The sequence below is a fragment of the Scyliorhinus canicula genome, chromosome 2 (genome assembly GCF_902713615.1).
Source record: "Scyliorhinus canicula chromosome 2, sScyCan1.1, whole genome shotgun sequence".
Lineage (NCBI taxonomy): Eukaryota > Metazoa > Chordata > Chondrichthyes > Carcharhiniformes > Scyliorhinidae > Scyliorhinus > Scyliorhinus canicula.
The window spans coordinates 164,534,652-165,688,084 of NC_052147.1; the positions used below are offsets into that span (position 1 = coordinate 164,534,652).

A 1,153,433-nucleotide genomic window follows, 5' to 3' on the forward strand; every position below is an offset into this window, starting at 1 on the left:
TTGGGTAGGGTGCTCTTTCCAAGAGCCGGTGCAGGCTCGATGGTCCGAATGGCCTCCTTCTGCACTGTAAATTCTATGAAAATTCCCTCAAACTATGATTGGAACTGAAATGGAACAATAACATCACACAACGTGGTTAACATTTAAAGTGGCACAGAAGCACAGTGGATAGCACAAAGGAACTAATGTGATAGTGCATAGCCCACCCAGCACCTATTTGGGTGCGCTTGAACCAAAAAAAATCACCTCAGCGTCAACCAGATACACACTGAGACATGGGGCAAATTGCCTCGGGCAACAACATCTAGAGCCTCAATAACTGTAAATAATTACAAAATATTGAATTCAAAATTGTAACATGGCATCAAATTACTTGCATCTCCTAAAATAGCGAGAGTGTATCAATATGATGAATTTCTAATTTGTGTCCTGACAAGTCATATATTTCACTTATTTTATTCATGATTTCATTAATTTCAATGGTCTTAATCCATTTATCAAGCAGTTGGGAGAACTGTCTCACAAACTAGTCAAGCAACAGCCTGGCATAGTCATACTCATGGAATCATACCTTACAGACAATGTCCTACCACTATCACCATTCTTGGATATGTCCTGTCTCACCAGCAGGACAGACCCAGCAGAGGTGGTGGCACAGTGGTATACAGTCATGAGGGATTTGCCCTGTGAGACCTCAATAATGACTCTGGACCCCGTGAAGTCACATGGTATCAGGTTAATCATGGGTAAGGAAACCTCATGCTGATTGCAACATACCATCCACCATCAACTGATCAATCAGTACTCATCCATGTTGAACACCACTTGGAGGAAGCTGTGAGGTTGGCAAGGGCGCAGAATATACTCTGGATGGGGGACTTCAATGTCCATCACCAACAGTGGCTTGGTAGTCCTATCACAGACTGAGCTGGCCGGGTCCTAAAGGACATAGCTGCTAGACTGGGACTGCAGTAGGTGGTGAGGGAACCAACAAGAGGGAAAAATATACTTGACCTCATCATTCACCAACCTGCCTGCTACAGATGCACCATTGCCATCTACAAGTTTGCTGACAATATGACCATAGTGGGCTGGATCTTGAATAACGACGAGTCAGAAGGCAGGAGGGAGATAGAGAAGCTAGAGGAGTGGTGCAGCGACAACAATCTATCCCTCAATGCCAGAAAATTTAAAGAGCTGGTCATTGACTTCAGGAAGCAAAGTACTGTACACACCCCTGTCAACGGGGCTGAGGTGGAGATGGTTGGCAGTTTCAAATTCCTAGGGGTGCACATCACCAAAAATCTGTCCTGGTCCACCCACATTGACGCTACCACCAAGAAAGCACAACACCGCCTATACGTCCTCAGGAAACTAAGGAAATTTGGTGTGTCCATATTAATTCTTATCAACTTTTACAGATGCATCGTAGAAAGCATCCTATCTGGCTGCATCACAGCCTGGAATGGCAACTGCTCAGCCCAAGACTGCAAGAAACTTCAGCGAGTCGTAACCTCAGCCCAAGACTTTCCTCCAGGCAGCGGGTGGTGTAGATGGAGTCAATGGGTAGCACGGTAACTTAGTGGGTAGCACAGTTGCTTCACAGCTCCAGGGTCCCAGGTTCGATTCCCGGCTTGGTTCACTGTCTGCCTGGAGTCTGCACGTTCTCCCCGTGTGTATGTGGATTTCCTCCGGGTCCAGTCCAGCAGCTATCACACAAACCTGTCTCCCATCCATTCATAGATCATAGAATTTACAGTGCTGAAGGAGGCCATTCAGCCTATTGAGTCTGCACCGGCCCTTGAAAATCAGCACCAAGCCCACACTTCCACCGTAACCCAGTAACCCCACTTAAACTTTTTGGACACTAAGGGCAATTTAACATGGTCAATCCACCTAACCCGCGCATCTTTGGACTATGGGAGGAAACCAAAAATGGCGAAGGTGCATCTGCAGCAGGCAGGTTGGTGAGGATGAGGTCAAGTATTTTTTCCCTCTTGTTGCTTCCCTCACCACCTACTGCAGTCCCAGTCTAGCAGTCCATCACACAAACCTGCCCCCTATCCATTCATAGATCACAGAATTTACACTGCTGAAGGAGGCCATTCGGTCCTTCGAGTCTGCACCGGCCCTTGGAAATTAGCACCCTACCCAAGCCCACAACTCCACCTATTCCCGTAACCCAGTAACCCCACTTAATCTTTTTGGACACTAAGGGCAATTTAACATGGCCAATCCACCTAACCCACGCATCTTTGGACTGTGGGAGGAAGCTGAAATGCCCGGAGGAAACCAATGCACACACGGGGAGAACATGCAGACTCCACACAGACAGTGACCCAAGCCGGGAATTATACCTGGGACCCTGGAGCAGTGAAACAACTGTGCTACCCATTATGCATTGTGCTACCCATTGACTCCATCTACACCTCCCGCTGCCTGGGGAAAGCGGGCAGCATAATCAAAAACCCTCCCACCCGGCTTATTCACTCTTCCAACTTCTTCCATCGGGCAGGAGATGCAAAAGTCTGAGGACACGCACGAACAGACTCAGAAACTACTTCTTCCCCACTGTTACCAGACTCCTGAATGACCCTCTTATGGACTGACCTCATTGTGTATCTTGTGTTGCCCTATTATATATTTTCTTTTATTTCCTTTTCTTTTCATGTACTGAATGTTTTCAGTTGAGCTGCTCGCAGAAAAATATGTTTCATTGTACCTCGGTACACGTGACAATAAACAAAATCCATCCATTCAACCAATCCATTCCATGACAACATCAGTAGAAGTGACCAAGACACAGTCCTTGTGGAGACGAAGTTCCGTCTTCACATTGAGGATACCCTCCATCATGTTGTGTGGCACTACCACGTGCGAAATGGGATAGACTTCGAACAAACCTACCAACTCAAGACTGGGCATACATGAGGCGCTGTGGGCGATCAGCAGCAGCAGAATTGTAATCAACCACAATCTGCAACCTCATGGCCTGGCATATCCCACTCTACTATTGACACCAAGCCAGGTGATCAAACCTGGTTCAATGAAGAATGTAGGAGGGCATGCTAGGTGCAGCACCAGGCATATCGAAAAATGAGGTGTCGACCTGGTGAAGCTACTTGTGTGCCAAACAGCATAAGCAGCCATGTGTACCATCTACAAGATGTACTGCAGTAAATCCCCAATTTTACTTAGATAGCACCTTCCAAACCCCCAACCACTACCACCTAGATGGACAAGAGCAGCAGATACCTGGGAACTCCATCACCTGGAGACTCCCCTCCAAGTCACTTGGTCACCACCCCAAACCTGGAACTATATCACCATTCCTCACCGTTCCTTCACTGTTGATGTGTGAAAATCCTGGAACTCTCCCCCTAACAGCACAGTGGGTGCATCTACACCTCAGGGAGTGTAGTGGTTCAAGAAGGCAACTCACCACCACCTTCTGAAGGGCAACTAGGGTTGGGAAATAAATGCTGACCTTACAAGCGATACCCACATCCCATGAATTAATTTTTAAAATGTCACTATGCTTACTTTTTGTCAGTTTTTGATTGTTCATTTTTAAAACACCAGTTGATATATGGTATATTGACATTAATTTGAACATTTTAGGTGGCATGGTTGCACAGTAGTTAGCACTGCTGCCTCACAGTGCTAGGGACCCGGTTTCAATTCCGGCCTTGGGTGACGTTTCCATGTGGAGTTTCCATGTTCTCCCCGTGTCTGCGTGGCTTTCCCCCGGGTGCTCTGATTTCCTCCCACAGTCCAAAGATGTGAAGGTTAGGTACATTGGTCATGCTAAATTGCCCCTTTATGTCCAAAGATAGCAGGTCAGGTGGGGTTACGGGGTTACTTGGTTAGGGCGAGAGAGTGGGCCTTGGTAGGATGCTCTTTCAGAGGACCGGTGCAGACTCATTGGGCCGAATGGCCTCCTACACTGTATGGATTCCATGATCTTTGGTCTAAGTACACCAAATAGAATGAAATAATGTATCATAATACGAGATACTGGCATTGATTGTAGAAGTTGGGAACAGTCTTTTATTCGACCAAGGCCTTGCAAGTGATTATTGGAATTTCTTCCAACTATTGCTACTGCCATGCATTGAGATGGGAAGTAAGTTTTTCATTTAAAAAAAGCATTTATATAGTCTTTCTCTCAGTTTATGGCTCAGTGCTGTGAAATATGCAAGAAACTTGGACAAAAGGTCAAAAGGGAGGGAACTGGGCAAGAGGGTGAGTCATTTTATGTTTAAAAAATAACTTGACTCGCTCATTTGGTTCCCCTATTTAAAATATTGGCAGAATTCCCCTGACAGGCCATTCAGGATTATTTTCATAAATGTTTAGTACTTCATCATTGGCAATTTTGTAGCTGCACATTTTGATCTATTATGTTCCTTGCCCTGTAGTTCTAAATTACTGCTGTTCTCTTTAAGTAAATCAATAGAGTGTGATGGCAAATATTGGCACATTGAAATGTAGAAATAGTTTCCTCTGAGTGGCAATCAATGTTGTATTTCCATTCCATGCCCAATTACTCACATTCATTTCTTTCCAATCCTGTCTTGCCTGAACGTCCGGCTCAGGCTGGGCAAGATCCTGGAAACCCGTCCTTGAGGCTCAGTATGGAAGTGCAGGAGAGTTGAACGAGCTAACATAAATCAGGTAAGCTTAAGAGTCTGTTGAAATACAGACCAGGGACAAGGTAAGTTGATACGAATTGCAGGGGGGCGGGGGGGGGTAGGGTTAGGAGGTCAGGGGAGGGAGGTTTGGCCTTAGGATGTCATTTAATCTGGGGTAGAGGGGTCTAAATATGGTGGGGACCTGTCTAGCCTAGGGGAGTCATGGGAGAGGAGGAGGGGAGTTGGGTCAGGCCTCCAGGGTGGGTTTCTGGGATCTAACCTCAGGGAGGAGAGACGGTCTGACCTTGGATGTCATGTTGGGCTTCAGGTCAGGTACAGTCTGGCCTAGGATGGAGGGTGGAGGGGATGTGTGAATGTGGGAGGAGACCCCTGGGTTGTCAGCAGTAGAGGATTCCCATGGGGTGAGTTGTGAGGGGATGAGAGGAGTCCTCTATGGGGGTAGGGCTTGTGGGCAGCTCACAAGGTTTAGCCTGGCCCTGTACAACAGTTACGCCGAAGTTAGGCGTGGTTTTGATTCTTTAAATAGTTTCTGGGCAACTATTGGTGTAACCCTGTCAGAACCATGCAAAATTTCTGATTTAAATCAAGTTTTTGGATGGTTTCCAGCGCAATTGCCATGCAAACTTTATCTGTGAACATCCAAGAGATGCATCCTCAATGCATCTTTGGGTTACCCCCCTCAATCCAATGCTGAGGAGCTTGGAAGTTACAGACAATAAAGAATTACACAAAAAGTGTAACATAGGATGGTAAATGGTAAGTTTGTCACCTATGTAAGGCAGTTATGTAAAGCATATGATTGATATATATATGGATATATGATGCATATATATGGATATAGTGGGGGCTCCGGTTTCCTCACACAAGTCCCGATAGATGTGCTGTTAGGTGAATTGGACATTCTGAATTCTCTCTCTGTGTACCCGAACAGGCACCAGAGTGTAGCGACTAGGAGATTTTCACAGTAACTTCATTACAGTGTTAATGTAAGCCTACTTGTGACACTAATAAAGATTAATATTATTACTTCATCTTTTATGGTACTGCAATGGAAAATGTCTGTGATGTCACCACAATAAGAATGTATTTTGTACGTCTGCCACAGAACAAGGGAAAATCTACTGGACCTTGTCCTCACCAACTCACCAACAGATGCATTGGTCCATGACAGTATTGAAAGGAGTGACCATCTCACAGTCCTTCTGGAGACTAAATCTTGTCTTCACACTAAGGATTTTTGCCATTGTGTTGTGTGGCACAACCACAGGGATAAATTTGATAGATTTTGAGCAGATCTAGCAACTCAAAGCTGGGCATCCATGATGTTCTGTGGGTTATCAATAGAAGCAGAAATGTATTCAAGCACAATCTATAACATCATGGCATGGCATATTCCCCCACTCTTCCTTTACCATCAGGCCAGAGGATCCACACTGGTTAAATGAAAAGTGCAGAATGGCCTGCCAGGAGCAGCACCAAGGATATCTAAAAATGAGGTGTCAACCTGGTGAAGCTACAACACAGGACTACTTGTATTACAAATAGCAGAAGCAGCAAGTAATTGACAGAACTTAGCAATCCCACAACTAATGGGTCAGATCAACTCTCTGCTGTTCTGCCACATCCAGTTAAGAATGGTGCTGGAGAATTAAATGGCAGAGGGGACATCACCAATAGCCCCCGCCAATATCCCCATCCTCAATGATGGTGGAACCCAATGCAAAAAAAATGCTGACGTATTAGCAATCATCTTAAGCCAGAGTGGATGATCTATCTCAGTCTCCTTCTGTAGTCCCCAACATTACAGGTGCCTGTCTTCAGCCAAATTGATTTACTCCCTGTGATATCAGGAAATGGTAGAATATACTGGAGGCTTAAACCTATGGGCCCTGACAACATCCCAGCTGTAGTACTAAAGATTTGTGCACCAGAACCAGCTCTTCCCCTAGCCATGCTACTTCAGTACAGCTGTAACACTGGTATCTAACTGACAGCATAAGAAGTGAAGTCGAGAGAGTTTTAAACTGAATAGTGGGGGCAAGGGATCAAATTGAGGAAGATGTGGTGAACCAAAGAGTAGAGACAGGACAAGTAAGGAAGGTATTGATATAAGAAATAAGAAACAGACCATGACAGGAAGGGACATCTAAGAGTAAATCAGCAGGTAAGGCTAGATGCTATAAAAAAAAAGAAAGCTAAAAGCTTGGTATCTAAACTCATGTAGCCTTTGAAACAAAACAGACAAACTGAAACTGAAACTAGAAATTAATAAGCACAATATAATAGCTATTAAAGACACACGGCTACAGGATGACATAGATTGGGACCTGAATATTGAAGGGTTTGTAACATGTGGGAAGGACAGCAAGTTAAGAAAAGGTGGATGGGTGGATCGGTTAATTAATTATGGTTTTGGAACAATAGAGAGGGATGAACAATGTTCAGGAGACTAGTGTGTAGAAGCAGTTTGGGTTGAGATGAGAACTGTTAAAGGCAAGAAGTCATTTGCGGGCTGGTGTACAGGCTCCCTAATTGTGCCAGCACTACATGGCAGGACAGAGTATAAAAGAAAAGATAATGAGAGCCTGTCAGGAAGGTCTGGTGATAATCATGGGGGATTTTATTCTACATATGGATTGGAAAAATCAGACTGAGTAAGTGAATGTAGATGAGGACTTCATGGAATGTTTTTGGGATAGTTTCTTAGAACAGCACATTCTGGTGTCAACCAGAGAGCAGGCTATACTAGACCTGGCATTGAGCAATGAGATAGACTTAATTAATAACCCCATAATGAAGCACTCCTCGGTAGCAGCGATCATAATACGATTGAATTTTACATGCAGTTTGAGGGAGAGAAGAGTGTGTCCAAGACTCATTAAGGGCATTCAAATAGTCATTGGATAAACATATGGATGATAAGGGAATAGTGCAGATGGGCTTTAGAGTGGTTTCACAGGTCGGTGCAACATCGAGGGCCGAAGGGCCTGTACTGCGCTGTAATGTTCTATGTTCTAAGACTGGTATTTTAATTTTAAATAAGGGCAATTATGAAGGCAGGAAAGCAGAGCTAGCTAGAGTAAACTGACAAATGTGCTTAAGGGGTCAATCTGGAGAGATTCAGTGACAGATGTTTAAACACAGAATGAACACATTCCAATGAGAAAGAAAAATCCCAAGGGGTGGGCCCATCACCTGTAGTTAATTTTAAAAAGTTAAAGACAGTATTAAACTGAAAGAAAAATCATATATTTGTGTAAAGGTGAGTGTAAAGTCAGAAGATTGGGCAGAACATGAAACATTAAAAACTGACAAAAATATTAATAAGGAGGGAAAGTCTACAGTGTGGGAGAAATCTAGCTTGTAATGTAAAGACATATAGAAATAATTTCTATTGATAGCTGCATAAGAAAAGTGTAAACAAAGTGAGCGTTGGTCCCAGAGAAAGTGCGTCTGGGGAATTGATAATGGAAAGCAGGGCTATGGCGGATGAATTAGCAGGTATTTTGCACCTGTCTTCACTACAGCGGACATAAGTAACATCCCAGAAATAACTGTAAATCATGGAATGGGAGGGAGGGAGGAACTCAGAAAAATTAAAATGACCAGGGAAGTTGATGGGTCTGCGGGCTGACAAATCCCTCAGTCTGGATGAACTTCACTCTGAGGTCTTGAAAGAAGCCACTAATGAAATATTCTAGCAAATGGAATATTACATTGGCAAATGTGAAATTGTCCATTTTGGCTGGAAGAATAATAAAGAAGCTTATTATCTAAATGGTGAGAGATTGCAGAACTCTGAGGTGCAGAGGGACCTGGATGTCTTAGTGCGCAAATCGCAAAAGGCCAATATACAGATATAGCAAGTAATTAGGAAAGCTAATAGAATATTATCGTTTATTGTGAGGGGAAATAATTATTACAAAAGTAGGGAAGTTATGATTCAGTTGTGCAGGGCAATGGTGATACCACATCTGGTGTATTATTTACAGTATTGGTCTCCTTATCTAAGGAAAGATGTAAATGCATTAGAAGCAATTCAGAGAAGGTTTACTAAGTAATACCAGGAATGGGCGGGTTGTTTTCTGAGGAAAGGTTGGAGAGTTAGAAGAGTAAGAGGTGACTTGATCAAAACCTTTAGGATCCTGAGGGGTGTTGACAGGGTGAATGTGGAGAGGATGTTTCCTCTTGTCAGGGAATCTAGAACCAGGGGTCAATGTTTAAATATAAGGGGTCGCTCATTTAAAATGAAGGTGAGGAGAAATTCCTTCTCTCAGTGGGTAGTGGCAGCAGAATCTTTAAATATTTTTAAGGCAGAGCTAGATAGATTCTTGATTAACAAGGGGGGTGAAAGGTTATCGGATATAGGCAGGAATATGGAGTTGAGGTTACAATCAGATCAGCCATGATCTTAGTCAATGGTGGAACAGGCTCAAGGGACTGAGTGGCCTACTCCTGCTGCTAATTAGTGTGTTTGTATATACATTATGGGAAATTGCCAAGTATGTCCAGACCACAAAAAGCAGGATAAATCCTGTCCAGCCATTTACTGCCCCACTGGGCAGCATGGTAGCATTGTGGATAGCACAATCGCTTCACAGCTCCAGGGTCCCAGGTTCGATTCCGGCTTGCGTCACTGTCTATGCGGAGTCTGCACATCCTCCCCATGTGTGCGTGGGTTTCCTCCGGGTGCTCCGGTTTCCTCCCAGTCACAAAGATGTGCAGGTTAGGTGGATTGGCCATGATAAATTGCCCTTAGTGTCCAAAAAATTGCCCTTAGTGTTGGGTGGGGTTATTGGGTTATGGGGATAAGGTGGAGGTGTTGACCTTGGGTAGGGTGCTCTTTGCAAGAGCCGATGCAGACTCGATGGGCCGAATGGCCTCCTTCTGCACTGTAAATTCTATGATAATCAGACTAATGGAAGGTGTTGTGGACAGTGCAATAAAGTGACACATACAATTCACAACAATAACCTATTCACTGAGTCTCAGTTTGGATTCTACCAGACCCACTCAAAACTTGACCTCATTGCAGCCTTAGTCCAAATGTGAACAAAAGAATAGAATGTCACTGCACTTGATATCAGTGCAGCATTTCACCGAGTGTGGCATCAAGGAGTCTAAGCAAAACTGGAGCCCATAGAAATTGGGGGTTGCAGTCATACGCAGCAGTAGGTTAGTATTGTTTGTTGGAGGCCAATGAACTCAGTCCCAAGAGATCACAACAGGAGTTCCTCAGTGTAGTGTCCTAGGTCCATCCATCTTCAACTGTTTTATCAGTCACCTTCCCTCCATCAAAAGGTCAGAAGTGGGGATTGCACAATGTTCACTACCACTCTCAACTCCTCTGATACTGAAGCCATCCATGTCCATAAACAACAAGACCAGGACAACATTCAGTGTTACAATAATTAAGTTTATACAGTTATGTTTTGGGACTGCGGAAGCAATTTAATAGAAACATTTCTAAGAGACATTTTGGGCATGATTGGCGGGGTGTTTCTCAATGGTCACATTGGCGAGATCATGGCCCATATTTACTTAGTTCTGCAAATGAACCCCTATGAGCTTTTCACTATTACTGGTTGTCTTGCCAGACTTGTGCCTCAGTATCTTGCCGCTAACAAGAGTGAGCTGTTTTTAAAGTTCCCTTACCACTCACACCTAGCCAAGCATGACAGTGCACAGACCTGTTCCTCGCTTTGGGGATGCCAATCTCAGAAGGCTTCTTGAGACGGTCATAGGACCATAGATCATAGATTATAGAATTTACAGTGCAGAAGTAGGCCACCTAGTCCATCGAGTCTACACCGGCCCCCGAAAGAGCACTCACTTAAGCCCAAACCTACACCCTATCCCCACAATCCAGCAACCCCACCCAACCTTTGGACATAATGATGCAATTTAGTGTGGCCAATCCACCTAACCCACACGTTTCGGGACTGTGGGAGAAAACTGGAGCATCTGGAGGAAACCCACGCAGACACGAGAAGAATGTGCAGACTCTGCACAGACCGTGACCCAAGCAGACAATTGAACCTGAGTCCCCAGCGCTCTGAAGCAACAGTGCTAACCACTATGCTACCGTGCATCAGCAGCAGGATCACCAGTACCACATAAGAACATAAGAACTAGGAGCAGGAGTAGGCCATCTGGCCCCTCGAGCCTGCTCCGCCATTCAATGAGATCATGGCTGATCTTTTGTGGACTCAGCTCCACTTTCCGGCCCGAACACCATAACCCTTAATCCCTTTATTCTTCAAAAAACTATCTATCTTTACCTTAAAAAATGTAATGAAGGAGCCTCAACTGCTTCACTGGGCAAGGAATTCCATAGATTCACAACCCTTTGGGTGAAGAAGTTCCTCCTAAACTCAGTCCTAAATCTACTTCCCCTTATTTTGAGGCTATGCCCCCTAGTTCTGCTGTCACCCGCCAGTGGAAACAACCTGCCCGCATCTATCCTATCTATTCCCTTCATAATTTTAAATGTTTCTATAAGATCCCCCCCCTCATCCTTCTAAATTCCAACGAGTACAGTCCCAGTCTACTCAACCTCTCCTCATAATCCAACCCCTTCAGCTCTGGGATTAACCTAGTGAATCTCCTCTGCACACCCTCCAGCGCCAGTACGTCCTTTCTCAAGTAAGGAGACCACCTGGGAGGCAATGGCAGGGGCAGTCAATGCAGACGGCATGACAAAGCGTACTGCAATCCAATGTTGGAAGAAGACCAATGACATCCACTGAGCTGTAAGGGTAAGTTACCATCTCTCCCTTGGCATCAGATCTGTGTGCCACCCCTCAAATTCCCAAACTCCTCACCGCCAAATCACTGCCTGACACCTTGCACCTTCCCCACAACTGATCTTTTTCCTTGCTCCTCAGAACCCACTGGCACCCACCAGCATAACCCCTTCATGTCCAGGTGCTGTGCCCACACATACCACCTGCTATAGAACCCCCCAGCCCATCAAGCGTGCGGCTCACAATGCCCTCACTTTTGTCCCCACAGCAAAAGATAGCCCACAAAGTGCAGGAAAGGGCCAAGACATGGGGTGGAGTACCAGAGATCCGTGTCTTCACCTCCTATGAGGAATGGGCCCTGGAGGGTACGTGGTTGACTGAGGAGAGAGCATCACCGACAGTGAGATTGGCCTGCGCCACAGAGTGAGGATCCATAGCCCCTTCACCCAGATTGCCTGTCTCAAGTGAGTTGTTCATGTCAGACAAAATGATTCTTCCCTCTCACTGGCCACATATCCATTCTCTCACAGGATCTCCAAGTGATGGGGCAGGACCGTCTGGAGTCGTCACCCAAGGACCACCTCAGAGTAGAGCTCCAAGGAGACCACCAGCGAGATTTCACAGCTATCATCCACACTCTCCACCAGCGCACAGTCACACACCTTGGTGGGCGACATTAGAGGACAGGCGTCTGGGGCACAATCTGGTGAGCACCACGCAGTTGCTGATGCGCTTTAGGTAAAGGCAGGAACATCCAGGGGAGTGAGCAGCTGAAGGTATGCTGGATCCCAGGACTCAGCTGGGTCTCAATCAGATACCGAGCTTCTGGACACATTTATCCCAGAGCTGAGGCAGATGATAGGATACAGCCGTGACATACAGGAGGGGATTTCAGTGACACTCCAGCAACTGCAAGACCGATTGGAGCAGTCTCACAGACTACAGGCGCCAGAGATAATGCTGGCAATATGAGGCACCAAGGCCAACACTGCTAGGGTGGCGACACAGTGGATAACCTGGAGCATGACTTCAGTGTCTTGAGTGGTGGTGCAGAAGGCATGGCTTAGTTCGCGATGATCAAGGCTGAGGTCCTTGACATTATGTCCCTCTCAATGAAGGGCATTCCGAGATGCAGGTGGACATTGATGAGGCACTGCAGATCATGGCCCATTCATTGAGGACCGTGATGCATTCAATGGGGAGCCACCAGGACTGGCAGTGTCAGATGACTCAGAGGCCTCTGGGGCTCACGCCAGCTGCCTCTCCGCCCCATGGAGACCCCTGATGTGTTAGGCAGGTTGGTTCGACGTTGACTGCAACTGGATGCAGAGAACCTAGAAACAAACGTCTCACACAGGAGATGATCCAACACTGTTTTATTTAACTATGAACTACTGTGCATGTTCAGCTGTGGGTTGACACTCTACTAATCCAACTGATGACCTCTTACTGGCTTGACCAGACTTATTAGCTACCGCATGGTAATAGTGCTCCCGAACTTGTGCACTCTGACTGTCTCAGTAGCTGGGTCCTGAGAGACGGAGAGTCTTAATGCCCTGTGGGCTTTCTGTCTGGTGATTGGTTGTTCTGTGTTGTGTGTTCATTGGTCATCCTGTGTGTCAATCACTGCCTGTCCGCATCTCATTATATACATGAGTGGATATTATGACATCCACCCCTTTTTAAAAAAATATGTTTTGGAACGTGAAGGTATATACATGCCTGACTATGTACAAGTGGTGAGTTAACGAACATATGTACATGGGAAGGTGTCTATCGTGCAGATAGAGCAAACTAAACAAAATTTACAAGAGTAAAGTCTATAGATTCAGTCTTTGAGGCAGGCGATGAATTCTTGTCGATCGCCGCAGTGGTGGAGGAGGAGACGCCGGTACTTGGACAGGCGGGATTTCTGGCATCGCTGCGGTGTCGTGGACAGGCAGGATCGCTGGACCAGATTCAGGAGCTTGCAGGCGCGAGCACCGAGCAGGGATGCGCTGTCAGGCCAGACGACCTCGAATCGTAATGTTGCCTTGATTGCCTTGTGAGATACCTCTAGCCGACACGATCCACTGGCAGCTATGGCATTGCCATTGTAGTCAAGGAGTTAGCAGGCTAATGGAAGAATGCGTGGTTGGTCACTGATGCTGTCAAGATCCGACTGTGATATGAGGTCCGCAGACCCGCTGGTGTCCAGTTTAAATTGGATGCGAGCCTGGTTGACTGTGAGGATAGCACACTCGTCGTTGGGATCCACACTGAGGATCGAAAGGTGGGTTGCAGGTACAGTGGAGACCAGCTCGCGTGTGGTTATGATGCCCACCCGATATGGAGACTCGAGACAGTCAGCATCGGGGTCCGTTGAGCTGTCGGGATCAGAATCTTGCATGCCTTGTTGTACCGAGCGGACACTTCTGCGCCGTATCTGGGATCGCTGGCTGATAATCGGTGGAGCGGACCTGCAGAAGGCCGCGTAATGGCCAGGCTTCCCACACTGTAGACATCGCCGTCCTTTGGCTGGACATTGCCGCTTTAAATGGGCGGAGCCACAATTCGGACACGTCATAACGCTGATGTCAGTGTGTTCTATGCGCCAACACGCATGCGCAGTGCGGTCGGCCGACATACGCACCTGCGCATTAGGGTTTCTGGCCTCGTCGTCCATCCGGTCGTGGCGCGCATGCGTAGGGACCCGGGAAAAGCGCGCGAAACGGCAACTCTCCTCGATACTGAGGCCTTGTATTTTTGCAATGGCCTGCACCCGTTCTGCCTCGTGGAAAGCCAGTTTTGCAGTTTCTGCCGCCCTGATGTGGGAGTAATGATTCTTGGCATGCTCATGGACTTTGCACGTCTTGAGAGCGACGGAGAGGGTTAGCTGTTTGATTTTGAGGAGCTGCTGCCGCAGTGAATCAGAGTGGACCCCGAAAACGATCTGATCCCGGATCATGGAATCAGCCGTCGAGCCATAATTACATGATTGCGGCAGCATGCGGAGATGGGTCAGGAAGGACTGAAAAGGTTCACCCTTACCCTGAAGCCTCTGTTGGAAGATGTACCGTTCAAAGCTCTCATTCACTTCAATGTCACAGTGGCTGTCGAATTTTAGCAGAACTGTTTTGAAATTTGTCTTGTCTTCGCCATCGGCAAACGTAAGTGAGTTGTAGATATGGATGCCGTGATCCCCCGCGGTCGAGAGAAGTAGACATTGATGAGGCACTGCAGATCATGGCCCATTCATTGAGGACCGTGATGCATTCAATGGGGAGCCACCAGGACTGGCAGTGTCAGATGACTCAGAGGCCTCTGGGGCTCACGCCAGCTGCCTCTCCGCCCCATGGAGACCCCTGATGTGTTAGGCAGGTTGGTTCGACGTTGACTGCAACTGGATGCAGGGAAGCTAGAAACAAACGTCTCACACAGGAGATGATCCAACACTGTTTTATTTAACTATGGACTGCTGTACATGTTCAGCTGTGGGTTGACACTCTACTAATCCAACTGATGACCTCTTACTGGCTTGACCAGACTTACTAGCTACCGCATGGTAATAGTGCTCACTAACTTGTGCACTCTGACTGTCTCAGTAACTGGGTCCTGAGAGATGGAGAGTCTTAATGCCCTGTGGGCTTCATAGTGGTGGTGTCCTGTCTGGTGATTGGTTGTTCTATGTTGTGTGTTCATTGGTCATCCTGTGTGTCAATCACTGCCTGTCTGCATCTCATTATATACATGAGTGGATATTATGACAACCCCCCTATGTGAAGCATCAGGAAGGAAGAGATGTTTGTGGCCAACCAGCAGCCTTCCACCAAGGAGACAAAGGCGGTCTCCAGTTCTTCTGAATCCCCCCCCCCCCCCCCCCCCCCAACCCCCCTCTCTGGTTCCAGGCACTCCAGAAGGCGTTCGCCAAGGGTATCAAAGCAGAAAGATGCCTCTGATGTGCATCCTGGGGACACAGCTAGATGTAGCAGGATCAAGATCACTGCAGCATTGAACTTCTATGCAACTGGATCATTCCAGGTTTCGAGCTGGGACCTGTGCAGCTTTTCTCAAGCTACAGCCCACGGATGCCCTGTTTGCCCTGTATGCCCGAGTAAAAGATCAAGAAGCGAGAGGACCACTGAGTGCCGGATCCGCACCACAGCCTGTGCTCCATCTTCTGGTTCCTCCCTGGGCTCGTCCTCCAGGCCCTCCTGGTCCATCTCCTCTTCAGATGAGGCCACATGTCCCTGCTCTTCCTCCTCCAGCATGTCGCCCTGCAGCTGTGCCAGATTGTGGAGGGCACAACAGACCATCACAAAGCAAGAGACTCTCAAAGTTGATAAACAGATGCTCGGGCATACAGGGCATCCGTGACCTCACGGACGTGGGCTGTAGCTTGAGAAAGGCCGCACAGGTCCCAGCTCGAAACCTGGAATGATCCAGTTGCATAGAGGTTCAGGGCTGCAGTGATCTTTATGGCTATCAGGAGCGGGTGTCCTCCTCAACGGGGTCCAGGTCTGCCAGGACATGGCACAGATGCCGCATATCTCTTTACTGGCCACTTAATAGCAGCTTAATCGGTACAGGTGCGGCAATGGTTTTTCTGCTGTGGAAGTCAACAAATTCTGCGTTGGCGTCAATACTTCATCTCAGAAGTAGAGAATCCCGCCCCTGAACTTGAAAAAGATTGAAAAGAGAAAACAAAAGGGGAATCCAAAAACTTGAATTTGAATTTCAAAGGGTAAATGGAAGGGAACGCCTTTCAATTGAAAAGGCAGATTTGATGATGGGTCAGATTTAATTCCTGGCTTTGAATAAGCAAGGCTTATTCATCTGGAGCCTAAATTCAATGCAGGAGTTGAGATATATTTTGCATAATTTGAGAGAATTGTGAATTAGTTAAAGTAGCCACGAGGAATTTGAACTCTTCTATCATATGGAATGTACAATGCAGAAGGAGGCAATCCGGCCCATTGAATCTCCACCAGCCCTTGGAAAGAGCACCCTACTTAAACCCACTCCTCCACCCCATCCCCATAACCCAGTAACCCCACCTCACCTTTTTTATTGGACACTAAGGGCAATTTAACATGGCCAATCCACCTAACCTGCACATCTTTGGACTGAGGGAGGAAACCGGAGCACCCGGAGGAAATCCTCGCAGACAGGTGGAGAATGTGCAGACTTCACATAGACAGTGACCCAAGCTGGGAATCGAACCTGGGACCCTGGAGCTGTGAAGTGAAGTGCTAACCACTGTGCTACCCTATTAGGAAGGGTTTTGACAGGAAACACATTGGAGGTTTATTCAACTCCGCCAGCTGAACAGTCTGTAGATGATGATACAGTTAACACTACTGTGCTTATGAGTTAGTCCCAGGAATTTACAGGCAAAAGTTTAGAAATCTGTGGAAGAGACAAAGGGCATGATTCAGGGACCCATTTGCGCCCGGCTTGGATCCAGGTGATATGGGTGAATCAGGTGGGAGTATCAAATCGGTATGTGTGCTGGCCCCAAAACCTTGCGCCATTCACCCAACGCGCAGTGCCTGGTGAGATCCAGATCTGCATAAATACCCGGACGTCGGATTCACCCTGTACCCAAACTCGCCGGCCGCACCTGGGAGACCTCGCCAGGATGATATTTAGTATTGGTCCACACAAACATGGACCAGGCGTAACGCCACTTGGGGAGTCTCTTAGGCCATTGGACCTCGGGTGGTTGGGGACACGGTAGGCCCCCTGGCACTCACTCGGCACATAGGCACCTTGGCACTGCCAGTATGGCACCCTCCATGACAGAGTGACACTGCCAACATTGTGCTCAGCAGAGCCTTTCCAGACAAAGGATTGGTTAGCTAGCTGAAAGCAGAGAGTCGGGAAAAATGGGCCTTTTTTGAGTTGACAAGCTATGACGAGTGGAGTGTCACAGGAATCATTGCTGGGGCCTCAACTTTTTACAATTTATCTCAATGACTTGGATGAAGGGAACAAATGTATGTTTGCTAAATTTGCTCATGACATAAGGGTAGGTCGGAATATAAGTGGTGAAGAGAACATAAGGGGCAGGATTCTCCAGCAGTGGGGCTATGTCCCCGCTCCAGCTCCTGAAGAAAGTCCAGAGTGATTCTCCTATCTGCAGGGGGCTAGCAGGGCCCCAGAGTAGCCCTCTCAGCTCCGCTGCCGATATGGGGCCCTGCACTTCCGTCGGGAGTCCGCGCATGCGCACGGCAGCGGCCTTCGGTGGCTGTCCCATACGACATGGCGGACTCACACTGTGGACCGGCCCTGAAAATATAGCCCACCCCCCCCAATATCACGAGTGCCAGCGGATCAGTGGCCCCTGATCGCTTGCCTGGCCATCCGTGAGGCGCCCCCGGTGAAGGATCCCCCCTGCCCCCCAACCAGGGCAGCCGCGGACCTACTCCGCAGCCGCCACTGGCCGTTCCCGACAAGCAAAATATGGTTAGAACCACGCCGTCGGAACTCGGCCAGTTTTCATCAGAGAATCGCCGTAGGGGCTCCGGTCAATGGCCCCCTACCCGCGCCACATAGACCAGGCGCGATGTGTGGTGATTCTCCGGGAACCGGAGAATCGAAGGAGCGGCATTGTGCCGGATTTCGGTGTCAAGCCCATTCTCCGCTCCCACGCCGATCACAATTTCAGCTCGGAGAATCCCGCCCAAGGAGTCTTATTGGCTAAGTGAGTTGGCAAAAATTTCCCATTAACCAGACCGGAATATTCTGCCGTTGGGAGGGACCACCAAATTCCACTCATAATGTGGGAAAATGCAAACTTGTTCGCTTTGACAGGAAGAACAGAAAAGCAGTATATTATTTAAATGGAGATTGAAAACTCTTGAGGTATGAAGTGATCTGAGTATACTGGAGCATGAATCAGGAAAAGTTAGTATGCAGGTACAGCAAGTGATTAGGAAAGCAAATGGAATGTTGCTCTTTATTGCAAAGGATGTGGAATATAAACGTATGGATGTTTTGCAACTTGTACACAGTGTAGGTGAGATGACATCTATAGTAATGTATACAGTTTTGGTCCGCTTATTTAGCAAAGGATATAAATACGTCAGAATAAGTTCAGAGAAGTTTCAATTAATTAATTCCTCGGATGAGAGGGTTATCTTTCAAGGAAAGGGTGGACAACTCCAATGGAGTTTAGAAAATTGAGAGGTGATCTTCTTGAATCATAAAGGATCTTCAGGGCACTTGATACGGTGGATGCTAAAGGGATGTTTCTCCTTGTTAGAGAGACCAGAAGACACAGTTTTAAAATGAGGGATCTCCCATTTAAGTCTGAGATGAGAAGATTTGGGGCGGGATTCTCTGACCCCCCTGCCGGGGATTTGGCGGGGGCGGGAATCTGGCCCGCGATGGGCCAAGTGGCCGCCCGTTTTCGGTGGATCCCGCCGGCGTATGTTACGACAGGTGCCACGGGAGGTCTCCGGGGTTCTCGGGGGAATCTGGCCCCAGGGGGTGCCCTGGCCCGCGATCGGAGCCCACCGATCTGCAGGTGGGCCTTTGCTGTGGGGACTCTGTATTCCTCCGTGCCGGCTGGTGTATGACCGGCGTGGAGATGTACCACCCCCCCCCCGTGCATGTGCCGGGATGATGCCAGTACACACTGGCGCTCCCGCGCATGCGCCATGTCCCGCCGACTGGTGGAGGCCCTTCGGCGCCAGTTGGCGTGGCGCAAACCACTCCGGCGCTGGCCGAGCCCCTGAAGGTGTGGAGGATTCCGCAACGCCAGAGAGGTTCAAGCCACTCCTTCACGCCGGAGTTGCCGGCCTCGCCGGTTTCCAAAGAATCCCGCCCTTGTTTTCTCTCATGTTTTCTGATGAATATGTGGGGCTCTCGCCCAAGGATCAATTAATATTTTTAAGGCAGAGGTAGATAGATTCTTGACTATCAAAGGAATCCATCGGCGGGATTCTCCCACAATTGGTGGGGCGGCCCGTACCGTCGCCAAGAATGGCGTGAATCACTCCGGCGTCGGGCCACCCGGAAGTTGCTGAATCCTCCACACTTCCGGGGGCTCGGCCGCTGCTGGAGGGGTTGGCGCCGCGCCAACCAGCGCGAAGGGCCACTGCCGGCATGTGCGAGTTGGCACATGCGCAGGACTGCCAGCATGTTCTGGCGCATGCGCAGACTGCCGGCGTGTTTCCTGCGCATGCGCAGGGGGTTTCTTCTCCACGCCGGACATGGCGGAGCCTTACAGAGGCCGGTGCGGAGGGAAAGAGTGCCCCCACGGCACAGGCCCACCTTGGGGACTGCCTCCGGGGCCAGATCCCCCGCGCCCCCCCCCCACCCCCCTCGAGGGCCCCGCTAGATGGCCGACAGGCCAGGTCCCGCCAGGATGGACCATGTCCATTACACGCGGGAAATGGGCAAAACGGGCGGCCGCTCGGCCCATCGGGGCCCGGAGAATTGCCGGGGTGGGGGCGCTGCCAACGGCCCCCGAGTGGCGTGATGCGATCCCCGCCCCTGCCCGAAAACCACCGCCGGGGAATTCGGCAGCCAGTGGCGGGGCGGGATTCACGCTGCCCCCCAGCAATTCTCCGACGGGGGGGGGGGGCTCGGAGAATCATGCCCCATGTATCCCTGGGGTGGTTGGGAATGTGGTGCTGGGGCTACAATCTGATCAGCCATGATCTTATCATGGCTCGAGGGACTGAATGGCTGATTCTTGTTCATATTCAAATGTTTGTATGTACATATGCCAGAGCACGGCATTCTGCCCAGCCCATTCATTCTGGGGTTGGTGGGCCAAACATGAGAATTCCACTGCCTCGATGGAAATTTCAACTTCTGTGGGCACTTCCTCCTGGGTCAGATTTGCGGAACTGGGAAATCTCCTGACCTGAGAGCAAAATCCAGGTCTGTGTGTCTCAGTAAGGACACTTCATTGGTTGCAGGTCCTTGCTGCTTGTTCTGTGTACAAGCAGACAGCGCGCACCCTGCATCGATGGTGCCGCAATGGAACAGATACCTAATCTCCACTGACAAACCCACGGAAAATTGCTGGGCAATTGTACACATAGTGAATGTTGAAAGCCATTTTCCACTGTGAGGAAAATTTAGCTATTGTTAAAACTAAGACTATTAATTATTGTGTTTATTTTTTAAAAATATTTTTCTATTTTCCTCCTTTTTCATGTTTTCTCCCAAATTTACACCCAACAATAAACAATAATCAGTAACGAATGTAATGTCAATCCCCAAATCAATAACAACGATCTCATCCTCCCACCAAACTCCAGACATTAGCCTGCATGTTAACATAAACAAATGGCAAAGGGGAATCAGGAATGGCCCATAGTCACCATTAACACATAGTCTCCAGAATGGAGAATCCCGGCCTAAGTCCCATGCCGGCGGGAAAACCGGCCGCAACCACTCCACATTTTGGGGGGTTAGGTCGACGGCGGTGGGGTTGGCGCCGCTCCAGCCAGCGCCAAAGGGCCGCCGCGAGTCCGCGCATACGCGGGATGGCCGGCATGATCTCATGCATGCGCGAACGGCCGGTGTATTTTCGCGCCTGCGCGGGGGGTTCTCTTCTCCGTGCCAGCCCCTGGGCAGTATGGCGGAGCCCTACAGGGCCTGGCATGGAAGAAAGTGCCCCCACGGAACAAGCCCGCCCGCAGATCGATGGGCCCCGATCGCAGGCCAGGCCACCGTGGGGGCCCCCCCTGGGTCAGATCCCCCTGCGCCGCCCCCCCTCCCCCGAGGACCCCCACGCATACTTGGCAGACCTGGCAGGTCCCGTCGGTGCACAAGTTGAGTGATTCATGCTGGCGGGACTGGCGAAAAATGGACGGCCGCTTGGCCCATCGGGGTCTGAAGAATCGCGGGGGGGCCGCTGCCAATGGCTACCGATCGGTGTGGTGGGAATCTTGCCGCTGACCAAAAAACGGCGCCAGAAAATACGACAGCTGGCGTCGGAGCGGCGGACCGGGATTCCCGCCACCCCTCCTGGCAATCTCCCTTTCCTCCGGGCCACTGACCATGTCCAGGGAACTCTGCTCATCCATCGCAAGGGCCGTATGTCCAGTGGTCCTTCTCCAGTTTTCTCCCGCTCACGCCGGTTGTGGGTGGGCTTCTACTGCGGTGTGTGGGGGGGACAAATAGAAAATGACAGTGTTAGACAGTCTGACACATGCAGCACGGGGGTGGGTAGCTAGTGGCCACCGTGGCCAGGGCACCGGCCATGGCGGCCAATACAGGTGCCGGCACGTGGTGCAGGGTGGGGGTTCTGCCACCCTCCGGTTTGGGGGGTCGGGTTACAGGTGTGTGGGATGGGGGTTATTGCCAGGGGCAGGAGCATTGCCTAATTACCGTGGCCGCCATGAGGAGGTTGTGCAGCTTTTTCCGGCACTGCTGGCTGGTCATGTCAGTGTTGCCGACAGCGCTCACTGCCTCTGCCACCTGCATCCAGGCCGGCAAGCCACGGTGACTGACAGCCTCCTTCCCGGCCCAAGGTACAGGGTCATCCCCCGCTCCTCCACCGCGTTCAGGAGGGTCTCCAGCTTGGCATCCGTGCAGTGTAGGGCCACGCGTCTTGCTGCCATCTTGTTGGCTGGGATGGTGTGTGTGGGGAGTGAAGAATGTATATCCGGCTGCAGTTTGTCAGCCTCCTGAGTGTCAATCGCAAAACCGACAAATCCGACCCGTTTCTCATTGGAATCGATTGTGTTCCATGTGGCGCCTGTGCTAGCCCCTCAACAATAGCTGAATTGGGCTGGAGCAGGGGGAAATATTTAGATACATGCAGGTTCGAGACTTTGCCAGAAAGGACTACAGAGCTTCCTGGTAGAGCCGGCCTCCACATTGCTGGAGGAGGTGCTGACAACAGGGGAATAAAAATATTTTAAAAAACAATAGCTGAATTGGTCCAGGTGGGGTGTCAGTTTTGCTGTCGTGGAACTCCACAAATTCTGTGGCAGCATCAACACTATCAGAAATGGAGAATCCCACCCAATATCTTTCCTCTCTATTGTGTTAATTTCCTCTTGAACCAGCAATGCCACTCTACCGCCTTTTCCTTTTTGTCTGCCTTCCTAAATGTTTCTGTGTAATAAACACAATAATTGGGGGTCATTTTGCGGGATTGAAGGAGCTGGGAACGAAATATGGGCTGGAGCAGGGGGAAATATTTAGATATATGCAGATTTGAGACTTTGCCAGAAAGGAGATACAGAGCTCCTGCTGTACCATCTGGGGACCCACCAAGACGTTAGGGCCCGTAAGGCCAGAAAGTTAGACACTACTTAAGTTGGCATAGGTGCAGGGCACAGTTTAGTTATAAGGGCCAGAGCTCAAATCTGTCGATATGTTACCACATTAAACACCTGTTCACACTGTTGCAGCCTGTCTCGGTGCTCTGTCAAATATGTCTGAGGGGTGGGCTGGTCTGGGATGGCCAGAAAGGGGGGGGGGTAAATGGGCAGACATTGTGGGTGGCCTGAACTCCCCACCCTCCACTGACCTGACCGTCCCCACCACCGTCACCCCAGGGATTCGAAGGGACCGTGTGATGGAATGGACGGCTCGCATGCAGGGATTTCCCAGGTGGTCGGGAGGAAAGTACTACTGTGGGCTGGAGTCAGATGTCGTCAAATGATTTAGAGCACCAGAGCTCATTGCAAAGCGGGGTGTCATCATCATCCATCCCATGGACCATACCCGCTGTTACTGCCAACCAGGGCCCCACCCCGTAGTGAGGCAGGTATGTGTCACAGAGGGGGTTGCAAGTGAGGGGAGGTGTGTGGGGCTGATATCCGGTGTTCGTGGCCCTGACCAGTCTCGCTAGCACCTCCCCCCCCGCCGCCCCCCTCTACTAGTTGGTGAACCTGGAGGTGATCAGAACGTCTCGTGTGCATTAGCCCTGGCGCACACATCGCTGGTCTCCCTTGCCTGCCTGGGCTCCATGTCCTGCCCATCCTTCCCCACATTCTCCTGCTCCAGCTCAGCCCTCTGCTGCGTGATGTCATGGAGACGCAGCAGGCCGCTGCAATCCTCTCAGCATCATACTGGAGGGCCCGCAGTGGATAACCCCCGTCACCCAGGATCAAATCCCCAGCTTGGGGGGGGGGGGGGGGGGGGAGAGTGGGAAGAGTCTCAAACATGTCAGGAATTGTCAAGTGTGCTGGGATGAAGGCGTTGTGCACGTTGCTGGGTATCGGGCACAGACGTGTATGATGCGCAGCTGATGGTCACAGTGGGCAGCACGGTAGCATTGTGGATAGCACAATTGCTTCACAGCTCCAAGGTCCCAGGTTCGATTCCGGCTTGGGTCACTGGCTGTGCGGAGTCTGCACATCCTCCCAGTGTGTGCGTGGGTTTCGTCCGGATGATCCGGTTTCCTCCCACAGTCCAAAGATGTGCAGGTTAGGTGGATTGGCCATGATAAATTGCCCTTAGTGTCCAAAATTGCCCTTGGTGTTGGGTGGGGTTAATGGGTTATGGGGATAGGGTGAAAATGTTAACCTTGGGTAGGGTGCTCTTTCCAAGAGCTGGGGCAGACTCGATGGGCTGAATGGCCCCCTTCTGCACTGTAAATTCTATGATATCAGCTGCAGTGGAACCCCTTTTGGTTTGTGTAGAGCGGCCTGTCATTTGCAGGTGCACGTAGAGGGATATACGTCCCCTGGACCAGGGGTATCTCGTCGATGGCGGCGAACCCCGCTGCCCGGGAATCCTGGTGGGGTTGGTCTACATTGAAGTGGATGTATTGAGCCTCCTGGGCATATAGGGCCCCCGTGACAGCACGGATGCATCTGTGCACCAAGGTCTGTGAGATGCCGGACAGTTCGCCAATTGGGGCCTGGAAGGGCCCCGTAAAAGTTCAGGGTGACCGTCAGCTTGATGGCCACCGAGAGCGGGTGTCCTGCCCCATATCCCCACGGTGCCAGATGTGCCATGATCTGGTAGATATGTCGCACTGTCCCCCTGCTCAGCCGGAGTCTTCGGCGGCATGCCCGGTCCAGCAGGTCCTCGAATCATTAGCACTGCCGGTACACAAGAGGCCTCATATGGCGCCTTCTTTGGACCTCCTCCTCTTCTGCGGCAGTAAGTCTGACGTTGTAGTGTAGAAAATTCTAGAATCCATTATCAAGGATTGTATAACAGAGCACTTTGAAAACAGTGGCAGGATCGGACAGAGTCAGCATGGATTGATGAAAGGGAAATCGTGCTTGCCATATCTTGGAATTCTTCAGGGATGTGAGGTTATTTACTTTGGTGGAAAAATAGGAAGGCAGATTATTATTTGAATGGATTTACATTGAAGTGGATATGCAGCAAAACCTTGGTGTCCTTGTGCAGTCACTGAGAGCGTGCAGGTACTGCAGGCAGTAAAGAAGGCAAATGGTATGTTGGCCTTGTTAGTGAAAGGATTGGAGTACAGGAATAGTGATATTTTACTGCAATTGTATAAGGTATTGGTGAGGCCACACCTGGAGTATTGAGTGCAGATTTGGTGTCTTTATCAGAGGAAGGATATTCGTGCTCTGGAGTGCAGCAAAAGTTTAGCATGCTGATTCCTGGGGTGGCGGGACTGACGCATGAAGAGAGTGTGAATCAGTTAGGATTGTACTCGCTGGAGTTCAAATGAATGAGGGAGGGATTTCATAGAAGCCTACAAAATTCTAACAGGACTAGACAGGGTAGACACAGGAAGGATGTTCTCAATGTGGGGATGTCCAGAACCAGGGGTCACAGTCTGAGGATACGGGATAGACATTTAGGGCAAAGATTAGGTGAAATCTATTTGCCAGAGTGGTTGGCCTGTGGAATTTGTTATCACAGAAAGCGGTGAGTCCAAAGAAAAGTTGGATACAGTACTTGGGACAAAGGGGATCAAAGGATATGGGAGGAAGGTGGGATAAGGCTATTGAGTTGGATGATCAGGCATAATCATAATGAATGGCAGAACATGCTCAAAGGGCCAAATGGTCTCCCCCTACTTCTATGTTTATAAACGAGAATGGAGATATGAAGTAAATGATGAAATCTGATTTTAAAGTCACCAAGTTCTAGTTGGCATAATGTAAGCAACTTTGGCTCATTTTTTTAACTGAACTTTTGATTCAATCATCCCTCATAAAAAATACATTTTGTCACATGTATCTGTGAAAGCAAATTTGGGTGGCACGGTTGCACAGTGGTTAGCACTGCTGCTTCACAGCACCAGGGACTCGGGTTCGATTCCTACCTTGGACGACTGTATGGAGTTTGCATACTATCCCAGTGTCTGAGTGGGTTCCCTCCAGGTGCTCCGGTGTCCTCCTACAGTCCAAAGATGTGCAGGGTAGGTGGATTGGCAATGGTAACATTGACCCTTAGTGTCTAAAGGTTAGGTGGCATTACCGGGATAGGGCAGGAGAGTGGGCCTAGGTAGTGTATTTTTTCCAGAGGGTTAGTGCAGACTCGATGGGCCGAATGGCAGCCTTCTGCACTGTCGAGATTCTATGCAACTGTAATCAGAGGGCAGCACGGTGGCACAGTAGTTAGCACTGCTGCCTCACGGCGCCAAGGTCCCAGGTTCGATCCCGGCTCTGGATCACTGTTCGTGTGAAGTTTTCACATTCTCCCTGTGTCTGCATGGGTCTGGTCTTCAAAACCCAAAGATGTGCAGGGTATGTGGATTGGTCACAAAAATTGCCCTTAATTGGAAAAAAAGAATTGGGTACTCTAAATTTTTTTAAAAATGAAACTGTAATCATATCCTTACAACTTTTTTCTGGATGGGACATTGTGACCTTGTTTGAGTTGCTGGATGGAGATGAAGCTGCATCTGGCTGTCTGATTCGGGCAATATCTACAATTTCCCCCGTTTCAAAATAAGCAATGCAGAATTTTATTCGTGTCAGATGAGAAGCAGTTTATTCTGGAATCACTCTACAGCAACAAACACAAGTGCAAATTTGACTTAAAAACATTTACAAGCTAACACTAGCCAATCCCAAAATATCATTCTGTTTAATAGACTCCAGAATGACAGGACATGAAACATCTTCTCTAAAGCACATTACAATCCCATAGCTTATACGAGGACATGGTATGTTATTTTGCTCCATTTCCCCCTCGTCTATTGTAAAAAGTGGAAGTAATATTTTTTTTCTCTCAAAACTTTGTTGGAGTAATGTGGCAGGAAATTAAAATCATAACCTTCAGACCTTCATTCAATGCATGACTTTCACAAAGTTCCCACTAATTCCTGTTACACAGTATCCTGTATTGTCCAATGCAAGTTGTATTTTTAAAATGAAAAAATATGCAACATTTTTTCAACATATTTAGATAATCTTAAAATACGTAATTGTTTGATACAGCAAAAGGTTAATTTACTTTCCAATGAATTTTACAGGCTAGTGAAAACAATGGTTTAATTTGTTTAAGATTTGTTAACAACACATTCCAGTTTGAGTATATTAATAAATATCTGCATGACTGCAGCATTGACCAAACATATTTTCAGATAAAATTGTTAGCTTTGATATAGCTTATCCAGCTCTGTGAAACAAGGTACTGACTCTCTACAACCTCAGATTGTTTTCTAAACTTCTGCCATTTCTTCTTCAGTTAAAAATGACTTTTTAGATATTAATTTGAACTAAAAATCGAGGATAAAATCCATTGAGATGACTTGAGTTTAGAGATATATCCTTTATGTATGACTACAGTAATTCTGAATTGAAGTCACAAATCGGAACAAAAAATACTCCAACCATATATGTTATATAATATATATTATAATATACAAATATATTATAATATATATTTTTTGAAAAGAACTCTCTTTCTTTAATATGCCCCACTACTTAAATAGGCTTGCCAAATGAAGTAAACAGAAAACAGCGCACACCAAATGCTATTGTGACCCCCCCTCAGTACATCAAAACTCTACAAAGCGATTGTTTGAAATCTTTTACCTAGCAATACATCAACGAACTTGCATCTGCCACTAAAACAAGGTCATAGCTTTTGGGTGTTATAGTAAGCTCTTCATGCTAATTTTGTGAGAGATAAATCTAACAAGTATAACTGCTAACAGCTACCTTCTCCTAAACAGTAACACCAAGAGGTGCAGAAACACAGATACTGTGAATAAAAGCAGGGCTTCCAAGTATATAAGGGATAACACAACTTGCCACATAGGATATCTATTATACTGTATCAAACAGCTGGTAAAACAGAATATGAAAAGTAGGCACATATAGAAATCTAGCAATGAACTGACACATTCTAATCAGGTGAAAATCCTCAGCATAGGAAATGCATCCTATTTAAAGTAGCTGCATGGTAGTTTGAGCAACTTCATTCCCATTTTTGTTGCAACTAGTACTGTAAAAATGCCAAACACCACAACCGTGTGAACGGGCACGATAACATTGTGTTCATATCTCATTTTGACATTAATACTTCTGCTGCTCAACTTACTAGACTGCTTTTCTTTCCCATACCCAAAATCCAGGGATTCTTTACATATATTATTTGCTTATGGACTTAAATTTTATTCCCATGTAACACAAATATGCAATAATTTATTCATCCTGCAATAAATATTAAGAATATATGCCTTCCCTCACCTATGAGGAAAAAGACACTCAATATTGAATGAGTAACTGGGAATAAAGCATGTCAACTGCTTTCAGAGTACCGATTCATTTCAACAGTGCCTTTAGGCATTAAACATTGTAAATCTATTTGTCATCAGTCCATGCAAGCAGAGCTGAGAAACAACATTTGCTATGTGTGATATACAGCAGTTGTACCCATTTAAAACCAGAAACCTGGCCTGAATGGAAACAAGATTTTGTTTTTATTCACTACAGTCTTAGGACATGATCAATATTTAATTGAAAGGAATAAACACAATCCCACTTTGAGCGTGTGAAGGCTCAAAGCACATGCTACAAACAATCAATTAAAATTCTTGACAGCAAAATCACAATCCTTGCTTGGCTAATGCAGCAGTGACATCATCAGCAAGTGTGGCAAGTTGTGGTGATTCCATTAAATTGATGCTTCCAGAAGATGAGACGTTGCTCAGCCTGTGAGGCGTTGTGGCACCAGACCGTCCTGGAGACTGAGTGACAATATCTGCTCCATGGTCCACACGAGCCTTGGCATTCTCACGGAAGTTCAGCTTATGACTTTCAATCTGGTCAGAAAATAAAGAGAATATGCAGATGACTGGTGGAGATAAGAATAGCCAATTCTAACTGGTGATATGCACAATACTATACTTACGTTTTTCATTTTTGCATAATAGATCACCACAGGATAACATTATAACATTTATTTTCCAGGTTTCCCACAGAGCATCATAAGTTGGGGGTGCAAGTTGAATTAACAAGGTGAATCCCTAACATGCAATACTGGAAGCATTAAAGATTAGGATATATACCCATGTTTGAATATCAAAGATACCAGAGGACCATCAAGGAATCGGAAGAAATGGTATGAAAGCTAAAGACTTTGGATGTTGTTATGCAGCACGGTAGCATTGTGGATAGCACAATTGCTTCACAGCTCCAGGGTCCCAGGTTCGATTCTGGCTTGGGTCACTGTCTGTGCAGAGTCTGCACATCTCCCTCGTGTGTGCGTGGGTTTCCTCCGGGTGCTGCGGTTTCCTCCCACAGTCCAAAAATGTGCAGGTTAGGTGGATTGGCCATGATAAGTTGCATTTAGTGTCTAAAATTGCCCTTAGTGTTGGGTGGAGTTATTGGGTTATGGGGATAGGGTAGAGGTGTTGACCTTGGGTGGGGTGCTCTTTCCAAGAGCCGGTGCAGACTCGAAGGGCCGAATGGCCTTCTTCTGCACTCTAAATTCTATGATATTTTGTGGACCTCAAGATTTAAACATTTTTACGTGACAACCAATAATATTTAGAGAACAGATTTTTAAAAATAGTTTTTAATATAAATTTCGAGTATCCAATTTTTTTTTATAATTAAGGGGCAATTTAGCATGGCCAATCCACCTAACCTGCACATCTTTTGGGTTGTGGGGGTGAAACCCATGCAGACACGGGGAGAATGTGCAAACTCCACATGGACAGTGACCCGGAGCCGGGATCGAACCGGGAGCTCGGTGCCGTGAGGCAGCAATGCTAACCACTGCGCCACCGTGCTGCCCCTTAGAGAACATAATTAAGCAGAAGAAACTAAAAGACTGAAGAAATTTTACAAAATAGCAGTTCCATCAAGCCATAACTGAATTGTCATTGAGTATATCCTTGCTTGCCCATTTCCATTCTTACCTTTATATTTCCACCTCCTGGAGTGTGACGTGTATTGTCAAGTGAGCCAACCTTAGATTGAGCTTTTTCTTTAAAATCCAGTTTCTGACTTTCAATTCTAATGTGTCCTCCACCTACACAATTAATAGATCACATTTTGAAATACACTGTAAATTAACAGAATGCTAATGTTTCTGTCCACGATCAGACAAGTAGTATCACGCAATGGCACTGTACCTGGTCTATAGTGGATGTTACCGAATGAGCCACACTTTGACGTGATGTGACTCACATCTATTTTCTTAGTAAGTATTTGCACCTGAAGAACATGAGAATAATGTTTAATAACAGAAAGGTACAAATTGACCTTTGAAGATGGCAATAAAACTTTGAAGCATAAGATTACCATCCTTTTGGTTTACTGAAAAATCCTGAAAAAGTATTCTGCAGTTGTTTATACTCTAATCGTACTTGATAATTTATGTGGTTAGAAAATTTGCATCTTGTATTTTTTAAAGGCACAGGGCTTTCAACATTTAACAGGTTAATACATGATTAAAACATCCATTAGGTTAAAGCAATCATTAAGAGAATATCTTTGTCATAGTCATTTTCAAAAATGAAGATGTTTCTGATTATTGTTTGGTACAGAACTCGAGCATTGCTGAAGAGGTATTCCGTCAAAGCTTTTCACCTTGCATTCCTTAGGACAGATGCAAGAATAGCAAATTTCAAAAGGAGCAATGATATATACTACATGAGAAAAGGATGCTGATTGGCTGGTAATTTGAATCTGTTCGAGGTGTTGCCACAAATTATTTCTAAATCAATTTTTTTGAGAGAATTTGGGAATGCATCACATTCTGTAGAGTTACTCTGCCAAATATTCTGAGGATAGGCATTATTCAAGTTAATTGCTACATTTCTTCAATAAAAATGTTTCTGTCCTTGAACAGAGTGATATATTATCTGCACTCAATTTGTAGCTTTTCATTGTGGTCGCATTTAAGGAAATCCTGTACTCAAGTACCACGTTGTAATAGCTAAATATATTTTGTTTATCAAGGAGTGATCAACAGCAGGAGGGGAAATTACCATACTTGCATGAGATAAGACAAGCTTCACTGTTCAAATTAAAACAGTAACATTCTAAGAAATTTGTGCTATTTAATCTCTCTATATTTCAATCGCAAATCACTTATGATTTTTTATTCCGTTAAAAGACAAATTGAAAAGGAAGGGTTTAGAACTAAATAGTATGAACAGAAACAGCACAAGACAACAATAGTGTGGATTAGTTATTTATCTTATGTACAAGTCTGCAATAGTGATGGTTTGGAAAGAAGGCAAAAGATGTCTTAGAGAAATTTAAGATTGCTATAATTCAACAATTGAAGATAAATGTTGTTTTAGTCCATCTCTGATACAAGTCTCCAGAAAATCTGGGCTTGTTATTTAATGCTATCTGCATTAAAAGTAATATTTTCCTGACATTTCACTCCCTATTCCGGAAACTCTTTCTGGGATATCAAAAATTTTAAAAAGACAGATTACAATCACCATGGCTTTATTTTCAGATTAATATGTTATCAGTTAGTTCCAGTGGCAGCCATGAAGAAGCAGGTCGCACACTTGTAGCTCCCGCTCGGGCCAGACCTTTGGACCTTTTCCCCGATTTTTTCTCGGATTTTACTTGAAAAATCGATAGAATACGGGACCGTGAGAAGGAGTCCCACACCAGGACATGGATAGGCAGACCAGGCGTGCTCGCAAAGGAAGAACAGAGAAGGCCTGGGCTGAAGCTGCTGTGGAAAAAGCATGGCGGACAAGCAGAATTCTGGCTTGACGGAGCAGTTGATGAAGTTTATCAAAGAAGGCTTCGCCAAGCAGAAACAGGAATGCTTGGGCCCGATTAGGGAATCGATTGCTCGGCTGGAACAGAGATTGGACGCTCAAGATCGGGCGATCCAGGAAGTGGATAAGGCACTGATCGAGCACGAAGAACACCACACAGCAGTGGAGTTGGAGGCGGGGATGCTGAGAGACTAGCAGAAAAGGCTCCAGGAGAAGGTGGAGGATCTAGAGAATAGGTTCCGCTGGCAAAACCTGAGGACCCTTCCTGGAGGGGTCTAGAACATAGAACATAGAACACTACAGCGCAGTACGGGCCCTTCGGCCCTCGATGTTGCGCCGACCTGTGAAACCATCTGAAGCCTATCTGACCTACACTATTCCATTTTCATCCATATGTCTATCCAGTGACCACTTAAATGCCCTTAAAGTTGGCGAGTCTACTACTGTTGCAGGCAGGGCGTTCCACACCCCTACTACTCTCTGAGTAAAGAAACTGCCTCTGACATCTGTCCTATATCTCTCACCCCTCAATTTAAAGCTATGTCCCCTCGTGTTGGTCATCACCATCCGAGGAAAAAGACTCTCACTGTCCACCCTATCTAACCCTCTGACTATCTTATATGTCTCTATTAAGTCACCTCTCAGCCTTCTCCTCTCTAACGAAAACAACCTCAATTCCCTGAGCCTTTCCTCGTAAGACCTTCCCTCCATACCAGGCAACATCCTAGTAAATCTCCTCTGAACCCTTTCCAAAGCTTCCACATCCTTCCTATAATGTGGTGACCAGAACTGCACGCAGTACTCCAGGTGTGGCCGCACCAGAGTTATGTACAGCTGCAGCATGACCCTGTGGTTCCGAAACTCAATCCCCCTGCTTATAAAGGCTAGCACACCATATGCCTTCTTAACAGCCCTATTAACCTGGGTGGCAACTTTCAAGGATTTATGTACCTGGATGCCGAGATCTCTCTGTTCATCTACACTACCAAGAATCTTGCCATTAGCCCAGTACTCTGCATTCCTGTTACTCCTTCCAAAGTGAACCACCTCACACTTTTCCGCATTAAACTCCATCTGCCACCTCTCAGCCCAGCTCTGCAGCTTATCTATGTCCCTCTGTATCCTATAACATCCTTCAGCACTATCCACAACTCCACCGACCTTCGTGTCATCTGCAAATTTACTAACCCATCCTTCTACACCCTCTTCCAGGTCATTTATAAAAATGACAAACAGCAGTGGCCCCAAAACAGATCCTTGCGGTACACCACTAGTAACTGAACTCCAGGATGAACATTTGCCATCAACCACCACCCTCTGTCTTCTTTCAGCTAGCCAATTACTGATCCAAACCGCTAAATCACCTTCAATTCCATACTTCCTTATTTTCTGCAATAGCCTACCGTGGGGAACCTTATCAAACGCCTTACTGAAATCCATATACACCACATCAACAGCTTTACCCTGATCCACCTGTTTGGTCACCTTCTCAAAAAACTCAATAAGGTTTGTGAGACATGACCTACCCTTCACAAAACCGTGTTGAGTATCGCTAATCAACTTGTTCTTTTCAAGATGATTATAAACCCTATCTCTTATAACCTTTTCCAACATTTTACCCACAACCGAAGTAAGGCTCACAGGTCTATAATTACCAGGGTTGTCTCTACTCCCCTTCTTGAACAAGGGGACAACATTTGCTATCCTCCAGTCTTCCGGCACTATTCCTGTCGACAAAGACGACATAAATATCAAGGACAAAGGCTCTGCAATCTCCTCCCTGGCTTCCCAGAGAATCCTAGGATAAATCCCATCTGGCCCAGGGAACTTATCTATTTTGACATTTTCTAAAATTGCTAACACCTCCTCCTTTTGAACATCAATTCCATCTAGCCTGGTCGACTGAACCTGAGTGTTCTCCTCGACAACATTGTCTTTCTCCAGTGTAAACACTGACGAAAAATATCCATTTAATGCTTCCCCTATCTCCTCTGATTCCACACACAACTTTCCACTACTATCCTTGATTGGCCCTAATCTTACTCGAGTCATTCTTTTGTTCCTGATATACCTATAGAAAGCCTTAGGGTTTTCCTTGATCCTATCCGCCAACGACTTTTCGTGTCCTCTCCTCGCTCTTCTTAACTCTCCCTTTAGGTCCTTCCTGGCTAACTTGTAACTCTCAAGTGCCCTAACTGAGTCTTCATGTCTCATCCTAACATAAGCCTTCTTCTTCCTCTTGACAAGTGCTTCAACTTCCTTAGTAAACCACGGCTCCCTTGCTCGACAACTTCCTCCCTGCCTGACAGGTACATACTTATCAAGGACACGCAGTAGCTGTTCCTTGAAAAAGCTCCACATTTCGATTGTACCCATCCCCTGCAGTTTCCTTCCCCATCCTATACCTCCTAAATCTTGCCGAATAGCATCATAATTGCCTTTCAGCATCATAATTGCCTTTCTTGGTCTGAAGGAGTGGATGCAGAGGCATACATAGCGGGTATGCTCAAGAAGCTAATGGGGGATGGGACGTTCACCCGACCCCTGGAGGTGGACAGGGCGCACAGAACACTAGCGAATAAGCCGCGTGTAGGTGAACCCCCAAGGGCGATTGTGGTGAGATTGCACAGGCACCTGGATAAGGAGTGTATTCTACGGTGGGCCAAGCAGACACGCAGCTGTAAGTGGGAGAATAACATCCTGCTCATTTACCAAGACCTGAGCGTGGATGTAGCCAGAAGAAGAGCGGGATTCAACCAAGTAAAGTCAACCCTTTTCAAGAAGAAGGTGAAGTTTGGAACTCTGTATCCGGCCCATCTTTGGGTCACCTATGTGGAGCAACACTTCTATTTTGAGTCGCCCGAGGAAGCGATGAACTTTGCCAGAAGGATAGGCCTGGCAGGGGACCGAGGTGTTTGAACTTTGCTGCAGTGTTCATGTTAAAATTACTTTGATTGTGATATTTGTAATGCCTTCTGTATTGATCCTGGTGCCGCGTATTTTTATAAGTTAAAGTTTGCATTTGTACTCATGGGGGATGGAGGTGTGAGTTTTCGATGTGGGGTTTCTCTTTTCTTTTGTTTTTTTTCGTTCACTGGGCTCAAGGAATGTTTTCTCTTGCATATGTGTGTCTGAGCGGGGAAAGGGGTGCAATAGGTGGGAAAATGTTTGGCGCCATGGCCGGGGGCTAACAAGCTAGCCAGGCGGGCTGGCTCACGGAAGCGTAGTGGGGGGTGAGCAGATGTTATGCTTGTTGAAGGGGGCTGTTTTTACTGTGCTGTTACTGGTGGGGGGGGGGGGGTGAATTGCTCTGCTGACTGGGGAGGGAATGTTGCTGGGGGACAAAAGGGAGGTCGGGGATGGAGGCTGCCTGGGGGCGGGTCTGCGGGTGCACGAGCTGGAGACTGGCCTAAGAAATGTGATGGCTGATTGACGGACGGGGGGTTCGAGAAGCCCCCCGACCAGGCTGATCACATGCAACGTTAGAGAGCTGAATGGGCCAGTATGTCTACATGCCAAACTGGGACGATGTGGAGTTTATAAGGAGATTGTTGGGGAAGATCCCGGATCTGGACTCGCATAAGCTGGTCATGGGGGGGGGGGGGGGTCCTTCAACACAGTCATTGACCCAGGGCTAGACCGGTCGAGCTCAAGGACAGGCAGGGTGCCAGCAATGGCAAGGGAGCTAAAGGGATTTATGGAGCAGATGGGAGTGGACCCATGGAGGTTTGGGGGGCCGAGAGTGAAGGAGTTCGCTTTCTACTCATACGTACATAAAGCATACTCCCGGATCTACTTTTTCATCTTGAACAGGGCTTTACTGACTGGGGTAGTGGACACCGAGTACTCAGCGATCACGGTCTCGGATCATGCCCCGCACTGGGTGGACTTACAGGTGAGCAAAGAGGGTGGCCAGCGCCCGCATTGGAGATTGGATGTCGGGCTGTTAGCGGATGAGGAGGTGTGCGGGCGGGTGAGGAACTGTAACTAGAACTATCTGGAAGTTACTGACACGGGGGAAGTCTCGGCAGCAATGGTCTGGGAGGCGTTGAAGGCGGTGTTCAGAGAGGAACTGATTTTGATATGGGCCCACAGGGAGAAGATGGATAGAGCAGAGACGGATCGACTGATAGGGGAAATACTTCAGGTCGACAGGAGATATGCGGAGACCCCAGAGGCAGGGCTTTTAAGGGAACGACGGATGCTATAGGCGGAGTTTGGCTTGCTAACTACAGGGAAGGCGGTGGAGCAGCTGAGGAAGGCGAGGGGGGCGGGCGATATACGAGTATGGAGAGAAAGCCACCAGAATGCTTGCGCAGCAGCTCAGAAAGAGGGAGGCAGCCAGGGAGATTGGGAAAGTGAAAGACAGAGGCGGGAACTTGGTCGGGGATTCAGCAGGAGTTAACAGGGCATTCAAGGTGTTTTATAGCAGGCTATATGAGTCGGAACTCCCAGCCGCGCCGGAAGGGGTGAGGCAATTCTTAGGCGGAGGGGGGGAGGGGGCTGATGTTCCCGAAGGTGGAGAAAGGGCTGGTAGAAGGGCTGGGTGCCCCGATAGGGACTGAAGAAATAGCAGATGGGCTCAAGGCCATGCAGTCGGGTAAAGCCCCGGGACCGATGGGTACCCAGTGGAGTTCTATAAAAAGTTCTCTGGGATGCTGGGGTTGCTGCTGATGAGGACATTTGTGAGGCAAGGGAGCGAGGGGTGCTTCCTCCGACATTGTTACAGCTCACGATCTCACTGATTTTGAAGCGGGAGAAGGACCCGGAGCTATGCGGGTCCGACAGGCCAATCTCCTTATTAAATGTTGACATCAAACTGTTGTCCAAAATCTTGTCCTCAAGGATAGAAGACTGCGTTCCGGATGTGATTGGGGAGGACCAGACGGGATTTGTTCATGGTAGGCAGTTGGCGGACAACATTAGAAGAATGTTGAATGTGATCACGATGCCTCCAGAGGGTAGGGACGTTGATGTAGTGGTCGCAATGGGCGCAGAGAAGGCATTTGACCGGGTGGAATAGACCTATCTGTGGGAGCTGCTGGGGCGGTTTGGATTTGGACGGGGCTTCACCGACTGGGTTAGGCTGCTGTATCAGGCGCCTGTGGCGAGTGTAAGGATGAACAGGTTGACATCGGGCTATTTTAGGCTGCACCGGGGGACGAGGCAGGGATGCCCCCTCTCCCCACTGCTGTTTGCGCTGGCCATAGAACCGCTGGCAATTGTGCTGAGAGCCTCAAGGGGCTGGTGGAACACAGAGTCTCGCTATATGTAGATGATCTGCTCCATGCATCTGACCCACGAGAGGAGATGGGAGAAATTGAGGATTCTGGGGGAATTTGGCCAGTTTTCGGGTTATAAATTGAACATGGGGAAAAGTGAGATGTTCGCGATCCAGGCAAGGGGGCAGGAGAGGCGCTTGGGGGAATTGCCATTTAGGGTGGTAGGGGGAAGCATTCGGTATCTAGGTATCCAGGTGGCGCGGAAATGGGAACTGCTACATAAGCTAAATTTGACCCGACTGGCGGACCAAATTAAGGAAGACTTCCGAAGGTGGGACATTCTCCCGCTATCATTGACTGGGAGGGTACAGACGGTGAAAATGATGGTCCTCCCGAGATTCCTGTTTGTTTTTAGGTGCCTCCCCATCTTTATTCCACGGGCCTTTTTTAAACTGGCAAACAAGGTAATATCTGGCTTTGTATGGCCGGGCAAGGCCCTGCGAGTAAAAAAGGGGATGCTGGAGCGTAGCTGGGGGGGTGGGGGAAGGACGGGTTGACGCTGCATAACTTTAGCAATTACTACTGGGCGGCAAATGTAGCCATGATTAGGAAGTGGGTGGTGGTGGGGGGTGTCGGTGTGGGAGCGAGTAATGGCGGCATCATGTAAGGGCACGAGTTTGGGGGCATTGGTAACGGTGCCTCTGCCATTCCCTCCGGCACGGTACTCCACCAGCCCCATGGTGGTGGCAGCCCTGAGAATCTGGGGGCAATGGAGGAGACATGTGGGAGCAGAGGGAGCATCGGTCTGGTCTCCAATCTGCAATAATCATCGGTTTGCCTCGAGGAGGCTGAATGGAGGGTTTTGGATATGGCAAAGAGCAGGGATCGAGCAGATGGGAGATCTGTTCATAGAGGGGAGCTTTCCCAGACTGAGGGAGTTGGAGGAGAAGTTTGAATTGATGGGAGGGAATGAGTTCAGGTACCTTCAGGCGCGTGACTTCCTATGCAGGCAGGTCTCAAACTTTCCACTCCTACCACCAAGTGGGATATAGGCCAGGGTAGTTTCCAGAGTATGGGTGGGAGAGGGGAGGGGTGCGGACATCTATAAAGAACTCATGGGGTCAGAGGAAACACAGACCGAGGAGCTGAAACACAAATGGGAAGAGGAGTTGGGAGGAGAGATACAGGATGGTCTCTGGGCGGATGCGTTGAGTAGAATCAATGCGTCCACATCATGCGCCAGGCTCAGCCTGATACAATACAAGGTCGTTCACCGGGCTCACATGACAGTGGCCCGGATGAGCAGGTTCTTTAGGATAGAAGACAGGTGTGCAAGGTGTGCGGGAGGGCCAGCGAACCATGTCCATATGTTCTGGGCATGCTCGAAGCTTAGAGGATTCTGGCAGGGGTTTATGGATGTCATGTCCAAGGTGTTATAAACAAGGGTGGCACCCCGTCCAGAGATGGCGATTTTCAGAGTGTTGGAAGATCCGGGAATCCAGGAGGAGAAAGAGGCAGACGGTCTGGCCTTTGCCTCCCTGGTAGTCCGGAGACGGATACTATTAGCTTGGAGGGACTCAAAGCCCCTGAAGTCAGAGACCTGGCTCACTGACATGGCTAGCTTTCTCTGTCTGGAGAAAATCAAGTTCGCACTGAGGGGGTCAATGTCAGGGTTCGTCCAGAGGTGGCAGCCGTTCGTTGACTTCTTTGGGGAAAATTAACAGTCAGCAGGCGCGGGGGGTGGGTTTAGTTTAGTTTATATTAGTGTGTAAGAAAGATGGGACCTGTGAGGGAGGAAGACGGCTTTTGCACTATGTTTATATTTGTATGTACATTGTTTCTTCTGCTTTTGTTACAAAATCACAAATACCTTAATGAAATTCTTTATAAAAAAAATGTTTATTAGTCCGTTCAAATATTGTCAGTAAATTTGAAAAACAAAGTCATCATTTTTGGTTCACGACATGTAGTTGATATTTTGTTGAGTGATGCCAATATTTGAGAATGTGGCATGTAATGTAAACAGAAAAACTGTCACCTCTCTGTTAAAACAAAATTGAACTATTCAAAAGTTTAGCTTTTTGTAGGGCAGCCCGTGGTTAGCACAGCTGCCTTATGGCGCCGAGGTCCCAGGTTCGATCCCGGCTCTGGGTCACTGTCCGTGTGGAGTTTGCACATTCCCCCTGTGTCTGCGTGGATTTAGTCCCAAAGATGTGCAGGTTAGATGGATTGGCTATGCTAAATTGCTCCTTAATTGGAAAAAATGAATTGGGTACGCTAAATTTTTTTTAAAAAGGTTCAGCTTGTTGATACTGCAACCAGCCTTTTGTTTTGTGCTGACAAGATTCAACATTCAGCATATGCAGTCTAAAGATGCGCAGGTTAGGTGGATGAGCCATGCTAAATTGCCCCTAGGTGAGGTTATGGGGTTGAGGGATTGGCCCTAGGTAAGGTGGTCTTTTAGTCAGTCGGTGCAGATTCAATTGGCCAAATGACCTCCTTCTGCACTGTAGGGATTCTATGATATGGCTTTTATGGTATTCAACAAACTCCTGAACTCAACAAAACTCATTAAACAACCACATAATGTTGCAATGACCAATACAGGTTAGCTCCTGAGCTTTTCCACAGCGAATGTGGCGCTACATAATAATTTCAACAGGATGGAGACCAGTGGCGGGGCTAATACTGACTGTAAGAATACTTGTTGACATGATTAGCATCTTCATTAAAGAGGTTTGCTACTTCTGGTAAGCATGTTTTCATTTGTCACGATGCTAAATGCAGTTAAATGTTCGAACCTAGTTAAAGGTGAAATGGTTGAAAGAAAAACACAACAGTAATAATGTAATTTAGCTATTTAACCTTTGCATATGCAATCAGCCAAAGTAGTGAAAATTAGAGACAACACTCATGTTTAAGTGGCGATTATTTTAATATTACAATTCCTATGATTTATATTCAACCATTTATTTTAAAAGAGTAATAAATTGGTTTTTGCAACATCTTCGATATTACTTATCAAGAAGGACAGGTTCTCAACATAACTTGAAACTGCACCGCCTCTTTCACCTTGGGGGTGGATATGTCTGTGACTAGGAATGAAACGTGTAGAAAATTGAGACCATGAACCCTTGTCCTACCATGAGATGTTATTGGAGATATCAACAGGACCCAAATTCAAAATCTACACCTGGAACTGTGCCTAGGAGAAACTGTCAAATAAATGGATTGATAAATTCACTACCAGTCAATTGAACACAGTGCAGAGGGTCTGGAATCCTTTTCTTTCCCTGTCCTCTGTAATAATACCAATAATTATAAAATCATAGAACACTACAACACAGGTGGCCATTTGGCCCACCCATTCTGTACTGGCAATTTTGAAGGTTAGTTCGGATTGCCAGCTCATTCTCCATACGCTATGTCTTTTCTCCTTCAGGCGTTTATCTGGTTCCCTATTAAATCCGCATCCATCACCCTACCAGGCAATGCATTTCAAATCCTCAGCAAGGCACTGACCAAGTGCCACAACTAATTGAATAATAAGGTATTTCCTCATGTCAACTTCCCTTCTTTTGCCATAACCTTAAATCTGAGCCATCTCGTCATCAACCCTTTAGGCATTGGAAACATATTCTCTTTATTTTCTATATTAAACCCTTCAAGCTTTTAAACATGATGCATCATTATTCAGCTTATGGAAAGGATGATGAGTTCTCCAAAGCAAATATTAAAACACTTTATTACAGGTCACTGGAAGATATTATCAAAGTACAGTGGATTTGTTAGCTATTCATGGACTGCCTAGGTAATTCACTTGACCTGAGAATAATATGCAGAAATGGAGCCTTAAAAATCTGATCAAAGGTCACAGACCCGAAATGTTAATTCTATTTTTCTCTCCACAGATGCTGCAGTATTTTCAATATTTTCTATCTTACTCCTCATCTCCCTCTTGCATTAGTCAAAAGGGGTGACTTCCCTCTGCCTCAACAGAATCTTCTGTTCCCCTTTTTACCAATGGTTGTTGGTTTAGCTGGGTTTGGTCCTTCCACCTACCTCGGTAGGTTTTATTCTGTTTGTTAAGCATCTCCGTTCTTCCCTTCAATTGGATCATCGTAAGAACCTCACTCCCACCTCCACAAGTGGTCTAGATCTTCCAGTCAGCGGCAATTCTGGGCACATTACCACTGTCCATATCTCAAGTCTTTGAGTGGGTGAGTGAGTGGATCATCAGTTTGGGGGTGGTGCGGTCAGGTTGGGGAAGGGCAGCCAGGAGTCAGGTTAGGTCAGAAGCATAGTTGGGTCAGCTGGGTTGATAAGAGTGGCCAAGTGGTTTGGGGGGGGGGGGGGGGGGGGGGAGTTGTTGGGTTGGGTCGGGTCAGGGAAAATTAGGAAGTTGGGTTACAGGGGGGCGTGTAGGGTCAGATTGTGGGGTTAGTTAGGTGGGGGAGTGGAGTTCTTGGTCAGATTGGGGAGGTAATGGGGTGGGGGTGAAGGCAGGTGTGAGTTGTGGTGCTCAGCTCAGTTAGGTTGGCTAATCTTGGAGCTGCACCTCAAATTAAACCGTGCCACATTTCCAGGATAAGTATCCAAATTAGTCCTGTTGTCATGTGAGAGTACCTTTAAGAAATGGATGTTTATCAAATAGCTGTAGTGGATGTACCATTAAACAATGGATGTTTATCAAAAAGCTGCAGTGATGTCAGTGTGTGGGTGAAGCCGAGTTGTGACTCTGCTTTTACTTTTGCTTTGAGCAAAATAAAAGCTGGTGTGTGTCTGTGTTTTAGTTTTGTTTTGAGAGCTGAAGAAGCTACAGTCACAGCAAGAAGGTGCATTGATTTCCCTCTGCAATCTAAAGACTGTCTCCAGATCATTTGAGGATTTCAAAGTAATATCTGTTTCTGTAGAGAATTTAAACCTGCTGTCTTTCTGTAAAAAGGGTCTTTTGGCTGTTGTTAGGAAAGTTATGAAGGGTTACTTATAGGATATTGTATCTGTGGGGATTATTGGTGTTGATAGTTGTTAAGATGTTTACTGCGGGTTTATAAAGTGTTAACTGGATTCATAAATAAACATGGTTTTGTTTTAAAAGTACTTCAGATCTCTCAGTTGCATCACACCTGTAAGGTGGGCCCTTGTGCTCCCTATAACCACAATCTATTAAAGGTTGTGGGTCAGGTGAACTCCATGATACACTTTGGTGTTCTCTAAATCCTGGCCCATAACACTGTGTATCTGTTCCAAATCTCCGACTCAGTGCAGTGTCATGCATCTGTGTGCACCACGATCTCCGCAGGGTCCTGACATAGAGCTCAGGCTGAAGTGAAGATTTCACCTCTCTTGACGTTGGAATGTTCAAGTCATAGTGTCTCTCTCTCTCTCATGCCCCACATTTTCCGACATCGTTAAAGAGTGCTACCTGATTTTCAGGATGTTCTCAGTTATGTATTTAAAGTAGAGGTACGAGCCTGGGTGCCATGGTAACGGCGCCGTTGCCGCTCTCCCCTAAGAGGTTTACCACAAGCCCGGTGGTGGTGGCGACCTTAAGAATCTGGGGACAGTGGAGGCGGCATAGGGGGCTCGATGGAGGCTCCACTGGGTGGCAGCCATCGGTTCATCCTGGGGAACAAGGATGGGGGATTTAGGGGGTGGCAAAGGGCGGGCATCAGCAAATTGAGGGACCTGTTTATTGGCGGGAGGTTTGCGGGCCTGGGGGAACTGGAAGATAAATTTGGCCTTCCCCAAGGGAACATGTTCAGATACTTGCAGGTAAAGGCGTTTGCTAGGCGACAGGTAGAGGGATTCCCTTTGCTGCCCTCGCAGGGGACAATGGACAGAGTGCTTTCGGGGGTGTGGGTCGGAGAGGGGAAGGTGTCTGACATCTATAAGGTAATGCAGGAGGTGGAGGAGTCGTCAGTGGAGGAGCTGAAGGCTAAATGGGAGGAGGAACTCGGGGAGCAGATAGAGGACGGGACTTGGGCGGATGTCTTGGAGAGAGTCAACTCTTCCTCCTCATTTGCGAGGCTTAGTCTCATCCAATTTAAGGTGCTGCACCGGGCCCACATGTCCGGGACTAGGGTGAGTAGGTTCTTTAGGTGTGAGGATAGGTGCACCAGATGTTCGGGGAGTCCAGCGAACCACGCCCATATGTTCTGGGCATGCCCAGCACTGGAAGAATTCTGGAAGGGGGTGGCGGGGACGGTGTCGAGGGTGGTTGGATCCAGGGTCAAACCAGGGTGGGGACTCGCGATTTTTGGAGTTGCGGTAGAGCCGGGAGTGCAGGAGGCAAAAGAGGCCGGTGTCCTGGCCTTTGCGTCCCTAGTAGCCCGACGAAGAATTCTGCTACAGTGGAAGGATGCAAGGCCCCCAAGTGTGGAGACCTGGATCAGTGACATGGCGGGATTTATAAAACTGGAAAGGGTCAAATTTGCCCTGAGAGGATCAATACAAGGGTTCTATAAACGATGGCAGCCTTTTCTGGACTTCCTGGCGCAAAGATAGGTAACTTGGTCAATAGAAGCAGCAACCCCGGGGGGGGGTGTTCCTTATTGTAGTTTCTATTCTGTAACTTTATATTGTGTTAATTTGCGTTGTTGTTAAAATGCTGTTTTGTTCATGGGGGTGGGGCGAATGTTTATGATTGTTAATATTATTGTTATTTTACTATGGTGCGTTATTGTTGTATAAATTCAAAATTTTTCAATAAAAATTATTTTAAAAAAAAGTTATGTATTTAAAGTAATTTATTAAAAAGTAGCCAAAGGTAATTCAGGCATTCATTTTATTATTCAATATCAGATACTATATTATGTGTTACTTAGGGAAAGAAACGTAATTTAGCAATGGCCTTGTAATAATAATCTTTATTATTGTCACAAGTAGTCTTACATTAGCACCGCAGTGAAGTTACTGTGAAAATTCCCTTGACGCCACACTCCAGCGCCTGTTCAGGTACACTGAGAGATCTATTCTCTAATTTTTTGCAATAATTTCTCTCGGATTCCTATGTCCTGTGAGTTTTATATTTTCTTTCCTTCCTCTTTCTCCATTTCGACTATTATATAATACTTATCCTGTTTTCCCTCAATGCAGCAGAGATTTATTTTATGTTTTATTTCTATCCTCTCTGCACTTTCTGAAAATATTTTTCCTCAGTGTCTCTTTCTCTGGATCTCCATTTCCCTCCCTGCAGTTCGTCATAATTCCTGTCTCCCAACTCTCGGCTTTTGTTATTCTTCAAAACTAAGAATTGAGATTATTTATCTCTGTTGCCATTTCTCCTCTATTTATCCTATGTTCTGCCATTGACTCCAATACTCAAACAGGAAATTCTCATGATGCCAACTATGTGCCCAACTGATACGGTTTCAGGTGAATGGTTACATTTTCACTCAACCACCCAAGGCTCTCTCCATCATGCACCTGAAATAAAACAGGCAGGGTTTCATTGAAGATGATGGTGGTTAAAAATAAGTAATGTTCAGGGAAAATTCTCATTCAGCAGCTTTTATGGAAAACATTAAAAGGAAAAAAAAAAATCAAACTTTTTAAATGGGTTCAAGTGAAATGCGTGGATTCGAGAGAGAAAAGGGAACTGAGTGATTCGATGCACAAATCTGTAAGAAACCTTTCTTAAAATTCTAATGCACTGAACATTTATATTTCATTTCTGAAGGATTAATAAAGAAATTGGGAATAAGAAAATGGGTGACTAAAGTACAGATTCCTGAAGTGTGCAAAACATCTTTAACCCATTATGTGTAATTTCCCCTAATCAATCTTTTTGTTGGAGATAACTGTCTCATAAATATAGTTTAATGCAATCGTTTTGAAAATTATAAGCATTTACACCATATGATCTGCTAACAGTGAATTGATTGAGAATTATTCAGCCGATCATGGGTATGGACAGAGAGGATAATGCAAAAGCAGGTTGGAGTTGTTATTGCTGCGTAAAACAAATATCCCTTTGCGAATTGCTTCCACAAATGTTGATCTCTTTGTTGCTGTTTCTTAAAATAAAACAGAGGGTGATAAATTGCAGCTACATTCAATGTGGACAACATAAAATACATGGGCACCTATTGACTGTTTTTAAAAGTCAAATAATAGCACACAGTAAAATCTCCAAGTATGAAATGATGCAAAGAAAAAAAGGCATTTTTTTTGATCAAAGAGGCAAGCAGGCAATATCATATATGTTGTCTTGTTAAGCATTGTATACAGTAATTACAGAATGTGTTTGTCAAATAAACTGTCAGCTTTAAAAGTAAGGAAGTGACTCACGTTTCCAACCAGGGGCGAATAACGTACGTTGTCCATCGAGCCACATTTTGGCTGAATATGGCTAAAATCAGGTTTTACATTTGCTATATGTACCTGGAAATGATAGGCACTTTACTAATCAATATCTACACACTGGTCATTCAGTGAGAAGATGCCCACTGTATATCATATTAGAAACATACTGTTAAACATTGTTTGCTTATAAAAAATAATTTTATTTCCAATTTTCTATTAATTGCATTAATCTGAATTGGGCTGAGAAAATGAGAAGCCATCAATACTTGGCAAGTGGCTTTGACTGATGGCTTCTGAGTTCAAACTCATCTTTTATTGGATAAAATTATTTCAAGGTAAAGTTACGATCCCTGAAATATGGTTTGGGTTAAAATTCCTGTTTAACAATTGCTATGTATACAATTAATTTGTTATACTGCAACAAATTGTCTGATTAATGACAGACTAAATTAGCAGTACAGATTTTTAAAAATATCACCTTGATTTTAAGCATACATTTCTGCAAGTAATTTGGTTTAGCCATGAAACCTGCATAAACAGATTGCTCAAAGGTGTTGTAAAAGTCAAAATAAATATAAAATTAAAAATGCAGGAAAAAAGCTTCATGTGCAAATATAACACAGCAATTAAGCCATTAAATAGATATACATAAACATACATACACATACATAGATACATACTTATACGCATGTCAAACTGTGATCCTTCGTCAATTATCACTTAATAGATATCAGTCATGATTGAGTTTTACCTTGATTGACAAATTAGAATCTAAAAGATGACAGAGCTACAAATAATTACTTCTTGTTACAGAAATGGCCAATGCTGCTTTGTATTAGTGCAGCTCATTATACAGGGACCCAGTACAGCTGATTTTAAACTGCAATGTAACTGTCCATTTTAGAGAATGTCGATTTTGCCCAGCAATTGATCAAACGGAAAAGTTTAGGTAAGAACTCATTGCCTGGATATTCCTTCTTTTCACCCTGCATTCTCATAGCAACCTAAAAACATGACAGATGCACTTTTCAAGTGTAACTGATGGTACGTATTAATAAAAAAGACATTGAATTTTTCGGATGCCATCCGGAGAGTAAACTGGGCACACGTTCCGGCTGATTCTGACAGGTTTGCTGCCATTTCATGCTTTGACGAACATTGATTGGAAGCCGGCGGGATTTCCATCCGCACTTGGAAGGAAGTCCCACCTTGGAGAGCTGTCAACAAATCTGCTTGGCCGACAGCTCTCCAGCCCATCTAGGCACAGCGTGGCACTGGCCGTAAGGAGAGTTGCAGTTGCAAAGGGGACAGATTGGGTTACGGAGGTTAGGCTGGGAGTTGGAGAGTGATCCAGAGATGCCTGAACCTTGAGGGGAAGGACCCTCAGTTACATGAGGGCTTCTGATGGAGGTGCCACCCCCTCAATCATTCCCGCCCAAGATTGAGAATCTTTAATTTTCCTCACCCTGAGTTATCTGGCCAAAAATTAGGCTGGGTGGGGAAAATTAATTGGGGCAAGAGCAGGCTTTCTGTCTGCTTCACTGCTCACCCCACTGTAAAATCACAGCTGTGTAGGGGTTGGCGGGATTCTGGAGGGACTACTGTCCATACAATTCAGCGTAAAACTCAAACCATTGATTTGATTAGCTTGATTTTGTTTCTCCTTCTTTCCAAATTCATAAGCTTGCATAAACTAATGGAACTGTAATGCTGTTTCTCATAGCAAGAACAATCTAGTTAATCTACATACATTCACCACAATTGCGTAATAAAAGCCACATTCCATTATTATGGACATAGGAATAGAAATTAAGAGCCGGCCCCCTTGCTCGACTATGCAATAAGATCATGGTTGATCTGATTGTAATCTCAACTCCAGCTTCCTGCCTTTCCCCATAACCTTTCATCACCTTCTTAAGCAAGAATCTTCCTCTGCCTTAAAAATATTTAAAGACTCTACTTCCACTGCCTTTTGTGGAAGTTTTCCAAAGACTCAGAGAAAAAAATTCCCTCATCGGTCTTAAATGAGTGACCATTTATTTTTAAAGTGACCGCTAATTCTACATTCTCGTGCAAAAAGGAAACGCACATCCTTTCAAGGACCCTCAGAATTCAAAGTTTCAATCAAGTCACCACTTAGTCGTCTAAACTGCAGTGTGTACAACCTCAGCCTGTCCAACCTTTCCTCATGAGAAAACCCGCCCACTCCTGATATTAGTTTTGAGAAGCTCTTCTGACGCATTTCCATCCTTCCTTAAAGAAGGAGAACAATACTGTACACAATACTCCAGTATTCTTTGTTCATTATGACATATCTACAAGAATGTGAAAACAACAATTGCAAAACAAATCCTTGTATAGGGTATCCACTTTTCTAACAGACTAGTTACTGCAAAGATTATGGATTGTAATAAACTATTGGAGAAAATAATTTACAAACCCTGACACAAGTAATAAACTACGTGGGTTGGATTCCCCGAGATGCGCTGGAGAATCGGCTCCGACGCCGAAATTGGCTTTGATGACGGTTTTGCGCTGATTCCGAATACTCCCGACCTCCCAACTCGACGGAATCGCGCTGCCCTCCGCGCAGCCCGGAGAATCACCTCAAGTGCCCTGACGACCGATTCTCTGGAGTCTCAGCGATTCAGCAGCCCAATTGGGCTGAGTTCCCGACACCGTGGTTCTAACCATCTACACAAACATGTTGGCTGAGGCGGCTGTGGGAGGAGATAGGGTTGGTATGGGGGGAACTACGGGCTCCCGGAACGGACACCGGTCGTGATTTTTGGGGAGGGGTCCTGCCAGGGTCACGGGAGGGGAGGGGGGACAGGCTGAGCAGTCGGGGAGCCCCTGGCATGACAGGGTGTGCCCACGCACCCAGCCCCATTATGGTGACCATCTTGTTGGCCACCCACCCCGGGCGCTGGGTGAACGCAGGGTTAATGGCCATATGGGTGGGTGCCGCCCCTCTCCCCGGCCACCCCACTCACCCGGTGACACCCACCGAGGGGAACACCACACCGCGGACAGCCCCCAGTGAGGGCAGTGCCATAAATGGTGGCCCTGGCGGCAGTGACAGACGGCAGGAGTGGGGACACCGACAGGGCTGGGGTGGGGGGCATTGTTGCACGTTTTACTATGGGCGTAAAACGCGTTTATTGGAGTGTATTAACACGCCTCCGAGTTCGACGTGTGCTTAACACTACTAGGCTCTGTTCTATGTAATTATTTAGCTCTGGAGTCGCCAGTTGCCGTATAGGCAACGTCACAAGTATTCCAAGGTCAAGTTCAAAGTAATAAAGACGATACACCGATTAGTAAAGTTCAAACGATCAATATTTATTATACAGTTATAATAAATACTCATGCACACACTAAGAGACTAAGCTATAACTAAACTTAAGCAAACAGAATACTTATCTAACAGGAACAGGCAAGGTCAGAGAACGAGGCCTTCGTCCTGGTCTGACACTGCAGCCTTCAGCAAGCGTTCTGGTACTTGGGAGTCTAGTGGGCTTGGATCGCGTAGCGAGCGTTGAACTTACGGTTTCGGCGGCTGGTGCTCAACGGCTGGAGTCAGGATGCAAGATGTCAGTCAGAGCCGGAGCACGGGTTTAACAGACCGGGGCTCTGTGGGGGATTTGCTTTTATACCCCTCTCTAGTGTCCTTGCCCCCTTCTAGGCGGGCTCTACCTTTCGGTACCGATTGGAACGTTTCCAAACGGCTACCTTCGAAATCCTCCAATGCGGGGCTTTCCTCGATGTTGGGGGGTGGTTTCGATATTTGTTACTCTGGTGCCATCCTGTCTACTCCACCAATTAACTGCTACATTGAGATGGAAATGTTGCCATTGTGTGTGTCTGGATCTGGGCCGCCTCATTAGGATGTTAAGCGCTTTGCCATTAACACCTTTGGCCTGGAGATCTGCACCTGGCCAGAAAACTGGTTTGCTGCTTGCAAAATGCTAATTAGTTGAGAGCAGGCTGTCTGTTCTTACTAAACAGGCTTTCCCTGCTGCCTTCCATTTTAGTTTGGCTCAGTGTCCATTTTGCGTGGCCAGCATGGCTACATTCCCTCCTTGTGATCCTCACAATCATACTATTGTGAAGGATCACCTATGTACTTTGCCTTCCTTGTGTTCTGACCTCTTGCCAGTTCCTGTTCTACTCTGTTCCTAACTATGGGAAGAAGAAATTTTTTTTTAACTAACATCTCTACTTGGCCCTATGTCAAAGGGACATGCATTACTACAACTGGGAACCTCTACCTATCACTATTAACCTTAACCTTAACTTAAACATTTAATCACTCTAAAACCTTAACCATTCACACCACAACATCACACTTCCCAACTCGGCAGTCGAGTATGGAATATAATACATGGCTGAATTTTTATTTACAGAGTGTTGTAATCAGTGAGGGGTTGAGGGGTTTGGTGGAATCCGAAGATGGGGGATTGAACTCTATAGATGGGTGAGGTGCTGGAACGAGAGGCTCTCCTCTTCCATTTCCTCAACCTGAGGGTCTGCACTAGGATGACGAGGATCGCGATCACCAACAGTGATTCGATTATGTAGGACATGGAGTACCACGTCATGAATTTAGTACACCAGGTCTGAACCTCGCTGATCAGAGCTGAGCACTGGGGGTTTGCTGTAATTGAAACATTTACGGTGGGGGTTGTGGGGGAAACGTGTCTTGTTTCCACACATATACATATGACATTAAACAGTAATAAGTGGGCTTCCATCATTTTGCTGTTCTTCTTCTTTCTCTTCCTTCTTCCTCCGGTATTGACAATCCTGGCTTCGACCTCTGTCTCGTCCTTTGAAACCTTTGGGATCAAGCACAGTATCTGTCAATACACAGTTTAAGACCTTTACTTGTTAGTGCATCTGTCTTTCAAAACCCAATTGACCCTTTAAAATGACTGGCTAAGTCACACCCTGTGACTCCCCTCATTTTTTTTTCAAAAAGCGAATTTAAAGACCAGCATACACCTAACAATCCTTCCTTCTGCGAGCCGTCTCGCAGGCTTTGCTGATTTACCATCCGAATGTTCCCGGATGTAAATAGCATGTGGGATGGCGGCCGAAGGGCTACCTAACGTAAAATGAAAACAAACTTTGAAATAAACATCCGAATGAGTTGCGTATGGGCCGCGACGGGTATGAGTTGGATGGGATCCCCGGGTAGGGCGTGCTGTGCCATACCCGAGCTTGGCTGACCAAGGGTTGGTTCTCAGACAGGGCGGGTCCTCAGTGCCGTTTGTCCACTGCCTGAGTAACCTGGAAAGAAACGGGTACGAATGTGTTGACCATGACTTGCAGCCTCTATTTCGCCGAATAGAGGGGCACCTAAAAAACCAAGGGAGCCAAGATGCTCCAACTGAGGACATCACTGAAGTTCTCAGAGATATCTGCGGACAAGCTATTTGGCGTGTGGCCTTACAACTTTGGAAAGGATCTCCAATCAAACCGAAGTTCTCAAAAGTTTCGGCAGACAAACTAACGTGTATGTGAGGTGGTCACAATCTTTTCAGCTGAAAAGAAGGTGTCCATCCTCCAACTGAAACATTTACATTCCTGAGACAAACAAACATAAAACGAAGACAAACATACGTGCAGGTTCCATCAGAAAGGACATCGTTTCCCTCAAACGATTCCTATCTTACATCATCTGGACACCTCACTTTGATTCTGCCTCTGTGAACAGGGTCACAAAGGGGTTGCCGTGTCGGGAGTCAGACACCGTGTCGTCCTGCTCTCCCGGATCCCACACCCTTGTGTGGATCAGGCATGCTATTTTGGAATTGTGTGACCGGGGGTCACTCTCGTCATTGCGGACAAGTCTGTAGGAATTGTCCCTGTGCCATTGTGTAGTGTCGAGTGTGTTGTCGGGGTAGTCGGGGTCGGGTGGTGGTTCTGGATATTTGAGGTAGGTGACTTCCATGGGGTCACTGGAGTCGGGGTCGTAGCTGGTGCAGTGTGGGCTGTATGGCTGTGTGCTGTCGCTGTCTTCAGAGTCAGTGTCAGTCCTGCTGTCTCTGCTGTGGCAGCTTGTGGGCGTGTCGGGGCGTGGTCTGTTGTGGTCAGTGGGCGGAGTCGTGGGCGAGTCCGTTGATGAACTGGTCTGTGAGGGGGATGGTGGAAAAGTGTTTCTGGTGGGCGGGGTGAAGTGTTCTGCTGCGTCTAGCAGGACATGGTGGGCATGGTTGGCCTGTGTTCCATATGCCTTTAACTGGTTTATATGGAACCACGCGGTCTTCCCATTAGGATACTTTATCCTGTAAACGGAGGGGCTAATTTTGTCCGAAATTGAGTAGGGACCGGAATATTTTGGAGCCAAAAAACTGCTGGGGTTATAAACAGATAACATTACCTGTTGCCCAACCTGGAATTCTGTGGTGTGTACGGTCTTATTGAAACAGGCAGTACGTTGCTGTCGGCGTTTCCCTAGCTGGACTGCGGCTGCGAGCTGTGCAGACCTCACAGTCTCAACTAGATCTTTAACTGCCTTTTCATGTGTGAGGGCCGTCACTTCGGGGCTTGTCATGTCCAGTCCTAAAAGGAATTCTGTACCTTTCATAGGGCGTCCGGTCATGAGTGTATGTGGGGTGTATCCTGTAGATGTGGAGACAGTGTTCCTTATGAACATAAGTGCAAATGGGAGCACTGAATCCCATGTGGAATTATTCTCTTGAACCATTTTCCTAAGGGTCGTTTTTAGGGTCCGATTCATGCGCTCCACAATCCCGCTGGACTGTGGATGATACGCAATATGGAAGTTCTGTTTGATTCCGAATATTGTCAGGACGTTCCTCATGACCCGTCCTGTAAAGTGAGATCCCTGGTCCGAATCGATACTTCGGGGTAAACCCCATCTCGTGAAGATGTGGTGGGTCAGGATCTTTGCAGCTGTCTTAGCTGTGTTTGTTCGTGAGGGAAATGCCTCTACCCATTTGGTAAAGGTATCTATCACCACCAGAACGTATTTATAGCCATTCCTACAAGGGGGCAATGGACCTATAAAGTCGATCTGGAGGTTTGTCCAAGGGCCGTTAACTGGGCGAGTATGCCGAAGTTGTGCTTTCTTAGAATACCGCTCCGGGTTATTCTGAGCACAAATCAGGCAATTCTCAATGTAGTGCGTTACATCAGTCCTGAGATTAGGCCACCAACAGAGTTGCCTGAGGTGCCTCGTTGTTGCATCAATTCCCTGATGCCCGTGTCCGTCATGGAACAAGGCAATCATCTGATTCCTGTCCTGCTTCGGGACCACATAAAGTTGGTCCTTAATGATCACACCCTCATGTGTGGTCAGTGTGTGTTTAAAGTGCTCGTACGCAGGCACAAAGTTTCCCTTGAAAACCTCCCTGAGGTCTCCGTCCTGTTTCTGTGCTGCCACGAGATCTTTAATATCAGTCTGTGAGACTTGGACTGCGCTCACAGGGGCGCTAGCTGGTGCGCTAGCTGGGGGGGTCCATAAGTGTCCTCTCCTGGAACCTGCCTTAGCCAATGCGTCGGCTTTTACATTCCCAGGGGGTGATGACCTATGGTGGCTTCTTACTTTTATTATGCCGAAGGTCCTGTCCTTCGCTTTCTCTAGGATATGCTGGAGTAAGGGGGCTGATGGAAGGGGTTTTCCGTCTGCGGAGACAAAACCTCGTGTCCTCCACAGGGGCAGAAAATCTGTTAGGCTATTGCAGACATATAAGCTGTCTGAATATATGTCTGCTGGGCTGGGGAAAGAATCGGGGTGGTCCACTATGTACGCTATGGCTGCTAGCTCTGCTGCCTGCGCGCCTAAGTGACCTGGTAACTTAAGAGCTATCTCTTCGAGAGCGCGCCCCTGCGCGTCCTCTACATAGATGCCGCATCCTGTGATACGCTCACCATTTAAAACTGTGGAGGAACCGTCTACATAAATCCTCAAGGGTCCACACGTGTCTGTGGGCTGGGGGCTTTGTTTTGGGTTCCCTATCTTCCTGGGGGGTGTTTTTGCTAAAAAGGGTCCTGTGTTATGCAGGGGAGCTACAATTTCACAGTCATGGGGCTGTCCGGGGTATTGGAGGTTGTCTGCTAAGTATGTGTGTGTGCGTGTCCGTTTTACTGTAATGTCCCGTCCTTGTAAAAGTAGGGTCCACCTAGCTGCCCTAATCTGGCTAACTGAACCGTCCTTCAGTCGACCGTCTAGTAGTAGCTGTGTGGGTGTATGTTCGGTTAGAATGGTGATGGGGTTTAGTCCGGTGATGTATGAAAAGTACTGTACTGCCCAGAAGACAGCAAGGAGGTGCCTCTCACAGGCTGAAAATCCTTGTTCTACCGGGTCTAACAGTCGGGAGGCATAAGCCACTGGTCTTAGCTGCTCGTGCCGTTCCTGAAGCAACACGGCCGAGAGGGTTAGATCTGTGCTAGCTACCTCGATTGCGTACGGGGAAAGTTGGTCGGGGACTAGCAGCGCGGGTGCTGCACTAAGGGCTCGTTTTAACTCTTCCACAGCGCCTGTATGCTGCGGAAGCCATTCCCAGGGGGCTCCTTTCTTAAGGAGGTCTGAAAGTGGGGCGGCTTTTGTCGCGAATCCGTCTATGTGGTTCCGACAATAGCCAACCAGTCCTAAAAACGACCGGAGGGCTGAAACATTCTGGGGAAGGGGCAATTTGACGATCGAATCAATTCTTTTGAATTCGATCTCGCGTTTGCCGTGCGTGATGACTGTTCCCAAATACATCACTTTACTTTCCAATATTTGGGCCTTTTTCGGGTTAACTTTACAGCCAATTTCAGTTAAGAGTTCCAGGAGTTCGGCCAGAAGCGAAATGTGCTCTGCCTTTGTGTCTGTCTGCAGTAGTAGGTCGTCTACATACTGTACCAGACATTCGGGTCGGGAAAATTTTTCTAATCCACTTGCCAGCTGTCGGTGGAAAATGGAGGGGGAATTGTGGAATCCTTGTGGGAGGCATGTCCACGTGTACTGCTGAGTTTTAAAAGTGAATGCGAATTTGTATTGGCACGCTTTTGCCAATGGTATTGACCAGAATCCGTTACTGATGTCCAATACCGTGAAGTACTTGGCGTTGAGACCCTGCTTGAGCATGGTCTCGGGACTAGTAGCTACCGTTGGGGCTACTGCGGGGGTTACTTTATTGAGTTCCCGATAATCGATGGTCAGACGCCATGATCCATCGGGCTTCCTCACTGGCCAAATAGGGGCATTGTTGGTGGAGGCTACCGTTCTCAGTACACCTTGGTCCAACAAGCTACCTATAACCTTTTCTATTTCCACCTCTGCCTCGAGGGGAAATCTATATTGCTTTTGCGGTCGGGGGTCCTGTCCGGTAACATGAACTTGTCCAGTCATTCTGCCACAGTCATGACGGTGACTTGCAAATGCTGTCCTGTGTTTGTTTAGTAGGGCCTTAATTTGTCTGTCGGTGTGGAGTGTAGTCAGGTCGAATGAGTACTCTCCCACTGCGCTAATCCGATTAGCGTAGTCTCCTACTGTGAGGGTGGCTGGTGCTCTGTCTGATCTAGCCATTCGCCAGACACACTGGTTCACTGGGTCGAACGACAAGCTATGAGCGTTCATAAAATCTATCCCCAGGATGTGCTCTGCTGTCCGGGGAAGATTTACTAGAACTACGGGGTGCCTTGTGCTAATGTTCCCTAGCTGGATCGCTACGGGTGCTGTGATATGTCCCTGCTGCGAGTGTCCGGTGAACCCGCTAAGTGTGATGGTGGAGGTGGTCGGCCACGTGTCTGCGTGTGCCGTGGTTGTGGAGTTAATGGTGGTGCGGGATCCTCCTGTGTCCCACAGTAACTCTATGGGCTTCCCTTTGACTTTTGCTGTGACTACGGGCCTCCCTGATGAGTCCCATAGTGTGTCACAGACCCAAGTGGGGGAGCCCGAACACCGTCAGTTCGTCTCGTCCACATTGGTGGGTCCTGACTGTACTGCTACATTGTGGATGGGTTTTGCCTTACTGCGGTTCAGAGTGCCTGTCTGCTGGCCTCTCTGAGATCGCTGGGGTGCATTACACTCTTTTGCCCAATGCCCTAACTGTCCACAGTTATAGCATTCCTGTCCTTTCTGTTGTGGGCTGCTCTTTCCTTCATTTACCCATGCGGGCTTCTGGTGCTCTCTGACTGCTTGGATATCTGCAGCAGCCTGAGCCTCTTCTGGGGATCTAACTTTTCCTTTTCCCTGAAGCGATTGCTCCCAAGCGCGGGACAATCTTTTCAGGACCCATTTTTCGTTATGGGCCTCTTCTGAGGGGTCATAACTATTGCAAGCGCTCTGTCCTGCTTCTGTTGCGTGTGAGATAATTGTGCGCGTCCACTTAACCATGTTTTCACGGGTTAAATGCGCTCTATCTAGCTGTCCGAAAACTGCGCTGAAATGAATCCACAGCCTTCCTGCGAATGCTGTGGGGTGTTCGGATCTCTTCTGCCTGCACTTATTCAATCCTTCTACGGGGTCACCTCTATTGTACCCGATGGCATCTAAAATGGCGGTGTGCATCTCCTCTAGGCTGCCTCCTGCCACGTTCTGTGGGTCGGGGAGGGCTGCTACTACACTTTGGTCTAAGCTCAGCACGGTGAGCTTAACCTGCTCTCTCTCATCCAGGCCGTACATGGTAGCCTGCTGTTTTACTTTAGCGAAAAACTGGTGGGGGTCTGCGATGGGGAGGAACGGAGTGATCTTTTCACAAGCGTCCCTTAGCTGGGTTACTGTTAAAGGGGTGGTGTAAGTTATGTCTGGGGCGCCTTCTGATTCGGCTTTCCTTTGTGTGGTTACGGGATTCATGGGTGCGGTTATGATCTGAGCTGTGGGGGGTTGGGGTGCCTGTCGTTTCTGCTGAGCTGCTGGCGCACATGTTCCCTGAACATAACGCTGCGCTGTCTCGCTTAATTCCTGCCAATCTGGGGCATTTTCCCCATCTAACTGAGCTCCAAAGGTGCTTTGGAAGCCATTCTGCACCGAAAGCAGAGATTGCAGTTCCGCAATCTGTTTCCTGCATTTCGCGTGGTCAACTGTGCTTTGTCTTTGTTCGGTCGTTGCAGCATGGAGTGCTCTCAAAGCTGCTTTGAGATCAGAGCATTGCCTCTGCAATGCCTCCACCTGCTTCTCCGATTCCTGTCTTATCAGAACGGCACGTTGCACGTCCTGATAGGCTTTCTCATACTGGGTCTGGGAACTGTTCAGATGAGCTAGACAAGACTGGTGTGCCCTCTTGGCATCATCCACCTCTCTATCCTTCTCTGCCAACTTCCCTTTTAATTCCAGGTTTTCTTTCTCGATGTCCCTGACATCGACCTTACTCATCCTATCCCTCTCCTCTAAATCTGTCCGGAGCGTCCTGATGACCTCCTCTGCGCCTTGCAACTGTGCCAAGCAGGACACAATCGCCATCGGCTTGCGTGCTTTACCTAAACTCTTTTTGTGTATTTGAGAGAGGTTCTCCCACCAAGTATGACCTATACTTCCGGGACCTGTCTCCTCATTTGCACAAAACTCTTTCCAAAGGGGCCATCCCTTTCCTTGTAAATATTTGCGGAGTTCCAGCTCCCACGTGGGACACTGGCCTACTCTGCTACTGCTGCTGGTCGCTGCGACCACAAACTTTGCTGGATCCATCAGACGTTCCATTGCCTGCATGGCCATTTCCTCTGACTCTCTTTTTATAATTTGGAACATCGGGTTGCTGGGGTGGTGTTTCGAAAAAAGGGTACGGCTTACGCTATTTTCCGTTAACAAAACTACCGAAAGTTTGTCGCAACAAAAAGCTTTCAGTTTTACCTTACAGCCCTGTTAGTACGCATGCACGAAACACACTTCCGAATTTCGCTTATTATTTTGAACACCTTGAATACTTGTGATCTCTTTCTTTCTCTGCAATTTGGAGTTCTAATTCAAATTTCAGGGTCCTGGACACTGTGGTGTTTCCACTTACAACAGGGTCCCGGCGGATGTCGCCACTAAATGTTGCACGTTTTACTATGGGCGTAAAACGCGTTTATTGGAGTGTATTAACACGCCTCCGAGTTCGACGTGTGCTTAACACTACTAGGCTCTGTTCTATGTAATTATTTAGCTCTGGAGTCGCCAGTTGCCGTATAGGCAACGTCACAAGTATTCCAAGGTCAAGTTCAAAGTAATAAAGACGATACACCGATTAGTAAAGTTCAAACGATCAATATTTATTATACAGTTATAATAAATACTCATGCACACACTAAGAGACTAAGCTATAACTAAACTTAAGCAAACAGAATACTTATCTAACAGGAACAGGCAAGGTCAGAGAACGAGGCCTTCGTCCTGGTCTGGCACTGCAGCCTTCAGCAAGCGTTCTGGTACTTGGGAGTCTAGTGGGCTTGGATCGCGTAGCGAGCGTTGAACTTACGGTTTCGGCGGCTGGTGCTCAACGGCTGGAGTCAGGATGCAAGATGTCAGTCAGAGCCGGAGCACGGGTTTAACAGACCGGGGCTCTGTGGGGGATTTGCTTTTATACCCCTCTCTAGTGTCCTTGCCCCCTTCTAGGCGGGCTCTACCTTTCGGTACCGATTGGAACGTTTCCAAACGGCTACCTTCGAAATCCTCCAATGCGGGGCTTTCCTCGATGTTGGGGGGTGGTTTCGATATTTGTTACTCTGGTGCCATCCTGTCTACTCCACCAATTAACTGCTACATTGAGATGGAAATGTTGCCATTGTGTGTGTCTGGATCTGGGCCGCCTCATTAGGATGTTAAGCGCTTTGCCATTAACACCTTTGGCCTGGAGATCTGCACCTGGCCAGAAAACTGGTTTGCTGCTTGCAAAATGCTAATTAGTTGAGAGCAGGCTGTCTGTTCTTACTAAACAGGCTTTCCCTGCTGCCTTCCATTTTAGTTTGGCTCAGTGTCCATTTTGCGTGGCCAGCATGGCTACAGCATGCATGGCTGAGGCGCGAGGTACCAACCGGGGTGACCATGTAGCCCATTGCACCTTGTTGAGCACGGGTCCATGTGCCATGATAACATTTTCTCCCCTCACACCCTGCAGATCATAATGTTTGGGAACTACCCAGCGATGTTGGCCGCCGTGATGGGGACCGCTGCCCTGCATGCAGCCCCCTGGCAGCGCCAGCGGAGGCGGAGCAGAGAGGAGGCGGAGGCTGCAGCAGAGGAGCAAGCTGGAGGGCTGCCCGCCCAACAGGCCGAGGAGGAGGAGGTGGTGGTGGTGCCAGGGAGGCACCTGCTGAGGCCACATGTGTACCAACGCCGCATGTCCTTTGAGGAACTCCCAGATGAGGCATGCAGGAGGAGACTGCGGATGAGCCGGGAGACTGTCCGACACATCTGCCATGATGGCACACCTGGCATCACGTGGGAGTGGGGGAGGACACCCGCAACCGGTGGCCATCAAGGTGACGGTCACCCTGAACTTCTATGCGATGGGGTTGTTCGAGTTGCCGAGTGGGGACCTGTCCGGCATTTCCCAGGCATCGGTGCACAGGTGCATCTGTGCCATCAGCGATGCCCTGTATGCCCTTGCTGAACACAACATCCAGTTCCCTGTGGACCGCACCCACCACGATGCCCGGGCAGCGCGCTTCGCTTCGCTAGGATGCCCCAGGTCCAGGGGGTCATCACTGGGGTGCATGTGGCCACCGGCGGGTAACAGGCCAATATTCACGAACAGGAAGGAGTACCGATCCATGAACGTTCAGGTAGTCTGTGACCAGCAGATGAGGATCCTGCACGTCTGCGCCCGGTACCCCGGCTGTGTGCATGACTCGTTCGTGTTGGCACAATCGTTCATCCCCGCCATGTTCAAGGGATGCCCAGCCCCGGCAGCGGAGCTGGTTGCTGGGCGACAGGAGTTACCCGTTGCAGTCGTGGCTGATGACGCCTATATGGAGGCCACAGAGCGACGCGGAGAACCGCTACAATTATGCCCATTGTGCGACCAGGGGTGTGGTGTAGAGATGCTTTGGGGTTCGGAAGATGCGCTTCAGGTACCTGTACGGCTCTGGAGCGGTCCTCCAGTACGAGGCCAGGAGGGTCGGCCGCATCATTGTGATCTGCTGCATCATCCACAATATAGCCCAGCAGAGAGGCAATGTGCTGGAAGAGCATCAGGAGCAAGGGCAGGCTCTCCAGAAGAGGAGGATGAGGGGGAGGAGGACAATGGATGGGACATGGGGGCCGGCCAACACAGGAGACTCACTACGCCATAGGTTGGGCCAGCGAGCTCGGGATGCATTAGTGGACACGTGTTTCACCAACTAGGGGGAGGGTTACTCAGCAGGGTCACGGACACCACAACACCATACCCCTTCACCACCAGGCACCTCACCTCCCACACCACCAAACCACCCGGATGCACACACTCCTCTGTTAAAAATACTTGCGACACAATGAGCTGGGGGCACTGGGTTGGCAGTGGCAGGGGTCTGGTCCATGGGATGGAGGATGATGACAGCCGGCTCTGCGATGAGTTCCATATCGTTAGACAATGTGTGACTCATGCCCAGAGTAGGACCCTCCACCTGGGTGATCCCTCCATGCGGGCTGGCCAGTCCATCACACGGTCCTGTCGGATAGCTGGGACGAGGTGATGGGGACGGTTGGGGGAGGGGAGGGGCTGCATAGCCCACCCGCTGGGCCTCACTCATCCACCATCCCTCACCCACAGTGGCCATCACTGAATGTCCCACCCCCACACCATCAGACAGAGCACAGATGCGGCGTTCAACGGTGAGAATATGTTTTTAATGTGAAGACGTATATACAGTCCTTGCCCTAGCCCTATAACTAAACTGTGCCCTGCACACGTGCCAACTTAGCTGGTGTCTAGTTTTCTGGCCTTATGGCCCTAACACTACGCCTAGGTGGTTCCACAGCAGGAGTGGAGGTGGACTGCTGTAACTCCTGCCCTGCGACTAGGGTCCCCCTTGGCACACGCTACCAGGGGCTGATTGGCCTGGATGGGCCAGTCTGCTCCTCGGACGTCTCAGGTGGCATGGTGCTGCCCTGTTCTGCCCGCTGCCCACCAGATGCACCAGGGATAGGATGGGTGGGAGGGGGGTGGGTGCTGCTGTGTTCCGGGACCACCCCTGCAGGAGTCACAAGCAGGGGCCCCAGCACCTCCTCCTCCCTCGGGCTGCTCGATGGCCCTTGGGCTTCTCCATGGGACGGGGTGTGAGTGGAACCAAACCGCGAAGCCCCCCTGACACCTGCCGCGGCCTGTCCTGGATGCATGTTCTGGTATCGACCAGGGTCTGTATGTTTGCGGCCATGGAGCACACAGGGAGTGAGTCATCCCTGACTGGGACTGCGCCACCTCCTTCTGGGACTGGGCCATCTACCTCTGGGTCTGTGCAATGCTGGTTCGCACCTGGGCAACGGCGCAAACCCAGCTGGAACTGGGTCACACTGTGGAGTGCCGCTGCAATCTGCAGCTGGCTTTGGCACATGGCTGCTTGTGAGTGGGCAGCCCTGTCCAGGGGCATGGCCCCCGCCTGCACATAATGCCCCAGGTCTTGCAAAACCTGATTTATGTCCGACACCGTCGCCTCCATTGCCTCCAGGTGGAGAAACTAGACTTCTCCACCTGCGCCTGCAGGTGCTGGAATCCGGCTGTCATCCCCTCCTCTGCTCCCTGGGTCTCTGACTACACCGGAACTATAGGTAGGACTGGATAGCCCAGAGCCAGGGATCTGTCTAGGCGGCAGCTGGGTGCTGGGGCCGGGTTGTCCTCCGACCGTCCGGCCCCATGGCTGCTCCTACCTCCACCTGCTGTACTGGGACGACTGTGTGCTGCGCACTAGTGAGTGTCCCAGAAGCCTCATCACTAATTTGCCCAACCGAGGTGGTTGTCTCTGAGATGGTGGAGGGTGTAGGAGACAGCAGTGACGGAACGTCAGTGTCATCATCGGACCCGAACTCTGGGGTCTCCTGGGTCGTGGTGTGCTGTGTGTCTGCCCCCTGTGTTTCTGTCCCCTGGGTCGTGATGTCCCGGGTAGTCTCGGGCACAGGGCTGGTGTTCCGGCTGCTCTCACCGTTCGTGCTTGGCTTCCTGGGGTCACCGGACCTGGCACTGGCTGGGGCGGGGACCCAGGATGGGCCGAGCTCATCGCTGGCTGGTCCTGTAAGACACAAGACGGCCTGATACCAAGAGTAGGGAAGATGTCACAATTTATTATTCAGAACATGGCAACAGGGCACTTAAACAAAAATCACGTTATGATGCATTGTCAACATGGATTTATAAATGGGAAATGGTTTGAGATAAATCTGGTTTTTGAGGTTGTAACTAACAGGGTAGCTAAGGACAAAAAAGAGAGAATAGGAAAAGTTGAGTCATTTGCAAGTTTGTGGGTTTCCGTGAGGATGAGCCTCAGTTAATGACTTAAAGGAGGTAACCAAGTGGTGTCCAAGACTGCTATTTATACAAAGCTAGGTGGGAAATTAAGCTTTGAAGAGGAAACAAGGAAGTTGCAAAGGGATATAAACAGATCAAGTGTGTGGACTAGCAATTAGAATAGAATGTATAGAAAAGAACTCATCGGCTTTGATAGGAAAATTCGAATACAAATTACTTTTAAATGGTGTGACAGTTGGAAATGTTGGAATTCAAAGTAACCTGGGTGGACTCGTACACAAATCACAAAGCTAACATGTAGATTCAGGAAAGAAACAGTGTGTTAACCAATGCAAGATAATTGGAACAAAAGAATAAATAAGTATTATTGCAATTTATAGACCATTCTAACAGGATTACTGTGTACAGTTTCAGCAGGAATATACTTGCTTTAGAGGGTTTGGAACAAAGGTTCACGAGACTGAGGACAAGGCCTACATTCCCCAGAGTTGAGAAGAATACAAGGTGATCTCATTGAAACATAAAGCTCTTACGGGACTTGACAAGGTAAATGCTGGGAAGATGTTTTCTGAGCTTTAAATTTCAGTTTGTGAATCTTTGGAAATCTCCATCCTAGAGAGCAATGAATGTTCAGTTATTGGGTATATTTAAGACAAAGATTCATAGACCTTTGGTTACTAAGCGAATCAAGGGATATTGAGATAGTAGGGAAAGATAGTTGAGATAGATTAGCCGTGATCTTGATGAACGATTGAGCATGATCAAATAGCAGATGGCTTACTCCTGTTTCTATTTCTATGCCCTTGTGAAATACATCTGCCACAGTTTCGCCTACTTCTTTAATCGATCAATGTCGCGCTGAAAGGTTGACCCATCCTCGCGGAACCCTGGGGCTTGACCTGGCAACCCTGAAATCGCAACCAGTGCCCGGGACCCCACCAGATGTGACCTCCAAATCGGAACCAGCACCCGGGATCCCGCCAGACGCAACCACTTACCTGCCACAAGGTCATACTTCTTGCAGCCGCCAACCGAGGAAGCGAGGGAAACGCAGTGGCCTGCAGGTGAAACTAAAACAAGGCAGCTTCGCGTCTCCTCTCCCATAGCTTACCCTGACAAACGTTCAAGTGATCGAAAACAAGCTGGACGTGTTTAATGCTTGACTTACCTCTCATGGAAACATGGTCCTCACCATGGACTGCATGGTGTCATTAGATAAAGCCAAGGGTGGAGGGGTTTGCCTCCTCATCAACTCCTCCTGGTGCTCAGACATGGCGACCCTGATGAACTACTGCTCCCCGAAACTGGAATACCTAACTGTGACATGCTGTCTATTCTACCTTCTACCTTGCATGGGTGTTCATTCTGCCATCATTACGGCAGTCTATATTCCACCCCAGGCGGAAGTGAAGAAGGTAATTGATGAATTGTACACAGCTATAAATAACAGTGAATCAGAATACCTGGGGGCCTTGTTGATCATGGCCAGTGATTTTAACCAGGCCAATGCCAGTGCACTGCTAAAATTGCTCCAACACATCTCCTGCCCCACCAGGAGCGCCAACATCTTTGACCACTGCTACACAAACATCAAGGGTGCCTACCGATCCACCCCCGACTGCACTTCGGTAAATTGGACCATAAGACGGCGCTCCTTCTCCCGGCATACAAGCAGAAACTTAAGCGGGAGAATCCAATTAAAAAGGTTGTGTGATGCTAGTCCGAGGGAACAGAAAAACTCCTACACAACTGATTGGAGTCAGTGGATTGGTCCATATTCAAGAACTCAGTGGTCAACCTAAATGGGTATGCCACCACCGTCACAGACTTCATCAGCAAGTTTGTAGAAGATTGCGTGCTAAAGAAGGTAGTACGTATGTTCCCTATCCGGAAACCATGGTTTAATCAGGAGATTCACTCCCTACTGAAGTGTTTCCCTCCCTACGCCAGGTCTGAGGCGTTCAAGACAGATGACCCTGACCTCCGCAAAGCCATCAGGGATGCCAAGTGAAAATACCAGACTAAGCTAGAATCACAGGCATACGACACGGACTCTCGTCGGTTGTGGCAAGGCTTAAACTACATAATGGGCTGCAAAGCAAAGCCGAGTAGAATCTCAAGCAGCAGTGCACCCCTCCCTGATGAACTCAATGCATGCTATGCTCATTTCAAGCAGGAAACCAACAAACTATTGTCAACTGCCCAGCAGCCTTGGACACACGCATACTTATCAGCACAGCTTCCGAAGTTAGATCGACCTTTTGAATGGGAACCCTAGGAAAGCACTGAGACGTGAGGAAAATCCTGGTCATGCACTCAGATCCTGTGCCTACCAACTGGCCGGTATGTTCGCAGACATCTTCAACCTTTCCCTACTCCATTACAAGGTTCCCAACTGCTTCAAAAAGATCACCATCATACCGATGCCAAAGAATAACCAAACAACGTGCCTCAACGACTACCATCCAGTATCGGTGACATCGATCATTATGAAGTGCTTCAAGAGGTTGGTCATGAGACACATCAACTTCACACTCCCAGAATGCCTTGTCCCACTGCAATTCACATGCTGCCACAACCATTTCACAGCAGACGCCATCTCCCTGGCCCTTTCTCATCCCTGGAGCAACCCGACAACAAGGACTCCTACGTCAGACTTCTATTCATTGGCTACAGCTCTGACTTCAACACCATAATCCCAGCCAAACTCATATCAAAACTCCAAAACCTATGACTTGGCTCCTCCGCCTGCAATTGTATCCTCGACTTCCTGACCCATAGACCACAATCAGTAAGGATAAACAACAACAACACCTCCTCCACAATACTCCTCAATACCGGAGCCTTGCAATGCTGCGTACTTACTCTACTCCCAATGCACACACCACTGTGTGGCAAAATCTGGCTCCAACTCCAACTACAGATTTGCTGATGACATGACCCTTGTAGATCGGAGCTCAAACAACGATGAGTTAGAGTACAGGAGGGAGTTACAGGGCCTAATGGCGTGGTGTAACAACAACAATCTTTCCCTCAAATGTCAATAAAACTAAACAACTCATCAATGACTTCAGGAAGCGAAGTATTGTACACACCCCTGTCTGCATCAATGGTGCCGAGGTGGAGATGGTTGACAGCTTCAAATTCCTAGGTGTACACATCACCAACAATCTGTCCTGGTCCACCTACGTCGACACTCTGACCAAGGAAGCATAACAGCACCTATACTTCCTCAGGAAACTAAGGAAATTCTGCATGTCCACACTGACTCTTATCAACTTTTACAGATGCACCATAGAAAGTATCCTATCTGGCCGTAAGAAACTTCAGAGAGTCGTGAACACTGCCCAGTCCATCACGCGAACCCGCCTCACATCTATTGACACTGTCTACACCTCCCGCTGCCTTGGGAAAGTGTGCACTAGAGCAGGGAGAAACTCAAGGCCAAACGAAAATAACTAATTGTGGGTGAATCCAGGCCTGGATCTCACCAAAAAAACAGGGTGGGAAACACCCAGCCAAACGCACCCAAAATGGCACTTAGAAATGTTTTGGTTGAATCGTGCCCACTGTCTCTCTCTCTCTCTCTCTCTCATCAACTCAGGTTTGATACCAAGGTTTGTAAGCTATAGCTTAAATAAATGTTTTGAGATGCTGCAAAAGGTTAGGTGTAGGCTTGCAAGGGCTTACTGTGAGTCACCGATAAAAAATCAACATGGTTGACTGGTGACAATTGGCGGTATGTAACCTTGATACATGACACTGTTGGGCCTTCTTACCAGTGTCTGGTCTTTGGAATTCTCCATAGGTTCCTGGATCCTGAAAGAACTTAATGCATAACTAAGCCAATCTACCATCTCCTTAATGCATAACTAAGCCAATCTACCATCTCCTTCCAGGAATGGTTTAGTAATTTTGTGTGGAGGGTACTCTGGAGTGACAAACATCCCTTGTGTCCACCTCACAATGCAGGATATTAATTTCTTAAACAATAAAACAAAAGTTTGGTTGCTATGCAATTCTGCCAATTATCCATAGGTTCTCTTTTGTACCTCCATATTGGGTGAGCATACATTGAATTTTCACTCTTGTCCATGCAAATTTTAGGAAAAAAAACAAATACTTATGAACTATTTTGATTCCTTTTAAGGCTCTAAAATGTTTCTTCTCTCAATGCAGCCACTTACCTTGAAGTTTTGACACATGTCATTGACATGCTATGAACTATAGCATTGTAATACAGAATCTCCACGTGCGATGCATTTAAGAAGTCACAATTCTAAATCAATGTATTGTAATACTTGATTAAACCACAGCAAGTTGTAAGACTTCTTTGTTTTCTTTATGAGGGTTTTAAGGTATAAGTTTAGCTTCAAAACTCAAGAGTTCATTTCACGTTCTTCCCCCATCTCATAACCAGATGCGCAACGCTGAGTCCAGTACTAGCATTATAATAAGAAGTCTTACTTCAGGTTAAAGTCCAACAGGTTTGTTTCAAATCACTAGCTTTCGGAGCAATGCTCCTCCCTCAGGTGAAGTAGTGCTCTGATAGCTACTGATTTGAAACAAACATGTTGGACTTTAACCTAGTGTACTAAGACTTCTTACTGTGCTCACCCCAGTCCAACGCCGGCATCTCCACATCATAGCATTATAATGTACAGTGATCTAAAATTAAAGGATACAGTTCTAAGAAATAAATACAGTGACTTCCGGTGGTGGCATGTTGGGGGGAGGGGGGAGTCGCACGTTGGTTGGCTCCTGTTTGAGGCTTGTTTTTTGGAGTTTAATACCCAGTCCCAGGGGCAATTTTTTGACGATCGAATGTAGGAAGGCATAAGGAAGGCGGATAATATCGAAAAATCACAAGAAAGCCGACGTGAAGAAGGGAGGGAGGGAGGGTTCACTGTTGAGTGAAAGGGCCAGCCCGGGAGCTGGCAAGATGACGGAGGCTGGGTCGCTGGTTGGAGCCGCACTGCTAACGACAGAAAAGATGACCGCAGTGATGGCCTTGGATTTCGAGAAGCAGTTCGAAAAGCACATGAAGATGTTGAGGGAGGAGATGACGGTGGTGTGAAGGTGCTGGTGGAGGAGGTAATTGCCCCGGTGAAGGTGGTAGTGTCGATGGCACTGGCAGAGGTGTGGGAGCAGGCTGAGAAAATGAAGGGAAGGAAGGAGGCCATGTCGCAGCACAGCGATCAGCTCACCTCGAGGGGGGAGGAGCTGCAGAGACCAACAAAGGTCTGCGAGCAAAGGTGGAGGACTTGGAAAATTGTTCGAGTCGGCAAAATTTGAGGATTGTGGGCCTGCCCGAGGGGGCGGAGGGCCCAAAGCCGACGGAGTACTTTGCCAAAATGTTGGTGGAGTTGGTGGGGGAGGGAGGTGATTCCTCTCGGTATGAACTGGACTGGGCTCATTGCTCATCGAGGCCTAAACTGAAGGCAAATGAGCTGCCAAGCGCAGTAATTGTTTGCTTCCACAGGTATCATGTGAAGGAGAAGGCCCTGAGTTGGGTGAAGCAGAAGCAGGAAGTGCAGTGGGCTGGGGCTTGTGTACGTATTTATACCAGGACTTAACGGTGGAACCTGCGAGGAGGCAAACGGCTTTCGGCTGAATAAAGACGGCACTGTATAACAATGGAATGTGGTTTGCCGTGGGAGCAGGAGTATTCATTTTCCTCCTCTGTCCATAAGGTCCATTCGAGGACAGATTTTGTTGTGGTGGGGAAGGCGCTGTTGGCTGGGGTTAAGGGATCAAAGTACTCGGCAATAGCAATTTTGGATCATGCACCACATTGGGTGGATATGGTTTTGGAGAGGGGGGCAGTGCAGGGGCTGGGGTGGAGATTGGATGTGGGGTTGTTGGGGGTCCGAGATTTTTGTGAAAAGATTGGGAAGGTAATTGAGGAGCATGTGGGGTTTAATTCTATGGGAAGCTCTAAAGGTGGTGGTGAGGGGGCTGGTGATATTGTTTAAGGTGAAGGTGGATAAGGAGGAGAGGGTGGAGCGGCAAAGGTTGATAGATGAGATGTTGGAGGTAGAGAGGAGGTATGCAGACGACGTGGAGAGAAGGAGGGAGTTACAGGCGAGCTTTAATCAGTTGTCCACAAGGAAGGCAGTGTGCCAATTGAGGCGGGCGAGGGGAGCAGTTTCTGAGTATGGGGAGAAGGCGGTATGCATGTCGGAAGGTCAACATTGGAGGGAGGCGGCGGCGAGGGAAATTGTGAAGGTGCGGGATAGAACGGGGAAATTGGTGGCAGTCCCGAATCAGATTAATAGGGTATTCAAGGAGTTTTACCAGAAGTTGTATATGTCGGAATTACCGGGGGAGAATCGGGAGATGGAGGAATTCCTGGACAGTTTGGAATCCCAGAGGTTGGGGGAGGAGGATAGGGCTACATTGGAGAGGGCGATAGGGGAACAGGAGGTAATTGGGAGGATGCAGTCGGGGAAGGTAGCAGGGCCGGATGGGTTCCCGGTGGAGTATTACAAGAAATTTAGGGACTTATTGGCGCCGCCGATGGCGGGAATATTTGAGGAGGCAATGGGGAAGGGGGTGCAGCCACAGACTTTGGGGCAGTCCTCGACCTCCTTGCTGCTAAAAAAGGATAAAGATCCGACAGAGTGTGGGTTTTACAGGCCTATATCACTATTGAATGTGGATGCGAAGATATTGGCGAGGGTGTTGGCAGTTAGGTTGGAGGAGTGCTTCCCGAAGGTGATAGGGGAGGACCAGACGGAGTTCATGAGAGGGAGGCAGCTATTTACAAATATTAGGAGAGGACTGAATGTGGTTATGGCAACGGCAGAGGGGAGGGAGACAGAGGTGGTAGTTATTCATGGACACCGAAAAGGCATTTGATTGGGTAGAGTGGGGGTATTTCATGGTGGTGTTAGAATGGTTTGGGATCAGACCGAGATTTGAGGAGTGGGTACAGTTATTGTGCAGGAAGCCGATGGAGAGTGTCCGCACAAGCAACATAAGTTTGGGGTATTTTGCTCTGCACCAGAGGACCAAGCAGGGGTGTCCTATGTTATTTGCACTAGTGATTGAGCCTTTGGGCATCACGTTGAGGAGTTCAGGGGTGTGGAAGGGAATAGAGCGGGGAGAGGTGTGGCAGTGGAACATAGGGTGTCTTTATATGCGGATGATTTATTATTGTTTGTGTCACAGCCGAGTGCTTCAATGGGGTTATGCTCCGAACTTTTGGGTCCTTTTTTGGGGTATAAGTTAAATGTGGACAAAAGTGAATACTTTGTGGTGTTATGGCCTGGGGTGGGGGCAGGGGCTGCCATTCCGTAGGGCGACAACCCACTTTAGATATCTGGGGGTCCAGGTGGCACGCAACTGGGGGGAGGGGGGTTGGCTCCATAGGTACAATTTTACTAGTTTGGTGGGGAGGGTGAAGGCAGACATGACAAGATGGAATGGTCTTCCTCTGTCGCTGGCAGGTCGGGTGCAGGCGATTAAACTGAATGTGTTGCTGTGGTTTTTGTTTATATTTCAGTGCCTGCTGAGCTTTTTACCAAAGGCATTTTTTAAGGAGATGGAGAAGTTGATCACCTCGTTTATTTGGGGGAGGGGTGGGGGCGTGAGGAAGGGTCGTGGTTAGGGGGGGGGGGAAGAGGAGAGAGAGAGAGGAAGTCCCAGTGGGTTAGGGGCTGAGGGCGCTGGCAACAGCGCCGCTCCCGATGGCCCCGGGTACATATTCGGGGAGTCCGGTGGTGGTGGCGACATTGATGATCTTGAGGCAGCATTTTAAGTTGTGGGCGAGGTCAAGAGAGATGCCAATTAGGGGGAACCATAGGTTTCAGCCAGGGAATTGGAATGAGAGATTTCGGAGATGGGAGGAGAGGGGAGTTAGGGTATTAAAGGATTTGTTTCTGGGGGCATTTTGCGAGGCTGGAGGAGTTGGGGGAGAAATATGGACTGGGGCAAGGAGAGGTATTTAGACATCTGCAGGGCTGGCATTTTGCTAGGAAGGAGGTTCAGAGCTTCCCGATAACGCTGGCCCCCACATTGTTGGAGGAGATATTGACGCCACAGGGGGAAATGGAGAAATGAAATGAAATGAAAATCGCTTATTGTCACGAGGCTTCAATGAAGTTACTGTGAAAAGCCGCTAGTCGCCACATTCCGGCGCCTGTCCGGGGAGGCTGGTACGGGAATCAAACCGTGCTGCTGGCCTGCTTTAAAAGCCAGCGATTTAGTCCAGTGAGCTAAACCAGAAGGGGGTGGTGTCGGCGATTTATGGCTGATTCTGGATGAGGACAAGGTATCATTGGAGGGAATTAAAGCGAACTGGGAAGAAGAGTTGGGGGAGGGTATGGAGGACTGGTTGTGGTGTGAGGTGCTCTGGAGGGTAAACGCCTCAACCTTGTGTGCGAGGTTGTGGCTGATACAGTTGAAGATGGTAAATAGAGCGCACCTCACGAGGGCGAGGATAAGCCGACTCTTTGAGGAGGTGGAGAATGTATGTGAGCACTGTGGTAGGAGCCTCCAAACCATGGTCATATGTTTTGCTCTGTCCAAAACTGGAGGGTTATTGGAGGGAGGTCTTTAAGCTTATCTTGGAGGTTCGAACCAGGGCCCCTAGAAGCCATATTCGGGGTGTCAGACCAGCCAGGGCTGCAGGCGGGTATGGGAGCAGATGTCTTAGCCTTCACCTTGTAGACTGCCTGAAGGTATTGCTTATTGTTTATCAGACATGGGATGACTGGATTCTCTTTTGGTCTTTCTTGTTTTGTATTTGGGATGTAGGGGGAGGTTTGGGTTTGTTTGTTGAAGGAGATGCTGGTTGGGGGATTGCTACTGTATTTGTTATTGTTAGTTAACTTTTGTTGGGTATATTTGATGAAAAAGTGGAAAATGAAGAGAATAAAAATATTTTTTTTACAAAAGGAATAAAAACAGCAGAGAGTTGTTAATTTAAAGTTCACGCTCTTATATACTTTTCTTCAAATAAAGCTTTGTATGGATACTGCCATGATTTCTATCAAATGTCACAGCTTTATGGAAGTAATATTCTAGTCTCATACCTGCCCTCCTCTGGGTTGATGCTTTAGGTTGTCAATTGATCCAATTTTTGATTTGATATTTTTCAGATCCGGCATTGGTTGGTTGATCACTCGGAGTTGCTTTGGAATAAGGGGAGATTTGGGAGGAGTGCGAATAATTGCCACTTTCCGTTCGGTGGGTACAAGAATGGGAGATTTGTGTGTACCAGGAGTGCCAGGAGTGCGAGGGGTCCTGGTACCTGGTGTGCGGGAATAGCTAGGAGGTGTGCCAGGTGTGACTGCAGTTGATCCAGGGGTGGATGGCGTGGCGGTCCCGCTTCTTGCTGACCTGGTGCGAGTTGATTCCGATCCTTAAATATATATAAAACATGATTTTATTTATATAAAGAAATAGTATAGCCTTTATATATCACAAACTATCATGGGTGGGATGCTACGGACTCCTTGCCATGTGCTTCTTGGCAGTGGGAGGCGGCGTGCCATTTGCTGGTGGCGAGATTCTCAGTTTCCACCACTGTCAATGGGAATTCCCATTGCAGCCACCCCATGCTGCCGGGAAACTCATGGCAGAGGAGTGTGCTGCCGGTGGCACCAGAGAATCCCGCCACCAGCTGGACAATTTTGGCCCATATCTTTGCTTTATTCTTTTACATGCACTGGACAATATTTAAATATATAGGGATATAATTCATAATGCAACACAATTTATTTTGGAACATTGAGCAATTAATTAAATAAACACTTTCTACTCACATGTATAGCTTAAAATAGAAATCACTTCCTTGGTCCACAAGATACTTGTGGCTCAATTTCTGAAAAATCTCCCCGGTCTTTTTAGTTATTATTCCAATGCTCCACTTAAGCAACATCAAGCTTGTCATGCAGAAAATAGTTAATACATTTTATGAAGCATTCAGTAAGAGCAGAGCCACCACTAACTACAGGCTAGCCGTACCAGTATGTCCTCGCGATCTGGTCATTCCTTGGCCCCTTTGATCATTTCTTGGTTCAGTCCTTATAGCTACAGGAGGAGAGACAGAGAGTTTGGAATAAGGACATTCACTTGAGGAAGTCAGTAGGAAAAAATATTAGATTTTCATAATATTTTGATGAAAATGATCTGCATGCTTGCAACATGTGTACCATGTGTTACTTGCAGTTATTTTTTGAATTCAAGTAAAAATGACACAAACATTGTGTTAAAAATATATTTAAAGTACAATATAATTTTCCTGCTACTTCAAATTAAATGTCCATTGACTTGCTGGAAATATTACCATAATTTAAATATAAATGGAGAGTCACAATAAATCTTAATACATGGCAACAATTGTATACTTAATGGGACTTCCAGTGGCAGCCATGCAGTGAGTGGTTGCACATAAGGTGGCTCCTGCCTGAGGACTTCTTTTTGGCTCTTGCCCGTTTTACGGAGATGGTGCAGGGGGAAAAGTGATAAAATAGAAGTAGGACTTCTCTGGTGGGTGGTGTTTGAGAGTTACCAGATAAGGAATGCGTCGAGGAAGGGGTATTCTTCGAGCCTGGAGGACACGGGTGGGTGTATTAAATAATTTGTTGGGTACGGTGGGAAGCATGGGCGGGTTGGGGGATAGAATTTGGTTTAAAGGAGTTGGGCACATGGTTAAAGGTAGGTTGGCCCGGAGGGGGGGTGTATATAGGTTTTTTCGTACATAAAGTTTGTGTTGAGCCTCAGGTAGAGGTCATCCTGCTTGCAGAAATGCTGGTTAATGGAATTCAAGTGGTGGTGGTGGGGGGGAGCTGGTGCTGGCTATTGGGGGGGGGGGGGGAAGAAAAGGGGGATTGTTTGCTTTTTCATGTGGGTGGGAATAACAAACCTGGGATGGTGGGGTTTTCTTTGTTTGGGATGGGAGAGGGGAGTGGGTGGGGAGAGGGATGGTGGGGAGAGGGGGGTGTTTGCTGATGACGAAGGTGTTTTTATCGAGTCATTGGTAGGAGGGGGGTGGCAGTGGCCATCTTGGGTGGGCCCTGGAGGTGGGTGAGATAGGGTCCTGGAGGAGTCCAGGAGGATTCAGGTATGGCCGATCAGGGTGCGGGAGAGGGTTTGGAGCCCCCAGACTAGTCTGGTCTCATGGAATGCGAGAGGACTGAATGGGCCGATTAAATGATCTTGGGTGTTCACCCATTTAGAAAGTTTGAAGGCAGATGTGGTCATTTTCCAGGAAATGCACCTGAGGGGTTGGGACATAGAATTTATAGTGCAGAAAGAGGCCATTCGGCCCATCGAGTCTGCACCGGCTCTTGGAAAGAGCATCCTACCCAAGGTCCATACCTCCACCCTATCCCATAACCCAGTAACCCCACCCAACACTGAGGGCAATTTTGGACACTAAGGGCAATTTAGCATGGCCAGTCCACCTAACCTGCACATCTTTGGACTGTGGGAGGAAACCGGAGCACCCAGAGGAAACCGACACACACACGGGGAGAATGTGCAGACTCCGCACAGACAGTGACCCAATCCGGGAATCGAATCTGGGACCCTGGAGCTGTGAAGCAATTGTGCTAACCACAATGCTACCATGCTGCCCGTGAAACAAGTTTGAGGAAAGGATTGGTGGTACAGGTGTTTCATTCGGGGTTGGATACGAAGACAAGGAGCTTTGGCGTTTATTTATAAGCGGATTGCTTTTTCGGCAAGCAACATAGTGGGGTATCTGGCGGGGTAAGATACATGATGGCGAGTGGAAGGTTGTGGTGTTAGTGAATGTGTACACTCCTAACTATGATGATGTGGAATTTATCAAAAAGGTATCCCGGATTTGGATACGCATTGGTTGACTATGGGAGGGGATTGTAATTGTATGCTTGACCATAGGCTGGGCCAGTCATGCCCCAAATCCCTGAAGGAATCGGGGGTGGTGAAGGAGTTGCTTGAGCTCATGGAGCGGATGGGGGAGGTTTGGGGACCCGAGGACGAAGGAGTTTTCTTTCTTCTCGCATGTACACCAAATGTATTCCCTTATCGATTTTTTGATTATGGATAAGGCCAGGGGTGGTAGGATCGGAATACTTGCTGATGGTCATATTGGACCTAGCGCCACACTTTATGGATCTGTGCATGGAGAAGGGGGGCACCCAGATACCGCCATTGAGGTTAGGTGTGGGATTGTTGGTGGATATGGGTCATGTGAAAGGGTTGGCCAGCTATAGGCACTATATTGAATTCAATAAGAACAAGGTTGTATTTCGATCCACGTTTTGAGAGGCGTTGAAGGTGATAATTAGGGGGCGTTAATCTTAATTAAGGTGCATATAGAGAAGGTGGGGAGGATGGAGAGAAGGAGGTTGGTGGAGGCTATTTTGGCAGTGGATCAGCAGTATTTGGCCACCACAGACGAGGAGTTGTTGAAGGAGGGGAAGAAGCTCCACTTGGCGTTTGAACTGTTGTCGACAGGGAAGGAGGTTGGCCAGTTGGGTATGGTACGGGGACATTTAATGAACGTGAAGGCCAGCAAATTGTTGGCACACAAGCTGAGATGGCAGGTGGCCTTTAGGAAGATTGTGCAAATAAAGGACGGGGTGGTCTCTGACCCCAGGTAAGGTGAATGGGGTGTTTGAGGCCGTATACCAGGGTCTGTACAGGTCAGAGCATCCGGGTCGTGAGACTCGGATGTGAAACATTTCGTGGATGGGTTGGATTTCCCGGTGGTGGAGGAGGGGAAAGTGCACTGTCTGGAGGCCCCACTTGGGTTGGAGGAGGTGATGAGGTGCATAGGTTCAATGCAATTTGGGAAGGCTCGAGGACCGGACAAATTCCCAGCGGATTTTATAAAAAGTTTGTGACGGATCTGGGGCCTTTTCTAATGGAAATGTTCAATAATTCGTTAAACAGGGGGAGCTTCTGCCCACATTGGTACAAGCTTCGATCTTGCTCATTTTGAAAAAGGTTAAGGATTCATATGATCCTTAGTGGACCTTGCTAAATGCAGATGCGAAGTTGCCGGATAAGGTGCTGGCAACACTCTTGGAGGATTGTGTGCCGGTGGTGATAGCTGATGACCAGACGACGTTTGTGAAAAGGCAACAATTGTCAACCAATATGAGGAGGTCATTGAACATAGTGATGATGCCCCCAGCTGGTCAGGAAACAGAGGTAATAATTTCTATGGGCGTGGAGAAGGCGTTTTACTGGGTTGAGTGGGAGTATCTTTGAGGCATTGGGATGGTTTGGGTTTGGACCGAGGTTCAATGTCTGGATTAGGTTGTTGGACAGGGCCCACGGCTAGTGTTTGCACCAGCACAAAAAGTTTGGCGTATTTTCATCTGCACGGGGTAGAAAGCAGGAATGTCAACTTTCGCCGTTACTTTTTTTGCTTTGCCGATTGAGCTGCTAGCGATTGCGCCAAGGGCATTGATGGAGTGGAGGGGAATAGGGAGGGGGATATGGGACACCGAATGTCCCTATACACAAACGGCTTACTATATGTCACGATCTCTAGTATGAGCAGGATAATTGAGATGCTGAGTAAATTTGACTCTTTTTCAGGGTACAAACTGAACGTGGGAAAGAGTGAGGTGCTTCTGGTGTGTTCCCAGGGACAAGGCAGGGGCCTGGAGAAGTTGCCGTTTCGGCTGGTTAGGCTGTGTTTTCGGTATCTGGGAATACAGGTGACATAGTTGGGTTCTGTTACACAAATTGAATTGGTAGAGAGAGTGAAGGAGGATTTAAAGAGGTGGGATGCTCTCTCATGATCGCTGGCTGGCAGGTTCAAACCATGAACATGATTATCCTCTGAAATATTTCTATAGTTTCAGAGTCTTCTAATTTTCCTGCCTAAATTTTTTGGGGGGAGGATAAATAGGATAATTTCGGCCTTTGTATCGACAGGTAAGATGCGAGCGGTGTTTAAAGGGGCCACGAACCACATACGTATGTTCTGGTCCTGTCCAAAATTGGTCCAATTTTGGGAGTCTTTTTCAGCGTCAATGTCGAAGATTTTAGGGGTGAAGGTGGCTCCGAGCTTGTCGGTGGCGATATTTGGGGTATCGGAAAATCACGGAGTGCAGGAAGGGAGAGAGGCTGACATGGGGTAGCACGGTAGCACAGCAGTTAGCACAGTTGTTTCACAGCTCCAGGGTCTTAGGTTCGATTCCCAGCTTGGGCCACTGTCTGTGAGGAGTCTGCTCGTTCTCCAGTATCTACGTGAGTTTCCTCCCACAGTCCAAACATGTGTAGGTTAGGTGGATTGGCCATGATAAATTGCCCGTTAGTGTCCAAATAGTTTAGGTGGGGTTCCTGGGTTATGGGGATAGTGTGGAGGCCTTAAGTGGGATGCTGTTTACAAGGACCAGTACAGACTCGATGGGCCGAATGGCTTCCTTCTGCACTGTAAATTCTATGGTTCTATGTTGATCTTTGCCTCCCTGATAACCTGGAGGAGGATTTTGCTGGGGTGGAATGGTAGGTGGGGTGTTCATAATGAGAATTGTGTAATGTTGGATTGAGTGTTGTTTTTTGTATATAAATGAAAATGTCCTGAATAAAAATACTTTCAAAAATGAAAACAATTATATATTGAATCATGTCACTGAACTGTATTACCTTCTGTCATGCCCCTAACAAAATTCAAAATCAAATAAGCATACATTAGTGAAAACCAGATTTGATTATGTTCTGGCCCTATGAGCATAGTTAGTTCAGTAAAGAGTTCACTTTAACACTATATTGAGCCTGGTGTCGTGGATGCAACTGCTTACAGTAAAATTCAAAACAACGTGGGTATTTGAAGGAACGTATATTACATATAACAAAACTAGCATTTATTATCAGGTTTCATTTCTCTACTTTTATAGACCCCCGAGTTGACTACTTCAGCAATTCAGATTTTAATCATAAACCCTCCCTTCTGCCTTTTAAGGCATTGGTTAAAACTCTTTGACCAGACATTTGGTCATCTAGCCTATAATATTGCGTTATGTGGCTCAGTGTCTTACTTTGTTTTATAATGATCGTGCAAAGCTCCTTGGGATGTTACATTATGTGAACAGTGCTCATTAAATACTGGTGCTCTTTTGAACCTGAAAATGCTTTTCTATGCATTAGTGTGACCTGATTTTTTTTCTGTTTCTGTACAATCCGGTTTATATGCCCCAAATTCTTTAAAATATACATAACATCTTGAAAAAAATTAACGTATTAAAAATAGTGCAAACACTATGTGTTTTTCAGTGAAAAATCTTTGAATCTGGGCCCTAAAATTCACCTGATAATATAGTCTTGGAATAATTAAAACTAAAAAAAACATGGCTGCACTCTACCCTGCAGGAACTCCTGACAATCCTTTTGCATGTATGTGCTTCTGTAATCACAATCACTAAAGGTCCAATTATCAATTATGTGAGTTGACTGCCTTACAAGTGAGATGCCTAAACAATTGGTGGCAAGGTGCGAAAAGGTGCCTTGATCTTGCACATAAGATTCTTCCAAGACTGAAAACCACCATGTTAACCCAGACGAGGTTCACTGAGTTGATGCAGTGGGCTTTCCGACACTGTTCAGGTACAACTCCAGGCAAATTCGCAAAAGAATCATCTTCTGGCCACAGGCAATTTTACAAAATGGGTCACCTTTGCCTGATTTGATTAAGCTATTCGCACATGGAAACAGAGTCTAGTTCAAGGGTTTAAAACTTAGGGCACCATCTAAAGGCCACGTCCAATGATAGTCCGATCATGAGATTTAACTTTCTCGTCACGCCTCGTGATCTGGATCCCGCCCACAATGGCCAAAACCTAAATTTGTATATTCAAGTGTGCAGTCAGGCTCTTGAATAACCTGAGGTGGGGAGTGGGGTTCAATGACCCCCTTATAAGTGAGTTGGGGCCACTGCGTGGTGTCTGGGGATCGGGGAACCATTTAAAAATGGAACTCGATCTCTTCCTGCAATGGTGAGAGGCGCTAGCTAATACTGGAAATATAACTAATTGCAGCCTCGGCAGGAGGTTCCTCACCGAGTCCCAGAAGGGAAACAGAGTTCTGTTTAATAGCCAGGTCGTTTTTGGTGCTGTAAGCACCGGGAAGCAATTGGCTAAACGTGCTCGTCAAAAGACTTTCATTTCTGTTAAATCGTGGCCCTAATTTACAAGCATTTTGTATAGGTTGCAGTTTGTAGTTAAATTGGCTTGTCAAAATTGAAGAGAAACAAAATAATTGCTCATCACAGTATAGCAGAAACATATGGACAACTCTGCTCGTTTTGATGCTGAAGAGTTGGAGGTCCTGCTGCAGGGAGTGTATCGGAGGAGGGTAGTCATGCCTGAAGCTAAAACCCCCCAATCAAGTTAAAGCAAAAGTGTGAGATGGATGGTAGCTCGAGAGTAAATCAATACAATTACTTGGAACCTTCGTACCTGGCTGCAAATGAGGAAGAGGTTTGTTGTCATCAGCAGCAGCAAGGAAATGGTCTCAACTGTTACACACATTTCCTTTGGAACCTTCAAACATGGCATGATTCTTAGATGGGAACATTATCATTCACTTTATAATAAACACTGTCCTTTTTCACATAAGCTCAAGCTAAAAAGCAGGACAGTGGACTGGAAATGGTGGGGACCAAGCAAAGATTGTTAGGCTTCCTCATCAAGGTTGTTAACGGGCTTGTCAGTGAGAAGAGTATCCATCAATGCAGGAATTAGGCCCAGTCTCCTCATTGCCATTTCACTTGGTGTTTTGTCCGCTTCAACATTTCAGGCACTGTGAACTGTTGGACAATGAAAGCATGATAGCTGCTTCTAGATAATGGTCACTGACATGGATAATAAAATTGCTGTGGTCAGTATTAAATCATTAATTTAGTTAGAAGATTTTCTGTTTAGATAGGATATGCAGTTTATAAAGGGATTATGATACCAAGGTGGTTGGTAGTTTTACAACACCAGGTTAAAGTCCAACAGGTTTGTTTTGAATCACTAGTTTTCGGAGTGCAGCTCCTTCAAGACGCTGCGCTCCAAAAGGTAGTGATTCGAAACAAACCTGTTGGACTTTAACCTGGTGTTGTAAGACTTCTTACTGTGCCCACCCAGGCCAACGTCGGCATCTCCACATCGTTGTTAGTTTTGACATCTTACATTAAAGAAGGCTGTGCCCTGGCATCTTCCATGTGCAACCATGATCCAGATTGGTTGAAATTAAAAGTAAAATCTTTTGAAAGAAGCTTGTCTGGTTTGCTAGCCAACTCTTACATTTCTCATCCAAGTGCTTGAAGGCTGGTATTCTCAACTGACTTGACCTACGGACCTCCATAACTTGCTGGATGAGGGTGAACTTTGGGTATGGAGTATTTGGAATTTCAGAAAGTTTTTTACCAAGTCCTGCTTAAGAGTTGGTGTGCAATATTAAAGCACATGGAATTGCAGGTAATACACTGACATGGATTGAGAATTGGCTCGCAGACAGGAAAAAGTGAGTAGGAATAAATGGATCTTTTTCTAAGTGGCATTCGGGTCCTGCAGGGATCAGTACTTGTGCTCCGGCTATTCACAACATACATCGAGGATTTGTATGAGGAAATGTAATATTTCCAAGTTTGCTGGTGACATGAAACTTGGTGAGAATGTGAGTGAAGGATGTTAAGATGGCGGCATGGTGGTTAGCACTGCTACCTCACAGCACCAGGAACCCGGGTGCGATTCCGGCTTTGGGTGACTGTCTGTGTGGAGTGCATGTTCTACTAGTGTCTGCGTGGGTTTCCTCTGGGTATTCCGGTTTCCTCGAACAAAGATGAGCAGGTTAGGTGGATTGATCATGATCAATGCGCTGGGTAATGGGCAGGGGAGTGGGCCTAGGTGGAGTGCTCTTTCAGAGGATCAGTGCAGATTTTATGGGCTGAATGGCCTTCTTTCTGCACTATAAGGATTCTATGGCTTTTGTTCTGTAGAAGAGGCATCAAGGTGATTTAAACAAGTTGAGTGAGTGGGCAAATACATGCAGATGCAGTATAATGTGGATAATTGTGCAGATATCCACTTCGGATGGAGAAACAGAATGAAGAGTATTATTTAAATGGTGAAGTGGATTGTGAAATGTTGATGTACAAAGGGACATGGATGTCTTCATACACAAGTCACTGAAAACAAGCATGCAGATACAGCAAGGAGTTAGGAAGGTAAATGGTATGTTGGCCTTCATTGCAAGAGGACTTGAGCACAGGAGCAAGGATGTCTTACTACAGCTGTACAGGGCCTTGGTGAGACCACACCTGGAGTATCGTGTACAGTTTTGGTCTCCGTACTAAGAAAGGATATACCTGCCATAGAGGAAATATGAAGGTTCACCAGACTGGGATGGCAGGATTGTTGTATGAGGCGAGATTGGGTCGATTGGGTCTGTATTCACTGGAATTTAAAAGAATGAAAGGGGATCTAAATGAAACGTATAAAATTCTGACAGGGTTGGACAGACTGGATATAGGGATGTTATTTCCTCTGACTGGGGGTGGTCTGGAACAAGGGGCATTGTTTCAGGACATGGGGTAGGCCATTTAGGGCTGAGACAAAGAGAAGCGTCTTCCCTCAGTGTGTGTGGAATTCTCTACCACAGAAGGTTGTGGAAGCCAAATCACTGAACATATGTAGGAAGGAAATAGATAGATTTCTGGACTCTAAAGGTATCAAGGGATATCGGGAGCATGTGTGTTTTGAGATAGAGGTGATGTGGAGATGCCGGCGTAGGACTGGGGTGAGCACAGTAATAAGTCTTACAACACCAGGTTAAAGTCCAACGGGTTTGTTTCAAACACCAGCTTTCGGAGCACTGCTCCTTCCTCAGGTGAATGAAGAGGTATGTTTACATACCTTGTCATTCACCTGAGGAAGGAGCAGTGCTCCGAAAGCTGGTGTTTGAAACAAACCTGTTGGACTTTAACCTGGTGTTGTAAGACTTCTTATTAAGATAGAGGGGCAGCCATGATGATATTGAATGATGGAGCAGGCTAAAATGAAATGAAAATCGCTTATTGTCACGAGTAGGCTTCAATGAAGTTACTGTGAAAAGCCCCTAGTCACCACATTCCGGCGCCTGTTCGGGGAGGCTGGTACAGGAATTGAACTGTGCTGCTGGCCTGCCTTGGTCTGCTTTAAAAGCCAGCGATTTAGCCCAGTGTGCAAATGGCCTATTTTCTATGTTTACCAGCCTAGCCTAAGCAACGGGAACTCCTAATGTGGGGAGTCTTCACTTCTGGATACAATCGGGGCAGCACGGTGGCACAGTGGTTAGCATTGCTGCCTACGCGCTAAGGACCCGGGTTCGAATCCCGGCCCTGGGTCACTGTCCGTGTGGAGTTTGCACATTCTCCCCGTGTCTGCGTGGGTTTCGCCCCCACAACCCAAAGGTTAGGTGAATTGGCCACGCTAAAATTGCCTCTTAATTGGAAAAAATAATTGGGTACTCTAAATTTATAAAAAAAATTAAAAAAACTTCTGGATACAATCCCTTTGCTTTCTTTTCCCTCATAATGAATTGTAACTTTCAAGGGAATCAGCAACTGCTTCAAAAAGCACTTCCTGGTCACTATCGTTTAACCGCAAAGGATGTCTGCCTACCACTATTGTTACAATGCAAGGCCGAGGAACCCCTGAGAAATTTTGGGACAATTGGTCTTAGGACATCTTGTAACAGTTAATACAGTTTTATGTGATGTCTTCTGAGACATTAACACCGATGTCTTATCTGCTCTGACCAGCCCACATTGGTTTGTATACACATGGGCTCAGAGACAATGGCTGGTTTCATTGATCCTGCTTTCGTTGACCTTTAAATGAATTCATCTTTCCTATACTCATCACTCTCTATGGCGCAGTATCAATGGAGGAGGAACTGAAAGTGCAAAAACACCAGGCTACAATGCAATAAAAGTGCATAACTTAAAGCACAGCAAAATATAATTGAAAGTATAAACAAAATAAATATTTTTACAAAGTCAAACTCTGATCCAACTTGAAAATTCCCATATGGGCTAGTCCGATTCCAGGATTCCCAAAGCACTCATGCTTTACCACTAAGGTGGATGTCTGTGAGGCTTCACTGAAGTCAAAATATTCATCATGCATTTTCATTTGAATAATTGTGTAATGGTAATGTGGCTCTCATAGTCTTATTGGCATTGATATTAACTGCCACAATGCATGGGGGCTGTATATTGAAAAACCACTATGAACGGCTGACTCCACAAGAAAAGTGTCTTTCCCAGAACTCCTTCTGGGGTTAGGAGGGAAGGAAAGTACTCTTTTTACCCCTGTACCCTGTGCATGTTGTGATCTCCAAATGTTTTCACCACCAAAATGTCTTCTCCTTCACCACACTCTCTCTCTCCCCCACCCCCACCCAAATAATTGCAGGGTTCCTTCCCCAAGGGTACCCAGCTGCATCGTCCTGTCACTGGCCAGGCTGTCAATTTTGTCAGCCACCAGGTGGAAAACTGATGTGAAAATGATAATGAGACTACTATTCAATTTAACCTTGGTACTGAGCATGTTGCACATCAAGAATCATCTTGACATTGTTGAGTTTGTATAAAGTGCACACAAGGGAAATACAACGGTAATGTTTTCGACATTTCCTGTATAATACATGCATCTTGTGCATCACATGCTCTCTATTATGGGATATATTGGTCAAAAGGGGCTATTCTTAAGGTTTCAAAATGAAACACAAAAACTAACTTGTTGGTCGTCTTGGTGCAGGATAAACTGGGCTTGTAGCAGGAACAAAATGTGCATCTTTTTCTTCTGGTGGAGCTCGGCGAGTGGACAGGATCGAAGGTCTGGGTAGAGCAGAACGCTTCTCTGGGCTCCGCATTGCAGCATCCTGCAGAGAGCAAATTATGTCATCAGCAGCTAAAAACTGTATGAGCTTCTTTCAATTGTAGTGACCTGAAACAGAAACAACATCTATCCATTTGGAAATTTAATCTAGAACTACTTAGTTGAAGAGAAAGTAAACATTCAGCTCCCCCCCACCCCTTGAATAAATCATTACTCCGTAAACAACACTTCCTTCCATCCCTCTTCCTCTGTCTGTAATATTTTGTGATTTTAAGATGTTATGAGCCTACATAGTTCCAACAGATTTTAAAGCTCACTGGTAAGGCACAACTGGAAATCGCACAGTATAGTACATTTCTGATAGTTCACACACACCTGCAGGGACCTGGATCTAAAAGTATAAGGGGAGTAGAATACCAGTCAGTGCCATGCAATGCTGTCAGAAATCTCGTGTGATTTTACAAATGGTTTCCTGTCAGTTCAGCATTGATTATAGATACAAGCATATTATTAGCAATGTATTTGATTATTGTTCTTAAAACACATCATTGAAAGCTCCACTTCAAAGAAAAAAACTTAAGTGAAATTTAAATGATACCATAGAAATCATTACATATTTTAAAAAGAAATTAGAATCAGATTTTGACTAGGAAGCATCATTGTAGTTTCATTGTGTTGCTAAAACAAGGTCAAATCCTTCTACTCCTCTTCATGCCCAAAGATCCATGCAAATAACATTTTTTCAAACAACTGTTACGATTGGCTATTAATTGTTTTACAAAAGTGACTTCTTAAAAGTTTTGCTCTCAAGTATTCCTGGTTTTGGTTTCCTATCACAACCGAGGACACTCAAAATTTTATTTAGGTAAATCTCTCCTTATTTTATTATATTCCAATGAAAACAACTCCAATCTGTCTAGGCTTTTCACAGCTAAAATTATCCATACCTACCCAACCGTGTAAATTTCAGCTGTACCCTCGCCAATCCGATGGTCAGTCCTATACGCACTACTTCAGCTGCAGTCTAGTGTTCTATGTACTTCTAACATAACTTCCCTCTTCTGATACTCTATGCCTGGCTAATAAACGGCTGCGACAAATTGTATCACCAGTTGATGGCCAAATCCCATAGAATAGCCAGACTCCAATTCATATATATAAAATTTTATGCAAAACTAATAGAGTGTTAACTCATTATTCTATGGATTCAGCCATCAGATGCTGATGACCATATTGTTAGTCCACAAAGTTGAATACTACCCTGGAGTTCTTACACTGTGGACAGATTTAAGAAGTCTCAGCGCAAATGTTATTTCATCCACGACTATTTTTAACTGTTGGTGGTATCTTTGTAAAGATACAATGGACTTAATTCTTAATATTCTTCAGAGCTTTGTGATGAATTCATTTTCACCTTTCTGGCTCCTGAGATACAACTGGCCACCAAATAATGCCCAAACATATAATGTATTTAGATGGTTTATGGAGAATTAAAACTCATAGTTTGCAGAGAAATCTGCATTCCAGCAGTAAACAATCTTGCACTGTACTGAAAAAATGAACTGATAAAAGAACATAATTATCTAATGCAATTATCACATTTCACCCTGAATTTGTTGGAAGTGTTATGTGTTCAAGAAAGGACCCAGTGAGAGTTTCTACACTGCAAAACCACAAGATAGATTTAGTGGGTTGTTTTATTTAAAATGTGCACAATAATATAAATATTACATTTTTCACAAAATTAGAAAAACTGTTGCAGATATTCTTGAATGAACACTGAGTAAATTTCTATCAGAATTGTTGTAGCCATTCCGCATGTCTGGGCTGTGCTGGTTCTCCGTCGAGAAATTTGCCTAGAACTGCTCCCCTGTCTTCTCCCCATATCCATGCTTCGTTTTCAGATAACAATGTAATTCTCTATTGAATGCTCAATTGAACTTGCCTTCAACACTTCTCAGGCAGTGCATTCCAGGTCCTAACCACTCGCTGTGTGAAAATAATTTTTCTTCATGTTGCCATTTCTTCTTTTGCCAATTATCTTAAATCTGTGCCTTCTTGTTCTTGATCCTTCCACCAATGGGAACATTTTTTTCCTTTTCTACTCTTTCCAGACACCTCATGATTTTGAATACTTGTATCAAATCTCCTTTCAACCTTCCCAAGGGAAATAGACTCAACTTCTCTAATCTATATATATATGTAGGTGAAGTTCCTCATCCCTGGGACCATTTTTGTGAATCTTTTCTGCACTTGCTCTGATACCTTCACTTATTTCCTAAAGAGCGGCTCCCAGAACTGGGCACAAAACTCCAGCTGAGGCTGAACAGTGTCTTATACATGTTGAACATAACTGCTTTGCTTTTTGCTTGATGTCCCTATTAATAAAGCCTAGGATGCTTTATTTATTCCTCCTCAACCCATCCTGCACTTCCAATGATGTATGCACATATACACCCAATCCTGTTGCTCCTGCACCCACTTCAGAATTGTACCCATTACTTTACATTCTCTTTCCATGTGCCGCCTACCAAAATGAATCACTTCACACTTCTATGCGTTAAATTTCACCTGCCACTTGTCCGCCCATTCCACCAATCTGTCCATGACCTCTTGGGAGTTCTACACTTATCACCCTCACCGTTCACAACGCTTCCAAGTTTCGTATCATTTGCAATTGTTCATCATTTTAGCAGAGGAATTGATCCATTAAAAATATATTAGAAGGTATCTGCATTGACAAGTGAACAAAAGAATGCCTTATGAATTCATGTTTTACTTGCTAATATCACCAGTAGCAAATCTTTAGGTCATTAGAATATCTGTCAGATCCGATAAGATTGTTATTATTAAATGAGAACATAGAGCAACTTTGTGAAGAAAATAATGTCGTCTAGATTTTCCCTATCACTAATGCACTGTTTTGTTCTCTTTATATTGATGAGCTATCATCTGCGCACCTATCCATCACTGTTCACTTCATTTAAAGATTTCCTTTCCTTTGTTAATAGAATTTTCCCCAGTGAGAGAATCTGCCGCATTGAATGCAAGCCAGAATCTAAATATCAGGCAAGAGTGCAGGGAAAATTTTGTCATCTTCATTGAGTGGCCAACAGCAATGCATAATTAACAGTCAGCAAAAATAATGAGTGCAGTTCTAATAACTGGCTGAATATTGAACAAGCAAAATGCTAAATATTTCATCCTCTTTTCAACGGTGACAGATAATTATGCAAAAATAATTAAAATAGCACTATTGTTACTTCCATTCCAAGTTGAAATACAAAAAAGTAAGAAACAAAACCACCGTCATGGACCATTTCTGCATCTTACCTTTCTTATGGGTTGCTCAGTCAATGAGTCCCTAGGGCCAGCAGACGAGGGTCGTGTGGTATAATAATCTAGGTCATTAAAGGTTTTTCTAGCAGCAGAACAAGTAGAATTGGGTCTTTCAGGGAGGAGGGAAGATAATTTTGAGGTAGGAATCTTTGTTAGTGCAGATGAATTCTTTTCATGAGAAAATATAAAATAAATTTAAAAAATGATAAGACAATGAACATAAAATGGATAAGAACACAATAATTTAAATTAGTAACATGCATTGACATGCCCCAATATTCTAATGAATATATCTAAAATCTACATTACCAGAAATAATCACTGTGCCTTAAATGTGGTTACCTGCCGAATCTCAGCTAATTGTTGTGATAATTGAAGAGCACAGGTTATTTTTTTCTACAGTTTTTGTATCATTTAATACACTAGGCAAAAAAGATGCTATTTTTCAGAACTAAATTAAATGATCGTTCGTAAACACATTGTCTGCAACTTTGTGGGAATTAATAAATTTTGATCTCAGTTACACGAGAACACACCCAATTTTGCATCCTGTGCTCATTCTGTGCATGTGTTTCAGAGTCCAATTGTGTTATCAATGGAAGTTTTATCACTATAATTTATAGTGCTAACATAAGTACGTGTTCATAACTATGATGGAATACATTTTGATTTGTTTTAGATAATGTACCATATTGTGGGCTGTAAGTTAATAGTTATTAGATGCTAATATTTCAATATCCTGACACTAGCATCTTATCATGGTGACAAAAACGAGGTGAACAAAATAGATCAATACTATAGTAATTTAACTATGTTAGGGAGACATATTTTTTCTTTACATTGAAACAAAATGCTTTTAAACAATACATGGTGACTCAGAAAATCAAAATGAAAAATAATGATAACGTACTAAGATGTAAAATATGCATTGGTATTTTCTTCAGTTTGTTTAGTGTCATTGAACAGAACTCTAAAGTGAAGGTTTTGGAAAGTTTTAAAAATTATGAATATCATTTAAAATTCCAAAACAATTACACATCCTGTCTCTGGATGTTTACATGTAAATACTTCAAAACTATTTTTAGTTTAGTTACTTTGCCATTTATTATTCAGGATATCTTGAGAAATAGTTTTCATCCATGATCATTTTTAAAACAATAATCTATATGTCACCGGATTTCCAATTATACTACATTTGATTCTAAACTTCTATCACCTGGCTTATCATCGAGTAAGCTGCCAAAACAGATACCACTGAGCTGCCCTTCTACCCCCACTGGACAACATTAGACAAACTCTCAAGGTTTGAGCCCTCATTGGTGGAGAATATGTGTCAAAACCTATTGATGGGCAGTAATGATGCCCTGTTCAGAAAACCATTAAACTCATTTAAATATTCGCAGTTCATTTGAGACCGCAGTCTCCGGCTCCCGGTATTCACACTGGCCCACCGGTGAGGTCCAACGTTGGCGCAAATTAGTACTGGTCTACAAAAATGGAAACCAGACATGATGGCCACATCAGAGGGGCTCGGAGGCAATTTGAGCCGCCAGGTGGTCAGGGACAAAGGAGGGCAGTGCCATGTCACGGCTCCTGGCACCCAGGCAGTGCCAACATCCACTGCAGGGTGTAATTGAAAATATAGAAAGATGTGTCATTTGAAACATGGAAGTCTGGCAATATCTGGTCTGAGAGAAACATGAGAGGATACAGGGAAAGATCTCACGAAGGGCTAACAGCAGCTGCAAAGAGCAGGATTATAAAATGCAGATAGCCTTGGTCAAACAGGCTTAGCAAACAAAACAAAACAGGATTTTAGTATAAGCTAAAAACAATGGCTCACACCTTTATTGAAATTAACCATCTTAGTAAGCATCTGGAAAAGCATGGATGAAGGTTTCAGTTGAGTTACGTGATAAATGTAAACCTTTCAAGTTATAACCAAATGGCTTTTTAGCATACAGTTAAAAGCAATGATTCACACCTTTACTGAAGTAAAATCAGCAGATAGAAAATAATGACTGGAGGTCAAATATATAGGCGTGAAGCTCTGCTGAAATCAGGTAAATGAAAGAAAACTGGAGACAACCTGTCTACAAGAACACAAATTAGACCCAAATCAAAGTCAGAATTATGAGCTGGGGACACAATTAGAAAATAAAACTATAGAAATGACAAAAACCAAAATTCACACCCCTATTGAAACCAAAGCATTTTTGAACATCACAAAGGAACTTTGAACATCACAAAGGAAACAATAAAATCAGAGAGGTATGAGATGAGGTCATGTCAAAATGAATACTTAGTCGTGTTAGAAAAATTCAGATTAAAGGTACCTTTAATAATCCAAGTGAAATAAAAGTTACTATACAATAAAGTCATAAAAACTTAATAACTGTTAGAAAGATATATAAACCCTGAGAAAGGGGACAGGAGATTAGGAAGTCCAGGAGAGAAGGAGAGAAGGAACAAGCAGCTCAGAGTCATCTTACAGTCAGCTCGGTCATGGGACAGAGCCAAGTAGCCGAGCTAAAACAGCTAATACATCTAAGAAAGACTAGAATTTAAAGAGGAGGCAGAGTCAGCTCAGAGACAGCCAGCAGAACCAGCTCTCACAGCTCGGGACATGGGAAAGGCAGAGCATAGCAACCGAGCAGAACAGCGAATACATCTGAGGAAGACCAAAAGAATTTAAAGAAGATTGATTGTCAAGTTGGGCCAGAAGGTCCTTTCAACCAATCAGAGGGATCCAGAAGCAAGATCGTTTTACCTTTCTGTAAAGACAGTGATTGCATCTTTTCAAAGAAAAAATATATAAGAATAAAATAACTTAAGTTTTAACCTGAAACAGTGGTTATTCCAAAGTCTACTTTACTTACTTAGCAATGCGGGACCCAGGATCGATGCTACTAAGTGGTAAGTAGATGAAATCTTCTGTGAAGGTATGGGTTATACCGGGGGATAACTTGAAAATATAGTTTGACCTGAATAGCACCCACTGAAGCCTGCATAGGACTCAGGGAGTGAGAATCCCTGTTCACCATTTAGAATGTCGGCCCGTTTTGGTATAGGGGGACTTCTAAGAATAGTGGTGAGTTTCCAACAACAAGGGGTGGCAGGTTGGCACTGCCCAGGTGCCAGAGGCAGTGTCCGGATTCCAGGTAGGGACTGCCAGGATGCCAAAGGGCAGGGCTTTAGGGGGCCATGTCCATGGGGGGTATGAAGGGGGGCCGTGAGGGGCCCCAAAGCAGGGTGTGTTTATTTGGGGGTAAAGGGCATTAATGCTCAGATCTGGACACACTTCAAAAATGGCACTCCATTCTCTAAGGAGTCCGTCTTGCCGGCTTCTTTAGTGCCCCACTGCAGAAAAAAAATCTGTGGGTTTTTTCAGTGCGAAACTCCCCAAACTCAAAAAAAAAAATGACTAAGTGTGGGTAAATATTGATCTGGGGCAGGATTCTCCTGTACCCGGCGGGGCCCCGGAGGGACGGAGTCGCGTGAACTAATCCGGCGTCGGCCCGCCCCAAAGGTGTGGAGGAGGCTAGGCCGGCGGCGGAGTGGTTTGCGCGTCGCCGGCCGGCGTGGAAGGCCTTTGGCGCTGTGCTAGCCGGGGCCGAAGGGACTCCGCCGGCTGGCGCGGGTCCGCGCATGCGCAGGAGCATCAATGGCTGCTGACGTCATCCTCGCGCCTCCGCAGGGGGATTCACCTTTGCACTGGCCATCACAGAGGACCACATGGCTGGCGCATAGGAAAAGAGTGCCCCCATGGCACAGGCCCGCCCGCGGATCGGAGGGCCTTGATCGCGGGCCAGGCCACCGTGAGGGTACCTCCCGGGGCCAGATCGCCCCGCGCCCACCCCAGGACCCCGGGGCTCGCCGGTGTCGCCAGGTCCTGCCGGTAAGGGATCTAGTCTAATTTATGCCGACGGGACCTGCATAGAACGGGCGGGACTTCGGCCCATCGCGGGTCGGAGAATCGCGGCGGGGGCTGCTGTGAGCAGATGCCGACCAGCGCAATAACCGCCCCCGCCGAATCCCGCCCCTGGATCGCACTCAAAAACATGACAGTGAAACCCGCCCGAAATGACACTTCGTCATTTTTTGGGCGTGTTGTTTCCCATGTGTTTGAGTCTGCCATCATTAAGGTTGGAATGTTCATTGAGCCTCCTCATCACATTAAGTGTTTAAATATACACCACCACTTTGGATGTTGCAGGGCTGCAGATCTTTGGCAGAACTGCAGAACTGATTTGATCCATTGGTTGTGGGATTGCTTAGCTCTCTACATAGCTCGCTGCGTCCGTTGTTTAGCATGCATGTAGTCCTATGTTGTAGCTTCAACAAGGTTAGAATGTAAGAAGTTAAGACATGGAAGAAGGTCTTATGGCCCCTCAACCATTCAATAAAATCATGGCTGAATACCTTACAATAAATTTTGTTACCTGTGCCTCACATGCCTCGATTCCTTGATGACGAAAAATCTGTCTACCTTAGCCATAAACATATTCAATGATGCAAACTGCACAACCCTCTGGCGTTGGGAATTCCAAACATACACAAATTTTAAATCTTTTCATTTCAGTCCTCAGTGATTGGCAGATTATCCTGAGATTCAGCCCCCTGTGTTTTCGAGCCAGAAGAAACAACAGTGTCAAGCCGTTCAAAATCTTGTTGGTTTTAATGAGGTCACCTCTCATTCTTCTAAACTCCAGAGAGTATAGCTCAATTTCCTCAGCCTCTCATTATAAGAATAACTCTTTCATTCTAGGGACTAGTTTAGTGTATCTTTGTTGTACTGCCTCCTTCTTTAATGTGGAGACCAAACTGCATATAGTATTCCATGCATGATTTCACCAATGCCCAGTACAATTGCAGCAAGACTTCTTTATTTATGTTTCCAAACCTTCTTCAAAAAGGGTAAATACATTATTTGTCTTCCTAATTGTTTACTGTACTTGCATGCTATTTTTCTGCATTCCTTGTATGAGTACACCCTGATTTCTTGGAACATCAACATTTCAAACTTTTAAGCCTTTTAAAAAATGTTCTGCTTGTCTGTTCTTACAACCAAAGTTTACAATCTCACGCTTCCCACATTTCACTCCATCTGCCACCTTGTTGCCCATTCATTCATCTTGTATATATCTTGTCACAGCTTCTTTATGTGATCCTCACAATTTACATTCCCATTTAGCTTTGTAAAGGTCAGCCAGCCCAGATACATTACTCTCAGATTCTTCATCGAAGTGATTAACTCAGGCTCCAGCACTGACCCTTGAGACACTCCACTCACAGGCTGACAACTTGAAAATGTCCTGCTGATCCCTAGTCTGCTAACAAATCCTTGTTTGATGCTGGGGTGAGCAGCGTAGTGCAATGAAGGCATATTGGGTCCATAGCAGGGAGTTGAAATCAGTCACAAGAAAGAGAAAGGAGATAATGCAGTGATGTAGAGGGTGACACAAAGAAGGGGGTAAAAAACCTAGCTACTGATATCAAGACTAGAACTGTTTGAGGATCATATGAAATGTAAGAAAGAAATAAAGAAACAAGCACAGAAAGATAATTAGAAAGTGAAAAGAAATCAAGGTTGAAACAACGATAGGAAGAGAAAGGCTTTTTTGACCGCAAGCAACAACCAAATGATTGATGAACAATATTTTCCAAATTTCAACACTGAAATTCCAACAACCTTTCCACATTGCAGCAAATATAATTTTATATTGGCACTGAAAAACTGGTTAGTTTTCTTAGGTTTCCTAAAGGTTTACGATTATTGTGTGGGGAGAGGGAGAATGGATTTGAATGATTTGGTAACTCTTAATATTTTGGTATATCCTGATTTCACAAAATCTATAATTGATTTTGAAGTGCATTGCTCCATATCTGCTATGTAGGATTTACAGAAAATGGCAAACATTGGCTACTTTACAACAATGGATGCAAGTATTCACAAACTTTTGTTGGACTTACAAACTTTCTTCCTTTAATCATTCTGCATTCCATATTATCTGATACACTTAATTTGACTGGGAACCCCCAGTTGGTCAAGAGCAACACAACCCATTCAGCAGAGTTTACTAGCTTGAACAGAGGTGTGCCTGTGCACATGTGTGTACAACACATCTCACATCTATACCTATGAATCAGTAGCAACTACTTGAAGACTAGGAAAAAAGACAAAACACATGTGGAGATAATGTTTCCAGAAGATGGATCATATGTATGAATTATGCTGAACATTTTAAGAAATATTTGTGGCTTTAACATAAACATAGTTGAAAAATTGAAACTTCAAATGCTGCTAAAGTTGTTTCAACGCCCATACCAAATGTAGGATGTATTTATCAGGTAATTTACTTACTGTTATTCTCTCCTTGGGTTGCCTAGCAACAGAGAATTTCTGATCTATGATAAAGGCACCTTCAACAATTCCAGGAGCTGGGCAAAAGGAATATTAATATTAGAATAGAACACTCCTGACGTCAAAAAATTACAATCAGACACAAATCAAGATGCGTATTAAAGCAAAACATTTGAAATTAGTGTCGTAAAAGATGGGAAGCAAAGTAATGAAAGAAATTGTCCAAATAAGAAAAAAAAGCTCAGTGGGGAGGAAACCTTGTATATAAATGATTTTTAAAAAACTAAATCATTTTTAAACAATATAAATTTAAAACAAGTTGATGGAAAGCAAGTTATACCTGAATACCTCTAAACACAAGAGAAACTAATGTAAATGAATATCATGATGCAGGCTGCAACACTTTCCCACCAGCACACAGCAATCTATGCAAACTTCCACAATAAGAATTATGCCATCATTTCAAGGTTAAGACCACGGTACTTGCAAGCTTGTGCACGACAAGCATGTGTGATCATGACTGCTGTAGAAAAAAAAATGAAAAGCGCTGAATACAGATAAACTTGCAACAGCCCAGCGGCTGAAAGAAAGTAACACAGGAAAAAAAAGCCAGTCTAGCAATGAAGTAAAGTCCATGTTTGCCAGCCACATTGCAGTATTTACACAGTCACCTGTCTGCTTCCGTTTAGTACAAGGGGCGTGAGCTGGTCTATGATATCTTACAGCTGGTTTTAAAATGATTTTCCTGGAAGGAGATCGGGTCTGAATTTCTGATTTTTTAGCAAGTTCAGACTTCTTATAGGCTGTTAGAGAGGAAAAACAAGAGCAAATATATGAGGACAGGAACAATATGGTAGTCAGGTGGAATGCTCAATATCCACTTTTCATTTAAGAACTTAATAGAGAACAATTTAGGAAATTAGATATTACTACTTCTTGTTATTGTTTATTCTCTAACATTTCCACAGCCAAATGTCAGAGAACATAATATGATAACATAGGCACAGTACAAACACCTCACATCACAAAAGTGCAACGAGAAAACAAGAATTGCTTCTTTTGTATGAACCTTTTCTCTTCTTTTTGTCTTCTTTGGAGACTGTACTGATATCTTTTTTAATTATTTTTCTCTCAGGTGTGGAAACTCTGTTTTTTCCGCTTTTTAACACCTTCCCTTTCCTATGTTTATCCAAAGACAGGCTGCTGCATTCCTTCTCTGTTTTCTCCTGTTTAGTAACAGCAGCTGGTTGTGTTACTATGATACTCTCTTCATCTGCAGAATTAGAGTGCAAGAAATCACTTTAATAGCAATAGGGATAGAACACCAAAAAGAAAGCACAAACCAAATTCATGTTACTTTTTAAAAAGTCAGTAACATTAAAGAATACAGTGAAGAGTAATGCATCACATATTTATTGATTTTAATAAGAGATTTTACCATCTAGTCATGGCTGATAGTAAGTCTTTATAGGCACCTTGAGTATCCATCCAGAGGCTGTCAGTGTCCATTACTGATTCTTCAATACTCTCATCTTCTTTCAAGTCTGTAGGGATGTCTATCTTCTCCGGGAGAAGTGCAGTTTGGACAGCTTTTACAGTTGGCTCATAATTCTTTTCTTCCATTGACTGGATTTGTTCACTTGGGATAAAAACGTCCTCAACATCACCATCATCAGGCATGGCAAATCTCACATTGTGGCCGACGTCCTTTCCTCCTTCTAATGTAGTCTGAACAACTGTAATAATGTCATCTTCCACTGTAATGACAGATTCTACAATTCCTCTCTCTTCATCCGTTTCTTCTACAGGAACAACAATCTCCGATACTTCATAATCAGTAGTATCTGTTTGTAAAACTATTTCTGGCACAATAATCTCAGTCATTAAATTGGACTTAACTCCCTCTTTTATGGTTTTCTGGACTTCAGGAGGTTCTTGCACAGGAATAGTTTCGTCAAAGATCTGGTGATTGCCAGAACCCATTGCTAAAACTTCTGATGCAATAACTTCACTGGGTGTAATCCTACTGTCGCTTTCCAAGATTTTCATCGGTTGAGCTATTGTGCACTCTGCAACATCACTGGGTAAACTAGGCATAGTTGTATTTTTCATCGTCTTCTCAGTTTGAATAATTTCTTGCACAGGACCAGATTTCTCAATTATTTTGTGATCAAAATGCATGATTTCTAAATCATCTTTTAGCGTAAAAATCTTACTGGGCAGAACAGGCTTAGTATCATCCTCCCTAATGTTATTAGTTTGAGCTGATTCTGGAGCAGGGTCAACTTTCTCAGATACTTGATTGATTTGCTCCATTTTGAAATTTACGTCAGATACTGTAACCTCATCAGGCAAATTAGGCTCAGTGGAATCTACCATAATTTTCTCAAGTGGAGTGGTTTCTTGTATAGGCGCAGTGTTCTCACATATTTTATGATCAACAATCTCAACCTTTACATATTCTTCTGATAAGACAGCCTTACTGGGAGAACTAGACTTAGCTTCCATAATCTCCTGAAATTGAGGTGTCTCTTCAGTAGAGGTTTTCTCAAACATTTTCTCAGAATCAGATTCTGGCATAACTATCTCACTGGGCAAACTGGGCATAGGTTCATCTTCTGAGACTTTCTTAGGTTGAATTGATTCTTGAATAGGAGAAGCTTTCTTAAAAAATGTGAGTTCTAAGCTGTCTATTTCTATATCGACATCCAGCACAGTATCCTGTCTGGGCAAAATCGGCCTTGGTTTATCTTCCAAGACTTTCTTCGGACGAGCTAATTCTTGAACAGAAGCACTTTTCTCAGACTGTTTGTGATCCGTAACCTTTGGTTCGAAACCAACTTGCGGCACAGTAACTTTGCTGGGCAAACTAGACCTTCGTTCATAATCCAAGCGTTCCCTGGGTTGAACTGGTACCCAAACAGAAGAAGTGTCTTTCGTGACCAGTTTGTGATCAACAAGCTCCGTTTTCAAAGGCATTTCTGACATTGTAACCACACTAGGTAAATCAGACAAATCATTACTTTCATTGACCTTTTCAGTTTCACTATCTGGAAACTTCTTCGGAGAAAAGTTATTTGCAGTTTTCTGAGTGCCAAAGCTGATGGGTGTATGTTGATGGTTAGATTCTTTCAGTGCAGGGTCATCAGATAAATGAACTGGTACAGACTCCGTCTTAGTAACCTGGTTTGAAAGACTTGACAAATCAGGTTTCATTTCTGACTGTGCTTCCAAAATAGTAGCTATTTTTAATTCCCCGTCTTCTGACAGGGTGCTAATTCTAAAATGTGAATCTTCTTTCTGTTTATTTACATCTATTTGCCTTCTGATACTTTCCTCATCTATAGTTTGAGAAGCAGTACGAATCTGGTGAAGGAAAATGCTGCCATCTTCTAGAGGACTCTTAACTTCCTCAGGAGTTGGTAAGGGAGCAGAGTATTCAAAAACACAGTAGCCCATTTCCTCTGCTTGACTAACATTTTTAATAATTAATTTGATGCTTTCGGTTAAAGCCTCTGAGCCAGAAGCAATATTTTCAGAAGCAGAGTCTCCAGGTATGGATGCTCTTCGGACCACTTCTGTTTCCGTGCCCTCAGAGCTCAGTCTCGTTCTTGTAATTCCTAAATCCAACATTTCAGGCAAGTCAGGAACTACGATTGTGTCATTTTTGTAGTCATCTTTCAAAACACGAGGGTAAGCATATTGTGAATCAAAATGCAGGCTTTCATCTGCTGATTTCTCATCATACCTATCTTTTTCCACTTCAACAGGAAAATAAACATGCTTCTCCTCTGCAGGCGTGGTTACTGGAAAAAAGTCTGCCGACTCCTCTAAGCTCATTCCTCTGGTACAGGCAAGAATATCAGAGGCCAACGGTGACAGAGATTCTGGGGGACCTTGGCACTCTGTTTCCACCTCCAGTGCTGTTGGATCTAAAGATGTTGTAGGTAAATTCAGAACTAGCTTTTGTAGTTCTTTATTTATACTTACATCGGCATTAGAATCAGGATGCTGAGATATGGCTGTAGGGACGTTCTCTTTTGCCAAATGCTGAGTAGGTAAATTAATTTCATTTCCTGTAGTCAGTATATCAACAGGCAGAGTTGACTGTGCAAGTGTACTATAATGAATTCTTTCAGCTGATGCACTATTTTCAACTTTGTGGCCATCTACTTTTGATACTTCATGTGGGGAGAACTGTGACATTATGTGAGGAAGTCTGGAATTGTTTTCATTTGTGATGGTCATTTCATAATAACCATCTTCAGGTTGCTTGGTACTTTTTGCCCCATCTTCTTTCAAAATAAATGTTTCAAAATACTTTGACGTTTCCGGTTGATCTACCTCTGTCTTGTCTTTTAAGCTCACATGAAAGGTATCAGTCATTTTGTTTTGCACCATTGAACTAACTGAGCTCTCTGCACTTTTATCAGAAGAAACACTGGTATCAGGCAATGAGTGTACATCTTGTGTTTCCAATTCTTTCTCCTGAGCAAGTTGAGTGCTTCTCTCTTCAGGCTTTGTCGGTGCACCATGAATATTTTCGATATTTGGGTCAATGACACATGGCTCTCGTTTAATCATCTCAAGCGTAGAATCATTACTAAAAATGTCAGCTGTATCACTTGTGCTGGGTTGGATAACATGTTGTACACTTAGATTAGATTCTTCCATATGTGATTGAGCTGTGGGAACTTCTTCTACCTTATGATTGGCTTCATCCATTTCCTCAAATGGAAGGCTGGTTGCCAGTTGCTCAGGCAATTGCTTAGTGAATTCAGTTTGTAACAAATTGGTTGCATTGGACATTGTCTCTTCTGCTGCTGGTTTCCCATTCTGATGTTTTAAAAGATGTTGTGCACTTATTGTGGAGCTGTATTCAATAGTTTCTGATCTGTCTTCTGGCATTGAAAATACATCCTCTATGTGTTCAACCAGTTTTATTGTATCTGGTGTCTCTTTCATTTTATTATGTGAGTCTTCTGAAGCTATAGTTTTGTCTTTAATTGCACTGTATGCAATTACAGGAATGCTGTCCTCAAGCACTCCTGGCTTTTCCTGAAAAACATGTCGTTCCGTGCCTTCAGTGATTGAAGTGATGGTTGCAACTGAATCGATTTTAGTTTCCTGCTGATGTAACACATACTTGTCTTCAGTACCTGTGGTTCCAGCAACTGATTGTTCTTTCTGTGAAGCTCCTTCACTATCCTTCAATGAACCTTTCACAGGAGCTATTTTGCCAGTCGGTGAAATATTCTTTTCTTCAAAGAAAACTGTCTCTGAAATCTCTGTTTTGGATTGTTTTGATGAATCTTGAATGTCAGATCGACCAAGAGGTTCTTTACTTTCATCTAAAGCAGATTTGCTGGGCAATATTTTTGTCAGAGTGTTTTGCGCTTGCATGATTTCATCAGTTTCCTTGGCAGAGCTTGGTTGCATATGGACAAACATATTCTCTGCTGCCACCATCGAGATGCATTCATCCTCATTAACACTGGATTGTAATGAACCAACATGGTGGCTGGTTATGGTTTCAATGCTAGAAGCAACTGGGTCTTCTGGACATGGTTCACCCGTGAATGATACAGGTACAAATTTGGTCTGCAAAGCATCTGTTGAAAATGGATACTGCTTCTTGAAAACATCTTCTTTTGTGTGGTTGACAGCATCATTATCTTTGTCCCATGTGGAAGGAGGCGACATGTCAGATTTTTGCTGTACAGTATATTCGACAGTCATATCTTTCAACTCTGCCACTGACACTTCATGCAACGATGGTCTTCCCCCACTAGTAACAGAGGATTCTCCACTTGTTGACAGCTTGTCCATCTTCGTGGCTGTAAGCAGATCTAAAGTAGTTTGTTGCATGCATATAGTTAATTATTATTGATAGGCAAAACTATCCCATATAATATATTTTTGCTCCCCTGACAACAAGGTGTGTGTTGAATAAAATGCAATGTGTACAAATTTGCCTAGCTCCTATGGCATATTATTTAGGGGTTGGTGAAAAATAATTATAATATTGGACCTAAACTGTATTAATACACAAAACCACACAGACTCCCAAACTTACTTAGTAGTTATATTAAAATAATCAGTTACCACTTTTTATGCAAGTTATTAATGTAAGTACATTAATTCTAGAATATATATACAAACTCTAAACTTCCTAAAATGCAAATTTCTGTATTTAGTTTACTCTGCCAACTAAAAAAAACGTCACTGGATATATTGGTTGATCTTTTGCAATTTAAGTCAAGGATACAAAGAATGCTTTCTCTCTGTTTATCTTTCTAGGTCCTTCTCAGCTTTCTCAGAAGATAAGTGAGGAAATGTAATGAACCTTTGTTTTCCTCATTTTATCTGTCCTTTCAAAATGTATGTATGCAGCTGTCATACAAATATGGCAACAATGACCAAAGAGTGTATCATTAACTGATTTATTTTCTTGTCTTTTGTGAATATCTCCTGGCCTCTGTTTCCTCTCTCCTCCATACATCGTCTACTCTATGTACACCTCTCAAGTAATTTGTCTTGAAATCTTTCTCATGTTCTTTAGAGATGTGTTTGCAGCCTGAGGATTTCAGCCAGAGAAATTCTTCCGCCTCTCCCTAGATACAAAGAGGATGCAAAGGTGTGTGTGATGAGGGAGGTGGGGGACGGTGGGGAGAGGATTTAAGGATGCACTTTTACCACGTCATGAATAGTCTTATTATTATTGTTTGGTTGGATACAACTTTATATGGGGGGTTGGGGAGGAGGAGATGATGCAGCAACGCCCTTCTAACACATGGTGAATAGTCTTTCTGCAGTTGTTTGGTTGAAAACAACTTCATACAGACAGATATACTGTCCTTATGATAGTTTTGTTGCAATTCTATTTATGTCTCAAACTGTGCATTTAATTATTAAAATAAGTTCTCACTATCATCATTTTCATCCTTATCCACGATCTGTCCATCTTTTGAAAACAGAAGCAATTTATTAATGATAAGCACTTGCCATAGCCTGATTAAAATAATAAATGCAAGATGCCAGCACTAAAACATGAAGCAAAACAATTTGTTTTTAAAATAACCCCTGATATAAGCTGAAAATACAGAAATGCAACTTAAAAAAACTTGGATCACTATTAAGTCTAATAATTAGAAAGCAGGTGAACCAACTGTGAAAGAATACTTATCAGCAATGTAACTGGCAAACATTTAGACAAAGAAAAGCCTTAAGTGTTTTTTAAAAAAGGTCAACTCAGCTGCAAAGCGTGACATCATGGAAACAAAATAACTCAAATGTCAGCAGCAGTGGTGGGAAATCATTGTTGCTCCTGAAGCCAGCATCAGATCGGCTAAAAGCAATTAGTGCACGATAATTAAATTATCCTTTAAGCAAAATATCTACCAGAAAACATTTAAAAGTAATAAGATACTCAAAGAGCATTTGTTATCTTGTGGAAGTCAACAGGAAGACACACCTTCTATAGAAGGTGGCATTTCTTCCAGGGACCCGACTTCCTTAAGAATCATTCCCTTTCCATTGGGAATCTCAGCTGGCACACTGTCTTCATTTGATGATGTGACATCCACAGATTTGGTATCCCAAGCCTGGGCTACAGCTTCTGCTTGCACTAAATGCTTAGCAGACCAATGATCTTGAACAAGCTCTTGCTTAAGAGCTACTGCTGGCTCCTCTTCATCAGATGCTGGACTCTCAACAACTTCTTCTACTCAAAGGAAGAAGTGGACATGTCAGGACAAAAGACAACACAGATGCTATAACACAACAGTTTTAATGGGACACTTTCAGCTCTGTTTTGTATCAGCCATAGTTTAAATATTTAAATAATTTTATAGATAGAATTATAAATAATTACATATACATAACAAAGGGGGTGGGGGGGAGAAAGAATTTTGCAAAGTAGTACGATTAGGGTCTGGAATACATTGCCTTAAAGTAACTTTCAAAATGGAGTTGGATGCATATTTGAAAGGGAACCTTTTATCAGGATTATGGAGGAAGAGCAGGGCAGTGGAATCAATTGGCTAACTCTTTAAAAGAGCTGTCAGGGTATAATGGGTCAAATAGTCTCCCTTTCTGTGCTTTAAAACTCTGATTCCATGCATATATTTTCATTATAGTAAACATAGAAAATAGAAGGAGGAGGAGGCCATTTGGCATTTCGATCCTGCTCTGCCATTCATTATGATCATGGATGATCATCAAGTTCCATACCTGATCCCACCTTCCCCCCCATATCCCTTGATCCTTTCGGCCCCAAGAACTATATCAAATTCCTTCTTGAAATTACACAAAGTTTTGGCCTCAACTACTTTCTGTGGCAGCGAATTCCACAGATTTACCACCAATAATAGGCATAGCATACAACTTCTAACCAAATATAATCCGGTTAGAATTTTTTTTTGTTTATTATTTGTTTCGTTACCAATTGCTATTGTCACTTTATTTGCAGATGTGAATGTGAAAATGTGCCAAAATTCCCCACTGCATGGTAATGGCTTATGGATGCTACATTTAGTTTATTTTTAATGACCGATTACGACGGACAAGTCCCTCCAGATTCAGATTTTCAGTAATTTATGTATATTGCTACTCTCAAAATGGTAGAATATTTGCAGATCACAGTAACATATGTTATTTGTGATCAGATTTTACAAGTCACAGTATCACATTCAGATTGCTAGTATCAATGATGCAATAACATAAAAGCATATACACAGGGAAGGGCTTTGACAGAATAATTTTCCTGGTTTGCAAGCAATTGCTCAACTTCCACAAATGCAAAGCATAAAGGGCTGAATTCTCTGCCGTTGGGATGCTCCATTTTGCCAGCAGCCCGGAGGTTTCCCGACGGCATGGGGCTGCCCCACAAGGGAAAACCCCATTGACCAGCTGGCGAAACGGAGCATCCCACCGGCGTGCTGAACCAGAAATCTGGTGCGGTGGGACGGAGAATCCAGCTCAATATTTCTCTCAAATGCAATACACACGTGTCCTCAGCATTTTGAATTTCAAGTAACTTTCAGTGGACATGCTGACAAGTGTACATATTAGTGAGCAGAACGTACGGTCATGGGTGTGTGGTCATAACAACATTCATCGTGTTTCAGTGTCTGAAACAAACTTTATTTGCAATTGTGAATAGGGCATCTAGGTCAATAATTCATTTTCGTATGTTTGAACTGCACTTTAAATCTAATTTTTGTGCAGATTTGGATCAAAAACCAGGTAGAAGTCATGAAATATGAATTGTGGGAGTTGCAGGGGTTCTCATAACATGTGCTTTGAAAGGAAATTCAGAGCGCTGCATCTACTGACCTATGATGCTCATACTGTAGTTTTACTCAATGCTATGTCAAATTTCAAGCATCTTTTGTTACCTTTTCAGAAATGCTTGTGGCTTATTTAATAATTATACCTTTTGTAAAGTAGAGCTAATAGATTTGTAACTAAACAGAACAATAGTTTAAATAGTCCTGCTTTTCACCATCCAAAGACTGTATAAATGAAAAACATACATTTGACTTATAGTTTCTGATACAATAGTGATTTTGTACATGAACTGACACTTTTTCTGGTGCTTTGACAGCTTAACACTGTAAATAAATTAATGTCACACGCCAAGAGCTGAAAGTGTTTCAGTGATTTACATTGTTACTGGAATGAACATAATTTGGCATGCCAGAACTGAAAACTTGGTGGAGCAGTCACACAATTTAATGCAGTATTAGGTGAAAGACATTGTGATTAAAGTAACAGTGAAGTGCACTGAATTCATGATTCATGCACTGTTTTATCCAATGTATGAAGTCCCCAGCTTAGTTCTCGTCACATATATAATTTTGCCAATGCCAGAATGTTGTGCCTTGATAATTGTTTTAAACATTTTAGTTTTTCTCAGATACAGTAAAAGTATGATTTTAAATTCAGCATAATTTATACTTCTCAGATATGTAGTCTTCATTATTATAGATACTTTACTTTTTATTTTCTTTAATTATTTGGAAGTTTTGTGCTCATCAAAAAAGATGTACTTTGAGAGAGTGGAATATGATTTAACTTTATTCCACAGAGATTTTGTATCAAGACAAGTTGGATGCAGAGTTCAACTTCCTTCATCACTATCATATGTGACTTAATCATCAACGCGATTTTCTATACCAATGGAAATTTAGAGGCAGTGTTGTATCATCAGTTACCTCCCACCAAGAATTAGGGCGAGACTGTCTAAATTAATTTCATGAATGTAATCATAAGGCAAGGAATGCTACCAATTTTGATGCAAAAATATAATTAAGACCAGAAATTTCCAGTTTCCTCAATTGGATGTTTTAGTAAATGTTCCCCAAGAAACAATTATATGGATCAGTCTATACGGATTATTTAGGATACTGTCTATAGATTATTGGAACTCCTTGCAGACTTCCGGTATCCTCTGCACTTTTTGCTTTACCACTCATCTTAGTGTCGTCTGCAAATTTGGACACATTGCCCTCCGTCCCCAACTCCAAATCATCTGTGTAAATTGTGAACAATTGTGGGCCCAACACTGATCCCTGAGGGACACCACTAGCTCCTGATTGCCAACCAGAGAAACACCCATTAATTCCCACTCTTTGCTTTCTATTAATTAACCAATCATCTATCCATGCTACTACTTTACCCTTAATGCCATGCATCTTTATCTAATGCAGCAAGCTTTTGTGTGGCACCTTGTCAAAGGCTTTCTGGAAATCCAGATATACCACATCCATTGGCTCCCCGTTATCTTCGCACTGGTAATGTCCTCAAAAAATTCCACTAAATTAATTAGGCACGACCTGTCCTTGATGAACCCATGCTGCATTCACCCATGAACTCATGATGATTTTCTGAAAAATGTGAAAATACTCATCAAAATGTTCTATTTATTTATAGCTAGTAAGTCTAAAAACATTAAGATCCAGTAAGGTATTTTGCAAAATGTAATATTTTGTTTATAAAATGGAGATTTGCAAGGGTTTTTTAAAGTACTCATGCTATTTTTCTGTTTTAACAGCAAGCAATTTCTATCTTACCTTGACATGTAGGCTAAGGTTTTGTCTCTGCACTTAATATCCTGAGATCTTCCAGTAACTAATGGAAGGGGGAAGAGAATCATGGGCTGACGAGCACAAAATTAGAAGACTAAAGTCCAACTCCTTTAACATTAATAAAATGCTTATGGTCTAAGTTCCACTCTGATAATTCAATAAATTTTATGTAATGATTTTACACATTATATTTGTTTTCTTTTTAAACTGGCATTCTCCACATGTGAGTCACCAATGGTGAATCAAAATATAATTTAGTTCTGTGGATATCTATATAATGGCTGATGTGCCTGTATAGCACCTTTCATATGCGATGATTTGGAACTTTGGCAAATGTTGCCTGAAAATTAGTCCTATTTGAAATGCTTTTTGAATAAGTATACAGGGGACTTCACTTCCATGTGGAACAAAACAATAGGACTGGTGAATGCATGCAAGACAAAATCCAAGGGAGGGAGATTAAGAAAAAAGGAACCATGCTTGGTTCACCTTTGTCCTGACTACACAACTCATCTGCCTGTTGAACTGTGGCACTGGGGAGTGTACTAGTGGCAGTCCATTGTGAACTGAATAAAGGATGCTCATAGTACTCCTCATCAGAATTGTAAGGTTCTTCGTCGTGAACAGAAACAGAAATGGAGGGGGCTAGGAGTTTGCGCTTCTCCTGAGTGGTGGCAGGCTGATAGCTTGAGTAACTTTGGAGAGGTTTTGCCTTAACCTCAATCTCTAAATCTACAAATAGACACAGGGATAATTCGACAAACAGACACAGGTCCACAACAAATACATAAGCTATTCAAATGTGATGAAACCAGCCATGAAGCATATATTTAAGTCCACCTAAAATATCCTCAATGCTCGCCCATATTAGAAAGTTAACACTATCAAATTTTCCATTGAACAATTCAAGCTTTTAGCAAGTCATAAACAAACTTTGGCCAGAATAACCAAGCTTGAATGGCTTCTAAGGGCCCCTAAACCTCAAGCGATCCATATGTAAAGAACAAGGGGAAACTGTTGATGCTAAATTTGAAAGTACTGTGCGGTAATTCGTAAGCACTGTGAGAGGGATAGACATGACCAAGCTCGTAGTATGAGAAGTCATATGGCAGCTGAAATTCAGAGCAAGGAAGTGTGAAAGGATACATTGGTGGGAAGAATGAGGAGAAGCAATATAAAATAAAGGTTACAATTCTAAAGCGATGAAGGAGCAGATGGATAATTGAAGGCAGCAGGCAACAGAACATGGTTAATAAGGCAAGTGTTTAACCAAATTGATGCACAGGGCAGGATTATGCAGGCATCGGGATGAAATGGCGGTCCTGACTCCACACTAGTCATCAGTGGGGCTGGTTCAGCAATTATACTACAAGCATCACCTGGGAGCGCTGTCAAGTTAAGGAGGCGGAGTCCCAAGAGGTGAGCCCTGCTAAAATAGCTCAAGGATCGAGATGGTATCTCAACACGGAGGCACCTTTGGAGACGTAAGTAAAAGATTATAAACCAGAGGGACGAAACATGGAGGCCCCTCCAGGTTGATTGTGATAGGCAGCATTCCTTACCTGTGGCCTACTCTCGGGCATGGAGCTTCTAACTCAAATGGCTTTGCACGGCTGGAGAACAGTGTCCCTGAATATCCGTTGGCCCAGTAGAAAGCTGTTCTTTTTTAAATACATTTAGAGCACCCAATTCATTTTTTCCAATTAAGGGGCAATTTAGCGTGACCAATCCACCTACCTTGCACTTCTTTTGGGTTGTGGGGGCGAAACCCACGCAAACACTGGGACAATGTGCAAACTCCACATGGATAGTGACCCAGAGCAGGGATCGAACCTGAGACCTCGGCGCGTGAGGATGCAATGCTAAGCACTGCGCCACTGTGCTGCCCGTAGAAAGCTGTTCTGTATCCAATCCCACTGCTGAGAAACTTTCCGGTTTCAGGACTGCATCAGGTATCAGTCCCGGCCTGGATTCCAAATATTTTCTAGCTTCCACCATGCCCAACTCACGGTCTCCCAGAGGCAGGGAAAACACTGCTCTTAGAGCACAAAAGCAAGGTGGTTATGGTGCACCTTATAAAACACTTTTAAAAATTAATTCTTTACGGGATGTGGGCATTGCTGGCTCGGCCAGCATTTGTTGCCCATCCCTAACTGTCCTTCAGAAGGTGGTGGTGTGTTGTCTTCTTGAACTACTGCAGTCCATATGGTATAGGTACACAAGCTGTGATATAAGGGAGGGGGTTCCAGGATTTTGACCCAGCGACATTGAACGAATGGTGATATATTTCCAAGTCAGTTGGTAAGTGACTTGGAGGAGAACTTTCAAGTGGTGGTGTTCCCAGGTATGCTGCCCTTGTCCTTCTAGATGGTAGTGGTCATGCCCTAGGGAGCCTTGATATGTTCCTGCAGTGCATCTTGTAGATGGTACACACGGCTGTTGCTGTGCGTCGGTGGTGGAGGGAGTGAATATTTGGGGAAGGGGTGCCAATCAAACGGGCTGCTTTGTTCTGGATGATGTTGAGCTCCTTGAGTGTTGTGGAGCTGCACTCATCAAGGCAAGTGGGGAACTCCTCACTTCTGCCTTGTAGGTGGTGGACAGGCTTTGGGGAGTCAGGAGGTGAGTTGCTCGCCACAGGATTCCTAGCCTCTGACCAGTTCTTGTAGCCACAGTATTTATATGGCTAGTCCAGTTAATTTCTGGTGAATGGTAACCCCCAAGATGTTGATAGTGGGGATTCAGTGATGGTAATTCAGTGATGAATGTCAAGGGCTGATGTTTTCATTCTCTCTTATTGGAGTTGGCCATTGTCTTGTACTTGTGTGCCATGAATGTAACTTGCCACTTGTCAACCCAAGCCTGGATATTGTCCAAGTCTTGCTGTATTTGCGCGTGGACTGCTTCAGTGTCTGAGAAGTCAAGCATGGTGCTGATCATTGTGCAATCATCAGCAAACCTGATGATCAGCCTAACTATCTGACCTTATGTTGGAAGGAAGGTCATTAATGAAGCAGCTGAAGATAGTTGGGCCTAGGACACAACCCTGAGGAACCCCTGCAGTAATGTCCTGGGACTGAGATGACTGACCCTCAAGAACCACAATCATCTTCCTTTGTGCTGGGTATGACTCCAATCACTGGAGAGTTTTCACCCTGATTGCCATTAACTCCAGTTTTGCTAGGGTTCCTTGATGCCATGCTTGGTTAAATGTTGCCTTGAAGTCAAGGGCAGTCACTCTCACTGCACCTCAGGAGTTCAGCTCTTTTGTCCATTTTTGAACCAAGGATGTAATGAAGTCAGGAGCTGAGTGACCCTGGCGGTACCCAAATTGAGTGCAATAAACAGGCTATTGCTAACTAAGGGCTGCTTGAAAGCGCTGTTGATGACCCATTCAATCACTTTTCTGATGATTGAGAGTAGACTGATGGGGTGGTAATTGGCTGGGTTGTATTTGCCTGTTTCTTGTGCACAGGACACACCTGGGCAATTTTCCACATTGCTGAATAGATACCAGTGTTGTAGCTTTATTGGAACAGTTTGGCTAGGGGGTGTGGCCAGTTCTGGAGCACAAGTCTTCAGTACTATTGCCGGAATATTGTCAGGGCCCATAGCATTTGAAGTATCCAGTGTCTTCAGCTTAGAATTTCATAGAATTTACAGTGCAGAAGGAGGCCATTTGGCCCATCGAGTCTGCACCGGCTCTTGGAAAGAGCACCCTACCCAAGGTCCACACCTCTACTCTATCCCCATAACCCAGTAACCCCACCCAACGCTAAGGGCAATTTTGGACACTATGGGCAATTTAGCATGGCCATTGCACCTAACCCGCACATCTTTGGACTGTGGGAGGAAACCAGAGCACCCGGATGAAACCCACGCACACACGGGGAGAATGTGCAGACTCCGCACAGACAGTGACCCAAGCTGGGAATCGAACCTGGGACCCTGGAGCTGTGAAGCAATTGTACTATCCACAATGCTACTGTGCTGTTTCCTGATATCACATGGAGTGAATCATATTGGCTGAAGACTGACATCTGTGATGCTGGGGACCTCCGGAGGAGACCGAGCTGGATCATCCATTTGGCACTTCTGGCTGAAGATTGTTGTGAATGTTTCAATCTTGTCTTTTGCACAGGTGCGCTGGGCTTCTCCATCATTGAGGATAGCAATATTTGTGGAGCCTCCTTCTCCAGCGAGTGGTTTAATTATTCACCACCATTCACGACTGGATGTGACAAGACTGCAGATCTGTTAGTTGTGGAACCGCTTAGCTCTGTTTATCACTTGCTGCTTATGCTGTTTGATATGCATATAGTCCTATTTTGTAGTGTCATCAGTTTGACACCTAATTTTTCAGTATAACTGGTGATGCTCCTAGCATGACCTCCTGCACTCTTCATTGAACAAGGGTTGATCACCTGGCTTGGTGGTAATGGTAGAGTGGGGAATATGCCGGGCCAGGTTGGTGAGGCTAAGGTCTAGTATGTTTTTCCCCCTTGTTAGTTCCCTCACTACCTGTTGCAGATCCAGTCCAGCAGTTATGTCCCTTATTACTCGGCCAGCTAGGAGAGATGTTACCGACTAACTCTTGGTGATGGACATTGACATCCCCTACCCAGAATACATTTTGTGCCCTGCCACCCCTTTCTCAAAGTGGTGTTCACATGGACCAGTACTGATTCATCAGCTGACGATGGACGGAATGTGGTAATCCGCAGGTTTTCTTGTCCATGCTGGACTTGAAGCCATGAGACCTCATGGGTCCGGAGTCAAAGTTGAGGACTCCCAGGGCAACTCCCTTCTGACTGTGTACCACTGTGCCGCTGCCACCTCTGCTGTTATCTGTAAGGTATGATTCCATGAGTAGGACAATGTCAGGCTGTTGCCTGACTAGTTTGCGAGACAGCTCTCCCAATTTTAACACATGACCCCAGGGTGATAGCTGCGCATTGTTTCGTCCTGAATTAGAAAGGTTGAGAAAATATTTGATAATGATTTTCAAAAGCATGAAGGAGCTAGACACTGTTAATAAAGAGAAACTGTTCCCATTGGCAGATGGGTCAAGAACCAGAGAACACTGATCTAAGGGACGGAATCCTCATATCTGGGCCGAAGACCCATAAGGGGACGGGGAGTATTTCCTGTTGTGGGGGGCAGATGGGAAACCACATCATGTCTTCCATCCCTGACATAATTGATCATGCATCCAAAGGTTTTGCGCTGACTTTGTGGCGGGACGAGCTTGATGGCAGGTGGAACGACGTTATCTCCCCGTAACGTACTTAAAAGGCAACCAACGTCATGAACCCACCGTTGAAGAAAGACAATAGACCTCCTGAAGAAAGAAGATGGACCTCCTAAAATGAAATGAAGCTGGAAGATCCACCTGATAATGTTCATCCCACTCACTGCTGTGGTGTTCCAAGACTGCTGGCAGCCTCCATCCCAAACACTGGAGCAAGTCTCAAGTCTCCTAAGTCGCAACGTTTGCATGCCACGTTGGTCCAGACCAGGCATTGTCAAACTCGGGGATGCGAACCCGCAGGTGGGTCGCGGAGCCGTCCGTTGTGGCGCTCCCGATCGCGCAAATATGCGCGCAACAGCCGCAGCAGCCGGCTGTTAATAATGCCGGCTGCAAGCGGCATTCGAAATGGCCGCAAACATGTAAAACAAAATGTGACCGCACTGCGCATACGTGCCAGATCATCGGCGTGCATGCACAAAACTATGCGAATGCATGCCAATGTTCGGGCACGCTTGCGCAGTGTGGCTGCTTTTTTTTAAAAAACGGTCGCAGCTTTTTGTTTTACAAGTCTGGGGGGGGGGGGGGGGGGGGTGTTTATTCATTTTATTCATGTAATTTTTATTTTTTTCATTTATTTTATTCATTTTACTTTTTTTTTTACAAGTTTGGGGGAGTTTTATGAGATAGAATTTTACAGGAAAAAAATGCAGAACTTTGGACAGATAGAGACGCCATACTCTCCGACACCGGAAGGCATCACCTTCATCTAACAGGTTCCATTGGAGGAGCATGTACGAGGGCCAAAGGGACCCAAAACTATTTCCTCCATTTTTGTCAGCAGCAAACAAGGCAAGAGAAAATGTTGGGTTGCGCAGGTCAGCCGGCGTGTGTCACGAAAGTTGGCCGAGTTGGGTCCCGAATGTTGGCTGGTTGGTAAAAAGGGGTCCCCGGAAAAAAAGTTTGAAGAACACTGGTCCAGACCTATTCCGGATTGTTGTGTTTTTCCGCTGGTCGCTGCCGGCGTGAACAAAGCATGAAAGGTAAGTTTAGGGCCTGTGGGGGGCGGAGAGGGGATTGAGTACCACGGCCGTGCTCGGGAGGGGACTGGCCCGCGATCGGTGTCCACCGATCGTCGGGCCGGCATCTCCAAGAGACGCACTCTTTCCCCTCCGCCGCCCCGCAAGATCAAGCCACCACGTCTTGCAGGGCAGCGGAGGGGAAGACGGCAACTGCGCATGCACGGGTTGGAGCCGGCCAACCTGCGCATGCGCGGCTGATGTCACTTAGGCGCCGCCATCGCGTCATTCTCGGCGCGCCGCTTTGATGCAAGCGTCAAGGCCTGGCGGCCGAGTTTCTCACAACGCCGCTCCTAGCCCCCTGGGGGGGTGAATAGGGTGCGAGGAGCGGCCTCCGACACCGTCATGACACTCGGCCGAGTTCACGACAGCCTTCCCAATGCCGCGCGGGAGCGGAGAATCGCGCCCTAATTCTCTCCATAAATGCTGTTTCCAGTTTTATTTTTGCAACAGAATTAAAACCCCTGTTTAATTGCATATCTGAAGGGACTTCCGGTGGCGATATGTAGGAAGAGGTCACACATTGGCTAGCACCTTCCAGAGTCTGCTGTTTTTGGTCCTTTTCGCCCGATCTTTGGGGCGAATTTGTATGGAAACTCGTCCCAATTGTGAATTGATTCTTAAAGGAGTTGATTCTTAAAGGATGTCTAAGAACCAAAGAAAGAATATTCGGAATGAAGGTGCGAACGCTAGTCCGCCGGCAGAGTATGGAGTGCATTGGAGGGAAGATGATGGAGGTAAACTCTCCGGGTGGGGCCGCTCCTATTACGGTGGATACGCTGGTGGAGATGATACCTGCTGAATTTGAACGGCAGTTCAGCAAACATTTTGAATGGCATGGAAGGGAGATGTTTGATAGTCTCAAGCAGTCGGTGAAAGACTCACTGGCCCCGATAAAGGAGGCACTTGGAAGGTCGTCGGAGACGGTGTGGGAGCATGGTGAGGTGTTGAAGGGGGTGCAGAAAACACTGTTGAGGCATAGTGAGCAGCTTGCTTTGCTGGAAGTTGAGCTGCTGAAGGTGGAGGACAGAAACATGGGCCTGAGAGTGAAGGTCAATGATCTGAAAAACAGTTGCAGCGGCAGAATTTAAGGAACGTGGGGTACCTGAGGGAGTGGTGGGCCCCGAGGCTGACGGAATACTTTTCAACAATGTTTACAAAGCTGTTGGGGGAGGGAGGCGATATCCCCCCCCCCCCCCCCCCCCCCCCCCACGTTTGAGCTGAATAGGGCCCATTGGTCACTCCAGCCGATGCCACGGGTGAACGAGCCACCAAGAGCCGTGATAGTCTGCTTTCACAGCTACCAGATGAAGGAGAAGGTGATGCGATGGGAAAGCAAAACCGTGACGCAAGATGGGAAGGTAGAGGTATTCGATATACCAGAATGTCACAGCAGAGCTGGTAAGAAGATGGGTGGCCTTCAACAGGCGTAGGCAGCACTTTGCAAAAGCAGAGTGCGTTTTGGAGTGGTCAACTTGGGGACTCTGGCAGGAGATGTTACCCTGCTCGTAAACTGCATAAACTGCAGTTTGCTTGTGAACAGGATTGTGCGTAGGAGGTGCGAATGTTGGGGGAGGTAGGGATAATGGAGAAAAGTGTTGGTTCAAGAGGAAGTGGCTGGAGCTTTTCTGGAAAAGGGGAGGGGGCTGGGGTAGCTTGCTAACGGGGACTAAGAGTTGTTTTTTGTCCCTTCTAATGGGTGGGGCTGGGTGCCATCTTGGGCGGGCGCTGGATTTTGGAAAATGTTGTGGGGCTGGGAGCATCTCCCATGGGGGTGATGGCTGAGCTGAGGGCGTGGGGTGAACCGCCCTGATCTGTTTAGTGACATGGAATGTGCGGAAGCTTGGTGGCCCGGTAAAACGGGTGAGAGTTTCTGCTCACTTAGAGAGGCTGAGGACCGATGTGGTGCTGTTGCTAGTGACACACTTGCAAGTGAAGGATCGGGTAAGGCTCTGTAAGGGTTGGATAAGCCAGGTATTTCACACAGGCTTTGATAGTAGGGCCTGGGGATAGCAATCCTGATCAATAAAAGAGTCCAATTTTAGATGCAGAAAGTGGTGGCAAATCAAGGGTGTTGAAGGGCAAGTTGTCGATTTTGGCAAATAAATAGGCAGCATGGTAGCACAGTGGTTATCACTGTTGCTTCACAGCACCAGGGTCCAAGGTTCGATTCCTGGCTTAGGTCACTGTCAGTGCGGAGTCTGCACGTTCTCCCAGTGTCTGCATGGGTTTCCTCCGAGTGAAATCATGAAAGACGCGTTGTTAGGTAATTTGGGCATTCTGAATTCTCCCTCTGTGCATCCAAACAGGCGACTAGGGGCTTTTCACAGTAACTTCATTGCAGTGTTAATGTAAGCCTATTTGTGACAATAAAGATTATTACTATTATATACGCTCCAAATTGGGATGATGTCAATTTTATGAAGAGGGTGGATACGCACCAGTTAAATTTGGGGAGAGACTGGAGCATAGTCTTGGATCCAAAGGTGGACTGTTCCAAGATGAAGTCGTTGTCTCTTTCGGGAGTTGGCCCGGGGTGGGGGGTGGGGGGGTGCAAATGTGCTGGTGGCGGTTATGAGAGAGATGGGGGTGGGGGAAGCAGATCCTTGGTGGTTTTTGCACGGGGGGGGGGGGGCAGGGAATTCTCCTTCTTTCACGAGTGCATAAGGCCTACTCTCGTACCCATTTATTTATAATGGGAAGGTCTCTGTTGCCGGGATGAAGAAGGTGGATTATTCGGCGATTGTTATCTCAGACCACACACCGCACTTGGTGGATTTGGTGTTGGAGAGGGGGCCGAGGGAGTTTAGATGTGGGGCTGTTAGCAAGTTTGGGGTTTTGCATGATGGTGGCAAGAGCGATTGATGGATAGGTAGGGTTTAATAAAAATGTGGAGATCTCGCCTTCGGTGTTGTGGGAAGTCTTGAAGGCGATGGTGAGAGGTGGGATAATTTTGCATATGGCACAGGTCGTTAAGGAGGGTAGGGAGGAACGCCAGCGATTGATGGATGAAATTTTGGAGGTGGATGGTAGGACCCAACTCCGGAGTCCCTGGCCAGCAGGAAGAAACTGCAGATGCAGTTGAATCTGCTGTCCACAGATAAGGCAGTACGTCAGCTGTGGGCAGCAAAGGGGACGGTGTATGAATATGGGGAGAACGTCAGTCATTGTTGGCTGGCCAGCTGAGGCGGCAGACAGTCTCCCAAGTGATCATTTAGGTGTGGGATATGGGAGATGGACTGGTGGCTGCACTGGACAAGGTGAATGGGGCATTTGAAGCATTTTATGAAAGATTGTTTAGGTCTGAGCCACCAGAGTATAAGTCGGACATGGGGGAGTTTCTGGAGGGGTTGGAGTGTCCGATATTGGAGGAGGATGATCGGGAAGGGTTAGAGGAGCTACTGGAGGAAATTCAGAAGACAATAGAGAGCTGTTGAAGCGATTTGGGGCTTTCTCTGGGGATAAGCTAAATTTGGAGAAAAGGGAGTATTTTTCGGTTACCCAACCAGGAAAGGGAGCTAATCTAGGGTGTTGCTATTCGATTTGATGGGCACCCACTTTAGGTACTTAAGGGTGCAGGTAGCTCGAGATTGGGCCCGGCTTCGTAAATTGAATTTTACGAACCTGGTGAGTAGGATTAAGGACAATCTATAGGGATGGGATAGCCTTCTTTTATCTTTGGCAGGCCGAGTTCAATCTATGAAGTTGAACATTCTGCCACAGTTTTTGTTTTTATTCCAATATCTAACGGTCTTTTTTTACCAGAAACGTTTTTTATGGGGATGGAGAGATTGATCTGGTCCTTCATTTTCTCGGGCAAGATAGCCAGGATTCAGAAAACAGTCCTGCAGAGGGACCAGCAGTTAGGGGCTTGGTATTTCCAAACCTGATATATTACTATTGGGCTGCAAATACGGAGAAGGTGTTGGGCTGGTGCGAGGACCAGGAGACAGTTTGGGATAAGACGGGGTCAGGTTCATGTAGGGGGTCAGGGCTGCGGGCATTGGTGATGGCCTCGCTTCTGTTCTCTCCAGGGAAATGTTTAGTTAACCCAGTGGTGGGCACTTCATTGAAAACATGGAGACAATTTCGGCAGCACTTTAATTTGGGAACAGTGTCGAAGGTGGTGCCGATTTTTGCGAACTACGTATTCAAACTGGCAAGGTTGGATGCCAGGTTTAGAGGCTGGAAGAACAAGGGGGTGGAAAGAATGAGGGATTTGTTTCTGGAGAGGAGGTTCACAAGTTTGGAGGAGCTGTCAGAGAAGTTTGAGCTTTCGCAGTCAGAAAACCTAGGTATCTGCAAGGTCTTGTTGTCTTTTCTGGTAGCGCCGCCATTGTCGCTGTTGGAAAGGGCTTTGATGCTCGCGGGGATGGGGTAGGGGAGTACTTCTGCAATTTATGGAGGACTTGGCAGAGGATATTGCATCCCTGGATGGGATTAAAGCCAAGTGGGAAGAGGAGTTCGGGGTGGAATTGGAGAAGGGGGTGTGGTGTGAAGCGCTGCGAAGGGTGAATGCCACTTTGTTGAGCGAGAGACCTGGGATTATACAGTTAAAGGTGGCACACTGGGCGCACTTAACAAGGTCTAAAATTAGCCATTTGTTTGAGGGGGTGGAGAATAAGTGTGAGCGCAGTGGGAGAGGCCCTGTAAACCATGTGCAGATATACTGTGTGTGTGTCCTGAGATGGTGAGATTCTGGATCTCCTTCTTCAGCACCATGTAAGTAAACCGTAAGGAGTGCAATTGAAGGGTTCTACAAAAGATGGCGGGGGGGGGGGGGGGGGGGGGGGGGGGGGAAAGAGGTCTGGGGGTGGTGAGGGTGTTGTTATTTATGTTTGTTTTTCACTTATCAAAATGTGTTTAATAAAAATATTTATTAAATTGCATATCTGAAGTACAAGTTGTTGCCTTTCCATCTTGAGCAGTGGACAAATTTAATGTCAACAAATCCAGAAGCAGGGGTCCAAGACACTGCCCCATCATTGTACTTCTAAAATCAAATCAAAACCCATTTAATGGAATTGACTTTTTCTACTAGGGAAGAAATGTAAGAAAGGTGACTGCTTAAAACATGAAGAAAATAAAAGAAATAGCCACTCTAACAGGATTCAAAATTGCTTGAATAGTCTTTCCACTCCCCAGGCACTGTTGTTACATAATGATTGCATGGCCAGTTTCATCCACCCAGGTAGTTTAAACACCACCAATATGTTCAATTCTCACAAATCATTCAAATACTTCAAAGCAAACATGGAAGCATTGAACAATTCAGTACAATTAAACAGGCACACACAATTTATTTTAAAATTGGATTAGAATTTCTTCTAATCAACAATTTATATACATTCATGCCTAAATCCAGCTACATTTACATATAGTCAAGCATAATTATTAATTTTGGTGTCCAAAGGTAGAACCATCTTATTTTCCTTACCTTTCTGTGTTGGGCCAAAGTGTTCTGATGCAGGAGATGGAGGCGGAGAGGGTGGTAGGTTGGCTGAGTCTTCCACTGCATTGAAGAAAATGAAATACAGCAGTTTAATGGGAGCCCAGCAATATCTTCAATACTACTGATTCTTCGAAACACGTGACAAAATGCTTCAGTAGTGAGCTTTGTTAGAACCAACATGAAGTGAGGTAGAAAATCACAGTACCCCAGATGTTGGATAGGTGTGCTACAGGGTTAAACATTGTTAGTGACGATGAAGCCTCACCACTGGGACAGAAAGCAGGAGCCAACTTTACTTCAGCCATTAGCGAGACACTGAAGTGGCATTTACTCGCTGCCAGCTAATTATGACATCGCAGCCTGGGACACCCTCCGATTAAGAATGCCTGTCACCCCAATCAGAAGGTCACCAGTTCAGCAGAGCCATTGCTAGTGGAGGCAATTGCTGAGGCTGCAGTACTGGTGTCATAGAATCATAGAATTTACAGTGCGGAAGGAGGCCATTTGGCCCATCAAGTCTGCACCGGCCCTTACAAAGAGCACCCTACTGAAGCCAATTTATCTTCCCTATCCCCATAATCCAGTAACCCCCACTTAACATGTTTTCGACACTAAGGGCAATTTAGCATGGCCAATCCACCTAACCCACACATCTGTGCGAGGAAACTGGAGCAGCCGGAGGAAACCCATGCAGACATGGGGAGAACGTGCAGACTCCGCACAGAGAGTGACCCAGCTGGGAATCAAACCTGGGACCCTAGAGCAGTGAAGCAACTGTGCTAACCACTATGCTACCATGCTGCCCAGCGTCAACAGCATGACAACCTCAATGGCAGGTCAATTCAGTTGGGGGAAGCCAGGTCCCAGTGACTGCTCGAGGTTCACGGAGCACTGACAAGGCAGGGGGTACCCAGCCCATTAATAAGGCACCAGGGTTCACTTGGGATATTTTCATTTGGAGGGGGAAAATAGCCCTCAATTCACCAATTAAGTGGCTCAACCGACCACCTGAGCCGCCAAGCCTCCTGCCACTGACAATATGTCATGGCAGTGGGAAAGCGTTGAAATCGTTTCCCTCTGCCATCATAACAGCCCTCCCACCTGCCAGCTTGCTGTCAATGGACTGGGAAAATTCAGCCCAGATGTTCGACTGAACCTGAAATGCTACTTTTTTCTCTCATCACAGATGCTGCCAGACATATTCTAGTTTTATTTTATGAAGCGAGGTACTAAGAAATCACTGAGAAAAAGAAAATAATAACATCCATACGTTGTGTTTTCTTCAACTAAACAAATCCTTGCAGGAAATAGCCATTCCCTGGTTCATTTCCCATGGCAATGCCTTGACCAATCAGAATTTGACTTGCCCGGTTTGAACTGAAACAACAGCTTGGCAGCTAATTGTTCCCTTAGATTGGAAGATCAAGACATAGAATCAGTGTGGGTGGCCAAGAAACCGCAAGGGGCAGCAAACTTTGGTATGAGTTGTTTATGGATCACCAAATAGTGGTGGCAATGTACGGCACGGTATAAATCAGGAAATCAGAGGTGCATGTAACACAAATAATACAATAATTATGGGAGACTTCAATCTACATATAGGGCAGCAAAGGCGAACCAAGAAGTCGATAAAATAGAAGATGAAATTAAACTAGTGAGGAACATAAAAATAGACCGTGAAGACTTCTACAGACATGTAAATAGGAAAATGTTTGTAAAGACAGAGAATGGAGAATTCATAATGGGTAATAGGAATTGGCAGAGAAATTAAATGAATACTTTGTCTATCGTCAAGGAGGAATATACAAAACACCTCCCTGAATTATTGGGGAACCAAGGGGCTAATAAGATTGAGAACCTGAAATAAATTCATATTAGTAAAAACGTATTACTGGATAAATGAATGGGACTGAAAGTTGATAAGTCACTTGGGCCTGATTATCGACATCCCAGAGTGTTGAATGAGGTGGCTTTAGAGATAGACGATGCACTGGTAATTATGTTTCAAAATTCTGGATTTTGGAACGATGCCTGCAGATTGGAAGGCAGCATTATTTAAGGTATTTGTTAGCCTGACATCATAGAACATAGAACAGTACAGCACAGAACAGGCCCTTCGGCCCTCGATGTTGTGCCAAGCAATGATCACCCTACTCAAACCCAAGTATCCACCCTATACCCATAACCCAACAACCCCCCCCCCCCCCCTTTAACCTTACTTTTTTTTAGGACACTACAGGCAATTTAGCATGGCCAATCCACCTAACCCGCACATCTTTGGACTGTGGGAGGAAACCGGAGCACCCAGAGGAAACCCACGCACACACGGGGAGGACGTGCAGACTCCACACAGACAGTGACCCAGTCGGGAATCGAACCTGGGACCCTGGAGCTGTGAAGCATTTATGCTAACCACTATGCTACCGTGCTGCCCACTAATCAGTAGTAGGCAAAATGCTAGAATTTATTCTGTGATAACTGGGCACCTAGAAAATAATAGTGAGATTGGGCAGTGTCAAAACGGATTTATGAAAAGGAAATTAGAATTGGAGTTTGTGAAGGATGTTACTAGCAGAATAGATTTTTTTTATTTATAGAGTAGCCAATCATTTTTTTCTTTTTCCAATTAAGGGGCAATTTAGCGTGGCCAATCCACCTAACCAGCACATCTTTGGGTTGTGGGGGTGAAACCCACACAGACATGGGGAGAATGCGCAAACTCCACAAGGACAGTGACCCAGGGCAAAGATTCGGACCCGGGTCCTCATTGCCGCAGTCCCAGTGCTAACCACTGTGCCACATGCCACCCTTCTAGCAGAATAGATAAGGGAGAACGAGTGAATGTGGTGAATTCGGATTATCAGAAGGCTTTCGAAAAGGTCCCACACGGGCGGTTAACAAGATTAGACCTCGTGGAATTGGGGGAAATAAACTGCATGGATTGAGGATTGGTTCATGTGCGGTATTGTGTGAAGCAAATAATGGCATGATGGGAAAAGTAGTCAAGTTTTCTTGGTTCAAGTGAATTTAAACTGCTTTTCATATAACCTAAGGCCCAGAATACACATAGACAGCATGTCCTGAGAACTGGGTGACTCTGAGAGTCTAGATAAGGCTTGAACCTAGAAGCAGTCTCAATACATAACAAGCTGAACAACTATCTCTTCCTGTTCCTAAACAAATTCTTCCCTTTCTTAAAACAAAGACAAGATAATGATATGAAACTCCAGTCCCCTAAAGGTCAGCAAGGTGACGCCATTGTAACGATTATTACTTATGTTTTACTTTCGATCAAATTCCTGACCAAGTTGTATTCATGTTATCTTGATCCTATAATGTATAAGAATCGCCTTCTTTTTCTGTAATATCGCAGACTTGGGACGGACTCTGCAGTTTGTAATTGACTGCCTTCCGAATTCAAGTCTCAGCCATTTACTGCTAGCAGTCAGTTGTAATTTGGAAATAAAGTTCAGTTTTGCTTACCTAATGAATCATGTTTGTATTTCTCTATCACAGTCAAGACGCGGGGAAAATATTGAATACGACACATGGACTGTGTCCAAAACAGCGGTCAATAGATTTCTAAATGCCAATCATCATGGGATTCCAGAATACTGCAGCAAGATGGCATTGAGGAACAAGATCAGCTATGATCTTGTTAAATGGTGGAGCAGGCTTGAGGGGCCAAATGTTCTGAAGTGATGATTACTATGGAACTACTCAAGGCTGGTATATTTGCACGCAGGGATGGGAATAAAATTTGTAAACTTTGTTGTTCTGCTTATCAGCTGCTCACAGCTTCTTTTACTGAAACTTTAATTGACTGTTTGATTAACACTTCTGTAGTTTTCCATGAACATCAGGGTCAGAATTCTCCGTTGGCCGACGCCGAAATCGCTAAACGCGATCGGTGGAGAATCGGTTCAGATTTCTCAATCACGGCAGGCATCGATTGAACGCTAAATCGCAATTCTTCGTCACCTCGACAGCAGCGTCAATGCGTCCCAGAACACACGTACAGTAAACACCGTTTGCATTTAATTAGTGGCCTGACCCAGTATTCTCTGTGGTCTCCATGATTCTCTGCCTCTGATGGGCCGAGTTCCTGAGTTCACTTGTGTTTTAAAAAATCGTGAAACCGGTGTGCTGATGAGAGAGAGAAAGAGAGAGAGGAGGTAGGACACATAGAGACACCACTGTGGGCTGCCGGGCCAGACACTGGCTGGGCTGACTGGGGTGGCAGGGCAGAAAGCGCAGCAGTGGAGCGTGCAGCAGCAGAGTGTGCCATAGAGGAACAGTAGGCAGCTGCTCAGGATGGAAAGGGAGCCGCCCAACAGGTCGAGGAGGTGACAAGGAACCACAGCATGAGGCCTCATGTGTACCGGCACCGCCTGTCATTCGAGGACCTGCTGGACTATAAATACCATTGGGGACTCTGGCTGAGTAGAGTCAGTGCGATATATCTGCCAGATGATGGCACACATGGCACCGCGGGGGTATTGGGGAGTCACCTGCTCCCCTGGCCACCAAGGTGAGGTTTTCGCTGAACTTATACACGACGGTGTCCTTCACAGATTTCAGTGCACAGGTGCATTTGCGCCATCACGGAGGCCCTATATGCCCAAGCGGCTCAATACATCCACTTCAATGTGGACTGAGCCGACCAGGCTGCCCGGGCGGTGGAGTTTGCTGCCATCACTGACATTCCCCGGGTCCAGGGGGTAATCGACATGCTGCATGTTCCCCCAACAAGCACGTGCAGATGACAGGCCACTCTGCACAAACCGAAGAAACACAAACCGCACAAACTTGATGAACGTACAGCTGATATGTGACCATCAGATGTGAATCATTTACCTCTGCGCGCGATACCCAGGCAGTGTGCATGATGCCTTCATCCTGGCACACTCGACAATTCCTGACATGTTTGAGATACCTCTCCCCAACAGGCTGGCTCCTGAGAGACAGGGTTTACACACCGCGGTTGTGGCTGATGAGACCTATCCGGAGGTCACAGACTGACGTGGAGATCCGTTCCAACATGAAGCAACCAGGAGCGTGATCAAGCGGTGCTTCGGCATCCTGAAGATGCGGTCCAGGTGCCTGAACTGCTCTGGAGGGGCCCTCCAGTATGATGCTGAGAGGGTCGCCCACATCGTGGTATCCTGATGCGTCCTCCACAACATCATGCAGCAGTGGAGCAATGTGCTGGCGGAGGAGGAGGAACACCAGGCCTGGTCCGACGAGGTGGATGCGAGGGAGCGGGTGGATGGGCAGGACATGGGGCCCAGGCAGGCACGGGAGGCTGCACGATGTGTGTGCAAGGGCCAATGCGCATGGGTCGCTCTGGTCGCTTCTGGGTTCACCAATTGGTTGGGGGGGGGGCCTCTGGTCAGATACCGCACCCTGACCAGCTGCCGATCAGACGCACCATGAACAGAGCGGGGGACGGGTCCGAGGTGCTCAGTCCTCCAGCACCTTCCCTGCGAGAGTCACCGGCATGGGCCACATCAACTCCTCCTCCCTCGGGGTGCCCGATGGCCCCGGGGTACTTAATGGGACAGGGGTGCGAGCAGAAGTAACCCCTAATGCTCCCCCACTACCTGGCGCTGCCAGTCCAGGAGGCCGACTCTGGTCTCGACCAGGGTCCGCACGCTCACGGCCATGGAGCACAGCGAGTCGCCCATCTCCATCTGGGACTGCGCCACATCCCGCTGCGACTACATCAACACCTTCTGGGTTTGTGTCAGATCAGTCTGTGACTGTGCCATCTCCTTCTGGGTCTGGGCCACATCGGCCAGCGCCTGGGCAATACTGCCAACATTCCCAGGTATGGCCTGCTGTGACTGGGCCATGCTCAGGAGCACCGCTGCCATGCCCAGCTGGTTCTGGCACTTGGTTACCTGTGAGGCAGCATCTCTGCCCTGGGCCTTGGCCAGCACCCGCACAGAATACCCCAGGCCTGGGACATGATCCAAAGTCGAAACCATCGCCCCAATGACTCCATCAGGGATGTCACCCATGCAGTGTTGGCCTGGGTGGCACACATTGTCAGCACCATCTCCTGCTGCTGCACGCGGTTTGACTCCTCCAACTGCAGCTGTAAGTACTGGATGCTCTTCGACAACCTGTCATGTAGTCCTTAGCTCTGCGACTGCATCTCCACGATTCATGGGACTTCCAGAAAACCGAAACCCATCTGGGCGGCAGTTAGTTCTTGGGTTCGGCCCGCCCTCCGAACATCCGGCACTTGGGTGTTCCTACCTCCACCTGCTGTACCGGATCAGCTGTGTGGTGAGCACCAGAGAGTGTCCCAGGAGCCTCTTCACTAGGAGGGTGGGGGGGGGGGGGGGATGCCAGATGGACTCACCCCATCACCAGCCGGTCCTGTAAGACACAAGACAAGATGTATGATTAGACCTCGGCCTGGGGGAGGGGAGAGTGTGTGGGCCGTGTAGGGGTGAGGGTAATTTGTGAATTTTGTTGTTGGGGGGGGGGGGGGTTGCGTCGTGGGGAACAGAAATTAATTGGGATCTAACTTTCTTGCCCGTGCCCAAACTCCTCAGGATAATACCAAAGCTATGGTAATCAAGGAAGTTGGGGGACACTGGATGAGAGAAAAATAGATACAGAGGGCGTACTAGAAAGTTTGCAGTATGTAACATGGATAAGTAGCTCAGTTTTAAAAAATATCTTTTTATTCTCCTCCTTTTCAACAATAAACAACCAAAGAAAAAAACAAATACAATAACAATCCCCTACACAAAAAACAACCCCCACCCAATATACAGACCAAAACATCCACCCATACATTCCAGGTAAAAAACCCCCACAAATTAACACCTGTAAATAGTGTAACCAAAGTCAACAATACCGCCAGCCCCCTTCCCCCCCCCCCCCCCACTAATGTTCAATGGCAACCAACTCTCGGAAGTGCATAATAAACAGCCCCCATGAATTGTGAGACCCTTCCCTCATCCCCTTCAGCTGAGACTTCACCTTCCAGAGAGTCAAAGCAATTCAATTAGGTCCCCCCTCGCCAAGCCGTGTCACAGGATTGAGAAGCTGACCTCCACCCCAACAGGACGTGCCTCTGGGCAATCAGCGAGGCGGAGGCTAACAACACCTGCCCCCACACCCGCCTGCCGGTCCGACCCCCCGAAAAGGTCTTCTAGGGACCCTGGTTCCAAGTTCACGAGCACTACCCCCGAGATGACCCTGAGAAATCTCCCTCCAACAAACCCCTCACATTCCACGTAGCGATCCTAACCCCGCGGGGTCTGTCACCTCCCCCTCCCCTCCTATCCACCATCCTCATAACTCCAGGCCCTGCCCACTGGGCTTGGTCCGCCCCGTCCCATTGTTACCATCAAGCCCCTCCCAGAATCCTCCTATCCACTTCCTCTCAAAAACACCTCACCCAGTATCGGTCCCCTCCCCCACTTTTCACACCTCCGGGGCACATCGGAACATGTTCTACCAGGCTCAGATGCCTGCAGCCCCTCCCCTCACCACTCCTGTTCACTGGCCAGCTTGAGGTAGTCAATGTGGAGGCCCCTGCCCAGGCCTCACTCCCCTCCAATCCCCTCGCCCAGCCTGGTCCCAGGAAAACAAAGAAATCCCCTTCAACACACAACCCCAGTGTAAGTACACAAACCCCAAAATACCATCATTGCAAAAGAAAATCCCAACTCTTACCTTGTTGAAATAGGCAACTTCAACTAATTTAGCACATATAACAACATGTAGTGAAAAAGAGCTACATACCCTCTTCCACTCCCTCTACCCTCAGCCCAAGACCAATCCTCAGTCCCATTTCAAACTTCTGCCCCAGTTCTTCTGCCTTCACAAACGCCTCCGCTACTTCCACCGTCTCGAAATAAAAGTCTTTGGAGTTGTAGGTCATCCTCAAGTTAGCTGTGTACACTATGACGAACCGAACACTGCTGTTATACAGTGCCGTCTTCACTCGGCCAAAGGCCGCCCACCTCCTCACCAATTCAGCAGTAAAGTCCTGGTATATACGTATGCAAGCTCCAGCCCACTGCACCTCCCGCTTCTGCTTTGCCTAACACAGGAACTTCTCCTTCACGCAGTACCTACGGAAACAAATAATCACTGCTCTTGGCGGCTCATTCGCCTTTGGTTTAGGCCTCCATGTCCTATGAACCCAATCCAGTTCGCAGCTTTTGCTGCAGATACAGGCCCTCGTACTTCCGGGTCAGAGGAATCCGATCCAGTTCGTACTGAGATGGATTTACCCCTCCCCCAACAGCTCTGCCAACATCTTGGCAAAATACTCTGTCGGCCAAGCGTCCTCCAGCCCCTCAGGCAGGCCCACAATCATCAGATTTTGCCGCCTGGATCTGTTTTCCAGGTCCTCCGCCTTGGTTCGCAGACCCTTGTTGGTCTCCATCATCCTCTGCAGCTACTCACCCATCGAGGTGAGTCGATCATTGTGTTGTGACAAGGCCTCTTCCACTCCCATCAGTTTCTCACCCTCTCACCCGATGTCCTCGACACCGCCGCCTTCACTGGGGCAACCGCCTGCTCCACCAGCACCTTCAATGCTGCCATCATCTCCTTCCTCATCACCTCCATGTGCTTTGCAAACTGTTTTTCAAGTTCCACAACCATCACCTCGGTCATCTTTTCTGCCATGAACAATGCAGCCCCACCCAGCGACCCAGCCTCCGCCAGTTGCTGAGCCGACCCTTCCACTCAGCGGTGAACCTTCACTCGCCTCCTTCTTCACGGCAGCTTTACTTTGGGTTTTGGACATCTTTCTTCCTTATGTCTTCCTGCATTTTTTTAACCAAACATTGCTCCTGGGATCGGGCATTAAATTCTAAAAATATCAAGCCTCAAGCAGGAGCCATCCAATGTGCGACCTCCTACATGCCGCCACCGGAAGTCAAGTCGGCCAGTCATGATGGACTGCGGCCTAGGTCGCCGAGAGAAGTAAGGGTAGAAATTGCAGAGGTGCTGGTCTTGCAATACTATAAACACTGGGCTGGATTCTCCGCACCGCTGTGTCAAAATCACGACCCGCACGAGGGCGGAGAATCGATGTTCGCGCAAGAAATAGGGAGCGCCGCCAGTTCACCGATTCTGCGGTCCCCGAAAAGCAGCATATTCGGGGAGTACGCCACGCCGTCTGTGACCTACCTGGGGCCATTGCCAGAGGCCCGCTCAGCCATTCTCCAACCCCAAATGGCCGAAGTCCCTGGAACTAATGTGCTCCAGCCGGTCGGGATACTCGCATGGCAGCTGCGGACTCAGTCCGCGACCGCCCAGGTCGGGGAGGGACGATTGGATGCCAGGAGGGCCTTTTCAGCAGCCAAGGAGTGCTTGGGCGGGGGTTGAGGGTCGGGTGCTTGGCTGCTCAGGGGGTCTCTTTTGTGGGTCTAGCTCGGAGGTCTGAATCCGCCATGGAGCATTGCACGGCTGCTGGAGCCCGCCGCCATAAGAACATAAGAACTAGGAGCAGGAGTAGGCCATCTGGCCCCTCGAGCCTGCTCCGCCATTCAATGAGATCATGGCTGATCTTTTGTGGACTCAGCTCCACTTTCCGGCCCGAACACCATAACCCTTAATCCCTTTTTTCTTCAAAAATCTATCTATCTTTACCTTAAAAACATTTAACGAAGGAGCCTCAACTGCTTCACTGGGCAAGGAATTCCATAGATTCACAACCCTTTGGGTGAAGAAGTTCCTCCTAAACTCAGTCCTAAATCTACTTCCCCTTATTTTGAGGCTATGCCCCCTAGTTCTGCTTTCACCCGCCAGTGGAAAAACCTGCCCGCTTCTATCTAAAATTCATAATTTTAAATATTTTGATAAGATCCCCCCCCTCATCCTTCTAAATTCCAACGAGTACAGTCCCAGTCTACTCAACCTCTCCTCCTAATCCAACCCCTTCAGCTCTGGGATTAACCTCGTGAATCTCCTCTGCACACCCTCCAGTGCCAGTACGTCCTTTCTCAAGTAAGGAGACCAAAACTGAACACAATACTCCAGGTGTGGCCTCACTAACACCTTATACAATTGCAGCATAACCTCCCTAGTCTTAAACTCCATCCCTCTAGCAATGAAGGACAAAATTCCATTTGCCTTCTTAATCATCTGTTGCACCTGTAAACCAACTTTCTGTGACTCATGCACAAGCACACCCAGATCTCTCTGCACAGCAGCATGCTTTAATATTTTATTGTTTAAATAATAATCCCGTTTGTTGTTATTCCTACCAAAATGGATAACCTCACATTTGTCAACATTGTATTCCATTTGCCAGACCCTAGCCCATTCACTTAACCTATCCAAATCCCTCTGCAGACTTCCAGTATCCTCTGCACTTTTCGCTTTACCACTCATCTTAGTGTCATTTGCAAACTTGGACACATTGCCCTTGGTCCCCAACTCCAAATCATCTATGTAGATTGTGAACAATTGTGGGCCCAACACTGATCCCTGAGGGACACCACTATCTACTGATCGCCAACCAGAGAAGCACCCATTAATCCCCATTCTTTGCTTTCTATTAATTAACCAATCCTCTATCCATGCTACTACTTTACCCTTAATGCCATACATCTTTATCTTATGCAGCAGCATTTTGTGTGGCACCCTGTCAAAAGCTTTCTGGAAATCCAGATATACCACATCCATTGGCTCCCCGTTATCCACTGCACTGGTAATGTCCTCAAAAATTTCCACTAAATTAGTTAGGCACGACCTGCCCTTTATGAACCCATGCTGCATCTGCCCAATGGGACAATTTCTATCCAGATGCCTCGCTATTTCTTCCTTGATGATAGATTCCAGCATCTTCCCTACTACCGAAGTTAAGCTCACTGGCCTATAATTTCCTGCTCTCTGCCTACCTCCTTTTTTAAACAGTGGTGTCACGTTTGCTAATTTCCAATCCACCGGGACCACCCCAGAGTCTAGTGAATTTCGGTAAATCATCACTAGTGCATCTGCAATTTCCCTAGCCATCTCTTTTAGCACTCTGGGATGCATTCCATCAGGGCCAGGAGACTTGTCTACCTTTAGCCCCATTAGCTTGCCCATCACTACCTCCTTAGTGATAACAATCCTCTCAAGGTCATCACCTGTCATAACCTCATTTCTATCAGTCACTGGCATGTTATTTGTGTCTTCCACTGTGAAGACCGACCCAAAAAACCTGTTCAGTTCCTCAGCCATTTCCTCATCTCCCATTATTAAATCTCCCTTCTCATCCTCTAAAGGACCAATATTTACTTTAGCCACTCTTTTTTGCTTTATATATTTGTAAAAACTTTTGCTGTCTGTTTACTCTCATACTCTATCTTACTCTTCTATATAGCTTTTTTAGTAGCTTTCTGTTGCCCCTTAAATATTTCCCAGTCCTCTAGTCTCCCACCACTCTTTGCCACTTTGTATGCTCTTTCCTTCAATTTGATACTCTCCCTTATTTCCTTAGATATCCACGGTCAATTTTCCCTCTTTCTACCGTCCTTCCTTTTTGTTGGTATAAACCTTTGCTGAGCACTGTGAAAAATCGCTTGGAAGGTTCTCCACTGTTCCTCAACTGTTCCACCATAAAGTCTTTGCTCCCAGTCTACCTTAGCTAGTTCTTCTCTCATCCCATTGTAATCTCCTTTGTTTAAACACAAAACATTAGTATTTGATTTTACCTTCTCACCCTCTATCTGTATTTTAAATTCCACCATATTGTGATCGCTCCTTCCGAGAGGATCCCTAACTATGAGATCATAAATCAATCCTGTCTCATTACACAGGACAAGATCTAGGACCGCTTGTTCCCTCGTAGGTTCCATTACATACTGTTCTGGGAAACTATTGCGGATACATTCTATAAACTCCTCCTCAAGGTTGCCTTGACCGACCTGGTTAAACCAATCGACATGTAGATTAAAATCCCCCATGGTAACTGCTGTACCATTTCTACATGCATCAGTTATCTCTTTGTTTATTGCCTGTCCCACCATAACGTTACTATTTGGTGGCCGATAGACTACTCCTATCAGTGACTTTTTCGCCTTACTATTCCTGATTTCCACCCAAATGGATTCAACCTTATCCTCCATAGCACCGATATCATCCCTAACTATTGCCCGGATGTCATCCTTAAATAACAGAGCTACACTACCTCCCTTACCATCCACTTTGTCCTTCCGAATAGTTTGATACCCTCAGATATTTAACTCCCAGTCATGACCATCCTTTAACCATGTTTCAGTAATGGCCACTAGATCATAGTCATTCACGATGATTTGCGCCATCAACTCATTTACTTTATTCTGAATACTAGCAGCATTCAGGTAAGGTACACTTATGTTGGGTTTTTTTACCTCTGTTTTGAATCTTAACATCTCCAGTTTTACTCCTTTTAGTATTACTGGGCCTATTCACTGAGCTCCCCTCAGTCACTGTTCCTTGTACTGTCACCCTTTTTGATTTTTGACTATGTCTTCTCTGTCTTGCACTTTCCCCCTTACTTCATTTTGCTTCTGTCCCTGTCTTACTACCTTCCAACTTCCTGCATCGGTTCCCATCCCCCTGCCACATTAGTTTAAACCCTCCCCAACAGCTCTAGCAAACACCCCCCCTAGGACATCGGTTCCAGTCCTGCCCAGGTGCAGACCGTCCGGTTTGTACTGGTCCCACCTCCCCCAGAACCGGTCCCAATGCCCCAGGAATTTGAATCCCTCCCTCTTGCACCATCTCTCGAGCCACGCATTCATCCCATCTATCCTGACATTCCTACTCTGACTAGCTCATGGCACTGGTAGCAATCCTGAGATTACTACCTTTGAGGTCCTACTTTTTAGTTTAACTCCTAACTCCCTGAATTCAGCTTGTAGGACCTCCTCCCGTTTTTTACCTATATCGTTGGTGCCTATGTGCACCACGACAGCTGGCTGTTCACCCCCCCCCCCCCAGAATGTCCTGCAGCCGCTCCGAGACATCCTTGACCCTTGCACCAGGGAGGCAACATACCATCCTGGAGTCTCGATTGCGTCCACAGAACCGCTGGTCTATTCTCCTTACGATCGAGTCCCCTATCACTGTCGCCCTGCCATTTTTCTTCCTGCCCTGCTGCGCAGCAGAGCCAGCCACGGTGCCATGAACCTTGCTGCTGCCTTCCCCTGGTGAACCATCTCCCCCAACAGTATCCAAAGCGGTATATCTGTTTTGCAGGGAGATGACCGCAGGGGACACCTGCACTGCCTTCCTACTCTTGCTCTTTCTTTTGGTCACCCATTTTCTATCTCCCTCATTAATTTTCACCTGCGGTGTGACCAACTCGCTAAACGTGCTATCCATGACCTCCTCAGCATTGCGGATGCTCCAAAGTGAGTCCATCCGCAGCTCCAGAGCCGTCAAGCGGTCTAACAAGAGCTGCAACTGAACTCACTTCTTGCACGTGAAGGAGCCAGGGACAGTGGACGTGTCCCTGAGCTCCCACATCGCACACGAGGAGGATGACATGGGTCTGGGATCTCCTGCCATGTCTTAAACCTTAGGTAAACTTATACAACAACAATTTCAAAATAAAAATAAATAAATTAGATAATGAAAAGAAAAACTACTTACCAGTCACTTACCAGGGTTAAAAAGCACCTCCGAAAAAGCACCTTCTCTCACTCTGCACCAAATTATCAAGTTGCAATTCCCACTCTGTATGTGCTTACTCCAGTTGTGTCTCTTTGACCTGTGCAAGCTTTTTACCTGATATTCCCTCAAACCCTTCGGTTAGAGGAGGTGGAAGGGTGGGGGACACTGCAAGTGTAGTGTCTCGGGTTTAGCAACCGCCCAGCTTGTTACAGGCACTCACCTTCCCGACAGGCCCCTGCTCCCGCCGAAAATCCGGAGGCCGCTCCCGCTGTAAGGTAAGCAAATTTAAAGGCACTCACTCACCTTCCTGCCAGGCCCCTGCTCCCCGCGAAAATCCGGAGGCTGCTCCCGCTGAAAGGTAAGCAAATTTAAAAGTACTCACTCACCTTCACGACAGGCCCCTGCTCCCACTTCCCAACGACCGTGGTTGTTTTTGTTTTGGTTAGAGGAGGAGGTAGGGGGGGAAACACTGAGGAAGTGTTTCAGGTTTAACTGTCACTTGACAACAGCCCCTCCACAAACCACCTTCAAATTAGGCTGACCGCACTGCACGTATGCAAATCTCCCCGGAACAGCCAATCAGTAGCTCTGCTCTGCTGCCCTCTGCTGGATGTGCACCTGCAGCTTCCGACCCGGAAGTGCGTGGGCCTGTATCTGCAGCAAAAGCTGTGAGATGTACTCCGGGTCCCTGCTGGCCCCCTGCAGGGCTGGGAATTCGTGTCTCTTTGAACCAAGTTTTTCTGGGGTAAAACTCTACCGTTTTGACGCCAGCATCAGGACATAGTCCCAATAATGGAGAATCCAGCCCACTATTCCTGAGATGTTCACCCAATGTTACATTCTCCACTCATTTCATTCTCTTGGACTAAATTCCGCAACATTCTTCCTAAATGAGCAGGAAAAATACTGATTCAAGAAAGTTTGCCTGAACACCATAATATTAAATTTCCTTTCCTCTGGCCTTAGCGCAATCATTGCCCCATTCAATATTGGAAGTTGTTCAAGTCTCTCATAAAAATTATGAAATGAAAATCGCTTCTTGTCACAAGTAGGCTTCAAATGAAATTACTGTGAAAAGCCCCTAGTCACCACATCCCAGCGCTTGTTCGGGGAGGCTGGTACGGGAATTGAACCATGCTACTGGCCTACCTTGGTGTGCTTTAAAAGCCAGCTCTTTAGCCCTGTGCTAAACCAGCCCCTTATGTTATAGTTCTTGTGTTTCACAGTAATTTATTTCCAAATTTGTTCCTCTATTTCTTTCCTCATGACCTTTCAAATACAACAAAAGTCTAATAACTGCTTTGTTTTTCAGATTTGGTCCTTGATCCATCAAGGATGTTTGCATTTTCCAACATTGACATATTTTCCTCCATCAAACTGCTACCCTTCCTCCTTTTGTTTTGTTCCCTATCTTTCCTGGGTATTTTATATCCAGGAATAATAAACATCCAATGCTCTCCATTTCTGAGGCAGGTGTCAATTATTCCATTCCATCTGTGAGAGACTAAGACCTCACCCTGTATATTTTACAAAATATATAGAAATATGCTTACTGCTATCTCAAAGACCCAAACTGACTGAATCTATATCTGTCTGTAACCCCCAAAAAAAGGAAGTACCTGACAGTATCCAGGAACTTGCACCACGTTATCCATGAAACCGCACAGTCCAAAGAGGTATACAAAGGCCATCTACATTACTGGGATGTGGAACCAGAAATATTGCCTTGCTGTACAACAAAGTATCAGGCTACCATTTTACCATCTTACAAGCAACCTCAAAGACAAGGAGCTCTGGCACAGGTTGGTCACCTGGCCCCCATCTACACTGTTTCTTCTAGAACGTCTGTACCATTGCAGACTATTCCATCTCTACCTGCCTACCTCATCATAAGAAGTCAGTACCACTGGAAAAGTGAATTATACAGTATTGGTTTTAAGTCCACCAACATCCATGAAGAAATATCTCATCAAAATTTGATTCTTGAATGCACATGAAACAATATTTATTTTCTCTGCAGTCTCTGCACTGTAAATGTTTCTTTTTTCTGTCCATCTTGGACTGTATGAATGCATGTCATCCTATCTTCCACATGAACTAACTCTTCTGATTTCATCCTATCTTGAGTTTGCTGTGGGGTTACTAACATAATATAATTTGGGTCACACCAAACCAAGGGTTTGAGAAATACTTCACAACTTGTAAAAAAAATGCTTAAAATATATTACACTTCTGACTCTTCCTAGTTTTGATGAAAGGTCATCAGACTGAAAACTTAACTCTCTTTCCACAGGCGCCGCCTGAGGTGCTAGTTATTTTAAGTTTCTGTTTGAATTTCTAACTTAGACCTGTGTATTTTCTATGCTTCTGGCTAATTCTGCATTATTTCTAATTGTCTTCTCTACTTCTTAATTTCATATCATAGTGTCTAAACCCCTGACCAATTGGTTAATGCAAATATACAAATTAGGAGCAAATTCCCCCATAAAAGGAAATATCCTCTCCACATTCATTCTATTGAGTCACCTCTCCCTCTTCTAAACTCCAGTGGATATAGGCCGAGCCTATCCAACCATTCCTCACAATAATACTGGTCATCTCTGGTATTAATTTAATAAACCTTCTCTGAATTGCTTCCAGCACATTTACTTATTTCTTTAAAAAGGGAGAATACGGTATACAGTATTCCAGATGTGGTATCACTAGTGCCCTATATAACTGAAGCAAAACTTCTCTACATTTGTGATCAATTCTCCTCGTAATAAACAATATTAGAATCATAGAATCCCCACAGTGCAGTATGCACCGTCCCTGTTCTATTAGCTTTCTTAATTACTTGCTGTTTCTGCATACCATATTCATCCATTAGAACACCAGATCCTTTTGAATCTCTGAGCTCTGCAATCTCTCACCATTTAGATAATAAGTATTCTTTCTGCCAAAATGGCCAATTCAACATAATGCGAATTTCCCAGATTTTCGCCCACTCACTTAACCTATCTATGTCCCTTTGTAGCCTCTTTGCCTCATCTTCACAACTTACTTTCCTGCCTATCTTTGTGTCATCAGCAAATTTGACAATCATACTTTCAGTCCTTTAATCCAAAAAATGTATATAAATTGTAAAAGGTTGAGGCCCCAGCACCGATCCCTGTGGCACACCACTCGTTACATCCTGCCAACCAGAAAAAGGCTCATTTATGGCTAACTTCCGTTTCTTGTTCGCCAGTCAATCTTCAATCCATCTTACCCCTGCACCATGAGCTTTTATTTTCCACAATAACCTTTGATGTGGCACCTTATCAAATGCTTTTTGGAAATCTAACTACAGTACATCCACCGGTTCCTCTTGATCTGATTCTTCAAAGAATTCCAAAAATTGGTTAAACACAATTTCCCTTTCTTTAACCCATGTTGACTATGCCTTATTGCCGTGAATTTTTCTAAGTGCCCTGATAGCATATTTAATAATACCCTCTCACATTTTCCCCATGACACATGTTAAGCTAGCTGGCCTAGAGATTTCTGTTCTCTGTTTCCCCCCGTTACACTGCCAGACTTGCTTCTTCCCTTGCAGCTTAAATTCTGACTTGCAAGACCTCAGTCTTCTTCATTTCAATGTATTTAGCTACAAGATCTTTTAAAGGCCATATTTTGCCGATAATTGTTTGTCTCCTAGCTTTCAATTTTGTAACTGCATATTTAGGGTGGGATTCTCCAGCTGTGTCCGCCTGGCGACCAGAGAATCCCGTCTCAGGTCAATGGACTTCTTGATTGTCTGCTTCTCGCCTGTGGCATTCTTGCGGGGGGCGGGGCGGAAAAATCCAGGCCTTAGTGTCATTTTGCTACATTATATATGCATGATACATTAGGACTTAAAAAGCAAAATTATATACATAGAACAGTACAGCACAGAACAGGCCCTTCGGCCCTCGATGTTGTGCCGAGCAATGATCACCCTACTCAAACCCACGTATCCACCCTATACCCGTAACCCAACAACCCCCCTCCCCCCTTACTTTTAGGACACTACGGGCAATTTAGCATGGCCAATCCACCTAACCCGCACATCTTTGGACTGTGGGAGGAAACCGGAGCACAGTGACCCAGCCGGGAATCAAACCTGGGACCCTGGAGCTGTGAAGCATTTATGCTAACCACCATGCTACCGTGCTGCCTCAAAACATGTGAGTGGTTCGATGATGTATCAGTTTGCTTTTCATTTCTCTCTTATCACATATGAAAACTACTCATAAATATTTATGTATTTAGTCATTATCTAATCTCCGCATTATTGGACCACATGGTTTCAATTTATCAGCCACTTGTTATAGAGCACACTGTATTTTCTAAGATAAAAAGGAAAGCTTTTTCATGGTGTGTGGGCATCACCGGCAAGGCCAGCATTTGTTACTCATCCCTAATTGCCCTCTGAACTGAGCGGCTATACTGGGCTATTTCAATGAACCTTGGGTCTGGAGTCACATGTAGGCCAGACTGGGATTTCCTGCCCTTAAGGATATTAATGAATCAGATGAGTCTTTAAAACAATCGATGATAGATTCCTGGTCACTGTTACTGAGACGAGCTTTATAGCTCAGATTTATTAATTTAAATTAAATTCCACTCGCCGCCATGATGGGATTTGAACCCATTTCCCCGATGCCGGAGCCTCTGAAGAAGAGTCATTCGGACTCAAAGCATTGGCTCGGTTGCTCTCTCCATAGATGCTGCCAGATCCACGGAGTTTATCCAGCATTTTCTGTTTTTAGCTCTGGATTATTGGTCCAGTTACATTACCACTGCACGACCATCTTCCTCAATACTACCTTCAGAGCAACACATTTAAAGACAGACTATAATGTTGATGTCCTTCATTCCAAACTAGAGAGTCAGATAAGTAGATTAACCAGCTCAATGAATTCTTCTTCATTCTCACTATTCCAGTTTGTTCTGAGGAAACACATTCCTATTGTGAAAAATATTCACCATATCTGTAGCGATTCTGATACACAATTTGCAGGTCCAAGGTGCTGCCCCATCTCAATTCAACTACTGCTGAAATCCTCATCCACAGCCATTGTTACTCTAAACCTAAATATTCCAATGGGTCTCCAAGCCTTTCATCTCTCATCCCCCCACAAACTTGAGCTCACCCAGGGCAACGTTCATTTCCTAACTTACACACAGTCCCATTCACCCATCATCCCTATGCTCATTGATGTGCACTGGCTCCCAGTCCTGCAAGCCTCAAGTTTGAAATCCTTCGGTGGGATTCTCTGTTGGTGGGATCCTCCGCCCTATTGGCAGTGCACCCACGCCCGCGCGTTTCCCGACAGCAAGGGGTGGCCCACAATGGGAAACCCCATTGGCTGGTTGCAGAAACGGAGAATCCCATTGCTGGCGGGGGTGCACCGTGCAGGAAAACAGGGCTGACGGGATGGAGAATCCCGCACCACATCTGAAAAAAAAACTATTTATGCCAGAAATCAGAAATAAAAACAGGAATTGCTCACAATAACATGGTAACATTGCAAAAAGCTATTACAAAAAAAAAACTATATATTCCAGAAATCTGAAATAAAAACAGGAATTGCTGGAAACACGTAATGAAAGATCATCAACCTGAAATGTTAACTATCATTTCTCTATCCATAGATGCTGTTAAACTGGCTGTCAATTTAAGCATCAAATGGGGCATAAAGATGGTTCCCATTCCAGCGCAATTGTCTGGGGGAAATTAGGGCTTCAGGACAATTGCCAAGTAATCACTTACATGGGATACCCCAGCACATCATTCGGGTACCCCCCCAAATGCGATGCTGAGGAACCAGGAAGTCATGGACCATGAAGTACTTTCTTCTCTCTGGTTGGAAGGCATGCTGAAAATGATACTCGAACCAGATTTAACGTTAAAAGTCAGCAGTCAAAGCTGTATTTTGTACATCTTGTCGTCATGGCCAGGAATTTAAGAAAATGATCCGAGAAGCAACAAACTGACTGATGCCTTTTGATGAGATGGGAACAGACCCCTCAACATTTCCTAATGCCGGATCCCTCTATGCCCTTCCTATCAATGTATTAGTTGAGATACCTTTTGAACACCGTTAATGTATCTGCTTCTACAACCTCTCCTGGTAGTGCGTTCCAGGCACTCATCACCCTCTGTGTAAAAAAACCTGCCTCACACGTCTCTAAACTTTGCCCCATGGACCTTAAACGTATGCCCCCTAGTGACTGACCCCTCCACCCCGGGAAGGAGTGCCTGCCCCTCGACTCTATCCATGCCTCTCATAATCTTGTAGATCTCTTTCAGGTCACCCCTTAACCTCCGTCGTTCTAATGAAAACAGTCCAAGTTATTCTTCCTCTCCGCATAGCTAACAGCCTCCAGACCAGGCAACATCTTGGTAAACCTCCTCTGAATCCTCTCCAAAGCCTCCACATCCTTCTGGTAGTGCGGCAACCAGAATTGTTCTCAATATTCCAAGTGCGGCCTTACCAAGGTTCTATACAACTGTAGCATGACCTGCCAGTTTTTATACTCATTGCCCTGTCCAATGAAGGCAAGCATTCCATATGCTTTCTTGAGTTAGCCAATGATCAGGGACAGGTAGGTATGGTACAATTCAGGCAGGTATGGGGATTCAACAGGTGTTGATGGACAAGCTTCAGCCCTTGAATTTAATCAACAGGTATGAGGTACTTGCTACGTGTATAATGAGAACAATAACCGCAGGATGGATGGCAAACTGATAATGGCATTCAGGGGCGGGATGAAGGAAGGTTTAAAAATCTAAAGATGAAAGGTGAGGCAAGACAGCAGTGTAGCAATTTTAGTGAGAGATTTTAGTGCTCTTAGCAAATAAGGCCCTTGTAAAGAATATTTATTTATTGATTTGATAATGGTAAAAAGATAAAATTAATGACTGAAGTATTCACAATAAGATAGACGAACTAGCCGCACAAATATTGAAAGATGGATTAGATCTAATTGCCAAACATGTTTACAAGATGACCGATGCAGGCAATAAGTATTACAGGGTACATAACATTGCAAAAAGACAGAAAGGAAAAGGGGGATGGTAGCCGTGATAATAAAAGATGACATAGGGTAGGGCAATAGAGAGAAAGGATCTTGATTCAAAAAAGCCAAGGAATATTTCCTTCTGAAATAATTCTTTGTTTCCGCTTTCATAACCCTCGTGGCAGCAAGTTCCAGGCCATTATCACTACTTGCATCAAAATCTTCTTTCTCACATTCCCCTGCATCTCTTGCCCAAAATCTTAAACCTGTATTCTTAATGTTTTTCTGTCATCAGCTAAATGGGAAGAATTTTTCCCTATCTATCTTCTCTGAGGCTGACATAACATTGTTGTCAACTGCAATCCCTCAATTCAAGGATAACATATACTCAGGATTGCTAGTTTCTACCATGGATCTTCACATGACTGAACAGGCCAATTCTTGGCTCAGAGATCTTGGCATATGGGGCAGGATTTCATATGAGGCAGTGTGATCTGGAGTGCAAGATTTGCTTAATTTTCTTTCTTTCCTTCTCTGCCACAGCTTTGCCTCGTCATTAAGAAGCTGGGACTCGAAGCATGATGGACAAGTTGTCACAAGCTCCGCCGAATCATTGATGTCAATGTTGTGCACTTCAAGGAGAGCTTTAGAGTACCTTTGAAGCGTTACCTTGGTCCTGCTCTGGAACTTTGGTCAATTGAAGAGCTGATAAAACTGCTCCCTCCTGAAGATGGCGCCGGAGCGAGGCAACTCTCTGCGAGCTCTCCCCAACAGATCCACTTTTTACTTAACTTATACTCGTTTTAATCTTTTAAAATTTAATTCTAAGACTAATATTATTACTAACCTCTCTCTTTTATACATTGTGTACCTTGTGTTGCCCTATTATGTATTTTCTTTTATTCCCTTTTCTTCTCATGTACTTAATGATCTGTTGAGCTGCTTGCAGAAAAATACTTTTCACTCTACCTCGGTACACGTGACAATAAACAAATGCAACCCGATCCAATCCAAAACAGGATCTGGCAGGAAACAATGTTTTTGGCCATCCATGCAGTGTCCAGCCCATTGAGTTTGTTACCTGAATGCTGGTTGAACCGGCTTCAAGAAGGAAGCTAGCATTTGTTTGATGGTCCTCCTGGAGGATATGGTGGAGGAATTGCTGGTGAGTTTCTGGAGCACTCCATGTTTTGCTGAAAAACCATTCAGGTGTCACTGCAGGACAGGAGTGAGGTGACGACAACCACATAGTACAGAAAGTCTTTGACTTGAGGAGGTCTTTGTTGTCAATCATTCATTGCCGTAGTTTTTAGAAAGTTGAGCTGGCATAGTTGATTCTGTCTTGGATTTCTTCAGCAGTGGTAGACATTCGAGAGATGATTGCCAAGGTATGGGAGGGCTCAACATATTCCAGCATCTCTTCTTCAACATATATAGCAGGTGGAATGACCAGCTGTTGGTTGAGCTGTGAGTTTTGTTTTGGCAACGTTCGGGAACTGGTCAAATCTCTTGTTTACAGAATTGAAGAGTTTGAGAGTGGCTTGCAATTCTGGCAGAGTGCGCAATAATACTGCAGTCATTGCAAACTGTAGATCATGTATATCTATGGTGGTCAGCTTAGTTTGGCATGGAGGTGGTTGAGGGTAGAGTCTAGGTGGCATTTAATACTGACATCAGTGGACAGTTGATCTTTGATAAGGTGAACAACCACTGTCAGGCAGATAATAATAATCTTAATTAATATCACAAATAGGCAGGGTGGCACAGTGGTTAGCACTGCTCCCTCATAACGCTGAGGACCCAGGTTCGATTCCGGTCCTGGGTCACTGTTTGTGGAGTTTTCACATTCTCCCCGTGTCTGCGTGGGTCTCACCCCGACAACCCAAAAAGATGTGCAGAGTAGGTGAATTGGCCACGCTAAACTGCTCCTTGATTGGAAAGAAAAATTGGGTTTATGTAAAAGAAAAGTGTCACAAGTAGGCTTACATTAACACTGTAATGAAGTTACTGTGAAAATAGCATGGGGCTATCACACAGCCTTGCTTAAACATAGTTTGGATTGTGAAGGCATCTGTTTCGAATCTTCCACTCATGACAGTTTTGTTCACATCCATCAAATCTTCCCTCGATCTCCTTTGCTCCAAGGACAAGAATTCCAGTGCTTCCAACCTAACTTTGTAACTAACTAAACGTCCCATACCCGGAACCACACTGATAAATCTCCTCCTTATTCTGGAACCACACCGATAAGTCTCATCCTTCAATGACCTTCTGAAAGTGTAGTGAACAGAAATTGATGTATAACTTTAGTTGGGACCCAACCAGAGCTTTATAAAGAATCAGCGTAACTTCCATGCTTTTGTCCTGAGTATTTTAGGAAATCCAGGAACCCTTATGCTTCTATAGCCACTCTCTCAATTCATGCTGACATCTTTGAACATGAATCCTCAGATCCTTCTGTCCTTGCACACTTTTGTGAACTATTTCATTAAGTCAAGATTGCCACTCCATATCCGTTCTGCCAAAATGCATCACCTTGCACTTAACTTTATTGAATTCTATCTGTCACTTGTCTGCCCATTCTGCTAGCCTATCTGTCCTGTTGCAGGTGATTCATATCAAGCTCACAGTTTGATATTCCTCCATTTTTGGTATCATCAAAGTTAGAAATGTTACTTTATGTTCCAAGATCAAAGTCATTTATATGTAGCCCAAAAATAAAATGACCCCAGCACTGACCCTTCGGGGAACCCCACTGTCTACTACACTATAGTCTGAAAAACAATCATCTACCGCAACTCGGCTGGTTTCTGTCCTTAAGCCAGTTTTTTTTAGCCAGTTGAATATTGACCTTCCTATTCCATGAGCTTCGTTTTTTGGCATTTTATGTGGTACCATGCCAAAATGTTTCTTAAAATTTACATATCCAACATCCACTGAACTCTTTTCATCAGCCTTCTCTGTTACTTCATCAAAAAAAAATTAACATTAATTACGATCTGACTTTCACAAACCCACGCTGACTGTCCTTAATTAGCTCAAACCTTTCCGATTATATATTCCAAAATCTTACCCACTACTAATGTTAAACTAACTGTCCTGAAGTTGCTAAGACTGTCCTTACATCCTTTTTTTGTTAAGGATGCCACATTTGCCTGATTGCCCATATCTTCAGAGTTCAAAAAGTCATAATCGATGCACAGTGTGATGTTGTAAGGGGTCAGGCAACGATATAGGTGGGGTTCAGAGACAACGCAAGCAACCAGAAGACAAAGTCAAATCAATAAACAATTTATTGATTAATTCATGTGAAGGCACGTAGTCAGGTTCATGGTTGTATAAACCGAAAAAGGGCTCAAGCTTCTGAGGCAGGTTCTCACACAATCCATAGTCAGGTTCTTGGGTGGGTTCATCGTCAAGTAGTGGTCGTAATGCACAAAAGCACACTGCAAGTAATTTACACAGGAATCCAATATCCTCCTCAATTCCAGGCTGAGGGCCTTTATTATTGCTTGGTAATCTACTTACTTAGTCTTTCTAAGTGTTTGTAGCTGTTACCACACTCCTGAATGACCCTTGTATGGACTGATCTGATCTCTTCACACATCTTCTCTACTGAGTAGTACTACACTATACTTCACCTAATGCCTGTGCCTATGTATTTACATTGTTTATTTATGTATGTCCTGTGTTTTTCCATGTAGGGAACAATCTGTCTGGACTGTATGCAGAACAATACTTTTCACTGAACCTTGGCACACGACACAATAAATTAAATCCAATCCAAGGGCAGTCACTCTCACCTCACCTCTGGAATTCAGCTCTTTTATCTACGTTTGAACAAAGGCTGTAATGAGGTCAGGAGTTGAGTGACCCTGGCAGAACCCAAACTGAGCTTTGGTGAGCAGGTTATTGCTGAGTAAGTGCTGCTTGATAGCACTGTTGATGACTCCTTCCATCACTTTACTGATGATGGAGAGTAGACTGATTGGGTGATAATTGGTCTGGTTGATGCTGGGGAGGGGATGAGATGTATCATCCACTGGGCAGTTCCCCCGAACCATTCTGTCATGGACAGATGCACCTGCGGCTCCAGGTTGGTGAGGATGAGGTCAACTATGTTTTTCCCTTTTGTTGGTTCCCTCACCACCCGTTGGTCCCCGTCGAGCAGCTATGTCCTTTAGGACCTGCCCAGTTCAGACTGTGGTGGTGATACCAAAGCACTCTTTGTGATGGGTATTTAAGTACTTCACCGAGAGTACATTCTGTGCACTTCCTACTCTCTGTGCTTCTTCCAAGTGGTGTTCAACATGGAGGAGTACTGGTTCAACAGTTCAGGAGAAATGGTATGTGGTAATCAGCAGATTTTCTTGCCCATATTTAACCTGGTAACATGAGACTTCATGGGGTCCAGAGTAGATATCCCAGGACAAGTCTCTCCCGTTTGTATATCACTGTGTCATCACCTGCACTGGGTCTGTCCTGCCAATGGGACAGGACATACCCAAGAATGGTGATGTCTGGAACATTATCTGTAAGGTATTATTCCGTGAGTATGACTGTGAGACTGTTGCATGTCGAGACTGTGAGTCAGCTCTCCCAATTTTGGCACAAGCCCCCAGATGCCAGTACAACTGAGTGGCTTTCTAGGCTATTTCAGAGAGAGTTAAGAGTCAACCAAATTGCTGTGTCACACGTAGGCCAGACCAGGTAAGGACGGCAGGTTTTCTTCCCTAAAGAACATGAGTGAACCAGATGGACTTTTACAACAATCGACAATGGTTTCACGGTCGTCATTGGACTGTTCATTCCAGATGATTTTTATTGAATTTAAATTCCACCATCTGCTATGGGGAGAGTGGAACCTGGCTCTCCACAGCATTACCCTGAGTCTCCAGATTACTAGTCAGTGACAATAGGAGGCTAGAGAGGAAATTGCTGAGGGCTTGACAGAAATCTTTGGATCCTCACTGTCTTCAGGTGATGTCCCGGAGGACTGGAGAATAGCCAATGTTGTTCCTTTGTTTAAGAAAAGTAGCAAGGATAATCCAGAGAACTACAGGTCGGTGAGCCTTACGTCAGTGGTTGGGAAATTACCGGAGAGAATTCTTCGAGACAGGATCTACTCTGATTTGGGAGCAAATGGACGTATTAGCAAGAGGCAGCACGGTTTTGTGAAGGAGAAGTCGTGTCTCACTAACTTGATACAGTTTTTCGAGGAGGTTACAAAGATGATTGATGCAGGTAGAGCAGTGGATGTTGTGTATATGGACTTCAGTAAGGCCTTTGACAAGGTCCCTCATGGCAAACTGGTACAAAAGGTGAAGTCACATGGGATCAGGGGTGAGCTGGCAAGATGGATACAGAACTGGCTCGGTCATAGAAGGCAGTAGCAATGGAAGGGTGCCTTTCTGATTGGAGGGCTGTGACTAGTGGTGTTCCGCAGGGATCAGTGCTGGGACCTTTGCTGCTCGTAGTACATATAAATGATTGGGGGAAAATGTAACTGGTCTGATTGGTAAGTTTGCAGACGATACAAAGGTTGGTGGAATTGTGGATAGCGATGAGGACTGTCAGAGGATACAGCTGGATTTAGATCGTTTGGCGACTTGGGCGGAGAGATGGCAGATCGAGTTTAATCCAAAAGGGGCTGGTTTAGCTCACTGAGCTAAATCGCTGGCTTTTAAAGCAGACCAAGGGAGGCCAGCACAGTTCGATTCCCGTACCAACCTCCCCGGACAGGCGCCGGAATGTGGCGACTAGGGGCTTTTCACAATAACTTAATTGAAGCCTACTCGTGACAATAAGCAATTTTCATTTATTTCATCCGGAAAAATGTGAGGTAATGCATTTTGGAAGGTCTAATGCAGGTAGGGAATATACAGTGAATGGTAGAACCCTCAAGAGTATTGACAGAGAGATCTTGGTGTACAGGTCCACAGATCACTGAAAGGGGCAACACAGGTGGAGAACGTAGTCAAGAAGGCATATGGCATGCTTGCCTTCATTGCCCGGGGCATTGAATATAAGAATTGGCAAGTCATGTTGCAGCTGTAAAGAACCTTAGTTAGGCACTTGGAGAATAGTGTTCAATTCTGGTTGGCACACTACTCGAAGGATGTGGAAGATTTAGAGAAGGTGCAGAAGAGATTTACCAGGATGTTGCCTGGTATGCAGGGCATTAACTATGAGGAGAGGTTGAATAAACTCAGTTTGTTCTCACTGGAACGACGGAGATTGAGGGGTGACCTGATAGAGGTCTACAAAATTATGAGGGGCATAGACAGAGTGGATAGTCAGAGGCTTTTTCCCAGGGTAAAGGGGTCAATTGCTAGGGGGCACAGGTTTAAGGTGTAAGGGGCAAGGTTTGGAGGAGATGTACGAGGCAGGTTTTTTACACAGAGGGTAGTGGATGCTTGGAACTCGCTGCCGGAGGAGGTAGTGGAAGCAGGGACGATAGTGACATTTAAGGGGCATCTTGACAAATACATGAATAGGATGGGAATAGAGGGATATGGACCCCGGAAGTGCAGAAGATTTTAGCTTAGACAAGCAGCATGGTCGGCACAGGTTTGGAGGGCCGAAGGGCCTGTTCCTGTGCTGTACTTTTCACTTTTCACCTGAAGAAGGAGCCGTGCTCCGAAAGCTCGTGTTTGAAACAAACCTGTTGGACTTTAACCTGGTGTTGTAAGACTTCTTACTGTACTTTTCTTTGTTCTTTGTAATACCAATGGCCACCACTTCCATGATGTGGTCAGGTATACAACTGCAACTTTAAGTTAGGACTTGCTGTCATAGAATAAATAATAGGGAATCTGTAAGTCTTGTATTCTTGTTTTTCCAAAAGGCATTCAATAAGATACCACACAAAATGCTAATTTGCAAGATAAGGGCACATGGAATTGGAAGTAATATTTAACTTGATAATAGGACTAATTAATAGACAGGAAGCTTAAAGTAGGGATAAATGGACTTTTTCATCAGTGTTGTATTAGAAAGAACAAAGAACAATACAGCACAGGAACAAGCCTTCGGCCCTCCAAACCTGCGCCAATCATGTGTCCTATCTAGACCAACCACCTGTATCCTTCTATACTCCATCTGTTCATGTGCCTATCCAGATAAGTCGTAAAGGTGTTGTTAGAAATTGATATTAATTTTAGACAATGGGACCAAGAATGTACCTCAGCATGCTGACAGTGCAAAATCCAGTGGGAATGTAAGCTCTGAGGATGACACAAAGAGGCTGAAAAGAGATACACTGGATAAAAGCAAATTTCTGTGGATGTTGGAATCTGAAACCAAAGAGAAAATGCTGGAAAATCTCAGCAGGTCTGGCAGCATCTGTAGTAAGAGAAAAGAGCTAACTTTTCAAGTCCAGATGACCCTTTGTCAAAGCTACCCTCTTTTGTTCTCTCTGGGGACTGCCATTAGCACTCTTTCCCCTTGGCTTCTGTGCCTATTAGTACTATGTTCCCTTGGTTTCTGTGGCTATGTCTCAACTTTCTTTCTCTCAATCCACAGTACAAATATTTCCCACTTTCTAAGTCTTTTAGCTTTGACAAAGAGTCATCTGGACTCAAAACGTTAGCTCTCTCCTCTCACTATAGATGCTGCCAGACCTGCTGAGACTCTCCAGCATTTTCTTTTTGGTTGCAAAGAGATACAGACAGGCTAAGTGAATCGGCAACAAGGTGGCAGATTAAGTATAGTGTGAGAAAGTATGAGATTATTCACTTTGCTAGCAAGAATAGAAAGGCTGAATATTTTTAAAAAATGAGTGAAAATTGTAAATGTTAATGTTTCAGAAAGATTTCAATGTACTTGCATAAGGCACACAGTTAGCATGCAGGTATAGCAAGTAATTAAAAAAAAGGAAAATGACATGTTGACCCTTATTGTAAAAATGTTGGAGCACAAGAATAAGCAACTCTTGCTACAATTGTACAGAACTTAGGTGAGACCACACCCAGAACAATGAGTGCGGATTTGGTCTCCATATATAGAGAGGAATACCTATGCATTGGAGGCTGTACAGTAAAGGTTCACTAGATTGGTTCTAAGATGAGTAGGTTGTTCTATAATGAAAGGCTGAGTAAATTGATCCTCTACTGTCTGGAGTTCAGAAGAATCAAAGGTGATCTCATTGAAACATACAAATTCTGAAGTGGTTTGACACTGAGGTTGTTTCCATTGGCTTGCGAATCTACACTCTGGGGGTGCAGTTTCAGAAAAAGAAGCCAATCATTTAGAACTGAGATGAGGAGAAATTTCCTAATGAAAAGAGTTGCAAATCTTTGATCTTCTCGACCCCAGGGAATCAAAGAAACGGGGACTGGGTGGGAGTGGAGTTGAGGCAGAAGATCGGTCATTATCCTATTGAATGGCAGATCAGGCTTAAGGGCTGAATGGTTACGCCTACTCCTATTTTTTTTTATCTCTATGTTCTTGACATAAGCTAAGGATTCCGGCATGCTCCATAACATATCAACTGATTAACTACCAAACTCCTGGCAAATCTGTGATACTGATGTTCTTGAATCTGACCCCCCAAAACCTTCTTACTGGTCTCTGCCAGTACTTAAGTTACCCAGTTCCAAACCTGTCTTGTTTCAGGCTTGTATGGCAATCAGGATAACATTCAACATCATTAATCTGATAAGTAAAGGGTTAAGAGAATTAGTTGTCTCATTTATGTTAAGTATCCAATAATTGACACTGATATGTAAAGAAGCTTCAGGTGGCCTTTGTGTCAGGTGATGTGATGATAGAGTTTTGTGCAGGGTCTGTTAAAGTAAAGTAAAGGGGTTTTTGCAAAGGAGCAGTACCTTTGACTCTTTATACAACAGCAGCTAGACATCTAACAAATCGAGACTAGATTAAAAGTAAAAAGATTAAATAGCCCAATCTGTTAGGACAATGGTTACTTCACGCATTGGTGAAATGGTTTTCAGTTTTAAAGTGCAGGAGGAAGCTTCAAGTGGCATTTCCAATGAGTATACATCACTCAATCTCATTATAAACATCAAGGATATAGCTTCTATACCTGCAGAAGGCTGAACTCTCGGTACAGTATCTTTCACTTGTTCTCCTTTGAGCACTGCTACTGCCTCAGCTGTGACATCCTGTACAATCCTGGCAGAGATCACTTCTGCTGAACAGATATGAGGAAGGTTAGTCAGTTTTTGAATGTGATCAGATTTGTTTTTGACACTTGAGCCTCCAAAATAGAAATTAGTAAGTAAAAAGAAAATTAGCCAAGATAAGTCAAAAGAAAATGCAGTGTGATCAACAGAGGTCATTAAAAAAATAGGATTAGGCCATTCGGCCCATCGAACCTGCTCTGTCATTAAGTAAATTCATGACTGATCTGATTGTGGCCTGAACTCCACTTTCCTCCTTGCCCCCGATAACTCTTAATTCACTTGTAGATCAAATCCTTGTTAAGTCAACATTGCATATATTCAATGACCCAGCCTCCAGAGAAGTTCAAAGACTAGTGTCCTCTGAGAGAAGAAACTCCTCCTCATCTCTGTCTTAAATGGGAGACTGCTTATTTTAAACTGTGCCCTGCAGTTCTAGACGTTTCACAGCTTGATACACTGGATTTGAAATTAAATGTCCTACTGTATGGTAGCAATACATTGAGGAAAACATATTTATTCTGCTTAAGTTATTCCATTGATTTTAGTGAACCAGCTGGTCTCCCATTGTGTTGCAAGTACTCCACAGTAGCGATGTATATTGCTACTTTGGAGCTTTGTTTCACCTATCCTAACCCTTTTAAGTAACCAGTCAAGCACTAGCTATGGTAAAATGGGGCTGAATAAGAACACCGTTGTCAATTAGAGAATAACTATTGGTTTTCTTTTTCAAATGGACACTTCAGCATTGGTTTTCTTCATAGCTGGTCAGCAGATAGACTATTTTATATTGGCTGGATTAGAATGCTATGTAACCTACAATATATTATTATGTAGTTCACCTCACAGCAGCTAAAACTTGTGATTTCTTCTGATATCAAAAAGATGAAACAGAAACATAACTAGATAAATTGGAAGGAAAAGTTGGAAAATAGGACAGTGCTCAAGTCAAGCATGAAATGATTTGGACAAACCGAGATCTATTCCTAAAAGCAAAGGTAGTGCAAGGCAAAAATAAATCTGGAGTTCCATGAATTCAGAGACGATTTAAAATTAAAATAAGATTTAAAATATTTTAAACTAGGATTATGAATGCAAAGAAAATCAAGTCAAAAATACAAAATAGGAAAACTAAGAACAGGGTCTAAAGAAAGACTAGTGAGGAATATGAAGTAAAATAATAAAATCAATTGCAAACATTGAAAAGTTAAATCGTTATTACAGATGAAAAAGGAAAATCTTGTAGATAATAAGGAAGGATAAATATATCATATCTATATAATCTACATATCTATATAAATATAGATAGATGTAGGATTCTTAGCCTTTGACCTGCCCTGGTAGCCACAGTATTAATATGGCTAGTCCAGTTCAGTTTCTGATCAATGGTAACTCCCAGGATGCTGATTGTGGGGGATTCAGTGATAGTAATGCCATTGAATGTTTGATCTTCCCTTCCAGGAGATGGTCAGAGAGAGAGAGAGAAAATGTTGTTTGGTAGCAGTGGGAAACTCGCCAGTAACGCCCTGAAAAAATGCCCCAAATGAACGTGGAAATGTTTCTGTTAAATTCTGCCCACTGAGTGATACATTACTTTTGTTTATACAGGCAAGGTGTGATTGTGGAAATAAAAAGGTATCGAAGAAGGTGGAAGGAGCGGGGGACGACAAAAATAAAGTAAAACTTTTAATAATTTTTGATAGTTTCACATTGGGAAATTAGTGCAAACTGTGGGCCTGAAATTTCTGGAACTTTCATGGTGCATTAACGATATCTGTCATTATTAATCTGCTATTAATCCAGCACTTTTCAGCATAAAAGGAAATCATCAGACCAATTCTCTGCAAAGTGCTGGATGATTTACACCACTCCTATGTTAGCCTTACCAAAAGTCAATAAAATATCTTCCCTTTATGAGGCTCTCCATTTAAACTAATCACATCACAAAACTGTTGGATTTACGATGTTAATATAAATGATTCCCACTACAACCATCTAGGGCTGGCAATTAGTGTCTAGGACACCCGGTTAATGACCTGATTTATGGGTATGTCATGGTACTAAACCTTGATAGTACTTTTCGGCCAGTCTCATCATCCACATTCTTGTTAGCGTCAGAAGACAATGATGTAATAATAATCTTTAGTGTCACAAGTATGCATACATTAACACTGCAATGAAGTTACTGTGAAAAACCCCTAGTTGCCACATTCCGGCGCCTGTTCGGATACACAGAGGGAGAATTCAGAATGCCCAATTCACCTAACAGCACATCTTTTGGGACTTGTGGGAGGAAACTGGAGCACCCGGAAGAAACCCACGTAGACACGGAGAGATTGTGTACACTCTGCATAGACAGTGACCCAAGCTGGGAATCATACCTGGGACCCTGGCGCTATGAAGCCATAGTACTAACCACTATGCTACCGTGCTGCCCAGTATTCAGAACACAAAGCTGTTTTGACATTTGGAAATTAAAATCAAACAGAATTATTGCTGGAAATAACATTTTGAGATATAGCATATGAACAATTTGAGACCATGATTTGCAAAGTGTACCATTCTTGGGATGGAAGAGATGATTTTGGACCAAGTTTTCCAAAACTCTCCACTAATCAGGTTTTTGACATATCATTTGGGGCAGCATGGTAGCATGGTGGTTAGCATCAATGCCTCACAGCTCCAGGGTCCCCGGTTCGATTCCCGGCTGGGTCACTGTCTGTGCGGAGTCTGCACGTCCCCCCGTGTGTGCGTGGGTTTCCTCCGGGTGCTCCGGTTTCCTCCCACAGTCCAAAGATGTGCGGGTTAGGTGGATTGGCCAGGCTAAATTGCCCTTAGTGTCCTAAAAAAAAAATGTTAATGGGGGTTGTTGGGTTACTGGTATAGGCTTGAGTAGGGTGATCATTGCTCGGCACAACATTGAGGGCTGAAGGGCCTGTTCTGTGCTGTACTGTTCTAATTCTAATTTCTAGTTCTGTTGTGGGCTAATTACTAGAGATTAATTACTATGATTAGTCAACAACTTCATTATCATATCATGTAACTATCAGGAAAGGTAGAAGGTGAACTAGATGGACCTTGGCTCTTATGTTCCTATGAAAGCAGTACCATGATATACCCATTGGGTGATCCACTGTTCCTCCTGATCACAATGGACAGAACTGATATGCTTTGAATATCAAGAACATTTTCACATTTAGCAGACCTGTATTACCATTCACTCTAACTCCTCAATGCCTTCTTCTTCTGGTTGCTATAGTTAGATTTTTGTCTTTCCTTGTCTCATTTTTCCTCTCCAATGCACTCTGAGTCTCTGTTTTTATTTTCCTTTCCATCTCTGATCCTATTTCCTTCTCTGCCACTTGAACAGTTTCCTTCTCTGCTTATCTTCCATTAGTTAAGGGAATAACCTATAGAACATGGTATCCACCTGGATTCAGATGTAACATCAACAATTATCCCATTGCTCTTCCAGCAAATAAATGTCATAATCTTCTGTTGATCATGTACTTATGTGACCTCCTACATTCTCAGCATGGAATTTGGGAATAAGTCAATAAAAAGGCAACAATGAGTAAAACGGAGAAACAAATGTACAAAAAAGGGTCAGAGAAGAAATATAGCAAAAGAAAAGAAGAAAAGGACTGAAAAACAAAAAACTAAAGAAGAACACACACTGAAAACTATTTTTAAAACAATACATATATTTTCATTAAGGGGAATGCAAAATAAAGAATCCAATACTTTACAACAGAATTACATGACACAAAAAGGGATATTCAGTTTTGGTGGAAAGAGGGAATATTAAAAATAGAAACACAGACAAATATTTATCTCAGACTTTCCTAAATAACAACTCTTTGTCATGATCAGAATTTTTATAGAAGACAAAACACCACATTATAATTTTATTCACACTTTTGGAACAGTAGAACAAAATACCTTACTGGAATATCTGATGTTCTTGATAATACAGTAAGATACAAGTGATTATTTGTTCTCTTTCAAACTCTCAACATTTCAAAGGAACTCTATTAAACATAATTCATTCCTGTCATAGAATTCAACTCTATTCAACTCATTAAAACTTTTATCAAAATCCTGTACATGGCAACTACAGTTGAACGATTAACAACGGTTTGTCTTATTGAGTAGTGAATTAGCAAAATTCTGTTACCTTTGGTGATACTTTGGAAATATAAAGCACTGGATTGAATTAAGTGAATTAAGATTATTGTACTCAGCCCTTTTTTCCCCCCACTGGGGTTCAATGAAAGTTCAAGAGTGGAAAAGGATGAAGTCATGAGAACCAACAACAATCCAGAATAAAACAGGTTTTCTTTTAAAAAGAGAAAAAAAATCACTGTGGGCATTTCAGGCAAGTCAAACATTCATTACTATCCCTCACAATTGAATCATTTGTTCAGCTATTTCAGTGGGGCACTGGGCTTACAAATAGGACAGGTTCTGTCCTTTATGAAGCATTTGGATTTTAATGACATTTTAACAACTTCATGGTCACTTTTATTGATACCAGATTTATTTGGAGATTATTTTCAACTCAAATAAGTTCTCAAATAGCCTTGGTAGGATTTGGACCCACACGCCGCATTACTATTCCAGACACATGGTGCAGAATTTAATGCCCCATTTGATGAGTTCAGAGGTGCGGCATTTAATTAGGTCGGAGGGTGCTGGATGAGAACACCAATGCATTCCCACTATTACGTCCAGGGCTGGAAGGCATGTGGTTGACCTTCTTGCCCAAATGATAATTGAGGACCTTAAGCGGGCAATTAATATCCACTAAAGACTTCGAAACATAGACATAGAAAATAGGAGCAGGAGGACATTCTGCCCTTTCAGCCTGTTCCATTATTGATGATGATCATAGCTGATCAACCAACTTAAAAGCCTGATTCGGCCTCCCCCCATATTCTTTGATCCCCTTTGCCCAAAATGCTATATCTAAATGCTTCCTGAAAACATACCATTTTTGGCCTCAATTATTTTCTGTGGTAATGAATTCCACAAGCTCACCACTCTCTGGATGAAGACATTTCTCCTCATCTCTGTTGTAAATGGTTTAGCCGTATCCTCAAACTAGTTCTGGACTCCCTCATCATCGGGAACATTCTTTATGCATCAACCCACTGTTGCCAGTATTCTACCATCTGTCCTCAGGATCCATAATCCTGGGGATGCCCGATGTGGGTCACTTAAATGTCTGGAATGCACTTAATCCCGTTGGGTCTTTCCCAATAGAGGTGATGCAGAACTCTTGCTGGGTTCTCTAGCCAATGGACAAGACCCCCAGTGTACACAATAAATTCTGCCCATACTACCATACTCAATGGCATTTTAATACATATTAGAGGTGCAATCTGCTTCAGGCCACAATATAAATTAAGTGAAAATTACAGATATCAGAATGGAACTTTTCATCTAATAACAGCAATACTCAATGGGCATGATTCTCTGGCCTCATTACGCTCTCGCTCAAGCAAAATAAAGCCAGTGAATAGCAGGAGAGGCCAAAAAACAAGAACTGTGCCAGGTGCCAAACAGAATGTCGCCGTCGAATGGCGGGAAACCAATTATCACCACTTTAGCCCCATTTATATACAATTAACGAGAGACACCTCATATTCAACGGCCTCCTTTCATTCAGCGGCCTCCCCAGGAAGTGCTCGCGTTGGCGCCAATATCACTCCTTTTGAAAAACCTGAACCTGGTGGAAGGGCTTCTGTGGGGGATGGGCTGCCATAGGAGGGTGGGGAGAGGCTCTGGGTGGCAACTGCTCATGGCACCACCATACGAACCCCTGGATCGTTGACCTGTTTCAGGGGCAAAACTTGTCCCTGTCCGTCAACCCCAACGACAACTCATAACCCCCGCCCCGCCCGCTGCTGAGGCCTCTGGCTGTGCGGCTTAAGGCTATTGGTAATAGGAAATTGGCAATCGTGGTTAAGTGAACCCTTCACACATCCCACAATCCTGGTGGGCAGGCCATGTAGCATGTGGGAGTCATTGCCTAGCATCCCAATCACACCCTGATGCCTGGATACTGAGCCTGAACACTGCGGGAGGCACCACACACGCAGCAGCCAACATCTAAACACTCAGGAGTTGGGACACAGCTCCGACGACATGTCCATGGCCAGAGGGTGGGTGGATGCCAAGGGAGGGAAAAATGCCTGGAGAGATTGGCCAAGGGATTGGAGGTCAGTCCGCATTGTGGAAGAAAGTGATAGAAGTGTCATAATGGCTTGCACGAGGGTTTTTAATGTGTAATACAATTCACCCCCCAACCCCTCCCCACCTTCCCTCCCTCCCCCCAGTGCCCTCAGTGATCCTCAATGTTTTAGGCCCTCTGAGCTCTACCCAGGATGCACATCTGAGATGAAGGTAGCCAGCTGCTTACCATGTCCATGGCCTTCGATGCCCCTGATGGCTCTGGGGCCAGAGGGCCCCGGCGCACTTGTTGGCGGCACATTCACAGCCACGTCACCCTGTTCCGTGTGCTGACTTCAAGATGTGGCCTTATCAGAGGGGTGGAATTCGGGGAAGCTGATGACCACTGTCGCCACTCCATGAGATAGGTCCGGTTGGCACCCTGCGCTCTCTCCTCTCAGTTGATGCCCATAGGACCCTGGGGTTCACCATGGGACAGAGGGGCAGCTATTGTGAGCCCCGGCTGCCCTTGCATCAATTGGCTCTGACAGCTCCGTCAGTTCCCCATAGTCTGCACTATTGTGTAGACATCCTTGGCAATGCTCCTCAGTGACTGGGCCATGCCCTGCAGCATCTCCTTCGACTGGGGCAAGCTCCGTAGTGCCTCGGCCATGCTCATCTGAAAGCGGGACATGTCAAGGTTGGCTTGGTATGGACGGCATACCCCAGTGAGGCAGACATTCTGCCGAGACCATCAGCCATGACCTCCACCAACTGCACAATGCCTTGGACACATTCACTAATGATGCTGATGTCGTGCACCAGGCTTACCATTGCGGTCATCACCCTAACAGTGCTGGCCTCAGTGCTACGCATTGCCGGCGACATCTCTTGCCCCTGTAGCCTCTGGGACTCCTCCAAGTGGCTATGGATCTGCTGGAGTGATACTGACATTTCCCTCTGAACGTTCCGGCCACTCCCTGTTGTCTCCATCAGCTGCGGGTACCTCTGTATCACAGGCGCACCATCAGGCCGGGGCCCAGCTGGGTCCTGGGATCCAGCAGCCCTCTGACTGCTCCACCTGATGTGCATCAGCAGCAGTGTGGTGCTCATCAGATTGTGCCCCCGAAGCCTGTCCATTAATATGTTCCGCCGAGGTGTGTGTATCTGCACTGGTGGAGGGTGGGGATGACAGCTGTGCCGCGAATATAATGGTTGGAACTTCGGAGATCTCCTGTGAGGTGGTTTCATGGGAGGCTGACGAGGGGCCCTCCCCGGTATGGCCGGCACTTCGGCCAGAGGACCTGCGGGAGACTGGACATGTGGTCAGTGGGAGGGATGGGTCAGTAAGGCAATAACAACTCATGCTTGACAGGTCCCCAGGGTGCAGTCTCTGCGTGGGTGACCGCATTGTCCTCAGCCACCCCAATCCCCTCCAGGGCACGTTCCTCGAAGGAGGTAAAATTCTCATGTCCGGCACCACACTGCCAGTCCGAGGCCTCTCCCGATGATTATGGGAGAGCTTTTCCTGAGGAGACACAGAGAGGGCATTGTTAGCGACATGCATGATTCACAGTAGTGGGAGGGTGGTGTTGGGGGGGGGGGTGTTGAAGGGGGTGGGGGGTGGAGGGAGATTTGGGGGTCGCTTTGGCAGTTGGCTGCTCCCTTGTAGGGGGGGATGTGTTGGTGTCTACTCATTCGTGCTGTCATGTAGGTCATTGACCATTTTTCGGCACTGGAGGCCAGTTCTCCTGGTCATTTTTCCTGACTTCACAGCTGCCACCACCTCATCCCAGGCCTTGTGGCTCACCCTCCGGGAGCCTCAGGGGAACAAGATACCCTTCCTGGCCTCCACCGCAGCCAGGGGCCTCCCCAGGTCAGCATCCCCGAATCTTGGGGCTGGTCTCCTCTATGTCATTGTTGCGAGTTGGCTGGAGTTGGCTGAGCAACTGCTCCTTGACCTTGTTAGCCGGCGGGGCTGGCGAACGCGGTCCTGGTGAATTAGCTGGGAGGCTTCGTTACATGAACCAATTAATGTTGAATTGTGTTGCCGACGTCGCTGGGCCAAGCGCCGGGAAGCAGAGTGTCTCGCCCAATATCTTGGGTGCGATTTACTGGCCTTGACATGCCCGACCTGCTGGCGCAACAAGGCTGATGAATGTCGCGCCCTGTTCTCAGAGCAACCGGTTTGACCAGCGTGTTTAGCTCCCCAGTGTTGAAAATATTTCTAAGTGTGGGCATGACAGGAGAGAAACTCTCCAAGGCCTGCAAAAATTGACTTAATTAGGGTGAATAGCAGTGTGGATCTCACCCAAAAGGTTGGTGAGAATCACCCTGCCAAACTCGCCCAAGATGACATTTTGAAAATATTTGGTTGAATCCCTGGTTTCTATACTAAAATCAGATGCACATTAAAATCATAATAACATAAACTAGGAGCAGGAGTAGGCCATCTGGCCCCTCGAGCCTGCTCCCCCCCGCCTTCTAAATTCCAACGAGTACAGTCCCAGTCTACTCAATCTTTCCTCGTAATCCAATCCCCTCAACTCTGGGATTAACCTAGTGAATCTCCTCTGCACACCCTCCAGCGCCAGTACAACCTTTCTCAGGTAAGGAGACCAAAACTGAACACAATACTCCAGGTGTGGCCTCACTAACACCTTATGCAATTGCAGCATAATCTCCCTAGTCTTAAACTCCATCCCTCTAGCAATGAAGGACAAAACTCCATTTGCCTTCTTAATCACTTGTTGCACCTGTAAACCAGCTTTTGGCGACTCATGCACTAGCACACCCAGGTCTCTGCATAGCAGCATGCTTTAATACTTTATCATTTAAATAATAATCCCTATTGCTGTTATTCCTACCAAAATGGATAATCTCACATTTGTCAACATTGTATTCCATCTGCCAGACCCTAGACCATTCACTTGACCTATCCAAATCCCTCTGCAGACTTCCAGTATCTTCCAGAACAGCCAAGGCGGCGGCGTAGTGGTATTGTCACTTGACTACTAATCCAGAAACCCCAGGTAATGCTCTGGGGACATGGGTTCGAATCTCACCATGGCAGATGGTGGAACTTGAGTTCAATAAAAAAAATCTGCTCCCGATCGTGCAAATCTGTGCGCAGCAGCTGGCTAGGGCAGCACGGTGGCGCAGTGGGTTAGCCCTGCAGCCTCATAGCGCCGAGGTCCCAGGTTCAATCCCGGCTCTGGATCACTGTCTGTGTGATGTTTGCACATTCTCCCCTGTCTGCGTGGTTTTCACCCCCACAACCCAAATGATGTGCAGGCTAGGTGAATTGACCACGCTAGATTGCCCCTTAATTGGAAAAAATGAATTAGGTACTCTAAATTTATGGGCAGCACAGTAGCCTTGTGGATAGCACAATTGCTTCACAGCTCCAGGGTCCCAGGTTCGATTCCGGCTTGGGTCACTGTCTGTGTGGAGTCTGCACATCCTCCCTGTGTGGAGTCTGCACATCCTCCCTGTGTGTGCGTGGGTTTCCTCCGGGTGCTCCGGTTTCCTCCCACAGTCCAAAGATGTGCAGGTTAGGTGGATTGGCCATGATAAATTGCCCTTAGTGTCCAAAATTGCCCTTAGTGTTGGTGGGGTTACTGGGTTATGGGGATAAGGTGGACGTGTTGACCTTGGGTAGGGTGCTCTTTCCAAGAGGCGGTGCAGACTCGATGGGCCGAATGGCTTCCTTCTGCACTGTAAATTCTATGTATCCTCTGCACGTTTTGCTTTACCACTCATCTTAGTGTCGTCTGCAAACTTGGACGCATTGCACTTGGTCCCCAACTCCAAATCATCTATGTAAATTGTGAACAATTGTGGGCAAAACACTGATCCCTGCGGGACACCACTAGCTATTGCCAACCAGAGAAACACCCATTAATCCCCACTCTTTGCTTTCTATTAATTCATTAACCAATCCTCTATCCATGCTACTACTTTACCCTTAATCCCATGTATCTTTATCTTGTGCAATAAATCGAACATCAGTATCACTTGAAGGGGGTTTAAATTTGAAAATAAAGTCAGAATTTATGTTAGCCAAAATCAAGACTATTTTAAAATAAGTCAATGAAGAATACCATGAAAAAATTAAAACGGTTGTCCAGAACAATTTAGTTCACATGTTCTCAGCAGCATCAATCATCCAGGTTATGTACAGTAGTGAGCATGATCTCAGACTATCTTCTGGACACAGATCATAGACTACAGAAGTAAAATCATAGTCAGCATTGATGCTATATTATGAAACAATATTCTTCATTTGCAGAAGTGTAGTTTTGACTATGTGCAAATCAAAAATATACCAGTTTTTGTTGTGCATGTAGTTCTTGATTTATAGCTGCAAAGCTCAAAGAATAAAAGGTACAATACTGTTGCACAGTGTTTCAACTGGAAATATCCAAACTTCATGGCTCACAAAGGTTTGTGCACAAGAGGGATCACATGTAAAGTTTAAATCCTTGTCACTAAATTGCTGAAGCTAACTGCCTTTGATGCTTGCTTCATTGGCTGCTAAATCATAAATCCAATATTAAAAATAGTCCTTTTCAAACAAACACAAAGAACCAGGAATAAATAATTGCCTGGACTTTGAAGTGAAAGGTTAATCTCACTTCTGATACCATCGTGTTCCCATCCCTGTTTTTCTCATTTATGTTGTCGCCCCTTGGAGACATAATATAACGTTTCCATGTGTCTGTTGTTTTCACCTAGCTTGACTTCACCATTTTCATCAATTCTATTACCACTTCTGTGCTGTACGACTGAATGACCAACATCAATTCATCAGTAAGCCTGAACGTTCTTCAACTGAAAGGCTGTGAATGTCCAGCTTGGCTTCATCCTGGCTGTTTTCTCTCTTTTTAAAATTTCCAATTAAGGGGCAATTTAGCGTGGCCAATCCACCTACCCTGCACATCTTTGGGTTGTGGGGTGAGACCCAAGCAGACACTGGGAGAATGTGCAAACTCCACACAGACAGTGACCCAGGGCTGGGATCGAACCCGGGTCCTTGGGGCCGTGAGGCAGCGGTGCTAACACTGCGCCACCATGTCGTCTATCCTGGTTGCTTTCTGAAGCTGATCCTTAGCACTCCCACTGACCCTATGTGGAGCATCATACTTTGGACATCTTGTCCATTATAAATATTTCTACATCTGCCTGTGTAAAAATCATCTGTCTTAATTTTTACCACGTATTGAGTGCTGTAAAGACTCAGCTTCATTTGATTACAGACTTGATTTTCCAAGATAGCCTTCTGAGATTTACCCTTCAGAAGGTTCACTCATGCAAAACCCTGCCCATCACATTGTCTTCAACAGAACATAGAACATACAGTGCAGAAGGAGGCCATTTGGCCCATCGAGTCTGCACCGACCCACTTAAGCCCTCACTACCACCCTATCCCCGTAACCCAATAACCCCTCCTTACCTTTTTGGTCACTAAGGGCAATTTTATCATGGCTAATCCACCTAACCTGCACGTCTTTGGACTGTGGGAGGAAACCGGAGCACCCGGAGGAAACCCACGCAGACACGGGGAGAACGTGCAGACTCCGCACAGACAGTGAACCAGCGGGGAATCGAACCTGGGACCCTGGCGCTGTGAAGCCACAGTGCTAACCACTTGTGCTAACATGCTGCCCATGTGCCACCGTGCCACCCATGTATATTAAGAGCATCAATTCTGGACATCCTACTACATGCAAAACAAAAGTGTTGCCTGTTCTAAAGCCAACAACAATGCATTAATGATGTATCAATGAAACAACTGGAATATAATTTTTTTTAAATTCGAACAATGTATTAATGTTTTTGATAATGAATATAATGCAAGCCAGATAGCTTACCTTCTGGTGCAGGAACTGATTTGCTGTCAAAACTTTTTCCAGATGCTGCAAGAAAAAAATGGAAAGAAGACAAAGGAACATGAGAAAAAGGTTGAGCTTGAGGCACACGGACATAACCTTGAGAACAAAATTAAATGCGACATATGCATTGCTGATTTTAAGAATTTCACTTTTTGTATGGTGAGTGCAAAAATACATTACAGTCTGGAGCATATCTTACAACACTATCACAATAAACAAATACATGAATAATTGTGCTCTTTCTAAGCGAGCACATTATGTTTTCTGATTATTATGGTTACCATTTTATTAGTAACACAATTGGACATGAAGATTACGACAAACATTAATTGCTAGTCAAATCAAGAGAACTAAAGGTTGGCACGGTGGTGCAGTGGTTAGCACTGCTGCCTCACAACACCAAGGACCCGGGTTCTATTGTGTGTGGAGTTTGCACAGTCTCCCCGTGTCTGAGTGGATCTCACCCCCACACCCCAAAAAGATGTGTAGAGTAGGTGAATTGGCCATGCTAAATTGCCCCTTAACTGGAAGAATTTGGGCACTAAAAAAAAATCAAGAGAACTAGTCAATCTTTGACAGGTTAGCATATCCAAGCAAAAATAGGCAAGTAGTATTCCAGTTCATCTTGTTTTCACCAAGTATGTAACATATATAATGTATGTATGTTGCCACTTCATTACCAGAGATCCTGTGGATTATCACAATTACTCAACCGACACTAGGCTACTTTCCAGTATCATTTTAATGCCAACATTTCTCCTTTTATTCCCCAATTTATCCTTTCATTCCCCAGTGTTATTTCTTCATCAATTCCAGGCTTGCCACACTACAATATCATGACTTTCAGCAACTATTCTGCTTATCCCGTGCTGAAGTTGGCGCAGGCTGAGTCTCAGTTTACACACTTTAACAGAATCAAAAAAGTAATGATGCTATGGTGGATTCTCACAATAACCCACAGGCCGATGCTGATCACCAGTTATTGAAACACAATACCACAATTAGGAGAAAAATGTTCCAGTCATAATAAAGAAAGATAAATACAGATGGTGGTTCTGAATGCAAGAGGGAATGTGCTGATGCACCAAAGACCCTATGATTATCCCATTGTGGCGTCCAATTATTCCTTAAACAACACCAAGGTTTTCACCTAAGAATTCAATAAACATGACGATTCATCAAGGCTGTCAGGAATACATTTTGTTTTCACATCCAGGTTCAACAAGTAAAATCTCAATTAAGACTGAAGTCGAAGGCCAAATGTGTTTTAAAAATACAATGACAAAAGTAAAAACAGACAATAATTCCCTTAAGACAGTTTCAGAGTTTGAGTGACAAGTCTTATAATGTGCAAGTCGTTCACGTCAAACGAAACAGAAGCAATTAAGACGAGGCTAGAAGAAATGGAATTCAAAAAAATGCGCCAGATTGAAAATGTACAGTAATATTATTGTCACAAGTAGACTTATATTAACACTACAATGAAGTTACTGTGAAAATCCCCTAGTCGCCACACTTGGACGCCTGTTCGGGTACACTGAGGGAGAATTCAGAATGTCCAATTCACCCAACAGCACATCTTTTGGGACTTATGGGAGGAAACCGGAGTACCCGAAGGAAACCCATGCAGACACGGGGAGAATGTGCAGACGCCGCACGGACAGTGACCCAAGCCGGGAATCTAACCTGGGACCATGGTGCTGTAAAGCAACTGTGCTAACCACTGTGCTCCCATGCCACACATAAGCCGGTTGCAAAAATAAATTTGATCTATGAGCGACTTTGTGTTACAAATACAAAGTCTTCTTTTGGATACATCTTCAGTTTTGCTGAGAATTCTTATGACACACCTTAAAAAAAAATCACTTAGAGAATGTGAAATATGAGCATAAGGCACGGAGACCATTAATCCATTTGTCTAATCATCTGTAAAATATGTATACAAAAAAGCAGCTCCACTTCTTTTCCACTACCAGGTTTTCTGAGGTTTTCTCAAAGCAAGCACGATAGTATTCAAATTCAAATCAGCCACCAATATGCTAAATTAAGTATCCTACTACTCAAAAAAAGGGCATTTGCACACTGGTCTATCAAAGACCATGAAAACAGCAGCAGGCTGTTGGATTGGATTGGTTGGATTAGGATCACATTGTGTGTTTTAGGGTTAACCATCTTTTCCCCTGACCTCGTCCTACCCAACATGGGGGTGGGCAGAGGTGGGTTGGTTAATATTGAGGCCACTGTTTATCTGCAGCATCTCCCAGTATGTGTGCTTTATTGTTTTCCAAATAATTTGAAGGAAAAAGTAGGAATCATGTCAAAAGCTTTATTCAGCAAATATAAGAATTGAATTTTAAAATAGGGCAGAATCTTCTGCTCTCACTGGTGACGAGCTCGGAAGCAGGGAGGGTTTGAAATTAGACTGAAGGGTGGCGTACCGGAAACTTGCCGACTTACCGCTTCCGCCATAATTAAGTTCTGGGTGGGAATTTTTATGGTCTACTTTCCAACCTCACCACCTATCAAAGCCCTTAAGTGGTCAATTAATTATCACTTTCTGGGGATTGAGGGGGGTGGAGGAGTGACCCTTGATTAAAGGCACTCAGTGCTTGATTGAGAGACTGGGCATTGAGAAAGTGGCGCCCACCAATAGCTACACCCTCTCCTTGCTGCAGACTCCCAACACATCTCTGCTCATGACACCCAGTGCACAAAATCACTATCCCCCACATTACTTACCTGTGGCCTGGATGCTCCACGATCCTGGAAATCCAGTGCCTCTCCTTGCCCCAGCAGCCATGTGATCCACACCTCCACTTCCCCCCAGTAGTGCTGCTGACTTCTGATTGGCTGGCAGCTCTCAGTAGGCAAGATTCCAGGAGGAGGGCTTAATATTGCCCCATGGCTATTGGTTCGGCAAGTCTACCAGAAAGAGGCAGCAAGGGTCTGTCGCCGGCTCTCAAGTCAGTAGGCGAGACCGGAACATGCAAACTGGGAGACTTGGTGAGAAAGGGAGGGATTCAAATATTATGAAACATTTTTTTTCCTGATCTGGGGGCAGAAGTAAATATGGTCCCAGATGTTATTGGAGTTGGGCTGAATCTGGAGGGCCTTTAAAAAAGGCAGACGAGATCCAATTCAAGGATTGCCTAGCCCATTCCCATTTCGAGTCATTTCTGCCAGCATAGGTTAAGGGAGTGGATAGCAAGCCTGCTCGCAACACTCCTGACCTTTCTGACTCCATTGTGGGGAGGCATTTCAAGCACCCCCTCCACTAAATTTAATGAAGCCAGGCTCATTTTGTTAGTAATGTGGTTCAGAGGAGTGGTGAAGCATAGGAGATCCCTAGTCTCTGGAAAACCAAAAAGATTCAGCCATTTAGCATTCCCCTTGAAAATGTTCCATCTCAATCTTCTCAATCATGTATCATTAACAAAAAGCTTTAATCAAGTTATTACGGGCAAGGGTTTAGAGAATCCCAAAGTGTGTCATGGAGTTCACCTGACCCACAACTTTTAATAGATTTTGGTGCTGGGGAGCACAAGGGCCCACTCTACAGGTGTGATGCAACAGAGATCTAACGTACTTTTAAAACAAAACAATGTTTATTATATGAATTCAGTTAACATTTTATAAACACACAATAAACATCTTAGCAACTATCAACTCAAATACTTCCTCCAAAGAATACAGTACTCTATAAGTAACCCTTAATCTTTCCTAGCAACGTCCATAAGACAAATACCCTCTTTAAACAAGTATATCAGTTTTAAATTCTTTACTGAGAGCAGTTATCACTTTTAAATTATCAAGTGCACTTAAGACATTCTTTTCAGACAGAGAGAGATCAAAATTACACCTTGTTTGTCTGGATGCGGCCCCGACTCTGAAAATGAAACTAAACACACACTGTAGCTGCCAGCTCAAGAACAAAAGTAAAAGCAGACAGACAGCCCAGCTCCACCCACACTCTGACATCACTGCAGATATTTGATAAACACCTATTTCTTAAAGGTACATCCACTACAGCTATTTGATAAACACCCATTTCTTAAAGGTACATCCACTACAGCTATTTGATAAACACCCATTTCTTAAAGGTACTATCACATGACACAGTTCACCTCTTAATCATATGTAAATAAACAAGCAAGCATTGAAAAATAACTCTTCAAATATCAGGTTGCAAGTTAATAAAGAGGTCATACAAACTCTGCTTGCATTTCCTTGAAGCCTGCATTAACAGTTCATTAGCCACTCTTGGCACTCAGCCAAGCATTTACCATGATGTAACATGGAAAAACTGATCACAGAATCCTGAAATTGTTACAGTGCAGATGGCTATTTGGCCCATTGTGCTTTAACTTTGCTCACATTCGGTTTGTGTGGCACTATATCAAATTCCTAATGGAAGCCCATGTACACCACATCAACAGCGAGGCCCTCATCATCCCCACTGCTATCTCTTCAAAAACCTCCAGCAAATTAGTTAAACATGATTTTCCCTCAAGAAACCTTGCTGGTTTTCCTTAATTTAACCTGCATTTGTCCATGTGACAATTGATTGTGCCTTGAATTATTGTTTTTCGATGTTTCCCCAGCACTGAAGTTAAACTGACTGACCTGTAGATGCTGGGCTCATCTTTACATCCTTTTGTTGAACATTTGCAAATATAGGGTCGTCTGGCATCACCCAGAGTCTAAGGAAAATTGGAAAATTATGCCAATGACGTTGCAATTTACACTCTCACTTCCCTCAGTTGACCACACTGAGCAATGGAATTACACCTTTTTTTTGTTCTTTAGCTCTCGCCAAAAAGATTGTGTCCTTGACTCTTCTGCACTGCACCCAACTTTGATTTGCATCTCCTTGATGGCAATCCAGCCCACGGATCAAAATCTTTAACTTTCGTTACGCTGCCCTTTTTTTCCAAATTCAGACAATTTCAAGAGACAAATTTAAAACTGGGATTCCATAACTACAACAATCTCTTAAAAAACATTGATTTCTGACCTAGATCCTCTCCCCAGTGCTGACTGGAAATCTATCATACACTTTAAAGTGCAGAAGGAGGCCATTCAGCCCATCAAGTCTGCACCAGCCCTTGGAAAGAGCACCCCACTTAAGGCCACACCTCCATCCTATCCCTGCAACCCAGTGACCCCACCTCACCTTCATCCTACCTCCTGCTCCCCAAACCGAAAGCCTGTGAAGCTTTGAAGCTAACCATTTCCATAGTGCTGGCAAATCAACAATGCTAAACTCCAGAATCCTTTTGTAGTGTTACCAAATCCCAGCACGTACACCCAGCGATACCAAGCCCACATCCTAAAATAATAAAATAGTGTTTACTTTTGAAATCGTAAATGGTTTACACACTCATGTGACTGCAATGTATCAACTGACCAATTACAAAGTTTTATTACAATTCCGCTCAGAGGAAATGTGCACCTTGCTTTCTCCAACTTGCTGTGATCAGTAGCACAAGAGATTTGCTAATTTAGTTAAAAAAAGAAATACATATAAGCTACGACATTTGCCCAGGATTTGCTTGACTTCATTTCATTGACTGAAGCAATTCTTTTCCCAATGACAAGGTCATGAAAGTGGAGGGTTAATAGCAGCAAACATTTCTAAGCCTACAGCTAGGTAAATTCAATAAAAGGCCATCACATCACAAAATGTCACCCTGATAGAAAGCACTGATCAGCAAAATGACATTCATTCATAAATTAATACTGCATTTTTAGAACAGGCTGCGTTTTGATGAAACTGATGGGCTGACATAGTGAACTCACCAGTAGTGAATTGTTTTGGCATAAACAGCTTACCTTTCGCCAGCTTTTGCATATTATAAAATTCTAGTTACATTATTGTAAAAGTTTCTTACTTAGGAATGCTTTAGCCATAGATGAAGCCAGGCAAGTTGTAGCATCCGGAACAATTGAGGCATATACCAAATATTATGCTATTCTTTGTCTTCACTGAAGAAAATGCGATCATTATGTTAGTATGCATCACTGAACCTTCCTCTAAATCATTTAAAGCTAAGTGAATATTAAAGGACGCTGGTTAAAATTTTTGAAACACAAATTGAGACATAAAATGCAACAAATGGCTAGAAGAAAACTAAGACTAATAAACAGTGCACAATGGAAAACCTAAAAGGACTTCTCAGGTAACCAGGGTTTGTGTCCATACAGTCTGAGGCAGTTACTGAAAGGCTTGATCCTTCTATAAAATTAAATGCAACAATTAACTGCTTGAAGTATTAGAGGTGGGATTCTCCGTCCCCGGGTCGCACAGAATGTGTTCCCCAATGAGACGGAGAATCGGGCAGCGGGGCAAAATCGGGATCGGCACGGGGCACCGACCCAAACGTCATGCTCAGACCCCCTTGCTGGCAGCGTGACGCACGCCAGTGGGATCATGGAAATAAATGCAACTGGATCTTAATTATTAACTTGCATCTATTTAGCGAGCTGGCACACTATGCTCAGCCCTCCCGTGATTCTCCAGTCCCTGTGGCTGGGAATCACATGGGCGATGTTCACTTGTGATCTCTACAATCGTGAACCTGACATGGTGGACGTTGCGGTGGGCAAGGGTCCATGATGATAGAGACCACAAGTGAAAGAGCCCAACCCCCACCTCCCCCACACAGCAGCCTCCAACCCCCAGATTGCATGGGTGCACTCCCCCCCCCCCCCATCCCCAAATATGGTGTGACCTGACCCGCACCCACTCTCCCACAGACCCCAGTAATAGGGAGACCCCCTGGGACCCCTATAATTGGGAGACTCCCATTGACCCCTGTAATAGGCAGACCACCCCCCCAGGACCTCCGTGATAAGGGGACCCTCCTCGGGGGCTCCCTGCCTAAAGAAACCCCTCCAAAAAAAACCCCATGCACAAACCTGAATGTTTGTAAACATTGTCCACAAATAGATGAAAGTTCACTCGTGCATTCCAATCACTCAAGCATGTGATTTCACAGCACTTACCTCTACTTGATGTGGGCAATGTTTATAAACATTGTGTTTCACCACTAGGCTACTGAAGCATGAAGGCATATGAATGGATCAAAGTTGCAAGTGGTTTTTATGAGCTGTCAATCGCAAAACACTACAGGAAAGCCATGAATGGATTATGGACAGTGGGTCTTGGTGAACAAGGGGCAAGCTCATCTGTTCTCCTTTGAGGAATGGACACGTGGAGCTGCAAGGATATATTACAGCTACAATGCTTCCCACAGCACCTGCCTGGACGGCTTTCTAGCTTCAAGACTTTGGTCCCTTTGGTCTAGCTTTGGTTCCTTTTCTCGGGGGGGGGGGGGGGTATGGAGGATGTCTGTGTGTATGGGGGGTCTATGCAGGTGGTTCCTTTAGGCAAGGAATCCCTGGGGCGTCCTTGGGGAGGGTGTTCCAAAATTACGGGAGTCCTGGTGGCCCCTATTACAGGGATCCTGGGGGGGCGTCCCCTATTACAGGGGTCCCGGGGGGCCCTATTAAAGGGGTCCCGGTGATCCACATTTCAGGGGTCCCCACGGTGGGGGAGAGGGTTGGGGGGGGGGGGTCACCACTGTGCCTGAGGTAGGATGGCTCACCTAGGAAATGTAAGGGTGGGGGGCTGCCATGTGGTGGGGGGTGGGTTGTGGCTGATTTGCAGTGGGGCAGGGCGTCAGTGCCGATTTGCAGGGCGGGGGGTGCTGTCCGCAGGACCTCGTTTTCGGTCCACCTGCTCAAGATGGCAGCCTGATATCTGGATTTCCAATAGAATCCCTCATATTCCATGGTATGCGTAAATCTGCATGCCGTAGAACACTGAATTGCATCCCCCTTTCGGACCGCAAGAAGATCGTAAAATTAGCCCTCCAAACGGAGAACCGTTCGGCACTCCGATTTTCTGAATCAAATCGGAGACTTCAGATGATTTCAAATCTTTTTGTGGACTGGTTAACCAGAAAAAGTTAGAAGGATTAAAACCAAAGTCCAAAGATATGCAGGTTAGCTGGAATGGCTCTTAATATGTAGATTAGTGGGGTTACGGGGATAGAGCAGGGGAGTGGGTCTAGGTATGGTGCTCTCTCAGAGGGGCAGTGCAGACTCAAAAGTCTGAATGGCCTCCTTCTGTACTATAGGAATTCTGTTGTTCTATGGTACTAACCCAACCACCTGACTACATCTCCCTTCCATGCGGCATCCACCCACAACTAGTCCCCAACCTCTCGACTACATCCCCAACTCCTGTCCTACTCCCTGACTTTTCTCCAGGTGCCCCAAATATCCATCCAACCCGCACCTACCACCCCTCTGCCCAATGCTAATCTAACCGATGCCCACATCCTCAACCATTCTACCCTACACACTTAACTTCTCCGTGGCTTCTCAAATTTACCTGGTTTATGACAGCGAGTGCTTCACATGCCCCAAAGCTGCCACCTGCCTCGGGAACCCGGTATGCTGAATATTTCTTACAGGCCCTGATAAAGGGAACAGCCGAGAAATGTGCAGCTCTCGAAAAAGGTAAGCAAAAGTAACAACCTGACATTGCCACTCCTCGAAGGTCTGACACAATTTCCCAGATTTGCCTCCAATCCAATCAGTTTCTTCCTTAGAATGCAAGTGAATTTTGTACTTTGCTACCAAATATCAACTCTCAGTACAACTGCAATCAATATTTGTGGACCAAAATGAGTAATTTAACCAATGGAGTTACAATCTATTAGAAAGTGCCAATTAAACTAATCGGCGAGATTCTCTGGCCTCGACAGGAGGTGGCTCACCGTTGGCCGGAGGTGGGATCTTCTTGACCAGCCGTTGTCAAGATTTCCCACTGAATTTGCCCCAAGCTGTTGGGAAACCTGTGGCAGGGGTGTGCATCAGAGGGACCAGAGATCTTGTCGGCCAATGTTCCTCTATATTTATCTCACTCGACAAAATTACACATCTCTTATTGCATTAGCATTACATGCACATAACAAAACCATCGGTGTAAATGTTATGGATCGTGTAAGAAGTATTTGGCACACAAGGCACTGAATTTCATTTTTCTATGTGTTATAATTAAAGCTATATACTTATATTTAAGAGGGAATTTTAAAAAAATTAAAAGGCGCATAAAGATTTGGGATTAGATTAAATATCTCTTTATTACAACTCATACAAGAATAGTCATGATGGGTCATATGGCCTGATTCCATGCTGAAATGTCTGATTTATTTTCATTGTCAGCACTAATCCTTAATTTAGCTTATGATACATTTTCTTCGCACAAAATGTGTGAGCAATATTCAATGAAACAAAACATTCAATCATCAAGCACATTGCTTTATTTTAAAAAGATTATTGGCTGGAGAATGATTCTGCTTTTCATGACAAGTAGACAATACAAATTTGAAGTGATGAAAGCTTAAAAATATATAATTTTGAAAGAACAAGCAATACATGTTAGTTTAAATGACCTTGCGCTATGGATATTAGATCAAAAGGATTATTGTTTTGCAAATCATGAGAAATGTAAAAAAAACTAGCATGTTTCTACGCATTCTAAAATATCTTTGCAGCAATAATGACACAATAAGGCAACAATATGAGCAAGCAGCTCCCAGTACAAAGCAAAAAAAAACATGCTTTACTTACATTGTGCAATATTGCTAAAATACAGTGAATAAAGAGAAATCAACAGCTGCCCAGGCAGAAAGAGCAGCTGATGAAACTCACAAGGAGGCCACTGTAATGGATGATCTTAATAAAGGCAGGCTCTGGGTTGCTTTATACCACCAATAACCTGAATATTAATGAATCTATCCAAGTCTGCTTTCTTTCTCTTCGCCCTACCGAAGCTGTGCCAAGAATTTGCAATATATGCAATATGCTGTAGTCATGGAAACACCGAGGTAGAACTGAATAAAAATATTGCAGTTACCAAGTGAACTAGGGCCATAACAAACAGTTTCCTTATTTCCAATTAACAAATTTGCATTGATTGTTCATTGAATCCTACAGCACAGAAGGAGATCATTAGGTCCATTGTGTGGGTGTCCGCCCTTTTGTTCGAGCCATCCACCCCTCTGCTCTTTTCCAATAGTCCTGCAATAACTTATTTTCAGCCATTTATCCAATTTGCTACTGTAAGTGACTATCAAATCTTCTTCCACTAATTATTCATGCAGTGCATTCCAGATCAGCACACATCCATAACCCACATCATTTGGCCATTCTTTCAGCCATTGGTGAAAATCCAGCTACAAATGAAGGATGTCTCGGCCAAGTATTTTAAAAAACTGTCCACTGTAATAATCATACTAGATCTTATTTTCTTCTCTCAATTTCTTGATTTGATAGGCCTGAATCCAAAATCAAGGGAAGGTGGACTTATCTGCACCATGAATTTTTTCACTACTGCATCCGAGCGTATGATGTTATGGGCCAGGGTTTAGAGAACACCAAAATATATCATGGAGTGCACCTGACACACAACTTTAAATAGATTTTGGTTATGGGGAGCACAAGGGCCCACTTTACAGGTGTGATGCAACAGAGAGCTAAAGTAGTTTTAAACAAAAACAATGTTTTTCCATGAATTTAGTTAACACTTTATAAACACACAGTAAACAGTTTATCAACTACCAACACTGATAATCCCCACAATACTCTATAGGTAACCTGTAGTAACTTTCCTAACAACATCCATAAGTCAAAAAGACCCTTTTTAACAAAGACAGCAGGTTTGAAATCTCTACAGAAAGCAGGTACCACTTTTAAATTATCAAGTGATCTGGAGACAACTTTTTAAACTGGAGAGAGAGAAAGACTCCAACATCCTACTGGCCTGAATACAGCTTTCAACTGAAAACGAAACTAAGACACACTGCAACTGCCAGCTCAAACGAAAGTAAAAGACAGAATCACATTCCAGCTCCGCACACAATGATATCACTGCAGCTATTTGATAAACATCCATTTCGTAAAGGTACACTCTTACATGACAATGATGAATTAAAATGTTGCAACACACTCCAGAGGAGCATGAAGTAGATTTTTAGGAGCGTCTTAAAGATGGGAAGAGAGAGGTTTAAGGAGGAAATTTCAGAGTTTAGGACATTGAAGGTAAGGATGCTAGTGGTAGAGCAAAGAAAACGGTGATGCGGAAACGGACAAATCAGAGGAGCATATCAATCTCCAAGGTTTGTAGTGTAGCCATCTGAGATGGCCACCTGCAAAGGACCATGGGAATTATGGCCAACCCAGGACTCAGGCAGATACACAGCCTATGTGTATCTAAAACACAGGTAACCAGACCTGACCGAAACCACCACTCGTTTGCATTTTAATGGCCCATTTTCCCAGGACAATAGAACTCCAATCAAGCAACCGGTACAGCTACAGACTGATCGGCGCCACTCCCCTTACTAGAAAGCACAACTGCCAAGGTCCATGACCGCTAAGGACCCGCCCAGCCACCAAGGCACCTGCACTTTATTGGCCGAAAACGAAGAGAGTGATCAGAGCCCTGTCTAACTATTGGGTCCAAGGTTAAGGACCGCCCCAAAGAGCACAAGATCCCAGAGGGATCAAAGAGGACACAGCCATGTGTTCTGTCTCTTTTGATCCGGCCTGTGCCACCCAATTGCAGCAGGAACAGCCAGTTAAGTTCAGACCAATGATCGCTACCTGATGGATGAGCCCAGCAGAGACAGAGCCACTTTCTTCGAACCAGCCAAGTGAAATCCAGATAAAGGCCTTTATCCATTTGTACAGTGCCGGTCGCCCTGAAGTTAAGTATGGGTTATTTTAGCTGATAAGTGTAGCTTAACCTGTGGTAGATATTGTGTTTGCATGTTGAGATAACTTGTGTATGGAAATGAACCATCTTTTGAACTAACTGGTTGTGTGGTCATTTGATCGATATAACAGAAAGGCTTTTGGTTCACTGAGGTAACTAAATAGAGCAACAATATTGGTGACTCTGATGGGATCAAAACAGTCAACAGTAGAGTTGCAGGAAGTTATAGGAATAGAGACGGGTGTGACTATGGAGTGACTTGAAAACAAAAGCAGAATTGGAACTGACAAGTTAATTTATGTAACAGATAGTCAGTTGGTAAAATTTACCTTGTACATTGATATTTTGATAAATCCATTAATATCCCACTCACTTAAATTTGAAGTTTAATGGAATAAACTCCATTCTCAGTGTTTAAGTAAATTCAGGACTTGTGTTCCTGGTTCCAGTGAACATCACGCTAAATGGTTTGCCCAATTAACAAAAACTCTAAAGGGCTGGACGAGTGAAAAATGGAAAAGTTCTTAAAGAATAAGATTACCTTCAATGGCAATCTTAACCATGCAGGGAAAAGAATTAGGCCCTTGCAGAGGAGAAATTAGGACATGTCTTCAAGATTAGAAACATAGAAAATAGGAGGAGGCCATTCGGCCCTTCCACCCTGCTCTACCATTCATTATGATCATGGCTGATCATCTAACTCTATAGCCTAGTCCTGCTTTCCTCCCATATCCTTTGATCTCCTTCTCCCCAAGTGCTACATCTAACTGCTTCTTGAAAACATGCAATGTTTTGGCCTCAACTACTTCCTGAAGTAACGAGTTCCACAGGCCAACCACTGGGTCAAGGAATTTCTCCTCATCTCTGTGCTAAACGGTCTACCCATATCCTCAGTGTGTCCCCGGTTCTGGACACACCCACCATCAAGAACATCCTTCCTTCATCTACCCTGTCTCGTCCTGTTAGAATTTTGTAAGTTTCTATGAGATCCGCCCTCATTCTTCTGAATGCCAGCAACTAAAATGATAAGATTGAAAGCTACAGAGGAAGTGCAGGAAACTTGAATTGAGCTATGTGATTCTAATGGTTTAGATTTAGGCACCACTTCAATATTAATATTAGCTTTTACATTTGTTGCCTTTTAACACAAGGAAAAATATATTATTTGTCACACGGAATTATAACTACCAACTGACACATTTTTGCCCTTACATGATCAACATATATGTGCTCATTCACAATGAAAGACTTATGAAGAATTATTTTTACATCTGGAGTATAGCACAAATCCAGAGTATCATTTGAACTCGCACGTTTCAAGCACCTAATCATCTTTCAAAGTGCTTCACAAAATTAGTTGCTTTTTGAAATTTGGTGAATGTTGTATAGATAGCTGAAAAAAATACAAATTTACTGCTGGAAAACAGATATGGCGATAGCACATGATTGCCTTAGGGGCAGCACAGTGGCACAGTCCTTAGCACTGCTGCTTCACAGCACCAGAGACCCAGGTTCGATTCCGGCCTTGGGTGACTGTTGGAGTTTGCACTTTTTCTCTGTGTCTGAGTGGGTTAACTCCAGGCACTCCGGTTTTGTCCCACAGTCCAAAGATGAGTAAGTTAGGTGGATTGGCCATGATAGAATTACCCCTTAGTGTCCAGGGATGTACAGGTTAGGTGAGGCTATGGAGATAAGGTGGGGGAGTCGACCTGGGTGGGTGCCCTTTCAGAGGGTCAGTGCAGACTTGATGGGCCAAAAGGCCTCCTTCTGCACTGTAGGGATTCTATGGTTCTAAGAGTAATGTCCAAACATGGCCCAAATATGTGATTTTGTAAAATGTGCAAATTGCTCATATTTCCTTGGATAGGCTGTACCAAATTAAACATGATATCTGAACTATCTGGACCTAAGTGCAATTTGCTACATGTTTGACCACACAAGAACCTTCAGGCACCTAAGAACTCAGCATCATTATTTTTGTGAGAATCAATACAGGAAGGAGACTAATCAATGACAGCCCATTGCCATATCTGAAAACGGTGATCCAGGAGAAACAGATGAGACTCAGAGAAACAGATAAGGTAACAACAACTTGAACGCATACAGCACCTTTTTCAAAACATTTTCCTATTAAAGGGCAATTTAGCGTGGCGAATCCATCTACCCTGCAAATCTTTGGGTTGTGGGGGTGAGACCCATGGGAGAATATGCAAACTCCACGAGGACAGTGACCCGGGGCCAGATTCAAACCCGGGTCCTCGGCGCCGTGAAGCAGCAGTGCTAACCGCAGCGCCACCGTGCCACCCGATACAGCACTTTTATCATTATACAATAACACAAGATCTTTCACAGGAACGTTGTATCATAAAATTTGACACTGAGCTATATAAGTAAAAATTAGGGCAAATTACCAAAAATATAGCTTTTAAGGAGCGCCTTAAAAGATAAGAAAGACAGGTAGCAGGATGGAGAGAGTTAGGTAGGGAATTCCAAGGCACAGGGCCTTGACAGTGTTGTGTACTGTGACCATGTCCTTGTAATGATTCATACGGCACTGCTAGTGACTTAACTGGAATGATTATTTATTGAAAACCCCATGGAGAGATAGCATGCAGAATGCTCAATAGACTAAGTTACTTACTGAGTTTCATGGACTCTCCTGGAACTACCCGATGTGTGACTGTCCTGTTGTATGCTTTACTACCAACTGGCGATAGTTGGATGTCACATGACCGATGTCTGGTGCCACCAGCTGGTTGGAGTTTGCACTGCTAACTATATACAATATTATACACAGGCATATCACCAAAGGCAGCTGAAGGCATGGGCAACAATGGTGGTGCGATTAAAATCAGGGATGTTCAAGAGATTGGAATGAGAGTAGTACAGGTATCTCAGATGGCTGTGTGGTTGCAGAAGATTACAGGATTAGGAAATGTAAGAATATGGAGGGATTAGAAAGCAAGGATGAGAATTTTAAAATCAAAATGTTGTCTATAGTGAGCACAGGTATTATGGGTAAATCAGAGTTGGTGCGGTTTGGGGAACGAACAGCAGAGTTTTGGCTGATCTCACATTCACAGAGGGTTTTATCCAACAAGCCCCGAAAGACGTGCTGTTAAGTGATTTAGATATTCTGAATTCTCCCTCAGTGTACGTAAAGCAGGGGAACCCCGTAGTCCGGTGACTAGGGGATTTTCACAGTAACTTCATTGCAATGTTAATGTCAGTCTACTTGTGACACGAATAAAGATTATTATTATTATTATTATTAAGAACCAAGATGGTGACAAGAATTTCTGGCAATTTTCACAGATCTGGGGTTCAGGAGCTTTTGAAGCTCCATCTATTGGTACCAGCTCAGGCATGATTGAGGACCTGTGGCAACCAATAACTGAATTAGAAACCCCAGTGAACTTCCACTTAGAGGGATGGCAGAACTGGAGATAGCCAAATAAAGATACTAATGTTAATATATGTCCCACCATACTGCAATAAGTTGCAACAGATTTCATACTCTAATGTCTAATGTGCATGTATAGTGAAGGTTAGGTAATGCTTGTCATTTCTGGTTAAGTACCACAGAAAGAATTACAAAGACATTTTTCATGGTTTCTGCATAGGGCACTGTATTGCCTGTTAGATATTACTGAAGATAAAAGGAGAAATATTTTACCTGCTGTTGCTCCTTCTCTGGTAGTGATTTTCCCATTGATCCCATTTGCTTGTGTCACTGCGTAGGCTGCTTGACTCCCATCCTGCGCCTCTGCTGGGTTGTCTCTGAATGAGTAGCCATTCTCAGTCCTCGATATACATTCATCTGAAGCACTCTGCTCTTTAAAATCGGCAGCAAACTGATTTGAAGAAGCCTCGAGGACTGTGCTCGAGGCCCACTGTGGTGCGTTTGCCTCAGACTTCCTGTCATCTGCCATTGTTCTTTGTTAAACTCTGAGCTGTAATTAGAATAATTGTACCAGTTATTGACAACTAACCACCCAAAACACAACACTCCTCCTCACTCAATTTCACTTTCAGACAATTTTCTGTAACTACTTCAATGACAAATGTTAAAAGATCAAAAAAAAAGCAACCTTTTGTGACAGCTTATTCACCAGTATTACAAGCCCTCTTCCCTTGCACTGGAAACACATTATGGGTGCAATTTAATGGCCGATGGCCACGCTGTGGTTGGAACGGATCCATTTGCACTGGTTAAGTCGTGGGAGAGGCCGAAGTCAGGATCCATGGCGGGTGACAATTGGTTCTCGATCTAATTGGCCTGCTCCCATTGCCACGATCTGGATCACATCCAGGAACTAACCAGCTCCCGAGCGAGAGGTCAATAGGTGTCATTTAGCACACCTATTTAAAAGCAAGAACCTAGCACGATGGCTGCTGTGGTGATCGGATTTGGTGAGTAGCTATATTCAGTTTCAGGCATTAAGCCCAGGGCACCGGATCCCCAAAGGGACTTGTCTGCTCGGGGGGCTTGGCACCATCGGTCGGTGCTCACTCCTGGGGCGGGTGGGGGGATGAGTGGCTCCCCAAATTGTGTATACCCATAACAGGCGCAACTACAGCTGCTGCCTATCTGCCTCACCAGATACTCCCAGGACAGAGCCTATTTGTAGTTATATAGTGAAGTTCACTTTAACTCCCTTTGACTGTGAACAGCCTCTGGCTACACAGCTGAAGCTGAATACTTTATATTTCTAATAAAGTATTGGCATCGTTAGTTATGGAATCACAGAATCTACAGTGCACAAGGAAGTCATCGTTCCACCTTCCCAGGGTCTGTGCAACATCATCCCAGGCTGATGGACCTGTGTTGGCACTGCCAACAGGTCCGGGTCAGTTTACAAGGCAGGAGAGTGATGTGAAGTCAGCTGTCAGGTCAGCTCTGGTGCTCCTCAGTCTATGCCATAGTCTGAATCCTATCTTTCTGCTAACAATGCGCTCACACCCATCATCTGCACATGGTCGGCATCCTGATCTAGGACTAATGTGCCTAGGGTCGGGTGTTGGCCGGTCCACTGAGAAGAATAATGTAACAGAGGCTTCACATGTATCAGGTGTAAACTGTGGTTTAATTGTGAACATTCAAGGCCTTCAACGTGTCAGGCTACAGATCATGTGACCCTAGCGCCGACTCAGTTTTCCTCAATCTTCTTACGCTTCCGTGCTCCGGCGCTGTGTCTTGGTGTGTCCCCAGCATGCAATTCAGAGGTGGGGCCAGACTACTGCTTCTTTTACCCTGTGGCCTTTGATGTCCCTGGCGAGCACCTTCTGGAGGGCTTGGAGCCAGATGGCCACCTTACTGGTGTCACTGGCATCTCCATGCTACCTTGATCTGCCCGCACTGACCTTGAGGGGGGATTCGTCTAAGATGGAGACTGCTGTAGTATCCCTGGTGGCAGACCTCGGCTCAGCCTCCAGTGCTCCCTCTTCCTGGACTGTGCCCTGGGGGGGGTCTCCATGGGACAGGGAAACAGTTGGAGGGAGATCCAGAGGCCTCTGCGTCATCTGGTCCTGCAGTTGTGGCACCTCCCTATTGTCTGCACTGTAGTGTTGGCACCCTCAGTGATGCCTCAGTGACTGGGCCAGAATCTGAAGTGCCACACCAACATCCACCTGCATCTGGGACACATTCCTCAGTGACTGGGACATGCTGTGGAGAGCTCAAGCAATGTCCCCTCGCGACTGATACATGCTGTCGAGGCCCTCAGCCATGGTCTCATTGACTGAGCCACGCCTTGGACACCACCATTCAATCCGCTAACGTCATGCTGCAGGCTTTCCACTTTGTTTGTTACCGTAGCAGTGTTTGCCTCGGTGTCACGCATTGGTTGTGCAATCTCCTGTACCCGTCGTGTTTGGGACTGCTCCAATCGCCTATGCACACATTGACATCCCCTCCTAAATCGCACGGCCGTGCGTGGCACGGCGTGTTTGCATCAGCTCCGGGATAACCTTGTCCAGAGACTCAGCATCTGACTGGGACTCAGCTGCATCCCATCATCCTCTGACTGCTTACTCCCTTGCATGAACCTGCCTCCACCTAATGTGCATCAGCAACTGTGTGGTGTTCACCAGATTATGCCCAGAAGCCTGGTGGCATCGTCGGAGTTCTCCTCCAAGGTGTTCTCTTAGGTAGCATGGGGCGGGCAGGTGTGGTGGGGGGGAGGGGGGGGGGTCACCCTGGTTGGCCCGGCCCCATCGGTTGACAATCCAAGAAGAGAATAGACATGTGGTCAGTGAGAGGGAAGGGTCATTTTGTCTAACATGAGCAACTCACTTGAGACAGGTCACCTGGGTGAAGGGGCAGTGAATCCTCACCTCTATAGCGCAGGCCAACCTTGCTGTTTGTGACTGCTCTCTCCTCGCCAACCCTGCGATCACCAGGGCCTGTTCCTCACAGGGGTGAGGACTCTGATGCTTGGAACCCAACCGTTTGTCTGGGCCCTTTCCTGCCTATTATGGGATAATTCTCCTGCGGGACAAAAAGAGGGCATTGTGAGCTGCACATTTGATGTACCGGGAGGGGGGAGTCACTGGCAGATGACATGTGTGCAAACCATTCCTGGGCATGGAGTAGTTGTGCTGGTGGGTGACAGGGTGCGCTGGGGCACAGGTGCGGTAATATGCTTAGAGGGGGAGGTGTGTGTCCCTGGTTTGCTTGCAGGGGTGTGGGGGGAGCGCCAAGGTGGCGCCAGGCAGGACCAATGCCAGGGTGCTGGTCTCAACTTATCCATGTGGCTCGGTGGAGGTCACTGGTCTCTTTCTGAACCTGATTGAGGTCCTCCTGGTCATGCTGCCCCCACTGATGGCCACTGCCACTATCTCCCAAGTGACATTGGCAGCACTGTGACTGATCCTCCACCCCCCCCCCCCCCCCCCCCCGCCCCATTTCCCCAGTGAAGCTCTTGGGGGTTACTTTCCAGCACTCAGTGCCCTTAAATACGGGTCATGGTCTTGAAAAATCGGCTTTCGGGAAGCCCCCTTGAAGTTGCGCCCGATGTGGCACTTAGAACATCTCCTATTCAATCGCGCCCTATATCTGTGATTTCATTGTCAACGATGCATAATTATATCTCCATACTTTGCTAAAGTTTGCAAATTATTGTCCTAACATGTTATTTCACTAGGAGATAATTAATTAAACTCAAAACGCTGGTTTGTGCCATTTTGTATAGTAATAACTCATCCCATTTCCTCTCCCCATCCCTGGTACATATTCTTTTCGTAAACCAAAGTATTAGAACTGTGCACACATCCACATCTGTTGCCATGAGTATAAAACAAATATTTGTAAATTAAGTAAATGGCTGCTCTGTGAATTTATTCCCCATTTGTCTTAATTTCTGTATTAGTGAAGGGGGAGTCCTGAGATGAGACCCCTTAAAACCAAATAGCTAGGATAACACTAGGATAGCTCTACATAAGTTAGTTTATTGAGGATTGAAACTAATCATGGAAAGTAAATCCAGTAATCATTTTTAACCATTAAACATGTATTCACACAGCACAGCAGTAACAAGCATTTAAACTCTTGCTAATAGCAGTGGCCGCAATATATGATGGGATTTAAGCTAGCTAACTTGACCACATTCCCAAGACAGACTGAATCAGACATAAATAATATGGCCATCAATAACACAGCCTGCTCAATAAGCAGTTCTTATCAACAGCTCCAGTATCCTGTGCTCAGACTGACAATGGTACGAGTAGGAACCACACTACGATAAGGGAAATGGGGGTAGGGGAGAGCAAGAGACAGTGGATACGAGGGTTGAAAACAACAGATGGCCAGGGAACTGGATGGGGCTAAATCACGAGCTGATCATGCAGTCACCACGCTGCCTAAAGTAAAATTAATTGGTCAATGTAAAATCTATAGCTACAAGGAGTGGATCGAGTTCAACTGGGGTGGGCTACTGATTTTTGGAAAATTGTATAACTGTTGAACTTCAAGCAATGTAAAACAGAGTGGTTTTAGTGCTGATGCAAATCACTCTCCCTCGTATGTTGAACCAAGCTTGGAAAGTAAAGTTGTCTCAACCAGAGTTGCTGTCTCTATGAGTCTTTGTGTATAGCTGAACTGCAATTCGGTGGGGAAATCCCCCACGTAAAAGTCAGCTCAATACTCCGTCTGAAAATGCACCTACAGAATTTGGCGCTGTGGGAGGTACACCATCAGGTCTCCAGTAGAATGATGCATCTCCTATGCAAGTGAGTACATTTAATTTACCACCCGGTAGATAGAGGAGGTGTGTATCAGACTATCGGAGCCATAAGTTGTGTGACCTGAACAAGGGAAAAAAATCAGCTAAGTAGGAAGTGGCGGACACATGCTACACTAAGTACGCACTAATGTTGGGTGGGAAAAGACGGACTTTTGAATCACGCCGATGAAAGATTGACAGCTTTAGCTGCCGGGGTCAGCAGAAGTCAGCTGGCTCACGGGAGTACTATGGAGGGAGCGTCGCGGCTAGGAGGGGTCCTAGCATGGGAGGGGGGGGGGGGGGGGGGCGGGTTGCTGCTGGATTGGCCAGGGAGGAGCTGGTGTGGGTCGGGAGGGTCGGGGTGAGGTTCTATCGCCGTGGGAAACGGGCCGAATGGGTGCTGGCCAGGGGCGAGCAGTCGATGGGCCATGGCTATCTCGACGGGGGAGGGGGGCGGGGTGCCCCCTGATCCGGCTGATCACGTGGAACGTGAGGGGGTTGCATGGGCCGGTTATGCGGGCCCGGATGTTTTCGTATCTGAAGGGGCTGAAGGCGGACGTGGCCATGCTCCAGGAGACTCACCTGAAGGTGCCGGACCACGTTCGTCTGAGGAAGGCGTGGGTGGGGCAGGTTTTCCATTCAGGGCTCGACGCAAAGAATCGGGGGGTGGCGATCCTGGTGGGGAAGAGGGTGGCGTTTGAGGCGTCTGAGGTTGTGGCTGATAGTGGCGGCAGATATGTGATGGTGAGCGGTAAGCTGCAGGGGGAGAGGGTGGTGTTGGTAAATGTGTACGCCCCAAATTGGGATGATGCTGGTTTCATGAGGCGTATGTTGGGCCGCATTCCTGACCTAGAGGTGGGGGGCCTGATCATGGGGGGGACTTCAATATGGTGCTGCATCCCCTACTGGATCGTTCTAGTTCAAAGACAGGCAGGAGGCCGGCGGCGGCCAAGGTGTTGAGGGGGTTTATGGACCAGATGGGAGGAGTGGATCCCTGAAGGTTTGGGAGACCGAGGGATCGGGAGTACTCTTTTTTCTCCCATGTGCACAGGGTTTATTCCCGTATTGATTTCTTTGTCCTGAGTAGGGGACTGGTCTCGAGGGTGGAGGAGGCCGAATATTCAGCTATAGCGATTTCGGACCATGTTCCGCATTGGGTGGATCTAGTGATGGGGGAGGTGCGGGACCAGCGCCCGCTTTGGCGTCTGGACGTGGGGTTGTTGGCTGATGAGGAGGTGTGTAGGAGGGTCCAGGGATGTATCGAGAGGTACCTCGGGGTCAATGATACTGGGGAGAGAAGGCGAGCAGGATGCTGGCGCATCAGCTTCGTAAGCGGGACGCGGCTAGGGAGATTGGTGGAGTGAAGGATAGGGGTGGGAATGTGGTGCGGCAGGGGGCAGAGGTCAATGGGGTCTTTAGGGACTTCTACAGGGAACTGTACCGGTCGGAGCCGCCGGTGGTGGGAGGGGGAATGGAGAACTTTTTGGATAGGCTGCGATTTCCAAGGGTGCAGGAGGAGCAGGTGGAGGGACTGGGGGAGCCGATCGAGTTGGAGGAGCTGGTTAGAGGGATTGGCCACATGCAGTCGGGGAAGGCGCCGGGACCGGATGGGTTCCCAGTTGAATTTTGTAAGAAATACGCGGACCTGTTAGGCCACTGTTGGTTCGGACCTTTAACGAGGCATGGGAGGGGGGTGTTTTGCCCCCGACGATGTCACGGGCGCAGATTTCCCTGATCCTGAAGCGAGATAAGGACCCCTTGCAGTGTGGATCATATAGGCCAATTTCACTGCTGAATGTGGGCGCCAAGTTGCTGGCGAAGATCTTGGCCACTAGAATAGAGGACTGTGTGCCGGGGGTGATACGTGAAGATCAGACGGGTTTTGTGAAGGGGAGGCAGCTGAACACTAACATGCGAAGGCTGCTAAATGTGATAATGATGCTGGCGGCAGAAGGAGAGGCGGAGACTGTGGAGGCACTGGATACGGAGAAGGTCTTTGATAGGGTTGAGTGGGGGTAATTGTGGTAGGTGTTAGAGAGGTTCGAGTTTGGGGTGGGGTTTATTAAATGGGTGAGGTTGCTGTACAAGGCCCCGATGGCGAGTGTAGCGACAAATGGGAGGAGGTCCGAGTACTTCAGGCTCCGCCGTGGGATGAGGCAGGGGTGCCCCCTGTCCCCCTTGCTTTTTTGCGTTGGCAATTGAGCCTCTTGCCATGGCTCTCAGGGAGTCGGGGAGGTATAGGGGTCTGGTGCGGGGTGGGGAGGAGCACCGAGTGTCGCTGTATGCAGATGACTTGCTGTTGTATGTAGCAGACCCATTGGGGGGAATGCGGGAGGTGATGGAGATTCTTGCTGAGTTTGGGAGTTTCTCGGGCTATAAATTGAACCTGGGCAAGAGTGAGCTGTTTGTTGTACACCCGGGAGATCAGGAAGAGCGGATTGGTAGGCTCCCGCTAGTGAGGAGTTTTAGGTACCTGGGGGTTCAGGTGGCTAGGAGTTGGGGGACTCTGCACAAACTTAATTTTACTAGGTTGGTGGAGCAGATGGAGGTGGAGTTCAAAAGGTGGGACATGCTGCCGCTGTCGTTGGCGGGTAGAGTATAGTCCGTTAAAATGACGGTGCTCCTGAGGTTTTTGTTTTTGTTTCAGTGCCTCCCCATTTTCATTCCGAGGGCCTTTTTTAGGAGGGTGAACAGCAGCATCACAGGATCTGTTTGGGCGCACTGGACTCCGAGGGTGAGGAGGGTCTTTTTGGAGGGGGGCAGGGATAGAAGGGGGCTGGCGCTGCCCAACCTCTCTGGGTACTATTGGGCGGCTAATGTCTCGATGGTACGCAAGTGGGTAATGGATGGGGAGGGGGCAGCATGGAAACGGCTGGAGATGGCGTCCTGTGAAGGCACGAACCTGAAGGCCCTGGTAACGGCGCCGTTGCCGCTCCCTCCAACGAGGTACACTACGAGCCTGGTGGTGGCGGCTATTCTCAAAATTTGGGGGCAGCGGAGGCGACACAGGGGGGAAGTGGGGGGCTCGGTGGAGGCCCCGCTGCGGGGGAACAACCGGTTTGTCCCAGGGAACATTGATGCCAGGTTCCTGGGGTGGCACAGGGCGGGCATTAGGAAGTTGGGAGACCTGTTCATTGATGGGAGGTTTGCGAGTCTGGGTGAACTGGAGGAGAAGTTTGAGCTCTCCCCGGGGAATATGTTCAGGTACCTTCAGGTCAAGGCGTTTGCTAGGCGGCAGGTGGAGGGGTTCCCTTCGCTGCCCCCGTGGGGGGTAAGGGATAGGGTGCTTTCGGGGGTGTGTGTCGGGGATGGGAAGGTGTCTGACATCTACCAGATGATGCAGGAGGCGTTGGTAGAGGAGCTGAAGGCTAAGTGGGAAGTGGAGCTGGGGGAGCAGATTGAGGAGGGGACATGGGCTGACGCCCTGGAGAGGGTGAACTCCTCCTCTTCATGTGCGAGGCCTAGCCTCATCCAGTTCAAGGTACTGCACAGGGCTCATATGTCCGGGACGAGGATGAGCAAGTTTTTTGGGGGTGAGGACAGGTGCATTAGGTGTTCGGGGAGCCCAGCGAACCATGCCCATATGTTTTGGGCATACCCGGCACTGGGGGAATTCTGGCAGAGGGTGGCGAGGACGGTGTCGAGGGTGGTAGGGTCCAGGGTCAAGCCAGGCTGGGGACTCGCGATATTTGGGGTTGGGTTGGAGCCGGGAGTGTAGGAGGCCTTTGCGTCCCTAGTAGCCCGGCGGAGGATCTTGCTGCAGTGGAAAGATGCGAGACCCCCAAGCGTGGAGACCTGGATCAATGACATGGCGGGATTCATTAAGCTGGAGAGGGTCAAATTCGCCCTGAGGGGATCGGTACAAGGGTTCTTTAGGAGGTGGAAGCCTTTCCTCGACTTTCTGGCTCAACAATGAGGAACTAGGTCAGCAGCAGCACCAACCCGGGGCGGGAGGGGGGGGGGAAGGGGGGGGGGGGTGTCTCAGGGGGGTATTGTTTAAGTTAATTTGCTTATTGGTAATTTATTTTGTTGTTTATTGGGTTGGGGGGGGGGGTGGGGGGGTTCGTTACATGCGTTGTTACGGGTGCTGGGGGGGTGTTTATTATTGTTATATTATTATTATTGTTCCAATAAAAATTATTTGTTTTAAAAAAGAAAGATTGACAGCTTTGTACCAGGGAAGTGAAGCAGGCAGCCAGTCAGCACAGGACCCCAAGAATCCGGTGGGATATTGTAAGAAGCAAGGACCCCACCAGAGAAGGGTAGGGACCAGGCAGAAATCTATCACCACCACTGTGACACTGGCTTGGATACAAATAAAAGCCTAAAGGTTGACCCCCCCAGGCCCAGATGTGATGAGCAAATCATTAGCCCCACTATGGGACCCGGCTAGTCCTAACCCCACTGACAAATCAGTGACAATAGTACTGGGATATGAACATGTAAACATTATGATTAATCTCACCAAATTTATACTTACCAGCCTATTGCTATGTTCAGGGATTATTTGTGACCCTGGAGCAGGAAATTCTGGAGTGGACTGAAAACGCCTCAATGACAACAGAGAGGTATAGTGGAACTAGTGGGTGGAGGATATGGGGCAGGAGCTTCAACAGTTAAAGCCCTTGTCATTGTGGAAATAAGTGAAGAGATTAATGTCATGAAAGGGCAAATGAGAGCTGCAGTTATGGATACAGACCAGGATCCAGAACGGCAACAGACCCCAGCCAGCGAGTCAATCAGCTGGTGTGGAAGGAACTTAAACAGTTGCAGCCATATCAGACAAAGATGAATGAGTTAATTGATCAACACGGCGATAACTCACAAAAAGTACACAGGGTGCAGGCATGTAATATTACATGCTTGTTTACTTGTTACAAAGCCTCCAGACCAACCTACTCCAGTTCGATGCACACCGAGTACCTAATTGGGTGAGCAATGATCAATTGAAGGCTTGGATAAAAACGGCCCACCAAGCTCCTGAATTCCTCAGGGAATTGACATTGGCCAGTCAAATTACCTTTGAGAATGATAACCACACTCTCCTAGCGTGAATGATGTTGCACATTCCCAGGGCAGAGTAGAACAGTACTCATGAACTTCTCCAGGTGAACAACTTGGGACACTATGGGAACGGGGTTAAACTGAAGGATGCCCCTTAAAATGCAATCCAAAAGAAAAATAGAATATACTCCATCGATCTCCGGGTATGCAAAGGAGGGGGAAGTAACTGGCTGTGCCCGCAGAAACCCATTAGTACAGAAGATTACTGCCGGTACACTACATACGAGAACTGTACGTTAGTGGTCGAAGTAAACCACCAGACTGTGTTTTATCGTGCTCAATACTTGACCAATTACTATATTTTAACGTTGTGTAGCAATTATACCAAGCAAGGCATTGTATGTTAATTGCCTGGGCATAATATTGTTCTCACCAATTTATCGGAGTCAATTACAATTGCCCATCATGAGCTAACTCCATTCAGGGATGAGTCAATCGTGGAAGCAGATGACTTTAGGTGAACTGAAGATGACCAACAGATTAACTGACACTTCCAGAAGGGACATCCACACATCTTGCACTTGCGGGCAGACTGGGAAGGACTCAAGAACAAAGCTAAACAGATGGACCACCTCTGGAACAAGGAGCGGGAGCTGAGTAAGACTCGCGCCAAAAAGGCCGAGGAACTGTTTAAATCACAGAGGTTTTTCTCTAAAATATGGAATTGGGGACTGAATACCAATATCCATCCATTGATGCACATTATATCGCACATTGATGTAATTCTGCAGCTGTTGGATCTGCTCGACTGTTTTATTATACTCTGCTGCCTCAGACGACGAATTAGAAAATAGCAGAGGTACAGATAAACAGGAGCTGCTACCGCTCTTGCCTATTGGCCATTCCACACTTAAGCCTGAATCCAACAAGTTCAGTATGTCTATTTAGTGGACTATTTATGGGCTAGCCATGGACTAAAAGGGGGCCTTAAGGGGGACCTGGGATGAGGCCCCTTAAAATCAGATAGTCAGGATAACACTAGAATAGCTCTACATAAGTTAGTTTATTGATAATTGAAACTATTCATAGAAAGTAAATCCAGTAATCATTATTAACTATTAAACATGAATTCTTAGAACATTGCAGTAACAAGTATTTAAACTCTAGTAGTGGCCGCAATGTATGCTAGGATTTAAGCTGGCTAACATTCCTAAAACAGACAGAATCAGGCAGAAACAATGTGGTCAGCCATAACGCAGCCAGCTCAATTAGCAGTTCTTATCAAGAGATCCAGTATCCTGCGCTCAATATTACGAGTAGGAACCACACTAAGATAAGGGAAATGGGAGTAGGGGAAAGCAAGAGACCGCGGATGTGAGCAAGGGTCTTGAAAAACAACAGATGGCCAGGGATCAGGGTGGGGCTAAGCCACAAGCTGATCACGCAGTCATCAAGCTGCCTAAAGTAAAATTCAGTGGTCAAGGCACAATCGACAGCTACAAGGAAAAGTCCAGTTGAGACAGGGCTACTGATTTTTGGAAATTGTATAACTGTTGAACCTAAAGCAATGAAAAACAAATCCAAATCACTCTCCCTCATACGTTAAACCGAGCTTGGAAAGTAAAGCCGTCTTAATCGGAGTTGATGTCTCCACGTGTCTTTAGTGTTAGCTGAACTGCAATTAGTTGGGAAAATTCCCCACGTAAAAGCCAGCTCAATGCTCAGTCTCTGAAAGCGGCTCCTACAATTAGTATGCAGTATGAATAATATAAGAGACAAAGGGGCTGTATCTGAAATCGAGTCAGAGTGCATTTAGCTAAAATAAAATCAGAAATTACTGGAAACAATCAGGTTGAGGCAGCATCGGGTTTTTTTTTCAGACATCTGGCATCTGCAGTATTTTGCTTTTGATTTTAGTAACACAAGTCAGTATACTTCCTATTTGTATTAAATTTCTATGCACCATCAAGATTATTTGGTTGTACACTCTAGTTTTGTAACTACATTGGTGGTATTCTCACAGAGAATTCCCGTCCTTTGAAATTAACTTTTTTCAGCAAATGGCTTCAGAAGACTCGGCACATATTTCCAAAGTTTATTTATGCCAATTAAATTTATAATGCTATTACTCCGTTTTTCGGGATAGTCTGAAGCTGAATTCCCCCAGGGAACTGTATTTTAATCAATGTAGGAACCAGTATCTACCTTCTTTCCGAATGGCAGAAGGATTTTTACAACCATCTATGATAGTTGTCATGGTCGCCATTACTGTGACTGGCTCTATATTCCAGATTAATAATCACATTTAAAATCCACCAGCTGCTGTAATGAGATTTGAACCAGTGTCTCCAGAGCATTAGCCTGGGCCTCTGGATTATTTGTTCAATGACATTATTACCACACCACCATCTACCCTTTTGATGGAGAGACAAAGGAAAAATAAGAAAAAATATAAAATTTTAAATGTGACATTTTACAAGTCTAAAAAATTCATAACTTGAAGAAATTAAGACTTCATATTAACTTTCTGGGCAGGAAATTTTGATTGGTAGTCATTAACAGTTCTCATATCATTAAAAGGCTGTTGCACTTAATTATTGGACTTCCTGTGATATGCTTAATAGACAATTAATGTGTGAATGCAGTAATTTCATGACAATTACAGGAAGTTTAAGTGTAAGATGTTTTCATGAAGTTAACAGCAATTGGCATAAATTGGCCTGCAAATTGTAGTGATTTGTAATTCACGGGGTATCTATCTCCTCTTGACACACGCTGCTAGCCAATTTGCATTGTAAAATACTGCCCATTGTTCAGGCAAGGGTTTTTTTTCCAGCAAAACCTAGCCCATGGGATTGTAGAATAATTTTAAAATTGATGTAAAACATATCACCATCTGCTGGTGACAAACATTACCGCAGTAATAGTCTGATTTATTGCAATACTGGAAAATTATAATGTGGAGATGCCGGCGTTGGACTGGGGTGAGCACAGTAAGAAGTCTTACAACACCAGGTTAAAGTCCAACAGGTTTGTTTCAAACACGAGCTTTCGGAGCACGGCTCCTTCTTCAGGTGAAGAAGGAGCCGTGCTCCGAAAGCTCGTGTTTGAAACAAACCTGTTGGACTTTAACCTGGTGTTGTAAGACTTCTTACGGAAAATTATAAGAAGAAGTTGAAGAAACAAGGCACATTTCAGCAACAAAAGTCCTGGCCTAAATTGAGTGCATAGCAAAGTTAGATATATTTGCAGGAGGAGATTTTAAAATGCATTGTCAGATAGAATAAAAAAATGAATATATTCACACAAAGCGAAAAGTTACTTTGAAAGATCGAATTCTGTGGATATATAAAAATATTAAAACTTAAAAGGAGCCATGTGGCAAGTTAAGGCGAACAATACTAAGAAAATCATGAGGAACGTAGGAAGTTTAGCAACACCAAAAAGCTAAAATTGAAGATGAAAGATGACGACTAAATGATAAAACAATTACAAAGGTTTATAGAAATATTTTCTTTTGGTTTTTACAATTTATGGTGGAAGGCTTACCAGATGAATACCTAGAATGGATGGGTGGTCTTCTGAGGAAAGCCTGGACAGGCTCAGCTTGTATCTGCTGGAGTTAAGAGTAAGAGGCGACTTGATTGAAACATAGAAGATCATGAAGGGTCTTAACAGGGTGGATGCTCTTCTTGTGGGAGAATCTAGAACTTGGGACAACGGCTTAAAATATGGGGTCATCCATTGACAGAGGTGAGGGTTTTTTTTTTTCTCTCCGAGTGTTGTGAGACTTTGGAACTTTCTTTCTCAAAAGGTGGTTGATGCAGTGTTTGAATATCTTTCAGGAAGAAGTGGATAGATTCTCGGTAAGCAAGGGAGTGAAAGGCTATTGGGGGTAGGCAGGAATATGAAGTTGAGGTTAAAATGAGATCAGCCATGGTCTTATTGAATGACAGAGCAGGCTTGAGGGGTCGAGTGGCCTATTCGTGTTCCTAATTCATATGCACATTTGTACGAATGTAAGTGTGAATGCAGGTGCGCTCAAGGAAGATATGGAAATCGTTTATTTTATTGTAGAAAATGAAGTGGTTCTTAAAAAACAGCATAACACATGATGGATGAGTCACCCAGCAGGTATGCTTGACAGTTGAAAGGAGTCACAGAAGATAGAAAGGTCAACAATTTTTAATTCTCTTTAAATGCATCAAATGGACTTGAAAGTATCCAAGGCAACAATTTTTAAGAAAGGAGAGAAGGGCAAATTGGGCATCTGTAGACCGGTTAATCTAAATGGGGTAGCTGTGACCAACTATTAGAATCAGCAGGTCATATTAACTCAAAAAGTTGTATCATCCACATGTATTTTGAGAGTGAGTGACAAGAAAATGTTTCCTTCCTTTGTTCCATTCCTTCTTAAATACAGTTCATCAATAATGATTTCAGTTCGTGATGTTCCTTGAATTAGAGAAGATTTGAAGTGCAGTCGTCCAAGATTCAGTGCTGGGCCACTTATGTTCTCAGCACACGTAGATGATTTGGGGTGATATTCTCCATTTGGGAGACTATACTCTCCCGCTGGAGCTGAATTGCATGTGATTTGTGCTCAGGAAGCGATTTTAAATCCTTTGCCATGCAAGGATTGCAAGGAATTCTCTGGCAAAATCCCGCTATCGAGTCACCATTTTAAGCAAGCGGTGGGCCGATAACGAGGTTGCATGGCTCACCACCCTTCTATCCCCGCATTGCAATGAAGCACGCCTCCCGCAGATATTCTGTGCCCAACCCTACCCAATTCCGCCCTAGTGTGGGAATGACCTGACCTGCGCCCCACTCCCCCTCAGAGACTCCTTAAATAAAGATCCTTCCCCCCCCAGGATCCCTTAAATAAAGACCCCCCAACCCCACGGATGCCCTAAATCATAGAATCATAGAAAAGTTACAGCACAGAAGGAGGTCATTCGGTCCAGCCTGAGGACACCCAGGCGCCCTTTCTAATCCCACCTTCCTGCACCCAGTCCATAGCGCTGTAGCTCACAGCACAAGGTGCAAATCCAGGTATTTAAAAGGGGTCTCTGCCTCCACCACCAACTCAGGCAGCAAATTCCAGACTCTCTGCATAAAAGCATTCTTCCTCATGCTCCCTCTACACATTCTGCCACTTATCTTGAATCTATGCCCCCTGGTTCTAGAATTCTCCTCCAATGGAAACAATTTTATCCTGTTCACTCTATCTCTTCCCCTCATAATTTTGTATGCCTCAGCCTTTTTTGTTCCAAGGTAAAAACCCCAACCTATCCAATCTGTGCTCATAGCTACAATTTTTGAGCCCTGGCAACATTTTTGTAAACGTCCTCTTAATAAGAATAATCTTTATTGTCACAAGTAGGCTTACATTAACACTGCAATGAAGTTACTGTGAAAATCTCCCAGCTGACGCACTCCAGCGCCTGTTCGGGCACACTGAGGGAGAATTCATAATGTCCAAATAACCCAACAGCACGGGCGGAATTCTCCGCTCCCCACGCAGCCTGGGAGAATCGCGATTCACCCTCCCCCCCCCCCCCCCCCCCCCCCCCCCATCTCGGGAAAATCGCGCTCGCCGTTTTTCACGGCGAACGGCGATTCTCCGAGCCCGATGGGCTGAGCGGCCAGCCCTTCACGCCCGTTTCAACACGGCAGCAACCACACCTGGTCGCTGCATTCGTGAAACGGGCACCAGATGCCCGTTTGGGGCATCTAGGGGCCCGATTGGGACGGGAGCACCACGACTGTGCTCGGGAGGGGACAGGCCCGCGATCGGTGCCCACCGATCGTCGGGCCAGCGTCCAAAACAGATGCACTCTTTCCCCTCCGCTGCCCGGCAAGATCAAGCCACCACGTCTTGCCGGGCGGCTGAGGAGAAAGACGGCCACCGCGCATGCGCGGGTTCGTGCTGTCTGCGCGATCGAGTCATCCGCGCATGCGCGGGTTGGAACCGGCAACCCACGCATCTGCGGATGACTTCACAAATGCGCCGGACGCGCGTCATTCTCGGCGAGACAAGGTCGCTGCCGAGAAAGACGGAGGACCGCTCCTAGCCCCCCCGGGTGGGGGTGAATTAGGTGCGGGGAGCGGGTTCCAAGGCCATCGTGAACCTCGGCAGAGTTCACGACGGCCTTCACGAATTCGGCCCCCTGTGGAGAATTCCGCCCCACACCTTTCGGGACTTGTGGGAGGAAACCGGAGCATCCAGAGGAAGCCCACAAAGACATGGGGAGAATGTGCAGACTCCGCACAGATAGTGGCCCAAGCCAGGAATCGAACCTGGGACTCTGGTGCTGTACAAATCACTTTAAATCCGTGCCCCCTCGTTCTTGATCCATTTACAAGCGGGAACAGTTTCTCCCTACCTACTCTGTCCAGACCCTTCATGATTTTAACATCTCTATCAAATCACATCTTCACCTTCTTCTCTGCAAGGAGAACATCCTAACCTCTCCAATCTATCCTCATGACTGAAGTTTGCCATCCCTGGAGCCAAATCTAGAATATAAGGCTAGTTTCGGTCATGACAGCCGTCATCAATCATGACAACTATCGTCAATTATTTTAAAACTCATCTGGTTCACCAATGCCCTTTAGAGAAGCCAGACCTTACCCGGTCTGACCTCCCTGAACCACAGCAATGTGGTTGACTCTTAACTGCCCTCTGAAACGGTCTGGCAAGCCACTCAGTTCAAAGGGAATTAGAGATGGACAACAAATGCTGGCCTTGCAAGCAATACATAAATCTCATGAAATAGTTTTTAAAATCATGGTCTACTTAAAAAGCCAGTAGCTTATCATCACAATTGGCAAACAGCTGGTGAACTCTGCCTCCACACACTGAAGCAATTTGACTTTTCTCAACTGCTGGATGCACATCATCATTAGTCACATACAACATTCTACAGCGGTTTCAAAGCCCTGTGGTTTTGGGAAATACCCAAGCAGCAACAGAAAAGGCCGTATTGTTAGCTATTATTAATCCACAATAAATGTGCCATTTAGGCATCATCAAAACTAGTACTCAAGATATACGTTTGTGAATCTAGTTGTGACTTTAGGACACAACCTTTGTAAGTCATAGATTAAGGGTAAACCTTTGTGGCAAATGTACTTTTAAAACGCTAACTGTAAAACTGTTACAAGCCTGTGTTCCCCTACTTGTGTTTAGTTACTGAACTGCCGTCAACATTGTTTATCCCTGTCATTCCCTCTAATTTAGTCCATTGCTAAATTCAATTTGGTTACAAACCCACAATAGTTCTGCCAAGTTGTGTTACATCAAATACATAGAACTACTGAATAAGAATATTTACTTTGTATTAGAATCCATAAAATGACTACAGTGCATAAGGAGGCCATTCAGCCCATCAAGTCTACACCGACCCTCTGATAAAGCACTCTACCTAGGCCCACTCCCACCCTATCCCCGTAATCCCAAGCATTGTTCATGGCTAATCCACCTAATCTGCATATTTTTGCACTTTGGGAGGAAACCAGATCACCTGGAGGAAACCCATGCAGACACGGGAGCCTGGTTTAGCACAGTGGGCTAAGACAGCTGGCTTGTAATGCAGAACAAGACCAGCAGCGCGGGTTCAATTCCACTTCCAGCCTCCCAGAACAGGCACCGGAATGTGGCGACTAGGGGCTTTTCACAGTAACTTCATTGAAGCCTACTTGTGACAATAAGCGGTTATTATTATTAAGATTGTGCAAACTCCACACAGTCACCCATGGCTGAGATCGAACCCGGATCCCTAACGCTGTGTGACAGCAGGGCTAACCATTGTGCAACCGTCTTGCCCAGGGCCTCAAACGTTTTATATAAAAGGTACTTTAAAATGTTTAGTAAATATTGCAATCACATACCATCAAATGGGTACTATCATGCAGGTTGGTCAACCTCTGGTACTTAATTTAAGCATCAAAAAGAGATATTTCATCTGAACAGAACCAGCAATCCAGTGTATTCAACTGAATCAATTTTTAATCAAAAACTGCACTGATGACAATGAAACCTGCAATGCTGCTCCGCTGGTAGATAGGAGCCTGATAATGTGGAACTATTGAACATGCAGGAAGGGGAAGGAAAAAACATTGAAATCAGTTACTGTCCTCATAAAATCAACGACCATTTTTGTGAAGGAGGATTAATGATCATAAAAATTCTCATTTACCAATAGAACATCAGACAAATTAAGAGCACTGTTACTTAAATTGCAATGATAATGGGCTTAATAAATCAACTAAAACATACATGTGTTTCCTGAGGGACATGATGTGCCTCAGATGCTGTTTTGCTTTATGCAGCTGCTACAGGCTGAAAGAAAAGAGGCGTTTAGGCAAAACTGGTGTTGAATTTAAATAGCCCTGGCTTCCGTATGCAAGAAATGGCTGGCCAAAGGAGTGTTCATTGATCTAGGGAATAAAGAGCAATTACATCAAGTGTAATTAACTATCTGCACAGCTCCAAGATTAAAACTGTCTGTTCAAACTCAATTTTAATAAAAGTAAAATGGCTTCAATATCCATTACGCAGTAATGGTTTTGGAGCCCATTCTTTCCTGCAAAGCAGTGTCCCAATCTACGATAGCACGTGCAGACACAACTGTGATAGAGAATCTGATGTTTCAGCTTCCATTGGAGCACAATGAAAAGCCATCCAATGTCTGAATACTGCTCTGAAAACGTAGACTGAGATCATTAAAGATTAGCCTGTTGCCTTTGCCTGTTCCAGATGAAGCAACGTCTGGTCGTGGTAAAACCGGAGGCTATAGGTGCGTCAAGGCCAAACCTGCTACTCAAGCGCTGGTCTCCAGTTCACCATTGGCCACATCCACAGGCTGCTGCGCAAGGGCCACCATGTTGAGAAGGTGGACGTTGGGGCCCCCACCTACCTGACCACTGCGCTGGAGTACCAGAACCACCGGGCTTCTCAAGTTAGCCGGCAAAGCAGACCGGGACAACAAGTGCTGCATTATCCCGTCACCTGCAGCATGCCATTCACAACGGCGAGCAATTCCTGGGAAAGGTCACGAGGGTGTGGTCCTGCTGAACATCCAGGCCATGCTGTTGCACCGAGGGGTGGGGGTGTGGGGGGAGAAACTTACCCAGGGATCTTGAATAAATATAGAACTGTTTTCTGTCCAACAGCCAATTCCTCATCCAAGGTCCACTCTAATTCATTACAGCCCATAACTTCCTTGGCAATCACTGGTGGAACGCCACTCCGTAGCAACTTACCTTTGCTGGAATTCCAATTTCCCAAAATATTCTGGGTGGAATTTTCCAATTTATTTTACCAAATGCTGGCGGAGGCGGAAAAATGGATGTGCAGCTCATCGTCTGCGCAGTGGCTTTTCTTGCCAGATAAGAAAAAACAAATCTGCAGGCGTGGCCCACACTGCCACGCGGGTGTGGCCAGGCCAGAAAAACCCGGCAACACTGGGAATCCCGAGTAAGGGCACCCCCTTCTCCTATTAAAAAAATAACTTGTTCTCCTCCCCCTCTCCCCTACACTGTACATAAAGACCCCCCTCCCACATGCACTAGTGACAGGGTGTAGTACAAGAGGGCAATGTCAGGATACTGCCTGGGTATTCCCCAGAGGCTATTCTGAACTGTACACCCCCAGTAGATTCCTTTCGCCTGGTTCACGTTTTGCGAAATCTGTCTTAAACAAGGCGGCAATTCCTGAAGTGGAAAGATGATATAGTGGGGAAGCCCGTTAATTATATTCAAATGTATGGAAATTAGATTCCTGACATTAATTACATCACTGGTGAGGCTCGGGGAAAATTCAAGACTCGTTTTTTGACTCTGATGGGATTTGCTCCCATGTCTACAAAATCTGGGTCCCTGTCTTGCCTCACCTCCCTCACTCTCGCCAGGTGACTCAAGAGCAGTGAAGCAGTTCCAGGGCATCGAGTATGATGAAGGAGAGTACCAACCCCCCCCCCCCCCCCTCCCTCACCCCTTCCCCACACAGCACTAGCTGCTGTAAAGCAGGGGAATTTAAAGGGACCATTGAAAGGGAGAAGGAAAATTTCAAAGGTAAGTGAAGAATGGGATGTGGGGGTTCAGACTTCATCACGAGGTGGTGGGGATTCCACAGTCAGAATCGGTCCGGGGTGTTGGGGAGGATCCCTCTTGGAGATTAGAGATGGGGAGGGAGCTGGGATGTACCATGCAGGACTCAGCCTGGGTATTGATTTTTTTCTTTTTCACAGCTATGAGGGCATAACATGGCGGACTCACACAGCTGCCACGGGGAAGAGGGTAGCCCCCCCCCCCCCACCCCAAAAAAACAAGGGGAGAACAACTCTCTTATAATGAGGATTTTAGACGAGCACAGCAGGGCAGCGTTAGATTGACCTAAAAATGCTTTTCCAGTCTGATGAAGCCACAACAATACTGCAAATATACTAACAGGAACAGTTTGCGATAGACATGGCTGAATGATCTCAGAACCAAGGGATCACATCAAAGCTCTGCAGTCCTGCCACATCCAGTCGTGAATTATGCTATAAAATTAACATTTTCATTGGACGAAACTGCACAACAAACAGCCCCATTCTTAATGATGGCGGAGCTAAGCACATAAATGCAAAAGAAAAGGCTCAACTATTTGTAATTATCTTCAGTCATTCATGCTAAGTGGATGATCCATCCCAGCCTCCTCCTGAGATCCCCAGCACCAGTCAGCAGTCAATTCAATTCATTCCACATGGTAACCAAAAACATTACTCAGCGTACTAGATATAGCAAACGCTGTGGATCTTGACAATACCACACCTGTAGTGAAGGCTTGTGCTCCAGAAGTAGACACACCCTTAGATAAACTGTCCGAGTACAGTTACAGCACTTGCATCTACCAGACAATGTACAAACTTTCACAGGTATGCCCTGTGCACAAACAACAAAAAAAATCCATTCATTTACTGGCCCATCAGCCAACTTTCAACCATCAGCAAAGTAGCCATCAACAGGTACTTATTCAGCAATAACCTCCACACAGGTGCCTAGTTTGGGTTTTGCCAAGACCACTCAACTCCAGATCTCAACAAACATGAATTAAAGAGTTGAATTCGAGAGTGAGATGAGAGTACCCATCAAGGCAGCATATGATTGGCTGCGGCATCAGGCCCTAGTAAAATTGAAGCCAATGGAAATCAGAGGTACTGCTGTCTAGTAGTTGAAGTCAATCCTTTTTTAAAAATTATTTATTTTTCCAATTAAGAGGCAAGTTAGAATGGCCAATCCACCTAACCTGCACATCTTTGGGTTGTGGGGGTGAAACCCACGCATACATGGGGAGAATGTGCAAAACCCACACGGACAGTGACCCAGGGCCGAGATTCGAACCCGGGTCCTCAGCGACGCAGACCCAGTGCTAACCACTGCACCACATGCCGTCTGTTGAAGTCTTACCTAATACAAAGGGAGATGGTTGTAGATGTTGGGAGACCATTCATCTCACCCCATGGACATCACTGTAGGTTTTCCTCAGGGTAGAGTCCGAGGCCTAACCATCTTCAGCTGCATCACCCATCCCTCCATCATAAGGTCAGATGTGGACATATTTGAACAGTATTCAGTTCCATTTCACAACTCCTCAGGTACTGGAGCAGTCCATGCCTGCATGTAGCAAGAACTGCACAATGTTCAAAATTGAGTGGATAAGTGGTAAGAATTTTTAGCAAGTGCCTCACCATGACCATCTCCAATAAGTGAAAATCTGACCATCTCCCCTTGACATTCAACAATATTATCAATGTGGAATCTACACCATCAACATTGTGGGTTACCACTCACCAGAAACTTAACTGGACAAGTTATGTACATATTATGTCTAAAGCAGGTCAGAGACTTTGAACTCTGCAGAGTGTATCTCAATCCTATACTCCCCAAAACCTGCCCACTATCCATAAGGCATATGTCAGGAGTATGATGGAACACTCCCTGCTTGCCTGGATAGTTGCACCTCCAACAACACTCAAAAATCTCAATACTATCCCAGACAAAGCATCCTGCTTGATCAGCACTCCATTGAATACCGTAAACATTTACTTGCCAAGACTCCTTCGACAGCACCTTCTGAACTCGTGACTTCTACTGCCAAGAGAAACAAGGATGCTAGATGCATGAGAACACTGCTATCTGCACATTCCCCACCAACTCATCCATCATCCTGATTTGGAAATACATCACTGCTTCTTCACTGTCGTCGGGTCAAAGTCCTGGAACTTCCTCCCCAACAGCACTGTGTGTACCGACACCGCATGGACTGCAAGGTTCAAGAAGGCATCTCACCAACTTCTCAAGGGTATTTTTAAATGGGCAGTAAATTCGGACCTTGCCAGCAACACCCATAGTCCATGAAATTTTTTTAAAAAGTGTTTCAAACAATCTACAGCACAGGAACAGGCTTTTAAGTCCAGTCTATGGTCTGTGTCAGTGTTTCAGCTCCACTTATAATAATAATCTGTATTGTCACAGGTAGGCTTACATTAACACTACACTGAAGTTACTGTGAAAAGCCCCTAGTCGCTACATTCTGGTGCCTGTTCAGGTACACAGAGGGAGAAATCAGAATGTCCAAATTACCGAATAGTCCGTCTTTCAATACACGTGGGAGGAATCTGGAGTACCCGGAGGAAACCCAATAGACACAGGGAGAAGCATCTTCACAACATTCCTCATTTAACTACACTAATATAACTCTCTACTCCCTTCTCCTTCAAATGCTGTCTCACTTCACATGCATCTATAATAGTCACCTAAACTATTCGCTTTAGTAGTGTGTTCCATGTTCTCATTATCCTTTTGGCATCACCCTCAACGGCAAGCTGTAATTTTATGGTTATTTTAAAAAAAATAATTTTTATTGGAATTTTTTACAGAAAATATAAAAATATAACAACAAGTATAGCAACAAGCAGTAATATGCAACTAACAGCCCCATAACACCCACAATTCCCCCCAAACCGTAACATCACATGTATCACACTCCCCCCACCCCCCCCACCCCCAACAAGGGCAGCACGGTGGCGCAGTGGGTTAGCACTGCGGCCTCACGGCGCCGAGGTCCCAGGTTCAATCCCGGCTCTGGTTCACTGTCCGTGTGGAATTTGCACATTCTCCCCGTGTCTGCGTGGGGCTCAACCCCACAACCCAAAGATGTGCAGGGTAGGTGGATTGGCCACACTAAATTGCCCCTTAATTGGAAAAGATGAATTGGGTATGCTTTTAGGGCAGCACGGTAGTATGGTGGTTAGCATAAATGCTTCACAGCTCCAGGGTCCCAGGTTCGATTCCCGGCTGGGTCACTGTCTGTGCGGAGTCTGCACGTCCTCCCTGTGTGTGCGTGGGTTTCCTCCGGGTGCTCCGGTTTCCTCCCACAGTCCAAAGATGTGCGGGTTAGGTGGATTGGCCATGCTAAATTGCACGTAGTGCCCTAAAAAAAAGTAAGGTTGGGGGGGGGGGGGGGGGGGTTGTTGGGTTACGGGTATAGGGTGGATACGTGGGTTTGAGTAGGGTGATCATTGCTCGGCACAACATCGAGGGCCGAAGGGCCTGTTCTGTGCTGTACTGTTCTATGTTCTAAGAGAACTTAACCATAAATTAAAATTGAATAAATCAAATTTAAATAAAATAAGCAAACATAATCAACGTCCCCCCCCCCCCCCCCCCCCCCCCCGGGTTGCTGCTGCTACTGTCCCAGTACCCTATCGTTGAGCCAGAAAGTCGAGGAAAGGTTGCCACCGTTTAAAGAACCCTTGCGCCGATCCTCTCAGGGCGAATTTGACCTTCTCAAACTTAATGAAACCCGTTGTGTCATTGATCCAGGTCTCCACGCTTGGGGGCCTCGCGTCCTTCCATTGTAGCAAAATCCTTCGCCGGGCTACTAGGGACGCAAAGGCCAGCACACCGGCCTCTTTCACCTCCTGCACTCCCGGCTCTACCCCAACCCCAAAGATCGAGAGTCCCCACCCTGGCTTGACCCTGGATCCCACCACCCTTGACACCGTCCTCGCCACCCCCTTCCAGAACTCCTCCAATGCCGGGCATGCCAGAATATATGGGCATGGTTCGCTGGACTCCCCGAGCACCTGACACACCTATCTTCACCCCCAAAGAACCTACTCATCCTCATCCCAGTCATGTGGGCCCTATGCAGCACCTTGAATTGAATGAGGCTAAGCCGCGCACACGAGGAGGAAGAATTTACCCTCTCCAGGGCATCAGCCGATGTCCCGTCTTCGATCTGTTCCCCCAGTTCCCCCTCCCACTTCATTTTCAGCTCCTCTACTGACGCCTCTTCCACCTGCTGCATAAGCTTGTAGATATCGGATATCTTCCCCTCCCCAACCCAGACCCCCGAGAGCACCCTGTCACTCACCCCCTTCGCGGGGAGCGCAGGGAATCCCTCCACCTGCCGTCTAGCAAATGCCTTTACCTGCAGATATCTAAACATGTTTCCCGGCGGGAGCCCAAATTTCTCCTCCAACTCCCCCAGGCTCGCAAACCTTCTGTCGATAAACAGGTCCCTCAGCTGTCTAATGCCCGCTCTATACCATCCCTGAAATCCCCCATTCATGTTCCCCGGGACGAACCTATGGTTCCCCCTTAACGGAGCCTCCATCGAGCCCCCCACTTCTCCCCTATGTCGCCTCCACTGCCACCAAATCTTGAGGGTAGCCGCCACCACCGGACTCGTGGTATACCTCGTAGGAGGGAGCGGCCACGGCGCCGTTACCAGGGCCCCCAGGCTAGTATCCCCACAGGACGCTCTCTCCATCCGTTTCCATGCTGCCCCCTCCCCCTCCATCACCCACTTGCGCACCATCGACACGTTGGCCGCCCAGTAGTACCCCGAGAGGTTGGGCAATGCCAGCCCCCCCCCCCCCTCCCCCCATCTCTACTCCGCTCCAAGAAGACCCTCTTCACTCTCGGGGTGCCATGCGCCCAAACAAATCCCATGATGCTGCTGGTCACCCTTTTAAAAAAGGCCCTGGGGATAAAGATGGGCAAGCACTGGAACCTCGGAAGAACCGTCATTTTGACGGATTGCACTCTGCCCGCCAGCGATAGCGGCACCATGTCCCACCTTTTAAATTCTTCCTCCATCTGTTCCACTAGTCTGGTGAAGTTAAGCTTATGAAGAGCCCCCCAACTCCTGGCCACCTGCACCCCCAGGTACCTGAAACTCGTCCCTGCCCTCCTGAAGGGGAGCCTCCCAATTCCCTCCTCCTGATCTCCCGGGTGCACTACAAATACCTCGCTCTTTCCTAAGTTTAGCTTATAGCCCGAGAAGCCCCCAAATTCCGCTAACAGCTCCATCACCCCCGGCATTCTCCCCTCTGGGTCCGCCACATATAACAGCAGGTCATCCGCATACAGCGATACCCGGTGCTCCTCCCCACCCCGCACCAGACCCCTCCATATCCCTGACTCCCTCAACGCCATAGCCAAAGGTTCAATCGCCAATGCAAAGAGCAAGGGGGGACAGGGGGCACCCCTGCCTGGTCCCACGGTAGAGCCTAAAATACTCCGATCTCTTTCCCTTTGTGACTACACTCGCCATCGGAGCCGCGCAAAGCAGCCTCACCCATTTGATGAATCCCTCCCCAAATCCAAACCTCTCCAGCACCTCCCACAGGTACCCCCACTCAACTCTATCAAACGCTTTCTCTGCGTCCAGCACCACCACTATCTCCACCTCCTCCTCCACTGCCGGCATCATGATAACATTGAGCAGTCTCCGCACATTCGTGTTGAGCTGCCACCCTTTGACAAATCCTGTCTGATCTTCATGAATTACCTCTGGTACACAATCCTCTATCCTGGTAGCCAGGATCTTCGCCAGCAACTTAGCGTCTACGTTCAGGAGCGAGATATGCCTATATGATCTGCACTGCAAGGGGTCCTTATCCCATTTTAGGATCAAAGAGATCAGTGTCCGCGACATAGTCGGGGGCAAAGCCCCCCCCCCCCCACGCCTCATTGAAAGTTCGCACTAGCAGGGGACCCACCGGGTCCGCATATTTTTGTAAAATTCCTTACCTGACTGCATTTGCCCGATCCCCCTGACTAGCTCCTCCAACTCTATCGGCGCCCCCAGCCCCTCTACCAGCCTCTCTTGAACCCTTGGGAAACATTGCCTGTTCATGAAGCTCTCCATCCCCTCTCTCCCCCTCGGAGGTTCCGACCGGTACAATCCCTCGTAAAAGTCCCTAAAGACCCCGTTTACTTCTGTCCCCTTCTGCACTACATTTCCACCCCCATCCTTCACTCCCCCAATTTCCCTAGCCGCATCTCGCCTACGGAGCTGATGCGCCAACATCCTGCTCGCCTTCTCTCCATACTCATATACCGCGCCCTGCGCCCTCCTCCATTGTGTCTCCGCCTTTCTGGTGATCACCAAGTGAAAATTGGCCTGCAACCTGCGCCGTTCTCCCAGCAACCCCTCCTCCGGTGCCTGCGCATATCTCCTGTCCACCTCCAGAAGCTCTCCCACCAGTCTCTCCCTCTCCTTCCTCTCCCTCCTTTCCCTGTGGGCCCGGATGGAGATCAGCTCCCCCTGGATCACTGCTTTCAGAGCCTCCCAGAACATCCCCACCTGGACCTCCCCCGTATCATTGGTATCCAGATACCCCTCAATGCTTCTCCGAACCCTCTTACACACCTCCTCCTCCGCCAGCATCCCCACATCCAGGCGCCAAAGCGGACGCTGGTCCCACGCCTCTCCCATCTCCAGATCAACCCAGTGCGGGGCATGGTCCGAAATCGCTATGGCCGAGTACTCGGCATCCTGCACCCTCGGAATCAATTCCTTGCTCAGGACAAAAAAGTCTATCCAGGAATAAACCCTATGGACGTGAGAGAAAAAGGAATACTCCTGGGCTCTCGGTCTCCCAAACCTCCAGGGATCCACCCCTCCCATCTGGTCCATGTATCCCCTCAGCACTTTGGCCGCCGCCGGTCTCCTACCCGTCCTTGAACTGGACCGGTCCAGTGTGGGATCCAGCACTGTGTTAAAATCTCCCCCCATGATCAGGCGCCCTGCCTCCAGGTCCGGGATGCGGCCCAACAATCGCCTCATGAAGCCAGCATCATCCCAATTCGGGGCATATACGTTCACCAGCACCACCTTCTCTCCCTGCAGCCTACCCCTCACCATGAAATATCTGCCCTCCTTGTCCGACACCACCTCAGCCGCCTCAAACGCCATCCTCTTCCCCACTAGAATCGCCACCCCCCGGTTCTTCGCGTCCAATCCTGAATGATAAACCTGCCCCACCCACCCCTTCCTCAGACGGACCTGGTCCGCCACCTTCAGGTGGGTCTCCTGGAGCATAGCCACGTCCGCCTTCAACCCGCTTAGATGGGAGAACACCCTGGTTCTCTTAACCGGCCCGTTCAGCCCCCTCACGTTCCAGGTAATCAGCTGGATCAGAGGGCAACCCGCCCCCCTCCCCCGCCAACTAGCCATAGCTTGGCAGATGTTCGCCCCAGGCCAGCACACCCCGCTCAACCCGTTCCCCATGGCGATAGTGCCTCTCCTCTTCCCCCCCGGCCCCCATCGGCTCCTTCCTAGTCGTTCCAGCAGCAACCCGGTATCCCCCCCCCCCCAGGCTAGGACCCCTCCTAGCCGCGACGCACCCTCCATGGTACTTCCGTGAGTCAGCTGACTTCTGCTGACCCCGGCAGCTCCCGCCAAAACCTATCCCCTCCCGGCATGGGGGTCATCCCCCTCTTGCCACACCTCCTTGGCATTGCTGCAGCGCGTGAAAGAAAACCCGTAGAGGCCCCGCCCCCACCTCCACCCCCCCTGCCCCACAGCACGGGAAACCAGAGGAAAGCCCGCGCTTTCTCACTGCCACACCCCAACCTTCTGACGCAGTTCCCCAAAATCCAGTTTCCCCTCAATCCTCAGCCCCGTACAGAAGAGAACATATAGAACACAAACCCCCAACACTCCCCACCTACCCCACAACCATACCCAACAGACAAACCCACCCGTAAACAGAGCAAACAGAAAACCAGCATACATAACACACATGTCGAAGTTAAAAAAGTTGAAACAGTTGGAACAAAACAGCCACAGCGGAAACAACACCGGCCAAAGTATGTCCCCAGGCCCTAGTTCGAGTCCAGCTTCTCCGCCTGTACAAAGGCCCACGCCTCCTCCGGGGACTCGAAGTAATGGTGCCGGTCCTTGTATGTCACCCACAGGCGCGCAGGCTGCAGCATTCCAAACCTGACCTGCTTAGCATGAAGCACCACCTTCGTCCAGTTGAACCCGGCCCGCCGCTTAGCCACCTCCGCACTCCAGGCCTGGTAGATCCTCACTACCGAATTCTCCCATTTACAGCTCCTCTCTTTCTTGGCCCAGCGCAGCACACACTCCTGGTCACTGAATCGGTGGAACCGCACCAGCACCGCCCTCGGGGGCTCACCTGTCTTGGGCCTCCGGGCCATCACTGTGCGCTCCCTCGAGCTCCAGGGGCAAATGGAAGGACCCCGCTCCCATCAACGAGCTCAACCTCGTGGTCACATACGCCGGGAGATCCGACCCCTCCAGCCCCTCCGCCAGGCGCAGGATCCTCAGATTCTTTCGCCTCGTGCGAACGTCCAGCTCCTCCAAGCGGTCCTGCCACTTTTTATGAAGTGCCTCGTGCAACTCCACTTTCCCCACGAGGCCGTCTCCTCCTCTCTTTCAACGGCCTGCCGCTGCAACTCCCGAATAGACTCCTCCTGGGCCTCCTGGGTCCCAAGCAGCTTGGTCGTAGTTGCATCCATGGAGTCCAGCAGCTCAGCCTTCAGCTCAGCAAAACAACGTAGGAGCGAGGCCTGTTGCTCCTGCGCCCACTTCCACCAGTCCTCAGGTGTTGCGCCGGCCGCCATTTTGTTTTTCTTCCCCTGTTTTTTTTGGGGAGTTACTGCAGCCTTTTTCATCATATAGTGTGGGGCAAGTTCTTCCAGGCACCTTCCCCCACCGGGATGCGTAGAAACAGCGCCGTTTGGGGCCCTCGAAACGGCCCAAAAGTCTCTAAATAGCGGGAGCTGCCGAACGTGCGGCTTAGCTCCACATAGCCGCAACTGGAACATAATTTTATGGTTATGATACCTTGTGCTGGATATTTCTGTCAGAGGAAATAGCTTCTCTCTATCTACATGCTCAAATCTTTTAATCATTTTAAAACACTTCCAGTAGATAATCCCTTAATAATCCCTTAATCTTTTGCACTCAGAGGAACGGAAGTCAAGTCTACACAATGAGTCTTCCAAATTTAACCCTTTTAGCTTCACCATTCTGGTGAATTTGCATGGCACCCCCTCCTAAAGGCTCTCAAACTACTGACTGCCTGCAAAGCTCCCTGGAAATTAAAGAGCAAAATTCACATTCATGAGTAAGCAGAGTACCGTTGCCTTTCAAGAATTCCACAGGCCAACCATGCTCTGGGTGAAGACATTTCTCCTCATCTCTATCCTAAATGGTCTACCCTGCATTTTCAGACTGTGATCCCTGGTTCTGGACACACCCATTATCCAGAACATCCTTCCTGCATTTTCGCTAATCCTGTCTAATCCTGTTCGAATTTTATAGGTTTCTATGCGACCCCCCCTCATTCTTCTGAACTCCAGCGAATACATTCCTAACCAATTCAATCTCTCCTAATACATTAGGAATCAGTCTGATAAACGTTCGCTGTACTCCCTCTAGAGCAAGAACATCCTTCTTCAGATAAGCAGACCAAAACTGCACACAATATTCCAGGTGTGGCCTCACCAAGGCCCTGTATAATTGCAGCAAGCCATCCCTGCTCCTGTACTCGAATCCTCTCACAATGAAGGCCAGTATATAATTTGCCTTTTTTACCGCCTGCTGTATCTGCATGCTTACCTTCAGTGACTGGTGTACGAGGACACCCAGATCTCATTGCACATTCCCCTCTACTAATTTATGGCCATTCAGATAATAATCTGCCTTCTCATTTTTGTTACCAAAGTGGATAACCTCGCATTTCTCCAAATTGTACTGCAACTGCCATTCATTTGCCCACTCATTCAACTTGTCCAAATCACACTGAAGGATCTCTGCAGCCTCCTTACCTCATCCTCCTCACCAACTTGGTGTCATTTGCAAATTTGGAGATATTACATTTTGTTCCCTCATTGGAATCATTAATATATATTGCGAATAGCTGGGATCTGAGCATCGATCCGTGCGGTACCCCTCTAGTCACTGTCTTCCAATTTGAAAAAGAACCATTAATTCCTACTCTATCCCATGTCAGTTTTCGATCCATCTCAATATACTAATCCTAATCCCATTAATTTTACACACTAATCTCTTATGTGGGACATTGTCAAAAGCCTTCTGATAGTCTAAATATACCACATCCACTGCCTCCCCCTCATCAACCCTAGGAGTTATATCCTCGAAGAATTCAAGTAGACTTGTCCAGCATGATTTCCCCTTCATAAATACATGCATGACTCCGTCCAATCCTGTCCTTGTGTTCTAAGTGCTCGGTTATAAAACCTTTGATAATGGATTCTAGAATTTTCCCCACTACTGATGTCAGGCTGACTGGTCTATAAATTTCCTGTTTTCTCTCTCCCTCCCTTTTTAAATAGTGGAGTGACATTAGCTACCTTCCAATCTGCAGGAACTGTTCCAGAGTCTATAGGGCAGCACGGTGGCACAAGTGGCTAGCACTGTGGCTTCACGGCGTCAGGGTCCCAGGTTCGATTCCCCGCAGGGTCACTGTCTGTGTGGAATCTGCACATTCTCCCCGTATCTGCGTGGGTTTCCTCCGGGTGCTCCGATTTCCTCCCACAGTCAAAAGACGTGCAGGTGGATTGGCCATGCTAAATTTCCCTTAGTGTCCAAAAAGGTTAGATGGGGTTATTGGGTTCCGGGGATAGGGTGGAAGTGAGGGCTTAAGTGGGCCGGTGCAGACTTGATGGGTCGAATGGCCTCCTTCTGCACTGTAAGTTCTATAGAATCCTGGAAGATGCCCACCAATGCATCTGGAGTCACTTCTTTAAGTACTCTGGGATGTAGATTATCAGGCCCTGGGGATTTATCAGCTTTCAATCCCATCAATTTCCCCAACATCATTTCTCTATTAATATTGATCTCCTTCAGTTCTTCCCTCTCACTAAACCCTGTGCTCCCCAACATTTCTGAGATCTGACTTGTGTCCTCATTTGTGAAAACAGAACCAAAGTATGCATTTAGTTGCTCAGCCATTTCTTTGCCCCGATTTTACATTTCCTGTTTCTGACTGCAAGGGAGTGTCTTCACCAATATTTTTCTCTTTACGTACCAGAATTACCTACAGAAACGTTTACAGTCAGTTTGTATGTTCCCTGCAAGCTTACTCTCGTTTCCCCGTCTAAATCAATCCCTTGGTCCTTCTCTGCTGAATCTAAACTGCTCCCAAACCTCAGAAATGTTGTTTTTCTTGGACAATTTGTATGCTTCTTCCTTGGATCTAATACTATCTATAATTTCCCTTGCAAGACATGGATCTACCACTTTGCCATTTTATGTTTGTTCCAGACAGGAATAAACAATTGTTGCAGTTACCCCCATGCGCTCCTTGAATGTTTGCCATGGCTTATCTACTGCCATGCCTTTAAGTAACATTTCAAAATCTTTCCATAGCCAATTTGCACCTCATGCCATCATTGTTTCCTTTATTAAAATTCAGGACCCTAGTCTCGGAGTCAACTATTTCACTTTCCATATTGATGAAAGATCATATTATGCTCGCTCATTCCCAAGGGGTCTCGCAAAACTAGATTGCCAATGATTCTGTTCTCATTAAACAGTACCCAGTCTTGCATGGCCTGTTCTCGAGTTGATTCCTCAATGTATTGGTCTGGAAAACCATCCCATATACACTCCAGGAATTCCTCCTCTACGGTTTTGTGGCTAATTTGATTTGCCCAATCTATATGCAGATGAAAATCACCCAGAATTACAGATGTTCCTTTATCACATGTGTCTCTAATTTTCTTTTTAATGCAATTCCCAACAACACCATTGCATTTTGGGGGTCAATAGTCAACGTCCACAAATGTTGTTTGCCCCTTGGTGTTTCTCAGCTCTACCCATACCGATTCCACATTATCGGAGCTAATATCCTTCCTCACTTTTGCGATATCAATCCCTGTCCTACCCAGGTGTAATCCTTCCAGTTTGTACTGGTCCCACCTCCCGAGAAGCAGTCCCAATGCTGCAGGAATCTGAAACCTTCCCCCTCACACCATCTCTTTAGCCACGGATTCATCCGACATATCTTGTTGCTCTCACTAGCTATGATTACTTTTCTCGGAAGTTTTCTACTCTTTATTAGCTCAGCTGTTATTTCATTTCTAAACTCTTGTCAGAATTACCAAGGGCAAACCGTACCCCAAAATAATCAAATTTATTAATGACCCCAATGAAGACATCAACAACAAGATTTTACTCTTTGTAGCTTTTACTTCAACACAAATAATAATAATAATGCACAGAATCCACTTAAGTTAAACATGAATTTACAGGCAAATTATTGTTAATGACCTGTAAATTACAAATGGAACAGCAGATACAACAAAGACGATCTCAAGATTACAAATATCTGTATACTTCCCAAACAAATATGGCACCATGTGTAATCTCTCAGGCTTTCCAACCTTGATCTCCAGATTCTAGGATCACTCATATTTTTCACTCAAAATAATTTGCTCCTCGGGGCACTTGCAATAGTAGCTCCACTCCATCCAAGTTCCCCGGAGACTGTCATGGCTAAAATGGCACACTCCTGCAGAACCTCCTGTCAAACAATTTGAGAGGTTCCTTTAGCTGACTCCTTTAATAAACCTCGTAAAAAGTCTGGTCAGCTCTGGTACAATTGAAGTATAGTGGTAGAATTATCCAGTTAACAATCTCTCTTCTAACCCTGTCTCCAGCTTTCTGCACTTTTTAACTGCTTTACACACACAGCTCCTTGTAATGTGCCTTTCCAGTTCTTTCTCTGCTGTTCTTCATCTCTGCCCTTTCTGTATCTTAACATCTTTCCTATTAATATTGCATTCAAATCAAGGGTCACCACATTTCTCAGGCTAGTACATATTATCCAAGAAAATTACATTGATTCCTTTACAATTGGTATAATCTCTTAAAATACATTTCCAACAAAATAGTTTAAAAAAGAATTACAGATTCCTCAGTCACATTTTAAAAATTACAAACTTCTGGGTCACAGGTCTTCATACTCTGTTTTCATACTCTCACCTTTGCGATTCAATTCTTGCCCTACACTTGTCTTGGATGTTGCATTGGTGGAAAGTCAAAGTGAATGGTTTAGAACAAAAGTGCATTATTTTACAAGTAATATGCATCTTCCAGTACTGGAAAAGTACATCCATCAGTCAGAGGAGGTTGTTTAAAAGTACAGCCATCCGTTTAACCTATGAATGAAGCCAGAAATGAAACAAGTGGAATTTTGATTCACAGAGAATAATGTTTTAAAAAAGCATCCTGGGCAGGATTCTCTGACCCTGCGGCGGGTCAGAGAATTGGTGGGAGGGGGGACGCGAAACACGTGACACCGGTCCGCCGATTCAGGGGCTGGGCCGGTGATTCCCCCGCGCGATGGGCCGAGTGCCCGTTGAGTCCCGCCGGCGCCGTTCTCGTGTGGTCCTACCCAGCGGGACCTCGGTGGTCATGTTGCAGGGGGAAGCCTGGTGGGGGGGCCTCCACGGTAGCCTGGCCAGTGATCGGGGTCTACTGATCGGTGCGGCGACCGGAGAATCGGCGCCATCGCCAGCGGTCGGGGGCTGCGCCGGCGATTCTCCCCACACAATGGGCTGACTGCCCGCCGAGTTAGGCGGAGTCCCGCCGGTGTCGTTCTCGTGTGTTCCTACCCGACAGGACCTCGTCGTTCATGTTGCAGGGGGCGGCCTGGTGGAGAGGGAGGGGTGTCCGAATCTGAGGGGGGCCTCCAAGGTGGCCTGGCCAGCTATCGGGGCCTACCGATCTGCTGACGGGCTTATCGCGGTGGGGGCCTATGTTCTTCTGAGCTGGGCCCCTATAGGTCTCCGCCATGTTGCGTAGGGGCCAGCACGGAGATGGCAACCCACCCACATGCACGAACCCACGCCGGCCGTGGCACGTATGCGCGGACCTGCAGCGCCCGCCCTGATGCCGGTATCGGCAGCTGGAGCAGCGTAAGGCTCTCCAGTGCCATGCTAGCCCCCTGTGCGGCGCAGGATCGCTGATCCAATGGGCCAGATGACGCCGTCGTAAAATGCTCCGCTGTTTACGACGGCGTCAATATTTAGTCCCAGGATCGGAGAATCCCACCCCTGAGCTTCTTGCCAGAGGGGGTTGTTTAAAGGTTGGAATTCTCCAGCTGTTGAGATTCTCTGTTCCCACTGACAGCACACCCTGCCCACAGGTGTCCCGGCAGCATGCGGTATCTTCAATGGGAAATCCCATTGGCAGCAGTGGGAACAGAGAATTCGTCCACCAGTGAAGAGTAAACACACAAGTGGGGAAGCGGAGAATTTAGTCCTACGTATTCCTTTCTGCATTCCACAGACTAACATTTTGTTGTATGTTCAGAGGAGTCCACATATCCCAGAACTCTGCTTTGATGTGATCACGCACTGTACATCTAAACAAATTAAAATAATAGCCAGACTTGACATTATTTGATGCAAGTACAGAATATCATTGCTCGGCACAACATCGAGGGCCGAAGGGCCTGCTCTGTGCTGTACTGTTCTATTCTATTCTATCAGCAGTCTGATTGCAATTGGCACTTTCTCATCTGTATGACGGGGTTTCATCAATCATCAAAATCAAAAAATTGCCTCAAAGTACAGATGACTAATGTGATTTTACACTTGAAATATATCACAACCGAGCTAGGTTAAAAACAACAAATAAACTTTCTTTTTTGATAATCAAAAAGGTTTCCCCCGCCTTTTGCCATTACTTCAACCCATTTACCACTGAATTACTTACTCTGCCACAAAGTCCCTCTGACTCAATGTTTTTGATGAAACTGCAGGTTGCAGTGTTTTAAAATACATGGAAAACAAACGTCGACTATGTACCTATTGATAATTTGATAAAAAATAAATTGCATTATTTGAACATGTCTGATCACAGCACCACTGAATTTTGAAAAGCCTGCCATATTTTTAAAAGCAGGGTTCAAATAACAGACACTGCTGTAACGGTTTTGTGCTTATAAAGCTGGATCAGGTTCAATGGGGTCGTGCAGCTTTAATCAGTGAACAGCATAACTTCAATGCTAAAATTAGGCATACAGATGTAATCCTTAATTGTTAACTCGGCAAAATAAAAATCTGTTTAACTATAAATTTTTTAAAAAGGGATTTTTCTCCCCATGCTCTTTTTAATTCAATGTATCCGGCTCTGGGGTTTGTAATTAGAAGTTACAGAATGCCACTGAAGAACTAATTCATGAGTGCCCATGATTTGATATTTTTAACCAGTCATTGATCAACTTAGAGTTCTTCTCTTCAGGATGCATTTCATTCGACACCTCTACGTGATACATATTGTGGCATCAGGTACGACTGTCTCTGCTTTCATATTTCGATGCTGGGTGCTTGAACTAAACTTTGAATAAACCCCAGCAAGTTAATTATGGCAATTTTGTATATTTAAAGTGAACATAAATCTCAAAATAAGCTTTTTTTAATCAATTTGTGCTTACAAGGGACTTCTGGTGACATAATGCACACAAGGTGGCTCCCAAGAACTACACTTTTTGCCATTTTCTCTCAATATCAGAGAGCATTTTCCTTTGAAAACCGACATAGTAATGGAATAAGGATCCTGTATTACTGAAATGCCCAGAAAGATCAGGGGAAAAAAGGTGGATAGCAGAGGTTCGTGAACAGAGTTGGAGGCCTCTCAGAGGTTGTCAGCAGGTCTCGATGCTGCTTCGCCTATCTCAGCACCTGCTCTTTCTCTTTGAAGCTATGGAACTTCACTATTACCGCACAAGGTGGATCCTCAGGACGAGGCCTCTGCTGAAGTATACGGTAGTGTAGCCATCTGGGATGGCCACTTCCAGCATATAAAATGGACACTCGCAGAGCATAAAGGGAAAAATGGACAATGCAAAGTAACAAGCAGGCACAGAGCCTGTATGTGAATTCAGAAGACAGATTGCAGACAGAACCGAAACTCTTGGCCGATTTGCACATTAATGGCCCGGTGAACAAAAGACTAGTGCTCATGTAGCCGATATCGTCCCAGACATTCTGGCGCCACTACCTCAGCAAGAAGATACAATCAAAGGCCAACAGCCACTTAGGACACGCCCAGTCATCAAGGCACCCGCCCCTTTATTGGCTCAGATTGATGGCGGTGATCGAGAAGCTGCCCAATTGATTGGGACCAAGTTTAAGAAGGAACCCCCGCCATGTGTTTACCCTCTTGGAATCATCTCTGGAAAATGTAAAAACCACAAGCGTAAGACCAGTATCGATCAAACCTCCAAGATTCGGAAGCGTGTAATTTGCATGTGTACTAACAAGGGATATAAGGTAACCTCGATGGGTTTTGTTACGTAAAACTGTCGGGAGTTTTGTAGAGCGGAAAATAACTTAAACCGTACCCGTGTTTGCATCACCGCTTTATTCCCCCCTGTTCCAAATTTACGGTAGAAACCCAGAGATTACTGTAGGGATGGCAATGAAGGCAATGGAACGCCTTATGCACCCCCAGGAATTCAAGTTCGCAGCGACCAATAGGTCCTTGATTGTGGGTGTTTAACCTAGGCAGAGAAAAAGATGATTCAGTAATGTGATCCTTCACGCTTCGCGTTGAGGTACATAAGGAGGGAATGTAGCCATCTGGGATGGCCACTTCCAGCATATAAAATGGACACTCGCAGAGCATACAGGGAAAAATGGACAATACAAAGTAACAAGCAGGCAGAGCCTGAATGTGTATTTAGACGACAGACTGCAGGCAGAACCGAAACTCTTGGCCGATGTGCACATTGATAGCCCATCTCCGATGAACAAAAGACTAGTGCTCAGGTAGCCGATACCATCCCAGACATTCTGGTGCCACTACCTCAGCTAGATACGCACAAAGCAAGGCCAACGGCCACTTAGGACACGCCCAGCCATCAAGGCACCCGCTCCTTTATTGGCTCGGATCGATGGCGGTGATCGAGAAGCTTCCCAATTGATTGGGACCAAGTTTAAGGCCTGCCTAAAAGTGCACGAAGCCCCCCCCCCCCCCCCCCCCCCCGAGTATAAGAAGGAACCCCCGCCATGTGTTTACTCTGTTGCAATCGGCTCTCAACCGGAGAGACCCCTCCACCTGCACCGCCAGAAGCAAGTAAGTTCAAGTTCAACGCTCGCTACCAGACGGACGACCATAGCTATACTCCTGCTACTTCTTCAAACCCAACAGCCTCAGATCCGAACAACGGCCACTGTTCCTCTGACTTAAGTGGGCACCCGAAGTTAGGTATAGGTGTTAGTGATAGACGTAGTTTAGCTTGTAGTATTATTGTCCATGAGTAGATCTTACTGTGTGTAAATAAAGTACCAATGACTTTGAACTAACTAACTGGTGCATTGGCTCTTTAATCGATATTCGGTTGAACCTCGTGGCGGTATCAAGAAATACCTGGCGACTTTGAAAGCATATTCATAATTAAGATTAAGAAAGATGACCTTATTAACCACTATACTTATAGCCACAAAAGAAAGCAAAATTACTGGCTCAGTCCAACTCAAGAGAGGATGTGAATCTACCCTCCCCCGTCATCTTACCAAACATATCTGCAAAGTACTCCATCGACTATGGGTCTTATCAGCCCCACAATTCAAACATTTTGCCTCCTGGACTGAGTATTCGCTAGGTCATTCACCTGGGTGGGCCTTCACCGACTTATTCATATCAGCCACCAAAGACATCTTCACTTCCTGTGAGGCAATCCAATCACTGTGGCTTGAAAGGGCAACTTCCATATCTTTTATGGCTCCACAGTTTTATTGGTCTTCTCCAGAGTTGCTCGGATGGGGGCCAAGGTCTCATCCACTGACTTCCGGAGGTCCTCTGACACAACACGCCAGTGTTTATCAAATTTCTTCGCCAAGGTACTTGAAAGCATCTCGGCCATTAGTGGAGGCCTTTCAGAGCTGCCGAAGAAAACGGCTGCGTTCAATAGAGCCAAGGCCACCCTGTATAAAAGTGGAGTCCAGTTCAGTGTGGTCATCTCGGCTCGGCTTAGAGTGAGTTTCAATGGAAAGGACAATTTATTTGATGCATTGAGAGAGGCAGACTCCTTTGTTAAGGAACACGGGTTGGGCGCGGTGTGAGTGGTGGTTGGGGACGGGCATGTTGAATTGTTGCATTGTTGGGGTTCCATGCTTGTTCTCGTATTTTTCTGTTCTTGTGGTTGACTTTTTACAGTTTGGGCTTATGTTTGGAGTTTAGTTCCAGGTGGGATTCTGTTCTGTCTGTAATAATATATAGCTCCCTTTTAGAGTGCAGTGGTTTCTGGGGTTTTAGCATTTTGTTGTTTGTAACCATTTTTCTTAACTCTAGTTGGGAGCCTCCCTGCTGAAGATTTTGCTAACGGGAGCCTTATTGAAGGATTGGTTGCAACTCATTATAGTAGTGTTACAACATCCTGAGCAAGTGCGCGATCAGTTCCAGCCCCACAGAACCCGCAGTCCCAACATAAGTGAATTAACCAATAATTTCTGTTTGTGGTGAATGTAATATAGATGTATATATGTTAATTCACACTGTCTTTGTAAGCGCAGTAGCACTATCCTACCACTAGGGGGAGTAGCGCTGGGAGCACTCAGGAATTTGTACTGGGCTCCACCCTTGGCTCTGCCCACGACTCCTCCCCCTAGTGCAGCTGTATAAATACCCGTGTCCAGAGTCAGCCTGGGTCACTACGAGTTCATCGACAGGTAACAGGCTGGCTCTGAAGTAAGTCGATTAAAGCCTAGATTCACATCGGGAACACGTGTCTGGTGAATTGATGGTTCCATCACTGTTTTCCTGAAATCTTTAACCCCTGACTACTCCAAGTAGTTACAGACTCTGGATTTCTATGTAAAACATTAACAAACTGCTTATTTCTTTATTTTTTATAAACTTAGAGTACCCAATTCTTTTTTTTCTAATTAAGGGGCAATTTAGATGGTCAACCCACCTACGCTGCACACCTTTGGGTTGTGGGACATGAGACCCACGCAGACACTAGGAGAAATGCAAATTCCACATGAATAGTGACTCGGGCCAGGATTGAACCCGGTTCCTCGGCACCGTGAGGCAGCAGTGCTAACCACTGAGCCACCCTCAAATTGTTTATTTATAACAAGAGTAAAAGATGAACATATAAAGGAGATAATTGGAACTATGGTCAACTAGCCTATCTACTCTTGAAACCCTGTTCCACCCTACATGCTTTGAATTCTATAAGATGTTTGTGGAACAGTTGGTGCCTTTAATTCTAGACATGATTAATGATTCTTTATTCTGTGGTTCATTGCCCTCTACCCTCACACAGGCTTCTATGTGTTACTTGAGAATCAAGGAGAAAGACCCAACAGATCAGGGTCATATCGACCTATCTCACTCTTGAATGCTGATGTTAGCTTATTTGCCTTGGTGTTGGTGCTCTGGCTGGAGCCCTGCCTCCCAGAAGTAATTGCGGAGGATCAGGCAGGCTTCATGAAGGGTTGACAATTGTCGGCAAATCTACTTTGCTAAACATTGTCCGTTTCCCCTCCTCGGTGTCCGAATCGGAGGTGATTGCTTCCCTGGATGTCGAAAAGGCATTTGATAGAGTGGAATGGGAGTATCTATTTGAGATTCTTGGGAGGTTCGGATTTAGCCACAAGTTTATTTCCTGGATTTGACTACTGTATAGTGCCCCCGCAGTTAAGTGTTCACACAAGTGCCCTGAATTCTGGATGTTTGCTGTTAAATAGGGATACGAGACGGGGTGTTCACTGTCGCCACTCCTGTTTGCTTTGGCAATAGAACTGCTCACTATAGCGCTGAGGTGCTCTAATAAGTAAAGTGGGATATATCGGGGAGAGGTGGAGCATCGGTGTCCCTTTATGCAGATTACCTACATCTCCATATAATGGACCCAATATCACGCAAGGACAAGATAATGTATCTGCTTTGTATTTTTGGGTCCTTCTCTAGTTGAATTTGGACAAGAGTGAATATTTCATGGATAACCCTCTGGGGAGGAGAACCCTCTCATCTTGCAGACTTTCAGAGGTGGGATAACCTCTTCCCTATCCTTGGTGGATAGGGTACAGACTATTAAAATGAATGTGCTCGTGAGTTTTTTAACTATTTTTTTAATGTCTGCCCATTTTTCTCCCCAAGTCCTTTTTTGTTAAAGTCAACAAATGAATGTCCTCCTTTATTTGGACTCCAGGGATCAGTGGGGCTTTGCTCCAAAGAGACAATCAGGAGGCTTGGCTCGACCCAATTTATTATTTCAATATTGGACAGCCAATATTCAGAAGATCTTGATGTGGTTCAGTGATGCTGGTTCCATATGGGGACAAATGAAAGCGAGCTCCTGCACTGTTTCTGGCCTACAAGCAATAGTTACTGCACATTTCCTTTCTCTGCAGTGAGATTTTCCCCGAATTCAGCGGTGGTCTCCACCCTGAGAATTTGGAAGTAGTTCAGGCAGCATTTCAAGCTCTTTTCCCTGTCTTTGCTAGCCCACATCTGCAACAACCACCTTTGGACTCAACGTTTAAGACATGGGAGGGGAAGGGCCTGGAGAGGTTTGGGGGCCTGTTCATGGACGGGAGGTTTGCTAGTTTTCTGGGCTGGTTTAGCATACTGGGCTATATCGCTGGCTTTTAAAGCAGACCAAGGCATGCCAGCAGCACGGTTCAATTCCCGTACCAGTCTTCCCGAACAGGCACCGGAATGTGGCGACTAGGGGATTTTCTCAGTAACTTCACTGAAGCCTACTCGTGATAATAAGGAATTTTCATTTGGGCAGCACGGTAGCATTGTGGATAGCACAACTGGTTCACAACAGGGTCCCAGGTTCGATTCCGGCTTGGGTCACTGTCTGTTCGGAGTCTGCACATCCTCCCCGTGTGTGCGTGGATTTCCTCCGGGTGCTCCGGTTTCCTCCCACAGTCCAAAGATGTGCAGGTTGGGTGGATTGGCCATGATAAATTGCCCATAGTGTCCAAAATTGTCCTTAGTGTTGGGTGGGGTTACTGGGTTATGGGGATAGGGTGGAGGTGTTGACCTTGGATAGGGTGCTCTTTCCAAGAGCCGGTGCAGACTCGATGGGCCGAATGGCCTCCTTCTGCACTGTAAATTCTATAAATTTTAAGGAGTTGGCAGAGAAATTCCAACTGTCTTGTTCTGGTCGTTTCAGGGATTTGCAGAATTGCTATTTTTCGTGCAAGGCTTTCCTCTCCTTTCCCTTGGCACCACCATCTGCCCTGTTGAAGATTATCTTGTCTTTGGCCGGATCTGATTGGGGGGACTATTTCAGGTATATATGACCATATTCATTCAGGAGCATCAGCTCGTTGAGTGAGATAAGGATGAAATGGGAGGGTGAATTAGGTCCCATTCTGGAAGGTGAGGTGCGGAGTGAGGCCCTTCACAAGGTCAACACAGGGTAGGCGGCATGGCAGCACAGTGGATGCCACAGCAGCACAGTGGTTAGCACTGTTGCTTCACAGCTCTAGGGTCCCAGGTTCGATTCCCGGCTGGGTCACTGTGCAGAGTCTGCACGTTCTCCCCGTGTCTGCGTGGGTTTCCTCCAGGTGTTCCAGTTTCCTCCCACAGTCCAAAGATGTGCAGGTTCGGTGGATTGGCTTTGATAAATTGCCCATAGTGCCCACAAAAGTGAGGTGGGGTTACTGAGTTACATGAATAGGGTGGAGGCGTGGGCTTTGGTAGGTGCTCTTTTCAAGAGCCAGTGCAGACTCTATAGGCCGAATGGCCTCTTTCAGCACTGTAAATTCTATGAAAATTCAACTTCCAATCTTCCAAATGTTTCATAAAATGACTGTCGCATCAGTGAGAAAGATTCAATTTTTTAAAAGTAAGCTTTGACATATTGACCAAAGGGAATACCTGGAATTGGCAGGATTGTTACACAATTGCTTCCTGCACTACAGAACTACAAGGTGCGTTACAAGCAAACTCTCAGAACAGAATTATTTCAAACTCCAAATAATAAGACCTCTTACAATTTCGTACAACAGTGTAGGCCGCAACATAAATTCAAACAATATCATTTACGATCACTAAAAATCACCAGAGTAAAATATGCTTTCAAGCCACAAGTTTTTACAAATTCTTGTAGAATTATATTCGTGAGAATACATAGTGGACAATCCAACCAATTAATAATCTACAATAAAAGAAAATATTGCAAATACTCAGCAGGTCTGGCAACATCTGTAAAGAAAGAGAATTCATATTTTATTTCCAGGACTTTCTGTTTTTAGTTCAGTTTTGCACATCTGCAATAATTTGCAGATTTCCTCCGGGTGCACCGGTTTCCTCCCTCAGTCCAAAGATGTATAGGTTAGGTGGATTGGCAATGCAAAATTGCCCTTAGTGTCCAAAAAATGTTGGTTGGGGTTGCTGGGTTATGGGGATAGGATGGAGGTGTAGGCTTGAGTAGGGTGCTCTTTCAAATTCCAGTGCAGACTCGATGGGCTGAATGGCCTCCTTCTGCTCTGCAAATTCTATGAGAAACTTCACGTCTTCCTATGCTCAGCTAATTTTGATTCAATTCAAGGTAGTGCACATGGTGCATCTGACTAAAGCGAGGATAAGAGGATTTTTCTCTAGGGTGGATGTTAAGTGTGGCGCATTTCTCTTGGAGGCGGCTAACCACACACATACGTTCTGGTCTTGTACCAAGTTTCTGGGCCTCTTTCTTTAATACCATGTTGGAAATACTCAATGTAGATTTGGATCCATGTCCACTAATGGCGTATTCGGAGTATCAGATTTGCTGATTCTTCGGTCGAGCTGAAGGCGGATGTCCTCATCTTCACCTTGTTGATAACCCATAGATAAGTTCTGCTTATCTACTCCGCCAAGTGCCTCGGCTTGATTGGGTGACCTCATGTCTTTTCCACATTTGGAGAAGGTCAGAGGGTTGATAGAAGGGTGAAGGGTTCTAGCGAAGATGGCAGCCATCCATTTCCATTTTAAGAGCTTGTCACTGTCAGCTATTCGGGGGTTTAGTTTAGTTTTTTTGGTTAAAGTTAATATGTTTTTATGTTTGCTTGTCTCTTTCCTCTATTTTGTAATTGCGATTAATTGTTTTGGATGGTTTTGCTTAATATGAAAATTGTTTAATGAACATATTTTTAAAAAGATTCTTTATGCCTGCAAGGTCAGAATTCTTCAATTATATCTGAATCAAAAATCTTTGATGTAATTTGCATTCGATATGTAACATATGCTTTCATTTGAGCCATTATTTGACAACCCAATTGTGATCAACTGATGTCATTAGCCATCAATGAAATCACAGTGCCTAAACATTTAATATCCCACAGTCAATTTTGCATAGTTGCTCCCTCCCTCAAAAGTAAACAAGCCAAAAGTCCAATACCTAAATGCTAGATTTTCACCTTTGTCCAATTATTTTTCCTTCCAACAATATTTGTTGTTAGTTCATGAATCATTGTAATGCTAAACCATTTAGAAATTCCATTTTGAATCACCATCACAAAAAACTGGATTGTATACTTCAATTTCTACTTCAGAAAAAAAACCTGCTGGAAACATCAGACTTCAGAAACACATGTCTGATTACACTATTGGCAAGCTATAGCCATGGATGTTCAATAGCTCTTGGTTATCCAAGAACAATATGGTTTACATAAGAACTTGCTGCACTTCAAATCAAATTCATTGAGACTTTTAATAAAACTTCAATGACTTAACTTTCATGGAAATGAAATGAAAAATGAAATGAAAATCGCTTATTGTCACGAGTAGGCTTCAATGAAGTTACTGTGAAAAGCCCCTAGTCGCCACATTCTGGCGCCTGTCCGGGGAGGCTGGTACGGGAACAGTGCTCCCGGGGACAGTGCTCAGCAGTTATTTTACTTCTAAACAATGACTGCTTCAAGGCTAACATCACCATACCTGAGCCATTCACTGAAGCCAAGTTGTCCACTCTCATTAACTATAAGAAAGATCCGAGTGAGAAGACTCAATGTACTAAAGAGCAGCTTGAAATCAAATGCAGCTGTCTGCTAGGCAATGCACCAATGGCGACTGGTTACAACTTTACCAACATATCCAGATGTCTGTCGACACAGGGAATATCAAGGACATGTACGAAGGGATCAAAACGCAAATAGGTCCATCAGCAAAGTAAGTGACTCCATTGAAAACAAATGCAAGGTAGGTAATCACCAACTGCAATAAACAGTTGGAGAGATGAGTTACACTCTAGGGAGAACATAGTTAATAATAATAATAATCCTTATTATTGTCACAAGTAGGCTTACATTAACACTGCAATGAAGTCACTGTGAAAATCCCCTAGTCACCTCACTACAGCACCTGTTCGGGTACTGAGGGAGAATTCAGAATGTCCAATTCACCCAACAGCACGTCTTTCGGGACTTGTGGGAGGAAACTGGAGCACCCGGGGGAAACCCACGCAGACACGGGGAGAGCGTGCAGATTTCACACAGACAGTGACTCAAGCCGGGAATCGAACCTGGGACCCTGGCGCTGTGAAACAACAGTGCTACCCACACTGCTACCGTGCCGCCCAGGAAGCTCTGGATACCATAGAGAGCATACCTATGATAGCAGAGCTGGATAGCAAACCCACATTGGAGAAGCTTAGCAAATCTATAGACTCACTTTCTATGGGCAAAGTTCCAGGTCTTGATTCCTGAACTCATCAAGCACAATGAACCATCACTCCCACAGCACCTGCACAAACGTCTGTGTCTCTGCCGGGGGAAGCGGACTGCGCATCAGGATTTGCACAATGCAAAGAGTGTGACCCTGTACAAAAACAAGGGTGACCACAGCGATTGCAACAACAATTCTGGCATAGATGGGCAAGTTATTTGCCCATGCTGCCTTTGTTAGACTGCAGTTTCTGGATGAATGCATCTATCCCAAATCCCAGTCAGTTTTCAGAACTGGCAAATCTACAATTGAGATGGTCCACTCAGTTTGTGAACTGTAACAGAAACACTGTGAATAAAGAAGGCCATGAGATGTTACCTCCATCAATCTCACCAAGACCAGGTGAGAAGAGGAAGTCTATTTAAACTGCCAGAGAAAACTGGCTGCCTATTTACATACTAGGACTGATGGAAAGTAGTTCAACTTTGTTCACCTGAGAACCAAGTCAAAGGTGTGCCGAATCTTCATCAGAGAGTGGCTTTACGCTAATGACGTTAGACTAGCATTCCAGATTGAGGAATACCTACAGTGGCAGAACACCTTTCCTAACAGCACTATGGATGTTCCTACAATGCAAGGACTGCAGCGGTTCAAGAACACAGCTCACCACCGCCTTCTCAATTACAATAAAGAATGGTCAATAAAGATCGATCTTGACAGCGAGGCCTACAACATGAATATAAAGCACAAGGTGAAAATCTGTCATTTTCACAGCCAACATGGAACTGAATATATGAGGTCCCTGATTCGAGAATTGTCATAAATTTGGCAAATTTTAAAATGCTGGTAGTTCAGAATCAAGTTTCCATGATGCAGCTGTAATGAAATGGCATCTTCAAATGAAGTTATTTCTTACAATTCAGTTTTATCAATTCCTGAGAATTTTGCAGTGGAATATTTCACTGGAGAAGATTTATCCTGGAGGCAGGTTTGAAGATAGATGATCTTGTAATGTCTGCTACTTGCCAGCATGCCAGCACCTCTTCACTTTGGGGCAGGCATCGATTTCCCTGTTGCTAAAAGAAGATAAGGATCTGACAGAGTGTGGATCGTATAGGCCCATATCAGTTCTTTTTTAAAAAAAAATGATTTTTATTCAAATTTTCCAACAACAAATTTTCTCCCAACAATAAGATAAACAAAACAGAAAAAGCCCCTCCCCCCCATACAAAGCAATAAATTAACAACACAAAGAGAAAGAAAAACAAAAAAGTAACAAACCCATAGTTACAAAACAAAACCCCTAAACAGACTGGTAGCCCGCTCTCTCTCTCTCTCTCTCTCTCTCTCTCTCCCCCCCCCCCCCCCCCCCCCTTCATTGCTGCTGATATTGACCACCCTCTAACACTCCACCAGGAAATCAAGAAAAGGCTGGACTTGTAGAATACCTTGCCGGGGGGAGTGGGAGCGGGGCCGTCACCAGTGCCTCCAAAGTCGTGCCCACACAGGACGCCACCTTCATCCTCTTCCATGCGGCACCCTCCCCCTCCATCACCCACCTACGGATCATCGGCACATTTGCAGCCCAGTAGGACCCACACAGGTTGGGCAACGCCAAACCACCTACCTCTCTGCCTCGCTCCAAGAATACCCTCCTCACTCTCGGGACTTCCGCGCCCACACGAACCCCAGAATACTCTTATTCACCCTCCTAAAAAAAGCCTTCGGTATCAAGATGGGGAGACACTGGAAGAGAAACAAAAACCTCGGGAGCGCCGTCATCTTAACCGACTGGACCCTGCCCGCCAAGGAGATCGGCAACGCATCCCACCTCCTGAACTCCTCCTCCATCTGTTGCACCAGCCTCGAAAGGTTTAGCCTATGAAGGCCCCCCCCTCCCCCCCTCCTCCTCCCCCCTCCTCCTCCCCCCCCCCTCCCCCCCCCCCCCTCCTCCTCCCCCCCCCCCCCCCCCCCCCCCCTGCTCCTGGCTATTTGGACACCCAGATATCTAAAGCTCCTCTCCGCCCTCTTCAACGGGAGCTCTCCTATCTCCCTCTCCTGGTCCCCCAAGTGCAGCACAAACAATTCACTCTTTCCAACATTGAGCTTTAAGCCCGAAAAATCTCCAAACTCCCCAAGTATCCTCAACACCTCAGGCATCCCCCCCCACTGGATCCGCAGTGTATAGCAGTAAATCATCCGCGTACAACGACAGCCGGTGCTCCCCCCCCCCCCACAATCCCCCTCCAGGTCTTCGAATCCCTCAGCGCCATGGCCAGGGGCTCAATTGCTAACGCGAAGAGCAGGGGAGATAAGGGGCACCACTGCCTCGTCCCCCGGGATAACCAAAAGTCCTCCAACCTCCTCCCATTTGTCACCACGCTCGCTACCGGAGCACTATACAGCAGCTTCACCCACGTAATGAATCCCTCACCAAACCCAAATCTCCTCAGCACCTCCCACAGGTAGCTCCACTCCACCCTATTGAAGGCCTTCTCCGCATCCATCGATGCTACTATTTCCGCCTCCCCATCCGCCACCGACATCATTATAACATTGAGTAGATGCCGCACATTGACATTTAGCAGCCTCCCCTTCACAAACCCCATCAGGCCCTCCTGGATAACCAGCGGGACCACATCTTCCACCCTCCTGGACAGTATCTTAGCCAACAACTTTGCGTCCACGTTGAGGGGGTCCTTATCCCGCTTCAGAATCAGTGAAATTATTGCCCTAGACATCGTCAGGGGCAAAGCCCCCCCCTCCCTCGCCTCATTCAGGGTCCTCACTAACAGTGGGCCCAGCAGGTCTGAGAACTTCTTATAAAACTCCACCGGAAACCCACCAGGTCCCGGTGCTTTCCTTGTCTGCATACTCCCCAGTGCCTCAATCAGCTCCTCCAACTCGATTGGGACCCCCAGCCCCTCAACCCGCTCCTCCTCCACTCTTGGGAACTCCAGCTTGTCCAGAAAGCGGTCTATCCCACCCCCCTCTCCCTAGGGGGCACCGACCGGTACAGCTCCTCGTAGAAGGACCTGAACACCCCATTAATGTTCCTAGCAACCCGCACCAGGTTCCCTCCTACATCCCTAACTCCCCCTACCTCTCTCGCTGCCTCCCGCTTCTGGAGCTGGCGGGCCAGCATCCGACTTGCCTTCTCCCCATACTCGTATACCGCTCCCTGTGCCCTCCTCTACTGCGCCTCTGCCTTCCGGGTGGTCAGTATATCAAACTCTGCTTGGAGACTACGACGCTTCCTCAAAAGCCCCTCGTCCGGGACATCCGCATACCTCCTGTCCGCCCTTACCATTTCTTCCACCAACCTCTCCCTCTCAGCCCTCTCCCCCCTTTCCCTGTGCGCCCGAACAGATATCAGTTCCCCTCTAACCACCGCCTTCAACGCTTCCAGACCACCCCAACTTGCACCTCCCCATTATCATTAGCTTCCAAATACCCCTCTATGCACCTACAGACCCGCCCACATACTTTCTCCTCTGACAGAAGTCCCACATCTAGCCTCCACAGCGGGCGTTGATCCTTCCCCTCCCCCAGCACCAGGTCCACCGAATGCGGAGCGTGGTCCGATATAACTATTGCCGAATACTTCGCCCCCACCACTCTCGGGATTAGCGCCCTACTGAGTACAAAAAAAATCAATCCGGGAATAAGCCTTATGGACATGGGAGAAAAAGGAGAACTCCCTACCTCCTGGCTTCAAAAACCTCCAAGGATCTACCCCTCCCATCTGATCCATAAACCCCCTCAGCACTGTGGCCGCCGCAGGCCTCTTGCCCATCTTAGACCTCAAACGATCCAGAGCTGGGTCCAGCACCGTATTAAAACCCCCTCCCAAAATCAAGCCCCCCGACTCCAGGTCCGGAATCCGGCTCAACATTCGCCGCATGAAACCTGAATCGTCCCAATTGGGGGCGTACACATTAACCAGAACTACCCGCTCCCCTTGAAGCCTACCACTCACCATTACGTATCTGCCACAGCTGTCCGCCACCACACTCGACGCCACAAACGACAAGCTCTTACCAACTAAAATCACCATCCCTCGATTCTTCGCATCTAGCACCGAGTGGAACACCTGCCCAACCCAACCTCTTCTCAGCCTCACCTGGTCCGCCACCTTAAGGTGCGTCTCCTGGAGCATGGCTACGTCCGCACCCAGCCCCTTCAAATGCGCCAAGACCCGGGACCGCTTCAGCGGCCCATTCAGCCCCCTCACGTTCCATGTGACCAGCCGAATCGGGGGAGTCCTCCCCCGCCCTCTGTGCCAGTCAGCCATAGCTCTCCCTCGGCTCACCACGTGCCCGCAGAACCCCCCAGGCCCGTTCCCCACGGTGGCAGACCCTCCTCCCAACTCCCCCCATCGACAGCAGTTCCCCTTCAGCCCCTCCAGCAGCAACCCGGTACCTACCCCTCTATTCCCCCACCCCTAGCTAGGGCCCCCCTAGCTGCGTAATCCCTTCCATCGTACTTCTGTAAGTCAGCCGACTCCTGCTGACCCCGGCTGCTCCTGCCACCTCAATGACCCTCCCAGTGCAACACAACCACCACTCCCCCTACCCAGTGCCAGTCCTGCCCACTGGTCCTCCAGCACGGGAAGAAAGCCCGCGCTTCCATCTCAGACCCCGCCCCCCCGACCCGACATGCGGGGAAAAGAAGGGCGCGTGACCCAGCGGGCCCACGAACAGCTCCCCAGCCCTCCACCAGTGAAAAAACAAGAAAGCACCAAAATGAATAAATAAGAGCCCCAAAAACGCGAAAAAGCAAAAAAAAGGCAAAAAGACATTAACAACCACAACCAGAAAAACAAAAGGATACCACGGAGGACAAAGCCTCCGGACTATGTACATCAGTCCCCAGCCCCCCAGTCCTCAGTTCGAGTCCAACTTCTCAGCCTGGACGAAGGCCCAGGCATCCTCCGGGGAATCGAAGTAAAGCTGGCGATCTTTGTAAGGAACCCAGAGGCCTGCCGGCTGTAACAGGCCAAACCTCACCCCCTTCAAGTGAAGCACTGCCTTCGTCCGATTAAAACCAGTCCTTCTCTTTGCCACCTCCGCACTCCAGTCCTGATAAATCCGAATCTCTGCATTCTCCCACTTGCTGCTCCTCTCCTTCGCCCATCTCAGCACACACTCACAGTCAACGAAGCGGTGAAAACGGACCAGCACCGCCCTGGGCGGCTCATTCGGCTTGGGCTTCCTCATCAGCACTCGATGGGCACCCTCCAGTTCCAATGGCCCCTGGAATGACCCCGCGCCCATGAGAGAGTTCAACATCACAGCCACATAGGCCCCCAAGTCCGAACCTTTCAGCCCCTCCGGGAGGCCCAGGATCCGCAAGTTCTTCCGACGGGAGCGATTCTCCTTCTCCTCCAGCCTCGCTTGCCATTTCATGTGGAGCGCCTCATGCGACTCCACCTTCACTGCCAGGCCTAGGATTTTGTCCTCGCTCTCCAAGGCCTTTTGCCGTAGCTCCCGGATCTCGACACCCTGGGCCGTCTGAGTCGCCGTGAGCTTATCCAGCAAGGCCTTAAGCGGTTCCAAAAGCTCAGCCTTCAGCTCTCTGAAGCAGCTCCTGCGCCCACTGCTGCCACGCTGCTGGCTCCCCGCCCGCCGCCATCTTGTTTCTCCTGCCTCACAACTTTCTCTGCTCCAAAGCCGATTTTTTAACCGCTCCACCCCTAGTCCAGTCCATCCACTGGCAGAAAAGTGCAGTGGATGTGTTCCCATAGCGAGAAAAGTCCAACCAGCACTACAACGGGCCCTTAAAAGTGTTCAAAAGACCGAAAATAGCGGGAGCTACCGAACGTGCGGCTTAGCTCCGCATCACTGCAACTGGAATGGCCCATATCACTTCTGAATGTGGACGCAAATGTATTGGCGAAGGTACTGGCGGGTAGGCTGAAGGAGTGCCTCCCGAAGGTGATAGGTGAAGATCAGATGGGGTTCATGAAAGGGAGGCAGCTCTTTTCAAACATGAGAAGGGTATTGAACGTTGTTATGGCACCGGCAGAGGGGAAGGAAACAGAGGTGGTTGTGGTATTGGACGCTGAGAAGGCGTTCGACTGGGTAGAATTGGGGTACTTGATGGCAGTTCTGGAGTGGTTTGGGATTGGACCAAGATTTGTGAACTGGGTAAAGCAATTATATAAGGAGCCAAGGGCGAGTGTCCGCACAAACAACATCAGCTCGAGATACTTTTCTCTCCACCGCGGGACTAGGCAGGGATGTCCTATGTCCTCCCTGCTGTTTGCACTCGCGATTGAGCTGTTGGCCATCGCGTTAAGAAGTTCGGGGTATGGAAAGGAATAGTGCGGGAGGGAATAGAGCATAGGGTGTCCTTGTATGCCGACGACTTGCTGTTATATGTGTCGGAACCGAGTGTGTCGATAGGCGGAACACTGGAGCTGCTTCGAGTGTTTGGGACTTTCTCGGGATACAAACTAAATCTCGACAAAAGGAGTATCTGGCAAGGTGGGACAGTCTCCCTCTGTCACTGGCGGGTTGGGTACAGGTGGTTAAAATGAACGTGTTGCCGCGATTTTTGTTTGTTTTTCAATGCCTGCCGATTTTCCTGCCAAAGGCTTTTTTCAGAGAGATTGAGTTAAGGATCACGTCGTTCGTATGGGGAGGGAAGGTGGCCGAGTTAGAAAGGTGCTACTACAGAGGGGAAGGCAGGCAGGGGGTTTGGGTCTTCCGAACCTGATGTATTACCACTGGGTGGCGAATGTGGAGAAGGTGCGGAGCTGTGTTAGAGGGGTTGATTCCCAGTGGGTCAGAATGGAGGAGTGTTTGTGCAGGGGGTCGGGACTGAAAGCACTAGCAACAGCGCTGCTCCCGATAGCCCCTGGGAAGTACTCGGTGAGTCCGGTAATAATAGCTTCATTGAGAATTTGGAGGCAGTTACGCCAACACTTCGGGTTGGGGGCAGGGTCAAGGGAAATGCCAATTCGAGGGAACCACAGATTTGAGCCAGGGAGGTGGGATGGAAATTTTTGGAAATGGGAGGAGAAGGGGATTAAGACACTGAAAGATTTGTTTCTTAGGGGTCGGTTTGCAAGATTGAAGGAGCTGGAAGCGAAGTATGGGCTGGAGCAGAGGGAAATATTTAGATACATGCAGGTTCGAGATTTTGCCAGAAAGGAGATACAGAACTTCCCGGTGAGCCGGCCTCCACATTGCTGGAGGAGGTGCTGACGACAGGGGGACTGGAGAAGGGGGTAGTGTCAGCGGTGTATGGAGCTATTTTGGAAGAGGAGAAGGCACCATTGGAAGGGATCAAAGCAATGTGGGAGGAAGAGTTGGGAGAGGATATGGAAGAAGGGTTCTTGTGTGGGGTGCTCCGGAGAGTGAATGCCTCCACCTCGTGCGCGAGGTTGGGGCTGATACAGCTAAAGGTGGTATACAGAGCGCAGTGGGTGCTAGAGGATGCGCCGATTCTTTGAAGGAGTAGAAGATGTGTGTGAACGCTGCGGGGGGGAGGGGCCGTTGTGGTGCTGGTTGGACTTTTCTCGCTATGGGAACACATCCACGTTCATATGTTTCCATCCTGTCCAAAGCTAGAGGCTTACTGAAAGGAGGTTTTTAGTGTTATTTCTAAAGTGGTGGACGTGAAACTGGACCAGGGCCCCTGGTTGGCTATATTCAGGGTGTCGGACCAGCCAAGGTTGGAAACAGGTGCGGAGGCAGATGTTGTAGCCTTCGCCTCGTTGATCGCCCGAAGGAGGATCCTGATGGGCTGGAGGGCAGCCTCTCCACCCTGTGCCCATGCGTGGTGAGGGGACCTGTTGGAATTCTTGACTCTTGAGATGGTTAGGTTTGAACTGAGGGGAAGGATGGTGGGGTTCTACAATTCATGGGCATTATTCATCCTGCACTTTCAAGAACTGGATAACATCTAACATTAATTGCGGGGGGTGCGGTGTGTGTTAATGGTGCCTATGGGTGATTCCTGATTCCTTTTTGTTATTTGTTTATGTGAACATGCGGGCTACTGTTTGGGTTTGGTGGGAAGATGGGATCGTTGTTATTGATATGGGGATTGACATATTTGTTACTGATTATTGATTATTGTTGGTGGGTGTACATTTGAGAGGAATTGTGAAAAAGGAGGAGAATAACGAAATATTTAAAAAAAAGATTTTCTCAAATTATTTTCAGCTGAACCAATATCAGGATAAAACTCTCATCAACATGAACTACGGAGTTCTCATGAGGTGAACTAAAATACATTTCCTATGGCAATGACATCTCTCAATGGGATGATTTAATATTTATTTGAAAACAATTCTTGCTGATGGCAGAAGCAAAGTTCAGTGTCTCACCTATTTTCGTTGAAAACAGTTGAATCTTCAACTGCTGTTCATGTCAGGTTTCTTTGCACATAATTTGAAAGGCTAAAATAAATGTTTGTATTAGGAAACAAAATGCATTATTACCACACATTTCGCAAAATTCCAATAAACCCTATCATCTAATACCTATGCAGAACTATCACTGAAGAATGAAGACTAATCAAGCAATGTATCAATGTTCCATAGTCAAATATCTAGTGCTAAATAGCATAGCCTTGGAACATTTGCACTGACCACGCCACTGGCCAAAAAAATAGCATTCCCCACTCTGAAAAGGCATTCTAAAAGGCTATATCCTGAAATTAATTAACAGGATAAAATCTTGAGTATAGACAATGCTGTCATCATTTACTAAGTTCAAATCAGAACAAAAGCATGGCAGGTATGGGGTAGCATTGTAACTACTGCCAATATATTATTTGTTACTTGTTAATATTTAGTGAGAGATAAGAACTGAAAACAATAAAAGATTAATTTATAAGTGTCCAGACTGGCCACATATAGAACTAGATTGTTGGCCTCAAAATCCAAATGCACGTGGAGAACACGAGCTTGCTCACATACCAACAATAGGAACGTCAAGGGGTATGTCACATTGGGTTACTGCACAAACTCCCAGCAACAGTGATATGTGAAGAATTAAATGCATTGGGCATGACTGCCTACCTCGGCAGTTGGTGGGGTTATGCATGGTCGGTGGGGCAGTTGGGCAGGGGCTAGTGTTGCCCCTGGAATGAGTACACACAATCCACGGTTGACATGCTGGTGCCTTGCATGGTTGCCTTCCCCAACACCTTCCCCCTTCCCTTCCCTGCCCTCCGTTCCCATGGTGGCCATCCCTCTGGCCTCTGGAGGGTGCTCCCCCTCACCCAGCCGAGCGTTCCCCAACCCCCACCTAGCTTTGGGGTGGCAGGCCTAGCCCTCCTGGGCTGTTTAGCGGTGAGCAAAGATGGCTTTTCACCTCCTTGGCTCCCTGCAGAAGCCATTCCGCCAGATTCACGTTTTTTCAAAAGGAATACTAATCGGTTCCAGTGGGACCACTTGCTGAGTAGGCCGATCAATGATAGGAGGCTGTTGGATATGGGGTCGATCCCATTAACTGTATGGAAATAGGGCTTAAGTGGTTATGATTGGTTTTGCCTACAGGAGCGGGCAGTTCTATCACCAACTGTTTGGCGCCTGGCGCAGTTCTCGTTTTCAGAATCTCCCGCTATTCACCGGCCTCGTTTTGCTCAAGCGATTAAGCTACAAGGCCTGCGAATCGCGTCATATATCATTGCAATATAATCTTGACATGGGAGGGGATTTTCCACTCCCAGTTGTGTCAGGCGGGTATAGTGGTGGGAGCGGAAAGTATTGCAAGTTGACCATGTCACGTTGACGTAAAAGCAGGAAGCAACCATCCCCAGATCAAGTGGTGGGCCGCGTTTCCTGCCGTTCCACATCAGTAACCTCATTGTAATACATTTGCATCTCATTATTGGGCCAATATGCTGCAATCATACCCCCACACCAACAAATACATCCACAGCAGCATGTTAGAACAGCACAAAGCACAACTCATCTCAGAAGTGTGCACCTGGCTAACAGTACTCCAAGGGGAGCTCATAGGTGAGCGCAGCACTCTGGGGTGGAAAGGGCCATTCCAAGTAATGCTGGGGGTTCTAATTTGATGCCTGGATGTACCAGTTTAATGCCTCTGGATAGCAGAGTGATGTCAGGGTTATGCCAGTTTGATCCCAGGGTGGTGCACCTGGGTGAAGGATGTTTTCTGGTGTGCTCCCTGCGTACAGGGGCAGCCTTTAAAAATGGTGCCTGGATCATCAAAGTGCTAAGCTGATGGCGGGGCGAATGATCAGAAGCCACCCGCCAGCAATCCGCTATGGAACCCTTGCCTGTCTTTCTTTTCTTCGAAGTGCCGCAGTAAATGGCGTAAAAAGCCGCCATTGCCATGTGCGGGCTCAAAGCTGCTTTTCCCACCCGACATCAGACTTTGCCAATATCGAAGAAAATCTCACCCATAGAAAATATTTCAATTAGCATTAATGGTGCAATTTCACCCTGGCTCGACCTGTTCAATTTGGTTGCATTTTTATTGAATTAACAAATGATTTTTTAAAAAACGGATAGCTTTATATTTAATGGCAAAACCAAATCCATTCTTTCTTTTTTGGTAATTCTGTTGCTTCTCCCTGCAGACTAATCATGGTCAGGAATAAAGAGATCGTGCTTTCAACTGCATTAATGCTCATTTTTCTACACCCAATATACAATGACCTTACTTCATTGGGGAATGTAGACAATGAAGGTTCTATTTACTTTTTTTTGTTTTCCCTTCGGTTTGTTTAAATAATTCTTGAACATTTTTGAAATCCTAATTTCAAATCAAAAAGAAGATATAGTTTTTTTTCATGAAGGGGTTGTTTATTTCCACTGGTCCTAATTACTAAAATAGTCTGTGATGAAAACTATACTAAGTTGCCCAACGTAAAATAATTTACTTTAATGGACATCTGGATTAGTACCAAGTCTAATTCAAAATAAAATTTGTAAAAAGTTAGTAAAGCACATATCATAGTGCATTTCATTGCATATATCCATGTCAACAAGCTTAGGAAGTATTTTACATGCTGGTATCATTACGGTACCAGCCTAGACCCCGATTTATATTCGGAACCAGGACAAGAAACGCCAACAATTTTTTGGTTTATAAACCGTGAGGAAAGCAAACTTCACCCACAGGAGTGATTCCACTGACAAATGTTTTTTTTGTATTAAAATTTACTTTATTATCAACACAGGATTAACCCCATTTACAGCCAAGGAACAAAACCTATATTCAATGAACTATTAAACAGTTCTAAATGAAGGAAAAGCCTTAGAGCTTACTTTCCATCCACTTGTAAAATTTCAATAAAACAAAATCTACATACAATGAAATCACAGCCTGCCCAGCTGAAATCACCGATTCACAGCTGTGGCAGACATATTGGGGGAGATTTAATGGCCTCGTTGTGTCTGAATTGCTGTTGCAAAGAGACCATTGAATCTCGCGAGACACCTCTCGCGGGATTTACGATGCTTAAAACTCCTCGCGAGATATAACAGAGTCTCATGAGACATCTCGATCTGGATCTTGCCCTCACTGGGAGTGATTCAGAACAGCATATTTAAAGGGGCCATTCAGCTAATTTAAATATGTGTTGTAGGAAACTCCCCGTGGCCAAACAAAACTGGCGAAGTGCTATAGAATAGCAGGATATTTCACGCTCGGCGCTGCAGCCACTGAGAAACACCCCTCAAAATGCACCAAAACCAGACATATAGGGCACAATTCTCCGACCCCAACGCCGGGTTGGAAACTCGCCGGAGTGCAGGGCGATTCCCGCCATGCCGCCCTGCCACCCGCACGCGATTCTCCCACCCACCCCAAAACGGCGTGCCGCATTTCATGACAGGCCGCTCGGAGAATCGCCGCTCGGCGTTCTCGGAGTGCCGCTCCTAGCCCCCCGGGTGGGGGTGAATTAGGTGCGACTCGGTCGTGTTCACGACGGCCTTCCCGATTCCGTGCGGGAGCGGAGAATTCCGCCCTTAGTCTCCTGATTGGAGGATTTCGCCCTTATTGCTTTTCCAGTTAATCGGGCCCACAATTAGGGTGGCACGTGGCACAGTGGTTAGCATTGCTGCTTACGGCGCTGAGGACCCGGGTTCGAATCCCGGCCCTGGGTCACTGTCCGTGTGGAGTTTGCACATTCTCCTCGTGTCTGCGTGGGTTTCACCCCCACAACCCAAAGATGTGCAGATTAGGTGAATTGGCCATGCTAAATTGCCCCTTAATTGAACAAATAATAATTGGGTACTCTAAAATTTAAAAAACAAAATAAAACATTTTTTTTTTAAAAAATCGTGCCCACAATCTAGATATGTTAAGCAAGTTAATTAAATAACATTATTGCAACAGATAAATAATACAATATATGTTAAAATGTCCGACATTCATCACAGCATTTTATCTGGATTGATTTACTAATTTATTATACTGGAGAGTAAGCTTCGTCTCGATTCCCTGGTGTCCCCGAGTTAACTTCGGTTGGGAGGATAATTTGATAAAAAGCCTCTGGTTGGATGCTGGTTGGACCTAGTTGCCATGATGTGGGGAGGTTATCCCAGAATTAACTCTTCAGGCCTGATTTTCATGGAGGAGGTGGGAAGTTCAGGTCAGGAAACATCACAACCGACACACCTACTACCTTTAAAAGGCGCACCCGATATATTTTCAATTCCACGAAGTAAGGCGGGATGAAAGCTGGCGCATTGCCTTCAGCGACATGGCCAAGATGGCAACTGAGGCAGGTGGATAGCAAGTTAGAAAGCTCACTTTTGCTCACTGGGGCATCGGCATCAGCATTAAATACCCTACCCCAACCACCCCACAAACCCCCTTATACTCCATCATATTGCCTATCTCTCCTCCATGCCTCCCCATAAACCACATTCCTTTTCTATGCTCCATATGTTCCCCATAGCTAATTATCCAGTCCCCACTAATATCCATAAGAAATAAACTTCTTACAATCTAATAGAGCTCTCACTCAAAAACAATTTATACTAAAATAAGCTCACTCAAAAGCGATACAAGCATTTAAATCCACCTCAAGTAGTCAATATGTTGTAAGAACAACATCTATTTCACGAACAACAAAATTATCTAATCCTTTAATAACTTCTTAAAACTATCAACCAAAATGTCCACATAGCCCTCTACAGAAAAAAATCATTCTGGAGCTTTTGACGCTCAGCCAACCATTCAAAATTGGCTTAATCAAACCAGCCCAAAAGCAGGAGGGAGGTTTTTTTTCAAAATAAATGCTACAGAAAGTAATTAATTTCAATTTCTAAGGACTGCTTGTAACGACCTAATTCAATTTTTAATTAATTGAATTAGGTCATTACAAGCAGTCTTTTCTTCAGTTCTGAATGCAGAAGTGCATTCTCCCAATGGGAAAAGTACGCTAATGCACCTGAACACTTTCACAATGCTGACTAATATAATGGTCAACTTATTGATGGAGGACAGAGCCCAATAATCAATTACTACAGTAAAATCACACGGTAAACTCACAATATAACACCTAATTATTGAAACTGAAAGGACCAATGTTTATTTTTGCATTCTGGTCAATGAAATAATCCCAGGAGTCCATGGCTGAACTGGGGTACTCCTATGGTTCAACCTAACTGCCTGCACCCCTTATCCTGTATCAATGAAAATCGGTGGCAGCAACCCTGGGATCAGGTCCCCCGTGACATTTTTAAGGAGTTCTCAAGTTGGCACAACTTCGCAAAAACCTGAGCGTTGAACTCTCGGTGATTAAACTTTCTGCCCTCCAATCAATGTTGGGGTTTTCCACGTCCACTCTCCCCCTACCCACCGTGTGTCTTCTCGGGGCAAAGACAGCCTGCCATTGGCAAGTGGCGGGATCTTCTGGTCCAGCTGTCAATGGGATTTTCCTGTTATTTATACTCTCCAGTGCGGGGAGCCCATGGTGGGGGTCTCCGTTGGTGGGACTGCCAGCGGAAACAGCTGGAAAATCCCACCCAATATGTTCAAACGATAATATGTGTAAGAAGTATGTAAAATAATGGTGCTACTTTAATATAAGTACTTTATAAACCAGTTAAAATATTGAGCTATAATAATAGTAAGGCACCTCCAACAGCTTGCTGCTGCTTCTGCCAGAGAAAAGAAATTCAAAGAAACTAAAAGAGTGTGCAATTGAATATGACTAGACCTCTTTCACATTCTCCAACAGTAGTACGTTTCCAGATAGAAACACCAAATAGAAGTACTAGCACAATCAGTAGTCTAATGCTGAAATATTCCAAGTCAATTTATTACTGAAACTTCAATTGAACAGAGAAGTCATAGAACATACAGTGCAGGAGGCCATTCAGCCCATCGAGTCTGCACCGACCCAATTAAGCCCTCACTTCCATCATATCCCCATAACCCAATAACCCCTCCTAACCTTTTTAGTCACTAAGGGCAATTTATCATGGCCAATCCACCTAACCTGCACGTCTTTGGACTGTGGGAGGAAACCAGAGCCCCCGGAGGAAACCCATGCAGACACGGGGAGAACGTGTAGACGCCGCACAGACAGTGACCCAGCGGGGAATCGAACCTGGGACCCTGGCGCTGTGAAGCCACAGTGCTATCCACTTGTGCTACCCATAGGGCGGATTCTTCCAGCCCTTCCCGCCAATGAGATCTTCCGGTTCCGCTGAAGTCAATGGAGGTTTGAATGGCTCGCTGTATCCGCTGTGGAAGAACCCATCACGCGGGGCCAGATTTGGCTGCTGTGGAAACTGCCGTGCAATATGAAAGGAAGCTAACCCAGTGTTGTTGAATTATTTCTGAAAATTAATTTGAATACATTTTTAGAGATACAGAGATAGTGATATTAAGTGAAATCTATTTGCCAAAATGATGCCCACTCACTGTCAGTCTATGTGAGGTCATCCACTTTAGACCTGAAAGGCATCGATCAGAATGTTTTTAACTGGTGTGCCAAAATGGAATCCCAAAGAGACTTCAGGGTCCAGGTACGCAGATCATTAAAGTGCCATGAACAAGTACAGAATGACCAAAGATGTGTATGTTGTATTACATGATAGTAATATGTTGTTACTCTTTTGCTTACTTCCAGAATGGTCTGATGGTTGTAGTTTAGTAAAACTATCAGTCTTCAAATTAAGCAAACAACATTTATTGAATAACGAGTATAAATAGCTATGAGTTTGTTCACTCTTCTACAACTACAACTGATGATTAAGTAAATAAGAATAAGTATATATAATGTTTAACTATATGTGCCAACTGAACTATATCTCTAACACTCTGCTCACTAGTCACTACTGATACGAAGAGGTGGGAATCTCCTCTGAGCGTAGTTTATATACATAGATCTAGTGCTGCAATCTCGTGGTTGTCTAACATTATAAAACAGATGTTAACCCCTTACATACCAGAAGATATACAAATAACTACAGTGTAGGTTTGGTGGGGTTGTGGGGAAAGTGCAGGGGAGTGAGCCTAGATAAGGCGCTCTTTCAGAGGGCTGGTGGAGACATGATGGACTAAATGGCCTCCTTCTGCACTCTAGGGATTCTATGGCTTGTAAAATAATCAAAAAGACCAATGAAATATTGACCTTCATCTGTGCCAGTGATCAGTTCTTTAAAATTTGAGATCGTCACAATTCTCCGTGTTTTCTACCTCATTGCAGAGCATTAAATAGTATAATATTTTACTATTATCCAAAGACCAAAGGAATGACGCACACCAAAATCACTTAAAAGCTGGTTGTGGTGAAACATATTATTTCAATGTGAAATCAAAAAGCTCCATTCTCAGAATATGGATTTTCTCCTAACCACAGTTCAATTTTTGACATGGAGACTGATAGGAACTTGAACCACAAGCCTCCTTTGATGTTTTATAAACAAGAGCAGCATCAGCATTACACAGTTGCTTTATGGCTGCAATATATTATAGAGTAGCACAGCATGGGTCTCCCCTTGTCGAGCTTCCAATTTGAACAAAGGAGGGAGTGAAAAACACTCTGGGAGTCAATCACCTGTGGCCATTCCAATACAGAACCTTGCTTCCAGTTAGAAGAGCATTATCTGAGGTCAAGGAGAAATTCAACCATCTTCGCTTCTGAGAATGTTGCATTGAACAGGGAGATGTAAGAGAACGATCGAGCAAAAATATAAATTACAGACTAACCGAAGAATTAGTACATGAGAGTTGACAGCTACTTCTCGCCTCGTAGGTACAATTCTCAAAGATAAATAATTTGATGAGCATCAGCTGTTTACAAATTCCACTGAGCTTCAGATTTATCACGTTGTTAACTGACTTTCTGCATTTTTACACAAGTATTAGTCGAGAAAATGGCACAGTGGTTAGCACTGCTGCATCACAGCGCCAGGGACCCAGGTTCAATTACGGCCTTGGGTGACTGTGTAGTGTTGCATATTCTCCCTATGTTTGTGTGAGTTTCATCCGAGTGCTCCGGTTTCCTTCCACAGATCAGAATGAAGCGAAGAATTTCTCCTTGACCTCAGATAATGCTCTTCTAACTGAATGCAAGGTTCTGTATTAGAATGGCCACAGGTGATTTGACTCCCAAAGTGTTAGGTGGATTAGCCATGATCAATGTGTAGACTAGATCGAGTGCGCTTCGGAGGGTCGGTGCTTTCTCGATAGACTAAATAGCCTCCTTCTGCACTGTAGGGATTCTATGGATTGAGAATTTTTTTCCTATTTAGGTCTGCTTCATGTTTTTACTGGGATGACTTCAACAAATGCTGAGTGGTGTTTAAGTAAGATGAATATGATAAACTGTTTTAGCTTCTCAAATTTGTATGCGTCTTGAAAGAGAAAGCTAGAGTGGCGAAATGAGTATTTCAATCATTTTCTTGTGCTTGTATTGAGATCCTTTTTGTCTGGTCTAATAAAGCTAATTTTTCTTGTTTAATAAATAATTTATTCTTTGTGTTAAAAGCTCATCAGCAGACTCCTGTAAATTTGTTTAGTAACTTACCTCCAGAGTTTCCAAAAAATTAAACTAGGTTTCACTCTGGAATCTAACTTGTCCAGTATTATCAGCTAGGATCGTAACACAATATATATCGAAGATTTGTATGTGGGGACAAAATGTAATATTTCCAGGTTCATGGAAGATACACAGCTAGGTGGAAATGTGTGTTGCGAGGAATATGTAAAGCAGCTTCAAGAGGTTTTGGACAGACTTAGTGAGTAGCAGGAAAGGAAGATGAAAAATAATATGGAAAAATGTGAGATTATGCACTTTGGTAGGAGGAACCATGTGCAAAATATTTCACAGAAACATTATGGTTTCAGCTCATTACGCCAACATTGGCTCTCCATATGATTGGATTGGATTTGTTTCTTGTCACGAGTACCGAGGTACAGTGAAAAGTATTTTTCTGCGAGCAGCTCAACAGATCTTTAAGTACATAAAATGAAAAGGAAATAAAAGAAAATACATAATAGGGCAACACGAGGTACACAATGTAATGAAATGAGCACCGGCATCGGACGAAGCATACAGGGTGTAGTGTTAATGAGGTCAGTCCAAAAGAGGGTCATTTAGGAGTCTGTTGACAGTGGGGAAGAAGCTGTTTTTGAGTCTGTTCGTGTGTGTTCTCAGACCTCTGTATCTCCTGCCCGATGGAAGAAGTTGGAAGAGTGAGTAAGCTGGGTGGGAGGGCTCTTTGAATATGCTGCCCGCTTTCCCCAAGCAGCGGGAGGTGCAGGTGGATTCAATGGATGGGAGGCAGGTTTGTGTGATGGACTGGGCTGTGTTCACGACTCTCTGAAGTTTCTTGTGGTCCTGGGCCGAGCAGTTGCCATACCAGGCTGTGATGCAGCCAGATAAGATGTTTTCTATGGTGCATCTGTGAAAGTTGGTAAGAGTTAATGTGGACATGCCGAATTTCCTTTGTTTCCCGAGGAAGTATAGGCGCTGTTGTGCTTTCCTGGTGGTAGTGTCGACGTGGGTGGACCAGGACAGATTTTTAGAGATGTGCACCCCCAGGAATTTGAAACTGCTAACAATCTCCACCACGGCCACGTTGATGCTGACAGGGGTGTATACAGTACTTTGCTTCCTGAAGTCAATGACCAGCTCTTTAGTTTTGCTGGCATTGAGGGAGAAATTGTTGTCGCTGCACCACTCCACTAGGTTCTCTATCTCCCTCCTATATTCTGGCTCGTTATTCGAGATCCGGCCCACTACAGTCATATCGTCAGCAAACTTGCAGATGCAGTTGGAACCAAATTTTGCCATGCAGTCGTGTGTGTACAGGGAGTAGAGTAGGGGGCTAAGTACACAGCCTTGCAGGGCCCCGGTATTGAGGACTATTGTGGAGGAGGTGTTGTTGTTTATTCTTACTGATGATGGTCTGTGGGTCAGAAAGTTGAGGATCCAGCCACAGAGTGAGGAGCCAAGTCCTAGGTTTTGGAGCTTTGATATGAGCTTGGCTGGGATTATGGTATTGAAGGCGGAGCTATAGTCAATAAATAGGAGTCTGATGTCGGAGTCCTTGTTGTCGAGATGCTCTAGGCTACGACAACGGATGGACGGACATCGTGCGACAATTGCCAGGCAGGAATGTTCCCTTCCAGTCGGGGAACACTTCAGCAGTCAAGGGCATTCAGCCTCTGACCTTCTGGTAAGTGTTCTCCAAGGCAGCCTTCAGGACGCGCGACAACACAGAATCACAGAGCAGAAACTTATAGCCAAGTCTATGTCCTTTTATCTTCCTTGGCCACGTTATCTTCCTTGGCCATAAACGCCAAGTAGGACACAAGCCGGAGCTTCTGGCTCAGAGACAGGGAGGTTCCCCATCGTGCCACAAAGTGTCCCTTGACACTTGTCTATGTCCTTTTGAAGTTCTACACTGTCCTCTTCACAGTTTACAGTACTTCCAAGTGTCATATCATTCACAAACTTTGAAATTGTCCCTTGCATTCCAACATCTAGGGGCTGGATTCTCCAACCCCCCCCCCCCCGACGGGTCAGAGAACCCCCGGGGGGGGCGACGGAAATCTGGCCCCACCGCTGGCTGCTGTATTCTCCACCGCCGTTTTCCGGGCGGGTGCGGGATTCATGCCATGCCGGTCGAGGGCCGTTGGCAGTGGCCCTCCCGGTAATTCTCCGGGCCGCGATGGGCTGAGCGGCCTTCCATTTTTGGGCACTCCTGTCGATGTGGGTTACATATGGTCTCACACGGCGGGACCTGGCAGGTAAGTTGGCGGGGGGCGGTCCTCGGGGTGGGTGTGGCCCCATGGTGGCCTGGCCCACGATTGGGGCCCACCAATCTGCGGGCGGGCCTGTTCTGTGGGGGCACTTCTTCCTTCTGCGTCGGCCCCTGTAGGGCTCTGCCATGGCCGGTGCGGAGAAGAGATCCCCCCGCGTATGCTCCAAAATACGCCGGCCCTTTGATGTATGCGTGAACGCATGCTGGAGCGGCGCCAACCCCTCCGGCGTCCACCTAGCCCCCGAGACAGGTAAGAATTCTTCACCTTGGGGGCCCGCTGACACCGGTGTCATTGGCGCCGGTTTTCACGCCGGCGTGGTGCCTTAATCAACGGAAAGGAGAATCCCGGCCATGATCTATGATATATATATCAGGAAAAACAATGGTCCCAATACTGATCCCTGGGGAACATTATTACAAACCTCTTCCAGTCCACAAAATATCCATTGACCATTACACTCTGCTTCCTATTATTCAGCCAATTTTGCATCCACATTGCTACTGTCCCTTCTATTCCATGGGCTATAACTTTTCTCACAAGTCTGTTGTGTGGCATTGTATCAAATGCCTTTTCAAAATCTTCTCTATTTTTTAAATCGGGCCAAGCCAGTTCTGGTGAAGTTAAGGGTCACTCAGACCACCCAAAGTGCAGGAAAATACCAGCTTGCGAAGCTAATAACTAGTCCTGCACATCACCGCATCAATACAGCACTTAGCTGAATTGTGTTGGAAATTTCGTTTACTCATTTGGTAATAATTAAAATTGACGCATGGCAGCTTATAAACATCTCCGGTTTTCAGGTGATTTTGGTTGACGGGAAAGCGGCTTTGAGACCCTGTTGTTGCTTTTTCTCTTCCTGCATATGGCAGACTTGCATTTGTTTCCACAGCACATTTTACTTGGAGCAGGTGGCTAGCCAATCACCTGAGGATTATAGCTTGTGCGGCATTACTCCACACCAAGCATGGCTCACCAAAGGTCTCTCCCACAACTTGTGCATGTCACTAGCATGTGTTGGAAGGACTTGGCAGGTTTTTATTTAACTTTGCTGGCCACGTTATCTTCCTTGGCCATAAACGCCAAGTAGGTCACAAGCCGGAGCTTCTGGCTCAGAAGCAGGGAGGTTCCCCATCGTGCCACAAAGTGTCCCTTGAGACCCTGTACCTGTAATTATATTTCAGATTTGTAGCATCCTACATTGTTCTTTTATTGCTTTCAGAGAAGTTCCAGGTAAACTACTGGTAAAATTAAATAATGCACTTTGTGAGTTAAAATTAAAATTAATTCAGAAAAAAATAACTCATGAAAATAGAACTGAGTGGGCTCGAACAGAAATGTTGTGACAGTAAAGTTACATGAACAGGAAGTGTGCACGATATAGAAGACTGAAATCATTACTATAGATCTTGTGATATTGCTTAGGTTAAGTTCTGTTAACATTGTGTTATCTTTATATTTTTTTCTTCCTGGTGAACCTATTTTTCTCTAGTTTTCTAATTCTCTCTCTTCTGTGCTTTTGAGCGGTAGGAGGTGGTGAGTGAGGTATGGCAGAGGAGAGAGCCAATATGAGCTCAGGTGGCATTTTCCATACAGTAACTGCAGGGAACTAATGTCCGTCACATGTCAGTGGTTGGATTTTGGGCAGCAGTTGATATTTGGAGGAGTGCAACAGAAAATGAAAATCTCTTTTGATTTAGTAAGGAATGTTTAGTTGGGAGGACCTCCATCTGTCCCCTGAAGGACTAACTAATCCCTGGGAATCAAAACAAAATAAGTTGTCTCAACACCTTGACCCGCATGGTTTCCAACACAAGTGCAGCCATGTCAAGTTAGATGGATGTTACCTATAAGCACATTACAATGGTTTTATCAGATAGTCAGCTATAGCTCAATGGGAACTTCTCTTGCCGCTTAGGGGCCTCACGGTAGCATGGTGGTTAGCATCAATGCTTCACAGCTCCAGGGTCCCAGGTTCGATTCCCGGCTGGGTCACTGTCTGTGTGGAGTCTGCACATCCTCCCCGTGTGTGCGTGGGTTTCCTCTGGGTGCTCCGGTTTCCTCCCACAGTCCAAAGATGTGCGGGTTAGGTGGATTGGCCATGCTAAATTGCCCGTAGTGTAAGGTTAATGGGGGGATTGTTGGGTTATGGGTATACGGGTTACGTGGGTTTAAGTAGGGTGATCATTGTTCGGCACAACATCGAGGGCCGAAGGGCCTGTTCTGTGCTGTACTGTTCTATGTTCTATGTTCTAAGTCATAAGTGTTTTGGTTCATGTCCCATTCCAGAGATTTGAGCACATAAATCGAGGCTGGTGCCTGCAGTACTAAGAGTGTGTTGCACTGTCATAAGTGCCATATTTCAGGTGAGCCATGAAACCAAGGCTCAATCTGCTCTCCAAGGTGGACTTGAAGATCCCATGGACATTTTAAAAAGTTATCCCAATCTGCTGGCTAATATTCATCCCTCAATCAACATCATAAAACAGATTATCTGGTCATTATAACATTTATGGGGCCTTGCTGCACACAAATTGACCTCATGAGCTGTAAAGTGTTTGGAAGATCCTGCTGCTGCATAAATGCAAGTTTTGCCTTTAATATGTAAATGAGACCATGCTTCAGAAAATTAAAATATTACTGCTACAGGAAGTAAAGCTCATCTATACAGGAAACGGGTGCCATATGGAAGATTTAAATGGGATTGTTAGATAGTTTCAGTGGATAGGCTGATTAGTGGCTTAACTTGTGGTATCGCTAAGCATTGAAATGTCACCAGGATCCCCAATGGCCCTAGAATTGTTACATTTGGAGTTATAATGAGAACCAGACATCTTCCTGCTCAGAGAAAGAAAGTTTAGTTGGATGATCCCAATAGACTACTTGTCATGAGCCTACTAAAGACTGGCTGAAAAGAAAATGAGCACTGCTTGCCAACCAATAAGAGAAGAAAGTTAAATTGTATACATATCTGAAAAAGTTGGCAATGCATATATATTATTACCCCTTTTCTATGGTTAAAAATGTAATCCAATTCTTTATTTGTAGTATTAGACAAATAAATAAATATAAACCAATTAGTGCAACTTAACAAAAAGCAAAATTACTGTGGGCCAATATGATATATGATAGCATTTTGAAGGTCACAAATCAAACAGGCATTGCTTCTGTCCTTGTTGCTCAGAGTGCAGACCTTAGCTTAGCTGCATATAAATCCTTCTGCAAGGAAAATGTTTGCGATTTAGCACGTGATTTTGAGGTGCACCAATGAAAGGAAAATAATTTTACTATTCCCTATCCAGACAAGCAGCTAAGATAATTACAAACATTTTGATTGGGGGAGGCGATAGCACAGTGGTATTGTCACTGGACAAGAAAACCAGATATCCAGTGTAATCCTCTGGGGACCTGGGCTCAAATCCCAGCACGATGGATGGCAGTTTTAAAAAACTCAATAAAACCATTGTCGATTGTTGTAAAAACTTATCTAGTTCATTAATGTCCTTTAGGGAAGGAAACCGGCCATCCTTACATGGTCTGGCCGACATGTGGAATGAAAATCGCTTATTGTCACAAGTAGGCTTCAAATGAAGTTACTGTGAAAAGCCCCTAGTTGCCACATTCCAGCGCCTATTCGGGGAGGCTGGTACGGGAATTGAACCTGCGCTGCTGGCCTGCCATGGTCTGCTTTAAAAGCCAGCTATTGTGAACACCACTTGACTCTTAAATGCCCTCTGAAGTGACCTAGCAATACACTCAGCCAACCCTGGTTCACTGCAGGAGTTCCTAAGGGTAGTGTCCTACGCCCAAGCATTTCAGCTAATTCATCACTAGACTTTCCTTCCACATAAGGTCTTAAGTGGGGATGTTCACTGATGACGACACAATATTCATGATGTGGAGATGCCGGCGTTGGACTGGGGTGAGCACAGTAAGAAGTCTTACAACACCAGGTTAAAGTCCAACAGGTTTGTTTCAAACACGAGCTTTCGGAGCACGGCTCCTTCTTCAGGTGAATGGAAAGGCTTCAGCACCATTCAGCACCATTCATGACTCATATACTGGACAATTGATGTCCATGTGCAGCAAAACCTGGACAATGTCCAGGCTTCACATTGACAAGTGGCAAGTAACTTTCGCGCCACACATGTGCTAGGCAATGACCATGACCAACAAGAGAGGATGTAACCATCACCCATTGACATTCAATGGCATTACCATTGCTGAATCCCCTACAATCAACATCCTGGGGGTTACCATTCAGACCAGAAACTGAACTGGATTAGCCATATTAGTACTGTGCCTACCAGTGTAGGTCAAAGGCTAGGAATACTGCGGTGAGTACCTCACCTCCTGACCCCATCCCCCGCCCCCCAAAGTCCGCCACCTAAAAGGCACAAGTAAGGAGTGTAATGGTGTACACCCCACTTGCCTGGATGAGTGCGGCTCCAACAACACTCAAGAAGCGCAACACCATCCAAGACAAAGCAGTCCGCTTGATCGATACCGCTTCGACAAACATTCCAACCCTCCACCACCGACGAACTGTGGTAGCCATGTGTACCATCTATAAGATGCACAGCAGGAATTCAGCAAGGTTCCTTAGGCAGCACTTTCCAAACCCACAACCACCACCAGCTAGAAGGACAAGACCTGGGAATACCGCCACCACCTGGAAGTTCCCCTCCAAGCCACTTAACATCCTGACTTGGAAATATACCATTGTTACTTCACTGTCACTGGGTCAAAATCCTGGAGCTCCTTTCCTAACAGCACCGTGGGGGGATTGTAAGGGTCCTTCCTGTATATTGCCTGTTTTTTTTCCCTTATTTCCCCTTTTGTTTATTTTTGCCATTACATTTTTGGTCCATGGATGATTAATCGACATCTCACTTTAAGGCAAGAAGCCTGCATTGTTAATTCAAGCAGGAAGAATTCAGAAGGCTGAAGGTTTAAACTGAAGTTGCAGACTGGCTGGCGTCAGTGACAGAGAGATGGGTTAGGACTCAGTTTGACTGATTGGCCAGTGGCCAATAGATTGGCCCAAAAAGGCTGTGTTCTGCCGGTAACAGGTGGCGATTAGATATAATTTCACTGGAATGCGTTTCAGAGTCCAGAGGTTCCAGTCTGCTGTCAGTTTGGAGGGGAGAGAAGGGAGAAGATCCTGATCAGGTCATCATCTACATCAAATTAGCGGGATGTAAACTCATTTCATGCCAATCTCCAGCGGGGTTCTGAATCCAAAATGGTGGGCATCAATGGACTATCTCACAGGAAATTCACACTGGACAGGAAACTGGTTTTGGGCCTCCCACTGAAATTCTCTCTCCCCCGCCCCCCCGATTGAGAGCATGTGATAAATCCACGCTAAGTGTCCCCAGCTTCAGGAGTTTCACTGTCAATATTGGGCAGGTGGAGAAAATAAAACAAAAAATTCTAAAGGCTTCATGACAATTTAGCAACTGAAAACCACTTTTTTAATAAGAGGTTATAGTAACTTTAATTACACATGAAAGAAAAGAGCAAAATAAATAAAGCAGCTTAAGGCAGTCTGTGGTAAGGAGGAAGCAGCAAGCATCTGTTCACGTTGACCTTAACAGCATTTAAATTGCAGGATTACGACGTAAGAATCAAAAATAAATACTGGCTGATTATAGACAGAATAAAAAAAACAGGTGCAGCAATGTTATGTTCATACAGATTTAAATGAAAAGCAAAGGCCTTCAAGAGGATTGGATGTTGTAATTCACAATAGCAAAGCTAAAGTGATTCGCACACTTCTCCAAACCTTATGCCCACATTACAGCCGTGAACATACACTTGTTCCATTTTCAAAAAGACCCTGTGCCATAGGCCACAAATTAAACTTTTACAATTTTTTGACACATGGCCTGGGTTATAATAGGAACAGCTGATGGGAAATGAACATTTTACACAACGCCTTCTCCGAGATAAAAGTCTATTGATACAAGAGATAGTAGAAATGTGACATCGCTACTGAAGAGAGAAAACGGAATCAGAGACCAGCTAAACTGGCATCAGTCATCAGGAAAATGCTGCAATATGTAACTTATGAAATCTTAGCAATGCACTTAGAAAATCGGAGAACAATCAGACTAAATTAATTTAAGGCAAATCGTGTTTGACAAATTTCTTAGCATGGTTTGAGACTCAATTAGTAAGGTAAATAGAAGGGAGCTAGTACATAAAAGCAAGGGAAAATGCTGGAAAATATCAGCAAGTCTGGCAGCATCTGTAGGGAGAGAAAAGAGCTAACGTTTCGAGTCCAATGACTCTTTGTCAAAGCAGTACATGTACTGCTTAGTACATGTTGTATGTTTGCATTTCCAAAAGGCATTTGTCAAAGTGCCGCATAAATTGTTAATACGCAAGATAAAGACTCGGAGAGCTGTCAGTAAAATATTAGCCTAGAAAGTGTGTTGGTTAAAGATGAAGGAAGCAAAGATAAATGGATCATTTCCAAGTTTCTAGGCACTAGCAAGTCGAGCGCCGCAAAGATCAGTACTGGGGCCTCAGCTATTTATCCAGATAAAGAGACCGTGCATAATGTATCTAGGTTTGCTGAAACCACAAAGCTAGGTATGAATGTAAGCTGTGAGGATGACACAAGGAGGCTGCAAAGAGACAAAGACAGATTATGTAGGTATCTCTGGAGCTTACAAAGATGAGAGGTGACCTCATTTAATGCACATGGTTTTGAACAATTCAAAAGGTTTTTTCCCCAGCTGAAGAATCTAGAACATGGGAGTACATTCTCAGCAATAAGGGGCTAATCATTCAGGATAAGGAGAAATTACTTCAACCAGAGAGTTGTGAATCTTTGGGACTGCCTACTGTAGAGAGTTGTGGATGCTCCATCATTATGAAAAAAATGAAATGAAAATCGCTAATTGTCACAAGTAGGCTTCAAATGAAGTTAAGTGAAAAGCCCCTAGTCGCCACATTCCGGCGCCTGTTCGGGGATGCTGGTACAGGAATCGAACCGTGCTGATGGCCTGCCTTGGTCTGCTTTCAAAGCCAGCGATTTAACCCTGTGCTAAACCAGCCCCTGAGAAGGCTGAGAGAGGCACATTTTTGATCTCTCAGGGAATACAGAGATATGAGGATTGGCAGGAAAGTGGAATTGAGGAGAAGATCACGCCATGATTGTATCGGATAACAGAGCAGACTAAAAGGGCTCTACGGTCTACTCCTGGTCCTATTTCTTATGTTCTATGGGTGAAGGGGGGGTGGGGGGGATCAATTCTGATAAAAGATAACTGACCTGAAACAATAACTGTATTTCCCACCACAGATGTTACCTGACCTGCTGAATATTTCCAGCACTTAGTTTTTTAAAATTTAGATTGCCACTGGGTAGTGCTTCTGCTGCTCTTACCAATTAATTCTAATATACAATCAGTTTATAATCTCTGGACATGGTCTCATATGTCAAACAGCAGAGATCAGATGCTGACCATAGGTACTCCTGCAGAGCAGAGTCAGTTTGATGTTTGACAGGCTTTATAGCAGATGAGCACTGCTTTTAATGAGATTATTGCCTGCAAGCCTCCAAATGAATGTTGTTCGTGTTTGACATTGACTTGAAAGCCACTCTTCTCCATGCTTGTAGAGAACAGCATAGTTAAAAAGAAAATCCAAACCCACGTTCCAGCATGTTTTAACATTGTGCTAATTATGCCAGCTACAATTTGCAGAGCATGTTGTAAATTAACATAAACTAAACTCAACTGGTGAAAGAACTGCTTTTATGGACAGCATTGGTTTGAATAAAATACATTTACATCAGCAAAAAGAAAGCATTTCTGTTTCTTCCCGAAATGAACAGGACACTTGAGACGCTATAACAGGAATCTCTAAAATCAGCATTAGTACAAATGGATGATGGTTAATCGCTTTATGGATGTGAGAAACAGTGACCCATTTTAATTGGTGACATTTTAAATGGTGGGGACTGCACTGCAAACCCATTCAAACAATTAGTGGTTAACCAAAACTACCTTTACAATAAAGGGGTGATTTATCTCCTGTAACATTACATACTGATTGCTGATTAGAAGATCATCTGGTAAGATATTTGAATATCGGAGCCAATCAGTATGATTATAACAGGCAGCAGCTATTACAGCCATTTCTTTGCCCATTGAACCAATGCGAGATGTTACTGGTGAGTATTCTCTTTACATCAGAAACAAGGGACAAATTTTTCATTTGCAATGTATTGGAAAGCATTGTTCTGTTTATGATTGCGTAAAGATATGCTTTCTCTAACAAGCATGCATATTCATTATTTTTCATTAGTACATTCATAAGAGAGAAAGCAGATTTAAAACAAGGCAAAATTGTATAATATTCCACACACTGTAAATCAGAATCTAAATAACTTGTTTGTACCGTAACCTAAAGAACCTGTTGGACCTTGCTGAAATCCATGTGGATGAAATCCACTACAGTACCCTCATTAATCCTCCTGGTTAGTTCCTCAAAAGATTTGATTAAATTAGTAAAACCAGTTGACCCCTTGAATCTAGTTTGTCATTGAATAAGATCATGGCTGATCGGAATGTGTCCTCAACTTCATGTTCCTGCCTCCATCCCATGAGGCTTGACACCTGTGTTAATCATAACCTTTCCTTTAGGGGCAGCACGGTGGCTCAGTGGTTAGCACTGCTGCCTCACGCTGCTAAGGACTCGTGTTCGATCCCGTCCCAGGTCACTGTCTGAGTGGAGTTTTTATATTCTCCACATGTCTGCGTGGGTCTCACCCTCACAGCCAAAAGACGTGCAGGGTAGGTGGATTTGCTATGCTAAATTGCCCCTTAATTGGAAAAAAAAGAATCGGGTACACTAAATTTAACAAAAATGATTTGTAAACTTTCATTTGAACAAAAAACCTGTCTTTCTCCCTCATCTCGCTTCCCCTTTGATGCATCTGTGCTACTTGTGTTATCTATTCCACGTGGCAATAAGTGTCACACGCGGAGTAAACATTTTCTCTCAAATTCTTCATTGGATATAATACTCGAAACCATGGGCGGGATTCTCTGATCCTGAAGCTAAGTGTTGATGCTGTTGTACACGCCATGGTCTCAGGATCAGCAATTCTGGCCTCTACAGTGGGCAAGCATGGCACTGGAGCGACCCTCACCATTCCAGCTGCTGAACCCGGCGTCAACTGGGCGTCGCGGGGTCCGTGCATGCGCAGTGGGACCAGCGCCAACGCATGCATGCGCAGTGGCTCCCTTCTCCACCCCGGACCCGACACAACATGGTGTAGGGCTAAAGGGGCCAGCGCGGAGGAAAGGAAGCCCCCAGCCCAAGAAGCCGCCCCGCCGATCGGTGGGCCCGGATCACAGGTCAGGCCACAGTGGACGCCCCCCCCGCCCCAGGTCGACCCCCCCTCCCGTCCCACAGGCCGCCCCCAGACCCTTCTACGCCGAGGTCCCGCTGGCTAAGAGCAGGTTAGAACAGCGGCGGCACTCGGGTTTTCTGTTACGGCCACTCGGCCCATCCCGGGCCATTCCCGAGAAGCACTGGGGGGGGGGGGGGGGGGTGCCGTAGAGCGGCCCCCGACCGCACCGTCGCAAATTCTCCGCGTCCCACCATTGGGCCGGCGCGGCGCGATTCACGCCAGTCGCAGCGATTCTCCAGCCCGGCCCCAGGCTGAGAGAATCCCGCCCCACTTCTCTCCCTAACACCAAAAATCTTGTGTTGGGCAGTGGCCACCCCAGGTGGCTACACTCCCTCCTTGTAATCCTCATGAGAAATCATGAAGGATCACCTAAGTACGGTGTCTTTGTGTTCCCTGACCTCAGCGAGTTCCATGGCTTCTATTCTTTCCTCAACTATGGCAAAAAATTTTAACTAACAGTTTCTGATTGGCGCTATATCAAAGGGGACATGCATTCCCAATTCGAATTGGGAACCTCTAACTATCTCAATAAACTATTCTCATCTCACATTTAAAACATCCTATAACATTCTAAACCCTTACTCATTCATACAACAGTATCTTTACATTTCGTTTTCTGACTCGGCAGTCGAGCGCAGAACACTATAATACATCCGCAATAATCTGTATTTACAGATCGTATCAAATCTAATTAAATCCTTTATTACACATCAAGGGGTCGGGGGGATTGGTGGAATCCGAAAATAGGGGATTGTACTCTGTAAATGGTTGAGGCGCAAGAGTGGGAGGCTCTCCTTCTCCACTTCCTTAACCGGAGGGTCTGCACTATGATGCCGAGAACTGCAATCACCAAAAGTGATTCAATGACGTACGAAAGGGAGTACCAGTTCATGAATTTTGTGCACCAGGTCTGGTCCTTGCTGTTCATTACTGGGCTTTGAGAAGTCGGTGTGTGGGAAACATTAACGGCGGGGGTCATAGGGGAAAAATGGTTTGCGTCCACACGCAAAAATACAAAAACAGTAACTAAAAGCATGCAGTTCTTCATCGTGGTCTTCTTCCTAAGGGTCGATTTTAGGGTCCGATTCATGCGTTCTACTATCCCGCTTGACTGGGGGTGATCCGCAATGTGGAAATTCTGTTTTATTCCGAATATGGTTACCTGCTTGGAATCGATTGGGTCTCTTCCCAATCAATATGTTTGAATCCCCCAATAATGGGGCAGTTCCTCGGTCACTGGGGCGGTTCTTGGGACTTATTGTTTTGGGCTTCTTTGGCACCGAAAAGTCTGGCCTTCCATTCAATGTATCGATCTGTGTTTAACTTGTTTCCATTGTATCTGGGGATCGCCCGGTATTGCCTCATTAGTATGTTAACTGGTTTCTTTTCACAGTGCTGTCTGGTTTCTGCAGCAGTCAAAACTGGTTTCTGCAGCAATCCAAATATGCAAGCGCTTTGCAAGCTGCTTGCTTTACAACATGTCCATTTTCCCTGCATTCCTTGCAATCTTCCATTTTGTGTTGGGCAGTGGCCACCTCAGGTGGCTACACTGTGACATGTGACTGGACAGCCTTGTCTTGAAATGCTTCACTATTTGTGTATTTCCAATGGGTTCGACAGTGTCTGTCTATGGCAGCCATTGTTTCAATAAGCAGTACTTTATATTTTTAATTTCTCTTCCTTAGAAGAGTTATGAATTTCGATGGGTGTTTTGATCAGAGGAAATGCCTCTCTCTTCACGCTCCTCTGATGGTGATTTGTTTGTTCCTCACTATCACTTTGGAATGTGGTTTTGCATTTTTAAGCTGTTTGCTCTGTCTCACTTCTAACTGCAAATATGCAGCGAGTTGATAATTGAAAAAAAAACATATTTCAATAATGAAAGGGGCAGAGCCTCATGACATGTTACTACTGAAATGCACTTCTTTTACAGCTTCTAAAGATGGCATTGCAGAGATTTGCCAAAACTATCATGGGCACAAGACAAAGGGAGTATTAATAGTATTGTTAAAGACTAAAGATGGTGCTGATAGTGGCATAAAAGTAATTTAACAGAATGTACTAATAGCAAAACAAGAGTTAGTGCTCTGCAAAAGCAAAACTTCAGAACAAGAATGAGAGACAGATTACCCGAGGTGCGGGGCGGGGGGGGGGGGGTCGATAAGCAGCTTCCGTTTTTAAATAATTTCAAATGTTATAATCAGCGGAACACATTCCAAATTGCAGAATTTCTCTGATTTTCCATATCACAATTTTTCATATCGGGGCAGCAGGGTAGCATGGTGATTAGCATAAATGCTTCACAGCTCCAGGGTCCCAGGTTCGATTCCCGGCTGGGTCACTGTCTGTGTGGAGTCTGCACGTCCTCCCCCTGTGTGCGTGGGTTTCCTCCGGGTGCTCCGGTTTCCTCCCACAGTCCAAAGATGTGCGGGTTAGGTGGATTGGCCATGCTAAATTGCCCGTAGTGTCCTAATAAAAGTAAGGTTAAGGGGGGGTTCTTGGGTTACGGGTATAGGGTGGATACGTGGGTTTGAGTAGGGTGATCATGGCTCGGCACAACATTGAGGGCCGAAGGGCCTGTTCTGTGCTGTACTGTTCTATGTTCTAATCATAATCTGAATCATTTCAGCACAGAAAGAGGCCATTCAGCCCACTGTTCTGTGAAGAACACTACAAAAACCTTCCATTGACCATTACACTCTGCTGTCTATTATTCAGCCAATTTTTAATCTATGTTGCTACTGTCCCTTTTTATTCCATGAGCTGTACGTTTTGTCATAGATCTGTTGTGTGGCACTGTATTGAATGCCTTTTGAAAGTCCAAGTACACCAAATCAACAGCATTACCCTCATCAACCCTCTTGGTTACTTCCTCAAAAAATTCAATAAGTCAGTTAAATACAATTTCCCTTTCAGAAATCCATGCTGGCTCTTCCTAGTCGACCCATATTTGTCCAGGTGACTACTAATTCTATCCTGACTAATTGTTTCCAGAAGTTTGCCCACCACTGATCTTATACTGACTGGTCTGCAGTTGCTGGGGCTATCCTTTTTTAAAATAAATTTAGAGTACCCAATTATTTTTTTTTCCCAATTAAGGGGCAATTTGGCGTGGCCAATCCACCTAACCTGCACATCTTTGGGTTGTGGGGGTGAAACCTACGCAAACACGGGGAGAATGTGCAAACTCCACATGGGCAGTAATCCAGGGCTAGGATTCGAGCCCGGGTCCTCAGTGCTGCAGTCACAGTGCTAACCACTGCGTCACATGCCGCCCCTGCTGGGGCTATCCTTCCAACCTTTTTTGAACAAGGGAGTGACATTTGCAATACTCCAGTCCTCTGGCACCACGTCTAGAGAAGACTAGAAGATTGTGGCTGGCACTCCTGCAATTTCCATTCTCAGTTCCTTCTTTATCTATAGATGCATCTCATCTAATCTCGGTGCCTTGTCAACTTAGTACCAAGTCTATTCAACAGTTCCTCCTCGTTAACCTTAATCTTCGAGGGACAGAATTTCCTCATCTGATCCGTAGCCTTGGTAACGTCTTCCTCTTGGTAATACAAATTACCTCCCTCGGAGGCTAGAGAGGGTAAAAATTAACCAAATGGTCCTCTGACTGCACCCCCAATCCTAGAAGAGGTGGAGGTGTAGAATTTGCAAAGATAGGACTGGTTCCGCCATAAAGAGTCCCCCACCCTATAATGGAAAAGTTTGTGAAACACAAGCTGACTCTTGAGCTAGGTACCAGAAGGCAATTAAATAAAAGCAAAATACTGCGGATACTGGAGATTTGAAATAAAAACAGAGAGTGCTGGAAAAACTCAAGTATGGCAGCCTCTGTGGAGAGAGATACCCTGGTCCCCTCCTTCATCCCCCCCAGCTGCTCATCCCCTTCTCATGGCACCTTCCCATGTAATAGTAGAAGGTGCAATACCTGCCCCATTACCTTGTCTCTCTTCGTCGTCCAAGGCCCAAATACTCCTTCCAGGTGAAGCTATATCACTTACACCTCCTTCAATTTGCTCTGCTGCGTGCGCTGCTCCCAATCCGGTGTCTCGTCCATACTGAGGAGACTAATTGCAGACTGGGTGATCATTTTGCGGAACACCTTCGCTCAGTCCACAAACATGACCCTGACCCTCCTGTTGCTTGCCATTTCAATTCACCATCTTGTTCTCATGTCCATCCTTGACCTGCTGCAATGTTCCAATTAAACCCAACACAAACTAGAGGAGCAGCACCTCGCCTTCCGATTAGGCGCTTTACAGTTCCTGGAACGAACACAGAGCTCAACAACTTGAGACCATGAACCCTGTCTTCTATCTTGACCCCTTTTTTAACACAATTTTCTTTTCCCCAACATCCCCCCCCACAACCATTTTAGCCAAAAAAATAGAAAAGCAAATTATTATCGAAATGGAAAGCAGATTAAAGATGTGCCTGGGCAAAGGGATCTGGGTGTCTTTGTTCATGAATCACAGAAAGTCAGTATGCAGGTACAGCATGTAATAAAAAAGGCAAATGGAATATAAGCTTTTATTACAGAAGAACTGGAGTATAAAAGTAGAGAAGTGTTGTTGCAATTGTATAGGGAGTTAGACCACATCTGGAGTATTGTGTCCAGTTTTGTTCTCCTTATTTGAGGAAGGATGTGGTGGCATTGGAGGCAGTTCAGAGGATGTTCACCAGATTAATTCCAGGGATGAAAGGTTTGATTTATGTGGAGAGCTTAAACAGTCTGGGTTTACTCGCTGGAGTTTAGAAGGATGAGAGGGGATCAAATTGAGGTATATAAAAACCTCAATGGGATTGATAAAGTAAATGTAGACCAAATGTTCCCACTTGTGGGGAAATCTTGAATGAGAGGTCACAGATATAGGTTGAGAGGCGGTAGATTTAGAACTGAGATAAGGAGGAACTACCTCTTGCAGAGGGTGGTGAATTTGTGGAACTCGCTATCCCATAGTGCGATGGAATATGAGTCATTCAATTGTTTCAAGAAGGAGATAGATATATTTCTGATTTTAAAAAGGGTTAAAGGGAAATGAGAAACAGGTGGGGAGGTGGATTTGAGACCGAGAAAAGAGCAGCCATGATCTGATTGAGTGGTGCGCAGGCTTGAAATGCGGAATTGCCTGCTGCGGTTCCTAATTCCTAGGTTCCTATTTTCCTACATTCCTGTCATCTGTCACTTGTTCTGAAGCTTTGTTTTCACAGAGTTCTGACCCTATAATCTGTCATTGTACCTTTATGCCAGTATCAGCACCCTCTTTGGTCTTTAGCAATACCATTAACACGCTCTTTGTATCGTGTCCATGACATATTTGTCAAATCTCTCATAGCTCCCACCTAACCCTGACCTTCTATTTTGCTCCATCTCCTCTATCCCTGTAAAACACCATAAAATCCATCATGTTTCTCTCCAGCTCTGAAGGAGAGTCTTACAGACTCAAAATGTTAACTCTCTTTCTCTCTCCACAGTTATTCGAGCTTTTTCTGTTCTTATACCAGTGGGCATTTAATGACGATGGAATCTTATTCAAACACATTTCGAAAATTAGGAACAGTATCAAGGTAAAAAAACTAAATGTAATTTTAACAGGCAAATAGGCTGAGAAAAATTGTGAAGGATACTCTTGTTTGGTTTCTCCATAATTCACTGCTATCTGTGCTATCATAACCATTCAACATTACCTTGAAGCATTGCATTTCACTAACTCCAGTAAACAATCCTTCAACTCAAACACAATCATAACTAGGGCAGCAGGGTAGCATGGTGGTTAGCATAAATGCTTCACAGCTCCAGGGTCCCAGGTTTGATTCCCGGCTGGGTCACTGTCTGTGTGGAGTCTGCACGTCCTCCCCCTGTGTGCGTGGGTTTCCTCCGGGTGCTCCGGTTTCCTCCCACAGTCCAAAGATGTGCGGGTTAGGTGGATTGGCCATGCTAAATTGCCCGTAGTGTCCTAATAAAAGTAAGGTTAAGGGGGGGCTTGTTGGGTTACGGGTCTCGGGTGGATATGTGGGTTTGAGTAGGGTGATCATGGCTGGGCACAACATTGAGGGCCGAAGGGCCTGTTCTGTGCTGTACTGTTCTATGTTCTATGTAAACGTTGCCATTGACCTTGAACTGCAGAGTGAAATGTTTATAAATCTCAAACAACCAGACGCACTGTCAATTATATTGTACTAACTAATATATTCAGGGACACAGAACTGTCATCCCCTCACCCCTCCTGTCTTCAACAGGAGGTAACTTCCACCCCCCGGTTGAAGTTCGGACCTTTGTTGCGGTGGCTACATAGTACCGCAAGCACAGTCCTATCCAAATAGGCATGTTTTTACGGCACAAGAGGGAAAGCGAGACGGTACACTCCCACCCCAGGCACAGTACTGATCTGAGATGGGGACGCAGCAGGAGCCAAACATTTCAAAAGTGAAATTAAGAAACACTTCAACATGTGCTAGATTTGCTATAAGAACATCATGAACATGATGACAAAATTTTTGTTAAAGGTGCTGACTGGATCAACAGTAAGTTTAAAAATTAGATTGCCAATATTAATGATTAAACACAACGGGCGCGATTCTCCGACCCCCACGCCGGGTGGGAGAATCGCAGGAGTGCCAGGCGATTCCCGCCACGTCGCCCTGGCACCCGCATGCGATTCTCCCACCCCCCCAAAAACGGTGTGCCGCGTTTTACCACAGGCTTCTCGGAGAATCGCCACTCGCCGTTTCTAACGGCCGAGCGGCGATTCTCCGGCCCGGATGGGCCGAGCGGCCTGCCCAATACGACCGGTTCACGCCGGCGCCAACCACACCTGGTCGCTGCCGGTGTGAACAGTGCGCGAACGCTGCGTGTGCGGCCTGTTGGGGGGGGGGGGAGGTGGAGGATCGAGCACCAGGGGGGTGCTCAGGAGGGGTCTGGCCCATGATCTGTGCCCACCAATCGGCGGGCCTGCTTCTCTAAAGGACGCACTCTTTTTCCTCCGCCGTCCCGCAAGATCAATCCTCCATGTCTTGCGGGGCGCCCGCAGGGAGGATGGCAATTGCGCATGGGCGGGTGACGTCATTCAAGTGCCACCGGCCGCTTCAATTACGCGGCGCCACTTTGACGTGGGCGGCAATGCCCGGCGTGCGAAATTGACGCGGCGCCGCTCCTAGCCCCCTGGGGGTGGGGAATATTTCACTCCGGCGTGGGCACTTAGTCTCCCGTTGGGAGAATTGCGCCCAACATGCTTGCGCAAAATTTATACGATCCCTTTTTAATGTGAATCTTCAGTAGGTTAAGATACATGCGTTAAAAACAAAAATAGAAGAACGTCTTAAGAATGTACAAAAGAACTTAAGAAGTAGAAGCAGGCCATTCAGCCCTTCCAGCCTGCTCCCCCATTCAGTGAGAACACCATATCTTCTACTTCAATACCGTTTTCCTGCTCACTATCCCCATATCCCTGATGTTTTTAATATTGTCATGTGAAATGAAAAATGAAAATCGCTTATTGTCACAAGTAGGCTTCAAATGAAGTTACTGTGAAAAGCCCCTAGTCGCCACATTCCGGCGCCTGTTCAGGGAGGCTGGTACAGGAATTGAACCGTGCTGCTGGCCTGCCTTGGTCTGCTTTAAATGCCAGCTATTTAGCCCAGTGTGCTAAACCAGCCCCTGTGAGAGTACTTTTAAGAAATGGGTGTTTATCGAATAGCTGTAGTGATGTCAGAGAGTGGGTGGGGTTAGGCTGTCTGTCTGCTTTTACTTTCGCTTTGGGCTCGCAGCTACAGAGTGTCTTTAGTTTCGTTTTGAGAGCTGGATAGCTGAAGCCACAGCAAGAAGGTGTATTAGTCTCTCTCTGCAATCTAAAGACTGTCTACAGATCTTTTGGTGATTTAAAAATAATACCTCTTTCTATGGAGAAGTTAAACCTGATGTCTTTCTGTAAAAAGGTTTTTTTTTGTCTGATGGATGTTGCAAGGAAAGATTTAAGAGTTACTTATAGAGTACTGTATTCTTTGGGGGACTTATTGGTGTTGATAGTTGTTAAGATGTTTACTGTGGATTTATAAAGTGTTAACTGGTTTCATAAATACACATTGTTTTAAGTTAAAAGTACTGTAGACCTCTGTTGCATCACACCTATACAGTAGGCCCGTGTGCTCCCCATAACCACAATCTAGTAAAGTTGTGGGTCAGGTGAACTCCATGATACACTTTGGGGTTCCCTAAACCCTGGCCCATAACAATATATAGAAATCCATCAATCTCAACCTTGAACATCCTCTTGAACATACTCAATGACTGAGCCTCTACCGCCTCTGGAGCAGAGAATTCAAAGGTTCACCTCCCTTTGAGTGACGACATTCCTCCTCATCATACCCTAAATAGCCTGCCCTGCAATTGGAGGCTGCATCCCGTGGTTCTAGAATATGCACGGGTAATACTAACAATAATTTCTCGGCTACAGTTTATTACATGCAGTTAAATTCATCAACACAAAATTCAATTTTCCCCCTCCCCACTAGTCTACATCCTTCTCCCAAAAATGTTGAATCACTCAATGGTAATAGTTTCAAACTATCCTTTTTAGCTCACCAATATGGCCATTTTCCAAATACAAGTGTAGCCTGGGAGTGATAATAGTGTCTGATTCGGAGATCATTGGAACTGATCTCAATTCTGTTCTCACCTGAACATGCATTGCACTGCAAGACAGAGGCCCAACTACATTTAGTATGAGGACACCTTGAATGCGGATTGCATGGAGGGAAAAAGATCAAAAGACATACAAAGAACAGAGAAATTGGGCAGAGAAGAGAATTCTCACAGCCCTCAAGATTTGGCACAAACGAGCAAAGACATTTATAAAAATTGCATAGGAAAACATTCCCACCGATAACCAGGGGTTTCAACTGGTCCATGGAAAGTAATGCAAAGTTAAATATTTTGCAATTAGAGGAAACAAAACCCTTCTGATGTCAGTAATCTAATATAAGTCAGCTTAATTTTCCAGTACTCCACGGGACAAAAATTACATTAAAAAAAATGGAAAACACTCATTTACAATCCAACATCTTAACTGAATTATAATATTATGGCTTGATAAGATGTTTAGAAAATCTACATGGTGGAAAAAGAAAGCAACTTTGTAATCAGCCCACAATATCCATTTAACCATGCAGTTACCCCATTTTCATTGTCCCAGTATTCACTCTCTCACTTTTTCCAGCCAAGCATATGTGTGAAACGGACAAAATAATGTAATGAGGAATAGATTCACTTCACTCAAAATAAACTTTTCCAGATTTGAAAATGCAATAACAGACATATTCATTGCCAAATATATAATACTTCATTTATAATGATAATGAATGACCAACATTCGGACTGGGCAAGTGTTTATCCCCAGGTAAAATAATGGAGCAACTGCTGCTGAACCTCTACATCAATTCCGGAGGTAGTATGCATACAGTTGCTTTCCATTATCATTAAACACAAAGAATTGAAGGGAATACCTTTCAAGCAGATCTTCCACGCTATCCAATTTGAAAAATCGACCGTATTCTAAAAAACAAATATCAGTCGGTTACTGTCTAAAAATGCAATTCATCATCATACCTGGAGATGGTCCTTTTATTAAAAAATACTTGTATTCTAACTAGTCTTTCTAATTCTGAAATTGCATTTCCTGATAATCTTACTAACTGATACGTTGAACTACATAATTTATAGTCTTAAATGGCTGCACGGTCATTCTATTGTAGCCTGGTTCAGTCTTCACACACTCGCACAAAAAAGCCCAATTGATTCTGTTGGATCAGATGGTACTGCAAGTGGAAATGTTCTTGCAGCAATTTTAGCAGCTCAGCAACGTCAGAAATGTTAAAGGCTGGGTAGGTGGGTGGGGATGGTTGAAGGAAGCAGCAGTTAGACAGTCATGACAATTAGAAAGGATTCTGCTGCATTCTCATCTGTTTAAGAGCATGCCAGGAGTTGGCAACACATCCTCCCTGACGAGGATTTTAATTGCAACCAGTGAAGCATTTCCCTTGAATTGAAGCGTAATCCTTTAGAATGTCACGCCAGGAGACCAAGGAATACAAGCTCAGCAATTCAGGCTAACAAAACATCCAATTGTTTTTTTTAGATCTCAATCTTTTTTGTTTCACTTATATACGTTCACAAAAAATATACAACATAGTCTGAGAGAAAACAAAAGAATAATCAGATCTTTAGACATCGTTTGGAGAGCAGTAAATTACTTCAAGAATTACAAACAGCAGAGTAACTACTTGGCTACACATTTGGCACATTATTAAGAAATGATGACATGACACAAATAGATGGTTTTGATTAAAGATTAAAAGTGGCAATAGTCAATGAAGCATTTCTATTTCTAACCACAGTCAGTAAAGTAGGTCACAGATTTCCAGAGGTTTCAGATTACTAAGGGGATCTAGAATGATTTAATGTATTTTTTATCAGAGAATGAAACATGCAATTCGACTAATTTCCAGATTCTTCCATTGTTTATGCAATTATATTCCAGGGTCAGTGTATTTTATGGAAACTTGAAAGGAATCTACTTCTGCCTGTATATGCAAGAGATCAAGGAGGGCTAAAATGGCACATTATTTATTATATCAAGTATAACAAAGTAGATTTTAAAAATTTTCAACTTCAGTAATCAGGCAAAGAAATGATCTCTTTTTAAAGTAACATGTAGGGTAAATCAGTTTAGTTGGGCCAAAAAGCAAATTTTCCATGATTAAGATTATGAAGGATTAGAATCATCACACTGTGAAAACAATTAAAGGTTTGATAATTTGGCTTTGGGTTCGGTTTGTCCAATTAATAAAAAGAGAGGTACAAATCGTGTGGTGGAACAGGCCGATTTTAATCACACCAGTTTTGGTTTTGGCACATGAAAAATGAAATGAAAATGAAAATCGCTTATTGTCACAAGTAGGCTTCAAATTAAGTTACTGTGAAAAGCCCCTAGTCACCACATTCCGATGCCTGTTCAGGGAGGTTGGTACGGGAATTGAACCGTGCTGTTGGCCTGCCTTGGTCTGTTTTCAAAGCCAGCGATTTAGCCCTGTGCTAAACCAACCACAGAATGAGGCCAAGCACTAAAGCATTTACTTGTGAGGGAATTATTCCTGTGCATGAATCAGAGATTATTGGGATTAAATGGCCCCCAAACTGGCTTTTCATATTTTTACTAAATGACTCTGTTGGAAATGAAAAAGAGCATTACTTCCAGCAGCAAGAATTGGAAGAATTACAGAAGCTCTACAGTTCAGAAGGAGTCTGTTTGGCCCATCAGGTCTGCACTGGCTCTCTGAAAGAGCATTCTACCTAACCCCGCTCTCTGCCTTATCTCCTTGCGCATTTTGTTTCCAGAAAGCAATCCTATCCAATTTTGAATACTTTGATTGATGCTGCCCCCACTTCCCTCTGAGGACGTTTGTTCCAGGCTCCCTCTTTGCCCTAAAGGCTCCCATTCTATCCCATTTTTCTGATTTTTGTATTTGTCCTCTATTTGACAGAAAAGTTCAGCTTCAAACCTCACGTTAAAATTCTTTGCCAAAAATATTTACATCCATCTCTGAAATATTGTTCACATTGAGCTCCTGCACAAGCTGCATCACAAAATCCTCAAATATCTTTCACACATCATGGCTGCCTTCCATGTTTCATTAAATGCAAACTACAACTCACCCAGAACTCCAGAACCCGCATCTTATATTTCACTGTGTCCGCTCTTTATCTATCACCATCGACATCGTCAACCACCTACTGTTTCCTCGTCTTTGAATATGAAGTTCCCCGTGGTCTCGCCTCACTCTATTGCTGAAATCCTTTGCATTATAGTCTAAGGAGTACCCTCCACTTGGACTCTGGCCTTCTTTCCCACCCTCTCTGCTTCTCCGAGCAGATATTTCATTCAGCACATCCCAGCTTTTCCCAATGCATTTTGCATTACCATATCACTCCTGCTTTCAAAGTCTTTGTCAAAATACTCCTTTAACCACACTTTGGTGGCTTTCTTTTCAAACTCCAGCTCAGTGTTTTGATCTGTCATACTTTTACTCTGAACTATAAACACAACTCCTAAAATGTTCCTGATGTTGCCAATTCTACAGTTAATGCAGTCAATTTTTCCTTCAGTAAAACCTCGTGTACCACATTGAAAAAGACCAAAGACTGAAATGACTCATTTGTGAGAACACAAACTGTCAACACTCATTTCAATTAGGAAAAAAATGACATCATATGGAGCAAGTTGTATAATGTCACAAGACAGCCTACTAGTACCCTAAAATCTATCATTTTTATTGCCCCGCCTTAAAAGGCTCACCCTCAGCTTTTCTATCTTCACAACCCATCACCCCATCTGCAGTCTTTCTATCCTCATCAAACTCCTTGAATATGCTATAATCTCCCAGGTCCATGTCCTGCACCACCCGCCCTACACCTCACTATTTAAATCCCTTCATTTGGGTTTTCACCGCTCACACAGAACCAAAACAACCTTGCATTTTCTGTGACTGAGGGTCAGCAACACTTAACAACTGATGTAAATCTGCAGTATAAAACTTGCTTCCTTCTCCCCAATATTGGTGATCATTAGTGTCTCTGAACCTACTTCCCTTCGTATTTTTCACTGTGTCAATTGAGTACTCTGTTTGACTGGCCCCCTCACGTGTATCCCACCCTGAGAGGTGACCAAAACAAAACTTCTATTATTGTAGGATTTGAAAAGCAATGCCTGACAGTGTGGTGAAAAGAGGTTCAGTTGTAGCTTTTAAAAGGAAATGAACTTGATACTTGAAAGCTAAGAAACTGCAAGGATTTGGGAGAAGAGCAGAAAGTGGAACTAACTGGACCACTCTTCAAAAAAGTCAGTGAATGGACAGAATGGCCGCCTTCTATGTCGTATTCGATGATTTTAGGTAACATTAGCCGTGATTCTCTGCTCCAGCGACAGAGTGCGGGCGCCGGCGGGAAAATGGGTGCGTTTTACCTCGCTGCCTGCGCCCGTTCCAGGATGGCATTCTCCGGCCTACAAGGGGGCTAGCAGGGGTGTGGCAGGAAGCGCTGGTGTGTGGCCTCGGAGACCTGGCGCCACGTAAACAATGCAGCGCCGCGGCGCACATCAGGTGACGTGGGCGCACAGGCCACCGATAGGGGACCATGACACCACGCCAACCAGCCCCCAGGTTCACACACCACGACCTGGAGACGCTGCTGCCGCCCTCGAGGAGAGGAGGGGGCGTCTGTACCCCGGACCCGGCCGGAGGGTGTTAGCCAACATGGCCCGGCATCTGTGGAGGGAGGTGGGCATGGCCATGAGTGCCACCGCGGTGACACCCAGGACTGGCGAGCAGTGCTGTAAAAAGCTCCACGGACTACAGAGGGCAGCCAGGGTGAGTGCCCAGCAGTGTGCCCATGGCACCAACCCCCCTACCCCTAAAATGTGTGACACCCACCCCCTACCCAGGGGATGGTACAATCACAGCCGTGAGGCACATGGCTGCAGCCAGCCATACATGCCGTGTTAGCCCTGTGCCCTGATGCCAACATAGACCCAACTGCATGTAGTGGACCGCCTAACAATGCTGTTATTCCTCCCACCCCCCCGCAGAAAAAGAGCACCCATAACCAACAGGAGTAAATCCTGACCAGAGGGGGTGAACCTGACCTGCGCCAGCTCACCGTGCACGAGCAGAGGGCACTGGACATAGCCGGTGCACCCGTGGACTGGGAAATTGCCAATGCCGAGGTCGAGGGCGCGCCACCAAGTGATTTTCTCCCCCCCCCCCCCCCCCCCCCCCCCCCGGTCTGTCTCCTTTCCCCTCAGCCCTCCCCCCTCAGCCCTTTATCCTCAGCCCTCCATCCTCGACCCTCCCCCCTCAGCCCTCTCCACTCAACCCTCTCCCCGTAGCCCTTTCCCCTCACCCTGTACCGCGACCCACACCCCCGTGGACCCGCCTAACCATGATGGTGTATTGTGTGTTGCAGGGACACGAGGTGACCGACCTGGAGCACCTAGCAGACACCGCCCGCATCCAGCGCCAGGGTGGCCAGCCCACAGGGACTGTAGCAGCAACGGGGAGGGCAGCTCCAACAACAGTCCCCTGGCCCAGTCCAGTGACGACACAACGACACAGGACCACCAGCACATAGGGGACAGACAGATACAACACGACCACACAGGACAGCAGCACACATGGGACAGATGGACACGACATGACCCACAGGACACCAGCACACAGGGGACAGATGGACACGACATGACCCACAGGACACCAGCACACAGGGGACAGATGGACACGACATGTCCACACAGGATACCAGCACACAGGAGACAGACAAAACACGACACCAATACGGGAGGGACGGCACCCCAGGGGACCCCCGACCACAGGTCCGATGAAGACACTGAGGTTGCGTCACTGCTAGCTCCAAACCCCGCCATCACAGAGACACTCACCTTGGTTGCCCATGTTAGTGGTGAGGCTTCTGGGACACTAACTGGTGCGCACCGCACAGCCGTTCCGGTACAGTAGGTGGAGGTAGGAGCAGCCGGGGGCCGGACGGTGGCAGGGCAGCCCAGCCCCAGCAAACACCTGTCGCCCGGACGGGTCCCTGGAGTTCCCCCGCCCACCCATAGACCCGATGCAGTCGGGGATCCAGGGGCGTGTGAAGGTGCCACACAGGCCGACACTGCATGGGTGGCGCCCGCGGTGGAGACAATGGTGGCGACGGTGTCGGACATGGGTCTGAGACTGCAAGGCCTGGGGCTATCCGGGCACGCAGCGTCCGTGGCCCGGGACAGGACTGCGGTCGCAGAGGAAGCCATGGGCCAGAGCCAGCTGAATATCGCAGAGGCGCTCAACAACCTGGCCCAGCCCCAGCAGGCCACTGCCCAGTCCCAGCAGGCCATCGCTGACAGCATCAGCGCCATTGGCTGGGTGAGCCAGACATGGATGGCACACTCCCTGAGCTCCATGGCCGTGAACGTCCAGACCCTGGTCGATACCAGCGGAGGCCTCCAGGACTGGCAGCGCCAGGTGATGCCAGTGCCCCAGGTGCTGGATCCGCCCACACCACCATCCCATGTAGAGCCCCAGGGGCCACGGGGGTGAAGGGTGCTGGGAACCATCCCGGGTCCCCCTGCAGGGGCTTCCCGGAACCCCACGCCACATTCGCTCCCCTCCACTGCCCCTGGTGCACACCACACCACCCTAATTGCCCGAGGTGCGGCCTGGCCCATCCAGGCCGGGCCGCCCCAGGAAGCAGCCGCCGATGGGGGCCTCAGTCACAGGGCAGGAATCACACGAATCCACCTCCAGTTCTGCTGTACCGTCTGGGGAACACCTATACGTAGTCATTGGGCTCGTAAGGCCAGAAAGGTAGACACGGATGAGTGAGTTGGCACGGGTGCAGGACACTGATTATTTAGATGGGCTAAGGCTCATGTACAGGACATCTGGTATGAAACACATTCCACACCTATGTGAACTGCCTCTGTACGATGCTTGCGGGGGTGGGGCGGCGACTGTGCCAGTGTGTGCGAGGGGTGCTGCGATAGAGGTTGGGCTCAGGTGCGTGTGACCTACGACACCCCCCCCCACTCCACGGTTTCCCCAAGCCGGCCTGCCCCCGGCCATACAACAGGGTCATGAGATGCAGTGTGAGGGCTGCGTGCAGAGTCCACTCAGGTGGAGGGTCGTGGTGTGGCCATGAGTCAGACATTGTTGAATAATATATGGCTCGGAGCCCATCGCAGAGCAGGCTGTCATCATCCTCCATGCCTTGTAGCAGATCCGCGTACACTATCGACCGTGCCCCCATCCCGTTGTGCCGCGCATGTGTCATGGAGGGGTGGTGTGCATGCGGGTGTTGTGGTGGCTGCGGGTGTTATGGTGGTTAGGGGGTTGGGGATAAGGGTAGGGGTGGGGGAGGTGAGGGTGGTCATCCGTTGGGGAGGTGCCGAACCCGCTGCCTATGCCCATACCCGTCACTACTGCCGCCCACCGTGGTCGCCGAAACGTGTGCTACCCGTGCCTCCCGGCCCAGCCGGTGGCACCGGGCAGCCTCATGTTCCTGTCCATCCCCCATGTCCTGTGCATCGGCTCCACCCTCACCATCCCCCTCATTGGGGGAGGAGATCCCCTCATCCTGACCGTCCTCCTTCTCTTCCAGCACATCACCCCTCTGCTGGGCTATGTTGTACAGGATGCAGCAGACCACGACAGTGCGGCCAACCCTCTCTGACGGGGTACTGGAGGGCCCCTCCAGAGTGGTCCAGGCATCTGAAGCGCATCTTAAGCACCTCAAAGCACCTCTCGACCACACATCTGGTCGCTGCATGGGCATCATTGTAGCATTGCTCCACATCGGTCTGTGGCCTCCGTATAGGCATCATAAGCGACGACCGCAACAGGGTAACCCCTGTCGTCCAGCAACCAGCCGCACAGGGGGGAGGGGGGTTGGTGTGGGTGTCCCTCGAACATGGCAGGAATGAACGATTGGGCCAGTATAAAGGTATCATGCACATTGCCAGTGTACCTGGCGCAGATGTGCAGGATTGTCATCCTGTGATCGCAGACAACCTGCACGTTCATTGAATGTTTAGGCACATGGTCCTTTCCTCCGAGGTGGGCCGCATGGCGATGTGCACTCCATCGATCACCCCCTGCACCATGGGCATCTGGGCAACAGCAGCAAACTGGCATCCTGGTGGGCGCGGTCCGCAGGGAACAGTATGTACCGGTCCACGATGTCGTACAGGGAGTCAGTGACGGCCCAGATGCACCTGTGCACCAATGGTTGGGAGATGCCAGACAGCTCCCCACTCGGCGACTGTCATGAAGAAGTTGAGGGCGACCGTCAGCCTGAAGGCTACCAGGATGGCATGTCCACCCCCGGACCCACGTGGTGCCAGGTGTGCCATCAGGTGGCAGATGTGAGCGACGGTCTCGCAGCTCATCCGCAGTCTCCTCCTGCACACCCTGTCCGTGAGGTCCTCGAAGGACATGCGGGGCCGGTACACATGGTGTCACATCGGATGTCTCCATTGCCGTGGCACACCCTCCTCCTCCATCTCCTCCTCATCCTCCCCCTCGGCATCCCCGTGCTGTGGTTTCCGCACAGAGTGGTGCCCCTCCTGCGCAGCTTGCACGTACCCCACTGCAGCCCACTGCTCTACAGCAGGCTCCACCATCTCCCTCTCACGCCCGTGCTCCAGCTCCCACTGGGCCTCATGCAGGGCAGCAGCCCCCGTCACGGCGGCCAACAACGCTGGAAGATGGCCGAACATTGTACGATCTGTAGGGGGTGGGAGTAGACAGGATTTCATCATTGGTATCTCCCCCCCCCAACTTCACGACCAGGTGCCATAGGCAGCATGGCAGGCCCTGTTGCCAGCACACGCCCCACCCCCGCTCCCTCAGATCCCCGGCACCTGTCGGCTGTCCCCCCTGCCAGGGCCACCATCCGCTGGCACTGCCCTCGGGGGGTCAGGGGCTGCCGTGTGTGCTGCCCTGGAGCAACCCGCCGTTGGGCGCCGCCGGTCTGGTGGGGGTCGGGCACACGTCAGGACGGTAGGACCCTGTGGGCCGCGATGACAGACGTGCTGGGTGGACGAACGCGTGTCCACCGTCATGGCGGGCTGTGGCCCCCCGGCATCCCCACCGCCACCCTCCCCCACCCCCACCTCCAGCAGCGGATGTGAGGGGCCACCCGTATCCCCAATCTCATAATCCTCCTCTTACACTTTTCTGTGTCCATCACAGAAATGAGGGACTGACCTCATTTGCTTCAATTCTTACCTATCCAATCATAGCCAATTGATTTGTACCAATGATTTCTCTCCACATTCTTAAACTATTATCTGTTTCATCCTCCGCGAATCCTTCATTGCCCCTTGTATATACATGCCATGCCTTAGTGAGGTAATTTGAAGCATCCATCCACTCACAAATATACCTGTTCGCCCTCCCCATCACTTCTCTCAACTCTGCTGCCTGAGGACTCACTGTTCAACATCCAATCTTGAAGGACCCATAACATTAATTCATTTACGTGATGTGGGCTTTGCTGGTTAGGCCATCATTTATTGCCCAACCCTATTTGCCCTTCAGAAGGTGGTGGTGAGTTGCCTTCTTGCACTGCTGCAGTCTGTGAGGTGTAGGTACACCCACTGTGCTGTTAGGCAGAAAGTTCCAGGATGTTGCCCCAGTGACAGTGAAGGAACGATTATATATTTCCAAGTCAGGTTGGTGAGTGACTTGGAGGGGAACCTCCAGGTAGTGGGATTCCCAGGTATCTGCTGCTCTTGTCCTGCTGGGTGGTAGTGGTCATGGGTTTGGAAGGTGTTGTCTGAAGAACCTTGGTGAGTTACTGCAGTGCATCTTGTAGATGGTTCACAAGGCTGCCACTGTTCATCAGTTGTGGAGGGTTTGAATGTTTGTGGAAGGGGGAGCAATGAAGTGGGCTGCTTTGTCCTGGATAGTGTTGAGCTTCTTGGGTGTTGTTGGAGCTGCACACTCTTGACTTGTGCCTTGTAGATGGTGGAGTCAGCAGATGAGTTACTCGCCGTAGGATTCCTAGTCTTTTACCTGCCCTTGTAGCCATAGTATTAATATGACTAGTCCAGTTCAGTCTCTGATCAATGGTAACCCTCAGGATGTTGATAGAGGGGGATTCAGCGATGGTAAGGCCATTGAATGTCAAGGGGCAGTGGTTAGATCCTCTCTTGTAGGAGATGGTCATTGCCTTGTGTGGCGCGAATGGAACTTGCCACTTGTCAGCCGAAGCCTGGATATTGTCCATGTCTTCCTGCATTTGGACATGGACTGCTTCATTATCTGAGGAGTCATGAATGGTGCTGAATATTGTGTAGTCATCTGCAAACATTCCCACTTCTGACCTTATGGTGGAAGGGAGGTCATTGATGAAGCAGCTGAAGATGGTTGGGCCTTGGGCACTACCCTGAGGAACTCCCTCAGTGATGTCCTAGAGCCGAGATGATTGACGTCCAACTACCACAACCTTCTTGAACCACTGCAGTCCGTGAGATGTAGGTACATCCACAATGCAATTTGGGAGGGAGTTCAGGATGTTGCCCCAGTGACAGTGAAGGAATGCCGATATATTACCAAGTAAGGGTGCTGAGTGACTTGAAGGAGAACCTACAGGTGGTGAGGTTCCCAGGTATCTTTTGCTCTTCTCCTTCCAGATGGTAATAGTCGTGGGTTTGGAAGGTGTTGTCTAAGGAACCTTGGTGAGGTACTGCAGTGCATCTTGCAGATGGTACACATGGCAGCCACTGTTTGTCAGTGGTGGGGGGTTTGAATGTGGAAGGGGGAGCAATTAAGCAGGCTGCTTTGTCCTGGATGGTGTCGGGTTTCACGAGTGTTGTTGGAGCTGGTAATTGCCTGGCATGTGTGTGGTGCGAATGTTACTTGCCACTTGTCAGGCCAAGCCTGGATATTGTGTTATGGGAGTGGCGTTTTCAGAACCCCAAAATGTTTCATGGAGTTCAACCAACCTCTCCCTTTAATGTATTGTTGCTTTTGAAGCACACGGCTTGGTCTCCAGGTGTGGTTTTACAATTATGGACACGTGGGTTTTTAAACACAAAACAATGTTTATTCCATGAAATCAACTTAACCTTTCTGAATAAATGTTGGATCACTTACCACCCCTTACTTCAAAGATAACCCCCAAAAATAATACAACACTAAATAATCCCTCAAAATGTTCCTTAAAACCTCTTTAAACACCTTTAAACAGAAACACATCAGGTTGAAGACATTACTATTATGAGTTTAAATCACCCAAATGATTCAGAGATAGTATTTCATGGCAGAGATCACAACAGAATCCAGCTCGCTGCAAACACAGACACACACAAGCTCTTTTCCTCATGCAGCTCTCAGCAAACCAGCCAGGCACTTTTCAGCTGCTCTCCCAAACTGAAACTAAAGGCAGAAGTGAGCTCAGCTCAGCTACCCCCACCCTCTAACATCACTTCAGTAATATGAGCTGCTCCATTTCTTAAAGGTACATCGCTTAAACATCCATTTCTTAAAGGTACTCTCACATGACACCTCCCCACAAGAAAAAAAATAAACCATCAACTTCAAGATGGTTTCATTTTTCACTTTTGCACCATCCACTAAGAAATGTACACAGTAAATATACTTTTTTGTTTCACAAAAAAAAACACACGCAAACAGGCATAATAATAAAGTCCAACTTTCCCGTTCTTCTTCCTCCAACCGAAATCCTTCTCGATTGACAGTCTCGTTGAACAATAAAGTCAATGCACGATCCATCCATTCCCCTACGCCTCGGCAATTCTCTTTAAAGTTAGATACTTCAGTTCAATCTGATCACACAGTCCCTTGCAATTCTCCAATACAGGAGCATCGGTTATTGATCATAGAATTTACAGTGCAGAAGGAGGCCATTCAGCCCATTGAGTCTGCACCGGCTCTTGGAAAGAGCACCCTACCCAAGGTCAACACCTCCACCCTATCCCCATAACCCAGTAACCCCACCCAACACTAAGGGCAATTTTAGACACTAAGGGCAATTTATCATGGCCAATCCACCTAACCTGCACATCTTTGGACTGTGGGAGGAAACCGGAGCACCCGGAGGAAACCCACGCACACACGGGGAGGATGTGCAGACTCCGCACAGACAGTAACCCAAGCTGGAATCGAACCTGGGACCCTGGAGCTGTGAAGCAATTGTGCTATCCACAATGCTACCGTGCTATCACAGCTTTCAGGCAGTCACATGCCTTTGGAAAGTCCGCTGTCCATTGAAATTTTTGACGTTTCTTTAGCAAGTCCATCAGTGGAGTAATCACGCCACAAAACCTTTGCACAATGGTTCGATCAAATCCATTCATGCTAAGAAATCGCATTATTTCCCTTCGTCGTGAAGGTATTCGAAACTCCTCAAGGAAAGTGATTCGGGCTTCTCCAAATTAACTTTCGGCTAGGTTCATCACCAAACCCGCCTCCTGAAGTCGATCAAATAACTCCCTCAGATGTTTTAAATGTTCCTTCCATGTCTGGAAGTTGGAAATAAAAGCAGATTGTCCCACTTTCTCAATGCAATCCTTCAAACGTGGGACAGGTTAAGAGTCCGTTCTTGTAACTGCATACACCTTTCGATAGTCCACAACCAACCGTTGGGTACCGTCTGGTTTAGGTACCATCACTATGGGTGAACTCCATTGGCTGCAACCCACTTCAATTATGCCATTTTTCAGCATACTCTCTGTTAACAGGTTAAGTCTATATGGATGTTGTTTGATAGGAAAAGCATTTCCCACATCTACATCATGTATAGCCATTTTAGTGCTTCCCAATTTACCTCTACAAACTTGCCAATGTGATATCAATAACTCTTTCAGGTCAGTTCGTTTTTCCTCTGGAAGGTAACTTAACAATTCATCCCAATTTTTAAGAACATCCTCATTTTCCAATTTAATTTGAGGTATGCCAAATTCACAATCATCTGGATTTGGTTTGTCACTTTGGGTTAGAATCATTAAAACTTCCTTTTTCTCCCCTTCCCTTTCAAAGTACTTTTTAAGCATATTCACATGACACACTCGGTGAGTCTTCCTTCTATCTGGTGTTTTTACCACATAATTCACCTCACTTAATTTCTTTCAATCTGATACGGTCCACAAAACCCAGCTTTTAAAGTAAAACCACTGGTAACAACACTAAAACTTTATCCCCACTGACAAAACTACGAACTTTGGATTTCTTGCCCGCTACCCATTTCATCACATTTTGTGCAACTTTCAAATGTTGTCTAGCCAATTTGCCTGCTCTATTTAATCATTCCCTAAAATTTGACACATAATCCAATAGTGTAATTTCCGATTTCTCACCCACCAATTTTTCCTTAATCAATTGAAGTGGTCCTCTTACCTCATGACCAAAAATTAGTTCAAAAGGACTAATTTGGTAGACTTATTAGGTGCATCCCTAATTGCAAACAGTATGAATGGAATTCCTTTATCCCAATCTTCTGGATAATCTTGACAATATGCCCTCAACATTGTCTTTAATGTCTGATGCCACCTTTCTAACGCTCCCTGCGATTCTGGATGATACACAGTTGATTTAAATTGTTTTATTCCTGAGCTATCTATAACTTCTTTGAATAACTTTGAAGTAAAATTTGATTCTTAGTCCGATTGAATTTCTGTGGGTAGTCCATATCTCGTAAAGAATTTAAGTAACTCCTCCACAATCCTTTTAGCTGTAATATTACGTACTGGAATGGCCTCTGGAAACCTAGTAGACACATCCATTATAGTCAAAAGATATTGATTACCACTTTTTGTTTTATGAAGCGGTCCTACACAATAAATTAGGACCCTTGTAAAAGGTTCCTCAAATCCTGGAATGGGTATTAAGGGCGCTGGTTTTATCACTGCTTGAGGTTTCCCCATCACTTGACATGTGTGACATGATTGACAAAATGTAACTACATCTTTATGTAGTCCAGGCCAATAAAAATGTTTCTGGATTTTAGCTTGACGAGATGGATCAACCACTCGGCACTCCAGCTGAAGATTGTTGCGAATGCCTCAGCCTTGTCTATTGCACATACATGCTAGGCTCCTCCATCATTGAGGATGGAGATATTTGTGGAGCTTCCTCCTCCAGTGAATTGTTTAATTGTCCACCACCATTCACAGCTGGATGAGGCAGGACTGCAGAGCTTAGATCTGATGTGTTGGTTGTGAAATCACTTAGCTCTGTCTATTACTTGCTGCTTATACTGTTTGGCACAGAAGTACTCCTATGTTGTAGCTTTACCAGGTTGACACCTCATTTTTCGGTGTGCCTGATGTTGCTCCTGGCATACTCTCCTGCACTTTTCATTGAACCAAGATTGGTCCCTTGGCTTGGTGGTAATGGTAGAGTGGGGGATATGCCAGACCATGAGGTTGCAGATTGTGGTTGAATACAGTTCTGTTGCTGCTGATAGTCAACAACGCCTCATGGCTGCCCAGACTGGAGTTGCTAGATCTGTTCGCAGTCTATCCCATTTGGAAAGAAGTCTTACAACACCAGGTTAAAGTCCAACAGGTTTGTTTCAAACACGAGCTTTCGGAGCACTGCTCCTTCCTCAGGTGAATGGAGAGGTATGTTCCAGAAACATTTATATAGACAAAGTCAGAAATGCCAGGCAATGCTTGGAATGCAAGCATTTGCGGGTAGTCAAATCATTACAGATCCAGAGATAGGGGGTGATCCCAGGTTAAAGAGGTGTGAATTGTCTCAAGCCAGGACAGTTGGTAGGATTTTGCAAGTCCAGGCCAGATGGTGGGGGGTGAATGTAATGCGACATGAATCCAAGATCCTGGGTAAGCGTTCTCCAAGGCAGTATTCAGGACACGTGACAACGCAGAATTGCCGAGCAAAAACTTATCGCTAAGTTCCGTATGCATGAGTGCGGCCTCAACCGGATCTCCACATCATATCCCATTTAGCACAGTGGTAGTGCTAAACAACACAATGTGTGGTATCCTCAATGTGAAGATGGGACTTTGTCTCCACAAGGACTGTGCGGTGACTACTACGATCCTGCATGGACAGATGAATCTGCAGTAGGCAGGTTGGTGAGGATGGGGTCAAGTATGTTTTTCCTTCTTGTTGTTTCCCTCACCACCTGCTGCAGTCCCAGTCAAGTAGCTATGTCCTTTATAACCCGGCCAGCTCAGTCACTGGTGGGACTACCGAGTCATTCTTGGTGATGGACATTGAAGTCCCCCATCCAGAGTACATTCATCGCCCTTGCCACCCTCCGTGCCTACTCCAAGTGGTGTTCAACATAGAGGAGTACTGAGTCATCAGCTGATGGTGGCCGGGACGTGGTAATCAGCAGGATGTCTCCTTGCCCATGTTTAACCTGAAGCCATGAGACTTCATGGGGTCCAGAGTCGATGTTGAGGACTCCCAGGGCAACACTCTGCCGCTACCCGTGCTCGATCTGTCCTGCCAGTGAGACAGGACATACCCAGGAAAGGTAATATTGGTGTTTGGGACATTTTCTGTAAGGTATGATTCTGTGAATATGACTATGTCGGGCCATTGCTTAACTAGTCTATGAGATAGCTCTCCCAACTTTAACTCAAGCCCCCAGCGGCTGTTTAGCACAGGGCTAAATCGCTGGCTTTGAAAGCAGACCAAGCGGGCCAGCAGCACGGTTCGATTCCCGTAACAGCCTCCAGAACAGGCGCCGGAATGTGGCGACTAAGGGCTTTTCACAGTAAATTCATTTTTAAGACTACTCGTGACAATAAGCGATTTTCATTTCATTTTTCATTTCAGATGTTAGTAAGGAGGACTTTACATGGTAGACAGGGCTGGGTTTGCCGTTGTCGTTTCCAGTGCGTGGTTCGATGCCATGTGGCCCGTCTGGTTTCATTCCTTTTTGTAACTTCCTCCAGTTAAATCCTGGTTAGACCGAAACATTATTATTTAAAAAAATATATATTTCACTATAAACGTGTATCAAAACAGGTTACAGCAAATAAACATCCCGGGAAACATACTTCCCTACAATCAACTACGTAGTCTGTACAGATTTTTCACCTTTTTCACCCCCCACCACCGACGAACAGCTCCTCAAACACGGTCACAAACATCACTCCCCTTTTCTCAAACCCCCCTGCTGAGCCCCTTAACTCATACTTTATCTTCTCTAACCACAGGAAGCAGTACAGGTCACCCAACCATGCCGCTACCCCCGGTGGCAATTCTGACCGCCTCTCCAGCAAAATTCGCCGCCATTCAATCAGAGAGGCAAATGCCACGACACCGGCCTTCCTCCTCTCCATGAGCTCCGGTTTCTCTGAAAACCCAAATATCGCCACCAAAGGGTCCTGATCCACTCCCTCCTCCACTATCCTGGGTTAAGACCGTGAACACTCCCGCCCAGAATCTACCAGTTTTTCCCAACACCAAAACATGTGTGCGTGACTCGCTGGCCGCCGTCAACACCTCGCACATTCATCTGCTACTCCCTGAAAGAACCCACTCATTCTCGCCCGAGTCATGTGCATTCTGTATCAGGCTCATCCTTGCAAAAGAGGAGGTCCCGTTTACCCTTCGCAGTGCCTCCCCAATTGATCTCCCCTCCCAGCTCCGCTTCCAATTTCTCCTTGACACCCCCCGCTCACCTCCCTGGTACCCCAGCCACTTGTATATATCCCCAATTCTTCCCTCCCCTTCCACATCCGGAAGCAGCAGTCGCTCCAGCAGGGTGTATCCCAGCAGTCTGGGGAACCCCCTCCAGACCTTTCGCTCAAAGTCCCTAACCTTGGAGCCCCCCTACCCCATCCCATCCCCTCCCATCTCCCCTTGCCCCCCCCCCCCCCATCTCTCCCCCCCCCCCCCCCCCCCCCCCCCACCACTCCCCACAGTACTGCCCGGGCACCTCCTGGTACTACACAGGCACCCATCACACTACCTGGGTAATCGGGGGGTGCCCATGGGGTTTCGGCATACAGGCATGACACCTACATGGTAATGTATTCAAATGACATTTGCGCTCAATCGTTGATGGAGTGGATAATGCTGTCCTGCATTTACACCGATGGAAAACGCAACTTTGTACTTCTTGCGATATTTTCCACTTCCGTCGCATAATCCGCCCAACAGAAATGAAAGTGAAAGATCCGACCTTTGTTCCTTTGAATACGGCTTTTTGTACATCCCACCACCATTTAACCAACCTCTGGCAGCTACCATGTCCCCACTTAGGAATTACCTTTCTATAATCCCTCTGTCTGTCAGCTCAAAACCTAGTGCTTTATGCTGAATTGCATTTTCTATGTTAAAGACACTATACAAAGGCAAGTTGCCATCAGGCCTTGCATCTAAATCTAATGCACACACACACACTTTCTGCTGACTGTGATTCTTCTGGCAATTCCAATAAAGAACAACTCATTGACTATAATGTAAGTGAATATCACTCCCCCATCACACTCACCATAATCTTAACCAATGCTTCAGTACTAAGAGTATGCTTCATCATTGGACACTCTACTAATCAAAGTGCTTCATATGGACATGAATTTCTACACTTATTCCAAGAGAAGCATTCCATTCTCAATCAAAACAAGCATAAACATCTAATTTCACTGTGTGAGAGCTTTATCTCCTGTTATAATTTGTTTTACATCAGAATTTAAAATAGGAACAGGAGTAGGCCATTAGGTCTCTCAAAACCGTTACACCATTAAATCTAATCTTGGCCTCACCTCTACTTACCTGCATGTTCCGCATCACCCTTGAATCCCCTGTATATCTCAGCTTTGAATGTATTCAATGACTCAGCCTTAACAGTTCTCCAGGGTAAAGGTGAAATTCCTCCTCAGTGCCATATTCAATAGCAGATCCCTTATTGTGAAATGGTGCTCCCTAGTTTTAGATTCCCCCATGGAGGGGAAATATCCTCTCAGCATTTATCTTGTCAATTCCGCTTTATATTTTTCAATAATATTGTTTATTATTCTTCTAAATTCAATGAGTATACCCTGCTCAATCTTTCTTCATAAGACAACCCCTTCACCCCAGGACACAATCGATTGAACCTTTGTTGAATAGAGAACACAACTCAGCTTAGGTACATTCAGAATGTTCACCCATTTGTCTAAGAATCGACATTTTGTGGTCCCAAAGAAAATGGCAGACTCATTTTTGTTTGGTTCGGAAAAACACTTTTGTGCCTTCTGAAATGCACAGCTGACCCGTGTGTGGCTTATTTGTTTTCACACAAGAGTTCAAATCCACTGTGCATTTTGTGAACTGTGATGGAGAGCAGGAGGAGCGTCGACATACAGGCAGCTGGTTAGAAGCCCGCCTTGGTTCTTGGAGCCAACAGCACAACTCTCAAGCTTCTTCAAAGGCCTCCTAAACCTCATCCACCTTCCATGTCACCCCATGCTCCCTCAGATCACCCATAATGCCTCATGCCCCCATTCCCCCTCACATCCTCCATGCACCCCAGAATCCCCCAGAACCGCCCACCTCGTACCCAACACATACAATCCTCAGGAGCCATATAAAGCAATAGGAATTGTTTGAAATGCAGTTGGAAAACAATTCAATCCATGACAATATAATAAACACTAATTCAGAAACACTTCCATTGATAGTAGAAAACGAGAAGTATAATGCACCTTTTTAAGAAATAAGCTAAAGCAGCATGCTCTCGGCCAGTTGGTCTTACATTTATAATTGGGAAAATGCTAGAATGTATTAATGAGGAAGTAGCAGTCGAACATTCAGAAAAACTCTAATAAGCAGAAACAATATGGTGTTATGTAAGGGAAATTGTGTTTGACAAATCCAGCACAACTGAGGATAGAATGAAAAGGTTGGAAAAAGAAGAACTAGTACATTTACAGATTTGGATTTCCAAAAGACATTTGTTAAGGTCATGGAGCTGATGATAATGTATTGCTATGGATAAAAAAAATTTTTTTAACCAATAGGGAACAAAATCAGCACAAATTAGTCATCAACTTAGTAAACTACAACTGGGCCTCAGTTATTTACAATCAGTTCTGATGAAGAGTCATCATCAGCTCGAAACATTGGCTAGAATTTTCATCCTCGAGGCAGGTAATTGGAGTTGGGAATATTCCTGGTTTGGCCTGCCTACATCAGGAGTAAGCACAAGGACAAGACTTTGATTGTGGAGGGGTGAGGGGCATGGGGGGGGGGGGGGGGGGGGGGTGCAAAAACATCCTGAGGCAACGCTACCGGTACAGAGATAGGCTGATAAATGCCCACTGTTACAACACCCTGGACTAGTGTGCGGTCAATTCCAGCCTTGCAGGCCCCCAAATCCCAACATAAGTGAATTAACCAATAATTTGTATGTTTTCTTGAGATCTTTGACTTTCAACTGCTTCAATGACTTATAGGCACCAGATTTGTGCATAAAATATTTTACACACTGTTTATTTGAAATAAAAGAGATAAACATGGAATGAAATAATAGAACCAAGATCTACTAATCTAATAATTCCCCAAACCCCATCCCACCCTGACACACACGAGACAGACACACACTGCAAAGGGTAGGAAATGTTCAAAATAGCAGGAATTTAACTGGATGAGAGATGTGACTCTTTACTGCTGAGGTAGCGGTTTTTGGAGACCATGATCTTCTCAGAAGTGTTGAAAACCATCCATTGGTTTGAATTTTGTAGAATCTGCCTTCAATTAGACAAGGCGGGCTGCAGGAATTCTGCTGGAGAGTCACCTCCACTTGCGCTGGCCTCCTCCAGATTGACTCTCACTCTCACCGAGATAGTATTAGAATTCTCTGAGAGTTTACAGCAGGTTTACCATCCACACTGCCTTCCAGCTGTGTGTCTAGTCTTTGAGCAGAAATTTCGGCTGCATTATAGAGAGGGAGAAAAGGGCCTGGTCTTCAGGGCCCTTTTTGTATTCTCAGGAGAAGATCAGCCTGGGCTTTTCTCAGCCTTTCCCACAGAGGTTTAACTTGCACAGACCTAACTGGAAAAAATATTTCAGCGTTTAAATCAGATGTTAAACCTTCACAGGACTGAGAGAGTTTCCAGTTCTGCTCACTCCAGCCGATATATCAGAGAGAGAAGCTCCAGTCTTTCTGGGAGAGATATTTAACAGACATTTGCCCAACTCCTTCTCAGAAAGAAACTGAAAGCAAAAACAGAACCTGTCTTCTGCTCTAGAATCTTCTGAAAGGTTCTACCAATCCCAATTGAAAACATACAATGTCCCGGAATTTCAGAAGAGGGGATTGGCTAATTGGCCAAGTCCATCAAAATTATATCACGAGCTATGCCACAGAGCACACTGCATCAAGGGGTGTGCCTTGGCCAGTTCAAATAACAGCTTGCAGCCGGAGGTTGGGGGAGGGAGGGAGGGAGGGGGGTTCAGTTCAAAACAAAAGTCTGAAGTTTTAAAAACAGTCAGCAGGGCATGCATTAAAAAGGAAACCAGGATAAAACAAGGATTGAAAAGAGGTTCCTTTCACCACCCTGATGCTGTGGGAGTTCGTCAGAGTTAGAATAAAATCAGAAAAACTCTCCAGCCTTTGTCCCTTGCCCCCACATGCCCCCTACCTTAGCCATGCCACCTCATGTCCCCACACACTTTCTTTGGCAGATGTTTCAAAAGGCTAATGGATAACTGGGCTCTCAATGAAGCTTCAGTATGTGTTCCAGGTTAAGGTCCAGACATCCAATTGACTATAATATGCCTTGTTTGATTAATGACTCTGGCTCTTGATGTATGCCATCAATTTCACAATGACTATTTCGACAATATAAAGTAGTTTCACGTGCTGGCAGTTTCAGCAATTGAAATTTTAAAATGTCTTGGGTGTTTGACATTTTTATTGGGCTGAGTAAATAGGATTCTTCCTTAAGAAAATGAAAAGTGATCGATTAATGAATGTTGGAGGCTTTTTTTCTTCACATCCTACGTTCCTATAGGGTTAATTGGTTTTATGCTGTTTATATTGGTTGAATGAGCATGGAAGTATTATACCTTGGCACGGGGTGAACAAGCGTCGATAGGTGGTTGACAGGGTCCTTACCTCGGCATAGAAGGGCTTTTGCTTTTAGAGTAGGCCAGACTGACAGACATAGAACATTCCCCAATCAAGAGAAGGTTGGTGCAACCTGGCAAGCTGCATCAATCCAATTCTTGCAATGAAATAACTGTGAAATTGCTTCAATTGTTCGCCACCTTTGAAATTGGAGCACAGTCAGCTTTTTCAAGCTTGAGTAAGTGACTTTGCAATATGGCAAAGATGTTTAAGTGAAGTACAACATTCAAGATTCGATGACAATGACACATGAAATACTGGTTGCTGTATAGATGGAACATTATGCAATCACATCTGGCTGAATAGAATTATTCCAATGTTTGCTCAGATAGACCCAAATACACTTGCACATCTTTTCACAATAGACAGCAGTAATGTGGCTTCCTTTTACCTCAGCGATTTTCTCACTGTAAACGATTCTGCTCTGTCTCGTCTCCAATTAACCCAGTGAACTGTTCACTGTCAGCACATTGCACTCTTCAGGCAAGTAGGGTGGTGCAGTAAATTGCCCATGTAGAATTTCAGTTCCTTTAAAATGCCCTGTTTTTTTGGTCTTCTACATAAACAGCAAAACTGAATTTGCACAAATCCCAAAATACTGCAAAATTTGATACAGGTAGACAATGCTGGACTCAGTACAGCAGGTAGCATAATGACCCAGAAAAGATTCAATATAATTGCTGATCAGTCACATCTAACTAAAAGTCGGCAACGGCTAAGTCAAACTTCAACACCCAATACATTTGAAGGACAATGATTCCCTTTCTTAAGAAACATGTCTGTCAAACTCATAATTATGTAATAATAATGATCGAAAACAAACCGGCAAGCTGCATCAATCCACTTCTTGCAATGAACTGTGTGAAATCACTAATTGTTAGCCACCTTTGAAATTAGAATCCAGCCATTTATATATTTTAATTCTAAATGATTTTAAACTGTTGAACATTGAGTTACACCATCATTAAATATTTCAAAAGAATTACAGTTTGCTCCCAGAATTGTTTTTTTTTCTTGTTTTGGAAGCACATATTACATTTTTGTTTCAACAATAAGCCAGATTTTCACAAAGTTGGGAAGACTCCTGGACCTTCACAAATGGTGGCTCCAGATGTGGAATCCACCCCACCCATCCACCATCATGTCTGACAATTTTTTTTTCTAATGGCGAAAAGGGTGTACGTCATTCACGTTTAGCTCAGACGGGCCATTTGAACACTGTTTTAGCAAATCCAATAATGCAATGGCCTTAACCTAGTGTGGGACTCACACATTGTTGGAGTAGACATAAACGCTTGTGAAGGGCAGATAAGGTCTCTATAACCGTCATGATCTGATGGCTTTTAAAAGTCATGCTCTTTAAATGTATAAAAAGTAACTCTCAGAATTATAAAAAAGCCTCCAATGGACTGCTTTGACTGACAGACATAGGTTAGAAGAGACAGTAGCATCTAGACCCCCTTTGTTGCAATTCCCCCAAGAGTTATCATGATATCAAGATGTACTTTGCTGAATGTCAAAAACTACAATTATCTCACGGTTTCATTGACTGCTTAAAGTGACAATTAAAGGATGAGGTGGTTTTCATGTGGGGTCAGAAGAGAAGTTTGTTTTTTATAACAGATTAACTACTCGGAGATTTAAAAGCTTTGGATAAAGATTATAAATGGGGTTTATTTGCCGTCGTTTATGGGAGTGAGAAGTGTATAAGATTGTTTGCACCTTGGTTTTTATCTCTACATAACTTCTGATATCTGCCCATGGTGGATACTGGCTGAGTGGCTATGCAGGTGGCATGGAGGATATGAGGGACCATGGGAGGTGGAGTGAGGTGCATGAGTTGGCAAGGGGGTACTGGAGTTGGAGGGTATAAGGTGTAAAGGTAGAGGGCCCAACAATCTTTAGAACAATCGGGACAAAGTTATCCGCCCCAGTGGCCACCTCCACTCAACTGCCAGAGTCGAAGGACCAGCTCTTCCCATTGCCATGTTCTGTAGACTATTCTAAGTGAATGATGAACTACAGAACACGTTGGGAGCGATTCTCCGAGCCCTGCGCCGGGCTGGAGAATCGCTACAACCCGACGCCGGCGCGCGATTCTCCGAGGTGCAGAGAATCGGCGCCATTTGCCCCGGCGCATTTGGAATCGGTGGGGCTGCCGGTTCTTCAGCCCGAATGGGCTGAGCGGCTGCGCCGATACGACGGCGCCATTCACCCCTGGTCGCTTCCGGCGGGAACGGTCGGAGGGCGGCCTGTGGGGAAGCGAAGGGGGGGGGGGGGTCTCCTTCACCAGGGGAGGCCTCCAATGGGGTCTGGCCTGCGATCGGAACCCACCAATCGGCGGGCTGGCCTCTTCCCCCCCCCCCCCCCCCCCCCCACCCCCTGGGCCTACTTCCTGGCGCGGCCGGCCCCTGAATACCGACCCCATGTTGGTCGGGGCCGACGCGCAAAGGAAGTCCCCCGCGCATGCACAGGTTGGCGCGGCCCAACTGCGCATGCGTGGGTTGGCACGGCACCCATTTGGCACCGCGTAAGGAGGCTGGAGTGGCGTGAACCGCTCCAGCGCCATGCTAGCAGCCTATGGGGGCCAGAATCTGTCGTACCCGGGCCCACTTCGTGCCGTCGTGAAACACGACGGTGTTCATGACAGCGCGAACACTTGAGCCCAATATTGGAGAATCGCCCCCGCAGTTTCAATAGTTTATTGCAGAACAACTGCGTGATAATATAACTAGGATAAATAAAATAATGAAGTACTAACACTAATTAACTATTGTGGAACTACTGTAAAATATATCTAACCTCCAGCACCACCTACTCCCCACTCCCAGACTACAAGGTCACGTGAAGGGTTTGCACTGCGACCTAGTGGTCGAAGCTCGCACATAACATTATATACAAACTTGCTTCATGCATATCATCATACCTGCTCCCTTTTCCCATCAGAGCGTAAATCTTGGGTTTCAGGGTAAGACTAAGCGAGGTGATGCCAGCAAGTCCGGAAATTTCCCAACTTGAGCTACCTGCCTTGGTAGCTAAACCCCAGTGCTCAGTATTAACTTGGCATTACAATGTTGAGGGAGTGGAAGGAGAAACGTGGGAAAAATTGGTGCTGGGTTGGGGGTCTCCATTAGGCACTGAATTAACTTAATTACAGGAAACTACTCTTAAATGAGTTAATATGCTTCTATTAAAATGGAGAAATTTGATAAAAACTTGTTGAGTAGTCACAGGATATTGCACAGGTTCATTCCTGGGCTGCATTTAGCATTGTTATAATGGGCTAGACCTTACATGGACTACTCTTTAGATGAAACAAAGACTACCAATTCTCATAATTTTAGTACATCGCACTAAATACTCACCTTTTGTAGCAGAGGATTTTTTCTGGAATTCAACCTGAATTAATTTCTAACAATAGGTCAGCAGCATATTAATTGCCACAATGGCTAAAAGTTAAGAAACGAATGTATGCTTGGAAAATGTATACATTACTTTCTAACGCAAAAACACAACAAGAAAAGCGGCCTTTGGCTAGCAAAATATAATAAGGATAGAATTAGATCCAAAGAGGAGTCATATAATGTTGTTAGGAAAAGTAGCAAGTCCAGGAATTGGGAGTAGTTCAGAATTCAGCAAAGGAGGACCAAGAGATTAAGTAAAAGGGGGAAAAAAATTAGTGTAAACTTGCAAGTAACATAAAAGTGGACTTAAAAGCCTCTCTAAGTATATAAAAAGATAAAGATTAGTGAAGACAAATGTAGGTCCCTTACAGTCTGAAACATGGTAATATATAGTAGAGACCAAGGAAATGGACAAGCAATTAACAACTACTTCATTTCCTCCACCTCACTAAATCTTTGGTTCCCTATAACTTTTGGGAAGTTACTTGTGTCTTCCTCTATGAAGACAGATGTAGTTGTTTGATTGCTCGTCCATTTCCTTGAAGTTAGTATTGCTGGAAAAAAATGGAGAAATTAATGGAACCAAAAGCTGATAAATCCCCAAGAACTGATAATCTACATCCCAGGGTGCAACTGTGAGGAGAGATTGGATAAATTACAGTTATTTTCCAGAGAACAAAGGAGGCTAAAGGGTGACCTCATTGAGGTGCACGAATTTATGAAGGGCACAAAATTATGACGAGCCTAGACTGGATGGACAGGAAAGATATGTGAATGGGTGGCACGGTAGCACGGTGGTTAGCACTGTTGCTTCACAGCAGCAGGGTCCCGAGTTCGATTTCCGGCTTGGGTCACTGTCTGTGTGGAGTCTGCACGTTCTCTCTATGTCTACTTGGCGTTCCTCCGGGCATTCCAGTTCCCTCCCACAAATCCCGAATGACGTGCTGTTAGGTAATTTGGACATTCTGAATTCCCCCTGTGTGCCCGAACAGGTGTCAGAATGTGGCGACTGGAGGCTTTTCACAGTAACTTCATTGCAGTGTTAATGTCAGCCTATCTGTGGCAATAGAGATTATTATTATTAGCTGAAGGGTCAGTTACCAGGGGGGGTTTACATCTAAAGTGATTGGTAGAAAGATTAGAGGGGAAAATAGGAGTCTTTCTCATCCAGAGGGTGGTAGGCGTTTAACTGCCTACGTTGGTAGTTGAGGCTGAAACCACAGAATCCATACAGTGTTGAAGGAAGCCATTCGGCCCACTGAGTCTACAGCGAGCCTCTGAAAGAGAACTCTAACTAGGCCCACACCGCTGCCGTATCCATGTAACCCCACGTCTTTGGACACTCAGGGACAACTCAGCATGGCCAATCCACCTAACCTGCACATCTTTAAACTGTGGAAGGAAATGAGGACCTGGAGGAAATCCATGCAGACACGGGGAGAATATGCAAACGCCACACCGTGGCCCAACACAACTCATTTAAAAAGGTACCTGGAGAAGCATCTGAAGTACTGTAGCCTGCAAGGCGGCAGACCAACTGGTGGAAAATGGGATTAAAATGGACAGCTGGTATTTTTTTTGGCTGGCACAAACATGATGGGCTGGATGGGTTCTTTCTGCAGCAGAACTTTTCTATGGTTCTACAAATTGTACATAACCAGTTTTTGCAATTTGCTTTCAAAATATGTTTTGTTTCATTGTAAATCAATCATTCTGTGTTTATTGAGAGAAACTTGGTTAAAGTCTCTTGCATTCAGCCAAAATGAGTGAATCAAACATTTGCATTTATGGTACGTCCTGTGGAGTAGTGGAATCAGGGAAACTGCCCACTCCCCTGTCCCAGTCATAACAGCATATTCCATAGAGGTAGGGAGAGCAATCAATTGATGAAAATTATTGCAAGCCACACCACTGTCTATTCTTCCAAATCACGGCTCCATACAATAAAAGATGACTGCCAGAGGGAAACTGCAGAACTGTATTAAATTTTGAAGGCAGACAAAACATGGTTCAGGCCCATGATGTAATCTGATTATTACATTCTGAAAACAAGCAATTAAATCTGGTTCGACATCTCTGAACATTCCATAAATGTAAGCATTTTAAATTAATATATATTTTAATTGTTCAGTTTGATGAATCTTAGAGTAGCACAACAAGGAGGCATTGTTTTAAATTATTTGCACTTAATCTTCCATATATTTAGGAGGTTAAATCAGGATCTTACCAAGCTATGCAGGAGGCGAAACAATCATGTGCTGAAATCCAAAATACTGTCACCATGCTTTTTAATTTCCATGGTAATGATGCACAACAATTCAAATAAATCCAAGAAACATAAAAATCTACTCTCCAACTCTTGCCATCTAAGTCTACAGTGCAAGGTATCGAAAGGAAGCCAGTGCCCTGTGAACCAGCAGGAGTCAATTCCTTCAGAAGGACAGGAAGGAAAGATGAGGAGAAGTGTGCCAAAGAAAGAAAAAAGAAGTGACAGGAGATTCAAGTTTCCTCTGAACCATTGGCTGGCTCTAACATTGCAAACTGACAGCTCAGTCAGCTCAACCAGCAAGACCTGGGGACTGCCTCCAGCCATCTGGAGTCTGGGAAGCCTGGACACAGCCAATCACATGTGTAGTGTCAGACAGAATTGACAGACTGGATACAGATTTGGAACAAAACCATAAAAGGCTCAGCCTCCACAGAGGAAAATAATTCTGTGCAATGGAAAAAATACTGTGCCTTTGCACAAAAACCCCCAAAACGGTATTTAAAAAATCAACTGCAGATTATTAAAAATATGCAAATATAAACACTGGTCACACACTGATAAAAGTTCTTTTTGGATAATTCAGGATGCATTTATTGGTCTGTGTTATTTTTTGATTTCTCCAATGATGTGACCATCAATTCACTAGACACACGATTGGAAGTAAACTGTGGTTTTAATAGTCTTACAACTGAGCCAGCCTGCGACCAGAGGAACTGAGGGCAGGCTCACGGCTGCAGCACTTTATATTTCCGGTTAGTGGGAGGAGCCATGGGCGGAGCCAAAGGTGGAGCCCAGTACAAGTTCCTCATCTCCCGCTATGGGCAGAGCCGCGCAACGGCTCACATACAGATCCCACAAGGACAGAATACAACGCAATGCAATACAGTGTGAATTACAATGCAGTATAAATTCACCACATCCTACCCACAGGAACATGCATGGCTAGGGCAGGAATTATTTTGGACTCTCCATACAGCTGGGTCCAATCTTTCCTATTCGGACACTAGTACAAACACAGCTAATAGCGGTAATGTGAGTGTTGATTGTCAATATTTACAATCACTGATCTCACTGTAGATTAACATGGGCCTCCATTTTAACTCCCTTTGCCGGGCAGAAACCAAGCTTGGTCAAGCAATTTAAAGAGAATGGAGGATTAACCCACTCCTTCACCGCCCTGATCTGACAGGTTGAATTGCAGCCCAGAGACTCGAGAAGCTAGTGGAGACCTCTTTAAATATGCAGCTCACACACAAACTATCTCATTGCTCAATCTGTGAGAAAAAAAGTAGTGGTGTCTTCAGCAGGTCAAACCTACCAGGAATAGAATCAATGCCAGAAGAGGCTCAATAAGGCAACTTAAAACAAAAACAATTCTAACTTTGGGTCTCCCCACTCTGAGATTCTCATCCCTTAATCTGGGTTCTCGAAAGCACCCATCCTACCCCAGACCCCGCTTCATCTCTTCATGCCTATCCACTTACCATCATGCCAGGGATCACTTGGTATGATTCCCAGCAGTGGCAATGGCCAGCATGATATTAACAGCCAGACAACTATTTCCACCACCAACTTCCTTTCAGTTTTTGTAAGGGGCCCCGATATTTACCGATAGGTGGAGAGGGGGGCTGAGACTGAAAAACACAAAGGCTTGGACACAGAGGCTTTGTAAACCTTTAACAGCAGAATCTTATCGACAAGCTAGCTAGCAGAAGGCCACAATTGGGTCCCTGGGGAATGGATGCCAGCAATCAAGGGTGATAAGGTTGACTAAAGGCTTCCTTGAGAAACTGCAGTGCTAAAAAGTCACTTTTTATTTGAAGGCAGCAGCTCCCATCTGCAGTTCATGTCCATCTTCCCCATTCCCTAGGAAACCCACACTGCAGTATGAATTTAAATAAGTCTCCTATTTGCATTATAGAAGCCTGAATTAAATATGTTAATCAACGTTTTGCTTCTCCACTGCAGGATACTTAGTCAGCCTGATATCCACCGTCATATGTGCGGCAAATTGACATTGCATTCCATGCATTTCCATTTTTATCACCTCTGATCACATTGACACCTAAATGTTTTCCGTGCTGGAGATGAAACAGCAATTTTTAAGTATTCCACACTCAATATAACATATGAAGGTTTTTGAGTATTTCCATTATCCCTGCTGCCTCTTTCTGAAAATGAAAATAGAGACAGACAGCATCAGGATGGCTCCCTAAATTCTTCCCGCCTCTAGGGGAATTTCCCATGGGAGGGTTGGGAACACGTTGGCAGCTCATTCACAAAGGCAGGCAGCCAATTAAGATGATTATGGCCCTACTGAGGGGCTTTTTCCAAAGAAAACAGTAGTTTCCTGCTTTCAGAGCACCAGCAGGTGGCAATGGCCAGCATGATATTAACAGCCGGGCAACTACTTCCACCACCAACTTCCTTTTGGTTTTTGTAAGGGGCCCCGATATTTACCGATAGGTGGAGAGGGGGGCTGAGACTGAAAAACACAAAGGCTTGGACACATAGGCTTTGAAAACTTTTAACAGCAGAATCTTATCGACAAGCTAGCTAGCAGAAGGCCACAACTGGGGACCCTGGGGAACGGATGCCAGCAATCAAGGGTGATAAGGTTGACTAAAGGCTTCCTCCCCCCATACCACTGTGTGCGGCCTGTATCATCCTTGCAGAATTAATGTGTCTATATCAGTGAGCCTACAAGCCTTACATGGGTGCAGGAGTGGCCACACGCATTCTTTAGAATAGGTTATTTCTCCACCGCGGCCCTTACAGCATTGTGCCTGGTTCCTTTTTAGCCTCCAAACTGTAGCCACCTGAGATGGCCACTAACGAACACAAAATGGAAGACTGCAAAGAGTGCAGGGAAAACAGACATGTTAAAGAGCAAACAGCTTGCAGAGCAATTATGTATTGGGACAACTGCAGAAACCGGTTTCTGACTGCTGCAGCGACCAGGCAGCACTGTGAAAGAGAAGTCGTTAGCATACTAATGAGGTGATACCGGGCAAGTCCCAGATACAATGGATATATTAAGTATCAATCGATACATTCAATAGGAGACCAGACCCAGTGGCGCCAGAGAAGCCCAGGACAATAAGTCCTAAGAACCGCCCCAGCAACCAAGGAACGGCCCTATGATTGGGGGGTTCAAAACATATCGATTGGGAAGAGGCCCAATCGATCACAAGCAGGTAAGGGAGTCCGCCCAAAGGGGCGCGGACCCCCTGGGACCTATAAAAGAAAGGTCCCACACATGGTTCAGTCCGGCTCCAGCCTCCAGACCCCTGTCTTCTACACCAGCCGTTGAGCAGCAGCCACCAAAACGTAAGTGCCTAAACGACGACCGCTACCTGAAACCGGCATTACTGACACCCTTGCCAACTGATAGCGATCCGAAGCCTGCAGACTGGAACAGAACAAAGGCCTTGTTCCCTGACCTCGCAGTTCCTTCTTAGCTAAGTATTAATTGTTTAGTGGTAGAAGTAAGTTTAATCTTTGGCGTGTGCATGAGTGTTATTATAATTGTGTTATAATAAACTCTAATTGTTTTGGACTTACTAATTGGTGTACAGCTTTATTGCTTTGAACTTCACCTTGAAACCTGTGGCTGTGTCTTTACGGCACCTGGCGACTCCAGAGCTTAGAACGAGAAACAGAGCCAAAGTGAGTGTTAAGCACACTCATCCATAACGACCAACATTTAGTGGCGACTTCCGACGGGATTCGATTAGAAGTGGCCCCCCCCACTCCGAGAGAACCCAGAAATTTGTGTTGCGACAAACTGTCTGGAGTCTTTTTTAAAAATCGGAACATAGCAAAAGCCGTACCCGTATTTTAAAACATTACCTGATCATCCCCTGTTCCAAATTAAAGACAGAAAGAGGAAATGGCCATGCAGACAATGGAACGCCTCATGAACCCAGAGCAGTTCGTGGTCGCAGCGACCAGCAGTAGCAGAGTAGGTCAGTGTCCCGTGTGGGAGCTGGAACTCAGAAAATATCTCAAAGGGAAAGGATGGCCCCTTTGGAATGAGTTTTGTGTGAATGAGGAGACAGGTCCCGGGAGTATAGGACATACTTGGTGGGAGAACCTTTCTCAAATTCATAAAAAGAATCTAAGTAAAGCACGCAAGCCGATGGCAATTGTGCCCTGCTTGGCACAATTGCGAGGCACAGACGAGGTCGTTCGGACGCTCCGAGCAGAGTTAGAGGAGAGAAATAGAATGAGTAAAGTGGATGTCAGGGAATTCGAAAAAGAAAACCTAGAGTTAAGAAAGAAGCTGGCAGAGAAGGATAGAGAGGTGGATGATGCCAAGAGGGCACATCAGTCCTGCCTAGCCCATCTCAGCAGTTCCCAAACCCAATACGAAAAAGCCTATCAAGATGTGCAGCGTGCAGTCCTGATACGAGAAGAGTCAGAAAAGCAGGTAGAGGCACTGCAAAGGCAATGCTCTGACCTAAAGGCAGCTTTAAGAGCACTCCACGCTGCCACCACTGAGCAAAGACAGAGCACAGTGGACCACGCAAAGTGTAGGAAGCAGATTTCAGAGCTGCAATTGTTTCTTTCAGTACAGAATGGGTTCCAAAGCACCTTTGGAACGCAGTTAGATGAGGAAAATGCCCCAGATTGGCAAGAATTGAGCGAGACAGCGCAGCGCTATGTTCAGGGAACATGTGCGCCAGCAGCGCAACAGAAAAGGAAAGCACCCCAACCCCCCACAGATCAGATAGCACCCGCACCTATGAACCCAGTCACCACCCAAAGAAAGGCAACCACAGAAGGCGCACCCAACATCACCTACACCACCCCCTTAACTGTAACGCAACTCAGGGACGCGTGTGAGAAAATCACCCCGTTTCTCCCCACCGCAGCCCCCACCAATTTTTCGCTAAAGTAAAACAGCAGGCTACCATGTACGGCCTGGATGAAAAAGAGCAAGTGAAGCTCACAGTTTTGAGTTTAGACTCATCCGTAGTTGCAGCCCTCCCCGACCCACAGAACGTTGGAGGAGGGACACTAGAGGAGATGCATACATCTATTTTAGACGCGATAGGGTACAATAGAGGAGACCCAGTCGAAGGCCTAAATAAATGTAGGCAAACGAGAACAGAGCATCCCACAGCATTCGCAGGAAGGCTGTGGATCCATTACACTACCGTTTTTGGCGAATTAGACCGCGCACATTTAACCCGCGACAATATGGTTAAATGGACCCGCACCATAATCTTCCACGCCACAGATGCAGGACTGAATGTTTGTAGTAGTTACGACCCCTCAGAAGAGGCCCATAATGAGAAATGGGTTCTGAAAAGATTGTCCCGCGCTTGGGAACAATCTGTCCAAGGCAAAGTTAAAGTAAAGACCCCAGAGGAAGCTCAGGCTGCAGCGGATATTCAGGCAGTGAGAGCGCACCAAAACCCCGCATGGGTAAACGAGGGAAAGAACAGCCCCCCACAGAAATCGCAGGAATGCTACAACTGTGGACAATTAGGACATTTTGCAAGGGAATGCAAAGGCCCACAGAGATCTAAGAGAGGCCAGCAGACAGGCACTCTGAATAGGAACAAACCTAAGCCTATTCACAGTATAGGGACGCAGTCAGGACAGACCAATGTGAACGGAACGGACTGATGGTGTTCGGGCTCCCCCACTTGGGTCTGTGACACCCTCTGGGACCAATCCGGAAGGCCGGTAGTCACAGCAAAGGTTAGAGGGAAGCCCATAGAATTACTTTGGAACACAGGAGGATCCCGCACCACAATTAATTCCACCATTACAGCACAGGCAGACACGTGGCCGACCACATCCACAATTACACTCAGCGGATTTACAGGTCACTCGCAGCAGGGACACATTACAGCCCCTGTAGCAATTCAGCTAGGGAACATCTCCATCAGACACCCCATTGTTTTAGTTAATCTGCCCCGCACAGCAGAACACATACTGGGTATTGATTTCATGAATGCCCACAGCCTGTCGTTCGAACCAATCAATCAGTGTGTCTGGAGAATGGCAAAATCGGACAGAGCACCCACAACTCTCACAGTAGGAGATTATGCAAATAGGATTAGCGCAGTAGGCGACTATTGTTTCGACCTGACCACGCTTAGCACAGACAGACAAGTTAGGGCAGTTTTGAACCGACACAGGACAGCATTTGCCAGTCACCGGCACGACTGCGGCAGAATGACTGGACAAGTTCAAGTTACTGGACCTGACCCGAGACCACAGAAACAGTACCGATTTCCCCTAGAAGCAGAGGGAGAAATTGGAAAGGTGATAGAAAGCTTACTAGAGCAAGGCGTACTTAGGACAGTAGCCTCGACCAATAATGCATCTATTTGGCCAGTGAGGAAGCCCGACGGATCATGGCGTCTGACCATTGATTATCGGGAACTCAACAAAGTAACCCCAGCAGTAGCCCCCACGGTAGCAACAAGTCCCGAGACCATGCTCAAGCAGGCACTCCACTCCAAATATTTCACGCTTTTGGACATTAGCAATGGCTTCTGGTCAATCCCATTGGCAAAGGCGTGCCAGTACAAATTTGCCTTCACATTTAAAGGACAGCAGTATACGTGGACATGCCTCCCACAAGGATTCCACAATTCACCCTCCATTTTCCACCGACAGCTGGCAAATGGATTAGTCAAATTTTCCCGACCCGAATGTCTGGTTCAGTATGTGGACGACCTATTACTGCAGACAGACACCAAGGCAGAGCACATTACGCTTCTGGCCGAGCTCCTGGAACTTCTGAACTCAATCGGATGTAAAGTTAACCCCAGAAAGGCCCAAATATTAGAGAACCAAGTGATGTATTTGGGTACAGTCATCACGCACGGCAAACGCGAGATCGAGTTCAAAAGAATTGAATCGTTTGGCAAATTGCCCCTTCCCCAGAATGTTTCAGCACTCCGGTCATTTTTAGGACTGGTTGGGTACTGTCGGAACCATATCAATGGTTTTGCGACAAAGGCAGCCCCACTCTCAGACCTCCTTAAGAAAGGAGCTCCTTGGGAATGGCTTCCGCAGCATACAGAGGCTGTGGAAGAAATAAAAAAGGCCCTTAGCGCAGCACCCGCGCTACAAGTTCCAGACCAACTCTCCCCCTATGCAATAGAGGTAGCGAGCACAGATCTGACCCTCTCGGCCGTGCTCCTTCAGGAACGGCACGAGCAGCTACGACCAGTGGCTTATGCCTCACGACTTTTAGACCCCGTAGAGCAAGGATTTTCAGCCTGCAAGAGGCACATACTAGCAGTTTTTTGGGCATTTCAGTACTTCTCGTACATTACCGGACTCAATTCCATCACCATTTTGACCGAGCACACCCCCACACAGTTACTTTTAGACGGTTGACTGAAGGACGGTTCAGTGAGCCAGATAAGAGCAGCTAGGTGGACATTACTGTTACAAGGACGGGACATAACAGTTAAACGGACCAGGACACACACATTTTTAGCAGACAACCTCCAGTATCCAGGACAACCCCATGAATGTGAAATTGTAGCCCCCCTACACAACACAGGACCCTTCATTGCAAAGACGCCCCCCAGAAAGATAGGGAATTCAAGCCAGAGCCCCCAGCACACAGACACGTGTGCCCCACTGAAAATATATGTGGACGGTTCATCCACAGTTTTAGATGGAGAACGCATCACTGGATGCGGGATCTATGTGGAGGATGCGCAGGGTCGCACACTAGAGGAAATGTATTTAAAATTACCGGGTCACTTAGGCGCGCAGGCAGCAGAGCTCGCGGCCATCGCATACATAGTGGACCACCCAGATTCATTTCCCAGCCCAGCAGACATATATTCGGACAGCTTATATGTTTGTAACAGCCTGAACGATTTTCTACTCCTGTGGACGACAAGAGGTTTTGTCTCCGCAGACGGGAAGCCCCTTCCATCAGCCCCATTACTCCGCCATATCTTAGAGAAAGCAAAGGATAGGACGTATGGCATAGTTAAAGTTAGGAGTCACCATAGGTCATCCCCCCCTGGAAATGTAAAAGCCGACGCACTGGCAAAAGCAGGTTCCAGGCGAGGTCACTGTTGGACACCCCCAGCTAGCGCACCAGCTAGCGCCCCTGTGAGTGCAGTTCAGGTCTCACAGACAGACATCAAAGATTTAGTACAGGCACAGAAGCAGGACGTAAATCTCCGGGAGATTTTTAAAGGAAACTTTGTAGCACAGTATGATAAGATTCAAACATGCTTTGACCACACATGAGGGTGTGATCATTAAAGACAAATTGTATGTGGTTCCTGAACAAGATAGGAATCAAATGATTGCCTTATTCCATGACAGTCATGGACACCAAGGGATCGACCCTACCACAAGACACCTGAGACAACTCTGTTGGTGGCCTAACTTACGAAAAGATGTAACCCACTATATTGAGAATTGTTTAATTTGTGCGCAGAATAACCCGGAATTTGTGCGCAGAATAACCCGGAGAGGTATTTAAAGAAGGCACAACTCAGCCACACTCGCCCCGTTAATGGCCCCTGGACAAACCTCCAGATCGATTTTATAGGACCATTGCCCCCTTGCAGGAATGGCTATAAATATGTTCTGGTGGTTATAGATACCTTTGCCAAATGGGTAGAGGTCTTCCCTTCACGAACCAACACAGCTAAGACAGCTGCAAAGATCCTGACCCACCACATCTTTACGAGATGGGGTCTCCCCAGAAGTATAGAGTCAGATCAGGGATCTCACTTTACAGGACGGGTCATGAAGAACGTCCTGACCATATTTGGCATAAAACAAAACTTCCACATTGCGTATCACCCCCAGTCAAGCGGGATAGTAGAACGCATGAATCGGACGCTAAAATCGACCCTTAGGAAGATGGTACAGGAGAACAATTCGACTTGGGATTCAGTGCTCCCATTCGCACTAATGTTCACCCGCAATACAGTCTCATCATCCACAGGTTTCACCCCAAACACACTCATGACCGGACGCCCTATGAAAGGACAGAATTCCTTTTAGGACTGGACATGACCAGCCCCGAAGTGACGGCCCTCACACATGAGACAGCAGTCAAAGAATTCGTGGAAACTGTGAGGTCTGCACAGTTAGCAGCCGCAGTAACATTGGGCAAACAACGAAAACAGAGCACGGCTTGTTTTAATAAGAATGTACACCCCACGGAATTTCAGGTTGGACAACAGGTTATGCTATCTGTTTATAACCCCAGCACGTTTTTGGCTCCTCAATTTTCCGGCCCGTATTCAATTTCGGACAAAATCAGCCCCTCAGTTTATAGAATAAAGTACCCCAACGGTAAGACTGCGTGGTTTCATATTAACCAACTGAAGGCTTATGGAACACAGTCAAACCACACACACCATGTCCTACTAGACGCAGAACATCTCGCCCCGCCCACAAGAGACACATTTCCACCCTCCCACTCACAGACCAGTTCCTCATCGGACTCGCCCTCGACTCCGCCCACTGACTCCAGACCACGCCCCGGAATGCCCACAAGCTGCCACAGCAGAGACAGTCACAGTGACTGTGAAACTGAGGACAGCCACAGCACTCCACCCTACAGCCCCCACTTTAGCGACTTCGACCCCGACTCCAGTGACCCCATGGAGGTCACCTACATTAAATATCCAAACCCACACCCACCACCCAACACTGACGACCCCGACAATGCTCCTTCAATATTAGACCCTTCGATTTGGCACAGGGACAATTCTTGACGACTTGTCCGCAACGACGTGAGTGACCCCCGGTCACACAATGCAAAGATTGCATGCCTGATCCATACGAGGGTATGGGATCCAGGAGAAGAGGAAGACTTGATGTCTGACTCCCGACACGGCAACCCCTTTGCGACCCTGTTCGCAGAGAATGAGGAGAAGTGAGGTGTCCAGATGATGTAAAAGAGGAACCGCTTGAGGGAAGCGATCTCCTTTCTGATGGAACCTGCACGTATGTTTTGTTTGTTTGTGTGTTAAATGTTTGTTTGGAGATTGGCCACTTCCTTTTCAGCTGAAAAGCTTGTGACCACCTCACATGCACGTTAGTTTGTCCGCAGAAACTTCTGAGAACTTCACTCAATTAAAATGTCCTCTGGTGAACCGACAATGTTCACGACTTGTCTTCTGTTTGTAGATGTTGGAGCATCTTGGCTCCTCCGTTGTTTTTTTTGGTGCCCCTCTATTCTGGGAATAGAGGCTGCAATTCCACTACGAATACATTCTTGCCCATTCATTTCAGGTTGCTCAGGCAGTGGAGAAACGGCATTGAGGATCCGCCCTGTCTGAGAACCCCCCTTTTGGTCAGCCAAGCTCGGGTACAGCACAGCACGCCCTACCCGGGGATCCCATTCAAATCTTACCCGTAGCGGCCCACACGCAACTCATTCGGCCTTTTTGTTCCAAACTTTGGTTTCATTTTTCTTTAAAGGTAGCCCTTCGGCAGCCATCCCACATGCTATTTACATCCAGGAACATTCGGATGGTAAATCGCAAAGCCTGCGAGACAGCTCGCAGTGGAAAAGTTGTTAGGTGTATGTCTGGTCCTAAATTCACTTTTGAAAAAAAAAAATGAGGGGAGTCACAGGGTGTGACTTGGCCATTCATTTAAGGGACAATTGGAATGAGGGGACAGATACACTAACATTACAGATATTAAACTGTGTATTGACAGATACTGTGCTTGATCCCATAGCTTTCGAACAGTCGAAGGAGGGATCACAGCACGATCAGCCATACAGAAGGAAGAGAAGGAAGAGAAGAAAGAAGACCACGATGGAAAACTACATGTTTTTAGTTACTGTTTTTGTATTTTTGCGCGCGGACGCAAACCATGTTTCCCCCATGACCCCTGCCGTTAATGTTTCCCACACACCGACTTCTCAAAGCCCAGTGATGAACAGCGAGGTCCAGGCCTGGTGCACAAAATTCATGACCTGGTACTCGCTTTCATATATAATTGAATCACTTTTGGTGATTGCCGTTCTCTGCATCATAGTGCAGACCCTCAGGATGAGGAAATGGAAAAGGAGAGCCTCCCGCTCTTGCGCCTCAACCATTTACAGAGTTCAATCCCCTATTTTCGGATTCCACCAAACCCCCCAACCCCTTGATGTATAATAAAAGATTTAATTTAATGCGATCTGTAAATAAAAATGATTGTGGATGTATTATAATGTTCTGTACTCGACTGCCGAGTCAGAAAGCGAGATGTAAAGATACTGTGGTATGAATGAGTAAGACTTTAGAATTTTATAGGATGTAAGGCTTTAGAATGTTATAGGATGTCTAAATGTGAGACGAGAGTAGTTTATTACGGTAGTTAGAGGTTCCCGATTCGAATTGGTAATGCATGTCCCCTTTGACATAGCGCCAATCAGAAAATGTTAGCTAAAAGTTTTTGCCATAGTTGAGGACAGAATAGACCCCATGGAACTCGCTGAGGGCAGGGAACACAAAGGAACCGTACTTAGGTGATCCTTCACGATTTCTCGTGAGGATCACAAGGAGGGAGTGTAGCCACCTGAGATGGCCACTAACGAACACAAAATGGAAGACTGCAAAGAGTGTAGGGAAAACGGACGTGTTAAAGAGCAAACAGCTGGCAGAGCAATTATGTATTGGGACAACTGCAGAAACCGGTTTTTGACTGCTGCAGAGACCAGGCAGCACTGTGAAAGAGAAGTCGTTAGCATACTAATGAGGTGATACCGGGCAAGTCCCAGATACAATGGACACAAATTAAGTATCAATCGATACATTCTATAGGAGACCAGACCCAGTGGCGCCAGAGAAGCCCAGGACAATAAGTCCTAAGAACCGCCCCAGCAACCAAGGAACGGCCCTATGATTGGGGGGTTCAAAACATATCGATTGGGAAGAGGCCCAATAGATCCCAAGCAGGTAAGGGAGTCCGCCCAAAGGGGCGCGGACCCCCTGGGACCTATAAAAGAAAGGTCCCACACATGGTTCAGTCTCCTGTCTCCGGCCTCGGCTCCAGACCCCTGTCTTCTACACCAGCCGTTGAGCAGGAGCCACCAAAACGTAAGTGCCTAAACGACGACCGCTACCTGAAACCGGCATTACTGACACCCTTGCCCACTGATAGCGATCCGAAGCCTGCAGACCAGAACAGAACAAAGGCCTTGTTCCCTGACCTCGCAGTTCCTTTTTAGCTAAGTATTAGTTGTTTAGTGGTAGAAGTAAGTTTAATCTTTGGTGTGTGCATGAGTGTTATTATAATTGTGTTATAATAAACTCTAATTGTTTTGGACTTACTAATTGGGGTACAGCTTTATTGCTTTGAACTTCACCTTGAAACCTGTGGCGGTGTCTTTACGGCACCTGGCGACTCCAGAGCTTAGAACGAGAAACAGAGCCAAAGTGAGTGTTAAGCACACTCACCCATAACGACCAACAAAACCTTAATCAAGCCTCTATTTCCTTTGCTCCTTAAGAGACACAGGCACCTGACTGAGTGTAGTTTATACCGACCCATTTTGCTTTTAAATGACATGTTAAGCTGCTTGCTAAGGTACTGCCGTTCCCCTTGGAGCCTTGCCTTCCAAGCATAATTTCGGAGGTCCAAGCAAGCTTTTGAAAGGACCATTAATTATCAGGTAATATATGTCGCTTTTAAAACTTTTAAATGTTATTCTTTTCCTCCTCTCCTGTACCCAAGCCAGAGGTGATAGTATCTCTTGGCACAGAGAAAGCATTTGACAGGATAGAATGGGACCATATGTTTGAGGTTCTTGGAAGAGTTGGATTTGGACATAAATTCGTTGTACAATGCCGCTACTGCCAGCGTTCACACAAATACTTTGTATTCGGACTCCTTCCCCTTGAATACGGGCACTAGGGAGGGCTGCCCACTCTCTTCACTTTTATTCACTCTGGCAATCGAGCTGCTCTCTATAGCCTTGAGAGCTTCCAATCAATGGAGGGGTATTAATGGGGGCGGGGTGGAACATCAGATATCCCTTTATGCAATTACCTACTTTTATGCATTGCAGACCCAATAACCTCCATCAATGGCATAATGTGGCAACCTAGCAAGGCGTAGATTTAGATCTGATTAACATTGGGTATTTTAAATTAAAGAATTGGGCACGTTAAAATCAAGCCACAGACACTCCAGCACACAGCTGGAAATTCAAACTGGCAAGGTTTGAATACACAACCAACAGACAAGCTGCCAGAACATGTCTGGACCTGCCCATCACCCATCAGGAGATCATCACACGCTATTGATGTGCACAGGTCAGTAGCCCAGTTCTGGCCAGACTTTCTGTCATCCAGAGTTTCTGCTGTTATCTTATATGGGAACAGGTTACGTGCAGCCCACACTACCAGAAATGGATATCTGGGGCGGGCTTAGGTTTCCTGTCAAACAGTTATCGATCAGACCATTGGGTACGGAGACTTCCTCCCGATGCATCATTGCCAGAAAGCCAGAGGAAATGGCAAAAGGACACAAAGGGTGAGGGATAAAAACAGGCACCCACAGCACCCAGCGGAGACTCCACACAGAGACCAGAGAAGGAAGGACGAAAGATGCAGCATGCGAGAACCACTTTCATGATGACAAACCAGAGGGGCTTGACGGATCAGATCCACGACCTACCAAGCCATTCTTATGGGTAGTACAAACCAATCTTGGGTATCTGCAGATTATATTTGTGGGAAAATTGTGTGCAATAAATATTGTTGAACTTGAATTTGTGTTTGTTCTCCTCTTTATTAAAGACACCTGGGTAAAACCTCTGAGTAAGTGAACTGGTCAAACGTATACAGCAACAGTTCATTCCTGTCTTGCACAACAGCAAAGGGGCTAAGAGGACCAATCCATGGCTTACAAAGGAAACTAGAAATAGTATCCGCTCCAAGGAAGAAGCATACAGATTGGCCAAGAAAAATAATCGGTCTGAGGATTGGGGGCAGTTTAGAATTCAGCAAAGAAGGACAAAGAGATTGATTAAGGGGAAAGTACAGTACAAAAGGAAGCTTGAAGGGAACACAAATACTGACACTAAGAGTTTCTACAGATATACAAGAGAACGAGATTGGTAAAGAGAAATGTAGGCCCCATACAGACAGAAACAGGGGAATGCATAATAAGGGACAAAGAAATGGCTGAGCAATTAAATACATACTTTGGTTCTGTCTTCACAAATGAGGACACAAATCAAATCCCAGAAATGTTGGAGAATGAAAGGTTTAGTGAGAGGGAAGAACTAAGGGAGATCAACATTTGTAGAGAAATGGTGCTGGGAAAACTGATGGGATTGAAGGCGGATAAATCCCCAGGGCTTGAGAATCTGCATCCCAGAGTGCTTAAGGAGGTGGCTCTGGAAATAGTGTATCCATTGGTGGTCATCTTCCAGGATTCTATAGACTCTGGAACTGTCCCTGCAGATTGGAGGGTAGCTCATGTCACTCTGATATTCAAAAAGGGAGGGAGAGAGAAAGCAGGGAATTATAGATCAGTAAGCCTAACATCGGTAGTGGGGAAAATGCTTGAATCCATTATCAAGGACTTTATAGCGGAACATTTAGAAAGCGCTGCCAGAATCAGTCAGAGTCAGCATGGATTTATGAAGGGAAAATCATGCTTGACAAATCTGTTGGAATTCTTTGAAGAGGTAACCAGTAGAGTTGACAAGGGGGAGACAGTCGATGTGGTATATTTGGACTTTCAGAAGGCGTTTGACAAAGTCCCGCATAAGAGATTATTATGCAAAATTAAAGCGCATGCGATTAGGGGAAATGTATTGAGGTGGATAGAAAACTAGTTGGCAGAGAGGAAACAAAGAGTAAGGATTAATGGGTCCTTTACAAATTGGCAGGCAGTAACCAGTGGGGTACCACAGGGATCGGTGCTGGGACCCCAGCTATTCACAATATATATTAATGATTTGGATGAGGGAACAAAATGTAACATCTCAAAGTTTGCAGATGATACCAAATTAGGTGGGAGGGTGAATTGTGACGAGGGACCCTACAGCAAGATCTGGACAGGTTGGGCGAGTGGACAAACAAATGGCCGATGCAGTATAATTTGGATAAGTGTGAGGTTATTCATTTTGGAAGCAAAAACAGGAAGGCAGATTACTATCTGAATGGTTGTAAATTGAGAGAGGGGAGTGTGCAGCGTGACCTGGGTGTCCTTGTGCACCAGTCGCTGAAGGTAAGCATGCAGGTGCAGCAGGCAGTAAAGAAGGCTAATGGTATATTGGCCTTCATTGCAAGAGGTTTTGCGTATAGAAGCAGGGATGTGTTGCTGCAATTGTACAGTGCCTTGGTGAGGCCACACTTGGAGTATTGTGTGCAGTTTTGGTCTCCTTTTTTTGGGGCAGCAGGGTAGCATGGTGGTTAGCATAAATGCTTCACAGCTCCAGGGTCCCAGGTTCGATTCCCGGCTGGGTTACTGTCTGTGTGGAGTCTGCACGTCCTCCCCCTGTGTGCGTGGGTTTCCTCCGGGTGCTCCGGTTTCCTCCCACAGTCCAAAGATGTGCGGGTTAGGTGGATTGGCCATGCTAAATTGCCCGTAGTGTCCTAATAAAAGTAAGGTTAAGGGGGGGTTGTTGGGTTACGGGTATAGGGTGGATACGTGGGTTTGAGTAGGGTGATCATGGCTCGGCACAACATTGAGGGCCGAAGGGCCTGTTCTGTGCTGTACTGTTCTATGTTCTATGTTCTCTGAGGAATGATGTTCTTGCTCTCGAGGGAGTGCAGCAAAGGTTTACCAGACTGATTCCAGGGATGGCGGGACTGTCATATGAGGAGAGATTGACTAGGTTGGGATTGTTCTTGCTGGACTTCAGAAGAATGAGGAGGGATCTCATAGAAACTTATAAAATTCTAACAGGCAGGGTAGATGGAGGGAAGATGTTACCAATGATAGGTGTGTCCAGAACCAGGGGTCACAGCCTAAGGATTCAGGGCAAACCATTTCGGACAGAGTTAAGGAGACACTTTTTCACACAAAGAGTGGTGAGCCTGTGGAATTCATTACCACAGGAAGTAGTTGATGCTAAAACTTGGAATATATTCAAGAGGTTATATTCATATAGCACTTGGGGAGAATGGGATCAAAGGCTATGGGGAGAAAGCAGGGTTAGGCTATTACATAGAACATAGGACAGTACAGCACAGAACAGGCCCTTCGGCCTTCGATGTTGTGCCGAGCAATGATCACCCTACTCAAACCCACGTATCCACCCTATACCCGTAACCCAACAACCCCCCCTTAACCTTACTTTTTAGGACACTACGGGCAATTTAGCATGGCCAATCCACCTAACCCGCACATCTTTGGACTGTGGGAGGAAACCGGAGCACCCGGAGGAAACCCACGCACACACGGGGAGGACGTGCAGACTCCGCACAGACAGTGACCCAGCCGGGAATCGAACCTGGGACCCTGGAGCTGTGAAGCATTTATGCTAACCACCATGCTACCGTGCTGCCCCGTATTGAATTGGATGATCAGCCATGATCGTGATGAATGGCAGAGCAGGCTCAAAGGGCCAAAAGGCCTCCTCTTGCTCCTATCTTCTATGTATCTATGTATATGAGTTGGACATATACAACAAGAATGAAGGCACTTGATACCTTTGACTCCGTGTCTGGCAATAGATTAAACCTCGGCAAGGGTGAATGTTTTTTGGTCAACCCCCTTGGAAGATGAGCCCATTTAGGCACATTGCCCTTCCGTCTCTCTCGTAAACACTTTCGCCACTTGGGGGTCAGGGTGACCCACAGTTGGGCTTCACTTCACAAATTGAATTATTCCACAGAGGTGGCTCGATCTTCCTCTATCTTTGGCTGGCAATATCAAAACAATAAAATTGAACATAATCCCTAGATTTTTCTTTTTCTTTCAATGCCTCCCCATTTTTCTGCCCAAGTCCGTTTTTTATTATGGTTAATAAATTGCTATCTGCCTTTATTTGGATAGACAGACAAAGGGTTTTAGCCCTCCCAAACTTATAGTTGTATTACTGGGTCGGCAATATCTAAAACAATCTTATTGTGGATCAGCAATCCTGGTTCAATCTGGGACCAAATGAGGCTTGCTCTTGCACTATATAGAAACATAGAAAATAGAAGCAGGAGGAGGCCATTCGGCCCTTTGTGCCTTCTCCACCTTCCCCCATATCCCTTGATCCCTTTAGCCCCAAGAGCTATATCAAACCCCTCCTTGAAATTGCACACGTTTTGGCCTCAACTACTTTCTGTGGTAGCGAATTCCACAGATTCATCACTCTCTGGGTGAAGAAATTTCTCCTCACCTCAGTCCTAAAACGTTTATCCCTTATCCTCAAATTATGACCCCTAGATCTGGACTCCTCCGCCATCAGGAATATTCTTTCAGAATCTACCCTTCTAATTCTGTTAGAATTTTGTAATTTTTTATGAGATCCCCTCTCACTCTTCTAAACTCCAATGAATATAGTCCTAATTGACTTAGTCTCTCCTCATATGACAGTCCCACCATCCCAGGAATCAGCCTGGTAAACCTTTGTTGCACTCCCTCCATAACAAGAACATCCTTCCTCAGACAAGGACACCAAAACTGCACACAATACTCCAAGTGTGGCCTCACCATTGCCCTGTACAACTGCAGTAAAACATCTCTATTCCAATACTCAAATCCAACATACCATTTGCCTTCTTTACTGCCTGCTGTTCCTGCACGCTTATTTTCAGTGACTGATGCACGAGGACACCAAGGTCTTGCTGAGTAACCACCTCTTTCAATTTATACCTATTCAAATAATAATCTGCCTTTCTTTTTTTGCGACCGAAGTGGATAACCTCACATTTATCCACATTATACTGCAGCTGCCATGCATATGCCCACTCACTCAACCGGCCCAAATCTTGCTAAATCATCTCTGTATCCTCATCACAGCTCACCCTCCCACCCAACTTTGTATCATCTATAAATTTGGAGATAATACATTTAGTTCCCTCACCCAAATCATTAATATATAATTGTGAACAGTTGGGGTCCGAGCATAGATCTTTGTGATACCCCACTGGTCATTGCCTGCCAATCAGAAAAAGACCCATTTATTCCAACAAAAATACCCATTTATTCCAACTCTCTTGCCATAGTGACTGCACCATTGCCTTTTTCTCCCACCGTATCCTCCTCAAACCCGATGGTGGTGTCCTCTTTTAGAACCTGCAAAAAGTTCCAACAACATTTCAAACTTCTGTCCTTGTCTTCACTGGCCCCTATCTGTAACAATCACCTTCTCGTGCCTTTTGGGATGGACTCCACATTTCACTCGTGGAAAGTGAAGGGACTCGAGCACTTCGGTAACTCTGTTCATGGAGGGGAGGTTTGCCGGCTCATGGAGTTAGCAGACAAATTTCAGCTACCCAACTCTAGAGCGCTATTCTCCAGAAAGATTTCTAGGTGTGGTAGCGAACGGGAATTGTTTTTTTTTAAACAAACAATTTTATTGAGGTATTTTTCGGCATTGTAAACAGTTACAGACATCAACAAAAAGAAAGCAAAAAAGGCAAAAATAAGCAAACATCCACGTAGAATCAATACTTCAATTGTACCATACTGCACAAGCCTGCTCCTCTCACATCGACACTACCTGCCAATTTATCCCTCCTACTCTACTCTAACCCCCCCCCCCCCCCCCCCCCCCCCGCTGACGCTCACTCTCCCGCAAAAAAGTCAATGAATGGTTGCCACCTTCGGGTGAACCCCTGTACAGATCCCCTCAAGGCGAACTTAATTTTTCCGTACCCAGAAAACTCGACATGTCCGAAAGCCACAACTCAGTCTTCGGGGGCTTTGAGTCCCTCCATGCCAATAGTATTCGTCGCCGGGCTATCAGGGAAGCAAAGGCCAAAACATCGGCCTCTTTCTCACCCTGGACTCCCGGGTCCTCCGAAACCCCAAAAATTGCCACCCCTGGACCCACTACCACCCTTGTTTTTAGCACCCGGGACATGATCCCCGCAAATCCCTCCCAGTACCCCCTAAGCATCGGACATGTCCAAAACATGCGTACATGGATCGCTTGTCCTCCTGCTCACCTAGCGCACTTCTCCTCTACCCCAAAGAATTTGCTCATCCGAGCCACCGTCATGTGGGTCCGGTGAACGACCTTAAATTGAATCAGGCCGAGCCTGGCACATGTTGCGGTCGAATTTACCCTACTCAGGGCTTCTGTCCACAGCCCGTCCTCCATTTCCCCGCCTAGCTCCTCCTCCCATTTGAGTTTCAGTTCCTCCGTCTGGGACCCTTCCCCCTTCATGAGCACCTTATAAATATCAGAAACTAGAAACTTTACCCTCCCCTCCTTCCCCTCTGGAGACTATTCTGTCTTGGATCCCCATTGGCGGGAGGCGTGGGAAGGATGGGACCTGTCTACGGACAAAGTCCCGCAACTGTAGGTACCTGAAATCGTTTCCCCTTTCCAGACCAAATTTCTCCCCCAAGCCCCTCAGACTCGCAAAGCTCCCCTCCAGGAATGTATCGCCCACCCTCCCCAACCCTGCCCGCCGCCAGGCTCGGAACCCCTCATCCATGCTCCCGGGGGCAAACCGATGGTTGTCGCAGATTGACGCCCAGACAGACGCCCCCACCTCCCCTACATGCCTCCTCCACTGGCCCCATATCCGCAGGGTTGCCCCCACTACCGGGCTGGTGGAGTACCTGGTCGGCGGCAGCAGTAGGTGAGCCGTGACCAGGGCTGCCAAGCTGGTGCCCCTGCACAAAGCCGCCTCCACCCGCTCCCAGATAGACCCCGTACCTACCATCCACGCGAATGGGAATTGTTGCACGCATCCTGCCGTTCGGTAAAGCGAGGCCGGCAACGTTTTTCAACATTAATTCATTCACTTAATGAGGCGATACGGGATTCTCGCCACAAATGAAGGCTCACTAGCTGATTCGACGGCATCACGCTCACCAGCCCACTGCTAACAGAGTCGAGCACCACTTAAACAACTCTTGCTCAGCCAACCCCACTCAACTTGCAACAATAGCGCCAAGAAGACCAACCCCAAGATTCAGCGATACGGACCTGAGGGGCTCCTAGACATGATGGAGGTCATGAGGGATGGTCTGTTCCCCTGAGGGTCCTGGACGATGAGCCATAGGGAAGTCAGTGCTGCCTGGGATAAGGAGGCAGCGGCTGTAATCCACTCTTCCCCCCCCCTCCCACAAAGACCTTTTCCCTCCCATGCAAGCTCTACCCCCCCCCAACTCTCCATGTGGCCACAACTCTCCCTTAACTCCCCTCTCATCTTCCTTCACACCCTCCCACCCACCCACCACTGTAAACCACGGGTGTGGCTAATGCTGCCCTCTGTGTCTCCGCAGGATAAGCTCTCACACAACCGCCGAGAGAGGGCTCAGGCACGACGGGATGCCAGACTTAAGAATCCTTGCCTCCTTCAAGGAGCGGGCTCTGAAGGTGACTGGTGTGACCGAGGACAGGGCGGTCACCAAAGCAGAGGTTGGTGGAAACCGCAGAGGTGAGGAACCACCGGCCTCCACCTGGAGGACCTGTCAAACATGAGTAGTGATTGACTTACTCACTGACCACATGTCCATTCTCCTGCAGGTCATCCAGCCGACGGCGCCGGACCATCCCGGGTGGCCCCCTCTCCAGCCTCCCAGGAGAACACCTCAGAAGAGAGCTCAGGTGTTTTTTTTGGTTGTTTGTTAATATGTAAAACCTTAATAAACATACGTTAAAAAAATGACAGGTGGAAAAGGGGAATCTGCCCCAGAGGGGAGGAGAGGCATCAGGACAGCAAAATGGACGAGAGCCTGCCAAATGAATCAAAAGGGGACCTCACTCCTTCCCCAGGGGGAAAAAAAAGGTGAACTCTGTAGGTGCAACACTCGGTCCATCTCAAAGTCATTACTTACCCGTGTTCCAGACCCAGCCACATTGGGCTCCTCCTCCAAGTGCCCTGAGAGAGCACACCCTCATTCCACGTGGACAACAGGATATTGATCACAGTGCCGGGTCCGGGCTAGCTCAGCGCTGTCACAAAAAACTCAGGAGAACCTAACGCCAGGAACTTCCACATGCCACCGAGGTTGCACCAATCTGATCCAAATCACAGCAAGGCTCTCCTCCCCCCTCACCCAACAAGAAAGGACATACAAATTGGCCTTAGCCAATGGGGAACCCCAGCACTGAGGCAGAAGAATGGTCAAGACACCCATATCGCGGGTGCCCTGGGTGGGAGGGTCAGTCCAACACCCGACATCCAGCGCCACCCGAAGACAGCACCAGAACCAACACCACATCTCCTTCAGATGGGAGAGAAGAGAAGAAACGCTCCACCACAAACCGAATCACGAAAACTACCGCCCTATTAGGGTCAGCCTTCTCCTCAGTGAAGCTCCAACAGCAATGAAAACAACCAGAAAAGGAGTCCCATATCAGGAGAAAAGACTAACTCGACCTCGGGGAAGAGACAAATATAACCCAATCCTAATCAGGATAGCTACATGGGCCGAAAAAGAAAAAAAACAAATGCTCTAAATTGGAATTAAAAGAGAGAAAATAGAAACTGATTAGCTCTGTGGGGAGACCTTCCTCGATCACAGAGAGGACAAACTAACCCCACCGCCTCCAACCCTCCACTCCTCTCATGTTCCTTCTAAGCGAGACGGGGGAACGGGGGGACAGGGGCAGGATTTGGGATTGGGGGGGGGGGGGGGGGGGAGGGGGGGGAGACAACAAAATATCACCTCACTTCCTCAACCACAACGATTGTCAGACAATGCGAGATCCAAATACGTTTAAGATAAAAAGTAAGGACTGTGCAAAAATCCCATATTCAACATTTGGTTCAACACGATATGAGCTTGTCAAATCAGGATACCAACGGTAGTGGCCATCACATGCACATTATTCACTTCCCGTTAAATGGAAAAAATTGACAACATCAAGCAGACAGCAACATGATCAACAGGGAGCAACATCCAGGTTAATAACTGAGATGCAGACGGCAGTCCTCAGGATAAAAACTTCTTCATTGACGCATGAAAGCTAAAATCAAGAATGAGCACCCAACCAGATCTCTCAAGGATTCCAAGGACCAAAGCATAAGGCACGATTACTTTCACCATGTCATCTCGCGAGAACTCAGGCAGCTAACAACAGGCAGTTGGGGATGACTCAAACAGTTCGTCCATCCCCAACCCCTCTCGAGCGGCATCCGGAACAGGACAACACAGGACCAGTGGTTGGAAGGCCACAGAAACGCCATTCCGGAAACATGGCACTCAATTCTCAAACTCAACTGGGAACTTTCTCCAACGCCTCACCTCGGGGATGGGGCTGAGCAGCACTCCTCTCCCATTCCCCCTCTTTTTCTCTCTCAACTCTATCAGGATGGGCGCTGGCTACGCAGCGTGTGCGGCACCATGGCACAGTGGTTAGCACTGCCGCCTCACAGCTCCAGGGGCCTGCATTCAATTCCAGCCTCGGGTGGCTGTCTATGTTGAGTTTGCACTTCCTCCCTGTGTCTGCGTGGGTCTCCTCCGGGGGCTCGGTTTCCTCCCACAGTCCAAAGATGTGCAGGTTATGTGGATTGGCAATGCTAAATTGACCCTTAGTGACCAAAATGTTAGGTGGGGTTACTAGGGTAGAGGCATGGGCTTAACTAGAATACACTTTCCAAGGATTTGTGCAGACTTAATGGGCCAAATTGCTTCCTTCTGCACTGTAAATTCTATGATTCTATGATTAGACCATACGGAGGCAGGCTCCACAAAAGGCAACGCTCTCCCTATTGCAAGAACCTCCTCATGCGCCTCCATTTCATCCATAAAAAACACCCTGCAGTTCTTGGGCCTCAACGATCTGTACCTCACAGCCGAGACTTCCATCCAGAATAGCACCTCCATTGGCAACCCATCAAACATTGATGCACACCGTACCGTCCACTCAAAAGAACTCCACCCCAACTCCTTCCAGCCGCCACGAGCAAGCGAGGATTTAAACATTCTAACGCAGCTCTAGCATGCAAAAACACTGACCAACAATTCTCAGAATTTAGCATAAGCCATGTGAACCAACAAAAGACAAACAAAATGCGAACAAGGATGAAAAGACTGACCAAAAGATGAGCAGAGCCGGAGTTCGGGACAACACAACCGCTCCCGTGCTCACATCATGTGACTCCTCCCATTGTTTAAGTTTTGAATTGGGTGAAGATAGGAAGGAAACTTGTTCAGTCATGGGTTAAATCTGACATTAAATAATAATTGATTAATAAGGAGATATGGGATAATGGGAGAGATTAGGAGAATGGGGATGAGGAACACATCAGTCTTGATCAAATGGCAGAGCAGACCCGATGGGACGAATGGCCTAATGCTGCCCCTTTATCTTATGGTCTAAATGATGATAATGTTGAGTTGACCGTGGCATTTATTTGAACACATCTCCATCATAGCACAGCTAGCATGCTTTCTGAAACTCTGAAGAGTCTTTTTATTTCACATCAATTTCAATCAAAGCCAAGAACGCTTCTTACTGGCTAACTGGTTGCATCTGGAGAAACAGAATGAGAGAAACAAAGGGACATTCAGACAAAATAAAGTGTGGTAAAATTATAAAATAGATCATACTCATCTTTTGCTTTGCTTAAGAACATATTCATTTTGTGTGCCTTTGGTGATAGATGTTCTTCATGCAGGAAAGGTTGCACTTGCTCGTTTCTTCAATCACATTATTGAAACTCGCAGAATTGTGTAAGGTCAAGGAAGTAGTGTTTTAGGATGGGGAGTTTGTATAATTTGTTATTTACTTGAGGACTCTGGCAATCAATGGTGACTAATATAGACTGTATTAACTAGATGACAGTACTGAGGATTTCTTTAACTACAATGTTCAACATGTTCCATCACACATTCTTCTGCCGGAAAAGCAGCTTGAACAACATCACTCCTTGGCTACTGTTTTTACAACTTTTAGTGGGACCATAATCCATGTCAGCAAAAGAAGCTTTATTGAAGGAAATTGATTATCTTTAATTGAAAACATTTTCATGCTCAATTGAGCAGGATGATGAGTATTGAATTTATCATGGCCCTATAATAGGATCAGATACAGACACACACACACATACACACAGAGGGGGAGAATGAGACCACTGGTCTTACCACAAACCATTTTTGCAATCTTTGTGGACAGATTTGTATTAGAATCAGGTTGAACCATCATTAATTCCCTAGCCTGGTAATTTTCAGAAAATGTGGCAATGTGTGAAGGATTTTTTGTTTAAGACAACAGATCATTTACACAGATTTATCACAGATAGTGAAATATGGGTGTGATTCTACAACTGGTTGAAGGATCGCAGCCAATTTCGGGATAGAATGCTATAGTAACATGCCATTAAAGTGCCCTGCACTTCTGGGAGTCTTGTAACATAACAAACTGGTTGACCCCCAATAAGCTGATGTTTGCTGTCAACTGTATGAATTCTCCAGCTACCGTAAAAAATACGTCAGTGACAATGCATGCCCAGATGTTACACAGTTATATTATACTGATCCTTTACAGCTGCTTGACATTATAGTATGAGAACTGACTGCAGACATGAATTTCTCAGTCATAAGCAGTGATGGCTGGATAGATAATCATTCAAGTAATAACCAGAACAGTTTGAAGTGCATCCTTTTCACTCAGAGAACCTCACCAGGATCTTCACATGACTTGTTTGGCTTGCAAATCTTTGATGAGGGCTCATATTTTGTATACAAATGTTATCACACTCACCAAATCTTGTGTTCTGTTTCCTTGAAAACATAGGAATGCCCATTTTAGCTACTACACTTAACTCCCAGACACTCTTTATGGGGGCTAGGAGCCAACTGCCCCAGTATTTTCACAGACTCTCAGGAATCAAAGTCCAGCTGAACACACACGGGTGGTAAAAGTAACATGCCATAAAATTCCTTTACATCTGCCTTGAACATTTTTAAGTTTCTGACTCCGAGGTGAAGGTCTTCTGGCAGTCTTACATTTGTGCATAGAGGGTGCAAGTCAGAGATTTTAGGACCCTCAATGCCAGTCATTCTCACGTAAGTCTATGTGAATGGTCTCCGGCAGAACAGGCGGAAATGAAATTGGAGCACCAGCATTCTTTAACAGGAACTCAAGTTACCCCTATTCAGAGAAGTGAATCGTCATAGCAGTACTGGATATTGTACAGAATGGTTTTCAGGGGCAATGTCTTCTCAAAATTACCCACTGAAGATGAAACAATGTACCGGATCCTAGAATTCTATAGAATCCCTACAGTGCAGAAGGAGGCCATTCCGCACATCGACTCTGCTCCAGCCCTCTGCAGGAACATCCTACCTCGGCCCACTCCACTCTCTGTACCCGTAACCCCACCTAACTTAGAACATAGAACATTACAGCGCAGTACGGGCCCTTCGGCCCTCGATGTTGCGCCGACCTGTGAAACCATCTGAAGTCTATCTGACCTACACTATTCCATTTTCATCCATATGTCTATCCAGTGACCAGTTAAAGGCCCTTAAATTTGGCGAGTCTACTACTGTTGCAGGCAGGGTGTTCGACACCCCTACTACTCTCTGAGTAAAGAAACTGCCTCTGACATCTGTCCTATATCTACCACCCCTCAATTTAAAGCTATGTCCCCTCGTGTTGGTCATCACCATCCGAGGAAAAAGACTCTCACTGTCCACCCTATCTAACCCTCTGACTATCTTATATGTCTCTATTAAGTCACCTCTCAGCCTTCTCCTCTCTAACGAAAACAACCTCAAGTCCCTGAGCCTTTCCTCGTAAGACCTTCCCACCATACCAGGCAACATCCTAGTAAATCTCCTCTGAACCCTTTCCAAAGCTTCCACATCCTTCCTATAATGTGGTGACCAGAACTGCACGCAGTACTCCAGGAGCGGCCGCACCAGAGTTATGTTCAGCTGCAGCATGACCTTGTGGCTCCGAAACTCAATCCTCCTACTCATAAAGGCTAGCACACCATATGCCTTCTTAACAGCCCTATTAACCTGGGTGGCAACTTTCAGGGATTTATGTACCTGGATGCCAAGATCTCTCTGTTCATCTACACTACCAAGAATCTTGCCATTAGCCCAGTACTCTGCATTCCTGTTACTCCTTCCAAAGTGAACCACCTCACACTTTTCCGCATTAAACTCGATCTGCCACCTCTCAGCCCAGCTCTGCAGCTTATCTGTGTCCCTCTGTATCCTATAACATCCTTCAGCACTATCCACAACTCCACCGACCTTCGTGTCATCTGCAAATTTGCTAACCCATCCTTCTACACCATCTTTTAGGTCAATTATAAAAATGACAAACAGCAGTGGCCCCAAAACAGATCCTTGCGGTACACCACTAGTAACTGAACTCCAGGATGAACATTTGCCATCAACCACCACCCTCTGTCTTCTTTCAGCTAGCCAATTACTGATCCAAACCGCTAAATCACCTTAAATCCCATACTTCCTTATTTTCTGCAATAGCCTACCATGGGGAACCTTATCAAACGCCTTCCTGAAATCCATATACACCACATCAACGTTTTACCCTCATCCACCTGTTTGGTCACCTTCTCAAAAAACTCAATAAGGTTTGTGAGGCATGACCTACCCTTCACAAAACCGTGTTGACTATCACTAATCAACTTGTTCTTTTCAAGATGATTATAAACCCTATCTCTTATAACCTTTTCCAACATTTTACCCACAACCGAAGTAAGGCTCACAGGTCTATAATTACCAGGGTTGTCTCTACTCCCCTTCTTGAACAAGGGGACAACTTGCGCATCCCTGGACACTAAGGGGCAACTTATCATGGCCAATCTATCTAAGCTGCACATCTCGGAGCTCCCGGAGGAAACCCACACGGGGAGAACGTGCAAACTCCACACAGACAGTCACCCAAGGCCAGAATCAAACCCAGGTCTCTGACACTGTGAGGCAGCAGTGCTAACAGTCAAAAGTAATACCGCCAGAAAACAGACACTGAAACCAAAGAGCTTAAATTTGGCAGGCATAAACTAGACTGTTTTGGTGTCAATCATATTTCCAATTGTTTCCATGGAATTTTATAACTTGAAAATAGGAATGGGGCAAGTGAGTCCAAATAATCAAAATTGGAGACCGATTAATTTAATGATTGAACGATCACTTGAAAATTCACAAGTTATGCGTGCTCTACCATAAATATTTTCATTTAAAATTGCTAGTGTTTCTTTATCAAGTGTAAATCCACAATATTCAGCTGAATGCTTGACTCAGATCCATTCCTGAAGACATCCCACAAGACCGCTTATTTCAGTAAATCTCCCATCCCCAGCTGCATAGACAACTCAACAGGACTAAGATCTGAATGTAAATGTTTACTGAGTTTTCAGTTTTCAACAAGCATGAAGTTTTATGAATGACCTGAAGGATAAACTAACCAGACATGCAGTAGAATCTTCTGAATACAGGTTGACATGTTGACACATGTTACGATGCAGAATGTGAATACTCTATACATCAATTTATGATCTCTCACATACTGACTCTCCTGCCAATTCACTTCAATGAAAATAAAAAATTATACATTTGCTTTCTTTGCTGCCATAATCTGTAAATTGCCTTACAGTCATGCCACTAAATCACCATGAAAAGCTAAGCATCACCATCAAGAAAAAAAATACTGCTACCAGAATCAAGGAACACCACTAATTTAACAGATCAAGACATCACTATAGCCTGCATTTTCACTCAGACATTTCCTGCCTCCGCAAACCTGACCTGGGAGAAGGTGACCAAGAAGTTTAGATTTTGCTCTTGTGAGGAAAGGCAGGGTTTCTGAGAGTCGTGGTGGGCAACTCTAGAAATGGTAGAGTCTGCCAGGTGCTTAGACAGGCTTTGCAGAAAGGCCGGCCTCAGTGCATTGGTATTTTTCCCGAGATGTTTAAAAAGCAAATAACACAAAAAATAGTCCTTCCACCCACTCAACGCTCACACAGTCCCCAAGGCCCACCCATGCCAACAAATGCCACCTCATGCCCTCTACAACCCCTTGGCCCCTCATGACCTCCATGTCAACCTATGTCAGGGACACTGCCCTCAATATATAAATGAGGATTAGGCTATTCAGCTCCTTGAGCCTGTACCATCATTCAGTAAGTTCACGGTTGATATGATGGCCTTCCAATCCCTCCATTCTGAAGTAGTGGCTCTTTTCAAGGTCTGGTGCAGACATGATGGGCCGAATGCCTCCTTCTGCACTGTAAGGATTCTATGATAACCTATATCCCTCTGCCCACCCCCATATCCCCATATGCTTTCCATGCCAACCTATGACCCTCTACCCATCTCTACATAGCCCTTTATAGTCACTTTGCCAACTTAATGCGAATGCATTCCAAATCATGCCCCCATCCATCATTTCCCTTCCATGTACCATGTCAACACTCTCAGTATCCACTTCGAGTAGACCTCAGAACCAACGCTGAGGCGATAATAAAGTGAACGGTCTTTTGAATTATTCACTATTTATAAAAAAAGCACGCTATAGATTAAAAACCCATTCATTACATTTAACGGCCTTTAATCCTTTAATAAACAAACATTGGAAATCATAGTCCCACTTCAAATAATCTATAACCACTTGGAGCCATCACTCAAACCGTGAAGTAGCAGGCACCACACGATCATGATGGAAGGTTCAGTAATGATAATCTTCAGCCGATGTCAACAGAGTAAAGCAACAAGTAATGATTTTTTTTTAAATTTCAGACATTTTTTCCAAATATTTAAGGTACAGAGGTGTTAATTTCCTAGACATCTTGGCGTTTCTTTTGAGAGTTCCAATAAGCTCGGCAGTTCCAATCAGTTATAGCATATTTAACATGTATTCAGGTCTACTTTTATTAATCCCAAAAGGCACCTTATCTATCCCTAAACTGCAGCACACCTCTGGCAAAGGACACCTCACCATCTCCAAAACTGTTCGAAGACCATATCCAAAGGTCTACCCTGCCTCTCCAAAAAGGATACCGTACCTCAATTGCTTTCTTGAAAAAATGGGCGGCACGGTAGCACAGCGGTTAACACTGTTGCTTCACAGCTCCAGGGTTCCAGGTTCGATTCCCAACTTGGGTCACTGTATGTGTGGAGTCTGAACGTTCCCCTCTTGTGTTGAGTGTCACTGAATGTGTTTAAGACAGAGATAGATAGGTTCTTGATTAATAAGGGGATCAGGGGTTATGGGGAGAAGGCAGGAGAATGGGGATAATATAAATAGCAGCCATTATTGAATGGCGGAACAGGCTCGATAGGCCGAGTGGCCTAATTGTACTCCGATGTCGTATGGTCTTATGGTCTGCACAGGTTTCCTCCGCGTGCTCCGGTTTCCTCCCACAGTCCAAAGATGTGCAGGTTAGGTGCATTGGCCAAGTTAAATTCCCCTTAAGTGTCCAAAAATGTTAGCTGAGGTTACTGGGTTACGGGGATAGGGTGGAGGTGTGGGCATGAATGGGCTGCTCTTTCCAGGGGCCAGTTCAGACTCGAAGGGCCGAATGGCCTCTTTCCGCACTGTAAATTCTATAGTCTATGAAATATCCAAGCAACTCTGCAAAGCTTAGACCAGCTTCTGCCAGGTCTAATCTGCATGCATCACGTTTCCCACTCGTGGCTAACAAATATCAGATAAGACTGGAGGTAGCTGCTGTTGTAGATGCATAACTGCCTTCATGAACCATGCATTCCAATTTGAAACCTGCCTCCATTCCCTGACCCCCCCCCCCCATTGTGAAAACGGTAGGTGACATGTCCAGGTGTGGGACTTCCAGATTTGGGCCTTCAAAGCCATTTTCACAATAACAGAGAACTCTCTGTAGTCACCAAGATTCAGGCCTATGTATTTCTGGATTTAAAAATAACAAAACTTTATGATTAACAATTGTAACTGGCCATTTTCTTGCACATTAATATGTTAATGGGCAGTGTACAAAAATATTTTACCAGCAGTAGTGTTTCTAGCAGAAAGTGTGCTATATATTTATGAACTATTGTTGTTCATTATGAAGACTCAGAAGGCCCTTATGGGTTAATATATGTGAGTTTATTGTAATCCTAGAAAACAGCTGCTACGGGCGGCATACACATAATAAGTCCCCGTCAGGAATACCAGAATGCAGGTGTCTGGCCAAGCCGGTTTTTGCATAGTCCAGCAAAGAGCCCCAGCCAAGCGGGCCTCTGCCCACAACCAGGGAAGCTCTTATTCCAGGATTCCCATGGGGAGATCGATAGGGTATCCCTGTGGGCCTCGTGAGGGTTATTGCATTCATAAAGAAAAAGCATTAGTGACTACCTGTAAAGAGGTTGCTATTGATAGATACTTGTTAAATATAAGGGAATGGGAAGGGTGTCAAAGGAGAATCTTCAGGCAGAATTTCAGCAGGTGTAAATGCATCTGTTCCTCCACATCTGCCTCAATCTTGACCCATTTTCCTGGGACAGGGCTTATGCATGGTGCTTTGTGTCTAGTTTTCCACTATCAAGAGCGCATAGCAGGAGGAATGCCAATTGGGATGTGGTAAAGATGCTACTGCAGCTCAAGGTCCGATGATGGATCGTAAAATGGCAGATGTCCGCACCTACCATTCAATAGATCAGCAATAATGTTCCACTGAAGGTTGCATCTGTGGCTGGGACTTTCAGCAAACAAACACAGGGGATAATTGGAGACCAAGTGGAGGCATCTCTCAATTGTTTTGCCACTTCCTAGGGCCCACTGTTAACATCCTTCACTTAAGTCAAAATCCTGAAACCCCCTTACGAACAGCATCACGGGTGTTCCTACAACACATGAACTGCGGTGATTCAAAAAGGCAGCACACCACCACCACCTTCTCAAGGGCAATTAGGGATGGGCAATAAATGCTGGTAGAGACATTGACCCCCACATCCCATGAACAAATGTAAAGGGGAAACCATGATACATCACATCTCCTCAAAGTGGAACTAACACTGGCATAAAGAAGGGAAATCCATTAGGGTTCCAGACCCTGGCTCCTCTCCATTGATATTTGAATGCATCAATTGTGCCATGATACTAGAACATTGTTCTTTTGAAGATCAGGGTATAAATATCAAAAACTGGGACCTGTTTCATTGTGGTCTTCTAGGCAAGAGTTTTACAATGTATTACAGGCAACACTGATTTTGGCACAAATATTTGGGAGGCATAATGTTTTAACAGGACAATGCAACTTTCAGGATTGAATCCAACTTTTTGCAAAAATATGGTGCAGTGAAACACAATATTGAATAGAAGCAGGAAAATAGAGATCTCACATCTTGGGAAAGTTTCACAGTCAACAGTACATGAATTATTCAGTTATTGGTCCAGTGCATTAAACATTTAAGACAACATTTATTTTTCATCTGGACCTTTCAAAGAACCTAACAAGGAATATCATGTAGTAATGTAATTACTACATTTATTTTGAGTAGCATGAAAGAAAATTGTACTTCTGAGTATGACATGTAGTGTAGATAAAAGTTCCACACAATTTGAAGTGGGCTACACTACAATTTATACCTAGTATATCAAGAAAACTTTCTCAATTAATTTTACTTCATTAATTTTCTCCACTCTTTCCACTTCTGTAGACATTTATTTAATGGTAGAAAAGTACATGTACTGGAAACCCTGCCTTACCATGTTTCATTCATTTATCTGGACAGTGATCACCGGGGCTATTCCACTACAAGATGATCAAAATTACACCATTCCAGTGCAGAGGGATAACAGAATAATGATGTATTCAGCTCAACATTTCCCTTCCTGACATGCAGCTAATTGTCACATCAACACATTGCATTCTGGTTGAGAATATTCAATTCGATACAGGCCAGGCAGAGTGTCCAAGATATTTCTGGTCTGCACAGTTTAGTTCTGAAAAGTCACATGGACTCAAAAGATTAACACTTTTTCTCTCTCCACAGACGCTGTCAGACCTACTGAGGTTATCCAGCTTTTTCTGTTTTTATAACCCTACCATAGCGTTCATTTTGACACAAACTAACAATTGTGATTATTTTCTTCAGTGGAATCTTCTATTCTTTTAAAAACACATACAATTATAATTTTAAAATGCTATTTAATTTTGAATTTGACAATGGAAGATTTGCACTTACTACTTAACTGAATAAATTGTGCTTTCGGCCTGAATTTTCACAGGGATGGAAGGGTCTCGTGCCTTCGCCAAACTGGTGCCATAGCCTTGATTCCAAAAGCCCTGCCCTCACATTCGGCACTCATAATTTTAGCTGCAGGTAGCGGGGGGAGGTAAACATGTATTCAAAAATGCAACACACAAAGACAGCAACATGTTTAAACATGCAGTTGCCTTTGTTCAGAAGCAGCTGTGGTAATGTGCATCACTGTAAATACACAAGGTGTTAATGTAAATACATGTAGACTAGCTTGACACTAGAGGGAGCACCAGAGACATGACACACAGACACTCAACCAATAGAACAGTTAGATAGGACACGACCAATGGGCATTCACGATACACACAGAGGTGACACGACCACAGGAGGGCATTACACCATATAATTACATATATAAAGGACACAACACACATGATCTTCCTCTTTCCAGTGGAGACAGTCAGTGAGTAGAGACACAGGGTTGATTCAATATCACTCCCACAACGTGGATTGTAGCAGACTGGTTAGTCAGTCTGAGTAGCTATAGAAGGATTAACAGTAGTAGCGAACCCAAGTAATAGAAGTGTAAATAGTTTAATAAATGTGTTGAAGTTATCTCCACGTCTGAACCTTCCTTTGTCAAGTGCATCACAAGGAAGCCGCTTATGCTACACTTAGAGCATAACAAGATGGCACCATTAAGGTTTCTGAAACAAAAATCATGGAATTCTGAAATTTGAGGCAAAGTCTAAATCTATTGGAGTTCTTTGGGGAGGTGAGGTTCGCAGAGTCAGGATATTTACTGACTCTTTACACCCAAATCAAAGTGGAAATTTGGGCCTTAATCTCAGTTCGTTAACTGAGATTAGAAATCAGTAAATCCACTCTTTATTTTATAAAAAGGGAGGACAGTAATGACTCTTTAAGAAGAGGCATGAATGTGCAGAAAGGACAGATAAGGTCTATGGAACTATCAAGCTTTCAAGTTATATATTTATATCCCTTGCTCTTTAAATTTTGAAAAAAACAATCAGTGCTCGCAATTTCAATAGCTGCTTGTTGCTCTGAGGGCTCTCATTACAGCATGTGTACTGCTCAACTGTTTCCACAGCCAACTATCATCACAGTGGGTCGATGTAAGCTTGAAATTTGATCATAAACACTTGGAACTGTTAAAGGGACTAGCTGTCTTTGAAATGGGGTTATGAATACATATGTTTGTTTTTACAAGGTCTTAAGTACTTCAAAGGCCCCTGAGGTCTGCCAATGGCAAATACTTCATGAACTGGCATGGAGTGTGCAAGCAAAAAGGGAAGTGGGTGGTGGTATGGGTTGAAATAAGTGGCATTAAGTTAAATTGGGCTAAAAAGGGTCATGGATATGTATGAAGGTCATGGGGTGGCATGAGTTGGCATTTGAATGGTACAAAGGCTACAGGGGCAATTGATGGATAGAGGGGCAGAGGTAGGCATGAGTGGGTCATGGAGAGTGTGTGGGGCGAGGGCTGGAGGTTTTTTTTAGTTTTACTGTTTGTTCCAGAGCATTGGGGCAACTTGTTGAGGAAGCATTGTTTACGGAACTAATAGGCCCCATTCTTGTACCTACCCATGCCCCTCCCGATCAATCCTAAAAGAGTCACATGTGAATGCATTTGGGGCTGGGCAGAATGGAACCAAAGGTCTCTCCAACCTCTGCAGGGAGAGTGTCATTATTGCAATGTGCAGAGGCCTGTGCTGAATATTTAAATGACTCCATCAATGGATTATATAATAAACTTGCAGTCAGTCCAGACATGAGCAGAAATTCTACCTTGCGGGGCAATATAACAGTGGACCTCGTCGCAATATTTTTTCTCTTCAATTCTTGAATCAAAACTGCTCTCAACATTCCTTGCCTATCACATTATCTTGTTCCATTTATATTATTCTGAAGTACCAGCCAATACTCAAATTGCCGGTAACTACATTGAAGGATGGCTCAGTCTTATCTTTGATGCAACACTGCACTTGACTACATTTTTGATCGTGTCAAATGTTTCAAGGAAAGACAGTGAATAAACATCTCCCATATAATGACCAGTTATAGAATAAAAGGATGGCTGAGTCAGTGAAAAAAAAGCTTCTTAGTCATGGCCTTCATCCAATACAAATTGATGCAACATAGAAACGTTCAGAAATTTTTATCAGTGCAACATTTATATTGATTCTAAGTTCATCAAAAATTAGACCAAATAATTAATTGAGCATTCAGATTTCGATCTGTTCCTTCACCAACTGCATTGTGACATAATGCAGAAGTTCACACCATGGATGAAATATTGTTAAGAGATATTACAAATATTAAAAATACAATCTGAGAAGAGGGTGCTACCTTGGTGAATACACCAGTTGGTGATGGCATTTTGCTTGTTCATTCCACAGGGCAATGCATTGATCAGAGCCAATGCTGGGTTGAATTTCAAACATTGCTTGACAGCTAACTGTCAGTCACCATGAACTGATGTATTCTCCATGGCAATGCCTCTACCAAGCAAAGTCCACTTGCCATCAATCAGCACCCTCTTCTTATACAGTATGAAATTGTTCTTTCCACTGGCATTCGTATTCTTGCGATTGGCCTGAAGAGTACAAGATGAAAAGCTTCCACAAAATTTCTTTTCTGAGCAATTCTAAATCTCTATTAGACTTCACTATATTTTTTTTAAATCATTCATGAAAGCCTATGCAATACATTTCAATCCTCTCAGGTACTTAGGGCAGGATTCTCCAAACCCGCGGCAGAGTGTCCATGCCGTCATAAACGCCGTCGCGTTTTACAACGGCATGAACGGGCGGCTCTCACGCCTAATTCTGGCCCCTCCAGGGGGCCAGCATGGCGCTGGAGCGTCCAGCTGCATATCCAGTTGCACCAGCGCCAATAAGGACATGCGCAGTGGCACCAGCGCCAATGCGCGCATGCGCAGTGGCCTCCTTCAACGCTCCGGCCCCGACTAAACATGGCTCAGGACTACAGAGGCCGGCGCGTAGGAAAGGAGGCCCCAAGCCACAGAGGCCGGCCCGCCGATCGGTGGGCCCCGATCACGGGCAAGGACACATCGGAAGCCCATCCAGGGGCGGACCACCCCTCCCCCCCCCCCCCCCCCCAAAAGGCCGCCACCTGACCCTCACATGCTGAGGTCCCGCCGGCCCACAGCAGGTTAGAACGGCGCCGGCGGGACGCGGATCTTTTCTTACAGCCCATTCGGGCCGGAGAATCCCATTTGGGCCGGAGAATCGGTAGGCCAGTCGCGTAGAGCGGCCCGCGACCGGCGCCGTGCCAACCATGCGGAGAATCATGTGCCAGCGTCGGGGCGGCGTGGCACGATTCGCACGGCCCGCCGCCGATTCTCCGACCCGGCGCGGGGTCAGAGAATCCCACCCTTAGTTCCTCACAAACAAAATCTACTCATAACCCCACAAAGACAGCTAATCCTTTAATAACCTATTTGAGCTCTCAGTGAAGTATAAATGTACAGCCCCACTGAGTCATAGTCATAGAGTTTTACAGCACTGAAATAGCCCTTCAGCACATTGAGTGTGCTGGCCATCAAGCACCTATCTATTCCAATCCCAGTTTCCAGCAGCTCATCTAAATGATTTTTAAATGTTGTGAGGGTTCTCATCTTTACCATATTTTCAGGCAGTGAGTTCTAGTTTCCTACCACACACCGGGTGAAAACGTTTTTCCGCAAATCTCCTCTAACCTTAAATCTATGCCTCCTAACTATTAACCCTTCAACTAAGAGGAAAAGTTTCTTCCCATCTACTCTATGTTCTTCATAATTTTGTTCACCTCAATCAGGTCCCACCTGAGCCTTCTCTGCTCTAAGGAGAACAACCCAAGTTGAGCCAGCCTCTCTTCATAGCTCAAGACTGGGCAGCCATGAGGTGCCGTGGGCCATTAGCAGCAGCAGAATTGTATTCAACCAAAATCTGCAACCTCATGGCCCAGCATATCCCCCACTCTACCATTATCACTAAGCCTGGGGATCATAAGAACATAAGAACTAGGAGCAGGAGTAGGCCGTCTGGCCCCTCGAGCCTGCTCCGCCATTCAATTAGATCATGGCTGATCTTTTGTGGACTCAGCTCCACTTTCCGGCCCGAACACCATAACCCTTAATCCCTTTATTCTTCAAAAAACTATCTATCTTTACCTTAAAAACATGTAATGAAGGAGCCTCAACTGCTTCACTGGGCAAGGAATTCCATAGATTCACAACCCTTTGGGTGAAGAAGTTCCTCCTAAACTCAGTCCTAAATCTACTTCCCCTTATTTTGAGGCTATGCCCCCTAGTTCTGCTGTCACCCGCCAGTGGAAACAACCTGCCCGCATCTATCCTATCTATTCCCTTCATAATTTTAAATGTTTCTATAAGATCCCCCCTCATCCTTCTAAATTCCAACGAGTACAGTCCCAGTCTAGTCAACCTCTCCTCATAATCCAACCCCTTCAGGTCTGGGATTAACTCTGGTTCAATGAAAAGTGCAGGAGAACATGCCAGGAGCAACATCAGGCATACCGGAAATGAGGTGTCAACCTGGTAAAGCTACAACACAGGACTACTTGTGTGCCAAACAGCATAAGCAGCAAGTAATAGACAGAGCTAAGCGATTCCACAACGAACACATCAGATTTAAGCTCTGCAGTCCTGCTGCATCCATCCACGAATGGTGGTGGACAATTAAACAACTCAGAGGAGGAGGAGGCTCCACAAATATCCCCATCCCCATTCCTTACGCTGCAGGAAAGGATGTCCTGAAGCGTGGTACATTGGCGAGACCAGGCAGACACTGCGACAACGAATGAACGGGCATCGTGCGACAATCACCAGGCAGGAATGTTCCCTTCCAGTCGGGGAACACTTCAGCAGTCAAGGGCATTCAGCCTCTGATCTCCGGGTAAGCGTTCTCCAAGGCAGCCTTCAGGACGCGCGACAACGCAGAATCGATGAGCAAAAACTTATAGCTAAGTTCCGCACGCATGAGTGCGGCCTCAACAGGGATCTTGGATTCATGTCGCATTACATCCACCCCCACCATCTGGCCTGGACTTGCATAATCCTACCAACTGTCCTGGCTTGAGACAATTCACACCTCTTTAACCTGGGATCATCCCCTATCTCTGGATCTGTAATGATTTGATTACCTGCAAATGCTCGCATTCCAAGCATTGTCCAGCATCTCTGACTTTGTCTATATAAATGTTTCTGGAACATACCTCGCCATTCACCTGAGGAAAGAGCTGCGCTCCGAAAGCTTGTGTTTCAAACAAACCTGTTGGACTTTAACCTGGTGTTGTAAGACTTCTTACTGGGCTCACCCCAGTCCAACGCCGGCATCTCCACATCATGCCCATCCTTAAAGATGAAGGAGCTCAGCACATATGTGCAAAACTCAAGGCTGAGGCATTCTCAACCACCTTCAGCCAGAAGTGCCGAGTGGATGATCCATATCGGTCTCCTCCGGAGGTCCCCAGCAACACAGATGTCTGTCTTCAGCCAATAGGATACACTCCATGTGATATCAAGAAACAGCTGAATGCACTGGATCTGGATACTGCAAATGCTATGGACCCTGACAATATCCCAGCAATAATCCTAATAATTGTGCTCCAGAGCTGGCCGCACCCCTAGCCAAGCTGTTCCAGTACAGCTACAACACTGACATCTACACGGTAATGTGGAAAATTGCCCAAGTACACAAGAAACAGGACAAATCCAAACCAGCCAATTCCCGCCCTATCCGTCTACTCCCCACATCAGCAAAGTGATGGAAGGAGTCATCAACAGTGCTATTAAGCAGCACTTACTCAGCAATAACCTGCTCATGGACGCTCAGTTTGGTTCCACCAGCTCCTGACCTCATTACAGCCTTGGTTCAAACATGGACAAAAGAGCTGAATGCCAGAGGTGAGGCGAAGTGACTGCCCTTGACATCAAGGCAGCAGTTGATCATGTATGGCATCAAGGAGCCCCAACTAAATTAGAGTCAATGGAAATCAGTGGGAAAACTCTCCTCTGTTGGAATCATTCATTGCACAAAGGAAGGTGGTTGTGGTGGTTGGAGGTCAATCATCTCAACTCCAGGACATTACTGCAGGAGTTCCTCAGGGGAGTGTCCTCGGACCAATCATCTTCAACTGCTTCAATGACCTCTCTTCCATCATAAGGTCAGAAGTCAGGATGTTTGCGGATGGCAGCACAATGTTCAGCACCATTCGCGACTCTTCAGATACTGAAGCAGTCCATGTCCAAATGCAGCAAGACCTGAACAATATCCAGGCTTGAGCTGACAAGTGGCAAGTAACATTCGTGCCACAGACGTGCCAGGCAATGACCAGCTCCAACAACACTCAGGAAACCCAACACCATCCAGGACAAAGCAGCTCGCTTAATTGCTCCCCCTTCCACATTCAAACCCCCCACCACTGGCAAACAGTGGCAGCCATGTGTACCATCTGCAAGATGTACTGCAGTAACTCACCAAGGTTCGTTCCAAGCCCACGACCATTACTATCTAGAAGGACAAGAGCAGTGGATACTTGGGAACCCCACCACCTGGAGGTTCTCCTCCAAGTCACTCACCATCCTTACTTGGAAATATATTGGCATTCCTTCACTGTTGCTAGGGCAACATCCTGAACTCCTTCCCTAAGAGCGCAGTGGATGTACCTACACCTCAAGGACTGCAGTGGTTCAAGATGGCAACTCACCACAACCTTCTGAAGGGCAACTAGGGATGGGCAATAAATATTGGCCTAACTAGCGACGTCCACATCCTGCAAATGTTTTTTTTTTAAATAGCTCAAAAGCTCCAGCCCAGGCAACATCTTGGCGAATCTCCTCTGCACACTTTTTTGTGCAATCACATCCTTCCTATAGTGTGGCAAGCAGAACTAGACATGCTACTCTAGCTGTGGCCAAATGAGCATTTTATGCAGCTCCATCGTAACCTCCCTACTCTGTATTCTATGCCACAGCTATTAAAGGCAAGTATCCAATATGCTTTTTAACTACCTTATCTCCCTGTCCTGCTGCCTTCAGGGATCTATGGACATGCATCTCAAGCTCCCTCTGGTCCCCTGTACATCCTAGCATTCTACCATTCATTGTGCATTCCTTTGCCTTGCTCGTCCCCCAAAAATGCATCACCTCATACTTTTCAGGGTAAATCCCATTTGCCACTGTTCTGCCTCTCTGACCAGCCCGTCTTAGTTGGCCTGTAATCTAAAGCTTTCTTTCTCGCTATTTTTAAAAAATAAATTTGGAGTACCCAATTCATTTTTTCCAATTGCGGGGCAATTTAGCATGGCCAATCCACCTACCCTGCACATCTTTGGGTTGTGGGAGCGAAACCCATGCAAACATGGGGAGAATGTGCAAATTCCACGCGGACAGTGACCCAGGGCCAGGATCAAACATGGGACCTCGGCGCCGTGAGGCAGAAGTGCTACCCACTGTGCTACCCCTCTTCCTCACTGTTTATCACACCACCAATTTTTGGTCATCTGCAAACCTACTGATCATACCACCCATATTCCCATCGAGATCATAAATGTGCACTACAAACAGCAAGGGACCCCAGCACCATTCCTGTGGTATACCATTGGACACAGGCTGCCAGACACAAAAACAACCTTTGACCAATGCCCACTGTCTCCTGCCACTAAGCTAATTTTGGATCAAATTTGCCAAATTGCCCTGGACCCCATAGACTCTGACACCTTTTGTTTTTAATTAAAGGGCAATTTAACATGGCCAATCCACGTACCCTGCACATCTTTGGGTTGTGTGGGTGAGACCCATGCAGACATGGGGAGAATGTACAAACTCTAAATGGACAGTGACTCGGGGCCGGGTTTGAACCCGGGTCATTGGCGCTATGAGGCACAGCGCTAACCACAGTTCTTACCTTCTTGATCAATCTCCTATGCGCGACCTCGTCAAAAGCCTTACTAAAGTTTATGTAGACTACTGCAATTCCCTCTTCTACACACCTAGTCGCCCCTCAGAAAATTCAACCAAATTTGTTTGACGTGATCGCTCCTTGACAAAGTCATGCTGACTCTCCTTGACTAATCTTTGCCTCTCCAAGTGAAGATTAATTCTGTCCCTCAGACGTTCTTCCAATAATTTCCCGACCACTTAAGCTAGATAATTGCAGCTTATGGAAAGCATTCAAGCATTAACAATGCCATAATGATAGTACTTAGGGTTATGTCAACAAACAGCCAGATTTATTTCAACTCTCCATCACAGGCAGGCAGTTTTTTTTCCCATTTTAAAGAGCTGGCCATTTGATTAACTCACCAGCTTGGCAGCTCTACATCGACTCTTCAAGAGCATTTAGGTATACTTTAAAAATCTGTAACTCTGATACTGCAGGGTAAGATCTCCAAACATAGAGTCTGCTTTAACTCAACACTGAGTACAAATAGTCCCATGGAGTTCACTATCCGCCACCAATCCCCCATCTCAGAAAAAGTGGTTTCTGTAAGATTTGAGGGGGTCAGGGCTACTGCATCTGGGGTCTGTTTGCCATTTTGTATACACATGGACTCTTCATAACTCTCCGGAAAGCCAGGCATTAGTCCCACAATACTCAAAATTCCATTCACGGATGATGATCAAGAGCAAACCTTTTTGGGATCAGGACCAAATCATCAAACCAGGTTTGGGATCAAAACAGCATAAGTGCAGGGTTTTTTTTTTCTCATTCAAAAGCTGCCATCTAATCAAAAGCATTTCCAGTTAATTCATGTTATGATTTTCTTTTTGAATGACTTCCCACTAAAACGTACTCCTCTGCAACTCCTTGCAAGCTATTAAAAATACAGATTAAATTCAAATGAAGGTATGTCATAACAATTTTCCTCAAGCACTGTGCATTGTTTGTATATGAAATTGAGATAATTTATTCTTAGTGTTTAGCTCCCATTAAAGCACAAGGCTATGTTTTTCAATCACACAGGAAATACCTCACTAGCAAAGTATGCATGTCCAGAGCCAATCCAGTTGAACACTATAAAGTATCAACTTAAACCCTGTGAATGCTGGGTCTATTTTTGTCACATTAACTATACATTGTATTGTCTCCTACAAAAGCAACAAAAATGTGCACATTTAGAAACTGTTTGTTGTGCTGTAAGGCAGCACCAATACTATTTTTGTACATGCAACATTTTGAAGCTGAATGCTCCATTAATGCTCCAGCATATTACACAAAACTATGAGGGTCAGATTCGATAGCCCCTGAAAATGCGTTCAAGGATTGCGATGCATGATTAATTCACGCCCGTTGATTGCATCACAGGCAGCACACAACTTTGAGCAGCCTGCTTATTTCAATGATGTGACTGAACAGTCAACATTAACCACACTGTTGATTCGTTGATGACTGAATAGGGGGCCCGTTTCATGAGTTATTAACACCATTTAAAGCGAGCTTGCACCTCTTAAAAGCGGGAACTGCATTTTAGCTGAAGCTGTTGCTGGCAATTATGCAGGAATTAATTCTAACCTGGGAAACAATGAATAATGGCATAACATGGGAGAGGGTGGGTCCAAGGTTTTCCTATGTTGCGCTGAGATCTTGATGGTGGAAGTGAAAAGAAGGAGAAATGATTTGGACCAGGAAGTCAGCCTATCACATGGTGAAAAAACAGTGAGAGGAGGCAGCCGTGTCAGTCAATGCCAAGTACCAAGGATCTAGATTCAGAGCTACAAGAAGTTCAATGGTCACTCACAAGTGGTCACGGTCCATAAGTGTATTTCTAAATGTCGTGGGTGGGATTCTCCACCGTCAGGATGCTCCGTTTTACCAGCAGCCGGGGGGGGGTTTCCCGATGGCGTGGGGCTTCCCCACAATGGGAAACCCCATTGACCAGCTGGCGAAACGGAGAATTCCGCTGCCATGCTGAAACAGAAATCTGGTGCGGCAGGACGGAGAATCGCCGGGGGTCGGCGTGAATCCTGCCCCCGCCGTCTCCCGGCACCAGAGATTGGGCAGGGGCGGGAATCGCGCCGCGCCTGTCAGCGCCCCCCCCCCCCCCCCCGGCGATTCTCCACCCCGCGATGGGCCGAAGTCCCGCTACTGTCATGCCGGTCCTGCCGGTGGGAATCAAACCACCTACCTTACCAGCGAGACCAGGCGGCGCGAGCGGGCTCCGGGGTCCTGGGGGGGGGGGAGGCGCGGGCGATCTGGCCCCCGGGGGGTGCCCCCCACGGTGGCCTGGCCTGTGATCGGGGCCCACCGATCTGCGGGTGGGCCTGTGCCGTGGGGGCACTCTTTTCCATCGCGTTGGCCATCGTCGTCACGATGGCCGACGTGGAAGTGACCCCCTGCCCTGCGCATGTGCGGGGATGACATCAGCAGCCGCTGACGCTCCGGCACATGCACGGACTTCCACCAGACGGCGAAGTACCTTCGGCCCCGGCTGGCGTGGTGTCAAAGGCTTTTCCCGCCGGCCGGCAGTGTAGCCACCGAAGTTGGCCATTCCCTAAATACAAAATGGAGGAACGCAAAGCATACAGGTTAAAATGGACAATGTTTGCTGCACCAGCAGGCTGCACCAAGCAAATGTGGATTCTGTCTGCTAAGAGAGCAGACAGCACCGAAACAAACATTCCGCATACTAATGAGGCAATCTCCGCGATAGTTAACATAGCAATGGAACGATCCCAGGGACAATGGACACAAATGGGGAAGTAACTGCAACAATGCATGAGAAACCAGACACCCCGGCACCAGCGGGGTCCAAAAACAAAGCACCTGAAAGCTCGCCCAGTAGCCAAGGAACAGCCTCAGTATTGGGGGGATTCAAACATATCGATTGGGAAGAGGCCCAATCGATTACGAGCAGGTAAAGGGTTCCGCCCAAAGGGACGCGGATCCCTGGGACCTATAAAAGACAGGTCCCACACTTAGTTTGTTCTTCTTGTCCAGCCCTCCTCTCCTTCTGAACCAGCCCTCCTCTCTGGACCAGCATTTCGACCAGCTTTTGCTAAGAAGACCTTGAACGAGAGAGAGAGGAGAGGTTTGGGACAGCAGCCGCCAGCAAGTAAGTCTCACAGCGATCGCTACCAGAGGTAGACACTACTGACCCCTTTTTAACCCGTACCACCCAGAAGTCTGCAGAGCAGAACAAGAGGCCTTGTCCCCTGATCCGGCAGTTCCTTCGAGATAAGTATTTGTTTATTTAGCGGTAGGAATAGTTTAATCCTCTTAGCGTGTGCATGGGTAGGATTATAATTGTATTATAATAAACTCAGTTGTTTGAACTTACTAATTGGTGTATGGTTTTATTGGTTTGAACTTAACCTTGAAACTTGGGCGGTATCTTAACGATACCTGGCGACTCCAGAGCTAAGTAACGAAACAGAGCCAAATTGAGTGATAAGCACACTCACCCAGAACGAGCAACAGCGGGGTGCCAACCACTCCGGCGCGGGCCTAGCCACCCAAGAAATCCACACCTTTGGGGTGGCCCGACGCTGTAGTGGTTCACGCCACCCATCCCGCCGGACCCCCCCGTCCCGCCGGGTAGGGGAGAATCCCGGCCATGATCTAATAAACTGCACCAGTAGTCTCACTGACTACTCAATTAACCACACCTCATCACTCATTCACCAACAATCTCTATCAGCCAGACTGTCCTGATATTCATAGCTTCAGGATACCCTCACACAAATAGCACTGTTGACAAGCCTCATAAGCAGATCTGACAGCTTGCACACACAATTCCACCATGACCGGAAAGGTGTGCCTTTTAGTGGACACTGTACTCAATGAACTTTGGTGGAGTAAAACAGCTGTCAGATGGGACTTTGTGGGCGGGATTCTGCCAACGGGAGTCGAAGTGCCGACACCGGAGTAAAAACTGGAGTGTTTTACTCCGGCGTCGGTGCCCGTTCCCAGACCCCTATTCTCCTCCCTCCATGGGGCTAGCAGGGGCCTTGTGCGATTTAAGGGGGGGGGGGGGCTTCGGTGGGCGTCAGAGACCCGGTGCCACTTAAAAGACGCGGCGCCTTGGTTCCCGCGCATGTGCAGTTGGGTTGGCGCCAACTAGTGCATGCGCGGTGGCCAACCCGCACAAAACCCCCTGGCCAACCCGCACAAAAATGGCGCATGGATCCAGGCTCGCCGGCAGAATAAAGGAGGCCCGCCGACAGAGAGGCCAGCCCGCCGATCGGTGGGTCCCGATTGCGTACCAGGCCACTCTGGAGGGCCTCCACGGGATTGGAACTCCCCCCCCGCCCCCGCCACAGGCTGCTCCCGGCCCTTGAAGCCCCAGGTCCCGCGGCCCGAGAGCAGGGTAGAACGGTGGCAGCGGGACTGTCATTTTTGTTCGCCAGCCGCTCGGCCCATCCGGGCCGGAGAATCGCCGCTCGCCGTTTGCGGCGATTCTCCGAGCGGCCCGGCGCGATTCGCGCGCCGCTGGTTTTGGGGGGTTGGGAGAATAGCGTGCGCGGGGGGGGGGGGGGGGGGGGGGGGGGGCGGCGATTATCCCACCCAGTAGGGTGAGGGGGGGAAGAATCCCACCCAGGGAGTATCATCGCCTGCATGAATAATTAATACAGGAACTTAAAATATGACTGAGAAAGACTGCATTTTGAGGGATTATTGACAGAGTTTAATGCCACTTATGCTAAAGTGATCTGTGAGATTTTTCTTGTTTGGATCAGTCATTTATAGTTTTGCTTAAATATAATTTGTCCATTAATTCATGTTTAATTTATGTTGTTTTTAGTTTGGTTGTTACAGTAAAAGTTTTAAGGTTTTTTAATAAAATCTTTCCAATTAAGTAGCAATTTAGCGTGACCAATCCACTTACCTTGCACATCTTTGGGTTGTGGGGATGAGACCCACCCAAGCATAAGGACAATGTGCAAACTCCACACGGACAGTGACCTGGGGCCAGGATCGAACCTGTGTCCTCGTCTCCATGAGGCAGCAGTGCTAATCACTGCGCCACTGTGCCGCCCTTAGTAAAAGTTTTGAAGGGTGAAACCTTATCCATTATTTTCCAATTTTGATGGTCTGGGAAGTTCAGTTCTTTTATGCTATTGGTCTGCACAGAGATTGTAACTGTATGTACAACTTGTTATATTGGGAGGTCTGCTAGGCAACCTGTTATCAATATTAAGGAGCATGGAGGGGTCTGGCACCAACTTAGCACAGAACTTTGTGCAAGCGTGGAGTCCATTTTTTCCATCATGGAAATGGTCATCAATTTCATTTGTTCACCTGTGTAGCCAACCATGATGCAATGTCTGATGCCACAGCTTCCATTGCAGAAAAACAGCAGACACCGAGGGCGAGATTCTCCGCACTCCCGACGGTGCGGAGAATAGCGTGGCTCGCAAAATTTTACGGCCACGCTGTTCCGACGCCCTCCCGCTATTCTCCCCCCCCCCCACGCCCAACTCCCGATACGAATCGCTGCCGCCGTTTTTTTTACGGCCGGCAGCGATTCTCAGCTGATCGATGGGCCGAGTTCCCAGCCCTTTACGGCTGTTTTTACGAACGGCAAACAGACCTGGTCTGGCCGTTCGTAAAAACGGCCGTAAACACTCGCATTTTATAACCATGGCACCGATTGGCACGGCAGTACCATGGCCGTGCCAAGGGTGCCATGGGCCCGCGATCGGTGGGCACCGATCGCGGGCAGCGGGCCCGATGCGCGCGCACTATTTGTCCTTCCGCCGCCCCGCAGTATCCATTCGCGGGGTGGCTGAGGGGCATCCCGGCCCCCGCATGCGCGGGTTTCGCGCAAATACGCGATGACGTCATCCGCGCATGCGCGGGTTGGAGTCTTCCAATCCGCGCATGCGCGGCTGACGTCATATGACGCGTCAGCCGGCGCTAACTCGGGCAAGCGGGCTTAACGAAATTCGTTAAGCCCGTGATGCCGGAGCTTACGGCGTCGGGCTGCTATCCCCGACCGGGTTTGACGCCAGCCTGAGTGCTGCAGTGGAAGATAGACATAATATTGAAATATGAGAAAAGCAATGAGATAAGTGTATTTAAAATAAACAAGGGGACGTAGTGAATAAACTAAACAAACTCAAAGAGGATGACGCCCTTATGTATGGATTGCATCCACATTTAAAAATAATCTAAGTGATAGTGTAGGCATTAGGACTGTTACAATCTCCACAGAGACTGTTAACTTTTAAAAAGATAAATTTAAACTTCCAGTTGACGGCTGAAAGGATGACATGACAAGCTATCACGTGGCAAAACCTTTATTGTAACAGACCATGGACAGAGAAGAATTGTATTAATCAGATATCTGCTGCATTGAAGCACATTCTACAGAGGATTTATTGGCATTTTTGAGCAACGTTCTTCGATCAATTAGATTGACATTGAGACAGAGTGAAAACCAGGAAGTAAAGCACACAGGAATCAAAAAAATATTGTAGCTTACAGACTGAATTAAAAGAGAAGAGAGACAGAAATACAGAAACAGAAACATTTCAAAATATATGTTTGTTAAATATAAATTTGCAACATTAATATTCTTGAGACTCCACACTTCCACAAGTATTTTTAGGGCCACAGGAGGTGATTCAGTTGTCATTATCAAATAGACGATTAATAACTAGCTTACTTCTGAATTGCATTAGGCTAGTTTTTTCATCTGTATTTATTGTGGAACTAGTGAGTAGGTACCAAACATTCACATCACTTGAATGATTTCAATGCCCAATTCACAATTAACTACTGCAACAACGAACACTCAGGAAGAGCTGTGTATCTCTTAGCATGTTCCGGTTTATACCTTTAACTGCACAGATGCGACACCAGACATTGTTATCAGATTCACCCTGTAACAACATTATGACTGAAACAGAAACTTGACCATTAAACGCTAAATAAGAACCTGTGCCTCTGTCAGTATGGAATTGGTTTTACTGGCCTCAAGCTTTGAAAGACTGCACACCTGATATCTAACTCACAGAAGTTATGATGTGGAGATGCCGGCATTGGACTGGAGTGAGCACGGTAAGAAGTCTTACTACACCAGATTAAATTCCAACAGGTTTGTTTCGAATCAGTACTTTCTGAGCACTGCTCCTTCCTCAGGTAAATGAAGAAGTGGGTTCCAGAAACATATGTATAGACAAAGTCAAAGATGCAAGACGATACTTTGGATGTGAGTCTTTGCAGGTAATTAAGTCTTTACAGGTTCAGACGGAGCAATGTAGAGTCCTCTCTACAGTTCTCTACAGTTGCTCCGTCTGGACCTGTAAAGAATTACCTGCAAAGACTCACATTCAAAGTATCGTCTTGCATCTTTGACTTTGTCTATATATGTTTCTGGAATCCACCTCTTCATTCACCTGAGGAAGGAGCAGTGCTTTGAAAGATAGTGATTCGAAACAAACTTATTGGACTTTAACCTGGTGTTGTAAGACTTCTTACTGGGCTCACAGAAGCTATGCAGAGGCACTGGTCAGACTACATTTAAACAATTTTGCATGTTTCTGTGGGGGTACAGCTTCTATAGGCTGAGTTTCATACAGATTACTGCACCCAGTTTGTAGTGCTCCACATATCAAATACTGATCGCGTTAATGGCCAGTGTAAGTCTCACTTAATTTCCAAAGTAACAATTAATGAATGAAATGAAAAATGAAAATCGCTTATTGTCACGAGTAGGCTTCAATGAAGTTACTGTGAAAAGCCCCTAGTCGCCACATTCCGGCGCCTGTCCGGGGAGGCTGGTACGGGAATCGAACCGTGCTGCTGGCCTGCTTGATCTGCTTTCAAAGCCAGCGATTTAGCTGAGTGAGCTAAACCAACCCCTCACAATTGGTCCCATACAATATTCAATGATTTTGCACGCCTTCTTTATGATAGCACTTTTTACCCATTCAAAACGGGTGCATAATTGGGCAACTGACCCAGCCTGACAACAGCCTGACCTCTTATATGGTAGCACTCATGAATCTTTTGGAATATTCAAAATTTTCTTGCTCATTAAATGATTTAAACTGAATTTCCTTTCAATGTTGCTGTTATTTTGGCCTAATAATTTTACATTGCAAGCTTTTTATTACCAAATGCACTTCCTACAATTACTGAATGTGACATATCAGACATGTTATTCCCAGGTGAGTCATCAGGCAGTAGGTAGAGAGCCCATGGGCAGGATTCTCCGGTCTCCGACACCGAAATTGCGTTCGTCAATTGGCAGGAGAATCCCTGTTTGCGCCGAAATAGGGAGAGGCGCCACGTTTGCAATGCTCTAACCCCTCCAAAATGACGGACTCTGCGAGTACGCCACATGCTGTATGGACAGCCTCAGGATGTCACCGGGTCCACGAACGGCTGGTCCTATGTTGTGCGGTGCGGCTACTGCAGGCCAGCGCTATGTGCATGCGCGGCCACGGACCCGGCAATTCTCCAGCTGTATCCACAGCTAAAGCCGGGGCTTTAAGCTATGTGCCTTCTAGCTCCCCACCAGACAGAGTATCGGTAGAGCTTTTGCGGCATTTTTTTTGGGCGGAAAATGCCACTGTTCCCATGCCAGCATCAGCACTTAGTCTTCAAATCGGAGAATCCAGCCACTTATTCTCCCCTAAACTGTAGCTGAACAGTGAGGGTGAATGAAAACAAGGCTATTTATTGATATCAGAATTCAGCACAATTTAAAAAAATACAATATTTGGCAGCAGTGGAGTATATAGAAGCATGGAGTAGAGGACAAAGTCAAAAGAGATCTAAAACATCTAAGAATGAAGCAGCCATGTACCATAAAGAAATGGTTAGGGAAATGGCAACGGTTGTCAAATGCAATTCCCAGCCATGGCTCATAAGGTCTGTATGTTTTCCGATGTAATCTGCTGGTTAACACAATCATATAAGTGAACTATTTTGGACAAAGTCTCCAAAAGGTAAGGAGCTGATTCATGAGTAGCTGTGTTTGACTCGGATCAGAGACCAGTTGAACCTTTATTTCTGATCTGTTCGCAGAGTAATTTAACAAATAGAGGGATGGAGTGGCACCGCAGTCTGAGCGAGTGAGCGCACATCCCCTGCCATCTGGAAACTCCAGGACATTTCTCTAATGAGTAACAAGACAGATTTAACTAACAGCACAATGACGTGTGAACATTTATCCAATAGCAATCATAATGTGAATCAAGTTTAACAGAGGGTGCAATAAGTCTCACCTAGGGTGAATTTGGTCACGTGTTTCCTGTTGGCTTTTTTGGGCAAGATCCAGACAGGTATTCACCACACTTACTCATTTAAAAAAAATTTAGTGCACCCAATTCATTTTTCCAATTAAGGGGTAATTTAGTGTGGCCAATCCACCTACCCTGCACATCTTTGGGTTGTGGGGGCGAAACCCATGCAAACACGGGGAGAATGTGCAAACTCTACACCGTCAGTGACCCAGAGCTGGGACCTCAGCACAGTGAGGCAGCAATGCTAACCACTACGCCTCCGTGCTGCCAATTTAGTCATTTTTTTTAGGGCTTGGGCAGTTTCTCACTGCTTAATCCCACACTTTGAATTTTTTTCTGCAGTGGTGAGCTAAACTCGCTGGTCAGACCAGCTCCTCGAGATCGGGGCGGCATTTTTGAAAGAGTGTCCCAAACTCAAAGTGAGGTGGAGGTCCTGCAACCCCCCACCCCCGCAACCTACAGACAATGCGACCCTCTGCAGATATGGTCAACATCCTCTACTCTTGATCTGAGAGTCCACCCCCCCCCCCCCCCCACCCCCACCACCATCCAGGCATCAGGCTGACACTGCCCACATCCATCCATCCTTGTGGTCATCACTACCAGGGTGCCCGGGTGCCATTGCCCTGTCCGTGACTTCCCAGGGGGGCTCCAATTGCCTCCAGGATTCCCGGTGTGGCCATCACACCTGGTCTCTGCTTGTGGAGACCAATACTAATCGGCACCCAGGTGAGGCCTCGCCTGTGCAGCTGGTGTCTCTCATGAGCCAAGAGAACGGTGGCCTCAAATTGTCGTGCATATTTAGATGAGCCAAATGGATCTTTTAAGTAGGCTTTATCTCGATCATGCCCAATGAGGGCATGATCCAGATCGTGCCAGGCACCACAGGTAAGTTGCTCGAAAGCGGGTCAGTGCTCAGCACAAAGTCCATTTTGGGCCTCTCCTGCGATGCTCCCAGCCCAATGGGGTGCAAAAATCACGCCCATAGTGTTTGAAAGGGAGAAACATGAAACAGCTACTGAGTTTCTAGATTTAGGTAAGACTGACAGGACAAACCCGCTAACAGGAAAATTGACAGAGGATCAATGGGAGATGTTCAAAAATGGATGCCAAAAATATAGTCACAAAAATGTAACAAATGACAAAAGAGATAAGGGACAACATAAAATTCAGTGAAAAAGCAAAGATAATGCAAATTATACGGCAGACCCTATTGAATGGGAAAAATGTAAAGAACAGGACAGGGTGACAAAACAGATATTAAGAGCGACAAATAAAAATGAGAAAAGAAAATTGCAAGGGAAAGGAAAATTAACACAAAATATTTTAACAATTATATGAGGCAAGAGGGTAGACAGAGACAATAAGGACCCCTTGAAAACTGATCATGGCACTGTATCAATTTAACCAGGGAAATGGAGGAGAGGTTGAATAATTACTTTGCATCAGTATTTTCAGTTGAGAAAGAGATCTACCTCTTGGAAATCTCAAAGAAATTAATATTGAATCAGCAAGAAGGGTCAACAAAATTATCGTAAGTAACCAAAGCAACTGTAATTAAGAATATAATGGAACTAATGATTGAGAAATCCCCAAGATGCTTTCTATCCCAAGCATTTAAAAGAAGTCAATAAGAGCATTGTGAATAACTGCATTATAATCTTCCAAAGTTCTCACGATTCGGGAACTGCTCCTTTAGATTGGAAAATTATCTGTCATTCCACTATTTAACAGGGAATTATAGATCAGTGAGCCTAAGTTAGCCTTGTTGGGAAAGTACTGGAGTCCATAATTAAGGATAGTGTGACTGAACATAGTGAATATGTTCAGCTGATCAGAAAGAGCTAGCATGAGTTGTTGAACCTGTCAGAATAAATTTGAACTGGTGACTACAGTAATGGACAGGGAAATGTTGATGGAGTTACTTATGTGGTCTAGACTAAGTTCCAACCTGTCTAACGTTTCCTGGGTAACTATCCAGGTAAGGATTATGGAGCTGTCCAAAGTCCTCCAATCCAGCTCAGAGTTGAATACATTCGCAGTGGGTCCTGGAGCAGAATTGCCATCAGAAGCAGCTCCCACATAGGCCCATGCATCAGGACTTCCACAGCGTACCGATGCTCATCTGCAGCCATATGTCAGGCCTCCTACGATTCAGACGCTGGAAAATTTGGTCCAATTAGCTTGGAGGGAGTACAATGTAGTTTTACCAGAGTGCTGTCTGAACTGTAAGGGTTAAATTACGAGGAAATATTACACAAATTTTGGTTACATTCCTGAGAATTAACAACATCCTATATTTAGATAATGTAATTATATGTCCCAAGGCACTTCACAGGAGTATTATAAAGCAAAGCATGGCACTGTGCCACTTTTATAAGATATGGGGTTAGATTATCATAGATGTGGCCAAAAAGGTAGCCTTTATTGTTGGGCTTCTGGAGGGTCTAGAGGACCTATGGACTATGTGTCCAAGATATCTGAGAAGATCGTGGGGGAGAGGGGATTGGCATCCCCTCCTGAAATGGACCAGGCTCAACGGTTGCTAAGGCAGAAGCCCTGATCTGGAGAACCACCAAGGGCGATCATCGTCAGGTTTCACAGGTAACAGACAAGGAACAGGACCCAAGTTGGAAAAAGGGCCATCAAAACTCTAGATGGCAGGGCCACACCATCAGGATATATCAGGACGTGGGAACGGAGCTGGCCAGAAGGTGTGCGGCATTCAAAAAGGCTAAAAGTAATGCGTGATTTGAGGTGGTGTTCCCGGACCATTTTCGAGTGATTTTAAAGAGAGAGACTGATTACTTTGACCCGCCTGAAGAAGGGGATGAGTTTGGACTGGGGACAGACTAATATGGGAATGGTTTGGTGCATTTGTATTCATTGTGGGATTTTAGGATTTGGGGTGAGGAAACGTGGTTATGGGTAATTGCTGGGGGGTTTTCTGGGCATGTTTGGATTTTTGGGGCTGATTGTTGGATATGGGCAGGGAGCTGATTGTTGGTATGATTATTTTTCTGGATTTACCCTGTGCAGCGGTCACCTTGCTATCTGTAAAGTTAGTTGAGGAGAGCAGAGGAGTGGGGGCATCTGCAGCTAATCACTTTGGGGATTTTCCTTTCGGTAATGAACTGAAGATTTTGTTTGTGTTTTGTTTGGGGTTGGAGGTGTGGATGGGAGGAGTAAACTTTGTTTTTTTTCTGGTATTATGGTGTTTTGGTGCCCATCATGGGTGGGCCTGGTATTGGCACTTGCTGAATGACAGCTGGATTACCCCAAATGGTGGGTATGGCTGACTCTGGGGTGGGGGTGGGGCTAGAAGGCCAACCTGTCCAGTTGATAACGTGGCAGGTAAGAGGGCAAAATGGCACAGTAAAAAGGTCACGAGTGTTTGAGCATCTGAAAAATTTGAAGGCTGATGTTGTTTTTGTACAGTAGACCCATTTGCAAATCAAGGACAAACAAGATTACGGTAGGGCTGGGTGGGACTGGCATATCATTTGGGTTTTGTGGTAGAGCTTGGGGGGGATTGCAGTGCTGATCAACAATGGGGAGGGGGGGGACTTCAATTGCATTTTGGATCCTAGGATGGATAGGTCAAGTCTGAATCTCTGAGTCCATCAGGGGTGATGAAGATGATATCGGTCTTCATGGAGCAATGAGGGGCAGACCCGTGGAGATTTATGTATCCGAGGGCGAAGGAGTTTTCTTTGCTCTTGGAGGTCCACCAGGTCAACTCCCGGATTGACTCCTTTATGGTCGGTGGATCTCGACATCCTGAGATGAAGGGGGCGGGGTACTCAGCAATCCTTATCTCAGATCATGCTCTGCACCTTGTGGATCTGATGTTGAAGCTGGGCCACACACAGTGAACCTTACGGAGACTGGATACGGCGTTGCGGGCAGACAAGGGTTCTGTGAGTGTATATCCTCCGCCATTGGGAAGTATATTGAGTTCAATAGGAATGAGGCAGTTTCACCTTCTGTATCGTGGGAAGCGCTGAAGGCGGTTGTTAGGGGGTTATGGGGAGAGGGGGGGGAAGATAATATCTTACGAGGTGCACAAGGATAAAACTGGAAAGATGGAGGGGCAAAGGCTGGTGGATTCCATTCTCAAGGTGGAGCGCCAGTACTTGAATGTCTCAACACTGCAGTTGATGGTGAGTAGGAAGAAACTGCAGATGGATTTTAAGCTGCGTTCGACGGGCAAGGTGGTGAACCAAAGGGAGACCTTTTATGAATATTGGGAGAAGGCCAATCGTATTTTGACACATCAGCTGAGGCGGTAGGCTGCCTCCCGGGAGACAGTAGAGATAACAGATTGGAGTGGTGGATTGGTTCCCGGCACAGGGAAAGTTAATGCGGCATTTAAGGCCTTTTATCGAGAGCTATACAAGTCAGAGCCTTCCGAGGAGAGATTGTCAATGATGCAGTTTTGGGATGGGTTGTCCTTCCCGCTGGTGGACCAGGAGAGAAGGGAGGAGGTAAAGGCGATGGCGATTGCAGATAAGGTTATGAAGTGTTTCGGATTACTGCAGTCAGGTAAAGCTCCGGGTCTGGAAGAATTTTGTAAAATGTTTGCGGGTCAGTTGATCCCACTGTTGCTGGGTATGTTTAATGATTCCTTGGCTCAGCGGTGTTGTCAGCCACGTTGGGGCAGGCTTCGATTTCCCTTACCTTGAAGAAGGATAAAGATCCTACGAAGTGTGGGTTGTACCAACCCATTTCCTTGTTGAACACTGACCATAAGCTAATGGCGACGGCGTTGGCAATATGTTTGGAGCCCTGCCTTCCAGGAATAATTACGGAGGAGCAGACCGGTTTTGTTAAGGGCCGGCAGTTGTCGGCGAACATACGGAGATTGTTAATGTCGTTCTGAGCCGTTCCTCAGTGCCCGAGACAGAGGTGATTATTTCAATGTTGCTGAAAAAGCGTTTGACAGGGCTGACTGTGGGAGCCCATTTCAAATTCATGGAAGGTTTGGCTTTGGGCAAAAATTTATATCATGGATTCAGCAGCATGAGTGTGGGTATGAATGCCCCGAGTTGGGGTTACTTTCAATTGAACAGGGGTACCAGGCAGGATTGTCCATTCTTTCTTCTTTTGTTTGCCATGGTAATCGAGGTCGCTGGAGTATGCGGCAGAGGGAACATATGGATTCTTTATCTCCTCTCCAAAGTAGAGGAGATAATGAAGCTACATACGATTTATGGCTAAATTTGGGCAAAAGTGAATACTTTCCGGTGAATCACCAGGGGAGGGAACTGATCAGGGGAAGTTGCCGTTTCGTTTGGCCAGGACTAACAAGATTGGGCCTCACTCCAGAAACGTAAATTTTTTTGTCTGATGAATGGGGTCAAGGCCGACCTGAAAAGGTGTGATGTATTCCCTCTGACCCTGGCGGGCATACTGTGAAAATGAAGGTCCTTCCAAGGTTTCTGTTTCAATGTCTCCAAGTCTTTCTCTTGCAGGGTTAATAAAATGGTATCCTCTGTTATTTGGGTGGGCAAGACCCCACAGATTCAAAGAACAATACAGCACAAGAACAGGTCCTTCGGCCCACCAAGCCTGCGCCAATCACGTGTCCAATCTAGGCCAACCACCGGTATCCTTCTATACCCTGTCTGTTCATGGGTCTATCAGTAAAGGTTGCTAATGTATTTGTCTCAACCACCTCTTTTGGCAGTAATTCTAGGCCACCACAACTCTCTTTATAAAAAAACCTCGCTCGCATATCTCCACTGAACCTTCCCCCCCCCCCTCCCCCATCTTGAACTTGTGCCCCCTTATAATTGTCATTTCCGCCCTGGGAAAAATGAAAATGAATAAATGAAAATTGCTTATTGTCATGAGGCTTCAATGAAGTCACTGTGAAAAGCCCCTAGTCGCCACATTCAGGCGCCTATTCGGGGAGGCTGGTACGGGAGTTGAACCGTGCTGCTGGCCTGCCTTGGTCTGCTCCAACTGCCCTCCATATCTATACCCCTCATAATTTTATAAACTTATCTCGTCGTCCTCAGTCTCTATCTTTCTGGGGGGAACAATCCCAGTTTGGACGTTTATACAGAACGAGGCAGCTGGAGGTTTTGGCGCTACCTAATTTGTTATTTTATTATTGAGCTACAAATATTGAGACGGTGCGGGGTGGCGTAGGGAGCCGAACTCTATATAGGGGTGGATAAGATGAGCTTGTGTATCAGTTCGAGTCTGAGGGCCCTGGTCACTGCCCCATTTCGCTTTCTCCAGCAAAATTCACCACGAGTCTGGTAGTGGTTGCCGCTGTGAGGATCTGGAGGCAGTTTAGGCAGCATCTTAGGCTGAGCTTCATGTCAATGCTGGCTTGTTTATGCCATCTGGCTTGGACTCATCGTTCAGGGATTGGAGGAGGGACGGGTCGGAGGTTTGGGCACAAGTTTGTTGAAGGGAGGTTCTCCGGTATGGAGGGGCTGGAGAAGTTCCAACTTCCGAGAACGAATGTATTTACGTACTTGCCAGTTTGCAACATTTCAAGTAAGGAGATTCCTTCATTTACCCTGGCACCGTCACCCTTGCTCCTGGATAGGGTCCTGTCCCTGACCAAGTTGATGAGGGGAGGATTTCAGATAGTGACATAGATAAGCTGCAGAGCTGGGCTGACAGGTGGCAAATGGAGTTTAATGCAGAAAAGTGTGAGGTGATTCATTTTGGAAGGAATAACAGAAAGGCAGAGTACTGGGCTAATGGTAAGATTCTTGGTAGTGTGGACGAGCAGAGAGATCTCGGTGTCCATGTCCATAGATCCCTGAAAGTTGCCACCCAGGTTGAGAGGGTTGTTAAGAAGGCGTACGGTGTGTTAGCTTTTATTGGTAGAGGAATTGAGTTTCGGAGCCATGAGGTCATGTTGCAGTTGTACAAAACTCTGGTGCGGCCGCATTTGGAGTATTGTGTGCAGTTCTGGTCACCACATTATAGGAAGGATGTGGAAGCATTGGAAAGGGTACAAAGGAGATTTACAAGAATGTTGCCTGGTATGGAGGGAAGATCATATGAGGAAAGGCTGAAGGACTTGAGGCTGTTTTCGTTAGAGTTGGGGCAGCAGGGTAGCATGGTGGTTAGCATAAATGCTTCACAGCTCCAGGGTCCCAGGTTCGATTCCCGGCTGGGTCACTGTCTGTGTGGAGTCTGCACGTCCTCCCCCTGTGTGCGTGGGTTTCCTCCGGGTGCTCCGGTTTCCTCCCACAGTCCAAAGATGTGCGGGTTAGGTGGATTGGCCATGCTAAATTGCCCGTAGTGTCCTAATAAAAGTAAGGTTGGGGGGGGGGGTTGTTGGGTTACGGGTATAGGGTGGATATGTGGGTTTGAGTGGGGTGACCATGGCTCGGCACAACATTGAGGGCCGAAGGGCCTGTTCTGTGCTGTACTGTTCTATGTTCTAAGAAGGTTAAGAGGTGACTTAATTGAGGCATACAAGATGATCAGAGGATTAGATAGGGTGGACAGTGAGAGCCTTTTTCCTCGGATGGTGATGTCCAGCACAAAGGGACATAGCTTTAAATTGAGGGGAGATAGATACAGGACAGATGTCAGAGGTAGGTTCTTTACTCAGAGACTAGTAAGGGCGTGGAATGCCCTGCCTGCAACAGTAGTGGACTCGCCAACACTAAACGCATTCAAATAGTCATTGGATAGACATATGGATGATAAGGGAATAGTGTAGAGGGACTTTAGAGGGGTTTCACAGGACGGCGCAACATCGTGGGCCGAAGGGCCTGTACTGCGCTGTAATGTTCTATGTTCTATGTTATGGAGGGATATTTACGGAGCAGGCTTCGTTGGAGGAAGTAAAAAGAAAGTGAGAGGGTGAATTGGGTCCAGTTTTTGATTGGGGGATAGTGGAATGAGGCTCTTCACAAGGTCAACTCCACCTCCTCTTGTGCTAGGCTCAGCTTGATCCAGTTCAAGGTGGTGCACAGAGTACATTTTACCAGGGCGCAGGTGAGTGTTTTCTTCTCGGGCTTGGAGGGTAGGTGCAATCATTGTACTGGGGGACTGGCGAATCATACGCACATGTTTGGTCTTGCCCTAAACTGGTAAGCGTCTGGGTCTCCTTTTCAGCACCATTTTGAGGATTCTGGGCGTTCAGCTGAAGCCGTGCCCATTGGCCGCTATTTTTGGTGTATTGGACTCATTGGAGCTGCAAACGTGGCCCTTCGCCTTGTTAACAGCCCGGAGGCAAGTTCTATTCGGTGGAGAAGCCTGGTCCTGTCCAATGCCTCAGCCTGACTGAGTGATCTGATGGAAAGCTTGTGTCTTGAGAAGCTTAAGTATACTATGAAGGGTTTGGTGGAAGGGTTTTCGAAGTCGCAACCTTTGACCTTTTTCAGGGAATTGGTCACTGTCAGTTGCTGGGGGCGGGGGGGTTGGTTTTTATTAAGTTTTTGTTTATGTATGCGGGGTTGGGGTGAGAGGGTTAGTTGTGGGTAGGTGTATTTCGCAATGGTGTTTGCTATAGGTTATTGTTTTATGTTATCTTCTTATAATGAAAAAGCTTTTCTGAATAAAAATATATATTTTTACAAAGGTGTCTTAAAGGAAGAAAGTGAGGTCACGTGACAGAGAGGTACATAGAGAGGGAATTCCAGATCTTGAGGCCCAGGCAACTCAAGTATGGCTGCCTATGGTGGAGTAATTATGATTGAGAATACACACAAGGCCAGAATTAGTGTAGATATCTTGGAAGCTTGTGCTGCTGGGGAAGTGTACAGTGATTGGAGAGGGAAGCCATGGAGTGATTTGAAAACAAGGATGATAAATTTTAAAGTCAAGACATTGTTTGTCCAGGGATCCAAAGTAGTTCAGCGAGCGCAGAGGAAATGGGAAATGGGACTTGCAGCAGAGTTTGGATCATTGCAAGTTTACAGAGGGGAGAATATAGCACCAGCTTGGAATGTTTTGAGATAATAAAGACTAGAGGTGACAGAAACATGAGTGAGGGTTTCAGCAGCAAATGAGCTGAAACAGGGTACATGCAAGGATGTGGAGATAGATGGTCTTCGACGTGGTACAAATAAGAGGCAAATCACATCCATCCATTCTGCAGTGCACTGGAGCACAAATGCACTACTGTCCAATGATCCAAAATTCTAGGTTTTGCATGCCCCAATTACTAAAATTCTTACTTAATTCTAATTTGGATTCCAAATGTTGAATTCGTCCTTCTATCAATCATGGTCAACTACGAACACTAAACATGTGGTATCATCTTCTTGGAATGATACTTTAATGAGAAGGAGTTAATAAAAACTTGTTTTACTTGACTGGAAAATGTCCTGTTTTTAATTGTACCATATGGTAGCACAGTGGTTAGCACTGTTGCTTCACAGCACCAGGGCCCTGGGTTTCGATTCCCTGGCTTGGTCACTACCTGTGTGGAGTCTGCATGCTCTCCCAGTGTCAACGTGGGTTTCCTCCAGATGCAGCGGTTTCCTCCTTCAAGTCCTGGAAGACATGCTTGTTCGGTGAATTGGACATTCCGAATTTTCCCTCAGTGTACCCAAATAGGCGCCGGAATGTGGCGACTAGGGGACACTAATAAAGATTATTATTAAATAGTACTATGAATTGATCAGAGAAATGTAAGAACAAGTGTAAAATAATGCATATTTGCCAAAATACACAGCATCTGCTTCGCCTGAAGGCTTCTAAATTAAATAAACTATGACCAGTATGTTTCAATTCTTCAGCACTCGTCTCTTCAAATGCTAAGCAGGTCACACATAAAGCTACGCTATAGAGAGGCTATTTATTTGGCTGGATACTTCTGTTAACTACAACATTATGTAACAGGGCTTTTTGCACAATACCGGAAGGACAATCATCCTATTCATTCAAAAACTGACATCAGTGGAGCCCAGATTTTCTTTTAGTCAGAACTCTGGTCAGAAGACGAAATTAGGGTGGATAAGAGGCCTTATTAACATGCATTTGCATGGTTTTCCTAACTCATTAAGAACTGGCTCTATATAAATCTGAAATCTTAAAAATAAAACATCAGTGGCAGAAAGACTTCAGAATATTTAAAAGGAAAACTGCACAGAACCATTTTTTGAAAAAAATCCAGATTGTGTCAGAATTCTAAAGAAAAAAATTACTACAGCTGATTTCAGTAAGAAATCAAATTTATTACTGAATGCCAAGTAAAATACAATTTATGCCTTTAACAATTTAAATAGGGTTTTCAAGGGATAGATTGAGGTTTATTTTTCTCAGTGCCCTATGCAATGGCAGAACTCAGATTCAGGAGGATTAGTTACCTCGTCTTAGAGGTTACAGTGTATTTTCACCGTTAGCACTTCTCATTTCATTTCATTTCATTTATTACTCCATATATGAAACTGTATATGTATATATATGTCCTAAGTTTTTTATTCATGTATGGAATGACCTGTCTGGACTGTACACAGAACAATACTTTTCACTGCACCTCGGTACACATGACAATAAAATAAATCCAAATCCAACTGGAAAGCAACTGCAACATGGAATCCAGTCGATCACTGAAATTCCATCCAATGTTTCTTTCCCAACTTCAACGAACAGCAGAATTTGATGCACTCCTCCTTCATATGTTCCTCACCTCCAAGTGACAAAGTTTCACAAGCTTTTAGCTCAGTAATTCAAGTTGTTGGATGCTTTATTTTAGAATTTTGTTTGGCAATTTACTGTTAAATGTCAACAGACATGAATATTCTGCTTAAAATAGGAAGCAGTAGGTTGGGGAGGAGCATCCAAGAAAAAGAAAATGGTCAGTAAAATATGTATCATTCATTTAACGTATTGCAGGATTCATGTCGGGGGGGTGGCTAATTTACGATTTGGGTGCATGCAGAAAACCACCAAGTGTGTATTAGCCACCCATTCATTATATGTTAACCTAATTTATTATATGTTAACCCTTATTAAGATTCAGAACTTTCGTCTCAGAATCAACTACGTTACTCTCAATCTTGATGAAAAATTCTTCATGTTATGGTTGCTCATCCCTAAGGAGTCTCACACAACTAGATTGCCAATGATTCTGTTCTCATGACACATTATCCAGTCTAGCTGGTTCCTCATATATTGATCCAGAAAACCATCCCATATACATTCCAGGAATTCATCCTCTACAGTATTGTGACTAATTTTATTTTCCCAATCTATAAGCAGATTCAAATAACCGACATTGAGATGTTCCTTTATCGCATGCATCTCTAGTTTCCCGTTTAATGCCATTTCCAACATTGCCACTACAGTTTAGGGACCTATATTTAATGCCCACTGACATATTGTGCCCCTCAACCCATATAGATTCCACATTGCCAGAGCTAATATCCATCCTCATCATTGCGTGAATTTCTTCTTTAACCAGCAATGCAACTAGACCACCTTTTCCTTTTTGTCTGTTCTTCAGAAATACTGAATACCACTGGTTACCCTGCAGCCATGTCTCCGTAATCCCGATTATATCATACCCGCTTACATCTATTTGCGCGATTAGTCCATCCACTTTATTGCGAAGGCACAAAGCCTTTATGCTTGTCTTTTTCACATTTCTTTTCCCATTCCCAATATTTTCCATTGTGGCCCTTTTCTTATTCCCCTTTCTGTCTTTTGTTTTTGTCCTGGATTTCCCCTCCTCTGACTCCTTGCATAGGTTCCCACCCCCCTGGCCTTTATAGTTTAAACCCTCCCCAGGTGTAACCCATCCAGTTTGTACTGGTCCCATCTCCCCCAGAAACAGTCCCAATGCCCCAGGAATTTGAAACCCTGAAGAAGCAGATGGTGGTAAAACATATGCCAACTGTATTTTCCCATATGCAGTGTACATAATCAAATATATAATCAAATAAATATCTACCTATTAGATCATCTACCATTTCAATCACTAGCACCATAGTCTGTGCAGGCATAATTCATAATACTTGCACTGCAATTTATGCAATGCACTTTTGGTATTTGGTGCAGATTTTGGCTTAACGAGATCAAGTCATTTTATGTAATTGTCTCAAATGTCACAGCTTAGCCATTACATTTTAAACTTAGTGTACTGAGCAACTGATACTACAGCAAAAATGTGTGCTGTCCCCACAAGTTGAATTGTCAAAGGAGCAGCTAACATTTTTTTAAATAAATTTAGAGTACCCAATTCTTTTTTTCCAATTAAGGGGCAATTTAGCGTGGCCAACACACCTACCCTGCACATAGTTGTATTTGTTGGGGTGAGATCCATGCAGACACAGGGGGGTGTGCAAACTCCACACGGACAGTGACCCGGGGCCAGGATCGAACCCGGGTCCTCGGCGCTGTGAGGCAGCAGTGCTAACCACTGCGCCACCGTGCCGCCCAGCTAAAATATTTTAAAATCAAATCAGTGTGCAAATCTTGAAGTCGCATTGTTGGTCTCAAAATTGTTGTGCTGGAAGCTGGGCAGCATGGTAGCACAGTGGTTAGCTCTGTTGCTTCACAGCGCCAGGGCCACAGGTTCGAATCCGGCTTGGGTCCCTGTCTGTGCGGAGTCTGCACGTTCTCCCCGTGTCTGCGTGGGTTTCCTCCGGGTGCTCTGGTTTCCTCCCAAAGATCCCGAATGACTTGCTTGTTAGGTGAATTGGACATTCTGAATTCTCCCTCAGTGTACCCGAACAGGCGCCAGAGTGTGGCAACTAGGGGATTTTCACAGAAACTTCATTGCAGTGTTAAAGTAAGCCTACTTGTGACAATAATAAAGATTATTATTATATTGTTAGAAATAATTTCAGAAGTTACATACTTGACAGACAAACGGCAACGTAAATTTGATCAGAGTACAAAAATTGAGAACTTTCAAATAGAATAGGCATGCACCAATAAAACACACGAAAAGCAGAAAGGACTGCTTTACAAGAAATTGCAGTGCCCCAGTAATATTTGTAAAAACATGCATTACCTTAGAGTAGAATACTTCTCATCTACAATGACTTTTTCCAGTCCTTCTCCAGTATTAACTTGTAAATACTGGAAAAATGTAGTAATCATAAAAATAGGAATTTAGGTACTTGCATTCTAGAAAAAATTATTATGGATCATATGAGCATTTCCATGTTTAAAAAATGCCCGGCAAAATGACTCTCATATATCCTCAAATTTTTCTTTTACCTGAATCTATCCACCTCCCTCTTGAATTTTCTGACAACACCCTGCCCCCACTGCCCCAATCGCTGATGAAGGTTAATTCCATCAAAGGACAAAGAATAAAGAAAAATTACAGCACAGGAATAGACCCTTCGGCCCTCCAAGCCTGCGCCGATCCAGATCCTCTATCTAAAACTGTCGCCTATTTTCTAAGGATCTGTATCCCTCTGCTCCCTGCCCATTCATGTATCTGTCTAGACACATCTTAAATGACGCTATCGTGCCCGCCTCTACCACCTCCGCCGGCAATGCATTCCAGGCACCCAGCACCCTCTGCGTAAAAAACTTTCCATGGATATCTCCCTTAAACTTTTCCCCTCTCACCTTGAACTTGTGACCCCTAGTAATTGAGTCCCCCACTCTGGGAAAAAGCTTCTTGCTATCCACCCTGTCGACATCTCTCATGATTGTGCAGATCAAGAAAATATATCTCAATTAGCAGTGGGAATTACTGGACCAGAAGAATGACATCAAATTACTATAGTGAAAATTGTGATTTCCCTGGAAATTTGCTGCTCTATTGCACTCTCACTATTTGATGATCAATAGAGTACCCCTTGCCCCTATCAAGGGCACCCTCCCATTCCAAAATTAGGCTGCCATCCCTAATCAGTACTGCTGCTCCATCTCCCATCCTTTCTTTCCTCTCGTAAGCTATGATGAATGAAAATCAGTCTTGCTATCTACAAGCTTACCTGTTATACTTGGGTGCAATTGAAATAAATTTGAATAGATTATCAAATTGCCATAAATTTTGAGAACAACATTTTATCTGGACATCTTTCTGATGGCTTAAAATTAAATCCTACATCAGTGATGTTATACATGATCACTGAAGAGTATGAATAGTTTCCCCAGATCATTTGGTTTCAACTCCATTCCCATTGAGTTCCACAAAGTAATGTCCTAGGTCCAACTATCTTCAGCTGCTTTTGATCAATGTCCTTCCCGAAGGGGGGAATGTTTGCTGCTGAGCGCACAGTGTTCAGTCCGCCCATATGTAGCACAGTTTGGAAAACATCCAGGTTTGGGCCACTCAAAGACAAGTAATATTTACACCACTTCAGTGACAAGAAATGAAGAAATGATCATCTCCAACAAGGGAAAATCTAACATAAGAATATAAGAACTAGGTGCAAGAGGAAGCCATCTGGCCCCTTGGGCCTGCTCTGCCGTTCAATAAGATCATGGCTGATCTTTTTGTGGACTCAGCTCCACATAACCGCCCGCTCGCCATAACCCTCAATTCCTTTACTGTTCAAAAATCTATCTATCTTTGCCTTAAAAACATTCAAGAGTTAGCCTCAACTGCTTCACTGGGCAGGGAATTCCATAGATTCACGAACCTTTGAGTGAAGAAGTTCCTCCTCAAGTCAGTCCGTAATCTACTCCCCCTTATTTTGAGGCTATGCTCCCTAGTTCTCGTTTCACCTGAAACAACCTCCCTGCTTCTATCTTATCTATTCTCTTCATAATTTCATATGTTTCTATAAGATCGCCCTCATTCTTCTAAATTCCAATGTGTATGGTCCCAGTCTACTCAGTCTCTCCTCATAAGCTAATCCCCTCAACTCCGGAATCAACCTAGTAAATCTCCTCTGCACACTCTCCAGTGCCAGTACAATCTTTCTCAAGTAAAGAGACCAAAACTGTACATAGTACTCCAGGTATGGCCTCACCAGCACCCTATACAGCTGCAACATAACCTCCTGTTTTTAAACTCCATCCCTCTAACAATGAAGGACAAAACTCCATTTGCCTACTTAATTATCTGCTGTACCTGCAAACCAACGTTTTGTGATTCATGCACAAGGACACCCAGGTCCCTCTGCACAGCAGCATGCTGCAAATTTTTACCATTTAAATAATAGTCCATTTTGCTATTATTCCTACCAAAATGGATGACCTCACATTTACCAACATTGTACTCCATCTGGCAGACCCTTGCCCACTCACTTAAACTTTCTATATCCTTCTGCAGACTTTCAGTGTCCTCTGCACACTTTGCTCTACCACTCATTTTAGTTTCCTCAAAGAATTCCAGTAAATTATTTAAACATGACTTTCATGCAAACAGGATAATTTCTATCCAGATGTCTCATTATTTCTTACTTGATAATAGATTCAAGCATTTTCCCCACTTCAGAAATTAAGCTAACCAGCCTGTAGTTATCCACCTACTGTCCACCTTTTTAAAACAGTAGCGTCACATTAACTGTTTTCCAGTCTGCCGGAACCACCACAGAGTCCAATGAATTTTGGTAAATTACCACGAGCGCATTTGTTATTTCCCCCGCCATCTCTTTTAGCACCCTGGGATGCATTCCATCAGGACCAGGAAATTTGTCTACCCTTAGCCCCATTAACTTGCCCAACATTACCTCCTTAGTGATAATGATCATTTTTAGGTCTTCACCTGCCATAGGCTCCTTGCCATCAATTATTGGCATGTTATTTGTGTCTTTCACTGTGAAGACCGACACAAAATACCTGTTCAATGCTTTGGCAGTTTCCTCATTTCCCATTATTAAATCCCCCTTCTCATCCTCTAAAGCACCAATGTTAATCTCAGCCACTCTTTTTCATTTTATATATTTACAGAAACTTTTGCTATCTGTTTGTATATTCTGTGCTAGTTTACTCTCATAATCTATCTTACTTTTCTTTATAGCTTTTTCCGTGGCTTTCTGTTCACTTTTAAAAATTTCCCAATCCTCTAGTTTCCCACTAACCTTTGCCACTTTGTATGCATTTTCTTTCAATTTGATACCCTCCTTTATTTCCTCAGATATCTTTGGCTGATTTTCCCTTTTCCTACATCCTTCCTTTTCACGGTATATACTTTTGCTGAGCACTGTGAAAAATCCCTTTGCAAATCCTCCACTGTTCCTCAATTATCCCACCATAAAGTCTTTGCTCCCAGTCTACCTTAGCCCACTCCTCCCTCATCCCATTGTAGTCTCCTTAGTTTAAGCACAAGAACCAGGTTCAAGCATATTGTGATTGCTCCTCCCAAGAGGATCCCTAACAATAAGATCATTAATTATTCCTGTCTCATTACACAGGACCAGATCTGGTACCGCTTGTTCCCTCGTAGGTTCCATTACTTACTGTTTGAGGAAATTATCGTGGATACATTCTACAAACTCCTCCTCAAGGCTGCCTTGACCAATCTGGTTTGACCAATCAACATTGGCATTTAATGACATTACCATCACTGAATCCCCCACTTTCAACATTCCAGGTGGTGCCATTGACCAGAAGCATAACTGGATATTAGTAGTGGCTTCAAGAGCAGGTCAAAGGCTGAGAATTCTGCAGAAAGTAACTCCCCTCCTGACACCTAAAGCTTGTCTGTTAAATGACCACAAGGAGTGTGATGGAATGCTCCCCACTTGCCTGGACGAGGGCAGCTCCAACAACACTCAAGAAGCTCAACACTATTCAGGACAAAGCAGTATGCTTGATTGACACTCCATCCACCACCTTAAAAGTTCACTCTACCCAGCACCACAGTGTGGACCATTTACAAATGTACTGGTACCAACTCTCCAAGGTTCCTTCTACAGCTGCTTCCAAACTCATGCCGACCACCAAAAGGACAATGTAACCAATGCATGGGAATACAACCCAAGTTCCCCCAGAAATCACACAACCAGAAGGGAACTAGTGATAGGCAATGCATGTTGCCCTTGCTAGCGATGTTCACATTCTAACAATGAACAACAAAGTAAATCAACAAGTACTGGTTAGGTGGCACTAAACTTTGATTACAAAAGCAAGGCAATACTGAGGAGACACACAGAGTCACTGTTTTAATATGCTGAGAGAGAATGTTTTAAAAGAGGAAACAGGCTGGATTCTCCGTAGCCCAATGCCGAAATAGTGTTCGCCAATCCTGCGGAGAATGGATTTTCATGCCGACATCGGGGCCGGCGCTGGTTTGACTCTGATCATCCATGCTCTGCCCTCGCTGATTTTGTGGTGGTAAAAGACCACACATGCTCTGCTGGTGCCGGTACTTTGCCGCTGAAACGGAGAATCCAGCCCAATACAATGGATATTGAATTTAACACAGTGGAGGAAGTGTAAATATGCTCAACTCAAACTGTTCCTGTCATCAGGTCAATGTAAACAATCCCATGATACTATTTCATGAAGAACAAAGGGTTCTGGTATTCTAGCCAACATTCTTCTTAGCCAACAGCACACAAAAAAGACGGCTCATTTGTCTCACTTGTTATTTGCAAGATCTTGCTGTGCATAAATTGGCTGCTGATTTACCCATTTAACAACAGGAATGGCACTTCGGAAGTAACTAATTAGATCACAAATGCTTTCAGATATGAGCGATGTTTTATGGTGCTATAAACAGCATAATTCTTCTAATTTAGAGTTTAAAAGGAATGCGAGATGAAAGTTCAAAGAAGCAATGATCAAAATAATATACATAAAATCAGGCTCAGGAAAGATCCTGATCGGGAGAGATATCGACAGACGGACGTTGAGAACAAGAGTAAACTGATTTGAGAAAGATCATATCAGAAAACAATGCTTTTACTAAATCTTGTACAAGAGTGCAAAGGGAAGTGCTAGAATAGAACGTGCAGATATAAATGCAATACGAGTCTTGGATGGATGTGAGAGCTATTTGGCACATATGAGAAAAACAGGCCTCATGGACACAGCTTAACTGTTGAAAATGGTGGGTCACAAATGTCAACAGTCAGAAGGTTGAAGGCAGGAAAAAAGTAGAAGTTAGGAGTTGAGCTTGGTTACATTAAATAAATGAAATCATCGTACAACTTTATTTAGTCATGCCAATGATATTTTTGGGGAGATATCACAATGCATAAATCTTACACAATTCATATCTCAGAGAGCGTTTTGAACGTCCAGCCTGGATCCTCGGCGACAAGGGCATGACTGAGCCAACCAATCTCGCTGATAATCTGTCTTTCTCATGAGAGATTCCAATGATTTCACCTAAAAGTTTCTCCAAAAGTCGCTCCAACTCAGACAGCCTCAATGGCAGCATCTCTCCCAGGGTTCAATCTAGTCTCTTGAAACTTTGTTCCCCTGGATTCCTGAGTATACGCTCACACACCAACTCACAAGCATGCACTGAGGAAAATATTACTGCTCCAAAGGAGTACCTTGCCCTAACAGCTGTCATGTGAGTGTCTGTTTAAGAAAGTTTTTGTCTTTTCACATGGTTTAAGTGACGTCATTTTGTGAATGGAGCTGGGCAGTGGCTGTATCAGCTGTTTTTACTTTTGCTTTCAGTTTTGGCTGCTGTGGACTACATTCTGATAAAATAAGTGTTTTGGCTTGTGTCTGTCTATTTTCATTTTAAATTTTCATTTTAAACATCCTCCCCGTGTGTGCGTGGGTTTCCTCCGGGTACTCCGGTTTCCTCCCACAGTCCAAAGATGTGCAGGTTAGGCGGATTGGCCATGCATGCTAAATTGCCCTTAGTGTCCAAAATTGTTTTGATTAAAGCAAGCTTGTTTGATTAAAGTATCTATGAAGACTGTTCAATCACACCTGAAGGGAAGGTTCTTGTGCTCATCCTAACCAAATTCAACATAAAGGTTGTAGGTCAGGTGGACTTTATAATATACTTTGGAGTTTCTAAATCCTGGCCCATTACACAGCCCACAACATGGAGCTATTAACCCTCCGCTGACTTCTTCAATCATCACACTTCTCTTGAGCCCTCTTTGATTGCCAGGGCTTCTCTCAAGTGTTCAACACTTAAAATCTGACAATCACAGCCCTTTTCTGCTTTCTGCTTTGTTCTCTGCCCCACTTTCTTAACTTAACTGGGACCTCTCCCCGACCCCTCCCTCAGTCACTTCACTGATACTGGTGCTCTGCACAAATGCACCGCTGGCAGGACGAGCACTTTAACTTCTAGATTGCACAAACACTTCCCACTCCTGGCCTGTGCATACATTTAATAATAACTGCATGGGTAAAGGCAAAAATAGAGATAAGGGAAATGGTGATCAGTTACGGTAACCACATCGTGAATGGCATATAGTTGACTAAATCCAGACCAATATTTAAGTTTACTGAAAACAATCTGGCCCTTCCACAAACTGGGCAATGAGTTCAGCACATTTTTTAAAAATTAGGACACTTTGTTTAATGCTGCTCGGGCCAAAAGCTTGACCTGCAGCAATTAAAGTCCTGCCATTTAATTTGTTTATTTCTGTTCACCTTTCAGCACAGCAGATGTAACACAGACTTTGCACTCTGAATATTGAAGCTTTGGCCAAGCGATCAAATCTCACGCCTCTGTACAAATAGCAGATGGCCATGTATTAACATTTAAAACAGGGATTTCCTCCACCTACTGCCACTAGGCTTCAAGCAGCTGACAAGACATGGAGAATACTAAATCTGCCATACTACAGTCTGTTTTGCACTAAGCTTACTACTTTCAGAGCAATAACTATAACCAGCCAATCTCTATTTCCTCTATGTTTCAGTTAAGAGACATCCAGATGGTTCTATCATTTTGATAAAAGGCCTGTGTCGAGCTCTCAAGGAATAAATCACTTTATTCTAAAAGGCAGACAAAAAAAGTATCATCTGGTAACACTTCCTTCTTTCAACTAAAAAATGAAGGAGAGAATTCAATTGAGAAAAAAATTATACGCCTGAAGAGAAAAGTTAAGACCACAGAACAGTCAGCATTTTGATAAGGATAAGTAGCGTGATAGGAAGAGACAACAAGGTTAACAGCGGGAGTGCAATAATGAACAAGGAAAAATGGAAACGGGGCTAAACATTAAAATTACAGGTGTTTTATCTGAATGCCTGAAGCATTAATAACAAGACAAACAAACCAATGTCACTAAACAGAGATAACGTACTCGTATAGTAACCTAAGCTGGGAACTAAATATTCCACGGTACTACTTGTTTCAAAAGAATAGACAAAATGCAAGAGGGTGCTTTTTAATTTTAGGCGCGGCATGGTTAGGTAGCACTGATAGCAAAAGTATCCATAGTGGTGTGGAACAGTATGTTCTGGAACCAACCAAGAAACAGGCTACTTTAGACTTTGTAATGTTTAATGAGACAGGATTAATAAATTACCTCGTAGTAAAGGAGCCTCTGGCTAAGAGTGATCATGACATGGTCGAACTTCGCATTCAGTTTGAGGGTGAGAGAATTGGGTCTGAAACTAGTGTCTTCAACTTAAATAAAGGTAATTACAAGGGTTTGCAGACAGTGTTGGTTAAAGTAGATTGAAAAACTACATTAAAAGGTAAAGATGATAGAGCAGCAGTGGCAGAATTTTAAGGAAGTATTTTATAACTTTGGAAAACATTTCCATTGAAAAAGACTCTGAAAATGATTCAGCCCTGCATATATTGGTTTCCCTTTATGCGCCCTGCTTGTTATACATCCTCCAAGAACTCTATTAAATTTGTCAAACACAAGTTCCCTTTCATAACATCATGTTGACACTGCCTGATCATATTATGATTTTCTAAATATCCTGCTATAACCTCCTTAATAATGGATTCCAACATTTTCCCAATGGCAGATGTTAGACTTGCTGTTCTATAGTTTCCTGCTTTTTGTCTCCCTCCTTTCTTGAATCAAAGTGCTGCATTTGCAGCTTTCCTATCCGCCAGGACCTTTCCAGAATCTAGGGAATTCTGCAAGGTTACAACCAACGCTTCTACTATCTCTGCAGCCTCGAATAAAAATCACTGGTCAGCCTTTAATCCCATTAGCTTTCTGAGTATGGTTTCTCTGGTGGAGATGATTGTTTTAAATTCATCTCTCCAATTTTCCCCCTGCTTTTGTACTACTCTTGGAACAGTTTTTGTGCCTTCTACTGTGAAAAGAGATACAAAACACTTGTTCAAAGCATCTGCCATTTCCTAGCTTCCAATGATTAATTTCCCAATTTTGCATGCTCACTTCAGCTCTTCTTTTCCTTTTCATATCCTTGTAGAAGCTTTTACTATCCGGTTTAATTTTTCCTCAATAGTTTTCTCTCATACACCAATTAATCCCTCTTTATTTTTATTCATCCTTTGCTGATTTCTAAAACCTTCCCAATCTTCTAGCCAAACACTAATTATACTTTTTTTCTTGCAATTTGATACAATCTTCAACTTCCTTAGTTAGCTACAGACTGTGCATTATTTTCATAGTCTTTCCTTTTCATTGGAATATGTCCTTGTTATGAAGAGAGCTATGAAATGTCTCCTTAAATGTCTGCAACTGCGCATCTACTGTGTCACCTTTTAACCTATATTCCGAGTCCACTGCAGCCAACATTGTCTTCATACCTTTGCCAACATCTTTATTCATGTTTAAGATACTACTTTTAGACCCTAGGTCTAGATCCAGGTTTACTACCTCAAACTCAATATGAAATTCAACATGTTCTTATCACTCTTACTCTTCTACTATGCAATCATTAATTAATCCTGACTCATTACATAAAACCAGGTCTAAAACAGCACGCTTTTGGTTAGTTCCAGAATGTATTGTTGTAAAAACCCTGTCCCACGTACAATATGACCTCATCCTCAAGGTTCTCTTTGACAATTTGATCTTCAACATGAAGATTAAAATCGCTCATGCTTATTGTAATATCTTTTTACTTCTTTCTTGATTTATACTGGGTCCTGCAGTGTAGCTACGGTTAGAGGGCCTGACAGTAGCTATATTGTGACATATTTTCCTTGCTATTTCTTACTTACACAAAAACTGATTCTGTTTTTTAAATTGCCACGCCAAGATTATGTCTCATGAATCTATTTCTCTTTCTCCCCTACCAATCTTTGAACCACAGATTCAAATCTATGACCATTTTTACCCTGTAAAATTTTGCTCAAGGATCGGGCAGTAATCCAGAGATTTGGGTTTTTCTTTTTAGTTTATCCCGAGCAGCTCATACTCCCTTGACAGAACCTCTTTCTTAGTTCTGCACAGAACCTGAATGACTTCCCTCCCACTCCACATTGATAATTCAACCCCTCCGGGAGATGTCCTTCGCCCTCAGACGAGTCAGCCTTTGGTGCTCATGCTCTCAGTTGCAAAATACAAATCTATGCTCCTAACTCTACTGTTCTCTACTACCATTACATTGTTTTAACTCGTCCCACATGAATGGCCCCCTGTGCCATGGTGCTGTGGTTGGTTTGCTCATCCTCCCTGCAGCCCCTGCTTTCATCCACAGAAGCTGCAAGATCCTCAAAGCTGTTGGACAAGTGCTGGGGCTGAGGTTCCTCCAGCATATCTAGCTCACTTGTAGTAACAACCCTTCGGTGTCTGACGCAGACTAAATCTGATGTGTCTAACCAAAGAGGTGTGACTGCCACCTGCAACAATATATACAGGTAACATTCCCACTCTATGCTGCAGTGCAGTGCCCGAAGCTCAGATTCCAGATCATCAACTCTAAGCCAAGATTTCTTGACCTTATTATAAGGATGGAGCAAAACACCAAATTATGTACGCACATATTGGACTTTTGAACAAAATGGACATACAAACCAAAGGTAGCTGAGGATGTACGTCCTGGGAACGTAAAATTCAGTGACTGTCTGAGAGGTTCTTACTAAGAGATAGACAATAGAAAGACTCACCCTTCCTCAGACAGACATTTCAAGGGGGACATGCAAAAGTGAACTACCATCTCCTGTGGAGATAATAGAAGCTGATTATCATCTCAGAGGAGTTATATTCTGTAGGTGATGTCCCAGAGCTATTTTGTTGGCTTTATTAATTTATATTAAGTAATTTAACTAATTAGGCTATAAATGTAATGCATAACTAATATTATCCTGGTACCACTTTTTTCTTTATTCTTTCATGGGAGGTGGCAAGACCAGCATTTGTTGTCCATCCCTAATTGCCCTTGAACTGGGTGGCTTTCTCATTCAGTGGGCAGTTAAGAATGAACTATATTCCTGTGTGTGAAGTCACATGGACACCAGTCCAGGAGGCAAGTAGCAGAATTTCTTCTGAAAGCAACATCGGTGAACCAGATGGGTTTTCACTATAATTGATGATAGCTGTCGTGGTTACCATTTCTAAGACTAGCTTTATAATTCCAGATTTATTAACTGAATTCAAATTCCACCAGTTGCCATGTTGGGATTTCAAGCCATATCCTCAGAGCATTAACATGGGCCTCGGATTACTCATTCAGTGGCAATATCACTCCTCAACCGTCTCCTCGGAACTTTAATATACTTGAAACTACTGCTCCAGTTCAGGGAAAAAGGGGAAACCCAAAATTTACCAATCACTGACCTGCTTACCTAATTAATGCCTCTGGGCTGCAGGTCTCAGTCTCGCTGACTTACATTCCCTCTGTCAGACCCCTCCTAATCTCGCAAAAGACCAAAACAGCACCTTTCCCTCTTTGCCTCAAACTCATTCATTCATCAAATTCCTGAGTTCAGCACTCCATCAAGCTGGGTACTTCGTGCGTGCGCAAAAGCATAATTTATTTATAAAGATGTAGTGGCATTGGAGGCAGTTCAGAGCAGGTTCACTTAATTGATTCCAGAGATGAGAGATTGTCGTATGAAGAGAGATCGAGTAGTTTAGTCCTATACTCTCTTAGAGCTTAGAAGAATGCTGGGAAATCAAATTGAGGTATATACGATGATAACCAGTACAGATAAAATAGACTTGGAGCGGATGCTTCTTCTTGTGTGGCAATCTACAATGAGATGGTGTTACGAACGCCTGGTCAGATATCAACAAAGGCTAAGATACTGAACTAGATGTGTCACGTTTTAAGTTTTAAGACTGTGCAAAAAAGATAGATTTGTTCTGGGAGTGACAATATAAGAAATCAGGCGACATCCGGTGCCAACATGTAGGCGGTGGTCACACGCTGTGTGCTACTGCTAGAGTTTCTGGTTTTTGGCCATTTATGACCAGGTTTTGACAGTTGTTTTTGAACGATTAGGTGTAGGAAGGTCTTCAGGAGGTTGTGAAATGTTGAAGTTCCATAAGAAGAATCAGGGGATGAAAGGGGCAAGCAAAAGTCCGTTGGCGAGTGTGGAGGAAAGATGACAGAAGCTCCAGCATTTTCTCTTTTTGTTTCAGATTCCAGCATTCACAGTAATTTGCTTTTGACCAGTTCATCCCGATGCGGAGCAGCTGTGGAGCATGGTGGAGAGCAATAAAGGGCAGAGAGTCAAAGTGGAGGACCTGGAGAACAGGTCACAAAGGCAGAATTTGAGGATTATGGGATTTCCTGAGGGGATGGAGGGCTGGAGGCTGACGGAGTACTTTGCAGAGAGGAACCAGGCCAGGTGTTAGATCTGGAGGTAGGTGAGCACTTTGGAAACAGTGACCACAATTCGGTGACCTTTAAGTTAGTGATGGAAAGGGATAAGTATACCCCGCAGGGCAAGAGTTATAGCTGGGGGAAGGGCAATTATGATGCCATTAGACATGACTTAGGATGTGTAGGTTGGAGAAGTAGGCTGCAAGGGTTGGGCACACTGGATATGTGGAGCTTGTTCAAGGAACAGCTATTGCGTGTTCTTGATAAGTACGTACCAGTCAGGCATGGAGGAAGGGGTAGACTGAGGGAACCGTGGTTTACCAAAGAAGTGGAATCTCTTGTTAAGAGGAAGAAGGAGGCCTATGTGAAGATGAGGCATGAAGTTTCAGTTGGGGCGCTTGATAGTTACAAGGAAGCGAGGAAGGATCTAAAGAGAGAGCTAAGACGAGCAAGGAGGGGACATGAGAAGTCTTTGGCAGGTAGGATCAAGGAAAACCCAAAAGCTTTCTATAGGTATGTCAGGAATAAAAGAATGACTAGGGTAAGAGTAGGGCCAGTCAAGGACAGTGGTGGGAAGTTGTGTGTGGAGGCTGAGGAGATAAGCGAGATACTAAATGAATACTTTTCGTCAGTATTCACTCAGGAAAAAGATAATGTTGTGGAGGAGAATGCTGAGACCCAGGCTATTAGAATAGATGGCATTGAGGTGCGTAGGGAAGAAGTGTTGGCAATTCTGGACAAGGTGAAAATAGATAAGTCCCCGGGGCCTGATGGGATTTATCCTAGGATTCTCTGGGAAGCCAGGGAAGAGATTGCTGAGCCTTTGGCTTTGGTTTTTATGTCATCATTGGCTACAGGAATAGTGCCAGAGGGCTGGAGGGTAGCAAATGTGGTCCCTTTGTTCAAGAAGGGGAGTAGAGATAACCCCGGTAACTATAGGCCGGTGAGCCTCACGTCTGTTGTGGGTAAAGTCTTGGAGAGGATTATAAGAGATACGATTTATAATCATCTAGATAGGAATAATATGATTAGGGATAATCAGCATGGTTTTGTGAAGGGTAGATCATGCCTCACAAACCTTATCGAGTTCTTTGAGAAGGTGACTGAACAGGTAGATGAGGGTAGAGCAGTTGATGTGGTGTATATGGATTTCAGTAAAGCATTTGATAAGGTTCCCCACGGTCGGCTATTGCAGAAAATACGGAGGCTGGGGATCGAGGGTGATTTAGAGATGTGGATCAGAAATTGGCTAGTTGAAAGAAGACAGAGGGTGGTGGTTGATGGCAAATGTTCAGAATGGAGTTCAGTTACGAGTGGCGTACCACAAGGATCTGTTCTGGGGCCGTTGCTGTTTGTCATTTTTATAAATGACCTAGAGGAGGGCACAAAAGGATGGGTGAGTAAATTTGCAGACGACACTAAAGTTGGTGGAGTTGTAGACAGTGTGGAAGGATGTTGCAGGTTACAGAGGGACATAGATAAGCTGCAGAGCTGGGCTGAGAGGTGGCAAATGGAGTTTAATGTAGAGAAGTGTGAGGTGATTCACTTTGGAAAGAAAAACAGGAATGCGGAATATTTGGCTAATGGTAAAATTCCTGGCAGTGTGGATGAGCAGAGGGATCTCGGTGTCCATGTACATAGATCCCTGAAAGTTGCCAACCAGGTTGATAGGGTTGTGAAGAAGGCCTATGGTGTGTTGGCCTTTATTGGTAAAGGGATTGAGTTCCGGAGCCATGAGGTCATGTTGCAGCTGTACAAAACTCTGGTACGGCCGCATTTGGAGTATTGCGTACAGTTCTGGTCGCCTCATTATAGGAAGGATGTGGAAGCTTTGGAACGGGTGCAGAGGAGATTTACCAGGATGTTGCCTGGTATGGAGGGAAAATCTTATGAGGAAAGGCTGATGGACTTGAGGTTGTTCTCGTTAGAGAGAAGAAGGTTAAGAGGTGACTTAATAGAGGCATACAAAATGATCAGAGGGTCAGATAGGGTGGACAGTGAGAGCCTTCTCCCGCGGATGGAGGTGGCTAGCACGAGGGGGCATAGCCTTAAATTGAGGGGTAATAGATACAGGACAGACGTCAGAGGTAGGTTTTGTACGCAGAGTGGTGAGGCCGTGGAATGCCCTACCTGCAACAGTAGTGAACTCGCCAACATTGAGGGCATTTAAAAGTTTATTGGATAAGCATATGGATGATAATGGCATAGTGTAGGTTAGATGGCCTTTAGTTTTTGACTTCGCATGTCGGTGCAACATCGTGGGCCGAAGGGCCTGTACTGCGCTGTATCGTTCTATGTTCTATGTTCATGGCCTCGTTGACTGATCTCCATAGCCTCCTGCTTCCAGGCTTCCTGACCTTACTGCTGGCTGTCCAGCTCATTCTCTCTCTGTTCAAAACATCCTTTTTTCCATGACCTTCCCCTGTGGCTTTGTCATGACTTCTTCAATTCTCATTATTTGGCTGATAGACCATTCCCGTCTACACAAAAGGTCAGAACTAGGCCATTCATATGCACCTACCTTCCATTGCTAGCCATTACATCATCAGACAGTAGCATTGTGGTTAGCACAATTGCTTCACAGCTCCAGGGTTCCAGGTTCGATTCCCGGCTTGGGTCACTGTCTGTGCAAAGTCTGCACGTTCTCCCCGTGTGTGCGTGGGTTTCCTTCGGTGCTCCGGTTTCCTCCCACAGTCCAAAGATGTGCAGGTTAGGTGGATTGGCCATGCTAAATTGCCCTTAGTATCCAAAATTGCCCTTAGTGTTGGGTGGGGTTACTGGGTTATGGGGATAGGGTGGAGGTGTGGGCTTCGGTAGGGTGCTCTTTCCAAGAGCCGGTGCAGACTTGATGGGCTAAATGGCCTCCTTCTGTACTGTAACGTCTATGACAAATAGGTCTATGACTCTATTAATGAATGGGATACCATCTGGTCATGCAGGAATGTCCTGAAAGGCAATGGGCCCTGGTGAATCACCCTTACGAGTTTACTCAGCCAGGTATGGGAACATCCCTTTGACTCTGCTGCTCGCAGTCTTATTAATTTTTTTTCTTTATTCTGTTTAAACTTTTAAATTGTCTGCTTCATTTCTGAACCCCATATTTCTAATATCTCCCTATTGTCATGGGATTGTCCCTTTAAGAAAGTTTTTTGTCTTATCACATGGCTTCAGTGATGCCATTGAGTGGGTGGAGCTTGGCTGTGGCTCTGTGAGTTTTACTTTCATTTCAAATTTGGACTGATTTGAACTGCACAGGTTGAAATAAGTGTTTTTCTCTATCTTCATTTTAAAAGCTGTTCCAACTACTTGGTAACTTAAAAGAGATAATTGCTTTCCGGAAGTAATTCAAATCTGTTGTTTGAAAAGGGGAACAAGAGTATCAATAACAACTATCTTATACCAGTGAGAATGCAGTGTGCTGGGCCACGCCTTTGAAAAGGGGTTTCTGGTTTTACTTGGATTTTGCTATTGAATTGGAACAGGTAAGGGGGAATTCATTGAGGGTTATACACAGATTACTGTAGCTGTGTGGGGTTTTTATGTTTGTAATTGATAACAAATTCCTGCTGTGTGTGTTTATACAACGTTAACTAAGTTCTTAGAATAAAGCTTGCTTTTTTTGATTAAAAGCACCTAAGAATCCATTGAATAACACCTGAAAAGCAGAATCTTCTGCTCATCCTTGCCAAATTCAAAAAATTTTATAGGTAAGGTGAACTCCATAATATACTTCGGAGCTTTTTTACACCCTGGCCCATAACACTATCATGACAGATGTCATAGGCTCAGGATAAGGGGTAGCAAATTTAAAACAGAGATAAGGAGAAACTATTTCTCCCAAAGGGCATGAATCTGTGGAATTCACTACGCTAGAGTACAGTGGATACTGGGATAGTGAGTAAATTTAAGGAGGAGTTAGATTTTTAATTAGTAATGGATTGAAGGGTTATGGAGAACGGGCAGGACGGTGGAGGTTAGGCCAGGATGGGAAAGCCATGATTATACTGAACGGTGGAGCAGGCTTGAGAGGTAAAATTGGATACTCCAAAGAACTATTTTGTCTAATTCTACCTTCTAGCGTTTGGTAACTCTGTAGGTAACAGCACTTCAAGAACAAACGTGGTGTTTTTGATTAATAACGGGATCAGGAATTAGGGGAAAAGGCAGGAGAATGAAGATGAGGAACATATCAGGCGGAATTCTCCGCAAGGCCCTACGCCGTCGTGAAACTCGGAGAGGATCACGACGGCATCGGAAGCCTCTCCCGGCCCCCTATTCTCCCCTCCCCGGGGGGATAGGAGGGCCGTACCGGGAAACTCGGCCACCGGGCCTTGTCCCTGACTTCAAGGCCCGGCGCGCCAAGAATGACACCGCGGTGGCGCCTAATGACGTCAGCCGCGCATGCGCGGGTTGCACAGCTCAAACCTGCGCATGCGCGGTTGCCGTCTTTCCCCTCAGCTGCGCCGCAAGACCTGGCGGGTTGATCTTGCGGGGCGGCAGAGGGCAAAGAGTGCGTCCCCTTGAGACACCGGCCCGACGATCGGTGGGCACCGATCGCGGGCCCGTCCCCTCCCGAGCACGGTCGTGGTGCTCGATCCCTGATCCGCCCCCCAAAGGCCCCACACTTACCTGGCGCGCCATGTTCACGACTGCAGCGACCAGGTGTGGTCGCCGTCGTCGTGAACAGGTCGGGAACGGCGGGCCGCTCGGCCCATCCGGGCCGGAGAATCGCGGGCCGCCGTGAAAAACGGTAGCCCGCGTTTCTCCGAGCGGCGTGTCGCAAAACCGGACATGTCATTTTGGGGGGGGTGGGAGAATAGTGGGAGGTGCGGGAGCGGACCTCCCGCTATTCTCCCACCCATCGTGGTTGCGGAGAATCGCGCCCATCAACTATGATCGAATGGCGAGCAGGCACAATGGGCCAAGGAGCCTAATTCTGCTTCTATAACTTATATCTTACTAGTTGCAATTCCAAACGCCTGATTCAGACTCTACTAGCTATGGAACCAGTCAGTTCTAATTAGCTACCTAATTAACTATACAGCTACCGGTTGCAGGCCACTGCTTTCCCACAGATTAAGACTGGAAGAAACAAGTTAATATTAAATCTAAATTAAATGCTAAATACAACACTTGACTAGATTTTAAAAAATAATTGAGCCTTAAAACACTTACAATTCCCTCATTCACCAAATTCCCTAGTTCAATGCTCTGTCTAGCAGTAGTCTGTCAAGCTGTCCTCCATGCTACTTAGAAGGCAGCAAGTGTACCACTGCCATTTTCGAAAAGAGGTAAGTAAACGGAGAACTACAGGTCAGTTCTATGGCATCTGTAATCTGGAACATACTGGAATCCATGATTAAGGATGAGGGCTCAGGATAAAGTCTATTCTATTCAACTCTATTCAAATTTTTTGAAGATGTGGCTAACAGTAGATAAGGGGAACCCATAGAGGCAAAACATTTGGATTTTTATTAGGCATTCACCAAGATGTTACATGAAAGGCTGTTGCGCAAGATAAAGGATCATGGGGTTTGGGATATTCTATTCACATGGATAGAGGGTAGATTAAAGGACAGAGTGGGAATGAAAGGGTAATTTTCAGGTTGGCAGGTTGTGATTAGTGGTGTGCCACAAGGTTCAACGCTGGGGCCTCAGTAATTTACAATCTATGTTGATTACCTAGACGAAGGGATAGCATGTAATGTAACCAAGCTAGATCAGAATGTAAGACACAGAGACAGAAAACAGATTACGTTAAGTGAGTGGGCAAGAAAATGGCAGATTAAGAATAATGTGGGAAAATGTGAAGTTATCTACTTTAGCTGTAAGAATAGAACATCAAATATTTTTTAAAAGGTGAGAAATTATTAAACGTTGGTGATGAGGAATCTAGGTGTCATTGTACAAGTAACAAAATGGAGGAATAGAAAGCAATGGGGAAGGCAGGTAACCTTTATTGTAATAGGTGTTATGGGCCAGGGTTTAGAGAACCCCAAAGTGTATCATGGAGTTCACCAGACCCACAACTTATAATAGATTTTGGTTATGGGGAGCACACGAGCCTACTTTACAGGTGATGTGCAAAGAGTACTTTTAAATTAAAACACTGTTTATTTATGAAACCAGTTAACACTATAAACCCACAGTAAACATCTTAACATCAATCAACATCAATCATCCCCACAGATACAATATTCTAAAAGTAACCATTAATCTTTCCTTGCAAAATCCATAAGACAAAAGATCGTTTTAACACATAAATCAGGTTTAAATTCTCTACTGAGAGCAGTTATCACTTTGAAATCACCCAATTGATCTGAGACAGTCTTTAGATGGCGGAGAGATCCTTATACAGTGGCTTGATTTTCCTGCAGCTATCCAGCTCTCAAAACTAAACTAAAAAACACCCTGTAGCTGCCTGCTCAAAAACAAAAATGAAAGACACACAGCCCAGCTCCACCCACACTCTGACATCACTGCAGCTATTCGATAAACACCCATTTCTTAAAGGTATTCTCACATGACATAGGGTAGGACTACAGGAGAAAAGACGTTTTGCTACTATTGCACAGGGCTTTGGTGCGACCGCATTTGTGTAATTTTGGTCTCCATGCCAGGTAGACACTGAGAAGCTGTTTCCCCTGGTTGGAGAGTCTAAGAGCGAGTGGTCTTGATCTCACGAGAAGTGATAGCCAATTCAAACTGAAATGAAGAGAAATTTCTTCATTCAAAAGGCTGTGAATCTTTGGAATCTTCTACCTCAGAGGACTATGATTGCTCAGTCATTGAGTATATTCCAATACTAAGATCAACAGATTTTGGCCTGTCGGAGAATCAATGGAGGTCAGACGGGAAAGTGGAATTAGGTCCAGGATCAGCCACGGCCTTATTAATTGATAGTGCAGGCTGCAGTGGGTATTAATTGATGGTGCAGGCTGCAGGGAGTATTAATTGATGGTGCAAGCTGCAGAGAGTATTAATTGATGGTGCAGGCTGGAGGGAATATTATCATCTTATGTCCTTTATTTCCACTGTCATAACAAGGATTTGACACTGCCAATTGATTATCAATAATTTAAGGTATTTAATTCACTTGAAAGTTTTATTTTACATTTTTTGTCAGAACATTGTATTAACTCCTCGCACCTTTGTTTAGGCAGCTCTGCTTAATACACATAGCTCAGCATTCTTAACAATCTTAAAAATTTTACCATTCTGGGAATTAAAACTCTTATGTTTATTGCTTTATCCTGATGACGGACTTTATGAAAACAAAATCTTCTTGTTCATGCAAAACTACAGATTCTTCAAAAGAGTGGGGACATGCATGAGTTGTGAAAATTTCCAAGCTGGACACTACTTAAAATAAATGCTTGGGAACCTGGGGGTAATGGGAAACAAAAACATCAGAACTTAGCAGGATGCATTCTATAATCATGAGGGACAAATGGAGAAAATTATCAAGGCCCGAGAGATTTCAAAGCTGTATTGAATGTGATTCTATGCCAGAGGACTGAAGAATAGTCCACGTAATACATGCGATCAAAAAGGGAAAGAGAGCTAATCCAAATAATTACATGGCACTTAGCTTCACATCTGTGGTAGTGTTTTTAATTAAGGATAAAATTACCACACAGCCAGATAGAGAAAATAGTTATAAGTGGCCAGCATGGATTTCAAAAGGAATGATCATGCTTCATAAGCCTCAGATTTCTTTGAGGAGGGAAAATAAATGAAAGATTGAGAAACAGTTGAAATAAATGGGTCATTTTCAGGATGACAAACTGCAATTACTGGTCAGTGTAGGGGCCTCAACCACTTGCAATCTATAATAATGACTTGGATAAAGAGACTGACTCTATTGCAGCCAAGTTTATTGACGTCTCATGAGGATCACAAGGAGGGCGTGTAGCCACCTGGGGTGGCCACTGCCCAACACAAAATGGAAGATTACAAAGAATGCAGGGAAAATGGACATGTTGCAAAAGCAAGCAGCTTGCAAAAGCGTTTGAGTATTCTGACTGCTGCAGAAACCAGACAGCACTGTGAAAGAAAACAAGTTAGCATACTAATGAGGGGATACCCGGTGATTCCCAGGTACAATGGAAACAAGTTAACTCAAATCGCTACATTGATTAGAAGGCCAGACTTCTCGGCACCAAGAAAAGTCCAAAACAATAAGCCCCAAGAACCGCCCAGTGATCAAGGGACTGCCCCGTTATTGGGGAATTTCAAATCAATCGATTGGGAAGAGACCCAATCGATTGCGAGTGTATAGAGGGTTTGCCCAGGTGGGCGCAAGACCCTGGGAGAGGTATAAGACAGAGACCCCGACCCCAGCTCGCTCTCTTGACCAGCTCCTCTTAGCCAGCGCTCTCCTTGACCACCGTTGCAGCAGAAGACCTTGAGAAGGGGAGGCCTGGTCAGCAGCCGCCATCAAGTGTCATACAACGCACGCTACGAGAGTAGACACTCCTGATCCCTTTAGTCCACACCGACTGGAAGCCTGCGGATCCAGGACAAAGCTTGAGGCCGTTGTTCCCTGATCCGGCAGTTCCCTTATCCAGATAAGTACTTGGCCTATTAGTGGTAGGATTAGCCTAGTCTTGTAGTTTTATATGCACAATTAGTAGATAACTATTATAATAAACGTGTCTTGTTTGAACTTATTAACTGGTGTATGGAGTTATTGGTCTGAACTTGAACTTGAAACTTGTGGCGGTATCTTAACGATACCTGGCAACTCTAGAGCTAAGGAACGAAACAGAGCCAAATTGAGTGTAAAGCACACTAACCCAGAACAAGCAACAATGGAGAGGTAGGAAAGCGAGTTGTCAAGAAGATACAAAGAGTCTGCAAAGGGATATAGATGAGTTAAGTGACAGGGCAAAAATTGCCAGATATAGTATAATGCAAGAAAATGTGAGGTTGTCAACTTGGGAAGGGAAAATAGAAGAACAGAATATTGTTTAAGTGGAAAGAGACTGCGCAATGCTAGTGAGACTGCACAAAGGGATATGGGAATCCTTGTACATGAACCACAAAAAAGGTGCAGGTGCAGAAAGTGATCGGGATGGCAAATTGAACGTCCACCGTTATTGCAATGGGGATGGATTATAAAAGTAGGGGAGTCTTGTTGCAAGTATACAGAGCCTTGGTGAGAGCACATCTAGGGTACTGTGTACAGCTTTGGTCATCCTACTTAAGGAGGAGTATACTTGCATTGGAACCAGGTTACCAGGCTGATTCCATGGGCAGGTGCGAGTATAATCAATAGTTGATGTTTTTCATTCACCACGGTAAAATCCAATCTGCTGTTTCGTGTTATAAGGACAGAAAATGGTGGAAAGACTCAGCAGGCCTGACAGCATCAGGGGAGAAATGCTGCAGAGAGCCATCTGACAGCTTCCCCGAACAGGCGGCGGAATGTGGCGACTAGGGGCTTTTCACAGTAACTGCATTTGAAGCCTACTTGTGACAATAACGATTTTCATTTCATTTCATTTCATTTCCAGACCGGCCGAGTTTATATAGCATTTTCTGTTGTTATTTCAGACATTCAGCATCTGTAGTATTTTGATTTTGTCCATGTTTTGTGTTCTACAAAGAATAGATTCAAGTCTCTCAGTAAAAGGTATCTGTCAAAGTATTCAGCTACTCTGGACATAATTCTTAACTTTTTTACAGTCATCCTGCAAATGGTCTTATTCTCTAGCTGATTTCTAACATTAGATTAAATCATCTACCATCTTTTCAGTTATGTTGAACCAGCACCCTTTCTAGATTCGGATTAGCATGCTTGGCATTGCTTTTTATTAACTTCCTAGAACTGACAGACAATTATTTGTTCCATAAACCTCTCAAATGCAAGTTACCTACATCCCAATGAAGCCATTCTCCAGAGCTTTACCCTAGTATGCAACATTCTCCTCCTCACTTTACAACTTTTCAGAACGGTCTTTGGAGTGTCCCATTTTCTCATCTCACCATTTATGAATATTTTGAGCTCTTTGAAAAGGCAGCACCCGCATAACATTATCCTTACAACTAGTAGTACCCAGGATTTTCTACTTTATAATGAAGTGGTCTGAGTTAGCAAGTTTACCCCCATCTCTAAGTCACCGATCAAAAGTGTACCATTTTTGAACATAATATCGAACAATAACATTAAGATATCATTCTCTCTAATACAGTATTTCTCAAACTGGAGTGTGCAGAGACTTTCCAGGGGTTTATGACACAGGGCTAGCCCATGATTGGGTGATGTGCATGGCCATCAAGGGCAACCTAGTCAAGACTGAGCATATGAGCAGGGGCGGGAAGGGTGGGTGATATGTTCCTGGAAGGGAGCTTCGCGAGTTTGAGGAGCTTGGAGGAGAAATTTGGGTTGGTAAGGGGAAATGATTTTAGATACCTACAGTTGCAGGACTTTGTTCGTAGACAGGTCCCATCTTTCCCGCGCCTCCCGCCAATGGGGATCCTCGACAGAATAGTCTCTAGGAGGGAAGAAGAGGAGGGCAGAGTCTCGGGTATATATAAGGTGCTCATGAGGGACGAAGGGTCCCAGACAGAGGAACTGAAACTTAAATGGGAGGAGGAGCTAGGCGGGGAAATGGAGGATGGGCTGTGGGCAGAGGCCCTGAGTAGGGTAAATTCGACCGCGACATGTGCTAGGCTCAGGCTGATCCAATTTAAGGTCGTTCACCGGGCCCATATGACGGTGGCTCGGATGAGCAAATTTTTCGGGATAGAGGACAAATGCACTAGGTGCGCGGGAGGACCAGCGAACCATGTTCACATGTTTTGGGCATGCCCTAAGCTGAGGGGGTACTGGGAGGGATTTGCGGGGGTCATGTCCCAGGTGCTAAAAACAAGGGTGGTGATGAGTCCAGGGGTGGCAATTTTTGGGGTTTCGGAAGACCCGGGCGTCCAGGGGGAGAAAGAGGCCGATGTGTTGGCCTTTGCTTCCCTGATAGCCCGGCGACGAATATTATTGGCGTGGAGGGACTCAAAGCCCCCGAAGACTGAGTGGTGGCTTGCGGACATGTCGAGTTTCCTGGGGATGGAAAAAATTAAGTTCGCCTTGAGGGGATCTGTGCAGGGGTTCACCCGGAGGTGGCAACCATTTATTGACTTCTTTGCGGGAGAGTGAGCGTCAGCAGGGGGGTGGGGGGAGGGGGGGGTACAGTAGAGTAGGAGGGAAAATATGGCCGGTAGTACCGGTGGGAGGGGAGCGGGCTTGTGCAATATGTTACAATGGAAGTATTGAGAGTACGTGGATGTTTGCACATTTTTGCCTTTTTTGCTTCCTTTCTGATGATGTCTGTAACTATTTATAAAGCCAAAAACTACCTCAATAAAATTGTTTATTAAAAAAAAAAGACTGAGCATATGAGTGGCAGTCAGAGGTATGATTGGTTGCCCTTGACTCCCGCTTTCTCAACATGCTGCCGCAGTCTCCCTGACCTGCTCCTTCCAGGCTCCAGCTCTCTGGGTTCTACCCTCATCAGGATGTGCTGCCCCTTTGCTCCTGTGTCTATGGGCTTTCTTTCTCCACTTCATGTCGTCCCTGGGTTCCTGCTTTCTTCAGACTCCTTCCATGGATAAGACTGATTCTGAGGTGGGAAACAGGCTCACCCATCTCACTAACACCTCTGAGAAAATACCTATTTACTAAAAGCATTAATAAAATATTCACATGCAATGCTTTCATATCAGGCATTTACAGTATTATAATTTAGATGGGGGTCAATGACAATGCTGATGTTCAATTAGGAAGAATTCAATGATTGTGCTAATAGTTCATAGGGTCTCCTGTCTCCTGTGCCTGCCCCTCGGTTGTCTAACTTATAAATGGATATTTGAAACCTCTCCACCATTAGGTGGTCACTTCACCTTTCTGAGAATGCATAGAGTTTGGAGCCATTCTGAAGAACAGCCAAATTTCTATGATTATCCATTTCGGGTGCTCTGCTGCAGCACACAACTGAAGCCACATCAGTTATGGTGGTGACTGTTGAAATGTTTTTCAGCAGAGATGTCAATGACATCAGTAATAACATAACTTGTACAAAAGATTCTATCTAACACAAGTATCATAATAAAATAAACTTAAGATAGTATAGTTTAGGTGTGTAATCTTTCAAATGAAAATAAGAACACTATCTGCTGAATCGTTTACTCATTTTTACTTACCTTACACTGGAGCTCCATATTTCTCACCTGGACTTCTGAACAGGGGGTCAAAAGGAAGTCAGAAGGGTACTAGTGTTACCTAGAAGTTAGAACTGGTTTTAATCCTTCTAACTTTTCTTGGGTAACTATTCTGCTAAGTGAGCCAGAACCATCCAACGTGCGCGACTTTAAATCAGAGTTTCAGACGGTTCTAGATGCAGAGCAATTGCCCGGTAAATTTGAAACTTCCTGGCCAATTCGATTGTGGTCAGTGTGTGGAGACCTCTGAAGAGTCCTCTAGTGCATCTTCTAGGATACCTTTGGGGTATGTCCATCTGGAGACTCATAAATCTGAGCTGATGTCAGAGTGAAATAAATGTTTTAAATGCTTGGTCATCACATACCAGTGAAGGCAAATATCTGATTTAAGTAGTGAGGCGACCCGATTTACACATATCCACTTCCTATACATCAAGTCACAAATCCTAGAATCATAGACGTTACAGTGCAGAAGGAGGCCATTCAGCCCATCGAATTTGCTCTGGCCCTTGGAAAGAACACCCTACCCAAGCCCACCCCCTCACCCCACCCCTCCCCGGAGCCCAGTAACCCCACCCAACCTTTTTTAGAGACTAAGGGCAGTTTAGCATGGCCAACCCACCTCATCATACATCTTTGGACTGAGAGAGGAAACCGGAGCATCCGGAGAAAACCCACGCAGACACGGGGAGAACGTGCAGACTCTGCACAGTGACCCAAGCCGGGAATCGAACCTGGGACCCTGGAGCTGTGAAGCAACTGTGCTAACCACTGTGCTACCATCCTGCCCTAATCAGCACTGGTATTAATACAAATTTGTCGCCATTCTAGAAGCTAACTCATTAAATATACACACCCAACTTCCAGTGGAGAACAATCTCCAATGACAAAACCAACTATCTAACAAATGTAACTGCAGCTAGGTCAGCGAGAGGTGCTTTGCTAAGTATCAGAGAAATTCCTAGGCTAAAATGGAAAAATATGGCTGCCTTGTTTGACTCACCATGGTGACTGTGGCAGACAACTAACATAAGTAAATTTATTTAGGCTAAAATATACCCTGAAACTTATGCCTTCATTTGTATTTGTGTTTGCTTATCAATTTGTGAAAGCATACTAGTGTTGGAACAAATTGCTGGTTAACAGTTTCAGTTTTAGGTCAACATCTTGCTGAATGGAGGCATCTTGCCAAGGAATGTTCTCCTGGTTCAGGGCCAAGAAAAACTCACTTCTGCAACAGTTTTAAATTTTATCTTAAAATTGATTTAAAAATCCATTTAAAATTCATCTTCGATTATTTGTTGACATCTTCTCATCGTTCATAAAAATTATTTAGAGGGAGAAAAATAACTCCTTACAAATTTACTTTAACTCAACTCAAGGTCTGATGAAGAAATCTCACCGGATATAAAGCAACCTTTTCCATTACATGAGCTGTCCTGACAGAGACCGTCATTAATAACTTCTAACAACAACTATTCTTTCAAACTACTTCAAGATTTTCTCATAACCTAAACTCCATGTTATGCAGTCAAACAATTTTACATTTACAACCAGTAGAAAAATCTGAAGTGCGATGTATGAACAACTGCTGTCAGAAGCAATTGAATAAATGCCAATGTACATTTGTAATCAAATCAGGTGCAGGAAAAATAAAAACTGAATCAAATTGCATTCTGTCTATTTAGCATTTACATTTGCTGTGCTTAAAAAAACGATGTCATGAGGAATAGCGTTCAAACTAATTTGTTTTTCTTTATTTTCAGTATTACTACAGCCTCTACATTATGACAGGAATGAAACCATTAACTCATGAATAACAAAAACTGTTGTAGCTAACTCAACACATTTGCCAAATTAAGAAAGATGCTCCTTGACACAGAACTAAAACGAGGCAATTGTATCTGTGCCATTAAGTAAAGGTTCAGTCCCTGGAAACACCTGTCAGAAGTAGTCACAGTTAAAACATAACTGGATATTCAAAATTATTCCACTAAAACCAAGCTAGAATTTCACATTTTCTCCATTGCTTATGTTGTCACATTGTTTGCTTAAAACTCATGTTGGATGGAATGCAAACATTGGGAAGACCAAAGGCATTATAGTTGGCCCAGGGCCTCAAACCCTTTACGCTCATCACTATTCCATCCCTTCCCAGGGAACCATCTCCTCTGGATGAACTATTTGCCCATGATCTGAATTTCTAACCCATGTTCTCTCCACCACTTTAAAAAAATTTTTAGAGTACCCAATTTTTTTTTTCCAATTAAGAGGCAACTTTGCGTGGTCAATCCACCTACCCTGCACATCTTTGGGTTGTGGGGGCGAGACCCACACAGACACGGGGAGAATGTACGAACTCCAGTCGGACAGTGACCCGGAGCAGGGATCGAACCCGGGTCCTCGACGCCATGAGGCACCAGTGCTAACCAGTGCACCACCGTGCCGCCCTTTCTCTCCATTACAAAGCCCCACTGATTGCCATCTCCATAATATCATCCACCTGTTGCCATTGAAATCCTCACCTTCGTTTCAGCTCCACTCTGAGTGGCTGCCTGGCTGGGCACACACCTTCCACAAACGTTAGATCATGCAAAACGATTGCCCTTATCTATCCCACATCAAGTTCACCATTATTTTCTCAAATACATTGGGTGGGATTCTCCATCTTGCTGCATCCGTTTACTGATGCAGCGTGCCCAAGACGGCAGCGGGATCCTCCGTCACGGTAGCCAGCCAATGAGGTTTCCCATTGTGGAAAGCTCCACGCCATCGGGACATCCACAGGCGTGAGTGCGCTACCGGCGAAGTGGAGAATCCTGCCAACGGAGAAACCAGCACATTCACTTCCAGTTCTAAAACCACCTTAAAATGTAACAATTTCATATGTTTGTTCCTTCACAATCTCATGCTACCCACTGAATTCTCCAAGTCCATAACCCCGCCTCAAAACTCTGGCCTTACCCACCCACCTTTACAACCCACCACTGCAGCGATGCATTCAATAGTCCAGAACACGACAACGTTTGTATTTTCTCCCTAAACCTCTACTCTCCTTTGGCTTTTGATTATCCCTGACTTTCCCTTTTGTACCGAGATCCATTGCAACTTACTGTCCCATCTATTTTAGCCTCATCTGCAAATTTGGCTGCAGTAAGTTCTATCCCAACATCCAAGTCATTAATACATATTGTAAATAGTTGGGGCCCCAAGGACCAAACCCTGTAGCACCCCACTAATTACATCTTGCCAACCTGAAAAAGACTCATTTATCCCGACTCTCTGCCTTCTATCAGTTAGCCAGTCTTCTATCCAAGTAATAAATTACACTTAATCCCATATGGTTTTCTATGTTTAAGGTTGCACATAAATATATTTATGATCCATAAATTCAAGGCAGCCTACTCAGGCATTTAATCAACATTTAAAAAAATTGAACCATAATATATTGAATCACGATCGGATCTCATAAACTCATGAAATTTAAGCTCCTCCACTGGTTGTATTTGCTATTATCTTTCTCCTGGGAGATTTTATCTGGAGGCTCAGGACAGCACTAACACAAGCTATATCGAGAAGCATCAACAATGCTGGTCAATTAGAGGCATTTAGGATTGTACATCAAGCTAAATGTACAATTGAAAACGCAATTACCCCATCACTGCCAGCAAGGCAGCAACATGAGCTGATAAAAGGTTGTTCTGGAAGTCAAGTATTACTCCATTGTAAAGGATGATTGTTAGTTTAATATAAGATCAATGTTCTAATGATTACTCTGTTCTTCTATATCCAACAGTTGAAATATAGGCCTGATAGCCTGTTCCTGAGACATTCATGCAGTTCTGAGAAATCTCTCAGTTCGTCATACCCACCTTGAGAAACACGAGTCCCGAATACTAGGATCTTCATTCTGGGAGGGAGGAGACAGGCACGAGATGGAATAAGGGCCTGCAGGCCCGAAATATCAATCAGAGGCAGCCACAGGAGCTCTAGTGTTGAGGTGGGCTGTTCAGAAGGCCTGACTCGGTCCCTGGGACTGCAACCAAATTGTTTTCTTAAACATTTAGTCCTCTAATTCTCACCCTTCACATTTCCTCACCCACTATCATTTTCAATGCCCACACATGCCAACCCATGCCCACACACTATCCATGCCAACCTGTGAAGCCCCAACCAATCCCTTGGCCATTTATTGTTGTGCAATTATTCTGCAACCATGTTGTCATAATGAGTTTTGCCATCAGGTATAAGAATTGTCCAGACCTTTTCACCTCTAAACCCAGCTATTTCAATGCTTATCAAGCTTTCCATCTCGGACACGGTAGCACAGTGGTTAGCACCGTGGCTTCACAGAGCATCAGCGTCCCAGGTTCGATTCCAGGCTTGGGTCACTGTCTGTGCGTGTCTGCTTTGGCTTCCTCCAGATGCTCCTGTTTCCTCCCAGAAGTGCCAAAAGACATGCTTGTTAGGTGAATTGGACATTCTGAATTCCCCCTCTGTGTACCCAAACAGGTGCCGGAATGTGGCAGAATGTGCCCGGAACGTGTGGATATGATTTGTGGGTCCCCCCCACATACCACCCACATCTATTTTCCACCCCCGCAAAGAACTTGCTCATTCTCGCCACTTTCATGTGGGCCACTTTAAACTGGATGAGGCTGAACCTCGCACACAATTAGGACGCCTTCACACTCTGCATGTCCTCAGCTATGGCCTGGCCCCCACCTCCCCCTCCCATTTGCACTTAACATCCTCCACCAGGGCACCCTCCTTCCCCATCAATTCCTTAGAACTTTCAAATACCTTCCCCTCCCCTATTTCGTCCTCTGACAACAACTTGTTCTGCAACACTGGAGGCGGCAGCCGCGGGAAGAACGGCACCTCTCTCCTCACCTGCAGGTGCCTAAAGCCCTTGGACAACTCATACAATTCCTCCAACACCTTCATTCCTGCAAATTAGCCCCCTATAAACAAGTCCCTGAAGTACTCAATCCCCCACTGCCCCACCCCCTGCCCCCCTGCCCCCCCCCCCCCCCCCCCCCCCCCCAACCTTGCATCCAGTCTTGCTGGCACTAACCTATGGTTGTCGCAAATCAGCACCCCCAATGAGATGCCACCCAACCCAAGTGCTGCCTACACTTCTCCCACACCCCTAAAGCCAACACCACCACTCGGCTCGTGGAGTACCTGGTTGGCGAGAATGATGAAGATGCCAACAACAAAACCCTCAAACCTGTTTCCTTACATGTGGCAGCACGGTAGCATGGTGGTTAGCATAAATGCTTAACAGCTCCAGGGTCCCAGGTTCGATTCCCGGTTGGGTCACTGTCTGTGCGGAGTCTGCACGTCCTCCCCGTGTGTGCGTGGGTTTCCTCCGGGTGCTCCGGTTTCCTCCCACAGTCCAAAGATGTGCGGGTTAGGTGGATTGGCCATGCTAAATTGCCCGTAGTGTCCTAAAAAGTAAGGTTAAGGGGGGAGTTGTTGGGTTACGGGTATAGGGTGGATACGTGGGTTTGAGTAGGGTGATCATGGCTCGGCACAACATTGAGGGCCGAAGGGCCTGTTCTGTGCTGTACTGTTCTATGGTGCCGCCTCCACCCGTCCCCAGACCGACCGCTCCTCCACAGCCCATTTTCCGCACTATTGGAATGTTTTCCACCCAATAATAATAATTGTTCAAATTCAGCCACGTCAGCTTTTCCCACCCACCCCAGGTCCAAAACCACACTGCACTCGCAGGGCCTTCCCCACCCACAAACCCCGAGATCAACTCATTGATTTTTCTGAAAAAAGACATAAGGACAATGATAGAGAGGTTCTAAAACACGAATAGAAACCTAGGCAGCACCATCATTTTCACTCTCTCCACCGGCCCAACCTGCGATAGCGGCAAAACGCCCATCTCTTAAAATCCGCCTTCATCCCCTTTCGGGAATACGATAACGATAGATGCTTCATCAAAAGTCACCTGCACTGAAATCAATTGTTACCATTTCACAGTAATGCAATAAATAATGTATTCTCACTAACAACGAAACATATCTGATTATTTAGTATCTGATGCAAAATTACAACACTCTACTCATTTTTGATTACATGTATTACAGTGGGAATTACAGCTTCAGCATCAATTAAAGACTCCCAGGAGGAAATAAGGGAGAGTATCAAATTGAAGGAAAAAGCATACAAAGTGGCAAAGATTAGTGGGAGACTAGAGGACTGGGAAATCTTTAGGGGGCAACAGAAAACTACTAAAAAAGCTATAAAGAAGACTAAAATAGATTATGAGAGTAAACTTGCTCAGAATATAAAAACAGATAGTAAAAGTTTCTACAAATATATAAAACAAAAAAAGAGTGGCTAAGGTAAATATTGGTCCTTTAGAAGATGAGAAGGGAGATTTCATACTGGAAGATGAGGAAATGGCTGAGGAACTGAACAGGTTTTTTTGGGTCGGTCTTTACAGTGGGAGACACAAATAACATGCCAGTGACTGATGGAAATGAGGCTATGACAGGTGAGGACATTGAGATGATTCTTATCACTGAGGAGGTAGTGATGGGCAAGCTAATGGGGCTAAAGCGAGGCAAGTCTCCTGACCCTGATGGAATGCATCCCAGAGTGCTGAAACATATGGCTAGGGAAATTGCAAATGCACTAGTGATAATTCACCAAAATTCACTAGACTCTGGGCTGGTCCCGGCGGATTGGAAATTAGCAAATGTGACACCACTGTTTAAAAAAGGTGGTAGGCAGAAAGCGGGTAATTATAGGCCAGTTAGCTTAACTTTGGCCGTAGGCAAGATGCTGGAATCTATCATCAAGGAAGAAATAGCGAGGCATCTGGATGGAAATTGTCCCATTGGGCAGACGCAGTATGGGTTCATAAAGGCAGGTCGTTCCTAAGTAATTTGGTGGAATTGTTTGAGGACATTACCAGTGGGGTAGATAACGAGGAGCCAATGGATGTGGTATATCTGGGTTTCCAGAAAGCTTTTGACAAGGTGCCACACAAAAGGTTGCTGCATAAGATAAAGATGCATGGTATTAAGGGTAAAGTAGTAGCATGGATAGAGCATTGGGTAATTAATAGAAAGCAAAGAATGTGGATTAATGGGTGTTTATCTGGTTGGCAATCAGTAGCTAGTGGTGTTGTAGCCATGCTGGCCACGCAAAATGGACACTGAGCCAAACTAAAATGGAAGACAGCAGGGAAAGCCTGTTTAGTGAGAACAGACAGCCTGCTCTCAACTAATTAGCATTTTGCAAGCAGCAAACCAGTTTTCTGGCCAGGTGCAGATCTCCAAGCCAAAGGTGTTAATGGCAAAGCGCTTAACATTCTGATGAGGCAGCCCAGATCCAGGCACACACAATGGCAACATTTCCATCTCAATGTAGCACTTAATTGGTTGTGCAAACAGGATGGCACCAGAGTAACGAATATCGAAACCACCCCCCAACATCGAGGGAAGCCCCCGCATTGGAGGATTTCGAAGGTAGCCGTTTGGAAACGTTCCAATCGGTACCGAAAGGTAGAGCCCGCCTAGAAGGGGGCAAGGACATTAGAGAGGGGTATAAAAGCAAATTCCCCACAGAGCCCGGTCTGTTAAACTCGTGCTCCGGCTCTGACTGACATCTTGCATCCTGACTCCAGCCGTTGAGCACCAGCCGCCGAAACCGTAAGTTCAACGCTCGCTACGCGATCCAAGCCCACTAGACTCCCAAGTACCAGAACGCTTGCTGAAGGCTGCAGTACAAGACCAGGACGAAGGCCTCGTTCTCTGACCTTGCCTGTTCCTGTTAGATAAGTATTCTGTCCACTTAAGTTTAGTTATAGCTTAGTCTCTTAGTGTGTGCATGAGTATTTATTATAACTGTATAATAAATATTGATCGTTTGAACTTTACTAATCGGTGTATCGTCTTTATTACTTTGAACTTGACCTTGGAATACTTGTGACGTTGTCTATACGGCAACTGGCGACTCCAGAGCTAAATAATTACATACAACAGAGCCTAGTAGTGTTAAGCACACGTCGAACTCGGAGGCGTGTTAATACACTCCAATAAACGCGTTTTACAACCACAGTAAAACGTGCAACAGTGTCCCTCAGGGATCAGAGTTGGGCTCACAATTGTTCACAATTTACATAGATAATTTGGAGTTGGGGACCAAGTGCAATGTGTCCAGGTTTGCAGACGACACTAAGATGAGTGGTAAAGCAAAAAGTGCAGAGGATACCGGAAGTCTGCAGAGGGATTTGGATAGGTTAAGTGAATGGGCTAGGGTTTGGCAGATGGAATACAATGTTGACAAATGTGAGGTTATCCATTTTGGTAGGAATAACAGCAAATGGGATTATTATTTAAATGATAAAATATTAAATCATGCTGCTGTGCAGAGAGACCAGGGTGTGCTGGTGCATGAGTCGCAAAAAGTTGGTTTACAGGTGCAACAGGTGATTAACAAGGCAAATGGAGTTTTGTCCTTCATTGCTAGAGGGATAGAGGTTAAGACTAGGGAGGTTATGCTGCAATTGTATAAGGTGTTAGTGAGGTCACACCTGGATTATTGTGTTCAGTTTTGGTCTCCTGACCTGAGAAAGGACATACTGGTGCTGGAGGGTGTGCAGAGGAGATTCACGAGGTTAATCCCAGAGCTGAAGGGGTTGGATTATGAGGAGAGGTTGAGTAGACTGGGATTGTACTCGTTGGAATTTAGAAGGATGTGGGGGGATCTTATAGAAACATATAAAATTATGAAGGGAATAGATAGGATAGATGCGGGCAGGTTGTTTCCACTGGCAGGTGAAAGCAGAACTAGGGGGCAGAGCCTCAAAATAAGGACTGAATTTAGGAGGAACTTCTTCACCCAAAAGGGTTGTGAATCTATGGAATTCTTTGCCCAGTAAAGCAGTTGAGGCTCCTTCATTAAATGTTTTTAAGATAAAGACAGATAGTTTTTTGAAGAATAAAGGGATAAAGGGTTATGGTGTTTGGGCGGGAAAGTGGAGCTGAGTCCACAAAAGATCAGCCATGATCTCATTGAATGGCGGAGCAGGCTCGAGGGGCCAGATGGCCTACTCCTGCTCCTAGTTCTTATGTTCTTATGTTCTTAGGTGGCAAACAGCAGAGGCCGTGGAGAGAAAGCACCGATGGTGAAAATAATTCAACTAAAAGAGTTAGATCTTATCAAGCCCCAATGATCAGGCTTCCCTACATTTACTGTGTACTGAGATTATCAGTGGCTGGAGGAACCTGCAGGCAATACAACAGTGAGATAACACACACCATTCCTAATATTTGCTTTTTTTTTAAATTTAGAGTACCCAATTATTTTTCCAATTAAGGGGCAATTTAGTGTGGCGAATCCACCTATCCTGCACATCTTTGGGTTGTGGGGGTGAAACCCACGCAGACACGGGGAGAATGTGCAAACTCCTCACGGACAGTGACCCAGAGCCGGGATTCGAACCCGGGTCCTCAGCGCCGTAGGCAGCAATGCTAACCACTGTGCCACCGTGCTGCCCTATATTTGCATATTCAAGATTAAGAAACAAGTGTGAACCTCTTAAACTTGGTGGTCGATTTATGCCATTCCGCCATTTGTTTCATGCAAACATCTTACCCTTAACCTCCCCGCTATTTTTGAGAACATGCTTGATTCTCACTTTAATTGTCAATTAAACTCAATACAAAGTTAGTTAAGCCTGCTAATTAATAACAGAATCATGCTTTTAACATCGAAACATAGAAAATAGGAGCAGGAGGAGACCATTCAACCCTTCAAGCCATTACATAGAATTTACAGTGCAGAAGGAGGCCATTCGGCCCATCGAGTCTGCACCGGCTCTTGTAAAGAGCACCCTACCCCCTATCCAAGGTCAACATCTCCACCCTATCCCCATTACCCAGTAACCCCACCCAACACTAAGGGCAATTTTGGACACTAAGGGCAATTTAGCATGGCCAATCCACCTAACCCGCACATCTTTGGACTGTGGGAGGAAACCGGAGCACCCGGAGAAATCCCACGCACACACGGGGAGGACGTGCAGACTCCGCACAGACAGTGACCCAGCCGGGAATCGAACCTGGGACCCTGGAGCTGTGAAGCATTTATGCTAACCACTATGCTACTGTGCTGTCCCATGGCAGATTATTTGTATTAGTGGGAGCATCGCAGCTCAACTAGTTTGAATCATGTTATGCTTTGACATCTGCAAATACACGCTTCCCATCTGGGGTCACTGCATAACAATTGGGCTAGTGGGTAAAAACGCTGGCAAATGTTTTTTTCAGTACTGCCCTATCATTCTGTAACATGGGTAAGGATGAACTGACAATTGAAAGAGTTGAAATCAGGCCCAGGCCGGTTAGGAGTGAAGTCAGGAATCATTTTTTCAGGCAGGCAGGATGAAACTCAAGAACGTTCCACCAAAATGCTGTCGGTGCTGGATAAATTGGAATTTTGGTTGGTTTTTGTTACATGCCGATTTGAAGGGAGATGGTAAAAAGGTGGGTAAACGGAATACGTTGTCCATAATCTGGCCCCAGGGTATTTCAAACTGCAGGTCGCACCCCATGGTGGCGGACGGATGTCAGGAGGGACACCATGACCTTCTTTTAACTTGAGAATGCCGGCTGCAACCAGATTTTAAATAGAATGATGCAGTCTTCTGGTCAGAAGAGGTGGCAGAGAGCACGTCATGCACCCAGCATGTACACTGACGTCACGTGCCCTATAGATCCATTCTTTTGACACAAACTAACGGAGGAGAGATTCCTCCATTTTCTAGCTGGAAGCAAGCATGGAAAAAGGACTGTCAAGAACTGAAGATGGACTAGTTGAAACAAAGAAAACTAAAATCGGGAACAAAACAGTGCAAAGATCATTTCTTGATGTATGGCTAATTGTGCCAATGCAAGTCAGGATGCAAAGCCCATGTGTGTTATATGGAGTGAACTACTGGCAAATGAAAGTTTAAAACACTCAAAATTTCAAAGGCATTTGAAGACGAAGCACAGCGAGATCGAAGGCTGTAATAAACTCTAATATGGGCCAGGGATTAGAGAACCACAAAGTGCATCATGGGAGTTCATCTGACCCACAACTTTTAATAGATTGTGGTATGGGGAGCACACGGCCCACTCTACAGGTGTGGTACAGCAGAAATGAAAAAGTATTCTTGTAAAGCAAAACAATGTTTATTCTATGAACTCAAGTTAACCTTTTTAAAACATAGTGAACATCTTAACAACCATTAATTCAAATACAACCCCCAAAGAATACAACACTAAGTAATGATTAAGCTGTCCTTTTAACAACCAGAAGACTTAAAAAACCTTCAAAACAGAAACACATCAGGCTTAACTTCACTACTGAGAATATTTATAATTCTGAATTCACCAAATGATCAAGAGATAGTCTTTTCATGGCAGAGAGATCAACAGTACATCTGCTCTGTCTGGCTTCAGCTCCAACACTGAAAACAAAACTAAATCACACCCTGCAGCCAGCTCAAAAACAAAAGTAAAAAGCTGACAGACAGCCCAGCTCCACCCACTCTCTGACATCACTGCAGTAGTAAAATCCCATTTCTTAAAGGTACTCTCACTACAGATATTTATATACACACCCATTTATAAACAACCATTTCTTAAAGATACTCTCATATGACAGGACAAACCTCTTGATGTATTTCAAAAGGATGCAGTGAGAACTTAAATCATCAGCTGAAATCCTTAGCAGAAATGTAAGATTGAATGGAAAGATGTGGGGCGGGTTTCTCCGACCCCCCCCCCCGGTCGGAGAGAATCGCCGGGGGGGGGGGCGTGAATCCCACCCCCATCGGCCGCCAAATTCTCCGGCACCGGAGATTCAGCCGGGGCGGGAATCGCCCGCGCCGGTCGGCGGCCGCTCAGAGCGCCCCCCCCCGGCGATTCTCCAGCCCTCGATGGGCCGAAGTCCCGCTGGTTCTTTGCCAGTCCTGCCGGCGTAAATTAGACTAGGTTTCTTACCGGCGGGACCTGGAGGCGTGGGAGGGATCTGGGGCCCTGGGGGGTGGGCGCTACAGTGGCCTGGCCCGCGATCGGAGCCCACCAATCCACAGCGGACCTGTGCCGTGGGGGCACTCTTTTCCTACGTGTCTGCTGTGTCAGCCTCCGCGATGGCCGACGCGCAGGTGAACCCACCCCCGTGCGCATGCATGTGGATGACGTCAGCAGCCGCTGACACTCCCGCGCATGCATGGACCCGCGCTGGCCGGTGGAGTCCCTTCGGTCCCGGCTGGCTTGGCACCAAAGGCCTGCCACGCTGGCCGGCAGTGCGCAAACCACTCTGGCTCTGGCCTAACCCCTGAAGGTACGGGAGAATCCCGCCCGTGAGAATAAAGCAGGCTCACCGGTTACATTAACAGTAAATTAAAATGAACAGTAAATGAAAATGGTGGGACTCGAAGGTCGGCTGGTTGGTAAAAGTGGGTCCCGAGGGAAAAGGTTTGAAAAGCATCAATCTAACTGAATGCTCGAACAGTCTCAAAGAGCTGAATGATCAATGCCTGTTCCTGTATTCCCAGGAAATGTCATTTCATAGCAAATCTAGTCCACAACTTGTGACTTTGTCATTCATTTAAATTAAAACTACAGAACATGCATTAGAGAAATCCTTCTCCTTGGGGTGTAATTTTACAGTTCCACTATCTTACTACTCAGGGATTTAATTAAGTGATTCAATTTTAATACTGAATGCCACTATACAATGTGTTGCAAAATTATGACAGTCATTTTCTGCAAAGCATCAGTAGCCAACAGCAATAAGTTGATGCTCCCTCTCTTCTTTCTTATGCAGATTACTTCAGGTTTGTTTTAAAACAATCAAAATTCTTCAGAAAACCTTTCGAGAAAGTTTGTCACATGGGGATAATTTTTAAAATATAAATGAAACCAAGTTTGGTGCGTCTCATAATATTGCAGTTGAAAATGTGATTTTCATATATAATCAGAATATATATTTTTGACAGCTATTTAAACATAGTTTTACAGCAACAAACAATTCAAATGCATCCATTATACCCATTAGCATAGCCTTCAATTACTTAAAATTTGGTAACCATGCAGATTTGAGAGTATACTTCTGTACAGTTGTTGGACTTCATAGAATCATAGAAATTTAAAGCACTTAAAGAGGCCATTCAGCCCACCATAACCAAATCAGCCAAGAAGCAACAATCTAATCTCACTCTCTTAACTCTTTACCCTTAACCATATAGATTATGACACTTCAAGTGCATAGCCAAATACTTCTTAAAGTTATGAGGGTTTCTGAATCTATCAACTTCTCAAGCAGTGAGTTCTATACCCCCAACATACACTGGGTGAAAATAAATTCCTCTCTAATCACCCCAAACCTCCTGCACCTTACCCTAAATCTATTCCTGCGTGGCTCATGGGCTCTTCAACCAAGAGAATAAGGCCTTCCTATCCACTCTATCTCGACCCCTGCTAATTTTATACACCTCAATTAGGCGCCAAAGAAAACAACCCTATTCTATCCAATCTTTCTTCACCAGTGAAATTCTCCAGTCCAGACTACATCCTTGTAAATCTCCTTTGTACCCGCTCAATTTCAAACACATTTTTCCTACAGTGGAGTGACCAGAACTGCACACAGTACACCAGTTGTAGCCTAGTTAGCATTTTATAAAGTTCCAACATAGTATTCCCACTCTTATATCCCATGTCTCAGCTATAAGACATAAGGGGTGGGATTCTCCGGGCATGTTCGCCTGGCGACAGAGAATCCCGCCCGAGCTCAATGGACTTTTCCATTGTCGGCGTCTCGCCCGTGCCTTTCTTGCGGCGGGCGGGGTGGGAGAATCCAGCCCAAAAACTTCAGACTTAGCAGCATGACTGGATGAATAGGCCACTCGGCCTATTGAGCTTGCACCACCATTTGATAATAGCATGCATGGCTGATATGGTTGTCGCCTCAACTCCATTTTCTTGTCTGCTCCACACCTCCCATAATCCTTGACTCACTTGTCTATCAAAAATCTATCTAATTCACAATTCAGACTTGAATAAATTCAGTCACTCAACCTCCAATGCTTTTGAGAAAGAGAATTCCACAAACTAATGACCCTCAGTGATAAAAATTCATATCTCCATCTTAAAAGAGACCTTAAAAGAGAACTACGTCCCATAGTTCTGGGCCAGGATTCTCCGCCGGCGGGATTCTCTGTGATGCCGGCACCCGGGGGTTTCCCGACGACGTGGGACTACCCCATGATGGGAAACCTCATTGATCAGCCGGCTAACGGAGAATCCCGTCGGCCGGTCGGGGCAGAAATGTGACGAGGCCGGGTGGAGAATCCCGCCCTGGTCTCTCCTTTAAGGGGTAATATCCTCTCAGCAGCCACCCTGTCAAGTATCTTGTATGTTTCAATGAGATCAGTTCTCATCCGTCTAAATTTCAATGGGTATAGACCCAACCTGTTGAAATTTTCTTCATAAACCCTTCATCCCAGGAATGAATGAAGTGAACATTCTCTACACTGCTTCTAATATTGGGTACACCAATATTTATTGCCCATCCCTAATTGCCCATGAGAAGGGCACTACCCTTTTTGGCCCCGTGTGTTACAGCCTCAATAAATTCAATCATGGTAGTTGGGCATTCCCTTAACAAATCTATGCTAATTGTCTTTGATTAAACCATGCTCTTCTAAATGAAGATTTATTCTGTGCCTCAGAATTCTTTCAATAATTTTCCCACCAACAACATTCACTGACAGGTCTATAATTACTCAATCTCTCTCTCTCTCTCTCTCTCTCTCGCTTTTTTTAAACAAAATGGTAGCTGTCCTCTGGTCCCATATATGTATGGAAATATGATCAGAGCCTCCACTGTTCATTCTCTTGCTTCTTTGAACAGTAGAGGACACATTTCATTCCAGTCACGCCATTTATCCACTCTCAAAGACGTTAAATCGCTTAATACTCTGACTATGTTGATTTCATCTAATCTCACACTCCTCCCACTTCTTTCACTTTTGTGAATGCAGATGCAGGGGACAGGAGTCTCCGTCCTGCTGCACCAGGGGCAAAATTCTCCGACCCCCCGACTTGTTTGATGGAATGCAAGTGCACAACTTCTGTATTATGGGGAGGGTGAGTGTGGTGTGAGCTACAGATGTAAAAATTTTATTTGGTATCTTAATTATTATTTGATGAAATTATTGCATAAGGTTTAAATTTCTACTTTATTGCTCTGCTGCAAGTTTATGTTCCATATCCTCGACTTCCTCCGCACGCACCCACTTTCTTTTTTGATTATGATTGGTTTAAACATTTAGGATGGCAGCACAATACCAAATGAAATGAGTCTCATAGCTTTAGACTTGAAACCTCTTAATATAACATAATACATCTAATGCAGTTATATGTCGAACAATTTAGGAGGCTGCAGGATTCAACATCACTGGAATCCAAATGTTCAGCTTTTAAAGGTATGAGTCATGGGTGCAGATAAGAGGATTAAAATACCAAAGTAAATTTCTCGAGTATCTTAACCTTTTGCTTCGTTCAAATCCATTTTTTTGTGGGGGGGGGGGGAATGAATTGAAGAATACTTTATGAAAATGTCATACATAAATGCTAGCCTCTAGCCTTGCCAGCAAAGCCCACATTCAGAGCAAGATTTTTTTTTAAACTGTACTTACTTCAAAAGCACCGGATCCAAAGTTTTCTGTGTTAGCTCAGTAGCTGATCTTCCAAAGTTTTTATTTCTTTATGCAACAGGTGCCTATATTAAAAAAAGAAAATGAATAAGATGCAACACACCCAACGTCACACAGCTAAAGTTAAACTAGGACACACAACCTCACACAGACATCTTTGTCATTAAGATTGAGATCATCTTTTCATCTTCCGCTTCCCCAGATCAACAAAGCCACACTTCTGCAAGACTACTCCTAAATACCAATCATTTTCTAATTTCTCATCTATTTCCCATGCCCTGTCCGAACTCATCTTGTCCAAAGTCCCACTTCTTGTTCTCTTGACACCATTTCCACTAAATTGATGAGCACCCACCTTCCTTCCCAGGCCACCACGCTAACTGGCATTCTACATAGTTCCCTCCCCTCAAGTACTGTTCCTCTACCGTTCAACTCCAAAGTTCTTGAAAGTGTTGCCCCCCCCCCCCCCCCCCCCCCCTACCCCCCACCCCCCACCCCTCCAAGCCAAACCTTGCAACTCCATAATTCAATCTCTCCCATCAGGTATCTGCAATCAGGTACAATCTGAACCAAGGTCACAAATAACATCCTCTGTAACCATGATATTTCCCTCCTCAACCTGCCAGAATTATGCAGTCTTTGACATATTCAACCACACCATCCTCTTTTATTGTCAAGCTTTGCGAAAAAGCCCAAATTTAGGGCCAGAATTTTGTCTCTGTGTATAAATGAATTTCAGTGGGTGAATGGGTTTTTCTTTTTGGAGGAAGTCGGGTTTTTCTTTACATTCCCAATCCCTCACCATTCGCCTCTCTGGCCTTTTTAAAAAATCAATTGCACACCCACCATCACTCCCTCCACCCGCCCACCAAAGTCGGGTTTCCCATTTCAAATGGGAAATGACCATCCTTCCCGCACACCAATTTTGTCTGGTGATGCAGGGTTCTGGAAGCCCATTTAAAGCATGCCAGATTTGAGAGTGTGTAGAGAAAATGGAAAGCCTCCTGAGGAGACGGAAGCATTCTGAAAGCTGAGTGTAAAGTGTTTCCACATCTTCACACCTGTTAGGTGCAGTATTATTCTGTAGTGTGCTCTTAATGCTGTGATTCATCATAGGTTATCTGTCTTTCAAAGATATGTTGACCAGCTTTGTGTGTTTGTTAACAAGCCGTACAGGGCTTTTCCAATGGAAAAAGCACCATCTTGGAAGTGAAAAATATTACAATGTTCCTAGCATACTGTGCTATCATCTTTTACTTGAAAAAAACTGCACAGAACCAATGACCTGCTCCCTTATATTGATTGAAAGGCACTCTGCTTTGAAATTCAAATGACAAACTGCTATCCTTTCTTTCACAGAGAGTAGGCTATTGTTTGGGCCACTGGGGCTATTATCAATGCTTGGCTGAGTTTCAGCATAATAGCTGTTCCACTGGTCTGGAAATGAACGACAGTTTCAAGAAATTGTGATAACAGATTGTCCCTTTGTTGTGGTTTCTGGTTTGTTAATACAAGTTAATAGGATAAGTATAGCAATTTTTTTCACCTGGCACAATGTAATTTTTTCTGAGGAGCAATGATGTCGAGACATTTATTAAATGGGAAGCAGTTTATTTGTTCGCCAAAGAATGTAAAAATCTGAGGACTCTACAAGTTTATACTGGGCAAATGACAATGGAGGTTACATGGAGGACATAAGAGATGACATGAATGATCTTAATGGGGTAGGGGCAGAGGTTGTATGCTGATCTGAGGAGGACACGGGCTGGAATGAGGTGTGTGGGAGGGTGATAGAGTTGATGGACGATGTTTAGCAAACCTTTAAACACTGTTGGTAGCTTGGATACTGTGTTGGAGAACTGAGACAGACTTTCTATCAGGCCTGCCTCTGCACCCAGACTCCTCACGTATTCCAGCATGGCTCACAAACAGCACTGCAAACCCGACCCCAGAGAAAGAGACAAGTGGCAAGTGGGTACACATGTGTTGGGTACACAGTTTGAGAACCACAAAAGTGTGCAGGCTGGGTTTTCACTGAGACCAGAGGGGGTTCAGCTTTTGAACTTTTCCTCAACAACTACAGCCAGTGCCTCTCTAAACCATTTGTAGCCACCTGAGTTGGCCACTTCCCCACACAAAATGGAGAAACACAAAGACAGCAGGGAAATTGGAAAATCCTAGAGAAACAAGCAGTTTGCAGACTTTTCCTGTCTATTCTGCCTGCAGAGAAAGCAGACAGCACTGAAACCAGCAGTTATACATATTGATGAGCGATCCCCGGGAACAATAGCTACAACATTAGCTACATTTAAGACACTCAATAGCAAGTCAGACTCCTCGGCGCCAACGGGAGTCCGAAACAAAGGAGACAAACAAGCCAGAAAGAATCGCCCAGCAATCGATAAACAGCTCCAGTATTGGGGAATTCAAACCAATTGATTGGTATGGGATCCAATTGATTGGAAGTAAGCTTGGGGTCCGCACAGAAGGGCGAAAAACCCCTGGGACCTATAAACAACAGGTCCCAAGTTCAGTTCACTCTCTTAGCTGGCCCTCCCAGCAGAACATCTTAGCAGCTCTCGAAGAACTTGACCGTAAGAAGGAGAGGCCTGGCCAACTGCTGCACCATCAAGTAAATGTCCAGTCAACGCACGCTACGAGATAGATGCTCCTGACCCCTTAGTCCATACCAGCTGGAATCCTGCAGACTCAGGATCGAGCAAGAGGCCATTGTTCCCTGACCCAGCGGGTTCCCTTATCCAGATAAGTATTGGCCTGTTAGTGGTAGGAATAGCCTAGTCTTTTAGTATTGTATGCATGAGTAGCGATTAACTGTGTATTAATAAACGTGTCTTGATTTGAACCTTACTAATTGGTGTATTGAGTCATTGATCTGAACTTGAACCTCGTGGTGGTATCATAAGGATACCTGGCAACTCTAGAGCTAAGTAATAAAACAGAGCCAATCGAGTGCAAAGCGCACTCACCAGAACGAGCAACACATTTCACTGTTCCACCTTCTGCCTGTTATTTGAGACCTCCTGAAAAAACACTTTTTTTGAAAAGGCTTTCAATCATCTCTTTTATTTTTTTGGCTCAATGCCAAGTATCTACAAGTTGAAACCTTGAACCAAAAGACTACGGGAGTGAAATTAGTGATATTTAGTTTACATAAAGGCTTTAACAGGTTTTTAACTGTATATCTTGAAAAATTGCTTCTCTGGTGCAGTCTCAGCTAATGAATACTGAACTGGTATGCTCAAAATTAAAATAAATAATTTGCTATTGTGCACAGTTTAAGGAGTGGGTGGTGGGGACACAAAATAATTAACCCATGGTTTTAACTGAATTACCTGCAGCTCAATCAACAAAACCAACAGAATGCAGAACTATCTTCCAGATCACTTTGTCGGTGATTATGAAACCACCGTTCTGTGTTCCGGCCAAGCAATAAGTCCCGCTGTAACAATCTCACCAAGGCCAGGATTCCAACACATTAGCCTTTTATTTACATAACTGAGAAGGTCACAGCCGAGGCTTACAGCGCACAAGTCCAGGCCCGGGGACCTTCAGAGTACCCGCACGGGTTTTAAACTCCCGCTGCTCGCTTTGCAATGGGCGAGCTCCCATCTGCTCAATAGAAAATTCATACTCCCCAAAGCAGAGAGCTATCGACAATCTTCCATGGCCACCACAACATCCCTCCCCGCTTAACATTGGGGCTGGTTTAGCACACTGGGCTAAATCGCTGGCTTTTAAAGCAGACCAAGGCAGACTAGCAGCACGGTTCAATTCCTGTACCAGCCTCCCCGAACAAGCACTGGAATGTGGCGACTAGGGGCTTTTCACAGTAACTTCATTGAAGCCTACTCGTGACAATAAGCGATTTTCATTTCATTTCAATTCAAGTACCCTGTCTTCCCAAGTACCCTTGCTGCAAAAAAGTCCCTTCTGCCACTTGGCTATCAGTCTGAGGACAGTCGAAGGTGAGACCAGATATAGTGTTGTGAACCAAATTGGGGACCTTCATTTTCAGAGGGACCGCCGGCCAAAAATTCCTCTTCAGGGTCTGCTTCAGTCGGGGCACAAGCTTCCTCTGTTTCCATCACAGAGCCAGTGTCTCCATTATCCGGAGGGACAGACGCTGGGTCAGCTTAGAGTTGTTGCACGGTATTTGCGGCGACCACCTCCATGGCCAATAATGGAGCTTGCTCGTGGGTGGACTCATTGCTCCCGAGGTGGTTCAGGTATTCCTTTACAAGTTTACGCTGGACCTTCACTTTGTATGACATTGACCCTGTTTTCTTCAATATGATTCCAGAGATCCATCCTGGGAACATCTCCTAAGTCATCACGTAAACCTGGTCGCCTGTTTTGAATGTTCTTTCTGTTCTTGCAGAGTCATAACTTATTTTCTGGTTTTCTTGTTGGGACCCAACCCACCCCTCCAGTTTTGATAATAATAGGCTCAGTCTCGAACAAAGTTATCGTCCAATTAACAGTTCCTTTGGGAAAATTCCTGGTGTTGTGTGAGGAGTGGTTCTATAAGTGGCAATGTGACACAGTGGTTAGCATTGCTGCCTCACAGTGCCAGAGACCCGGGTTCAAAACCAACCTTCGATGACTGTTTGTGTGGAGTTTGAACATTCTCCACATGTCTGCATGGGTTTCCTCCGGGTGCTCCGGTTTCCTCCCACAGTCCAAAGACGTGCAGGTTAGGTGGATTAGCCATGATAAAATTGCCCTTAGTGACCAAAAAGGTAAGGAGGGGGGTATTGGGTTACGGGGATAGGGTGGAAGTGAGGGCTTAAGTGGGTCGGTGCAGACTCGATGGGCCCAATTGGCCATGATTAATTGCCCCTTAATGTCCAAAGGTTGGGTGGGGTTACAAGAATAAGATGGGGGATTGGGCCTAGGTAGGGTGATCTTTTGAAGGGTCAGTGCAGGCTCAATGGGCCAGATGGCCTCCTTCTGCACTGTAGGAATTCTATGATTCATGTCCTCAGAATCCACCATTCAGGATCATATACTTCAGTTTAAATAGAGTTGGATCTTTTTGCATCCAGGCCTTAATTTGCCATGCGGACACAAGCAAAGTCTCTAAAATGTTCAGGGTGATTGCAACCTCTTCCATTGCTGGCAAAGGAACCGAGCTTATAGGCAACGAGGCAACTCAACGCATCAGTGTTGGCTATCCTCGGTTCTGAAGCGGTGCTAAAAATGTATCCATAAGATCCAAGTAACACGGCCCAACACTGTATCCAGGCAGAGGCAATAAGGGAACTGCCTTATCTTCTTTAAAAGTCACAATAAGGGCTTGAGGTCAGTTACTATTATGAAACGCCTATCAGTGACGTATGAGTGGAACTTCATTTTTTACACTGAACATGATTGCCAAGCTCTCTTTCACAATTTGAGAACACTTCCTCATGGCATCCGAAAGGGTCCTGAATGCGTATGTGATAGGGCTTTCCCTTTCCGTCTTTCCAGTGGTGTGAAAGTACTGCCCCAACCTCCTATGGGGAAGCAGCACATGTCTAAATGAGTGAAAATGGGTCAATAGGTTGGATGACAGCAGTTGTTGTTTAACTTTAGTGAATGCCAACACCTGTGGTGCCTCCCATCTTTGGTACTTCCATAGTATGGTATGCAAGGGTGTCTGTAAGGAAGCCAAATTCGGGATAAACTTCCCATAATAGTTTACTAATCCCAGGAAGGATTTTAATTCTGGTGTTTTTTGGAGTTTCTGCTTCCTTGATGGACTTTATCTTGCCCTCTACCGGACGTAAACCTTATTTATCCACCCAATGGCCAAGTCAGTCATTTCATTTGGTTGAAAAACACATTTCTCCTTCTTCAGGTGTACCTCAGCTCGCGTGAATCTCTACAAGACCTCTTCTAAGTTCACCAGGTTGACTCGTTCGGAGATCCTCGTGACCAGGACATCATCCAAGTACACCGTCACTTCATGTAACCCATGGAGTATGTTTTCATGATCCATTGGATATGGCACATGCTGATGAGACCCTAAAGGGAAAGTTAGTGTACTCATATTGGCCCTTGTGCGTGTTGATTAAAACAAAGTTCCAAAATGGCTCGTCTAATTCAAATTGAAGATAGGTGTGGCTCATATCCAACTTAACGGAACCTCTGGCTACCTGCTAATTTGGTGTAAAGGTCCTCAATTTGAGGTATATCTAGCTTGGACATCCAATTGACCAAGAGCCTGCTCACAAACACAATGGGTTTCAACCAGGGGCCCTCATTAATTACCTGAAATTATGATGTCACGTGACCGATACTTGAGCTGTCTGAATTCCTTTAGCTAAGTGTTGGAAACTATCTTTGCCACTGTTGACCTCTAAAGGAAATAACACCAACAGCCTGCACTGTCTACCATATAACCCTTGAAAAGGTAGCAGCAGAAAAAGCTCTATCCAGGTACAATTGCGTGGCCCAAAACTACACTTGTGAACTCATGGAACATTGGAGCTACTGTCTTCTAGCCTAATTCAGCTCTGAGTGCCTTCCTCCCTCATGGAAGTCTCACTTCTGGAAAAGTGGCCTTCGACTGTAAACCAACCTACCCTCAGAAGAAATCTTCTATTAGACTCTTGATTCTGGACTCGCGTAAAACCATAACTTTTCCTTATCCATCTTTCACCGTATGAATGCAAAAGGGACAGATGTTGCAAAAGCCTTCTCCTGTCTTGTGTGTGTGTGTGTGAATTAGACCAATCACTTATTTTATCTTATTTCAAGTTTGCTGTGTAAGTTATTCACAGAGAATTGGCACACACCAAATTTAGGGATTGGGGAACATCCAGCATCCCTTATAAGGAGGAAACGGTAGCATGGTGGCGCAGTGGTTAGCACTGATGCCTCACGGTACCAAGGACCCGGGTTTGATCCAGGCTCTGGGTCACATTCTCCCGTGTCTACGTAGGTCTGACCCCACAACCCAAAAGATGTGCAGGGTAGGTGAATTGGTCACGCTAAATTGCCCCTTAATTGGAAAAAAATAATTGGGTACTCTAAAAAATGGTTTAAACTTATAAAGAGGCAAAGCAAAAATCAAAAACTAGTTTCTGTTTACAGATGGGCCGTGGGAGGAGAAATTAGGGTGTTTCAATTAATCCCCGATCTGTCCATAACACTAAACACACAAACTTCGGATAAACAAGAGTAGACTAAACAAATACAATCTGAATTGATTAGAATGGACAATTTGAAAGTTGCTTAACTGAACTTGATTCGGATTGAAATTGTGTAAAATCAAATCCTCAAATGCTGTTTTATTTAAATTGTTTATTTTGTATTTCAGGGTAAATTCAATAAAAGCAAAAAGTGACTTTCCTTAGAATTAAAAAGCAATTAGTTAGAAGTAAATATACGATGACAAATTACCTATACAAATCATGCACAGATTTCAATAGGAGGGGCTTACTCAAATAAAGAGAGGAAATGCAAAATCACATAAAGCAACTAATTAACAGAGTAAAAGGAATTTAGAAAAAAGAACCTGCTCACGCAAAACATAATAGCAAGACATTCTTTCAATACTTCAACACTATGACAGCAGTCAGAGAAGAAAAAGGAACAACTAAGGATATAAACGGCCATGTAGAGAATGACCAAAATATAATTAATGATCTGAATAAGTAGATCTTCCTGAGATCTTCATGGCCCAAAACTACACTTGTGAACTCATGGAACATTGGAGCTACTGTCTTCTAGCTTAATTCAACTCTGTGTGCCTTCCTCCCTCATGGAAGTCTCGTAACACAAGTAGCATTAAACATTTCTAGACAGGTATAATGAAGTCCTCACCAAGCTAAAAGGGCTAAAAAAAAACCCCCGAGGAATAAATGATTTATCCCAGTGCACTGAGGGAGTCATGAGGTGAGATTTGAGAGGTGAGATTGATGGCCATTGTGCAGTAGACTGGTAACACAATTCCGCTTTTCAATAAAATCAATACGGGAGCTTCAATTCTCATTCATTTTAATTCAAGATAGCGCAAAATAAATTAATTGATTATCAGGAGTAAACATGGGGGTTATCTTTACAATAAGAATTTAGATAATAGAAATAAATAGATCCAGCACAGAAGATCTGTATCATTATTCCTGAAAAGGTGACATTCAAAATTGACTGCAGCAACATTATGTACTTTGTTACAAAACGTAGATTTTAAGTGCTGTAAGAAAATAGCTTAAACTCAAAGCTGTGGAAAGCTGGGAAACAAAATAAATTTTCAGTTTGGTAGGAAACAGTGCATTAAATGGACAAAACTCTTCGTTCAGGAGACTAAGTTTTGACGCTGGGAATGAATTGTGTGTGGTTTGTGTTCCCGTCGGGGGTGCTATTTGTGTTACAATTCAGGACATGTTAATGGTCCAGCACTCTGCTGCCGCGAATTCCGAGCAATTCCCGGCCCAGTAGGCATTCTAATCTATGAGGCTGGAGTGAGTGCAAAAGAACCTGGCAACTGGAGCTGTTTTTAAGTGCTCCACTTACCAAACACGCACGTCAGCCACCAAGGTGGCTCAGAAGTCCCCATCTCCTCACCCAAACCCCCACCCCTCCCCACACAGTAGATGACTTTTACTGTCCTCGGTCCAGGCAGCCACCGCCACCCCCTACCCCACCCCACCACTACCACAACCACCACCCCACCCCCACCCCTCAGGAAGTCCAAAAGTATTTAGTGCTTTTACAGCCTGCTGCTCCCCCTCCGCAGCCATGGCACCCAGTCGACATTTGTAAATACCTGTAGCAATTCATGCCCACGACACATCCGTCTGAGAGGAGCGGAGTATCATGGAGCATATGGTGTCTGAACCGCTAATCACATTTAAATGCATACAAATGCTGGTTTTGCATAATGCCACCAGCGCAGGGCATCAACCTCGTTATAGCCACCGGCGAGGGACCGTAGCATGGTGCCCGAATTGGCAGCGGGCGCGGACCTCTATGTCAACCAGATGTCGGATTCTTTGCCCAATTGAGGTCTATGGTGTTGCGAAGCAGAGAATTTCTCCCAATATTGCACTTACAAGATATATTGCAGCAACTCACTAAAGCTCCTTTGACAGCATCTTCCAAACCGGTCACCTCTACGTAGCGGAAGCACCATCTGTAAATTGTCCTCCATGTCAAACACTATTTTGACATGGAAGTGTGTTTATTTGTCTCTGGATCAAAATTCTGGATTCCCTTCCCAACAGCCTCTGTGGTATCCAAACCACATGGGCTGCAGTGGTTCGAAATACAACAGAAAAAAAACAGAAGTAGTAGTAGATCTCGAGCCTGCTCCGTCATTCTATATGATTATGGCTAATCTTCAGCCGAGACTCAATTTTCTTGTCTGCTCTCTGTATCTCTTGATTCCATAGGAAACCAGAATCTCTCTCTCGCAGCCTAAGGTAAACTGAATGAAGCATCCACAAGCCTCCCAGGAGGGAATTCCAAAGATTTGCAACATTGCAACATTCTAGATTTCCCTTCCAAAGAAAACAATCTCTCAGCGTGTACCCCTTCAGAATACTCAATGTTTCAATGAGATCATCTCCTATTCTAAATTCTGGCGGGTATAAGCCCAATTTACCTAGCTTCTCAACCTTCTCATGCCAGGAAACAATCTAGTGAACCTTCGCTATTCCATTGATATATCTTTATTTGGATATGGAGTCCAAAACTGCATATAGTCCTCCAGGTTCCGCCTCACCAAAGCCTTCCTTACTCTTTGTTCCAATTATCTTGCAATAAAGGCTAATGTGCCATTTAACTTCATAATTATTTGTTATACCTGCATGCTAACTTGTTCTCTGTAGGAGTACAGCCAAATCTCCCTGTACATCAACATTTAGAAGTTTCTCATCTTCTGAAAAATATTCTGCTGTTCTTTTCTTCCCACCAAAGCGAATAATTTCCAACTTACTACACTCCATCTGCTATCTTGTTGTCCCCACACTTAATCTGCACCACTTTGTATCCTCCACACAGCTTACATTCACACCTAGCATATCAATAAACATGGATCTATTTCTCCTGGTCTCTTTATCCAAGTCATAATTATAGACTATGAAAAGCTGAAGCCCTAAACTGATTCCTGCAGCACTTAACTCGTTACAGCCTCCCAGCTTGGAAATACCCCATTTATCCTTGCTGTCTACTTTCGGTCTGTGAACCAATCCTCCATTTATGCCCATATGTTACCCCCAGTTCAATGGAAGCGCTTCATTAGCTGCCAGCAAAGGGTGTCCTTTAAGGAGGATGTTTTTCTTGCAGAGATCAGGATGTTCAATATGTGCTAGCAGAGGAAGCCATTTGAGCTATGTTGGTCTCAGCATTCCAGAAATAATATAATCCTCATGACTCCAGAGGTGGATAATTGCCATGTCTGTGTGATGGCATCTGAGCCAGATTGGGTAGCAGTACTCTGCTGTTGGGTAGACCAGGATGAGTGAAGCAGTGCTTAGTGTTGGCCCTACTGTACTTAACTAGTTACAGCCTGCCAGCTTGGAAATACCCCATTTATCCACCAGAAACACTCCCATTGGCACAGGACCTCAAACAAACCACACACACCCATCTGAAATTCCCTAGCGATAGGAACACTCTCCACACCCTACAAACTGACAACAGCCCCATCTCCTGGTTGACTGCAAACATTACCAACCATAACCAGGTAATTGACCCCATTGCCGACACCCCATATTTCAACTTCCATGGAAACTTCTGCCCCGAGAGATCCATTGCTGATGGTATCACAACCAATCACATTGCAACAGCTGAAGCTGTTGAATGGATTGTTAACCTCTGCATCAAACTATAGCTGCTTCCCCAGCCATACAAATAAAAGAAACCCAATTCACATGCATGCTTTTGTGTGGTACAGTTAGAAGTCTTACAACACCAGGTTAAAGTCCAACATGTTTGTTTCAAACACTAGCTTTCGGAGCACTGCTCTTTCCTCAGGTGAGTGAAGAGGTATGTTCCAGAAACATATATATCGACAAATTTGTGTGGTACCTCAGCGGATACCATTTGGAAATCTAGGTAAACTACATCTAGACTCCCCTTTATCTATCCCACAAATTACATTCTCAAAAAAAAAGTAATAAGTTTGTCAAACCCAATTTAACTTTTGTAAAACCATGCTGACTCTGTCTGATCATACAATAATTTTCTAAGTGCAACGCAAAGTCTTCCTTTGGAATAGATTCCAGCATTTTCCCAATGACTATTGTCAGGATAGCTGATCTGCAGTTCATGATTTTCTCTCTCAATCCTTTCTTGAACAGTAGTTAAAACAAGTCTTAAAATCCCTACAGTGCAGAAGGAGGCCATTTGGCCCATCAAGTCACCACTGCCCCTCCGATAGCACACCCCACCGAGGCACATCGCACTCCCAATCCCCACAACCCTACCTTACCTGTACATCCATGGACATTAAGGGGCAATTTAGCATGGCCAATCCACTTAACACACATATCTTTGGACTGTGGGAGGAAGCTGAAGCACCCAGAGGAAACCCAAGCAGACACAGGGAGAACATGCAAACTCCACACAGTCAACCCGAGGCCGGAATTGAACCCGGATCTCTGACGCTGTGAGGCAGTCTTACTAACCACTGAACCACCATGCTACTCAGTAGTGTTACATTCGGAAACTTCAAATCTACTGGGACCATTCTGGAATTTGGGTTATTTTGTCAAGTCATAACCAGTGCATCCACTATCTCTGTTGGGACCTCTTTTAGAACCCTGGGATGCATGCCATCAGGATGGGGATTTGTCAGATTTTAGTTCCAATACTTTAAGTTGCTATGTCCTATTAGCCCCTTGACAAACCTCTATTTCTAGTATTTAACTTATGTTTTCTGCTGTGAAGACATTTCTAAATATTTGTTTAATGTCTGCCAACTCATCATTTTCCCATGATGATTTCTCCTGTCCCATCTCTATGGAACCAATGCTTGCTTTGGCTACTCTCCTCCTTTCTACATACTTGTAAAAAAAAAACTCTTGCAGTCCACCTTTATATTCTTGGCTATCTTTACTGTCATATATTATTTTTTTCCGTTTTTAATCACGTCTTTGTCACTATTTGCTGGTTTCTACGGTTCTGCCAATTTTCAGACTTGTTACTATTCTTTGCAGGACTTTATGACTCTTTAGTTCTGGCGCTAGCCTTAACATACTTAGGAGGCTACAGATGGATCTCTCTCACTCACATTTTGTTTTTCAATTAAGTATTTTGGGTGAACATTTTGAATGTGTTTTTGAAACGTTTATTTACCACCTGTTCTTTTGGTTTATTAACACAATAAGCCTTTGCCAGCTCTCCCCTTATCCCTATGACTTTGGCTTTCTTTACGTTTTGGGGCAGCATATGGTATAGTGGGAAGCATGGTAGCACAGTGGTTAGCACTGCTGCCTCAGTGCCAGGGTTCAATGCCAGCTTTGGCTTGACTGTCTGTGTGGAGTTTGCAATTTATCCCATGTCTGCGTGGATTTCCTCTGGGTGCTCCTGTTTCCTCCCAATGTCCAAAGAAGTTCAGGTCAGGTGGATTGGCCATGCTAAATTGCCCCTTAGTGTCCAAAGATATGGAGGTTAGATAGGGTTATGGGGATAGGACAGGGGAATAGACCGAGATACAGTGCTCTTTCAGAGGGTCGGTGCAGATTCGAAGGGCCGAATGGCCTCCTTCTGCACTGTAGGAATTCTATGAAGCAAGACCTTGCCGAACAGGTGACCCCCATATTCTGTGAATGAATGAGAAAAGAAGATTCTGGGAGAAAAGTGCTTAGTACAGTGTGCTAGAAAGAAACATTGGCTCCCCGACAGTGTGATTTTATGAATGATCAGAATCTCAACACAGAGTAGTTAAATTGTCAGATGACAGCACATTAGAAAAGGCAGGACTGGAGTTTTGCACTTGAGGTGGGTGCACAGAGTTGGCAAACTGCACCCCAAATAACAGGATCCTCATTCCGGATGGGGTGCCTGCCAGTTAGGCCAGCTATCAGAGGTGACTACGGAGGCTGACTGGTGCAAAGGCAGGCTGGTTAAAAGGCCCACCTTAGTTGTCTGGCCTGTGTCACAGTATGTCATTAAATAGTAGGCCCTCTAGTCCTCAAACTTAATTCCCCCTCACTCCCCATGCCGCGTTCATATTAACCCATGACAACTTTTGCCCCTCCACCCAACACAATGGCCCTTCCTATCCTCCATGCCAACCCATGCCCTCACTCATTCCCATGGTCTCTTCTAGCCCCTATGCCAACATAGTGCCAACTCCTGTCAACTCACTCCCATCATTCATCATCCTTTGCCTTTACACCCTCCATGCCAACTTACCCATGGTCAGAGCTCAGAGAAAATGTTCAAGTAAAATGAAGTTCTAAATACCTGTTAAAGACTTCACTATGTGAAAAACTCATTCATAAATGGCCATTCAATATATATAAATGCTTAACCTCCTATAAAAACAAACATTTGCGTTCATAACCCCAAAAACGAATCCTATAATAACCTCTTGGACCCCTGAATCAAACTGTGAACTGATAGGCCCCAATTGTGATAATGATAGAATGTGGAAGCAGTCAAGAAGCAATAATGTGATAATGATAACACTTAGGGTTACATGCACAAACATCTATTGATATTGCAAGCAGATATTTTGAACTCGGACACCAGCAGGCTCTTTTCCCCCAAAATGTAAAGGCAGGTGAGTTAAATAACTTGACAGTTAGGGCAGCACGGTGGCACAGTGTTTAGCACTGGGACTGTGGCCATGAGGACCTGGGTTCGAATCCCGGCCCTAGGTCACTCTCCATGTGGTGTTTGCACATTCTCCCCGTGTCTGCATGGGTTTCACCCCCACCAACCCAAAGATGTGCAGGGTAGGTGGATTGGACACGCTAAATTGCTAATTGGAAAAATAATAATTGGATATTCTAAATTTATTTTTAAAAATAACTTGACAAACAGATAGAGGACGGGACATGGGCAGACGCCCTGGAGAGGGTCAACTCGTCGTCGTCATGTGCGAGACTAAGTCTCATTCAATTTAAGGTACTGCATAGAGCCCACATGACGGGGACAAGGATGAGTCGGTTTTTCGGGGGTGAAGACAGGTGTATTAGATGTTCGGGAAGCCCTGCGAATCATGCACATATGTTTTGGGCATGTCCGGCACTGGAGGAGTTCTGGAAGGGGGTGGCAGGGACGGTGTCGAGAGTGGTGGGGTCCAGGGTCAAGCCAGGATGGGGACTTGCGATCTTCGGGGTTGGGGTGGAACCGGGGGTACAGGAGGCGAGGGAGGCTGGAATATTAGCCTTTGCGTCCTTGGTGGCCCGGAGGAGGATCCTGATTCAGTGGAGGGACGAAAGGCCTCCGAGTGTTAACACCTGGTTAAACGACATGGCAAACTTCATCCAATTGGAAAGGATCAAATTCGCCCTGAGAGGGTCGGTGCAGGGGTTTTCCAGGCGATGGCAACCCTTCCTAGACCTCTTGGATCAGAGATAGAAACTGAGGCCGTGACAGCAGCAACCCGGGAGGGGAGGGGAGGGCGGGAGGGAGGGGGGAGGAGGGGGGGGGGGGGGGAGGGGGGACAAAGACGAAGGAAGTACGGTAGCGGTGGTGGCACGGGCAAGGCCTGCCCGAGGACGCTGCTAGAAATGATTAGTTGGTCTGACTGTCGGTTCGCCGGCGGGGCGGGGGGGGGGGGGGGGGGGGGGGGGGGGGGGGACGCGCGAGTAGGGGGGGGGGGGACTTTTTTTTTCTTTTTCTTGTTAAGTAGGGGGGTTTGACTTTGTTTTGTTATAATTTAAATGTAAATGTAGGGGGGGTTAAAATGTTTGTATTTTGAAAAATTTCTTCAATAAAAATTATTTAAAAAAAAAAATTAAAAAAAATAACTTGACAGTTCCGCAGACCTTGTCTGCCCTTTACAGACATTTATGTCCACTCTAAAAATTCAAAACTCAGTTTAAATGGACATGCAGAAATCAGGGGCGGAATTCTCCGACTCCCCACAGGGTCGGGGAATCGCTCGGGGCCGGTGTAAATCCCGCCCCCACCGTGTCCTGAATTCTCCGCCACCCGGGAATCGGCGGGAGCGGGAATCGCGCCCCGCCGATCGGCATGCCCCCCACAGCAATTCTCCGGCCCGCAATGGGCTGAAGTCCCGCCGCTGACAGGCCTCTCCTGCCGACGTGGTTTAAACCACCTCTGTGCCGGTGGGATTGGCGGTGCGAGCAGGCCCCCGGGGTCCTGAGGGGGGGCGCGGGGCGATCGGACCCTGGGGGGTGGCCCCACGGTGGCCTGGCCCGCAATCAGGGCCCACCGATCGGTGGGCGGTCCAGTGCCGTGGGGGCACTCTTTTTCTTCCACTGCCGCCACGGCCTCCACCATGGCGGAGGCAGAAGAGACCCCCTCCACCGCGCATGCGCCGGTGGTGACGTCAGCGGCCGCTGACGCTCCGGCGCATGCGCAGACTTACGCCGACCGGCGAAGGCCTGTCGCCCAGCCCCGACACCGGGCGCCAAAGGCCGTTGGTGCCAGTTTTGGCACCAGTCAGCAGAGCGGGAGCCACTTCGCACCTTTCCGCACCTTTGGGGAGGCCCAACGCCGGAGTGGTTGGTGCCACTCCGCTACGCCGGGACCCCCCGCCCCGCCGGGTAGGGGAGAATTTCGCCCCAGGTTCTTACGATGCGTGACTCATATCCCACATCATTTCTCCACTGTCGTACACAGAATTTGTCAGAAATAGGGGCGGGACGCACGATCTGGATTGCCAACATCATTTTGGATAAGCTGTGGAGTCTCCATGATGCTGCAAAAATCTAGGCCATAATCCATTGAGGAGATAACTCAGGGAAGGGCAACACATCATACTCTATGAATAATGTTGAAATAGTTAAGATCCAATAGAAATAAATCTGGTGTATTCTTAAATTTAAAATCAAATGTCCAGAAAATTCAACTGTCGAGAAAAAAATCTAAATACTAAATAGCATGTTGATTAGGCAAAACAGTACAGCACAAATTGGTGGAAGCCATACGCAAAACTATAAAGTTCTCTGATCACAGCACACCTCGGGTACTGTGTCCAGTTCTAGTGGCTGTGACATGGGTGATGCCAAATCACTTGATGCAGTTCAGAAAGGGCCGCGAGTTCACCACATAAGGAAAAACAGGGGAAATCCAGATTTTTTGGCATCAAAAGGAGTAACTTAATAAAAATAGTTGGACTCAAAGGCAAAAGAATTGTTGAAGAAATGCCTCCTCAGAACATTAACTTGGATGTCGTGGGGTGAGAGGGGATAGATGCGGATAAACTGTTAAATGAATGAACCAGAACAAGCTACATGCTTTTCACCTCCCAAATGGGCAGCACGGTAACACAGTGGTTAGCATAGTTGCTTCACAGCTCCAGGGTCCCAGGTTCGATTCCCGGCTTGGGTCACTGTCTGTGCGGAGTCTGCACGTTTCTCCCCATGTCTGCGTGGGTTTCCTCCAGGTGCTCCAGTTTCCTCCCACAGTCCAAAGATGTGCAGGTTCGGTGGATTGGCTTTGATAAATTGCCCATAGTGCCCACAAAAGTGAGGTGGGGTTACTGAGTTACAGGAATAGGGTGGAGGCGTGGGCTTTGGTAGGTGCTCTTTCCAAGAGCCAGTGCAGACTCTATAGGCCGAATGGCCTCCTTCAGCACTGTAAATTCAATGAAAATTCAACTTCCAATCTTCCAAATGTTTCATAAAATGACTGTCGCATCAGTGAGAAAGATTCAATTTTTTTAAAGTAAGCTTTGACATATTGACCAAAGGGAATACCTGGAATTGGCAGGATTGTTACACAATTGCTTCCTGCATTACAGAACTACAAGGTGTGTTACAAGCAAACTCTCAGAACAGAATTATTTCAAGCTCCAAATAAGAAGACCTCTTACAATTTCTTACAACAGTGAAAGCCGCAACATAAATTCAAACAATATCATTTACGATCACTGAAAATCACCAGAGTAAAATATGCTTTCAAGCCACAAGTTTTTACAAATTCCTGTAGAATTATATTCGTAAGAATAGATAGCGGACAATCCAACCAATTAATAATCTACAATAAAAGAAAATATTGCAAATACTCAGCAGGTCTGGCAACATCTGTAAAGAAAGAGAATTCATATTTTATTTCCAGGACTTTCTGTTTTTAGTTCAGTTTTGCAGCATCTGCAATAATTTGCTTTTGTGTTAAAAAATCTGCCCGAATCAAACTTCCTTTTTTGTACACTTGATGTTTAGGCCAATGTAATACTCTTCACTTATGGCTAACCTCGGAGCTTGACTTTTATTTGTGGTCTATTTTGATTAGTAATTTGTGCGATTCTTAGAGCATGGTTTGTAAAAAAGTATAATTCACAATTGGCTTGTTATAATTAATTTTAAGCAGGTACAGTCATTGAATGTTTTAATTATGTATTTGCATGCTTAAATATGTTACAAACACACTCACATGCACCTTGTTATGGCTGCCCTCACATTATTTAAGTTAATGACATCATTATGAATGTCGGCATGTGCATATTTTAACTGCTGAAGCTCTGCTTCAGCGCTTGTCCTGCGGGAAACAACAGAAATTGTTTGTAGATACATGTTCCGCTGGGACAAATGGTTATTCTGCTCTACCACAGAGCAGGGTAGCATGGTGGTTAGCATAAATGCTTCACAGCTCCAGGGTCCCAGGTTCGATTCCCGGCTGGGTCACTGTCTGTGTGGAGTCTGCACGTCCTCCCCCTGTGTGCGTGGGTTTCCTCCCACAGTCCAAAGATGTGCGGGTTAGGTGGATTGGCCATGCTAAATTGCCCGTAGTGTCCTAATAAAAGTAAGGTTAAGGGGGGGGGGGTTGTTGGGTTACGGGTATAGGGTGGATACGTGGGTTTGAGTAGGGTGATCATGGCTCGGCACAGCATTGAGGGCCGAAGGGCCTGTTCTGTGCTGTACTGTTCTATGTTCTATGTACTCCGAAACAATTCTTCATGTGCAACCGTCCCTTTATAAAGACTTGATTGTATATTAATTGCCCACGGCCATAATATTAAACACATAGGATCAAAGAGTGAAATATCCTTAGCTATAAATTAACATTCAAGCTACATATGTATTGACTAATATTCCATTTGTTTTTAGATGTCTTGTTTAAGTTTAATATTTTCTTTGACTTTTCATTGAACTCCTCACAATGTGATGAATGCAAATAAGTCCCAGCAGATAAGGAAGAGGGGACCAGTCAACTGACCTCCGCATTGAAACCAATTGGAAACCAATTTATTCATCATCTGAAAGCCTCTTTCCCAACAGCAAGAAATAACTTCCTTCTCACACAAGAATAGCTTCAATGATTGGACCATATTCCACTCAAATTTTTGCTACCTATTTTTTACATGAAGTTTTCCCACTTGCCACAAGCTACACTAATGTTAAAATTTTATTCCCAACTTTTCTCTTGGAATGATAAAGCCAAACATCGGTGCAGAAAATATGCATGTGTCTGTTTCCATGGTCTTCAGAGTGAACAAGTGCTGATCAAATGGACAGGTGATTCAGGTATTCGAGTTTTAACTTTTGTGGCTGCAAAATTTTGCTCCACAGCACTACAGTGCCATTTCTTGCCCCAAAATGGAAACCACTCCTGTTCACACAGTTTTGTTGTCGACTACATCAGATGCCAATTTGGGCAGGTCGGTAATGTGAGCATTAGGAGTAAGCACCAAAAGTATGCAGAGTAGGTATTTCTTCACATCAGAGCGTGATGCTGATTTGACTCAAATGGTGCCACTTTCTACTGTTGTAAAGACTGGTTTAACATAAAGGTCTGGAGACTTGTACGGTTGAACATAAACCATTTATTGTTAACCCATGATTATATGCATGCCCAAGGTACTGACAGGCATGGGTGCTGCCTACATTCGACTCCATACAGTTTACTATCATCCGACTCTCTACATCACTGTGGACAGTGCTGTTTTCCAGTCCCATGTTATCTCTTGCTCTTCTGATCATCCTTATACTACACCTCCCACCCAATCCTTACACAAATATACTGACAATGCAATCTTTGCTTACTGTCCTTTCTCGCCCTCTCAAGTCTCTGACTTTATAAATTCAGAGGTATGGAGACTTTGCAATTATTCCAGATCTCATTTGTGTCATATATGGAGAAATGAATTGCTTTGCTTCACTTTGAAATAGTATTCGGTTTCCAGCACTTGGTTGTCTCCATTTGATTGGCCTTTGACCCTCCTTTGAGTTGCATTTCTCTTATCAACAACCTGGCTGCTTTGTTTGGACACTATGGGTTTCTTTGTGTTTATACCAACAAAAAGGAAGGATGGTAGAAAGAGGGAAAATCAACCGTGGATATCTAAGGAAATAAGGGAGAGTATCAAATTGAAGGAAAAGCATACAAAGTGGCAAAGATTATTGGGAGACTAGAGGACTGGGAAATCTTCAGGAGGCAACAGAAAGCTACTAAAAAAGCTATAAAGAAGAGTACGATAGATTATGAGTAAACTTGCTCAGAATATAAAGAGATAGTAAAAGTTTCTACAAATATATAAAACAAAAAAGAATGTCTAAGATAAATATTGGTCCTTTAGAGGATGAGAAGGGAAATTTAATAATGGGAGATGAGGAAATGGCTGAGAAACTGAACAGGTTTTTTGGGTCGGTCTTTACAGTGGAAGACACAAATAACATGCCAGTGACTGATAGAAATGAGGCTATGACAGGTGAGGACCTTGAGAGGATTGTTATCACTAAGGAGGTAGTGATGGGCAAGATAATGGGGCTAAAGGTAGACAAGTCTCCTGGCCCTGATGGAATGCATCCCAGAGTGCTAAAAGAGATGGCTAGGGAAATTGCAAAGGCACTAGTGATAATTTACCAAAATTCACTAAACTCTGGGCTGGTCCCAGCGAATTGGAAATTAGCAAACGTGACGGCACTGTTTTAAAAAGGAGGTAGACAGAAAGCGAGTAATTATAGGCCAGTTAGCTTAACTTCGGTAGTAGGGAAGATGCTGGAATCTATCATCAAGGAAGAAATAGCGAGGCAACTGGATGGAAATTGTCCCATTGTGCAGACGCAGCATGGGTTCATAAAGGGCAGGTTGTGCCTAACTAATTTAGTGGAATTGTTTGAGGACATTACCAGTGCGGTAGATAACGAGGAGCCAATGGATGTGGTATATCTGGATATCCAGAAAGCTTTTGACAAGGTGCCACACAAAAGGTTGCTGCATAAGATAAAGATGCATGGCATTAAGGATAAAGTATTGGCATGGATAGAGGATTGGTTAATTAATAGAAAGCAAAGAGTGGGGATTAATGGGTGTTTCTCTGGTTGGCAAACAGTAGCTAGTGGTGTCCCTCAGGGATCAGTGTTGGGCTCACAATTGTTCACAATTTACATAGATGATTTGGAGTTGGGGACCAAGTGCAATGTGTCCAAGTTTGCAGACGACACTAAGATGAGCGGTAAAGCAAAACGTGCAGAGGATACTGGAAGTCTGCAGAGGGATTTGGATAGGTTAAGTGAATGGGCTAGGGTCTGGCAGCTGGAATACAATGTTGATAAATGTGAGGTTATCCATTTTGGTAGGAATAATAGCAAAAGGGATTATTATTTAAATGATAAATATTAAAACATGCTGCTGTGCAGAGAGACTGGGTGTGCTAGTGCACGAGTCGCAAAACGTTGGTTTACAGGTGCAACAGGTGATTAAGAAGGCAAATGGAGTTTTGTCCTTCATTGCTAGAGGGATGGAGATAAGACTAGGGAGATTATGCTGCAATTGCATAAGGTGTTAGTGAGGCCACACCTGGAGTATTGTGTTCAGTTTTGGTCTCCTTACCTGAGAAAGGTCGTACTGGCGCTGGAGGGTGTGCAGAGGAGATTCACGAGGTTAATCCCAGAGTTGAAGTGGTTCGATTATGAGGAGAGGTTGAGTAGACTGGGATTGTACTCGTTGGAATTTAGAAGATGCGGGGCGATCTTATGGAAACATATAATATTATGAAGGAAATAGGATAGATGCGAGCAGGTTGTTTCCACTGGCGGGTGAAACAGAACTAGGGGGCATAGCCTCAAAATATGGGTAAGTAGATTTAGGAGGAACTTCTTCACCCAGAGGGTTGTGAATCTATGGAATTCCTTGCCCAGTGAAGCAGTTGAGGCTCCTTCATTAAATGTTTTTAAGATAAAGATAGATTTTTTTTGAAGAATAAAGGGATTAAGGGTTATAGTGCTCGGGCCGGAAAGTGGAGTCGAGTCCACAAAAGATCAGCCATGGTCTCATTGAATGGCGGAGCAGGCTCGAGGGGTCAGATGGCCTACTCATGCTCCTATTTCTTATGTTCTTATGTATCCCCTCTTCCTTCTGAAGAGAATGTACACTCCATTCATTCCTGGAGTAGATTTGGTTTCCTTTTTCTGTGGAGTTCGCCATGCTCTTGCTGGACAGTGATGTTTCAAAAATGGAACCTGCCTGCTGTGTTTGGCTCTATTTCTCGTTGAGTTCCTTCAACTCAGTTCTGATACAAACATTTTTCTGTGGAATAGTTTAATTTTTTGTCACAATTTTTCTTCTTTTGGGTTATCACAGGTAGTTTTTCTTCATTCACTTCCAACTAGTTTTGAAGTTTGGGGTAATGTCCGATCTTTTTTAGAACTATCCTTTCGGTTGCTTCTCAGCTTCTTCTTTCTTCTGCACTAAACTCTTTGGCTCATGCATGGCATTGTGCTGACAGGAGCTGTGACTATCTTGTGCTTTGCTTGAGTATTGTTTTTTTTAAAGTCATTTTTACAGGATGCAACCTTCGCTGGCTAGGCCAGCATTTGTTATCTATCCCCAATTACCCTTGAGGTGGTGGTAAGCTGCCTTCTTGAACTGCTGCAGTCCATGTGATGTAGGTGCATCCACTGTGCTGTTAGGGAGGGATTTCCCAGTGACAGTGAAGGAACACGGCAATATATTTCCAAGTCAGGATGGTAAGTGACTTGAAGGGAAACTTGAAAATCTCGGGGTTCCCTTGATTTTCGAGATGGTAGTAGTTATGGATTTGGATGGCGCTGCGTAAGGAGCCATGGTGAGTCCCTGCAGTGCATCTTGTCGATGGTACACATGGCTGCTACCTGTGTGTCAGTGATGGAGGGAGTGAATGTTGTGGAATGGGTGCCATCAAGCAGGCTGCCTTATCCTGGATAGTGTTGAGCATGAGTGTTGTTGGAGCGGCACTCAGCCAGGAAAGTGGGGAGTATTCCATCACATTCCTGACCTGCAGGTGGTGGACAGGCTTTGGGGAGACGGGAGGTGAGTTACTTGCTGCAAGATTCCTGGCCTGAGCTTCTCTTGTAACCATCACATTTATATGGCTACTCCAGTTCAGTTTGTGATCTATAGGAATCCCCAGGATGTTGATAGTGGGGATTCAGCGATGATAATGCCATTGAATATCAAGAGGCGATAGTTTGATTCTCTCTTATTGCAGATGATCATTGCCTGGCACTTGTGTGGCATGAATGTTACTTGCCACTTGTCAGCACAAGCCTAGACATTGTCCAGGTCTTGCTGCATTTCCAAATGGATTGATTCAGTGTCTGAGGAATCAGGAATGATGTTGAACATTGTGTAATCAACAACAAATATCCCCACATCCAACCTAATGTTGGCAGGAAGGTCATTGATGAAGCAGCTGAAATGGTTGGGCCTAGGATACTACTGTCCCCCCTGGGCTCCAGTCTGTTAATTCAAATAATTGTATGTTGAGGGATAATAAACATGAACCTATCAAAGAGAAAATGCTGGAAAATCTCAGCAGGTCTAACAGCATCTGTAGAGACAGAAAAGAACTAACATTGAGTCCAGATGACCCTTTGTCAAAGCCCTGCTTATTTATGCTTATATAAGCATGAAAGTAGCCTGTACCTTAATTCAGATTTGTTTCCAAGGCAGTAAAGTCAGAGTCTGACCCAGTCTGTCCCAGACATCCATAGTGAACTGGTTTGCACTAGTGAGTCGGTGCAGAAGGAGGCCATTTGACCCATCGAGTCTGCACCGACCCACTTAAGCCCTCACTTCCATCCTATCCCCGTAACCCAATAACCCCTCCTAACCTTTTGGGTCACTAAGGGCAATTTATCATGGCCAGCCCACCTAACCGGCACGTCTTTGGACTGTGGGAGGAAACTAGAGCACCCGGAGGAAACCCATGCAGACACGGGGAGAACGTGCAGACTCCGCACAGACAGTGACCCAGCAGGGAATCGAACCTGGGACCTTGGCGCTGTGAACTTATCCACTTGTGCTACCGTGCTGCCCTAAGTGTGATAGAGTGTGATAGACACTAGCTTCAGGGAGGTGGTCACACCACAGGTTCAGACAGGTAGATGCCTAACCACCAGGAGAGGCAGGCAGGTAAGGCAGGAGCCCCCTGTGGCTATTCCGCTCTCAAACAGGTATACTGTTTTGGATGTTGTTGAGGGGGATAGCCTCTCAGGGGAAGATACCAGCAGCAGCCAAGCCTGCAGCACCACAATTGATTCTGCTGTAGAGCAGGTTTGGGCTAAGTCCAAGTGAGTGATAATAGTAGGAGACTCGATAGTCAGGGCACAGACAGGCATTTTTGTGGCCACAAATTGGGCTCTAGGATGGTGTGTTGCCTCCCTCGTGAAATGAAATGAAAATCGCTCATTGTCACGAGTAGGCTTCAATGAAGTGACTGTGAAAAGCCCCTAGTCGCCTGGGTCCTGAATGTCTCTGAACAGGCTACAGGGCATCCTGAAAAAGGAGGGTAAACAGACAGATGACATTGTCCACATTGGTATGAATGACATAGGCAGGAAGAGGGAAGAGGTCCTACAAATAACATTAGGGGAGTTAGGTCAGAAGCTAAAATGCAGGACCTCTAGGGTAGTAATCTCAGGATTACTCCCCGTGCCACGTGTTAGTGAGGCTTGGAACAGGATGATAGTACAATTGAACACGTGGCTAAAGAGCTGGTGTAGAGGGAGGGCTTTAGATATATGGATCCCTGGGATGTCTTCTGGGGAAGGTGGGATCTGTACAAGAAGGACGGGTTGCACCTGAACTGGATGGGCACCAATATCCTGGGCAGGAGGTTTGCCAGTGCTGTTCGGGAGGGTTTAAACTAGTGTGGCGGGGTTGGGAACGGGAACAGCGGGCCAGTAAGTGTAGAGATTGGGGAAAATATGAGACTGAGATAAACACAGCACAGAGTAAGAGCAGGCAGAGGGAAGCCACAGGGCTCAGCGGGCCTGTAGGTCTGGAGTGCGTTGCTTCAATGCAGGAAGTATAAGAGGTAAAAGAGATGAACTGAGAGCCTGGATTACAGCAGGCAACTATTATGTAATTGCAATACAGAGACATGGCTAAAGGAGGGACAGGACTGGCAGCTTAACATTCCCGGATATTGTTGTTTTAGACAGGACAGAAGAAGCAAAAGAGGTGGGGGAGTTATATTGCTGATTAGGGAGCAGATCACAGCTGTGTTGAGGGAGGACACATTGGAGGGATCTTGTTCTGAGGCATTATGGGTGGAGCTCAGGAATAAAAGGGTGAAATCACAAGGTTGGGAATGTACTATAGACTTCCCAACAGCCCGCAGGAGACCGAGGAGCAGTTGTGTAGTCAGATACTGAAAAGGTGTGAAAAAAGCAGGGTAGCTGTGAAGGGGGACTATAACTTCCCCCATATTGACTGGGAATCCCTTACAGCCAGGGGCTCGGATGGAGAGCAATTTGTTAGATGTGTCCAGGAGGGTTTTTTGATACAGTATGTTGACAATTCAACCAGGAATGGGCCCATACTAGGCTTGGCATTGGGGAATGAGCCAGACCAGGTGGTTTGTGTTTCAGTGGGGGAGCATTTTGGGCTTAACGGCCATTTGATTTTGAGTAATCATGGATAAGGACAAGAGTGGCCCACGGATGAGGGTGCTTAATTGGGCGAGGGCCAATTACAACCAAATTAGACAGGGACTGGGGAATGTGGATTGGGGGGGGGCTATTTGTTTTTAAGGTAAAGATAGATAGTTTTTTGAAGAATAAAGGGATTAAGGGTTATGGTGTTCGGGCCGGAAAGTGGAGCTGAGTCCACAAAAGATCAGCCATGATCTAATTGAATGGCGGAGCAGGCTCGAGGGGCCAGATGGCCTACTCCTGCTCCTAGTTCTTATGTTCTTATGTTCTTATTTGAGGGCAAATCCACATCTGACATGTGGGAGGCTTTTAAAGGCCAGTCGATTGAAGTAGAGGACAGGCATGGATGATAAGGGACATTGTAAGTTTAGTCGAAAGGAAAAAGGAAACATACAATAGGTCAAAGCGTCCAAAAACTGGCAAAGCCCTTGAGTGCAGTGAAATTATGAAGGAATTAGGAGGGCTAAAAGGGGCTATGAAATGTTTTCAGCAAACATGGTCAAGGAGAACGCCAAGGCTTTTTATGCATATAATAGGAGCAAGAGGGTAGCAAGAGAAAGAGTAGGCCCACTTAAGGACAATAGAGGGAAGTTATACATGGAACCACAGGAAGTGGGTGAAATCCTTAATGAGTACTTTGTATCTATGTTCACCAAGGAGAAGGACATGAAGGATGTTGAGGTCAGGGGTAGGTGTGTGAACTCTCTTGAGAGCGTCAATATCTCGAAGGAGGAAGTGTTGAGTATGCTAAATTGCATTAAGGTAGACAAGTCCCTGGGGCCGGATGGGATTGATCACAGGTTACTGCAGGAGGCAAGAGGAGAAATACTGGGGCCTTAACAGATATCTTCACATCCTCTTCGACCACAGGAGCAGTTTCAGAGGACTGGAGAATGGCCAATGTTGTTCCCTTGTTTAAGACAGGAAGCAGGGACAATCCAGCAAATTATAGGCTGGTGAGCCTGACATCAGTGGTGGGGAAGCTTTTGGGAAAGATACAGAATATGTATTTGGAGGAAAATGGACTAGATAGTTTGTATGGGGAAGATCATGTCTCACCAACTTGATTGAGTTTTTTGAAGAGGTGACAAAGAAAAATGATAAGGGATGTAGTATATATAGACTTGAGGAAGGCATTTGATAAGGTTACACATGGCAGACTGGTACAAAAACTAAAATCACATGGGATTCGGAGTGGGCTGTCTAGATGGATACAGAACTTGGTTATAGAAGACATAGATTAGCGGTGGAAGTGTGTTTTTCTGAATGGAGATCTGTAGCAAATGGTGTTCCGCAGGGATCAGTGATGAGACCTATGTTGTTTGTAGGATATACAAATGATCTGGAAGAAAATGTGGGTGGTCTGATTAGTAAGTTTGCAGATGACATGAAGATTGGCTGAGTTGCTGATAGTGCTGCGGATTGTCAGAGCTGCGGATTGTCAGATAATACAACAGGATATAGAAAGATTGGAGACTTGGGCACAGAAATGGCAGGTGGAGTTTAATCCGGACAAATACGAGGTGATGCATTTTGGAGGATCAAAATGAGGTATGAATTATACTGTACATGGCAGAACCCTTAGGAGCATTAACATACAGAGGGATCTGGGCGTGCAGGTCCACAGTTTCAAAAGTGGCAACACAGGTGGCCAAGGTAGTTAAGAAGGCATATGGCATGCTTGCACTCATCAGCCGGGGCACTGAGTACAGGAGTTGGGAAATCATTTTGCAGCTATATAAACCTTCGTTAGGCCATTATCGAAAAGACGTGGAAGCTTTGGAGAGTGCAAAGAAGGTTCACCAGGATGTTGCCTGGTCTTGACGGTGTTGGCTATGAGAAGAGGTTGAATAAACTAGGATTATTTTCACTGGAAAGACAGAGGGAGGCTGAGGGGAGAGCTGATAGAGGTCTACAAAATTATGATAGGCATAGACAGTGTGGATAGTCAGAAGCATTTTCAAAGGGTGGAAGTGTTAATTACAAAGGGGCACAGTTTCAAGGTGAGAGGCGGAATGTTTAAGGGAGATGTGCGGGGTATGTTTTTCATGCACAGAGTGGTGGGTGCCTGGAGCGTGCTGCCAGAGGATGTTGTGGAAGCAGGCAGATGAGCAACATTTAAGAGGCATCCGGATGGATCCATGAACAGGGAGGAAATAGAGGGATATGGACTGAATAGGGCAGAGGTTTTTTTTAAATTGATCGGCACAGGCTTGGCAGGCCAAAGGGCCTTGTCCTGCATTGTATTTTTCTTTGTTCTTTATTATCAATCACACCAATGGGGTGCTTAAACAATGCTCTGCTTCGTGAACCCTGTGGAAAAGCTCTGCAGTACTCTTCAGAGCACATGGCACATTTTGTCCTGGCCTCCTGGCTGTTGCACACTAAGTATATTGCATGGAACAGAGGAGAGAGTGGGAGATTGGGGAAGGAAAGGAAGGAGAAGCAGAACAGGAAAATGAACTGGTAGGAACGAGATATGGGGAACAGATGGAGGAAGAGTCGAGGCTGGATACCGAGACTGGTTAGGCAATATTCGTTTTCCTGAGAGCAGTGAAGGCAGAGGGGGGACCTGATTGGAGTGTGCAAAATTATGGGGGACATAGATAGGGTAGCTGGTAAGAAACCTTTCTACTTGGTAGAGGGATCAATAACCAGAGGGCATAGTTTTAAAGTCAACTACATTGCTGTGGTTCTGGACTCAGGTGTCGCCAGACCAGGCAAGGTTGCAGAAATCCTTCCCTAATGGACTTGAAGATGGTGGACAAGCCTTGGGGAGTCAGGAGGTGAGTTACTAATTCCCAGCCTCACGCCTGCTCTTGTAGCCAACATATTTATATGGCTAGTCCAGTTAATTTTCTCATCAATGGTAACCACAAAGACGTTGGTAGTGAGGGATTCAACAATGCTAATGCTGCTGAATGCCAAGGGGAGATGACTGGATTCTCTTTCGTTGGAGGTGGTCATTGCTTGGCACTTCTGTGGCACAAATGTTACTCATCAGTTATCAGTATTAACGTACACCTTGTCCAATCTTGCTGCATGCAGGACTGCTTCAGTATCTGAGGAGTTGCGAATGTAAGGAACACCTTGAATCATCAGCGAACGTCATCATTTCTGATCTCATAGTAGAGGGACAATCATTGATTCAGCTGGTTGGGCCTCGAGCAATGCCGAGGAAATCCTACAAAATGTCCTGGGACAAAGATAACTGGCCTCTATCAACCAAAACCATCTTCCTTTGTGCTAAGTATGGCTTCAACAAGCGGGGAATTCTGCCCGATTCCCATTAACTTCAGTTTTGCTTGGTTTCCTTGATGCCACACTTGGTCAAAAGTTGCTTTAATGTCCACCTTGTTAACCTTGCCTTTGGAATTCAGCTTGTTCATCCATGTTTGGACCAAATCCCAAATGAAGTCTGGAGCAAAGTGACCCTGGCAGAACCCAGAATGAGCATCACTGTCCGTGGCTTCCCTTTTTTTGAGAGTCATCTATAGTGCGTTCTAATATGGCTGTGGAGCCTGACTGCAAAGCCGCACGGCTTTCCACAGTATGGGTAATGGTGAATTTATGATTTTGTTGGGACTGCCAACTCACAATCAGGAGTGATTTGTAGAACGTCCATACTTCAATATAATGTTGCCAGTTCAATGACGAGCTGGGTTCTCCCAGATTGTGTAGATTTCGCCTGGGATCCCTTCTCATCCTGGAGCTTCCCTTGAGGATAGCGATCTGAGGCCTTTGTCAGCCTCCAAAACATAGGGGACAGGATTCTCCCAGACCCACGCCGGGCCGGAGAATCCCCGAACCGCGCCACGCCGACCCAACGGCGGCACACAATTCTCCATGGAGCGGAGAATTGGCGCCATTGGCACCGGCGCGTTTGGTGCGGCATCCGGCCCAGATGGGCTGAGAAGCGGCTCTAAAAGGCAGAGGCCCACCGCCGCTGTCCACACCTGATCACAGCCAGTGGGAACTCTGCGCACAGGGTCAGGGGGCTGCCTGTGGTTGGGGGGGGGGGGGGGGGGTGAGAGAGCCTCCGACCCCGGGGGAGCCTCCGATGGGGCCTGGCCTGCCGCAATCGGGCCCACCAATTGGCGGGCCGGCCGCTCGCTCCCTGGGCCCGTTTTCTTACGTGCCGGCCCCCGAATTCCCAAGCCATGTTGCGTCGGGGCAGGCGCATTGAGGGAGGCCACTGCGCATGCGGGGGTTGGCGCCAGTGCCACTGCGCATGCGCGGATCCCACGGTGCACAGTTTGCACTGGGATGGGAGGCTGGAGCGGCATGAACCGCTCCAGCGCCGTACTGGCCCCTTCGGTACTCCCAGCGGCCCGTTCACTCTGTTGTGAAATGCGACGGTGTTTCCGACGGCATGGACACTCTGCCGCCTAATGGGAGAATCACACCCAGGGTTTGCTGTCCAGATTGTCACATTTGAGCCAATCTGGAAGCTTACCCATAGCTATTTCATTTATGGTCAATGTGTGGTTAAGCACATCCCTAATGTGTTCAGCCCACCGTCCGGTCTGTCATTAGAAATTATCTTTCAACACGGAGAAAGAGTTGATTAGTCACATGAGGGAGACAATATCCAATCTTTAGAGTTTTACAGAAATTCCCCATGTTGTGCTGTTTGGTCTGCCATGCACTTTGTATTCTCTGCAGCTTCTGTTGCAGATTCCTTGTGTTCTCTTGGAATTATATCTTTGCAGCAGATGGCTTCGAGCCACGCAGCATATCTGACATTTCTCTCCTACAGCAGTTTCTCAACTTGGCTACAGTTTTCAATGAACCAGACTCAGTGGTTTCCTGTCTCTACACCCAGGATATCATTAGTAGTTTCCAGAACTGTTGATTTGAAGATTGACCATGCCACTTTAATATGATCACTTGGGCTTTCTTTGGAGGACAGCTGTTACTCAAGTCTGAACCTGGCAGTACGGTGGCGCAGTGGTTGGCACTGCTGCCTCACGGTGCTGAGGACCCTTGTTTAATCCGGGCCCTGGGTCACTGTCCATGCGGAGTTTGCACATTCTCCCCGTGTTTGTGTAGGTCTCCCTCCACAACCCAAAGATGTGCAGGGTAGGTCGATTAGCCACGTTAAATTGCCCCTTAATTGGGAGAAACAATTGGGTACTCTAAATTTATTTTTTTTAAATCTGAACCTGAATTGCTCATGAGGCAGCCAGTTGCTGCACGTTTAACTTTTTGGAGGTTTATGCATGGAGGTTAGCTTTTCTGTGAGATCATCACCATGACCTGCAAGTTCCCTTCCAAGCCACACATAATTCGGACTTGAAACGGTATCGCCGTTCCTTCACTGTCACTGGGTCCAAATGCAGCAACTCCCTCCCTAGCAGCACTGTGGGTGTACCTACATCACAGACTGCAGCATTTCAAGAAGATAACTCACCACCACCTTCACATAGGCAATTAGTGATGAGCAACAAATAATGGCTTAGCCAGCAACATCCATATCTAGTGAAAGAATATATGAAAAACTTAGTAAATTTATTCTTGGAATGGAGCACCTTGTGGTCTCCAGATCACTCTGCCGCTTTCATGAATCTAGTGATCATATCATCTTTAATGTTTCTCCACCAGGTGATGATAAAGTCAATCTGATGCCAATGTTCAGATTTTCGGTGTGTCCAAGTGTTTTCGTACTTTATCTTCTGTCTAACGCTGGTGTTGGTGATTGACATATTCTAGTGGGAGTGAAGACTCAAGAGAAGCAGGTCACTGCGGTTGCAATTCCGCACACCTTGATTTCACAGGACACCATTGCAAGCCTGATAGTCAGCTCCTACATTACACAGAAGACCCCATCGCAATAAGATTATCCTCCTCTGGGGTATTTGCAATGGCTCTGTCAATATCCTCCTATAACTTGGTATTCTCAAGACTGGTCATTTCTGGAGAGTATGCAGTGATAATCATCACATTATTGCTGTTGATGAGAGATAGGCAAAGCATCATGAGACAGATGGTTATGCCCCTAGGGGGAGTATCAGACATTTTGTGATAGCAGACTCAATAGCAAAGTGGACATCTGTCCCTAACCTCTCACTTTTTGTCTTGTCTATCTAGAAGAATGTATGGCATGCTGGTAGATGTGTTAGCTGATCCGCCTCTACACGGTGGGCTTTGCTTAAAACAGCAATGTCAATATTGCCCAGATCTTCCATGAAGCGGCATTGTGGGCATATTTCTCCACGCCCTAAAGCAGCTCAGTATTTTTGGCCGGATCTTCCAGGTCCTGCTTCTCAAGAACTGTGTATTAGTCCATCAGCGAAATCCATTGTAGCGGAATAGCATCAGAGTTTTGGTGGGAAGGGTTGGGGTTTGGAAAGACTGGGCATTATCCTTTTTTATAGCAATAGCTGTTGTAAGTTTAAATGTCCAATGTGAATGTTAGTAATTGGGTGAAAGGATGAATGAGTGAATGGACAGGGTGCTGGGATGTGTAGGTGGCTCAGGTAAGTGTGGGGGTGGGAGGTGGGTGAGTAGCTAAGTGGTCCGGGGGTAGTCGGTAATTAAATCTATTTGAGGTAGTCATGTGTAGTTGGGTGAGATAGTCAGGTGACTGGGGACACAAGCATCAGTGGGGAATTGACAAGCGAGTAATCAGGACAGTTCTGTAGTTACCCCGGCATTATAATAGGATTGGCTATCTAACATTCACTGAGTAACTATTCAGGCACAGAACTGTCTAAAGCAGGGGTGGGCAAACTTTTCCGTGCAAGGGCCACATTCAGAAATTCACAATTTTAAAGGGCCGCATAGTATATTAAGTAAAATAATTACTTCACCCGATTATGATTCTGGGCGCCTCATATAGAACATATCGGCCCTCGACGTTGTGCCGAGCAATGATCACCCTACTCAAGTCAATGTATCCACCCTATACCAGTAAGTAACCCAACAGCCCCCCCCATTAACCTTAAAAAAAATAATTAAAAATTTAAAAAAAAAAAAAAAAATTGTTTAATTTTTTTTAATGACTTGGTGGGCCGCATAAAGACCTTTGGCGGGCCGCATGCGGCCCACGGGCCATAGTTTGCCCACCCCTGGTCTAAAGTCTCTGACTCTAAGTCAGAGTTGGAGACTTCCGCAGATGATTCCGGGCAGCAGGGGAATGGCCCATCAGAATTTCCAGCCCCCTGGGCAATTTCCACAGAGTTCAGCTCATCAGCACTTCTGCGGGATCCCGATGCACACCTTGGGTCATACTTCCATCTTCGATGATCCAGAAACTGCAAGATCCATCCCAATGTATCGATATAGCATCCTGTCAATCAGAGCAGTTCTGCGCTGGAGGAGGGGGTCTATCTTTTGTTGAAGTCAGGTTTTCACACTCCAGAAGCTCAGTTTCCATTTCTTCTTTTTGTCTTGCCCCCAATATATTGTAGCGTGTGGGTGAATACTAAAGGAGTGGGGACTTCCGGTTGTGGCTGTGCGGAGCTAAGTCACACGTTCAGCAGCTCCCGCTAGCAAAGGACTTTTGGGCTCTTTTTAGAGCCCGCAACGGCGCTTGTTCGACGTTTCCCGGTGTGGGAAGTGTGGTGAATGTAATTCACACTGTATTGTATTGTGTCCTTGTGGGCTCTGTATTCACACTGTATTGTATTGTGTCCTTGTGGGCTCTGTCTGTGAGCCGTTGTGCGGCTCTTCCCACAGGGGGAGATGAGGAGTTTGTACAGGGCTCCACCGCCGGCTCCACCCATGGCCCCTCCCACTACCAGAAGTATAAAGTGCTGCAGCCGTGTGAGCCTGCCCTCAGTTCTTCTGGTCGCAGGCAGGCTCAGTTGTCAGTCTATTAAAACCACAGTTTACTTCCAATCATGTTCCCAGTGAATTGATGGTCACATCAATTTAATAGACTTAAGAAAACTACTATGGAATCAGCCCTCAAACCTGATCGACTAGAACTCGACCCGCAGGCTGCAGAGGCGAAGGAAATTTTTCTTCACTGGCTTCGGTGTTTCAAGGCCTACCTGGCTGAATCGAGCACCTCCGAGACGACAGAGGAGCAGAAACACAGCCTACTGCACGCACGGGTGAGCCATCGCATCTTTACGCAACTCAATTGTACCGACTCCTATACTGAGGCGCTTGCTATGCTCGACTGATGGTACGTGCGGCTGGTAAACAAGGTCTACGCGCGGCACATTTTCACTACCCGCTGCCAGCGCCCCGCAGAGTCACTAGAGGACTTCCTGCGTGACTTAAAAGCCCTTGCTCGGGACTGCAACTTTCAGGCTGTAACGGCCTCCCAGCATATGGAACTCACTGTCCGTGATGTGTACGTTGCGGAGCTCCGGTCTAACTATGTGCGCCAGCGACTACTCGAGAAAGGGGCCCAGAACTTGGAGGACATGGTAGAGCTAGCAACTACTATGGTGGTCACGTTCCGAAGTCTAAACTCATTCTCCGCGGACCAAGCAACTCCATCGTGGACCCCCGACCAGCGACTGCCCCAGGCCTGCACAGTGCAGCCACCCACTCACTATGGAGCACCAGCGTGCCATTTGTGTGGCCAGCCCCAACACCCACAGCAGCACTGCCCGGCCCGCAACGCGACCTGCAGTCGAAAAGGACATTATACCAGAGTATGTCTGGCGAAATCGAAACCCTCTAAATCCCCCGCAGTCCAGAACAATTGCTCCCCCAATTCGCAGGCCCGCAGGCCCCGCAACGTTGCAGCATATCTGCCGACTCCACCCGACATGTGCGACTCATGGGGGCCGCCATCTTGGCAATCCTCCCCCACACGGCCGGCCATGTGCGAGTCATGGGGGCCGCCATCTTGGACGCCATCTTCCTCGCCACCCGCCAAGTGTGATCCACGGGGACGGCCATCTTGGACGCCAGCTTCTTCATCACCCGCCACGTGCGATCAACGGGGGCCGCCATCTTGGCCATCACCCGATGTTCACCCTGACGACTACGACCTCAGCGGACAGTCATCACGGGGCCACTCCAGCACTGCTGATCGAGCTGCCGACTACCCGCAACTCAACGCAGTCATGTTGGACCAGTCACGTCCGAAGCACCTCCAGAGCTCGATGATGTCCGTTCAAATAAACGGATACAAGACACCGTGCCTCTTCGACTCCGGGAGCACCGAGAGCTTCATACATCCTGACCTGGTAAGACCCTGTTCGCTCCCTATCTTCCCTGCACGGCAAACTATCTCCCTTGCCTCGGGCTCGCACTCGGTCCAAATACAAGGGCGCACTGTCGCGACCTTAACGATTCAGGGTGCCAGCTACTCTCATTTCCAGCTGTACGTACTCCCCGACCTCTGCGCCCCACTCTTACTCGGGCCCGATTTCCAATGCAACCTCAAGAGGCCCACACTCAGCTTCGGCGGACCCCTACCTCCTCTCACTATATGCAGGTTAGCGACTCTAAAAATCGACCCCCCCCTCCACTCTTCGCTAACCTAACGGCTAACTGTAAACCCCTAGCCACTCGCAGCAGGCGGTATAGCCTGCAGGACAGGGTATTTATTAGAGCCAAAGTCCAGCGGCTCCTACATGAGGGAGTCATAGAGGCCAGTAATAGCTCCTGGAGAGCTCAGGTGGTGGTCGTCAAGACCGTGGAAAAGTTCCGGATGGTGGTTAATTACAGCCAAACTATTAACCGGTTCACGCACCTCGATGTGTACCCCCTTCCCAGAATTGCAGACATGGTCAAGCAGATCGCCCAGTACCGCATATTCTCCATGGTGGATCTGAAGTCTGTTTACCACCAGCTCCCAATCCGCCCGGAGGACCGCCACTACACGGCGTTCGAGGCAGATAGCCGCCTCTTCCAGTTCCTCCGGGTTCCCTTTGGCGTCACGAATGGGGTCTCGGTGTTCCAACGAGCAATGGACCGAATGGTGGACCAGTACGGGCTGCGGGCCATGTTTCCATACCTGGACAAAGTCACCATCTGCGGCCATGATCAGCAGGACCACAACGCCAACCTCCACCGATTTCTCCAAACCACCCAGAAACTCAATCTCACCTACAATAAGGAGAAATGCGTTTTCCGCACTACCAGACTAGCCATCCTCGGCTATGTCGTGGAAAACGCAGTCCTTTGCCCCGACCAGGACCGTATGCAACTCTTACAACTCCCTCTCCCTCATTGTCCCAGGGCCCTCAAGAGGTGCCTGGGATTCTTCTCTTATTACGCCCAGTGGGTCCCCCAGTATACGGAGGAGGCAGCCAGGGAGATTGGGGGAGTTAGGGACGGAAGAGGGAGCATGGTACGAAGTGCGGTGGGTATCAATGGGATCTTTAGGAGCTTTTACGAGGAACTGTACCAATCTGAGCCCGCAGTGGAGGGAGGGAGGGGTGGGTCACTTCCTAGACCGACTGAGGTTTCCGAGAGTAGAGGAGGAGCAGGTGGCGGGGTTGGGGGCGCCGGTTGGACTGGAGGAGTTGGTCAAAGCGATAGGGAACATGCAGACGGGGAAGGCACCGGGGCCAGATGGGTTCCCGGTTGAATTCTACAAGAAGTATTCGGACCTGCTGGGCCCGCTGTTGGTAAGGACCTTCAACGAGGCAAGGGAAGGGGGGGCTCTGCCCCCAACAATGCCTAGGGCGAGGGCGCTGATCTCCTTGATCTTGAAGCAGGACAAGGATCCCCTACAGTGTGGGTCATATAGGCCGATCTCACTCTTAAATGTAGATGCAAAGTTGTTGGCAAAGATACTGACCATGAGGATAGAGGACTGTGTGCCACAGGTCATACATGAGGATCAAACGGGGTTTGTGAAAGGGAGGCAGTTGAATGCTAATGTACGGAGGCTCTTAAATGTTATAATGATGCCGGCAGTGGAAGGGGAGGCGGAGATAGTGGTGGCGATGGATACGGAGAAGGCCTTTGATAGGGTGGAATGGGGATACCTGTGAGAGGTGCTGCAAAGGTTCGGGTTTGGGGAGGGGTTCGTCAGGTGGGTGAGTTTGCTATACGAGGCCCCGGTGGCAAGTGTGACTGCGAACAGAAGGAGGTCAGAGTATTTCCGATTGCACCGGGGGACGAGGCAGGGGTGTCCCCTGTACCCCGTGCTCTTTGCGCTGGCAATTGAACCCCTGGCCATGGCGCTGAGGGAGTAGAGGAACTGGAGGGGAAAGATGCGGGGGGGGGGGGGGAGCATCGGCTGTCGTTATATGCGGATGACCTACTGTTGTATGTGGCGGACCCGGTTTTGGGGAAGGGGGGGGGAATGCCGGAGGTGATGAGGATCCTTAGGGAGTGTGGGGATTTCTCCGGGTACAAGCTCAATATGGGGAAGAGCGAGCTGTTCGTAGTGCACCCAGGGGACCAGGTGAGGGGATTGGTGAGCTCCCGTTGAAAAAGGCGGAGAGGAGTTTTAGGTACCTGGGGGTACAGGTAGCTAGGAGCTGGGGGGCCTTACATAGGCTTACCTTCACGAGGCTGGTGGAGCAGATGGAGGAGGAGTTTAAGAGGTGGGACGTGCTGCCACTCTCCCTGGTGGGCAGGGTGCAGTCAGTCAAAATGACGGTGCTCCCAAGATTTTTGTTTTTGTTCCAATGCCTCCCAATCCTGATTCCCTAAGGCCTTTTTCAGGCAGGTCAACAGGAGCATTATGGGGTTCGTGTGGGCGCAGAAGACCCCGAGGGTGAGAAGGGTGTTCCTGGAGCGGAGCAGGGATTGGGGGGGGGGGGGGGGGAGGTTTGCAATGCCTAACCTCGGTGGGTATTACTGGGCCGCCAACGTGATGATGATACACAAGCGGGTAATGGAGGGGAGGGTGCGGCATGGAAGAGGTTGGAGATGGCGTCCTGTGTGGGCACGAGCCTGGAGGCACTGGTGACGGCTCCGCTGCCGCTTCCTTCAACGAGGTATACCACGCGTCCGGTGGTGGCGGCTACCCTCACAATTTGGGGGCAATGGAGACGGCACAGGGGGAGGTGGGGGCCTCTGTGTGGTCCCCGATACGGGGGAACCACCGGTTTATCCCGGGGAGAATGGATGGAGGATTCCTGAGTTGGCACATGGCAGGCATTAAAAGGATGGGGGACCTGTTTGTGGACGGGAAATTCGCGTGTCTGGGTGAGCTGGAGGGGAGGTTCGGCCTCCCCCCAGGGAACACCTTCAGATATATGCAGGTACGGGCGTTTGTTAGGCGACAGGTGGTGGAGTTACCACTGCTGCCGCCACGAGGAGTCCAGGACAGGGTGCTTTCGGGGACATGGGTTGGAGAGGGGAGGATATCGGCAATGTGTCAGGTGATGCAGGAGGAGGAGGAGGCCTCGGTGGAGGACCTGAAGGGTAAGTGGGAGGAGGATTTGGGTGAGGAGATCGACGAGGGGACCTGGGCGGATGCCCTGGGGAGGGTAAATTCCTCCTCCTCTTGCGCGAGGCTCAGCTTAATACAATTCAAAGTGCTGCATAGGGCGCACATGACCGGGGCAAGGTTGAACCGGTTCTTTGGGAGAGGACAAATGTGTTAGATGCTCAGGGAGCCTGCAAACCATACCCACATGTTCTGGGCGTGCCCAGCACTGGAGGTCTTCTGGGGGAGCGTAGCAGAGACAATGTCAAGGGTGGTTGGATCCAGGGTTGAGCCGAGCTGGGGGCTCGCAATATTTGGGGTGGCAGAGGAGGTGTGCGTGCAGGAGGCGAAAGAGGCCGGTATGTTGGCCTTTGTGTCCCTGGTAGCCCGGCGAAGGATTCTTCTTCAGTGGAAAGATGCGAGACCCCCAGGCATGGAGTCCTGGATTAACGACATGACAGGATTTATTAAATTGGAGAGGGTCACATTCGCCTTAAGGGGATCAGTACGAGGGTTCTTCAGGAGGTGGCAACCGTTCCTTGACTTTCTGGTGGAGCGGTAGGCGATGGTCAGCAACAGCAGCAACCCGGGGGGGGAGTTTGGGGTGGGTTGGGGGTTCCATGAGGGTTTGTTTGTTTTTCTTGATTGGGTGTGTATATTTGTGTTTATATCGTTTATCTTTGTTAATTTATTCTTTGTGTATATGGGGGGGGGGGGGGGGGGGTTGTTCTTATTTCTTTGTTATTTTTGTTTATTTTTTTAAATTTAGATTAGCCAATTATTTTTTCCAATTAAGGGGTAATTTAGCATGGCCAATCCACCTACTCTGCACATTTTTGGGTTGTGGGGGCGAAACCCACGCAGACACGGGGAGAATGTACAAACTCCACACGGACAGTGACCCAGAGCTGGGATCGAACCTGGGATCTCAGCACCGTGAGGCTGCAGGGCTAACCACTGCGCCACCGTGCTGCCCTTTATTTTTATTGTTGACAATTTGTGAAAACTTGAATAAAAATTATTTTAAAAAAAAATACTAAAGGAGTATATTTCAGGATATAACGGGTTTGTGTGTGTGAGGAGTCAGTAAGGTTCCGAGTAACTGCTGTTTAACTGTCAATGATATCTTACAACACTGTTTATGTTGTGAATAAACTGATGAAGTGGTAAGTGACCAGAAGGGATTTGTCTCGCTTTTCATAGAGATGGTATCACTGGGCATTTTTCCACATTGTCATACAAGCAGTCCATTCTCAAGGACCGAGCAGGAAGTTGAATTACCTCTCTCATGGTCAACGCCAATTAATTCATCTTCAAATGCTATATCCTGACAGCTAAAATTAACCTTGCAACACTGCTCAATTCAGATGCCAGGGTTGTAGCTGTTCTGGAACAACTGGTCTCGGACATGGCTACTTCTGGAGCACAAGTCTTCAGTACTACAGCCAGGCTGCTGTTACATCCTACAGCCCTTGCCATATCCAGTGCCTTCAGCAGTTTCGTGATATGTATCTGATGGAGGAAAGACACATGAATAGGGCTGTAGTGAGGTTGGGGGTAGTGGGGTGGTGAGGGCAGGGGGCAGCAAGGAGATGCATCATTAACCATCTGCAGGCTGAATAATTTTGAATAATTTGTGGGATCTGAGAAATGAAATGTGAGAAGGAAGATTCAATACTAACATGTCATCTTCAATTTTTTCAACCTGGTCACTAGCTAGATTCTCCATCTTGGTCACTCCAATGATGGTGAATACTGGGGCGAGGACATGAATCAACTGCTGCCTGCTGTTATGAGAGAGGAAAATGTGTCAGTGAGTTGTTTGTAATGTCTTTCGCTGATATACTCATCATGGATAAATAGCTAACAATGTTGGCAAATTGTGAAATGTGGGTGTGAGACTCAGCTGTGTTAAGTGGGAGAGATGGTCCTATGATTTTGAGTACGAGTGCTACTTGATAGATAAGACTGATGAGTGAGCGAGGTGGGCGGGGGCGGGGGCGGGGGCGGGGGGGGAGAGATGGTGAATTCTTGTGATGGTAGTTTTGTTGTAAGGATACAGCATTTGAGGATAAATTAGCTTGTCTTGAACCCTTGAGAGATAATTTAACTTCTTCCTGCACTATCCTGGAGACTCCCCGCCCTTCACCCCGCCTTCACCCCCCCCCCCCCTCCCCCACACTTCCATTTGAAGAATGTGCGTGCGTTAATCCTGCATTGCAATAACCACATCTGTTTTTAGTTGGCTGTCAAACGTTGCCTCCTATATGTAATAGAGACAATTTTGGAAAACAGTTGAAGGAATTTTATCAAATCGTTTGACTCATTCATGGGATGTGTCACTGGTTAGGTAAGCATTTAATGCCCATGCTAACTGCATCTAGGGGCTGGTTTAGCACAGGGCTAAATAGCTGGCTTTTAAAGCAGCCCAAGGCAGGCCAGCAGCGCGGGTTCAATTCCCGCACCGGCCTCCCCAAACAGGCGCCGGAATGTGGCGACGAGGGGCTTTTCACAGTAACTTAATTTGAAGCCTACTTGTGACAATAAGCGATTTTCATTGAAATGAGCTGCATTTTTGAACGCTGCAGTCATGTGGTGTAGATATACCCACACTGCTGTTAGGGAGTTAGTTCCAGGATTTTGACCCAGTGACACGAAGGAACGGCGATATACTTCCAAGTCAGGGGAACTTAGTGAGTGGCTTGGAACTTTCAGGTGATGGTGTTCCTATGTGACTGCTGCCCTTGTCCTTCTAGATGGTAGCGGTAGTAGCTTTGGAAGATGCTGTCTCAGGAGCTTTGCTGAGTCTCTGCAGTGCATCATGTAGGCAATACTGCCACTGTTTGTTAGTGGTGGAGGGAGTGAACATTTGTGAATAAGGTGCCAATCAAGTGGGCTGCGTTTTCTTGGATGGTGTCGAGCTGGAGCTGCACTCATCCAGCTAAGTGTAGAGTATTCCATCATACTCCTGACTTGTGCCTTACAGATGGTGGACAGGCTTTAGGGAGTCAGAAGGGGTGTTACTCACACAGAACTCCTAGCCTCTAATCTGCTTTGCATCTGCAATGTTTTATATGGCTAGTCCAATTCAGTTTTTGGCCAATGGTAAGCTACCAGGATGTTAACAGTGGGGGATTCAGCAATGATAATAAAATTAAATATCATGGGGTGAATGTGTAATTCCAATGTGTTATGCCACCCTGGGCAAGTACACACTGCCCAGCCTCGCATGCCTGCGAGTCACAATACAAGTGAATTAACCGATAATTCCTGAAGTCTTTGGCACCTGGCTGCCCAGTAATTACAGTCACCGTGTTTGTAACTTGAAACACAATTACTGTTTATTTATACCAAGAACTATCATAAAATATGCAGTAAGTACAACTGATTAACAACAAGCTAATACCTACGACCCACTTTAACTACCCCATCCTCGAACCACATAGACAGACAAACACGGAGATGGAAAGAGGTAGAAATAATAAGGATGAAAGTCATGCGTGTCTTTGCTTCAAATAGTGGTTCTTTAGCACGCTTTACTCTCAGCACGCTTAGTGATTCAAGTCCCTGGTTTATGGCTGTTAATGGTCTTCTTGCAGAATCATTCATTCAGGGTCCTTGCAGGCCACAAACTTGAGTATTCACCGGCAGCAGGAAGGAGCAACACTTTAGTTCTTATCAAACTAGGGCTTCAGCTCAAGGTTAACTTTCAGACCTATATCTTTCTGTAGAGACACTTTATTTCACATCAAACCTTACTTTCAGCTCTTGGTTTGACTTCAGGCCTCTGCAGTCTCAAGAGAACGACATGCAGACTTGCTGGCGAGAGAGCCAGCCTTCACAGTGGCCTTCGGTACAGAATTAGTTGGATCATTTTGGAGAGAGTTGGTTAGATCCCTTCATCTAGGCTGCAGAATCAAAAGTGAAACCAAACTGGAATCTCGTAACTCTGAAAACATTCCAGTTGGATCAGATCCAATCACGACCTGTTACCGGGAAGATCACAGCCTTTTGAGCCCATTCATTGACCATCAGCCAAATCAATCAAACCAAGTCATCACTGGAACTGGCCAATCTGTAATCACCAGTCTAAATACATTAGCCCTCTGCAACCTCCTGTTTAAATTAAAAGTGCAGGCCACTGCTTTGTTCTGCTTGAATTAAAGATACAGGCTGTCGTAAAGACAGATGTCCCGGAATCATTCATGGATCGAAAATGTAATGACAAAAGTAAAAGAAAGGGAGGGCAGCAGGATGGCGCAGTGGGTTAGCCCTGCTGCCTCACGGCGCCGAGGTCCCATGTTAAATCCCAGCTCTGGGTCACTGTCCGTGTGGAGTTTGCATATTCTCCCCATGTTCGCGTGGGTTTTGCACCCACAACCCAAAAATGTTGGATGGATTGGTCACACTGAATTGCCCCTTCATTGGCAAAAATGAATTGGGTACTCTAAAATTGTTTAAAAGTAAAAGAAAGTGGAAATACGGGAATAAGCAGGAAAAAAACAGGACGGGCCCTTACAAAGGCTATCTTTCAAGAGAATGTGCACAGGTTACAGATTCAGTAGAAATGAAATGCATGATGTAATTATAAAATAGGTGAGGCATAAAAGTCTGTCCGTCTTAAAGTTGATAAAGTCAGAAAATTGAATATTCCAACAGGTGGTAGTAAGTGATGAATGGATGGTAACTATGAAGAGCATTTCTACGACTGTAAGGTCACAGATACTAACTATCTTACAAGGACATGAACTTGTTTCTGTGACAGAAACAGTGGTTGCAGAAATGCAGAAGAATCTCATACCTTACTTACTATTTGGAGAACCCACCCATGCATGAACTGAGCAAATTCATAAGAATTATGTTAAGTAAATAGGTCTATAAATAATCAGGACAAATAGCCAGGGTGACACAGTGATTCGAACTGTTGCCTCACAATGCTAGGAACCCAGGTTTAATTTCAGCCTTGGGTCATTCTCTGTGTGGAGTTTGTACATTCTCCCTGTGTCTGCGTAGGTTTCCTCCGGGTGTTTCCAGTTTCCTCCTACAGTCCAAGGATGTGCAGTTTAAGTGGACTGACCATGATACATTGCCCTTTTTGTCAAAAAGGTTAGGTGGGATGACTGGGTTCCGAGGATAGGTTGGGGCGTGAGCCTAGGTGGGGTGTTCTTTCAGAGGGTCGGTGCAGACTTGATAAGACCAAATAGCCTCCTTCTACACTGTACAGATTTTATGATGACCAAAAGTGGACTTGGAATTTTTGAAATACAAAGAGCAAATAAACACTGATCTGTATTGCAATATTTTACATTCTTCTTTAATATTATAAAATCCCTACAGTGCAGAAGCAGGCAATTTGGCCCATCACGTTTGCACTGCCCCTTGGAAAGAGCACCCTACGTAGGCCCAACCTCCACCCTATCCCCCTAACTCAGTAACCCCATCTAACCCCTTTTGGACACCACTGGGCAATTTAGCATGGCCAATCCACCTACCCTGCACATCTTTAGGCGGTGGGAAGAAGCCAGAGCATCCAGAGGAAACCCAGTCAGACATGGAAAGTGTAAACTCCACACAGTCACCAGAGGCCAGAATTGAACCTGGGTCCTTGGCAATGTGTGGCAGCAGTGCTAACCACTGTGCCACCTTCAAATACATTTCTGTTACTCTATATCAATTTTTCTGCTGTGCTTGTTCCCCAGGTTTGTGTTTCTGAAAATCCATTATTTTATGAGATTCTAAATATATTAAATTCCCCATTCAATAATTTAAAAACTTTAATATGCTGTTTCCATATATTTTCAAAAAAGTTCCATTTATAATTTAGTGTCCCATTTTGCAACCTACATCAGTGAAAACAATTCATTTTTGGCAAATATGCAAAGCTACAAACTATATTCCATGAAATAGACAGTGCATTCACGTCAACGCAAAATGTATTAATTATGATTGTGCTCTCAGAATATACTGATGTGTATGTGCAAGAAAAAGAGAAATGAGGTGGGATAAGAGGAATGAAGGAATCGGGAAGGGATAAACATTAAGATTTTAGTTTTATTGGCCCTGTAAACTTTCTGCTCCAAGAAAGACCGTTGGAATACAATATTAAACCCAAGTGAGAAGGAAAAACGCATTAATCATTTATTGTTACATAAACAGTAGTTTATTATTTTTTTGCATCTTAAAATCAATTTTTCTAACTGATACCATAATGGCAACATTAAAATTGGTACAAATCCGGTATAGAGTTCAAAGAGTCGCTAAGAATCACCTGCTACAAAGGCTGCTTCAAACACAAGATAATAGATCAGTTCCTTAATCAACTAAATAGGGTTTTGATTCTTGAGAAATATCCAACTGAGGTACAAATACATCAAAAGATTCAAAATTGGTATTTCTTCTCAAAGATGTTCCTCTGGATTTTGACCAGAAAGCAGTACTGAAAAATGGTGTTTTCTCAAATATTTATTTCTTACTTTGAAAATAAACCAGTTTATCATGCAGAAGTATATGTAGCTCTCCTGTGTCACAATGAATTGGAGGATACTTTTTAAAATATTAATTGTTATCCTTGTGTCGCTGCTTCTTTCTCATTATTTTCACCCTTTCAATTGGGATGTGATCAGTGGTGTAGCCTTTTGGCAACGAGAGCTGGTGATTGATGTGAGTCAATAAATGGGGGAGGAATCCAGCATGCCAGAAGATTGTAGTGTTTTTTTTAGTCTGATTTGGTGACTTGCTAACATGTGTGGCATGGAAGCCCCATTTTATAGAAGCCATACATAAAAGCCTGATTGGAATCCAGTACCAGAGACTCCAGGCTGCCAGCCCAAGGCATCATCATTCACTGAAATCTGCACTAGAATTTCATGACCTTCACAATTCCTCAATGGGTCACTGAGCATTGTACTCCAGAACACCACACTTACTTGGCTCCTAAAGTGCCAAGGCTTGTACTATCATCCATGAAGTCATGACAGGTCCAAGACCCCTATTGATATCGTCATGCTCTGGTCCAATTATCCCTGCACTTTTCTTCATTTAATCCAGTCTTGAATACAATGCAAAAAGACATCAAGGCATACATATCTGATGAAAATTCAGACAAAAGTACATTTGCTGTGACTCATTATGGTAGCCTTCCACACTCAAGTTTAAATTCAGTCCACTACAAATTATCAGAATGAATCTGCACATCCTTTGTTTTTCCATTTCTGCTGCTTAGTTTGGATGTTTTTACAAGAGTGATTGAGATTTGTGATGCATTGTGTAGCATCCCTGCTTCGGAGTTAGAAGTCCAGTTTCAAGTCCCACCCTGGGACTCAATGTCCAAGGATGGCTCAATGGTTCATAATGTGGTTAAACAGATTGTGAATCAACTTACAAATCCTTCTAACACACCACGACAGTCAGTAAAGGTGGAAGAGAATCCTGGTCAGCCAAGAGAAGGACATTGCAGCCTTAGCTCAAGACTACAATATATATATATATATATATATATATATATATATAAATAAATATAAATAAAAGTGCATTTTACCACAGCACTCAAGACCACCACAAGAGTTAATGCCAACCATGTTTTGGCCTCAGCTAACCTATTTATCTAGGACTTTATCAAAAGCTTTCTGAAAATCCAAAAAGATCACATCCATTAGTTCACCCTTATCTTTTCTACTAGTTGCATCCTCAAATGTCTCCAGTATGTTTGTCAAACATAATTTCCCTTTTATAAATTCATGCTGACCTTCTTTAATCCCGTTGATATTTTCTAAGTCTCCCATTATCACATCCTTTACAAGTGACTCCAGCATTTTCTCTACTAATGATGTTAGGTCTGTAATTCCCTGTTTTCACCCTCCCTCCTTTTTTTTTAAAATAGCGGAGTTAGATTTGCCACCGTCCAATCTGCTGAGACTGTTCCTGAATCTACACGATTTTGGAAGATGACAACCAACACATCCACTATTTCCATGGCCACCTCCTTTAGTGCCCTGGGACGTAGTTTATCAGGCCTTGGGAATTTATCAGCTTTCAGTCTCATCAATTTCTCTGGCATCTATTTTTTTTAGTAGAACTAATTTCCTTCAATTCCTCCTTCTCACTAGACGATTGGGTGCTTAGCATTTCTGAGAAGTTATTTTTGTCTTTATCCATGAAGACAACTAAATTGGTTGTTTAATTGCTCTGCCCATTTTCTTGTTCTTTATTATAAATTCTCCCATTTCAGACTATAAGGAACCTACATTTTTCTTCACTAATTATTTCCTTTTTACATACTTACAGAAGCATTTATAGTCATCCACTATTTTTCCCGTCTTAATTGATCTTGATTACATATGTCCTAATTATTATTAATTATATGGGAAAATGGCAATGATGCAGAGTAGTGTACCAGTCAAAGATGTAACAAAAGCCCAAAGTGAACCAAACACTAGCGGGTTACAATCTCATTAACAAAAGCAAACAGTGGTTGGTTTATGATACTATAGTAGTACTGATTTAGATCTTTCCACTTACAATTGTGATGTGACAAACCAATATTGCTGCCATTTGGCATCAGTGTTATCATTCTATCACCAAAACATGGCCTTTATGGCTGAATCATAATAATTAAAAGTCCTCAATGAGTCACGAAATGTAGGCACACAAACCAATGTTATTTTAAGCTAACCACAATTATATTGAAGAAAATGGAAAATTTATTGAAAATTTTATGCAGGGTATGTGGGGAAAAGGGTTTGGGGGGATTTTCTTAGAGGTTGAGTAGCTTAGGCCTGTACTCACTAGGGTTCAGAAGGATGAGAAGCAACCTTATTGAGACATTTAGGATTTTTAGGGGGTTTGTGCAAGGTAGATGCTGAGAGGCTGCTTCCCCTTGTGGGAGAGTTTAGGACCAGAGGGCATAATCTCAGAATAAGGGGTCACCCATTTCAGATATGAAGAAGAATTTCTTCTCTCACAGGGTCATGAATCTGTGGAATTCTTTACCACAGAGGACTGTAGAGGCTAGATAATTAATTATGTTCAAGGCTAAGATAGACATATTTGTAATCAGTGAGGGAATGAAGGGTTATGGGGATAAGGCAGGAAAGTGGAGTTCAGGATTATCATATTAAATCAGTCATGATCTCAGAGATTGGGAAGAGTGTTCTGCAGTCATCATCACAGTGAGGCAGTGGGAAGAGTGTCCTGCAGTCAGCATCACAGTGAGGCATTGGGAAGAGTGTCCTGCAGTCAGCATCACAGTGAGGCAGTGGGAAGAGTGTCCTGCAGTCAGCATCACAGTGAGGCAGTGGGAAGAGTGTCCTGCAGTCAGCATCACAGTGAGGCAGTGGGAAGAGTGTCCTGCAGTCAGCATCACAGTGAGGCAGTGGGAAGAGTGTCCCGCAGTCAGCATCACAGTGAGGCAGTGGGAAGAGTGTTCTGCAGCCAGCATCACAGTGAGGCAGTGGGAAGAGTGTCCCGCAGTCAGCATCACAGTGAGGCAGTGGGAAGAGTGTTCTGCAGTCAGCATCACAGTGAGGCAGTGGGAAGAGTGTCCCGCAGTCAGCATCACAGTGAGGCAGTGGGAAGAAAGTTCTGCAGCCAGCATCACAGTGAGGCAGTGGGAAGAGTGTCCCACAGTCAGCATCACAGTGAGGCAGTGGGAAGAGTGTTCTGCAGCCAGCATCACAGTGAGGCAGTGGGAAGAGTGTTCTGCAGTCAGCATCACAGTGAGGCAGTGGGAAGAGTGTTCTGCAGGCAGCATCACAGTGAGGCAGTGGGAAGAGTGTCCTGCAGTCAGCATCACAATGAGGCAGTGGGAAGAGTGTCCTGCAGTCAGCATCACAGTGAGGCAGTGGGAAGAGTGTCCTGCAGCCAGCATCACAGTGAGGCAGTGGGAAGAATGTCCTGCAGTCAGCATCACAGTGAGGCAGTGGGAAGAGTGTTCTGCAGCCAGCATCACAGTGAGGCAGTGGGAAGAGTGTCCTGCAGTCAGCATCACAATGAGGCAGTGGGAAGAGTGTTCTGCAGCCAGCATCACAGTGAGGCAGTGGGAAGAGTGTCCTGCAGTCAGCATCACAGTGAGGCAGTGGGAAGAGTGTCCTGCAGTCAGCATCACAGTGAGGCAGTGGGAAGAGTGTCCTGCAGTCAGCATCACAGTGAGGCAGTGGGAAGAGTGTCCTGCAGTCAGCATCACAGTGAGGGAGTGGGAAGAGTGTTCTGCAGCCAGCATCACAGTGAGGCAGTGGGAAGAGTGTCCTGCAGTCAGCATCACAATGAGGCAGTGGGAAGAGTGTTCTGCAGCCAGCATCACAGTGAGGCAGGGGAAGAGTGTCCTGCAGTCAGCATCACAGTGAGGCAGTGGGAAGAGTGTCCTGCAGTCAGCGTCACTGTGAGGCAGTGGGAAGAGTGTCCTGTAGTCAGCATCACAGTGAGGCAGTGGGAAGAGTGTCCTGCAGTCAGCATCACAGCGAGGCAGTGGGAAGAGTGTCCTGCAGTCAGCATCACAGTGAGGCAGTGGGAAGAGTGTCCTGCAGTCAGCATCACAGTGAGGCAGTGGGAAGAATGTCCTGCAGTCAGCATCACAGTGAGGCAGTGGGAAGAGTGTTCTGCAGCCAGCATCACAGTGAGGCAGTGGGAAGAGTGTCCTGCAGTCAGCGTCACTGTGAGGCAGTGGGAAGAGTGTCCTGTAGTCAGCATCACAGTGAGGCAGTGGGAAGAGTGTCCTGCAGTCAGCGTCACTGTGAGGCAGTGGGAAGAGTGTCCGGCAGTCAGCATCACAGTGAGGCAGTGGGAAGAATGTGCTGTTCTCTTGTTCTTGTTGAAAAGAAACAAAAAGTGACATCACAGGAAAAAGGTAAGTTCATTGGCTAATAAGAAATGTTGTTAGGGTTTGTCTACAAATTGCTAACAATTGGAAAAATGTATATAATTTAAACCAGTGTTTTTCCCCAGAGTCTCACTTTTACAAAATGCATTGTTCACAATAGATTCTCCAGTTACTTTTTAAAATGTCACATTCATTCTTGGCACTTCTGTATTATTAAATGTAAAAATAGTAAATTGAGCGGCTGTGAAGGACAGCTCTACACTGACAAATTGCTAAAGGGCGTAACTCAGGATATTTGATTATATTGTATCTTTACACCCATTGTGAGCATTTGGATAATAGCATGCAAAGGCTGGAAGGATTAATAGGTCCAATATTGCATAATCTTAATAATGTCATGTTCACTCTTTCAAATCGTAACATAACCTTGATAGGAAATTAAACTCCAAAATTTCCATTTTAGAAACAGGCGCCCTAACTGCTGAACCAAAAACATGGTCAGACAGAATGTCACTGGTGCCTGCCTGTACTGTTTCCCAAGCAAATACGTAACAGACCGAAAACATGCTTTAAAAAATGCAGTGTACAACTCAGCTGACCAATATGCAAATCTTTGGAGACACATTCCATTCCATACACCTGCAACATTTTACCAGCTCCTGTATACATGAGTGTAGTTTAGTCGCCAGCTAATGCCATCCTTGGTGTACAATTGAAGACTCAATAGAGGTAGATGCAAAGGTCTTTGTGGTATAGGAACCAATTCAGCTGATCGAGCCCATGTAGCTACATGTCAGTGGCAGATGCTTGGGGACGAGTAACTGGGAAGAGGGGGTGGGTAGCGGCAGGGGAAATGATGAAAAAAATTGCCCTTTAGCAATTTGATGGACAAGAGCCGGTGTGGAGAGACTATTCAGAAGTGAAGGGAGTGGAAACGGGGCTTGTAGGAGGCTGTTCCTTTGAGTTAACAGAGAGAACGATAATGGATGCACGGGCTTTGTAAGTAAAACACTGAATTCAAAAACAGTACAGATCCCAACACAGAATAGCAGGAAATACCACCAAAGAGGGAAGAAAGTCCACGGCACCAGCTTCTTTATCAGCCTCATGTGACCATACATTGTACTGCAGTGTGAATTTACCCAGAGAAAAAACGAAAAAATGATTAGGCAATATTTGGGGATCATTTTTGATGACCCATTTTACACCAGTCCACAGCCTGCCCGCCATGACCCCTAGATTGATTAACACTGCTTTAAACAAGTAGCTATACTTGATCTTACTGAGGAAGTTAGGGCCTAGTGTAAGGGAAGTAAGGTTAAGACATAAAGTAGCAATAAAGATCACTGTTTATTTGCATTGTAGCAGAAGTGTTGAATGAAATAAGGACCCTAGCATTATCAGTCTACTTTAATGGGAGTAACTAACCAGCTTAATCTGAAGGGAAGTGGCAGCAGACCATGATGTGCTCCTCCTGCTCTATGTTGGAAGTCAAGGACACTTTCAATGTCCCTGGCGGTCTGGAACTGTGTCCAAATGCAGCTACTAGTGAACTATATTTCTGATCTGGAGAGGCAGGTGAACTCATTGCGGAGCATCTGTGATGCTGATATTGTCATGTACAGCACATTCAGTGAGATGGTCATACTGCAGGTAAAGACCGAACAAGGAGAAAGTCGATGAGTGGCCACCAGGCAGACTCGAGGAAGGCTCTCAGCATCTACCCGTGTCTGGCCTCCTTTCCAACAAATATACTATTTTAAATATTGTTCCGGGAGCCAGGGCGGGGGGACTTTTCTGGTGAAACAGCAGACGCCAAGTCCATGAAACCATGGGTGGCTCTGCTGCAAAGAGGGGAAGAAGAACAATGACAGGGCCATATGATAGGGGATTCAATAGTAACGGGAACAGACAGCCATTTATGCGGCTGCAAAAGAGACTTCAGGACCATGTGCCACCTTCCTGGAGCCAGAGACAAGGATGCAGGGCATTCTTTAGGGGAAGGGTGAAAAGCCAGTGGTCATGATACATGTCAGTACTAACAACATTGGTAAGAAAAAGCGATGAGATCCTACAAGCAGTATTTAGGGAGTTTTGATGCAAATTAAAATGTAGGACTTCAAAGAGTGTATATGCTAGCAAGAGTAAAAATAACTGGATATACTAGATGAATAAGTAGCTGGAGAAATGGTGTATGAGGGAGGGATTCCTGGGACTTTGGGACTGGTGCTGGGGAAGGTGGGACCTATACAAGCAGGACGGGTTGTATCCAGACAGAATCAGACCAATGTCCTCAGGGGGTATTTGCTCGAAATGTCAGGGAGTGTTTAAACTAGAATGGCAGGGTGATGGGAACCTGAGCAAGGAGACAGAGGACGGGATAGAAACAAAAGACAGAAATGTAAGAAACGAACGTGGAAGGCAGAAAAAACAAGAGCAATAAAAAAATGGATCCATGATGCAAAAAAATCAAAGATAACTAATAAGGCTAAAATGCAATCTAAAGGCTTTGTGTCTTAATGCATGAAGCATTCACAATAGATGAATTAACAGCTCAAATAAATTTTAATGGTTTTGATATAGTTACAGAGACATGGTTGCAGGGTTACCAAGGATAGGAACTGAACATCCAATGGTATTCATTATTTAGGAAGGACAGACAAAAAGGGATAAGAAGGTAGGTTGCAGATAGTAAAGGAAGAAATCAATTAAATAGTGAGGAAGAATATTGGCTTAGAAAATCATGAAAATCTGTGTGGGTCGAGATAAGAAACACCTTAGGAGCAGAAAACATTTTTGGGGTTGTCTATAGGCCCCCAAACATTAGTGAATATGTAAAGGAAGGTATTAAACAAGAAATCAAAGTGTGTGCAATAAGGATACACCTGTAATTGTGGGTGTTTTTAATTTACATATGGATTGGACAAACCAAAGTAGCAATGGAGGAGTTCCTGGAGTATGTACATGTTTTTTTTAGATCAATACGTTGAGGAACCAACCAGAAAATAGGCTATTCTAGTCTGGGTGCCTGTGTAATGAGAAAGGATTAATTAATAATTTCCTTGAGAAAGAGCAAGCATATGATAGAATTTTTCATTAAGATGGAAGTAGTTGAATCCAAAAGTAAGATTTGAATCTAAATAAAAGGGAACTATGAGGTGTGAATTGACAAGGATAGATCAGAGAACCTTACTAAAGGGATGGATGATGAATAGTGAATGGTTTATATTTAAAGATGATGTGCATAAATTACAACAATTATTTATTCCTGTCTAGGGAAAAATAAAAGAGGAAATATGGCTCCACCACGGCTTACATAAGGAATTAGGGATAATATTAAATCCAAAGGAGAGACATTTAAAATTGCAGAAACAGCAGCAAGCTGAGGATTGGGGACATTTTAGAATTCAACAAAAAGAGGGCAAAAAATTTGATCAAGAGGGGGGGGGAAATGGAGTACGAGGGTAAAATTGCAGGGAACATAGAAACTGACCGTAAAAGCATCTATAAATATGTGATGAGAAAAAGTTTAAAGACCAAAGTTACATGCAAAAGCCGGGGAATGTTTTTTTAAAAAATAATATTTTTATTCAAATCGGGCATACATAACAACCAGCAAACAATCATTCAATAACAAAATACAATTCCCCTAATTTGATACTTTTTTCCTTTTTCTCCCCTAAACATAGAAACGTAGAAAATAGGAGCCGGAGCAAGCCAATCAGCCCTTCGAGCCTACTCCACCATTCATTATCATGGCTGATCATCAAATTCAATATCCTGATCCGCCTTCCCCCCCCCCCCCCCCCCCTCCCCCTCCCCCCCCCATATCTCTTGATTCCTTTAGGCCCAAGAGCTGTATCTAATCCCTTCTTGAAATTGCACAAAGTTTTGGCCTCAACTACTTTCTGTGGTAGCGAATTCCACAGATTCACTAATGTCTGGGTGAAGACGTTTCTCCTCACCTCAGTCCCAAAATATTTACCCTTTATGCTCAAACTATGACCTCTAATTCTGGACTCTCCCACCATCAGGAACATTCTTTTTGACTCTACACTGTTTAATCCTGTTAGAATTTTGTAATTTTCCATGAGATCCCCTCTCACTCTTCTCAACTCCAATGAATATAGTAAGAAGTCTTACAACACCAGGTTAAAGTCCAACAGGTTTGTTTCAAACACGAGCTTTCGGAGCACGGCTCCTTCTTCAGGTGAATGGAAAGGCTTGTTCCAGAAATGTTTATATAGACACAGTCAGAGATGCCCCGGAATGCGAGCACCTGCAGGCAATCAAATCATCAAAGATGCAGAGAGAGAGGTAACTCCAGGTTAAAGAGGTGTGAATTGTCCCAAGCCAGTTCAGTCGGTAGGCCTCTGCAAGTCCAGGCTTGTTGGTGGGGGCCGAATGTAATGCGACATGAATCCCAGATCCCGGTTGAGTCCGCATTCATGCGTGCGGAACTTAGCTATAAGTTTTTGCTCAGCAATTTTGCGTTGTCGCGTCTCCTGAAGGCCTCCTTGTAGAATGCTGACCCGGAGATCAGAGGCTGAATGTCCTTGACTGCTGAAGTGTTCCCCAACTGGAAGGGAACAGTCCTGCCTGTTGATAGTCGCACGATGCCCGTTTATTCGTTGTCGCAGTGTCTGCATGGTCTCGCCAATGTACCACGCTTCGGGACATCCTTTCCTGCAGCGTATGAGGTAGACTACATTGGTCGAGTCGCACGAGTATGCGCCGCGTACCTGGTGGGTGGTGTTTCCACGTGTAATGGTGGTGTCCATGTCGATGATCTGGCATGTCTTGCAGAGATTACCCTGGCAGGGTTTTGTGGTGTTGTGGTTGCTGTTCTGAAGGCTGGGTAATTTGCTGCAAACAATGGTTTGTTTGAGGTTGCGCGGTTGTTTGAAGGCCAGTAGTGGGGGTGTGGGGATGACCTTGGCAAGATGTCCATCCTCGCTGATGATGTGTTGGAGGCTGCGAAGAAGATGTCGTAGTTTCTCCGCCCCAGGAAAGTACGGACGACGAAGGGTACTCTGTCAGTGGTGTCCCGTGTTTGTCTTCTGAGGAGGTCGGTGCGGTTTTTTGCTGTGGCGCGGTGGAACTGTCGATCAATGAGTCGAGCGCCATATCCCGTTCGTACGAGGGCATCTTTCAGCATCTGTAGGTGTCTGTTGCGCTCCTCCTTGTCTGAGCAGATCCTGTGTATACGGAGGGCTTGTCCATAGGGGATGGCTTCTTTAATGTGTTTCGGGTGAAAGCTGGAGAAGTGGAGCATCGTGAGATTATCTGTGGGCTTGCGGTAAAGCGAGGTGCTGAGGTGACCGTCCTTGATGGAGACGAGTGTGTCCAAGAATGGAACTGAATTTGGAGAATAGTCCATGGTGAGTTTGATGGTGGGATGGAACTTATTGATGTCATCGTGTAGTCGTTTCAGTGATGTCTCGCCGTGGGTCCAAAGGAAAAAAATGTCATCGATGTATCTGGTGTATAGCATCGGTTGAAAGTCCTGTGTGGTGAGGAAGTCCTGTTCAAACTTGTGCATGAAGATGTTGGCATATTGAGGTGCAAATTTGGTCCCCATGGCTGTTCCGTGCGTCTGGATGAAGAATTTGTTGTCGAAGGTGAAGACGTTGTGGTCTAGAATGAAACGGATGAGTTGCAGAATTGCGTCTGGAGATTGGCAGTTGTCGGTGTTGAGGACTGAGGCTGTTGCAGCAATGCCGTCGTCATGGGGGATGCTGGTGTAGAGTGCCGAGACATCCATTGTGACGAGGAATGTTCCTGGTTCAACTGGTCCATGGGTGCTGAGTTTCTGTAGGAAGTCCGTCGTGTCGCGACAGAAGCTGGGTGTACCTTGTACGATGGGTTTCAAGATGCCCTCGATGTGGCCAGAGAGGTTCTCACACAGGGTCCCATTGCCTGAAACGATAGGACGGCCTGGTGTGTTGGCCTTGTGTATTTTCGGGAGGCAGTAGAGATCTCCAATGCGGGGATTACGTGGGATGAGAGCACGTAGGGTGTTCTGAAGGTCTGGATCTAAGGTCTTGATCAGTCTGCTGAGTTGGCGGATGTGTTCCTTGGTTGGATCTGCGGGTAACTGCCTGTAGTGTTCCTGGTTGTCGAGTTGTCGGTATACTTCTTTGCAGTAGTCTGTTCTGTTCAGTATGACGGTGGCCCCTCCTTTGTCTGCTGGTTTGATGACGATGTTGCGGTTGGTCTTGAGAGTGCGGATGGCGTTGCGTTGTGCTTGGGTGACGTTTGAGGCTGCCTTGTGATTGCGAGTGATGAATCTGGCATTGACACGACTTCTGACGGCTTGAGCATACATGTCGAGTCTAGGGCAGCGGCCTTCCGGAGGGGTCCAATTTGACTCTTTCCTTTTCGGTTGCTGCACTGCAGATCTCGCGGTCTGCTGTTCCGGTTCATTGGTCGTGTCCCTGGGTTCGCTGTCGGCCTCTTGGGGTCTGTGGAAGAATTCCCGGAGCCTCATTCGCCTGATGAATTCCTCCGTATCTGCCGCGACAACGCAAAATTGCTGAGCAAAAACTTATAGCTAAGTTCCGCACGCATGAATGCGGACTCAACCGGGATCTGGGATTCATGTCGCATTACATTCGGCCCCCACCAACAAGCCTGGACTTGCAGAGGCCTACCGACTGAACTGGCTTGGGACAATTCACACCTCTTTAACCTGGAGTTACCTCTCTCTCTGCATCTTTGATGATTTGATTGCCTGCAGGTGCTCGCATTCCGGGGCATCTCTGACTGTGTCTATATAAACATTTCTGGAACAAGCCTTTCCATTCACCTGAAGAAGGAGCCGTGCTCCGAAAGCTCGTGTTTGAAACAAACCTGTTGGACTTTAACCTGGTGTTGTAAGACTTCTTACTGTGCTCACCCCAGTCCAACGCCGGCATCTCCACACCAATGAATATAGTCCTAATCGATTTAGTCTCTCCTCATAGGACAGTCCCAACATCCCAGGAATCAGCTTGATAAGCCTTTACTGCACTCCCGCAATAGCATGAACATCCTTCCTCAGATAAGGACGCCAGAACTGCACACAATACTGCAGGTGTGGCCTCACCAATGCCATATACAATTGCAGTAAAACGTCTTTATTCCTAAAATCCTCTTGCTATGGCCAACATACCATTTGCCATCTTTACCCCCTGCTGTACCTGTGCATTTACTTTCAGCGATTGATGCACGAGGACACCAAGGTGTTGCTGAGTACCCACCTGTCTCAATTTACACCCATTCAAATAATAATCTGCCTTACTATTTCTGCTACCAAAGCTGATAACCTCACATTTATCCACATTATACTGCATCTGGCATGCATGTGCCCACTCACTCAGCCTGTCCAAATCCTTCTGAAGCGTCTCTGCATCCTCCTCACAGCTCACCCAACTTTGTATCATCTGCTAAATTGGAGATAATTCCGTCCAAAACATTAATATACAATGTGAACAGTTGGGGTCCCAGCACAGATCCCTGCAGTACCCGACTAGTCACTGCCTGCCAATCCGCAAAAGACCCAATTATTCCAAATTTTTGCTCCCTGTCTGCTAACCAGCTTTCTATCTATCTCAAGACACTACCTGTAATCCCATGTGCTGTAATTTTACATATTAGTCTGCTATGTGAGACCTTGTCAAAAATCTTCTGAAAGTCTATATAAACCACATCCACCGGTTCTTCCTAATCAACTCTACTGGTTATATCTTCAAAGAATTCTAGTAGGTTTGTCAAGCATGATTTTCCTTTCGTAAATCTATGCTGACTTTGTCTAATTACACTATTGCTTTCCAAATGTTGTGCTTTGAAATCCTTGATAATGGACTGCAGCAACGTCCATACTGCCAACGTTAGGCTCATCGGTCTATAGTTCCCAGTTTTCTCTCTACCTCCTTTTTTGAATAGCAGGGTTATATTTGTCACCCTCCAATCTGTAGGAACTATTCCAGAATTTTAGATAATGACTAATAGATCTACTATTTCTAGGACCACTTCCTTAAGTACTCTGGAATGAATATTATCAGGCCCTGGAGATTTGTCCACCTTCAATTCCATTAATTTCCCCAAAATAATTTCTTTACTAATAATAATTTCCTTCAGATCCTCTTGTATTTTTCAGCACTTTCCAGTATGTTATTCATCTCTTCCTTTGTGAAGACAGAAGCAAAGTACCTCAGTCATTTCTTTGTTCCCCATTATGACCCCTCCAGTTTCTGACTGTAAGGGACCTACATTAGTTTGCATCAATCTTTTTCTCTTTACTTACCTATAGAAACTTCTACAGTCAGTTTTTATGTTCCCCGCTCGTTTTGTTTCAAATTGTATTTTCCCCTTCTTAATTATTCCTTTAGTCCACCTTTGCTGAATTTTAAACTGTTCCCAATCCTCAGATCTATTGCTTTTTCTTGGCAATTTGTAAGTCTCTTCTTTGAATCTAATACTATCTCTAACACCCCCATCCCCCTCTCTCCCCTTACCCATTGGCAACAAACAGATCTGTAAACAGAGACAAGAACAACCTCCATCTCATCCAGAATCCCCATCCGAACCCCAAAGTGCAAACTTAATCTTCTCCAGTTTAAGGAATTCCTCAACAACCTCCAACCAAGCCGAAACCATCAGTTGCTTCTCCGACCTCCATTCCTATACAATTCACCTCTGTGCAGAATGCCACATCGGCCCTCATCCACTCATCAGCCCCAACACTTCCAATATCCCAAAGATCACCTCAGGAGGACCCAGTAACATCTCCACCTCCACAATTTTCACTAGTGTCTCAAATACCGAACCCCAGAACCCATCAACCCTGGACATGATCAGAACATGTGGACATGGTTAACTGCTCCCCCTCTACACCTCTCACACCCATTCTCTACCACTGCAAAGAACCCACTCATTCACGCCCATGTCTTGTGGGACCTATACACCACATTGAACTCTATCAAGCTCATCACAGCGTATGACAATGTGGCATTAACCCAGCACATTATTTCACTCCACACTCCCCATACCCAACTCCTCCTCCCACTTTATCTCCTCAATTGGTGCTTTCCTCGTGTCCAGCAGCCATCCATACATGTCCACCATTCTCCCATCCCCAACTCACCTGGCCAGAGCAACCTATCAAGCAAGTTATGATCTGGCAGTTGAGGGAACGAGGTCACCTCCTTTCACACAAATTCTCATGACTGTAGATATCTAAACTCCACCCCCATTCTTCCACCACCCCCACTGCCGCTCAGCAAGTCGTATTTCTCCAACAACCCTGCCAAGCTCGCAAACTTACCTTCAAAGAACAGGTCCTTCACCCGTCCCACCCCCATATGCCAGTGCTTAAATGTTGCATTCAACTCTGTCGGGGCGAACCAATACCGACACGTCCGTCAAACCAAAATGCCGCCTCAACTGGTTCCAGATGTTTATGGAAGACGCCACCACCGGATTTCCCTTATATTTCCCTGGGGCAAATAGAAGTGGGGCCGAAGCTCTCAAACTAACCCCCCTACATGATGCCTCCTCCACCTGTACCCACTCCACCTCTTCCCCCAGTACCCACTCCACCTCTTCCCCCTGCCCAGCACTGCCAAACTTTCTATGCACTTTTCACCCAACGGTAATACAAAAGATTAGGGAGCACCAGCCTCCCACCCACCACTTCCTTTGTAAAAATTGTAAAGATCGAAAGTGAATATATTTCTGCAAAATTATACAATTTTAGAATTTTGCTCACCCATGTAATATCAGTTCGAAACTAATACTGAGCCTAATGATGTCCAATGTTGAACCTGATTTGGAAGGTGCTTTCTTCTTTTGACTGGATATGAATGGAAGAAAATGTGAGGTGTGCTTACCCGTTCTCATGTTAACCAGTTGGAGAGTTTATTTGCCTCAATAAAAACTTTTATCCCCAAATCAGATCAACTTAAGAAAAGAATGAACCATATTTTTCTTTTCTTAGTAACTGCCAAATGACAAGTAGCCAGAGTTATCTCAGTTTAACTTGTTTTTCAATAACAGCTGAAACATTGTTTTTCTAAATATACATTTGGCCCCTAAAATGCTTCTGGGAAAAATCTGGAACTTGGAAGGAGGCTTGGTGACCTAAACATAACGAATAATACTATTTTTACTTCAATACAATTTTGGATTCTGAAACTTCCAAAATTCACCAGTGACACAGATTATTAGATGCTCAGAATCTCTAATAGTCAAAATAGATTGCCACAATAAATAAAACTTAGATGACAACCTTGCCAGAACACAGCTACTTTAAAGTGCTAAGAAGTGCTGAATCTTATCTCTCACATATCCATCAGTCAGCAGTAAATCTTTTAACATTCTGACACACAAATAATTATAGCTTTATTTTTGCACAAACCTAAGAACTTCCAGAACAATGTAAAGTGCAACAGAATTTGCTGCTTGTATTCCCAACTCTACTATTAGTACCAGTAATGTATCACGCCAGATCTTGTAACTAAAACCACTCATGTTTCCAGTGAAGAAAAAATCCACAGAGAGCAAGACTGCACAAGTAACATGTTGGTGCTTTCACCGAGTTCCAAATGGCACATGCCAGGAGAAGAATTCATATTTTTCCCATACGGGTGAAAACAATTAATTCTATGCCTTTCTCACTCTGGGTTGCTCCAATGCACCGCCAAGTGGCCAAAGAGCAACATTAGAAGTTACCAACCTGCCTGCCTTATTTTGTGTCATTTCCACCATTGATTAGCATCTTTTTCTTTTATTTATGTATGCAAGCCAAAAACTCTGGGTACAGGAACTCAAATGCTAATGTCCGTAAATTCTGCCAGTGATATGCCTAATATCTAACAGTATTAGAATATAAACAGAAAAAGAAAGTATTTGGCCTTAATCACTTTGCTGTGCATAATATTAACAAAAGTAGCAAAAACCTGTGCCATGTAAATAAACATGCACTGCAATTCAAAAGCAGCTCAATTGTAAAAGCAAAGATATCTTATTTAATTTTGTTCTGGATACATTTATTAAATCACTCACCAAAAGCAACTCAGGTTCATCCACAGTTACAACAAATTCTTCAAGTAGAAAATTGGCTGGTACAAAATATAACTCTTATCTTTATACAATTATAAATATAGATATGGTTCATCCCATATTTTAAACATTCAGGACACAACTTCATTTTTAATATGGCTTTTCCACACTAGACAGAATTTTGTTTATTTTTGTCATCAGTATTCACTATTTAAACATCAAGAGTGATGGTTGAGTGTTAATATTCAGCATCATACTGCTTCCCAATCATTAAACGAGCTGGCGTGAGAAATTCTATCAATTAACATTGATCAATTCAGTGCTCTCACGCTGGGTTTCATAATCCTGCCTAACGATTTGTCTGTCAATGTCATCAGCAGGCTCACTAGATGTTTTTTAACGAATAGAACCGGCAGAAAATAAAAGTGAACACGAGGGTGTGTGCCACAGTAAATTGTAATTCTGGCTGCTCCTCTGCATGTATTGTACCACAAATACCAGAAAAGCCCGAGGTGGTCACAGGCAGAAGAGCAAGGACATTACAACCAGCCTCAAGAGTAACCAGGCTAGAGAAGAGAAAAGCTTCATATTCCTGGTTGCTATCCTCTGATCGCTAGCAGGGAATCCGTATGGGTGACAGATGACATCATATCAGTCAATGTCCAATCTCTCAGAAAGCGTACTGCTGATTACTATCTAGACAAATCAAAATACTTAGGTGCGATATCAGAGGACTGCTGATACCTGCAAAAAAAATGCCACAATGATCTGTCATCTTGCACACAGAGAGGGAAAATATATATATGGGATGGGGGGGGGGGGGGGGGGGGGGTGTAAATTATTTGTAAAAAATAGTTTGAGGATGACATTTACTTTATGATTTGCACCCAACAGATGCCAAAAGAGCAGGATAAGATCAACAAAATAGATCACCTGAAATACAGAACTAACTTTATCAGACTTGTTTTGCTACTGCCATACATCAATCTGCCAATGTGGGAAATGCCCAAAAATGCTTTTTTTTCCGTGGGGTGGGGCAGGGGGGAAACAAACAGGCCATTATTATATAAACTCCAGAAGACCTGAAATTGTGCTACCGACTGAAACCCAAGATGGCATTCACAAACCATTCAGCTGGATTCCTGTGATTTATGGCACAACTGGAACTCTTCCAGTCCATCACTCCCAAGGGCCTTATTCTATGTAACACACAGCAATGATCTCTTGCACATTGACCTTTTAAACCGATATGAAGAACAATTGGGTCAAGTTTTCCTCCAGCATGTTTAATAGTTGTCCCAGTACTAAACTTTTGGCGCCCTTGAGCCAAACCATTCATAAACTCAGAACAAAGGCTTGTTTTTCCTTCTCCAATCACCATTCTCCCATGTTTCAAACCGTAACCATTTTACAAGTCATAGCCAGCAGTTTCCTGCAATCTTGCTGTCACAATTCCAAATCTACACAAAAGGGTTCATTAATGATCAAATCCTGGGTCAATTTTCCAAAACTGTTTCAAATTGCCTTTTTTTTCTGAAACAAAAAATAGAACTGAAATTCGCTTGTGTGCAAGTATTAAAGCATTGGCAATCAAAAAAGGCCAGTGTCATTAAAAACACAAAAGTAAGAACAAATGGGAGGCCCTGCACAGCGAAAAAAAGGAGTGGTATCAGCCATGAAAGCAGCCGGCGTTTTGTAAATGGGTAACTATGTAAAGCGAATGTCACTTGAAATGTTAAGAGCAGAGTTGGGCGACTTGGCTCCCAGCACCATCTGGCAGGCAGGTGGCTTTTTCTGCAGCTCTTCCCTTTGTGACTATTAGCGTTTTGTCCGGCACTGAGCTGGGGCGCAAGCGCACTCCTGTAGCCGGGAGCTGCCCCCCCTCCTTCCTAATCCTCTTTAATACAGTGAGCTGAAAGCCACTGCAGCACACACACCAATCTCTTCCCCGGTGCAATAACAGCAATACCGCGCTGGCTGAGGCTGGAAGCGGCTCACACTGCAACGTTTTATCCTCTGGAATATTCAGTCAATAGATAATCTTCAGAAATGTCTCAGCAATTTACCACGAGACCCTGGCATCACCAGTACTACCGCGCAATGGGGAATTATTATATTTGTTACATATACATGGACTTCAGCCAGCTCAGAAAATGAACACGCCTTCCCCAAATGGAGAGGGACAATGTTTTTCTTCTTCGCAGCCGTGTATATCACTTCCCTTGTAAAACTGTTGTGTGTAACAATCGATGCCTAGATTACGATGGCAATTTAAATGGCCCTTGCACCTATTCTGATCTATAAGCGTGAATGGAATGGGAGCTTAATTCACAAATCAATGCTGGAAAGAGAACAAAAGAGACCGTTCGTTCAATCAGTCTCCCCCCTCCTCCCCTCCCTCAACATAACCAGCTGCAGACAACCAGCAGCTCGAAATAAGGGACACACAATTTTCCTGAAATTTCCACGCAGACAAAGACATGCCAGATCCTGCACAATTATCTCAACTGAAACATCGTCTGATTTAAATGCTGCAAAAAAAAGAGAAACCCACCCCCAGCTCCGCACAGACCGTCGGTAATAAACATGTCTGTGTGGGTGGGGAGGGGGCAGATGATTTTCTTTCCCCTGTTGTTTGCAGTCAGCCCATTGCCAAGAATGGATGACAGTGCTGAAAAGGACAGAAATGTGGATCTGGGACTTGGCAGCCGCAACGATTCAGCATTTGAGGGGGATTTTGAGCAAAACGAGATGCATCAAGTTGTACGTGGAAGCAAATCGAGCCAGGCAGAATGAGAGCCTAACTGCAGCAATTGTATGGCAACAAACAGCCGCTGTCAACGTTGCCCATCCATCGTGGACCACAAGAGGCTGAAAACAGAACCCGTCTTCCCCCCACCACCCCCAAAATCCCTACTGCAACACAACTCCATCTTTCTATAGAGCGTGTGAGAAGCCGGCCTGAGCCTCGCCACTGAGAGAGGCTTCGCCTCTTCATTCTTTGTCTGTTTTAAGGTTGCACTTACCTGAGCTGCTGCTCTCGCCGGCTCAGCGCTGACGGACTGAGAGTCAGACAGAGGAAGAGGGAGGGGCCGGGGGAGGGAAGGGGGCGCGTTCACGCCCGCCACAGCGTGAGCGTGCAGGGGACACGCGCCCAGGAGGGCGGGGGCACGCGGGCCTACTCACCGCCCCCCACCCCCCTCTCCCTTCTGCTGCCGCAGCTGAGAGCTCCCATTGCCTGCAGGCACCGTGCAAACTTGGCGTGTCTGTGGATCTTCATTGCAACTTCTCCGGCGGGTTAACGCTGTCCAGGAGTCAACAACAATGGGAGCACGGTTTCTTTCCACAAGTGCAAAGCAAGGGAAAGATAATGCACCACAAGTCAAAATGAAACCCCCAAAAAGGGCAATTTACACCGCCTTACTTTTATAGTCTGACTCCTTGGAGTGAGGAAAGATTCAAAATGGGTTTCTTGTGCGACGACGAGAATTAATTAAGCACCCAGTGCTGCCGGCAGAGAGATTTATCCTGACAGCACCCCTGATTCTGGATGTTCACCTTGTTCAATTAACTGGAGTGTGAACAGGACACCATATTATAAAGCTGGCTTCAGCCAGAAACTAGTTTGCAAGTTAAATAATGCTGAAGTAAATTATTTATTTAATAGGAGTGGATATATAACCGCATGAGGCAGATAGAGTACCAGGCCTTGCGTTTGTGGAACAGATTCATGCAGGCTATGTGAGCACAAGCAAAGACTACAAGGAGGATGAGCAAAGTAACCACCCGACTTTGGGAGCATTCAGGTTGGAGGAGGAAAAGGAATGTAATAGTGCTTCGGGACATCCATCATAAAGTCAGAAGTGCTGATGATTTCATATTGCTGATGATTTCAGTATTCATTTCCATTTGCAACTCCTCAGATAATGAAGCAGTCCATGTCCACATGTAGCAAGATCTGGACAACATTCATGCTTGGGCTGATAAGTGCCAAGTAACTTGTGGTCAGATATGTGCCAGACAATGACCACCTCCAACAAGAAAAAACTAACCACCCTTCCATTGTTGAATCTCCCACCTTCAATATCCTTGAAGTTGTATTGACCAGAAACTTAACTGGACAAGGCCTAGAAATACTGTGGCTACAAGAGTAGGCCAGAGGCTGGGAATTCTGCGATGAATAACCCGCCTAACTGCTGAAAGCCTTGCCGCGATCTATAAGACACAGTTCAGGAGCATAATGGAATATTCTATGTTTCCCTGGATGAGTGCAGCTCCTCCAATAGCCAAGGTGTTCAAAACTTCCCTGCATATAACACACATGTGTTTTGCATCCTGATATGCATTGGCACAATTAACAATGTCACACCTCAAGAAATCATTTTTATACTGCTTTGTTCCTGATTTCAGTTTCTTCTGAATGGGTTGTTCACCAGAGGCCCTGGAGCTCTGCACATAACCTACACCTACACTGCTTTATCCTGCCATGGATTTTCCTGAAAAGATCACTCCAGCAGATTCAGTTGTAAGATCCTTGCCTGTTTGTGTCTCTTGCCCTCTCTTCCTTATTACAAAATAGTGAAGTTTTACAACATCAGGTTAAAGTCCAACAGGTTTGTTTCAAATCACTAGCTTTCAGAGCACTGCTCCTTCCTTCACCTGAGAATGGAGCAGTGCTCCAAAAGCTAGTGATTCGAAACAACCCTGCTGGACTTTAACCTGGTGTTGTAAGACGTCTTACTGTGCTCACCCCAGTTCAACACCGGCATCTCCACATCATTATTACAAAATGACCTATCTTCAGTTCTTCACACAGTCATGTTGCTTGCTTGCTAGCAGTTGTAAAATGGAGGAAACTCTCCTCCTTGATTTCGTGCCCAAAGCACGGATGTACAGGGCAAGTACATGCTGGGCATATACACTGCTCTCTGCTGCTGCTTCTGATGGGAAGACTCCATTGTTTGTATTTAAAAGCCGGTTGTGGCCGACATTCAGATTAAGATCTGTATAAAGTCCACCAAGTATGAGCTGACAGAGCAGCTTGGTTGGGGTCTGATGTATCGTCTAAATATAATTGTGTTGCAGTAACCACATTTTCTTTTTACCAACTCGGTTCAGATTCAATTGTGGCCTACTAACCATCTCTAGAGCAAAAATCTGGGAAAAAGTTGAGGACCCTGAGCTGCCTAAATGTTAGGATCCCTCAATCGACCTCTGGTTGAGTCCACCCAAATGCAAAGCACGAGGTTTGGCATCATCTTGGTTGCACACGTTGCAAGGAGAAAAAAAAGATATCCGTTCTCCTTTGGACCTCTAAAAATGACAGTGTATGAATAAGCTGGAAGCAAACATAACCCCCAAAAAAATATATAAATTTGCTCCAAAGCTTCAGGATGTTGCTTAACAAAATTGGGCACAGTCCCCTGTCAGCATCTAACAATCTTGTGGAGTCCTTTAAAGCAGGCTGTACCTACACTGCTACGTTTTCCCTTGCTCCATTTCTATTATCATCCTTTCAGTTTCACTGACTGACTGTTTGGAATATTAACTATCAACATATTCCGACTGACCACTGTTATTTTCTAGCAATTATTGTTAGTTTATTCCTCGGGCTATCCTCATTCTTTTGTCATTTTATTTGTTCCATAAACAAATTAGACAATCAATTACAAAACTGTTAGCTCACTTGAGAGAGTGGTGTTAATGGACCAAAATATCCATAACCATGGAAGAAAACAAGACCTGTGGGAAAATACAAATAAATGATTAAAATAACGAAAGCTTTGCATTCATCTGATTATGCCATAATGTTAATTGAGGCATCGGAGAGCAAAAATCTGCATTCTTCACCATCAGATCGCTGGGGCACTGTATTTTTTAGTGAGGGAAAGCGATGCAGTTGGATTTTACTTGCAGCCACTTTAGTGGGGGGAGTGGATGACACAGGGACTTTTGCGCGTGCATTTTTCTGACTCAACTAATATCGACAACATAGAGTCCCTTCGAGGAGTGATCGATGGGATTGATGTTGTAAAAAGGCTTAACGTAGAAGACTGCCTTCAATTCAACATTAAATGGATCTCAAATATACCCGATGCAAGGAAAAAATTGTTAAATTGGTATAAAAGTGAAACTACTCAGAACCTGACCCCAATGCATATTTTTGAAGGAGTACAGAAGTAGTGCAGCTGTGCTATACCTAAGATGGAAGTGTTTGATGCTGTTGCTGGTCTAAACATTAAGCTCAACCATCACAAAATTAAAATGTTATGTTAATAGCAAAATACTGGGGACTTCCGGTTGCAGTGATGCGGAGCTAAGCCGCACATTCGGAGGCTCCCGCTATTTTTGGTCTTTTGGGCTCTTTTAAGGGCCGGTAGCGTCGCTGGTTGGACTTTTCCCGCTGTGGGAACACATCTGCTGCACCTATCTACCGGTGGATGGACTGGACCAGGAGCGGGGCGGTCAAAAAATCGGCTTTGGAGCAAAGAAAGGTGCGAGGCAGGAAGAACAAGATAGCGGCGGGCGGGGAACCGGCAGCGTAGCAGCAGTGGGCGCAGGAGCTGCTTCAGCACTGCTTCAGAGAGCTGAAAGCTGAGCTGCTGGAACCGCTTAAGGCCTCACTGGATAAGCTCATGGCGACTCAGGGTGCAGAGATCCGCGAGTTACGGCAAAAGGCCTCGGAGAACGAGGATGAAATCCGAGGCCCGGCAGTGAAGGTGGAGTCGCACGAGGCACTCCACAAGAAATGGCAAGCGAGGATGGGGGAAATGGAGAACCGCTCGCGGCGGAAGAACTTGCGGATCCTGTGCCTCCCGGAGGGGCTGGAGGGATCGGACCTGGGAGCCTGTGTGGTCTTGATGCTGAACTCGCTAATAGGAGTGGGGTCCTTCCAAGGGCCCTTGGAGCTGGAGGGCGCCCATCGAGTGTTGCTGAGAAAGCCCAGGCCGAACGAGCCGCCAAGGGCGGTGCAGGTCTGTTTCCACCGCTTCGTCGACCGAGAATGTGTGCTGAGATGGGCTAAAAAGGAGAGGAGCAGCAGGTGGGAGAACGCAGAGATCCGGATTTATCAGGTCTGGAGCGCGGAGGTGGCGAAGAAAAGGGGTTTTAAGCGGTCGAAGACAGTGCTGCACAAGAGAGGGGTGAAGTTCGGCCTGCTACAGCCGGCATGCCTCTGGGTCACTTATAAAGATCGCCAGTACTATTTTGACTCCCCGGAAGAGGCCTGGGCCTTTGTCCAGGCAGAGAAGCTGGACTCGAACTGAGGATTGAGGGGGAGTTGGAGACTGATGTATATTGTCCGGAGGCTCTGTTCTCCCTTTTACTTCTTTGTTGGTTTTTTTCTTTTTTTGGAGGGGGGGCTTTTCTATTATTTATTTCTGTTCCTTTCTCTCTGGTGGAAAGCTGGGGGGCTGTTTTGTAGGCCCGTTGGGACGCGAGCCTTTTTCTTTGCCGCATTTTGGGTCGGGGGGCGGGGTTTAAGCTGGAAGCGCGGGCTTTTTCCCGCGCTGGAGGCGGAATGGGAAGGGTCTGGACCGGTCGGGGGGAATGGCGGTTGGGTTACACCGGGGGGGGGGTGGGAGCAGCCGGGGTCAGCAGGAGTGGGCTGACTTACGGAAGTATGACGAGAGGGGCAACGCAGCTAGAGGGGGCCCTAGCTAGGGGTGGGGAGGGGGATGTTGGGGGCAGGGAGTAGGGGGGAGGTACCGGGTTGCTGCTGGAAGGGCCAAAGGGGAACAGATGGTGCTGGGGGGGGGGGTCGGGATGGGGATCTGCCACCGTGGGGAACGGGCCGTGTGGGTACTGTGGGTACATGGTGGGCCGAGGGAGAGTTATGGCTGACCGGCGCAGAGGGAGGGGGAATAACCCCCCGATTTGGCTTGTCACATGGGATGTAAGGGGGCTGAATGGGCCGGTCAAGCGGGCCCGGGTGATGGCGCACTTGAAGGGGCTGGGGCAGATGTGGCTATGCTCCAGGAAACGCACCTCAGGGTGGCGGATCAGGTTAGGCTAAGAAGAGGATGGGTTGGACAAGTCTTCCATTAGGGATTAGATGCGAGGAACCGGGGGGGGGGGTGGCAATTTTGGTGGGAAAGAGTTTGTCGTTTGTGGTGTCGAGTGTGGTGGCGGATAGCTGTGGCAGATACGTAATGGTGAGCGGTAGACTCCAAGGGGAACGGGTGGTGCTGGTTAATGTGTACGCCCCAAATTGGGACGATGCAGGTTTCATGCGATGCACGCTGGGCTGGATTCCAGATCTTGAGACGGGGGGCTTGATATTGGGAGGAGATTTTAATACAGTTTTGGACACAGCATTGGATAGTTCTCGGTCCAGGACCAGTAAGAGGCCGGCGGTGGCCACAGTGCTGAGGGGGTTCATGGACCAGATGGGAGGGGTGGACCCTTGGGGGTTTATGCGGCCGGGGGTAGGGAGTTCCCGTTCTTCTCCCATGTCCAAATGGCTTACTCCCGGATTGACTTTTTTGTCTTCAGCAGGGCGTTGATTCCGAGGGTGGTAGGGGCGGAGAATTCGGCGATAGCCATATCAGACCACGCTCCACATTGGGTGGACCTGGAGCTGGGGGAGGGGAAGGACCAGCGCCCGCTGTGGAGGTTAGAGGTGGGGCTGCTGTCGGACGAGGAGGTATGTGGGCGGGTCCGGAGGTGTATAGAGGGGTATTTGGAAACTAATGACAATGGGGAGGTGCAGGTGGGGGTGGCCTGGGAGGCGTTGAAGGCGGTGGTTAGGGGGGAGCTGATTTCTATTAGGGCACACAGGGAGAAGGGGAAGAAAAAGGAGAGGGAGAGGTTGGTGGAAGAAATGGTAAGGGTGGACAGGAGGTACGCGGAGGTCCTGGAAGAAGGGCTTTTGAGGAAGCGTCGTAGTCTCCAAGCGGAGTTTGACATATTGACCACCAGGAAAGCGGAGGCGCAGTGGAGGAGGGCGCAAGGGACGGTATATGAGTATGGGGAGAAGGCAAGTCGGATGCTGGTCCATCAGCTCCGGAAACGGGAGGCGGTGAGGGAGATAGGGGGAGTTAGGGACGGAGGAGAGAGTCTGGTGCGGAGTGCAAGGGGCATTAACGGAGTGTTCAGGACCTTTTATGAGGAGCTGTACCGGTCGGTGCTCCATGGGAAGGAGAGTGGGATGGACCGTTTTTTGGACAAGCTGAAGATCCCGAGAGTAGGGGAGGAGCGGGTGGAGGGTCTGGGGGCGCCAGTCCAGTTGGGGGAACTGATCAATGCGATGGGGAGTATACCGTCAGGGAAGGCACCGGGGCCTGATGGGTTCCCGGTGGAAATTTACAAGAAGTTTTCCGACCTGTTGGGCCCACTGTTAGTGAGGACCCTGAATGAGGCAAGGGAGGGGGGGGGGGGGGGGGGCCTTGCCCCCGACGATGTCCAGAGCATTAATTTCATTGATTTTGAAGTGGGATAAGGACCCCCTCCAGTGCGGATCTTACAGGCCGATCTCGCTCCTCAATGTGGACGCAAAGCTGCTAGCCAAGATACTGGCCAGGAGGGTGGAGGATGTGGTCCCGCAGGTCATTCACGAGGACCAAACGGGTTTTGTGAAGGGGAGGCAGCTGAATTTCAATGTGCGGCGGCTTCTCAACGTCATAATGATGCCGGTGGTGGACAGGGAGACGGAGATAGTGTCATCGATGGATGCGGAGAAAGCTTTTGACAGGGTGGAATGGAGCTACCTGTGGGAGGTATTGAGGAGGTTTGGGTTTGGTGAGGGATTTATTAGGTGGGTGAGGCTGTTGTATAATGCTCCGGTGGCGAGAGTGGTGACGAATGGGAGGAGGTCGGAGGACTTTCGGTTCTACCGGGGGACGGGGAAGGGGTGCCCCTTGTCGCCCCTGCTGTTCGCGTTGGCGATCGAACCCCTGGCCATGGCGCTGAGGGAATCGAGGAACTGGAGGGGGATTGTGCGGGGGGGGGGGGAGCACCGGCTGTCACTGTATGCGGGCGATTTATTGCTGTACATTGCAGATCCGGCGGGGGGGTGATGCCAGAGGTGATGAGGATCCTGGGGGAGTTTGGAGACTTCTCTGGCTATAAGCTCAATGTGGGGAAGAGCGAGCTGTTTGTGGTGCATATGGGGGACCAGGAGAAAGAGATAGGGGAGCTCCCGCTGAAAAGGGCAGAGAAGAGCTTCAGGTACCTGGGAGTCTAGATAGCCAGGAGCTGGGGGGCCTTGCATAGGTTAAAATTCAAGAGGCTGGTGGAGCAGATGGAGGAGGAGTTCAGGAGGTGGGATGTGTTGCCACTCTCCCTAGCGGGCAGGGTCCATTCGGTTAAGATGACGGTGCTCCCGAGGTTTCTGTTCCTCTTCCAGTGTTTACCCATTATGATCCCGAAGGCTTTCTTTAGGAGGGTTAACAGGAGTATTATGGGGTTTGTGTGGGCGCAGAAGACCCCGAGGGTGAGGAGGGTATTCTTGGAGCGAGGCAGGGAAGTGGGTGGATTGGCGCTGCCCAACCTGTGTGGGTATTACTGGGCTGCGAACGTGGCAATGATTCGCAGGTGGGTGATGGCGGGGGAGGGAGCCGCATGGAAGAGGATGGAGGCGGCGTCCTGTGTGGGCACGAGTTTAGAGGCGCTGGTGACGGCCCCGTTGCCGCTCCCCCCGGCAAGGTACTCTTCGAGTCCAGTAGTGGTGGCTACCTTCAAAATCTGGGGGCAGTGGAGGCGGCATAGGGGGGAGGTGAAGGCTTCAGTTTGGTCCCCGATACGGGGGAACCACCAGTTTGTACCAGGGAGGATAGATGGAGGGTTTCTGAGTTGGCACAGGGCAGGTATCAGGCGGATGGGGGATCTCTTCCTCAACGGGAAGTTTGCAACCTTAGAGGAGCTGGAGGGGAAGTAGGGTCTCCCCCCAGGGAATTCCTTTAGGTATATGCAGATTAGGGCGTTTGTTAGGCGGCAGGTGGCGGTGTTTCCGCTATTGCCGTCAAGGGGGTTACAGGAAAGGGTGCTCTCGGGGACGTGGGTTGGTGAGGGTAGGATCGCCGCAATTTATCAGGTGATGTAGGAGGGGGAGGAGGACTCGGTGGAAGAGCTGAAAGTGAAGTGGGAGGAGGAGTTTGGGGAAGAGATTGAGGAGGGGATGTGGGCGGACGCCCTGTGGAGGGTTAATTCCTCCTCCTCTTGCGCACAGCTTAGTCTAATCCAACTAAAGGTGCTGCATAGGGCGCATATGACTGGGACCAGGCTGAGCCAGTTCTTTGGGGGATTGGACAGGTGTGGCAGGTGTTCGGGGAGGCCAGCGAATCACACCCACATGTTCTGGGCATGTCCGGCGTTGGAGGGTTTCTGGAAGGGGGTGGCGGGGACCTTGTCTAAGGTGGTTGGCTCCAGGGTGCAACCGGGCTGGGGGCTCGCTATTTTTGGGGTAGCATCGGAGCCGGGAGTGCAGGAGGCGAGAGCGGCCGGTATTCTGGCCTTTGCGTCCCTGGTAGCCCGGCGCAGGATTCTTTTACAGTGAGGGGTGCGAAGCCCCCGAGCCCGGAGGCCTGGATCAGTGACACAGCCGGGTTCATTAAACTGAAGAGGGTCAGGTTTGCCCTGAGGGGGTCGGTGCAAGGGTACTTTCGGCAGTGGCAGCCTTTTCTTGATTTCCTGGCGGAGTGTTAGAGGATGGTCAATATCAGCAGCAACCCGGGTGGGGGGGGGGGGGGGGGGGGGGGGGGGGCGGGGGGAAGGCTATGGGTTTGTTACGGTGGTTTGTTCTCATGGTTTTATGCTTGTTTCTTTTTCTTGTTGTTAATTTATTGTTTTTGTATTGGAGGGGAGGGGTTACTCTTTTTCTTTGTTGTGATAAAATTTGTTGTTGAAAAATTTGAATAAAAATTATTTTTAAAAAGAAAATAGCAAAACACTGCAGATGCTGGAAATTTGAAATAATAATAGAAAATGATGGATAAACTCAGCAGGCCTGACAGCATCGGTGGAGAGAAAAACAAGAGTTAACGTTGAATCCTGATGATTTGGTGAGAACTCATTTCGATTTTAAAAGTTAACTCTGCTTCTCTCTCCACAAATGCTGCCAGACCTGTTGAGTTTATCCAGCATTTTCTATTTTTATAATTTTAAGAAAGGTGTGTTTAGTCTGAAACCTTGGGCGCGATTCTCCGACCCCCACGCCGGGTGGGAGAATCGCGGGAGTGCCGGGCGATTCACGCCATGCCGCCCTGGCACCCGCACGCGATTCTCCCACCCACCCCCAAAACGGCGTGTTGCGTTTTGCGACAGGCCGCTCGGAGAATCGCCGCTCCGGTCGAGCAGCAATTCTCCGGCCCGGCTGGGCCGAACGGCTTCCTAATACGACCGGTTCACGTCGGCGCCAACCACACCTGGTCGCTGCCGGCGTGAACAGCGCGCGACCGCTGCATGTGGGCCTGTGGGGGGCAGAGGGAGGATTGAGAACCAGGGGGGTGCTCAGGAGGGGTCTGGCCCGTGATCGGTGCCCACCGATTGTAGGGCCGGCGTCTCTGAAAGATGCACTCTTTTCCCTCCGCCGCCCCGCAAGATCAATCCTCCATGTCTTGCAGGGCAGCGGAGGGGAGGATGGCAACCACGCATGTGCGGGTGATGTCATTTAGGCGCTGCCGGCCGCGTCATTCAGGCGGCACCACTTTGACGCGGGTGTCAAGGCCCGGCGCGTGAGATTGACGCGCCGCCGCTCCTAGCCCCCTGGGGCTGGGAGAATAGGGGGCGAGGAGCAGTTTTCACTCCGGCGTCGGTACTTTGTATCCCTTTGGGTGAATCGCGCTCCTTGAATATTTTCTCAATTTCAGAGAATGGTGGAAAGCACTTCCTTGGACACAATGTGCAACTTGCAGCATTTTCACAAAATTATACAGTTATTGCACAATACATTAGTGTGAGATCAGTTAGTAATAATTCAGTATTAAAACTTTTAATATGTGTAAATGAGAAATTCTTCTATTTCATGTGCAATTATTCTGATCTTCTAGAAAATAACACTTCAACTAGTCTATGACTGAAAAATTTGTCAAAGTAAGTGGATGGAGCAATCAATTCCAAATCTCCTCTAAAGATGTTCTGGACCAGTTATGAAAGATCATGCAAGAACATTTGAGGGAAAATTTGAGGAGAGAATTATCCCCATGTGCAGAAAGTTTTCAATTCCTTCTATGCCGCGAGGTCTTAATTTTCCAAAATTCCTTTATTTCTAGGAAGGTTCCATTAGATTGGAAAATAGCAAATGTAACTCAATTTGTTTTTAAAAAAGGAGACTGAAAAATTGGAGAAGAGCAATAGGCCATTCACCCTTCATGCCTGCTCTGCCATTTAATGTAATCATGGTTGATTCCCTATCTTAACGCCATACTAATAATCTTTATTGTTTTCCAAAAAGTGATCCTGCCCGTTGTGAACAAGATTCACGATGCAACGTCTCGCTAGATCGTTGGGTGAGCTGGGACAATCCTGGGAGCGGGGTCTCCCAGCTTTCAACGGCTATGCTGCTTTTCGGGTGCAGCGTGGCCATTGGATCGCATCCCATGTCTTTGTTGGCTCCAATTTGCAAGAACCATAGGTTTGTGCCATTTGGCTTAGATTCATCATTTAGGACATGGAAGAGGGAGGGATTGGCGAAGAATATGTTTCTGGAGGGTATGTTGGGCAGCCTAGAGGAACTGTTGTAGAAGTTCCAGCTCCCGAGAGAGAATGTATTTAGGTGCTCAATTTTTTATGCAAGGAACTGTCTTAATTTCCTTTGGCGTCATCGCCCTCATTATGGACAGGGTTCCGTTCATAGCTGAATTAGGGGAGGGTAAGTTTGCAGAGGTCTATGGGCAGTTGTTGGTGATGGGGCAAACATCATTGGATGAGGTAAAGAGGAAGTGGGAAGATGAACTGGGTTTGGTCTTTGAGGGGGATGTGTTGAGTGAGGTACTTCACAGTGTCAACTTCACATCCTCATGTGTGAGGTTAAGCCAGATCCAATTCCAGATGATGCACAGGGCGCGCCTGATTAGTGTGTGTATGAGTGTGTTTTTCTTGGGAGTGCAGGTTCGATGTGAGTGATGCTCTATGAGGCACATGTTTTGGTCTTGCCCCAAGTGTGTTAGTTTCTGGGTCTCCTTTTTTGATACAATGTCAGGGATTTGGGACGTTCAGGTAGAGCCGTGCCCGTTGGTTGACAGTTTTGGAGTTTCGGACTCGTCAGTGCTGCTGACGGGACAAAGGCAGATGTCTTAGCCTTCGCCTCGCTAACAACCCAGAGGTGAGTTCTGCTTGGGTGGAGGTCCCGGTGCCGCCTTAGGCTTTGACTTGATTGGGGGACCTGATGGAATATTTACACCTGGAGGAGATCAAGTATACAACAAAGGGGTTGGTGGAAGTGTTCTACTCTAGGTGGCAACCTTTCATCTCCTTTTTCTGGGAATTGGTTACCGTCAGCTGTTGGGGAAGGGGTGGTTGTTTTGTCTTTTTAGTTGGGTTAAGGTTTTGTTTTCTTTATGGGGTGTAAGGGCAGAGCGGGATTGGGTGGGTGCATTTGGCAATAAGATGGGGCTGGGTTTGGTTGCATTGTTATCGTGTGTTTTTTATAACAAAAATTTTGTTTGCATAAAAAAAATATATATTTAAAAACTTTAATTATAGCCAAATTTGAGCAGCACAGTAGCACAGTGGTTAACAATTGCTGCCAACGGCGCTGATGACCCGGGTTCGATCCCGGCCCTGGGTCACTGTCTGTGTGAAGTTTGCACATTCTCCCCGTGTCTGTATGGGTTTCACCCCCACAACCTAAAGATGTGCCCTCTACCTCCATTTATAGATTTCACTTTTTGATCACGAAATGGTCGGTGTCACTCTGCAGAACCAGGGGCCAAGGTGGGTGGTCAGTGCGGTGCGCAGCAAGATGGCTACTTTACAGGCCATGTCGGTCCATGCCTGGGCACTGCCCCAGTCCCGTGAGGTGGTCACCCCAGCCATTCGGCCCATTTCCCCATCACTCCCCCGGCCCGCTCAGGCAACCCCCACCCCTCCCCCAACTCCCTCCACAGCTTGCCCGGTCAGTGTCTGGCACAACAGCCCACAGTGGCGCCTCTGTGTGACCTACCTCCTCTCTCTCCCTCATCAGCCACAATGCCAGTTTCACGATTTTTAAAAGCACAAGTGAACCATGCCATCGTGAACTCGGCCCATCGGAGGTGGAGCATCGCGGAAGCCCCAGAGTGTCTCGGGTCGGGCCTTCTAATGATATGCAAATAGTGTTTACTGTACGTGCGTTCCGGACTGCACTGATGCCGCTGTCAAGGTGACAGAGAATTGCGATTTGGCATCAAATCGGCGCCCGCTGCGATTTTGACATTGGAACCGATTCTCCACCCAATCGTGTTTCACGATTTCAGCGTCAGCTAGCGCAGAATCCTGCCCAATACATTGAACGTTTTTCAGGTCAGCAAAGTAGAGGAGGAGGGAAGAGAAAGGCAATCCAAAGAAAATATCAAGAAGACCACCAGTAAATCTTTATTGTATTCATTGACTAATCAAAGTCTTTGACCCTGCAAATCATGAAGTTTTGTGAGTTGTGCTCCAAATATTTGGATATCTAAGAAACCTTGTCACAAACCTGCAATTGCTCCAGTAACTGTCTCCAGTGGAATATCTGAAACAGAATGCTTCAAGATTAGGACTGGAGTCAAGCAGAGTTGTATAGAAGTACCATACTTTCTACAATCTACCTGACAATAGCTATTCAACTCATCAAAGATCAATTGCCCTCTGGTGTCGGTATTAAATATAATCCAGGTGGAAAACTCGTTAACCTTGGTTGCCTCAGGGCAGCACGGTGGCCTAGTGGTTAGCACAACCGCCTCAAGGCGCTGAGGTCCCAGGTTCGATTCTGGGTCACTGTCCGTGTGGAGTTTGCACATTCTCCCCGTGTCTGCGTGGGTTTCGCCCCCACAACCCAAAAATGTGCAGAGTAGGTGGATTGGGCACGCTAAGTTGTCCCTTAATTGGAAAAAAATAATTGGGGAATCTAAATTTATTAAAAAAAACCTTGGTTGCCTCCATGCCAGAACTATACGGACCTCAACAGACACACGTTATGTATAATTTGCAGATGACTGCAGTGTTGTTATCCACTTTGCACCTGATTTGCAAGCCACTCTTCATCTCTTCAATTCTGCACGCAAGAAAGTCAACCTGTCCAAAATAAAACTTGCATAATAGAAATGAGGCACAGTGGCAGCAGAGAAGGAAAGAAAATGAATCAAATTTCTTATTGTAGTGCCGTCTATCTCTCCCAATCCTTTGTGCACCTTGCTTATCTTTCCTCATGCTACATCTTGTCATGCATCCCTCTGCCATGTTAGTTTAAACTCTTGGGGAACAACAATAGAAATCCAACCACAATGAATTTGATCCCAGCTGTTTGGGTGCAATCAGTTTGGTTTTTATGGATCTCATCTTCCCTAGAATAGGTCCCAATATCCCAATAATCTAAAGCTATCCCTCCTGAATGATCTCTCCAGCCATGCTTTCATCTGCTCGATCCTCCTATTTCTATATTCATCAGCGTGTGGCATTCGGGATTAATCTGGAGATTACCACCATTAAGATAAAATCAAATTACTGCGGATGCTGGAATCTGAAACAAAAACAGAAAATGCTGGACAAATTCAGGAGGTCTGACCGCATCTGTGGAGAGAGGAGGGAGCTGACATTTCAAGTCTGGATGATTTTTTGCCAAAGAGATCCTGCTTGCTGCTCTCTTTCCTAGCTCCCTAACACCTGCCAGTAAGGACCTCATCCCTCTTTCTCATGTCAGTGGTACCAATATGGACCAGCTCACTTCATGGTGAGCTGTTGGCCCAGCTCCTCTTGGGGCTGCTGTGGATATGCAGGTAGCAGCTCATGGGTAACTAAAACAGAAAATGCTAGAAATGCTCAGCAGGGATGGTAGCATCTGTGAAGCAAGAAATGGATGTAATATTTCAGGTCTGTGACCTTACATAAGAAGTGGGCAAAACTAAAGGTGTAATAGTTTCTAAAAGTTTGAAAAGAGGATGAGTGGGAAAATGAATAAAAGGGGATATCTGTTACAGAGTGGAGGGAAAAATAGATTAAATTACAAAAGGGTTTGATGATGCCAGGGCAAATAGAGTGATAATGGGATAAGTAAAGAAGCAGAAGTTGTCTGTGGAAGAAGACAAAACGGCACAATTAAGTCCACAAAAATGGTGTGGCCCAATTTATAGTCCTTGTTTCTTTCTCTGACTTTTGGGAAAAAACTACAAAATCAAAATTCACTCTTGTGTTGAATACATTGATTCAAAAAGTGTCTATTTTTAATCTACAAAGCTATTTTCCCAGAATGCTATCTCCAAAACATAACTTACAAAAATGTTGTTTGCATAATGGAAAATGTGAAATGCAGATAATACAGTGCAAGTAGAAAAAGGGACAAAGTGTTCTTTTTTTTCTTTACCACTGATGTATTTCTTTGACATTGATAATTTTCTGAATGACTAGACAGGTAGGTTGACTAACTTGTGAGCTCTTACTAATACACTAATTCCAGGTTAGTAAAATCAGCTTAGACTTATTGAGACTTCATTTTTTTCTTTTGATCCAGCAATTAACCAATTCTGACCTGGTTTGGTACCAATCAATATTTGCTCATTCTAAAATCACAACACAAACTTAGATGCTACCAAGAGTATCATAGAATTTACAGTGCAGAAGGAGGCCATTCGGCCCATCTTGTCTGCACCGGCACTTGGAAACAGCACCCGACTTAAACCCACGTCTCCATAGTATGCTCTATGACCAGGCAACATCCAAACATTTAGTACATATTAATTAAACACAACTTTTTTTTTTTGCATTCGTCCTTTCCACTGAATTGGATATTTTGGTAGTTTATAAACATTTCCAGAACGCATTTAATTGAAATTTGAAATAAGGTACAGCAGTCCTGAGACAGTTGGAACCAATTTTCCCATAGTAACAATAGTATAAATGGTTGATTGGTTCCCGAACCAAAGCTGGAATCACTCATGGTGCGCCCGGCAGTGTTCAATGTTCTTTCCCGATCAAGTTGCTGAGGTGACTGTTGATGCCTGCACGCCTTAGCACAAGTTCCTTGGTTAGTGTGGGATATAATGAAGCCATTTGATCACTGTCAGTATCCTGTTTAATCTTCAACTTCTAGGAGTCTGAGCGGTTACTAAATACAACATAAGCGTATTAATGCCTTAAAATCACGACAGTTATGCCAATAGTATTTACAAGGATAAAACACTAGTTTCCAACTGAATTAAGACGGTTCGACCTATCCAGTTCTACAAATGGGCACGCAGAATATCGCGTATGTACATGCTGGTGCAGCATTGTAAAGTTGAAACGGATGTTGTAAAGTTGAAATTGGGTGTCAATTTATAAATGTTGTAAGTGCTTTTATCGCAACTCGAATGTTGTAAAGTTGAGGTAAGGATAGGAAAGTTTTTTTTGAGTTAGGGAATCATGATCGACACAGGCTTGGAGGGCCGAGGATCTGATCCTGTGCTGTATTTTTCTTTGTTCTTTGTTCTTTATTCCTGCTTTCATCTTGATTAGCAACTAGATAACCAATTTTTGCATGATCTGCAAATGTATTCATCGTATTCCTCATATTCAAGTCCAAATCGTTGATAGTGGTGTCAGCCTTCAATCTTGTGAGGCACAGTTTGTCCTGTGGTTGTCTGTGTTAAGCATCACCTGATATTACTTAGGAGGCCCACTCTGGCATGGCAGTCGCTGCTGTATTGGCTGCAAATGAAAACAATGCGCTGAGAAGTTATTGATATATGTTGCAAAAACCCAGGACTGAGCATTGAGCCTTCTGGAAATACAATGGGAACAGTCATCCAGTCACAACACCATTCGACAATTCATATTTGCTTCTGCATTTGGGCCAATTTTGGATCCAACATGCTACTTTGCCTGGGATCCCAAGGGCTTTTACTTCTGTGACCAGTCTGTGATGTGGAAGCTATTTTTTAAAAAAACATTTTACTGAAGGCATTTTCAAACGTAAGTGATGTAGAATCTTGCTAAATAAAAACCTTGCGAAAATCCATATAGACTACACCAAATCTACTTACCTCATTGACCCTCCTTGTTTACCCCTGAAAAAGAATTCAATTATGTTAGTCAGACACAACTTTAAAAAATCTAATTCTTTGATTAATCCGTGTCTTCATCAATGAAGATTTATCCTTTTTCTCAGAATTGTTTTCAGTGGTTTCCCCACCACTGAGAATAAGTTGATTGCCCAATCTCGACTGGCTGACTTGGTCTTTCAGTTTCTCGCTTTTCCTTTGGGAAACTAGAAATGTATTCAATCGAGCAGAGAAGACAAAGAGGATATTTAACAGAGGGTTTTGAACATGGGAAGTGTTTTGATGGAGTCAATGGTGTGATTAATGTAGGAATTTCAGATATATTGCATTATAGGTATTTGGTGTAGTAAGGGTTAAAAGCCTGGGTTAGTGTGTGTATGATTGCTGCAGTAGCATTTAAAAAAATCCTGGTTTGCAAGACAGCTTGTCTTTTTTGGGAGCCAACGGTACAATTAAAGCATCTTAAAAGCTTGGACTAATGGATTTTTGTTTGGATGACGAGGGTTCCCTGGGGAGTAGATAGTTTGAGACATTGTGGGCGGGTTTCTCCAGTTGCCAACGGCGAAATCGCATTTGGCGATCTGCCAGAGAATCAACATTTCCGACAAAATCGAGAGCGGAGCCGCTTTCGCGATGCTCTGCTCCCTCCAAAGCGGCATACTCTAGGAGTATGTCATGCGGCATATTGACGGCCTCAGGACGTTGCCTGAGACCCCCCCCGATCGGCCGAGTTCTCGACGGTGTTGGTCGCATGTGCTATCATTTGTTGGGACCTCGGCGTGGTGGCTCCAGAGTCAGTCCAGCGCCGCCACAGTCGGGGGAGGGCCAATCCACGGGCAGGAGGAACTTTGGCAGGGGCTGGGGGCACTGTTGAGGGGTGGTCCGGGGGGTTGCACGTTGGCCGAAAGGGGGCGCACTATTTTGCAGGCCGGGTCCATGAGCAGCCGGCACATGTTGCAATTATCCGGGCCGTATCGGCAGCTAGAGCAGTGTGCTCTACGCTGCCTGCCTGCTAACTCCCCACCAAACGGAGGATTGTGGACGTTCTGTGCTGAATTTTCAGTAGTAAAACACCACTGTACCCACGCTGGCATCAGGACATAGCCTGAAAATTGAAGAATCCAGCCCTGTGTGTCAGCTCAATAAGCTGATGTAACTATTGGGATGAACTAGATCCCCTCTCACTCTTCTAAACTCCAATGAATATAATCCAATCCCACTTAGTCGCTCCTCATTTTACAGTCCCGCCATCCCAGGAATCAGCCTGGTAAACCTTCCCTGCCCTCCCTCCATAGCAGGAACATCCTTCCTCAGGTAAGGGCATCAAAACTGCACACAATACTCCAGGTGTGGCCTCACCAATGCCCTATACAATTGCAGTAAAACATCCAAAGATGTGCGGGTTAGGTGAATTGATCACGCTAAATTGCCCAGCAGTGTTTAATATTCAGGTGGGGTTATGGGGGTAGGGTGGAGACATGGGCTTAGGTAGGGAGCTCTTTCAGGGGCCAGTGTAGACTCAATGGGCTGAATGGCCTCCTTCTGTACTGTAAATTCTATGATGTACGACTATGAAGTTCCTATACTAAAAATCCTCTCACTATGTAGGCCAACACACCTTCTTTTTTTATAAATATTTTAATTCTCTTTTGTCACATTTTCATTAAAATTTACACCCACCAGCAAACAATCAACGGTAACAAATACAATGTCAATCCCCTGGCCAACGATTCCTCCCTCCCACCAACCTCCAAACAACCCTCAACATTGTAAATACAAACATCAAAGAAAAGGATTCAGGAATTCACCACCCACCCATACATAGTCACCAACAACATACACAGTCCACTCCCCCCAACTCCAACCCCCACCCCTACCACCCCAACCCCCTCCCCTAATGTTCAATGTCATCTAATTCTTGAAAGTGCATAATAGACAAAGCCAATGAATTGTAGAACCATTCCATCCTTCCCCTCAACTCAAACTTCACCTTCTAGAGCGTTAAAAACTCCAACAGATCCCCCCATCACACCAGGGCACAGGGTGTGGAAACTGACTTCCACCCCAACAGGATCCGCCTTTGGGCGATCAGCGAAGCGAAGGCTAAAACATCTGCCTCTGCATCCGCATCCAACCCCGGCCGATCCGATACCCCGAATATGGCCTCCAGAGGACCCGACTCAAGCCTCACATGTATTACCTTCGAAATACACCTCCCACCAATATCCCTCCAGCTTTGGACAGGACCAAAACATATGAACGTGGTTTGCGGGACCCCCCGCAATGCACATAAACATCCTCTACCTGCTCAAAGAGTCGGCTCATCCTCACCTTTGTGATGTTCGCCCTATACATCACCTACAGCTGTATCAGCCCCAACCTCGCACACAAAATTGAGGCATTTACCCTCCAGAGCACCTCACACCACAACACCCCCTCCATGCCCTCTCCCAACTCTTCCTTCCACTTTGCCATAATCCTCTCCAGCGGTGCTACCTTCCCCAACTGCATCCTCCCAATCACATCTTTTATATCCTGCTCTGCTATTGCCCCCTCCCATTCACCTTCTTTACTACCTGCTGTACCTACATGCTTACTTTCAACGACTGATGCATGAGGACACCAAGGTCTTGCTGAGTTTCCACCTCTCTCAATTTACACGTAGACAAATAATAATCTGCCTTCCTATATTTGCTACCAAAGCAGGTAGCCTCACATGTACCCACATTATACTGCATCTGCAAAAGGCGGCACAGTAGCACAATGGTTAGAACTGTTGCTTCATAAAGCCAAGGTCCCAGGTTCGATTCTTGCTTGGGTCACTGTGCGGAGTCTGCACATTCTCCCTGTGTCCGTATGGGTTTCCGCTGGGTGCTCTGGTTTCCTCCCGCAGCCCAAAGATGTGCAGGTGAAGTGGATTGACCATGCTAAATTCCCTTAATGTCCAAAAAGGTTAGGTGGGTTTACTGGGTTATGGCAATAGGGCGGATGTGTGAGCTTCGGTAGGGTCCCCTTTCCAAGGGCAGGCACAGACTCGATGGGCCGAATGGCCTCCTTCTGCACTTTAAATTCTATGAAATCTATGAAATCTAGGTAAGGTGGGGTTATGGGGATAGGGTGGAGGTGTAGGAATAAGTCGAGTGCTCTTTCCAAGGGCTGGTGCAGACTTTTGTTTTAATTTAGAGTACCCAATTATTTTTGTTTCCAATTAAGGGGCAATTTATCGTGGCCAATCAACCTAATCTGCACATCTTTGGGTTGTGGGGGTGAAACCCACGCAGACACGGAGAGAATGTGCAAACTCCATATGGACAGTGACCCAGGGCCGGAATTCAAACCCGGGTCCTCAGCGCCGCAGTCCCAGTGCTAACCACTGCACCACCGTGCTGCCCTGGCCGGTGCAGACTCGATAGGCCGAATCATAGAATGTAAATTCTATGATTCTAAGATTCTGGACAAGTGCAGGACAATTAAGGAAAGCCAGGAAAGGCATTAAAGGGATCTCATGTTTGAGTAACTTGCTGGAGTTTTTTGTGAATATGACGGAGAAGGTTGATGAGAGCAACACTGTTGATGTGATGTTTGTGGATTTTAAAAAGGTGCCAGACAACAGACATGTGAGCAATGTTCTAGCTCATAGAATAAAAGGGAAAGTAGACACTTGGATAAGCAACAAGAGCAGAGGCTATTAGAAAAATTCAGCAAGTGTGTTAGCATCTGTAAGGTGCTCTTCGTTGGAACTGATGAGACTATGGAAACAGAGCAGAGGAATGGTTTTAATTTTAAGTTGCTCCAGCAATATGACTGTGGCGAGATTTATTCAATTGTCGAACTGACACTGTAAACTCCTTTGGTATGAAAACTGTAGTGAACACAATGAGAGATAATTTAATATGATATTTGAATGCATATAAAAGATTTTTGGATGTTTTCCTTGGTGATAAAATGTTTTTGACAACATACATAGAACCAAAGCTGAGCTAGCTTTGTTAATGATGTTACCTGCTGGTATTAATGCAACTCCCTGATGCTGTAAATCAGTAAATCTGCCAAGTCAATGGCCTAATAATGTCATCAGGACTGCTGGCTTAATTTAAAATATATTCAGAAAGCTATGATGGAATGGACAGGAAAAAGTCAAACAAATGTGATTTATTTATAGTACCTTGTAATAATGTTTGAATCTTTAAAAAAAAGTTACCAGGATGTTGAAATTTAGTTCCATGTGCACTGCAATAAACCAGTTTAGTACAGTCAGGTTGTCAGATGAGCGGATGCATAATCTCATCTCCACCTGCAGAAATGTAATCCAATTACAGTCGCTCATAACATCCTTAGGTTTCACTTTCCCCACTGTTATTGCCTGTTGCTGTTTACTGCAGTTGAGAAAGAACATACATATTACTGCTCATTGATACAATATTTTGCATATTTTCTATGCTTGGAGAATTATGTCATATCAAGAAGAAATTAAAGAATATCTATATCATCTTAGTTACTGAAAAAAATTAATTTTAAAGCTACAATGGACAAAAGCTTTACTCTCTCTGAAGTCATGACTGGCCATGATTCACATCAAAGGAATTTCTACCTTTCAGAAAACCACAGCAATCCTGTAATTTCTAAAGATGTGTTAATGCCTCCTGTGAGTGCAGAAATTAAATTCCACGGAAATGCCCACAGGGCCCTCTATATTCCTGAGGCAAAACCCTGACCAATGGAGATGATTCGTCTGCAAGGCCAAAGGACCCTGAAACCTCTGGTAAGTGTGTAAATGGATGAAATATTAACCATTTCAAGAATCCAGGCTAGGAATATACATTGTTTGTTGAAACCAGGGGGAGGAAGTGGAAGTCATGCCACATGATCTGCCCTCCACACAAGCTGCTAGAACCTGTAATATTGCCTTGTGAAGCTAAAAGAAACAGTCTGCCATCTTCCATCAACAAAATAGCTGCAGAACCCTAGAGCTCTGTTGCCTAGCCCTCATGGATGTTGTTTTTATGAGAACTTCAGAATTTCTGAAGCAGTGTTTACCACAAAACAAATGCATCTCTATGAGCTTCTCACATCGTGTAAGTCAGAACTACTGGAAAAGTAAATTTCCCACATCAGCCCATAACCTCTCTGAAGGAATACATCATTGGACTTTGATTCTGGACTCATGTGAAACAATAATTCTTATTTTGTCTGTGATCTTTGCCTGTCCCTCTTTCTTTGTGTTTTCCCGCTTTCGGTGTGTGAATGTAGCGGGGTTATGTAGCAACACCCCCCTCCCTGCGTTTTGAGTGTGGGTAAAATAAATTAATGCTCTGATTTGACCTGAGTTTGCTATGAAGTTAGAGGATTGGATTACTCCAAAACTGAGAGGTGGAGAAAATAGGCCACCACTTATAAATGGGGAAATCAAAAACACCTATATGTTTACAGAGGAGAGAAATCAGGACTATTTTAAATTAACCCCCTGCCTCCTGTCAATAAGAATGGTAATAAAAATGTTGAAATTATGGAAGGGCTTGAAGACATGGACATGAAGAGAGGGAAACAAGAATCAAAGTTTTGTTGCTGTATTTTGCTACAGGACTGATTTTTAGAAATAATTTTCATATTTCTAAATGCCCCCAACTATTTAATACGTATTTTGAAAGTACTATTTATTTCACTACCCTACCCTCACCCCCATCTCCCTCCAATCCATTGCCTCACCCCATCCTCCGGTTAATTTCTAATTTATACAATCAACAGGCCGATAGAAGTGTTCAACGGCAATAGTTTGCATTTATATAACACCTTCAGTGGAGGAAAACATTACAGAACATTAATCATTGTAAAAGGACATCATTTTATGGGTATATTAGGAGATATGACAAAAAGTTTGGTTGAAGAGGCAGGTTTTAAAGGAGGATATTCCAGAAGGTGGAGTGGTTTGACAAGGGAGAGTCTGGCCTCCAGACAACTCAATGCACAGCTGAAAATGGTGGTACAAAGGGAGTGGACAGATGAAGCAGGCTGGGATCAGTAGATTATAGATTATTGGGGATTGCAGGGCTGGAGCAGGTTACAGTTACGGATAGGGGCAAGGCCATCCAGAAATGTGAACATGTGAATAAGAACTATTTTTTTAAAATATTTTTATTGGAGATTTGCAATTTTGCAACATAAGACCATAAGACACAGGAGCAGAATTAGGCCACTCGGCCCATTGAATCTGCTCTGCCATTCAATCATGGCTGATATTCCTCATCCCCTTCTCCCCATAACACCTGATCCCCTTATTAATCAAGAACCTATCTTTCTGTCTCACAGACACTCAGTGATTTGGCCTCCACAGCCTTCTGCAGCAAAGAGTTCCACAGATTCACCACCGTCTGGCTGAAGAAATTCCTCCCCATCTCTGTTTTAAAGGTTCGCCCCTTTATCTGAGACTGTGTCCTCAGGTTCTCGCTTTTCCTACAAGTGGAATCATCCTCTCCACGTCCACTCTATCCAGGTCTTGCAGTATCCTATAAGTTTCAATGAGATCCACCCTCATCCTTCTAAACTCCAACGAATACAGACCCAGAGTCCTCAACTGTTCCTCATACAACAAGCTCTTCATTCCAGGGATCATTCTTGAGAACCTTCTCTGGACTCTTTCCAAGGCCAGCACATCCTTCTTTAGATATGGCGCTCAAACCTCTCAGAATACTCCAAATGGGGTCTGACCAGAGCCTTATATAGTATCAGAAGTATATCCCTGCTCTTGTATTCTAGCCCTCTCGACATGAATGCTAACATTGCAAATTCAAAGAGCCTTCCTATCTGCCGACTGAACATGCACGTTAACCTTGAACAAGGACTCCCAAGTCCGTTTGTGCTTCTGATTTCCTCAGTCCATATTACTTACAGCAGATGAAACACAAAACCAACATAATGCAGCACATGGTTAGTATTGCTGCCTCACAGCACATGGGACCTGGGTTCAATTCTGGCCTCGGGTGACTGTCTGTGTAGGGTTTGCACATTCTTCCTGTGTCTGCATTGGTTTCCTCCGGGTGCTCTCATTTCCTCCCACAATCCAAAGATGCGCAGGTTAGGTGGATTGGCCATGATAAATTGCCCCTTTGTGTCCAAAGGTTAGGTGGGGTTGTGAGGATTGGGCCTGGATGGGGTCCTCTCAATGGGCCGAATGGCCTCCTTCTGCATGATAGGGATTCTATGAACACAATTTGCAACTAACCGTACCCACCCCATCCACCAAGAGATGAAAGAAAACCAAAAACAAACAAAACAAATCCCAAACCACATCTTCCCCAGCAACTGACGGTGGCTAATTCCTTGAAGTAGGTAATGAATGGCTGCCAACTCATCAACCAATTGCTGAACGCTGTACTTGGCTTTCTCCAGGTACAAAAATTCCATTAGGTCACCCAATCATACCGAGGCGCTGGGTGGAGTAGAGGACCTCCACCCCAACAGAACTCACCTCAGGGCAATCAATGAGGCAAAGGCAGGGACATCTGCCTTCACCCCCGTTTGCACTCCCGGTGAGTCCGACACCCCAAAAATGGCCACCAAATGACAAGGCTCCAGATCGATATTCAGAATCGCTGAGATGGTGCTGAGGAAGGAGACCCAAAAGCTTACCAGTTTGGGACAAGACCAGAACATGTGTGTGTGATTGGTCAGCCCCCACGGAACACCACACGCACACTCAATGCTATGACTAAGGGCTCAATTGCTAACGCAAATAGGAAGGGGGACATCAGACACCCCAAACTAGTCCCCTTGTACAAGTGAAAGTTCCCCAAACTCAAGGAATTGATGAAAACACTAGCTAAGGGAGCCCTATACAATAACAATACTCATGAAATCAATTTTGACCCTAGACCTAACTGCTCCAGAACTGCGAATAAGTACCTCCACTCCACCCTATCAAATGCCTTCTCAGCATCTAAAGACACAATCACCTGCAGCTAGGGCCCCTCAGACAGGGAAAGTAACATTCAACAACCTCCGAATATTGGCTGACAATTGCCGGCCTTAACAAAGCCTGTCTGATCCCCCACAATCACCTGAGGGAGACAGGCCCTAGCCTTACCGCCAACACCTTGGGCAATATCTTGGCATCCACATTTAACAACAAGATCGGCCGGTATGACCCACACTCCATTGGGTACTTATGTTTCAACAGATAGGAAATAGAAGTCTAGGAGTGTAGCAGGCAGGGATCCCCGGGACAAAGAGTCATTAAACATACCTACCAGCAATGGGACCAACTGATCAGCAAACGTCTTATAGAATTTCACTGAAATCCCATCAGTCTCATAGCTTTACCTGTTTGCATCCACCCAATACCCCAAATCTCCTCAGGGCCTAACGGGGCCTCTAACTCTTCCAGTCTCTCATTCCCCACCACCGGAAACTCCAACCCATCTAAAAGTGCTGACATGTCCAACTCCCGCAGCGACCTATAAAGATTATTATAAAAGCCTCAAATATAGCATTAACTTTATCTGGGATGTAAATCAAGTTAGGAAATTAGTGTATTTAGCAGTTAATAATATTTATCAGAGAAAGCTATCACAAGAGACCATATAGTTAATTTTAACTTACATTTAATAAGTATTTATTTTAAAATAATTGATTAATTAGTGTCAAATTTAATAAGTATTTATTTTGATGAAATTAATCATTTAATGCTCGAAATGTCAGTCAGCGGGGTGTAGTGCTATCTCAATGTGGGACGTCCGAGATGCTTCTAGCATTCCAGATGACTACATCTGCAGGAAGTGTACCCAATGGCAGCTCCTCACAGACCATGTGGTTTGGTTGGAGCAGCAGTTGGATGCAATTAAGTGCATGCAGATGGCGGGAAGCATCATCGACAGGAGTTATGAAGAAATGGTCACACGCAAGGTGCAGGTAGACAGATGGTTACTGCTAGAAAGGGCAGGCAATCAGTGCAGGAATCCCCCACGGCTGTCCCCTTCTCTCTAACAAGTATACCATTTTGAATACTTTTGGGGGGTGTTGCCTGTCGATGGAAAACAACAGCAGCAGCCAGAGTAGTGGCTTCACAGCTGGCTCTGTTGTTCAGCAGGGAGGGTCAAAGCAAAGAAGAGCAATTGTCTTAGGGGACTTCATAGTCAGGGGCACAGATAGGCACTACTGTGATCGTGAAAAAGACTCCAGGATAGTGTGTTGCCTCCCTGATGCCAGGGTCCAGGAAGTCACTGAACGGCTGCAGGGCATCCTGAAGGTGGAGGGTAATAAGGCAGAGGTCATGGTACATGTTGGTACCAATGACAGGGAGAAAGAGGGATGAGGTCTTGCATCAAGAATTCAGGGAGTTAGGCAATGGACTAAAGAGCAGGACCTCTCGGGTTGTAATCTCTGGATTACTCCCAGTGCCACGTGCGCATGAGTACAAGAATAGGAGAATAGCATAGATGAATGGTGGCTTAAGAGTTGGTGCAGGAGGGAGAGTTTTAGATTCCTGGACCATTGGAACCGTTTTTGGGGAAGGTGAGATCTGTATAAATGGGATAGTCTACATCTAAACCAGAACGGGACTAATATCCTTGCTGGCGGGTTTGCTCGTGCTGTTGGGAAGAGTTTAAACTAGTTTGGCAGGGGGAGGGGTGAAGACTGATAGCAGAATAGGGGCACAGAATAACATCGAAAAGCAATCAGGTGAAAAGGAATACAGTGGTGAGACAAGAATGCATGACCTCTACTTTAATGCCAGGAGTATTAAAGGTAAAACGGATGAGTTAAGGGTAATGATTGACATGTGTAATTATGATATAACAGCTATCACAGAGACATGGTTGAGTGAGGGCCAGGATTGAAAGTTCAACATCCTGGGATATAGAATCTTCAGGCAAGATAGTAAGGAGAGATGATATCTTGGAGGGGGCATCAAATGAAGCTTTGTGGGTAGAGTTTAAGAATAAAAAAGGGACAGCTACTTTGCAAGGTGTTTATTATAAATCCCCATATAGTCAGCAGGAAATTGAGGAGCAAAGAAGTGCGCAATTCACAGAGGGGTGTAAAAATAATAAGAAAGTAATTATATTAGGTGATTTTAACTTTCCCAAAATTATTTGGAATAGCCGTAATGTTAAGGGCTTAGATGGAGCAGAGTTCTTAAAATGTATACAGGACAACATTTTAGCTCAATATGTGGAGGATCCACCAAGGAATGTTGCAGTGCTGGACGAATTCTGGGGAATGGAGTCAGGCCGATGGTTGATGTGTTAGTGGGGGAGCATTTTAGCGATAGCGACCACAAATTAGTTCAATTTAAATTTGTTATGGGCAAAGAAATGGATAAATTGCAAAAAAAAGGTTTTGGATTGGAGGAGAGTAGATTTTAACAAAATAAGGCAGAATCCGGCCAAGGTAGACTGGAAAGAGTTTTTTTTTATTTGTTCATGGGTTGTTGGTATTGCAGGCTGTCCCAGCATTTATTGCCCATCCTTAATTGCCCTTGAGGGGGCAGTTAAAAGTCAACCACATTGCTGTGGGTCTGGAGTCACATATAGGCCAGACCAGGTAAGGATGGCAGATTTCCTTCTCTAAAGGAAGTTAGTGAACCTGATGGGTTTTTAATGCTAATTGACAATGGTTTCTTAGTCAGCATTAGACTTTTAATTCCGTTATTTTATTGAGTTTAAATTCCACCATTTGCCATGGTGGGATTCAAACCTGGGCCCCCAGATCATTATCCTGGGTCTCTGGAGGTTACTTGTGGGGAAACCTACAGAAACACAATGGGGGTGTTCAAAGATGAAACGGAGTTGCCCAATATTCTCCCTCTAGAGTAACAGGAAGGTGTAACAAACCCAGAGAAGCATGGATGACCAGAGATATTCAGGATACGATGAGAAGGAAAAGAGGCTTTTAACAAGTTTAAGGGGAGCAAGTCTGCAGAGGGAATAGTAGAGTACAGAAAATACAGGATGGACTTTAAGAAATCAATTAGGAGAGCAAAGACGAGATATGAGAAAGATCTGTCTCGTAAAATTAGAGAAAATTCCCAGATATTCTATAAGTATATCAATTGAGAATTGAATAATCAGGGAAAGAGTAGGGCCCATTAAAGTCCAAGGGGGAAATCTGGGGTTGGAGCTAGAGGACATTGGTAGGGTGTTGAACAAATATTTTACATCTGTCTTCCCCCAAGAGAATGAGGAGGTAGTTATGGAACTCGGGGAGAGAGATTGTTAGGTTCTTGAGCAAATTGTCATACGGAGTGACAAGATATTGGAAGTAGTTGTGGGCTTAAAATTGGCCAAATCTCGAGGTACGGATGAATTGTGTCCCAGGCTGCTATGAACGAAAATGAAAATGAAAATCGCTTATTGTCACGAGTAGGCTTCAATGAAGTTACTGTGAAAAGCCCCTAGTCGCCACATTCCGGCGCCTGTCCGGGGAGGCTGGTACAGGAATCGAACCGTGCTGCTGGCCTGCTTTAAAAGCCAGCGATTTATCCTGGTGAGCTAAACCAGCCCCTGAGAGGCGAGGGAAGAGATTGCCTTGGCTCTGACTCAAATTTTTAATTCCTCTCTGGTCATGGAGGAGGTGCCAGAGGACTAGAGAACAGTTAATGTGGTCCCACTATTTCAAAAAGGTTGTAGAGACAAGCCAGGGAACTACAGACCAGTGAGTCTCACACCAGTGATTGGGAAACTACTGGAAAAGATTCTGAAGGAGAGAATCTATCTCCACTTGGAGAGGCAAGATTTGATCAGGAATAGTCAGCATAGCTTTGTCAGAGGGAGGTCAAATTTGATTGAATTTTTTGAGCATGTAACCAAGTGTATAGATTAATGTAGTGCAGTTGATGCAGTTTACATGGATTTCAGCAAAGCCTTTGAAAAGGTCCCACATGGAAGTTTTATTAAGAAGACAAATGCACATGGGATACAGGGTGATTTGATAAAGTGGATTAATAATTGGCTTAGCTATAGGAGACAGCGGGATATGATAGATGGCTGCTTTAGTGCTTGGAAGCCAGTGATCAGTGCTGTACCCCAAGGATCCGCTGGGCACCCTATTGTTTGTCATTTATATAAATGACATAGATGACTATGTGGGGGGTAGGATCAGTAAGTTTGCGGATGACACAAAGATTGGCCGGGTGGCTAACAGTGAGGTTGAGTGTCTTGAGTTACAGCAAGATATAGACAGGATGGTTAAATGGGCGGATAAGTGGCAGATGGGATTTAACACTGATACAAGTGTGAGCTGATACACTTTGGAAGGAGTAATTTAAGACAGAAGTACACTCTAAAAAGTCTGATAAGGGGAGGTTCCGAAGAACAAAGGGACTTTGGCATGTTTATCCATAATTCTCTGAAGACAGAAAGCAGGTTAATAGGATGATGAAAAAGGCATATGGGACATTTGAATTTATGAATTGGGGCTTAGATTAAAAAAGCAGGGGGGCCATGATGGAGCTGTATACAGCTTTGGTGAGGTCACAGCTGGAGTACTGTGTGCAATTCTGGTCACCACATTATAGGAAGGATGTAATTGCACTGGACGGGGTGCAGAGACGATTCACCAGACTCTTGCCTGGGACGGAACATTTAAGTTATAAAGAGAGGTTGGATAGGCTTGGGTTGTTTTCACTGGAGCAGAGAAGACTGAGGGGTAACCTGATTGAGGTGTACAAGATTATGAGGGGCATGGACAGGGTGGATAAGGAGCAGCTGTTCCCCTTAGTTGAAGGGGACACAAGTTCAAAGTGAGGGGTGGGAGGTTTAGAGGAGATTTGAGGAATTTGATGATGGTCTGGAATGTACTGCCTGGAAGGGTGGTAGAGGCAGAATACCTTGCATCCTTTAAAAAGTACTTGGATGAGTACTTGGGACACCAATATATGCAAGGCTATGGGCCAAGTGCAGGCAAGTGTTATTAAGTGGGCATGGCAGGGTCTTCCGTGCGTTGGTGCAGACTCGATGGGATGAAGGGCCTTCTCTGCATTGTAAGTATTCTGTGATTCTGTAATTCTGTGATTCTACCACTCAGGTCCCTAACCTGAATATTCTCCCTCCAGGCCACCTGCCGCCTCAGCTATTGAGCTAGCAGACAGTAGCCTTTTCTCCATACTCATAAAAGACCCCGCTTGAATGCCGCAACTGTCTCACCGCCTTTCCTGGAGACAACAGATCAAACTGTGTCTGCAGTTTCTTCCTGCTCAGCAGGAGCTCCAGGGTAGGGAAACAGTTGTACCTGCGGTCCACCTCCAAGATATTATTCATCAACCTCTGCCATTCCATTCTTACCTCCCTCTCCATATGCACCTTACACAATATAATCTACCCTCTAATCACCGCTTTCAAAGCTTCCCAAGGCATGGATTGCAAGACAGACTCCTTTCTGTTGAATTCCACATACTCACCAATGGACTTAGAACCTCATCCGCCAATGATTCTACATCTAAACTCCATGGTGGGCTCTGAGCAAAACTCCAACTCCAAAGCCAAATCCACCAGATGTGGGGCATGATCTGAGATGGCACTAGCTGAGTATTCTGCCTTCCTCACCCAAGGGAGAAGAGACCTACCCACCAGAAAAAAGTAGATCCTGGAATACACCCTATGTACTGGGGAGAAGAACGAGATTTATTTACCCCCTGGGTGCATTAACCTCTTAGGATCTGTCCCACCACCACGTGTTCCATAGCAGTGAGGGTTTAAAGCCTGGGTTAGAGTGTGTTTGACTGCTGCAGTCATGCTTTAAAAGAATCCTGGTTTAAAAGGTTTTGGGTGCCAGGGGTGCAATTAAGGCATTGTAAAAAGCTTGGGCTAATGCAGTTCTGTTTTGATTAAGGGGGGTTTCCTTTGGAGTTAATTAGATTTTAGCTTGGTAAGATGATGTAGTTCTTGGGTGAAGCATTTTGTAGAAAAAGCGGATCATTGGCCTTTTAGCTGAAGCTGTGAGCACAAATCACGATCTTGCTTTCACTGCCGTTCAGTTAAAAGATAAGTCTGTAGACAGGTGAGCAGTGCAGCTGGAAAGGTGAACAAACGAGCCGAAGCAGCTTGTGAAGAGATATAGCGAGATTTTCTGCCAGGAGTCAGATATTTTCTTCAAAGCAGTGTCAAAGGATCTTTCTTTCTCAAAGTAGATTATCCAGACATCTCTGTAAAGCAGGTATTCCCGAGTACTAAAGGTTTAACAGTGAATTGAGAGCTGAGATTATCTTTTTGTTGTTTGACTGGGAATAAATATAGCAGTTAAGGATTACTGTGCCGCTACATTAATTAGCATTGTTTAAGGAGTAAATGTATGTTATTTTTCTTGTATAATGTTAAATATGTTTTAATACTTGTGTTCGTACTAAAGTTTGTTTTAATATACTATATCCCTACTTTTCATGAAACCACTCCCGGAGTGAGGTATCCTTTCCTCACAGTTTTACAAAATTAAAATAAAATATTGGTGTTTCTGACCAGTATCTTAGCTACTGTTGGGTCTGGTCTGGGATCATAATAATATCAGAATTATATGATGAAATAAATTGGTTTACATAAGCATAGCCCTTTAATTGATCACTCTTAAATATTATTGTTTGTTATCATTACTATTAACATTACTATCTGTCCTCATGAATACTTTGAATTCCCTTGAAAATGCCTCTTTGTTCTGTTTTGTTGCTACTGGAGTTTGTCCTTCCGTTCTTAAAATATGCCTCTTTTATTTAAGTGCAAGTTCATTTGATATGTTGCTACTTACTGATTCCTGGGATGGCTGGGCTGACATATGAGGAGAGATTGAGTTGGTGCAGATTATACTTGCTGCAGTTCATAGAATCCTATAAAATTCCAGCAGGACTAGACAGGGTAAATGCAGGAAGGGTGTTCCCGATGGTGGGAGTTAGGATTAGGGTTAGGGGTTGGGTTAGGCCAAAACAATGTATATTTGCAAGATGGAGCTAGATATAGCTCTTCGGGCAAAAGGGATCAAAGAATATGGGGGAAAGTGGGAACAGGCTATTGAGTTGGATGATCCGCCATGATCATAATGAATGGCGAAGCTGGATTGAAGGGCCGAATGGCCCACATCTGCCCCTATTTCTATGTTTCTATGTTAACATATGTAACCCAATAAGTTCCATTACATAGGGAATCCAATTAATATTATACAGTAGTCATTCAGCTGTTTTCATTAGAGACCAAATATATATTTGAGGTCGCAGAAGAAAGACTTGTATAGTGTAGGTCAGATCGGCTTCAGATGGTTTCACAGGTTGGCGCAACATCGAGGGCCGAAGGGCCCGTACTGCGCTGTAATGTTCTATGTTCTATGTACATAGTGCCTCCCATGATCTTAGGATGTCACAATGCGCTCGACAGTATTAACATACTTTTGAAGTGGAGTCACTGCTGTAATTGTAATATAAAGATTTAACAGAATGATGTGCTAATCTATGAGGCACATGTCGTGTATGTTTAAAGCAGAGATTGATAGATTTCTGATTAACAATTATGTAAAGAGTCATGGGAATAGTAGATGCAAAAGGCATTGAAATGTCTGATCAGCCATGACCATAATGAATGAGGGAGCAGGCTCGATGTGCTGAATGGCCTACTCCTGTTCCGATGTTCCTTTGTTCCTATGATGATGTAGCACTGACATCAGGCTGTCATGTGGTAGGTACTCTAGACAGCAGGCAGGCAGCCCTGAGGGGAGATGTGCCTTCCTTGTAACCCACAATGTACATAAAGTGAATAAACTCATTTTTAAGTCAATACCCTGATACACTGCCAACAGCTCTTCCTTGATAGAATCCAAGTCTGGCACATTCTACAACATCAATATAGGAAAGCTGGAAGATACATTTACACACATCAGGTTCTCACCAATGAAAAAAGAGTTTTCTCATTTTACAAACTGTCTTCTGTAAACTGTGTTTTTACAAACTATGGGGAGGAAATTGCAGTTTCATGCATTTCATGAATGATGAGGATACAGTCTAGTCATAGTAGCCTGTCTGATCTGGGAAAATCTTAACCTAATGGCACTAGCAGCTTCTCAACCCATTTTCCCAGAAGATTGTTTAATGTATGGAGAGAAAGCTTAAAGAAGGGAAAACACAAAACAACAGCAACTTGTTTAATTTTATAGGTGTACCCACTATCATTGCAGGGAGGGGGTGGGGGGAGGTGTGAGGGACGGAATACCCAGTGTGCAATAATGAGGCGAATGACACAGCATTTCTTCCTCTCTCTGCTCCATTTTACCTCTAAGACCTGTGAGTTCAGAATATTGATGAGACGTTGCACAAATATACAAACGCAAACTGCACCATCTAGTGGAATGAAAAAAGCAGCTTGAAACAATAGATCTTGAGCACGTACCCATCAGGAATGCTGCAAAACCACAGAGATTTTTCATTGCTGCGCACGACATAAGAAATAAAACTGCAAATTTGACTTTTGAAAACCTTCTCAAAAAAAATCTTTGAACATCTTGAACAAGTAAGCCATGGTCGAGAGATCCAAAGATTGTGCTGCCTGCCCTCTGCCAGGGTCAAGGAGGCATCCTCATGGCTGGTGATTTAGAGTGGGCGGGGGAGGATCCAGTTGTCGTGGGTCACATAGGAACCAGAGACATGGGTAGATGCAATGATATTCTGCTGAGAGTTTGAGAAGTTAGGGTTCAAATTAAAATACTGAACCCTCAAAGGTAATAATGCCTGGATTATTGATCATGCACCAACTGGGATTGGGCCAAGTAGCTAAGAGAATTAAACCTGTGGCTCAAAGAATGGTGCGGAAATAGCATTGGTCCCTTTAGTGCGGAAAGAGGGCTACCAGCATTGACACTAATTAAACTGGGCTGGAATCAATGTGCTGGGCAACTGTACAACTAGAGCTGTGAGGAGGGCTTTTGTCCAGAAGTGGGGAGAGGAGGGTGTGGTGTGTAGGTGGGGTGGGGAGGAGGGGCGGTGGTGTGCGTTCAGGCCAAGGGAGATTTACAAATTTGAAGAGAAACGTTGCAACAAAGACAAGCAGAGCTGGACAGAGAGGGACAAAGAGTTTAGCTCTGCCTTCAGCATCAAATGCGGGAGAGAAACAATCTGTGATTGGAGGAGCAGCGTGAAGGTGAGCAGCCATGGTGCATTCTCTCGTGATCACCCTCCTGTGCAGGCACAAGCCCCCTAAAGGGGTACAGGGGTGAAAATAGTGGAGTGGGCCGAGGAGGCCACGAGGAACAGCAGTGCAGCAACAGTGACCACTCATTTCTCCAACCCGGCCAGCTGGAGTCTCCGACAGGGTAGAGCAAGGAAGCACGTCGTGGCACTTTCACGCCATTCCGAATTTCTCCCCAGTGAACAAAGAACAAAGAAAATTACAGCACAAGAACAGGCCCTTCGGCCCTCCAAGCCTGCGCCGATCCAGATCCTTTATCTAAACCTGTTGCCGATTTTCCAAGGATCTACTTCCCTCTGTTCCCCGCCCGTTGATATATCTGTCCAGATGCATCTTAAATGATGCTATCGTGCCAGCCTCTGCCACCTCCGCTGGCAAAGCGTTCCAGGCACCCACCATCCTCTGCGTAAAAAACTTTCCAAGCACATCTCCCTTAAACTTTCCCCATCTCACCTTGAAATCGTGACCCCTTGTAATTGGCACCCCCACTCTTGGAAAAAGCTTGTTGCTATCCACCCTGTCCATACCTCTCATAATTTTGTAGACCTCAAGCACGTCCCCCCTCAACCTCCGTCTTTCTAACGAAAACAATAGTAATCTACTCAACCTTTATTCATAGCTAGCATCCTCCATACCAGGCAACATCCTGGTGAACCTCCTCTGCACCTTCTCTAAAGCATCCACATCGTTCTGGTAATGTGGCGACCAGAACTGCACGCAGCATTCCAAATGTGGCCTAACTAAAGTCCTATACAACTGTAACATGACCTGCCGACTCTTGTACTCAATACCCCGTCCGATGAAGGCAAGCATGCTGTGTGCCTTCTTGACCACTCTATCGACCTGCGTTACCACCTTCAGGGTACAATGGACCTGAAATCCCAGATCTCTCTGTACATCAATTTTCCCCAGGACTCTTCCATTGACCATATAGTCCGCTCTTGAATTAGATCTTCCAAAATGCATCACCTCGCATTTGCCTGGATTGAACTCCATCTGCCATTTCTCTGCCCAACTCTCCAATCTATCTATATTTTGCTGTATTCTCTGACAGTCCTCCTCGCTATCTGCAACTCCACCAATCTTGGTATCATCTGCAAACTTGCTCATCAGACCACCTATACCTTCGTCCAGATCATTTATGTAGATCACAAACAACAGTGATCCGAGCACGGATCCCTGTGGAACACCACTTGTCACCTTTCTCCATTTTGAGACACTCCCTTCCACCACTACTCCCTGTCTCCTGTTGCCCAGCCAGTTCCTTTTCTATCTAGCTAGTACACCCTGAACCCCATACGACTTCACTTTTAGCATCAACATGCCATGAGAAACTTTATCAAACGCCTTACTGAAGTCCACATATATGACATCTACAGCCCTTCGCTCATCAATTAACTTTGTCACTTCCTCAAAGAATTCTATTAGGTCTGTAAGACATGACCTTCCCTGCACAAAACCATGCTGTCTATCACTGATAAGTCTATTTTCTTCCAAATGTGAATAGATCCTATCCCTCAGTATCTTCTCCAACAGTTTGCCTACCACTGACGTCAAGCTCACAGGTCTATAATTCCCTGGATTATCCCTGCTACCCTTAAACAAAGCGACAACATTAGCAATTCTCCAGTCCTCTGGGACCTCACCCGTGCTCAAGGATGCTGCAAAGATATCTGTTAAGGCCCCAGCTATTTCGTCCCTCGTTTCCCTCAGTAACCTGGGATAGATCCCATCTGGTCCTGGGGACTTGTCCACCTTAATGCCTTTTAGAATACCCAAAACCTCCCCCTTCCTTATGCTGACATGACCTCGAGTATTTAAACATCCATCCCTAGCCTCAACATCTGTCATGTCCCTCTTCTTGGTGAATACCGGTGCAAAGTACTCATTAAGAATCTCACCCATTTCCTCTGACTCCACGCACAAATTCCCTCTTTTGTCTTTGAGTGGGCAAATCCTTTCTCTAGTTACTCTCTTGCTCCTCACATACGAATAAAAGGCTTTGGGATTTTCTTTAACCCTGTTAGCCAAAGATATTTCATGACCCCTTTTAGCCCTCTTTATTTTGCGTTTGAGATTTGTCCTACTTTCCCGATATTCCTCCAAAGCTTCATCAGTTTTGAGTCGCCTCGATCTTATGTATGCTTCCTTTTTCATCTTAGCTAGTCTCACAATTCCACCCGTCATCCATGGTTCCCTAATCTTGCCATTTCTATCTCTCATTTTCACAGGGACATGTCTGTCCTGCATGCTAATCAACCTTTCCTTAAAAGACTCCCATATTTCAAATGTTGATTTACCCTTAAACAGCTGCTCCCAATCCACATTCCCTAGCTCCTGCCAAATTGTCTTATACTTGGCCTTTCCCCAATTTAGCACTCTTCCTTTAGGATCACTCTCGTCTTTGTCCATGAGTATTCTAAAACTTACGGAATTGTGATCGCTATTCCCAAAGTAATCACCGACTGAAACTCCAACCACCTGGCTGGGATCATTCCCCAATACCAGGTCCAGTATGGCCCCTTCCAGAGTTGGGCTATTTACATACTGCTCTAAAAAAAACTCTCCTGGATGCTCCTTACAAATTCTGCTTCATCTACACCTCCAACACTACATGAGTTCCATTCAATGTTGGGGAAGTTAAAATCTCCCATCACAACCACCCTATTGCTCCTACATTGTTCTATAATCTGTCTACATATTTGTACCTCTACTTCACGCTCGCTTTTGGGAGGCCTGTAGTGAAGTCCCAACAATGTTACTGCACCCTTCCTATTTCTTAGCTCTATCTATATTGCCTCAGTGCTCGAATCCTCCATCGTGCTCTCCTTAATCACAGCTGTGATATCATCTCTGACTAGTAATGCAACTCCTCCACCCCTTTTACCTCCCTCTTTATCCCTCCTGAAGCATCTATACCCTGGGATATTTAGTTGCCAGTCCTGTCCTTCCCTCAATCAAGTCTCAGTAATACCAATAACATCATATTCAAATGTACTAATCCAAGCCCTAACTTCATCTGCTTTACCTGCTACACTTCTTGCATTAAAACAAATGCACCTCAGACCACCTGTCCCTTTGCATTCATCATCTCTTCCCTGTCTACTCTTCCCCTTAGTCACATTGAGTTTATTATCTAGTACCTTACTGGCTATAGTTGCTGCCTCTTTACTGACCTCTAACTTCCTAATCTGGTTCCCATCCCCCTGCCACATTAGTTTAAAACCTCCCCAACAGTGTTAGCAAAAGCACCCCCTCGGACATTGGTTCCAGTCCTGCCCAGGTGTAGACCATCCGATTTGTAATGGTCCCACCACCCCCAGAACCGGTTCCAATGTCCCAGAAATCTAAACCCCTCCCTCCTGCACCCTCTCTCAAGCCACGTATTCATTCTGACTATTCTTGAATTTCTACTCTGACTGTCTCGTGGCACTGGTAGCATTCCTGCGATTACTACCTTTGAGGTCCTACTTTTTAACTTAGCTCCTAACTCTCTAAATTCTGCTTGTAGGACCTCACCCCGTTTTTTACCTATATCGTTGGTGCCGATATGCACCACGACAACTGGCTGTTCACCCTCCCCCTTCAGTATGTCCTGCAGCCGATCTGAGACATCCCTGACCCATGCACCTGGGAGGCAACATGCCATTCGGGAGTCTCGTTTTTGACCACAGAAACGCCTGTCTGCTCCCCTTACGATTGAATCCCCTATGACTATAGCCCTGCCAGTCTTTTTCCCCCCCTTCTGTGCAGCAGAACCAGCCACGGTGCCATAAGCCAGGCTACTACTGTCTTCCCCTGGTGAGTCATCTCCCCCAACAGTATCCAAAACGGTATACCTGGTTTGGAGGGAGATGACCGCAGGGGACACCTGCACTGCCTTCCTGTTCTTTCTCTGCCTTTTAGTCACCCATTCCCTTCTCCTTCACCAATCCTAATCTGCGGTGTGACCAACTCACTGAACGTGCTATCCACGACTTCCTCAGCATCGCAGATGCTCCAAAGTGAGTCCATCCACAGCTCCAGAGCCATCATACGGTCTAACAGGAGCTGCAGCTGGACACACTTCCCGCACATGAAGGAGTTGGGGCATTGGCCACGTCCCTGAACTCCCGGATTGAGCACGAGGAGCATAACACGGGTCTGGGATCTGCTGCCATTTTTACACTTTACCTTAACTGATTACAAATATAATATCAAATCATGAATAAGTGAAAGGAATAAGGATTCTACTTACCAATCACAATACTTACCAAGCACACAAAGAGTTAAATTTCTCCCAGCTACTGCTAATTGGAGCACTGTCACTTGACAACAGCTCCTCCACAAACCACCTTCAAGTTCCTCTGACCGCAATGCACGTATGCAAATTTTCCCCACAACAGCCAATCAGTAGCTCCGCTCTACTGCCCTCTGCTGGATTCTTGCCTTCACTTGAACACCTAGGGTCTCTTGCACAGGTACACCTTCAAGTTCCGCTGACCGCAATGCACAGATGCAAAGTTCCCCCGCAACAGCCAAACATTTTGGTAAAATGTCCAAACCTCGTGAGCCTGGGAGGGGAGTGAGTGAGTATGCTTGAGTATGTGTGTGTTTGTGAATCTGAGTATGTGTGTATAAGAGAAAAAGAAATACACACACCCTTCTTCCGATCCTCCTTCTCCACAAAAGCCTGTCCACAAAACAGGCTGGGAGAGGAGGAAAACCCAGGCTGAAAGGTAATGCACTTCCTATCCCTACATACATCTGAATCCTGCTGAGGACATCTTGGAATGTGGACTACAAGTGTTGAGCTCAAGGTCAGTGTTGGCTAAATCAATCTCCTTTGGTCGGCCTTTCGCACCCCTCCCCTGGTGACCAGGTCTTGTCTGTCTGTCTGTCTGTCTAACTCCGCTTCTTCAACAAGGTTAAAAAAAAGATTTTATTGGTTAGTTCTGCTGCTTTGTACTTTATAATGGTTTTTTGTTGTTTATTATTCCTTTCTTACAATTAACAATTTATTGCTTTGACATTGAATTTTTTAAAATTTAATTTTTAAAATTTAAAATTTTAAATTTTGTGTCAAACTTTATCTTTCCAAAATCTGCTCTGGCCCCTTGAGTGAAAAGAAAAATGTTGTCATCTAAGTGTGGTTATACTGTTTGGCAGAGTATTAGGCAAGAAGCCATGGGACACTGACATAACACTATGGGACAAGCCACTGGTCTTTACACAAAATTTCAATGCGTAGGTTGCTCAGTGGGTGGGCTCACTGTGGTCCATATCAAAGAGGGTTGCGTTTGTGTTAGTGTGTGGCATCCTTTATAATCTGGTCTTCTGGAAATACCACTCCTACATTGGGATGAAGTAAGAAGAATGCCTCAGGTGGCCTTGCTTCATTAAGGAGGTAATGATGAGGTTGTGCCATCTTCTTCACAATGACCTGGAGCCTCAAACCAGGGTGAGGGCAGTCTTTCCAGTGGCTGTGAAGATCATTGTCTACCTTTCTCCTTCGCAATCAGTTTTTTCCAGGCAGTATCTAGTGCCATTCACGCGTGCCATAATTTGCTTTCCGTAGAAACATCAGGGAGTTAACCGTGGCTCTCTACGGGAGGAGAGGGGACATCATCCCCTACTTCCTGAGGAAGAAAGACCATGGTGAAAGCAAACATGGGTTTACTAGGTAGCGGACTTCCCAATTATGCAAGGCACCATCAACTACACAATGGGATTTCCCATTGAAACCAACCCACACCGCCGGGAAACCCGTTGGTGGGAGTGTGCTGCCAGCGGGAAATATGAATCGCAATGACTGGAGAATTCTAGTCATTGTCATTGATATTCCACTCTTTTCTCAGCATTAGTCTGGAGGCCTTCTTCCCCCCCTCAATGGGTAGAATCTTATGGAGGTCAAGAGGTCTTAGCATTCACTTGGAGAGCCAGTGAGACCACTATTTTGCCTCATTTTGGGAAGGCCTGCCATATCTTATGCCACTAAGGAACATAACAGGTCAGCAGTGGACCTTCCCCGAGGATCAAGGACCCCGGGGTTCCTGCAAACAAACATGGTGGGTATTGATTGTCGACTTAAGGGCTGTAATTGTTAGTCTGGCATGAACGTCCACACCGACCATCCTCTCATCCAATTAAACGTGCCCCCGCCACCAAACATGCCACAAGGGAGGGCACAAGATTCTACCTTTTGTGCCCAGGGCAGTTTTACAAAATTTGGAAGACCCCTCCTTCCCTTGTTGTGCTATTGCGTCTCCGTCAATTGCAGAAAGCAATTATGCAGCAGCCTGTGTGCATCCACACAACTTATCTTCAGTAGGGTCTATGCCTTTAAAAAGAAGAAGACAGCCTGGAGAACAAGGTTTCTGGCAGTTGTGCAGAGGACCCCTGCCCTGAAATGGAGCCTGGGCTATGTGGGAGCCTATCCTGACCATGCTACAAACATGACTTTTCTTTTAGCATATGCAGCAATCAGCACGCCGGCAATAGCCTCCACCATGGCTAATTGGAGTTCTCCATGCCCCACACTCAATTTTGACTTGAGGTAGTCTTCAATGATGTGTCATAAATCGGAATTCTCCCATTTTGGGACTAAGTGCAGTGGCAGGCAATTCCAGTGTCGTCTGTCCCATCGACCAGTGCAGGATCCTGTGCCAGATTCAGTGCTCGGTACCTCATTAATCATGCACAAAATGTGTTCCTCTCTGAGTCACCTCGTGTGCTGGCAGCTGTTACGTCCACCTGCCAACAGCTGAAAGGTTCAAAAGCCATGGTGCCATATTTAAATACCAGTCCAAAACACTCATATCACTCTGTCCAGTCCACCTCTATTCACGTGACTATGCAGGATATGAATATACAAACAGAGATGGAGTTACACTTTTGTGGGCCCTGTGCTATCCTTGTTTACTGGGTGTCCACATCATGACCCGCCCTCTGGTGACATGGTGGCCCACCGTAAATGACGTCAAGCCCCATTCCAGAAGTCATCAAACCCCAGGCACAACAACATCAAGTACCGCCCCCAACTATGCCAATTCCACCCCAAAGATGTCAATGCCCTCCTGGCCCAGCCCACACTCAGCTCATGCAATGCAAGCCACAAATACCACAAATCACTGCTTAACTGCTTTAGTGCCTTTGACTTATGATAACAAACCTGTAATTGATTTATTGAATTGACAATGCAAGCCACTAAAACCCAAAATCACTGCTTAACTGCTTTAAAGCTCTTTAACCTATGGGAACAATCCTGTAATCAATTAACTGAAATCCAAGCCTATATGTTGTCAGCATGATGGGAGAGATGGCCCATCTTGCAATCTGTGAGTCTTGAGGCGAGAAAACATGACCGGGGATGGAGAAATCAGCAGATGATATAATTGAAGCACAAGACAGTGTAGGACAGAATGAGCCAGAAAAGGTCCAATGCAGGAGCAAATACTGTAACAAATTGAAGTATCCAGTCTAAGTCCAATAGTAATGGCTTTCCTGGAAACTGTCTGGCAGAATACCATTCTTTGTCCAGAAGGGAAGAGACTTTCTGAAGACCAATACTGAGAACGATGGGGGATTGGGATTACTCACCAGTTATAACGGCCTGCATGTAACCATCAGCCATTATATCTTACCAGCATATGCTTTCCTTTGAAGAACAAAATTTAAACTGAAGAACATGGTAGAGGGACAGATTTTTTGATTTTCTTGCTTCACCAGTTTGCAATCCGTGGCAATTTAGATGGCTTTTCTTCTGCAGTTTTTCTTCACAAAATGATCAATCATGTTCTCATAGGTAAAATAAAGATGGATTTTCAATCCATCATATTTCATATTTCATCATATTTCATATTGCTGTATTTGTCAAACGTTTCTGACTCATCGTACTTCAGAGATAATTTTTCACTCTTTTCGATACAGAGAAAGAACATTCACCGGAAGCATTTGTGGCAGGTACTGTGGAAAATATTCCTGCATAACCATCAAGTCTGTACAAATCAGCTCGTGTTCTTGAAGCAAAGAGCTCATCATTATCGATTCAATGTTTTACTTCATCTTCAACAAGATTTGTGTCCATGTCCTGCCGTATAATTCAATTAATCTCTTACTGCAGCGGCTCTTATCATTGTCATCCAAACTTTTGTCGAAAAGCATGAAAATTAATTTGTTTTCTTCAGAGATTCACTTTAAATTTGCAATTGCACTATTATTGTGTCACAAATAATATTGACAGTCTCAATGCTGATCTTCTCTTTTCCCTTTAAAATGATTTTATTGTCTCTAGTTTGTTCAAAAAATAACTTATTGCATGCCTCTCATCATCAGAAGGGCCTGTATTCTTTGTTAATCTCAGTGCCTCCGCTTCCACTGAGGTACAGTCATCTTAACTTCCATGATGAAATCTCTAACTGAGGCTAACAATTGCGAAGCATTCAATAAATTTGTTTTAACATTTTGCAGCGATTTGCTGACATTAAAAACTGCAATTTGGACTTTTCAAACTTTTCTGCTAAAGATTTTGCTTCAGCTGTCACAAGTTTCAGCTTTCCATTATTTTGACAAAGTTCAGTCTGAAAGCCAAAACAGCATCTACATGAGTGGATTACCTAGTGTCACAAATTCTTTTGGTGAGAAAATGTTTTCCATGTGTCTGTTCTAATTGTGATTACAGCATATCCCACTGATGTATGGAAACCAGAAAAAAGACATACAAGTTTTGAACAAAATCAAAAATATGTATGGCTGCCTCACATGATTCAGCTGCTGAATTGCAGATTAAATTCAATGAGTGGATGGAATATGGGATGAATAATGCACAGGAGCTTGAATTGTTCAGTCTTGCTTGTAGACATGAATATTTTCCTGCCATATTTACCATACTTCGAAACATTGTCCATTGCGATTTTTGATGTACAAACCTAAATTTGCAATTATTTCTAAAACGGTTGTCTCCAGGCACTCAGAAGTATGGGATTGTAGCTGGACAAAACAGAGAAATCGCTCTTCAACTTCACCATCACTTAAATCTTAAAATTAACGTTAATTGGGCAACATGACTCACATCTGGTGTTGAATCAGTGATTATGGAACAATATTTGGCATATTTTACTCCATTAGTGAATTGGTTTCTGAGCCACTTTGCCATTACAGTGATGAAGTCATCATAGGTTCTGTGCATTAAAAAGTCGGTTTTCCTTGAGCCGCAATATTGATAACTTTTCAAATACTCTTTGAGATGTTTGTCCAATGTACTATACTGAAATGTTCAATGCAGGCTAAAAATTTACCTCTTCAACTTGAAACTGATGACTCATCATGTCCTCTTAGAGGAAGTCCCAAGGAAGACAGCAGTTTGACTGTAGCAACAACACATCTCAACATTTTCCGCCAGTACGAATACTCCTTTTTAAACTGAGTGATAACTCAGAATCAATTCTTTTAGATAATTTACATCTTTGAACGAATGCACACATGGGGCGGGATTGTCCGCTGGCGGGATTCTCCGTTTTGCCGGTTTCCCCTTCAGCGTGGGGCTGCCCCACAATGGGAAACCCCATTGCCCTGCCGGCGAAACGGAGAATCCCGCTGGTGGGTCGAGGCAGAAATGTGGCATGGCGGGGCGGAGAATCTATCCCATGGTCTTAATATGACTTTTGGAAGTTTCATGATCAGCAATATCTCTTCCAACATTTCTCCAGTTGGCGTACCTTGTGACAAATTATTATTTCCCTTTACTAGGTCAGGGAATCATTTACAAACATAACATAGACTGCCTTCGAGGTTTCTGAAAAAATTAACCAATTTCTAATTTCCATCATGCCATTTCTCTTCAGCCTCAAAAATAGAACTCATTAGACTTCTAAACTGCTTTCGATCTCAAATCTCAAACCTTTATCTCAAATTTCCCTTGTGACCCATGTTCTCTGGTCTATTTATTACAAAATATTCAAACGTGCCCAATGGAACAGATTTTAGCCATAAGGCAATGTCTTCAGAGTAGGTTTTTTCCCTCACTTAAGCAGCAGCAGAACAATGAGTTTGAGCAATATCTTGTAATCCAATTCCTCCACTTAGTGTTCATACTTTTCAGGAGGTGTGTTGTCTCCAAAAATTGGCAGGTTGTAATCATCAGACTATTCACCAAAACTTTTAGTGGATAGTATTATTGAGGATGAATGTTCAGTTTGGGCACTGCTGAACCCTTCAAACCTTTCAAAGTAAAGTGTTAAGTAGTCTTTTTCCCCCACTTTGTCCTCTTGCCTCACCTTCAACTTCCTGCGATGTTGACTGACAGATTCATAGGGTGCGATCCACCGGCCACACTGTGCCAGTAAAGCAGCTCACCATGGCACAGTGTGGCTGTTAAAGCTAGGAGACCCCCCTCCCGGGATCTACCCAGCTTGCTCTGCCTTGCGAGGTCCAATGCAATCTCGCAAGATGTTGCAAGGAGAATCGCCCCCACAAATCACGTTTTGGCAAATCTACATATTAGAGCGAGGCCTTACTATAATGCGCAGATTCCTGAAGTACCTGAGGCTTTGGGATTCAATTCCTTCACCTCAGGGACCTCGGGCAATGGGGACCAGTCTATTATAACCATGCACAGGACACACACAGCTGGGAATGATTGTTCCCTAGTGCTGATTGTGACTTAACCAGCACTGGTGTAACAGGTCAGCTGCTATAGCAGCTGTCGGAGCGTTCTCAGGGACTGAGTATTGAACTGTTTTTTACATGGGGATCGTCCCACTTAGTTACAGCTCAGCTAAACACAAAGACCTGTGGAGGCAGAAACTCTGGTTAAGATAACTTTACTTTCCAAGCTTGGTTCAACGTACAAGGGAGATTGATTTGGATAAATGCCAAAGCCACTCTGCTTTACATTGCTTTAGGTTCAACAGTTATACAATTTCCAAAAATCAGTAGCCCATCCCAGTTGGACTTGATTAAATCCTTATAGCTGTCGATTGTGCCTTGACTAATGAATTTTACTTTAGGCAGCGTGGTGACTGCATGATCAGCTCGTGATTTAACCCCATCCTGTTCCCTGGCCATCTGTGGTTTTTCAAGACCCTCGTATCCGCTGTCTCTTTCTCTCCCCTACTCCCATTTCCCTTATCTTCGTGTGGTTCCTACTCGTACCATTGTCAGTCTGAGCACAGGATACTGGAGCTGTTGATAAGAACTGCTTATTGAGCTGGCTGTGTTATTGATGACCACATTATTTATGTCTGATTCTCTCTGTCTTAGGAATTTGGTCAACTTATCAAGCTTAAATCCCATCATACATTGTGGCCACTACTATTGGCAAGAATTTAAATGCCTGTTACTGCTATGTTGTAAGAATACATGTTTAATGGTTAATAATGACTCCTGGATATAGTTTCTATGATTAGTTTCAATCTTCAATAAACTAACTTATGTAGAGCTATTCTAGTGTTATCCTAGCTATCTGGTTTTAAGAGTTCTCTTCTCAGGATCCCCCCGTTCACCAGCTGAAAGGATAGAGTGAGGACACTGAGATGTGTAACTGGGTCCTGTGTAAATACTACTGTTATGCTGAATAAATGTCTTTCTTATGAACTCTTCAGACTCGCCATTGCTGTTTACTTCATTGGCGACAAGGATGAATTGGAGCTGTCAGCCGCTTTCCTCCAATTTAAAAAAAAAAAAAATTTTTATTCAGATTTTCACAAAATATCAATAACAGAAAATATTAACAGAAAATAATATTAACATCTAATAAAAACAAGAAGTAACAACCCCCCCCCCTGATAAATACAAAAAAGAAGAAATAGATTAACACCCATCATAAACAAGGTACACATGTATACGTTGTTGCTCGTTCTGGGTGAGTGTGCTTTACACTCAATTGGCTCTGTTTTATTCCTTAGCTCTAGAGTTGCCAGGTATCTTTATGATACCACCACGAGGTTCAAGTTCAAGTTCAGATCAACGACTCAATACACCAGTTAGTAAGTTCAAACAAGACACGTTTATTATTACACAGTTATTTACTACTCATGTATATAATACTAAGACTAAACTATTCCTACCACTACTAGGCCAATACTTATCTGGAATAAGGGAACTGCCGGATCAGGGAACAATGGCCTCTTGCTCTGTCCTGGATCCGCAGGCTTCCAGTTGGTGTGGACTAAAGGGGTCAGGAGTGTCTATTCTCGTAGCGGGCGTTGTATGACACTTACCTGTCGGTGTAGCAATTAGCCAGGCCTCTCCTTCTCACGTTCAAGTTCTTAGAGAGCTGCTGCAAAGGTATTCTGCTGGGAGGGCCGGCTAAGAGAGAGAGCTGGACTTGGGATCTGTCCTTTATAGGTCCCAGGGGCTTCGTGCCCATCTGGGTGGACCCTGTACCTGCTTGCAATCGATTGGTCCTCATACCAATCAATTGGTTTGAATTCCCCAATACTGGGGCTGTTTCCCGATTGCTGGGCGGTTCTTGGGGCTGTTTGTAACTTATTGTCCGGGACTTCTGCTGGCGCCAAAGAGTCTAGCTTGACCTTTGTTATTCGTAATTGTGTCCATTGTGCCCGGGAATCACCGGGAATCGCTCAATTAATATGCACAGCTGTTAGTTTCAGTGCCGTCTGGTTTCTTTGCAGGCAGAATACACAGAGAGATTCTGCAGCCTGCTTGTCTTTCTGACATTGTCCAATTTTCCTTGCATGCATTTCAATTCTCCAGTTTATGTCGGGAAATGAAAATGAAAAATGAAAATGAAAATCGCTTATTGTCACGAGTAGGCTTCAATGAAGTTACTGTGAAAAGCCCCTAGTCGCCACATTCCGGCGTCTGTCCGGGGAGGCTGGTACGGGAATCGAACCGTGCTGCTGGCCTGCTTGGTCTGCTGTAAAAGCCAGCGATTTAGCCGAGTGAGCTAAACCAGCTTCGGTGGCTATAACGTCCCTTCAAACCTACCCACCGAAACAACCCCCCCCCCCCCCGGGCTGTTGCTGCTGCTGGCCTTTTTCCCTACCGTTCTGCCAGGAAATCTAGGAAAGGTTGCCACCGCCTGAAAAACCACTGTACTGATCCCCTCAGGGCAAGTTTCACCCTCTCCAATTTGATGAACCCCGCCATATCATTGACCCAGGCCTCCACGCTTGGGGGCCTCGCATCCTTCCACTGGAGAAGAATCCTCCACCGGGCTACTAGGGACGCAAAGGCCAGATCACCGGCCTCTTTCGCCTCCTGCACTCCCGGCTCCACCACAACCCCAAAAATTGCGAGTCCCCAGCCTGGCTTGACCCTGGACCCTACCACCCTCGACACCGTCCTTGCTACACCCTTCCAAAATTCCCCCTGCGCTGGGCATGCCCAGAACATATGGGCATGATTCGCTGGGCTCCCCGAGCACCTAGTACACCTGTCTTCGCCCCCAAAGAACCTGCTCATCCTCGTCCCGGTCATATGAGCCCTATGAAGCACCTTGAACTGTATGAGGCTAAGCCTCGCACAAGAAGAGGAGGAGTTCACTCTTTCCAGAGCATCTGCCCATGGCCCCTCCACAACCTCCTCACCCAGCTCCTCTTCCCATTTACCCTTCAGCTCCTCCACCGAGGCCTCGTCTACCTCTTGCATCACTTGGTACATGTCCAAAATCCTTCCCCCTCCAACCCACACCCCCGAGAGCACCCTGTCCTGGACCCCATGTGGGGGCAACAGAGGGAACCCCGCCACCTACCGCCTGGCAAACGCCCTTACCTGCATATACCTAAAAATGTTCCCCGGGGGGAGCCCGTACTTCCCCTCTAACTCACCCAGGCTCGCAAGCATCCCATCTACAAACAGGTCCCTCAACCTCCTAACACCTGCCCTGTGCCAACTCATGAACCTGCCATCGATTCTCCCTGGAACAAACTGGTGGTTCCCCCGTATCGGGGACCCCGTCGAGGCCCCCACCTCCCCCCTGTGCCGTCTCTATTGCCCTCAAATTTTGAGGGTAGCCGCCACCACCGGGCTCGTGGTATACGTCGTTGGAGGGAGCGGCAACGGCGTTGTTACCAGCGCACCATCGCTGCGTTGGCAGCCCAATAGTACCCACAGAGATTGGGCAGCGCCAGCCCCCCCCTATCACTGCCCCGCTCCAAAAACACCCTTCTCACCCTCGGGGTCCCGTGCGCCCATACAAATCCCGTAATACTCCTGTTGATCCTCCTAAAAAAGGCCTTCGGGATAAGGATGGGAGGCACTGGAACAGGAACAAAACCCTCGGGAGCACCGTCATCTTGACTGACTGCACCCTGCCCACCAGCGACAGCAGCAACATGTCCCATCTTTTAAACACCTCCTCCATTTGCTCCACCAGCCTTGTAAGGTTAAGTTTGTGTAGGCCCCCCCCAGCTCCTGGCCACCTGGACTCCCAGGTACCTAAAGCTCCTCTCTGCCCTTTTTAGTGGGAGCCTACCAATCCCCTCCTCCTGATCCCCTGGGTGCTCTTACCCAGGTTGAGCTTGTACCCCAAGAAGTCCCCAAATTCCCTGCGAATCTTTATCACCTCCGGCATTCCCCCCACTGGGTCCGCCACATAAAGCAATAAATCATCCGCATAAAGCGACACTCGGTGCTCCTCTCCCACCCCGCACCAGTCCCCTCCAGTTCCTCGACTCCCTCAACGCCATGGCCAGGGATTCGATTGCCAACGCAAAGAGCAAGGGGGACAAGGGACACCCCTGTCTCATCCCTCGGTATAACCGAAAGTACTCCGATCTTCTCCTATTCGTGGCCTCTGTACGCAGGGGGTCCTTGTCCCGCTTAAGGATCAAGGAAATCAGCGCCCGGGACATAGTCGGGGGCAAAGCCCCCCCCCCTTGCCTCGTTAAAGGTCCTAACCAAAAGGGGGCCCAGCAGGTCTGTATACGCTCGCCATTGGGGCCTCATATAACAACCTCACCCATCTGACAAACCCCTCCCCAAACCCAAACCTTTCCAGCACCTCCCACAAGTACCCCCACTCAACCCTATCAAAGGCCTTCTCCGTGTCTAGCGCCACCACTATCTCCGCTTCCCCCGCTACCGCCGGCATCATTATAACATTCAAAAGCCTCCGTATGTTGGTGTTCAGCTGCCTTCCCTTCACGAACCCCGCCTGATCCTCGTGGATGACCCACGGCACACAGTCCTCTATCCTTGTGGCCAAGATCTTCGCCAACAGCTTGGTGTACACATTTAACAGCGAAATCAGACTGTATGACCCACACTGCAGGGGGTCCTTGTCTCACTTAAGGATCAAGGAAATCAGCGCCCAGGACATAGTCGGGGGCAAAGCCCCCCACCTCCCTTGCCTCGTTAAAGGTCCTAACCAACAGGGGGCCCAGCAGGTCTGCATACATATTATAGAATTCGACCGGGAACCCATCCGGCCCCGGCGCCTTCCCGGACTGCATGCTCCCTATCCTATTGACCAGCTTCTCCAGCTCAATCGGCGCCCCCAGTCCCTCCACCTGCCCCTCCTCCACCTTCGGGAATCTCAGCCGGTCCAAAAGCGCCCCATTCCTCCCCTCCTCCGCTGGGGGTTCAGACCGATACATTTCCCCATAGAAGTCCCTGAAGACCCCATTGATATCTACCCCCCTTCGCACCACATTCCCTCCCCTATCCTTAACTCCGCCAATCTCCCTGGCCGCATCCCGCTTACGGAGCTGATGCGCCAGCATCCTACACGCCTTCTCCCCATATTCATAGACCGCTCCCTATGCCTTCCTGCACTGAGCATCCGCCTTTCTGGTGGTCAGTAAGTCGAACTTGGCCTGAAGACTACGCAGCTCCCCCAGCAATCCCTCCTCCGGAGCCTCCGCGTATCTCCTATCCACCGTCACCAACTCCCCCAATCAGCCTCTCCCTCTCTCTGCTCTCTCCTCTCCCTATGGACTCGGATGGAGATCAAATCCCCTCTAATCACCGCCTTCAATGCCTTCCAGACCGTCCCCACTCGGACCTCCCCATTATCATTGGCCTCCAGGTACCTCTCAATACAACCACGAACCCACCCGACCACCTCCTCACCTGCCAGCAGCCCCACCTCCAAGCGCCAGAGTGGACGCTGGCCTCTCTCCTCCGCCAGCTTGAGGTCCACCCAATGCGGGGCATGATCCGAAATGACAATCGCCGAATATTCGGCATCCTCCACCCTCGAAACCAGCCTCCTGCTCATAATAAAAAAGTCGATCCGGGAATAGGCCTTATGCTCATGGGAGAAGAATGAAAACTCCCTGGCCCTCGGCCTTGCAAACCTCCAAGGATCCACCCCTCCCATCTGATCCATAAACCCCCTCAACACCTTAGGGGGCCTCCTACCCGTCCTGGACCTGGATCGATCCAATGGGGATCCAGCACTGTATTGAAGTCGCCCCCCCATTATCAGGCCCCCCCGTCTCCAAATCTGGAATGCGGCCCAACATGCGTCGCATAAAACCCGCATCGTCCCAGTTTGGGGCATAGACATTCACCAGCACCACCCGCTCCCCCTGCAGCTTACCGCTCACCATCACATACCTCCCGCCGCTGTATGCCACCACATTTAATGCCTCAAACGACACACTCTTTCCCACCAGGATTGCCACCCCCCTCCGATTTTTTTGCATCCAGCCCTGAATGAAACACTTGGCCTACCCATCCTTTCCTCAATCTAACCTGGTCCGTCACCTTCAGGTGCGTCTCCTGAGGCATGGCCACGTCCGCCTTCAGCCCCTTCAGGTGCGCAAACACGTGGGCCCGTTTGACCGGCCCGTTCAGTCTCCTCACATTCCAAGTTATCAGCCGGATCAGGGGGCTCCCTGTCCCCCTCCCCCGCCGGCTAGCCATAACCCTTCCCCTGCCCGCCACTGGCCAGCGCCCCCCGCTCGGCCCATTCCCCACGGCGGCAAACCCCCATCTCGACCCCTCCTGCATACTCCAGCTCCTCCCTGGCAATTCCAGCAGCAACCCGGTAGCCCCCCCCCCCCACACCCCACTCCCCCCCACCCCATCCCCCCCGCCCCAAGCTATGACCCCTCCTAGCCGCGTTACTCCCTCCATAGTACTCCCGTAAGCCAACTGACTCCTGCTGACCCCGGCAACTCCCGCCACTCCTCCAACCTCTCCCATCGTGGGGCTACCCCTCCTCCCCAGTGTCCACCAGCAGGCTCTACTCCACCCCTCCCGCTCTCACGTGGAAAAAAAAGCCCGCGCTTCTCCCCTCCGACCCCACCCCCGTGAACCCTCAGCGCGGAAATAAGCCTGCGCTTTCCACCTGCCCGACCCCGCCTCCTCTAAGGCAGCTTCCAGTGTCGGCCCAAGCCCCTCGCAGGGCCCCAGCCCCCTTCCCACCATCAGCTCCCCACACTACAAGTCTACCTCCCGCCTCAAGCCTATCCACTGAACCCACGCAAAAAAACAGTGCCCCACCCGCCCTGAAAACAACACAGAACCAGCATTAAACAGAAAGCCCCCCCTCAGAAAAATAGCACAGTTACATACAGACCCCCGCACCCAACCCTCAGTTTGAGTCCAACTTCTCGGCCTGCACAAAGGCCCACACCTCCTCCGGGGACTCGAAGTAATAGTGACGGTCCTTGTAGGTGTCCCACAAACGCGCCGGCTGCAACATGCCAAACTTCCAGCAGCGGCCCTAGGGTTGCTGGCACCCCGGGCAAGCTGAACTTCGGCGCCCTTACAAGTGCCAATTTTAAAGGCCTCCAGCGCTGCGCTCCATCACCTTTCCCCGCTGCGGATAGCCTTTTCCTGCTCCCCTCGGCGGCCCTCCTCCCGCCGAGGACCCTCCATGCAGCCACTGCCTCACACAGATACTGAGCAGCCGCCAGCGGCTGAACCAGACCGGCAGGCGGCCGAGGCCAATCAACATGGCGGCCGCACAGGGGGCGGGGCCGGGGCTGAAGGAGCACCCCATGTGACTCCGGGCTGCGTGTGGGCAGCTACTGAGCATGCGTAGCTGCCATCAAGCGGAGGCAACATGTTGCAAATGCGCAGATCGTCCTTAGAATCTTACAACCTCAGTACTGATGGCGCCCCCTAGCACATGGCGCCCCGGGCGACTGCCCGAGTTGCCGGTACCTTGAGCCGGCCCTGCAAACTTCACTCCTTTGCTGTGTAGCACCGCCTTCGTCCGGTTGTACCCGGCCCTCCGCTTAGCCACCTCCGCACTCCAGTCCTGGTAGATCCACACCACCGTGTTCTCCCACCTGCTACTCCGCTCCTTCTTGGCCCACCTGAGCACACACACCCGGTTAGCAAACCGGTGGAACTGCACCAGCACCGCCCGCGGTGGCTCATTCGGCTTGGGCCTCCTAGCCAGTATTCTGTGGGCCCCCTCCAGCTCCAGGGGCCCCTGGAAGAACCCAGCTCCCATCAGCGAATTCAGCAGGACGACCACGTAGGCTCCCAGGTCTGACCCCTCCAGCCCCTCTGTGAGTACCAGGATCCGCAAATGTTTCCACCTCGACCGGTTCTCCATCTCCTCGAACCGCTCCTGCCACTTTTAATGGAGCGCCTCGTGCATCTCCACCTTTACCGCGAGGGCTGAGGCCTCATCCTCTCTTTCACAGACCTGCTGTCGGACCTCCCGGATTGCCACCCCCTGGGCTGTCTGCGTCTCCAGCAGCTTGTCGATTGAAGCCTTCAACGGTTCTAGCAGCTCCGCTTTGAGCTCCCGAAAGCAGCGCTGGAGAGTCTCCTGCTGCTCCTGCGTCCACTGCCTCCATGCCGCTTGGTCTCCGCCGGCCGCCATCTTGTGCTTCTTCCCTCGCTTTTTCTTTGGCGCTGCCACCGCTATCTTGCTCACCCCACTCCTTGTCCAGGCCATATACCGATGGGGAACTGCTGCTGACTCCTTCCCACGTCGGGAATCGTCAAATAAGTACCGCTGGGGGCCCTAAAAAGAGCCCAAAAGTCCGTTCCTGGCGGGAGCTGCCGAACGTGCGGCTTAGCTCCGCAGAGCGGCAACCGGAAGTCGTCCTCCAATTTTTTTTAAGAGTGTGAACTGAGGGATGGTCTTTTGTTGCTGCGAGGCCTTCTTTTTGGAACCGTTATTGAAATGGCAGGTGAGCGATGGGCCTAGGATTGATGCCGGCTTGTGCATTGCGTGTCCTGGGAGAGTTCTGGGATCTGCTGTATCTGGCAGTGCTGGAGGTGACGTCATCAGGGCGACTTCTGGTGAGTGTCGCATAACGGTTTCATCCATTTTCCATTTGTGGCCTTTTTGCGATGCTGGTGTGGTAGAATGGTTTACTGGGGAGTCCTTGTTGGAGTCAACTGCCAACCTTTTGGACTGTCCTTAGGGTTTATGAGTGTGGAGTTGATTTTGAAAGGCTGTTCAATGATGGTTAGGACTATGAGAAGGACTCCAGCAGTATTTTACCTGGCTATTATTGTTGTTGCATGGCTGCAAGTTTTGTGCCTGCAGACACTGTTGGTGTGTGGACCCTATTTTTGTTTGTGTGATGTTCCTGATTGAATCAATACTATATAAACTCTGGGGTGGGTGACAGCTGCCTGGGCGTTTGGTGGGTGCAGTTAATTCCCCTTTTTTTCTGTACGCTGAGGCTAGTGTTTTGGGGTATATGGAGTATAGTTTTGGGTGTTATCTGATGATTCCCCCTGCCCTCCCCCCCCCCACCAGCGCCCAACATGTGGCTGATAGTTACGCGATGCCAGTAAGGCCTTGCGTTGATGGATCAGATGCAATGGTGCGCACTGTTCCCAGGCTCGGCAGTTAGTGGCTTCGCTCTTTGTGTGGTTATTGCGGGTGTGCGCATAACTTAACCTGCAAACCGCGACCCCATAGCTCACCCCCTGCCCACCCCCTACCCACCCCCTGGCCACCCCCTGGCCACCCCCTTGCCACCCCCTGGCCACCCCCTGCCCACCCCCTACCCACCCCCTGACCACCTCCTGCCCACCCCCTGCCCATCCCCTGGCCACCCCCTGGCCACCCCCTGCCCACCCCCTGCCCACCCCCTGGCCACCCCCTGCCCACCCTTGCCCACCCCCTGGCCACCCCTACCCACCCTCTGCCCACCCCCTGCCCACCCCCTGGCCACCCACTACCCACCCCCTATCAGTCCCTCCAGCCCTTCAGTCGCCTCCCCCGCCGGCCAGTGACACAGTTCCCAGCCGAGTGTGATGGCGCTGGACACAGTTCCCAGCCGAGTGTGATGGCGCTGGACACAGTTCCCAGCCGAGTGTGATGGCGCTGGACACAGTTCCCAGCCGAGTGTGATGGCGCTGGACACAGTTCCCAGCCGAGTGTGATGGCGCTGGACACAGTTCCCAGCCGAGTGTGATGGCGCTGGACACAGTTCCCAGCCGAGTGTGATGGCGCTGGACACAGTTCCCAGCCGAGTGTGATGGCGCTGGACACAGTTCCCAGCCGAGTGTGATGGCGCTGGACACAGTTCCCAGCCGAGTGTGATGGCGCTGGACACAGTTCCCAGCCGAGTGTGATGGCGCTGGACACAGTTCCCAGCCGAGTGTGATGGCGCTGGACACAGTTCCCAGCCGAGTGTGATGCCGCTGGACACAGTCCGCAGCCGGCACACCAGCTCAGAACACACGTATTGAGTGCCGTCGGGAACTCGGGCCATTGGGGGCAGAGCATCGTGGGTGGGCCGGTCGCTGAGGCGCCAACGGCATTGCGACCGTGTGCGGTGAGTGTCACGATGACGGCGGTTTGTAGCTGGCAGAGAATCGCAAACCTGTGTCAAACCGGCGCCGGCCCCGATTCTCTGCCCAATCGCCAAGCACGATTTCAGAGTCGGTCAACGGAGAATCCTGCCCCCTGCTTTGCTGTTTCTTTTGGCCTCAGTGAGGACGCCCCGGCTCAGCTCAGCTTGCCAGTGCAGGAAGATTACTCACGGATCGGGGCGCCATTTTTAAAGACAGCTCGACCTTTCAATCCCCCTTAGCGACTTCACCGTTGTCTCTGGACCTCCTCGCTTCACCCAACTTCCCTCTTCCGGGATCCTTGAGCCCATTTCTTATGGCCTGGAGTCTCTCAAGTGCTGCCGGTGAATCTTGGGCCATGAGTGAATCCGGCAGGGGCATATTTAAATGAGCCTAATGGCTCATGTATATGTGGATCCCCCTAGTGGGAGCGAGAGCCAGATCATGGCATCTTGCAAGATTCCATCAAATCTCTTGAGACATTTTGAAAATCCCAAATCTCATGAGAGGCCTCTCACAAAATTCAATGGCCTCGTCATTGGGCTTGATGAGACCGCTGAATCCTGCCCTGTGTTCCTCAGATGGACATTGCAGTCACCTGTTCAAGACTCCTAATAACAGAGGTGTTGCTAGGTGATGCTTTTACTGAATTGCTCTGTTTAATAACCTTTGCTCTAGGGTCGCCAGGTATCTTTCTGATACCACCACGAGGTTCAAAGCCAAGTGCTGATCAATACCTCAATACACCAGTTAGTAAGTTTCAAATCAAAACACATTTATTATATACACAGTCAATCACTACTCATGCATAAAACTCTACTTACTAGACTATCACTACAACTAAAGGCCTATACTTAGCTTTCAAATGGCCCACCAGGTCAGAGGAACAATGGCCTTTGTCCGGTTCTGAGTCTGCAGGCTTCAAGCTGGTATGGAATAGTAGCTAGGAGCGCCTATCTCGTAGCGTGCATTGACTGGAGACTTACTTGGTTGGTGCAGCTGCTAGGCAGGTCTCTCCTTGTTGAGAGTCTTTGAGAGCTGCCAAAAAAGAACTGCCAAGAGATCCTGCCAAGAGAGCGAACTGAACTTGGGGACTCTACTTTATAGTCCCCAGGGGTTTCGCGCCCTTGTGGGCGGACCCCGGACCTGGTCCCAATTAATTGGACCATGTCCCAATCGGTTCTATCAATTTCTCCAATACTGGATCTGTTCCCTGATCGCTGGGCGGTTCCTATGTGTCCGTTGGCCTTCCTTTGTCCTGGCTCCCGCTGGCGCAGGGGAGTCTGTCTTGGTCCCGATCGCTTCAATGTTTCTAATTGTTCCTGGGGATTGCTCATTAATATGTAGATGGCTATTGGTTTCGGTTCTGTCTGGGTTCAGCAAGTCTTAATACACAGGAAACCTTGCACCTGCTTGTTTTCCTGTGGCTGGCCGATTTTCCCTGTATTCTTTGCGGGCATCCATTTTGGAATCGGGAAGTGGCCAACCCAGGTGGCTAGAGAGGGCAATTAGTAAGCTGCTAAATACCACATCACACTTGCTTGGCATTCCAGCTTTTTCGAATCACTAGTTTGTTTGAAGACAACATTTTCTTGAGTAACCCAACTTTACTTTAAGTAGTAAATTCCAGCAGATGGTGCTCTGGGACTTTGGAAATTGTAAAAAAAAAAATTACAAGATGAACAAAAGACTAGACAAAAACTTATCATGGTGAGGTGCATTGTATTCTCCATAATAGAGAACAATCTTTCTTTTATTAAATAGAAAGGAAGAAAAACAAATTGCATTTTATATAGCAATTTTGACACCCTCACTGCTGATATACCTTAATATAGTCACAAAGCGTAGGCAATGATAGCAGCCAATTTATATACAGGAATGAGATAAGTGTCCACATAATTTCGAGCTTTCGTGATTTTGGGTGAGAGACACCAGAACAATCCTCTGCTCTGATTCAAATAGTGCGAAAGGATATTTTGTATCGAACCGGGGCCTCGGCGCCGTGAGGTAGCAATGCTAACCACAGCCAGAGTTTCCTCTGGAGGCTCTGGTTTCCTCTCTCAGTACAAAGCTGTGAAGGCTAGATGGATTGGCCATGCTAAAACTGCCCTTAATGTCCAAGGATGTGCAGGTTAGGTGGGGTTACGGGGATAGGGAGTGGTGGGAAGGGAGGGGTGGGCCAAGGTAGGGTGCTCTTTCAGTGGGTTGGTGCAGACCGTAGGGATTGTATGGACTCTATGATCCCACCACCCGGAAACACCTGCCAAGTGTGCAGTCAATGAAGTGGCTCTAGGATCGGGCTTATCAACCATGCAAGGACCCACAGAATCCCTGATCAGAAGCATAGAGTTTCTTGGATGGACAATCATACCCATTAGTGTGCGATTGCGAAGAATGTTTCAAGTTAACTGGAGCTGCCTGGACAGATCCATTAAGGGAAAAAAAGTAAGGCAATGCTAATTTTCTGATGCTGTTTTTCTTGTAGAAGTGAGATGTAGGTCTTCATCCACTACAAAGAACAAAGAAAAGTACAGCACAGGAATAGGCCCTTCGGCCCTCCAAGCCTGCGCCGACCATGCTACCCATCTAAACTAAAATCTTCTACACTTCCGGGGTCCGTATCCCTTGATTTCCATCCTATTCATGTATTTGTCAAGATGCCCCTTAAACGTCACTATCGTCCCTGCTTCCACCACCTCCTCTGGTAGCGAGTTCCAGGCACCCATTACCCTCTGTGTAAAAGACTTGCCTCGTACCTCTCCTCTAAACTTTGCCCCTCGCACCTTAAACCTATGCCCCCTAGTAATTGACCCCTCTACCCTGGGAAAAAGGGTACCTCACATGATTACCCAATTACATCTTGGCAGAAATGCAGTCTTGAATATCTAATGGGAAGGTAAATCTATTTCAACCTTCTAGCTCCGTAAATCTAACTGCACGTTGGTAAAACTTATTTTCCATGATGCCTCACTCTAAAAACCTCTAATCTATCTTCACATTTCACAGAATTGGAGGGGTTATCATTGAAAATCAATTTCCCAATTACATAATATTAAGATCCCAATTGATGTTACTACTGGACAAGTCAAATCTCAGGGTGGAAGCCGACTTGATAGATCCTAACTTTTATTTCTTGTTTAGAAATGTGTTGGGCAGCTACTGAACAGATTCACAGGAGTCAGCTAATGAACTTGTAACAAAAGAATAAAACATTTATTAAACAAGAATATATGAATCATACTACAATACTCCTTCACCCACAACTATATCTTTGTATGCATAGATTCGTATGGATAACACAGGTTACAAAATTCACCTAACACTCTAATGTTCACAGTCAGTGCACAGTCCCGTAAACCAACAGGCAACCTGTGGTCAGGCCCTCCACACTTTGAACCCAAGTGGCAGATGCCACCCACACAACTTCTATGGTTTCCTCATCAATTACCCCCAGATACTTGTCACAATGTGTGCCAACTGGTCTCACTGGAACTCTGTCTTTCACACAAGGGTTGCCAATCTCCGCTCTCCAAGAACACACCTTGATATCTTCTCCTAAATAACTAATTCTCACAATTGTCTTCACGTCCATCTCCAGGGTTCAGCCTCTCCTTCTGATGTTCCTCTTCACCAGAGTTCCTTGCGTATCCAAATTTCACCTTACATGCAATCTCTCAGATACCCAGCTGCGCCAATTGAACACCACTGCTTCACATGCCTTTAGGAAGGGCTCATCAACCTTTGGGTCTCCTTGGATCTTTGTCTTTTGGTAAACCCGTGCTATTCAAGTTATGCCCCTTGCAGTCTTGTCTTTTAACTAGGAACCTCTGCTCCACACTCTTAACGTCCCTTAGGAAGACCTTTTTCAAGGTTCCAGTTACATAGGATTACATAGAACATACAGTGCAGAAGGAGGCCATTCGACCCATCGAGTCTGCACCGACCCACTTATGCCATCATTTCCACCCTATCCCCGCAACTCAATAATCCCTCCTAACCTTTTTGGTCACTGAGGGCAATTTATCATGGCCAATGCACCTAACCTGCATGTCTCCGGACTGTGGGAGGAAACCGGAGCACCCGGAAGAAACCCATGCAGACATGGAGAGAATGTGCAGACTGCGCACAGACAGTCACCCAGCGGGGAATCGAACCTGAGACCGTGGCGATGTGAAGCCAAAGTGCTATCCACTTGTGCTCCCGTGCTGCCCAACTCTTTCCCTTTGACTAGAAGGTCTTCTTGGAACTTCTTTCTATCCCTCTCCCTGGTTATGGGACCAATCTGCCCCTCAGATTGGGGCCTGCTCTACAGTTCCTTTACATTTTCTTGCCTAAATAAGCAGTTTTTGTGAAAACGTCTTCCAGCTTGGTCACCTTCTTTCAGCTGAAACAAAACTGGTTTTGCTGTCTCTGTGGTCCCCTGGTTTCTACACAACAGCATAGTTTGCCCATACTTTAGAGTCATTAAAACTTAATAAAAATGCAGGTATCTGAAAGTGAAGCAAAAACTCAAGTTTACATAACACACAACTGCAGAAATGTAAATTAATCTTAAACTTAAAGCTACACCTTATTCCTGACATCCACAATTCTAAATATAAATCATCTGAACCTATCTCTATTTCCTAACAATGACTTTATTCTCTCAAACACTCCCAAAACTGCCAGGGAAAGAATTCAGAAAAGGTCTTGAGCAAAAGATATCTGAAAAAAAATGTTTTTGTGGGCTTCAGTTAAAAAACCCAAATTGAGCACAAGCTTCAGGAATACTGCTCTGTTCTTTGTCCTATCACTTTGCAATCTCTCTCAGGAAGGTTGGGGATATGGATGCAACTTAGAGACAATGCTGTGGTCCTGCTCACACATCTTGGGCAGCACAGTGGTTAGCACAGTTGCTTCACAGGTCCAGGGTCCCAGGTTCAATTCGAGCTTGGGTTACTGTCTGTGCGGAGTCTGCATGTCCTCTCCGTGCCTGCGTGGGTTTCCTCTGGGTGCTCCGGTTTCCTCCCACAGTCCAAAGATGTGCAGGTTAGCTGGATTGGCCATGATAAATTGCCCTTAGAGTCCAAAATGATTAGGTGAGGTTACTGGGTTATGGGGATGGGGTGGGCTTAAGTGGGGTGCTCTTTCCAAGGGCCGGTGCAGACTTGATGGGCCAAATGGCCTCCATCTGCACTGTAAATTCTATGATTCTATGATTCTATCTTCATATACATATGGCAGGACAGACTTAGGCAGGCAGCAAACTGACATGCAATCTCACTGGGGGTAAGTTTTGAATGCCACTTTTATGGATGGGATCCTGGTAGTAGGCTGCATCATCTAATTTTTTGCCTCAGTATCTCCTGAAACTGGAAAATGATGGAGATGTAACAGGTTTTAAGTAAGTGCAGAGGTAAAGAAAGGGAGGGGAAAGGAAAGGACAAAAGGATTTAGATTCCTACTGATCTCTATCCCAAAGTCTTCTTCCACATCATAGACAAAATGATCATGGTGTTTGTGTGTGTGTGTGGTGGGGAGGAGATGGAATCGAAGCATCTCCAAATTAACATTGCAAAGGAGGAAATATATGGGCGGTCTGGCCCTGCCGAAACCATAATACTACCACTGGGCAGCTCCAGCGAAGAAAGTGAGGGGATGGATACATGAACCCAACATGGAATAGATGAGGATGGAGGAGTCTTCCTGCAAGGCTCACCAAAGCAGCACTTCCATCATCCCCGGCGAAATGCACATCCTGCCCAGTGCTGGCAGCCACACCAAAGACATGGGACCAGGTGAGGCAACGTTTCGGTCTAATCAAGATGTCCCCCATGGCCCCTATCTGTGAAGGAGACTTCCGAGAGAATTTATTTTAGCTTTATTCAAGCTATTTGCAAGTGCCACCTGTTAAAGGTAGACATGCCTCAGAGCACAGTGATGTCAGTGCCACCGGTGGCTGTGAATGTCAGCATGGCCAAGTCATGATGCCTTTATTCTGCTTCACCCTGTTCCTCTTTCAATATTTCTGCGTTTGTTTTTCCAGAGAATGTTTGTTGGGCGACAAGGCCTTCATTGACTCATGATTCAGGGGCGCCATCTAATCAAAAATGGCCAACATCCATATAATGAAAGCCGTGTTACTACCAAAACATAATCAAGCAGATGATGTGGAGTCAAGCAATGCTTTGGCAACCTGAATCATTCTGGAGGAACCGCGCAGTACATGTATCGTGGTTCATCGTGGTCTGCTGTATTCTGCACAACCTTGCCACAATGAGGGCACAACCCTCATCACCAGGGATAGGGGCCATGGGGGACATCTTGATTAGACCAAAACGTTGCCTCACCTGGTCCCATGTCTTTGGTGTGGCTGCCAGCATTGGGCAGGATGTGCATTTCGCCGGGGATGATGGGAGCGTTGCCTTGGTGAGCCTTGCAGGAAGACTCCTCCATCCTCATCCATTCCATGTTGGGTTCATGTATCCATCCCCTCACTCTCTTCGCTGTAGCTGCCCAGTGGTAGTATTATGGATTCGGCAGGGCCCGACCGCCCATATTGCTCCTCCTTTGCAATGTTGATTTGAAGGTTGAGAAGGAGCAAGAGGAAAGGAAGAGCCAACCAATATGTCACCTTTTCCACTTGGGCTGTCCACGATGATCTAATCTGACCAATGAACATGTTCTGACCCAAATTCTTAATTCTACAACTGTCACACACTTTCCCTCCATTTGTTACTGACCATCACAGCTTGCTCTTATTATTATTAACATTGTTAAAATAAGCCACCATAAAACAATGATTATAATCCAACTTTATCCAACAAGCTATCTAATATTCCATAAAACAGTCAACTAATCACTCCGGTGCATTTCCTTAGTTCCTGACTTGTCGATGTCTTTGCAAGGTCTAGTGCTCCTACACACTGTTGCTCCTGTGGCCGCAGCATTGCTGGTGGAAGGCTTTCACTGGAGAAGACTGCAGATGGTTTTGCAGGGCACACTCAAGCTGTGCTGCCCCTCAGAGAAGTCCAACATCACTGCAAAATCTGGACATGGATGGCAGCAGTTTCTGCTAGCTGGCCACAGGCAACAGCAAGGGCACTGGTGAAGTTGCAGTGAAGGGAGGCCCAGGTGCTTAGGGTGGCACCTCAGCAATCCTAGTAATCTGTCATAGCACAGTTTGCAGAACACCTACGAGATTCTTTGACTCCGAGTCCTGGTATCTGAGCTATGATAGCAGTAGTCTGAGCTTGCTTGCCAGGATGTTGAAGATGAATAACCTCAGCCTCAGCTTCTACTGCAGCACTCAGACTGCGAGTGACGTCTGTTTGTGCTGCAATAGAAGCTGAGGCATTAGCCATCATCGCTGCATCTTGGTTGGAACCAAAGATGTGTGGAGGGGTAAGGATGAGCTCCAACCTCTGTACAATGCTTTGTGCCAAGTTGATGTTAGACTGCTCCATGCTCCTGATGGTGACAGTGGGCATTCTGTCAGACTTGCAAATGTGCTAAGCACTATTAGAATTCTTTGAGTGGGTAACAATAGGTAAAGGGGCACAGTAGACATGGTGGATATGGGGCGGGGTTCTCCGATAATGGGGCTAAGTGTTGACGCCGTCGTAAACGGCGGAGTGTTTTACAATGGTGTCACCTGGCCCCCAGGAGCAGCAATCCTGCGCCACACAGGGGGCCAGCATGGTACTGCGCTTCATGCAGCTCCACCTGCCAATACGGGCGCCAGCACAGGCAGCGCAAGTTTGTGCATGTGCGTGGGTTGACCTCTCCGCGCCTGCCCCCGGGCAACATGGCGGAGCTGTCCAGGGGCCCGGCGCGGAGGATCATAGGCCTCCCCCGGGATTAGCCCACCCGCCGATTGGTAGGCCCCGATCGTGGGGCCTGGCCACCGTGGAGGCCCCCCCGGAGTTGGATCCCCCCTCCCCCAAACCAGAACGGGCCCTGCAGCATGAATGCCGAGGTCCCGCCGGGTAGGACCACACGTGAACAGCGCCGGCGGGACTCGGCCGAACTCGGCGGGCATTAGGCCCATTGAGTGCAGAGAATCCATTGCATGGCCCCCGACCGGCGCAATTAGCGCTGTTTCTCTGGCCGCCGGAGCATCGGCCCCCCGGCGTCGGAGCAGCGTCACGGGATTCGCCCCCCTCCAGCGATTCTCCAACCCGGCGTGGGGTCGGAGAATCCCGCCCCTGGTTTCCAAAAGGAACTCAATAAGGCCCCAGATAAAAGAGTTACTGAGTTAATGCATAAGATAAGATCTTGTGGTGTCAGTGGTAATATGTTAGCATGGAAAGAAGATTGACTAAAAGCAGGAAATGGGAATTTGGGATAATAATGGAATTTTCAGGTTAGAAAATTGTAATTAGTGGGGTACCTCAGAGGTCAGTTCTTGGTCCTCAACTATTTATAATCTAAGTTAATGGCTTAGATGAAGGGACTGAGTGTATTGTAGCCAGATTTGTTGAGCATACAAAGATAGGTGGTAGAACAAGTTGTGAGGAGGATACAAAAGGCTAAATGCATGTGGGCAAATGGGGCCCAAAAAGACCAAAGCCAGGTGGTGTGTCAGTGCGTCAGTTTTGAGAGCCCTCTGTTGTTGTGGCAATGCTCACCAGGGTGGGGAGAGTGGAGAAGCGACACCTTCTCCCTCTTGAGTCAGGTCAATTAAAGCTGCCAAAGAGTTTATTTAAGGGGTGTCATATCCACACGGGACTTGCTGGGTGGGAACGATTATCTTCCCCGTGGTTCTCGCGGAGTACGAGCACCCCCACTGAGGGGCGGGGGAACTCCAATCAGCTATGTACAAAAGGTCGGCAAGTGAGGCACCGACCCAGGAGAGACCCGGTACAGATATACCGTGGGTTGTTTCTAACTTAATTGTAAATAAACCAAATTTCTTTAATCTTACTCGGTGTGGACTCCCGTGACTTTACTAAACAGCAAAGGTTGACATTTTCATGGGGGCACACAGATTAGGCAAGCTGTCTGGGGCGCACCAGGTGATGTGGGATAGGTACAGCGTGGGGAGCCAGTAATGGCTATCTCAACCCCATAAGGGGGTACGCAGTATTTCAGAAAGATAGACTGAAAGGAAAAGGAGGTGGTGTAGCTTTGCTGGTGAGGAAAGGCATCAGTGCTGTAATGAGAAATAACATAAGCAAAGGAGATCAAGGTGTCAAATCAGTCTGGGTAGAAATAAGAAATAACAAAGGGAAGAAGTCCTTGGTAGGAGTAATCTATATTCCCCAAACAGTAGTTCTACAATGGGGTACAGTATAAAGCATGAAATCAAGAAAGGTACGGCAATAATCATGGGTGATTTTAATATGCACATGGGTTGGAGGAAGCAAATTGGCAAGGGTAGCCTAGAGACAGAGTTCATTGAATGTATTAGAGGTTGTTTTCTGGAACAGTGTGTTGGGGAACCAACCAGGGAGGAGGCTATTCTCGATTTGGTATTGTGTAACGAGGAGGGATGAATTAATGACCTCATAGTTAAGGATCCACTAGGGAGTAGTGACCATAGTATGCTGGAATTCAAGATTCAGTTTGAGGGCAAGAAAGTGGAGTGTTCTGGAATTAAACAAAGACATTACACAGGCTTGAAGACAGATTTGGTCCGTATAGACTGGGCAGGAAGGCTAAAAGGTAGGATAGCTGATGAGCAGTGGCAGTTGTTTAAGGAGATACTCAATTCCTCACAACTAAAATATATCCCAGTGAGGAAGAAAGATGGGAAATGGGTAAAAACATCCATGGCTAAACAAGGAGATCAAGGGCATTATAAAGACAAAAACTAAGTTCAATCATCTTGCAAAGGCCAGTGGAAGATTGGGAAACTGGAAGATTGGGAAACTTTCAAACATAAACAAAGGGATACTAAAAAAAGTAATAAAAAGAGCTAAGGTAAATTACGAAAAGAAATAGCACAGAATATCAAAGAGGATAGCAAAAGCTTCTGCAGGTACATAAAAGGGAAAAGAGTCGCTGAGGTGAATGTTGGCCCCTTGGAAGATGAAATTGGTGAGTTAATAGTGGGGAGCACAGATATGGCAGAGATGCTAAATCAATACTTTACCTCGGTTTTCCCGGTGCAGGACATTAATACCATTCCTATAGGAACGGGCAATTCAGAGATAATAGAAAGGTGGAACTTGGATCAATCAGCAGCAATAGGGAAATGGTACTCAACAAATTTGATTGAGAGCAGACAAGTCTCCAGGGCCTGATGGCCTATATTCCAGGGTGTTAAAGGAAGTGGCAGCAGAGATATTCCAAAATTCCATGGGCACGGGAAAGGTTCCAGTGGATTGAAAAAATGCTAACGTAATGCCCTTATTCAAAAAGGGAGGGAGGCAGAATGTGAGAAATTATAAACCAGCTAGTTTACCATTGTCACCACTTTTAAGCCAGAAAGAAATGCTCCCTAAAACACTATTAGAATCCCTACAGTGCAGAAGGAGGCAATTCAGCCCACCGGGTCTACACTGACCCTCTGAAAGAGCACCGACCTAGGCCCACTCCCCCACCCCATCGCTGAAACCCCACAACCTCACCCAACCTTTTGGACACTAAGGGACAATTTGGACAACACTAAGGGACCTCTGCGACTGGATCCTGAACTTTCTAACCCACAGGCCACAATCAGTAAAGATAGGCAACAACACCGCCTCCATGATCATCCTCAACACCGGTGCCCCACAAGGCTGTGTCCTCAGCCCCCTACTTGTACACCTATGACTGGGTGGCCAAATTCCCCTCCAACTTGATTTTCTAATTTGCTGATGAAACCATAGTAGTGGGTCGGATTTCAAACAATGACGAGACAGAGTACAGAATGAGATAGAGAATCTGGTGAACTGATGCGATGACAATAATCTCTCCCTCAAGGCCAACAAAACGAAGGAGATTGTCGTCGACTTTAGGAAGCGTAGTGGAGAACATGCCCCTGTGTACATCAATGGGAACGAAGTAGAAAGGGTCGAGAGCTTCAAGTTTTTAGGTGTACAGATCACCAACAACCTGTCCTGGTCCCCCCATGCCGACACTATAATTAAGAAAGCCCACCAAAGAATCTACTTTCTCAGAAGACTAAGGAAATTTGGTATGTCACCTACGACTCTCACCAACTTCTACAGATGCACCATAGAAAGCATTCTTTCTGGTTGTATCACAGCTTGGTATGAATCCTGCTCTGCCCAAGACCGCAGGAAATTACAAAAGGTCGTGAATGTAGCCCAGTCCATCACGCAAACCAGCCTCCCATCCATCGACTGTCTACAATTCCTGCTGCCTCAGAAAGGCATCCAGCATAATTAAGGACCCCACGCACCCCGGACATACTCTCTTCCACTTTCTTCCGTCAGGAATAAGATGCCAAAGTTTGAGGTCACGTACCAACCGACTCAAGAACAGCTTCTTCCCTACTGCCATCAGACTTTTGAATGGACCTAGTTGATCTTTTCTCTACACCTTGCTATAACTGTAACATTAAAATCTGCAGTCTCTCCTTCCTTCCCTATGTACGGTATGCATTGTTTGTACAGCATTCAAGAAACAATACTTTTCACTGTATATTAATACATGTGACAATAATAAATCAAATCAAATAAAAATTTAGCATGGCCAATCCACCTAATCTGCACATTTTGGACTGTGGGAGGAAATCGGAGCACCCAAAGGAAACCCACGCAGACTCGGAGAGAATGTGCAAACTCCACACAGTCACCTAAGTTTGTAATTGAACCCTGGGTCCCTGGCACAGTGAGGCAGCAGCGCCACCGTGCCACCGTGCCAACTGACCACCTGGCCAATTGGTACACTGTCATTTGTTGGACCTTTTTCTGAACAAACTGTCACTTTTGCATACAATATGACAGTATTCGTGAGTGTCTGCCATTCGAGGATCTGCCAGACTGGGCATGCCATTGAAGACTCCCTCTTAGTATAGCTGCTAGGTCATGGCACACCTCGCACTGTGGGGGAATGGAGGAGGATGTCTGTTCCTGGTGGGCATCAAAGTGATGGTCACCCTGAACCTTTACACCACAGGGTCCTTCCAAGATCTCACAGTCCTCGGTACACAGGTGCATCCGAGCCATCACGGAGGCCGTATATGCCCACTCGGCCCAATATATCCATTTCAATGTAGACCGAGCCCCACAGGATGCCCACCATCGGCGAGATGCCTCGGGTCCAGGGGGTGATGGACGGGATGCATGTCACCCAACGAGCACCTGCAGATGACAGGCCGATCTTCACAAACCAAAAGGGTTTTGACTCGATGAATGTGTAACTAGTATGTGACTATCAACTGTGCATCATGCATGCCTGCGCCCATTACCTGGGCAGTTTGCACAATGCCTTCATCCTGGCATACTCAACGATTGCAGGCCTCTCTGAGGCATCTCCCCTGGCTGGGGGGTTGGCTCCTGGGCGACAGGGGATATCTGCTGCGGTCATGGCTGATGATGCCTATCCGGAGGCCACGAACTGATGTGGAGACCCGCTACAACGACGCCCATGCAGCAACCATAGAACATAGAACATTACAGCGCAGTACAGGCCCTTCGGCCCACGATGTTGCACCATCCTCTGAAACCCTTCTAAAGTCCCTCTACACTATTCCCTTATCGTCCATATGCCTATCCAATGACCATCTGAATGCGTTTAGTGTTGGCAAGTCCACTACTGTTGCAGGCAGGGCATTCCACGCCCTTACTACTCTCTGAGTAAAGAACCTACCTCTGACATCTGTCCTATATCTATCTCCCCTCAATTTAAAGCTATGTCCCCTCGCACTGGACATCACCATCCGAGGAAAAAGGCTCTCGATGTCCATCCTATCTAATCCTCTGATCATCTTATGCCAGGGGCATAATTGAGTGGTGCTTCAGCATCCTGAAGATGACGTTCAGGTGCCTGGACCACTCTGGAGATATGCCGCTGGGAGGGTCGCCCACATCATGGCAGCCTGCTGTGTCCTCCATAACAGCGCACAGCAGAGGGGCTACATGCTGGAGGAGAAGAATGAACGCCCTCGTCTGATGAGGAGGATGCGGGGTAGGGCAAGGATGGATAGGGCATGGGGCCTGGGCAGGCATGGGAGGCCGAACAATGTGTGCACCTAGGCCAATGCGCATAGGACACTGTGATCTCCTCCAGGTTCACCAACTGGTGAGTGGGGAGAGGAGGGTGGTGGGACTGGCCAGGGGTATGGATACCGCATCCCATCCCCACAATCACCCACCCGCCCCCCGGTCAACCAACCCACCCCCCCCCCCCCTCCCCCCCGCCTGCACCCCCTTCCATGATACATATTTGCCGCACTACGGGGTGTGGGCCCTACGTTGGCAGTAACAACGGGTCTGGTCCATGGGATGGAGGATAATGACAGCCTGCTCTGCGATAAGCTCTGATGCTCCACATCATTTGACAATGTCCGACTCCTGCCCACGGTAGCACTTTCCACCATTCACCTGGATGATCCCTGGATGATCCCTGCATGTGAGCTGGCCATTCTATCACACAGTAGGGGGTGTGATACCAGAGTGGTGAGTACTGGCTGAACAGATCCAAGCCCACCGGGAATGTCCGCCCATACACCCGCCCCCCCCAACCCCGCACCCCCTCTGCAGCTAGCAAACCCCATACACCCCTCCGACAGGGCACGGAGGCAGGTTGTAACGACCTGGATGGGCCTGGCTGCTGCTCGAGTGTCCCAGGGACAGTGACACATCACACTCTGACTGTGCCACCACCTTCTGGGTCTGTGCCACATCAGCCAGTGACTGCGCCATTTCCCTCTAGGACTGGACCACCTGCCTCTGTCCCTGCGCCACGTCGGCCAGTGCCTGGGCAATGCTCTCAGCCATGGTCAGCTGTGACTGGGCCATGCTCATATAATATGATACTGATATTGAGGGGCAAGGACAGGGTGAATAGGGGGCAGCTGTCCCCGTTCGTTGAAGAGTCAGTTATGAAGGGACACATGTTCAAGGTGAGGGACAGAAGGTTTGGAGGGGTTTAAGAAAAAACATTTTTACCCAAAGGGTGGTGACAGTCTGGAATGCACTGACTGGGAGGGTGGTAGAGGCGGGTTGCCTCACATCCTTTACAAAATACCTGGATGAGCACTTGGCACATCATAACATTCAAGGCTATGGGCCAAGTGCTGGCAATTAAGATTTGGAGTGTCCCCCTTGGGAACACGGTGGTCTGGCTCAGACCCCCATTGCTGCAGAAAGTCACTGAAATCCGCTCCTTTGCTGCAATTTACAGCAGTTCACTGGCTGGTCACTCCGCTGACTGCTCACTGTATCCTGTATATGCTCCGAGAGCTTCTGGTCATATGGGAAACCTTCCAGCCCACGCATCTGGAAACCCTCAGACCCGAAGGCCTGTTTCCATGCTGTAAACCTCTATGACACATCACACTGCAGCTAAGCTCCCAGCAAACGCATATATCCCTCACTCACCCTCATCTATAACACTTGCCCACACACTAACCTGTTGATATGGAGATGACTGGCAGCACATGGTGACCGTCTCTACCACACAATCAGTTGCCACCCTGTTGTTGGGATAACACATGGCCCACCCAGTGAGGAGACCCACAATAGGCCCCACTGGGGGAACTGAGGGGCCACAGAGCCTATCACTGACACAGGTTGCGGCAGCAACCAGTACCCCTGTTGACAGGAATGAATGGAGAGGATAGAGGCTCCACACAACACAGGCCAGGTGCCACTCACTGATGGGGACAGGGGTGCAGTGCGGACAGCAACATATTGAGGGGCTGAGTGAGCAATGGGGAAAGGGGGCGTGTGGGGTACAGGAGGTAGGTGGGGAGCACATTGACGGTGACACAGGTGTACAACTCAGGGTGACCATGTACCAGGTGGCTTTGGGAATGGTCAAGGAATCCTGATCTGGCTAACTTTCTTTGTCTCTTCACCCCACCACCACAGAGAATGAATAGAGGAGTACAGCCAGCTATGCTCGCTATCTACTTGGCCACTGTTGTTGTTGCAGATGCACAGCGGCTAGAGTATAAAGGCCAGCTCAGGGTGGACCCTGCACAAGTGGAACCTGCCCCAGAAGAGGAGCTGAGGCCCAAGTGCTGACCGTTCATCAGGACGAGGAGGAGGTGCAAAAGGGGCACTGTATCAGGCCATGTGCATCCTGTTGACAGCTGTCCTTTAAGGAGCTGCTGGACCATGTGTGCTGCCGCTCTCTTCGGCGGCATCAAGCATCCTGTCAACCCCAGACTCCCAAAATTAGGAGGGCAGGTCTTCTCACTGCCGTCGGCTTGGCTGGTATGAATGTGCGCTGAATGGAAGTATTTAAGCAGCTCCAACTTGTCAGGCTCTTTAACGCAAATCACAGCCCCAGTGCATCAGAGGTCAGCAGGTCAGGAAATATAATGTGGTTCACTTGGCCAGAGTGCTGGTCCATTTGTATGACCTGAATTTGCTTGGAACAGCTCTGCCAGCAGGAATGTGACCTGCACGCAATTCAGTTCCAGCAGGTGAACGTAGTTGCTAAAACGAAGAATCCAGCCCCTGTTTCTGCCTCCACAGCAGCCACCAGATAAGTTGAGCTTTACCAACAGTTTCTTAACTTAAATAATGCCACTTGCAACACCCCATGTCGTAACCAGCTTTGACAAAGTGTCATCCAGACTCCACAGATGCTGCCAGGCCTGTTGAGATTGTCCAGTATTTTCTGTTTTTATTCCATGTCATAGAATCTGTAGAATCCGTACAATGCAGAAGGAGACCATTCGGCTCAACGAATCTGTCCCGACCCTCTGAAACAGCACTCTACCGAGGCCCACTCCCCCACCCTATCCCCGTAACCCCACCCAACCTTTGGACACTAAGGGGCAATTGATCATGGTCATTCCACCAACCTGCACAGCTTTGACTGTGGGAATAAGCTAGAGTACCCGGAGAAAACCCACACAGACACAGGGGGAAAGTGCAAACTCCACACAGAGATTCACCCAAGGCCGGAATTGAATCCGGGTCCTTGGTGCGGTGAAGCTGAAGTGCTAACCACTGTGTCACCATTGTGTGAACTATTACAACTTAGTTATCCAAAATAAGATTCTAAAGAATGGTCCATATGATTCAGCTCATTGAGGGTTTGTAATTCTTATAAACTCAAACTCCCAGTAGAAAGAAAAAATGACTATGCAATAAATTGGAAATTGACCCAGGTCCAGTTATTCCTGTTATTTGCCAGAGATTTCTGATTATTTTCATTAATTGCATTCAGACTCACTGTGACATCAATAATATCTACCTCTAAAGGAAAAACAGCAATTGGCAATTAATCAGAGCCTGCAATATTTCAAGCAAAATTACATTCAAGGAGCCTCAGACAACTAGAAAGGAAAAGTTTGAATTAAAACTTTCAGCTAGCATTTCATTGAATCATCATGGAATCATAGAATCTCTACAGTGCCCATGGAGTCTGCACTGACCCTCTGAAAGAGCACCATACCGGGGCCCATATCCCCACGCTATCCCCTTACCCCACCTAACCTTTTGGACACTAAGGGGCAATTTATCATGGTCAATCCACCTAACCTGTACATCTTTGTAGTGTGGGCGGAAACAAGAGCACCCGGAAGAAACTCACGCAGACACGGGGAGAAAATGCAAACTCCACACACACAGTCACCAAGGTGGGAATTGAACCCGGGTCCCTGAAGCAGCATTGCTGAAAAATTTATTCCTACTTAACCCCTCCTCTCACGAGGAATGCAATTCTCATCCAGAAGTTATTCATTTGCATGGGTAATTTCTGATGAATAAAAGATGAAAAGAATCAATTCTTTGCTTCAAAATACCTTCAATAATGGAAAACCTCAAACTGATTTTCAATACTTTCCTTGAGTGTAACTTACATTTGGAAAACATTTATTGTAAAATCCCATGCCATATTGCACAACTGAAGGAACTGTCTTGGACATACAATCAGTGGTGAAAGTTAGCAAAATTACTTTCTTATTCTCAAAGTCAATAAAATGAAATGAAAATCGCTTATTGTCACAAATAGGCTTCAAATTAAGTTACTGTGAAAAGCCCCTAGTCGCCACATTCTGGCGCCAGTTCGGGGAGGCTGTTACGGGAATTGAACCGTGCTGCTAGCCTGCCTTGGTCTGCTTTCAAAGCCAGCGATTTAGCCCTATGCTAAACAGCAATCAGGTGAACTCTAAAATTTCTCTCCATCCTCACTTTTCTACTATTTTACATTAGCCCTAAATAGATAATGGGCGCGATTCTCCAGAAAGATTTTCTAAGTGTGGTAGCGATCAGGAACTGCCGTGAGCTTCCTGGCGTTCGGCCCAGTGAGGCCGGCAACACTATTCAATGTTAATTGGTCCACTTAACGAGACTTCACGGGCTACTCGCTGCAAATGAAGGCTCGCCAGCTGATTCACTGGCTGCAGCACTCGCCAGCACCCCCACTATCAAGGTCAAGAGCACTTAAACAGCTCTTGCTCAGTCAACCCCAGCCAGCTCGCAACAATGGCACTCAGGAGACCAGCACCAAGATTCGGGGATACACTGGTCATGTTCCGAGCAGGGGCCTGTTGTGAATGTGAGTGTGTGCCTTTAAATTTGCTTGCCTTTCAACGGGAGCGGCCTCCAGATTTTTGGCGGGAGCAGGGGCTGTCGTGAAGGTGAGTGTGTGCCTTTCAATTTGCTTGCCTTTCAGCGGACGCGACCTCTGGATTTTCGGCGGGAGCAGGGGCCTGTCGAGAAGGTGAGTGTGTGCCTTTCAATTTGCTTGCCTTTCAGCGGGAGCGGCCTCCGGATTTTCGGCGTGGGCAGTGGCCTGTCGTGAAGGTGAGTGTGTGCCTTTCAATTTTCTTGCCTTTCAGCGGGAGCGGCCTCCAGATTTTTGGCGGGAGCAGTGGTCTGTTGTGAAAGTGAGTGTGTGCCTTTCAATTTGCTTGCCTTTCAGCGGGAGCGGCCTTCGGATTTTCAGCGGGAGCAGGGCCATGTTGTGAAGGTGAGTGTGTGCCTTTAAATTTGTTTGCCTTTCAGCGGGAGCGGCGTCCGGGTTTTCGGCGGGAGCAGGGGCCTGTCTGAAAGGTGAGTACCTGTATATAAGTCGGGGGGTTGCTAAACCCGAGACACTACACTTGTAGTGTCTACCACCCTTCCACCTCCTCTAACCTAAGGCGTTAAGGGAATATCAGGAAAGCTCTTCCTTTCTTTTTCTTGGTAAGAAGTCTTACAACACCAGGTTAAAGTCCAACAGGTTTGTTTCAAACACGAGCTTTCGGAGCACGGCTCCTTCTTCAGGTGAATGGAAAGGCTTGTTCCAGAAATGTTTATATAGACACAGTCAGAGATGCCCCGGAATGCGAGCACCTGCAGGCAATCAAATCATCAAAGATGCAGAGAGAGAGGTAACTCCAGGTTAAAGAGGTGTGAATTGTCCCAAGCCAGTTCAGTCGGTAGGCCTCTGCAAGTCCAAGCTTGTTGGTGGGGGCCGAATGTAATGCGACATGAATCCCAGATCCCGGTTGAGTCCGCATTCATGCGTGCGGAACTTAGCTATAAGTTTTTGCTCAGCAATTTTGCGTTGTCGCGTCTCCTGAAGGCCTCCTTGTAGAATGCTGACCCGGAGATCAGAGGCTGAATGTCCTTGACTGCTGAAGTGTTCCCCAACTGGAAGGGAACAGTCCTGCCTGTTGATAGTCGCACGATGCCCGTTTATTCGTTGTCGCAGTGTCTGCATGGTCTCGCCAATGTACCACGCTTCGGGACATCCTTTCCTGCAGCGTATGAGGTAGACTACATTGGTCGAGTCGCACGAGTCATCTTGCCAAGGTCATCCCCACACCCCCACTACTGGCCTTCAAACAACCGCGCAACCTCAAACAAACCATTGTTTGCAGCAAATTACCCAGCCTTCAGAACAGCAACCACAACACCACAAAACCCTGCCAGGGTAATCTCTGCAAGACATGCCAGATCATCGACATGGACACCACCATTACACGTGGAAACACCACCCACCAGGTACGCGGCGCATACTCGTGCGACTCGACCAATGTAGTCTACCTCATACGCTGCAGGAAGGATGTCCCGAAGCGTGGTACATTGGCGAGACCATGCAGACACTGCGACAACGAATAAACGGGCATCGTGCGACTATCAACAGGCAGGACTGTTCCCTTCCAGTTGGGGAACACTTCAGCAGTCAAGGACATTCAGCCTCTGATCTCCGGGTCAGCATTCTACAAGGAGGCCTTCAGGAGACGCGACAACGCAAAATTGCTGAGCAAAAACTTATAGCTAAGTTCCGCACGCATGAATGCGGACTCAACCGGGATCTGGGATTCATGTCGCATTACATTCGGCCCCCACCAACAAGCCTGGACTTGCAGAGGCCTACCGACTGAACTGGCTTGGGACAATTCACACCTCTTTAACCTGGAGTTACCTCTCTCTCTGCATCTTTGATGATTTGATTGCCTGCAGGTGCTCGCATTCCGGGGCATCTCTGACTGTGTCTATATAAACATTTCTGGAACAAGCCTTTCCATTCACCTGAAGAAGGAGCCGTGCTCCGAAAGCTCGTGTTTGAAACAAACCTGTTGGACTTTAACCTGGTGTTGTAAGACTTCTTACTGTGCTCACCCCAGTCCAACGCCGGCATCTCCACATCATTTCTTTTTCTTGTTTTTTATCTAGAGGGGATGGCAGGGAAGGCAGTACAATGCTCCTCCTGCAGAATGTTTGAGGTGAGGGACGTGGTCAGTGTCCCTGCTGATTTTATCTGTCTGAAGTGGATCCAACTCCAGCTCCTCAAAAACCATGTTGGAGAACTGGAGCTGGAGCTGGATGAACTTCAGATCATTCGGGAGGCAGAGGTGGTCATAGGTAGAAGCTTCAGGGAGGTAGTTACACCAAATAATAAAGATAGATGGGTGATGGTGAGAGGGGTGGGGGAAGCAGTCAGAACAGGGATCCCCTGTGGTCGTTCCCCTCAGTAACAGGTATACCGCTTTGGATACTGTTGGGGGGGGGTCCTACCAGGGGTCAGCCACGGGGTACAGGTCTCTGGCACAAAGTCTGTCCCTGTTGCTCAGAAGGGAAGGGGGAGAGTAGAAGAACATTAGTCATTGGAGACTCTATAGTTAGGGGGATAGATTGGAGATTCTGTGAGAACGAGAGAGACACGCGGTTGGTGTGTTGCCTCCCAGGTGCCAGGGTCCACGATGTCTCGGATCGTGTTTTCGGGATCCTTAAGGGGGAGGGAGAGCAGTCCCAAGTCGTGGTCCACATAGGTACCAAGGACATAGGTAGGAAAAGGGATAGGGATGTAAGGCAGGAATTCAGGGAGCTAGGGTGGAAACTTAGATCCAGGACAAACAGAGTTACTATCTCTGGGTTGTTACCCGTGCCATGTGCTAGCGAGTCAAGGAATAGGGAGAGAGAGCAGTTGAACACGTGGCTGCAGGGATGGTGCAGGAGGAAGGGTTTCAGATTCCTGGACAATTGGGGCTCATTCTGGGGTAGGTGGGACCTCTACAAACGGGATGGTCTACACCTGGATCAGAGGGGTACTAATATCCTGGGGGGGAAGTTTGCTAATGCTCTTCGGGAGGTTTTAAACTAGTTCAGCAGGGGATTGGGAACCTGAATTGTAGCTCCAGTACACAAGAGGTTGAGAGTAGTGAGGTCATGAGTAAGGATTCAAAGTTGCAGGAGGAAACCGACAGGAAGGAAAGTGGTTTAAAGTGTGTCTACATCAATGCCAGGAGCATCCGGAATAAGGTGAGTGAGCTTGTGGCCTGGGTTGGTACCTGGGACTTCGATGCTGTGGCCATTTCGGGAGCCATGGATAGAGCAGGGCGAGGAATGGTTTTTCAGGTGCCGGGGTTTAGATATTTCAGTAAGCTCAGGGAAGGTGGTAAGAGAGGGGCAGGGGTGGCATTGTTAGTCAAGGACAGTATTATGGTGGCTAAGAGGACATTTGATGAGGACTCGAATACTGAGGTAGTATGGGCTGAGTTAAGAAACAGGAAAGGAGAGGTCACCCTGTTAGGGGTTTTCTATAGGCCTCCGAAAAGTTCAGGAGATGTAGAGGAAAGGATTGCAAAGATGATTCTGGATAGGAACGAAAGTAACAGGGTAGTTGTTATGGGGGACTTTAACTTTCCAAATATTGACTGGAAACACTATAGTTTGAATACTTTAGATGGGTCTGTTTTTGTCCAATGTGTGCAGGAGGGTTTCCTGACGCAGTATGTAGATAGGCCAAAGAGATGCGAGGCCGTATTGGATTTGGTACTGGGTAATGAACCAGGACAGGTGTCAGATTTGGAGGTAGGTGAGCACTTTGGTGATAGTGACCACAATTCGATTACGTTTACTTTAGTGATGGAAAGGGATAGGAATATACCACAAGGCAAGAGTCATATCTGGGGGAAAGGCAATTATGATGCGATGAGGCAAGACTTAGGATGCATCGGCTGGAGAGGAAAACTGCAGGGGATGGGCACAATGGAAATGTGTAGCATGTTCAAGGAACAGCGACTGCGTGTCCTTGATAAGTATGTACTTGTCAGGCAGGGAGGAAGTGGTCGAGTGAGGGAACCATGGATTACTAAAGCAGTTAAAACACTTGTCAAGAGGAAGAATGAGGCTTATGTAATGATGAGACATGATGGTTCAGTTAGGGCGCTTGAGAGTTACAAGTTAGCTAGGAAGGCTCTAAAGAGAGAGCTAAGAAGAGCCAGGAGAGGACATGAGAAGTCTTTGGCAGGTAGGATCAAGGATAACCCTAAAGCTTTCTATAAATAAGTCAGGAATAAAAAAATGACTAGGTTAAATGTATGGCCAGTCAAGGACAGTAGTGGGAGGTTGTGCGTGGAGTCCGAGGAGACAGGAGAGGTGCTAAATGAGTATTTTTTGTCCGTATTCACACAGGAAAAAGACAATGTTATCGAGGAGAATGCTGAGATACAGGCTACTGGACGAGAAGGGCTTGATGTTCATAAGGAGGAGGTGTTAGCAATTCTGGAAAGTGTGAAAATAGATAAGTCCCCTGGGCCGGATGGGATTTATCCTAGGATTCTCTGGGAAGTTAGGGAGGAGATTGCTGGGCCTTTGGCTTTGATCTTGAAGTCATCTTTGTCTACAGGAATAGTGCCAGAAGACTGGAGGATAGCAAATGTTGTCCCCTTGTTCAAGAAGGAGAGTAGAGATAACCCCGGTAACTATAGACTAGTGAGCCTTACTTCTGTTGTGGGAAAAGTCTTGGAAAGGTTTATAAGAGATAGGATATATAATGATCTGGAAAGGAAAAATTTGATTAGAGATAGTGAACATGGCTTTGTTAAGGGTAGGTTGTGCCTCACAAACCTTATTGAGTTCTTCGAGAAGGTGACCAAACAGGTGGATGAGGGTAAAGCAGTTGATGTGGTGTATATGGATTTCAGTAAAGCGTTTGATAAGGTTCCCCACGGGAGGCTACTGCAGAAAATACGGAGGCATGGGATTCAGGGTGATTTAGCAGTTTGGATCAGAAATTGGCTAGCTGGAAGAAGACAAAGGGTGGTGGTTGATGGGAAATGTTCAGACTGGAGTCCAGTTATTGGTGGTGTACCATAAGGATCTGTTTTGGGGCTGCTGCTGTTTGTCATTTTTATAAATGACCTGGAGGAGGGCGTAGAAGGATGGGTGAGTAAATTTGCAGATGACACTAAAGTCGGTGGTGTTGTGGACACTGCAGAAGGATATTACAAGTTACAGAGGGACATAGATAAGCTGCAGAGCTGGGCTGACAGGTGGCAAATGGAGTTTAATGCAGAAAAGTGTCAGGTGATTCATTTTGGAAGGAATAACAGGAAGACAGAGTACTGGGCTAATGGTAAGATTGTTGGTTGTGTGGACGAGCAGAGAGATCTCGGTGTCCATGTCCATAGATCCCTGAAAGTTGCCACCCAGGTTGAGAGGGTTGTTAAGAAGGTATACGGTGTGTTAGCTTTTATTGGTAGAGGAATTGAGTTTCAGAGCCATGAGGTCATGTTGCAGTTGTACAAAACTCTGTTGCGGCCGCATTTGGAATATTGCATGCAGTTCTGGTCGCCGCATTATAGGAAGGATGTGGAAGCATTGGAAAGGGTACAGAGGAGATTTACAAGGATGTTGTCTAGTATGGAGGGAAGATATTACGAGGAAAGGCTGAAGGACTTGAGGCTCTTTTTGTTAGAGAGACGAAGGTTAAGCGGTGACTTAATTCGGGCATACAAGATGATCAGAGGATTAGATAGGGTGGGCATTGAGAGCCTTTTTCCTCGGATGGTGATGTCCAGCATGAGGGGACATAGCTTTAAATTGAGGTGAGATAGATATAGGACAGATGTCAGAGGTAGGTTCTTTACTCAGAGAGTAGTAGGGGCATGGAATGCCCTTCCTGCAACAGTAGTGGACTCGCCAACACTAAATGCATTCAAATATCATTGGATAGGCATCTGGATGATAATGGAATAGTATAGATGGGCTTTAGAGGGGTTTCACAGGTTGGCGCAACATTGAGGGCCGAAGGGCCTGTACGGCGCTGTAATGTTCTATGTTCTATGTTCAGTGGAAGCCAGGGGGGATGTTCTGTCTCCCCGAGGGTCCCAGAGGGTCAGCCATAAGCCAGCCAGTTCTGCCTGGGACGAGTTGGGAGCCGCTGTGAGTGCCGGGACTGACCTCCAGTGTCAGAAAAAGGTCAACAACCTACACTGGGTAGGACCAGTGAGTAGACACCAATGCCCACCCCCATCCCTGAGACCTTTCTTCCCCAAACGTGCATCCACCCCTCAATTCTCCATGCGAAGGGCAACACAGTAGCGCAGTGAGCTAGCCCTGCTGTCTCATGGCGCAGAGGTCCCAGGTTCGATACCGGCTGTGGGTCACTGTCCCTGTGGAGTTTGCACATGCTTCCCGTGTTTGCGTAGGTTTTGCCCCACAATTCAAAGATATGCAGGCTAAGTGGATTGGCCAGCTAAATTGCCCCTGAATTGGAAAAAATGAATTGGGTACTCTAAATTTATTTTAATTTAAAAAACTTTCCCTGTGATTCCCAACCTTCCTCCACCCCCTCTCCCTTCAACTCCTCCAACCCTTCCTTCACACACCCCTCTCACCACTGTGAACTACATGTGTGGCTAATGATGCCCTTTCTGTGTCTCCTTAGGAAAAGCTCTCCCACAGTCGCTGGGAGAGGGCCCAGGCTGGTGGTGGGTGTAATGTTCTTATTGGATGATTTATATTACAAGAACACTTGTAGCTAAAGCTATAAATGATTTATTAACATTAACTGTGGATCAACTATATACAAAACAACAGATGATAACAGTACAAACATGCACAAGCAACCTTTCTCCCCAGCTTCCTAATCAGTCTGAGGTCACCTGACTCTAACATTCACTTATATACAAATGAGATTCCTTATGGTCAGTCAGTGAATTACAGCACAGCCATGCTATCACTGCATTCCCTTTCCTTTGAAGGATTAAATTAATACATTACCATCAGTATATTTACATGTGATGTCATTGGGCTGTGAGTATTAATATTTTTCTTTAAAATTTTTAAAACTGGTTTAACAAATATATACAAGAACAGCAAGCATAGTATGTACAAATATTCCAAATCTACAAATTGGGTCGATGAGATTTTCTTCTGCCTCTGGTTGATCTTCTCCACGTTTCATCTTGCCACTCAAAACTTGTAGATTCAATGTTCTCCATAACATTCTCATGCTCAGGAACAACTGAATTATCTGACATTGCAGCTGACGTTGATTCTAATGTAGATTTGACATCCATCACGTTGTTGTGAAAGTCTTCTCTGGTTTTTAACAGCGCGCAATAATTTCTTCTGAAAACCAAGCCTTCCTCTGTCTGTACATTGTAGGAACGAGGTGCTACTTCTTTAAGTACAATGGCTTTTCTCGACCAATTGCCTGAATCTTCTATTCTCACAATGTCATCACTACTCAGAGGTGGTAAAGTTCTAGTCACTCTATCATACAACTGCTTTTATTTTGCTTTAATGTTTTGTATTCTTTTCTTCCATCTTCTTTTCCAAGTATGGAAGTGTGATACGCAACCTTCTATTCATGAGTAACTCTGCTGGCGATCTACCATGTGAAAATGGTAACGCTTTGTAATGTGAGATATGTGATTTGTGAGATATGGATCAGATTAGCTGTCCATTGCTTTCTTTAATGACTGCTTTACAATATGTACACTTTTTTTGTTCAGACCCTTTGGATCCATACAGATACAAATATCGCCATTCTTTTTCTGTACACATACCATGGAGTTTACCCATTCGGTAGGTTCTTCTATCTTTCTGATTACTTTTAATTTTGTCAATCTGTCTAGCTCCTTTTTGGGGTGATTCTGAAGAGGTGCCGGTATTCTTCTAGGTGCATGTATCACAGGTTTTGCATCCTCTTTGAGTTGTATCTTGTAGGTGAATGGTAGTGTACCAAAACCTGTGAACACACCGCTGAACCTGCTGATAATGTTTTCAGAATCGTTGGAGTGTTGATCCAATCCTTTGTGGATGCTATATACCAACTGCACTAGACCTAATTCTACACAAGACTGCTCACCTAATAATGAATTCAAGCCCTCGGATACAATACAGAATGGGATGGAATAAACTGTGTTCTTCACCACCACACTCAGGTCAAAACACCATAACAGTTGATGCTTGAAGCATTATAATCTTTCAAAGATATTTTGTGGACATTCCAATTGGCTGAATTTTTAGATTTTAAAAATCAGTCATGCTGATTAAATTGGCTTTGGCACCAGTGTCTAACTTCAATTTGACCACTGTACCGTTCACTTCAACTGTAGCTGCCATTTGTCCTCATCAACTGCATTTATTTTAAATGGAGTATCAGTTTGCATTTTTTTAAGTGCTGGAGAATTTTTTGATGTCTCCAAAATATTCTTCTTCTCTGTTATTACTCCAACAAACAATGATGTTTCATCACTGGAGACTGTGTCTTCCACTGTGCTGACTGATCTGGGGTTGAGCTTAAAGTAACAATTCTGAGCAAAGTGATTTTTTTCCTTTGCATCTGGAACAAAACTTGCCAAACGCTGGACACTGTCTTAATTTGTGCCTTCGACCACATCTTTTACACAGAAATACTTCATCCTGATCTTTAACCTGTTTTTTGGTGCGCTCGGAGCTGCAGGAACTTTCTCGCTTTTTTAAAAACATTTGCCGCCTTTTTGGAAAACGTGCGGCAACCAGAGTGCTTTCCTCCAAGAAGACGCCGCCGTTACTGAGAAACATTTTGAGAAACTGAAAAACTGGGCAGCACATTCTCCCCATGTCTGCATGGGTTTCCTCCAGGTGCTCTGGTTTCCTCACACAAGTCCCGAAAGACGTGTTGTTAGGTAATTTGGACATTCTGAATTCTCCCTCTGTGTACCCGAACAGGCGCCGGCAACTCGGGGCTTTTCACAGTAACTTCATTGCAGTGTAAATGTGAGCCTACTTGTGACAATAAAAAGATTATAAAAATTTTAGAATGCTGTGCTGCTAGCTCATGTGCTAATACGACTCCTGGTGGCCAGTTGGTGAATTACAACACAACCATGATATCACCACAGTGGGGTGCCAGACATAAGAATTCTCACTACCTTTGAGGAGCGGCCCTGGAGGTGACTAGGATGGTCAAGGACAGAGTGGACACCAATGCGGAGGCTGGCGGATTCAGCAGAGGTGAGTAACTACCTGGCCCCAGCTAAAGGACCTGTCAAACGTGAGCCTGTGCTGGTGGAGGGTGGGGATGACAGCTGTGACGCTATGGTGGAGGGTCCCGGCAGAATGTCCGACTCGCTGGGGGATGACACCCAGTACCAGGCTGACCTTATGATGTTCTGCGAGACATGTCTCGCTCCCAGATGGGAATTTGCCTTACTACCTGACCTATCCCTCCACTGACCACATGTCCATTCTCCCACAGGTCCTCCAGCTGATGGCGCCGGCCCATCCTGGGTGGTCCCTTCTCCAGCCTCCCAGGAGAACACCTCAAGCACGATTGAGGTTTCACAGCTCTCATCCCCACCCTCCACCAGCACAGATACACACACCTCGGTGGGAAATGTTAGGGGCCAGGCTTCTGGGGCACAATCTGATGAGAACTACACTGGTGCTGATGCACATCAGGTGGAGGCAGGAACCCCCAGGCGAGACAGCAGTCGGAGGTCTGCTGGATCTCAGGACCCAGCTGAGTCCCAGCCTGATGCGGAGCCAGTGGCACAGAGGTACCCGGAGCTGATGAAGACGTTAGGATGTGGCCGTGACATTCAGAGAGAGATGTCAGGGACACTCCAGCAGGTCCATGGTCGATTGGCGGAGTCCCAGAGGCTACGGTTGCAGGAGATGTTACCCCCAATGTGCTGCACCAAGGCCAACACTGCTGGGGTGTTGACCACAGTGGAGAGCCTGGTGCATGACGTTGTCACCATTCGTGGAGGTGTCCAAGGCGTCGCGCAGTCTGTGACGGCCATGGCTGAGGGTCTCGGCAGAGTGTCCGACTCACTGGGGGATGTGACCCAGTACCAGGCTGACCTTGATGAGGTTCTGTGGGACATGTCCTGCTCTCAGATGGGAATGACTGAGGCACTGCAGAGCATGCCCCAGTCGCAGGTGGACATTGCCGAGGGTGTTGACACGAAGGTGTGGACCATGGGGAACCACCAGGGCTGGCAGAGCCAGATGATTCGTGGGAAGGCAGGGCTCGAACCAGCTGCCCCTACATCCCAAGTTGAACCTCAGGGCCCGATGGGCACCTACCAGGAGAGGGAGTGCTGGGTGCCAATCTGAACCCATCCTATGGAGTGGCGACAGTGACCACCCGCTCCCCTGAGTTCCACCCCTCTAATGCGGCTGCATCTTACAGCCAGCACACAGGACAGGGCGGCACAGCTGTGTGTGGGCGCCCGACAAGTGAGCCGGGGCCCTCCGACCCTAGAGGATGCCCGCCTTGTGCATTGAAGGTCATGGGATGAGGTAAGCAGCTGGCTGCCTCCACATCAGATGTGCATCCTGGGGACACACCTAGATGTAACGGTAGATTGAGGAAGGCCAAGCACATTGAGGATCACTAAAAGCACATTGAGAGCACCAGGGCAGGGGGAACGGGCTGTGGACAGTGACGACACAGTCCCTGCACCCCGGAGTGATGTGACACAGACCCTGGGAGGGTGGAATTGGGAGTGGGACTTGACTGACCAGGCCATGGCCTCAGTGAATTGGGTGAGTATGAGGGCCTCCCTGACCCTCCAGGCTTGCCGGACTCTCACGGCTATCACCTGTCCTGCAGCTTCCGGCTGGTCCTCCGGTTCCTCCTTGGCTCGTTCTCCAGCCCCTGCTTGTCCGGCGCCTCCTTATCATTCTCATCCTCATCCTCCCCCTTGGAGGTGGCCACATGTTCTTCATCACCAACCTCCAGCTCATCGCCCCGCTGCTGTGCGGGATTGTGGAGGGCACAGAAGACCACCACAAAGCGGGTGACCGTCTTGGCATCCGAACCGGACAGAAATCTATATAAACTTTGACATGGAACAGGCCCAATAAGATGCCCGAGCAGCGGGAATCTCCGCCATTGTCGGGATGCTCTTGGTCCAGGGGGTAATAGGTGCCACTCATGTCGCCTTGCGCTCACCGGGCCATCTGGGAGTACACTACAGCAACAGAAAGGGATTCCACTCCCTGAACATCCAGCTCGTGTGTGACCACTCATGCACGTGTGTGCACACTTCCCAGGGAGTGTACACGATAGCTACATCCTGGGGCAGTCGGACATCCCCGGCCACTTCAAGGGCCACCCCAGGATGGGCGGCTGCCTCTTGGGACAAGAGGCACCCGCTGAGGGCCTGGCTAATGATGCTCCTTAAACGTCACTATCGTCCCTGCTTCCACCACCTCCTCCGGCAGCGAGTTCCAGGCACCCACTACCCTCTGTGTAAAAAATGTACCTCGTACATCTCCTCTAAACATTGCCCCTTGCACCTTAAACCTATGCCCCCTAGTAATTGACCCCTCTACCCTGTGAAAAAGTCTCTGACTAGCCACTCTGTCTATGCCACTCATAATTTTGTAGACCTCTGTCAGGTCGCCCCTCAACCTCCTTCGTTCCAGTGAGAACAAACCAAGTTTATTCAACCTCTCCTCATAGCTAATGCCCTCCATAACAGGCAACATCCTGGTAAATTTCTTCTACACCCTCTCTAAAGCCTCCACGTCCTTCTGGTAGTGTGGCAACCAGAATTGAACACTATACTCCAAGTGTGGCCGAACTAAGGTTCCAAACAGGTACACTCCAAGTGTGACGTGGCCTCGTCCATCATTCGCCTCTCCTGAACCTCCTTCCAGCCCCCTCCCCAATCCCTCTACCTTGTCCCTCCCCCCTTCGTCATCCTCCGCACCCTCCCCCACCCCCCCTCCCCCCCTCCAGCCCTCCCACATTTATCACTCTCCAGGTTCTGTCTGTCATCACTCCAGAGTGTTGGGACTGTATCGTCACTGTCAGCTGGCCACGGTCGACGGCAGAGGGGGTGATGATAACCTGCAGAGAGCTGAGCACTGGAGCTCTTCATTCAATGCCATAGTCTGCCCCTGCCCATCTGCTGAGTGCTCACTCTCACCCATCACCTACATGTGGTGTGGTGGGGGTGTGGGGGGTGGGGGAAACGGAGGGGGGGCAGCCTGGGGCCTCCATGTCTGGGGAGATGGTGTATGGGATTCGTGTTCGGCCCACATTTTGGAAGGAAGTGCCGGAGGCGTCATATTGGTCGAGGTGAACAGATTTTAATGATTGACATAAGTGTCCCCTAGCCCCGATCTGCCATCCCACCATCCCCACACCATTCAGACACTTTTGCAGTCCTTTCCCCCGCAACCCCCCCTTATCCCCGACACCACGGTGCTCTCAGTGATCCTCGATGTGCTTGGCCCTCCTAGATGTATCGCTACGTCGAGGCATGTCCCCAGGATGCACATCAGAAGTGGAGACAGCCTGCTGCCGACCGCATCCCATGGCTTTTGGTGCCCCGGTGGGCGTCCTCTGGGCGCTCTTGGGCCGGAAGGCCCTGGTGTACTTGCCAGCAGCACATGTCTCATCATGCCTTACTGTACCGGGTACTGACTGTGAGACGCACCATTGTCAGGTGGGTGGAATTCTGGAGATCTGGGGACCTGATGACCGCTATCGCCACTCCATAGGATTGCTCTGGAGTGACAGCCAGCGCCCCCTCCTCCTAATCAATCTCCATAGGGCCCTGCGGTTCACCTCGGGATGGAGGAGCAGCTGGATTGAGCCGCAAGTGCCCCTGTATCACCAGGCTCTGCCAACCCTGATGGCCCCCCCAATGTCTTCAGCATGATGTCGACACCCTCGGTGATGCCCCTCAGTGACTGGGCATGCTCTGCAGCATCTTGGCAATGCCCATCTTGAACTGGCACATGCTCCACAGTGCCTCATCAAGTACTGGTACTGGATGATGTTCCCCAGAAACCTGGACATGCTGCCGAGGTGTTCTGCCATGGCCATTACCGACTGAGCCATGCCTTGGACACCTCCACTCATGATGCCAGTTCTCCATTGCGGTCGTCACATAGCAGTTTCGGCTTCAGTGCCACGCATTGCCGGCACCATCTCTTGTGCCCCTTGACTCTGGGGCTCCGCCAATTGGATTTGGACCTGTTGGAATGTTGCTGCCATCCCCCTTGAAATCTCACGGCCACACCCTATTGTTTGCATCAGCTCCGGGTAAACCCATTCCAGAGGCTCAGCGTCTGACTGGGGCCCAGCTGGGTGCTTGGATCCAGCAGAACTCTGGAAGTTGTCTTGCCTGGGCATCCCTGCCTCCACCTGATGTGCATCTGCAACTGTGTGGTTCTCACCACGTTGTGCCCCAGAAGCTTGTCCACTACTTTTGTCCACTGAGATGTGTATCTCTGCGCTGGTGGAGGGTGGGGATGACAGCTGTGCCGCGACTGTTATGGTGGCATCCTCACAGCTCTCTTCTGAGGTGTTCTCTTGGTAGGCGGCGGGCGGGTAGTGGCACCCCAGATGGGCCAGTGCCTTCAGCTATAGGTCCTGTGGGGGAATGGACATGTGGTCAGTGGGAGGACTGGGTCAGTCTGTATGGAATTAACAACTCACGTTTGACAGATCATCTGGGTAGGGGTCGGTGGATCCTCACCTCTGCGTCAAGCGCCAACGTCTACCGTGGTCACCACAATGGCCTCGGCTACCCCCGACCTCCAGGGCCCGTTCCGCACAGGGGGTGAGGACTCTGATGTCTGACACTTTGAAATATTTTGGTTGAATTCCGATCTTTGTGTTTTGTTTTGCAGGTAACTGCAAGTGGAACAAGGTTTGTTGTAGCTTCAAGAATTTGCAAACTTATTTGTAGATTTTCAATACTGCAGCAATAGTTATGGATCAGATTGTTTATTTTTGAGAAAATAAATAAAGACCTTAACCTATTCAAGCCATTTGTTTATCTCAGAAACATATGCTTGCAAATGGGAAATTTGATGCAAACGCATTGGGCGCGATTCTCCCAAAACGTTTCTCAGTTAATTTGTGGCGGGTTTTTCAGGGAGTTTCTCTGCCAGCGAGTTCCCCAGTGCTATTCAGTGACACTTAGTCACTTTTTTTTATTCGTTATGGAATGTGGCCATCGCTGGCTGAGGTGGCATTTATTGCCCATCCCTGAGGGCATTTTTAAGAGTCCATCACATTGCTATGGATCTGAAATGTAGGCCAGACTAGGTAAGGACGACAGATTTCCTTCCCAAAAGGATATTAGTGAACCAGATGGGTATTTATGACAATGGTTTCATGGTCATCATTAGACTTTTAATTCCAGATATTTTACTGAATTCAGATTTCACCATCTGTCAAGGCTGAATTTGAACCCTGGTCCCCAGAGCATGACTCTGGGTCTCTGGGTTACTAGTGCAACGACAGTACCACTACGCCACTGTCTCCTGGGCAGTCCCTTACTGGTTTAGCCCACATATGGAATTTTTTTTAACACTGGGGCGCTGAACTGAGAGATCGGGCCGCCATTTTGAAAGGGTACCCCAATCTCTAATTGAGCTTGTGGGCCTCCACCCATGGACAATGTCACCCCACAAACACATGGACACTACCCAACGCACCCCCCAAGTGAGGACACCTCGTTATAGGGTCCCTGGGGATCCTCCCTCTTCAGGTCCCCCAAGCCCTCTTACAGCACTCCCTCCCTTCCAGGACCCCCACCCATCACCCTCCCCAACCTCCCAAAGGCCCATACTTAACTGCCCTGCACTCACCCACCCTTCAAACCTCCCCCCTCCAACCTCATTTTATGGGCATGCCCCCCCCCCCCTCAGCCCCTAACCCTTCACAATGGGCACTTGGGCACCCTTGCACTGCCACACCGGCACCCACACAGTGCTCCTGCCAGCTTGGCAGTGTCATCCAGGCACCTTGGCACTGTCAGGGTGGCAGTGCCAAGGTATCAGCTGGGTAGTGCCAGCGTGTCCATGTTCCAGGGGAAGGGCCAAGGAGTCACCCTGCACTTATCCTGACCACCCAGGGGCCTCCGATGGCCTGGGAGACCTCCACGGGTGCCGTTCCATCTGGTCCATGTTTATGTGGACCAGCACTGATCGGCGTCCGGCTGCAGCCTCCCTGGGAGGTCGGAGAATCAAGGGAGGCTGGTGGATCGTGGGCAGGTAGATCGTAAGTAGGTTTATGACCTACTTCCACGAGCGTCATTTGGTCCCACCCATTTTGGGCAGAGTTCCGACGAAGACGTCTCACGGGACTTCGGTGAATCTTGCGAGCCGCGGAACCTATCGGGACGTCCGCTGGAGCCCTCTCCTTGGATTCTCCAGTGGCATTGTGCTCTCGCTTGAGCGCCCATTTACCAATGAGTATCTGACTTTTAATACCACCAAGCTTGGGTTCAAGAAATTGGAATTGATAGATTAATTTGAATTCATGTGAGTTGATCAAATGAGAAAAAAAACAAGTGATATTTAAAGGGATTCTAAGAAAGCAATAAAAATAAATATACAGACAGTCTAGATGATTTCAATGGATATAAGAACACAAGATTATTTTCGAAGAAGAGATGAAATAAACACCAATAGAAATTTGTCAGCCCAACATTTTGAACTTGAGACAATTCTGAGAAGTGAAGAGTGAGCTGTAATTTAGCAAGTTACTTTTGAAAAATGGTGATGCCATCGAAGATAAAAAAAACAAGCAATCAAAACATGTTCATGCTTGGATTCAAACAAAAATGTTTGATTTCTGTTTTAAAGATATGCCAGTATTTTATTGGACTGCAACATTTCACTAGCACTTGTGATTGGCATAGGATAGTAACTAGTGGGATGCATCAAACTGGATAGAAGATAGACGCAGGAGATCAAAACAGCAAACAGAAATTCTGGGTGCAGTTCAATGGAATATTTCAGTCTAGCACTGCTGCTTCACTGTGCCAGACACCTGGGTTCGATTCCAGCCTTGTGTGACTATGTGGAGTTTGCACATTCCCACCATGTCTATGTGGGTTTCTTTTGGGTGCTCTGGTTTCCTTGTACAGTCCAAAGATGTGCATAACTTGCCAAGTGGATTGGCCATGATCAATGCTGGTCTAAGGGGATAGGACGGGGATGTGGGTCTAGGTAAGGTCCTTATTGGATTTACTAATTATTTAAGGGGTCCTTTAAGAAATCACGTAAACCTCGATTGAAGAATAAAATGATTCTTAAAATATACTGGGCGAGATTGGCCGGAGAATACCCGTTTCCGACCAAATCGTGGGCGGCGCCGCTTTTGCGATGCTCCTCCTCCTCTGCCGTGCGCCGTACCGACGGTCTCAGGATGTTGCCTGAGGTCCACCCCCCCATATTTCGCTCCCGACCGGCCGAGTTCCCAACGCCGTCGGTCACTTGTGATGTCATCCGTCGGGAACTCGGCGTGGTACCTGCGGACTCAGTCCAGCGCAGTCACAGTCGGGGGAGGGTCGATTGGCGGGCAGGGGGGGGTCTTTGTCAGGGGCTGGGGGCCCTGTTGGGGATTGGTCCGAAGCACGTGAGCCGGCCAAAGTGGGGGCACTATTTTGCACAGCGCGGCCGCTGCAGGCGGCTGCCATGTGCATATGCCTGTGCGGCCACGGACCCAGCAATTCTCCAGGCCATATCGCCAACTAGAACCGGGTGCTCTACGCTGCTCACTACTAGCCCCCAGCCAAACAGGGGATCAGTGGCTGTTTTACGCAGACTTTTTGGTCGTAAAACACCACCGTTCCCGCGCCGGTGTGGGGACATAGCCTCAGAATCGGAAAATCCAGCCCACTGAGTCTGCAGAAGCATGAGTGAACTATTAAAACATGACCATGACTGTCTGAATACTGACAATACTTCAAAAGATGTGCTGCATAAGTATACTTAAAGAAGCAATACGAAGGCACGTTCAGCAAATTTGCAACAATCTAGTAACAATAGTATGGCCAGGCCTTCCATGACACAAAGACTTTGACCGTGGGATAGAATACATGGGAACTGTGTTGTGTCAGGGAAATACTAATTAATTTGGAGTAAGTGATTAATGTCTAATTAACCAAGCGCTTGTTAAGTGATTGACACCTTTTTGAACGAAACAGGCGATTTCAGCTGAAAAGTACAACCAATAAGAGTAAATAAAGGGCTAAACCATAGATAAGGATTTCCGTAAGAATTTAATCCTACGATTGATCATTAAGAGAATTTTAGCCTTTCGGAATTCCTGAAGCATCGATAGAAATTATTTATTTGAAGTATTCTATTTGACCTTTTCTTTATGTTCCAATTTAGAGGCATTTTGCTGCAGTCTGACAAGTTTATGCACTAGTTTGATCCAAGTTTTGATTCAGTTTTCATGCAAGTGTATTAAGTAAATTTTTGAAAAATAAAGAGTGTTTTGGACACCTCTTCAACCAGACTGAGTACCTTACTTTTGGAAGAAAAATAAGATCCTACAGTGCTCTTTTGGCGGGTCAGTGCCGACTCAATGGGTCGCAAGGCCTCTTTCTGTACTGCAGGGATTCTATGGATATATTTTATAACAAAAGGAAAGTGTAGATGAGGCTGGTAAAAAACTTTCTCTTGGTGATATTCGTGACCTTGGGCGGGATTCTTCAACCTGTCCGCCGGATCGGAGAATTGCCGGGGGTCGGCGTGAATCCCACCCCCGCCGTCCTTCTAATTCTCTGGCACCCCAAAAAACGGCCCGGTGTGAGTCGCACCGCCCGCCTCAGAGAATGGCGGGGTCTGGCATGACTCAATGGGCGCCGGGGCTGCCTGAATTCTCTGGCCCGCGATGAGCCGAAGTCCTGCCCGTCTTTTGCCAGTCCCGCTGGCGTAAATTGGAGTAGGTCCCTTACCGGCAGGACCTGGTGGTGCGGGCGGGCTCTGGGGTTCTTGGGGGGCCATGGGGGGATCTGGCCCCGGGAGGTGCCCCCACAGTGGCCTCAATCGGGGCCCACCGATCCACAGGCGGGCCTGTGCCATGCGGCACTCTCCTTCCACACCGGAGGCTGTACCGGTCCGCCATTCCTGGTGCGGAAACGAAGCCCTCTGTGCATGCGCTGGGATGACGGCAGCACACGCTTGCGCTCCCGCACATGCGCCAACTCGCACCAGCCAGCGGAGGCCCTTCGGCGCTGGTTAGCGTGGCGGCAAACCCCTTTCCCGCCGGCCGGCTGGGCGCAAACCACTCCGGGGTGGGCCTAGCCCTGAAGGTGCGGAGGATTCCGCACCTTTGGGGCGGCCTGATGCCGGAGTGGTTCACGCCACTCCGTCCCGCCAGGACCTCCCACCCCGCCGGGTAGGGGAGAATCCCGTTCCTTGTCTCTGTCTTATTTTATTTTAGAGAACAAAATTTGATACTCTGGCTATCACCTGAGGCATCTGCACCACACGTGGAGAGATAAGCAACAACTTTAAGATGATTTGATTAGATGGCAAGGAATTTTAGAATGTATGGCATGACACATGGGGCACTGCATAAGTATGCAGATGAGTTACGTGTGAAGTAATAAATACTCAGGAAACCTGTTCAAAATGGGCTGGTTCAAAGGTTTGGAAGTACTTGAAATACTACACTGAAAAACAGATGCCAGGATTTCCCACAGTTTGACAAGCAAAATGGCATGAAATGATTAACAGGACCAGTAAATGATCAAGGCGTTGACACATATCCCATGGAGAAATGGACGTTAAAATAATTAGAAATGAATTAAAAACACTGATACCTGTTTAAGAAAGTACAATTAAGTACAATTAAGAAAGTGAATCATTTGGATAGAAACAGTTAAGGGCCTGGGAGTAAGTAAACCCAGTGAGGAATATCCACAAGATGGATACAGATGGATGGAGAGCGAGAGAATATTTTAAGTCTCTGCAGGGTGTTATTTTGATTGACATTGAGTGAGGTGATCTGCATGTGAGTAGTGTCAGACAAAAAGGAGCATCAATCTAAATTGACATTATTCAGAGATCACAGTAAGTTACAATGGATTATGGAATACAATGGAATTTAACACAAATTATGGGAAGATGAAACTGAAATCTAAAAGAGGTGGTTTTATTTTTGTGTGCAACTTCCCTGCACCCCCCCCCCCACCCCCTCACGGCTAGAGAAAACAAAGAAAGTGATCAATAATCATAATGAGACAGGCGGTGAATGAGTAAGATCTCGCCCTGTGAAAACTGGAACATTTTTATCCAGGACTCACAAATTGAAATGACATTTAATCCACATAGAAATCAATGGGTGAAATCAATAACATGGCAAATGGCCAAATGTAATCTTTTACAAATGATAGCAGGAAGAGTAAATAGTTTGTCAGTTGCAATGATATTGGTGAAGCCAGGAAACATGGGCTATCATACTTAGCGAAGTGGGGTCAGATACACAAGAATCTAGTACCCACACTTACACAATGCCAGATATTTGATACACAACAGTAGAGTTAATGGCCCATAATATCCTCAGAATATAAATCTTTGGCGGATTGCCACTGTTAAGGGACGTAGCCATGCTACGATTCCAAAGCCTCAATCTCGTCCAGCCAGAAGTGCGACCCCCGGCTGCTTCGGCGAGGAGTAACTGGAGTGCAGGGAAGAAAGGAACACGCCCTGGACGAAGCTGTTTAAAGGGACAATTAAAAAGTAAATGGTTCAAACAGCACTGGGGTTGGGGGGGGGGCGTGGTTTGGATCAGGTCGGGGGGGGGGGGGGGGGGTCAGGTCGGACTGGAGAGGAGGTGGTAGATTGTGAAGGTGGTGGTTGGGTCGGATTGGAGCATTATTGCTCGGGTGGGACCGGAGGGGAGGTGATGGGGTTGTGTGGGGGTGATTGATTTAGAAGAGTGGAACAGTCGAGTCAGGTCAGATCGGAGGGGGGATCTGACTTGGTTGGGGGGGGGGGGATGATTGGGTTGGACTGGAGGAAGGGGAAGGATGGTTGGGATGGACTGGATGGAGGGCAGGGGGAGGGTCGGACTGGAGGCAGGATGTGGCATGAACGGGTCGGATGCGGGAGGGTGGTGCCTCACCAGGAAGGACCGGAGGGGGGGGGGGGGGGGGGTGCGTGCGGGATTGGGTTGGACCGGGGGTAGGAGACTATCAGACAGTCTTCAGTGGGGGGAGGGGTTTTACTGGAGGGGGCAGGGGCCAGTCCAGAAGGGGGATGTCCGACTGGAGAGGAATGTCAGCCCAGGATCAGGGGGGGGGCGGGTTTGACAGAGGGGATTGGTCAATCTGGGAGGGTGGGGTAAGGTCTGGGAGGGGTGCCAGTCCAGAGGGGGCAGTTGGATCGACGAGGGGGTCAGTACGGGGAGGCAGTGGGTCACATCCGAAAGGGGGTCAATCCCGAAGGGAAAGGCGAGTCAATCCAGGAGGCGGTCGGACTGGGTCATACCTGCATCAGGCTTGGATCGGGTCGCAACAGGAGCGGGAGTCAGGTCGGCCAAGGGGGTGGGGTGGGGCGGATCGATCCAAGGGGATGGGGTCAGGTTCGACTATGGAGGAGCGGCCAGGTTGGGTGGGAGGGTCAGGTCGGAAGTGGTGTGGCGGATCTCATGGGGTGTTGTCTGTGTGTGGGATGTGCTGTTCAAAGCTGGTTCTGGGTTTTCAGATATTTGCCCGAGAGTTAGAAGTGATTTCTTTTCCGGTAACTCTTTCAGAGTAAACACTAATGTAATGTTTCAGGTTTAACCTCTCCTTGACACCAGTTCTTCGGCTACCCACAATACAGTCGAGGTAACTGGGTTGATATCTCCCAGAATCCTCTTCTGCCGCCTCTGCTGGATGATGGACATCCCTGCCTTGTGCCCCCATTCAGCGGAAAGTGGTTCAAATTCAAAGCATTCATGCGAACACTGGCAGTGGGCGCCCTATACAATCAACGATATAAAATTTTGTCCAAAACCAAACCTCCCAACAATCTGAGGTATTCCAACGCAACCCTACCAAACGCATTGTCAACATCTAGGGAAACAATCATCTCTGGTTCAGTCACCGAAGAAAGGGGAGAGGTCAACATTTAACAGGCGATGTATATTGGCTGACAATTGCCAACCCTTGATGAAGCCTGTGTGGTCCTCTGCGATCAACTCTGGGACGCAAGACTCCAACCGCAATGCCAGCACTTTTGCAAGTAACTTAGCATCCATATTTAAAACTGAAATAGGTCAATACGAACCACATTACATGGGGTCCTTTTTTTTCTTAAGGATCAGGGAACTCAAGACAATGGGAAACAAAGGCAAGGAATCATTAAACATATCTAAAATTAGAGGGACCAATTAATCTGCAAAGTTCTTACAAAACTGAATGAGGAAGCCATCAGAGCTTGAAGCTTTACCTGTTTACATCAACCCAATACATTTCATAATTTCTTCTGGGCCCAACAGGAATTGCAACTCTTCACGCCTCTCCCCCTCCATCACTGGAATGGATAACCCATCCAAAAAATCCACCATGGCCGAACTCTCCGCCGGGGTCTCCTATCGATAAAGATCCTGATAAAATGTTTCAAAAGCCGCATTTACCTGAGGCACGGCGGAATCCAGTTTGCCACTCTAGTCCCATATCTGCACAATATCCCAGGAAGACATCTGTCGTTTCAGCTGGTGAGCCAAGAGTCAACTGGCCTTCTCCCTGTGTCCTAAAATACACCCCTCAAGTCATAGTTTTCCACCGCCTTATCCATTGATAATAATTCATATTGTGTCTGCAGCTTTTTCCTACTTGCCATGACTTTAGGATTGGGGCAAGTGAGTACTGATAGTCCCCTCAGGATGGAGTCCACCAGCCTCTGCTGCTCTGCCCTCGCTGTCTGTGTGTACTTTGTCAGAAATTATCTCCCCCCCCCCCCCCCCCCCAATAATCACCTTAAGGGCTTCCAACAGCGTAGAAGGTCAGAGACTAATTTTTATTAATTTTAATGTATTCCCCAATGGCGGTGGATATGCATTCACAACATTTCTTGTCAGCTGATAATTCTATATCTAAACTTCATGGCAGCTGCTGGGAGAGACCCGAGTCTCGTGCCAAATCAACAAAATGTGGGGATGGTCCGAAATCACAATCGCTGAGTAACCCTCCCCCTCCACCAAAGAGTGGAGTGACCTATCCACCACCAAAAAATCAATATTAAAGTATGCCTGGTGCACATGGGAGATAAAGGAAAAGCCTTTAAAACACCACAGATCTGCCCAGCCCACCCCCACCCCCTATATGCTCCATCGACACCAACAAAGTCCTGGCCAACCCTGATGGAGTCAGGGATTTGGGTCTGGACCGATCCAGACTAGGGTCCAGAACAAAGTTTAAATCACCCCCCCAAAATAAGTTGTTCCAAATCGAAATCAGGGATGGGAGCCGACAGCTTGTTAATAAAACCTGTATCGTCCCGATTTGGAGCATGGACATTAACCAGAACCACCGAGGTGCCCAGCAAAGGCCAGTAACAATGACATGTCCACTAGTAGGGTCAGCCAAGATGTCGTGACAGAAAACTGAACGTTTTTGTTGATTAAAATTGCCGCACCCTGGGCCCTACCATCAAAGCCCAATGAAAAACTTGTCCCACCCACCCCTTCCGCAACATTGTCTGGTCTCTGAGTGTCTTGTATGAAAACAACATTGGCATTTAATCTTTTAAGCTGAGGAACTACCCTCGACTTCTTCACTGGGCCATTCAACCTCCTGACATTCCAGATGACCAGACAAATTGGGTGCCTCCCCCTGCCCCAACCCGTTGGTCTGGAGTCAGCCATTTCCACCAAGAAGGATTATTACACAATTGCATCGAAAGTACAGAAACCAGGCCCACCAAAGATGGACGCCAAACCACAAACAAGATTAAACAAAGAGAAATCTGCAGTCACCGTCATCAAACTACTCCTGCCCCGACTGCCTCCACCCTCTTCCCCGCCCGACACCCAAATATACGTACAGAAATAGTGAGGCGGAACAGCACAGTGGCGCAGTGGTTAGCACTGTCGCCTCGCGGCGCCGAGGTCCCAGGTTCTATCCCGGCTCTGGGTCACTGTCCATGTGGAGTTTGAAAATTCTCCCTGTGTTTGCATGAGTTTCGACCCCAACAACCAAAAGATATTTTTAAATTTAAAAAAATAAATTTAGAGCACCCATTTCATTTTTCCAATTAAGGGGCAATTTAGTGTGGCCAATCCACCTAGCCCACACATCTTTGGGCCATATCATAGTTGGATGGGATGAGACGTCCAACCTCTCTCACCACAATAATACAATGAGCTTGGAATCATAGAATCATAGAATTCTATGAGCTGCAGTCAACCTCCCGTTAGCTAACTTTTCGGGAGCAGGGCGGCTCCAGCCCAGAGTGAAGAAAAATACAAACAGAAAAACGACACAAAGTATAAAAACCCCTTGCAACATAATCCTCCACAGGGAGCTATGATTTTCCCAACAGTTAGAATAAATAGAGAAAAAACACACATAAAATTAATCTCCCTACCCAAGTCCAACTTGCAAAATATTCAAGCCAAACAAGAACAGAAAAATGCAAACCCGAATGTACATCCTTCTTTGAGGTATTTGATTACCCTTTGGAGTGTCAAGTCCTTTTTTGATTTTTCTTTAATGATTTGTAGCTTTCTTTCAGACACTTGTAGTATCTCAGCAACAAATGAAGCTTGTGCTTCCACAATGTGTACGATATCTGAAACCGTGGTATTAGTATCATTTGTAGCTCTGGATAAGGAATCAGCAACAACTAAGTCTTTGCCTGGTGTGTAGACTAGTGTGAAATCGTAGCGCCTTAGCTTCATCATCATTCTCTGAAGACGTGGAGACATCTCGCTAAGGTCTTTCTTGGTGATGTTAAGTTAAGCCTGTGATAAGTTTCTACAATACAATGTGCAAACCATAAACATAATTATGAAATTTAGTGATGCCTGTGACCAAGGCACTCTTATATAATTTGCGCATAACTCTGCTCTGTAGGAGTCATCGAGCAAGACGCATACGCAATTGATTGCCACATGTCCTGATCATCTTTCTGAAGTAGGTCTGTGCTTATGCCTTGTTTGCTGGCATCAGTAGAGATTTTCAAGTCTTTCATCGAGTCATAAAACATTGACACTGGAGTGGTGGCCAGAGCTGTTTTCATGTCATGCCACTCAGCTGCATGTTCAGCTGTCCATTTAAAATCAACATTCTTTTTTATGAGGTTGCGTAGAGCCATTGTGCGATTGGATAAGTTGGGAATGAACTCCCCCATGAGGTTTGCCACACCGAGCATTCGCAGAATCGCTTTCTTGTCAGTTGGCACCGGCATTTCTCCTGTGGCATTGATTTTGTCTTGGATCCGGTTGAATTCCTTCCTGTGATATGATATCGCCTAAAAATTACAATTTGTGGATCCCAAACTGACATTTGTCACGATTTAATTTCTATGTCAACATGTCCATCCCATCCCAATATCAAAAAAACTTAATCACCCTGCACCCAGCTCAGGCTTCTTTACAAAGGAATCCGTTTTCTCCGACGCATCAAAACAAATAGTCTTTTCACTCAAAAGTCACTTAGCCACGCCGGAGACATTACCCTAAACCGGACTCTGCTTTTATATAGGGTGGCTTTGGCCTTGTTGAACACCGGCCACCTCTTTGCCAGCTCCGCTCCCACATTCTGCTGAAACCTGATGGTCTTTCCATTTGTAGTCGCGATGCTCTCTTGCCCATTTCTGTGCCTGCGCTTTTTCTTGGAAGTTGTGAAACTTCATGATTACTGCTTATGGTGGTTCACTGGGATGAGGTTCTACCCAAGATTCCGGTGGGCTCGGACCAGCTCGGGTGGAGATGTGAGTCTACTCTCCCCACCATGTTCCCAAACATCTTTGCAAAATACTCTGTGGGAGTTGTGCCTTCCATCCCCTCTGGCAGCCCCACAATTCAGATATTTTGCTCCTGGAACGATTCTCCTGATCATTCACTTTGGCCATCAAAGCTTTATTCGCATCGGCCATCAGGGCCATCTCCGTTTTCCAGAGAGGTAATCTGGTCGCTATGTTTCGAAAGGGCCACCTCCATGCATTGTACCTTGTCACCATGCGCCTTTACTATTTTGTTGGTCCTATCCAATGCCAAGTGAATGGGAGCCAAGGTCTCTTCCATCTGTTTGCGGAGGTCCCCTGACACAACCCCGTGAGTGTTTGTCAAATTCCGCCCCCAAGGTGCTAGAAAGCATTTTGGCCATTAGTGGAATAGCTGGAGTCTCCGCCATTGTTTCCACCGATGAGTCCCGAGAGGCCTCCGACTCAGTTAATGAACATCTGCTTTAAGGCTTTTCCCCCCCCCTGCGTGTTCTTGGCATTCCACCGATGTAGGTGCCTTATTCTATTGAGCAAGTGGGTTTTTAAATAAAAATACCCTCTGAAACAAAGTGAAAAGGACTAAAAGAACAGTACCCGAGAGAAAGCCACCTTGTTTGATTTGATTAATTTGATTTATTGTCACATGTACCAGAGTACAGTGAAAAGTATTTTTCTGCGGCTGAGGGAACGTACACAGTACGTACATAGTAGACAAAAGAATAATCAACAGAGAACATTGACAAATGGTTCATCGACAGTGATTGGTTACAATGCGGAACAAGGGGCCAAACAAAGCAAATACATGAGACTTGGATATAAAGACATATCCGGCCATCTGGGGAAGAACAAGATATAGAGTGTAATAAGACGTACATGTAATTGGTCAGCACAAGGTGTAAGTTCCAGAGGAGCAGCAAGACTCCGGTGATAACGTGCTCTGTATCAGATTGCCATCCTTTCACACGAGACATAATAAAAGGATCTTGGTTTGGACAGATCGAAGTGTTTGCTGAGTTCATCATAATAGTACAAGGGACCAAATACAACAATAGTTCTCTTTCAGATAATGAGCTTAGTGTTTTTGTTTTGTTTGGGGTTAGGTTTATTAGAAGTAGGTTTTTATGTTTATGTTCGTCTTCCTGTTTTCTGTGTGTATATTTGGGTGCAGGGCGGGGATGAGGGGGTTAGGCAGTGAGGGGCAGGAGTAGTTTGATAACGGTGACTGCAGATTTCTTTGTTTAATCTGGTTCGTGGGTTGGCGGCCACCTTTGGTGGTTCTCGTTACTGTACTTTCTACATAACTGTGTAATAATCCTGTGGTAGTATGACTAGGGGTATTACGGTACCTTAGAAGTGAGCTGCTATTGGTGCAGAGGACTCGCTGCCCATTGGCCCAGGTAAGTCATGTGCCTCTCAGCCGAATGGCTGAGAGGTATGTAGCTCCGCCTACAAGGCGGGATATAAGAACCCGTGCTTCCCGGCAGTCAGCCATTCTTCTGTACGTCTGCTGCCGGGCACACATCTTGTGCATTAAAGCCTTTTGTTTGGATCACATCTTTGTCTTGTGTCCAATTGATGGTGCATCAAATTCCTCTTGGTGGAAATGGCTGACTCCGGACCAACGGGTTGGGGGGGGGGGGGGGGGGAGAGGCCCCCCAATTCGTTTGGTCATCTGGATGTCAGGAGTTTAAATGGCCCATTGAAGAGGGTGAGGCTATTTACTCAGCTTAAAAGTTTAAATGCCAATGTGGTTTTTATACAAAAGACTCATTTGCGGGTCAGAGACCAGACAAGGTTGTGGAAGGAGTAGGTGGGACAAGCTTTTAATTTGGGCTTTGATGGTGGGGCCTGGGGTGCGGCAATTTTAATCAACAAAAGGGTTCAGTTTTATGTTACTGAGACCTTGGCTGACTCCAGTGGTGGACATGTCATTTTTATTGGTCTTTGGCGGGCATCTCGGTGGTCCTGGTTAACGTCCATGCTCCAAATTGGGAAGAAACGGGTTTTATTAACAAGCTGTTGGCTTCCATCCCTGATTTGGAATTGCAACAACTTATTTTGGGGGGTGATTTAAACTTTGTGCACATCTTCCCCCTGTATAACGCCACTAGAAGTCTCTAGTCATCAAAAAATGAGGCATACCAAAGGCTTATTCCAGGTCAGCTCAAAGAAACATTGGGAGTGATTCTCCGGAAACATTTCTGAGTGTGATAGTGAGCAGGAACTGTCGGGAGCTCGTCCCGGCGAGGCCAGCAACAATAATCAACGTTAATTAGTCCACTTAATGATCTGGACCTCTCTGCATACGAGGGTAGCGGAGATGGAATAACATGGATGATTTTAAAATGAAATTGGATGGGCATTTGAGGGAAATAAACTTTCAGGCCCGCAGGCATAGAACATGAGGATGGGACAAACTGGAATGGAGTGTTAGTATGGACTAGATTGGTCACATGGTCTCCTGTGCACTGCAATGACTCCAGAACTTTCCATGGCCATAATTTGTCAAGATTATTGGAGTCCCCAAATATAGCACTGTGATATCATCAGGAATAATTGGAGAAAATCAGAACTTTATTTAAAATGTTTGTTCAAAATCTATGTGAGAATATTTTGTTTATTAAATGGTAAACAGTAACAAGAATTTGAAAATCACCTACGTAACATTCCACTTATCACACTAACCATTAAACACAAGGAAACATTACCGTTCCATATTGGTACCAATACAAAGCTATATCAGCTTGTTTGCACAAAAAAAAACACATAGTACCACCCTTCGCAGGTTCCTCAACAGAAATGGAGGATAAGCCTGAGAATGTGTTACCATGTCCAGATATTCATCAGAGAAATTATCAATGTGTTATTTGTTTCACATATCAGTGCCATTCTCCGTCCAGGAACCACAACTGTGCAGGGCCCTCCCGCATGGCCCAATCACAAATCCTGGCATCTACATATTCCACTGGCGCTCAAGGTGCAGTTGAAAATTCTTGACTTCCAGTGTGTTTAACCCACGGTGATGTGCCATTTACATGCAGCACTCATCACACCAGCAACAAAATCATCAGCAATCTGCAAAAGCTTTTCTTCATCAGGAGGCCAATATTGCGCATCAGGTCCCATAGCGTCTTCCTGCTTCAAACCTGATTGCCTTGTGGACTCCTACATCCCCCTGAGCATGGTGTTCCAGGACCCAGGCACCTTAGAAAATATTGTCATTCTTCCCGGCTACACAAAAGGAAGGAAACAACAACAGCAGTCTCTAGGCAGTTGCAGCCACCAGCAGGAGCAAGCAGTAATCATACCGTGGGCAGCACAGTAGCATTGTGGATAGCACAATTTCTTCACAGCTCCAGGGTCCCAGGCTCGATTTTGGCTTGGGTCACTGTCTGTGTGGAGTCTGCACAGCCTCCCCGTGTGTGCATGGGTTTCCTCCGGGTGCTCCGGTTTCCCCCCAAAGTCCAAATATGTGCAGGTTAGGTGGATGGGCCATGATAAATTGCCCTTAGTGTCCAAAATTGCCCTTAGTGTTGGGTGGGGTTACTGGGTTATGGGGATAGGGTGGAGGTGTTGACCTTGGGTAGGGTGCTCTTTCCAAGAGCCAGTGCAGACTCGATGGGCCGAATGGCCTCCTTCTGCGCTGTAAATTCTATGATCTATACCCTGCAGATGTGAAATGCTCTCACAACTAACAAGGCCAATTCCTTATTAGCAATTAGCTTCAGCTGTGAAGCTGGAAGTTGTTTACAGTCAAAGGGAGTTAACGACGGGCAGTCTTAAATATGAAGCAATCCCTCCCTATAGTTAGTCATCAAGATCTGTTTCTAGCATATGCTGAACATATGCAGCCTATAAGAGTGCTGATTAAGTTGGTAACAGTTAACTTGTAAGTGAATTTGGTGGGGGATAGTGGCCAGGTGATTGTGGTATGGGGGTGGCTGGGAAGAGCACAACTCCACCAGAAACAATAACCAAGTGACAATAATTACATTGCATCTTGGCTTTGTACCAGTGGGCTCCCATCAAACAGGAATCATTCTTTACCTATCATTCATTGTGAAATCAACATTGTGTTCAAAACATGTTCAAGTGCTAGGATTGCAAAAGCAAAAACTGCCATTAATCACTGTGAGATTCAAGAATGGACAGATATTGAATTGTTAATAGATTGGCAGCAGCTTGTTAACCAAGTTGAATAAATTGAGTAGGCTACAATAACAGGAGGTGGTGGTAAAAAGCTCACTGAAACATTGTGCTTTCAGGGAGTTGCAGCCTGCCCACAGCTCACCTACTCTACAATTTCAAAAAGCATCAAAATTGTAACTTGTGAAACCTCTTCAATGATACTCATTGTTCAGTGATTTTATAATACTGGAAGCTAAAAATTAGATAGTCTGTGAAAATGGGTTTGGGATTGATCAACCAACATTCACTCAATGCAACGCAGGCAACACACAAACTTCAAGCTGCTTGCTAACTATATTGATTGTGGCATGCAGAGCTGGACATGAAACTCTCTATTGAATGGCTGTCTGTCTCAGCATGGGGCCTTGGTTCATGCAAGGAATACCAATTAAAGCAAACCTGCACAATTGAAATCATCAGGGATCTCTTAAAGGGGAGGTGAATTCTGGTGCAATAGGCATTAGAGCCATTGCAGAAGAGGAAGTGATCTACAGGAAGAATAAGGTTGGCACAACATGGCAGACAGCAGCGTCCCAGTTGTTTTGATGCAATACCCAGGTCCTAAGTGTAGCATCTAACCAGAATGAAAGGGGTTCTTTCTGTAGGTAGCCTTCAGAAAGGCATAGGAGCAGATAAACATGGGAGCCAATGCAAACAGTATCACCTCAAGGCCTTGAACAAACTACGCAAGAAGTTTAATGATCTCACACTTGTGGCCAAGGTCAGTGAATTCATCTTGAAATGCCATATCCTTACAACGGAACCATTAGTCTCATACACTGCTCACTTCACTTTATCTTCACTCACCCCCCCCCCCCCCCTGGTATTCTCAGGCACATATGACTCATGCCTCACATTCATAGCTCCATCTTGCCCTTACACAATTAACATTGCTACATGCCTCACACACACACACACCTCTCACAGTTTACACACTGCCAGCAATTAAACACAACAGCCACAACACCCACACACCACACTTACTGGCAAACTTCTCTCTCTCTCTTGCAGATTAAGGTGGAACATAACTGCAGGCAACACAGCTAACCACAGAGAAGACAGTGATTGCCAGAATTAGAGTAGCTGTTGATGAGCCTGCGGTTAGTGGTGGCAAGGAGACCATTGAAAATGACAGTGGATCCTTTCCAAATCCACATTCTCAAATCCAACTAATCCCAGTCTTTTCTGATATGCAAGCTGTAGATTGTATTGTGGACAGGGTTGCGAGAGAACTAAATATTTGAACCTTTCCCCTTGCTGTCTATAATCGGAGTAGTTTTGGAATATGTGTGTGCTTCCCGAACCCCAGAGAGTGTGTGGTCAATTTAAATAACAGCAGCAAGCTTTTGCAGGTTTAAAAAAGAGGATGATTTATTCATGCTTTCACCCTAAAAGTCTAAACACTACATCACGTACACACACACGTGCTTGAGAAAGATAAAATTCAAGATAATAGGGCACTTTTGCATGTTATAAACAAAAGAATCGTTCATATTCTGCGTGTTTGGCTCGCTGTAGGGAAAACAGTTATTGTGTGACTTTTGCATTCTGAAAGGATAGTTTAGACAGGTTCATCAGCTAGATACATATATCAAGATATTTGCAGGATTCCTTCAAGGATGTTCATCGATGAGCCACTTGTAATTTTCTTACATGTGCTCTGGTATGATTTGAGAAAGGAACAGGTTGGGCAGATTTTTAAGAAGTAGCAGTCTCCAGGCAGTGTTGCTGCCTTGTTCTTCAGCTGATATTGTGCAGTGGGTGTTTTTTTTGCAGACTGCTTGGGTTCTCTAGTTCTTGGGATAATATATTTATTATCTACAGCCTGTTTCAGTCACATTTCAGTGCCTTCCATTGTCCACATAATGTGTTTGAGCCAGGTTGATTGATGCACAATGGGGGAAGCCATCAACATACCAGAATCCAAAGGTTGATTTCTGAGAGAATTCCCCAAAAAGTTTGAGATCAAGAAATTCCATACTATTAAGAAATTATACTAGTTTGTATGTATAATCTTCATATGGATATTTGTTTGACTATCTAAGATAGATTTTAAAATTGTATGTAATCTTAAGTAGAATTGTTACGTGATAATTTAATTACCAGGTATTCTATGATATAGTATTCATTATTATAATGTAATTGATTCTTGTAATAAATATTCATAAGGAAGTATGAAAGAGTTGTACTTGTGTCCACACAGAGTAACAATATCCTAGAATTCTTAAGTTAGGATTCTAAGTGCTAATATTGGCTTTAAAAAAAAGGAGTTTTTTCCATCTTAATATACCTGCAGATATACTCCAATTGATGGTGATCCAATATTTTATAAAGGTCTATCATAATCTTTTGCTTTTGTGTCTCATGACCTCTATTTAAAACCTCAGACTCTTGTATACTGTATTAACTGCTTTCTAAACCTCTCCGACCACCTTCACTGATTTGTGCTCATATACCCTTAGGCCCCTCAGGTCCAGCACCTTCTTCAGAACCCCCTTTTATTTCATATTGCCTCCCACCAATGTTCATTCCAAAAAGTATGACTTAACACATCTCTTCATTCAATTTCATCAAACTCTTGTCTTCCCATTCACCAGCTGATCTTTCACCATCCTCCTCATAGTTTACAATATTTCCAGCTTTTGTACCACTTGCATGCTTTGAAATTTTGGGTGCCCTTCCGCATCCAACTCGAGGTCATTAATATAAAGCAATGGTCCTACTACTGTTCCTGGGAAAGCTCACTGTATTCCTTTATCCGGTCTGAGAAACAACTATTTCCCACTACTCCCTGATTCCTGTCACTCAGCTTCTGATGCGATCTATGACTGTCAATTTTATCCCAGAAGTTTTAACTTTGCTGACAAGACCATGCACAAGTGGCCTTTCGCCAAGCCAGAGGCTAAGTACAGCATCGATACCAGCTCCTCGGAGGACAATGTTGTACATGAGTTCTGTTCCACTCAGATGATGACTTTGATGGGGTGTCTTTCGGTTAGGTATGCACACAGGGATGCTTGGTTCATTGGCGGTCCTGCCAAAAAGTCTGCATTCACTTTCAAGGATCATGAAGATGTCTGGCCATAAATTGGTACAGGGCTTTGTACCAGGCCTGGTGCCAAACCTGGGTGTGGTGTGGATGTGATTATCAATTCCATGAGAAAAATTGGACATGGCGTAATGTTGACCACATTAGAGGAATAGAAAGGTAGGGCCTATTATACAGTGGGAATTTGTGCTTTGTTTGTGGAACTGGAGTCAGATGTGGTGACCATGGATAGTCCAGCCAGAATGGGAATGTGCTGGCTACCTCCGAGAATCATAGAATCCCTACAATGCAGAAGGAGGCCATTCGGCCCATAGGGCCTGCACCAACCCTCTGAAAGAGCACCCTACCTGGATGCATGACCACACCCTGTCCCCGAAACTCAGTAGCCCCATCTAACAATTTTGGACACTAATAGGAAATTTTAGCATGGCCAATTCACCTGACCTGCACATCTTTGGACTGTGTGAGGAAACCGGAGCACCCAGTGGAAACCAACGCAGACATAGGGAGAAAATGCAAACTCCACAGTCACCCAAGGCTGGAAGTGAAGCCGGGTCCCTGGCGCTGTGAGGCAGCAGTGCTAACCACTGTGTCACATGTGCTCACTTCCTCATCCTCTTCTTCCTTCTCGCCCTCTTCCTCCTGCTCTTTCTTCCCAACTCTTGCTCTTCCTCCTTCTCCTGAGTGCTTGCTATATCTCAAGGGCTGTGTCTTCACAATGGTCAAGTTGTAAATGATACAAGTGCCCCAGTAAGTATTGGAGGGCTCCTTTACAGCAGTGAGGGCAGTGGAACTATTGATTCTGCACTCAAATGCTTTTTGATGTTTCTGATGGCAATGTGATTTCTGTTTTATGCATGTTGACTGAGTTGGAGAGGTTTAATGGCGACACCGTAGCACAGTGGTTAGCACTGTTGCTTCTCAGCACCAGGGTCCCAGGCTCGATTCCCGGTTTGGGTCACTGTGTGTGCGGAGTTCTCCCCGTGTCTGCGTGGGTTTCCTCCGGGTGCTCCAGTTTCCTCTCTCAAGCCCCGAAAGACGTGCTTGTAGGTGAATTGGACATTCTGAATTCTCTCTCTGTGTATCCGAACAGGCGCCAGAATGTGACGACTAGGGGATTTTTACAGTAACTTAATTGCAGTGTTAATGTAAGCCTCCTTGTGACAATAAAGATTATTATTATTGTGGTTTGAATGCATGAACTAGGTGTAAAGCCCTCATTGTCTAAGAGTTACTCTGTGATTTAATAAGGCGACTGCCACAGAATAAATGCATCAAGATCGGTTCTATCATGACCAGCATTCAGCAGCATCATGTGCTGAACATGGCCACACACAAATGCACATTCAACCTTTGCAGTGGTGGAATATCTCAGCACTGAGAGGCAGTGCCTGCAAAGCCTGAGTGGAACATCTAACTAGGTAAGTTGTACTGCAGCTGTACAGGGTCCTGGTGAGACATCTGGAATATTGTGCACAGGTTTGGTCTCCGTTTTTGAAAAAAATACATAATTGTATTAGAAGGAGTTCAGAGACAATTCACTCTTTTCATTTCTGAGATGAAAGGGTTTATTTGATAAAGAAAGGTTGAAGACGTTGGGCCAATGCTCATTGAGTTCAGAAGAATGAAAGGTGATCTTATTGAAATATGTAGGAGAGAGAGGAGGCTTGATAGGGTGGATGGTGGGAAGACACTTCCCCTTATGGGGAGACTAGAACCAGGGAACAAAGTTTCCCTTTTAAGGCTGAAATGAGGGGAAATCTTTTCTGAGAGGGTTTTTAGTCTGTGGGATTCTCTTCCCCAAAGATCAGTGGAGGCTGTGACATTGAATATATTCAAGGTTGAGTTAGAGAGATTTTTGATGGACACGAGAGGCAAAGGGCACGATCGAACGGCCTCGTCGCACCTGAAGCGACAAGGCTGTTAAATCTTGTAGAAGCCCCTCGCGGGATTTGCAATGCTCAGAACACCTCACGCGATCTAATGAGACCACACGAGATGTCGTGAGCTGGGCGAGATCCAGATTTACACATTTAAGTGAGCCGTTATGCTCATTTAAATATGTTGGCTCCCAATTCTCCTGAGGGCCGGGAATGAACACACAAGCCTGGGATACCTCGCCATGGTGCCATTTAGTTCTGGTCCATACAAACTGGAACGGGTGTAATGGCATCTGGGGGGTCTCCCAGGCCATCGGAGGCCTCCAGGTGGTTGAGCTTTGGCAAGGTGCTGGTACCTGGCACTCCTGCTACCACCTGGGCACATTGGCACTGCCACCCATGCACCCTGCCAGGCTGGAAGGGGCACTGTCAGGGTGCCAGGCTGGCAGTGCTAAGGTGTCAGGATGCCCAGATCAGGGATTGAGCCCAGGAGTACACTGCCATTCAGAGTTGGTGTGAGATCGAGGACCCTCAGAGGTAAGTTGGGGTATTGGGGGGTCTGGAGTCAGCAGAGGTCAGTCCAAGGGAGGTAAGTGCAGCCTTGGCAGGGAATTCCTGACCTAGGCCAAAAGAAAACAGAGCCCCATTTGATAGCAGGGTCATTCTTGATGATGCAGCTGTTGAGAAACATCCCACTAAACGCATCGAAAATGAGACTTGTTTAAATCACGGCCAAGGGTTATGGGGAGGCAGACAAAAAAATGGAGTTTCATAACAGATCAAAATTGCTTCATCATTTAAAAGTTACTCATGAAGATTTAGCTTAGTTCTTAAGGTGAAAGATTTTTAAAAAATTATGGGCGGTATTCTCCCCTACCCGGCGGGGCGGGGGGTCCCGGCGTAGCGGAGTGGCGCCAACCACTCCGTTGTCGGGCCTCCCCAAAGGTGCGGAATTCTCCGTGCCTTTAGGGGCTAGGCCCACGCCGGAGTGGCTCCTGCTCCGCCGACTGGCACCAACGGCCTTTGGCGCCACACCGACCGGCATCGGGGCTGACCGAAAGGCATTCGCCGGTCGGCATAAGTCCACACATGCGCCGGAGCGTCAGCGGCCGATGACGTTACCACCAGCGCATGCGCGGTGGAGGGGGTCTCTTCCACCTCCGCCATGGTGGAGGCCGTGACGGCGGCGGAATTAAGAGTGGCCCCACGGCACAGGCCCGCCCGCCGATCGGTGGGACCCGATCGTGGGCCAGGCCACCATGGGGGCACCCCCGGGATCTGATCGCCCCGCGCCCCCCCCTTCCCCCCCCCCCCAGGACCCCGGGGCCCGCTCGTGCCGCCTGCTACCACCGGCACAGACGTGGTTTAAACCACGTCGCCGGGAGAGGCCTGACAGCGGCGGGACTTCGGGCCGGAGAATCGCCGCGGGGGCCCGCCGACCGGCGGGGCGCGATTCCCGCCCCCGCCGATTCCCGGGTGGTGGAGAATTCCGGCCACGGCGGCGGGATTTACGAAGGCCCCGGGCAATTCCCTGACCCTGCGGGGGGTCGGAGAATTCCGCCCTATATTGTCCAATCATAATTTTACATTATCAGGCTGTAAAATGCGTATGGTTGACGTGTGTAAAAGGAGTATTAGCAAAATACTGGAGAAAGTGGGGAAAGAGATAAGTTGAGACTGAGATGAAAACTAAACTTAAGCTTTTTGTGGTATATATTAATGATTTGGACATGAATGTCAAGGGAATGATCAAGAAAGTTTGCAGACAACTCAAAAATTGGTTGTGCGGTTGATAATGAGGAGGATCACTGTCGACTGCAGGTAGATATCTACAAACTGGTCAGGTGGGAAGAAAAGTCACAAATAGAATTCAGCTCAGAGAAGTGTGAGGTGATGCATTTTGGGAGGTCAAACAAGGCAAAGGATTACATAATAAATGTAAGATCCTGAGAGGTGTAGAATAAATGAGGGACTCTGGAGTGGATTTCCACAGATTCCTGACGTATGAGTTCTTTCCTTTATTAACTGAGGTATAGGTTATGAGAGCAAGATGATTATGCTGGCGCTATATAAAACATTAATTCAACTGCACTTGAGTCCTGTATGCAGTTCTGGCCACCTCATAACAGAAAGGATGGAATTGCATTACAGAAGACGCAGAGGATATGTATGAGGATCCTTCCAGGACTGGAAAATTGCAGCTATGAGGGAAGATTGAATAGGTTGAGGAAGCTGAGGGGAGATTTGATTGAGATTCACAAAATAATGAGGGGATCTGGATAGAGTGGATGGGAACGGCCTATTTCCTTTAGCAGAGAGGCCAGTGACTAGGGGATGTGGATTTAAAGTGTTTGGTAGAAAGGTTAGAGGAAAGATGAGGAAAAATACTTTCAGCCAGAGGGTGGTAGAGGTCTGGAATTCCCTGCCCGAAAGAGTAATAGAGGCAGAAATCCTCCACTCATTTAAAAGGTAGGCAGCTCAAGTGTCATAACCTCCATTTTAAATATTATCAATTTATTGTCTTAAAATTATCAGTCAGCAAGCTGTTTATATTTTCTTCGCCATAAACTTTTCTTTTGGAAATTCCAGTTTAGTGTTGTGCTGAACCAAATTTCAGGCAGCTGTTGTTGGGTTTCCTGCTGAAGTGTAATTAGAGGCTCACAGGTAGCCTGGTGGTTTTGTGGAGGACTGGCAATGTGGGTCATTTTTGCTGGAGTACATGGTGATATACCTGCAAACTATATTGTAGACGGTTGGTGATGCGACCTCCAATCAGAAGGTGGCGGTACAGAGCCACTATGTGGTCTCGAGACAGTGAGTCATGGGACAAGGCACTCTGATTTAAGTGCAGGCACATCCGGTGATCAGCAGACGGTTATAAGACTTACATTAGTACAGTCGTGCACTAGATGTAGTTCCAGGGGAGTCTAAAGAGACTCCATGATAACTTGTTCTGTATCTTACCACATGTGATTGAATGAAGATCCTGGTTTGGACAAGTCACAAGTTTTGGTAGATTCTTTGCTAGATATCAAACATCAAACACAACAGAATATTGATTCATCAACTTTGGGGGTGTTGCGGGGGGGGGTGGTGGTCAGGAGGTAGGTGATAATCAGCAGGAGGTTTCTTTGCAGACATCTATGGATAGATATAGCACATTATTACAGGTTAATTGGTTAGTGCTAATTTACTGGATCCCAGGTCCCGGTTGAGGCCATACTCATATGTGCGGAACTTGGCATTGTCTTGCATCTTTGACTTTGTCTAATATATATATATGTCTCTGGAACATACCTCTCCATTCACCTGAGGAAGGAACAGTGCTCCGAAAGCTAGTGTTTGAAACAAACCTGTTGGACTTTAACCTGGTGCTGTAAGACTTCTTACTGTGCTCACCCCAGTCCACTGCCGGCATCTCCACATCATTTAGAAATAGAGGCACAGAGTACAAAAGCCAAGCACTCATGGGTGCGGCCTCAACCGGGACCTGGGATTCATGTCGCATTACATTCATCCCCCACCATCTGGCCTGGACTTGCGAAATCCTACCAACTGTCCTGGCTTGAGACAATTCACACCTTTTTAACCTGGGGTTACCCCTATCTCTGGATCTGTAAAGACTTAATTACCTGCAAATGCTTGCATTCAAAGCATTGTCCGGCATCTCTGACTTTGTCTAGATATATGTTTCTGGAACCTACCTCTTCATTCACCTGAGGAAGGAGCAGTGCTCCGAAAGCTAGTGTTTGAAACAAACCTGTTGGACTTTAACCTGGTGTTGTAAGACTTCTTACTGTGCTCGCCCCAGTCCAACGCTGGCATCTTCACATCATTTATAAATAGAGGCACAGAGTACAAAAGCCAAGGGGGCGATTCTCCCAAATGGAGCCCAAGTGTTTGCGCCGTCCTGAACGTCGTCGCGTTTCACGATGGCGCGAAACGGGCATGGGGACGACCGATTCTGGCCCCCACGGGGGCCAGCACAGCACTGGAGCAGTTCACGCTGCTCAAGCCTCCCTTCCCGGCAGCAAATGGGCGCCACGCCAACCCGCGCATGCGCAGTTGGGCCGCGCCAACCTGTGCATGCGAGGGGGACTTCTTCAGTGTGCTGGCCCCGACTCAACATGGCGGCAGTTTTCAGGGGCCGGCCGTGCAGGAAAATACGGCGGGGGGGGAAGAGAGAGGCCGGCCCGCCAATCGGTAGGCCCCGATCGCGGGCCGGACCCCATCGGAGGCTCCCCTGGGAATGGAGCCCCCCTACCCCCCCCCCCCTTTACAGGCTGCCCCTGACGGTTTGCGCAGACTTCCCGCCGGCAGCGACCAGGGGTGAACGGCGCCGGCGGGACCCTGTCGTATCCGCTCGATTCCAGCGGTCCGCAGCCAGCGCCGCGCCAACCGTGCCGGGTGCAAATGGTGTCGATTCTCCTCACCTCAATCGCGCGCCGGCGTCGGGGCACAGTTACGACGATTCTCCGGCCCGGCGCAGGGCTCGGAGAATCGCCCCCCCAAAAGCTTTTGTTGAGCATATACTTAACAGTTCAAGATGGGGCCCGGAAACAATGAAGCACCAGGGCCCATGATTTCTTCCCCGGTCCTGTGTAAAGCCATATGTGTGCTGTCAATGTTACGGCACCATGAGGATGTCCAGTATCACAGCCAATCTACATGCAGCCTCCATCTGCTTCTCTGTTTAGAGAGTACAAAACAAACTCCTATCTCCTGCTGCAGCAACAGACAGTGAACTGGGAGACATTAGGCATGTCATCCGTTCCAGCAGTAAAGATATCGTGGAAAGAGATTCCGAGTCTAGGTGACCTTCACAACAACTGGCAGCAACCTTCTTGCCCTTGCCTGAGGATGCAGATCTGTTTTCAAGAAATGGTACAAGACTCTCTCAATTTTCAAATCTTTCCTGGCTTCATTTATCTATCACAGGAAGCTGGCTTGCATCTAAATGGTCAAAAATAAATGCAGTCCAAATATGTGATGATTGAGCAGGACTGCCTGGCATTTGAACCTGTGACCATTGGCTTGAAAGTTCGGTACACTGCCCACCATGTATTGATTATTCTAACTTCTGATAGAAGAGCGAATTCTGAAAACTCTGCAGGCACCTTCTCCATGAATTACACAGAATGGACACATTCTTCCTGGTTTAAGTGAAGGTAAGAGAAATGCTCCTGAGAGAAGTAGATTAACTAAAACAGAACCAGTAAAATATAATCAGAAACAAAACTACAAGTTGTTGATGATCCTTTTGATAATAATAATCTTTGCCACAAGTAGGCTTACAAAAGTGCCAGAGTGGGATCCATCATTGATACTGCTAAAAGCATTTCTAGCTGTCTTTTTTTACGAAAGCTGTTAGCTTTGAGAGGTCCAAAAGAGATTTATGACTTGTGTAATATCAATTTCTAGTTTTCTGTGCTGCACTAGTTAACAATTAAATTCTACAAACTTCAATTTTGTACCAGATTTGAAAGACTACAAAGATTTGAGACGGGGCATCAATAATAAAATACATGGTAATTTTTGGTTACATTTTCCAATACATTAAATTATAAGGGGGAATTAAAAAAAAAAATTAGAGTAACCAATTATTTTTCTTTTCCAATTAAAGGGCAATTTAGTGTGGCCAATGCACCTAACCAGCACATCTTTGTGTTGTGGGGGTGAAACCCACGCAAACATGGGGAGAATGTGCAAACACCACACGGACAGTGACCCAGAGCTGGGATTCGAACCCGGATTCTCAGCGCCGCAGTCCCAGTGCTAACCACTACGCCACATGCCGCCCGAAAAGGGGGAAATTGGAATAGTGTCTCAGTCCCAAGGGAGTTGAAAACATCAATGGCTAAATTCCTAAAATCCCAGCTGAATGGAATTCCTCAATAGCGCATCCATCAAACATGCTGTGAAACACTGTAAATCGTTATTTTCTTGCATATAATGACTTGGAAGCGCATGGGTGACAGCAAGCAAACAACTCCAAAGATGGACTTCTCAAGCAAGCTTTTACATGATAACGTAATCAGCTTGGCTGTTTAAAAAGCTCTTATTGTAAAAGGTTTAAGAGGCTAACGGGCCAGATTTCTCTCATATTTCTTTACTAATCACTGTTTGTATTTAAGAAAGAAATTGAGTGTAATCTAGAATGTCTTGATTTAAAAAAAATACGTTTATACTAATAATCATTTCCTCCTGGGTTCAGTTGCCCTTTAAACTGCAAACACCTACGCTTGTGGTGTTCAGCATAATTGTTTTGCTACACTGACATCCTTTCAGTCTACTCTGAAATGTCACCTTGAGTAACAATGATTATTAATCAGCTAAATACACTACCTTTTATAAACAAACTATGATCTCTCTTCAATAAGCTCTCCCACGTAATCTGAATCCAGGTTTATTTTACTTAAATGCTAATCAGCTGCAGTATAAAAGAGAGACAATGCACCAATTTAGGGAAGCAATGGCAGAATAGTATCATCACCGGGCTAATAATTCCGAGATGCAGGGTAATGCTCTACTGTCCCAGGTTCGAATCACACCATGGCAGATGGCGGAATTTGAATTCAGCAATGAAAATCTGGGATTGAAAGTCTAATGATGACCATCTGTCATCGACTCAGGCACCAGCAAATGACTACGGCAAACCAAGCCCAAAGTCCTCCTTATTAACATCTGGGGGCTTGTGCCAAAATTGGGAGAGCTGTCTCACAGACTAATCGAGACTATCTAACATGTGCTTACAGAATCATACCTTAGAGACAATGTCCCAGACACCCCCATCGCCATCCCTCAGTATGTCCCCTCCCACTGGCAGGACAGATCAACATATGTAGAGGCAGAGTGGTACACAGTCAGGAGGGAGTTGTACTGGGAGTGTTCAACATCGAATCTGGACCCCATGAAGTCTCATAGCATCAAGTGAAACATGGGCAACAAAACCTCCTGTTTATTATGTTTTGTAACCAATGTATAGTATGCCACGTAAGTATGTGGTGACAGCATCAGAGGCACATAGTAGATTTCCCTCTCTCATCATAGACTGTGAGCAACCAACACCTCTGCAATAAACTCTGACAACTACAATGTGGCAACCTGGTTATCCATTGTCTATACTATAAGTAAAAGTAAACCCCGCAAACATGGGGAGGCGGTGGCGGTGTCGCAATGGTATTGTCATGGACTAGTATACCAGAGACCCAGAGTAATGCTCTGGGGACCCAGGTTCAAATCCCGCCACTGCAGATGGTGATATTTGAATTCAATAAAAATCTGGAATTAAATGTCTAATGATGACCATGAAACCATTGTCGCAAAAACCCATTTGGTTCACTAATGTCCTTTTAGGAAATCTGCTGTCCTGACCTGGTCTGGCCTACATGTGACTCCAGACCCACAGCAATGTGGTTGACCCTTAACTGCCCCCTCAAGGGCAATTAGGGATGGGCCATAAATGCTGGCGTCAAAAAAAACATTATTTTTAAAAAAGCTGGTGCCAGGATGTTTTTCCAGTGAAACAGTCAGTAAACCAAACAACTCGGACCTGGACCTCAAGATAAGTCTTTGGGAGACGACTTCAGCATCCACAAAAGTGTAGTCAAACTGATTGGTTTTTCTATACCATCATAACCCAAGGGCACTCGGAGAGTCAGAGGTGGGAAAAAAGAACATTTTTCAGCCAGAGAATCGACTGTTGTGCCAGTCAGTTTGCACAATCAGTGGGCTCGAGAACAGAACAAAAACCTCATGGAAAATGAAAAATAGCCAGGACACATAATATAAAAACACAAGTTTTTTTTTCAGCTGAGCACCTTCAGCATTGGATCCTCAAACTCGGAGAGAGAGACACCTGCTTTTGGGAAAAGCAACTTGGGGGCGATTCTCCAATATTGAGGCCAAGTGTTTGTGCCATCGTGACGCTGTTGCGTTTCATGATGGCGCGAACAGGGCCCGGGCACGACCTATTCTGCGCCAGCACGGCACTGGAGCTCCAGCCTCCTTACGCGGCGCAATTGGGCGCCACGCTAACCTGCACAGGTGCAGTTGGGTTGCGCCATCCTGCGCATGCGCGGGGAACTTCTTACGCGCCCCGACCTAACATGGGGTCAGTGTTCAGGGGCCAGCCTAGCTAGGAAGTAGGCCCGGGGGGGGTGGGGAAAGAGGCCGGCCCGCTGATTGTGGGCCCCAATCACGGGCCAGACACCATCGGAGGCCCGCCCCATCCCCCCCCTGTTGAAGGAGCCCCCCCCCCCCCCCTCCCACAGGCCACCCCCCGAGTGTTCCCGTAGAGTTCCCGCCGGCAGTGACCAGGGGTGACCGGCAACGGCAGGATTCTGCAGCGTCGGAGCGGCCGCTCAGCAAATGCCGCTGATTCCCTGCACCTCGGAGAATCGCGTGCCGGCGTTGTGGCGCGGTTGCGCTGATTCTCCAGCCGGGCGCGGGAGTCGGAGAATTCCCCCCCCGATGTTTGCAAAAAAATAATATTTCTTAAAGCCACAGTCCAACCAAAAAAATTTTTTTTTAAAGAAACAACAAAATAAATAATACAACTTATATTGGAAGAGAAAGAAATTAGAGGGGAGGAAAAGTTATGCTGGAAAAGATAACACTATGGAAGCATTCAAGGAGAATGCGGAATGAGTTCTGAGGATAGATTGTAGAAGTTGGGACTGTTCTCCTTGGAGAGAAGAAGGCTAAGAGGAGATATGTTAGAGATGTTCAAAATAATGAGGGGGCTGGACAGTGTAGATAGGGAGAAATTGTTCCCACTCAAAAAAGGATCAAGAACTAGAGACACACATTTATTGTGATTTGCAAAAGAAGCAAATGCAATGTGAGAGAAAAACCTTTTCACACAGTGAGTCGTTCAGGTCTAGAATGCACGTCCTGGAAGTGTGGTGGAGGCTGGTTCAACCGAGACATCTAAGACGGTATTAGATGATTACTTAAATAGAAACAATGTGCAGAGGTATGGGGAAAAGGCAAGGATTCTGTGAAATAGCTCTAGGTCATAATGCTGATTCAGAGGGCAGGTATAGAAATGATGGGCCAAATGACTTCCTTCTGTGCCATAACAATTCTGTGATTCTGTGGTAGCAGCTTTAATTTGTTCATGGTTTGAAGAGCTCTGTTCAAATAACAGGGAATACATTTCATGGGGCTTTCCTGTTAACTTGCCCTGCATCAGGAGAGTCCTAATTTCTTCAGCTAATTTAACCTATTTGCAAGCTTCTCAAAGGCTGCACCAATGCCATCTTCATCAAACTTTGGTACTAACTAGGAATACGATAGAAAATCAAAGCTTAGCTCTGAACAATATCTACTAATGGCTTCTCCAATATACAAAGACACTTCTGTCCTAGCCAATACAATCTTACTTTTTTCCCCTTTGGAAGGCTCTCTCTCTCTCACTCTCTCTCTCACACATATAGAGTCATTGAAGTCGACAGCGCAGAAATGTCCCTTTAGCCTATTGCATCCGCGCTGATCAAAAACAATCACCTAACTATTCTAATCCCATTTTCCAACACTTGACCCATCATCTTATATGCCTTGGCATCACAAGTGGACATCTAAATACTTCTTAAATGTTATGAGGGTCTCTGCCTCCACCACCCTTTCAAGCAGTGAGTTCCAGACTACCAACATCCTCTGGGTAAAAGTTTTCCCTCACATCCCCTCTAAACCTACTGCCCCTTACCTCAAATCTATGTCCCCCTGGACATTGAACCCTCTACCAAGGGGAAAAGCTTATTCCTGTCTACTCCATCTCTGCCCCTCTTAATGTTAGACATCTCAATCATGTCAACTCTCAGTCTTCGCTGCTGCATTGAAACCAACCCCAGTCTATCCAATCTCTCTTCATAACTAACACTGTCCAGCCCAGGCAACAACCTGGTAAATCTCCTCTGCACCCTTTCCAGTGCTATCACATCCCTCCCGGAATGTGGATTCTAGAATTCTGGAATACTCTTTCCTTTCTGGCTTGAAAATCTAGCTCCAGTTTCCACTCTTCCAGGTGAATTTTGCAAAGGAAACCTGGTCAGTTTGACATTCTGTGGCTGGAACTTTCAGACCCCTCTTGCCAGCGGGCTCTACCAGTTCTGCCAGTCTAAAAATCTTTTTGAATGGCTCGTAGCATTTACCATGGGGGACTCTGTCAAAGTGGGGCAAGAAAATTCCAGCCCATATCCTTCTGCCTGTTCCGGCTTCGGAATTGAACTTTTGCCTCCACTTTATTATCATTTTAATATTTGAATACAGCTCATTTAATCCAATTGGCCCTGATTCTGGGTGCAGCTTCCAATTTTGTTGAGGACAGGATGAGTGAGGACTATCGATATTGCCATTCCTTCCCTGCTGTCTGTAATCAGTGAACATTTGGAACGAAGATGTGTGTGTTTTTCAACCCCCCCCCCCCCCCCCCCCCCCCCGCCCCCTCCCCTCATCACTCCAACATGCCCCTTCCCCACCCCCTGGCCAACGATCTAATCTTGTGTCCTACAGGACCTGCTGCCCTGGATCCGAGCAGCAATGAGTATGACACCAACACGGAGGGGAGCAATAAACCCAAGACCCAGAATAACACACAGCTCGAGTCCGATAATGACAGATTTCCCGTCACAGCTGTCTCCAACACCCTCCACCATCCCAGAGACACTCACGGGTGGGCACTTTAGTGAAGAGGCTTCTGGGACACTATCCGGTGCTCACCACACAAATACTCCAGTACATCAGGTGGAGGTGGGAACTCCAGAGGGGCCGGAAGGTCAGAAGGCAGGCCAACCTCAGGGACTACCTGCCATCCAGACTGGTTTTGGTTTCTGGAACAGACAGTCCCATTGGTTGTGGAGATGCAGTTGCAGAGCCATGGACTAAATGATGGATTGTTGTCGAGCATCCAGCACCTATAAGCACAGGTGGAGGAGTCCAATTGCATGAGCAGGAGATGGTGCTGGCTATGTGTGCCACCCAGGCCAATCCGCACAGGTGGCATCCACGGTGGAGGCATTGGGGGAGGCAGTTTGGGCTATATATCAGCATGTCCAAGGCCTGGGGCAATCTGTGCAGGTAGTGGTGAGGCCCAGGATACTACTGCCCTCTCACAGGCTGAGCATGACCCAATCACAGCTGGGCATGAGAGCGTTGGCGGCATTGCCCAGGTGCTGGCTGATGTGGCACAGATGCAGAGTGAGGTGGCCCAGTGCCAGAGGGCGATGGCGCTGTCACTGGCTGATGTGGCACTGACCCAGAAGGTGGTAGCACAGTGGCAGTGATGTGGCACTGACCCAGAAGGTGGTAGCACAGTGGCAGTGTGATGTGGCACTGACCCAGAAGGTGGTAGCACAGTGGCAGTGTGATGTGGCACTGACCCAGAAGGTGGTAGCACAGTGGCAGTGTGATGTGGCACTGACCCAGAAGGTGGTAGCACAGTGGCAGTGTGATGTGGCACTGACCCAGAAGGTGGTAGCACAGTGGCAGTGTGATGTGGCACTGACCCAGAAGGTGGTAGCACAGTGGCAGTGTGATGTGGCACTGACCCAGAAGGTGGTAGCACAGTGGCAGTGTGATGTGGCACTGACCCAGAAGGTGGTAGCACAGTGGCAGTGTGATGTGGCACTGACCCAGAAGGTGGTAGCACAGTGGCAGTGTGATGTGGTGCTGTCCCAGAAGGAGGTGGTCCACTCCTGTGCTCCATGGCTGTGAGATTGCAGACTCTGGTCGAGACGGCAGCAGGCTTCCAGAACTGGCAGTGTCAGGTGGCGGGGAAGCCTTGGGGGTTAACTTCCCTTGGAACCCTGTCCCATGGAGTAGCCCGGGGGCCACCGGGCACCCCAAGGGAGGAAGAGATGATTGTGCCGGTGACTCCCACAGGGGAGGTGTCAGAACATCGCAGCACCTCGGATTCCACCCCTCCTGCCTCTGGCGCATCTGGTGGACAACGAGCTGAACTGGGTAGCACCATGCCACCTGGGGCAACATAGCAGCAGCCAGGCCTACCGTCCCACCATTCGCACCCTCGCCACTCCAGGGATTCGATGGGACTGTGGGATTGTTGGTCAGCTCGCATGCAGGGATCACCAAGGTTAACCGTGGGCTGGAGTCAGATGTTGTCAAATGATGCAGAGCACCAGACCCCATCGCAGAGTGGGTTGCCATCATCGTCCATCCCATGGATCAGACCCGGTGTTACTGTCAACCCAGGGCCCGAACCCCATGGTGTGGTAGGTATGTGTGGTGATCCACCATGTAATTGTGTGTGTGCCTGTATTAGGGGATGTACAGCAGTACCTGTATTACAGGTTCGTCGGTAGCCCCTGCCGGCTAGCACCGCCCACAGGGAGCAGTATAAATATGTATGAGTTCTCCTGAGCAGCCATTCTACCAGCTGCAGTCGGAGGATAAACATCTAACTGTAATAAAGCCTCTCTTGTACCCATTTGTGTCTTTAGTACAATTGATAGCGCATCAGTATGTATCACGGAAGGGCTTGCAGGTGCGCGGGGGGGGGGGGGTAGAGAGGATGTGGTGTCTGTCCCCCTTGGGGGGAGGGGGGGACGGTGGCTGGGATGAAAGAGTGGGAGCACAAATATGGTTGGTGGCACTCTGCAGAACCAGGCATTAAAGTGGGTGGTCAGTTGGGTGCGCAGCAAGATGGCTGCTCTACAGGCGGCTGCGGCAATGGGCAATGGTGATCTTTACCTGGATACAGCCCACCTCCCCCCCCCCCCCCCCCCCCCGACCCGTGAGGGTCATACTGGCCCCACAGCACCTCCCTCCTCCCCCAGCCCTGGTACAAAGGAGACCTGAACTGAGCTTTACAGAGATTGGGCTTGAGAGAATGCTGGACATGGGGGAGGAGAGGAGGGACACCCTCTTCCCCACGGCAGGCAGGATACTGAAGCCTGTCTTGATATGCTCTTGGCTTGGCATAAGCTGCTTCCTTGATGTTCACTCTGATAAAGGAAGGTTCAGACGTGGAGATAACTTCAAAATGTTTATTAAACTATTTACAATTCTCCTACTCTGATTCGCCACTACTGTTAATCTTTTTATAGCTACTCAGACTGACGAATCAGTCTGCTACAATCCACGTGGTGGGTGTGATGTTGAATCAACCCTGTGTCTCTACTCACTGAGTGTCTCCACTGGAAAGAGGCAGATCATGTGTGCTGTGTCTTTTTATATGGGTTGGTATAATGCCCCCCTATGGTAGTGTCACCTCTGTGTGTATCGTGAATGCCCATTGGCCATGTCCTACTGACCTATTGGTTGAGTGTGTGTGTGTCATGTCTCTGGTACTCCCTCTAGTGTCTAGCTAGTCTACATGTATTTACATTAACCTCTTGTGTACTTACAGTGATGCACATCACCACAAAGCCTGCATCGGAAAGGAGGCCTGGGTGTGGCAGCAAAATGTGACATTCTGGAGGGGCAGAAAATGGCGGGGCATCCCGGATCTCAGAGTCCAAATCCCCATTTAGCAAAGAGTGATGGACTACCAGTCAAGGCTGATGAGAGGGCTGTCTCCAAGGCGTAGGTGCCTCCCAAAGGGGAAGTGCTGGAACACCTCAGCGCATCTGAATCCCCTCCTCCCCCCCCCCCCCACCTGACACTGGCACACCTTTTTATTTGTTTTATAAATTTAGAGTACCCAATTCATTTTTACAATTAAGGGGCCATTTATCGTGGCTAATCCACCTACCCTGCACATCTTTGGGTTGTGGGGGCGAAATCCATGCAAACACGGGGTGAATGTGAAAAATCCACACAGACAGTGACCCAGGGCCTGGATCGAACCTGGGACCTAGGCACCGTGAGGCTGCAGTGTTACCACTGTGCCACCGTGCTGCCTTTACACTGGCACACCTGATGGGTAGTGGGCAGAACAGGGAGGCACCTCCTCATCTGTGGCACGCAAAAGGTAGACCGGACCCATCCAGGCCTAGGCTATATTGGAACCCCCCACAAGAGTTGTCCAGGCATCGGAAGCATATCTTAAGGATGCCATTGCACCGCTCAATGACGCTCCTTGTTACTGCATGGGCGTCATCATAATGGGTCTCTGCATCGGTCCAGGCGTGTCAATAGCCAAGACCTCAGCAGGCAATCCCTGTCACCCAAGAACCAACCCTTCACCTGAAGGAGCGCCGCCAAAGTGTCAGGAACCAACTAGTGTGCCAGGATGTAATCATCGTGCACGCTACCTGAGCATTGGGCATTGAGACATGCACGATGTTCAGCTGGTGGTCGCACACCAACTAAACATTCGGGGAGTGGAAGCCCTTCCGATTGATAAAGGGCTCCCCTTGATGAGCCAGTGCTTGTAAGGGGACATGTGTGACATTGGTCATCCCTTGGACCTGGGGAATGCCAGCGATGGCAGTAAATCCTGCTACTTGGGCATCCTGGTGTACCTGCTCCAGACTGAAGGTGATATTGCCCACTGCATCCTCCTTGGCCTGTTGGAAGGTCAGCATGCGAGCCTCACTGGCTGACCCATGCTCTTCTAGGGCATACTCCTCTTGTGCAGGGTCTTCCCTCAGCAGGCCCTGTGACTCCAGCTTCCATGCATACATAATGGCAGCTGCGGCCAGGTAGATAGTGAGTATTCCTGTCTGTGGTTTTGCGACAACTGAGCAGCTTGCGAGGCCACTACAGACGGTAGTTAAGAGTCAACCATGAATATTATTTAATGGATTCTGATGGAGCGAGGGTGGGAAGTGAGGGGAGGGGGGGGGGGGCGGTGGGTGGATGTAGACTCGTGGGAGATGCTGTGTCAAAATCCCAATGTCAGGAACTCTGGGCTACTTTATTCCGACAGGAGCAAAGCCATGACGAGGTGATGCCACATAGAAACAGCGGGATGCCAAATGAGCTTGTTTAAAATGCACATTGTGTCTTATTTGTATGAATTAATTACATTTATTGGTCCCTGAGAATTAAATGTGTACAACACCGGCATCATGGACTGTCGGATCACCAATGATTCAAAGGTGGCAGTCGAGGCCTCACGCACTGAGGGGAAGGTCAGCCATTGTGGAGATTAATTCTATTGAAGTAGAAATTGCCGCCGAAAGGGTAGAGAAGGCCAATGCAATCACTAAGCTGAGAGCGGCAGTGCATAGGAGCTGAAGGCAGTGCAGACGAAGTGAGGGAGAATACAGAGCAACTGAGGGGCAATGCAGAGCAATTGAGGGGCGGAGGGGCAGGGCAGAGGAACGGAGGGGCAGGGCAGAGGAACGGAGGGGCAGGGCAGAGGAACGGAGGGGCAGGGCAGAGGAACGGAGGGGCAGGGCAGAGGAACGGAGGGGCAGGGCAGAGGAATGGAAGGCCAGTGCCCATCAGCTGGGGGACAGTGTCAGTCAGCTGGTGGTCAGTACCGATCAGCTGGGGGACAAGGTGGATCAGCTGGGGGACAGTGCGGATCAGCTGGGGGACAGTGCGGATCAGCTGGGGGACAGTGCGGATCAGCTGGGGGACAGTGCGGATCAGCTGGGGGACAAGGTGGATCAGCTGGGGGACAGTGCGGATCAGCTGGGGGACAGTGCGGATCAGCTGGGGGACAAGGTGGATCAGCTGGGGGACAGTGCGGATCAGCTGGGGGGCAGTGCGGATCAGCTGGGGGACAGTGCGGATCAGCTGGGGGGCAGTGCGGATCAGCTGGGGGACAGTGCGGATCAGCTGGGGGGCAGTGCGGGTCAGCTGGGGGGCAGTGCGGGTCAGCTGGGGGACAGTGCGGATCAGCTGGGGGGCAGTGCGGATCAGCTGGGGGACAAGGTGGATCAGCTGGGGGACAGTGCGGATCAGCTGGGGGGCAGTGCGGATCAGCTGGGGGACAGTGCAGATCAGCTGGGGGGCAGTGCGGATCAGCTGGGGGACAGTGCGGATCAGCTGGGGGGCAGTGCGGATCAGCTGGGGGACAGTGCGGATCAGCTGGGGGGCAGTGCGGATCAGCTGGGGGGCAGTGCGGATCAGCTGGGGGGCAGTGCGGATCAGCTGGGGGACAAGGCGGATCAGCTGGGGGACAAGGCGGATCAGCTGGGGGACAGTGCGGATCAGCTGGGGGGCAGTGCGGATCAGCTGGGGGACAGTGCAGATCAGCTGGGGGGCAGTGCGGATCAGCTGGGGGACAGTGCGGATCAGCTGGGGGGCAGTGCGGATCAGCTGGGGGACAGTGCGGATCAGCTGGGGGACAGTGCGGATCAGCTGGGGGACAGTGCGGATCAGCTGGGGGGCAGTGCGGATCAGCTGGGGGACAAGGCGGATCAGCTGGGGGACAAGGCGGATCAGCTGGGGGACAGTGCGGATCAGCTGGGGGACAGTGCGGATCAGCTGGGGGACAGTGTCGATCAGCTGAGAGGCACTTTAGAGGAGCTGAGGGACAGTAGAGAGAAGTTGCAGGGCAGTGCAGCTACTGGAGGTACCAATGCCACATAGCAGCAGCAGCAAGAGGGGCAGCCTCCATCTGTACAGGCCGCAGAAGGATAGCATAGGAAAGGGCAGGAGGAGCAAGACCTTGACTCAGAGACCTTCAGAGTCACAGGAACTACCTCCTGATGCTGGAACGCCAGTGAGACAGAGGACTGTGGCTGTCAAGTGAGGCAACGGCGGACCTGTGCGTGGTGTTGCAGAATTACCTGCAACCTATGGGATTGGATAGGCATTGAATGCCTGTGACATTGAAATTCTCTCATTTAGCTTCTTCGAGCGATCCGCGAGGACATGTGTGAGAATTCCCAGACAGCCACAGATCAGTACATTAAGATGGTCATCAATGCCATGTTTTAGAGGGATGGAGTGTTTGTGCACTACTGCACTGACCCTAATGGCCAGGCAGAGTGGGCTGTTGACTTTGGGGTCATTTCAAGCTTTTCGCATATGCAGAACGTTGTACCCATCATCAAAGCTCGCTCAAAGTAGCCTTCTTAAACAGGAAGTGGTTCTACTCGATCAACATCCAAGAGACATGTATGCACCGAATGTGCATCGTGCAGATATGTGCTGGGTTCCCCAGGAGCAGACACAACACATATGTTCTTCGACACTCCACAGTGCGAAGCCTGTTCCAATCCCACGCACTGTCTCAGGGTTGGAAACCTGGGGCAAGGAGTAGCCACTCAAGAAATGGATACTGACTAGTGAAGCGATGCAAGGTGAGTGCAAATGCTCACATTTGGCTTCAAGCCAGAATCAGACGATACAGCAGTTAACATTTCCACAGGACCTGGGAACTGACCCAAATGCGGTGAAATCATGGTCTTTAATTTGCAAGTCCTGGTCACAGATTTTAATGGAGGGGGCAGTAAGTTCAATGTAAACAAATACATATCATTGTGTGGTTTGATCACTCCAGTTACATCCTTACTTAACATATTCATTCAATCAATTTCATCGTGTCTCTGTCCCTATTAGGATAATTTCCACTCGCAGCTTGTTTTTAAAAGTTAATTTAAAATCCTGTTAGTTCGTCAAGGCATGTAGGGATACAAGCTTGGTCAATTTCTGATGATTGATTAATGTACAAATATTTTTACAGTGCACCCACTTTCCCCTTTAAGTTAAATATGTTCTTGCTGCAGGATTGGCTACAGGCTATTTTATTGACTCACTAGAGTGATAAGAATTTAAGTTGATCAATTTGCATCTGTGACTGCTCCGTTTCTGTTTTATTAAATTTTACTCTTCAGCCGCAATCTGGCCTCCAGATCAGTGTATTTTCCCCGGGACCCACTTTTGCCAACTGGCTGACCATCGGGACACGGGACTATTGCAACCCACGCCGGCTGTCCTTCACCGCATACACCATCTTTGCTTATCTTTAATGCGAAAAGGGTGCCTGCTTGGTCCACAGGATCTCTCTCCAATCAGGTTCACAGGAAGAGAGGGCATTGCACATATCAGATGCAGAATTAATCCTGTTACTTTGTTCGGTCTTCATCTTTTTAAAAAATATATTGTTATTCGCCTCCTCTTACATTTTTTCCCAAATTTACACCCACCAACAATAAATAATAATCAGTAACAAATACGTAAATCTCCATATCAATAACAACGAACCCACCCTCCCACCAAATCCCAAACATTAGCCCGCATGGTCACATAAACAAATGGCAAAAAGGAATCTCCTATAGTCACCATTAACACATAGAGTCTCCCTCCCCGCAATCCTCCCAACCACCCCCTCAACTAATGTTCAATGTTATCCAGTTATTGAAAGTGCATAATGAATAATGCCCATGAATTGTAGCACCCCTCCATCCTTCCCCTCAGTTCAAACTTGACTTTCTCAAGAGTCAAGAATTCCAACAAGTCCCCCCGCCACGCCAGGGCACAGGGTGGAGAGGCTGCTCTCCAACCCATTAGGATCCGCCTTCGGGCGATCAACGAGGCGAAGGCTACAACATCTGCCTCCACACCCGTTTCCTACCTTGGCTGGTCCGACACCCCGAATATGGCCTCGCGAAGGCCCGGGTCCAGTTTCACATGCACCATTTTAGAGATTACCCTAAAAACCTCAATACAATAATCCTCCAGTTTTGGACAGGACCAAAACATATGAACGTGATTTGTGGGGCTCATCCTCACCCTCACCCCACCTTCAGCTGTATCAGCCCCAACCTCGTGCACAATGTGGTGAATGTGATTCACACTATATATAGTTGCCAATATCACTCCATGTATATATGTTCGTTATCTACCCATTGTAAGTGCAGTTGCACTATCCGACCACCAGGGGGAGTCGCAATGGGAGTACGCGAGAGTTTGTACTGGGCTCCTCCCTTGGCTCTGCCTAGGACTCCTTCCCCTGGGACCGACGTATAAAGATCAGTGCCTTAGAGCCAGCCTGCCAGTTTACCTGAAGTTCAACGATGAATAGGCTGGCTCTATTGTAAGTGTATTAAAGCCTCTGTTCGGATCCAATTACACGTAGTCGCTGAATTGATGGTTCCATCAATTTAATACACTTAAAAGCTGCCGAAGTAAAACATGGAATCCGCTCTAAAACCAGGACGTTTAGAACTCGATCCGCAGGATGCAGAGGCGAAAGAAACCTTCTGCCACTGGCTGAAATGTTTTAAGGCCTACCTGGCCGAAATCAGCACCGCTGAAACTACGGAGGAACAAAGGCTCAGCCTACTGCACGGGAGGGTAAGCCACAGAATTTCTACACAATTAAATCCAGCCGGTTCCTACACCGCTGCGCTGGCGATTTTGGACAAAATGTATATTAAGCCCATGAACGAGGTCTTTGCCCGCCATGTGTTCACGACTCGCCAACAACGGGCTACTGAAACTTTAGCTGAATTTGCACGCGAGTTGAACAATCTCTCAAATTACTGCAATTACCAGGCCGTAACCGCGGCCGAACATAGGGAGCTTGCTGTGCGGGATGTTTTTGTAGTGGGCCTTCGATCTAGCTATGTACGCCAGAGACTATTAGAAAATGGGGCCCAGGGCTTAGAGACTACCGTAGAGGCTACTATCACAATGGAAGTTTCCTTCCACAGCCTCAACTTGTTTCCCGCGGACCCCGCTAACCCCGCATGGGCCCCCGACCTGAGGACCCCCCAAGCCTGTGCCGCAAGGCCCCCCCGCTATCGCGCTGCCACAGCCGGTCCTACTTTCCTAGTCAACGACTCAAACTATCCAGCTGCTCCAGCTAATTACTCAGCTCCCCCAACCAGTTATTCAACTCCCCAAACCAGTTATTCAACTGCTCCAGCCTGCCACTATTCAGCTCGCCAAACCAGTTATTCAACTGCTCCAGCCTGCCACTATTCAGCTCCCCAAACCAGTTATTCAACTGCTCCAGCCTGCCACTTCTGTGGACAAAGCCAGCACCCGCGGCAGCACTGCTCAGCCCGATTCGCGACCTGCAGCAGCTGCAGGAAGAAAGGTCACTATGCTAAAGTGTGCCTCGGCAGAAGGGCCCCAGCCCTCAACACCCCAACAGTCCAAAAACATCGCCCCCAGCACCAGCAGGCCCGCAGGGACCGAAATGCTGCGGCCGACGCTCAGGCTCCGCCCCCTCCCGCCACGTGCGATCCATGGGGGCCGCCATCTTGGCAAACCTCCACCATGCGGCCGGCCACGTGCGATTCATGAGGGCCGCCATCTTGGACGCCATCTTCATCACCACCCTTCACGTGCGATCCACGGGCCCTAGCTGCATCCCCAGACTCAAACAGCTCATCGGAGGAGTACGACCTCCCCGGGCAGTCACCACATGGCCCACAACTCAGCGCAGTGTTCCTGCATCAAGCTCGCCAGAACGCAGCGGCATCTACGCGACAGGACGCCCGATCGGAAGAATCCAACTCCCCCGGGCACCCACCACGCGGCCCGCAACTCAACACGGTCACCCTCGACCAATCTCGCCCCAAGCATCTGAGAAATTCAATGACAGAGGTCCAGATCAACGAGTACAACACGTCGTGCCTCTTCGACTCTGGGAGCACAGAGAGCTTCATACACCCAGAGCTGGTAAGACGCTGTTCCCTCCCTATTTATCCCGTCAACCAAATTATCGCCCTCGGGGGGCAGCACGGTAGCCTAGTGGTTAGCACAACCGCCTCATGGCGCTGAGGTCCCAGGTTCGATCCCGGCTCTGGGTCACTGTCCGTGTGGAGTTTGCACATTCTCCCCGTGTCTGCGTGGGTTTCGCCCCCACAACCCAAAAATGTGCAGAGAAGGTGGATTGGCCATGCTAAATTGCCCTTAATTGGAAAAAATAATTGGGTACTCTAAATTTATTAGAAAAAAAAAAAAAAATTATCGCCCTCGCTTCGGGCTCCCATTCCATCCAAATCAAAGGCCGCACTACAGCAACGCTAACGATTCGAGGCGCTAGCTATTCCAAATTTAAACTGTATGTCTTGCCCGACCTCTGCGCGCCACTCCTCTTAGGCTTGGATTTCCAATGTAATCTCAAGAGTCTCACCCTCAGCTTCGGCGGGCCCCTGCCCCCACTCACTATCTGCAGCCTCGCCACGCTGCGCATCGCCCCCCCCTCCTCTCTTCGCCAACCTCACCCTGGATTGCCAACCGGTAGCCACCCGCAGCAGGCGGTACAGCCTGCAGGATAGGGTATTTATCAGAACGGAGGCCCGAAGGCTGCTCAGTGAGGGGATCATAGAGGCCAGTAACAGTCCCTGGAGAGCTCAGGTGGTGGTCGTCAAGACCGGGGAAAAATTCTGCATGGTCGTCGATTATAGCCAGACCATCAATCGCTTTACGCTCCTAGACGCGTATCCGCTCCCCAGAATCGCAGACATGGTAAACCAGATCGCCCAATATCAGTATTTTCCACGGTGGATCCGAAGTCTGCATACCACCAGCTCCCAATCCGCCCGGAGGACCGCCACTACACGGTGTTCGAGGCCAATGGCCGCCTCTTCCATTTCCTCCGGGTTCCCTTCGGCGTCACTAACGGGATTTCGGTGTTCCAACGAGCAATGGACCGAATAGTAGACCAGTACGGGGTGCGGGCTACGTTTCCGTATCTGGATAATGTTACCATCTGCGGCCATGACCAGCAGGACCACGGCGCCAACCTCCACCGTTTTCTCCAGACGGCCCAAAAATTAAACCTTACATATAACAAGGAGAAATGTGTGTTCCGCACAGACTAGCCATCCTCGGCTACGTCGTGGAGAACGGAGTCCTGGGCCCAGACCCGGACCACATGCACCCCCTCTTAGAACTCCCCCTCCTCCAAGGCCCTCAAACGGTGCTTGGGGCTCTTTTCGTACTACGCCCAGTGGGTCCCCCAATATGCGGACAAAGCCCGCCCACTCTTCAAGGCCACACTATTTCCCCTGTCAGCTGAGGCGCGCCAGGCTTTCAGCTGCATCAGGGACGACATCGCCAAAGCAGCCATGCGGGTGGTGGATGAATCCACTCCCTTTCAGGTTCAGAACGACGCCTCCGACGTAGCGCTAGCAGCCACTTTAAACCAAGCAGGGCGCCCGTTTCATTCTTCTCCCGTACCCTATCCGCTTCAGATCTCCGACACTCCTCAGTCGAGAAGGAAGCACAAGCCATCGTGGAGGCTGTGCGACACTGGAGGCACTACCTCGCAGGTAGGAGGTTCACCCTCATTTCCGACCAACGGTCGGTCGCCTTCATGTTTGACAACTCGCAAAGGGGCAAAATTAAAAATGACAAAATTCTTCGGTGGAGGATTGAACTCTCCACCTACAATTACGATATCAAATATCGACCGGGGAAACTCAACGAGCCCTCGGATGCCCTATCCCGCGGAACATGTGCCAGCGCGCAAATCAGCCGCCTAAAAGCCATCCACGATGACCTCTGCCACCCAGGGGTCACCCGACTCGGCTACTACATCAGAGCCCGAAACCTGCCTTTCTCCAACGAGGAGGTAAAAGCGGTCACCAGGGACTGCCCGATCTGTGCGGAGTGCAAACCGCACTTCTATAGACCAGACAGGGCCCACCTGGTCAAGGCTTCTCGGCCCTTTTAATGCCTTGCGATCGATTTCAAAGGGCCGCTCCCCTCCACTAACAAAAACATTTACTTCCTTAACATTATTGACGAGTTCTCCCGATTCCCCTTCGCCATCCCATGCCCCGATATGACCTCCCACACAGTCATTAGGGCCCTGCATAGTGTCTTCACCCTGTTCGGTTTCCCCAGCTACGTGCACAGTGACCGGGGTGCGTCCTTTATGAGTGACGAGCTGCGTCAGTACCTGCTCGACAAGGGCATCGCCTCGAGCAGGACTACCAGTTACAACCCCAGGGGTAACGGACAGGTGGAGAGGGAGAACGTGACGGTCTGGAAGACCGTCCTACTGACGCTCAGGTCCAGGAAGCTCCAGGTTTCCCAATGGCAGGAGGTCCTCCCTGACGTGCTCCACACAATTAGATCCCTCCTGTGCAGAGCCACCAACCAAACCCCCCACGAGCGGCTCTTCATTTTTTCCAGGGGCACTACCACAGGGGTCTCACTTCCGGCATGGCTGAGGACGCCAGGCCCAGTTCTCCTAAGGAAGCACGTCAGGGTGCACAAGACCGACCCCATTGTTGAAAAGGTGCGCCTTCTCCATTCCAACCCACAGTACGCATTTGTTGAGTTCCCAGACGGTCGCCAGGACACAGTATCCCTCAGGGACCTGGCACCTGCTGGATCCAGCCCCCCATCTACCCCCACCGAGGAACTCCTTTCCCCGTTCCCTATGCGGCCGCCCCCTTGCGACCCCGATTCTGCGAGCTCACCCCACCAGTCCCGAGCGCCAGCACCAGCCCGCCCCCCGCGCCTCCAGTCTCCATTCGACCAGGAGGTGTATGAGGCTCGGACAATACTCGCCCCGGAGCCGGCAACCGTACCCCAGACCTCAACGTCCGCCCAGCCACCGCAAGAGGCTGCAACCCCGGTGCTCCGCAGTCAAAACGGACAATTCGTCCACCGGACAGACTGACTCTTTGAGCCATCACCCCCGCCAGACTTGATTTTTTTAACAGGGGGTGAATGTGGTAAATGTGATTCACACTATATATAGTTGCCAATATCACTCCATGTATATATGTTCGTTATCTACCCATTGAAAGTGCAGTTCCACTATCCGACCACCAGGGGGAGTCGCTCTGGGAGTACGCAAGAGTTTGTACTGGGCTCCTCCCTTGGCTCCGCCCAGGACTCCTCCCCCTGGGACCGATGTATAAAGATTAGTGCCTTAGAGCCAGCCTGCCAGTTCACCTGAAGTTCAACGACGACGAATAGGCTGGCTCTATTGTAAGTGTATTAAAGCCTCTGTTCAGATCCAACTACACGTGTTCGCTGAATTGATGGTTCCATCACACGAGGTGGAGGCGTTCACTCTCCGGTGCACCCCACACCAGAACTCCTCCTCCATATCCTCTCCCAACTCTTCCTCCCACTTTGCATTGTTCCCTTCCAATGGTGCCTTCTCCTCTTCCAAAATAGCTCCGTAGACCGGTGATACTACCCCCTTCTCTAGTCCCCCTGTCGTCAGCACCTCCTGCAGCAATGTGGAGGCCGGTTCCACCAGGAAGCTCTGTCTCACCTTTCTGGCAAAATCTCGAACCTGCAGATATCTAAACATTTCCCTCTGCTCCAGCCCATAGTTCGTTTCCAGCTCCTTCAATCCTGCAAAACGGACCCCCAAGAAACAAATCTTCCAGTGTCTTAATCCTCTTCTCCTCCCATTTCTGAAAATTTCCATTCCACTTCCCTGGCTCAAATCTGTGGTGCTCCCGAATCGGCATTTCCCTTGACCCTGCCCCCAACCCAAAGTGTTGGCAAAAATTCCTCCAAACTCTCAATGAAGCTATTATTACCGGACTCCCTGAGTATTTCCCCGGAGCTATCGGGAGCGGCGCTGTTGCTAGTGCTTTCAATCCCGACCCCTGCACAAACTCTCCTCCATTATGACCCACTGGGAATTAACCCCTCTGACCCAGCTCCGCACCTTCTCCGCATTCCCCACCCAGTAATAATACATCAGGTTCGGAAGACCCAAACCCCTTGCCTGCCTTCCCCTCTGTTGCAGCACCTTTCTAACTCTGGCTACCTTCTCTCCCCAAATGAACAAAGTAATTTTCCTTCAATCTCACTGAAAAATGCCTTTGGCAGGAAAATCGGCAGGCGTTGGAGGATAAACAGAAATTGCGGCAACACGTTCATTTAACCGCCTGTACCCAACCCGCAGTGACAGAGGGAGACCATCCCACCTTGCCAGGTCAGCATTCACTCTCCCCACCAAACTAGTGATGTTGTACCTGCGAAGCCTCCCCCACTCCCAGGCCACCTACACCTCCAGGTATCTAAAGTGAGTCACTGCCCTACGGAATGGCAGCACCCCCCATCCCTGCCCCCACACCTGGCCGAGACACCACAAAATACTCACTCTTGTCTAGATTTAGTTTGTACCCCGAGAAAGACCCAAACACTAGAATCAGCTCCAATATTCCCCCTATTGACACATTTGGTTCCGACACGTATAACAGCAAGTCATCGGCATATGAGGACACCCAATGCTCTGTCCCCCCCCCCCCCCCCCCCCCCACTATTCCTTTTCATACACCCAAACTTCTTAATACGACTCAAAGTATCTCGAGCTGATGTTATTTGTGCAGACACTCGCCCTCGGCTCCTTATATAGTAGCTATACCCAGTCCACAATTCTTGGTCCAATCCCAAACCGCTCCAGAACTGCCAAGAAGAACCCCCATACCCCCCAGTCAAACGCCTTCTCAGCGTCCAATGCCACAAACACATTTGTTTCCTTCCACTCCAGTGCTATAACCACGTTCAATGCCCTTCTAATGTTTGAAAAGAGCATCACACATCACATCCAGTACAGCAGCTGATGTAGGAGCAGGCGAGGGGCTGGACGGTCAGAGGGCAGGCCAGCCCCAGGAATCAGCTGCCGACCAGACGTGTCCAGGGCTTCTGGAACATTCAGTCCAGCCACAGTACAGAGACCCAGGGACCACAAGAGAGGATGACGCGAGCATCCAGCACCTGCAGGCGCAGTTGGAGGAGTCCATCCGTGTGCAGGAGCAGAAGGTGGTGCCGGTCATGTGTGCCACCCAGGCCAACACCGCAGGGATGGCATCCGCGGTGGAGGCATTGGGGATGACAGTTTAGGCTATAGATCAGCATGTCCAAGGCCTGGGCATTCTGTGCAGGCCGTGGCCAAGGCCCAGGGCAGGGCTGCCCTCTCACAGCTAGCCATGTGCCAGAGCCACTAGGGCATTGCAGCTCCTCAGCATAGCCCAGTCAAAGCAGGCCATGACTGGGAACGTCGGCAGCATTGCCTAGGCGCTGGCCAACGTGGTGCAGACACTGGGCGGGATGGCCCAGTCCCAGAGGGAGATGGCCCAGTCACTGGCTGATGTGGCGCAGACCCACAAGGTGGTGGCACAGTCACAGTGTGATGTGGCTCAGTCCCAAACAGAGATGGTCCACTCCCTGTGCTCCATGGCCATGAGTCTTCCACCACTTCCCCCGGCAGCACATTCACCTGCGTGCTGTATGGCAGTTGTTGTAGCAGGATTCCACACCAGTCTGTGGTCTCTGGATAGTTGTCATCAGCCATGCACACAGTGGATAACCCCTGCCAACCACTCAGGTGGGGGGCATCTCGAACATGTCAGGAATCGTCACGTGCGCCACAATGAAGTTGTGTGCACTGCCTGGGTATCGGGCACAGGCGTGAATGATGCGCATCCGATGATCACATATCAGCTATACGTTCACGAGTGGAACCCCTTTTGGTTGGTGCAGAACGGCCTGTCATCTGCAGGTGCTCATAGGGGACATGCATCCCGTTGAACACCCCTTGGACCCGGGGCATGGTGGTGATGGCACCACCCTGGCAGCCCGATCGGCTCAGTCCGCATTAAAGACGATATATTGAACGGCCTGTGCATAAAGGGCTTCCTTGATGACACGGATGCAACTGTGCACCGAGGTCTGAGAGATCCCGGACAGGTCCCTACTCAGTGCCTGGGAGGATCCTCTAGCGTAAATATTCAAGGCAACCGTCACCTCCCCCAGACCCCTTCGGTGCCAAGTGTGCCATGATCTGGCAATATGTCACATTGTCTCCCTGCTCGATGTCATGCTCAGTCCAGGAGGTCCTTGAATGACAGGCGGTGCCGGCACATGCGAGGCCACATGTGGTGCCTCCTTGGCACCTCCTCCTCGGCCTATTGGGCGGCTCGCTCCCCATCCTGGGCAGCTGCCACCTGTCCCTCTGCTGCATACTCCACTGTTGAAGCTTCCTCCACCTCGAGCAGCACCAGCTTGTACAGACACAGTGCATCCTCCAGGGCTATGGTGATTAGCAGGAACGCCACCATTGCTGGTTGGATCCCAATATCCATTGTCTGCATGGGATGAAAGACTGACAAGTTAACATGGTGCCCAACTGGATCCAACGGGGGTACACGGTGGCCCGGTTGGCACTGCGGACTCTGCCCCGCGTGTCCCCTTTCCATCCCCGTACCCTTAACCCCGTCAGTGACCGGCAACATGGGGGACCTCTAGCCCTGGTGCGCATCCCTGTTGCTAGGGATACTGACGGCTGGCATTGCCCTTGCCAGGGGTATGCTCTGCAGCCCCTGTAAGGGCGACTGTGGGTATTGCCCTGGGTGAGCTGCAGGTGGGCGGCGGCCAGGTGGGATGGAGGTGTGGCAGAGGGTAGGGGCACCCATGCAGCTGGTGTCACTCTGCAGATCCAGGTACCAAGGTGAGCGGTCCATGGGGTGCGAAGCAAGATGGCCACGGTAATAGCGGCCCATTGCTGGGCACCGTCCCAGTCCCATAGGGTGTGGCCGCTTGGCCTGTTCCCCCTCGTCAACCCCCCTTCTCCAGCCTGGCAGTACCCCCCCACCCAGCCTATGTCCAGCCCGGCAGCTGGCAGTCGCACCTCTGTGGCCCACCTCCTGTCTCTGTCTTTCACCAGCAACGATGCCAGTTTCACCATTTGTAAAAGCACAAGTGAACTGTGGCATTCGGGAACTTGGCCCATTGGAGGCAAAGAATCACGGAGGCCCTGGAGAATACAGAGTCGGGCCCGCTAATGATATGCAAACGGTGTTTACTGTACATGTGTTCTGTTATGCATTGACGCCGCTGTCGAGGTGCTGGAGCATTGTGATTTGGTGTCAAATTGCCGCCTGCTGCGATTGTGACAATGGAACCGATTCTCCGGCCACTCGCATTTCGCCGTCAGTCAACAGAGAGTCCCGCCCATTGTTTTCATCCCACATCAGGTGCAAGTATCAGCTATTGGACAGAACAATGGAAGCAGTATCATTTAACTATGTTGGTTTGTCTAAATCATCGTTTTCCTTTTGTAATATCAACTGGTTAAACCTCCAAGCTCGCATTTGTGCCAAGTTTGGAGGTTAGGCACTTGAATATACATTTTGAGAATCATATGATATAGCTCACATGGGAAGGGTACACATAGATCAGCAGGCAGCCATTTTGAGCTCAGTACTCATGGAACGGTCAGATGTCTCAACATGGGCAAAGACTTAAGTTTGATCACTTTGGAACTGCAGAAAACCAGGTTGTATGAGTCTGTATGACCATAACGGTTTGCATAGTATTGATGTCTGAGTAATAAACGTGCATTTAAATAACATGTTTACGCCTGCTATGCTAAACTAGTGGAAGCCATTTTAATAAAATCAGTATTATTTGAAACCAGACAGATTAGTTAAATAGACAAATTAGTTAATTAGTTAATAAGTAATTCATTAATAGATATTGTTATGACATGCTGTACGACTGCTGCTAACATTGGCAGGTCCACAAGTGCTTGAACTATATAACTCATTTGTCTTTGAAAGTGAGGGGGATGGAAAGAACTTTGATGAAGTAATGAATCTCTTCGATAAGCATTGTTCCCCCAAGAAGAAGTGCTTTGAGCGCTATATGTTTTGTATGCGTACCCAGAGACCTGGCGAATCACTTGATAGTTTTGTCACAGACCTGAGGCTGAAGGCCCAGTCATGTAACTTCAGTGACTTAAAGTCCTCATTAATCCGCGACCAAATTATATATGGTGTGCTTGATGATAAGCTTTGGGCGATACTATTGCAGGAGGAAGATTTAGTACTGGAAGGAGTGGTGGTATGCCAGGTGGGGCCACACCATCAGAGGATTAGGGCAGCTGGTGACACATATGCATAGCATTTTAAAAAGTTGCACTTGAGAAACGTGACACCTCTGACGATTCCTTCCGGCACACCACCTGCAGGCTATGGATGTGAGCGAGCACTCAGCGGACAGGCAGGAGTCAGACCATCGCATAGATTGAAGAGCACCAGCGCTCAGCGAGTTATCATCACCCCTCCCTGCCTTTGACATTGACCCGCTGACAGTGCCGACAGTCCCAGCACCCTGGAGTGATGTTACACAGACCCTGGGAGGGTGGAACAGGGTGAAGGTGGGGGGTGGGAGAGGAAGGTGGGGAAGGGGGGTTGGAAAGAGGAAAGGGCGGGATGGAGGGGGAAGGTTGAGGGATGGGGGAGGGGTGCGATGACGGACAAGGCCATGTCCTATGTGAAATGGGCAAGGGTCAGGGCCTCCCTGGCTCTCCGGGCTTGCCAGACCGTTGCAATTGACACCTATCATTCAGCCTCTGGTTGGCCCTGCAGCTCATCCCCGGGCTTGTCCTCCAGCCACTCCTGATCCAATGCCTCTGTGTCTTCCGCCTCCTTGGAGGTTGTCACATGTTCCTCCTCCTCACACCCACCACATCGCATGGCTGCTGTGCCTGGTTCTGGAGGGTAGACCGGGCCACAACAAAGTGGGCCACCCTCCAGGTGGTGTACTGCAGGGTATCACCAGAGCAGTTGAGGCATCGGAGCTGCATTTTGAGGAGCCCAATGCACTATTCATGACAGCCCGGGTGGCCCCATGGGCCTCGTTGTATCGGGTCTCCCCATCAGTCACCAGCGTCCATAATGGTGTCATTAGCCAGGTCCTCAGCGGGTACCCCGGACGCGATTCTCCGCTGCCCACGGCAGTTGGGAGAATAGCGGGAGGACCTCCCGACAGTTTTTGTGCCCTCCCGCTATTCTCCCCCCCCCCCCCCAATCGCCCGACCCACGTCACGAATCGCCGCTCGCCGTTTTTGTACGGCGAGCGGCGATTCTCCGCGGCCGGTGGGCCGAGTGGCCGGGCCTTTACGTCCGTTTTTTCACGGCAGCAAACACACCTGCTTGCTGCCGTCGTAAAAACGGGCGCTGGATGCCCGTTTGGGGCATTAAGAGGCCCGTTTGGGGCGGGAGCACCACCGTTGTGCTCAGGAGGGGACAGGCCCGATCGTCGGGCCTGCGTCCAAAAGGGACGCACTCTTTCCCCTCAGCCGCCCAACAAGATCAATCCGCCACATCTTGTCGGGCGGCGGTGGAGAAATGCGGAACCGCGCAGGCGCGGGTTCCATCAATGGCGTGATGACGTCACCCACGCATGCGCGGCTGACATCATACAGACGCCAGCCGCGCGTCATCTTGGCGCACGGCCTTAACGACGGCCGTTAAGGCCGCGACGCCGTGATTCCCGGGGTCCCGATTTGGGGGTGGGGGAGAATCGGGTCCCGGGAACGGGCGTGAAGTCTGCCATGAAACACGGCCAGTTTCACGGCAGCCTCTACGACTTTCTGCATTTGCGGAGAATCACGCCCCCCTTATCCCCCAAGAGCCAACTGGCCATCCCGAGGTGGTCCTCAAAGTGGCTGGGGATGTCAACTGTTCCAGGATGTAGCTTTCGTGCACAGTCCCTGGGAAGTGTGCACACACGTGCATGATCTGCACTGTGGTGGTCACACAGGAGTTGGACGTTCAGGGAGCGGAATGCCTTCTTTTGATGTAGGGCACTCCCAGCTGGCCTGGTGAGCGCAAGGTAACACGAGTGCCATCTATTAGCCCCTGGACCTGGGGCATCCCGATGGTGGAGGATCCTGCTGCTCGGGCATTCTGTTGGGCCTGGTCCATGTCAAAGTTTATATATTTTGCTGCCCAGGCAAACAGGGCATCCATGAATAATACTCGGTGTAAACTTTCAGGGTTGTGTTTACCTTAATGGCCACCGGGAGCGGGTGTCCTCCTCCTCCATGTGGTGCCAAGTCCGCAAGGAGCACAGGTGTGGCATTTTCTGATTGTTGAGACGGAGCCACCTGCGGCACATGCTGTCTGTCATCAGTTCGAAAGACCGGCAATGCCTGTACGCCTTGGGCCACCTCCAGCCTCCCCCTTTTGGGTCCTTTCCTGGCCTGATGGGTGGCCTCAGGGTGTGGGGCTGGGTCTGACACTTGGGTCACCACCTTCAGCCTCTGTCATCACTGCTGTCACCGCCTTCTCTGGTAACTGACCAGCAGCACCATGAGGACAGCCTCTGCAGGGTCCAAGATATCCTTTCCGTGTTATATCTGTAAGGAATTGGAGAGGATGTGAGACTGATAACCAGCAGTACCTTACACCCTGGAACCCTCCATTCCCCATTACTCCCCCCCCCCCCCCCCTCCCTCCCCACCCATTGCCATCCCCTGCCCATGCACCCTTGGCCATAGCAGGGGCCCCTGCTCTCTGGACCCCACACCCTATACCCCAGACACTCAGGCCCTAGTCCACTCCCCGGTGGAAACACCCACCCTCTGGTCACTGAAATGTTGCTGGTGCAGGGTCCCAGCCCCTGGCTGTTCGGATGTTGGCTACTGTTAGTGCCCCCGGGTTCATTGGCTGTGAGCAAAGCTGGTTACTCACCTCATCAGATCCCCACAGCAGTCCTTCCGTCAACTTCACATTTTTAAAAGGTGTATTAATGGACGCCCGTGTGACCACTTGCTGTGGAGATGGTTAGATCATGGGAGACTATTAGATTAGGAGGTCCTTCCCGTTAATTGTATGGAAATTGGCCATAAGTGGTGATTATTGGTTTTTTACCACGTTATGGCGGGTTTCTGATTTCGCCAACAGGAGCGGGCTAGTTAGATCGCAAACCGACCGGTGCCCCGCACGGTTCTCATTTTCGGTCTCTCCCACGATCTAATGGCCTAGTCATGCTCAACGCCGCCATTAAATCACCCCATAACTGTGGATGTGGATCACACCCAAAAAGCTCAACCAAATACTTTTCTCTGTACCTCAGTACACGTGACAATAAACAAATCCAATCCAAGCCGGTGAGAAACATGGCGCCAAATCAGTCCAAAATGACACTTGGAAAGTTTTGGTTGAATCGCGGCCAAAATTTGAGAGCAAGCATTGTTTTAAAGCTGAGACAATGTGGGTAATTAGCTAAAAACCAATGGATTAATTCTTTTTCATTATTGACAACTTATCGGCCAATTGGCTAATTGTCCAATTGCCTCAGATCGCCTTTCACTATTTTAAGGAATAAGAAAGGTGCCTCAAGAAGCCATTTTGGGTAAGAATGGGCAGAGGCAGCGAGACAGAGAAAAGCAGGCAGAGCTATGAAGAGGGATGTAAAGGTACAGATGTGGGTAGCGAGGCGACGAGAGATGTGTTTATGAGAGGCAGAAACAGAGAAGGAGAGGTGGGGTGGAATTTCCCAGTATTTTGTGCAGTGTCAGGCTTTAACTGAAACCCGACTGGTAGCTCTCCGTCTGAACAGCTGAGTTTTAGTCCAGATTTTGAGACATCTGAAAAAAACTCAGTGGCCATGTTTTTGCCATCACTGTGACAGGGTGGGGCCTGATAGAGCCAGTGAGGCCAGTTCCATAACGATTGGGGCAACCTTTAAAAACGGTGCCTCAGAAAGAAACCACCCCCGCCCCCCCCCCCCGACCCAGCATGGACTGGGAGAACACCCCTTCCTCCCCCCATAAACATTGGGAACTCTCCTTCCCCCTGCCATTTTTCTTTGTTCTTTATGTATGAACAGGTGGGGAACAGACGGATGTAGATCCTTGGAAAATAGGCGACAGGTTTAGATAAAGGATCTGGATCGCGCAGGCCGGGAGGGCCAAAGGGCCTGTTCCTGTGCTGTAATTTTCTTTGTTCATACCACCTTCAGCATCGGGGGCTCTATATCAACACCACACGCGCCCGCCGCCCCCCCCCCCCCCCCCCCCCTCCACTACCATCAGCATTGGTGGTCTTCCACTCCCTCCATCAACATAAGCAATGGGGCTCTTTCGCCCCCCCCCCCCCGCCACCAACATCAGCTTTGAGGGCTCTTCCCCCTCGCCGCCTCCCGCTCCCCAGTCAGCACTGGGGCTCTCACCTGCAGCCCCCCTTAAACCATCAGCATCAGGGTTCGCGTCCCCTCTCCCCATCATTAACATTGGGGTTCTGACCCCCCTCTCAACCATCAGCATTGGGGCTCTCACCTCTCCCCACCACAACAAGCTTCAGCATCAGCCGCTTCTCCCCCCCGCCCCCCCCCCCCCCCCCCCCGGAATAGTGCCCTGGCACTGCCAACTTGTGCCAGGCATGTCCCTCTCACCCTCAGGGCTAGACTCACATTTGTGCCCCTGGGGGGGTGGGGTCCCCTTGACTGATTCACATTTTTCAGAACCTGAATATTCAGTGAGGGGGGAGGGTCATGTGATGGGGGGGGGGGGGGGGGGTGCTCAGCAAGTATGTCAATATTTTAAAAATGAAGTTCCTGCCCTTTCAGGGGCAAAGGGCAAGGAAAATCGGAAAACATGATCTCATCAGCGAGAATCGTGTTTTCCAATTCTCGCGGGATTTTCCATTCATACTGCCATTCTCGCTGACGGGTAATGCGCGCTGAAAATTGCTCCTCTGGGGAGAAGTGATATCATAGATATCATACAATTTACAGTGCAGAAGGAGGCCATTCAGCCCCTCGAGTCTGCACCGGCTCTTGGAAAGAGCACCCCACTTAACCCCATACCCCCACCCTATCCCTGTAATCCTGCAACCCCTTCTAACCTAAAGGCAATTTAGCATGGCCAATCCACCTAACCCGCACACCTGATGTTTATGGAGAGGTGCTGAGAGTGGTTTTCAATGTTCTTCATAGAATCATAGAACCCCTACAGTGCGGAAGGAGGCCATTCAGCCCAACGAGTCGGCATCAGCCCTCTGAAAGAACACCCTATCTAGGCCCAATCCCATACCCTGGTGAAGTGTTGGCGCTGGCATAAACACCGGAGTGGTGTACGCCGGCGTCAACGGGCCTCCTGGCCCAGCAATCCACCGCTGTTCAGGGGCTGGCATGGCGACGAAAGGTGGCCTTGCACAGGTGGTGTGGGCCCCCACATGCGCGTGACGGCCATCTCTGCACCGGCCCTCGCGCAACATGGCAGAGCCCTACAGGGGCCCGGCGCTAGGAACATAGGCATGCCCCCCCCCCCCCCCGGAATGAGTGCGTCCGCCAATTGGTAGCCCCTGATTGCGGGCCTGGCCACCGTGGAGCCCCCCCCCACCCCCACAGAGTCAGATGCCCCCCCCCCCCCCCACACCAGGATGGCCCTCGCAGCCAGAATGTCGAGATCCCGCCAGATGGGGCCACATGTGAACCAGGCCGGCGGGACTCGACAGACACTCAGCTGTCGAGCGCAGAGAATCGCATTGCAACTTTATTTATGAGCTGAGGAAGCCATTGTCAAACAGAAGACAAACAAGTGCCACATAAAGGAACATCAAATATATTGTCTTATCACAAGAGAGTCAACAGCATCCAATGCAGGAGAATTTGATTTGTTCAGTTGTGCTCTACCACTGTTGCATTTATGTCAAAGATATTAAAAAATCAGCTCACATTACAAATCAGACTTTGCATTAATTATTTCCCCAATAGATTATTTATCGTTCTCAGGAGGAACTCTTTAATTCAGGTTTTTAAACTTTTGTGATAGCTGCTAAACACGGTGTTTGATAAATCTGATAAATGTGTCACAGAAGATTTAGCTTCAATGACGTAATTAATGGAAAACACAACGTGATATTTAAATAGGAAATTGAATGGTTTTCCAGCAAATGCTTACCTGCTAAGTGTTTTAACATTGTTACCTAATCAATGGTTCTGGACCATTTTGCTGATAATTATCTTCCACGAAAGCATTTCACAAGACAATAGTCTGACTGTTGTGCAGTCCCGACTACCAGGAGCTTCTGCTGTAGCTTTTTCAGGAATGGTGATTTATTTTTTTCCTGGAAAATGCCACATGAAACAATTATTTGCAAAGTGCCTCGGTCATTCTGTACATGGGCACTCAATTGTTCGTGCTTGTGGCATGTGTTCAGCCTCCAGAGTGCCAACTGGAGAGGAAACCAAATTATGGATAGCAAATAACGTTGAATTGCTCTACAGCTGGCAGAATCCCATGGGTTCTGTTGGAGCACGTTATTCCCTAGCCTGTTACATTGCCTCGTTGAGCTATTCTGATCTCATACATCACAGACAAATGTACAAATTGATTTATTGACTGGTAAACCTTTACTAGCATCCTGCTATGTTAGCACCACTCAGATCCAGAAATTATTAAGTATTTGCACTTCTTGTTTTCTGTTTTCTATTTAAATTAATGAGTCTGCCTTAAGAGTTACAGCCCTGACCTTGGTCTCTTCATTCTGAATTCATGACTTTTTTTAAAATCACTACCAGAGGAATAAAATACATAAAGCTCCAAAGAAGTAACTAACCAAATAATTAACATGTCAACGTTTTAATGTTACAAGCCAAATTAAGTGTTATTACAATTACAGGACAGCAGGTAACAGACAGTCTTCACAAGCAAACCACAGCTTCTCTTTGTGTTTTGTCCATATTATTACTCTGACATGATGTGCACATTCATTAGTCAGTCTCTTCAATCGCACCAACCCGATAGCATAGTGGTTAGCACAATTGCTCAATTGCTTCACAGCTCCACGGTCCCAGGTTCGATTCTCGGCTTGGGTCACTGTCTATGCGGAGTCTGCACGCTCTCCACGTGTCTGCGTGGGCTTCCTCCGGGTGCTCCGGTTTCCTCCTAAAGATGTGCAGGTTAGGTGGATTAGCCATGCTAAATTGCCCTTCGTGTCCAAGACTGCCCTTAGTGTTGGCTGGGGTTACTGGGTTATGGGGCTTGGGTATGCTGCTCTTTCGAAGAGCCGGTGCAGACTCGATGGGCCGAATGGCCTCCTTCTACACTGTAAATTCTATGATTCTAAGTGAGCTCTGAAGCCTGTTTGATATCGACTGTGTCAAATTACACATTCCAGACAAAAAGTTGGATGTGTCCATCGCCCAAGAGGTCCAATGAGAAATTTAGCCAACCTAGTTGGATCGTATGCAAGTGCTGTCTGCAACAAAATGCATTTGTTTCCTTCTCTAATGCTCTCCTGTGCTGAAATAACTCACTCATGCTGGTGCACAACTGCATGGGCACCAAACCTGCAGCTGCAATCCTCTCCCTACCACCCCAGCCCCCACGCCTGCCCTGCCAACACCATTCCTTCATTGTTCACACTAATGAGTTTACTTCATGTGTACAATTGGCAACTGAAGCCTCGGTTTTCTGATCACCGTTGATTCAATGCTGGTGTTGCCCTAAGTATATATTTCATAACATTATGCTAATGTTGATGTGGCACAGGTGGGAAACAGAATGGTTTTGGATGAAGTGAGTGGGGCGAGGGGATTCAAGTCAAATTTATGTTCAAACCTCCCTCTATCTGACATTCATCAAAGTTCATTAATAAATAATTATTGTTTTCTTGTCTTCCTAATTGATTAATATATTCCACTGTACAGAGTGGTTATCAAATGCTTGTGCACCACATTTTAATAACTTTGATGTGGAGATGCCGGCGTTGGACTGGGATGAGCACAGGCAGAAGTCTCACAACACCATGTTAAAGTCCTACAGGTTTGTTTCAAATCACTAGCTTTCAGAGCACTGCTCCTTCCTCAGGTGAGGTAGGAGCTTTGCTCCAAAAGCTTGTAATTCGAAACAAACCTGTTGGATTTTAACCTGGTGTCAGACTTTTAATAACTTTGAAAGTGCAAATGATAGAAGCATATGAAAAGATAATTCAGGAAGTTTTAAATCAGCCACAGTTCAAATTTCGAAGCTTTAACATAAATGCCACCTTTTGGGACAGTTCAACTTTTCTTCTATCATTGCCATTTTGAATCGGTTTCAGCATTAACATAATATTAATAACAATATTAACAGAATCCACACATTTTTTATATTAATGCTTTCATTTGTTGTTTACAATTTACTTCTATCATGTGTTAGTAATGTTTAAAGTAGCCTGTGTTTTTCAAAATAATGTCAAATAAACCATGTGCAAGTCCATAAAAATCATTGAAATCAATTAATAACCTTATATTGTGTAAAGACGTGAATAAATGAATAAAAGGAACTGAGGAATGGTTCTGAGAGTTTGGTCAACAAGGTGAATTTTAAGGTGATAATTAGAAGTTGGGAAGAAAATGGCTATGAGTAGAGCAATTAACTTTGCTGCTTTGTATCTGCAGCAGACGCAAGGAAGGCAAGATGCCAAAGGCCAGAGTTGAAGAACTGAAAGATGTGGGTGGAGAAATGAGGCAGGGGGTGTCCCAAGTGTTGGGTGGCTGATGCCGTGGAGGCATTTGAGATGAGGATGGGAACATGGAGTGGGAAATTGAGGCTAGTCAGGAATGTGGTAGCAGACTTCAACACCTGGGGCATGATTCTCCGAAATGGGGACAGAGTGTTCGCAGCATCGTGAACGCCGTCGTGTTTCACGATGGCGCAAAATGGGCACGGGGACTACCGATTCTGGCCCCCACAGGGGGCCAGCACGGTGTTGGAGCGGTTCACGCCACTCCAGCCTCCCTTCCCGGTGCCAAATGGGCACCGCCCCAACCCGCGCATGCGCAGTTAGAACATAGAACATAGAACGATACAGCGCAGTACAGGCCCTTCGGCCCTCGATGTTGCACCGACATGGAAAAAATCTAAAGGCCATCTAACCTACACTATGCCCTTATCATCCATATGCTTATCCAATAAATTTTTAAATGCCCTCAATGTTGGCGAGTTCACTACTGTTGCAGGTAGGGCATTCCACGGCCTCACCACTCTTTGCGTAAAAAACCAACTTCTGACCTCTGTCCTATATCTATTACCCCTCAATTTAAGGCTATGTCCCCTCGTGCTAGCCACCCCCATCCGCGGGAGAAGGCTCTCGCTGTCCACCCTATCTAACCCTCTGATCATTTTGTATGCCTCTATTAAGTCACCTCTTAACCTTCTTCTCTCTAACGAAAACAACCTCAAGTCCATCAGCCTTTCCTCATAAGATTTTCCCTCCATACCAGGCAACATCCTGGTAAATCTCCTCTGCACCCGTTCCAAAGCTTCCACATCCTTCCTATAATGAGGCGACCAGAACTGTACGCAATACTCCAAATGCGGCCGTACTAGAGTTTTGTACAACTGCAACATGACCTCATGGCTCCGGAACTCAATCCCTCTACCAATAAAGGCCAACACACCATAGGCCTTCTTCACCACCCTATCAACCTGGGTGGCAACTTTCAGGGATCTATGTACATGGACACCGAGATCCCTCTGCTCATCCACACTACCAAGAATTTTACCATTAGCCAAATATTCCGCATTTCTGTTATTCTTTCCAAAGTGAATCACCTCACACTTCTCCACATTAAACTCCATTTGCCACCTCTCAGCCCAGCTCTGCAGCTTATCTATGTCCCTCTGTAACCTGCAACATCCTTCCGCACTGTCTACAACTCCACCGACTTTAGTGTCGTCTGCAAATTTACTCACCCATCCTTCTGCGCCCTCCTCTAGGTCATTTATAAAAATGACAAACAGCAACGGCCCCAGAACAGATCCTTGTGGTACGCCACTCGTAACTGAACTCCATTCTGAACATTTCCCATCAACTACCACTCTCTGTCTTCTTTCAACTAGCCAATTTCTGATCCACATCTCTAAATCACCCTCAATCCCCAGCCTCCGTATTTACTGCAATAGCCGACCGTGGGGAACCTTATCAAACGCTTTACTGAAATCCATATACACCACATCAACTGCTCTACCCTCGTCTACCTGTTCAGTCACCTTCTCAAAGAGCTGCGCATGCGCAGTTGGGCCGTGCCAACCCGCGCATGCGCGGGGAACATCTTCAGCGCGCCGTGACTCAACATGGTGCGGGGGTTCAGGGGCCGGCCGTGCAACAAAGTAGGCCCGGGGGGGGGGGGGGGGAAGAGGCCGACCTGCTGATCGGTGGGCCCCGATTGTGGGCCAGACCGCATCGGAGGCCCCCCTGGGGACAGAGCTCCTCCCACAGGCCACCATCCGAACCTTCACGCATAGTTCCCGCCGGCAGCGACCAGGTGTGGATGGTGCCGGCGGGACTCTGCTTTTTCCGCTCGGCCGCTCGGCCCATCCGGGCCTTAGAATTGACGGCCCCACCGCGTACAGAGGCCTGCGCCATGTCAAACGCACCGGCACAAATGGCGGCAATTCTCCTCACCCCAGAGAATCGCGCTTCGCCGTTGGGGCGGCATGGCGCAGTTGTGGCGATTCTCTGGCCCAGCGCGGGGCTCAGAGAATCGCGCCCTTGATTTTCCTGCATTTTTTTCTGCTGCCCCATCGAGTTAATTGTTGGACATAGCACCCTCTCATTTTTATGTGTTACTAATTAAAGTATAGAATCGTTTGTACTTTTTTATTACGTGACCGCAAAGCATTAATGAATTTAAGTTTGAACCATGTTCCCACTAACCTCCACAAGTGCTTACCACCATTACATCTGACATCTCTAGTCAATCAACAAATTAAGTTATTTTGAAGCTGACCAGTAAAACATTGGGGGGTCGGGGGGGGGGGGGGGGGGTCTAGCCTAGTTGGCTGGACAGCTGGTTCGTGATGCAGACTGAGGCCAGCAGCACTGGTTCAATCCCTGTGCTGGCTGAGGTTATTCATGAAGGCCCTGCCTTCTCAACCTTGCCTCTTGCTTGAGGTGTGGTGATCCTCAGGTTAAATCACCACCAGTCAGCTCACCCCCTCAAAGGGGAAAGCATCCTATGGACATCTGGGACTATGGCGACTTATATTCGGTTTTGAGGTCCAGGATCGTGTTGGAAAACCATTATCATTTGTGACAACATTAAATGGATACGTTTAGCTTGTCACAACTCTCACTGCTACTCTTTCACCTCTTTGCCAATATGATAGAAAAATTGGGCATTTATGCAGTTGGCTCTCCGTAGGCGCTGTCAAGCTGAGAATCTCTCTCATCCTGGCCTTAGATAATGAATCCAGTCACATTTCAATTGGTTCAGCTCATACTCCTGTAATTCCGATGATTATTCCAGCCACAATTATAAGCCTTTCAAAATGTCTTTAGAATGAATGTTTTTGACTCTAATTCTTGTCAGTTGTGACAACTGTGCATTGGTAGCTTCCATGTGTGTATAAGAGGCAACTGCAAAAGTCTTAACAATAGATAAATCTATCAAGTAGCCCAGACTCGTCCCCTAGTTCTGAACTACAACTAAAGGATCATCATATTTCTATTTGGTAACATGTTTGCTGAAACGCAGCTCTGCATAATGTGGGTCAGAATCAGAAATAATTGCCTTGTTAGAAATCTGTGAAAAGCTTCTTCTATTCTAACTTCTCATTAAATAGTGCAACATGACAACACACTACCAAGCCTTTGTACTTCTGATCGCTTGATCTACAAACATCCACGAGGAAACAGAAAATGCCAGAAAAACACAACAGGTCTGGCAACTTTTGTGGAGAGAGAAACAGAGTTAACGTTTCGAGTCCGTCTGACTCTTCTTCAGAGCAGAAGAGAAGCAGAAATGGGAAGGGTTTAATGCTGTGGAAGTGGCGGAATAAAATCGAGTCATGTGTAAGTGGGGGCTCAGAAGAGATTAGAGAAAGATGTTATGGACACACGACAAAGGGAGTGTTAATGATAATGTTAAAGATTAAGAAGGTACTAATATTTGCCGAAAGGTCAGTGGCAGAATGTGTTAATAGCAGAACAAAGATCTGTGCTCTCTGAAAGCAAAATATAAGAACACGTTTAAGACTGTCCCTGTGGTGAGTTGGGGGAGGGGGATATGCTGTTGGGAAAGGTTGGTGGGGGGGGGGGGGGGGGGGGGGGTGAAAAAGAAAAAACAAGATCAAAATGGAGGACAGAGTAGTGCTAGGTCCAGAAGGCTGTGAAGTGTCTTAATCGGAATATTCTCCAATTCTGAGGCTCTGTCCCCACAACGGCGTGGGAACGGTGGCATTTTACGATGGAAAGAATGTTATAAAATGGCCACTGATCCTCCATTTGGCTGGGGGCTAGCATGCCAGCAGTGTAGAGCACCTGCCTCTAGCTGTCGATATGGCCCGGAGAACTGCCAGGTCCGTGGCCACGCTCACGTGCCCCAGGTCACTTCCTCCCCCCCCCCGCAGTAAAGCCCCTGATAATGTCCGTCCCCCCCACCCCGAGATCTTTAACCCTTGACTGCTCCAATGAGTTACAGACACCAGATGTATAAGTAAAACATTGACAAACTGTTTATTAACAATAAGAGGCAGCATGCTGGCCAAGTGGTTAGCACTGCTGTCTCACAGCTCCAGGGACCCAGGTTTAATTCCAGCCTCGGGCAACTGTCTGTGTGGAGTTTCACTTTCTCCCCGTGTTTGCGTGGGTTTCCTGCGGGTGATCCGCTTTCCTCCCACAGTCCAAAGATGTGCAGGTTATGTGGATTGGATTTAATAAATAGGCCCTTAGTGTCCAAAAGGTTAGGGGGTTACGGGGATCGAGTGGAGGTGTGATCTTAAGTAGGGTGCTCTTTCCAAGGGCTGGATCAGACCAGATGGGCCAAATGGCCTCCTTCTGTACTGTAAATTCAATAGGTTGGTACAATTCCGTCCTTCTACCACCTTTGTACCAACAGGTGAAGTTTTACACAGGATTCAGGTTGATGCGCGTCTGCCCTTCTACCACCAGATGGAGCTTCTGCCTTCTTGGGATATTAAATCTGAGAGTTTGCAGGCCTTGGGTTTGCCTCATTTCTGTGTAGAGATTTTGGCTGTATTTTTTAAAATGCTCTCAGTTCGAAATCTTCCCAGTCTTCTAGACAGAGGATTAAAAAGTTACAGACCTGGTCAGTGACTGCTTGCGTTCTTACTCCAGAAGTCCTCCACAAACTTGAGTGCTGTCTGTCTTTTCACAGAACTGGCTTGGAAGTTTTAGGAATCACCCAGAAGAGAGAAAGAGGAGCAGAGAGAAAGTGTCTTCCAGCTGTGATCTGGCTGAAACCTTATCAGAACTGACAAAATTACCCTGACCTCTCCTGTTCCAGAAGTTTCTGGAAAACTCCACCAATCCCAGGCAACAATAGGAGATGGCTGAGGAGTCTACATTCACCGATTGGCTGCTTTCCAAGTCTATCAAATCAACCTCACAGTTAGACCACAGAACCCAAAGGGGATGTCTTGGCCTGGTCCATTAAAAAAGGGGTATTTCAGTGTTCCTAAAATCTGTGACATAAACGGAAATGTCAGTTTTGCAGCAGCTATCCAGAAGACTTTAGATTAAAGGCAGGCAGCAAGACTAGGGATTACAGGAAACATAGAACGGGCAAAGGTTTTACAAGTGTCCAAAAGCACAGCTGAGGAGAAATGGGCATTATTGCATATATATCAACTTGAGAGTCAGAGGATATTATTCCTGAATGGGATCCATTGTTTCGGTTGTGGAAACCTGCGCATGTGCGGGTGATGTCATTTACGCGACGCGCTTTTATGCGGCATGCGTAAATGACGCGGCGCCGCTCCTAGTCCCCCGGGGGTGGGAGAATAGGGGGCGAGGAGCGGCCTCCAACGCCGGAGTGAAACACTCCGGTTTTCACTCCGGCGTCGGCACTTAGTCTCCCGTTGGGAGAATCCCGCCCCATGTGTTTGGGCATTCGGAGTGTTTTGTTTTGTTAATAAACACATTTGTGGTTGAGCCCAAAAATCTGTGTAAGTTTGTTCTTTATAAAATCCTAAAGTCAAGAATTTACAGCAATTGTAAATGGGAGCTTGCATCCTTTATGATACAGAAGATAAACAGGGGTTGGGGTTAGTAGCATGGTCAGGAGTGTATTTGGGTGGTCAGGAGAATAGTTGGATGGTTGGGTCAGGAGGGAATAGTTGGTTGTGGGATAGGTAGTCAGGTAATCGGAAGGGTAGTCATGTAAGATTAGAGGCAAGATAGTCGGGTGTACAGAGGGAGGTGATTCTGTGTGTGTTGTGGGGTGGGGCAGGATTGCTGGTGTCAGTTGTTAAGTTCCTGAGCAGTTGGATTAGGTTTTGAGCAGTTTAACATTTCCAAGTACACAGGTAAGTTCCATGGGCGCGATTCTCCACTCCCCACTCTAGGTGGGAGAATCGTGGGAGGGCCCCCCGACTAATTTCATGACCTCCTAGTGCCCCCACCCCCCCACCCCCCCCCCCCCCCCCCCGCTCGGAAGAATCGGCGCTCGCCGTTTTCCACGGCGACCGGCGATTCTCCGACCCGGATGGGCCGAGCGGCCTGCCGTTCGCGACCGTTTCACGACGGCGGCAACCACACCTGGTCGCTGCCATCGTGAAATCGCCGTGAGATGCCCGTTTGGGGCTTGTGGGGGGCCTGGTGGGGACTGAGCACCAAGGCCGTGCTCAGGAGGGGACTGGCCCACGATCGGTGCCCATCGATCGTCGGGCCGGCATCTCAACGGGACGCACTATTTCCCCTCCGCCGCCCCGCAAGATCAAGCCGCCATGTCTTACGGGGCGGCTGAGGGGAAGACGGCCACCGCGCATGCGCGGGTTTGAGCTATCAGCCGTCGCGACGTCAGCTGCGCATGCGCGGGTTGGAGCTGGCCAACCTGCGCATGCACGGCTGACGTCACATAGGTGCCGCCGTCGCGTCATTCTCGGCGCGCCGCCTTGACGCAAGCGTCAAGGCCCGGCGGCCGAGAATAACGGAGCGCCGCTCCTAGCCCCCTGGGTGGGGGTGAATTCGGTGAGAGAAGCGGGCTCCGAGGCCGCCGTGAAACTCAGCCGAGTTCACGACGGCCTTCACGATTTTTCACGGGAGTGGAGAATTGCGTCCCATGTATCTAGCCCAAGTCTCCGAGCTGAGCTCAGAGTCAGAGTTATTCATAGAGGGTCCCAGGCAGCAGACAATTAGTCCATTGGAAGATTAACATCCAGGCAATTCCCACAGATGTCCATGCTTCAGCAATTCTGCACGAACCACTGCTGACATTTTTTTGATAAATTGTATATTCCAAATGCTTAGATGCGATTTTAAAACAAACACAATCTCTTTTTTAAAAAAATGCTGCTATTAGATGTTATGCTTCCTGAATTTGAATGGGTGATAAATATAAAGCCACACTTCAATGTAGTGCTGAAACACATGTTAGATATTCTGACTTTCGCCCGTTTGCCATAATGGTAGTTTGAAAAGGCACTTTCAGTAAATATTTCTCCAGCAACTAAGCAAATGTCTTGACACTGCAGATGTCCAACAAAAAACACAAATTATTTCCCTGTCAGAAAATGTGAGTAGATTTTTTTTTAAATTTAGAGTACCCAATTACTTTTTCCATATAAGGGGCAATTTAGTGTGGCCAATCCACCTACCCTGCACATCTTTGCGTTGTGAGGGTGAAACCCACGCAAACATGGGGAGAATGTGTAAACTCCACACGGACAGTGACCCAGAGCTGGGATCAAACCTGGGTCCTCAGAGCCGTAGGCAACAGTGCTAACCACTGCGCCACTGTGCTGCCCTAAAAATGAGAGTAGATTTAAAATGATCTCAAACTAATTGTCTAGCCGTGGATTGCTCTGGGTAATGTAATAATTTTAATGGAGTTGAGGGACAGTGCTTAGGTAGAAAGCATTCAAGACCATGGGCTCAAACTTCAGTCATGTAATCCTACCTCAAGTGACAGTTCAGAGAGGTCCACTGCTGCTTCCCCAGAGGCAAAATGCTCAATTGACTGCTTCCTGAGCAGCTAATGTGGCACGGCAGGAGGAGTCAGGTGTACACTGGTTCATCCCCTGCCTTGGTCTGCTGGCCTGAGTTGGTGCTATCCCGGTGTTACACAGCCAAATGGCTGATATTAACAGAGGAACATAAGAGCAGGAGTTGGCCATTCAACCAGTCGACACTGCTCTGCCATTCAATTAGATCATGGTTGATCATCCACTTCAATGCCAATTTCCTGCACCATCCTCAATTCCTTTGATGTCATTAGTATCCAGGAATCTATCTATTGTCTTGAACAGGGCAGCACAGTAGCACAGTAAAAAGCATTGTTGATTCACGGCGCCAGGGTGCCGGGTTCAATTCCCACTTGGTCACCACCTGTGCGGAGTCTGCACATTCTCCGTGTCTGTGTTAGTTTCCTGCCGGTGCTCGGGTTTCCTCCCACAAGTCCCGAAAGACGTACTTTGTTCGGTGAATTGGACATTCTGAATTCTCCTTCTGTGAACCCGTGCAGGTGCCAGAGTGTGGCGACTAGGGGATGTTCATAGTAACTTCATTTCAGTGTTCATGTAAGCCTACTTGTGACACTAATAAAGATTATCATAATTATTACAAACTCATTCATCGAGTTTCCACAGCCATATCAGATAGAGAATACCATTGATTCGCCACCCCCCGAGTGAAGAAATTCTTACTCATCTCAATATTAAATGTCCTGCTGACCCTGAGATTATGTTCCCTGGTTTTAGACTTACCAGCCAGGAGAAACATCTTTGGGGCAGCACAGTAGTACAGTGGTTAGCACCGTTGCTTCACAGCTCCAGGTTCCAAGGTTCACTACCTGGTTTGGGTCACTGTCTCTGGAGTTTGCACATTCTCCCTGTGTCTGCGTGGGTTTTCTCCGGGTGCTCCGGTTTCCTCCCACAGTCCAAAGATGAGCAGGTTAGATGGATTGGTCATGCTAAATTGCCCTTAGTGTCCAAAAAGGTTGGGTTGGGGGGGGGGGGGGGGGGTAGTTAGTTGTGGGGATTGGTTAGAGGTGTGGGATGCTCTTTCCAAGGGCTGGTGAAGACTCGATGGGCTAAATGGCCTCCTTCTGCACTGCAAATTCTATGATTCTATGATACATCACATCCTGGAAGAACTTTGTAAAATTCAGTGAGATCATCCCTCAGTCTTCAAATCTCCAATGAATACAGACCAGACTCCTCAATCTCTCCTCCACGCCAGGGATTAGTCTGGTGATCCTCTGTCACATTCCTTCTGTCGCAAGTATGCCCCTTTAAGGGAAACAAAATGTACACAATACTCCAGATGTGGTCTCACCAAGACTCTATACAAGGGCATCTTTGCTCCTGTACTCAAATCCCCTTGCGATGAAGGCCAACATGCCATTTGCCTTCCTAATTGCTTTACTGCTGCTGCATGATAATATTAGTGATTCATGAGCTAGAACATCCAGAATCGCTTTGAACAGCCACACATCCAAGACTCTCAACAAGAAATATTCTGCCTGTCTATTTTTACAACCAAATGAATGACTTCACACTTATTGACATTATATCCCATCTGCCATTTTGTAGCCTATCACTTAGCCTGTCCAGGTTCTCTTGAAGCCTCCTTATATCCTCCTCATGGCTTACGTTCCCACCCAGTTTGGTGTCATCAGCGAACTTGGAAAGACTACAATTTGTCTCCACATCCAAATCATTAATATAGTTTGTGAACAGCTCTGGACCTCACACTGATCCTTGTGATACCTCGCTAGTAACAGCCTGCCATGCTGAATATGACCCATTTTAATCCTACTCTCTATCTATCTGCAATCCAATGCTCAATCCATACTAGTATATTTCCCCCAATCCCATGCATCCAATTTTATTTACTAACCTCCTGTGTGCGACCTTATCAAAAGCCTTCCAAAAATCCAAATACACCAGATCAACGGTTCCTCCCTTATCAATCTTACAAGTGACATCCTCAAGTTTGTCAAACATTACTTCCCTTTCATAAATCCCATGTTGACTCTGCCCAATTTTATTATTCTTTTCTAAATGTCTCGTAATCAAATCCTTTGTAAGATTCTAACATTTTCCTGGCTACTGATGTCAAACCAACAGGTCTGTAGTTATCCATTCTCCCTCTTCTTCCCTTCTTAAGTAGGAGGGTTATATTTGCTACTTTCCAGTCTGCAGGAACCTTTCCAGAATCTTTAGAACTTTGGAAGATAGCCACCAATGTATCCAATACTTTTCTAACTCCTTCAAGATTCTGAGATGATGTTTGACTGGCTCAGGGGATTTATCAAACCTCAATCCAGTTAACTTTTCAAGTATTACCTCTTTACTAATACTACTTTCTTCTAGTCCCTCAGTTTCACAAGTCTCTTTGTCGCCTAGTATTTCTGGACGCTTTTCTAAAATGTCTTCGGTGAAGACAGATGTGATGCCAGAATTCCAAATTAGGGCTACACAGGTCCTGTGTGTATCTCAATTCATGAGTCTTCAGAGATCTGGCAGGAGGTTTCAAGATAGGCACAGCACTCACATTATTTCAAGGGCCAAGCACTTGGAGGCAAGATCATTTTGTCTCTTGCAAAATGTCTGGAATTAATCTGCAGCATCGCTGGAGGCCGTGTGAGTTGTGCTCCGGGACTTGTCAGAGTACAATGCTTCAATCACACAGGCAGGAGAGGGGGTGGATGACCTGTCCACACAAAGCCTCCAATGGATAAGGGGTAACATTGGCAACACATCTGGGCCTGCTGAATGACAGGAAGATGGAGCAGGAACTACAGAGAGAGCAAACAGTGTGTAATGCCCTTCTGCGAGTAAGAGCTGCCTTTCTCCATGCTCATTAATGGGTTCTGGGGTCTCTCTAATGGATCAGCAAATGCAACTAGCAGAGCAGTGTGCATGCCCTTTAACACACTCCTGCAAGGCATCCCAACAAGGCTCTTTTTTCATGTTCATTCAGGGATGTGGGCAACGCTGACTAGGCCAGCATTTGTTATCCATCCCTAATTATCCTTGAGAAGTTGGTAGTGACCTGCTTTCTTGAACTGTTGCAGTCCACGTGGTGTAGTTACACTCTCAGTGCTATTAGGGAGTGAGTTTCAGTATTTTGACCCAGCGACAGTGAAGGAACAGCGATATATTTCCAAGTCAGCATGGTGAGTGGTTCAGGGGGGATCTTCCAGGTTGTGGTCTGTCTGCCCTTATCCTCTGGATAGTAGTGGTCGTAGGGTTTGGAAGGTGCTGTCTAAGGTGCCTTGTGAGTTCCTGCAGTGCTTTTAAAAAATAAATTTAGAGTGCCCAATTAATTTTTTCCAATTAAGGGGCAATTTAGCATGGCCAATCCACCTGCACATCTTTGGGTTGTGGGGGTGAAACCTACGCAGACACGGGGAGAATGAGCAAACTCCACACGGGCAGTGACTCAGAGCCGGGATCGAACCTGGGACCTCGGCGCCGTGAGGCAGCAACGCTAACCCACTGCGCCACCGTGCTGCCCTGTTCCTGCAGTGCATTTTATCGATTGTTGCTAATGTGCGATGGTGTTGGAAGGATTAAATATTTGTGGATGGGGTGCCAATCAAGTGGGATCCTGAGTGGTGTTAAGCTTCTTGAATGTTTTTGGAGCTGCACTCATCCAGGAAATTGGGGAGTATTCCATCAAACCTGCTGACTTGTGTCCTGTAGAAAGTGGACAGACTTTCATGAGTATGGTGTTGAGTTACCCGCTGCAGGAATCTGAGTCTCTGACCTTCTCTTGTAGCCGCAGTATTCATATTGGTAGTCCAGCTCAGATTCTGGTCAATGGTAGCACCCAGAATGTTGATAGCAGGAGATTCAGTGATGGTGAATGTCATTGAATGTCAAAGGGCGAAAGATAAATCCTCTTTGCTTGGAGATGGTCATTACCTGGCACTTGTGTGGCGTGAATGATATGATCCACTCGTCAGCCCAAATATGAATATTATCCAGGTCTTACTGTGTTTGGACAGGAACTGCTTCAGTATCTGAAGAGTCACAAATGGTGCTGAATACTATGCAATCATCAGCAAACATCCCCAATTCTGACCTTATGAGGTATTGAGATCCCAAACCCGATCCCTACAATTGCTAGGAAACCAGAATCCTATTACTTATTTTTATTTGTAAGACTGTGAGGATAGGGTACTTCGCTCCATGAGTGAGTGCGTACACAAATTGGATAAGGCGAACTTTATTACTAACACAGTATTACTCTAACTTTAACAGCATACAAGAAAATAACTCACAATTACCTGGTAAACAATACTTTACAATGACAATGAAACACTCACCCCTAACTGCTACTTTGTGACTCCATTCGAGCAAAACCCATCTCAGTTCAAAATCAACTTGTCAATACAGTTAGCGGACACAGGGTTACCTGCTGTACACTTGAATGGAATTCCTTTTAAAAGACTGATTGAAGAAGAGAAATCTGGTCAGGAAACAACCTGAAGATTCTTGTTTGTCAGACTACTGTTTAACCTGCAAGCCTTTGGCAAAAATCTCCTGCCCTGTTAACTATTTTGAGAGAAGCTGCTGGTCTGTTTGTATCCCAATCTTTTTTTTTTTCTTTTTTTTTTTAAAATTTAGATTAGCCAATTATTTTTTCCAATTAAGGGGTAATTTAGCGTGGCCAATCCACCTACTCTGCACATTTTTGGGTTGTGGGGCAAAACCCACGCAGACACGGGGAGAATGTGTAAACTCCACACAGACAGTGACCCAGAGCCGGGATCGAACCTGGGACCTCAGCGCTGTGAGGCGGTTGTGCTAACCACTAGGCCACCGTGCTGCCCTGTATCCCAATCTTTAACTGAATTCAAAATTAAAACTCGACAGCTGACTGCTTCAGCCTCTGGTTCCTTCCATTAACTACACCATCTTACTAAGGTCAAACACACTTAGCGGAATTCCCCGTCAGTGGGACCCTCTGGTCCCCCGGCAGCACACTCACGCCCGCAGGTTTCCCTATGGCGTGTGGTGGCCACAATGGGAAACCCCATTGGCCGGCTGCAGGAACGGAGAACCCCACTACCGGCCGGGGCACACTGCACCAGGAAACGTGGCTGGCAGATTGGAGAATCCCGCCCAATGTTTCTAATTATCTACTCCCCATGGAACCTTCTTTATATAACCAAAACTCCATTAGCCCTTACTTTTACGATGCTTTAATTATCCATTTGCAGCCACAAAGCCTGGCTGCCTTTGAAACCAGGATTTTAAAAAACATTAATACAACAGTCATACACACACAAACTCAAGCTTTAAACCCTTACTGCACAAAATTCATATAATACAATAGGTCATTGGTGAAGCAGTTGAAGATGGTTGGCCCCAGGACACCACCCAAGATACTTCTGCAGTCATGTCCTGGAGCTGAGATGATTGACCTCCCAGCAACGAGAACTATCGTCCTTTGTGCCAGATCTGACTCCTACCAGTGCAGAGTTTTCCCTCTGATTCCATTGACTCCAGTTTTCCAAGTGCAACTTGATGCCATACTCGGTCAAATGCTGCCTTGATGTCAAGGGCTGTCACGCTCACCTCACCTCAGGAATTCAGCTCTGTTGCCCATGTTTGAACCAAAGCTGGAATGAGGTCAGCAGCTAAGTGGCCCTAGCGGAACCAAAACTTATTTTTTAAATTTAGAGTACCCAATTATTATTTTATTTTTCCAATTAAGGGGCAATTTAGCATGGCCAATCCACCTAAACTGCACATCTTTGGTTTGTGGGGGTGAAATCCATGCAGGCATGGTGTTGCCCTTTTTGATACTGAATGGGATACTATCCCACCAGCTTCACCAGTAATGTTGTCAATTAATAATGATGATATTGCTTTTCAGAGTCGCCAGGTATTAAATGATACCACCACAAGGTTCAACCGGATATTGATCAAAGACCCAACAACCAATCAGTTGGTTCAAATTCAATAATAGTTTATTTACACACAAGATTAACTCACACATGCCACATAAAAACACAACAAGATAAATTATACCTAATACTACAACAACCTGTACTTAACTTCAGGCACCCGGCTTTGGCAGAGGAACAAGGCCTTTGTTCGGATCTGGAGTGGCTGGGTCTGGAGAAGTAACTTCGGTTCTGCTGGGCTCACCCATCTGGTAGCGATCGTTGATCTTGAACTTGCTTCTGGTCGTGGTGCTTCAGATGGCTTCAGGTATAGGCCGGGCCAAAGAATGCCGGTGTGCCGGGGCCAAAATAGATCCAACACATGGCAGCGTCTCTCATTATCCTTTGGGGTTTCGCGCTCTTTTGGGCGGTCCTTAGCTTTGGAGCCAATAATTTGGCAGGCTTCAATTACTGCCTTTGATTTGAGCCAATAAAGGGGTGGGTGCTTTGATGGCTGGGCGTGTCCTGAGCGGTCATTGACCTTGGCTGTTTGGGCTTCCTGGGTGAAGGGAGTGGCACCAATGTGTCTGGAATTGTATCTGATACCCGAGTACCAGTCCTTTGTCCTGAGGAAATGGGCCATTAGAATGCAAATCGGCTCGGGGTTTTGATACTGTCTGGTTCTCTGTTAGCAAATATACATTTAGGCTCTGAGTCTGCCTAAATCCAGTATTGGCCGTACTTCCCTTGAGTCTTTGCAAGTGTCCATGTTTCCTTTGTAAGTGGCCATCCCAGATGGCTACAATGGGGAGAATATGCAAACTCCACACGGACAGTGACCCAAGGCCGGGATTCAAACGCAGGTCCTCAGCGCCACAGTCCCAGTGCTATCCAGTGCGCCACATGCCTCCCTTGGCGGAAGCCAAACTGAGCACTTGTGAGCAGGTTATTGCCAAGTATATAGAATCATAGAATCCCTACAGTGCAGAAGGAAGCCACTGACCCATCAAGTCTGCACTGACCCTCTGAAGGAGAACTCTACCCATGTCCACTGCCCAATCCACCCCACCCTATCCCCGTGACCCCATAACGTAACCTTCACATCCCTGGACATAAGGAGCAATTTCACATGGCCATTCCAATTAACCTGCTTAGCTTTGGACTGTGGGAGGAAACCGGAACACCTGGAGAAAACCCACGCAGACAGGAGGAGAATGTATAAACTCCACACAGACAGTGACCCAAGCCTGGAATTTAACCCCGGTCCCTGGCACTGTGAGGCAGCAGTGCTAACCACGATAATGCTTGATAGCACTGATGATGACCCCTTCCATCATTTTACTGATGATTGAGAGTAGACTGACAGGGAAGTAATTGGCCGGGTTGGATTTGGCCTGTCTCTTGTGTACAGAGCATACCTAGGCAATTCTCCACAGTGTTGCAGCTGTCCTGGAAAAGCTTGGCTAGGACCCAGCAAGTTGTGGTGCATATGTTTGCTGTACTATTGCCAGAAATTCAGGGCCCATTTATTGATATCACATGGAGTGAATTGAAATGGCTGAATACAAGCATCTTTGATGCTAGGGACCTTTGGAGGAGACCAAATTGGATTATCCACTCAGCACTTCTAGCTGAAGATAGTTACAAATGCTTCGCCATATCTTTTACACTGATGTGCTGGAGTACCCCAACATTGAGGATTGGTATATTTGTGGAGCCTCCTACTCCAGTGAGTTGTTTAATGGTCCACCACCATTCACGACAGGATAAGACAGGACTACAGGGCTTATATCTGATCCATTGATTGCGGAATTGCTTAGCTCTGTCTATTACTTGCTGCTTTTGCTGCTTGACATGCAAGTAGCTTCTCCAGGTTGACACCTCATTTCCGGTATGCCTGGCGCTGCTCCTGGCATGCTCACCTGCACTCTTCATTGAACTAGGTTTGATCCGCTGGCCGATGGTAATTGTAGATTGGGGGATATGCCGGGTCATGATGCTATAGATTGTGAAATGTACAATTCTACTGCTGCTGATAGCCCACAGTTACTCATGGATGCTTAATATTGAGTTGCTAGACCTGTTCTGAATTGACCTCATTTGACGTGATGGTAGTGCCGCACAACCTGTTGCAGGATATTATGAATGTGAAGATGGGAGTTTGTCTCCACAAGGACTGTGCTGTGGTCAGTCCTACTGATACTGTCATGGACAGATACAGTCTAGCAGCTATGCCCTCGCAGCTATGCCCTTTAGGACCTGGCCAGCTTGGTCTCTATTGGTACTACAGGGCCACTCCTGCTGATGGACATTGAAGTCCCTCTACCCAGAGCACATACAGCGTTCTTGCTGCCCTCAGTGCTGCCTCCAAGTGGTGTTCAACATGAACGAGGACTGATACCTCAGTCTTCAGCCAATTCTATTCACTCCCTGTGACATAAAGAAATATCCTAACCCAACTATCTTCAGCTGCTTCATCAATGGCCTTCCTTCCATCATAATGACAGAAGTGGGGATGTTCACAGATGGCTGTACAATGTTCAGAGCCATTTGTGACTCCTCAGATACTGAAGCAGTTCATATCCAAATGTAGCAAGACCTGGACAATATCCAGTGGCAAGTTATATTCACGCAACACAAGTACCAGGCAATGACCATCTCCAACAAGAGAGTATCTAACCATAACCCCTTGACATTCAATGTCATTATACCATCGCTGAATCCCCCACTATCAACATCTTGGGGGTTACCATTGACCAGAAACTGAACTGGACTAGCCATATGAATGCTGTGGTTATCACAGCAGGTCAAGAGCTAAGAATCCTGTGGCAAGCAGCTCACCTCCTGACTCCCCAAAGCCTGTCCACCATTTACAAGGCACAAGTCACGAGTGTAATGGAATACTCTCCACTTGCCTGGCTGAGTGCCGCTCCAACAACACTCAAGAAACTCGACATCCAAGACAAGCAGCCTATTTGAGAGCTATTCCTTCCACAAACATTCAATTCCTCCACCCCCAGTAAACAGTGGTAGCCTTGTGTACCATCTACAAGACGTACTGCAGTAACTCACCAAGGTTCCTTCGACAACATATTCTAAACCCACGACGACTATCATCTAGAAGGAGAAGAGCAGCAGACACCTGGGTACCCCAGCACCTGGAGGTTCTCTTCAAAGTCACTCACCATCCTAACTTGGAAATATATCATCATTTCCTTTACTGTTGCTGGGTCAAAATCCTGGAATAACCTCCTTAGCAGTACTCTGTTCCTCAGGAACTGCAACAGTTGGAGGAGGTAGCCCACCACCACCTTCTGAAGGGCAACTAGGATAAGCAATAAATTCTGGACTACCCACCGACACCCACATCTCGTAAATAAAAGAGATAAATGTTCAGAGACGCAGGACAAAGCCAGAGTGATTTTCATTGGTGTTTGTTATGGTGACAGGATATCCGTAGAAACAAAAATGATAGATGTAATGGCTGGGTGACAATGGATGGGCAGGATACACTGGAAAGTCTGGTCCTGCTGAGAGTAGAGAAAACACTGGGTCTGGATTGCCTGCAGCTCAATTTGCTAAGGGAGTGCTCAGGTGGTGGAGATGGCAAAAGGGCTTGGCATAAACATAATCAGAATCATTCCATCTTCCCTCAAGAAGGGAGATGGCAGAGGATTGGAAAGTGGAAAATATGACACCTTGTCCTACTAAAGTGTAGAGCCCCAGTTTAAAACCAGTGGTGGGTAAGGCTTCAGAAAACAACCTGGGGCAGAAAAATTCACATGCACTTGGAGAGGTTTGACTTAATCAAGGAAAGCCACCACAGGTTTGTAAAAGACAGATCATGTTTGACTAATCTAATTGAATTTATTTGATCAAATAGAAGGTTGACAAAGGCAATGAAATGGGCGTTGTCCATGTTGATTTTAAGAAAGCATTTGATAAAATACCGTAAAAAGGCTGGTTAACAAAATTGTCCTCCTCCCTGATAGTGCCCATTGGGCCCTGGGAGACTCCATTGGACAGAGGGGCAGCTGGAGTGAATTTCAGAGGTCCCTGCTTCATCTGGCATTGCCTGTCCTGGAGACTCCCTGTTGTTTGCGCCATAACGATGGTTCTAAGTGACTGGTTCATGCTCCACAGTGCCTCGGCAATGTACAACATTGTCTGGGAAATGTTCCTCAGTGACTGGAACATAATGTCAAGGCCCTCAGCCATGGTTATCAGAGACTGAGCCATACCTTGGACACCACCACTCAAGATGCAGACGTCGTGCTCCAGATTTTCCACAGTTGTTGCTGCTCTAGCGGTGTTGGCCTCAGTGCCACGCATTGTCGGCACCATTGCCCGTGCTGCAATTCTTTAGGACTCTTTCAATCGGCCTTGCAGTCACTGGAATGTTGCTGACATCCCATCCTGAATCTCATGGCTGTGTCCTACCACCTGCTCTGAAAGAACCTCGGCCAAAGGATCGGCATTTGGCTGCCAGGCGGTATTTCTGATCCTGCTGGTCCTCTGACTCCTTTGGTGGAACAGGATGCCCTGCCTCTCATCCACAGCGTCGAGAAGCCTGGCCAGGTTGGCATCCCCAAAGTGAGGTCTGTGCATTGCCATGCTTGTGTGTTGACTGGGAGTGAGTGTTGAGGGAGTGTTTAAAAGCAGCTCCCCCCTGTTGATGGCGAGCAGCTGTGTCTTGTTAGCGCGAGTATAGGTGGAAACTACATTTTGAGGAACCAAAATGTTTGAGGGCTTCAGGGGACATGAGAAGCAAAAATCACAGCAGAAATACTGCTGTAATGGGATCAGCTATCTGGATATAATGGAAGAGTGGGATATAAGTAGGCTCAGCCTGCAAATGAGTCAGTAATGGTGGTATGCCAGTTGGTACAAAGAGTCTTGCAGGGATAATTAAGCATTCTAACAATTGCTGCCTTTAACATTTCTGGCACAATATTCTTCCAAGTGTCCACAGTTGTGTCATATACCCAGCTACATATACATCAGCAGTGAGTATTAACTAGAGAATTTACCAGTTGTTGCCTCATTAACTATACATGTGTAGCCCTCTTTGCACCAACTATTAATCCTAGGGGTCATATGTCTCAGGTTCCTCGAGAGTTACACTCAGTCTCTGTCCAGATCTCCCATACTCTGCCTACTGAACATCTTAGCTCTACTGCCTGTGTCTCACCTCGCAGTAAGCCTCATTCCCTAGGATTGGGCCTAGGTTGGTTGCTCTTTCAGAGGATCGGTCCAAAATCGATGGACTGAATGGCTTCCTTCTGCACTGTAGGGATTATACAATTCATCCTGGCTATCAAAACCCTTCATGGCCAAGGGCAGCATGGTGGCGGTGCAGTGGGTTATCCCTGCAGCCTCACAGTGCCGAGGTCCCAGATTTGATCCCATTCTGGGTCACTGGAGTTTGCACATTCTCCCCGTGTTTGCGTGGGTCTCACCCCCACAACCCAAAGATGTGCAGGGTAGGTGGATTGGCCACGCTAAATTGCCCCTTAATTGGAAAAAATGAATTGGGTACTCTAAATTTTTTTTTTAATTAAAAAAAATCCTCCATGGCCTTACCTCCATCCTCCAAACCCACATGCCTTTGACATATCTGCACTTATTTCATTCAGGCCTCTTGTGCATTCCCAATATGATTGCTCCAACACTGGAGGTTTTGCCTTCACTTACCTATGCTCTAAGCTCTGAAATTCCCTCTCTCCACCTACTCACTTCCCTGCCATGTTTGCATGCAGGGAACACTTACCTACTGTAGCGCTAACAATTATACTCAAAGACGAGAGAGTAGTACAATAGAGGCTTTATTGCTGTGCGATGTTATTCCTCCATCTGCAACTGTAGACTAGGGTCTGAGTGACTCACCCGCATATTTATACACAAGCTTCCTGTGGGCGGAGCTAGCTGGCAGGGGCTTACCGGTGGAACCTGTATTACAGGTACAACCATACACCCCCTACTGCAAGTACAGATCACTACAGTGGTTATATCACCACATTCACCGCCTGTAAAAAATGAGTCCGGCGGGGGTGACGTGTAACTATAAAACAAAGGATGAGCTATTTACAAGAGGGTCCAAACAAAGAAAACTAAGAGTCCATCTGGTCAGCAGGTCACAGGTTGAGCCGAACCGGCGGTCGAATGTTCCGCTGTGATCGGCGTAGCTGTGGTGGCGACATTGGTGCAGGTGCTGGCGGTGTTGGTGCTGGCTGCTGGCAGGATGACTCCGAGAGCGAGCCAAAATCTTCCGGGTCCTCCAGTGTGGGCAGGGGGACGAGGGATGGACCTGGTGGGGACGAATAGGGGGGCGCCGGGGAAAAGGAGGGTGGCGCGGGGGGAAAAGGGGGCGTGGACATGGGATCGGCACCTGAGGGAGCCAGGTCCCGGAGCGAGACTGTGTCCTGGCGGCCGTCGTGGAACTCCACGTAGACGTACTGAGGGTTGGCGTGGAGAAGGCGTACTTTGTCCACCAGCAGTTCCGCCTTGTGGTGCCGGACACGCCTACGGAGAAGGACTGGGCCCGGAGTCGTAGGCTACGTTAGGAGCGACACCCCGGATGTAGACTTCCGAGGGAAGGCAAAAATACATTCATGGGGTGTACTGTTAGTTACGGTGCACAGTACCGACCGAATGGAATGGAGCGCGTCAGGGAGGACCTGCTGCCAGCGAGCGGCTGGGAGGTTCCTGGACCGTAGGGCCAGCTGGACGGCCCTCCATACCGTCCCGTTCTCCCTATCTACCTGCTCGTTTCCCCGGGGGTTGTAGCTGGTCGTCCTGCTGGAGGTGATACCTCTGCTGAGCTGGAAATGACGCAGCTCATCGCTCATGAACGAGGATCCCCTGTCACTGTGGATGTAGTCGGGGAAACCGAACAGGGCGAAAATGGAATCCAGGGCCTTGATGACGGTGGCAGACGTCATATCCGGGCATGGGATGGCGAAGGGGAACCTAGAAAATTCATCGACCACACTAAGGATGTAGGTGTTGCGGTCGGTGGAGGGGAGGGGCCCTTTGAGGTCCACGCTGAGGCGTTCAAAGGGGCTGGACGCTTTCACCAGGCGCGCACGATCTGGCCGGTAGAAGTGCGGCTTGCACTCCGCACAGATCTGGCAGTCTCTGGTGACTGTCCGTAATTCCTCGATGGAGTAGGGCAGATCGCGGGCTTTGATTAGATGGTACAAGCGAGTGACCCCCGGATGGCAAAGGCTCTTGTGCAAGGCACGGAGCTGGTTCACTTGTGCGCTGGCACATGTACCTCGGGAGAGGGCGTCTGGGGGCTCGTTGAGCTTGCCGGGGCAATACAAGATCTTGTAGTTAAAGGTGGAGAGCTCGATTCTCCACCGCAAGATTTTGTCATTCTTGATCTTGCCCCGCTGCGTGTTGTTGAACATGAAGGCTACTGACCGTTGGTCAGTGAGGAGAGTGAATCTCCTGCCGGCCAGGTAAATCCTCCAGTACCGCACCTCTTCAACGATTGCCTGGGCCTCCTTTTCAACAGAGGAATGCCGAATTTCGGAGGCGTAGAGGGTGCGTGAAAAGAATGCCACGGGTCCGCCGGCCTGATTCAGCGTGGCGGCAAGAGCGGCATCTGAAGCATCGCTTTCTACTTCGAAAGGCAGAGTCTCGTCTACGGCGTGCATCCCGACCCTGGCTATGTCTGCTCTAATACGGCGAAGGCCTGTTGTGCCTCGGCCGAGAGGGGAAAATGTGTGGACTGGATAAGTGGGCGGGCCTTGTCCGCATATTGTGGGACCCACTGGGCGTAATACGAAAAGGACCCTTGGCAGCGTTTGAGGGCCTTGGGGCAGTGGGGAAGAGAGAGCTCCATGAGGGGGCGCATGCGGTCAGGGTCGGGCCCCAGTAGTCCGTTTTGTACTACGTAGCCGAGGATGGCTAAGCGTTCTGTGCGGAACACGCACTTCTCCTTGTTGTACGTGAGATTAAGGAGCGATGCGGTGTGGAGGAATTTAGAAAGGTTAGCATCATGGTCCTGCTGGTCATGGCCGCAGACGGTGACATTGTCGAGGTACGGGAAGGTGGCCTGCAGTCCGTACCGGTCAACCATTCGGTCCATTTCTCGTTGAAATACCGAGACTCCATTCGTGACGCCGAAGGGAACCCTAAGAAATTGGTACAGACGACCGTCTGCCTCGAAGGCACTGTAGGGATGGTCCGATTTACGGATGCGGAGCTGGTGGTAGGCGGATTTCAGGTCAATAGTAGAGAAGACCCGGTAGTGTGCAATCTGATTGACCATATCAGAAATGCGGGGGAGGGGGTACGCGTCGAGCTGCGTGTACCGGTTGATGGTCTGGCTGTAGTCCACGACCATCCTGTGCTTCTCCTTGGTCTTAATTACTACCAGCTGGGCTCTCCAAGGGCTGTTGCTGGCCTCAATGATACCCTCCCGTAGCAGCCGCTGGACTTCGGACCTGATGAAGGCCTTGTCCTGGGTGCTGTATCGTCTGCTCCTGGTGGTGACGGGCTTGCAATCTGCGGTCAGATTGGCAAAGAGTGAGGGAGGCTCGACCTTGAGGGTCGCGAGGCCGCAAACGGTGAGGGGAGGTAGGGGTCCGCCGAATTTGAGGGTGAGGCTCTGGAGATTGCACTGGAAATCCAGGCCTAGTAAGAGTGATGCGCAGAGGTTGGGGAGAATGTACAGACGGAAACGGTCGAATTCCACGCCCTGTACAGTAAGTTTATCCAAGCAGAAACCCCGGATCGGGACAGAGTGGGACCCAGAGGCGAGAGAGATCTGCCGGTTGGCGGGATGGACTGCAAGGAAATAGCGCCTTACCGTGTCCGGGTGGACGAAGCTCTCGGTGCTCCCGGAGTCGATGAGGCAGGAGGTCACGTGGCCGTTGACCAGCACCGTTGTGGAAGAGGGTGCCAGGTTGCGAGGACGCGACTGGTCGAGCGTAACAGAGGCGAGTAGCAGGCGATTGGCGTTCGAGTCAGATGAGTCTCGCGAGGAGCGGTAGCGACCCGTGTCCCATGGCCCCGTCCCGGGGGAGGACAAATGGTGGCATCTGGAATACCTGTGGGTACAATGGCGGCGCCCATGGAGCGCACATTGTGGGGTCGGGACAAAATGGCGGCGCCAATGGACTGCACATGGCGGTGGTGGATGAAGATGGCGGCGCCCATGGAGTGCACGTGGCGGGGGCAGCGAAAGATCACACGTGGGGTCGGGGGAAGTGGACGGCGGGGCCCATTGAGCGAGCGGCTGAGGCGAGGGGACTGGGGGCGCGATAGCGGCAACCGTCCGGACTGACACACCGCTGCAAAGTGGCCTTTCATGCCACAAGCTTTGCAGGTCGCGGTGCGGGCCGGGCAGCGTTGGCGGGGGTGCTTCTGCTGACCGCAGAAGTAACAGTGGGGACCCCCAGGGAGCGCGATGCGGCCAGCAGCGCAGGCATAGTGCATGGGGGCGGCTGCTGGGGGGGGGGGCCGTTTGCGGGGTCCACGAGGGGTAGGACGGGTGGGCCTGGGGGGCTGTTTGCGGGGTCCATGAGGGGTAGGACGGGTGGGCCGTGTGGCTAGCGGATCAAGATCGCGCACTACGGGAGTCGGCCGTCATGGAAAGGGCCAGGGCCTTTGCGGCCGCGAGGTCGGGGGCGGCCCCTTCCAGCAGTCGTTGCCGGATGGGGTCCGATGCAATGCCTGTAACAAAGGCATCGCGCATGAGTAAGTCAGAGTGTTCCGTGGCTGTGAGGGCCCGGCAGTCGCAGTCTCGTACCAGAGGTATAAGGGCCCTCCAGAAGTCCTTAATCGACTCTCCTCGCTGCTGGACACGAGTAGAGTGTTGATGCCTCGCAAACAGGGTATTCGCCGACTGTGCATAGTTCTCCTTGAGCAGTTCCATAGCTGCGGTGTAGTCAGTCGCATCTCAAATTAGCAGAAAGACACTGGAGCTAAGTCTGGAGTACACAAGTTGCTTTTTCTGAGCCTCCGTCGGGGGAGGGTCCACTGAAGAGATGTAGGCCTCGAAGACTGCAAGCCAGTGAACAAAGTATTTTCTGGCGTAAGGCGACTGCGGATCCAGCTGCAGATGGTCAGGCTTGATTCTGATGTCCATGGTGAACGGAAAATCACACAGCAATAAATTGTAGCGCTAACAATTATACTCAAAGACGAGAGAGTAGTACAATAGAGGCTTTATTGCTGTGCGATACTATTCCTCCATCTGCAACTGTAGACTAGGGTCTGAGTGACTCACCTGCATATTTATACACAAGCTCCCTGTGGGCGGAGCTAGCCGGCAGGGGCTTACCGGAGGAACCTGTATTACAGGTACAGGCATACATCCCCCTACTGCAAGTACACATATCTACAGTGGTTATATCACCACACCTACCTGTTTGATCACGTCTTTGGTCATATGAGCCTCAAATCCCCTTACGTGGCTTGTTGTCATACTGAAAAAAAAACATTGTCATTTTTGTGTAAATCTCTCAATAAGAGATGTCCATTCCTCTGCCGTCTATAATCCTCGGTGACCTCTCCATTCCTTGAGCCTCCTCTTGATCTGCCCTGGTTTCGTCACTCCACTAGCCTGCTCATCCTCGGAATTCCCTTCCCATATCTCTCTACCTCGCTTTCACACTGAAATCTTCTGTCCTAACATCTTGCATGGTTTGTCAAATCTTGCCTGATGGCCGTGCCATGGGAACGACCATTGGTACCAGTTAAATGCAAACGGTTGTTGAAGCGATCTCTCTACATGTCTGCAATGGTTAACAATGAAACCAGACCTGGTTTGTAAAACAGGCCTTTTCCCTCATTGCTGTGGCTCCGAAATATTGCACAAGTTCACAGCTACACTAAAGAAGCCTTCGGCATTAGTAACAGCTGTTTGACAGCTTTTGTTTGGACACATATAAACAAAAACGATTGCAAATGTTTTGGCTGTTCTGTTGTCCTCCTTGAAGCTAATAAAATTAATTCAAAGAAACTATGCGTTTCTCATCCACCTGTTCTGACAATTGATGTTACATTTAATGTTAAAGCAACCCTTTTTTTAAATGAGTGCAACAGGTTCATCGTTTTCCGCCCGTTGCACTGAAGAACAATATTTTCATCCATTCAGGATTGCATTGTTACTTTGAGTCATGTCTTGCTTTATGCAGGAGATGGCACTATGGTTAATACAATCATTCCTTCTCTGATCTGAATATCTCACACAATGAATGTGGAGAGAATCGGGGTCTCTACATATCCCCATGCGTAAAGACTTTGGACTTCCTGTTTTCAATACCGATACATGCTCCTAACTGCTCACGTCCTGACATTCAGAAACGACAGAGGAGGTTTCTTTTAAACCCAGAGTTAGGTTTATCGAAGAATACTAACTTTTTTGGTTGGTTGGTGGGGAAGGAAGATGAGGAAAGCTCTTGCTCTGTGTTTTTAAACTCAGCTCCATCAATTGATAACAGGAAATACTGTGGAGAAAGATCAACAGTCCACTGATAGTTTGGAATGAACGATCATTGCTGCTGAAACCACTAAGGTGACCTGTTGAGGTGTTTTAAGATCATTCCACACCTTTGCCGGTCCCCAGCTTGACTCATGTCCTACGCAAGTTTACAAAGCACTGGGGAAGGATTTGAGGAATGAGAAGGTCTCGGAGTCGGAGATGGGCAGTGACTGGGGCGAGACTTCTGTTTGCAATTTCTAAAACCCAGCCGGTGGCCGCAGGATGAGGGGACGGTCTGTACTGAGTGCTCTGGGAGTGATCTGCTGCTACATTGGTTTAAACCCACAGGTAAGGATCTGGACCAGCTCCTCTTGTTCCGGATGAATCCGAAACCACGGGCATGCCTTAACAAACATTCTCCACTCCAATCCGCTCGCCTTAACATACGTGGTACTGACCGAAATAATGCTCAATATTGTAATTGACATCTGGCTGAATTATACCTTATTCTGTTCCTTAACCGGAGAATGTTGAGTATATTTCCGAATAGGATTTGGTTTTTGCCCGTTAGATCGGCTTTAATCCAAATAATGGCATCATTATTATTGTGATATGTTAAATGCAACATTTAACCCAATTAGCTCAGAGAAATGAAGTTTTGTTTGTCCTTGCGGAAAGCCGGGTTTGCGGGAGATTTTACCAACAACAACTCACCGTACAGTGTCAAGGCATCAGAGAAAGTTTCCCGTGATAGTTCCTATTATCCTGTTACTTCTCTTCATAGTTAACGGTAACTATTGCCACATCTCTGGTGCAATTGTTACCAGAAGAATTTCTTGAACCCTGACTAACCCCACACAAAAATACCCCGATCTCAGTAGGTGTTAAATGTCTAACCTCAATTAGACATTGAAAAGTATGTTTCCTTCAGGATCTCCGGATATTCAGTGTCTGTACCATTGTGCCTCTTTTCTCACATATACCATATATATATATATGTGTGTGTGTGTGTGTATGCAGTAGTGTTTTAAAAAGGCGGAACAATTTCAGACAGATTTGGCGGGAGCTGGGGATAGAACCGCCCCACAAAGAATGATCAATATTTCTAATAGGCTCCGGGGTGGGTCAGTCGTCGGCTGTAAATCGGTTGCAAAGCCAATTTTCAATTAATATAAACCTTGGATTCAGCCATTAAAAGATATTGAATACATTCTCGAAGTGGGGGTGGGGGTTATATTTGCTAGACAAGGAGAAAGAACAGGGGAGTGAGACTAATGAGGGAGCTCTTTCCAAGACCTCTTTCACAGCAACGATGGGCTGAATGGCCTCTTTCTGTGCGGGATGGTCCTCTGATTCGGCATGCAGTTACACGATGTACCTAGAGCTTAAAGCTTTCTTTCATTCTGCGTCTGGGTTAAAGTGGACTGTGTGTTCTCCCTTAGCTGTATTTATTCAGCAGAGGTAACTGTAAACAGATATAACAATTCTCCATAGATCCATTAGATTCAGCTCTAGGAAGAGAACATTGACTTGCGATTTGTGAATCACATTGGCATAGAATCCCTACAGTGCAGCATGAAGCCATTCGGCACCCTATCGAGTCTCACTCCCCCACTTATCCCTTATCAGCTAAGGGAGAACACACAATCCACCTTAACCCCACCTGACCTGCACAGCTTTGGACACTAAGGACAATTTAGCATGGCCAATCCACCTAACCCGCACATCTTAATACAGCACATCCAAGTTCTCAAATGTTATATCACTAAAAAGCAAGTGGTGCGGCATGTCTTAGGCGGTTAGATATTCCTTTCAGGGACTTGTTGATCCTATTATTTTCCCCTGGGGCTGCTGCACTCTGAACCAAGACAATTCTTGTCCGACAGTCATTAGTTTCATTCGGGGCACATCGATTATGTTTTGATGGCAAGTTTAAGATGATAGAGGGGGAAGACTTAAAGGGTGCATAAACTCTCATTTGATACTTTCATCATAGTTGATTTTTCTTTTAAAAAGATACAGTGATTTTTGAACTAAAGGTGGAAATATGAATTAGAGCAACAGCCCAGCTCCTCAAAAGTAGATCTCTTTCTTCAAATGACATGGACACATTAAAAGGGAAAAGGTCAGTACATGGAGGAGAAAGGAATACGTTGATGAAATAAGATGAAGTAAGGTTGGACACTCATTACCAACATGAACTTCAGCACAGCCAATTTGGAGGACTGGCTTATTTCTGTGCTCAAAAGCTGACATTCTTGGTAATTGGAAGGTTGGCTTAGCTCAGCCAGTGGCTTCCTAGCCTCTGATGCAGAGGACTCTGGGATTTACATCTTACTCGATCTTGATTCAAACTGATGCTTCAATGCAGTAATGTAATCATTGTGGCCCCAGTTAAGTATTAAAGATCCCTTAACACTATCTGAAAAATATAGAGGTCAGATATGGATAGTGAATTACTACTGTCCTGAACGCAGTCTAAACCAACACTAGTAACAAAAGATTAATTACTGATGCACGATCAATTGCATGAAAGACTCAGATTGGTACAACTGTGGCTTTATTACAGTCAGATGCGTGGCCTCCTACTGCAGCTGGCGAAATGGCTGATCAGGAGGAGGTCACGCATATTTATACGGCTCGTTGTGGGCGGAGCTAGCCGGCGGGGCTACCGGCGAACCTGTAGTGCAGATCCTACCGTACATCCCCTAATACAGGTGCACAGTGGTTCACCACATTCACCCCCTGTTAAAATGAGTCCGGCGGGGGTGGCGTGGAACTATATACAGATTTACAAATAATTTACAGTGGGGAGGTGGAAAAAATATGTCCGGTTTGGTAGTCCGGTGCCCGTCAGAGGTTAAGTCGGTCCGGTGGTTTGACGGTTCGCTGGGAGCGACGTAACGGTGGCGACGATGTCGGTGCTGGCGTCACAGACATCGGTGCTGGCAGTTTTGGTGCTGGCCAGTAGTCGGATGACTCCGGAAGCATGCCGAAATCTTCCTTGTCCTCTAGCGTGCACTGGGGAAGGAAGGATGGACCTGGTGGGGCTAATGCTGGGAGCGCCGGGGGAGGGGAGAGTGGCGCGTGGGTGGGAAGTGTGTGGGAGTGGAACCTGAAGGAGCCAGGCCCCTGAGTGAGACCGTATCCTGGCGGCCGTCGGGGAACTCCACATAGGCATGCTGGGGGTTGGCGTGGAGCAAGCATACCCGGTCCACCAAGGGGTCCGCCTTGTGGAGGCGGACATGCCTACGTAGAAGGACCGGTCCTGGAGCTGTGAGCCAAGTTGGGAGCAACACCCCGGATGTGGACTTCCTGGGGAAGGTAAAAACACGTTCATGGGGTGTGTTATTTGTGGCGGTGCACAGTAGAGGCCGTATGGAGTGTAGTGCATCAGGGAGGACCTGCTGCCAGAGAGAGGCTGGGAGGTGCCTGGACCGTAGGGCCAGCTGGACGGCCCTCCAAACCATCCCGTTCTCCCTCTCTACCTGCCCGTTTCCCCAGGGGTTGTAGCTGGTCGTCCTGCTGGAGGTGATACCCCTGCTGAGCAGGAACTGACGCAGCTCATCGCTCACGAATGAGGATCCCCTGTCACTGTGGATGTAGTCGGGGAAACCGAACAGAGCGAAGATGGTGTTGAGGGCCTTGATGATGGTGGCAGACGTCATATCGGGGCATGGGATGGCGAAGGGGAACCTGGAGAATTCATCGACCACACTGCGGTTGGTGGAGGGGAGGGGCCCTTTGAAATCTACGCTGAGGCGTTCAAAGGGGCGGGACGCTTTCACCAGGCGCACGCGGTCCGGCCGGTAGAAGTGCAGCTTGCAGATCGCATAGACCTGACAGTCTCTGGTGACTGTCCGTACATCCTCAACGGAGTAGGGCAGATTGCGGGCTTTGACGAGGTGGTACAATTGAGTGACCCCCGGGTGACAAAGGCTGTCGTGCAGGGCCCGGAGTTGGTCTACTTGTGCGCTGGCACATGTACCTCGGGAGAGGGCGTCTGGGAGCTCGTGGAGCTTGCCGGGGTGATACAAAATCTCATAATTATAGGTGGAGAGCTCGATTCTCCACCGCAAGATTTTATCATTTTTGATCTTGCCCCGCTGTGTGTTATTAAACATGAAGGCTACCGACCGTTGGTCAGTGAGGAGAGTGAATCTCCTGCCGGCCAGGTAATGCCTCCAATGCCGCACAGCTTCAACGATAGCCTGGGCCTCTTTTTCAACGGATGAGTGCCGAATTTCAGAGGCATGAAGGGTGCGGGAAAAGAATGCCACGGGTCTGCCTGCCTGGTTTAGAGTGGCGGCGTGGGCGACATCTGAAGTGTCGCTTTCTACTTAAAAGGGCAGTGTCTCATCTACTGCGTGCATCCGGCCTTGGCAATGTCTGGGCGAATGCATTTTGTGCCTCGGCTGTGAGGGGAAATCGGGTGGTCTGTAGAGTGGGCGGGCATGGTCCACATAGTTTGGGACCCACTGGGCGTAGTAGGAGAAGAACCCAAGGCAGCATTTGAGGGCCTTGGGGCAGTGGGGGAGGGGGATCTCCATGAGGGGGCGCATGCGGTCGGGATCGGGCCCCAGGTGTCCGCTTTGGACCACATAGCCGAGTATGGCTGGACAGATCGTGTGGAACACACACTTCTCCTTGTTGTATGTAAGATTGAGGAGAGTGGTGGTGCAGAGAAATTTAGAGAGGTTGGCTTTGTGGTCCTGCTGGTCATGGCCGCAGATGGTGATGTTGTCCAGGTACGGTAACGTGGCCCGCAGACCGTACCGGTCGACCATTCGGTCCATCTCCCTTTGGAAGACCGAGACCCCGTTAGTGACGCCGAAGAGAACCCTAAGAAATTGATAGAGCCGACCGTCTGCCTCGAAGGCAGTGTATGGACGGTCCAATTTATGGATGGGGAGTTGGTGGTAGGCGGATTTCAGGTCAATTGTTGAGAAGACCCGGTACTGTGCAATCTGAGTGACCATATCAGATATGCGTGGGAGGGGGTACGCGTCGAGCTGCGTGTACCGATTGATAGTCTGGCTGTAGTCCATGTCCTACCCTCGACACTCTGCCCCTGGGGACACGACTTCCCTGTACTACGTGCCGGCCGATGGGCTGGGGGTGTCTGGGGACGATCCCTGCCTCGCTTTATTACGGGCCTTGCGGATGCCCGCCCGCCCTCCACGCCGGTCGGCGATTGGTTGGCAGGCGCAGGCAGGTGTCCTCTGGTGGGAGTGGACTGGTAACATCCGTGGAGGGGGCAGCAGTGTCAGCCGCAGCCATCTTGGTGTCCATGGTGGCCTTGGAGGCAGGGTAATTCTTTCGCACATGCCTCACCTTCTTGCAGGCAAGATACCGCATGCCGTCCGCAGACCACAAGATACGGAAAGCCTCCACTTGATGGGAGACTTCGAATCACCCCTCTAAAACCTCCTCCTGGCACCAGGAGGAGTAGATGTGCCTCGGGGGAGGGGTGGGGGGGGTATCCTTTAGGCCAAGAGAGCGCGGAGCCCACCTCAGAATGTATCTCTCCAAGTAATTGGAGTTTGGGGAGTAAGAGCTCTGTAGGGAGGTAGGGCGGAACTTTGGAAAGGATAACCCTCTCAGCGGTGGCCTCAAAAAGGTCACCGCTACATAGGTCTCGCCCACTGTGAGCCCCTTCTCAAGGGCAAGGTGGACCGCCCTCTCAGCCCTCAAGAAAAACACATACATACGAGAGGCGGCCACAGACCGCCCCCCCCCCCCCCCCCCCCCCCCCCGCCCCCCGGATGCCCTGCAGCCACTTTGTGACAGCTTGACCCAGGCACCAAGGAGGCAAATTCTTCTAAACTCCAATAGATACAGGCCCAATCTGCTCAACCTTTCCTTGTCAGACAAACCTTCATCTCGGGAATCAATGTAGTGAACCTGCTGTTTCCAATGCAAATATATCCCTCCTTAAGTAAGGAATCCCAGACTGTACATCATATTCCAAGCGAGCTCTCATCACAAGCGTGCTCTCATCACAAGCATGCTCTCATCACAAGCAAGCTCTCGTTAAAAGCGCTCACAAGCCTTCCCCTATCTTATACTCCATGCCCTTGGCAATAAATGCCAACATTCTATTCGCCTTTCTTTTTTCAAATAATTTTAATTCAAGGCATTTTCATATATACAAACAGAATCAGAAGACCAACCAAACAACTCAGTACACAACCAACCTCACCTCACATCCCCCCCCCCCCCCCCCCCCCCCCTTGCTGACCTCTCAAACCTCCTTGAAGAAATCAATAAACGGTTTCCACCTCCGGGCGAACCCACCTGCCAACCCGCTCAAGATGAAAACCTTCTCCAGCCTCTGGAATTCCGTCAGATCGCTCACCCACCCCCGCGCGTTTGGCAGCTCCGAGTCAGTCCACCTGAGGAAAATCCGTCTCCGGGTCATCAGAGAGGCAAAGGTCAAAACTTCAACCTCTCTCACCCCTGGTCTCCCGGATCTTCCGACACACCAAATATTGCCACTTCGGGACCACCTCCACACCCAGCACCTCGGACATCATGTCTGAGAACCCCTGCCAGAACCCCTCAGTCTTAGACATGCCCAGATCATGTGGACGTGATTTGCGCCCCACCCCCTCCATCCCCGCACACCATCCACACCTATCCTCTGCTCCCTCAAGAACCTCCTCATCCTTGCCACCCTTATATATGCTTTGTGTAGCACGTTAAACTGGATGCAGCTTAGCCTCGCACATAATGAGGATGTGTTCACCCTCCGCAAGGCCTCTGCCCACGTCTCAGCCCCCACATCCCCTCCCAGCTTAATATCCCCACCAGGGCCCCCTCCCACTGCACCACTCCTTAGAAACATCTGACACCTTCCCCTCTCCTATTTCCTTCTTTGACAGCACCTTGTCCTGCAACCCCAAGGGGGGGAGGGGGGGGGCTGTAGCCCAGGAGAGGACTATCTCCTTACAAAGTCCTGAACCTGCAGGGAACAAAAGCATTCCCCTGGGCAACTCATCCACTTCCTCCAGGTCCTTTGTAGATTTTCTCCATATAAACAGATCTCCAAGCACTCAATACCTGTCTGCCGCCACCCCAAAACCTCGCGTCCTACCCCGTCTGTGCAAACCTATGGATATCGCAGATTGATGCCCACACGAGGCACTCTCCAGCCCGAGATACTGCTGCCTCTGTCCCCACACCCTTTGGCTGATTCCACCATTGGGCTCACAGAGTACCTGGCCGGTGAGAATGGTAGGGGCACCAACAACAATGCCTTTAAACACAAACCCCTACACAATGCCGCCTCCATCAGTCCCCACACTGACCCCCTCCCCCACGGCTCATTTCCTAACCATAGCAATATTCTCCCTCCGGTAATAATTCATCATATTCGGCAGCGCCAGCCACTCGCCCCCACTCCAAGAAAGCCCTCCTAACCTGTGGGGTCTTCCCTGCCCACACCAATCTAGAAATCAGCCTATTGACCTTCTTCAAAAAAGAACAAAGATTGGGAGGTTCTGAAACACAAACAGAAAGCTTGGTTGCACAGTCATTTTTACTGTCTGCGCCGCTCTGCCAGTGACAGCGCCAGCACATCTCACCTCTTAAAGTCCGCCTTCACCTGCTCGACCACCCTAAACGGCAATTCCCCTAGCCTCCTTTCCTGCTCTCTAGTCTCAATCGGGAACATGTCGCTTTTTCCCCATATTTAATTTTTATCCCAAGAATTGACAAAATGTCCCCAAGATCCCATACTGCCTCCGATGCTGTCCCGGGTCTGAAATAAACAGTAGCAGGTCATCTGCATATAATGAGACCCTTAGCTCGGCGCCCGCCCGCCCCCTCAATCCCTCGATGTCTTAAGCGCCATTGCCAGCGGCTCTATCGCCAATGCGAAGAACAACGGGGAGAGGAAGCACCCCTGCCTCGTCCCCCGATACAACCCAAAGTATCCCAAACTCACTCGGTTCGTCTACACACTCGCAACTGGCACCCTATACAGCAGGCGAACCTAATCTACAAACCCCTACCCGAACCATGAATCGCCCTAGCACCCCCAACAAATATGCCTACTCCACCCGATCAAACGCCTTCTCAAAGTCCATCGCTACAACTACCTCCACCTCCTGCCTCCTCCTATTCGCCGACAACTGCCTCCCCTTCACAAAACCCGTTTGATCTTCACCTATCACCCCCGGGACACAGTCCACAATTCGCCAGGCCAGCACCTTCACCAATAACCTGGCATCCACATCCAACGATGATATCGGGCGATATAGAACAGTACAGCACAGAACAGGCCCCTCGGCCCTCAACGTTGTGCCGAGCAATGATCTCCCTACTCAAACCCACGTATCCACCCTATACCCGTAACCCAACAAACTCCCCCTTAACCTTACTTTTTAGGACACTACGGGCAATTTAGCATGGCCAATCCACCTAACCCGCACATCTTTGGACTGTGGGAGGAAACCGGAGAACCCAGAGGAAACCCACGCACACACGGGGAGGACGTGCAGACTCCACACAGACAGTGACCCAGCCGGGAATCGAACCTGGGACCATGGAGTTGTGAAGCATTTATGCTAACCACCATGCTACCATGCTGCCCCATGGTATGACCCGCACTTCTCTCGATCCTTATCCTTCTTTAATATCAGGGATATGAAAGCCTGCGACAATGTTGGGGGGAGTTCCCCCCCCCCCCTCACTTGCTTCATTATACGTCCTCACCAGCTTTGGCCTCATGTCCACCCCAAACTTTTTATAGGACTCTAACGGGAACCCATCCAACCCCGCGGCCTTTCCTGCCTGCATTATCCTAATACCCTCCATCACCTTCCTCATCCCAATTGGGGCTCCCAGTCCTTGAACTAGCCCCTCCTCTACTTCAAGAAACTCTAACCCATCCAGGAACCGCAGCAACCCCTCCTCTCCAGCTGGAGCCTTAGAGCCTTCTATAAAGCGCCACAAACAACATATTCACCCCTTCCGAGTCCATCACCATCTTGCCCTAATCATCCCTCATTCTGCCGATCTCCCTCACCACCTTTTGCTTTCTAAACTGACGGATTGACATCCTACTCACCTTCTCCCCATTCTCATACACTGCCCCTCTGGCACTCCGTAGCTGCCCCACCGCCTTCCATGTAAAAACTAGCCGGAACTCCATTTGGAGCTTCTGCCTCTCCTTCAGCAGCCCTGCCTCTGGGGCCTCTGAGTATCTCCTTGTCCACCCTCAAGATATCATCCACCAGCCTTGCCCTCTCCTCCACTCTGTTTTCTCCCTATGCACCCAAATTGATATAAACTCCCTCCTGACTACTGCCTTAAGTGCATGGCTGCTGTGACCTCCCCCTGTCGTTTAGCTCCCTGTAGATCCGAATGGCAGCCTTCACCCATTCACAAACCTCATCCGCCAACAACCCCACATCCAGCCTCCACTGCGGGAGCTGCACCTTCCTCCCAACCGGGCCACACACAAACCAACCCAGTGAGGCACATGGTCGGAAATCACAATCGTCGAATACTCTGACTCGGCTACACCCGCCAACATCATCTTGTCCAGCGCAAATAAATCAATACGGGAGTACACCCGGTGCCCATGGGAGAAGATGTATGAAAACGCCTTAACCCTCATCCTTCTGAACATCCACGGGTCCACCACTTAGCTCCTTTGCCACTGCTGACACCCTAGACAACTTGGGACTCGAGCAGTCCAAGCTCGGATTCATTTTTATTTTTCTATTTTTATTTTTTCTAAATTTAGAGTACCCAATTAATTTTTTCCAATTAAGGGGCAATTTAGCGTGGCCAATTCACCTAGTATACACATCTTTGGGTTGTGGAGGCGAAACCCACGCAGACACGGGGAGAATGTGCCAACTCCACACGGACAGTGACCCAGAGCTGGGATCGAACCTGGGACCTTGGCACCATGAGGCAGCAATGCTAACCACTGCGCCACCATGCTGCCCTCAAGCGCGGATTCATGACTGCATTAAAATCCTCCCCATAATCAGCTGATGAGAGTACATGACCGGGAAGTTGCCTATCACCCGCCTTATAAAATCCACATCATCCCAATTCAGAGCATAGACGTTTGGCAGAACCACCGGTATTCTCTCCAACTTTCCAATAACGATCACATATCTCTGGAAAACGGTGGAACCGCACCACTTTTGTCCTCAGCAGCTCACCTGCCTGCTGCCTCTTCCTCAATGTCCTGTGCGCTCGGTCCACCTCCAGGGGCCAATAAAAAGCCCCCTCCCCCATCAATTTCTACAGCATCCTTGCCACATACACTGCAGCCTCCGTACCTTCAATGCCTTCGGGCATGCTGACAATCCTTAGGTTTTACCTTCAGGAGCGATTCTCCATCTTCTCCGTCAGCTTCTTCTGGCTCTCCCACATTACTCCCACCTCAGCCGCCAACAAGGCCAAATGCTCCTCATGCTCCCCCACTGCCTCCTCCATTTTCTGGATCATCAGGCCCTGGGACTCCAGCCTCTGCTCAACTCACTTGATCGAAGATCTCAGTGGCTTCACCACCGTGGCCAGGTCCTCCAGGTCCTCTTTCCTCTGCTGCTCCAACTGCACTTTCTTTCTCATGATGCTGTTTATCTGCTGATCCATGTACTGTTGTGTTCGGTGTTCGTTGTCTAGCAAGGAATCCACAGAACTGCTGGTGACTTGGCCAAAGCAGGATTTTTATTAACGCACACGTGGCAAGGTGTGATCAGATACAGAGCAAGCTATCATGGAATTTCTTTATAATCCCCTTGAACTACCCCAATGCACGACTGTCCTCGTGTACGTTTTACAACCTTCTCTGGATCACTGAATATGCCTTGACTTATATCTGAGTGCCACGTTAGGTGACCACTATCTCGAGACTGCATGATGGATCTGTACCGCCATCTGCTGGTTGGAGGTCACACCACCAACAAAAAACAACACCGTCTATAGGCATATCACATTACGCATCAGGCACACCCAAGGAGTATTACCTTCCTCAGGCACTCCTGTACCTTTGCCCTCAAATACTTCACCCTTTGGGTGGGGTAAAGACCAAAAAAATCCACCTTGAGCAGGAGCCACTAAATATACGACCACTCGCTCCATGGCCGCCACCGGAAATCCCATTGGCGTTTCTAATGACTTGTCATACCAGCATGCTCCCATTTTGTGATTCTTGCATGGTCCCCCTGTACAGCAGCATTCTGCAGTCCATTTCTATTTAAATAATATTCTGCTTGGTTGTCTTCTCACCAAAATAGATAATCTCACGTTTTCCCACAATGTACATCAGCGACCAAATGTTTTCCCTCTCACTGAACCTATGAACCACTGAACCTGCCTTTGGTGGCTCTTTATGTCCACCTCACAACTTGATTTCCTATATATTTATGTATTGTCAGCAAATTTGACTACAATACACTTGGTTGCTTTATCCAACTCATTAATTTCATTTGCAAATAATTGAGTCCCGAACAATAATTGCCTGTGACACTCCATTTGTTTAAATGTGTCAACCTGAACATTATCATTTATCATGAAACTCTGCTTCCTATTAGCTAGCCAGTCCTCTGTCCATGCTAATATATCACCCTCAACATCATGAGCTCTTGTGCAGTAACCTTTTATGTGACATCTTATCAAATGAAAATCCAAACAGACTCCACCTACTGGGACCCCTTTATTAATCTTGTTTGTTAAATCCACAAAGAACTCTAATAAATTTCTCAAACACGACTTCCCTTTCACAAAAGCTCATTAGCTCTGCCTGATTGTATTATCATTTTCTAAATGCACTGCCACCACCTCTTTAATAATAGATTCTAACATTTTCCCAGTGACAACCCAGTGACAGATTGAGGCTATGTCCTATAGTTTCCTGCTTTCTGCCTCTCTCCTTTCGTGAATCGAGATGTTACATTTGCCGTTTTCCAATATTTCCTGACTCGAGAGAATTTTGGTGGATTACAACCAATGCATCCACTATCTCTAGAGTAAGGTGCTTCATAAAGTCAGGCCTTTCTATTGTTTATGCCTGTGGAAGCAATGCTAATGGTGAAATGGGTGTGAGTAAAGTAGGTAAGACGGAGGTTGAACCATGTCTTCCTATCCGGTTGCCATTCCAGCTCTTGTTGTTTGCATCAGGGTGATGCAAAGAAGGTGCCTCTTGCTAATTTGCAAGGAGAAATTGTTAGTGATGTTTGAGCCTCCAGTTGTGGACCCGAGAAGGGTCAGACATGACCATGTTAGCACCTTTCTCCCAGCATCACCAGCAACAACCCCTCTCACTTTTAAAATACAGAGTTAGAAGCAGCCGAAATCTGACAAAGAATTGGCCAGTTTTATCAAGCAACAAGATTCCTTCCAGTTCCCATCTGAAAGAAGGACTTGTCAGTGACTCGGGTCAGGTTGCAATACTTTGTGAACACAATTGTTCCAATTTCAAAGCTTGTTTTTGGGGAAGTTTTTTTGTGAAAGTGGTATGAGACCATGCAGTTATTGGTGGAGGATCTGTTGAAAGCCTAGAACCAGAACTAGGGGTTAAGGGAACATAAGACCATAAGACATAGAGCAGAATTAGGCCACTTGGCCCATCGAGTCTGCTCCGCCATTCAATCTTGGCTGATATTTTCTCATCCCCATTTTCCTGCCTTTCCCCATAACCCTTGATCCCCTTATTAATCAAGACCCTATCTGTCTCTGTCTTAAAGACACTCAGTGATTTGGCCTCCACAGCCTTCTGCAGCAAAGAGTTCCACAGATTCACCACCCTCTGCCTGAAGAAATTCCTCCTCATCTCTGTTTTAAAGGATCGTCCCTTTACTCTGAGATGTTGTCCTCTGGTTCCAGTTTTTCCTGCAAGTGGAAACATCCTCTCCATGTCCACTCTGTCCAGGCCTCGCAATATCCTGTAAGTTTCAATAAGATCCCCCCTCATCCTTCTAAACTCCAACGAGTACAGACCCAGAGTCCTCAAACGTTCCTCATAAGACAAGTTCTTCATTCCAGGGATCATTCTTGTGAACCTCCTCTGGATCCTTCCAAGCACATCCTGTCTTAGATACGGGGCCCAAAATTGCTCACAATACTCCAAATGGGGTCTTACCTGAAACTTGTACAGCCTCAGGAGTACATCACTGGTATTGTATTCTAGCCCTCTTGACATGAATGCTAACATTGCATTTGCCTTCTTAACTGCTAACTGAACATGCACATTACCACTAATAGAATCATGAACAAGGACTCACAAGTCCCTTTGTGTTTCTGATTTCCTGAGCATTTCCCCATTTAGAAAATAGTCTATGTCTAAATTCCTCCTTCCAAAGTGCATAACCTCACACTTTTCCACATTGTATTCCATCTGCCACTTCTTTGCCACTCCCCTAGCCTGTCCAAATCCTTCTGCAGCCAACCTGCATCCTCAATACAATCTGTCCCTCTGCATATCTTTGTATCATCTGCAAACTTAGCAACAGTGCCTTCAGTACCTTCTTCCAGATCATTAATGTATACTGTGAAAAGTTGTGGTCTCAGCACAGACCCCTGAGGCACACCACTAGTCACCGGCTGCCATCCTGAAAAAGACCCCTTTTCCCCACTCTCTGACTTCTGCTAGTCAGCCAATCCTCTATCCATGCCAGGATCTTGCCCTTAACACCATGGGCTCTTAATGTATTTAACAGTCTCCGATGCGGCACCTTGTCAAAGGCCTTCTGGAAATCTAAATAAATCACGTCCACTGGTTCTCCTTTGTCTAACTTCCTTGTTACCTCCTCAAAGAACTCTGACAGATTTGTCAGACACAAGTTCCCTTTGACAAAGCTGTGCTGACTCAGTCTTATTTTACCATGCACTTCCAAACAGACTCTATAATCTTACCAATGACCAAAGTCAGGCTAAGCGGCCTATAATTTCCCATCTTCTGCCTCCCTCCCTTCTTAAACAGTGCTGTTATATTAGCCACTTTCCAGTCCTCTGGGACCCTTCCTGCCTCCAGTGCCTCCTGAAAGATCATCCCCAATGCCTCCACAATTTCCTCAGTTATCTCTTTCAGGGTCCTCCTGAGTAATGGTCACTGCACTCACCTCTGCCCCCTGGTTCTCCTGGAGCTCCGACATCCGACTGGTGTCTTCCATAGTGAAGACTGATGCAAAGACATGAAATTACAACATCTACTTGGGGATGGACAAGAGCCATACAGAATGTACAAACATTAAACTGTGACAATAGCTGGTGCAAGGAACAAAATAGCACCTTTTAATGTAAATGATCTCTTTTTTTCTGCATTCACAAACATTCTTTTCTGAAGATTTTGCTGCTATACATATTGTGAAATGAATGGTTAACTGGCACGGTGCAGGCTAATGAGATAACTGTGATGTGACATGCTGAGATTGCAGTGTGATGTGTTGGGATTGCTTGTTGGGACTGCTTCCCTCTTCTACTTTGTTTTGTTACTCCAAGCACCAGCATACATGGATATCAGCTGCAGCAACCACAGAGCCAGATCTTTAATGAGCTTATGTGACACAATCTAACATGGGTACTTGGGTAAAATCACTATTCCAGTATGATTACACAATTGAGTTCATGATTCCTGTAAGAACACAGGTACACTTTGCTCCATAATTCCAGAATGACTACAACATATAGTAATTTACTCCTTCTTAGAGCAATTCTGCCTTTGACCTCTACATTTCAGATGTATGATTACTAAATCACAAAACTACACATCAAATAACACACCAAAGTGAGATCAGATTAACTTGAAGCCTAGAACATATACTTCTCAAACTCTCCTGATCATTCTGTTACCGTGTTTATTTGGTCCACTTAATCTCTTCAACCCCTTTGTTACTATAAACACAATGGGTAGAACATTATGTTCCCGAGCCATAAGAACATAAGACATAGGAACATAATTAGGCCACTCGGCCCTTCGAGTGTGCTCCATCATTCAATCATATCTGATATTTTTCTCATCCCCATTCTCCTGCCTTCTCCCCATAACCCCTGATCCCCTTATTGATCAAGAACCTATCTATCTCTGTTTTATAGACACTCAGTGATTTGGCCTCCACAGCCTTCTGTAGCAAAGAGTTCCACAGATTCACCACCATCTGGCTGAAGGAATTCCTCCTCATCTTTGTATTAAAGGATTGTCCCTCGAGTCTGATATTGTGTCCTCTGCTTCTGGTTTTTCCTACATGTGGAAACATTCTCTCCAGATCCACCTCTCCAGGCCATGTAGTGTCCTGTAAGTTTCAATAAGATCCCCCCTCATCCTTCTAAACTCTAATGAGTACAGGCCCAGAGTCCTCAAACGTTCCTCATACAACAAGCCCTTCATTCCAGGGATCATTCTTGTGAACCTCCTCTGGACCCTTTCCAAGGCCAGCACATCCTTCCTTAGATATGGAGCCCAAAATTGCTCAAATGGGGTCTGACCTGAGCCTTATACAGCCTCAGAAGTACATACCTGGTCTTGAATTCTAGCCCTCTTGACATGAATGCTAATATTGCATTTGCCTTCTCAACTGCCAACTGAACCTGCATATTACCCTTCAGAGAATCTTGTACAAGGACTCCCAAGTCCCTTTGTGCTTCTGATTTCCTAAGCATTTCCCCAATTAGAAAATAGTCTGTGCCTCCATTCCTCCTTCCAAAGTGCATAACCTCACACTTTTCCATATTGTATTCCATCTGCCACATCTTTGCCCACTCTCCTAGCCTGTCCAAGTCCTTCTGAAGCCCGCCTGCATCCTCTACAGATCTTTGTATCATCTGCAAACGTAGCAACAGTGCCTTCAGTTCCTTCTTCCAGATCATTAATGTATATTGTGAAAATGTGGTCCCAGCACAGACCCCTGAGGTTTACCACTAGTCACCGGCTGCCATCCTGAAAAAGATCCTTTTATCCCCATTCTCTGCCTTCTGCCAGTCAGTCAATCCTCTATCCATGTTAGGATCTTGCCCTTAACACCATGGGCTCTTAACTTATTTAACAGTCTCCTACGCGGCACCTTGTCAAAGGTCTTCTGGAAATCTAAAGAAATCACATCCACTGGTTCTCCTTTGTCTAACTTCCTTGTTACTTCCTCAAAGAACTCGAACAGATTTGTCAGACTTGACCTCCCCTTGACACAGCCATGCTGACTTAGTCCTATTTTACCATGCACTCCCAAGTACTCGCCGATCTCATCTTTGATAACAGACTCTAAAATCTTACAAATGACCGAAGTCAGACTAACCGGCCTATAATTCCCCATCTTCTGCCTCCCTCCCTTCTGAAACGGTGAGTTTACATTAGCCACTTTCCAGTCCTCTGGGATCCTTCCTACCTCCAGTGATTCCTGAAAGATCATCACCAATGCCGCCACAATCTCCTGAGCTATTTCTTTTAGAACCCTAGGGTGTAGTCATAGAATCAAAGAATTTACAATGCAGAAGGAGGCCATTCGGCCCATCGAGCCTGCACCAGCTCTTGGAAAGAGCAGCCTGCCCAAGTCCGCACCATCACTCTATCCCCATAACCCAGTAACCCCACACAACCTTTTTTGGACACTAAGGGCAATTTAGCATGGCCAATCCACCAAACCTGGACACCTTTGGACTGTGGGAGGAAACCGGAGCACCCGGAGGAAACCCACGCAGACACAGGGAGAATATGCAGACTCCGCACAGACAGTGACCCAAGCCGGGAATCAAACCTGGGACCCTGGAGCTGTGAAGCAACTGTGCTAACCACTATGCTACCGTGCTGTCATAGTCTATCCGGTCCAGGTGATTCACCAACCTTCAGACCTTTCAGTTTCCCCAGAACCTGCTCCTTAGTAATGGTCACTGCACTCACCTCTGCCCCCTGGTTCTCCTGGAGCTCTGCATCTCACTGGTATTTTCCACCATGAAGACTGATGCAAAGTAACTATTCAGTTCCTCTGCTGTTTCTTTGTTTCCTATTAATACTGCACACATACTTCATCTTCTGCCCCCTTATTGCTTTTTTAGTTGTCCTCTGTTCGCTTTTAAAGGCTTCCCAGTACTCTGGCTTTCCACTAATCCTCACCGCTTTGTATGCTTTTTCTTTAGCTTTTCTGCTGTTCTTGACATCCCTCGTCAGCCATGGATGCCTTGTCCTCCCCTGAGCATGTTTCTTCCTCCTTGAGATGAATTTCTGTTGTGTCTCCCGAATAACCCCCAAAAACCCCTGCCATTGCTGTTCCACTGCCGTCCCTGCTTGGCTCTTTTTCTAATCAACTCTGGCCAGCTCCTCCCTCATGTCTTTGTAGTTACCCTTATTTAATTGTAATACCGTTACATCTGATTGCAGCTGCGCCCTCTTAAACCGCAGGGTAAATTCTATCATATCGTGGTCACTTCTCCCCAAGGGTTCCTTCACCTTCAGTTCCCTAATCAGGTCTGCCTCATTACACATCACTAAATCCAGAATTGCCTGATCCCGAGTAGGCTCTGTCACAAGCTGCTCCAAAAACACATCTCTTAGACATTCCACAAATTCCTTTTCTTGGGATCCACTACAAACCTAATTTTCCCTGTTGACCTGCATATTTAAGTCCCCCATGATTATTGTAATATTGCCATTTTTACATGCCTTTTCTATCTCCTGATTTATTTTATACCCCACATCATGACTACTGCTAGAGGGCCTGTACATAACTCCCATCAGGGTCTTTTTACCTTTGCGATTCTTCAACTCTACCCAGAGAGATTCTATGACTTAAGAACTAGGAGCAGGAGTAGGCCATCTGGCCCCTCGAGCCTGCTCCGCCATTCAATGTGATCATGGCTGATCTTTTGTGGACTCAGCTCCACTTTCCGGCCCGAACACCATAACCCTTAATCCCTTTATTCTTCAAAAAACTATCTATCTTTACCTTAAAAACATGTAATGAAAGAGCCTCAACTGCTTTACTGGGCAAGGAATTCCATAGATTCACAACCCTTTGGGTGAAGACGTTCCTCCTAAACTCAGTCCTAAATCTACTTCCCCTTACTTTGAGGCTATGTCCCCTAGTTCTGCTTTCACCCCCAGTGGAAACAACCTTCCCGCATCTATCCTATCTATTCCCTTCATAATTTTAAATGTTTCTATAAGGTCCCCCCTCATCCTTCTAAATTCCAACGAGTACAGTCCCAGTCTACTCAACCTCTCCTCATAATCCAACCCCTTCAGCTCTGGGATTAACCTAGTGAATCTCCTCTGCACACCCTCCAGTGCCAGTACGTCCTTTCTCAAGTAAGGAGACCAAAACTGAACACAATACTCCAGGTGTGGCCTCACTAACACCTTATACAATTGCAACATAACCTCCCTAGTCTTAAACTCCATCCCTCTAGCAATGAAGGACAAAATTCCATTTGCCTTCTTAATCACCTGTTGCACCTGTAAACCAACCTTCTGTGACTCATGCACTAGCACACCCAAGTCTCTCTGCACAGCGGCATGCTTTAATATTTTATCGTTTAAATAATAATCCCGTTTGCTGTTATTCCTACCAAAATGGATAACCTCACATTTGTCAACATTGTATTCCATCTGCCAGACCCTAGCCCATTCACTTAACCTATCCAAATCCCTCTGCAGACTTCCAGTATCCTCTGCACTTTTCGCTTTACCACTCATCTTAGTGTCATCTGCAAACTTGGACACATTGCCCGTGATCCCCAACTCTGATCCTATATTGCTCCTTGCTATCGATTTAACTCAATTCCTTACTAACAATGCAACACTGTCTCCTTTACCCATCTGCCTGTCTTTTCGATAGGACATATATCCTTGGATATTTAGATCCCAGCCTGATCCCCTTGCAGCCACGTCTCTGTGATGCCCAGAACATCATACTATTTCAATGTGCGCAATACTACGCGCATTTAGGTACAACACCCTCAATCCTGCATTGACCGCCTCTCTTTTCACACTCTCTTCAGTGACTGTATTCTGTACTGTGGCCCTTTTTGATTTTTGACTCTGGCTTCTCTGCCTTACATTTGTCCGTTTACTGCTTTTTGTTTCTGTCCCCGTTTTACGTCCCTCCAACTTCCTGCATCGGTTCCCAACCCCTGCCACATTAATTTAACCATCCCCAACAGCACTAGCAAACACCCCCCCAGGACATCGGTTCCAGTCCTGCGCAGGTGCAGACCATCCAGTTTGGACTGGTCCCACCTCCCCCGGAACCGGTTCCAGTGCCCCAGGAATTTGAATCCCTCCCTCTTGCACCATCTCTCAAGGAATGCATTCATCCTATCTATCCTGACATTCCTACTCTGACTAGTCCGTGGCACTGGTAGCAATCCTGAGATTACTATCTTTGAGGTCCTACTTTTTAGTTTAACTCCTAACTCCCTGAATTCAGCTTATAGTACCTCATCCGTTTTTTACCAATATTGTTGGTGCCTATGTGCACCACGACAGCTGGCTGTTCCCCCTCCCCCCCCCCCCCCCCCACGCCCCCGAGAATGTCCTGCAGCCGCTCCGAGACATCCTTGACCCTTGCACCAGGGAGGCAACATACCATCCTGGAGTCTTGATTGCGACCGCAGAACCGCCGGTCTATTTCCCTTACAATTGAGTCCCCTATCACTAAAGCCCTGCCATTATTCTTCCTGTGCTCCTGTGCAGCAGAGCCAGCCATGGTGCCATGAACCTGGCTGCTGTCTTCCCCTGGTGAGCCATCTCCCTCCAACAGTATCCAAAGCGGTATATCAGTTTTGCAGGAAGATGACCGCAGGGGACACCTGCACTGCCTTCCTACTGTTGCTCTGTCTTTTGGTCACCCATTTTCTATCTCCCTCAGTAACCTTCACCTGTGGTGTGACCAACTTGCTTAACGTGCTATCCATAACATCCTCAGCATCGCGGATGCTCCAAACTGAGTCCATCCGCAACTCCAGAACCGTCAGGCGGTCTAACAGGAGCAGCAACTGGACACACTTCTTGCTCGTGAAGGAGCCAAGGTCAGTGGCCATGTCCCTGAACTCCCACATGGTATACGAGGAGCATGACATGGGTCTGGGATCTACTGCCATGTCTTAAACCTCAGGTTAACTTATACAACTACAATGCCAAAAAACAAATGAAAACAAACCAAAAAGAGACAATGAAAAGAAAAACTCCCTATACACACAAGACTGTGCGGCAAAATGTGGCTTCAACTCCATCTACAAATTTGCTGATGACATGACCACAGTGGGTCGGACCTCAAACAACGGTGAATCAGAGTACAGGAGGGAGATGGAGAACTTAGTGGTGTGGTGTAATGACAACAATCTCCCCCTCAGCTTCAGCGACAGTGAAAGCTGGTCATTGACTTCAGGAAGCAAAGTATTGTAAACAGCCCGGCCTGCGTCAACGGGGCCGAGGTGGAGAAAGTTGACAGTTTCAAGTTCCTAGGTGTGCACATCACCAACAATCTGTCCTGGTCCACCCACAGTGACGTTACGACTAAGTACAGGGGTAAAGTAAAAATGGAAATTGGGAAAGCAAAGAGAGGATCCAAAAATATTGGCAGGTAAAATCAAAGAAAATCCGAAGAGGTTCCCCACTGTCGCCAGACTCCTGAATGACCCTCTTAGGGTCCGAACTGATCTTATGGACTGAATTGAAAATGAAAAAATGAAAATCGCTTATTGTCACGAGTAGGCTTCAATGAAGTTACTGTGAAAAGCCCCTAATCGCCACATTCCGGCGCCTGTCCGGGGAGGCTGGTACGGGAATCGAACCGTGCTGCTGGCCTGCTTGGTCTGCTTTATAAGCCAGCGATTTAGCCTTGTGAGCTAAACCAGCCCAGAGAATTGATCTTTCTACACAACTTCTCTACATTTGTTTCACTATACATCGTATACTTCACGCATTGTCTAGGTATGTTCATGCTTTTCCATGATGTATCCTCATATATTTATCATGTGTTCTATGTTTTCATGCATGGAGCGTTCAGCCTGAACTGTACGCAGAACAATACTTTTCACTGCACCTCGGTACATGTGACAATAAATCAAAATCTAATCCAAGATCCTCAGAGCATCTGTAATTCCTCGCTTCCTTCAACAGCCTGGGATACAACCCAGGTGGTTTATCCATCTTCAAAGATGGCAGTCCCTCCACTCTCACTGTGCTTACTGTCTCTAATATTTGACACTCCTCTTTAACTAGAATGTCTACATCATTCCAAACCTTAGTGAAGACAGAGAGAAAATACTCAGCGAGAACCCTGTCCACATATTATGAATCAACCCACAAGTTACCATGTGCATCTCTGATAGGTCCTACCTTTTTCTAAGTTATTCTTTTGCTCTTAATATATTGATAAAATATCTTCGGATTTTCTTTGATTTTACCTGCCAATATTTTTGGCTCCTCTCTTTGCTTTCCCAATTTCCATTTTTATGTACAGGTCTGGTGACCACATTACAGGAAAGACAGAATGAATCTGGAGAGAGTGCAGAGGAGATTTACTAGAATGTCACCAGGGCTTGAAAATTGCAGCTATGAAGAAAGATTGGACAGGTTGGGGTTGTTTTTCTTAGAACAGAGGAGGCAAACGGGTGACCTAATTGAGGTGTACAAAATGATGAGGATTCTAGACAGGATAGAGTAAATTATCCAAAGGTTAGGTAGGGTTGCAGGGATAGGGAGGGGGAGTGGGCCTAGAGGGGTGGAACTTTCAGACCGGTCGGTACAGACTCGATGGGCAGAATGGCCTCCTTCTGCACTGAAGGGATTCTATGACTTGTTTCTCCATGCTGAGGGGTCAATTATCAAGGGGCATAAATTTACGGTGATTGGCAGGTACTTGAATCTGCACCTGAAGTTCTATAATCGGCAAGGCTACAGACCAGGTGCTGGAAAATGGGATTAAAATGAGCAGTTAGTTAAAGTGCCAGCAGAGGACCTTTTTGGTGATAACGACCATAACTCAGTCGTATTTAAGATAGTTATGGAAGCGGACAAAGATGGACTGGAAATAAAAGTTCTGAATTTCAGGAAGGCTGAATATAATAGGCTGAAGGGTGGGTCAGTAAATTTGCTGATGACACCAAGATTGGTGGAGTAGTGGATGAGGTGGAGGGCTGTTGTAGGCTGCAAAGAGACAGTGATAGGATGCAGAGCTGGGCTGAAAAATGGTATATGGAGTTTAACCCTGATAAGTGCGAGGTGATTCATTTTGGTAGAAAAAATTTGAATGCGGATTACAGTGTCAACGGCAGGGTTACAAAGAACATAGAACATTACAGCGCAGTACAGGCCCTTCGGCCCTCAATGTTGCGCCATCCTGTGAAACCCCTTTAAAGTCCCTCTACACTATTCCCTTATCGTCCATATGGCTATCCAATGACTATTTGAATGCGTTTAGTGTTGGCGAGTCCACTACAGCTGCAGGCAGGGCATTCCACACCCTTACTACTCTCTGAGTAAAGAACCTACCTCTGACATCTGTCCTATATCTTTCTCCCCTCAATTTAAAGCTATTTCCACCTGCTGCTGGACATCACCATACTGAGGAAAAGGCTCTCAATGTCCACCCTATCTAATCCTCTGATCATCTGTATGCCTCAATTAAGTCACCTCTTAACCTTCTCTCTCTCTAACCTTCGTCTCCTCTGTACCCTTTCCAATGCTTCCACATCCTTCCTATAATGTGGCGACCAGAACTGCACGCAATACTCCAAATGACGGCCGCACCAGAGTTTTGTACAACTGCAACATGACCTCATGGCTCCGAAACTCAATTCCTCTACCAATAAAAGCTAACACACCGTACACCTTCTTAACAACTCTCTCAATCTGGGTGCAACTTTCAGGGATTATGGACATGGACACCGAGCTCTCTCTGCTCGTCCACACTACCAAGAACCCTTACCATTAGCCCCAGTACTCTGTCTTCCTGTTATTCCTTCCAAAATTGAATCACCTCACACTTTTCTGCATTAAACTCCATTTGCACCTGTCAGCCCACGCTCTGCCGCTTATCTATGTCCCTCTGTAACTGTAACATCCTTCTGCCACGTCCACAACTCCACCGACTTGAGTGTCATCTGCAATTTACTCACCTATCCTTCTACGCCCTCCTCCAGGTCATTTATAAAAAATGACAAACAGCAGCGGCCCCAAAACAGATCCTTGTGTTACACCACTAGTAACTGGACACCAGTCCAGAACATTTTCCATCAACCACCACCCTTTGTCTCTACAGCTAGCCAATTTCTGATCCAAACTGCTAAATCACCCTGAATCCCATGCCTCTGTATTTTCTGCAATAGCCTACCATGGGAAACCTTATCAAACGCTTTACTGAAATCCATATACACCACATCAACTGCTTTACCCTCATCCACCTGTTTGGTCACCTTCTCGAAGAACATCAATGAGGTTTCTGAGGCACGACCTACCCTTCACAAAACCATGTTGACTATCTCTAATCAAATTATTCCTTTCCAGATGATTATACATCCTATCTCTTATAAACCTTTCCAAGACTTTTCCCACAACAGAAATAAGGCTCACTATTCTATAGTTACCGGGGTTATCTCTACTCCCCTTCTTGAACATGGGGACAACATTTGCTATCCTCCAGTCTTCTGGCACTATTCCTGTAGACAAAGATGACTTAAAGATCAAAGCCAAAGGCCCAGCAATCTCCTCCCTACCTTCCTAGAGAATCCTAGGATAAATCCCATCTGGCCCAGGGGACTTATCTATTTTCACACTTTCCAGAATCGCTAACACCACCTCCTTATGAACCTCAAGCCCTTCTAGTCTAGTAGCCTGTATCTCAGTATTCTCCTCGACAACTTTGTCTTTTTCCTGTGTGAATACGGACGAAAAATACTCATTTAGCACCTCTCCTATCTCCTCGGACTCCACGCACAACTTCCCACTACTGTCCTTGACTGGCCCTACTCTTACCTTAGTCATTCTTTTATTCCTGACATATCTATAGAAAGCTTTACGGTTATCCTTGATCCTACCTGCCAAAGACTTCTCATGTCCTCGCCTGGCTCTTCTTAGCTCTCTCTTTAGAGCCTTCCTAGCTAACTTGTAACTCTCAAGCGCCCTAACTGAACCATCACGTCTCATCTTTACATAAACCTCCTTTTTCCTCTTGACAAGTGTTTCAACTGCTTTAGTAACCCATGGTTCCCTCGCTCGACCACTTCCTCCCTGCCTAACAGGGACATACTTATCAAGGACACGCAGTAGCTGTTCCTTGAACATGCTCCACATTTCCATTGTGCCCATCCCCTGCAGTTTTCCTCTCCAGCCGATGCATCCTAAGTCTTGCCTCATCGCCTCATAATTGCCTTTCCTCCAGCTATAACTCTTGCCCTGCGGTGTGTACCTATCCCTTTCCATCGCTAAAGTAAATGTTATCGAATTGTGGTCACTATCACCAAAGCGCTCAACTACCTCCAAATCTAACACCTGTCCTGGTTCATTACCCAGTACCAAATCCAATACAGCCTTGCCTCTCGTTGGCCTATCTACATACTGCATCAGGAAACCCTCCTGCACACATTGGACAAAAACGGACCCATCTAAAGTACTCGAACTATAGTGTTTCCAGTCAATATTTGGAAAGTTAAAGTCCCCCATAAAAACTACCCTGTTACTTTCGGCCCTATCCAGAATCATCTTTGCAATCCTTTCCTCTACATCTCTGGAACTTTTCGGAGGCCTATAGAAAACCCCTAACAGGGTGACCTCTCCTTTCCTGTTTCTAATCTCAGCCCATACTACCTCAGTATTTGAGTCCTCATCGAATGTCCTCTCAGCCACCGTAATACTGTCCTTGACTAACAATGCCACCCCTCCCCCTCTCTTACCACCTTCCCTGAGCTTACTCCCTCTGAGGAATGTGGAGGAACAGAGAGATCTTGGGGTTCATGTCCACAGATCTCTGAAGGTTGCCATTCAAGTGGATAGAGCCACGAAGAAGGCTTATAGTGTGTTCGCGTTTATTAACTGGGGGCTTGAGTTTAAGAGCCGCGGGGTTATGCTGCAACTATACATGACCCTGGTGAGACCACATTTGGAGTATTGTGTGCCAGTTCTGGTCACCTCATATAGGAAGGATGTGGAAGCATTGCAAAGGGTGCAAAGGAGATTTACCCAGGATGCTGCCCTGGTTTGCAGGATAGGTCTTATGAGGAACGGTGAGGGAGCTAGGACTTTTCTCTTTGGAGCGGAGGAGGATGAGAGGCGACTTAATAGAGGTTTATAAGATGATGAGGGGGATAGATAGATAGAGTGGACGTTCAGAGACAATTCCTCGGGTGGGATTAGCTGTTACCAAGGGGGCATAACTTAAGATTCAGGGTGGGAGATATAGGAGGGATGTCCGAGGTAGGTTCTTTAACCTCAGAGAGTGGTTAGGGGTGTGGAATGACTGCCTGCTGTGATAGTGGAGTCGGACACTTTCGGCACTTTCAAGCGGTTATTGGATATGCACATGGGAGTACACCAGAATGACAGGGAGTGGGATGGCTTGATCTTGGTTTTGGACAATGCTCGGCACAACATCGAGGGCCGAAGGGCCTGTTCTGTGCTGTACTGTTCTATGTTCAATGATAAGACAGACCTGGCCAAAGTGGACATGGAGTAGCTACTTGTCGAAAATCCACATCGGACTTATTCGAAAAGTAATATAGAGAGTACAAAGCCAGCATATTCCTGCAAGGATAAAGGGTGGGAGTACCCTGGACATCAAGGGAAATACAGGATTAGATAAGAAAAGAAAGGCTTATGGCAGATACAGAAGGCTGAAAACAATAGATTGCCTTAGAGGAGTATAGAAAGTGCAGGGTGATACTTAAAAAAAGAAATCAGGAGAGCAAAGAGGGCAAATACTGGCAGGAAAAAAAAGGAAAATCCCAAGATGCTTAGAAGTATATTAAGGGCAAGAGGGTAACCAGGAAAAGAATAGAGCCCACTAGGGACCAACTTGTGTGTGAAGCTGAAAGATGTTGGTGAGGTATTAAATGAGTATTTTGCACCTGTGTTCACTGTGGAGAAGGACAATATAAGTATTGAAAGCAAATATTGAAAACAGATTAGCATTGAGAGGGAGGAGATGTTAGCGGTTTCAGCTTGCTTAAAAAAAGAGAGGAGATTGCAGGGGCTTAATTTCAAATCCTCTCTGACCACAGTTGTAGGTGCCAAAGAACTGAAAGGACTGCTGACGTGGTGTCATTATTCAAGAAGAGGGGCGGAATTCTCCGCAAGGCCCGACACCGTCGTGAAACCCGGAGATGTTCACGACGGTGTCGGAGGCCGCTCCTTGCCCCCTATCCCCCCCCCCCCCCCCCCCCCCCCCAGGGGGCTAGGAGGGCCGTGCCGTAAATCTCGGCTGCGGGGCCTTGTCGCTGGCGTCAAGACCCGGCGCGTCGAGAATAACGCGGCTGGCGCACCTAATGACGTCAGCCGCGCATGCGCAGGTTGGCCGGCTCCAACCCGCGCATACGCAGCTGGCGTCACGACGGCTGATGGCTCAAACCCGCGCATGCGCAGTTTCCGTCTTCTCTTCCGCTGCCCCGCAAGACGTGGCAGCTTGATCTTGCGGGGCGGCGGAGAGGAAAGAGTGCGTCCCTTTGAGACGCCGGCCCGATGAATCGTGGGCACCGTATGCGGGCCAGTCCCCTCCCGAGCACGGTCCGTGGTGCTCACTCACCTCTCCTCCGCTCCCCACAAGCCCCATACTCACCTTTGGCGCGATGTTCCACGCCGGCAGCGACCAGGTGCGGTTGCCGCCGGCGTGAACCATCGGGAACGGCAGGCCGCTCGCCCATCCGGGTCGGAGAATCGTGGGTCGCCGGGAAAAATGGCGGCCAGTGATTCTCCGAGCGGCATGTTGCAAAACACGACACGCCATTTGGGGGGTGGGGGCGGGGGGTGGGGGGGGGGGGGGGGGAGAATCGCGGGGGGGTGCCAGAGCGGCCCTCCCGCGATTATACCACCCAAAAGTTCTGAGACACAAAATTAATCTCTTGGAGAGGCAAGGATTAATCGAGGATAGTCAGCATGGCTTTGTCATGGGGAGATTATAGCCACCAAATTTGATTGAATTTTTTGAGGAGGTGACTAGGTGTGTAGATGGAGGCAGTGTAGTCCACGTGAACTTCAGTAAGGCTTTTGACAAGGTCCAGCATGGGAGACTTATCAATAAGGTAAGAACCCATGGCATCCATGGCAATTTGGTAAATTGGATCAAAAATTGAATTTGTGGAAGAAGGCAGAGGGCATTGGTTGAAGGATGTTTTTATGACTGGATGCCTGTGTCCAGTGGTGTACCCGCAGAGAATGGTGCTGGGTCCCTTGCTGTTTGTAGTGTACTTTAATGATTAGACAGGAATGTGGGATGATCAGTAAGTTTTCAAATGACACGAGGATTGGTGGTTTGGGAAATAGCGAGGAGGAAAACCTTAGATTACAGGACGATATAGACGGGCTGATCAGATGACCGTCTGAAAAGTGTGAGGTGATGCATTTTGGAAGATTAACAAGGCAAGGGAGCACACAATGAACGGTAGAAAGTGAGAAAGTACAGAGGACCAGAGGCACCTTGGGGTGCAAGTCCATAGGTCCCTGAAGGCAGCAGCGCAGGGTAGATAAGGTGGTTAGAAAGGCATATGGGATACTTGCCTTTCTTAGTCGAGGCGTAGTATATAAGGAGGTTAGGGCATGAGCAAATCCTGTGGACATTGGGGGGATCAGAGGATCCTGCCGCTGGTCAATGGCAGGCACCCTCCATCACAGTACGAGTTGGGGGTGGGGGTAGAGGGCACGGGAAATCCCACCCAGAGTCTTTCATACTACCCAAGAGGGACAGGGGGAGTGGTTCAGAATCTGTTCCTTTTCATCCCACACTTGGTCTGGAATGCAACCTGGCAGTCTTTCCAGTGTCCTAATGGGTTACAGTTTGTTACAATCTGGCCAGTAATGAGGCATTGGAAATTGTACCTTTCTATTTAAAGAAAAAAAACATTCTTGTAACACGTCACATCTGCAACACCTGTTAGCAGTTCCCCAGACATTTCTAGGGTTCATTAGTCTTGTGTCTGCTAGATCTGTCAAAAATGTCTCCATTCTTATTTCTTTTGCCTGTATTTCTTCTGTAATACTGACACCCGTTACCTACAGCTGAATGAATTTGAAAGGCTGCGATCATTGAGTCTTCCATTTCCGTGTGATCCAGTCGAATATCCCATAGGTATCATGAAGGCTTCTGGAAATAAGACCATAAGACATAGGAGCAGAATTAGGCCACTCGGCCCATTGAGTCTGCTCCGCCATTCAATCATGGCTGATATTTTTCTCATCTCTATTCTCCTGCTTCTCCCCATAACCCAGATCCCTTTATTGATGAAGGACCTATCTATCTCTGTTTTAAAGTCACTCAGCACCTCATTCTGCAGCAAAGAGTTCCACAAACTCACTACCCTCTGGCTGAAGAAATTTCATTTCCTCTCTGTTTTAAAGGATCGTCCCTTTAGTCTGAGATTGTGTCCTCTGGTTCTAGTTTTTCCGATAAGTGGAAACATCCTCTCCATGTCCACTCTATCCAGGCCACGCAGTATCCTGTAAGATTCAATAAGATACTCCCTCGTCCTTCTAAACTCCAATAAGTGCAGGCCCAAAGTCCTCAACCGTTCCTCATATGACAAACTCTTAATTCGCATGAACCTCCTCAGGACCTTTTTTTAAAGTCAGCACATCTTTCCTCAGATCCGGGGCCCAAAACTGCTCACAATATTCCAAATGGGGTCTGACCAGAGTCTTTTACAGTCTCAACAGTACATCCCAGGTCTTGTATTCTAGCCCTCTCAACATGAATACGAACATTGCATTTGCCTTCCTAACTGCCAACTGAACCTGCACATTTATTGGAAGAGAATCTTGAACAAAGACTCCATAGTCCCTTGTGCTTCAGATTTCTTAAGCACTTTGCCATTTAGAAATGATTGCTGTCCCAAGTTTTTTTTCACAGACTTCAGACATCTGATCCAAAAGTGTGTCTCCTTTCTGAGAATCTAACTCCAGTTAAACCAGGAGCTTGTTGACTTTAGCACAGTCAACAGTTGCAGACAAAAAGAGAAAAATTCGAAATTGAATGTCTGCATTCTTTTATCTTGTTTATTAAAATCCATGATAGATTCTTTGAGGGAATACCGTGCGTCTTTCTAAGTCCATCACATTCTTAACCTGCCTCAAACGCGACCTTGGCAGCGCCAGGATGGCACCCAGGTGGCAGTGGCAGGTTGGCAGTGTCAGAGCATCCAGTGTGGTACTAGCAGTGCCAGGGTAGCACATTCCAAAAGTCATGCACCTTAGGGATGTTGCAATCCCTGGGAGGACCCCCATCTGCACCATTCCGTCTGGGGCCCTGTTGTGTTGGCGACCATTGCTGAACGGCGTTTCTCTCAATGCCTCCGGGTGAAGGCAGAGTCCGATGCCTCGGGTACCTGCCATTTAAGGGGGCTATTTGCTAGAGCGGTTGGGGAGTGTTTAAACTAATGTGGCAGGGGGATGGGAACCGATGCAGGAAGTTGGAAGGCAGTAAAACAGAGACAGAAACAAAAGGCAGTAAGGGGGAAAGTGTAAGGCAGAAAAGCCACAGTCAAAAATCAAAAAGGGCAACAGTACAAGGTACAGTGACTGAGGGGAGCTCAGTCAATATGCCCAGTAATACTAAAAGAATAAAACAGGAAGTAAAAACATAAATGGAAAGCGATGCGGCACGATAGAAATGAAGATATGGGTTCAACGACAAGGAAAATTAGGAGAAACGTTAAGAGGAAAAATAACTTAGGAGAGGTTATTGATCAAGGTGTTAAGATTCAAAACAGAGGTATAAAAGCCAACATAAGTGTACTTTACCTGAATGCTCATAGTATTCGGAATATGGTAAATGAGTTGATGGCGCAAATCATCGTGAATGACTATGATTTAGTGGCCATTACATGAAACATGGTTAAAGGATGTTCACAACTGGGAGTTAAATATCCAAGGGTATCAAACTATAGGGAAGGGCAGAGTGGATGGTAAGGGAGGTTGTGTAGCTCAGTTATTTAAGGATGACATCAGGGCAATAGTAAGGGATGACATCAATGCTATGGAGGATAAGGTTGAATCCATTTGGGTGGAAATCAGGAATAGTAAGGCAAAAAAAGTCACTGATAGGAGTAGTCTATAGGCCACCAAATAGTAACATTATGGTGGGGCAGGCAATAAACAAAGAAATTACGGATGCATGTAGAAATGGCAGCAATTATCATGGCGGATCTTAATCTACATGTTGATTGGTTTAACAGGTCAGTCAAGGAAGCCTTGAGGAGGAGATTATAGAATGTATCCGCGATAGTTTCCCAGAACAGTATGTAATGAAACCTACGAGGGAACAAGCAGTCCTAGAACTGGTCCTGTGTAATGGGACAGGATTGATTAATGATCTCATAGTTAGGGATCCTCTCGGAAGGAGCGATCACAATATGGTGGAATTTAAAATTCAGATGGAGGGTGAGGAGGTAAAATCAAACACTAGCGTTTTGTGCTTAAACAAAGGAGATTACAATGGGATGAGAGATGAGCTAGCTAAAGTAGACTGGGAGCAAAGACTTTATGGTGAAACAGTGAGGAACAATAGAGAACCTTCCAAGCGATTTTTCACAGTGCTCAGCAAAGGTTTATACCAACAAAAAGGAAGGATGGTAGAAAGAGGGAAAATCAACCGTGGATATCTGAGGAAATAAGGGAGAGTATCAAATCGAAGGAAAAAGCATACAAAGTGGCAAAGATTAGTGGGAGACTGGAGGACTGGGAAATCTTTAGGAGGCAACAGAAAGCTACTAAAAAAAAACTATAAAGATGAGTAAGATACATTATGAGAGTAAACTTTCTCAGACTATAAAAACAGATAGTAAAAGTTTCTACAAATATATAAAACAAAAAAGAGAGTGGCTACGGTAAATATTGGTCCTTTAGAGGATGAGAAGGGAGATTTAATGGTGTGAGATGAGGAAATGGCTGAGGAACTGAACAGAGTTTTGGGTCGGTCTTCACAATGGAAGACATAAATAACCTGCCAGTGACTGATGGAAATGAGGCTATGACAGGTGAGGGACCTTGAGATGATTGATATCACTAAGGAGGTAGTGATGGCAGCTAATGAGGCTAAAGGTAGACAGTCTCCTGGCCCTGATGGAATGCATCCCAGAGTGCTAAAAGAGATGGCTAGGGAAATTGCAAAGTGCACTAGTGATATTTACCAAAATTCACGAGACCTCTGGGGTGGTCTGGCAGATTGGAATGAGCAAGCGTGACATCACTGTTTAAAAAAAGGGAGGTAGGCAGAAAGCGGGTAATTATAGGCCAGTGAGCTTAACTCGGTAGTAGGGAAGATCCTGGAATCTATCATCAAGGAAGAAATAGCGAGGCACCTGGATGGAAATTGTCTCATTGGGCAGATGCAGCATGGGTTTATAAAGGGCAGGTAGTGCCTAACTAATTTAGTGGAATTATTTGAGGACATTACCAGTGCGGTAGATAATGAGGAGCCAATGGATGTGGTATATCTGGATTTCCAGAAAGCTTTTGACAAGGTGCCACACAAAAGGTTGCTGCATAAGATAAAGATGCATGACATTAAGGATAAAGTAGTAGCATGGATAGAGGATTGGTTAATGTGGTGAACCACTGTGTGCACCTGTATTAGGGGATGTAAGGTAGGACCTGCACTATAGGTTCGCCGGTAGCCCCTGCCGGCTAGCTCCGCCCACAAGGAGCCATATAAATATGCGTGTCCTCCTCTGATCTGCCATTTCGCCAGCTGCAGTAGGAGGCCATGCATCTGACTGTAATAAAGCCACAGTTGTACCAATCTGAGTCTTTTGTGCAATGGATCGTGCATCAGTTAATTAATAGAAAGCAAAGAGTGGGGGTTAATGGGTGTTTCTCTGGTTGGCAATCAGTAGCTAGTGGTATCCCTCAGAGATCAGTGTTGGGCCCACAATTGTTCACAATTTACATGGATGATTTGGAGTTGGGGACCAAGGGCAATGTGTCCAAGTTTGCAGACGACATTAAGATGAGTGGTAAAGCAGAAAGTGCAGATTGAACCGGAAGTCTGCAGAGGGATTTGGATAGGTTAAGTGAATGGGCTAGGGTCTGGCAGATGGAATACAATATTGACAAATGTGAGGTTATCCATTTTGGTAGGAATAACAGCAAAAGGGGTATTATTTAAATGATAAAATATTAAAACATGCTGCTGTGCAGAGAGACCTGGGCGTGCTTGTGCTTGAGTCGCAAAACGTTGGTTTATAGGTGCAACAGGTGATTAAGAAGGCAAATGGAGCTTTGTCCTTCATTGCTAGAGGGATCGAGTTTAAAACTAGGAAGGTTATGCTGCAATTATATAAGGTATTAGTGAGGCCACACCTGGAGTATTGTGTTCAGTTTTGATCTCCTTACCTGAGAAAGGACGTACTGACGCTGGAGGGTGTGCAGCGGAGATTCACTAGGTTAATCCCAGAGCTGAAGGGGTTAGATTACGAGGAGAGGTTGAGTTGGAATTTAGAAGGGGGGGGGGGGGGGGGGGGGGAATCTTATAGAAACATATAAAATTATGAAGGGAATAGATAGGATAGATGCGGGCAGGTTGTTTCCACTGGCGGGTGACAGCAGAACTAGGGGGCATAGCCTCAAAATAAGGGGAAGTAGATTTAGGACTGAGTTTAGGACGAACTTCTTCACCCAAAAGGTTGTAAATCTATGGAATTCCTTGCCCAGTGAAGCAGTTGAGGCTCCTTCATTTAATGTTCTTAAGGTAAAGATAGATAGTTTTTTGAAGAATTAAGGGTTATGGTGTTCGGGCCGGAAAGTGGAGCTGAGTCCACAAAAGATCAGCCATGATCTCATTGAATGGTGGAGCAGGCTCGAGGGGCCAAATGGCCTACTCCTGCTCCCAACTCTTATGTCCTTAAGTGAGCCTAACTGTCTCATTTTAATGTACAGATTTGTTAAAGAAATGATCCCATCCACAATAGGCGGGGTTTACGTCGCAACATCTCACGAGATCATGTTAGATCTTGTGAGGCATTGCGAGCCATGTAGATCCAGGGATCCTGGTCTCCTGCCTTTTATCGGCCATACTACGCCACGGTGAGCTGCTTTTCGGGTGCCCCATGTTTCTTTTAGATTTAATCCATGAAAGTTAATAGAATATCCAGACCTTCATAAATATTGGACTGCTGGGCATCCAGCTCACAAATAAACCTTTTTCAGGAAGTGACAATGCCAAGGCTTGGCTTGGATGTTTGCACCCAGGGTCTGTGCACATCGATATAAAATGTCCCAACTTCCTGCACGTGCCTCTGCAAAAACTGTCCCAAATGCCTCGATTTTCACTCTGATTGGGGAGGCGGGTGCGGTTTGGAGTTAGGCTAAACAACACTGGAATATGTAGAGATGCAGAGGTGCACCCTGCATGGGGAACACATCTCTGGCAGACTATAAAAGCCTAATCTATAAGGAGTTCCTGCTGTAAGGCAGGAAGTGGATCGAAGTGCTGCTGGTCCTGGGAGTAGATGTCAGTCAAGAGTCCGATGAGCACTAAATGTTTTCATAGTTGAACTGGTTACTGACGCTGGAAGAGATGGTCCAACATGGGCTTTCCACATGAAGACGTTGAGAAAACTGCTGCCTTTATCCTTGTAATGTAGTACGTAGTAATGGAGTACCAGATCGAAAATTAAGGCTGGAAAAACTTCACAATTCACAGCCATCGCGATGGCAGCATTTTGGCAGCATCAACCGCTTACAACACTCTGACAACACTCTGCATGAAGTCAGATTAGCATAATGCCAAAAGGGATGTTTAATAGACACCACATGCAGAATCTTTGCCATTCCACCTGCCCTCTTGTCACACATCATGCAGGGTGTGATCATGCTACGCACATAACCATTGCACCATATCTTCACAGCTCTAATACCTACCAGCCTGTCTCAAACGTTCACTCAATACCCTAAGCAGTCCACTGAAATTATAAACGTTGATCTCCACATGTCCATGTGGAGTCCATGAGGAGCTTTGTTCCTGTATCCGGGCGCCATCACTGCTGGCACAATGGTTGCTGGAAATGATGACTGCCACACCCAAGCAGCCAGCTCCAGCAAATCCACCTGAAGGCTACCCTGGGACTATGGAAGTTAGTGAAAAGCACAACATCTGAGAGCATCTCAGCACCCTCATCTCCGAAACCCTCACCCCATCTGTCAGAGACCTTGTCTGCGATATATGTTCGAGTGACAATGGTTCCCCTGCAGAAAAGCAATGCTGCAGAATGAGATTGGTCCCCTGTGGACTCATGTACAATGAGGCTGCCAGCATGTTCCTTCATGCCATATGAAGATAAAGATGGAGAGATGAACAGCCTGCCTCCATCTCCTCCAAGGCAATACTGGAGGCACTTGTGTTGAAGTGTTTGAGTGTGTAGGATGATGTAGTGACTCAATCACTGATGGTATTGTCTTGGTTTATCTCATTTCACTGTGTTAATTTCACAGTTAATTTATTTGTAAATATACATATCTAGTGTAAAGAATGTTTTGATCTGTTTTTTTGCACTAATATCCTCAATTAGGGGGCGGGATTCTATGGGCGAGATTCTCCGCAAATGCAGAGAATCGTAAAGGCTGCCGTGGGACAGGCCGTGACCCACGGCAGACTTCACGTCCACTTCCGGGGCCGATTCTGCCCCCCGGGCATGGCTAGGAGCGCGGCCCCGTGCGTCACGGTGGCACGGCCTTGACGACGGTCGTCAAGGTCGCACGTCAAGCGTCATGCTGGCTGACGCGGCCGATGACATCGGCCACGCATGCGCAGGTTGGACAACGCCAACACACGCATGCACGGTTGCCGTCTTTTCTCTCAGCCGCCCCGCAAGATGTGGCGGCTTGATCTTGCGGGGCGGCGGAGGGAAAAGAGTGCGTCCGTTACGGACGCACGGCCTGCGATCGGTGGGCACCGATCGCGGGCCTATGCCCCCCTTGGCACGGCCGTGGTACTGCCGTGCCAATCAGGCCCCCAGATGCCCCAAATGGCCATCTGGCGCCCGTTTCATGACGCAGCAAGCAGGTGTGTTTGCTGCCATGTTGAAACGGGCGTGAAGGCCCGGCCGCTTGGCCTCGGAGAATCGCCACTCGCCGTCAAGAACGGCGAGCGCCGATTCGTGGCGTGGGTCGGGCGTGGGGGGGGGGAGAATAGTCGGAGGGCGTGAAAAATGTCGGGAGGCCCTCCCGCTATTCTCCCACCGGGCGTGGGGTGCAGAGAATCGCGCCCATATGAACCTGAGGCTGTTGGAAACATTTTTAAAAAAAATTTAGATTACCCAATTATTTTTTCCAATTAAGGGGCAATTTAGTGTGGCCAATCCACCTACTCTGCACATTTTTGGGTTGTGGGGGCGAAACCCACGCAGACACGGGGAGAATGTGCAAACTCCACACGGACAGTGACCCAGAGCCGGGATCGAACATAAGAACATAAGAACTAGGAGCAGGAGTAGGCCATCTGTCCCCTCGAGCCTGCTCCGCCATTCAATTAGATCATGGCTGATCTTTTGTGGACTCAGCTCCACTTTCCGGCCCGAACACCATAACCCTTAATCCCTTATTCTTCAAAAACTATCTATCTTTACCTTAAAAACATGTAATGAAGGAGCCTCAACTGCTTCACTGGGCAAGGAATTCCATAGATTCACAACCCTTTGGGTGAAGAAGTTCCTCCTAAACTCAGTTCTAAATCTACTTCCCCTTATTTTGAGGCTATGCCCCTAGTTCTGCTGTCACCCGCCAGTGGAAACAACCTGCCCGCATCTATCCTATCTATTCCCTTCATAATTTTAAATGTTTCTATAAGATCCCCCCTCATCCTTCTAAATTCCAACGAGTACAGTCCCAGTCTACTCAACCTCTCCTCATAATCCAACCCCTTCAGCTCTGGGATTAACCTAGTGAATCTCCTCCGCACACCCTCCAGCGCCAGTACGTCCTTTCTCAAGTAAGGAGACCAAAACTGAACACAATACTCCAGGTGTGGCCGCACTAACACCTTATACAATTGCAACATAACCTCCCTAGTCTTAAACTCCATCCCTCTAGCAATGAAGGACAAAATTCCATTTGCCTTCTTATCACCTGTTGCACTTGTAAACCAACCTTCTGTGACTCATGCACTAGCACACCCAAGTCTCTCTGAACAGCGGCATGCTTTAATATTTTATCGTTTAAATAATAATCCCGTTTGCTGTTATTCCTACCAAAATGGATAACCTCACATTTGTCAACATTGTATTCCATCTGCCAGACCCGAGCCCATTCACTTAACCTATCCAAATCCCTCTGCAGACTTCCAGTATCCTCTGCACTTTTCGCTTTACCACTCATCTTAGTGTCATCTGCAAACTTGGACACATTGCCCTTGGTCCCCAACTCCAAATCATCTATGTAAATTGTGAACAATTGTGGGCCCAACACGGATCCCTGAGGGAACCTGGGACCTCAGCGCCGTGAGGCGGTTGTGCTAACCACTAGGCCACCGTGCTGCCCTAGGCTGTTGGAAACATGATCGCGTTTCTCGACGGCGTCAACACGGCCTCAGGATCAGCAATTCTAGCCCCTACAGGGGGCCAGTACGGCACTGGAGCAGTTCACACCGCTCCACCTGCTTATTCCAGCATCAACTGGGCGCCATGGGATCCGCGCATGTGCAGTGGCTCCCTTCAACGCGCCAGCCCCGACGCAACATGGCTCAGGGCTACAGGGGCCGGCACGGAATAAAGGAGGCCGCCAGCCAGAGAGGCCTGCCCGCCAATCGGTGGCGTCCATCACAGGCCAGGCCCCCCCAGGGTCATCTCCCCCCCCCCAAACAGGCCACCCCCCCCCCAACCCTTCCACGCCGGTTCCCAGCGTGTAGAGCGACCCACGACCGGCGCCGCACCAACTGCTGAGAATCAAGTGCTGGCGTCGGGGCGGCGTGGCGTGATTCATGCCAATCACGGGAATTCTTCATCCTGGCCCCGGGCTGAGAGAATCCCACTCAGGATATTTATAGGGGCATCGAGTACAAGAGCAAGGAGGTTATGCTGAACTTAAACAAGACGCTGGTTAGTCCTCAGCTGGAGTATTGTGTACAGTTCTGGGTGCCACACTATAGGAAAGATGTGAACACATTTGGAAAGAGTGCAGAAAAGGTTTACAAGAATGGGATGAGAACCTTCGGTTATGAGGACAGATTGGAGAGGTTGGAACTTAACCTTACCACCAGAGGACCTCATCCTCACTTAAGGATTTTCTATTGATGACTTGCTGCCCTTATGATGACATTGGTACAGTCTAAGGCTCTCTGTACTTAAGAGACACTTTGCAAAGCCCTTGACCTTTTGTGCCTTTGCTGATATATTTAATGCAAAATTTATGAGATTCCCCACCTAATCAAAGCAGGCATCTGTTATGGATTTGATGCTGTGGCAGCTGACTTAGCACAGGGTTCACTCCTGTGCCTCTCAATATAAAGACATAAGTGCTATAATGTAATTTTGTTTTTATTATTCACGGGACGTGGGCGTCGCTGGCTGGGCCAGCATTTATTGCCCATCCGTAATTGCCCTTGAGGGGGCAGTTAAGAGTCAACCACATTGCTGTGGGTCTGGAGTCACATGTAGGCTCAACCAGGTAAGGATGGCAGATGTACTTCCCTGAAGGGAATGTAAGCCTACTTGTGACGATAAAGATTATTCAAAAATTTAAAAAATCAACTCTGGGCCTTGTCCCCTGCCTCTGTACACTCACCCCCTCAGCCAGCCTGGAACACTATCCTGCCTCCTATCCTGGTGCCAGAATTATGGAATTTCCTTGAAGGGCTGAAAGAATATGCTCTACCAAGGCCACAGGCCCAACCTCCAACTTTCTTGGGGGTAGCCTATATACCTGTATTTGTGCTGGTGGGCCTTCTGCGGCCCTTTAAGAAACAATATTTTTGCGTTCTCCAAGAGATTTTCAATAGTTTGGTCGTAAGTCACAAATGTTGGGATCTGGCAGTGGCACTGAGAAAAATTACTTTTAATTGAACTCCGCTGCACTTTTAAATGTCCTGCCAGTTCCGTGAAATTCTCATGTGTGAAATCCCTCCCATTCCTACCCAACCTGATGGAAAATCCTTTCTGCTGGATATGGGATTAGGACTTCAGGATCTGGGTTCCCTGATAGACTCCACTTTGTTTTCCCTTCAGTAAAGTTATGATGTAATCCATGTCACTTATCCATTCTAGTTTTCCAACTGGTCATATGGTTTGGAGAACAGCAGTGGGTAATCACAACCTGACACTTTCCTTCAGCCATATTTCTTTCAGAAAGTAAATCAGATTGCGATCTTCTATCTGGAAGAAATATTTTCTTAGTTTCCAAATTTTACCTTTAAACAATCATTTCCTTCTACTGTTCATAGAATCCAGAGGATCCCTACAGTGCAGAGGGAAGCCATTCAGCCCATCAAATCTGCACTGACCCTTCAAAAGAGCACTCCAGCTGGGCTCACTCCCCGCCCTACCCTGTAACCCCACCTCGCCTGCACATCTTTGGGCTGTGGGAGGAAACCGGAGGACATGGAAGAAACCCACAGAGACATGGGGAGTACATACACACTCCACACAGTCATCCAAAAGCCTGCCTCCAGTACTACTGACCTGGCCAGCTCAATTGTGGAGATAGGTGTGCCCGATTCCTCTATGATTTTCATGGAGACGTGCCAGTTTTAAAGAGCCGTGGTTCACAGTCCCTCGGAGGAGCTTGAACTATATTCTGCATGAGGGGACCTTTTTAAAAAGTTCATAACCTTCTTCTCAAATGCCTATATCAAATTCCCCACCCCCATAGCTGCTCACATGTCCAATGTCAAGCTCTGCACTTCCACCCTCTGCCCTCCCAGACCTCTGTGGTCAGAGAGCCTGAACAGTCAATCAAGCAATATTTTCCCTGGGGTACAGGGGTATCAACAAAGTAATGGTTCTTCAGGCTATCAATCAAACCTCATTATCTTTACTTAACTCTGTGCCCAGAAATTGCTCATGTTGGAGCAGTTGTGCCCCCAGAGGAAACACTGCTATGAAGTGGATTATAATCATGATCCCTTTTTGGGATTATTTTGGATCAGGCATACTCCTCAGATTTTGGGAATATTTTGGATCAGGCAAACTCCTCAGATGATCATTCTCACTTAAGGGGCGATGATGGGGGTCGGAGAATCGCCTGGGGCCGCATAAAATCCTGCCCCCGCCATGTCAGAGATTTTCCGCCACCCGGGAAGTGGCGGTGGCGGGAATCACGCCACTCCGATCGGCGAGGCCCCTGCGGCGATTCCCCGGCCTGCGATGGGCTGAGGTCCCGATGCTGGGAGGCCTTTCCCGCTGCCAAGGTTTGAACCACCTCTGGTGGCGGCAGGATCGGCCCCCCGGTGTCCTGGAGGGGGGGGGGTGAGGGGCGATCGGACCCCGGAGGTGCCCCCACGGTGGCCAGGCCCGCTATCGGGGCCCCCCGCTCAGACTCCCGGCCAGTGCCCTGTGTGCACTCTTTCTTCCCCGCCGCCGCCATGGCGAAGCGGAAGAGAAACCCCCATCGCGCATGCGCCGGTAGTGACGTCAGTGGCATCTGGCCGCTGACGTCACCGCCGGCGCATGCGCCGACCAGCAAAAGCCTTTCGGCCAGTCCCGCTGCCAGGCGGCGGGCCTGAAAGGCCGCTGGGTCCGTTTTTTTGTGGCAGTCTTTTGGTGCCAACCGCTCCGGCGCGGGGCTAGCCCCCAAAGGTGCAGAGAATTCCCCACCTTTGGGAGGCCCGACCCCGGAGTTGTTGGCGCCATTCCCCTACGCCGGGACCCCCATCCCGCCGGGTAGGGGAGAATCCCGCCCAAGGGTGAGAAAGATGGGTGTCACTGACACACAAATTGTTGTGAATAACTGATCCAACTCTTCCCATAAGGAAGGAACTCCCAGAGCATATGTCTGTCCTCCATATAGCCTTTTTAACAAGTTTTAGCCAGCTTACAACAACCTAGATATTCGGATGGTCAGGACATCTCTCCTCAACAACGTACTCTACACAGGATACTATATGAAACAATATACTATATCAGTGATATAAAAGTTTACTAAAGAACCAAACATGCAATATACTTTTGATGGTAATCACATTGTTCTAGGAAGAGTAAGTACGCTATTGTTTCTATTAGAGAATCTAGTGCTTAATAATGTTGGAGATGTTGGAGATATTGAAGATATCAATCAATATTTTAAGTAGTATTTAGCTTGAAACCCTGAGTAGAGAACTATCATCAATTTTAGTGGGAGGCGGTGGCAGAGTGGTATTATCACTGGACTAGAAACCAGAAACCCAGGGTAATGTTCTGGGGACCTGGGTTTGGACCCCACCACCGCAGATAGTGAAATTTTAATTCAATTAAAAAAATCTGGAATTAAAAGTCTGATGATGACCATGAAACCACTACCGATTGTCGTAAAAACCCATCTGGTTCACTAATGTCCTTTAGGGCAGAAAATCTGCCAACCTTACCTGGTTGGGCCTACATGTGACTCCAGACCCACAGCTATGTGGTTGACTCTTAACAGCCCTCTCAAGGGCAATTAGGGATGGGCAATAAATGCTGGCCCAGCCAGCGACGCCCACGTCCCGTGAATAATAAAAACAAAATTACATTATAGCAGTTATGTCTTTAATTTGAGAGGCACAGGAGTGAACCCAATGAATATAAAAATCCTTCTGTGTAGTTCCATTATTCATATCATAAAAGAGTTAAACCAGTGGGAAGAACATTGAAGCACTCATGCTGGGCAACATCCTTTGTTTTAGTCAACACCATTTGTTTTCATCACGATCCTTCAAACAAACAGGATACTGAGAGGTGAAGATAATGGTCACTACACTTACACTCAGTTAACAAGTGATTTTGGGGCATCCTTAAAGCTATCCATTGTTAGGTTGTGGTATCAGTTTATCAATTCCTTGCTGAGGTGATGTAGAGGCCAGTTTCCTGTTTTGTTTTCTCAGGAACTGGTTGTGTCAGAAGATATAACATATGTTGTTGTGTTTGGGCACACAATTATGCCGAGGCATGTGCATAAACTTCTAAAAATTTGTCCATCAGATTAATTCTGACATACTTCATTTTTTAAATCTTATAATTCCGTTTTTAAAGATGGATTAATTTATGACTCCATATTTATAGCTGCAGTCTGCCACAGCTTGAATGACTTCTCAGGCTCTCTAATCTTAATGGTTAATTTCACAATTTTTGTTTCCACAATGTTGAGTGCTTTCAAGTACTTTCAGTTTTTGTCATTAATGCATTGGGTGTATGAGGGACTATGGAATGGGTGGGGGGGGGGGGGGGGCAGGGAAGGGTAGAGCGTACATTGGGAGAATGAGGGGGCATAATGAGGGGGCATAATGAGGGGGCATAATGAGGGGGCATAAGGAGGGGGCATAAGGAGGGGGCATAAGGTGGGGGCATAAGGTGGGGGCATAGATCGGGTATGGGGAGTGTATGAGGGAGTGTGAGGGATATGGGCTGGAGGGCCTTTGTGTTTCTTTTCAACTGAGACAAAGTCCCAAAGGACAGAGGCAGGCCTTTCAAACAGCTTATCGCGGCATTTTGAAGCAGCCCCTGTAGCTGCCCGCCTGCCTCAGAGCTTTTTATCAGGCCGGCTGCCATGACTCCAAACCACACCTACCCCCAGCACAGTTAAGATTCCACCTTAGTAGGCACTTTCTCCTGAGACGGTCAGGCCAAGACAGGATTTTCTCCGACTTCCATTACTCATCTCGATGATGAAATTTCAGGCCGAATATTTTTCTTGTTGTAGGTTTGGTCAGAATGCAGCATTACTCATGTTTGCTGTCTGCCAACCTATTTAACCACCATCTCTCTCTTTAGTGCTCTAATGACTTAATTACAATGCTCCTCACCTGTGCATCTTAAAAATACAATTAACATACAATTAACCCCGGAGGTCAGGAAAGAAAGCACCCTGCCCACTTTCACTGGTCAATAGTCCACTGGGTCAAACTTGCTGGGCTGCACATTGTGTGCAGCTCTCTTCCATTGCCCTTTAAATCTGAGAAGTAGTGGGATGATCCCTCAAGTAATTGCCCACTTAAAAGCAATAATTGTCTCTCAGGGAGGTGGCCCACCTGACACCTCTCCCACTGCTCGTTAAATCATAGCCAGGGTGGTGGTGGGCAGGCATGTAGCAGGTATCCTGCTGATGACATGGCTTCCTATTTTATGGGTCTGAACATTTACTTTCCCACTAGTTAGTGGTTTATAAAATCCACCCCTTATATCCTATACTAGTTACCGTAACTCAGGGAAAGCAATAAACCTTCAGCCTTTTCTTGACACATTTCGAGTTTTATATTTCTTCAAATTGTTTGGCTGAAGACATTCAAGTGAGTGGTGAATTGTGTGGGTGTGTAGTATCTGTCTCAGGATGTCGTGCTACAATACATCCAACGTGCAGCAGTGTTTTTAAGAACACGTCTGAAATAAATTGCAAGAAAAATGTTTCCAAAAAATTTAACTGCTGCAACTTTCTCGGTTTCTCAAGTTATTATTTTTCCAAGAGACATTTGCGTTTGAGTGGAAGACGTGGCAGTGTACATTTGTGCCACATAAAAATACTCGTGCCTTTCTTTCACAGGGTAATCTCTTCATAAGAAAAAGTTTGGAAAATCTCTTTGTTTGCTTGGAAGCACAAGGGCTGGGAATTAACTTGAACCCACTCCTCTGCCATAACATAACTTTCCTAGTCGGAACGCTTCTGAGGAAATTAATCCCAGTGTGATTTGCATTTTCTTGCATGTTAAGGTATCATGGTCAAAATAAAACAATCAATTTGACCCTTAAATTAAAACAGAAGGTCCACTGATCAATTGTCACTTTTAAATGGAAATATAAGAGAGAATTAATTAAATACAAGTGTAACCGTCCAAATAAGAATCTGTTGCATGGACAGGCAATGCAAGCCAGGTCCTTTATTTATAATACATTTGAGGGAAGTCTTGGAAGAATTTATGCTGTATATGATATTCAAATCATATCGTCAGGATGTCAAAAGTACTTGACATCCAATGAATTACTGTACAAACCTGGGAATATTGAATTAGTATAGAATATAAAAGTAAGGATATAATATTGGAATTGTATAACACACTGGTGAGGCCACAACTGGAGTATTGTGTGTAGTTCTGGTCACCACATTACAGGAAGGACGTAATAGCTCTGGAGAGAGCGCAGATGAGGTTTACAATAATGTTGCCAGCGCTAGAAAAGTGTAACTATGAGGAAAGATTGGATAGGTTGGGGCTATTTTCCTTGAAACAAAGAAGGCTGAGGGGTGACTGAATTGAGGTGCACACAATTGAGGGGAAGGGGCAGAGTGGACAACATAAAATTTTTTCCCTTGGCGGAGAATTCTACAACCAGGGGACATAGATTCAAGATAAGTGGCAGAAGATATAGAGGGGATATGAGGAAGAACCTTTTTACACAGAGGGTAGTAGGAGTCTGGAATTCGTTGCCCGAGTTTCATAGAATTTACAGTGCAGAAGGAGGCCATTCAGCCCATCGAGTCTGCACCGGCTCTTGAAAAGAGCACCCTACCCAAGGTCAACACCTCCACCCTATCCCCATAACCCAGTAATCCCACCCAACACTAAGGGCAATTTTGGACACTAAGGGCAATTTATCATAGCCAATCCACCTAACCTGCACATCTTTGGACTGAGGGAGGAAACCAGAGCACCCGGAGGAATCCCACGCACACACGGGGAGGATGTGCAGACTCCGCACAGACAGTGACCCAAGCGGGAATCGAACCTGGGACCCTGGAGCTGTGAAGCAATTGTGCTATCCACAATGCTACGAGTTGGTGGTGTACAATGCAGAAAGCAGAGAAAAGAACCCTTAATGTTCTAAGCTGGATGCTCAATCATATTCTAGGAGAGAATTGTTGTGTTTTTATTTGTATTCCAGAAATTAATGGACAGGTGCAAGTTGTTGATTTTTAAAAAAATACTGGATGTATAATTTTTTGATAAACTGGATGTGATTTGTCAGTAAGCTTGCAGTTTTGAAAGGTTGAAGGAGTTAATTCTCCAGTGTGAATAGCAACATGTAAAGCTGCCACTGAGAATATTGGCTGCAAAAACAAAATGGACTATCGAGTAACATTTATACTGCTCACTGTTTATCATAAAATGTAATGAGACATCCTCAGGTGGTTTTTCAGTCGTAATTTAATCTTTATTAATTTTGAAAGAATACTCTCGCGTATGTATTCTCTCTTTACACATAATCAGGACCCACAATTATAGAAACTGAGAGCATACTGATGAAATACAAGTCTTCAATGTAACAAGGCTGTTTGTGCCAACATTTGAGATGATTATATATTGGCACAGGAGCATAGTTGTTAAAAAATATGAAACATTTCCAGAGTGCAATTAGGATATTTGTGATGAACAGAAATAAATAAATCTAAACCGTCTGCTGAAAACCGTTCAACATTTATTTTTCCAGAGTTAACACATTTGTGAAAATAACATTGTAGAGATGAACATTTACGTGTTGCAGAATGTTACATTTCTAACTTTGATTTGAGTTCCATTTTCATGTTGCTTCCGATCCATTCATAAGGATTGTTTAAAAATTAAATCACTACGACATTAAAAACTACTTTGAAACCTATGCAAAGAGCTTTTAAATATGTCATTATTTCAACATTGTCTACTCTGTTTATTTATTGCGGTCAATGTTTTGCGTAAGTTTAATTTTCTCACTTCCTCACTATTAATAGTTCAGTAAATTACTGTTCTGCTGATACGGTGAATATAAAGGTTATTTAATTTTGCCATTCTATTTGTCTACTAATACCAGTTGAATCAACCTTTTGGAGTTGGTAAAGTGTGGTTTGATGCATGTGCAGTGAAATTGTTGGGCATGGTTAATAAAATCTGCAAGCTTTGTTTACTTGAGGTGATTCCCTCTCCAATCCATTTACAAAAATCCAAATCGTCTTACACAAAACAAATGACACCGGAAGCTGCAGGCTCTATCCAGAGAAATCCAAACCCTCCCTTCTATAGAAAATAGATGATTGAGAGGTAATCTGATAGAGGCCTTTGAAATTATGAAGGAGCTAGATAATGTAGATATAAAGTAGATATTTCCACTTGTGGGGGGAGACCAAAAGCTAGACAGTTATAAATTCAGTAAAGGAATTCAGAGAAACTTCTTTACTCAGGGAGTGGTGAGACTGTAGAATTTGGTACCACATGGAGTGGTTGAGGGAAATAGCGTAGAGATACTTAATGCGACCCGAGTAAGTACATGAGGAAAAATGAATGAAAGTATTTACTAATAGGTTTAGATTAAGCAGAAGGCTTGTGTGGAGCATGGCTACTGGAATGATCTATTTGGGTCTGTTGTCTATTGTTTTGGTCTCTGCCGGGGGATGGATGTATCTATTTTAAAGGGGTGCAACATGGGCTTACTGCATGCATTTGTGGGATAAAGGGGCTATCCTGTTTGAAGAATAGAATGAGCCTATATCTTCGGGAGTTCAGAAGAATGGAGGTAATCTGAATGAAATATATGTAAGAAATTGAGGTCATTAATTTTCTGCATAGTATAGAACTTATATGGGGTTAGCTAAAAGGCATTGATTCTCCCTCTGGAAAGGCAATTTCTCACCACTTTGACTTCTAAACAGTCCTTGGAAGCAATAAGGTCACTTGGCTCACGCTGCTATGTGGATATTTCTCCAATTGAAGGATTGCATCTTGTGCACATGTGGTGATAACCACTGTAGATATTCATACTTGCAGTAGGGGGATGTATGGCTGTACCTGTAATACAGATTCCTCCAGTAAGACCCTGCCGGCTAGCTCCACCCACAGGGAGCTTGTGTATAAATATGTGTGTGAGTCACTCAGACCCTAGTCTACAGTTGTAGCCGGAGGAATAGCATCGCACAGCAATAAAGCCTCGATTGTACATGTCTCTCGTCTTTGAGTGCAATTGTTAGCGCCACAATTTATTGCTGTGTGATTTTCCGTACACCATGGACATCAGGATCAAGCCTGACCATCTGCAACTGGATCCGCAGTCGCCTCACGCCAGGAAAGACTTTGTTCACTGGCTTGCAGTCTTCGAGGCCTACATCTCTTCAGCGGACCCTCCCCCGACGGAGGCTCAGAAAAAGCAACTCCTGTACTCGAGACTTAGCTCCAGAGTCTTTCCACTAATTCAAGATATGACTGACTACACCACAGCTATGGAACTGCTCAAGGAGAACTATGCACAGTCGACGAACACCCTGTTTGCGAGACATCAACTCTCTACTCGCGTCCAGCAGCCGCGTGAGTCGATTGAGGACTTCTGGAGGGCCCTTATACCTCTGGTACGAGACTGCGACTGCCGGGCCCTCACAGCCATGGAACACTCTGATTTATTCATGCGCGATGCCTTTGTTACAGGCATTGCATCGGACCCCATCCGGCAACGACTGCTGGAAGGGGCCGCCCTCGACCTTGCGGCCACAAAGACTCTGGCGCTTTCCATGACGGCCGCCTCCCGTAGTGCGCAATCTTACTCTGCTAGCCGCTCGGCCCACCCGTCCTACCCCTCGTGGCCCTGCAAACAGCCCCCCAGGCCCACCCGTCCTACCCCTCATGGACCCCGCAACCGGCCCCCCCAGCAGCCGCCCCCGCGCACTACGCCTGCGCTGCTCGCCGCACCACGCTCCCTGGGGGTCCCCGCTGTTACTTCTATGGTCAGCAGAAGCACCCCCGCCAACGCTGCCCGGCCCGCACAGCGATCTGCAAAGCTTGTGGCAAGAAAGGTCACTTTGCAGTGGTGTGTCAGTCCCGGACGGTGGCCGCTATCGCGCCCCCGTTCCCCCCCTTGCCTCAGCCGATCGCACAATGGACCCTGCCGTCCGCTTCCCCCGACACAACGTGTGATCAGTGGGCACCGCCATCTTTCACCGCCCCCGCCACGTGTGCTCCATGGGCGCCGCTATCTTCATCCCCCACCGCCATGTGCGTTCCATGGGTGTCGCCATTTTGTCCCGACCCCACAATGTGCGCTCCATGGGCGCCACCATTTTGTCCGCCGCCATCTTCTCCCACACAGGTACTCCAGACGCCGCCATTTTGTCCTCCCGGGACGGGGCCATGGGTCGCTACCGCTCCTCGTTGGACTCATCTGACTCGACTGCCGATCGCCCGCTACTCGCCTCCATTACGCTCGATTAGTCGCGTCCTCGCAACCTGGCACCCTCTTCCACATCGGTGCTGGTCAACGGCCATGTGACCTCCTGCCTCATCGACCCCGGGGAGCACCAAGAGCTTCATCCACCCGGACACGGTAAGGCGCTATTCCCTTGCAGTCCACCCCGCCAACCGGCAGATCTCTCTCGCCTCCGGTTCCCACTCTGTCCCGATCCGGGGTTTCTGCCTCGTTAACGTTACTGTACAGGGCGTGGAATTTGACCATTTCCGTCTGTACATTCTCCCCAACCTCTGCGCGTCACTCTTACTAGGCCTGGATTTCCAGTGCAATCTCCAGAGCCTCACCCTCAAATTCGGCGGACCCCTACCTCCCCTCACGGTTTGCGGCCTCGCGACCCTCAAGTTCGAGCCTCCCTCCCTCTTTGCCAATCTGACCGCAGATTGTAAGCCCATTGCCACCAGGAGAAGACGGTACAGCACCCAGGACAAGGCCTTCATCAGGTCCGAAGTCTAGTGGCTGCTTCGGGAGGGTATCATCGAGGCCAGGAACAGCCCTTGGAGAGCCCAGGTGGTAGTGGTTAAGACCGGGGAGAAGCACAGGATGGTCGTGGACTACAGCCAGACCATCAACCGGTACACGCAGCTCGACGCGTACCCTTTCCCCCGCATTTCTGATATGGTCAATCAGATTGCACAGTACCGGGTCTTCTCTACTATTGACCTGAAATCCGCCTACCACCAGCTCCCCATCCGTAAATCGGACCGTCCCTACACTGCCTTCGAGGCAGACGGTCGTCTGTACCAATTTCTTAGGGTTCCCTTCGGCGTCACGAATGCAGTCTCGGTATTTCAACGAGAAATGGACCGAATAGTTGACCGGTACGGACTGCAGGCCACCTTCCCGTACCTAGACAATGTCACCATCTGCGGCCATGACCAGCAGGACCATGACGCCAACCTTTCTAAATTCCTCCACACCGCATCTCTCCTTAATCTCACGTACAACAAGGAGAAGTGCGTGTTCCGAACAGACCGCTTAGCCATCCTCGGCTACATAGTCCAAAACGGACTACTGGGCCCCGACCCCGACCGCATGCGCCCCCTTATGGAGCTTCCACTCCCCCACTGCCCCAAGGCCCTCAAACGCTGCCTTGGGTTCTTTTCTTTTTACGCCCAGTGGGTCCCACAATATGTGGACAAGGCCCGCCCACTTATCCAGCCCACACATTTTTCCCTCTCGGCCGAGGCACAATAGGCCTTCACCCGCATTCGATCTGACATAGCCAGGGCGGGGATGCACGCAGTAGATGAGACACTGCCTTTCCAAGTAGAAAGTGACGCTTCAGATGTCGCACTTGCCGCAACGCTGAATCAGGCAGGCAGACCGGTGGTATTCTTTTCACGCACCCTCCACGCCTTCGAAATTCGACATTCCTCTGTTGGAAAGGAGGCCCAGGCAATCGTTGAAGCAGTGCGGCACTGGAGGCATTACCTGGCCGGCAGGAGATTCACTCTCCTCACTGACCAACGGTCGGTAGCCTTCATGTTCAACAACACGCAGCGGGGCAAGATCAAGAATGACAAAATCTTGCGGTGGAGAATCGAGCTCTCCAACTTTAACTACGAGATCTTGCATCGCTCCGGCAAGCTCAGTACACCCCATGAATGTGTGTTTACCTTCCCTAGGAAGTCCACATCCGGGGTGTCGCTCCCGACGTGGCTCACGAATCCGGGCCCAGTCCTTCTCCGTAGGCATGTCCGGCACCACAAGGTGGAACCCCTGGTGGACAAAGCACGCCTTCTCCACGCCAACCCTCAGTATGCCTACGTGGAGTTCCCCGACGGTCGCCAGGACACAGTCTCGCTCTGGGACCTGGCTCCCTTAGGTGCCGATCCCATTCCCACGCCCCTTTTTCCCCCCGCGCCACCCTCCTTTTCCCCGGCATCCCCCTATTCGTCCCGACCAGGTCCATCCCTTGTCCCCCTGCTCACACTGGAGGACACGGAAGATTTTGGCTCGCTCTCGGAGTCATCCCACCAGCAGCCAGCACCAACACCGCCAGCAGCCAGCACCAACACCGCCAGCACCTGCACCATCGTTGCCATCACCGCCTGGGCCGACGTCGCCACCACAGCTGCGCCGATCACAGCGGAACGTTCGATCGCCGGTTCGGCTCAACCTGTGACCTGCTAACCGGATGTACTCTTGGTTTTCTTTGTTTGAACGCTTTTGTAAATATATCATCCTTTGTATTATAGTTACACGTCACCCCCGCCGGACTCATTTTTACAGGGGGTAAATGTGGTGATAACCACTGTAGATATGCATACTTGCATTAGGGGGATGTATGGCTGTACCTGTAATATTCCTCCGGTAAGCCCCTGCTGGCTAGCTCTGCCCACAGGGAGCTTGTGTATAAATATGCGTGTGAGTCACTCAGATCCTATTCTACAGTTGCAGCCAGAGGAATAGCATTACACAGCAATAAAGCCTCAATTGTACATGTCTCTCGGCTTTGAGTGCAATTGTTAGCGCCACAGCACATCCTTGTCTATGTAAGTGTTTAGAAAGGGCCAGGTTATGATCTTCAGCATGATGTAAACTTTGAGCCGGGTGACAAACCAGGGAGGAGGTAACCACCCTGACATTTTGGTTAACCGTCCTGTATCCATCAGTCATAAGGGGATTGGCACAAGGTAAGCTACCAGCCCCCAGAAAAAGGGGATATTAACAAGGACTCAGGGACAGGGGCACATGCTACTGAGGTGTCAGTGCTTATCAGGCAGTCACCACCTTCAGGTGGAAGAGATAGGAGGAGGAAGTCCAGGAAGATTTCTCTGACACATTGACGAGAGAGCGGAATGCTGCTGTCGCATGTTCTGTGTCAACTGTCTGTTTGTCCTCCAGTATCCGTAAACCACTCTCAACTGACAATAGGTAACATTATATTGGTTGTCACTGTGGTCTGGCATGTACTTCGTTGAAATTTGAAAGCAACCATCTTTCACACACTGCTCAGACTCTGGGTGACAACCTTCCTGTCTTTTGGGAGATTGTCCCTTATTTTAACTACTGGTCCTGCAAGGACATTCCGAGGAGTCAGAAAAAGTCCAAACGATGGACCCACCACCTGTGGTTAACTGGAAAGGTTAAAGAAAGTATCAAACTTTAAAAAAAGCATATAATTGTACAAGGTCAGCAGGATATAAGGAACAACAAAGGATGAATAAAAAATTAATAGGAGAGACAAATTAGAGTACAAGAGAAAGCTAACCAGAAATATAAAAACAGGTAGCACAAGCTTTCATAAATATTTTTTAAAAAGAAAAGAGTTAACAAAATGTGTGTTGGTCTTAGAGAGAGAGTCTGGAGAATTGATCATTGAAAATAAGATGGTAGAAGAATTGAACAGGCATTTTGCATCAGTCCGCACTATGGAGGATACCAGTAACATCCCAGAAATAGCTGCAAACCAAGAAATGGAAAGGAGGAAGGAATTCCGGAAATTTACAGGGTGGGATACCGGTTCCCCCAGCTATATGTGTCTTGGCCACGCACCGTTCACTGGCAGCAGAATTCTATCTTCCCACTGCTTGTCAATGGGATTTCCCATTGTAACCACCCCATGCCGCTGGGAAACCTACGGGCCGGAATGTGCTGCCGGCAAGAAAATTGAAGCGCAACGACCCGGAGAATCCGGCCACAGTCACTCGAGAACTGGTACTGAATAAATTATTGAAGCTGCAATGGATTTTATCCCAGGGTCTTAAAATAAAAAACTGAGATAATAGGTGCATTGGTCTTAATTTTCCAAAACCCCCTAGATTGGGGACAGTCCCGTTAGATGGGAAGATAGAAAATGTGACTCCATTATTCAAAAGGAGAGGATCCCAGCTCTTTCTGTATTGTGATTTCAAATATCAGTATTAGCAACATGTTGTACATAGAACATAGAACAGTACAGCACAGAACAGGCCCTTCGGCCCTCAATGTTGTGCCGTGTTGTGCATAAAGAACAGGTGTTTCAGCAATGTTCCAATACACAACAAAATATTCTCATGCACAAAAGGTGAATTTAACCAATTACAATGTGGAGTTGTGGAGTGTTCACTCCCATGTTTTTCATCTCATGAAGAGAAAACTGAAGACCCTTGAAGCAGTAATTGCATACAGCACTAGGAGGAAATGACCTGTCTCTCCATTAACTCCATTAACTTATTATTATTATTATCTCCTTTGCCTGTTTGATTCTCTCTGTCTTTCCAGATTTTTGACTGAGTGGTCAGTGACCCTTCCTAATCTCTCCCTTTTTCTCAGCAGACATTTCCCAGTCTCTTATCATTTGTGAGTTGCTATGGAACATTGTTTTACATCGAGGTCCCTGTATGAATCAAAGCTTTTGTTACAAGGTGCTTGAACTGACAAGTTGAAGAGGAGAAAATAATAAAAATGAAGTGAAACAAATGGCACATTTTGAGATTATGATGGGAGTTTCTGAAATTCATGGAATAAATTAATTTTCACTGCTCAGTAAATAATCATTTCCATTTGTGATGCTGAGGAGTTGGTCCACTCAAAGAGAAATCTGGCACAAAGCGCTCCCATACCCTCCCAAAGCAATAACCAATTTTTGATATTTTGGTCAGTTTATTGAATTTATGTTTTAACAGCATGGACCTTTTGTACTTTAATTCAGCCAGATTATCCTTATTTGAATCAAATTCTTGTGTTGAAGTATTTCTCAATTGGTGCGAATGGAATCAGAAGCATTGAGAATTGTACAACCATCTCATATCGGCTCCCATAACTTCAGTTAATTATTCCCCTTTATATCTCTTTGGTCATAAACTTGATAAATTAAAAAGGATGACATGAGAAGTCAGCAAGTCATGACAACTGTTAAGATCCCAAATTTGATACCTAACCTGTGCTGAAGTAGGTGCTCTTGGCTGTAGGAATGGAAGAAGGATGTCGCAATTAGGTCAGCAGCCTGATTCAAAATGATTAAGACCCAGTCAGGGTTTCTGCTCATGATTGTAGTCCATGATATGTGGGTTTCCTCCGGGTGCTCCGGTTTCCTCCCACAGTCCAAAGACGTGCAGGTTAGGTGGATTGGCCATGCTAAATTGCCTCTTAATATCCAAAACCTAGGTAGATTTACGGGGATTGGGTGGGGGAGTGGGCCTATGTTTTTTCAGGGGGGAGAATTGGCGCAAGCTTGATGGGCTGAATGGCCTCGTTCTGCATTTTGGAATCCTATGATTTCATACTTGCTGGAAAGTCACCTGGGCATGGACAGAATTAAATTTGACTCTTACCTTGCTTGTGCTTAATTGGTCTATCAACTGTCACTAAGATGAGATATTGGCAACTCAGGTTCCACAAAAAGTGAGAAGAAAGTTTCAGGTTACAGGCTTCCATGAGAACTGGAAAAGATTAGAGATATCATTGGTTTTAAGAAAGTACAAAGACAGGAAAAGTAGGTGAGGGGAGGAAAGGACAGAAGGGAACATTTGTGAAAGGCTGGAAGGCAAGATAACTTACATAACAAAAGGGATGACGGTGCAAGGTGAAAGTAATGAGGCAAGTAAAGATCCAAAACATGTGTAGTGAGGAAATATAAATGGGAACAGCAGAATCAGCAGCAAAAGTTGTTTTCCAAAATAAGTGGCATAGATGGTCTAAACCTTTTCGACTCGATGTTGAGTCTGGGAAACTGTAAAATGCTTATTCGAAAGGTGAGATACTCTGCCTCAAGCTTACATTGAGTTTATTGGTATAATGAAAGAGTCTGGGAACAGAGAAATCAGAGTGGGCAAACTATTAAAATGATAGGCACCGACAACTCTGCATCATCCTTTTGCACAGTAAGGAGGTATTTACTAAGTGATCATCCAAATTGGCATTTGTCTCCCCAGTGTAGAGGAGATCACATCACGAGCAGTGAATGTAGTAATCATCGTATACTAAACAAAATCCTGTTTCATGTGGATGGAGTGTTTGGGACTTTGGATGGTAGGAAAGACAGAGAGGAGTAAAAGGCAGCTGTTGCATCTTTTGCACTTCCATGAGGTGATGCCATGGGAAAGGGTATTGGGAATGATTGAGTGGACTAGGGTGTTGCAGAAGGAACAATTCCTGCAGAATTCTGAAATGTGTGGTGGAAGACGTGTTTTTTGATGGCATTAAGCTGGAGGTGACGGACATTAATGTGCAGGGGGATGGAAGCTGAGGGCAATGGGAACGTGGGCGGCACGGTAACACAGTGGTTAGTACTGTTGCTTCACAGTGCCAGATCCCAGGTTTGATTCCCGGCTTGGGTCACTGTCTGTGTGGTGTCTGCACATTCTCCACCTGTGTGCGTTGGTTTCCTCCGGGTGCGCCGGTTTCCTCCCACGAGTTCCGAAAGATGTGCTGTTAGAGGACAGCACGGTGGCACAGTGGTTAGCATTGTTGCCTACGGCGCTAAGGACCCGGGTTCGAATCCCGGCCCTGGGTCACTGTCCGTGTGGAGTTTGCACATTCTCCCCGTGTCTGTGTGGGTATCGCCCCCACAACCCAAAAGATGTGCAGGATAGGTGGATTGGCCATGCTAAATTGCCCCTTAATTGGAAAAAATGTAATTGGGTACTCTAAATTTATTTAAAAAAAGATGTGCTGTTAGATAATTTGGACATTCTGAATTCTCCCTCTGTGTACCCAAACAGGCACCAGCATGTGACAACTAGGGGTTTTCCACAATAATACTTCATTGCAGTGTTAATGTAAACCTACTTTTGGCAATAAAAGATTATTATTATTAAATTATTATTGTGAATCTGGAAAGAGTAAAAGTGGAAGTGCAGGAAACGGAACAGACGGTTCTATTCTGACCTTTCCCTCCCTCGCGATGCATCTCTATAGATGACAGGACTCTTTGTCCTCACCTTCCACTCCAACAGATTCTGCGTTGAATGGATCATGCTCCAGCATCTCCATCTCCTCCAGCACAATGCCAGTACCAAACACCAAATCCATCTTCCTTCCCTCCACTTTCAGTGTTTCAGAGACTTGTATCTCCGCGACACCTCGGTCAATTCTTCAATACCCCCAACGCCCCCTCCCTTTCCAATGGCATCACCCCATAGAAGATTAGAAGATGCAACACCTGATTTTTTTCCCTATCCTTTTCCTATTGTCCAAAGCCCTAAACTCTACTCCTGGTTGAAACAGGGACTTATTGAAACTGATTTCAGGTAGTATACTGGATTCACTGCTCACACTTCTGTCCCCTCAACAATGGTTATGGTGCACTTCCAATCAGTCTGTAGGCATGACCCTGAGCTTCCGGTTAGCTGTCATTTTTGTTCTCTGCCCCATTGCTGCTTTGATAGTTCTGTTGTCAACATCCATTGTTCTAATGAAGCTCCGTGGAATCTTCAGGAAAAACATCTTTCATTCAGGTACTTTACAACCTTTCAGACCCAGCATCGAGTTCAACAACTTCAGTTCATAGCCTTTGCCCCCATTCTTTTTTTGGGAGTTTGTTGTTGATGTTACTGCTCATCCCATTCACACCACTTCGAGACATATCTTTGTTTTTTGCATGTCCCATTATCTTTTCATTTTGCCTTAAGCAATTATACCTTTTGTCCTTTAACCTCCACCCTATCGCAGATCTTCACTTTTGTTTGTTTCTTCCCTGCCCAATTTTCCTGCTATCATGTGCGTGTGTACCTTTAAGAAATGAGTGTTTATCCAATAGCTGCAGTGATGTCAGTGTGTGGGTGGAGCTGAGTTCTGCTTTGTCATTTATTTTCGGTTTGAGCCGGTTGGAGCCATTTTGGTAGCTCCGTGTGTTTCAGTTTTGACTGTGAGTTGGAGTGCTGCAGTGAATGCAAGCACATGTGTATCAATCTTTCTCTGCAATCTAAAGAATGTTTACAGCTCATTTGATGATTTCAACGTAGTACTTGTTTCTGTAAGGAATACAAACTTGCTGCCTGTATTAAAAAAAGGTTTCTGACTTAATGGATGCTTTTGGGAAAGTTGTTGAGGGTTACCTATAGAATAGTCTCTTTGGGGAAAGTATCAGTGTTAGCATTTGATAAGATGTTAATATGGGTGTTTATAAAGTGATAACTGGATTTATAAAAATAAACATTTTTTGTTTGTTTAAAGATTCCTAAAGTCTCTGTTGCATCACATTTGGAAAGTGGCTCTTGTGCTCCCCACAACCAAAATCTATTAAAAATCGTGGGTCAGGTTAACTCCATGATATACTTTGGAGTTTACTAAATGTCTGGCCCATAATACTGCTACTTTACTTACCTAAAACCTGTTACATTTCTAGCTGTTTTGTGTTCAGATGAAAGGTCATTAACTTGAAACATTTCTGTTTCTCACTCCACAAATACTGCCAGACCTACTGGGAAGAACTTTACACTCAGTGCTGGCTGGGGCGAGAAAACCGGCGTATAGCACTCCAACTACAGAGCCAAATTTTCTCTCCAGATTCTCTGGCATTCTGTGCACAGAAAATCTGGGGGCGTGGTTTCCACTATCACGCTGGAGCGGCAGGGCCTTATAGTGCTGGCAGCGCTCGACCTACAGAGGTCAGGGCGCCACAAGCAATGGGGCAAGCCCCCCTCCCCACAAGCATTGGGCAATCCCCTCCCCCTCCCCATTTGTGCTTCCGCAGAGAGCCTACCACATCATTTGCCCTGGTACGCCCCCCTTTGGCAGTGCCAGGCACTGCCCAGGCATATGTCCTTCTATCCCCCGGTCACCATACTAACCATTACTCCCATGTCTGGTTCCCGTCGACTTCATTCTTCAATACCTGTTGCAAAACTTGCCGACGTGACGTCACATTGGCGAGGAGGGAATTCTTCACAGGGATAACATATGGTGGGGAAGTCTTTTAACCGCATGTAAATCTATCTAAATTAAGTTAGTAAGCTTCTGCCCAGAACCTTGTTACCTCACTGGCACAGGGTGGGAAAAATCAGAAATCGAGCTCTTGCCGGCGAGAATCTAATTTTCTGACTCAAGCGATATTTACGCTCACGGCTAACACGGGCACAAAATCGCCCACATCAAGTTTTTTCAGAATTCTTGTGGTATTTGTGGAGGATTCCCAATCTTGCTGGGACCTTTAGGGATGCTGTTGAGGTGATTTGCACAATTTTGGATTGGATTTGTTTATTGTCACGTGTACCGAGGTACAGTGAAACGTATTTTTCTGCGAGGAGCTCAAACAGATCATTAAGTACATGAAAATAAAATTAAAATAAAATACATAATAGGGCAACGCAAGGTACACAATGTAAATACATAACACGGGCATCGGGTGAAGCATATGGGGATGCAGTCTTAATCAGGTCAGTGCTGAAGAGGGTTGTTTAGGAGTCTGGTAACAGTGGGGAAGAAGCTGTTTTTGAATCTGTTGGTGTGTCAAGCTGGGTGGGAGGGGTCTGTGATTATGCTGCCTGCTTTCTCCAGGCAGCGGGAGTTGTAGATGGAGTCAGTGGATGGGAGGCAGGTTCGTGTAATGGATGGTGCTGTGTTCATGACTCTCTGAAGTTTCTTGCGGTCTTGGGCCGAGCAGTTGCCATTCCAGGTTGTGATGCAGCCAGATTGGATGCTTTCAATGGTGCATCTGTAAAAGCTGGTAAGAGTTAATGTGGACATGCTGAATTTCCTTAGTTTCCTGAGGAAGTATAGGCGCTGTTGTGCCTTCTTGGTGGTAGCGTCGACGTGAGTGGACCAGGACAGATTTTTGGTGATGTGTACCCCTCGGAATTTGAAGCTGTTAACCATCTCCAATTTGACCACGTTGATGCTGACAGGGGTGTGTACAGTACTTTGCTTCCTGATGTCAATGACCAGCTGTTTAGTTTTGCTGGCATTGAAGGACAGATGGCACTGATGTCTGCACATTGATGAAAACTCCCATTTGATTCTTGAAAAGATCTTTCCGTTTGGAAGCTTTCAAAAAAAGCTGAACAATGATTCCAATAATTATTTAAAGTTTTGTTATTTTCCAGTGCAGGGTCAAGGACATGCAACTCAGCTCAGCATTCTAATTTGGGCTGAAAAATCACAATTTATCAATTCTTTATGCTCAGGAAGTATTGATGTTATAAGTTAGTTTTACTCGAAAGGCCATTCAGCACAAACAGGGAACTAATTCTAATGTCAGGACTCCAGTAATGTTTGCAACTAATTTTCCAATTTTAGTCGAAAGATGTGCAGGTTAGGTGGATTGGCCATGCTAAAATTGCACCTTAGTATCCAAAGACGTGCAGGTTAGGTGGGGTTACGGGGAATGGGTTTCTTTCAGAGGGTTGGTGAATTCTCAACAGGCAGAATTGCCTCCTGCTGCACTGTTGGAGTTCTATGGTTCTGTGGTAGTATGATACCCAATTACAACGGAGTCTTCAATTCCAGCATTTTCGTGTCATTTGGAAGTTCCAGATGATACAAATGAATCTTTAAAATTGTTTCATTCTTTCCAGATTAATGCTGATATCACCAAAGAAGAACAGATATACCTTCTTATTGCAGAAAAGGAAAACTGTGATCGACATATATTGAATAAAAGTGAAGAAGGTAGGACTTTGCTATGCTGTTTAGTTTGTTTCTCTATCAAACAATAAGTGAGTTCTGAGGTAAATTCTTTGTTCAGGGCAATTTGCTGTGTTAACTTGGCAGGGATGTTAGAACCAGGAGGTATCAGAGAAGAATCAAAACAGAAAATGCTGGATAAACGCGCAGGTCTGGCAGAATCTGTGGCGAGAAACAGAGGGCGGCATTCTCCCCTACCCGGCGTGACGGAGGGTGCCGGCGTAGGGGAGTAGCGCCAACTACACAGGGGTCGGGCCTCCCCAAAGGTGGGGAATTCTCCCAACCTTTGGGGGCCAGCCCCGCACCGGAGCGGTTTGCACCAGAAGACGCGCAAAAAGCCGGCGCCCCCGGCAGTGGGGCTGGCCGCTGATGTCACTGCCGGCGCATGCGTGATGTGGGGCTCTCTTCCGCTTCCGCCACGGCGGGGGCGGGATTTTCAGCGGCCCTAGGCGATTCTCCGACCCTGCTGGGGGTCGGAGAATTTCGCCCAGAGTTATTGGGCGGGATTGTCCCATTGGGAGACTGCCGACGCCGGAGTGAAAACCGGAATGTTTCATTCCGGTGTCGGAGGCCGCTCCTCGCCCCCTATTCTCCCACCCCGGGGGGGCTAGGAGCCTTGGCGCCGCATAAAAGAGGCGCCGTGTAAATTAGGCGGCCGGCGCCGCGTAAATGACGTCACCCGCGCATGCGCAGGTTGGCCGGCGTTTGCCGTCCTCCCTGCGAGCGCCCCACAAGAAATGGAGGCGTCATCTTGCGGGGCGGCGGAAGAAAGGAGTGCATCCTTCAGAGATGCTGGCCCGCCCTGGCTATGGTGCTGAGGAAGTTGGGGGATTGGAGGGGGCTGGTCCGGGGTGGGGAGGAGCACCGAGTGTCGCTTTACGCGGACGACCTTTTGTTGTATGTGGCGGACCCGGTGGAGGGAATGCCGGTGGTGATGGGGATTCTCTGGGAATTTGGGTATTTCTCAGGGTATAAGCTTAACTTTGGGAAAAGCGAGCTGTTTGTGGTACACCCGGGGGACCAGGAGGGGGGGATTGGGAGGCTCCCACTGAAAAGGGCGGATTGGAGCTTTAGGTACTTGGGGGTTCAGGTGGCGAGGAGCTGGGGGGCCTTGCATAAACTTAACCTCACAAGGCTGGTGGAGCAAATGGAGGAGGAGTTTAAGAGGTGGGACATGCTGCCGCTGTCTCTGGCGGGTATGGTGTAGTCAGTCAAGGTGACGGTACTCTCGAGGTTTCTGTTCCTGTTCCAGTGCCTCCCCATCCTTATCCCGAAGGCCTTTTTCAGGCGGGTTAACAGGAGCGTTACGGGATTTGTGTGGGCGCACGGGACCCCGAGGGTGAGAAGGGTGTTTCTGGAGCGGGGCAGGGATAGGGGGGGGCTGGCGATGCCCAACCTCTGTGGGTATTATTGGGCTGCCAACGCAGCGATGGTGCGTAAGTGGGTAATGGACATGGGGAATGGGCAGCATGGAAGAGGATGGAGATGGCATCCTGTGTGGGCACGAGCCTGGAAGTGCTGGTAACGGCGCCGCTGCCGCTCCCTCCAACGAGGTATACCACGAGCCCGGTGGAGGCGGCTACCCTCAAGATTTGGGGGCAATGGAGGTGGCACAGGGGGGAGGTGGGGGCCTCGATGGGGTCCCCGATATGGGGGAACCACCGGTTTGTTCCGGGGAGAATTGATGGCGGGTTCCTGAGTTGGCACAGAGCAGGTGTCAGGAGGCTGGGGGACCTGATCATAAATGGGAAGTTCGCGAGCCTGGGTGAGCTGGAAGGGAAGTTTGGGCTTCCCCCGGGGAGCACCTTTAGGTACATGCAAGTAAGGGCGTTTGTCAGGCGGCAGGTGGCGGGGATCCCTCTGCTGCCGTCGCGTGGGGTTCAGGATAGGGTGCTCTCGGGTGTGTGGGTTGGAGAGGGAAGGATCTCGGAAGCGTACCAGGTGATGCAGGAGGTAGACGAGGCCTCGGTGGAGGAGCTGAAAGGTAAATGGGAGGAGGAGCTGGGTGAGGAGATTGAGGAGGGGACATGGGTGGATGCCCTGGAAAGGGTGAACTCCTCCTCTTCCTGTGCGAGGCTTCGCCTCATACAGTTTAAGGTGCTGCATCGGGCTCATATGACCGGGACAAGGATGAGCCGGTTTTTTGGGAGTGAGGACAGATGTATTAGGTGCTCTGAGGGCCCAGCAAACCATGTCCATATGTTCTGGGCATGCCCAGAGCTGGGGGAATTTTGGAAGGGTGTAGCAAGGACGGTATCGAGGGTGGTAGGATCCAGGGTCAATCCGGGCTGGGGACTCACAATATGTGGGGTTGCAGTGGAGCCGGGAGTGCAGGAGGCAAAAGAGGCCGGTGTTCTGGCCTTTGTGTCCCTAGTAGCGGAGGATTCTTCTTCAGTGGAAGGATGCGAGGATGCGAGGCCCCCAAGCGTGGAGGCCTGGGTCAACGATATGGCGGGGTTTATTCAATTGGAGAGGGTGAAATTTGCCCTAAGGGGTCAGTGCAGGAGTTTTTCAGGAGATGGCAACCATTCCTAGATCTCCTGGCAGAACGGTAAAATTAGTATTGGGCAGGCCGCTCGGCCCATTCGGGCCGGAGAATCGCCGCTCGCCCGTTACAAATGGGCGAGCGCCGATTCTCCGAGCGGCCTGCCATAAATCTCGGCGCGCCGTTTTGGTGGGGGTGGGAGAATCGCGTGCGGATGCCGGGGCAGCGTGGCGGGACTCACCCGGCACCCCCGCAATTCTCCCACCTGCCGTTGGGGGGGTGAGAATTGCGCCCAATGTTTCTGGTTTCTACAGAGCAGTTATGTTTATCCAGCACTTTCTGTTTACATTTCAGATTCCAGCATCCGCAGTATTTTGCTTTTATTTGGGTATTAAAGACGAACGCAGAGAAGTGGAAAAGGCAGGTAGAACTAGAATGAGTAATAGCCAGGTATCAGGTGGGTTCAGATGAAGAGTGAATGTTTCAAAAGTCTAAATTAGGTTTGCTGTGTATGGATGTGAATATGCAAAGTCTGGTAAATTAGTTTGTCAAGCTGAAGATGCAAATATTCATTTGAAAATATGATGTCATGGCAACAACAGGGGCCTGGCTCTAAAAAGGACAGAACTGGGTAAAATATTCCTGGTGACAGGTAGCCACGAGAACTGGGGAAAGAAAGAAAGGAGGATGGATTGCAATATTTATTAAAGAGAGCATTACAATGTAAGTGATGAGAGGATGTCCCAGAATGGTCAAGAATAGACTCTATTTAACTGGAACTAAGAAACCATTTTCCACTGGCTATATTAAATGGACCAGCAATGAGTGCGAAAGATACAGAGGAATCAAATTGCAAAGTGGTGCAACAATTATAGGCTACTTATAATGGTGGATTGTATCCAAATATTGACTGGGATGGTAATAATCTAAAGCGCAGAGTGGGACAAAGGTTTCTAGAGTGTGTTTAGGAGTATTTTCTACATCAGTCTGTTTCCAGTCACATGAAGAAGGAGGTACTGCTGAATTTGGTTCTGGAGAATGAGGTGCATCAAAAGCATCAAGCGTCTGAAAACAAACTTTTCGGAGACGGTAATCACATTATCATAAATGATAATCTACATTTAAAACAGTTAATTGGGGAATGGCCAGCTTCAATGAGGTGAGAACGGATCTGGTCTAAATAAAATGGAATCTAAGCTTGGCCGGTGAAACTGTAACAAAACAATGGGCTTCTTTTAAAGGGGAGATAGTTTGGGTACAGTCAAGATACTTGAAGCAGAAGAAGGGTACATATGACAGATGCCAGGCGGATAATGTAATTGAGAGCCAGACTCAAAACAGAAGGTTCGGAGGGAAAGCAAGAAAACAAATAAGGGGAGTAAAGAGCAAGTGTAAGAAGAGACTGACAGTTAACATAAAATAATAATAATCTTTATTGTCACAAGTAGGCTTACATTAACACTGCAATGAAGTTACTGTGAAAAATCCCGAGTTGCCACATTCCAGTGGCTGTTCGGGTACACGTAATCCAAATTACTTAACAGCATGTCTTTCGGGACTTGTGGGAGGAAACCGGAGCACCTGGAGGAAACCCACGCAGACACTGGGAGAACGTGCAGGCTCTGCACAGACTGTGACCCAAGCCAGAAATCGAACCTGGGACCCTGGAGCTGTGAAGCAACAGTGATAACCACTATGCTACCGTGCCTCCCACCAAGGATATCAAGAAGTTTTCTATCGCCATATCAAAAGAAAAAAGGTGGTAAATAGTGGAATGGAGCCCATGTAACTAAAAGGAATTTACATTTAGAGTGTGGAGGCATGACTAATGCATTAAATGAGTATTGTTATGATCCCACCTGATATAACTGGACAGGAAAATTCCACAATGGAACCTTGGCTCAATAGATTGCAATTGTTACATTTTTTTAGAAAATGTGGTGGAAGAGTCACAGGACTGCAAAGTTGCATTTACAAATAAAAAAATGAAACATAATAAGTTTGACTATGATACAATGGGCAGCATGGTGGCGCAGTGGATTAGCACTGTGGCCTCACGGTGCTGAGGTCTCAGGTTCGATTCCGGCTCTGGGTCACTACCCGTATGAAGTTTTCACAAGGGGCTGGTTTAGCTCACAAGGCTAAATCGCTGGCTTTTAAAGCAGGCCAGCAGCACGGTTCGATTCCCGTACCAGCCTCCCCGGACAGGCGCCGGAATGTGGCGACTAGGGGCTTTTCACGGTAGGCTTCATTGAAGCCTACTCGTGACAATAAGCGATTTTCATTTCATTTTCATTTTCAATGCTCCTTCACTCCCACTTACCTTCATAAATGTATACAGATTTCAAGGATAACACCTGAAACCAAGTGGAAGATGCCACTCAATTGATCTATTTCTACTCGAATTGCCCTCAGATGATTGTCACATGCGTTTCCAAACTTAATCCTCAAAAAATACATCTTTCAATCGATGCATTTCGTTTCATAAGTTTTTTTCATCAAGAATCCACTTCTGGATTTCCACCTATCCTTCGAACAATGTTTCCTCTCTGCTATTTTAACAGGGATCATTTATATCATTTGTCAGGTTTTTCAAGGTTTTCTAACTCTCCTTTCAAGATTCCCTTTGTCTTGAATGCTTTTACACAAACTCCAAAATCCAGCAACCGATTGCTCCACAATCAGTTCAGCTAACATGTCATAAACTGTAATAATATCATAAACGTTCAAACCATTTCAGATATCTTTCGGGCTTCTCGCTAGTCAATGCCTCAGCTCTGTCTATCTTCACTGGACAAGAGGCAGATGATGGCAGGTATCCACTATTCACTGGTGGTATAGTTCTTTGCTCAAACTTCTTGACCTTTATGAAAAACATGGCGTTTAGCCCTGTTCTCATGCTGCAAAAACCTGATTCAGCTGTTTTTGAGTGCTTTTACTTCAGAACCTAATTCTTTCGTTCTTGCCTAAAGCTGTCAATCTGTTTTTTCGTTGTCAATTGCTGCCCTTCCAGGTTGTTAGCAGGGCCTTTTTTACCTGAATCTGGAGACACAGCCTCTGTGGTGCCATCTCCAGATTGTGGCATGCCTGTGTCAGACCCTGGGTCCCTGTCCTCGAGGTTTGATCCTTACAGCATTCACCCTCGCCTTTTAGGTCTTGTTTCTGGAATGCAACTTCTGAAGCAGTTGCTCCTGAGGATTTCCAAAAGGGTTCTCACTCTCTTAAGAACATGTCAAATTTAACCTTTAGAGTTGGGTTATTAAACAAAGTCAGGTTATGATAATTCTTCTTGATATTCGTTGGTTCCTTAGACTTCAGATACTGCTGTACAGAGTGAATAGGAAAGGAATATTGGTATTGCCAACTGCACTCTGAGCAGCTCCAACTCTTTACATTTTGTTATCTGGAGCAACTACCATCCAAACATCCTTCATGAGTTTCTGTGCTGGCTTCTTTTCATAGACTCATAAGAATTTACAGTGCAGAAGGAGGCCATTCAGCCCATTGTGTCAGCATCGGCTCTTGGAAAGAGCACCCCACTTAAGCCCATGCCTCCACCCAATCCCCGCAATTTCCCACGAAGGTAAATTTATTATGGCCAATCCACCAACCTGCACATCTTTGGACTGTGGGAGGAAACCGGAGCACCTGGAGGAAACCCCCACACCAACACAGGGAGAACGTGCAGACTCTGCACAGACATTGACCCAAGCCGGGAATCGAACCTGAGAACCTGGCGCAGTGAAGCAACTGTACTAACCACTGCGCTACCGTGTTGCCATCCTTTGCTCCTGTTGTTCCATAGTTTACGATCAGCAATATTTTTATTCTTGTTGACCATTGATGCATGAAGGAAGTCAGCAGCTCTCTTTACAAACTGAATGTTCTTTCCAATGAACTTGAGAGTTTCCTTCTGGTAAGAAATTTTGTGATGCGCCTCAGTTTCGCGTTCATCTGTGTTCGGACTTTACAATGCATTCTGGATATTCTTGCCGAATTTTTGACCATTTTTGTCAAAGCATACATACGCATCTTCTGTAAGCTCTTCATCCTTTGATTCTCGATCCTGAACCACATTTACTACAGTGGCTGAACCTTTGTCATCTTGGTCCCAATGTTGCTAACCTGAGCCTTGACCACAGTTCCTTTTAGAGATTTTCAGCAGCTTGGCCTTGATTCAGCCACCATGTTGCGCCTGGCACGAGTGAATAGCAGGACAGGGCAAAATCAAGGTTCGCGCAGGGCGAGAACCATTTTGCCATTCACACAGCCTGCTCTCGATGGTGAGTTCCAGATCTTGCCCAAAAATGGTGAGAATATCATTGAGTCTAATTTGCATTCATTTCAATCACATTAACAAGATTGAAGGCGAATGCAGCAGCCTCTCGGGAATTGCCTGACTCCCTGGTGGGAAGTCACATGGGCATCGTTTAGTACTCCTTTTCAAAAATGGAAAGCTGGCGCAATGGCTGCTGAGGGGAAGTGAGGAGGTGAGTAGCCATTTCCATTTACCGGCTTGAAGCTCAAGGACATCGGAGCTGCTGCCCAGCACTTGGGGGCGTGGGGGTGGACTCCTTTGGGGAGTGTTGGGCTTGGTCAGGGAGCTGCAGCGTTCCAGGGCAGGGGTCACCCCTGTTCCACGGGGGGTGAGGGGCTTTGCGTCTATAAGACCTTCAAGCCATCTTTAACATTGTGGAGACCCATAACAGGGGCAACTACAGCTGCAGCCTGTACATCCTATCAGACATGGCCAGGAAAAAGCCCTACTGCAGCCTCTCTCCTGAAAGTCAATTTCACCCACTTTGACTGTGAATATAATAATAATAATACAGCCACTAGTTTCACAGCAGAAGGTATTTCAAATGAATGATTAGCCTTGTTAGTTGTGAGAGAACTTAATGCATCTGAAATCACAAGTGCCTCCTCGAATGCACAGGTTGTATGTCTCAGAGGATGATTAGTGCACTGCATGTCCAACAATCTTTGAAGCCCTCTGCACACAGGATCTGCTCAGATGATGAGGAGCGTAACAGACATCTACAGACGCTGAACGATGCTCTCGTACGAATGGGATGTGGCGCTCCGCTCATCGATCGACAGTTCCAATGCTCCACAGTAAAAAACCACACCGACCTCCTCAGAAGACAAACACGGGACACAACCGACAGACTACCCTTCGTCGTCCAGTACTTCCCCGGAGCGGAGAAACTAGGACATCATCTTCGCAGCCTTCAACACGTCATCACTGAAGACAAACCTCTTGCCAAGGTCATCCCCACACCCCCACTACTTACCTTCAAACACCGCAACCTCAAACAAACCATTGTTTGCAGCAAACTACCCAGTCTTCAGAACAGCGACCACGACACCACACAACCCTGCCATGGCAATTTCTGCAAGACGTGACAGATCATCAACATGGCTACCACCATTACATGTGAGAACACCACCCACCAGGTACGCGGTACATACTCGTGCGACTCGGCCAAAGTTTTCTACCTTATATGCTGCAGGAAAGGATGTCCTGAAGCGTGGTACATTGGCGAGACCATGCAGACGCTGCGACAACGGCTGAACGGACATCGCGTGACAATCGCCAGGCAGGAATGTTCCCTTCCAGTCGGGGAACACTTCAGCAGTCAAGGGCATTCAGCCTCTGATCTCCAAGTAAGCGTTCTCCAAGGCAGCCTTTAGGACTCGCAACAATGCAGAATTGCGAGCATAAACTTATAGCCAAGTTCCGCACACATGAGTACGGCCTCAACCGGGACCTTGGATTCATGTCGCATTACATTCACCCCCCAACATCTGGCTTGGGCTTGCAAAATCCTACCAACTGTCCTGGCTTGAGACACTTCACACCTTTTAACCTGTGATTATCCCTCTCTCCAGTTGCTTCCTCTGGACCTGTAGGCTTAATTACCTGCAAAGACTCGCATTCAAAGTATCGTCTTGCATCTTTGACTTTGTCTGTATATATGTTTCTGGAACCCACCTCTTCATTCACCTGAGGAAGGAACAGTGCTCCGAAAGCTAGTGATTCGAAACAAACCTGTTGGACTTTAACTTGGTGTTGTAAGAACAAAGGTGAGCAGTGTATAAAGAGCAACTAGGAACAGTTGGCCCAAGTGAAATGGGGCGAGGGGAACAATGGTGAGAGAAAAATAGATCAATGGAAGAAATGTAAATAAAAATAAATTGATAGAAATAAAAATGGGGTGAAGGTTGAGGAGAGATTTTACAGTCTGAAGTTGTTTTTTTTTTTAAAATAATTTTTATTGAAGAAATTTTTCAAAATACAAACATTTTAACCCCCCCTACATTTGCATTTAAATTATAACAAAACAAAGTCAAACCCCCCTACTTAACAAGAAAAAAAAAAAGTTCCCCCCCCCCCTACTTGCGTGTCCCCCCCCCCCCCCCCCCCCCCCCCCCCCCTGCCGGCGAACTGACAGTCAGACCAACTTATCATTTCTAGCAGCGTCCTCGGGCAGGCCTTGCCCGTGCCACCACCGCTACCGTGCTTCCTTCGTCTTTGTCCCCCCTCCCCCCCCCCCGCCTCCCCCCTCCCTCCCGCCCTCCCCTCCCCTCCCGGGTTGCTGCTGTCACGGCCTCAGTTTCTATCTCTGATCCAAGAGGTCTAGGAAGGGTTACCATCGCCTGAAAAACCCCTGCACCGACCCTCTCAGGGCGAAATTTGATCCTTTCCAATTGGATGAAGTTTGCCATGTCGTTTAACCAGGTGTTAACACTCGGAGGCCTTTCGTCCCTCCACTGAATCAGGATCCTCCTCCGAGCCACCAAGGACGCAAAGGCTAATATTCCAGCCTCCCTCGCCTCCTGTACCCCCGGTTCCACCCCAACCCCGAAGATCGCAAGTCCCCATCCTGGCTTGACCCTGGACCCCACCACTCTCGACACCGTCCCTGCCACCCCCTTCCAGAACTCCTCCAGTGCCGGACATGCCCAAAACATATGTGCATGATTCGCAGGGCTTTCCGAACATCTAATACACCTGTCTTCACCCCCGAAAAACCGACTCATCCTTGTCCCCGTCATGTGGGCTCTATGCAGTACCTTAAATTGAATGAGACTTAGTCTCGCACATGACGATGACGAGTTGACCCTCTCCAGGGCGTCTGCCCATGTCCCGTCCTCTATCTGTTCCCCCAGCTCTAACTCCCACTTATCTTTCAGCTCCTCTACTGGTACCTCCTCCACCTCCTGCATAATCTTATAGATGTCCGAGATCTTCCCCTCCCCGACCCAGACCCCTGATAGCACCCTATCACTCACCCCCCTGTCGGGGAGCGCGGGGAACCCCGCTACCTGTCGTCTGGCAAATGCCTTCACTTGGAGGTACCTGAACGTGTTCCCGGGGGGAGCCCAAATTTCTCCTCCAGCTCTCCCAGGCTCGCAAACCTCCCCTCTATAAACAAGTCCCTCAGTTGTCTAATACCCGCCCTCTGCCAGCTCTGGAATCCCCCTCCTGTGTTTCCCGGCGCAAATCTGTGGTTCCCTCTTAGTGGTGCCCCTATCAGACCTCCCACTTCCCCCCTGTGTCGCCTCCACTGCCCCCAGATCTTGAGGGTGGCCGCCACCACCGGGCTCGTGGTATACCTCGTGGGAGGGAGCGGCCATGGTGCCGTTACCAGTGCCCCTAAGCTTATGTTGCCGCAGGACGCCCTCTCCATGCGCTTCCAGGCTGCCCCCTCCCCTTCCATCATCCACTTTCGTACCATCGACGTATTTGCCGCCCAGTAATATCCTGAAAGGTTGGGTAACGCCAGCCCTCCACTATCCCTACTCCGCTCCAAAAAGACCCTTCTAACTCTCGGGGTGCCATGTGCCCACACATACCCCATGATACTACTCGTTACCTTCTTGAAAAAGGCCCTGGGGAGGAAGATGGGCAGACACTGGAACAAAAACAAGAACCTCGGGAGGACCGTCATTTTAACTGACTGCACCCTCCCTGCCAGCGACAGCGGCACCATGTCCCACCTCTTAAACTCCTCCTCCATCTGTTCCACCAGTCTGGAAAAGTTCAACTTGTGGAGGGTCCCCCAGTTCTTTGCCACCTGCACCCCCAAATACCTAAAACTTTTAACTGCTCTTTTGAAGGGGAGCCTCCCAATTCCCTCCCCTTGGTCTCCCGGGTGTATTACAAAGACCTCACTTTTCCCCAGATTTAATTTATATCCCGAAAAGTCCCCGAACTCCGCTAGTATCCCCATTACCTCCGGCATTCCCCCCTCCGGGTCTGCCACATACAACAACAAATCATCCGCATAGAGCGAGACCCGATGTTCCTCCCCTCCCCTTGTCAGTCCTCTCCACCCCCCTGAACCCCTCAGTGCCATCGCCAACGGCTCAATCGCTAATGCAAAGAGTAAGGGAGATAGGGGACATCCCTGCCTAGTACCTCGATGGAGCCCAAAATATTCTGACCTCCTCCCGTTTGTTACCACACTTGCCATCGGAGCTGAATAGAGCAGTTTTACCCACTTGATAAATCCCTCCCCAAACCCAAACCTTTCCAACGTCTCCCACAAGTATTCCCACTCCACCCTGTCAAATGCCTTCTCCGCGTCCAGCGCTACCACTATCTCCGCCTCCCCTTCCACCGCTGGCATCATAATCACATTTAACAATCTCCGGACATTTGTGTTAAGTTGGCGTCCCTTCACGAACCCCGTCTGGTCTTCATGGACTACCCCTGGCACACAGTCCTCTATCCTGGTTGCCAGGACCTTTGCTAACAGCTTGGCGTCAACATTCAGGAGGGAGATGGGCCTGTAGGACCCGCACTGGACCGGGTCCTTGTCCCGCTTCAAAATCAAGGAGATCAGGGCCTGCGACATTGTTGGGGGCAGAACCCCCCCCTCGCGCGCCTCATTAAAGGCTCGCACCAGCACTGGACCCACCAAGTCCACAAATTTCTTGTAAAACTCCACCGGGAACCCATCCGGCCCCGGCGCCTTCCCCGCCTGCATCTGGCCTATCCCTTTAATTAGCTCCTGCAGCTCTATCGGCGCCCCCAACCCTTCCACCAGCTCCTCCTGTACCTTTGGGAACCCCAATTTGTCGAGAAAGTTCTTCATTCCCCCTCTCCTCTTCGGCGGTTCAGACCTATACAATTCCCTATAGAAGTCCCTAAAGACCCTATTCACCTCTTGCCCCTTCTGCACTACGTCCCCACCCCTCTCTCTCACTCCCCCAATCTCTCTGGCTGCATCTCGCTTACGAAGCTGGTGTGCCAGCATCCTGCTCGCCTTTTCCCCGTACTCATACGCCGCACCCTGCGCCCTTCTCCACTGCATTTCCGCCTTCCTAGTGGTCAGTAGGTCGAACCTGGCCTGCAAGCTACGCCGCTCCCTTAATAGCCCCTCCTCTGGTGCCGCCGCATATTTCCTATCTACTTCTAGGAGCTCCCCCACCAGCCTCTCCCTTTCCTGCCTCTCCTTCCTCTCTCTGTGTGCCCTTATGGAGATCAGCTCTCCTCTAATCACTGCTTTCAAGGCCTCCCAGACCGTCCCCACCTGCACCTCACCTGTGTCATTCGTACCCAGATAGTTCTCAATGCCCGTTCTCACCCTTCTACACACCTCTTCGTCCGCCAACAGCCCTACATCCAGGCGCCACAACGGGCGTTGGTCCCGCGCCTCCCCCATGTCCACGTCCACCCAATGTGGTGCATGGTCCGATATCGCAATGGCCGAGTACTCCGTGTCCTGCACTCTCGGTATCAGCCCCCTGTTCAATACGAAAAAATCGATCCTAGAGTACACTCTGTGGACGTGGGAGAAAAAAGAATACTCCCTCGCCCTAGGCCTACCAAATCTCCATGGGTCTACCCCTCCCATCTGCTCCATGAACCCCCTTAACACCTCTGCCGCTGCCGGCCTCCTATTCGTCCTGGAACTCGATCTATCCAGCCCAGGGTCTAACACCGTATTAAAGTCCCCTCCCATGATCAGGCCCCCTGCCTCCAGTCCCGGGATGAGGCCCAGCAGGCGCCTCATAAAACCCGCGTCGTCCCAGTTCGGGGCATACACATTTACCAGTACCACATTCTCTCCCTGCAGCCTACCCCTCACCATCACGTACCTGCCCTCCTTGTCTGCCACCACCTCTGCCGCCACAAACGACACCCTCTTTCCCACCAAAATCGCCACCCCCCCGGTTCTTGATATCCAAGCCTGAGTGGAACACCTGTCCCACCCACCCCCTTCTCAGGCGGACCTGATCTGCTACCCTCAAATGAGTCTCCTGCAGCATTGCTACATCAGCCTTCAGTCCCTTCAGGTGTGAGAAGACCCTTGATCTTTTGACCGGCCCATTCAGCCCCCTTACGTTCCACGTGATCAATCGGGTCGCAGAGCGACCCGTCCCTACTCCCTGTCGATTAGCCATGTCTTGTCCCTTGCTCGCCCCGGGTCATCCCTTCTTTTCTGACCCGCTTCCCATAGCGATGGCCCCCCCCCCCCACCCCCCCCGGCTCTCCCCTTCTCGTCCCTGGTCTTTCCAGCAGCAACCCGGTGTCCCCCCCCAGCCCCCCCCCCCTTCCCCCCCCCCCCCCCCCCCCCGGCTAGGACCCCTCCTAGCCGCGATGTACCCCACATCGTACTCCCGAGAGTCAGCTGGTCTCCGCTGACCCGGCTGCTCCTGCCACATTCCGACTCCTCCCGGTTCACCCCATCTGCGCCCGTGAAAGATCCCCTTAAAACCCCCGAGAAAGACCCGCATAATCAACCCGCTCCCCCCCGTCCCGTCTCCCCAACTTAACGATATAAATACCCAATGGCAACTAAATACATAAATACTTAACTACATACTTAAATAACAAAATAATTAACTAGCTATCAACTAACAGTGTGCCCAACCATCACCCTCCATCAAACAGTATAAATAACCGCAGATAACCATAACCCGAAAAGAAAAAAAAAGAACAAAAAACCCCCCCAAGCACCCAAAGAAAAAGGGTAAGAGGGGTAAATAACTAAGGGAAATTGGAAACGGGAAGAAACACCCCATAAGAAGCCAACGACCCACAATAGAGATTTCAACAGTACAAATATACAGAAACACCCAACAACTCGAAACCTTCAAAATATTCAGAAAAGTCAACCGTTCGAGAAAAAACACCCCAAACAATCCACGAAACTGTTACCCAGTTCCGACCTGGCCTGAAAAAGAAAAGGGCCACTTGCTCAATCAAGAGTCCCCCGGCGGCTACGACCGCCGGTGCTCCCAGGTTTTAGTTCGTGTCCAACTTTTCCTCTTGTACAAAAGTCCAGGCCTCCTCTGGGGACTCGAAATAATGATGTTGGCCCTTGTAGGTGACCCACAAGCGCGCCGGTTGCAGCATTCCAAATTTGATCTTTTTCGCGTGTAGCACCGCCTTTGTCCAGTTGTACCGGGCCCGCCGCTTTGCCACCTCCGCACTCCAGTCCTGGTACACCCTTACCATCGAGTTCTGCCACTTGCTGCTTTTCTCCCTTTTTGCCCACCTCAGGACTTTCTCTCGATCACTTAGCCGCTGGAACCGCACCAGCACCGCCCTCGGGGGCTCGTTTGCCCTAGGCCTCCTGGCCATGACCCGGTATGCCTCTTCCAATTCCAGGGGCGCCGGACCGGCCCCTTCCCCCATCAGGGAGCTCAACATCTCCGCCACATACCCCGGGAGATCCGACCCCTCCAGGCCTTCTTCCAGGCCCAGGATCCTCAAATTTTTCCTCCTCATCCGAGTGTCCAGCTCCTCGAAGCGGCTCTGCCACTTCATGTGGAGTGCCTCGTGCACCTCCACCTTTGCCCCGATGACTGTGGCCTCCTCCTCCCTCGCGGTCATCTCCTGCTGCAGATCTTTAATCGACGCCTCTTGGATCGCCTGGGCTCCCACCAACCTGGTGGCCGTCGCGTTCATGGACTCTAAGAGCTCCACTTTCATCTCCGTGAAAAAACGGAGGAGAGCGGCCTGCTGCTCCTCCGCCCATTTCTTCCACTCCTCCGATGCACCGCCGGCCGCCATTTTGATTTTCTTCCCCCGCCTTTTTTGGGGAGCTGCTGCCGTTTTTCTTGCCGCTCCGCTCCGGGTACCGACCATAAAATCGGTCTAGTTCTCCTCAGGGGACCTTCCCCCACCGGGATTCGTTTTTTCAGCGCCGTTGGGGCCCTCCAATTGGCCCAAAAACACCTTTGTTACAGGAGCTTCCAAATGTGCGGCTTAGCTAGTCATAGCCGCAACCGGAAGTCCAGTCTGAAGTTGTTGAACTCAATATTAAGTCCGGAAGGCTATAACGGGCCTAACTTGATGATGAGGTGCTGTTCCTCCAGTTTGCTCTGGGCTTCGCTGGAACATTGCAGCAGGTCAAGGACAGATATGTGGGCATGAGAGCAGGATGGTGAGTTGAAATGGCAAGAGACAGGAAGGTCTGGGTCCTGCTTGCGGACGGACCGGAGGTTTCTGCAAAGCAGTCACCCAGTCTGTGTTTAGTCTCTCCAATCGCGGGTAGACCACACTGGGAGCAGCAAATGCAATAGGCCAGATTGAAGGAGGTGCACGTGAAGCGCTGCCTCACTTGAAAAGAATGTTTATGGCCTGAGATGGTGAGCAGGGAGGAGGTAAAGGCCAGGTGTTGCACCTTCTGCGTTGCATGGGAAGGTGCCATGGGAGGAAGGTGAGATGTTGGTGATGATGGAGGAATGGGCCAGTGTATCCCAGAGGGAACGGTCCCATCAAAATGCTGATGTGGGAGTGAGGGGAAGATGTGTTTGGTGGTGGAATTATGTTGGAATTGGCGGAACTGGTGGAGGAAATGAAAATGAAATGAAAATCGCTTATTGTCACGAATAGGCTTCAATGAAGTTACTGTGAAAAGCCCCTAGTCGCCACATTCCGGCGCCTGTCCGGGGAGGCTGGTACGGGAATCGAACCGTGCTGCTGGCCTGCTTTAAAAGCCAGCGATTTAGCTGAGTGAGCTCAACCAGCCCCTATTCTTTGAATACGGAGGCAGGGGGTGAAAAGTGAGGACAAGGGGGACTCTATCCTGGTTCTGGGAGGGACGAGAGCCCTGTCGACCGCAGTAGGTGGGAAGCCATGATTAAGGAAGAATGAAGAATGAAGACATGTCAGCAGCACCGTTTCGGGAAGTGGCATCATCGGAACAGATTCGATGGAGTGGAGGAACTGAGAGAATGGAATGGAGTCCTTTCAGGATGTGGAGTGTGAAGAGCTGTAGCCAAGATAGCTGTGCAAGTTGGTAGGTTTGTAATGGATATTGTACCAACTTGTTTTGGTGTATTGGTGGGTGCCAGGGGGCTCTGAGGAACAAGCTTGAAAATCGGATGTGACGGGGGTGTGCGGTGTCAGTCATTCGATTGGTGGGGTAGGATGGAGGTTTGGGAATTTGAGGGTTGGCAGGCAGAACTGATGCCAGGAGAAAGATGGCAATTTGCCCCTGTAGATCATTAGATGTAATTTGACATTGGACGGCAATCCTCCTGTCATGTTGCCTGCACTCACTGCAGATGCCACTGCCTCCCAGGCAGTATTGCTGACCCTGCTTCTGGTTCTCTGACTCTCCCGGGGAACAGGGTGTCCCACCTCTCTTCCACAACGTCAAGAAACCTGGTAAAGTCAGCATCGCCAAAGCCAGGAGCAGGTCCGCGTGCTGCCATGCTTGTGTGTTGACTGGGAGTGAGTGGTGAGGGAGCGTTTAAAAGCTGCTCCCCCTTGTTAACGGCGAGCTGCTGATTTACGAGTCAGAATAATCAGATGGTGAGGGAGCCAGGAATGGCAAGATTCATGCTGGGGCTAATTTTTGGCACTAAGTGTAGTTGAATACAGGCGAGGATCTCGCCAAAGGGGCTGCTAAGAAACACCCCGCCTAAAGCACCCAAAAGTGGACTTGATAACCTTTTTGTCCTGAATCGGGCTCTTTATTTTTGTCGAATTACCACATCTCTGCCAAACTAAATATAAACATTGGCATTTCCTGGTGCAGTAGCATACGCCACATAAGGAATGCATGATGGTAATTTCAGAACTGAAGAGTACAGAGGAACTTTTTGGTGTTGCTATGATGTCCCTTGAACTGCATAATTATATCACTTTTCATAGTTTTTTGATATTCCACGTTGAGGATTCACTTCAATTAGTTAGTAATTTGCAGAACCCAATGGATATTCTACTTGCAAGTATATTGATACTTACAGACATGCTTGTACATTCTGTCAAAATGATTAAACCCAATGTGTTAATGTATCTTGCATCTAAATCTGTATAATGTGGAGTAATCTTCTCAATTTATCAAGTTCTGAGAGAAACACACTGTAATTAGTTTGTTCAAAGTGAGAAAAACACAGAATTTACGTGTAACAGATGTGCACTATTGATCCTTGCTCCACCAACAAGCTATTAGTAACAGATGCCAAGTCAAAGGAGGCAGGGATATGGTGCATTCATACTATGGTAATCTGGAGGACAAATCATCTGTCCAGGACTATATATATTACAAAAATGTTCAATTTTTAAACTGGGAAAAGTGCCAATAATTTGGAAGTAATTTTCCTGATTTAATGGACATTGTCTTTGTTGCCATCTAACTTTGATTCTCTCTACACTTGTTGGAATATAATAATTGACATTAATTAATTTGTACAACCATGAGAAGAACCAATGTCAATGTGGGTAATCGTATCTCCGAATATGTTTTGAAGCAAATTAAATAAGAGTATTTAGGTGAATCAAGATTGAAAAGTAATGACCTACAATGATTTAGATTAAAAGGCATTAATCTATCCAAGGAGAATGCATTTTAAAAAAATATGAGCTGGGTTTTTGTCTTAATCTGGACATTAAGCATCACCTGTGTGGAACATGCATCACCTGTGTGGAACACAGGAAATAAAACCTTTGCCGGAGGATGACCAAATGATCTGTCCTACCATTGAAATTATTCATAGGAAAATCCGATAAATTCCATTAGATTTGGGAAATCTCTATCCACATTATTCTACCCCCTCCTCCCCCACAACCCTCCCCACTCACTGTTGGAACCAGATATGGCTTTCTATATTCTATCCTGATGATACTTAAAGCCCTGATAACGAGGAAATGCAGTCTGTTGAGTTGCCATTACATTTGATACAACAGGACAATTCCTTATAACACTGCTTTTCAGCAATACTTCATTGGAGGTATTGCAAAACTGCAAACAAATAAATATCATATTCCACTTTTCTGTTGTGGTTGCAGTCGACAGGTGTTACGACAGCCTAGATTCTTCTTACACAGCCTTTTCTAGAGAGAGACTTGTCTGATTCTCCCACTGGCCTTTTGGTGAGAATTAATTGCATATTCCTGGAGTAGGTTGGTTAGATTTCTCCATCCGACCTGCAGCATGGCGGTGCAGCGGTCAGTACTGCTGGCTCATGTCGCCGAGGTCCCCAGTTCAGTCCCTGTCTGAGTCACTGTCCATGTGGAGTTTGCACATTCTCCCTGTGTTTGCATCGGTCTCACCCCACAACCTAAAGTTGTGCAGAGAAGATGGATTTGCCTGCTAAATTGCTGCCTAATTGGAAAAATTAAAGAAAAATGTAGAGGGAATAAACCAGGGGTCATCTTTGTGGGGTTGCATGGTGGCAGTGCTCCAGGGACTTGGGTTCAATTCCGGCCTTGGTGACTGTCTGTTCTCCCCGTGTCAGCGTGGGTTTCCGCCGGGTTCTCCAGTTTCCTCCCACCGTCTAAGATGTGCAGGTTAAATGATTTGGCCATGATTAATTACCTCTTATGTCCAAAAAGGTTAGATATGGTTACTGGGTTGGCGATAGGGTGGATGCATGGGCTTAAGTAAGGTGCTCTTTCCAAGGACCGGTGCAGACACAATCGTCTGAATGGCCTCCTTCTGCACGGAAGAGATTCAATGATTCGAGAATCAATAGTAAAATGAAAACACAAACCTTGTGACACTGAAAAACATAGCAGTGTAATCAGATCCAATCACCATCTGCCATCCGGCAGCGCCCCACCCCTTTTCATCAATTCATTGGCCATAAGCCAACTCAACAAATTGAGTCATCACTAATCTCTCCCATAGCTGCAATCTTCCGCTTAAATCTAAAGACACAGGAACACCTACAAGTTGTTTTTCCGTATAGTCACAGGTCCCTTATACGTACATGGATCAAAATGGTAATAGCAAAATAAAAGAAAGGCAAAATAAGGGAATAAACAGGGAGCAAACAGGAAGGACCCTTGCATACTGCTGCCGTCCCCTCACTGTGCCCCCCCCCCCCCCACCCAAACGAATGAAACTTCAAGGCACCAATGTTTCATTATGAGATATGTAAGACACAAATCCCAGTCTCCAGGGAACTAACAGGAAGGACTCTTACACAGGACAAAAATGTCACTTGTATAAAACATTTTCCAGTGTTCAGACTGATAATGGAAAATGAACATTTTTTGTGAAAAGTGAATCTGCATTTTACCCCTCCTATTTGGGAAGTTGTTGGAAGCGGCACAAAGGTAGCTCGTCCTGAAATGTTCAGTGCAATTCCATTTGAAATATAAACTCTGATAGGAAAGGGCTTTGTAACAGGTGGAGCTGTATTTTCCTCGATGAACGCATCCAGTGATTTGAGCTATTTCTACCCTGTTCACCATGGTGGAAGGTAGTAGTTGGTCCGAGAAAGCAGAAAGAATGGGCTTGAAAAGGCTTGGTCGAGGGATCATAGAGGCTTCTTTTTGCTCAATTTAAGCTTAATGTATATTTATGGGCTGGTGAGAGGGGCAAAATTGAACTCATGCCATCTTTCCATAAGCAGAGGGTTTTTTTCGTTTTAAATAAAGGCTGTGGCATTTACTGCAAAAACATTTTGCTTGATTAGTCACTTTTTATGTAACTCACAGAAAGCTCCCAGGATTAAATTTGAAATTTAGTTTATTCACACATTCAAACCTAGGCAGGGAGATGATTGTAACTATACACACACCTGTGTGTATACACGCGCATGTACACACTAACATGTGTACACAAATGCGTGCACACATGCACATACATACACATACAGTTAGGGATAGGAAAGAGGTACGAATAACGTAGTAGTAAAAATGACCGTAGAACTGGATATCAGTTCACACGATTGCATTAGTGCAGAAATTCCAATTTCAGAGTGGCTCCCTCACCTAGTTACAGTTCAGACAGGTTCTGGGCAGAAGGCAGATGTGTAAAACTCCTCTAAAGATGATGGTGACACAATGTGATGAAGTTCATTTCAGAGATTTGCATCGGGATTCTCCAATAATGGGGCTATGTCCCCACGCCGGTGTGAAAACCGACGCCAACCACTCCGGTGTCAACGGCCCCCAAAAGTGAGGGATTCTCCACTTTCTCGGGGGCTAGGTTGACGCCGGAGTGGTTGACGCAGCTCCAGCCGGCAGCGAAGGGCCGACGCGAGTTCGTGCATGTGCGGGGGTTCCCTTCTGCGGGCGGGGCAATATGGTGAAGCCCCCCATGGAACCAGCCCGCCCGCAGATCGGTAGGCTCCGATCGCAGTCCAGGCCACCGTGCCCCCCCCCCCCGGGAGGGAACCCCTGCCACCCACCCCACCCCCCCTTTGTCAGGCCAGGATGGCCCCCGCGCACTTAGCTGCCAAGTCCCGCCGTGCGTGAGGTGAGTAATTCACAACGGTGGGACTGGGAAAAACCTGTCGGCCACTCAGCCCATCGGGGCCCCGGAGAATCGCCGGAGAGGCCGATGTTAACGGCCCCCGACCGGCGTGGCGGAAATCATGGTGCATGGTCGGAGAATCCCAGCCTTGGTCTTCTTGGCAGGCAGTGGCCTGTGGTTTCCAGATAAACAAGCTTCAAGGTTAGGTTTTTTTTTTAGGCTGCTTGATCAGCCTGGAGACCTGCTGGCAGACATTTACATGTTGGTGATAATTCATAGAAATTCATAAAAATTACAGTGCAGAAGGAGGCCATTCAGCCCATCGAGTCTGCACCGGCCCTTGGAAAGAGCACCCTACCCAAGCACACGCCCACAACCCCACCCTCCCCATAACCCAGTAACCCGATCCAACCTTTTTGAACAGTAAGGGCAATTGAGCATGGCCAATCCACCTGCACATCTTTGGACTGCCCTGCTTCTGAGTTCTCAACTGTAAATAGGGATTTCAAATTGGTCACTAGAATAATGTCATATCCTTCCTCCGCAATGGCTTCATAAAGGGATGTTTAACTGTTGTCTGGACGTAACTTTTGTTTGGTGGCTTATAATGTCCCAGTCATTAACCTCTGAAAGAGCCATTATTCATATTGATGATCCTTAGACTCCACTAGTGGTAAGCTTATAAATATACAAATTATGCCCATTGCTTTTCAATAGATCATTGTTGAAATGGACCTTGACAATTCTACGTGTAAGAGACATGTCAGGGCATGCCTCCAGTGTAATCTATGTAACGTCTTAGTGATCACCTACAATTCCAGACATCAACTGCTCCTGTGTCATGACCACCCTCTTGCCCTCTTCAACCACAGCAACCCCTCTCCCAAGGCCTACCTGACAGGCCCCCACCAACCCTGATCCCTTTACCTTGCTCTGAGGGCGGCATCCATGCTGCTTCTCCAGACTGGGTGAAATCCTTGCAATGGCCGTCTCTGCCTTCCCTCATATTATTAGCCAGCTTGAAGACAAGATTTCATCATTTAAAGGGAAAGAAGTTCCCTTGACAGCTGCTTGATGGCATAAAGCCCTAGTAACAGCCAACACACAGTTGCCCCAGCCTCCCAGCCTGCGGATGGGGCCTCCGATGCTCGACCAGATCCTGAGCCATGTCTCGAAATTATTGACCTTGGTATCTAAATTAATAGTCCAATATAATAACCACTACATGATTTTGGGACCTCATTACCACAAGAACAGTTAAGGTAAATAGTATGAAAGCATTGAAAAGGAAGGTAACTAAACACGTGATAAAGTAAGGAATAAAAATATGTACAGATGAAGAATGGTGGAAGGAATGGTGGAACATAGACAGCAGTATGGACCAGTTTGGGCGAATGATCGGTTTCTTTGCTGTAAATTCTGTAATTCAATGTAATTCATTTAGTTTTTAAAAATTCTTAGTTTTCATGCCAAATGTAGATTTACATTTGATTTTACTGTTTGCTATTTTTGCAATTAAAAGTTTGCGTGTTCACTTTCCTTAAGGTTCATACTACAGACATTCTAACCACTACTTCATATACATTTTTTCAACAAAAACCCACAGGGGGTACTTTGAAAAAAATTGTAAAAAAGGTGTTAAATATGAAACTGATTTAATTCGATAGTCCATTTATTTTATTAATTTTAAACACAACCTCCCATGACTGCAAAGATAATTAGTGATTATTTTCTCCCACCAAACTTTTTCAAGGTAGCATAGTGATTAGCAATGCTACTTCACAGCGCCAAGGACCGGGGTTTGATTCCCGGCTTGGGTCATTGTCTGTGTGCAGTCTGCACATTCTCCCGTGTCTGCTTGGGTTTCCTCCTGGTGCTCCGGTTTCCTCCCACAAGTCCCCAAAAATGTGCTTGTTTGGTGCATTGGACATTCTGAATTTTCTCTCAGTGTACCGAACAGACGCTGGAGTGTGCTGACTATGGGATTTTCACAGTAACTTCATTGCAGGTTTTAATCTAAGCCTACTTGTGACACTAATAGGCGGGATTCTCCCGTACCCAGCGGGGCGGGGGGTCCTGGCGGGACGAAGTGAAAAAATGAAATGAAAATCGCTTATTGTGACGAGTAGGCTTCAAATGAAGTTACTGTGAAAAGCCCCTAGTCGCCACATTCCGGCTCCTGTTCGGGGAGGCTGTTACGGGAATCGAACCGTGCTGCTGGCTTGCCTTGGTCTGCTTTCAAAGCCAGCGATTTAGCCCAGTGAGCTAAACAGCGCCTGCTGGAGTGGCGTGAACCACTCTGGCGTCGGCCCGCCCCAAAAGTGCAGAATCCTCCGCACCTTCAGGGGCTAGGCCGGTGCCGGAGTGGTTTGCGCCCAGTTAGTTGGTGTGGAAGGTCTTTGGCGCCACGCCAGCCGGGTCCGAAGGGACTCCGCCAGCCGGCGTGAGTCCACGCATGTGGTGGAGCATCAGCAGTAGCTGACGTCATCCCCGCACATGCGCGGAGTGGGAGGGTTCACCTACACGTCGGCCATCGCGGAGGCTGACACAGCCGACACGTAGGAATAGAGTGCCCCCATGGCACAGGCCCGCCCGCGGATTGGTGGGCCTCGATTGCGGGCCAGGCCATCGTGTAGGCACCCCCCAGGGCCAGACTGCCCCGTGCCCCCCCCCCCCCCCACCACCACCAGGTCCCGCCGGTAAGGGACCTAGTCCAATCTACGCCGGCGGGACAGGCAAAAAACCAGCGGGACTTCGGCCCATCGCGGGTCAGAGCATTGCCGGGGGGGAGGCCGCTGTGAGCAACCGGCACGGTGCAATTCCCGCCCCCGCCGAATCTCCAGTGCCGGAGAATTTGGCGGACGGCGGGGGCGGGATTCACGCCGCCCCCCCCCCCCCCCGCCCCCCCCCCCCCCCCCCCCCCCCCGGCGATTCTCCGGCCTGGCGGAGGGGGTCAAAGAATCCCGCCCAATAAAGATTATTATATTATTATTATAATTTAACATGTAATATTAATCCACTGAATGTGGAATGAAATTCTTGCCTCTGTGTTGTGGTGGAGCGCCATTGCCTTGTGCTGAAATGTTGAGCATTGCCACGGTATAGTAATATATTCTGGAATTGTTTTGACTTGAAGATTGTATTTGTGAGAAAACCATGGAAACTTACTTTCTTATTTTTAGTGAAACCGTAAAAGACCCATTACTGTCCCATCTGTCTGCTCCTACTTTGCTATGCTTGTCATGGTTTCAAATAATTTCACATTGTAACAGCGGTTGAGACAAAAATGTACTGCAGTAGTGGCAATGTAAAATGTATGCATTTATTTAACATTCTTCAGCCATTTTCTGTGTACTTATGAGAGATATGACTGCCATTAATAGTTCCCCTTTCTATACCCTGAAAAATAAAATTGATCACATATAAATAGATTTTTTTAAATCACAAGCTTACTCATAAACTTGCCTCAAACAGCTTTATTCCTGTCATGTTCCACAAACACCATGATACTGGCTTTTGGATCGTTCCAAGCTTTGCTGGCATACTCCCACATATTTCATGAATGCCACATGTCCAGATAGCTCTTCATGTTCCAAGGCCCAATATATAGAAAGGCTTGTATTTATATAGCACTTCCAACATTTCAGAATGTCCCAACTAGCTTTTCAGCCCATTGAAGTGCATTTGAAGTTTTGACGCTGTTGCAATGTAGGAAATGCAGCCATTAATTTGCATAAGGCAATTTCACACAAAAAACAACAATGCGATTAGGACAAAATAATAGCTTAGAAATATATCTCTGTTCCTTCACTGTCTCTGGGTCAAATTCCTGGAACTCCCTCCCTAACAGCACTCTGGGTGAACCTACACCACATGGACTGCAGCAGTTCAAGAAGGCAACTCATCACCAACTTCTCAAGGGCAATTAGAAATGGGAAATAAATGCTGGCCTAACCAGTGAGATGCACATTCCTTGAATTAATTTTTTTAAACTATTTAGGTATTAATTGTGGGATAGATAAGAACCAATGCTTGACTCCAAAAGCAAAGTTGAAAAAAAATCCCAGTTTGTCAAATCGCCTCAGGAGAAACAACCTCAAATGTTTGGATTTCCATTCCTGGGATGGGGTAGGGTTAGAGTGTGTGTTGGAGTCGGGAAGTTGGAAACAGTTCGGAGGCAGCCACAGTGGCTGCTGAGATGGGCTGAATAAAGTGGCTGCATCAATTCTCTTGAACTTTGGCTCAGTTGTAATAGAAGTACAGTAAGAAGTCTGACAACACCAGGTTAAAGTCCAACATGTTTGTTTCAAACACTAGCTTTCGGAGCATTGCTCCTTCCTCAGGTGAATGATGTTGGACTTTAACCTGGTGTTGTAAGACTTCTTACTGTGCTCACCCCAGTCCAACGCCGGCATCTCCACATCGTAATAAAAGTAGTTAGGTCCTCTCATCTTAACTCCTTGTACCCCCAGCCACTCCCAATGGTGCATCTATGATAACCTATAGGCCTTTACCCATCCCTCACTCATACCCCTGATGCCAACTTAGTGCCAATTCATCAACCTTACTCCATCTTCCTTCACGCCTTCCATGCTAACTCATTCTGTATCCATCATGGGCAGACCTCAGTAGCAATACTGAGATGAAATAAATTATTTTTAAATCTTTTATAGCTTTCACCATATAAAATAAATATCATCAATAAAAGCTCATTCACACATTTAAATCCCCCCAAGTAGATATAAAATCTATATTTTATAAAAACAAACTTCTATATCCATAGCCGCACATCAAAGGAAGCTAATCGCTTTCTAACCTCCTAAACCTCCTGAAGCTGTATATCAAATGGACTGCTAAGACCAATAAGCAAACCTCAAGAAAAGAGCCGCCTCATATAGAATAAGAATAAAAATGGATGGCCTACCCAGCAATGATCTAAGCAGCACAAATGACACACACTGTGCCCATTTGACCCTGCAAAGCCCTCCTCATTAACATCTGGGGACTTGAGCCAAAATTGGGTGAGTTGTTCCACAGACTAGTTAAGAAATAATCTGACACAGTTATAAGCATTGAACATGCCCCTGACTCTGACTCTTCCATTGAGTATGAGCTGCACAGCAGCAGAATAGACATTCCAGAAGTGATGACAGTGATATAAAATAACAGAGTGGCTCTGAGAGTGCTCCATATTGATACTGACCTCACGCAATTTGGGGCCTTAATGAAACATCTTGCTGATTACCACCTAGCACCCTCACTCAAGCTAATGAATCAATGTTTCATCATGTGGAATACCACTTGCAAGGAGAACTGAGGGTGGTAAGGGCACAGAATGTACCCTGGCTGTGGGGTTAACTGTCTATCACCAAGAGTGACACCACCCCCGACCAAGCTGGCTGATTTCTGAAGGAGTTATCTGCCAGAATGAGCCTGTAGTGGGCGAGACAAGAAGGAAAAATTGACTTTTGCACCGTGCTAATTTGCATAGATTCAGAAGAAACCTAGGAGCTCAAAACTGGCCTTTGTGATGTGCTGTAGGGCAGCAACACAGAATAACATTCAATCACAATCTGTAAAATCATCGTCTGGCGGTAACCCTCACTAATGCTATCAATCCAGGAACCAGCCAGATTCAATGGGGATGGGATTTTCCAATCGTCAACGCCAAAATCGCTTGTGGCGATCGGCCGGAGAATCCACGTTTGCACCGAAATCGGGGGTGGCACGGCGTACCCACACGCCGTCGGGACGACAGCCTCAGGACGTCACCTGGTTTAGCTGGTTTAGCTCACTGGGCTAAATCACTGGCTTTTAAAACAGACCAAGCAGGCCAGCAGCACGGTTCGATTCCCGTAACAGCCTCCCCGAACAGGCGCCAGAATGTGGCGACTAGGGGCTTTTTACAGTAACTTCATTTGAAGCCTACTCGTGACAATAAGCGATTTTCATTTTTTCATTTCACCTGAGGCGCTCCTCCGATGCTCTGCCTCTGACGGCACAAAACATTTATGTTATATTTATTTTGTGGACTCCGTGTGGCGGTTGCGGACTGTGTCCAGCCCCACCACAGTCGGAGGGGGGGGAGCCATGCCACTAACCGCGGGATGAAAGCTGGTGGGGGGGTGGTCCGGGAGTGGAGAGTTGGGTCACTGGGTGGCATTATTTGGCATCGCGTCCGCCGCAGGCCGCCGCTGTGCGCATGCGCGATTATGGATCCGGCCATTCTCCAGCCATAGCTGCAGGTAAAGCTGGTGGCTTTACACTGCGTAGCTGCTAGCTCCCCATTGGACGGAGGATCGGTGCAGCTATTGTGCCATTTTATTCTGGCGTAAAACGTTACTGTTCTCCCACACTGGCGTTAGCACTTAGTCTGTAAATTGGAGAATCCAGCCCATGGAGTCTAGGAGGACATGCCAAGAGCAGCACCAGGCATATCTAAAACCAGGACGTCAAACAGGTGAAGTTACACAGGCTACATGCAATGCCAAATAGTGGAAGCAGCTTACTATAGACAAAGCTAAGTGATCTTTAATGATATCAGAACCCAGCACATCAGTGCAAAAGATGAAGCTCAATCATTTGCACTCATCTTCAGTCTGAACTGCCCAATAATATCATCCTCAGCATCACAGGTGCTGGTCTTCAGCGATTCTGATTCACTATACAAGGTATCAAGAAATGGTGAATATATTGATACTTGTTTAGGCCCATAGCCTTTACAACATCTGGCTGCAGGACTGAAGACTTGCACTGTGATAACAAAGGACAGATCTGAACTCATTTGTGGTAATTTAAAAGTCACTATTAATCCTGTACTGTGTGCAGTAGAGTACCCTCTGCCCTTAATTGGTGACTTATTTGCTGGGTTTGTTAGAGGCCAACACTTAATTAAATTTACCTCAGTCAAGCATATCTTCAAATGAATGTGGATCCAGATCCACTACAGGTCTTGGCGATTGTGGAATACAAAGGGTTATTTCTATGTGAAAGACTACATTTGGCACCACTTCCACGCCAGCTTTGTTCCAGTGAGCGATGGACAAAACTTTAAATGATTTGATAGAGTTCAGCGTTATTTAGATGACATCTTGGTTATTGGAAAAAATGAGACAGGACATCTCCGCAACCTAGATACCACACTCGAGAGATTAAAAGTCTGAAAAGATAAATATGACTTTTTCCAATCTTCAATTGAACACTTGGTCATGTCATCGATGCCAAGGGACTGCACAAGTCGCCTTTGAAAGTCAAAGCCATTACTCAGGCACCTGCACCTCAGATTGTGAACCAACTTTGAGTTTTCTTAGGCTTACTAAATTATTACAGAAGGTTTTTCTTCAATCTAAAACCCTTGTGTCAAAATAAAAAGTGGACATGGATGGATCACTGTGAGAGAGTATTCATGCAAGCCAAAGAGGTGCTGCTCAAGTCGAATGCCTTGACACATTTTGATCCAAATTTACCCCTGCAAATGATATGTGATGCATCACCCTATAGGGTTGTAGGTAGTGGTTTCCCATAAAATGCCCACACATGAAGAGAAGCCAATAGCCTTCACGCTGAGAACCTTGAATAAAGCTGAAAGCAATTATACAGAGATAGAGAAAGATTCCCTCTGAATCATTTTTGCCATAAAACTGTTCTACTAATTCCTGTATGGGAGGAAATTTACTTTATTGATGGACCATTGTCTACTGACAATGATTCTTGGACCTCATGCAGGATGCAGAGGTGGACGTTGCTCTTGTCAGAACACACATATAAATTTCAGCATTCGGAAGGGGCCATTCCCCTTGAAACACCCTAGTTCATGTTGGAATACACCTTTAAGGGATTGCAACATGACATCACTGGAAAGGAAGTGCATCATGCAATCCAGTTGGGGTTTCACTTTCGCTTTTCAGCAGACCACACACGTGACCAGCTCTGGTGCTGGTGTTTTCAAACTTTATACCTATATATATATTGTCATGTACCTACTCTTAATAAATAAACTCAAAATATATTCACCCAACCCATTCTGAGTGATTGGTGCCTTTGTTTCATTATAAAAAATAGCAGCTCACTCTTCCATCACCGCAGCCCTTACTGTCTTTGCACCTTCCCATGCAAGTGCAGCAGATTTAGTGTGCATTCATTCATTCACCTCTTCTCACCTATCATCCAGGACCCTAAACACAACCTCCTGGTGAAACAGCAATTTATTTGTTCCTATTTCTATTTATTATGTTGAATTTGTTGCTAATTAGGTGGTGTCCTCTCCACGAGAGAAATGAAATGCAGATTATTCACTTTGCAAGTGTGACCCTGAGCTTCCAGTTACTTGCCATTTTATTTCTTCGCTCCACTCTGTTCTCTGACAGTGCCCCCCCCCCCACATTATTCAGTTGAAGCTCACAGAAATGTGAGGTAGAAAACACCTTTTTCTATTAGACACTTTACAACACTTTGCAAATTATTTTTAAAAATTCAGATCATAGCCACTGCTCCCATTATTTTTTTTCAAACAGCAGCTGTTATAGAATCAGGGGCGGGATTCTCCGCGAACCAGCAGGACGGGTCACTCTGGCGCTGAGGAGTGGCGTGAACCACTCCGGCGTCGGGCCACCCCAAAGGTGCGGTGTCCTCCACACCTTCAGGGGCTAGGCTGGCGTCGGAGTGTTTGGCGCCGCACCAACCAGGGTCAAAGGGCCTCCGCCGGCCGGCGTGGGTTGGAGCATGCGCAGGAGGTTCTTCTGCACACCAGCCATCGCGGAGGTTGACAGCAGCCGGTGCGGAGGGAAAGAGTGCCCCCCACGGCACAGGTCCCGATCGCGGGCCAGGCCACCGTGGGGGCACTCTCCCGGGACCAGATCCCCCCGCGCTTTCCTGAGGACTCTGCAGGCCGCCCGTGGAACCAGGTCCCGCCGGTAAGGACCTGTTATGATTTACGCAGGCGGGACCCGCCGAATACGGGCCAGAGAATCACCGGGCCCGGGGGGGGGGGGGGGGGGGGGGGGGCGCTGCCAGCAGCCGCCGACCGGTGCGTCGTGATTCCCGCCCCCACCAAAACCCCAGCGCCGGAGAATTCGGCAGCCGGCGGGGGCGGGATTCACGCTGCCCCCCGGCAATTCTCAGACCCGGCGGGGGTCGGAGAATTCCGCCCCAAATATTTCAATTTACACCTCCGCCAGACCTATCTTTTATTTCTTTTCTTATCTCATTACCACCACCTTTGCTTTGCACCATCATCCCTTTTGTCGTATCATTGCTCCTGCCATCCACTCGATCACAGACTTTTCCTTTCTTCCTTCCTCCCCTTTTTTTTCCCTTTTCTCTGAACCTGTTTGCAAATATTTTCCAGTTGTTATTTGAGGCTGAAATGTTCATTCTGTTTCTCTCTCAAAAGATGTTGCCTGAACTGCTGAGTATTTTCAGCACTTTGAAAGAGAGAGGAAAAACAAATGGAGAAGGAGAGAGAATTTTCTTTGGTCTTTTGACATTTCCAGTGCCAATACCGAGCTATCTTTTATGATTTGGGGATGCATTTTATGACTGGCGAGGCAGAGCAGTGGGGGATGGGCGGGTGGGGGTTTCCACTTTTGGGGCCAAAAGCAGTGGGTGGGGTGGGGTGGCTGGTGCCTCCATAGGCAATGGAGTGGTCAGAGAGGTGGGATCTCCCCCCATTAAAGCCATTGAGGTTGCCAGGTTTCAATGTATCATGTCCCATGCAGCAGTGGGCCTTCCCAACAACAAAGACGAGATGTGACACATAATTGGCCACTTAATTGCCTTTTACAAAAAATTCATTTATGGGATGGGGTGCTGCTGGTTAGGCCAGCATTTATTGCCTATTCCTAATTACCCTTCAGAAGGTGGTAGTGAGTTGCCTTCTTGAATCGTTGCAGTTCCTGAGGTGTAGGTACACACACTATGCTGTTAGGGAGAGTGTTCCAGGACTTTTGCCCCAGCGACAGTAAAGGAATGGCGATATATTTCCAAGTCAGGATGTTGAGTGATTTGGAGGGGAACCTCCAGGTGGTGGGGTTCCCAGGTATCTGCTGCTCTTGTTCTTCTGGATGGTAATGGCCGTGGGTTTGGAAGGTGCTGCTAAGAAACCTTGGTGAGTTCCTGTAGTGCATCTTGTAGATGGTACACATGGCTGCCACTGTTTGTCAGTGGTGGAGGGTTTGAACGTTTATGGAAGGGGGAGCAATCAAGCGGGCCGCTTTGTTCTGGATGGTGTTAAGCTTCTTGAGAGTTTTTGGGAGTTGCACTCATCCAGGCAAGTGGAGAGTATTCCATTACACACGGCTTGTGCCCTGTTGATGGTTGACAGGCTTTGTGGGGATGGGGGGACGCGTGTCATGAGGTGAGTTGTTCGCCATAACATTCCTAGCGTTTGACCTGCTCTAGTAGCCTCAGTATTAATGTGGCTAGTCCAGTTCAGTTTCTGATCAGTGGCAGTCCGCAGGGTTTTGATTGTGGAGGATTCAGCGATGGTAATGCCATTGAATGTCAATGTGCGATGGTTAGATCCTCTCTTGTAGGAGCTGGTCATTGTCTGGCATTTGTGTGGCGCGGATTTAACTTACCACTTGTCAGCCCAAGCCTGGATATTGTCCAGTTCTTGTTGCATTTGGGCATGGACTGCTTCATTAGCTGAGGAGTCACAAATGGTGCTGAACATTGGGCAGTCATCCACAAACATCCCCACCACAGACCTTATGATGGAAGGCAGGTCATTGTAAAGCAGCTGAAGATTGTTGGGCTGAGGACACTATCCTGAGGAACCCATGCAATGATGTCCTGGAGCTGAGATGATTGATCTCCAACCACCACAACCATCTTACTTTGTGCCAGGCATGGCTCCAAACATCGGAGAGTTTTCCTCCCATTTCCCATTTACTCCAGTTTAGCTAGGGCTCCTTGATGCCTACGCGGTCATATGCTGCCTTGATGTCAAGGGTAGTCACTCTCACCTCACCCCTGACATTCAGTTCTTTGTCTATGTTTGAACGAAGGCTTGAATGAGGTCAGGGGCTGAGTGACCCAAGTGAGCAGGTTATTGCTGAGTAAGTGCTGCTTGATAGGACTGTTGATGATTCCTTCCATCACTTTGCTGATGATGGAGAGAAGACTGATAGGGCGATAATTGGCTGGGTTGGATTTGTCCTGTTTCTTGTGTACGGGACACACCTGGGCAATTTTCCACATTGCTGGGTAGATGCCATTGTTGTAGCTGTACTGGGACAGCTTAGCTAGGGGTGCGGCCAGATCTGGAGCACGTCTTCAGTACTATTACTGGAATATTGTCAGGTCCCATAACCTTTGCAGTATCCAGTGCCTTCAGCCATTTCTTGCCATCACATGGGGTGAATGGAATTGACTGAACAGAGAAGACCAAGATGGATCATCCACTCGGCACTTCTGGCTGAAAATTGTTGTGAATTCCTCAGCCTTGTCTTTTGCACAGATGTGCTGGGCTCCTCCATCATTGAGCATGTGGATATTTGTGGATTCTCCTCTTCCAGTAATTTTCCACCACCATTCATGGCTGGATGTGGCAAGACTGCAGAGCTTACATGTGATGTGTTCATTGTGGAATCGCTTAGCTCTGTCTATTACTTGCTGCTTATGCTGTTTGGCACACAGGTTGTCCTGTGTTGTACCTTCACCAGGTTGACACTTCATTTATCGGTATGCCTGGTGTTGCTCCTCACATGCTCTCCTACACTCTTCACTGAACCTGGGTTGATCCTCTGGCTCGTTGTAATGGTAGAGTGGGGGATATGCTAGGCCATAAGATTAGAGATTGTGGTTGAATACAATTCTGCTGCTGCTGATGGCCCATAGTGACTCATGGATGCCCAATGTTGAGTGGAACAAAGAACAATATAGCACAGGAACAGGCCCTTCAGCCCACCAAGCCTGTACCGGTCATGATACCAACCTTTGCCAAAACCCTCAGCACTTCCTTGTGCCATACCCCTCTATACCCATCCTATCCATGTGTTTGTCAAGATGTCTTTTAAATGCTGTTAATGTATCTGCTTCCACAACCTCCCCTGGCAACACGTTCCAGGCACTCATCACCCTCCGATTAAAAACCTGCCTCGCACATCTCCTCTAAACTTTTCCCCACGGACTTTAAACCTATGCCCCCTGGTAACTGACCCCCTCCATCCATCCTGGGAAAGAGTGCCTGCTCATCCACTCTATCCATGCCCCTCATAATCTTGTAGACCTCTATCAGGTCACCACTCAACCTCCGCCTTTCTAATGAAAACAGTCTGAGTCTATTCAGCCTTTCTACATAGCTAACAGCCTCCAGACCAGGTAACATCCCAGTAAACCTCCACTGCACCCTCTCCAAAGCCTCCATATCCTTCTGGTAGTGTACCAACCAGAATTGTGCGCAATATTCCAAGTCTGGCCTTACCAAGGTTCTATACAACTGCAGCTTGACTTGCCAGTTTTTATACCCGATGCCCCATCCAATGAAGGCAAGCATCCCTTACGCTTTCTTGACTACCTTGTCCACTTGTGTTGCCACCTTCAAAGATCTGTGGACCTGCGTGCCCAGATTTCTCTGACTTGTATATTCCTAAGAGTTTTGCTATTTACGGTTAATTTCCCCTCTATTTTAGACCTACCAAAATGCATTACCTCATATTTGTCCAGACTAAACTTCATTTGCCATTTCTCTGCCCAAGTCTCCAACCTATCCATGTCCTGCTGTATCTTCCGACAATCCTCAACACCATCTGCCACCCCACCAACCTTGGTGTCATACCAGTTGCCAGATCTGTTCGAAGTCTATCCAATTTAGCATAGTGGTAGTGCCACACAACACGATGCAAGTTCTCCTCAATATGAAGATGGGACTTCATCTCCACAAGGACTGTGCAATGGTCACTTCCACCTACCTTGTTCTGGATAGATACATCTGAAGCAGGCAGATTGTGAGGATGAGTTCAAATATATTTTCCCCTCTTGTTGGTTCCCTCACCACCTGCTGCAGTCCCAGTCTAGCAGCTATGTCCTTTAGGACCTGGCCGTCTGGATCTGTGATGGTACCACCAAGCCAATCTTGGTGAGGAACATTGAAGTCCCCCACCCAGAGTATATTCTGCACCATTTCCACCCTCAGTGTTTACTCCAAGTGCTGTTCAACATCGAGGAATACTGATTCATCAGCTGATGGTGGACGGTATGTGGTAATCAGCAGAAGGTTTCCTTGCCCTAGTTTAACCTGAAGCCATGGGTCTTAAATGGGTCCATGGTCGATGTTGAGGACTTCCATGGCAACTCCCTCCCGACTGTATACCACTGTGCCGCCACCTCTGCTGGGTCTGTCTTGACGGTGAGACAGGACATACCCAGGAATGGTGATAGTGGTGTCTGAGACGGTGTCTGTAAGTTATGATTCTGTGAGTATGTCTATATCGGGCTGTTGCTTAACTAGTCTGTGAGATAGCTCTCCCAACTTTGGCACAAACCCCCAGATGCTAATAAAGAGAACTTTTCATGGTTAACAGGCAGGATTTGCCATTGTAATTTCCATTGCCTGGATCGATGCTGGGTGGTCTGTCCGGTTTAATTCATTATTCCTGTTTTTTTGCGGTTGAACACAACTGAGTGGCTTGCTTGGCTATTCCAGAGGGCACTTGAGAGTCAACCACATAGCTGTGGGTCTGGAGTCACATGTAGGCCATACCAGGTAAGGAGGGAAGATTTCCTTCCCTTAAGGACAGAAGTGAACCAGATGGGTTTTTATGACAAATGACAATGGTCATCATTAGACTTTTAATTCCAGGTAATTTATTGCCGTGGTGGGATTCAAACCCAGGTCCCAAGATCACTAACCTGGGTCTCTGTATTACAGTGGTATAGTACCAATACCAATATGCCATCCCCTCCCCAATTGAGCACCCAGTAGGCAACCAGATTGCCACCTAGCACACCTTTTGCAAAATGGCATAGCTACAGGAAGACTTACGGCATCCCCCTTTGGGGCCATTTTGCCACTCTTCTTGCCTCACAGCCCATCTCCCTTCCTCCTTCTTGGCAGTCCCTCAGCATAAAGGATGACTGGCTTCCACTCCAGGGGAGGTGGGTTCTGTGGTGGTTAACTCCATTCCAGCGGGGAGTTTCAGGGTGAGGGGTGGAATGTTGCTGCGAGGAAGATGGAGAAGAGCGTTGGTGTGATGACGCAGCCTTGTTTTGCCCCAGTTTGCATACGTACTGGGCCTGTGGTGATTCCATTGATGAGGATCATGGTTTTCAAGTGGGGAATGGCGCTGAATTTCAGCGGGCAGCCAAATATGAGAAGGAAGCCCACAATCCCTCATGGTTGACAGAGTCGAAGGCCATTGTGAGATCGGAGAATGCCATGCGCAAAGGTTAATGTAGCTGCCTACATTTTTTGTGGATTTGTTGTGCGTTGATGATCATGTCCATTGGTGGGCGGAAGCTGCACTGCGATTCAGGAATGAGGAGGTGGTTGCAATGCCCTTTCCCGTGGCAGAGAGTAGGGAAATCCCTCTGCAATTTTCCCAGTCAGACCTATCTCCTTTCTTGAAGATGGTCACAATTAAGGCATCTCTGAGGTCACACGGCATGCTCTCTTCCTTCCAAACAAGAGTGATGAGGTTGTTAATTCTTGTCAAAAGTGCTTCTCCGCCGCATTTTAATACTTCTGTGGGGATTGTATCTGTTCCAGAGGTCTTGACGGATGGCTTTTTCAACCTTAAAGAAAGCTAGGGTTGCACTAAAATGGTGGAGGGTAGTATGTTGCGGGACGGTGTTGTGAACACTTGTGTCGAAGGTTGTGTATGAGTTGAGGAGGTCCTTAAAGTGATCTCTCCAGTGGGTGTTGACTGCCTCTCTGACTTTGATGAGTGCCCCTCTGTTTTGGCTCTCCGTGGGGTGGGTCCCAGGGTTCTCGGATCACAGATGGTTTTGATTGTGGTGAAGAAGACACACATATCGTGGTTGTTGGCGGGTAGCTGAGTCTCCAGCACTCTTTCCACGCACCATCTGTTTTCGACCAGGAAACACCAAGACTGGGTCTACGAGAATGATCAGCAGATCCAAGATGATCTTGACCACAAATACAAGATGCTCCTCAACTGGTAGCTCCACCAAAACCAGAATGAGAGGAAACAGTCCATCTCCAAAATGCTGGTAAAATTCAACCTATGACTCCTTTTTCAGAATATTAGTACAATTTCTTTTCTCTGGTCCCAGGCACTTCTGAACATTTTTTCTGTAAAATTTATGCAAGCCAGAGTTTCTGCAATTTTCTCCCTTAGTTCCTTAAGGATCCCACTATGTATCTTATCAGGTGATTTATCCACCTTAGCTTTAAGTATGGCAACTGAAATTTATGTTCGTGGGACCAGGAGGAACAAGGCTACTTTCCCTGTGCTTGCAAAAATATACAGCTGGGGCTGTCTTTGTGTGGTTTCCAACAATTCCTTTAAGGGTTGATGGTTAGGCTATTCAAAACTTGGGTTCTACCCATTTGACTCTGAACTTTGCACTTGGCATCAAACTGGACCAAGACCCCAACTTGCATCTTTAAAGGACTTACTGCCTGTTTCATGCGACCACCTTAAATGACATTAAAGTTGTTTGAGCCTCTTTGGCACCTGGGGTACCTCGTGCACTGTGTGGGCACAACAGATTATAATTCAAACTGAGGTCCTTTGATGATAGATGGCCATGAGCTGGTTTTCCCCCTCTTTGAGTATTAAATCCCAGATCATTTTGTATGGTAGTCATTCACTTTGGCTGTGATTCCTGGATTGTATTTTAACTCTGCAATTGCAAATATATGAAGATTATCCTGGTATTTTGATTTGACTGAGGAACAATATTACCAATTTCTTCATGAGAGCTGGTTCTTTTAATTGCTGTAAGAAGAATTTTAAGAATGTTCCTGATTTTTGCTGAATTTTTTGTGAACTATTTTAGACAGTTTCGGACATTTCACAACATACCAATTCTGCTTGCCTCTGTAAATAAATCGAGTTATGAATAATCCTGTTCATTCGCTCAACCTTTAAAAAACGGCAACGAATAAACGGGCATCGTGCGACTATCAACAGGCAGGACTGTTCCCTTCCAGTTGGGGAACACTTCAGCAGTCAAGGACATTCAGCCTCTGATCTCCGGGTCAGCATTCTACAAGGAGGCCTTCAGGAGACGCGACAACGCAAAATTGCTGAGCAAAAACTTATAGCTAAGTTCCGCACGCATGAATGCGGACTCAACCGGGATCTGGGATTCATGTCGCATTACATTCGGCCCCCACCAACAAGCCTGGACTTGCAGAGGCCCACCGACTGAACTGGCTTGGGACAATTCACACCTCTTTAACCTGGAGTTACCTCTCTCTCTGCATCTTTGATGATTTGATTGCCTGCAGGTGCTCGCATTCCGGGGCATCTCTGACTGTGTCTATATAAACATTTCTGGAACAAGCCTTTCCATTCACCTGAAGAAGGAGCCGTGCTCCGAAAGCTCGTGTTTGAAACAAACCTGTTGGACTTTAACCTGGTGTTGTAAGACTTCTTACTTTAAAAAACGGAACCTGCCATGGTTATTTAGAAATCAATATTATGTCATTAGTGCCATTCACCAGTAAGTTTATTTCAAGCGAGAACTGTTTTCCTCTTTGGCGTGCAATATTCTAGATATTGGGCGAGATTCCCCCCCCCCCCCCCCCCCCCCCCCCCCCCCCCCGCCAAAGCCATGGGGTTTGTCATCCATACGCCATTCCCCGGTGGTATTCTATCCTCCAGCCGCTCGTCAATGGGATTTCCCATTGAAATCGCCCTACTCTGCTGGTGGTGGTTGGTGGGGGGTGGGGGGGAGACTGCCATCAGGAAAGGAGAACCCCGATGACTGGCTGGATAATTCTAGCTATTACATTGAAATACATAGACGTTAAACCCAGAAGTAGGACATTCAACCAGACCAGCCGGCATCAAAATTAATCTCGCCACCAGCAATCCCCATTGCCATGTCAGCAAATATTTCTGACCATCTTCTTTTTTTAAAAATTTATTGTACCCAATTATTTTTTCCAATTAAGGGGCAATTTAGCATGGCCAATTCACCTAACCTGCACATCTTTGAGTTTGTGGGGGCGAAACCGACGCAGACACGGGGAGAATGTGCAAACTCCACAGGGCCGGGATTCGAACCCGGGTCCTCAGCGCCGTAGGCAGCAATGCTAACCACTGTGCCACCATGCTGCCCTTTTCTGACCATCTGCAACCTCTCTTCTTGATAATCTACTGAATGTAATCGTGAATATTACAAATGTTTCTGCCTCAATTACTCTGACAGTGGAATGAATTCAATATCCTCTGTGAACAGATTTCTCCTTTCCCCTGTTCTAGCTTGCACCTATTACCCTTCATTTTACACCCCTCAATCTCAAGCAACCTGCTTCTCTTTACCTTGTCCCATCATTTAATGATTTAAACACTTTTATCATATCACCCCATTAGGAGTCTGCAGCCAATAGGTCGATAGCGACATGGCCTGAAACTTGAAATTGGGTGTGTATTGCAAACAAATTTCTCCCCAGCCCCACATTTTAAAAGTTTTTCTTTGTCGTTTTCATCCCAGGTATGCCCCTAAAAAATTGGTGATGTGCCCTCTCAAAAACTTGTTCTAAATTAACATCTATCGAGAGTTTTGCACTGGCTCACCATTCGCTTTTCTACTCTATACCCTGTGTCATTAAAATCCAGTAGCTCCTTTTAGAGCTTTCTCAACTTGAGGTACTTCCTTAAATTACCGAGAAAACTGTACCCCCAAATCCCACTGCTCTTCCATAGTCATGAACATACTTCCATTCAAAGAATTCTTTTATGAAAATCCATTGCCTCACATTGATAGAAAGTGAATTCCATCTGCCTCTTTTTACCCATTGCTTCCATTTTATTGATCGATGCCGAGTGTATTCCTGGCTCTGTGCATATGTCTCAGAAGTGAAAATTCAGGCATCTAATTCTGTTTTCTCTCAATGGATGCTACCACACCTTCAGAGTATTTCTAGCATTTTCTGATTTTTTTGCAAAATTCTAGCATCTGTAATACTTTGTTTCTGATTCACTGAAATACTGGGCTGAATTTAATGCCCTAATTCGAGGTAGGTTTGGTGGCAGGTTGGGACCCTACCACCTTCCCGCCACTATCCCGAGTGTGGAACAGGAAATTTTGTGGACAACCATCCCGCCCTGACAGCAATCCACATCCGTAAATGGGTAATTAATGCTTGGGTCCCTCACTGGTCCTAGGCCTCTGCTCCCTTGGTGGCACTGCCTGAAACAACAACTGCTAGCCTCTAAATGGCCCCCATCTCTCAGGGAACAGGATTTCTGCCTGGGGTCCTTCATTCTGGAAAAGGCCCGGTGCTGCCCTGTCAAATGCCTGAGAAACACTTAATTCAGTGGGCCTTCCTGAAAGGAGGTAACCCAGGCTTCTCACTACCTCCAGCCTGATGGTGGGACCCCTGTCACTTCCAGTAAAGACCAGCCACTGTTCGTCTGCTTTTGAAAAGCAATTTTATTTTCTCCGATGCTGGACCCAAAATGTTGTTCTCGTGGTCGTCAGCACCGTGCCCTTCAAAATCAGAATTAAATTACAATCCAAGTATTAAAAATTGTAAGCAAAGACCTCCAGAAAAGAGTTGACAATCCTAGGGTTAGTAAGCCAGTTTGCGCACTGGATTTTTATGTGGTAAGAAATAGTGTAATAATAAAATAATAATCTTTATTAGTGCCACAAGTAGGCTTATATTAACACTGCAATTAAGTTACTGTGAAAATCCCCAAATCAGGCAGCACTATGGCGCAGTGGTTAGCCTCCTCCTGCACTGTAGTGAGTCTATGATTCTAGTTGTAAAACTCTGTTTTTTTCCTATCCTCTTCTTGTGTGCTTGTTTGTTTGTATGCCATTGAGTTGGCCATCTCCCAGGTTTGTTTGTATGAATAAATAATACCGCTGATTTAACCCTGAAGAGAGTTTGCTGTGAGTCACTTTAAAATTGACTTCACAAACAAGGGTTTGGGGGGAACCAGAGCCAGAGTCTATTTCAACAGTTAAAACACCTGTGCTCATGGACAGGTGGTGAAAAAAAATAAATTAGTTCAGTTTGCCTCTCTCTCTCTGTAACATGAGGCTCACACCTGATTCAGGAAAATCCCTGAGCCACCCAGCTAAAATGTTTACAGCCCATTGTTTAAACCACCTCTGGAACGGCGGGCTCAGCGGCGCGAGCAGGCCCCCGAGGTCCTGGGGAGGCGGGGGGCGATCGAACTCCAGGGGGTGCTCCCATGGTGGCCTGGCCCGCGATCGGGGCCCCCCCCTCAGAGTCCGGGCCAGTGCCCTGGGTGCACTAGTTTCTTCCGTGTCCGCCACGGCCTTCGCCATGGCGGAAGCGGAAGAGAACCCCACATCGCGCATGCGCAGACCGGCGAAAGCCTTTCGGCCAGCCCCACTGCCGGGGGCGCCGGTTTTTTGCGCCGGTCTTCTGGTGGCAACCGCTCCGGCGCGGGGCTGGCCCCCAAAGGTGGGGAGAATTCCCCACCTTTGGCGAGGCGCGACCCCTGAGTGGCTGGCGCCACTCCCCTACTCCGGGACCCTCCGTCACGCCGGGTAGGGGAGAATGCCGCCCCTGACCAGTGGTTATTTAACCTGAAGATCATCACACCTCAGGCAAGGGGCAAGGCTGAGAAGATGGGGCCTTGATCATAAAATTAAATACTTACATCGATACCTTTCATAACCTCTCAGAATATGACAATTTTTTCACAGCCAATTAAATAATTTCTTTATAGCCAATAAAGTACATTTTTAAAATTGCAGAAAAATACAAGACACTGCAAACTGCAATGACGAGTGGCCAAATAATCTGTTTGTGATGTATGTTGAGCGACACCAGGGGGTATTCCCCTGTTCATTGAAATAGTGTGTGGGATGTTGTAAATTAACCAGTAAAGATGAATAGAGCCTTGGTTTAATATCTCGGCTGAAAGGTTGCACCTGTGGCAGTGAAGCACTCTCTCAGTGTTACTGTGGAGTATTGGGGCCTACATTTTGGGCCCAGTGTCACTTTAATTGAACCCTACAACCTTCTCCCTCAGAAGCAGGCGTGGTACTACTGAACTACAGCTGGTAGCTTTATATATGTGCTTAAATCCTGCTTGACAAATTCTATACAGTTTGTCTAATTATTATTATTAATTCATTCAGGTTGTGTTATTCTGTTCAAGAAGGTTTTGAGAATGTTTTGGTGCAGTTAAGCTCATTGGACTCAATCATTCCTTTTCTCTTTGTTTTATTCCATTCTTTCTCAGATGGATCCTGTTCTCCGGAGTGGGATGGGTTGACATGCTGGCCAGGTGGATTGGCAGGAGAACTCACTGCTGTTCCGTGTCCCAGCTACATTTATGATTTTAATCATAATGGTACTGTGCCAAAGTTTATCAATGGGAAAAGACTAATCAATCCAAAGTGACGCAAAGCTCTGAAAATATCAACGAGGTGTCTCTTCTTTTCGCAGGGTTTGCCTATCGTCAGTGTGAGGATGATGCAAAATGGAAGTTTGTTGAAAATCTGAACCGAACATGGACAAATTACACCGAGTGTATCACTTTCTTGCAGACGGACAATAGCAATAGACAAGTAAAAGTTGAAACCTGTCTGTGCTGAAGTTTTACAGCCCATTGTATTTGTATTATAATCTCTGGGGTGGGGGCGGGGTGGGGGGGGGGGGGGGGGGGGGGGGGGTTGAGTGGGGGAAATAGCTATGAAGCCTGAATAATTGGTAGTGATTTTTTCAGATTGCTTAAGTATGAAATAATGAGAAAAGATAAAATCCAGAAATGTATTTTTACAGAACATCAACGACTTCTTAATTTTTAGATAATACACTCTTATTTAACAGGACTTATTCGAACGATTGTATGTCATGTACACCGTGGGATATTCTGTGTCACTCTGCTCTTTGACCATAGCGATTATGATCATAGGATATTTCAAGTAAGTGGAACAGATGAGTCTCATTTATTTTTCTCATTCAAATTTTAAATATGAGAAAGAAAGTAACAGAGGATACTTTTTACAATTTGAAATTGCCACTGCAGAGATTAGTGTGACAGAGGCAAAAACGAATGGATAGAAAACCATGGCATGTGTGACTGAGGCATGAAGGCAGCAAGAGAATAAGGAACAAGCCGGCCTTTGTCAACTGTGCCTGGTTCCTCCTGTAAAAATTCCATACGGAAAACTCACTGACTTCAGACACAGGAAATTGGCCTGGTGATGATTCAGATTGGTCAGAGATGGGGCTGGTTAAATTATTCAAATTCTAAGTATGTCCTTGCATTGCGTGAACTGTGGCAGAACTAAATTGAAAAACAATTGCCCTATGTGCGGATGGAAGAATAATGGCTTTGTGTATAATGTTGACGTAAGAGAGAGCGTTAAATCAAATACATGAAATGAAAATTGCTTATTGGCACAAGTTGGCTTCAAATGAAGTTACTCTGAAAAGCCCCTAGTCACCACATTACAGTGCCTGTTCAGCGCCTGGTATGGCAATTGAACCCACGCTTTGGTCTGCTTTACAAGCCAGCTCTTAGCCCACTATGCTAAACCAGCCCCTGGTTACATACCTGGTTACATACAGGGCCTAGTCTGGGCTCACTTAGCTGAGTTCAGCAGGGAAGCAGTTAGGGCACCACAATTAGCCCAAGAATACTGCTGCTAATCACAGCCTCTGCTGAAAAATGTGCATGTGTAAATATTGGCTGATGGCATCATTGTTGCCTTATTCACGAACAAATTGGGAGGATTGGATTGCACCCATTCTTCCTCTGCAGTACACACATTTTTGATAGCATTTGGGAGCATGAGAGAAGAAATCTATGGTCCGAAATGTGGTGCATTGCCCATCCTTACATCTCCCTTGCTGGAGTAGATACGTCAGCACAACTTGTTCTAATATGTACAGCTTTTAAAGAACAGTCCTAAAAGTTAAATCAGTAAGATGTGTAGCATCTAAAATGAGAGTTGATGGCTTATTGAAAACAGAAGCTGCATTATATCTTTGTGATAATTAATTGCCTGGCCACAGACACTACACTTCAAGCACAGATTATAGGTAACTGAAATAATGCTCACATTTGGGAATTCTCCTGTCCCTCTCCCGTGGGTGTGAGTATTTCTTATATTTTATTTATGACAAGAAGGAAATGTAATTTATATTGTGCACCAAATTTTCAATTTATGTCACGACACTGCACATGTACCTGTTACATATGCTTAAGAACAGTGCTTCAGCACTGTTATATATTGCGACCAATGTGGGCTTTGATTTCAACCTCACCTGCAGTGGTTTAGAAAAAATATTGAGCGTCTGTATTAAATGTTTTAAATCAGTGTTTTGTAACATTGTTTAATGTTTCGGAATGTTCAATGTTAACTACCTGCCAATGAGCCCCAATACTGGTCCATGCTAATATGTGACAATGTACCAATCAAATTCAACCCTATTTTCACGTATGTTCCTTGCCATTCTGCAACCGCCCCTCTTTCAATTATTTCTTAATCTTGGATATTTTACCCACTCTGCCCAGCCTTTTCTAACTCTGGCACCTTTCCTGTGTTTTCAGGTCTGGTCTTTGGGGAGTAGGTGTAAAAGACATTGAAGTGCTCAATCAGCCATGATCCTATTAAATGGCGTAGGATGATCGCTGAATGGCACACGTCTGTTCCTGTGTTTCACCTACTTTCTGTCGGGGGACCCTCCATTCCATTCAAATCGTACCGCTCTGTCCCCCTCCCAATTAGTCTCTATGGTGCTATTAGTCTCTATTGGCCTTAGTGTTGGGTCGGGTTACTGGGTTATGGGAATAGGGCGGAGGTGCGGGCTTGGGTAGTCGTCTTTGAAGTTGCACTTGACTAGATTCCATAGGAATGAACAGCTAGAGAGCTAGGTTGCAAAACCCCTGAAAGATGTTCGACTGGAGTTTGAAATTACACCGGCGAGAAAGCCAGCTCACATTTTGGGCTGGATTCTCCGATTTTCAGGCTATGTCCTGATGTCGGCGTGGGAATGGTGGTGTTTTACGACCGAAAAATTGGCGCAAAATGGCCACTGATCCTCTGTTTGGTGGGGGGTGCTAGCAGGCAGGCAGCGTAGAGCACCCGGCTCTAGCTGCCGATACAGCTGGAGAATTGCCGTGTCAGGGCATGCGCACGGCGACGGCCTGCAGTGGCCACACCGTGCAACATGGCACCGTGCTGGCTTTGGTCTGCAATATTTGGTCTGCACCGTGCAATATTGACATGAATATTGATTCTCCAGCCAATCGCCGACGATTTTGCCATCGGCGACCGGAGAATCCCGCCCTTTGTTTCAGTCATTCCCAAACTATGATACTCAAAATCTTCAGGGAGGTTCTCTAATATATTATAATGCAGGAGGAGTTATAGTTATGAAAAACGATGCAAGTGATTAGGAGCTTTTCCAATGGAGCCAAGAAGGTGATGTGACCCAACTCTTTTCGACACTATGGAGGGGGACAATAGAGAAAATGTAGCAGTTTGTTTCAACTGATCAATGAAATGATTAAAAAAGGGCGTTGATTGAAGAATGAAGAGGTAGATGAAAAAGGAATTTGTTGTACAAAAAGGTGATTGGAGTGTCGTATTCTCTGTCACAAGCTGTTTTTGAAAGAGTCCATTGAATTACTTTACAACAAAAGTAACTTGTACTTAGATGGCACCTTTAACGTAGTAAAGTATTCCAAGGCACTTCACGACAGATTTGTAACAAAATTTGGCACTGATCATATAAAGGGATATTAGCACAGATGATCAAAAGCTTGGGAAAAGAGGTGAGTTTTAAGAAGCATTTTAAAGGACAAAGGGAGAGGTGGAGAGGGTTAACAAGGGAATTTTGGAGCCTAAGGCCCAGGCAGATGAATGCATGACCACCAGTAATGGATGGATTAAAATCAGAGATGTACAAATCAAAATTAAGAGTGCAGGATTCTCAAAGGCATGTAAGTTTGAAGGAAGTGACAGAGATAGGTAAAGGCAAGGCATGGAGAAACCTGAATACAAGAATATGGATTTTAAACTTGGAATTTGCTGGACCGGAACTAATGTAACAAGGGATGTAACTTAGGGTGGTTGAGTGGATGAAACTGGGCTGTAATGTTTTGGGTTAGTTTGAGTTTAAGTAGGGTGGAAAATGAGAAGCTGGATAGGAAAACATTGGAATAGTCATATCATAATATCCACTCATGTATATAATGAGATGCAGACAGGCAGTGATTGACACACAGGATGACCAATGAACACACAATACAGAACAACCAATCACCAGACAAGACACCACCACTATAAATCCCACAGGGCATTAAGACTCCCGCACTTTTCGGGACCCAGACACTGAGACAGTCAGAGTGCACAAGTTAGTGGGCACTATTGCCATGTGGTAGCTAATAAGTCTGGTCAAGCCAGTAAGAGGTCGTCAGTAGGATTAGTAGAGTGTCAACCCACAGCTGAACATGTTCAGCAGTTCATAGTTAAATAAAACCATGTTGGATCATCTCCGCTGTTAGATGTTTGTTTCTAGCTCACCTGCATCCAGTTGCAGTCAACGTTGAACCAACCCATCTAACACATCAAGTCATGTATGGCCAGTGTAACAAAGGCATTGATAAGGGAGTTAGCACCTGCTGAGCTGGGGTAAGGGCCAAGATTTGCTGTTCTCGCTTGCCCCACCATGTCACAGGTCTCACCATGTACGAAACCTGAGAATCCTGCCCAATGATAGAGCTTGGTAATGATATAGGATCATAGAATCCCTACAGTGATGGCAGCACGGTGGCTCAGTGGGTTAGCCCTGCTGCCTCACGACGCTGAGGTCCCAGGTCCGAACCCGGCTCTGGGTCACTGTCCCTGTGGAGTTTGCACATTCTGCCCCTGTGTGCGTGGGTTTTGCCCCACAACCCAAAGATGTGCAGGATAGGTGAATTGGCCACGGTAAATTGCCCCTTAATTGGAAAAAATAAATTGGGTACTCTAAATTTATTGAAAAAAAGAATCCCTACAGTGCAGAAAAAGGTCATTCAGCTCATCGCCTCTGCACCAACACTCCGAACGAATACTCCACCTAGACCCACACCCTCACCCTGGACCAGAGAAACAACGGCAATGGCACCGGCATGGTCGGCGCGGCGCCGGGCGGGGGTCGCTCAATGCGGCACCCCCCACCGATTCTCCACGCTAGACAGGCCGAATGCCCGCCGAGTTTGGCCGAGTCCCGCTGGCGCCATTCGCGTGTGGTCCTACCCAGCGGGACCTCAGCGTTCATGCTGCGGGGGCCATCCTGGTGTGGGGGAGGGGGGATCCAACTCCGGAGGGGGGGGGTGGGAGGGAGGGCTCCACTTTGGCCAGGCCCGCGATTGGGCCTATTGATCGGCGGGCGGGATTACCCGGTAATCCATGTTGGCAAGCCACGTACATGCGTGAACTCGCGCCAGCCGTCCTGGCACCCGTATCGATAGCTAGAGCTGTGTGACGTGCTCCAGTGCTGTGCTGGGTCCCTGTGCGGCACGGGATCGCTGATTCTCTGGACCAGATGACCCTGTCGTGAAACGCTCTGGCGTTTACGGGGGCGTAAACACTTAGCCCCAGGATCGGAAATCCCACCCCAGGTATCAGTAATTGCCTTTATTTAAGACATTAGTCTTCGAACCACACGTCTCATCCTCAATCTGAATGTGAAACTCTGTCATGTTATGATCACTGTTGCCTGGAGACTCCTTTCATATAAGGTAATTAATGAATCCTGTCTCATCAGTAATTACTGTCTAAAATGGTCTGTTTCCTGGCTGGCACTAGTATATGATGCTCCAAGAAATTGTCCTGAATACAATCTATGAACTTGTCTTTCAGGCTACCTTTTAAAATGTGATTCCTCTAATCTATATGAATATTAAAATGATCCAGTCCCTTTTGTACAATCCTTATTACTTCTTCCTGTCTTCTCTATCCTGCAGTGTGACTACTGTTCGGGAGTTTATAAGCTATTGCAAGGAACTGTAATATTCTGCATCTTGATCTTTGCACTAGTGTCATCCTTAATTAACAGAGATACCCCACCTCAGTCCTTGTGAAATGGCAAACACCTTTGAATATTTAGACCTTGCAACCACATGCCTGAAATGGCTATCAGGTCATAGATATTTCTATTTGTGCTATCAATTTGTCTATGTTGCTGCAAATGCTCTCTGTGTTCAGATACTTTAATTCTCTCTGTTGACTATTCTTGCAAACTCTAACTACATCTGCTGGTGCACTCTTAAGTTATATGCTCTGTCCCTTCTGACCACACTCTGGTTATCATCACCCATATCGCTACCCTGTTCCTGTGCCTTTTGCACATCTCCGCTCATGTAATCCATCCTCCCTATTTAGTTTAAAACCTTCTCTATTGTTAGTCATATGTCTCACCAGCATAATGGTCCCAGCAGGGTTTGGTGAAGACCATCCAGCAATACAGTTCCCACTTTCCGCAGTACGAGTACCAGTGCTCTATGAGCATGCAGGTGGCGGAAAGCAGCATAGATAGCAGTTACAGTGATGTGGTCACACCCTAGGTGCAGGCAGGTGCAGGGTGACCACCAGAAGCGGCAGGCAGTCAGTGCAGGAATCCTCTGTGGTTGTCCCCCTCTCAAACAGATATACCATTTTGGATACTGTTGGGGGGGGAATAGCCTATCAGGGGAAAACTGCAGCAGCCAGAGCAGTGGCACCACGGCTGGCTCTGATGTTCAGAAGGGAGGGTTAAAGCACAGAAGAGCAATAGTCATAGGGGACTCTATAGTCAGAGGCACAGATAAGTGCTTCTGTGGATATGAAAGAGACTCCAGGATGGTATGTTGCCTCCCTGGTGCCAGAGTCCGGGATGTCTCAGAACGGGTAGCGGGCATCCTGAAGGGGGAGAGCAAACAGGCAGAGGTCGTTGTACATATTGGTACTAATGACATAGGCAGGAAGGGGCATGAGATCCTGCTGCTGGAGTTCAGGGAACTAGGCAGAAAGTTAAAAGACAGGACCTCTAGGGTTGTAATCTCAGGATTACTCCCTGTTCCACGTGCCAGTGAGGCTAGAAATAGGAAGATAGAACAGCTAAACAAGTGGCTAAACAGCTGGTTTGGCAGGATTCCTGTTATCTGGAGAACTGGGAGTTCTTCCGGGGCAGGTGTGACCTGTATAAGACGGACGGGTTGCATCTAAACTGGAGCGGCATAAATATCCTGGCCGTGAGGTTTGCTAGTGTCTCACGGGAGGGTTTAAACTCATATGGCAGGGGGGTGGGCACCGGAGCAATAGGTCGGAAGGTGAAAATATTGAGGGAGAACTGGGGAAAAGGGCCAGTATGACTCTGAGGCAGAGCAGACAAAGAGATGTTGCTGAACACAGTGGGTCTGGTGGCCTGAAATGCATGTTTTAATGCAAGAAGCTTGGATTAGTACTTGGAACTATGGTGTTGTTGCCATTACAGAGACCTGGTTAAGGGAAGGACAAGATTGGCACCTAAACATTTCAGGATTTAGATATTTCAGGCTGGATAGCGGGGATATAAAAGGAGGAGTTACGGTACTGGTTAGGGAGAATATCACAGCTGTACTACGGGAGGACACCTCAGAGGGCAGTGAGGCTATATGGTTAGAGATCAGGAATTAGAAGGGTGCAGTCACAATGTTGGGGGTTTACTACAGGCCTCCCAACAGCCAGTGGGAGATAGGGGAGCAGATAGGTAGAGAGATTTTAGAAAGGAGTAAAAGCAACAGGGTTGTTGTAATGGGAGAATTTAATTTCCCCAATATTGACTGGGACTCAATTAGTGCTAGGGGCTTAGTTGGGGCAGAGTTTGTAAGGAGCATCCAGGAGGGCTTCTTAAAACAATATTTAGATATTCCAACTAGGGAAGGGGCTGTACTGGACCTGGCACTGGGGAATGAGCCCGGCCAGGTGGTAGATGTTTCAGTAGGGGAGCATTTCAGGAACAGTGACCAGAATTCAGTAAATGTTAAAGTGCTGGTGGACAAGGATAAGAGTGGTCCTCGGGTGAATATGCTAAATTGGGGGAAGACTAATTATAACAATATTAGGCGGGAACTGAAGAATCTAGATTGGGGGCGGATGTTTGAGGGTAAATCAATATCTGACATGTGGGAGGCTTTCAAATGTCAGTTGAAAGGAATTCAGGACCGGCATTTTCCTGTGAGGAAGAAGGATAAATATGGCAAATTTAAGGAACCTTGGATAACGAGAGATATTGTAGGCCTCGTTAAAAAGAAAAAGGAGGCATTTGTCAGGGCTAGAAGGTGAGGAACCGACGAAGCCTGTGTGGAATATAAGATAAGGTACTGGGAATATAAGGGAGCGACTGGAACGGTTCGGATTTGGGCGGGGCTTTATTGACTGGGTCAGGTTGTTGTATCAGGCTCCTGTGGCAAGCGTACGGACTATTTTAGACTGCACCGGGGGACGAGACAGGGATGACCCCTCTCCCCACTGTTGATCGCGCTAGCTATAGAGCCATTGGCAATTCCTCTGAGAGCCTGAAGGGGCTGCTGGGGTGGGGGGGGGGGGGGGGGGGGGGGGGGGGGGGAGAGTCTCGCTCTATGCAGACAACCTGCTTCTTTATGTATCGGACCCAATAGAGGGAATGGAAGAAATCATGAGGATTCTAGGGGAATTTGGCTGGTTTTCAGGGCATAAGATAAATATGGGGAAAAGTGAGATGTTTGCGGTCCAGGCGAGGGGACAGGAGAGGCGATTGGGGGAGCTGCCATTCAGATTAGCGGGGGGAAGCTTTTGGTACCTAGGCATTCAAGTGGTGCGGGAATGGGACTGGCTGCATAAATTAAATCTGACCTGACTAGGAGACCAAATGAAGGACGATTTTCGGAGATGGGATGCACTCCCGTTGTCATTAGCTGGGAGGGTGCAGATGGTGAAGATGACGGTCCTCCCGAGATTCCTGTTTGCATTTCAGTGTCTACCCATCTTTATTCAACGGTCCTTTTTTAAACGGATCGACGAAGTGATCACTGGCTTCGTTTGGGCAGACAAGACGCCGCAAGTAAGGAAGATAATGCTTGAGCAGAGTCGGGGAGAGGGCGGGCTAGCGCTGCCAAATTTTAGTAACTATTACTGGGCGGCGAATTTAGCCATGATCAGGAAGCGGGTAGTGGGGGAGGGGTTGGCATGGGAGAGTATGGAGGCGGCTTCATGCAAGGGCACCAATCTGGAGGCATTGGTAACTGCGCCTCTGCCATTCCCACCGGCACGTTACTCCACTAGCCCTGTGGTGGTGGCGACCCTGAGAGTCTGGGGGCAATGGAGGAGACAAGTGGGAGCAGAGGGAGCATCGGTCTGGTCCTCAATCTGTAATAATCACCAGTTTGCCCTGGGAAGTATGGATGGGGGGTTCCGGATATGGCGGAGAGCAGGGATTGAGAGGTTGGGGGCTATGTTTATAGAGGGGAGCTTTCCGAGAATGAGGACGCTGGAGGAGAGGTTTGGGTTGGCGAGGGGAAACAAATTCAGCTATCTGCAGGTGCGGGACTTCCTACGTAAACAGGTGTCAACCTTCCCACTCCTACCGCTAAGGGAGATTCAGGCAGGGTATTTTCCAGAGGGTGGCTAGGAGAAGGGAGCGTCTCTGACATTTACAAGGAACTTATGGGGTCAGAGGAGACGCAGACCAAGGAGCTGAAGCGCAAGAAGGAGGAGGAGCTGGGAGGAGAGATAGAGGATGGTCTATGGGCGGACGTGTTGAGTCAACGCGACTGCAACATGTGCCAGGCTCAGCCTGATACAATTCAAGGTCATTCATCGGGCTCACATGACAGTGGCCCGGATGAGCAGATTCTTTGGGATGGAAGACAGGTGTGCAAAATGTGCGGGAGGGCCAGCGAACCATGTCCACATTGACATGCCCGAAGCTTAGGGGATTTTGGCAGGGGTTTGTGGACGTCATGTCCACGGTGATAAAAACAAGGGTGGCTCTGAGTCCAGAGATGGCGATTTTCAGGGTGTCGGAAGAGCCGGGAATCCAGGAGGAGAAAGAGGCAGACGTTCTGGCCTTTGCTTCCCGTGTAGCCCGGAGACGGATACTATTAGCTTGGAGGGACTCATGCCCCCGAATTCGGAGACTGGGTTTCGGACATGGCTAGCTTTCTCTGTCTGGAGAAAATCGAGTTCGCCTTGAGAGGGTTACTGTTAGGGTTTGCCCTTAGGTGGCAACCGTTCGTCGACTTCTTTGCGGAAAATTAATCGTCAGCAGAAGTGGGGGGGGGGGGGGTTAGTTTAGCTTAGAGTAGGGGGTTAATAAAGGTGGGACCTGAAAGGAAAGGAGACGACTTTTGCACTATGTTTATAGTTTCATGTATATAGTTTGTTTTGTTGTTACAATACCAAAAATACCTCAATAAAATGTTAATTAAAAATGAAGAAGGGATTCGGCATGCTTGCCTTCATTGGCCGGGCATTGAGTATGAAAATTGGCAAGTCATGTTGCAGCTGTACAGAATCTTAGTTGGGCCATACTTGGAGTATCGTGTTCAAGTCTGGTCGCCACACTACCAGAAGGATGTGGAGGTTTTAGAGAAGGTGCAGAAGAAATTTACCAGGATGGAGGGCATTAGCTATGATGAGATGTTGAATAAACTCGGTTTGTTCTCACTGGAATGATGAAGGTTGAGGGGCGACCTGATAGAGATCTACAACATTTTGAGGGGCAGAGACAGAGTGGATAGTCAGAGGCTTTTCCCCAGGGTAGAGGGGTCAATTACTAGGGGGCATAGGTTTAAGGTGCGAGGGGCAAGGTTTAGAGGAGATGTACGAGGCAAGTTTTTTACACAGAGGGTAGTGGATGCCTGGAACTCGCTGCCGGAGGAGGTGGTGGAAGCAGGGAGATGGTGAAGTTTAAGGGGCATCTTGACAAAACATGAATAGGATGGGAATAAAGGGATACGGACCCCGAAAGTGTAGAATATTTTCGTTCAGACGGGCGGCATGGTCAGCACAGGCTTGGAGGGCCGAAGGGCCTGTTCTTGTGCTGTACTTTTCTTTGTTCTTTGAATCAAACCCATTTCTCTCGCAACAATATTTGAACCATGCATTTGCCTCTCTAACGTTATGTACCCAATGCCAATTCATTTGTGCCTCAGGTAGATTATTGCCTTTATCATTCTGCATTTTAATTTAGCCCCCAGCTGCTCATAACTCCTAAGCAGAATCTCTTAGTCATCGAGTCATAGAGTTTTTACAGCACGAAAGAGGCTCTTTGCGACCGCACCTAACTATTCCAATCCCATTTTCCAGCACTTGGTCCGTAGCCATGTATACGGTGTCATTTCAAGCACTCATCTAAATACTTCTTATATGTTTTGAGGGTTTCCTTCTCTACAACCTTTTCAGGCAGTGAGTTCCAGATCCCAACCATTCTCTGGGGAAAAGATTTTTCCTCAAATCTCCTCTAAACTTCCTACCCATTACCTTAAATCTATGCTCCCTGGTTATTGACCCCTCCATGAAAAGAAAGTACCTTCCTGTCCACTTTATCTATGTCCCTCATAATTTTATACACCTCTATCAGCCTCCTCTGCTCCAGTGAAAGCAACCCCAGCCTATCGCCTCTTGATAGCTGAAACGATCCAGCCAAGGCAACACCCGGGTGAATCTCTTCTGCACCCGCTCCAGTGCAATCACTTCCTTTCGATAGTGTCATGACCAGAACTGTACACAGTACTCCAGCTAGGTCTAACAAGTGTTTTATACAGCTCGAGCATAACTCGCTGCTCTTGTATTCAATGCCTCAGTTATTAAAGGCAAGAATCCCATCGGCCAGCTTAACCACCTTATCTATCTGTCTTGCTGTTTTCAGAGATCTGTGAACATGCATACTAATGTCCCTTTGATCCTCTACTTCCTAGGGTCCAACCATTTACTGTATATTCCGTTGCCTTGTTCGTCCTCCTAAAATGCATTACCTCTCACTTTTCATGGTTAAACTCCATTTGCCACTCACCTGCCCATCTAACCAGCCCATCTATACCGTCCTGTAATCTAAGGCCTTGCTCCTCACTATTAACCACACTACCAATTTTTGTGTCATCTGTGAATTTACTTATCATACCTCCTGCATTCAAATCCAGATCATTAATGTATAGTACAAACAAGGGACCCAGCACCGATCCCTGTGGAACACCACTGGATACAGGCTTCCAGTCACAAAAACAGCCTTCAACCATCACCCTCCTACCTCAAAGCCAGTTTTGGATCCAGTGTGCCAAATTTCTCTGATCCGCAGGCTCTTACCTTCTTCAACATCCTCCCATGTGGGACCTTGTCAAAAGTCTTGCTAAAGTCCACACAGAATACATTAACCGCACTACCCTCATCTACACACCTAGTCACCTCCTCAAATCATTAAATTAAATTTAAGACATGGGGCGGGATTCTCCCCTAACCGGCAGGGCGGGCCGTACCGGTGCCGAGGAGTGGCGTGAACCACTCCGGCGTCGGGCTGCCCGGAAGGTGCGGAATCCTCCGCACCTTCAGGGGCTAGGCCAGCGGCGGCGGGGTTGGCGGCATGCCAACTGCTGCTGAACGGCTCCGTGGGCCAGCGTGAGTTGGCGCATGCGCGGGAGCACCAGTGTGTGCTGGCATCATCCCAGCGCATGCACAGGGGGGTACTTCTCCGCGCCGGCAATGGTGAACCGTTACACTGGCCGGCGCGGAGGGAAAGAGTGCCCCCATGGCACAGGCCCGCCCGCAGATCAGTGGGCCCCCTTCGCGGGTCAGGCCACCGTGCCCCCCCCGGGCCAAATCCCCCCGCGCCCCACCAAGTACTCCACAGGCCGCCCGCAGAGCCAGGTCCCGCCGGTACGTCGACGTCGAAAACGGGCGACCATCGGCCCATCGCGGGCTGGAGAATCGCAGGGCTGCCAACAGCCCCCGACCGGCGCGGTGCGATTCCCGCCCCTGCCGAAAAACCGGCGCTGGAGAATCTGGCAGCCAGCATCGGGGCGGCGGAGCGGGATTCACGCCACCCCTCCCCCCCGGTGATTCTCCGGCACGGCGGGTGGTTGGAGAACCCCACCCATGATAGTCCTTTGACAAAACCTTGCTGACTGTCCTGGTTAATCCCTGCCTCTCCAAGTGGAGATTAATTCTCTCCCTCAGAATTTTTTCCAGTAGTTTCCCTACCACTGAAGTTAGACTCACTGGCCTGTAATTTCCTGGATCACCCCTACTTCACTTCTTGAATAATGGTACCACACTAGCTGTCCTCCAGTCCTCTGGTACATCTCCTGTGGCCAGAGAAGATTTGAAAACTTTTGTCAGAGACACTGCAATCTTCTCTCTTTCCTTCTATGCTGCTATGCCTACATGGACCATGACAACTGAATCCTCCTCCTCCCTTAGCAAGTCCCTCTCTAGTCCCAAGCTGATGACCTAAACCCAGGCAACACAGCTTTCTGGATTCTCACTCTCAACTTCAGCGAACTGTGTCTTTTCCCCTCACTATGCTATCCCCTACCACCGCTATATTTCTATTTAGACCGACTTGAATGTCTGTCTGCACCACAGTGCCATGGCCAGGTAGCTGATCCATCCTAAAGCTCCGGCTCTGGTTATTACAAGCTGCAAGCTCGAACCTGGTGGACAACTGCAAAAACTGTTACTCCTTCACTTCTAGATCCCCTGTAATAATTTAGCAATGCCTCAATTTGAAAATTCTCATCCTTGTTTTCCAATTCCTTTGTCTTCACACCCTTCTTCTCTATAACCTCCTACCATCCTCAAAATCTCTGTGCTCCTGCAATTCTGTTCTCTTGTGTATTCCTGATATTAATAGTTCGACCATTGGTGACCCATACCATCGGCTTCAAAGATGTGAAGATCTAGAATTCTCTCCATGCACACCTCCAACTCTTCTACCAATTTTTCCTCCTTTAAGAAGGAAGACCTTCATTTTTAGGCAGGTGTTTGGTCACCAGCTCTACTATCTTCCCATTTGGTTCAGTGTCAGGTTTGATAACACGCTTTTAAAGGTCCTTGGTATGTTCTGCTACATTAAAAAAGATATATAAATATATTTGTGGTTTTTGCTACATTGAAGCATATTGAGCGGCATGGTGTCACAGTGGTTAGCTCTGCTGTCTCGCAGCATCAGGGAAAGGGGTTAAATTCCGGCCACGGGTGACCGTCTGTGTGGAGCTTGCACGTTCTCCCCATGTCTGCATGGGTTTTCCTCGGGTGCTCCGGTTTCCTCCCACAGTCTAAAGATGCGCAAGTTAGATGGATTGTCCATGATCAATACTTGGGATTGGGGGAGAGTGGGCCTCAGTTGAGTGCTCTTTCGGAGGGTCGGTGAAAACTCGATTTACCAAATAGCCTCCTTCTGCACTGTAGGAACTTCCTCAGACTTTCTACCAGTACATCACAGTAGAAATTGGGTTTCCAATCAACCTACAATGGCATAGTAGAAAGTCCAAGGAAATTGTTCCTGTAAAATGCTGATTTTAGCCATGAGAGATAATTCACACTCAGTATATAATTATTTTTGGCAGTAGAAATCATTCACTAAGCAATCTGTTACATAGCATAATTATTAAGGGTCTCATGATCTCGAGCCTGACCTTCCAAATGTGTTGAATTCGCATCGCTCGGATCTTGTCATTATAATTATGTGTTCGATGCGAGGGTACAACGTTGTCAGGCCAAAAGCCTTTAAGGGCAAAGAGTTCCTGTCTAGTGTGAGCTATTAGTAGTCTTGTAAGGCTTATTGTAACTACTGAGATTTACCACCATCACTGCCACTATTTACATAAGAATAACACTATGATAGGGCAGCACGGTAGCATGGTGGTTAGCATCAATGCTTCACAGCTCCAGGGTCCCAGGTTCGATTCCCGGCTGGGTCACTGTCTGTGTGGAGTCTGCACGTCCTCCCCGTGTGTGCGTGGGTTTCCTCCGGGTGCTCCGGTTTCCTCCCACAGTCCAAAGATGTGCGGGGTAGGTGGATTGGCCAGGCTAAATTGCCCTTAGTGTCCTAAAAAATAAGGTTAATGGGGGTTGTTGGGTTACTGGTATAGGGTGGATACGTGGGCTTGAGTAGGGTGATCATTGCTCGGCACAACATCGAGGGCCGAAGGGCCTGTTCTGTGCTGTACTGTTCTAAAAAAAAAATGATTGAGAGAGCGGAACTATCAAGAAACGCGAAACTGACTGGTCCACTTTTCTCTGGAAAGGTAAGTAAACCAACAGGGGGTTTTAAAACTATGAAGGAATTTGATTAGTTCGATGTAGATAAGAAAGGGAAAATGATCAGGGATTAAATGACAAGACAATGATATAGGAGAAGAGGTGGGAAAAGTGAGGTATTCCAGAGTTTGAACAACAGAGAGTGCACGTTGGCACAGACTGCTGCAAAAGATTACCCAAGTAGAGTAGGGTGAAACAAAAAAAAGTATCTTAAAGTTTGTCCTTTGGAGTAGCAAAAGTCATTAGGGCTGGATAAGGACAGATGGCGGGCCTATGGCACACTATATGGGAGAGGGTCTTTGATCATGCAGTCCATGAGAAAATCTTGCATGTTTCTACAGGAAATACAGTGGCCATTATGATTGCAGTGCAAAAGATGTGCATCAATTCAAAATGCCAGGAACTGGTCCAAACCTACTCCTTAAAGAAAATATGATCAGCATTCAGTTTATCTATCAGGAGAACATATTATCCCTCATGCTATGTTATGCTAAGTTATGTGGAGTTTGTTTGGCCATTTGCAAAAAGGAACAGTATTAATAAGGTGGTCAGAAAATAAAAGTGTAGAAGAAGTCTTTTCATGATGTGAAAGCAAACTACTAACTGCTCAAACCGGCTCCTTAAAGAAGATACTATCAGCACTAAGTTTATCTATCAGCAGAACATATTAACCCTAATGCTATTAATAGTTGCTTGACTAAAAGATGTTGAGGCAAAACAGAAACCGTGTACATGTACACAGGCCTGGATTTTTGGCCTCCCCACAGCGGGTTTTCTGGTGGCAGAAGCAGCTCGCTATTGGCTGCCAGTGGGATCTTCTGGTTCTGCTGAAAGCACTGGCCAGTTTTGTTGCTCGCCAGCCACGTCCCTGGGGAATCTGCTGGCCAATGATGATCCATCTCCACCGCTGGAAAACATGCCACGAAGGGGGCACAAATCCCAAGGCATCGTGACTTTGACATGGTAAAGCATCTTGGTGTTTCGCAGGAACGTTTCAAACAAAATTTAACACTGAGCCACCTATAGGAGACATCAGGATAGAGGGCCAAAAGTTTAATCAAAGGGTAGGTTTGAGGTGTATTATAAAGGAAGAAAGTGAAACAAAGAAGTTGGAGAGATTCAGGAAGTGAATTCCAGAGTTTTAGGGCTGAAGTAGCTGAAGGCACAACCAGCAACAGCGAAGTGATTAAAACTGGGATATGCAAGAGGCTTGAACTGGAGGAGCGCAGAGATCTTGGAGATTTGTAGGGCTTGGGGAGATGATTGTGAGGATTGAGAAAGTGGAAAACTATGAAACAAGGATGAGCATTTTAAAACAAAGTAATTGCCAGACTGGGAACCAATGTATATCAGTCAGCACAGGGGAGATGGTTGACTGGGACCTGGCGCACTATAGGCTACAAAGTTTTGGATGAACGCTGGTTTAGAGAACGTGGAAAATAAAAATCTCCTTCCTTATCTAATATATTTAACCAAAAAAGTTGAATTTATGGCTGACAAATACATATATCTTGCACTATATAAGCAGGAGTCTAAACAGTAGTATTCTTTAATATTGCAATTTCTTTTAGAACATAGAACATAGAACATTACAGCGCAGTACGGGCCCTTCGGCCCTCGATGTTGCGCCGACCTGTGAAACCAAATTTAAATTTACATTTTTGGAGATTTTTGCATTCATCAAAGTAAAGAATGCTAACTAAAAGTGGAAAAAAAGCCCTAAAGATGCTGCATCAAAAACAAACTTATGTTTATCCAATTTGAGAATGGTCAATATTGACATTGCCAAACTGGCTCACATAAATTAACACAAGTGTATTCCAGAAATGGATATTTCTGAAAAAAATTTGTGGTGTTCTTTGGAGATTTAACAATTTATACCGCAAAAGGACTGATGATTTTCTTTGTAATTTTTGTTTTTGGGTAACTGTAAAATTGTTATAAGTGTCTGTCTTCAGATTAAGCTTCTCATATATGTTGATACAAATATGTTGATACACAGTGGTTGGTGGGTTACTTGTGATTCGTCTAGCTGCAGTCAATTCATGTAGCTTGCTTGAAAAAAAAATCAATCTTACAAAGCACTATAATAGTGCATTATTGTAACTGATTTAATGGCATAGAGAAGTGGCTGAAGGATACTGATTGTAAGATCCCTCACGTTCAATTTTTTTCCTCCCTAATAGAAGACTCCATTGCACTCGGAATTATATCCACATGCACTTGTTTGCCTCCTTCATACTGAGAGCCGTCAGCATTTTCATTAAAGACAATGTTGTGCATTCTGATTCCGAAATACAAGAATATGATTCTCTTGCAGTGGACGATATGAAAACCATCACAGTTGCACCAATAATAGAAAAGTCTCATTACGTAAGTATATATCTATCAGTTCTGATAAAAGATTTGACTTAGAATGTGAGCCAATCCTTTTCAGAACCTTGCTTCCTAATACAGCTTTAAAATATAAAGGCATGATTTTCACCTAATAGTGTAAATCAAGTCTACATGGTTAAGAACTGCTAATAATGCCAATGGAAGTGTTCTTAGCACACAAATTTCCTCTTTCACCTGATGTAAGTAATTGTTCATCCATCCACATGCAAATTTGAACAAGTATGTAGTTGGTGGGAAATGGTTTTGCATGAACTAATACTTAATTGGCTGCTTATAAGAATTAAATTTTAAAAAAATTCAGCGTGACCCAAATTTTCCTCAAAGTCAATCCCACTTTGCTTCACCAGGGTGTGTGGCAGAAAACCTCTCTACCTTCCTGTTGTTGGGTTGCATGAGTGCTAAAACAAAGTACACTGATTGTAAAATGCAATGTGAATTCAGTGAATTAAGCGTTATCGCCTAATGATGTCCATATTTGTGTGTGACAGGTGGGATGCAAGATTACTGTCATATTGTTTCTCTATTTCTTGGCTACGAACTACTACTGGATCCTGGTGGAAGGTCTTTATTTGCACTGCCTCATATTAATGGCTTTCCTATCTGACAGAAAATATCTGTGGAGTTTTACCTTCACTGGATGGGGTAAGGCACTAAAATCTTATTTTAAAATGACACACAACATCTAAAAGTAAGGAAACTACAATCATTTTTCTTAGTGTGGGGTATCACTCCAGCTAATGAACAGATTTTCCTCTGCTTCCCATTGACTTCAACTTTACTACGACTTTAATTTTGGTGGATAGCATTTGAAAAGTATGGGCCGGGATTCCCCGACACTGCGCCGGGTCGGAGAATTCCCGGGGGGGACTCCTATCCCGACGCCGGCTTCCCGATTCTCCCCCAATTCTTGGGCGCCCACGGGATTCCCGCCGCACCGGTCGGGGCCATTGAAAGCGCCCCCCCACCCCCCCAGGCAATTCTCCGGGCCATGACGGGCCAAGTGACCGCTGAGTCCAACCGTGTCCCGCCGTGTGGGTTACTCAGGTCCCACACGATGGGACCTGGAAGATGTCTCTGCGAGGGCCGTCCTGGAGTGGAGGGTGAGGGGATCTGACACGGGGGGGGGGGGGGGCACGGTGGCCTGGCCCGCGATCGGGGCCTACCGATCGGCGGGCGGGCTGGTTCCGTAGGGGCCTATGTTCCTCCGCGCTGGGTCCCTGTAGGGCTCCGCCATTTTGCCCGGGGGCCGGCGCGGAGAAGGGAACCCTGTGCATGGGTGGAAGTACACCGGCCGTAGTGCCCATGTGCAAACTCGCGCCGGCTGGAGCTACGCGGACCATTCCAGTGCTAACCTAGCCTCCTAGGAAGGGGAGCATTCCCCATTATCGGGGACTGTTGTTGCTGGATTGGTTGGTGCCGCTTTTCACGCCGGCGTGGGGACATAGCCCCATTATTGGAGAATCCCGCCCATGATTTTTTCCCTTTTTTAGAGTTTTCTAAATATTCTCTCAAGATAACTAAAATATAAGGGGCGTGATTCTCCCTTCTGACGGCAGAGTGTTGACGCCGTCATGAAAACTGGTGAGTTTAACAACGGCGTCATCGGACTGCAAAGTATAGCGATCCTCTACACTACAGGGGGCCGGCACAGCACTGGAGCGACTCACGCCGCTCCAGCTGGCAATACCGGCGTCCAATGTGCGCCATGGGTCTGCGCGTGCACACTGCGACTGGCGCGAACACGCTCATGCGCGGTACCTTCCTTCTCCGCGCTGGTCCCGACGCAACATGGCGTAGGGCTACAGAGTTGAGAAATATTCCGGCTCTTCACAACTACCTCAGGAGAGAAACGTGTCCCAAGCGGCAGGATCTTAAGCTGTGGAGCGCCAAGGAGCCGGGTTCAATTCCAGCGTTGGGTCACTGTGTATGTGAAGTCTGCACGTTCTCCCCGTGTCTGCGTGGGTTACTTCCGGGTGCTCCGGTTTCCTCCCAGTCCAAAGATGTGCAGGTTAGGTGGATTGGCCATGATAAATCGACAGTTATTGGGTTACAGGGATAGAGTAGGGGAGTGGGCCTTAGTAGGGTCCTCATTCCGAGGGACCGTGTAGACTTGATGGGCCGAATGGCCTACTTCTGCACTGTCGGTATTTTATGATCTTCATTCCAGGAGGAGAAGTAAATGCGAACTGGGGTCAGGCCAATGTCCCTGACCATTGATTGAAGGCAGCTACAGAGGCTGACATGTGCGAGGCAGCTGGTTACTCTTTCAGGCCTTGGTTCTCTGGGACTTCATCCAACTGTGTTGTTAAATATTAACCCCTCCATCTCGCCTCGCCGACCACATCCACATCAACTCATGTGAATCCATCGCTCACATCTACAATGGTCCTTCAAAGCATCTACACATCCTCACTAGTCCTTTATATTCTCCATGCTAATCCATACCACTCCACTTATTCCCATGGTCACATATTGTATCTATGACAACTCATGCAAACCCATTCCCTCAGCAATCACCCTTACAACCCCCTAACTTCCATGTCGAAGCAATGACTAAGAAAGCACAATACGCCTATACTTTCTCAGGAATCCAAGCAAATTCAGCATGGCCACATCGACTCTGAACAACTTTTACAGATGCACCATAGAAAGCATCCTATTGTTATGTTCCTTGTTTTGTTCTCCAAGATAGTCAAAGATGTAGGCTGGGATTCTCCGATATCGCGGCAATGACCCGCCGCCGGTTTCGAAAGCGGCGCGAGCCACTCCGGTGTCGGACCGACTGAAAGTTGAGGAATTCTCCGCCCTGGAAGGGGCGAGCATCGGCGTCAGGCCAGGCGCGATGTGCAACCCGGAATGGCGTCACAGACGCACGCGCCGGAATTGATGCCACACAGCGTCGCTCTTCAAAAGATGCCACCGGCGGATAGACAGCGATACTGAGGTTCCAGGAGCGGGACATCGAGGCGTTCCTGGACGCCATGGAGCACAGGAGGGAGGCCCTGTACCCCTGACATGGCCGCAGGGTCACAGCAAACACCAGCCGGCGCCTGTGGCCATAACAGCCAGGACAGGCAGCCAGTGCCACAAGAAGGTCAATGACCTAGTCAGGGCAGCCAGTGTGAGTACCCACACTGTGCCCATTGCTCTAACCCCAATAACCCCCCACACATGTGACTCCGGCCAACCCCACCAACCCCACACACATGCTCCCCACCCCCCATCCCCCCCCGCCCCGCCGCCCCCTCCAGGATGGCCAGCACAGCCCTAGCTGAGACCGACATGGCTGCACCCACCCATGCAGGCTGCATTGGGAGGATGGGCTGTGAACCTATGCCAACATGCACACAACCACTGTTCTGCAAGTATATGTCCACCGAACACTGTTGACCTTTATCTCTGTTCCACCCCCCCCAGGAGAAGCGCGTCCATAACAACCAGGAGCGTGACAGAACCGGAGGGGGTCCACCTGAATTGCGAGCCTCACCGGGAAGAGAGGGCCCTGGACCTCGCAGGTGGACCCGAGGACCGGGAGATTGCGGATGCAGAGATCGGGGGCGCAGCACCAAGTGAGACCCCCACTGCCTGCCCCCTCCCCCCTCTCTGATCCCCCCTCCCCCCTCCTACCATCCACCTTCCCCCATCCACCCTCCCCCATTCCCCCCATCCTTCCCCCTTCCCCACCCCCCTCCCCATCCCCCGATCCCTCCTCCACTCTTCCCCCATCCCCCACCCCATCCCACCTCCCCCCCCCCCCCCATCCTCTCCCCCCCCCCCCACCTGTGTGTCTAACCATGCATGCTGTACTGCAGGACCAAACAGCGATCCACCCTTCCCTGCGGATGCCGACCGCCCAAAGGACGTGCCAAGGTGACCACACGCCAGGGACCGACCTAGGTAATCGGGTGTACCCCATCCACATCCAGTGTCGGGCGTCCACAAGCCAGGGATAGAACCGGACCTTCAGACGTACGCCGCCCCCATATAGTGCCAGTGCGGCGATGCTGCAGGGATACATCCAGCGACAGGGAGGGCAGCCACACCAACAGGCCCCCGTCCCAGTCGACCCAGGACACCATGACACAGGGGACCCATACTGATGGCAATGACACACAGGACACACCGACCCAGGACACCGAGACACAGCACACTTCCACCCGGGATACCGAGACACAGGGGATGGACAGCACACCCAAAGACAGGGGACAGACGGACAGGACATACCTCCCCTGGGGACCTGGGTTCTTGGAGTTCCCATACCCACCCAAAGACCCAATGCAGTCAGGGACCCTGGGACGATCGAAGGGGATGACGGCCGGCTTGCAGCACCTGCAGACGCAGGTAGAGGAGTCCACCCACGTGCAGGAGCTGGGAGTGGTGTCGATCATGTGTACCACTCAGGCCGAAACTGCACGGAGGGCATCCGCGGTGGAGGCAATGGGTATGACGATGTTGGACATGGGTCACAATATGCAAGGCCGGAGGCTTTCCGTGAAGGTGGCGTCAGTGGCCCAGGACATGGCTGCCCTCTCACAGGATGCCATGAGCCAGGGCCAGCTGCAGACCGCAACGCCATGGCACAGTCCCAGCAGGCCATGGCCCAGTCCCAGCAGGCCGTGGTACAATCCCAGCAGGCCATGGCCAGTCTCAGCAGGCCATGGCCCAGTCTCAGCAGGCCATGGCCCAGTCTCAGCAGGCCATGGCCCAGTCTCAGCAGGCCATGGCCCAGTCTCAGCAGGCAATGGTCCAGTCTCTGCAGGCAATGGCTCAGTCTCAGCAGGCCATGGCACAGTCCCAGCAGGCCATGGCCAGTCTCAGCAGGCCATGGCACAGTCCCAGCAGGCCATGGCCCAGTCTCAGCAGGCCATGGCCCAGTCTCAGCAGGCCATGGCACAGTCCCAGCAGGCCATGGCCCAGTCTCAGCAGGCCATGGCACAATCCCAGCAGGCCATGTCCAGTCCCAGCAGGCCATGGCACAGTCCCAGCAGGCCATGGCCAGTCTCAGCAGGCCATGGCACAGTCTCAGCAGGCCATGGCACAGTCCCAGCAGGCCATGGCCAGTCTCAGCAGGCCATGGCACAGTCCCAGCAGGCCATGTCCAGTCCCAGCAGGCCATGGCACAGTCCCAGCAGGCCATGGCCAGTCTCAGCAGGCCATGGCACAGTCCCAGCAGGCCATGGCACAGTCTCAGCAGGCCATGGCACAGTCCCAGCAGGCCATGGCCAGTCTCAGCAGGCCATGGCACAGTCCCAGCAGGCCATGGCACAATCCCAGCAGGCCATGGCACAATCCCAGCAGGCCATGGCCCAGTCTCAGCAGGCCATGGCACAGTCCCAGCAGGCCATGGCACAGTCCCAGCAGGCCATGGCCAGTCTCAGCAGGCTATGGCACAGTCCCAGCAGGCCATGGCTAGTCTCAGAAGGCCATGGCACAGTCCCAGCAGGCCATGGCACAATCCCAGCAGGCTATGGCACAATCCCAGCAGGCCATGGCCCAGTCTCAGCAGGCCATGGCCCAGTCTCAGCAGGCCATCGCCCAGTCTCTGCAGGAAATGGCCCAGTCTCAGCAGGCCATGGCACAGTCCCAGCAGGCCATGACACAGTCCCAGCAGGACATGGACAGTCTCAGCAGGCCATGGCCAGTCTCAGCAGGACATGGACAGTCTCAGCAGGCCATGGCCCAGTCTCAGCAGGACATGGACAGTCTCAGCAGGCCATGGCACAGTCCCAGCAGGCCATGGCCAGTCTCAGCAGGACATGGACAGTCTCAGCAGGCCGTGGCCCAGTCTCAGCAGGCAATGGCCCAGTCTCTGCAGGCAATGGCCCAGTCTCAGCAGGCCATGGCACAGTCCCAGCAGGCCATGGCACAGTCCCAGCAGGCCATGGCACAGTCCCAGCAGGCAATGGCCCAGTCTCAGCAGGCCATGGCCCAGTCTCAGCAGGCCATGGCCCAGTCTCAGCAGGCAATGGTCCAGTCTCTGCAGGCCATGGCCAGTCTCAACAGGCCATGGCCCAGTCTCAGCAGGCCATAGCACAGTCCCAGCAGGCCATGTCCAGTCCCAGCAGGCCATGGCCAGTCTCAGCAGGCCATGAACAGTCCCAGCAGGCCATGGCCAGTCTCAGCAGGCCATGGCCCAGTCCCAGCAGGCCATGGCACAGTCCCAGCAGGCCATGGCCAGTCCCAGCAGGACATGGACAGTCTCAGCAGGCAGTGGCCCAGTCTCAGCAGGCCATGGCACAGTCCCAGCAGGCCATGGCCAGTCTCAGCAGGCTATGGCACAGTCCCAGCAGGCCATGGCCCAGTCTCAGCAGGCCATGGCACAGTCTCAGCAGGCCATGGCCCAGTCTCAGCAGGCAATGGTCCAGTCTCTGCAGGCAATGGCTCAGTCTCAGCAGGCCATAGCACAGTCCCAGCAGGCCATGGCCAGTCTCAGCAGGCTATGGCACAGTCCCAGCAGGCCATGGCTAGTCTCAGCAGGCCATGGCACAGTCCCAGCAGGCTATGGCACAGTCCCAGCAGGCCATCGCTAGTCTCAGCAGGCCATGGCACAGTCCCAGCAGGCCATGGCCAGTCTCAACAGGCCATCGCTGAGGGCATCGCGCCATTGTCCAGGTGCTGGCCGGCGTCGCCCAGACACAGACAGGGATGGCCAACTCCCTGAGCTCCATGGCTGCAAACCGACACACCCTTATCGATTCCAGCACGGGCCTCCCAGGACTGGCAGTGCCAAGTGCCGGGGGTGCGTTGGGTGCTGGATCCGTTCGCATCCCCAACCCACGTAGAGGTCCGGGGGCCATTGGACACCCTGAGGGAGGAGGAGGTGCTGCAGCCCTTACCGGGTCCCCCTGCAGAGGAGGTCCCGGAACTCCGCGACACCTCGGACTCCCCCCCTTCCCTCCCAGGTGCATCTGGTGGGCAATGGGCAGAACAGGCTGGCAGCTGGCCATCCCGGTCACCCGAGGCGCAGCCTGGCCCATCCAAGCCGGGCCGCCCCTGGAAACGGAATCCAAAACGGACCCTAGTCATAGGGCAGGAATCACAGGAGTCCGTCTCCAGTTCTGCTGTACCGTCTGGGGAACCACCTCGACGTAGTCATAGGGCCCGTAAGACCAGAAAATTAGACACTGAGTAAGTTGGCACGGGTGCAGGGCACAGACTAGCTTTAAGGGCTAGGGCACGTGTACGAACTGTTTGTAATTAAAGTCACTTTCACGCCTACAGAAGCTGCCTCTGTGCTCTGTCCGATGCATGCGGGGGTGGGCTGTGAGGTGAGCGCCAGTGTGTGTGTGAGGGGTGATAGGATGTCAAGCTCAGGTGACTGTGGCGTGCGCGCCCCACTCCCCCGGGTCGCCCTCGCCACTCCTCCCCCAGGCAGACGATGGGTCCTTGCACTGCAGTGTCCAGGCCACATGCAGGGACCTCCCAGGTGGAGGGTGTTACTGTGGCCATGAGTCAGACATTGTCCAACGATGTTGAGCCTGGAGTTTATCGCAGAGCGGGTTGTCATCATCCTCCATGCCATGCAATAGACCCGCTTCCACTGGCGACTGTGTGAGCCCTGCCTGTTGTGCCGCAGGTTGATGTGTAATGGAGGGTGATATGCATGCGGGTGGTCGGTGGTGGGCGGGGTGAGGATGGTTGGTGGTGGGCGGGGTGAGGGTGGTTGGGTGGTGCCGTACTCTGCTGTCCGTGCCCATGCTCAGCGATTCCCCCCCCCCCCCCACTCCTTAATCTGTGATCCGTGTGGCAATCAGCTCCTCCCATACTCGCTGGCCCAGCCGGTATCGGTGGGCAACCTGCCATCCCTGTCCAGCCCGTCTGTCCCGTACATTGCCCTCTCTCTACATCCTCCTCATCTGGGGAGGCGTGTCCTTCATCGTGTTGCTCCCCCTTCCCCTCCTCCGCCTCCAGCACATCGCCACTCTGCTGGGCTATGCTGTGCAGGATGCAGAACAACGATGGGGCCCACCTGCTCCGATGGGTACTGGAGGGCCCCTCCAGAGCGGTCCAGGCACCTGAAACACATCTTCAGCATCCCAGAGCGCCTCTTGACCACACCCCTGGTCGCTGCATGGGCATCGTTGTAGTGGTTCTCTGTGTCAGTCTGTGGCCTCTGTATAGGCGTCATCAGCCACAATTGCAACGGGTAACCACTGTCGCCCAGCAACCAGCCCCTCAGCCGGCGGGGTGTGGGGGGGGGGGGTTGTCCCCCAAACATGGCGGGGATGAACGATTGTGCCAATGTGAATGAGTCATGCACACTGCCCGGGTAACGGGCGCAGACGTGCAGGATCTTCATCCGGTGGTTACACCACCTGAATGTTCATGGAGTAGGCCCCCTTCCTGTTCATGAACATGGCCCTGTTATTCGCTGGTGGTTGCATGGCGACGTTCACCCCATCGATTTCCCCCCTCTACCATGGGGATTCTGGTGGGCGCAGCTCACAGGGAACTGGATGTAGCGCTCCGCGATGTCATACAGGGCGTCCGTCACTGCACGGATGCACCTGTGCACCGACGCCTGGGAAATGCCCGACAGGTCCCAACCGGCGATTGCGATGACCCCGTGGCATAAACGTTCAGGGCCAAGGTCATCTTGACGGCCATCGGGAGAGGGTGTGCCATCAGGTGGCAGATATGGCCAATGGTTTCCAGGCTCATCCTGATTTCCCTCCTGTATGCCCGGTCCGTGAGGTCCTGGTACGACGGCGGCGCCGGTACACACGAGGACTCATCGGGCGTCTCCATCACCGTGGAACCACCACTAGCTCCTCCTCCTCATCATCATCCAGTGGGCGGGCGGCCCTCCAGCCTGGGCGGCTGCCACCTACCCCTCTGCGGCACGCTCCTCTGCGGCAGCCTCCGCCACCTCCCTGGCGCGACCCTGCTCTAGCTTCTATAAGGCCACATGCAGCACAGTTGCCCCCACCACAGCGGCCAACATTGCTGGGTGATGGCCAAACATAACGGTCTGCAGGGGATGGGGTATATGACATATCATCGTCCATACCCCCCCTCTAAATGGCAACCTGGTGCCATGGGCTGCATGGCCGCCACTATTGCCAGCTGGCACCTAGCCAGGCAAACACGACCCCCCCAACCCCGGCACTTCCCTCCCACCACCCCCAGACAGCCTCCCCGGCACTCCCCCCCCCCCCCCCCTTTTCCCAATCCCTTCCTTGGCTTCTGCTGGTGCGCACCACACAGTCAAACGGGTACAGCAGGTGGAGGTAGGAGCAGCCGAGGGGCTGGACGGTCGGAGGGTAGCCCAGGCCCAGCACCGATCTGCTGCCCAGGCGGTTCCCGGGTTCCTGGACTTACCAGACCAACACACAGACTCAATGCGTTTGGAAAACCAGGGAGTGGACAACGGGATGACGGCTGCCATCCGCGTCCAGGAGCAGGGAGTGGTGCCAGTCATGGCTGCCACCCAGGCCGACACCGCACAGGTGGCGTCCGCGGTGGAGGCAATGAGGGCAACGGTTTTGGCCATGGGTCAGATTCTGCAAGGGGTGGGGCTTCATGTGCACACGTCATCCGTGGCCCAGGACAGGGCTGCCCTCTCACAGGCAGCCATGTCCCAGAGCCAGCTGGACATTACCGCTGGGCTCCAGGGTCTGGCCGAGTCCCAGAAAGCCATGGCCCAGTCCCAGCAGGCCATCGCTGAGAGCATTGGCGGCCTTGCGCACGTGTTGGATGGCGTTTTACAAGCCCAGCGGGAGGTTGCACAGTCTCTGACAGGGATGGCGCACTCCCTGAGCTCCATCGCTGCGAACGTTCAGACCCTGGTCGATGCCACAGCGGGCCTCCAGGACTGGCAGAGCCAGGTGTCGGTGGTGCCACGGCGCTGGTCTCCGCTTCACCATTGTCCCATAGTGAGGCCCGGGGGCCACCGGGCTCCCCGAGGGAGGAGGTGGTTCTGGGGCCCGTCCTGGTGACTCCAGCAAGGGAGGTCCCGGAACACTCGGACTCCCCCCGTTCCGTCTCTCGTGCATTTGGTGGGCAGCGGGCAGAACAGGGTGGCACCACGCCATCAAGCATGCCCGCTGAGCAGCCTGGCATATCCAAGCGGGGCCGCCCAACGATACGCACACCGATGGGGAGCCACGTCGCAGGGTAGGAGTCTCAGCAGTCCGCCTCCACTCCTGCTGTACTGTCTGGGGAAACACCAAGGCATAGTGATAGCCGTAAGGCAAAGAAGTTAGACACGTAGTAAATTGGCACAGGTGCAGGGCACAGCTTAGTTATAGGGGCTAGGGCACTTGTATGTGAATGTTATGATTAAAATCACTGTTACACCAAACCTATGTGCCTCTGTCCTATGGCCGGTGCCTGAGGGGTCATGAAGGGGACCGAGTGGTGCTGGGTTCGAAGTTTGGTACAACGGTGAGGCTGAGTGTGTGTTCACCCCCACCCAATACCCGTCATCCTCGGCACACCGACGCCAGCTACCCCACATGGCCATGTGATGGAGTGTCCGTAACGTGTACAGGGACCACCGAGGTGGAGGGTGTAGCTGTGGCCATGAGTCAGACATTGTCTAACGATCTGGAGTTCACAGCTCATCACAGAGCGGGTTGTCATCATTCAACTTGGTACTGATCACACCCGCTTACACAAGCAACTGTGTGAGACCATCCCGTTGTGCCGCAGGTGTAGGGTGTTGTGAAAGTGGTGGTGTGGGAGCTAGGGTTGTCGGATAGTGTGGGAGGTGGGGGGTGCTGGGTGGTGCGTTTGGGCGGAACAGTGGTGCACGTGCTTTGCTCAACGATGGCCTTCCCCCTAGTTCAGAAAACATGCAGCGATCAACGCCTTGCGTGCTCGCTCGCCAAGCCGGTGGCGTCATGCAGTAGCGGGCCTCATTGTAGCGGGTCTCCGCATTGGTCTGTGGTCTCCGTATCGGCATCATCAGCCACGACCGCAACGGGTAACCCCTGTCGCCCATCCCCTCAGCCGGGAAGGCGGGGGAGGGGGGGGTCCCTCGGACATGGCGGGGATGTAAGATTGCGCCAGTATAAAGGCATCATGCACACTGCCGGGGTACTGGGCGCACACGTGCATGATCTGCATGCGGTGGTCGCAGACCATCTGAATATTCATGAAGTAGGTCCCCTTTCTGTTCATGAACACGTCCCTGTTCTCCGATGGTGGACGCATGGCGACGTGCACACTTGGCGACGTGCACCCCATCAATCACCCCCTAGGCCATCAGTATCCTGGCCACGGAGGCAGATCAATCTGCCCAGGCATCCTGGTGTGGGCGGTCCTCTGGAAACTGGATGTACCGGTCGGCGATGGCATACAGGGCGTCGTTTATAGCTCGGATGCACCGGTACAACGATGCCTGTGAGATAACGGACAGGTCCCTGCTCGGCGCCTGGAACGACCCCGTTGCGTAGAGGTTGAGGGCTACCGTCACCTTGATGGTCACTGGGATAGCGTGTCCTCCCCCCATTCCACGTGGTGCCACGTGTGCCATGAGGTGGTATATATGTGCAATGGTCTCCCTACTCATTGGATTGGATTGAATTTCTTTATTGTCACGTGTACCGAGGTACAGTGAAAAGTATTTTTCTGCAAGCAGCTCAACAGATCATTCAGTACATGGAAGAAAAGGGAATTAAACAAAATACACGAGAATACATAATAGGGCAACACAAGATATACAATGTAACTACATAAGCATTGGTATCGGTTGAAGCATACAGGGTGTAGTGTTAATGAGGTCAGTCAATAAGAGGGTCATTTAGGAGTCTGGTGACAGTGGGGAAGAATTCGGAGTCTCCTCCTGCATGCCCTGTCCGGCAGGTCCTCGAACAACTTGTGGTGACGATACACTCGAGGCCTTGGCATCACCAGCTGCTCCTTCTCCTTCCCCTGCACCCCATAAAGGTCAGAATCCTCGTCCTGTGTGCTGGCTGACAAATTTATTTAGCAGCGGTGAAGGGCGACGTTGTGATCTGGGGTCACGCCGTCGGGACTTCGGGCCCATTCGGGCGCTGAATAGGTGGGCCCGGAGAATCGCCATACTTAGCACCTTGGGCGATTCTCTGGCAGGCGCAGCGCCGACCCCGATGACGCCGTTCTCGCCGGTTGGGAGAATGGCGGGACGGCATCGGACCGGCATTGTGTAAAAAATCGGCGCGAATGGCGATTCTCCCTAACGGCGCAGCATGGGAGAATCCCGCCCGTTAGATCTCTGTTGCATCATACCTGTAAAGTGGGCCCTTGTGCCCCCCATACCACAATCTATTAAATGTTGTGGGTCCGGTGAACTCCATGATACACTTTGGGATTCTCTAAACCCTGGCCCATAATAAGGCCAAGTCACTGGATGTATCCAAGAAAGGGATATAGGGATTTTTTTTAGATTTAATGGCATCAAAGGGTTTGGGGACAAAGTGGAAATATGGCATTTTAATAGAGGATCAGCTATAATCATATTGAATGGCGGAGCAGACTTGAAGGTCCGAATGACCTATTCCTGCTCCTAGTTTCTATTTTTCTTCACATTTCTACTGGTATCTTCCAAGCCCGGCTTTCTCAGGAATGTGGAATGCAGCATCTCTCAGAGTATTCCATTATATTGTGATAGATTCAGGGGAAGATAAGACGTACTCCATCTTATGGCACTAGCTACATTTGGTAAGTTTAAATGCCTAGTCTGAACGGGTGAGTGAGAAGGTTACATGGGCTAGTGAGTAAGCAGGTAGGTCGGTAAGGATAATTTGATGAGGTGGGTAAGTTCAACATTGGGTAGGGGTAAAGTAATGTGGGTAGTGAGGATAAGGCAGGGCTAGGAGGGGAGGGTGAAGTAGGTGAGTGGGTGGGAGAAGGTGGGTGAGGGGTTAGTAGGTGACAGAGTAGTGAATAAGATGAATAAGTGGGTAGGTGGATGAGGTGCGTACGTGGCTAGAGGGTAGGTGGGTGAGATGGGTGAGGTAGGTATGTGGTGAGTGGGTAATCTGGTCAGGGGTAGTTGGATCAGGCCGTGAGAGTAATAGGGGAGTTTGGAGTGAAGTCTGGTGGTCGGGGTGGGAGTGGGGGGGTGTAGAGGGGAGCAGTCGGGGGGGGGGGGGGGGGGGGGGGGGGAAGGAGGGTATTCAAGTGGATGGGGAAGTTGGGTGAGGTTGGGGTAGCTGAGAGGCCAGAGGGGGGTAGTTGAAGTTCGAGAGAGTAGTCAAGTGATCGAGTACAGTTGGGGGCTGGAGCAATAGTTGGATAGTTGGGAGAGTGGGCGGGGGTGTTGAGGGTAGGCATGGGGGGTTGGTGAAGTATTTTCATGGGGGGTCAGCGTGTATCATTGTGGTGGAGGGGGTGTTAGTTTGGTGATATCCAGGGGTTAGACTAGGTTTCAATCAGTCTATCATTTCCTGGGTAACTACTCCGATAAGTACATTGGAATTGCCCCAAATCTCTGACTCTAACTCAAAGTCAGAAACATTCACGGCGGGTCCTAGGAGGCAGGAGAATTGTTGACTGGAAGTTGAAGCTTTGGAAGTGCACACGTCAGGGCTTCCATGGCGTCCCTGAGAACATCTCAATTGTTTGTCCAGTCTCTGATGATCTGGAGAATGGACAATTTGACCGCTCTCTTGATGGAACTCAGGATTATGTCAACAAATTGAGACCACTGGAACAGATTGTTTTCAACTCAGAGATAGGGGACGGGATTCTCCAATAATGGGGCTGTGACCCAACTCCAGCGTCAAAACTGGAGAAAGTCCAGAGTGATTCTCCTACCTGGAGGGGACCAGCAGGGCCCGGGAGTAGTCCTTGCAGCTCCGGCTGCCGATACGGGGGCCTGCACTTCCGGTTGGGGGTCCGTGCATGTGCACGGCGACGGCCGCCCTGTGCGAGATGGCGGACCGACACCGCGGACCGGCACCAAAAAGATAACCCCCCCCACCCACCCACCCACCCCGAGATCAGGCACGCCCGCGGATCAGTTGACCCTGATCGATAGCCTGGCCGTCGGTGAGGCCCCCCTGGTGAAGGATCCCCCGCCCCCCCCCACCACAGCGGCCGTGGACTCAGTCACGCCGGATTCCGGCGTCAACGTCCATTCTCGGCCCCCCCTGACGATCGCGGTTTCAGCACAGAGAATCTCGCCCAGGGTGCCTGTTTGTTTTTTACTTTAAATCACAAGGGATTGAAATAAGATAGCAGCTTGACAGTCCCACAGATTTAGTCTGCCCTTTTGAGTATTTATAGAGCTCTTAAAACAAGTTTTAAGTAGACACTGCAGAAGGAGTCATAGAGCCGCCATATGGCCCTGAAATTCTGATGTTAGAAGTTTTAAAAGAAAAGTAGATGAATTCTGTAGAATTAGCAGCTTTTCACCAAATCTCTCCAAGTAGATTCACTTTATATTTTTATGTACAATAACAAGGCTATGATTCAAAGGATACAGATTGAAGGTTATGCTATATTCTTTGAAAATTCAAACATCCTCAATATAGACAAGTTGTTCCGTTTCCATTTCAGGAGTTCCAGCAGTCTTTATTGCAGCTTGGGCTATTGTAAGAGCAGTACTGGCTGATGAAAGGTGAGGAACATTTTTTTGCTTCTGATTACTATTAAAAATAAATGCTATTGACAAGGTAGTAAATTTCAACGACAAATCAACCCAATTCCATTTTCTTTGCCTCTTGGTCTCTGAAGCCTGGAGCAAATCGGGCATCACCCAGCATTAGTGTTTCACCACTCGGGGTGATTTGTGCCCACCTATATCGTGAATTTGTTTACCCACGTGAATGTGCTTGTGTACCAAATCGCAGTTTGTAGCCCCCAAAACTTTGCTCATCTGTAATTTACTCTCTCAAGTTAAACCCCACCATTCCCATGTCTTTCACATGTAGAAAGTGTGCACTACGCATGTACTGTCTCTGCAAGTTCACCGTTCGTGATTTCATCCTTTGGGAGATTTCACAGAGGCCTGGAGAGGATTCCCTGATCTTGGAATTTATGAAATTCAATAGTAGCCACAGAATTTCACATGAATCATAAGACCAAACTTTAAAATACTGTTCCATGTTTTAGACCAATTTCAAACTTTCACCTATATGGATAGGTCAGTAGTTAGGAATAGGATTGCCACCAGGTTGCATTTTATATTATTGCAATTCCATGCTTTACATCAAAAATGACTGTGCATTTACTGGTTGAAAAACAGATTTAAAAAAGACTAAAACAGTAGCTGCTAAGATGACCAGCTAAAGGTCTGGTGAAATTCATAATTTTGGCACAGACCCAGAATTACCTTAAGTCTCTGAAGAGTTCTTAATCAAATGACCATGAGCATGGGGCCCTCCCTTGAATGGATATGCTTGGAGGCAAAACCACTTATGAAATTTATATCCCCCATTATCTGTGTGTTTGCAAAAACTCAAAATCCATGGACTGCAATGCTCACTATATCCAAGTCTGACACTTAACAAAGGGAATTGCAGAGAAACCAATTGATCACAAGCCGGTGTGAACAGCCACCATACATTCCCCAATGTGTAACAATGGCATCTAACACCAAACCAAGGGTGTGGACAATTGAGGAATGTGGTCCCATGATCAAACCTGATTTCAGGCAACAAATCTTATTACCCAAAGGACCAGGGAAAAACAAGCCAGTCTGGAAATCAACATCACAGAAGGGCCAGGGCAGAAAGTCCAGAGTGGGTGCCTTTTCACTCTGTAGCCACCTTAAAAGCCCGTATTTTGGGCTGGTTTCTCCGAGCCCGCGCTCGGCCGGAGAATAGGCGTTTATGCTGAAACGGCCCGCGACACCGCTCTGACGCCATTTCCCGATTCTCTGCACCCAAACGAATCGCGGCGAAAGCCGCACGGCCCTTGGAATCGCTGAGTTGGTCTGACAACTGATTCTCCGGGCCCCTCTACGATGCTGCGCTCCAGATGGGTCGAAGTCCCGATGCCGTGTTCCAAAGTCACGATGGTGTGGTTCTAACCACGTATTAAAAAATCATCAACCAGTCGTGCTGGCAGATGAGGCGTCCGGAGGAGGTAGTGGTTGGCATGGTGGGTTCCGGGGCTCCCAAAATTGAGACGGCCGTGGCTGACATGGGCTGGGGGAAAGCCATCCAAGGTTGGGGGAGTGTGGGGAAAGGTGGGGAAGACAGACTGAGCAGCCGGGAACCACCCGCCATGACAGAGCGATGCCCGTGTGACGGCCGCCATTACAGTGGCCATGTCGATGGGCACCCGCACCTGGCCATGGCTGCTGGGTGGGGGGGGGGGGGGGGGGGAAGCTTACCTGGGTCGGGGGAGTGTGGGGAAGTTGGGGGAGACAGGCTGAGCAGCCAAGCAACCACCCATGCAACGGCGCCCATCACAGGCATCACGGCCGTTTAGGTGTCTGCCTGGCCCCACACTGGCCGCCCCACCCAGCTGGCGGCACCCACTGGGGGTGGAGACGCAGGGCCACACACATGGCAGCCCCCGGTGAGGGCAGTGCCATGGAATGGTGGCCCTGGTGGCGGGACAGACGACAGGTGGGGGCAAACATGGCTGGGGTGCACGGTGCCAACTGGGGTGACAATGTAGTCCATGGCACCTGGTTGTGGACGGCTGTATGCGCCATAATAACATTCCGTTTCCCCTCACCCCCTGAGATCATAATGTTTGGACACCACCCAGTGATGTTGGCCGCCGTGATGGGGGCCACTGCCCTGTATGTCGCCCTGTGGGAGCGTGAGTGGGGGCAGCTCAGAGAAGATGTGGAGGCCGCAGCAGAGGAGCGGGCCGCAGAGCAGCATGTGCCAGCTGCTCAGGCTGCAGGTCGGCCTGCCCGACAGACCATGGAGGAGGACGAACCAGGGCCGGGATTCTCCCCAACCCGGCGGGGCAGGGGGTCCCGGTGCAGCGGAGTGGTGCCAACCACTCCGGCGTCGGGCCTCCCCAAAGGTGCGGAATTCTCCGTGATAGGCCGTGGCAGCGGCGGAAGAAAAAGAGTGTCCCCACGGCACAGGCCCGCCCGCCGATCGGTGGGCCCCGATTGCGGACCAGGCCACCGTGGGGGCACCCCCGGGGTCCTATCGCCCCCCGCCCCCCCCCCCCCCCCCCCCAGGACCCCGGGGGGCCGCTCGCGCTGCCAATCCTGCCGGCACCAGAGGTGGTTTAATCCACGACGGCGGGATTGGTCTGTCAGAGGCGGGACTTCAGCACATTGTGCGCCGGAGAATCGCCGCGGGGGGCACGCCGATCGGCGCGGCGGGATTCCCGCTCCTGCCAATTCCCGGGTGGAGGAGAATTCCAGCCACGGCGGGGCCGGGTTTTACGCCGGCCCCGGGCGATTCCACGACCATGCGGGGGGTCGGAGAATTCCGCCCCAGATGAGGGGAAGCCGCAGGATGACGATGAGGATGAGGAGGAAGGGGGAGGGGGAGGGGGAGGAGAAGGTGGTGCCACGGAGGCGCCTGTTGAGGCCCCGTGTGTACTTGCACCGCATGTCGTTTCAGGACTTCCCAGACAGGGCATGCATGAGGAGACTGAGGATGAGCCAGGAAACCGTGGCCCTCATATGCCACATGATGGAACACCTGGCATCGCGTGGGACTGGGGGAGGACACTCCCTCCCGGTGGCTGCCAAGATTACGGTTGCCCTAAACCTCCACGCGACGGGGTCATTCCAGTCGCTGAGTGGGGACCTGTCCGGCATCTCACAGGCGTCGGTGCACAGGTGCATCCGTGCAGTTATTGATGCCCTGTATGCCATTGCGGACCAGTCATCCAGTTCCCCATGGACCGCGCCCACCAGCGTGCCCGGGCAGCAGGGTTCGCTGCCGTCGCCAGGTTGGTTTGTTCTCACTGGATCGAAGGAGTTTGAGGGACGACCTGATAGGAGTCGACAAAATTATGACAGGCATAGACAGAGTGGATAGTCAGAGACTTTTTCCAGGATATCGGGGTCAATTACTACGGGGCATAGGTTTAAGGTGCGAGGGGCAAGGTTTAGAGGAGATGTACGAGGCAAGTTTTTTTTACACGGAGTGTAGTGGGTGCCTGGAATTTGCTGCCAGAGGAGGTGGTGGAAGCAGGGACGATAGTGACGTTTAAGGGGCATCTTGACAAATACATGAATAGGATGGGAATAAGACCATAAAACCATAAGACATAGGAGCAGAATTAGGCCACTCGGCCCATCGAGTCTGCTCCGCCATTCAATCATGGCTGATAGTTTCTCATCCCCATTCTCCTGCCTTCTCCCCATAACCCCTGATCCCCTTATTAATCAAAAACCTATCTATCTCTGTTTTAAAGACACAGTGAATTGGCCTTCACAGCCTTCTGTGGGAAAGAGTTCCACAGATTCACCATCCTCTGGCTGAAGAAATTCCTCCTCATCTCTGTATTATAGGATCGTCTCTTTAGTCTGAGACTGTGTCCTCTGGTTCTAGTTTTTCCTCCAAGTGGAAACATCCTCTCCATGTCCACGCTATCCAGGCCTCGCAGTATCTTGTAAGTTTCAATAAGATCCCCTCTCATCCTTCTAAACTCCAGAGTTCAGACCCAGAGTCCTCAACCGTTCCTCATACGACAAGTTCTTAATTCTAGGGATCATTCTTGTGAACCTCCTCTGGACCCTTTCCAAGGCCAGCCCATCCTTCCTTAGGTACGGGCCCAAAACTGCCCACAATTCTCCAAATAGGGTCTGACCAGAGCCTTATACAGCCTTGGAAGTACATCCCTGGTCTTGTATTCTAGCCCTCTCGGCATGAATAGAGGGATACGGACACCGGAAGTGTAGAAGATTTTAGTTTAGACGGGAAGCATGGTTGGCACGGGCTTGGAGGGTCGAAGGGCCTGTTCCTGTGCTGTTCTTTTCTTTGTTCTTCGTTCTTTGATATCCATGGTCCAAGGGGTCATCAATGGGGTGCATGTCGCCCTGCGGCCACCTACGGATAACAGGCTGGTGTTCATGAACAGGAAAGGCTACTATGCCATGAACGTGCAAGTGGTCTGTGACCACCAGATGAAGATACTGCATGTCTGCGCCCAGTACCCAGGCAGCGTGCATGACTCCTTTGTGATGGCACTATCTGTGATCCACGACATGTTCAAGGGACACTCCCTCCAGCTGCGGGGCTGGTTGCTGGGTGACAGGGATTATCCTTTGCGGTCTTGGCTGATGACGCCTATACAGAGGCCACAGACCAACATGGAGACCTGCTACAATGATGCCCAATGTGCGACCAGGGGTGTGGTATAGAGGTGCTTTGGAATCCTGAAGATGCTGTTCAGGTGCCTGGACGGTTCTGGAGCGGCCCTCCAGTACGACTCAAGGAGGGTCGGTCGCATCATTGTGGTCATTGTGTCCTCCACAATATAGCCCAGCAGAGGGGTGATGTGCTGGAGGTAGAGGAGGGGATGGAGGAGACTCAGGAGGAGGGGCAGGCCTCTCCAGTCGAGAAGGAGGGAGAGAGGCGGGACATGGGAGCTTGGCATGAGTGGGAGGCAGCACAACGTCATTGGCAGGACCAGCGAGCACAGGGCGGTTTCACCAATTGGGTTGAGCGGGCGGGGGTTCTCTGATACAAAGGAGTACGGACACAACAACATGGCACCACCTCACCACCAACCACACTCACCTACCCCACTACCAACCACACAAACCTCCCCCACCACCGACCACCCTCACCTCCCCCATCACCGACCACACTCACCTCCCCGACCACCAACCACACACACCTCCCCCACCACCGACCACACTCACCTACCCCACTACCAACCACACAAACCTCCCCCACCACCGACCACCCTCACCTCCCCCATCACCGACCACACTCACCTCCCCGACCACCGACCACACTCACCTACCCCACTACCAACCACACACACCTTCCCCACCACCGACCACACTCACCTCCCCCACCACCGACCACACTCACCTCCCCCACCACCGACCACACTCACCTCCCCCATCACCGACCACACACACCTTCCCCACCACCGACCACACTCACCTCCCCCATCACCGACCACACACACCTTCCCCACCACCGACCACTCTCACCTCCCCACCACCGACCACACTCACCCCCCCATCACCGACCACACTCACCTCCCCCACCACCGACCACCCTCACCTCCCCCATCACCGACCACACTCACCTCCCCGACCACCGACCACACTCACCTCCCCGACCACCAACCACACACACCTTCCCCACCACCGACCACACTCACCTCCCGCACCACCGACCACACTCACCTCCCCGACCACCAACCACACACACCTTCCCCACCACCGACCACACTCACCTCCCCCACCACCGACCACCCTCACCTCCCCCACCACCGACCACACTCACCTCCCCCACCACCGACCACACTCACCTCCCCCACCACCGACCACACACACCTCCCCCACTACCGACCACCCTCATCTCCCCCACCACCCTCAGCTCCCTCACCACCGACCACCCTCAACTCCCCCACCACCGACCACCCTCACCTCCCCCACCACCGACCACCCTCACCTCCCCCACCACCGACCACACTCACCTCCCCCACCACCGACCACACACACCTCCCTCACAACCGACCACCCTCAACTCCCCCACCACCGACCACACTCACCTCCCCCACCACCGACCAAACCCACCTCCCCCACCACCGACAACACACACCTCCCCCACTATCAACCACACTCACCTCCCCCACCACCGACCAAACCCACCTCCCCCACCACCGACCACCCTCACCTCCCCCATCACCGACCACACTCACCTCCCCGACCACCAACCACACACACCTTCCCCACCACCGACCACACTCACCTCCCCCACCACCGACCACCCTCACCTCCCCCACCACTGACCACCCACACCTCCCCCACCACCACATCTCCCTCACCTCCCCCACCACCGACCACACTCACCTCCCCCACCACCGACCACACTCACCTCCCCCACCACCGATCACCCTCACCTCCCCACCACCACCACGCCCACCTCCTCCACCACCGACCACACTCACCTCCCCCACCACCGACCAGACCCACCTCCCCCACTACCGACCACACTCACCTCCCCACCACCACCACCACACCCACCTCCTCCACCACCGACCACACTCACCTCCCCCACCACCGACCACACTCACCTCCCCCACTACCGGCCACCCTCCCCTCCCATACCACCGCAACACCCGCATGCACACCAACCCTCCATTACACATACACCTATGGCACATCGAGCTGGGGGGCACATGTTTCCCAGTGACAGCGGGTGTGATCCATGGGATGGAGGATGATGACAGCCCGCTCTGCGATGAGCTCTGAGCTCCAAATCATTAGACAATGTCTGGCTCATGCCCACACTAAGATCCAACAGCTTTCAGCCGGGGGCGGGGTTCTGTGGGCATCTGCGGGGGAGGGTTACTGGGGCTGCACGGCACATACACTGGAGCGCAATGTTCCACCACCGCCTCAGACACAGCGGCACTAACCTCCCTCCCCAACCCTGCACACATTGGACAGAGCACAGAGGCACCTTCCATCAGTGATAAAAAGTGTTTAACTTGTACAGTTATAGACATGTGCACTAGCCCCTGTAGCTTAACTGTGCCCTGCACCCATGCCAACTTACTTAGTGTCTAACCTTCTGGCCTTACGGATCCTATCACTACGACAACGTGGTTCCCCTGATGGCTCAGCAGGAATGGAGGTGGACTGCTGAGAATCCTGCCCTGCGACAAGGTTCTCTGTTGGCACACGTTTCTTCGGGCGACCTGGCCTGGATGTGGCCGGCCGCTCCTTGGGCGTGCTGGCTGGCGTGCTGCTGCTTTGCTCTGCCCACTGCCCACCAGATGCACTAGGGACGGTAGGAGGGGAATCCGAGGTGGTGCAACGTTCCAGGACCTCCTCTGAAGGAGTCACCGGTACGGTCCCCAGCACCTCCTCCTCCTTCGGGGTGCCCAGTGGCCCCGGGCGTCTCCATTTGATGGGGGTGCAAGCGGGGCCCTCCCCCAAGGCACCACCGACATCTGCCAGTCCTGGAGTCCCTCCATGGCATCGACAAGGGTCTGGACGTTAGTGGCTATGGACGTCCAGGGAGTGGGCCATCTGTGACTGGGATCGTGACACCTCCCACTGGAACTGTGCCACCTCCCTTTGGGACTGCGCCATCTCCCTCTGGGTCTGTGTGATGCTGGCCAGAACCTGGGCAATGGCATGGATGCTCTCAGCCATGGCCTGCTGGGACTGGGCCATGGCCTGCTGTGACTGGGCCACACTGAGGAGCGCTGCTGCAATCTGCACATGGCTCTGGCACATGGCTGCCTGTGAGTGGGCAGCCATGTCCTGGGCCACAGCCCCAGCCTGCACAGAAAGCCCCACGCCTTGCATAACCTGACCCATGTCCGACCCCCCCCCGCCCCCATCGCCTCCACCACGGATGCCACCCGTGCGGTTTCAGCCTTGGTGGCCCGCATGACCGGCACCAATCCCTGCTCCTGCACATGGTTGCACTCCACCACTTATATCTGCAGGTTCTGGAAGCCGGCTGTCATCCCCTTGTCCGGTCCCTGGGTCGCTTACTGCATCGCATCTATGGGTGGGAGTAGAGATTCCAGGAACCCGGGACCCTTCAGGGCGGCAGCTGGTTGCTGGGGCCAGGCTGCCCTCCGACCATCCGGCCCCTCGGCTGCTTCTACCTCCAACTGCTGAACTGTTGTGGCTGTGTGGTGAGCACCAGTGAGTGTCCCAGAAGCCTCCTCACTAATGATCCCAACCGAGGTGATAGTCTCTACGATGGTGGAGGATGTGGGTGATAGCAGTCCCAGAGAGTCTAACACAATGTCCCCATCGGACCCGAAGCCCGGCGTCTCCTGTGTCGATGTGTGCTGTCCGTTGGATACCTGCGTATCCGTTCCCTGTGTATCCATCCCCTGTGTCGATGTGTGCTGTGTTGCCGTCCCCTGTGTTGCCGTCCCCTGTGTGTCCGTCCCCTGTGTGGTTGTGTGGTGTGTCCATCCCCTCTGTTTCTGTGCCCTCTGTTTCCATCCTCTGTGTAGATGTGTCCTGTGTAGATGTGTCCTGTGTAGATGTGTCCTGTGTAGATGTGCTGGGGCACCGGGCTGTTGAGACGGGTGGCCTCCCCGTCGGTGCTCGTGTTCCTGAGAGGCATCGGCCCTGGCACTGGCTGGGAGCGGGGGGCACCAGATGGGCCCGGAACATCGCCGGCTGGGCCTGTAAGACACAAGACAGCATGTACGGTTAGACCAACGGGCGGTGATAAGTGTGAGGGGGGTTGTGGTGAGGGAGGGGCAGGGTTTGGCAAAAATGTATTGTGAGGGGCCACGGCCAGGCAGGGGTGTGTCTCACATGGTGGCACGCCTCAAGTGCCCCCTGCTCAGCCACGGTGAGGGTACGCAGTTCAGGTGCTCCCCACCCCCCCCCCCCCCCCCTCACCCCAGTCTTCTCCCGCTCCTTGTGGTTATGGCCATTCTTATCCTGAGGTGAGCACACAAACATCAACAGTGTTAGACGGTCTGACACATGCTGCCCAGCAGTTGGATCAGTGATGGCATTGGTGCACAGGGCACGAGGCCAGTGCGGCTGCCATGGGTGGGTGTAACCATGTGGGTCAGGGCGGGGGTGGGACTGTTAGGGGTTGGTGCCACGGGCACAGTGCTGGATACCGTTTTAAAACAGCAGCAATTGTCTCCAGAAGAAAAGCTTAATCGTCCTTCAACATATTTAAATCGTTTTGACGCAGAATCCTGAAATCCCCCCAAACCAGCCTGGAACGATCCAAGTTATCAAACTTCAAGACCTGTATATCTTTAACTTCTATCGGAGTGTTAAGAAGCCTGTTTAATCTATCCCTCCACTCTTAACTCATTGATGTGTGTGCATGAACTTCAAGTGTGAGTCATGACAATTGGAGCTGTTCTTTATTATTTTCCTTAGACAGGAGTTAAGTACAATAAATTCATATTTACCTGTTTTCTTTCGTTGGCCATGATCAGTATATTTATGTATGAGCAATGTATTTTCTTACCCTCAGAGACAGTGTCCCAATTAAAAAGTCCAGCTACTGGCTTTTTGAGTTTAAAAATAAAGAAGGTTTTTTATTTTCACATATTTAGCCCAATTAAACGTGATGTCTCGCTCACTCATCACCCACAATTTCACACATTAGGTGCAGATGAAGGTAATATACTGTTACAAATCATAATTACCTCAGTCTCTTTTATGACCGGGCTGTTGTTTCTTAGCTGAAGCCAGTGCATTAAAATTTAAGTGAAGATTTTGTAAAGCGAAGGATTCCCAGCAGACTGTGAGGTTTCCTGCAGTCAAATCTCGAAGAGATTGGTTCTTGTGTGAAAGCAAAGTTGGAACAGGTTGGATGAGCCCTTTTCTTGGAATTTCCCACTTAAAAAATATCACTGTTGGTTACCTTGGTTGCTTGATGTCTTGCAGCTAATTCAATAGCTTCTGATGGAACTCTGTCTGCAAGCAACTTGCTGGTTTTGAAAGCAGACAACCAAATGGCCCCCTCATCATGTGACTTCTGCAAGTTCATGTTTCCTTTTCCAAAAAACTGGTTGTGTTACTTGATTCCAATCATCTTGCATTGTCATTTGACACCTTGCAATTCATCAAGTCTAGTTTGGATGAGGTAAACCACCAAAGGGAGGGTTGATAGGATCCATTCAGATCTGTTTTGTACACATTGAGTTTCAATGTCCCCTTTTATCTCAGTAAGAAGTCTTACAACACCAGGTTAAAGTCCAACAGGTTTGTTTCAAACACGAGCTTTCGGAGCACGGCTCCTTCTTCAGGTCACCTTCTTCACCTGAAGAAGGAGCCGTGCTCCGAAAGCTCGTGTTTGAAACAAACCTGTTGGACTTTAACCTGGTGTTGTAAGACTTCTTACTGTGCTCACCCCAGTCCAACGCCGGCATCTCCACATCATGGCCCTTTTATCTCAGTTGTGTCAGCTGGAATCCTACTGCCCTTATATATTGATCCTTAAACAAAGGATGTGTGAATTCCCTGGTTGGCTGTGAATGTCTACATTTCAGAAGGTATTCACCGGAGACTTAGGACTATCTGATTTTCTCTGGCCATTTTTATATTCCATCCAGTTTTAATACATAAAAGTATTGACTGAAAGATCATAATACACTGGGACTTAGCACAATTCTCTTTTCTTCTGAAAGAAAGAAACCCAAGGAAACCTTCTGTGTGACTCATTCACGGACCCAGTACTTAAACAGTTAAGCACTCACTGAAATGGCAAGCAAATCTTTTTTTTTAAATACATTGTGGTCAACTGAGGAATGGGAAAAGGGGGGTGAGGTTCCACCACTCCTAATCGGATCAAAACAATATCAAAAGGCAATAATTAATCAAACAATTAAAACAATTAATTTCTAAATGTCAGTTTGGAAATTTTGGTGTTGAGTTGAAGAACAAGATAGCAATTCAGTTAATGAATCTAATGAAGCACATTCTTATTTTAATAAAGCACACCTACCCGTTGGAATATAATCTTAGAGAGCTTGAAATTAATTTGTTGCTATTGATATTTAATAACAAATTATTTGTGTTTCTCATTAACAGCTCTTCATTTAAAATATTTAAACTGATGTTTCAAATAAGAGTGATTACATATTCCTGCAGTACTTGCAGAAAGGGACATTTTTATTTACTTCTCAAAATGTTTCCCACTTAGTAAATGTGGATTATAATATCTCAAAGATCATAGACAAATGTAGAAGGAGGCCATTCGGCCCATCGAGCCTGCCCTGACTCATAGAATCATAGAATGTACAGCGCAGAAGGAGGCCATGCAGCCCATCGAGTCTGCACTGGCCCTTGGAAAGAACACCCTTCTTAAACCCATATCCTCACCTTAACCCCGTAACCCAGTAACTCCACCTAACGTTTCTGGACTCAAGGGCAATTTAGCATGGCCAATCCACCTAACCTGCACATCTTTGGACTGTGGGAGGAAACCGGAGCACCCGGAGGAAACACATGCAGACACGGGGAGAACGTGCAGACTCCGCACAGACAGTGACCCAAGCCGGGAATCGAACCTGGTACCCTGGAGCTGCGAAACAACAGTGCTAACCACTGTGCTACCATGCCGCCCACCCCTCTACCGACGTCCGCTTCTCCATCCAATCCGCCTCTCCCTGCAACTCATAACCTAACCTGCACACAAAGGGGTAATTTATCATGACCAAGCCACCGAACCCGCTCGTCTTTGGACTGTGGGAGAAAATCGGAGCACCCGGAGGAAACCAACCCATAAGGGATGAACATTTAATATAAACCGATGCTCCTTTCATTGGACAAGCTGAATATTGGTGAAAAGGTTCTATCAATATTCTAATCTGCCTGATTGTGTTTTGTGGCTAACAGTTATAAGCATCCCACCAAGTAAACATGGGGCTGAATTTTACATATTTTGGCCATGCTCAGCTAGGTGAATCTGCTTTCTGTGCAGGGAGGGGCCATGGCCCAGCATCGGATGGCCTAGTAGCAGCCACCTGGCAGGTAGGTGGCCAGTTAGTGGCCTAGAAAAGGGAGAGAGGGGGTGAAGGTCCATGCCAAATCTGGGGCAGGATTCTCCCTTACCAGCGGGAAAATCGGCGCCAACCACTTCGGCGTCAACAGCCCCTGAAAGTGCGAAATTCTCCGTACCTTCAGGGTCTAGGTGGACGGCGGAGGGGTTGGCGTGGCGCCAGCTGATGCCAAAGGGACTGTGCGAGTTAGCGCATGCGTCAAAGGGCACCTAGCGCCTGCACAGAACTGCCAGCGTGGTTCTGCGCATGTGCAGACCACCCAGCATATTCTGGCGCATGTGCAGGGGGTTGTCTTCTCCACGCCGGCCATGGCGAAGCCCCGCAGGGGCCGGCGCAGAAGGAAGGAGTGCCCCCACGGCACAAGCCGTCCCGCAGATCGGTGGGCCCGGATTGCGGGCCAGGCCACCGTGGGGGTCCTCCCCCAAGTCGGATCCCCCCCCGCGCCTCCCGAGGACCGCACCAGCCAACTTACCTGCCAGGTCCCACCGTGTGGGACTATGTCTAATCCACGTCGGCGGGACTGGCCACAAACGGTCGGCCACCTGGACCATCGGGACCTGGAGAATTGCCGGGGGGGGCGCTGCCAATGGCCCCCTACCGACGTGCCGTGAACCCCGCCCCCGCCCAAAAACCATCAACGGAGAATACGGCAGCCGGCGTCAGGGCAGCGGGGCGGGATTCGCGCCATCCCCCCACCCCCGGAGTCTAGCCTGGAGCATCATGCGGTGGACGGAACTAGAAGCCAGTCGAGCCTACAAATTTGAAGCTAATTTATGCTCTTGCAATCTCTCTTTATTTCTTATGGCAGACTCAGAAAAAAGTTAACTGAAGTCAAAGCACAGATAGGTGTTGCCACCTTCGAAATCTGTTGCTACCAGTTGCCATGGTCCCGATGTCAGGCCATTTCTTTTGCCTTGTGCAGCCTCCTCAATCTTGCGGTAAAGCACTCCTAAACTTTACCCATCCAATGCTTTAAAAATCCAGCTTGTTACTTGGAAATTTCAAAATGGTGGGTGGGTTTCCAATTTTCCTGCCCTCTATCCTTTCATAACACCTGAGACTAGCGTGATGATATTGTATTGCCACCCCAACAATCACGCATCGTATTTGATGTCTGTGTGGGGCGTGGAGGGGGCGAGGGTGGCCTGCTGGTTTGATGCCATAAATCCAGCCCATGGAGAAATGGACAGACATTCTTCCACGGCACCTGCTGAATATCAGGTACACAGTGAGCTCTTGTACTCTGTTAGACATCAATCTATATTGTAAGGGAAAGAGGAACTCGTGTGTGGTGAATGTAATTCACACTGTATTGTGTTGTGTCCTTGTGGGCTCTGTCTGTGAGCCGTTGCGCGGCTCTGCCCATAGGGGGTGATGAGGAACTTGTACAGGCCTCCACCCTCGGCTCCGCCCATGGCTCCGCCCATGGCCCCTCCCACTACCGGAAGTATAAAGTGCTGCAGCCGTGTGAGCCTGCCCTCAGTTCTTCTGGTTGCAGGCAGGCTCAGTTGTAAGTCTATTAAAACCACAGTTTACTTCCAATCGTGTCTCGAGTGAATTGATGGTCGCATCATCGTGCAAGTGCAGATTTTAATTTTCCCACTGTTTGTACGAATAAGTTAGCTCGGGGAATTGGCACGAGGAAGAAATTGTGTGAGGGTTTGTTTGTATAAATTGTATATTTTATGTACAGTGCATTACTCTTTATTATCCAGATGCCTCAGATACCTCAATTCAACACCTGTTGTACTCTAATACAGCTACAAGTAAGGTTGTGGTGACTAAAAGGTTAGGAAAAACTTTGATCTGGATAATGAAGAAATCCAGGTGTACAGATAAAAGCTAAGAATTATAGCCCTGTTTGTCTTCAAATAATTTTTTCTTTCTTTCTGTCGCAAAGCTGCTGGGATCTAAACGTCGGCAACTTTAATTGGATTTATCAAACACCAATTCTAATAGCTATTGTGGTAAGTGTACACTTTGAAGATTTCTTGTTATAGTTTTGACAGATATGAGGATTCATAGAGAGAATTTGTCAGAATAAAATAGCTAAATATTGGAATCAATATAAATTTATTTTAGAATTATGGCAGAAAAATAATTCAAAGCTAGCCTGTGATTGCGACCTGCTGGAAAGGTGGTTTGTGTATCAGCAAACAGGAACTATCTGTTTTGGTTTAGCACTGTATGATGTAGCAGAGTCCAAAATAGTTCATTGTTAATGTTTGTTGATCAGGAGTGGAGTGAATAAGAATACTCTATGAAGCACAAAATGTAACAAGTTTCAACAGGTCATGGTGCCTTATTACAGGAGTAAAATAATATGTCTGATGAAGAAAGAACAAAATAATTGACCACATACTGACGATGAACATTATTTTCAACAAGGTTATTATTGTTGACTTTACACTTCCATTTTGCTGCAATGAGAATTTCACAGACTTTCTGTGAAATAAAGTTGTATGACATGCCTCACTTGTTTCCTGACATTTGTTACCTTGACTACCTTAACCATCAGAGAATTATGACAAACTGTTATTCTACGTTTTCCCGTACAAAAGGATGAAATGTACTGCGATGTTTCTTTAAGGATTGCTGAATTATACTGCGAGATGCAATGTAAGTGAGTTGCTCACTGTGAGAGATGTAGTAACATCTTATTGAGCTCGTGCAAAGAGGTGATGGTTAAGGAACACTTTGTGGTATTCTAAGCAATTATATTTGCGTTTCTGTCTCACTAAAGTGGTCCTCAACCTTAGTTTAGCATTCCTTCTCGACAATTGTGTTTGGGGTTTCCATAGCAATGAACCACCTTTGATCACAGTCACTTGCAGTTCCAAAGTGAGCTCACAGATTTATTTTTAAAGAAGAGTTGAAGGTATGTCTGAAAACCTGATCTTGAAGCAATTTTTAAAAAAATGAAGAATCACTGAGGAACTTAGTTATATCATAAATAGCTCATTATTATCTGGGCTCATATTTACAAACAAAATTGAAACTTCCAATGGATACAGATGTGCTGCCTGGTATCCCCTGTGGATGCCTCTGATATCCTCTCTGCTGTTTGAGACTTGGGCTAGATACCCTGAACATTCCCAGAAATCTACTCCAGGTGTTGGATTTTATGCCCACTCGGCATGGTTGCAGTTGGGAGGTGGGCAGGAAAAAAAATGGCAGGTGCGTATCCCACCTTGACTCAGTCCCTATAATGAGGGGAATGGGTAGATACCCACTAGTCTACCCTCCTTAGGCTTATTGAGACCCTTAAATGGCCAAATAATGCCTCTTAAGAACCTTAATCCATTGCCATAATATGTTGGACAGTGAAAGGCAGGTGGGAGTGGGAAGGCCATTTTTAAAAAATATATTTTATTCAAGGCATTTTCAGATTGTATACAAAACACAACATATAAAAACTTTGTCCCTTTGCCCTCCAGGAGACAGACCATAAGGGGCTGGAGGATGAGCCCAAGGAGGATAGAGGGCAGGTGTGAAAAGGGTCCGCCATGCTCAGTGGACCTGGGAGGTCCTCATTATATCCAGATTGTCATAGGACGTGACTGCGTCCGTCAACTCAAACCCGCTCCCCCCCGTCCCTCTTCCCCCCATTTCCCTCCTCCCCCTCATTTACTTCCTACCCCCCCAATCCCCCTCCCCTCCATTTCCATCCTTCCCCACCCCCAATTCCCCCATTTTCCTTCTGCCCCAATCCCACTCCCCCCCCCCCCCCACAAACCCCCTCCCTGAGCACCCTGTTCCACCCTCCAAGGGCCTGTGTTACAAAACTCCAGGATGATGGCCTGTGTTGGCACTGTCAGCAGGTCACTATACAAGTTAGGAGATTGATGATAACCCGCTGTGTGGGAAACTCTGCTCCTCTGTTTCCGCTAAAGTCTGACTCCTGTCTTTCTGCTGACCGTGCACTCACACCCATCCTCTGACCAGTGTCTGCATAGGGAGCTTGGACTGCTGTGCCTGGGGAGAGGGGAGCAGGTAGGCTCAATGTGAAGTTTAAGGTGACAGAGACTTCACGTGTATCAGGTGTAACATGTTTTAATAGTGAACATTTTATGTTTCCATTCCCCCTAGATGCAGATAGTGACCTGCCCAGTGCCTACTCAGGATTCCTCACTCATCTTTATCTTTCGTGGCCTACTGCCACATCTAGGTGTGACCCAGGGTGAACATCAGAGGTGGAGGCAACCTGCTGCTTTCCGCGTCCTGTAGTCTTTGATGCCCTTGGTGGACATCCTCTGGAGGGCTTGTAGCCGGAGGGCCGCGGCCAACTTATAGGTGGCACAGGCATCACCACCCTCTTTTGCCCACTGCCCTTGAGATACACTGGTGTCAGGAGGGGAGTGGGATTCAGAAGAACTGGAGACAGCGGTGGCCTCAGCTGTGGAAGGCCCAGCGCTTCCTCCTCCCTGACGGTGCCTATAGGTCACTGGGGGACTCCATTGAATGGACGGCAGGCTGGAGTGAGCTCCAGTAACCTGAGTCACCTGGCACTGCCAGTCCTGGAGGCTCCCTATGGTCTGCACCATGGTGTCGGTGCAATCAGCAATGCTGCTCAGTGACTGGGCCACGCTCTAGAGTGCCTCGGTTATGTCCAACTATGTCTGGGACATGTCCATCAGTGACTGGGACATGATGTCAAGAACCTCAGCCATGGTTGTCACAGACTGAGCCATGCCTTAGGCATCACCACTCAAGATGCGGATGTTGTGCTCCAGGTTTTCACTGCGGTTGCCACCCTAACAATGTTGGAACAGTGCCACACATTTTTGTCACCATCTGCTGCACCGGAAGTCTTAGCAACTCCTCCGGCTTTGCGGTTACTAAAATGTCTCTGACATCCCCTCCTGAGAGCCACGGCTGCTTCCTATAATCTGCATCAGCTGCCCAGAAGCCTATTCACTAATGTTGCCCACCGAGGTGTGTGCCTCTGCGCTGGTGGAAGGTGGGGGTGATGCCTCAATGGTGGTCTTCTCGGAGCTCTTCTCTGAGGTGGGCTCTTGGGTGGGGGGGGGGGGGGGTGGAGAATGACTCCGGATGTGCCGGCCACATCAGATGGAGAATCTGCAAGTCAAAGGCCATGTGGTGAGTGAGAGGGAAGGATCTTTTTGTCTGACATGAACAACTCAGTTGAGACAGGTCATCTGGGAGAAGCGGTAATGGGTCCCTACCACTGTGGCGCAAGCCAACCTCGCTGTCGGTGACTACTCTCTCCTCAGACAACCCCGTGATTTCCAGGGCCCGTTCTCTTAGGGATTGAGGACTCACATCTCTGGCATCCTGCCCTCCCGTCTTGGCCCTTCCTTGCTTATTATGGGTTATCTTCTCCTGCAGGGACACAGAGGGCAGCGTGGGAGACACGCTTGATAGGTCAGGAGGGTCTGTAGCAGTGACATGTGTATGCAACGCACTTGGACATAAAGGGATTGTGCCAGTGAGTGCCAGGAGGTTCTGAGGAACAAGCATTAAGTTCAGATGTGGGAAGGATGCGAGGTGTCAGCCAGTGATTCATGAAGGGGGAGCGGAGTTGGGAATTTGAGGGGGGCGGGGGGGCAGGCAGAACTGAAGCCAGGAGAGAGGTGGTAACTTACCCTTGCAGCTCGGTGGAGGTTGTTGGTCGTCTTCCAACGTTGGACATCAGTCCTCTTGGTCAAGTTTCTGGAACTGACAGGGGCTGCTACTGCCTCCCAGGCAACATTGCTGACCCTGCTGCTGGTTCTCCAACCCCCTCGGGGAGCAGGGTGGCCCCCTTCTCATCCACAGGGTCGAGAAGCCTGGTCAGGTGGCATCGCCAAAGCAAAGAGCAGGCCTGAACGCTGCCATGGTTATGTGTTGACTGGAAGGGAGCAGTGAGGGAACTTTTAAAAGCAGCTCCCTCTTATTAGCGGCGAGAAGCTGAAGTGCAGGTCAGGCAAAGCAGACAGTGAGAGATCCAGGAATGGCGAGAATCTCGTTCGGGCTCATTTTTGGCACTAAGTGCCATCGAATAGGGGCTGCAACCTCTCCACTCTGGCCATCGAGAAACACCCTGCCAAATGAACCCAAAATTAAATTTGAAATTTTTCTGTTAAATCACGCTTCTTGTTGAGACTCCTGGGGTGGGATACTCTCCTACACGGCGGGGCGGGGGATTCCGGCGGGGCGGAGTGGCGTGAGAATCCTCCGCACCTTCAGGGGTTAGGCCTGCCCTGGAGTGGTTGGCGCCCCGCTGGCCGGCGGAAAAGGGGCTTGGCGCCGCGCCAATCGGCGCCGAAGGTCCTCCGTCGGCCGGTGCGATTCGGCACATGCGCGGGAGCGCCAGCGTGTGCTGGCGTCATCCCCGTGCAATCGCACAGGTATTCGCTTCTGCACCGGGAATGACGGAGGACCACGGCCTCCGGTGCGGAGCAATAGAGTGCCCCCATGGCACAGGCCCGCCCGCAGATCGGTGGGCCCAGTCCGTGGGCCAGGCAACCGTGGGGGCCACCTCCCAGGGCCAGATCCCCCCGCGACCCCCCCAGGGGTACCGGAGCCCACCCACACTGCCAGGTCCCGCCGGTAACGGACCTACTCTAATTTACGCCGGTAGGACTGGCAAAGAACGGGCGGGACTTCGGCCCGTTGCAGGCCGGAGAATTCGGTCAGCCTCGGGGCCCATTGAGTCGCACCATTCTCAGAGGCGGGTGGCGCGACTCACGCCGGGGCAATTTTTGGGGTGGCGGGAGAATTAGGAGGACGACGGGGGCGAGATTCACGCCAACCCCCGGCGATTCTCCCACCCGGCGGGGGATCGGAGAATCTCACTCCTCAAGCTTGTTACTATTTGTGGGATAAACTAGGATAAAACGTGTCAAGAAGAACTCCATTGTGTTAGTCCTTGATTTGAAATCCACATACACAGGCCAGTTTGGTACCATTGGCAGTATTAAAGGAGGTACAGTTGTACCTCCTTAAAACCTCAGAGAACATGTAGAACCAATATCCAAGACAATCGAAAAACTGAACTGGAGAAAACAGAATGGGAAAGAACTATGTGGTGATATGTACATAGACATATCTATGTATAATTCTGCATAGTTGTCCCAATGTATATATTTGTATAGAATATTGCCACTGTATATGGACAATAATCAACACATAAGGGGCAGCTATAACCTCCCACCAGCAGGTGGAACCAGACCGGGCCGATGGACATATAGGACAGGCAAGAGCCAGACACTTGGTAGCAGGATGGACAAGAGGATAGATCACAGTAACGGAGATGGAATCATTTGTACATCGACATGCATGGTTATCTTTAAGAATAAATATTTGTAGCAACTATATGTTTGTGTTCTATATGTACCTTCATCATCAAGGAAGTAATCGAACATACCGTGGTACCAGGCGTACTGAAGATCTTGAGGGAGCCGCAAGACAAGTCACACGGCATGGTGGAAGAAGCCAGATGAGCGATCGCTCCCCCAACCCGGTGATCCAAGTAGAGGCGACTCCACATAATGCAAGACGGTGATGAGTGAGATGGATCAGTTTAAGGTACCACACCGACTTGAGGTCCGGGCAATATGGCGCGCCTTCAAGCAGCAGTTTGAGCTTATTCTTTCGGCCCATGGCTTACAGGCGCTGCCTGATGAAAGGCGTGCTACATTGCTGCTAATGACAGCTGGGTTCCAAGCGTTCCAACTGTACAATTTGTTCAGTTTTCAGAAAGGCGAGTAGAGCCACGAGGAAATTGTTCAACGCTTTGATGGCGACTGTTCCCCTAAAAGCAATGAAACTTTTGTGAAATATGTGATCAGGTCTCACGCCAAGAAAGACAAGGAATCATTTAAAGGTTTTGCGATGGATCTGCATTCAAAGGGCCAGTTGTTCAATTTTGGACAGTTGCAATCTTCAATGATCTGAGACCAGATCACATGTGGGATCTCAGATGGTGTGCTGCGAGAACAACTATTAAAGGAAAACAAGCTCACGCTGGATGCCACTATCAGGGTGTGCTGGGCAAGTGAGCTGTCTGTGCAGAGGAGCAGGGTCTTCCACACAGCCAATGCTGATACCGATCCAAGAAAGGGTTCTGGCACCACAAATGCTGAGACGCAGTTTTTAAAAATGTGGTCCCAATGTGGGCGGCCATTTCAAGTGCTATGGTGTGCAGCCCAACTCACAACGCGGTCTTGAAGGAGGTGGCCATTTTGAGAGTATTGCTCCGCACTGGCGAAAGAAACGTGCTCGTGATGGGGGTGGCCTTTTTGAATAAATCAATAAAAGGCGTCAGACGACACGTGGTCTCCATGGGGGAAGCCATTTTGGACAGCAAATCCGATCCGCCGTTTTGTGCCTGAACTGTGACAACGGACACCCGCTGTAAAGATGTCCGCAATTTAACAAGAACTGTGGCAGAAAGGGTAATTTTGCTCACCGCTGCACAATGGACGGGCAGTGCAGAGGAACCCGAAGCAGGGCAAAAGGGTTGATCACCGGGCTGCTGTGAACATGGTTACAAGAAATGAGTCGAGCATTTTGGCCGGCCTGGGCCAAGAAGTGACGTGCACCGTCTGCAGTCACAGTGAGACGCAAGTGGGGACCATCGAAAACAGGTGATTGATCCAAGTAATGCTCAGTGGAACGGTCATGAAGTGTAAGCTTAATACGGGAGCGAGGGCCAAACTGATTCCGTTCTCGGTTGTGCGGCAGCTCAACACAGTACCTCACATTGATCCAGCAGGCATCATTCTCAAGGACTACAATGGGCATCAGATTGTGACTGTGGGAGAATATGAGCTGGATGTCACCATTAACAAGATAACTCACAGGATACAATTCTCCAGGGCAGCATGTGGCACAGTGGTCAGCACTGGGACTGCGGCGCTGAGGACTCGGGTTCGAATCCCGGCCCTGGGTCACTGTCCGTGTGGAGTTTGCACATTCTCCCCATGTCTGCGTGGGTTTCACCCCACAACGCAAAAATGTGCTGGCTGGGTGGATTGGCCATGCCAAATTGTCCCCTAATTGGAAAAGAGAAATAATTGTCTACTCTAAATTTATTTTAAGAAAGGATAGGATTCTCCGTAATAGTGGCGGAGCGTGACTCACTTATTGGTGTGCAGGCCTGTGAACAGCTAGGTTAGTCAAAAGGGTTTACGCTGCAGGTCTCATGGAGTCTTCCCAACGCGTCTCTCCAACACGGTGGAGGCCATTTCCAAGACACATCCAGATCTATTTCAGGAGTTTGGCACCTTACCATTCACCTACAGTATACAGCTGAAGGAAGACGCAAGACCAGTGGTGCATGCGCCCAGGCCGGTTCCTGCCCCGCTGAGGGAGAGACTCAAGGCCGAGCTACAGAGAATGACAAACCTGGATGTCATCAGGCACTTTGAAGAGCCACACACTGGGTGAACTCGATGGTCTGTGTAAAAAAACGGAATGGGGACCTGAGAATCTGCATGGACCCCAAGGACCTCAATGCGACCAACAAAAGAGAGCACCATCCCATCCTAAAAAGGGAGGAGATTGCATGCGAGATGGCTGGGGTGACGTGCTTCAGCAAGCTGGATGTGTCACAGGGCTTCTTGTAGCTCAAGCTTGATGAGGCAAGTACAAGACTGTGCACTTTCAATCCGCCCTTTGGCCGGTACTGTTTCCAGCGGAATCATCTCTGCTTCGGAAATATTTAATCGGGCCTGGAACACATAGTGGAAGGGCTGCCAGTTGTATGTGTATATGTAGATGACATCATTATCTGGGGACCCACACGTGAGGAACATGATGCTCGATTCTTGCAAGTGTTCCAAAGGGTCAAGAAAAATGGCCTCCAACGTAATAGGGTGAAATGCCAAATTGGTGTGGATGCCATCACGTTTCTGTGACAGAATATCATCAAAGGGGGTGCAGCCGGACGATGAGAAAATTAAGGTCATCGTCAACATGTCGAAGCCCACAGGTAAAAAAAGGGTGTACTGCGAATTCTGGGCATGATCAACTTTGTTGGAAAATTCATTCCCAACCTTGCCTCAAAAATGGCCCAGCTCAGGGAGTCCATTAAAAAGGATGTGATTTTCCAGTGGTTGTCGAAACTTCAGTAGGAATGGAGAGCGCACTGTGTCTCCCTAACAAAAGCGCCCGGGATGGCTTTTCTCGACCTGGCTAAGGCTAAGGAGACTGGATTGGAGCGCTGCTGCTGCAAAGAGTGTGAATGTAAACTGGCTGCCGGTAGCATGTGCCTCGGAAAGAGTGTCTGCCCATCAACTCTATCCATGCCCTTCAACCTCCGTCTTTCTAATGAAAACCGTCCGAGCCTATTCAGCCTCTCCACATAGCTAACACCCTCCAGACCAGGCAGAATTCTGGTAAACCTCCTCTGCACCCTCTCCAAAGCCTCCACTTCCTTCTGGTAGTATGGCGACCAGAATTGTGCACAATATTCCAAGTGTGGCCTTGCCAAGGCCAATGCAACTGGAGCATGACTTGCCAGTTTTTATACTCAATGCCTGATCCAATGAAGGTAAGCATTCCGTATGCTTTCTTGACTACCTTGTGTTGCCACCTTCAAAGATTAGTGGACCTACATGCCCAGATCTGCCTGACTTTCTATATTCCTAAGAGTTTTGCTATTTACGGCATATTTCCCCTCTATTTTAGAACCACCAAATGCATTACCTCACATTTGTCCGGATTAAACTCCATTTCTCTGCCCAAGTCTCCAACCTATCGATATCCTGCTGTATTTTCTGATAACCCTCAACACTATCTGCCATTCCACCAACCTCGGTGTCATCACGAACTTACTAATCAGACCAGCTACATTTTCCTCCAAATTATTTATGTATACTGCAAGCAACAGAGGCCCAAACACAGATCCCTGTGGAACACCACTAGTCACAACCTTCCATTCAGAAAAACACCCTTCTACTGCTACTTTTCCTTCTGTGACCGAGCCAGTTCTGTATCCATCTTACCACCTCACCTCTGATCCCGTGTGACTTCACCTTTTGTACCAGTCTTCCATGAGGCACTTTGTCAATGGCTTTACTGAAGTCCATGTTAACAACATCCACTGCCCTCCCCCATCAATCATCTCTGTCACCTCCTCAAAAAATGCAATCAAGTTAGTGAGGCACGACCTCCCGGTCACAAAACCTTTCTGTCTATCTCTAATGAGTCCATTTGTTTCCAAATGGGTATAAATCCTGTCCCTGAGAATTCTCACCAATAATTAACCGACATGTGGCTCAATGGTCTATAGTTTCCAGAATTATCCATGCTACCTTTCTTAAGCAGCGGTGCCACATTATTCTCTAGTCCTCTGGGATCTCACCTGTAGCCAATGAGGATACAAAGATGTCAGTCAAGGCCCAACAATTTCCCCCCTTGCTTCCCTCGGTATTCTGGGGTAAATCCCATCCAGCCCAGGAGGTTTATCTACTTTGATATCTATTAAAAGACCCAATACCACCTCCTTTTTGATGTTAACATGATCCAGACTGTCCACACACCCTACCCAAGAATCATCTTCCACAAAGTCCCTTTATTTGGTGAATACTGATGCAAAGAACTCATTCAGTACCTCTCCCATTTCCTCTGGCTCAACACGTAGATTCCCACTACTGTCCTTAAGTGGCCCAATCCTTTCCCTGGCCACCCTCTTGCTTTTTACATATGAATAAAAAGCTTTGCGATTCACCTCAACCCTACTTGCCAAGGACTTTTCATGAAGGAAACTATGAAGACATGGGGCTGGATTCTCCACAGCCCCGCACCGAAATCAGGTTTGGCTCAGGGATGGAGAATCCAATTTCACGCCGAAATCGGGCACAGTGCCGGTCCGGCAAATCTCCGAGACCCGAGAATCGCCGTGTTCACGGAGTACTCCACGCAGCTGGGGGGTCATTGCTAGAGGCCCACCCAGCGATCCTCCGCTCTCAGCCGGCCGTGTTCCCAACGGTGTGGTTCTAACCACCTATAGACGTTCGGGAAGCTCGCGTGGCAGCTGCGGACTCGGTCCTCAGCCGCCCTGGTGGGGGGTGGGGAAATCGAACATCGGGGGGACCTGAAAGGCGGCTAGGGGATACACGGGGCGGTCGTATCTTTGTGTGCAAGGCCGATGGGGGGGGCCTACATTCTTCATCTGCCTCCGCTATGGCACGTCCGCCATGGCACTCGGTGCGCCCGCTGGAGGCCGCCGCTGTGCGCATGTGCGGACTCAAATCTGGACGTGCGGGGGCCAGTATCCACAGCTAAAGCTGCATGAAACAGTCTGGGTCCCTGCTAGCCCCCTGCAGGTCAGTGAATTATTTAAAAGGGTGACAGTAGATAAGCAATGGCAAACATTCAAGGAAGGCATGGGGGAACTGCAGAAATTTTTCATTCCTCCCTGGCACAAATGCAAAATTAGTAAGAGGGCCAGTCCATGGTTTACAGAGGAAATCCGATCCATGGAAGAAGCACACAGATTGGCCAAGATTGGCGTCGGGTCGGAGAATCGCCGGGGCTGCGCGAGAATCCCACCACACTGCTCCGGCGCTGGCCAATCGTGGTCGCCGCGACGCCGGTCGGGGACTGTTGAATGCGGCCCCTGCAGTGATTCTCCGCGCTCGGAGGGCCGAGTGCCTGCTGAGTTCCGCCGAGTCCTGCCGGCGTGGTTCACATGGCGACCGATCGGTAGGCGTGCTGAAGGGGCAGGGACGTATGTTCCTCCGTGCTGGGCTGCTGCAGGGCTCTGCCATGTTGCCCGCGGGCTGGCATGGAGACGGCAACCACCGCATGCGCCGGCGCGGAGATGGCCGTCGCGCGCATGCGCGGACCCACGCCGGCCATGCAGGGCTGGCTTTTGATGCCGGAGCAGCGCACAGCCCTCCGGCGCCGTTCTAGCCCTCTGAAATCCGGAGAATAACTGGGCCAGGATGCCCGTTGACGCCGGCGTACAGCACTCCAGTGTTTACTCTGGTGTCACACTTGGCCGGGATTTCGGAGAGAGGTCTGAGGATCGGGAGCAGTATAGAATTCATCAAAGAAGGACCAAGGGATTAATTAAGAAGGCGAAAATACAGTACGGAAGTAAGGTTGCAGGGAACATAAAGACTGACACTAAGGGTTTCTATATATATGTGAAGCGAAAGAGATTGGTCAAGACAAATGTAGGCCCCTACAGACAGAAACAGGTGAATGTATAATAAGGGACAAAGAATTAGCTGAGCAATTGAAAACATACTTTGGTTCTGTCTTCACAGACGAGTACACAAATCAGATTCCAGAAATGTTGGAGAATGAAAGGTTTAATGAGAGGGAGGTACTGCAGGAGTTCAATATTAGTTGAGCACAGTAAGAAGTCTTACAACACCAGGTTAAAGTCCAACAGGTTTGTTTCAAATACTAACTTTAAGAGCACTGCTCCTTCCTCAGGTGAATGAAGAGGTATGTTCCAGAAACATATATATATATGTAGACAAATTCAAAGATGCCAGACAATACTTAGAATGCGAGCATTTGCAGGTAATTGAATCTTTACAGATCCAGATAGGGGTAACCCCAGGTTAAAGAGGTGTGAATTGTCACAAGCCAGGACAGTTAGTCGGATTTCGCAAGCCGAGGCCAAATGGTGGGGGATGAATGTAATGCAACATGAATCCCAGGTCCCGGTTGAGGTTGTACTCGTGCGTGCGGAACTTGGCTATAAGTTTCTGCTCGGTGATTCTGTGTTGTCGCGCGTCCTGAAGGCCGCCTTGGAGAACGCTTACCCGGAGATCAGAGGCTGAATGCCCTTGACTGCTGAAGTGTTCCTCGACTGGAAGGGAACATTCCTGCCTGGTGATTGTCGCGCGATGTCCGTTCATTCGTGGTCGCAGCGTCTGAATGGTCTCGCCAATGTACCACGTTTTGGGACATCCTTTCCTGCAGCGTATGAGGTAGACAACGTTGGCCGAGTCGCACGAGTATGTGCCGCGTACCTGGTGGGTGGTGTTACCACGTGTAATGGTGGTATCCATGTCGATGATCTGGCACTTTTTGCAGAGATTGCCATGGCAGGGTTGTGTGGTGTCATGGTCGTTGTTCTGAAGGCTGGGTAGTTTGCTGCAAACAATGGTTTGTTTGAGGTTGCGCAGTTGTTTAAAGGCAAGTAGTGGGGGTGTGGGGATGGCCTTGGCAAGAGCACGGTAGCATTGTGGATAGCACAATCGCTTCACAGCTCCAGGGTCCCAGGTTCGATTCCGACTTGGGTCACTGTCTGTACGGAGTCTGCACATCCTCCCCGTGTGTGCGTGGGTTTCCTCCGGGTGCTCCGGTTTCCTCCCACAGTCCCAAGATGTGCAGGTTAGGTGGATTGGCCATGATAAATTGCCCTTAGTGTCCAAAATTGCCGTTAGTGTTGGGTGGGGTTACTGGGTTATGGCGATAGGGTGGCGGTGTTAACCTTGGGTGCTCTTTCCAGGAGCCGGTGCAGACTCGATGGGCCGAATGGCCTCCTTCTGCACTGTAAATTCTATGTAAATCTATCTATGTAGGATGTTCATCTTCATCGATGACGTGTTGGAGGTGGCGAAGAAAATGTCGTAGTTTCTCCTCTCCGGGAAAGTACTGAACGACAAAATACTCTGTAAGTTGTGTCCTGTGTTTGTCTTCTGAGGAGGTCAGTGCGGTTTTTTGCTGTGGCGCGTTGGAACTGTCGATCGATGCGTCGAGCGCCATTTCCCGTTCATACGAGGGCATCTTTCAGCGTCTGTAGATGTCTGTTACGCTCCTCCTCGTCTGAGCAGATCCTGTGCATATGGAGAGCTTGTCCATAGGGGATAGCTTCTTTAATGTGTTTAGGGTGGAAGCTGGAGAAGTGGAGCATCGTGAGGTTATCCGTGGGCTTGCGGTAAAGCGAAGTGCTACGGTGACCGTCCTTGATGGAGACGAGTGTGTCCAAGAATGCAACTGACTTTGGAGAGTAGTTCATGGTGAGTCTGATGGTGGGATGTAACTTATTGATGTCATCGTGTAGTCGTTTCAGTGATTCTTCGCCGTGGGTCCAAAGGAAAAAAATGTCATCGATGTATCTGGTGTATAACGTCGGTTGAAGGTCCTGTGCGGTGAGGAAGTCTTGTTCAAACTTGTGCATGAAGATGTTGGCGTATTGAGGTGCGAATTTGGTCCCCATGGCTGTTCCGTTCGTCTGGTTGAAGAACTTGTTGTCGAAGGTGAAGACGTTTGATCCAGAATTAAGTGGATGAGTTGCAGAATTGCGTCTGGAGATTTGCAGCTGTCGGTGTTGAGGACTGAAGCTGTTGCAGCAATGCCGTCGTCATGGGGGATGCTGGTGTAGAGTGCCGAGACATCCATTGTGACAAGGAATGTTCCTGGTTCAACTGGTCCATGGGTGCTGAGTTTCTGTAGGAAGTCCGTCGTGTCACGACAGAAGCTGGGTGTACCTTGTACGATGGGTTTTAAGTTGCCCTCGATGTAGCCAGATAGGTTCTCACACAGGGTCCCATTGCCTGAAACGATAGGACGGCCTGGTGTGTTGACCTTATGTATTTTCGGGAGGCAGTAGAGATCTCCAATGCGGGGAGTACATGGGATGAGGGCACATACTACATCTAATATAAATCTAATACAGTTAGTGGTTACTACCACATTCACCCTCTGTTAAAAAAGAGTCCGGCGAGGGTGGTGGAAAAATTTACAAGTTAAGTCAAAATTTTACAAGTTTAGTCTGTCGGGGCAAGGGATGGCGAAGGGAAACCGGGAGTACTCGTCGACCACATTCAGGAAGTGCGTGTTTCGGTCGGTGGAGGGGAGGGGACCTTTGAAGTCCATGCTGAGGTGCTCAAAGGGGCAGGATGCCTTCACCAGGTGCACTCGATCTGGCCAGTAGAAGTGCGGTTTGCAGTCTCTGGTGACAGTCCTGACCTCCTCAGTGGAGTAGGGCAGGTTGCGGGCCTTTATGAAGTGGAAGAACCGGGTGACCCCAGGGTGACAGAGGCCATCATGTAGAGCCCGGAGTCGGTCCACTTGTGCGCTGGCACATGTACCTCGGGATAGGGCATCTGGGGGCTCGTTGAGCTTCCCGGGGCGATATAAAATCTCGTAATTATAGGTGAAGAGCTCGATCCTCCACCTCAAGATCTTATCATTCTTGATCTTGCCCCGCTGTGTTTTATTGAACATGAAGGCAACCGACCATTGGTAGGTGAGGAGAGTGAATCTCCTGCCAGCCAACTAATGCCTCCAATGCAGCACAGCTTCCACAATGGCTTGGGCCTCCTTTTCGACAGAGAAGTGCCGAATTGCGGAGGCATAGAGGGTGCAGGAAAAGAATGCCACGGACCTGCCCGCCTGGTTGAGGGTGGCGGCCAGAGCTACGTCTGATGCATCGCTCTCGACCTGAAAAGGGAGGGACTCGTCGACCGCGTGCATCGTGGCCTTGGCGATGTCTGCCTTGATGCGGTTAAAGGCCTCAGCTGTCAGGGGAAAAGCTGTGGACTGAATGAGTGGGCGGGCCTTGTCCGCATAGTTAGGGACCCACTGGGCATAATAGGAGAAGAACCCCAGGCATCGTTTCAGGGCTTTTGGGCAGTGGGGGAGGGGGAGTTTCATGAGGGGTCGCATGGGGTCGGGGTCGGGCCCTAGAACTCCATTTTCCACAACATAGCCAAGGATGGCTAAGCGGTTGGTGCGGAGCACGCACTTCTCCTTATTGTACATGAGATTAAGGAATTTGGAGGTGTGGAGAAATTTACGAAGGTTAGCGGCGTGGTCCTGCTGATCGTGGCTGCAGATGGTGACGTTGTCTAGGTACGGGAAGGTGGTCCGCAGTCCTTACCGGTCAACCATTCGGTCCATCTCATGTTGGAAGACCGCGACCCCGTCAGTGACGCCGAAGGAAACCCTAAGGAAATGATAGAGGCGGCCATCTGCTTTGAACGCAGTGTATTGGCGATCCTCCTTGCGGATGGGGAGCTGGTGGTAGGCGGACTTTAGGTCCACTTTGGAAAAGACCCGATACTGTGCAGTCTGATTGACAATATCAGATATGCGTGGGAGGGGATAGGCGTCGAGCTGCGTGTACCGATTGATGGTCTGACTGTTGTCAATGACCATCCTGTGTTTCTCCCCAGTCTTTGCTACTGCCACTTGGGCTCTCCAGGGGCTGTTGCTGGCCTCAATGATGCCTTCCCGCAGAAGCCGCTGGACCTCCGACCTGATGAAGGTTCTGTCCTGGGCACTGTACCGTCTGCTCCTGGTGGCGACAGATTTGCAGTCCGGGGTGAGGTTTGCAAACAAGGAAGGTGGATCGACCTTAAGGGTCGTGAGGCCGCCTACGGTGAGGGGGTCTGCCGAATTTTAACGTTATGCTTTGGAGGTGGCAGTGGAAGTCCAGACCGAGTAACAGGGCAGCGCAGAGGTTGGGGAGGATGTAGAGTCGGAAGTTGATGAACTCCACGCCCTGGACGGTGAAGGTCGCGATGCAGTACCTCCGGATTTCCACAGAATGGGATCCGGAGGCCAGGGAGATTTTCTGGGTAACGGGGTGTACCGCAAGGGAGCAGCGCATTACCATAGTGGGGTGGATGAAGCTTTCTATGCTCCCGGAGTCAAAAAGGCAGGAAGTCTTGTGCCCATCGAATTTCACCGTTGTCGTTGCGGTTGCGAGGTTGAGATTTTGTGAGGCCGGGACTGGTCGAGGGCGATCGAGGTGAGTTGGGGCTGATGCTGGGAGACCCCGGGCTGGTGAGCGGTGGTGGCAGGCGATGAGCGGCCAGACGAACTTCCCGATGAGCAGGAGTCCTGAGGCGCTGTCCATAATGGCGCCGAATATGGCGGCGCCCACGGGGCACACATGGCAGGCGGGATTAAAGATGGCGGTGCCCACGGGCCACACATGGCCTGCGGGGCGGAAGATGGCGGTGCCGCACGTGGGGGGTGTAGGAACGCTGGGCCTAGAAACAGCGGCGACTGACTGGGCCTGGCACACAGCAGCAAAATGTCCCTTCTTTCCGAAGGTCTTGCAGGTTGCGCTCCGTGCTGGGCAGCGCTGCTGGGGGCGTTTGTTCTGCCCGCAGAAGTAGCATTTGGGCCCCCCGGGTTTGGCTGGCTGCCGTGGTGAACACAGGCTTGCGGTGGGCTGGGGTCGGTAGCTGGTGGGGCCCACGATGCCCATGAGGGTGCTATGCGGTCGGGGGCGTACGACTGGACGTTACGGGAGGCCACTGTTAATGAGTTCGTGAGCTGCCTGGTTCCCGCAAGATCCAGCGTACCCCCCTTCAATAGGCGCTGGCAGATGTACGCCGACCCCATGCCCGTAACAAAAGCATCTCTGATTAAAAGTTCTGTATGCTCGACTGCTGAAACTGCCTGGCAGTCACAGTTCCTCACCAGGATGTACAGGGCACGCCAGAAATCATCTAGGGACTCACCGGGGAGTTGCTGTCTCGTGGACAGGAAGTGCCTAGCATAGACTTTGTTAACCGGCCGAACGTAATGTCCTTTCAGGAGCTCCATTGCTGCAAAGTAAGTGGACGCATCCCGGATGAGAGGAAAAATGTCAGGGGTCACCCGTGAATAAGCGGTCTGGTACTTCTGTGCGTCCGAGGGTTCTTCAGCGGATGTTTGGAGGTAGCTTTCAAAGCAGGCTAGCCAGTGGTCAAAAGCAGACGTAGCGTTGGCTGCTTGAGGGCTCAGCTGTTGGCTATCAGGCTTGATGTGGAGATCCATCGTTTAAAAACCTTGCTTAATAAATTGATGCACTATCAATTACTGCAAAGATGAGAGTAGTGAATAGTCGCGGCTTCATTGAGCAAAGATGTGTGGCCTCATGTAGCTGCTACCAGAATGGGAGCAGCTCCGGTGAGCACACACATTTATACACCACCTACTGGGCAGAGCAAGCAGGCAGGGATTTACCCATGTACCTCTAGTACAGGGGCCTTACCGTACTACATCTAATATACATCTAATACAGTTAGTGGTGACTACCACAATGGGTCCTTTTCAAATTGGCAGGCAGTAACTAGTGGGGTGCCAGAGGGATCAGTGCTGGGACCCCAGCTAGTCACAATATAGATTAATGATTTGGATGAGTGAATAAAATGTAACATCTCAAAGTTTGCAGATGATGCCAAGTTGGGTGGGAGGGTGAACTGTGATGAGGATGCTGAGATCCTACAGCAGGATCTGGACAGGTTGGGCGAGTGGGCAAATCAATGGCAGATGCAGTATAATTTGGATAAGTGTGAGGTTATTCACTTTGGAAACAAAAACAGGAAGGCAGATTACTACCTGAATGGTTGTAAATTGGGAGAGGGGGTAAGCATGTAGGTGCAGCAGGCGGTAAAGAAAGCTAACCTTCATTGCCAGAGGTTTCGATTACAGGGGCAGGGATGTGTTGCTGTAATTATACAGGGCCTTAGTGAGGCCACATCTGGAATATTGTGTACAGTTTTGGTCTCCTTATCTGAGGAAGGATGTTCTTGCTCTCGAGGGCGTGCAGCAAAGGTTTTCCAGGCTGATTCATGAACGTGCATTCTGTGGAACTGTCAAGACATTTAAATCTCCAACCCCTTTAAAGACAGTTTCCACAGCCTATCATCATCATAGAGTGCAGTGGGATGGGGGAGGGAAGGGGGGGGGGGGGGGGGTGCAGTTGCTGGGGCTTTAAGTTCATGACTTGATCGACAGATCCAAGCAGCTATATAGAGATTAGCTGTCATTGATGTGGGGCTGTGAATACAAATGTTTGTTAAGTATTTGAAGGAAATTATTGTTTTTATAGGGGGGTTAAGTTCTTGAACAGATTAAAATGTTATGAGTGAGAGTTTTTTCATGTAATGAAGTCTGCAATAGACCCTCGGAACATTATTTTCTTTCATCTCTGCTTTGGTCCTGCGGTCTGCTAATGGTGGATACTGGATTGGCATGGAGCATGGAAGGACAAAGGGTGGTTAGGTGTTCATGGGGTGACATCAATTTGCACTAACCTGACATAGGGACTATCAAGGTCCATGGGAGTGGTTTCAAGGGCATAGAGGATATGAGGGGCCATGGAGATTTGGTGTGGGACATGCAGTGCCATAAGTTGGCAAGGATAGGGCATGGGGCATGTTTGGGGGCTGAGGGAGTGTGAGGGCCAGAGGGCTGTTGTTTCTTTTATTGTAACTGAGAGTAAGTCCCAGAGCACGAAAGCAGGTTCTTTAATCAGCATGTCTTAGCACCCAACAATCCCTGTTGCCACCTCTGCACTTTTCCCATGGTTGGTGGGCATGAATCCAAGTTAACAACTGCTTCTGCGGAATGAAAGCCCAAAGATTCAGGGGAATTTCTCATGAGTTGATTGGCGGGCGTGGGAATTTTCCGGACTCTGTGCTCCCCATCTGGGAGCAATAATGCAGTGTGCTACGTCTTCAGTGCTGGGAATGAAACACTCAACACCATGTACTGGTAGCAAACACTCTCAAGTTAATTATACTTCTGGCCAAATGGACAGTAAAAGTCTGTCTCTTGTGCCTCGACCCTAACATCAGATCTCAGCTCAACTAATTTATACTGTTCTTTATTCCACGTTCAGTATTCTGTAGCTGTCTGAAAGAATGTGGCTAATACAGTGCAACTTGTATTAATATTATCCAACGTAGATTCCACAGCATACTTATTTGTCTTATAACTGATAGAGAGGGCCCTATGTTCCCATTAGTGGTGACTGAATGTGTATCCATTCTGCTAATCCATTGCACCATTCAATCCCTCACTTAAGATATTTTGAAGGAGCTTCCTGCCAGTGTGCTCATAGCTGCTCTAAATAGTCTTGTAAATGGCTCAAAAACAAGATAATGCCATCAGTAACAATGCGTACTAATTTTGCTGTAATTAGATTGCAAAAGATAATTAGCATAAATCAGTGTAGAAAGATAAACGCTTCCTAACTACATAAGAAGGATGGGTGGTTACAGTGTCAGTAAAATAATGACTTATTTCTGTCTCATATTTTTCAGGTAAATTTTATTTTGTTCATCAATATTGTTCGGGTCCTGGCTACCAAGCTTCGTGAGACAAATGCTGGACGATATGATGCAAGGAAGCAGTACAGGTAACCTGATGCGGTACCAATCTATTGTTAAAATTACATGAATGTTGATTGCTTTATGTATATCATAGAATATTACAGTTACAGAAGGAGGCCTTTTGGTCCACCTAATCTGTGTCACTTTTTCTAAAGCTAATCCTGAGAAGCCTCACACCTGCACGCTATTCCTAGATCCTTGGATTTTTTTCACCTTCAAGTGTTTATCTAATACCCTTTTGAAAGCTATTACTGAATTTGTGCCCATCAGTCTATTATGCAGTGCCTTTCAAACCCAACCAGTTCTTTAAGGGTTTTCCACATGTTGCCCCTTGCCGTTTGCATGTCACTTTAAAATCTCTTGTTATCAGGCCTTCTTTAACTCATCAGTTTTTACAGATGCACCTTAGAAAGCATCCTATCTGACTGCATCACAGCCTGGTGTGACAACTGCTCAGCCCAAGACCATAAGAAACTACCGAGAGTCATGAACACAGCGCAGTCCATCACGCGAACCCGCCATTGACTCTTTCGACACCTCCCGATGCCTTCGGAACGCAGGCAGCATAATCAAAGACCCCTCCCACCTGGATTATTCACTCTTCCAACTTCTTCCATCGGACAGGATATACAAAAATCTGAGAACACGAACGAACAGATTCAAAAATAGCGTCTTCCCCGCTGTTACCAGACTTCTGAATGACGCTCTTATGGACTGAACTGATCTCTCCATGCATCTTTCCTACTGAGTAGCACTACACTCCACCCAATAACTGTGTCTATATGCTCCACCCGATACCTGTGTCTATATATTTATATTGTGTATTTATTGTATGTCCTATGTTTCTTCATGTATGGAGCAATCTGTCTAGATCGTACATAGAACAATATTTTTCATCGTACCTCCATACACAGGACAATAAATCCAAATCCATCAGCTATTGGAAACAATTCCTCTTTCAAAGAACAAAGAACAAAGAAAAGTACAGCACAGGAACAGGCCCTTCAGCCCTCCAAGCCCGTGCTAACTATGCTGCCCGACTAAACTACAATCTTCTACACTTCCTGGGTCCGTATCCCTCTATTCCCATCCTATTCATGTATTTGTCAAGATGTCCCTTAAATGTCACTATCGTCCCTGCTTCCACCACCTCCTCCGGCAGCGAGTTCCAGGCACCCACTACCCTCTGTGTAAAAAACTTGCCTCGTACATCTCCTCTAAACCTTGCCCCTCGCGCCTTAAACCTATGCCCCCGAATAATTGACCCCTCTACCCTGGGGAAAAGCCTCTGACTCTCCACTCTGTCTATGCCACTCATAATTTTGTGGACCTCTATCAGGTTACCCCTCAACCTCCATCGTTCCAGTGAGAACAAACCGAGTTTATGCAACCGCTCCTCATAACTAATGCCCTCCATACCACGCAACATCCTGGTAAATCTCTTCTACACCCTCTGGTCGTGTGGCGACCAGAATTGAACACTATACTCCAAGTGTGGCCGAACTAAGGTTCTATACAGCTGCAACATGACTTGCCAATTCTTATACTTAATGTCCCGGCCAATGAAGGCAAGCATGCCATATGCCTTCTTGACTACCTTCTCCACCTGTGTTGCCCCTTTCAGTGACCTGTGGACCTGTACACCTAGATCGCTCTGACTTTCAATACTCTTGAGGGTTCTGCCATTCACTGTAGATTCCCTACCTGCATTAAACCTTCCAAATGCATTACTTCACATTTGTCCAGATTAAACTCCATCTGCCATCTCTCCGCCCAAGTCTCCAAGTTATCTAAATCCTGCTGTATCCTCTGACAGTCCTCATCGCTATCCGCAATTCCACCAACCTTTGTGACGTCCACAAACTTACTAATCAGACCAGTTACATTTTCCTCCAAATCATTTATATATACTATGAACAGCAAAGGTCCCAGCACTGAAACCTGCGGAACACCACTAGTCACAGCCCTCCAATTAGAAAAGCACCCTTCCATTGCTACTCTCTGCCTTCTATGACCTAGCTAGTTCTGTATCCATCTTGCCAGCTCATCTCTGATCCCGTGTGACTTCACCTTCTGTACCAGTGTGCCCTGAGGGACCTTGTAAAAGGCCTTACTAAAGTCTATATAGACAACATCCACTGCCCTACCTGCATCAATCATCTTTGTGACCTCTTCGAAAAACTCTATCAAGTTAGTAGACACGGCCTCCCCTTCACAAAACCATGCTGCCTCTCACTAATACGTCCATTTGCTTCCAAATGGGAGTAGATCCTGTCTCGAAGATTCCTCTATCTCAACTCTTCATGATATTAAACATCTTCGTTTAAAATCCTCTTTATCATCTCTGCTCTAGGGAGAAAAAAAACAGTTTCCCTATTCAATCCAGAACACGTGCCAAGAGCAAAGTGATCCCATAACCAACAATTCAGATCAAAGCTTTGCAGTCAAATTCATAGAATTCACATCTGGTTGTGAATGGTGGGCAATTGAACAATCAACCAGAGGAAGCTCCATGAACATCCAAATCCTCAAATGAAGATGAAGCTCACAGTGGTTAGCACGGGTGCCTCACAGCGCCAGAGACCCGGGTCCTATTCCTACCTCGGGTGACTGTCTGTTGGAGTTTGCACTTTCTCCCCATGTTTTTGTGGGTTTCCTCCGGGTTATCTGGCTTCCTCCCACAGTCTAATTAGGTGGATTAGCCATGGTAAATTGTCCCCAAGTGGGGTGAAGGGGAAAGAGGTGCTCTTTCAGAGGGTTAGTGCAGACTCAAAGGGCCAAATGGCCTCCTTCTGCACTGTAGGGATTCTATGTGAATGAAAAATGCTGGATGAAACGGTTGCAACAATCTTCAACCAAAGGTGCCAAGTGGATGATTTGTAATTCTCTAACAACTCCTTCATTCAGTAATTTCTGGCTTCGGCTGCCTTTTTTCCTTTGCGGGAATGTATATCAACTGTACCTTGTTAAGATACTGTTGTAAACCCCATTTTGTCTGTCCTGTGTTTTCATATTTCTCCCCTCCTTGTGGCCTGTCTTTTGGTTAAGCTGCTACAACGTTGTTACACCATCTGGGATTTCTGTTTAAACTACAGATTTTGGCAGAGTTGAAACCCTGATCATGATGGGTTAAGTTGAGACATCCCCTTTACGTTCCATGGTAGAACCAGTGATGATGAGTTCCAGACACGAGGCAGCTTTGAATATCTCTCTGTTTCTCTCTCTCTTACTGTCTGCTGATTTAGAGAGCTTTCTACAACTTGCAGTTTCAGATTCGATACATGAATAGGAGATCGCTGGCTAAAAAGCTACGCCGGCAGCAAAGAACAATCTCATAACTATTAATCACCTTCTCAGTTCAACCCTTTTCCCACCATTCCCATCATCATCGTTAGGGGCCTCACGGTAGCATGGTGGTTAGCATCAATGCTTCACAGCTCCAGGGTCCCAGGTTCGATTCCTGGCTGGGTCACTGTCTGTGTGGAGTCTGCACGTCCTCCCCGTGTGCGCGTGGGTTTCCTCCGGGTGCTCCGGTTTCCTCCCACAGTCCAAAGATGTGCGGGTTAGGTGGATTGGCCATGCTAAATTGCCCGTAGTGTAAGGTTAATGGGGGGATTGTTGGGTTACGGGTATACGGGTTACGTGGGTTTAAGTGGGGTGATCATTGTTCGGCACAACATCGAGGGCCGAAGGACCTGTTCTGTGCTGTACTGTTCTATGTGTGTTTAGAAAGTTTTGGGATTAGGTAGATTGTTAGATCATTGTTCTGTTATTACTTCATATTCTAATCTTTTCCTCATGTTATTAATCAATAGTTGTTAATGTTTTTACTTATTAATCTGGTGTCTGCATTTCATTGCAGCAGCCGAGGGCCAAAATCTCTTTAGTTATCAATAATAATAATCGATTATTGTCACAAGTAGGCTTCAATGAAGTTACTGTGAAAAGCCCCTAGTCGCCACATTCCGGCGCCTGACCAGGGAGGCCAGAACGGGAATTGAACCCGTGCTGCTGGCCTTGTTCTGCATTAAAAGTCAGCTGTTTAGCCCACTGTGCTAAACTTGCTCCATAAGAATTAAGAATGACTTGATAATTAACTTATGTTGCAACCCCGGGTCGAGAGGGGCTGGAATTGACAGTGCGCTTGCCCAGGGTGTCGTGACAACCTGAACCATCTCCTTTTTAAAGGCTACACAATACTCCATAACATTTCTGCTTTCCAATCTTTGACTCTTTCCTCAATGAGAAAAAAACGGTAAATATAACACACAATGGGGGCACTGGTGTTGCGCCCTAATTTGTTGAACTCAGTGTTGAGTCTGGATATTGTAGAGTTTTCAGTCAACAGTTGAGGTGCGGTTCCTCAAACTTGTTTTGTGCTTCGTTGGAACATTGTAGCGGGCCAAGACCGAGGGCGGCATTCTCCCCTACCTGGGCTGGCGGGCGGGCCCGGCGCCGAGGAGTCGCGTGAGCCACTCTGGTGTCGGACCCCCACGAAGGTGTGGAATCCTCTGCATCTTTAGGGGCTAGGCCGGCGCCGGAGTGATTTGCACCGCGCCAAGGGGCTTGACGCCACGCCAACTGGCGCTGGAAAACCTCCGCAGGCCGGCGCGCATTGGCGCATGAGTGAGAGCACCAGCATGTGCTGCCGTCATCCCAGGGCATGCGCAGAGGGGTTCATCTGCGCATCGGCCATCGTGGACTGTTACAGCGGTCGACGTGGAGGAATAGAGTGCCCTCACGGCACAGGCCCGCCCGCGGCTCGGTGGGCTCTGATCATGGGCCAGGCCACTGTGGGGGCACCCCCCAGGGCCAGATTCCCCCCCGAGGAACCCGGAGGCTGCCGGCAGAGCCGGGTCCCGCCAGTAAGTACCTACCTTAATGTACGCCAGCGGGACTGGCCTAAAACGGGCGGCCGCTTGGCCCATCGCGGGTCAGAGATTTCGGGCGGCCCCATTGCGTTGCGTGGTCCTCGCCATTCTCCGAGGCGGGCGGTGCGATTCACCTCAGGGGAATTTTTGGGGGGCCGGCGAATTTGGTGGCCGGTAGGGGGCAGGATTCATGCCTGGCGGACACCGGGGGGGGGGGTCGGAGAATCCCGCCCTAGAGTGGAAGCAAGGTAGAGAAGAAAATTTAAATGATAGGGAACTCAGCGTCACGCTTGCACACTGAATGGAGGTGTTCCACAAAGCAGACACCCAGTCTGTTTGGCCTCCCCACTCGCGAGGTGATCACATTATAAGCACTGAATACAGTGTACCAAATGGAAATAAGTAAGTATTTACTGCTGTGCAACACCTGGGCTGGGATTCTCCGACCCTGCTTAGGGTAGGAAAATCCCCCAGGGGGAGGCACCAGTGCTGCCTGGGAGGCAGTGACAATGGACGTCAGCATGGGGAGTGTGACCAGGAGGACCCACACCCAGTGCAATAAGAAGCACAAAGACCTCACTGGGCCGCATGGATGAGTTGGCACGGTCCTGCCTGCTACACCCGGCTGTCCTCCCAATGACCCTGTGGTTGATACCACACCACCCCCCCCAGCACAATACCGTGCATATGACCCAACACATCCTGGCACCCACCAGCATTGCCCACCCATTCCAGCAAAGTCCTCTCTTTGTCCCTACAGGAGACGTTGGCCCATGACAAATGGGAAAGGGTCCAGACCGGCGGCCAAACATCAGAGCCCTCACCCGCTACGAGGAAAGGACCATGGAGGTCGCGGGGGTGGTCAAGGACAGAACAGTCACAGAGGTTGAGCTTGGCCTGTGAGAATCCACCAGCGTCCACACAGATGACCTGTCACACATGTGTTGTTCATGCCAGACATAATAATCCTTGCCTCTCACTGACCACATGTCCATTCTCCCGCAGCATTTCCATCTGATGGTGCTGGCCAATCCGGGGTACAGCCCACTCCTCACCGCCTCCCAAGAGAGCTCAGAGGATGCCACCATTCAGGCATCACAGCTGTCATGTCCACCCTCCACCAGCACAAAGACACACACCCGGGTGGCAAAAGTAGTGGACAGGCTTCTGGGGCACAATCTGGTGAGCACCACACAGCTGCTGATGCACATCAGGTGGAAGCAGGATCATTCAGGAGTCACAACAATCAGAGATCTGCAGCATGCCTGGTCCCAGCTGGGTCCCAGTCCAATGCCGAGCCTCTGGACCAGGTTATCCCAGAGTTGATGCGGACACTCGGGTGCGGCCGTGAGATTCAGTGGATGTCAGTGACACTCTAGTCGATCCATAGCCAATTGGAGGAGTCCCAAAGGCTACGGGTGCAGGAGATGGCACCAGCAATGCATGGCACTGAGGCCAACACTGCCTGGGTGGTGACTGCAGTGGAAAACCTGGAGATGACGCCAGCAACATGAGTGATGGTGTCCAAGGCGTTGCTCAGTCAGTGATGGCCATGGCTGAGGGCCATGTCAACTGCATGTCCCGGTCACTGGGGGATGTGTCCCTGACACAGGTGGGCATTGCCGGGACGCTGCAGAGACGCTCCAATCCCAGGTAGGCATTGGCGAGGAGCTCCGGTGCATATCCCAATCACCGAGGGCAATGTCCCAGTCTCAGTGGGCCTTGCTGAGGCACTGCGGAGCATGTTCCAATCGCTGAGGAATGTGTCCCAGACACAGGTGGACAGTAGCGAGGCACTGCAGAGCATGGCCCGGTCACACATAGGCATTGCTGAGGCAGAGATTACACACCAATTTAACGTTCAGGGAGTGGAACTCATTCCTGTTAAAGAAGGGCACTCCTGAGTTGCCCGTTGCACGTAAGGTGACGTGTGCCATCTATTACCCCCTAGACCTGGGGTATCCCGGCTGTGGTAGAGAATCCTGCTGACCGGGCATCTTGGCAGGCCTGGTCCAGACGGGTCTCATGCTGGAGTGGGAATTTCTGCTCCGCAATCTCACAATTTGGAAACAATGAGACCAAACAGCTGTTGTTGAGCTTGAACTTTGAGCTTACTGCATCAGTGTGAAACTGATGCTATATTTAGAGATGACGTTGCTGAAGGTCATCTTCAAGATAAGAAAATGGAAGGCCAAGGATTGATTATAGGGTGTTCGAAGAATCGGCGGCAATGGTACCACCGCGGTCGCAATGGACCGAGTGACAGCCGAGATAGGCCGAGTCCCACCGGCGCCGTTCGCATGTAGTTCACATGGCGGGACTTCGGCGTTCATCCTGCGGGGGGCGGCCTTCGGCACTTCGGCCCATCCAGGCCGCAGGATCACTGGGAGCCCAGAGAATTGCTCAGCGGACCCCCTCAGGTGATTCTCTGGGCCGCGTGGCACCGTTCACGACCAAGCCGTTTTCGCTTCCTCGGGGAATTGTGAAACGGCGTTGGACCGGTGTCGCGCGACTTACCGTCGTGAATGCCGATTCTCCGAACCGCCGCGTGCTTGGAGAATCCCACCCTTAGTCCCCAGAAGGGAGAATCCCGCCCCACGTGTATTATCTGAACTCGGGACTGAGACCTGCCTATTCTCTGAACTCGGGCATGAGAGCTGTTTCAAGCAGCTTGCCTGTGATAATGATTAGATAAAATTATACATTATCGAGACCTTTAATTACCCTAAAGCAGGAAAGATCAAATTAGACATTCTAAACAAAGTGCCTTATGGTCATGATTACAAATCTGCTATTTAGCCCAATACTTTTTTGTGCACTTAAACACAGCCAAAATTACCCATCCAATTCACTGTGGAAGGCAAGGCTAGTATTTGAGAACCTTTTAAAAATGTATTTCAAGAGGATGTGAGCTTCTCTGACTAGGCCAGAATCTATTGAGCATTCCTAATTGTCTTTGCAAAGGTGTTAATGAGTTGCCTTCATGAAATGTAGCAGTCTATGAGATGCAAGTACACCCACAGTGCAGTTAGGGAGGGAGTTCCATTATTTTGACCCAGTGACTGAAGGAACAGCGATATATTTGCAAGTCAGGATGGTGAGTGGTTGGAGGGGAACTTTCAGGTGGTGGTGTTCTCATGTTTCTGCTGCCCTTCTGGATGGTAGCGGTTTTGTTGTTGAATGTGCTGTCTAAGGAGGTACAGTGAGTTCCTGCAATGTATTTTGTATATGGTACACATGTGCCACTGTGCGTCAATGGTGGAAGGAGTGAATGTTTGTGGATGTGATGCCAATAAAGTGGGCTGCTTCATCCTAGATGGTGTTGAGCTTCTTGAGTGCTCATAGCTCGAGTCCGCTTTTAATACAAACATACAAATTAGCAGCTAACTAACAATAGTGGAGTTTCATACCTTCAGGTTTTAATTGTTGAAGACTAAAACTTATTTTTAATTATGTTTTTAACTCTTGTTTGTCTTTTCCTTTCTCTCTCAGGAGGGACTGATGTTGCTGAATGGCTTGTTTCTGTTTTGTGTGTTGTATATCCTATGTAAAAAAAAAATACAGCACAGCAACAGGCCATTTCGTCCCTAAATCAATGTTCATTTTTGTGCTTCAAATGACCACCTTAATATAAGACCATCAAAATATCCTAATATTCTTGACAACTCGTGTTTCCTTCCCCTTAAATGCACCAATCTTTCTTCCCTCTCTTTAGTTCTGTTTCTATACTTGATTTGATATTGAAATCAATCCCATCACAGTCTTTCTTCTTGTCATGGGCCAGGGTGTAGAGAACCCCAATGTGTATCATGGAGTTCACCTGACCCACAACTTTGACTAGATTGTGGTATGGGGAGCACACGGCCCACTCTGCAGGTGTGGGACAGCAGAAATGGAAACGTATTTTTTAAAGCAAAACAATGTTTATTCCATGAACTCAAGTTAACATTTTTAAAACATACAGTGAACATCTTAGCAAACATTAATTCAAATACAACCCCCAAAGAATACAACACTAAGTAATCCTTAATAACTTCCCAAACAACATCCAGAAGACAAAAAAAACCTTTAACAGAAGCACATCAGGTCAAAGTCACTACTCAGAACATTTATAATTCTGAATTCACCAATGATCAAGAGACAGTCTTTTCATGGCAGAGAGAACAGCAGTACAGCTGCTTTGTCTGGCTTCAGCTCCAACACTGAAAACAAAACCAAAAAAAAAGACACACCCAAGCGTTTCTCAAAGTTAAACTAAAAAGCAGAGCCAGAGCTCAGCTCTACCCACACTCCACACTCTGACATCACGGTAGTAGGCAGCCAAACATTTCTTAAAGCAACATTCTCATGACACCTCACCCCAAAAAAAGAAAATAAACCATCAACTTCAAGATGGTTTTATTTTTCACCTTCTCACTATCCTTTAAGAAATGCACACAGTAAAAATACTTTTCCGTTTCAAAAAATACCACACACAAACAGGTATAATAATATAGTCCATTTTGTTCTTGTTCTTCTTCCTCCAACTGAAATCCTTTTCAATTGACAGTCTCTTTGAACAAAAAGGTCTCTGCACGATCCGTCCATTTCTCTCGCCTCGGCATTTCTCTTTAAAGTCAAATACTTCAGTTCAGTCTGATCACAGAGTCCCTTGTAAGTCTCCAACACAGAAGCATTGGTTATCACAGCTTTCAGGCCATCAAATGACTGTTGAAACTCCGCTTCCACTGGAATTTTTGACGTTTCTTCAGCAAGTCTATCAGTGGAGCAATCACACTACAAAACGTTTGCAAAAATGTTTGATCAAATCCACTCATGCCAAGTAATCGCATTATTTCCCTTCGTCTTGAGGGTATTGGAAACTACTCAATAACTGTTGGTTTCACATCCCGTGTGACCATTCGACGCTGTCCAATTGTATGGCCAAGAAAAGTGACTTGGGCTTTTCCAAATTTACTTTTGGCTAGGTTTATCACCAAACCCGCCACCTGAAGTCGATCGAGTAACTCCATCAGATGTTTTAAATGTTCTTTCCATGTCTGGCTGAAAATTACCAGATCGTTAATGTATACTGCACAATTGGGTAATCCTGAAACGATTTTGTTACTTAACCGTTGAAATGTGGCTGGGGCGTTTTTCATGCCCAAGGGCATAACTTTGAATTGGTATATACCATCTGGAGTCACAAAAGCTGAAATCTCCTTCGCCCTTTCGGATAAAGGTACCTGCCAGTAACATTTAAGTAAATCCAGTTTAAATAAAAGTTGATTATCCCACTTTCTCAATGCAATCCTCCAAACGTGGGATAGGATAAGAGTCCATTCTTGTAACTGCATTAACCTTTCTATAATCCACACAACTGTTGGGTACCGTCTGGTTTTGGTACCATCACTATGGGTGAGCTCCATTGGCTGCAACCCACTTCAATTATACCATTTTTAAGCATACTCTCAATTTCTTTGTTAGCCTGTGCCAATTTTAAAGGGTTAAGTCTGTATGGATGTTGTTTGATTGGAACAGCATTTCCCACATTTACATCATGTATAGCCATTTTAGTACTTCCCAATTTATCTCCACAAACTTGCCCACCTGATATCAATAACTTTCAGGTCAGTCCGTTTTTCCTCTGGAAGGTAACTCAACAATTTATCACAATTTTTAAGAACATCCTTGTTTTCCAATTTAATTTGAAGTATGTCAAATTCACAGTCATCTGGATTTGGTTCGTCACTTTGAGTTAGAATCATTAAAACCTCCTCCTTTTTCTCTCCTTCCCTTTCAAACTACCTTTTAAGCAGATTCACATGACACACTCGGTGAGATCTTCTTCTATCTGTCGTTTTTACCACATTGCTTTTAAAGGTTCACCTACCACTGGTAACAACACTCAAACTTTATCTCCACTGGCAAAACTACGAACTTTGGATTTCTTGCACGCTACACGTTTCATCACATTTTGTGCAACGTTTAAATGTTGTCTAGCCAATTCACCTGCTCTATTTAATCGTTCCCTAAAATTTGACACGTAATCCAATATGTAATTTCCGATTTCTCAGTCACCAATTTTTCCTTAATCAATTTAAGTGGTCCTCTTACCTCATGACCAAAAATTAGTTCAACAGGACTAACTTTGGTTGATTCATTAGGTGCATCCCTAATTGCAAACAGCACAAAGGGAATTCCTTTATCCCAATCCTCTGGATAATCTTGACAATAAGCCCTCAACATTGTCTTTAATGCCTGATGCCACCTTTTTAACACTCCCTGCGATACTGGATGGTATGCAATTGATTTAAATTGTTTTATTCCTAAGCTATCCATAACTAGGGCAGCACGGTAGCATGGTGGTTAGCATAAATGCTTCACAGCTCCAGGGTCCCAGGTTCGATTCCCGGCTGGGTCACTGTCTGTGCGGAGTCTGCACGTCCTCCCCGTGTGTGCGTGGGTTTCCTCCGGGTGCTCCGGTTTCCTCCCACAGTCCAAAGATGTGCGGGTTAGGTGGATTGGCCATGCTAAATTGCCCGTAGTGTCCTAAAAAGTAAGGTTAAGGGGGGGGGGTTGTTACTGGGTTACGGGTATAGGGTGGATACGTGGGTTTGAGTAGGGTGATCATGGCTCGGCACAACATCGAGGGCCGAAGGGCCTGTTCTGTGCTGTACTGTTCTATGTTCTTTGAATAACCTTGAGGTAACATTTGATCCCTTGATCCGATTGTATTTCTGTGGGTAGTCCATGTCTCGTAAAGAATTTAAGTAACTCGTCCAGAATATTTTTTAATGTAATATTACTTACTGGAATGGCCTCTGGAAACCTCGTAGACACATCCATTATAGTCAAAAGATATTGATTCCCACTTTTTGTTTCAGGAAGCGGTTCTGTGCAATCAATTAGGACCCTTGTAAAAGGTTCCTCAAATGCTTGAATGGGTGTTGAGAGCACTGGTTTTATCACTGCTTGAGGTTCCCTATCACTTGACATGTGTGACATGATTGACAAAATGTAACTACATCTTTATGTAGTCCAGGCCAAAAAAAATGTTTTTGGATTTTAGCTTGAGTTTTCCTCATCCCCAAATGACTTTCCACTGGTACCTCATTTGCAACTCGCAATACCTCCTTTCTATACCCTACCGGCAATACTACTTGATAAACTTCTGCCCACTTTTCATCTGCCTGCATATGTAAAGGTCTCCATTATCTCATCAAGACATTACTTTTACGGGAATAACACTCTGGTATACACTCAGATTCCTCTTCTGTATATGCTTTCTGATACATCCGTTTTATTTATATATCTTTTTGTTGTAACTCTGCCAATTTTCCTGAACTAAAAATATCCGCCTCATCCTCCAACTGTTCTTGTTCTTTTTCAACCATCTGATCAAAAATCGTTTCTGATAATTGCACTTCAACTTCATCTTCACTCTTTGATTTCTCCTCTTGTCTTAACCTGTGACTTTGCGACCTTGTTACAATCCGGAAAAATCCCAGGATATTCGTCCTTCAACACTTCAGTTGTCTGATTTTCCACTGGCTTATCAACCACAACTCCAACCTGCGATCCAGCTATATCATTATGCAAGATAAACTGTATTGCTGGACTAGATCGTTTCTCTATTACTCCTACTACCACTTCACTGAACTTTCCAACCTTACCTTATATAATGGAACACTACTCCTCTCACCCTGAATTCCACATATTACCACCTTTTCTGGCAACATTCTTCCCAAACTACATAACTCCTCATCTCTCGCCATTAAAGATTGACTAGCTCCCGTATCTCTTAAAATTGTGACTTTTTTACCTACTCCTCCTGATACACATGAGTAAACTTTACCCACACAAATAAATTCTTTAAAGAGATCTGGCACCTTCTTATCAATCACCTCTTAATCAGGCTGCACAATCTTTTGCACCTCCTTCGCTTCACTTGGGCTTTCCTTTACCACCTTCAACCACCAACACTGTGACTTTACATTGCTTAGTTTATTACAGTGAAAACATTTGAAACTTTTCATTTCTCTTCCACCCTCCTGGATTTCTTTTTTAATCTGAGGTACACTCTCCTTATTATCTCCCATCCGATCTCCTTCACCTTTACCACTTGAGTATTTTTCATATCCCAAGTTTCTATCCCTCACAGGCTGAAGCTGATGTTGGAAACCAAGCTTTTGATTTATGAACTAATTCATAATCATCTGCCATTTCTGCTGCTAATCTCGCAGTTTTAACCCTCTGCTCTTCCGCATGATTTCTCTGCATCAGGAATTGAACTTTTGTGTTGTTAGCAATTGGATGATGTGATAGAGGGAAAACAAGGAGATGGAGACTGTTGGCAAATGGGGAACTGCAGTTGTGGTTGCTGCTTATATCTAATCTGATCATGTAGACCTGGGCAGAAAGAGGGGGTTCTATGCCGTTGCCTCCTTTCCTCTTATTGTTCCTCCCTTGATGTTCCACTTCCCCCTCTTCCTCGGATTGCCGCTCCTCACCTTCTCCCCTGGAAAATGGAGGCAAGGACTGTTTCCAGTTAAAGTCCAGGTTGTATGGAAGATAATGTACTCATATAAAACTAAATCTTAATCCACTCAGCTGAATATTGCAGGTCTCCTCCAGGGTGTCTCTTTCGGATGTTGATGGCGTGTCCTTTGATATTCCTTGTGGCAGCATGGCTCTCATTGAGGGCCTGCTGGGCATGTGTGCTTGAGTTTAAGACAGGAGTCATGACCATGATGTGTGGATAAGCCTTGCCACCCAGTTATCAGCCTTTGACTTGCTAAAGTGGTTCAAATGAATATGACATTCAACATTACCACAGAATGAAGAAATTGTCTTCAGCTTGGATAATGGGCATTCAAGTACATTTTTTTTTATTCATGGGATGTGAGCATCGCTGGCTCAGCCAGCATTTGTTGCCCATCCCCAAATGCCCTTGAACTGACTGGCTGCTTGGCCATTTCAGAGGGCGTTTAGGGGTTGCTGTGTAGGCCAAACCAGGTGAGGATGGCAGATTTCCTTCCCTAAAGGACATTACTGAACCAGATGGGTTTTTACAACAGTCGGCAATGATTTTATGGTCATCATGAGACTTTCAATTAGAGATTTTCATTGAATTAAAATTTTACCATCTTACCATGATGGGATTCGAACCCGGGACCCAAGAGCATTATCCCGGGTCTCTAGATTACTAGTCCAATGACAATACCACTTTGCCCCGCGTCTCCCCAATGATGTTGCCTGTGGTTACATACCAGCTACACAATGAAGGAGTGGAATGCTTTTTGGGTCATAAAAATGGTTGAGTTCTAGTGAGGAACACACAAGGCAATTTGTGCAACCATGCCTGGGTGAAGGCAGCAATTCATGCAAACCTATCTGCTCTTTCTGCCCTTGCCTGGGCATAGAATAAAATTAATGTGTTATCATTACAGGGATAGTGCTGTGCGACTAATTTGGCAACCTTTCATTATCAGACTGTGGTGCTTGTCAGTTCATAGTTTGATTAACAGATCCAAGTGGTTATAGACTCTTAAGTGGTACTATGAATAGAAACGCTTGTTCCCACAAGTGTTTAAAGGAATGCAAATGCATTGATTGGGATTTTTTGAATCAATGTGCAGTGTTTTCTTTTAAATAACAAATTCATGAATAGACAAAGAAATGTAATTAATCTGCCAACCTGGAAGGGAAAATTGAGGCCTACATTGAAAGAAATACTTAAACACAAGCCACATCATTCCCTGTAGAATATTCAAACTTGAACTAAACTTGGGAAATCTCCAAAGACACACACGCACACACTTCCACCAACAGCCAGAACATACAATGCAACAGCTTGTCTCCAGGTAGTTTATGATCCCTTTAAAGCTGAATTGCCTACTTCTGCTCCTAATTACTATGTTCCTATTCAGGAATACAGGGGCGCGATTCTCCGAAACGGCCGACACCGGCGTGAAACCCGGAGTGTTTCACGACGGCATCGGAGGCCGCTCTTCGCCCCCCATTTTGGGGGGGGGGGGGGGGGGGGGGGAGAATCGCGGGGGGTGCCAGAGCGGCCCTCCCGCGATTCTCCCACCCGGCCTGGGGAGCGGAGAATCGCGCCCCAGGTACCAGACCATGGGCTGGATGCTCCCAAAATAAGGCTATGTGGTGACGCCGTCGTGGAAATGCGGGAGTTTCACAACGGCGTGAACAGCTCCCAAGGAGCTAGCACAGGTGCATCGAGAAACGCCCACTGGACCGCCCACCGGTTCGCCAGTTCCATCACTAAAGCGACGCCATGACTGCACTGAATAATTCTCGCGCCCACACACACACAGTCTCGCAGGCAAGATGGCCACCAGGAGGGCAGTACCGTGATTCCAGGATGGCAAACTGGAGACCCTCCTGGACGCCATGGAGAAGAGGAGGCTGGTGTTGTACCCCGGGCTGGGATGGAGGTCAGTAGGCGCCATTCTTTGCCTTGCCAGCAGAGGTGGCAGGCGCCGTCAGCGTCATTGCGGTGGTGGCCTGGACTGCAGACCAGTGCTGGAAAAAACTGCACAACCTCCTCAGGGCAGCCAGGATGAGTACCCAGCGCTGTGCCCCTGGCACCAAGCACCCTCCCCCCACCCCACACATGTGACCCCCACCCCCCCCAACACTCATGGCTGCACCCACCCATGCCAGCCGCAATGGCCGGGTGCCCTGTGCACCAATGCCATCAGACATCCATCCCCTGAGCTGCATGCATCGGACCATCTAACACTGCTGCTGTTTGTGTTTGCCCCCCACCCCCAGGACAAGTCCGCGCAAAACCGGCGGGAGCGGGAGAAGACTGGAGGGAGACTGGAAGACCTGTGTCCCCTCACCGTGCCCGAGCTGAGGGCACTAGGGCGGGCCGAAGGAGCAGGAGGTCACCGATGCGGAGGGCGGATGCACGCCACCAAGTGAGACCTCCTGCCTGGTTGTGGGTCCTCATGACACTTATGTGCACAGCCCACCCCCTCTCACCCCACACCCAAACTCCCCTCACCCCAAACCCCCCTCACCCCACACCCCCCTCACCCCACACCCCAAACCCCCCTCACCCCACACCCTAACCCTCTCACCCCACACTCCATCCCACCTCACCCCACACCCCCCTCGCCCCACCCTCCAACCCCCCTTATCCCACACACACCCTCACCCCTCACCCCAACCCCCCCCTCATCCCACACCCAAACCCCCCTCGCCCCACACCCTAACCCTCTCACCCCACACTCCATCTCCCCTCACCCCTCACCCCCCTCGTCCCACACTCCAACCCCCCTTATCCCACACACCCCCTCACCCCTCACCCCAACCCCCCCCTCATCCCACACCCAAACACCCCTCACCCAACACTCCCCTCACACTACACCCCAACACCCCTCTCACCCTGCACACCAACACCCCCTCACCCCAGAGCCCAACACCCCCTCACCCCAAGCCCCCTCACCCCACACCCCAACACCCCTCACATCTCACCCTAACAGCCATCACCACCTCAAGCCTCACCCCCATCCGGCTGTCTAATCATACATGCTGTCTTGTGTCTTACAGGACTAGCTGGTGGTGGACCTGGCCCATCCGGGGCCCCCGCCCCTACCAGTGCCAGGTCCGGAGCCCCCCAGGACCCCATGCACCGATGGGAACAGCAGCCGGAACACCAGCCCTCTGCCCAAGACGAGCCAGGGGACAAACACACAGAGGACAGACACACAGGGGACAGACACACAGGGCACAGACACACAGGGCACAGACACACAGGGCACAGACACACAGGGGACAGACACACAGGGCACAGACACACAAGGGGACAGACACACAGGACACAGACACACAGGGCACAGACACACAGGGGACAGACACACAGGAGACAAACACACAGGGGACAAACACACAGAGGACAGACACACAGAGGACAGACACACAGGGGACAAACACACAGGGGACAGACACACAGGGGACAGACACACAGGGGATAGACACACAGGGACAGACACACAGGGCATAGACACACAGGGGATAGACACACAGGGGATAGACACACAGGGGACAGAAACACAGGGACAGACACACAGGGGACAAACACACAGGGGACAGACACACAGGGGACAGACACACAGGGCACAGACACACAGGGGACAGACACACAGGGGACAAACACACAGGGACAGACACACAGGGAGAGACATACAGGGGACAAACACACAGGGGACAAACACACAGGGACAGACACACAGGGACAGACACACAGGGAACAAACACACAGGGACAGACACACACGGCACAGACACACAGGGAACAAACACACAGGGACAGACACACAGGGACAGACACACAGGGGACAAACACACGGGACAGACACACAGGGCACAGACGCACAGGGCACAGACACACAGGGACAGACACACAGAGACAGACACACAGGGGACAGACACACAGGGACAGACACACAGAGACAGACACACAGGGGACAGACACACAGGGGACAGACACACAGGGAACAGACACACAGGGCACAGACACACAGGGAGAGACACACAGGGACAGACACACAGGGACAGACACACAGGGCACAGACACACAGAGGGACAGACACACAGGGGACAGACACACAGGGGACAGACACACAGGGACAGGGACAGAGACAGACACACAGGGGACAGACACACAGGGAGAGACACACAGAGACAGACACACAGGGGACAGACACACAGGGAGAGACACACAGGGGACAGACACACAGAGGGACAGACACACATGGCACAGACACACAGGGGACAGACACACGGGGACAGACACACAGAGACAGACACACAGGGGACAGACACACAGGGAGAGACACACAGGGGACAGACACACAGAGGGACAGACACACATGGCACAGACACACAGGGGACAGACACACAGGGGACAGACACACAGGGGACAGACACACAGGGACAGACACAGAGACAGACACACAGGGGACAGACACACAGGGAGAGACACACAGGGCACAGACACACAGAGGGACAGACACACAGAGGGACAGACATACAGGGGACAGACACACAGGGGACAAACACACGGGGACAAACACACAGGGGACAGACATACAGGGGACAGACACACAGGGGACAGACACACAGGGGACAGACATACAGGGGACAGACACACAGGGGACAAACACACAGGGCACAGACACACAGGGAGAGACACACAGGGGACAGACACACAGGGGACAGACACACAGGGGACAGACACACAGGGGACTGACACACAGGGACAGACACACGGGACAGACACACAGGGGGCGGACACACAAGGGACAGACACACAGGGGACAGACACACAGGGGAAAAACACACAGGGAGAGACACACAGGGACAGACACACAGGGGACAAACACACAGGGAGAGACACACAGGGACAGACACACGGGGACAGACACACAGGGAGAGACACAGAGGGGACAGACACACAGGGAGAGACACACAGGGACAGACACACGGGGACAGACACACAGGGAGAGACACACAGGGACAGACACACAGGGGACAAACACACAGGGGACAAACACACAGGGGACAGACACACAGGGGACAGACACACAGGGACAGACACACAGGGCACAGACACACAGGGGACAGACACACAGGGGGCGGACACACAGGGGACAGACACACAGGGACAGACACACAGGGGACGGACACACAGGGGAAAAACACACAGGGAGAGACACACAGGGACACACACACAGGGGACAAACACACAGGGAGAGACACACAGGGGACAGACACACAGGGGGCGGACACACACGGCACAGACACACAGGGACAGACACACAGGGACAGACACACAGGGGAAAAACACACAGGGAGAGACACACTGGGACAGACACACAGGGGACAAACACACAGGGAGAGACACACAGGGACAGACACACGGGGACAGACACACAGGGAGAGACACAGAGGGGACAGACACACAGGGAGAGACACACAGGGACAGACACACGGGGACAGACACACAGGGAGAGACACACAGGGACAGACACACAGGGGACAAACACACAGGGAGAGACACACAGGGACCGACACACAAGGACAGACACACAGGGAGAGACACACAGGGAGAGACACACAGGGGACAGACACACAGGGGACAAACACGCAGGGAGAGACACACAGGGACCGACACACGGGACAGACACACAGGGGGCGGACACACAAGGGACAGACACACAGGGGACAGACACACAGGGACAGACACACAGGGCACAGACACACAGGGGACAGACACACAGGGGGCGGACACACAGGGGACAGACACACAGGGACAGACACACAGGGACAGACACACAGGGCACAGACACACAAGGGAAAAACACACAGGGAGAGACACACAGGGACAGACACACGGGGACAGACACACAGGGAGAGACACAGAGGGGACAGACACACAGGGAGAGACACACAGGGACAGACACACGGGGACAGACACACAGGGAGAGACACACAGGGACAGACACACAGTGGACAAACACACAGGGGACAAACACACAGGGGGCGGACACACAAGGGACAGACACACAGGGGACAGACACACAGGGACAGACACACAGGGCACAGACACACAGGGGACAGACACACAGGGACAGACACACAGGGCACAGACACACAGGGGACAGACACACAGGGGGCGGACACACAGGGGACAGACACACAGGGACAGACACACACGGCACAGACACACAGGGACAGACACACAGGGACAGACACACAGGGGAAAAACACACAGGGAGAGACACACAGGGACAGACACACAGGGGACAAACACACAGGGAGAGACACACAGGGACAGACACACGGGGACAGACACACAGGGAGAGACACACAGGGAGAGACATACAGGGGACAAACACACAGGGGACAAACACACAGGGACAGACACACAGGGAACAAACACACAGGGGACAGACACACAGGGACAGACACACAGGGACAGACACACAGGGCACAGACACACAGGGGACAGACACACGGGGACAGACACACAGGGGACAAACACACAGGGACAGACACACAGGGGACAGACACACAGGGCACAGACACACAGGGGACAAACACGCAGGGAGAGACACACAGGGACCGACACACAGGGACAGACACACAGGGAGAGACACACAGGGAGAGACATACAGGGGACAGACACACAGGAGACAAACACACAGGGACAGACACACAGGGAGAGACGTACAGGGGACAGACACACAGGGGACAGACACACAGGGACAGACACACAGGGACCGACACACAGGGAGAGACACACAGGGACAGACATACAGGGGACAAACACACAGGGACAGACACACAGGGACAGACACACAGGGAGAGACACACAGGGGACAGACACACAGAGGGACAGACACACATGGCACAGACACACAGGGGACAGACACACAGGGGACAGACACACAGGGGACAGACACACAGGGACAGACACAGAGACAGACACACAGGGGACAGACACACAGGGAGAGACACACAGGGCACAGACACACAGAGGGACAGACACACAGAGGGACAGACATACAGGGGACAGACACACAGGGGACAAACACACGGGGACAAACACACAGGGGACAGACATACAGGGGACAGACACACAGGGGACAGACACACAGGGGACAGACATACAGGGGACAGACACACAGGGGACAAACACACAGGGCACAGACACACAGGGAGAGACACACAGGGGACAGACACACAGGGGACAGACACACAGGGGACAGACACACAGGGGACTGACACACAGGGACAGACACACGGGACAGACACACAGGGGGCGGACACACAAGGGACAGACACACAGGGGACAGACACACAGGGGAAAAACACACAGGGAGAGACACACAGGGACAGACACACAGGGGACAAACACACAGGGAGAGACACACAGGGACAGACACACGGGGACAGACACACAGGGAGAGACACAGAGGGGACAGACACACAGGGAGAGACACACAGGGACAGACACACGGGGACAGACACACAGGGAGAGACACACAGGGACAGACACACAGGGGACAAACACACAGGGGACAAACACACAGGGGGCGGACACACAAGGGACAGACACACAGGGGACAGACACACAGGGACAGACACACAGGGCACAGACACACAGGGGACAGACACACAGGGGGCGGACACACAGGGGACAGACACACAGGGACAGACACACAGGGGACGGACACACAGGGGAAAAACACACAGGGAGAGACACACAGGGACAGACACACAGGGGACAAACACACAGGGAGAGACACACAGGGGACAGACACACAGGGGGCGGACACACACGGCACAGACACACAGGGACAGACACACAGGGACAGACACACAGGGGAAAAACACACAGGGAGAGACACACAGGGACAGACACACAGGGGACAAACACACAGGGAGAGACACACAGGGACAGACACACGGGGACAGACACACAGGGAGAGACACAGAGGGGACAGACACACAGGGAGAGACACACAGGGACAGACACACGGGGACAGACACACAGGGAGAGACACACAGGGACAGACACACAGGGGACAAACACACAGGGAGAGACACACAGGGACCGACACACAAGGACAGACACACAGGGAGAGACACACAGGGAGAGACACACAGGGGACAGACACACAGGGGACAAACACGCAGGGAGAGACACACAGGGACCGACACACGGGACAGACACACAGGGGGCGGACACACAAGGGACAGACACACAGGGGACAGACACACAGGGACAGACACACAGGGACAGACACACAGGGCACAGACACACAGGGGACAGACACACAGGGGGCGGACACACAGGGGACAGACACACAGGGACAGACACACAGGGACAGACACACAGGGCACAGACACACAAGGGAAAAACACACAGGGAGAGACACACAGGGACAGACACACGGGGACAGACACACAGGGAGAGACACAGAGGGGACAGACACACAGGGAGAGACACACAGGGACAGACACACGGGGACAGACACACAGGGAGAGACACACAGGGACAGACACACAGTGGACAAACACACAGGGGACAAACACACAGGGGGCGGACACACAAGGGACAGACACACAGGGGACAGACACACAGGGACAGACACACAGGGCACAGACACACAGGGGACAGACACACAGGGACAGACACACAGGGCACAGACACACAGGGGACAGACACACAGGGGGCGGACACACAGGGGACAGACACACAGGGACAGACACACACGGCACAGACACACAGGGACAGACACACAGGGACAGACACACAGGGGAAAAACACACAGGGAGAGACACACAGGGACAGACACACAGGGGACAAACACACAGGGAGAGACACACAGGGACAGACACACGGGGACAGACACACAGGGAGAGACACACAGGGAGAGACATACAGGGGACAAACACACAGGGGACAAACACACAGGGACAGACACACAGGGACAGACACACAGGGAACAAACACACAGGGCACAGACACACTGGGACAGACACACAGAGACAGACACACAGGGAACAAACACACAGGGGACAGACACACAGGGACAGACACACAGGGACAGACACACAGGGCACAGACACACAGGGGACAGACACACGGGGACAGACACACAGGGGACAGACACACAGGGGACAGACACACAGGGGACAGACACACAGGGCACAGACACACAGGGGACAAACACGCAGGGAGAGACACACAGGGACCGACACACAGGGACAGACACACAGGGAGAGACACACAGGGAGAGACATACAGGGGACAGACACACAGGAGACAAACACACAGGGACAGACACACAGGGAGAGACGTACAGGGGACAGACACACAGGGGACAGACACACAGGGACAGACACACAGGGACCGACACACAGGGAGAGACACACAGGGACAGACATACAGGGGACAAACACACAGAGGACAGACACACAGGGACAGACACACAGGGAGAGACACACAGGGACAGACACACAGGGGACAAACACACAGAGGACAGACACACAGGGACAGACACACAGGGAGAGACACACAGGGACAAACACACAGGGGACAAACACACAGAGGACAGACACACAGGGAGAGACACACAGGGACAGACACACAGGGGACTGACAGACAGGGGGCAGACACACAGGGGACAGACACACAGGGGACAAACACGCAGGGAGAGACACACAGGGACCGACACACGGGACAGACACACAGGGGGCGGACACACAAGGGACAGACACACAGGGGACAGACACACAGGGACAGACACACAGGGACAGACACACAGGGCACAGACACACAGGGGACAGACACACAGGGGGCGGACACACAGGGGACAGACACACAGGGACAGACACACAGGGACAGACACACAGGGCACAGACACACAAGGGAAAAACACACAGGGAGAGACACACAGGGACAGACACACGGGGACAGACACACAGGGAGAGACACAGAGGGGACAGACACACAGGGAGAGACACACAGGGACAGACACACGGGGACAGACACACAGGGAGAGACACACAGGGACAGACACACAGTGGACAAACACACAGGGGACAAACACACAGGGGGCGGACACACAAGGGACAGACACACAGGGGACAGACACACAGGGACAGACACACAGGGCACAGACACACAGGGGACAGACACACAGGGACAGACACACAGGGCACAGACACACAGGGGACAGACACACAGGGGGCGGACACACAGGGGACAGACACACAGGGACAGACACACACGGCACAGACACACAGGGACAGACACACAGGGACAGACACACAGGGGAAAAACACACAGGGAGAGACACACAGGGACAGACACACAGGGGACAAACACACAGGGAGAGACACACAGGGACAGACACACGGGGACAGACACACAGGGAGAGACACACAGGGAGAGACATACAGGGGACAAACACACAGGGGACAAACACACAGGGACAGACACACAGGGACAGACACACAGGGAACAAACACACAGGGCACAGACACACTGGGACAGACACACAGAGACAGACACACAGGGAACAAACACACAGGGGACAGACACACAGGGACAGACACACAGGGACAGACACACAGGGCACAGACACACAGGGGACAGACACACGGGGACAGACACACAGGGGACAGACACACAGGGGACAGACACACAGGGGACAGACACACAGGGCACAGACACACAGGGGACAAACACGCAGGGAGAGACACACAGGGACCGACACACAGGGACAGACACACAGGGAGAGACACACAGGGAGAGACATACAGGGGACAGACACACAGGAGACAAACACACAGGGACAGACACACAGGGAGAGACGTACAGGGGACAGACACACAGGGGACAGACACACAGGGACAGACACACAGGGACCGACACACAGGGAGAGACACACAGGGACAGACATACAGGGGACAAACACACAGAGGACAGACACACAGGGACAGACACACAGGGAGAGACACACAGGGACAGACACACAGGGGACAAACACACAGAGGACAGACACACAGGGACAGACACACAGGGAGAGACACACAGGGACAAACACACAGGGGACAAACACACAGAGGACAGACACACAGGGAGAGACACACAGGGACAGACACACAGGGGACTGACAGACAGGGGGCAGACACACAGGGGACAGACACACAGGGAGAGACACACAGGGGACAAACACACAGGGGACTGACACACAGGGGAGAGACACACAGGGAGAGGCACACAGGGACAGACACACAGGGGACTGACACACTGGGACAGACACACAGGGGACTGACACACAGGGGACACACACACAGGGAGAGACACACAGGGACAGACACACAGGGAGAGACACAGAGGGGACAGACACATAGGGGACAGACACACAGGGACAGACACACAGGGGACAGACACACAGGGAGAGACACAGAGGGGACAGACACACAAGGGACAGACACACAGGGGACAGATACACAGGGACAGACACACAGGGGACAAACACACGGGACAGACACACAGGGGACAGACACACAGGGACAGACACACAGGGGACAGACACACAGGGACAAACACACAGGGGACAAACACACAGGGGACAGACACACAGGGACAGACACACAGGGAGAGACCCACAGGGAGAGACATACAGGGGACAGACACACGGGCACAGACGCACAGGGGACAAACACACAGGGGACCACGACTCATGAGACCCTGGACTTTGGGTCAGATGAGGACATTGACTTTCCGTCACTGCTATATCCAACACCATCCTCCACCTCAGAGACTATCACCTCGTTTGGGCAAATTAGTGAGGAGGCTTCTGGATACTCACTGGTGAGCACCACAGTCGTTCCGGCAGAGCAGGTCGAGGTAGGAGCAGCCAAGGGGTCGGACATTTGTACAGCAGCCTGGCCCCAGCAACCAGCTGCCCCCCAGACGGGTCCCAGATTCCTGGAATATCCAGTACCACCACAGTGCAGGTGCAGGCAGGGACCCAGGGACCAGAGGAGGGGATGATAACCGGCTTCCAGCACCTGCAGGGGCAGTCGAAGGAGTCCATCCACGTGCAGAAGCAGGGTGTGGTGTTGATCATGCTTGCAACCCAGGCCAAAATCACACGGGGGGCTTCCGCGGTGGAGGCAATGGGAGCGACGATGGCGGACATGGGTCAGAGTATGCAAGGCCTGAGGCATTCTGTGCAGGCGGGGCCGTGGTCCAGGACAGGACTGCCCACTCAGAGCCAGCTGCAGATTACAGCGGCGCTCCTCAGTGTGGCCAAGTCACAGCTGGCCATGTCTGAGAGCATCGGCGCCATTGCCCAGGTGCTGGCCAGCTTCGCATAGACCCAGAGGGAGGTGGCGCAATCCCTGTGCTCCATGGCCGCTAACATACAGACCTTGTCAATACCAGAGCGGACATCCAGGACTGGCAGAGCCATGTGGCGGGGAGGCCTCGGGGTTTGCTCCACTCGCACCACCATCCCATGGAGAAGCCCGGGGTTATTGGGCACCCCGAGGGAGGAGGAGGTGCTGGCGCCCTTGCCGGTGACTCCTGCAGGGGAGGTACCGGAACACCGCAGCACCTCGGAATTTCCAACCCTCCCCCTCCCACCCCTACTGTCCCTGGTGCATCTGGTGGGCAACGGGCAGAACAGGGCAGCACCACATCACCCAGGATGTCCGAGGACCAGCCAGGCCCATCCAGGCTGGGCCGCCCCAGGAGATGTGCGCCAACAGGGAAACTTGTCGCAGAGCATGAGTCTCAGACGTCTGCCTCCACTTCTGCTGTACCGTCTGGGGAACCACTGAGGCACAGTGTTAGGGCCTGTAAGGCCAGAAAGCTAGACACCAGTTAAGTTGGCATGGGTGCAGGGCACAGTTTAATTATAGGGGCTAGGGCACAGACTGCATATATCTCTTCACATTAAACACCTGTTAACACTGTAGAAACCTCTGATGTGTGTGGGGGTGGGGCAGTCAGCGATGACCACTAGGGGTGTGAGGTGGCGGAAGAGTGAGGCCCACTGGGTGGACCGTGCAGCCCCTCCCCCAACTGTCCCCATCGCCCCATCCCCAGCTATCCGATAGGGCAGTGTGATGGACTGGCCAGCTCGCATGCAGGGATCACCCAGATGGAAGATGCTACTGTGGGCAGGAGTCAGACATTGTTTAACGATGTGGAGCCCGGAGCTCATCGCAGAGCGGGCTGTCATCATCCTCCATCCCATGGACCAGACCCGCTGTCACTGAAAACCCAGTGCCCCCGGCTCACAGTGCCACAGGTATATATAACGGAGGGGTATGTGCATGCGGGTGGTTCAGTGGTGAGGTAGGTGAGGGTGGTCGGTGGTGCGGTAGGTGAAGGTGGTCGGTGATGTGGGTGGTGAGAGTTTTCAGTGGTGTGAGTGTTGTGGGAGGTGAGGGTGTCTGGTGGTGAAGCGGTGTGATATTGTGGTGTCCGTGCCCCTGACGAGCAACCCCCCCCACCCCAGATTGTGAGACGTGTGTCAACTAATATGTCCCGTGCTCCCTGGCCGTGCCGATAGCGTAGTGCGACATCCCGTGCCTGGCCAGCTCCCTTGTCCCACCCATTGTCCCCCTCCACCTCAATCTCCTCGTCTGACGAGGCCTGCCCTTGCTCCTCATCCTCCTCCAGCTCATTGCCCCTCTGCTGGGCTATATTTTGGAGGATGCAGCAGACCACAATCATGCGGCCGACCCTCCTTGCCGCTTACTGGAGGGCTCCTCCAGAGCGGTCCAGGCACCTGAAGTGCCTCTTCAGCACCCCGAAGCACCTCTCCATCATACCGCTGGTCGCACAATGGGCATGATTGTATTGGGTCTCTGCATCGGTCTGTGGCATCCGTATAGGTGTCAACAGCCATGACAGCAACGGGTAACCCCTGTCGCACAGCAACCAGCCCCGCAGTCGGGGGTGTAGTCCCACCTTGTGCCAACACGAACGAGTCATGCGCACTGCCTGGGTATCATGCGCTGTCATGCAGGATCCTCATCTGATGGTCACAGGTCACCTGAATGTTCATGGAGTGGTACCCCTTATGGTTGGTGAACAGCGGCTTGTTATCCGCCGGTGGCTGTAGGGCAACGTGCACCCTATCGATGACCCCCTGGACCCGGGGCATCCCGCCGATGCCAGCGAACCCCGCTGCCTGGACAGCCTTGTGGGCATGGTCCAGAGGTAACTGGATGTAGCGGTCCGCAAGGGCATACAGGGCATCAGTGACTGCATGCATGCATCTGTGTGGCGATGCCTGTGAGATGCTGGACAAGTACCCATTCGACGGCTGGAACGACCCCAACCATACAGTCGTTAACCCTTCGTTCACCCAGCGCCCGGGATGGGTTGGCCAACAAAATGGCCACCGTAACGGGGCTCGGTGTGTGGGCACCAACCTGTCATGTCAGGGGCTCATCGGTTGCTCGGCCTGTTCCTCCACCTTCCCTTCCCCTCCACTGACCCTGGTAGGGGCCCCAACACCCGCAGAAAGCACTGCTGGTGTCCATTACGGGAGCCGGCGGTCCCCCCATGCCAACTCCTACTACTTTTGTGGCCGCCTCAGCCAACACGCCGGTATCAATATTTTTTATGGATGATTAGAACCACGCTGTCGGTAAACTGGCCCATCCAGCCCACTGAATTGCTGAGGCCCCGGAGAATCGGTTGTCGGGGCAGATAATGAGATGCATACGCCGCACGGTGGGCGGAGCAATTTCGTCGGGTTGGGGGATCCGGAGAAACCAAAATCGGCGCGAAACCAGCGTCAAATCCGATTTCGCCATCGGATTCTCCGGCCGATCGCATTTTGATCCACACAGCACGGCGGCCCCAACAATATAGGCCCACCCCCAGATCGCACGCACCCGCCGATCAGTGGCCCTCGATCGCAGGCCTGGCCGTCTAGGAGGCCCCCCCCCCCCCCCCCAGTGATGGATCCCCCTGCCCCCCACCAGGGCAGCCGCGGACTGGATCCGCAGCTGGCACTCTGAGCTCCCATCGGGTGGAGCCATGAGTGAACCAAGCCGACCAGCTGCCGGCTGAGAATCACCGCGGGGGCCTTTTCAGTGGCCCCTGACCGGCAGCGCGTCGACCACGTGCGCGCGAGGGTGTCTGATGCCCCATTCTCCGCCCCTGCGCCGAGCGCCATTTCGACACCGATGCTCGAAGAATCCACCCATATATCGGGGAAGTTTCCCAGATTAGGGTTTTTCTAGATTTTGGGTCTTGGGCTTATTTCTCTTCCAATCTGTACCCAGCCGGGATGGGGAAAGAAAGGGAAGAGGGGAAGACCAGGTTGGCTTCTGTCATTAATCCCAGACCCAAAGAACAGGGGATGACTCATGACTCAGATATGATGAAGAGCAATGCCCAAAGGGGGTTGAAGTTTCCAAGGCAGGACCTGTTTTTCATGTCCGTTGGAATTCCCAGTAAGGGGTCCAGGACCTGTACTTCATTCCATTTAACGATGTTATGTGAAGTTAAGAAAGTACACTAGCTGGAGTGTGGAATTTGAAATGGCAGCACTTGCGTGAAGTCAGGATTGCACATTGACTGGCATCATTATCGGCCTGCTCGGCATGCCACTGAGAGTCATTAGGGATGACTGTATGCCAGTCCCTTCCTGGCAGCGGCCATCTCTGACCCCAGCTTTGACCCCATTTGTTTTACCATGCAGTGTATTGAAAGCAGACATTACATGACCAATTTAGCCTCACTGATCTCAAAACTTTAAAAGAATAGAGACTTGCATTACAAACACAAAACCCAATCAAGCACAACGGTTTAATACACACTTACACAAACTCTCTCAGGCCTCATTTAATTGCCTGCAATGAATAACTGACCAAACCCTTATTTCTGTGCTCAATGTTGAATTCCAACATTTCATTGAATTATCGCCACTTACCTCTGAAATGGGTCATCCAGCCATTCAGTTGTATTAAATATTTTGTGTATGCATATATGTCACATATTTATGTGTATTAGTTTGTCAAAATGTATCTGGCTTGAATTGGCAGTGCTGAATATAAAAGTACAAACTTTGCAATGATGGCGTTGCCTGTCCTGATGCAGCATCGTGTGCATGTTCCATGGTGGGCTGATGGCTATTGATCATTGCAGGATCCCATTTTCTCCTGGACTGGTTGGAGGAGTGTCTGCAGAGGTAGTGGACGCAATCTTTCAAAATTTCCTAGGTCCCAGAGACTGCAAATGTAAGGTCTCCATTCAAGAAAAGAGGGAGACGGAAAGAGGAAATTATAGGCCAGTTCGTAGCTGAACATGCACCGGAATGTGGCGACTAAGGGCTCTTCACAGTAACTCATTTGCAGTGTTAATGTAAGCCTACTTGTGACAATAAAGATTATTATTAAACAGGTCTTATTGGTTAAGCACTGGAATACATTATTGAGGGAGTAGAACATAGAACATAAAGAAAATCATAATACACTCAATGGTTTTATGAAAGAGAAGTTGTGTTTGACAAATTTATTAGAGTTCTTTGAGGGTGTAGCAAGCAGGATGTTGGTGTTGAGATGGTAATACATGAGCATTGATAGAGGATAGGCTAACCAACAGGAAACAGTGGATAAATGGGTAATTTTCAGGTTAGCAAATTGTAACTGCTGATGTGCCAGAGGGATCGGTGATGGGGAATCACCTATTTACAATCTATATGAATAGTTTGGATGAAAGGACTGACAGTACTGTTGCCAAATTTTCCGATAATAGAAAGATGGGCGAGAAAGAAAGGTGAGAGAAGGATACAAAGGGTAAAATACAACATTGCCGATGGGGGTCTCACCCAACAGCTGGAGAGGTGGAGAGAGACACCTCCTCCCTGTCCCCAAAATCTGCAAGTAATCCTAACAGGATTTGCTTTTCGGGATTTCTGCAGGGCAAGTCCCATTGGGCAGATACGGCTCTTAGGTGGGCATTAATTGCCCTGTTCAAAACTTAAGTTAGCAGCGGTGGGAGTGAAGCTGTCCACGAACCTCCTTGCCACAGACTTCACTGGGTCCCCATCTGCCATCCTCCCTCCACTTAATGCCCTCAGCTACCCAAAGCACCACGAGGAAGGGCATTAAGTTCTGGAAATTAAGTCTGTAAAGGGATTAAGGATAGGTTAAATGAGTGTGCAAAAATTTGGCAGATGGAGTATCATGTGGGAAAATGTGTGGTAAGAATAGAAATTCAAAATATTGTTTCAATGGAGAAAGGGATCTGAGTGTCCTCATACACGGACACAAATAAATAGTATGCAGATACAAGGAGGATGGAATATAAAATTAGACATGTTTTATGACAACTGTACACTGAAAGGAGTTTTTGCCTTGTGAGGGATATACATTCATTGGCGGAAGGTCAGACAAGGTTCACTAGTTTGATTCATTGATGAAGGGGTTGTCTTATGAAGAATTGTTGAACAAGCTATGCTCATTGGCGATTAGAAGGGAAAGAGGTGACTTATTGAAACATACAATATGCTGAAGGGACTTGACAGGGTAGATGCAGAGAAGATATTTTCACTGGTGGGGGTATCTAGAACTATGTGGTATTGCTTCAGAATGAGGGGTTGCCTATTTAAGACAGAGTTAAGGAGGAATTTATTTGAGGGTTGTAAATCTTAGTAATTTTACACCCCAGAGAGCTGTGGAAGCTGGGTTATGGAACATACTCAAGGCTGAATAGATTGTTGAAATAAAGAGGAGTCAAATTATGGGGAACAGGTAGGAAAGTGGAATTGCGACCAAGATCAAATCAGCCATGACCTTAGGTGGAATAGGCTTGAGAGGTGTATGGCAGGGCAGCTCGTATTTCTTCTGTTGTTCTGTTCCTGACCTGCATTGAATAATGCTCTGGGAAATTTAACTTAGGGAGGCATACAATGATTTAGTTTGCATTACATGAGAAGATTGTTGCTCTTATTTAAATAAGATGCAAAGCCCATTTTCTGTGGCCTGCCTGTTCCTGCATAGGGAATAAGGATAGTGTCATTAAAGGAAATAAATTATGTTGCAAGAAATAAAAAGGTAAAAAAGATGTCCAAGGATGTTTGTGGAGGAGCGATTAATGAAGGACAGGACTGCAGTGAAATCAGAGATATGAAGGCATGGGAGCAAAATGACCTAGAACAAAAGATGAAAACCTCAGAAATAAACAAGGACCGGGGCGGGATTCTGCAGGAATCGGAGGGGCTGGCAACTCCGGCGCGAAGGAGTGGCGTAAACCACTCCGGCGTAGGGCCGCCCCAAAGGTGCAGAATCCTCCGCACCTTCAGAGGCTAGGCCAGCACCGGAGTGGTTTGCGCTGTGCCGGCTGGCGCGGAAGGGGCTTGCGCCGCGCCAACCAGCGGCGAAGGGCCTCCGCCAGCATGAGTTGGCGCATGCGCGGAAGCGCGAGTGTGTGTTGGCGTCATCCCAGTGCATGAGTTGGGGGTTCATCTCCGCGTCGGCCAGCGGAGAGGTCAGCAACGACGTGGAAGAATAGAATGCTCCCACGGCACAGGCCTGCCCGCGGATCGGTGGGCTCCGATCACGGACCAGGCCACCGTGCCCCCCCCCCCCGGGGCCAGATCCCCCACGTTTCCCCCCCCCCCCCCGAGGCCGCCCGCGAAGCCAGGTCCCGCCGGTAAGTACCTGTTGTAATTTACGCCAGCGGGACCAGCCATAAACAGGCGGCCGCTCGGCCCAATGCGGGCCAGATAATCTCCGGGGGGGCCTCTGCCAGTGGCCGCTGACCAGCGCGGCGCGATTCCCGCCCCCGCAAAAACCCCGGCGCCTGAGAATTCGGCAGCCGGCGGGGGCGGGATTCACATCGCCCCCCCCTGCGATTCTCCGACCCGGTGGGGGGTCGGAGAATCGCACCCAAGATTTCTGGAAGGAAGTTAGACTTGGGATGAGGGTTTTGAATGAGGAGCATGTGAATGGGAAAAAGGGTGAGGTGCTCAGACAGCAAGGAACCAGGAGGAAGGTAGAAAAGCTGAGGTATTATTTAGCAATGATAGCCATGCCACCACCTTGGTAAATAGGTTGGGGATGGTAGTGGAAATAATAAGACAAGAACGGAAGCTTTGTTGAGGGAGAAGGAGTCACCAGCTGTGATGTATGCTTCACTGAATTCCATATAATCAGCTGTTGTTTAACCATGTAAAGCAAGGGCCATTGTTTACAAAAAAACAAATTCTGGGGGTAATGTGAAGAAGGGTGATGATTATAACTCCACAGTTATTTAGAGCAGTTATAACATTGCTTTTCTCTTTTTAAGAAAATTGGCAAAATCCACCTTGGTTCTTGTGCTTGTGTTTGGAGTGCATTACATCGTGTTTGTCACTGTGCCACATACCTTCACTGGATTAGCATGGGAAATCCGGATGCACTTGGAACTTTTCTTCAACTCATTTCAGGTGAGGTGATTTATATCTGTTATGTAACAGGCTAAAATAATGGATGATGAGGTACTAAACCCCGGGTTTCTGCTGAGTTAGGTTATCAATGTGTATTAAAACACAACAGTTCAACTCAGTTCGTGAAGGAGCGAAACAGCTCAAATTGACATGGTAGCTTCAATGAAGAAAAATATCTCAAGTGTTCGACTGCGATTTAAGTAAAAGTTGAATGCTGAGACTCGTTCATTTATAATAGTGTAATAAATAAAACTAGACAAAAGGCTGGGTTATAATCATTCCGAATCAACCATATCATTTTAAAATATTCAATGCGGCCAAACAACTGGAGCTGAAGAAAATCCATTTATGCACCTTCAATTTGTGATTGTAAATATGTATGTATAATTAACTCTCAGCAATATTGTAATGAACTCCAATTGGCTTTATTGGTTGGCCAATTGGAGTATGAGCTCCCTCAATGATAGCTCATTAAGGGGGCCCATATAATCACCTGTGTAGGCTTTGTGAGCCAGTCTTGAGTTGACTGGACTGCTAGCAGCACTGTTTGTAGCTGCTCCTGTAATATCGTTATTGTAAATAAATATTGGTGTGGTGACGGAACTCCTGCCTCCCGTGGATTACTACAAATATTAACTTAATTATAATAGAAAGCTTCTCAATGCTTTCAGATGATAAATAAACATTTAAATTGAATCCAAATCTGTGCTCAATTTATCTCAAATCACTTAAGGATTGGGTACAGGAAGTCTGAGGGACACTATTTTGCTTGTGGAGCAGTTAAACATTGCTTTCGCAGTGTGAAAATGCATTTGGACAATACTGTTACTGGCTAACGTTTCCAACATCTGTGCCAAATATCAGTTTGTCAGTTTTCCAGGGGAGTCCTGGCATCTTCAAGAATTGGGGCCCAGTGGGTGCTGCTGACCTTGAAGAAAATTGTTCACAAAGCGATAGCAATTGATGTAGTGTGGACCTCCCCTTTTCCCATGTTAGTTTGAATCTGGCAGCATTTCTGCAGCATCTGCAGGTTTCCAGAAACAGTGATATCTTCACTCGGGGTGAACGGTTAATCACATGAAGCTTTTTTGCAGTCATCAAACCAGGAAGTAAAACTGATTATCCTTCACTTTTAGTCAAATGTTACAGAGAGCAAAAGACACAATTGAGTCACATGCATGGTACGAAAGTCGGAAGCTGAAATCTCACAAAAAACCTATGTTTAATTTATTTTTTTATTATAATGGAGAAATCTGGCTCTTCACAGATGTAGAAATGTTTTGATTGAATCATGCCCTATGTCCGGTATTGGCCGTGTTTATCGAGATGTTTCTTGGCCCCTGCAGTGCCGTGAAAGACCCCGTTATTCAACAGCACTTTGCTGTTTTCTTTGGCCTTGGCGAGGAATGCCCCGTCTAGGCCCGGGTCGCCCTTTTGAAAGACAGTCCCTCAAGTTCTTCTGACCACACCGCAGCCTCCGGATCCCCCCGCTTCAACCAACTTACCTCTTCTGGGATCCTCAAGTGCACCCGTCACCTCTTATGAGCAAGGCACCCCCAGGCCCGACCCCTGGCAAGGGCACCCAGGCACATTGGCACTGCCAGGGTGCCCATGTGGCAGTTCGCAGGTGCCAGGACTGCCACCCTGCCCAATGCCTGACCACTTGGGGGTCTCCAGTGGCCTGGGGATTCACCCCCCCCCCCCCCCCCTCCCCAAGGTGCCATTACGACTGCTCCACGCTTGAACCAGAACTACACGGCACCCTGCCAAGGTCTCCTAGGCACGGCCGGTGAATTCCGGGCCCTGGGAGTACCTGGCGAACATATATTTAAATAAGCTCATTTAAATACCATAACTGGGCCTCGCTCAGCAAGAGCAATATTCAGATTGTGCGCCTCGCCAGAATCCGTTGAATCTCGTGAGATGCTTTGAGCTTGCGAATCTCTGAAGGCCTCTTATGAGATTCAATGGCCTCATCCCAACACCAAGTCAGGCGCAATGAGACCATTGAAACCAGTTTTGAAAATCAGTGCCAGAGAGATTTTCAGCAGAATTAAGAATTTAATGTGATGTTTTCAACAAAAAGCTAGTTATACCTCATTCAACAATGTCTAGCTCTTTCAGTGGACTTGACATGAGGCAAGTTCTCATCAGTTCATTGGTATATAGTTGTTATGATCTGGGGGCTCTTCCACAGGATAGCCTATGGGGAAGGTTAGAAACAATGACAGCGGGCAGCACGGTAGCACAGTGGGTTAGCACTGTGGCTTAGCACTGTGGCTTCACGGCGCCGAGGTCCCGGGTTCGATTCTGGCTCTGGGTTACTGTCCGTGTGGAGTTGGCACATTCTCCCCGTGTTTGCGTGGGTTTCGCCCCCACAACCCAAAGATGTGCAGGCTAGGTGGATTGGTCACGACAGAAAAATTACCATGCTCAGCAAAATAAATTGTGTATTTTAAAACTTTATCTCGGATACATTTGGTTATTAGAAGGGAAAGACAGGGGGCTGGATTCTCCGATCCTGCGATGAAGTGCCGATGCCGGTGTGGGAACTGTGGCGTTTCACGATGCCAAAATTGGCACCGAAACTCACCGATCCTGGGACAGGTGAGGGGTTAGCAGAGGCAGTGCGTAAAACTCCCAGCTCCCCCGGCAAAAATGACCTGAGATTTGCCGGGTCCGTGACCACGCATGCGCACGGCGAAGACCTGCAGCGGTCGTGCCGTACAACTTGGCGCCGGCCATGCGCGGACCCGACCTGCCAAATACTACCCCACAGGACAAACCCCTGGCCACCCCCCACCTGTTCCCCAGCCCTCGAGGAAGCCCCCAGCCAGCAGCACGGCTCCCGGCCGACCGTGGTGGCACTGGATCACAGTCAGATCCTGCCCACCTCATTGTTCATCTAGGGGCAAGATGCCAAAGTCCGTTCCTCTTCACATCATGGATTGTCTAAGACACGATATTGGGGGCACTGATAAGAACTGTTTCCTGAGCTGACTGGGTTACTGCTGACCACACTACGTCTGAATATCCCTGTTTGTCTCAAAAACATGGGCATGTTAGCTCGCTTAAATCCTTTAAATGTTTATTACTGCTATGTCCTAAAAACACATGTTTAATTGTTAATAATGATTACTGGGTATATTTTCTATGATTAATCTCAATCCTTAATAAACTAACTTATGCAGAACTATTCTAATGTTATCCTAGCTATTCAGTTTTAAGGGGTCTCATCTCAGGACACCCTCCTTTAGACACAAATCATTTAAATACCCCCATTTCTAATCAAAATTCTATGCCTGAGGAAACATCGGTCATTTCCAGACAGCCCTACTGCCTCACAGCGCCAGGGACCCGGGTTCAATTCCGGCCTTGGCTGACTCTGTGTGAAGTTTGCACTTTCTCCATGTGTCTGCTTGGGTTTCCTCCGGGTGCTTCGGTTTACCCCCATAGTCCAAAGATTTGCGGGTTAGGTGGGGTTGCGGGAATGGGACCGGGGAGTGGGCCTAGGGAAGGTGCTCTTTTGGAGGATCAGTGCAGATTCAACATTTCACTAACTCATCAATACCTCTATCCACCTCTTCACTTACTGTTTCTAACTGTGCTAAGGCACTGGCCTAGCCATACAGAATGTCAGCTGTACTTTGCCATTTTGGATTGGATTTGTTTATTGTCCACATGTACTGAGGTCCCCTTATCTTGACTCCAGCTTTATGATACCTACATCATTTGGTGCTCCCTGCTCAAGAAGCCTTTGTGTTCTCTCAGCACTTCCTCAAAGATGTACTCTTATTGATCCCTACTGTAAATAATTCTGCCCAATTTGACTGTATTTTCTGAAGCCAATTCCTTTCCATCATGGAGACATTGTTTCGTCCTACAAATACAGGTAATTGGGTGCAGCATCATATTCAACTCCAATACTAACTTTGGAACACTGTTATCAGAATAACTAATCAGTTCTACACCAGTTTTGCTGAAGGGAATCTGACTGAGGGATTTCTGTACCATCCTTCTGGGACAACAGATATGGATGCAGCTATGTCAATGATGAAAGTAAGCTGCGATCATTCAGTACATGGGAAGAAAAGGGAATTAAACAAAATTCAAGAAAATACAAGAAAATACATAATAGGGCAACACAAGATATACAACGTAACTACATAAGCATTGGCATCGGATGAAGCATGCAGGGTGTAGTGTTAATGAGGTCAGTCAATAAGAGGGTCATTTAGGAGTCTGGTGACAGTGGGGAAGAAGTTGTTTTTGATTCTGCTTGTGCGTGTTCTCAGACTTCTGTATCTCCTGCCCGATGGAAGAGGTTGGAAAAGTGAGTAATCCGGGTGGGAGGGATCCTTGAATATGCTGCCCGCTTTCTCCAGGCAGCGGGAGGTGTCGGTGGAGTCCATGGATGGGAGGCAGGTTTGTGTGATGGACTGGGTGGTATTCACGACTCTCTGAAGTTCCTTGCGGTCCTGTGCCGAGCAGTTGCCATACCAGGCTGTGATGCAGCCCAATAGGATGCTTTCTATGGTGCATCTGTAAAAGTTGGTAAGGGTTAATGTGGACATGCCGAATTTCCTTAGTTTCCTGAGGAAGTATAGGCGCTGTTGGGCTTTCTTGGTGATAGCATCGACATGAGTGGACCAGGACAGATTTTTGGTGATGTGCACCCCTAGGAATTTGAAACTGCTAACCATCTCCACCTCGGCCCCGTTGATGCTGACAGGGGTGTGTACAGTACTTTGCTTCCTGAAGTCAATGACCAGCTCTTTAGTTTTGCTGGCATTGAGGGAGAGATTGTTGTCGTTACACCACTCCACTAGGTTCTCTATCTCCCTCTTGTATTCTGACTCGTCGTTATTCGAGATCCGGCCCACTATGGTCGTATCGTCAGCAAACTTGTAGATGGAGTTGGAACCAAGTTTTGCCATGCAGTCGTGTGTGTACAGGGAGTAGAGTAGGGGGCTAAGTACGCAGCCTTGCGGGGCACCGGTATTGAGGACTATTGTGGAGGAGGTGTTGGTGTTCATTCTTACTGATTGTGGTCTGTTGGTCAGAAAATCGAGGATCAAGTTGCAGAGTGGAGAGCCAAGTCCTAGGTTTTGGAGCTTTGATATGAGCTTGGCTGGGATTATGGCGTTGAAGGAGGAGCTGTAATCAATAAATAGGAGTCTGATGTAGGAGTCTTTGTTTTCAAGATGCTCTAGGGATGACTGTAGGGCCAGGTAAATGGCGTCTGATGTGGACTGGTTGCGACGGTATGCGATTTGAAGTGGGTCAAGGCGTTCCGGGAGTATAGAGGTGATGCGCTTCATGATCAGCCTCTCGAAGCACTTCATTACAACTGAAGTCAGGGCCACTGAGCAGTAGTCATTGAGGCACGTTGCCTGGTTCTTCTATGGTACCAGTATGACGGTGGTCTTCTTGAAGCAGGTGGGGACCTCGGAGTGGAGTATGGACAGATTAAAGATGTCTGTGAATACCTCTGCCAGCTGGTCTGCGCAGGCTCTGAGTGTACAACCAGAGATTCCGTCCAGGCCCTTCGCCTTCCGCAGGTTCACTTTCAGGAAGGCCGATCTTGCTGTAGCGTGGTGAGAAACCAATTATCATCACTTAAGCCCAATTCCAAACAATTAATGGGAATGGCCCCATAACCAATGGCCTCTTGTGATTTAGTGGACTTCCCAGCAGGTGATCACGCTGGCACCGATTAGTACTCCTTTTGAAAAACGTGAACCTCGTGGAAGGGCTTTGTGGGGATCTGAGGAGGTGAGTAGCCATCTTTGCTCACAGGCAAAGAGCTCGGGGACACTGGGTTTCCCCCACCCCAGTGCTCGGCAGGGGGATCCTTGGCTGGGCGGGGGGGGCACCTCTGGAGGGGTGGGTCACCATGGGAAGGGAAGGGGAGGGGAAGAGGCTCTGGGGTGGGACGCATTCGTGCACAGTACCAGCATGCCAACCCCTGGATTGTATACCCAGGGGCAACCATAGCCTCACCTACCATCCATGTCCCCACCGACTGTCGAGACCTCTGGCTGTGCGACTGAAGGCTATTGCTTATAGGGATTTGGCAATCGTGGTTAAGTGAGCACTTCACACAACCCAAGTAAATTCCGATGGGTTGGCGGGCCATGTGGCCTGTGGGAATCTTTGCCGAGCGTCCCAATCACACTTTGATGCACGGACTGTGCTTGAACACTGCGAGAGGCTACACCACACACAGACATTCAAACACCCGGGGGCATGTTCAAGGCCAGAGCGTGGGTGAGTGCCATGGGTGAGGGAGATGCCTGGAGAGATGGACCAAGGGTTCTGAGGTCAGCCCGCATTGCGAACGAAAGTGACAGAGGAGTCATACTGCTTGTGGTCAAGGCTTTTCAAATGTGTCACAGGTGTCCAACAAAGCCCAACGGTGGTGCCCCACTATCCCCACCATCCCCTCACCCCCCACACACCCATACCTCCCTCTCCCCCCACACCCTTTCTCCCCCGGTTCCCTCAGCTATCCTCAACGTGCCCAACCTTCATAACTCTATCGCTAAATCTAGATGTCTCCCCTGGATGCATAATTGAGGTGGAGGCAGCCAGCTGCTCACCTCATCCCAAGGCCATCGATACTCCAGGCAGGTGTCCTCTGGGGCCAGAGGGCCTTGGCGCAGTTACTGACAACACATGCACAGCCATGCTGATCTGTCCCCTCTGCTGACCACGCGAGTCATCAGAGGGATGGAACTTGAGGGAGCAATAGCGACCATCCCCACTCCATGGGATGGGTTCAGGTTGGCAACCAGCGCCCCTTCCTGCCGGTCGGTGCCCATGCGGCCCCAGGGTTCATCTGGGGATGGAGGTGCAGCTCTTTTGAGCCCCGGCTGCCCCGATGTCATCTGGCTCTCACAGTCCTGGCGGCTCCCCGATATCGCCCTCGACGATGCTCCTCAGTGATTGGGCCACACTCTGCAGCACCTCGAAAATGCCCACCTGTGACTGGGACAAGCTCCGCAGCGTCTCGGCCATTTCCATCTGAGAGCGGGACATGTCCCACAGAATGTCATCAAGGCCAGCCTGGTACTGGGTCACATCCTCCAGCGAGCCGGACATTCTGCCGAAATCCTCAGCTATGGTCGTCACCAACTGCATGACATCTTGGACACCTTTACTCATGCTGCTGATGTTGTGCACGGGACTCCCCACTGCAGTCACCACCATCGCAGTGTTGGCCTCTGTGCCTGCATCCGTAGCCTCTGGCACTCCTCCAATCGGCTATGGACCTGCTGGAGTGTTACTGACATTTCCACCTTGTTTTGTTATGCTCTTGACGTGGCATAATCTGCTTCCTTGATGTACACTCTGACAAAGGAAGGTTCAGACTTGGAGATAGTTTTAACACATTTATTAAACTGTTAACAATTCTCCTACTTGGATTCGACTCTTCTGTTAATCCTGCTATAGCTACTCAGACTGACGAACCAGTCTGCTACAATCCAGGTGGTGCGTGTGATGTATTTCAAATCAACCCTGTGTACACATTGAGAATCTCCACTGGAAAGAGGGAGATCGTGTGTGCTGTGTCCTTTTATATGGGTTGGTGTAATGCCCCCCTGTGGTAGTGTCACCTCTGTGTGTATCGTGAATACCCATTGGTCGTGTCCTATCTTACTGACCTATTGGTTGAATGTCCGTGTGTCATGTCTCTGGTGCTCCCTCTGGTGTCTAGCTAGACTACGTGTATTTACATTAACCTCTTGTGTATTTACAGTGATGCATATCACCACACACCTGACTGTCCCAGCTGCTCCCTATCATCTCCATCAGCTCCGGGTAACCCTGTCCCAGAGGCTCAGCATCAGGCTGCGATTCAGCTGGGTCCTGGGATCCAACAGACCTCTGACTGATGTCTCACTTGGGTGGTTCCTGCCTCCACCTAATGTGCATCAGCAGCTGTGTGGTGCTCGTCAGATTGTGCCACAGAAGCCTGACCACTAACGTTTCCCACCAAGATGTGTGTGTCTGCTTTGGAGGGCAGGGACGACAGCTGTGACGTATCAATTATAGCATCATCGGAGCTCTTCTCCGAGGTATTCTCCTGGGAGGCAGAAGAGGGGGCAACCTGGGATGGGCCGGCGCCATCTACTGGAGGTCCTGCAGGAGAATGGACATATGGTCAGCGGGAGGTATGGGTCAGTCAGTATGGCAACAATAATTCATATTTGACAAGTCCTCCATGTAGGGCCCGATGGATCCTCACCCCTGCAGCTTCCGCCAGCCGCCGCGTTAGTGACCGTTCAGTCCTTGGCCCACCCCACCCCCATCACCTCCAGGGCCCATTCCTCAAAGGTGGGAGGGATCCATATGTCCGCTGTTCTCCACCAGTCTGGGCCCTCTCCCAGCAATTATGGGAGACACAGAGAGGACATCATTAGTCACACAAGTAGTTCACAGTGGTGGCAGGGGGTGGTGTGGGGGGGGGGGGGGGGTGTTGGAATGATATGCAGTAACAGTGTATATGCAAGTGTATATAGCCTCCAACCACTAGGTGTCATGCAAGAAAAACAGGACATTGGAACCGGACAAAACCAGCCTTGGGTTACAGAATCTGTTCATAGCATGGTTAGAAGCGCCACAGTTTGGTTAGCAATAGTTTAGTCTACCCACAGTTTATTCAACGATAAATAACTAGTCTTGAACTAAATATTCTTTTGCGCACTGATTCATTTATTATCAGAGTACACAAACATAACAGGTGTGAAGGGATGTTTGAGAGTAGCATGTGGGGCGGTGGGGTGGGGTGGGGGTCAGGCGGATGCTCACATGGGGCGGAAAGGTCTGTGCGGGGGGGGGGGGGCGGAATTCACCCATGCTGCCCGGTGTAGGTCGTTGACACTGGAGGCCTGTCCTCCTGGTCACACGCCCCAACCTTTCGACCGCCGCCACCTTGTACAAGGCAGCATTGGCCATCTTGTGGCTCACCCTCCAGCACCCTCCAGGAAACAGGACATCCCTCTTTCCCTCCACTGCATCACAGAATCTTGGGGCCCGTCTTCTCAGTGCCATGGCTACGAGTTGGCTGTGCAAGTGCTGTTTTAGTACTTCTCGATCTAGTTAGTGGGGGACTGGTGAACGCGGTGCCAGCGAATCGGCTGGTGAGCTTTTATTTGTGGCAAGCAGCCTGTGGGGCCTTATTAAGTGGACCAATTAATGTTGAATAGCCTTGCTGGCGTCGTTGGGTCAAGCGCCGGGAAGCTCACAACAGGGGCGGGATTCTCCGACCCCACGCAGGGATAACCCCTACCTCAACCCCCCCTCACCACCCCACCTCACCCCCCCTCACCACCCCTACCTCCCTCCCCACCACCCCTACCTCCCTCCCCACCACCCTTACCCCCCTCCCACCACCCCTACCCCCCTCAACGCCGGGTCCCCCCCCTCCCCCCAACGCCGGGTCCCCCCCCTCCCCCCAACGCCGGGTCCCCCCCCCCTCCCCCCAACGCCGGGTCCCCCCCCCCCTCCCCCCAACGCCGGGTCCCCCCCCCTCAACGCCGGGTCTCCCCCCCCTCAATGCCGGGTCCCCCCCCTCAATGCCGGGTCCCCCCCCCTCAATGCCGGGTCCCCCCCCTCAATGCCGGGCCCCCCCCCCCCCTCAATGCCGGTACCCACACCCCGTCCCCCTCCCTCTGAAGGCCGGTACCCACACCCCCCCCCTCTCTCCTCCTCCCCCCCCTATCTGCTCCTCCCCTCCTCTCTTCTCCTCCCCCCCCTCTCTCCTCCTCCCCCCCCTCTCCTCCCCCCCCTCTCTCCTCCTCCCCCCCCCCTCTCTCCTCCTCCCCCCTCTCTCCTCCTCCCCCCTCTCTCCTCCTCCCTCCCTCTCTCCTCCTCCCCCCCTCCCTCTCTCCTCCTCCCCCCCCTCCCTCTCTCCTCCTCCCCCCCCTCCCTCTCTCCTCCTCCCCCCCCCCTTCCTTCCTCTGTTAGTGGGGGGGGGTGCGGCGTTAGTGGGGGTGTGGGGGTGCGGCGTTGGAGGGGGGTAGGGGTGGTGAAGGGGGTAGGGGTGGTGAAGGGAGGGGGTTGGGGTAGGGGCAGCTGCGTGCAGAGGGGGGGCGACGGTGCGTTGGCCCCGGGCATCCGTCGCCCCCCTCCTCTGCACGCCGCTGCCCCTACCCCAACCCCCTCCCCTCACCACCCCTACCCCCTTCACCACCCCTACCCCACTCCAACGCCGCACCCACCCCCCACTAACGCCGCACCCCCCCCCCACTAACGGAGGAAGGAAGAGGGGGAGGAGGAAGGAAGGGGGGGAGGAGGAAGGAAGGGGGGAGGAGGAGAGAGGGGGGGGTGGGTACCGGCCTTCAGAGGGAGGGGGACGGGGTGTGGGTTGCGGCGTTGAGGGTGGGGGGTTGCGGCGTTGAGGGTGGGGGGTTGCGGCGTTGAGGGGGGGGTGACCCGGCGTTGAGGGGGGGGGGGACCCGGCGTTGAGGGGGGGGGACCCGGCGTTGAGGGGGGGGGGGGACCCGGCGTTGAGGGGGGGGGGGACCCGGCGTTGAGGGGGGGGGACCCGGCGTTGAGGGGGGGGGGGGACCCGGCGGTGAGGGGGGGGGGGTTGCGGCGTTGCGAGAGATGGGGGGCGGCGTTGGAGGGGGGTAGGGGTGGTGGGGAGGGGGGTAGGGGCGTTGGAGGGAGGTAGTGGTGGTGAGGGGGGGTGGTTAGGGTAGGGGGCAGCGGCGTACAGAGGGGGGGGGCGACGGTGCGTTGGCCCCGGGCATCCGTCGCCCCCCCCCTCTCTGCCCGCCGCTGCCCCCAAACCCCTCCAATGCCGCAACCCACCCCCCCGTTGGCCGCAACCCACTCCCCCGATGGCCGCAACCCACTCCCCCGATGGCCGCAACCCACTCCCCCGATGGCCGCAACCCACTCCCCCGATGGCCGCAACCCCCCGGATGGCCGCAACCCACCCCCCCGATGCCGCAACCCACTCCCCCGATGGCCGCAACCCCCCGATGGCCGCAACCCACCCCCCCATGGCCGCAACCCACCCCCCCCCCCGATGCCCCCCCCATGCCGCAACCCACTCCCCCGATGCCGCAACCCACTCCCCCGATGGCCGCAACCCCCCCGATGCCGCAACCCACTCCCCCGATGGCCGCAACCCCCCCCGATGCCGCAACCCACTCCCCCGATGGCCGCAACCCCCCGATGGCCGCAACGCAACCCCCGATGGCCGCAACCCCCCGATGGCCGCAACGCAACCCCCCGATGCCGCAACCCACTCCCCCGATGGCCGCAACCCCCCGATGGCCGCAACGCAACCCCCCGATGGCCGCACCCCCCCGATGGCCGCAACCCACCCCCCCGATGGCCGCAACCCACCCCCCCGATGGCCGCAACCCACTCCCCCGATGCCGCAACCCACTCCCCCGCTGGCCGCAACCCACCCCCCCCCCCCGATGGCCGCAACCCACCCCCCCCCCCCGATGGCTGCAACCCACCCCCCCCCGATGGCCGCAACCCACCCCCCCCCATGCCGCAACCCGCCCCCCCCCCCCATGCCGCAACCCACCCCTGACAGTGAACGGCGTCAACCATCATCAATGGTTGACGCCGTTTTAAATCAACTGTGATTTTCGCCGACGTGACCCATGGCCACGTCGGCGGGACTTCGGCCCATCCGGGCCGGAGATTTAAGGTCAGTGCAAATAAAATGAAATCCCGCCGGCGCCAGCTGTTTTCACAGGCTGCCGGCGGGATTTGCACAACGCCGGTTTTTTACCGGCGGGAGAATTCGAAAACCTGCGGGAGCGGAAATAACGCTTCCCTCCCCCCCCAAATGCCGGAACACACCCCCCCCTCCCCCCCCCAAATGCCGGAACACACACCCCCCTCCCCCCCCAAATGCCGGAACACCCCCCCCCCCTCCCCCCCCAAATGCCGGAACACACCCCCCCCTCCCCCCCCAAATGCCGGAACACACCCCCCCTCCCCCCCCAAATGCCGGAACACACCCCCCCTCCCCCCCCAAATGCCGGAACACACCCCCCCTCCCCCCCCAAATGCCGGAACACACCCCCCCCTCCCCCCCCCAAATGCCGGAACACACCCCCCCCCCCCCCCCCAAATGCCGGAACACCCCCCCCCCCCTCCCCCCAAATGCCGGGTCTGTCTCTCTCCTCCTTATCCTCCAAAAAACGCCGGGTCTCACCACTTCCGCAGCTGGTGAAACTGACGCGTATCGCGTCAGTCAGCTGCTAGCCCCTCCGGGAACGGAGAATAGCGGCCTTAAAGAAGGCCCCGACGCCGGAGTCATTAACACCGATTTTTCTCGCCGGAAACCTGCGTTACGACGGGCAACGGAGAATCCCGCCCCAGTTTCCGCTTGCGACCACACTTCGAAATCTTTTCGGAGAATCGGGCCTTTGGAGTAGGTCACTTGCTCCTTGAGCCTGCTCCCTCATATGATTAGAGCATGGATGACTGCACTCTGGCTCCATTTACGTGCCTTTGCTCCATATCTCTAGTTACCTTAATAATCTCAAGAATTGAAATGCCAAATGCATCCATAACTTTTTAGAATTTTCAGTATCTTTTGTGAGAAAATGCTCTGTAATTTTAGTCCTGAATGGTCTTGCTCTAAGTTTAAGGTCATGTTTCCTTGGTCACATTAATGCACAGGAATAGGGCTAACCTACAAAGTTATGTTGGTGGAGCAGGAGACAGTTCCTGGAATACCCTCAAATTGATTGACTGCCACTACAATTTTCAATAAGAAAATACAAGAGTTTTGACTTGTCTGTTTTCTCATGTCATAATTCAGAAATCACTGCAGCATAAAACCTTTCTTTAATGATCATGTAACAAATAGTTGGAAGGAAAATAATATCTATTTCATGCATAAATATTAATCTAATGTTGCTGCCTGTTATGTCAGTTTATTGTCCTGGATCTATTTTGAAAAACAAAGCAGTGACTGTTCAACCTCCTGCAAATCCTGCTTTAAAATCAGATTTTTTGAATAATCTTTCTACATTGTTCTTTGACTGGTTTAACCATGTACATTTTATATCTTTGTGGGCGTATTTGTTCCTTGCAGGGGTTCTTTGTTGCCATTATCTACTGCTTCTGCAATGGAGAGGTAAGCAACTCTTCCACTTCTGAAAAACTACTTACTTCAAGATTGAATTGCTCAATTTTTTCTTCAGCAGTAATTCTTGTTTTCCCCATACCTACACATACAAAGAAACGATCAAAGGTTCAGTCTGTCTGACAATGTGCTTGACCTGCACAAAGCAACCAGAAAAATGAGCCCATCTTATTCTGGCTTTTAGTCATTTACAATAGCACTGCAGAAAATATTTGATTGGAATAGAATGGAAAGTTGGAAAGGCGCAGCATAATGCCGGTGGTTCAGATGAACTAACAGAGGCGGGCATTTAGTTTTGCAGAAGAGATGGAGCATTTGGAAACCGGTTTGCACAGAACCACAAGGTATGGGCAACACGGTAGCATGGTGGTTAGCATAAATGCTTCACAGCTCCAGGGTCCCAGGTTCGATTCCCGGCTGGGTCACTGTCTGTGCGGAGTCTGCACGTCCTCCCCGTGTGTGCGTGGGTTCCTCCGGGTGCTCCGGTTTCCTCCCACAGTCCAAAGATGTGCGGGTTAGGTGGATTGGCCATGCTAAATTGCCCGTAGTGTCCTAAAAAAAAATAAGGTTAAGGGGGGGGGTTGTTGGGTTACGGGTATAGGGTGGATACGTGGGTTTGAGTAGGGTGATCATGGCTCGGCACAACATCGAGGGCCGAAGGGCCTGTTCTGTGCTGTACTGTTCTATGTTCTATGTTCTATATAAAACTAGGGAAATGGATTCCATGAGCTGTAGAGACCAGAGTATAGAGTACTCTGCACTGCTTTTGGTCAGGAGTGCTAGAAAGCTGGAAGCTTGTCGGAAAGTAGTGAAGGCGTAAGGCTCAAGCTGACATGCGATCAGAAAAGAGGTCACGTCACGCTCTCTATTGAAGGCGAAGTTTCAGAAAGACTGAAAGATGTGCCTGCTTAAACCTCAACAGCAGAATTTTAAATTTAAAATAACACAAGATAATAAAAGATCATTTGGCCCAACTTCATTCATCCATCCAGAAAGATTATTATTCTCTTCTGTTATGGGTCAGGGTTTAGAGAACACCAAAGTGTATCATGGAGTTCACCTGACCCACAAAGTTTAATAGATTGTGGTTATGGGGAGCACAAGGGTCTACTTTACAGGTTTGATGCAACAGAGATCTGAAGTACTTTTAAAACAAAACCATGGTTATTTATGAATCCAGTTAACACTTTATAAACCCACAGTAAACATCTTAACAACTATCAACACCAATAATCCCCAGATACAATATTCTATAGGTAACCATTCATTACCTTCCTAACAAATCCGCAAAACCAAAAGACCCTTTATACAGAAAGACAGCAGGTTTAAATTCTCTCCAGAAACAGGTATTACGTTGAAATCCTCAAATTATCTGGAGACAGTCTTTAGATTACAGAGAGAGATCAATACACTTATTGCTGTGACTCCAGCTTCTTCAATTCCAAAACAAAACTAAAACACACAGACACACGCCAGCTTTTTTTGCTCAAAGCGAGGTGTAAAAGCAGAGTCACAGCTCAGCTCCACCCACACACTGACATCACTGCAGCTATTTGATAAACACTCATTTCGTAAAGGTACATCCACTACAGCTACTTGATAAACATCCATTTCTGAAAGTTACTCTCATATGACACCTCCCCCCAAGAGAAAAAAATAAACCATCAACTTCAAGATGGTTTCATTTTTCACCTTTTCACTTTCCTTTAAGAAATATTGACAGTGAATATACATTTTGTAAACAAAACAAAACACGCAAACATTTATAATAACATAGTCCATTTCAGTTCTTCTTCCTCCAACTGGACTCCCTCTTGATTTACAGTCACTTTGGACAAGAAGGTCTCTACATGAACCATCCATTTCTCTACGCCTCGGCATTTCTCTTTAAAGTCAGATACTTTAGTTCAATCCGATCACAGAACCCCTCATAATTCTCCAACACAGGAGCATTGGCAAACACAGCCTTCAGGCAGTCAAATGCCTGTTGACACTCCACTGTCCACTTGAATTTGCTACGCCTCCTTAGCAAGTCCGTCAGTAGAGCAACCACACTGCTAAAATTTGGCACAAATTTCCGGTAGAATCCACTCTGGCCAAGAAATCGCATTATTTCCCTTTGTGTCGATGGTATTGGAAACTCCCCAATAGCTTTTGTTTTCACATCCCGAGGGACCATTCGGCCCTGTCTGATTGTATGGCCCAGGAAAGTGACTTGCGCTTTTCCAAACTCACTTTTGGCCAGGTTTACCACCAAACCCGCCTCCTGAAGCCAATCCATCAGGCACTTTAAATGTTCTTTCCATGTCTGGCTGAAAATTACCAGATCGTCGATGTATACTGCACAATTGGGTAATCCTGAAACTATTTTGTTCGTTAACCGTTGAAATGTGGCTGGGGCATTTTTCATGCCAAGTGGCATAACTTTGAATTGGTATATACCATCTGGAGTCACAAAAGCTGAAATCTCCTTCGCCCTTTCGGATAAAGGTACCTGCCAGTAACCTTTAAGTAAATCCAGTTTGGAAATAAAAGCGGATTGTCCTATCTTCTCAATGCAATTCTCCAAGCGTGGGATAGGATAAGAGTTCGTTCTTGTAACTGCATTAAGATTTCTACAGTCCACACACAACCATTGGGTAACATCCAGTTTTGGTACTATCACTATGGGTGAGCTCCATTGGCTGCAACCCACTTCAATTATGCCATTTTTAAGCATAATTTCAATCTCTTTGTTAACCTGTGCCAATTTTAAAGGGTTAAGTCTATATGGATGTTGTTTAATTGGAACAGCATTTCCCACATTGACATCATGCAAAGTCATTTTAGTACTTCCCAATTTATCTCCACAAACCTTCCCATGTGATATCAATAACTCTTTCGGAGCAGTCCGTTTTTCCTCTGGAAGGAAACTCAACAATTTATCCCAAATTTTTAAGAACATCCTCATTTTTCAATTTAATTTGAGGTATATCAAATTCAAAGTCATCTGGATTTGGTTCATCACTTTGAGTTTGAATCATTAAAACCTCCTCCCTTTGCTCTCCTTCCCTTTCAAAGTACATTTTAAGCACATTCACATGACACATGTGGTGAGTTTTCCTTCTATCCGGCATTCTTACCACATAATTCACCTCACTTAATTTCCTTTCAATATGATAAGGCCCACAAAGCCTTGCTGTTAAAGGTTCACCGACCACTGGTAACAATGCTAAAACTTTATCTCCACTGGCAAAACTACGAACTTTGGATTTCTTGTCTGCTACCCATTTCATCACATGTTGTGCAATTTTTTAATGCTGTCCAGCCAATTCACCCGCTCTATTTAATTGTTCCCTAAAATTTGACACGTAATCCAATAATGTAAGTTCCAATTTCTCACTCACCAATTTTTCTTTAATCAATTTAAGTGGTCCTCTTACCTCATGACTGAATTTAGTTAACTCATTAGGTTCACCCCTAATTGCAAACATTATGAATGGAATTTCTTTATCCCAATCCTCTAAATAATCTTGACAATGCGCCCTCAACATTGTCTTTCGTGTCTGATACCACCTTTCTAATGTTCCCTGCGATTCTGGATGGTACGCAGTTGAATTAAATTGTTTTATTCCGAAGCTCTCCAGAACTTCTTTGAATAATTTTGTGGTAAAATTTGATCGTTGTTCCGATTGTATTTCTGTGAGTAGCCAATGTCTAGTGAAGAATTTAAGTAATTCCTCCACAATCTTCTGAGCTGTGATATTGCGTACTGGAATGGCCTCTGGAAACCTAGTGGACACATCCATTATAGTCAAAAGATATTGGGCGGGATTCTCTGGCAGCGACCCCCGACAATTCTCCGGCCCGCGATGGGCTAAGTGGCTGTCCATTTTCGGTAGGTCCCACTGTGTAAATAACAACAGGTCCTTACCGGCGGGACCTGGCTCGACGGGCGGCCTGCAGAGTTGTCGGTTGGGGGGGTGGCGCGGGGGGATCTAGCCCCAGGGGTGCCCCCACGGTGGCCTGGCCCGCAATTGGGGCCCACCGATCCGCGGGCGGACCTGTGCCTGGGGGCATTCTTTCCCTCCCCACCGGCCGCTGTCAACCTCCGCCATGGCCGGTGCGGAGAAGAATCCTCCTGCGCATGCGCTAGGGTGCGCCAGCGCACGCTGGCACTCCTGAGTATGTGCCAACTCGCGCCGGCTGACAGAGGCCCTTCAGCACCGGCTGGCGTTGTGCCAAGCCCTTCCGCGCTGGCTGGCGCAGCGCCAAAAACTACGGCGCTGTCCTCGCGCCTGAAGGCGCAGAGGATTCCGCACCTTTGGGGCAGCCTGACACCAGAGTGGTTCACACCACTCCTTGGCGCCGGAGTGGCCCGCCCTGCCGGTTCGCGGAGAATCCCGCACATTGATTTCCACTTTTTGTTTTAGGAAGCGGTCCTACGCAGTTATTTAGGACCCTTGTAAAAGTTTTGTCAAATGCTGGAATGGGTATTAAGGGCGCTGCTTTTATCACTGCTTGAGGTTTCCCTATCGCTTGACATGTGTCACATCATCGACAAAATTCAACTCCCTCTGTATGTAGTCCAGGCTAATAAAAATGTTTTTGTATTTTAGCTTGAGTTTTCCTTCCTCCCAAATGACTTTCCACTGGTACCTCATGTGCTACTTGCAACACCTCCTTTCTAAACCCTACCAGCAATATCACTTGATAAACTTCTGCCACTATTCACCTGCCTGCATATGTAAAGGTCTCCATTTTCTCATCAAGACATCACTTTTACGGTAATATCAATCTGGTATAAACTTAGATTCCTCTTCTGTGTATGTTTTCTGATGCATTTAGTTTATTTCTACATCTTTCTGTTGTAACTCCGCCAATTTTTCTGAACTAAAAATATCTGCCTCATCCTCCACCTGTTCTTTTCCAACCATCTGATCAAAAATAGTTTCTGATAATTGCACTTCAACTTTATCTTCACTCTCTGATTTCTCCGCTTGTCTTAACCTGTGACTTTGTGACCTTGTTACGATACAATCCGGAAAAATCCAGGATACTCGTCCTTCAACACTTCAGTTGTCTGATTTTCCACTGGCCTATCAACCACAGTAGGCATCACTCCCACCTGCGAACCAGCTATATCATTACCCAAGATAAACTGTATTCCTGGACAAGATAATTTCTCTGTTACTCCTACTACCACTTCACTACTCTTCATTGGACTTTACAAACTTACCTTATATGATGGAGCACCACTCCTCTCACCTTGAATTCCACATATTACCACCTTTTCTGGCAACATTCTTCCCAAACTACATAACTCCTCATCTCTTACCGTCAAAGATTGACTTGCTCCCGTATCTCTTAAAATTGTGACTTCTTTACCTGCTCCTTCTGGTACACATGAGTAAACTTTACCCACGCAAGTAAATTCTTTAAAGAGATCTGGCACCTTCTTATCAATCACCTCTTGATCAGGCTGTACAATCTTTTACACCGCCTTTGCTTCACTTGGGCTTTCCTTTCCCACTTTAACAAACCCCACTGTCTTATCCTGATTTACCACATCAGCCTTCCCAGTGCTTTTCTTCAACCACCAACACTATGACTTTACATGGCCTAGTTTATTACAGTGAAAATATTTGAAACTTTTCATTTCTCTTCCACCCTCCTGGATTTATTTTTTAATCTGAGGTACTCTCCTTATTATCTCCCATCCGATCTCTGTTACCTCTACCACTTGAGTATTTCTCTTTTCCCCAGTTTCTATCCCTCACAGGCTGAATCTGATGTTGGAAACCAAGCTTTGATTCATGAACTAATTCTTAATCACTGCCATTTCTGCTGCTAATCTCGCAGTTTTAACCCTCTGCTCTTCCACATGAATTCTCACTACATCAACAATTAAATTTTAAAATTCCTCTAAAAGTATAATTTCTCTGAGAGCTTCATATGTTTGGTCTATTTTCAAAGCCCTTATCCACCTATCAAAGTTACTCTGTTTGATCCTTTCAAACGCCATGTATGTTTGACCAGGTTCTTTCCTTATATTTCTAAACCTTTGTCTGTAGGCTTCAGGCACTAGTTCATATGCAACTAAGATGGATTTTTTCACCTCCTCATACATCCCAGATACCTCCTCTGATAGTGATGCAAACACTTCACTAGTTCTACCTACCAGCTTTATTTGAATCAATAATACCCACATTTCCTGTGGCCATTTCATCAGTTTAGCTACCTTCTCAAATGAAATGAAAAAGGCTTCTATCTCCTCCTCACCAAACCTTGGCAATGCTTGGACATATTTAAATAGATCCCCACCAAGCCTTCGACTATGGCGCTCTTTCTCTTTATCGTCATCACTATCCTCCAACTGTACATTTCTCTTTACATCCACCAATTTTAACTGATTGTCATGTTTCAAGGCCATTTTCTGAAGTTCAAACTCTCTCTGTTTATTTTTGTTCTGCTCGGGCTATTCTTTCTTTGTTTCTTTCTTCTCTCTCCTTTTCTTTGTCCCTGATCTGTATCTCCCTTTCTATTTTTCTCTTTCCTCTCTCTTTTTCTTTTTCCCTGATCTGTATCTCCCTTTCTTCACTTTTTCTTTCCTCTCTCTCTTTTACTTTTTGTATTCTGCCAGGTAATGTTAACTGCAATGTTTTTGCCGAATCTAAAAGCCTGTTTTTAGTCTCTGTTCATAAGGTACTGCGTGTGACCGTCTCCACCACCAAAAACTTCAGAGCCTCTGAAAGAGCCATTGTCCACAACACACTCCCTACTTCAACTGGAATACCACACCTGAAAAGCAGGCACAATATGCTCACTGTCTTTAAGTTCACAAATCCAGCCCAATAGATAGACTTTTATCCCGGACGAGCTCCCAATTTATTATGGGTCAGGGTTTAGAGAACAGCAAGGTGTATCGTGGAGTTCACCTGACCCACAACTTTTAATAGATTGTGGTTATGGGGAGCACAAGGGCCTACTTTACAGGTGTGGTGCAACAGAGATCTAAAGTACTTTTAACACAAAACCATGTTTATTTATGAATCCAGTTAACACTTTATAAACCCACAGTAAACATCTTCACAACTATCAACACCAATAATCCCCACAGATACAATATTCTATAAGTAACCCTTCATAATTTTCCTAACAAATCCACAAAACCAAAAGACCCTTTTTCCAGAAAGACAGCAGGTTTAAATTCTCTACAGAAACAGGTATTACTTTGAAATCCTCAAATGATCTGGAGACAGTCTTTCGATTGCAGAGAGAGATCAATGCACCTTCTTGCTGTGACTGCAGCTTCTTCAACTTCAAAACAAAACTAAAACAGACACACGCCAGCTTTTTTTGCTCAACGTGAAAATAAAAGCAGAGTCACAGCTCAGCCCCATCCACACTCACTGACATCACTGCAGCTATTTGATAAACACCCATTTCTTAAAGGTACATCCAGTATGGCTATTTGATAAACATCCATTTCTTAAAGGTACTCTCATATGACACTTCATCCAAATGTCTCTTGAAGGATTTCAGATTATTTCTTCCTGTGTTCAGCACAAAAGTCCATTATAGTGTCCCTCACTCTGTGTGATGAAATGGTCTGTGCACATTCAGGACCCTGACCTTCCCCTTCCTTGCCATTTTAACAAAAGACCCTGCTCCCATGCCCACATGTTTGTTCTTGGCCTGTTGCAATGTTCCAGTGAAGCTCAACGCAAACTGGAGGAACAACATCTCATCTTTTGGTTCAACATCGAATTCAACAACTTCAGATAATCAGCCCCACCTCGAGCCATTTATTTTCGGGTCGTTTTAACTGTCTTTTACCATTTCTTTCTTTCTCAATATACATTTAATTTCCCCCCCCCTCCAATCTTATCAACCTTTCCTGCACCTTTCTCCTTTTTGCTTCCCCCTTCCCCTCCCCCCACACCTACAGTTCATCCTCTGATGTTAGTTTTCCTGCTGTTTGACCTTTCACATCTTTTGTCCTCTCTGGGGACTGCCATTAACACCCTTTCCCCTTGGTATCTGTGGCCATTAGCACCCAGTTTCCCTGGGTTTCTGTGGCTATGACTCATCTTTCATTCTCACTCCACAGTATAAATATTTCCCACTCTCTCTGTCTGTTAGCTTTGTAAGAAGTCTTACAACACCAGGTTAAAGTCCAACAGGTTTGTTTCAAACACAAGCTTTCGGAGTGCAGCTCCTTCCTCAGGTGAATGGAGAGGTATGTTCCAGAAACATTTATATAGACAAAGTCAGAGATGCTGGGCAAAGCTTGGAATGCGAGCATTTGCAGGTAATCAAATCATCACAGATCCAGAGAGAGGGATAATCACAGGTTAATGAGGTGTGAATTGTCTCAAACCAGGACAGTTGGTAGGATTTTGCAAGTCCAGGTCAGATGGTGGAGGGTGGATGTAATGCGACATGAATCCAAGATCCCGTTAGCAAGATCTGTTAGCTTTGACAAAGAGTCAACGGACTCGAAACGTTCGTTCTTTTCTCTCCCTACAGAAGCTGCCAGACTTGCTGAGATTTTCCTACATTTTCCCTTTTGTGATGAAATACTCTCTGATACCAGCCTGAAATTTACTTTTTATCCAGAAATTCCAACCTCCAGGGGGGTCGCATCCCATCGTTACAGCAGAATATGTGCTGGGGGACCACCTGGAGGTCCCTACACTAGGACGGCATATGAATTTCCCAGGAAGTTTAAATTTCCGATGGACAATTAACCTGTGCTGGGAACCATCTGAAATTCCTACTTAAATCGGAATCTTCGAGTGGTTCCGACTTTATGCAGAATAGTTACCCAGGAAAAGTTAGAATGATTAAAACCGCTTCTAACTCCTGGGTAACTGTAGTACAGAGTCCTCCACCAAACCACCACTGGACTAGCTTCCCCACCCTCCTAACCCTGTGACCACTTGACACCTCCATGCTCCGACTACCTCCCTATTCTCCAACTACTCTCCCACGTATCCAACTATCCTCCTGAACCAAACTCCACTACTCCAACTATGCCACCCCTTTTGCTTATTGGTGCAATCCCTTGACACATCCTTGTTCAATAATGAGATCTTGAAGCTTTCACTTAACACGTCATCCAGTAGGCTTCAACCATGGACATCTTTAATAGCCTTGCACAGGATTCTTTTATACAGGCTTGCTGCTTTCCGAGTCCTGTTCTGGACTCCATGCTGACCAAGGATTACATTCTTTACTCTGTGGACGGTGACACTCTCCAATCCTTCGTTGATGCCTTTCTCTGTCACGCACTTTACAATGCACGCAGTTAACCATCATTACAATAAAATGCAGTCTGACATCTTGATAGTTCCTTCACACTCAAGCCTGTTCCTTGTGAAGGAATGGCCATGATACTCTATTTCTACTATTTAGATTGTGTGATAAGTTCCTTCTCTTTATAGCATTTCTATTAGCATGACCAATTCAGCAATTCAGCATGACCAATCTCAGTTTTCTTTTGTGCCTGAATTGTTGTTTTGTCTAGTTCCCTCTGGCACAATATCCTTCAAATGGGTGGCTTCATTTTACAATCTCTTCCTTTCATCTGCATCAACCAATCTTCTGCTTGGACATGAACAGTTCTTTATTGAATGCATCTGCTTTCTCCTCCACTCCGCGTCCATCAGCTGGAGTTTGGTCTGAGCCAATTCCAGCTCTACCTTATTTCTCTTTACATTCAGCTGAAGTACCCTGAGATGAACTGACAATTTTAAATAGCCCGGGCGGGATTCTCCCTTCTGGGGACTAATTCCCCATGCCTGCTGGAAAGCAGGTGAGAATCATTCCGGACTTTTTCCTCGAAGGTCTGGGGTAATTCTCCATTTTCCAGGGGTCCAGCAGAGCCCCTTCCGCGCATGCGTACGGAGGCCGCAAGCGAATCCATGCATGCGCACGGCGGCCCACCTTGGCGCGGGAGCCACATTGCGGGCCTGAGCGGAGGAAGAGAGGACCCTCCAAGATTGCGATGGCCCACCAATCGGTGGCCCTCGATCGCAGGCTTGGCCACCGCTGAACCCCCCCCCCCCGGAGTCAGATAACCCCCGCCCCCACCAGTACCGCCACCATGGCCGCGGGTCCCACTCCCGCCAGGTTGTACCACATGTAAACCACGCCGACGGGAGTTCGGCCAGTCGACCACGGAGAATCACTGTGAGGGCCTGTTCCAACGGCCCCCGACTGGCACCGCATCAACTGTGCGGGCGGGACTGGCGGGTCCGCTGAGAACCGCAGAAGTGCCATTGCACTGGATTTCTGGCGTGAACGGCTATTCTCCACCCCCATCTGTTTTAGAAGAAGTCTTTGCAGCGATCACAGTCTTTTGATTTGATTTTGATTTGATTTGATTTGATTTATTGTCACATGTACCGAAGTACAGTGAAAAGTATTTTTCTGCGGCCTAGGAACATACACAGTATGCCTCAGGAAGGCAGACAGCAATATCAGAGACCCCCTCCCACCCAGGCATTGCCTTCTTCCAGATCCTTCCATCAGGCAGAAGTCTGAAGACCCGCACATCCAGACATAGGAACAGCTTCTTCCCCACAGCTACAAGGCTCCTCAACGATTCCCTCTCAGACTGATCTGTTCCCTGTAAGAAATCTATTCACGATGCCCTATGCTGCTCTTGCTCACGGATTTGCTTCGTTTGGCCCCTTGTTCCACACTGTAACCAATCAATGTTTTGTCGACGTACCATTTGTCAATGTTCTCTGTTGTTTATTCTTGTGTCTACTATGTACATACTGTGTATGTTCCTAGGCCGCAGAAAAATACTTTTCACTGTACTTCGGTACATGTGACAATAAATCAAATCAAATCAAATCAAAATCAAATCAAAAGACTGTGATCGCTGCAAAGACTTCTTCTAAAACAGATGGGGGTGGAGAATAGCCGTTCACGCCAGAAATCCAGTGCAACCCCACCACATGGAGGTTACCCTCAAAGTAACTCACCACCCTGCCTTGGAAATATATCGCCGTTCCTTCACTGTCGCTGGGGCAACATCCGGGAACTCCTTAACAGCACATTGGATGTAGCTACACCTCAAGGACTGCAGTAGTTCAAGAAGGCAACTCACCACCACCTTCTAAAGGGCAATTGGAGATGGACAATAAATGCTGGCCGAACTAGCGACACCCACATCCCGTAAATGAATAAAAATAAAAACCTCTGCCTTCTACTTCTTGGTTTAAAATCTGGATGACAGCTCTCTTCCAGCTGGTATATTTTTTTTTGACTTGAAACACCCATATTCTTTTTTTAGCTCCTCTTATCTCAAGTTTTGCTTTTCTTGCTCCTGATGGCTAATCTCTCTTCATTTTAATTTTCTTATCTTTCTTTTGCAGTCACGAGTCAGGTATGAGAGTATAACAAAAACAGTTTATTGTAAAACAAACTATTTACTGGTCACAATCCAGGTCCCAGCAGGAACTTCTCTGCCTAGGCTCCGATCTGAACTAGCTTTTATATTCGTAATCAATTCCCCATTGATGGGCCCCCGCCCCTCAGTGGGGGACCTTGTTACATGAGACGCATGGGGAGGCTAATCGGCCTTTTCCCATAGGTCTCGTGAGGGCTATAACACTTTCCAAACCTCTTGACTTGCTGGCGTCCCAGATTCGTTACTATGTCTGCCCCTCAGGGCCTGGCACGAGATTGACAACTCTCTCCAAGTCTATTGTCCCAAATACAGGCACAATTCAGATTTGTTAATGCTCTTTTCCAAACTCCAATTAAATCGGCTACTAACATGTAGACTGCCATCCAATTGATCCACCTCGTCGCCAATATGTTATGTAATATTTGGCCCACTTCTGGCATTGTCAGGAGGTTTCAGACTTCATCAGGAACAAGAAGGTGTTATCTAATAAAGATTAACTTGGAACAGCAGAGCTCCAAGTCCTTACATGCTTACTACATGGATCCCAGATGTGTTATGGCCAAAAGAGGACTGCATCCTCTGGGGTGATCACTCGCACTCGATTCCCATTGGTCCCTCATGTCAGATGACCCTTTCCGGCTGTACCATCTTAAGGAGACAGACACCACAAATACTACACATTTGATAAAGTCCCTCATGAGAGACTGTTAGCTAAAGTTAAGATTCATGGAACTGAAGTCAAATTATTAATCTGACCAAGTAAAGCAAATCAAGATAATGCAAAAGTTTGCACTTTCACTTTCTGCTTGGCAGGTTGTAACTAGTAATGTTACACAGGGATAAAAGGGAACTATGGCAGACACTGGAGATCTGAAATAAAAACAAAGTACTGGAAAAACTCAGCAGGTCTTGTAGCATCTGTGGAGAATGGAACAGGGTTAATGTTTTGAGTCCAATATGATTGATGACTTTGGATAAATATTGATCAGAAGAATGGGGCTTATTCTCCTGCTCTTCTTCAAAATAATGCCATGGAATATTTTGTGTCTGCCTGAAAGGCATACAGAGCCTGCTTTTAGCATCTCATCCAAAAACGTAGGACCTCCAACAAGGCAGTACTTCCTCAGAATTGCATTGGAAAATCAGCTCCGATTGTTATACTCAAGTCTCGGAGGAGTACAGCACTTCCGATAAAAGATCATTGGCTGGAAATGTTAACTGTTTCTTTCCCCACCGAAGCTGCCCGGTCCGTAGAGTATTTCCGAAACCTCCTGGTTTTATTTCCAAAAGTGAAACCTGAAATTAAAACTGAAAATGTTGGAAATGCTCAGCAGATCTAGCAGCACATGTTGAGAGAGAAACAGAGGCTTATGCCTCTGGTACTGCCCACATGGGACCGGAAATTCACACCCGATCTTTGGCTGGTCCATCAGATTTTCCATCCTGCACAGAGTTAACGATTTAGGTCAAGCATCTTTCTTCAGGTATCTGGATGTAGGTCATGGATCAACCAATATCTCATTGAATGGAAGATCAGGTAATGGGCTAAATAATAATAATTTATTGTCTCAAGTAGGCCGACACTAACACTGCAATAAATGTACTCCTGTTCCTATGCGCCTTTTACTATCTTCCACAGCTCCTAAATTATTACGTTATTATTGCCAAGGCTATTTCTATGTTATTTCTGTTCAATTCTGAGAAGCAAACATTTTCCCAGCCTTTCCTCTTAACTGAACCTGACAATAGTCGGACGGAGTCTTGTGGCTCTTCTCTGAACGGGCTGCAATATTTAATTTTCTCCTTGGTGATTGTGTGCTATCTATCCAGAGTACTGCACAGTTTCAACGTGACTTCTACAGACGTAGACTTCACTATCCTGTGTATAAATGCAACCTTCTAACCTCTTTCTTGATTGTGGCTCCACCATGATTGAACAGAATGTACCAAAACCCCGAGATCTCTTTGATTACATCCTTAATGATTTCAATGCCATCATGGAATATTTATGTTAATCTTGTTCATATTCCTCTATCAAGTGCTTTGCACTTGTTCATGTTAAACTCCATCCTTCCTTGCTCTGCCCACTTATATCCTTTATCTAGTTCATTTTGTAGATCCCAAGAAGTATTCTCAGATTCAAATGTCCTTTGCAATTTGGTATTGTAGATTAATTTGATCAGTGTGAATTGAGTTTCTGCATCTAAATCATGGATTGAAATTAAAATCAGTATGTGACCAAATGATTCATAGAAGTGCAAACTGTTTTAATCATAGTCAAATAACTCAGTACAAAGGCAACTTTTTATAACCGGTGTCAGTGTACAAATAATTGAAATACTGAGAATTAATACCATTTTTGAGATTTTGGAATTTGTCCAAATTACTATGATGCAGACTCCAAGTGCTGTTAAAAATAAGACTCAATAATTGAATGTTGTCTATTTCCCAAAGGTTCAGACTGAAATTAAAAAGACATGGACGAGGTGGCATCTTTCCTTAGACTGGAATGGAAAGGCAAGCTGTGGGACTAACAGATATGCCTCAGCATTAACCAACCTGACCAACAGTACTGCCAGCCAGGCACACGTGAATGGACGCACGTCATTATTAACTCGCAAATTTCTTAAGAATGGGGTTAAACAAGAGAACAGCCACTTAACTTTACCTGGATATGTAAGAAGCAACTCTGACCCAGAGAGCTTACAGCCATCCGTTCCTGAAGAAGTCAATGAAAATGAGGAAAACATAGATGATGTAATTTACCTCAAAGAATCATCAAAGCCTGTGCTCAGGGAAAACATAGAAGAGCATGAAGAAGCAGTGTAAATGGCAACAAGATTATAATAAGTGAACATTTGCTTTGTTGACATTCTTGTGCAAGAATCCATGTCTTTGTTGAAGCAGAATGTTCTGACCACGAGCCTTTGCATTGCAGCTTACTACACTCTTTGTTTATTTTTATTCATTGTAAGAAAAGCCTGTGACCTGTTTTGAATGATAATACGTGTTGATCAGTGTGCAGTTCAAACTGCATCTAATTAAGATCTTGCCTTGCTGCATCTGGAACCCACTCAACTGGCTTAGATCCCAGAGACTGAAAATTATTTCACTTGTTTCAGTTTTTCTCCAGTCGCTTATAAACAAATAAACCATATTGTTATAGGTCCAAGAGAAATGAATCTGAAATGAATTCCTGTTGGAAATAATAATACAGCTGATGCTGCTTAATGAGAGCATTTCCAGGCTAGGAAAGAGGCATTTTCATCTGGTAGTTCCTGTGAAGCAAATGCTAGAAAATAAAATCAGTATCTGTGTTTGCCATGATAAGCTCCTTTTCTGTTAATAACAGCAGACTTCCAACTTGCAGAAAAAGCTGAAATGGCTAAGAGCTTTGCTGAACAGCCAAACATTGAGTATACATTATTTTCTGTCAATGTACTGATTAATGGCCTACATTTTGTGTTCAGTGGAGAACTGATATCATTATACTTGCATACAATCTTTCAGTGGGATTTTGAAATTTGATTTGTAGTTATTAGAAATCCAAAACAGCATGGCTCCTTCTACAAAGGATCTAGGGTCTTTGTGAAGAAGGTAAGAAACTGTATCTCTTGACTAAATTGGAGAATCCTGAAAGACTCAGGCCACAAAATTCAGCGTCAGGGTACTGCTCATGTCAGCAATATGGGAGCTTAGCATCCCAGAAAATGAATGTTCATCTGCTTCCAGCAATTTCCAGTCTGGCATGTCATGCTGCAAGGGTGCTAGCACCATTTTTTCATCAGAAGAGAGGGATGGTAATGACTTCACTCAGTGTCTACGTTGATTGGAATCCCGATTTGCACTCTCTTGAATACTCTCAGCTAAACCTGTGTTCAGCTGACCAAAGAACCCTCTCACCAAATGCAGTGGGGCTTTCAAATGAGATGCTGCTGATTTTCTTTTGCTCTTACAGAGTTAGTGTAAGTAATGGTTTCAAGCAGTTCTAAAAGGTTGTTTGAGTCCATAAGGTTGCATAGGGTGTCTGTTGTTTCCCTAATGTAGGATTCATGGTGAACTGTGATTTGCTAACAGTGTCACTGGTTCCAGCCCCGAAAGAACCCAAGGTGCAGAAATTAAGGGCCATTGTCTTCCAAGGATTTCACTAGAGTTTGAGTTGTCATTTGAACTCCTGATGTGACTCAGGACCATTGTTTGCAACACCTCTGAAGCTGCAACATGAGAGGGAGGAGTGGCTGGAGCATAGGCAGCAAAGAGGAGAAGCTGTGTGCAGAGGGAGGAGGAGGCCATATCCACCACGTCTCCCTCTACCCCAGTCATGGCAGTGTCTGAGGCACCATGCAAGGGGGTGGATAGCGATCCAAGTGGAATTGAGCTACTGAGCAGGGCAAGGACAGCATTATCAGTGGTTGTGAAGATCATCATGGTCCTCAATTTCTGCACCAGCAGATCCTTCCATGGTGAAGCAGTGAGATTGCCAACATATTAGTTCGCCATTCATCTTTGCAACAAGAAGATTATAGAGGTCACGCACGCTTGGAAAGGGACTTCATAGTGCAGAAAGAAGTAAGAGAACCAGACAAGTTGCTTTGCCATGGTGCAGGATGCCATTGACTGCACCCATGTAGTTCTGAGGGCTCCACACCTCAACAGGGAGATGTACCAGAACTGTGAAGGGTTCCATTTCTTTAACATGCAGTTGGTGGGTGACAAAAGCACAAAGCCTCATCCAGGCAAATGCCTGCTATCCTGACAGCAGTGGTAATGCTTTCATCCTGAGAGAGAATAGGAGGTATTTGCACCTCAGCAATCCTTTGTTGGCACACAGATTGTTTGATTGTTGTGAGATCTTGCAAGCTTGTTTGAACACTGAGAACTGAAAGCAGCATGTGAAGCCTGCAAGGCACCAAGTTGGGTTTGTAAGGCAGCAAGCATGGATGGCATGACCTCAGTCTCAGCTTCCACTGCAGCACTGGGTTATATAGGGGTAAGCTGAGACATCAGATGAGGTGTCATGGCTGAATCTGCAAATGTTGGCAAGGAGTTGACCATTCCATCCACACTAAAATTAGTTCCAAATTCTGAACCAAGTCCACTGCCATGTTTTTCCATCAGACCATTGCTCTTTCATACCTTCATAGTGAAGCTGCAATGACTGGCCAGGCAGAAGCTCATGGATATCTGAAAGCACAAATGTAGATATGAAGGGTTGGGGCGAGGGAAGGGTTTGGGTGGAAAGTATGAGTTCTATGGTCACATTATCTGCAGCTTACAGGTCATGTCCGAGAGTCGGGTGAGGGAAATTGCACTGTGTGGAGCTGCATGTTCTCCCGGGGTGCTCCGGTTTCCTCCCACAAATCCCGAAAGATGTGTTGTTAGGTAATTTGGACATTCTTAATTCTTCCTCTGTTTACCCGAGCAGGTGTCGGAAAGTGGTGACTAGGGGTTTTTCACAGTAACTTCATTGCAATGTTAATGTAAGCATACTTGTGACAATAAAGATTATTATTAGTATTTGAGAAGGTGCATAAGGCAGTAGCATACCATCTACTGGATATTCTCACTGAGACAGTTGTGACAGCCACATTCACCGCCAAGGAAGAATCAGTGCTGTCCCCTGAGGAACTCCGGCATCCTGTCTCACCAGCAGGACAGATCCAGCAGTGGTATACAATCAGGAAAGAGTTGTTCTAGGAGTCCTCAACATCGGCTCTGGACCACATGAAGTCACGTGGTTTCAGGTCAAACAGGCAAGGAAACCTCCTGATGATTGCCATGTCCCAGCAACCATCAGCCGATGAATCAGTACTCCTCCATGTTGAACACCACTTGGAGGAAGCACCGAGGGTGGCAGGGCACAGTTTAGGTAATTTGGACATTCTGAATTCTCTCTCAGTGAACCTGAACAGGTGCCGGAATGTGGCGACCAGGGGCTTTTCACAGTAATTTCATTGCTATATAACCCTACCTGTGACAATAAAGATTATGATTATGAGTAGTATGCTTTGAGTGCAGGACCTCAATGTCCATCACCAAGAGTGACGCAGTTGTACCACCACAGACCGAGAGCTGCTAGGCGGAGACTGCAGTAGATGGTGAGGGAATCAACAAGAGGGCAAAATATACTTGACCTCATCCTTACCAAACTACCTGCTGCAGATGCATCTGTTCATGACTGTATTGGCAGAAGTGACTAACACACAGTCCTTGTGGAGGCAAAGTCCATTTTCACATTGATGAAACCCTCCATCATGTTTTTTGGCTAAATGGGATAGACTTCGAACAAATCGAGCAACTCGAAGTTCGGCATCTATGAGACGCTGTCAGCCAACAGCAGCAGCAGAATTGTATTCGACCACAATCTGCAACCTCATGGCCCAGGCATCCCCCACTCTACCACCAAGCCAGTGGATCAATCCTAGTTCAATGAAAAGTGCAGGAGAGCATGCCATGAGCAACATCAGGCATACCGAAAAATGTGTGCCAAACTGCATAAGCAGCAAGTAATAGACAGATCTAAGCTCTGCAGCCCTGCCACATCCAACCATGAACGATGGTGGACAATTAAACAACTCACTGGAGGAGAAGGATCCACAATATTCCCATCCTCAATGATGAAGGAGCCCAACACATCTGTGCAAAAGACAAGGCTGAGGCATTTGCAAAAATCTTCAGCCAGAAGGGCTGAGTGGATGATCCATTTTGGTCTCCTCCAGAGGTCCCCAGCATCACAGATGTCAGTCTTCAGCCAATATGATTCACTCCACGTGATATCAAGAAACAGCTAAAAGCACTGGATACTTCAAAGGCCAAGGGCCTTGACAATGTTCCGGAAATAGAACTAAAGGCTTGTGCTCCAGAACTTGCTGCACCCCTAGCCCAGCTGCTCCAGTACAGATACAACACTGGAATCTACCCAGCAATGTGGAAAATTGCCCAGGTGTGTCCTGTACATATGAAACAGGACAACCCAGCCAATTACCACCCTATCAGTCTACTCCATCATCAGCAAAGTGATAGAAGGAGTCATCAACAGTGCTATCAAGTGGCACTTACTCAGTAATAAACTCAGTTTGGGTTCAGCCAGGGTCACTCAGCTCCTGACCTCATTACAGCCTTGGTCCAAACATGGGCAAAAGAGCTGAATGTCAGAGGTGAGGTGAGAGTGACTGCCCTTGACATCAAGGCAGCATTTGACCGAGTATGGCATCAAGGAGCCCTAGCTAAACTGGATTCAATGGGAATTAGACGGAAAACTCGCTGCTGGTTGGAGTCATACCTGACACAAAGGAAGATGGTTGCGGTGGTTGGAGGTCAATCATCTCAGCTCCAGGATATCACTGCAGGAGTTCCTCAGGGTAGTGAATAGGCCCGACCATCTTCAGTTGCTTCATCAATGATCTGCCTTCCATCATAAGGTGAGAAGTGGAGATGTTTGCGGATGACTGCACAATGTTCAGCACCATTCATGACTCTTCAGATAATGAAGCAGTCCATGTCCAAATGCAACAAGACCTGGACAATATCCAGGCTTGGGCTGACGAGAGGCATGTCACATTTGTGCCACACATGTGCCAGGCAATGACCAGCTCCTACAAGAGAGGATCTAACCATCGCCCCTTGCATTCAATGGCATTATCATTGAACAATCAACATCCTGGGGGTTACCATTGATCAGAAACTGAACTGGACTAACCACATTAATACTGTGGCTACCACGGCAGGTCAAAGGATAGGAATCCTATGGCGAACAATTCACCTCCTGATCTCCCCAAAGCCTGTCCACCATCTACAAGAGACAAGTCAGAAAAGTAATGGAATACTCTCCACTTGCTGGATGAGTGCGGCTCCAACAACACAAGAAGCTCGACAGCATCCAGGACAAAACAGCCCACTTGATAGCTCCCCCTTCCACAAACATTCAAACCCTCCACCACCGACGGACAGTGGCAGCCATGTGTACCATCTACAAGATGCACTGCAGTAACTCACCAAGGTTCCTCAGACAACACCTCCCAAACCATGACCACTACCGAGAAGGACAAGGGCAGCAGATACCTGGGAACCTCACCACCTGGAGGTTCCCCTCCAAGTCACTCACCACCCTGACATGGAAATATATCGCCGTTCTTTCAGTGTCTCTGAGGCAAAATCCTGGAATTCCCTCCCTAAGAGCACAGTAGGTGTACCTACACCTCAAGAGACAGCAGCGGTTCAAGAAGGCAACTCACCACTACCTTCTGATGGGCAATGACTGCTAGCCTAACCAGCGATGCCCACATGCCGTAAATGAATTTTTAAAAACTTCTTGCGTGCCTGTTTGTTCTGATTCGCTGCTGTCTCCTGTTGCGTGCAACCTCGTGCTGCAAGAATGGGAAGAATCTCAATGAATGTGTTACAAGGGCCAAAACTTTCCGGCCATTCATGCTAGTGGGATATTCTGGTCCTGCCGATGGGGCTTCCTACCGTGAGTTGACAGCGAGGGGTGCATTCAATGGGAAATCCCATTGAGAACGGCAAACCGGAAGAACCCTGCCGCCAGCCAAAGATGGGCCACCTCTGCCATTGCAAAACAGGCAGCAGCAGATTGCGCAGAATTTCCTGCCCAAGGTATTTGGGAGCTGAGCCTGACACAACAGAATAGCTCACAGTTTGTGAAAGATGAGATGGAATATATGGAATTTGGGTAGGAGTCCTGATGGATGAGTGATGGGAGTGTGGTCCACTGAGCAGTGTACAGTAAGGTAAGGTCACCATAGTCCCAGATAACCATCGGCTGCTTTGCCCTTTGAGGGGAAGATCTAACTGGTGTTGGTTTAACCCGAGGATCAGCATACCTTAGGCGACAGACAAGGTTGAGAGCATGGGGCCTTCATGAATAACTGAGCAGTGTATGAAGTTGGTGATGCACTGGGTAGGTGATAATATTTTGAAAGTGCCTCCATTGCTCTTGGCTGCTTTTGTTGCACTGCAGCCCTGTCCTACTGCCATACTCCATTAATTGACCCCAATGGCTACCTGCGCCCATTTCCTAGTGTGTGTGTTCAGAAAGCCTCTTGTCTGTCCGTCTGTCCTCCCCCCCCCCCCCCCCCGCCTCACAGAGACATAACATCACTTTCCTTTTTCACTCCCCCCTTGGACTTAAGTACATCATCAGAGAACTTGGGATGGTTCTCTCCACCCAGCTGCTCTGCTATCAGTCATAATTTTTCTCTGAAACACTAATGGAGACAATTTCACTAACTGTTGTGGCCCGAGGACACATCCCCATTGTGAGATTCAGGCTGCCTTTAAAACATGTACCTTAGCTGTGAATTGCGCATCTGAACCTCTTGCTTAACTTGTAGCCAACACATTCAGATCTTGACTGCATGCCGCAATTGTTGAAATAAGCGGGAAATGCTCTGAGGGGTTTTGTGAAGTGTTGTGAGTTTTTGAATGCGCCGGAGTGTGTTGCTCCATTCTTTCATTGGCAGTAGCAATAACAATGACGGAGTGTGCCTGTTAGGCTAACCAATACACTTAATGTCTCAGTATTTGCATTTAACTTTGGGAGTTTCATTTTAATGTTTCGCACCAGCAGCGTGAGGGAGAGTGGGCGAGCGAGAAGGAGGATCAGCAATGCAAGACGTAGGGGGGAAGCTGATGAGAGGTGGGGGGGGGGTCAGCAAATGGGTGAGACAGGGAGCTCGAGCCAATCAAAAGAGTTGGCATATTTATTTTATAGTTTTAAATCTATTTCATTTTAAAAGTTATTTCATTTAAGTATAGGAATTCAGCAATGTAAAATATTTCACCGTACAGGATGTATGATTATGTTTTTTTCTTAATAAGGAAGGTCCTACAGAACCTAACTACAGCTTTTACATGGGAAAAACGGATTCACTTAAAGTTGCAGTTTTCAGGAACTCAGTCTTAACGAGCTTTTAATTAAATCAATTTCCAGTTAATTGGCCACCCACTGCTTGTGGTGGGGCACTTGGAATCAGCCTCTTTGAAAATCACTCATATTAAGGATCATGACAGGGAACTGGCACCATGGCTACCAGCACCAAAATGCAGGCCCATGCCCACCTCTGATCCAGATCTCGGCATGAAGCGAATATCCTGCTCCAAATGTCACAGACTCCGCAAGTACTGCTGCTGCCCTGTAGTTAGGTTCTATAAGACTTTCCTTATTGACGAAAAAACATAACCATACATCCTGTACGTTGAAATATTGTTGCCCTGACCCTATTCCTGAAATCTTGGGCGGGATTCTCCGACCCCCCGCCGGGTCGGAGAATCGCCGGGGTTGGGTGCGACTTAATTCTTCGGTGCCAGAGATTTGGCGGGGGGGCGGGAATCGCGCCGCGCCGGTCGGCGGCCACTGGCAGCGGCCCCCCCAGCGATTCTCCGGCCCGCGATGGGCCAAGTGGCCGCCCGTTTTTTGCCGATTCCGCCCGCGTAAATTAGAGTAGGTCCCTACCGGCGGGACCTGGCAGCGCGGGCGGTCTCGGGAGGGGGTACGTGGGGGATCTAGCCCCGGAAGGTGCCTCCACGGTGGCCTGGCCCACGATCAGGGCCCACCGATCCGCAGGCAGGCCTGTGTCGTGGGGGCACTCCATTCTTCTGCACCGGCAGCTGTAGGGGTCCACCATGGCTGGTGCAGAAACAAAGCCTCTGCGCATGCGCGGGGATGACGCCAGCACACGCTGGTGCTCCCGCACATGCACCAACGCGCGCCGGCCGGCGGAGGCCCTTCGGCGCTGGTTTGCGTGGTGCCAAGCCCCTTCCCCGCCGGCCAGCGCAAACAACTCCGGGGCCAGCCTACCCTAAAGGTGCGGAGGATTCGCACCTTTGGGGCGGCCCAACGCCGAAGTGGTTCACGCCACTCCCTCCTGCCGGAGTTGCCTGCCAAGCCGATTACGGCAGAATCCCACCCCTTATCTGTGTCCCAATACCAATATTTCACCACTCCCCTGCCCCCATCCACCATTACACCTTAAGCCACCCTTGTTATTGTTCTGCCCCTTATCTCTCCAAGGATTGAGGCCCCCCTGAGGTTTACTCATAGATTCTGATTAGGGGGAGCGCTGTAGCACAGTGGTTAGCACAATTGCTTCACAGCTCCATGGTCCCAGAGTTCGATTCCAGGCTTGGGTCACTGTCTGTGCGGAGTTTGCACTTCTCCCCGTGTCTGCGTGGGTTTCCTCCGAGTGCTCTGGTTTCCTCCCACAGTCCAAAGATGTGCAGGTTAGGTGGATTGGCCATGATAAATTGCCCTCAGTGTCCAAAAAGATTGGGTGGGGTTACTGGGTTACTGGGATGGGGTAGAGGTGTGGGCTTAGCTAGGGTGCTCTTTCCAAGGGCCGGTGCAGACTCGATGGGCCAAATGGCCTCCTTCTGCACTGTAAATTCTATGATTCTATGATTCTCGCTGCACAAAGCCACATTCCTTGGACGCGCCCATTGTGATACTGGCAGCATAGGGAGCATTATCAAACAAAATTGCACTCCTAGCGACGTGAACAAATGTTAGGATAAATGACCAAAAGCTTATTCAATGAGATAGATTAAAGGAGGATCTGTGGCGAGGTTTAAGAGGGAATTCCAGCACTTAGGGCTTCTGCTTCCGATTTTGGCAGGTGGGAAAGCTGGAAGGGGGTGGGGGGTGTGGAAGGGGGTGGGATGGGGAGGAGAATCCAACAGCAGGTCCCAAAAGGTGTTTATACCAGGTGAGGTGTTCTGTTCTCATTGTCTCCACCTGATTAGCTGAAGTTTACAGTGGGTAGAATGTGTTAAATGCCCAACAGTTCATTGGAATAGTCCAGAGGCAGAAAAAGTATGGCTGAGGGTTTCAACAGCTGTTCTGGGGAAGGTGGTGTTAGCAAGGTAGAAAAAAGAAGTCTTAGCAATGGCCCAGATATGAGGTTGGAAGCTCATTGCATAGGCAAATATGATACCAAAGTTGCAAACAGTCTGGTTCCATTGCCAAGGAGGGGAATAGTTAGTAACTAGAAAATTAAGCTTGCGGTGGGAACCAGAGACAAGGGGCGGGATTCTCTGAGCCTTTGCGCTGCAATTGCCCTCGGTGTGGTGAAAGGGGCATCAGACCCGCGATCTGGTCCGACGCCTTTCCGGGATTCTCCGGTCCCCAGAGTATCGGCACCAATCGCGTGCGCGCGGTTGACATGGCGTCGGTCGGGGGGCAATTGAAAGAGGCCCCCGCCGTGATTGTCCGCCGACAACTGGCTGAGTTCCCACTGGCGTGGTTCACTCATGGTTCCACCCGGCGGGCACTCGGCATGGCGGCTGCGGACTCAGTCTGCGGCTGCCATGATGGGGGGCGGGGGTGGGATCCGTCACTGGGAGGGGGCCTCCAGGACAGCCAGACTCGCGATCTGGGGCCACCGATCGACGAGCGCGCCCGATCTGGCGATCTGGGGAAGGCCTATATTGTCGGGATCGGCCCGCTGTGATCAGCTGCTGGAACTGTGTGGACTACTCCGGAGCCCTGCTACCCCCTGCAAAACGGACAATCACTCTGGACTTACTCCAGGAAAGTCCAGAGTGATTCTCGCCCGTTTTCTCGCGGGCGTGGGACATTATCAGAGAATTCCACCTTAGACCTTCAGTCTTACCAAAGTTCACCTGGGGTAAACTCTGCTTATCCCGAACGAAGAGACAGTTGAATAATTAAGAGAGGTGATGGTGAGGTCGAGCTGGGTGTGGTCAATGTAAATAGAACATAGAACATAGAACATTACATCACAGTACGGGCCCTTCGGCCCTCGATGTTGCGCCGACCTGTGAAACCATCTGAAGTCTATCTGACCTACACTATTCCATTTTCATCCATATGTCTATCCAGTGACCACTTAAATGCCCTTAAAGTTGGCGAGTCTACTACTGTTGCAGGCAGGGCGTTCCACACCCCTACTACTCTCTGAGTAAAGAAACTGCCTCTGACATCTGTCCTATATCTATCACCCCTCAATTTAAAGCTATGTCCCCTCGTGTTGGTCATCACCATCCGAGGAAAGAGACTTTCACTGTCCACCCTATCTAACCCTCTGACTATCTTATATGTCTCTATTAAGTCACCTCTCAGCCTTCTCCTCTCTAACGAAAACAACCTCAAGTCCCTGAGCCTTTCCTCGTAAGACCTTCCCTCCATACCAGGCAACATCCTAGTAAATCTCCTCTGAACCCTTTCCAAAGCTGCCACATCCTTCCTATAATGTGGTGACCAGAACTGCACGCAGTACTCCAGGAGCGGCCGCACCAGAGTTATGTACAGCTACAGCATGACCTTGTGGCTCCGAAACTCAATCCCCCTACTGATAAAGGCTAGCACACCATATGCCTTCTTAACAGCCCTATTAACCTGGGTGGCAACTTTCAGGGATTTATGTACCTGGATGCCGAGATTTCTCTGTTCATCTACACTACCAAGAATCTTGTCATTAGCCCAGTACTCTGCATTCCTGTTACTCCTTCCAAAGTGAACCACCTCACACTTTTCTGCATTAAACTCCATCTGCCACCTCTCAGCCCAGCTCTGCAGCTTATCTATGTCCCTCTGTACCCTATAACATCCTTCAGCACTATCCACAATTCCACCGACCTTCGTGTCATCTGCAAATTTACTAACCCATCCTTCTATACACTCTCCCAGGTCATTTATAAAAATGACAAACGGCAGTGGCCCCAAAACAGATCCTTGCGGTACACCACTAGTAACTGAACTCCAGGATGAACATTTGCCATCAACCACCACCCTCTGTCTTCTTTCAGCTAGCCAATTACTGATCCAAACCGCTAAATCACCTTCAATCCCATACTTCCTTATTTTGTGCAATAGCCTACCGTGGGGAACCATATCAAACGCCTTACTGAAATCCATATACACCACATCAACCGCTTTACCCTCATCCACCTGTTTGGTCACCTTCTCAAAAAACTCAATAAGGTTTGTGAGGCATGACCTACCCTTCACAAAACCGTGTTGACTATCGCTAATCAACTTGTTCTTTTCAAGATGATTATAAACCCTATCTCTTATAACCTTTTCCAACATTTTACCCACAACCGAAGTAAGGCTCACAGGTCTATAATTACCAGGGTTGTCTCTACTCCCCTTCTTGAACAAGGGGACAACATTTGCTATCCTCCAGTCTTCCGGCACTATTCCTGTTGACAAAGATGACATAAAGATCAAGGATAAAAGCTCTGCAATCTCCTCCCTGGCTTCCCAGAGAATCCTAGGATAAATCCCATCTGGCCCAGGGGACTTACCTACATTTTCCAAAATTGCTAACACCTCCTCCTTGTGAACCTCAATTCCATCTAGCCTGGTCGACTGAACCTGAGTATTCTCCTCGACAACATTGTCTTTCTCCAGTGTAAACACTGATGAAAAATATCCATTTAACGCTTCCCCTATCTCCTCTGATTCCACACACAACTTTCCACTACTATCCTTGATTGGTCCTAATCTTACTCTAGTCATTCTTTTGTTCCTGATATACCTATGTGGAAACTGTGGTGCTGTGCCCTCAAAAGGATGTCAAAGAGGAGCAGCAAGCAGACAAGAAATAAAGAGGACCAAGAATTGATTGTTGGAGGACACCAGAGGTAACATTGCAGGATTAGAACAAATGTCATTGCAGATGTTTTTCTGCCTATGGCTTGATAGATAAGAGTGGAACCAGGTGAAGGCAAACCCACCCATCTGAATGAAGGGACAGAGGCGTTGGGAGAGTATCGTCCGCACAACCGTGTCAAATGAGGAGGAGGAATCGTTTACCTTTTTCACAGTCAAACACAATTTCATTTGTGACTTTGATAAATGCCATTTTGGTACTGTCGCAGGGGTTGAAGGGATTCGAACATGAAGATCCGAAAAAGATGGACGCATTTTTGGTTGGCAACAACACATTCAAGGCCTTTGAAGAGAAAAAGGAGGTTTGAGATGGGATGGCAGTATGCAAGCACTGAGCCACAATGGGCTTCTTGAGGGCAGATGATTGACATGTTTAACGAAGCGAGAACTGCTAACTATATCAGCCAACATGGGACCAGGAAGGGAAGTTGGATTACCAGCAGTTTAGCAGGATTAGGGTCAAGAGAACAGATGAGTCTCATGTACAAGATGAGTTCAGCAAAGGCATGAGGTGAGATAGGGGAGAAACTAGAGAAAGTGCAAGTTCAGGGCTAAGGCAGAGGGAAGCTTAGAGGGAGTTTGGTCTGGTTGGTTAATGGTTCAAAGGGAAGTGACAGGCACAGTTGATTGGATGGTCGTGATCTTAATGACAGGAAGGACCTCACTATTCCCCTGCCACCGTGTTAAGCCCTGACCTGCTGACCTAACGGGATCTGGCTACCCCCTCACGTGAGTACTCCCCCCACCCCAGTCAGTAGTGACTAGCCCCAACCGAACCTGGCTACTCTCTGACACACCTACTCGCTCATCCACATAGCCCACTCACCACCCGCCACACCCACCTGCCACCTCATCCACTTAATTACCTCACCCATGCTACTCACTTACCTTTTCATTCATTTGTCCACTCACCAATTCACTGACATTCACACTGCATATTTAAATTTACATTATTAGTTACTTTTCTGGCTGGTGCTATAAAAAGGAGACAGGTCCTCTCTTTCCTCCAACACTGCAGAGCTCTGATGGTGTTTTTGAAGGACCCTGCAGTCTGCATTTTTGGAGAATGCAGTCTTAGTAGACCCAGTAAAACATGTGAGGCAGTGTCAAGGTGGGGGAATGTTCACCGGAGCAGCTATCTGGAGATAATTGATGTTCCACAGAAGATCCAGGCAAACGAGATGAGATGAGATTTAAATCACCAAGGATAAGAATTGGTTCTGTGGAGAAGCTGAGGGAGGAAAGTATCGAAGGTCTCGAAGTGAGAACATTTCTATTATACTTGGATGATCTGTAGAGAACAAGGATTTTGAATGAGCGGTGAGATGCTCAAAGGTGGAGAAAATGCCAGAGGGATAGGAGATCAGACCAAGGTCTGGATTTGGTGATGAGAATCATATGGCAGTCATAATGAGGCAAGTGATGGAAATTATGGCCAGGCAGAGGGGCTTCATTTAGGGGGAAGATATACATCATCGCACTTCTACCAGGGTTCTGTATCGACATCGTAGCCTTGACAATCATCAATAATGTTCATGGATAGGAAGGGTATTTTCACAAGTGGATAGGAATTTGAGGGAAATGTGGCGAGGGAAATGATAGGTAATGTACCAGCAGAGTCCTCTGCATCAGTATGTTTGAGGTGTGACAGAGGGGAAATTGTGAGGTGTGATAGAGGAAATTAAATGGGGAGTAGAGCATAGAGAACAGGATGGAGTAAAGAATTCAACCAATAGGTTCCATTGTGTGGTAAAATTGACAGAGGGACAAGTGTGAGGGCTGACTGAAATCCTGAAGATATTTGAAGGGTTGCGCATTTCAGTGGTAATGAAGGTCTTCGGAGGTTTGTCGATTTGGTTGCAGAGTAGAAGAAATAAGGTGGAGATCAAATCCAGACTTGGTGAAGAAATATACTTCAGCCTTGGAGAATGAATTTCTGACCAGTATTCTCGGGCAGCAATGTCAAACTGCTATACCTCTCCTAGTGTATACCCCATTCCCCTTTTTCTAGGATAAAATCTTTCCCCTTCCATGGTTCCCTCAACAGGCATCCTCTGTTCCCACTCGATATTGCATTGCAAAACATTTGTTCCCTTTTGAACAAGCATCCCCCACACTCCCAACCATTCACAATTTTATCCAAAATTAATATACCAGTGTCCTCGGCCTCATCAAAAACTAACAGTGACTATTGTTCCCTCACTGAGGTCCTCAGCACATTCCCTGCCAAAGGCATGGCTCTCAGCTGTTAGTGCCACTTCCACATGTCCTCCTAATCCTCAGCTCAACATTTCATTGTCTACTGCCCTCTTTGCTCTTTCAAAGTTCACGCCTATTACTGCCATCCCACAACCTTCCTGTTTTTTCCAATAAATCTCCCACCTTCCTCGCTTTGGTACCAGTATATCTCTGTGCTTGTAACTACTCGAATGTTCCGTTTTCCTCGTCTGCCTGTCCTCTCACACAACTAATTTTTGAAGTTCCACATTCTCACATGGCTACCCTCTTGATACAATTATTGTGTCATCAGTGTTTACAATCACTGATCAATGCTATTTCAAAATAGTGTTATTGTCATTCACACTTCCCTGCCTGCAGGAAATAAATCCCTCTATCATTCCCTGGGGGAAAAATATATTCTCCAGCATATATTCCACCTCCCACTACATCATTGCCCCAATCAATTGGCTTGCTTCTGCTGCAAGTGCTGGTCTCCCCAGCAAATCTCTCTCTTTTCCCTGTCATTTCCCATGCTACAATATTAAACTTTGTGAATTCAAATCTCAGATCAGCAAGCTTGAGCATATTTATCAAATGATGGACTTACCATTCACCACAGGTTCTGGCTTGACTAGCGCACCCAATATTGTTTCTCTTTCATAGCTGTTAAATGTCTCTGACTACAGGATCATTTGAGAGTGAGAATAACCCCAAATTCACCCATAAGACATAGACCATAAAACATAGGAGCAGAATTAGGCCACTTGGCCCATCGAGTCTGCTCCGCAACAAATTGTTTCATTTGACCTTGTATCCTTTCCTATCCTTCACTTCCATGCCACTTGTAAAAATATCATGCAGTTTCTATCTCAAAAACTGAAACCTCCTTATCACCCACTTCCTAATTATCGCAGCATGAACTCTACAAAATATTTGCAGGACTCCTTACAGATTCATTCTTTTTATAAGACACAATCATCGCCCCTGACATTGTAACTCTGAATTACTCAACTACCTCACCTTCGCTAGTGATAACCAGCATTTTTAGCTGTTCACAGCATTCAAAGTTGCAGTCTTCATCCACTTGATAAAGCGCACTTGAAACTCCTGCATCATTATCAAGCATCACCTTGTTGCCAATGTTCCAGTCTTCTCTAAGATGCTCAAATACATTTCAACACCCAATTTCACACCCATGGGCAGGATTCTCCGACCCTCCACGCCGGAATTGCGCCCGGCGCGGGGGCGGAGAATAGCCGTTCACACCAGAAACCTGGCGCGATGGCGCTTCCGTGATTCTCCACAGACCCGCCAGTCTCGTGTGCGCGGCCGACGTGGCGCCAGTCGGGGACCTTTGAAACAGGCCCCAGCGGCGATTTTCCACGGTTGACCGGCCAAACTCCCACCCATGCGGTTTACATCTGGTACCACCCGGCGGGAGCTCGGACCCGCGGCCGCAGTGGAGGTCCTGGTGGGGGGCGAGGGGTATCCGACTCTGGGGGGGGCCTCAGCGGTGGCCAGGCCCGCGATCGGGGGCCACCGATCGGCAGGCCATCGCGATCTGTGGGGGACCTACCTTACTCGGCGGCGGGCCCGCTGTGTGACTCCACCATCTCGGCAGCGTCCGTGCCGACGTGGGTTGTCGTGCGCATGCGTGGGCCGGCTTACGGACGCTATGAGCATGTGCGGCTGCGTGGTCTGGACAGCAGGGTCCCGCCGGCAGCCAGAGCCGCGGGACACACGCCAGGGCCCAGCTAGCCCCCTGGAAAACAGAGAATCACCCCGGTGTTTCGAGGAAAAAGTCCGGAATGATTCTCGCCGGGAGGCATGCTGATACAGTGGTTAGCACTGCTGCCTCACAGCACCAGGGACCCAGATTCTATTCCAGCCTTGGGAGACTGTCTGAATGGAGTCTGCACATTCTCCCCGTGCCTCTGTGAGTTTCCTCCGGCTGTTCTGGTTTCCTCCCACAGTTCAAAGGTGAGTGGGTTAGGTGGATTGGCCATGATAAATTGCCTTTAGGGTAGGGTTACAGGGCGAGGGATTGGACATTGGTAGGGTGGTTTATCGAAGAGTTGGTGCAGACTCGGTGGAACGAATGGCCTCTCTCTGCACTGTGAAGGGATTCTATGGTAATTCTATTCTGCGGTATAGTGGAGGATTTTGGTAACACCAAGACCCCGGGTTCCCTGTGGTGGCAGCCACTGACCATTACAGAGACGGGGGGTTTGTGGTTGAGGACAGTGTGGTTGACAGAAATGGAAAGGACAAGTTTATCTCAGGCGACAGCACTCAGGAGATTCATGGGAAACCCAGAAGGGTTGGCAGTCTACATTGGATGCAAGTGCTGGTGAACAATTAGTCTCGCTAAGGTTTTTTTGAAAATCTTTTATAGATGCTAATATGAACATGGCAGTTTTGGAAATGATAGACTTTCCTTTGGTGCCGAGCTTTATTACTGAGCAAAGTGGACCGGGTCTGACACAAAACAGATGCAAGATAAAGCTTTTTCTACTCTGTTCCAACTATATTATTGTGAGGATGAGTGTCACAGAGGCAGAGCGTTCCCTGCCAATGTCATAGTAAAGAATAATTATAATCTTTATTCGAAGGTGGTGGTGTAGAATTTGAATATGGCAGGGTTCCATTCAGCGTCAAAAAAATGAAGGATAATGAGGAAGCGAATAAGGTAGTAAATTATTCTTGGTAATTTCAAGTCAATAGTTTTAAAATGATGCAGCAAAGCAGTCTTGCAGTAGAGCAGCAGTGTGACACTGATGAAACTAGAGACTGAAACGGGAAAAGGCCTGACAGTTTCTCAACTGGCCCCATGAACAAGTTTTCTTTCACTAAGCCCAAATTTAAGATTGTAAAATAAAAGATTTTGTTTATGCTTTGAAAGGATAACCCACTGTTCGGAGTGCAATCCATTCGAAAGCTTTGCCTGTGTGGCTTTGTGCATTGTTCCTCATTTCCATGCCGCATTTAAACTGGATTCTGCAACCACTTAATAAAGAATTGTACCATCTTAAAAACTGAATTATTAGGTTTTTCTTATTCATGCCCTTTTAGACAGTTTACTTCACGATCAATTGTGTAAATTGCATGCTTTAGTGAATCAAAATACAATACTGTACATTGACTGGGATATACAAAGAACAAAGAAAAGTACAGCACAGGAACAGGCCCTTCGGCCCTCCAAGCCTGCGCCGACCATGCTGCCCGTCTAAACCTAAATCTTCAACACTTCAGGGGTCTGTATCCCTCTATTCCCATCCTTTTCATGTATTATGAGCTGGACCAGACACTTTAGCTTGAAGGCAAGGCCAGAGGTTAGGTTTTTTTGCAGTGAGTGACTCACTTTCGGACTCAAATCATTTCCACCACCTTCAAGGCACACGTTTGGAGTGTGAATGTTCTCCACTTGCCTAGATAAGTGCAGCCCCAACAACACTCAGAAGCTCAACACCAATAGGAACAAAGCAGCCCGCTTCATCAGCACAGCATCCACCGCCTTAAACATTCTCTCCCTCCACCAGTGCCACATGGCTGACATGTATACCATCTACAAGATACACAGCAACAAATCAGAATAGCTTCGTTTACAAACCAAATCAGAATACCTTCCAAACCTGCATCTCCACCTCCTACAACATCAAGGACAGCAGACGCATGGAAAATACTTGGACAGCTCCTTCATTGTCACAGGCTCAAAATCTCAGATCTCCTCCCGAACTATGGGAGCATCTTCGCCACACGGTAATTGCAGTTAAAGTAGTTGGCTCACCACCAGTAGGAATGGGAGTTGGAGTATTTGTTTTCTACGTTGTCTACAGTAACAAAATCTCGTTCACAATCATGTTATTTGAAACATTAGACCGTGAAGGAGCAACAATGGATCAAAATGTCAGAGTAATTGTTTTCTGTAGAAAGGAAGGCAAACAATATTATTTTATTTTGTTGATGCTGACAAGGCCATTTACTGTTGATTCCTAATCATGGTGGACTCTGATGTAATTGAATGTTATTTCTACAAAAATATTCAGCAGGGAGCTGCAGATTTTGACCCAACAACAATGAAAAAATGGTGATATATGTTCATGTAAAAAGGGCATATAATTTGGAAGGCATTGGCGACTGTACCTTTAGCTGTCTAGAGACAAGGAGCTTTGGAATTCACTCCCTAAGCCTTTCAGCCTCGCTACCTATTTTTCCTCCTTTAAGATGCTCCTTCACACCAACTCTTTGAACAGGTTTGTTCTGGAATGCATTGATGTCACTGTTGAGACGACGAAGAATTGCAATTTGGTGTGAAATTGGCACCTGACATGATTTTGGCATCAGAGCCGATTCTCCGTTCAATTGCATTTCCCAATTTTGGCATCAGCTGATGGAGAATCCCATCCTCTTTATTGTATTGGGCCGTACACCGTCGAGACAGCCTCAGTATGTCACCTGAGGACCTCCCCCAATGCTCCGCCCCTGATGGGCCGAGTTCCCAATGGTGTGGAACATTTAAGCTATTTTAGTTCATCGACCCAAGTGGCGGCTGCAGACTGTGTCAAGCACCACCACAGACGGGGAGGAGCCAAGCCGCTGGCGAGGGATGGGAGGATTGGTGGGGGGTGGTCCGGGTTGGCGAGGGGGGGATACTGGGGGTCATTATTTGGCAGGTCAACGCCGTGATGCACAGTGCGGCCGCCGCAGGCGCGGCAATGGACCCGGCCATTCTCCAGCTGCTTTTGGCTTGGGAGCCGGGAGCTTTACCCAGTGCGGCTGCTAGCCCCCAATGGTCCCAGAATCGGTGCAGCTGTTGCGCAGTTTTTTCTGGCGTTAAATTGTTCCCACGCTGACGTCAGCGCTTAATCTGGAAATCGGAGAATCTAGCTCCTTGTCTCTACCATTTTTGCTGGAGGGGGTTGTAATTTGCTTATCCATGATTCATGAAGGCAGCTGCACACGTCAAAGTTGGATCGTGGGATGTCAGAAGCATAACTTGTGCGCTTTAGACTTATCAGGATCAAGTCTAAAGTTAGTGCAGTTCTTTGGAGAGGTGGGGTACCCTTAGGGAGAGGTAAAAAACATTTTTAGATGGATGCCTTTGTGAGAGATAAGGTGCCCTTTGGGATAGGTGAACTGCCTTTACGATTGTTAAAAATAAACCTAAATGTGCATGAAAGATGGATAAACTCAGTGGGAGTGCCAAGACTATTGGAAATATCAGAGAACTGTCAAGCTGCCAAGGTTTTTAAATCTCCTGGCCTTTAGATTTAAAGAAAACAATCTGCAAGTTAAAAATAAAATTGTTTGCTATTTCACTCTGTTGACACATGCTTGTGAGTTACCATTACAGGGTCAACTTACAATGTCTCATTAATAAACTGTATGTTTCAGTTCTTCTCAGGCAGTCCCATGGTGTTGAGGATAACTAAAAATGAGATCTCAGGCATGGCAGATGGTGATTAGAGACGTGGGTGGGGTGCCCGGGTTTCCATGCACTCCTTTTGATGTGTCAGCAATGAAACTCAAGGTGCTCAACTCCTACCCAAATGCTTTTCCTGCACTTCGGGCAATCTTGAACTAGGGATTTCCAGTTGTTGCAGTTGCACAGTTTGAAGCACTCTTTGAGGGGTTCCTTGAAGTGTTTCCTCTGCCCTCCATGTTGAAGCTCCAAGTAAAGCATTTGTTTTGAAATCGGGATCGGCGCCGGTTCACCAATTCTGCAGGCCCCGAAATGCGGCATACCCGGGGAATACGCCGCGCCGCCTGGGACCATTGTCAGAGGCCCCCTCTGACATTCTCTGCCCCGACCAGCCAAAGTCCCAACGGCGTTGAAGTAATGTGCTCCAGCCGGTCGGGATACTTGCGCAGCAGCTGCGGACTCAGCCAATCGGGCGGTCTCTTTCTTGGGTCTATCTCTGCCCAAGATAGAGCATCTCTGCGCCATGGAGCATGGTGTGGCCACTGGAGGCCGCCGCCATGCGCGTGTGCGGCCTCCGACCCGGAAGTACAGGTCCCGTATCTACAGCAAAAGCTGCGAGATCTACTCCGGGCCCCTGCTAGCCCCCTACAGGGCTGGGAATTTGTGTCCCTTTGATATAATTTTTTCTGGCGTAAAACTGCCGTTTTGATGCCGGGGTGGGGGCATAGTCACTGTAATGGAGAATCCAGACCCATGTCTCTGGGCTCTATAGCAGGACAATTATCAATACTGTTCCATAGATCATGAGCTGGAGGCCAGGTCTGAGCCCTGGTCTTCAAACACTCTCTTCCTCGGCCAACCAAATGCTGGCACACTGAAGGCGATGTCGAACCTCCTTGTCAATGTCCATTCTTGCTGACAGGGGGTGTCTAAGTTATGGAAGGTGGAAAACATCTTGCAAGGCCTTGTTGTGGATTTTGATAACTGCGGATCAGTGCTCTGTGACAGGGGCACGATGATAGAGGACCTTTGTCCAACAGCTGTCTAATGCAAGGCTCATGCTCTTGTACAGTTCGATGAAGGTGTTGATTATGGCCTGGGGCTTGGCCTCCGAGCATACAAAGACACAAGTATCATCTGCATTCTGTAGTTCAATGACAGAGGATGGGGTGAGCTTGAAACTGGCCTGCAGTGGTGGAGGTTGAACAGATTTCCATTTATAGAGTCATAGAGCCATAGATGTTTACAGCATGGAAACAGGCGTTTCGGCCCAGCTTGTCCATGCCGCCCAGTTTCTATCACGAAGCTAGTCCCCCTTGCCTGCATTTGGTCCGTATCCCTCTATACCCACCCTGCCCATGTAACTCCCCTCTGGTCTCTTTTGTAACTCTTCCCTCTCACCTTAATCCTATGCCCTCTAGTTCTAGACTCCACTACCTTTGGAATAAGATGTTGACTATCTACCTTATCTGTGCTCCTCATTATCTTATTGACCCCTATAAAATCACCCCTGAGGCTCCTACCCTCCAGGGAAAAAAGTCCCAGCCTATCCAGCCTCTCCTTATAGCTCAGACCATGAAGTCCTGGTAGAATCCTCGTAAATCTCTTCTGCACTCTTTCTAGTTAAACAATATCCTTCCTATAATAAGGTGACCAGAACTGAACACAGTATTCCATATGTGGTCTTATTAATGTCTTGTACAACTTTAACAAGACGCCCCAACTCCTGTATTCAATATTCTGACCAATAAAACCTAGCATGCTGAATGCCCTCTTTACCACCCTGTCCACCTGCAACTCCACCTTTATGGAGCCATGAAACTGCACCCCTAGATCTTTTTGTTCTCTAACTCTCCCCAACTCCCTACCATTAACTTAATAGGTCCTGCCCTGATTTGATCTTCCACCACCTCAGATTATCCAAATGCACCACCTCAGATTATCCAAATTAAACTCCAACTGCCATTCATCGGCCCACTGGCCCAATTGGTCAAGATCATGTTGCAATCCTATATAACCTTCTTCACTGTCCACTATGCCACCAATCTTGGTGTCATCTGTAAACTTACGAACCATGCCTCCTACATTCTCATCCAAACGATCATTAATATATATAACAAATAAGAGTGGACCCAGCACTGATCCCTGAGGCACACCGCTGGTCACAGGCCTCCAGTTTGAAAAACAAACCTCTACAACTACCCTTTGGCTTCTGTCGTCAAATAATTTTGTATCCAATTGGCTACCTCACCCTGGATTCCGTGACATTTAACCTTTTGCAACAACCTACCATGCGGTACCTTGTCAAAGGCCTTGCTGAAGTCCATGTAGATAACGTCGACTACACTGCCCTCATCTACCTTCTTGGTTACACTTTCAAAAAACTCAATCAAATTCGTGAGACATGACTTTCCCCTTACAAAGCCATGCTGACTTTCACTAATTAGCCCTTTCCTGTCTAAATGCCTGTAGATCCTGTCCTTCAGAATACCTTCTAATAATTTACCCACTACAGAAGTAAGAATCACCGGCCTGTCGTTCCCAGGCTTATCCCTACAGCCCTTCTTAAACAAGGGCGACACATTTGCTACCCTCCAATCTTCAGGCACCTCTCCTGTGGCTGTCCCGTTTGTTCTGTACTTTAGCTCCACTCCAGCTGAGAATTTGCTGAGGATGAGAAGGAGCATTGCAGTAAGGAAAATAGACAAGCATCGATGCGCTAACACAGCCTTTCTTGAACTCAGTCGGAATGTAAATTGGGTCTGTGGTGGATCCGGTGGTCAGGATCAAAGTTTGTATGTCATCATGTAGCAGATGGAGGATGATGGCAAGCTTTTGGGGGCAGCTGAAACACAAGACGAAGCTGCTTACAGTTGGCAGTGTCAAAAGCCTTTGTGAGGTCAAAGAAGGCTATACCAAGAGTTGGTGCTGTTCCCTGAATTTCTCTTGTAGTTGCTGCATGGTGAAGATCACATCATTGTGCCCTCTTAGTGGGCAGAATCCACACTAGGACTCTGGGAGGAGCTCTTCAGCCACAGGTAAAAGGCCATTAAGGAAAACTCTTGCAATGACCTTTTCTGTAGCAGAGAGCAGGGAGATTCCTCTGTCGTTACCGCAGTCGAACTTGTCATGTTTCATGATTACTGCATCGTTGAGGTCTCCTGACATGTTCCCCTTCTTCCAGATAAGAGAAATGGCATTGTGAGCTCACACCAATAATGCCTCTCCATTATGTTTTAGTGCTTTGGCTGGAATTCCATCTTCTCCTGATGCCTTGTTGTTCTTTAGCTATTGGATGACCTTTTCTACCTCCTGCCAGCTTAGGGTTGTGCTGAGATGACAGTGGGTAGCATGCTGCAGGAAGCTACTTCACGTTGACAACGGAGTTTCTATTAAGGAGAGCTTCAAAATGCGCCTTCCAGCGGGTGCTGGCTCCCTCTCCATTCTTGATGATCACCTATCCATTTTTGGCCAGCACTGGAGTATGGCCTTGAGCCGTAGGTGGCCTTGACTGCGCTAATGAAATCTCGTGCATCATGGTTGTTGGCTAACTGCTGGATCTCCTGCACTTTCTCAACCCACTATCTGTTCTTTAGGACATGTTTTTTTGCTGGACTTCAGTTCACTGTTTGATTGACAGTTCCAGTGCTTATAAAGTCTTTGATATGGCACTGTGCATACAAATGATTGTTATAAGGTATTAAATGGTTGAAGGAATCTAAATGTAGCGAATGGCTCTTTATCAATGAGACTGTTGTTTTAAAATAGACACTTTATTTTGTTTCCTCTCAGCATGGGTCCTGAGTTATGCTGATGGTTGATTCTGAGTGAATTGGCATGAGTGGTGGTGGGCAGCATGGGCTGGCATGATTTGGCACTAAGTTTGCATAGGCGATATAAAGGTCTATGAGGTTTGGGTGCAGGGACATAGGTTGACATGGAGATTATGAGGAGCCATATAGCTGCGTGGAGGGGTATAGCTTGCCACAAGGGCTGTAATGTGCCATGGGAATGGGTGGAGGGGCACAGGTTGGAATAAAAGTTATGGCGGGATGGAGGTAGATAGAGGGCAGAAGATGGCATGGATGGAGCATGGGGGTTCATGGGGGTGAGAAGGTGAGGGGAAAGGGGCAACTTTTCCTCCCCACAGTTGGGGCAAAGTGCCATTTTATATGGTTTGTGAATAACAAAGAGTTGAGGAGAAAGGGAAATGTATCCCATCACCTCTCTCCATCCATATGTCTACTTCATTCAATCATAACTGGTTGAATAATTTGACATGACCCAGCAACCCAGAAATCATTACTGCCATTACCTTCCAGTATATATAGCAATTGACATTTACAGCAATTTCTACAAACTGAAATTTATGACAAAGTATTCTACATAATTCTATTCAGCATACTTCTTTTTACAATCTCACACATTCAAACTCATTGACCTTTAAATTGTGTGCAAAGAAAAAAAATCATGTTATATTGCAGCATTCATGACCTCAGAATGTGCTTTACAGCTAATTAAGTCTTTTTGAAATGTTGTAACTATTCAGTAACAGTTCAATTTATTTTCATCATGTATTGAAGCATTTGGACGATACCAAGTTCTGGAAGAGATTTAAGGTACCATAATATATCTATAAATGTCAAAATATTTATTCCCTGTCTCAGTGATTATAATAAAACGCAATGGGTGGGATTCTCCATTTCTATGTTGACGCCGGCACAGAATTTGGGGGGCGCGATTCTCCGCTCCCCACACTGGGTGGGAGAATTGCGGGAGGGCCCCCCGACAAATTTCACGCCCCCCTGGCGCCCCCCCCCCCCCCCCCCCCCCCTGGCTCGGAAGAATCGCCGCTCGCCGTTTTTCACGGCGAACGGTGATTCTCCGACATGGATGGGCCGAGCGGCCTGCCATTCACGCTCGTTTCACGATGGCGGCAAACACACCTGGTCGCTGCCGTCGTGAAACGGGAGTGAGAAACCCGTTTGGGGCTTGTAGGTGGCCTAGAAAGGAAAGAGCACCACGACTGTGCTCGGGAGGGGACAGGCCCGCGATCAGTGCCCACCGATCGTCGGGCTGGCATCCAAATCGGACGCACTATTTCCCCTCCGCTGGCCTGCAAGATCAAGCCACCACATCTTGCGGGCCGGCTGAGGGGAAAGACGGCCACCGCGCATGCGCGGGTTCGTGCCGCCAGCGTCATGTCGTCAGCCACGCATGCACGGGTTGGAGCCGACCAACCTGCGCATGCGTGGCTGACGTCATTAGGCACGCCGGCCATGTGATTCTTGGCGTGACGCCCCCGCGGCCGAGAGTTATGGAGCGCCACTCCTAGCCCCGTCGGGAGGGGAGAGGAGCGGCCTTCGAGGCTGTCGTGAAACTCGGCCGAGTTCACGACGGCCCTCCCGATTTTTCCCGGGAGTGGAGAATTCCACCCGTGGACTTTTACAACAGCATAACTGGCGCCGCACCAGGACCGATTCCACTACTGTTGAGGGGCTAGCACCGGCGCCATATGGAACACAACCGATTCCAATGGGAAACGGTGCCGGATTCGCCTGTTTTGAGATTCACACTCAAAGGCTGACAAGCTGCAGCCGCATATATACACTGCACTCCCCACACATACCATCCCAGCCAACAAGATGGCAGCAAGACACGCACCTCCACTCTTCACAGATGCTGAGCTGGAGACCCTCCTGGACAGGGTGCGGGAGAGGCAGATGACCTGTACCCTGGCCTGGGATAGAGGCTGCCATCCCCCACCATTCACCGTCACCAGGCGCTGGTGGCAGAGGCAGTGAGCGTCGTGCGAAACACCCTCTGGACCGGATCGCAGCGCACAACCTCCTCAGGGCAGCCAGAGTGAGTAGGCAGCACCCATATGGGCAGAACCAGGGCCCAAAGTGGATGGTCAGTGAGGGTTGCAGAAATATGGCTGCCTTGCAGTCCACAGCAATGGTGGTCCATTGGATACTGCTCCAATTCCATAAGACCATAAGACCATAAGACATAGGAGTGGAAGTAAGGCCATTCGGCCCATCGAGTCCACTCCACCATTCAATCATGGTTGATTTCAACTCCATTTACCCGCTCTCTCCCCATAGCCCTTAATTCCTCGAGAAATCAAGAATTTATCAATTTCTGTCTTAAAGGCACTCAATGTCCCGGCCTCCACCGCCCCCTGTGGCAATGAATTCCACAGACCTACCACTCTCTGGCTGAAGAAATTTCTCCTCATCTCTGTTCTGTGGGAGATCAACCCAGCCACTCGGCCTGTTCCGCCGGCACAGCCCCCCCTCTTCCGGCCCTGGCAGAGCCCCCCACCCCAGCCAGCCCGGCCACTGTCCGGCCCAGTAGCCTGCAGTCGCGCCTCTCTGTGTCTATGATGTGGCACAATCCCAGAGGGAAGTGGCCCACTCCCTGTGCTCCATGGCCACGATCATTGAGATCGTGATCAAGATGGGAGCGGGACTCCAGGACTGGCAGCGCCAGGCGGCAGGGAGCCTTAGGGGTTAGCTCTGTTCGCACCTCTGTCCCAAGGAATATTCTCAGGGTCATTGGGCACCCAGAGGGAAGAGGAGATGATGGAGCCTGTGCCGGTGACACCCATAGGGGAGGTGCTAGAACACCACAGCACTTTGGACTCCCGCTCTCCTGTCTGTGCTGCATCACATGGGCAGCATGCAGAACAGGACGGCACCACGCCACCTGGGACAGCCGAGCTGCAGTCGGGTCCACCCAGTCCCGGTCGTCACAGAAGATGGCTGTCAAAGGAGACCCAGGTCACAGGGGGAATAGCAACAGGCCACCCCCACTCCTGATGTACCAGTGATGGGAATCCAGCTAGGTGTAGCATGAGGGCCCGTAAGGCCAGCAAGGCAGATACTAGTTAAGTTAGCATGGGTGCAGCATGTAGGATATATAATATATGTTCGTGTTTGCTCAATAGACATATATTCACAACATTCAACCGCCTTGGTGCTCTTTCACAAGGGTGTGTGGGATAGACTAGGCTTTGCAGGCTGCAGAGGAGGCCTGGGGGACGGGGGGGGTTAATGGGTGGAGGTTAGGGGTGGGCATGGGCCAGTGACCCCAGCCCAGCCAGAGCTCACCGCTTCAGTGCCCCGCCCCCATCCCTTCCCGCCCCATCCCCCAACCAACCTACCCCCCCAATGTTCCACCTCCCCCACCCAATAATTCGGTGGGACCATGTGATGAAATGACCAGCTCCCAAGCAGGGATCACCCAGGTGGATGGTGGAAAGTGCTATCGTGGGCAGCAGTCAGACGTTGTTCAATGGTGCTGAGCACCAGAGCTCATCGCAGAGTGGGTCGTCGGCATCCTCCGTCCCACTCACACTACCAACCCAGGGCCCTCATCGCGTAGTGAGGCAGTTAAGAATAACGGAGGGGTTGCAAGGGGGATGGGGGCAGCCACTATGGCGGGGTGGGGGGTGGGGGGGGGGGGGTTAAGCTGTGAGGTTGGGACAGTGTAGCCATGCCAATGGCCAGGTCCCCTAGTCGGTGAACCTGGAGACAAATAGAGAGCCCCGTGCGTGCCGGCTATGATGTACACATTGTGTGGCTTCCTGTGCCTGCCCAGGCCCCATGTCCTGCCCATCCTCGACCTCCCCCGCATCCTCCTCGTTGGCTGAGGCCTGCTATTTATCCGCCTCCAGCACATAGCCCCTCTGTTGCGTGATGTTATGGAGGATGCAGCAGGCCACCACGATGCAGGTGACCCTCTCAGCATCATACTGGAGGGCCCCTCAAGAGCGGTCCAGATCTCCAAATTGCATCTTCAGGATGCCGAAGATCCTGGTCGCTGCCTTTAACATCATTGTAGTGGGTCTCCGTGCCGGTCTGTGGCCTCCGAACACATGTCATCAGCCAAGGCCGCAGCGGTAACCCCTGTCGCAAAAGAGCCAACCCCTCAGCGGGGGGTTTGCGTTGAAGAGGTGAGGAACTGTTTGGTTTGCCAGGATGAAGGCATCATGCACACTATTATAAGAACTAGGAGCAGGAGTAGGCCATCTGGCCCCTCGAGCCTGCTCCGCCATTCACTGAGATCATGGCTGATCTTTTGTGGACTCAGCTCCACTTTCCAGCCCGAACACCATAACCCTTAATCCCTTTATTCTTCAAAAAACTATCTGTCTCTATCTTAAAAACATTTAATGAAGGAGCCTTAACTGCTTCACTGGGCAAGGAATTCCATAGATTCACAACCCTTTTGGGTGAAGACGTTCCTCCTGAACTCAGTCCTAAATCTACTTCCCCTTATTTTGAGGCTATGCCCCCTAGTTCTGTTTTCACTGGCCAGTGGAAACAACCTGCCCGCATCTATCCTATCTATTCCCTTCATAATTTTATATGTTTCTATAAGATCCCCCCTCATCCTTCTGAATTCCAATGAGTACAGTCCCAGACTACTCAACCTCTCCTCGTAATCCAACCCCTTCAACTCTGGGATTAACCTCGTGAATCACCTCTGCACACCCTCCAGCGCCAGTACGTCCGTTCTCAGGTAAGGAGACCAAAACTGAACACAATACTCCAGGTGTGGCCTCACTAACACCTTATACAATTGCAGCATAACCTCCCTAGTCTTAAACTCCATCTCTCTAGCAATGAAGGACAAAATTCAATTTGCTTTCTTAATCACCGGTTACACCTGTAAACCAACTTTTTGCAGCTCATGCATTAGCACACCCAGGCCTCTCTGCACAGCAGCATGTTTTAATATTTTATTATTTAAATAATAATCCCCACTACCCGGGTATCGGGCACAAACTTTCATGATGTGCAGCTCATGGTCACACACCACCTGCACATTCATAGGGTGGACCCTTTTTGGATTTTGAAGACCAGCCTGTCATGGGTGTTCATAGGGCAACATGCATAACATCGATCACGCCCTGGACCCGGGACATCCCATCGATGGCAGCGATCTCCGATGCCCAGGCATCCTGGTGGGGTCGGTCCACATTGAATTTGTGCCCGACCGAGCATATATGGGCTGGATCCTCCACTTTTGGGATTCTCCGTTGAGCCGGCAGCGCACCCACACCTGGGGATTTCCCAATGAAGTGGGGCTGCTCCCAATGGCAAACCCTATTGGCGGGACAGAGAATTCCGCTGCCGGTGGGGGCGCTGGTGCGGTGGGATGGAGAATCCCACCCAGGGCCTCAGTGACAGCATAGATTCACCTGTGCACGGAGGTCAGCGAGATTTTGGACAGGGCCCCACTTGATGCCCTGAAGGACCCCATGGCATAAATGTTCAGGACGACTGTCATCTTAGCGGCCACCGGAAGTGGGTATCCTTCCCCATACCCACATGGTGCTAGGTACGCCATGATCTGCCCCTTTGATGGCATGCCCAGTCCGGCAGGTTCTCGAGTTACAGGCGCTGCTGGTACACTTCAGGCCTCCTGCAGTGCATCCTTCCTTCCTCCGCCTCGGCCTATTGTGCGGCCAGCTCTCCATCCTCAGCGGCTGCCTCCTGCATCTCTGGGGAAGCTTCCACTGCTGCAGGGTCCCCCTCAATCAGCTCCTGCTCATACAGTCTCAGTGTATCCCCCAGGGCTGCAGCGACTAGGACATTCCTGGTTGAATCCTGAAGTCTATTGTCTGTAGGGGGTGAAAGTTCGACATGGTATATACCCCTGTGCCCAACTAGTCCCTAGGGGCTACATGGTGGCGCCAGTCTGCACTGTAGACCATGCCCCTGCATCTCCCACTCCTCCCCCATCACCACACCAACCCCGGACGTTCTCCCAGGCACCCTACCCTCCGCACCCCGGCTCCGTCGGTGCCCAGCACCATGGGGGCTTATCGCTCTGGCACCCATCCCTGCTGCCGGGGTATCATTGACTTGCACTACCCATGCCAGTGGTACGCTCTGCAGCCCCCATTTGGCATCCTTCTGCAGGGGATACGGTAGCCGCTGCCCCTGGTGGCTGCTTAGGGGGGTTTGTGGGGTGAAGAGTGGGGGCCGAATACAAGGGTGGGGATTGGGATGCGGGGTGCTGGGGTGGAGGGTGGGGTTTGGCGTGGGTGAACCCATACGGCCGGTGTCATTCTGTGCAACCATGGAGGGCAGTCGGTGGCGTGAGCAGTAAGATGGCTGTCTTGCATGTCACGGCAATGGCGGTCTGTGCCTGGACACCTCGTTTCTCTTGGGGTCACCCCGGCCCAAAGGCCTATCCCCTGGTCACCCCCCGCTGCACTCTCCAGCAGCAGGTCCTGCAGCCTATGGTCGAGCCTTTGCATGCCCTACCTCCTCTCTCTCCCTCATCCGGCACGGCACCTTTTTCCTGATATTTGAAACAAGCCATCGGTAATTCTTGCCGGCGGCGGCAGGGCATCGCACATTGAGTGCATTTGAAGTGGTCAGCTGTGGAATTAATCCCAATGTTTATAAACATCAAGCTTTGATTGCCAGCTCCTGGATCACTTCAAACAGAGTTAAGTGCTTTCTATTCATCTACTTTCACCCTCAAGTGACTTTGAAGTGGTCAGCTGTGAAACTAACTGCAATGTTTATAACATCAAACTTTGATTGACAGTTCCTGGCCATATCAAACAGATTTTGGTGCTTTTTGTTTGTTTCACTGCTCACTACTTCAAATGAATGGCTTGCAGATCAAAACCATCTGACTGGTTTTCTCTTTCCAGGAATTGACAGGTGCTGCTTCCTGTGTCTGAGCCAGCAGGTGTATTGCCCAGCTGAGTTTTAAAGCAGTGATTCTTTTCGCTACCTATGTCTGGACTGCTCTCTAGTTTCCAGACTGAGGTCTCTCTTCTGGGCCATCTCTGGAGGGGGTACTCTTTATTTAGTGGGTCTCTGGGGGGTGACTGAATTGCACCATGGGGGGATGGGCAGAATTTTGTTGCGGTGGGGTGCAGTTGCAGGACCTCGCTGTCGGGCCGCCCGCTCAAAATGGCGGCCCAAAAGCAGAATTCTTTTGGGAATTTGCATGGCTATGGATTGGGAATCACTTCTTGATTTGCGCTCCCAGCGTGAGCGAAAATCTGGTGCCATTCAGCTCCAGCGGGAGAACATGGAACGCGATTCTCACAAAAGATTTCAAAGTTAATTTGTGGCGGGATTTTCGGGGAGTTTTCCATCGGCTCTGCTGCCGAGTTCGCCACCACTATTCAATTGACACTTAGTCACTTTTTAGGCACTGGGAAGTTTCTCACTGGTTTAGCCCAGACGTAGGGCGCGATCTTCCCAAAAGGGAACAAAGTTCCAGAGTGAGCACGTTTAGCCGCATGATTCCTGGCACTCACAGTGCTGAGAAACACCTGACTATTCATTCAACACAACTCGCTTTGAATAAGGGACCTGAACGGGGAACGCACAGCCGAGGCCGCACACAGCCCCACTTTTTTTGCACTGGGAAGGTCTGCTCGCCGGAACTCCCCATTGTAGCAGGAAATCAGGATGCCATTTTTAAATGGCGTCCTGATCTCCGAGGCCCAAAAAACAATCCCTGACCTCCTCCCCAGTCTGAACACAACATGTGGGAGTTTCCCGCAGCCCCCAACACCTATAGTGGGCACTCCCGGCCCGATCGCGCAAAAAATGCCAGCTTGGCACCTTGACTGTGCCAACCTGGCTCCCTGGCTGTGCCAACCTGGCACCCTGGCAGTCTCCTTGTCAGCTGTCAGTGCCACCTGGACACCTTGCCAGCGCCAGGCAAGCAACTAGGTGGAACTGCCAGCATGAAACGCTGGCACTGCCAAAGTACTCATGTGGGACCAGCATTGCCAGGGCACCACCCTGCCAATTGGGCATGCAGCTCGGAGCCTCCTTGGTGACCCCAAAAGTGTTGTACCATCTAGTCCTATTTTGTGTGGTCCCCGAGGCAAAGGGATTGAATCCCAAAGCCTAATTGCCTCTGTCTAATATGCAGATTTGCTAAAAGGTGATCCCATCCGTTGTTGGCGGGATTCTCCCTGAAATGTCTTGTGAGACTGTCTGGAATCTCGCGAGGCGCTGCGAACCGTGTAGATCCCGGGAGTGGGGACTCCTGGCATTCACCAGCCACACTGCGCCGCGGCGAGCTGCTTTTCCGGCACAGCGTGGCTGGAGGATTGCGGCCTTAGAATTTCTTTTAGCACTGAGCAGCTGAACGCAGAGATCGGGCCACCATTTTGAAAGGGGTCCCGATCTCTAAGTGAGCTTGTGGACCCTCCACATCCCCCACCCATGGGCAATGTCACCCCCACACACATGGACACTACCCCACCCGCCCAAGTGAGGACACCCCGCTATGCTTCCCGGGGGTCCCCCTCTGCAGGCCCCCCCAAGTCCCCTTACAGCACCCTCTCCCTTGCAGGCCCCAACCCATCATCCCTCCAACCTCCCAGAGGTCCCCACTTACCTGCACTCTCCCACCTTTCAAACCCCCTCCACCCTCATTTCATGGGCGTGGCCCCCATCGGCCCCTGACCCTTGCCAGTACCACTCTGGCACTTGGGCAACCTGCACGGCCACCCAGTCAGTGCTCCTTCCAGCTTGACAGTGCCACCTGGGCACCTTGGCAGTGCCAGGGTGGCAACTGGGCAGTGCCAAGGTGCTCGCATTCTACGGGAGGGCGAGGGAGTCACCCTGCACTTACCCAGGCCTCCCAGGGTCTCTAAAGACCCAAAAGACCCCCCAGATGCCATTTTGTCTGGTTCATGTTTGTGTGGACCAGTGCTGAATGGTGCACGGCTGCAGCCTCCCTGGGGAGGCCGGATAATCAAGGGAGGCTGGTAGATCCTGGACAGGTAGGCCGTAAGAAGCTCGAAGACCTACTTCCGCGAGCGTCATTTGATCCCGCCCCTTTTGGGCAGAATTCCGACTCTGGTCGCTCGCTGGATTGGGGTGAATCCCACAAGTCGTGGAGGCTGATGGGAGGTCTGCTGGAGAGTTCTCACCGGATTCTCCGGCCGTGTTGTGCTCTCGCTTGAGCACAATGTGGCAAGAGAATCGTGCTCTGGACTCTCAAACGGAGAATCCTGCCTAACATTATAAAGTGTAAAGATCTAAAACCAAAATTGCAATTGTAGCCAAAAAGAACGAGGTTATAAGCAAAGCTCCTAAACAGCTCTCCAGCACAGACTGAACATTCCATTATCAATTAATTCCCAGTCAGAATGCCTTCTTATGCACAAGTCACACCAGGTTGCTGTAACATGCTCAATAATTGTATATGGTTGTTAATGAGGTTTAGTCAAAACAAATGACATCCTAATCAGCACTTTGCTAATTCAAATGGAATTAAGCATTTTACAGTTGACACACATAACAGCAGCATGCAATAAATATTTATTTGTCCCATCGAAAATAGAGCATGTACTCAAGAATATTTAAAAAAATAAAATTTTAAACTGAATTGGAAATACATGGCTGGATGAATAGATCCGATTTTGCTTTCAGTGGTGAATGAATGGCACCAAGTATTCAGTGAATATGCAGTTGCCCACAGATGTTCTGTGAGAGTTTGCACTGGAATTTACTGGAAGTCAGAAAGCCAAGATGTTGCAGCAGTATCTCCAGGGACTCTGTGTGAACAAGTCAAGTAACCCGGTATCTCCTTGATCAATCAGATTGAAGCATGGTTAATGAGAACCACAGAACCAGACAAAGTGCCAGTTAGTACAGGTCATTTTCAACTGGGGGTAACACGAGGCGAGGATGCAGGCAGGCCCATTGTAAAGATTAACATGACAGAGCCTTCACATGGATCAGGTTGAGGCACCCTCAATTACAACGCGAGAGCGAGGTCGGTAATCAAAAGACTTTAATCTACAGAGAACCTAACAACATCCGAGAGAAGTGTGCTCACCACATGGAGCCTTATCCTATATACCGTTTCCTGGGGCGTAGCCAGAGGCGGAGTCCCCCAGGGTTCCAAGCCTCTTAAAGGGGCAAGGTATTGAAGGTCAGGTACCGTTTACGGCAGTTATTAATACCGTTCATCACACAGGTGTAACATGTTTTAATTGTGAACATTTGATATTTCCATTCCCCCAGATAATGACACCCAAACCCGCCCCCGCCCCCCAGCGCCTCCGGGTCTAGTGCTACATCTAAGGTGTGTCCCCAGGATACACATCAGAGCTGGTGACAGTCTGCTGCTTTCTGTGCCCTGTGGACTTTGATACCCTTGGTAGATGCCCTCTGGAGGGCCTGGAGCCGGAGGGCCCCAGCCCACTTACTGGTGTCACAGGCATCGCTGGGCCACCCGGTTCTCCCCGCTGCCCTTGAGATGTGCCGGTGTCAGGAGGGGGGACTTCGGAAGAATCCACCATCATCTCCTTCGTGGCAGGCCTCGGGTTGGCCTCCAGCATTCTCTCCTCCCTGACGGTGCCCGTAGGACCCTGGGGGACACAATTGGGTGGAGAGGCAGCTGGAGTGTGCTCCAGAGACCTCTGAGTCACCTGGCTCTGTCAGTCCAGGCGGCTTCCATTGTCTGCAACATGGTGTTGACACCCTCAGCGATGGTCCTCAGTGTCTGGACCATGCTCTGAAGTGCCTCAGTAATGTCCATCTGCATCTGGGACATGTCCCTCAGTGACTGGGACATGATGTTGAGGCCCTCAGCCATGGTCATCACCGACTGAACCATGCCTTGGGCACCACTACGCAAGGCACTGATGTTGTACTCCATGATTTCCACTGCAGTTGTCACCCTAGCAAATATTGGCCTCGGTGCCACGCCTTGTCGGCATCAACTCCTGCACCCGTAGCCTTGGGACTCCTCCAATCAAAAATGCATTTGCTGGAATGTATCTGACACCCCCTCCTGAATCTCACAGCTGTGTCCTATCATTAGCATTAGCTCTGGGATAATCTTGTCCTGAGGCTCAGTATCTGACTGAGACCCAGCTAAGTCCTAGGATCCAGCAGACCTCTGACTGCTGTCTTCCTTGGATGTTCCTGCCTCCACCTGATGTTCATCAGTAACTGTGTGGTACTCACCAGATAGTCCCCCAGAAGCCTGTCCACTAATGTTACCCACCGAGGTGTGTCACTCTGCGCTGGTGGAAGTTGGGGGTGATAGCTATGAGGCCTTGTCAATGGTCTCCTTGGAGCTCTACTCCAAGGTGGAGTCGCGAGACAATGGACATGTGGTCAGTGAGAGGGGAGGATCATTTTGTCTGAGATTAACAACTCACTTGAGACAGGTCATTTGGGTGAGGGGCAGTGGCGCCTCACCCCTGTGGCGCAGGCCAACCTTGCTGTTGGTGGATGGCCTCTCCTCGGTCAAGGCTGCAATCTCCAGGACCCGTTCCTCATAGGGGGCAAGGACTCGGATTCTGGCATTCCAGCCCCTTTCTTGGCTCTTTCCCACTTATTATGGGCTATCTTCTCCTGCGGGGACAAAGAGAGGGCATTGTGAAGTGCATTCTTGATGGGTCCGGAAGTCCATAGCAAGTGGCATGTGTGGGCACCACATCTGGACATGAAGGGGTTTTGCTGCTGGGTGGCAGGGCGTTCTGAGGAACAAGCATGAAGATCGTATGTGGGGAGGATGTGAGGTGTCAGCCAGTGATTCGTGTAGGGGAAGTAGGGTTGGGAATTTGAGGCATGGCCAGCAGAACTGATGCCAGGGTGGATGTGGTAACTCACCCTTGCAGCTCGGCGGAGGTCGTTGGTCTTCTTCCAACATTGAACAGTGGTCCTCCTTGTCCTGCTGCCCGAACTGACAGCTGCTGCCACTGCCTCCCAGGCAGCATTGCTGACCCTGCTGCTGGTCCTCCGACCCCCTTGGGGGAACAGGATACCCCACCTCTCATTCACAGCTTTGAAAAGCCTGGCAAGGTCGGCATCCACAAAGCAGGGAGCAGGTCTGCACATTGCCATGCTTGGGTGTTGACTTGTTAGTGGTGAGGGAGCGTTTAAAAACTATTCCCCCTTGTTAGTGGTGAGAAGCTGAGGCGCGAATCAGATGAATCAAATGGCAAAGACAGCCAGTACTGGCAAGAAGCTCATGGAGGCTCATTTTCAGCACTAAGTTCCATTGAATATGGGCCGCAATCTCGATAACACTACCATAGATGAACACCCCGTCAAACATGCCCAAATTTTCCATTGAATCGCATTCTTGAATTCAATGTTAAATCAGGTACAGGATGAAAAATAAAGAGTGCAATTCAACCAAAACATTTCTGTGTCATTCTGGGTGAGTTTGGCGGGGTGTTTCCTGCCGGCCATTTGGGATCTACACCGCTATTTAGCCACACTTAGTAATTCTTTTGGACCTAGGGAAGTTTCTGCCTGGTCCAACCTACACTTAGAAATGTTTTCAGCAGTAGGGGGCTGAACTCGCCAGCTGCTCAGAGATGGGGGGCACCATTTTGAACAGGTACTCTGATCACTAAGTGTGATTGAGTCTCCCACACCCCTCACCCATGACAATGCCAACTCTCGCAGACATGGTAATTACCCCCCCCCCCCCCCTAAGGGAGGACATCCCACTGTGGGGTCACTGAGGGTTCCCTTTTCAGGCCCCAACCTCCCCTTCCCCCCCCCCCCCCCCCCCCCCCCCCCCCCCCATTCAGGTCCCCCCTTCAACCGCCCTCAACCTTTATGAGGCCCTTCAGACCCTCCTCATCCCCCTCTATTTCGTCCCCGCTCACGCCCATCCCCCCTTCAAAGGCATGGCCCCCTCGGGGCCCCGACCTTTGGAAGTGCCAACCTGGTGCCTGAGCACCATGGCATTGCTAACCTGACATCCTGGCAGTGCCCTGCCAGCCTGACAGTGCACCACAGGCACCTTGGGAGTGCCAGGGTAGCATTGTCAACATGCCCAAGTAGCAGTGGCAAGGTGCCAAGCTGTCATTTCCAAGGTGTCTCGGTGTCAGCAGAAGTGCCAGAGTGCCACCCTGCCCAATGCCCAATCACCCAGGTGTCTTTACGACAGGTCCATGTTTGTCTTGACTACTACTAAATGGCACCCTGGTGAGGTCTCCCAGGCGTGACTGGTGAATTCCAGGCGCCCGGAGAATCTGGAAACCTATTTAAACCCTGCTTGTTTCCTGTTTTCCCCTTTCTTTTATTTTTACTTCTGCCATTAACATTTTACATTTTGATCCATGGCGGATTGATGGAACTTTGCCTTTAAATCGGGCAGAAGCCTGGCCTGGTTTAAACTGCAGATTGACCTGTGACCTTAATGCAAAGCAGCCTGCTTGAAGCAGGGTTTAATTCAAACAAGCAGATTCCAGAAGGCGGTGCTGTTTAAGGCTGGTGATTGAGGATTGGCTGACATCAGTACTGCCTTGATTTGATTGATGTGGCTGGCGGCCAGTGAGCTGGCTCAAAATGCTGGGCTTTGCCAATAGCCGGTGGTGATTGATTCTGATTTCACTGGAATGTTTCTTTCTCCCAATGTGGTAAAATGGATAGCGGCCTGAATTTTGGGCCCAGTATAAGATTGGACACTTTAAATTAAGAATTGGACATTTCAAATCAAACCACTGTCAGCTCCAGGCAGGCCTGATGGGAATTCAAACTTTGCCAAGTTCGAATGCACTGAACACAGACTGACAAGACATGTCTGGGCCTGCCCTGTCAACAACAAATCAGGAGATAATCGGTTCCATTCAAATGGATTGATAGTTGTGGATTGCCCAGATAAAGCTAGACCTTCTGGCACCTAGTTACCATATATGAAGAAAGGTTATGTGCAAATAATACACCTACAGATGGACTCTTGGGATGTGTTTCTTTCTGGGGTGCTCAGGTTTCCTCCCATGGTCCAAAGATATGCAGGTTAGGTGGATTGGCCATGATCAATGCGTGGGTTTTGTGCGGATAGGGCAGGGGAGTGAGCCTAGGTAGAGTGCTCTTTTGGATGGTTGGTTCAGACTTGATAGGTCGAATGACCACCTTCTGTGCTGTAGGGATTCTATGGGGTTCAACATTACTCAGCCACATCATATCATGTGTTATTATTTTCAACAGGATATACAGGAGACGTCAGCTTCTGTAACTTGAGCGCTGGTTTTGGGAGCTTGTGCTGGCTTTACTGCTTCACATCAGTGAGGTTGAGAGCTTTATGGGAGCAGAGAGTGAGAAAATGGGTGCCCGCCAGTCAGTCAAGAAGGACCTAAGCAGGCAGTACAGGAGTCCCCTCACTCTCCAACCACCCTTCAGTTCTGACAGTGGTAATTCAAATGGGAAATGCAGCCAAAGCAAAGTCGATGGCTTCACAACTAGTTTTGTTTTCCAGGGGGGCACGAGAATGATATCACCCACAAGTGATTGTCGAAATAGGAGGATAGAGTCGTTGAATGTGTGGCTGGAGAGATAGTGCAGAAGGAAATGCATTCAATTCCTGGGGCATCATGGCCAGATCTAATGGATTTATCGACTACAGCTCAGCCTTCAACACCATCATTCCTCCAAAACTCATCTCCAAACTCCGTGGCCTTGGCCTCGGCTCCTCCCTCTGCGACTGGATCCTGAACTTTCTAACTCACAGACCACAATCAGTAAACATAGGCAACAACACCTCCTCCACGATCATCCTCAACACCGTGCCCCACAAGGCTGTATCCTCAGCCCCCTACTATATTCCTTATACACCTATGACTGTGTGGCCAAATTCCCCTCCAACTCGATTTTCTAATTTGCTGATGACACCACCGTAGTGGGTCGGATCTCAAACAATGACAAGACAGAGTATAGGAATGAGATAGAGAATCTGGTGAACTGGTGCGACGACAATAATCTCTCCCTCAATGTCAACAAAACGAAGGAGATTGTCATCGACTTCAGGAAGCGTAGCAGAGAACATGCCCCCGTCTACATCAATGGGAACGAAGTAGAAGGGGTCGAGAGCTTCAAGATTTTAGGTGTACAGATCACCAACATCCTGTCTTGGTCCCCCCCATGCCGACACTATAGTTAAGAAAGCCCACCAACGACTCTACTTTCTCAGAAGACTGAGGAAATTTGGCATGTCAGCTACGACCCTCACCAACTTCTACAGATGCACCATAGAAACCATTCTTTCTGGTTGTATCACAGCTTGGTATGGAGCCTGCTCTACCCAAGACCGCAGGAAACTACAAAAGGTTGTGAATGTAGCCCAGTCCATCACGCAAACCAGCCTCCCATCCATTGGCTCTATCTATAATTCCCGCTGCCTCAGAAAGTCAGCCAGCATAATTAAGGACCCCACGCACCATGGACATACTCTCTTCCACCTCCTTCCGTCAGGAAAAAGATACCAAAGTTTGAGGTCACGCACTAACCGACTCAAGAACAGCTTCTTCCCTACTGCCATCAGACTTTTGAATCGGCCTTCCTCGTATTAAGTTGATCTTTTCTCTACACCTTGCTATAACTATAACATTATATTCTGCAGTCTCTCCTTCCTTATGTACGGTATGCATTGTTTGTACAGCATGCAAGACACAATACTTTTCACTGTGTACTAATACATGTGACAATAATAAATCAAATCAAATCAAAAGATAGAACCTGTGTAGGCCAAACATGTAATTCAACAGAGTGAGGACCAATTTCCTTGCATGGCGATTTGCTAGTGAGCCACAATATTCTTAGAATTGTTAGACTAATACTAAACACTAATGAGTCTGCGGATGCATACAAAACAGGAATTTTATTGATACATGCCTTTCTGCAGTGGCTGACATCTTCCACAAAGGTGTATGAGGGGTTGAATCATGTGCTGTTGGCATCACTTCCTGTGATGATGTACATTCCATATGATGAGTATATTACATAATTAGAATTAACCCATTAACAATCCAATATCCATGTAACAAATTGCATGGCAGGAACCAGGAGGTAATATTGAGTGGAACACCAAGATGCATGGAAACTAATATCACTCATTCTAAAATAAAAGTAAAATACTGTGCTTGCTGGAAATGTAAAAGAACAAAAAATGCTGGAAAAACCCAGAAGGTCTGGCAGCATCTGTGGAGAGAAACACAGTTAACATTTAGAGTCTGCTTGACTCTTCTTCAGAGTTAAAGAGAGGGGAAATGTAATGGATTATAAATTATGTCTGAGTCATACACATCAACCAGTTGGCACTTCTGGCAGAAAATGGTTGCAGATCATAGAATCACTACAGTGCAGACGGAGGCCATTCGGTCCATCAAGTCTGCACCTACTCTCTCAAACAACTCCCTACCTAGGCCCACAGCCCACCCTATCCCCGTAACCTAGTAACCCAATAGCCCCTCCTAACCTTTTGAACACTATGGGGTAACTTATCATCGCCAATCCACCTAACCACATCTTTGAACTGTGGGAGGAAACCGGAGCACCCAGAGGAGGAAACCCACGCTGACAAGGGGAAAACGTGCAAATTCCACACAGACAGTGACCCAAGGCGGGAATTGAACCCGGGTCCCTGAGGTTGTGAAGCAGCAGTGCTAACCACGGTGCACCGTGCCGCCCTGCTTTATCTTTATCTCCTCCACCATTGAGGATGGAGATATTTGTGGAGCCTCCTCCTTTGGTTAGTTGTGTAATTGGTCACCACCATTTCTGACCAATTGCAGCTGGGCTGCCGAACCTTGACCTGATCCATTGGTTGTAGGATAGCTTAGCTCTGTCTATTGCATTCTGCTTCTGCTGTTTGGCATGCAAGCAGTCCAGTGTACGAACCTTGTTATGAACCATTAAATCACTTCATTTTAAAAATAACACAGGTCATCCAATTATTTCGGAGGAGATTTTTTTCCTCTGAAGTCCCTTGAGAATACCAGCATTTAATAGGAAAGTATGTAATGCTAACAATTACGAGAAATACAAGACCTTAAAAGAAAAGTATTTCTCAATAGGATCAAGTGAAATTTATGGCTCCCAATTAATAAAAATGTCTACTTATGTTCTGACAATAATTTGGATAACAATCTTGTACTCTAACCATATACTAAGTAACCTTTTATAACCACGTTATCGAATATAAGCCATTAACACATCTGGACATCAGGAAGCTGCAAACTAATTACACTGAAATGGTACTTTAATTAATTATAGAGCTGAGAAATGATAATGAACATTCAGCAGACAGCCACACATTGAGCTGACAGGAGGCTGCACACAGCTGTGAAACTGTTGCTCAGCATGTTTCATTGTGAGCTATAATGGAATCTCGCCGGCAAGATTTCATTTTCTGATTTTACAGGCCCCTCACCGCTGGTGTAACGAGGAATCCACCAGGGAAGGTGGAAAAGTGCATTTAATTTCATTATCATATCGTGAGTGAGCCCTCCCGACAGGACTTCCCCTTTACTGAATATTCATTAGTCGCTGACGTGACATCACACCAGCAGAATTTGTAAGAGCTGTCTAAAAACGAGACAGTCTGGTGACCTCACCTCTGAAGGGGATGTTGGAAGTGAGCAATCAGGTTGCCATCACCCTCCAGGGTGCCCATCTGTATGACCTGGAGTGCGGGTCATACAGACCCATCTCACTCCTAAACACTGATGCGAAAGTGCTGGCGAAGGCCCTGGTGAGGTGACTGGAGAGTTGCATGTCAGAGGTAGTCACGGAGGATCAAATAGACTTTGTCACGGGCAGGCAACTAACAGCAAACATCAAACACCTGTTGAATGTGGAGGTACTCAAATGGTTTGGGTTTGGGTGAGGATTCACCTCATAGGTGAAGCTACTGTACAACGCTCCCATGGCGAACGTACAGATGAACGCCACCAGCTCTGGGTACTTTCGGCCACAGTGAGACATGAAACACGGGTGCCCCTTATCCTTGCTACTATTTGTCCTGGCAATCGAGCCACTGGCCATCGCCCTCAGCAAAGTTGTGAAGAAGCATCTAGCGAGGAAACAGAGAGCACACAGTATCCCTCTTTGCAGATGACCTGCTACTCTATGTCTCAAACTCCCTAGCCAGCATGGAGGAATAATGGGACCTACTGAGAGCGTTTGGAGCCTTCTCGGGCTACAAACTCAATCTGAATGAAAGCGAGATATTCTCTGTTAATCTTATACAGTTAGACATGAGCCGTTCTTATTAGCAGCTAGAGTTGGATGATGCTTCCCAAAGTTATGCTGCAAGTAAAACACACAAGTGTTTGTTTCAGTATATGCACTTGCCTTTTTTCGTGTCGCCAGCTCATGCCATTTTGACACAACGCAAAGTTTGCTGCTGGGATTGCCACGTGTAATGGTATACCTGGATGATGTATTGACAATGGGATAAATGGAAGCAGGGCATTGAGTTAATGTGGAAGAGGTGTGAAGAAGATTTCAAGAGGTTGGAGTTCACCTTAATAAGGAGAAATGTCCTTTTCTGGCGAATGATGTGGCTAACCTGGCTTACCGCGTGGATGCACATGGGTTGCATCCCATGGGAGGCAGGGTTGAAGCAATAAAGGAGGCAGCGACCCCCAGTAACACATCTGAACTTATGTCCTTTATGTCCGTCTTAGGAATAGAGAATTATTATGGGTGTTTTCTGCCGAATTTGTCAACATTGTTGGCCCCCATACAAGCATTGTTAAAGAAGCACCTGCAATAGTTTTGGAGGATACCTCAGAGAGAAACTTTCAACAAGATAAAGCAGTTATTACTTTCATCTTGTTTATTGGTGCACTTCGACCCGAGCAGAAAATAGGTGTTAACTTGTAACTCCTCTCCTGATGGTACTGGTGCAGTTTTGTCTTATACAATGGATGATGGACCTGAAATATTTACAGGATATGTCTTCAGAACCCACTCAGAGGATGAAAACAGTTATTCTTAGATTGAAAAGAACGGTTGGCTGTCGCATATGGAGTTCCACCAGTATGTGAATGGAAGGAATATTACCATTGTAACGGCACATGGCACAGTGGCACAGTGGTTAGCAGTACTAAGGACCCAGGTTTAATTCTTGTCTTGGGTGACTGTCTGTGTGGAGTTTTCACGTTCTCTTCCTGCCAGTGTGGGGTTCTTCCAGATGATCAGGTTTCCTCCCACAGTCCAATGATGTGCAGGTTAGGTGGGGTTGCGGCGATAGGGAGGCGAGTGGGCCTAAGTAGGGTGCTCTTTCAGAGGGTCAGTGCAGAATCGATTGGCTTCCTTCTGCATTGCAGGGATTCAATGAACAATGCACTTTTGAGTCTTTTTAAGGAACACCGGCCTATTCCGCCAACCCCATCAAGAAGGATTCAGCATTTGGCATTAATCTTATCAGTATATGAGTATATATTCCAACACCGACCTGGAACGCAGTTAGAAAATGCAGGTGCACTGAACCGTCTATCATTGCCTGAGGGTATAGCAGCCCCACTCCCATGTACTCTCGGAAACAGTGGTGGTGCAAAACTTCTTGGATACATTGCTAGTTTCAGCGCAGCTAGTCAATTATTGGATCAGCAGAGACCCACTATTGTCCAAAGTGAAGCACAGAATATTAACAGGATGGACCAACGAGCCAGTGTCTGGAGAGATGAAGCCGAAACGTTTTCAGAAAGATGAATTAGGTTGTGAAGACAGCATTATACATTGGGGTGCACCAGTAGTCACCCCTGTACCAGGAAGGGAGTTACTCTGGGCTGAATTAAATAGTGTCCATCCAGGTGTGTCAAAATAGAAGATTTATATTTGGTGGCCTGGCATAGATGTTGACATTGAGAAGTTAGTGAAGCACTGCAATCAGTGCCAGTTGCAACAGAATTTGCCTGCTACAGCCCCTTTGCACTCTTGGGAATGACTTAGTTGTCCATGAGTGCGTGTCCACATTAATTATGTTGGCCCATTTTGGGGCACAATGTTTTGCTTCTGAAAGATGCCCATTTAAAGTGGATAGAAGTGTTTGAAATGAAATTGAGACATTGCATGCCTCAGTTGAGAAATTGAGCCAGTGTTTTGCATCCCATAGGAAACCTGAAGGAATTGTGTTGGATAATGGAACGCCTTTCCCGATGCTGAATTTCAAGAATTTCCCCTCCACGAATGGTATAAAGCATATCAGGACTTGCCATACCAAGTATTTATAGTGCAGAAGGAGGCCATTAGGCCCATCCAGTCTGCACCGACCCTTACAAAGAGAACCCTACTTAAGCCCACGTATCTACCCTATCCCTGTAACCCAGTAACCCCCACTTGACCTTTTTGGACACTAAGGGAAATTTAGCATGGCCAGTCCTCCTACCCTTGCACATCTTTGGACAGTGGGAGGAAACCGGAGCACCAGGAGGAAACCCACGCAGACACGGGGAGAACATGCAGACTCCGCACAGACAGTGATCCAGCCGGGTGTGACTCAAGAAACAAGAATGTCTTGATTTTGTTGTATCTGTCCAATTCAGAACTTCAACCAGCTCCTTAATTAAAGTTTGCCCAGGTGTCTTTATTTATGAGCAGAACAAAGTAGGACACAGATATTATGTAACACACTTTATTAAATATAGTTAACCCATAAATTACTCACTATACATAGAAGTAACACCCAGGATTCGACTATACTTCCCGTAAAGGTGATTTGGTAAGCTACAGATCTGATTCCTGAGTCCCTCTTGTTCCTCTTTGTAAAGGTGACTCTCACTGGCTGTTGCTTGCTTGCTCCCTTCCTTCTGGTCTGGTCAAGGTGACCTCACACACCAAACTTCGAGTCTTTGCTTCGAGTCTTTTGCTTTGAGTCTTTTGCTTCCAGTCTGAGCTTCCAGTCCTTTCTCTCCAGATGTCTGGAAAATGCTTATCTTTTTATCCCCCCTGTCAACACCCACCTCCTTTCTCCTCCTGCCCTTGGCCTTCAGTCAATGGAGTCTCAGGAGGCAGGGTCTCAGTGCCCAATCGTCTGCTTGATGACCTGTTGACAGGGCACCTGAGCCCGACTTGGGAGGAGCGATGATCGCTTAATGGGTTATAGGAACTGTGAACAATAGGCCAATGCATCTTAAATAGGAGCGACTATCAGTTGATGGGCTATCAGGAACTGTGGACAATAGGCCAGTGAATCTCAAGTAGCAATGATAATTACTTGATGGGTTATTCAGGTACTGCTTCAGACAGACCCCGGCAGCTTGTCTTGAGTTCTATATATTCGGATTCTGCAGGCGTGTGGTTTTTAAAGTGCACAATTCTTAAATTTTTTTTCTATAAATTTAGAGTACCCAATTATTTTATTTTCCAATTAAGGGGCAATTTTAGCGTGGCCAATCCACCTACCCTGCACATCTTTGGGTTGTGGGGGTGAAACCCACGCAGACATGGGGAGAATGTGCAAACTCCACACGGACAGTGACCCAGGGCCGGGATTCGAACCCGGGTCCTCAGCGCCGCAGACCCAGTGCTAACCACTGCGCCACATGCCGCCCATACAATTCTTTAATTTAAGATATCCAATTCAATCAACATTAAAACTAGGCCCTAATTATTACTACATTTCCTCCTCTTGATCCAGTGAGCGTCAGCGAACCGGATCACACAATCCTTACCAAACCATGTCAACGAGCAAGTACTCTGAATCCGGGTTTACAATATCATCCCTAACCCACAGAATAACAACAAATTTAACTGAAGTAAAATAATTTAAAAAAACAATGAAGAAACAATATATCAAAGTTTATAGTACAAAACGCCATATTGTAAAATATAGACAGGGGAGTATCAAGGTTCTTGATTTCTGAGGTTTTCCCGACCTAAGATGGTCCTTTCCGAGTCCAGGTGTTGTATAAATTCCTTCATCCATCGGGCGGATTCGGACGGTGGGATACGCTGCCATAAGTAGGAGTCCTGTAACGGCCAGGTGTGACAGAATGCGGTTCTGGGGTGATCAAGGTAGCACTTGTTAATTCTAATTAATATTTGATTCCCTTTTCTTTACTAGTATGGCATATGACCCTTTTGTTCTGTTTTTATTTACTCAAAGAAAGAAATAAATTAATAATAATAAAGGCCCAATAGTGTCATACGAAGGGTTGGTCGGTAATCAGTACCATTACATTCTTCGTCCCACTATCAAACTGTGGTGTGTCAGGAGATCATGGAAACAATACAAGATGGGCCGAGAAAAGTTCTTTCCAATTGGGTGGTACATGGAGTGGACGGATAAAGCTATTTTCAATTTGGACAGTGCTGTCCCATTTCCTCCTCAGTGGAGGGAACCTATGTGGGAAGGCTTTGGCTGCCGGGTACCCACTGCGTTACCACCTCTGGTAGTGAGCGCTGGGTCAGCAGTTCTGAAGGTCTCTGTGATCCGACCATCAATTCACACAAGATGATTAGTAGAAATGAAAAGTGGTTTTAATAAGCTAGATCTGTGCCTGCCTGCGACTGCTCTGTACTGAGAGCCGCCTACAGGCTGCAGATTTATATACCTCCCCCAAGGGGACGGAGCCACAGGCGGAGCCTCCACAAGGGCATCAACATAATACAATACAGTGGTGAATTGCAGTAGCAATACGTTCACCACATTCACCACCTGTTAAAAAAGTGAAGTCCAGTGGGGGTGAAGTGGGCTCACAGATCGAGTCTGTCCGGTGCCTTGATCGTTCTCTGTGATCACCTCAGCTCCGGCTTCGCTGCGGGCACGGGTGTTGGGCTCGTTGACTCCGGGAGCGTGTCATCTGGAGCTTCGTCATGGTGGGTCGGCGATTGGGGGAGGGGGGTGTGTAGGCCGTGTAGGGGCGGTGTCCGGTGTAGGGGGGGGCGTAGGTGATGGTTGCTGGGGAACCGGCGGGTGCCAGATCCCGGAGGAAGACTGTATCTTATCGGCCACGTAGGCATACTGAGGGTTGGCATGTAGGAGCTGGACCCTCTCAACCAGGGGGTCGGACTTATGGCTCCTCACATGCTTCCGGAGGAGGACAGGCCTCGGTGTTATCAGCCAGGACAGAAGCTAGACCCCAGAGGTGGATTTGCTGGGCAAGACAAATAGGCGGTCGTGAGGGGTTTAATTCGTGGCTGTGCAGAGGAGCAACCTAATGGAGTGGAGCGCGTCAGGGAGGACCTGCTGCCAGCGGGAAACCGACAGACCTCTAGAACATAGGGCCAGAAGAATGGCCTTCCATACCGTCGCGTTCTCCCTCTCCACCTGCCCGCTTCCCTGGGGGTTGTAGCTGGTACTCCTGCTCGAGGCAATGCCCTTACCGAGCAGGTACTCATAAACGAGGAGCCCCGGTCACTGTGGACGCAAGTGGGGAAACCGAACAGGGTGAAGGTGCTGTGCAGGGCCTTAATGACAGTGGCCGCGGTCATGTTGGGGCATGGGATGGCAAAGGGGAAGCGGGAATGCTCGTCAATGACATTGAGAAAGTACACGTTGCGGTCAGTGGAGGGGAGGGGTCCTTTGAAATCGACGCTGAGGCGCTCAAAGGAGTGGGATGCCTTCACCAGGTGGGCCTTGTCTGGCTGATAGAAGTGCAGCTTGCACTCCGCACAGACTTGGCAGTCCCTGGTCATGACCCTGACCTCCTCGGTGGAGTAGGGCAGGTTGCGGGCCTTAATGAAGTGGAGAAGCTGAGTGACCCCCGGGTGACAGAGGTCATTGTGGATGGCCCGAAGTCGGTCATCTTGCGCGCTGCTGCATGTGCCGCGGGACAGGGCATCTGGGGGCTCATTGAGCTTCCCAGGACGATACACGATATCGTAATTATAGGTGGAGAGTTCGATTCTCCACCTCCAGATTTTATCATTATTGATCTTGCCCCGCTGTGTGTTGTTGAACATAAAGGCTACCGACCGTTGGTCGGTGATGAGGGTGAACCTCCTACCGGCCAGGTAGTGCCTCCAATGCCACACAGCTTCCACATTGGCTTGACCTTCCTTTTCGACAGAGGAGTGTCGAATCTCGGAGGCGTTGATGGTACGGGAAAAGAAGGCCACGGACCTGCCTGCTGGTTAAGGGTAGTGGCCAGGACGGCATCTGACACGTCGCTCTCCACCTGGAAGGGGATGGACCCGTCCACCGTGTGCATCGCGGCCTTGGTAATGTCTGCCTTGATGTGGCTGAAGGCCAGACGGGCCTCTGTCGGCAGGGGAAAGATGGTGGCTTTGATAAGTGAGCGTGCTTTGTCCGCAAAGTTGGGGACCCACTGGGTATAATATGAAAAGAACCCCAGGCATCGTTACAGGGCCTTGGGGCAGTGGGGAAGAGGAAGTTTCAGGAGGGGGTGCATGCGGTCAGGGTCAGGCCCTAGGACTCCATTTTCCACAACATAGCCGAGGATGGCTAGTCGGGTTTTGCGGAAAACGCATTTCTCCTTGTCGGTGAGATTGAGGGCTTGGACAGTTTGGAGGAACTTCTGAAGGTTAGCATCATGGCCGCAGATGGTGACGTTATCCAAATACGGGAACGTGGCCCACAGCCCGTACTGATCAACCATTCGGTCCATCGTTCTTTGGAAGACCGAGACCCCATTGGTGACGCCGAAGGGGACGCTGAGGAAGTGGAAGAGGCAGCCGTCTGCCTCAAAGGCAGTGTAGTGGCAGTCTTCGGGTGGATCGGAAGCTGGTGGTATGCGACTTCAGATCTACCGTGGAGAAAACCCGGTAGTGTGCAATCTGATTAATCATGTCCGCTATGCGGGCAAGGGGGTACGCATTGAGTTGCGTGTACCGATTTATGGTCTGGCTGTAGTCTACAACCATCGAGTTCTTTTCCCCGGTCCTGACGACCACCACTTGGGCTCTCCAGGGGCTATTACTGGCTTCGATGATCCCCTCCATCAAGAGCCACTGGACCTCCGACTTGATTAAAGTCCTGTCCTGGGTACTGTACCGCCTGCTCCTGGTGGCGACGGGTTTACAGTCGGAGGTGAGGTTCGTGAACAGCAAGGGAGGGGCGGCCTTAAGGGTCGTGAGGCTACATACAGTGAGAGGGGGTAGGGGTCTGCCGAACTTCAGGGTCAGGCTTCTGAGGTTGCACTGGAAATCCAGTCCTAACAAGAGAGGAGCACAGAGATGGGGGAGGACACAGAGTTTAAAATTGTCATACTTGGCGCCCTGTCTTGTGAGGTTTGCGACACAGTTCCCCCGGATCTGCACTGAATGTGATCCGGAAGCAAGGGAGATTGTTTGGGATGCGGGGGAAATCTGGAGGAACAGCGTCTTACTGTGTCCGGATGGATGAAGCTCTTCATGCTCCCAGAGTCAAACAGACAGGTTGTTTCATGCCCATTGACGCGGACGATCATCATGGAGTTCTTGAGATGCTTGGGCCGTGATTGGTCGAGAGTGACAGCAGCAATCTGCCGGTAGCCGGCGTGGTCGGTGGTTGCAGGGCGGTCCCAAGGTGGCGGTCAAGATGGCGACCCCGTCGGTCGCACGTGCAGGGCGGCGTTGAAGATCGTGCCCAAGCTGGCGGCACCCATGAGTCGCACGTGTCGGGTAGAGTTAAAGATGGCGGCCCCCACGGATAGCATGAGGCGAATGACATGTCAGAATGGGGTGGTACCGGCAGGCACGCAGCCACGGTGCGGGCCTGTGAGCCTGTGAGTCAGGCCTGCGATTTTGGAACTTTGGGTCAAGCCAAGCAGACTTTGGCAAAATATCCTTTCTTGCCGCAGTCGCTGCAGGTTGCATTCCGAGCTGGGCAACGCGCCTGAGGTGCTGGTTCTGACCGCAGAAATAGGAGGGCGGCCCACCCGGGTTGGGCGGGCAGCTGCATGACACAGGCCTGGGACACCCTTGGGTCGGGTGATGGTCGCGCCTCCGGCGCCCACGAGGAAATCGCGTGGTCGGAGGGGAAAGCATTTAGGGTCTGGAAGGCTACCTCTAATGAGGTGGATAGTTTTACCATCGAGGCAGCCCTTTTCGAGCAGGTGCTGTCTGACATAGTTGGACCGGACTCCAGCCACATAGGTGTCCCGGATGGCGAGTCCCATATGCTGCGAGGCCGTAACGTCCTTGTAGTTACAGTTTCGAGCGAGTACCCTCCGGTCGCGTAGATATTCCTCCAGCGATTCCCCGGAGCATTGACGACATGTGGTAAGGAGATGCCGCGTGAACACTTCATTCCCCAGCCTCACATAATGTCTTTTCAATATCGCGACCGCGTCTGCGTACGTAGTTGCGTCTTCGATTAGTACCGAGATTCTGAGGCTCACTCGGGCATGGAGGAGACTCAGCTTCTGTGCCGCGGTGACGACAGGCGAGGAGAAGGCGGCGAGGTAAGCCTCAAAGCAGCAGAGCCAGTGTGAAAAGATTCCTTTGGCTTCAGCTGCCTGTGGGTCGAGTTCCAGTCGATTAGGTTTGAGGGCGGCTTCCATTGCGATATCTTAGCTTATTAAATTGATGCGACCATCAATTCACATGAGATGGGTACCCGCTGCCTTACCAGCTCTGGTAGTGAGCATTGGGTCAGCGGTTCGGAAGGTCTCTGTGATGCGACCATCAATTCACACAAGATGATTAGTAGAAGTGAACAATGGTTTTAATAAGCTAGATCTGTGCCTGCCTGCGACTGCTCTGTACTGAGTGCCGCCTACAGGCTTCAGGTTTATATACCACCCCCGAGGGGGCAGAGCCACAGGCGGAGCCCACAAGGGCATCAACATAATTCAATGCAATAGAGTGGTGAATTGTAGTAGCAATACGTTCACCACACTCTGTACCAGGGACACCATAGCGGGTGACCTTTTCTGGTTCCCTGGATTCCTTTTGGTCGAGGTCCCCTCAGACGAGACCTTCTTACTGACGTCCGGTGAATCGGAGCTGGGACCGGGCGGGCCGGAATCAATTCCGGAGGGATAGGGTGGAGCTTCAATTCTTGGAGGACAAGGTGTGGGTTAAGTAGTTCCGGGGGCTCGAAGATTCTGGCTCCCCTGCTTTCTCCCCCCATTTGTTTAGGCAGAAATGACCCCTTGGGGTCATTTACTGTGGGAATCAGGCATTCGTGAGGCTCCCCCCTATATGCTATGTTGTCTGGCAGGAAGGTGGAAGTGTGGGTATGTTTATCAGTTTCTACACCCTCCTGTAAGTGACCTGTAAAACTGTTTAATAAGTTGAGGTCTCGGGATGTGTTTAGAGTAGTGCGGGATAACTCAGCGAAGCGGCCTCCAACCTCTCCCTGTACTAGGAGTCTCCCTACACTATCCCATCTGGTGTTACACACCCAAGTCGGTGAGGCTGGGCAGCGCCATGCTTCCGGTCCGTATTCTAATTAGGGATATAGATTAAAGGAGGTGTCGGAGTTTTCTAGCAGAATTATGGTGGCTTGTCGGGCCAATCCTTCGAGGGGCATGGGTCGGGGTCCATCATTGAGGAATGGCTGAGACGGATGTGTGCGGTAGTTGGTTGGTGCTTTACTGTCCCAGCCGAAATGGTTGGCTTGCCCGCAGTTGTAACACCGTACTTGTGGTTGTGGTCCTCTAGGTTCGGCTCTGTTAGGTTCCCTGCTTCGGGGGTTGGGCATATGTCCTGTGGGGACTTGTGGTTCCCTGATTCTGCGATCAGCAGGGGTATATGGCGGCGGGTGGTTGGGGTTTGTTGCTCCCCTGATTCTACCACCCCCCTCGTTTCGCCACACTAGGCCGGGATTTGAGTTGGAGCAGATGGGATTCATTTTTAATGTAGGGGTGTTCATCTGTTTGACATCCTGCTCCCAAGCGCGAGTCATTTTCCGGATAGCCCAGGCCTCATTGTGTGCATCATCTTCAGGGTCGTAATTCTCACATGCTTTGCGACTGGTGTGCATGGCATGTGCTATCAGGGTGTGGAACGGTGATGTGGGTCCAATTGGGCTTTGTTTAGTGGACCAAAAACCGCAATAAACTGGTTCCAGAGCCAACTGCGAATGCTGTCGGATGTTTCCCTTGCTTTTGTTGACAATTGTTGAGGCTTTTCACTGGCTCGTCTCTATTGTATCCTATGGCGGACAGAACAGCCGCCTTCATTTGGGGCAAGGTTCCCCCTGCTACATTTTGGGTATTGGGTAAGGCAGAGCGGATTGCGGGACTTAGGCAAAGGAGGATGAGCTTGATCTCTGCCTCATCTAGCCCGTTTAGGATACGGTATTGGGCGATGTTCTCGAAAAGAGTGTTTGAGCCCCCGGTGGGTTCAAACAACCCGATCGCTTTTGCGATGTCAGTGAGCTGGGTCACAGTGTAGGGCGTTATGTAGGTGACATTGGGGTTCTGTCCGTCCTGTCTGCGGGTTGTGACTGGATTCATAGGGATGGGGTTCAGTTCCGAGGCCTGTTCAGGAGGTGCGGTTGGTTCTACCTCCTGGAACAGGGAAGATGCCACCCAGTCTGCAATGGGGCTTGCTGTCACATAGTCAGCGGCATCCTCTTCTAGTTCCTGCCTTTCTACCCCTCCGTCACTGTCCCCGGAATTTGAGATGAAAGCAAACATTACACCTCTTTTCACTGTCAATTGGGACTATCTCCCGCAGGCATTTGGTATGACCCGTAGCGCGGGTCCTATTTTCTTTCCCTGTTAGGTATAAGACTTTTACTGCAGCCTGCAGGTCGCTACATTTTAATTTCAGTTTCTCTAATTGGGCAACAGCAGCATCTTTCTCACCGATAGCGCGCTGTGTTTTTTGATGTGCCTTGTCATGCTGGGCCTGGAGTTGACTCATGTGTATGAGGTTGACACGGTTCATCTCGTCTCTCGTTGCTACCTTGGCTTCTAGCTGGTGGATGCTGTATTCTTATTATTTGACTATCCTTGCCTTCTTTAATTTGATTAAATTACGGCGAATGACCACAACAGTGGCCATCACCAGCAACAACACCAAAGAAGGAAGGTAAAGCAGAGCCAGAATATGACTCCAGCAATATTCTCCTTTGGATCGCAGATCCAGTTTGGGGTTTCGCCCCACTGTACCCACTTGGGCCATTTATTGTTATGCGTGGAGTGAGAGAACAATTGGGACAAGGGTCCGGTTTACACTAAATTCCCTCCCATAGAGTTCTTTCAAGTTCTGCAACTATTCTAGATATTTTCTAAAGTTTGTACTCCTCACCTTCCAGACACCAGGGGCGGGATTCTCCAGCGCAGGGGATTTGGCGGGGGTGCGAATCGCGGTGAGCCAGTCGGCGGCCCCTGGCAGTGGCCCCCCCGGCGATTCTCCGTCCCGCGATGGGCCGCGTAGCCGCCAGTTTACGGCCGGTCCCGCTGGCGTAAATTACAACAGCTACTTACCGGCAGGACCTGGCTCCGCCAGCGGCCTCCAGTGTCCTCGGGGGGAGGGGGGGCGCGGAGGGATCTGGCCCTGGGAGGTGCCCCACGGTGGCCTGGCCCGCAATCAAAGCCCTCCGATCCGTGGGTGGGCCTGTGCCGTGAGGGCACTCCATTCCTCCGCGTCAGCCGCTGTAACTGTCCGCGATGGCCAACCCAGAGCTGAACCCCCCCTGTGCATACGCTGGGATGACGCCAGCACACGTTGGCACTCCCGCGCATGCGCCAAATCGCGCCAGCCGGCGGGAGCCCTTCGGCGCTGGTTGGCATGGCGCCAAGCCCTTCCGCGCCAGCCGGTACGGCGCAAACCACTCCGGCGCCGGCCTAGCCCCTGAAGGTGGGGAGGATTCCATTCCTTCACTCCAGTATTGCCCGCACCGCCAATTCGCAGAGAAACCCGCCCCTAGTTTATGGCCCAATCAGCTGATTGAATCTGTATTAGTCCTTGACTCACATAAGACTGGCCATTACATGGGACAATCTGTCTTCTTAATTCAGGCTCAGATGGAGTGTTGGAGAATACTGGGTTGAAGGTTCAACTTCGGAGAAACGTATCGCTTCTTATTGAAGGACCGTCTGAGGTGCCAAAATGTTGTATCTGTCCAATTCAGATACTTCAATCATCTCGTTAATTAAAGTTTACCCAGGTGTCTTTATTTATGAGAACAAAGTGGGACACAGATATTATACAACATGCTTTATTAAATATAGTTTTTTAAAAATAAATTTAGAGTACCCAATTATGTTTTTCCAATTAAGGGGCAATTTAGCGTGGCCAATCCACCTACTCTGCACATCTTTGGGTTGTGGGGGTGAAACCCACGCAGACACGGGGAGAATGTGCAAGCTCCACACGGACAGTGACCCAGAGCCAGGATCAAACCTGGGACCCCGGCGCCGTGAGGCTGCAGGGCGAACCCACTGCGCCATCGTGCCGCCTTATTAAATATAGTTAACCCATAAATTACCCACTATACATACCAGAAAATAGGAGCGACTATCAGTTGATGGGATACCAGGAACTGTGGACAATAGGCCAGTGAATCTCAAGTAGCAATGATAATTACTTTATGGGTTATTCAGGGGCTGCTTCAGACAGACCCCGGCAGCTTGTCTTGAGTTCTGTTTATTCGGATTCTGCAGGCTTCTGCAGACTGTGGTTTTTAAAGTGCTCAATTCTTTAATTTAAGATATCCAATTTAATCGGCCTTAAAACTAGGCGATGTACAATCAATTGGACTCGAGACACGATGATGATCCGAACTGTGGCTTTAATCAGCTAGTTGTTAGCCCGGTGGTCGACTACAGAGAAAGGCCGACCGCCGGGAAACCTGGGTACTTATACCCCGCCTCGGAGGCAGGGTCTACTTGCCTCTCGACCAATTGATGAGCAGTCACATGACTACTCCCAGCCAATCGGATGAGAGGCACATGACCAGCCAGAGCCAATGGGGAACCAATGCTCTGCACCAATGGCAGTGCTCACATTCATACCACCACACTAGGCGCTAATTATTACTATAATTTCTTCTAGTATACCAGACAACGTTGCATTTTAAGGCAGGAGTGGCGGCAGCAGAATTATTGGTGGACTGGCGTCTTTGGACCAGACTAAGTCTGGTGCTTCTGAATTTTCTGGACAGGGTAGAGGTCGGAATAATCAGAACAAAAATCATGATTCAGGCAAAGCAGCAAGGTTGTTTGCAAAGATGAACAAGTGTGTGTCAGAAATTTCATTAGCCGACCAATCTGGGTCCCAGGAGCAGTTGTAGCCAAGACAGTACCGCTGTCTCACAAAGTGAGTGGACAAGGTAGAATTGTCAGGAAACATGTGACCACTCAGTGAACAAGAGTTGTCCCAGCAGTCAGTGCTACAGCTTGAAACTATATTGCCAGCATAAAATGTTGTTAGTTGTCCGAATAGTGAAGTACCAAATCAACCTGTGATGGGACAGCCTGCCACCACCACAGAAAAGAATAAAGCCGTGTTGCCGATATCTGAAGAGACCCATGTGCAGCAGCTTCTGCAGTAGGTTCCCCAGCAGAAGCATCCAACTCGATGGAGTTACGCTGCTCTGCAGAAAGCAGAAACCAGCAGAGAAACTAAGGGTGTGATTTAGCGCCCGAAAAACAGAGTCCCATTTTGGGTGCATGAAGCAGGGTATAGCGCAATCATAGAGGATTCTGTTGTTTTTTTGGCCTCAGTTAGAAACGCCCCGCTGAAGCTGCACTTACCACACTTCCAACCTGGCATCCAGGCAGTGACCCACTAGCCTAGCAGTGCCACCCAGGCAGTGCCAATGTGGCATTGCCAGGGTGCCCAGGTGGCAATGTCAGCATGCCCAGGTGGCAGTACCAAGGTGCCCGGGTCTCAGCGGGAGTGCCAGGGTACCGCCCTCTGACAGCCTGGGAAACCCCCAGGTGCCATTGCGCCTGATCCACGTTTGTGTGGTCCAGTGCTAAACAGCGCCATGGCGAGGTCCCCCAGGCACGGGCGTTGATTCCCAGTCTTTGGGAGAATCACATGCCGACATGCTTAAGCGAGCCATGTAAATCTGGATGTTACCCAGAGAGGGCATGATCCAGATCACAATGTCATGTGAGATCCCGTGAGGCATGCTGAGCATTGCAAATCTCTCAAGAGGCCTCTTGCAAGATTTATCGGCCTCATCGCTTCACCGAGTCGGGTTAAATGCTACATTTATTGGGGACTGTATAGTTTAACGGTTATCATTGTATAAAAGGACTTAAGAGGGGGAGGTATGTGGCGTCTCGTCCCTTTAAGGGGCACTCGGCCGATGCAATCAGGGAACTGGGTGGGGGTTCACACAGGCTTTTGCCTCTGATCGAATCTGGATTCTGTCTGTCAGCCAATGAAGCTGCAAGGCTCAATAAGATAGTTTGTTGTATATAAACATTAGCTCTTTCATAACCAGCTGGTGAGCCAAAGTTATTATAGAAATAATGCAGTGTTAGAGACTTGAGAGAACAGGGTTCAGGAAGCAGTAATTGAATTTCTCATTTAATTTCCACATGATAAGTTCTGGATGTCGGGCTAACGTAAAGTATTCTCTATGATTGGGATGCTTAAAATTTGTATTTTGTACATTACATGGATTAGCAAACATTTCAATTTATATGAATTTATTCAAAGGGATTATCCAATACCATCTTCCACCTCCACAAACTTGAACTCATCCAAAATTCTGCTTCCCATATCGTAACCCACACAAAGGGGATGGGTAACACAAGATGGAAGGCTGTTATTTTTAGAAATTGGGGATCAGATAGGTTCCGCTGAATTTTGATAAAATATGTCCAATCTGTTCTATGGAAAAAATCTGTTTGTATTCTGCACCTACTCCATGTCTATGTCCATAGATCCCTGAAAGTTGCCACCCAGGTTGAGAGGGTTGTTAAGAAGGCGTACGGCATGTTAGCTTTTATTGGTAGAGGGATGAGTTTCGGAGCCCTGAGGTCATGTTGCAGTTGTACAAAACTCTGGTGCGGCCGCATTGGGAGTATTGCGTGCAGTTCTGGTCGCCGCATTATAGGAAGGATGTGGAAGCATTGGAAAGGGTACAGAGGAGATTTACAAGGATGTTGCCTGGTATGGAGGGAAGATCTTACGAGGAAAGGTTGAAGGACTTGAGGCTGTTATCGTTAGAGAGAAGGTTAAGAGGTGAATTAATTGAGGCATACAAGATGATCAGAGGATTAGATAGGGTGGACATTGAGATCCTGTTTCCACGGATGGTGATGTCCAGCACGAGGGGACATAGCTGTAAATTGAGGGCAGATAGATATAGGACAGATGTCAGAGGTAGGTTCTTTACTCAGAGAGTAGTAAGGGAGTGAAATGCCCTGCCTGCAACAGTAGTGGACTCGCCAACATTAGGAGCATTTAAATGGTCATTGGATAGACATATGGACGATAAGGGAATAGTGTAGATGGGCTTTAGAGGGGTTTCGCAGGTCGGCGCAACATCGAGGGCCGAAGGGTCTGTACTGCGCTGTAATGTTCGATGTTCTATGTTCTCATGCTTTCATCTTTCCAATAAGCCACTTATCACCTAATATTCAAAAGAGAAATGTCAGAATTGGCAGACTCAAGCAGAGTTTCCAAACCGAGAGTTGGTCAGTGCCTGAGGACGCTTGCTGTGGTTATGGTCTGTCCGTGCTGGTGCAAACTTTGCAGGGCACCACAGACAGTGGCTGGCCTTATCTGTTGGTGGATTAGACATTTCTCATTTGTGATCCATCGAAGGGCGCATCTATTTATGCTTAAAATGTAAACTTAATCAGAACTGACAGTCTACAACCACTCCATAATTTTGAATTATTAGAATGTGAGTTTTCTGTCCTTGACCCAGAAAGCCTACACAACAGACACCAATTCAAATTGAAATGAGTTTGCAACTAACACCAGCAGTACTTAAAATATCAGCATCCTCCTTGCTGAACTAAATGGAAGCAGTACAGATATCTGATTATAAACACAATACAGCATGATTGCTATACAGGAAGTTACTTTTGTACAAAACTGTTCAGTTCTTAATATTGCTCACATCAATATGTTTTATTCCTTCCAATATTTTGTCTAATGTACGGCTATTTTACGAGCTGTGGAGCACAGCAGAGGCAAGTTATAAGGTAACGTGGCTCATTGTTCCAGTTCTGCCAAGCAACATAACAGTTTGTGGAACCAATGCTGATTCTTGTGACCTTATTGAAATTCCAATAAGAACAGATTTAATTGGGAGAGTTGCATGTCACAAGCGAACATATAGATTTTGTTGGTGACGCTCTAAAGTTATTTCTAGCCTTGCCATTCTACCTGGCATGGTAAAATGCACAAAAATTACAGTCTTCTTTCAACAGTCAGTACAAAGCAGAAGGCGTTTCTCTCACAGGTCAATTGCCATTAATGTCACAATCATTGCACAATACATAGCCAAGAGAGAACTCAGAGTATAAGCTGCAGTACTAATGTCTCATTGACATCAAACTGAAAGAGTTTTATTGCATACTGCGTTCTGGTCACTGAGAAGTTCTCTTTTGAGAGTTACCTTTGTTGGTCATTTTAACTGTTCGAATGTTTTTAAACTTCAATTTACATTGCTGCATTTCCATAGAATCATAGAATTTACAGTGCAGAAGGAGGCCATTCAACCCATCAAGTCAGCACCGGCCCTTGGAAAGAGCACCCTACTTAAGCCCCACACCTCCACCCTATCCCCCTTTATCCCCGTAACCCAGTAACCCCACCTAACCTTTTTGGACGTAAGGATTTTATAGCAGATCATTTGGAAAACTGTGGCAGGATAAGACAGAGTCAGCATGGATTTATCAAATCTACTGGAATTCTTTGAGGATGTAACTGGTAGAGTTGCTGAGGGAGAGCCAGTGGATGTGGTTTATTTGGACTCAGTAGGTTTTCGACAAAGTCCCACAGAAGAGATTATTGTGTAAAATTAAAGAACATGGGATTGGGGGTAGTGTACTGAGATGGATAGAAAACTGGTTGGCAGACAGGAAACAAAGAGTAGGAAAAAACAGGTCTTTTTCCAAATAGCAGGCAGTGACTAGTGGGAGACCGCAGGGATCGGTGCTAGGACTGTAGCTGTTCACAATATATATTAATGATTCAGACGAGAGAACAAAATATAATATCTCCAAATGTACAGATGGCACAAAGCTAGGGAGGGGTGGGGGGGGGGGGGGGGGGGGGGGGGCGGGGGGGTAAAGAGGCTGAACTGTAAGGAGGATGCAGAGATTCTTCAGTGCGGTTTGGACAAGTTGAGTGGGTGGGCAAGTGAATTGCAGATGCTGTATAATGTGAATAAGTATGAGGTTATCCACTTTGGTAGCAAAAACAGGAAGGCAGTTTATTAGCTGAATGGCCATACATTAGGAAAGGGAAATGTGCAACGAGACCTGGGTGTCCCTGTTCGCCAGTTGCTAAAGGTAAGCATGGAGATGCAGCAGGTGGTAAAGAAGGCAAATGGTATAACTCCACCTAGCCTTTGGACACTAAGGGGGCAATTTTTAGCATGGCCAATCCACCTAACTTGCAAACCTTTGGACCTTGGGAGCAAACCGAAGCATCCGGAGGAAACCCACGCAAACACGGGGAGAACATGCAAACTCCACACAGACAAGGCCAGAACTGAATCCGTGTTCCTGGCACTGTGTGATGGAAGTGCGAACCACTGTGCCACCATGCCTCTTTAAAATATAACAGCATGCAAACCTCAGATAGGATAATGCACGTTTTAATAATGCTTTTAAGAAATCAGCACTTGGAATAACAATTACACTAATGTAAAAAATAATGAAATATCAGACGCACCAGAGATAATGGATACCTATAACTCTACGAACATTTGAGCTAATGTCACTACTTATAATAATAATAATAATCATCACTTATTGTCACAAGTAGGCTTCAATGAAGTTACTGTGAAAATATATTAATTTCTCTCTCTTTTTCACCCACTTATTGCTTGCTGGATTGGTTTCACGACCATAAATTAATTTTGTTCAGCACTCAGGCCATTTTCACATGAGAGGGCATAAGGATATTTAGCATATCATATGGAAACATCACATTACAGTGGGATGTAATTGAGGTCAGGTTTAAGGCGCATTGTTAGAAAGGAGTAAATGGAAGTTAGCTTTATATCTACAAGCCTAATTAGGGAGTGCTCAAAGACTGATGCTCAAAGAAAAAAATTTGTTCAATTTCTCAGCACTGATATTTTAAAAATAATTTTAATAAGGAGAAACTGAACCAACCAGGTTGTACTCATGTTAAACATTAAACTTGATAGGAGAAATATGATTTATATTTAAATATAGATAACTCAGGCAGTGGGGGTGGCTTTCAGCTTATAAGGAGAAGCAGCGATTGGAGGAATGGCTCCTCGGGGACAAAGGGTACCCACTCAGGAGGTGGCTGATGACACCAGTGTGGAGGCCACAAACACTTGCTGAGGCACATCGTAATGAGGCTCATGCGTCATGGTGTGCACTGGTGAAACAGGCGTTTGGCCTGCTCAAGATATGGTTCCGGTGCCTGGATCTCCAGAGGCTGTTCTGTATCATTGTGGTCTGCTGCGCTCTGCACAGCCTGACACTACAGTGCTGGACCAGGAGGAGATGGAGGAGCATCACGTCTCCTTGAATGCGAAGGATGTTGAGGACGGCTAACCCATAGGAGAGGAGGAGGAAAGACCTTGGGTGATGGCCAGGACCCACATGGGGTGCAGAGCTAGGGACTCCCTCATTGACTCTCTGTTTGTTGACAACTGGGGCGAAGTTGTGAAGAGCTCTCCCACCATGGAATCTGACATCCTCTCACTACTGTAGTGCCTACATTCATGAGCAGCACATTAAAGCAATTGGCCGGACGCTGAAGGGGAATGATGATAGACAGAGAGATGCTCCTCTTATCCTCTATAATGCTTCATCCCTGTGCAGTGTGAGAATAGCACTGGTATATCACCCTCGCCTCCCACACTGACGACGCAATGAAGTCATTCCTGTCATGGGCCCATGAAATGTCGAACTCCTACCTGATCGAGGGATGACGCAACCTGCCATTTAGCAGGCTGATCGAGGGGCCCAGGGGCTGAATGACACATATCCGCTGCTGCTGCCTCCTCTGAGGTCAGGGGTCCCGTTGTTTTTCTCCACCGACAGAGGAGGTGGACAAACCCTCTATACTTTTTGGCGTCTTCATAAGAAGAGAATGATGGCATCATGAGAGGACTGAGCATTGCTGTGAGGGTGGGCGGGGTGTGGGGGTTGAACCATAGATTGGGGATTGGGAGGGTAGGGTGGGAAGCCCACAACAGGTGGGTGAGCCCAGGACAGGAGTGACTTCATTGCATCATTAGGGCAGCACGGTAGCATAGTGGTTAGCACAATTGCTTCACAGCTCCAGGGTCCCAGGTTCGATACCCGGCTTGGGTCACTGTCTGTATGGAGTCTGCTCGTTCTCCCCGTGTCTGCGTGGGTTTCCTCCGGGTGCTCTGGTTTCCTCCCACATCCAAAGATGTGCAGGTTAGGTGGATTGGCCATGCTAAATTGTCCTTAGTGTCCAAAATTGCCCTTTGTGTTGGGTGGGGTTACTGGGTTATGGGGATAGGGTGGAGGTGTGGGCTTGGGTAGGGAGCTCTATCCTAGGGTTTCCCGAGCATGGTATCATGACATGGCAGTGTGGAGGATCTGTATGGGTAATCAGCCATGATTGTGAATGATCAGCCATGATCGTGATTAATGGCGGAGCAGGTTCGAAGGGCCAAAAGGCCTCCTCCTGCTCCCATCTTCTATGTATCAAAGTGATTTGTAATACAAGTGCACAAGGGTGACTTTGGACTGTGGGAAACTCATGCAAACACGGAAAGAATGTGCAGACTCCGCACAATCAACCAAGGCTAGAATTGAGCCCAGGTACCTGGCACTGTGAGGCAGCAGTGCTAACCACTGTGCCACCTTGCCTCCTTTGTGATAATGGAATCAGACTGGTCATGTCACTGGTGAGGGGAGGGGAAAATCTCAATCCGAGATCTCCCCGGCGCAAATCCCATTATGGCCCTCTTACGAGATTTAGCAGCCAGAAAGAGATTTGTGCACACTTCAAATGGGCCGGGAAAATCATGTCCATTCTCTGTACTCAGTGAGGCGCTCCTTTTATACGTCTCCTCAGCACTAGTCCCAAGTCCAATCAGGGGAATGGCTACCTGAAAGGCTACACCACATCGTACAGAGGGAGCCCTCAACAAACTCCTCGATGGGGTTGAGCAGAGGGAGAAAACCTCCAACGGACAGACATCCATTCAGCAACGTAACCAACCCCACCTGGGAGGCTATGACTACAATTGGCAGTGATTGGCAGCGCAAGCTAACTCCAAAAGAGGATGGGATGCAATGTTGCAAGATGATGAATGACCTTCTTCGTGCAATTGGGGTACGTCCAGCTCCTCATGTCTCCCTCAGCACCCCTTGACACAGACCTCACACCTTCGTGATAATCTCACTCCCACCCACCTCACTGAGTCACAGTACCTGTCATGCGCCGGCCCCCCAATAATCCCCTAGTATCTCCGATGCCCTTCAAATGCCTGCTCCCACTCACCTCCTATGCACTCACCATCTCATGTGGCACGATTTCCACCTACATTCTTCCCAACTGTCTCATTGCAGGACAAACCAGAGCACAACAAGTGTGTGTTGTGGGCACAGCTGGACAAAGGGATGCCGGAACTCAAGACTCTACCCCATAGAACAATCTATTAAGCTTGCCAGCAAAGAGCAAAACTGCTTCTGTGTGGAGGGTGAGGTCTGGGCCTCAAAGACACAAGTTAGAACTCTCAACACATACAGCCATGGCGCAAGCCTCATATGAGTGACATTGCTCCTATCAGTGTTCCTCTGTCCCGGCCCGCACAAATGGCATCTCCTTTCCATTGCAGGTCAATCTTCAGACCAGCCAGGACCATCCACACGGAACCCTGGACATCGCAAACCCGAGCAGCTCAAAATGAAGTCATTTCAGATACCAGCATTGAAGAAGCATCACGCCTGTCTTGGTCCCAGTCTTGGCCACAGCAAGGCCTCTCTGAGCAGTGATGGTCTGAGAGAATTGTGTCAAAAAGGCATGGTCTGTGATTTGCTGCATTTGCTCCTGGAGGTTGGAAGGATGGTACTGGGACTCGGAGGCCACAGTCACATTTTGGGGGGACAGTTAGATCCAGTACAGTGGAAGCTCAAATCCCAATGGGGAGAGGTGGTAGTGGATGGTTTAATTGGGTGGGGTCTCTGTGAATGTGACTACAGCTGACCTCGAGAATGGGAGGAGTTAGATTCACAAGGGACTTGAAGATTTCAGTGGGAGAACAGGAATGTCAAAGCAGATAATAATGGGGTCAAGTGTAATGGAGGGAGGCTGAATGGCGACAGGAGGGAGAGGAATTAGGAGATGCTGTTTTTGGAGGGTGGCAAATTGCATTGGAACAATCTTGGAGTCTAAAAAGTAATGACACAATTCCAAAAAGCTGTTGAAGAAAGCAATATGGAGGGGTTTCAAAGTGAGTGTGAAGATTTAATTACTCCTGTTTTGGGCTGAGGGAAGGGGCAACCTATTAATTAGTTGCTCAAGCATAGGGAACCCGGCTCACCTGTTCTTGAGGTTCAAATGTACATTAAAGGAGAATTGCTCCCTGAACAATGGGTCGCATTCCTGCGAGAAAATTTGGAGCTGGCATTGATTAGGTGTGATGGCCTACTGCTCCTAACAGAGACAATAAAGAGGAGATGGAGGTGAAATCATCCTAGGGGTTTGGCTGCTGGGTGGCAGCCAAGTGCACATTCCAAACATTCAAATTCCCTCCCAAATGGTCATGGCTCGCAAGGCATAAGACCGAAAGCCATTCCAACAAACCAAGGCTTTGTGCTCCCTATAGAGTGTCAATGGTAATGGAGGCAAGCTGTCAATTGCTTGGTTTTTGCACTTGGCTGTCATCATCCCGGTTGATACGCAATGTCTCCGTGTGCAGTCATGTATGAAGGGGAGGAACTCACGTCTGTGGTCCTCCACCTGAAAGGGGAGAGCTGGGGATGGCATGTCTAGGTGGAAGCCAGGCTAAGCACTAAGCACTGGCCTGATGGCTTGGAGATGAGTGGATGGAGTGAGTGTGTCGTGGGTGGTTTGTGAGTGGGTGCGTAATTGGGTGAGTGGATGGGTGAGTGGGTGGGTGGGTGGGTGAGTAGGTGGATGAGTAGGTGGGTGAATGAGTGAGTAGGTGGGTGGGTGGGTGAATGAGTGAGTAGGTGGGTGGGTGGGTGGGTGAATGAGTGAGTAGGTGGGTGGGTGTGTGAGTGATTAGGTGGGTGAGTGAGTGAATGAGTGAGTAGGTGGGTGGGTGGGTGAGTGAGTGGATGTGTGAGCGGATGGGTGGGTGAGCGGATGTGTGGGTGAGTGAGTGAATGGGTGGGTGAGTGAGCAGATGGGTGGATGAGTAGGTGGGCGAGTAGGTGGGTGAGTGGGTGGGTGAGTAGGTGGGTGAGTGGGTGGGTGGGTAGGTGGGTGAGTGGGTAGATGAGTGAATGGACACATTTGAGTTGAGACAGTATGGTTTAATCCTTGTTGATTCATGAAAACTGCAGTGATTTGGGGTGATAACTTGTCCGTGGTGATGCAGCTGCCTACAAGAGGTTTCCTGCCCTGACGGTACAGTGTACACTGATGGATGATGGCTGCGAGCAATGAAGGTGATCCAGCTGATAGTTTGGGCTCTGCGGTGCAGAACGATAAAGTCCAATTTTAAGAACAGTGACTGGTGGCACATGGGAAAGTTCTGGTTGCAGAGGAAACAGTGTCTCTGGTCCACCTCCGCACGGTTAAATTCTTGCTGAATGGCCTATCTTCCATCCTGAGGAAATCGGCTGAGGACAAAGGGAAACCGATGAGAAGCCCAGTCATGCCTGGTGTCTCCGGTGAGGTGGCAGAGAGGTTCCCAGCCGAGTTTGAGAACTGGTTGTCATGTTTCGGGAATCTCGGTCTGGAGGCTGGGCAGCTCAAATTCAATGGAGCACATTTATACCAGTCTCCAAGGCCTGGGGTTGGGTTGGTCTTCCAACCCTTGGTTCTGCATGGTCCTGTTCATGTTATCATTTGAGAGCAGTTGGATCTCCTGAGCAGGCCGTCCATCCCCGATTGAGTCCAGGTGGTCAACTACCAGGCTCCGTCAAGTCGGCATGTTGGAACTAATGAGGTTCATGTTCCGAACGTTGGAAACCATGGAAGATCCTGAAGAGTGCTGCTCATTTCAACTCCTGCTTCATCCGGGGTGCCTACTTTTTGTGCGCCAGTGAGTGGTCCTTATCTTGATGACTGCCTTGTTCCTCAGTTGTTATCCTGGATTTTACTCCCTGATAATCATGTTGTCTATTAATGTTGTCAACTTATCTGCTTGCAGGGTACTACATATTTTGGGTGTGATGTCCTGCATTTTTGGTTATCCTGATTTAATAAAGTTTGAGCATGTTCAGCTGAATGTTGATTTTGGGATTTGCGCACAGTGTCTTTATCCTAATATATCCTTGGGAGGTAGATAAGCAGAGCCGGAGCAGAGCCGGAGCAGAGCCGGAGCAGGGTGGTAGGGGCAAAGTTAGTTCTTTCCTCACTATGTTAGAGGAAGGTCCCCAATGGTTAAAGTTTATTTATTAACTTTTGGCTGCGCCTTTTCTTCTTCAGTCCCAGGAAAAATGTGTATCATCCTGTTGAGGACTGGGGTTTATTGGGCTCCCCTTTAGGGGGAAGTCAGTAATTCCTTCTGATGTGGGTCTCCCTGTTTGATTGTTCTAGGTGTCTGTGGGGGCTGACTATAATGGTGTTGGATGATGAACCTTGGCATCGCGCTCACTCAGGTACAGAACTAGGTTGGCTTTTGGGTGGCCTATTCCTTTCTTCTTTTGAATGGTCCTGATTGTGGCGGTGGTGGGGTTCACGGTTCAGTTCTCCCTCCAAAAAGGGGACTGTTCTGATGGCCCTCCCATCCTGGAGTGTGTTTGCCCCATTTCACAATTTGGATCAGTTTATATTCCTTTTGGCTCTTGGTCCCACAATATCCTGTTGTCCACTGAGTGCTGCGGGTCTGCTGTCCTTTGACCTTGGTCTGGGAAATGGAATTATGGAAGTTCTGAACTTGTTCTTGTTCTTGTTCTCTCTTTATGTATTCTATGGGAGAGCCTAGGTTGAGTATTGTAGTTTGGTTGTGCCTGGTCATCTTTTTGTCTTTGTTATTGTCATTTTGTCATCTCGATGGTGTAGGATGGCTGCCTGTCCCGGTCTGGACCTGGAGAAGAGTTCAAACTGCTCTGTAAGAATTAGTCGATTCCCCTTAGCACTGGGGTTTCCAGGGTATTGTTTTCCTCTTCTATCATTTTGTTTTGTGGCTTTGAGTGAGATGTAGGTCTCTAATGTTGCCTTAAACCTGTTTGGGTGCAGACAAGTCACTTATCCATGGATGGAACATGTAGGAGATTCTGTCCCTGAATTGTCTGGTCTTATTTGCTCCCAGTTATGTCATGGTTATTGCTTTGTACCTGCTGTATCTTTCTGCGCTTTCTGTTTTTGTTTGTTCAATGCGAATTACTTGTAAAAACTGGAATATCCCGATAACTAGTTGGTTTAGGTCAGTTAGTTGAGGAAGGCCAAAAGCACGGGTTCAATCTCTGTACCCACTGAACATATTCATGAAGGTCCCACCTTCTCAACCATGCCTCTCGCCTGAGATGTGATGATCCGCAGGTTAAATCACCACCAGTCAGCTCCCTCGCTCAAAGGGGAAAGCAGCCTTTGGTCATCTGGGACTATGGTGACTTTACTTCAGATATTTTTCTTAAAGTTGCAAGGGTAAGCCCAATAATTACAGACCAGCCAGTTTAACTTCAGTGGTGGGAAAGCTTCCAGAAACAACTATTTGGGATAGAATTAATTGTCACATGGAAAAATGTGGGTTGATTGGTAAGAGTCAGCATGGATTTCTTCAGGGGAAATCATGTTTAACTAACTTGATAATATTTTTGAAGAGGTGACAGAGAGGATTGATAAGGTGTACATGAAGGATAGGGTGGAAGCCTAGGGTTTAGTAGGGTGCTCTTTCCAAGATGCAGACTCGATGAGCCGAAGAGTCTCCTTCTGCACTGTAAATTCTATGATTCTGTGATGAGTGCTGTTGATGCGGTGCACATGGACTTAAAAAGGTATTCAATACAATGCTTCACAACAGACGAGTGAGCTAAAGTATATCTTATAGAATCAAAGGGACAGCAACAATGCAAATACAAAATTGGGTGTGTAATAGAAAACAGAAAATTATAGTTATTGGATATTTCTTGGGCTGGAGGAGGTTTTGTAGTTGTAGGGGTCGGTATTGGAACCTTTGCTTTTCCTGATAGATATTAACGATCTAGATCTTGGTATACAGGGGACAATTTCAAAGTTTGCAGATGATACAAAACTGGGAATTATTGTAAACTGTGAAGAGGAAAGTGTAGAACTTCAGAGGGACATAAACATGTTGGGGATTGGGCAGATAGGTGGCAGATGAAGTTCAATGCAGAGACGTGAGAGGTGATTTGTTTTGGTAGGACGATCATGGAAAGCCAATATAAAATATGAGTTACAAGGGTGTGCAGGGGCAGAGAGACCTGGGTGTTTATGTGCATAAATCATTAAAGGTGACAGACAGGTGAAGAACACTATATAAAACATATATTATTCTGGGGTTTATTGATAAGGGTATATCGTACAAGAACAAGGAGGTTAAGCTGAATTTATACAAGACCCACACCTATCCTCCACCCTTTCAAAAAGCCAGCTCATCCTGGCCACAGTCAATTATGCCCTGTGAACCATCTTGAATTGAATAAGGCTAAGCAAATACAAAATTGCTTAGGAGCACAATGATGCGCTCCCCCTGCTCAAAGCCTCTTCCCACAACCCAGCCTCCACCTCCCTCCCCAACTCTTCCTCCCACTTACGCTTCACTACCCCAATCGGGGCTCCCTTCCGATCCATTAATTCCTTATACCTTTCCAATACTTTACCCTTACCTACCCCTATTTTTGACACCACCTTGTCATGTAGCCCCTCTGGCGGCAGGTGGGGAAAGATTGGTACCGGCTTCCTGACAAAATCCTTCATCTGTAAATACTGGAACCATTTCCCGGTGGGAACTCAAATTCCTCCACCAAACCCTCCAAGCTCGAAAAGCTGCCCCCAATGAATAGGTCCCCAAGCCGCTCAATCCCTGCCCTTTGCCATCCCCAAAACCCCCATCCAGCACCCCCAGAACAAACCCATGATTCCTGCAGATTGGTCCCCAAACTGAGGCCCCCTCCAGCCTCAGATGTTGCAGAAACTGTTCCCACACCCTCAAGACGGCCAGACTTGTGGTGTACCTTGCAGGCAAGAATGATAGAGGTGCCGCCAAAGTGCCTCCAAACTCAAGTCCTTATAAGACCCTGCCTCCATCCGCTCCCATACCGACCCCTCCCCCACTACCCACTTCCTAACCATGGCTATATTCGCCACCCAATAATGATTCATCAAGTTTGGAAGAGCAAACCCCCCCCCCCCCCACCCCCCCCCCCCCCCCCCCCACCACCCCGATCCCGCTCCAGCAGCACTTTCTTCACCCGCAGGACTTTACCCACACAAACAAACGCCGAGTGCATTCATCCTCCTAAAAAAAAGCCTTTAGAATGAAGATCGGGAGATTCTGGAACACAAATAAGAACCTCAGGAGAACCGTCATATTCACTGACTGCACCCATCCCACCAGTCACAGCAGTAGCACATCCCACCTCCTAATATCCCCCCTTTCATCTGTTCCACCAACTGCGCCAGATTCAGCTTGTACAGCTGCTCCCACTCCTGCGTCACCTGAATGCCCAAATGCTGAAAGCTCGCCCCCACTACTCTAAACGCAAATCCCCCAACCTCCTCTCCTGTCCCCTCGCTTGGTTCAGGAAAACCTCATTCTTCCCCATATTCAGTTTGTACCCCGAGAACCGACCAAATTCTTCCAATATGTCCATAATCCCCCCCAATAACTTCCAAAGGGTTTTTCATATAGAGCATTAAATCGTCCACGTACAGCGAGACCCTATGCTCCATTGCCAATGGCTCTATAGCCAAGGCAAAGAGCAATGGGGAGAGTGGGCATCCTTACCTCGTCCACAGTACAACCTGACATACTCCGAACTCACCTGGTTCAGTCCAACACTCGCTATCGGCGCCCGGTACAACAACTGGACACAATCCACAAACCCCGGCCCGAAGCAAAACCCACCAATACCTCCTACAAATAGTCCCACTCCACCCGGTCGAAGGCCTTCTCTACATCCCTGGCGACCAACACCTCCACACTTCGTCCCTCCAGGGACAATATTATAGCATTTAACAACCTCATGATGTCAGCCGACAGATGCATCCCCTTAACAAACCCCGTCTGATCCTCCCCTATCACCCCCGGCACACAGTCCTCAATCCTTGAGGCCAGTATCTTGGCCAGCAACTTAGCGTTCACACTTAGTAATGAGATTGGCCGGTAAGACCCATACTGCTCTGAATCCTTATCCCTCTTTAAAATTAAGGAAATCAAAGCCTGTGATAACATAGGGGGGGAGCACCCCCTTCTCCTTTGCCTCATTGAACTCCCTCACCAGCAAGGGCCCCAGGTCCCCTGAAAACCTTTCATAAAATTCCACTAGGAACCCACCCGGGCCCCAGGCCTTCCCCACCTGCATCGCCCCCATACCCTCCAACAACTCCACAAGCCCAATGGGGGCTCCCACCAAATCCTCCTCCACCTTAGGGAACTCCAGCCCATCCAAGAAACGCCTCATTCCACCCTGGCTCGGGGTACCGACTCATTTAGACTCTTATAGAAGTCCCCAAACACCCCATTCACCCCCAAGGAGTTCAAGACCATATTCCCCCTCCTATCCTTCACCTTCCCGATCTCCTTCCCCAGCTCCTACTTCCTCAATTGGTGTGCCAACATCCCACTCGCCTTTTCTCCGTATTCATAGCCCAACCCCCTATCCCTCCTCAACTGCCCTACCACCTTACCCGTAGATATCAGTCCAAACTCCATCTGGAGTTTATGCCGTTCCTTCAACAGTTCCGCCTCCGCGGCCTCCGAATACCTCCTATCCACCTGCAGAATCTCATCCACTAAGCTTGCCATCTCCGCTGCTGCGTCTTGTCTCTATGCGCCCGTAATGAAATAAACTCCCACCTCACCATTGCCTTCAGTGTCTCCCTCAGCGTGGTGGCCAGAACCTCACCCATGTCATTCAGCTCCACATATCCCCGAATAGCAGCCCTCACCCACTCACAAACCTCCTCATCTGCCAACATTCTAACATCTAACCTCCACTGCGGGTTCCACCCCCCCCCCCACCCCACCCCCCCCCCCCCCCCCTCCCCCCCCCCCCCCCCCCCCCCGATTCACCTGCAAGTCCACCCAATGTGGTGCGTGGCCCGGAACCACAATCGCCGAGTAGTCCAAACCGACCACCCCCACAACAACCTCCTCTCCAATGCAAAATAGTCAATCCAGGAATACACCCTATGTACATGGGAGAAAAATGAAAATTCCTTCGCCCTCGGCCTATCAAACCTCCACTGGTCCACTCCTCCCATATGCTCTGTAAACCCTTCCAATTCTCTCGCCACTGCTGATACCCTCCACGACCTCGGACTCGACCGGTCCAATTTCGGCTCAAGAAATGTGTTAAAATCCACCCCCATTATCAGCCGGTGCGAGTCCAGGTCCGGGATCTTCCCCAGCACCCGCCTCATAAACTCTATATCATCCCAGTTTCGGGCATACACATTCACCAACACCACCGGCATCCCCTTCCAATTTCCCATTTACCATAATGAACCTCCAACCGGATCTGCCACTATGTTCCCCACTTCAAACGCCACCCACTTATTAATCAAGACCGCCATCCCCTCATCTTCAAATATAACCCTGACTGAAAGACCTGATATATCCACCCTTTCCTTAGCCTGGTTTGATCCCCGATATTCAGGTGTGTTTCCTTCAAGAATGCCACATCCGCCCTTAAGCTCCTCAAATGTGCGAACACACGGGATCTCTTGACCGGCCCATTCAACCCTCTCACATTCCATGTGATCAACCTGGGCGAGGCACCCCCCTACCCGCCGATCAACCATAGCCCCTGCTGGGCCAGCCTTCGGCCCACATCCCCACCCCACCAGGCCCGCCCTCATATGTCCACCGTCATCAACCTCCCCATAACCTATTTTAAAAGTCCCAGCCTGTCAACAGTTCCCCCCCCCCCTCCCCCACACAGAGCATCAATTACCCACAACCCTACACCATCACCTTAAAGCAGCCTCGAGTGCAATCAACAAACAAAAAGCCACCAATGAAGGTTCCCTCGATGGCTCATTAACCTGCAGCTTCCTCCTCAGCGCCTTGTGCGCCCGATCCACCTCCAGGGGCCCTTCGAAGATCTCCTCCCTCAGCAACGGCTCCAGCATTTTGGCTACATATGAGCCAGCATCCGCTCCCTCAATGCCTTCCGGCAACCTCACAATCTTCAGGTTCTCTCTCGGGGAGCAGTTCTCCAGATCTCCTTCCTTTTCCTGAAAACGGATCTGGGTATGTCGCAACAGGCCATCTCAGCTGCCAACGAAGCAAGCTGCACGTCACGCTCCCCCACCATCTCCTCCAGCTTCTGGATCGCCTGGCTTTGAGTCTCCAATCTCAGCTCCATGCGGTCGATCCCTGCCTTTAGCGGGTCCACTATCTTCGCCAGGTCCTCCAGAGATTCCTTTCTCTGTTGGGTGAATTTCTCATTCAAGAAGTCCACCAGCTGCTCTATAGACCATTGAGAAGGTAGGGCCGACCCCTTGGCCTCCGCCATCTTTCCCTGTGTGGCAGGAAAAGTTTCTTTCTCTGGCAACTTCTTTTGCCGAAAACCACTCTGGTCTACAAATCCATCCATCGGTGGAATAAACTCTTCCTCCGCCACTCCTGAATCTTTTTCCATCAAAACATCAACCCGTTAATCAGGGAATAGGCCCCAAAACACCGCCACAAGCGGGAGCTTCCAAATGTGCGCCCACTCACAACTTGGCCCCGACCGGAAGTTTTTAGAGTTTATGTTAATTGAGTTATTTTATTTCAAATAATACCAGAGTTTTAAACTGTAATAATGCCTTGAGAAAATCCAGTGGCTGAACACTGCACTCAGAGTTTTGAATAATCACCATTTGTTCTTTTTTAACATCTGTCATTTCAGTTAATCATAGATTACTGCTGAACTGCCAAAGTTAAAAAAAATCAAACTACTTTATTGAAACACAAAAAAAACAAATTGTGACTTCTCTTGAATATCAATAACCTGCGGAGTACAGTCATTTGTTGCCAAGTACTCTTACTCAAAAACTCTTTCGTGGTTCACAAGGAGGGTTCTGGATCTAAGTAGAAATGACTGCAAAAAGGAACATTACTTTGGGGGACGTGTACAGTGGGCTCATCAGTATTTGTGACGAAGCTAAGGAAAGACAGGTTGACGTTCGAGTGTAAACCTTTGTTAGCTTGTCATTCTGACAAAATGTCAGCCTGTTCTTTCTATTCCAAAGTGGAATTATTCAGCAAATTTGTAAGGGCCACGCTACCAAAGCTGGACAGCAGTCATTCACAGAATGAAGTTGGTAACTTAGTGTATACTGTGGTCACTGTCCGCGGACCACAGCTGAAGACAGCTACCCCTTTGATCAGAATTCTGGTCACCTGTCCGAGTATCTCCTATGTGGTTTGGAATCAAATTTAGTTTTATAAAGCTCCTTTAAGCACCTTGGAGCTCTTTTTATGTTAAAGGTCATATATAAAGGCAAATTATTGTTGAAGAAGACATTTAATGGAACACCCACATCCTATGGAATGCCTCCAAAACTTCTCCCATGGACCTCCACCCACCCCACTACCACAAAGCATCACCCTGCCCCACCCAGGGAGATCCACCACCCCCCCCCCCCCCCCCCCCCGGCACCTTGGGAAGTACCAAGTGGCAATGCTGCAGTGCTAGTGGCCAAAGCCCGAGCAATGTCCTGACAGTCAGGGGGCAGTGCTGGGGGAAATGCCAGGAGGTAGTGCTAGGGTACTGCCCCCCCCCCCCCCACCCGGGGCTGTACTCACCTGTGCAAACCTGACAGGGTCTGCTCGCAAAGTACACATCATGGGGGGCCTGCCGTGATCCTGGCACATTGATGTGAATGGGCAATCCCATGAGGCGGGGATGGGGGCACTATGAGGCATAAAGGCCTGATGATATTGAAATCTATTTAAATGGGGATCATGAGTGTTAAAGTCGGTATTCTGTCATTGGCAGGAGGTGGAAACATTCAACCCATCAAATCCCGCCGGTGTAAATGCCATTTTGGGACTACCATGGGACTTTCCGCCCTGCCACAGTTCCCGCTCCCACACTTCCACACCAAAACAGGAGTGTAAAAGCCCCCCCCCCCCCCCCCCCCCCCCCCCCCCCATATATCCTGCCGAAGTTGTGGAGCCCAGAACTGCTCACAGCTATCAGGGCTTTGGGGAAAACTGGCATCACATTCTATCCCCCTGTCCTCCAAACCCCTGGACCACAACGTCTCTTTTGATTTCTACTATTTGTATCTTTTCACTATTTAGCAAGTACTCTTGTTTTTTTTTTAGGTCCGCAATTGATAACTCTGCAACAATGGACATTGAAATCCATTTGTCACTGTTTTTACCATTTGCTTAATCTATTAATAGCTGTGTAATTTTATGCTTCTGCTTTTTGGCTGGGTGTTATTATTTTGGCAGTCCTGCTTGAATACCAAGCCCAGCATTTAATCATATACGCCTCCAACCTTCTGGCTGTGAGATAAATTTATTTCCAGAAGTTTGTTCAGCTGATCTTGCTATCAGTGTTTTTTGTGATTTTCCCAGGAGGAGATGGTTTAAGGAACAGCACCAAATACATCCTTGGGAAAATATCACTTACTTTGATACTCTTTCGGCGCCCTGGGATCATATACAGCACAGAATGAGTCCATTTGGTCCATTCAGTCCATGCCAGCTCCTTGTGAACCAATTCAGTCCCTTTACCCACACTGTCCCTGAAGCCCTGTTCCTTTAATTTCCTAAGTTCAGATACAATTTCCTTTTGAAATTACTATTGGTCTCTTCTTCTTCCATTGCCTTCATAGGCAGCAAGTTCCAAGTAACTGCCACTCGCCGTGTAAAAACAATTCTTCCTCACATCCTACCTGTATCTATTGTCCGAAACTGGAAATCTGTCTTGAATCCTTGTGTCACCAGCTAATGGCATAACTTTTCTTTGATCTAAATCTATCATAATCCTGTCCACATCTATCAGATCTCCCCTCAACCTCCTTTGCTTCAAAGAGAACAACCCCAGTTTCTCCATTCTAGCCTTGTAGCAAGAATCCTTCATCCCTGGAACCACTCTGGGAAATCTCCTCTGCACCCCCTCAAGGACCTCTACATCCTCGCTAAAGTTTGGTGCCAATAACTGGAGGCAGTACTTTATCTGTGACCTAACCAGAACTTTATAAAGGTTCAGCATAACTTCACTGTTGTTATATTCAATACCTCTGTTTATGAAGCTGAGAGTCCCATATGCTTTGCTAATTAAAATTAACCTGGACACTTTAGTCCAAGGGGCAGTCACACTTCTTAGACTATGTACTTCAGATTTGGTCCATGGTCAGGGATAGGAGGGTGTGACTACAAGTAAGACACGTATGGGGATCGAGAGGGTGGAACTGGAGGACGTTGGCCCTTGATATTGTCCAACAGGTTCAAGAGAGAATGAACAAACTGGCCACAGCACTATGGTGCAGGGAATCTTTAAGGTGGTGAAGGATGGGGGTGTAAAAGGAATGAAGTTGTAGTCAGGGACAGTTAAGGTGGTAGATGCTGCTCTCTGCATTTGAAAACACAGATCCTGAAGGTTGTCTTTGTTGCTCAGTTCCAGGGAAAAGGATTTCTCCTCAGGGTTCAAGAGGAACTTGGAGTTTGGGGGAAAGGATCCAGTTGTTCTGATGCACACCAATAACATAGAAAGGACGAAGGAAGAGGTTCTGCTGAAGGAGGGTGAGCAGCCAGGGGCTAAAGTATAAACAAAGCTGGAAAGATAATCACCTCTGGCTGGCTAACTAAGCCAGCACAGGGCAAATAATGTTAGAGAACTAAATGCCTAACTCAAAGATTGGTGTGGGAGAACTGGGTTTTGATTCCTGGGACATCAGTACTGGGGAACGAGCGAGGGGTACTGTTAGGATATTTTTCACCTGAAACACGCTGGGATGAGTGTTCTGGTGAATTGTATAACTTGGGCTGCAGAAGTTTCTAAAACAAAGTGCAAGTGAAGGTTCACCTGAGGGAAGGTTTGAAATTTGACGAGGAAAGACAAGGTAATAGTGTAGGCTAGCACTGAGGAATATGATAGCCATAGTGTGAGGCAGAGCCGGGCAGCATGAGGTGCAGTGGTTAGCACTGCTGCCTCGCAGTGGCAAGGACCGGGGTTCAATCCCAGCCCCGGGTCACTGTCCGTGTGGAGTTTGCACATTCTCCCCGTGTCTGCGTGAGTCTCACCTCCACAACCAAAACAAAAGATGTGCAGGATAGATGAATTGGCCATGCTAAATTAACCCTTAATTGGGGAAAAAAAAGAATTGAGTACTTTAAATTTATTTTTTTTAAATGAAAAAAAGGGAGACACAGAGCCTACAAACAAAAGAATGCACCAGCAAATAAGGTCAGGGAAAATGGTAAACAGTCAGAATTAAAGTCTCTTTGTCTAACTGCTCACAGCATTCATAACAAGATGGATGAATTGATAGCACAAATGGAAATACAATATGGTAGCCATTACAGAGGCATTGTCGCCATTGCAGAGACATGGTTGTAAAGTAATCATGGCTGGAACCTAAATATCTAAGAGTAGTTAACATTTGAGAAGGACAGAAAGGAAAGAAAAGGGGTGTGGTGACTCTGTAATAAAGGATGAGATCAGTAGTGAGAAATGATCTTGGTTCAGAGGATAAAAATGTAGAAACAGTTTGGGTGGAGATACGAAATAGCAAAGGAAAGAAGTCGCTGGTGGAAGTAGTTTATAGACTCACAGTCAGTAGCTAAGCTTGGGATAGAATATAAATCAACAAATAATGGGGGCATGGAAGAAAGATCCTACAATAGTTGTGGGTGATTTTAATTTTCATGTTGATTGAACAAATCAAAGAGTAGCCTGGAGGTTGAGTTCATAAAATATATTTGGGATACACTTCTTAGTCCAAGAGATCTGTATTGATACAGGATTAATTAATGAGCTCAGAGTAAAGGTTTTGCTAGGTAAGAGTAATCATAACATATCGAAGTATCACATTCAGTTTGAAGGTGAGAAATATGGACATGAAACCAGTGTCTTAAACTTAAATAAAGGCTATTACAAGGATATGAAGACAGAGTTGAGTAAGGTTGAATAGAAAAAGATAAGATGATCGAGAAGCAGTTGCAGATATTTAAGGAGATGGTTCATAACTCTCAAGAAAGATATATTTCATTGAGAAAAGAAGATTCAATTGAAAGGATGCATCATCTGTGACTAACTAAGGAGGTTAAGATTGGTATCAAATTGAAAGAAAAGATGTACAATGCTGATTAGTGGTAGTGCAGAAGATTGGGGAAACTTTAGATCCAGCAAAGGGTGACCAAAAAACTAATAAAGAGGGAGAAATTGAAATATGAGGGGGGAAAAGCAAGAAATATAAAAACAGAGAGTAAAAGCTTCCACAAGTACATTAAAAGAAAGAGTGCAGCTGAAGTACATGTTGATCCCTTAGAGGGTAGGACTGTGGAATTAAAACCGGAAAACCAGGAAAAGGCAAAGACTTTGAACAAATATTTTGTATCTGCCTTAACTGAAGACGCAGAAAGCATTTCAAGAACACTAAAAAATTAAGAGGAACAATATCACAGAAGAAAAAGTGTCAGGAAAACCCACAGGAGTAAAGGTTGACAAGTTTCCTGGACCTGATGACCTGTATACTAGGGTCTTAAAATAAGTGACTACAGAGGTAATAACCTTCAAAGAAAAATACTTGCCAAGATTCTCCATTTGGGAGACCAAATGTTGACTTCAGGACTAAATAGCATGTGGGTCATATTCCCATTGGGGGCGCTGTTTGTGGAGCAATTCAGGACATGCTAATGGGCCAGCACTCTGACCAGATGATCTAGAGCATTTCCCATTCCTGCCGGCGTCTGATTCGCTGGGACCGGAATTGATGCAGGAGAGCTTGACAAGCTGGAGCTGTTCATAAGCACTCCACTCCCCACACACTTCATTCCAACCAAGAAGATGGTAATGCAAATACTGCCCCCCCCCCCCCCTCCATTTCCCAGACCTCAATAGAATGCTGATACAATGGTGGTGACATGGGCACCCTCTTCACCAGAGTGAGCAGGAGGCTCCAGCCCGCTGTTGTTAGCTGGGCCTGCGAGGATGTGGCCGAGGTGGTTAGTGCTCTGAACTTCGTTAGGTGGACCGGCATACAGTGCCGGATGATGAATGGTCTACGTAGGGCAGCTCAGGTGAGTCACCACCTCTGTTCCCCTGGTATCACTCCTGCCCTCACTCCCCACATCACACCCCCACTCCCATCGAGGCCAATCAAAACTCACCTGTCTGCATCTCCCTCACATCCCACCCTGTACCAAACCCCAACACCTGTATTGTCCTCTTTGGCCACGTGCCTTGCACACACAATCCAACAGGTACAGATCCCCCGTAGAATTGGCCCCATGCCTCTCACCATGTCCTTTATTTGTTCCCAGGAAAAGGCAGCACATGATAGGCGAGAGAGGGAGAAGACTAGAGCGGACGTCCCAGACCTCAGGGCTCTCACTCCCAAGGAGCAGAGGGAGATAGAGTTAGTTGGGAGGTGCAGGATAGGGCTATCACTGAGGCAGAGGTCGACTTGCGACAACCAAGTGAGCTCCCAATGCAAAAAGATGTTCCTATAGCAAGTGAGTCACCCCTCTCACACAGACTACTCCTTCCCAAGATCTCACCATATCTCTTGTCTTTTGTCTTACACGATTACCATCACACCATGCCGACCCATCTGGGGTACCTTGTCGCAGCCAGATCCCCAGCTAACCCTGGAAGACCAGTCCAGGGAAGGCACAAACTTTTTGTCACTGCTGTCACCTGCAACCTCCACCATCGCAGAGGCTATCACCTCGATGGGGCATTTTAGAGGCTCCTGGGTCAGCTTCTGGTGCGCACGTCACACCTGCTGCAGCACATCAGGTGGGGACAGAGACACCCAAGGTAGCGGCCAGCCAGTAGGCTGCCCGAATCGAGGAAACAGCTGCATTCCGGACGGGTATTGTGCTTCTGCATGATATGCATCATTGGTGGAGATGCAGGCGCAGAGATAGATTTACAGGAAGGGGTGTCAGCAACTTTCCGGTGCCTGCAGATGCAAGAGATTGTGCCGACAATGCTTGGTGCCTAGGCCAACACTGAATGGGTGACATTAACAATGGAAGCCTTGAGACAAGAAGCCAGAGAGTTATAGGTCAAGACGTACAAATATTGGGGCACACTATGCGGTCGATGGCTGAGGTTCAGGACAGAGGAGTCCATGTACAGAGCTGGCATGGACATTTCTGTGGCCCTCCAGAGCTAGGCCCATTGACAAAGGGTCATGGCTGAGGACGTCAAGAGCATTGGCCGGGTGCTGATTGACCTGGGCCAGTCCCAGAGGGATGTGGAACAATCGCAGAGGGATGTTGATTGCCGACCTACGCCTCGGAGATAGCCCTCTCCTGCACCTCCCCGGATAATTCCATCACCCTCTGTTTGGCGGCGATGAGAGCCCTGAGGTCTGTGCCACCCTCTTTGGTCTTTTCATGGTCTCTTCTGTTATGGGCCGCAATTTAGTGGGGACACATAAAGGACATGGTCAGACGCATGTGTGGTAGTCACCACTAGTAGTATATTATATGTATTATGGCACTGCCCGCACATTAGAAGTACATGGGTAAATCCCTGCCTGCTGGCTCCACCCAGTAGGCTGCATATAAATATGTGTGCTCTCCTGTGCTGCAGCTATTCTGGTTCCAGCTACAGGAGGCACAACACCTTGCTCAATAAAGCCTCCATTGTTCCACTATTCTCGTCTTTCTGGTAATTGATAGTGCATCAGCACGGAGGTGAGTTACACAAGGGGTCTGTAGCTAGTGCCATTAGTGTGCAAGGCACCTGGCCAAAGATGACAATACAGGTGTTGGGGTGTGGTACAGGGTGGGATGTGAGGAAGATGCAGGCAGGTGGGTTTTGAGTGGCCTCGATGGGAGTGGGGATGTTATGTGAGAAGTGACGGACAGGTTTGATGCTGGGGAACAGAGGTGGTGGCTCACCCAAGCTGCTCTAACTAGGTCATTCATCTTCTTGTAACACTGTGTGCCTGTGCACCTGATGAGAGGCAAAACGCTGATCACCTCGGCCACCTCCGCCCAGGCCCGGTTCACATTCACTATCACGAGCCTCCTGCCCAGCCTGGGAAAGAGGGTGTCCTGCCTCTCCTCCACTGATTGATTGATTGATTGACTGATTGATTTTTACGTGTTCCGAAGTACAGTGAAAGGTACTGCAGCTGAGGGAACGTACACGGTACATACACAGAAGACAAAAAGAAAATCCACAAAATACATCGACAAATATTGATTGGTTACAATGCAGAACCAGAGCCAAACAAAGCAAATACATGAGCAAGAGCAGCATCGGGTATCATGAATAGTATTCTTACAGGGAACAGATCAGTCCAATGGAGAGTCATTGAGGAGTCTAGCAGCTGTGGGGAAGAAGCTGTTCCTATGTTTGGATGTGCGGGTCTTCAGACTTCTGTAACTTCTGCCTGACGGAAGGGTCTGGAAGAAGGCAAATCCTGAGTGGGAGGGGTCTCTGATAATGCTGCCTGCCTTCCTGAGGCAGCAGGAGGTGTACTCAGAATCAATAGGGTGTGGCAAGTTTGTGTGATACTTTGGGTGAGTTCACCACACTCTGTAGTTTCTTGCATCAAGCTCCACGTCCATGAAGCGGTACCAGGTGCACCATGATCTGGCAGATATGTTGCACTACCTCCCTGCTCAGCGGGAGTCTTCAGCATGCCCGGGCCGGCAGGTCCTCGAATGACATGCGCTGATGGTACACGCAAGGCCTCATGCGGCATATCCTTTGCATCTCCTCCTCCTCGGCCTGTTGGGTAACCGGCTCTCCATCCTGGGCGGAGGTCAGAACTGCAGCGACTTGAATCTCTTATATGAACCCATTCCCCAGAGGGTTGCAATTGAAGAAGATTGGCGCTCAAAGAGACCACAACTGCAGCACCCTGGCCCCGTCGGTGCCCGGCACCATGAGGGCTCTGGCCCTGTCGCCCATCCCTGCTGACAGGGGTACCATCAAGTGGCGCTGCCATTGCCAACAGAACGCTCTGCGGCTCCCATCCAGTGCCCCTGTAGAGGCTACTGTGGACGTTGCCCTTGGGTGAGCTGCGTGATGCCCCACCGCGGGTGGTGGCTGGGGGTGTGGTATGGTGGAGCGTGGAGTGGAGGGGGGGCTGGGGTGGGGGGTGGTGGGTTGGGGCACCCATACAGACGGTGTCACGCTGCAGAACCAGGGGCCAGGGTGAGTGGTTAGTGGGGTGCGCAGCAAGATGGCTGCCTTGCAGGCCGCGGCAATGGCGGTCCGTGCCTGGACACCACCCCAGTCCCATGATGCACCAGTCTGGTCACACTGCCCGTTCCGCAGTCAACACCCCCACCCCAGCCAGCCCAGCCATTGTCCGACCCGGCAGCCCATAGTCGTGCCTCTCCGTGTCCTATCTTCCCTCATCAGCCAGGGTGCCAATTTCACGATTTCTAAAAGCACAAGTGAACCGCGCCATCGGGAATACGACCCATTGGAGACGGAGAATCGAGGAGGCCCCGGAGAACACTCGGTTGCCCCGCTAATGATATGCAAACGGTGGTTACTGTATGTGCGTTCTGGATCACATTGAAGCCACTGTCGAGATGATGGAGAATTGTGATTTGGCATGACATTGGCACACATCACGATTTCGGATTCCCCGCCCAATCGCGCTTCCCGATTCAGGCATCAAACGACCGAGAATCCCGCTCCAGATGTATAAGGAAAACATTAACAAACCGTTTATTTGTAGCAAGAGTAAAAGATGAACATATTGTGGTGAATTATAAATACTAATAATCCACACTGTATTGTACAACATGTGTTGAGCCTGTATATTGTATTGGATCAAGTGTAGTTGCGCGGCTCTACCCATAGGGGGAGATCAGGAGCTTGTACTGGGCTCCACCCTTGGCTCCGCCCATGGCTCCACCCATGGCTCCTCCCCTTAACTGGATGTATAAAGGTTGATGCTGAGAGCCTGCCTGCCAGTTCATCTGGAGTTCATCTCGTCACAGGCAGGCTCTGTTGTGATGAGACCATCAATTCACGAGACACGTGCTTTAAGATATGAACAGTGGTTTTAATCTACTTACAACAGAGCCAGCCTGCAACCCGATGAACCCTGGATGAACTGGTTGGCTGGCTCTGGGCATCGATCTTTATACAGCAGTCCAGGGGGAGGAGCCGTGGGCGGAGCCAAGGGTGGAGCCCTGTACAAACACCTATGCATTCCCAGTGCTACTCCCCTAGTGGTCGGGCAACACAACTGCGCTTACAATAATATGGTATCATATATATTGCAGTGTGAATTACAGTCACCACATGTTGTAAGACGATTAAAACCACTGTTCACTTCTAATCACGTGTTGTGTGAATTGATGGTCTCATCAATTTAATCGTCTTAAGAAACAGTAAGGAACAACTATGGAATCAGCACTCAAACCTGATCGACTGGAACTCGACCCACAGGATGCAGAGGCGAAATAAACCTTTTCATACTGGCTCCAATGTTTTAAGGCCTACCTGGCTGAAGCAAGCACCAATGAAACGACGGAGGAGCAGAAACTCAGCCTACTGCACGCAAGGGTGAGCAATCGTATATCTACTCAGTTCAAGTGTACCAGCTCATCTACAGAGGCCCTGGCCCTACTCGACAGAATGTAGGTGAGGCCCGTCAATGAGGCCCGCCACGTTTTTACTACTCGCTGCCAGCGCCCCACAAAATCGGTAGAAGAATTTCTAAGATACTTAAAAGCCTTGTCCTGGGACTGTAATTACCAAGCTGTAAATGCTGCTGAACATAGGGAACTTGCTGTCCGCGATGTCTTTGTTGCAAGCCTCAGATCCAATTACGTGCGTCAGCGACTGCTTGAGAAGGGGGCCCAAAATTTAGAAGACACTGTTGAACTCGCTACAACTATGGAGGTCTCGTTTCGCAGCCTCACCTCGTTCCCTGTGGACTCTGCGACCCCGTCATGGGCCCCCGACCAGCGACTGCCCCAAGCCTGCGCTGCGCTGCCACCCAGCCACTATGCTGCCCCAGCCTGCTACTGTTGTGGCCAGCCCCAGCACCCGCGGCAGCACTGCCCGGCATGCAACGCGACCTGCAGCAGCTGCGGCCGAAAAGGACACTAGGCCAGAGTGTGTCTGGCGAAGAAAGCCCCAGCCTCTACCCCCCCCCCCCCCCCCCCCCCCCCCACGCGGCTCAAAGCACTCGTTCTCTGAATTCGCAGGCCCGCAGGCCCCGTAACGCTGCGGCCTTTACCTCGACTCTGCCCCCACCCACCACGTGCGGCCCATGGGGGCCGCCATCTTGGACGCCATCTTCCTCGCCGCCCGCCACATGCGATCTACGGGAGCGGCCATCTTGAGCTCCATCCTCTCCAAATTCAGAAAATCTGATCGAAGACTGCGACCTCAGCGGGCATTCACCACGGGGCCACCCCAACACAGTGGACCGAGGCGCCGACTACCCGCAACTCGGCACAGTCACGTTGGACCAGTCGCATCCAAAACACCTTAGCAACTCAATGACGACCGTTCAAGTAAACGGGTACAGTACACCTTCGACTCCGGGAGCACCGAGAGCTTCGTACACCCAGATCTGGTAAGACGCTGTTCACTCCCTGTTTTTCCTGCACAGCAAACTATCTCTCTCGCTTCGGGCTCCCTCCCTGTTCAGATCCAAGGGCGCACTGTCGCGACCCTAACGATCCAAGGCGCTTTGTACTCTAATTTTCAACTATACGTCCTGCCCGAACTCTGAGCCCCACTCTTACTGGGACTCGAATTTCAGTGCAGCTCAAGAGTCTCACCCTCAGCTTTGGCGGACCCCTACCCCCACTCACCATTTGCAGCCTAGCCACGCTGCGAATCTCCCCCACTCCTCTCTTTGCCAATCTCACTCCGGACTGTAAACCCATAGCCACTCGCAGCAGGCAGTACAGCCTACAGGACAGGGTGTTTATCCGAACCAAGGTCTGGAGGCTCCTCAGTGAGGGGATCATAGAGGCCAGTAACAGCCCCTGGAGAGCTCAGGTGGTGGTCGTCAAGACCGGGGAAAAATTCCGCATGGCCGTGGACCATAGTCAGACCATTAATCGGTTTACGCTCCTCGATGCGTACCCCCTCCCCAGTATTTTCTCCATGGTGAATCTGAAGTCTGCATACCACCAGCTCCCAATCCGCCCGGAGGACCACCACTACACGGCATTCAATGCCGCTGGCCGCCTCTTCCATTTCCTCCGGGTTCCCTTGGTTCCATTGCTCATTGGTCTCGGTGTTCCAACGAGCAATGGACCAAATGGTGAACCAGTACGGGCTGCAGGCCACGTTTCCGTGCTTGGATAATGTCACCATCTGCGGCTATGACCAGCAGGACCATGATGCCAATCTCCATCGATTTCTCCAGACGGCCCAGAAACTCAACCTCACTTACAACATAGAGAAATGCGTTTTCTGCACGACCAGGCTAGCCATCCTCGGCTATGTCGTGGAAAACGGAGTCCTGGGCCCCGACCCGGACCGTATGCGCCCCCTATTAGAACTCCCTCTCCCTCATTGTCCCAGGGCCCTCAAACGGTGCCTGGGATTCTTTTTATACAATGCCCAGTGGGTCCCTCAATATGCGGACAAAGCCCGCCCACTATTTAAGGCAACACTTTTCCCCCTGTTGGCTGAGGCTCGCCAGGCCTTCAACTGCATCAAGGAGGACATCGCCAAGGCGGCCATGCGGGCGGTGGATGAATCCGTCCCCTTTCAGGTTGAGAGCGATGCCTCGGAGGTCGCTCTTGCAGCCACATTAAATCAGGCAGGGAGACCAGTCACATTTTTCTCCCGAACCCTCTCCGCTTCGGAACTTCGACACTCCTCGGTCGAAAAAGAAACACAAGCCATTGTGGAGGCTATACGCCACTGGAGGCACTACCTCACAGGTAGGAGATTCACCCTCATCACCGACCAAAGATCGGTTGCCTTCATATTTGACAACTCGCAAAGGGGCAAAATTAAAAATGAAAAAATTCTGAGGTGGAGGATCAAGCTCTCCACCTACAAATACGATATTATGTATCGACCGGGGAAGCTGAATGAGCCCCCAGATGCCCTGTCCCGCGGCACGTGCGCCAGCACACAGAGCGACCGCTTAAAAGCCATCCACAATGACCTCTGCCACCCCAGGGTCACCCGGCTCGCCCACTACATTAAAGCCCGAAATCTGCCTTTCTCCACCGAGGAGGTAAAAGCCGTCACCAGGGATTGCCCGATCTACGCAGAGTGCAAACTGCACTTCTACAGACCAGACAGGACCCACCTGGTCAAGGCTTCTAGGCCCTTTGAACACCTCACTATCGATTTCAAAGGGCCACTCCCCTCAACTAACCGGAATGTGTACTTCCTGAATGTCATCGACGAGTTCTCCCGATTCCCTTTTGCTATCCCATGCCCTGATATGACCTCCCACACAATCATTAGGGCCCTGCATAGTATCTCCACCCTGTTTAGTTTCCCCAGCTATGTACACAGCGACAGGGGTTCGTCCTTTATGAGCAACGAGCTGCGCAGGTACCTGCTCGACAAGGGCATCGCCTCGAGCAGGACTACCAGCTATAACCCCAGGGGGAATGGGCAGGTGGAGAGGGAGAACGCGACGGTCTGGAAGACCATCCTACTGACCCTCCGGTCCAGGAATCTCCCATTGGCAGGAAGTCCTCCCAGACGTGCTCCACACTATTAGGTCCCTCTTATGTACCACCACTTTCCAGACCCCTCACGAGCGGCTCTTTATTATTTCCAGGGGCACTACCATGGGGCCTTCACTCCCGGCATGGTTGAAGACACCGGGCCCAGTACTCCTCCGGAAGCACGTCAGGGCACACAAAACTGACCCACTCGTAGAAAAAGTGCTTCTACTACACTCGAACCTCCAATACGCCTTCATAGAGTACCCTGACGGCCATCAGGACACCGTATCCCTCCAGGACCTAGCGCCTGCAGGATCAAACCCCACCACTACCACCGCCGAGGTACCCCTCACACTACACCCCACACAACTCGCCGCGCCCCACGCCCCCGCGCCTACCAGTTCGCTACACATGTTCCGCGCGCCTGCACCTGCAAGCATCCAGCGCCTCCACTCCCTAGTCGAACCAGACGGGTATGAAGCTCAGACAGAATCACCCCCGGAGTCCGCCATCGTACCCCAACCAACCGTGATCATCCAGCCACCAGAAGGAACTGCAACCCCGGTGCTCCGCCGATCACAACGGACAACTCGACCACCGGACAGACTCAATCTGTAAACCATCACCCGGACTTGATCTTTTTACAGAAGGTGAATGTGGTGAATTATATGTACTAATAATCCACACTGTATTGTACAGCATGTGTTGAGCCTGTATATTGTATTGGATCACGTGTAGTTGCATGGCTCTACCCATAGGGGGAGATGAGGAGCTTGTACTGGGCTCCACCCTTGGCTCCGCCCATGGCTCCACCCATGGTTCCTCCCCTTAACGGATGTATAAAGGTTGATGCTGAGAGCCTGCCTGCCAGTTCATCTGGAGTTCATCTCGTCACAGGCAGGCTCTGTTGTACGATGATTAAAACCACTGTTCACTTCTAATCACGTGTCGCATGAATTGATGGTCTCATCACATATAAAGGAAATAATTGGGACTACCTATTCCCCAAAACCCCATCCCACCCTGCATCCAGATACACTCAAAACAGACACATGGTGAAGCGATAGGAAAAGGGTTAGAATAACGGGAATGGGAAGAAAAGGCTGCGATGAATCTTTGCTGCTGCGGTTGTGGCCTCTTTGGGCGCCAATCTATTCCAAATGCAACCCTCTGGGGAATGGGTTCATATAAGAGATTCAAGTCGGTGCATTTCTGACCTCTGACCACAAGATGGAGCTCACACAGGAGATTCAGGTCAGTGCAATTCTGACCTCAGACCACCGGATGGACCCCCTGACTCCCTGAGATTTTACTTAAACTTTAAACCTGAGAATTTTAAAGTGTTTTCCAATTGCTTGATCTCTGCACAGAAACCCCGGCTGTACTATAAGGAGTGGTCTCAGATTGGGTTCTTCGCAGCCATTCAGAGAGAGGGTTAAAGAATCACAGACTTGTCTGAAAAACCACTTGCACTCTGGCACTCCACAAGGTCATGTCACAGATTGCTCTGTCTTTTACACAAGAGTTCCTTCCCAGATCTGACTATCAGCCTTTTAAATCACCTGGCAGAGAGAGGGAAAGAGAGAGCAGAGAGAGAGGGTCTTCCAGCTGCTTCCAGGCTGAACTCTTCAGAGAACTGAGGACAAAATGGAGCTCTCCAGATAACCCGTCTTTCTTCTGGAAGATTCTGAATTGCTCCACTAACCACGAGCAACAACAGGAAATAGTTCCAAATTTCAGATTCACCGATTGTCTGCTTGCCAAGTGTGGTGAGATAACCACTGTAGTTATGTGTACTGCAGTAGGGGGATGTATGCCTGTACCTGTAATACAGGTTCCTCCGGTCAGCCCCTGCCGGCTAGCTCCGCCCACAGGGAGCTTGTGTATAAATATGTATGAGAACTGCTCAGACCCTCAGTCTACAGTTGCGGATGGAGGGACAACATCGTACAGCAATAAAGCCTCTATTGTACTAGTCTCTCGGCTTTGAGTATAATTGTTAGCGCCACACCAAGTCTATCAAATTGACACCACAGAATCTAAAAGGGAAGTCCTGTCTAGTCTATTAAACCAAGACTGTTTCAGGTTTGGCTAAGATCTGTAGTTTAAGCAAAACTCTGTGTTGTAGCTACTAGCAAGAAGATGGTAGTTCAAAGGCAGTCAGCAGGACAGTGGTTAAGAAGAACACACAGGGCAGACAAAGGGGTTGCAACAGTATCCCAACAGCGGAGAAATGGTTCACCCTGGTGGCTGAAGGCCTCACAACAAGGTTCTCTCCAGATCCTGGCCAGCAGGGAAATGTGGATGGCCCATGGAAAGGAAGATAGAAAATGGGGAGAAGGAAGTGGGAACTCAGTTCATAGCACTCCTAGTCTTTTCACTCTTTCCTCCACCCCCAGGCAGAGCCACACATACTGTCTCCCACCGCTGCACAGGTGCAGTGGGACAGTGGAAGAAACCTTGAGTGCATTGGCCATGGACATCTCATATGCTAGAGCAGGGGATCAAGCAGACTGCCTCTAGCTCAGCTGAAGCCACAGGGGTTGCACTGTACAGGAATAATGGAAGTGGAAGATGTTGCACGAGGCTCATGTTATCACTTAAATAAATCAAGCACTTGATTATTACTCTTCATCTTCCTGATGTCTATTTTGTAGCATCCAGGATCTCAAGTGGGTAATGGTCCTCAAAAGAATGGTGTGACCAGGTTGGAAGATGAAGGAAAGGTATGAATATATCAGTTAGATTTTGGACTCTGGGAATAATAGTTATTGGAAATAGCATCACAGGGTTTATGATGGCACTGCCACATGGCCTCATACACTCAGAGTAGCTGAAGCCTGCCTGTATGAGGCTGTCAGAGGCTTCTCTAGCAGTCTCTCGGTGCCCTGGCTGCATCTGACTCCTCCTATTAGAAAGGCAAATGGTATATTGTCTTTTATTGCCATGAGATTAGAGTACAGGAGTAAAGATCTAGTCATGTGGCACTTGCATCTGAGGCCACATCTGGAGTACCATGTGCAGTCTTGGTCTCCATATCAAAGGAACGATATACTTGGCTTGGCGATGTCACAGACAAGAATCACTAGGTTGAATCTTTTGAGAACAGAGTTGTCCTACGATGAGTGGCTGAGTAAATTAGGTCTGTACTCCCTAGAGTTTAGGAGAATGTGAGGGGATTTCATTGATACACACAAGATTCTGAAGGGGTTTGATAGATACTGAGAGATTGTTTCCCCTGGAGAATATAGAACGTGGAGGCAGAGTTGGAGGCAGAGTTTCAGGTTAAGGGACTAATCATTTAGGACTGAGGTGAGGAGAAATTCATTCATTCATTCAAAGGTTGTGAATCTTTGGAATTCTCTTCTTCAGAGGATTGTAGATGCTCCTTCATTGAATGTGTGTAAGGCTGAGATAGACAGATTTTTAATCTCTCAGGGAATCTGGGGAAATGGGGAGGGGTTGGGAAAATGGAGGGGAGGTGGAAGATCAGTCATGATTTTTGTGATTGATAAAATAGGTTTGAGGTTTTGATGGTCTATTCCTGCTCCCATTTCTTTTTTTTATCATCGTCAAATAACAATCTTCTTGTTCTTATCAATTTATGTTTTTAAACGCCTTGCTTGCATTTGTCTCCTTCATTTTCCCTTCACAGTTTAAAAATATTGAAATGAACAGGACTTGGAGATGGTAAATGTTTAGCTTTGTTCCCCACTGCTCTCCCACTTTAATTAGTTAAATTTGAAATTTCAAACTGTGCTTTATCCATTACATAGTGACCTGCCAACATTTTTAGAAGTTGTATTGCGTGCGTTTGTCCTTTCTTCGAGAGGCAAGAGCACATTTCGGAGTAGCTGGCCACAGAAGGTAAATGCTTTCTTCGAACATTCTTTGTGGGCCAGGTGAAGCAGGTTTTCACTGCTGAACCCGCAAGCAAAGCTTCTGTCAATCATAGCTTCTTACTGTCATGATTAGCTGACCCTCGCTTAACCCTTGAGTCGGAACCTATGATTGGCTGACTTGCATCAACCTCTAAACTCCATCTTAGCCACCTGCCTCAAAACCGTCCGATCCCCCTTGTTTCCCAAACCCTGATCTTTAGCCATTTGTCCTGTAATCAGCTGATGCTTTCCCTTCCCATCCTTCAACCCAAGTTACCTGCCCTGCGATTCTCTGACCGCACAACCCCTGAGCCTATGCTACCAGCCCTGTGAATGCCATCCTCACAACCTCTGAACCCAAGCTTCCTGTCCCGTGATTATCCATCCCCACAACCTCTGAACCCGAGCTACCTGTCCTGTGATTACCCCCCACAACCTCTGAACCTGAGCTTCCTGTCCTGTGATTATCCATCCCCGCAACCTCTGAACCCGAGCTACCTGTCCTGTGATTATCCATCCACACAACCTCTGAACCCGAGCTTCCTGTCCTGTGATTATCCATACCCACAGCCCCCGACCCTAAGCTACCTGTCCTGAGATTATCCGTCCCCACAACCTCTGAACCCGAGCTATCTATCCTGTGGTTATCCATCCCCACAACCTCTGAACCCTAGCTACTTGTACTGTGATTCAATAACAGATTGTAGAATCAATCAGCAGCTACTTCCTGCTGCTGAACATATTTCAATGAAATGAAATGAAAATCGCTTATTGTCACAAGTAGACTTCAAATGAAGTTACTGTGAAAAGCCCTTAGTCGCCACATACCGGCACCTGTTCGGGGAGGCTGGTATGGGAATTAGAACATAGAACATAGAACAGTACAGCACAGAACAGGCCCTTCGGCCCTCAATGTTGTGCCGAGCCATGATCACCCTACTCAAACCCACGTATCCACCCTATACCCGTAACCCAACAACCCCCCCCTTAACCTTACTTTTATTAGGACACTAAAAAAAAAAAAAAGAATTGTGCCCTCAGGCTTGATGCGCCATTTTGCACCTGAAACAGCACTTGTAGTACTATGCAATCCAATTTTGTGGCCCTGGTATGAATTTAAAAGTTGCAGTTGGCTCAGTATTAAAATTGTCAGTCCTGTGCATCATGTGGTTTCACAGATAAATACCAAACACTAACAATTTACATGATGTCCCACAAATTGCTTCTCTTTTTTTTGGTTTTGGCATCGTGCAACAGTCAGCATTACAAAAAACAAGTGTTTATCAAGATAATTTTCACCTGACACCGTCTTTGTTTTAGTACAATAACAGAAGCAAAAATGGCATAATTACAACGTTCAAACAAAGGGCAAAAACTCATAAAAAATGTTTGGCATAAAGTAATAGAAGCGTATTAATTATATGAAGAGAACATATACTGAATGATCACAATTAAATGTCACTTTATGATGTCTGCTGGAGTGACAATATGAATATTCAAATTACAATCCATCTATCGACCTTGCAGATCACGTAAAAACACTTTTCTCATTTGTGTCACTGATACACATTTGTTCATTGGGTGTGGTTATCTTTAACCAATGAGTTTTAACAATTTCAACCCATGATCCGAGTGAATGAGACAACTTAAAATGAGAAGGTCTGAGATTTGACATTAATTTTCAGACTGATCTAGTGAGGTGGCAGGTTTACACAAAAGAAATGCTGTGCTAACACAGAGGTTGGAGTTAAGCCGCAATATTTACATTGTTAATTCAGCAGGCATCATAAAATTATGATGCGAGAGGGGTGACCTGGACGTTTAGTGATGCGAGCAAGTCATCTGCGGGGGAGGGGTAGCGATGTCTATGGTAGAGGAGGGGGAACCTCAACTTAAATTTGCTTTTGGGGCACCCTTTAAAAATGGCATACTGATCTCTGACTTTTCACACTTTTCACAGTACTTTTCACAGTTACTTTTCACAGTACCTTCATTTGAAGCCTACTCGTGACAATAAGCGATTTTCATTTAATTTCATTTCATTTCTGAGGAGCTAATCTTGCCAAGGTCTTTAGGACCCCACTCAAAACAAAATTCAGAGGGAGAAATCTTATTCAAAAAATGGCGATGTGTCAGTTCTGGTGAGAAATTCTGTGTGAACTTTGATCCTCCCAAACAAAAGTTTTTTTCTTCATGCAAATCATGCCTCGCGCTCTTGGCACCCTCCCACTTGTCTCGGGGAAACTTAATCATTGCAAGCACTGGAGAGCTCCATTGAAATGCCTCCCCAGCACTTGTTCCAGATCGATTAGAGGGGATGGCAGCCAGGAAGCATGCTTCAAGAATCTCAGAGGAAGCCCTAACTAGACAACTGGATGGAATTCAGCCGAGGAGGCACCCCCTGCACCCACATTCCAGAAAGTGTCCCTCCAGCAAGGTGACCCCGCACCTGGGAGGCTGTGGCTGCCTTAGTAAGTGCTAGCTCCCTTCAGAAGAGGCCAGGGCAGCAGTGCTGAAAATAAATGAATGGCCATCTTCATGTGGCCAGGGTAAGTCTGTCACATCCAGTCTCTCGCTGCACCCCCTCACCCACACCTCGTACCTCCAAGGTGATCTCACCCAGCCACCTCCCGGGTGTCCACCTATCATAAGGCCCATTTCTCCCCACCCCCTAATCCCCATGGTGATCTCTAGTCTCTACTCTGTTCCTCACATCCCCAATCCAACTCCAGTGTCATGCATGCCACTCCTCAACCATCTGAACTGGGAGGACTCCCACCTACAATCTCCCATCTGTCTTCCTTCAGGACAACAAATGTGAGAGGGCGCAGCCACCCAGAGTGATGCAAGAACTCTACCCCCTCACGCCACTTCTCTACTGAGTAGTTCTACACTCCTGTATGCTTCACCCGATGCCTGTGTCTATGTATTTAAATTGTGTATTTTATGTTTGCCCTATTATGTATTTTCTTTTCATGTATGGAATGATCTGTTTGAGCTGCATGCAGAACAATACTTTTCACTGTATCTCGGTACACATCAACCAATCCAATCCAATCGATAGGAGAAAGGAGTTCGTGAGCAAGCCGGGGAGGAGGAATACCAACTAGTGCGGATGGCTAAGTGACGGCAGTGAGAAAAAGCAAGTACCTTAAGGACACACAGTTGTTCCCCAAACCTCTGTGTCACTCGCTGGGGAGCAATTCATAGCTGACGATCCATAGCAGGTGAAGGCAGGGACATCCTAGGGATCCAGCACTTGGGGGGATGTCGGAGCTCAGGACACTACAGAGCCTCTGACCAATGACTTACCCCGGTGTCCAGTTGACCCAGAGTTGCTGGAGCTACAAAGGCAAGTATCAGGAAAGGATAATAGCATCCCTCCTCGGAAAGCAACTGGACGACACCCATCACATTCTGTCTGAGGTGATGGTGCTGCCACTCCAAAGCAACGAGGCCAACACTGCAAGGGTGGCAGCCACAGTGGCAACCTTGGCAAACTATTAATCTATTAAATTCCAGAGTGCATTTAAAGGTAAAATTTAACAATTCATCCTTTCAACAGTGGGGAAGAAGAAAAATGCAGACTTTTACGATTGTCTGAATCATGACCATTTTCACCTGCATTTTCGACGAAGAGGTCAACATCCTGACATTTTAGTTGCACATAAGAGTTGTCATTCGATTAAAAATGGTTTCTTCCTCACTCCTCCATTCCTAAATAGACATGTGGCAGCTTGTATTCACCATTTCTAATTTGCATGTAATTTTATTGCTAGCTTTGACAAATCCTGACTGGAAACATTAGCTTCCTTCTCTCTCCACAGATGCTGTCAGACCTACTGAGATTGTCCAGTATTTTCTGTTTGCGTTTCAGATTCCAGCATCTGCAATAATTTCTTTTAATTTTATTTCAAGTGATTTGTAGATTGATTGTACTACCGTTTGTGGTGATATGCATCACTGTAAATACACAAAGGGATAATGTAAATACATGTTGACTAGCTAGACACTAGAGGGAGTATCAGAGACATGACACACAGACACTCAACCAATAGATCAGTTAGATAGGACGTGACCAATGGGCGTTCACGATATACACTGAGGTGACACCGCCACAGGAGGGCATTACACCAACCCATATATAAAGGACACAGCACACATGATCTTCCTCTTTCCAGTGGAGACACTCAGTGAGTACAGACACAGGGTTGATTCAAAATCACACCCACCACGTGGATTGTAGCAGACTGGTTTGTCAGTCTGAGTAGCTATAGAAGGAATAAAGTAGAGTCGAACCCAAATAGGAGAATTGTAAATAGTTTAATAAACGTGTTGAAGCTATCTCCATGTCTGAACGTTCCTTTGTCAAGTGCACATCAAGGAAGCTGCTTATGCTACGTTAAGAGCATAACAAGACACCGTTAACATTCTAACTGTGCTTTTTCACTTTAAGAATGCTGTGTGCTAATAGTTTCATGTAAAATGATATAAATTTACAGTGAAAGCCCAAGTTAAGGTTAAAACAGTTGTCTCATTTATTGCAGGTTGGTTCACACTGCATGGTTCTATCAGTATTCATTTTTCATTTTTTAAATTAATTGCAGGATGTGGGCCAGCAATTATTGCCCATCCCAAATTTCCTTTGACAATGTGCTGGCGAGCTTCCTTCTGAACTGCTGCAGTCCATTTAGTGTAGGTACAACCACACTGCTGGTAGAGACAAAGTTTCAGGATTTTGATCCAGCAACAGTGAAGGAACAGCAATAATGTTCAAAATCAGGATGGTGAATGGCTTGGAGAGGAATTTTCATGTCCCCATCTGCTGCCCTTATCTTTCTAGATGGTAGTAGTCGTGGGTTTGGAAGGTGCTGTCTTGGTAAGTTCCTGCAGTGCATCTTGTAGATAGTACACCCTGCTGCTCCTATGTGTCAGTGGTGAGGGAGAGATTGATTGTAGAAGGGATACCTATCAAGTGGGCTGCTTTGGCCTGGATGGTGTTGAGCTTGCTGAGTGTTGCTGGAGCTCCACTCATCCACATAAGTGGAGCGTATTCTGTCATACCCCTGACTTGTTTGGGAAGGCAGGAGGTGGGTTACTTGCTGCAGGATTCTTCACCTCTGACCTGCTCTTGTAGTCACAGTACTTCTAATAATAATAATCTTTATTATTGTTACAAGTAGGCTTACATTAACATCGCAATGGAGTTACTGTGAAAAGCCCCTAGTCGCCACAGTCCAGTGTCTGATCGCATACACAGAGGGAGAATTCAGAATGTCCATTTCCCCTAACAGCATGTCTTTCTGGACTTGAGGCAGGAAACCGGAGCACCCGGAGGAAACCCACGCATACACGGGGGGGGAACGTGCAAACGTGGCAAAGCAGTTCAGTTTCTGGTCAATGGTAGCCCCCAGGATGTTGATTGTGGGGGATTCAGTGATGGTAATGCCATTGAATGTCAAGGAGCAATGATTAGATTCTCTCTTCTGTTATTACCTAGTACTTGTGTGGAATGAATGTTGCTTGCAACCTGGGCCCAAGCTTGGATATTGTCCAGGTCTTGTTGCATTTGGACATGGACTGCTTCAGTATCTGAGAAGCTGTGAATGGTGATGAACTTTGTGCAGACATCAACCATCATCCCCACATCTGAACTTATGATGGAAAGAAGGTCATTGATGAAGCAGCTGAAGATGGTTGCACCAAGCACACTCCCCTGAGGAACTCCTGCAGTGATGTCACGGAACTGAGGTGACCGACTTCCAACAACATCAACCATCTTCCTTTGTGCCAGCAGAGCACAATGACTCCAACTAGCAGAGATTTTCCCCCTGATTTCCATTGATTCTTATTTTGCTAGGGCTCCTTGATGCCCATTTGATCAAATGCTGCCTTGATATCAAGGGCTGTCACTCTCATGACAGCTCTGGAGTTCAGCTCTTTTGTCCATGTTTGAACCAAGGCTGTTATAATGAGGTCAGGTGCTGAGTGGCCCTGGCAAAACACAAACTGAGCATCCATGAACAGGTTATTACAAAACAAGTGGAATTTCATAGCACTGTTGATGACCCCTTCCATCACTTTACTAATAATTGAAAGTAGGCTGATAGGGCAGTAATTGGCTGGGTTGTATTTGTCCAGATTTTTATGTGTAGGACATACCTGGGCAATTTTCAACATTGGCGGGTAGATGCCAGTCTTGTAGCTGTACTGGAACAGCTTGGCTAGGGGCACGGCAAGTGCTCCTAGCCTCAGACCATGAGGTTACTGATTGAGGTTGAGAACAATTTTGCTGCTGCTGGTGGCGCACAGTGCCTCATGGAGCCTCAGTCTTGAGTTGCGAGGTATGTTCAGAATCTAGCCTATTTAGTACAGTAGTGCCACACAACACGATAATGACAAAGATGATTGATGAGGGGAGGGCAGTGAATGTTGTTTATATGGACTTCAGTCAAGCCTTTGATAAGGTGCCTCATGGCAGACTGGTACAAAAGGGTATCCTCAATGTGAAGAATGTACTGTGTTTCCACAAGGACAGTGCAGTGGTTACTCTTACCAATACTTTCATGAGCAAATAACTCAGCAGCAGACAAGTTGATGAGGATGCGGCCAAGCATGTTTTCCCATCTTGTTGGTTCCTTCACCACCTGCTACAGACCCTATCCAGCAGCTATGTCCTTTAGCACGTGAACAGCTCAGTGTGTTGATGAGCTACTCTTGGTGATGGACATTGAAGCTCCCCACCCGGAGGAAATTCCGTGCCCTTGCCATCCTCAGACTTTCCCCAAATGGCGCTCAACTTGAAGACGTGCTGATTTATCAGTCGATGGTGGACGGTATGTGGTAATCAGCAGGAGGTTACCTTGCTCATGTGTGACCAGGTGACATTAGACTTCAGGGGTCCAGAGTCAATGTTGAAGACTCCCAGGGCTCCCGACTGTATACTACTGTGCCACAACCTCTACAGAAATGCTGATGGTGGTGTCTGTGACCCATTTGCATTCACTTAGCAGGCTGGGCACCAGAATCTCCGGGCAGCGATGAATACAGGTATCACCAAATGTGAACCTGATGTAGTGGTCCTCGCGTTGGGCCAAGGGAGTAAAACCTTAAGGGAGTTGCCCCCAAAGTCCATCTGAGGGCCACCCTCGCTCCACCCCACAGCACACATCCTGCACCCCTCCCCTACCAGAGCCTCCCACCTCCACTACCAACGCCCCTCTTCCCAAAGGCATCCTAAATAGGGAGACCCCCCCCCCCCACAGGGACCCGCTAACTGGGGAAATCAACCTCAGAGACCCCCTAACTAAGGAAACCATCCACAGGGACTCCTAAACAGGGAGACCCCAAAGGGACCCACTAAGTAGAGAGACTCCCGCTAGAGCCCCCTAACTGAAATTTTCTTTCTCACCTCCATAAACTCTGCCTGCAGGGCCACAGTCCTCCTTTTACCTATGTTATCTCGACCAATATGGAACCTGACCGCTGCTATTTTCTTTCATACTTCAGGGTGCTCTGTTGCTGCTAAGTGACATTCTTGACTCTGGCAACAGGGAGGCAGCATGCCATGCTGGATTCAAGTCTGCGGCCTCAGGAGCATTATTCTGTTCCCACATCAATCAAATCCACTATAACTATTGATCTGTCAATCTCCCTCCTGCACAACTGTACCAGCCATGGTGGAATGGACTTGGTTCTGGCTGCACTCCCCAGAGGATATATCACTTGCATTCAGAACAGAATGCAGGTCGGAGAGAGTGTGATGCATTCAGGAAACCCTGCACCGCCTCCTGATTCCAAGTCACCATTCACTCTCTTCCAACATACCCTTAAGTTGCAAGGTGACCACATCTATGAGGTTGCTATTCACAAATTACTCAAACTCATGGATAGAATCATAGAATCATAGAATTTACAGTGCAAAAGGAGGCCATTTGGCCCATCGAGTCTGCACCGGCCCTTAAAAAAGAGCGCCCCACTTAAGCCCACACCTTCACCCTATTCCCGTAATCCAGCAACCCCATCCAACCTTTTTGACACGAAGGGCAATTTATCATCACCAATCCACCTAACCTGCACATCTTTGGACTGTGGGAGGAAACTGGAGCACCCGGAGGAAACCCACACACACACGGGAAGAACTTGCAGAATCCACAGTTACCCAAGCCGGGAATTGAACCTGGGACCCTGGAGCTGTGGAGCAACTGTGCTACCATTGTGCTACCGATATGCCACAGTGACACCAACTGCTACTCAAGCTCTGATCGCTGGAGCTCGAGCTACTGCACCTAACCACACTTTCTGAACATGTAATTGTCAAGGAACTGAGAAGTGGCCTGGAGTTTATATGTGTAACGGAATGCCTGCTACATGGATTCCAGCTTTCCTTGGCATGCCTCTAGTTATCAGACGATACAATTTCCCATTCAAATGAATAAAGAATCAGCAGCTATTCAATAATGAGCTGCTTTGTATAAACTGCTATCACTGTGGGGAGGCTGTGGTGTAGTTGTAGCCATCTAAGATGGCCACCTGCAAAGGACCATGGGAATTCTGGCCAACCCAGGACTCAGACAGATACAGAGCCTATGTGTCTTTGAAACACACAGGTAACCAGGCCGGATCAAAACCCCTGCTGGTTTGCATTTTAATGACCCATTTCCCAGGACAATAGAACTCCAATCAAGCAACCGGTACAGCCACAGATTGATCGGCGCCACTCCCTTTACTCAGAAAGCCCAACTGCCAAGGTCAATGACCGCTAAGGACCCACCCAGCGACCAAGGCACCTGCCCCTTTATTGGCCGAAATCAAAGGCAGTGATCAGAGCCCTGTCAAACCATTGGGCCCAAGGTTAAGGACCGCCCCAAAGAGCGCAAATTTTCAGCCAAGTTCAAGACCAATGATCGCTAGCTGATGGATGAGCCAAGCAGAGACAGAGCCACTTCCTTCGAACCAGCCAAGTAAAATCCAGATAAAGGTCTTATCCATTTGCACAGTGCCGGTCGCCCTGAAGTTAAGTATAGGTTATTGTAGCTGCTGGTGTAGTTTAACTCGTAGTAGATATTGTGTTTGCATGTTCACATAACTCTTGTGTATGGAAATAAACCATTTTTGAACTAACTAACTGGTTGTGTGGTCATTTGATCAATAAGGGAAGACTTGTGGTTCACCAACATTATTAATAGAGCAACATAGTAGACCAGTAATCCAGAGGCCCAGATAATGCTCTGGGGACCCAGGTTCAAATCCCACCTCGGCAATTATGAAATTTGAATTCAATGAAAATCTGGAATCAAAAGTCTAATGTTAAAAAAAAATAAACCATCTGGTTCATTAATGCCGTTTAGGGAAGGTAATCAGCCATCCTTACCTGGTCTGGCCTGCATGTGACTGGAGAGTCTTAACTGCCCTCTGAAATGGCCTAGCAAGCCATTCATATCAAGGGCAATTAGGGATGGCCAATAAATGCTGGCCCAACCAGTAATGCTGACATCTCATGAATTAATAACAAAAAATGTTATCTGAAAGGGGGTTTACTGAAATGTTATTCACTAAAAGTTATGTTTTTAGTATTCCGAATGCTTGTTATTTAATTTTACGAATCCTCCACATTCTCCCCTTGTTTGCGTGGGTTTCGCCCCCACAACCCAAAGATGTGCAGGGTAGGTGGATTGGCCACGCTAAATTGCCCCTAAATTGGAAAAAAATGAATTGATACTCTAAAAAAAAATTTAATTTGACTTATTCTCTAAATCTGATTAATTGATTGAGAACTGATCGTAATTATGAAAGAAAATATAATCTTATTTATAGGATGGTTGATTTTTTTTTCTTAACCCTTATTACTTAAAACCCTCAAATTATAATTTACTGAAAAATTAACCCTCATCTCAAGGGCTTTTTAAATATGCTCTGTGATGCTCATATCCAACTTTTAAAACATCTCCACTCTGACTCTCAGTTCCCGCTGTATCTCAATCTCTGTTATTGAATTGGGCCTGTTCCCTTTGGTGTTTAAAAGAATGAGAGGTAGCCTCACATTAAAGTATACACCATTCTGAAGAGTTTGAGAGGGTGGACACCGAAAAGGCTGTTTTCTCCTGGTTGGGGAATCCAGAAATGGATCAGGATGTTGATTATTTCAGACTGAGATGAGGAGAAACTTCTTCACTGAGAGCACTGTGAATCTTTGGAATTCTCCAATCCAGAGGGTTGTGGATGGGCTTTGATTGGATATATTCACGACTGGGATAGATTAATTTTTTGTCTGTCAGAGGACAGGAAGTTAAGGGATTTGGGTTTGGGCTGGAGAGTGGTGTTAGAATCATAGGATTTTACAGTATAGAGGAGGTCATTTGGCACATCATGTTTGCACCTGCTCCCGAAAGAGCTACTTAGCTCATCTCATTCCTCAGCCCCATCTCCGTAGCCCTCTAAATGCATCACTTTCAAATGTATAAACGTAGGTATATAAAGGTAGATATAATATAAAGGTAAATATATAAAGATATTGAAGTAGAATATCAGCTATTAGGCGTTAGCTAGGATGGCACAGTAGCACAGTGGTTAGCACTGCCGCCTCACAGCACCAGGGACTGTGTTCAATTCTGGCCTTGGGTGACTGTGTGAGGTTTGTGCATTCCCCCGGTGTCTGCGTGGGTTTCTTCCGGGTGCTCCAGTTTCCTTCCACAGTCGAAAGATGTCCAGGTTAGGTCAATTGGCCATGTTAAATTGCCCCTAGTGCCCAAAGGTTAGGTGGGGTTACGGGGATAGGGTGGGAAAGTGAACCTAGGTAGGGTGCTCTTTCGGAGGGTCGGTGCTGAACCCTTTGGGCTGAATGGCCTCCTTCTGCAATGTAGGGATTCAATGAAATGATTTCCTCATGTTCTTATGATCGCACAATGTCTAACTCCATTGTGAGACCCTGAAAGGGGTTCTAACACCATCCTACTTCTCTGCACTCTTTCACCACCAATTCTTTTCACCCACTAAAAGGATACCTTCTTTCTAGAGAACCGGGTGCAGAAAACAAATTAAATGACCCTGTAATGACTGAATTGCCGTAAACACCTCTCTGGTTCACTATAGTCCTTTAGGGGAGGAAATCTGCCATTCGTACACTATTGTCTGTATGTGACTAAGCATCCACAGATTGACTCTTCAGTCTCTGAAGAGGCCAAGCAAGCCACTTAGTTGTGAAGAAGGCAGTTCTCGGGGTAATTAGTGGTGGGCACTAAATGCTAATTTTAGCAATGTTTTCATTGTGTAAATGAATAAAATAAAGTACAAAAACTCCTCATCTTTATCGACACAGGTTGCAAATCAATTTGAGAAAATTAAAGTCAGTGACCACGATTACATTTTCGATGCAATTGTTCATTCAAGACTAAATTCTACCCCTTTTAAATCGTGTAAGTTTTGAAAAGTGCTTTTCTTTCTTGGCTTTCTGCTCAAGCATTGCCAAATGCAAAACCTGTCTTGAACCAATGCAATCAGGTAGCATTATAAAATATAATTTTCAAAATAATTTATTTTTAAAATTATTTCTTTACTGGGCACTTGATGTAGCTTGATTAATTCAGCTGGAAGTAGATCATCATGAAAAGTATTAAGGCAGGAAGAATTGAATTAGGCTGGTAATTGTGTGTAAGTGTCTTGATGCTTGATTACCCAAGTGTAATGCAGGCAGCACGCAAACCTTGCACTGCCTGTTAATTTAAATAATAGTGGTGTGCACCCAGCACTAAGCATGTGCAGAGCTTAATTTCCCTTTCTTTTATTGTGCTGTAACATTTTTGATCCATGGATGATTAATGAACATGTTTCTTTAAGGCAAGCAGCTTGTGTCTTTAATTCAAGCAGCAGAATCCAGAGGTCAGTGCTGATTTAAGCTGGGGCTGCAAACTTTTCAGCACCAAAGAGAGAGTTGGGGTTGGGACTCTGTTTAATTGGTTGATGGCCAATGAATTGGCCCAAAAGGCTGTGTTCTGTCTGGTAACAGATGGTGATTGAATCCGATCACACTGGGATGCTTTTCAGAGTTCCAAGGTTTCAGTTTTGATTCTGACAGCACAAGAGGCAGCTAACTCTCTCCAGAAGCTGGCTGTGAGTGCGATCTCTCTCTCAAGAAAGCCTGTGGGTACGGTATTCCTGAAACGATAGAGGCCTGAATACAAACCACAAACTGAAAACAAAGTTTGAACAGAAATAAGGGGCGCGATTCTCCGCAAATGCGGTGAGTCGTAAAGGCTGCCGTGAAACTGGCCGTGTTTCACGGCAGCCTCCGCGCCCCCTCCCGGGACCCGATTCTCCCCCCCCCCCCGGGCGGGGCTAGCAGCAGGGCCCCGTGAAGCATGGCATCGCGGGCTTAGCGACCATCGGTAAGTCCACGCGGCAGGCGTCACGCCGGTTGACGCGCATGATGACGTCAGCCGCGCATGCGCAGATTGGACGACTCCAACCCGCGCATGCGTGGGGGCGTCATCTCCCTCGGCCGCCCCGCGGACTGATCCTGCGGGGCGGCGGAGGGAGAAAGAGTGCATCCGTTATGGACGCACTGCCCGCGATCGGTGGGCACCGATCGCGGGCCCATGCCCCCCTTGGCAGGGGGAGACCCTCGGCCCATCGGTCTGGGGAGAATCGCTGTTCGCCGTTAAAAAACGGCGAGCAGCGATTCGTGTCGTGGGGCGGCCGTGGGGGGGGGGGGAGAATAGCGGGAGGGGGTGAAAAATGTCGGGGACGCCCTCCTGCTATTCTCCGACCCATCGTGGGCAGCGGAGAATCGCGCCCAAGGTACCCCTCCAGAACAACAGCAAGTACTGTATTTCTAAAGAACAGAGTATCTGAATGAATGAACCTACCGAGAAGAGCATTACATATTGTAAACCAAATACTTTAATCTGCAAGCTTACTGTGAAGAAAAGTGTGCTAAAAAACATAATCGAAACAAAGATTCTTTCTTCTTTTCGCTAGTTCTTGTCACAAATAAACAGTAATCATGTTTACATTTACAAACCTGGTGACTGTGATTATTGAGTAGCCAGGAACCAAAGTTTTCAGGTATTTTCATAAGAATTATTGATCAATTCACTTAAGTTGTGACTCCAGGATATGTAGAACTGGAATTGACCGTGTATTAGAGTAGGCTGTTGTAACAAGAGTGACTATAGGACTCAACAGGGGACACAGGTTAATGCACAACTAACACCACTTATAGGTAACCAACACTACTTACCAGCAGGCTGTACCTTCGAAAGGTAAAGGGCATTTTGGCTGGAACAGGTACTATAACTGGTTTAAGAATAACGTCTCAGCAGAAAGAGTGGAACTGTTGCAAAAGGTCGGTGAGCGTGTGTGTCCCTTGGTTCTCCTATGCAGCAATAGTGACCTGTTGCAGGAGGTGGACAGAAAGAATCACCCCCCCCCCTCCCCCCACCTCAGGAAAGGGGACTTTCCAGAAGGCCCTCCAGATAGATAGGACACCAACAGTAGGAGCAGATGGTCGTCACATTCAGTCTCGCTCCACCTGGATGCAGTGTCGCAAAACAATCAATGAGCTTACATAAGTGATCAGAGTCAATGAAAGCGTGTTGACATGTCATGCCTTTACAAATGAAACATAATCATGCTTGACTGAAACAAAGTCTTAGTCAAGAATGTCTCATGTCCAACATTTATTGCCTCACCTTAACTTGCACAATTATAGGCTCATAGAATTTATAGTGTAGAAGGAGGCCATCGACCCATTGAGTCTGCACCAGCTCTTGGAAAGAGCACCAGCTCTTGGAAAGAGCACACCTTTGAAAGGGGCAAGTTAGCATGGCCAATCCACCTAACCTGCACATCTTTGGACTGTACGAAGTCTTACAACACCAGGTTAAAGTCCAACAGGTTTGTTTCAAACACGAGCTTTCGGAGCACTGCTCCATCCTCAGGTGATTGGAGAGGTATGTTCCAGAAACATTTATATAGACAAAGTCAGAGATGCCAGACAATGCTTGGAATGCAAGCATTTGCGTGTAATCAAATCATTACAGATCCAGAGATAGGGGGTGATGCCAGGTTATAGAGGTGTGAATTGTCTCAAGCCAGGACAGTTGGTAGGATTATGCAAGTCCAGGCCAAATGGTGGGGAGTGAATGTAATGCGACATGAATCCAAGATCCTGGTTGAGGCCGCACTCATGCGTGCGGAACTTAGCTATAAATTTTTGCTCGACAATTCTGCGTTGTCGCGTGTCCTGAAGACCGATTTGGAGAACGCTTACCCGGAGATCAGAGGCTGAATGCCCTTGACTGCTGAAGTGTTCCCCGACTGGAAGGGAACATTCCTGCCTGGTGATTGTTGCAAGATGCCCGTTCATTCGTTGTCGCAGTGTCTGCATGGTCTCGCCAATGTACCACGCTTCGGGACATCCTTTCCTGCAATGTATAAGGTAGACCACATTGGTCGAGTCGCACGAGTATGTGCCGCGTACCTGGTGGGTGGTGTTTCCACATGTAATGGTGGTATCCGAGTCGATGATCTGGCATGTCTTGCAGAGATTTCCCTGGCAGGGTTGTGTGGTGTCGTGTTCGCTGTTCTGAAGGCTGGGTAATTTGCTGCAAACAATGGTTTGTTTGAGGTTGCGCGGTTGTTGGACTTTAACCTGGTGTTGTAAGACTTCGTATTGTGCTCACCCCAGTCCAACGGCGGCATCTCCACATCATCTTTAGACTGTGGGAGGAATCCAGAGCACCCAGAGGAAACACACGCAGACACGGGGATAAAGTGCAAACTCCACGTACACAGTCACCCGAGGCCGGATTTGAACCTACTTGTGACCCTGGAGCTGTGAAGCAACAGTGGTAACCACTGTGCTATCGTGCCACCCACTTAACCCTGCTGCATGTCTCACACCCACATTCACAGCTTACACGCACTCTCAGCTATTCAACTATAGTGGTTTAGCACAGGGCTAAATCGCTGGCTTTTAAAGCAGACCAAGGCAGGCCGGCAGCATGGTTCAATTCCCGTACCAGCCTCCCCGAACAGGCGCCGGAATGTGGCAACTAGGGGCTTTTCACAGTAGCTTCATTTGCCTACTTGTGACAATAAGCGATTTTCATTTCATTTCATTTCATGACATCACCCAAACGCATTGCATTCACACTCACTGATAGGTTTATCTCGCTCTTCCCGGAAAAGGTGGGACATAATCCGAGGTTGCAGCATCTAACCACCAGACATCCAGCTGTCCAAAGATGTGCAGGTTAGGTGGGGTCACAGGGATGGGGCAGGAGAGTGGACCTAGGCAGGGTGCTCTTTTGGGGGGCCGGTGCAGTCTTGATGGGCCGAATGTCCTCCTTCTGCACTGCAGGGATTTTATGATATTCTTACCCTGATGGAGGACAAATGCTGGTGATCAGTGGAGCAGCGGTGACTGAGGCCATGGCTAACAGCAGGGTTAAACTAAACAGACTAATGGTATGTTCCTGATTAATCCACCTCTTCACATTCCATTTACCCTTCATCCTTTAATCTCTGATTAACAAATGGCAAATGGGGTAAATTTACACCTCTTGTTCTCACTCAAGCCCCTTCCCTCATTCCAACCTTGTGTCTTTCTTCTTTCAAATAGCTGAATTACCCTCTTAAGGACTGAACTGACCACTTCACACATTCTCTCTACTGAGTAGTACTACACTCCGTACGTCACCCAATGCCTGTGTCTAGGTAGTTACATTCTGTATTTATGTCCTATGTTTTTTCATGTATGGAACGATCTGTCTGGACTGTAAGCAGAACAATGCTTTTCACTGTACCTCGGTACATGTGACAATAAATCAAATCAAATCACTGCTATTTCGTCAAGAACAGGTGTGGAAGCATGAGTGCAAGACGAGGAAGAAATTAAAGGTGAAGCAACATTATAACTTGTGTCAAAATCACAGCTACCAGCTCAGATACTGACACTGTCAAAGGGTAACATAGAGGCAAGATGTGCATGTGATAAATCACCAGTTGTGACTGACTTGCAGCCAGGTTAGAGGGAAAGGATAACCTGGGTATGAACTGTTGGGAGGGCATGAATTTTGTCGTAGAGGACCGAGATGAGGATTATGATGGGACATTGTCAAAAAGTTTTCTTAAAATAAATTTAGAGTACCCAATTCTTTTTTTCTAATTAAGGGGCAATGTGATGTGGCCAATCCACCTACCCTGCACATCTTTGGGTTGTGGGGGTGATACCCACGCAGACAATGTGCAAATTCCGCTCAGACAGCGACCTGGATCGAACCCGCGTCCTCGGCGCTGTGAGGCAGCATTGCTAACCACTGCGCAAGCGTGCTGCCCTATGTCAAAGTGTTGATGGGTATGTACACATAAAGGCTTGATGCATAGGCAGGCCTGCCAGAAAGCCTACAAATACAGTCAAGATGAAAAGAAAGATTATCACAATAGAAAACAATGCTGGAGTCCAGCTCCAAATTGGCACAGGGTTTTTGCACAGAGCTTGCAGCCCATCGTTTGCAGCTATTCCATCGGAACTCTTGTGGATCGACCATCATGGAGCATCTCTTCGTCGATGTCTCACCTTCCATAACAGCACAACTCTGAATGCTGGAAATAAAAACAGAAAACGTTGGAAATTCTCAGCAGATCAGGCCAGCATCTGTGAAGCAGAGAAAGCGAGAGGATCAGAGGCTGGGGTTTTCAGGTCACGAATTTCCACCCAAAATATTGGCTGGTCCATCAAAACTTCCATCCCACTGGCGGAGATTCCCACTGAAAGCATAACTGGATAATCCCGGCCATAATTAAAGTTTCAATGACCTTTCAGCATGGAATTTTAGATTGTTTTCATCAGACCATGGCCATAAGACCATAAGACCATAAGACATAGGAGTGGAAGTAAGGCCATTCGGCCCATCGAGTCCACTCCGCCATTCAATCATGGCTGATGGGCATTTCAACTCCACCTACCAGCATTCTCCCCGTAGCCCTTAATTCCTCGCGACATCAAGAATTTATCTATCTCTGCCTTGAAGCCATTTAGCGTCCCGGCCTCCACTGCACTCTGCGGCAATGAATTCCACAGGCCCACCACTCTCTGGCTGAAGAAATGTCTCCGCATTTCTGTTCTGAATTTACCCCCTCTAATTCTAAGGCTGTGCCCACGGGTCCTCATCTCCTCGCCTAACGGAAACAGTTTCTTTGCATCCACCCTTTCTAAGCCATGTATTATCTTGTAAGTTTCTATTAGATCTCCCCTTAACCTTCTAAACTCCAATGAATACAATCCCAGGATCCTCAGCCGTTCATCATATGTTAGACCCGCCATTCCAGGGATCATCCGTGTGAATCTCCGCTGGACACGCTCCAGTGCCAGTATGTCCTTCCTGAGATGTGGGGCCCAAAACTGGACACAGTACTCCAAATGGGGCCTAACCAGAGCCTTATAAAGGCTCAGTAGCACATCGCTGCTTTTATATTCCAACCCTCTTGAGATAAATGACAACATTGCATTCGCTTTCTTAATCACAGATTCAACCTGCATGTTTACCTTTAGGGAATCCTCGACTAGCACTCCCAGATCCCTTTGTACTTTGGCATTATGAATTTTCTCACCGTTTAGAAAGTAGTCTATGCTTGGATTCTTTTTTCCAAAGTGCAAGACCTCACATTTTCTCACGTTGAATTGCATCAGCCATTTCCTGCACCACTCTCCCAAACTGTCTAGATCCTTCAGCAGCCTCCCCACTTCCTCAGCACTACCTGCCTGACCACCTAACTTTGTATCATCGGCAAACTTCGCTAGAATGCCCCCAGTCCCTTCATCCAGATCATGAATATATATGGTGAACAGCTGCGGCCCCAACACTGAACCCTGTGGGACACCGCTGGTCACCGGCTGCCATTCCGAAAAAGAACCTTTTATCCCAACTCTCTGCCTTCTGTCAGACAGCCAAACCTCAACCCATTCCAGTAGCTCACCTCGAACACCATGGGTCCTCACCTTACTCAGCAGCCTCCTGTGTGGCACCTTATCAAAGGCCTTTTGGAAATCCAGATAGACCACATCCACTGGGTTTCCCTGGTCTAACCTACTTGTCACCTCCTCAAAGAATTCTAACAGGTTCGTCAGGCACGACCTCCCCTTACTTAATCCATGTTGACTTGCTCTAATCCGACCCTGCTCTTCCAAGAATTTAGAAATCTCATCCTTAACGATCGATTCTAGAATTTTACCAACAACCGAGGTCAGGCTAATTGGCCTATAATTTTCCATCTTTTGTCTTGATCCTTTCTTGAACAAGGGGGTTACAACAGCAATCTTCCAATCGTTCGGGACTTTCCCTGACTCCAGTGATTTTTGAAAGATCTCAACCAACGCTTCCGCTATTTCTTCAGCCACCTCCCTCAGAACTCTAGGGTGTAGCCCATCGGGGCCAGGAGATTTGTCAATTTTAAGACCTTTTAGCTTTTTTAGCACCATCTCTTTTGTAATGGCAACCATACTCAACTCAGCCCCCTGACCCTCTATCATTTTTGGGATATTACTCATGTCTTCCACTGTGAAGACAGACGCAAAGTACTTATTAAGTTCTCCAGCCATTTCCTCGTCTCCCATCACTAGCCTTCCGGAATCAGTTTGAATTGGCCCAATGTCTACTTTGGCCTGTCGTTTGTTTCTTATGTATTGAAAGAAACTTTTACTATCATTTCTTATATTACTGGCTAGCCTGCCTTCATATTTGATCCTCTCCTTCCTTATTTGTCTCTTTGTTAACCTCTGTTTGTTTTTGTAGCCTTCCCAATCTTCTGATTTCCCAGTGCTTTTGGCCACTGTATAGGATCTCTCTTTTTCTTTGATACATTTCCTGACCTCCTTTGTCAGCCATGGCTGTCTAATCCCTCCCCGGATACTCTTTCTTTTCTTGGGGATGAACCTCTGTACAGTGTTCTCAATTATGCATACAAACTCCTGCCATTTTTGCTCTGCTGTCTTCCCCACTAGGGTCTGCTTCCAGTCGATTTTCGCCAGTTCCTCTCTCATGCCTTCGTAATTACCTTTATTTAACTGTAACACCATTACATCCGATTTTGCCGTCTCTCTTTCAAACTGCAGACTGAACTCAACCATATTATGATCGCTGCTTCCTAAGTGTTCCCTTACTTTAAGATCTTTTATAAAGTCTGGTTCATTACATAGCACTAGATCCAGAATAGCCTGCTCCCTTGTGGGCTCCATGACAAGCTGTTCCAAAAAGCCATCTTGTAAGCATTCCATGAATTCCTTTTCTTTGGATCCACTGGCTACGTTATTTACCCAATCCACCTGCATATTGAAGTCCCCCATGATCACCGTGACCTTGCCTTTCTGACATGCCTTTTCTATTTCCCGGTACATGTTGCGCCCCTGGTCCTGACCACTGTTAGGAGGTCTGTACATAACTCCCATTATGGTTTTTTTGCCTTTGTGGTTCCTCAATTCTACCCACACAGACTCCACATCATCCGACCCAATGTCGTTTAATGCCATAGATTTAATTTTGTTCTTAACTAACAAGGCAACCCCACCCCCTCGGCCCACCTCCCTGTCTTTTCGATAGGTTGTATATCCTTGGATGTTTAACTGCCAGTCCTGAACCCCCTGCAGCCATGTCTCTGTGATGCCTACCACATCATAATCATTCACGATGATCTGTGCCATTAGTTCGTCTACTTTGTTACAAATGCTACGAGCATTCAGGTAAAGTGCCTTAATGCTAACTTTCTTATCATTACAGATATTGGAAGTCCTAAGATGTCCAAAGTTATCCTTCCTTTTTGTTGAATTCCTAGTCTGCCTCAAGCTTAAATCCACCTGCCTACATGTTATCCTCCTGCGTATCTTGCCATTTAACTCCATGCTCCCTGTCGCTTTCACTTTCCCTTCCCCCCAACTCAGAAGTTTAAAGTCCTACTGACCACCCTATTTATCCTCTTCGCTAGAACACTGGTTCCAGATCTGTGGAATCCAAGGTCTTGCTCTGGTATACTTTTAAGGGATGTGATGTATATACTCAAGTATCATTGGTAGATGATAGGAGCAATGCCAGAAACCAATCCTGTTAATTAGCCTCCCATATATTATTGTATATGGATTCAGCTCTTTCAATAAAATAACCCACTTAATTGTGTGACCAGAGCTTTTTGTGTGGTTGGCATGTTTGCCTTTGGTAAAAATACAACAGGTCTCACTTCACCTTCTGTTCCTGGTCAGCCTGGTCAACACTGGCACTGCTTCAACCACTGCCACAGGACTGCAAAGGAACAATAGGCCAAGGAAAGGAACACACAAGACAGGCTGTGAGGAAATGCACAGGAATGATTCACTTGTATGGTGTATTGTTTGGTTTGATGGATATAATTAGTGTGGAATAGTTATTTTGTGGTAGCTTTTACTACTTCATTGTGACTGTGATGGTCGATAAGAGAGGGATGGTGAGGTGTGCACCTTGTACATTGGGGATTTAGGTATGTGTTCAATGGAACCATAATTGAGTGAGGTGATCACGGATGGTCCAGCTGAAATGGTGATAGAAACATAGAGAATAGGAACAGGAGTCGATCCTTTGGCCCTTTGAGCAGGCTCTGCCATTCATTATGATCATGGCTGATCATCTAACTCAATAGCCTGTTCCTGCCGTGCCCCCCCCCCCCCTGCCCTCACCATGTGCCAGCCGCCTTCTTCCTCCTCTGCTCCTCCTGAACAGCTCACCAAATATACCTCATCGCATATTTCAGCATTAAGAGGCAGCACCCATAAAACCATATTTACACAATTAGTCGCACCCTGCATCATGGGATTTCATATAATCATGGAAAAGCACATTCATGCCTGTACCTCACTATTCAAAGAGAACACTGTGAATTCTCCTCTCCTAGCATATAGAACATACAGTGCAGAAGGAGGCCATTTAGCCCATCGAGTCTGCATCGATCCACTTAAGCCTTCACTTCCACCCTATCCCAATAACCCCTCCTAACCTTTTTTTTTGGACATTAAGGGCAATTTAGCACGGCCAATCCACCTAACCTGCACGTCTTTGGACTGTGGGAGGAAACCGGAGCATCCGGAGGAAATCCACGCAGATACGTGCAGACTCTGCACAGACAGTGACCCAGCGAGAAATCGAACCTGGGACCCTGCGCTGTGAAGCCACAGTGTTAACCACTTGTGCTACCGTGCTGCCCATTGGCAGAATGGCATAGAGAACTTTCTGATAGATAGTGAACTGAGAGATGATACATATGACAACTGCTCCAAGATAGAAGGATTACGACACAAAAGTAATCAATGCCAAAGTCACCTTTGCAACCACTGGCAGCACCATCCTTGTCCTGCTCTGAGGCTGTAAGTCTGGTTCCAAGAGGCGGCAGAGTTCGTTATATACCACATTTGTAAAGTGCAGACGTTGCACGCACTGAGGGAGTAAAGGAAGTGATCCTGGGAGAGCTGAGATGGAGAAGGCCTCCAGTTGAGAGCCATTATCTCCCTCCTCCCCTCTCTTACACCAACATGCTTCTTTTCTACTATCTCTGCTTTATCTCTTCTCTCTCATATTACAGCCCAAGGAAAATTGTGACTTGAGTGCCATGACTAGAATCAACCACAAGCAGGGTCTTCTCCACATCCAGCACCACTCTGCAGAGTGTCCCTACTTTAACTAATTCTTCAAACCACCAGCACTTCACAAATTCTAACACTGCCAGTAGAAAGAAATCAGGAGCTAACCCTAAGTAGTGGATGATCCTTTGAAATAGTACTGTTGGAGGGTCCGTCCAGTTGCTGATAATATGTTCATTTGTATATGATTTTTGAAGGGCACTACCTGGAATAGCAAGTTAGCTCAGTTGGCTAAACAGTTGCTTTGTGAGGTGGGTTGATACCACAACTGTGGGTTCAATTCCTGTACTGGCTGAGGTTATCCATGAAGGCCCTTGGCTGAGATGTGGTGACCCTTAGGTTAAATCACCACCAGTCAGCTCTCAAAGTGGAGAACAGTCTCTGGGACTGCAGTGACATGTATATTTGTTTTACTAACTCCTGTGAGTGACATTAGTTTAAATAAAGGAGCATAACTTTCTAAAATATTTAGAACCATTTGCCAATTATGCTGGAGTTCAGTAGTCAATTGATTTAAAAGCTGTTTTGTAATGTATTACATTGCTTTATAGAAATCCAAAATAGGTTGAGTTCTTGAGACGTTTGGACTTTCATAGATGAAGCACTTATCTCACGGAACTAAAACTTTTTCAGTCATTTTAAACTCTTGCAAAGAAAGTCCAGAACATTTTGAGTCGTTCTTGAAAAGTTTGGACTCTCTTTCCTGAAGTGCTTATATTATTGAATTACAACATTCTCTGCTCTTTTTTTATGGAAGTTCCAAAAATTTGAGCCAGTTTTGCAAAGGTTTGTTTTTTTTTTGTCATGAAACAGTTCTCAATGAGTTCAACCTTCTTCTGTCATGTACTCCTTTGAAATCAACGGGAAAGGTCGTGGAAACTCAATTTGTGAGGAATGTAATTTGCACTCAGATGTTGCGATCTTTTGCATGGGTTATAGTGATTTCAGGTGACTAGCACCAGAAAAACCAGTGTAACCAAGTGGATATGGCCAGTGTCTGTTGCAACCTTTTGCTGGTGTAATTGATGGATTGTGAGCTGCTGTTTCATACAACTGCAGGAAGGTTTGGCTTCATCAGAACTTCTGATGAAAGATGACTATAGATATAATTTCTTGTTTTTCCACAAACTCTTATGCCGTGTCTCAAAGCAGCGTGAATAGAGAGAATAAGGGAAAAGGAGGATGAGTATCATGCAAATCAAACCAGAAACTACAATCACTGCCATAGAGTACAAGATTTGCCAGAACTCCAAACCAGTGAATCAGTCTGGATTTGTGACAGAATCCTGAAGGCCATATTTTGGGGAAAGAAACACTACATCCAAGACCTTATCTTGGAAAGACTGAAATGGGATAGTGAGAAGAAACAGAAGCACACTTGTGTCTCCAAGGACGTGGAGTTGACCGGTTATCCAGAAGATCAGCATGACCTGAGCAGAGGGACATTGATCTCTGAAGGTTCACACACTACTCTCCCAAGTTTCTGAGAGGACTTGAACCCCATACATCCTCCAACAGTGTTGAGAACAAATTCAGGGCAATTGGTGAAACCATCACAACAATTAACTCTGTGAACCAGGGATCAAGGCAGAGACTTCAGGGGAAGATATGGTATAGTGTAAATAATAGATGGGATTCAGCGGCATCCCTACCATGTGTTTCTCGTCAGCGGGAGGCTGCTGTTCGCTGGTGGCAGGATTCACTTCGCCCGCTGCTGTTAATGGAATTTCCCACGGAAGCCACCCCACGCTGCCAGGAAACACACGGGTAGGGGTGCTTTGCCAGCGGAATCAGAGAATCTCGCCGCCAGTGAACGGCCGGACAACTCCAGCAAATGTATTTCAGAGTCAGAGATGTAGGAGAGATGTGGTAGTAAAGATGAATTTAAATATATAAACAGACAGGTTGCATCATCTGTGATGTAAGATCACATGAAAACAGAGTGTGCTGAAAGATAGTTTTATGTGAAACCTCGTGCTAAGACTTGCACTGCATATCAGGGGTTTTTCAAAGTGCGGGTGTTGGGTGGATCGCAGAGCAATTGGTCGTGCCGTTCGGGCAGTGGTCCCGATCATGGGAGAAGCACCTAACAGCCGCTGTCAGCGTCTAAATTGAGAATGGCGGCAACTGCTGCCTTTTAAATGAAAATAAATTAGGCTGTGTGCAGTCTTCTTGAACACCCACCTCAGAAGGGCAGGTAACCCCTGGGCTCGATCCCTGGAACGGGAAAACTGGCACACGATACATTGGCACTGCCAGCCTGGCACCTTGGAAGTGCCAATGCCAGCCTGGGAATGCCACCTAGTCACCCTGGAAGTGTCAGCCTGGCACTACCTATTCACCCTTGGTAGTGCCAGGATGGCACTGTCAGGGTACCAAGTTGCCCTGTCAGCATCGGGAGTGCCAGGGTACCATCCTGCTCAGAGTCCGACCACCCGGGGGCCTACGTTCATCTGGGAGACGCCCCTAAGTGCCATTACACCTGGGTCCACATTTGTAGAAACCAGTGCTAAACGGTGTCATGGTGGGGTCTCCGAGTCAAGGTTGTTTGATCCTGCGCTTTTGATAACTCTGGCACAGACGTATTCAAGTGTGATTAACGACTCACTTGAATATGCAAATGTGAATCCCGCCTGTTGAGGGTGAGATTGAGATCGTGACGCCTTGATATATCTCGCAAGACGTAGCGAGCATCGTAAGAGGCCTCTCGCGAGATTTAACAGCCTTGTCGCATCACCAAGCCGGGCACATCGAGGCCGGTAGATCGCGTCCAATATAACAAACTATAAAACTATACTCTTATGGAGAGCCCTCTGCTGACAATGAATGGTGCCAGGTTTAATTCAAAGCATCCCCCTTATATTTGTTAGTCATACACAGTGCTGCAGCCAATTAATGTATGTAATTTAGTAAGATATAAATTCTCATAATTGTGATTGAATTTGTTTCGAAAATGCGAACAATTTCCGAACAGGGATTAAAATTCTGAAATTTGATTGATGAAGCTCGGAACACAGCAATGCTAACTTTAAAAATGCAAAGACAAAAACAACAATCAGAAATTTGCAGCTTAGACTAAGATCTGATACAAGCAATGACCACCCACTCATCACTTTATATTATTTTTCTGTATATGTGACATGTATTTATTAATCAATTCAAAACAGTGTCTCTTTTTGTATTACCTTTTAAAATAGGTTTCCAAGTATTCATTAGCGCAGCAACATTACTCCCACCTCTATTGCAATATGAAACAGAAATAAATATTTGATAGGTTTCTTTTAAATATATATAAAGCAAATTGTGTCTGGTTTGAGAGTCGTACTGTGTGAAATGTAAGGTAGCAATTATAACATCACTTAGATCAGCAACAGAACCTTTGTTTATCTTAATATCACTGTGTATTCCAACACATCTGGGATGATTTATTAGGTGAATACTGCTTCACAAATGTAATTCCTGGAGGGATGTTTATTTTATGAATTTAAATTAATCCTTTCTGAAATGCACTGCAATGTTCATCAACTTTTTTATCAAGTGAGGATTCATTATAAAGTACAGATAAAAATGTTGTAGATATTCATATTTAAATTTGCATATATACATATCGCAAATCCTCATAAATATCAGAGATTAAGGATTATATATTTATTTTCTTTCATTTTCAGGGACCCTGGTTATAATTTGCGACCTGCTGAAGTCTGCTTTTGTTGCAGAAGGCAACATTGGTGTGGAGTTTGTGCTTTCTCCCCGTGTCTGGGTTCCCATTGGATGCTCCGGTTTCCTCCCACAGTCAAGGATATGTAGGTCAGGTGGATTGGCTATGTTAAATTGTCCCTTAGTGTCCAGGGATGTGTAGGTTAGGTTAAAGGGTTATAGGAATAGGGCAGGGAAGTGGGCTTGGGTGGAGTACTCTTTGAGAGGGTCGGTGCAGACTTGATGGGCCGAATGGCCTCTCTCTGCACTGTTGTGCAGCCTCTTTATTAGAACGATTGTTGCATTTAGCCCAGCAGGGCCTTCACTGTTGGCTGAATCTCTACAATGTGCAAGATGAGCACATGTTCTAGATAGTCTCCAGTTCTTAAAGGTACTCAGGTCTTCTTAGAACAGAGAACATAGAACATAGAACAGTACAGCACAGAACAGGCCCTTCGGCCCTCGATGTTGTGCCGAGCAATGATCACCCTACTCAAACCCACGTATCCACCCTATACCCGTAACCCAACAACCCCCCCCCCTTAACCTTACCTTTTAGGACACTACGGGTAATTTAGCATGGCCAATCCACCTAACCCGCACATCTTTGGACTGTGGGAGGAAACCAGAGCACCCGGAGGAAACCCACGCACACACGGGGAGGACGTGCAGACTCCGCACAGACAGTGACCCAGCCGGGAATCGAACCTGGGACCCTGGAGCTGTGAAGCATTTATGCTAACCACCATTGCATTCATTGGAAGGAGAGTGCTGCTGACGGTCAGTGCTACTACTGGAAACAAAGGGGTTAGAGCACAGGGGCAGAGACAGGGCATCCAGGTTTGTGGATGCATCACTCAAGACCTTAGTCGTGGAGGGGGAGAGGAGAAGAGACAATGAGAGGGAACTTCCAGTCCCACCGAAGGTGACTGTTTACCTGGGGGTAGGACAGGAGAGCCACGCAAAATGCCAAAGACATCAGCAGGACCAGAATATCCCACCAGCAGACATTGGTGAGCCCTGTCCACCGCTGGAAAACACGCCACACAAGAGGCTCTGAAAAATCCTGCCCCATTTTCCTGTAGGGGCCCAATCGGACCTCCATAAAATATTCTCTGAAGCAAATTGTAGGCAATCATGGAGGTCAACTAGCCCCCAGGACCTAGCAGCTCTGCCAGAAGAAGCTTAATAGCCTCCCACTAGTGTTCAAAGTCATTTAATACACCTTCATGGAACATGGGATTGGGGGAAATGTATTGAGGTGGATAGAAAACTGGTTGGCAGAGAGGAAACAAAGAGTAGGGATTAATAGGTCCTTTTCAAATTGGCAGGCAGTAACTAGTGGGGTGCCACAGGGAGCGGTGCTGGGACCCCAGCTATTTACAATATACATTAATGATTTGGACGAGGGAACAAAATGTAACATTTCAAAGTTTGCAGATGATATCAAGTTAGACAGGAGGGTGAATTGTGACGAGGATGCAGGGATCCTACAGCATGAACTGGACAGGTTGGGCGAGTGGGCAAATCAATGGCAGATACAGTATAATTTGGATAAGTGTGAGGTTATTCACTTCAGAAGCAAAAACAGGAAGGCAGATTACTACCTGAATGGTGGTAAATTGGGAGAGGGGAGTGTGCAGTGGGACCTGGGTGTCATTGTGCACCAGTCGCTGAAGGTAAGTGTGCAGGTGCAACAGGCAGTAAAGAAGGCTAATGGTATGTTGGCCTTCATAGCAAGATGATTCGAGTATAGAGCAAGGATGTGTTACTCCAATTATACTGGGCCTTGGTGAGGCCACACCTGGCGTATTGTGTGCAGCTTTGGTCTCCTTCACTGAGGAAGGATGAACTTGCTCTCGAGGGAGTGCAACAAAGATTTACCAGACTGATTCCAAGGATGGAGGGTCTGTCATATGAGGGGCGATTGACTCGGTTGGGATTGTTCCCGCTGGAGTTCAGAAGAATGAGGGGGGATCTCAGAGAGACTTACAAAATTCTAACAAGTCTAGACATGGTAGATGCAGAAAAGATGTTACCAATGATGGGTGTGTCCAGAACCAGGGGTCATAGTCTGAGGATTCAGGGTAAACCATTTCGGACAGAGATGAGGAGACATTTCTTCATACAAAGATTAGTGAACCTATGGAATTCATTACCACAGGAAATAGTTGATACTAAAACTTTGAATATATTCAAGAGGCGGCTAGATTTAGCACTTGGGGAGAATGGGATCAAAGGCTATGGGAGAAAGCAGGATTAGGCTATTGAGTTGGATGATCAGCCATGATCATGATGAATGGAGGAGCAGGCTCGAAGGTCCAAAAGGCCTCCTCCTGTTCCTATCTTCTATGTGTGTATCTATGTATAAGAATATAAAATATTAGAATAGGAGTAGGTGCCTCAAGCCTCCTCCAACATTCAGTAAGATCATGGCTGATCTGACAGTGGCTTTAAATTAATTTTGCTCCCTGCCCCCATAGCCTTTAAGCCTCTTGTGGCTCAAATATCTATCTAGCTTAGCCTTGGAATATATTCAATGATTAAACCTCCACTGTTGTCTGTGTTTGAGAAATCTAAAGAATAATGATCTTCTAAGAGAAGAAATTCCTCCTCAACTCATCCTAACTGGGGAACCTGTTATTTTGAAACTGTGCCCGCCAGTTCAATGTTCCCTCATGAGTGAAAACATCCTCTCAGCATCTACCCTGTAAGATCCCTCAGAATCTTCTATGTTTGAATTGGAATATTTCAATAAACTTCACCCTCACACCTCCAAGTGATATCAGCTCACAACAATCACTTCCTGTTTGCCACATACCTTCAGCTATGACAACCAAATGCAGTGGTGAATATTCACTGAAATTCTTGCAGGACAAGGTTGCCTAAAATAGAAGTTTGTAAAGTCAACCCAGTGGGACAGGCATGTCTTCATTCCCTGAAACCAAGGGAGGAGATGGCGCACCATCTCACGAGGCCGCTGCAACAGACCCCATAAGATTCAACATCAGCAAAAGCATCCAGGATGGTGACAATGTCACTGCCTTATCAACTCTCACCTCAACTTTATTCTGCTAGAGTGCAAGGTGCAGATGTTATAACTATGGAACTTTTTCTTTACATGGTGCTGTCCCTCTTCAACCCTCTCCTGGTATCCTATGTTGCTCTATTTATTTATCTCGGTGAACCACGAGCCTTTCCCTTATATTATCGATCAAATGACCACACAACCAGTTAGTTAGTTCAAAAGATGGTTTATTTACATACACAAGAGTTATCTCAACATGCAAACATAATATCTACTATGGGTTAAACTACACCTATCAGCTACAATAACCTATACTTAACTTCAGGGTGACTGGCACTGTGCAAATGGATAAGGCCTTTATCTGGATTTCACTTGGCTGGTTCGAAGAAAGTGGCTCTGTCTCTGCTGGGCTCATCCGTCAGGTAGTTATCGTTGGTCTGAACTTAACTGGCTGTTCCTGCTGCAATTGGGTTAGGCACAGGTCGGATCCAAAAGAGACAGAACACATGGCTGTGTCCTCTTTTATCCCTCTGGGATTTTGCGCTCTTTGGGGCGGTCCTTAACCTTGGACCCAATAGTTCGACAGGGCTCTGATCACTGTCTTCGATTTCGGCCAATAAAGTGCGCGTGCCTTGGTAGCTGGGCGGGTCCTTAGCGGTCATTGACCTTGGCAGTTGTGCTTTCTGAGCAAGGGGAGTGGCGCCGATCAGTCTGTAGCTGTACCGGTTGCTTGATTGGAGTTCTATTATCCTGGGAAAATGGGCCATTAAAATGTAAACGAAGCGGGGGTTTCGGTCAGGTCTGGTTATCTGTGTTTTAGATACAGCAGTGATTGTTACATGAGTTCATTTTGTTGAATTCCAAAAAAGGGGCCTCGGACTGTATATATCAGGGAGCGGGAGGCTTTTATAGAGTTGGAGTGTCTGAATGACACTGTAGATTATTGCAAATACTAGAAGGGTCTCTACTATGTATGAAAGCGGGTTCCATTTGGCAATGTTTTTGCATCAGATGGGGGTTTCTATGTTTGTCTTTATGTGTGATGTACTATCCGGGCTGGTGGTGGTCTGTTGGGTGGTAGTGTTCGGGGCTGGTGTGGGGTTTGTAACAAAGGTCCGTTGCGCGAGCAGTTGCAGAAGTCCAGCGATGACCCAAATGCATGTCAGCAGACCAGCCCCGAACACTACCACCCAACAGACCACCACCAGCCCGGATAGTACATCACACATAAAGACAAACATAGAAACCCCCATCTGATGCAAAAACATTGCCAAATGGAACCCGCTTTCATACATAGTAGAGACCCTTCTAGTATTTGCTTCATCATGTGTTTTCTGTTTCCCCGGTAATCCTGGGGATGCAAGCATAGTATCTGTTATTATCTTTGGTTAATATCTTATTTTATTAGTCTTTCTCTCCTTACTCCAATTACCCGTTATAATTGTCACCATGTGTGAATCCCTCATTTAAAAAAAAACAATTTTGGACAAATGCAAATTTTTTAAGTCCAGAGACTCTCACCGCTTGAAGTCAATGCGGGGAGAGGTCGGACAATTTCTACGACCAGTCTTTTCTTTATTTGCAACCAGCAGTGGATGAGGCTTATCTTAACCAGCCGAATTTCAGGGCGGCCAGTTTTGTATAGTTTCGTCCCAGGGCTCAGAAGTAGTTTGCGTGTATAGCAGTAGTGATCAGCAACCAATTGTTTCATATATAGCATGTGGGGAACGACCAGGGGGTCGCGGGAGGTAAAGGAAAGAAGAGGTGGGCGTACAGAACGTGGAAAAATGCATTCTTTATACCGCAACCAAAGAGGGTGTAGAGAAGGTGAAATTAAGGCCTGCCAAAGGCAATGCAGAGTGTAGAGAACCATTCCAGAGTGTATGAAGTGAAGGGAACATGAGGTGCGTGTGGGCCGCTGCGTTAGAAGAATGGGTGGAATCCCCGGGTACGGTGGGGGTTAGTGCCGTTACTCCACTACCCGAGCTTAACTGACCGGATGAATTTGGGGTCCTCAGGTAGGGCTGGGATCAGTGCCGTGATTCCCTACCTGGGAGAACTGGGTGAACGGGAAGAGTTTGTAGTCATGTGGAAACCTGTCATAAAGACTGGGAGAACAGTGATCTGTTTCCCGACAAACGTGTGCCTTTAACTGACATTGGGCACCTTACCCTCAAATCAGACGAGTAATTTTGTGTCGGACGACATTAACTAAAACCATGTAGTAGAAGAAGAAGGGAAAAGGCGGGCAGTCTCCATCAGAACTTTGGACACCTTAATACTTAGGCGGTGTCTCTTTCTCCTCATCTGGACACCTCAAGGTTCTGTACCAAACAGTGTTGTAAAAGTGATACCGAAACGAGACTGAGTATCTGAATCATCACCATCTCCTGGTTGCCAGACTTGTGTGTGCCGTTTCTGTGCCTTGGTTGCGTGGGCCGTCGGATAGTCCGAATCCTCGTGCCGTTCCAGTCTGCAAGAGTTGTCACGGTGCCAAAAAGGGGCTTGTTTGTTGTGAGGCATAGGGGCGGTGGGAGTGGAGGGCAAATTACTGTGGTCAGGCGGTGGCTGTGGCAGTGGCTGGGGGAGGGCATCTAGGGGGTCAAAGATATCTAAGTCGTGGTTCCAGGGGTTGGGGTGACTGGTGGCAGAGAGATTGCGCCAGTGTTCAGGGATAGTAATCAAATCCAGGAGTCTCTCGCTATCGTCGGAGTCAAGTGCAAGGTGAAAATCTGTACCTGTGGGCGGAGACAAGTTTGGGTCTGTGGGCATAGACAAGGGATAAATGCCGGCATGGCTGGGGGAGGGTTGGCATAGGGGTTGGACTAGGTTGCCAATGGGCGGGGCGTAATCGTCTCCTATTGCCAGAGAGATGTGATGGGAGTGGTTACATTGTGATCCGTGGACTTTGAGTTGTTTGATGTGGAACCAACCAGTTTCACCATTGGGGTACGTTATCTTATACACAGAGGGGCTTGCTTTGTCTGAAATGGAGAAGGGTCCTGCAAATTTGGGGAGAGGAAAGAACTGGGGTTGTAAAGTGAAACCATTACTTGCTGACCGACTGTGTACTCTACGGGGTGGACACTTTTGTCAATGCAGGCTTTACTCTGCTTCTTTCTAGCGCCTAATCGGACAGCTGCAGCGAGCTGTGCCGCTTTAATGTTATCTGTAACCTGTTGGGCTGCTTTTCCGTGGGTGAGGGCGGTTACTATAGGGCTTTCCAGATCGAGGCCTAATAAATATACAATATCCTTCATGGGCCGTCCGGTCATGAGAGTGTGGGGGGTGAAACCTGTGGATCTGGATACGGTGTTCTGAATAAACATGAGAGCAATTGGAAGGACTCTGTCCCACGTGGTATTGTTCTGTTGCACCATCTTCCTAATGGTCGCTTTTAAAGTTTGATTCATTCTCTTGACAATGCCACTGGATTAAAGAACAAAGAACAAAGAAAATTACAGCACAGGAACAGGCCCTTCGGCCCTCCCAGCCTGCGCCGATCCAGATCCTTTATCTAAACCTGTTGCCTATTTTCCAAGGTCTACTTCCCTCTGTTCCCGCCCATTCATAAACCTGTCTAGATGCTTCTTAAATGATGCTATCGTGCCCGCCTCTACCACCTCCGCTGGTAAAGCGTTCCAGGCACCCACCACCCTCTGCGTAAAAAACTTTCCACGCATATCTCCCTTAAACTTTCCCCCTCTCACCTTGAAATCGTGACCCCTTGTAACAGACACCCCCACTCTTGGGAAAAGCTTGTTGCTGTCCACCCTGTCCATACCTCTCATAATTTTGTAGACCTCAATCAGGTCCCCCCTCACCCTCCGTCTTTCCAACGAAAACAATCCTAATCTACTCAACCTTTCTTCATAGCTAGCACCCTCCATACCAGGCAACATCCTGATGAACCTCCTCTGCACCCTCTCCAAGGCATCCACATCCTTCTGGTAATGTGGCGACCAGAACTGCACGCAGTATTCCAAATGTGGCCGAACCAAAGTCCTATACAACTGTAACATGACCTGCCAACTCTTGTACTCAATACCCCGTCCGATGAAGGCAAGCATGCTGTATGCCTTCTTGACCACTCTATCAACCTGCGTTGCCACCTTCAGGGTACAATGGACCTGAACTCCCAGATCTCTCTGCACATCAATTTTCCCCAAGACCCTTCCATTGACCATATAGTCCGCTCTTGAATTTGATCTTCCAAAATGCATCACCTCGCATTTGCCTGGATTGAACTCCATCTGCCATTTCTCTGCCCAACTCTCCAATCTATCTATATTTTGTTGTATTCTCTGACAGTCCTCCTCGCTATCTGCAACTCCACCAATCTTAGTATCATCTGCAAACTTGCTAATCAGACCACCTATACCTTCCTCCAGGTCATTTATGTAGATCACAAACAACAGTGGTCCGAGCACGGATCCCTGTGGAACACCACTAGTCACCCTTCTCCATTTTGAGACACTCCCTTCCACCACTACTCTCTGACTCCTGTTGCCCAGCCAGTTCTTTATCCATCTAGCTAGTACACCCTGAACCCCATACGACTTCACTTTTTCCATCAACCTGCCATGGGAAACCTTATCAAATGCCTTACTAAAGTCCATGTATACGACATCTACAGCCCTTCCCTCATCAATTAACTTTGTCACTTCCTCAAAGAATTCTATTAGGTTTGTAAGACATGACCTTCCCTGCACAAAACCATGCTGCCTATCACTGATAAGTCTATTTTCTTCCAGATGAGAATAGATCCTATCCCTCAGTATCTTCTCCAACAGTTTGCCTACCACTGATGTCAAGCTCACAGGTCTATAATTCCCTGGATTATCCCTGCTACCCTTCTTAAACAAAGGGACAAGGATTGGGGTGATGTGCTATATGGAATAGCCCAAAAATTGTTAAAACATTTTGCATGACTCTGCCGGTGAATTGGGAACCTTGGTCTGACTCAATGCTGTGGGGGAGACCACAGCGTGTGAATATCTGTTGGGTCAAAATCTTAGCGGTGGTCTTTGCTGTGTTTGTCCATGAGGGAAATGCTTCTACCCTTTCTGTAAATGTGTCGATTACAACCAGCACGTACTTGAAACCATTTCTGCAAGGGGGAAGGGGGCCACTGTAATCGATTTGCAAATTTGTCCAAGGGCCATTCACAGGTCGGGTGAATTGTTCTTTCTTTGAGTAACGTTCGGGATTGTTCTGAGCACAGATAAGGCAATTCTCAACATAATGGGTCACATCGCTTTTTAAATCGGGCCACCGACACAAAGGTCTTAAATGGGCAATGGTATTGTCTATCCCCTGCTGTCCGTGTCCGTCATGAAATTGGTAAATGAGCTGGTTTCTGTCCTGGGTGGGGACCACATCAATTCAGTTTTTTAAAACTATGCCGTCCTGTACAGTCAGTGCATCCTTCCATTTATCATAGGGGGCTGCGAAGGTGCCGTCTAAAACCTGTTTGAGGGTGTCGTCTGCTTTTTGGGCTTGAGATAGATCCTCAATATTGGTCTGGGAAACCTGGACTGAGTGTATCGGTTTGCTTTCGGGTGGCTGCCAGAAGTGACCGTGGCGTGATCCTGCTTTAGCTAACTGGAATATCGTGGAATAGCCTTTACATTACCGAGTGGGGAGGAGCAATGATGGCTTCTTACTTTAATGATACCATATGTGCGATCGGAGGCCGTCTTGAGAATGTGCTTTAACAACGGGGCAGAGGGTAGGGGTTTTCCATCGGCTGAAACAAAACCTCGAGATTCCCACAGGGGCAGAAATTCTGTTAAACTGTTGCACACATACAGGCTGTCTGAGTGTATGTCTGTGGGAGTTGGTAAAGAGTTGGGGTGCTGAATTGCAAAAGCTATGGCTGCGAGTTCTGCTGCTTGTGAACCTAGGTGGCCGGGCAATTTTAATGAGATCTCTTCTAGTGGGCGTCCCTGCGCGTCTTCCATGTAAATTCCACAACCAGTAATTCTAACTCCATTTTCGATTGTGGAAGAACCGTCTACATAAATTGTTTAAGTATCCCCTGTGGTTTGGGAATCCTGTGTCTTACTGCCTGCTCGTGGGTGTAGTGACTTTGTGATAAAGGGTCCTGCGTGGTGTTGGGCTGCTATGATCTGGCACCCATGTGGGGTCCCTGCATATTGGAGATTATTGGCCATGTTTTGGTGCGTTTTAACGCAATGTCCCTGCCTTGTAATAGTCGTCTCCAGCGAGCTGCTCTGATTTGGCTGACTGAACCGCCCTTTAATCTACCGTCTGGCAATAGTTGAGTGGGGTGTGCTTGGTCAAGATCGTGCCTGGGTTGAGGCCTGTGATGTACGCAAAGTACTGTGCTGCCCAAAAGACTGCAAGCAAGTACCGTTCGCAGGCTGAGAATCCTTGCTCTACGGGGTCTAATACTCTTGAGGGATAGGCTACAGGTCCTAAGTGATCGTGTCGTTATTGCAGGAGCACTGCTGATAGGGTTTGGTCGGTGGTTGCTACTTCTATGGCATAGGGCAAGTCCGGGTCTGGAACTTGTAAAGCGGTGGCTGTGCCTAGGGTGCATTTTAAATCGTCAATGGCGTTTGTGTGCTGCGGTAGCCATTCCCATGGGGCGTTCTTTTTAAGAAGCTCTGAGAGTGGGGCTGCTTTGGTGGCAAAACCATCTATATAATTTTTGCAATATCCTACCAAACCTAGTGCAGTGACATTTTGGGGCAGGGGCAATTTAACAATGGATTTGATCCATTTTTGCTCAATTTCTCGCTTCCCGTGGGTGATGATGGTGCCTAAATAAAGAACCTTTTCCTTTAAAATCTGGGCCTTTTTGGAGTTTACTTTACATCCAATTAATTGCAGTAGGCCGAGTAATTCAGATAAGAGCTCTACGTGTTCCTCTTTTGTGTCCGTTTGCAAGAACAGATCGTCTACATATTGTATTAGGCATTCGGGTCGGTAAAATTTAGAAAGTCCGTTGGCCAATTGTCGGTGGAAAATGGAGGGGGAGTTATGGAATCCTTGTGGGAGGCATGTCCACTTGTACTGCTGCCCTTGAAACGTAAATGCGAATTTATACTGGCAAGTCCTGTCTAACAGGATGGACCAAAAGCCATTGCTGACGTCCACCACTGTGAAATACTTTGACTGTACTCCCTGTTTCAGCATGGTCGCAGGACTCATGGCAACAGTAGGGGCTGCTAAAGGGGTTACCTTATTAAGTTCTCGGTAGTCGATCGTTAGTCGCCATGAACCATCGGGCATTTTTACGGGTCAAATTGGGGCATTATTTGTGGAAGCTATGGGTCGGATAACTCCTTGGTCTAACAAACTGTTAATAACCTTCGAAATCTCACCCTCGACTTGCTGTGGGAAAGCTTTTGCGGCTTTGGATCAGGACCTGAAATCTTCACGGTACCTGGGATCTTCCCACAATCACGTTTGTGTTGTGCAAACAAAGCTTTGTGTTTTGAAGACCTCTCTAATCATCTGGCCTGCACTAATTGTTTGCGGATTAAACCAATAGTCCCCTACTGAGCAAATCCTGTTTTCATAATCCCCTACTGTAAGCGTAACAGGAGCCCTAGCTGTTTTAGCCATTCGCCAGACACATTTGTTTACTGGGTCAAACAAAATGTTATGGGAGCTCATAAAATCAATGCCTAAGACGTGCTCTGTGGTTTGGGGTAAGTCAACTAAAACAACGGGGTGTTTGATGCTAATGTTCCCTATCTGGATGGGTACGGGAGCTGTGATATATCCTTGTTGCATGTGGCCTGTGAATCCACTCAGGGTGATGGTGTCTGTGATGGACCATTTGTCCTGTTGAAACAAGGTGGAGGCGTTTAATGTGGTGCGGGATCAACCTGTGTCCCAAAGAAAATCGACTGTATGTTCCTGGACTGTGCCTGTAACTACTGATCTGCCTGATTTGTCCCAGCGTGTGTCACAGACCCAAGTTGGGGAGTCCGAACACTGTCAACCTATGGAATTAAACGCTAAGTCATCTGAACGGGTGCTAACATTATGCATGGGCCTAACATTGTTCCTAGGTGGGGAGTTTGGTTGTTGGTATCGTTGATGGTTCAGGAGGTTTTGTCGGCAATCGCGGGAGTAATGTCCTACGTGGCCACAATTGTAAAAACCTCGTGGTGCCTGTGCTCTGGAGTGCTGTTCCTCGTGTCTACCCTCGTTTATCCATGCTGAGTCCTGGCTAATCCTAACTGGGTGCATACTTGCTTCTATATCGTCCTGATCTGTCCATAGGTGTAGGGTTTGTTCCTATGCTCTAGAAAGTTGTTTAAGTACCCAAACCTCATTGTGTGTGTGATCTGTGGGGCCGTAGTTTACACAAGCCTTTTGACCTGCGTCTGTGCCATGTGAGACTAAGGTGCTGGACCTTTTTGTGGTGGCCTCCTCATTTAGGTGCGCGCAATTTAAATCCCCAAATACTGCCTTAAAATATATCCAGAGGCGACCGAAAAAGGCAGTCGGATGTTCTCGCTTCTTTTGACGGCAGTGATTTAAACCCTCGACTGGATCTCCTTTGTTATACCCGATGGCATCTAATATGGCTGACTTCATTTCCTGTAGGGTTCCTCCTGCTACATTTTGGGGTTCTGGCAAAGCTGAACTTATGGACTGGCTAATGCTCATAACTATTACTATACTTCATGGATCGCAGCGATTGAATCAGGGGATGGGCAAGAATTGCTGGCCTAACCAGAGATTCTCATGGATGAATTTTTTAAAAGCCAGGCCAAAGGGAAAGGAAAGTCTTTGTGCCAACTTGCCAGAGGGCGAGATGGCAGATAAATTCTGTTGCAGGTTCTCAGATAAGTTCTGAAGTGGGGCAGCATACAGGAGAATGTTGCTAAGGATGCATATTGAGTGCACGCCAGTCAGGTAGCATCCTGCCACTGTAAAGGAGCATAGAGGACTGCAGCTCAAAGTGGTTCAGGGTTTAGAGCTCATCCTTTTCAGTCTGGAGATGGTGGCCAGCTCTCTGACAGTGATTGTGGACACAGATATGATACAGCATATGGCTGCACTCTCTTTTATCCCTTTGGTATTCTGCGCTCTCTGGGGCGGTCCTTAACTTTGGACCCAATAGTTTGACAGGGCTCTGATCACTCTCTTCGATTTCAGCCAATAAAGGGGCGGGTGCCTTGGTAGCTGGGCGGGTCCTTAGCGGTCATTGGCGTTGACATTTGTGCTTTCTGAGCAAGGAAGTGGCGCCGATCAGTCTGTGGCTGTACTGGTTGCTTGATTGCTGTTCTATTGTCCTGGGAAAATGGGCCATTAAAATGTAAACGAGCAGGGGTTTTGGTCAGGTCTGGTTACCTGTGTTTTGATACACATAGGCTCTGTATCTGTCTGAGTCCTGGGTTGGCCATAATTCCCATGGTCCTTTGCATGGCCAATGTTTCAGTTTCTATTCAGAACTCAGTGCTGCAGAGGAATCTCAGACATGAGGGCATGAGATCCATATCTGCTGCTATGCAAGCTCAGATGTTGCCATTTGGCTGCAGAGTTCAGTGCCCAAAGGCATATGGAGGTTCCTGGGACTGGCCAGTGCCCTCCAACAGATTACCAGGATTAGACCCAATGTAGGAGTGATGATGGTTACACTATACTCAAAACCTGATATTCTCTCTGGATGACAATGGATAGTATGGGGGTTGTGGCATAAGTATTGTCATCCAGAGTGAACATCCTCCTCTTTCTCCTCTTGAGGTGACAATGTCTGAATGCCTGATGGCAATGGCCCCTGAAGGCAGTGTAATGGAGGATGCAGTGGACCATCACAAATCTGGACACTCACTCTGTCAGTACTGAAATGGTCCTCCGGAGTGGGATCATTGTTCTAGCATGCCGGTGGTCTTCTCCACAATGCTTCTGGTGGGTCCATGGCTCTCATTGTACACTGGGTAACAGAGTGAGGTTATCTGTCCTGCATCTGAGAAGCTACTCGCTGGTTCTTCTTGGAGGCCTGAAAACAGTGAGAATGGCAGTCTGTTTCAGAATAAAGACATAGGCTGGGATTTTCTGGCCCCACTGCAGTGGGTGTCCTCCCCCCCCCAGCAGACATTCAAATGTCCATTGACTTGGGCGGGACCTGAAGATCACGCTGACAGGAGAAGACAGGTGGTCCTGGCCATGGTGACTGCTACCGGAATAGTGGGAATTTGCAGAAATGATGTCAGCCAGCATCACCATAAATCCTATTATCCTGCAAAGCATTGTGCCATCTTTTCCTGGAGAAAATACTATTATCACCAAGCTTTATATGTAGGCCAGGATTCTCCGACCATGCGCCCATTTGGAGAATCGCGGGGGGGGGGGGGGGGGGGGGGGGGGGCGCCACGGTTGCCTGACCTGTGTTCGGGGCCTACTGATCGGCCGGCGGGCTAGTTCCATGGGGGGGCCTATGTTCCTCCGTGCCGGGCCCCTGTAAGGTTCCGCCATATTGCCTGGGGACCAGCACGGAGACGGGAACCCACGCGCATGCGCAAACTCGCGCCGGCCATGGCGCACGTGCGTAGACTCGCACCGGCCGTGGCACGCCGGCTTTCAGGCGCTGGAGCTACTCCGGCGCTGTACTAGCCCTCTGGGAAGGGGTGGATAGCTGCCAGTTGAGGCCCGTTGACGCCGGAGCGGCTCGCACCACTTTTCACGCCGGCGTCAGAACTTGGCCGCAGGATTGGAGAATCCCAGCCATAGCCTCCCTGCATTCAGCAATGTACAGCATAATGGAAGATGTTGGATGTGTCGCCCATTCCTGTCTGACCTGGCCACATAGAGGTACAATACCATCATGAACTTTACAACCACCAGCAGTGCTGTCCTCACCTGGTATGAGCCTGCAGTTTCTGTTTATGACCATCTCTTTGTTGAATCTGATTTATCGCAGGCATTGGTTCTGAGCGAGGTGAAAGTATGAGAAGTGCTCTCAGAGAACCAGAGGTGAGCAGGGCACACCTTGGATAACCCACTTCCTTCCTCTTTGCTCCTCCTCTGTGCAATTTCTGCTCCGTTTTCCTGTCATGTTGCAGACTACTGAAACTGCAGCCTCTAAACAGACCTGGGTGGCCAAATCCTTTGCCCTCTCTGCTTTTGTGCATCAGCTTACTGACAGAATTCAAATCAAGCCTGGCCTTGAACTAGCACGAGAGAGAAAGGTGTCCCTCAGGCAGCTGAATGCATGCTCAGCTGTGAATGCTTCACACAGGTGTTCACTGGACCTGCACAGTCCAAAGTTTAATAATGTGTGTCAAATCAGCCTGAACAACCGTGTGATATCGTGATGCAACCACTCCTGAAGCTGCCTGTGCACAAAAGGCATGTCCATCACGAGGTGCCCAGCAGACAATGCCAGAGGTGATTGGAATCTCAGCCCTGGTCATTTTGTGCCTTTGGGGTTTCAGTAATGTTGGCACCATGTGTGCTCTGGAGTCCAATTCCTCAGCCGAGCTGTCTCTCTGTTGAACTTCAGTTCATACAAATTGATTTGTAACCATTAACAAAATCTTTGGAACTTATGCTACAGCTCCAACATTCTGCGGCCGTTATCTTTCATATCACTAAATCAAATATTCCATTTCCATCCCACTGCAACCCACCCATTACACGTTTTAAACCTTTCATACATTGCATTCTGACAGCATGCAAAAGGAGATGAACAATACAGTTCCCCTTGATTGGTTTCATTGTTCTAAAGGTGCTGCTCAGAAGGAAAATTGGAAGCATTTGTTTCCACAATGCCATTTTGTTCATAAATTGTTTGAATTATGAGCACTATGATATCAGTTTCCACCTCTGTGTTCAACTCTTTTCCCTTCAACAGCTTGACTGGTTACAAAGATTTTGCATGGCATCCATATTGATGGGGGACTATCTCACACATTCCTCGGTAGGAAATGGGAAAAACCTTATCACCTAATTGTTGATCAATCTCAGTCACATCTATCCTCCAAACTCCCACATTTCTTGATTTCTTTCTTTCTTTTCTTTTTTTAATATAAATTTAGAGTTCCTAATTATTTTTTTCCCAGTTAATGGGCAATTTAGCATGGCCAATTGACCGACCCTGCACATCTTTGGGTTGTGGGGGCGAAACCCACACAGACACGGAGAGAATGTGCAAACTCCACACGGACAGTGACCCAGGGCCGGGATGCAACCTGGGTCCTCGGGGGCATGAGACATCAGTGCTAACCATTGCGCCACCCTGCTGCCCTTTCTTGATTTTATAATATCAATTTAATGGCATAATCAATGATCATTTGAACTTTTATTCCTTGTTCCTTCTAAATTCCTTGTTTACAAACCTACGTATTTGCCTCTTTGTATTGACACACCATCTGTCTCTTGCAGAGAATAATATTCTGTCTGGATTTTAAGTTGTACAACCACTGACCTCTCAATCTAACCTTCATTGTGCGACCTTAAGGCTTTTAAAACACAAACTTGGGACACGATTTAGCGAACTACAAGCTACGTCCACTGTCGGGCACCTTTAGCGGATTGTTTCTCAGTGGCTTCACCTCTGAGAAACATCTCGCGATCTAACGGACTTTGCAAGATTTATTTTGCCTCAGGGTGTTTCTCTCCACCGAGGCCAGATCTCCCACCCCCTTTCAGGCACCTTCCGCTTCGTTGACTCCTCCTCACACACCCCCTCGACAAACCTGGGGAGGACCCCCGGGAAGCACCCTCCTATTGGCAAGTCCTCCCCCGGTCCAACCACTGGCGGTGCCAATCTGGTGCCCGGACACCTTGGTACTGCCATGGTGGCTGTGTAGCACTGCCAGGCTGGTAATGTCAAAGGTACCCAGGTACCAGGTGGAGTGTCAGGGTACCACTCTGCCCTGTCCCGACCACCCAGGGATCTCCAATGGCCTGGGAGATCCCGCAGGTGCCGTTAAGTCTGGTCCACGATTGTGTGAGCCAATGCTAAATGGCACCCTGGCAAGATCTCCCAGGCAGACCCATTAAGTAGCTGCCGCCTGGTGAATCCAGCGTCCGGGTATTGATTTGAGCTATGAGGCTCATTTAAATATTCAGGTCCGGATCTCGCCCGGTGATTGCGAGATCCAGATCGGGCCAGGCGGAGCGAGTTGGGTGATTCACAATCGCCAGAAACCCAATTTGTGGTGGATCTGGGAGCAACAGGTTTGTGGAAACACGTCCTTGCTTTGACCATGTCATGACTTCAATTTCATAGAATTTACAATGCAGAAGGAGGCCATTCAGCCCTTCAAGTCTGCACCGGCCCTTTGGAAGTAGCACCCTACACCTCTATCCTATCCCTGTAACCCAGTAACCTCACCCAACCTTTTTGGACACTAAGGGCAATTTAGCATGGCCAATCCACCTAACCTGCACATCTTTGGACTGTGGGAGGAAACCGGAGCATCCGGAGGAAACCCCACGCAGACACGGGGAGAAAGTGCAAACTCCGCAGAGACAGTGACCCAAGCAGGAAATTGAACCTGGGACTCTGGAGCTGTGAAGCAAGACTGCTAACCACTATGCTACCGTGCCCCCCCCCCCCCCCCAATAAATTTAAGGTTATCAGTGTGGCTTACTTGCGCATGCTAGAAGCTACACATTCACCCACGACCTCTGCCCTTTTTTTATTTTCCTGATTATCACTTATTTATTCTTGTAATGTTCTGCCATGTGGGATTTGGTCCTTCAGCTTGCCTTTGAGACACTTTTAGAAGAGAGCGTGCATACAGACTGAGGAAAAGGAAGTTTTACCTCTATCTGATCAAGCCCTCTGTCAATACATGGACTTTATTGTGAATGGTGACCCCAACAATCCAAATTCCACAGTCCACCACCAGAAGTGAGATGGAACAGGATTAAAGTGTATCTGTTGCCAAGTCTTATGAAGTCCAAGTTACCTAAGGGATGAGAATGGAAGTTGGGAACTCCAAATCCCGATAGGCCTGGGGTTTCTGAGTATGCACACACCAGACCTTTGGGCCGGGTATGGGCATAATATGCCTGCACAGAAATGGAAAATGACCAGTAGTGTAGTGCCATTGCTGGCAAATATCCCAGACAGGGGACAGGGTGAGTGGAGAAGGGAGAAGTGACAGGGAAAGGTCCTCGAGCGAGTGAGAAGACTGGAGGGGGGCCGCCGGACCTGCAGCCCCTCACCACAGCAGAACAGAGGACACTAGATGTGGTTGGAGGACCCAAAGAAAGGGTGCTCGCTGGGACAGAAGTCAGCCTCGGGCAAGAAAGCGAGACCTCGCTGTGTTGCGGTTCCTCATGGCACATGTGTCACCCCACCCCCACCCCCCCACCAGCATCACCACCCCATGCCAACCACCCTCACATCCACACCACCCCCACACCAACTACCACCCCAACACCACCATCCCCAAACCCATCAGCACATTCCCATGCCCCCTCTCCACCACCACCCCCTCTCCTCACACACACCCCTCTCAAACACACCCCTATCACCCACCCTCCTCCCCACACCGGCCCATGATTTAAGCAAGCACCTGTCATAATATACACACAAGTATATGATGGTGCATAGACAGACACTAACTGACACACTGAAAGACCAATCAACACACACAACACAGAAAGGACACGGCCACCATAAAGCCAGAGGGCACTAGTTTTCCCGCTCATTCGGGATGCAGCCTCTGAGACAGCCAGAGCCCGTGATCAGTAGCAAAACATCTACCATGTGCTAGCAGTATCATCTGGTCAGGTTAGCCTCAGGTCTCCAGTCAACCTAACATAGTGTCAACCCACAGTGCAAGTAAGTTTAACAGCTCATAGTTAAATAAAATAGAGTTGTACTTCTACAAGTGTTGGTAGCCTGTCTCTCTCACTGCTCTGGTAAACGCAGTCCTCGCAGACCCAGCATACCCAACACATCAGCGCCTTGTCTTGTGTCTTGTTGTAGCTAGTGGTGATGAGGTGGTTGGGTAGGTAGCATGGCAGGGTGGTGGTGGTGGGTGACAGGATGATATATAGCAAGGTGTGATGTTTGGTAAGGTAGCACGGTGGGCAGGGTGATAGAGTGGGTCGGGCTCCAACTGGATATGGTAGTTGGTGGGTGGAGGGAGTTGACATGATTGCAAGATGGATAGGCTGCCAGCTGGGTAGAGGGGCAGGGTAGTAGGTGGCAGGATGTGTAGTTTAGCAGGGTGATAGGGTGAGAATATGGTGAGGTAACGTAAGGTTGGATTGGGAAACCTTTGCGTGAAGTAGTTGGAAGGCCAGGGGATGTCAGAGGATCAAAGGAGAGTTGGAGCATTATGGGGAGTGAGAATTCCGGGGTTGGATCAATGGAGAGTTAGGGGACATCAGTGGGGAACTCGGGAGGAATGTCAGTTGTATAGTTACCCACAAGTTAGATATGTTTTTTTTCCTTGTCTAACATATCCTGTGTAACTATTCTGGTAAGTGAGTCTGAAATCTCTGACTCTAACTGAGATGGAGATTTTGGGAGGGTTCTGGATGCAGAGGAAGTTGAAGCTTCCTGGGCAATTCCCATGAAATCCTGACATTTGGAGTTCGGTGTGGCCACCAAGTGCATTATCTGGGGTATGTCCAGGGTACGACCACCCAGACACTGGATGGTCTGGGCCATTGTGTCAGTCTTCACAGCAGAAGGCATAAATTATACAGCAGAAATAGTGGGAAGTCAACAGGCCATTAAGGGTGAGAAACCTAAAGTAATTAATATCAGCCCATAAATGTTTTTGAGAAAATGAAGGTATTAATAGCCACCGAATATCCAGGACCTGATCACCTAGATACAAAGAGTTTTGCTTGATAATGAGTGCACTAGTTATGGCAAGATTCTAGAATAGTTCCAGTGGCTTGGAAGTTCACAAATGTAATTTCATTATTCAAGAATGGAGGAAAAGAGAAAACAGGGAATTAACTACAGGCCAGTTAGTGTGATAACAATCATCGGGCAAATGTTGCAATCAGCTATTAAGGGAGCCTTATAGTCTAATTAAATGGCTATACACTTTTATTGCAAAACTCCCATTTTCACAATCCAAACAGTTAGGGACATCTACAGAACTGTTTCTTCTTCATTATGTAAACAAGAAGCAAGCTTTGAAAATGCATTGATTCAAATCTTTGATTTGGCAATAGGATCTTCTCTGTCACATCATTTGTCTAAAGTCTGACCTCAACACATCGGCTGCCTTCAATTTGATTCATCCCTTTATTAATAATCAAATTGAATAAGGTAGTTTGGAGGATTTGTTTGTAGATTGCTCTTGCAACAGTTTCCTTGAATAATATGCTGGTGAACCAACTATGGATAAAGCTATTTCCAATCAAGTGTTCAATGAGGCAGAATTTAATAGTAATCTCAGAGTAAAAGATTCTCTGGGAAAAGGTGAACTATTACAATTGAATTCCATATTAAATTTGAGGGCAACATACATGAGGCCAAAACAAGGACCGTAAACTTGAACAAAGCCAACTCCATCTACATGAGGTGGAAAGCTAAAGTTGATTGGTTAAATAGACTAAACGTTATGGCAGTAACAAAATAAATTGTCGGGAACGTTTAAAGAAATAATTATATTTTCAGCAGGAATACATTCCGGTAAAAGAGTTGTAGGACAAGATTCTCTGGCCTCCTATGTTGTTTCACGGCGGCGGGAGGCGGTACATATTAGTGGTGGTTAAATCATGCACCGCTATATAAATCTGAAACTGCTGGTTTGAACAGTTTCCAATTGGAATTAAGATGACCAGTTGTCATGAGTTTGCCGTGGAACTTGAACGTGGTCCATTGAGGTGATTTTTCTGCGAAGGATCTGAATGCTGCGAAGCTTCCCCAGGTGAATAGTCGATATGAATTTGTTCTTTTTTCTTGCTTTTTCTGATCTAATCTAATTAGTTTTCCTGAAATCAAAAACTTAGTACCTTGTTATATTATGTTGTGTGATATCTTATTACTCATTTGCTTCTTTCCAAAATAGTTCTTGATGTTTATTAACACTTGAAGTCTTCAATTAAAGCAAATGCTGTTTATTGAGTAATGGTAACAATTGAACTGTGAGTTCATTCTCTCTTCAACAACTAAACTAGAGATTAAATTAACAAGATTAAATATATATTAACTATGATTAACGGCACCTGCACTCTGAGCTATCTCTCTCTACCTTTGGTTACTAGTCACTATATCCATGAAGTGGCGGGAACTCTCCTTGCGTTTATCTTTTACACCTACCTCTAATGCTGCCATCTAGTGGATATCTAGCTGTTACTTCCGTATGTTAATCCTTTACATATATACAGATATGCAGATCACTACAGGATTGACATGATCCTTCAAAAACAATTGGCAAAAGTAAGGTTGTCTTGTCCTGCATATCAATTTACAAGCAGTGGCTGAGTGAGAAATTGATTTTCCATTCTGTTACAGTTCATCTGGTCACTCATGATAGCTGCTGCAGACCTATCCTACATTCCACAAAATTGGCTGCAGTGGGAAGGGGAATGGTGGGCGGCACGGTGGCACAGTAGTTAGCACTGCTGCCTCACAGCACCAGGGACCCGAGTTCAATTCTGGCCTTGGGTGATCCGTGATAAAATTGTGTACGAGAGTATAAGAGAAGCATTGTTAAGACAGCAAGATTTAACGATTAAAATCGCAATTGAAAAATGTTTAGCTCATGAACAGAGTAAAAACCAGGATATTGAATTTTATCACGGTGAAAAAGGCGCGAAAGTCAACCACGAGGTCGAGAGTGTTAAGATGGTGTCACAGGCAGTAAAAAAGCATGTTTCAGATGGCAGCTATCTTGCGCGCGCACACTCCAACCCGGGATATGCGAGATGGAAGAAAGAAAGTCTGTGCCTGAGCGAAAGTGTCTCATGCGTCAGAGAGACAACGGCATGACGTGTTACCGATGTGGCAATGCCCACTTAAAAAGGAAATGTCCGGCTATGCTTCACAATGCAGATCATCAACAGCGCAATTTCAAACTCCAAAACCAAAACAAAAGAACATCCATGTTCGAAGTGTGGATTAATAGGAGAAGAAAACCAAAGAGAATTATTCATCAGAAAAGGACAATTTCTCATTAGAAAACACGTTTTCATGGGAATAATTGAAAAAAGTGAGGAACCTAAAGCTACAACAAGCACTCTTCAACCAGTCAACATGATAAATTCCAGCAGTGAATGGAACTCAATTGTGCAAGTTAACAATTTTCTCATATTGTTCAAGCTTGACATAGGGGCTTCAGCCAATCTACTGACAAGCAAAGATCTCAATAAGAATCCAGGAGAACATGAGACGCTTCCAGCTATATGTAGGCTGAAGGACTACAATGGTAATCAGATCGCTTCAAGAGGATCGTGCCATCTCAAAGTCACAAACCAGAAAATAAAGACACTACAATTTGGTAAATGAAAAATCATCACTGTTAGGCGCTCAGGCTTGCAAAGATTTACAGCTTGTTCAAAGAATCTATATGACTACTCAGGACACATTACGCATGGAAGATGAAATTCAGCATGTCCTTCAACAGTACCCTGATGTATTTAAAGGTATGGGCACTTTACCTTACCAGTATGCGATCTTACTAAAAAAAGACGCAAAACTTATAATTCATCCACCTAGGAGGGGTTCCTGCTCCTTTGCGAGAGAGGTTGAAACTAGAACTTGACCAACTACAATCTCAAGGAATCATATCTCGAGTCACACAACCGATTGACTGGGTCAGCTCTCGAGTATGTGTTAAAAAACCATCTGGAGATCTTCGAATCTGCATAGATCCAAAGGACTTAAACAAAAATATTCGTAAGGAACATTATCCCATCCCTAAGCGTGAAGAAATCAGATGTGAGATGGCGAATGCTCGTATCTTCACTAAACTTGATGCTTCGCAGGGATTCTGGCAGATGCAGCTTGACGACTCAAACAGATTATTATGCACTTTGAATACTCCATTTGTTCGCTTCTGCTTTAACTGCATGCCTTTTGGAATAATATCCGTTTCGGAGATTTTCCATAGGATAATGGAGCAGATGACAGGATATCAATGGTGCAAAGGTGTATGACATAATCATTTGGTCCACGAACGAAGAAGAACACATTTGTCGTTTAAAGAAGGTTTTTCAACGAATCCATAAGTAGGGATTGAAATTAAACCAGGCAAAGTGCACATTTGCACAATCATCATTAAACTTCCTGGGAGATACCATCCTCTCAAGGTGTCAGACCTGATAACATTAAAATCTCCGCAGTCCAAAATATGAAAACGCCAAAAGATAAGAAAGCTGTTCTAAGATTTCTGGGTTTTGTAAATTTTTTAGGGAAAGTTTATCTCAAACCTGCCATTGAGAACGTCTGCATGAAGAAATCTGGGGCGAAATTCTCCGCGGATCGTCGTGACGCCGATTTCCGGCGAGCAAAAGCGGTGCAGATGACTCCGGCGTCGGGGCCTTCCTTTAGGCCGCTAATCTCCGTTCCCGGAGGGGCCAGCATCGGACCGACGCGATACGCGTCATTTTAATGCACTGCAGAAGTGGCGCGTTGAGAGAGAGAGGACGGGTACCGGCGTGGGGAGAGGAGGAGGAAGGAAGGAAGGTGGGGGGGGGGGGAGGGAGGAAGGAAGGGGGGGGGGGGAGGAGGAAGGAAGGTGGAGGGGGAGGAGGAAGGAAGGTGGGGGGGGGAGGAGGAAGGAAGGTGGGGGGAGGAGGAAGGAAGGTGGGGGGGGAGGAGGAAGGAAGGTGGGGGGGAGGAGGAAAGAAGGTGGGGGGGAGGAGGAAGGAAGGTGGGGGGGAGGAGGAAGGAAGGTGGGGGGGAGGAGGAAGGAAGGTGGGGGGGAGGAGGAAGGAAGGTGGGGAGGAGGAGGAAGGACGGTGGGGGGGAGGAGGAAGGAAGGTGGGGGGGAGGAGGAAGGAAGGTGGGGGGAGGAGGAGGAAGGAAGGTGGGGGGGAGGAGGAAGGAAGGTGGGGGGAGGAAGGAAGGGGGAGGAGGAGGAAGGAAGGGGGGAGGAGGAAGGAAGGGGGGAGGAGGAAGGAAGGGGGGAGGAGGAAGGAGGGGGAGGAGGAAGGAAGGGGGAGGAGGAAGGAAGGGGGAGGAGGAAGGAAGGGGGAGGAGGAAGGAAGGGGGAGGAGGAAGGAAGGGGGGGAGGAGGAAGGAAGGGGGAGGAGGAAGGAAGGGGGGGAGGAGGAAGGAAGGGGGAGGAGGAAGGAAGGGGGGAGGAGGAAGGAAGGGGGGAGGAGGAGATGGGGGGGTGTGTGGGTACCGGTATGGGGAGGGGGTGTGGGTACCGGCCTTCAGAGGGAGGGAGGGGGGTTTGGGTTCCGGCCTTCAGAGGGAGGGGGGTGTGGGTACCGGCCTTCAGAGGGAGGAGGGGGGTGTGGGTACCGGCCTTCAGAGGGAAGGGGGGTGTGGGTACCGGCCTTCAGAGGGAGGGAGGGGGGTGTGGGTACCGGCCTTCAGAGGGAGGGGGAGGGGGGGTGTGGGTACCGGCATTGAGAGGGAGGGAGGGGTATGTGGGTACCGGCCTTCAGAGGGAGGGGGAGGGGGGTGTGGGTACCGGCCTTCAGAGGGAGGGGGAGGGGGGTGTGTGTACCGGCCTTCAGAGGGAGGGGGAGGGGGGTGTGGGTACCGGCCTTCAGAGGGATGGGGAGGGGGGTGTGGGTACCGGCCTTCAGAGGGAGGGGGGTGTGGGTACCGGCCTTCAGAGGGAGGGGGGGTGTGGGTACCGGCCTTCAGAGGGAGGGGAGTGTGGGTACCGGCCTTCAGAGGGAGGGAGGGTGGTGTGTGTACCGGCCTTCAGAGGGAGGGGGGGGTGTGGGTACCGGCCTTCAGAGGGAGGGGGGGGGGGTATGGGTACCGGCCTTCAGAGGGAGGGGGGGGGGTGTGGGTACGGCCTTCAGAGGGAGGGGGAGGGGGTGTGGGTACCGGCCTTCAGAGGGAGGGGGAGGGGTGTGGGTACCGGCCTTCAGAGGGAGGGGGTGTGGGTACCGGCCTTCAGAGGGAGGGGGGGGTGTGGGTACCGGCCTTCAGAGGGAGGGGGAGGGGGGTGTGGGGTACCGGCCTTCAGAGGGAGGGGGGGGGATGTGTGGGTACCGGCCTTCAGAGGGAGGGGGAGGGGGGGTGTGGGTGAGGGGGAGGGTGGTGTGGGTACCAGCCTTCAGAGGGAGGGGTGTGTGGGTACAGGCCTTCAGAGGGAGGGGGAGGGGGGATGTGGGGGAGGGGGAGGGTGGTGTGGGTACCAGCCTTCAGAGGGAGGGGTGTGTGGGTACCGGCCTTCAGAGGGAGGGGGGTGTGGGTACCGGCCTTCAGGGGGAGGGGGGTGTGGGTACCGGCCTTCAGAGGGAGGGGGAGGGGGGTGTGGGTACCGGCCTTCAGAGGGAGGGGGGGGTGTGGGTACCGGCCTTCAGAGGGAGGGGGGTGTGGGTACCGGCCTTCAGAGGGAGGGGGAGGGGGGTGTGTGTACCGGCCTTCAGAGGGAGGGGGAAGGGGGGTGTGGGTGTGGGTGAGGGGGAGGTGGGTGTGTGTACCGGCCTTCAGAGGGAGGGGGAGGGGGATGTGTGTACCGGCCTTCAGAGGGAGGGGGAGGGGGGTGTGTGTACCGGCCTTCAGAGGGAGGGGGAAGGGGGGGTGTGTACCGGCCTTCAGAGGGAGGGAGGGGGGTGTGGGTACCAGCCTTCAGAGGGAGGGTGGTGTGGGTACCGGCCTTCAGAGGGAGGGAGGGGGGTGTGGGTACCGGCCTTCAGAGGGAGGGGGAGGGGGTGTGGGTGAGGGGGAGGGGGGTGTTGGTGGTGGTGAGGGGGGTAGGGGTGGTGAGGAGGGGGGTAGGGGTGGTGAGGAGGGGGGGTAGGGGTGGTGGGGTGGGGGCAGCGGCGTGCAGACGGTGCGTTGATGCCGCCCCCACCACCCCTACCCCCCTCCAACGCCGGGACTCTCTCTTCCCCCCCCCCCCCCACAAACGACGGTACTCTCCCCCCACAACCCCACAAACGCCGGTACTGTCCTCCTCCCCCCGCATTCGATATTGGTAACTGAACGGCGTCAACCATCATCAATGGTTGACGCCGTTTTAAAGGTACTTTGTTTTTCGCCGACGTGACCCGTGGCCACGTCGGCGGGACTTCGGCCCATCCGGGCCGGAGATTTGGTGAAACTAAAATTATAATGAAATCCCGCCGGCGCCAGCTGTTCTCAGAGGCTGCCGGCGGGATTTGCACAACGCCGGTTTTTGGCCGGTCGGAGATTTAAAAACCCGGCGGAGCGGGAATAACGCCGCCGCCGGCCGATTCTCCGACCCTGCGTGGGGTCGGAGAATTTCACCCCTGATCAGAAAGTCCACCACTTTTGAATGGACACAAAGTCATCAAAATGAATGGGTAGATCTTAAACAACAACTAATGACCACACCGTTACTTGCTTTCTTCAACCCGAAAACCGCAACCAAGATATCCACTGATGCAAGTCAGGATGGAATCGGCGCAGTTCTTTTACAGCAGGATGATCAATCTGATTGGGTTCCTGTTGCATATGCTTCGAGAGCTATGACTGCAACAGAGTGCAGATATACACAGGTAGAAAAGGAATGTGTCGGGTTACTCACAGGAATCCTGAAATTCCATGATTATGTGTACTGGCTTTCAACCTTTATAGAGGAAATGGATCACAGGCCTTTGGTCCATATCATTGAGAAGAATTTAAATGACATGACTCTTCGACTCCAGCGTATCATGATGAAGTTACAAAGGTATGGCTTTAACTTGATATACATACCTGGAAAAGATCTCATCATTGCTGATGCATTATCCAGATTGATTGCTACAGAGAGCACACCACTAGAATTCATCAGAGGCAAAGAAGCTCAAACTCAGTTATGTGCGGAGAATCCTCCGGCATCTGATGAGACATTACAGCTTATCAGGCAAGAAACGGAGAAAGATGCAACTTTGCTAAAGGTGATGTATCATCTACAGCATGGTTAGCCAAAAGGGCGATGTCCACAATATCGCAATATTTAAACCGAACTCGTAGTTAATGGGTTATTGTTAAGAAATGATCAAATGATCAAATTGTGATCCACAGTCTACACATTGAAATGCTTTACAAAATTCACGAAGGACATCTCAAAATGGAGAAATGTGAAAGGAAAGCACGACAGGCAGTTTACTGGCCTAGCATCAAGAAAGAAATAACTGACATGGTCATGACATGTGAAACTTGTCATGAAGCACCAACCTGCACAGTATAAAGAAACACTTCAATAACATGAACTAATCACATCACATGGACAAAAGTAGGGATCGGGCTTTTCCATGCAACTGGTCGTGACTATGTTCTCATCATGGATTACTATTCAAACTATCCAGAGGTTATGAAATTTCCTTATCTTACATCATCATCCGTCTTAAAGGCTTGTAAGGAAACATTTTCGCGACATGGGATTCCACAAACAGTAATGTCCGATAATGGTCCTTGTTTCACGAGTTGAGAATGGACAGAGTTTTCAAACAACTACAATTTTCGATATGTGACATTTAGTCCACACTACCCATAATCCAATGGGAAGGTAGAAAAAGGTGTTTGCATCATTAAACAACTTATCAGTAAAGTGAATGATTCACAATCTGACATTTGGCTGTTATCGTCCAGAACAACTCCATTAGTATCAGGACTATCACCAGCTCAAATGCTTTTTAACAAAGACATCAGAACCACTTTACCAGCAATACAATTTCAAGATCCTGATCACATACCAGTTCTCAAAAAAATCACTGAACAACATTCTAAACAGAGGCTATACTATGATCAGCATGCGATCAAACTAAACCCACGGCGAAAGATGACACTGTCAGACTAAGAAATCCAGAGGGTGGATGGTCTGCTCCAGCCACTGTACATAGGCAATCAGCACCACGATCCTACATCGTCAAATCAGCTGAGGGGGTGATTTTTTGACGCAACTGACAAGATTTACTGAAGATTCAACTTCAATCACAGATTTTTCCTACATAAAATTTTAATGAGTCACTTTTTTGACAAAATCATCTTAACAGCAAGAAGACAGATGACATTCACAAAGACATAAAGATTTCAGACTTATCACTTCAACAGTTGAGAAGATCAAATCAAAGAAGAAAGAAACCTACTCAATTTGTAAAGATTAGACTCAGAAATGATACTTCACTATGTATAGTTATCACTATCGTTATGTTTGTACAGATATACATATCATTAATTATCTTAATTTGTTGTACAGTTTTCATTCCAAGTATAGAAAATGTGTTAAAACAAAAGGGGCGAATGTAGTGATCTGCATATCTGTATATATATAAAGAGTTAATATACAGAAGTAACAGCTAGATAACCACTAGATGGCAGTACTAGAGATGGGTATAAAAGTTAAACTCAAGGAGAGTTCCCACCTCTTTGTGTTGAGTGTCTGGTAACCAGAGGGAGAGAGAGATAGCTTAGTGTGCAGGTATTGTTAATCATAGGTAATATATATTTAATCTTGTTAATTTAATCTCTAGTTTAGTTGTTGATGAGAGAACGTACTCACAGTTCAATTGTTACCGTTACTCAATAAATAGCATTTGTTTTAATTGAAGGCTTTGAGTGTTAATGAACATTGAGCATATGACCATCTTGGAAAGAAGCAAATGAGTAATAAGATATTGCACAACGTAATATAACAAATCCTTCAATGTTTGCCTTCAAAACGTGGGCAGCACGGTAGCACAGTGATTAGCACTGTGGCTTCACAGCACCAGGGCCCCAGGTTTGATTCCTCGCTGGGTCACGCTGCGGAGTCTGCACGTTCTCCCCGTGTCTGCGTGGGTTTCTTCCAGGTGCTCCGGTTTCCTCCCACAGTCCAAATATGTGCAGGTTAGGTGGATTGGCTATGCTAAATTGCCTTTAGTGTCCACAAAAGGTTCGGAGGGGTGATTGAGTTACGGGGATAGGGTGGAAGTGAGGGCTTAAAGTGGGTCGGTGCAGACTCGATGGGCCGAATGGCCTCCTTCTGCACTGTATATTCTATGTTCTAATTTCTGAACGATCGCTTATTAGGACACTGAACCGACTGAGTTAGGAACTATTTCTAGCTGTCAAAATGAATTATGAGTGACATGCGTGTGCAAAATGTCCAGTGCTTCATAGCATTCCATTGACAGGGCAAAGCATCAGCCAAGTTGTTTTTTGGCATGGGCGGAAACAGTAGAAAAACAAGACAAACACTGCTTTTCATTCATTTCATGTGTATTATAATGAAAGATAAGTAACCAGGATTTATTTTTTTTAACAACTTCATTAAATTTTTAGACTGTTGAAAATCAAAAATGCCACTTTGGATTGATAATCCATATATAACAAATCAAGCATAACCTTATATTTACAAAAAGTGACAAAATCAAAACTTTTCTCTTCCCTCATTGACAGCAGCCCCAGGAGCATCATTTTGTGGAAGTATGATCATTCTTCATTGACCCTCCGTGGAGTAATTTAACAATAATTTAGCATACTTACATCAGACATGAATAATATTCACTCCACATCCCTCATTCATTTGCTCCCTGTCAAACTGCAGAATGGAAATAAAAATGGTGATTGCTCTTATTCATATTCTATCACCATGCACTACACACACTACATCATACAGAACAGTGACATTTGGGTCAAAGATGCATTTTTAAAGAGCTGACGGCAATATGACTTGCATTAACACACCAGTGCTATGGAGTAGCATTTATACCCAACCAGCAGGCAGAAAACAAACTGCTTCTGAATTCGCTTTGAGTTTAGAGTTTGATCTGATGTCACTGAGCTCAATTTCTGTTCACACACCAACTTAAGCATCAGAGCAGAGGTCATTTTGTTGCATCACCACAAACCATGTGCAAGAAACATCCAGAGGCAGAGGCCGGAATTCTCCGGTTGTCGGCATTCACTTTTCCCGCTAGGCTTCCCTGCGGCGTGGGGAGGTTTCAATTGGAAATCTCATTGACAAGTGGCAGGAAGATAGAATCCCGTTGGCAGCAAACGACGTGCCACCGAGAAACATACAGCGATGGGACTGGAGAATCCAGCGAGCCTCTTTCACTGAATTACCAGCTATTTTAGTGCACTACTCTAATAACATGCTCTTGCCCCATTGGTATTGGAAAGCTTACTTACGTAAAAATATATTTTCTCCTATGACTCTGAACGCAGACAGCAGTAGCTGAATGATAACCCACTTTCAATATGCAGAATGTTGCAGCAGTCCTCTGGCAGTTCTGTCATTTATCCATCCCTGGGAACATCATGAAGCAACTTTCAGAATTTGTGTTTTGCTTCCCCTTTATCCAATATCTGTCTTTAGGGTGAGACTTTAAACCAATACTTTACCTCTCAGGTAGGTATAAACAATCCAATGGTTTATTTTGAGAAGACCAGAGGAGTTCTTCCCTGCTTTCTGATCAATACCAATCCCTCCACCAACATACTAAAACCGATGATCTGGTTATTGTCTCAGCGCTGTTTGTCAATGGGACTTTGCAGCAATTGACTTCCACATTTCCTACATTACAACAGTGACTAACAACAGTTCAATAGTACTTTATTGGCTGGAAAGCACTTTGGCATGTGATGAAAAGTGCTGTTTAAATGCCTGTCTCTGAATAAATAATATGTGCTGGAAGTTTAGTCCTTGGCCTAGGTCTCCCATTAATATGCTACTCTATGATGTACTTTCCTAGACTATCCATAAGAGTCTCAGTATCTCATAACCTCTGCTGTACTGCACATTTATCATTCTTTCTTGAGTGTCAGATGCCACCTGTCAAAATACTGAAAATAACAATCTGTGAAGCAGTGCTTTGTGCCAAAGTTAGAATTTAAATTTTAACAAATATGTTTACACACATTACATTCACAATTGCTAACATCAGTCAATGTTTCATGCTGACAGTCAGTACCTTGGGATCACGATCAGCCTCTGTTGAGATAGAAAGCAGCCTTGGCTTATGGATTTGCACTTTAGCAATAATAATGAAACTATCCAAGTTGTTAATTCCCAGGATACTTGAGGACTTAATGTGTCAGGTGTAGTGTAAAGTATTAATGTTAGATATGTAAATAGACAGTCTACATTATCAGTGATGTAAAATCACATTGCAATAGAGTATGCTGAGAGATAGTTCGATGTGAAACCTTGTGCTAAACCTCATCCTGCATATAGTTAGAAGTATATTTAATAAAAGGTAAGAAAGTTTACCAACAGCCTTCCCTCAAGCAGTCTGATCCTAACCAAGGACGACTGAAGCTGAGACCCACATTGATGTCAACAGATCAAGGTACAAAGTAGCTGACATTGTTGTTTTTAATTTGGCTGCAACTGCATGATGTACCATCAATGACCACGAGATCAGAATGGTGAAACTATTTAAACCAACAGACTTCTTAACAGCGCTCTGGAGTGAATGGAATCTATTTAAACCAACAGACTTCTTAACAGCGCTCTGGAGTGAATGGAATCTATTTAAACAATTTAAACCTATAGAAAACAAAGGACATTTTAACATATTTTTCAGTAAATTGACTCTATTTAAAAAGTGCCCAATATAAAAACGATTGTATTTAACCAGAGACGGACGGAAAAATGCATCTAAACTGCATTTTACCACTGGTCGGCTGAGACAGACACTCCAATACAAATCAGATACAATGAGAAATTTCTGGTTTGAGAGGTAGAACTTAATAAAGATTTCTGTCACACTGCAAGGTTTGGCGAAATACTCACGGTGCTTTGTAGAAAAAAGCTTGTCCTTACTTATGTCCATTACACAACATAATTATTTTGAGGCTGTTCACAGATTTTCTTCTTTAAATGTGAATAAAGGGGCTCTTAATGGTCATGTGCTGAAATGAAATGCACAGCTAGGATAAGTAGGAATGGCCTACTGCTGTCTGTGATGTTAGAAACGAATGCTATCTGCATATATATTTATTAACATGATAATCCTCCCACATCTATCCAGGCAAACGCATCCACACACACACACCTGCATAGGGTTATCAATCGTGGCATCTCAAAGAAACTTATTAGCATGAAACCAGTGGCATATATCAGCTGACTTGTACCAGAGTGCACTTTGCAACTCACAAAGTTGCTCAATGTATATTCGCACCTGCCACATATAATTTTGTGCTTTTCGTCTGAATAGTTGAAATTGACAAACACCAGGGTTATGGAACATGCGAGCGACAAATGTGAAATTGATTAGGTTCAGATTTGGTCAGTTGACTGTTTACTGTAGGGCTCTATTGAAATAGACGCTGTTAATTGTAAGTTACTGTTTTTTGTATTGTGTTTTCCGTCCGTCTCTGGTTAAATACAATCGTTTTTATATTGGCCACTTTTTAAATAGAGTCAATTTACTGAAAAATATACAGTAAACAGTCAACTGACCAAATCTGAACCTAATCAATTTCACATTTGTCGCTCGCATGTTCCATAACCCTGGTGTTTGTCAATTTCAGCTATTCAGCTGTGTGTGTGTGGATGCGTTTGCGTGGATAGATGTGGGAGGATTATCATGTTAATAAATATATATGCAATATATATATAGAGTCAATTTACTGAAACATATGTTAAAATGTCCTTTATTTTCTATAGGTTTAAATTGTTTAAATAGATTCCATTCACTCCAGAGCGCTGTTAAGAAGTCTGTTGGTTTAAATAGATTCCATTCACTCCAGAGCGCTGTTAAGAAGTCTGTTGACTGTACTGTTTTTATTGGGCTGGCGATGAGTTGGGCTGGCGATGAGTTGGCTGGCGATGAGTTGAACTGGCGATGAGTCGGCGGCGATGAGTCGGCAGCGATGATCAATTGCAGGATTATCCCATGTCCCAAGTGTAGATGTAACCTTGCTGATCCATTTTAAACCTGCCTCTCATTCAGCTTGTTAACGAAGAGCTCATGATCTTTACAGGCCGACTCTCACGAACACTGTCATCACTGATTCATTATGGCATGGCAGGTGGAAATATCAAGCTGCCTGATCATTTAAATGGGAATTCAGACAACACTGAGCACGCTATGTTATGAATAGATGACATCTGAGCAGGGGGTGGAAAATTCTGAGAAGTTTAAAGGGAAGGTGCATTGTGGCTGCAGCAGGTGCTGAAAGTTGTTCAAAATCAGAATTTGCGGTTGAGGATTACTTAATAATGGCACAACAAAGCAACAGTAGTCTCCAAGGTCAGACTGAGTTGCCTGTGATTACTTGCGAAGGATGATTGGGCCATAATTTTAAGCGACCGGCCCAATAGCAAGGCCTCACAGCTACCACCTCCCCATATCACAATTCAGCCCCCCCCCCCTCCCATCATAGTGCAATTCAGCCTCCCCCACACCCCTGCCCCCAACATTGGGAGTTTCTGGGTCACACCCCCGCTCCTGGACCACCTCAAATAAAGTTAAGAGCTTTCCATTCATCTCCCTCATGTTTCAGTGACGTTCAAGTGGTCAGCTAGAAACTAACAGCACTTAACTCTGTTTTAAGTGGTCCAATAGCTGTCAGTAAAAGTTTGATGTTTATACGTGGTTAGTTTTGGGCAGCACGGTAGCACAAGTGGCTAGCACTGTGGCTTCACAGCGCCAGAGTCCCAGGTTCAATTGCCCGCCGGATCACTTTCTGTGCAGAGTCTGCATGTTCTCCCCATGTGTGCGTGGGTTTCCTCCGGGTGCTCCAGTTTCCTCCCACAGTCCAAAGACGTGCAGGTTAGGTGGATTGGTCATGCTAATTTGACCTAAGTGTCCAAAAAGGTTAGGAGGGGTTATTGGGTTACGGGGATAAGGCAGAAATGAGGGCTTAAGTGGATCGGTGCAGACACGATGGGCCAAATGGCCTCCTTCTGCACTGTATGTTCTATGTTCTATGTGTCTCAGATGACCACTTCAAAGTTACTCACCCACGAAGGGAGATGAATGGAACAATGCTGACACCAGGGGGGGTGTGGAAGTTGTCAATCGCAGCTTAGTAAAATCAATATCAAAGAGAAATGAATGACAGACTTGCAGATTAAAGATCTGAGGGGGTATTCATATACTGGCCGTCTGACCCTCCGTAACTGCCCCACCACCTTCCGCGTAGACACTAGCCCAAGCTCCATCTGCAGCCTCTGCCTGCCCTTCAACAACCCTTGCTCCGGCACCTTCGAATACCTCCTGCCTACTGTCAAAATCTCATCCACCATCTTGCCATCACCACCCACTCTGCTTTCTCCCTATATGCCCAAATTAAAATGAACTTCCCCCTAACCACCGCCTTGAGTGTCTCCCACAGCATGGTGGCCCACATTCAGTCTCCACTATGGGCACTGCCTTCCTGGGGAAGGCAAGGAGACCTTCATGGGGGGTTGCATTAGTCGCGGTGCAAAGTAGCTATCGAATGAAGTGAAGGGTGTCGGGGAAGACCTCCTGCCAGCGAGAGACCGGGAGATTTTTGGACCGTAGGGCCAGCTGGACGGCCTTCCAGACCGTCCCATTCTCCCGCTCCACCTGCCCGATGGAGGTGGGTTGTAGCTGCTCGTCCTGCTCGAGGCGATGTCCTTGCTGAGCAGCTCATCATTCATAAAGGAGGATCCCCGGTCGCTGGGGACGTAGGCGGGAATACCGAACAGGGCGAGATGGTGTTGAGTGCTTTGATGACTGTGGCAGATGTCATATCGGGGCATGGGACAGTGAAGGGGATCTGGAGTATTTGTCGACCACATTAAGGAAGTACGTGTTTCGGTCGGTGGAGGGGAGGGGCCCTGTGAAATCCATGCTGAGGCGTTCAAAGAGGCGGGAGGCCTTCACTAGATGCGCGCGGTCTGGCCGGTAGAAGTGCAGTTTGCACTCCGCGCAGACAGGCAGTCTCTGGTGATAGTCCTGACCTCCTCAATGGAGTAGGGCAGATTGTGGGCCTTTATGAAGTGAAAGAACCGGGTGACCCCTGGGTGACAGAGAGCATCGTGCAGGGCCCGAGTCGGTCCACTTGTGCGCTGGCACATGTACCTCGGGATAGGGCGTCTGGGGACACGTTGAGCTTCGCGGGGCAATACAAAATCTCGTAATTGTAGGTGGAGTGCTCGATCCTCCACCTCAAGATTTTATCATTTTTGATCTTGCCCCACTGTGTATTATTGAACATGAAGGCAACCGACCGTTGGTCAGTGAGGAGAGTGAATCTCCTGTCGGACAGGCAATGCCTCCAATGCCGCACAGCATCTACAATGGCTTGGGCCTCCTTCTTGACGGAGGAGTGCTGAACTTCGGAGGCATGGAGGGTGCGTGAAAAGAATGCCACGGGCCTGCCTGTCTGGTTGAGGGTGGCGGCCAGAGCAAAGTCGGATGCATCGCTCTCGACTTGGAAGGGGAGCGTCTCGTCGACCGCGTGCATCGCGGCCTTGGCGATGTCGGCCTTGATACGGTTGAAGGCCTGGTGAGCCTCGGCCATCAGGGAGAAAGTGGTGGAGTGAATGAATGGGCGGGCCTTGTCTGCATAGTTAGGGAACCACTGGGTGTAGTATGAGAAGAACCCCAGGCATCGTTTGAGTGCCTTGGGGTAGTGGGGGAGGGGGAGTTCCATGAGGGGGCGCATGCGATCGGGGTCAGGTCCCAGAACTCCATTTTGCACCACATAGCCGAGGATGGCTAAGCAGTTGGTGCTGAATACGCACTTCTCCTTGTTGTACGCAAGGTTAAGGAGTTTGGCGGTGTGGAGGAATTTGGAAAGGTTAGCGTCGTGGTCCTGCTGGCCGTGGAAGCAGATGGTGATGTTATCCAGGTACGGGAAGGTGGTCCGCAGTCCGTACCAGACAACCATTCGGTCCATCTCCCGTTGGAAGACTGAGACCCCATTAGTGACGCCGAAGGGAACCTTAAGGAAGTGGTAAAGGCGGCCGTCTGCTTCAAACGGGGTGTACGGGCAGCCGCCTTGTGAATGGGGAGCTGGTGATAGGTAGATTTCAGGTCCACTGTCGAGAAGACCCGGTACTGTGCAATCTGATTGACCATATCAGATATGCGTGGGAGTGGGTACGCGGCGAGCTGCGTGTACCGATTGATGGTCTGACTGTAGTCCACGACCATTCTGTTTTTCTCCCCAGTTTTCACAACTACCAGTTGGGCTCTCCAGGGGCTGTTGCTGGCCTCAATGATGATTTCCTGCAGCAGCCACTGGACTTCAGATCTGATGAAGGTCCTGTCCTGGGCACTGTACCCTCTGCTCCTGGTGGCGACGGGTTTGCAATCCAGGGTGAGGTTTGCAAACAGGGAAGGCGGGTCAACCTTAAGGGTCGTGAGGCCGCATACAGTAAGGGGTGGTAGGGGCCCGCCTGATTTCAGAGTGAGACTTTGGAGGTTGCACTAGAAGCCCAGGCTGAGTAGCAAGGCAGCGCAGAAGTTGGGGAGGACGTAGAGCCGGAAGTCGCTGAACTCTACGCCCTGGCTGGTGAGGATGGTGGTGCAGTACCCCCGGATCTCCACGGAGTGGGATCCGGAGGCCAGGGAGATTCGTTGTGTGATGGGGTGTACCGCGAGGGAGCAGGGCCTTACCATATCGGGGTGGATGAAGCTCTCTGTGCTCCCCGAGTCAAGAAGGCATGATGTCCTGCACCCATCGACCTTTACCGTCAGCGATGCGGTTGCAAGGTTGTGCAGCCGGGACTGGTCGATCGTGATGGAGGTGAGCTGTAGCTGGTGTTGGAAGGCCCCTGGCTGGTCGGCGGCAGTTGCAGGTGATGAGCGGCACGATTAGGTGCCCGACGAGCAGGGATCCTGAGGCGGGGAAGGTGGCAGCGCCCACGGGGTGCACGTGACCTGAAGCAAGCAAGATAGCGGCACCCCCGGGCAGCACGTGTTCTGAGGCGAGGAAGATGGTGGCACCCACGGGCTGCACGTGGGTTGGGGGGCGAAAATGGCGGCGCCCACGGGTCGCACGTGGGGGATGCAGGAACAATGGGCCTGGTTACAGCGGCGATCGAGCGGGCCTGGCACACAGCAGCAAAATGTCTTTGGCTTATTGGCCTACTTATCGGAGCCAGCAGGCAGAGATCTACCCCCGTACCTGTTGTACAGGAGCCTTACCGTATTACATTTCATATGTGATATATACAACAGTGGTGACTACCACACCCCGTCAACTCCTTCGCCACTGTTGACACCCTCAACGTCCATTCTTCCCACAGGCCTTGCAGAGTGCGCTCCGCGCCGGGCAGCATTGCTGGGGTGCTTTGTCTGTCCGCAGAAGGAGCACTTGGGTCCGCCGGGGTTGGCTGGCTGCCGCGCGGCACTGGCTTGGGGTTGGCTGGGTGTGGTCGCTGGTGGGGCCCACGATGGGCCGGAGGGGCGTGCCGTGCGGTCGGGGGCGTACGCTTGTACATTATGGGAGGCAACCGTTAGTGAGATCGCAAGTTCCTTGGTCGCCGCATGGTCGAGGGTAGCCCCTTCAAAGAGGTGCTGGTGGATGTATGCCGACCCTATTCCTGTAACGAAAGCGTCCCTGATCAGGAGTTCGGAATGTTCAATGGCCAAAACGGCCTGGCAATCACAGTCCCTCGCCAGGGCGTGCAGGGCACGCCAGAAATCATCCACAGATTCACCGGGGTGTTGATGCCGCGTGGACAGGAGGTGCCTGGCATAGAGTTTGTTGGTCTGCTGGGTGTAGTTCTATTTCACAAGTGCCATGGCCTCAGCGTAGGTGGGCGCATCTCGGATGAGAGGAAAGATATCGGAGCTCAGCCGTGTATACAGGATCTGGAGTTTCTGTGCCTCTGTGGGTGGTTCTGTCACAGATCTGATGTAGGCTTCAAAGCAAGCTAGACAATGGGCGAAGGCTGACTTGGCGTTGTCTGCTTGAGGGTGCAGCTGCAGGCGATCTGGCTTGATGTGGAGTTCCATCGTTGTAAAATCTCTGCTTAATAAATTGATGCACTATCAATTACGACAAGACAAGAGTACAGTATAATCGAGGCTTTATTAAACAGAGATGTGTAGCCTCCTGCAGCTGTTGCTGATATGGCTGCAGCTTGGTGAATCCACACATTTATACTCTGCCTACTTATCGGAGCCAGCAGGCAGAGATCTACCCCGTACCTGTTGTACAGGAGTCTTACCGTATTACATCTCGTATGTGATATATACAACAGTGGTGACTACCACACCCCGTCAACTCCTTCGCAACTGTTGACACCCTCAACGACTTGCGACTCAACCGGTCTAAACTCGGTTCTATAACTGTATTAAAATCTCCCTCCATAATCAGCCAGTGCAAGTCCAAATCAGGAATCTTCCCCAACACCTGCCTCATTAAATCTACATCATCCCAATTTGGGGCATTGACGTTTACCAGAACCACCGGCATCCCCTCCAATTTTTCCCCAACCATTGCATATCTCCGCCCCCCCCAGGATCGGCCACAATGCTCCCCATCTCAAACACCACCCGCTTATTAATCAACAGCAGCACCCCCCTCGTCTTCCTATCCAGCTCCAAATGAAACACCTGCCCCATCCTTTCCTCAACCTTGTCTGGTCCCATATCTTTAAGTGCGTTCCCTGCAAAAAAGAACAGCTCTCTTGTCCTCCGCCATCTTATCCTGTGGAACAGCACGAAGATGCTCCTGCTCCAGCAGTTCTTTCCTTCTTGCCCCACTCCGAGTCCGTGGATCCATTCACCAACCACACCAGAGGAGTAGAACCTTCTCCAGGCACTCCTGCACCTCGTTCCGTCAAATACTTTGCCCTTCAGGCGGGCAAAAGACCAGACAAATCCGCCTTGAGCAGGAGCCACAAAATTTGCGACCGCTCACTCCATGGCCGCCACTGGAAGCATCTTCCATTACTTTATTGACGATTATAAGTAGACTGATGGGTGTAACTGGCTGTGTTGGATTTGTCCTGTTTCTTTTGTACAGGATGTACCTTGGCAATTGAAGGTCCCATTTTTGAAACATCAACTACCAGCAAGTAGATGGCAGAGCCCGGGGAGAGAGAAAGGTCGAGTCTACTCTATCAATGAGCAAAGTGAACCTTCCCCTTGAAAAGAATTCTACAAACCCAGGGTGCCTGGCCAAAGCAAGCCTGTTGTCAATAAAGGGAAATTCAATCTCCAAGGAGGAGAAAAAGCCAATCAGATGGAGACAACAAGCGCCGGAAACAGAGAATGCTACAATTTCCACTCTGAACCCAAAAAACTGTCTCAAAGCACCTGAGTGCCACTCCTGCTCCGAATGTGAGAATAATCAGAACTGGATGAGTGGTCAAGCCTCCAGACTATCTGAATTTATAATGTCAGAGACTTGGGGATATGGGTGAAAGGGAGAAGGAGAAAATTGTACTGTAAGTATATTTGTGAAAGACATGGAAGAAGGCAGCACGATGGCGCAGTGGTAGCACTGCAATCTCACGGCGCCGAGGTCCCAGGTTTGATCCCGGCTCTGGGTCACTGTCCGTGTGGAGTTTGCACATTGTCCCAGTGTTTGTGTGGGCTTCACCCCCACAACCCAAAGAAGTGCAGGCTAGGTGGATTCAACACGCTAAATTGCCCCTTAATTGGAAAAAATGAATTGGGTACTCTAAATTTATTTTTAAAAAGACATGGAAGAAGTTAGTATATGGGTGTTGGGCATAGCTTGTGGAACTGGGAAAGAGTATCACCCACATTATAATGTAGAGAAACACATGATGGTAAACTGTGTGTACAGTAGTAATCTAGTAGAAACCACCATGACAATAGTACCCAGTCACAGCTATCCCCTGGGGACATAAATAGTTATGTGCTATCAATAAACACTAAGGGCAGATTCTCCGCATCCCAGCCGCGTTTTCCTTGGCAGCACACTGTTTGTTCATGGTAGGATTCTCTACTCCCGTTGCTTGTTAATGGGAATTCCCATTGAAGGCACCCCACGCCGGCGGGAACGCCATGGGCGGGAGAGCACTGTCAATGGGAACACAGAATCCCGATGGCCGAAGAATTCCATTTATGTAAGCCTCTGAACCTCTATGAGAGGCATTGAACAAACTCTTACAACACGTTTGATTTATAAATATGATTTGGAATGTTTATTTTATGCTGGTTTGCATTTTCATATTGTGTCCAAGCAAATTGTGATGTTCAGTATAGCAGGAAATATAAGTTATAATCGGTGACCGGGGAATTGGGGCTGCATTTATTGGTAATGCCAATATTAAATTAATCACCCACTGACAGCCCAGCCAGAAAGGGGCCATGTTGGCTGCCCCTGTAATATCCCACTTGGAATCTGCGGGGTGGGAGTGTTTGTCATCCCCATGATCCTTGCGGAGTACGAACTCCCCCACTGGGGATGGGGTATCTCAATTAAACCATGTAGAAAAGGACAACCAGTAAGGCACCAACCTCAGGTGGAGCCTGGTAGGGATCTACTGGATAGTATACATGTCACTTGTGTCAATAAAACTTTGTTTCTTATTATACTCGGTGAGGCCTCTCCATGTCCTTGTTAGACTGGTGACAAGGAGTAAACTGGTTTGCTGTTGACACTGCGACCTACTGAGCTGTGCCACCTCCCCGATTGTCAGGACCCAGGTTCGGATTTCTGATTTGCCATTTCACTGTTTGGGCGGTTAGATGCAGTAGAGGCTGGTGTTGAAGACTTGAACTAATAAAGAACAAAGAGCAAAGAAAGGTACAGCACAGGAACAGGCTCTTTGGCCCTCCAAGCTCATGCCGACCATGCTGCCCGCCTGCCCGTCTAAACTAAAATCTTCTACACTTCCTGGGTCCGTATCCCTCTGTTCCCATCCAACTCATGTACTTGTCAAGATGCCCCTTAAATGTCACTACAATCCCTGCTTCCATCACCTCCTCCGGCAGCAAGTTCCAGGCACCCACTACCCTCTGTGTAAAAAAACTTGCTTCATACATCTCCTCTAAACCTTGTCCCTCGCACATTAAACCTATGCCCCCTAGTAATTGACTCCTCTACCCTGGGGAAAAGCCTCTGACTATCCACTCTGTCTATGCCCCTCATAATTTTGTAGACCTCTATCAGGTCGCCCCTCAACCTCCGTCGTTCCAGTGAGAACAAACCGAGTTTATTCAACCACTCCTCATAGCTAATGCCCTCCATACCAGGCAACATCCTGGTAAGTCTCTTCTGCACCCTCTCTAAAGCTTCCACATCCTTCTGGTAGTGTGGCAACCAGAACTATACTCCAAGTGTGGCCTAACTAAGGTTCTATACAGCTGCAACATGACTTGCCAATTTTTATGCTCAACGCCCCGGCCGTATGTCTTCTTGACTACCTTCTCCACCTGTGTTGCCCCTTTCAGTGACCTGTGAACTTGTACACCTAGATTTCTCTGACTTTCAATACTCTTGAGGGTTCTACCATTCACTGTATATTCCCTACCTGCATTAGACCTTCCAAAATGCATTACCTCACATTTGTCCAGATTAAACTCCATCTGCCATCTCTCCGCCCAAGTCTCCAAACGATCTAAATCCTGCTGTATCCTCTGACAGTCCTCATCGCTATCCGCAACTCCACCTACCTATGTGTCGTGTGCAAACTTACTAATCCTTGTCCACCACACTTTAAAACTTATTGAACTATGATCACTGTTCCCGAAATGCTCCCCTACTGAAACTTCTACCACCTGGCCGGGCTCATTCCCCAATACCAGGTCCAGTATAGACCCTTCCCTAATTAGACTGTCTACATATTGTTTTAAGAAGCCCTCCTGGATGCTCCTGACAAACTCTGCCCCGTCCAGGCCCCCAGCACTAAGTGAGTCCCAGTCAATGTTGGGAAAGTTGAAGTCTCCCATCACAACAACCCTGTTGTTTTTACTCATTTTCAAACTCTGTCTACCTATCTGCTCCTCTATCTCCCACTGGCTGTTGGGAGGCCTGTAGTAAACCCCCAACAATGTGACTGCACCCTTCTTATTCCTGATCTCTACCCATTTAGCCTCACTGCCCTCTGAGGTGTCCTCCTGTAGTACAGCTGTGATATTCTCCCTAACCACTAGCGCAACTCCGCCACCCCTTTTACATCCCCCTCTATCCCACCTGAAACATCTAAATCCTGGAACGTTTAGCTGCCAATCCTGTCCTTCCCTCAACCAGGTCTCTGTAATGGCAACAACATCATAGTTCCAAGTACTAATCCAAGCTCTAAGTTCATCTGCCTTACCCGTAGTACTTCTTGCATTAAAACATATGCACTTCAGGCCACCAGACCCGCTGTGTTCAGCAACATCTCCCTGTCTGCTCTGCCTCAGAGCCATACTGGCCCTATTCCCTAGTTCTCCCTCAATGCTTTCACCTTCTGACCTACTGCTCCGGGGCCCTAGTCATACTAGTTTAAACCCTCCCGTGTGACACTAGCAAGCCTCGCGGCCAGGATATTTATGCCTCTCCAGTTTAGATGTAACCCGTCCCTCTTTTACAGGTCACACCTGCCCCGGAAGAGCTCCCAGTGGTCCAGATAACGGAAACCCTCCATCCTACACCAGCTGTTTAGTTATGTGTTTAGCTGCTCTATCTTCCTATTTCTAGCCTCACTGGCACGTGGCAAAGGGAATAATCCTGAGATTACAACCCTAGAGGTCCTGTCTTTTAACTTTCTGCCTAACTCCCTGAACTCCTGCTGCAGGATTTCATGCCCCTTCCTGCCTATGGCATTAGTACCAATATGTACAATGACCTCTGTCTTTTTGCCCTCCTCTTTCAGGATGCCCGCTACCCATTCGGCGACATCCTGGACCCTGGCACCAGGGAGGCAACATACCATCCTGGAGTCTCTTTCATGTCCACAGTAGCACCTATCTGTGCCCCTGACTATAGAGTCCCCTATGACTATTGCTCTTCTGCGCTTTGACCCTCCCTGCTGAACATCAGAGCCAGCCGTGGTGCCACTGCTCTGGCTGCTGCTGTTCTCCCCTGATAGTCTATCTCCCCGACAGTATCCAAAGGGGTATACCTGAACAATACGCTGAACAAATGAGTTATTTCTTCCAGGCCAACAACATCACGGAGAACGAGCCCCCAACAATCACAGTATTGACGGGCTGTGGACCGCATACATTCGGGGTGATCCAAAGTCTCACGTACCCGGTGACACCGGATATACATAAGAACATAAGAACATAAGAACATAAGAAATAGGAGCAGGAGTAGGCCATCTGGCCCCTCGAGCCTGCTCCGCCATTCAATGAGATCATGGCTGATCTTTTGTGGACTCAGCTCCACTTTCCGGCCCGAACACCATAACCCTTAATCCCTTTATTCTTCAAAAAACTATCTATCTTTACCTTAAAAACATGTAATGAAGGAGCCTCAACTGCTTCACTGGGCAAGGAATTCCATAGATTCACAACCCTTTGGGTGAAGAAGTTCCTCCTAAACTCAGTTCTAAATCTACTTCCCCTTATTTTGAGGCTATGCCCCCTAGTTCTGCTGTCACCCGCCAGTGGAAACAACCTGCCCGCATCTATCCTATCTATTCCCTTCATAATTTTAAATGTTTCTATAAGATCCCCCCTCATCCTTCTAAATTCCAACGAGTACAGTCCCAGTCTACTCAACCTCTCCTCATAATCCAACCCCTTCAGCTCTGGGATTAACCTAGTGAATCTCCTCTGCACACCCTCCAGCGCCAGTACGTCCTTTCTCAAGTAAGGAGACCAAAACTGAACACAATACTCCAGGTGTGGCCGCACCAACACCCTATACAATTGCAACATAACCTCCCTAGTCTTAAACTCCATCCCTCTAGCAATGAAGGACAAAATTCCATTTGCCTTCTTAATCACCTGTTGCACTTGTAAACCAACCTTCTGTGACTCATGCACTAGCACACCCAAGTCTCTCTGAACAGCGGCATGCTTTAATATTTTATCGTTTAAATAATAATCCCGTTTGCTGTTATTCCTACCAAAATGGATAACCTCACATTTGTCAACATTGTATTCCATCTGCCAGACCCGAGCCCATTCACTTAACCTATCCAAATCCCTCTGCAGACTTCCAGTATCCTCTGCACTTTTCGCTTTACCACTCATCTTAGTGTCATCTGCAAACTTGGACACATTGCCCTTGGTCCCCAACTCCAAATCATCAATGTAAATTGTGAACAATTGTGGGCCCAACACGGATCCCTGAGGGACACCACTAGCTACTGATTGCCAACCAGAGAAACACCCATTTATCCCAACTCTTTGCTTTCTATTAATTAACCAATCCTCTATCCATGCTACTACTTTACCCTTAATGCCATGCATCTTTATCTTATGCAGCAACCTTTTGTGTGGCACCTTGTCAAAGGCTTTCTGGAAATCCAGATATACCACATCCATCGGCTCCCCGTTATCTACTGCACTGGTAATGTCCTCAAAAAATTCCACTAAATTAGTTAGGCACGACCTGCATTTTACGAACCCATGCTGCGTCTGCCCAATGGGACAATTTCTATCCAGATGCCTCGCAATTTCTTCCTTGATGATAGATTCCAGCATCTTCCCTATTACCGAAGTTAAACTCACTGGCCTATAATTTCCTGCTTTCTGCCTACCTTCTTTTTTAAACAGTGGTGTCACGTTTGCTAATTTCCAATCCACCGGGACCACCCCAGAGTCTAGTGAATTTCGGTAAATTATCACTAGTGCATCTGCAATTTCCCTAGCCATCTCTTTTAGCACTCTGGGATGCATTCCATCAGGGCCAGGAGACTTGTCTACCTTTAGCCCCATTAGCTTGCCCATCACTCCCTCCTTAGTGATAACAATCGTCTCAAGGTCCTCACCTGTCATAGCCTCATTTCTATCAGTCACTGGCATGTTATTTGTGTCTTCCACTGTGATGACCGACCCAAAAAACCTGTTCAGTTCCTCAGCCATTTCCTCATTTCCCATTATTAAAACTCCCTTCTCATCCTCTAAAGGACCAATATTTACCTTAGCCACTCTTTTTTGTCTTATATATTTGTAAAACCTTTTACTGTCTGTTTTTATATTCTGAGCAAGTTTACTCTCATACTCTATCTTACTCTTCTTTATAGCTTTTTTAGTAGCTTTCTGTTGCCCCCTAAAGATTTCCCAGTCCTCTAATCTCCCAGCAATCTTTGCCACTTTATATGCTTTTTCCTTCAATTTGATACTCTCCCTTATTTCCTTAGATATCCACGGTCGATTTTCCCTCTTTCTTCCGTCCTTCCTTTTTGTTGGTATATGCAATCATTTGACAAGCTCATGACACTTGTGGGCAATAACTTAACCCAACCCTATTGATAATCGTTCAAAGATATTGATTTAATGCGGAGGAGAGGTCCTCCAGTGAGTCACCGAGTTTGTGTCTTGGATATGGAAGATAGCTGGGTTTTGTGAGTATGGAACTGTTTTGTCTGGTATGCCCTGCGATCGTTTGGTCTGTGGTATTAATAAAATGGAGGCTCAGGAAAAACATTTGAGCAAAAATTTTCTATCTTTTCAGCAGGCTCTACAGACCTCCCTGTCCAAGGAAAGCAGAGAACGTAGCATCCAAGAGTTTCAAGGAATGGAGGGGAACGTCATGGGTCGCCGCCCCTCACGTGGTATCCCTGCACCCAAGGGACTGGTTTAGCACAGGGCTAAATATCTGGTTTTTAAAGCAGACCAAGGCAGGCCAGCAGCACGGGTTCTATTCCCGTACCAGCCCCCCCCGAACAGGCACCGGAATGTGGCGACTAGGGGCTTTTCACAGTAACTTCATTTGAAGCCTACTTGTGACAATAAGCGATTTTCATTTCATTTCATTTCAGACCGAATGGTCGCTGTGACTCTGGCCACTGGGTGAAGAGCCAGCCACCAAGTTGTGCGACGTGACCGGACTTGGCTGAAGGCAATTCCATGTGCATGTGAGATATGTGGAAACCAGTCCAAGGGTACCCGCAGGCAGCAGGAGGGCCAGCGCTCCAGGTGCCCTGGTCGAGGTGGCCTTTCATCTGGATGACCCAGAAGAGGCAGGTGATGAGGCTATGATGCAGCTAAACTGTTTGGCAGTGCCCCGTGTGGCTCTTATTCACATTCCGATACAAGTGATTGGCCATATGCTTCAAACGGAGCTGGATATGGGACTGGCCATTTCTGTGATGATGCAGGGCACTTTTGATTTTCTCAAACAACGTGTGCATACTTTGACGGCTCATTTTACTAATTACACATGGGAACAACTAAATATTGTGGGGTCCTCCCTCATCAGGTGGTTTATGGGCGCCAATCAATGCACTTTTCCCTCATTGTTGTGCAAGAAAACGGTCCTGGCCTGTTGGGTTGTGGTTGACTACATCACCTGTAGTTGGATTTGCAGCATATCCTCCAATAGGGTCAGGCCATCCAGAGCAAATTCCTGGACGTTTTCCAGCCTGGGTTTGGTACCATCAAAGGGCGTGACCAAAATCCAGTTGGACCCGGAAGCCCATCCTCAATATTGCTTGCCTGGTTCCCTATGCTATAGTGGAGAAGGTTGAGACAGAACTTTGGCATTTGGAAAGTCTGTGCATCATTCGGCCTGTGTGCTTTGCTGATTGGGCAGCGCCGGTGGTCCCCGTAATGAAACTGGATGAGACAACCCACTCTGCGGAGACTATAAATTGACAATGAACACGGCTTTGCCACTGGAGCACGACCCTTAACGCACATCGAAGAATTGTATGCAATATTGACCAGTGGCCATTAATTTACAAAATTGGACATGAGCAATGCTTATCTATAGCTTATCTATCTATAAATCCTCCCAGAGGTACATCACAATTAATACACACAAGGGGCTCTATGAGTACCCCCAGCTCCCATTCAGAGTATCCTCAGAGTGCGCAGTCTTCCAATGTGTTGTGGAGAACATCCTACATGGTTTGCATGCAGTGTTGTTTACTTTGACGACGTGTTAGTTATAGGGACAACAGATGAAGAAAATTTGCACAACCTAGAGGCGGTATTGAAGCAGTTTTCTGAACCATGGGGTCCTCCTGTTCTGCGCAAAGTGCATATTTCAGACGAAAGAAGTATATGTGGAATAGCAAGTGGACCGAGATGGCCTACAGCCGGTCAAAATGGCTCACACTGCATGAGATGCCACAGAACTTTACTCTTTTCTTGGACTAGTAAATTACTTGGCAGACTTATTCCAAATTTGGCGACCATTCTGCCCCCGTCCACTTGATCTTGAAGAAACTTGGGGCCAGGCCCAGGATGCGGCGTTTAAACGGGTGAAGTGATGGTTGTCCTCTTCAGGAATGTTGGCACATTTTGACTCTTCTAAAGATTGCATGTCATGTGCGATGCTTCACCATATGGCATTGGGGCAGTTCTGGCTCGTCGGATGCGCGATGGCCATGACTGTCCGATCACTTTTCCCTCTTGGACGCTGGCTGTGGACAAGAGAAAATATGCCTTGCTCGAAAAAGAAGATCTGGTCGTCATATTCGGTATGAAGAGGCTCCATCAATACATCTATGGCCACCATTTTGTATGATCACCAATCACAAGTCATTGCTTGGCCACTTCCGTGAAGACAAGGCGTTCCACCACTAGCATCTGCAAGCATCCAGCACTGTGCTTTATTATTGATTGCTTATGAATACCCTTTTGAACATGACCCAGGGGCCCAGATTGAACATGCGGATGCGCTGAGCCATCTTTCCCTGCAGATCGAATCCGTGAATCCCCCAAGGCGGTGAAGTAATTGGTGTTCGGGATTTCATGGACTCCTTGCCCATCACTGCCTCGTGTGTTCGTAACTGGATGCAAACCGATCCTGTACTCGCCAAGGTGTGACATCTAGTGCTATGCAGTGGGCACCACCAACAGCCACTAGGGAGGTTGAAGGTTTCTCCTCAAAATTATCATAGCCGACGGTGGACGACGGTATCCTCCTGTGAGGTATGACGATTGTTTCAGTGAAGGGCGAGGCAACCGTGTTGAAGGACCTTCACAAGGACATCGCAGAATCTCCAAATTGAAGATGTTGGCACGAAGATACTTCTGTTGGCTGGGTCTGGACATGGATGTCGAGACGATGGCTCAGCAGTGCTCCATCTGGCAAGAACACAAGAAGCTACCTGCGGTGGCACCTCTGCACTATTGGGCTGGGGAGCCCTTGGATTTGCATACACGCTGATTTTGCCGATTCCATATTGGGTTCAATGTTTCTGATCCTGGTTGATGACCAGTCAAAGTGGCTGGAGGTCCACAAAATGGCATTGATCACTTCCCAGGCGACCATCCAGCGATTTCGCACTTCTTTTTCCACCCACAGAATCCCTGAGGTACTTGTGACTGATAACCTCTTTCGTGAGCGAAGCATTTGCCCCTTTTTCGAAAAGCAACGGGATTCGCTATGTCCGCACATACCATCTGGCATCGAATGATTTGGCAAAGAGGACCGTACAAGCAGTTAAACGGGGGCTCAAGGGCAACTTCCGGTTGCGGCGATGCGGAGCTAAGCCGCACGTTCGGCAGCTCCCGCTATTAAAGGACTTTGGGGCCTATTTTAGGGCCCCAGACGGCGCTGTTTCGACGATTCCCGGTGGGGAAAGGTGTTTGGAGGAACATTCCCCGAAATTTATGGTGCTTACCCGGACTGGGGCAAAGGAAAGGCTGCAGCAGCTCCCCAGGAAAAGCGGGGGAATGAGGACAAAATGGCGGCCGGCGGAGCACCCGAGGACTGGTGGAAGTGGGCGCAGGAGCAGCAAGCTGCTCTTCTGCGCTGTTTGGCGGAGCTGAAGGCTGAGTTGCTGGACTCCCTGAATGCGACTACCAACAAGCTGCTTGAGACCCAGACGGCCCAGGGGGTGGCCATTCGGGAGTTGCAGCAGCAGGCCGTTGAGCGGGAGGAGGAGGCCGTGGTCCTAGTAGGGAAAGTGGAGTTGCATGAGGCACTTCACAAAAAGTGGCAAGACCGCTTGGAGGAGCTGGACGTTCGCACGAGGCGAAAGAATTTGAGGATCCTGGGCCTGGCGGAGGGGCTGGAGGGGTCGGATCTTCTGTCTTATGTGACCACGATGCTGAGCTCGTTGATGGGAGCGGGGTCCTTCCATTTGCCCCCGGAGCTTGAGGGAGCCCACAGAGTGCTGGCCAGGAGGCCCAAGACAAATGAACCCCCGCAGGCGGTGCTGGTGCGGTTCCATCAATTCAGCGACCGGGAGTGTGTGCTGCGCTGGGCCAAGAAAGAGAGGAGCAGCAAGTGGGAGAATTCGGTAGTGTGAATCTACCAGGACTGGAGTGCGGAGGTGGCTAAGCGGCGGGCCGGGTTTAACCGGACGAAGGCGGTGCTGCATGCCAAGCAGGTCAAATTTGGAATGCTGCAGCCTGCGCGCCTGTGGGTGACATATAAGGACCGGCACCACTACTTCGAGTCCCCGGAGGAGGCGTGGGCCTTTGTACAGGAGGAGAAGCTGGACTCGAACGAGGGTCTGGGGGCTGCGGGGTCCGGTGCACTATGGTCGTTGCTGTTTTTGCTGTTGCTGTTTTTGTAACTTTGACATGTGTTTTTTATGCTGGTTTTTTGCTCTGTTTCCGGGTGGGTCTGTTGGGTATGGTTTTGGGTTATGTGGGGAATGTTGGGGGTTTGTTTTTTTTTAATTTTCTCTTTTGTACGGGGCTGGGGGATGGGGTGGAGCTGGAATTTGGGGAGCTGCGTCAGAAGGGTGGGGTGGGGCAGTGTGAAAGCGCGGGCTTTCCTCTGGTTTCCCACGCTGCGGGGCAGAGGGGGTGGAGCTGGCGGTGGGGGCGGGGCCTCTACTGGTTTTTCCCGCGCTGAAGCGATGCCAAGGAGGTGTGGCAGGAGGGGGGATGACCCCATGTCGGGAGGGGCCGGGTTTTGGCGAGAGTTGCCAGGGTCAGCAGGAGTCAGCTGACTCACGGAAGTACCATGGAGGGTGCGTCGTGGCTAGGAGGGGTCCTAGCCTGGGGCGGGGGGGGGATACCAGGTTGCTGCTGGAATGGCCAGGAAGGAGCTGGTGTGGGCCGGGGGGGGTAGAGGAGAGGCGTTATAGTCATGGGAAACGGGTCGGGCGGGGTGTGCTGGCCTGGGGCGAGCAGTCGATAAGCTGTGGCTAGTCGGCGGGGGAGGGGGGCGGGTTGCCCTCTGATCCAGCTGATTACCTGGAACGTGAGGAGGCTGAATGGGCCGGTTAAGAGAACTAGGGTATTTTCTCATCTGAAGGGGCTGAAGGTGGATGCGGCTATGCTCCAGGAGACCCATTTGAAGGTGGCGGACCAGGTTCGTCTGAGGAAGGGGTGGGTGGGGCAGGTTTTCCACTCAGGATTAGACGCGAAAAACCGGGGGGTGGCGATTCTGGTGGGGAAGAGGGTGGCGTTCGAGTCGGTTGAGGTGGTGTCGGACAAGGAGGGCAGATATATTATGGTGAAGGGTAGGCTGCAGGGAGAGAAGGTGGTGCTGGTTAATGTATATGCCCCGATTTGGGATGATGCTGGTTATATGAGGCGCATGTTGGGCCACATTCCGGACCTGGAGGCAGGGGGCCTGATCATGGGGGGAGACTTTAACACAGTGCTGGATCCCCCACTGGACCGGTCCAGTTCAAGGACGGGAAGGAGACCGGTGGCGGCCAAGGTGCTGAGGGGGTTTATGGACCAGATGGGAGGGGTGGATCCCTGGAGGTTTGGGAGGCCGAGGGCGCGGGAGTATTCCTTTTTCTCCCACGTCCATAGGGTTTACTCCCGAATAGATTTTTACGTCCTGAGCACCGAAGGTGCAGGATACCGAGTATTCGGCCATAGCAATTTCAGACCATGCTCCGCACTGGGTCGATCTGGAGATGGGGGAGGCGGGGGACCAGCGCTCGCTGTGGCGCCTGGATGTGGGGATGCTGGCTGATGAGGAGATGAGGGGTATCTTGAGACCAACGCCACGGGGGAGGTCCGGGTGGGGATGGTCTGGGAGGCTCTGAAAGCAGTGATCCGGGGGGAGCTGATTTCCATCCGGGCCCACAGGGAAAGGAGGGAGAGGAGGGACAGGGAGAGACTGGTGGGGGAGCTCCTGGATGTGGATAGGAGGTACGCCGAGGCACCGGAGGAGGGGTTGCTGGGGGAACGGCATAGTTTGCAGGCCAAGTTCGACTTGTTGACCACCAGAAAGGCGGAGACACAGTGGAGGAGGGCGCAGGGCACGGTATATGAGTATGGGGAGAAGGCGAGCAGGATGTTGGCGCATCAGCTCCGTAGGCGAGATGCGGCTAGGGAAATTGGTGGAGTGACGGATAAGGGTGGGAATGTGGTGCAGAAGGGGGCAGAGGTGAACGGGGTCTTTAGGGACTTCTACGAGGAACTGTACCGGTCGGAGCCACCGATGGCGGGGGGGGGGGGGGGGGGGGGGGGGGGAGGAGGGGGGGGTGATGGAGAGCTACATGAACAAGCTACATTTCCCAAAGGTGCAAGAGGAGCTGGTGGAGGGGCTGGGGGCGCCGATAAAGTTGGAGGAGCTAGTCAGGGGGATTGGTCAAATGCAGTCAGGTAAGGCACCGGGGCCGAATGGGTTTCCGGTGGAATTTTATAAAAAGTATGCGGATCTGGTGGGCCCCCTGTTGGTGCGAGCCTTCAATGAGGCATGGGAGGGGGGGGCTTTGCCCCCGACGATGTCACGGGCGCTGATCTCTCTGATCCTGAAGCGGGATAAGGACCCCTTGCAATGTAGATCATACAGGCCAATCTCGCTCCTCAATGTTGACGCTAAGTTGCTGGCGAAGATCCTGGCCACCAGGATAGAGGACTGTGTGCCAGAGGTGATACACGAGGATCAGACAGTATTTGTCAAGGGACGGCAGCTCAACACGAATGTGCGGAGATTGTTAAATGTTATTATGATGCCGGCGGTGGAGGGGGAGGCGGAGATAGTGGTGGCGCTGGATGCAGAGAAGGCATTTGATAGAGTTGAGTGGGGGTACCTGTGGGAGGTGCTGGAGCGGTTCGGATTTGGGGAGGGGTTCATCAAATGGGTGAGGTTGCTCTATGAGGCCCCGATGGTGAGTGTAGTTACCAATGGAAGGAGATCAGAGTACTTCAGGCTCTACCGTGGGACCAGGCAGGGGTGCCCCATGTCCCCCTTGCTTTTTGCACTGGCGATAGAACCTTTGGCTTTGGCGCTGAGGGAGTCGGGGAGGTGGAGGGGTCTGGTGCGGGGTGGGGAGGAACATCGTGTATCGCTGTATGCGGACGACCTGCTGTTGTATGTGGCGGACCCAGTGCGGGGAATGACAGGGGTGATGGAGCTGTTGGCTGAGTTTGGGAGCTTCTCGGGCTATAAGTTAAATCTAGGCAAGAGTGAGGTATTTGTAGTACACCCGGGTGATCAGGAGGAGGGAATTGAGAGGCTCCCATTTAAGGGGTCAGTGAAGAGTTTCAGATACCTGGGGGTGCAGGTGGCCAGGAGTTGGGGGACTCTCCATAAGCTTAATTTTATCAGACTGGTGGAGTAGATGGAGGAGGAATTCAAAAGGTGGGACATGGTGACGCTATCGCTGGCGGGTAGAGTGCAGTCCATCAAAATGACGGTTCTCCCGAGGTTCTTGTTCCTCTTTCAGTGTTTGCCCATCTTTATCCCTCGGGCCTTTTTTAGGAGGGTGACTAGCAGCATTATGAGCTTTGTTTGGGCGCATTGGACCCCGAGGGTGAAGAGGGTCTTCTTGGAGTAGGGTAGAGATAGTGGGGGGCTGGCGTTACCCAATCTCTCGGGGTATTATTGGGCGGCCAATGTGTCGATGGTGCGCAAGTGGGTGATGGAGGGGGAGGGGGCAGCATGGAAACGGATGAAGAGGGGTCCTGTGGAGATACAAGCCTGGGGGCCCTGGTAACGGCGCCGTGGCCGCTCCCTCCTACGAGGTATACCACGAGTCCGGTGGTGGCGGCTACCCTCAAGATTTGGGGGCAGTGGAGGCGACATGGGGGGAAGTGGGGGGCTCGATGGAGGCTCCGTTAAGGGGGAACCATCGGTTCCTCCCGGGGAACATTGATGGGGGGTTCCAGGGTTGGCACAGAGCGGGCATCAGACAGCTGAGGGACCTGTTCATTGATGGGAGGTTTGTGAGCCTGGGGGAGTTGGAGGAGAAATTTGGGCTCCCCCCGGGGAACATGTTCAGGTCTCTGCAGGTAAAGGCGTTTGCTAGGCGGCAGGTGGAGGGATTCCCTTCGCTTCCCGCGAGGGGGGTGAGTGACAGGGTGCTTTCGCGGGTCTGGGTCGGGGAGGGAAAGATATCTGATATCTACAAGGTAATGCAGGAGGTGGAGGAGGCGTCAGTAGAGGAGCTGAAAGCTAAGTGGGAGGGGGAACTGGGGGAACAGATCAAAGATGGAACATGGGCTGATGCCCTGGAGAGGGTTAACTCTTCCTCCTCATGTGCGCGGCTTAGCCTCATCCAATTCAAGGTGCTGCACCGGGCCCACATGTCCGGGTCTAGGATGAGTAAGTTCTTTGGGGGTGAAGACAGGTGTGCCAGGTGTTCGGGGAGTCCAGCGAACCATACCCATATGTTCTGGCACGGGAGGAGTTCTGGAAGGGGGTGGCGAGGACGGTGTCGAGGGTTGTGGGATCCAGGGTCAAGCGAGGCTGGGGACTCGCGATCTTTGGGGTTGGGGTAGAGCCGGGAGTGCAGGAGGCGAAAGAGGCCGGTGTGCTGGCCTTTGCATCCCTAGTAGCCCGGCGGAGGATCTTGCTACAGTGGAAGGATGCGAGGCCCCCAAGCGTGGAGACCTGGATCAATGACATGGCGGGTTTCATTAAGCTAGAGAAGGTCAAATTCGCCCTGAGAGGATCGGTACAAGGGTTCTTTAGGCGGTGGCAACTTTTCCTCGACTTTCTGGCTCAACGATAGGGTACTGGGTCAGCAGCAGCAGCAACCCGGGGGAGGGGGGAAAAAAGCGGGGGGGGGGGCGTTGACTATGTTTGCTTATTTAATTTTAATTTATTTTTAAGTTCTCTTGTTTACTGGGTTTGGGGGGTGTGTGGGGGGGGGTGTGATACATGCGTTGATACGGTCTTGGGGGTGTTACAGTTATTATGGTGTTTTATTGTTGCTTTTTATTGTTTGTTGTTATATTTTCTGTAAAAAATTGCAATAAAAAATTATTTTTTTTTTAAACGGGGGCTCAAGAAACAGACATCTGGCTCGAGGCACAGGACTGGCAAGGTTTTAATTCTCGTACAAGGCCACGCTGCACGCAGTAACTGGGGTAGCCCCCGCTGAGTGTTAATGTGTCACAGGCTTCGTACACCACTGGGTTTGATTTTACCCGATATCGCCGTTGTCCAGTTCGGTGTCAACCTCTTTGACGTTTTGAACCTAACGACATGATGTTCATTTGAACCTTGTAACGACAGTGCTCGCTGGCTCTCTGGGATTGTCATCCGTCAAACGGGACCAGTCTCTGACCAAGTTTGGGTCTGGGGGGCAACGAATGAGACAACACCTGGATCACACTCGCTCACGGGGGTTGCTCCCTCGTGAAGCACCTCAGTCGAAACCTATCCTGGATCCTCTGGTTCTGTTGCCGAACCAGCCTGCTGTGATGTCTCCAGTATCTCTCGGCACTGACATGCCTGTCGCTGTCTCTTCCGACTCCAAATTGGAAATATAGACCTCTGAGGTCTCAGACGCCGACACCATAGTTCAGCCGTCTTCTGACAATCATTCGCCACAACGTTCCTGCTGAAGATGGCGTTCACCAGCAAGGTATATGTTGACTGATCCAGCGCATCAGCTCCATGTTGACTTGCCTGTCTGCTCCTGCTTCTCCGTCCTATTGCTCATAGAAGGGGTCTTCGGACTTTTGGGGGGACAAATGTAATATCCCACACAGAACCTACTGGATGGGAATGCTTGTCTTCCCTGTGATGCTTGCGGAGTACGAGCTCCCCCATTAGGGCCAGGAATCTCAAATAATCCACGCATATAAGGTCGGCCAGTAAGGCCTCAGGAGGAACCGGTGGAGATTTACTGAGTAGTGTACTTATCGTTTATGTAAATAAAACTTTGGTTCTTATATTACTCGGGGTGGACTCCCTATGTCCTTATTAAAGCCCCCTTCTTTCTTTCCCCTCCTTTTTGTTTTCCTCCTGCTCTTTTGGCTACTCCATCTCCTTCTCCTGCCTCTTTGCTGTTTGCTGTATAGCTGTTGACCAGGAGTGTGTGCTCATAATGGAGAGGTTGTATAGCAAGCCCAGATTACACAACTAACTGATGCAGAATGAAGGCATCAGGACTGCTGCCAAGATGCCAGGCAATGACTTGAATGATAAGCTGTCCATCGGTGCATGCCAGTTAGTTGTTTAAGGAGCAGAATCCCTTTCAGTCCTGGTTAATCTCAGAGTTGACATGTGGGTCCCCAGCAAAACAATGTTCAAGTATTAATAGCTACCCTGCATGGTGGGGAATCCTGCAATCCTCACAAAGCCCTGTGGTCATTCAGCCTACTTCTCTCTGCCAAGAGAAAATAAAATGTATTCAATTCTCTTGGATTAAAGAGCCTTTGGGAACCAACCGGAAGGAAAGCCTACATCATTTCGTCCGAAGCAATTTACATTTTGCAGATGCATCTGTGTGTGACAGTATTGACAGGAGAGACTGCCACATAGTTCTTGTGGAGATGAAATCCCACCTTAACAAAGAGGACAACCTCCATCTTGTTGTGCGGTCCTACCATTGTGCCAAATGGAATAGATTCAGAACAGATCTCGCATTTCAAAACTAGGCAACCATCAACTGCTCTGGGCCATCATCCACAGCAGGATTGTATTCAATCATGTGGATTCACATATCCTTCTGCTATTATCTAGAAGATCCCTTCTTATTCAATGAAAAGTGGAGAAGGACGAGCCAGGAGCCACATCAGGCATAGGTGAGTACCTCAGATATTAACCTGTTGGGGCTACTTAACAGGAGTAGATGCTAAATAGATGAAGCAGCCTGCTATGCCAAAATGACAAAATCCCACAACCAACTGATCATACATAGAAACTTGCATAGAAAATAGAAGCAGGGGCAGCACGGTGGCACAGTGGGTTAGCACTGTGGCCTCATGGCGCCAAGGTCCAAGGTTCGATTCCGGCTCTGGGTCACTGTCTGTGTGGAGTTTTCACATTCTCTCTGTGTTTGCATGGGTTTTGCCCCCCCAACCCAAAAATGTGCAGGTTAGGTGGATTGGCCACCCTAAATTGCCCCTTAATTGGAAAAAAATAATTGGGTACTCTAAAATTTAAAAAAAAGAAAAGAGAAGCAGGAGGAGGCCATTCCGCCCTTCGTGCCTGCTCTGCCATTCATTATGATCATGGCTGAGCATTCATTGTGATCAATACCCTGAACACTCCTTCCCCCCATATCCCTTGATCCCATTAGCCCCAAGAGCTATGTCTAATCCCATTTTGAAATTAAACAACTACTTCCTGTGGCAGTGAATTCCACAGATTCACTGCCCTCTGGGTGAAGAAATTTCTCCTCACCTCTGTCCTAAAAGTTTTACCCCTTATCCTCAAACTATGACCCCTAGTTCAGGACTCCCCCCAACATTGGAAACTATCCTTCTGAATCTATCCCGTCTAATCCTGTTAGAATTTGAATTCCCCTCTCACTCTTCTAAACGCCAATGAATATAATCCTAACCAATTTAGTCTCTCCTCATATGACAGTCCTGACATCCCGGGAATCAGCCTGGTACATCTTCACTGCACTCCCTTGAGAGCAAGAACATCCCTCCTCGGATAAGGACACCAAAACTGCACACAATACTCCAGATGTGGCTTCATGTGGACCAACGCCTTATACAAGGGCAGCAAAGCATCTGTATTCCTATACTCAAATCCTCTCACTATGAAGGTCAACATATCATTTTCCTTCTTTACTGTCTACTGTACCTGCGCGCTTACTTTCAGTGACTAATGCATGAGGACACTAAGGTCACACTAAGTGTCCATCTCCCTCAATTTACACCCATTCAAATAATAATCTGCCTTCCTATTTTTGCTACCAAAGTGGATAACCTCACATTTATACACATTATACTGCATCTGGCATGCATGTGCCCACTCATTCAGCCTGTCCAAATCCTGCTGAAGCATCTCTGAATTCTCCTCATAGCTCACCCACCCAACTTCGCATTGTATGCTAACTTGGAGAAAATCCCGTCCAAATTATTAATATATATTGTGATCAGTTGGGGCCCGAGCACAGATCCTTGCGGTACCCCACTAGTCACTGCCTGCCAATCAGAAAAAGACCCATTTATTCCAAATTTTTTGCCTCCTGTGTGTTAAACAGCTTTCTTTCTATCTCAAGACACTACCCATAATCCCATGCCCATAACTTTACATATTAATCTGCTATGTGGGACCTTGTTGAAAGCCTTCTGAAAGTCTAAATAAACCACATCCACCGGTTCTCATTATTCAACTCTACCAGTTACATCTTCAAAGAATCCTAGTAGATTTGTCAAGCACGATTTTCCTTTTGTAAATCCATGCTGACTTTGTCTGATTACGCCACTACTTTCCAAATGCTGTGCTATGAAATGCTTGGGAAGTGACTCTAGCAACTTCCCTACTACCAACTTAAGGCTCACTGCTCTGTAGTTCCTGTTTTCTCTCCACCTCCCTTTTTGAATAGTGGGTTATATTAGCTAACTTCCAATTTGACAGAACCATTCCAGAGTCCATAGAATTTTGGAAAATGGGTCGAATATTTCTCGGGCCACTTCCTGAAGTCTCTGGGTTGAAGTTGATCAGGCCCTGAAGATCTGTCCGCCTTCACTCCCATTAATTTCCCCAAAACCATTTCTTTACTAATTCTAATTTCCTTCAGCTCCTCACTAAAACTTGTGTTTCTCAGAACATCTGGTACATTATTCATGTCTTCCTTTGTGAAGACAGAAGCAATGAATGAATTTAGGTGTTTCCTGTCTCCTGTCTGTTATAATCCTCGTGGAGTTTACTCCATCAGGACTAACAGATTCCCTGTGACCTCCATTGAATATATGTTTCCCCGGTAACGAAGGGTCTGGCCTTCACCTTAACAGGGGATTAGATCACTGGCATAGAAAACTCTGGCCTGGGTGCAGGCAATCAACAATAGAAAATCTAAACATCTCCACATGATGTGCAACATCATAACCATCTCTGAAACCCCCACCACCAACATGAGGTTAAAATTGATCAGAACCTTAATTGGACCAGCTCTTTACACACAGTGGTTACTAGTGCAGGTTAGAGAGTAGAAACTCTGCAGTGAGTAACTCACCTCCTGACTCCCCAAAGCCTGTCCAGCATCTACATGGCACAAGTCAGCAGTGTGATGGAATACTCTCCACTTGCCCAGATGAGTGTGACTACAACAATCAAGAATCTTGACACCATTCATGACAAAACACCTCGTTCAATCATAAACCCATCCACCACCTTAAGCATTCATTTCCTCCACTACTGGCCCACAGCTTCAGCAGTCTGGACCATTTTTAAGATGCAGTACATCATATTGCCAAGGAGCCTTCAACAGCACCTTCCAAACCCACAAGTTATCACCTATAAGGATAAGGACAGCAGCATTAGATCACGTACTATGCTGGCTTGGAACCATATTGGTGTTCCTTTATGGAATTCCCTATCTAACAACATTTTGGGCTTACCTACACCAGATGCATTGCAGTGGTTAAAGAAGGCAGCTCATCACCACCTACTCAAGAGAAATTAGGGATGAGAATGAAATTCTAGCCTTGCCAGGGATGCTAACATCCAAGAAATCAATTAGAAAATGTACCAGTGGATGGCAAACTGGGAGATATTGCATCAGCCTGGAAAAAAGCTGTAGGCATATATGTTCATGGACATGATGGCCTTCTCAGGTATTGGCAATGTTATATCCGCCCTGCTCTGCAATTGTAGCTACAACAAGTGGTATTTCTCAGTGAGGCCATACGTGGTGGAGCAGAGATGACTGACAGAATGTTCATTGGTGGAGTTCAGATCAGAGAATTGCTCTCTGAAGAGCCTGTGCAGACATGGCCTACTGCTGAGAACCCTTCCTCCCCTCTTCTCCACCTGACTCGGTGAGCAGCATGCCCTGCTCTGTGTTGCCTCTACCCATTCTCCCTGTCATGCTGTAGTCCACGGGGGAAAAGAAATTTGTGCAGAATCTTTGAAGTCAGGACAATGGCCTTTAGCACATGTAACACAATTTCCTTTCAACATACCAGGGGTTAACATTGACCAAAAACTGAACTGGACCAGCCATATAAATACCATGGCCACAATAGCAGGTCAGAGGCTAGGAATCCTGCAGTGAATAACTGCAAGGCGCAAGTCAAGAGTGTGATGGATACTCTCCTCTCACCTGGATGAGCGCAGCTCCAACTCCCAGGAAGTTCAACACCATCCAAGACAAAGCAGCACGCTTGATTGGTATCCCATCCACCACCTGAAACATTCATTCCCTCCACCATTAATGTACAGTGGCAGCAGTGTGGATTAGCTACAAGATACAATGCAGCAACTTACAAAGGCTCCTTTGACAGCACCTTCCAAACCTGTGGTCTCGATCACCTAGAAGGATAAGGGCAGCAGATGCATGCAAGTAGGTTTCCTTCCAAGCCACTCACTATCCTGACTGGGACATTTATCGATGTTCACTGTCACTGGGTCAAAGTGATGGAATTTCCTTCCTTACAGCACTGTGGGTGTATAACAGCAGTTCAGAAAGGGGCTCACCTCCAACTTCTCACAGAATTACAGAATAATACAGCACAGAAGAGGCCCTTCAGCCCATCGAGTCTGCACCAATGCATGAAAAACACACAACCTAGCTATTTAATCCCATTTGTCACCACTTGGCCCATAGCCTTGAATGTTATGCCATGCCAAGTGCTCATCCAGGTACTTTTTAGTACCTGGCAACCCGCCTCTACCACACTCCCAGGCAGTGCATTCCAGACCGTCACCACCCTCTGGGTAAAAACATTTTTTTTCCTCAAATCCTTCCCTAAACCTCCTGCCCCTGACCTTGAACTTGTGTCCCCTCGTAACTGACCCTTCAACTAAAGGAAACAGTTGCTCTTGATCCGCTCTGTCCATGCCCCTCATAATCTTGTACACCTCGATCAGGTTGGCTCTCAATCTTCTCTGCTCCAGCGAAAACAATCCAGGCCCATCCAAACTCTCTTCATAACTTAAACGTCCCATCCCAGGCAACATCCTGGTGAATCACCTCTGCACCCCCTCCAATGCAATTACTTCCTTAATATAATGTGGCGACCAGAATTGCACAGAGTACTCCATCTGTGATCTCACCAAAGTTCTATAGAACTTCAACATGATTGATAAGGCAAGTGTTCCATATGCCTTTTTCTCCACCCTATTAACCTGCCCTTCTGCCTTCAGAGATCTATGAACAAAAGCTCAAGGTCCCTTTAATCCTCGGAAGTTCCCAGTGCATTGCCATTCATTGACTACTTCCTTGTCACATTCCAAAGTGTATCAGCTCACACTTTTCAGGGTTAAATTTCATCTGCCACTTTTCTGCCTATTTGACCATTCCATCTATATCTTCCTGCAAGACCAGGCACTCAACCTCACTGTTAACCACCCAGCCAATCTTTGTGTCATTCACAAACTTAATGATCCTACCCCCGACAAAGTCACCAATGTCATTTATATAAATGACAAACTAGGGGACCCAGCACACATCCCTGTGATATGTTACTGGACACTGGCGTCCAGTCACTAAAAGAGCTACCTGTCATCACCCTCTGTCTCCTGCAGTTATGCCAATTTTGAATCCACTTTATCAAGTTACCCTATATCCCATGTGCATTTACCTTCTTTACATGTCATCCATGTGGGAGTTTGTCAAAGGCTTTGCTGAAATGCGTGTAAACTACATCAACTACACTGCCCTCATCTACACACCTGGTCACATGCTCAAAAAATGCAATCAACTTTGTCAGGGATGGCCTCCCTCTAACAAACCATGCTGACTATTCCTAATCAAACCTTGCCTCTCCAAGTGGTGATAGATTTTCTCCTTCAGAATTTTCTCCAATAGTTTCCCTACCACTAATGTGAGACTCACTGGTATGTATCTCTACAACTTTTCTTAAATTACGGATGGCACAGTAGCAGAGTGGTTAGCACTGTTGCTTCACAGTGCCAGGAACCTGGGTTCAATTCTCATCTTGGGTCACTGTCTGTGTGGAGTCAGTATGTTCTCCCCGTGTCTGCGTAGGTTTCCTCTGAGTGCTCCAGTTTCCTCCCACAAGTCCCGAAAGACGTGCTGTTAGGTGAATTGGACATTCTGCATTCTCCCTCAGTGTACCCGAACAGGCGCTGGAGTGTGGCAACGCGGGGATTTTCACAGTGACTTCATTGCAGTGTTAATATAAGCCTACTTGTGACACTAATAAATATTGTTATTAAATAGTGGGACCACATTAGCTGTCCTCCATTCCTCTCCAAGTGGAGATAAATTTTCTCCAGATGTGCCGGATGGCGCCGGAGTGAGGTGACTCTCTGCGAGCTCTCCCTAACATGACAATAAACAAAATCCAATCCAATCCTCTGGCACCTCCTCGGAGGCCAGAGAGGAATTCAACATTTGGGTCAAAGCCAATTTCCTCCTTCACTTTCCACAATATCCTGGGACACAATTCATCTGGACATGGAGATTTGTCCACTTTTAAGCCAGCCAAAACCTCCAATACTTTGTCACTCCCTATGACAATTTGCTCAAGAACCTCACAACATCTCTTCCTGAGTTCTATATCTGCCTTCTCATTCTCTTGGGTGAAGTCAGATATTAAATATTTGTTCAACACCATACCAATATCTCCTGACTCCACCCACAGATTTCCCTGTTGGTCCCTAATGGGCCCTGCTCTTTCCCTGGTTATCCTCTTCCCATTGATATACTTATAGAATACCTTGCAATTTCCCCTCTTTGATCTCCTACTTGCTTCCTTAAGCTCCATCCTTCACTTTCTATACTCCACTAATGCTCCGTTGATTTGCTCCTTCGTACTTGCTAAAAGCCTCTCATTTGCTTCTCATAGTATCCTGAATGTCTCTGGTCAACCATAGCTCTCTGGGGTTGTTACCCTTTCCTATTACCCTAGAGGGCACATGTTGGGCCTGTACCTTCCCTATTTTCTTTTAGACTAATTATTTCTGATTTGAAGACAGCAAACTAGAACCTGTTAAGAAACTGAAAGTTTTCATTTCTTTCTATTATTCTGTCCAAAGGTTCTATTCATTTCCTCATTTATAGCAGTTGTGGATCTCATATCGGAATAATGTCAATTATTGGCTGTTTGGCGTCATTCCCTTGCATTTTAATTAACTCGACTTTGACTCAAAATGTCCAAGTAACAATTTGTAAACATTGACAATTAAGGGTGCATGCCTTACAATGAATTAATTGTAATTTTGGCAATGGCTGGATAAGTAAATTGAATTATTTATTTCTGCAGCATTACATTCAATTGTGCATTCAGTATTGGCATCGTGCTGTCAGTTGAGAGTTTGTGCTTTTGTTTTAATCTCTCACCTCTTTTTCACATAGTGCATTATGTCCTAAATTATTTCAGCCTGTTCCAATTGCAATGTAAACTGGTGACAGGACAGAAAAATAGGCAGTTGCATAAGCAAAACAACAAAATAACATTATCCACTATAAAAGTACAGGCACCAACATGAGAGCATTAAATTATGATGAAGCAAATGGTGTAAGCAATGGATGAATTTTTCTTTAAAGAAAAGCTGAAGTGGTAGAGTCAATCTATTCATTACATTACTTAGCTATATGTGGACTCCAAATTGCTACACAGTCAATTGCACCAAATTTGTACTAATGTATCATAAGTGAGACTTCTGATGTTCTAAAGAGCTGAATATGTTAGTATTTCATGACTCACCTCATCTGCATATCCATTGAAAGAATACCCGAGTAAATTCCAGGTAGAATGAGAGTGTTGGGGTTAGTGTTAAAGTGTGTGATCTGCAAGTCCATTGTCTAAAGGTTGTGATTTGATTGCCCTTTGGTCATTTTATCCTATGTTCATGAATGCCTTCTACTGGAGTATTTGACATGTCCAGACAAAAAATAGGCAGAGGCAATGCTGGTAAAGGTTTATTCCTGGAATGGCGGGACTGACATTTGAGGAGAGATTGAATGGGTTTGGATTGTATTTGCTGGAGTTCAGAAAAATGATGGAGGATCTCATAGAAACCTATAAAGTTCTAACAGGACTAGACAGGTTAGATGCAGGAAGGATGTTCCCAATAGTGGGGCAGTCCAAAATCAGGGGGTCACAGTCCGAGGATCTGAGGTAAACCATTTCGAACTAAGATGAGGAGAAATTTCTTCACCCACGGAGTGGTGAACTTGTGGACTTTGTTACCACAGAAAGTAGTAGAGGCCAAAACATTGTGAGCTGGATTCTCCACCGGGTCAGGAACTCTGCTACCGGTGATGGTGGTGGAGGAGCCAGCATCGAGCAGAAACTAACAGCAACGTTTATAAACATCAAGCTATGATTGATAGCTCCTGGACCATATCAAAGAGAGTTGAGTGCTTTCTGTTAGTTTCACAGCTGACCACTTCAAAACTAGTCAAATGTGAAAGGAACAAAGCAGACAGCTGGGTATGTGTGGAAGCTGTTAATCACAGCCGAGTAAAGTCATATCACAGAGAACTGAATGAAAAGCTAGCAGATCAAAGATCTGAGGGGGCGTCAACCCAGCTGTGGTTCCTCTTTCCAGGAATTGACAGGTGATGCTTCCTGTGCCTGAGCCAGCAGGTGTATTTCCCAGGTGAGTTTTAAAGCAGTGATTGTTTTCACTGCTTCTGTCTGGACCGATCTCTGGCTTCCAGAAAGGGGTCTCTCTTCTGGGGGCTTCTAGACAGGAATATTTCTTCTGGGTGGTCTCTGGTGGGGGTCCCTTTACTTAGGGAGACCCTGGTGGAGATTTAGTTAATTTAGGAGGTCATGGCGGGATATCCTTAATCAGGGAGTCTCTGGTGGGGGGTCTCTTTCTTTAGGGGGTCTCTGGTGGGGTCCCTTTAATTAAGGTGTCTCTGGTAGGGGACTCTTTAATCATGTAGTTTCTGGGATGGGACAGTGGGGGGGGGGGGGGCGTCGGGACATCCATATACCACTTGGTGGGCAGGGGTGACCCCAGAAAATCCTGGAGGGAGGAGCTGAATGATGTTGCGGGGGTGAAGGGGTTTGAATTGTGTTATTGGGGTATGGAGGGGCTGAATTGCATGATGTTGCGATGTTTTCTTCGTCAGAGTTCCAGGATGTCCAAAAATATGGCGAGCAGCATCCCACTTTCCCCACCCGAGCTCAGGGCTTTTCACAGTAACTTCATTGAAGCCTACTTGTGACAATAAGCGATTATTATTATTATTATGATGCTCTGAAAGTAAAAGATGAAGATCCCGGCCTCTATGGCTGTGCGAGGTTAGCACAATGTTTCGAGTCCATATCACTCTCCTTCAGGCTGTAACAATGAGTGATTTACAGGCCTGAACTGTCAGAGGAGCGGGGAGTGGGTGAATGTGGCACCTTAGAATATAGAACGATACAGCGCAGTACAGGCCCTTCGGCCCTCGATGTTGCACCGACATGGAAAAAAAAACTAAAGCCCATCTAACCTACACTATGCCCTTATCATCCATATGCTTATCCAATAAACTTTTAAATGCCCTCAATGTTGGCGAGTTCACTACTGTTGCAGGTAGGGCATTCCACGGCCTCACCACTCTTTGCGTAAAAAAACCACCTCTGACCTCTGTCCTATATCTATTACCCCTCAATTTAAGGCTATGTCCCCTCGTGCTAGCCACCCCCATCCGCGGGAGAAGGCTCTCGCTGTCCACCCTATCTAACCCTCTGATCATTTTGTATGCCTCTATTAAGTCACCTCTTAACCTTCTTCTCTCTAACGAAAACAACCTCAAGTCCATCAGCCTTTCCTCATAAGATTTTCCCTCCATACCAGGCAACATCCTGGTAAATCTCCTCTGCACCCGTTCCAAAGCTTCCACGTCCTTCCTATAATGAGGCGACCAGAACTGTACGCAATACTCCAAATGCGGCCGTACTAGAGTTTTGTACAACTGCAACATGACCTCATGGCTCCGGAACTCAATCCCTCTACCAATAAAGGCCAACACACCATAGGCCTTCTTCACAACCCTATCAACCTGGGTGGCAACTTTCAGGGATCTATGTACATGGACACCGAGATCCCTCTGCTCATCCACACTACCAAGAATTTTACCATTAGCCAAATATTCCGCATTCCTGTTATTCTTTCCAAAGTGAATCACCTCACACTTCTCCACATTAAACTCCATTTGCCACCTCTCAGCCCAGCTCTGCAGCTTATCTATGTCCCTCTGTAACCTGCAACATCCTTCCGCACTGTCTACAACTCCACCGACTTTAGTGACGTCTTCAAATTTACTCATCCATCCTTCTGCGTCCTCCTCTAGGTCATTTATAAAAATGACAAACAGCAACGGCCCCAGAACAGATCCTTGTGGTACGCCACTCGTAACTGAACTCCATTCTGAACATTTCCCATCAACTACCACTCTCTGTCTTCTTTCAACTAGCCAATTTCTGATCCACATCTCTAAATCACCCTCAATCCCCAGCCTCCGTATTTTCTGCAATAGCCGACCGTGGGGAACCTTATCAAACGCTTTACTGAAATCCATATACACCACCTCAACTGCTCTACCCTCGTCTACCTGTTCAGTCACCTTCTCAAAGAACTCGATAAGGTTTGTGAGGCATGACCTACCCTTCACAAAACCATGCTGACTATCCCTAATCATATTATTCCTATCTAGATGATTATAAATCGTATCTTTTATAATCCTCTCCAAGACCTTACTCACCACAGACGTTAGGCTCACCGGCCTATAGTTACCGGGGTTATCTCTACTCCCCTTCTTGAACAAAGGGACCACATTTGCTATCCTCCAGTCCTCTGGCACTATTCCTGTAGCTAATGATGACCTACAAATCAAAGCCAAAGGCTCAGCAATCTCTTCCCTGGCTTCCCAGAGAATCCTAGGATAAATCCCATCCGGCCCTGGGGACTTATCTATTTTCACCTTGTCCAGAATTGCCAACACTTCTTCCCTACGCACCTCAATGCCATCTATTCTAATAGCCTGGGTCTCAGCATTCTCCTCCACAATATTATCTTTTTCCTGAGTGAATACTGACGAAAAGTATTCATTTAGTATCTCGCTTATCTCCTCAGCCTCCACACACAACTTCCCACTACTGTCCTTGACTGGCCCTACTCTTACCCTAGTCATTCTTTTATTCCTGACATACCTATAGAAAGCTTTTGGGTTTTCCTTGATCCTACCTGCCAAAGACTTCTCATGTCCCCTCCTTGCTCGTCTCAGCTCTCTCTTTAGATCCTTCCTCGCTTCCTTGTAACTATCAAGCGCCCCAACTGAAACTTCATGCCTCATCTTCACATAGGCCTCCTTCTTCCTCTTAACAAGAGATTCCACTTCTTTGGTAAACCACGGTTCCCTCGCTCGACCCCTTCCTCCCTGCCTGACTGGTACGTACTTATCAAGAACATGCAATAGCTGTTCCTTGAACAAGCTCCACATATCCAGTGTGCCCAACCCTTGCAGCCTACTTCTCCAACCAACACATCCTAAGTCATGTCTAATGGCATCATAATTGCCCTTCCCCCAGCTATAACTCTTGCCCTGCGGGGTATACTTATCCCTTTCCATCACTAACGTAAAGGTCACCGAATTGTGGTCACTGTTTCCAAAGTGCTCACCTACCTCCAGATCTAACACCTGGCCTGGTTCATTACCCAAAACCAAATCCAATGTGGCCTCGCCTCTTGTTGGCCTGTCAACATATTGTGTCAGGAAACCCTCCTGCACACATTGTACAAAGAACGACCCATCTAATGGGTCCCATCTTTGGGGCAGCAGGGTAGCATGGTGGTTAGCATAAATGCTTCACAGCTCCAGGGTCCCAGGTTCGATTCCAGGCTGGGTCACTGTCTGTGTGGAGTCTGCACGTCCTCCCCCTGTGTGCGTGGGTTTCCTCCGGGTGCTCCGGTTTCCTCCCACAGTCCAAAGATGTGCGGGTTAGGTGGATTGGCCATGCTAAATTGCCCGTAGTGTCCTAATAAAAGTAAGGTTAAGGGGGGGGGGGGGGTTGTTGGGTTACGGGTATAGGGTGGATACGTGGGTTGAGTAGGGTGATCATGGCTCGGCACAACATTGAGGGCCGAAGGGCCTGTTCTGTGCTGTACTGTTCTATGTTCTATGTTCTATGTAATGTACTCGAACTATATCTTTTCCAGTCAATATTTGGAAAGTTAAAGTCTCCCATAACAACTACCCTGTTACTTTCGCTCTTTTCCAGAATCATCTTCGCCATCCTTTCCTCTACATCCCTAGAACTATTAGGTGGCCTATAGAAAACTCCCAACAGGGTGACCTCTCCTTTCCTGTTTCTAACCTCAGCCCATACTACCTCAGAAGAAGAGTCCCCATCTAGCATCCTTTCCGCCACCGTAATACTGTCCTTGACTAGCAGCGCCACACCTCCCCCTCTTTTGCCCCCTTCTCTGAGCTTACTAAAACACCTAAACCCCGGAACCTGCAACAACCATTCCTGTCCCTGCTCTCTCCATGTCTCTGAAATGGCCACAACGTCGAAGTCCCAGGTACCCACCCATGCTGCCAGTTCCCCTACCTTATTTCGTATACTCCTGGCATTGAAGTAGACACACTTCAAACCACCTACCTGAACACTGGCACCCTCCTGCAAAGTCAAATCTGTGCTCCTGACCTCTATACTCTCAATCTCCCGTACCCCAAAACTACAATCCAGGTTCCCATGCCCCTGCTGAATTAGTTTAAACCCCCCCAAAGAGCACTAACAAATCTCCCCCCCAGGATATTGGTGCCCCTCAGGTTCAGATGTAGACCATCCTGTCTATAGAGGTCCCACCTTCCCCAGAAAGAGCCCCAGTTATCCAGAAATCTGAATCCCTCCCGCCTGCACCATCCCTGTAGCCACGTGTTTAATTGCTCTCTCTCCCTATTCCTCATCTCACTATCACGTGGCACGGGCAACAACCCAGAGATAACAACTCTGTTTGTTCTCGCTCTGAGCTTCCATCCTAGCTCCCTAAAGGCCTGCCCGACATCCTTGTCCCCTTTCCTACCTATGTTGTTAGTGCCAATGTGGACTACGACTTGGGGCTGCTCCCCCTCCCCCTTAAGGACCTGGAAAACACGATCCGAGACATCACTTACCCTTGCACCTGGGAGGCAACATACCAAACGTGAGTCTCTCTCGCTCCCACAAAATCTCCTATCTGTGCCCCTGACTATTGAGTCCCCAATTACTAATGTTCTACTCCTTTGCCCCCTTCCCTTCTGAGCAACAGGGACAGACTCCGTGCCAGAGGCCCGTACCCCATGGCTTACCCCTGGTAAGTCCCCCCCCCCACAAGTATCCAAAACGGTATACTTGTTACTCAGGGGAACGACCGCAGGGGGTCCCTGCACTGACTGCTTCTTCCCAGTCCCTCTTACAGTTACCCATCTATCTCCAGTCTTTGGTGTAACTACTTCCCTGAAGCTCCTATCTATGACCCCCTCTGCCTTCCGAATGATCCGAAGTTCATCCAGCTCAAGCACCAGGTCCCTAACACGGTTTTTGAGGAGCTGGAGTTGGGTGCACTTCCCACAGATTAAATCAGCAGGGACACTGACGGCGTCCCTCACCTCAAACATTCTGCAGGAGGAGCATTGTACTGCCTTCCCTGACATCACCTCTAGGTTTAAAAAAAAAACAAGAAAAAGAAAAAGAAAGGAAGAGCTTACCTGATATTACCTGGAAGTTAGGCTGGAAGTTAAAGGCCAGGACAGACAGAGTTGTCATCTCTGGTTTGTTGCCGGTGCCACGTGATAGCGAGGCTAGGAATAGGGAGAGAGTGCAGTTGAACACGTGGCTGCAGGAATGGTGTAGGAGGGAGGGCTTCAGGTATTTGGATAATTGGAGCGCATTCTGGGGAAGGTGGGACCTGTACAAGCAGGACGGGTTGCATCTGAACCAGAGGGGCACCAATATCCTGGGGGGAAGGTTTTCTAGTACTCTTTGGGAGGGTTTAAACTAATTTGGCAGGGGAATGGGAACCGGATCTGTAGTCCAGCAACTAAGGTAGACGATAGTCAGGACGCCAAAGCACACAGTGATGCAGTGGGGAAGGTAACAATGACAAAGGAGAGTACTTGCAGGCAAGGAGATGGGTTGAAGTGTGTATACTTTAATGCAAGAAGCATCAGGAATAAGGTGGGTGAACTTAAGGCATGGATCTGTACTTGGGACTACGATGTGGTGGCCATCACAGAAACTTGGATAGAAGAGGGGCAGAAATGGTTGTTGGAGGTCCCTGGTTATAGATGTTTCAACAAGATTAGGGAGGATGGTAAAAGAGGTGGGGGGGGGGGGGGGGGGGGAGTGGCATTGTTAATTAGAGATAGTATAACAGCTGCAGAAAGGCAGTTCGAGGGGGATGTGCCTACTGAGGTAATATGGGTTGAAGTTAGAAATAGGAAAGGAGCAGTCACCTTGTTGGGAGTTTTCTATAGGCCCCCCAATAGCAGCAGAGATGTGGAGGAACAGATTGGGAAACAGATTTTGGAAAGGTGCAGAAGTCACAGGGTAGTAGTCATGGGTGACTTCAACTTCCCAAACATTGAGTGGAAACTCTTTAGATCAAATAGTTTGGATGGGGTAGTGTTTGTGCAGTGTGTCCAGGAAGCTTTTCTAACACAGTATGTAGATTGTCCGACCAGAGGGGAGGCCATATTGGATTTAGTACTTGGTAATGAACCAGGGCAGGTGATAGATTTGTTAGTGGGGGAGCATTTTGGAGGTAGTGACCACAATTCTGTGACTTTCACTTTAGTAATGGAGAGGGATAGGTGCGAGCAACAGGGCAAGGTTTATAATTGGGGGAAGGGTAAATACAATGCTGTCAGACAAGAATTGAAGTGCAGAAGTTGGGAACATAGGCTGTCAGGGAAGGACACAAGTGAAATGTGGAACTTGTTCAAGGAACAGGTACTGCGTGTCTTTGATATGTATGTCCCTGTCAGGCAGGGAAGAGATGGTCGAGTGAGGGAACAATGGTTGACAAGAGAGGTTGAATGTCTTGTTAAGAGGAAGAAGGAGACTTATGTAAGGCTGAAGAAACAAGGTTCAGACAGGGCGCTGGAGGGATACAAGATAGCCAGGAGGGAACTGAAGAAAGGGATTAGGAGAGCTAAGAGAGGGCATGAAAAATCTTTGGCGGGTAGAATCAAGGAAAACCCCAAGGCCTTTTACACATATGTGAGAAATATGAGAATGACTAGAGCGAGGGTAGGTCCGATTAAGGACAGTAGCGGGAGATTGTGTATTGAGTCTGAAGAGATAGGAGAGGTCTTGAACAAGTATTTTTCTTCAGTATTTACAAACGAGAGGGGCCATATTGTTGGAGAGGACAGCGTGAAGCAGACTGATAAGCTTGAAGAGATACTTGTCAGGAAGGAAGATGTGTTGCGTGTTTTGAAAAACTTGAGGATAGACAAGTCCCCCGGGCCTGACGGGATATATCCAAGGATTCTATGGGAAGCAAGAAATGAAATTGCAGAGCCGTTGGCAATGATCTTTTCGTCCTCGCTGTCAACAGGGGTGGTACCAGAGGATTGGAGAGTGGCGAATGTCGTGCCCCTGTTCAAAAAAGGGAATAGGGATAACCCTGGGAATTACAGGCCAGTTAGTCTTACTTCGGTGGTAGGCAAAGTAATGGAAAGGGTACTGAGGGATAGGATTTCTGAGCATCTGGAAAGGCATTGCTTGATTAGGGATAGTCAGCACGGATTTGTGAGGGGTAGGTCTTGCCTTACAAGTCTTATTGAATTCTTTGAGGAGGTGACCAAGCATGTGGATGAAGGTAAAGCAGTGGATGTAGTGTACATGGATTTTATTAAGGCATTTGATAAGGTTCCCCATGGTAGGCTTATGCAGAAAGTAAGGAGGCATGGGATAGTGGGAAATTTGGCCAGTTGGATAACAAACTGGCTAACCGATAGAAGACAGAGAGTTGTGGTGGATGGCAAATATTCAGCCTGGAGCCCAGTTATCAGTGGCGTACCGCAGGGATCAGTTCTGGGTCCTCTGCTGTTTGTGATTTTCATTAACGACTTGGATGAGGGAGTTGAAGGGTGGGTCAGTAAATTTGCAGATGATACGAAGATTGGTGGAGTTGTGGATAGTGAGGAGGGCTGTTGTCGGCTTCAAAGAGACATAGATAGAATGCAGAGCTGGGCTGAGAAGTGGCAGATGGAGTTTAACCCTGACAAGTGTGAGGTTGTCCATTTTGGAAGGACAAATCTGAATGCGGAATACAGGGTTAATGGTAGGGTTCTTGGCAATGTGGAGGAGCAGAGAGATCTTGGGGTCTATGTTCATAGTTCTTTGAAAGTTGCCACTCAAGTGGATAGAGCTGTGAAGAAGGCCTATGGTGTGCTAGCGTTCATTAGCAGAGGGATTGAATTTAAGAGCCGTGAGGTGATGATGCAGCTGTACAAAACCTTGGTCAGGCCACATTTGGAGTACTGTGTGCAGTTCTGGTCACCTCATTTTAGGAAGGATGTGGAAGCTTTGGAAAAGGTGCAAAGGAGATTTACCAGGATGTTGCCTGGAATGGAGAGTAGGTCATACGAGGAAAGGTTGAGGGTGCTAGGCCTTTTCTCATTAGAACGGAGAAGGATGAGGGGCGACTTGATAGAGGTTTATAAGATGATCAGGGGAATAGATAGAGTAGACAGTCAGAGACTTTTTCCCCGGGTGGAACACACCATTACAAGGGGACATAAATTTAAGATAAATGGTGGAAGATATAGAGGGGATGTCAGAGGTAGGTTCTTTACTCAGAGAGTAGTGGGGGCATGGAATGCACTGCCTGTGGTAGTAGTTGAGTCGGAAAATTTATGGACCTTCAAGCGGCTATTGGATAGGTACTTCGATTAGGGTAGAATAAGGGAGTGTAGGTTAACTTCTTAAGGGCAGCACGGTAGCATTGTGGATAGCACAATTGCTTCACAGCTCCAGGGTCCCAAGTTCGATTTCGACTTGGGTCACTGTCTGTGTGGAGTCTGCACATCCTCCCCGTGACTGCGTGGGTTTCCTCCGGGTACTCCGGTTTCCTCCCACAGTCCAAAGATGTGCAGGTTGGGTGGATTGGCCATGAAAAATTGTCCAAAATTCTATGATTAACCTAGGACAAAAGTTCGGCGCAACATCGTGGGCCGAAGGGCCTGTTCTGTGCTGTATTTCTCTATATCTATACCTCAAACCCTGCTCCCGCTGAAAGTTAAGCAAATTTAAAGGCACTCACTCACCTTCACGACAGGCCCCTGCTCCCGCTTCCCAACCACCGTGAGGTAGGGTGGGAAACACTCACGAAGTGTTTCGGGTTTAACTGTCACTTGCCAACAGCCCTTCCACAAACCACCTTCAACTTAGGCTGACCGCACTGCACGTATGCAAATTCCCCCAGAACAGCTGATCAATAGCTTTGCTCTGCTGCCCTCTGCTGGATGCTTGCTTTCACTCAAACTCCTTGGGTCTCCTTCGCCGGTTCACCTTCAACTTAGGCTGACCGCACTGCACGTATGCAAATTCCCCCAGAACAGCTGATCAATAGCTTTGCTCTGCTGCCCTCTGCTGGATGCTTGCTTTCACTCAAACTCCTTGGGTCTCCTTCGCCGGTTCACCTTCAACTTAGGCTGACCGCACTGCATGTATGCAAATTCCCCCAGAACAGCTGATCAATAGCTTTGCTCTGCTGCCCTCTGCTGGATGCTTGCTTTCACTCAAACTCCTTGGGTCTCCTTCGCCGGTTCACCTTCAACTTAGGCTGACCGCACTGCACGTATGCAAATTCCCCCAGAACAGCTGATCAGTAGCTTTGCTCTGCTTCCCTCTGCTGGATGCTTGCTTTCACTCAAACTCCTTGGGTCTCCTTCGCCGGTTCACCTTCAACTTAGGCTGACCGCACTGCACGTATGCAAATTCACCCAGAACAGCTGATCAGTAGCTTTGCTCTGCTTCCCTCTGCTGGATGCTTGCTTTCACTCAAACTCCTTGGGTCTCCTTCGCCGGTTCACCTTCAACTTAGGCTGACCGCACTGCACGTATGCAAATTCCCCCAGAACAGCTGATCAGTAGCTTTGCTCTGCTGCCCTCTTCTCTAATCAGAATGAGGAGAAGACTGAAGAGAAATGTAAACTTCAGTTTCTGATGTCATATAACTGAGGATATGCAATAACAGACCCTGAAGCCTAAAACCTTCATCACTGGCAGCAAAGGGAGAGCTTTTACTTCATTGACAAATTCAAAGGAACATCCAACATCTGTAACAGACGCAAAGAGAGAAACAATGGACACCTCCGGTGACGGTGATGTGCTGAGCAGATGCTCTCTTCCAGACCATTACCAAATACTTTCAGCAAGTTTTGCCTGAAAATTCGAAAAAGCAACTCAACCTTAACTAAGAAAGGAAAGGAATAGAACCAGCATGCCAGCAAACAGGAGCTTGATGGGTTGAAGTGACAGTGGATGCAGTGGAAAAGGTCACGAGCAACAGGTGGACAAACCAGCAGGCCCACAAGGTGAGGGGTCCGAGCCACCCAAGAGAGAGGGAGACTGACGACCCGAGCACTTGATGGGATGGGGGTGCAAGCGGAGCGATCCCCTGAGGTCAGCCAGGGACAGCCAGTCTTGGAAGCTCGCTCTAGTCTCGACTAGGGTCTGCACGTTCACGGCCATAGAGCACAAGGAGTGGACCATCTCCATCTGGGACTGTGCCACCAACCTGAGGGTTTGTGCCACATCAGCCAGTGACAGGGCCAGGTCACTCTTTGGTCTGTGTTACCTCCCTCTGGGACTGGGCCACCCCGCCGTACCTGCGCCACGCAGGCCTGCGCCTCCACGTGCCGCCGACATTCACAGCCACGGCCTGCTGTGACTGGGCCATGCTGAGGAGCGCCGCTGCCATGTCCAGGTGGCTCTGGCATATGGCTGCCTGTGAAAAGGCAGCCTATTCTGGGCCTCAGCCCACGCCTGCACAGAATGCCCCAGACCATGGACACTCAGACCCATATCCTACATCGTCGCCTCCATTGCATCCACTGCGAAAGCCATCCGTGCAGTGTCGGCCTGGGTGACACACATGACCGGCAGCACTCCCTGCTCCTGCACACGGATGGACTCATCCACCTGCGCCTGCAAGTGCTGGAAGCCGCCGTCATCCCCCTCCTGTAGTCCCTGGGTCTCTGACTGCATCTGCGCTGTGGCTGGGACTGGATGTTCCAGGAGTTCGGGACCTGTCTGCAGGCAGCTGGTTCCTGGGGCCGGGCTGCCCTTCGACCGTCCGACCCCTTGGCTGCTACGCCTCCAACTGCTGTACCAGATGCGATGTGTGGTGCGCACCAGATTGTGTCCCAGGAGCCTCTCCACTAAATTGCACAACCAAGGTGATGATCTCTGTGATGGTGGAAGGTGTTGAAGACAGGTGCGACGGAAAGTCGGTGTCCCCTTTCAACCCGAGCTCCGGGGTGTCTTGTGCCTTGGGCAGAAGGCTGGTGTTCAGTCTTCTCTCCCCGTCGGTGTTCGACCGTCTGGGGGGCATCAACTCTGGCTGTGGGCAGAGGGCTCCGGATGGACAAGGCAAAATGTATGGTTAGACAGCGAGCTGGGGTTGGTGGTGAGGTGGGTAAAGGTGAAGTTGATTCGGAGTGAGGGTGCTGAGGGGGGGGGTGAGCGGGTGTGAGGGGGTGTCCACACTTGTGTCATGGGGATCTGCTACTAAGCGGGGTCTCACTTGCTCGCCCGCCGCCGACCTCCACCTCCAGACCCCCGACCACGTCCAGTGTCCTCTGCTCAGAGATGGTGAGGGCCGCAGGTTTGGTGGCCCCCCCCCCTGGGATGGGGGGCAAACACAAACAACAACACTGATAAAGATTCCTACGTAAGCAGCCCAGGGTTGGGTAGATGATGGCATCAGTGGCCAGGGCACCCGACCATGGCAGCTGGCATGGGTGCTGGCATCTGGGGCAGGGTGAGGGTTCACCATCCCCCCTGAGGGGGGGGGAGGGGCCGGGTTGCGGGTGTGTGGGAGGGGCAGGGTTATTGCCAGGAGCGCAGAGCAGCCAACTCGCCCTGGCCGCCCTGTGGAGGTCATGGAGTTTCTTTCTGCATTGCATGCCAGTCCGGACGATGTTGCCCAAGATACTGCCGCCTCTACCACCTGCGCCCAGGCACAGCGAACGGCGGCGCCTGCCGGCCTTCCTCCCGCGCCAGGGTGCCCAAGGCACAAGACACCCCGGAGCTCGGGTTGAAAGGGTACACCGACTTTCCGTCGCACCTGTCTTCAACACCTTCCACCATCACAGAAATCATCACCTTGGTTGAGCAATTTAGTGGAGAGGCTCCTGGGACACAATCTGGTGCGCACCACACATCGCATCTGGTACAGCAGTTGGAGGCGGAGCAGCCGAGGGGTCGGACGGTCGAAGGGCAGCCCAGCCCCAAGAACCAGCTGCCTGCATCCTCTCTCCTCCACCGTGTCCAGGAGGGTGTCCAGCTCAGTGTCCCTGAACCGTGGAGCTGCTCTCCTTCCAGCCATCTTGTTGGCTGGGATGGTGCGTGTTTGGGGGATGGATCATGTGAGCCTCATGTGCGCCATTCACAGACCTGTTGAATCCGGCTCCATTTTGCATGGCACTGGTTGCCTTCGAGGTGGTGATAGTTCACCCATTCAGAGTCGCTGAATCGGTGCACCTGTCCAACGTATGTCATATTTTTCCAATTTTTCAGTACAAGTGTCAAATGTAATCTAACCATGCTCCTGTGAAACACCTTGGGACATTTTAATATGTTTTGTGAGGGCCATGAAGAATCCAGCACGTGTTTGTAGAGTCAAACAGAAAGTAAACTTTATTTACAACAATATGTACAAAGTACCAGCAGTTCACTATTAGTTCTCTCTCTAGCCTGTACCACACTGGCCACCTCTATTTATACAGCCCCACTGGTTTTACCACTAAGCTAGTCCCAATTTCCCACATATCCCTCTATACACATCTTACCCATATAACTGACTAAATGCTTTTCAAAAGACAAAATTGTACCCGCCTCTAATGCTGCCTCTAGCAGCTCGTTCCAGACACTCATGAACCCTCTGTGTGAAACCATTGCCCTTCTGGACCCTTTTGTATCTCTCCCCTCGCACCTTAAACCTGTGCCCTCTGGTTTTAGACTCTCCTACCCACTGGTCCAATTGATCAAGATCCCATTGCAATCCTAGATAATCTTCTTCACTATCCACTATGTCACAAATCTTGGTGTCATCTGCAAACTTACTAACCATGCCTCCTAAATTCTCATCTAAATCATTAATATAAATAACAAATAAGAGTGGACCCAGCACTGATCCCTGAGGCACACCGCTGGTCACAGGCCTCCAGTTTGAAAAACAACCCTCCACAACCACCCTTTGGCTTTGGTCGTCAAGCCAATTTTGTATCCAATTGGCTACCTCACCCTGGATCCCGTGAGATTTAACCTTATGCAACAACCTACCATGCAATACCTTGTCAAAGGCCTTGCTAAAGTCCATGTAGACAATGCCGACAGCACTGCCCTCATCTACCTTCTTGGTTACCCCTTCAAAAAGCTCAGTCAAGTTTGTGAGACATGATTTTCCACTCACAAAGCCATGCTGACTGTCCCTAATCAGTCCTTACCTCTCTAAATGCCTGTAGTTTCTGTCTCTCAGAATATCTTCTGACAACTTATCCAACACAGACGTTAGACTCACTGGTCTGTAATTCCCTGCAGCCCTTTTTAAACAAAGGCACAACATTTACTACCCTCTTCTCTTCAGGCACCTCACCTGTGGCTGTCGAAGATTCAAATATCTCTGTTAGGTGGCCCGCAATTTCCTCCTTAGCCTCCCACAATGTCCTGGGATACATTTCAGCAGATCCCCAGAATTTATCTGCCTTGATGCGCTTTAAGATTTCCGGCACCTCCTTCTCTGTAATATGTACAATCCTTAAAAATGAGTATTTATTTCCCCAAGTTCCCTAACATTCATCCCTTTCTCAACAGTAAATATCGATGAGAAATATTCATTTAGGATCTCCCCCAGCTCTTGCGGATCTGCATATAGATGGCCTTGTAGATCCTTAAGAGGCCCATTATCTCCCTAGTTACTCTTTTGTCCTTTATGTATTTGTAAAAGATCTTTTGATTCTCATTTGCCTTATCTGCCAAAGTGACCTCAAGTCTAGTAGCACAGGGGTTAGCACTGGTGCTTCACAGCGCCATGGCCCCAGGTTCGATTCCCAGATTGGGTCACTGCACGTTCTTCCTGTGTTTGCGTGGATTTCCTCCGGGTGCTCTGGTTTCCTCCCATGAGTACTGAAAGACGTGCTGTTAGGTGGATTGGATATTCTGAATTCTCCCTCAGTGCACCCGAACAGGCACAGGAGTATGACGACTTGGAGCTTTTCACTGTAACTTTATTGCTGTGTTAAAGTAAGCCTACTTGTGGCAATAATAAAGATTATTAAAGATTATTATTATGTCCCCATTTTGCTCTCCTGATTTCTCTCTTACGTCTACTCCGACAACCTCAATGCTCTTCAAGGGATTCACTTGATCCCAGTTGCCTATGCGTGACATGTGCCTCTTTCTTCTTTTTGACTAGGGCCTCAATATCCCGAGTCATTCAGGGTTCCCTACTTCTACCAGCCTTGCCCTTCACCCTAAAAGGAATGTGCTTACCCTGAACCCTGGTTAACACACTTTTGAAAGCCTCCCACTTACCAGCTGCCCCTTTATCTGCCAACAGACTCCCCCAATCAACTTTTGAATGTTCTTGTCTAATACCATCAAAATTGGCCTTGTTCCAATTTAGAACTTTAACTTTTGTGCCAGATAGGTTCAGGGACAACTTAGGGAGAGATTCATTGCCCATCGGGATTGTTTAAGGAAAATAGATAAACTAATTGGAACTGTTAAGCTGTCAAGGGAGATCTCAAGCTATCAATGCAGTTAAAGCTCTTGAAGGAATATAAATGAGATGAACATTGTTATTATGTATGAGAGTGTTTTGTGAATAATTAAGTAATCAATAGACACTTATAACCTTAATTTATTTAATCTTAGCATGGGTCCTGATGTCTGCCCACGGTGGATACTGACTCAGTTAGCGTGGAGGGTAGAAGGGCACAGGTGGTGAGTGGGATGCATGGGTTGACAAGAGTTGGCACAAAGTTGGAATTTAGGCTATAAAGGACCATCGGAATGGATAGATGGGCATTGGTTGGTATGGAGGTATGGGGGTCGTGGTGGTTAGGTGGAGGCACATAGGTTGGATGAATAGGGCATGAAGAGTGCGTGAAGGGTGAGAAAGTGTGAGGGAGAGGGCTGTAGAGCTGTTTTTTGTTTTATTGTTTTTATAACAGCTGTGATAGAGTCCCAGAGACTGGAGCAGGCCTTACACACAACGTACTTTCATACCCAGAAGCTCAGAGACTGTCTCGGAACTCTTTCCACAGGGAGCCAGACCTGCCGGAATGAAAATCTGACTGTCCAAGGAATGTTCTTCCAAGTTGGACTTGCAAAGCCGAGAATTTCCCAACTCTGCACTCCCGACATGGGAGAGAAAGTTGAGGCCAACATTTCAGTTCAATAACCTATAATCAGAACTAGGAAAAAGTTAAATGTGTAACATTTTGAAGCAAGTACAGAGACAAGAAAAGGGGAGGGGGAGGAATGCAGAAAAAGATAGATAAATGATAGGGTGGAAGGCAGTAATGATTAAATATCAAAAAGTTAAAAGAAGCCGAGCAGTATCTCCTGCAGCAGCGCACCCCTCCCCGATGAACTCAATGCATTCTATGCTCGGTTCAAGTAGGAAACCAACGGTCCGCTATTGAGTGCCCCAGCAGCCCATCACATGCCCATACCCACCGTCACAGCTTCCAAAGCCAGATCGGTCTTCCTGAAAGGGAACCCTTATAAGGCGACAGATCCAGACAGGATTCCTGGTCGTGCACTCAGAGCCTGCGCGGACCATCTGGCAGAGGTGTTCGCGGACACATTTAACCTAGCCCTACTCCGCTCCGAGGTCCGCACCTGCTTCAAGAAGACCACCATCATACTGGTGCCAAAGAAGGACCGGGCAATGTGCCGCAATGACTACCATCCGGTGGCCTTGACTTCAGTCGTAATGAAGTGCTTTGAGAGGCTGGTCATGAAGCGCATCACCTCCATACTCCCAAAACGCCTTGATCTAAGCAATTCGCATACTGCCGCAACCGGTCCACAGCAAACGCCATCTCTCTGGCCCTACACTCATCCCTAGAGCATCTGACAACAAGGACTCCAACATCAGATTCCTATTTATTAACTACAGCTCCGCCTACAACACCATAATCCCAGCCAAGCTCATATCAAAGCTCCAAAACCTAGGACTTGGCTCCTCACTCTGCAACTGGATCCTCAACTTTCTGACCCACAGACCACAATCAGTAAGAATAAACAACACCACCTCCTCCACAATAGTCCTCAATACCGGGGCCATGCATGGCTGCATACTTAGCCCCCTACTATACTCCCTGCACACACATGACGGCATGGCAAAATTTGGTTCCAACTCCATCTACAAGTTTGCTGATGATACGACCTTGTGGGCCGGATCTCGAATAACGACGAGTCAGAATACAGGAGGGTGATAGAGAACCTAGTGGAGTGGTGCAGTGACAACAATCTACCCCTCAATGCTAGCAAAACTAAACAGCTGGTCATTGACTTCAGGAAGCAAAGTACTGTACACACCCCTGTCAGCATCAACGGGGCGAGGTGGAGATGGTTAGCAGGTTTAAATTCCTAGGGGTGCACATCACCAACAATCTGTCCTGGTGCACCCACGTCGACGCTATCACCAAGAAAGCACAACAGCGCCTATACTTCCTCAGGAAACTAAGGACATTCGGCATGTCCACATTAACTCTTACCATCTTTTGCAGATGCACCATAGAAAGCATCCTATCGGGCCGCATCACAGCCTGGTATGGCAACTGCTCGGCCCAGGACCGCAAGGAACTTCAGAGAGTTGTGAACACAGCCCAGTCCATCACACGACCCTGCCTCCCATCCATTGAATCCATCTACACATCCCGCTGCCTGGGGAAAGCGGGCAGCATAATCAAAGACCCCTCCCACCCGGCTTGCTCACTCTTCCAACTTCTTCCATCGAGCAGGAGATATAAAAATCTGAGAACATGCACAAACAGACTCAAAAACAACTTCTTCCCCGCTGTTATCAGACTCCTAAACGACCCCCTTATGGACTGACCTCATTAACACTAACCCCTGTATGCTTCACCCGATGCCGGTGTTTATGTAATTACATTGTGTACCTTGTGTTGCCCTATTATGTATTTTCATTTATTTTATTTTATTTTCATGCACTTAATGATCTGTTGAGCTGCTTGCAGAAAAATAATTTTCACTGTACCGTGACAATGAACAAAATCCAAATCATGCAAAACAAAAGAGGATGGTAATGGGACAAGCAAAGAACGAAAAGATTGGTCTAGAGGAGGTGTGAATGGCCATTTGCCACATCATTACCAACAACTGTCTGAAAAAATAAGTGCAAAATCAACCATGAAGGAGAAAAATCCCCAATTGAGGCAAAAGGAATATATATAAGAAAAAATAGTGTGGCAGGTGGGATTGACAGAACTGATACATTAGAGACAGAGAAATTGGAAGAATGGAGTAGAGCACAGGCCAGAGATCAATGTCGTGATTTGTATAAAATAAGCAGCCTGTGACAGGAAGTGATAAGCATTTAACAGCGATAGTGTGTTAGTGAATACGGTCAAATCAGAGAAAATTGATGGAAGGTTAAAATGAAAGGTGGTTTATCTAAATCCAGCATGAAGGATTTGCAACAACAGTGCTGAATTAATGATACAAATAGAGATAAATAAGTTTGCTATAATATCCATTGCAGAGATATGACCAAGGTGGGAAACTAAATGTTCCATAATATTTGCCATTTTGAAAGGACAGACAAAATGGGAAAGATGTGGAGAAAGCGAGCCCTGATAACAAAGGCAGACATAAGGATGGTGTCATAGAAAGATCTTGATTCGGAAAAATAGAAAGTGGAAGCAGTATGAATGGAGATAAGAAATCACAAGAGGCAGTAAAAAATGATAAGAACAGATTATCGGTAACTTAACAGTAACGTTACTTCAATCAAAAAACAGGAGGAGCTTGTAGTAAAGGCAATGTTACAATTGTGAGGGACTTTAATCCTGGTAGAGCCTGGCTAAATCAAATTTTTTAGAGGATGAATGCATTTGAGAATTTTACCTACAACAATAAATCGTGAAAACTATTTTACATCAATGTCTTGAGTAATAAGATAGGGTTGATCAGTAATCTCATTGCTGCCTCACAGCACCAGGAATCCGGGTTCTTAAGTGAGTGTCTGTGACCCCTTGTCTGCATGGGTTTCCTCCGGGTTCTCCGGCTTCCTCCACAATAACCCATCCTAATCTTTGGACACTAAGCGGCAATTTAGCATAGCCAATCCACCTAACCTGCACATCTTTGGACTGTGGAAGAAGCCAGAGCACCTGTAGGAATAGGGCAGTGGAGTGGGCCAGGTAGGGAGCTCTTTCATAATTCAGTGCCGACTCGCTGGGCCAAAAGGCCTTTGTCTGCACTCTATGGATTCTATGGTGACATTTCTAAGTCCAAAACTGGAGGACTAAACTTATACAAAACTAACTAAATAGACAAGAATGGCAAGGTAGCTAAGTTTAATTTGAGAATTAGATTTAATAGGTATGAAGTTATTATGCAATGGTGAACATTCAAACAAATACTTAATAATTCTCTATAAATATACATATCGTTGAGAAATAAAAATTCCACAGGAATTTTCCTTGATGCTATCTCTGTTTGATGTTCCTAGGATACCAATCCAGACCCCAACATTTGTTAGGATATCGGATGAGAACCCCAAACAATTTTTCAATTTGTGAAACTGTGAGAAAAGACACTTCACCCCAGCCGTGATTACCCTGACCATTAGGTATCTTTTATGTTGAGACAAACAAATTTAAATCCAGAATTAATCACATCAACATCAAAGAAAATAGCTTTACAATTAGTACTTAAACAATTCCCAAATAAATGAAAAATGAAAATCGCTTATTGTCACAAGTAGGCTTCAAATGAAGTTACTGTGAAAAGCCCATAGTCGCCACATTCTGGCGCCTGTTCGGTGAGGCTGATACGGGAAACGTAAAACACGATTTTGGACTGTCGCGAGATTTTCCTCTTCTCTCACTAAATGTGCCGAAACAGAACAGGAGTGGAAAATCCTGGCCGACGAGAACCAATGGGAAATAGGGACTGGGCCGGTGAGTTTGAAAACCAGACAGAACATTATTGAATGGCAGACTAACCTTGAGGCGTCATGTGGCTACCCCTGCTCGATCTTGGCCAAAGAATTCGGATTTGAAATTAAGATGATGGAAGAGGAATGCAGCATCATGCAAGTGGAGATTTATTGGCATGGGGATGTAAGTAACTTGGCCTTTCCCATGTAAAATGGTTATGGTTAGAACAGACTAGGCCTGAGCCTCGTCTCCTGAAAAGTGTGTCAATTGTTCGATTAGAATGACAGCCTGACTGACAAAGATTTTCCCCCGGGATTCTTGAAACCATCCGGTGCAGTAAAGGAGTGTACTCACCACCTTCATAACCAAACTGGAGCAGTGACTGCAGATGACTCTAGCTGCAGGCTCCTCCTTCCGCCTCATCGCTAAAGCACACTTCTTCTTAACATCTTCTCAATAAGGTCCTGAGTGAATACATTTTGAGGTCCAATGTACTCAACTACTGGCTCACACTTTTCAATCCTCTCCTGATCCTACCTGAATGGTACACTTAAGTAATAAGAACAGTGTAAATGGACTTGAGAAGCCACCACTGTAGTTCAGAGGTGGTAGGGTTGACGAAATGTTGAAGTATTCACGCATCCACAGGCAGTGAGAAGCAAGTTCAAGGCAGTGTATCATAGACGCATAGAATTTACAGTGCAGGAGGCCATTCAGCCCATAGAATCTGCTACAGCCTCTGGAAAGAGCACACCACCCAAGCCCTTGGCTCCACCCCATCGCCACAACCCAACCGAACACTTTGGACACTAGGGGCAATTTAGCATGTCCAATTCACCTAACCTGCAGTGTGGTAGGAAACTGGAGCACCCGGAGGAAACTCACGCAGACAGGGGGAGGAAGTGCAAACTCCGCAGACAGTGACCTGAGGCTGGAATTGAACCTGGTCTCTGGAGCTGTGAGGCAGCTGTGCTACCAGTGTGCCACCGTGCTGCCCCAGTGTAGGCTGTCTAATGATGAAAAAATACAAGGAAAAAAGAAAGAGGTCTCCATGACCTCATTCCCAAACTACTGCAATCATTACTCAAACTTCCAGAAATGCAGACTACTGGAAATCCTCACCTCCATAACAGCTACACGGAATGTTTCTCATTCTAACTCACCACATTGAGAAGAACACTAGGAAGGCTCAGAGCTGTAGCACCACAACCCTCAGCACTGTTTATCGTTGGGTGGTTAAGGCAGCATGGTGGTGCAGTGGTTAGCACTGCGGCCTCACGGCGCCGAGATCCCAGGTTCGATCCCCGCATTCTCCCCGTGTTTGCATGGGTTGCGCCCCCACAACCCAAAAATGTGCAGGGCAGGTGGATTGAACACACTAAATTGCCCCGTAATTGGAAAAGATTAATTAGGTACTCTAAATTTATAAAACAAAAATTGTTGGGTGGTTGGGGACATGGCAAGCACATCACTGAAAAGCAAAATATCATTGAGAATTGATAGTTAGATGCAGCATCCATCCTCAGGGACAAGGCTTATTTCAATTTTATACTAACAAGCATTACCATAAAGAGCATGGAAAAGTGAGGCTTTGTTTTCGACTGCCACAAAGGTTTGTGTAAAGCCCCTCCTCCCTCATATCAGAATTCCTCAACTGCACAATGCTTTTGCAGTCAAATTTCATGGGTTTACAAACACTGCTGTGAAATTATCGTTAATGAAATCATATCAGTTTCTGTCTGAAGTAATTGAAAATTGATAGTTTTCCTGTCAACAGGGGATGCATGAATTTATGATCAACTAATTAGTCAAACAGTCTGCGATGGTGTTTTAATGCTAAATGTTGGTCAGGACATCAGAACTTCCCTGTTATTCTTGTTGCAAAGACTTCTCCTATATCCACAGAAATGGTGAGATGGAGCCTTGGTATAAAATCTCACCTGAAAGATGACAGGCGAGATTCTGTCCTGCCAGACCCGGTTTTTGGCGCGGCGCTCCCCAGCCGGCAGCGGGATCCTCCATCCCGGCTGCTGGCCAATGGGATTTCCCACTGTGGCCACTCCCACACCATCGGGAAATCCATGGGCGTGTGTGCGCTGCCGGCGAAGCTGACAGAGAATCCCACCGGACACCTCTAAAAGTGCATCACTCCCTCAGAACTCCATTGGAATGTCAATCTAAGTTAATTGTCCAATTTTCTGGAGTGGAATGTGAACACAGAACCTTCTAAGTCAATGGACAATCTATTACCACTGAGCCCAGGTTTGACACCTGATAAGAAAACAAAGGTAGTTTTAAGGGATTTATGTTTGCATGAGTAAACATTAGAAATAAAGTGTAGAGCGCAAATTAACCACTGCGTTGTGCCCGCGCAGATCTGGGTGTGCCGGTTAAATAGCAAGAAGGGCCAAAGTTTTGATTTGCACCGGGCTCAAATCAGTTTGCTAACTAATTGACCCACTCCTGATAGCGAGTTCTAAATCACGGCCAAATATGCCGAACATATCATTGACTCTTATTTGCATTAATTTTCATCTCATTAGCGAGATTGAAGTGGAATGCAACAGGTTCACAGGAATTAACAAGCTCCCCAGCAGTTGGGCTTAATCATAAGGCTGAAGCATTCCAGATATGGGGGTCGCCCCTGTGGCTCGGGAGAGGGGGGTGAGTGGCTTTTCATCTGTGAGACCTTCAAGCCATCTTTAAGTATTGCGGATACCCACAACAGGGGCAATTACAGCTGCTGACTCTTTGTCCTCCCGAACACTTCCAGGACAAAGTGCTACTCTTGGTTGCATGCTGAAGGTCACTCCCTTTGACTGTGAGCAGCCTTTAGCTTCACAGCTGAAGAAGATTGCGAATGAGGAATTGGTCTTGTTAATTGTGAGAGAATTTCATAGCTGTCAAGTGGTGCTGCAGGTTGTGTTTGCTGCTTGCTGCTGCTGTAGTTGCAAATGCCTGGAGGCTGCTGCTGCTGCTCTTTCTGCATGAGCCAACCCCTCACACAGGAGTGTGCCACGAATGTGATGAGAACCGTCAAGTTTGACAGGTTAAAGGCACCGTGCACACTGCCTGGGTATCGGGCGCAGACGTGCACTTCATGGTCACATACCAGTTGCACTTTCATTTGGTTTGTGAAGGCCAGCTTCTGATATGCCGGGGTCCGTAGGAGGACATGTGTCCCGTCAAGCACCTCCTGGACCTGGGGCATACCGACAATGGCGGCAAACCCTGCTGCCCAGACAACCTGGTGGGCTGGGTCCACATTGAAACTGATATGTTGTGCCGTTCGGGGACACAGGGCCACCGTTACGGCATGGATTGACCTGTGTACCGAGGTCTGCGATATCTCAGACGTATCTCCCCTTGACGCCTGGAAGGACCCCATTGCAAAATAATTCAGGCCGACCGTCACCTTGATGGGCACCGGGAGGGGGTGTCCTCCCTCATACCCCCACGGTTCCAGGTGCACCATGATGTGGTAGGTATGCCGTACAGCCTCCCTGCTCAGCCAAAGTCTTCGGTGACATGCCGGCCCAGCAGGTCCTTGAAGGACAGGCTTTGCCGGTACACACAGGGCCTAATGTGGTGCTTCCTACCCACCTCCTAATCAGCCTGTTGGGCGGCCAGCTCTCCATCCTCACTGGCTGGCTCCTGTTCCTCTGGGGCAAGCTCCGCTGCTGGAGGGCGCTTCCTGAGCAGTTTCTGTTGGCACCCATATGGCCGTATCACTCTGCACAACCATCATCCACAGTGGGTGGTCTGTGGAGTGCCCAGCAAGACGGCTGCCTTTCAAGCTTGCAGGCTGCGGCAATGGTGGTCTTTGGTTGGACACCCCAGTCCCGGGGGGACACCCCAACCCCATGGCCCATCCAGTGGTCACCTCTGCCAATCCCCTGGCTCTGACAGAAGCACCCCTTCAGTCAGCCCAGCCAGCGGTGGGACCGTCAGCTTACGGACCGGACCTCTGGGAACATGTCCTACCTCCTCTCTCTCCCTCAACAGCCACAGTGACTGTTTCCCAATTTTCAAACCACAAGTTAACCTCGCCATCGGTAATTCCTCCTGGTGTAGGCGGAGCATCGCAGGAGGCCTAGAGAATACCGGGGCGGGCCTGTTAGTGATAGATCAATGGTGTTCACTGTACATATTGCATGCCCATGCTAGCATGCGGTGTAGAACGTATTCACGCCGCTGTAGCAGCACCAGAGCATGGGATTCTGTTGGAGACCCCAGTGTCAGCCTCGGTTTCCGGCTCAAGCTCAATTATCCGGCCATTCCCGTTTCATCATTCCAGCATCGCTGGACGGAGAATCCTGCCCCATATATTTTGGTTTCTGTGCCATTAGGGTGACTCAGGTTTTAAAATTAGCCTTCCAAATCAGAAATTAAAATATCACAATATTAGCTCACTGTGTACAGACTAAACAACTGGCCAAATTTACAACTCAAATCATTTGGAGAAGTAAAAATACAGTTAGAAAACCCTTTTTTTTTATCAGCTTTCATGTCGCCTCAGGCAATCCCAAACCGCGTTACAGGTGATCAATTATTTTTGAAGATATTTGCTTTGGCAAGGTTCAAAAATGCCGCAGCCAATCTGCACAAAGCAATGTCCTACAAAGAGTAACAAAATAAATTACCTGATAACCAGTTTTATAGGTTGGGTGAGGGGTAAATGTTGTTCACAATGTTCCAGTTACCATTTAGAACCCCACTGATGTTAGCTGCGAGAGTGTCTCAAACCCTGAAGGATAACTTAAAACTCTGATTCTTTTTTTTTTTATAAATTTAGATTACCCAATTATTTTTTCTATTAAGGGGCAATTTAGCATGGCCAATCCACCTACTCTGCACATTTTTGGGTTGTGGGGGCGAAACCCACGCAGACACAGGGAGAATGTGCAAACTCCACACGGACAGTGACCCAGAGCCGGGATCGAACCTGGGACCTCAGCGCCGTGAGGCGGTTGTGCTAACCACTAGGCCACCGTGCTGCCCAAAACTCTGATTCTTAATGGCATATTTTTGTTTGGAATAATGTGGGGTGACATATATGACCCAATGAGGACCCAGTCCAGTCGCTTTGTAAATAATGAATAAAGAATATTTATTAAAGTAAAAGAAAACAAATGACCAAAGACTAATATACACCATGGCACTTACGTATACAAATAGCTAAAACCACCATGTTACCTGAAGTTACCTCTAATTCTCAAAATATGCCCACATGGGCAGCACGGTAGCACAAGTGGATAGCACTGTGGCTTCACAGCGCCAGGGTCCCAGGTTCAATTCCCCGCTGGGTCACTGTCTGTGCGGCGTCTACACGTTCACCCAGTGTCTGTGTGGGTTTCCTCTGGGTGCTCCGGTTTCCTCCCACAGTCCAAAGATGTGAGGTTAGGTGGATTGGCCATGATAAATTGCCCTTAGTGTCCAAAAAGGTTAGGAGGGGTTATTGGGTTACGGGGATAGGGTGGAAGTGAGGGCTTAATGTGGGTCGGTGCAGACTCGATGGGCCGAATGGCCTCCTTCTGCACTGTATGTTCTATGTATTCTCTGAATTCCCTTGAGACATCCCCTTTCCCAAGCAACATCCAATTTTAATAACACTATAGGTCAAATCCAGTTAATCAATATCACACAATACCACTTAGGGTGACAAAGTCTGGGAAAATGTTTCTTCTAGGTTCAGTGAAGGCATGAAACTGCATCTTTTAGAGGGTAATATCTACAAATGCAGTGGCTCTAAATGTCAGGTGGAACAGGTCTCAATGGCTAAGGTTATGGATGAAACTGGCCTGTCTGGCTGTTGCGTGGAGAATCAGTCTGTTTAACCAATGAGGGTGCAGGCACTTACGCCGGTCATTCCCCTCTGGATTCTGCTGTCTACCTCATTCAAATTCCTTGCCTTTAGGAGTTATCATCTGTATAGCCCCACAGATTTCTGCTAAACAATGTTTTTGACATGGCCATTTACATTCCAATGTCTCTGGACTCCTGGTAATTTACAATTCAAATAATTTGGAAAAGTAAAAATACAATTTTTTAAAAATACACTTTTTTTATCAGCTTTCATGTTTACTTAGGATGTCCAAAACTGGGTTGCAGGTCATAAATTATTTTTAAAGAGTAATTGCCTTGGCAATGTTCAAAAATGCTGCAGCTAATTTGCACAAAGCAATGTCCTACAAAGAATAATAAGATAAATTACCAGATGAACAGTTTTGTACATTGGGTTATTTTATTTTAACATCTCACAGTCCTGACACCACTGGGTAGCGAGTGCTTATGGAGGTCAGTGTGTTCCAAGTGCTTATGGAAATCGGTGTGTTCCCAGTGCTTGTGGAGATCGGTGTGTTCCCAGTGCTTGTGGGGATCAGCGTGTTCCCAGTGCTTGTGGAGATCACTGTGTTCCCAGTGCTTGTGGAGATCAGTGTGTTTCCAGTGCTTGTGGGGATCGGTGTGTTCCCAGTGCTTGTGGAGATCGGTGTGTTCCCAGTGCTTGTGGAGATCACTGTGTTCCCAATGTCTGTGGAGATCGGTGTGTTCCCAGTGCTTGTGGAGATCGGTGTGTTTCCAGTGCCTGTGGAGATCGGTGAGTTCCCAGTGCTTGTGGAGATCGGTGTGTTCCAGTGTTTGTGGAGATTGGTGTGTTCCCAGTGCTTGTGGAGATGGGTGTGTTCCCAGTGCCTGTGGAGAACAGTGTGTTCCAGTGCTTGTGGGGATCGGTGTGTTCCTAATGCCTGTGGAGATCGGTGTGTTCCCAGTGACTGTGGAGTTCACTGTGTTCCCAGTGCTTGTGGAGATCAGTGTGTTTCCAGTGCTTGTGGGGATCGGTGTGTTCCCAGTGCTTATGGAGATCAGTGTGTTCCCAGTGCTTGTGGAGATCGGTGTGTTGCCAGTGCTTGTGGAGATCGGTGTGTTCCCAGTGCTTGTGGAGATCGGTGTGTTCCCAGTGCTTATGGAGATCAGTGTGTTCCCAGTGCTTGTGGAGATTGGTGTGTTGCCAGTGCTTGTGGGGATTGGTGTGTTCCCAATGCCTGGGGAGATCAGTGTGTTCCCAGTGCTTATGGAGATCAGTGTGTTCCCAGTGACTGTGGAGATCAGTGTGTTCCCAGTGCTTGTGGAGATCAGTGTGTTCCCAGTGCTCGTGGAGATCGGTGTGTTCCCAGTGTTTATGAAGTTTAATGTGTTTCCAGTGCTTGTGGAGATTGGTGTGTTCCCAGTGCCTGTGGAGATTGGTGTGTTCCCAGTGCTTGTGGAGATTGGTGTGTTCCCAGTGCTTGGAGAGATCAGTGTGTTCCCAGTGCTTGTGGAGATCAGTGTGTTCCCAGTATTTATGAAGTTTAATGTGTTCCCAGTGCTTGTGGAGATTGGTGTGTTCCCAGTGCTTGTGGAGATTGGTGTGTTCCCAATGCCTGTGGAAATTGGTGTGTTTCCAGTATTTATGAAGTTTAATGTGTTCCCAGTGCTTGTGGAGATTGGTGTGTTCCCAGTGCTTGTGGAGATTGGTGTGTTCCCAGTGCTTGTGGAGATTGGTGTGTTCCCACTGCTTGTGGAGATTGGTGTGTTCCCAGTATTTATGAAGTTTAATGTGTTCCCAGTGCCTGTGAAGATTAGTGTGTTGAAAGTGCTTGTGGAGATCAGTGTGTACAAGTACTTGTGGAAATCGGTGTATTTCCAGTGCTTTTGGATATCAGTGTGTTCCCAGTACTTATGGAGTTCAGTGCATTCCCAGTGCTTGTGGAGATCATTGTGTTCCCAGTGATTGTGGAGATCATTGTGTTCCCAGTGATTGTGGATATTAGTGTATTCCAAATGCTTGTGGAGATCAAAGGACTTGGACAGGCTAGGAGAATGGAAAATAAATGGCAGATGGAATATAATATGGAAAAGTGTGAGGTTATGCACTTTGGAAGGAGGAATGGAGGCATAGACTATTTTCTAAATGGGAAAATGCTTAGAAAATCAGAAGCACAAAGGGACTTGGGAGTCCTTGTTCAAGATTCTCTTAAGGTTAATGCGCAGGTTCAGTCGGCAGTTAGGAAGGTAAATGCAATGTTACCATTAGTGTCTAGAGGGCTGGAATACAAGAGCAGGGATGTACTTCTGAGGCCGTATAAGGCTCTGGCCAGACCCCATTTGAAGTATTGCAAGCAGTTTTGGGCCTTGTATTTAAAGAAGGATGTGCTGGCCTTGGAAAGGGTCCAGAGGAGGTTCACAAGAATGATCCCTGGAATCCCTTGTCGTATGAGGAACGGTTATCATAGAACCATAGAATCATAGAACTTACAGTGCAGAAGGAGGCCATTCGGCCCACAAGTCTGCACTGGCCCTTGGAAAGAGCACTCTAGCAAGCCCACACCTTCACCCTATGCCCACACCTCCACCCTATCCCCAAAACCCCACCTAAACATTTTTGGATACTAAGGGCAATTTTGCGTGGACAATCCACCTAACCTGCACATCTTTGGACTGTGGGAGGAAACCGGAGCACCCAGAGGAAACCCACATAAACACGGGGAAAACGTGCAGACTCCGCAGAGAGTTACCCAAGCCGGGAATCAAACCTAGTACCCTGGAGCTGTGAAGCAACTGTGCTAACTACTGTGTTTCCGTGCCGCCCCACTGTGCCATCATTCATTGCAGTGTTAATTTAAGCCTACTTACGACAATAAAACGTATTATTATTATTATTATGTTCAAATTATACTCCAACACAGAGAAATTCCTTCAGGATCTCCATGATCCTATCAAAGCTGCCCACCGGGCCTGAAATGTACAACAAAAGATAGTCCGCATACATCGAGATTCTGTGCCCAACCTCACCCCACTTAATCCCTCTTCAACCGCTTGACCCTAAATGCATTGACAATGGCTCTATCGCCAGAGTAAAAAGTGATGTGGAGAGCTGGCACTCCTGCCTCGACTCCGATTCAGCCCGAAGTACCCCAAACTTGTCCTATTCATCCGGATACTAGTCAATGACACTGTATACAGCAGTCGAACCCAATCCACTAAACGCTGGTCAAACTCAAACCAACCCAGCACTTCCAACTAATACGCCCACTCCACCTGATTAAATGCTTTCTCCACAACCACTACTTCTATGTCCTGCCCCTCCAAGGGCATCATAATGACACTGAGCAACCTGTGCACATTTGTCGTCAGCTACTGCCCCTTCACAAACCCCGTCTGGTCCACCCCTACTACCCCCGCACACAGTCTGCGACACTAACAGCTTTGCTAACAACTTTGCATCCATATTTGACAGCGAAATTGGATGGTACGATCCACATTGCCCTGGGTCCTTACCTTTCTTTAAGATCAGCGAAGTGGATGCCTGCAACAATGTGTGGGGAAGTTTCCCCCTTCCCCTCGGCTCATTATACATCCCCACTAGCAGGGGCCCCAGTTTCGCCCCAAAATTCTTGTAAAACTCGACTGGGAACCCATCCAACCCCAGGGCCTTCCCCGATTGCATCGAGCCTATGCAGGACATCCCTCCCTCAGCTGAATTGGGGCCCCCAACCCATGCACCTTCTTATCCTCCGCTCTTGGCAACTCCAGCCCACCCAAGAACTGCCTCATGCTTTCTTCACCAGGCGGGGGCTCTGACTCATACCACCTTCTGTAGAAGGCACAAACACCCTGTCATAATATGCACCCATGCACATCATGAGGTAAAAGCAGGCAGTGACAGACACCCAGGTTAGCCAATCAACATACAGAACAGAACACAACCAATCACCAGACAGAACACCAGAGGGGGGCTTCCAACTATAAAACACACGAGGCATCAACACTCTGGCTCTTTCCACTGGTGACAACTGTAGTGATAGTCAGGGTGTACAAATCATTCAACCCTTCTACATGTGGATCAGAGCTAGCCTGGTCTAGATAGTTAATGTTAGTTTACTTAGAGTAGCAGAGAGTCAACCCACAGGCAGCTGTGTGCTTCGTTACTGAAGTTCAATAAATCTTATTGAACCAACGCCTACGTTTGGTGCGTGCTTGATCATTTAACTGCATCGTGTTACAATCCGTGTTACCCCAGGGTGAATAACACGACACACCCCATTCCACCCTTCTGGATCCGACACCATCTTGGCTCTCTCATCCCTCATCCTGATAAGAAAGTTAACATTAAGGCACTTTACCTGAATGCTCGTAGCATTTGTAACAAAGTAGATGAACTAATGGCACAGATCATCGTGAATGATTATGATGTGGTAGGCATCACAGAGACATGGCTGCAGGGGGTTCAGGACTGGCAGTTAAACATCCAAGGATATACAACCTATCGAAAATACAGGGAGGTGGGCCGAGGGGGTGGGGTTGCCTTGTTAGTTAAGAACAAAATTAAATCTATGGCACTAAACGACATAGGGTCGGATGATGTGGAGTCTGTGTGGGTAGAATTGAGGAACCACAAAGGCAAAAAAACCATAATGGGAGTTATGTACAGACCGCCTAACAGTGGTCAGGACCAGGGGCGCAACATGTACCGGGAAATAGAAAAGGCATGTCAGAAAGGCAAGGTCACAGTGATCATGGGGGACTTCAATATGCAGGTGGATTGGGTAAATAATGTAGCCAGTGGATCCAAAGAAAAGGAATTCATGGAATGCTTACAAGATGGCTTTTTGGAACAGCTTGTCATGGAGCCCACAAGGGAGCAGGCTATTCTGGACCTAGTGCTATGTAATGAACCAGACTTTATTAAAGATCTTAAAGTAAGGGAACACTTAGGAAGCAGCGATCATAATATGGTTGAGTTCAGTCTGCAGTTTGAAAGAGAGAAGGCAAAATCGGATGTAATGGTGTTACAGTTAAATAAAGGTAATTACGAGGGCATGAGAGGGGAACTGGTGAAAATCAACTGGAAGCAGACCCTAGCAGGGAAGACAGTAGAGCAAAAATGGCAGGAGTTTGTATGCATAATTGAGGACACTGTACAGAGGTTCATCCCCAAGAAAAGAAAGATTATCCAGGGAGGGATTAGACAGCCATGGCTGACAAAGGAGGTCAGGAAATGTATCAAAGAAAAAGAGAGATCCTATAAAGTGGCCAAAAGCACCGGGAAATCAGAAGATTGGGAAGGCTACAAAAACAAACAGAGGTTAACAAAGAGACAAATAAGGAAGGAGAGGATCAAATATGAAGGCAGGCTAGCCAGTAATATAAGAAATGATAGTAAAAGTTTCTTTCAATACATAAGAAACAAACGTCAGGCCAAAGTAGACATTGGGCCAATTCAAACTGATTCTGGAAGGCTAGTGATGGGAGATGAGGAAATGGCTGGAGAACTTAATAAGTACTTTGCGTCTGTCTTCACAGTGGAAGACATTAGTAATATCCCAAAAATTATTAAGGGTCAGGGGGCTGAGTTGAGTATGGTTGCCATTACAAAAGAGATGGTGCTAAAAAAGCTAAAAGGTCTTAAAATTGACAAATCTCCTGGCCCCGATGGGCTACATCCTAGAGTTCTGAGGGAGGTGGCTGAAGAAATAGCGGAAGCGTTGGTTGAGATCTTTCAAAAATCACTGGAGTCAGGGAAAGTCCCGGACGATTGGAAGATCGCTGTTGTAACCCCCTTGTTCAAGAAAGGATCAAGACAAAAGATGGAAAATTATAGGCCAATTAGCCTAACCTCGGTTGTTGGTAAAATTCTAGAATCGATCGTTAAGGATGAGATTTCTAATTTCTTGGAAGAGCAGGGTCGGATTAGAACAAGTCAACATGGATTTAGTAAGGGGAGGTCGTGCCTGACGAACCTGTTAGAATTCTTTGAGGAGGTGACAAGTAGGTTAGACCAGGGAAACCCAGTGGATGTGGTCTATCTGGATTTCCAAAAGGCCTTTGATAAGGTGCCACACAGGAGGCTGCTGAGTAAGGTGAGGGCCCATGGTGTTCGAGGTGAGCTACTGGCATGGGTTGAGGATTGGCTGTCTGACAGAAGGCAGAGAGTTGGGATAAAAGGTTCTTTTTCGGAATGGCAGCCGGTGACCAGCGGTGTCCCACAGGGTTCAGTGTTGGGGCCGCAGCTGTTCACCATATATATTAATGATCTGGATGAAGGGACTGGGGGCATTCTAGCGAAGTTTGCTGATGATACGAAGTTAGGTGGTCAGGCAGGTAGTGCTGAGGAAGTGGGGAGGCTGCAGAAGGATCTAGACAGTTTGGGAGAGTGGTGCAGGAAATGGCTGATGCATTTCAACGTGAGAAAATGTGAGGTCTTGCACTTTGGAAAAAAGAATCCAAGCATAGACTACTTTCTAAACGGTGAGAAAATTCATAATGCCAAAGTACAAAGGGATCTGGGAGTGCTAGTCGAGGATTCCCTAAAGGTAAACATGCAGGTTGAATCCGTGATTAAGAAAGCGAATGCTATGTTGTCATTTATCTCAAGAGGGTTGGAATATAAAAGCAGCGATGTGCTACTGAGCCTTTATAAGGCTCTGGTTAGGCCCCATTTGGAGTACTGTGTCCAGTTTTGGGCCCCACATCTCAGGAAGGACATACTGGCACTGGAGCGTGTCCAGCGGAGATTCACACGGATGATCCCTGGAATGGCGGGTCTAGCATATGAGGAACGGCTGGCGTTCCTGGGATTGTATTCATTGGAGTTCAGAAGGTTAAGGGGAGATCTAATAGAAACTTACAAGATAATACATGGCTTAGAAAGGATGGACGCAAAGAAACTGTTTCCGTTAGGCGAGGAGTCGAGGACCCGTGGGCACAGCCTTAGAATTAGAGGGGGTAAATTCAAAACAGAAATGCGGAGACATTTCTTCAGCCAGAGAGTGGTGGGCCTGTGGAATTCATTGCCGCAGAGTGCAGTGGAGGCCGGGACGCTAAATGGCTTCAAGGCAGAGATAGATAAATTCTTGATGTCGCGAGGAATTAAGGGCTATGGGGAGAATGCTGGGAGGTGGAGTTGAAATGCCCATCAGCCATGATTGAATGGCGGAGTGGACTCGATGGGCCGAATGGCCTTACTTCCACTCCTATGTCTTATGGTCTTATGGTCTTATCCTTCCGATCTCCCTTATCGCTGCTTGCTTTCTCAGTTGGTGGGCCAACATCCTGCTCACTTTGTCCCCATATTCATGCACTGCCCCTCTGCCCTTCTGTAATTGCCCCACTGTCTCTCCCGCTGGACACCAACCCAAACTCCATCTGTAGCCTCTGCGCCTCTTTTAATGGGGGGCACATAGCACAGTGATTAGCACTGTTGCTTCAGAGTGCCTGGGATCTGGGTTCAATTCTCGGCTTGTGTCACTGTCTGTGGGGGGCTGCATGTTCTCCCTGTGTCTGCGTGGGTTTCCTCCGGGTGCTCCGGTTTCCTCCCACAAGTCCCGAAACACGTGCTGTTAGGTAATTTGGACATTCTGAATTTGCCCTCTGTGTACCTGATCAGGCGCCCGAATGTGGCGACTAGGGGATTTTCACAGTAACTTCATTGCAGTGTTAATGTAAGCACACTTGTGACACTAATAAGAATCATTATTAATATTTAGTAGCCCCTCCTCTGGTGCAATCGACTATCTCCGATCCACGTTCAAAATCTCATCCACTAAGTCTCGCTCTCTCTTCTCATTCCACCCTCTTCCTATGCATCCGAATTGAGATAAATTTGCCCCTGACTACTATCTTAAGTGCCTCCCACAGCTTGGAGGCCGTGACCTCCCCCGTGTCCTTCCGCTCCACATTACCTCAAGTGCTGCCCTCACCCTCTCGCAGACCCCCTCATCCATCAACAAGGCCACACCTAACCACCACTGCAGCTGCTGGGCCTCCCTGAAACACTCACAAAGTCACCCAGTGTGGCGCGTAGTCAGAGATCATGAATGCCGAATACTCTGAGTTGGCTACCTCCGCCAACAGTGCCTTATCCATCACAAAAAAATCAATCCCGGAGCACATGCAAGAAGTGCAAGTACTCCTTCACCCTCAGCCTCCCAAATCTCCAATGATCTGCCTCCATCCCCGATAAGGTCCATGAACATCCTCAACTCCCTCACCACTGCCAATACCTTCAACGACCTGGGACACGACTGGTCCATCCTGGGATCAAGAACTGTGTTAAAATCACTCCCCATTATCAGCGTGTGCATGTCCAGATCCTGGCTCTTCCATAACACCTGCCTCAGGAATTCCACGTTATCCTAATAGCAGTGTCAATGTAAGCTTACTTGTGACAATAAAGATTATTATTATTGTCATTCTTTGGGCAGGACCACAGGCATCATCTCCAGCTCCCCACTCACCATCATGTATCATTCCCCATGGTCAGCTGCAACACTGCCAACTTCGAAGGCCACATTCTTGTTGACCAGCTCCGCCCCTACCCCCTCGTGTTCTTTTTTGTTCTAAATAATTTTTTTCCAATTAAGGGGCAATTTAGCGTGACCAATCCCTCTACCCTGCACATCTCTGATATGTGAGGGTGAGACCCATGCAGACACTGGGAGAATATGCAAACTCCATACGTGAGGCAGAAGTGCTGACCAGAGCGCCACCGTGCCGCCTGACCCCCCCCCCCCCCCCCCTCGTCTTCATGTTCAATCCCGAGTGGAACACTTGCCCCCCCCCCCAAAATCCTTTTCTCAGCCTCGTCTTATCTCCCAGCTTCAGGTGGGTCTCCTGAAGGAACACAACGTCTGCTTTCAAACCCCTCAAGTGTGCGAAAACACGCGACCATTTAACTGGCTCATTCAAACATGTAATTCCACCAGCTGCTCCGTGGACCACTGGACGCGCAGCGCTGTACCCCTATCTTCTCCTGTGTCGCACCACAAAAACATTCTTGCTCAAGTTGCTGTCTCTTTCTCGTTGCATTTCTTGTCTGATGAGTCATGAACAAGGGCCACCAGAGGAGTTCTACATGCCCTCTGTGCTCATGCACCATCCACCACATAATTCGGGTGGGGAAGGACCAAAAACTTCCACCTGGAGTGGGAGCCACCAAATGTGTGATCAGTCATCCCATGGCCACCACCAGAAGTCGTGTTCCCAGTCCTTGTGCAGATGTGCATTCCCAGGGCTTGTGGCGATCACATGGTTCCCAGAGCCTGGGGAGGTCAGTGAGTCTCCAGTGCTTTTGGAGATCAGTGTGTTTCCAATGCTTGCGGATATTACTGTGTTCCGAGTGCCTGGGGAGATGTGTATTCACAGTGCTTGTGTAGATCAGTGTGTTCCCAATACCTGTGGAGATCAGAGTATTTGAAATGCTTTTGGAGATCAGTGTGTTTCCAGTGCTTATGGAGATTAGTGAGTTCCGAGTTTGTCTGGAGATCAGTGTGTTCCCAGTGCTCATGGAGATCAATGTGTTCCCAGTGCTTATGGAGATCAATGTGTTCCCAGTGCTTGTGGAGATCAGTGTGTTCCCAGTGCTTGTGGAGACCAGTGTGTTCCCAATGCCTGTGGAGATCAGTGTGTTCCCAGTGCTTGTGGAGATCAGTGTGTTCCCAGTGCCTGTGGAGATCAGTGTGTTCCCAGTGCTTGGAGAGATCAGCCTGTTCCCAATGCCCCTGGAGATCAGTGTGTTCCCAATGCCTATGGAGATCAGTGTGTTCCCAATGCCCCTGGAGATCAGTGTGTTCCCAATGCCTATGGAGATCAGTGTGTTCCCAGTGCTTGTGGAGATCAGCCTGTTCCCAATGCCTATGGAGATCAGTGTGTTCCCAATGCCTATGGAGATCAGTGTTCCCAATGCCTATGGAGATCAGTGTGTTCCCAATGCCTATGGAGATCAGTGTGTTCCCAGTGCTTGTGGAGATCAGCCTGTTCCCAATGCCCCTGGAGATCAGTGTGTTCCCAGTGCCTATGGAGATCAGTGTAGCCCCAGTAGTTGTGGATATCATTGTGTGTCCAGTGCTCATGGGGATCAGTGTGTTTCCAATGCTTGTGGATATCAGTCTGTCCTGCTCCACTCACGTTTATGCAACAGTCAAGAAACCCCAACAATGTCTCTACTTCCTACGGAAGCTAAAGAAATTTGGCATGTCTGCATCTACTCTCACAAACTTGTACAGATGTGCCATAGAAAGCATCCTATCCGGCTGCATCACAGTTTTGTATGGCAATTGCTCGGTCAAGATCGCAAGAAACTGCAGAGTGTGGTGAACTCAGCCCAACACATCACACAAGCTTGCCACCCCCACATTGATTCTGTATACACCTCCCCCTGCCTCAGGAAGGATGACAGCATTGTCAAAGACCCCTCCCGCCAGGCATTGCCTTCTTCCAGATCCTTCCATCAAGCAGAAGATACAGAAAAGGGGTTTTTCACAGTAACTTCATTTGAAGCCTACTTGTGACAATAAGCGATTTTCATTTCATTTCTGAAGTCTGAAGACCCACACATTCAGACATAGGAACTGCTTCTTCCCCACAGCTACTAGACTCCTCAACAACTCTCCTCGGACTTATCTGCTCCCTGTAAGAACACAATTCAGGATGCCCTATGCTGCTCTTACTCATGTATTTGCTTTGTTTTGCCCGTGCTGTAACCAATCACTATTTATCGATGTACTATTTGTCGATATATTCTGCCGATCATTTTTTTTGTCTCCTGTGTACGTACTGTGTACTTTCCCTTGGCGCAGAAAAATACTTTTCACTGTATTTTGGTACATGTGAAAATAAATCAGTCAATCAATCAAATCTATCAATCAATCAGGGTTTTATCCAGTGCTTGTGGAGATCAGTATGTTCCCAGTGCTTATGGAGCCCAGTGTATTCCCAATGCTAGTGGAGATCAGTGTGTTCCCAGTGTTCTTGGAGATTAATGTGTTCCCAATGTCCAGGAAAATTAGTGTGCTCTCTGTTTTGTGGTGATCAGTGTGTTCCAAGTCTTGTGGGGATGAATGTGTTCCCAGTGCTTGTCGAGATCAGCATGTTCCCAGTCTCCATGGTGATCAGTGTGTTCATTGTGCTTGTGGAGATCATTGTGCTCCTAGTGTCCAGAGAGATCAGTGTTTTCCCTGTGGTGTGGAGATCATTATATTCCCAGCATCCACTTGATCATTATATTCCCAGTGTCCATGGAAATCAGTGGATACTCAGTGTCCACAGGGATCAGTGTGTCCCCAATATTCATGTAGATCAGTGTATTCCCAATGTCCATGGTGATCAGTGTATAGTCAATGTCCATGTCGCTCAGCATGTTGCCAATGTCCCTGTAGATCAGTGTGTTCCCAGTGTCCATGGAGATCGTTGTATTGCCAGTGTCCATGGAGGCAATTGTGCTCCAAGGTTCCATGTAGGTCAGAGTATTCCGATTGTCTATGGTGGGCAATGTATAGTCTGTGTCCATTTCAGTCAGTATGTTGTCAATGTCCCTGTAGATGTGTGTTCCCTGTGTCCATGGAGATCATTATATTCCCAATGTCCATGGAGATCAGTCTGTTCCCTGTGTTCATGTCGATCAGTGTGTTCTGAGTGTCCATGGAGATCATTATATTCCCAATGTCCATGGAGATCAGTCTGTTCCCTGTGTTCATGTCGATCAGTGTGTTCTGAGTGTCCATGGAGATCATTATACTCCCAGTGTCCACGTAGATCAGGGTGCTCCCAGTTTCCATGTAGGTCAGTGTATTCCTAATGTCCATTGTGGTCAGTATATAGTCAGTGCTCAGTGTCCATGAAGATCAGTGTGCTCCCAGTATCCATGTAGATCAGTGTATTCCAAGTGTCCATGTAGATCAGTGTATCAGTATATAGTCAGAATATAGTCAGTGCTCAGTGTCCATGTAGATCAGTGTGCTCCCAGTATCCATGTAGATCAGTGTATTCCAAGTGTCCATGTAGATCAGAGTATCAGTATATAGTCAGTATATAGTCAGTGCTCAGTGTCCATGTAGATCAGTGTGCTCCCAGTATCCATGTAGATCAGTGTGCTCCCAGTATCCATGTAGATCAGTGTATCAGTATATAGTCAGTGCTCAGTGTCCATGTAGATCAGTGTGCTCCCAGTATCCATGTAGATCAGTGTGCTCCCAGTATCCATGTAGATCAGTGTATTCCAAGTGTCCATGTAGATCAGTGTATCAGTATATAGTCAGTATATAGTCAGTGCTCAGTGTCCATGTAGATCAGTGTGCTCCCAGTATCCATGTAGATCAGTGTATTCCAAGTGTCCATGTAGATCAGCGTATCAGTATATAGTCAGTATATAGTCAGTGCTCAGTGTCCATGTAGATCAGTGTGCTCCCAGTATCCATGTAGATCAGTGTGCTCCCAGTATCCATGTAGATCAGTGTATCAGTATATAGTCAGTGCTCAGTGTCCATGTAGATCAGTGTGCTCCCAGTATCCATGTAGATCAGTGTGCTCCCAGTATCCATGTAGATCAGTGTATCAGTATATAGTCAGTATATAGTCAGTGCTCAGTGTCCATGTAGATCAGTGTGCTCCCAGTATCCATGTAGATCAGTGTATCAGTATATAGTCAGTATATAGTCAGTGCTCAGTGTCCATGTAGATCAGTGTGCTCCCAGTATCCATGTAGATCAGTGTATCAGTATATAGTCAGTATATAGTCAGTGCTCAGTGTCCATGTAGATCAGTGTGCTCCCAGTATCCATGTAGATCAGTGTATCAGTATATAGTCAGTATATAGTCAGTGCTCAGTGTCCATGTAGATCAGTGTGCTCCCAGTATCCATGTAGATCAGTGTATCAGTATATAGTCAGTGCTCAGTGTCCATGTAGATCAGTGTGCTCCCAGTTTCCATGTAGATCAATGTATCAGTATATAGTCAGTATATAGTCAGTGCTCAGTGTCCATGTAGATCAGTGTGCTACAAGTATCCATGTGGATCAGTGTATTCCAAGTGTCCATGTCGATCAGTGTATTCCCAATGCCCATGTATATCAGTGTGCTCCCAATGCCCATGGTGATCAGTATATACTCAGTACCGATGGGGATCAGTGTGTTCCCAAGGTTTATGTTGATGAGCGTGCTCCCAATGCCCATGGTGATCAGCATATACTCAGTACCCATGGGGATCAGTATATTCCCAATGCCTATGTAGATCAGTATGTTCCCAAGGTTCATGTAGATCAGTGTATTCCCTGTGATGATGGTGATCATTGAGCTTCCAGAGACATAGATCATAGAATTTACAGTGCAGAAGGAGGCCATTCAGCCCATTGGGTCTGCACCGGCCCTTGGATAGATCATCCTACCTAACCCCATCTAACCTTTTTGGACACTACGGGCAATTTAGCATGGCCAATCCACCTAACCTGCACACCTTTGTCCAGGTAGATCAGTGCATTTCCTGTGTTAGAACATAAAACATAGAACACTACAGCGCAGTACGGGCCCTTCGGCCCTCGATGTTGCGCCGACCTGTGAAACCATCTGAAGCCTATCTGATCTACACTATTCCATTTTCATCCCTATGTCTATCCAGTGACCACTTAAATGCCCTTAAAGTTGGCGAGTCTACTACTGTTGCAGGCAGGGCGTTCCACACCCCTACTACTCTGAGTAAAGAAACTGCCTCTGACATCTGTCCTATATCTATCACCCCTCAATTTAAAGCTATGTCCCCCTCGTGTTGGTCATCACCATTCAAGGAAAAAGACTCTCACTGTCCACCCTATCTAACCCTCTGACTATCTTATATGTCTCTATTAAGTCACCTCTCAGCCTTCTCCTCTCTAACGAAAACAACCTCAATTCCCTGAGCCTTTCCTCGTAAGACCTTCCCTCCATACCAGGCAACATCCTAGTAAATCTCCTCTGAACCGTTTCCAAAGCTTCCACATCCTTCCTATAATGTGGTGACCAGAACTGCACGCAGTACTCCAGGTGCGGCCGCACCAGAGTTATGTACAGCTGCAGCATGACCTTGTGGTTCCGAAACTCAATCCCCCTGCTTATAAAGGCTAGCACACCATAAGCCTTCTTAACAGCCCTATTAACCTGGGTGGCAACTTTCAGGGATTTATGAACCTGGATGCTGAGATCTCTCTGTTCATCTACAGTACCAAGAATCTTGCCATTAGCCCAGTACTCTGCATTCCTGTTACTCCTTCCAAAGTGAACCACCTCACACTTTTCCGCATTAAACTCCATCTGCCATCTCTCAGCCCAGCTCTGCAGCTTATCTATGTCCCTCTGTATCCTATAACATCCTTCAGCACTATCCACAACTCCACCGACCTTCGTGTCATCTGCAAATTTACTAACCCATCCTTCTACACCCTCTTCCAGGTCATTTATAAAAATGACAAACAGCAGTGGCCCCAAAACAGATCCTTGCGGTTCACCACTAGTAACTGAACTCCAGGATGAACATTTGCCATCAACCACCACCCTCTGTCTTCTTTCAGCTAGCCAATTACTAATCCAAACCGCTAAATCACCTTCAATTCCATACTTCCTTATTTTCTGCAATAGCCTACCGTGGGGAACCTTATCAAACGCCTTACTGAAATCCATATACACCACATCAACAGCTTTACCCTGATCCACCTGTTTGGTCACCTTCTCAAAAAACTCAATAAGGTTTGTGAGGCATGACCTACCCTTCACAAAACCGTGTTGAGTATCGCTAATCAACTTGTTATTTTCAAGATGATTATAAACCCTATCTCTTATAACCTTTTCCAACATTTTACCCACAACCGAAGTAAGGCTCACAGGTCTATAATTACCAGGGTTGTCTCTACTCCCCTTCTTGAACAAGGGGACAACATTTGCTATTCTCCAGTCTTCCGGCACTATTCCTGTCGACAAAGACGACATAAAGATCAAGGACAAAGGCTCTGCAATCTCCTCCCTGGCTTCCCAGAGAATCCTAGGATAAATCCCATCTGGCCCAGGGGACTTATCCATTTTGACATTTTCTAAAATTGCTAACACATCCTCCTTTTGAACCTCAATTCCATCTAGCCTGGTCGACTGAACCTGAGTGTTCTCCTCGACAACATTGTCTTTCTCCAGTGTAAACACTGACGAAAAATATCCATTTAATGCTTCCCCTATCTCCTCTGATTCCACACACAACCTTCCACTACTATCTTTGATTGGTCCTAATCTTACTCTAGTCATTCTTTTGTTCCTGATATACCTATAGAAAGCCTTAGGGTTTTCCTTGATCCTATCCGCCAACGACTTTTCGTGTCCTCTCCTCGCTCTTCTTAACTCTCCCTTTAGGTCCTTCCTGGCTAACTTGTAACTCTCAAGTGCCCTAACTGAGCCTTCATGTCTCATCCTAACATAAGCCTTCTTCTTCCTCTTGACAAGTGCTTCAACTTCCTTAGTAAACCACGGTTCCCTTGCTCGACAACTTCCTCCCTGCCTGACAGGTACATACTTATCAAGGACACGCAGTAGCTGTTCCTTGAAAAAGCTCCACATTTCGATTGTACCCATCCCCTGCAGTTTCCTTCCCCATCCTATACATCCTAAATCTTGCCGAATAGCATCATAATTGCCTTTCCCCCAGCTATAATTCTTGCCTTGCGGTATATACCTATCCCTGCCCATTGCTAAAGTAAACATAACCGAGTTGTGATCACTATCACCAAAGTGCTCACCTACATCTAAATCTAACACCTGGCCGGGTTCATTACCCAGTACCAAATCCAATGTGGCCTCGCCTCTTGTTGGCCTGTCTACATACTGTGTCAGAAAACCCTCCTGCACACACTGCACAAAAACTGACCCATCTATAGTACTCGAACTATAGTATTTCCAGTCAATATTTGGAAAGTTAAAGTCCCCCATAACAACTACCCTGTTACTCTCGCTCCTGTCAAGAATCATCTTTGCAATCCTTTCCTCTACATCTCTGGAACTATTCGGAGGTCTATAGACAACTCCCAACAGGGTGACCTCTCCTCTACTGTTCCTAACCTCGGCCCATACTGCCTCAGTAGACGAGTCCTCAAGCGTCCTTTCTACCGCCGTAATACTTTCCTTGATTAACAATGCCACACCCCCCCCTCTTTTACCATCTTCTCTGTTCTTACAGAAACATCTAAATCCTGGAACCTGCAACAACCATTCCTGTCCCAGCTCTACCCATGTCTCCAAAATCGCCACAACATCGAGATCCCAGGTACCAAACCATGCTGCAAGCTCACCCACCTTATTCCGGATGCTCCTGGCGTTGAAGTAGACACACTTCAAACCAGCGCCCTGCTTGCCGGTGCCCTCTTTCGAACTTTTAACCCTATCCCTGACCTCACTACTCTCAACATCCTGTACACTGGGACTACAATTTAGGTTCCCATCGCCCTGCTGAATTAGTTTAAACCCCCCCCCCCGAAGAGCACTAGCAAATCTCCCCCCCCAGGATATTGGTACCCCTCTGGTTCAGGTGAAGACCATCCTGTTTGTAGAGGTCCCACCTACCCCAGAATGAGTCCCAATTATCCAGGAAACCAAAACCCTCCCTCCTGCACCATCCCTGTAGCCACGTGTTCAACTCCTCTCTCTCCTTATTTCTCACTTCGCTAGCAAGTGGCACGGGTAACAACCCAGAGATAACAACTCTGTTTGTTCTAGCTCTCAGCTTCCACTCTAGCTCCCTGAATTTCTGTCTCAAATCCCCATCTCTCTTCCTACCTATGTCGTTGGTACCTATGTGGACCACGACTTGGGGCTGCTCCCCCTCCCCCTTAAGGATCCCAAAAACACGATCAGAGACATCACGAACCCTGGCAGCTGTCACTCGAGAACAGCCCCTTCACAAACCACCTTCAACTTACGTTGACTGCACTGCACGTATGCAAATCTCCCCGGAACAGCCAATCAGAAGCTCTGCTCTGCTGCCCTCTGCTAGATGCTCGCCTTCCGTCGAACTCCTCGGGTCACTGATGCAGGTGCACCTTCAACTTACGCAGACCGCACTGCACGTATGCAACTCTCCCCGGAACAGCCAATCAGAAGCTCTGCTCTGCTGCCCTCTGCTGGATGCTCGCCTTCCGTCGAACTCCTCGGGTCACTGATGCAGGTGCACCTTCAACTTACGCTGACCGCACTGCACGTATGCAAATCTCCCCGGAACAGCCAATCAGAAGCTCTGCTGCCCTCTGCTGGATGCACGCCTTCCGTCGAACTCCTCGGGTCACTGATGCAGGTGCACCTTCAACTTACGCTGACCGCACTGCACGTATGCAAATCTCCCCGGAACAGCCAATCAGAAGCTCTGCTCTGCTGCCCTCTGCTGGATCCTCGCCTTCCGTCGAACTCCTCGGGTCACTGATGCAGGTGCACCTTCAACTTACGCTGACCGCACTGCACGTATGCAAATCTCCCCGGAACAGCCAATCAGAAGCTCTGCTCTGCTGCCCTCTGCTGGAGATCATTATACTTTCAGCATCCATGTAGATCGTATTTCCAGATATGGTTTTCTGACACAATATGTTGACAGGCCAACAAGAGGTGAGGCCACTTTGGATTTGGTTTGGGTAATGAACCAGGCCAGGTGTTAGATCTGGAGGTAGGTGAACACTTTGGAGACAGTGACCACAATTCGGTGACCTTTACATTAGTGATGGAAAGGGATAAGTATACCCCGCAGGGCAAGAGTTATAGCTGGGGGAAGGGCAATTCTGATGCCATTAGACATGACTTAGGATGTATAGGTTGGAGAAGTAGGCTGCAAGGGTTGGGCACACTGGATATGTGGAGCTTGTTCAAGGAACAGCTATTGCGTGTTCTTGATCAGTACGTACCAGTCAGACAGGGAGGAAAGGGTAGAGCGAGGGAACCGTGGTTTACCAAAGAAGTGGAATCTCTTGTTAAGAGGAAAAAGGAGGCCTATGTGAAGATGAGGCGTGAAGTTTCAGTTGGGGCGCTTGATAGTTACAGGGAAGCGAGGAAGGATCTAAAGAGAGAGCTAAGACGAGCAAGGAGGGGACATGAGAAGTCTTTGGCAGGTAGGATGAAGGAAAACCCAAAAGCTTTCTGTAGGTATGTCAGGAATAAAAGAATGACTAGGGTAAGAGTAGGGCCAGTCAAGGTCAGTGGTGGGAAGTTGTGTGTGGAGGCTGAGGAGATAAGCGAGATACTAAATGAATACTTTTCGTCAGTATTCACTCAGGAAAAAGATAATATTGTGGAGGAGAATGCTGACACCCAGGCTATTAGAATAGATGGCATTGAGGTGCGTAGGGAAGAAGTGTTGGCAATTCTGGACAAGGTGAATATAGATAAGTCCCCGGGGCCTGATGGGATTTATCCTAGGATTCTCTGGGAAGCCAGGGAAGAGATTGCTGAGCCTTTGGCTTTGATTTTTAGGTCATCATTGGCTACAGGAATAGTGCCAGAGGACTGGAGGATAGCAAATGTGGTCCCTTTGTTCAAGAAGGAGAGTAGAGATAACCCCGGTAACTATAGGCCGGTGAGCCTAACGTCTGTGGTGGGTAAAGTCTTGGAGAGGATTATAAAAGATACGATTTATAATCATCTAGATAGGAATAATATGATTAGGGATAGTCAGCATGGTTTTGTGAAGGGTAGGTCATGCCTCACAAACCTTATCGAGTTCTTTGAGAAGGTGACTGAACAGGTGGACGAGGGTAGAGCAGTTGATGTGGTGTATAAGCGTTTGATAAGGTTCCCCACGGTCGGCTATTGCAGAAAATACTGAGGCTGGGGATTGAGGGTGATTTAGAGATGTGGATCAGAAATTGGCTAGTTGAAAGAAGACAGAGGGTGGTGGTTGATGGGAAATGTTCCGAATGGAGTTCAGTTACGAGTGGCGTACCACAAGGATCTGTTTTTTATAAATGACCTAGAGGAGGGCGCAGAAGGATGGGTGAGTAAATTTGCAGACGACACTAAATTCGGTGGAGTTGGAGACAGTGCGGAAGGATGTTGCAGGTTACAGAGGGACATAGATAAGCTGCAAAGCTGGGCTGAGAGGTGGCAAATGGAGTTCAATGTGGAGAAGTGGGAGGTGATTCACTTTGGAAAGAATAACAGGAATGAGGAATATTTGGCTAATGGTAAAATTCTTGGTAGTGTGGATGAGCAGAGGGATCTCGGTGTCCATGTACATAGATCCCTGAAAGTTGCCACCCAGGTTGATAGGGTGGTGAAGAAGGCCTATGGTATGATGGCCTTTATTGGTAGAGGGATTGAGTTCCGGAGCCAGGAGGTCATGTTGCAGTTGTACAAAACTCTAGTACGGCCGCATTTGGAGTATTGCGTACAGTTCTGGTCGCCTCATTATAGGAAGGACGTGGAAGCTTTGGAACGGGTGCAGAGGAAATTTACCAGGATGTTGCCTGGTATGGAGGGAAAATCTTTTGAGGAGAGGCTGATGGACTTGAGGTTGTTTTCGTTAGAGAGAAGAAGGTTAAGAGGTGACCTAATAGAGGCATACAAAATGATCAGAGGGTTAGATAGGGTGGACAGCGAGAGCCTTCTCCCGCAGATGGAGGTGGCTAGCACGAGGGGACATAGCCTTAAATTGAGGGGTAATAGATATAGGACAGAGGTCAGAGGTGGGTTTTTTACGCAAAGAGTGGTGAGGCCGTGGAATGCCCTCCCTGCAACAGTAGTGAACTCGCCAACATTGAGGGCATTTAAAAGTTTATTGGATAAGCATATGGATGATAAGGGCATAGTGTAGGTTAGATGGCCTTTAGTTTTTTCCATGTCGGTGCAACATCGAGGGCCGAAGGGCCTGTACTGCGCTGTATCGTTCTATGTTCTATGTTCTATATCATGTAGATCAGTGTATTCCTAGTGTCCATGTAGATCAGTGTATTCCCAATGGCCATGCAGACCAGTGAGCTCAGGGTATCCATGAGGATCAGTGTATTCCCAGTGTCCATGTAGATTAGTGAGCTCCTGGTGTCCATGAAAATCATTGTATTTCCAGGGCCGTTGGCTATTAGTGTATTCCCAGTGTCCATGTATATGAATGTATTTCCAGTGCCCATGGAGATCAGTGTGTTCCCAGTGTCCTTGGAGATCAGTGAATTCCCAGTGCCTATGGAGATTATTGTATTCCCAGTGTCTATGTAGATCAGTGTATTCCCTGTGCCTATGGAGATTATTGTATTCCCAGAGTCTATGTAGATCAGTGTATTCCCTGTGTCCATAGAGATCAGTGTATTCCCAGTGTCCATGTAGATCAGTATATTCCCAGTATCCATGTAGATCAGTGTATTCCCCGTATCCATGTAGATCAGTATATTCCCAGTATCCATGTCGATCAGTGTATTCCCAGTGTCCATGTAGATCAGTGTATTCCCCGTGTCCATGTAGATCAGTATATTCCCAGTATCCATGTAGATCAGTATATTCCCAGTGCCCATGTAGATCAGTATATTCCCAGTGTCCATGTAGATCAGTGTATTCCCCGTGTCCATGTAGATCAGCATATTCCCAGTATCCATGTAGATCAGTATATTCCCAGTGTCCATGTAGATCAGTGTATTCCCAGTGTCCATGTAGATCAGTGTATTCCCAGTGTCCATGTAGATCAGTATATTCCCAGTATCCATGTAGATCAGTGTGTTCCCAGTGTCCGTGTAGATCAGTGTATTGCCAGTGTCCGTGTAGATCAGTATATTTCCAGTTGCCATGTAGATCAGTGTATTCCCAGTGTGCATGTAGATCAGTGTATTCCCAGTGTCCGTGTAGATCAGTGTATTGCCAGTGTCCATGTAGATCAGTGTATTTCTAGTTGCCATGAAGATCAGTGTATTCCCAGTGTGCATGTAGATCAGTGTATTCCCAGTGTCCGTGTAGATCAGTGTATTGCCAGTGTCCATGTAGATCAGTGTATTTCTAGTTGCCATGAAGATCAGTGTATTCCCAGTGTCCATGTAGATCAGTATATTCCCAGTATCCATGTGGATCAGTATAGTCCCAGTGTCCGTGTAGATCAGTGTATTCCCAGTGTCCGTGTAGATCAGTGTATTGCCAGTGTCCGTGTAGATTAGTGTATTCCCAGTGTCTGTGTAGATCAGTGTATTGCCAGTGTCCATGTAGATCAGTATATTTCCAGTTGCCATGTAGATCAGTGTATTCCCAGTGTCCATGTAGATCAGTGTATTCCCAGTGTCCGTGTAGATCAGTGTATTCCCAGTATCCATGTGGATCAGTGTATTCCCAGTGTCCATGTAGTTCAGTGTATTCCCAGTGTCCGTGTAGATCAGTGTATTGCCAGTGTCCATGTAGATCAGTGTATTTCTAGTTGCCATGAAGATCAGTGTATTGCCAGTGCACATGAAGATCAGTCAGCAGAGGGTGTCCCTGAAGATCAGTGTATTCCTGGTGTCCATGTAGATTAGCATATTCCCAGTGTCCATATAGATCAGTGTATTCCCAGTGCCATGAAGATCAGTGTATTGAAGATCAGTGTATTCCCAGTGCCATGTAGATCAGTGAGCTCCCAGAGTCCCTTATGGTGATTGTCATGTTCCCATTGCTGTGGAGATTGTCATGTTCTCAGTGCCTGTGGTGATTGTCATGTTCCCATTGCTGTGGTGATTGTCATGTTCTCAGTGCCTGTGGTGATTGTCATGTTCTCAGTGCCTGTGGAGATTGGCATGTTCCCATTGCTGTGGTGATTGTCATGTTCTCAGTGCCTGTGGAGATTGGCATGTTCTCATTGTGTTCGGATTGTCATGTTCTCAGTGCCTGTGGAGATTGCCATGTTCCCATTGCTGTGGTGATTGTCATGTTCTCAGTGCCTGTGGAGATTGGCATGTTCCCATTGCTGTGGTGATTGTCATGTTCTCAGTGCCTGTGGAGATTGGCATGTTCTCATTGTGTTCGGATTGTCATGTTCTCAGTGCCTGTGGAGATTGCCATGTTCCCATTGCTGTGGTGATTGTCATGTTCTCAGTGCCTGTGGAGATTGTCATGTTCCCATTGCTGTGGTGATTGTCATGTTCTCAGTGCCTGTGGTGATTGTCATGTTCTCAGTGCCTGTGGAGATTGGCATGTTCCCATTGCTGTGGTGATTGTCATGTTCTCAGTGCCTGTGGAGATTGGCATGTTCTCATTGTGTTCGGATTGTCATGTTCTCAGTGCCTGTGGAGATTGCCATGTTCCCATTGCTGTGGTGATTGTCATGTTCTCAGTGCCTGTGGAGATTGGCATGTTCTCATTGTCTGTGGGGATTGTCATGTTCTCAGTGCCTGTGGAGATTGCCATGTTCCCATTGCTGTGGTGATTGTCATGTTCTCAGTGCCTGTGGTGATTGTCATGTTCTCAGTGCCTGTGGTGATTGTCATGTTCTCAGTGCCTGTGGTGATTGTCATGTTCTCAGTGCCTGTGGAGATTGTTATGTTCCCATTGCTGTGGTGATTGTCATGTTCTCAGTGCCTGTGGAGATTGTCATGTTCCCATTGCTGTGGGGATTGTCATGTTCTCATTGTCTGTGGAGATTGTTATGTTCCCATTGCTGTGGTGATTGTCATGTTCCCATTGCTGTGGAGATTGTCATGTTCTCAGTGCTGTGGTGATTGTCATGTTCTCAGTGCCTGTGGAGATTGTTATGTTCCCATTGCTGTGGTGATTGTCATGTTCTCAGTGCCTGTGGAGATTGTCATGTTCCCATTGCTGTGGGGATTGTCATGTTCTCATTGTCTGTGGAGATTGTCGTGGTCTCATTGCTGTGGAGATTTTCAAGTTCCCAATCCCCCTGTAGATTAGTGTGTCCCCTGTGTCCATACCAATCATTCTGTTCCCAGAGCCCATCTTCTCAATATCTGTGGCAATCAAAATCCTCGCCAGTGCCTTTGTGGATCACTGTCATCACATTGTTCAGCAAGATGCCATACTCTTGCCTTAGGAGATCACAGTGTCCCCTGTGCTCATGGTGATCGCTGTGTTGTAAATATCTACTGTACACTTGAACTATTAACCATTAAAAAGTTTTCATGACTCCTTCTGTTGATTTATATAAATATTTCTTCCAATCAGTCATGAAAACAATTGTTTAAATCTCATATCGTTCAAGTACTGCCACAAACAGAGATCAACATTGTAACTCCTAAACTGTGGCATTCTAACCCTTTTACAAAAAGCAACTTCTTTTTTCTTTGTATTTGAATTGAAGCATATGAAGTTGTTTTAAACTGTGGAGTGGCCCTGTTCATTTACCTCAAAAATAATTAAGGTGACATTCATATTCGGGGGTACTTTGGAGTGTTAGTATATTTGAAACTCCCAACACGTTTGATGTCTGCAAAATTAAATAGGATTCCCAACGATGCCTGACTCCTTGCAATTAACTGATAGAAGGGCTGAGGGATAGCAATATCCCAAAAGACCTGTGGAGTTTGTAACATCACGAAGAAAGCCCGAAGGATTGACTAATAAAAATGAAACACTCAGCCACTTACGACGTGTTTGATTAAGTTAACCATCTCGATGCTCTCTTACTCGTTTGAAAATACGCTTTCATATTTTGGACTGTCATCCAGAATCGTTGCTGATACACACCAGGTGGAGGCAGGAAAATCCGAGGGAAACAGTAGTTGGAGGTCTGCTGGATCCCAACATATCTAGGCCCCAGCCAGATGCCGAGCCTCTGGGCAAGGTTCTCCCAGAGCTGATGCAGTTGATAGGCCAAAGCCATGACATTCAGGAGGGGGTGTCAGCAATAGTCCAGCAACTGCAAGGCCGATTGGAGGAGTCTCAAAGGCTGCTGGCACAGGAGATGGTGCCAACAATGAGTGGCCAACACTGCTAGGGTGGCGACTGCAATGGAAAACCTGGAGCATGACGTCCACACCTTGAGTGGTGGTGTCCAGGCCTGACCCAGATGCAGGTGGACATTGCAGAGGCACTGCAGAGCATGACCCAGTCACGGAGGAGCATCACTGACGGTGTCAACACTATGGCGCACACAATGGGGAGCTTCCAGGACTGACAGAGCCAGATGACTGAGAGGCCTCTTGACCTCACTCCAGCTGCCCCTCCATCCCATTGAGTCCCTTAGGGCCCTACAGGCACTGTCAGAAAGGAGCCAGTTCTTCTTATGATCATAGAATCCCTGCAGTGCAGAAGGAAGCCATTCGGCCCGTTAAGTCTGCACCGACCGGTTTAGCACACTGGGCTAAATAGCTGGCTTTTAAAGCAGACCAAGGCAGGCCAGCAGCACGGTTCGATCCCCCGTATCAGCCTCCCTGAACAGGCGCCGGATTGTGGCAACTAGGAGATTTTCACAGTAACTTCATTGAAGCCTACTCGTGACAATAAGCAATTCAGTGTTTCTGGGTTTAGCACAGTGTTTCTGGATTTAGCACAATGGGCTAAACAGCTGGCTTGCAATGCAGAACAAGGCCAGCAGCATAGGCTCAATTCCCGGACCGGTCTCCCCGAACAGGCGCCGGAATGTGGTGACTAGGGGCTTTTCACAGTAACTTCATTTGAAGCCTACTCGTGACAATAAGCAATTTTCATTTCACAGACCTTCCAAAAGAGCACCCCACCTAGGTCTCTTGCCCTAGCCTCATAGCCCCACCTATCAGTTAGCTACTGAAGGGCAATTTGGCATGGCTTCCCAGCGGCGGGAAGTGGCATGCTGCTCTCTGGCAGCGGGTTTCTTTGGTGCCGCCGCTGTCAATGGAAATTCCAGTTGAAGCCACCCCATGGCTGGGGGGGAACAGGAGGTGCACTGACAGCAGGAAAATCCCACCGCCAGCGGATGGCCGGAGAATTCCAGCCAAAGAGCCGAGTGAATAAAGCAGATGTGCTGAGGACAGAGGTTCTTAGAAGCAGTATTTCATAGCTATTACTGAAAGGTGGCTTGGAGAAGGGTAGGAACAGTAGCTCAACTTTCCTGGTTTATAAGGTTTACAGAAATATAGAGAGGAGGTTACAAAAAGGTGAGAGTCACTATATTGGTCGAAGGGGAATTCCAACAGTGAGGAGGGATCATTTTGTAGAAGCGTATCAATTGAGGCCAAATGTTTTAAACTGAGGAACAAAAAAGGATAATCACTGCTGGAAACATGCTATAGATCCCTGAAAGTCAGAGCCAGGCAGGAGAGCAGATATGTAGGCAAATTGCTGAGGATGAGAACTTGAACCATATGTATGGTTGCCTGCACATCATTCCACTTCCCTCACCCCAGGATGAGTCTGCTCAGTAACATCAGGCCTATCAGGCGAGACACCTCAGGCACCACAACAATGGAAGAAAACAATGACACTGACACTCAAACACCTGCTTCCTCGCAGAGTCACAAAACCAAAACAAGGACGGCCAAAGGGGAACAAACACTCGGGGCGTATTTGGTTAAAGAAGCAGCGTGTGGGGGTGGCATGTGGCACCGTGGTTAGCACTGGGACTGTGGCGCTGAGGACCCGGGCTCGAATCCCGACCCTGGGTCACTGTCCATGTGCAGTTTGCACATTCTCCCTGTGTCTGCGTGGGTTTAACCCCCACAACCCAAAGATGTGCAGGTTAGGCGGATTGGCCACGCTAAATTGCCCCTTAATTGGAAAAAAAATAATTGGGTACTCTAAATTTTTTTTTAAAAGAAGCAGCAAGTGAAAAGACAGAGTTGCGCAGCTTGTTCCATATGAGCAAGTTACCCAGCCATTAGGGCACAGAGGCAATGGTTTTTTAGATGAAGTGTTAACGTTCCACAAATTAGTTCCACATTTGCTGCTTCCAACTTGGATCGGTCCCGAGACATTTATGGAAATTTATGGAGTCGGAAGTAGGCTGGGGAGTTTGGCCAGAAGGTTTATTATTCCAAATGTTTGACATACTCAAGTTATCTGAACCTGGATGGATGAGTCTATCACAGGCTTATCTAGTTGCTAGGTGAGCATCTGTAGGTACTCTGGACCTATCAAACTCCTATTCCTCATCCTCGGAAGGTATGCACCTTCCTCCTCCTGCTGCTCCACTCCTCTTTGCACCAGAATGTTGCACAGGGCTCAATAGACCATTACCATGCTGGAGATCCTTGCTGAATTACACCTTCAGCAACTAATAATAATCATCTTTATTGTCACAAGTAGGCTTACATTAACACTGCAATGAAGTTACTGTGAAAAATCCCGAGTTGTCACATTCCAGCGCCTGTTTGGGTAATGAGCCGGTACAGGAATTGAACCCACGCTGCTGGCCTTGTTCTGCATTACAAACCACCTGTCTAGCCCATTGAGCTAAACCAGCCCATTGCTCAATGATCACCATGTGGTCATGGGACACTGGTCCTATCTTTTCTCTGAATCAGTGATGGATGTCTACAAGCACTTTCTGAGAAGGCTATCCCTATTTCCAAAGTGTCTCCGGCTCACTCTGTCTGGAGATTCAAAAACCACTGGGCGATGTGTCTATCCCAGGATGAAAGAATCATGGCACCCTTCAGGGTATCTCGCACAGACTTGCATTAAAACTTTCTGGTGGTGCCATACCATCTGAACATTGAAGAAGTGGAATCCCTTCCAATTGATAAATATTCCGTGATAATCTGAGGGGACCTTGATTGCCAGATGGTTGCAGTCCCCTTGCCTGTTGGAATCCAGTCGCTGCAACAATTCTGAGAACCCTCTGAGTCCAAATGAACTTAACATTGTCAACATGGATATAAATGGCAACCTTGGCAAATATGGCGTTGATCAATTGGGAGATTAACTCATGGGCAGCAGCCTGTAGGATTCCAAGATGTGTCAAGATTTCCTCTGCCAATGTGGCGATAGAAAAAGGCAGCTGTTGTTGACCCAGATGCTGCTGAGGTGTTTGGTATTGTTGCTGCTCCTTTTATTCCTCATCAGAGATATCCGCTTAGTTGCGTGAGTTGCTCCCAGACTGCAAGGCCGCTTGACATCAGGCAAGTACACTTCAAAGTGGGCATTTCTCAAGACAGGGGAAAATTACACACAAAAATTTCAAAACCACCTGTGAAGCAGTGGAATCACACTTTTAGAAGAAGTCCTGTGAGAGCGAGCCTGCCTGATGGGCAGGGCAGCAGCTATAAAGTTTGAGTCTTTAAAGGCTTTCCATCCTGTCAGTTTCATTAATTAATGATGCTCCACTATGCTCTCACCTTCCAGATCCTGATGAATGCCACACAATTCGGAAACCCACGTGTTGACTATAAAAGCCAGAATTCTGCGTTAAAGTCAGAATTAATTTGATATTTAAATATCTGACCCAAAATCTCTGCTGGGGCTTCCCGTTTGCCTCCAAGCGTACCCTGGTACAGTGAGCAGGATCATGTCAGGTTTCTGACACATCGGTATTTCTCGGGAATTTAGTCGCCACCACCCCCCACCCTCTCCCAAACTTGGTCCCCACCCCTCGTTAGCTAAATCTTTGCTCCACAATGAACTGACAGGTGGTACTTTTTACACAAACTGACTGGTGGGAAACTAACAGTATCATAGAAAATACAGCACAGAACAGGCCCTTCGGCCCACAATGTTGTGCCGAACCTTTGTCCTAGATTAATCACAGATTATCATAGAATTTACAGTGCAGAAGGAGGCCACTCGGCCCATCGAGGCTGCACCGGCTCTTGGAAAGAGCACCCTACCCGAGGTCAACACCTCCACCCTATCCCCATAACCCAGTAACCCCACCCAACACTAAGGGCAATTTTGGACACTAAGGGAAATTTATCATGGCCAATCCACCTAACCTGCACATCTTTGGACTGTGGGAGGAAACCGGAGCACCCGGAGGAAACCCATGCACACACGGGGGGGGGATGTGCAGACTCCACACAGACAGTGACCCAAGCCGGGAATCGAAACTGGGACCCTGGAGCTGTGAAGCAGTTGTGCTCTCCACAATGCTACCGTGCTGCCCTCAAGAACAAATTAATCTACACTCTATTATTCTACCATAATCCATGTACCTATCCAATAACTGCTTGAAGGTCCCTAATGTTTCCGACTCAACTACTTCCACAAGCAGTGCATTCCATGCCCCCACTACTCTCTGGGTAAAGAACCTACCTCTGACATCCCCCCTATATCTTCCACCATTCACTTAAATTTATGTCCCCTTGTAATGGTTTGTTCCACCCGGGGAAAAAGTCTCTGACTGTCCACTATCTATTCCCCTGATCATCTTATAAACCTCTATCAAGTCGTCCCTCATCCTTCTCCGTTCTAATGAGAAAAGGCCTAGCACCCTCAACCATGCTTCATACAACCTACTCTCCATTCCAGGTAACATCCTGGTAAATCTCCTTTGCACCTTTTCCAAAGCTTCCACATCCTTCCTAAAATGAGGTGACCAGAACTGCACACAGTACTCCAAATGTGGACTCACTGAGGTTTTGTACAGCTGTATAATCACCTCACGGCTCTTAAATTCAACCCCTCTGCTAATGAACGCCAGCACACCATAGGCCTTCTTTATCCACTTGAGTGGCAACTTTCAAAGATCTATGAACATAGACCCAAAGATCTCTCTGCTCCTCCACATTGCCAAGAACCCTACCAGTAACCCTGTATTTCACATTCATATTTGTCCTTCCAAAATGGACAACCTCACACTTGTCAGGGTTAAACTCCATCTGCCACTTCTCAGCCCAGCTCTGCATCCTATCTATGTCTCTTTTCAGCCGACAACAGCCCTCCTCACTATCCACAACTCCACCAATCTTCGTATCATCTGCAAATTTACTGACCCACCCTTCAACTCCCTCATCCAAGTTATCAATGAAAATCACAAACAGCAGAGGACCCAGAACTGATCCCTGCTGTACGCCACTGGTAACTGGGCTCCAGGCTGAATATTTGCCATCCACCACCACTCTCTGACTTCTATCGGTTAGCCAGTTTGTTATCCAACTGGCCATATTTCCCACTATCCCATGCCTCCTTACTTTCTGCATAAGCCTACCATGGGGAACCTTATCAAATGCCTTACTAAAATCCATGTACACTACATCCACTGCTTTACCTTCATCCACATGCTTGGTCACCTCCACAAATAATTCAATAAGACTTGTAAGGCAAGACCTACCCCTCTCAAATCCGTGCTGACTATCCCTAATCAAGCAGTGCCTTTCCAGATGCTCAGAAATCCTATCCCTCAGTACCCTTTCCATTACTTTTCCTACCACCAAAGTAAGACTAACTGGCCTGTAATTCCCAGGGTTATCCCTATTCACATTTTTGAACAGGGGCACAACATTCGGCACTCCCCAATTCCCTGGTACCACCCCTCAGATCGGCTGCTGTTTAATGCTCTCTCAGTGAGAGCGGGGTTAACCACAGTGTCAAACAAACCCAATTCAAACGGGCCCATTTCCAACCCAGAGAGACTAAGTTGAGATTTATCCCAAAGAGTGTCCATTAGGCCACATGATGTTTCATTTATTGTGCACAGCATTGCAATGGGTACGAGACATAGGGATGGGCAATAAATGTTGGCCTAACCAGTGGCACCCACATCTCATAAATGAAGAAACAAAACAAAGGTAATACTTAATCCTTGATAGACTTTATGCAAAGTGAGAGAATTTGAAGGCAAAGGTGGCGTTTGGCACTCAAGAGGGAACTGGACTTCTTGGTGCAGCTTGTCCCCTATTTAGCATAAAACTGCAGTTTCATCATAGGTAACACAAATGTCACATACTATTCCTGCAGCAACACACAGAAAGCATTGTTATTAGGCAAAGAAATATTAGAAGGCAATTTATTAAACAATGGGCTGAATCATCCAGTGTGTAACTACAAAGGCACTTTTGACAAAAACTGTGTACAAGTCACGCTCTGCTTTGAAACTACAATGCTACTTCCTGAATTATTACAGAAACTGAATCAGGTTATCCAACAGAATGAATTAACACTATAATGACGCAGAGGAGGCTGATAGTAAACGTAAGTAAACGTAAGATAGATTTGCTTACAAGTATTTACAATTGTCAGTATAATGTAGCATCTCACTCCCGGTACAATTCTATTGGGAGGACTTATTTCACCAGGTACTGATCTGGGCCTGCTCTTAACTTTTGCTCACACGAGCCCCCAGATGGTTGACCTCTGCCTCCTGCCAGGGCAGCTCGTACTCCTCGGGGTTATGACACCCCTCCCCCCCCCCCCCCCCCCACCCCCCAAGTCCAAAAGTTCCCCTTCAGCCACCAATCGAGGGGGCTTTATGCGCTGCTTCGCTCGCAGCTGAGTCTTCACCTGTGGCAGCTCTAGATCGGGTGCAGTGTCGTACATAGCCGAACACCACTATCTAGTTGACCGCCAAAGAGCTACCAACTGGGACATTGGTGCCGGACATGCTGTTGTCCGCAGGCAGGACCCGAGTCATCGTCCTCTTGCTGAACCGGGCGTGGAGTCCCAGAAAACTGGGCCCTCAACCCGAGATGTGACTCCTGATGCAGCGAAGGCGGTACCACCGCCGGTCGGGCATCCTGACTACTGGATTCACACTTGGTTAAGTGGGTCCAAATATTTTAGATGAGTCTTCCCCTGAACTCAGACTTTATAGGAAACCGGACCCGTCCGTTCCAGGACCACCCCCGGAAACCACAATGCTTCATCACCAAAGTTTTGACCACATATGACATCCCCTGCGCGAAACGCCCACTCCGGTGCCCTCAAACCATGGTGTCTATTCTGTGTCTTCTGCTACCACTTAACCTTGGTACTGAGGCTTGGAAAAGGCAGGCTGTGCCAAGTCCTGAGCCATCGACCCGTCAAAAACTCCACACGTGCGATCCCAGTCATCACATGTAGCGTTGTACGATAAGTGAACAGGAAGCATACCAGCCACTTGTCTATGGACCAGTCGACTGCTCCTTCAATCATCAGTTGAAAATCTGGACTGACCTCTCTGCTAGTCCATTTAAAGAAAGGATGATATGGGACAGTCCGAACATGCCGAATGCTATTTTGCCACCTAAAAATGGCAAACTCCTCACTGGTAAATGGTGTGTCACCAGGACCTCCAGAATCCCATGGGTCAACATTTTCATTTTCAACACCTCTGGATTGCCATTATGTACGTCATGTAGCAGGACTTCCTGACTCTGCAGGGGGGTGACCATTCGAGCACCTCACAATATAACTCCAAACTGAGCTTGGAGAACTTCTGTGTGAAAGGCCGAAGAGTCACTGGAAGGGCATCCGATTTACCGCCACTTATCAGCATTGGCCGAAGCCGCGCTAACTCCAGGTATCGCCGTATCCACGCATGAACCTGAGCAGCCACCACCGGTAAGGTGTCCATGAAGCATTGTCGCAATCACCTCATCCACCACAGATGGCGACGGGGTGCTCATTGGCAATGGCAAAAGTTGAGGGTGTCGGTATGGGCAATCTTGGTACTTGGGGGATGTTGAAAAGAGTATCAATGCACAGGAAGGAGGAGCGTCCAATGCTGGATCCTGGTGGCACAAGTGGCAGGATGCCCTTATCCTCCCTGAAGATGCCAAGGAACGGCTCGTGGTCTGTTACGATAGACAAATGTTGCCCATACATGTACTGATGGAACTTCTTAGCGCCAAAAATCATGGCCAAACCCTCCTTTTCATCTGTGCGTTATGGAACCCGGTGTCTGCCAGGGTCCTTGAGGTGAACAGAATAGGGTGTTCCGTGCTATCATCCCATCCATGGGCCAGTACTGCCAAATGCCGTAAGGGGAAGCATCATTTGTTAAAATCCAAGGCCTAGTTAGAACAAAGTGCGTAAGAAGTTGTTTAGAAGAGAGACACCTCTTAATGACAATGAATGCTGCGTTCTGATAAGTTCCCCAGCACCACTCCTGGTCCTTCCTCAAAAATACATGGAGCGGAGCTAGCAGAGTGGCTAGGCTGACGATAAATTGCTTGTAATAATTGACAAGGCCAAAAAGGACCAGAGCTCTGGGGTGTTCCTCAGGGTCTGGGCCCCTTTTATGGCATGAACTTTATCCTCTACCAGGTGCAGACCATCGCTGACCACCCTTACTGCACTTCAGTTTGGTACCCACATGGGCAAATCACCAGAGCACTTCCTGGAGATTCGCCATATGCTCCTGCTTTGTGGATCAGATGATCAGTATATCATCCAAATAGACTACCACTTTCAGCAAGTCCTGCAAGATGTTTTACATCACTCATTGGAAAATGCAGGGGCCGATGAAATGCCAAATGGAAGGTGGGTGTATTCAAATAATCCTCAATGAGTATTGATGGTGGCTTTCTGGACTCCGGGTCGAACGCCGCCTGCTAGTACTTGTGGTTCATGTCCAGATTCGCGAAGGAGCATCCTCCAGCCAATCTGCTGAATAAATCTTTGACCTGGGGCATCAGGTACTGGTCCAGATGCGAGGCCCTGTTGATGGTGAGCATAAAATCCTCACAAAGCCGGGCACTTTTATCGGGCTACATTACCAGCACCACAGGCACGGCCCATTCTGCAAACTGAATCGGGCGGATAACCCCCAGATCCTGCAGGCATCTTAGCTCCGTGACAACCTTCGGGAGCAGCGTGTAAAGGACAGTCCTTGCCCTAAATTACCAGGGGGAGCAGCAGGATCCACATAGATATGGGGCGGGATTCTCCCTTTCCGAGACAGTTTTGCACTGAGTGCTGAGCTTGTGGCATTTGAGTGCTACAGTGAGAGTTTGGTGACTGAGGGAGTAAAAGGGTTATTTAAAGTCTAGTATTTCTTTTATTTAGTTAATTAACTTAAAAGTTGCTGTTTGGTCTATAAGAAGGTGAATTTTGAATCAGCTTTAAACAAGGTTCTACTTGGACTTACTTGCAGCTGGAGCTTGTTAATTAGTTAATTGCATTAGGCCAGTTTTTAGAAGCTAGAGTCACAGTATAAATAGGGGCTAGATACAGTGCAGACTTTGTTTGCACTGAGTGCTGAGCTTGTGGCATTTGAGTGCTACAGTGAGAGTTTGGTGACTGAGGGAGTTAGGTGAGGAGGGAGTAAGGTACTCCTTTCATTTAATTTCCTATATTTATCAAAGAGCGTGAAGGGAACCAGGAGTTTAGAGTACAGCTGACTGGGAGCAGAGTCGGAGGGCGGAGGTCCAGTTGGTCCACAGGGCAGCTAATTCTGTAAAGTAAGAGGGGATGGAGGCTAGGGCAGTTGCATGCTCCTCCTGTAGGATGTGGGTGGTGAGGGATACCACTGGTGTCCCCGCTGACTATACCTGCGGGAAGTGCACCCAACACCAGCTCCTCAGAGACCGTGTTAAGGTACTGGAGCTGGAGCTGGATGAACTTCGGATCATCCGGGAGGCAGAGGGGGTCATAGAGAAGAGTTACAGGGAGGTAGCCACACCAAAGATACTGGACAAGAGTAGCTGGGTTACAGTCAGGGGAAAGAAAACTAACAGGCAGACAGTGCAGGGATCCCTCGTGGCCATTCCCCTTCAAAACAAGTATACCGTTTTGGATGCTGTTGGGGGGGATGACCTACCGGGGGAAGGCCCCAGCGGCCAGGTCTCTGGCACTGAGTCTGGCTCTGGGGCTCAGAAGGGAAGGGGGGAGCATAGAAAAGCAATAGTAATAGGAGATTCAATGGTTAGGGGAATAGATAGGAGATTCTGTGGTCGCGAGCGAGACTCCCGTAAGGTATGTTGCCTCCCGGGTGCCAGGGCCAGGGATGTCTCTGATCGTGTCTTCAGGATCCTGAAGGGGGAGGGTGAGCAGCCAGAAGTCGTGGTGCACATTGGTACCAACGATGTAGGTAGGAAAAAGGGTGTGGAGGTAATAAACAAGTTTAGGGAGTTAGGCTGGAAGTTAAGGGCCAGGACAGACAGAGTTGTCATCTCTGGTTTGTTGCCGGTGCCACGTGATAGCGAGGCTAGGAATAGGGAGAGAGTGCAGTTGAACACGTGGCTGCAGGAATGGTGTAGGAGGGAGGGCTTCAGGTATTTGGATAATTGGAGCGCATTCTGGGGAAGGTGGGACCTGTACAAGCAGGACGGGTTGCATCTGAACCAGAGGGGCACCAATATCCTGGGGGGGAGGTTTTCTAGTACTCTTCGGGAGGGTTTAAACTAATTTGGCAGGGGAATGGGAACCGGATCTGTAGTCCAGCAACTAAGGTAGACGATAGTCAGGACGCCAAAGCACGTAGTGATGCAGTGGGGAAGGTAACAATGACAAAGGAGAGTACTTGCAGGCAAGGAGATGGGTTGAAGTGTGTATACTTTAATGCAAGAAGCATCAGGAATAAGGTGGGTGAACTTAATGCATGGATCGGTACTTGGGACTACGATGTGGTGGCCATCACGGAAACTTGGATAGAAGAGGGGCAGAAATGGTTGTTGGAGGTCCCTGGTTATAGATGTTTCAACAAGATTAGGGAGGATGGTAAAAGAGGTGGGGGGGTGGCATTGTTAATTAGAGATAGTATAACAGCTGCAGAAAGGCAGTTCGAGGGGGATCTGCCTACTGAGGTAATATGGGTTGAAGTTAGAAATAGGAAAGGAGCAGTCACCTTGTTGGGAGTGTTCTATAGGCCCCCCAATAGCAGCAGAGATGTGGAGGAACAGATTGGGAAACAGATTCTGGAAAGGTGCAGAAGTCACAGGGTAGTAGTCATGGGCGACTTCAACTTCCCAAACATTGAGTGGAAACTCTTTAGATCAAATAGTTTGGATGGGGTAGTGTTTGTGCAGTGTGTCCAGGAAGCTTTTCTAACACAGTATGTAGATTGTCCGACCAGAGGGGAGGCCATATTGGATTTAGTACTTGGTAATGAACCAGGGCAGGTGATAGATTTGTTAGTGGGGGAGCATTTTGGAGGTAGTGACCACAATTCTCTGACTTTCACTTTAGTAATGGAGAGGGATAGGTGCGAGCAACAGGGCAAGGTTTATAATTGGGGGAAGGGTAAATACAATGCTGTCAGACAAGAATTGAAGTGCAGAAGTTGGGAACATAGGCTGTCAGGGAAGGACACAAGTGAAATGTGGAACTTGTTCAAGGATCAGGTACTGCGTGTCTTTGATATGTATGTCCCTGTCAGGCAGGGAAGAGATGGTCGAGTGAGGGAACCATGGTTGACAAGAGAGGTTGAATGTCTTGTTAAGAGGAAGAAGGAGACTTATGTAAGGCTGAAGAAACAAGGTTCAGACAGTGCGCTGGAGGGATACAAGATAGCCAGGAGGGAACTGAAGAAAGGGATTAGGAGAGCTAAGAGAGGGCATGAAAAATCTTTGGCGGGTAGGATCAAGGAAAACCCCAAGGCCTTTTACACATACGTGAGAAATATGAGAATGACTAGAGTGAGAGTAGGTCCGATTAAGGACAGTAGCGGGAGATTGTGTATTGAGTCTGAAGAGATAGGAGAGGTCTTGAACAAGTATTTTTCTTCAGTATTTACAAATGAGAGGGGCCATATTGTTGGAGAGGACAGCGTGAAGCAGACTGATAAGCTTGAGGAGATACTTGTCAGGAAGGAAGATGTGTTGCGCGTTTTGAAAAACTTGAGGATAGACAAGTCCCCCGGGCCTGACGGGATATATCCAAGGATTCTCTGGGAAGCAAGAAATGAAATTGCAGAGCCGTTGGCAATGATCTTTTCGTCCTCGCTGTCAACAGGGGTGGTACCAGAGGATTGGAGAGTGGCGAATGTCGTGCCCCTGTTCAAAAAAGGGAATAGGGATAACCCTGGGAATTACAGGCCAGTTAGTCTTACTTCGGTGGTAGGCAAAGTAATGGAAAGGGTACTGAGGGATAGGATTTCTGAGCATCTGGAAAGGCATTGCTTGATTAGGGATAGTCAGCACGGATTTGTGAGGGGTAGGTCTTGCCTTACAAGTCTTATTGAATTCTTTGAGGAGGTGACCAAGCATGTGGATGAAGGTAAAGCAGTGGATGTAGTGTACATGGATTTTAGTAAGGCATTTGATAAGGTTCCCCATGGTAGGCTTATGCAGAAAGTAAGGAGGCATGGGATAGTGGGAAATTTGGCCAGTTGGATAACAAACTGGCTAACCGATAGAAGACAGAGAGTTGTGGTGGATGGCAAATATTCAGCCTGGAGCCCAGTTATCAGTGGCGTACCGCAGGGATCAGTTCTGGGTCCTCTGCTGTTTGTGATTTTCATTAACGACTTGGATGAGGGAGTTGAAGGGTGGGTCAGTAAATTTGCAGATGATACGAAGATTGGTGGAGTTGTGGATAGTGAGGAGGGCTGTTGTCGGCTTCAAAGAGACATAGATAGAATGCAGAGCTGGGCTGAGAAGTGGCAGATGGAGTTTAACCCTGACAAGTGTGAGGTTGTCCATTTTGGAAGGACAAATCTGAATGCGGAATACAGGGTTAATGGTAGGGTTCTTGGCAATGTGGAGGAGCAGAGAGATCTTGGGGTCTATGTTCATTGTTCTTTGAAAGTTGCCACTCAAGTGGATAGAGCTGTGAAGAAGGCCTATGGTGTGCTAGCGTTCATTAGCAGAGGGATTGAATTTAAGAGCCGTGAGGTGATGATGCAGCTGTACAAAACCTTGGTCAGGCCACATTTGGAGTACTGTGTGCAGTTCTGGTCACCTCATTTTAGGAAGGATGTGGAAGCTTTGGAAAAGGTGCAAAGGAGATTTACCAGGATGTTGCCTGGAATGGAGAGTAGGTCATACGAGGAAAGATTGAGGGTGTTAGGCCTTTTCTCATTAGAACGGAGAAGGATGAGGGGCGACTTGATAGAGGTTTATAAGATGATCAGGGGAATAGATAGAGTAGACAGTCAGAGACTTTTTCCCCGGGTGGAACACACCATTACAAGGGGACATAAATTTAAGATAAATGGTGGAAGATATAGAGGGGATGTCAGAGGTAGGTTCTTTACCCAGAGAGTAGTGGGGGCATGGAATGCACTGCCTGTGGTAGTAGTTGAGTCGGAAAATTTATGGACCTTCAAGCGGCTATTGGATAGGTACTTGGATTAGGGTAGAATAAGGGAGTGTAGGTTAACTTCTTAAGGGCAGCACGGTAGCATTGTGGATAGCACAATTGCTTCACAGCTCCAGGGTCCCAAGTTCGATTTCGACTTGGGTCACTGTCTGTGTGGAGTCTGCACATCCTCCCCGTGACTGCGTGGGTTTCCTCCGGGTGCTCCGGTTTCCTCCCACAGTCCAAAGATGTGCAGGTTGGGTGGATTGGCCATGACAAATTGTCCAAAATTCTATGATTAACCTAGGACAAAAGTTCGGCGCAACATCGTGGGCCGAAGGGCCTGTTCTGTGCTGTATTTCTCTATCTATCTATCTAGGGGAGGAATTCTCCGATTGCCGCACTGAAATCGCGTTCGACGATCGGCCGGAGAATCCATTTTTATGCTGAAATTGGGGGCGGCGCTGTTTTTCTGATGCTCCGCCCCTTCAAAAACGCTGTACCCTGTCGGGACGGCCTCAGGATGTTACCTGCAGCCTTTCCCTGATGCTTCGCCACCGATGGGCCGACTTCCCAACAGCGTGAGACACGTGTCCTCTCACTTTCCATCAACCTCGCGTGACAGCTGTGAACTGTATCCAGCGCCATCACAATCGGAGGGGGAGGAGCCATTCTACTGCCAGAGGGGGCTTCGGTGGGGGCTGGGGGAGGCTGATGGGGGTTGGTCCGGGGGTAATGAAGGGGGTTACAGCGGGGCAGGTTTTGTCATTCTGGGTCCATATTGGCAGGTAAAGCCAGGAATTTACGTGGCATGGCTGCTAGCCCCCCCATCAGGCGGAGCATCGATGCAGGAGTAGCCAGAACATAGAACATAGAACATTACAGCGCAGTACGGGCCCTTCGGCCCTCGATGTTGCGCCGACCTGTGAAACCATCTGAAGCCGATCTGACCTACACTATTCCATTTTCATCCATATGTCTATCCAGTGACCACTTAAATGCCCTTAAAGTTGGCGAGTCTACTACTGTTGCAGGCAGGGCGTTCCACACCCCAACTACTCTCTGAGTAAAGAAACTGCCTCTGACATCTGTCCTATGTCTATCACCCCTCAATTTAAAGCTATGTCCCCTCGTGTTGGTCATCACCATCCGAGGAAAAAGACTCGCACTGTCCACCCTATCTAATCCTCTGACTATCTTATATGTCCCTATTAAGTCACCTCTCAGTCTTCTCCTCTCTAACGAAAACAACCTCAAGTCCCTGAGCCTTTCCTCGTAAGACCTTCCCTCCATACCAGGCAACATCCTAGTAAATCTCCTCTGAACCCTTTCCAAAGCTTCCACATCCTTCCTATAATGTGGTGACCAGAACTGCACGCAGTACTCCAGGAGCGGCCACACCAGAGTTATGTACAGCTGCAGCATGACCTTGTGGCTCCGAAACTCAATCCCCCTACTGATAAAGGCTAGCACACCATATGCCTTCTTAACAGCCCTATTAACCTGGGTGGCAACTTTCAGGGATTTATGTACCTGGATGCCGAGATCTCTCTGTTCATCTACACTACCAAGAATCTTGCCATTAGCCCAGTACTCTGCATTCCTGTTACTCCTTCCAAAGTGAACCACCTCACACTTTTCCGCATTAAACTCCATCTGCCACCTCTCAGCCCAGCTCTGCAGCTTATCTATGTCCCTCTGTATCCTATAACATCCTTCAGCACTATCCACAACTCCACCGACCTTCGTGTCATCTGCAAATTTACTAACCCATCCTTCTACACCCTCTTCCAGGTCATTTATAAAAATGACAAACAGCAGTGGCCCCAAAACAGATCCTTGCGGTTCACCACTAGTAACTGAACTCCAGGATGAACATTTGCCATCAACCACCACCCTCTGTCTTCTTTCAGCTAGCCAATTACTGAACCAAACCGCTAAATCACCTTCAATTCCATACTTCCTTATTTTCTGCAATAGCCTACCGTGGGGAACCTTATCAAACGCCTTACTGAAATCCATATACACCACATCAACAGCTTTACCCTGATCCACCTGTTTGGTCACCTTCTCAAAAAACTCAATAAGGTTTGTGAGGCATGACCTACCCTTCACAAAACCGTGTTGACTATCGCTAATCAACTTGTTATTTTCAAGATGATTATAAACCCTATCTCTTATAACCTTTTCCAACATTTTACCAACAACCGAAGTAAGGCTCACAGGTCTATAATTACCAGGGTTGTCTCTACTCCCCTTCTTGAACAAGGGGACAACATTTGCTATCCTCCAGTCTTCCGGCACTATTCCTGTCGACAAAGACGACATAAAGATCAAGGACAAAGGCTCTGCAATCTCCTCCCTGGCTTCCCAGAGAATCCTAGGATAAATCCCATCTGGCCCAGGGGACTTATCTATTTTTACATTTTCCAAAATTGCTAACACCTCCTCCTTGTGAACCTCAATTCCATCTAGCCTGGTCGACTGAACCTGAGTATTCTCCTCGACAACATTGTCTTTCTCCAGTGTAAACACTGACGAAAAATATCCATTTAACGCTTCCCCTATCTCCTCTGATTCCACACACAACCTTCCACTACTATCTTTGATTGGTCCTAATCTTACTCTAGTCATTCTTTTGTTCCTGATATACCTATAGAAAGCCTTAGGGTTTTCCTTGATCCTATCCGCCAATGACTTTTCGTGTCCTCTCCTCGCTCTTCTTAACTCTCCCTTTAGGTCCTTCCTGGCTAACTTGTAACTCTCAAGTGCCCTAACTGAGCCTTCATGTCTCATCCTAACATAAGCCTTCTTCTTCCTCTTGACAAGTGCTTCATCTTCCTTAGTAAACCATGGTTCCCTTGCTCGACAACTTCCTCCCTGCCTGACAGGTACATACTTATCAAGAACACGCAGTAGCTGTTCCTTGAAAAAGCTCCACATTTCGATTGTACCCATCCCCTGCAGTTTCCTTCCCCATCCTATACATCCTAAATCTTGCCGAATAGCATCATAATTGCCTTTCCCCCAGCTATAATTCTTGCCTTGCGGTATATACCTATCCCTGCCCATTGCTAAGGTAAACATAACCGAATTGTGATCACTATCACCAAAGTGCTCACCTACATCTAAATCTAACACCTGGCCGGGTTCATTACCCAGTACCAAATCCAATGTGGCCTCGCCCCTTGTTGGCCTGTCTACATACTGTGTCAGAAAACCCTCCTGCACACACTGTAACAAAAACTGACCCATCTATAGTACTCGAACTATAGTATTTCCAGTCAATATTTGGAAAGTTAAAGTCCCCCATAACAACTACCCTGTTACTCTCGCTCCTGTCGAGAATCATCTTTGCAATTCTTTCCTCTACATCTCTGGAACAATTCGGAGGTCTATAGACAACTCCCAACAGGGTGACCTCTCCTCTCCTGTTCCTAACCACGGCCCATACTACCTCAGTAGACGAGTCCTCAAACATCCTTTCTACCGCCGTAATACTTTCCTTGATTAACAATGCCACCCCCCCCCCCTCTTTTACCATCTTCTCTGTTCTTACAGAAACATCTAAATCCTGGAACCTGCAACAACCATTCCTGTCCCTGCTCTACCCATGTCTCCGAAATCGCCACAACATCGAGATCCCAGGTACCAACCCATGCTGCAAGCTCACCCACCTTATTCCGGATGCTCCTGGCGTTGAAGTAGACACACTTCAAACCAGCGTCTTGCTTGCCAGTGCCTTCTTTCGAACTTTTAACCCTATCCCTGACCTCACTACTCTCAACATCCTGTACACTGGGACTACAATTTAGGTTCCCATCCCCCTGCTGAATTAGTTTAAACCCCCCCAAAGAGCACTAGCAAATCTCCCCCCCAGGATATTGGTACCCCTCTGGTTCAGGTGAAGACCATCCTGTTTGTAGAGGTCCCACCTACCCCAGAATGAGCCCCAATTATCCAGGAAACCAAAACCCTCCCTCCTGCACCATCCCTGTAGCCACGTGTTCAACTCCTCTCTCTCCTTATTTCTCACTTCGCTAGCACGTGGCATGGGTAACAACCCAGAGATAACAACTCTGTTTGTTCTAGCTCTCAGCTTCCACTCTAGCTCCCTGAATTTCTGTCTCAAACCCCCATCTCTCTTCCTACCTATGTCGTTGGTACCTATGTGGACCACTACTTGGGGCTGCTCCCCCTCCCCCTTAAGGATCCCAAAAACACCATCAGAGACATCACGAACCCTGGCACCAGGGAGGCAACACACCAACCGTGAGTCTCTTTCGTTCCCACAGAACCTCCTGTCTGTTCCTCTAACTATGGAGTCCCCAATGACAAGTGCTCTGTTCCTCTTCTCCCTTCCCTTCTGAGCAACAGGGACAGACTCTGTGCCAGAGACCTGTGCCCCATTGCTTACCCCTGGTAAGTCGTCCCCTGCAACAGTATCCAAAACGGTATACTTGTTATAGAGGGGAACGACCACAGGGGATCCCTGCACTGCCTGCTGGTTCCCTCTCCCTCCCCTGATGGTAACCAATCTACTTTCTTCTTTTACCTGAGGTGTGACTACCTCCCTATAACTCCTCTCAATAACCCCCTCCGCCTCCCGAATGATCCGAAGTTCATCCAGCTCCAGCTCCAGGTCCCTAACGCGGTTCTCGAGGAGCTGGAGTTGGGTGCACTTCCCGCAGATGTAGTCAGCAGGGACACTCGAGGTGACCCTTTCCTCCCACATTCTGCAGGAGGAACATTCAACTGCCCTAGCCTCCATTCCCACTGAACTAACTTCCCAACTACTGAAAACTAAAAACTAAATAAAAAAACTTGTTAGTTCAGCAATCCGACGGACAGAACATTTTTTTTTTGGTTAGAGGAGGGCGATGGGTGGGAGACACTACGTAAGTAGTGTTTCGGGTAAAGCTGTCACTCGAGAACAGCCCCTTCACAAACCACCTTCAACTTACGCTGACCGTACTGCACGTATGCAAATCTCCCCGGAACAACCAATCAGAAGTTCTGCTCTGCTGCCCTCTGCTGGATGCTTGCCTTTCCTCAATCTCCTCAGGTCACTTGCACAGGTACACCTTCAACTTACGCTGACCGTACTGCACGTATGCAAATCTCCCCGGAACAGCCAATCAGAAGCTCTGCTCTGCTGCCCTCTGCTGGATGCTTGCCTTCCCTCGATCTTCTCGGGTCACTTGCACAGGTACACCTTCAACTTACGCTGACCGTACTGCACGTATGCAAATCTCCCCGGAACAGCCAATCAGAAGCTCTGCTCTGCTGCCCTCTGCTGGATCTGCAGAGGGCAGCAGAACAGCCCTCTGACGGTTTTGGTCGTAAGACCAGGCGAATCCTGCGGACATAGCTGCAGGATCGGAGAATCTAGCCCTAGCGCTGACATCAACGCAGAATTCGTGGACTTCCACTACAGCAAAACTGCCACCACACCTAGACCGATTCCGCTATTGTTAAGGGGCTAGCACCGGCTCCACGTGGAACACAATCGATTTGAACGAGAAACGGGGCAGGATTCACCAGTTTCGCGATTGACACTGAGGAGGCTGACAAGCTGCAGCCGAATATACACACTGCACCCCCACGCTGGAGATCATCCTGGACGCGGTGGAGGAGAGGTGGCAGACCCTGTACCCCAGCCCAGGAAGGAGACTGCCAGCTGCTGCTGTTTGTCATGCCTGGGCACAGGTGGCAGAGGCGGTCAATGCCACCAGCAATACTATCGGGACCAGCCAGCAGTGCCGGAAGAAACTGCACTACCTCCTCAGGGCGACCAGGGTAAGTAGGCAGCACTAGTGAGTAGCCCCTGGCACTAACCCCCGTCCCACACGCCCCTCACCCCACCCTCCCAAAACCCGGAGGGTGGCCTAACTCCACCCTGCATCAGATGCCGGTACCCATACCGGCGCCCTGGCCACTGAAGCCGCCAGGTATCCACCCCCTGGGCAGCATGCGTCAGACTGTCTAACACTGTTGTTTTCTGTTCCACAACCCCCCCCCCCCACCCACCCGAGGAGAAAGTCACTCACAACCGCCGGGGGTGTGAGAAGGCAGGAGGGAGACCACCAGACCTGTGGCCCCACGATGTGGCCGAGCAGAGGATCCTGGACATGGTCGGCGGCCCGGAGGAGCGGAACGTCTCCGAGGTGGAGCTCGGCCTCAGCAAGGAGGCGAGACTTCACTGAGTTCTCCATGGCACGTGTGCCAAGCCCCCCAACCCTCCTCACCAGCCACACCCCTACACCACCCTCACCCCCAAACCACCCTCCCTCACTCCAAGACCATCCTCACCCCTACACCCCCTCACACCACCACATCCCACTCACACGCCCACCTCCCCGGCCTAATCATGCGTCTTGTCTTGTGTCTTACAGGACCTACTGGAGATGGGGCGTGTCCATCAGGTATCCCCCACCCCCAGCCACAGCCAAGCCCCCCAGTGAACCAGGCGCCAACGCTGAAAGCAGCTCGGACACCAGTTCTATGCCCGAGACTCAGGAGACCCTGATAAAGCTGTTCCAATAGTTTCACTGATGGTGATTCCTGAGCAATTCCTGCGATGAAGCTGTTGTGGTTGAATTTCAATAACCACTTCAACAAACAGGTCAGTTTTCACTCTTCACTCGTTATCAGCTGCCTATTTGTTCATTGCCACTCTAGACTAGATACAGGTACAGAGCTCTGCTTTGATCCCTGGGCCGTCTGACTGCTTGCCGCTGATTACAGCTTGTGACATTTTGGGCGGGATTCTCCGTCCAGCAAAGCGGAAATCGCGAAACACGATTGGGCGGAGAATCACGCATGACAGGAAACCGTAGCCAGTGCCGGGTGCCCGACAGATTTCCATGCTCTGGGGCCTCATCAGCGACGCCAAAGCAGGTGCCATGGCTGCTGAGGGGGAGAGAGGAGGTCGGACATGTTCCCAGAAGCGCGACCGTGGGCTGCCGGTCCTGCCACTGACACGGCTGGTTGAGGGAGTGGGGGGAGTTTGCCAGTGCCTTCCGGGGGAGGGGGGAGGAGGAGGAATAGCGGGTTTGACAGGGGGGGCACCCCACTGACCGCCCACCGGGGCCTGTGCTTGCGCAGAGTAACACCGGCAGCAGGGTTGCCCCCACCCTACCACCCCTGCACTACACCCTCCACCCACCACCACACTACCCAACCCTCCCACACGACCGGGCGCCATCCGCCAGTGGGGCAGCCCAGGGAGGGGACGCCCACAGTAGTCCTTAGAGGAGAGCTCCGGATGGAGGTTGCGGAACGTTCCGCTGGCATGGCTAGGGCCAGCCACTGGTGTCTCTGCAGGTCGGGATGGGTGCCAGGGCCAGAGGATCCTCAGTGTTGGGCACCAATGAGGCCAGGGCAGAGTGCCGAGGTACCAGCCGGGATTGGGTGTGGGGATGGGAGAGGAAGGAGAGGGACATGCGGGGACAGGGGCTGCAGTGCAGGCTGGAGCCACTGTGTAGCTCGGTGGACCTGGTTGGGCACGGGGTATGCACCATACTAACTTGTCTGCCTTCCACTCGCTGCAGACAATGAACTTCGGAATCCAACCAGGAATAGTGGCCTTGGAATAGCCTGGCCGCCGCCAAGCGCCCCCCTGTGAACCGGGCACCAACGCTGAAAGCAGCTCGGACACCAGACCTCCGCCCGAGAGTCAGGAGACCCTGATAAAGCTGGATGCACTGGGAATGTATAAGCAGGAGCTGCTCAAGAAGGACGCTGCAGCGGCGGAACTTGTCCCAGAGGAACAGGAGCCAGCCGGTGAGGATGGAGGGCCGGCCGCCCAGCAGGCCGAGGATGAGGTGTGAAGGAGGCGCCACATGAGGCCTCGTGTGTGCCAGCAGCGCCTGTTATTCGAGGATCTGCGGACTGGGCATGTCGCCAAAGACTCCGGTTGTGCAGGGGGACCGTACGGCATGCTGCCAGATCGTGGCGCACCTGGAACCGCGGGAATATAGCAGTGGAGACCCACTCCCAGTGGCCGTGAAGGTGAAAGTCACCCTGAACCTTTACTCCACAGAATCCTTTCAGGCGGTGAGTGGGATCCTGTCCAGTATCTCACAGACCTTGGTGCACAAGTGCATCCACGCCAACACGGAGGCCCCATATGCCCAGTCGTCACAATACATCAAGTTCAATGTGAACCGAGCCCACCAGGATGCCAGGGCAGCAGGGTTCACTGCTGTCAATGTGATTCCCCAGGTCCAGGGGATGAACAACGGGATAAATGTCACCCTACAAGCACCAACCTATGATGGGCCGATCTTTACAAACCAAAGGAGGTTCCACTTGATGAACATGCAGCTGGCGTGTGACCATGGGCTGCACATCATGCACGTCTGTGCCCGATACCCGGGTGCCTGGAACGCTCTGGAGGGGCTCTCCAGTATCGTACAAGGAGAATCTCCCACATCGTGGCGGCCTGCTTTGTCCTCTACAACATCACGCAGTAGAGGGGCAACGTACTGGAGGATGAGGATGAACGCCAGGCCTTGTCTGATGAGGAGGATGTGGAGGAGGGCCAGGATGGGTAGGGCATGGAGCCCAGGTAGGCACAGGAGGCTGCACAACGTGTGCCCCTGGGCCGACATACATGGGACGCTCTAATCGGCTCCAGGTTCACTGATTAGTGGGCCTGGCTGGCAGCATTGACAACCCATCCCACGGCATCTGCACCACCACCACCCCAGCCGACCAGCCCCTCCCATGACCTCATGTCCAACACCAAACACCCCTCCCCCATCACCTGCAACCCCCTGAGAAAATGCTGGAAAATCTCAGCAGGTCTGACATCTGTAGGGAGAGAAAAGAGTTAACGTTTCGAGTCCAGGTGACCCTTTGTTAAAGCTTTGTCATCTGTACTCGCTCTTTTCTCTCCCTACGATGCTGCCAGACCTGCTGAGATTTTCCAGCATTTTCTCTTTTGGTTTCAGGTTCCAGCATCCGCAGTAATTTGCTTTTAAGCTGAAACCCCCTCTGTAATTCCACCTGTGGGTGCAGGCCCTGGGTTGGCAGTAACAAAGGGTCCGGTCCATGGGACGGAGGATGACGACATCTCGCTCTGCGATGAGCTCTGGTGCTCCGCATCGCTTGACAACATTTGACTCCTGCCCACGGTAGCACTTTCCACCATCCACCTGGGTGATCCCAGCATGTAAGCTGGCCATTCCATCACACGGTCCCACCGAACCCTTGGGGTTGTGAAGGTGGAGATGGGGTGCAGTCGGTGGCGTCCAGGTTGGGCGAAAGGGAGACAGAGGGGCGGAATACCGGGTGATGTGCGGTGTCCAACCTGGAAGACTCAGTCTGCCAGCATCTCCACCGTCCACCCATCACCCCCCCCCCCCCCCCCCCCCCCCCGCCCCCCCGTTCCAACCCAGCCCCTCTGTGGCAATCTGCACCTCCCTCCTCCCCACTCCATTTTTTCCTGCCTGACATCTGGCATTCCTTTTCCTGTCCGATATCCAGTATTCGCTGGATATACCAGCATCCACATAGAATTTACAGTGCAGAAGGTGGCCATTCAGCCCATTGAGTCTGCACCAGCCCTTACAAAGAGCACCTGACTGAAGCCCATGTATAGAACCTATCCCCGTAACCCAGTAACCCCCACTTAACATTTTTTGTACACCAAGGACAATTTAGCATGGCCAATCCACCTAACCCGCACATCTTTGGACTGTGGGAGGAAACCGGAGCACCCGGAGGAAACCCACGCACACACGGGGAGAACGTGCAGACTTCACACAGACAGTGACCCAAGCCGGGAATTGAACCTGGGACCCTGGTGCTGTGAAGCAACTGTGCTAAGCACTATGCTACAGTACTGTCCACATGTGAGCCATAAGTTCACTGCACCTGCGGTGTGGCCATTCCCAGTGTAATAAGTATCAATTCCAGCCCTGCCTTCTGAGAGCAATATCTGCATAAGAACCGCGGAAGGAGGCCATTCAGCCCGTAGTGTCTGCATCGACCTTCCACAGCAGCACCCTACCCAGAACCACTCCCCTCCCTATCCCCATAACCCCACTCAACCTGCACATCCTTGAACAGTGGGAGGAAACCAGAGTGCCCAGAGGAAACACACGCAGACATGGGGAAATGTACAAACCCTACACAGTCAGTCACCCACACTGGAATTGAACCTGGGTCGCTGGTGCTGTGAGGCAGCAGAGCTAACCACTGTGACACCGTGCCACACCACAAATATGGGCAAGTTTTCCACCCTCCTGCCACAAACCGCTGGAAATTGTAGCGCAGCTGGGCTATTGGCATTTTCAGTGGCTTTCTGACTGTCTCAGGCCCGTCGGAAGCACCCACAAATTTCAGCCCATACATGTTTAACACACATCAAGGTGGAAAGTAGTTTATTTCAGTTAGCTTTGTCTGCGGTAGTAGATTAATTGTCACTATTTTCACTGAGAATGAGTGTTGCAGTTGCCTGTCAGTCAGGAAGCCCTGACATGGTGCAGTCTGCGGCAGGATTATCACAACCCACAACCTCTCCACACAAATGCCAGACATTCACCACCTCCAGTAAGAGATAGTCAAATTATCTCCCCTTGATGTTCAACGACATTACCATTGCTGAATGTCCCACCATCAACATTCTGGGGTAGTTATCATTGGGCAGATATTGGTCAGGAACAGCAATGTAAATACTGAGGATACAAGTGCAGATCAGAGGCTAGGAATTCTGTGGCAGGTGCTTCACCTCCACATTTCCTAAAATCTATCTGCCACCTACAAGGTACAAATCAGGAGTCTGATGGAATATTGTCCACTTACCTGGAAGAGTGCAGCTCCAGCAACACTCAAGCTCTACACCATCTGGGACAAAGCAGCCCACTTGAATGGCACCTCATCCACCGCCACCTTAAACATTCCCTCCTTCCTCTATTGATGGTAACAGTGGTCCCAGCTACAAAATGCATTGCAGCAACTCGCCAAATCTCCTTCAAAAGCACCTTCCAAACCAGTGACCTCAACCCCCAAGGAAGACCAGGGCAGCAGACACATGGGAACACCGCCACCTGCAAATTACCATGCAAGTTTCAAACCATCCTAACTTGGAGATATATCGTCATTCCCTCACTGTAACTGGATCGAAGTCCTGGAGCACTGTCCCTAACAGCATTATGGGTGTACCTACACCACATGGACTGCAGTTGTTCAAGAATGCAGCTCACCAACACCTTCTCAAGGGCAATTAGGGGTGAGCATTAAATGCGGGCCTAGCCAATGAAAAATGCATCTCATAAAATAATGTTTAAAATGCCCTCTTCAGGTTTGCAGTAAACATCCACAATGCTTGCAGCTGCCAGTGGAGATGCACTTCAGAGAAGAAACAAAGTGGGCAGGAGCACTTATAGATAGTTTCTGAGAATACTTTTGGACTGTGGCAGGAAACCAGAGCACCGGAATAGTTTAATATTTGTAGGTGGTTGTGCCATGTATTTATTGTTTTTTAATGTTCCAGATGGAGAGTAAATATGCTAATTGGTAGAATTGGTGGTATTTTTCATTGTGTTCTTGGATTTGTCACATGTACCGAGGTACAGTGCAAAGTGTTTTTCTACGAGTGGCTCAAACCAATCATTTAGTACATGAAAGGTGAAGCATACAGGAGCGTAGTATTAATCAGGTCAGTCCATAAGAGGGTCATTCAGGAGTCTGGTAACAGCGGGGAAGAAGCTGTTTTTGAATCTGTTTGTGGATGTTCTCAGACTTTTGCATCTCCTGCCCAATTTAAGAAGTTGGAAAAGAGTGAGTAAGCCGGGTGGGAGGGGTCTTTGATTATGCTGCCCGCTTTCCCCAGGCAGGGGGAGGTGTCGATAGAGTCAATGGATGGGAGGCAAGTTTGTGTGAAGGACTGGGTTGTGTTCACAACTCTCTGAAGTTTCTTGTGGTCTTGGGCCGAGCAGTTGCCACACCAGGCTATGATGCAGCCCAATAGGATGCTTTCTATGGCGCATCTGTAAAAGTTGGTAAGAGTTAATGTGGACATGCCGAATTTCCTTAGTTTCCTGAGGAAGTAAAGGCGCTGTTGCCTTTCTTGGTGGTAGCGTCAACGTGGATGGACCAGGACAGATTTTTGGTGATGTGCACATCCGGGAATTTTCATGTGGAAATGGTTGAAAGAATTGAATGCAGATGGTGAATTCCTTCATGAAATCTCAGTCATGGAAGGTAAGCCATAGGCAACAGTGATCTGGGGCTGGATTCTCCAGTCTCCCAGCCACATGTTTTCCAGCGGTGGGAGATGAGGTGCCTTTCGCTGGCAGCAGGGCTCTCTGCTCCTGTCAATGGGAATTTACATTGAAGCCACCCCATGCCGCCGGGATAGCCACGGGCAGGGCTGAGCTGCCAGCGAAACCAGAGAATCTGGCCGCCAGCGAACAGCCAGAGAATTTCAGTGCTGAAGCCTGATGCTCGAGTATGTCTCTCAAAAGCAATCTTCAATTAATAGGCTCTAAAAGGCCCCAAGTACAGGCTGTCAACCTGGAACCTTGGGCGGGCTTCTGTCAGCCCAGGCCGGGCCGGAGAATCGCCGGGACGGGTGCGAATCATGCAACGCCACCCCACGCCAGTCCGCCGATTCTCCGGAGAGCGGAGAACTGCCGATGGCGCGATGGCCAGGCCGCTCTACTGGGCCCCCCCTGCTGATTCTCGGCCCAACGTGTGCCGAGCAGCCGTACAAAAAACCCCAAGCCCCGCCGGCACCGTTCACACCAGGTCTTACCCGGTGAGACCTCAGCGTTAATGGATCCAGGGGCAGCCTGGTTGGGGGGGGGGGGGGGGGGGTAAAGAGGGGGTTCCGACCCCAAAGGGGCTTCCGCTGTGGCCTGGCCCGCAATCGTGGCCTACCGATCGGCTGGCCGGCCTCTCGGGCTGGGGGCCTCTTTTGTTCTGCGCCGGCCCCTGTAGCCCTACACCATGTTGCGTCGGAGCCGGCGTGGAGAAGGAAGCCACCGCGCATGCGCTGCAATGCCGCCAGTCCCACTGCATATACGCAGACCCGTGGCACCCATCTGACGCCGGCATCAGCAGCTGGAGCGGCGTGGGTCACTCCAGTGCCGTGCTCGCCCCCTGTAGGGGTCAGAATTGCTGTTCCTAAGGCCATGTTGAGGCCGTCGAGAAACACAACAGCGTTTACGACGACGTCAACACTTAGCATCTGGATCAGAGAATCTCACCCCTAATTTGCATCTTCTGGTCCCATCCATCTTCCTTCTCCCCCTTTACCGCCCCCTTCTGTTCTGGCTCTTGATCTTGACACTGTGAAACAACTGTTGGTGGCTGGTCTGTCAGATTATGGAGCATGCCGCAAGTTACCTGGAGCCCTCCTCGCCCTCTTTTCCCTCTTTCCTCCAACAGCTGGTGCTGCTCTGTCTTCAGTGAAGTCTTCAGACAATTTCGAGAATAGGTTTTGAGAGACTGCTTGCACAATCTTGGCAAGGTGTCCCAGAAAGTATTCCAGTGTGCATCAAGGGTCCTCTTCAAATGCAGGATATTAAGTCGACTTCAATCAGCAATTGAACAGTGAGAGCTGAACCTGACTTGGAGATTTTTTATATTTTTTACTCATTCATGGGACGTGGGCACACAGGCTGTGCCAGCATTTTTGCTCATTCCTAATTGCCCTTGAGGGGTCAGTTAAGAGTCAACCACATTGCTGTGGATCTGGATTCCAGGTAAAGATGACAGATTTCCTTCCCTAAAGGGCATTAGTGAACCAGATAGGTTTTTATGACAATTGACAATGGTCACCATCAGACTTTTAATTCCAGGTTTTTATTGAATTTATATTTCACCATCTGCATGTGGCGGGATTTGAACCTGGGTCCCCAGAGCATTACTCTGGGTTGCTGGTTTACTAGTCCTGTGACAATACCACGAGGCCACCACCTCGACCTTGCAATCCTGAACAATGACTTGTTTCCACACCTTCAGCTGAATACTGCGAGGAGAGGTCAGTCGTGCTAAAACTGCCTTGTGATTGATTCACAATTCTGGATGCAAAATCCACTAGATCTTGCGATGGGAGAACCATGCTGTGCCAAATTTAAAGGGAAGAGCCAATTGAGGAAAATCATTCCAAGAAGGAGGACAAAAATTTTAAATCCTTCTGAAATCAACCCCATCGGCAGATTAATAAGTGGCAGAACCAAAGCAGTGAGATGCATTCAGACAGAGAGATTGATTGACAGACATAAAAGATTGGAGATATGCACTTAAAGCACTTGCACAAAGTTTTATGTAACCTTTTGTACAAAGTATTTGCCTGGAGACTCTATAATGCCCATCACTGGGAAAAAATACACAGAAAATTCCAGGCCCACATATTTAATGTAGCAGTGTTCTAAGTGCTTAACAAAAAAAAGCTGAACATCCAGCAAGTCCTTCAAAAGACAATTATGAGACACAGTCAATAACAGGGTATATAAGAGGTGAAGCAAGACGAGGGATTTTAAAAAGGTGATTCCCAGAGTGCTGGTTAACAATTGAGTGCAGAACGTGTCAACAATGGTGACCCAGAGTGGGAATAGTAGTGGGATATCATAGAATCATAGAATTTACAGTGTAGAGGGAGGCCATTCAGCCCATCAAGTCTGCACCGGCCCTTGGACTACCGAAGCCCATACCTCCACCCTATCCCCACACATCCACCCTAACCCCACCTAACCTTTTTTTTGGACACCAAGGGCAATTTAGCATTGCTAATCCACCTAACCTGCACATCTTTAGACTGTGGGAGGAAATCGGAGCACCCGGAAGAAACCCATGCAGAGAGGGGGAGAACGTGCAAACTCCGCACAGTGACCCAAGCCGGGATTTGAACCTGAGACCCTGGAGCTGGATATGGACAGGAGGTGAAAGTTGGAAAGAAAGCGAATATGGGCTGGAACAGTTGTGGCCATTTACAGAGGTAGATTACAGGCTAGAGAAAATGTGACGCATCCATTTTGCATTAAGTCCCCAGAGATGAAACATTACGAACGGGGAGGCAGTGGCGTAGTGATATTGTCGCTGGATTAGTAATCCAGAGATACAGGTAATGCTCTGGAGACCAGGCTTTGAATCTCGCCATGACAGATGGTGAAATTTAAATTTGATAAAAATCTGGAATTAAAAGTCTAATGATGACCATGAAACCATTGTCAATTGTCATAAAAACCCATCTGGTTCACTAATGCCCTTTAGGGAAGGAAATCTGCCATCCTTATCTGGTCTGGCCTATGTGTGAAAAAATGAAAATGAAAATCGCTTATTGTCACGAGTAGACTTCAATGAAGTTAATGTGAAAAGCCCCTAGTCGCCACATTCCGGCGCCTGTCCGGGGAGTCTGGTACAGGAATCGAACCATGCTGCTGGCCTGCTTTAAAAGCCAGCGATTTAGCCGAGTGAGCTAAACCAGCCCCAGTGTGACTCCAGACCCGCAGCAATGCGGTTGACTCTTAATTGCCCTCAGCGATGGACCAGCCAGCAACGCCCACATCCCGTCGATGAATAAAATAAATAAATTCTGACAATGATAGTTTTGTAAGGGGCAACGAAAGGTGTCCTCACCGAGTTGTAGAGAAAAACAAAAACTTATTTAAATAATAATCTTTCTTTTCACGAGTAGGCTTACATTAACACTGCAATGAAGTTACTGTGAAAAGCCCCGAGTCCACACGTTCCGGCGCCTGTTCGGGTACACAGAGGGAGAATTCAGAATGTCAATTCACCTAACAACCTGTCTTTGGGGACTTGTGGGGAAAGCGGAGAACCCGGAGGAAACTCACGCAGACACGGGGAGAATGTGCAGACTCCACACAGACAGTGACCCAAGCTGGGAATCCCCTTCACACGTCAACTATTATAAACAGCTTCAGTCATTCCCTACAGGGTCTTCTCTAGTCGGTGCCCCCGACTCTATTCATACAAGGGCTCCCTTTTCGGGGGATCTTATATTCTGCAAGCTCCACGGGGTAGTGGGTCATCCCTACCCTGTAAGAACTGTGCAGGTTATATCATCCCTCTCTGCACGTCCCCTCACAGCCAGAGAATCCTTTGAAGACAATGGTGAAGGAGGGTGTCGGACCCTCTTCACGTTCTGCTCGGCGTTGGGCGGCATATATCTGGAGGGTGAATGTGCCTCCGGCACGAATGCGGGAGCAGCTGCAGTTCCAGAGGCTGTGGATCATACATTTTGTAAGGGCCAACTGAAGGAGTCCACGCCAAGTTATAGAGAAAAACCAAAAAATATTTTATTTAACACGCCAACTATTATATACAGTTCCAGTAGTTCCCAACTGGGCCTCCTCTAGTCCAGTGTTTTCCCGATTCCCAGCCCCACTAGCATCTGATTCGCTGGGGTTGGGAATGTTGCTAATAGCCTAATAAGTTGGCAGATAAGGATAGAGAGGTGGATGATGCCAAGAGGGCACACCAGTCTTGTCTAGCCCATCTGAGCAGCTCCCAGGTACAATACGAAAAAGCCTATCAGGATGTGCAGCGTGCAGTCTTGATAAGACAAGAATCAGAGAAGCAGGTAGAGACACTGAAGAAGCAATGTAGCGACCTGAGGCAGCTTTAAGGGCACTCCATGCTGCCACCACTGAGCAAAGGCAAAGCACAGTGGACCATGCAAAATGTAGGAAGCAGATTGCGCAGCTGCAATCTCTACTTTCTGTGCAGAATGGCTTCCAAGAAGCCTTTGGAACACAATTAGAGGAAGAGAATGCACCAGATTGGCAGGAGTTAAGCGAGACAGCGCAGCGATATGTTCAGGGAACATGTGCGCTAGAAATGCAGCAGAAAAGGAAAGCGCCCCAACCCCCACAGATCAGATAGCACCCGCACCAATGAACCCAGTCACCACCCAACGAAAAGCAACCACAGACGGCGCACCCGAGATCACTTACACCACCCCCTTAACCGTGACTCAACTAAGGGACGCGTGTGAGAAAATCACCCCGTTTCTCCCCACTTCAGATCCCCACCAATTCTTTGCAAGAGTTAAGCAACAGGCGACCATGTACGGCCTGGATGAGCGAGAGCAGGTTAAGCTCACAGTTTTGAGTTTCGACTCATCGGTAGTAGCAGCCCTCCCCGACCCACAGAACGTTGGAGGAGGCACCCTCGAAGAAATGCATACAGCTATTTTGGATGCAATAGGGTATAACAGAGGAGACCCAGTTGAAGGCCTAAACAGGTGTAGGCAGAAAAAGACCGAGCACCCCACAGCATTTGCAGGAAGGCTGTGGATTCACTTCACTGCAGTTTTCGGTGAATTAGACCGTGCACATTTGACCCAAGATAACATGGTTAAATGGACCCGCACTATTACTTCCCATGCCACAGAGGCAGGACAGAAAGCCTGCTCCAATTACGACCCCTCAGAAGAGGCCCATAATGAAAAATGGGTCTTGAAAAGATTGTCCCATGCTTGGGAGCAATCTGTGCACAATAAGACAGCATTTAAGAAGCCCGAGGAGGCGCAAACCGAGGTTGATATCCAAGCAGTAAGAACGCACTAAAACCCCGCATGGGTAAATGAGGGACAGAACAGCCCCCCACAGAAGTCACAGGAATGTTTTAACTGCGGACAGTTAGGGTATTTTGCTAGAGAATGCAACGCCCCGCAGAAATCTCAGAGAGACCAGCAGACAGGCACTCTGAACAAGAACAGAGCAAAACTTATTCACAGTATATAGACGGGTCAGGACAGACCGATGTGGACAGAACAGACTGATGGTGTTCGGGCTCCCCCACTTGGGTCTGTGACACCCTCTGGGACAGATCCGGACGACCGGTAGTCACAGCGGAAATTCGGGGAAAGCCCATAGAATTACTCTGGGACACAGGAGGGTCCTGCACGAACATTAATTCCTCCACTACACCACAGGCAAACACGTGGCCCACTACAGCCACAATAACACTCAGCGGATTTACAGGACACTCGCAGCAAGGAACCATTACAGCCCCTGTACCAATCCAGCTAAGGAATATCTCCACCAGACACCCCGTTGTTTTAATTGATCTGCCCCACACAGCAGAACACATACTCGCCATTGATTTTATGAATGCACACAGCCTGTCATTCGATCCAGTCAATCAGTGTGTCTGGCGAATGGCAAAATCAGACAGAGCACCCGCAACGCTCACAGTAGTTGAATACGAACATAGGATTAGCGCAGTCGGCGATTATTGCGGCGATTATTGTTTTGACCCGACCACGCTCAGCACGGACAAACAGGTTAGGGCAGTTTTAAACAAACACAGGACAGCATTTGCCAGTCACCGGCACGACTGCGTCAGAATGACTGGACAAGTTCAGATTACAGGACCTGACCCGAGACCACAAAGACAGTATAGATTTCCCCTGGAAGCGGAGGGAGAAATCGGAAAGGTAATAGAGAGCTTATTAGAGCAGGGTGTACTTAGGACAGTAGCCTCCACTAATAATGCCCCTATTTGGCCAGTGAGGAAGCCCGACAGATCATGGCGTCTGACCATTGATTATCGGGAACTCAACAAAGTTACCCCAGCAGTAGCACCCACGGTAGCAACAAGTCCCGAGACCATGCTCAAGCAGGGACTCAACTCCAAGTACTTTTCGGTGTTGGACATTAGCCACGGCTTTTGGTCAATCCCATTGGCGAAGGCGTGCCAGTACAAATTCGCATTCACTTTTAAAGGTCAGCAGTACACGTGGACATGCCTCCCACAAGGATTCCACAATTCCCCCTCCATTTTCCACCGACAGCTGGCAAATGGACTAGCAAAATTTTCCTGACCCGAATGTCTGGTACAGTATGTGGACGACATATTACTGCAGACAGACACCAAGTCAGAGCACATCACGCTTCTGTCTGAACTCCTACAACTCTTACAGTCAATCGGATGTAAAGTAAACCCCAGAAAGGCCCAACTATTGGAGAATAAAGTGATGTATTTGGGTACAATCATCACGCACGGCAAACACGAGATCGAGTTCAAAAGAATTGACTCGATCGTCAAATTGCCCCTTCCCCAAAATGTTTCAGCCCTCCGGTCATTTTTAGGACTGGTTGGGTATTGTCGGAACCATATCGATGGTTTTGTGACCAAGACAGCCCCACTTTCAGACCTCCTTAAGAAAGGAGCCCCATGGGAATGGCTTCCGCAGCATACCGAGGCTGTGGAAGATTTAAAGAAAGCCCTTAGCGCAGCACCTGCACTACAAGTTCCAGACCCGCTCTCTCCCTATGCAATAGAGGTAGCAAGCACAGATCTGACCCTCTCAGCCGTGCTATTCCAGGAACGGCACGAGCAGCTACGACCAGTGGCTTATGCCTCCCGACTTTTAGACCCAGTAGAGCAAAACTTTTCAGCCTGCGAAAGGCACCTACTCGCAGTATTCTGGGCAGTTCAGTACTTTTTATACATTACCGGACTAAACCCCATAACGATTCTGACTGAACACACCCCCACACAGCTTCTATTGGACGGACGACTGAAGGACGGTTCAGTTAGCCAAATTAGAGCAGCTAGGTGGACCCTTCTTTTACAAGGACGGGACATCACAGTTAAACGGACTAAGACACACACCTTCTTAGCAGACAACCTCCAATACCCAGGACAACCCCATGAATGTGAGATAGTAGCCCCCCTCCACAACACAGGACCCTTCATTGCAAAGATACCCCCCAGGAAGATAGGAAGTTCAACTCAAAGCCCCCAGCATACAGACACATGTGCCCCCTTGAAGATTTATGTGGATGGTTCATCCACTGTTTTAAATGGTGAGCGCATTACAGGATGCGGCATCTATGTAGAGGATGCGCAGGGACGAGCACTAGAAGAGATATTGTTAAAGTTACCCGGTCACTTAGGCGCGCAGGCAGCAGAGCTCGCGGCAATAGCATACATAGTGGACCACCCAGATTCGTTCCCCAGCCCAGCAGATATATATTCTGATAGTCTATATGTCTGCAACAGTTTGACAGATTTCCTACCCCTGTGGAAGACAAGAGGTTTTGTTTCCGCAGATGGAAATCCCCTTCCATCAGCCCCATTGCTCCGCCATATCCTAGAACAGGCAAAGGATAGGACTTATGGCATAATTAAAGTAATTAATCGGTCATCACCCCCTGGAAATATGGAAGCTGACGCACTGGCTAAAGCAGGTTCTAGGCACGGACATTTTTGGACACCCCCAGCTAGTGCCCCAGCTAGCCGCCCCTGTGAGTTCAGTTCAGGTCTCACAGACAAACATTGAGGATCTAGTACAGGCACAAAAACAGGACAGCAATCTCAGGGAGATTAGTAGAGGAAAGTTTTTGGCCCCGTACGACAAGTTTAAACACGCTCTGACCACACACGAGGGTGTGGTTATCAAAGATAAATTGTATGTGGATCCTGAGAAAGACAGGAATCAAATGATTGCCTTATTCCATGACAGTCATGGACATCAAGGAATAGACCCCACCACAGCCCACCTGAGACAGCTCTGTTGGTGGCCAAATTTGAGAGATGATGTAACGCACTACATCGAAAATTGTTTGATTTATGCTCAGAATAACCCGGAGAAGTATTCGAAGAAGGCACAGCTCAGTCACACTCACCCCGTTAATGGCCCCTGGACAAACCTCCAGATCGATTTTATAGGTCCATTGCCCCCTTGCAGGAATGGCTATAGATACGTTCTGGTGGTCATTGATATGTTCACGAAGTGGGTAGAGGCTTTCCCATCTCGAATAAATCAGCCAAAATAACCGCAAAGATCCTGACACACCACATCTTTACTAGATGGGGACTCCCCAGAAGTATTGAGTCGGACCAGGGATCTCATTTTACAGAACGGGTCATGAAGAACGTCCTGACCATATTCGGCATTAAACAAAATTTCCACATTGCGTATCACCCCCAGTCAAGCGGAATAGTGGAACGCATGAATCGGACTCTAAAATCGACCCTTAGAAAGATGGTCCAGGAAAACAATACAACTTGGGATTCAGTGCTCCCATTTGCACTTATGTCCTTAAGGAATACTGTGACTCGACATGACCAGCCCAGAAGTGACGGCCCTCACACACGTGACAGCAGTAAAGCAATTAGTTGAAACTGTAAGATCGGCTCAGTTTGCAGCCGCAGTTAAATTGGGAAAGAAAAGGAAACAGAGCAAGGCTTGTTTCGACAGAACAGTACATTCCACAGAGTTTCAGGTTGGACAACAGGTAATGTTGTCTGTTTATAACCCAAGCACGTTTTTGGCCCCAAAATGTTCAGCTCCGTACTCAATTGCGGACAAAATCAGTTTATAAGATAAAGTACCCCAACGGTAAGACTGCCTGGTTCCATATCAACCAGTTAAAGGCATATGGAACACAGTCCAACCACACACACCATGTCCTGCTAGACGCAGCAGAACACCTCGCCCGCCCACAACAGACACATTTCCACCCTCCCCCTCACAGACCAGCACCTCATCGGACTCGACCTCGACTCCGCCCCTTGACTTCAGACCACACCCCGAAACGCCCACAAGCTGCCACAGCAGAGACAGCGACTGTGACTTTGACGACAGCCACAGCACGCCTCTCTACTGCCCTGACACACCAGACCCCACAAACACCAACTCCGACCCGACAACAGTGATTTGGAGATCACTTACATTAAGACACCAGACCCACACCCAGACCCACCGTGCAACTATGACGACCCCGACAACGTTCACACAAATTTGGACACAACCATTTGGCACCGAGACAACTCTTACAAGCTCATCCGGAATGACGAGAGAGACCCTCGGTCACACAACTCACTCATAGCATGCCTGATCCATACAAGGGTATGGGATCCGGGAGAAGAGGATGACTTTAAGTCTGACTCCCGACACGGCAATCCCTTTGCGACCCTGTTCACAGAGAATGAAGAGAATTGAGGTGTCCAGATGATGTAAAAAGAGGAACCACTTGAGAGGTAAACGGTGTCCTTTTCTGATGGAACCTGCAGTATGTTTGTTTGTCTGTGTTTTGTTTGTTTTCCAGCCGGCCACACGCACAGTTTGTCCGCCGATACCTACGGGAACTTGCCAGGCTTGCTGGTCAGCGAGGACAGCTGAGAGCTTGCCCGGACCCCATTTCATATCTGCTCTTCTGTTTGGAGGACAGAAGAGGCAACCCCATGATGACTACATTCTTGCCCGTTCATTTCAGGTCGCTCAGGCAGTGGAGAAACGGCATTGAGGACCAGCCCTGTCTGAGGACCACCCCTCTGGTCAACTAAGCTCGGGTACAGCACAGCACGCCCTACCCGGGGATTCCACCCAAATCATACCTGTCGCGGGCTATACGCAACTCATTCAAGTCTTTTTTCTAAACAGTTTGTTTTTGTTTTCTTTGTTTTAGGTAGCCATTCCAAATGCTATTTACAACCAGATACTATGCTTGATCCCCTAGCTTTCGGACGTTCGAAGGAGGGACCAAAGCAGAACCAGAGCAAGATCACAGCAAGAAAAGGGAACAGAAGGAAGAGAAGAGAGAAGGAAAATGACAGCCGCGACTGTATTTTTCTTCATCACTTTTGTATATTTGCGCGCGGACGCGAACCCCCTTACCCCCACCCCAGCCGTTAATGTTACCCAGACACAGACCACTCCAAGCCCAGTAAACGGCAACAGTACCCCGACCTGGTGTACCAGATTCATAACTTGGTACTCCTTGTCTTATGTGATAGAATCGCTTTTGGCACGGGCGATTGTCTGCATCCTAGTTCAGACCCTTCGGGTGAGGAAATGGCGAAGGAGAGCCTACCGGACGGTATATAGGATGAGATCCCCTATCTTCAGTTTCCATCAGTCCCCCGAACCCCTTGAAATGTGAATAAAGGATTTTCTTTTCGTTTTGCCATGCCATGTAAATAAAGGAACTTTAAATGTTTGTACCTCTGAGCTCGACTGCCGAGTCAGAGAAATGTGCCATGAATGCTGCTGTAAGTTTGTATTGATAGGAAGTTTAGAATGATTGCATGTAAGTGAGTGTAGTTTATTTAAGGATAGTTAGAGGTTCCCATTGTGATTTTGGTAATGCATGTCCCCTATGACATAGCGCCAAATAGAGATTGTGGTTAAAATTTTTCTGCGTAGTTGAGGAAAGTGCAGAGGCCATGGAACTCACCGAGGTCAGGGAACACGGACACCGTACTTAGGTGATCCTTCACGCTTTCGCGTTACGATCACAAGGAGGGAGTGTAGCCACCTGGGTTGGCCACTTCCTCACACAAAATGGAAGAACGCAAAGATTACAGGGTAAAATGGACATTGACAAAGAAACAAGCAGTCTGCAGAATCCCCTGTATTCTAGCTGCTACAGAAACCAGACAGAATTGTAACTAACGAGCTGCGCATATTAAGTGAGCGATTCACGGTGATTCCCAGGCACAATGGACACAACAGTTAACTGCAATTGAAACATTCTATGGAAGGTCAGACATTCCGGCGCCAGTGGAGTCTAAGACAAAGGACACCAATAAAATGTAAGGAACCGCCCGGTGATTGAGGAACGGCCCCGTTATTGGGGAAATTCAATAATTTCAATTCAATTGGGAAGAGACCCAATCGATTGCAGGTTTATAGAGGGTCCGCCCAGAAGGATGTGAAGCCCTGGGACCTATAAAAGTCAGGTCCCAGGACTGATTCGTTCTTCTTGACCAGCCGGCCCTCCCAACAGAACACCGTTGCAGTAGAAGACCTTGAGAAGGAGAGGCCTGGTCAGCAGCCGCCACCAAGTAAGTGTCATCCAACGCACGCTATGAGAGTAGACACTCCTGACCCCTTTAGTCCACACTGACTGGAAGCCTGCGGATCCAGGACAAAGCTAGAGACCGTTGTTCCCTGATCCGGCAGTTCCCTTATTCCAGATAAGTATTGGCCTGTTAGTGGTAGGATTAGCCTAGTCTTGTAGTTTTATATGCATAATTAGTAGATAACTGTATTATAATAAACGTGTCTTGTTTGAACTTACTAACTGGTGTATGGAGTTATTGGTCTGAACTTGAACTTAAATCTTCTGCGGTATCTTAACGATACCTGGCGACTCTAGAGCTAAGAAATAAAACAGAGCCAAATTGAGTGTAAAGCACACTCACCCAGAACGAGCAACACTACGGGGTGGGGGACCTGGGTTGGCAGTAACACCAGGTCTAGTCCATGGGTTGGAGGATGACAGCCAGCTGTTATGAGCTCTGGTGCTCTGCATCATTTGACAAAGTCTGAATCCTGCCCACGGTAGCACTTTCCACAGTCCAAGTGGGTGATCCCTGCATGCGAGCCAGCCATTCCATCACACGGTCCCATCAAACCCCTAGGGTGGTGGTGGAGACGGTCGGGGGCGGGTGGGGAGCACAGACACCCACAGGGTCCACCCATGTGACCTGTGTCTCCATTGGCGGGCGTCTTCTGGGGCGATCCGGCCTGGATGGGCCCGGTTGCTGCTCGGGTGTCCCGTGTGTTGTGCTGCCACACTGTTCTGCCCGTTACCCACCTGATGCGCCAAGGTCAGGAGGGGGAGAGATGAGGTGTTGCGGTGTTCCAGCACCTCCCCAAGCGGGAGTCACAAGTACTGGCCCCATCGCCTCCTCCCCCCTCAGGGTGCCCGATGGCCGCCAGGCAACTCCTATGGGCGGGAGTGCGAGTGGAGCTATCCCCTGAAGCTTCCCCACCACCTGGCCCTGTCTATTCTGGAGGCGCACTATGGTCTCTACCAGAATCGGCACGCTTGTGGCCGTGCACCATCTTTGCCTGGGACAGCGCCACATCTCGCTATGACTTTACCACCATTTTCCGGGTCTGTGTCACATCAGTCAGTGACTACGCCATGTCCCTCTGGGACTAGGCCACCTCTGTGCCATGTCAGCCAGTGCCTGGGCAATGTCACCGATGTTCCCAGCCATGGCCCGCTATGATGGGGCCACCCTCAGGTGCACCGCTGCAATTTCCAGGTGGCTCTGGGACATCGTCGCCTGTGAGGCAGTAACCCTGCCCTGGGCCTCGGACATCGTCGCCTGTGAGGCAGTAACCCTGCCCTGGGCCTCAGCCAGCACCTGCACAAAACGCCCCAGGCCTTGGAAATGCCGATCCATAGCCGAAACCCTCGCCCACAATGCCTCCACTGCGGACACCACCTGTGCGGTATTGGCCTGGGTGGCACGCATTGTCGACAACACCTCTTGCTGCTGCTGCATGGGGTTGGATTCCTCCAACTGCACCTGCAGGTACTGGATGCTCAATGACAAACCCCTCATGTAGTCCCTGGCTCTGCGACTACATCTCCACAATCAATGGGACTGTCTGTTCCAGAACCTCAAAACGGCAGCTAGTTCCACAGATCGGCCTGCCCTCCGACCGTCCGCCCCCTCGGGTGTTCCTACCTCCAGTTCGACTGATGCACCCACAGTGGCCAGGGCACCCATCATGGAGGCAGGGGGCTCAGTAGCCCTCTGTGTTGGTGGGGGAGGGGTAGTGTTACGGGTATGTGGGTAGTGGGTTAGTACCAGGGGCACAGTGCTGCCTACCTACCTGAGGAGGTCATGAGGAGTTTCTTCCAGCACTGCTGGCCGGTCCAGATAAAGTTCATTGTGTGCCCAGGCACAATGAACAGCGGCAGCTGGCAGCTTCCTTCTGTGCTGGGGTACAGAGTCTGCCACCTCTCCTCCACCGCGTCCAGAATGATCTCCAGCATTGGTGAAACGGGGTGTCGCTCTCCTTGCTGCCATCTTGTTGGCTGGGATGGTGTGTGTGGGGAGTGAAGTGTGTATATGCGGCTGCAACTTGTCAGCCCCCTGAGGGTCAATCACGAAACCGTCAAATCCGGTTTCTCATTGGAATCGATTGTGTTTCACGTGGCATCGGTGCTCATCCCTAAACAGTAGCGGAATCGGTCCAGGTGTGGCGCCAGTTTTGCTGTCATGAAAGTTCACAAATTCTACCTCGCGTCAACATTTCGGGCAAGATTCTGCGTTCCCCGACGCCGATTTTGTATTCGCCGATCGGGTGAAGAATCCCTTTTTCCAGTGAAATCGGGGGCAGTGCCTGTTTTCGAATGCTCCGCCGCTCCAAAATGGCGTAATTGAGGACCACGGCGTTGGGACAGCCTCAGGACGTTACCTGGAGGCCCTCCCCCCAACACTCTGCCCTGATGGGCCACGTTCCCGGCCGTGCGGTTGACTCAAGGGGGGGGGATTCTCCTTTCCAGGGACTAAGTCCCCACGGCGGTGGGAAAACCAGCGCGAACCACTCCGGCATCACCAGCCCCCGAAAGTGCAGAATTCTCCGCATTTTTGGGGGCTAGGTGGACGCCGGATGGGTTGGCGCCGCACCAGCCGGCGCCGAAGGGACTGCGCATGCGCCGAAGGGCCAGCGTTGTTGCACGCATGCGCAGACCGGCTGCCGTATTCTGCCGCATGCGCAGGGGGTTGTCTTCTCCATGCCAGCCATGGCGGAGCCCAATAGGGGCAGGCACAGAAGGAAGAAGTGCCCCAAGGCAAAGACCTGCCCACAGATCGATGGGCCGCGATCGGGGGCCATGCCACATAAGGCCCCCACCCCCGGGGTTGGATCCCCCCCACCCCACCCCGAGGACCGCCCCAGCTGACTTACCCTGCCAGGAGCCGCTGTGTGGGTCCATGTCTAATCCATGACGGCAGGACTGGCCAAAAACGGGCAGCCGCCCGGCCCATCAGGGCTCGGAGAATTGCCAGAGGGGCCGCTGTCAACAACCCCCAACCGCGTGGCGTGAATCCCGGTATTATGGGCCAGGGTTTAGAGAACCCCAAAGTGTATCGTGGAGTTCACCTGACCCACAACTTTTAATAGATTGTGGTATGGGGAGCACATTCTCATTACACCCGCCCCTGCCTGAAAACCGGCGCTGGAGAATACGGCAGCCAGTGTCGGGGTGGCGAGGCGAGATTCGCGTTGCCCCCTGGGGATTCTCCGACCCGGCGGAATATCGGAGGATCCCGCTGATGGTCTCAGCGGTCAGGAATCCTGTGTGGCGGCTGCGGACTGTGTCCAGCACCACCAACTGCCGGGTGCGAGCCGTGCTGGTGGCCGGGGGGTGCTTCGGTAAGGGCGTGCTCAGAGGGAACTATCTGGTGGGTTGGGTCCGCGCACGGGTGGCACCATGTTGTACGGTGTGACCGCTGCAGGTCGTCGCCATGCACATGCGCGCCCACAGTTCCGGCAATTGTACAAGAACTTAAATTGGGAAGGCCGTGCGTTGTACGTGGCGCAGCTGCTAGCCCCTCACCGGTCGGAGATGTGCGGATAGCCCCAAAATCGGAGAATTCAGCCCTTAGTCTCAGAAACAGAGAATCCAGCCGAAGATGTCTTGCTGCAATTGTATAGAGCCTTGATGAGACGATATCTGTGGTATTGTGTACCAGTTATGGTTCCCGTAGCTAAGGGAGGGTATGCTTGCCATGGTGGGAGGGCAGCAGAGATTCACCAGATGAAAGGATTGTTTTAGAGGAGAGATTGAGGAAATTGCATAGTTTAGAAAAACCCTCACAAGGCTCAACAGGGTAAATGAAGATTGGATGTTTCCCCAGGCTGAGGTGGTTGGGAGTGGTGTCTGGAACTAAGGGACACTGTTTCAGACTAAGGGGGAGGCTATCGCAGACTGAGATGAGGAGGAATTTCTTTGCATAGACAGTGGCGGCTGTTTGGAATTCTCTACCTCAGAGGACTGTGGTAGTTCAATCATTGAGCTTGTTCAAACCTGAAATCACTTGATCTTTGGCTACTAGTGGCATCAAACGATATGGGGATAGTGCAGGAAATGAATCAAATTGAATCGCAGAGCAGGCTCGATGGACTAAATAGCCTATTCCTGCTATTATGTTGACAGCATCACAATGTTTAAGCTGTATCAATCAAATGCATGTAACAGTTAGGAGTCTTCCACTTTATGTCAATTTTTAAACTTCTACAACATGGGCTGGATTCTCCACATCCTCGCACCGAAATCCCGGCCAATGCGGGAGCGGGGAATCGATGTTCCCGCTAAAAATCGGGACCGCCGCCAGTTCACCGATTCTGAGGGCCCCGAAAAGAGGTGTACTCGGGGAGTATGCCGTACCGCCTGGGGTAATTGTCAGAGGCCCGCTCAGCAACCGGACGAAGTCCCGACGGCGTGGAACTAGTGTGGTCCAGCCCGCCGGGATACTCACGTGGCGGCTGCAGATTCAGTCCGCGGCCACCCTGGTCAGGGGCGGGCAGATCAGAGGCCAGGGGGGGCCTTATAGGAAGCCGGGGAATGTTCGTGCAGGGGTTGAGGGTCAGGTGCGTCGCCGATCGGGGGGTCTCGTTCTTGGGTGTCGCTCCGCGTTCCGAGTCTGCCATGGAACACGGCCTGGCATGCGTGGCCTCTGACCCGGAAGTGCGGGGGGCCCGTATCTGCAGCAAGAGCTGCGAGATTTACTCCGGGTCCCTGCTAGCCCCCTGTAGGGCTGGGAATTAGTAGTCCTTTCACGCCAGTTTTTCTGGCCTGAAACTCCACCGTTTTGATGCCAGCGTGGGGACATAATCCCAATAATGGAGAATCCAGCCCCATATATATGAGAATTTGTTTAAATGTTCATGACTTCATCTTTCAAGATGCATCCTGTTAAATCTCCTTTCTCATGACTACTGTTCATATTATTTCCAGATCCCTGGTTGGACAATTGTATCCTTGGTTTTAGAACCATAGAATTCATACAGCGCAGAAGGAGGACGTTCAGGCCATCAAATCTGTACCAACCCTCTGAAAGAGCACCCTCCCTAGGCCCACTCCCCCACCCTGATCTGCACACCCCTGGACACTAAGGGGCAATTTATCAAGTCCAATCCACCTAACTTGCACATCTTTGGACTGTGGGAGGAAACCGGAACACCCGGAGGAAACCCACGCAGACTCGGGGAGAGAGTGCAAACTCCACACAGGGCAGTTGTGGAAAAAGGGTAGCACATGTGCCACTCCCCTGAGAGTGTGGTTGCAAACGGGTTCTGCTACAGTGGACTCAGATGAGGACCCTGACCTCCCAGTATCACTGTACTGCAGCTGAAGTTCAAACTGAGGTCATAATAATCCACATTTGGCCCAAAGCTTGGGCTCTGCTATCATGGCTACAGATTGCAATCTTGGATTGGGGCAAACAGGCTCTGGCAGCAGTCCAGCAGTCTGTGCTGCAGCAAATTATCCAGTTACCATCGTGTGGGAACCTACTGTTCCCTTTCAGGATGATAGGCATCTATATTTCGCCCACTCCGATAGTGCCCTTGCTGTTTCCTGTATCCAACTCAGGCCATGCTGAAGTTGTGCAGTTTGAAATTGGGGCCTCCCCAGAGAGGCTTCAGAGGTCCTAAAGAACCATCTATAGTCTCCCCAACTTAATGTTAACAGCCTTCCATCAGCCATACTGTTTACCACAATGGGCTGGTTTAGCACAGTGGGCTAAACAGCTGGCTTGTAATGCAGAATAATGCCAGCAGCCCGGGTTCAATTCCCGTACCGGCCTCCCCGAACAGGCGGCGGAATGTGGCGACTAGGGACTTTTCACAGTAACTTCATTGAAGCCTCCTTGTGACAATAAGCGATTATTATTTTAATTACTGCAGCCACTGAGGTAACACAACGTGAACGCTTTAGACCAGAAAAAGGTACATGGAAGATAAGCATCTAGGGAATTCACAAGGGTGAATACTTCATTTCTGTTTGTATAATTGGATGTGTTGTCAAACAAAGATTTTAATGTAAAAGACCTTGTGGGTGGCCTTTATTGCCGGATGATGGTCAAGGAGATGTTGTTACACTGTATCTCAGATGGGAAATGATGTGGAATGGAACATTCCTGATCAAGCAGTCATTTAATTGAAAACAGAGCTTGAAACAGCACTTTTTGTCAGCCCATCTGGAGAGAAGACGTCCAAGATACATCCTCCCTGCCTCTTCCTCTTCTTCCCAAGATGGCCTTGGGATTCTTTGGGGACAGTGGTTGGCACCCTCATGGTAGCAATTATGGAGGACACATCAGACCACCAGGAACTTCAAAACCCACTCCAGCTTGAACTAGAGGACCGCTGCCACGCAGTCCAGACAGTGAAATCACTGCTCAAGCAGGTTGATTGACAGTTCCACAATGTTTCTTATGCATCCATGGCTCTCACTGTCAACCTACTGACCTCCCATGGATAGGAAGCAACCATCAGTTCCATGTCTAGGTGATGGCCTTTGTGGATAAAGCTGACTGGCACAAGATGAATGCATCATATTTGCTGCCAGGATAGCAGACTTTCATTGCCTTGATGGTTGTGCAACAATTGCACATTTCTAAGATGCTAATCCGAGCAGTTCCTATACCTCTTCCCATTTCAATGCGGATGAAGTGGGGGAATTGAAATAATTCAACATTAAACATTAATAGCTTTGAATTCAGTAAATGTAGTTGTTCACATCAGCAACTAAAAAACCGTTGCTAAAGTCCTTTCTCAGCATAATGGTTTGGAAAAGTAACAATCACAACTTTAACGACCTTCACAGGACAGATAAGAAAAAGTGTCAAGAAACATAGACTTGAGCCATCAGTTAGACAAAGGGGACTGATGAAGCCTGTAGAATCTGCTTATTAGGGCTTTACTGTTTGATTTGATTTATTATTGCCACATGTATTAATATACAGTGAAAAGTATTGTTTCTTGAATGCTGTACAAACAATGCATACCGTACATAGGGAAGGAAGGAGAGACAACAGAATATAATGTTACAGTTATAGCTAGGGTGTAGAGAAAAGATCAACTTAATATGAGGTAGGTCCATTCAAAAGACTGATGGCAGTAGGGAAGAAACTATTTTTGAGTCGGTTGGTACGTGACCTCAAACTTTGGCATCTTTTTACTGACGGAAGAAGGTGGAAGAGAGTATGTCCGGGGTGCGTGGGGTCCTTAATTATGCTGGATGCCTTTCTGAGGGAGCGGGAATTATAGGTGGAGTCAATGGATGGGAGGCTGGTTTGCGTGATGGACTGGGCTACATTCACGACATTCACGGCAGCATAGTGAGTAGCACAGTTGCATCACAGCACCAAGGTCCCAGGTTCGATTCCCAGCTGGGTCACTGTCTGTGCCGGGTCTGCACTTTCTCCCTGTGTCTGCATGGGTTTCCTCCGGGTGCTCCGGTTTTCTCCCACAGTCCAAAAAGGGTAAGTGGGTGTTACTGGGTTACGGGGATGGGGTAGATACTTGGGCTTGAGTCGGGTGCTCTTTGTGAGGGCCGCTGCAGACTCGATGGGCCAAATGGCACTGTAAATTCTATGACCTATGATTCACAACCTTTTGTAGTTTCCTGCGGTCTTGGGCAGAGCAGGTTCCATACCAAGCTGTGATACAACCAGAAAGAATGCTTTCTATGGTGCATCTGTAGAAGTTGGTGAGGATCGTAGCTGACATGCCAAATTTCCTTAGTCGTCTGAGAAAGTAGAGTCGTTGGTGGGCTTTCTTAACTATAGTGTTGGCATGGGGGGACCAGGCAGGCTGTTGGTGATCTGGACACCTAAAAACTTGAAGCTCTCAACCCTTTCTACTTTGTACCCATTGATGTAGACAGGGGCATGTTCTCTGCTACGCTTCCTGAAGTTGATGACAATCTACTTCATTTTGTTGACGTTGAGGGAGAGATTATTGTCGTCGCACCAGTTCACCAGATTCTCTATTTCATTCCTATACTCTGTCTTCTCATTTTTTGAAATCCGACCCACTACGGTGGTGTCATCAGCAAATTTGAAAATCGAGTTGGAGGGGAATTTGGCCACACAGTCATAGGTGTATAAGGAATATAGTAGAAGGCTGAGGACACAGCCTTGTGGGGCACCGGTGTTGAGGATGATCGTGGAGGAGGTGTTGTTGCTTATCCCTACTGATTGTGGTCTGTGGGTTAGAAAGTTCAGGATCCAGTCGCAGAGGAAGGAGCCGAGGCCAAGGCCATGGAGATTGGAGATGAGTTTCGTAGGAATGATGGTGTTGAAGGCTGAGCTGTAGGCGATAAATAGCAGTCTGACATAGGTGTCTTTGTTATCTAGGTGCTGCAGGGTAGAGTGCAGGGCCATGGAGGTGGCGTCTGCTGTGGACGTGTTGCAGTGGTAGGCGAACTGTAATGGATCAAGGCAATCTGGGAGGCTGGAGTTGTTTCGTGCCATGACTAACCTTTCGAAGCACTTCATGATGATGGATGTCAGAGCTACTGGACGATAGTCATTAAGGCACGCTGCTCGACTTTGTTTTGGTACAGGGATGATGGTCGTCTTCTTGAAGCAATTCTGTAAGTGTGATAGCCAAAATACATAAATATGTTGCACAGCACGGGAATTGAATCTGCTCTGTTGGTTTTGTTCTGCAGCAGAAACCAGCTGTGCAGCCAACTGAGCTAAACTGGACCCTACCTCCAGCCAGATGGACACGTGGAACACCCTGACAGGCATTCTTCTCTTCTTACGTTATGAATCCAGTTGGTGTTATAACTGGATTGGAAGATTCCAGAATGAACCCCTGGATCAAAAGACCGTAACTTTTACTTTTTTTAAATAAAACATGGAGGAACTGAGTCACAAAACCACTAATTAGTTTTAACACCAAGAAAAAACATTTATTAACATGAAAAAAATGGATTACGATACAATACTCCTTTACTCGCCCCTTATCTTTACCCCTTATCTCAACAACTACTCACAAATTTTAGGATTAACACGGATTACAAAGTATATCTCAATCTGCAATGGTCGCATTAACACTTTTTTTAAATTTAGAGTATCAAATTATTTTTTTTTCCAATTAAGGGACAATTTAGCGTCGCCAATCCACCTACCTTGCACATCTTAGAGTTGTGGAAGTGAGCAACCAATCAGACATGGGGAGAATGTGCAAACTCCACACAAACAGTGACCCAGGGCCGGGATCAAAACTGGGACTCAGCGGAGTGAGGCAGCAGTGCTAACCATTGTGCCACCATGCCGCCCTATGGTCTCACTAACACAAAGCTCTTTTTAAGCATACAAGATGACTGTGGGCAAATACACTCTCCACTCTGAACCCCAAATGATTGCTTGTGGATGTTTCCTCAGAATCCCCCCAGATGATGGTCACATGAGAGTTTCCAAACTCCATTCCCAAACACACTCTTTAAAACTTCTCTCATAATAACGCTTTCCTTTAGCAATTTGCATTCAGAAATCCAGACCAGATTTTCCAAATGACACTTTTGAACAAATTTTTAACAGTAAATCTAGTCCAGGATTTTACACCACCCCCTTTCACATTTCCTTTGTCTTCACTGCTTTTACATAAACTCCGACATCCATCCACTGATTTCCATAGTTATTTCAACTCACATTCCACAGGCTGAAATAAAATTTCACAAACCAAAAATCACTTCACATATCTTTGTGACAGAGTCTTCTTCTCAGCTCTGTCTGTCTTTCGTGAACTGTTCTCTGTTCTAGTACCTTTAACCTCAAACATTTTTTAAACTCCTCTTAATTTTTCTAGTTTCCTTAGTTAGCTGATCTTCAGATCTTTGCACTTTTTATTTTTAAACCTTACTTCATGGTGCGGCTTTTCTTCTTCTTGCAAAGCTGAGAGAAATGTTCCTTCTTTAGCTTTCTAAAACCAATAGCTTCTAGCAGAGCTGTGGGAGCTGGGTTCTCTCACACTACCTTTCTCCAACTTCAACTTAATCAAATTAGCGGAACTAAAACTTAAAAGCTTCTCAACCTTACAAGACCCCAGTTGCTAAGCAACCACTGCTGCTTTACTTACTCTTCACACCTTAGCCCTCTCTAAGCACAATAGAATCACAGTTGGAATTGAAACCAACCCCCACACATACAAACACATTTAGCCAGCATGAATCGAACTATAGGTTTTACCCTTCCAGGCACAGAAACATTAAACAAAACCCATTCAAATTATACTTTATTTCTAATATTTACCAATGCAAATATAAATCCCTTAAACCTACCTTTTTTTTCCTAATACTCAGCATGAGCTGCCAAATGGGTTGTGTCAGAAGTGGCTAGAAATATTGGTAATGTCTTCTTGAATTGGTGAGTTATAGTATTCGATATTGTGCCTCAGTTTAGGAATGAATGGGTTGAATGTTGAAAGCTTCTCAGACAAGCAAAGACTCCAAGTAGCATCATCAATATTAGAAAATGAAACACATCAATTAGTGGCAGCTGTGCAGAAAAAAAATGACAGAGACTGAGGGGATAAAATAGATTTCAATGATCGTGAAAAGCATGTGGTAGGGCAGCGCGGTGGCGCAGTGGGTTAGCCCTGCTGTCTCACGGTGCAAAGGTCCCAGGTTCAATCCCGACTCTGGGTCACTGTCCGTGTGGAGTTTGCACATTCTCCCCGTGATTGCGTGGGTTTTGCCCCCACAACCCAAAGATGTGCAGGATAGGTGGATCGGCCACACTAAATTGACCCTCAATTGAAAAAAAATGAATTGGGTACTCTAAATTTATTTTTAAAATGTGAAAAGCATGTGGTAGCAATTGGAAAAGAAAAGTGGGAAGGATTATCATTATCATTCATCCTGCACAATGCCAAAGACCAGTTTCACCCCCATATAGACATAGAGGGCTTCTTGTACTAATTCTTTGGAATGCCCATACACACACACTGCCTCCTCTCGATCTTACTGGAACATATCCTATAACTTCCCAATTATAACACCCAATGAGATCTGCCAATATGTGCACAGCAATCCATTTAAAGTTGCCCAATGCTTAACATGTTTTTTTTCACTTAAAACTCACATTAAATTAATGCTTCATGGAATTTAGCAAAGTAAATAAATGTTACAGAGGAATGGAGGAGGATTTAATAAGGAAGGGAAAGTGACAAGGTACAAAGGATCGGATGCAACAGTGATGAAACAATAAGAAGTGGGGGTGGTGAGAGATATGTACACACTGAATTAGCTATCAGGTATAAATTAGCGTGGTTTTCAATTCACCAAGGCTGGAAGGGGGCCCAAACCAGGGTCAGTGGGTGAGTGCAATTTTCCAGACATGATACAACCCTATTACATAAAACAAAATTCTCATTAATATCAGGCAGCTGCTAGCAAAGTACACAGCACTTAGAAACATTAGTCATGTATAATTGAAATTATAATCCCCCATCATTGATTAGACAGCAATCACTCCAATTGTAGTGAATGCACCACTTCCCATTAAGTACGGTTTGTATTAATAGTTTTTTGATAATAGCTGATCTTGCAATGATGGCAATTTTTAAAGAACTCATCAAGTATCACAAAGAGAACAATTTCATTTCATGCACTGGATGGATTAAAATGCTTGACTTAATATTCAAAACATAGACGTGACAGGTGCTGGAGAAGAGTTGATTATTTCAGTATTACATCATCACAGACAAAATAATTTCTAATTATTTCTACTTTAGGTTGATTCAGATTGAAATTGTGAATCAGCATTCTGATTGAAAAGAAACTTCAGTTAGTTGATTGAACAGTTAAATTTTCCATCGATTGGAGTGTGTTCTTTACAACTACAGCAAAATTTGAAGCTTGGATTGTTTCTTTGAGATGGGCAACAAGCAGCCTTTTCACGTCAATTGCAGTTACTGGGCAACAGCACATATAGACTTAACATTGTGACAAGCTAGGTTTCTTTCATAATGGACAGGAACATCAAGCTCACGCTGTTTGAAAACAGAAGACTTACATCTGTGTCCATTAAATCCCCAAGATACTAAACGGTGTTTTTGAAATTCAAACCCCAACATTGGCTCATTGGAGAAATGCAGTCTTGGCAGTAATCTAACTAATTTAAAGCATTTTGTCTGATATCAAGGGAAATATTTAATCAACATTAAATCAAAGATCACTTGACCTTATCTGCCATGAATTATTCTGCAGGTATAATAATAAGAATAATCGCTTATTGTCACAAGTAGGTTTCAATGAAGTACTGTGAAAAGCCCCTAGGCGCCACATTCCGGCGCCTGTTCGGGAATTGAAACCGCGCTGCTAGCATTGTTCTGCATTACAAGCCAGCTGTTTAGCCCACTGTGCAAAACCAGCCCCCTGGGTGTTTGCTCCTTTGTCATTTCTAAATCTGCTTCATCTTATCTGGCCACTGCAGCGATATGAAGCACATATCCTCAATTTTAAGAAAAATAGACATTGTTAGGAATGCACACACTGGGGGTGATTCTCTGGCCGCATTGCACCCGGCGCACATTCCGCTATGCTGGGAAAATAGCGGGAGATGCTTAAAGGGGGCTCGCACCGGGCACCGACCAGAGCGCGATGCTCCCAGCCTGCTGCAGATCATGCAATCTGGCTCAGACCCTCATTGGGCGGGAATCAGATTATCATATTTAAATCACCATTGGCAGCACGGTGGCGCAGTGGGTTAGCCCTGTTGCCTCACGGCGCCGAGGTCCCAGGTTCGATCCCGGCTCTGGGTCACTGTCCGTGTGGAGTTTGCACATGCTTCCCTTGTTTACGTGGGTTTCGGCCCCACAACCCAAAAAATGTGCAGGTTAGGTGGATTGGCCACACTAAATTGCCCCTTTATTGAAAAAAATGAATTGGGTACTCTAAATTTAAAAAAATATTTAAATCACCATTTAAATATTCGCGGTCAGTTTCAAGCTAGATTTTCCCATTCTTTCCGCACCACTCTCAACCACATTTCCCCCCCCCACCCCGGCACAGTGTGAGGCCAGCGGGCATCAGTACTGGTCTCCACCACAGGAGACCAGGCATGATGATCACACTGGGAGGCTCTGAGACCATTGGAGCCCCTGGCTGATTGGGGACATGGCTACTGACCCATGGCACCAGGGTGCTATGTTGGCACTGTCAAGGAGCAGGGCCTGAAAGGGAGGGGCCATGAAGGGACAGGGCATGAAGGGGCAAGGCATTTGCTCACCCCATTGCAGGGGTGTCACTCACCTGGGGGGGGGGGAGGGGGGTTGATGCCAATTGAAAGGGGGCTCTTTGCTGGTGAAAAGGGGGCAGGACTTGTAGGTAGGCCCTTCGGAAGGCCCTCGATGCCCAATGTGAGCCATTCCTGGGCCTCAGGGTACGGGGGGGGGGGGGGGGGGAAGGGGGGGGGGGGTCCCGCCAAAATGATACTTGGTCATTTGTTGGGAGAATTCCACCCATTGAGTTCTGATGAAGGCTGAGTCTGCAACACAAAGAAATTCCTAAAATATTAAGAATATTTATTTTCATGTTCTCACAGCTTTGCTGCCAAGTCTCACTTGTGGATTCATTGCTGTAAGAAATTTGCATGATATACAGTTAAGGATCTTAATTGCATCGTAGGATCCTTGATTTTAACATTTTCATGGCACCCTTGCCACCCTGGGCTGAGGATAACCCAACAGTGAAAATGTTGGTGGGTGGGTGCATGGTTAGAATGTCACAGTTATTGCTATTTTAACCCCCTTCATGTCATTGGAACATAGGAGCAGGAATGGACCATTCATCCGTTCAAGCGTGTGCTGTAATTCAGTAAGGTCATCGTTGATCTAAGTGTGGTTTCAACTCCATTTTGCCAACTATCCCTCCATAACTCTCAACTTCCTTGTCCATCAAAAATCTGTCAAACTGTGTCTTGAATGCATTCATTAACCCAGGATCGAGGAAGAGTTCTCCTCACCTTTGTCGTAAACAGCACAGAATTTACTCTTAAACTGTGTCCCCTAGTTCTCATCTGTACCACAAGCAAGGTCTTTGACAAGGTACCGTATGGTAGGTTGTTGCATAAGGTTAAATCTCACGGGATCCTGGGTGAGGTAGCCAATTGGATACAAAATTGGCTTGATGACAGAAGACAGGGGATAGTTACAAAGGGTTGTTTTTCAAACTGGAGGCTTGTGACCAGTGGTGTGCCTCAGGGATCAGTGCTGGGTCCACCGTTATTTGTTATTTATATTAATAATTTGGATGAGAATGTAGGAGGCATGGTTAGTAAATTTGTAGAGGACTCCAAGATTAGTGGCATAGTAGACAGTGAAGAAGTTTATATAAGATTGCAACAGGATCTTGACCAATTGAGCCAGTGGGCCGATCAATGGCAGGTGGAGTTTAATTTAGATAAATGTGAGGTGATGCATTTTGGTCGATCGAATTTGGGCAGCACCTACTCAGTTAATGTTGGGTGTTTGGGCGAGTTGTGGAACAAAGATCGAGGAGTACAGGTTCATAGCTCGTTGAAAGTGGAGTCACAGGCGGACAGGGTGGTGAAGAAGGCATTCAGCATGTTAGGTTTCATTGGTCAGAACATTGAATACAGGAGTTGGAATTTCTTGTTGAAGTTGTACAAGACATTTGTAAGGCCACACTTGGAATACTATGTACAGTTCTGGTCGCCCTAGTATAGAAAGGGTACTATTAAACTAGAATGAATGCAGAAAAGATTTACTAGGATGCTACCGGGACTTGATAGTTTGCATTATAAGGAGAGGCTGGATAGACTGGGACTTTTTCCCTGGAGTGTAGGGGGCTTAGGGGTGACCTTATAGAGGTCTATAAAATAATGAGGGGCATAGATAAGGTAGATAGTCAACATTTTTTCCCAAAGGTAGGGGAGTCTAAAACTAGAGGGCATAGGTTTAGGGTGAGAGGGGAGAGATACAAAAGGGTCCAGAGGGGCAATAGTTTCACACGGAGGGTGGCGAGTGTCTGGAATGAGCTGCCAGAGGCAGTAGTAGTGACGGGTACAATTTTGTCTTTTAAAAAGCATTTACACAGTTCTATGGGAAATATGAGTATAGAGGGATATGGGCCAAATGCAGGCAATTGGGACCAGCTTAGTGGTAAAAACTGGGCGGCATGGACAAGTTGGGCCGCAGGGCCTGTTTTCATGCTGTAAACCACTATTACTCTGCAAGTGGATACACCTTATCCAATCCCCTCCTGACCTTATATGTTTCAGTTTCAATGAGATCATATCTCATTTTTCTGAACTCCGATGGTTATCAGTTCAACCTGTTCAACTTTTCTTCCGAAGATAAGCCTGCGATCCCAGGAATGAGACAAATAAACTTTCTCTGTCCTGCTTCCAACACGATTACATATTTTTTCAAATAAGAAGACCAGAACTATACAAAGTATTCCAGATGGGATCTCACTAAGGCCCAGTACAGCCTCAGTAAAACATCTCTACTGTTAGGACACCAATATCCCTCTGTCCCACTGAGTTCTGCAATCTACCTCCAGTTCAATAATATACTGCTTTTCTATTCTTCATGCCAAAGTGGACAAGTTCACATTTTCCACATTCTACTTCATCTGCCAAATTTTAGCCCCCTCACTTAACCTGTCCATATCCCTTGGTAGACTCACAACTCACTTTCCTATCTATCTTGGTGTCGTTGCCAAATTTAGCTCCCATACATTCAGTCCTTTCATCCAAATTATTGAAGTAGATTGCAAATTTAATTGAGGTCCCAGCACTGATCTCTCCACTAGTTACAGATTGCCAACACAAAAAAATTCTATTTATCACTGTTCTTCCTGTTAGCTACCCAATTCTCTATTCATGCTAATGTGGTACCCCTCACACCATGTCATCTTATCGTTTGTAGTAAACTTTAATATGGGATCTCAAATGCCTTCTGGAAATCCAAGTATACCACTTCTACAGGTTCCACTTTATCCACATTGCTTGTTACTTCCTCAAGCAACGCTGATAAATTAAACATGGTTTCCCTTTCATAAGCCTGTGTCATACATGGGACGTTTAAATGTCTGTTTATGTTGTGCAATATAGACCTGGCTCCTTCTATGTGATCTACCATTAAACATTGGTCCAGCCTCAATTGGGAGTATTGTGTCTAATTCTGGACACTTCACTTCAGCAAGGGTCTGAAGGGATTTAAGTTATGTGGAAAGATTGGAGAAGCTGGGGCTGTTGAGAGAAGAACATTGAGAGGAGATTTGATAGCAATGTTTAATGAGACACAATGGGCTGGATTCTCCTCACCCCGACGCTGAAATCATGGTCGGCGCCGGGGCGGAAAATCCAGTTTGACAGAAATCGGGACCGGCACCGATTCGCTGATTCTCCGAACATCGAAAAGTGGTGTCACAGGGAAGTATGCCTTGCCGCCGAAGGCCTTTGTCAGAGGCCCACTCCGACATACTCCGCCCCCGAATGGCCGAAGTCCCGACGGCGTGAACTAACCAGGTTTAGCCGGTCGGGAAATTTAAAAAAGTCTGATAGATCATACTTTAAAATCATAGGGCAGAATTGTATGGCTCCTGTCATCGAGGAACAGGTTGGGGGACTGTGAAATTTTCCAGGTACCTTTCCCATTACAGATCTACCTGCCCCCAAAATAGCAGTGATTTTCCGAGGCTGCCGCAGGTTATACAGATTCCTTAAACATCATGAACAGGCACAGAAAGTAATCAAAAATGCAAATGGAAAGCTTGCGTTTAAACCTGGAGAACTAGAATACAAGAGTTTAGATGTCGTGTTTCAGACGTAAAATCCCTTGGTTCCACCTCACCTTGAGTTCTGGGCAGCACACCACATGGAGGATATATTGATTTTGGAAGGAGTGGAGAATAGATTCACCAGAATAATTCCTGGACTCCAAGGGTAAAGTTAGGATGAGAGATTACAGAAACTTGTGCTGTATTTCCTTCAATTCAGAAAGTAAAAAGGTAATTTGATTGAAGTTTTCAACTTATGAGGGGAAACATATAGGATCAAATTGCCCTGGTTGGGAGTCTAGGGGGAAGAGTCTAAAATTATTTTCTCGAGTGAGGTTAAGAAATACTTTTTAAATTCCTCCTTGGCTCCTTAAGTTCAGCACATCAACACTTTTTCTTCTGTTTAGGTTCTGATAACTTCTGACTCTTCCCTTTCCCCCCACAAATGTTCTGTATCCTCTCTATATGATGTCCCTGATCTCATGAAACAACAGATCATAAGGCATCACAGTGGCACAGTAATTAGCACTGCTGCCTCACAGCGTCAGGAACCCGGGTTTGATTCCGACCCTTGGGTGACTGACTGTGTGGAGTTTGCACGGTCTCCTATGTGTGTGTGTGGGTTTCCTCCGGGTGCTCTGGTTTCCTTCCACAGTCCAAAGATGTGCCGGTTAGGTGGATTGACCATGCTAAATTGTGTCCAAAGATATGCAAGTTGGGAGGATTGCAGGGCCTAGGTAGGGTGCTCTTTCAGAGGATCGGTGCAGACTCGATGGGATGAATGGCCTCCTTCTGCCACCCGTGTGCTGATGTGATGGAGGAAAGAAATGGAGATTGGAGTTGCAAGGCGTCCTAATGCTGAAGCCACAGCAGAGTGGTGCAGGGTTGGGTCAATTGTACGAAAAGTGTAAATGGGAATCTTACTTTACCTGCACCAGTCAGGTCATTGAATTTCTTCCCCAATTGCTGTTAAATCTGTGGTGACGGAATTCTCACACTCCTCTACCACTGTCCACTGGTGCTGAGATCTCTCACAGAGCAATCATCTGTGGTAAACTACAGCTTGTTCCTTCAGACACCCCCACCACTAAAACCACCACAGCACTGCTTGCAAAGATGGTGACTCCAATAACAGACATTCTCTGCTTGCAGCAGAAGCTTTGTCATTCACCATGTACTAAAAGCACCTCATGTTTAAGAAATACAGGTTGCCTTAAATCACACAAGTCCCACTAAATTTCCCACATGTGCCCACCTTCCCAAGTTCAGCTGCCAATTGCACACGTGAATAGGATTAACAGTTTGCCATCAGTATGTAAATGAGGTACACACCTTAACATGGTGCATTCAACACGTCAAAAAATTTTGGGCAGGTATCGCAGCCACTTTGTGCGCACGGACATAAGAGTAAATTACACATCATTTTTTTCAAATTATTAAAATTGTTAACTATGCTCAATTTTGCCACATCCATTACTTGTTTGAACAATCACATTTTTCTTTCAATACCTTGTGGCACAACTCCATTAATCAATTCTTATGTGGTTGCTGAATTCATAAGTCAATGGAAAATATCACCTGGGAACTATAAAAGGTCACTGAAATCTCAGAACTAATTACTGATTTGTGGAGAGTGCAGTGCATCACCCTTCCTGCAGTAATAAATCCCAAAACTTTAATATCCAGTGATAATGGTATTTCATAGCTCCCTATATACTGTGCTACGCATAAAATATTGTGTATTTTTCATTTTATAAAGACTATTACATGGCTGATAAACTAATTAACAATGCCACAAACTTCCTTTTTGACATTTCTACTGAAAGGTTTCAATCTGAAATGTAAAGCTATACCCAGTGCTGGGATCGATGAATTGCACTTATTACTTAAACTGCTATCGAGGGCTGGAACTCAGATCCGGAATAGTAGTAACTGGCATTTCCTTTGTTTGTTGAAAAGTAGAATATTCACAACAAACTGGGTTTGAGGAATCAGCAACGTTACACAAGCACCAGGTGCACTGTTAAATTCTTCCTTGAGTTGAACTTTCTTACAGCACTGCAGCATCATAATTTGCTCAAGAGCATTTAACATTACTTATAGCAGCCTGACACTTTCCTAATCCAACTACTATGACACTGGCATTGTACATGGTAAATTTAGGAAAATAGGGCCACTCTCTTATTGTCTTGTATTGCTGTATGTCTCCCTTCCACTTCTGTCAGTGCCTTTTTATTTTGCCTCCTTTTATCCCGAACTCTTCCTGCTTGCTGTTCTCATCTGCTTTTCCCTCTGTCTATTTCTTTCTTTTCCCTTTCTCTATTTCAGGAAATAAGTGGGGGCGCTGTGGGCTGTGGCAGGAAAAGGAGCCTGCAAAAGTTGGAAACTGTATTTTACTTTGACGACAAGGATTTTAGGACCTGCAGCGCAGGATGGTTGTTCTATAATACCAGTCCCTATCACGTGTACTTACTTCACCCCAGGATCCTTAGCTTTCCTACTTGTCCCTCTCTTCCCTCTAAGCCTCACGCTCACATCAACTTTTATATCTGTTTTCCTTTCATTACGATCCCAGTTGATGATATAACTGGACGGGAAGATCCTAGAATAGAACCCTAGTTCAAAAGACCATGGGCTGGATTCTCTGTTTCAGCGACTAAGTGCAGGCTGGAACACAGAATTTGCGGGAGTTCTATGACGAACAAATTGGCCGCACAACATGGTGCCGGCCGTGCACAGATCCGACCCGCCACCTATGACCCCGCAGGCCATCCCCACCAATCCCCCAGCCCTCGTGGAAGCCCAACCCCCCCGACCAGTGGTATGGATCGCGGCCGGGTGTGGAGGTGCTAGCCACAGTCCGCAGCCGCCACGCTGGGTTCCCGACTGCTAAGACCACACGTGTCCCATGCAGCCGGGAACTCGGCCCATTGGGGGCGGAGTATCATGGGAGGGCCTGCCGATGACTGGCCAATGCCATTGCAATGCCGTGCGGTGCCAAATGCGCGCCGCGGTTACGCCATTTCAGAGGGGGGCGGAGCATGGCCTACCGCCGTCAAACCGGCGCCGGCACTGATTTGGGCGTCGGAGTGGATTCTCCACCCGATCGCCGATTACGATATCGGCATCAGGCTACGGAGAATCCAGCCCCATAATGTTTACTACTTTTTATAAAACGTGGAGGAACAGAGTCACAACTACAGTTAGTTTAAACAAGAAAAACGTTTAAAAATTGGGTTGTAGTCCTTTACTCATCACTGAGCTAAACAATAACACACAGCTTGTAAGATTAACAAAGTAGATCTTAAACTACAATGGTGTTGTTATACAAAGTCCCTTTTAAGCACATAAGATGACTGTGGTCAAATACATGTACTCTGCTCTGGATCCAAGTTTGTGTCTGCGGATTTCCCCTTAGAATCTCCCAAGGTGATGATCAGATGAGTTTCCCAAGCTCCACTCCCAAAACACGCTTTAAAATCTTCTCTCAAGATAATGCTTTCCCTTAGTGGTTTGAAATCCAAAATCCAATCCAGGTTTTACAAATGACACTTTTAAATAAAGCCTCTGACCCACTTTTAACAGCAAATCCAGTATAGGATTTTACAGCAGCCCCTTTTACATTTGCTTTGTCTCAACTGTTTTTGCAAAAATTCTGAGATCTAGCCACCATTTTCCATAGTTACTTCAACTCACATTCCTCTGGCTGTCGTAAAATCCGCCTGGCACTTGGCCATACTGGGTGGGGGAATGGGGATGTGCGTCCGCTGGGTGCGCTCTTTCTTCTGTTGCCCTTTGTCCCTTGCGGTTCTCCCCCTTTCCTACTTGCCCTGCATTTTTCCTTGGTGCTTTTATCTCTCCCTCTCGCCTCCTTCTCTCCCCCCTTCCTATCCCCACCCCCGCACCTTGCCCCCACCTCTTCCTCCCTTTCTCTTCCTTATTTTATGACTTGTGTTGTGTCATCCCCCCCCCCCCCCCCCCCCACTGGTTATAAACAAGTCTTGGAACAAGTTGGTGAACAACCTCCACATTTTGTGCAAGCCTTCCTCTGATAGCATATTTTATTTTCTGTAGCCAAAGAAATTCTGCCAGGTCGGACAGCCAGCCTACAGCCTTGGATGATGCTGCTGATCACCAGCTGAGCAGGATTCTCCGCCGAGCGATCAGGGAGGCAAAGGCCAGGGCATCATTCCGTTTCCCTATGAAGAACTCTGGCTGTTCTGATACCACAAAGATCGCCACCAGTGGGCACGGCTCCACCCTCATCCCAGTATGTTCTTTGTGTTGCTAATTTTAGGATGGTTGGCCTAGTGTTCACAAAGACTACAAATAGCTTTTAAACTGAGCAAAGCCATAGATTTATAAACACGACTTAATTGGATCACCACTTACTTCTATATAATAGACAATTGATAATAAACATACAATCCACATTCATTTACTACTAATCTCTACACTATTACATTCACTATGATCTGCTCTCACTCACGCTATCTTTCCTTCAGTCTGTACTCCAGCTTTCTCCTCAACCTCTCACCCACAAGGTTTAGCATCGATGTTTTATATAGTTATACATCTAGCTCCCTCTCGTGATGATTTAGAGATTTCATTAACCCTTACAGTTATCTACATTTATGAAAAAATGTCACAACCCCCACAACCCTGGACATAGACTCGAAGAAGGACGTCCAGTACCCGACAAGTCTGGTGTGGCTGTGGTTGGCCAGGCCTACCTGGCACTGTTAACACTTGCCCTCCACCTCCAGGAAGAACCCGTTCATTCGCATTCATTTAGCTGCTTTAAGTTCAGCCCTGCGCACATGGAGGTGGAGTTTGTCCTGTGCAGTGCTTCGATCCAGAGACTTTTACCTCTCTCCCTGCCTAGTTCTTCCTCCCACTTCCACCTTGCCTCATCCAGGGGTGAGCACACCTCCTGCAGAAGTCATCCGTACATGTCCGCACAGTTCCCCTCTCCTAGTTCGTTCGCAGTCAGTAGCCCATCCAGTAGTGTGCTTCCTAGTATCTGGGGAATGTCGTAATTACCTTGCGGAAGAAGTTTTGGACTCAGTCATATCTGAGTTCATTCCCTTTTGGGAGCTGAAATTTGTCCGTAAGCTCCCCCAGGGTCACCACTCTACCTTCTGTGTACATGTCTTCAACCGTCAGTCCTCGTCCTGTCTCCACCTTTTGAAGGAGGCGTCCATTGTCGCAGGGATGAACTTGTGGTTTTTGCACATGGGGGCCATGGTGGATGTGGTGGTACGAATGTGAGCACTGCCATTGGTGCAGAGCATTGGTTTCCCATTGGCTCTGGCTGGTCATGTGCCTCTCGTCCGATTGGCTGGGACTAGTCATGTGACTGCTCACCAATTGGTCGAGAGGCAAGTAGGCCCCGCCTCCGAGGCGGGGTATAAGTACCCAGAGTTCCCGGCGGTCGGCCTTTCTCTGTAGTCGACCACCGGGCTAACAACTAGCTGATTAAAGCCACAGTTTGGATCTTCATCGTGTCTCGAGTCCAATTGATGGTACATCAATTTAATCAGCTAGAGAGGCTTCCGGTGTGCAGCATGGAGTGAGTGAGCACACAGAGGCAGCTCCTGCCCAAGGTTACAGAAAAGAGCTCTTTTTTGGGCGGCATGCGTTGGAATTTCGATGAAAAGGCGTAGGTGAATGTTCGTGGAGTACTTTCCCCCAGGAATAGTATGTTTCTTGGTTATCAGACCCTCAGAAAAAGGCCAAGATTGGGCTGAAGCAGCAGCAGAAAAAAGCCTCGACAAGCAGGCAGGCGGGGGAAGGGCCAGCTTAGATTTCTCAAGCTGACTTGAAGGCCTTTATGAAAGCTGAATTCTAGCAGCAGTCGACGCTATCCCGACAAATCCCAGTGGGGGAAGGTGTCTAGAGGAGCATTCCCCATAATTTATGGTGCTCACCCGGAGTGGGGCAAAGGAAAAAGCTGCAGCAGCTCCCCAAGAAAAGCAGGGGAAGAAAGACAAAATGGCGGCCGGCGGGACACCCGAGGACTGGTGGAAGTGGGCGCAGGAGCAGCAGGCCTCTCTTCTGCGCTGTTTTGCGGAGCTGAAAGCTGAGTTGCTGGACTCCCTGAATGCAACTACCAACAAGCTGCTTGGGACCCAGGCGGCCCAGGAGGCGTCCATTCGGGAATTGCAGCAGCAGGCCGCTGAGCGGGAGGAGGAGGCCGTGGTCCTCATGGGGAAAGTGGAGTTGCACGAGGCACTTCACAAAAAGTGGCAAGACCGCTTGGAGGAGCTGGACGTTCGTACAAGGCGAAAGAATTTGAGGATCCTGGGCCTGGCGGAGGGGCTGGAGGGGTCGGATCTCCCGTCGTACATGACCACGATGTTGAGCTCGTTGATGGGAGCGGGGTCCTTCCATTTGCCCCTGGAGCTTGAGGGAGCTCACAGAGTGCTGGCCAGGAGGCCTAAGGCAAATGAACCCCCGCGGGCGGTGCTGGTGCGGTTCCATCGATTTAGTGACCGGGAGTGTGTGCTGCGCTGGGCCAAGAAAGAGAGGAGCAGCAAGAGGGAGAATTTGGTGGTGCGAATCTACCAGGACTGGAGTGCGGAGGTGGCAAAGCGGCGGGCCGGGTTCAACCGGACGAAGGCGGTGCTGCATGCCAAGCAGGTCAGATTTGGAATGCTGCAGCCTGCGCGTCTGTGGGTGACATATAAGGACCGGCACCACTACTTCGAGTCCCCGGAGGAGGCGTGGGCCTTTGTACAGGCGGAGAAGCTGGACTCGAACTAGGGTCTGGGGACACACTATGGCCGTTGCTGTTTTCGCTGTTGCTGTTCTTCAATTTTGACAGGTGTTATTTTATGCTGGTTTTCTTTTTGCTCTGTTTCCGGGTGGGTTTGTCTGTTGGGTATGGGTGTGGGGTATGTGGAGAACGTTGGGGGTATGTGCTTTATATGTTCTCTTCTGTACGGGGCTGGGGGTTGGGGTGAAACTGGATTTTGGGGAGCTGCGTCAGAAGGGTGGGGTGTGGCAGTGTGAAAGCGCGGGCTTTCCTCTGGATGCCCGCGCTGCGGGGCGGGGGGGCGGAGCTGGAGGTGGGGGCGTGGCCTTCACTGGTTTTCTTTCTGCCTCTGAAGCGGTGCCAAGGAGGTGTGGCAAGAGGGGGATGACCCCATGCCGGGAGGAGATGGGTTTTGGCGGGAGCTGCCGGGTCAGCAGAAGTCATCTGACTCACGGAAGTACCGTGGAGGGTGCGTCGCGGCTAGGAGGGGTCCTAGGCTGGGGGGGTGGGGGGGTGGGGGGGGGGGGGGGGATACCGGGTTGCTGCTGGAATGGCCAGGAAGGAGCTGGTGTGGGCCGGGGGGGTAGAGGAGAGGCGTTATCGCCATGGGGAACGGGTCAGGCGGGGCGAGCTGGCCTGGGGCGAGCAGTCGATAAGCTATGGCTAGCCGGCGGGGGAGAGGGGCAGGTTGCCCTCTGATCCGGCTGATTACCTGGAACGTGAGGGGGCTGAATGGGCCGGTTAAGAGAACTAGGGTATTTTCTCATCTGAGGGGGCTGAAGGCGGACGTGGCTATGCTCCAGGAGACCCACTTGAAGGTGGCGGACCAGGTTCGTCTGAGGAATGGGTGGGTGGGGCAGGTTTTTCACTCAGGATTGGACGCGAAGAACCGGGGGGTGGCGATTCTGGTGGGGAAGAGGGTGGCGTTCGAGGCGGCTGAGGTGGTGTCGGACAAGGAGGGCAGATATATTATGGTGAAGGGTAGGCTGCAGGGAGAGAAGGTGGTGCTGGTTAATGTATATGCCCCGAATTGGGATGATGCCGGCTTCATGAGGCGCTTGTTGGGCCGCATTCCGGACCTAGAGGCGGGGGGCCTGATCATGGGGGCAGACTTTAACACAGTGCTGGATCCCCCACTGGACCAGTCCAGTTCAAGGACAGGTAGGAGACCGGCGGTGGCCAAAGTGCTGGGGGGTTTATGAACCAGATGGGAGGGGTGGATCCCTGGAGGTTTGGGAGGCCGAGAGCGCGGGAGTATTCCTTTTTCTCCCATGTCCATAGGGTCTATTCCTGAATAGATTTTTTCGTCCTGAGTAGGGGATTGATCCCGAAGGTGCAGGATGCAGAGTATTCGGCCATAGCGATTTCAGACCATGCTCCGCACTGGGTTGATCTGGAGATGGGGGAGGCGCGGGACCAGCGCCCGCTATGGCGCCTGGATGTGGGGATGCTGGCTGATGAGGAGGTGTGTAGGAGGGTCCGGGGTAGTATTGAGGGGTATCTTGATACCAACGACACGGGGGAGGTCCAGGTGGGGATGGTTTGGGAGGCTCTGAAAGCAGTGATCCGGGGGGAGCTGATCTCCATCCGGGCCCATAGGGAAAGGCGGGAGAGGAAGGAGAGGGAGAGACTGGTGGGGGAGCTCCTGGATGTGGACAGGAGATACGCGGAGGCACCAGAGGAGGGGTTGCTGGGGGAACGGCGTAGTTTGCAGGCCAAATTTGACTTGTTGACCACCAGAAAGGCGGAGACACAGTGGAGGAGGTCGCAGGGCGCGGTATATGAGTATGGGGAGAAGGCGAGCAGGATGCTGGCGCATCAGCTCCGCAGGCGAGATGCGGCTAGGGAAATTGGTGGAGTGACGGATAGGGGTGGGAATGTAGTGCAGAAGGGGACAGAAGTAAATGGGGTCTTTAGGGACTTCTACGAGGAACTGTACCGGTCAGAACCTCCGATGTGGAGAGGGGGAATGGAGAGCTTCATGAACAGGCTATGGTTCCCAAGGGTTCAAGAGGAGCTGGTAGAGAGGCTGGGGGCGCCGATAGAGTTGGAGGAGCTAGTCAGGGGGATTGGACAAATGCAGTCAGGTAAGGCGCCGGGGCCGGACGGGTTCCCGGTGGAATTTTATAAAAAGTATGCGGATCTGGTGGGCCCCCTGTTGGTGCGAGCCTTCAATGAGGCATGGGAGGGGGGGGGCTTTGCCCCCGACGATGTCGCGGGCACGGATCTCTCTGATCCTGAACCGGGATAAGGACCCCTTGCAGTGTGGATCATGCAGGCCTATCTCGCTCCTCAATGTTGACGCTAAGTTGCTTGCAAAGATCCTGGCCACCAGGATAGAGGACTGTGTGCCAGGGGTGATACACGAGGATCAGACAGGATTTGTCAAGGGAAGGCAGCTCAACACGAATGTGTGGAGACTGCTAAATGTTATTATGATGCCGGCAGTGGAGGGGGAGGCGGAGATAGTGGTGGCGCTGGATGCGGAGAAAGCGTTTGATAGAGTTGAGTGGGGGTACCTGTGGGAGGTGCTGGAGCGGTTCGGAATCGGGGAGGGATTCATCAAATGGGTGAGGCTGCTCTACGCGGCTCCGATGGCAAGTGTAGTTACCAATGGAAGGAGATCGGAGTACTTTAGGCTCTACCGTGGGACAAGGCAGGGGTGCCCCCTGTCCCCCTTGCTCTTTGCACTGGCGATTGAACCTTTGGCTATGGCGTTGAGGGAGTCAGGGAGATGGAGGGATCTGGTGCGGGGTGGGGAGGAACATCGTGTATCGCTGTATGCAGACGACCTGCTGTTGTATGTGGCGGATCCAGAAGGGGGAATGCTGGGGGTGATGGAGCTGTTAGCGGAATTTGGGGGCTTCTCGGGCTATAAGTTAAATTTAGGCAAGAGTGAGGTATTTGTAGTACACCCGGGTGATCAGGAGGAGGGAATTGGGAGACTCCCATTTAAGAGGGCAGTGAAGAGTTTCAGATATCTGGGGGTGCAGGTGGCCAGGAGTTGGGGGACTCTCCATGAGCTTAATTTTATCAGGCTGGTGGAGCAGATGGAGGAGGAATTTAAAAGGTGGGACATGGTGCCGCTATCGTTGGCGGGTAGAGTGCAGTCCGTCAAAATGACAGTTCTCCCAAGGTTCTTGTTCCTTTTTCAGTGTTTGCCCATCTTTATCCCTAGGGCCTTTTTTAGAAGGGTGACTAGCAGCATCATGAGCTTTGTTTGGGCGCATGGGACCCCGAGGGTGAAGAGGGTCTTCTTGGAGCGGGGTAGAGATGGGGGGGGGGCTGGCGTTACCGAATCTCTCGGGGTATTATTGGGCGGCCAATGTGTCGATAGTGCGCAAGTGGGTGATGGAGGGGGAGGGGTCAGAATGGAAACGGATGGAGAGGGCGTCCTGTGGAGATACAAGGCTGGGGGCCCTGGTAACGGCGCCGTGGCCGCTCCCTCCTATGAGGTATACCACGAGTCCGGTGGTGGCGGCTACCCTCAAGATTTGGGGGCAGTGGAGGCGACATAGGGGAGAAGTGGGGGGCTCGATGGAGGCTCCGTTAAGGGGGAACCATAGGTTCGTCCCGGGGAACATTGATGGGGGATTTCAGGGTTGGCATAGAGCGGGCATCAGACAGCTGAGGGACCTGTTTATTGATGGGAGGTTTGCGAGCCTGGGGGAGTTGGAGGAGAAATTTGGGCTCCCCCGGGGAACATGTTCAGGTATCTGCAGGTAAAGGCATTTGCTAGGCGGCAGGTGGAGGGATTCCCTTCGCTTCCCGCGAGGGAGGTGAGCGACAGGGTGCTTTTGGGGGTCTGGGTCGGAGAGGGGAAGATATCTGATATCTACAAGGTTATGCAGGAGGCAGAGGAGGTGTCAGTAGAGGAGCTGAAAGCTAAGTGGGAGGGGGAACTGGGGGAACAGATCGAAGACGGGACATGGGCTGATGCTCTGGAGAGGGTTAATTCTTCCTCCTCGTGTGCGCGGCTTAGCCTCATCCAATTCAAGGTGCTGCACCGAGCCCACATGACTGGGACGAGGATGAGTAGGTTCTTTGGGGGTGAAGACAGGTGTGTCAGGTGCTCGGGGAGTCCAGCGAACCATGCCCATATGTTCTGGGCATGCCCGGCACTGGAGGAGTTCTGGAAGGGGGTGGCGAGGACGGTGTCGAGGGTGGTGGGATCCAGGGTCAAGCCAGGATGGGGACTCGCGTTTTTTGGGGTTGGAGTGGAGCCGGGAGTGCAGGAGGCGAAAGAGGCCGGTGTGCTGGCCTTTGCGTCCCTAGTAGCCCGGCGAAGGATCTTGCTACAATGGAAGGATGCGAGGCCCCCAAGCGTGGAGACCTGGATCAATGACATGGCGGGTTTCATTAAGCTAGAGAAGGTCAAATTCGCCCTGAGAGGGTCGGTACAAGGGTTCTTTAGGCGGTGGCAACCTTTTCTCGACTTTCTGGCTCAACGATAGGGTACAGGGACAGTAGCAGCAGCAACCCGGGGGGAGGGGGGGAAGGGGGAGGGAAAAGGGGCGGGGGGGGCGGACAATGACTATATTTGTTTGTTTATTTAATTTTAATTTATTTTTAAGTTCTTTTGTTGTTCATTGGGGTTGGGGGGATGTGATACATGCGTCGATACGGTCTGGGGGTGTTACAGTTATGGGTTATTTTGTTGCATTTCATTGTTTGTCGTTATGTTTTATATTTTCTGTAAAAAATTCCAATAAAAATTATATTAAAAAAAAAAAATTTAATCAGCTAGAATTTTGGAATGGAGCTACGCACCAAGCTTGACTGCCTCCGCACCAGCCCGCATGCTGCAAATGCATCTGCAATCTTTAAACACTGGCAGGCGTGTTTTAATAGCTGCCTGACGACTGCAGCCGGCAAGCCCACCAAGGAGCAGAAACTCCACATCCTCCACTCATGCGTGGGCATGGTTGTATATTCAATGATTGAGGACGAAAGCGATTATGATGCGGCCATGGAGATTCTCAAAGGACACTTTCTCCGGCCGGTCAACAAAGTATACGCACGGCATGTCCTGACGACTAGACAACAGTTCCCTGGTGAGTCACTCGACGAGTTTTACCAGGCACTCGCAGCTCTAGGGAGAACGTGCGCATGTCTCCAAGTTTCGGCGACTGAGCACATGGAACTTTTAATCAGAGACGCTTACGTTGCTGGCATGCAGTCCCCTTCTATCCGCCAACGATTGCTGGAGAAGAACGCCCTCAGCCTAGCTGAGGCACGGACCCTTGCAACCTCCCACCCCCATCCTCCATGGACCCCAACCCCCCCCCCCCCCCCCCCCCCAGGCCTGCGCTGCGGGTCGCGCCGACAAACTAGCGGGCCCCATTGCTATTTTTGTGGCCTCTCCAAGCACCCCCGCCCGCGCTGCCCGGCCCGCTCCGCTGCGGGAAGAAGGGCCACTATGCGGTGGTCTGCCAGACCAAGTCGGTCGCTGCTGTTCCACACAGCGACCGCAGATCCCCCCCCCCCCGGGTCCCCCTAGGGCCCAGCGCCGCGCACCAACCTCTCCGGCACCCCTTCCGGCCCCCGCAATGGCCCCACGGTCCTCCCGACCCTCGCTCCCAGCTGCCCCGATCGGCCCGCAGACGCCGCTGACACTGCTCCCAGCCGCCGTGATGTTCCCACGGGCGCCGCCATCTTGGGCCCCGGACGCCATGTGCGGGCCATGGGCACCACCATCTTGGGGCCCTGGCTCCACGTGCGGGTCCTGGGCGCCGCCATCTTGGGCCAACACGGAAGGCCCTGCCAGCGATTACTCTGCCACCGAGGAGGATCTGGAACTCTCGCCACGACTTGCTTCCATCACACTCGACCAGTCGTGACCACGCACGCTCGCCAAGACTACGACAACGATCCAGCTGAACGGACACAAAATGAGATGCCTGCTGGACTACGGGAGCACGGAAAGTTTCGTCCACCCCGACACGGTAAGACGCTGCGCACTCCCCATCCATCCAGTTAAGCATAAGATTGAATTGGCCTCGGGTTCACACTCGGTACAAATCACCGGGTGCTGCGACCCTCAAAGAGGACCCCCCTTCCTTGTTTGCTCATCTCACCCCAGATTGTAAACCTGTCGCCACTAGGAGCAAACGATACAGTTCCTCCTAAACTCAGTCCTAAATCTACTTCCCCTTATTTTGAGGCTATGCCCTCTAGTTCTGCTTTCACCCGCCAGTGGAAACAACCTGCCCACATCTATCCCCTTCATAATTTTATTACCAGACCCTTAAGATTCCATTTGTAGCTTTGTGTCTACTTATGGTCTATTTGGATCCCCAGGTATCGGAATTTAGTCTGGGCCAGATTGAACGGCAATCTCTCGAGCTCTGCTCCTCCTCCAGTGGGTTTACAGGGAAGATTTCACTCTTACTCAGGTTAAATTTGTAGCCTGAGAAGGTCCGCCTATACATGGTAACATCATTACTCAAGTCTCCTGTTTCTTTTTCTTCTGATTTCCAGTTTTTATCTCCGAAAACAACGGGCGGGATTTATCAGCTGTTCACGTGGTGGGTAATTCCGGTCCCATGCCAGCGCAAGGGTTTCCTGGCAACTAAGGTGCAGTCAATCGGAAATCCCGTTGACAATGGCGGGACCGGTAAATCCCACTGGTGGGCCGCCGAACCACACGCGGCAGGGTAGTCGGTAAGTCCCACCCAATGTTTCAATTAAGTCTACACTGCAATTGTCTTTTTTGTCAGTTCTCAAGTGTCATTCTCAAGCCCACTTTACAAATTCACATGTGGTAAATTTGTGTTTTGATCGAACACAGTCCAAATGTCAGTAGTGTGAATTAAAATTTCATTTGTTCTCCTGTCAAAATCTCGTTTAGCTGTTTCAAGAATATTGTTAAGATACTTCTTATGTTCACGCAGAATAGTACCGCATTCTTGCTTTGTTTATTCTTTGAACTTATTGCGCATTTATGTTTGACCAAATTCTTTCCTTAAATTTCTAAACCTTTGTCTGTAAGCTTCAGGCACTAGTTCAATATGCACCTAAGATGGATTCTTTCACCTCCTCAAACGTTCCAGATACCTCCTCTGGTAGTGATGCAAACACTTCACTAGCCCTACCTACCAGCTTTGTTTGAATCAGTAATACCCACATGTCCTATGGCCATTTCATTAGTTTAACCACCTTCTCAAATGAAGTGAAAAAGGCTTCTACCTCCTTCTCATCAAAGTTTGGCAATGGTTGGACATATTTAAATAGATCCCCACCAAGCCTTCGACTTTGACGCTCTTTTTCACTATCCTCATCATTATCCTCAATCTGTAAATCTGCCAATTTTAACTGACTGTCATATTTCATTGCCATTTTCCGAAGTTCAAACTCGCTCTCCCTTTCTTTTTCCTCTCTCTCTCTTTCTTTTTCCTCTCTCTCTCTTTCTTTTTCCACTCTTTTTCTTCTCTATCTCTTTCATATTCAAGCTGCTTTAATTCTTTCTCATGTTCCATTTGTTTAATTTGTAACTGAATTTTTGCCATTTCCAATGAGTCAGACTGTAGGTCAGGCAATTTTAAATGCTTAGCCACCACCATAATTACCTCACCTTTTCACATTTTGTCAGGTAATGTTAACTGCAATGTTTTTGCCAAATCCAACAATCTGCTTTTAGTCTCTGTCCATAAGGTACTGCGTGTGACCATCTCCACCCCCAAAAACTCCAGAGCCTCTGAAAGAGCCATTGTCCACAACACACTCCCCACTTACACTGAAATACCAAACCTGAAATGCACCCACAATATGCTCACCCCTCACTGTCTTTAAGTTCACTGAGCCAATCCAATAGATAGACACCTTATCTGAGAAAGGATGTACTGGCGCTGTAGGGCGTGCAGAGGAGATTCACTAGGTTAATCCCAGAGCTGAAAGGGTTGGATTACGAGAAGAGTTTGAGTAGACTGGGACTGCACTCATTGGAATTCAGAAGTGCTGGGGGATCTTATAGAAACGTATAAAATTATGAAGGGAATAGATAGGATAGATGCGGGCAGGTTGTTTCCACTGGCGGGTGAAAGCTGAACTAGGGGCTTAGCCTCAAAATAAGGGGAAGTAGATTTCGGACTGAGCTTAGGAGGAACTTCTTCACCCGAAGGGTTGTGAATCTATGGAATTCCTTGCCCAGTGAAGCAGTTGAGGCTCCTTCATTAAATGTTTTGAAGATAAAGATAGATAGTTTTTTGAAGCATAAAGGGATTAAGGGTTATGGTGTTCAGGTCGGAAAGTGGAACTGAGTGCAAAAAGATCAACCATGATGCCATTGAATGGCGGAGTAGGCTCAAGGGGCCAGATGGCCTACTCCTGCTCCTAGTTCTTCTGTTCTTATGTTCTTATCCCCCTTGAGCCCCCACTTTGTTATGGGCCAGGGTTTAGAGAACCCCAAAGTGTATCATGGAGTTCACCTGACCCACACTTTGAATAGATTGTGGTATGGGGAGCATATGGCCCACTCTCTGGGCGTGATTCACCCAATGGGAGACTGAGTGCCGACGCCGGAGTGAAACCCGGAGTGTTTCACTCCGGCATCGGAGGCCGCTCCTTGCCCCCTTTTCTTCCCCCCCCCCCCCCCCCCCCGGGGGCTAGGAGCAGCGGCGCGTGAATCCCGAGTGGCCAGACTTGACGCTTGTGTCAAAGCAGCGCACCGGGAATAACGCAGCCGGCGGCACCGAAGTGACGTCAGCCACGCATGCACAGGTTGGCCGGCTCCAACCCGCGCATGCGCGGTTGCCGTCTTCCCCTCCGCTGCCCCGTAAGACATGGCGGCTTGATCTTGCAGGGCAGCGGAGGGAAAAGAGTGCATCATTTACAGACGCCAGCCCGACGATCGGTGGGCACCGATCGTGGGCCAGACATCTGCTGAGCACGCCCGTGGTGCTCGATCCTCCCTCCGCCCCCCACACTCACCTGTCGCGCGCTGTTCACGCCTGCAGCGACCAGGTGTGGTTCGGCAGGCCGCTCGGCCCATCCGGGCCAGAGAATCGCCGGTCGCCGTTTCTCACGTGAAAGGTCAAACATCTTTTGTCCTCTCTGGGGACTGCCATTAGCACTCTTTCCCTTTGGTATCTGTGGCCATTAGCACCAAGTTTCCCTGGGTTTCTGTGGCTATGACTCATCTTTCATTCCTACTCCACAGTCTAAATATTTCCCAGTCTCTCTGTCTGTTAGCTTTGACAAAGAGTCATCGGACTCAAAACGTTAGCTCTTTTCTCTCCCTACAGATGCTGCCAGATTTGCTGAGATTTTCCAGCATTGTCCCTTTCATTTCAGATTCCAGCATCCGCAGTAATTTGCTTTTATCCTTATCCGTAAACTGAACTCCTGTCAAAACCAGGAGTCTATCCATGTTGCTCACTCTAGCACAGTCAAGTAATTTAAAGGTCAACACAGGCTGTGGAAATTCCAGGTTGTGTTTCTGCAGCCTTTTATATAGTCTGCCAAATTCCATTATATAGTCTTTCATGGATAAATCCTCCATTTTCCGGAACTTATCAAAATCCGACCATGCTTCATACACACTTAACAAGTCACCTTTCTTATAATTCTTATCCATATAGAACATAGAACATAGAACACTACAGCGCAGTACAGGCCCTTCGGCCCTCGATGTTGTGCCGACCTGTGAAACCATCTGAAGCCTATCTGACCTACACTATTCCATTTTCATCCATATGTCTATCCAGTGACCACTTAAATGCCCTTAAAGTTGGCAAGTCTACTACTGTTGCAGGCACGGCGTTCCACACCCCTACTACTCTCTGAGTAAAGAAACTGCCTCTGACATCTGTCCTATATCTATCACCCCTCAATTTAAAGCTATGTCCCCTCGTGTTGGTCATCACCATCCGAGGAAAAAGACTCTCACTGTCCACCCTATCTAACCCTCTGACTATCTTTTATGTCTCTATTAAGTCACCTCTCAGCCTTCTCCTCTCTAACGAAAACAACCTCAATTCCCTGAGCCTTTCCTCGTAAGACCTTCCCTCCATACCAGGCAACATCCTAGTAAATCTCCTCTGAACTCTTTCCAAAGCTTCCACATCCTTCCTATAATGTGGTGACCAGAACTGCACGCAGTACTCCAGGTGCGGCCGCACCAGAGTTATGTACAGCTGCAGCATGACCTTGTGGTTCCGAAACTCAACCCCCCTGCTTATAAAGGCTAGCACACCATATGCCTTCTTAACAGCCCTACTAACCTGGGTGGCAACTTTCAGGGATTTATGTACCTGGATGCCGAGATCTCTCTGTTCATCTACACTACCAAGAATCTTGCCATTAGCCCAGTACTCTGCATTCCTGTTACTCCTTCCAAAGTGAACCACCTCACACTTTTCCGCATTAAACTCCATCTGCCACCTCTCAGCCCAGCTCTGCAGCTTATCTATGTCCCTCTGTATCCTATAACATCCTTCAGCACTATCCACAACTCCACCGACCTTTGTGTCATCTGAAAATTTACTAACTCATCCTTCTACACCCTCTTCCTGGTCATTTATAAAAATGACAAACAGCAGTGGCCCCAAAACAGATCCTTGCGGTACACCACTAGTAACTGAAGTCCAGGATGAACATTTGCCATCAACCACCACCCTCTGTCTTCTTTCAGCTAGCCAATTACTAATCCAAACCGCTAAATCACCTTCAATTCCATACTTCCTTATTTTCTGCAATAGCCTACCGTGGGGAACCTTATCAAACGCCTTACTGAAATCCATATACACCACATCAACAGCTTTACCCTGATCCACCTGTTTGGTCACCTTCTCAAAAAACTCAATAAGGTTTGTGAGGCATGACCTACCCTTCACAAAACCGTGTTGACTATCGCTAATCAACTTGTTCTTTCCAAGATGAATATAAACCCTATCTCTTATAACCTTTTCCAACATTTTACCCACAACCGAAGTAAGGCCCACAGGTCTATGATTACCAGGGTTGTCTCTACTCCCCTTCTTGAACAAGGGGACAACATTTGCTATCCTCCAGTCTTTAGGAACTATTCCTGTCGACAAAGATGACATAAAGATCAAGGACAAAGGCTCTGCAATCTCCTCACTGGCTTCCCAGAGAATCCTAGGATAAATCCCATCTGGCCCAGGGGACTTATCCATTTTGACATTTTCCAAAATTGCTAACACCTCCTCCTTTTGAACCTCAATTCCATCTAGCCTGGTCGACTGAACCTGAGTATTCTCCTCGACAACATTGTCTTTCTCCAGTGTAAACACTGATGAAAAATATCCATTTAACGCTTCCCCTATCTCCTCTGATTCCACACACAACTTTCCACTACTATCCTTGATTGGCCCTAATCTTACTCTAGTCATTCTTTTGTTCCTGATATACCTATAGAAAGCCTTAGGGTTTTCCTTGATCCTATCCGCCAACGACTTTTCGTGTCCTCTCCTCGCTCTTCTTAACTCTCCCTTTAGGTCCTTCCTGGCTAACTTGTAACTCTCAAGTGCCCTAACTGAGCCTTCATGTCTCATCCTAACATAAGCCTTCTTCTTCCTCTTGACAAGTGCTTCAACTTCCTTAGTAAACCACAGTTCCCTTGCTCGACAACTTCCTCCCTGCCTGACAGGTACATACTTATCAAGGACACGCAGTAGCTGTTCCTTGAAAAAGCTCCACATTTTGATTATACCCAACCCCTGCAGTTTCCTTCCCCATCCTATACATCCTAAATCTTGCCGAATAGCATCATAATTGCCTTTCCCCCAGCTATAATTCTTGCCTTGCGGTATATACCTATCCCTGCCCATTGCTAAAGTAAACATAACCGAGTTATGTGCAAAGTGCTCACCTACATCTAAATCTAACACCTGGCCGGGTTCATTACCCAGTACCAAATCCAATGTGGCCTCGCCCCTTGTTGGCCTGTCTACATACTGTGTCAGAAAACCCTCCTGCACACACTGCACAAAAACTGACCCATCTATAGTACTCGAACTATAGTATTTCCAGTCAATATTTGGAAAGTTAAAGTCCCCCATAACAACTACCCTGTTACTCTCGCTCCTGTCGAGAATCATCTTTGCAATCCTTTCCTCTACATCTCTGGAACTATTCGGAGGTCTATAGACAACTCCCAACAGGGTGACCTCTCCTCCACTGTTCCTACCTTCGGCCCATACTACCTCAGTAGACGAGTCCTCAAACGTCCTTTCTACCGCCGCAATACTTTCCTTGATTAACAATGCCACACCCCCCCCTCTTTTACCATCTTCTCTGTTCTTACAGAAACATCTAAATCCTGGAACCTGCAACAACCATTCCCGTTCCTGCTCTACCCATGTCTCCGAAATCGCCACAACATCGAGATCCCAGGTACCAACCCATGCTGCAAGCTCACCCACCTTATTCCGGATGCTCCTGGCGTTGAAGTAGACACACTTCAAACCAGCGTCCTGCTTGCCGGTGCCCTCTTTCGAACTTTTAACCCTATCCCTGACCTCACTACTCTCATATAATGTAATAAAGTTGCCAGACCTTCTTCTGAGTCTAACTCTTCCAATTACAGCTCAGAAAGCACTTTATTTTGGATTTTACTGCCATATGGTAACGAAAGAGCCAATACCATACCTTGTTTTCTCTTTCCCAAAGCAGTTACCTTAGTCCACATAACTACTGCACCTCTCCATTGGTCGTACGATTCCCTTTCAGAAAATAAGGGAGGATAGTCATATCCAGCCATCTTTATCCAGGGTTCAGCCATATATCCTTTTTTTTCACTCACTCCTTGGTTTGATCTGGAAAAATTGTATCTTTCAACTCTTCACATTTACACAGCAACCATCCTCTGCTACCAATTGTTAGACATATTAGATGCTGTGGTATGAAGAGACAAAAGTTCTGTTCCTTTTTCACCAACACACTTTTATTTCTTCCAACAGACTCTGCACACAACTCTACACATCACGAGACCCAGAGGCCACCTGAAGCCCCTTTACATATCAGTGTCAATTACTGGACACTTAACACAAATGAGACAACTAATTGCAAAGTCTCTTAACCCATTACTTAACACAGGATGCCATTTGGAATTATCTCAGCATCAGAGATTTTTAATCGAGTGATAGAAGAGATGTCTGAAGGTATTGAAGGTGTACGAGTGTATGTGGATGATATAATTATAGAACATAGAACATAGAACAGTACAGCACAGAACAGGCCCTTCGGCCCTCGATGTTGTGCCGAGCAATGATCACCCTACTCAAACCCACGTATCCACCCTATACCCGTAACCCAACAACCCCCCCCCCCCCAACCTTACTTTTTAGGACACTACGGGCAATTTAGCATGGCCAATCCACCTAACCCGCACATCTTTGGACTGTGGGAGGAAACCGGAGCACCCGGAGGAAACCCACGCACACACGGGGAGGACGTGCAGACTCCGCACAGACAGTGACCCAGCCGGGAATCGAACCTGGGACCCTGGAGCTGTGAAGCATTTATGCTAACCACCATGCTACCGTGCTGCCCAATTATGTGGTCATCTACAAGAGCAACACAGTTCAAGATTGTTACAAGTATTTCAAAGAGTACATAAATTTGATTTGAAACTGAATAGAACCTAGTAGTTTTGGAATATCGGGTGGGATTCTCCACTATCCAGCGGGGCGGGCGTACCGACGGCGAGGAGTGCCGTGAACCACTCCAGCGTCGGGCCACCTGGAAGGTGCGGAATCCTCCACACCTTCAGGGGCTAGGCCGGCGGGGTTAGAGCCGCGCCAGCTGCGCTGAAGGGCTTGTCGCTGCACCAACCGGCGCCGAAGGGCCTCCGCCGGCCGGCGTGTGTTGGCACATGTGCGGGAGTGCCAGCGTGTACTGGTGTCATTCCAGCGCATGCTCAGGGGGGATCTTCTTCGCGCCAGCCATGGCGGACCATTACACCGGCCGGTGCAGAGGGAAAGGGTGCCCCCATGGCACAGGCCTGCCCGCGGATCGGTGAGCCCCGATCACGGCCAGGCCACCGTGGGAGCTCCCCCCCCGCGGCCAGATCCCCCTGTGCACACCCCCCCCCCCCCCCGAGGACTCCACAGGCCGCCCGCAGAGCCAGGTCCCACCGATATGTACCTGGTTTGATTTACGCTGGCGGGACCGGCCGATAATGGGTGGCCGTTCGGTCCATCGCGGAGCGGAGAAGAATCGCTGGGGGGACCGCTGCCAACGGCGCACAACTGGCGCGACACGATTCCCGCCCCTGCCGAACAAATGGCGCCAGAGAATCTGGCAGCCGGTGTCAGGGCGGCGGGGCCAGATTCACGCCGAGCCTCCGGCGATTCTCCAGCCCGGCGGGGCGTCGGAGAATCCCGTCCATTCGACTCTAAAGTTCCTTGGAAACCAGATTTCAGAACATGGTGTGCGACCTGACAACGACAAGATTGCTGCCATACAACAAATAAAAGTACCAGAGGATAAAAAGACTGTTTTAAGATTTGTACGTGTGAGTTTTCTAGGAAAATTAATTTCCAATCTCTCGGCCTGAACCACTGTTCTCAGAAATTTCATCAGAAAGTCTACCACCTGTAGACTTTGAATGGACTGACAATCATCAGAAGGAATGGCTCGATTTAAAGTCTCAACTGACGACTGGACCTCTTCTTTCATTCTTTGACCTCGACAGAGAGACAAAAATCTCAACGGATGCAAGTCAAAGTGGGATTAGAGCAGTTCTGTTACAGAAAGATGATAATTCTTTATGGTTACCAGTTGCCTATGCTTCCAGAGCAATGACACCGACTGAACAGTATTCATAAATAGAGAAGGAATGCTTGGGTTTACTGACAGGTGTGTTAACGTTTCAAGATTATGTTTATGGTCTTTCCACCTTTCCAGTCAAAACTGATCACAGTTTTCACTGATATGATACTTGACTGCGAAACATGTAGAAAATTCCAACCTGCACAATGCAAGGAAAAACTTCAACCACATGCATTGGAGAAATCGCCATGGTCGAAAGTAGGAATTGATTTGTTTCATTGTAATGGTCGTGATTATGTGTTAATCATAGACTACTTTTCAAATTATCCTGAAATTATCAAGTTGTCCGATTTAACCTCCAGATCTGTTATAAAATCTACGAAGGAAATCTTTACCAGACATGGTATTCCAAACACTGTAATGTCTGACAACGGACCGTGCTTTGATAATCATGAATGGGCTGAATTCGCCAGAGAATATAGTTTCACTCACGTCACATCAAGTCCGCACTATCCTCAATCAAATGGGAAAGTTGGGAAAGGGGTTCACATCATGAAGCAACTTCTTTACAAATCCTTTGATTCTCATGCTGACATGAATCTTCCCTTACTCAACTATAGAGCAACTCCTCTTGCCACGGGTTTATCACCAGCACAATTGTTGATGAACAGGGAGTTAAGGACTACTCTACCGTCCTTTTGACTACCTGATTCAGATCATCTACCCTTAATAAAAAAGATGCAACATCAACAAGAAAAACAACAACAAAACTGCAATCAACATGCAACTACACTGGAAACATTGACCATGTCAGGATCAAAAATCCTGATGGAAGATGGTCTGCCCCTGCAAACATTATTCGTCAAGCAGCACCACGCTCTTATGTCATTCAAACAAATGAAGGATCAACTATTCAACGAGCACTTTTGAAACTCAAACAGTCTAACAACATCTTTCCAGATCTACAACTTTGTGGAAGTATTTTCAGCGATACAATGACATCTTCCAAAGTTAGTGAAGATTCACAGAAGGCATTAAAAACTTCTGAGTCTCCTCTTTATTGTTTGAGAAGGTCAACCATACATAGAAGGAAGCCGAACAGACTCAATTTGTGACTCTTACCTGTTGAACTTTTTCATTATTGATTTTTCACCAAATGTTAAATTCCTATATATATCATGTATTGTACCAATAATATACATTTTACCTTTGTAAACAAAAAAGAAATGTCTAAAAAAGGGGATGTAATGATATGTATATAGATAGGTTAGTGAAATATTAATTAATACATCTCTGTGTAAGTTAAACACTGGAGGGCGCCACTGCTTCTCTATACTTAAGTCAGACCCTGAGGGAATTCTGGAAGTAGACTAGGAGAAAGCATGGTGATGGCATTAGGAGAGGATTAGATTAGACAGAGTTAACACGAGGTCAGATCATAGTGTAGTTAGTGACTATTTAGATTATTGAGTATTGCTAGACAGATTCAATATTACTTTATTATTAACTGTAGCTCAGTAGAGTGTGCGAACTTCATTTAATCAATAGTTTTACAATAAATTAGTTTTGTTTCAATCTTTTGATTGTTTGATTCTTTGTCAACAACACATCAGATTATCCTGGAAGAAAAGACAAAGAACACAACATATTACCATGTATGGCAATACAACACACGTCTGGTACATTTCAGAAGCCATTTCTTTTTTAGGTATTTCCTTTCCTACCAGTGCAACTGGACTTCCATTTGATTTCCACAATTCAGCACTACTCTGCCCCATTTTGTTACAATGGAAACACTTCGGCCTCCATATTCGGCACCTTCCTTTTTAACCTGAGGTGGAATTTCCTGACCATTCCCAACAGTTCCATCTTGTTCTTGACTATTTGTTTCATTTTCTTCTTCCCACCTTCTATCCTTCTGATGTTTAAAAGGTTCTGTGGACCAGTTTATATCACCAGCTAGCTCTACTGCCTATTATAAAGGTTTTTTTAAATTTTAACTTTATCAAATTCAATCCATTCAACCACTTAGTTAATTGCAAAAAGGTCTGGGGCAGGTTCTCCATGCAGAATCGCAAAACACAATTGGGCGGAGAATCGTGTGTGAGGCATAAATCGTGGCCGGCTACCAGCGGCCGACAGAATGCCATGCTCCAGTGCCTCTACAGCAGTGTCAATGCATTCTACTCGGCACGCACAGGAAACGCTGTTGGCATATCATTAACAGGCTTGGCCTGATTTTCTGTGGGGCTCCCGCAATGCTCCGCCTCCGGCAGGAGGAATTACCGACTTGTGGTTTTAAAAACTGGAAACAGGTGCCTTGGCTGCTGAGGGAGAGAGAGGAGATAGGTCATGTTCCCAGAGGCATGACTGTGGGCTGCTGGTCCCGCTGCTGGCTTGGCTAACATTGCTGGTATGGCTGTCTAGGCGGGGTTGGACTCAGGGGGAATAGTGGGGAATCATGGGGGTGGTGACCAGGTGATGGACCGTGGGGCCAGCCCCCCCCCCCCCGCCCCACAACAACGCCGGGCATCAACGTGGCCAGGGATACAGTGCAGAGGGCAGAATGCCAGGGGAACAGCCGGTGGTGGGTGTGGTGATGGGGGGGGAGGGGGGGGCGGTAGGAGGATATACTGGGGCAGAGGGTGGACCTGGTTGAGCACAGGGTTACGCACCATGCTAACATGTCTTCATCCTGGGCTCCGCAGCCCTGGAAGATGCGCTGAGCCTGTACGAGCAGGAGATGCTCAGGGAGGACTGTGAAACAGCCCTAGAGGAACAGGAGGTACCCGGTGTCATGGAAATCATAATAAAGACAAATTCCTCGAGGTTCGATTTAAGGAAATTTATTTACACAAATATATTTGCGGGGAGAGAGTGTTCTAGCTGCAAAGCCATTGCACTGCACTCTGAGATTCGATTGAAGGGAGCATATTTTTTATAGTCTGAAATAACAGTTGGAAGTAAACAGCCATGTTTATATTAAATAGACCTTCAAAAGTATGTAAGCTGAAATATGTAGGACATATGTTCTTGCCCTTAGTTAAAAACAACACGAGTACACATTTTGTTATCCTTCGGAGGACAATGTGTTATCATAATAAGTCAGAGACCAAAATATTAGGCAGTATTTTGTTTATGTTACCTGATCTACTTATTTTCGCTAAAAAGCAATGTTAACTATAGTCAAGCATTTCCCAGCATGCTTCTAAATTGGCAACTCATTAATTTCCCTTCCACACCCGTTGAGGATGGAGACCTGGCCGAGGAGGAGGTGGGAAGGAGGCGCCGATGAGGTCTCTTGTGTACGGGCAGCGTAGTCATTCGAAAACCTGTCAGACCGAGCATGGCGTTGAAGACTCCAGTTGAGCAGGGGGGCTATACAGCATCTCGGAACAGACAATACACAGTGTGAGACTGTGATGAATGGTATTAGTAACTACTGTAGCTGTACCTTGCCTTTAATACATTGGCCCTTTAAGACCGGGCTTGGAACCCTGGGTGACTCCGCCTCTGGCTCCGCCCCCAGGAAACGGTATATAAGGTGAGGCTCACTCGGCAGCATGTGGTGAGCACACTTCTCGGCAGCTGTTCAGTTCTCTGATGATTAAAGCCTTTGAATTACCGATCTTCTCTCCTGTGTCGTAACTGAGGGTATCTCAGAGACCGTCAGAAGTGGGCAGCACAGTGGGTGGGATGCTGGCCAGGGCACTGGCCATGGTGTGCGTTATGGTTGCTGGGATGTTCTGCATGGAGGTGGCAAGCACACTGCCGCTGGGTGGGGTTTGGTTGCCGTCCAGGTTGGGATTTATGGTGTAGGGGATGGGGGTTGGTGCCAAGGGTGCAGTGTTGCCTACTCACCCTGGCTATCCTGAGGTGGTTGTGCCGCTTTTTCCAGCACTATTGGCCAGTCCTGGCGGTGGGGTCACAGGACTCACGGCCTCTGCCACCTGCGCCCAGGCCTGGTGTATAGCAGCGGGTGGATGCCTCCTTCCCATCCGGGGAACTGGTTTGCCCACCTCTCCTCCATGGTGTCCAGCAGAGTCTCCAGCTCAGCGTCTGCAAACTGGGGTGCTGCTCTCTATGCTGCCATCTTGTTTGCTGGGATGAGTGTGTGTGTGTGTGGGGGGGAGGTGGGGGGGGGGTGGATTACTAATATGCAGCTGCAGCTCGTCAGTCTCTCCTCTCGATTAGTGGGGGTGGGGTGGGGAGTGGGAGCCGTGCTGCCACAGTGGGGGTGGGGTGGGGAGTGGGAGCCGTGCTGCCACAGTGGGGGGGGGGGGGGGGGGGGGGGGGGGGGGGGAGCCGGGCTGCCACAGTGGGGAGGCTTCGGTGGGGGCTGGTGGGACTGGGGTGGGTTGTCCAGGTTTACACAGTGGGGGAGGCACTATCTGGCAGGCCAGGTCCGCACGCGGCCACGCCATGTTTTACAGCGCGACCGCTGCAGGTCGGCGCCGTGTGCACGCACTGCCACGGACCCGCCAATTCTGTGTCCCTATCTGCAGATAAAGTAGGGCACTTTACGTGGCACAGCTGCTAGCCCCCCACCGGGCGGAGCACTGGTGTGGGTGCGCGGCCGGCGTTTTGGTCGTAGGACTAGACACTTGCTCCGGACATAGCTTCAAAATCGGAGAATCAGCTCTTCGTTTCTGAAATAGAGAATGCCAACCCCGAATCTTGTAATTGTCTTTTTGAGTGATACCAACGTATGAACACTTTTCAGTTGACATAGGGAACTATAATTACTGCCCTACATATTAAAACATCCTCAAAGACCTGAATGATGTTAGCTGCAAAGAATTGAGGTTTGTACATTTCGGTAAAACTAACTCTGAACATTTGAAGATATAAAGACTGAGAGCATAAGAGGATAAGATTGTTCTTCTTTGTGTTCTGTTCTGTTGAGCTCATTGTCATGGTCATGTCAGTATACCAGAAATAACTTCAGATATTTTTGCTGGAAGCTTTCAAGCTGTAAAGTGTCTGAGCTTGAAACATCAAGGCAACTCTCACCATTGTCAATTTAAATATTCAGCATTAAGTATCACAACACATTCCACTAATGCACCAGAAAAATAAGTGCAAAGCTCATCAACTCAAGCAACTGTTCCAAGCCTGTTGTTACTGCTGTATTATTGAGTTATGATGACATTGAAGGAGGCCCTTTGGTTCAACAAGCCCATGCCAGCTTTCAATAGAGCAATCCAGTATGCCTCATTCCCCGGTTCTACACCCCGGCCTTGTTTCAAATTCCATTTGATTGACTTTCAAATGACAATCAGAGAGGGGGAATTTTCACTCGGGCGGCCCATCATTGGTCGATGACAGGATCTTCTGTTCCCACCATTGCCAACAGGGTTTCCCATTGAATGCTCCTTTGCCGTTGGGAAACACACAGCGGGGGTGCGCTGTCAACAGGACCAGAACATCTGGCTGGGGTGAACGGCTGGAAAGTTACGGCCAGAGATTTCAGATGGTTCTGGCTCACTTAACTGAATAGGCATTTATTTATAGTTTGGTTTTAGGCCTTGGCTTGCCATCAAACCCCCATACCGAGCCCGTAGCCCCCCCCCCTCCCCCCGGCTACCTTCCCCCGATTCCCGCCCATTTTCCCCTGGTTCTTGGCCACCCGACTATTCTTCCTCATGTACGTTGGCCACAAACAGGTCCCGGAAAAACAGTTGCATGAATGGCTCCCACGTTCTGTGGAAGCCGTCGTCCGACCCTCGGATGGCGAATTTGATTTTCTCCATTTGGAGAGATTCCGAGAGGTCGGACAGCCAGTCTGCAGCTCTGGGTGGTGCTGCTGACCGCCAGCCAAACAGGATTCTACGGCGGGCAATCAGGGAGGCAAAGGCAAGGGCGTCCGCCCTCCTCCCCAGGAATAGATCTGGCTGGTCTGAAACCCCGAAGACCGCCACTATCGGGCATGGCTCCACCCTCACCCCCACCACTTTGGACATAGCCTCGAAGAAGGCTGTCCAGTACTCCACAAGTCTGGGGCAAGACCAGAACATGTGGGCGTGGTTGGCCGGGCCTCTCTGGCACCGCTCACATTTGTCCTCCACCTCCGGGAAGAACCTACTCATACGGTTTCTCGTTAAGTGGGCTCTATGTACCACTTTTAGTTGCGTCAGGCTGAGCCTTGCGCACGTGGAGGTGGAGTTGACCCTATGCAGTGCTTCGCTCCAGAGTCCCCACCCTATCTCCATCCCCAGGTCGTCCTCCCATTTCCTTCTTGTTGCGTCCAGTACGGTGTCGTCCCTGTCTACCAGTCGGTCATACATGTCACTACAGTTCCCTTTCTCTAGGATACTTGCGTCCAGTAGGTCTTCCAATAGTGTCTGTCGTGGCGGTTGTGGGTACATCCTTGTCTCCTTTCGTAGGAAGTTTTTGAGCTGCAGGTACCGTAGCTCGTTCCCCCCAGCTAGCTGAAATTTCTCTGTCAGTTTGTCCAGTGTTGCGATCCTGTCGTCCGTGTATAGGTCCCTGACTGTCAGTGTCCCCCCGTCCTGCCTCCACCTTTTGAAGGTGGCGTCGGTCAGTGCTGGTTTGAACCTATGGTTGTTGCAGATGGGAGCCTTGTCCGACATTTTGTACAGGCCAAATTGCTGCCGCAGTTGGTTCCAGGATTGGAGGGTGGCTGTCACCACTGGGCTGGTGGAGTGTTTTTTGGGTGGGGATGGAAGTGCTGCCATGGCGAGGGCCCGGAGGGAGGTTCCCATGCAGGAGGCCTCCTCCGCACGCACCCACTCGGCTTCTGGCTCCTGGATCCATCCCCTTACTCGCTCGGCTGTTGCCGCCCAGTGGTAGAATTGTAGATTCGGGAGGGCTAGCCCCCCCCTGGATTTTGTTTTTTGTATGACCTTCTTTGGGATCCTAGCATTTTTACCCCACCCCCCATACGAACGCCATGATATGTTTGTCCAGCGCTTTGAAAAAGGCCTTGGGGATGTAGATCGGAATGGATCTAAACAGGAAAAGGAACCTGGGCAGTACGTTCATTTTGATCGTCTGGACTCTCCCCGCGAGGGAGAGCGGGAGTGTGTTCCATCTTTGCAGGTCCTTTTTAACTTCCTCCGTCAGGCTGGTGAGGTTCCATTTGTGGATCCCTTTCCAGTCATGGGCTATTTGGATCCCCAGGTAGCGGAATTTATGTCGGGCTTGTTTGAACGGCAGCCCCTTTAGTGCTGCCCCCCTCCCCCCCCCCCCCCCTTGCGGGTGTACTGGGAAGATCTCACTTTTGCTCATGTTGAGTTTGTAGCCCGAGAAGGCTCCAAACTCTTTCAGGAGCGCTATGATTCCGTCCATGCTGCTTTGTGGGTCCGAGATATAGAGGAGCAGATCATCCGCATAGAGTGAGACTCTGTGCTCTCTACCTCCCCTTCGGATCCCCCTCCAATTTTTTGCTGCCCTGAGCGCGATTGCTAGCGGTTCGATTGCTAGTGCGAACAGCAGCGGGGACAGTGGGCATCCTTGTCTGGTGCCCCTGTGCAGCTGGAAGTATTGGGAGTTGGTATTGTTGGTCCGTACACTCGCCATGGGAGCGTTGTATAGGAGCTTTACCCAAGCGGTGAACCCTGTTCCAAGCCCGAACTACTCCAGTACCTCTATGAGGTATTTCCATTCGACTCTGTCGAAGGCCTTTTCTGCGTCCAGGGAGACGATCACCTCTTGTGTTCTCTCCCCGGAGGGGGTCATTATCACGTTCAGCAGGCGCCTGATGTTCGCGGTAAGCTGTCTACCTTTGACGAAGCCCGTCTGGTCCTCTGTGACCACCTCAGGTACACAGTCTTCTAGCCTTTTGGCTAGGATTTTGGCCAGTATTTTGGCGTCTGCGTTCAGCAGGGATATGGGTCTGTATGACCCACATTCCGTTGGGTCTTTGTCTTTCTTAGGTATCAGCGAGATTGAGGCCTGTGCTAACGTGGGTGGCAGTGTGCCCCTAGCTAGCGAGTCTGTGAACATCTCCCGCAGGTGCGGGGCCAGCGCTGTCGCAAATTTTTTGTAGAAGTCCGCCGGGAATCCGTCCGGTCCCGGCGCCTTCCCCGTCTGCATGGAGCTAATGCTCTCCATGATCTCTCCCAGTGCTAGTGGTGCTTCCAGATCCCGTTTTCTGCCCTCTCCCACGACTGGTATGTCCCAGTCCATCAAGAAACCGGTTCATCCCAGCCTTCCCCGTTGGGGGCTCCGAGGTGTATAGCTCTTGGTAGAAGGCCTTGAAGGTTTCGTTAATCCTCTCTGGTTCTGTTTCCCATGTGCCTCTGGTACCTCTGATTTGTGCAATTTCCCTGCTGGCTGCCTGCTTTCTCAGCTGGTGTGCCAACAGGCGGCTGGCTTTGTCTCCGTGTTCGTACAGGGCCCCGCGTGCCTGGCGGAGTTGGTGTACTGCTTTCCTGGTGGAGAGCAGGTCAAAGTTCCTTTGTAATTCTTTTCTCTCCGCCAGGAGCTCTACGGTCGGGGCCTCGGAGTATTTACAGTCTACCTCCAGTATGGAGTCGACCAGCTTCTGCCTAGCCACCCTTTCCTCCCTATCTCTTTGCGCTTTGTAGGCAATGATTTCCCCTCTTAGTACGGCCTTAAGCGCTTCCCAGAACGTGGAGGATGAGACCTCCCCGTTTTGGTTGTTCTCCGTGTATTCCGCTATGGCCCGCGCTATCCTTTCGCTGAAGGCCTTGTCAGCTAGTAAGGCACCGTCCAGCCTCCATGTGGGGCGCTGGGCCCTTCCCGTCTCCAGCCGCACGTCCATGTAGTGTGGGGCATGGTCTGATATCACAATTGCGGAATATTCCACCTTGTCTATCCCTGGAAGCACCGTTTCCCCACCACAAAGAAGTCAATTCTGGTGTACACATTGTGTACTGGGGAGAAGAAAGAGAATTCTTTCTCCCCCGGGTGGGCGAATCTCCAGGGGTCCACTGCTCCCATCTGCTCCATATAGTGACTGAGTTCCTTTGCCATGTTTGAGGTTTTCCCCGTTCTGGAGTTTGATCTGTCCATCTTTGGGTCCTGTACACAGTTGAAGTCCCCCCCCATGATTAGTCGGTGCGTCGCTATGTCCGGGATTTCTGCCATGGTCTTTTGGATGAAGCTCGTGTCGTCCCAGTTGGGCGCGTACACGTTAACTAGAACTACCGGCGCCCCATCCAGGGCCCCGCTGACCATGACATACCGTCCCCCTGGGTCCGTAACCGTCTTTGTCGCCCTAAACATTGTCCTCTTGCCAATCAGGATCGCCACCCCCCTGGCCCTTGCCCCATAACAGGAATGATAGGTTTGTCCCACCCAGCCCTTTCTTACCCGCAGTTGGTCCTGCTCCCTCAGGTGCGTCTCTTGGAGGAAGACTATGTCGGCCCTCATGTTTCTAAGGTGGGTGAGGACTCTAGATCTCTTCACTGGGCCGTTAAGTCCCCTTACGTTCCAGGTGACTATTCTGGTGGGGGGCTTCTGCCCCCTTGCTCCTGTGGGGTTAACCATATTTGTCCGGTGGACGCGCCCCTGCCCTCTGGGGTTTCCCTTTGTTAGGGGGCCGTCCTTACCCAAGAAGAGTTAGAAGGATTAAAACCCGTTCTGACCCCCTAGCTCCCCATTGGACCCCCCAACTATCCCCAACCTGACCATCCGACTAAACCCTCTAACCAGCGTCGTAACCCCCAATCCCCTGCCCCAAGAACCCCCAGACCCCGAATAACCTCCCCAACCTGACCACCCAACTACCCTCAACCCTCTCTTTACCCCCCTGACCCAACCACCCCCAACCCTTCAACAACCCCCCTACCGACTCAACCTCTTCACCCACACACCTTCAACCCTACCCTCTCACCTATGTACCTGCCACTTTACCCCCTCACCCATACACCTGTCACCATACCTTTCACCCACATACCTTCAACCCTAACCACTCAACCAATTACCTGCCCACCCATCTGTCACCCTACCCTACACCCTTCTATCTTCCATCCTGCCCCTCACCCACACACCTGCCTCCCTAGTCCCTCCATCACCCATTTGCCACCTTACCCCCTCATCCACTTGCCTTACACACTCACCTTCTCCCTGTGGGTTCTCAAGGTGGCTTTAGAAACTTTAAACTCTATGCTGAACCGAATATGACATTGAGTGCCATAGAAAGAGGGAATTGCTTGGCTTCCCCACAATGATCCTGATCTATGAGGAAGGACTCCCAGAATAGGTATGCTCCGCATTTCTGATGAAGCTCTGTTCAAAGGTGTGGGTGAGAAATTCAGAGCTTCGGTGCAAGGTAAGTAAATGTGAATGCAGTGGCAAAACAGCACCGATTGCTGCTACTTGGAATATTTGCCGCTATAATTCCGACCACTTTCAAAGATTTAGGGCAGGATTCTCCGGTCCGCTAGCCACATTTTCCTGGGCAGCACACCCACACTGGCAGCGGGATTCTCCATTCCTGCCACCTGCCAATGGGATTTCCCAGTGTGGCCGCTCCACGCCGCCGGGAAACCCGCGGCCGTGGGTGTGCTGCCGGCACAATGGAAAATCCCGCCGGCGGAGAATCCAGCCCCTATACACATGAATCCCAATGTCCCTCTATCCCTGCATAATCTTTGAAACTGTGCCATTAAATCTATATCACCTCTCCTTATCCATCCTGCCAAAATGTATCACCTCACTTTCCTGTCTGCCACTTGCCTGATCTTTCAGCCTTTCTATGTTCTGTTACAGCTGATTAGAATCATCCTCACTGTTTGCCGCACTATGCTGTTTACTCTGGCAAATTTTGAAATTTTATTTTGTATTTAAATATCCAAGTTATTTATTTATCTAAAAAAGCAGTGCTCTTAGCACTGACCTTTGAAAAACATCACCCTCTACCATCATCCAGTCTGACTAACAGCCATTTACCACAATCACTCTTTTCTGTCCTTCAGACAATTTTTTATCCAAGCTGAAGCTATTCCAAGAGCCTCAATTTTGCTCGCAAGTCTTTATGTTGTACTTGTCAAACACTTTCTGAATATCCAGATCGACAACATCCACCACATTTCCTTCATCAATCTTCTCTATTACTTCATTGTTTACTATCTACTTGTTGACATTGCTCCTGTCACATCATTAGAAAGCTGGTGGACAATTAAACAACTCACTGGAAAAGGAGGCTCCATAAATATCCCCATCCTCAATGATGTGCAAACCCGTGCAAAAGATAAGGCTGAAGCATTTGCAACCACCTTCAGTCAGTGGTGCCAAATGGATGATCCATCTTGGCCTCCTCCTGTGGTCCCCAGCATCACAGATGCCAGTCTGATTCACTCTACATGATATCAAGAAGGCATTTGATACTGCAAAAGCAATGGACCCTTCTGGTATTCTGGCAATAGCACTGAAGACAATTGCTCAGACCTAGCCAAGCTGTTCCAGTACACTACAACACTTACATTTACCCAACAATGTGGAAAATTGCCCAGGTATGCCCTGTCCTTAAAAGACATGATAAATCCATCCCGTCCAATTACCGTTCCATCAGTGTACTCTCGATCAGCATCAAAGTGACAAAAGGGTTTGTCGATAGTGCTATCAATAATCTGCTAACTGCCACTCGGTTTGGGTCCCACAAGGAAACACTCTGCTCCTGTCCTCATTAGTCCAAATATGAACAAAAGAGGTGAACTCAAGAGGTGAGTTGAGAGTTACTTCTCTTGACAACAAGGCAGTAATTGACTTGGAGATGCATTAAAGAGTCCCAGCAAAACTGGAGTCAATGGGAGTTGGTGGTGCTGGGGGGGGGGGGGGGGGGGGGGGGAACAACACTTGGTTGGAGACATACCAGGCGCAAAGGAAGATCGTTGTGCTTTTTGGAAGTCAGTCATCTTATTCCCAGGACATAATTGCAGGAGCTCCTCAGGATAGTGCCCGAGGCCCAACCATCTTCAACTGCTTCATCAATAACCTTCCATCTACTATGAGATCAGAAGTGGGAATGTTCACTGATGAATGCACAGTATTCGGTATCATTTGCAACTCCTCAGATACTGAAGCAGTCTGTGTGATTATGCAGCAAGTCCTGGACAACATTCAGGCTTGAACTAAGAAGTAGCAAGTCACATTTACACCATACAAATGCTAGGCAATGACCATCTGCAACAGAAGAGAATCCAACCAATGCCCCTTGGTATTCAATGGCATTGCCATCACTGAAACTCCCATTATCAACATTCTGGGGGTTACCATTGACCAGAAACTGACCTGGACCCACCATATAAATATTGTGGCTGTAAGAGCAGGTCAGAGGCTGGGAATTCTGTAGTGATTAACTCACCTCCTGACTACACAAAGCCTGCCCACCATCTACAAGGCACCTAGGTGGGATGGAATATTCTTCCCTTGCCTGGATGCATGCAGCTCGAACAACATGAAAGAAGCTCAACACCATCCAGGATAAAACAGCCACTTGATTGGCACCCCAGCCACCACTGATGCACAGTAGCAGCAGTGTGTACCACCTACAAGATGCATTGCAGCAACTCACCTAACCTCTTTCTGCAGCAACTGCCAAACCCACAAATCTATACCACCTAAAGCACAAAAGTAGCAGATGTATGGGAACAGCACCACCTGCACGTTCCCCTCTGAGTCTCACACCATCCTGGCTTAGAACTATAGTGTCAATCCTTTGCTATTGTTGGGTCAAAATCCTGGGACTCCCTTTCTACCAGTACGATGGGTGTACCGACACCACATGGACTGCAGTGGTTCAAGATGGTGGCTCCCCACAACCTTCTCAAGGGCAATTGGGAATAAGCAACAAATTCTGGCTGAGCCAACGAAGCCCATATCCTGTGAAAGAATTTTAAATACGCCATGAGGAGGCACGTTACATCAAGAGCAGGAAGGAAGAAGCAGAATAGTAACATTCATCACCCTCTCTTCCAGAAATAGCCAGCAACAGATAGGCTCAGGTCAAGGAGCAGCTTCCGAAAAACAGTCCATTCCCTAGACTCTAACTTCCACAGCTGCTGCTTTGCTGATTGGTCAACACCTTCACAGGTGAAGGCGCTTGAGTTGTCCAATGACCAAGAGGGTTTATCCCATCAACAACCAGTGAATACCATGGAATATTTGGCTATATTTCAACTGCCTCAGGACTGGTTTCAGCCTTTGCAAAGCCGATGTCAAAGTGGGGATACAGCTAAGTGAATTCTGTCAACTGTGATTGCAGAGGGACATCCCAAATGATGAAATATCTCCTGAAATGCCCTCTGCTACCAGATCCATGCAGCCCTGAAGATCCGAAAGTCTTTAAATCTGAAACCAGAACCTGTGTGGCGAGGAAAGTGGCAACACAAGCAGAAGAACTTTGTCAAAAATATGTAACTAGATTAGATATGCACTGACTGCTTTCACAGATCTGTACTGGCTCTCCTTAACTAACTCCAACCTCTCCAAGTGTTTGTTGATTGCCCATCACTGATGAGATACTGACTGGTAGCAATTTCTAGGACTGTCTTTATACCCTTAGGAGTGGCACAGTAGCATAGTGGTTAACACTCCTGCCTCACATCGCCAGGGACACAGGTTCAATTCCAACCTTGGATGACTGCATAGATTTTGTACATTCTCCCTGTGTCTGCGTGAGTTTTCTTCAGGTGCACTGGTTTCCTCCCACAGTCCAAAGATGTGCAGGTTAGGTGAGTTGGCCGTGATAAATTGTTCCTTAATATACAAAAGGATAGACTGGATTACGGGGATAGGGTGAGGGAATGTGCCCAGGTAGGATGTTCTTTCAGAAGGTCGGTGCAGACTTGATGGGCCAAATGGCCTCCTTCTGCACTGTAGGAATTCTATGATTGATGTGGTACCACCTCCCTTAACCCACCACCAGCTCAAGCAGTGACAGCTACCAGGCTGAACACTTAATTTTGGTCACTCCCACCACAGGTTTAATCCCAGCAATGGGAGAAAGAGGTCCTGAAGTGGCTGTTAATGGACTAATAAAGGGCCTCAATTAGCCCAAGGGTGGGCGAGCCTCCATCCCAATACATCCCATACCACTGGTAAAATTGCAATGGGCGGGCAGGTGAGGACTGCAAATGGCACCCAAGGCATGGTGCACAATCTTACGGTCCATATCGCCTGCTAACCCTCCCACAGTGTCATAAAATCAACTGTGAGTGTGGCTTGCTGGTTGTTTTCAAAACAGGTGCATTGTGTTTTTATTCATGATCATCATGATCAGCCAATGGGCCTTCATTCTACTAACAAAATCAAATAATGCACAGTTGGCACTTAAGAATTTATTTTGTTTGCATTCTAGTAGAAATGTTTTTCCCTTAAAAAAATAGAAATAAAGGAAAGGATATTGGATCCAAAATGATTGTAATTGCATTGAAATTGGGTTTCTGCAAATATCCGAACTTTGACATTGATTCACCATTCATAACTAATCATTGGACTGAAAAAATAAAGCTATGAACCTGCCCCAGACTAATGCATTATTCAAATTGTTCCACTGATTTGTAAGGAGAATGCATAATCCACTGCCCCTCAGGGCTTTTCGAATCAGATTAATTCTGGCAAAGTTGAATGACACTGTAGTTTGAACATTGTCTTCAGCCACATTTTAATTAATTTACTCTAATGCCAGTGAAATCAACGTCTTCCGTGCAGTGGATTTTTGATGACTGAACTCAAGAACCTATTTCCATTCGGGAACAAGAAAATAATAGTAACACTGTGTGCCTGATGTCAAAGAAAAAAACCCAGAAGATTGTGGAGGATCTGAAACCAAATGGTTTAGGGCTAACACTTTGACCATTAGGGGATGCAGGAGTCACCCTTTGTGACCTGCTTGCCCTGGTTTTGGAATTGGGGAGCTTGTAAATTTGGTGCGGTTACTGTGCTGATAAGGTTGTAGAGTAGGGTCAAGCAGCTGCCACACTGTCAGCTGTCCCGAGCCTCAGCAGGGACTGGATCAGCATCTACAAAGGGCACATGGTGCAACCAGTCTTCTGTTTTTAAAGGCAGTCTTTCCTTAAAGAGAGGAGCACTGAATCACAAAGGTTGCTGCTGAATACTATTGTTACAATTGTAAACAAGGAAAATGAAACTCCTAAGGCAGGATTCTCCATTCTCAGGATTCTCTGCTTCACCAGCAACACACTCACACCCACGGCCACAATGGGAAACCCCATTGGACGGCTGCGGGAATGGAGAATCCCGCTGTCAGCAGGGGAGCACCGCACCGAAAATCAGGGATGGCGGGATGGAGAATCCCACCCCTTGACTGAGACAACAAGGTTACAGCTGCAACACTGGAGGCCTTTGTGGTGAAGGTAGGCAGGAGGATAGATGCCATAGTCCCATATATGCCATCAAGCCCTCAAGAATTACCCTCAGAAGTCAATTCAATCAATAATGTAACAGCCAATCAACGATTCGCTAGCTGATCCAATCACTGATTCAATTATTCATTGATCAATTCATCTCCTTATTAAAATTTTCATGAAATCATTCATCTGGCATAGAATCCTTTATTTCATATCCAGTTAATTTGTTGGTCAATGATTCAATTGTCAATCATTGATCCATTCAATCAATCATTGATCCATTCAGTCAGGTCATCATTATATATTGAATCATTGATTAGTTTTTAATCATCCATTCAATCCCTCATTCAATTATTCATTGAAATCTTCAATAATTCATTCAATCATCACCTGTCCTTCATTCAGCAATTGAATCTTTCATTCAATTGATGATTAATGAATTAATGAGATCATGTATACCATCATTTATTCAACAGTCAATCATTTCAGGTTTCCTCAATTGATTCGACCATTCACGCTTCATCGTTCAATTAATCATGCCGCCCATTCATCATTCAGTCAATCAATCATATATCCAATCAGGAACGTGGTTGCAGATTTTTCAGAAAACTAAGCATAAAATGGCTAAAGCCATGAAATTGAGAATCGGGAGACTGATCCACATTTTAGGGCGGTTGCAGCATCACGACAAGGATGCACCATTCCCATTGCCGCGTAATCCCCAAAGAAAAAATATCCGGAGCAATATGTGGCAAAATATTTTCCGGAAGATTCCTCTGCAGCTCTCTCAGACAATCGAAACTGGTTGGAGATCACATTGAGTCAGTGTGAACTATAAACGCTTACCTTCTATAAGATGTAATCCCTGGACCAGGCAACGGCCAGCAAACCAGGCACAAACATTATTTTGAAGCTCTTTGTCCATTTTGGTCCCACAACAAAATCCAATCTTAAATTTTTAACAAAGATCCCAGTTAAATCCAAGTATCTGCCAAAATGAAACTTGTAAGATAGTTGAACCAAATTTCCAAATTCTGAATTTTCAAGATCAAGATACATTAAACTCATACCCGCCCTGTCTCATTGTGAATACTGGGTCCAATGTGCATCCCTTTACTTCTCTAATCCAATGTTAATATTTACTTTATTTTAATCATGTATTTATAGAACATGGTGGCATAGAAAAGGAAGGAGTGGACCAGAATTGGAGGAAATCTTCATCAATTTGGGCTCTTTGCGAACAGGACATACTGGGCCTGAGAATGCAGAAGAAGCAAACTAAAGAACTATAGAATTCCTACAGTGCAGAAGGAGGACATTTGGCCCATCGAGTCAGCACCAACCCTCTTGATAGAGCACCATACCCAAACATATTACCCTGCCCTAGCCATCTGCATGGCGGCTAGCGCCGCTGCCACCTTGGTGGCCCTGCGCCCTCTTGAGCTGCTGCTTCCTGGCATTTTCACTGTATATATTATTATTGAGGGTGAGGGGATGTTTTAGTCTGATTCTGAGGACTAAATTCGGTCAAAAATGTCTATTTTGTTGTCTTACGGTGGAGAGCCATCTGATGTGCGACTACTCAATACATGTCACCGGAAATCTCAATGTAGTCCCCATAGTTCAAAGATGTGCAGGTTAGGTGCATTGGCCAGACTAAAATTGCCCCTTAGTGTCCAAAAATTAGGTGGGGTCAAGGGGTTATGGAGATAGCGCAGGGGATTGGGTGCTCTTTCAGAGGGTTGGTGCAGACTTGATGGGCCGAATGGTCTCCTTCTGCACTGTAGAGATTCTATGATTCTACCCCCATAATCCCATAACCCCACTGAATCTGCACATCTTTGGACACTAAGGGACAATTTAACATGGCTAAACCACCTAACCTGCACATCTTTGGACTATTGGAGGAAACCGGAGGAAACCCATGCAGACACGGGGAGAAAGTGCCATTTTCATATTGTCACCCGAGATCGGAATTGAACACGGGTCCCTGATGCTGTGAAGCAGCAGTGTTCACCACTGCGCCACTGAGCCGCCCTTCAGATGTGCTCACAATTTAGTTCGCACCTTCTTGGTTTTCTCGCATTTCTTCCACTAACTCTTTCATAGGCATCAGCTGTAATGCTTGAACCTTTACGGTGGGAGGAGGGGAGGCACACAGCTGTTGACACAAGCATAAATATAGGCAATAGGCTTTTATTTTATTCTAACCTGGAGTGACATTAGTAAGGTTATATGTATTACACATGTCTGGTTACACTATGTAAGTCCTTCTTGAACCATTGCCGTCATTATAGTAATGGTGTAGT

General features: G+C 47.6%; 2 protein-coding genes across 17 annotated transcripts; one reads left to right on the forward strand and one right to left on the reverse strand.

Moving 5' to 3' along the window:
• Positions 1 to 26,258: 26,258 nt before the first annotated feature.
• On the reverse strand, positions 26,259 to 444,809 carry LOC119961066 (microtubule-associated protein 2-like). Of its 13 annotated transcripts, XM_038788568.1 has the most exons (22): positions 444,726 to 444,809; positions 382,518 to 382,600; positions 254,790 to 254,838; positions 174,774 to 174,927; positions 172,114 to 172,390; positions 156,629 to 156,673; positions 144,485 to 144,592; positions 114,772 to 114,846; positions 103,500 to 103,742; positions 99,395 to 99,643; positions 93,396 to 97,769; positions 92,990 to 93,193; positions 92,592 to 92,723; positions 91,921 to 91,997; positions 85,551 to 85,724; positions 82,116 to 82,260; positions 71,371 to 71,436; positions 70,437 to 70,765; positions 45,011 to 45,103; positions 29,880 to 29,961; positions 29,664 to 29,776; positions 26,259 to 28,562 (listed from the first exon to the last, which is right to left on the reverse strand). In XM_038788568.1, exons 5-22 carry the CDS (start codon positions 172,367 to 172,369, stop codon positions 28,347 to 28,349), a joined length of 6,981 nt encoding a protein of 2,326 aa, XP_038644496.1. In that variant the 5' UTR covers positions 172,370 to 172,390; positions 174,774 to 174,927; positions 254,790 to 254,838; positions 382,518 to 382,600; positions 444,726 to 444,809; the 3' UTR covers positions 26,259 to 28,346. The 13 variants fall into 13 exon arrangements, with proteins under 13 accessions (XP_038644496.1, XP_038644503.1, XP_038644495.1 ...); XM_038788575.1 differs by lacking the exon at positions 174,774 to 174,927 and having other exon boundaries at positions 144,485 to 144,589; XM_038788567.1 differs by lacking the exon at positions 174,774 to 174,927.
• Positions 381,857 to 836,316, forward strand: LOC119961152 (parathyroid hormone 2 receptor-like). Of its 4 annotated transcripts, XM_038788634.1 has the most exons (14): positions 381,857 to 381,966; positions 465,449 to 465,612; positions 669,964 to 670,057; positions 710,596 to 710,706; positions 710,802 to 710,923; positions 711,186 to 711,280; positions 727,792 to 727,978; positions 728,491 to 728,644; positions 742,490 to 742,550; positions 756,459 to 756,525; positions 775,522 to 775,616; positions 808,317 to 808,455; positions 821,537 to 821,578; positions 835,449 to 836,316. In XM_038788634.1, the coding sequence occupies exons 2-14, from the start codon at positions 465,568 to 465,570 to the stop codon at positions 835,821 to 835,823; spliced, it is 1,587 nt and encodes a 528-aa protein (XP_038644562.1). In that variant the 5' UTR covers positions 381,857 to 381,966; positions 465,449 to 465,567; the 3' UTR covers positions 835,824 to 836,316. The 4 variants fall into 4 exon arrangements, with proteins under 4 accessions (XP_038644562.1, XP_038644563.1, XP_038644561.1 ...); XM_038788635.1 differs by lacking the exon at positions 465,449 to 465,612 and having other exon boundaries at positions 381,862 to 381,966; XM_038788633.1 differs by lacking the exons at positions 381,857 to 381,966; positions 465,449 to 465,612 and adding an exon at positions 611,916 to 612,427.
• Positions 836,317 to 1,153,433: the final 317,117 nt, after the last annotated feature.

Bases quoted from the DNA above. Each gene is read 5' to 3' on its own strand.
- LOC119961066 (XM_038788572.1), bottom strand. From the start codon at position 172,369: ATGGCAGATGACAGGAAGTCTGAGGCAAACGCACCACAGTGGGCCTCG. The intron at 114,847-144,484 runs GTATAGAAGCTA...TCTTCAATGCAG, and splicing joins GAGAGTTCAGCCTTCTGCAG to TGGAAGACTCAGCCAACCTA. The intron at 45,104-70,436 runs GTATGAGACTAG...TATCATTTCCAG, and splicing joins ATCAACCCAGAGGAGGGCAG to GTACATATAGCAAATGTAAA.
- LOC119961152 (XM_038788633.1), top strand. From the start codon at position 612,362: ATGAGGGGACGGTCTGTACTGAGTGCTCTGGGAGTGATCTGCTGCTAC. The intron at 670,058-710,595 runs GTAGGACTTTGC...ATTCTTTCTCAG, and splicing joins ATTGAATAAAAGTGAAGAAG to ATGGATCCTGTTCTCCGGAG. The intron at 756,526-775,521 runs GTAAGTGTACAC...CATATTTTTCAG, and splicing joins CAATTCTAATAGCTATTGTG to GTAAATTTTATTTTGTTCAT.